General features: G+C 45.5%; 9 protein-coding genes and 2 long non-coding RNA genes across 26 annotated transcripts; 7 read left to right on the top strand and 4 right to left on the bottom strand.

Annotated features, from left to right (window-relative positions):
* Positions 1–10,147: 10,147 nt before the first annotated feature.
* LOC143769182 (uncharacterized) lies at positions 10,148–11,305 on the top strand. The gene is made up of 4 exons (XM_077257747.1): positions 10,148–10,207; positions 10,299–10,347; positions 10,646–10,731; positions 10,829–11,305. The coding sequence occupies exons 1-4, from the start codon at positions 10,151–10,153 to the stop codon at positions 11,213–11,215; spliced, it is 579 nt and encodes a 192-aa protein (XP_077113862.1). The 5' UTR covers positions 10,148–10,150; the 3' UTR covers positions 11,216–11,305.
* Positions 11,306–114,375: 103,070 nt separating this feature from the next.
* CHRNA4 (cholinergic receptor nicotinic alpha 4 subunit) lies at positions 114,376–418,405 on the top strand. Of its 4 annotated transcripts, XM_077252941.1 has the most exons (7): positions 268,749–268,858; positions 269,953–270,070; positions 340,295–340,446; positions 356,120–356,164; positions 357,379–357,488; positions 392,295–393,675; positions 417,841–418,405. In XM_077252941.1, the coding sequence occupies exons 3-7, from the start codon at positions 340,354–340,356 to the stop codon at positions 417,964–417,966; spliced, it is 1,755 nt and encodes a 584-aa protein (XP_077109056.1). In that variant the 5' UTR covers positions 268,749–268,858; positions 269,953–270,070; positions 340,295–340,353; the 3' UTR covers positions 417,967–418,405. The 4 variants fall into 4 exon arrangements, with proteins under 4 accessions (XP_077109055.1, XP_077109058.1, XP_077109056.1 ...); XM_077252940.1 differs by lacking the exons at positions 268,749–268,858; positions 269,953–270,070 and adding an exon at positions 114,376–114,465; XM_077252943.1 differs by lacking the exons at positions 268,749–268,858; positions 269,953–270,070 and adding an exon at positions 125,334–125,492.
* A 2,569-nt stretch (positions 418,406–420,974) lies between these two features.
* COL20A1 (collagen type XX alpha 1 chain) lies at positions 420,975–642,996 on the bottom strand. 2 transcript variants are annotated; one of them, XM_077252937.1, is made up of 38 exons: positions 642,914–642,996; positions 640,770–640,852; positions 573,394–573,504; positions 573,171–573,314; positions 567,242–567,355; positions 566,215–566,382; positions 565,978–566,133; positions 563,326–563,445; positions 563,087–563,251; positions 562,836–563,000; positions 562,585–562,757; positions 562,023–562,152; positions 561,737–561,879; positions 561,543–561,666; positions 557,873–558,009; positions 555,771–555,903; positions 529,355–529,494; positions 529,116–529,248; positions 525,897–525,956; positions 524,887–524,934; positions 499,009–499,147; positions 483,373–483,515; positions 482,914–483,023; positions 482,373–482,531; positions 480,411–480,488; positions 479,718–479,804; positions 479,589–479,642; positions 470,674–470,769; positions 468,355–468,408; positions 467,994–468,047; positions 465,273–465,326; positions 443,725–443,796; positions 441,761–441,796; positions 441,500–441,566; positions 440,251–440,439; positions 424,617–424,694; positions 424,398–424,541; positions 420,975–421,962 (listed from the first exon to the last, which is right to left on the bottom strand). In XM_077252937.1, the coding sequence occupies exons 2-38, from the start codon at positions 640,840–640,842 to the stop codon at positions 421,934–421,936; spliced, it is 4,080 nt and encodes a 1,359-aa protein (XP_077109052.1). In that variant the 5' UTR covers positions 640,843–640,852; positions 642,914–642,996; the 3' UTR covers positions 420,975–421,933. The 2 variants fall into 2 exon arrangements, with proteins under 2 accessions (XP_077109052.1, XP_077109053.1); XM_077252938.1 differs by lacking the exon at positions 642,914–642,996 and adding an exon at positions 641,605–641,729.
* Positions 642,997–731,233: 88,237 nt separating this feature from the next.
* LOC143769181 (uncharacterized) lies at positions 731,234–732,305 on the bottom strand. Its single transcript, XM_077257745.1, has 4 exons — positions 732,246–732,305; positions 732,106–732,154; positions 731,722–731,807; positions 731,234–731,624 (listed from the first exon to the last, which is right to left on the bottom strand). The coding sequence occupies exons 1-4, from the start codon at positions 732,300–732,302 to the stop codon at positions 731,238–731,240; spliced, it is 579 nt and encodes a 192-aa protein (XP_077113860.1). The 5' UTR covers positions 732,303–732,305; the 3' UTR covers positions 731,234–731,237.
* Positions 732,306–783,473: 51,168 nt separating this feature from the next.
* Positions 783,474–814,301, bottom strand: ARFGAP1 (ARF GTPase activating protein 1). 7 transcript variants are annotated; one of them, XM_077252917.1, is made up of 14 exons: positions 813,998–814,131; positions 811,999–812,062; positions 811,642–811,751; positions 802,918–803,089; positions 802,674–802,774; positions 802,503–802,589; positions 801,852–801,963; positions 801,674–801,730; positions 801,296–801,328; positions 800,063–800,095; positions 799,289–799,345; positions 795,947–796,006; positions 786,697–786,773; positions 783,474–785,908 (listed from the first exon to the last, which is right to left on the bottom strand). In XM_077252917.1, exons 2-14 carry the CDS (start codon positions 812,056–812,058, stop codon positions 785,560–785,562), a joined length of 1,308 nt encoding a protein of 435 aa, XP_077109032.1. In that variant the 5' UTR covers positions 812,059–812,062; positions 813,998–814,131; the 3' UTR covers positions 783,474–785,559. The 7 variants fall into 7 exon arrangements, with proteins under 7 accessions (XP_077109032.1, XP_077109033.1, XP_077109035.1 ...); XM_077252918.1 differs by lacking the exon at positions 800,063–800,095 and having other exon boundaries at positions 813,998–814,301; XM_077252920.1 differs by lacking the exon at positions 795,947–796,006 and having other exon boundaries at positions 786,697–786,767.
* A 23,511-nt stretch (positions 814,302–837,812) lies between these two features.
* LOC143769180 (uncharacterized) lies at positions 837,813–842,858 on the top strand. Its single transcript, XR_013214248.1, has 4 exons — positions 837,813–837,926; positions 840,139–840,216; positions 840,353–840,498; positions 842,694–842,858. It is a non-coding gene; the product is annotated as an uncharacterized LOC143769180 (long non-coding RNA).
* Positions 842,859–861,938: 19,080 nt separating this feature from the next.
* NKAIN4 (sodium/potassium transporting ATPase interacting 4) lies at positions 861,939–913,889 on the top strand. Of its 2 annotated transcripts, XM_077252915.1 has the most exons (7): positions 861,952–862,182; positions 892,967–893,104; positions 894,150–894,230; positions 897,577–897,774; positions 901,726–901,786; positions 910,456–910,540; positions 913,381–913,889. In XM_077252915.1, the coding sequence occupies exons 1-7, from the start codon at positions 862,129–862,131 to the stop codon at positions 913,388–913,390; spliced, it is 627 nt and encodes a 208-aa protein (XP_077109030.1). In that variant the 5' UTR covers positions 861,952–862,128; the 3' UTR covers positions 913,391–913,889. The 2 variants fall into 2 exon arrangements, with proteins under 2 accessions (XP_077109031.1, XP_077109030.1); XM_077252916.1 differs by lacking the exon at positions 910,456–910,540 and having other exon boundaries at positions 861,939–862,182.
* Positions 913,890–914,326: 437 nt separating this feature from the next.
* BIRC7 (baculoviral IAP repeat containing 7) lies at positions 914,327–924,730 on the bottom strand. Of its 5 annotated transcripts, none has more exons than XM_077252911.1 (9): positions 924,689–924,730; positions 921,489–922,111; positions 920,706–920,805; positions 920,518–920,605; positions 920,167–920,212; positions 916,434–916,625; positions 915,974–916,042; positions 915,089–915,300; positions 914,327–914,527 (listed from the first exon to the last, which is right to left on the bottom strand). In XM_077252911.1, exons 2-8 carry the CDS (start codon positions 922,093–922,095, stop codon positions 915,101–915,103), a joined length of 1,302 nt encoding a protein of 433 aa, XP_077109026.1. In that variant the 5' UTR covers positions 922,096–922,111; positions 924,689–924,730; the 3' UTR covers positions 914,327–914,527; positions 915,089–915,100. The 5 variants fall into 5 exon arrangements, with proteins under 5 accessions (XP_077109026.1, XP_077109025.1, XP_077109027.1 ...); XM_077252910.1 differs by having other exon boundaries at positions 924,556–924,712; XM_077252912.1 differs by lacking the exon at positions 924,689–924,730 and adding an exon at positions 922,358–922,587.
* A 65,771-nt stretch (positions 924,731–990,501) lies between these two features.
* YTHDF1 (YTH N6-methyladenosine RNA binding protein F1) lies at positions 990,502–1,020,101 on the top strand. Its single transcript, XM_077252944.1, has 7 exons — positions 990,502–990,653; positions 990,747–990,928; positions 994,379–994,403; positions 995,541–995,620; positions 998,297–999,835; positions 1,008,965–1,009,027; positions 1,016,907–1,020,101. The coding sequence occupies exons 2-6, from the start codon at positions 990,899–990,901 to the stop codon at positions 1,008,995–1,008,997; spliced, it is 1,707 nt and encodes a 568-aa protein (XP_077109059.1). The 5' UTR covers positions 990,502–990,653; positions 990,747–990,898; the 3' UTR covers positions 1,008,998–1,009,027; positions 1,016,907–1,020,101.
* On the top strand, positions 1,009,253–1,011,544 carry LOC143765844 (uncharacterized). Its single transcript, XM_077252945.1, has 2 exons — positions 1,009,253–1,010,211; positions 1,010,286–1,011,544. The coding sequence occupies exons 1-2, from the start codon at positions 1,009,990–1,009,992 to the stop codon at positions 1,011,522–1,011,524; spliced, it is 1,461 nt and encodes a 486-aa protein (XP_077109060.1). The 5' UTR covers positions 1,009,253–1,009,989; the 3' UTR covers positions 1,011,525–1,011,544.
* Positions 1,020,102–1,021,553: 1,452 nt separating the features above from the next.
* On the top strand, positions 1,021,554–1,023,427 carry LOC143765839 (uncharacterized). The gene is made up of 2 exons (XR_013213472.1): positions 1,021,554–1,021,908; positions 1,021,969–1,023,427. It is a non-coding gene; the product is annotated as an uncharacterized LOC143765839 (long non-coding RNA).
* Positions 1,023,428–1,026,335: the final 2,908 nt, after the last annotated feature.

The raw sequence follows: 1,026,335 nt of genomic DNA, 5'->3' as shown, positions 1-1,026,335 counted from the left end.
AATAGACTCTTCATACCGGCCGACCATCACACTTCCATGCTCAGAGTATAGAAGTGATGGGATTCGTTTAGCAGGACCCGGTCCATCAGCCATGTCAGCAGTCTGTGGCTGGAAGGACCTAAGGCCTGAGAACTGCCTTATAACTCCTGGAATATGCCGCTCTTCTTCTGAGCCGCCTGCCATGTGCAACGTCATTGTTGCGGCGTGATGTACATATGATGTTGTGCCAGGATGGATAATCGAATGAAGAGCCACAGGAGGTAGATGGTGGTTTCTAGTGCTCCTGGCCGATGGCCCTGATTACGGACATTTCTGATTGGACTGTGTCCTGCAATTGATTTGCACTAATTTTCTCACTGAACAATCATCAATACAATCACTTTATGCACATACTGTAGATTATCAATGTCCTCAGCAGCACATTGTGCTGCCAAGAATTATGATCTCTAAACAATCGTTTCGACAAAAATGTCGTTAGCCGGGTGATTTGCAGCCTATGTAGAAAATCTGATAATCAGGAAACAAGCTTTCCTAGGAATGCTCATTACTGATTCAGGCAGTGTAAATGGGCCCTTAGTTTAATTTTAACGTGTGAATACACCCCGTTGCCCACAGTGTCCCCCTGCAGCTGCACAGGGTTCATATTAGGGGGTCCTTTCCCTTTCTTAAGGTACCATTACACTAAACGACTTACCAACGATCACGACCAGCGATACGACCTGGCCGTGATCGTTGGTAAGTCGCTGTGTGGTCGCTGGGGAGCTGTCACACAGACAGCTCTCTCCAGCGACCAACGATCAGGGGAACGACTTCGGCATCATTGAAACTGTCTTCAACGATGCCGAAGTCCCCTACAGCACCCGGGTAACCAGGGTAAACATTGGGTTACTAAGTGCAGGGCCGCGCTTAGTAACCCGATATTTACCCTGGTTACCATTGTAAAAGTAAAAAAAAAAAAACCCTACATACTCACATTCTGATGTCTGTCACGTCCTCCGCCGGCGTCTTCAGGGTTAAAACTGCTTTCGGCAAGAGCGCTGCTATGCACGCGCTGCTGCCGAGAGCTTCCCTGCACTGAATGCGTCAGCACCAGAATATATTATACTATATGGGGGACAAAGGGGAGTATATTATACTATATGGAGGACTGTGGGGAATGTATTATACTATATGGAGTTTGGATGTTCTCCCCGTGCTTGCATGGGTTTCCTCCAGATTCTCCGGTTTCTTCCCACACTTCAAAGACATATGGAATTTAGATTGTTAGCCCCATCGGGGACAGCAATGATAATGTGTGCAAACTGTAGAGCGCTGCAGAATATGTTAGTGGAGCGCCCCCATAGGACTGTGGGGTACTTGGTAGCGGGTCCTTCGGTTCTCTCGGTGGAGGATGTCACGGTGGCTGACCCGGTCCGTGGCCCTAGGGGAACGTCCGTTGATAAAATAAGGGAAAGGTCTTTAAAGGGGAAATGTTCGTGACGCCACCTGTGGTATTCGGTCAGGGTGACCGACGCTGCTTAGGGGTTCGCTGGGGTGATGTTATGGCAGCTTGATGGTATACCTTCCCACAGGTGAAGTGTATCCCCAGGGCTTCCCAGAGTGTAGATGGTGAATGGTGTGAGGCGCAGTGAATAATGAGGACACAAGGTTGCAGTCTCTTTACCTTTACTGAAGGCTTCAGTGTCCACAGTCCAGGGTACAGACCACAGGGTAGGCAGAGTCCGGCCGGTCTGAAGGCAAATCCAGAGTCCCCTTATCCAGGTGGAAATCAATAGCCTTCCTCTAGCTCCTGGGTGTTGTAGTACCTCCCTGCTAAGCTTCTCGGTAAGGTCCTCCCAACTATTCTGCATGTTAAGTCTCTTTCTCTCTGTCCCCTTGATGGATAGGATAGGACAAACCCATATGACTGGTGGCCTGAGGCTTTTTACAGGGACTCTATCACGCCCCAGCCCCCACAGGTTGCCACCGTGCCTCCTGGATATAAGGTAGGTAACGTAGAATTATCTGTCCTTCCAGTCTCTGAAGTAAAGCGTAGAGATCCTTACTCCCTCGGTATGCTGGCCACCGGATTCTGCGCCTCAGAGGGAAGCAGCTTGCTCCTGGCTTATCTCCCTCTTCTGTGCTCTGCTTTTCTGCACACTCTCTGCTATATGTTCACTCTAGATCCTGTTCATGATGCCAAGATTTGGAGCGCCCCACGCAAGGGCAATGGGGTACTCGGCACCGGGTCCTTCAGTTCAGGGGATGTCACCGTGGCCCGACCCGGTCCATGGCCCTTTGAGGGACGTCCAATAAAAGGAATAGTTTGAAATAGTGTTCGTGATGCCACCTGTGGTATTCGGTCAGGGGACCGATGCTGCTTAGGGGTCCGCTGGGGCGATGTGATGGCAGCTAGATGGTATACCTTCCCACAGGTGAAGTGTATCCCCAGGGCTTCCCAGAAATGTAGATGGTGATGGTGGATGATGTAAGGCGCAGTGAATAATGAGGACACAAGGTTGCAGTCTCTTTACCTTTACTGAAGGCTTCAGCATCCACAGTCCAGGGTACAGACCACAGGGTAAGCAGAATCCGGCCGGTTCGAAGGCAAATCCAGAGTCCCCCTATCTAGGTGGAAATCAGTAGCCTTCATCTAGTGCCTGTTGTAGTCCCTCCCTGCTGAGCTTCTCGGTAAGGTCCTCACAACTGTTGTAGATGTTCTAGATGTTATGTCTTCCTCTCTGTCCCCCAGATGGTATGGATAGGACAAACCCATATGACTGATTGCCTGAGGCTTTTTACAGGGACCCTAGAGATGCCCCAGCCCCCACAAGCTGCCACCGTGCCTCCTGGGTATATGGTCGGGCAGCCAACGTGGAATTAACTGTCCTGCCAGTCTCTGAAGTAAAAGCGTAGAGACTTACTCCCTCGGTATCCTGGCTACTTGCTTCTGCACCTCAGAAAGGAGCAGCTTGTTCGTGGCTGATCTCCCTCTGATATTCCTCTCCTGTGCTCTGCTTTCCTGCACACTTTCTGCAATAGGCTCACTTTTTAGTGTCTTTTCCCAGGAGTTGCAGCACTTCATGCCACAGAGCTCCTCTTCCTCTGTCGTCCTGACAGGAACTCTCCTCTGAACCCCGTTTCCCTCCAGATCAAGATGTTATATAGGGGAGTTCACCTTAAACAGGATCAGAGCTCCGCCTTCTGGAGTGTGAACATGTTGCATGCATTGTGTTACCTGATAAAGAGATCTCCTTTATTGCCTTCAGACGTAATATCACTCCCCCTGGTGGAAGAACGACATTACTGCAACGACCAGGACTCTGGGGCGCTGCATTAGCGCTATATAAAAATAAAGATTATTTTTATTAAGATTATATATAGGACTATGGGGTGCATTATACTATAGGGAGTGCATTGTACTGCATTGAGCACTATGGGGTGCATTATACTATATGGAGGACTATGTGAAGTGTATTGTACTATGTGGAGGGCGATGGAGAGTGTATTATACTATATGGAGGACTATGGAGAGTGTATTATACTATATTAAGGACTATGGGGAGTGTATTATACTATAGGGAGTACTATGGATGATGTATTATACTATATGGAGCTCTATAGGGAGTGTATGACACTATGGAGGACTATGGGGAGTATATTATACTATATGGAGGACTATGTGGAATGAATTATACTATATGGAGAACTGAGGGGTATACTTTAATATATGGAGGACTATGGGGTGCATTATACTATATGGAGGACTATGGGGAGTGTATTATTCTTTATGAAGGCCTATGGAGAGTGTATTATACTATATATAGAGGACTATGGGGAGTGCATTATACTATATGAGGACTATGGTGAGACTTATATGGAGGACTACGAGGAGTGTATTATACTATATGGAGGACTATGGTGAGTGTATTATACTATATGGAAGACTATGGGGAGTGTATTATACTAAGCAAGCAAAATGCTGCCTATTTATAAAGTGATTGGATTGGTTATGCCGGAACAAAAATCATTATTCTCTGCAGCACATAGCCCGGTAAAAAGTGCAGATATGCTGCTGATAACATACTGTATGGGGACAGATTGATCTTCTAGTGATTATTCTGTCCCTGTCATTGTTCCTCAGGCAGTGTAAAGAGGCCGGGAAACTAGCGTAGAACCACTTCAAAATTGTCGATCACACTCATTTAGCGGCCTAAAATCTGTGCATGTAAACACAACCAAAATGTTTCTGTGTGATGATGCAATAGGTTAGCATTTGGGTCATCATTTTAAACTTTTGCCCACGGCTCCACTTTGCCTAAAACCGGCCCTGTTCACAGGTGAAGTGTACCTCCGATAAAAATTACAGACCTCGCCATTCTTTGTATGTGGGAATACCTGCAAGATCGGCAGTGTGTCAAATAGTTATTTCCCCACTGCATGGATCAGGCCTGATATGTTCTGTGCTTGGTACCATTTTGGACACTGACCATTGTGTCTACTATTCTTTATTCATTTGACTTGTGCAGTAATATCAATGAACCTATCTTTGATGCTAACATATGTACTGGACTGTGTAGTTGCTAAAACACTCTTTGTAGTTGTCCTGCTTTTATTGTATCACTCTGTTTACTACATGCGTAAGTTAAATAAAGTATAAATTTTAACTATAAAAATTCATTTTATTCTTTTCTGTGTAAAGCCGATGTGGGCTCAGCTTTTCTCAACTGAACAACAATGATTGTATAATGGCTGAATTGGCCGTTTGATAAAATGTACCCAGTGAACATATTTTACTTAGCTACACTGAGCCCTGTATCTAATCCCATCATGTAATACACTACACTGGGCCCTGTATCTAATCCCATCGTGTAATACACTACACTGGGCCCTGTATCTAATCCCATCATGTGATACTGGAGCATCCGCCAGGACCGTGGGTACTCGGGCCAGGTCCGATGGTTCTTCAGGGGGTTGTCACGGCAGCAGTGACCCAGTCCGTGGCCCTGGGCGTCCAATAAAAGTCAATTAAAGGGGAATAAAGTTTATAAGGGATTAGTTCTTGACGCCACCCGTGGTGCTCGGCAATAGGGAAATGGGTGACGCTGCGGTTCAGGTCCACTGGAGCAGATGGTGACGCAGCAGAGATATTTTAGAGCTAGGCCCCAGGGCAGTTAAAGAGTTAGAGTTAATGATGGTGAATGTTGTGATACAGGGCAGGGGACGCAGTAATAATTCAGAGGACACAGCAGGGTGCAGTTTCCACACGTTTACTCACAGTTCTTATATGCAGTCCCCAGCCAGGTGCTGTGTCCTCTGGGTCTGTGGTCCAGCGAGCTCTCAGGTAAATTGGGGTTCACTTTACAGAGACCCCCTTTCTTATGTGCCTTCCCTGGCCGTCTCTCTGCGCTGGCTTTGCCCACCTGCCCTGCGCCTCACATACAGTGTCCCAAGTCAGCAGCCTCAGATCTTGTCAGGTGACGTCCTCCTGGTCCCCTTGACCCTATGTGGCTGCCTTTTCGGCGAATGTGTGTGGCTGTGACTGACTGTGGCACGTACAGCTACCACAGCCTCTGGCTTGCTAGCTGAGCCCTGTAGTTCTTCATTAGTCTGGGTCCGGTTCCCTCACTGTGACCTATTCCTTCCGCCCGATGATGGTTGGTGTGGATTCGGGCACCCAGGGTGGATTCCTCACTTCCCTGGCCCCTAGGACCCCTTCTCTCAGGAGCTTCTCTCAGACACTTCCTCTCACTCCTCTCTGACTAACTAACTCCTCCCTCTAACTGTCACTCTCTTCACCCACACCCTCTACCTAGTTCCCCCTCCAGCCTGAGATGGGGCCCTCCCTCAATAGGGTCCGCTCAGATCCACTGGCCTATGGTGGTGTAGTGTTGGATGCTAGTGTGAGTCTAGGGTAGTGCCCCCTCCTTATCTGAGAGCGGAGCACCACACCTCTGGCTGAGGTGCAGTACCTCTGTGGCGACTGGACCCTCAGGGGCACCACAATACACTACACTGGACCCTGTATCTAATCATATCATGTGATACACTACCCTGGACCCTGTATCTAATCATATCATGTAATACACTACACTGGGGCAAGTATTACCATCTTGTGATACACTACAATAGTCCCTGTATCTAATGCCATTGTGTGATACACTGAACTGGGCCCTGTATCTAATCCCATCGTGTGATACACTACAATGGTCCCTGTATCTAATGCCATTGTGTGATGCACTGAACTGGGCCCTGTATCTAATCATATCATGTGATACACTACACTGGGGCAAGTATCTATTATCATCTTGTGATACACTACAATGGTCCCTGTATCTAATCCCATTGTGTGACACACTGAACTGGGCCCTGAATCTAATCCCATCGTTTGATACACTACACTGGGCCCCATATCTAAACCCATTTTGTGATACACTACACTGGGGCCAGTATCTAATCCCATCATGTGATACATTACACTGGGCCATGTATCTAATCCCATTGTGTGATGCACTACACTGGGCCCCATACCTAATTCCATTGTGTGATACACTACACTGGGGTTAGTATCTAATCCCATCATGTGATATACTACATCGGGCCATGTATCTAATCCCATTGTCACAGGGTTACTACGACAGAGAGGAGCAAGAAGACCGCAGAGTTTGCTCCTGCTCATGTGCCGAAAATAAGCACTTCACCTTTTTAAATGGTGTAAATTTCTTTTGGCAGTACAGGGGTTAATCGTCCATGTTGGGAGCTCTGGGAGTCTGAGTTCTCAGTTGAGCTCGGTTAGCCACTCCTATCCCTTATATATAACCCATCGTCAGAGCTTGCTTATGCTGCATGGCTAGGAGGACTGTTGATTGGTAGTTATAAGAGACTAGATGGAGGCATGATGCTATCGCATCAGGAGGGCTGTAATGTCACAATGGGGGCAGGCATACAACAGTGTTGTTGCCTAATGGCATCCTGTGATAATCTAATGACTTTTGCATCAGGGGACTCGTGCTTGACGCCTACACTTATATGCATTGTTTTTGTCCCAGCAATGCTGTTGCTTTTCAAGAGTCTCATTTGCCCTTTGATGCCTTCAACGTTGTGCCTTTGCTGCTTTCCTTTCATTGTCATTGGCGTACTTTTTAGGAGGAGCCATGTTGGCGTTGATAATTGCTTTTTAAAGGGGTTTTCACATGAACAAAAGTTCATTTTAAAAATTGTGCCTGACCATGTACCAAACATACCACAGATCCTTGGCAGGGGAGAAAGCAAAAGACAATACTGGCATAACACAGGACACATTTTATGAGTCAGTGAAATATTTTACCTCACGAAATGAATCCTCTGTGATCCCCTGCTGTAATGTCAGTATTGTCTTTTGCTTCCTCCCCTGCCCAGGAGATGTTGGTATGCTCCGTATACGGTCAGACACAGTTAATTTTTAAAATGCACTTTCGTTCGTGGGAAAACCCCTTTAATGTGACCGGCTTCCTCTCCCTGTAGACACGTCACGCCTCTGCCACCAGGATCAGACAAATGATTCACTGCACCTGCGCGTAATTTGCAAAGGCGCAGTAAATTAGACCACCGCCATCTTTGTGCAGATAGTGGCGGTCACATTAAAACTGCGCATGTGCTCCTCCTGTACAAAGATGGCGGCAGTTAGTGAATCATTCGGCTGATCCCGGCGGCGGTGGCATGTTCGCGACGGTGTTCCGCTGGTGGTGTTACGCAAGAGGCTGCGTGAGAGTGTGAGTGTATATGAGTGTGTGTGTGTGGTGTGTACAGCGTATAGAGTGTGTGTGTGGTACGATGGTTTTCCGCTGGTGGTACCATGTAATAGGTTGGTACCAGCAGCAGTTTCCATATTGAGGCACCCATCATTTGGGTGTCCCAATATGGCGGTCGGTGAACTTCCTCCACTTGGAATTCTGGGATACGGTGACATCTGGACAGAACAGGAAATGAAAACATTACAAGGCAATTATATAAATAGATGGAGTTTAGTGTATTTATCTGTGACTGTTGGTGGGTTTGTAAGTGTGGACCCTATACTGGGCCCTGTATCTAATCCTATCATGTGATACACTACACTGAACCCTGTATCTAATGCCATCATGTGATACACTACACTGGGCCCTGTATCTAATCCCATCGTGTGATACACTACACTGGGCCCTGTATCTAATCCCATCGTGTGATACACTACACTGGGCCCTGTATCTAATCCCATCGTGTGATATACTACACTGGGCCCTGTATCTAATCCCATCGTGTGATATACTACACTGGGCCCTGTATCTAATCCCATCGTGTGATATACTACACTAGGCCCTATATCTAATCCCATCATGTGATACACTACACTGGGCCCTATATCTAATCCCATCGTGTGATACACTACACTGGGCCCTATATCTAATCCCATCATGTGATACACTACACTAGGCCCTGTATCTAATCCCATCGTGTGATACACTACACTGGGCCCTATATCTAATCCCATTGTGTGATACACTACACTGGGCCCTGTATCTAATCCCATCGTGTGATACACTACACTGGGCCCTGTATCTAATCCCATCGTGTGATAGACTACACTGGGCCCTGTATCTAATCCCATCATGTGATACACTACACGGGTCCCTGTATCTAATCCCATCGTGTGATACACTACACTGGGCCCTATATTTAATCCTAGTGTGCATTACACTCCGCGTATCTAACCCCAGCGTGTAATACAGAGAGCAGCACCAACTAACAGCCATCCTCGGTGACACTATAGACATGTCAGTATCACTCTGCAATCACCACAAAATGGCTCCGCACTGTGATCCCAAACTTCATCCCCCTTATCCTTTTGCTAACACCCAGAAGGGGAGGGGAGGAGTGACATCACACACATGTGAGCAGATCCCGCCCACTTTTACTGCAGTCGTAATCTGAGCTACTTGTACATTAGGTTTTCATGGCAAACTTCAGCAGCAGCAGCAGCTCCCCCTATTGCTTCAAAGAGGAAAACATCAGAATTTTTAAAATTATTTTTCATATTTTTCTCCATTAAAAATAAACATTCATCTTAAAAAATATATTAAAAGTGTACATTCTTTCAAATGGTGAAAATATCTTTTTCTATGGAACCTTCCATGTAATGAGTCGGGTCCCTAATGTTCTGATATGATATCTAATGAAATTGAAACCTCTCTGTATGGAAAAGTAAAGCTATGCCCCCCTGATTATCTCCACTCCTATTATAAGCAGAATTACAGCACACACATATGAAATACTCTGCAGAGAAAGAAATAACAGCAGCATGTCCCTTTAAATTCTGTGTGTTCTATGAAACTAGTCAGCAGCCAATAGGATCGCTGCATTTGAATTTGAAGATAAAGCAAACTGTCAATCATCCTCAGTCTGTTACAGGACAGTGAGCGGTGAAGATGAATGTTGGTGAGTTGCTCCCATCCCATCATCTGCTGTAACTGACACTGATTTATCTCATCCCCCTGAAGATTTATTCTTGTTATCTGGAATCCGCCGATGATTTTATCATTTCACCTACACTTAAAGTAGGAGAGAAATGGGCAGAGTAGACAAATCTGCCACAACGGCAGTTATCACCCTCCACTAGGGGGAGCTATCTGCATAATATATACTGGTGCACTGTGCTCCCCCTAGTGGCTGCAGGAAAGCAGAGTTTTATCTTTAGGTTTCACAGGACACTCTGCTGCCAGTATTAGTTATTGAGGGACATTTTTATGCCACTAATGTCAATGGGATTAGTGTTCTGGCACTGTTAATGGGGGTCCTGCTTTATGTGCTGGTAATGAAGCCTATTTGGGTGTCATTGTTGAGGACTTACCTGTACTTATGGGCATGAAGAGCACAGGAATACCTGTATGCCATGTACCTTTACTTACAGGGCGCCAGTACAATCCAGTGCACCTTATGTGCTGTATGTGGTGTTACCTATACTGGGGCCTCTGCTGTCAGGAGACCGTACAAGCACCCAGTAAAGGCTATGCTCCGTGGGGTCATATTACCTGCAGGTATGAGTGTAATGGGGGTCCGATACCGGGGGGACGTTCACTATGAATGTGTGAGGAAGCTGCAGTGTTTGTGTCTTTATTAGAGCTGTGACTAAATCTTTTTTGGATTCCCAGATTTTTCTATGGCTACTACAGGAGAAGATGAATACAGGATGGCAGCGAGCCGCGGATCTCTGGGGGTCAGCAGCTTCATTATAACCGGACCCCTTGTCCTATTCTCCACCCCTGAGGAGTGATAAGCGGACACTGACCGGATTCTGTTCTCTTTAGGACTTCTACCTCCGCCAGGAATGTGTCTTCGGACCTGGATACTTCTCATGTGAGATTATTAATTAAATAAAAGTATTCCCAGTTAATCTGAAAATATGATTCCCTTCCTTTTATCCAGCATTTGATAATGCAGAACGTTTATTAGTCCAGCACAGAATTGCTTCACAATGTAGAGTGAGCAGGAAATAGTTTTCAATAGTAGATTGTATGCTCTTCTGTCCCGGAATCATTCAGAATCTGTCAGGTCACATTGATGTTGGGTTTAAGGATCTTCCTGTAATGTTAATGATTTGATTCCTCTGGACATTGTGTGATTGATCCCTTATCTGCTTGTGTTTTCTTTCCAGCTTATCCCTGCACAAAGGAGGAAAGAGAACAACAACTTCTGATCTACTGCACCAGATTCCTGCCGTCACCGATCTTCAAGATGGAGGTCACTGATCGTACCGCATATTATGTCGTCCATGTTCTGTCCATAGATGTAAAAGAACCTCTCAGTAGACAAGTGACTGAATCTTTTCTTTCCTTAGCGCCTCATGCCGACCAACCGAGAAGCCCAGAAGAAATATCTGCCATTTCCTTTGGATGACGAAAAACCAGAGCCGACATCAATGCCAGAGGAACCGAAAGAAGAGGAGATGGAGATGCCCAAGGACGCAATGAGATATCGGGATATTAAAGAGTTTGATGAAGATGAGGCAGAAGACATGGAGGAGACAGAAGAAGAAGATGAGAAGGCATCAGAAGTGAAAAAAGAAGTTGTGCAGAAGAACAGCAACTCCACAAGAAGAGTTCAGAAGCAGCCGGCACGAAGACAGAAGATCCGCCAGCAGTCCATCCTCCAATACGTTACCACCAACCTCAGAGGAAGGAGGAATATCATCTGGACCATCCTCCTCAAAGCAATGAGGCGCTGATGGACGTCTGAAGCTGAGTAACATCGACAGCTTCAAATCTAATATTTGAATTAACTGAGTAACTTAGCGTAAATTGAGTAACTTAGCGTGTGTCGGTATCTCCCCATGCCTTACATCTATGGAGCATTGGGCATCATTTCCTCCTGATGAACCGTGAGAGCGGGGAAACACGTCGGGGAGATACCGACACACGCTAAATTACCTTAATTATCTATTTAGAGAATTTTTTGTCTGGCATGTATTTGGCCCTCTTTTTTGTGGCAGTTTGGTCATTGATCCAATATATCGCTATTTAATTTTGGGACCATTACGGCTATCATCTCAGACTGTGTAGGTATGTTATAGGGGACTTTAGTGCATCTAGTGCGGTGTGTTTTGGTAAGTTATTATACTATGTGGAGGTACCTATATAGGTCCAATTGATTATACATCTGGTCATTTATTGCTTTTTTCACCACTGCTCTTCACTATGTTGTTTTCCCACCTGTAGTGTGAGGGATACCACAGGGGAGAGAGGGCTAGCCGACGTGGAGTGGGGGCGCCAAAAAATCGATTCTTAGGGTGCCAACCCCCACAGCAAGGCAGGCGTGAGTAGTAGGTGTATTTAGGATCAGAATAGGTACATATGTTGGTAACCTATTGTCCATACTTGTGATATCTATATTTAGTTTTTTAATGGGTCAGGGTTTTATATTTATTAGAAATAAAAATGAAGTTTTAAGGGATTATATGTACGCACATTAGAGTTTGATTCCTGGATTTATTGTTTTTTTGAGTATTACTCATGCTGTATAGAGGAAACTATATGTGGGTCCACACTGTATAAAGGAGGCTATTTGCGGGCTCATACTGTATATAGGAGGCTATGTGCAGGCTCTTACTGTATACAGGAGGCTACATGGGGGCTCATACTGTATATAGGAGGCTATATGAAGGCTCACACTGTATACAAGAGGTTATTTTCTGGCTCACACTGTATACAGGAGGCTATGTGCAGGTTCACACTATACAGGAGGCTATGTGCAGGTTCACACTGTATACGGGAGGCTATATTGTAGCTCATACTGTATGTAGGAGACTATATGGGGGCTCATACTGTATACAGGAAATTATGTGCAAGCTCATACTGTATATAGGAGGCTCACACTTTATATATGTAGCTGTGTGCGGGCTCATACTTTATATAGGAAGCTTTATGGTGGCTCACACTGTATATAGGAGGCTATGTGCAGGCTCTTACTGTATACAGAAGGCTATATAAAGGCTCACACTGTATACAAGAGGTTATTTTCTGGCTCACGCTGTATACAGGAGGCTATGTGCAGGTTTACACTGTATTCAGGAGGATTTATGGCATCTCATACTGTATGTACGAGGCTATATGGGGGCTCATACTGTATACAGGAGGCTATGTGTGGCTCATACTGTATTACTGGTGGCTATATGCAGGCTCATACTGTATCTAAGAGGCTATATGCAGGCTCATACTGTATCTAAGAGGCTATGTGCAGGCTCATATTGTATACAGGAGGCTCAAACTGTATATAGGAGGGTATATGGGGGCTTACACTGTATACAAGAGGCTATATGGGGCTCATGCTGTATATAGGAAACTATATGGGCGTTCACACTGTATATAAGAGGCTATGTGCGGGCTCAAACTGTATATAGGAGGTTATGTGCAGGCTCCTACTGTATTACAGGAGGCTTTATGGGGCTCATACTGTATATAGGAGGCTATATAGGGGCTCATACTGTATATAGGTAGCTATGTGCGGGCTCATACTGTATATAGGTGGCTATATGGTAGCTCATACTGTATAAAGGAGGCTATGTGCGGGCTCACACTGTAAACAGGAGGCTATGTGCACGCTCATACTGTATAGAGGAGACTATATGGGGGACCATACTGTATACAGAAAACTATGTGAGAGCTCATACTGTATATAGAAGGCTATATGGGGCTCACACTGTATGTGTGGGGTCATATTTTTTATAGGAGGCTATACGTGTGGGCTCGTACTGTATTACAGGAGGCTATGTGTTGGCTCATACTGTATATAAAAGTCTATGTACAGGCTCAGTGTATACAGGAAGCTATATGAGGGCTCACACTGTATACAGGAGGCTATATGCTGGCTCATGCTGTATATAGGAAACTTTATGGGGTTCACACTGTATATAGAAGGCTATGTGTGGGCTCATACTGTATATAGTAGGCTATGTGTACAGGCTCATACTGTATATAGGAAGTTGTGTGCCGTCTCATATTGTATAGTAGTCTATGTGCGGGCTCAAACTTTATATAGGAGGATATGTGTGGCCTCACACTGTATTCAGGAGGCTATGTGCAGGCTCATACTGTATCCTGGAGGCTATGTGCAGGCTCATACTTTATCTAGGAGGCTATGTGCAGGCTCAAACTATATACAGGAGGCAATGTTTGGGCTCATACTGTATATAGGAGGCTATGTGTGGGCTCATACTATATATAGGAGATTATGTGTGGACTCATGCTGTATACAGGAGGTCTAGTGTGAAGTTTCCACAATCAAAGATGGTGTTGGTCCACTGTGTTTTATCATGACCAAAGTCAGCGCAGCGATCTACCAGGAAATTTTAGAGCACTTCATGCTTCCCTCTGCCGACAAGCTTTTTGTAGATGTAAATTTAATTCTCCAGCAAGACTTGGCACTTGTCCACACTGCCAAAAGTACCAATACCTGGTTTAAAAAAAAAAAACAACAGTATCACTGTGCTTGATTGACCAGCAAACTCGCTTGACCTTAACCCCATAGAGTATCTATGGGGTATTGTCAAGAGGAAGATGAGAGAAACCAGACCCAACAATGCAGACGAGATGAAGGCTGCTGTCAAAGCAACCTGGGCTTCCATAACCCCTCAGCAGTGCCACAGGCTGATTGCCTCCATGCCATGCCGCATTGATACAGTAGTTGGTGCAAAAGGAGCCACGACCAAGTATTGAGTGTGTCACGATATGGTATGAAATATCATAAGTTAGTTTTCTTGCTAGCATGCGGGGGCTAAACCCCCCCTCTCTCTGGTTCTCTTTCCTTCCCTGTGGTTCTAACTGTCTGTGTAGCAGAGCTTGCCTTGTGGGGGAGTTTTATTGACGGAAGGTATTTACGACGGTCATAGCTGCAAGGGAAATTTGTGTTAGCAGGAACTGTTAGAGAAACTTCTAGAATCATGAAAGTCTTTTGTTCCATTTTTGTAAGATATTACGCAAACCGTTTACGTTAAAAACACGAAAATAGATGTTCTTATTCTCTCTCGGTGGATCTATCAATGACTCTAATCACAGGCTTGTAGCTCCCTCTGGTGAAGAAGTAGGGATTGCTCTGTAGATAATAGGACATATTTGATCTCATAAGAAAGCTCATGTTAATACAAGCTGAATGCTGGGTGTGCTATGATTCTGATATGTACTGGAACGGAGTTATAAGCATTAGACCAATTTGTATTCAAAGTACTCAGACTGAAAGGTAGGAGGATCTGGAAAAGCCAGCCCTTTCTGTGATGTCACTAGCTGTAGGTCTTAAGTTTGTGGCCAGATCCCCAGCTCCTTCTTCTTGTCTTTTCCTGTGAGGCCTGAGCAGCACGACAAATGAGCTGGGATGTCTGGTTGCCTGCAATGCAATGATCTGAGAATATGTGAGTGTTATCTTTTCTTCATTTAATCCTTTTATTTTCATAATTACCTTGTACATATTTGCAATTGTCTCATTTGTAACATCTTTGTAAAATATTTTATAAACACTGCCTAAAAATCATTTATGGGGTATACTCTTTAATACTAGTTCGTTCTTCCTGCCCTAAACCGTACCCTGTCTCTGAAGGGAATTACGCTACTGTTTTTTTGGGGTTTGCTCCAGACCCGTTCAATTGGAGCTGGTGGCAGCGACCGTGTGCCGGCTTTTGGGGGTCCCTGTAGCGACTGCGGCTTGATAATTATTGTTCCTGCCTGAGTGGGAGTAGTTATCGCGTTGCTGCAGTGCGCCCAATAGCCAGTACATAGCAGGCAGCCTTTCTGGCGACTAATTACCCCAGGTGCAGTACCTAATCTGACCTGAGAGTAAGGGGGGCGCCAGAGAGCTGCAAGTGTTAAGTGGAACTGTAAGCGGGATAGACACAAATCCCTGCAGTTCATGGTATACTGAAGAGCAGTGGGATACCTAAAATAAGCCCCTGCTGTAAACTAAGAGGTCAATAGCCTCGTGTGTGTTTTTTTTTCATCACATTGTGGCAGTGGAGGGATAACTAGGATAAGCCCCCCTGCACATGTGATAGCCGTCTGCTGGTCTAAGGTCACCCCAATCCGTGACATATTGTAGGCAGCGGCTAAGGGATCTTGACAGTCACGGTGTGAATCGTGACATATTGGTGGCAAGGCGGTGGGATATTAGAGCATTAGTGAGTTGGTTTGCGCAATCATTCCTCTCACTAAAAACTTGCAGAAAGTTCTTGCGAGAACTCTGCGCAAATAAGTTTGGAGAACGAACTCAGTGTTTATTAGTTGTGAGACAATTGTGTACTGGTAATTATCCCCTCCCTTTTTCTTCGTTTTTCTATCCTATCTTTTATTTGGCAACCATGGTTGGGCTGGGAGAAGCCTTTTATGAACAGCAGACCAGAGACACCCTTGTTGCCTTATGCAAGTCACAGCACATTGACTATGCAAGCAAAAACAAAAGCGAACTGGTCGCAGCCCTGATGCAATGGGAAGCCGCTCTAGACCACTCACAGGGCCCAGAAGCCGCAGATGCCAGCACCCGCGAACATGGTGCTGCAGCAGAGGTCCAACCACTGAATGCTGGCCCTGTTAGCAATCCGGGCGAATTGGACCCCCACCTGCAGGCGGCCTTGAAAGAATTCCCCACTGACGACCATGAGGGACGTCGGCAGCTGATTCAGCAATACCGGCAGGAGGCTGATGCCCGAGCTGAGCGAGAGGCCCAGCGAGCCGAGCGAGAGGCCCAAGCGCAGCGGGAGTACCAGCTGCAGATGGCCCAACTGCAAATGCAGGGGTCGTCCCAGTCCAGTCGTGAGCCCAGCAGCGCTCAGACACCAAAGCCCCGGCCCGACCACTTTCCTGTTATGGAAAAGGATGGGGACTTGGACACTTTTCTGCGGGCCTTTGAGAAGGCCTGCAGACAGTACCAGCTGCCTACACAAGAATGGGCACGGTACCTGACACCAGGGCTGAGAGGAAAAGCTCTGGAGGCGTTTGCTGTCCTCCCTCAAGAACAAGATGGTGACTATGAGGCCATCAAGCAGGCTCTCATAGCTAAGTACCAGCTTACACCCGAGGTGTACCGTAAAAAGTTTCGGACCCTCCTACGTGGCCCACACGACAGTTACAGTGATGTGGTGCATAGACTGGGGACCCACTTTGACCAGTGGACCCAAGGACTGTCAGTGACCACCTTTACACAGCTGCGAGACCTGATGATCAAAGACCAGTTCTTCCGTCTTTGCCCAACTGAGGTGCGACAGTTTGTGATGGACAGAGAACCCAAAGACGTGACGAAAGCAGCGCAGATTGCCGATGCCTATGAGGCCAACCGTAGATCGGAAGTGCGGAAGCCAGTCACCACCAGCTGGAGAGGGGGTAAGCCTGCAGCCAACGCCAGTACCCCTGCCAGCCAACACACCAGAGGTCCTGTCCCCGTGGCCAACAGCACCAGACCTACCACCGAACTTCGCCAGTGTTACCACTGCAGGCAGACTGGACACCTCAGTCACCAATGTCCAGCCAAGCAGAAGAACCCCTCATCCCAGGCCCCAGGGCCTAATGCAGCTGTTCTTTTGGTGGGTGGTGTGGTTGGGAGGGTGTGTGACAACGTACAGCCCGTCACTGTGGGAGGTCGTGTTGCTACAGGCCTCAAGGACACCGGGGCTGAACGAACCCTCATCCGACCCGAACTGGCGGCCCCTGAAGAAATCATTCCGGGGAAAACCCTAACTGTCACTGGGATTGGGGGCATCAGCTGTCCCTTACCGATGGCCCGGGTTTTTATTGATTGGGGTGCCGGGAGCGGGGTGAAGGAAGTGGGGCTGTCTGATAATTTGCCCACTGATGTTTTGTTGGGGACTGATTTGGGGAGGTTGGTTGCATACTTCGTGGATGACCCTCCTCCCCAATCTGCTAATAAGGGTAACGTTAACCCTGATGATGATGATGATGATGATGATGGGAAATCGCATGTGTTACCTGACCATGCTTTATCTTGTAATGATGCATCTGTTAACCATTTTTTCCCTAGGATTGATGGTGAAAATGTTGTACCTGTGCCAACTGTACCTGATAACGCTGTTTCTATGAAAGTTGATGTGTCCATAGGTACAGGAGTGCTCAGCCACGTCGCTCTGCGGAGTGAGACGGCTGAGGAACCCCTAGCAGGGGCAAGTGTCGGTGCTACCGGAAATGGGGAAATACATGGGAACCGTGAGGAAGGTGATGCCATGCAATTGACCAGTGCCACCGAGGAAGGTAACTGGCCCATAAGTAGCAATGCTCCTGAGGTAATGGGGGTGGATGGGGAGGTAGAGCCCATAGCAGCGTCGGCTGATGGGTCTGTAGAAATCCCCGGGGAGACAGCCTACGTAGCTGCTGTCACCCGCAGTCAGAGTGCCCGGAACGCAGATAGCTGTCTGCCTCCCGGACCCTCCTCAGTCATCAGTATGATTGAACCAGAGGTGGACCCAGAACAGGTCCCAGAGGGCTCCCGTGGGGAAGGGACCCTGACATCGCTTTTGGCTTCCCCTAGCCAGGAGTTTCAGGCCGCTCTGCACACAGATGCGAGCCTAGAGAGTTTGAGACAACTCGCCGGGACGCGCTTCTCCGAGACTGATAAGGAGAAGGTGTTCTGGGAAGGAGGAAGGTTGTACCGGGAGACAGTACCCGGAGAATCACAAAAGGAGTGGTTGAGGGAAAGACAGCTGGTCGTCCCACAGCAATTCCGGGGTGAGTTGTTGCGGATTGCCCATGAGATCCCGCTAGCTGGACACTTGGGTATCAGCAAAACTAAGGCCCGGCTGTCTCAACACTTCTATTGGCCTAAGATGGGGACAGATGTGTCAAACTACTGCCGCTCCTGTGTCACCTGTCAAAGAGTGGGGAAGGCGGGGCCTGCTCTTAAGGCTCCCCTGATCCCTTTGCCAGTTATAGAGGAGCCTTTCCAGAGGATTGCGGTGGACATTGTGGGCCCGCTGGCCATCTCCAGCCGCTCTGGAAAGCGATTTATTCTTACTGTGGTAGACTACGCTACCCGGTACCCAGAGGCAGTAGCTCTGTCGTCAACTAGGGCAGATAAGGTGGCGGATGCCCTGTTGGCCATCTTTTCACGTGTAGGATTTCCCAGGGAAATGCTTACTGATCGAGGGACCCAATTTATGTCTCACCTAATGGAGGCTCTCTGTAAGAAAATGCAGGTGAAGCACCTGGTATCGAGTGCGTATCACCCACAGACCAATGGCTTGTGTGAACGTTTCAATGGTACCCTCAAACAGATGCTACGCATGCTGGTTGAGACTCAAGGGCGCGACTGGGAGCGGTACCTCCCACACCTGCTATTCGCTTACCGAGAGGTTCCGCAGGCCTCGACGGGGTTCTCCCACTTCGAGCTCCTGTACGGCAGGCGAGTCCGGGGACCCCTTGGGTTGGTAAGAGAATCCTGGGAAGAGGAGCCGAACCCTTCTGAAGTGTCCATAGTGGAGTATGTCATGCGCTTCCGTGACAAGATGCAGACCTTGACGCAGTTGGTGCATGACAACATGACGCAGGCTCAGGCTGATCAGAAGCACTGGTACGACCAAAACGCCCGGGAGCGGACCTACCACGTGGGTCAAAAGGTGTGGGTGCTGGTTCCTGTACCAACGGATAAGCTTCAGGCAGCCTGGGAGGGCCCGTATGTCGTCCACCAACAGCTCAACCCGGTCACCTACGTGGTCACGCTTGACCACGCTCGGGGTAGGCGAAAGGCCTTTCACGTCAACATGATGAAGGCTCATCACGAACGTGAACCTTTCGTCCTACCGGTCTGCAGCTTACCCGAAGACGGGGAGGAAGACACCCTCCTGGACATGCTGGCCCAAGCCAAGGCCCGTGGGTCCATTGAGGACGTGGAGGTGAGCGCCTCGCTAGATGAACCACAGCGGTTGCAGTTGCAAACCACACTGGAACCCTTCCGGGTCGTGTTCTCCAACCGGCCTGGAAGGACTGAGTTAGCGGTCCATGAGGTGGACACCGGGAATCACGCCCCACTACGGCGAACACCCTATCGAATCTCTGACCAGGTGCAGCAGATTATGCGCCAGGAGATCGATGAGATGTTACAGCTGGGGGTGATTCGACGGTCAAAGAGCGCGTGGGCCTCACCTGTAGTTCTCGTGCCAAAGAAGGACCGGACCACCCGGTTCTGCGTGGACTACAGGGGGCTCAACGCCATTACAGCCTCTGACGCGCACCCAATGCCGCGCATCGAGGAACTGCTTGAGAAGTTAGCTGGCGCAGAATACCTGACAATAATGGATCTGAGTCGCGGATACTGGCAGATTCCCCTGAGCCCCGAGGCGCAGGAGAAGTCCGCCTTTATCACACCCTTTGGACTGTACGAGTCCACGGTCATGCCCTTCGGCATGAAGAATGCCCCTGCCACTTTCCAGCGGATGGTCAATCTCCTGCTTCAGGGACTGGAGAAGTACGCTGTGGCGTACTTAGATGACATTGCCATCTTCAGTCCCTCCTGGGATGAACACCTGCAGCATCTCGAAGAGGTGCTCGGGCGAATTCACCGAGAAGGACTGACTATCAAGCCGGGAAAGTGCCAGATGGGCATGAGGGAGGTTCACTACCTGGGGCACCGGGTAGGTGGAAACACCCTAAAGCCAGAGCCTGACAAAGTGGGCGTGATCGTGAACTGGCCCACTCCCAGGAACAAGAAACAGGTGATGTCCTTCCTGGGCACTGCAGGGTACTATAGGCGCTTCGTGCAGCACTATAGTAGCCTGGCAAAACCTTTGACGGACCTCACCAGGAAGAAGCTACCCCACATCGTCAACTGGACAGATGGCTGTGAGGGGGCCTTCCAGGCGTTGAAAACAGCACTGTGCAACGCCCCTGTGTTGAAAGCCGTCGACAGCAGTCAACCGTTCTTGGTACAGACTGACGCCAGTGAGTTTGGCCTTGGTGCTGTGCTCAGCCAGGTTGACTCGGAGGACCAAGAGCACCCCGTGTTGTACCTGAGCCGGAAACTTTTGCCGAGGGAAGTGGCCTACTCCACCATTGAGAAGGAGTGCCTGGCCATAGTCTGGGCCCTGCAGCGCTTGCAGCCCTACTTGTACGGGCGCACCTTCACTGTGGTGACCGACCACGACCCTCTGCGCTGGCTAAGCACCATGTGTGGAACCAATGGCAGGTTGCTACGCTGGAGCCTTGCCCTTCAGCAATTTGACTTCACCATTAAACACAAAGCGGGCAAAGAGCAGGGTAATGCAGATGGACTCTCCCGCCAGGGTGAACCCACGGAGGTGCGCATGGAGGCATACCGAGAGGTCCTGCCGCCGTAGCGCACGCCAAAAGGGGGAGGTGTCACGATATGGTATGAAATATCATAAGTTAGTTTTCTTGCTAGCATGCGGGGGGCTAAACCCCCCCTCTCTCTGGTTCTCTTTCCTTCCCTGTGGTTCTAACTGTCTGTGTAGCAGAGCTTGCCTTGTGGGGGAGTTTTATTGACGGAAGGTATTTACGACGGTCATAGCTGCAAGGGAAATTTGTGTTAGCAGGAACTGTTAGAGAAACTTCTAGAATCATGAAAGTCTTTTGTTCCATTTTTGTAAGATATTACGCAAACCGTTTACGTTAAAAACACGAAAATAGATGTTCTTATTCTCTCTCGGTGGATCTATCAATGACTCTAATCACAGGCTTGTAGCTCCCTCTGGTGAAGAAGTAGGGATTGCTCTGTAGATAATAGGACATATTTGATCTCATAAGAAAGCTCATGTTAATACAAGCTGAATGCTGGGTGTGCTATGATTCTGATATGTACTGGAACGGAGTTATAAGCATTAGACCAATTTGTATTCAAAGTACTCAGACTGAAAGGTAGGAGGATCTGGAAAAGCCAGCCCTTTCTGTGATGTCACTAGCTGTAGGTCTTAAGTTTGTGGCCAGATCCCCAGCTCCTTCTTCTTGTCTTTTCCTGTGAGGCCTGAGCAGCACGACAAATGAGCTGGGATGTCTGGTTGCCTGCAATGCAATGATCTGAGAATATGTGAGTGTTATCTTTTCTTCATTTAATCCTTTTATTTTCATAATTACCTTGTACATATTTGCAATTGTCTCATTTGTAACATCTTTGTAAAATATTTTATAAACACTGCCTAAAAATCATTTATGGGGTATACTCTTTAATACTAGTTCGTTCTTCCTGCCCTAAACCGTACCCTGTCTCTGAAGGGAATTACGCTACTGTTTTTTTGGGGTTTGCTCCAGACCCGTTCAATTGGAGCTGGTGGCAGCGACCGTGTGCCGGCTTTTGGGGGTCCCTGTAGCGACTGCGGCTTGATAATTATTGTTCCTGCCTGAGTGGGAGTAGTTATCGCGTTGCTGCAGTGCGCCCAATAGCCAGTACATAGCAGGCAGCCTTTCTGGCGACTAATTACCCCAGGTGCAGTACCTAATCTGACCTGAGAGTAAGGGGGGCGCCAGAGAGCTGCAAGTGTTAAGTGGAACTGTAAGCGGGATAGACACAAATCCCTGCAGTTCATGGTATACTGAAGAGCAGTGGGATACCTAAAATAAGCCCCTGCTGTAAACTAAGAGGTCAATAGCCTCGTGTGTGTTTTTTTTTCATCACATTGTGGCAGTGGAGGGATAACTAGGATAAGCCCCCCTGCACATGTGATAGCCGTCTGCTGGTCTAAGGTCACCCCAATCCGTGACATATTGTAGGCAGCGGCTAAGGGATCTTGACAGTCACGGTGTGAATCGTGACAGAGTGCATTTACTGAACATACATTTCAGTAGGCCAACATTTCGGATTTTAAAATCATTTTTCAAACTGGTGTTATAAAGTATTCTAATTTACTGAGATAATGACTTTTGGGTTTTCATTGGCTGTAAGCCATAATCATCAACATTAACAGAAATAAACACTTGAAATAGATCAGTCTGTATTGACTCTATATAATACTGTATATGAGTTTCACTTTTTATATTGAAGAACTGAAATAAATTAACTTTTTGATGATATTCTAATGTTGTGAGAAGGACTTTCACTATTATATTCATGATCTTTACAGTCAATGAAGCGGGAAGGGATCTTGAACATACACAGCTGCATAATCCATAGAATAAAGACGGGGTTCACAAACTTTAGATTCTGGCTCTTCACCTGCCAATTTATGACTGCACAGCAAAAATGCACAGAAATCAAAGTACTGCAAAAATGCAGCTAAGGGCTCGTTCACATGCTGCTTTTTTTGGCAGCCAGGGCAGGCTGCTAAAGAGAAATTAAAATTCACTGCTCCCACGACCATAGTCCCTCCCACCTCTATGCACTGAACCTGGCGCAGAGAGATGGGAGGGACTATTGAGATGAGCAGCAGTGAATTTTCATTCCCTTTAGTAGCCGGCAAACGTGATCACCCAGCAGCAGGAAGCCTGTGGCTGCTGCAAACACTGCCCGCTATTAAAGTGCCTATAGTCCCGGGCGTGGAGAGCAGTGAGTATGCCGGCAGCTGTCCTCAGCATTACTGTCATGTGCTGCCTACAGCGGAAATCAGCTGCTGGCAGCAGAACAGAGCGCTTTGAGGGAGCGGAGGGAAGGTAGATAGAATGGTTTATGGTTTTTTCATGTTTTTCTGATGGGGGCCATGCATACCAGGATGGAGATGTGGGCCATTCATACCAGGATGGGTAGGGGACCATTCATACCGGGATAGGGAAGAGGGGGCCATGCATACCAGAATGGGGAATGAGGGGGCTATGTATACCTGGACTGGGGACATATATTTACCAGAATGGGGGATATTAGTACAGAATTTAGCAATTTTTTTACTTCACTTTTTTTCTATTTTCCTCCTCCAAAACCTAGGTGTGTGTTATGGTCCGATGTGTCTTATAGTCTGAAAAATAAGGCATATATCAGTGAGTGAGTGAGTACATGGTGGCCATAATACTGTAAGACTGCATTATATTTTATGGGGGGCTATATTATATTATATGAGGGCTGCATTATACCATATGGGGGCTACTTTATATTCTATGAGGGGCTGCATTATATTCTATGTCTATGAGGGGGCTGCATTATAATCTATGGGGTGACCGGATTATAATCTATGGAGAGGCTGCATTATACTATATGAGGGTGGCTGCATTTGATGGGGTTGCTGCATTATAATCTCTGGAGTGCCTGCATTATAATCTATGGGGTGCCTGCATTATACTCTCTCGAGGACTATGGGGTGCATTATATTATATGGGGGGCTGAATTCTATATCGGACAATTAGCAGTATTACTGCCCTTACTGTTGTATGGGGCCCTGTAAGCAGCAGTAAAGAATGGGAACCTGAACCCAGTCTGAGTCCACAGAAACTCGCCAGGAGGATACCAGAAGTGGAGCTGCATGGGATCTTATGAGAGGTAAGTATGAAAAACTTTTTTATATATGAAATGAAATAAATGGGTGCGGAGGAGCAAATGATGATGAATTGAGAGTAGGGGATGGGGGGATAGCAAATGATGATGGATTGGGGGTGAGGGATGGGGACAGCAAATGATTTGTGGTTGTGGATGGGGGACAGAAAATAATGATGGATTGAGGGTGGGGGACAGCAGATGATTAATGGATTGAGGATGGGGACCAGCAGATGATTAATGGATTGAGGATGGGGACAGCAAATAATGATGGATTGAGGGTGGGGGACAGCAGATGATTAATGGATTGAGGATGGGGACCAGCAGATGATTAATGGATTGAGGATGGGGACAGCAAATAACGATGGATTGAGGGTGGGGACAGCAGATGATTAATGGATTGAGGATGGGGACAGCAAATAATGATGGATTGAGGTTGGGTGATGGGGACAGCAATTGATGGATTGAGGTTAGGGGATGGGGGACTGTTATGATCCTAGTGGCTTAGGATCACAAATCTAACCAGCTAAGTAGAAGATAATAGGACGAGCTCTGGGGATGTGGTAACTGGACTAACCGCAAACCTGATCCTAACCGCACACACTATAGGCAGCCGTGGAACGTTTCCTGAAATCCTAGACGTCTCTTCACGGCCTGAGAAACTGATTACCCCTAAAGAGAAAGTAAAGACCTCACTTGCCTCAGAGAAATAACCCCAGAGATATAGAAGCCCCCCACAAATAATAACGGTGAGTTAAGAGGAAAAGACAAACACAGAGATGAAACAGGTTAAGCAAATGAGGCCCGCTAACGCTAGATAGCAGAAAATAGCAAGGGATCTGTGCGGTCAGTAAAAAACCCTATGCAAAAATATCCACGCAGAGAATGCGAGAACCCCCACACCAACTAACGATGTGGGGGGAGCAACTCAGCACCCCAGAGCACCAGCAAGCAGGGAAATCACATATTAGCAAGCTGGACAAAACTCATCATATACTAGAAAACATCTTGAACACAGATGAGCAAAAATAAGCAAACCAAACTTAGCTTCTCTTGGAGAGACTGATAACGGATGTAGACAGGAGCAATCAGAATAGCACTGAGTACAACGACAACAGGCAAGGAATGAAGGACCAGGTGGATTAAATAGGAAACCTAACTAGCAGATGACGAGACAGCTGATCCTGCCAGAAACCTGCAAAATAACAAAAAGAGCCACCAGGGGGAGCCCAAAGAGAGAACTCCCACAGTACCACTCACGACCACAGGAGGGAGCCCGGAAACAGAGTTCACAACAGTACCCCCCCTTGAGGAGGGGTCACCGAACCCTCACTAGAACCCCCAGGGCGATCAGGGTGAGCCACATGGAAGGCACAAACCAAATCGGCCGCATGAACATCAGAGGCGACAACCCAGGAATTATCCTCCTGACCATAGCCCTTCCACTTAACCAAATACTGAAGCCTCCGTCTTGAAATACGAGAATCCAAGATCTTCTCCACCACGTATTCCAATTCTCCCTCAACCAGCACCGGAGCAGGAGGCTCAACAGAAGGAACCACAGGCACCACATACCTTCGCAACAAAGACCTATGGAACACATTATGGATGGTAAACGATGCCGGGAGGTCCAAACGAAATGACACAGGGTTGAGGATTTCCAAAATTGTATAAGGACCGATAAAACGAGGTTTAAACTTAGGAGAAGAAACCTTCATAGGAACATAACGAGAAGACAACCACACCAAATCCCCCACACGAAGTCGGGGACCCACACAGCGACAACGGTTAGCATAGCGCTGAGCCTTCTCTTGTGACAACATCAAATTGTCCACCACATGGTTCCAAATCTGCTGCAACCTATCTACCACAGAATCCACCCCAGGACAGTCAAAAGACTCAACCTGACCCAAGGAAAAACGAGGATAGAAACCAGAATAAAAAAAAAAAGGCGAAACCAAAGTAGCCGAACTAGCCCGATTATTAAGGGCAAACTCGGCCAATGGCAAAAAAGTCACCCAATCATCCTGGTCAGCAGAAACAAAACATCTCAAATAAGTTTCCAAGGTCTGGTTAGTTCGCTCGGTTTGGCCATTCGTCTGAGGATGGAAGGCCGACGAAAAAGACAAATCAATGCCCATCTTAGCACAAAAGGACCGCCAAAATCTGGACACAAACTGGGATCCTCTGTCAGACACAATGTTTTCAGGGATGCCGTGCAGACGAACCACATTCTGAAAAAATAACGGAACCAAATCGGAGGAAGAAGGCAACTTAGGCAAGGGCACCAAATGGACCATTTTAGAAAAACGATCACAAACCACCCAGATGACAGACATTCTCTGAGAGACCGGAAGATCCGAAATAAAATCCATGGAAATATGCGTCCAAGGCCTCTTAGTAACCGGCAAAGGCAAAAGCAAACCACTGGCACGAGAACAGCAAGGCTTAGCCCGAGCACAAATCCCACAGGACTGCACAAAGGAACGCACATCCCGCGACAAGGAAGGCCACCAGAAGGATCTAGCCACCAAATCTCTGGTACCAAAAATCCCAGGATGACCAGCCAACACTGAAGAATGGACCTCGGAAATAACTCTGCTGGTCCATCTATCTGGGACAAACAGTCTCTCTGATGGACAACGGTCAGGTCTATCCGCCTGAAATTCCTGTAACACCCGTCGCAAATCTGGGGAAATGGCAGACAAAATTACCCCCTCTTTGAGGATACCAACCGGCTCAGAAACTCCAGGGGAGTCAGGCACAAAACTCCTAGAAAGAGCATCAGCCTTCACGTTCTTCGAACCAGGAAGGTACGAGACCACGAAATTGAAATGTGAGAAAAACAACGACCAACGAGCCTTTCTAGGATTCAACCGCTTGGCCGACTCAAGATAAATCAAATTTTTATGATCAGTCAAGACCACCACACGATGCTTAGCTCCCTCTAGCCAGTGTCGCCACTCCTCAAATGCCCACTTCATTGCCAACAACTCCCGATTACCAACATCATAATTTCGTTCAGCCGGCGAAAATTTTCTTGAAAAGAAGGCACATGGCTTCATCACAGAGCAATCAGAGCTTCTCTGTGACAAAACAGCCCCTGCTCCAATTTCAGAAGCATCAACCTCGACCTGGAAGGGAAGAGAGACATCTGGCTGACATAAAACTGGAGCCGAAGAAAACCGGCGCTTCAGCTCTTGAAAGGCCTCAACGGCCGCAGGAGACCAGTTAGTCACATCAGAACCCTTCTTGGTCAAATCCGTCAAAGGTTTAACCACACCAGAAAAATTAGCAATGAAGCGACGGTAAAAATTAGCAAAACCCAAGAACTTCTGAAGACTCTTAATCGATGTAGGTTGAGTCCAATCATGAATAGCCTGGACCTTGACTGGGTCCATCTCAATAGAAGAAGGAGAAAAAATAAAGCCCAAAAAGGAAACTTTCTGGACTCCGAAGAGACATTTGGAACCCTTCACAAACAAGGCATTGGCACGCAGGACCTGAAATACCATCCTGACCTGCTTCACATGGGATTCCCAATCATCTGAAAAGACCAAAATATCATCCAGATACACAATCATAAATTTATCCAGATATTCTCGGAAGATATCGTGCATGAAGGACTGAAACACAGAAGGGGCATTAGAAAGTCCAAAAGGCATCACCAAGTACTCAAAATGGCCTTCGGGCGTATTAAATGCTGTTTTCCATTCATCGCCCTGTTTTATACGCACAAGATTATACGCACCGCGGAGATCTATCTTGGTGAACCAACTAGACCCCCTAATCCGAGCAAACAGATCAGACAACAATGGCAAGGGATACTGGAATTTGACCGTGATTTTATTTAGAAGGCGATAATCTATACAGGGTCTCAACGAACCATCCTTCTTGGCCACAAAAAAGAATCCCGCACCAAGAGGGGACGAGGAGGGGCGAATATGTCCCTTCTCCAAAGACTCCTTTACATAGCTCCGCATAGAGGCATGCTCTGGTACAGACAAATTAAACAGTCGTCCCTTAGGGAACTTACTACCAGGAATCAAATTTATAGCACAATCACAATCCCTATGAGGAGGTAGGGCACTGGATTTGGGCTCATCAAATACATCCTGGTAGTCCGACAAAAACTCAGGGACTTCAGAAGGAGTAGAAGAAGCAATTGATACCAAGGGAGCATCGCCATGAATTCCCTGGCAACCCCAACTCAACACAGACATAGCTTTCCAATCCAGGACTGGATTATGAGCCTGCAACCATGGCAGACCCAACACGACAACGTCATGCAAATTATATAACACAAGAAAGCGAAACACCTCCTGATGTGCAGGAGTCATACACATGGTCACTTGAGTCCAGTATTGAGGTGTATTCTTGGCCAATGGTGTAGCATCAATTCCCTTCAATGGAATAGGGAACTGTAATGGCTCAAGGATAAAACCACAGCGCTTGGCAAATGACAAATCCATCAGATTCAGGGCGGCACCTGAATCTACAAAAGCCATAACTGAGTAGGATGACAGAGAGCAAATCAAAGTAACAGACAAAATGAATTTAGGCTGTACAGTACCAATGGTGACAGATCTAGCAAAGTTTTTTGTGCGCTTAGAGCATGCTGAGATAACATGAGCTGAATCACCACAGTAAAAGCACAACCCATTCTGACGTCTATGATTTTGCCGTTCAATTCTGGTCAGAATCCTATCACATTGCATAGACTCAGGTTTCTGTTCAGAAAACACCGCCAGATGGTGCGCAGGTTGGCGCTCCCGCAAACGCCGATCAATCTGAATGGCCAAAGCCATTGACTCATTCAGACTCGCAGGCGTGGGGAACCCCACCATAACATTCTTAATGGCTTCAGAAAGACCTTCTCTGAAATTTGCAGCCAGGGCACACTCATTCCATTGAGTAAGCACCGACCATTTCCGAAATTTTTGACAATACACCTCAGCTTCATCCTGACCCTGAGAGAGAGCCAGCAAGGCCTTTTCTGCCTGGTTCTCCAGATTAGGTTCCTCATAAAGCAATCCAAGCACCAGAAAAAACGCATCCACATTCAGCAATGCAGGATCTCCTGGCGCCAGGGAGAAGGCCCAATCTTGAGGGTCGCCACGTAACAGAGAGATAACAATTCTAACTTGCTGAGCGGAAACACCAGAGGAACGAGGTCTCAAAGAAAGAAATAATTTACAATTATTCTTAAAATTCAGAAACCTAGATCTATCTCCAGAAAAAAACTCAGGAATAGGTACTTTTGGCTCAGACATAGGACTGTGAACAACAAAATCCTGAATGCTTTGCACCCTTGCAGCAGGATGATCCACACTAGAAGTCAGACTCTGAATATCCATGTCTGCAGCAGAACTCAAAGCCACCCAGAGATTAAGGGGAGGAGAGAAGCAGGACACACTGCAGAGCAGAAAAAAAAAAAAATTGAACTCAGGATTTCTCTTATCCCACTTTTGCGATGCATTTAACACTTTGGGCCTGTTGTACTGTTATGATCCTAGTGGCTTAGGATCACAAATCTAACCAGCTAAGTAGAAGATAATAGGACTAGCTCTGGGGATGTGGTAACTGGACTAACCGCAAACCTGATCCTAACCGCACACACTATAAGCAGCCGTGGAACGTTTCCTGAAATCCTAGACGTCTCTTCACGGCCTGAGAAACTGACTACCCCTAAAGAGAAAGTAAAGACCTCACTTGCCTCAGAGAAATAACCCCAGAGATATAGAAGCCCCCCACAAATAATAACGGTGAGTTAAGAGGAAAAGACAAACACAGAGATGAAACAGGTTAAGCAAATGAGGCCCGCTAACGCTAGATAGCAGAAAATAGCAAGGGATCTGTGCGGTCAGTAAAAAACCCTATGCAAAAATATCCACGCAGAGAATGCGAGAACCCCCACACCAACTAACGATGTGGGGGGAGCAACTCAGCACCCCAGAGCACCAGCAAGCAGGGAAATCACATATTAGCAAGCTGGACAAAACTCATCATATACTAGAAAACATCTTGAACACAGATGAGCAAAAATAAGCAAACCAAACTTAGCTTCTCTTGGAGAGACTGAAAACGGATGTAGACAGGAGCAATCAGAATAGCAATGAGTACAACGACAACAGGCAAGGAATGAAGGACCAGGTGGATTAAATAGGAAACCTAACTAGCAGATGACGAGACAGCTGATCCTGCCAGAAACCTGCAAAATAACAAAAAGAGCCACCAGGGGGAGCCCAAAGAGAGAACTCACACAGTACCACTCACGACCACAGGAGGGAGCCCGGAAACAGAGTTCACAACAGGGGACAGCAAATAATGATGGATTAGAGTGGGGAATGGGGGGACAGCAGATTATGATGATTGAGGGTGGGGGTTGGGGACAACAAATAATGATGGCTTGAGGGTGAGGGATGGAGGACAGCAAAGAATGATAGACTGAGGGTGGGGACTAGGGACAGGAAATAATGATTGGGGTGGCAGATGGGGGACAGTGAAGGATGTATTAAGAGTGCTGTTTGGAATGCAAATAATGATGGTTTGAGGGTGGGGAATGGGGGACAGCAAATAATGACGGGTGGGGGATAGGAAATAATTATGGATAGAGGTGGGGGATGTGAGACAGAAAATAATGATGGATTGACAGTGGTGAATAGTGAATGATGATGGATTGAGGTGGTGTTGGGGGACAGCAAATGATTACTTTAGGGTGGAGGGATGGGGAGAACAAATAATGATGAATTGAGGGTGGGGTACAGCAAATAACAATGAATTGAGGGTGGGGGAGAGCAAATGATGATGACTTGAGGGTGGGGGAGAGGGAAAAGTAAATGATGATGTATTGAGACTAGGAGATGGGGACAGTAAATGATGATGAATTGGGGTGGGGAGAGTAAATGATGATTTGAGTGTAGGGGAGAGAAAATTATGCTGTATTGAGGATGGAGGAGACCAAATGATGAAGTGGGGGTGGGAGACAGAGGACATAACATAATGAATTGGGGCGGAGAGGGAATGTAAATATAATGAATCGGTGAAGCCGGAGGTACAGAGTGGGGAGGTGTTGAGGATGCAGGAGTGTGATTGGTAATGAATTTGGGGAAAGAGTGCAGATTCTAATTAATTTATATATTTATTGAGTGGGGAAAGCGGCTATGTATAGTTAGTGGGGGCGCAGTGGTGGATTACAATTTATATTTGCAATGGTGGGTTCCATAATAACTAATGACCGAAGGTATTTTGGGTTTTGCATTTTCGTTTTATGCTACTCTTCTTCCCAGAGCCATAACTTTTTTATTTTTACATCAATATGCCCATGTAAGGGCTTGTTTTTTGAGGGACGAATTGTACTTTTGAACGACACCATTGGTGCCATAACCTGATCGGCTCTGCTACATGCAGGTGATAATCAGATCACCTGCATGTAGCAGAATACCTCACTTGCTATAAGTGCCAACCACTGGGTGGCGCTCATAGCAATCCGGCAATGACAACCCAAAAAAGTTCAACATAAATGTCTTTATTTTCAAACTCACAAAACAAATCCAGAACTTTTATCCTCCAGTTTGCAGCCAGAAGGTCAGTATCAGTGCGCTGCTTTGGGCGGCTGCACTACTGTATCACTCCTGGGTGCATCAGCGGCTTTGTTTTCTCTTGCTCTGGCTTGTGTTCAAACTCACACAGACCTGTCTTACACAGAGCTTCGGCTCTGATGCTTGCAAACCAAAAACTGATGCACCCAAACCTAACTGAAAGTTTAAATGGGAATCGTGGACATATGCTGCTCCCAAGATTCGGAGTGGAGGGACAGATCCATCCCATTACCTTCCTACAGATCTCTCCAAAAATAAAAGCCCATATCAGGTTTTCTTTAATCTGACTTGGTCAAATAGTTTCACCACATCCACATTGCATTGTAACCACAGCTGTGGCTGTAATTACAATGCTCTACAGCGGGTTTAGTATGCTTCCATGCGCATCCTGGGGGACACATAACAACCCTAGTATAGGATTCCCCTCACTACCTCACACCTTGTGCATGGTGGGCAGTATTATAGTAGTTATATTCTTGTACATAGGGGCAGTATTATAGTAGTTATATTCTTGTACATAGGGACAGTATTATAGTAGTTATATTCTTGTACATAGGGGCAGTATTATAGTAGCTATATTCTTATACATAGGGGCAGTATTCTAGTAGTTATATTCTTGTACATAGGGGCAGTATTCTAGCAGTTATATTCTTGTACATAGTGGCAGTATTATAGTAGTTATATTCTTGTACATAGGGGCAGTATTATAGCAGTTATATTCTTGTACATAGTGGCAGTATTATAGTAGTTATATTCTTGTACATAGGGGCAGCATTATAGTAGTTATATTCTTGTACATAGGAGCAGTATTATAATAGTTATAGTCTTGTACATAGGAGGCAGTATTATAGTAGTTATATTCTTGTACATAGGAGCAATACTATCTTTATATATATAAGAGGCATCGTGATTACTCGCTAATCCCGCCCCCTGCACAGTAGCTCCGCCTCCCACCACATCACCACACACAATCCCGCCCCCCACCTCATTACCGCCCACAATCCCGCCCCCCAACCATCACCGCTCACAATCCCGCCCCCCAACCCATCACCGCACACAATCACGCCCCCAACCCATCACCGCACACAATCACCCCCCAACCCATCACCGCACACAATCACGCCCCCCAACCCATCACCACCCATAAAACATCACCACCCATAATCTCGCCCCCCCACCCTATCACCACCCATAATGCCGCCCCCACCCCTTTACCACCCATAATCCCGCCCTCCCATCCCTTTACCACCCATAATCCCGCCCTCCCACCCCATTACCACCCATAATCCTGCCCTCCCACCCCATTACCACCCATAATCCCGCCCCCCACCCCATTACCACACGTAATCCAGCACCCCCACCACATTACCACACGTAATCCCGCCCCCCCACCACATTACCACCCATAATCCCGCCCCCCCACCACATTACCACACATAATCCCGCCCCCCACATCACACTCGCTAATCCTGCCCCTGCACAGTAGCTCCGCCCCACCACATCACCACACATAATCCCACCCCCCACCACATCACCACATAATCCCGCCCCCCACCCCATCACCACACACAATCCCACCCCCACTCCATCACCACACATAATCCCGCCCCCACCCATCACCACGCATAATCTCGCCCCCCACCACATTACCACACAATTCCGCCCCCCCACCACATTACCACACATAATCCCGCCCCCACCACTTCACCACGCATAATCACATTCCCCCCACCACATCACCACGCATAATCCTGCCCCCCACATCACACTCACTAATCCTGCCCCTGCACAGTAGCTCCGCCCCACCACATCACCACAATCTTGCCCCCAACACATCACCACGCATAATCCCGCCCCCCCACCACATTACCACACATAATCCCGCCCCCCACATCACACTCACTAATCCTGCCCCTGCACAGTAGCTCCGCCCCACCACATCACCACACATAATCCCACCCTCCACCACATCACCACATAATCCTGCCCCCCACCCCATCACCACACACAATCCCACCCCCACCCCATCACCACACATAATCCCGCCCCCACCCATCACCACGCATAATCTCGCCCCCCACCACATTACCACAATTCCGCCCCCCCCACCACATTACCACACATAATCCCGCCCCCACCACTTCACCACGCATAATCCCATTCCCCCCACCACATCACGCATAATCCTGCCCCCCACCACATCACCACAGATAATCCCGCCCCCCACAACATTACCACACAATCCCGCCCCCCACCACATTACCACACATAATTCCGACCCCAACACATCACCACACACAATCCCGACCCCCCACATTACCACACACAATCCCGCCCACCACATCACCACACATAATCCCGCCCCTCACCACATAACCACACATAATCCCGCCCCGCCACCACATCACCACACATAATCCCGCCCCCACCACATCACCACACATAATGCCGCCCCGCCACATCACCACACATAATCCCGCCCCTCACCACATCACCACACATAATCAAGCCCCCCCACCACATCACCACACAATCCTGCCCCCCACCACATTACCACACATAATCCCCCCACATTACCACACATAATCTCGCCCCTCACCACATTACCACACATAATCCCGCCCCCCACCACATTTACCACACATAATCCCGTCCCACCACATTACCACACATAATCCCACCCCACCATATTACCACACACAATCCCGTCCCCACACCACATTACCACACATAATCCCACCCCCACACCACATTACCACACATAATCCCGCCTCCATCCACATTACCACACAATCCCATCCCCACACCACATTACCACACATAATCCCACCCCCCCACATTACCACAGATAATCCTGCCCCCCCACCACATTACCACAGATAATCCCGCCCCCCCACCACATTACCACACATAATCCCGCCCCCCACCCCATCACCACACACAATCCCACCCCCACCCCATCACCACACATAATCCTGCCCCCACCCATCACCACACGTAATCCCGCCCCCCACCACGTTACCACACAATTCCGCCCCCACCACATTACCACACATAATCCTGCCCCCCACCACATCACCATGCATAATCCCGCTCCCCCCACCACATCACCATGCATGATCCTGCCCCCCACCACATCACCACAGATAATCCCACCCCCCCACAACATTACCACACAATCAAGGCCCCCCACCACATTACCACACATAATTCCGACCCCAACACATCACCACACACAATCCCGCCCCCCCACATTACCACACACAATCCCGCCCCCCACCACATCACCACACATAATCCCGCCCCCCACCACATCACCACACATAATCCTGCCCCCCACCACATTACCACACATAATCCCCCCACCACATTACCACACATAATCTCGCCCCTCACATTACCACACATAATCCCGCCCCCCACCACATTACCACACATAATCCCGCCCCACCACATTACCACACATAATCCCACCCCACCATATTACCACACACAATCCCGTGCCCACACCACATTACCACACATAATCCTGCCCCCCACATTACCACACATAATCCCGCCTCCATCCACATTACCACACATAATCCCGCCTCCCACCACATTACCACACACAATCCCGTCCCCACACCACATTACCACACACAATCCCACCCCCCACCACATTACCACACATAATCCCGCCTCCATCCACATTACCACACATAATCCCGCCTCCCACCACATTACCACACACAATCCCATCCCCACACCATATTACCACACATAATCCCACCCCCCACCACATTACCACAGATAATCCCGCCTCCATCCACATTACCACACATAATCCCGCCTCCATCCAGATTACCACACATAATCCCGCCTCCCACATTACCACACATAATCCTGCCCCACCACATTACCACTCATAATCCTGCCCCCCCACCACATTACCACAGATAATCCCGTCCCCCACCACATTACGACACACAATCCCAATCTCCACATTACCACAGATAATCCCGCCCCCCACCACATTACCACACATAATCCCGCCCCCCCACCATATTACCACACATAATCCCAATCCCCACCACATTACCACAGATAATCCCGCCCCCCACCACATTACCACACATAATCCCGCCCCCCCCACCACATTACCACACATAATCCCGCCCCCCACCACATTACCACCCATAATCCCCCCCCACCACATTACCACACATAATCCCGCCCCCCAACACATTACCACACATCCCGCCCCCCCACCACATTATGACACACAATCCCGTCCCCACACATTAAATTGTACCTGGTAGAAGTCAAGGAAAGATCTTTGAAAATGATGAAAATGACTATACATTTAATTGTGTTTACAGAGAAATTTTTACTTAATTCATGTTTCGTTATGAAATTTGTTTAGATGATGGAATGAATAAAAAAAACGCACATCTTACTGAATCCACACTGTGAATAAAATGCATTTTTAGTATTATTCAGATTTTTAATGATTATTATTGCTATTAACTTCATTTTAAGTTAAACTAGCTGTACTACCCGGCTTCGCCCGGGTTAATGACTGCTGTTAGCAAAATAGAATGTGTTAACAAAAATTTATTCTGCACACAAAAACCACAAAACAAATAGATAGAAATGTAATTATTAAAAGGCAAAAACTAAGCTAATAGAAGAATTTCACAACATATATTAGCTTTGTTATACTGAGAATGTCTTTGTTGCCTATATTAACCAATCAGAGCTCAGATTAATTAACTGTAGCAAAATAGAAGCTGAGCTGTGATTGGTTGCTATTGGCAGCCTGATAAATCCCCAGCCAACAGTAAGCCCTCCCCCCTGGCAGTATATATTAGCTCACACATACACATAATAGACAGGTCATGTGACTGACAGCTGCCGTATTTCCTATATGGTACATTTGTTGCTCTTGTAGTTTGTCTGCTTATTAATCAGATTTTTATTTTTGAAGGACAATACCAGACTTGTGTGTGTTTTAGGGCGAGTTTCATGTGTCAAGTTGTGTGTGTTGAGTTGCGTGTGGCGACATGCATGTAGCGACTTTTGTGAGATGAGTTTTGTGTGGCGACATGCGTGTAGCAACATTTTGTGTGTCGAGTTGCATGTGACAGGTTAGTGTAGCAAGTTGTGTGCAGCAAGATTTGTGCATGGCGAGTTTTGCGCGTGGCGAGTTTTATGTGTGGTGCGTTTTGAGTATGTGCAAGTTTTGTGTGAGGCAACTTTTGCATGTGGTGCAACTTTTGTACATGTGGCAATTTTTCTGTGTGTGCAAGTTTTGCATGAGGTGAGTTTTCCATGAGGTGAGTTTTGCACATGTGGCGAGTTTTGCTTGAGCCTAGTTTTGCATATGGCGAGTTTTGCATGTAGCGAGTTTTGCGCGTGGCGAGTTTTGAGTGGTGACTTTTGTGTTTCGACTTTTATGTGGCGAGGTTGGTGTGTGTGTGGTGAAATGTGTGCTGAGGGTCGTATATGTGTTCAAGCACGTGGTAGTGTGTGGCGCATTTTGTGTTTGTGTTCATATCTCCGTGTGTGGTGAGTATCCCATGTCGGGGCCCCACCTTAGCAACTGTACGGTATATACTCTTTGGCGCCATCGCTCTCATTCTTTAAGACCCCATTGTTCACATCTGGCAGCTGTCAATTTTCCTCCACCACTTTTCCCTTCACTTTTTCCCCATTATGTAGATAGGGGCAAAATTGTTTGGTGAATTGGAACGCGCGGGGTTAAAATTTCACCTCACAACATAGCCTATGACGCTTTCGGGGTCCAGACGTGTGACTGTGCAAAATTTTGTGGCTGTAGCTGCGACGGTGCAGATGCCAATCCCGGACATACACACATACATACACACATACACACATTCAGCTTTATATATTAGATATACCTGTGTGTCATCTCACCTATATATAGTATATATCTGTGTGTCATCTCCTCCTGTATATAGTATATACCTGTATGTCATCTCCTCCTATACATAGCATATACCTGTATGTTATCTCCTCCTGTATATACTATATACCTGTAGGTAATCTGCTCCTGTATATAGTATATACCTGTATGTCATCTCCTGCTGTATGTAGTATGTACCTGTATGTCATCTCCTCCTCTATATAGTATATACCTGTGTGTCATCTCTCCTGTATATAGTATATATCTGTGTCATCTCCTCCTGTATATAGTATATACCTGTGTGTCATCTCCCCTGTAAATAGTATATACCTGTGTGTCATCTCCTCCTGTATATAGTATATATCTGTATGTCATCTCCTCCTGTATTAGACCTCGTTCACACGTTATTTGGTCAGTATTTTTACCTCAGTATTTGTAAGCTAAATTGGCAGCCTGATAAATCCCCAGCCAACAGTAAGCCCACCCCCTGGCAGTATATATTAGCTCACACATACACATAATAGACTGGTCATGTGACTGACAGCTGCCGGATTCCTATATGGTACATTTGTTGCTCTTGTAGTTTGTCTGCTTATTAATCAGATTTTTATTTTTGAAGGATAATACCAGACTTGTGTGTGTTTTAGGGCGAGTTTCGTGTGTCAAGTTGTGTGTGTTGAGTTGCGTGTGGCGACATGCATGTAGCGACTTTTGTGAGATGAGTTTTGTGTGGCGACATGCGTGTAGCAACTTTTTGTGTGTCGAGTTGCATGTGACAGGTTAGTGTAGCAAGTTGTGTGCAGCAAGTTTTGCGCATGGCGAGTTTTGCACGTGGCGAGTTTTATGTGTGGTGCCTTTTGAGTATGTGCAAGTTTTGTGTGAGGCAACTTTAGCATGTGTTGCAACTTTTGTGCATGTGGCAATTTTTCCGCGTATGCAAGTTTTGCGTGTGGCGAGTTTTCCATGAGGTGTTTTGCACGTGTGGCGAGTTTTGCATGTGGAGAGTTTTGCGCGTGGCGAGTTTTGAACGGCGACTTTTGTGTTTCTACTTTTATGTGGCGAGGTTGGTGTATGTGTGGTGAAATGTGCGCTGAGGGTGGTATATGTGTTCGAGCACGTGGTAGTGTGTGGCGCATTTTGTGTGTGTGTTCATATCCCCGTGGTGGTGTGGTGATTATCCCATGTCGGGGCCCCACCTTAGCAACTGTACAGTTTATACTCTTTGGCGCCATCGCTCTCATTCTTTAAGTCCCCCTTGTTCACATCTGGCAGCTGTTAATTTGCCTCCAACACTTTTCCTTTCATTTTTTTCCCCATTATGTAGATAGGGGCAAAATTGTTTGAATTGGAAAGCGCGGGGTTAAAATTTCACCTCACAACATAGCCTATGACGCTCTCGGGGTCCAGACGTGTGACTGTGCAAAATTTTGTGCCTGTAGCTGCGACGGTTCAGATGCCAATCCCGGACATACACACATACATACATTCAGCTTTATATATTAGATTACCACCTGTGTAAGCGCTATTGAATGTTGTCATTATTTACTTTAGTTCAATCACCAGCAGCGTTAATTAGATAGCAATGAGCGTGGCGAGCGTTAGCTGGCTGGCAACATCTAGTAGTAGTTATATTCTTGCACATAGGTGTCAGTACTAGGCTATGTGCCCACGTTGCAGAATAGAAGCAGAATTTTCTGCTTCAATTCTGCATACCCTTGGCAGGAAAAACATATGCGGATTTAGACGTGTTTTTATCGCATTTTCCATGCGTTTTTCAAGCTTTATACAAGATATTTAATACATGTCTATGGGTGCGGAATTGCCGCGATTCTGCACAAATAATGAACATGCTGCGTTTTTTACCGCGATGTGTTTCCTGTGCGGAAAAAAACACAGGATGGGCACATCAATTGAGGAATGCATTAGAAATTAATGGGATGCTGTTTGTAAACATTTTTAAGCATTTCCGCAGCAGAAAATCGAGGCAAAAAGGCTTAAAAATGCAACGTGGGCACATAGCCTTATATTAGTTATATTCTTGCATATAGGGGGCAGTATTATAGTAGTTACCGTATATTCTTGTACATAGGGGCAGTATTATAGTAGTTATAGTCTTGTATATAGGGGGCAGTATTATAGTAGTTATATTCTTGTACATAGGGGCAGTACTATAATAGTTATATTCTTGTACATAGGGGCTGTAATATAGTAGTTATATCCTTGTTCCTTGTACAAAGGGGGCAGTATTGCAGTAGTTATATTCTTGTACATAGGGCAGACTTATAATAGTAGGTGTATTCTTATAGAGTGGAGGTATTATAATAGCTATATCCTTGCAAATAAGGGCACATTTATAGTAGTTATATACTTGTATATAGGAGCAGTATTATAGTAGTTATATTCTTATACATAGGGGCAATATTATAGTAGTTATATTCTTGTACATAGAAGGCAGTATTATAGTAGTTATATTCTTGTATATAGGGGCAGTATTATAGTAGTTATATTCTTGTATATAGGAGCAGTATTATAGTAGTTATATTCTTATACATAGGAGCAGTATTATAGTAGTTATATTCTTGTACATAGAAGGCAGTATTATAGTAGTTATATTCTTGTACATAGGGGCAGTATATAGTAGTTATATACTTGTACATAGGGAGCAGTATTATAGTAGTTATATTCTTGTACATAGAAGGCAGTATTATAGTAGTTATATTCTTGTACATAGGGGCAGTATTATAGTAGTTATATTCTTGTACATAGGAGGCAGTATTATAGTAGTTATATTCTTGTACATAGGGGGCAGTATTACAGTAGTTATATTCTTGTACATAGAAGGCAGTATTATAGTAGTTATATCCTTGTATATAGGAGCAGTATTATAGTAGTGAAACTCTTGTACAAAGGGGCAATTATAGTAGATATATTCTTGAACATAGTGGGCAGTATTAGTCACATTCTTGTACATAGTGGGCAATGTTTTAATAGGTATATTGTTGTATTATATACTGAGGACAGTATTACAGTAGTTGTAACACTGAGCGAGGTAGAATGCTTCTCTCAATGTAATGATAAAATTGAAAGCTGTAACATGTGCTGTATCATTGATGCTAATAATTGTGGCGTAAATTTATCTTTAATAGCTCAGAGGTCACTGAGGATACTGATGACTTGATTTACAATCTGTTTGTTTAGTCTTGAAGAACTTTGCTTGGTCTTAGTTGACATATTCTGATTCTGAATGTGAATTTTTCCACATTTTGATAGAACACAAGAGAAATCACAGAGCATGACAGAAAATGCGTGATCTCCCTCCTTCTGACTTCCTCTATCTTCTCGGACATGAAGGGTCATCATATTGAAAAATGACTCTAAAGCACAATGCTCGCTCTCCATATCTGGCATCAGGTGTAATTCAGAGTTGGTGAATTGTTCACTTCCACTCTGGTGACTTTTTGATCGGTTACGTGTTTTCGGGGCAATGTTCTCTATATAGGTGACAGATCTAGTATTTTCAGAAAGTTACATTTTTTCCAGTGATGGACAGAAAGGAGGGAGAGAGGATAGAATTCTCTCAAACTGTTTTGACACTGGAGGGGAAATGAAGGAGGCTGTAAAAGTTTTTACAAGGATTTATTGGACTTGCAACTAGTCTCTCATGGATGGCACAAGCACACACAGTGGGACGTTTAGATGATTGGAATTGTAATTGACTCAACCAAAGGCAACTTGCTTGGCGTTTACAGTGGGGACACAAAAGGCAACAGGTGTGATGGTTACAACAGCTTTACAAACAGGCAGCAGACATGGCGGCTACAACAATCTCTCATAGAATGTTACACACCTGTCCCAGATCCGGGCTTTGCTGACCTCTCCACAGTCCGCTAAACTTTGTTGTACTCCACATCAGGCTATGCAGATGTGTAAGGGGGTGAAGAGGAAGACGAGCCCAAAGGAGTTTGCTTTCCCTGCTCCTTACCTGGAACCACTTAGGCTACGTTCACATTTGCGTTGCGTCGGGCGCAGGTTCGGCGACGCATAGCGACGCATGCGTCATGCGCCCCTATATTTAACATGGGGGCGCATGGACATGCGTTGTCTAGCGTTTTGTGACGCATGCGTAATTTTTGGCGCAAGCGTCAGGGCGCAGAGGATGCTGCATGATGCAGGTTTTTTGCGCCAAAAATCATGCCAAAAATGGACGCATGCGTCACAAAACGCTGCGTTGTGCATGCGTTGTGCGTTGCGTCGCCGACGCTGCGCCGCAAAACGCAACTGTGAACGTAGCCTTAGTCGGACAGCTGGGTTGTTGGGGGGAGGACTTTCTGCCCTGGACAGAGGAGACCATGTGACTGCTGGGGGCGGAGAGGAAGAGAGAGGAGTGTGGTCAGAAAAGAGTGGGAGAGCAGAGTGCGCGAGACAGAGGGGACAGCGCACCAGAGAGAAAGCAGGTTGCAGCTCCCCATGAGGCAGTGCCCTCACGGGGAGCACTCAGGCTGAGATATACCATAGTGAAGGCTGGATGTGAGGGTGCGGACTCAGAAGCCTCCGTAATCAGAGAAGACTTTTCCCCTGACAGTGCAGAGGCAGTGACCCGAGCGCGCAGCCCCGGTGACTGCAGTGACAAGCCAAGACCCCTGAGTGTGATAAGTAACTGCTCAGTGTGTGTGAAGCATCGCTACTGCAGAGAGACTGCCAGCCTAACATACAGAGACTCCTGCAGCAGAGTGGCTGTGTTACTTCCGGCTTCCAGTTTCACTCTGAGAAAAAGACTGCAAAGATTTAACCCCGGAGTCTCCAGTTCCCTGGAGACAGAGGAGAGACTTCAGAATCTTCAAGTGCTGCTGGTGACTGTACCCACGTTGGAATAAGGACCCTCCAGTCAGGACCTCCCTGGACTGATAAGTTACAAGAACACTCGTTAACCATTTCTATTCTGCTTAACTGTTTCATAGCTTCAGTTAGCTTGTTGTGTATTGTTATACTGTTTGCTTTATCTCTACTAACCCCCTGTTTTCTCCCTGCGAGGAGAATCTTACTCCTGTTAATAAATCTCCCTCAACAGTTGATCTGTCTGTTCCATGGTGACATACACAACCCTGCACCCTATTACAGATGATCATATGTGATCATCTACCTTGGCCTATATGAGGCCTACTTAGATACACACTTGTGTCTTGGTATTAAGGCTTCTAAGTGCTCTAGGACCTCGGCTACCTGTTTCCGGTCTCCTGCCCACCTACAGACTCCAGGACCTCTGCTACCTGCTTTCTGGTCTCCTGTCTGTCTGCTGTCTCCAGGACCTCTGCTACCTGTTCCTGGTCTCCTGTCCACCTGTGGTCTCCAGGACCTCGGCTCCTTGTTCCCGATCTCCTGCCCACCTACAGACTCCAGGACCTCTGCTACCTGCTTTCCGGTCTCCTGTCTGTCTGCTGTCTCCAGGACCTCTGCTACCTGTTCCTGGTCTCCTGTCCACCTGTGGTCTCCAGGACCTCGGCTCCCTGTTCCCGATCTCCTGTCCACCTACAGACTCCAGGACCTCTGCTACCTGCTTTCCGCTCTCCTGTCTGTCTGCTGTCTCCAGGACCTCTGCTACCTGTTACTGGTCTCCTGTCTGTCTGCTGTCTCTGAGACCTCAGCTACCTGTTCCCAGTCTCCTGTCTGTCTGCTGTCTCCAGGACCTCTGCTACCTTCTTTCCGGTCTCCTGTCTGTCTGTGGTCTCCAGGACCTCTGCTACCTGTTTTTCATATTCCTCAACTGTCTGCTGCAACAACACCCGTGGCCTGTGTACCCACCTGGACCTTGGGCTTTGAGGATCCTCCTCACCAGGTGAGCCTAATATAGAGGGCATGCAGATTATAATTAACACTGAGATAGGGATTAATGCATTACGGTGCTGTCCTGCCCACTGCCTTTCATTACAGGCAGCACGATGGCTCAGTGGTTAGCACTGTTACCTTGCAGCGCTGGGGTCATGGGTTCAAAACTCATCACGGATTACATCTGCAAGGAGTTTGTATGTTCTCCCCATGTTTGTGTGAGTTTCCTCCGATTTCATCCCAGACTCCAAAGACATACTGATAGGGAATCTAGATTGTGAGCCCCATAGGGGACAACAATGATGATGTCTGTAAAGAGCTGTGGAATATGATGGTGCTATATAAGTATAATAAATAACATTATATAATTAATAGTTGGCTCACTGCTTCCTGCGCTGTCATACTCGATTGGGGCTCATTACAAGGTCAGACATCAATGAGCCTCTAGTTACGGTACTTTCCTGCGTCCTGCATTGTGATTACTGTCTCTTCTCAACTAATGGTTGGCTGCCAATAGAAACAATTTCTCAGCAAGGCTCTTGCTAAACACTCAAGTCTAGCAGTTATCATTAGCAATAACATTATTACTTTGTTCTTTGCCTTCCTCTCTTGGGAATACAGTCTCAATGCTATGATCCCATAGCCACGGCTTCGTACACACACAAAACTGTTCTGACTTTCTATATGTCCCAGCTTTCATGTTAACAGTTCACAGATCGCTACTTCCAACAGGTGGCGCTATAGAGTTAAGTCCTCTTTTTCTCAGAAGAGGCAATTTGCATATTTAATTTCCCAGAGAAGCATTGTACGGCAAATAAGCCTCCTCACCTTGACAAGCCAGAGATGGTATGTCACTCTCCATAAGGAGAAACGATACCCCTTACACCCCAGTCCAGAGCCTCTCACCTAGCCAAATCAGTTCTCATGCTTCGCACTGACGAGGGCCAACAGCCCCAAACACCGTGTCTGCGAATTGAGATACTGATTTGGCTTTTATCCTGAGTCATATTGCACGACTCGTTAGAGGGTTGATTGTGACTTGTAGGATCGCTACTTCCAACAGGTGGCGCTATAGAGTTAAGTCCTCTTTTTCTCAGAAGAGGCAATTTGCATGTTCACAGTTGGCATTTCTTAAAGGTGCACTTTGATCAATAATATTATCCTTTTAATATATTGCAGACATCATATTATATAGCACTCTGTAGTAACAATTGTTCATTTTGTCTTTTCTCAACCTATATAACTAGTACAGTACTAGTACAGAAAGGAGTTCCTTAGTTTTTGGCTGGAGTCACACTAGACCGTAATACGGACGAGTGCTATGCGATAGAAAATAGCAGAGCACTCGGACCAATGTTAATCTATGGGGCAGCTCCTATTATCAGTTTTTTCTCGGCCGTATTATACGTGTGAGAGAAATCGCAGCATGCTGCGATTTGCACCGTATAACGGCCGAGAATTGCCAATGCAAGTCTATGGGTGCGAGAAATAAAGCACACCATACAGACCATCAGTGTGACTTGTGAGAAATACGCACCGGTGTCCTGTAGAAAAGCCGGTAATTCAGTGCTGACAGGTTAGAATAGAATAGATAAAATAACTGTATATATATATATATATATATATATATATATATATATATTTCATACAGAGATAGATAGCAGAATAGCCGGTAATTCAATTTTCGGCTTTTGCTAAATCATTACCGAACCCGACAGGATATGAGACATGGTTTACATACAGTAAACCCATGCAGAACAGTTAGATTTTTATATATGTCCCTTCCTAATAATGTTAGTAGTGTGTGTGTGTAAAATTTGGGAGCTGCCGATATTAAATTAAAGGGTTAATTCATGGAAAAAACTGTCGTGGGCTCCCGCACAATTTTCTCCGCCAGAGTGGTAAATCCAGTGACTGAGGGCAGATATTAATAGCCAGGAGAGGGTCCATGGTTATTGGCCCCCCGTGGCTAAAAACATCTGCCCCCAGCCACCCCAGAAAAGGCACATCTGGAAGATGCGCCTATTCTGGCACTTGGCCACTCTCTTCCCACTCCCGTGTAGCGGTGGGATATGGGGTAATGAAGGGTTAATGTGACCTTGCTAATGTAAGGTGACATTAAGCTTGGTTAATAATGGAGAGATGTCAATAAGACACCTATCCATTAGTAATCCAATAGTCTGAAAGGGTTAAAAATACACACACACACACATTAAGAATAAAGTATTTTAATGAAATAATGAAACACACAAGTTTTAACATCTTTATTGTACGCTCAATCCAAAGCGAAGCCCTGGTTCTCGTAAAGTAAATGATTAGCAATTACTCCTTAACTCCCTGTAGTGGTGTCTCTGTGCGGGGTATGTGGATGTCTGTAGCAGGAAAATGGAACACTGACCCCCTTTAAAGATATATGAAGAGTATATATACAAAAAGTATATGTGTGGGGCCTATACAGCGGCATATATCCAGTGTGCAGAGCTGAGACATATACTGGTGCTCTATAAATATTGTATAGTAAATCAGTGGCAAGTCTCCCAAGTATGACTGCAGCGTAATGAAATGACATCCACAACCTACAGTATGCTGCATATAGCGCTTCATATACATTAATATGTGCTAATATTCCCCTCAAAACGAGCTGCACTGCAGAATAATTTATAAAGGAATCCAATAAATATGGAACATTACTTGTAAATAGGATGACGTTCCTTCAAGGCTTTCGAGTTGTGTGTTTTTTGAAATTTACATTTTAGCAGCTTATATAATAAAAAGTATTACCCACTACTGAGAGAGCAACTAAATCACATCTGTACATTGGATTCTTGGAAATTACAGCACGGGCTTGAGAGCGAGAATTATAAAGAAAACATAACACTAATTCAGTCAGAGGCAACTTCACTCCAAATCCATAATTGTACCGCCATATGGTAATGTTCTTAAAGGAGAAGTGAGGGTACAACCTTGAAAAATGTAAGTCCTACGCTACTGCTCACCTGCAATTTACTGTCTCCAGTGGTGTTTGCTTGTTTTTTCCCTTGCTCCACTTAGCTCCAGTTATAATCAGTGACTCCAACTGTATTATTTGGTAGGCTCTATGGTAGCCTTAAAGGGGTATTCCCATCTCCAAGATCCTATCCCAATATGTAGTAGGTGTAATAATAATGTTCGCAAATGCCTCCAATTAGTAATGTAGTGTAGTTCTTCTGTTTCATTATGTCACTTACCCCATGTGCAGGGTATTGCAGTAGCTTATATATCCATGATAACAACCACTAACTAACTGAGTGGTCACAACCATGGATCGTTAAGCTACTGCAAAGCCCCGCACATGGGGTAAGTGACATAATGAAACAGAAGAACTACACTGCATTACTATTTGGAGGTATTTGCTAATATTATTATTATTATTATTATTATTATTATTATTACTACACCTACTATATATTGGGATAGGATCTTGGAGATGGGAATACTCCTTTAAATGTACCCTATCTATTCTGTATCACCTGCTGCCCTTCCCTGATCTGTGGCTCCAGTTTAGCTGCATTGTCTATTGGAGTCTATGGTAATCTAGAATCCATATCCAGCATATTTTCTATAGGATGCTGAATATTTCCCTATATTACACACTACATTGTGTGCAGAATTATTAGGCAGTAAGTATTTTGACCAAATCATCATTTTGATGCAGCTTTTCCAACTCCAAATTGCATAAATGTGAATACTTATTGGATGAATCAGATCAGGTGATGTGTATTGAGGAGGAGGTGAGGCCTAAGGATACAACGCCTTTTATCAAGGTGTGCAGAATTATTAGGTAGTTTGTTCGCCTCGGGCAAAACAAGAGATTTAACCGAATATGAAAAGTCAAAAACTGTCACAAGTCTTACAGAAGGATGCAGCACTATTGAACTTAATAAGATATTGGGTCGAGATCACAAAACCAGCAAAAATTTAGCTCCAAGTAGTCAACATGGTCGCACTAAATGTGTTGAGGAAAAATGATGCACATTAACTGTCATATTCCCGGAGGAGGCCCAGAAGTACTAGTGCTCAGAGACGTGGCCGAGGTAAGGGAAGCTGAACCTGACCACGACTTAGCATGACAGAGGGAAACATCAAGACTGTGATGAGACACAACTGAAGACAAATTCATCAAACATTTTATGGATTGATGAGATGAGAGTGACTCTTGACGGACCATATGAATGGGCCCGTGACTGGATCAGTAGCTTGGCTGGACAAGCCTCCATTTAGCTCAGACGCCAGAATGGTGGAGGTGGGGTACTGCTATGGGCTGGTATTATTAAAGATGAACTCGTTGGACCTTTTGAAAAACACTGAAAAAAACGTTGAAAGAAGTGACATGCTGCATTTTGCAAAAACGCAGCTCTTTGACACAACAGTCAGGAAAAAAAACAAGGTGTGTGCATGAGATTTCTGAAGTCTCATAGACTTTGCTCGTACTGTGAAACGCAGCTAAAAATTTGCATAAAAAACTGCAAAAATACAACATGTGAATATAGCCTTACGGAGAAGTAAAATAGTCACCTGTTATACAGTAGTGCAGGTTAGCCCGCTTGGCTTAGAGTCGAGCTTCCTAGTCCTTTAGCCAAGGCACTCAATCCAGGAGATCTGCACACCTCCATACACACAGCCTTGTGTGAGACAAACGCCTCTCAATTTACAAAGTGAGCTTCACCCAGAGGAGGAGATATGGTGAGTAGCCATCTCTCCCAACTCATCAGCTGCTCACAATCTGTCATGGCCGATTAACCCCTTTTAGTCCTATACGTACTAAAGCAGTATTCCAGGTTAATCTCCCAACCACTAGCCATCTTACAGCGGTTATATTGGTCACTGAGATTTTTTGGGAAATGTCATTAATTTTTTTCTTTTTTTTGTACATTTTGAGTTGTTTGGTTATTATTCTCACTTTGACAGAGAAAATAAACAATTGAGATGGGAAATATACGCTGATCATTTAGGCTGGTTTCACACTTGCGTTTTGATCTGCAGTGTTTTTAAAAAGAACGCAGGTGGTGAAAAAACGCATGTAAACGCATGCAAACGCTGCGTTTTTTAGATGCATGCGTTTTTGCATGCTGTAAAAAAATGCGGCGTTTTGCCGCATTTACATGCGTTTTTTCCTGCGTTTGCATTTTTGAAACGCATGCTGAGAAGTGTGTGACAGCTGCCAATCATCAAAATCAACAAGAAAACCCACTATAAATAGAAATAGCTAGGGTTAGGGTTAGGATCCCTAGGGTTAGGGGTAGGGTTAGGGGTAGGGTTAGGGTTAGGGCCTAACCCTAACCCTACCCCTAACCCTAGGGATCCTAACCCTACCCCTAACCCTAGGGATCCTAACCCTACCCCTAACCCTAGGGATCCTAACCCTACCCCTAACCCTAGGGATCCTAACCCTAACCCTACCCCTAACCCTAGGGATCCTAACCCTACCCCTACCCCTAACCCCACCCCTAACCCTAGGGATCCTAACCATAACCTGGATCCTAACCCTAACCCTACCCCTAACCCTAGGGATTCTAACCCTAACCCTACCCCTAGGGATTCTAACCCTACCCCTAACCCTAGCTATTTCTATTTATAGTGGGGTAGGGTTAGGGTTAGGATCCCTAGGGTTAGGGGTAGGGTTAAGGTTAGGATCCCTAGGGTTAGGGGTGGGGTTAGGGGTAGGGTTAGGGGTAGGGTTAGGATCCCTAGGGTTAGGGGTGAGGTTAGGGGTAGGGTTAGGGTTAGGGTTTGGATCCCTTTATCACCTTGACGGTAGGGGGTGGCTTTTCAGTGTGTTTTCTGTTTTTTTTCTATAAAAACGCATGCGTTTGTAACGCTAACAAACGCATGTGCTTAAAAATGCATGCGTTTACATAGACAGCAATACGTTTTTTTGCCGCAAAAACCTACCTCTAGAAATTACTACATGTTGCATTTCTGCAATCAAACGCAAGCAGAGAAAAAACGCATGCGTCGACAAACGCGGCAAAACGCATGCACAAAAAAAGCATGCGTTTTTAATGTTAAACATAGGGAAAAAACGCATGCGTTTTTTTGGGTAAAAACGCTGCAGATCAAAACGCAAGTGTGAAACCAGCCTTAGTTGCATAATAACTCTGCAGGATGACAAAACCTCACTTTTACTTTCTTAAATAATAAGGTTTATAAACCTTTTGGAGTGACCGTCAGCGCTGTAATTGTTCAATAATAAAATTAATCATCAAAAATATAATAATAACAATTCTGCACTCGGTGAATGCTCATTTGATAAGGCTTTCTATGTGAATGGGTTTTAAAAAGATTGTCTATGCTTTGAACAAGGAGTCTGTTTTACTTGACTAGCACAAGATTGGTGATTTTTTTTAAATATCACCCTTTTTTCCCAATCTTGGGCAACCCCTTCACAGCAGTTGCCTTTCTAAAATAAAATGAACTGTGTGCTTTTGTCCTATTGGAGCAATAGGTTTCCTTTAAGTGTGAATCTTGTTCTGGGGTACATGAGCAGTCAATGTTTTACAGTGGATTCTTCCTACAGCTGACAATGTAGGGAAAATGTCAGGTAGCGCTGCCGAAAGTTGGATTTATTAGAAAATATTAATACTTTGGAAAATAATTGAATAATTTTTAATTACAAATGGATGTTGAGGCCATCAATAGCCAACAATTCATCTGAATTGCCTCCATTCAATTCTCCATTTCCCCTGCAATTCCTGCTATCGGTAAACCCCTTTAAGACCAAATTCAGGACATCAACGGTCAACATGATAAACCACTGAAGCTTACACCAGCTTCTCCAACCTGCCAGGTGTTAGAACTCATGGCCATGAATAAAGACTTTGGGTCATCAAATCCATTTCATCATAGTCTTTGCTAAACGATTGTGACTGATTCATCTCTATATGGCTACGATGAAAGATCTTGTGGAGTCAAAAGCTCCAAGGTATTGTCTCCAGTTTCACAAAAGAACACAGGTTACTGTCATGACTGTGATAGATCTCAAGGAAGAAAAATGCTTTTGCGAAGGCATCTTGTTGCTCGATAGGCAAGAGTTAAGTCTGGAAAGAAACATTTCGACTGCCACCCAAATTAGTGTGAAATCCAGTGAAGGAGAAGAGTTGCTAAGATCAGAAGTAGTGGGGAGGGATGGTAGAGGGACAGCAAGAGCGTAAGGAATCTGTAAGAAAGCGTCCAAGGAAAAGGTAGCCTCAGCAGGGTGATCACGTCTCATCATCTTGTCAGGTCACACCGTCTCATGACACATCATGAATGCCGATAGCGGTGGTAGTAGACCTTGTCACAGATTGTCATTGTCTTGTTTAATACATAGCAGAAAGACACTTAGTCTCGTCAGAAGCAAATAATTACCGTCACATACAATATTGACCGTAAACATTGCATGTCCTCCTTGAAGGTCAAGGAATGTCATCAAGGCTGTATCTTTGAATAAGGAGTAAAGCGTGGAAGCGCCTCACACTATAAAAAGGACAACATATACTTATATGGCAGGTGGGAGTAACAGGGGTCCTAATACAGATTCTGTAACGTGGCCCACGATTGTAAATATGGTAACTTATTCCACTGTTTGTAAATGAAGATTGTGAATAAAATAACTTTAAAGATAATAATGAAATTATTGTACACTGGGGGCAGTATTATAGTAGTTATATTATTGTACATAGGGGGCAGTATTATAGTAGTTATATTCTTGTACATAGAGGCAGTATTATAGTAGTTATATTCTTGTACAAAGGAGCAGTATTATAGTAGTTATATTCTTGTACATAGGGGGCAGTATTATAGTAGTTATATAATATTGTACATAGGGGGCAGTATTATAGTAGTTATATTCTTGTACATAGGGGGCAGTATTATAGTAGTTATATATTATTGTACATAGGGGACAGTATTATAGTAGTTATATTCTTGTATAAAGGGGCAGTATTATAGTAGTTATATTCTTGTACATAGGGAACAGTATTATAGTAATTATATTCTTGTACATAGGGGCAGTATTATAGTAGATAGATTGTTGTACATAGGGGCAGTATTATAGTAGTTATATTCTTGTACATAGGGAACAGTATTATAGTAATTATATTCTTGTACATAGGGGCAGTATTATAGTAGATAGATTGTTGTACATAGGGGCAGTATTATAGTAGTTATATTCTTGTACATAGGGGGCAGTATTATAGTAGTTATATTCTTGTATATAGAGGCAGTATTATAGTAGTTATATATTCTTGTACATAGGTGCAGTATTATAGTAGTTATATTCTTTTACATAGGAGCAGTATTATAGTAGTTATATTCTTGTACATAGGGAGCAGTATTATAGTAGTTATATTCTTGTACATAGGAGCAGTATTATAGTAGTTATATTCTTGTACATGGGGCAGTATTATAGCAGTTATATTCTTGTACATAGGGGGAGTATTATAGTAGTTATATTCTTGTACATAGGGGCAGTATTATAATAGTTATAATCTTGAACATAGGGGCAGTATTATAGTAGTTAGATCCTTGTACATAGGGAGCAGTATTATAGTAGTTATATTCTTGTACATAGAGGACCAGTATTATAGTAGTTATATTCTTCTATATAGGGAGAGTATTGTAGTATGTTCTTATATACTGTTGAAGCAAGAAGTTTATATACACTGTATAAAAAGACACATATGCATGTTTTTCTCAATATCTGACATGAAATCAGAATAAACCTTTCCCGTTTTAGGTCAATTAGGATTACCATAATTATTAATATTTGCCAAATGCCAGAATTATGAGAGAGAATGTTTTAAGGCATTTTTATTACTGCAAAGCCAAAAGTTGACATACATTTCATTAGTATTTGGTACCATTGCCCTTAAACTGAATGACTTGGGTCAAACGTTGGGATTTCCTTCCACAAGCTTCTCACAATAGTTGGTCGGAATTTGGGCACATTCCTCCAGACAAAACTGCTGTAACTGATAAAGGTTTGTAGGTCGCCTTGCTCGCACCTGCCTTTTCAGCTTTGCCCATAAATTTTCAATAGGATTGAGATCAGGGCTTTGTGATGGCCACTCCAAAACATTGACTTTGTTATCCTTAAAGGGAACCTGTCACCCCCCCCCCGGGCATTTTTAAGTAAAAGAGCCACTTTCTGCAGCACTAAGGCTGCATTCTGTGAAGGTGGCTCTTCTGTTTGTGCTCCGTACTGTCACAGCGCCGCTCCGTGCCGTCGCACCTGCCGCACGCTCCCCGGCATACTTACCTGTCCCAGTGCGCTCCTGTTGTGTGCGCGCACCTTCTGGTCTCCTCTCGTCCGGACTCGCCGCCGGTCCCTGGGTCCTCGATCTGGTCTGCGAACACTCTGTTCCTCCACTCTATGACTCTGGAGGATCCTGACCTGGAGGTCCTGCAGCACACAGCCAATTTAAGGTAACCTTTCCCTCTGCTCCATGACTGATTGTCATTTGTTTCATGTGACCCAGGGCCCTCGTTTCTCTGTGTTTTCCTGCCCTGTTTTCGCCATATCCAGCCTGTCCAGTGTCTTTGCCATACCCAGCCTGCCCTGTTTCTTCGCCATATCCAGCCTGTCCTGTATCTTCGCCATACCCAGCCTGCCCTGTGTCTTCGCCATACCGAGCCTACCCTGTGTCTTTGCCATACCCAGCCTGCCCTGTGTCTTTGCCATACCCAGCCTGCCCTGTGTCTTCGCCATACCCAGCCTGCCCTGTGTCTTCGCCATACCCAGCCTGCCCTGTGTCTTCGCCATATCCAGCCTGCCTTGTGTCTTTGCCGTACCCAGCCTGCCCTGTGTCTTTGCCATACCCAGCCTGCCCTGTGTCTTCGCCATACCCAGCCTGCCCTGTGTCTCCGCCATACCCAGCCTGCCCTGTGTCTTTACCGTACCCAGCCTGTCCTGTGTCTTTGCCGTACACAGCCTGTCCAGCATCCTTGTTGTGCCTGTTTGAACCTCCTACCTCCTGTCCCCGGGTATCAGCTTCTGCGGCAATAGTCTCCCTCGGGCCTGCCCATAATGCTCCCTGTATTGGGGGTGGTCCACCAGGTCAGCTCACCCTTGGGAGGTTCGTTGTCGTGGTCCTGCGGGTTCACTTTAGGAGTCCCAAAAAGTGTCACACCTACTAACGCTGCAATATTAAGTTTTATAATTTTCGTGCCATACCTGTATTCTGTCCGGGGGGCACGACTTTTCCCCTGGACTCAACCGCCTCCCAGCCGTCAGTTAGCCCCTCAGTGCCCCTGGCGCCACCTCCTCTGTTTGTATGCACGTACCCAGTGCCTGCGCTGTGCTGTCATATTTCTGTCATGCGCTGTGCGCGCTGCCCTGCAAGTCACATCAGCTAATCTAGTGATCCCGCCCCGCAGTGTGTTCTGATGTATTCACACTGCGGGGCTGGGAATCTGGCGCATGCGCAGTTATTATCTGCAGCTGTCCCCATCTCCCTCCGCTTCTTTCCTTAAGCATTATACGATTCATCTACACTGCAGCTGAGTCGCCCGCCTGGGCAGTGGGGTACTCGGTACTGGGTCTGGTCGCACTTAAAGGGGATGTCACGGTGGCTGCGACCCGGTCCGTGGCCCTGGGCACTCAATTAAAGGGGAAGGTCTTTAAAGGGTTTTGTATTAAAGTTTGTGCTCGTGACGCCACCTGTGGTGGACGCTGCTTAAAGGGGTCCTCTGGGGTGATGTTGTTGCAGCAAGATGGTGACGCTTCCCGCAGGTGAAGCGGGTCCCCAGGGCTCCCAAGGTGTATGGACAAGGATGGTGTATGCCGGCAAATAAGTGAAGATCCCAATGTTGTAAAGTCTTTACCTGGTTTACTGACCGTAGCAGTCCACAGTCCAGGGTACTGGAACAGGTGATGGTATGGTCTGGCCGGCCTGGAGGCAATAGTGAATCCCACTCCCAGGTGAGGTCCGTAAGCCTTCCTACTCGCGCTAGTATGCGAGGTCCCTGCTGCCTGTAGCTGCTGGCAAAGTCCTCTCTCTCTCCTGTCCTGGGACAGTTACCTGTATGGTGGGCAAATTGGGCCGTTTTATAGGGTCTCTATCAGACCCGGACTCTTCAGGTGTTGCTTCACCTTCAGGTGTGGTGTGGGCAAATCACATACAGTTATATGCCCTCTGGCTCTGCCGTGTGTCCTGGAGTATGCCACAGCCTCGGGCTCCCGGTGATCACAAGCTGACGCTGCAGTGCAGACAAGTCATATCATTTCCACCCAAGCTTTAACTTCCTGGCTGAAGTCTTGAGATGTTGGTTCAGTACTACCACATAATCTTCTTTTCACATGATGCCATCTATTTTGTGAAGTGCACCAGTCACTCTGGCAGCAAAACAACCCCACAACATGATGCTGCACCCCGGTGTTTCACAGTTAGAATGGTGTTCTTAGCCTTCCAAGCTTCTCCCTTTTTCCTCCAAAGTAACGATGGTCATTATGCCCAAAAAAGTTCAATTTTAATTTCATCAGACCACAGGACATGTCTCCAAAAATTAAGAGCTTTGTTCCTGTGTGCATTTGCAAACATTAGGTTTGTGTGTGTGTGTATAGCCCATTCACTACTTCCATCTATCCCCATCACCTGAAGATGGCTGGACCATAATTGTAAATACATCATTGTAAATACACACCTGTACTTTGTATTTCCCCCACCTCATTGTAGATTGTAAGCTCTCACGAGCAGGGTCATCTTATTTTGCTTTCATTATTGTATTGTTAACGTTGTTACTGATGACTGTTCTGTTTAAAAGAATTTTTAAGCCGCCACCACGACACGGTAGACTCTTTTGGCCGTACCCTACTCTACTCTAATCTATTAAATATAAATATATTTTTATGTATTTTTCTTTAAGGGAATGAGTGGCATACATTTTTTAAAAATTACCATTAATAACACATACAAGGGACAAATACTGCCACACCATGACCAGACCACATGTTACCACCACATAGTGACTGAATTTTTGTGAATTCTGCTCTTGGGCTCCCTCCGGTGGTTATAAGTGGTAGCGCTGCTCTCTTTGGATCGCAGCATTCATCAGGTGTGTCCACTTAGTGCAATTCTGACTGGGCTATTTAGTCTTGCTTGACCCTTTAGTCAGGGCCAGTTGTCCATTGTTCCTGGAGGATTCACATCCCTCCCTGGTCTCTCCTGCTTTGCTGTTCATATCAACAAAGATAAGTTCTGGCTTGGTTTTTGCAGTCCACATGCTGTGGGCCTTATAGTTCAGTGCATTTCCATGTTTTGTCTTGTCCAGCTTTGTCTGTGTAAGGATTTATTCAGCCAAGCTGGTATCTCTGGAGATGCAGATATACCCTCCATATCTTTAGTTAGATATGGAGATTTTGTATTTTCTGTGGTGGATATTTTCTAGTGTTTTAATACTGACCGCATAGTACTCTGTCCTATCCTTTCTATTTAGCTAGAGTGGCCTCCTGTGCTAAATCCTGATTTCAGTCTGCGTATGTTATTTCCCTCTCCTCTCACAGTCAATATTCGTGGGGGGCTGTCTATCCTTTGGGGATTTTCTCTGAGGCAAGATAGTTTTCCTGTTTCTATCTCTAGGGGTATTTAGTCCTCCGGCTGTGTCGAGGTGTCTAGGGAGTGTTAGGTACATCCCACGGCTACTTCTAGTTGCGGTGTTAAGTTCAGGGTCTGCGGTCAGTACAGGTACCACCTTCTCCAGAGTACGTCTCATGCTGCTCCTAGGCCACCAGATCATAACAGTACAACTGGCCAACAATGAGTTAAATGCATCTCAGAAGAAGGGAAGAAAAGTGCTGAGCCATTTTTTTTTCTGTAGTTCCTCTGGGTGGCTCAGGAGTTTGGCGCTGGTATGGATGTTCAGGGATTGGCTTCTCGTGTGGATCAACTTGCTGCTAGAGTACAGGGTATTTCCGATTATATCGTTCAGACTCCGGTTTTAAAGCCTAGAATTCCAACTCCTGATTTGTTTTTTGGGGACAGGTCCAAATTTTTGAGCTTTAAAAATAACTGTAAACTGTTTTTTGCTCTGAAACCCCGTTCCTCTGGTGATCCCATTCAACAGGTTAAAATTGTCATCTCCCTGCTGCGTGGTGATCCTCAGGATTGGGCATTTTCCCTGGAATCTGGGAATCCGGCTTTGCTTAATGTAGACACCTTTTTTCAGGCACTAGGGTTATTGTATGATGAAACTAATTCAGTGGATCATGCAGAGAAGACCTTGTTGGCCCTGTGTCAGGGTCAAGAAGCGGCAGAATCGTATTGCCAGAAATTTAGAAAATGGTCTGTGCTGACTAAATGGAATGAGGATGCCTTGGCGGCAATTTTCAGAAAGGGTCTTTCTGAATCCGTTAAAGATGTTATGGTGGGGTTCCCCACGCCTGCTGGTCTGAGTGATTCTATGTCTCTGGCCATTCAGATTGATCGGCGCTTGCGCGAGCGCAGAGTTGTGCACACTATGGCGTTGTCCTCCGAGCGGAGTCCTGAGCCTATGCAGTGTGATAGGATTTTGTCTAGAGCTGAACGACAAGGATTCAGACGTCAGAATAGGTTGTGTTTTTATTGCGGCGATTCTACTCATGTTATTTCTGATTGCCCTAAGCGTACAAAGAGAATCGCTAGTTCCGTTACCATCAGTACTGTACAACCTAAATTTCTGTTATCTGTGACCCTGGTCTGCTCATTATCGTCATTTTCTGTCATGGCATTTGTGGATTCAGGCGCCACTTTGAACTTAATGGACTTAGAATTTGCCAGACGCTGTGGTTTTCCCTTGCAGCCTTTGCAGAACCCTATTCCTTTGAGGGGCATTGATGCTACACCGTTGGCTAAAAACAAACCTCAGTTTTGGACACAGCTGACCATGTGCATGGCGCCAGCCCATCAGGAAGATTGTCGTTTTCTGGTGTTGCATAATTTGCATGATGCTATTGTGCTGGGTTTCCCATGGTTACAGGTACATAATCCGGTGTTAGATTGGAAATCTATGTCTGTGACTAGTTGGGGTTGTCAGGGGGTTCATGGTGACGTTCCTTTGATGTCAATTTCCTCTTCCCCCTCTTCTGAAATTCCTGAGTTTTTGTCAGATTTCCAGGATGTATTCGATGAGCCCAAATCCAGTTCCCTTCCACCGCATAGGGACTGTGATTGTGCTATTGACTTGATTCCAGGCTGTAAGTTCCCTAAGGGCCGACTTTTCAACCTGTCTGTGCCAGAACATGCCGCCATGCGGAGTTATGTTAAGGAGTCTTTGGAGAAGGGGCATATTCGGCCATCTTCTTCACCATCGGGAGCAGTTTTTTTTTTGTTGCCAAGAAGGATGGCTCCTTGAGACCCTGTATTGATTATCGCCTCTTGAATAAGATCACGGTCAAATTTCAATACCCTTTGCCTTTGCTTTCTGATTTGTTTGCTAGGATTAAGGGGGCTAGTTGGTTTACTAAGATTGACCTTCGAGGGGCATATAATCTTGTTCGTATTAAGCAGGGTGACGAATGGAAAACTGCGTTTAATACGCCCGAAGGCCATTTTGAATACCTTGTGATGCCATTCGGGCTCTCTAATGCTCCATCTGTGTTTCAGTCCTTCATGCATGATATCTTTCGGAATTATCTTGATAAATTCATGATTGTATATTTGGATGATATTTTGATTTTTTCCGATGATTGGGAGTCTCATGTGAAACAGGTCAGGATGGTATTTCAGATCCTTCATGATAATGCTTTATTTGTGAAGGGGTCTAAGTGCTTCTATGGAGTGCAGAAGGTTTCTTTTTTGGGCTTCATTTTTTCTCCCTCATCTATAGAAATGGATCCGGTTAAGGTTCAGGCCATTCATGATTGGATTCAGCCCACATCCGTGAAGAGCCTTCAGAAATTTTTGGGCTTTGCTAATTTTTATCGCCGTTTCATTGCCAACTTCTCCAGTGTGTTTAAACCCTTGACCAATTTGACGAAGAAAGGCGCTGATGTGACGAATTGGTCCTCTGCGGCTGTTTCTGCCTTTCAGGAGCTTAAACGCCGATTTACTTCTGCCCCTGTGTTGCGTCAGCCAGATGTTTCTCTTCCATTTCAGGTTGAGGTTGACGCTTCTGAGATTGGGGCAGGGGCCGTTTTGTCTCAGAGGAATTCTGATGGTTCCTTGATGAAACCGTGTGCCTTCTTTTCTCGAAAGTTTTCACCTGCGGAACGCAATTATGATGTCGGCAATCGGGAGTTGTTGGCTATGAAGTGGGCATTTGAGGAGTGGCAACATTGGCTTGAGGGGGCCAAGCACCGTATTGTGGTCTTGACCGATCATAAGAATCTGATTTACCTCGAGTCTGCCAAACGGCTGAATCCTAGACAGACTCGATAGTCCCTGTTTTTCTCCCGTTTTGATTTTGTGGTCTCGTATCTTCCGGGTTCTAAGAATGTTAAGGCTGATGCCCTCTCTAGGAGCTTTTTGCCTGATTCTCCTGGGGTCCTTGAGCCGGTCGGCATTCTGAAGGAAGGGGTGATTCTTTCTGCCATTTCCCCTGATTTACGACGGGTTCTTCAGGAATTTCAGGCTGATAAACTTGACCGCTGTCCAGTGGGGAAACTGTTTGTTCCTGATAGATGGACTAGTAAAGTGATTTCTGAAGTTCATTGTTCTGTGTTGGCTGGCCATCCTGGGATTTTTAGTACCAGAGATTTGGTTGGTAGGTCCTTTTGGTGGCCTTCTTTGTCATGGGATGTGCGTTCTTTTGTGCAGTCCTGTGGGACTTGTGCGCGGGCCAAGCCTTGCTGTTCCCACGCTAGTGGGTTGCTTTTGCCTTTGCCGGTCCCTGAGAGGCCTTGGACACATATTTCTATGGATTTTATTTCAGATCTTCCGGTTTCCCAGAGGATGTCAGTTATCTGGGTGGTTTGTGACCGGTTTTCTAAGATGGTTCATTTGGTACCTTTGCCTAAATTGCCTTCCTCTTCTGATTTGGTTCCGTTGTTTTTTCAGCATGTGGTTCGTTTGCATGGCATTCCGGAGAATATTATGTATAGAGGTTCCCAGTTTGTTTCTAGGTTTTGGCGGGCCTTTTGTGCTAGGCTGGGCATTGATTTGTTTTTTTCTTCCGCATTTCATCCTCAGACAAATGGCCAAACCGAGCGAACTAATCAGACTTTGGAAACTTATTTGAGATGCTTTGTGTCTGCTGATCAGGATGATTGGGTGGCTTTCTTGCCATTGGCCGAGTTTGCCCTTAATAATCGGGCTAGTTCTGCTACCTTGGTTTCGCCCTTCTTTTGTAATTTTGGTTTTCATCCTCGTTTTTCTTCAGGGCAGGTTGAGCCTTCTGATTGTCCCGGTGTGAATTCTGTGGTTGACAGGTTGCAGCAAATTTGGGCTCATGTCGTGGACAATTTGGTGTTGTCTCAGGAGGAGGCTCAGCGTTTTGCTAACCGTCATCGGTGTGTTGGTTCCCGGCTTCGGGTTCGGGGTTTGGTTTGGTTGTCTTCCCGTCATGTTCCTATGAAGGTTTCTTCCCCTAAGTTCAAGCCTCGGTTTATTGGTCCTTATAGGATTTCTGAGATTATCAATCCAGTGTCTTTTCGTTTGGCCCTTCCAGCCTCTTTTTCCATCCATAATGTTTTCCATAGATCTTTGTTGCGGAAATACGTGGTGCCCGTTGTTCCCTCTGTTGATCCTCCTGCCCCGGTGTTGATTGATGGGGAGTTGGAGTATGTGGTTGAGAAGATTTTGGATTCTCGTTTTTCGAGGCGGAAGCTTCAGTATCTTGTCAAATGGAAGGGTTATGGCCAGGAGGATAATTCTTGGGTTGTTGCCTCCGATGTTCATGCTGACGATTTGGTTCGTGCCTTTCATTTGGCTCGTCCTGATCAGCCTGGGGGCTCTGGTGAGGGTTCGGTGACCCCTCCTCAAGGGGGGGGTTACTGTTGTGAATTCTGCTCTTGGGCTCCCTCCGGTGGTTATAAGTGGTAGCGCTGCTGTCTTTGGATCGCAGCATTCATCAGGTGTGTCCACTTAGTGCAATTCTGCTTGACCCTTTAGTCAGGGCCAGTTGTCCATTGTTCCTGGAGGATTCACATCCCTGCCTGGTCTCTCCTGCTTTGCTGTTCATATCAACAAAGATAAGTTCTGGCTTGGTTTTTGCAGTCCACATGCTGTGGGCCTTATAGTTCAGTGCATTTCCATGTTTTGTCTTGTCCAGCTTTGTCTGTGTAAGGATTTATTCAGCCAAGCTGGTATCTCTGGAGATGCAGATATACCCTCCATATCTTTAGTTAGATATGGAGATTTTGTATTTTCTGTGGTGGATATTTTCTAGTGTTTTAATACTGACCGCATAGTACTCTGTCCTATCCTTTCTATTTAGCTAGAGTGGTCTCCTGTGCTAAATCCTGATTTCAGTCTGCGTATGTTATTTCCCTCTCCTCTCACAGTCAATATTCGTGGGGGGCTGTCTATCCTTTGGGGATTTTCTCTGAGGCAAGATAGTTTTCCTGTTTCTATCTCTAGGGGTATTTAGTCCTCCGGCTGTGTCGAGGTGTCTAGGGAGTGTTAGGTACATCCCACGGCTACTTCTAGTTGCGGTGTTAAGTTCAGGGTCTGCGGTCAGTACAGGTACCACCTTCTCCAGAGTACGTCTCATGCTGCTCCTAGGCCACCAGATCATAACACTGAATACTACAATACTGATCATTAATATAAAAACAAAACAAAAACACAATACTAAGTGACATTACACAGGAACTCTGTATTTACTGTCAGTGTACAGGTAATACAGGGAACACCAGTGACATTATACACAGCAGCTTTGTATATAGTGTCCGAGTACAAGTAGTACAGGGATCACTGGTCACATATTATACACAGAAGCTTGGTATATAGTGTCCGTGTACAGGTAATACAGTGATCACCAGTGACATTATATACAGGAGCTCTGTATACAGTGTCAGTGTACAGATAATACAGTGATTACCAGTGACATAATACACAGGTGTTCTGTATATAGTGTCAGTGTACAGGTAATACAGTGATCACTGGTGACATTATAAACAGTAGCTCTGTATATAGTGTATAGTGCATCAGTAATACAGTGATCACCCGTGCCATTATACACAGGACCTCTGTATATAGTGTCAGTGTACAGCTAATACAGTGATTGCCAGTGACATTATACGCAGGAGCTCAGTATACAGTGTCAATGTACAGGTAATACAGTGATCACCAGTGACATTATACACAGGAGCTCTGTATATAGTCAGTGTACAGGCAATACAGGGATCACCAGTGACATTATATACAGGACCTCTGTATACAGTGTCAGTGTACGGATGATATAATGATCACTGGTGACATTATACACAGGAACTCTGTATACAGTGTCAGTGTACAGGTAATACAGTGATCACCAGTGATATTATACACAGGAGTGCTGCATATAGCATATAGTGTCAGTGCACACATAACACAGTGATCACTAGTGACATTATACATAGGACCTCTGTATATAGTATACAGTGTATAGTGTCAGTGTACACGTAGCACACTGACTCACCAGTGACGTCTCTAGCTGAAATCCTTCATCCTTGCTTTTCTTTTTCATACAGCGCAGACTGCTGTCACATCTTCCAGCCAGGACTCATCTCTGCATAAAATAACACATAGTTACCTAGAGCATGGCTTCCAGAGCACATTCCCCACTTTTCCCCTTTCTTTTACTTTACACATCTGAATGCAGATATGCACCCACCATTAATATATAATTAGTTATTATGCAACCCACTATTCCAAATATAAATTATAATCCACCACTGCGCCCCAACTAACTATACATAGCAACTTTCCCCACCTAATAAATATATAAATTAATTAGCAACTGTACTCTTTCCTCCAATTCATTACCAGTCACTGCATACTCAACGCCCCCACTATGTACCTCCTGCTCCCTTGATTCATTATATTTACATGCCCCTACTGCCCCAATTCAATGTCATGTCTTCTATCTCTCCCACCCTCTATTCATTATCAACAGCACTCCCCCCACATTCAATATATCATTTACTCCCCACCCTCAAAATTCATTATATGCTCTTCCCCAGATCATCATTTTCTCTCCCCACCTTAAATTCAATTGCTGTCCCTCATCCCTCACTCTCAATTAATCATTTGAAGTCTCCCATCCCCTCCCCCACTTCATCATGTGCAGTCCCCCTCCCCCCAATTCATCATGTGCAGTCCACTTCCCCCTCACTTTATCATGTGCAGTCCCCTTCCCCCCCACTTCATCATGCACAGTCCTCTTCCCCCACCTCATCATGTTCAGTCCCCTTTACCCCTCTACTTCATGTGCAGTCCCCGTTAACCCCCACTTCATCATGTGCAGTCCCCTTTAACTCCCCACTTCATCATGTACAGTCCCCTTTACCCCCACTTCATCATGTGCAGTCCCATTTAACCCCCAACTTCATCATGTGCAGTCACCACCCCCACTTCATCATTGCAGTCACCACCCGCACTTCATCATGTGCAGTCCCCTTTAACCCCCCACTTCATCATGCGCAGTCCCCTCTAACCCCCAACTTCATCATGTTCAGTCCCCTTTATCCCCCACTTTATTATCTGCAATCCCCCTTCCCCCCACTTCATTATTTGCAGTTCCATTTAAGCCCCCAACTTCATCATGTGCAGTCTCCACCCCCACTTTATCATGTGCAGTCCCCTTTAACCCCCCACTTCATCATGTGCAGTCCCCTTTAACCCCACTTAATCATGTGCAGTCCCATGTAACCCCCATTTTCATCATGTGCAGTTCCCACCCCCACTTCATCATGTGCAGTCCCCTTTAACCCCCACTTCACAATGTGCAGTCCTCTTTAACCCCCCACTTCATTATCTGCAATCCCCCTTCACCCCCACTTCATCATGTGCACTCCCCACCAACCCACCCCACTTCATCATGTGCAGTCCCCTTTAACCCCCACTTCATCATGTGCAGTCCCCTTTAACCCCCACTTCATCATGTGCAGTCCCCTTTACCCCAACTTCATCATGTGCAGTACCATTTAACCCCCATTTTCATCATGTGCAGTCCCCACCCTCACTTCATCATGTGCAATCCCCTTTAACCCCCACTTCATCATGTGCAGTCCCCTTTAAACCCCCACTTCATCATGTGGGGGCACTGATAGACCTAATATTAACCAACAGGCCAGACAGCATATCAAATATAAGGGTTGGGGGTCACTTGGGGAATAGTGATCACAAAATAATAAGTTTTCATGTATCCTTTAATAAGATGTGTAGTAGAGGGGTTACAAGGACACTAAACTTCAGGAGGGCAAATTTCCAATGGATGAGAGATGATCTTGGCGCAATACACTGGGACGATCTCCTGAGACATAAAAATACACAAAGAAAATGGGAGACGTTTGTTAGCATCCTGGATAGGACCTGTGCACAGAATATACCGTATGGGAATAAACATACTAGAAATAGGAGGAAACCAATATGGCTAAATAAAGCTGTAAGGGGCGCAATAAGTGACAAAAAGAAAGCATTTAGGCCATGTTCACACAGTGCGTTTTTTACTGCGGAACCGCAGCTTTTTTCCATGCAGGGTACAATACAATGTACCCTATGGAAAACAGGAACCGCTGTGCACATGATCCTGAATTTAAAAAAAAAAGCCGCGCTGAATAGCTGTGGGAAAAAAGAAGGAGCATGTCACTTCTTTTCCGAAACAGCAGCGGTTCTGCACCCATAGACCTCCATTGTGAGGTCAAACCCGCAGTAAAACCCGCAGATCAAAGATATATCTGCGGGTTTTATTGCGGTTTGTGGTGCAGAACCGCTGCAGCAGGAAGTGCGGGGAAGCGGGCGGAAGTGCGTGGGCGGAAGTGCGTGGGCGTAGTGTCGTTCCCGAAGAGACATGGAAGCATACCGTCGCATGGGGGTCGGGCGTCTGATTGATTTGGTATGTATGTATGTGTGTGTGTGTATGTGTGTTTGTGTGTATGTGTATGTATGTATGTGTGTGTGTGTGTATGTGTGTGTGTATGTATGTATGTGTGTGTGTGTGTGTGTGTCCCCATGCGACGATAGTGCCTCCATTGTGTTAAGTCGCCGTATGGGACTACTACTCCCATCCGGTATTAGGATGGGAGAGTTGTCCCTGTGTCCGGCGACTTAGCACAGTTGTAAAGTTACACAAAACACACACAATACACATACATGACACACAGTACAGTACATACAACACATAACATAGAGTATATACTCACCAACAGCACACTTGTAGGCGAAGCCCTCGATCCTCCAGGAAAAAATCACAAAATAAAAAATCAAATTCATACTCCCTGTCCGCAGAATCCATAAAACGAGTGTCCCACGCCGATCCCCTGCTCTCCGGCGATACACTGCCAGGAGCGAAGCTCCTAGCAGTGTATCGCGTACTGTTCCGGAGTTCAATGGCTCCGGCGTCTCGGTTAACGGCAGTACAGCTGCGTTGAACTTTCCCACGCAGCACTGCCGTTAAGCGAGAGTGCCGGGGTCAATGACCGCCGGTAAACTCGCTCGCGCATGCGCACTGACACACTGACAGGAACTATGGCTCCTGTCAGTGTGTTGCTGCAGCCGTGGAGAGCAGACATATCTCTGGGTGTGTCTGTTCTCCATGGAAGATCTTCGTGGGACCCTCGATGGATTTCTGCGGACAGGGCCAGGGAGTATGAATTTGTTTTTTTATTTTTCATCTTTTTCAGGTCGAGGGTCTTCAGGACGGATTGAGCGTACAATAAAATATGGTCAAAAAGTGGGTGTCTTTATTTCATTAAAATATTTTTTTTCTAGTGTTTGTGTTTTTTTTTAACACTTTCATTGGATTAATAATGGATAGGCGTCTTATTGACGCCTCTCCATTATTAACCGGGCTTAATGCCACCTTACAATAGCAAGGTGGCATTAACCCCTCATTACCCCATATCCCACCGCTACAGGGAGTGGGAAGAGAGTGGCCAAGTGCCAGAATAGGCGCATCTTCCAGATGTGCCTCTTCTGGGGTGGCTGGGGGCAGATGTTTGTAGCCAGGGGGGGGGGCAATAACCATGGACCCTCTCCTGGCTATTTATATCTGCCCTCAGTCACTGGCTTTACCATTCTGGCGGAGAAAATTGCGCGGAAGCCCACGCCAATTTTTTCCGCCATTTAACCCTTTAATAGCATTAATAATCACAGCCAGGTCAACAAAAAAAAATTTTTTTTCTGGTGTCCAAAATATTTTAATGAATTTGGGGTATTTTTGGGGTGCTGATTCTGAATATGCTATCAGTTTTGCCAGATTGGCTCAAGTTTTTGAGATTTTTGGTATCTTATTTATAGCACTTGTTGGTAAATGCGACGCATCATCTCATTAATTTCTTTGGATTAGTACTTGAACTGAGCAGTTCTCAATATAGTTTTGTGTTAATTAGTGTTCTAAAAGTTTGTTCATAGCTTGATTTTTGCACTAACTTTATGTTGTTGTCTGTTTTCCAGTGAAAAGCATGAACTCATCAAGAAGAAGTTGTCTTAACGATCCAGACTCATTCTGTTACATTTGTGGTGAATACACACTGCCAAAACATAGAAGAAACATAACAGACTTCGTAAAAAAAAGTGTATTTTGCCTATTTTGGGGTTATGCTTGGGGACCAAGACAAGTTTTGGGCACCACACATAGTGTGCAAAGCATGTATCGAATTATTACGAAAATGGAGCAAAGGACAAAGAAAAAGCTTCAAATTTGGTGTTCCAATGGTGTGGAGAGAGCAAAAAAATCATCATGATGACTGTTATTTCTGTGCAGTTAATGCGCGTGTAGCAAATTACGTCTTTTTTTTACACATTTTACGAAAAATCTCAAAAACTTGAGCCAATCTGGCAAAACTGATGACATATTCAGAATCAGCACCCCAAAGTTACCCTAAATTCGATGAAATATCTTTGGCACCAAAAATGCTGTTGACCAGTGTAATGGATAGGCGTCTTATTGACGCCTCTCCATTATTAACCGGGATTAATGCCACCTTACAATAGCAAAAATACGTGCAACTGAAATACGTGGCACTTAAATACGTGATACGTGGCACTTAAATACGTGGCACTGAAATACGTGGCACGTATATATGTGGCACTGAAATACGTGGCACGTATATACGTGGCACTGAAATATGTGGCACGTATATACGTGGCACTGAAATACGTGATACGTGGCACTTAAATACGTGGCACTGAAATACGTGGCACGTGGCACTGAAATACGTGGCACTTAAATACGTGGCACTTAAATACGTTGCACTTAAATACGTGGCACTGAAATACGTGGCACTGAAATACGTGGCACTGAAATACGTGGCACTTAAATACATGGCACTTAAATACGTGGCACTTAAATACGTGATACGTGGCACTTAAATACGTGGCACTGAAATACGTGGCACTGAAATACGTGGCACTTAAATACGTGGCACTTAAATACGTGGCACGTAAATACGTGATACGTGGCACTTAAATACGTGGCACTTAAATACGTGATACGTGGCACTGAAATACGTGGCACTTAAATACGTGATACGTGGCACTGAAATACGTGGCACTGAAATACGTGGCACTTAAATACGTGGCACTTAAATACGTGGCACTTAAATACGTGATACGTGGCACTGAAATACGTGGCACTTAAATACGTGGCACTTAAATACGTTGCACTTAAATACGTGACACTTAAATACGTGGCACTGAAATACGTGGCACTGAAATACGTGGCACTTAAATACGTGGCACTTAAATAGCTGGATAGAGCTGGATCCGCGGGCTGTGATCTGGCCTACGCTCAGCACTCTGCGGAGCGCTGTCATTCAAAACACGTCCACTCATTTTGGTGTTTAGTCCCAAAATGGAGGATGGAAGAAGAAAAGGGTTGGACAAGGAAATGACATCATTTCTTTTTTTTTTTTTCCCCACTGCAGTTAAAGCTTTATTTGTGTCAAACACAGACAATCTGCAGAGAAAACTGCATAAAAAACCGCACTAAAAACGCACCAAAAACCGCACCTGCGTTTTCTGCCAAGAGCTGCGGTTTTTGTCCTGAAAAGAAAGGATTGAAATCAGGAACATGTGAACATACCCTTAGAAAGAATTAAAGGAAGTAGGTAGTGAGGAGGCATTAAATAAATATAGAAAATTAAATAAATTCTGTAAAATGTACCAGTTGTGACTTGTATTGTTCAAGATTATTATACCTGTTTTTATTATGTATACCCCTTCTCACATGTAAAGCGCCATGGAATAAATGGCGCTATAATAATAATAAATAATAATAATAATAATAATAATAAAAAGCAAATCAAGGCTGCAAAGATTGAGACAGAGAGACTCATTGCCAGAGAAAGTAAAAATAATCCCAAAATATTCTTTACGTAAATAGTACGAAACTAAAAAATGATTGTGTTGGCCCCCTTAAAAATAGTCAGGGTGAAATGGTAGATGAGGATGAGGAAAAAGCCAATATGCTAAATGACTTTTTTTCATCAGTATTTACACAAGAAAATTCCATGGCAGACAATATGATCAGTGATAACAAAAATTCCCCATTAAATGTCACCTGCTTAATCCAGCAGGAAGTACATCTAAAAATCACTAAAATTGACAAATCTCTGGGCCCGGATGGGATACACCCCCGCGTACTGCAGGAACTAAGTACAGTCATTGATAGACCATTATTTTTAATCTTTAAAGAGTCCATAATAACAGGGTCTGTACCACAGGACTGGCGTATAGCAAATGTGGTGCCAATATTCAAAAAGGGGACAAAAACTGAACTCGGAAATTATAGGCCATGTGATATATGTGATGGTGTAGTGACCCCTGTGGCAGCTAGGGGGCGCTCTGGGCGCTCTGCGTGATATGCATGGAGGCGTATCTGTTGTGGTGATATTCGTGGTGAACCTGTAATCGGCAGTGTTGTGAATGGCCGATATGTGTCGCAGAGGGAGTCTGCGTAGTAAGTCTGATGTTTTGTGTTTATGCTGGGACCTGTAGTCCCTCAAGAGTTTCTGTAATGTGTATAGTTAAGTTTGGGTGACTTACTAGGCTAGTCATGAGAGACGGGAGGGTCAGACTAGCCACACATCCACACACACATCCAGGGGTGTGGTTTCAGGTATATAATGTGACCAGGATGTGGGTCACATGGGAGGTGTGTCCGGCAGGTCCTGTGTGGTTCCTGTGTGGAACCTGTGTATGGACCTGACCGATGAAGTTGCTGGATCGTCCTGGGAATGACTAGGGTCCTGCAAGCACCTGGGAACGGTGCGGGATTGTCCTGGGAATGACTAGGGTCCCGAATGGTGCTGGATTGGCCTAGGAATGACTAGGGTCCGGAGAGCACCTAAGACCGTGAGACTTCGGGACTGTCCTAGGAATGACTAGGGTCCCGAATGGTGCTGGATTGGCCTAGGAATGACTAGGGTCCGGAGAGCACCTGAGAACGTGGACTAGGCCACTGGCGTGATCCTGTTAACCTGAGGTAACGGGTGGAGGACGGGGTCCAGGACCTAAGCTGATAGGTGGAGGACGGGGTCCAGGACCTAAGCTGACAGGTGGAGGACGGGGTCCAGGACCTGTTGTGACAGGTGGAGGACGGGGTCCAGGACCTAAGCTGATAGGTGGAGGACGGGGTCCAGGACCTAAGCTGATAGGTGGAGGACGGGGTCCAGGACCTGTGGTAACGAGGTGACGACCAGGATCTGCGGAGCCAGTGTCCGTTACGGTGTGGGGAAGCTGCAGTCCTTCGGTGAGGTCCGGACTGACTACTGTGTGCCGGACAGGCAAGTTAGGGATCCCCGTTAGGCAGCTTACCCAGAAGAGTGTTAACAGAGTGTGGGGAAGCTGGAGTCCTTCGGTGAGATCTGGACTGACTACTGTGTATTGACCAGGCGAGTTGGTGATCCCCGTTAGGCAGCTTACCCAAAGGCTGTTGGAAGAGTCGGCAAGGTGGAGCAGGAGCTCCCGTCAGGTACCAAAGAGACTGTTGGTGCCTGTTGTATTCTATGTAATGAACTGTGCTTAACCCGGTTTATCTGGCTTAATAAACCGTATGGACTGCTTTCTTTTATAAACCCGTGCTGTGTGCTTAAATATCGCGGTCAAGCGAGTGTCCCCCAACACTCTCAGTAAGAGAAACCTTACAAATTGGTGGAGAATTTTGGCAACGGTCCCGCCAGCACGTGGAGTTAATTGCTGTGGCAGAGCCACGAAGGTGACAAGCGTCTAGCTGTAACTCGGCGGGGTTACGAAAGTGACAAGCGTCTAGCTGTAACTCGGCGGGGTTACGAAAGTGACAAGCGTCTGCTGTGACTCGGCGGGGTCACGAAGGTGACAAGCGGCAGCAGTGGAGCCGTGCAGAGCCGTGTCGAGAGTAGCCGCGGTTGCAACGAGAGGTTCCACAGTAGGCGGAGCTGCAGTGGCTTGTGGCTGGCAGCACCTGGAGGTGCCGGTTGTGTGTGACTGCAGCGGGAGCTGTGGCGGTACCAGCAAGAGCTGGTGAAAAGTGACATAGAGAGAAAAAAAAACAAAACATTTTTCTCTTTTTGTGCAGACTCTTAAAGGGCCAGTACAAGCCCAGAGACGTTGGGGTGTACTGTGTGAACTGGGGCCTGAGTGCCGTGGGGAAGTTCACGGGGTGTATCCCAGGGAGGGGAGTATCCCTAATAGTGAGCGGTGACCCAAATGGAGATAGTTGCCCAAAAGGGGGCGGAGTCCCAAAAAGGGGCGGTAACCCGAATAGGGGTAATGGCCCAAAAAGGGGTGGAATCCCGAAGGGGGGCTGAATCCCGAAACGGGCTGGTGTTAAAAAGCGGAGCACTTGCCCAAAAAGGGGGTGGAGCCAAAAAAGGGGTGGCAATCAGTGAGGAGCCACGTCTGTGTACTTTTTGGCTGAATGGAAAGTGTGTGCGGGGATTGATAGACCCAGGGAGAGAAGCGTCTGTGCTGGGAACCCGTCCAGGGGATTTTGTGTCACCTGAAGACACTTAATATCTCCAGGTAGCCACTATCTACATTGTCGCACCGGAGGTTTCCACATACCATGAGGTAGCTGTAGACCCAATCTTGCCGTATCCTATGGTAATAGGACAAGATTTGGTAGCACTGTGGGAAAAGGGTGACGTGTTTGTGGGTGTAATTTGGATGTCAGTTAGTAATGTAGAGAATGCGCCCCCTAGAGGTGACAGTCCTAATGTAGGCCTGACCAAGGGAAAAGATGCGATTGTCCAACTAACTGACCTGACGTCACTTGAAGTGTGCCACAATATGACTGGTAGTGGTCTGTTGGATAAAACAAGTGGAACTGACACCCAGACAGAGAGTGACTTGTGGGGTCAACGTACTGTGGAGTGTGACACAGACTCTGGGGGTGACTGTGACAAGTCAGGGCCAGTAACAAGGGCATGTGCCATGCTGACGATTGGTGGTGACTCCCATTCAGACGGTGATGCCAGTGAGAAAGAAAGGCTCCTGAGACAAGAGGCTGAGCACAGGCTGAGTGAGCTGGAGAAGGAAGTCTCGGAGCTCAGAGGTCACCTATTATCCAGGGAAGATGTGAAAGGGCTCAGAGAAGCATTAAGTGGTCTTCTTCAAGAGAAGAAGATGCTGGTCGAAGACTCACATCTGCTAATGCCCATTTGGACCAGGGGTCTGGAAGAGGGTAAAACTGAAGAAGAGTGGGCGTTAAGAGCCGAACAAGATAGTCACCCGGTTGTGGCAGATGTCTTGTTGGAAAGGACGATGGCAAAACAGGGGCCGTCCGTTCCTGAAGAAAGTGAGGATCCACTCTTCAAGTGGGTGATAGATGTACCCGAAGAGGCGCAAGATACATGTACCGGTGAGGGTGTGCATGAAGCCTTTAAAAAGACAGTAAAAGCGTATAATGTGCATTGGGCACTAGAGATGAAGCAGTTGGTGGTACGGTCGACTAACGAAGTCACAGTGAAGCGAGGACCGGTCCTCAAGAATATACGTCTACGGTGCTTCTGCATGAAACAGATGATCCTGTTAAGGAATAATGGAGCAACTCGACGTTTGGAGCAGGCCAGGGAAGCTCAAAATCGCCTGGGCCTGGTGGAATGGCTGATCGCCAAGGAAGAGTTAGAGGCAGTTACTCCTCAGTTAACTCAGTGTTGAGTGACCTAGGTGGGAGACCTGGTAGAGAAAATGTAGTGACTAAAGGTTTGATGACACAGACAGACTGTGACTTAAGGGCCAAAGCTTAAGGCCTACGTGTTGACCGCTGGGGGCGGGGTAACCCGACAAGAGTATGAGTATGATTATGAGTGTTGCTCAAAACCGTTTGAGACAGTCTTCTCGACTGGTGGGACAAGAAAGTGTGTGACCTGTTTCGAGATTTCAGGTGTTTGTCAGGTGTTCAACCCTACGGGTGTGAACAGAGGGGGAGGATATGTGATATATGTGATGGTGTAGTGACCCCTGTGGCAGCTAGGGGGCGCTCTGGGCGCTCTGCGTGATATGCATGGAGGCGTATCTGTTGTGGTGATATTCGTGGTGAACCTGTAATCGGCAGTGTTGTGAATGGCCGATATGTGTCGCAGAGGGAGTCTGCGTAGTAAGTCTGATGTTTTGTGTTTATGCTGGGACCTGTAGTCCCTCAAGAGTTTCTGTAATGTGTATAGTTAAGTTTGGGTGACTTACTAGGCTAGTCATGAGAGACGGGAGGGTCAGACTAGCCACACATCCACACACACATCCAGGGGTGTGGTTTCAGGTATATAATGTGACCAGGATGTGGGTCACATGGGAGGTGTGTCCGGCAGGTCCTGTGTGGTTCCTGTGTGGAACCTGTGTATGGACCTGACCGATGAAGTTGCTGGATCGTCCTGGGAATGACTAGGGTCCTGCAAGCACCTGGGAACGGTGCGGGATTGTCCTGGGAATGACTAGGGTCCCGAATGGTGCAGGATTGGCCTAGGAATGACTAGGGTCCGGAGAGCACCTAAGACCGTGAGACTTCGGGACTGTCCTAGGAATGACTAGGGTCCCGAATGGTGCTGGATTGGCCTAGGAATGACTAGGGTCCGGAGAGCACCTGAGAACGTGGACTAGGCCACTGGCGTGATCCTGTTAACCTGAGGTAACGGGTGGAGGACGGGGTCCAGGACCTAAGCTGATAGGTGGAGGACGGGGTCCAGGACCTAAGCTGACAGGTGGAGGACGGGGTCCAGGACCTGTTGTGACAGGTGGAGGATGGGGTCCAGGACCTAAGCTGATAGGTGGAGGACGGGGTCCAGGACCTAAGCTGATAGGTGGAGGACGGGGTCCAGTGTTATGACCCCAATGGCGAGGGTCTCAGAGGAACAAGTAAGTCTGCGAAGTACAAAAATCCAGCTCATAGGGCAGTGGTAACTGGGTTGACCATATATCTACTCCTAACGCCAACACTAGAAGTAGCCGGGGAACATGCCTACGTTGGTCGCTAGATGTCTCGCCCAGCCGGAGGACTAACTACCCCTAGAAGAGGAAAACAAAGACCTCTCTTGCCTCCAGAGAATAGACCCCAAAAGTTGGATACAAGCCCCCCACAAACAATAACGGTGAGGTAAGAGGAAATGACAAACACAGAGATGAACTAGGTTTAGCAAAGAGAGGCCCACTTACTAATAGCAGAATGTAGTAAGATAACTTATATGGTCAACAAAAACCCTATCAAAAATCCACACTGGAAATTCAAGAACCCCCGAACCGTCTAACGGCCCGGGGGGAGAACTCCAGCCTCCCTAGAGCTTCCAGCAAGGTTAGGATACAGATTATGTACAAGCTGGACAAAAATGCAAACAAAAACAAATAGCAAAAAGCAAGAAAACAGACTTAGCTTAATCTAGCAGGAACCAGGATCAGTAGACCAGAGCACAACAGATTAGCTCTGATTACAACGTTGCCAGGCATAGAACTGAAGGTCCAGGGAGCTTATATAGCAACACCCCTGACCTAACGACCCAGGTGAGCATACAAGGGATGGCAGACATTCCCAGAGTCAAATCACTAGTAACCACTAGAGGGAGCCAAAAAGGTAAATTCACAACAGTACCCCCCCCTTAGTGAGGGGTCACCGAACCCTCACCAAGACCACCAGGGCGATCAGGATGAGCGGTGTGAAAGGCACGAACCAAATCGGCCGCATGCACATCAGAGGCGACCACCCAGGAATTATCCTCCTGACCATAGCCCTTCCACTTGACCAGGTACTGAAGCCTCCGCCTGGAGAGACGAGAATCTAAGATCTTCTCCACCACGTACTCCAACTCGCCCTCAACCAACACCGGAGCAGGAGGCTCAGCAGAAGGAACCACAGGCACAACGTACCGCCGCAACAAGGACCTATGAAATACGTTGTGAATGGCAAACAACACCGGAAGATCCAGGCGAAAGGATACAGGATTAAGGATTTCCAATATCTTGTACGGACCAATGAAGCGAGGCTTAAATTTGGGAGAGGAGACCTTCATAGGAACAAATCGAGAAGACAGCCACACCAAATCCCCAACGCGAAGTCGGGGACCCACACCGCGGCGGCGGTTGGCAAAACGCTGAGCCTTCTCCTGTGACAACTTCAAGTTGTCCACCACATGATTCCAGATCCGCTGCAACCTATCCACTACAGAATCCACCCCAGGACAGTCAGAAGGCTCCACATGTCCCGAGGAAAAACGAGGATGGAAACCAGAGTTGCAGAAAAATGGCGAAACCAAGGTGGCGGAACTAGCCCGATTATTAAGGGCAAATTCAGCCAACGGCAAGAAGGTCACCCAATCATCCTGATCAGAAGAGACAAAACACCTCAAATAAGCCTCCAGAGTCTGATTAGTTCGCTCCGTTTGTCCGTTAGTCTGGGGATGAAAAGCGGACGAAAACGACAAATCAATGCCCATCCTACCACAAAAGGATCGCCAGAACCTGGAAACAAACTGGGATCCTCTGTCCGACACAATATTCTCAGGAATGCCGTGCAAACGAACCACGTTCTGGAAGAACACAGGAACCAGATCAGAAGAGGAAGGCAGCTTAGGCAGAGGAACCAAATGGACCATCTTGGAGAAACGATCACATATCACCCAGATGACAGACATGCCCTGAGACACCGGAAGATCAGAAATGAAATCCATAGAGATGTGTGTCCAAGGTCTCTTCGGGACAGGCAAGGGCAAGAGCAACCCGCGGGCACGAGAACAGCAAGGCTTAGCTCGAGCACAAGTTCCACAGGACTGCACAAATGACCGCACATCCCTTGACAAGGAAGGCCACCAAAAGGACCTGGCCACCAGATCTCTGGTGCCAAAAATTCCCGGGTGCCCTGCCAACACTGAGGAATGAACCTCGGAAATGACTCTGCTGGTCCATTTAGCAGGCACAAACAATCTGTCAGGTGGACAAGAGTCAGGCCTACCAGCCTGAAATCTCTGCAACACACGTCGCAGATCTGGAGAAATAGCTGACAAGATAACTCCTTCCTTAAGAATACCCACAGGTTCAGCGACTCCAGGAGCATCAGGCACAAAGCTCCTAGACAGAGCATCGGCCTTCACATTCTTAGAACCTGGTAAATACGAGACCACAAAGTCAAAACGGGAGAAAAACAATGACCAGCGGGCCTGTCTAGGATTCAGGCGTTTAGCAGACTCGAGATACATCAGATTTTTGTGATCAGTCAAGACCACCACACGATGCTTAGCACCCTCGAGCCAATGACGCCACTCCTCAAATGCCCACTTCATGGCCAACAACTCCCGATTGCCCACATCATAATTTCGCTCTGCCGGCGAAAACTTCCTAGAGAAAAAGGCACAAGGTCTCATAGTAGAGCAACCAGGGCCTCTCTGCGACAAAACGGCCCCTGCCCCAATCTCCGAAGCATCCACCTCCACCTGAAAGGGAAGTGAGATGTCAGGCTGGCACAAAACAGGCGCTGAAGTAAACCGGCGTTTCAACTCCTGAAAAGCCTCCACGGCTGCAGGAGCCCAGTTAGCTACATCAGAGCCTTTCTTGGTCATATCCGTCAATGGTTTAACAACGCTAGAAAAATTTGCGATAAAACGACGGTAGAAGTTAGCAAAACCCAAGAATTTCTGAAGACTCTTAACTGACGAGGGTTGAGTCCAATCATGAATAGCTCGGACCTTGACTGGGTCCATCTCCACAGCAGAAGGGGAAAAAATGAACCCCAAAAAGGGAACCCTCTGTACACCAAAGAGACACTTTGAGCCTTTAACAAACAAAGAATTTTCACGCAAAATCTTAAAAACCATCCTGACCTGCTCCACATGCGAGTCCCAGTCATCAGAAAAAAACAGAATATCATCCAGATAAACAATCAAAAATTTATCCAGATACTTCCGGAAAATGTCATGCATGAAGGACTGAAAAACTGAAGGTGCATTAGAGAGCCCGAATGGCATCACCAAGTACTCAAAATGACCTTCGGGCGTATTGAATGCGGTTTTCCATTCATCGCCTTGCTTAATGCGCACAAGGTTGTATGCACCACGAAGGTCTATCTTGGTGAACCACTTGGCACCTTTAATCCGGGCAAACAAGTCTGACAACAGCGGTAAAGGATACTGAAATTTGACAGTGATCTTATTTAAAAGCCGATAGTCAATACAAGGCCTCAAAGATCCGTCCTTTTTGGCTACAAAAAAGAATCCCGCACCAAGAGGGGAAGAAGAAGGACGGATATGCCCCTTCTCAAGAGACTCCTTGATATATGAACGCATCGCGGTATGTTCAGGTACCGACAGATTAAACAGTCTCCCCTTAGGAAACTTACTGCCAGGAATCAAATCTATTGCACAGTCACATTCCCTATGAGGAGGCAGTGCACTGGACTTAGACTCGCTGAAGACATCCTGATAATCAGACAAATACGCCGGAACTTCCGAAGGCGTAGAAGAAGCAATAGACAAGGGCAGAGAATCTCCATGAATTCCATGGCAGCCCCAACTTGACACTGACATTGCCTTCCAGTCTAAGACTGGATTATGGGTCTGTAACCATGGCAACCCCAAAACAACCAAATCATGCATTTTATGCAGAACAAGAAAACGTATCACCTCCTGATGTTCAGGAGTCATGCACATGGTAACCTGTGTCCAAAACTGCGGTTTATTTTTTGCCAATGGCGTAGCATCAATACCCCTGAGAGGGATAGGATTTTCTAATGGCTCCAGAACGAAACCGCAGCGCTTGGCAAATGACAGATCCATAAGACTCAGGGCAGCACCCGAGTCCACAAACGCCATGACAGGATACGATGAAAGTGAGCAAATCAAAGTTACAGATAGAATAAATTTAGGTTGCAAATTACCAATGGCGACAGGACTAACACCCTTAGTAAGACGTTTAGAGCATGCTGAGATAACATGTGTAGAATCACCACAGTAGTAACACAAGCCATTCTGGCGTCTATGAATTTTCTGCTCATTTCTAGTCAGGATTCTATCACATTGCATTAAATCAGGTGCCTGTTCAGACAACACCATGAGGGAATTTGCGGTTTTGCGCTCCCGCAACCGCCGGTCAATTTGAATTGCCAGGGACATGGAATCATTCAGACCTGTGGGAATGGGAAAACCCACCATCACATCTTTAATGGCTTCAGAAAGGCCATTTCTAAAATTTGCAGCCAATGCACACTCATTCCACTGGGTCAGCACGGACCATTTCCGAAATTTTTGGCAATACACTTCAGCCTCGTCCTGGCCCTGAGACATAGCCAGCAAGGCTTTTTCTGCCTGAATCTCAAGATTGGGTTCCTCATAAAGCAAACCGAGCGCCAGAAAAAACGCATCAATATCAGCCAATGCCGGATCTCCTGGCGCCAGCGAGAAAGCCCAATCCTGAGGGTCGCCCCGTAAAAAAGAAATAACAATTTTCACTTGCTGAGCGGAGTCTCCAGATGAACAAGGTCTCAGGGACAAAAATAATTTACAATTATCCCTGAAATTTCTAAATTTAAATCGGTCTCCGGAAAACAGTTCAGGAATCGGTATCTTAGGTTCTGACATAGGATTTCTGGTAATATAATCTTGTATGCCCTGCACACGAGCAGCAAGCTGGTCCACACCTGTAATCAAGGTCTGGACATTCATGTCTGCAGCAAACACAAGCCACTCAGAGGTAAAGGGGAAAAGAAAAAAAAAAAAAAAAAATGAGAGAGAGAAAAAAAAACTCAGAATTTTCTTTCTTATAATCCCGCTTCTGCAATGAATTTAACATTTAATACTGGCCTGGCAAACTGTTATGACCCCAATGGCGAGGGTCTCAGAGGAACAAGTAAGTCTGCGAAGTACAAAAATCCAGCTCATAGGGCAGTGGTAACTGGGTTGACCATATATCTACTCCTAACGCCAACACTAGAAGTAGCCGGGGAACATGCCTACGTTGGTCGCTAGATGTCTCGCCCAGCCGGAGGACTAACTACCCCTAGAAGAGGAAAACAAAGACCTCTCTTGCCTCCAGAGAATAGACCCCAAAAGTTGGATACAAGCCCCCCACAAACAATAACGGTGAGGTAAGAGGAAATGACAAACACAGAGATGAACTAGGTTTAGCAAAGAGAGGCCCACTTACTAATAGCAGAATGTAGTAAGATAACTTATATGGTCAACAAAAACCCTATCAAAAATCCACACTGGAAATTCAAGAACCCCCGAACCGTCTAACGGCCCGGGGGGAGAACTCCAGCCTCCCTAGAGCTTCCAGCAAGGTTAGGATACAGATTATGTACAAGCTGGACAAAAATGCAAACAAAAACAAATAGCAAAAAGCAAGAAAACAGACTTAGCTTAATCTAGCAGGAACCAGGATCAGTAGACCAGAGCACAACAGATTAGCTCTGATTACAACGTTGCCAGGCATAGAACTGAAGGTCCAGGGAGCTTATATAGCAACACCCCTGACCTAACGACCCAGGTGAGCATACAAGGGATGGCAGACATTCCCAGAGTCAAATCACTAGTAACCACTAGAGGGAGCCAAAAAGGTAAATTCACAACAGTCCAGGACCTGTGGTAACGAGGTGACGACCAGGATCTGCGGAGCCAGTGTCCGTTACGGTGTGGGGAAGCTGCAGTCCTTCGGTGAGGTCCGGACTGACTACTGTGTGCCGGACAGGCAAGTTGGGGATCCCCGTTAGGCAGCTTACCCAGAAGAGTGTTAACAGAGTGTGGGGAAGCTGGAGTCCTTCGGTGAGATCTGGACTGACTACTGTGTATTGACCAGGCGAGTTGGTGATCCCCGTTAGGCAGCTTACCCAAAGGCTGTTGGAAGAGTCGGCAAGGTGGAGCAGGAGCTCCCGTCAGGTACCAAAGAGACTGTTGGTGCCTGTTGTATTCTATGTAATGAACTGTGCTTAACCCGGTTTATCTGGCTTAATAAACCGTATGGACTGCTTTCTTTTATAAACCCGTGCTGTGTGCTTAAATATCGCAGTCAAGCGAGTGTCCCCCAACACTCTCAGTAAGAGAAACCTTACAGCCAATAAGCTTAACCTCTACTGTGGGTAAAATCCTGGAGGGCATTCTAAGGGATGCTATACTGTGGAGTATCTGAAGAGGAATAACCTCATGACCCAGTATCAGCACGGGTTTACTAGGGACCGTTCATGTCAGACTAATTTGATCAGCTTCTATGAAGAGGTAAGTTCCGGACTGGACCAAGGGAACCCAGTGGATGTAGTGTATATGGACTTTTCAAAAGCTTTTGATACGGTGCCACACAAAAGGTTGTTACATAAAATGAGAATAATGGGGATAGGGGAAATATGTGTAAGTGGGTTAAGAGCTTGCTCAGGGATAGGAAACAAAGGTTGGTTATTAATGGAGCACACTCGGACCGGGTCGCGGTTAGCAGTGGGGTACTACCGGGGTCAGTATTGGGCCCTCTTCTTTTTAACATATTTATTAATGATCTTGTAGGGGGCATACAGAGTAGTATTTCAATATTTGCAGATGGCACTAAACTCTGCAGGGTAATCAATACAGAGGAGGACAATTTTATATTACAGGATGATTTATGCAAACTAGAAGCTTGGGCTGATAAATGGCAAATGAGCTTTAATGGGGATAAATGTAAGGTCATGCACTTGGGTAGAAGTAAAAAGATGTATAACTATGTGCTTAATTTTAAAACTATGGGCAAAACCGTCATTGAAAAAGACCTGGGAGTATGGGTGGATGACAAACTCATACTCAGTGGCCAGTGTCAGGCAGCTGCTACAAAGGCAAATAAAATAATGGGATGCATTAAAAGAGGCAGTGATGCTCATTAGGAGAACATAATTTTACCTCTATACAAGTCACTAGTTCGACCACACTTAGAATACTGTGCACAGTTCTGGTCTCCGGTGTATAAGAAAGACATAGCTGAACTATAGCGGGTGCAGAGAAGAGAGACCAAGGTTATTAGAGGACTGGGGGGTCTGCAATACCAAGATAGGTTATTACACTTGGCGCTATTTAGTTTGGAAAAACGAAGGCTAAGGAGTGATCTTATGTTAATGTATAAATATATGAGGGGACAGTACAAAGACCTTTCTGCTGATCTTTTTAATCATAGACCTGAGACAGGGACAAGGGGGCATCCTCTACATCTGGAGGAAAGAAGGTTTAAGCATAATAACAGACGCGGATTCTTTACTGTAAGAGCAGTGAGACTATGGAACTCTCTGCCTTATGATGTTGTCATGAGTGATTCACTACTAAAATTTAAGAATTTAAGAGGGGACTGGATGCCTTTCTTGAAAAGTATAATGTTACAGGGTATATATACTAGATTCCTTGATAGAGTGTTGATCCAGGGAACTAGTCTGATTGCCGTATGTGGAGTTGGGAAGGATTTTTTTTCCCCAACGTGGAGCTTACTCTTTGCCACATGGTTTTTTTTTGCCTTCCTCTGGATCAACATTTTAGAGCATGCTAGGTTAGGCTATGGGTTGAACTTGATGGACTTAAAGTCTTCCTTCAACCTTAATAACTATGTTACTATGTGCAGTCCCCTTTAACCCCCCACTTCATCATGTGCAGTTCCCTTTTACCCCAACTTCATCATGTGCAGTCCCATTTAACCCCCATTTTCATCATGTGCAGTACCCACCCCCACTTCATCATGTGCAATCCCCTTTAATCCCCACTTCATCATGTGCAGTCCCTTTAACCCCCCCAATTCATCGTCTGCAGTCCCCTTTACCCTCCACTTCATTATCTGCAATCCTCCTCCCCCCACTTCATCATGTGCAGTCCCCTTTACCCCCACTTCATTATCTGCAATCCCCCTTCCCCCACTTCATCTTGTGCAATCCCCGCCCCATTTCATCATGTGCAATCCCCTTTAACCCCCCCTTCATCATCTGCAGTCCCTTTTAACCCCCTATTTCATCATGTGCAGTCCCCTTTAACCCCCTATTTCATCATGTGAAGTCCCCTTTAACCCGCACTTCATCATGTGCAGTCCCCTTTACACCACCACCACCACCAATTCATCATGTGCTGTTCCCTTTAACCCCCAACTTCATCATGTGCAGTCCCAATCATGTTTTTAATACTTACCACACAGACGTTCCCCAGCAGCGTGGCTCTGCTTCCAGCATCCGGTACATATCGGCACCTGAGAGGAAGTACACAGAAGACTTCATCATGTGCAGTTCCCTTTACCCCAACTTCATCATGTGCAGTCCCATTTAACCCCCATTTTCATCATGTGCTGTACCCACCCCCACTTCATCATGTGCAATCCCCTTTAATCCCCACTTCATCATGTGCAGTCCCCTTTAACCCCCCACTTCGTGTGCAGTCCCCTTTACTCTCCACTTCATTATATGCAATCCTCCTTCCCCCAACTTCATCATGTGCAGTCCCATTTAACCCCCATTTTCGTCATGTGCAGTACCCACCCCCACTTCATCATATGCAATCCCCTTTAATCCCCACTTCATCATGTGCAGTCCCCTTTAATCCCCACTTCATTGTGTGCAGTCCCCTTTACCCTCCACTTCATTATCTGCAATCCCCCTTCCCCCACTTCATCTTGTGCAATCCCCGCTACATATCATCTGCAATCCCCTTTAACCCCCTTCATCATCTGTAGTCGCTTTTAACCCCTATTTCAGAATGTGCAGTCCCCTTTAACCCCCCATTTCATCATGTGAAGTCCCCTTTAACCCCCACTTCATCATGTGCAGTCCCCTATACACCCCCACCACCACCACTTCATCATGTGCAGTTCCCTTTAACCCCCAACTTCATCATGTGCAGTCCCAATCACATTTTTTATACTTACCACACAGACGTTCCCCAGCAGCGTGGCTCTGCTTCCAGCATCCGGTACATATCGGCACCTGAGAGGAAGTACACAGAAGACGGAGGGAGAGAGCGGGAGCTGCACAGCTCCAAGAAAGCTCCCAGGCCCCAGCACCGATGTGTGCGCCGCAGCGCACAGCACTTCAATGCACAGTTGGGCCCAGAGAGCAGAAGTGCATAAGCAGGGCCCTGGACCTGTGGGCCCCTCTGTGTATTGCTGCTCACCGGGCCCCATACAGCAGTAAGGGCAGTAATTCCCTGATGGTGGCCCTGTTTTGGAGTAATACCTTCTTCTTGGCAGAGTGACCTTTCAGCTCATGTTGATGCAGTAATCATTTCACTGTGGATAGTGACACAATTTTGCCAGCTTCCGCCATCATCTTCACAAGGTCTTTTGCTTTTGTCCATGGGTTGATAAGCACATGTCGAACCAAAGCTCTCTGGGACACAGAACCCGTCTTCTTCCTGACTCGTATGATGGCTGGACATTCCCATCTTGTTTGTATTTGTGTATACTTGTTTGTACAGATGAACGAGGCACCTTCAGATATCTTGAAATTGTACCCAAGGATGAGCCAGTCTTGTGTAAGTCCACAAATTCTCTTCCTGAAATCTTGGCTGATTTCTTTAAATTTTTCCATAATTCTACACAAAGAAGCGGTATGTTTCAGGTGTACATTAAAATACATCCACAAGTGTATTTCTGTTTCTAATTAACTCAGATGTTGCAAAAAAAATTCAGACGCTTTCAAACACATGACATCATCATATGGGCAGCCCAGAACTATTTAAAGGCATAGGAATCTTAGTGTATGTAAACTTTTGACTTTGCAGTAAGTAATAAAAATGCCTTAAAACATTCTCTCTCTCATTATTCTGACATTTGACAAATATTAATAATTATGGTAATCCTAATTCACCTAAAACAGGAAAGGTTTATTCTGATTTCATGTCAGATATTGAGAAAAACATGCATCTGTGTCTTTTTATATAGTGTATGTAAACTTCTAGTTTCAACTGTAAATATTCTAATACTTTTACCTATATACATTTGTACAATCTGTTTTCTGCACTTCCCCTTAGCTGGTGATGTAAGAGGAAGAACAAGATCGGGTATACCTTTCTCACGCTGGTTCCGGAACTACTAGGACTGTCACCAATGTTACAGGGGGGAAGATTTTCAGATGAGGACTGACCTTTGCATGTGACTGTGGTAGGCGGGGCCATGTTAAAAAGCGCTGCACGAGGGAAAAGAGACAGAGTCCAGGTGGGAAACTAGGCAGTCAGGTGCAGTGTAGGCTGTGAAGGCAGAGCATCCCTTTAACGCAGGCCGACTTGGCAGAACCGCTGCGTACCGGTCCACTGTAGGTGGATGACTGACTGCCAGTTCCCCGCTATCCTCCCCACCAGGAGGTGACTCATAGTTGAAACCAGAGACTGTAACATGTGCGCAGGGCAGTGAGAAGCAGGTGACTAGGCCAGAACCTCTTAGCCAAGTACCTGTATACACCGTGGAGCAAAGCCTTGTTCCGGCGGTTCTTCGTACTGGTCTGAGCACAGTGTTTGGCATTCGTGAGTGCAGGAACTCCCCGCACCCTTCAAAGACTCTTCACCCGCTCTGTGGATTGGAGCCCCGTCCTCTACAGACACCTCCGAGACATCACGTGCCGCTGTTGTCGGTGCCATTTTTGGAGAACCAAGATGCTGCAATCAAGAAGACTACAGACTGATAAGTTTTATTGCCTTTGTTTCTTCCTATTGAACTATCGTTCGTTCCTGTCCTGCCCCGTCCTAGCTTCCAGTTCTGCCCTTCTCCCTAACATCCCCCCACGTCCTACCACCCTCTGTGCAGAGTATACGTGTTGTTAATAAACCTGTTAACTTTTGATCAGCCTCCTGTCCGTGATGACATCTCACATTCCTGCGATTTCTACAGTGACACACTGTGACCACTGTTGGTCCACCATTGGTCATGTGGATAGGCTATAAATGATCAGCTACATGCAAGTACAGCTGGTGTAGGGGATCAGTAAGGTGGGAATTACATCTTTCATATTTTTCACATTTTAAGCTGTTTTAGATTTGCTCAGTGATCCTACAACAAACAATAATTTGTTCCTACGTCGGCTGATTGCATCTTTTATAATAATTAAAAACTCATTGTTTATCGGCAGCACATTCCCTCATGTGAACAGACGATGTGATGACGATAATAATGTAAGCTGTGGGGGAGGGGAAAACGAACCCTCGCTTGAAAAAATCTGAAGAGAAATGGAACATCTAAATGAGCAATGATCAACTTGCTTTTCCACCGAATGGTGCTCATTATGGACAATTTATCTGTCTGTATAAACAGACTCTTACGGCATCATCAATGTTCATATTAACAGGTAGGACAGACAATACATCCATTTATTTGCACTGACTTTTAATATCTGCATCGTTAGCATTTTTGGGTTATTATGTAACAGCACTTAGACACACTGAAGGCGACAGTGAGTGGGGACGTTGTCAGTGCTCTATAGAGCGTAGGATGACTTTCATCCTGCATCAGGAATCCCAGGGGATCTGGGGATCTGCTAAGTAAAGTAGAATCTACAATGGGTGTCATTTTTAGCTTGTGGTTATGAAATAGAAACATTTCTAGAGCTATGGCAACCAAAATACCAGAAATGTGACAATGTGACTTGTCATGTGAAGTCAGGCCCCATTGAGTTTTATATACATCAACCCCTTCTTCTTAATTGTCCCAATGTTTCAATATTTTGCACATTTCGCACACTAAAAAAATGAAAAAGTAGATGTGTGAGTGCAGCGCCCCAGAGTCCTGGTCGTTGCAGTACTGTGGCTCCGCCACTATGGGGGGCCATGGTGCGTCCGATGGCACTGAAGGAGTTCATCTGACCAGGTATCACAGACACCAATACATTTCACAGCCGGGCCTCCGGGGGGAGCTAAGGGTGCTATTCATTAGGCCACTCCCCACCATAGTGGGTAAACTGGGGGTCAGGCAGGAAGTTAGATCAGAAAGCTGACTGGATTGGACGAAGCAACACCTAGTGGCAGAGGGTGTTGTGGAGGAAGAGACAGTAGGGTCTCTGTCAGGGGTGGGATCCTGACAGAGGCTTGGCATTGAAAAGAACGTAACGGGTCCGCGCCAGCTCCGGGAAGCGGCGGGACCCAAGAAAGGACTAGAAGCGAGATAGATTGTGCTGAGTGAGAAACGGGATCACGCAAAAAGGAGAAATACCAGTAGGAGTCGTGCTGTAAGATCGAAGCAACATTCTACTGAGGCGCACTACCGGTGGCCAGAACGCCGAGGGAGTAGAATAACATTCAGCTTCAAGCAATACTCCAAACAGCGGCAGGGCAGTCAGTCTCAGGCGGGCTGTCTAACTCAAATCACCTATGAAGTCTTGGGAGGCAATTGCGGGAGAGGGGCGTCTCTAGGGTCCCGGAAGAACTCCAGGCCTATCCGACAAACGGGTGCCGTTCTAACTGTAACATCAGGAAGGGACGGAAGATTAGCAGAACATCATCTAATCGAGTTGTGAGGGAACATCAGAAACAGACACAACAGTTGTGGGGTACTTTCCGTAAGCACAGCAGGGAAGGACTACAACACATAGCGCTAGGGGGAAGGCACAGATTTCCTCCTGTGAAGAGAACTCTGGAAGTGCCATTGGACCGGCCGGACTTGCGCAGCCTGGTGAACCGTATTCTGGACCGAGGACTCAGAGATCTTCAGTAAAGAGGTAAAGAGACTGCAACCTGGTGTCCTCGTTATTTACCGCGACCTGCACCCCACAACTGCACCGTTACAACACCACTTATTTCACAGCCGTCCCCCACTGACAGACAGGTCCACGGACCAGGTCTAGCCACTGTGACAATCCCAGGACTGAGTCCCAGAGGCCCGGCTCCGGGTACCCCTCGGCCCTGCGGCGGTGTGGGGGCGCTCCAAACTTGGCGTCACGAACAGGATCTACTTAAGCCTGAAGAATCAGGTCATGTGTGCCTTGGAACTGTGATTTATTATACTTGGAACTGTGATTTATTGTGCTTGGACTGTACTTTATTGCAAAGACTGTGTGCTGCGTCACTTGCCGCCAAAATCCACCGCCATTGCAGCGCTGAGGAGAGCGCCGGAAGAGAAGAGGGGCGTGGAGTGGGCGTAGACGAGCTAGAGAGCGCGAAGAACAATGGCCGCCCAGTCTAAACATTTCTTGGTCCTGAGGACGTGTCCGTCAACAGCCGAGGTCCGCCTCTTGATCCTGTTTGGAGGGTGGAGACCATGGAGACGGGGCCGCCCACGAAAGAGACCGCGGGAAGAAGACACCGCAGAAGGAGCAAAGATGGCGACACCAAGAATCCCGCGGGGGACTGATCCGATTCAGCCTGAGGCTGCACCGTCTGACACAGCCTCAGATGCACCAGCGTTGCGGGGACTGACCCTCACGGAGCTACCAATGGGCCGATCCCCCTTGCCACCATCGGAGGAGTGTGTAGCCGCAGCCGAGGCCCGCCAGATAGCGCGCCGCATGGAGGCCGATGCCCGCGTGCTTGCTCGGCTGGGTCGGCCCACGGAAGTCCACCTATCTCCGGTGTCCCCTGCTCCTTCCCACCCGGCCGCGGCTGAAGGTACGCTGCAGGCACCGGGCATGAAGATCCTGCCGGAGGCTGAGCACCTGCGGCGCTTGATGGCTGCATGGCGGAACCGACCACAACCGGCAGCCCAGATCGATTTAACCGCCGTTGCGGAGCCCCCCTTGTCTCATTGGGGTGTGGTGGTCTCTTTCAACCCTCAATATGGACGCGGGATTATACAGGAGATTGGAGAGCCGCTACAAGTTCATGTGGACCGGGAGGAGGTGGAGCCTTGTGAAGGACGATTCCCTCGCGATCTGGAGCCTGGTGATGCGGTAACTTACACCCGGTGGAGGAGAGCAACAGGCGAAGCTGGCTGGGTGGCACGGGGCGTCCAGCGGTGCGTCGCACTACAAGCCACTGCCGGAACACCGGAGGATAAATCTCCCGCTGAAAAGGCCGCTGAACCTGGCCCTGAGGAACAACGGAGCACCCGGACTTACCATGCCCCTTGGGGGCGTGCCGGAGCTTCAGCGAAAAGAACATCCCGGCGAGGGATCCTGTCGCTGTTGGGGCGGGACCCGATCCTGGAACCGGTCGGACGACCCGTTGGTCTGGTGAGGCCCGGGAGGAAACCACCTTCCTCCCCGAAGAATGAGTAAGCATGAATGCCTTAAAAAAATGTATATAGTTCTTAACTGTTTGTTCCTGTTTTGCTGCTGAACCCGTCTAGGGTTAACTTTAAAGGGATCCCTTTGTTGACCCGGGATCCCAATTGTTGGTTTGTTTTTCCACTTTTTGTTTCCTGTTATCAAGAACTGCCGCAATCATGGACCGTGCATGATACAAACTTTTTGTATATAGTTAGCACCTTATTAAAGGCGCTTCCTACTGGTTTTACTTAAAGACTCTTTGTGAAGATACCACACTGGAACCTTTGCTCAGTAAAGACTGGTAGCTAGAGAAGAAGTGCTACCTCATAAAGACTTGGTCCCCTCTTAAAGGGGATGTTCACGTGTGGCACTTAAAGAAATGGTATTGCTTTAAGACTGATAGATAGCAATGATGTTTGATAAGAGAAAATGATGATACTTATATGTAAAAGTTATATGTATCCAACTGGTTAACTGTAAAGAAATGCTGATAATGTTCCTTAGAAGAAAGATTGAGAGACAGAAGGAAGGTGCAGTAGGCCCCTAGGGGTAGACAGAGTGTCCTGCATAGTCGGAAGTAAGAAAGTATTAATGAAGGTTGATGATATAAGGAAATAGTTAATAATGTTGATAAGAAATGGGGATAGAAGGTAAACCCTGAGTCCTCCATAGAAAGTTAAGAAAGAGTTAGTAATGTGTTACTAAGGACAGAAAGTGAACCCGTAAGGGTTAGTGGGTGAGTCCTTATAGGAGCCAAGTAGAGCCGGCTCAGTGTTCTCAAACTGAAAGAAAAGTTATGTTCTATACTGTGTATAGTAGTTGAAAAGGCAGTAGGCCCTGGCTGAACGGGGCGGTCCTGTAACAGAAAGGAGAGGCAGTAGGTCTGGTGCCGATAGGACAGGCGGTCCTGCAGACTCAAAGAAGGAGAATGAAAAAGTTAACTTACCTTATAATGTGATTATAGGAAGGCCTTTGGTGGATACAGAGTGTTTGTCCTTAAGGGCAATGTTAAAGTATTGTTCAGCAATTTTTGCACTTAGTAGAATACCCGGTTGGGTAACAGGAGTTATTTATAGCCTGTAATTTATAATGTTTAACCATGTTTTGTAACGTTCAAGTGTCCTCACCTCCCATAAAGGGAAGCTTGTTCAAGTATACGTATTGTTATTTGCACTCAACAAAAATTGTATGTCTTTTTGCTAAACTTGTATTGTTGTTTTTCTTCCCAGTCCCGGAGTACTGTGTTTAACCAGGGGGGAGTGCAGCGCCCCAGAGTCCTGGTCGTTGCAGTACTGTGGCTCCGCCACTATGGGGAGCTATGGTGCGTCCGATGGCACTGAAGGAGTTCATCTGACCAGGTATCACAGACACCAATACATTTCACAGCCGGGCCTCCGGGGGGAGCTAAGGGTGCTATTCATTAGGCCACTCCCCACCATAGTGGGTAAACTGGGGGTCAGGCAGGAAGTTAGATCAGAAAGCTGACTGGATTGGACGAAGCAACACCTAGTGGCAGAGGGTGTTGTGGAGGAAGAGACAGTAGGGTCTCTGTCAGGGGTGGGATCCTGACAGAGGCTTGGCATTGAAAAGAACGTAACGGGTCCCCGCCAGCTCCGGGAAGCGGCGGGACCCAAGAAAGGACTAGAAGCGAGATAGATTGTGCTGAGTGAGAAACGGGATCACGCAAAAAGGAGAAATACCAATAGGAGTCGTGCTGTAAGATCGAAGCAACATTCTACTGAGGCGCACTACCGGTGGCCGGAACGCCGAGGGAGTAGAATAACATTCAGCTTCAAGCAATACTCCAAACAGCGGCAGGGCAGTCAGTCTCAGGCGGGCTGTCTAACTCAAATCACCTATGAAGTCTTGGGAGGCAATTGCGGGAGAGGGGCGTCTCTAGGGTCCCGGAAGAACTCCAGGCCTATCCGACAAATGGGTTCCGTTCTAACTGTAACATCAGGAAGGGACGGAAGATTAGCAGAACATCATCTAATCGAGTTGTGAGGGAACATCAGAAACAGACACAACAGTTGTGGGGTACTTTCCGTAAGCACAGCAGGGAAGGACTACAACACATAGCGCTAGGGGGAAGGCACAGATTTCCTCCTGTGAAGAGAACTCTGGAAGTGCCATTGGACCGGCCGGACTTGCGCAGCCTGGTGAACCGTATTCTGGACCGAGGACTCAGAGATCTTCAGTAAAGAGGTAAAGAGACTGCAACCTGGTGTCCTCGTTATTTACCGCGACCTGCACCCCACAACTGCACCGTTACAACACCACTTATTTCACCGGACGTCCCCCACTGACAGACAGGGCCACGGACCGGGTCTAGCCACCGTGACAATCCCAGGACTGAGTCCCAGAGGCCCGGCTCCGGGTACTCCTCGGCCCTGCGGCGGTGTGGGGGCGCTCCATGATCATAGGTAGAGAGCTGACTCCCATCGTGTCCACAAAAATCTCCTTGGGAATTCTAGCTCCCCCATTATCTTCATGAATTTAAGAATGGGGAGGGGGGGAAGCAATCTATAACTTTCAGTGCTGAGTTCTGGCCAAGATTTGTAGACTTCTTTGGCTTCCTCTACAAGTTAGTTGCACGTACTCTTTAGATAGCTGTCAGACGAATGATTTTATAGCTATCAGCTATCTTTTCTGACTCCCCCATACACATGAATGTTAGGTCCGAGCGTTCATGTATTCTCTGGGAACAGCAGATGTAATTGATATGTCTGGTAGTTTCTTATTTCCTCGGAGGCCAAAAGGATTGGGTATTTGAATCTAAACTGTACTGACCTTATCTCTCTCAACATCATGTGCCATGGGAGTTGGGGTAGCCCCATATTCTTCAGATGGCTACCTTATCTGCCAAAATGAGTAGTTTCGGCTGACTTTAATCAAATTATCTAGGACTTAAGGTACCGTCACACTAAGCGACGCTGTAGCGATACAGACAACGATGCCGATCGCTGCAGCGTCGCTGTTTGGTCGCTGGAGAGCTGTCACACAGACCGCTCTCCAGCGACCAACGATGCCGAGGTCCCCGGGTAACCAGGGTAAACATCGGGTTGCTAAGCGCAGGGCTGCGCTTAGTAACCCGATGTTTACCCTGGTTACCAGCGTAAAAGTAAAAAAAACAAACACTACATACTCACCTGCGCGTCCCCCGGCGTCCGCTTCCTGCACTGACTGAGTGCCGGCCCTAACAGCAGAGCGGTGACGTCACCGCTGTGCTGTAGTTTCACTTTCCGGTCCCGGCGCTCAGTCAGTGCAGGAAGCGGACGCCGGGGGACGCGCAGGTGAGTATGTACTGTTTGTTTTTTTTACTTTTACGCTGGTAACCAGGGTAAACATCGGGTTAGTTACCAGCGTAAAACATCGCTGGTGTCGTTGCTATTGGTGTCAAACCTGACGATAAACGCCGGTCTGACGACCAAATAAAGTTCTGAACTTTCTTCAACAACCAGCGATATCACAGCAGGATCCTGATCGCTGCTGCCTGTCACACTCAACGATATCGCTATCCAGGACGCTGCAATGTCACGGATCGCTAGCGATATCGTCTAGTGTGAAGGTACCTTAAGATTCAATTTACCAAGGGCCACAATGGGAGCCCTGTTTTGGAAAGGTTGACCAATACAGATGGATTGATTATGACTGAAGGTGGTTTAAAGGTGAAAAAAATGGTTGATGAATAGTGTTGAGCGATACCGTCCGATACTTGAAAGTATCGGTATCGGAAAGTATCGGCCGATACCGGCAAAGTATCGGATCCAATCCGATACCGATACCCGATACCAATACAAGTCAATGGGACTCAAGTATCGGACGGTATTCCTGATGGTTCCCAGGGTCTGAAGGAGAGGAAACTCTCCTTCAGGCCCTGGGATCCATATAAATGTGTAAAAGAAAGAATTAAAATAAAAAATATCGCTATACTCACCTGTCCGACGCAGCCTGGACCTCAGCGAGGGAACCGGCAGCGTTGTTTGTTTAAAATTCGCGCTTTTACTTGGTTACGTGAAGTCCCGGCTTGTGATTGGTCAGGGCGGCCATGTTGCCGGGACGCGGACCAATCACAGCAAGCCGTGACGAAATTACGTCACGGCTTGCTGTGATTGGTCCGCGTCCCGGCAACATGGCCGCCATTAACCAATCACAAGCCGTGACGTCACGGGAGGCTGGACACGCGCGCTTTTTAAAATGGGCGCGTGTCCAGCCTCCCGTGACGTCCCGGCTTGTGATTGGTTGCGCCGCGGTCAACCAATCACAAGCCGGGAGGCTGGACACGCGCGCATTTTAAAATTTTAAAATGGGCGCGTGTCCAGCCTCCCGGCTTGTGATTGGTTGACCGCGGCGCAACCAATCACAAGCCGGGACGTCACGGGAGGCTGGACACGCACCCATTTTAAAAAGCGCGCGTGTCCAGCCTCCCGTGACGTCACGGCTTGTGATTGGTTAATGGCGGCCATGTTGCCGGGACGCGGACCAATCACAAAGCCGGGACGTAATTTTAAAATCCTTAAGGACCTGAAATTACGTCACGGCTTGCTGTGATTGGTTGCGTCTCCCATGTGACTGCGACGCAACCAATCACAACGCCGGAGCGTAATTTTAAAATCCTGAAGGACCTGAAATTACGTCACGGCTTGCTGTGATTGGTTGCGTCCCGGTCACATGGGCGGCACGCAACCAATCACAAGCCGGGACTCACGTAAAGGAAAGAAAAGCGCGAATTTTAAACAAAGAACGCTGCCGCTTCCCTCGGTAAGGTGCAGGCTGCGTCGGAGAGGTGAGTATAGCAATATTTTTTATTTTAATTCTCTCTTTTACACATTTTTACATTAATGTTGTTTCGATACCGATACCCGATATCACAAAAATATCGGATCTCGGTATCGGAATTCCGATACAGCAAGTATCGGCCGATACCCGATACTTGCAGTATCGGAATGCTCAACACTATTGATGAACAATTGTTTCACCCCACAGATTACATCTCCATGATTTTTTTTGACTGATAGTTGAATTAAAGATGTTTTGTTATTATGAAAGATTTTTTCATCCACAAATGAAGGAAAGTGTTACTCATTTTTTTCTGGATCCTTTCCCGGGCACTGTGGCCTCCTCCTGGCTCGGCTGAGTACCTCTGCTCTTCTGCGTGTTGAATTGTGATGCCACTAGCTCAGACCTTATAGGTTGACTATGCAGTTGCTGTTCATACCACTGCTATAGACTGCCTCTTAGTTTTAGGACTTGATAACAAAACCAGTTAGACTTGGTGAGTAGTTTGATAACCTTGTGTTATTGCAAGGCATCAGACACCGACATTATCAGCGGTCTACAGTAAAGCATAGAGTTTTATACTACTCTACTTCCCCCTGATGAATAATTGTAATATATACTAGACACCAAGCTCTACCTTGTACTCAGTGACAAACCCATCTCTGCCATGTTGAAGTGAAACCTCATATTATGGCTGTGCCAGCTCTGTAATGAACTCTGTGACAAATCTAGCTCTGCCACATTGTTGGATAAACCTATCTAATCACTGTACCAGCTCTGTCTTAAGGTACCGTCACACTAAACGACTTTATAACGATATCGCTAGCGATCCGTGACGTTGCAGCGTCCTCGCTAGCGATATCGTTTAGTTTGACACGCAGCAGCGATCAGGATCCTGCTGTGATGTCGCTGGTCGCTGAATAAAGTCCAGAACTTTATTTGGTCGTTTGATCGCTGTGTATCGTTGTGTTTGACACCAAATGCAACGATACCAGCGATATTTTACACTGGTAACCAGGGTAAACATCGGGTAACTAAGCGCGGGGCCGCGCTTAGTAACCCGATGTTTACCCTGGTTACCAGCGTAAAATGTAAAAAAAACAAACAGCACATACTCACATTGCGTCCCCTGCAGTCTGCTTCCTCCTCTGACTCAGCGCCGCAAAGTGAAAGTGAAAGCAGCACAGCGGTGACGTCACCGCTCTGCTCTCACTGTACGGCGCTCAGTCAGTCAGGAAGTGGACGCAGGGGGACGTGAATGTAAGTATGTGCTGTTTGTTTTTTTTACATTTTACGCTGGTAACCAGGGTAAACATCGGGTTACTAAGCGCGGCCCTGCGCTTAGTTACCCGATGTTTACCCTGGTTACCAGGGGACCTCGGCATCGTTGATCGCTGGAGAGCGGTCTGTGTGACAGCTCTCCAGCGATCAAACAGCGACGCTGCAGCGATCGGCATCGTTGTCGTTATCGCTGCAGCGTCGCTTAATGTGACGGTACCTTTAGGCCCCTTTCACACATCAGTTTTTTGCCATCATTTGCAATCCATCAAATTTTGAAAAAAAAACGGATCTGGCGACTGATACCGCCGGATCCATTTTTTTTCTCATAGACTTGTATTAGTGATGGATTGCGAAGGATGGCCTCACGTTTCATCCGTCGTTAGCTGGATCCGTCGAATCTTGTTTGTCCGGCGGCCGGAGACAACAGACATAGTAACTTTTTTTGTGTCCGTCGAAAAAACAGACAGCGACGACGCCCGTCGTTTGCTAGAATGGAAGCCTATGGCGCCGGATCCATCAAATCCTGTGTCGCTAAGATCTGTTTCTCTAATTTTTCATCTCTAAATTGACTCTGCTATCCTATTCTTCTCCAGTTGTAGTGTTTTCAATCTGCTACACCATCTGTCATTCAGCTACACCTGCCTCTACTCCAACACCCTCACTCTGCTGAAGCAACTCTATCTGTCCATGCTCCAGAAGATCTGCTTTTCTGGACCAAAGACTTTGATGGACCACCTCACCAGGTGAGACACAACACCCAAAAAAAACTTTTATCTTTCGCCTGTTGCATTGAAAATGTATGGCCAGGTTGGACGACATCAATGGCCAATGTAGCTACGTTAGTGAACCAATTGATCACCAGGCAATGGATCGTCCATCAACCATTTTCAGTCAATTAGTGGCATTAGATGACTCAGCCTGACATCTGTTCCCTTCTTTCTCTGTATCTCGGAGCTTCCGTTCCCTCCTCCTTGCTATACTTTCATACCTGCACTTCTGTCTTGATGAGACGTGTATGTGAAGTGTTCTGTTTGTGTTCCCCCATGTGGCTTGTGTCTGGTGTTTCCTAGGTTATGGGATAAAGAACGTAGTTATGAGAATTGTCTCTTTGTAGCCTCTTCTGATTAATGTAGCTTGCGTCTCATCTTCGCTAGGGCACGGCGGCTTAGACACCCTTGTTGGTAATCATTGCTATTGTCTGCACTATATAAAGAGCTAGAAAAGACCCAGCAGCAGATACATTTACCTCATCAATTAGCGAGGACCTTGAGCAATTAAATGTCTTTTTTAACCTCAATGGAATAAAAAAAAACGGTCATATGTACTATGCACCAATGGCATGTCTGCCCCTGCAATAGAGTACAATGCTATTAAACTACACACAATATTATCATATGCCGTATACAGGACACTACTCTTCTCAACATGGCCTAGACTCTGGACCTTACTAAACACATTTTATAATGCGCTTTACATACTACAACCACCAACATGACCATCATACAATTATATTACATGCTGTATATAGGACACATTATATAACTCTGCTATGCTAAATACATAGACCTCAACTCTCAACAGGATTGGAACACAATTCTAATATACACTATACCCAGAACACTACAACTCACAACATAATATAATTTTCTTAAAAGTTATACATCGAACATAACATATTGAAGTGTTCCCACCTGCTACAATACCCCTTTCATGGCTCCCCATAAAGTATGAAGCCAACAAACTGGCCCCTCAAACACAGTATGAAGCCCCCACAGTGAATTCTCCAAAGTACCCTTTGCATGTGAGTCGCCCACCAGTGGTCCTTTAGTCATTGACCAGCAAAGGCCATCATCACCATACACTAGGACCCAGTGGCGTAACTACAAAGTTATGGGCCCCGGTGCGAACTTCCAAATGGGGCCCCCCCCCCCTACCTCCGTGACGCCCCCCCACCCCCTTCCCCTAGATACGCCTCGGACTGTTGCAGGAATCTCCTGCACTGCAACATGGTGTTGGGTGCCAGCACAGCCCGCACAGTGGTATATCCAGCACAGCCCGCACAGTGGTATATCCAGCACAGCCCGCACAGTGGTATATCCAGCACAGCCCGCACAGTGGTATATCCAGCACAGCCCGCACAGTGGTATATACAGCACAGCCCGCACAGTGGTATGTACAGCACAGCCCGCACAGTGGTATATACAGCACAGCCCGCACAGTGGTATATACAGCACAGCCCGCACAGGGGTAAATACAGCACAGCCCGCACAGGGGTATATACAGCACAGCCCGCACAGGGGTATATACAGCACAGCCCGCACAGGGGTATATACAGCACAGCCCGCACAGGGGTATATACAGCACAGCCCGCACAGGGGTATATACAGCACAGCCCGCACAGGGGTATATACAGCACAGCCCGCACAGGGGTATATACAGCACAGCCCGCACAGGGGTATATACAGCACAGCCCGCACAGGGGTATATACAGCACAGCCCGCACAGGGGTATATACAGCACAGCCCGCACAGGGGTATATACAGCACAGCCCGCACAGTGGTATATACAGCACAGCCCGCACAGTGGTATATACAGCACAGCCCGCACAGGGGTATATAGAGCAGAGCCCGCACAGGGGTATATACAGCACAGCCCGCACAGGGATATATACAGCAGAGCCCGCACAGGGGTATATACAGCACAGCCCGCACAGGGGTATATACAGCACAGCCCGCACAGGGGTATATACAGCACAGCCCGCACAGTGGTATATACAGCACAGCCCGCACAGTGGTATATACAGCACAGCCCGCACAGGGGTATATAGAGCAGAGCCCGCACAGGGGTATATACAGCACAGCCCGCACAGGGGTATATACAGCAGAGCCCGCACAGGGGTATATACAGCACAGCCCACACAGGGGTATATACAGCACAGCCCGCACAGGGGTATATACAGCACAGCCCGCACAGGGGTATATACAGCAGAGCCCGCACAGGGGTATATACAGCACAGCCCGCACAGGGGTATATACAGCAGAGCCCGCACAGGGGTGTATACAGCAGAGCCCGCACAGGGGTATATACAGCACAGCCCGCACAGGGGTATATACAGCACAGCCCGCACAGGGGTATATACAGCAGAGCCCGCACAGGGATATATACAGCACAGCCCGCACAGGGATATATACAGCACAGCCCGCACAGGGGTATATACAGCAGAGCCCGCACAGGGATATATACAGCACAGCCCGCACAGGGGTATATAGAGCACAGCCCGCACAGGGGTATATAGAGCACAGCCCGCACAGGGGTATATACAGCAGAGCCCGCACAGGGGTATATACAGCAGAGCCCGCACAGGGGTATATACAGCACAGCCCGCACAGGGGTATATGCAGCACAGCCAGCACAGGGGTATATAGAGCACAGCCAGCACAGGGGTATATAGAGCACAGCCAGCACAGGGGTATATAGAGCACAGCCAGCACAGGGGTATATAGAGCACAGCCCGCATCTCATCCCCCCCCCCCCCCCGATAATGGCCCCACAGTCCGGTGAAAATGAAAAAAAAAAACTCTCCTCACCTTTCCTTTTGCCCGCGCTGCTCCTGGTGGCTGCAGTCTGCCCAGGACACTGCAGGTGCGCGATGATATGACGTCATCGCGCACCCGCAGTGTACTGTCAGAGGCAGAGCGGGGAATGATGGGAGAGGGAGCGTCAGGTGACGCTCTCCTCCATCATTGCATTGAACTATACCGGTGTCATAGACGCCGGTATAGTTAAATGCGGCGGTGGCGGCGGCGGCGGCGGCGGGGGGCGGCGGGGGGCGGGGAGGAACAGTGCAGCGGCCCACTACTGGCATCGGCTCTTCTGGCATTTGCCAGAAGTGCCCGATGTCCAGCCCGGCCCTGCCCTGACCTGCCGGCCCGGGGCCCCTGACCTGCGGGGCCCGGTCGCAATGGCGACCGCTGCGACCGCGGTCGTTACGCCCCTGCTAGGACCCCTGGGGACCCTGCTTCACCTGTGGGAAACGTCACCATCATTGCTACAACAACATCCCCCAGGGGACCCTTTTAAAGCAGCGCTGGTCCCCCTATTGACCGAACACCACAATTGGTGTCAGGACAGAGTTATTCACAATTCCCCTTTAAAGACTGTTCCCTTTTACAGTGAGTCCCAGGGCCACGGACCGTGTTGCAGCCACCATGACATCCCCTTTAATAGCCGACCGGACCCGGTACCAAGTACCCTGCCCTGATGGGCGACTCACAGTTGATGATTCACAAAGATCCCAACACTTTATAATGGTCCCACATCCCCCTATACCCAGTATCCCCCCACACAGTATAATAGCCCTGTTCAATGTATTCACTGATAGAAATAAAAAGAAAACTCAGGATCTAGATGAAAGTGTGACGCCGAGTGCGATCCCAATGCTGGAATTGGACTCCCCGCATCTCATGGGCCCCTTAGCAACCATGCCACCATTAGCTATTAATTTCACCACAAAACTCTAAGCTAAGAACACTACAACTCCCAAGATAGCCTGACCACTGGGTATGACCATACGCTATACATACAGTAGAACACTACAACTCCCAACTGGACCACTGGACATGACCATAATACAATTCTATTACACACAGAGCATTACAACGCCTGTCATGCCGATAACACAACTCTGCACCATGCTATACATAGATCTTGGTGCTGTAGGAACCTCAGCTGACAAACTTCTCCTGACAGCTGAGCAGCTGAAACAGCTCCATTTCTCAGCGTTTCCAGTCAGATGTGGTTCTTTGTTGGGGCCTTGTCGTGACCTTGTGCAGAAGTGACACTTTCAAGAACGGAGATGTTGCATGGAAGTGACTTGGAGCAGTTGACCTCATACGCGTGCGCGGTCTCCCGTCAGGGGTGTGAGGGAGTCGGGCAGAGAGTGTTCCCTTCGGGGCTGCACGTCAGCTCCGCTCAACCTCACAGCAGTCTCCGGCCGTCCGTGATCATCACTTAGTGATAAGCCTTGTTGATGAGCGTACAGTGGAACGTGTCCAAGTTGAGGCCCACCACACTAATCTCCTCATTACCAGGGGTCGTCCTCAGCAAAGTATAAAGCTTTAAACTATTCTACTGCCCCCTGATAAATAAATGTAATATATTTTATATACCTAAAGAGGCCGTTCGAAAATAAAGGTACAATAGAATAGGTGTTAATGTCACCAACGTTGCGGCTAGAAATGTTTATGGTATGATATTTGAGATAAATTTGATGATCTGGGGCAGTAAATTTTCTCTTTCTTTGGAATTAATAGCAGCCCCATCTGCATTAAGGGTAACTTTTTGGACTTGGGACACTAGTTACAATGGACACCATAGACCTTCATTGGTTTTGTGAGGAACCCTGTCCTTCTTGTTGCCAATACAATATTTTTCAGAACCTCTTTAAGATGTCTGTTTCATTCTCAGTTTCCTTAGAAGATAAAAAGCATCTCAGGTACAAGCCCATTGACTTGAAACCCTTCGTGAACACTTGTTTAATACACCCAGGCGTCCCATCTGCCGTGATATTATGGGGGGCATGTGGATATTGTTTGTGTGGTGCTCTCTCGTACTGACGAGTCTGCACATAGTGATAGAAGCACTCAGCGTCCTGTCAGTGGTACGAGACTCTGCATTTTGATTTCTTATCTGCAGACTTATTTCCTTGCCGCTGATGCACCTGAGACAACTCGAGAGCCCCGTGACCTTCAAAGCTAGGCTGATGGCTTCAAGAAATTGCAAATGGACACCAAAAATTGAAATGTACAATTGAACTCTACCGTGAGCATCCATAAATAATGGTGATACATAGCAACAGATGAGCTGTGCTCCCCTCTACTCCACAGGGTGGCACTGCCAGGTACTGATGGCATCTATCATTAAGTGGCACAGTTCCCATCTAGACCCCTAGATCTAAGTTTGATTTTTAATTGGATTTTAATGTTTTATTTCAATGGTCAACGCTGAGTTTCCTCCACCTTTATCAGGGGGTCTGCTGCATTCTGCCTTTTTGGCTGCCTTTTTTCTGCAATGTTTCACGTCCCCACTTTTTTTGTCTGACCGAGCCTTATTGGGTAGGAGAAGTTTGTAATTTTACATTTTTTGGTGTATGAGGAAAAAATTTCACATTGATTGTAAATATTGACAAAAATCAGCACACTGGTGGATAATCCTGCATTTTTTTCTCATATGCAGAAAAAACAACAACTGTGAGTCGAGTGAGGCCGCAAGCAAAGTTGGGGTTCCATTTGGCCATAACTCAAATCCTCATATCTCATCCTTTGGTATAAGAAGACCCAACATTTTTCAGGGATTTTTACCATTGTGTTATCCTTTCTCCATCTACTATTTGCTAATGCTGCTGTCATGTCAAATGCTGGGCTGGCATATAAGGGCAGCGACAGTGATGGTGTCTTTGGTTCTCAGCATTTTTTCCTACCTTAATTGCATTTTTGCAGACCTGGCATTTCAAAATAATACAAAAGTACTTTATTTTATTATGTTATTATGATACCATGTAGCATTATGCCAGGGCGCAATGCCCAATTGTCCAAAGGGCTGGTCTACTGTACAGCTTATACATAGAGAGCGCTCTTTCAGAAGCCATAAAAAACAGGCCAACCAACTCCTAAAAGAAAAGCCATCTCTACAGGAAAAACCACCATCCTAAGCTCAACAATTCCCACATGTCTTTACCTTCCCTCCTAGTAGACAATATAGTACATAGCACCTTTGGAAGTGGATATGTACCTCGCTATGGTTAGAGAGACAGATAACTCATAAAATGATAGAAAGATAGAAACCAACCATATCCATGAACCGAACAATCTCCACTTGTTGCAGATTTCAGCTTTCAGCAGAATCATCATCACTCAGACACTGTGAGAGAATGAACGGTTCTACTTAGGACATAAAGCAACCATTAACTTCATCATCTGTTAAATGGAGGATACAAGAAAGATCTAACAAAAAAACCCTGAGAGGTCATACAATACAGTTTCCAGGAATTGCCCATATTAACAAACTCTAAGAATTATCACCGCGCCATCTGCTGGCTGCTCAACTTTGTCCCTCAGTCTAAAGACTCAGTCAGATGTCCGTTTTTTTTGCGTTGGAGTGTTCTTCACGAATAGCACTCCTACCTGTAATAGTAAATGGGGTCGTTCACATGTATGTGATTTTGTGCAAAATCACAGAAACGTGACCGATATTGATCCGAGTGTTGGATCAAAATTGGCAATGCGAGTCTATTGGTCTGCAAAAAAATCGGACAACACTCGGATGCCATCCTAGTGTGGTTCGATTTTCATGGACTGTTGCATAGGAGAAGGTGGAAAAACTAATTTTTTTCACATACTAGGAAAAGTACTGAAAATTAGACCAATCTCTGGAGAAAATCACTGCTGAAACTCGGTCCGTTTTTCTCATACTTGAAAGTGTGAATGAGCGGTTGCAATCACTCCAACATCTCCTACCAGCCCCTATGGTAATAAAGTCTTGCCAAGTGGGTATATGGCCACTTTTCCAGTCCACTAGTGTGAGCCGTGGCTTTTTTCCTATATGAGGTGGGTAACTCTGCATCCATGGCTCTGGCACCATGGCATAGGTTTCCTGTCAATGGTTGTCTTGTAGCCTCATTTGGGCCTTGAGGCTCCTGTGTCTTCTTGCCCGGTAGCACGTCTATAGCCATTATCTGTCTACTTATGAGGGTATCAGTGTTCAGTACGTCAGCTCGTATCTGTGTATTTGTCGGCTTGACAGTGTGTTGTCGGGGCGACGTTAACGCTCGTCTCGCTCTCCGCCTTTCTGAACATGTGTAAATGAGACGATTTTAACCTTATTTCCCAGTATTAATCTGTCACAGTGATAACGTGCTCCAGTTCTGCTGATGGGAAGATGGGACTTGCTAATAAGATGGGTCAGGCAGGACGTGTAATGGGATGGAGCTCATCCTACTTCTGTCTGTCATCATCCATGTCCGCTGTCCTCATTAAATCAACTCATGTTTCTTCCTCATCCTCAGCCAGGCTGGATGGCAACGGGACGCTTTATTTTTGGAAGCGTGCAAGAAATTACAAGAGCTGTGTGACAAGGGGCAGCAAGCAGCCCATTCATCAAAGTCTGACTCCCCACTAACTAGAAGACTTTAATGGGAGTAATTAATCCTCCCGTAATGTACAGCCGCTTCCACAGCATTTAACACCTATGTCACGGCATCCTTATACACCATTCATCACACAGAAATGTATCTGCCCAGTACAAGCATATCGAGCAGTAAATATGCCGTACCTAATACTGGACAAATACCCCAGTGTTCACATGAGAATTATTGTTCGCAGATATAAATTACACCAGTAGAGACAAAGGCTAGGGTCACATTGCGTTAGGGCAATCCGCTAAGCGCATAGCGCTAGCGGGTTGCGCTAACGCAATGCTTCCCTAGGGTCCGCGTTCGGTGTCCCCGCTAGCGCAGATCCCCGATCTGCACTAGCGAGGAACGGACCTCGGGCGCGCCGCGGACGCTGCAAGCAGCGTCCGAGGTCCGTCACTCAAATGACGCGACATCGCTAGCGCCCGCCCAATGTGGGCGGGCGCTAGCGACGCGCTCACCATTACAGGCTATGGCGGCGTTAACGGACTACGTTAACACCGCGTTATGCCGCGGTGTAACGTAGTCCGTTAAACGCGGTCACATAACGCAATGTGACCCTTAGCCTTCTATGAAAATAAATAAGGATGCAATTATACTGACAACCAGCAGGTGGCAATGAAAGGGCTGTTAACTCAAGGGTATGTGCACACGTTAAGAATTTGCCGCAGAATAATCTGCTGTAAATACTGATGTGCTGGCACAAAAAGCAGAATATTAAATACATGCTCTTTCTCTGAGTTTTTTGCACAGGTTTTTCATGCATTTTTCCCATTTATTAGTATGGGTGAAATGTTCAGCAAAAACGATGAAAGAACTGACATGATGCATCAAATAAGCAATGTGTGCACGAGACTTCAGGAATCTCATTCACTTTGCTGCTACTAGGAAATCCATCTGGTTTTGTGACAAATCTGAGTAGAAAAAATACCACAAAACTGAAACTTGTACACAAACCCTAAGGCTATGGGAGCACGTTGAGTATTTGCTTGCAGAAATTTCAGCAAGGTTTCTGAATCTCTTGGCAGAAAAAACGTGGAAAAAAAAGCTAGTTTTTGGTGCGTTATTGCTGCGTTTTTGTATGTGGTACGCCCGCCAGGGCCGTGAGATACTCTGTACATAAAGGGGATGTGTCACAGTGGCTGTGATCTGGTCCGTGGCTCTGGGCACCCAAGTAAAAGGGAAAGGTATTTAAAGGGGTTTGAATAAAGTTTGTGTTCGTGACGCCACCTGTGGTATTCGGTCAGGGATGACTGACCCTGCTTAAAGGGGTCCTCTGGGGTGATGTTGTGGCTTCAGGGATGGTATGTCTTCCCACAGGTGAAGCTGGGTCCCCAGGGCTCCCAGTGTAAAGATAGAGATGGTGAATGATGTAGCAAGTATGGAGGACACAGGGTTGCAGTCTCTTTACCTTTTTACTGTCGAATTCAGGCAGCCACAGTCCAGGGTACCAGATCACGGATGCAGGTGTGGTCTGGCCAGCTTGGAAGCGAGTTGGGAGTCCCCCTTACCAGGTGGGATTAGAAGCCTTCCCTCTAGCGCTGTGGTGTAGTCCCTTGCTGCCTTAAGACTCTCACAACGTGCTCACGTTCTCTCTGTCCTCCAGGTTGGTCAGAGCTCCTCCTTTTGACTTGGAGTATGAACATGTTGCATGCTTGTGATTACCTGCTAAAAGAGATCCTTCCTCGCTTCCAAGTGTGACATCACTCTCCCCGTGAGGAAAGCAATGCCACTGTATCAACCAGGAACCTGGGGTGTTACATATGTGTTTTTGCATACGATTTTTTTTAAAGCAATGAATGTTTTTTGCGGTAAATAAAGATATTTTTTTAAGTTTTGTGATGTAATTTCTTGGTTCAACACCACCTTTTCATGCTGATGCAGTAATAGGGCTTGGTGTCAGCATCTGTCATTGACACCTAGTTGTAGGCTTAGTAATGAAAAGGTGTCAGCCTGACACCCGCATTACTAAGCCGATAAGTAAACACAAACATACACATTGTCACTAGCCTATGTAGGAGCATTAACAGAATGAACATACATAGGCTGTAACCAGACAGCAACTGTTAATTTTAAAGAAAAATAAATGAAAAAAAAAATTGCGTGGGCTCTGGCATAATTTTAATAACCAGCAGAGGGAAAGCCGACAGGTGATGGCTGATGTTAATATTCTGGGATGGAGCCAATAGCCATAAAGGTTCCCAAGCTATTAATATCAGCTCCCAGCTGTTTGTTTAGACTTTACTGGCTAGTTTACAGGGGGACCCCAGAAAAAAATTGACATAGGGTTCCCCTATAAAATGTAACCAGCAAAGGCTAGGCAGACAGCTGTGGGCTAATATTAATAGCCTAGGAAGGGCCCTTGGATATTGTCCCCCTCCCAGACTAAAATCATCAGCTCTCAGCCATCCCAGAAAAGGTGCATCTATAAGATGCCCCAATTCTGGCTCTTAGCCTCGCTCTTCCCACTTGCCCTGTAGCGGTGGCAGGTGGGGTTCATATTTGTGGGGTTGATGTCACCTTTGTATTTTCAGGTGACATCAAGCCCACAGGTTAGTAATGGAAAGGCATCTATAAGACACCTATCCATTACTAACTCCATAGTGATAGTGTATAAAACACAGGCACCCAGAATAAAGTCCTTTATTTGAAATAATGACAAAGATTACTTTAATAATATTAAATAAACCATACCCACCGAACGAGTAATCCACCGATGCCAACGTCTCCTGCAACAAATCTAAAATAATAAACCACAATATTCCTCACCTGTTTGCCGAGAAGATAATCCATAATGTCCCACGACGATCCTGTTCACTTTGAAAGCAGTCACTGTCAGTGTATCGCAGGCGGCTGGGTAGAGCAGTCACATCTCCCAATGTGACCGTTGTACACGTGAGATCGTTGTGGGACACTCGGGATTACCTGGACTACAGCGGACAGGTGAGTATGGGTTGGTTTATTATTTTACATTATTTCGAGGAGACGAGGGCATAGGGAATTGGGCGTTAAGGTGAGTATAATTTTTTTTATTTTTATTTGAATATGTATGTAATTTTCCTTTTTTTTTTTCAACTGTGAGCACAGGCGCCGGCAGATGAGACTACGTCTCCTATCAGCGGCAGCTGCTGTCACTGTTGTCAGTGACAGTAGACGTAGCCCGATGGGAGCAGTAGTCTCATCGGCCCATACCTGCGAGTCACAGTCACAGCTGCGGGGTCACGCTGACATCTGCCAGCATGATTCCACCGCGCTCTGACCGAAAGTCTGCGGTAGCGTTACCGCAGGTCACAGGCACAGCTGTGGATCACGCTGACATTTACTAGCATGATCCTGCAACACTGTGACCAACAGTACCAGCGGTGGCGTTACTGCGGGTGACAGTCACAGCTGCGGGGTCATGCTGACATCTGACAGCATGATCCCACAGTGCTCTGACGGACGGTCTTACAGGTGGTAGGGTTACCGCCGATAAGAACCACCGCACCGGTGTTTCCCACACTGTCACACAGATGACAGCATGGGAAACAGCATAGGAAGCGGGTAAAATGCAAAAGAAAAATTCAGAAAATTCGCAAACATTTTTATACCTGCGTTTTTGCTGCGGATTTAACTTACTCAATTGAAGTCAATGGGTGCAGAAACGCAAAAAGAATTGACATGCTGCAGAAACAAATGCACTGCAAATACGTACGGAAATTTACTGATCAGGTGCACAACACTTCAGGACTGTCAATGAATTAGCTTACATAAGGATTCCATAGCATTTTTGGTCCATTTCCGCACAGAAAAAAATGCCGCAAAAACCCATAAAGAGCACTGTGTGCACATAGCCTAAGTGTGATAGAATTTTATCGTACAGGAATTTATTAACTAGTAAGGGTGGAATAAATATACAATATATTAAAGTTTACGTTTATTATTATATATGCTTAACATGTAAAAAATATGACTACTATAAGACCAGAATAGAATAATATAACTTTTATATGGTTTTAGTATGTACAAGAACATAACTGCTAAATTACTGCCCATGATGCACAAGAATATAACCACTACTGTATAATACTGACTCTATGTAAAGAATATAACTAGCATAATACTGCCCCTATGTACAAGAAAAAAACTATTTTAATACTGCTCCTATGTACAACAATATAACTGCTTTAATACTGCTCCTATGTACAAGAATATGACTACTATAATACTGCTCCTTTGTACAAGAATATAACTACTATAATACTGCTGCTATATACAAGAATATAACTACTATAATACTGCTCCCTATGTACAAGAATATAACTACTATAATACTGCCCCCTATGTACAAGAATATAACTACTATAATACTGGCCCCTATGTCCAAGAATATAACTGCTATAATACTAACCCCTATATACAAGAATATAACTACTATAATACTGCCTCAGTGCCTCTTATGTACAACAATATAACTACTATAATACTGCTCATATGTACAAGAATATAACTACTATAATACAGCCCTATGTACAAGAATATAACTACTATAATACTGCCTCCTATATACAAAAATACAACTACTGTAATACTGCCTCCTATATACAAGAATAAAACTACTATAATTCTACTAATATTCTTATCTGCATCTCAAAAACATTTCCAGAATTCGCCCTTTTCTTACTTTCGACTCTGCAAAAACTCTTACTGTCTCACTTATTCATTCTCGTCTGGACTATTGTAACTCTCTACTAATTGGCCTACCTTTTACCAGACTCTCCCCGCTCCAATCTGTCCTGAATGCTGCTGCCAGGATCATATTCCTCGCCAACCGTTACACCGATGCCTCTACCTTGTGCCAGTCATTACACTGGCTACCCATCCAATCCAGAATCCAGTACAAAATTACTACCCTCATCCACAAAGCACTCCATGGCTCAGCACCACCCTACATCTCCTCTCTGGTCTCAGTCTACCAACCTACCCGTGCCCTCCGCTCTGCTAATGACCTCAGGTTAGCATCCTCAATAATCAGAACCTCCCACTCCCGTCTCCAAGACTTTACACGTGCGGCGCCGATTCTTTGGAATGCACTACCTAGGTTAATACAATTAATCCCCAATCCCCACAGTTTTAAGCGTGCACTAAAAACTCATTTGTTCAGATTGGCCTACCGCCTCAACGCATTAACCTAATTATCCCTGTGTGGCCTATTAATAAAAAACAACAACATAATCACGTTCCTCCATCATGTTCTCATACACTTTATGCAGTTAATAGCCTCTGTGTCTGTACTGTTACATACTTAGGCAGTTAACTGGTTCATGCAGCTTTACATGAACACCCGAGCCTTACACTATGGCTGGTCCAAATAACTAAAGCAATTGTTACCATCCACCTCTCGTGTCTCCCCTTTTCCTCATAGATTGTAAGCTTGCGAGCAGCAGGGCCCTCATTCCTCCTGGTATCTGTTTTGAACTGTGATTTCTGTTATGCTGTAATGTCTGTTGTCTGTATAAGTCCCCTCTATAAGTTGTAAAGCGCTGCGGAATATGTTGGCGCTATATAAATAAAATTATTATTATTATTATTATTATTATTATAATACTGCTCTTACTGCATATACCAGAATATATACAATACAATATATACAACTATAATACTGCCCTCTATGTACAAGAATATAACTACTATAATACTGCCTTCTGTGTACAAGAATATAATTACTATAATACTGCTCCCTATGTACAAGAATATGACTACTATAATACCGTCCCTATGTACAAGAATATAACTACTATAATACTGCTCCTATGTACAATAATATAACTACTATAATACTGCCCCTATGTACAAGAATATAACTACTATAATACTGCCCCCTGTATACAAGAATATAACTACTATAATACTGCTCCTATGTACAATAATATAACTACTATAATACTGCTCCCTATGTACAAGAATATACTATAATACTGCTCCTATGTACAAGAATATGACTACTATAATACCGTCCCTATGTACAAGAATATAACTACTATAATACTGCCCTCTATGTACAAGAATATAACTACTATAATACTGCCCCTATGTACAAGAATATAACTACGGTAATATAATACTGCCTCCTATGTACAAGAATATTATTATAATACTGCCTCCTATGTACCAGAATATAAGTACTGTAATACTGCTCTTATGTACAAGAATATAACTACTATAATACTGCCCTCTACGTACAAGAATATAACTACTATAATACTGCCTTCTGTGTACAAGAATATAACTTCTAAACTGTTATAAACTATACAAACATTCATGTAAGGTTTATTTGCTTTTAAAATTAGGAGACTATGTTATACAACGTTCTTGATTTTTTTGTGCAGGATGATAGTGGTTTGATATATGGTATTGTATTTTCCATCTTTACGTCTTATCATTCTTTCATCCTTTGTTCACGTGAGAATAAAGGTCTCTGGTGAATGGACTTAACAACTAACTAAACAGATTACAGTCTCCCAGGAACAGGCTTGGATTATTCTTTCCAACATCAAAATGTATTTGTAATTTTGTTGTACAAAAGCCACAACACAGAATGTAGTGTCCAGGCCAGATCAGCAGAGCACATCATCACACGGATCAAAGACAGCGGACACAATGTCATTCGCTTCACAAGGGATTTTCTTCACCACAAGTCAGTGGCCTTTAGCTTTTTTTCTGCAGACGTGACTCCAATAAGGATGTGTACGAACTCTTCTGTCTAAAGATAATACAAAACACAGGGTGAATATTACGTGCCCAGTCCATGGATTCAAGTGGTTTCCCACTAGCGTTTTATGGCATTGTTGAGTCCTCTTCCGTCCCTGGCTTCCTGGATGTAGGGATCCAAGTAAATGACACGCAGCACAAAGGTTGTGTGGTCATAAACAGGGTTAGCCCTGGAGCACGCCTGCCTCACTGGGCGCTGCCCCTTCTTTATATAGTAAAAAGTTAGACATTTTACAGACATGCGCACAAGCGCTCATATTTCACAATCACTTACAAAGCAAATCTATTCTAGTGAAAAGTTACAATATCTGGTATGTGGATGAAAGGCTACAATTTCAAGGAGAAATGCGCGCGTGATTACTTTCCATAAAAGAAAATGTCAAGTTTGCTCAAATTTCTTGTTGTAAACCAGATTTCTCAGGAGGAAGACAAGATGGATTCTTTGGTTCAGTCTGATCTCCACAGCATGTTCATAGTGTTTATATGTATCAATTTTCCATTTAAACAATAATTTACAGAAAACCCATTAATTTTAATAGAGTGTTCAGAACACCCTTCTAGAGGGTCCAAACACTCAGCAGCCTTATTGACCGGTCACTGAAATTCTTTTATGCTGCAAAGTAGTGCAGATGGCTGATTGCAGAATCCCAAATATGTAGCATAAAGGTAAAGCAATGGGGACTTCAAAATCAATGATAGAAGTGTAAAATAGTAATGGTGGCCTAGAGCCATAATGGTGGCCTAGAGCAAAGAAAGTGAGAAAGTGGTCTAAAGCATTAATGGTAGGCCACAGAGGCGTTTCTAGACTTCTGATTACCACAGCTCATATATTTAGTCATATTGTAATACAAACATGTATTCAGGGGTGAAATAAGTATTTTTTAAGTAAGTATTGACATGAAATTCTCACCAGATGTCGGTAACAACTCATCCAAGCAACACAGGCAAAGAAATCAAACTATAGATGTTCATAAATTAAGTTATGTGTAATGATGAGAAATGACACATGGAAAAAGTATTAAACATGCTTACTAAAATGTATTTAATACTTTGTACAAAATATTTTGTTGGTGACGACAGCTTCAAGATGCCTCTTGTATGGAGAAACTAGTCGCATACATTGCTCAGGTGTGATTTTTGCCCATTCTTCCACACAAACACTCTTCAAATCCTGAAGATTCTGTGGGCTCCTTCTATGAACTCCAAGCTTTAGTTTCTTCCATCATTTTTCTATTGGATTCAGGTCAGGTGATTGGCTGGTCCATTCTAGCAGCATTATTTTCTATCTCTAAAACCAATTGAGAGTGTAGTTCCGGCATCCCTGCACGCTTCTCCTCTCCCCAGCAGGGACGCCAACTGTGGCCCCTGTTCCGCACTTCCTCCTCCTTCTCTGGCTGCTGGCTTAGCTGTGGGTACTTTAGGACAGTGCACACCATCCTAAAGTGTCCCCAGCCAATGGCTGGGAGACACCTATTATTTAAGGCACCTCCACCTGAATGGTCCCCAGTACCCGCCAGTCAGTCTACCTATCCAGTACCTGTCTGCCTGTACTTGCCTTATGTTAGAGCCATACCCACCAGCACCTGCCTGCTAGTATATCAGCCATGCCTGCCTGTATACCTGCTGTGTCCATCTGTATACCAGCCTGCACCTGCTGTGGCCATCCGTTTACCAGTCTGCACCTGCTGGTGTCTATCTGTACACCAGCTGTACCAGCCTGCACCTGCCAGTGTTTATCTGTATACCAGCTGTACCAGCCAGCACAAGCCAGTGTCTATCTGTATACCAGCAGTATCAGGTTGCACCGTTCATTGTCTATCTGTATACCAGCTGTACCAGCCTGCACCTGCCAGTGCCTCTCTTTATATCATCCATACCAGTCTGCACCTGCAAGTGGCTCTCTGTACACCAGCCACACCCACCAGCATCTGTGGTTCCTGTGTTCCTGTCGTGCCTGCCTGTATCAGCTGTACTCTCCCACTGGGCCACTCCAGCTACCTGTCCCTTGAGGGTCAGCTGCCGTGAGTCTGAGATCTGTCCTGGTGTAGCACCTGGTATTGTCACGCTGTGGCGGTCTTCGGTAGGGAAAGGGGTCTAAAACTGTTCCTAGAACTGTGATCTTAACTATTCCTTTCCAGGGGTACTCTTGAAGGTAGAGAGGCCCGAGTCTCCGACCTTACCATGCTCCTGTTAATGTCCTAAACTGTCCTCTCCACCTCCTCCAGGAGGCCTGGGACAGACATGTTAGTGTATAAATACAAAAGACAAACGGGGATAACAAAAAGCAACTTGCATACAAAAACACTCATCAAGGGTAGGGAGGTTTATAGGAAAGGATAGGCAGGCACTAACCAAATGGGAATAGGAACAAAGTGGAAGGCATACACCCAAAATGGCATGCAACAATCTCCAGTAGCAACACGATCTCCAATACAGCACAGCATCTCCAAGGAGAAAGGAAGCAAAGCTTTCACTGTCAAGACAGAGAGGGTCTGGTCAGGGTTTATAGGAAGAGTTAAGGAGCAGATCAGACACAGCTGAAATAGCTGCATGTTTCTGACCAGCATAGAAAGGGTTGTTATAACCTCTTCAGCACCAAAAGAACCCAAATTCATTTACTATGAGATCCAAACCCACAGATTAAATGGAAGATCTGCCATTCACAATACGCAGTGATCTACCCTCAAATCTCCCAGGTCAACGTGACACACTTGTGACAGGTATCCTTCGGGAGCCAAGCCTAACCTTACCACTAGGGGTTCTAGTGAAGAGTCTGGTGCTCACCTAGTTACGCCCTTTCAGGCTCTCTTTGGACCACGGCACAGTGGTTCTACCACTCCCGTTGCAGAGAGTTTTCTTGGCTGTGTGTTTCTTATCAATGTCTTGCTGTAATGTGCACCCTTGTTTCATCTTCATCATCCTGGTAGATGGCAGCATGTATTTTTTTATCAAGAATGTCTTGGTATATTTGTCCTTTCATCCTTCCTTCAATTATATGAAGTCTGCCAGTGCCATATGCTGAAAAACTGCCCTTCACCAAGATGTTTCCACATCCAAACTTCACTGTTGGTATGGTGTTCTTGGGGTGATATGCAATGCATTTTGTCCTCCAAATATGGTGTGCATTATGGAATCCAAAGAGTGTAGTTTTCATCTCATATGACCAGACAATATTCTACCAGTATTTCTCAGGCTTGTTTAAATGTTGTTGAGCAAATTAAATGTGCTTGTACATGCTTTTTGTTCCGCAATGGAGTTTTGCATCTTGAATGTTCATAAAGGCCATGGAGGTTGAATGCATTACTTATAGTTTTCTTTGAAACAATTATACCTGCTGAGTCTTTCTGTAGTTCTTCACAGTTGATCCTTAGCTCTTGAACAACTCTTCTCACTCCTCTGTCCTGGTCGTGGGCGGTTTATAGTGAAATTATGTTCTTTCCACTTCTGGATTATGGCCCCAACAGTGTTCACTGGGACCTTCAGTAGTTTAAAAATTCTTCTGTAACCAATGCCATCAGCATGTTTTGCAACAATAAGGTTGCGAAAGTATTGAGACAACTCACTGCTTTTAACAATCATGAGATGTTTCTTGTGTGGCACCTTGGTAATGAGACACCTTTTATAGGCTATCAGTTGAACCAACTGATATTATTTTTCATTAAGTGGCAGGACTGCTTTCTAATTACTGATAGATTTCAGCTGGTGTCACGGCTATTCATGGCTTTTTGCACCTCTTTCTTCATGTGTTCAATACTTTTTCCCCTGTGTCATTTCTCATTATTACACATAACTTAATTTATGGACATCTATGGTTTGATTTCTTTGCCAGTGTGGATTAGATGGGTTGTTACCGACATATTGTGATGTGAGAATTTCCTGTTAATGCCTTTTGAAATATATAATTACTTAGGAAATTGGTGACATTTTCAATACTTATTTCACCTTCTGTATGTGGCAGAGGCAAATATAGGTTTTCCTGTACCCGGGGTAAAAATTATGTTTGGTGCCCCTTCCCGTACACAGCTTCAGGGTTGGATTGTCTTCTGTTTGGCACAATATATGGGGCCATTATACTGTATGGAGCACTGTGTGAGCCCATTATACTGTATGGAGCATTATATTGAGCCCATTGTACTATATGGAGCCCATTGTACTGTATGGAGCACTATGTGGGGTCCATTATACTGTATGTAGCAATATGTGGGTCCCATTGTACTGTATGGAGCAATTTACAGTATGTGGCCATTATTTTGTATGGAGCACTATGTGGGGCCCATTATACTGTATGGAGCAATATATGAGGCCATTATACTATATGGAGCACTGTGTAGACCCATTATACTGTATGTATCATTATATGGAGCCCATTGTACTGTATGAAGTAATGTATGGGGGGGTCCATTATACTGTGTGATGCATTATATGGAGCCCATTATACTGATTGGAGCTATATTTGAGGCCCACTATACTGTATGGAGCAATTCATGGGGCCATTGTTTTGTATGGAGCACTGTGCGGGGCCATTATGCTGTATGGAGCAACATATGGGTCCATTATACTGGATGGAGCAATATATGGGGCCACTATACTATATGGAGCAATATATGGTGCTCATAATACTGTCTGCAAGTCTATGTGAAGTCCATAATACTGTATGGAGGACTATATGGTGCCCATACTACTGTATGGAAGCCCAGGATGGGGACATTATTAAAAAAGGTGCCAAGGATGGGGATGTTATTAAATAAAGGGGCATAGGATGGGGACCTTATTAAAGTAGACATAGGGGGTCCAGGATGAGATCAACATGAGGCCTAGGATGGGGACATTAAATAAAGGGTCCCAGGATGTATAACTTATTAAATAAAGGGGTGACATAATTACTGTATCCTACTAATTTCACCTGCTGTATGTGGCCCAGAGGCAAATATAAGTTTTCTGCACCCAGGGCAAAAATTCAGTTTGGCACCCCCTCCAGTACACAGCTTCACGGTCAGACTGGCCTGTCGGGGTACCACCCAAGTGAGAGAAGAGAGTGGGAGGGGATACAGTTTTTAGGGGCATGGACCCTTTAAAAGATCAGGCAGGGGCGGTGCACGCAGGGTGCAACCTTACTGTGACGACCAGGGCTGGGAGTCGCTATGCAGGGCCGTGGACGAACGGAGTAGAGCTCACTTGCCGTCGGAGACAATGGGACGCTATGGAGCAGGAGAGTAAGGGGAGCCGAGTGCTGACACCGGGTTTCCCTCTGTCAAATACTCACCTCTCCTTGTTCCTCGCAGTTGAGCAACTACAGTGTCTTTAGCGTCTTTCGACTCTGCAACATCTCAGGGCAGAGGGCACAATGACGTCACTACAGCACGCTTTCTGTGCCGAGCACTGCAGACAGATAGAAGGCACTGAGGAGACCGGTCCTGCCTGGAATGGGAGAGGCGAGTAGTTGATTTTTTTATGTATGGAGAATTATATGGGGCCTATTATTCTGTATGGAGCATTATATGGAGCCATTATACTGTATGTAGCAATATATGGGGCCATTATACTGAATGGAGAATTATATGGAGGACATTATATGCTGTATTTGGCAATATATGGGGCCCATTATGCTGTATGGAGCAACATATAGGACTTATTATACTGCATGGAGTAAAATATGTGACCCATTATATTGTATGGCGCAATATATGTCAATCATTATACTATATGGAGCATTATATATGGCCCATCATACTGTATGGAGCTATACATGGGGCCATTATTCTGTATGGAGCAATATATGGGGTCACTATACTGTATAGAGCAATATATGGGGCACATTATATTGTAAAGAGCAAAATATGGTACTCATTATACTGTATGGAGCAATATATGAGGCCATTATACTGTATGAAGCATTACATGATTATGTGATGCCCACGATTCTGTTTGGAGGACTATGTGCTGCCTACAATTCTGTTTGGAGGACTATGTGGTGCTCATAATACTGTATGGAGGACTATGTGGTGTCCATAATACTGTATGGAGGACTATGTGGTGCCCATAATATTGTATGGAGGACTATGTGGTGTCAATAATACTGTTTGGAGGACTAGGTGGTGCCCATAATACTGTATGAAGGTCTATGTGAAGCCCATAATACTGTAAGGAGGACTATGTCCCAGGATAGGGACATTATTAAACAAAGGGGCCCAGGATGAGGACCTTATTAAAGAGACCTGTGGTCCAGGATTGAGGCAACTTAGGGGTCTAAGATGGGGACATTAAATAAAGGATCCCAGGATCTGGGACCTTTTTAAATAAGTAATTACTGTAAGGGCCAATCAGGGAACAATATTACTACTGTAATTTAATTTACTTTTGAGGATACTGTCTTCCATGAGAAGGGAACAAAAGGGGGGTCATGTTACTGTGCAGGGCGGCACTATGTCGCTTTTTTTCTTCATCTGCCGTAGTGTAGAAGTTGGGAGAAAGAGTGGGTAATGTGCTCTGGAAGCAATCAGCTATATATAATTGTGTCTTATTTTCTGCAGAAACAAATCCTAACTGGAAAAAGTGATGGCGGCCTGCAATGAATGAAGAAGAAAAGCGAAGATTAATGACTTCTACTGCAGATGTCACTGGTGAGTCAGTGTGTTAACTGTACACTCACACTATACATTGTATATTATAATGTCACCGGTGGTCACTGTATTACGTGTACACTTTATACAGAGCTCCAGTGTATAATGTCACAGGTGATCACTGCATTACCTGTATACTGACACTATACACTGTATACTATATACAGAGCTCCTGTGTATAATGTCTCTTGTGAGTCACTGGATTACCAGTACACTGACATTATACGTTATATACTATGTACAGAGCTCCTGTGTATAATATGACTGGTGATCACTGCATTTCCTGTACACTAAAACTATATACAGAGCTACTATGCATAATGTCACCAGTTCTAATATTAGTGTTATTAGTATTGTGGTTTTTATTAATGATCAGTATTGCAGTATGCAGTCACTATGTGGTTGTAATATGTGATTTGATCACAGTGCGGTGGTATTTCTCTCTTGTGTGTGGTATTATTTGGTTACTATGAGGTGGTAATATGTGGTCTCGTCATGGTGTGACTGTATTTATTCCCTGTATGTAGTATTATTCAGTCACTGTGGTGATAATATATGTCCGGCCATGGTGTAGTGGTATTTGTTGCCAGTATATGGTATTATGATATTATTCAGTCACTATGTGGTGGCAATATGTGATCTGGTCATGGTGTGACGGTATTTATCCAATGTAGGTGGTATTTTTCGGTCAATATGTGGTGGTAATATGTGATCTGGTTATGGTGTAGTGGTATTTCTCTCTTGTATGTGGTATTATTTGGTCACTATGAGGTGGTAATATGGGGTCTAGTCATGTTTTGACACTATTTAACCCCTGTATGTAATATTATTCAGTCACTGTGTGATGGTAATATGTGGTCCAGCCATGGTGTAGTGATATTTGTCCCCTGTATATGGTATTATTTGGTCACTATATGGTGGTAATATGTGATCTGGTCATGGTGTGGAGATATATATCTCCTGTATGTGGGATTATTTTGTCACTAGGTGGTGGTAATATGTGATTTGGTCATGATGTGGTGGTATTTATCCCCTGTATGTGGTATTATTGGGTCACTATGTGGTTGTAATATGTGACTTGATCACAGTGCAGTGGTATTTCTCTCTTATGTGTGGTATTATTTGGTTACTATGAGGTGGTAATATGTGGTCTCGTCATGGTGTGACTGTATTTATTCCCTGTATGTAGTATTATTCAGTCACTGTGGTGATAATATATGTCCGGCCATGGTGTAGTGGTATTTGTTGCCAGTATATGGTATTATGATATTATTCAGTCACTATGTGGTGGCAATATGTGATCTGGTCATGGTGTGACGGTATTTATCCAATGTAGGTGGTATTTTTCGGTCAATATGTGGTGGTAATATGTGATCTGGTTATGGTGTAGTGGTATTTCTCTCTTGTATGTGGTATTATTTGGTCACTATGAGGTGGTAATATGGGGTCTAGTCATGTTTTGACACTATTTAACCCCTGTATGTAATATTATTCAGTCACTGTGTGATGGTAATATGTGGTCCAGCCATGGTGTAGTGATATTTGTCCCCTGTATATGGTATTATTTGGTCACTATATGGTGGTAATATGTGATCTGGTCATGGTGTGGAGATATATATCTCCTGTATGTGGGATTATTTTGTCACTAGGTGGTGGTAATATGTGATTTGGTCATGATGTGGTGGTATTTATCCCCTGTATGTGGTATTATTGGGTCACTATGTGGTTGTAATATGTGGTCTAGTTGTGGTGTGGTGGCATTTATCCCCTGTATGTGGTATTATTCGGTCACTGTGTGGTGATAATATGTAGTTTGGTCACGTTGTGGCAAAATTTGGTATAGTGGATTGTGTTGTGTATGGAGGTAACTTTTTCTTTCTGACATCAATAAAGGGGAGATTCTTGATTTCCAATAGAGATTAAATTTTGACGTTTAACCCCTCCCTGACCTGTGACTATTACACAGTAGCAAATATGCAGTTACAGAGGTTCTACAGTGAAAACAAGTAATCACCTATCCTAAGGCCATGTTCACTCATTCAGTATTTGGTCAGTATTTTGCCACAGTATTTGTAAGCCAAAACCAGGAATGAGTGATAAATGCAGAAGTGGTGACATGTTTCTATTATACTTTTCCTCTAATTGTTCCACTTCTGGTTTTGGCTTACAAATACTGTTGTAAAATACTGACCAAATACTGAACGTGTGAACGTGGCCAAAGGATAAGTGATAATAAGTAGGGATGATCGAATAGCTTCGGATAAGAGCTTATCCAAATAGCTATAGAGCTTACCGAATAGCTGCATTGGTAACCTGGATACCTGGAGCAATCCTGATAATCAGCTGTTCGGCGCTGCAGCTGCATGGGTCGCGGCTGTGTGACAGTCAAAAACATGCATGGCGAGCACAAAAAACTCTCTCACACTGTTTCCTTAAAAATACCAGTGTTGTTATAATAATAATAAATAATAATAATCTTTATTTATATAGCGCCAACATATTCCGCAGCGCTTTACAGTTTAACAGTTTCAAACACAACAGTCATAGGTAACAACGTTAACAATACAATAAAGCAAAACAAGACGACCCTGCTCGTGAGAGCTTACAATCTACAATGAGGTGGGGGCGATACAAAGTACAGGTGTGTATTTACAATGATGGTCCAGCCATCTTCAGGGGGTGGGGGGGTAGATGGAGATAGTGAATGGGCTACACACACAAAAACATAAAATGACTTTGATTAGTTAACGTGGTAGGCCGCTCTGAACAAATGTGTTTTGAGAGAGCACCTAAAACTATGCAAGTTGTGGATGGTCCTAATATCTTGGGGTAGAGCATTCCAGAGGATTGGCGCAGCGCAGGAGAAGTCTTGGAGTCGGGAGGTACGGATAAGTGCAGAGGTTAGTAGAAAGTCATTTGCAGAGCGCAGCGGTTGGCTAGGCCGATAGACCGAGATGAGGGAGGAGATGTATGGGGGTGCCGCACTGTGGAGAGCTTTGTGGGTGAGAACAAGTACTTTGAATTGTATCCTGTAATGAATGGGCAGCCAGTGTAATGACTGGTGAAGAGCGGATGCATCTGAGTAACGATTAGCCAGATGGACAACCCTGGCTGCCGCATTAAGGATAGACTGGAGAAAGAAGGCCAATTAATAGAGCATTGCATTAGTCCAGGCGGGAGTGGATTAGGGCGACAGTGAGGGTTTTTGTTGTCTCCACGGTGAGAAAAGGGTGGATTCTAGAGATGTTCTTTAGGTGTAAGCGGCACGAACAGGCAAGAGATTATATGTGGGAGGTGAAGGAGAGATCGGAGTCAAACATAGCACCCAGACAGCGTGCCTGCAGCCGGGGTGTTATTATGGTGCCACCCACGGAGAGCGAAATGTCAGATTTAGATAGGTTAGTAGAAGGTGGGAGCAGAAGAAGTTCAGTTTTGGAGAGGTTGAGTTTCAGAGAGAGAGCGGACATGATGTTGGAGACTGCAGACAGACAGTCAGTGGCGTTCTGTAGTACAGCAGGAGTAAGGTCAGGGGATGACGTGTATAGTTGTGTGTCATCAGCATAAAGATGGTACTGAAAGCCAAATCTGCTGATGGTCTGTCCAATTGGGGCTGTGTAGAGGGAGAAGAGAAGGGGGCCAAGGACTGAGCCCTGAGGTACCCCAACAGTGAGAGGAAGAGGAGATGAAGTGGAGCCAGAGAACAGAACACTGAAGGAGCGGTCAGAAAGGTAGGAGGAGAACCAGGAGAGTGCAGTGTCCTTAATGCCTAGTGACTGGAGCCTAGAGAGTAGGAGAGGGTGGTCAACAGTGTCGAAAGGTGCAGAAAGGTCGAGGAGAATGAGCAGAGAGAGGTCACCGTTACATTTTTCTGTCAGAAGGTCATTGGTCACATTGATAAGTGCAGTTTCTGTCGAATGTAGGGGGTGGAAACCAGACTGTGAAGGGTCTAGGAGGGAATGAGTGGAGAGGTAACGGGTAAGGCGGGAGTAGATCAGGCGCTCCAAAAGTTTTGAGATGAAGGGTAGATTGGAGACCGGTCTGTAGTTGTTTGTGCAGGATGGGTCGAGGGTAGTTTTTTTTTTAGTAATGTAGTAATGATTGAGTGTTTGAAGGAGGAGGGGAAAATGCCAGAGGAGAGGGAGAGATTAAAAATTGTAGTTAGGTGAGTTGTGACGACTGGAGAGAGAGACTGGAGGAGGTGTGAGGGAATGGGGGTCGGTGGTGCACATAGTCAGACGAGAAGTGGAGAGGAGCTTGGAGACTTCTTCTTCTGTGATGGGATCAAATATGGAGAGTGAGTCAGGGGAAATGCAGGGAGGGATGGGAGTCATTGCAGTTGGTGCCTGGGAGCGGATTTCCTGACGGATATTGTCTATTTTCTCTATAAAGTGGGAAGCCAGGTCATCAGCACAAATGTCTGTGATAGGGTCTTGTGCTTTTGGCCTGAGGAGGGAGTGAAAGGTGTTAAAAAGTTTCTTGGGGTTGTTGGATAGTGAGGAGATCAGGGTGGTGTAGAAGGACTGTTTGGCGAGGTGAGGGGCAGAGTTATAGGTCCTTAACATAAATTTGAAGTGTATGAAGTCTTCTGGTGTGTGAGTTTTCCTTCGTAAGCGTTCCGCACTCCTAGAGCATCGCTGGAGAAATCGGGTTTGTGACGTGAGCCAGGGCTGTTTCACTCTGTGTTTGGAGGTTCTGAGGGTGAGGGGATCTACTTGGTCAAGGGTGCTTCTAAGAGTGTCATTGGAGTGATGTACAGCCAGATCAGGACAGGAAAAAGAAAAGATTGGGGACAATGATGAGTGTAGGGATTCTGAAAGTGTATGAGGGTTAATGGCATGTAGATTTCTGAATGTGTGGTAGGTAGGAGAGTGCTGGGGTGGGCGAGGAATTATGAGTGTGAAGGATAGAATGTTGTGGTCAGAGAGGGGAAGCGGAGAGTTATCTAGATAGGAGATTGAACAGAGTCAGACAAAGACCAAGTACAGGGTGTTACCGTCTTTGTGTGTTTCAGAGGTTGAGAGCTGTGAGAGGCCTAGAGAAGTGGTTAGTGATAGAAGCTGGGATGCAGATGTGGAAGTGGGGCTGTTAATGGGGATGTTGAAGTCTCCCAGGATAAGGGTTGGTAGTTCTGAGGACCTGAATTGCGGCAGCCAGGCTGAGAAGTGGTCCAGCAAGTGGGTGGGTGAGCCTGGGGGCCGGTATATGACCACTACTCTGAGGGAGAGGGGACGAAAGAGCCTGATGGTGTGGAACTCAAAAGAAGGGAATAAGAGTGATGGAACTGGGGGTATGACCTGGAACGTGCATTGTGGGGACAAGAGTATGCCGATTCCACCACCAGGTCTGTTTGTGGGTCTCGGGGAATGGGAGAATTGTAAGCCACCATGGGAAATGGCAGCAGGGGAGACAGTGTCAGAGTCCTGGATCCAGGTTTCAGTGAGGGCCAACTGATTCAGAGAGTTGTTCACAAAGTAGTTGTGCAGGAAAGAAAGCTTGTTACATACAGACCGTGGATTCCAAAGGGCACAATTGAAAGAGAGAGATGAGGGAGTGCAAGTAATATTGATAAGGTTAGTATGGTTTTGATATGAGGTAGGGTAGCGGTTGGGGGATGGGGGACCGGGGTTGGGGGAGATATCCCCCGAAATCAGTAGGAGTAAGAAGATAAAAAGCAAGTAGTTTTTGGAAGTGTATGAAGCTTTTTTGTGCAGTGTGTGGGCAAGATGGGCTGAGGTTTTTCAGGAAGGTGAGAAGTACATGGGAGCTGTACATGGGAGAGGGAAGGAGAGAGGAGCTGATATATATGAGTCGTGGTGGAGGGGGTATTGGGCGGTGAATGTGGATTGCAAGGGAGCATAGGAGGATAGGAATAAAGCACATGGATAAAAGGGAGAACAGAGTGTGGGTTACCTGACTCCTGCCCTGACTAACTGCCATGGAATAACTGCTGTATCACGATGCTTATCTTCGTGACGCTTTGCTTCTGTGATGCGTGTGGAGCGCCCCCACCGCCGCAGGGCCAAGGGGCACCCGGTACCGGGCCTCTGAGTCTCTGCTCTGGGGTTGTCACGGTGGCTAGACCCGGTCCGTGGCCCTGCCGGTCAGTGAGGGACGTCCATTGCAGTGAGTGATGATAGTGGTGCAGTTGTGGGGTGCAGGTCGCGGTAAATAACGAGGACACCAGGTTGCAGTCTCTTTACCTCTTTACTGAAGATCTCTGGGTCCTCAGTCCGGAATCCAGATAACCAGGCTGCGCAAGTCCGGCCGGTCCAATGGCACCTCCAGAGTTCGCTTTGCAGGTGGAAATCAGTGCCTTCCTTCTAGCGCTATGTGTTGTAGTCCTTCCCTGCTGTGCTTACGGAAAGTACCCCACAACTGTTGTGTGTGTTTCTTAAGTTCCCTCACAACTCGATTAGACGATGTTCTGCTAATCCTCCGTCCCTCCCGATGTTCTGGTTAGGACGGCACCCGTATGACGGGTAGGCTCGGAGCTCTTCCGGGACCCTAGAGTCGCCCCTCTCCACAAGTTGCCCCCCAAGACTGCATAGGTGATTTGATTTGAGACAGCCCGCCTGAGACTGACTGTCCTGCCGTAGGTTTGAAGTATTGCTTGAATCTAGATGTCTATATACTTCCTCGGCGTTCCGGCCACCGGCTACACGCCTCAGTAGGATGTTGCCTCGATCTTACGGCACAACTCCTACTGGTATTCTCCTATTTGCTTCGATTTCGTTTCTCACTCAGCACAATATATCTCTCTTCTATTCCTTTCTTAGGGCACCGCCGCTATTCTGTGCAGGCACGGTCCCGTGACGTTCTTTCTTGTAGCCAGGTCTCCATCAGGGTCCCAAACCTGACAGAGGCCCTACCGAATCATCTCCCGCAACACCCTCTGCCACAAGGTGTTGCCTGGTTCCTATCCAGTCAGCTTTCTCTCCTAACTTCCTGCCTGACCCCCAGTTTTACCAGTATGTGAGGAGTGGCCTAATGAATAGCACCCTTAGCTCCCCCTGGTGGCCCGGCTGTGAAATGTATTGGTGTCTGTGATACCTGGTCAGATGAACTCCTTCAGTGCCATCGAACGTACCATGGCTCCCCATAGTGGCGGAGCCACAGTACTGCAACGACCAGGACTCTGGGTCTGGGGCGCTGCACGTGCACCCCCACATATAATGTCCCTGTATAAAAATATCTCCCTACACTGTGCCCTTCAATAAGTGATTGCACCTCACTGTGCTCCCTGCACAAATATGACCTCCACACTGTTCTTCTGATGGTACATAGCTCCATACTGTCCTCGTCTATAAAATATTGTCTACATATTATCTACCCTTTTGAACTGTAACCACCTCTGTTCGCCCTTCTGAATTATAACCGTCACACTGTTCACTCTTATTAGATATAACCGCCACGGTGTTCACCTTTATTAGCTATATCCGCCACACTGTCCACTTTTATTAGCTACTAGATGCTGGCCCGATTCTAACGCATCGAGTATTCTAGAATATGCATGTCCACGTAGTATATTGCCCAGCTCACGTAGTATATTGCCCAGCCATGTAGTATATTGCCCAGCCACGTAGTATATTGCACAGCACACGTAGTATATTGCACAGCCACGTAGTATATTGCACAGCCACGTAGTATATAGCACATCCCACGTAGTATATTGCCCAGCCACGTAGTATATTGCCCAGCCACGTAGTATATTGCCCAGCCACGTAGTATATTGCACAGCTATGTAGTATATAGCACAGCCACGTAGTATATTGCACAGCCATGTAGTATATTGCCCATCCATGTAGTATATTGAACAGCCCACGTAGTATATAACAGCCCACGTAGTATATAGCACAGCCCATGTAGTATATTGCACAGCCCACGTAGTATATTGCACAGCCATGTAGTATATTGCACAGCCACGTAGTATATTGCACAGCCCACGTAGTATATTGCACAGCCCACGTATTATAATGCACAGCCATGTAGTATATTGCACAGCCACGTAGTATATTGCACAGCCCACGTATTATATTGCACAGCCCTAGTATCATATTGCACAGCCATGTAGTATATTGCACAGCCCACGTAGTATATTGCACAGCCCACGTAGTATATTGCCCAGCCATGTAGTATATAGCACAGCCACAGAGTATATAGCACATCCCAAGTAGTATATACTCACCTTCCATCCGCAGCTGTCACCGCCGCATGTGCTGCGCTGTTTCCTGCTGTCGCAGCCGTCATGAATAACCGTCATCACTGACCGCGGCCACAAATTTTGTCCCCGGCTTTTTGCGGCGGTAGGCCCAACAGCGTCCATGGTCCAGGCCGGCTCCGCCTTCCTCACGACGACTCTGCCCCCTTTGCGGCGCTTCTGGCCAGGCCTGTACTGGCTGGCCGCGACCCGTGGCCACTAATTTAGACACCGGCTGTTTGCCGGGGTAGGTCCAACAGTGCCCATGGTCCCGGCCGGCTCCGCCCTCCTCATGGCCACTCGGCCCCTATTACAGCACTTGTGGCAGGGCCTGTATGGAGTGGGCGGGGACTCGCTGTGCATACTTACTGGCCTCCCCTGCCCTTTTGTCTACGCCCACTGGCTGGTCTCGACCAATGAATATCCGGGACAGACAGACAGACAGACGGATGTACCCCTTAGACAATTATATAGTAGATGACCACCAAACTGTCTGCCCTTATTAACTATAACTGCAACAATGTCCTCCCTGATTAGCTATAACCGCCACATTGTCTGGCCTTATTAGCTATTACCACCAGACTGTCCATCTCTTAAGTATTACCCCACGCTGCCCCCCTTTCCATAATGGGCACCCTCTGTACCCTCACACTGTGTCACGCATATTCAATAATAATAATAATTTTTATTTATAGCAATAACATTCTGCAGAAAGTTACAATATAATTGGTGGAGAAAGGTTGAACTAGATGGACCTCTGTCTTTTTTCAACCTATTGTATATAACTACAGTATATGTAACAATGAATCATGTTTTCTGTCCAGATTCTGTACTGTGCCCCCTTTGCACACTTCCCTCTATACTGTCCCCTCCGTACTGTGTCCTCACACTCTGTGCACACATTGCCCCCTCTATACACTTTAACCCATACTGACCTTTCACAGGGTCCCCCCCAATAATGTCTCCCCATACTGCCCAGCATGCCGCCTCCTAGACTCGCTCCTGATATTGCCTACTGGGTATCTGGAGAACCTGGGAGTCATGATGACGTTTTCTAATTTTTATATGCAATGAATAAAACAGGAATGACGAAGAATGAAATGAGCTCTGAGATCTGAATGGCATCACACAATTCCCACAGCCAGATGCTGATCCAATAGGGTCTGGGAATATATGGAGCCAGAGGGGGAGCACACCTCAATAGATCTATAATGAATGTGAGCACAGAACTAGGAGGGTGGGGGCTGGGAGACCCCGTGCTCCCCTCCTCCTGGTAGCCGTGCTGGCCATTCGCCTTCTCTACATGGGGCAAATTTCTTCCACCTTCTGGAGTGGAGATATGGCTCAGCACAACGCCGAGGATTAAACACTCTCCTTTCAACCTTGTTCATATCCTAGTGCTGTGGAATACTAATACACCCCAGGTGCAGCCGCCTGAAAGCACAAGAAAGTGAGCTCTTCGGGTAGCGGATCAGCTGTTCGCACATATAAGTATCAGCCGTAGACTGATAGGGCGTGATGAGTCTTGTAATGAAAGGGTGTAACTTGAATCTCCATGGCCCCAATGCAGAAAATATAACAGGGTCCCCACCTACAGTGTGCCATGGCTAAACAGAATGTCTTCACCAGGGGGTGTTTAATGAGTGTACCCCACCCTTTCCCTTCCTGGATCATTTGCCCCAGAATCATTTTTGCCTTAGGTACATGCCTACTTGACATTGGATTGCAGCTCTACATTATTGCTAAGTATTGCCTGCATGTTATTGCAGACTTACAGGCTGTTGACAGCAGTTTACAGCAGCCTGTATTCTGATAATGGGACCCCAGGCTGAACCCGGATGGCACGACAAGAGATTTCTGCTTTTTAGTAAATACTGCTTAATCACCTTGAAAAGTTCTCCCGTTTACTAAGCTCTGACCCCCGATTTATCATGTACGTTTTTTAAAATCATTTTTCTTTTTTGTTTTGTGGTATTCGTGGTTCCTTTTTTTTGCCCAAATCTTCAGAATGGAGCATAAGGATGAAGAATTTTAAGCAAAGTTAAAAATGTTCTTTCTTTTTTTTTTTAACCTTTATGGGACTATATAGCGCTAACAGCTGCTTGTTTCATAAAGTGGCCTAAAAATTGCAGCAAAATTGGTGCAAGCAAAAAAAAAAAAAAGAACACTAAGAACAGAACAAAAAACAGGTTCAATTGCAATCATGAATTGAGTCCTTTGTGCTTAAAAGCCTAAGGGTACGTGTCCACGTTCAGGAAACGCTGCATGTTTGACGCTGCGTGGGGCCGCAGCGTCAAACATGCAGCGTCCAGATGTTACAGCATAGTGGAGGGGATTTTATGAAATCCCGTGTCCACTGTGCATGGAAACACGCATCCGTCGGCCCTGCGACTTCGGACATGCTGCGCGTCTTTTAAGATCGCAGCATGTCCGTGTTCCTTGCGGCGCCGCTGCAAGGAATAACACAGGGCCCTATGCGTGAGGTGCGATGATGCCGGATGTGTGCAATGAACACATCCGGCATCATCGCGTCCCAGAAGGGGGCGGGGCTTAGGGCGGAGCGGGTTTGCCGTTCCGACGAAACCGCCGGCCATCCTGATCGTGGACACATATCCTAAGAATATTCATGTTCTCTTCTTCTTGTCAGTGAAGTGTTTGCATTCAGAATTGAAAAACCTGCACAGATTTAAAGGGGCTACCGGCCTTTGGGTACAAGTCTGATATCACTCTGTGTGACTGCAGACTTGTGAATCCTCACAGTGAACCCACTGCCCACCGTAGGGAATCTCTGAAGCGGGCGCCCAGAGTGGGGGTTGTCATTTGACTGCAGGTATGTGATTTGCTTACTTCCAGCCACATTCCGACTAGACATGTCTGGCTTCGCTCAATACACTTGCACTGAGTAAGGCCTCTTTCACACTTCCGTTTTTTTCCTTCCGTCGAAATCCGTCGAGTTTTGAAAAAACAGGATCCTGCAAATTTTTCTGCAGGATCCTGCATTTTCCCATAGACTTGTATTAGTGACGGATTGTGACGGATGGCCATCCGTTTCATCCGTCGTGCACTGGATCCGTCAGAAAATAGTGGTCCGACGGGTAGATAAAACGTTCAGAGGAACGTTTTTTCTGCACGTCGGAAAATCGCTCAGCGACGGATCCTGCGCTGTCTGTCGTTAGCTATAATGGAAGCCTATGAACGCAGGACCCGTCGCTGACCATCAAACACTGGAATCCAGTGAGGTATCCTGTTTTTTTCAATCTGAGCATGCCCGGAAGGATTTTGTAGGCAGGGAAAAATTCTCTCTCTCCCTCCCTCTCTCCCTCTCCTGACTTTTATACCTTAAAATTCGGGCAGGAAATCATTTGAGGCATCCTTCATTACACAGGATCCGTTGCACACGTTTTCCACTATTTTCAAAACATCCGTAGATACGTCGCTTCACTGCATTGTGACGCACCCCTAACGACGGAAGTGTGCAAGAAGCCTAAGGCCGGTTTCACACGTCAGTGGCTCCGGTACGTGAGGTGACAGTTTCCTCACGTACCGGAGACACTGACACACGTAGACCCATAAAAATCAATGCATCTGTGCAGATGTCATTGATTTTTTGCGGACCGTGTCTCCGTGTGCCAAACACGGAGACATGTCAGTGTTCGTGGGAGCGCACGTTTTACACGGACCCAATAGAGTCAATGGGTCCACGTAAAACACGGACCTCACACGGACATTCTCCGTCTGGGGTCCGTGTGCGTGCAGGAGACAGCGCTACAGTAAGCGCTGTCCCCCCCACATGGTGCTGAAGCCGGTATTCATATCTTCCCTGTAGCAGCGTTTGCTATAGAGAAAATATGAAGAATAGTGTTAAAAATAAAGATTTAGGTGTCCGCCGCCCCCCCACCCCCTGTGCGCCCCCCCGCTGGTCAGAAAATACTTATCCGGGTCCCCCGTCGGCTGTCGCTCCTTCCTGGTCTGGCCGCGCCTCCTACTGTATGCGGTCACGTGGGGCCGATCAATTAAATCATGAATAGTCGGCTCCGCCCCTATGGGAGGTGGAGCCACATATTCATGACTGTAAATGATCGGGCCCACGTGACCGCATGCAGGAGAAGCCGCGGCAAGACCAAGAAGGAGCGACAGCCGACGGGGGACCCGGGTAAGTATTTTCTGACCAGCGGGGGGGCGCACAGGGGGTGGGGGGGCGGCGGACACCTAAATCTTTATTTTTAACACTATTCTTCATATTTTCTCTGCAGCAAACGTTACTGCAGAGAGGATATGAATCGCAGCTTCAGCACCATGCAGAGTGGGTACCACACGCTCCGTGTGGTACCCACTCGCCATACGGGCGGCACACGTGTGCCGCAGGTATGGCCTCCGTGAGTTCCCAGGCACACGGACACGGATAACTCCGGTACCGATTTATTCCGGTACCGGAATTATCTGGACGTGTGGGACAGCCCTAAGACTGCGCTCGTCTAGTTGGCATGTGACCTCATGTATGCAAATCGCACACTTTTGGTCGTGCACTCGCTGCTTCCGGCAGTATCCTCATAGAGCGCAGTGTTAGGATTCACAAGTCTGCAATTACTGTGCATACAGTGACTGTAAACTAGTAGTCCAAGGCTGGACAACCCCTTTAAAACTTCTCACAGTGAAGGTTTTATTACAATTCTAACCAGTCCACACGATCCTCTTTGAAACTCCAGACTGATGCATTTCAATTGCACTGATACATTGTAATGTACACTCTGGATTTGTGTTGCTGATGTTCTTAGGCTTCTTTCACACTTCAGTTGTTTGGCGTCAGTCTGCTCCGACATAGTGACGGATCGACGGATCCGTCACAATTGTTGAGAAAACGGTTCTAACGGATCCGTTTTTTTGACGGATCAGTTACTTGGGGGTTGTCTCGGAAAAGTATCTACTTTTTGGAGCATGCGCAATTGAAAAAGCGGATTGGGGTGACGGATCCGCCGAAATGACGGTCGCGACGGATCCGTCGCCCATAGGCGGCCATTCTATGGAATGGCGGACGCGACGGATCCGTCGCGAACCGCCATTTTGGCGCAGACAAAAAACGTTATAATGTCCGCCTATGTCTAGATGACGTCCGCCAAATTTCGACGGATCCGTCACATGGCGGATGGAACGGACGACCATCTGTCACAATCCATCGCTAATGCAAGTCTATGGGAAAATAGCGGATCCGCCAAAAAAAAATGGCGGATCCACTATTTGATGAAAACGGCGGATTCAAACTGACGCCAAACAACTGAAGTGTGAAAGAAGCCTTACCTCACAAAGGATTGTCTACATTGGACATCATTGTAAGGCCGGCGTCACACATGCGTATTTTACGTACGTAAGAGCGCAGAAACTACGTCCGTAAAACTCGCATTACATACGGCACAATTATTCTCAATGGGGCTGCTCCTATTAGCCGTATATTACGGTTCAGTATTATACGGCTTTCTACGGCCCTACAAAATCGCAGCATGCTGCGTTTGTCAGCGTATTGCGCAAAAAAATCGCCAATGAAAGTCTATGGGGGCGAGAAAAATACGGATTCCACACGGACCAGCAGTGTGACTTGCGAGAAATACGCAGCGGTGTTAGTGAAAAGTCGGTAATTCAATTGCCGGCTTTTCATTTCTCCTGCACAAACCCGACAGGATATGAGACATGGTTTACATACAGTAAACCATCTCATATCCCCTTTTTTTTGCATATTCCACACTACTAATGTTAGTAGTGTGTGTATGCAAAATTTGGGCGCTGTAGCTGCTAAAATAAAGGGTTAAATGGCGGAAAAAATTGGCATGGGCTCCCGCGCAATTTTCTCCGCCAGAATGGTAAAGCCAGTGACTGAGGGCAGATATTAATAGCCAGGAGAGGGTCCATGGTTATTGGCCCCCCCGTGGCTAAAAACATCTGCCCCCAGCCACCCCAGAAAAGGCACATCTGGAAGATGCGCCTATTCTGGCACTTGGCCACTCTCTTCCCACTCCCTGTAGCGGTGGGATATGGGGTAATGAAGGGTTAATGCCACCTTGCTATTGTAAGGTGACATTAAGCCAGATTAATAATGGAGAGGCGTCAATTATGACACCTATCCATTATTAATCCAATTGTTTGAAAGGGTTAAAACACACACACACACACACACACATGATTTAAAAGTATTTTAATGAAATAAACACAGCGGTTGTTTTAATAATTTATTGTTCTCTCAATCCATTTCCAGGCCCTCGCTTGGCAAAATAATAAACGCACAAGATACATACCTTCTGGTGAACCGTCTCTTCCCACGAAGTAATCCATCTGAAGGGGTTAACTAATATTACAGGCAGGAGCCCTGCTAATGCAGTGGTGTGCTCCTGCTTGTAATTCCCCGGCGAATGAATGAAATGTAGGTCATTGACCTACATTTCCTTCAGTCGCGGTGATGCGCCCCCTGGTGGATGTCCTCATATGACCTGGAGCGTGGGAAAAAGTTCCCAGGCTGCAGTTCATGAGAACATCCACCAGAAGGCGCCTCACCGCGACTCAATGTAAGTACAGATCCAGCTTTCCTTTCAGCACCCGGGGATTACAGACACGAGCGAGTGGTTTATCGCAGCTCGTGCCTGTAATATTAGTTAACCCCTTCAGATGGATTACCTCGTGGGACGTGACGTTTCAGCTGAGGGTATGTATCTTGTGCGTTTATTATTTTGCCAAGCGAGGGCCTGGAAATGGATTGAGAGAACAATAAATTATTAAAACAACCGCTGTGTTTATTTCATTAAAATCCTTTTTAATCATGTGTGTGTGTGTTTTTTTAACCCTTTCAAACAATTGGATTAATAATGGATAGGTGACATAATTGACGCCTCTCCATTATTAATCTGGCTTAATGTCACCTTACAATAGCAAGGTGGCATTAACCCTTCATTACCCCATATCCCACCGCTACAGGGAGTGGGAAGAGAGTGGCCAAGTGCCAGAATAGGCGCATCTTCCAGATGTGCCTTTTCTGGGGTGGCTGGGGGCAGATGTTTGTAGCCACGGGGGGGCCAATAACCATGGACCCTCTCTAGGCTATTAATATCTGCCCTCAGTCACTGGCTTTACCATTCTGGCGGAGAAAATTGCGCGGGAGCCCACGCCAATTTTTTCCGCCATTTAACCCTTTATTTCAGCAGCTACAGTGCTGAAATTTTGCACATACACACTACAAACATTAGTAGTGTGGAATATGCAAAAAAAAAGGGGATATGAGATGGTTTACTGTATGTAAACCATGTCTCATATCCTGTCGGGTTTGTGCAGGAGAAATGAAAAGCCGGCAATTGAATTACCGGCTTTTCACAGATATCGCGCTGAATGAAATCTAAATACAGAATATATATATATATATGTGTCTCAATGACATATATATATATATATATATATATATATATACTGTATATATGTTTTCCCTAACATTTGAGCACATAAATCCATTAGATGTCGGTTTTGCAAGCCTGCGAGAAAATCTTGCAGTACGGATGCCATACGGATTACATACGGAGGATGCCATGCGCAAAATACGCTGAAACACCCTGACTACGGATCAATATTTTGGGAACATTTCTCCGTATTACGGCCCTAGTACGGACGTATAATACGTGGCGTATTGTCTTACGCCAAGTGTGACCCCAGCCTAAGAAAGTTGCAGCTGTGAGAAGTATTACGATTGTATCACTACTAGATGTAACAATGTTCCCTAGAAAACTGTGAGAAATTGAAACACTAACATTTATTTGAAAGTTGTAAAACTTTTTCAGTACCATAAAAGGGTTGTTCAGGACCTAACAAAACATGGTAAACAGCACCTGCTCCTTTTTTACAGATTTTGTATAGTATTGCAGCTCTTAACAAAACACTGACTGGCACTTCCAAGCTAGTGTGAACAGGTGCAAACTAGGAGAAGCCACCTCCATATACAATATACAAAAGAAGTTGCACTCTGTCGTGCTAAAGCATGTAGACATGGAATATATGAAATATGAATAGCAATAATGCTTCTGGATAGGGTTGAGCGAAACGGATCGGTCATTTTCATAAGTCGCCGACTTTTGGTAAAGTCGGCTGTTATGATCCTAGTGGCAAGGATCGCAAGTCGGACTAGCTAAGTACCTGAACAGACTACAAACTCTGGGGAAGTGGTAACTGAATTGACCACAACCTGATCCTATCCGCACACAACTAAAAGTAGCCGTGGAACGTTACCTAAAAAATTCCTAGACGTCTCGTCACGGCCGGAGAAACTGACTACTCCTAGAGGGAACGAAAGTCCTCGCTTGCCTCAGTGAAGTGACCCCAAAGATATAGAATAGCCCCCCACAAATATTAACGGTGAGTTAAGGGGAAAGCACAAACGCAGAGATGAAATTAGATTTAGCAAATGAGGCCCACTAACACTAGATAGCAGAAAATAGAAAGGGAACTGTGCGGTCAATTTAAAACCCTATTCAAAAAATCCACGCAGAGATTACTCGAGCCCCCGCACCGACTCACGATGCGGGGGAAGCAACTCTGACCCCAGAGTTAACCAGCGGCAAAATCACATATTAGCAAGCTGGACTAAACTCATCATACACGGAAATAATATTGCAAACTGATGAGCAAAAAATTATTAAACAGAACTTAGCTTCTCAGAAGAGACAGGAACCGAAGATTATCAGGAGTAATCAGAAAGGCACTGAATACATTGACAGCCGGCAACAAGTGGAAGTGAAACAGAGCTATATAGGAACCTCCCAGTGACTAATGAGGCAGCTGATAAGCCACAGATCCGCAGGATGACAAACAAAGCCACCAGGGGAGCCCAAAACAAAAAGTCACACCATACCACCTGTGACCACAAGAGGGAGCCCGAAAACAGAGTTCACAACAGTACCCCCCCCTTGAGGAGGGGTCACCGAACCCTCATCAAAACCCCCAGGGCGATCGGGATGAGCCACATGGAAGGCACGAACCAAATCAGCCGCATGAACATCAGAGGCGACAACCCAGGAATTATCCTCCTGACCATAGCCCTTCCACTTAACCAAATATTCCAGGATGGCCCACCAACACCGAGGAATGAACCTCAGAAATAACTCTGCTGGTCCATCTATCCGGGACAAACAGTCTCTCCGGTGGACAACGGTCAGGTCTATCCGCCTGAAACTCCTGCAGCACTTGTCGCAAATCTGGGGAGATGGCAGACAAAATCACCCCTTCTCTGAGAATACCAGCCGGCTCAGAATCTCCAGGAGAGTCAGGCACAAAACTCCTAGAAAGAGCATCAGCCTTCACATTCTTCGAACCAGGCAGGTACGAGACCACGAAAACAAAACGAGAGAAAAACAACGACCAACGAGCCTGTCTAGGATTCAGCCGCTTGGCCGACTCGAGATAAATCAAATTCTTGTGATCAGTTAAGACCACCACACGATGCTTAGCTCCCTCAAGCCAATGTCGCCACTCCTCAAATGCCCACTTCATAGCCAACAACTCCCGATTACCGACATCATAATTCCGCTCGGCAGGCGAAAAACTTTCTTGAAAAGAAAGCACATGGCTTCATGACCGAGCCATCGGAGCTTCTCTGCGACAAAACAGCCCCCGCTCCAATCTCAGAAGCATCAACCTCAACCTGGAAGGGGAGAGAGACATCTGGCTGACATAAGACTGGAGCTGAAGAAAACCGGTGCTTCAGCTCCCGAAAGGCCTCCACGGCCGCAGGAGACCAATTAGTCACATCAGAGCCCTTCTTGGTCAAATCCGTCAAAGGTTTAACCACGCTAGAAAAATTAGCGATGAAACGACGGTAAAAATTAGCAAAACCCAAGAACTTCTGAAGACTCTTAACAGATGTAGGCTGCGTCCAGTCATGAATAGCCTGAACCTTGACTGGGTCCATCTCAATAGTAGAAGGAGAAAAAATGAAACCCAAAAAAGAAACCTTCTGGACTTCAAAAAGACACTTTGAGCCCTTCACAAATAAAGCATTGGCACGCAGGACCTGAAACACCATCCTGACCTGCCTAACATGGGACTCCCAATCATCAGAAAAAAACAGAATATCATCCAGATACACAATCATAAATTTATCCAGATATTCGCGGAAGATGTCGTGCATAAAGGACTGAAAGACAGAAGGAGCGTTAGAAAGTCCAAAAGGCATCACCAAGTACTCAAAATGGCCTTCGGGCGTATTAAATGCAGTTTTCCATTCATCACCCTGCTTAATACGCACAAGGTTATACGCACCACGAAGATCTATCTTGGTGAACCAACTAGCCCCCTTAATGCGAGCAAACAGATCAGACAACAATGGCAAAGGATACTGAAATTTGACCGTGATTTTATTTAGAAGGCGATAATCAATACAAGGTCTCAGGGAACCATCCTTTTTAGCCACGAAAAAGAACCCCGCACCAAGAGGGGAGGAGGAAGGGCGAATAAGTCCTTTCTCCAGGGACTCCTTTATATAACTCCACATGGCAGCATGCTCCGGCACTGACAAATTGAAAAGTAGTCCCTTAGGAAACTTACTACCAGGAATCAAATTTATAGCACAATCACAATCCCTATGAGGAGGTAGAGAACTGAGTTTGGGCTCATCAAATACGTCCTGGTAGTCTGACAAAAAGCAGGGACTTCAGAAGGAGTGGAAGAAGCAATTGACACCACAGGAGTGTCGCCATGAATTCCCTGACAACCCCAACTTGACACAGACATTGCTTTCCAATCCAAGACTGGATTATGAGTCTGCAACCATGGCAGGCCCAACACGACAACATCATGCAGATTATGCAGTACAAGAAAGCGAATCACCTCCTGATGAACAGGAGTCATGCACATGGTCACTTGTGTCCAGTACTGTGGTTTATTCGTAGCCAATGGTGTAGAATCAATTCCCCTTAGTGGAATAGGGATTTTTAAAGGCTCCAACACAAAACCACAGCGCCTGGCAAATGACAAGTCCATCAGACTCAGGGCAGCACCTGAATCTACAAAAGCCATAACCGGGTAAGATGACAGAGAACAAATCAGGGTAACAGACAAAATGAACCTAGGCTGTAACGTACCGATGGTGACAGATTTATCAACCTTTTTTTTGCGCTTAGAGCATGCTGAGATAACATGAGCTGAATCACCACAGTAAAAGCCACAACCCATTTTGCCGTCTATAATTTTGCCGTTCACTTCTGGTCAGAATTCTATCACATTGCATAGAGTCAGGTGTCTGCTCAGAGGACACCGCCAAATGGTGCGCAGGTTTGCGCTCCCGCAAACGCCGATCAATCTGAATGGCCAGAGTCATTGACTCATTCAGACCTGCAGGCGTAGGGAACCCCACCATGACATTCTTAATGGCTTCAGAAAGACCTTTTCTGAAATTTGCAGCCAGGGCACACTCATTCCACTGAGTAAGCACCGACCACCTCCGAAACTTCTGGCAGTACACCTCTGCATCATCTTGCCCCTGAGAGAGGGCCAACATCGCTTTTTCAGCCTGGTTCTCAAGATTAGGTTCCTCATAGAGCAATCCAAGGGCCAGAAAAAACGCATCCACACTGAGCAATGCAGGATCCCCTGGCGCCAATGCGAAGGCCCAATCTTGAGGGTCACCATGCAAGAAGGAAATAATAATTTTAACTTGCTGCACGGAATCACCAGAGGAACGAGGTTTCAAAGAAAGAAACAATTTACAATTGTTCTTAAAATTCAGGAACCTAGATCTATCTCCAGAAAACAACTCCGGAATAGGTATTCTAGGCTCTGACATAGGACTGTGAACAACAAAATCCTGAATACTTTGTACCCTTGCAGCAAGATGATCTACACTGGAGGCCAAACTCTGAATATCCATATCAGCAGCTGAGTTCAGAGCCACACCAAGATTAAGAGGAGGAGAGAAGCAAGACACACAGCAGATAGACACACGGCAGCTGAAAAAGAAAAAAAAAAAAAAATAAATTTCTCAAGGCTTCTTTTCTCCTGCTTCTGCCATGCAGTTAACACTTTACTGGCCGGCTGTACTGTTATGATCCTAGTGGCAAGGATCGCAAGTCGGACTAGCTAAGTACCTGAACAGACTACAAACTCTGGGGAAGTGGTAACTGAATTGACCGCAACCTGATCCTATCCGCACACAACTAAAAGTAGCCGTGGAACGTTACCTAAAAAATTCCTAGACGTCTCGTCACGGCCGGAGAAACTGACTACTCCTAGAGGGAACGAAAGTCCTCGCTTGCCTCAGTGAAGTGACCCCAAAGATATAGAATAGCCCCCCACAAATATTAACGGTGAGTTAAGGGGAAAGCACAAATGCAGAGATGAAATTAGATTTAGCAAATGAGGCCCACTAACACTAGATAGCAGAAAATAGAAAGGGAACTGTGCGGTCAATTTAAAACCCTATTCAAAAAATCCACGCAGAGATTACTCGAGCCCCTGCACCGACTCACGATGCGGGGGAAGCAACTCTGACCCCAGAGTTAACCAGCGGCAAAATCACATATTAGCAAGCTGGACTAAACTCATCATACACGGAAATAATATTGCAAACTGATGAGCAAAAAATTATTAAACAGAACTTAGCTTCTCAGAAGAGACAGGAACCGAAGATTATCAGGAGTAATCAGAAAGGCACTGAATACATTGACAGCCGGCAACAAGTGGAAGTGAAACAGAGCTATATAGGAACCTCCCAGTGACTAATGAGGCAGCTGATAAGCCACAGATCCGCAGGATGACAAACAAAGCCACCAGGGGGAGCCCAAAACAAAAAGTCACACCATACCACCTGTGACCACAAGAGGGAGCCCGAAAACAGAGTTCACAACAGTCGGCGTCTCATGAAACCCAACCCGATCCCTGTGTGGGGTCGAGCATGCGGTACGCGATCTTGGCGCCAAAGTCGCGTTTCGTATGACGCGTTTAGCGCCATTTTTTCAGCCAATGAAGGAGTGTGGGCAGCGTGATGATATAGGTTCCGGCTTGGTTTCTGCGGCGTTATAGAGCCATATTACCGTTTGGGATGCAGCGATTTCCGCAGTCAAACACAACATATGCTTTGCACGGAGGGGAGAGAGAGAGAGAGAGAGAGAGAGAGAATTTAAAAATATAATTCCCATTGACTTGCATTGGGTTTCGTGTTCCGATCCGAAACCCGACTTTTGACTAGAATCGTCCGATTTCACGCGATCCGACTTTCGAGAAGGTCGGGTTTCACGAAACCCAACTCGATTCTAAAAAAGCAAAGGTCGCTCAACCCTACTTCTGGATAATAAGAAAGAATTGAGATGCTTAGCACATAATTTGGCCAATTCATGCATGCCCAGCAGCCAGTCTTTTGTTAGTTGTATGTTAGCTCTCTGACCAAGCCCTTGCCCTTCAGCATGTGGTGGTTTTAATTACAGCAAGATCCTACCTACCCATAAATACAGGCTTTAAAGAGAGGTAACCACATTTACACAGGAATTCAGACTTCAACCTAAGAGAGGTATTCACAGTAGACACGTAGGGTCCCAGCAGTTTGAGATCACCTTGTCGTTGGTTGCTGGGCATGCATGAAGTGGTCAAATTATGTGCTAATCGTCTCAACTTTTTCTTATTATCCAGAGCAGTATTGCTATTCATATTTCATACATTCCATGTCTACATGCTTTAGCACTACAGAGTGCTACTTCTTTTGCAGATGATATTGCAGCTCTGTCTCATTCACTTCAATAGAACTAGGATGTAATACTACTGAGGTTTCGTTGGGACAGAAACACACCACTGGGAAATATTGCAAGAGAAATAACAGAGGGCAAGAGTGATGGTGGTGCTCACCTGGAGGGGTTGCGTAGGGAACCTTAGAATTCGCAGCTGCAGCCCTGTGTATAACCCCTTTAAACGTGAAATGTCCCCTCAGAAAACAGAGGTTGGAAATAATGCTTCATGAGACCTTCAAAATATTGACTTAGGGTGGTCATACTTTTCTATTTTATGGTTTGGAATTCCTGTAGACCTAGGCACTTACAGGGGTGTCATCCATGGGCAGTAAGTGACAGGAGAACCCGTGTGTGGAATTATTCAGCAGGTGACAAGCAGCCACTTTGTTATTCAAGCAAATGATTCCTCCGTAGTGACCTTCACCAGTCTGCCTTGTATATACAGGCAGGAGAAGGAAGGCCTTCATACATTCTCCATGTAAATCGCCTCTCTAGGCTGCCAGCCTGTGACATAAAGCATGACAGTAGCCGAGCTCAGGTAATTACATCCATGTACCAGGCTTGTGTGAGAGTCTTATCGGCACCAAGGCTTTTGACCTGGTGCCACTTCAGAGATATTCGGGAGCCCTTGTTTGCTGCAAGTAATAACTCCTTGTCATTCGTAATCCGCTAAGTGACGCTTCTCTTGATCCTCTGCCTTTCGGTTTAACTCCTCATCCTCACCAGCCGAGTAACACAATATGAATTTTAGATTCTTGGTGTAAACGCTCATAAAGTGTTAAAAAAGACCCTATTGTCCAGTCTCATTCAGGACACCATCGTTATGGAGACGGGGGTCGTAGCAAGACACAGGGGTGTAGTAGCTCTTTTTTTATTGCACCTCCTCCAGTGGCCATTATGGTGAGTGATGTGCAGTAGGGCAAGTAGGTGATACCTAAGACAAAGTATATAGTGGTCCAGGGTGCCATGTATTCTATTCCCAGCACTAATGGCATCTACCCCATAGTACCAGGGTGGGCATATCATTGGTCCAACCTGTGCAGCCGCACAGGGACCCAATAGGTAAGGGGGCCACTTCAACCTCCAAAGTAGGTGAAATTTAGCATTACGATGAGCTATGGTCTGTAAAGGGCCCATATTGTTCTTGCACAGGGGCCCTTTTTGGTCTGTGTCCCCCACAGTATCATAAAAGTGTTACTTTACTCAGCATGTCAGATGTAGCAGAGGTATGTTTGTCATTGTAACACCATTATGTTTGTGGCTTCATGCTAGACTATAGGAAACCTTAAACCAACGAGCTACCTATAACAGAACTGTACCCTCACCCCCCATTAAAAACAATACAGGTTAAAAAATGAATCAGAATTTTCGCCTCTATTTTTGGTTGTTGCATATGGCAGAATTACATTTCTATAATAAGAAAAGTTGGGAAATCAATAAACTATTTCTAATCTCTGGCAAAATCTACTGTATGTGGTTTTACATAGGACTGTAGGCAAACCTATTACTTGATCTTGCAAACTCATCACAGCAACAATGATCAAGAACAAACTGAACGCTGCTGCACCTGGGAGATTTTACAAAATAACTGCATTGAAGCAGCTATCAACAATGCAGAAGACAATGCAACCATTGAAACATCCACAAGTATGGAATACAAACAGGTAGAGAGGATCATTGAAGAATGCAGAAGAGAATTTGTATGATGGTCATCCATACAAATGACGCATGCTATACTCATAGCCTATGGAACAGCATTAGATGTTCCCGATGTGAATATCTACACAAGGAATTAAGAAGATCATTATAAGACTCTGTTATGAAGCTCATTCTTCAAGTGATGCTCAAGTCAAGCTGGTCATGTAGAAACATCGGTGTCCTGCCTAGTTAACACCATTAACCTAAGTTATCAAATATTTAATGGGGAACGAGAGCTTGACACTCCAGACTTCTGCTTTCAGGTCCTGGGACAGCAGGTAGCTATCTGACACTTCTGATTGTCAGTCATATTAGCTCAGGTGAGGTATTCTGTCTTACAGTGACACAAAGGGTCTTCTCCACGTTTGGATTTGTGTGATGGTCTAATGTATATGGGGACCCCCAACCCTTCCCCGATTCATGATGTTGGGGAAGATAAAGATGCAGTATGTGCAATTTCAGACTGACGATCCTTTTGATCTCTAACAGATAAGTCGCCACCATTGGAGTCTGACAGCAGTTCTCTCAAAGAGAACACAGAAGCGATCAGCAGAGTAAGTGCTCCTGTCTATGGGAGAGTTGTCTGAGAGAGCTGCCGGATGAGTGATCGGCCTAACCATTGTTCAACTGACAGCTGTCTACAATGTATGAGGGCTTTAGATTACAATCAGAAACACCCCACATCCATTTTTTGAATCTGTATGTGGTAGACTTTAGTGGCATAGAAAATTCTACTTTCTTGTTCTAAAGTCATTGAATATGTAAAAAGATTGCCCAACAAGTGCTCCATGGACATAAGCTATCTTGTCCTCCATGAACATTGTCCTTCTCTTTTACTGCACATACGTTTCCTATGTTTATTGGTCTTCATTCCAATGGACATGGCTATCTTTTTTTCTTTGTGGACATACAACACCTTGTCCGTCTTCCATATGCATATTGTCAATTTTCCTCTCTTTATCCTCATATTTTAGAGCCATCTTATTACCCGTGAACAGTTTTCATTTATCTCCATACAGTTACTCCCCTTCCATGGACATGACCATCCCCTCCAAGGACATAAGGTGTATTTGTTCAAATGTTTGTTAGCTATTGCTTTCCCATATACATAATCTGTCTCTTCTATTTTGGCTGTGACCATCATCTTCAATTTGTTCATTTTCTTGAGCATCTTCCTTCCATAAAACATGACCATCTTCATCTGTATAGACATACATCCTCTTCTCCCCCCCTGTTCCATAGACATCTTGTCTACAGACACCTTCCATTTTTCAATGTGGACATTGTTCATTTTCTTCTAATACATATAAAACGAGTATGTTCTTCTCTGTTGACATTGAACATCTTCTTCCTTATATTATACTAGATGGCAGCCCGATTCTAAAGAATCGGGAGTCTAGAATCCATATATACTTTATTTATTCAAATGTAAGAATAATACAATTAATAAATAATAGTAAGAAAGAACAAAAAATGGCTGCACTCACCAGCTCTTGACAATTCTTGTTATTTAAGGTACAGTTACACAGGATCCATGAACATGCTTATGAGGGGAGTGATGAAAGACATCAGACAACAACTTTGCGTGTTGTGGCAAATGCCACAACAACGGTTCTTTGCTTAAGAACAATAATGTAAATAATAAATAATATGTATCAATAACTATGTATATTGGTATGTTCTTTCTTGGCACAAATTGCAGGAAGTAGTATTCTAGGCAATTATATATTAGATGGGCATTTCCTGAAGGAAATACATGGTGCTTGAACAGCGCTACCAGCTTTACAGCAGCACTTTTCACACACGGGACTGGGGGGCGCGCTTACTTTTGCACCCGGGGCCGGGGGGGCGCTTACTTTTGCACCCGGAGGCGCACTTACTTTTGCACCCGGGGGCGCACTTACCTTTGCACCCGGGGGCGCACTTACTTTTGCACCCGGGGGCGCACTTACTTTTGCACCCGGGAGTGCACTTACTTTTGCACCCGAGGGCGCACTTACTTTTGCACCCGGGGGCGCACTTACTTTTGCACCCGGGGGCGCACTTACTTTTGGGGCCGCACTTACTTTTGGTGGGCGGGGCTCCTCGGCCTCCGATTTGGTTGGTGGGGCCCCTCGTCCTCCGATTTGGTGGGTGGGGACCCTCGGCCTCCGATTTGGTGGGCGGGGACCGGCCTCCGATTTGGTGGGCGGGGACCCTCGGCCTCCGATTTGGTGGGCGGGGACCCTCGACCTCTGATTTGGTGGGCGGGGACCCTCGGCCTCCGCTTTGGTGGGCGGGGCCCCTCGGCCCAGATTTGGTGGGCGGGGTCCCTCTGCCTCCGATTTGGTGGGCGGGGACCCTCGGCCTCCGCTTTGGTTGGCGGGGCCCCACGGCCTCCGATTTGGTGGGCGGGGTCCCTCTGCCTCCGCTTTGGTGGGCGGGGCCGCTCGGCCTTCGATTTGGTGGGCGGGGCTCCTCGGCCTCCGATTTGGTTGGTGGGGCCCCTCGGCCTCCGATTTGGTGGACGGGGCCCCTTATCCTCCGATTTGGTGGGCGGGGACCCTCGGCCTCCGATTTGGTGGGCGCGGCCCCTCGGCCTCCGATTTGGTGGGCGGGGCCCCTCGGCCTCCGATTTGGTTGGCGGGACCCCTCGGCCTCCGATTTGGTGGGCAGGGACCCTCGGCCTCTGATGTGGTGGGGGGCGGGGCCCCTCGGCCTCCGCTTTGGTGGGCGGGGCCGCTCGGCCTTCGATTTGGTGGGCGGGGCTCCTCGGCCTCCGATTTGGTTGGCGAAGCCCCTCGGCCTCCGATTTGGTTGGCGGGGCCCCTCGGCCTCTGATTTGGTGGGCGGGGACTCTCGGCCTCCGATTTGGTGGGCGGGGACCCTCGGCCTCCGATTTGGTGGGCAGGGACCCTCGGCCTCCGATTTGGTGGTCGGGGACCCTCGGCCTCCGCTTTGGTGGGCGGGGCCCCTCGGCCTCCGATTTGGTGGGCGGGGTCCCTCTGCCTCCGATTTGGTGTGCGGGGACCCTCGGCCTCTGCTTTCGTGGGCGGGGCCCCTCGACCTTCGATTTGGTGGGCGGGGCTCCTCGGCCTCCGATTTGGTTGGTGGGGCCCCTCGGCCTCCAATTTGGTGGGCGGGGACCCTCGGCCTCCGATTTGGTGGGCGGGGACCCTTGGCCTCCGATTTGGTGGGCGGGGACCCTCGGACTCCGCTTTGGTGGGTGGGGCCCGTCGGCCTCCGATTTGTTGGGCGGGGCCCCTCGGCCTCCGATTTGGATGGTGTGGACCCTCGGCCTCCGATTTGGTGGGCGGGGCCCCTCGGCCTCCGATTTGGTGGGCGGGGCCCCTCGGCCTCCGATTTGGTGGGCGGGGACCCTCGGCCTCCGATTTGGTGGGCGGGGACCCTCGGCCTCCGATTTGGTGGGCAGAGACCCTCGGCCTCCGATTTGGTGGTCGGGGACCCTCGGCCTCCGATTTGGTTGGCGAAGCCCCTCGGCCACCGATTTGGTTGGCGGGGCCCCTCGGCCTCCGATTTGGTGGGCGGGGACTCTCGGCCTCTGATTTGGTGGGCGGGGACCCTCGGCCTCCGATTTGGTGGGCGGGGACCCTCGGCCTCCGATTTGGTGGGCGGGGACCCTCGGCCTCCGATTTGGTGGTCAGCGACCCTCGGCCTCCGCTTTGGTGGGCGGGGCCCCTCAGCCTCCGATTTGGTGGGCGGGGTCCCTCTGCCTCCGATTTGGTGTGCAGGGACCCTCGGCCTCCGCTTTGGTGGGCGGGGCCCCTCGGCCTTCGATTTGGTGGGCGGGGCCCCTCGGCCTCCGATTTGGTTGGTGTGGACCCTCGGCCTCCGATTTGGTGGGCGGGGCCAGGCCCCTCGGCCTCCGCTTTGGTGGACGGGGCCGCTCGGCCTTCGATTTGGTAGGCGGGGCTCCTCGGCCTCCGATTTGGTTGGCGAAGCCCCTCGGCCTCTGATTTGGTTGGCGGGGCCCCTCGGCCTCCGATTTGGTGGGCGGGGACTCTCGGCCTCCGATTTGGTGTGCAGGGACCCTCGGCCTCTGCTTTCGTGGGCGGGGCCCCTCGACCTTCGATTTGGTGGGCGGGGCTCCTCGGCCTCCGATTTGGTTGGTGGGGCCCCTCGGCCTCCAATTTGGTGGGCGGGGACCCTCGGCCTCCGATTTGGTGGGCGGGGACCCTCGGCCTCCGATTTGGTGGGCGGGGACCCTCGGCCTCCGCTTTGGTGGGAGGGGCCCGTCGGCCTCCGATTTGGTGGGCGGGGCCCCTCGGCCTCCGATTTGGATGGTGTGGACCCTCGGCCTCCGATTTGGTGGGCGGGGCCCCTCGGCCTCCGATTTGGTTGGCGGGGCCCCTCGGCCTCCGATTTGGTGGGCGGGGACTCTCGGCCTCCGATTTGGTGGGCGGGGACCTTCGGCCTCCGATTTGGTGGGCGGGGACCCTCGGCCTCCGATTTGGTGGGCAGGGACCCTCGGCCTCCGATTTGGTGGTCAGGGACCCTCGGCCTCCGCTTTGGTGGGCGGGGCCCCTCGGCCTCCGATTTGGTGGGCGGGGTCCCTCTGCCTCCGATTTGGTGTGCAGGGACCCTCGGCCTCCGCTTTGGTGGGCGGGGCCCCTCGGCCTCCGCTTTGATGGGCGGGGCCCCTCGGCCTTCGATTTGGTGGGCGGGGCCCCTCGGCCTCCGATTTGGTTGGTGTGGACCCTCGGCCTCCGATTTGGTGGGCGGGGACCCTCGGCCTCCGATTTGGTGGGCGGGGACCCTCAGCCTCCGATTTGGTGGGCGGGGACCCTCGGCCTCCGATGTGGTGGGCGGGGCCCCTCGGCCTCCGCTTTGGTGGGCGGGGCCCCTCGGCCTCCGATTTGGTGGGCGGGGTCCCTCTGCCTCCGATTTGGTGTGCGGGGACCCTCGGCCTCCGCTTTCGTGGGCGGGGCCCCTCGACCTTCGATTTGGTGGGCGGGGCTCCTCGGCCTCCGATTTGGTTGGTGGGGCCCCTCGGCCTCCAATTTGGTGGGCGGGGACCCTCGGCCTCCGATTTGGTGGGCGGGGACCCTCGGCCTCCGATTTGGTGGGCGGGGACCCTCGGCCTCCGCTTTGGTGGGTGGGGCCCGTCGGCCTCCGATTTGGTGGGCGGGGCCCCTCGGCCTCCGATTTGGATGGTGTGGACCCTCGGCCTCCGATTTGGAGGGCGGGGCCCCTCGGCCTCCGATTTGGTGGGCGGGGACCCTCGGCCTCCGATTTGGTGGGCGGGGCCCCTCGGCCTCCGATGTGGTGGTCGGGGCCCCTCGGCCTCCGCTTTGGTGGGCGGGGCCGGGCCCCTCGGCCTCCGCTTTGGTGGGCGGGGCCGCTCGGCCTTCGATTTGGTGGGCGGGGCTCCTCGGCCTCCGATTTGGTTGGCGGGGCCCCTCGGCCTCCGATTTGGTTGGCGGGGCCCCTCGGCCTCCGATTTGGTGTGTGCTCTGCCTGGGGCCACTGTGCTCTGCCTGGGGCCCCATATGCTGCCTGGGGCCCCTGTGCTCTGCCTGGGGCCCCATATGCTGCCTGGGGCCCCTGTGCTCTGCCTGGGGCCCCTGTGCTCTGCCTGGGGCCCCATGTTCTGCCTGGGGCCCCTGTGCTCTGCCTGGGGCCACTGTGCTCTGCCTGGGGCCCCATGTTCTGCGTGGGGCCACTGTGCTCTGCCTGGGGCCCCATAAGCTGCCTGGGGCCCCTGTGCTCTGCCTGGGACCACTGTGCTCTGCCTGGGGCCCCATATGCTGCCTGGGGCCCCTGTGCTCTGCCTGGGGCCCCATATGCTGCCTGGGGCCCCTGTGCTCTGCCTGGGGCCCCTGTGCTCTGCCTGGGGCCACTGTGCTCTGCCTGGGGCCCCATATGCTGCCTGGGGCCCCTGTGCTCTGCCTGGGGCCCCATATGCTGCCTGGGGCCCCTGTGCTCTGCCTGGGGCCCCTGTGCTCTGCCTGGGGCCCCATATGCTGCCTGGGGCCCCTGTGCTCTGCCTGGGGCCCCTGTGCTCTGCCTGGGGCCCCTGTGCTCTGCCTGGGGCCACTGTGCTCTGCCTGGGGCCCCATATGCTGCCTGGGGCCCCTGTGCTCTGCCTGGGGCCCCATATGCTGGCTGGGGCCCCTGTGCTCTGCCTGGGACCACTGTGCTCTGCCTGGGGCCCCATATGCTGCCTGGGGCCCCTGTGCTCTGCCTGGGGCCACTGTGCTCTGCCTGGGGCCCCATATGCTGCCTGGGGCCCCTGTGCTCTGCCTGGGTGTAGGACACTGGTGACGTCACTTATCTCCGGACATTAGCTCCGGACATTAGCTCCGGACATTAGCTCCGGACATTAGCTCCGGACATTAGCTCCGGACAAAGCCACGGAAGTTGGCACAAATTGCAGGAAGTAGTATTCTAGGCAATTATATATTAGATACCTATTATATCCTCCATGAACATTTTATTTTTTACCATATATGTTGGCTGTTTTCTTTCCCATGTTCATTACCTATCTTCTTCCCTAAAGACATGGCTATTACCTTCATCTTTATAGACCTGGGACATTTTCTTCCTCTTCTTCTTTAGAGATCTTCTCACAGGTTTCTTCCACCTTTTTCCATTTAGACATTGGCCATCTTCTTCCTCGTAGACATTGCTATCTTCTTCCAAATTTTCTATAGACCCTTTCCCAATGGACATTAGTTACTTTTTGTCCCAGAATAGCTAATGTGTGACTATCATATTATTTACCGGATCATCAGAACTAAAGCAAAGTCCTCCTCCTTCTACAAAGCTATTTAATTCTTTCCACAGTAGAAGAGAGCGACATGCTAGCTGTCAACACACACAGTGTAAATTCTTCTGATTAACGATTGGAGTCACATAATAGACAGGATTAATACATTTTCACTGTCAACAAAGGGAAATAAACGCTTTACTGGTTAAAGCTGAAAGCAAACTCCACTAATGCCAGCAACCTAGACGAAGAACGATGTGGAATAAGCGCACCAAGAATCATTTTGATACGTAAAACCAGTGTGTGTTCAACACAGAGAAAGAATTACCGTAATCACTGGACTGGTCCAAGTGCCACAACTGGGGCTTTGGGGTTAAAAAAAATGTAGTTTTACTATATATGATGGTATTTTTCTATAGAAATAATGCAAAGAAAGAAAATAAGCTACCAAGTGGAACCAATCTTAATCGATGGAGAACAGACTCTACAAATTTTTCTTTATCTACTTTTTGACCCATTTCCTCTAGATTCTACTTTTTTATTAGTGGTTTGAACTATTATTCATAACACTGTAACATGTGCAATGGGTCAACATGATATATCTATAAAAGGGGTCTTCTCACTGGTACTTCTTGGTAGTTTGGGAAAGTTTTAGAAGTCCGTTTAAGAAGTAATTATGTGCCTTCTTCCAAGAAACTTGTGTTTGCTCATTTGAAGAGCACATGTGTTCTGTGGCACCATAAAAGAAGAAAGGCATCTATAAACATTAGTTAATAGGTGATTGGTAATGTTTTAACCAGCAAGTTCAGCTGATCAACTGGAGTGGGTGGTCTACCACCTTTTCTTCAGCGACAAATGTCTGATTCTATGTTGCTGAAGGAGATGTTCTTAGTAAAAATGCATCTGTGCTCAACCGACAGCTAAACTGGTATGGGCAGATGAAGGGTGACATTCCAATTTGGGAAGATACATATTTCTTATCTGCGTGATCTGCAATATTGCCAAACTGAATGATCTGAGGTATTTCAAATATTTCTGTTTTTTAAAAATTGGGAAAAAGAAAAAGAGCCCCAAAACAAAAGATCTTTCACGTTCTGAAATAGGAGAAATATTATGACAGTAACATCAGATATTATTTAGATAATAGTCAAGACTGGAGTCTTCTGAAATGTGAACTAGAGCCTCCAAAAGGTCACATTTATGAGAGTACATTACAGAGAGTCACTGAATCTGCCCCTGGCACTAAGTTTAAGAGTGCGAGTTCCTACCCCCCTACTAAAAGTGGACCATCCCTCATCATTAAAATATTTCTTATATTTTTGGTGCTCATGCGAGTCACATCAAATTTTCTTTTTATTACATGCTAAAACTAGCTGAAAAACAACTAGAAACTAAACTTCTACAAACAACCCTTCCCAGCACTGCCTGCATATATTAGATGGCAGAATGGCATGATGCTGCTAATTGCCAGGAACTAATGCCAGGTAGATATGATTGTAAAAGAAGATCCCTATACATTCAAGATTTTACAAGTTATATCTAAAATTCATCTCATCTGGAACCCACCCAATAAGTCTTGTAGGCTTCTCCTATGTTCATGACAATGTGGGGGCTGCACCCTCAGGCCCTAAGGGTGTTAGGATAAAATAAGAATAAAACTTTGTATCCAATAATAACAAGTCATGTATGGCTGTCACAAGGAGCCATAAATATACATGAGTGAGGAAGCCTTGCTTCCTCCAGCTTCTCGCTTTGTTTACTCTGCCAACGGCTTCTGAATGTTACTAATTGAATGCAACATCTTCAGTCTGTTTGTCTTCTCGGCGCTTGCCCGCAATGCCCCCACCGCAGGGAGCCAGGGCCAACCCAGTGCATAGAACTGGGCTAATTGTTTGTGCTCACTGGCCTTGGGTTCCGAGCTGAGAAATGTGATGGATTCAGAACAGATCACCCTCATTTATCCAGGGGGGCAGTGAATTCATTCTGCCATGCCGAAAAAAGAAGAGTGTAGGTCGGGCACAAGAAGGTTAAATTAGCTTTAGGCCTCTATCTTCATCTTTAAACAAAAAAGCAAATGAGAATCACTGAGCTCTTGGCTGCAAAAACTCCGGACAATGAGATTTGCTAATTCCATATTGTGGGTTGATAGAAATCAAAGCTTGTTAGGGAGATTGACTAATTAGATGACGGGTGTCTGTGCCAAAATTGCTCTTCAGACTAATATTACGATGCCCACTGGTATATATTGTTATCTGCTTCTACCGGAATTATCTGGAAATGCGTATTACCGGATTGTAAAAGATGAAAGATGCATAATGGGGCTTTATACATACCATGGTGTTTCAAATTGGGGATAGAGGGATTGTGGTATGAACCCACTAATTCTCAATAATTGCCCCACAAGATTATTGGATGTTCAAATTGGCAATTAAAGGGCCACAACATAACTATGAAGTGATAAATAGGAGTATGTACTGTCCTTGGAGCTCAAAGCCAAATAGCAACTCTTTGCCTGTTTCTCCGGTTCTCGCTTCCTCTAATTGCATAGCAAGCCAATGAACTTAATGAACCACTCTAGTTTTTTATTTTATTTCACCCCCGAAGTGATATCACTAATGGATGTTCCCTGCCTGTAATACAATACCTAACAGCTGTCGTCTTCTGCTGTTCTCAACACCGCTTTGGTCCTGTTCTGTTGTGACCCACCGGATCACTCTAGTGTTTGTTGGGAGGGCAGGAAGTCACTTCTCAATGTAAGTTTATGAGAGCCAGAATGAGACTCTCATTGACATACATAGAGATAGGGACTATTAGCCGTGATTTCCTATCTGGAAATGGCGGAACGGGACCCGAGTGGTGCCAAGAAGAGCAGAAGACGGTATCTGGGTAGTATTTTACTATGGGCAGAGAACTGATGTTAGCACTACCACTCTGGCAGGGAAGTAAAAAAAAACCCACCAGCGTGGGGCTTTAAGTAGGTATTATGAAAAGTAGATGGACACCAACGTTTTCAGAATGAACCTGAGTAAACACAAGAAAAACATGCGAGCCCCATGCAGATGCTTCCTTCAGGACAATCAAAGCAATCATGGCAATGACACCCACAGGGCACCACCATCCCACCAAGTAGAAGGTAAGTCTTTGGAGAGTGTAGTAGGAATTGTATATCAGCTTTTGACTCTACTGGAGCCCAAAGCCTCTTCTACCACATAGGAAAATACCAGTATTAATAAAGTCACATGGTAGATGGGGGTCCTGTTACAGATTTTGCAATGGGGCCCAGAAGCTTCGAGTTACACCTCTGTCACAAAGCAAGTGATAGGAAGAAAGTAGGGCAATTGAGCCTCCTAATTCTTGGCTACTTTGGCATTGATGTATGGGGCTATGTACCACATACTGAGCTTGGCAATCAACCTTAGCGAGAAGTCATCCAGGTAACGTTAAATTACTATTTGAGTGTTGAAGACTACTGTGTCTTAATGATCTAGTGAATGACTACAAGCTGCTCATAATGTGCGCTCCAAACCATAAATTCATTGAAACAACCTGCATTCAAATATCCTTTGGAAATGCATTACTGCGCGACCAGCAGACTGAGTGCTATTTATAATGTCCTGTAGTTTCCAACCTGCTTATCATGAGCAGGCAGAGCTCAGTATCCTCATTGTCTGCATGTGTCTAAGACAGAAGATCCAATATAATCTAGGTCATGTGACGCTATCTAACCTGGATGCAAATGTGTCATTAGTAAAACCAAGTCTCTCCTGATAATGTTTCTTGTCCCAAGTCTGCAAAGATGTGATTTCTCAAAGTGTGAAAGTCAAGAACTGATGGCTTCGGCATCTTGTACTAGGACAGGCAATGCTGGATTTATCCTAATAGCCATAACTGCCTTATATTCTGCAAATTCTCAAATAAATGGGATGAATTTAGAAGAGTCGTCTGAGGTGCTTCAGCTTGAAATTGTACTTGCAAATGAATGCTCGCACGACCTTCAAGTGTAGTGTCGCATTCTCCTGCAGGTGCAAGCTCACAGCTACTGCAAGGATTAATCATGAACAGGGAGGGGGTTTCTCATCGGCAAAAAAATAAGAATATACCCCTTCATGATGATGGTTCAGAGTGCACACTTGAAAGGAAAAGACCCAATGCTGCAGTAGAGGACCTCTTCATGATCTTTGGGCTCTCACCCTCTCTTGAATGAAGCCTTCAGAGTGATGAGTGCCATGGCTAAGAACTGGGCATATTTCTAGGTTCAAAATCTGTGGGATTAGTTTCAGAATGTCCTGTAAATTTGTGGGTTTTTAAAAAATCTTTTTAATGGATCAGTAAAGCTTGTTTTTTACTTAGAAACTTTGGAGATTGAGAGCTGATAGCGCAATACATAGACCATTCATGGTTAACACATTCAGTGATTATGTTCAACCAACAAGCCGACACACGCCATTGATCTAACACAATAAGTGTGTTAGTAAGTCAGACTAACTCCCACCTTAGTTGCATTACTTACTAGTTAAAAACAAAGCACATTGCCTAAAGTAAGAGTCCCAAAAGTAAGTTCCCTTTAATCCAAGATTAGTAACAAGGTCCCCAAATCCTGCATCATTGATGCTAGTGTTCACATGATGGACAGAAGCATAATTCAAGACTTGGAGGCAGTCACTATTTTGCAATCCCTATAGAGATGTGTCCTTCCTTAACTCGCCTGTAAACCTGACATATGCCAAGATGTCAAAATGTATAGCAGGAAATGTTAAGGAAAACATCAAAAAGGTGTCCATTGGATGGATTCCATACTACACTGGATTTAATATATTTTTTAATGCGAAATGCTAGTCATAGTTATACGGAATAGGTGATAATTCCTTTATCAGTGCGTGACCCACATTGATTGCCATAGCAGGGGACTTGTGTCTCCCAATGTCCCCTGGCCAGGAGAAATTATATGGGACACCCTATTTCTAAATCTTCAGGCCACAAATTAGACTAACGTCAGCGGAACCCGACAGTCTAATGTGAAAGGGGCCTTCTGACCCTCCACTGACTGATGAGGTTGAGGGATATATAAATCCGGAATGTTCCATTTCAGACTTCTGATCTTTTTGTTCTCTAAGAGATAGGCTGCCGCCATAAATGTCTGGCAGCGGCTAGCTTATAGAAAGCACAGAAGCACTCATCAGAGCAAGCTCTACTGTGTGTCGGTCAGGCAAGATAGTCATCATTTGGCTGACCGCCAGCTAAAGGGTTTGGGGGGCTTAAAGGGAACCAGTCAGGTGATTAATGGTGCCAAAATCACGAGTGAAATGAATCGCTGCTTGGTGGCTATACTATTCTCTGAAACTTTTCTGTGTTTCATAGAATATACACTTTGAAGATCTGATCTTGGTCAGAGGCCAGACTAGTATGACTTTTTCCAAATTTGCTGAAGGTGATTGACAGGTCTCTTGATATATTCAATGAGACCTATCACCTGGTGTGTCACTAGGAGAAGCCGGCCAAGCGCAGCATCGGACTACTCTTGGCTCTTTTTAATGTTGAAAAAAGTCCAGCTCACTGTGATGGACATTAATCATCATTAAGGGTGCGTGGTCACCTGAAATGCGTCGATGTGACATATCATGTAACTGTCTATGCTGATATTTTACCTCTGCTGAGCACCTTTGGTGAATAAAGAAAGACGTTTGCTCACAAGTTCGTTGAGCTGGACTTCTCTTCTTTTTAGTACATTTTCTCAAAGTCTAATTTACCTGGATGCAGCCAGACACTGATTGATGCTGCCCATAGTTTGGGCAGCAAGGATCGCCTGACAGGTTGCCTTTAATTCTATTTTAAGTCTATGGCACTGAAAATATGAAGATAGCCGCGCAGTGCTACTGGGGTGATAATTCATGTAGGCCTGAATACCCATTTAACAGATTTGCAGTGTAACGTCTCATCAAGGCTTGAACACAGGATGCCTATCCAATTCTTGTGTAGAGTTGGGTGCACTTGTCCATTTCTGTACTTCCCCCCTGCCATGTTCATACGGTTGTATTCTGGTCTGCTCTCTGGAAACTAATAGGGCTGCCAGCAGTAAACCGTAACAAGCTGGTGGAGCGTGCAGCTACGTTTCCACCGTTTAAAGAATAATATTCAGTTATATTTTATTAAGAAACGACATGAATTTCACCTGAGGAGCTGCGGGCTGATTGGATGAAGCTTGCACGGTCTTCGCTCTTTTTATGTGCATTGGGAATCGCATCAGGATGGCGGTCTACAAGGGAAGGCTTCCATGATGCGGTGAGAACACCCCGATGAGCGCTCTCCGTGGTGCTGAATCTACTGATCATACAGGAGATGAGTGCCTGTGCTGAATGCTTTGCCTCATTATGTTCGCTGAAACTGCTTGCAGATGTGCAGGATGTTACATAAGGACCTGCGAGCCAGAGGGATGGTTAACTCTTTATAGTCCTCATCTCTGCAACTTACATAAGACGCTAATAAGAAAATCCAAATGTGTTGTGTCATGAGAAAAAACCCAGATTTTCTACACCCTTCAAGGGCAGTCTACCTAACTCCGTGACTTTCTCATGTGACCCAGGGAATCCTTAAATATATTTTTTATTTTGTCTTAAAGGGAGTCTGTCACCCCCAAAATACTAACTACTAATCTTAGCTCCTCTAAAAATCATAGGTGTAGTATAGTTTTTAGTGGTTTAGCTGCATAAAAAAACAATTATTTTGCATGCAAATGAGTGGGCTTCAGTGCACCCTTTAGAGTAGCCAAGAGCTCAGTGACCTGTTACACCCCCTAAATTAAGCCCCCATACTGAGAGCTGTCATATCTTGACTAACAGCACTCACATAATGTTGTCCCGGACCTTATTGAGGCTCCTGTCTGCAGCAGAGTGCCGAGAGGCAGTCACAGACAGGAGCTGACATTGCTACTATATGAGCACGGTTGCAGTGTCCATGCGGAAGTGCAGAGCTGATTGAGTTCTGTGCTGTCAATCAAGACAATCAGTGGCTCTGCACCAACACTGCAGCCGCTCCACACTGTTCTGCAGACAGGAGCCAGGAATAACTCTAAGCGCATCATTCTTTTATGCCAACTAAACCGCTAAAACCTATACTAGGGTATTATTTTTATAGGAGCTTAGTCCCCTGTATACCTATATAATGGATTTAGTTAATATTTTGAGGGTGCCAGACTCCCTTTAACCACTAGGATTTAAAGGGACAGTGCAACTATTGTCTTTGTTTTAGGAAAAATTGCAAAACAATAGTTACACCAAGTATAAGTTTTTGAGTTCTTATTTTTAGCAATTTCTTAGTTTTACTTATTCTCCAGGAAAGCTGTGTTAGTGACAACAACCATTAGGATTGTCAGATTTCCCCAGCTGTCATAACTAACAGAGCTGTTTACAATGTGATAGGCTTACATGACATTTTGCCAGTTGACAAACTTCGCACTAGTGATATAGAGAGCTTAGCGGCTGTTATGTCTCACTATAAAGCTAAATATGCAAATTGCCTCTTCTGAGAAAAAGAGGACTTAACTCTATAGCGCCACCTGTTGAAAGTAGCGATCCTACAAGTCACAATCAACCCTCTAACGAGTCGTGCAATATGACTTAGGATAAAAGCCAAATCAGTATCTCAATTCGCAGACACAGTGTTTCGGGCTGTTGGCCCTCATCAGTGCGAAGCATGAGAACTGATTTGGCTAGGTGAGAGGCTCTGGACTGGGGTCTAAGGGGTAACGTTTCTCCTAAAGCTAAAGGCCCCCAAAAGCTTTTCATTAATACTCTCGTAAATCTATGGGACAAAGTTAATGGGACTGTCCATGCTCATATAGACACCCAACTACCTACTATATAGCAACCAATCACAGCACAGCTTTCATTTCACCAGAGCTGTTTAAAAAATGAAAGCTGAGCTCTGATTGGTTGCTATTGACAACAAAGACATATTTCTTTTTGACAGTCTGATAAATGTGTCCTGATTTGTACTGGGAAATATCTACATTGATGTCTTCTCAAAGGGGCACCACATGCTAAATGCTGTCGGCATGGTGGCCCTATGAGTCACCCGCAAGCCCACTTAACTATTGAGTGTAATAGGGTAACCTGTGGACAAGGGGGACAGGTTGCCTTCCAGTCTGAATGAGTCAGGAAGTCTGCGGTTCAGGGGCAGCAATATAAATATAATACACAGCCTGACGACTACAGAATGTCAACGCAATGCAAAATAATACATCTATTTTTTTATACAATTTATACCGCCATACAATGCCTAAGTAATAACTCCATGCCAAAAAAATTATATTCCCATATAGTACCTGCAGAAAACTGACGTGTATTTCTCACAAAATGCTGTCATAAAATGTCCAATTGTGCAATCTTTCAGTGTCTATACAATACCGCCATGCAATGTGTATATAATAAAGCCATACAAAATCCAAATAATATTACCATATAGTACCAACAAAGAACTGCCATATATTTCTAAGAAAATAATGTCCAATTATATATATTCAGTGGCAAAACAATATCTCCGTATAATGCCCAAATCTACTATATAATTGTCTAAGGGTCACTTCCGTCTGTCCTTCTGTCTGTAACGGTTATTCGTTCGCTGATTGGTCTCGCCAGCTGCCTGTCATGGCTGCCGTGACCAATCAGCGACGCGCACAGTCCGGAAGAAAATGGCCGCTCCTTACTCCCCGCACTCACTGCCCAGCGCCAGCATACTCCCCTCCGCTCATCGCTCACACTGGGTTAATGCCGGCGGTAACGGACCGCGTTATGCCGCGGGTAACGCACTCCGTTACCGCTGCTATTAACCCTGTGTGACCAAGTTTTTTTACTATTGACGCAGCCTATGGAGCGCCAATAGTAAAAACATCTAATGTTAAAAATAATAAAAAAAATAAAAAATGATTATATACTCACCTACGCCGCCTTTCCCGCTCCTCGCGATGCAACCGGCACGTTCCGGTGGCACAGATGGTCTGGCAGAAGGACCTGCCATGACGTCACGGTCATGTGACCGTGACGTCATCACAAGTCCTGCGTGCCTGCGCGGAAAGGACCTGCCGTGACGTCACGGTCATGTGACCGCTACACGGTCATGTGACCGCGACGTCATGACAGGTCCTGCACGACAAGGACCTGCCGTGATGTCACGGTCATGTGACCGTGACGTCATCACACCCTGGGACCGGAAGATGCCGCCTGCACCCCACACAGGTGACAGAGCTACAACGCGCCTGCGGAAGGTGAGTATATGTTTATTTTTTATTTTTTTAACCTGTGTCATACGTGGATGGGCAATATGCTACATAGCTGAGCAATATACTACCTGTGTCATACGTGGCTGGGCAATATACTACATAGCTGAGCAATATACTACATGGGCTGTGCAATATACTACGTGGCTCTGTGCTGTATACTACGTCACTGGGCAATATACTACGTCACTGGGCAATATACTACGTCACTGGGCAATATACAATGTAACTGGGCAATATACAATGTAACTAGGCAATATACTACGTGGCTGGGCAATATACTACGTCGCTGGGCAATATACTACGTGGCTGGGCAATATACTACGTCACTGGGCAATATACTACGTGGCTGTGCAATATACTACGTCACTGGGCAATATACTGCGTCACTGGGCAATATACTACGTGGCTGGGCAATATACTACGTGGCTGGGCAATATACTACGTGGCTGGGCAATATACTACGTCACTGGGCAATATACTACGTGGCTGTGCAATATATGTCACTGGGCAATGTACTACGTGGCTGGCAATATACTACGTCGCTGGGCAATATACTATGTCACTGGGCAATATACTACGTGGCTGTGCAATATACTATGTCACTGGGCAATATACTACGTGGCTGGGCAATATACTACGTGGCTGGGCAATATACTACGTCGCTGGGCAATATACTACGTGGACATACATATTCTAGAATACCCGATGCGTTAGAATCGGGCAACCATCTAGTTATGTTATAATTCAGTGTCTAAACAATACCACCATATAATGCCTATGTCATGACGCTGTACAAAATCTAAATAATATTGCCATATAGTATCTACAGAACGCTGCTGCATATTTCTCACAAAATACTGTTATGTAATTAATAAATTATATTGTCATTTAGTGTCTAAATGACAATACAATGCCAACATTTTAAAAGGGGAATATGGTAAAGTGTTTGCTCGTCAAGGGCAGTCAAGGTCCATGTTGGTCAGAAAATAAGTTCTCTGGGCAACTGCCCAGTTTGTCACCCCCTAAGACCAATGTACATGTTTTTTTTAAAGATAAAAACAATAAGTAGAAGTAGATTTCATAACTGTGCAGCCTGCAGCCATGACGAGCCCTATCTGGGGGATTTTATATCGAGATTGCAATTCAGAACGTGGCCAGATAGGAAAAGTAGTTGCCAACATCCACAGACGTAATGAAGATTGGAGTCGGCTGTGCCAGCTGCATTGGGGATATAGGACACAGTCCAGGAGCTGCAGGGATGGTGTTTGGGAACAGGATTGATCAGCCGTACGTTAAAACATGGAAATTATAGAAAAATTAAATCATTATAGCTCATTTCTGAAGTGGAAATATGCAGAGAATTATTCCACTTCGCCTACCCGAATGATGTTTTAACTTTTTGATGTATAGATGAAGCAGAGCACTGTTTGTTGGCTTCTGTATAGCTGAATTTGTCATGTGGTAGAACTGATGATGACGTGATAACATGTTGCTTGTGATTTTCTATACGCTGTAGGTAAGCAAATTGCATTTTGTCAATTGTATAGAAACAAGGCATTACACATTTGATCGATTGATGAAAATCTTCTCTATATTTCCCGTATATAAGACAATGGAGGATGTGCAGCACCCCAGAGTCCTGGTCATTGCAGTAATGTCGCTCTTCCACCAGGGGGAGTGATATTACGTCTGATGGTACTAAAGGAGTTCAACTGACCAGGTATCACAAGACACACACTACACTTCACACTCCAGTCCACCAGGGGGAGCCTTGCTTCTATCTATTAGGTCACTCCTCACACACGGGTAAAACTAGTGGGTTGGATAGGAAGTTAGTCAGAAGCTACCTGGGTTCGACCAAGAGAGGACCTGTCAGGCAGACATGGGGAGAAGGAGGAACATCTGAGCTGCAGACAGAGGTCCCTGTCAGGGGTGGGATCCTGACAGAGGCCAAGCACGAGATAGAACATTACGGAGCTGCGCCTTCACCCATTGTGGCAGCATCCTAAGAAAGGACACAAAGCGAATTGTATTGTGGAGAGTGAGAAACGAAGTCACAGCACAAGGAGATAATACCGGGAGGAGTTCTGCCCCAAGATCGGCAGCCTCCTTCTGAGGTGCGCAGCCGGTGGCCGGAACACCGAGGGAGTAATAGGCTCTACGCATTACTTCAGACACCGGCAGGACAGTTGATTCCAAGTTGGCTGCCTGACCTTAATACCTATGAAGACACGGAGGCAAATTGTGGGAGAGGGGCGTCTCTAGGGTCCCTATAAATAAGCTCCAGACCTACCCCATCATACGGGTTTTCCTATCCATATCATCTGGGGGACAGAGAGAGAGAGAACATCAGAAACATCCATGAAAGTTGTGAGGACTATCCCGTGGTGCTCAGCAGGGAGGTACTGCAACATGCAGGCGCTAGTAGGAAGGCTACTGATTTCCACCTGGATAAGGGAACTCTGGATGTGCCTTCGGACCGGCCGGACTCAGCCTGCCCTGTGATCAGTGCTCTGGACTGTGGACGCTGAAGTCTTCAGTAAAAGGTAAAGAGACTGCAACCTTTGTGTCCTCGTTATTCATTGCGCCTTACAACATCCACCATCACTACCTACACATCTGGGAAGCCCTGGGGACATACTTCACCTGTGGGAAGGTATACCATCTAGCTGCCATTCCATCACCCCAGCGGACCCCTAGCAGCGTCGGTCACCCTGACCGAATACCACAGGTGGCGTCACGAACACCAGACAAACTTCACCTTTAATTGGACGCCCCTCAGAAGGGCCACGGACCGGGTCGGGCCACCGTGACATCCCCAGAACTGAGAGAGAGAGACCTGGTACCGAGTACCCCATTGCCCTACACGTGGGGGCGCTCCAAAATCTTGGCGTCACGAACAGGATCTACTTAAGCCTGAAAATCAGGTCATGTGTGCCTAAGAACTGTGTCAGAACTGTATTGGAACTGTGATTTGCTGAAAGACTGTTGTACTGCCATTTGCCGCCAAAATTGCCGCCATTACCGCGCCACGAGGAGCGCAGGAGAAGAAGAAGGGCGTGGAATTGTGGGCGTGAGTGGACTGAGAAGCGCGAAAAAGAATGGCTGCCCATTCTAAGTATTTCTGTATCTTGAAGGCGTGTCCGTCAGCAGCAGAGGTCCGCCTCCTGATTCTCCATGGCGGGCGGAGACCTATGAAACTAAACTATTCTCCAGAAGGGGAAAGAATGGAGCTGGAGATCAGAGGGGACCCTCGCAAAAGAATGGCCCCGCACAGACCCCCGTCACCGGTGGATTACTCCAATATGCTGCCGCTGGAAAGCCTGGACCCTTGGGAGTTGTCTATGGAGACCCCGCTGCCTGCACCGCCACCCATCCCAGCGCCTTCCCAGGAGGAGTGGAGTGGCGCCGAACGAGTCATCCCTAGTGCAGGTACTTGGTGCCGTGGCGTCTCGGGGGTCCGCCGTCCTCCCGCACCTGCTCCATTCACCACCACGACTGCTGGAGCCCCGGCGTCCCCGTCACCAGACCCCAGACCACTGGGAGGGCATAACCTTGGTCTCTTTCCCTGGGGAGAGTACCGGCAGCATCTAATAGCAGAATACCAGAGGGAAATGGAGCGGGAGGCTCGAGGCGAAATGCTGGACGGCTCTCCACCAAAGTGGGGTGTTGTGGTGGTATACCAACCTCACAAGGAGAAGGGATTCATCCAGGAGATCGGGTCGTTGGTGAGAGTCCACGTTCACCGGGACGAGGTGGAGTCCTGCCTGTGCGGAGACGGCGCGGACTCCATCCTGAAACCTGGAGATGCTGTGACCTACCGCCGGTACCAACAGGAAAACAGCTGGTGGGCCCGAGATGTGCAGAAATGCACAGCCCTCTTGGCGCTATCCAGGACCCTGGAAGAAGACCTTACTGCTGAAGTGGCTGTGGCAGCCCCCCCTGTAACGTGCATCATCCATCAGACCACCCAGACCTTTATTACGGCGCACGACCTGACCGTGCATGAGAAACGAACTCACGGAGTGTACCCAGCGCCAGGAGTGAGCTTGGATGTTAACTATCCCAAACCGCAGAGGGCTACCTGTCAGGTAAAGCCCTGGTGGAGGCCGCCAGAATAAACCTCGGAGAACCGAAAACTGTAAATAGTTAACTGTTTGTTTCCCTGTTTTCTGCTGCTAAAACCCGTAGGGGTTAGAGAGTCCTCTAGAGAGCCATAGATAGATGGTTGATAGACTTTGCACCTAGAGAAAGAAAAATGTTAAATTATTGTTATAGCATTTAGTAGATAGAATACCCGTACAGGTAATTGGTTTTATAGCTAGATAATAACTGTTTCCAATTTGCTTTTTGCACAATGTAAATATGTTCTTGTTTGTAACATTCAAGTGTCCTCATCTCCCATAAAGGGAAGCACTGTTAAATTAACTTGTTTACAGCATTTCAAAAATTTTGTATGTCTTTTGCTAACATGTATTGTTGTTCTTCTTTTCCCAGTCCGGGAGTACTGGATTTAACGGGGGGGGAGTGCAGAACCCCAGAGTCCTGGTCGTTGCAGTAATGTTGCTCTTCCACCAGGGGGAGTGATATTACGTCTGATGGTACTAAAGGATTTCACCTGACCAGGTATCACAAGACACACACTACACTTCACACTCCAGTCCACCAGGGGGAGCCTTGCTTCTATCTATTAGGTCACTCCTCACACACGGGTAAAACTGGTGGGTTGGATAGGAAGTTAGTCAGAAGCTACCTGGGTTCGACCAAGAGAGGACCTGTCAGGCAGACAGGGGGAGAAGGAGGAACATCTGAGCTGCAGACAGAGGGTCCCTGTCAGGGGTGGGATCCTGACAGAGACCAAGCACGAGATAGAACGTTACGGAGCTGCGACTGCACCCATTGCGGCAGCATCCTAAGAAAGGACACGAAGCGAATTGTATTGTGGAGAGTGAGAAACGAAGTCGCAGCACAAGGAGATAATACCGGGAGGAGTTCTGCCCCAAGATCGGCAGCCTCCTTCTGAGGCGCGTAGCCGGTGGCCAAAACACCGAGGGAGTAATAGGTTCTACGCATTACTTCAGACACCGGCAGGACAGTTGATTCCAAGTTGGCTGCCCGACCTTAATACCTATGAAGACACGGAGGCAAATTGTGGGAGAGGGGCGTCTCTAGGGTCCCTATAAATAAGCTCCAGGCCTACCCCATCATACGGGTTGTCCTATCCATATCATCTGGGGGACAGAGAAAGAGAGAACATCAGAAACATCCACGAAAGTTGTGAGGACTATCCCGTGGTGCTCAGCAGGGAGGTACTACAACACACAGGCGCTAGTAGGAAGGCTACTGATTTCCACCTGGATAAGGGAACTCTGGATGTGCCTTCGGACCGGCCGGACTCAGCCTGCCCTGTGATCAGTGCTCTGGACTGTGGACGCTGAAGTCTTCAGTAAAAGGTAAAGAGACTGCAACCTTTGTGTCCTCGTTATTCATTGCGCCTTACAACGTCCACCATCACCACCTACACATCTGGGAAGCCCTGGGGACATACTTCACCTGTGGGAAGGTATACCATCTAGCTGCCATTCCATCACCCTAGCGGACCCCTAGCAGCGTCGGTCACCCTGACCGAATACCACAGGTGACGTCACGAACACCAGACAAACTTCACCTTTAATTGGACGCCCCTCAGAAGGGCCACGGACCGGGTCGGGCCACCGTGACATCCCCAGAACTGAAAGAGATAGACCCGATACCGAGTACCCCATTGCCCTACACGTGGGGGCGCTCCAAAATACAGTGCTGGAATGGACCTCCAAAGTGCTGGTCAGCGGGTTGGATGATAATATGCTATGCATGGTTTCTGTAAGGTGACACATAGATACAGTACCCATGGTTCATATTGCACTTCTCTTAACCATCATGGATCCAGCAGGACTGTCCTGGATTTAGGATGCTTGTATGAAGTCATCATGATGAGTGCAAGAAGGATTTGGGGGGCAGAGAAAAAAAAGTAATCAGCTCACCTTCCAGGGAGGACAATTCAGTGTGCAAACCACTTGTTTGGTGAGGGTGTGGTGAAGGGAGTGTACAAACGCCCCAGGCTGGTATCCAGGTGAGAAATGGAAGAAGGGTCCATGAGGACCGGGCTCCAGCAACAATGAGAATATGTTCAAACAGTTACAAAACATGCAGCTAAGGGTCACACTTGCGAGTGCAATGCGAGTCTCTCGCATCAATACCCGGCACTGCCGCTGGCACTCGGGACCGGAGCATTCAGCTGCATAGAAATACATACAGCCACATGATCCAGTCTGAGTGCCGGCGACAGCGTCGGGTATGGACGCGAGAGACTCTCGCGAGTTTCTCGCATTGCACTCGCAAGTGTGACCCCGGCCTAAGGATTAGGGTTGCTAACCTGAAACGCATAAGCTTATGGATTGTTAGTCTATTTTTATTTTTTTTTTTTTGCTTTTTTCACCATATTTTTAATTGCACAGTTATAGTTATGTTTTAATATTTTCTCATTGATTCTGAAGCACAGTCCTATTGTATCCTTTTTTCCAGTTTAGGGACAGCATACTGTGGTGGGGAGGGGGCACTGTGGGGATTGTACTGTGTTGGGGGTACTATGGGGGCATCATACTGTGTGGGTGGGGTATTATGGGGATATTATACGTGGGGGTGACTGTGGGGGCATCATACAATATGGTCTCATCATACTGTGTGTGGGGGAAGAGGGGTGAATAATACTGTGTTGGGAGCATTATATCGTCTGTGGGTGTCCTGGGAACATTATACTGTGTGTGTGGGGCATCTGGAGAGACACTGCCAAGGGAACTACACTATGTTGGGAAATGTACTGTAGGGGCATCATAGTGTATGGGGGCTTTGAAAGGGGTATTGCATCGTGAGAGAACACTAATGGGTTAGGGTAGAGCTGCAGTATATATCCCTCTGTCCTGTTTTTCAAAGTTGGAAGGTGCCTTGTAATGCCCCTAATGTTTTAAGAACCTACCCCACCACTCATCATCATAAATCATCCTGATATCGAATGTCTGTTCAGGACTTGCAATTTATACATTTCCCTAATATTCCAAAGGTAATTCTACCCTTTATTAGCAGGTAGCCCTTAAGAGCAATGTTCTCATTTTCCACCCTAGACGGTTCATGAATTGTAATGTGAGGCAATATGAGGATAGTGTCTCAGAGAAGAGTCAGGGCAGTTAATGTGTCTCTGTCCTCATAGCTGTGAATGTGCCAAGCAGCACGTGAGACATTTCATCAGAGATGGATGCATGAGAATACCTGCCCGCTATGCACAACCCTCCGAGCACAATTGTTCCATCACTTAACTGAGCACAGCTGGCGATGGGTAAATCTACCATCTCTCAGAAACACTGGATCATTTCCGCTGAGAAAAGTACAGCGATTTCACAACTGTAAAACCATGACCTGCTCCTATTACTGCAATTTCTGCATCATCCAAATGATACAACATCTGGATGAAACATTAGAATACGATCCATCTAAGTATATGTAACATGGCGCAGGGTGGTAGCTGTAGGTGAGGTACTCGTGTTCTACACCTCGGCACATCATATAGAAATGGGCGTCCTGGCTGGATGTGTGAGCTTTAGCTATGGAGGCGTTGTGCTCTTACAGGCCTCATGCGGATAGTGACTTTAGCCGGCCAGGACAAAGTCTTCCAAAGTTCAATGAGGGAGACCACCACTTAAGAATAAACAGTGAAGAATACCTTGGTGAGAATTACAGTATATACAGCAGATAGCGGATGCATAACTTCATGAACGTTTCTCTTAACATCCTTATACACATTCTCTTTGACCCAGAATGACTCAGTTCTGTTTTGCTTAGTCCTCTGTCTACACCACAATCCAGCTCAATATTTCAGGAACTTCCCTTTCCCCAATAATGAAACTACACTCAGTAAGGCTAGGTTCACATTAGCGTTTCTGTGCGCAGCGTATTATCTGCATGACGCATGCCAAAACGCAAGTAAACGCATGCTTACGCCTCCGCATCATCTTACGTATGACACCAAAAAAACATGCTGCGTGTGCACGTGTTTAAATGCGTTTTGGCATGGTGGAGGCGGTGACATCATTTTCTGGACATGCACAGTGTAGAGTACGCATGCGTAGCAAACGCATGCATACGCATCTCCTTGCGTACCAATGCATTTCCATAGACAGTAATACGTTTTTTTGACGCAATCATCCCGCATGTGCAAGATTGCGCAATACTTGACGCCTCAAAAAATGCAACATATTGCGTTTACCGGAAACCGACGCACATCGCGAAACGACACATGCGTACACATCCGCATGCAAATGCATGTCACTGCATACACCGTATTAAAGATATGTACGCATGACGCATGCGGATCTATGCGTATCATACGCTGCGCACGGAAATGCTAATGTGAACCTGGCCTAAGTGAGAGTCCTGTACTTCAACCCGCGCCCTTTTCTCCTTAGGAGAGCTACTTTGCCACTATGCCCATTACTCAACTTATCTGCTTGTCGGCGCTTTGGAACTACCGCCTGGGGCACTCTCTTCAGCTCTTGTTTCTTGCTCTGATCCGTCTCATTACCTTCTGGACTTGCAAGCTCGGTATTGCGTTGATGGGTTCCTGCCCCAAGATGTCACCTCCGAAGAATTATTTACACCTTCTGTTACTTTCTCTTGCCTCTTTACTGGATCTTGCTATCTATTTCCTGGCTCTCCACTCACCCCAGGGACACCCGTGTCCAGGGGCTCCCCTTATTTATCAGACCATAGGTCTACTGCAGGCTGGGCCCTATCTGACTTTCTGACAGGAAACGGTCTCTGTCCTTTCACTTTAATCTCACCCACTGTGAGCTAATACCACTATTAACACAAACCATCACTATTAATAATAATAATTTTATTTCTATAGTGCCAACATATTCCGCAGCACTTTACATTTTAGATTATTAATACTATTACTATTAACTCTCTGCTGCTGGGCAGAACACAACCTATCACACATTTCTAAACAGGTCACACATAAAATACTTTCCAAAAATTTCATGTGCCTTTCTGGGGAAACATGGGAAACACTTCCACTGTCTTACATATATACAGCCAGTTGGTAGAGGTCGTATAGAGGCAGAGTGGTAGAGGCTATGAAGCATAGATCTGGTCTCCAACCTGTGGTTCTCCAGTTGTTGGGTGTACTTTTATATTGTCAGGGCATAGAGAGGGCTGTGATTGTTTAACACTTGGCAAACAACATAGTTACATAGTTACATAGTTACATAGTTATTAAGGTTGAAGGAAGACTTTAAGTCCATCTAGTTCAACCCATAGCCTAACCTAACATGCCCTAACATGTTGATCCAGAGGAAGGCAAAAAACAAAACCATGTGGCAAAGAGTAAGCTCCACATTGGGGAAAAAAAATCCTTCCCGACTCCACATACGGCAATCAGACTAGTTCCCTGGATCAACGCCCTATCAAGGATTCTAGTGTATATACCCTGTAACATTATACTTTTCAAGAAAGGCATCCAGTCCCCTCTTAAATTTTAGCAGTGAATCACTCATTACAACATCATACGGCAGAGAGTTCCATAGTCTCACTGCTCTTACAGTAAAGAATCCGCGTCTGTTATTATGCTTAAACCTTCTTTCCTCCAGACGTAGAGGATGCCCCCTTGTCCTTGTCTCAGGTCTATGATTAAAAAGATCAGCAGAAAGGAAAGGTCTTTGTACTGTCCCCTCATATATTTATACATTAAAATAAGATCACCCCTTAGTCTTCTTTTTCCAAACTAAATAGCCCCCCAAACTAAAAGTGTAATAACCTATCTTGGTATTGCAGACCCCCAGTCCTCTAATAACCTTGGTCACTCTTCTCTGCACCCGCTCCAGTTCAGCTATGTCTTTCTTATACACCAGAGACCAGAACTGTGCACAGTATTCTAAGTGTGGTCGAACTAGTGACTTGTATAGAGGTAAAATTATGTTCTCCTCATGAGCATCTATGCCTCTTTTAATACATCCCATTATTTTATTTGCCTTTGTAGCAGCTGCCTGACACTGGCCACTGAATATGAGTTTGTCATCCACCCGTACACCCAGGTCTTTTTCATTGATGGTTTTACCCAAAGTTTTAGAATTAAGCACATAGTTATGCATCTTATTACTTCTACCCAAGTGCATGACCTTTTATCCCCATTAAAGCTCATTTGCCATTTATCAGCCCAAGCTTCTAGTTTACATAAATCATCCTGTAATATAAAATTGTCCTCCCCTGTATTGATTACTCTGCAGAGTTTAGTGTCATCTGCAAATATTGAAATTCTACTCTGAATGCCCCCTACAAGGTCATTAATAAATATGTTAAAAAGAAGAGGGCCCAATACTGACCCCTGTGGTACCCCACTGCTAACCGCGACCCGGTCCGAGTGTGCTCCATTAATAACCACCCTTTGTGTCCTATCCCTGAGACAGCTCTCAACCCTCTTACACATATTTTCCCCTATCCCCATTATTCTCATTTTATGTATCAACCTTTTATGTGGCACCGTATCAAAAGCTTTTGAAAAGTCCATATACACTACATCTACTGGGTTCCCTTGGTCCAGTCCGGAGCTTACCTCTTCATAGAAGCTGATCAAATTAGTCTGACATGAACGGTCCCTAGTAAACCCGTGCTGATACTGGGTCATGAAGTTATTCCTCTTCAGATACTCCAGTATAGCATCCCTTAGAATGCCCTCCAGGATTTTACCCACAGTAGAGGTTAAGCTTACAGGCCTATAATTACAGAGTTCAGTTTTTGTCCCCTTTTTGAATATTGGCACCACATTTGCTATAAGCCAGTCCTGTGGTACAGACCCTGTTATTATGGACTCTTTAAAGATTAAAAATAATGGTCTATCAATGACTATACTTAATTACTGCAGTACTCGGGGGTGTATCCCATCCGGGCCCGGAGATTTGTCAATTTTTGTGATTTTTAGACGCCGCCGTGCTTCCTGCTGGGTTAAGCAGATGGCACTTAATGGGGAATTTTTGTTATCACTGATCATATTGTCTGCCATGGGATTTTCTTGTGTAAATACTGATGAAAAAAAGTCATTTAGCATATTGGCTTTTTCCTCATCCTCATCCACCATTTCCCCCAGACTATTTTTAAGGGGGCCAACACTTTCATTTTTTAGTTTCTTACTATTTATGTAGTTAAAGAATATTTTGGGATTATTTTTACTCTCTCTGGCAATGAGTCTCTCTGTCTCAATCTTTGCTGCCTTGATTTGCCTTTTACAGAATTTATTTAATTTTCTGTATTTATTTAATGCCTCCTCACTACCTACTTCCTTTAATTCTCTAAATGCTTTCTTTTTGTCCCTTATTGCGCCCCTTACAGCTCTATTTAGCCATATTGGTTTCCTCCTATTTCTAGTATGTTTATTCCCATACGGTATATACTGTGCACAGGTCCTATCCAGGATGCTAATAAACGTCTCCCATTTCCTTTGTGTATTTTTATGTCTCAGGATATCGTCCCAGTTAATTGGACCAAGATCATCTCTCATCCGTTGGAAATTTGCCCTCCTGAAGTTTAGTGTCCTTGTCACCCCTCTACTACACTGTTATGATCCTAGTGGTAGAGGATCTCAGAAGTTCCAGCTAAGTCCGCAAACACAATAACCAGCTCATAGGGAGGTGGTAACTTGGCTGACCGTATATCTGATCCTAGCACAACAACTAAAAGTAGCCGGGGAACGTACCTACGTTGATTCTAGACGTCTCGCACCAGCCGGAGAACTAACTAACCCTTTCAGAGGAAATAAGACCTCACTTGCCTCAAGAGAAGGGACCCCAAAGTTATGATACAAGCCCCCAACAAATAATAACAGTGAGGTAAGAAGAAAAGACAAACATAAGTATGAACTAGATTTAGCAAAGTGAGGCCCACTAATTAATAGCAGAAAATAGGAAGAGGACTTATGCGGTCAGCAAAAACCCTACAAAAATATCCACGCTGAATATCCAAGAACCCCCGCACCGACTAACGGTGTGGGGGGAGAATATCAGCCCCCTAGAGCTTCCAGCAAAAATCAGGAATCACATTGTAACAAGCTGGAACAAAATAGCAGTAATGCGAATAAACAAAAATAAGAAAGCAGGACTTAGCTTATCTTGCAAAAAGCAGGAGACCAGGAGACAGGAGCAAACAGACATAGACTGACTTCATCGATTCCAGGCACTAGACTGAGTTTCCAGGAAGTCTAAATAGGAACACCCAAGGCCTAACGAACCAGGTGGGTACCAACCTGGAGAAAGACAATCCAAGTGTCATACCGCTAGTGATCACAAGAGGGAGCCAAGAAATACAGTTCACAACAGTACCCCCCCTTTAAGGAGGGGTCACCGAACCCTCACCAAGACCACCAGGGCGATCAGGATGAGCAGCGTGAAAAGCACAAACCAAATCGGCCGCATGAACATCAGAGGCGACCACCCAGGAATTATCCTCCTGACCATAGCCCTTCCATTTGACCAGATACTGAAGCCTCCGTCTAGAGAGACGAGAATCCAAGATCTTCTCCACCACGTACTCCAACTCGCCCTCAACCAAGACTGGAGCAGGAGGGTCAACAGCAGGAACCACAGGCACAACGTACCGCCGCAACAAAGACCTATGGAACACATTGTGAATGGCAAACGACACCGGAAGATCCACACGAAAAGAAACCGGATTAAGGATTTCCAAAATTTTATAAGGACCAATAAAGCGAGGCTTAAACTTAGGAGAGGAAACCTTAAGAGGGACATACCGAGAAGACAACCAAACCAAATCCCCAACACGAAGTCGGGGACCCACACCGCAGCGGCGGTTGGCAAAACGCTGAGCCTTCTCCTGTGACAATTTCAAGTTGTCCACCACATGATTCCAAATCCGCTGCAATCTATCCACCACGGAATCCACCCCAGGACAGTCAGAAGATTCAACATGACCCGAGGAAAAACGAGGATGAAAACCAGAGTTGCAGAAAAATGGCGAAACCAAAGTAGCGGAACTAGCCCGATTATTGAGGGCAAACTCAGCCAATGGCAAGAAGGTCACCCAATCATCCTGATCCGCAGAAACAAAACATCTCAAATAAGCCTCCAGCGTCTGATTAGTTCGCTCCGTTTGGCCATTAGTCTGAGGATGAAAGGCAGATGAGAACGACAAATCAATGCCCATCTTAGCACAAAAAGATCGCCAGAACCTGGACACAAACTGGGATCCTCTGTCAGACACGATATTCTCAGGAATGCCATGCAAACGAACCACATTCTGAAAGAACAAAGGAACCAGATCGGAAGAGGAAGGCAACTTAGGCAAGGGCACCAAATGGACCATCTTGGAAAAGCGATCACACACCACCCAGATGACAGACATTCCTTGAGACATCGGAAGATCTGAAATGAAATCCATGGAAATGTGTGTCCAGGGCCTCTTCGGGACGGGCAAGGGCAAAAACAACCCGCTGGCACGAGAACAGCAAGGCTTAGCCCGAGCACAAATCCCACAGGACTGCACAAAAGAACGCACATCCCGCGACAAGGAAGGCCACCAAAAGGACCTAGCTACCAAATCTCTGGTACCAAAAATCCCAGGATGCCCTGCCAACACTGAGGAATGAACCTCGGAGATAACTCTGCTGGTCCATTTATCAGGAACAAACAGTCTATCAGGTGGGCAAGGGTCAGGTCTACCAGCCTGAAATCTCTGCAACACACGTCGCAAATCAGGAGAAATGGCCGACAAAATTACTCCCTCTTTAAGAATACCAGCTGGCTCTGAGACTCCCGGAGAGTCAGGCACAAAACTCCTAGAAAGAGCATCAGCCTTCACATTCTTCGAACCAGGCAGGTATGAGACCACAAAGTCAAAACGGGAGAAAAACAACGACCAACGAGCCTGTCTAGGATTCAGGCGCTTAGCAGACTCGAGATACATCAAATTTTTGTGATCAGTCAAGACCACCACACGATGCTTAGCTCCCTCGAGCCAATGACGCCACTCCTCAAATGCCCACTTCATGGCCAACAACTCCCGATTACCAACATCATAGTTCCGCTCCGCAGGCGAAAATTTCCTAGAAAAAAAAGCACAAGGTCTCATCACAGAGCAACCAGAGCCTTTCTTGTTATGACCCCAATGGCGAGGGTCTCAGAGGAACGTGGAAGTCTGCAGAATACAAAAATCCAGCTCATAGGGCAGTGGTAACTGGGTTGACCATATATCTACTCCTAACGCCAACACTAGAAGTAGCCGGGGATCATTCCTACGTTGATTCTAGATGACACGCGCCAGCCGGAGAATCTAGCTACCCCTAGTAGAGGAAAACAAAGACCTTTCTTGCCTCCAGAGAAGGGGACCCCAAAGCTGGATAGAAGCCCCCCACAAATAATGACGGTGAGGTAAGAGGAAATGACAAACACAGAAATGAACCAGGTTTAGCACAGAGAGGCCCGCTTACTGATAGCAGAATAAAGAAAGGTAACTTATATGGTCAACAAAAACCCTATCAAAATCCACACTGGAAATTCAAGAACCCCCGAACCGTCTAACGGTCCGGGGGGAGAACACCAGCCCCCCTAGAGCTTCCAGCAAAGGTCAGGATATAGTTTTGGAACAAGCTGGACAAAAATACAAAACCAAAACAAATAGCAAAAAGCAAAAGGCAGACTTAGCTGATATAACTGGAACCAGGATCAGTAGACAAGAGCACAGCAGACTAGCTCTGATAACTACGTTGCCAGGCATTGAACTGAAGGTCCAGGGAGCTTATATAGCAACACCCCTAACTAACGACCCAGGTGCGGATAAAAGGAATGACAGAAAAACCAGAGTCAAAAAACTAGTAACCACTAGAGGGAGCAAAAAGCAAATTCACAACAGTACCCCCCCCTTAGTGAGGGGTCACCGAACCCTCACCACGACCACCAGGGCGATCAGGATGAGCGGCATGAAAGGCACGAACTAAATCGGCCGCATGAACATCAGAGGCGACCACCCAGGAATTATCCTCCTGACCATAGCCCTTCCACTTGACCAGGTACTGAAGCCTCCGCCTGGAGAGGCGAGAATCCAAGATCTTCTCCACCACGTACTCCAACTCGCCCTCAACCAACACCGGAGCAGGAGGCTCAGCAGAAGGAACTACAGGCACAATGTACCGCCGCAACAAGGACCTATGAAATACATTGTGAATAGCAAACGACACAGGAAGATCCAGACGAAAAGATACAGGATTAAGGATTTCCAATATCTTGTAAGGCCCAATAAAACGAGGTTTAAATTTGGGAGAGGAGACCTTCATAGGAACAAAGCGGGAAGAAAGCCATACCAAATCCCCAACGCGTAGTCGGGGACCCACACCGCGGCGGCGGTTGGCAAAGCGCTGAGCCTTCTCCTGTGACAACTTCAAGTTGTCCACCACATGATTCCAGATCTGCTGCAACCTATCCACCACAGAATCCACCCCAGGACAGTCAGAAGGCTCCACATGACCCGAAGAAAAGCGAGGATGGAAACCAGAGTTGCAGAAAAAAGGTGAAACCAAGGTGGCGGAACTAGCCCGATTATTAAGGGCAAACTCAGCCAACGGCAAGAATGTCACCCAATCGTCCTGATCAGCAGAGACAAAACACCTCAAATAAGCCTCCAAAGTCTGATTGGTTCGCTCCGTCTGTCCATTAGTCTGAGGATGGAAAGCAGACGAAAACGACAAATCAATGCCCATCCTACTACAAAAGGATCGCCAGAACCTGGAAACGAACTGGGATCCTCTGTCAGACACAATATTCTCAGGGATGCCGTGCAAACGAACCACGTTCTGGAAAAACACAGGAACCAGATCGGAAGAGGAAGGCAGCTTAGGCAAAGGAACCAAATGGACCATCTTGGAGAAGCGATCACATATCACCCAGATAACGGACATGCCCTGAGATAGCGGAAGATCAGAAATGAAATCCATGGAGATATGTGTCCAAGGTCTCTTCGGGACAGGCAAGGGCAAGAGCAAACCGCTGGCACGAGAACAGCAAGGCTTAGCTCGAGCACAAGTCCCACAGGACTGCACAAATGACCGCACATCCCTTGACAAGGAAGGCCACCAAAAGGACCTGGCCACCAGATCTCTGGTGCCAAAAATTCCCGGGTGACCTGCCAACACCGAGGAATGAACCTCGGAAATGACTCTGCTGGTCCACTTATCCGGGACAAACAGTCTGTCAGGTGGACAAGACTCAGGCCTATCAGCCTGAAATCTCTGCAACACACGTCGCAGATCCGGAGAAATAGCTGACAAGATAACTCCATCTTTAAGAATACCAACAGGATCAGCGACTCCAGGAGCATCAGGCACAAAGCTCCTAGAAAGAGCATCGGCCTTCACATTCTTTGAACCAGGTAAATACGAGACAACAAAATCAAAGCGGGAGAAAAACAATGACCAGCGGGCCTGTCTCGGATTAAGGCGTTTAGCAGACTCGAGATACATCAGATTTTTGTGATCAGTCAAGACCACCACACGATGCTTAGCACCCTCGAGCCAATGACGCCACTCCTCAAATGCCCATTTCATGGCCAACAACTCCCGATTGCCCACATCATAATTTCGCTCGGCAGGCGAAAACTTCCTAGAGAAAAAGGCACAAGGTTTCATAACAGAGCAACCAGGGCCTCTCTGCGACAAAACGGCCCCTGCCCCAATCTCCGAAGCATCCACCTCAACCTGAAAGGGAAGTGAGACGTCAGGCTGGCACAAAACAGGCGCCGAAGTAAACCGGCGTTTCAACTCCTGGAAAGCCTCCACGGCAGCAGGAGCCCAGTTAGCTACATCGGAGCCCTTCTTGGTCATATCCGTCAAAGGTTTCACAATGCTAGAAAAATTAGCGATAAAACGACGGTAGAAGTTAGCGAAGCCCAAGAACTTCTGAAGACTCTTAACTGACGAGGGCTGAGTCCAATCAAGAATAGCTCGGACCTTGACTGGGTCCATCTCCACAGCAGAAGGGGAAAAAATGAACCCCAAAAAGGGAACCTTCTGTACACCAAAGAGACACTTTGAGCCCTTGACAAACAAAGAATTTTCACGCAAAATTTTAAAGACCAACCTGACCTGCTCCACATGCGAATCCCAATTATCAGAAAAAACCAAAATATCATCCAGATAAACAATCAAAAATTTATCCAGATACTTCCGGAAAATGTCATGCATAAAGGACTGAAAAACTGAAGGCGCATTGGAGAGACCAAAAGGCATCACCAAGTACTCAAAATGACCTTCGGGCGTATTGAATGCGGTTTTCCATTCATCACCTTGCTTAATGCGCACAAGGTTGTACGCACCACGAAGGTCTATCTTGGTGAACCACTTGGCACCCTTAATCCGGGCAAACAAGTCAGACAACAGCGGTAAAGGATACTGAAATTTGACAGTGATCTTATTTAAAAGCCGATAATCAATACAAGGTCTCAAAGATCCGTCCTTTTTTGCCACAAAAAAGAATCCCGCACCAAGAGGGGAAGAAGACGGACGAATATGTCCTTTCTCCAGAGACTCCTTGATATATGAATGCATAGCGGTATGTTCAGGTACCGACAGATTAAACAGTCTTCCCTTAGGAAATTTACTGCCTGGGATCAAATCTATAGCACAGTCACAGTCCCTATGAGGAGGCAGTGCACTGGACTCAGACTCACTGAAGACGTCCTGATAATCAGACAAATACTCCGGAACTTCCGAAGGCGTAGAAGAAGCAATAGACACAGGCAGGGAATCCCCATGAATACCACGACAGCCCCAACTTGAGACTGACATAGCCTTCCAGTCCAGGACTGGATTATGGGTCTGTAACCATGGCAGCCCTAAAACAACCAAATCATGCATTTTATGTAAAACCAGGAAACGTATCACCTCGCGGTGTTCAGGAGTCATGCACATGGTAACCTGTGTCCAATACTGCGGTTTATTTGCAGCCAATGGTGTAGCATCAATACCCCTAAGAGGAATAGGATTTTCTAATGGTTCAAGAGAAAAACCACAGCGCTTAGCAAATGAGAGATCCATGAGACTCAGGGCAGCACCTGAATCTACAAACGCCATGACAGGATAAGATGACAGTGAGCAAATCAAAGTTACAGACAGAATAAATTTAGGTTGCAAATTACCAACGGTGACAGGACTAACAACCTTAGCTATACGTTTAGAGCATGCTGAGATAACATGTGTAGAATCACCACAGTAGTAGCACAAGCCATTCCGGCGTCTATGAATTTTCCGCTCATTTCTAGTCAGGATTCTATCACATTGCATTAAATCAGGTGTCTGTTCAGACAACACCATGAGGGAATTTGCGGTTTTTCTATCACATTGCACCGAATTAGGTGTCTGTTCAGACAACACCATGAGGGAATTTGCGGTTTTGCGCTCCCGCAACCGCCGGTCAATTTGAATAGCCAGTGCCATAGTATCATTCAGACCTGTGGGAATGGGAAAACCCACCATAACATTCTTAATGGCTTCAGAAAGGCCATTTCTAAAATTAGCGGCCAGTGCACACTCGTTCCAATGTGTCAGCACGGACCATTTCCGAAATTTTTGGCAATACACTTCAGCCTCGTCCTGCCCCTGAGACATAGCCAGCAAGGCCTTTTCTGCCTGAATCTCAAGATTGGGTTCCTCATAAAGTAAACCGAGCGCCAGAAAAAACGCATCAAGATCAGCCAATGCCGGATCTCCTGGCGCCAGCGAAAAAGCCCAATCCTGAGGGTCGCCCCGTAAGAACGAAATAACAATTTTTACTTGCTGAGCAGAATCTCCAGATGAACAGGGTCTCAGGGACAAAAACAATTTACAATTATTCACGAAATTCCTAAACTTAAACCTGTCTCCGGAAAACAGTTCAGGAATCGGTATTTTAGGTTCTGACCTAGGATTTCTGATAACATAGTCTTGTATGCCCTGCACACGAGTAGCCAGCTGGTCCACACTTGTAATCAAGGTCTGGACATTCATGTCTGCAGCAAGCATAGCCACTCTGAGGTAAAGGGGAAGAAGAAAAAAAAAAAAAAAAACTCAGAATCTTCTTTCTTATAATCCCTCTTCTGCAATGCATTAAACATTTAATACTGGCCTGGCAAACTGTTATGACCCCAATGGCGAGGGTCTCAGAGGAACGTGGAAGTCTGCAGAATACAAAAATCCAGCTCATAGGGCAGTGGTAACTGGGTTGACCATATATCTACTCCTAACGCCAACACTAGAAGTAGCCGGGGATCATTCCTACGTTGATTCTAGATGACACGCGCCAGCCGGAGAATCTAGCTACCCCTAGTAGAGGAAAACAAAGACCTTTCTTGCCTCCAGAGAAGGGGACCCCAAAGCTGGATAGAAGCCCCCCACAAATAATGACGGTGAGGTAAGAGGAAATGACAAACACAGAAATGAACCAGGTTTAGCACAGAGAGGCCCGCTTACTGATAGCAGAATAAAGAAAGGTAACTTATATGGTCAACAAAAACCCTATCAAAATCCACACTGGAAATTCAAGAACCCCTGAACCGTCTAATGGTCCGGGGGGAGAACACCAGCCCCCCTAGAGCTTCCAGCAAAGGTCAGGATATAGTTTTGGAACAAGCTGGACAAAAATACAAAACCAAAACAAATAGCAAAAAGCAAAAGGCAGACTTAGCTGATATAACTGGAACCAGGATCAGTAGACAAGAGCACAGCAGACTAGCTCTGATAACTACGTTGCCAGGCATTGAACTGAAGGTCCAGGGAGCTTATATAGCAACACCCCTAACTAACGACCCAGGTGCGGATAAAAGGAATGACAGAAAAACCAGAGTCAAAAAACTAGTAACCACTAGAGGGAGCAAAAAGCAAATTCACAACACTTTCTGCGACAAAACAGCCCCTGCACCAATCTCAGAAGCGTCCACTTCAACCTGAAAGGGAAGTGAGACATCAGGCTGGCACAAAACAGGCGCCGAAGTAAACCGGCGCTTCAGCTCCCGGAAAGCCTCCACAGCTGCCGGAGCCCAATTAGCCACATCAGAACCTTTCTTGGTCATATCAGTCAAAGGTTTAACAACGCTAGAGAAATTAGCAATAAAACGACGGTAGAAATTAGCAAAACCCAAGAACTTCTGAAGACTCTTAACAGACGTGGGTTGAGTCCAATCATGAATAGCTCGGACCTTGACTGGGTCCATCTCCACTGTAGAAGGGGAGAAAATGAAACCCAGAAAGGAAACCTTCTGCACTCCAAAGAGACACTTTGAGCCCTTCACAAACAAAGCATTATCATGCAAAACCTGAAACACCATCCTGACTTGCTTTACATGAGAATCCCAATCATCAGAAAAAAACAGAATATCATCCAGATAAACAATCATAAATTTATCTAGATACTTCTGGAAGATGTCATGCATAAAAGACTGAAACACTGAAGGAGCATTAGAGAGCCCAAAAGGCATCACCAAGTACTCAAAATGACCTTCGGGCGTATTAAACGCAGTCTTCCATTCATCTCCCTGCTTAATGCGCACAAGGTTGTACGCACCACGAAGATCTATCTTGGTGAACCACTTGGCACCCTTAATCCGAGCAAACAAGTCCGACAATAGTGGCAAAGGATACTGAAATTTGACCGTGATTTTATTCAGAAGCCGATAGTCTATACAAGGTCTCAAAGACCCGTCTTTTTTGGCTACAAAAAAGAATCCCGCACCAAGAGGGGAAGAGGATGGACGAATATGTCCCTTCTCCAAAGACTCCTTTATATAAGAACGCATTGCGGCATGTTCAGGTACAGATAGATTAAATAATCGTCCCTTAGGAAATTTACTACCAGGAATCAAATCTATAGCGCAGTCGCAGTCCCTATGAGGAGGAAGGGCACTGGACCTGGACTCACTAAATACATCCTGATAGTCCAACAAATACTCCGGAACTTCAGAAGGAGTAGAAGAAGCAATAGACACCGACGGAGAATCGCAATGAATTCCCTGACAACCCCAACTTGACACAGACATTGCCTTCCAATCCAAGACTGGATTATGGGTCTGTAACCATGGCAGACCTAAAACGACCAAATCATGCATTTTATGCAGAACAAGAAAACGAATCACCTCCCGATGTTCAGGAGTCATTCACATGGTCACTTGTGTCCAATACTGCGGTTTATTCTCCGCCAATGGCGTAGCATCAATTCCTCTAAGAGGAATGGGATTTTTTAAAGGCTCCAGGACAAAACCACAGTGCTTGGCAAACGACAAGTCCATAAGACTCAGGGCAGCACCTGAATCCACAAATGCCATAACAGGGTAGGAAGACAATGAGCAAATTAGAGTTACAGACAAAATAAACTTAGGATGCAAATTACCAATGGTGACAGGACTAACCATCTTTGTTAGGCGTTTAGAGCATGCTGAGATAACATGTGTAGAATCACCACAGTAAAAACACAACCCATTCTGACGTCTATGATTTTGTCTTTCAGTTCTAGTCTGAATTCTATCACATAACATTGAGTCAGGTGTCTGTTCAGACAACACTGCCAGAGGATTAGCAGATTTGCGCTCCCGCAAACGCCGATCTATCTGAATGGCCAGAGCCATAGAATCACTCAGACTTGTAGGAATGGTAAAACCCACCATCACATTCTTAATGGCTTCAGAAAGGCCATTTCTGAAATTTGCGGCCAAAGCACACTCATTCCATTGAGTGAGCACGGACCATTTCCGAAATTTTTGGCAATACACTTCAGCCTCATCCTGGCCCTGAGAGATAGCCAGCAACGCTTTTTCTGCCTGAATTTCAAGATTGGGCTCCTCATAAAGTAATCCGAGCGCCAGAAAAAACGCATCAATATTTGCCAATGCCGGATCTCCTGGCGCCAATGAAAAAGCCCAATCCTGAGGGTCGCCACGCAAGAAAGAGATAACAATTTTAACTTGCTGAGCTGAGTCTCCAGACGAACGCGGTCTCAAAGAGAGAAACAATTTACAATTATTCCTAAAATTCCTAAATTTAAATCGATCACCAGAGAAAAGCTCAGGAATAGGTATCTTAGGCTCTGACATAGGACTACTAGTAACAAAATCCTGAATGCCCTGCACTCGTGCAGCAAGCTGATCCACACTAGTAATCAGAGTCTGAACATTCATGTCTGCAGCAGAGCTTCAAGCCACTCAGAGGAAAAAGGGGAAGAAGAAAAAAAACAAAAAAACTCAGAACTTCTTTTCTTTTAATCCCGCTTCTGCAATGCATTAAATATTCACTTTATGGTCCTGGAATACTGTTATGATCCTAGTGGTAGAGGATCTCAGAAGTTCCAGCTAAGTCCGCAAACACAATAACCAGCTCATAGGGAGGTGGTAACTTGGCTGACCGTATATCTGATCCTAGCACAACAACTAAAAGTAGCCGGGGAACGTACCTACGTTGATTCTAGACGTCTCGCACCAGCCGGAGAACTAACTAACCCTTTCAGAGGAAATAAGACCTCACTTGCCTCAAGAGAAGGGACCCCAAAGTTATGATACAAGCCCCCAACAAATAATAACAGTGAGGTAAGAAGAAAAGACAAACATAAGTATGAACTAGATTTAGCAAAGTGAGGCCCACTAATTAATAGCAGAAAATAGGAAGAGGACTTATGCGGTCAGCAAAAACCCTACAAAAATATCCACGCTGAATATCCAAGAACCCCCGCACCGACTAACGGTGTGGGGGGAGAATATCAGCCCCCTAGAGCTTCCAGCAAAAATCAGGAATCACATTGTAACAAGCTGGAACAAAATAGCAGTAATGCGAATAAACAAAAATAAGAAAGCAGGACTTAGCTTATCTTGCAAAAAGCAGGAGACCAGGAGACAGGAGCAAACAGACATAGACTGACTACATCGATTCCAGGCACTAGACTGAGTTTCCAGGAAGTCTAAATAGGAACACCCAAGGCCTAACGAACCAGGTGGGTACCAACTTGGAGAAAGACAATCCAAGTGTCATACCGCTAGTGATCACAAGAGGGAGCCAAGAAATACAGTTCACAACACTACACATCTTATTAAAGGATACACGAAAACTTATTATTTTGTGATCACTATTCCCCAAGTGACCCCCAACCCTTATATTTGATATGCGGTCTGGCCTGTTGGTTAATATTAGGTCTAGCAGTGCCCCCCTTCTTATTGGGTCCTGAACCAGTTGTGAAAGGTAATTGTCTCTCATAGTTGTCAAAAACCGATTACCTTTACTGGAACTGCAGGTTTCTGTTCCCCAATCTATTTCAGGGTAGTTGAAGTCCCCCATAATAATGACTTCTCCTTGAGTCGCAGCTTCATCTATTGCTTTACGAGGATATTCTCCATTGCTTCCATTATTTTTGGAGATTTATAACTAACCCCTATCAGTAATTTATTATTTTTTCCCCCTCCCCTTATCTCCACCCACAGGGACTCTACATTTTCATTAAATTCACCTATATTATCACGCCAGATGGGTTTTAAGGACGATTACATACAGACACACCCCTCCCCCTCGCTTATCTGTACGGTCATTTCTGAAAAGGATATAGCCCTGCAAGTTAACAGCCCAGTCATGGCTCTCATCCAGCCATGTTTCAGATATCCCCACCATGTCATAATTATGCTCCAACAACATTAATTCTAATTCGTCCATTTTGTTGGCGATGCTTCTCGCATTAGTATACATGCACTTAATGTTCCTCTCTGTACCTCTATTCTTTCTTAAATTATTAACTGTTCTAACCCCAACCCCCATGCCACTGCCACCCCCAACTTCCTTATTTGTGCCCAGGTCTCTATCTGCACTATCTTCCCCTCCTATAAAATGAATACCCTCCCCCCCAATCCCTAGTTTAAACACTCCTCCAACCTTCTAGCCATTTTCTCCCCCAGCACAGCTGCACCTTCCCCATTGAGGTGCAGCCCGTCCCTAGCGTAGAGCCTGTAGCCCACTGAGAAGTCGGCCCAGTTCTGCAGGAACCCAAACCCCTCCTTCCTACACCAATTCTTGAGCCACTTATTAACCTCCCTAATCTCCCGTTGCCTCTCTGGCGTGGCACGTGGTACAGGCAGTATTTCGTAAAATACCACGTTGGAGGTCCTTGCTTTCAGCTTGCAGCCTAATTCCCTGAAATCATCTTTAAGGACCTTCCACCTACCTCTAACTTTTGTGCCAATGTGCACCATGACTGCTGGGTTCTCACCAGCCCCTCCCAGTAATCTGTCCACCTGATCAGCGATGTGTCGGACTCGAGCGCCAGGTAGGCAGCACACCGTTCGACGATCCCTGTCTTTGTGACAGATTGCCCTATCTGTTCCCCTAATAATTGAGTCCCCCACTCCCAGCACCTGTCTGGCCTGTACTGCTCTCCTATTTCCCTCCTTACTGTAGCAGTCACTCCTCCGGCTTTCAGAGGGCATGCCTGGTTGCAGCAGTGCTACCTCTGTACTGGCACCCCCCTCATCTGCCAACTTAGCAAACTTATTGGGGTGTGCCAGATCAGGACTAGCCTCCCTGGCACTCTTCCCTCTACCCGGCCTTCTAACTGTCACCCAGCTTGCTACTTCACTGTCCTGCAGCTCCATCCTACCATCCCCCCCCCCTCATCTATCCCATTGAGCGTCTGCTCTGTGAGCAGAAGACTCCTCTCCATATTGTCTATGGAACTCAGTGTTGCCAGCTGCACATTTAGATCCAGAATCTGGGCTTCCAAATGCACAACGTGCTCACATCTCGCACAGCAGTATGCACCCTCGACCGGCTGATCAAGGACTGCATACATGTGGCAAGATGTGCACTGGATGGCATTAACAATAGTGGAGCACATTTCCTAATGGGGATTGCACCACACAGAAACGTTAAATAAAAATAAATACAAAGTATTAATAAAACACAGACAGCAATTCCTCCCTTGGAAACTCCCTGAATCCAAAGTCACTGAATCACAAGTCACACTTACTGCCGTTCACACAAAGGCCGGCGTCACACTGGCGTATTGCATCCGATGCGAGATAATCGGATGCGATATGCTAATGACATTCGGCTCCTGCTCGCAGCAGAGCAGGAGCCGAGTGTCATGCGTCTGTGCTCCGATTCTCTCGCACAGGGAGGATCGGAGCACAGCTGCGGAGGAGGCGGAGAAATTAATTTCTCCATCTCCTCCATTGCTGGGGTCTGCTTATAACGCACATCACTCGGATGATATCCGAGTGGTGTGCGCTGTCTCACTCGCACCCATAGGCTTATATGGGTGCGAGTGAGCCGAGAGTTTTCCTTGGTCCGAGACAATCGCAGCATGCTGCGATTGTCTCGGACCGAGGAAAACGGCCGACAAAAAGTCGGCTGGTGGGAGCTGCCCCATAGCTGAACATTGGTCCAAGTGCAATGCGATTTTTTATTGCATTGCACTCGGCCGTTTAAAACGCCAGTGTGATGGCGGCCTAACATTCAGTCACACTCAGCTCACTCACACTCGCTAAGCTGAAGATTTAAAGAGTGTTTTTTTTTTTTCCCTCAGCAACAATCCACCTTGCTGTTCAATGCTCTACCAATGTTGACCATTACAGTATCAGAATAACCTAATGCCAAGTCTTATAAATGTAGTTTATCACAGTTTCAAAAAGACTACATTGGTCAGACTTGGCACAAGCCATTCTATCTAACAGATTCCAGAGGAATCCCAACTCTTACCCTTTAACCCCTGTAAAAGTATCTGGTCTTACAAACGCTTCCTCTGGATTGCTTTCACCGAAGGGCCGATGTCTGGAGGAGTATGTCAGAGGCAGGAAATATGGCCAAGCCAGGTCAAAGCCGAGAGGTCACGTCAGGAACAGAATTGCAAAACTAGAGGATGGTCAAAATACATGCCGAGGTTAAAGAACGGGAATAATCAGAACAAACAGGAGCACAGCAGTCTAAACTGGGACAGCATTGCTACAGACTGGAAGTGGAAACTGATTGTCAGGGGTGTAAATAGTGACCAGGCCACCCAGTACTGACAGCAGGAAGAAATATTACCAAATAAAAATTAACCCTAAAGCTTCTGGATTGGCCTGGGCCACAAATCCCAAGAAAAAAACAAGGCTATTGAATAACCAGTCTGTGTTGGCTGATGAACGAAGGAGTAGAGGCGATAGATGCCAGTCTTCTAGTATTACGATCTGCCATGGAAGTGCATTGGGGGCACTTGGAGTACATAGACCCACCCCTATACATGCCCAGTTTAATTTGCATTTGGCTTCAAAGCTTGATTTTCTCAGCACAGGCACATCAGATTTCTACAAAACGTATCATTTTTATTGTTGCACCACTATTTCTGAAGTTAAATCGTCTTGACATGTTCTCTTTAAATTGATGGCCTGTCTTCATAGTGTATGCACTTGTCGGATACTCCAGGGAGGGAGTCATAACAAGTAGAGATAATTCGATCTATAAGGAATCAAATTAGTTATGAATTTCCCAAAAATGATAAATTCTGGTAAATTCATTCGAAATTTTCAGGATTTGAGTTGCATGAAGCCGGCAAAATGGCAAAAAAACAGCCATAATTTTTCTGGATTCTTTTGAGGGCCATCAAGTGATTAAAATAATAGAACTTATTATACTCACCTTTCTGAGGCCCTCACCTGACTCCTTACGATGCCTCAGGCGATTCTTGGGAGAGTTGCTCACCTCTTATCAAGTGTTAAACAGATTTTATACAATTCTGATCCATGCTCAGCTATGAGAGGTATCATTTCAGGGAAGAACTTCAAACTCTGGATATAAAGAATAAAGTTTACATTTACTGATGGCAAGCAGAAAAATGCAGAAGAAGTAGAACAAAGTCGTAGGGTACGTCTCCACGATCAGGATGGCCGGCAGTTTGGACGGAGCGGCAAACCCGCTCCGCCCAAAGCTCCGCCCTCTTCTGTAGACGCGATGATTCCGGATGTGTGGATTGCACACATCCGGAATCATCGCACCCCACACATAGGGCCCTGTGTTTTACCTTGCAGCGGCGCCGCAAGGTAAACGGACATGCTGCGATCTAAAAAGACGCGCCGCATGTCCGTAATCGCAGGGCCGCCGGATGCGTGTTTCCACGCACAGTGGACACGGGATTTCATAAAATCCCCTCCACTATGCTGTAACATCTGGATGCTGCGTGTTTGACGCTGCGGCTCTACGCAGCGTCAAACACGTAGCGTTTCCTGAACGTGGAAACGTACCCTTATAAAACTTTTTGTGATTTCAACAGGAATAGAAGAAATTATGTAAAGAAACTTTTTATTTCTCCAACTCATTGATATCAGTGTAAGAGCCTAATATTTAAGAACCACTTCACAGACTATCCTGCTGAGCTGCCATGAACAAAATGAAGAACATTTGCTTAGTACTAATTTGCTTCACTCTGTTTTTAATTAAAATGCCAATTTTAACACTTGATGGACTAAATGAAGAACAGTGCATGGCATAGCTAGGGTGACTGCTGGGCATAGGTGTTAAATTCCGGCCAAGTATTCAATCTTGGCCAAGGTATCTGGAGTTGGGACTAGGGCATCAAGCTTAATCTGAGCCAAAAGTGAACACATGCCAATCCATGGGCATATTTGCTGTGAAAAGAAGGTATATTGATACTTAGAATTGTATATTGGAACTTGAAAAAAGGCCTTGTTACATCTCAACTGAGGAAAGTCAGACTTTTCTTTAAACTGGCCTACCAGAGGAACCTCCCATGGGCTCAAGAGTGACATACTAATGGCAGCCAGCCACAACATGAGGTCCAGTAGAAGATAAGCCTATCAGAAGTTGAAAGTACACCTGGTAAGGTTTCTTTTACACTTGCCGTGTTTTTTGCGGCCCGTTTTTGCGGGTGTTTTTTGCGGGCTGTATTGCCGTAATTTTCACAGTCTGCTGCAAAAACGGGTGGCAAAAATCTTCTCGGATCACCGTTTTTCTGGTTTGGAATAGGTTTTGAAAAGTAGGGAAAGAAAAGATAGGAAATTGTAATTAAAATTGAAAAAATAAAAATAAAAAAAAAAACACCTCAAAAGAGGGATCTTCTTTTTCTCTAGTGCCATTTTCTTCTGGTCTTCACAGTGTGCAGAGCTCTGTTTCCATCTCGTGTCTCTGCAGGCCTTCGAAGTGATAAACATGAAGTACATGGGAGTGTCCTAGTAAAAATACGGTGTTGCACAAATATGGTCTTTACGGTGTAAGGAAGTAAAACACAAGAAGAGTCTGGGGGCGGTTACCTTCTCGGCTCTGTGCCTGGAACCATTGAGCTGTGCTGCAGGTTCCCCAAGGGGCAGACTTAGAGACTGGGACAAAGAGGAAGCGGGCAGAGAGCGGGAAAGGCACGCGAACAGGGGACAGAGCAGCGTGCAGAGCAGGGTGCAGCTGCGCTCCGGGAGAGAGAGAGCTCCCGGTCTGAGAACAGATAGAGGGAGACTGCCCAGAAAGACTGCATCTTGTGAGTACATGAAAGCAGACTCTGCTGTGACTGGAGAGGGGCGCTTTGAGACCCGTGTAGAGACATTGGCCCGTGCAGAGACTTCGACCCCCTGGTCCCCGCGGTATCAGTACAGAGACTGTGATTCCTGGTACAGTGACTTAACAGTGCAGAGCTCCTGATTCCTGGCTGTGCTGTAAAAGCTAAAGACTCAGAGCCTGTGCATACCACATTAACTCCCGAAACCCCAGGCCGCAGGCTCCTACAGACTACTCAGCCCACGGACAACAGAGGGACGACAAGTGCCGCTGTTTCTCGGCGCCTACGTTGGAGAAGATGACCCTTCAAGCAAGTCCTCATCAGACTGATAAGTGTTCTTTTCTCAAGAAATCCTGCTTAATTCTGTTATATTGTTTGACTCCCATATTTTTGCACTGTTTTATTGCTAGTTATTTTCCATTGCTTCCTCCCTGCGAGGAGAACCTGATTCCTGTTATTAAACCCCTCAACTGTTGGTCTGTCTGTTCCGTGGTGACATACTCAGTACCTGCATACTATTACAACGGTGTACTGCAAAAATCAACACACTGGGCAAGCTTCTGCTGTTTTTGTGGCCCCATTGATTTCAATGGGGGCCGTGTCCATAAGCCGTGAAAAATATGGAGAAGACTCGATATTTTTCACAGCCGTAATACGGCCCTCACGGCTATACGGTGTACTGCACTCCGACAAATTTTTACGGCCCGTTTTTGAGGCCCCATAGAAATCTATTGGGGCCACAAAAAAGGCCCACAAAAACACGGCAAGTGTAAAAGACACCTAAGGGGCAAACTTTGAAAAATATAATTCTACCATCTGGTCCTCTCTTGCATTTTCTGAGAAGAGAAGATATTATTTTATCAAATGGGGTGCTTCTATTTTTATATACATATAAGTAACCACAGACCTCACCTTATTTGTAACTTTCTTTTGGGGAAATAAAATAATTACACAAAATATAAATTTGGACCAATTATTCTACAAGTTTTTTTTAGGTCTCAAGGGTATTATTTCTACCAGCTGTCATAGGTAGACCTAAAGGCCTGGTAATGCTCCCTAGGATACAGGATAAATAGCTCTCAATTTCCAACACTTTAACATCCTTACAAGATGATTAAAGGGAATTTGACAAAATATTACCCACCCCCCACCAAACTACTGAATTTATATTGTGATATTGCTCTCTAAAAGAGAATACCATACATACTGTACCTGACTGCAAAATTACAGTTCTAATTCATAAGCAAATGAGGCTAAGTGCTCTGAGAGTGTTGAAGCACTTCCCAAGCCTCTGCCTCCCTGGATCTAATCTCTGCCCAGTCTCATCTTCCTCTGCTTGACTGACAGATCACAGACTGTGTAGTCAACTAGTGAGCTGTCAGTCTAGCAGAGAAAGGTTGGGCCGGGCTGGGAATAGAGTAAGGGAGGCAGAGATTAAGGGGCTCTGTATATAATAGATAGTGGTCAGCTTTGCTGGCAGCAATCTCTCTGTCCTGACTCCTCCATACACAGGAGCGCTCTCTTTGTCGAGAGCTCCTGTGTTTTTCTTAACTAACAAGCCATTGCCATATTCTCCTGGCAGTGGCTTATCTCGCTGAGGACAAATGGATCGGCAATCCAAAATTGGACATGCCAGATCCTCATCTCCCCCTAGATCATCTTTCGGAGAAGAGTCACGAGACCTCCCATGCACATTAGACTGCAAGATTTGCAGGTTCGACCAACAGTAATCTAATGTGTATTAAGGCCTTTAAAGCGAACCTGTCACCAGGTATGGCCGATATGAGTTATGGCCAACACCTTTCAGGGCTGATATATAACATGCCCAGCATTCTGTCCCCATGCCCAGCATTCTGCCCCCATGCCCAGCATTCTGCCCCCGTGCCCAGCATTCTGCCCCCGTGTCTCACAGTCTGCCCCCATGTCCAGCATTCTGGCCCCGTGTCTCACAGTCTGCCCCATGTCCATCATTCTGCCCCCGTGTCTCACAGTCTGCCCCCATGTCCAGCTTTCTGCCCACGTGTCTCACAGTCTGCCCCCGTGTCCAGCATTCTGCCCCCATGTCTCACAGTCTGCCCCCATGTCCAACATTCTACCCCCCCTGTCTCACAGTCTGCCCCCATGTCCAGCATTCTGCCCCCATGCCCAGCATTCTGCCCCCATGTCCACCATTCTGCCCCCATGTCCACCATTCTGCCCCCATGCCCAGCATTCTGTTCCCATGTCCAGGATTGTGCCCCCATGTCCAGCATTCTGCCCCCATGTCTCACAGTCTTACCCCATGTCCAGCATTCTGCCCCCATGTCCAGCATTCTGCCCCATGCCCAGCATTCTGTCCTCATACCCAGCATTCTGCCCCTATGTCCAGCATTCTGTCCCCATGTCTCACAGTCTGCCCCCATGCCCAGCATTCTGCCCCCGTGTCTCACAGTCTGCCCCATGTCCAGCATTCTGCCCCGTGTCTCACAGTCTGCCCCCCGTGTCCAGCATTCTGCTCCCATGTCTCACAGTCTTCCCCCATGTCCAGCATTCTGCCCCCATGCCCAGCATTCTGCCCCCATGTCCACCATTCTGCCCCCATGTCCACCATTCTGCCCCCATGCCCAGCATTCTGTTCCCATGTCCAGGATTGTGCCCCCATGTCCAGCATTCTGCCCCCATGTCTCACAGTCTTACCCCATGTCCAGCATTCTGCCCCCATGTCCAGCATTCTGCCCCATGCCCAGCATTCTGTCCTCATACCCAGCATTCTGCCCCTATGTCCAGCATTCTGTCCCCATGTCTCACAGTCTGCCCCCATGCCCAGCATTCTGCCCCCGTGTCTCACAGTCTGCCCCATGTCCAGCATTCTGCCCCGTGTCTCACAGTCTGCCCCCCGTGTCCAGCATTCTGCTCCCATGTCTCACAGTCTTCCCCCATGTCCAGCATTCTACCCCCCTGTCTCACAGTCTGCCCCCATGTCCAGCATTCTGCCCACGTGTCTCACAGTCTGCCCCCGTGTCCAGCATTCTGCCCCCATGTCTCACAGTCTTCCCCCATGTCCAACATTCTACCCCCCTGTCTCACAGTCTGCCCCGGGCCCCCCGGATCACCGCTCTCAATAACAAAAAAAACCAAGTTCTTCTTACCTGGCCATGCTCCAGCGGCGAAGCTCTCTCCACGCAGCTACAGCGCGCACTCCCAGCGACTGACAATGACGTCAGACGCCGGCAGCGACATGCGTACTGCGGCTGACGTCAGCTGCCAGCCTCCGATTGGCCGGCGGCTGCTAACTATTGACGTGCAGGTGCGGGCCCGCACCCGCACGTCAATAGTGTTGCCGCAACGCCGCTAAGGGCCCAGTTTAGCCTGCCAGTAGGGGCCCGGTGAGCAGATGAGACGGGGCCCCATGCGGGCCCCCTCTGCCCACCGGGCCCCATACGCTAGTCAGGGCAGTAATGCCCTGATGGCAGCCCTGCTGCTGGGGCATAGGTGTTAAATTCCGGCCAAGTATTCAATCTTGGCCAAGGTATCTGGAGTTGGGACTAGGGCATCAAGCTTAATCTGTGCCACAAGTGAACACATGCCAATCCATGGGCATATTTGCTGTGAAAAGAAGGTATATTGATAATTAGAATTGTATATTGGAACTTAAAAAAAGGCCTTGTTACTAGTGTTGAGCGATACCATCCGATACTTGAAAGTATCGGTATCGGATAGTATCGTCCGATATCCAAAAAGTATCGGATATCGCCGATACCGATACCCGATACCAATACAAGTCAATGGGACACCAAGTATCGGAAGGTATCCGATTCCTGATGGTTCCCAGGGTCTGAAGGAGAGGAAACTCTCCTTCAGGCCCTGGGATCCATATTAATGTGTAAAATAAAGAATTAAAATAAAAAATATTGATATACTCACCTCTCCGGAAGCCCCTGCACCTCACCGCTGTTAACCGGCAGCCTTCTTTGCTTAAAATGAGCGCGTTTAGGGCCTTCCATGACGTCACGGCTTCTGATTGGTCGCGTGCCGCTCATGTGACCGCCAGGCGACCAATCACAAGCCGTGACGTCATTCTCAGGTCCTAAATTCCTAGAATTAGGAATTTAGGACCTGAGAATGACGTCACGGCCGATACCCGATACTTGCGGTATCGGAATGCTCAACACTACTTGTTACATCTCAACTGAGGAAAGTCAGACTTTTCTTTAAACTGGCCTACCAGAGGAACCTCCCATGGGCTCAAGAGTGACATACTAATGGCAGTGAAGCGATGGCCGGGGGACCACCACGGTGCAGGAAGACTACTGTACACAAGATGAGGTGCAAACAACAAAGGGTAGATTTATTGGGAGGCAAGGAAAGAAGTGGATGAGGAAGATGCAAACAGGGGTATACAATGGCAAAAGACAATTTACAAGAGTAATAAACTTTATCTTTTCCATAAAATAGCACGGTGCTCCAGCTATTACAGACTTAACCCCTTAGTGACAGAGCCAATTTGGTACTTAATGACCGAGCCAATTTTTACAATTCTGACCAGTGTCACTTTATGAGGTTATAACTCTGGAACGCTTTATCAGATCCCGCTGATTCTGAGATTGTTTTTTCGTGACATGTTGTACTTCAAGTTAGTGGTAACATTTCTTCGATATTACTTGCGATTATTTATGAAAAAAATGGAAATATGGCGAAAATTTTTAAAATTTTGCAATTTTCAAACTTTGTATTTTTATGCCCTTAAATCAGAGAGATATGTCACAAAAAATAGTTAATAAATAACATTTCTCACATGTCTACTTTACATCAGCACAATTTTGGAAACAATTTTTTTTTTTGTTAGGGAGTTATAAGGGTTAAAAGTTGACCAGCAATTTCTCATTTTTACAACACCATGTTTTTTTTAGGGACCACATCACCTTTGAAGTGATTTTGAGGGGTCTATATGATAGAAAATAACCAAGTGTGACACCATTCTAAAAACTGCACCCCTCAAGCTGCTCAAAACCACATTCAAGAAGTTTATTAACCCTTTACGTACTTCACAGGAACTAAAACAATGTGGAAGAAAAAAATGAACATTTTACTTTTTTTTGCAAACATTTTACTTCAAAACCATTTTTTTTAATTTTCACAAGTGTAAAAACAGAAATTTAACCACAAATTTTGTTGTGCAATTTTTCCTGAGTACGCCGATACCCCATATGTGGAGGTAAACCACTGTTTGGGCGCACCGCAGAGCTTGGAAGTGAAGGAGCACCGTTTGACTGTTTCAATGCAGAATTGGCTGGAATTGAGATCGGACGCCATGTCGCGTTTGGAGAGCCCCTAATGTGCCTAAACAGTGGAAACCCCCCACAAGTGACACCATTTTGGAAACTAGACCCCCCAAGGAACTTATCTAGATGTGTGGTGAGCACTTTGAACCCCCAAGTGCTTCACAGAAGTTTATAACGTAGAGCCGTGAAAATAAAAAATCGCATTTGTTTTCACAAAAATGATTTTTTCGCCCACAAATTCTTATTTTCACAAGGGTAACAGGAGAAATTAGACCACAAAAGTTGTTGTGCAATTTCTCCTGAGTACGTCGATACCCCATATGTGGAGGTAAACCACTGTTTGGGCGCACCGCAGAGCTTGGAACTGAAGGAGCACCGTTTGACTTTTTCAATGCAGAATTGGCTGGAATTGAGATCGGATGCCATGTCGCGTTTGGAGAGTCCCTGATGTGCCTAAACAGTGGAAACCCCCCACAAGTGATACCATTTTGGAAACTAGACCCCCCAAGGAACTTATCTAGATGTGTGGTGAGCACTTTGAACCCCCAAGTGCTTCACAGAAGTTTATAACGTAGAGCCGTGAAAATAAAAAATCTCATTTTTTCTACAAAAATGATCTTTTTGCCCCCAAATTTTTATTTTCACAAGGGTAACAGGAGAAATTAGACCACAAAAGTTGTTGTGCAATTTCTCCTGAGTACGTCGATACCCCATATGTGGAGGTAAACCACTGTTTGGGCGCACCGCAGAGCTTGGAAGTGAAGGAGCACCGTTTGACTTTTTCAATGCAGAATTGGCTGGAATTGAGATCGGATGCCATGTCGCGTTTGGAGAGTCCCTGATGTGCCTAAACAGTGGAAACCCCCCACAAGTGATACCATTTTGGAAACTAGACCCCCCAAGGAACTTATCTAGATGTGTGGTGAGCACTTTGAACCCCCAAGTGCTTCACAGAAGTTTATAACGTAGAGCCGTGAAAATAAAAAATCTCATTTTTTCTACAAAAATGATCTTTTTGCCCCCAAATTTTTATTTTCACAAGGGTAACAGGAGAAATTAGACCACAAAAGTTGTTGTGCAATTTCTCCTGAGTACGTCGATACCCCATATATGGGGGTAAACCACTGTTTGGGCGCACCGCAGAGCTTGGAAGAGAAGGAGTGTCGTTTTACTTTTTCAATGTAGAATTGGCTGGAATTGAGATCGGACGCCATGTCACGTTTGGAGAGCCGCTGATGTGCCTAAACAGTAGAGACCCCCCACATATGACACCATTTTGGAAACTAGACCCCTTAAGGAACTTATCTAGATGTGTGGTGAGCACTTTAAACCCCCAGGTGCTTCACAGAAGTTTATAACGTAGAGCCGTGAAAATAAAAAAATCGCATTTTTTCTACAAAAATGATCTTTTTGCCTCCAAATTTTTATTTTACCAAGGGTAACAGGAGAAAATGGACCCCAGAAGCTGTTGTACAATTTGTCTTGAGTACGCCGACACCCCATATGTGGGGGTAAACCACTGTTTGGGCGCATGGCTGAGCTCGGAAGCAAAGGAGCGCCATTTGACTTTTCAATGCAAAATTGACTGGAATTGAGATCGGACGCCATGTCGCGTTTGGAGAGCCCCTGATGTGCCTAAACAGCAGAAACCCCCCAAAAGTGACCCCATTTTGGAAACTAGACCCCCCATGGAACTTATCTAGATGTGTAGTGAGAACTTTGAATGCCCAAGTGCATCACAGAAGTTTATAATGCAGAGTCGTGAAAATAAAAAATACATATTTTTTAACAATAAAGATTTTTTAGCCCCCAAGTTTTTATTTTCACAAGGGTAACAAGAGAAATTGGACCCCAAAAGTTGTTGTCCAATTTGTCCTGAGTATGCTGGTACCCCATATGTGGGGGTAAACCACTGTTTGGGCGCATGGCAGAGCTCGGAAGGGAAGGAGTGCCATTTTGGAATGCAGACTTTGATAGAATTGTCTGCGGGCGTTATGTTGCCTTTGCAGACCCCTAATGTACCTAAACAGTAGAAACCCCCAACAAGTGACCCCATTTTGGAAAATAGACCCCCCAAGGAACTTATCTAGATATGTGGTGAGAACTTTGAATGCCCAAGTGCTTCACAGAAGTTTATAATGCAGAGTAGTGAAAATAAAAAATATTTTTTTTCCCACAAAAAAGATTTTTTTAGCCCCCAAATTTTTATTTTCACAAGGGTAACAAGAGAAATTGGACCCCAAAAGTTGTTGTCCAATTTGTCCTGAGTATGCTGGTACCCCATATGTGGGGGTAAACCACTGTTTGGGTGCACGGCAGAGCTCGGAAGGGAAGGAGCGCCATTTTGCAATGCAGACTTTGATAGAATTGTCTGCGGGCGTTATGTTGCGTTTGCAGACCCCTAATGTACCTAAACAGTAGAAACCCCCACAAGTGACCAAATTTTGGAAACTAGACCCCCTAAGGAACTTATCTAGATATGTGATGAGAACTTTGAAAGCTCAAGTGCTTCACAGAAATTTATAATGCAGAGTAGTGAAAATAAAAAAATATATTTTTTTCCAACAAAAAAGATTTTTAGCCCCCAAGTTTTTATTTTCACAAGGGTAACAGGAGAAATTGGACCCCAAAAGTTGTTGTCCAATTTATCCCGAGTACGCTGATGCCCCATATGTGGGGGTAAACCACTGTTTGGGCGCACGGCAGAGCTCAGAAGGGAGGGAGTACCATTTGACTTTTTTAGCGCAAAATTGGCTGTCGTGTTTGGAGACCCCCTGATGTACCTAAACAGTGGAAACCCCCCAATTCTAACTCCAACCCTAACCCCAACACAGCCCTAACCCTAATCTCAACCCGATCCATAATCCTAATCACAACCCTAACGATAATCACAACCCTAACCCCAAAACAGCCCTAATCTCAACCCTAACCATAACCCTAATCAAAACCCTAAATCCAACACACCCCTAACCCTAATCCCAACCCTAACCCTAATCCCAACCCTAATCCCAAACGTAACACTAATCCCAACCCTAATCCAAACCCTAATCCCAACTCTAACCCTAACTTTAGCCCCAACCCTAACTTTAGCCCCAACCCTAACCATAACTTTAGCCCCCGTCGTCACAAAAAAAGTTCAATGTAACCTTTTTTTTGTACGTCGCGTCCGCCATTTCCGCGGATGCGTGGCCGTAACTCTGCCCCCTCCTCCCCAGGACATAGACTGGGCAGCGGATGCGTTGAAAAACTGCATCCGCTGCCCACGTTGTGCACAATTTTCACAACGTGCGTCGGTACATCGGGCCGACGCATTGCGACCGCCCCGTACCGACGCAAGTGTGAAAGAAGCCTTAGGCTACTTTCAGACATAGCGCATTTTTGAGCGCTATTTTGCGGGCGCTTTTCAAAAATGCGCAATGTCATTTTCGTCTGCCGGCAAAGTGAATGAGAAATTCACTTTGCCGTTCAGACACACCGCAAAAAAACGCGGCGCTTTTGTCTGCAAACACGCCGGCGTAAAAAGAATTGACATGTCAATTCTTTACGCAGCGGCGTGTCTGCGTATCCCCCTAGGGCCCCATATTACCTTCCACACACAGCACCTTTGTCCTGGGTGTCGGCGTCTTTGTACGGAGGGGTTGACACCCAGGACCGGACGTGACGTCGGACAGGAAGAGGGAAGCCCCCGCCCCCCAGTGAAGCAGCATGGAGTCCTTCTGTGTGTGTGTGTGTGCGTGTGTGTGCGTGTGTGTGTCCCCATGCGACGCTAGTGCCACCATTGTGCTAAGTCGCCGTATGGGACTACTACTCCCATCCGGTATTAGGATGGGAGAGTTGTCCCTGTGTCCGGCGACTTAGCACAATTGTAAAGTTACACAAAACACCTACACACAGTACACATACATGACACACAGTACATACAACACATAACACAGAGTATATACTCACCAACAGCACACTTGTAGGCGAAGCCCTCGATCCTCCAGGAAAAAATCCAAAAATAATAAACCAAATTCATACTCCCTGTCCGCAGAATCCATAAAACGAGTGTCCCACGCCGATCGGCTGCTCTCCGGCGATACACTGCCAGGAGCGAAGCTCCTAGCAGTGTATCGCGTACTGTTCCGGAGTTCAATGACTCCGGCGTCTCGGTTAACAGCAGTACAGCTGCGTTGAACTTTCCCACGCAGCACTGCCGTTAAGCGAGAGTGCCGGGGTCAATGACCGCCGGTAAACTCGCTCGCGCATGCGCAGTGACACACCGACAGGAACTATGGCTCCTGTCAGTGTGTTGCTGCAGCCGTGGAGAGCAGACATATCTCTGGATGTGTCTGTTCTCCATGGAAAATCTTGATACGTGGCACTTAAATATGTGGCAATTAAATACGTGACACGTGGCACTTATACGTGATACGTGTCACTTAAATACGTGGCACTGAAATACGTGATACGTGGCACTTTGATACGTGGCACGTGTCACTTAAATACGTGGCACGTGGCACTGAAATATGTGGCACGTGGCACTTTGATACGTGGCACGTGGCACTGAAAGATGTGGCACGTGGCACTTTGATACGTGGCACGTGGCACTTTGATACGTGGCACGTGGCACTGAAATATGTGGCACGTGGCACTTTGATACGTGGCACTTTGATACGTGGCACGTGGCACTTTGATACGTGGCACGTGGCACTTTGATACGTGGCACGTGGCACTGAAATATGTGGCACGTGGCACTTTGATACGTGGCACGTGGCACTTTGATACGTGGCACGTGGCACTTTGATACGTGGCACGTGGCACTTTGATACGTGGCACTGAAATATGTGGCACGTGGCACTTTGATACGTGGCACGTGTCACTTAAATACGTGGCACTGAAATATGTGGGACACGTCGCACAAAAAAGTTACATGTAGTTTTTTTTGTGTCGACGGTCCGCCGAAGCACGACGCATCCGTCGCACGACGGATGCGACATGTGGCAATCCGTCGCAATGCGTCGCTAATGCAAGCCAATGGAGAAAAAACGCATCCTGCAAGCACTTTTGCAGGATGCGTTTTTTCTCCAACGACGCATTGCGACGGAAGCCAAAAAACACTAGTGTGAAAGTAGCCTAACCCTAACCCTAGCCCTAGCCCTAACCCTAAATTTAGCCCCAACCCTAACCCTAACCCTAACTCTAACCCTAACCCTAACCCTAACCCTAATTTTAGCCCCAACTTGTCTTCTCCTGCCGGCCGGCAGATGGCAGCAGATGGCGGGCGCACTGCGCATGCGCCCGCCATGATGAAAAAGCCGGCTGGCAGGAGAAGACAGAAGAGGACCCAGGGACCCCGGGTGAGTATGATAGGGTCCCCGAATCCCCCTATTTCTCTGTCCTCTGATGTGCGATCACATCAGAGGACAGAGAAATAACTGATCGCTTTTTTTTTTTTTTTTTTTTTTGCGGTCGCCGGTAAACTGTTAATTACCGGCGATCGCAAAGCAGGGGTCGGTGCAAATCGACCCCGATCATGTTCTTTGGGGTCTCGGCTACCCCCGGCAGCCGAGACCCCAAAGAACATCCGGGTGCCGGGCGGCGGGCGCACTGCGCGTGCGCCCGCCATTTTTTCCCGGAAAAAAGATGGCGGCGCCCATGGGGAGACACGAGGAGCACCGGGGGAGGTAGGTAAGTATTGGGGGGCTATTGGGGGCCATCGGGGACCACATTTCTCTGTCCTCCGATGTGCGATCACATCGGAGGACAGAGAAATTAAACGGCAAATCGCGTTTTTTTTTTTTTTGTTGCGACCGCCGGTAAACGGTTAATTACCGGCGATCGCAACTCGGGGGTCGGTAAAAAACCCCCGAATCATGTTCTCTGGGGTCTCGGCTACCCTCGGCAACCGAGACCCCAGAGAAAATCCGACTCTGGGGGGCGCTATTCACTTTTTCCACAGCGCCGTTAATTAACGGCGCTGTGGTTTAAGTACCCTTAGCGGCCGCCGTTAAAAGGCGTATCGGCGGTCGTTAAGGGGTTAAAATATGTCTAACAAGCAAATGTAAACAATAAACAAGTGATGATGCTACTCTACGTATAACCTCCCTGGCCTTTACTAAGCAGGCCACACGGCTCCCGTGTACTGACTATTGAAGCCTACACTAGGCCCTAACAGGTGCACCAAACAGGAACAAACTCACGGTGATGTTCGAGAATCAGCTCCAGTCCCAGGGGGGGCCCCAGCAGTCTAATATGGTGGTGTGCACGGCTTCCTGTCAGCTCTGTGAAACGTGGTCTTCTCCTTGCTTCTGGATCCTAGGGATGCTCCTGGAAACTGTAAATCCCTTTCTCTGTATCTTCGTGGCTCTCTTGCAGCTATATCAGGACACAGTTCTTCTTTATTTCAGCTATCAGCACAAAAAGTCCTCTCTGCAGCAGCCTCAGCTCACACACGCTGCTCCAGCTTCACACCTGCACTCTGCACAGACTAGTTCATGACACCGACTATGGCAGGGGAGAAGCAGAACATTCCATCACGCCAGACAAGGAGGTGCAGCCTCTTAAAGTGACAGCGTGTTCCTTACTGTCCATAATAGCACTACCCTCTTACATGCCTCCCTTCTTAATGATGGTCGTCTTTGGCCATCACAGCATCAGGGTCAAAGTGTAAAGGAGGAACGTGCAATGCGGAAACAGCACCTATAGAAGAGGCAACAAAGGTGTAAAAACAGACAGAGCACACTTCTACATATCGGACTGGTGGAACCCCTGCATTAGACCTCTGGGGTCTCCCCGCGTAGGTTCGAACCCTGCTCGCAGTGCCACCTGAAGCGATGGCCGGGGGACCACCATGGTACAGGAAGACTATTGTACACAAGATGAGGTGCAAACAACAAAGGGTAGATTTATTGGGAGGCAAGGAAAGAAGTGGATGAGGAAGATGCAAACAGGGGTACACAATGGCAAAAGACAATTTACAAGAGTAATAAACTTTATCTTTTCCGTAAAATAGCACGGTGCTCCAGCTATTACAGACTTAAAATATGTCTAACAAGCAAATGTAAACAATAAACAAGTGATGATGCTACTCTATGGATAACCTCCCTGGCCTTTACTAAGCAGGCCACACGGCTCCCGTGTACTGACTATTGAAGCCCACACTAGGCCCTAACAGGTGCACCGAACAGGAACAAACGGTGATGTTCGAGAATCAGCTCCAGTCCCAGGGGGGGCCCCAGCAGTCTAATACGGTGGTGCGCACGGCTTCCTGTCAGCTCTGTGAAACGTGGTCTTCTTGCTTCTGGATCCTAGGGATGCTCCTGGAAACTGTAAATCCCTTTCTCTGTATCTTCGTGGCTCTCTTGCAGCTATATCAGGACACAGTTCTTCTCTCTTTCAGCTATCAGCACAAAAAGTCCTCTCTGCAGCAGCCTCAGCTCACACACGCTGCTCCAGCTCCACACCTGCACTCTGCACAGACTAGTTCATTACACCGACTATGGCAGGGGAGAAGCAGAACATTCCATCAAGCCAGACAAGGGGGTGCAGCCTCTTAAAGTGACAGCGTGTTCCTTACTGTCCATAACAGCACCACCCTCTTACAGCAGCCAGCCACAACATGAGGTCCAGTAGAAGATAAGCCTATCAGAAGCTGAAAGTACACCTGGTAAGGTTTCTTTTACACTTGCCGTGTTTTTTGCGGCCCGTTTTTGCGGGTGTTTTTTGCGGGCTATATTGCCGTAATTTTCACAGTCTGCCGCAAAAACGGGTGGCAAAAATCTTCTCGGATCTCCGTTTTTCTGGTTTGGAATAGGTTTTGAAAAGTAGGGGGAAAAAAAAGATAGGAAATTGTAATTAAAATTGAAAAAAAAAAGGAAATTGTCAATAATGGAACAATAAAAAAAAAAAACCTCAAAAGAGGGATCTTCTTTTTCTCCAGTGCCATTTTCTACTGGTCTTCACAGTGTGCAGAGCTCTGTTTCCATCTCGTGTCTCTGCAGGCCTTCGAAGTGATAAACATGAAGTACATGGGAGTGTCCTAGTAAAAATACGGCGTTCCGCAAATACGGTCTTTACGGTGTACCGCAAATCAACACACTGGGCAAGCTTCCGTTGTTTTTGCCGTGTCCATAAGCTGTGAAAAATATGTAGAAGGCTCGATATTTTTTCACAGCCATAAATACGGCCATCATGGTCATACGGTGTACTGCGCTCCGACAAATTTTTACGGCCCGTTTGTGCGGCCCCATAGAAATCTATTGGGTCCGGCCCGCAAAAACACGGCAAGTGTTAAAGAAGCCTAAGGGGCAAACTTTGAAAAATATAATTCTACCATCTGGTCGTCTCTTGCATTTTCTGAGAAGAGAAGATATTATTTTATCAAATGGGGTGCTTCTATTTTTATATACACGTAAGTAACCACAGACCTCACCTTATTTGTAACTTTCTTTTGGGGAAATAAAATAATTACACAAAATATAAATTTGGACCAATTATTCTACAAGGTTTTTTTTAGGTCTCAAGGGTATTATTTCTACCAGCTGTCATAGGTAGACCTAAAGGCCTGGTAATGCTCCCTAGGATACAGGATAAATAGCTCTCAATTTCCAACACTTTAACATCCTTACAAAGATGATTAAAGGGAATTTGTCAAAATATAATTATTATTATTATTATTATTATTATTGCTCTCTAAAAGAGAATACCATACATACTGTACCTGACTGCAAAATTGCAGTTCTAATTCATAAGCAAATGAGGCTAAGTGCTCTGAGAGTGTTGAAGCACTTCCCAAGCCTCTGCCTCCCTGGATCTAATCTCTGCCCAGTCTCATCTTCCTCTGCTTGACTGACAGATCACAGACTGTGTAGTCAACTAGTGAGCTGTCAGTCTAGCAGAGAAAGGTTGGGCCGGGCTGGGAATAGAGTAAGGGAGGCAGAGATTAAGGGGCTCTGTATATAATAGATAGCGGTCAGCTTTGCTGGCAGCAATCTCTCCTGACTCCTCCATACACAGGAGCGCTCACTTTGTCGAGAGCTCCCGTGTTTTTTTTAACTAATAAGCCATTGCCATATTCTCCTGGCAGTGGCTTATCAGGAGTACAAATGGATCGGCAATCCAAAATCGGACATGCCAGATCCTCATCTCCCCCTAGATCATCTTTTGGAGAAGAGTCACGAGACCTCCCATGCACATTAGACTGCAAGATTTGCAGGTTCGACCAATAGTAATCTAATATGTATTAAGGCCTTTAAAGGGAACCTGTCACCAGGTATGGCCGATATGAGTTATGGCCAACACCTTTCAGGGCTGATATATAACATTTTATAATGCTGTATATCTGCCCCCAACCTGACTTGGAAGAGAAGAAAAATAAATTTTATTATACTCATCTGCGGCGCGGTCCGATCCGATGGGTGTCGCTCTTCTTGGTCCGGCTCCTCCCATAGTCTTGAGAGGTGGCATCTCCTTGGTTCGTGTGGATGACAGCGTGGTCACTGTATAAATATACAGTATGTATAAAGTTTAGGGTCAGCAAGTGAATAGGGTCAGGAAATGCAAGACCAGTGAAGGATTAGTTGTGATTGCAGTATATCAATAGGGAAAGTGGGTACAAACAGGAAATGTAAAACCTGTTTTAAAACTATTCCAGCCATTATAGGAAGAGACTAGGTAAGTGGAATGAGGAAGGAAGGGCCGTCCCACTGGGAGCTTCCATACAATCATCAAAGTAATGATACCTTGAGGAGGGTACCGAATAGCTGAGTCTCCTGCTGGGGGCTCTAACATTAAACCCTATTCTGTTCAGGTACTGCGATTTTAACACTTTCTTTGCTGGCTTTACATGGCTTTCAATTACATTGGCTGAAGTGTGCTGTAAGTGTGTTTTATGTCGATGTTGACTGTGGAGAAAGCAATACAATTCCCATACTGCAGTCATCATGTGGAGAGGTCACATGACCCGAAATCTATGTTATAGCACATGCTGGGAAAATATGTTGTGTGGACTCTAGAGTGCGTCACCACACACCCTGAAGGCTGATCACTGTGTCGAGGAGGTGACAAGACTGGTACCACATAAATATAACCCAACAACTTAAAATAAAAAGAACTAATTCTCTGACAGATAGAAAGAGACCACAGATGTCAGCAAAGCCAAGTGCATCCTGGCACCACTGCAATAATAACACTGATGTAACAAAATCATCAGGTCAAGATCAAACCAATGACATCACCATACAATAATACAGGATTAAAAAAACCCCGTAACACTAGGGCTTGTACTCAAGGAGACATAACTCACATGATATATCCTCTTATTGCCAAAAATCCAAATATTATATTATTTTCACCTACAGACAAGGATATTACTAGTATAATAATTCTCCTATGTGCAAGATTACAAGTGCTACAATACTGCCCCTATGTACAAGAATAAAACAACTATACTACTTCCCCTATGTACAACAATATAACTACTACTAGATGGTGGCCCAATTCTAACGCATCGGGTATTCTAGAATATGAATGTAGTTTATTTATGAACATTTAAGAATAATACAATGAATACACAGAATTCGGCTGGCCGGGCGCGACCAATCAGCGAAGCGTGGTTCAAATCCCACGCCAATTCGCGGCCGGACTGCGCCTGTCGCTGATTGGTCACGGCAGGCCGTGATACTGACCAATCAGTGAAGCGGTGTTTAAATCCCGCTCCAATATCGCTGATTGGTCGCGGCCGGCTGGGCGCGACCAATCAGAGAAGCCAGGGCCGCCTCCAGGTTTTTGAGGGTCCCGGGCAAAAGAGTCTCAGTGAGCCCCCCTTTAACACATACCACGATTCATGATGCACAGATACAGCAGAGAAATATTGCACAGCCACGTAGCATATAACACAGCCCACGTAGTATATAACACAGCCCACGTAGCATATAACACAGCCACGTAGCATAACACAGCCACATAGCATATAACACAGCCCACGTAGTATATAGCACAGCCACGTAGTATGTAACACAGCCACGTAGTATAAAGCACAGCCACATAGTATATTGCACAGCCCACATAGCATATAACACAGCCCACATAGTATATAGCACAGCCATGTAGCATATAACACAGCCCAAGTAGTATATAACACAGCCCATGTAGCATATAGCACAGCCACGTAGCATATAGCACAGCCACGTAGCATATAACACAGCCACGTAGTATATAACACAGCCACTAAGTATATTGCACGGCCCACGTAGCATATAACAGCCCACGTATTATATAGCACAGCCACATAGTATATAGCACAGCCACGTAATATATAGCACAGTCACATAGTATATAGCACAGCCACGTAGTATATAGCACAGCCACGTAGTATATAGCACAGCCACGTAGTATTTTGCACAGCCAAGTAGTATATTGCACAGCCACGTAGTATATAGCACAGCCCATGCAGTATATAGCACAGCCCATGCAGTATATAACACAGCCCACGAAGTATATAACAGAGCCACATAGTATATAGCAGTGTGGGCACCATATCCCTGTTAATAAAAGAACTGAAATAAAAAATAGTTATATACTCACCTTCCGTCGGCCCCCGGATCCAGCCCAGGCCTCTAGCGATGCTCCCGCCAGATCCGTTCCCAGTGATGCTTTGCGGCAATAACCTGTGATGATGCAGCGGTCTCACGAGACCGCTACGTCATCTGGGGTCATTACCGCAAAACATTACTGGGACCTGAGCATCGCGAGGAGTGGGAAAAGCTGCCGGGGATGCCGGAAGGTGAGAATATCACAATTTTTTTTAATTATTATTTTTAACATTATATCTTTTTACTATTGATGTTGCATAGGCAGCATCAATAGTAAAAAGTGAAAGGTGTTTAAATCCCGCCCCAATATCGCTGATTGGTGGCGGCCGGCCGGGGCGACCAATCAGCGACGCGGGATTTCAGTCGAAAATGGATCTTAGACGATTATATATATAGATAATACTGTCCCTATGTACAAGAATATAACAACTATAATACTGCTCCTGTGTACAAGAATATAACTACTATAATACTGCTCCTATGTACAAAAATATAACTACTATAATACTTCCCCCATGTACAAGAATATAACTACTATAATACTGCAACTATGTGCAAGAATATAACTACTATAATACTGCCTCTATGTTCAAGAATATAACTACTATAATACTGCCCCCTATGTACAAGAATATAGCTACTATAATACTGCTCCTATGTACAAGAATATAACTACTATAATACTGCTCCCTATGTACAAGAATATAAGTACTATATACCGTAATACTTCCCCTATGTACAAGAATATAACTACTATACTACTGCCTCCTATGTACAAAAACATAACTACTATAATACTTTCCTCATGTACAAGAATATAACTACTATAATACTGCCCCAATGTACAAAAACATAACTACTATAATACTTCCCCTTTGTACAAGAATATAACTACTATAATACTGCCCCAATGTACAAAAACATAACTACTATAATACTTTCCTCATGTACAAGAATATAACTGCTACAATACTGCCCCCCATGTGTAAGACTATAGCTGCTATAACACTGGAACAAAGAGAACTGTTCATGATCTTCAGAAAAGGTTGTCTATTGCTGCAACTGTGGTCCCGTAGACAGCCTACATCACTGCTGTAGGAAGTTTTGTTTAATTTGATTTAATTAACATTACTTAATTAGTTTTTTTTTCTGATATCTCACTGTTTGTGTTCCATGTATTCTGTTAATAATTTCCTCATCGTTCTGTAAACATTTCAAGCTCTTTTATAAAGATCACAGATAATTTTCTGCGATGACTTTGTACTTCTTTTAGCCCCATCACTGATGTTTGGTATCTGCGTGATTCTAGTCCCAGACACTCAGCCACAGAGCTCTGTTTGCTTTCTCTGAAAGCTCATTTACCTTTATATTTAGAAACCAGGGGTAACTTTATCTCAGTGTCAAACATAAGGACAGGAAAGTCACACTTCAAGTAATGGAGACTTCTCAAAGTCAAGGAGCAGAACAGCCCAGAGCTTTATACGTTGGTATTTTTAGGTCTGACACACATGTTGTGATGTTACAAGACCACCAGACACTTCTTATTCCATCCGTGGGATAATGTTAGATAACAAGGAGCGTCCAAGCAAGACCTTTGTTATAAGTCAAGAATATATTGAGATTTAACATTTTCCACTTTTAGAAAAGTGGACCCCAGTTGATAAGATAGTAGTAGAAAACTACAGAATGTACTCAACTCCCTCAGTCTGTTCCAGTGTCTGTTTTACTTGCAGACAATTTGTGCTGTGCACATCACTGCTGCAGCCAAAGACTGTCAGCAACAGCAGTGTCACTGACCTAAGTGGTAGACTGCAGTGGTAATGTGCACTGTAGTCATGATGTCACCCCTGCAACAAAGCAAAGCACTGAGACTAGAGTAGCAGCGAGGAGCCAGTGATAGACTGAGGGAGGGTAAGTACTATCAGCATTTGACACTGTGGATCACCAGATCCTCCTCACTATGCTCTGTTCTATCGGCCTCACTTGGTTCTCCTCCTATCTCTCTGACTGCTCCTTAACTGTGTCTTTGACTGGATCTTCTTTCTCTCCTGTACCCCTTACTGTCGGAGTTCCTCAGAGTTCAGTCCTAGGCCCCCTCCTTATCTCTTTATATAATGCCCCTATTGGACAAATAATCGCTGAGATGGTGCTGAGATCTCCATCTGCGCATGCGCCACCCCCGGCGGCCATTTTCCCAGAGACCACCACACAGCAAACCATGGAAGGGGACCCTGGCCTTTCACGAAATGTCGGCAGAGCCCCCTGCAGCACCCGAGACATGTGCAGCAGCACCGGACACCCCCACAGCAGCATCGGACACCCCCGCAGCAGCACTGGACAACCGCAGTGGCATGCCGCACATCGGAACATCGCCTCATCTCAGCCTGCAGCTTGTAGCATCACCCCACACTCTCCTCCAGCAGCGACCCTGGGACCCCGCTTCATCGGAGCCACCACCCCCGGTAAGCAATAAGACGCATGGATTATAAGAAGCACCACCATTTTATTAAAAAACATTTTTTCCCATTTTTCTCCTCACAATTTGGGGTGCGTCTCATAATCAGGAGCATCTTATAATCCGAAAAGTATGGTATATTCTTGTATAAGGAGACACTATTATAGAGGCAATATTATAGTAGTCATAAGCCACATAGCCATTGTAGAGTCAGACGCTGCCGATTCATGAAGATGCTTCAAGAACCTGGAGCATCTGACACTAGCGTTTGACTCAGGGCTACACCAGAAAATTTGGGGAGATTCACAAGGAGTGGACTGCTGCTTCAGTCATTGCTTCAAGAGCCACCACACACTCACACAAACACACACACACACACACACACACGTATCCAGGACATGGGCTACAAGTGTCGCATTCCTTGTGTCAAGTCACTCATGACCAATAGACAGCGCCAGAAGGATCTTACCTGGGCCAAGGAGAAAAAGAACTGGACTGTTGCTCAGTGGTCCAAGGTGTTGTTTTCAGATGAAAGTAAATTTTGCATTTCATTTGGAAATTAAGGTCCCAGAGTCTGGAGGAAGAGTGGAGAGGCACACAATCCAAGCTGCTTGAGGTCTACTGTGAAGTTTCCACAATCAGTGATGGTTTGGGAAGTCATGTCATCTGCTGGTGTAGGTCCACTGTGTTTTACCAAGACCAAAGTCGGCGCAGCCGTCTACCAGGAAATTTTAGAGCACTTCATGCTTCCCTCTGCCAACAAGCTTTTTGGAGATGGAAATGTCCATCTCCAGCAGGAATTGGCACCTGTCCACACTGCCAAAAATACCAATACCTGGTTTATAAACAACTGTTTCACTGTGCTTAATTGGCCAGCAAACTTGCCTGACCTTAACCCAATAGACAATTGTGGCACCCCAGGAGTTCGGGTACCATAGTAGTGCTGCTTTCCTCTCGGGGAGGGTAGTGCTATGCCTGGAGACAAGTGAGATACCGTTTGGCAGGTTATCACACACAACACCTTCCAAATCCAGGCCAGGAGGGGGAGCTCAAAACCCTGTTTTAGGGCAGCTTCCCTGGATAAAGATCCTGGTTTGGAGGAGGAGCGCGTTCAGTTTGTACAGACAGTCTGTGAGCGAGGACAGACAGGAAGGGAGCATAGAGGAGATACAGGACTCAAGGAGGCTACGAGTAGGCCTCCAAGGAGTCAGTGCGCAGAAACCGGGTACCGGGAACCCGAGGCTTTTGTGGAATTTCTAAGACCCGGAAGGCATAGGATTAGACGGACGTTGCCTATTCACACCTGTGGTACAGCAGCACACTGGAGCCTGGAGTCACCGTGCGGAGACCCCCAGTAGGTACGGCTCAAGCTGCCTACCACATACAGGTACTTGTCCAAGGACAGGTGAAAGAACTGAAATTAGGACCTTGTTTGGAGCATTTAGTGGCAGCAGGGGCCTCAGACACAGCAAGTGCGGAGTGGAAGGCCCCCAACCTGACTTGCCAAGGGGATTCCACTTGTCTCTGGACTGCCTGGACTCCTAATGCACCTGTTGCCGGTGCCCTGGACTGTGGCCTACCATCTACAGTAAACCAGGTAAAGACTTACAACTTGTCTCCTCTATTTATTCACCGGCACATACCTTCCACGCCTTATACCATAGGACCCCTGGGGATCCCACTTCACCTGTGGGAAGTGTAACACCCGTGCTGCCACAACATCCCCCAGGGGACCTTTCAACGCAGCGTCGGTCCCACTACTGACCGAACACCACAGGTGGCGTCACGACAGACTTTGAACATTTTCCCCTTTTAAGACCGTTCCTCTTTAATATTGAGCCCCAGGGCCACGGACCGGGTCGCAGCCACGTGACATCCCCTTTAATAGCTGACTGGACCCGGTACCGAGTACCCCACTGCCCTGGCTGGGCGACTCACAATCTATGAGGTATTGTCAAGGGGAAGATTAGAGACATCAGACCCAACAATGCAGATGAGCTGAAGGCTGCTATCAAAGCAACCTAGGCTTCCATAACACCTCAGCAGTGCCACAGGCTGATCTCCTCCATGCCACACCACATTGATGCAGTAATTGATGCAAAAGGATCCCCGACCAAGTATTGAGTGCATTTAGTGAACATACATTTTTGTAGGCCAACATTTTGGATTTTACAATCATTTTTCAAGCTGGTGCTGTAAAATATTCTAATTTACTGAGATAATGACTTTTGGGTTTTCATTGGCTGTAAGCCATAATCATCAACATTAACAGAAATAAACACTTGAATCACTATTTGTAATGACTCTATGATATATGAGTTTCACTTTTTGTATTGAAGAGCAGAAATAAATTAACTTTTTGGTGATATTCTAATTTTGTGAGAAGCACCTGTATATTCCATTATATTGTAAGCATTACTATAGCAGTTGAATAGTAAAAAAAAAATCAGTTTTTTTATTTGCCACTAAAGTCTACGATTGCAAAAAAAAAAAAATCTTAATCAGATTTTCATTCAAATTAAGATGAATGAGGAGGACTAAAAGCTTGAGGCTCCTCTTGTGCCAACAATAAGAAGATTTTCAAGTTTAGGTAGCTTTGCCAGCATGGTCATTTCTTATCGAGATTGATTGGACTTTTGGAAAGCTGGAATTGGAGGTTGTCCCAGATCTCACCCGTTGACACTGCTTTTATTGTTTGAAATCTATAAAGTTCTTGGGCTGGAAATCCTCCTGGTTTTCACTTTTTGAAATATCCTATGGCTATAACGTGTTCTTTTCCACTGACCTCATCATAAAATTCCTGTCCCAGGTTAATGGTTTCTCATTATTTCTCCAATCAATGGCCCCTGAATATGGGAACCTTTACCTAAAATTAGCTCTAACTGCAAATTAAAAAGTCAAATAAGTCATGCAGTGTTCAAAATCAATTTCTGCTGACACATTGAAGGCGACCTTGCTCATGTATGCTAAAGCACAAGCATCAATAGCCGTAACTGAATGATGAATAGCAGCATGTAGAAAATAGGGCAGGGGGTATCGAATACAACTGGAAATAATGGCCACAAGTCATCGCTTCTAAAATAGAGTGGTTTATTGGACTGTGATGACATCAGGCAGTTTCCAATAAGATTCCAATCCATGATGGGTGTCTCTTTCCATGAGATGATATGAAGATATGGCTGAAAATCCACTTATCCCACTCTTGTATACAGATGCTTTCAAAATCATAGCTTTGGATCCATTAATCTTCCCCCTAAATATCCATGTCTTGCTCTAATCAATTAACCAGCCACATGTAATTACTATTTGACCCCAAGGGTCTTTCCCTTTTGTTAATTACTGCCACTGTTGTAATTAACTGGAGGATGGGACAATCTACTGCAACTGTGCTAAGCACCAGTCACTTCACAATTTATCTATTCAATCCCCTACTAAAATGCTTTCTTTCAATTCTACACTTAATTATCCATTCAGGTTCTGTTATATACTCCTTTAAAGGGAACCTGTCACCAGGTTTTCCCAATATAAAAGTATGGCCACCACCTTTCATGCTTCTTTTTCAGCAGTCTAGTAAGCTGTATGTAGGTCAAGTGTATGTAAGTTAACAATCCCCTCTGTGGAGCACAAACATACCATTTATTGTACCTGGTGGTGACGGGTTTCTATAATACTTCTCCTCTGATTTTTCCACTTCTGTTTTTGACTGATGTAAAAAATGCTCACCAAGGTGTGCATGTGGTCTTACACTCTCTGATCAGATCTTAATGGTCGATGCTACAGACAGGCCATCAATCTTATAGACATTATAAACCTCTAAAAGACTATGGAAAATGATTTGTCTATATCTTAGTGTTATGTTTAGATGGTTAAAAAGCAACCCTCTCACCTCCCTGGTGCTATCTGGAACATTAAGAGAAGGGAGGAGTGATCAAAGAGAGAGCTGTCAGACCCAGGAACAGGAACTCTGATGGATTTATATATTTTTTGCAGATTATTCACTTAGATAATGCTCTCTCTGCAACAGTAAAATGATAGAAATGTTATCATAATGATGGTTTAGAATATTGACTATTTAGATATTTGCTTAACTTTGCATTTTGGAAGCCAATGAACAATTTAAAGAACTTTGTGCAAAGCTGTGTGTAGCCTTTAAATTGAAAAAAAAAAAAGCCACACAGAATGCCACTGTGGTGATATGTCCGGCACTAGTATTAAAGAACAGTGTGGTGGGGGAGAAAGTAAAGGGACGATTGTACTCACTTACTTCTGATCCACATATTCCCACTTTTAAAATGTGTAAAATGCCACAACGTTCTGATTAGACCTGACACTTGCCTACTTGAGTGCCATCATTTATAGTTAACCGTTGTAAGAAAACATCAAAGCCTCTGAGGACATCAATGATCGTTTGTAATATTAATTGTCAGTGTGCAAATTAGTCGTCAGTGGACAAATCCCCGCTGTGATGGCGACACTGATCGTTTCTTCCCTCTCTACTTAAGTAATGTTATAATTCTATGTTGGTTATGGACGCTGTTTGTCCAGTGTGTATTTGGCACAAGTACTTATATGATGTGGGCAGAAGCTGATGAGTTATAGGCCAGTATGCTAAGTGTAATGGGGATACTATAATATACAGTATGGGATTCTAATCTCTTGGGTGCCTCGAGGGGCAACAATGTAAGCGTTTCCATTTAAATATCCATGCTGGTTTATTGGTGCTTTATAAATCAGCCACAAGCAAAGGAAAAATAAACAGCCTTTCAAAGCAGGCAAAGCAAAGTAAGCAATTCTTGACAAAGTCTGACTGGATAGCATCCAGTATACTGGCTCAATCCAGATATAAAACTCAGGAGGCCTTCTCCCACCACACACACAGACCGTGTGTCAAACAGCAAACTTCATTTTAACATGTGAACCACACTCAGAGGTGGGGTATGTGGGCAGCCAGACCCACACATCCCTCATGCTACCTATAAAACCTGGCCCAGATGCACCAAACAAACCTATTAGTGCTATGTGCACTAGAGCAATACTCCAGGTTTACATAGCAGATGACAACCACCTCTGTGATACACACCTCCTATCCACTATGTGTCTGATAGCCACTTTACATTCCTCCCCCTCTGCCTAAAGCCGTGGTGCTTGGCACCATCTACTATTAAACAAGGGATTTTCAAGAGGGCGTCAACATTACCATGCAGCTTCCCGGGTCTATGTTTGACATGGAAGCTGAAATCCTGCAGGGTTAGAAACCAGCATGTAAATTGAGCATTTTTCCCCTTTTTCTTCCTCATCCACCTGAGCAGTGCATAGACTGATACTAATTTAAATTTTCGCTCTAACAGATAGTTATTGGCCTTGGAAGGGAATGCACAAACGGTCCATCACCATTCACTCTATCATATGCACAGGGGTAGAGGATTCTGACTGCAACAATTTTTGGATTAGGTGCAGCAGATCAAACATTGGGGAGCTAGGTCGTTTGTCGCAGTAATACACCCAGCAGTGGAGCCACTGTGCCCTGACTGTCATCATTACCCCCAAGGGCGTCAAAAATTTCAGTTTTAGTTTTACATACTCTTTGGCATCTTGTAAGGCTAGTAGGTCATAGTAGGCCTTCTGGGGCTGCCCCATTAAATATGGCGCAAGCACTTATACCCTTTGCTCTGGCAGAAGTCTCTGCCTCTGTTGTCACCCTCAGTCATTTTCTGCAGTGCTCTTCTTACCGCCTTCTGAATCGAAAAATCTTAAGTCAATCTTGAAGTAGGAGCCATGAATTGCCTCTGCGAGTAGATCAAACTGCTGCTGTTGACAGTGCTGCTGCTATTGGATCTGTTGCATAAGCAGTATGAATATGCAATAAATATGAATATGATGAATATCTGCTGCTGTGCCAGCAATTGTTTTTGATGCTGCTGCTGCAGTTGGGCTTGCACAAAGTGTTTCACCAGGTCCTCCATGCTGTTTGATGTTATTTGCTGGCTTATGGTCGCCTTCACCCATGCAGTACCTCTGTAGTCATCACACGTGTTCCCTGGGAATGCTGCTCGCACTTCTAACACCTATTGTGTGATTGCTACACACCTGGGTGCAAAGAGAGGCAATACAACAAGCATTTAAATGGCCATGCTGGTTTACTGGTGCTTCATAAACCAGCCACAAGCAAAGGGAAAATAAACAGCCTTTCAGTGCAGGCAAAACAAAGTAAGCAATTCTTGACAAAGTCTCTTTAGAGCAAGTCCAGATCACACAGACTGGATAGCATCCAGTATACTGGTTCAGTCTGGATATAACACTCAGGAGGGCTTCTTCCTCCACACACACAAACCATGTGTTAAACAACATACGGTACTCCATTTTAACATGTGAACCACACCTAGAGGTGGGATATGTGGATAGCCAGACCTGCCCATAAAACCTGGCCCAGATGCACCAAACAAACCTCTTAGTGCTGTGTGTACTAGTGCAATACTCCAGGTTTATATCACTGATAATAATCACGTCTTTGATATATACCTTCCCATAATTATGTGTCTGACACCTTACAACGGGCACAGACTGGTATATCTAGGGCACCATTCATGCTATGTTACCTACATATATCACACCAGCACTATAAGGGCTCGTACACACGACCATAAAAATTGGACAAGTGCTATTCAACTTACTGATAGCACTCATCCCTATGTTATTTTATGAGGCTGTGCACGTGTCTTATTTTTTCCTTTGGCCGAGTTGGTCCAAGGAAAAAATTGCAGCATGCACGATTTGACTTTGAGAATTGGATAGCACTCTCCCATTCAATTCTATGGTTCAGTGGAAAAATCGTTCCGTACTGGGATGAAATCCACGTACAGTCTGATTTTGACGGTTAGACATTATACAGAAGGTGGAGAAACTTTTCTTCTTTTTTTCTCCACCTCCAAGAGAATTGTATCCCACTCAGGTCAAACTCTGATCAGAGTGTAATTAGCAAAATCGGACAGATTGTCTTGGATGAGAGAAAAACACTGGTGTGACCCTAGCCTCACATGAAGCTACTGGGCCTTAATGCAAAATCTCAAAATCTGTGCCCTCACCTACCATTTTGATATCGGTGCCTTATGAGGCAAAGGAGTCCTCAGGCACCAATGATGCTGAAGAGAAAGAGTACAATCCTCTCAGATGAGGGCGATTTTCTTATTTTAGATGGTTGGGGTTGTTTACTTATGAATCACTGTATTCAGCGGGAACATGTTTTATCCTATGAAGTAACGGTATCACCAGGGATTGTATAAGATATATTGGCCTTCAGGTATCTCTTGTTTCTAAGACAAATTATTATAAAGTGTCTGCGTTCATCCTCCCTGCCGTGGGGCCGCTGGCTAGTCTATTGATTTGGAAATATTGATAGTGTGAATACCTTGGAGCCCAGACAATATTGAGTTTTCCATTGTGAAACTCCTGGGATTCCTTCACATTCACATCAACTGTCTGTGTCTCATAAATGCAAGAAATTCCATTTGCAGCCTCTGCGGCTATACGAGAGCAAGGCCAGAATACTGAGATGTTGTCTATGAAGCCCGCTCCCTCTAGATCAAACATTGGCTTATAAGTAAATTGTTGGAATTTTTCTAGCCTCTCAATTCAAGTCGTTTAACTTACCAAGCAAATCCAGCATTAAGTGATGTGCACGCCACTTGTCACTGGCAGATCCAGTTCCTGTCACTCTATCACATCGCCAGAGGCAAGCAAGAAGCAAAGGAAGCACTTAAAAGCCTTCCTTCTTGTGACAGCTTGGGATGACGGTTTGTTAAAAAATACCATCTTACTGTACTCATTATCCCTGCGGCCTCTTCCTCCTCAGAGGTCTAGGAATTTATGAGCTCCTGACCATGGTGGTTCCTTGTTCCTTAACTCCCAATTTTGAAAGACAAAAAATTGGGACACATATTTACAATGCACAGTTCTTTGAGATATTTTTTTCCATTAAGCCATACTCCTCCACCCCTGCCTACGTCGTTTAGTGTGCCCGCACAAAATTAGTGCCCCTAATGAAGCCCCTTACTGTACCCCATCAGATCATTATGCCCCAAAATTATACCCTCCATAGTGCCCACCCTAACACACACAGTAGGATGCTCAAAGATGCCATTCCACGCAGGATGGTGCCCCCACAGTATGATTCCCCAACCATGCCGTCATTACATATGCACTGTACGATGCCCAACAGTGTATTCCTGCTCGTAGGTGCCCTCCACACACAACATGATACCCAAAATAGTTTTTACCCCTCTCAAATTAGTTCTCTGGCCAATTAAATAAAAATAATACTCATCTTGTGCAAGGGTTGGAAATGGCTGTTCCTACTGACCCTGATACAGATAGAGACTGCCCATGAAGAACTGCCATGTTGCAGTGCCTCTAATTTTAGTATATGTCTAGATCTTGGTGACATATGGCTATGTGTTTGATTAATATCAATATAATGTTGACCTGACGGGTAGAACTCCCGATTGTTATATGTACTCATGTTATAGAGTATTCCTTTGTGCTTTGCATTGTGTGAAGTCGCTAGTGGTGTGGCTATCGTGCTGGGAGAGAGCACAGAGGTTTGGGAAAATGTTGAGTCATGCCAACACTGCAGTAGTCAAGATAGCTAAGGGTTGGGTTTGTGTTATTGTCTAGAGTCAGATAGGGCAGGTCTGAGGGACACTTGAGTATGTAATGTGGATTGCTTAGGGTCATGGTTTCCCAAACGTTTGGTGAGTCGCTGAGGGCAGGGGAGCAGGTTGGAGCCCAGTGTTTGTGCAACTCCATGTGAAGTATAAATGGGGGACGGACGTATGTATTTGCAATTGATATGCAGACCTAACTTACATGTAGATTGCCTTTGTGTAGGAATGAGCTTCCATCAGTAAGGAGATGTGGAGTTATAAAGAAGAAGAAAACCCCATAACCATAAAGAGCTGTCTCTCAGACTATCTTTGCTTGCATGTGCAGCGCCCCCACTGCCGCAGGGCCGAGGGGTACCCGGTACCGGGCCTCTGAGTCTCTGCTCTGGGATTTTCACGGTGGCTAGGCCCGGTCCGTGACCCTGCTGAGGGGCGCCCAAATAATAGGGTGCGGGATGGTGGTGATGTTGTAGTGGTGCGGTGCAGGTTGCAGTAAATAACGAGGACACCCGGTTGCAGTCTCTTTACCTCTTTACTGAAGGCTTCAGGATCCTCAATCCGGAATACGGTTAACCGGGCTGCGCAAGCCTGGCCGGTCCGATGGCACATCCAGAGCTCCCTTTGCAGGTGGAAATCTGTGCCTACCTTCTAGCACTTGTGTGTTGTAGTCCTTCCCTGCTAAGCACCACGGGATAGTCCTCACAACTGTTGTGTCTGTTTCTCGTGTTCCCTCACAACTCGATTCTGATGTTCTTCCACGTCCCCCAGATCTTATGGTTAGGACGCACCCGTATGACGGGGAGGCTCGGAGCTCTTCCGGGACTCTAGCGTCGCCCCACTCCTGTTGTTACCCCCCTGTGTCTTCCTAGGTCAATTGGGTGAGACAGCCCGCCTATAACTGACTGTCCTGCCGTAGGTTTGAAGTTCGGCCTGGAGCTCTATACTTCCTCGGCGTTCCGGCCACCGGTTATGTGCCTCAATAGGATGTTGCCTCGTCTTACAGCACGACTCCTACTGGTATTCTCCTTGTTGCGTTGATCTCGCTTCTCACTCAGCACAATATACCTCGCTTCTTGTCCTTTCTTGGGGTACCGCCGCTATATCGTGCAGGCGCGGTCCCGTAACGTTCTCTCTCATTGCTAGGCCTCTGTCAGGATCCCACCCCTGACAGGGACCCCTCCGAATCTTCCCCTACAACACCCTCTGCCACAAGGTGTTGCCTGGTTCCAACCCAGTCAGCTTTCTCTTCTAACTTCCTGCCTAACCCCCAGTTTGACCAGATTGTGAGGAGTGGCCTAATAAATAGAACCCTTAGCTCCCCCTGGAGGCCAGACTGTGAAATGTATTGGTGTCTGTGATACCTGGTCAGATGAACTCCTTCAGTGCCATCAGACGTACCATAGCCCCCCTTAGCGGCGGAGCAACAGTACTGCAACGACCAGGACTCTGGGGCGCTGCACTCCCCCCCGGTTAAATCCAGTACTCCTGGACTGGGAAGAAAACAACAATACATGTCAGCAAAAAGACATACAATTTTGAAAATGCAAGTACAAGTAAACCCTTTTTTTTTTTTTTTTTTTTTTTTTTAACAGAGCTTCCCTTTATGGGAGGTGAGGACACTTGAACGTTACAAACATGGTTAAATACTTTAAATAACATACTATAAATACTTTTCTTACCCAACCGGGTATTCTACTAAGTGCAAAATCCTTGAACAATAATTTAACTTTGCCTTTAAGGACGTACTCGCTGAATCCACTAAAGACCTTCTTATAAAACACTATGAGGCTAATCAACTTGCATTCTCCTTCTTTACATCTGCAGGACCGCCTGTCCTAACTGCTCCAGACCTACTGCCTCTCCTTTCTGTTACAGGACCACCCCTTTCTGCCCGGGCCTACTGTCTTTCTACTACTATACACAGTATAGAACATATCAACCATCTTTCAGTTCGGATTACTGAGCCATCTCTCTATGGCTCCTAAGAGGACTCACCACTAACCCCTACGGGTTCACTTCCTGTCCTCATTTTCTAGCACATTATTAAACATTTTCTATTAAATAAAACATTAAACTTCCTTCATTACTTTCTTACTGACATGTATGCAGGACGCTATGTCTACCCCTACGGGTCTGCTGCATCTTTCTTCCATCTTTCACCTTTACAGGACTTTATTTCAGAGCACATTACCAACATTTCTTACAATCAACTAGTTAGTTACATTTATCTTCTTCTTTCAAGACATTATTGCCATTTGACCATCTTAAGGCAACACTGTTCATAAGTGCAATATGTGAACATTCCCTTTAAGAGTGAACCAAGTCTCTATGAGGTAGTGCAACTTCTCAAGCTGCAAGTCTGTTTGCAGTAAGGACTCCGATGCTGGTTCCTAGACCAGTGTCTTCGCAAAGAGTCCTTTCCTTGTGTAAAACCAGTAGAGAGCACCTTTAAGAAGGTGCAAACTATTTACAACATCAGTTTTTGAATCATTCACCGTCCATGATTCGGCAGTCTCTTGATAACTGAGGCAACAAGTAGAAAACAAACAAAAGGCAATAGGGATCCCGGGTCAACTAAGGGATCCCTTTAAGAGTTAACCCTGGACGGGTTTTAGCAAAGCAGCAGAAAAACAATGAACTATTTACAATCAATAAAGCATTCTTGCTTACTCAGTTTTCTTGTGGTGCAGGGGGTGGTCTCCTTCCAGGCCTCACCCGGCCAACGGGTCGCGTTGGTGCAGCAAGGGCCGGTCCTGGCTCCAGCAATGACAGGATCCCTCGGCGAGATGCCCTTCTTACTCGTGGGCAAGCGCGACCCAGGGGCACATGGTGAGCCCGGACTTCCGGAGGTTCCACGGAGACAGGTTCCATCGCCTTCTCTGCAGGGGGCTCGTCCTCAGATGTCCCGGTATCGGCCTGAAGTGCGACACACCGCTGGACGCCCCGAGCTATCCAGCCAGCTTCGCCAGTTTCCCTCCTCCACCGGGTATAGGTCACGGCGTCACCTGGCTCCAGATCGCAAGCGAACCTTCCTCCACAGGGCTCCACTTCCTCCCGGTTGACACGGACCTGTAGCGACTCCCCGATCTCCTGAATAACTCCCCTTCCTTTCCGGGAGTTAAAGGATATCACTACACCCCAGTGTGACGGTGGAACCTCCTCAACGCTCTTCAGATCGACCTGGGCTGCTGGTTGGGGTCTGTTCCGCCACTCTGTCATCAGGCGCTGCAGGTGTTCCGCCTCCGGCAGGATCCTCAGGCCCTGTGCCTGCAGCTCACACTCCGCCGCGGTCGGGATGAAAGAAGCGGGGGACACCGGAGACAGGCGGACCTCCGTAGGTTGGCCCAGCCGAGCGATCACACGGGCGTCGGCCTCCAGGCGGTAGGCTATCTGCCGGGCCTCGGCTGCAGCCACACACTCCTCGGACGGCGGCCAGGGGGGTCGGCCCATCGGTAGCCCCGCAAGGGTCAGTTCCCGCAACGATGGCGTGTCCGGGGCTGTGTCGGGTTGTGCAGCCTCTCGCTGAGTCGGGTCATTCCCATGCGGTGCTCCCGGCATCGCCATCTTCCCTTCCTCTCCAGTGTCCTCTTCCCGCGGTCTCTTTCGTGGGCGGCCCCGTCTCCATGGTCTCCATCCTCCAAAGAGAATAAGGAGGCGGACCTCGGCTGCTGACAGGCACGTCCTCAGGACGCAGAAATATTTAGACTGGGCGGCCATTGTCTTTCGCGCTCTCCAGCTTGTCTACGCCCACGCCATGCCCCTCTTCTTCTCCTGCGCTCTCCTCAGCGCTGTAATGGCGGATTTTGGCGGCAAGTGGCGGCACAGTCTTTACAATAAGTCACAGTCCAAGTATAATAAATCACAGTTCCAAGGCACACATGACCTGATTCTTCAGGCTTAAGTAGATCCTGTTCGTGATGCCAAGTTTGCAGCGCCCCCACTGCCGCAGGGCCGAGGGGTACCCGGTACCGGGCCTCTGAGTCTCTGCTCTGGGATTGTCATGGTGGCTAGACCCGGTCCGTGACCCTGCTGAGGGGCGCCCAAATAATAGGGTGCGGGATGGTGGTGATGTTGTAGTGGTGCGGTGCAGGTTGCAGTAAATAACAAGGACACCCGGTTGCAGTCTCTTTATCTCTTTACTGAAGGCTTCAGGATCCTCAATCCGGAATACGGTTAACCGGGCTGCGCAAGCCTGGCCGGTCCGATGGCACATCCAGAGCTCCCTTTGCAGGTGGAAATCTGTGCCTACCTTCTAGCGCTTGTGTGTTGTAGTCCTTCCCTGCTAAGCACCACGGGATAGTCCTCACAACTGTTGTGTCTGTTTCTCGTGTTCCCTCACAACTCGATTCTGATGTTCTTCCACGTCCCCCAGATCTTATGGTTAGGACGCACCCGTATGACGGGGAGGCTCGGAGCTCTTCCGGGACTCTAGCGTCGCCCCACTCCTGTTGTTACCCCCCTGTGTCTTCCTAGGTCAATTGGGTGAGACAGCCCGCCTATAACTGACTGTCCTGCCGTAGGTTTGAAGTTCGGCCTGGAGCTCTATACTTCCTCGGCGTTCCGGCCACCGGTTATGCGCTTCAATAGGATGTTGCCTCGTCTTACAGCACGACTCCTACTGGTATTCTCCTTGTTGCGTTGATCTCGTTTCTCACTCAGCACAATATACCTCGCTTCTTGTCCTTTCTTGGGGTACCGCCGCTATATCGTGCAGGCGCGGTCCCGAAACGTTCTCTCTCGTTGCTAGGCCTCTGTCAGGATCCCACCCCTGACAGGGACCCCTCCGAATCTTCCCCTACAACACCCTCTGCCACAAGGTGTTGCCTGGTTCCAACCCAGTCAGCTTTCTCTTCTAACTTCCTGCCTAACCCCCAGTTTTACCAGATTGTGAGGAGTGGCCTAATAAATAGAACCCTTAGCTCCCCCTGGAGGCCAGACTGTGAAATGTATTGGTGTCTGTGATACCTGGTCAGATGAACTCCTTCAGTGCCATCAGACGTACCATAGCCCCCCTTAGCGGCGGAGCAACAGTACTGCAACGACCAGGACTCTGGGGCGCTGCACATGCTCTTCCTCTCCACTGTACTTGGACTTGCACTATCACATCACCACACCTTCAGACCACTCTCCAGGCTCTCTCCACTGCTGCCAGTATTAACAGGGTTGCTAACTTGACTCTTTATTTTTTCTGAATGACAATATTTTTTACTGAAACATTGTAAAACATTATTAAATCTTCATGATTATAATGATTCATGTCTACAGCTCATAATTCCAGTAGGAAGACATGAGTACATGAGTTGCATTCCTGTGAACTGTAAAATGATAATTACTGCAAAAATAATCTGTATAATTTTCTTCAACCTCAAAAAATCACAGATACCCCAAATTGTCTTTTCAGATAGGACAAAAAAGTTTCCTATTTTTACAGACTGTCCTGGAATTTCTGGACGGTTGACAACGCAGGGTATCAGTCTTACTACAGTAGGAATGCATTCTGCCATACTGGCCTCTATGTGGTGTTAATCTCATAACTAACAGGCTACAGCTTGGCCTTCCTGAGTGTGGCCTCCAAATCTGACTTCCCTGGTTGCTAGCTGCACTCGTCTTTAGGCGACTCACTCACATTCTCTTCATTCCCCGCCTCATAAAGGGGTGCATTCTATACAGCTTCTGCCCCTCTCCTCACATTGATTTCTTACTAGGGGTAGCACACTTCCTTCCACCCTCTTTCTCACATTGACTCTTATTAGGGGTAGCACACTTCCTCCTGTCCTCTTCCTTACATTGACTCCTTTCTAGGGGTAGCATACTTCCTTTCACCATCTTCCTCACGTTGTCTCCTTTCTAGGGGTAGCACACTTCCTTCCACCTTCTTCCTCACAATGACTCCTTACTAGGGGTAGCACACTGCTTTTTGCCCTCTTTCTCACATTGACTCATTACTAGGGGTAGCACACTTCCTTCTAACCACTTCCTCACTTTAACTCCTTGCTAAGGGTAGCACACTTCCTTCTAACCACTTCCTCACTTTAACTCCTTACTAAGGGTAGTACACTTCCTTCCACCCTCTTCCTCTCATTGACCCTTACTAGGGGTAGCACACTTCCTTCCACCCTTTTTCTCACATTGACTCCTTACTAGGGGTAGCACACTTCCTTCTAACCACTTCTTCACTTTAACTCCTTACTAAGGGTAGCACACTTCCTTCCGCCCTCTTCCTCTCATTGACTCCTTGCTAAGGGTAGCACACTACCTTCCGCCCTCTTACTTTCAATGACTCCTTACTAGGGGTAGCACACTTCCTTCTGCCCTCTTACTTTCAATGACTCCTTACTTGGGGTAGCACACTTCCTTCTGGCCTCTTCCTCTCATTGACTCCTTACTAGGGGTAGCACACTTCCTTCTAACCACTTCTTCACTTTAACTCCTTACTAAGGGTAGCACACTTCCTTCCGCCCTCTTCCTTTCAATGACTCCTTACTAGGGGTAGCACACTTCCTTCCGCCCTCTTCCTTTCAATGACTCCTTACTAGGGGTAGCACACTTCCTTCCGCCCTCTTCCTTTCAATGACTCCTTACTAGGGGTATCACACTTCCTTCCGTCCTCTCTTTCTCACTGACTCCACGGAAAGCCTCTGAAGATCTGATGTTGTAGGGAAACAATCACCCAACAGTCCCACTGCAATGAAATGAAATGTGTAACATAGCAGGTACCCGGGAAACTCTAATTTACGCCCCATGTATAATATTAACCTACTTATCCCTAACTACAGAGAAAATCCAAAGGGGAAATTAAAAGCCCTATTATATTGATTTATGCAGTGGATTTCACCTCTTGCAATACGATGCGTTTCAGCAGCAAAATCTCCAGCTTTTTTGCCACTGCCATTTTTCTACTGCGTTTATGATCTGTGTGCTCACACCCTGACAGAATATAGGCTGTACCTGTCTCTGGCAAGATGCTGCGATATAGGGTTTTCAGTCTGTTGTTCTGTTCTGCATTGACCTAAATGACTGACTACAACCCAGCTGCAGTAATATTACTACCCATACTATGGAGCAGATCTGACAGCCGAACTTCATGTGGCGAGCATGGCTTCAGCTCTGTATTCTTCATGAGTTTTTGGGCATCTTTAATATTGAAATCAGCGATTGTTGCTCAGTTTATACATAAAATATACATTAAGGGAAAATCCTCTGTTATGCTGCTGACGGAGCTCAAGGGAGCTGCCAAAGGAAAGTGTATTATTTATGACACTATCAGGCTGGGGAGATATATTTCATTTCTTCATCCCTTAAAGTGAACCTGGCACTTATTTACATTCTATTGTTGTAGGTTCCTTTTTACCTGTTTTTTTTTCATTTTGCATGATTACATTTCTAATCAGAGTTATATTACGGCGACAGTCCTTTATGCAAAATTTCGATCAGGGGCCCTATGTAAATCACAGCAGAAGCCACAATTTGACCATGAGATTCCAATAGACCCTTGGTTGGAAACATTGCTCATGGGGATAGGAAGAAAATAAAGTCTTTTGATAGAGAAATCGAATATACCAGGTCCATGTCTTAACCTTGTATTGTACTCTATAGAAAAGTGCCCTTGTTATTCCAGTCTTATTACCAATCTGATACTGGACAAAGATTAACATGGAGAGTAGGTTAGGTTGTAGAGTTTACAAGGCCATTGTGTGATGACCAAGTAGATCAGAAGAGTGGCCTTGTACAAGACACGTTGGACTTTAGCATCCCTGAATCCCTCCACCATTGACGCCATTGTCTGTCCCAGTCAAACCACTTGCTAAATTGTAATGGTGCCATAGAGTGATTACATTGGTCCCAGCTCAGTTGGTAGAAGAAGGGCGCCGATAGTTCGAAAAAGGACAATGGTATTTCCTATATGTAAGGGGCAACACTCACTTCAATGTTTCGTAGTTACCGGTGGATTTTCACACCAATGAGGGCTTACAGAAGGGTCTTCAGGATTGTGTGTATTTAAGGACTGATACTTCAAGGCCAATGCACTTTGGTTGATAATATAAGGAGGATGTCCAATGAAAAAGAAGAAGGTTACTGGGTGGGCACAAGAAGATCTAGAGAAGATCTAGGTTCTAAAGAAGAGGCTCGCTAAGATTCTGTAGCCTAGAGGCCAACCCTGAGAGGAGCAGTTGTTTAATACCAAACTCCTCTTTTAGATTGCTGTTAGATGTCGCACACCATTTTGGTATTAAAATTATATTAATCTCCAAACTGCTCCAACACAAATACAATCTTGTAAGAGAGGACACAGACAGTTGAGGCCCCCTGCACATGAACCCCTTGTCTCTAGTAGCTTATCATAGACTGCTCCCTTTTATGTTTTATATATAATCCCTTAATAATTGAATTTCATCCACTCAGTTCCTTACATGCTCTCTAAAGGCTGCCTTTATGGTAGCAGCGGGTTCTTTTGTTTTTGTGGGTACCTATATACAGTAGTTGCACATTTGGCATGTTGCCACTGAATTCTTCCAAATGCATAAAATGAAATACTAGGCTGGTGACAAATATTTCCAGCTGAGCCCCTATGATGAAGCCTGGTGTATATATCCCCCATCCCTATTGCTACTACTACAGTCTCCTCAGTCCTCAGCTGTCTCGCAGCAGCCTGACACTATTGTCTAGTAGGGAACCCTATTAGCTGCAGTTGTGTACACGTAATGGGCAGGTCCGAGCTGTCAATGCCATGTAGATTGTGTATGTAATTAATGACTGGTGCAGGATGTCATTGTGAGAATGTCAACACGTACTACCTGCCTGGCATGGTGATGTGCAGATTAGAGGCAAAACGTGTCTGACCTGAGTCTTCATCTGGGACTTGGTGTTTGTATATTAGCTTTGGATTTGCGCCAACTGCCTACATATATATTGTAGTTATTTGTCTCGTTTGTTTCCTGTGCTATTTCCAATAACTTGGATTGAATAAAACATGAAGGATTATTTAAACAACCCTAGAAAAGTCACTCGAACTTTCCATGTTTCTTGTACAGTAGCTCTGTAATAATACATCAGGTGTTCCTGGGTACAACTAAACAAGAAACTGTTATTCTGGACTCTAGGAAAACTGGATGACTGCCCTCACGGGAAACCTCATGGTTTTCATCACAGTTTTTCTAGAAACAGATATAAATAAAGAACATTTGCACCAAATCGTTGGAAGATTGTCTCAAATCATTGAAACTATCTGGAAATGTCACTGCTGTTGCGCAGGATACATTAGACCACTTTGGGATGAGGTAGATGTGTAGAATTAAAAAAATTCCTCTAGTCCCAGGGTTTCCAGATTATTGGAATACATTATAGTTATTCTTCATGATTTGGTACCTGTAGCTCTCTAGCTTTTGGTTGTCAGGACATGCTGGGGGTTACAGCTCTGTGTAACACTGCTTGAAACATTGCAAAATTTTTGTGCAACTTTTGGCATTTTTACACCAGGAGTTTGGGCAGCTCACTTGACAAATTCATCATAATTGACCCAACAGAAATATATGCCAGTTCCTTATTGCAATACATTTCTTGCGGTTTCACGCGCCTGTTGAAATATATATTCAATAAAAGGTACATCTTACTTCAGAGCACTCCTCATCAAGGTTGGGGTATAAAATGCTAGCTTTGATGGACTGGGGCCTAAGAGTAAAATGACAGTGACATCCGTGTCCCTACCAATGCCAGACACTGGGAGCAATCACACATACATCTATAACTATGCCTGGGACAACCCTTCAAAGAACTTTTTGACGAATCTCTGTTTTGGATTGTCTTGTGGGTCTTTCCATGGGTTTTCTTGTGAACATGGTTCTAGGGAATCTCTGTTATGTCTTCTTATGAGTCTATTAGTGTTTTTCGTTAGGGCCTTTAAGAACCTTCTTTTGAATTTTTGTTATGGGTCAATTTGAGGTTCCATTTTATGTTCTTTATTTATGGTCCATCATTAAAAGTCTCGGGTTTGGAACTTCTAAAAATCAATTAGTTTTTTATTACCAAACGGCTCCCAGGAGCAAGATTTCCTGAAAGGGGACAATCTCTTTAACAACTTTCTTATGAATCTCTGTTTTGGGTTGTGTCGTGGATCTCTTCTTGGGATTTCTTGTGAACACGATTCTTGGGAATCTCTATTATGTCTTCTTATGAGTCTATTAGTGTTTTCCGTTATGGTCTTTCACAACCTTCTTTTGAATTTTTATTATGGGTCAATTTGAGGTTCCATTTCATGTTTTTTTTAATAGTCCATCATTAAAAGTCTGGGGTTTGGATCTTCTGAAAATCAATTGTTTTTTTCTTATCAAACAGTGCCCAGGAGCAAGATTTCCTGAAAGGGGCCAATCCCTTTAAGAACTTTCTTATGACTCTCTATTTTAGCTTGTCTTAAGGGTCACTTAATGGGTTTTCTTGTGAACATGGATTTTGGGAATCTCTGCTATGTCTTCTTATGAGTCTATTACTGTTCTCCATTATGGTCCTTCAGAGCCTTCTTGAACCTTCTTCTAAATCTTTGTTATGGGTCAATTTGAGGTTCCATTTCATGTTCTTTTTTATTGTTCATCATCAGAAGTCTCTGGTTTTGAACTTCTGAAAATCAATTTGCTTTTTTTCCTACCAAACAGTGCTCAGGAGCAAGAGTTCCTGAAAGGGGACAACCCTTTTAAGAACTTTCTTATGAATCTCTGTTTTGGGTTGTCTTGTGGGTCTCTTCATGGGCTTTTTTGCGAACATATTTCTTAGGAATCTCTTTTATGTCTTACTAGATGGAGGCCCGATGCTATCGCATCGGCAGGGTGGTGACATCCCGATGGGGGCAGGTTTTGCAGCACTGAGATTCTCTCGTCCCCAAGCCCCATATAATGCTGCATAAAGGTTGATTATGGCCTCATAAGATGCTCCATAGAAAATGTGCCCCATATAATGCTGCATAAAGATTAATGATGGCCCCATAAAATGCTGCATAGAAAATGTGCCCCATATAATGCTGCATAAAGGTTGATTATGGCCCCATAAAATGCTGCATAGAAAATGTGCCCCATATAATGCTGCATAATGGTTGATTATGGCCCCATAAGATGCTCCATAGAAACATGGGCCCCATATGCTGCTGCTGCGATAAAAAAAATGGCATACTCACCTCTTGTCCTGAGCAGGCCCCCGACACTTGCAATATTCAACTGTCCCCGTTCCACCGCAGCGCTCCGCTCTGATTTCTGCGTCCTTTGCAGTGACTGTTCAGGCAGAGGGCGGCGCGCACACTAAACACGTCATCGCGCCCTCTGACCTGAACGTCATGCCCAGAGGATGCGAAAGACGGAGCGGCGCTGCGGTGGAACGGGTACAGGTGAATATCGGAATGCTTACCCTCCCCCGTTATACTTACCTGCTCCCGGCGGGGTCCCTGGCAGCTTCTCACTGACAGATGGTCTGTGGGAGCCGGCAGCTTCTTCCTATGTTCAGATCACATGTTCAGGTCACATTGTACTACTGAACACAGGAAGAAGCTGCCGGTGCCGGAGAAGCAGGGACATGCAGAGACGCACCGGGAGCAGGTGAGTATGATGGACAGCTGCCGCTCCCCCTCTCCCGCCGACCTGGAAGGTACGGCGATGACCCGCTGGTGGTGCTGCGCAAGGGCCTGGTACCACCAGCGGGTGCTATATTGGAATACCCATCACTTGGGTATTCCAATATGGAGGTCGGCGCACTTCTAAGGGCCGGCGCGGTGGATTGTGGGAGTCGAGGACATCCAGACGGAAGTGGATGACAGACAATTTAAGGCAATTATATAAATAGATGAGTGTATTAGTATTTTCCATTATGGTCCTTCAAAACATTCTTCTGAATCTTTTTTAAGGTAATTTTGAGGTTCCATTTAATGTTTATTTATGGTCCTTCATTATAACTCTCTAGTTTTAAACTTCTGAAAGTTATTTTTTTCCTTTGTTCTTAATCATTCTATGGTCCATTGCTATGATTCCTTCTATAAGAACCTTTATGAGTTTTTATTATAATTGTGACGACTCATCTTCATTCTGGCCACTGGTGCAGGGGTGAATTATTCTTCTTTATGCCAGACATATTATTCCTTCGTTCAGTGGGTCCAGGGACATGAGCAATTGTTTCGTATGAGCCTGTACGTTGACTCTTGTCATTTGTTAATCTGTGGTATGCCTGCTGATTTTGTAGTGTATCAGCACCCTGCGGTTTACTAGTCTACACAATTTATGACAGATATGCAGGTTAATTGAACAATCGAACAATGAGGGATTACACCCCCATCTTCCCCCAATTCTGTGGAAGAATACCCTGAATTGAAGCTGTGGGTATGAAAGGGGTCTGTCTCCCTCTCCAGAGAGACCCTACAGGATCAGTCCAAGGGACCATGGCTCCAGCTGATGGAATGCAAATATTTTGGAGAACCTCGATTGGGACTGTACTATATAGAGTTGCCAACTGGGGCTGGATATATGCACTACGGTCTTGGTATCCGTCATCTGGAGGAGCATGGGCTGTGACTTAAGACTACCGGCAGGAGATACAAAAGCTGAGGGCTAACCAAAAGTTGGGGGACATTGGCTATCTCTTGGTACGGGGGAAGTGAAACTACCTGCTCCAGGTTGGGATCTTGTGGACTGGGGGCATTGGATTGTAGCCATATACCTGGAGTTGCTGTCAGACCGTGGACATAAAGAATTTACTGTAAAAAGTTGCGTTGTTAACCTGCCTACTTGAGTATTACAACCCCCAACGTGAGGTCTTCACAATAATCATCTTGTAGATCTTTTTCATGTTTTCTCTTATGGCTCAAATGGTCCAATAGGAAACTTCTTTTTGTGGGTCATTTTCATGATTCATCAGGTTCATCATTATGGGTTTCATATATAGTTCTTTTGAATCTTTTGTGTTTATTTTTTTACTGTTTTCGGATCACATTATCCATATGAAATCTACAGTTATATGAAAAAGTTTGGGCACCCCTATTAATCTTAAGCTTAATGTTTTATAAAAATTGTTTTTTTTTGCAACAGCTATTTCATTTTCATATATCTAATAACTGTTGGACACAGTAATGTTTCTGCCTTGAAATGAGGTTTATTGTACTAACAGAAAATGTGCAATCTGCATTCAAACAAAATTTGACAGGTGCATAAGTATGGGCACCCTTATCATTTTCTTGTTTTAAATACTCCTACCTACTTTTTACTGACTTACTAAAGCACTTTTTTTGGTTTTGTAACCTCATTGAGCTTTGAACTTCACAGCCAGGTGTATGCAATCATGAGAAAAGCTACTTAAAGTGGCCACTTGCAAGTTGTTCTCCTGTTTGAATCTCCTCTGAAGAGTGGCATCATGGGCTCCTCAAAACAACTGTCAAATGATCTGAAAACAAAGATTATTAAACATAGTTGTTCAGGGGAAGGATACAAAAAGCTGTCTAAGAGATTTAACCTGTCAATTTCCACTGTGAGGAACATAGTAAGGAAATGGAAGAACACAGTTCTTGTTAAGGATAGAAGTGGCAGGCCAAGAAAAACATCAGAAAGGCAGAGAAGAATGGTGAGATCAGTCAAGGACAATCCTCAGACCATCTCCAGAGAGCTGCAGCATCAACTTGCTGCAGATGGTGTCACTGTGCAACGGTCAACTATACAACGCACTTTGCACAAGGAGAAGCTGTATGGGAGAGTGATGCGAAAGAAGCCGTTTCTGCAAGCACGCCACAAACAGAGTCGGCTGAGGTATGCAAAAGCACGTTTGGAGAAGCCAATTTCTTTTTGGAAGAAGGTCCTGTGGACTGATGAAACCAAGATTGAGTTGTTTGGTCATACAAAAAGACGTTATGCATGGCGGCAAAAAAACGCATTCCAAGAAAAACACTTGCTACCCACAGTAAAATTTGGTGGAGGTTCCATCATGCTTTGGGGCTGTGTGGCCAATGCCGGCACCGGAAATCTTGTTAAAGTTGAGGGACGCATGGATTCCTCTCAGTATCAGCAGATTCTTGACAATAATGTTCATGAATCAGTGACAAAGTTGAAGTTACGCAGGGGATGGATCTTTCAGCAAGACAACGATCCAAAACACCGCTCCAAATCTACTCAGGCATTCATGCAGAGGAACAATTACACTGTTCTGGAATGGCCATCCCAGTCCCCAGACCTGAATATCATTGAACATCTGTGGGATCATTTGAAGAGGGCTGTCCATGCTCGGCGACCATCAAACTTAACTGAACTGGAGTTGTTTTGTAAAGAGGAATGGTCAAAAATACCTTCATTCAGGATCCAAGAACTCAATAAAAGCTACAGGAAGCGACTAGAGGCTGTTATTTTTGCAAAAGGAGGATCTACTAAATATTAATGTCACTTTTCTGGTGAGATGCCCATACTTATGCACCTGTCAAATTTTGCTTGAATGCAGATTGCACATTTTCTGTTAGTACAATAAACCTCATTTCAAGGCACAAACATTACTGTGTCCAACAGTTATTGGATATATGAAACTGAAATAGCTGTTGCAAAAAAAACAATTTTTATAAAACTTTAAGCTTAAGATTAATAGGGGTGCCCAAACTTTTTCACATAACTGTATGTACAATATAGACATTCCTATTTATCAACTGGATTGTGCGCTCCATATATTCACCGCCTCCTGTGCCCGTGAATCGTCGCACTCTACATTTCAGTTCTATGTCATTTAGTTTATTTTAACTTCTTTGTTTAAGTGGTAGAAAAAAACATCTTAGATCAGCAGAAGTTCTGAGTGAGCAGATTCCAGAGAGGAAATCTATGGCTGGTAGGGGGGATGTCAGGTGCAGGATGTTTTAGGAAATTTGCCTTTGTAGCTATAATTACAGTATTGGGTGAGCAGCTCAGAGATGAAACACAGCTGTCAGGAACATCCAGAAGGAGATGGGGATTGTCAGTTTAATAAACAGCCTGGTTATAATGTACAAATTCCCTCTTTTTCACCTTCCAAATTCTGTCAGTAGTGGTGTGTGTAGTAGTAAGCGGAGTAAAAGACTCAAACAGCAATATACTGCAGGATCAGTGATCAAATAGAACCAGGTCAATGTCAATCTACTACACCAAACCTGACATGTCTGATTTGTGTCATATATTACATAGTATTATAGTAGTTATATGCTGGTATATAAAGAGCAATGATATAGTAGCAGTATTCTTCTATATATGAAAGTATTATAGTAGTTACTGTACATAGAGAGCAGTAACATAGGAGCAGTATTATAGTAGTTATATTCTTGTATAGAGGGGCAATATTATAGTAGTTATATTCTTGTACATAGGGGCAGTATTATAGCAGTTATATTCTTGTACATAGGGGGCAGTATTATAGTAGTTATGTTCTTGTACATAGGAGGCAGTATTATAGTAGTTATATTCTTGTACATAGGGGGCAGTATTCTAGTAGTTATATTCTTGTACATGGGGGCAATATTATAGTTGTTATATTTTTGTACAGAGGGGCAGAATTGTAGTTATATTTTTGTACATAGGAGCAGTATTATAGTAGTTATATTCTTGTACATAGGGGCAGAATTATAGTAGTTAGATTCTTGTACATAGGGGTAGTATTGTAGTAGCTATAGTTTTGTACATAGAGGACAGTATTATAATAGCTATATTCTTGTACACATAGGGGTCAGTATTATAGTAGTTATTTTCTTGTACACAGGGAGCAGTATTATAGTAGTTATATTCTTGTACAAAGAAGACTGTATTATAGTAGTTATATTCTTGTACATAGGGGCAGTATTATAGTAGATATTTTCTTGTACATAGGGGCAGTATTATAGTAGTTATATTCTTGTGCATAGTGGGCAGTATTATAGTAGTTATATTCTTGTACATAGGGGCAGTATTAAAGTAGTTATGTTCTGGTACACATAGGGGGCAGTATTATAGTAGTTATTTTCTTGTACATAGGGAGCAGTATTATAGTAGTTATATTCTTGTACATAGAAGACTGTATTATAGTAGTTATGTTCCTGTACATAGGGGGCAGTATTATAGTAGATATTTTCTTGTACATAGGGGCAGTATAATAGTAGTTATTTTCTTGTACATAGTGGCAGTATTATAGTAGTTATATTCTTGTACATGGGGCAGTATTAAAGTAGTTATATTCTTGCATATAGAAGACTGTATTATAGTAGTTATAGTAGTTATATTCTTGTCTGTACACAGGGGCAGTATTATAGTAGATATTTTCTTGTACATGGGGCAGTATTGTAGTAGTGTAGTAGTTATATTCTTGTACATAGAAGACTGTATTATAGTAGTTATATTCTTGCACATGGGGGAGTGTTATAGTAGTTATATTCTTGTACATAGGAGCAGTATTATAATAGTTATATTCCAGTACATAGGGGACAGTATTATAGTAGTTATATTCCAGTACATAGGGGACAGTATTATAGTAGTTATATTCCTGTACATAGGGGCAGTATTATAGTAGTTATATTCTTGTACATAGGAGCAGTATTATAGTAGTTATATTCCAGTATATAGGGGACAGTATTATAGTAGTTATATTCTTGTACATAGGGGCAGTATTATAGTAGTTATATTCTTGTACATAGAGGCAGTATTATAGTAGTTATATGCTTGTACATAGGAGCAGTATTATAGTAGTTATATTCCAGTATATAGGGGTCAGTATTATAGTAGTTATATTCTTGTACATAGGAGGCAGTATTCTAGTAGTTATATTCTTGTACATGGGGGCAATATTATAGTTGTTATATTTTTGTACAGAGGGGCAGAATTGTAGTTATATTTTTGTACATAGGAGCAGTATTATAGTAGTTATATTCTTGTACATAGGGGCAGAATTATAGTAGTTAGATTCTTGTACATAGGGGTAGTATTGTAGTAGCTATAGTTTTGTACATAGAGGACAGTATTATAATAGCTATATTCTTGTACACATAGGGGTCAGTATTATAGTAGTTATTTTCTTGTACACAGGGAGCAGTATTATAGTAGTTATATTCTTGTACAAAGAAGACTGTATTATAGTAGTTATATTCTTGTACATAGGGGCAGTATTATAGTAGATATTTTCTTGTACATAGGGGCAGTATTATAGTAGTTATATTCTTGTGCATAGTGGCAGTATTATAGTAGTTATATTCTTGTACATAGGGGCAGTATTAAAGTAGTTATGTTCTGGTACACATAGGGGGCAGTATTATAGTAGTTATTTTCTTGTACATAGGGAGCAGTATTATAGTAGTTATATTCTTGTACATAGAAGACTGTATTATAGTAGTTATGTTCCTGTACATAGGGGGCAGTATTATAGTAGATATTTTCTTGTACATAGGGGCAGTATAATAGTAGTTATTTTCTTGTACATAGTGGCAGTATTATAGTAGTTATATTCTTGTACATGGGGCAGTATTAGAGTAGTTATATTCTTGCATATAGAAGACTGTATTATAGTAGTTATATTCTTGTCTGTACACAGGGGCAGTATTATAGTAGATATCTTCTTGTACATGGGGCAGTATTGTAGTAGTGTAGTAGTTATATTCTTGTACATAGAAGACTGTATTATAGTAGTTATATTCTTGCACATGGGGGAGTGTTATAGTAGTTATATTCTTGTACATAGGAGCAGTATTATAATAGTTATATTCCAGTACATAGGGGACAGTATTATAGTAGTTATATTCCAGTACATAGGGGACAGTATTATAGTAGTTATATTCCTGTACATAGGGGCAGTATTATAGTAGTTATATTCTTGTACATAGGAGCAGTATTATAGTAGTTATATTCCAGTATATAGGGGACAGTATTATAGTAGTTATATTCTTGTACATAGGGGCAGTATTATAGTAGTTATATTCTTGTACATAGAGGCAGTATTATAGTAGTTATATGCTTGTACATAGGAGCAGTATTATAGTAGTTATATTCCAGTACATAGGGGTCAGTATTATAGTAGTTATATTCTTGTACATAGGATGCAGTATTATAGTAGTTATATTCTTGAATATAGGGGCAGTATTCTAGAACTTTAATTCATGTAAACAGGAACAGTATTATTGTAGTTTTATTCTGGTGAGCTGAATCCTCTAAGCCTCAGGTCTGGGTGGGCACACAGACCCAGGCCATTAGTTCGACAAGCATAACACACTCAGGAATCTTGGGAGCAGCAGGGCAGATTAAGTGGAACCTAGTGCAGATTGTAGCAAGAGCAAGTTGAAGCAGGGTGTGCACAGAAGTTGGAGTACACCAAACTAAACTCTTGAATCTCATTCCTAAGACACAGGTGTGTGACCTAATGGGTCTTAACCCCTTAATAACCAGGGGTATTTCAGTTTTTAAATTTCGTTTTTTTGCTCCCCTTCTTCCCAGAGACATCATTTTTTTAGTCAATATGGCCATGTGAGGTCTTGTTTTTTGCAGGACACATTGTACTTTTGAACGACACCAATGGTTTTAACATATTGTGTACTGGAAAATGGGAAAAAGATTCCAAGTGCTGTGAAATTGCAAAGTGCAGTTTTTTTTTACCGTGTTCACTAAATGCTAAAACTGACCTGCCATTATGATTCTCCAGATCTTTAAAACTTCACAGACACCAAACATGTCTAAGTTCTTTTTTATTTAAATGGTAAAAAAATCCAAAATTTGCTTGGACAAAAAAAAGGCGGTATTTTCCGAGACCTTTACCGTCTCCATTTTTCATGATCTGGGGCTGGGTGAGGGCTTATTTTTTGCGCACAGAGCTAACAATTTTATTTGTACTATTTTGGTGTATATATGATCTCTTGATCTCCCATTTTTGCATTTTATTGCGGTGTAGTGGCGACCAAAAAAATGTAATTATGGCGTTTTTCATTTTTTATTGTTACGTAATTTAGTGATCGGATTAAATTGATAGATCGGGCGATTATGAACATGGCGATACCAAATAAGTGTATATTTGATTTTTTTGTATTGTTTTATTTTGAATGGAGCGAAAGGGGGGTGATTTCATCTTTTATTTATTCAATATTTTTAAAAACATTTTTTTAAACTTTTTGCATGCTTCAATAGTCTCCATGGGAGACTAGAATCTGCGCGACATCGATCGCTTCTGCTACATACAGGCGATGATCAGATCGCCTGTGTGTAGCAGAAATACTCACTTACTATGAGTGCTGACCACCGGGCGGCGCTTATATCAATCTGGCAATGACAACGATAGAGGTCTGCTGCAGACCTCTGGTCGGCATGCTGACCCATTGGTGACGCGTGATTACGTGACGGGGTCACTGATGAGCGGGATTAGCAACGCCCTTCCTTTAAATGCGAGTTAATTGCCGCTGTGAAAGATTGACAGCAGCATTCAACTAGTTAAAAGCTGTGGGTGGATTGCGATTCCACCCGTGGCTGTTGCGGGCACATGTCACCTGTAAAGATCAACTGTCATGTGCCTAGAAAAGTGTGGGTTCAGTGCCGGAGCTCGCAACAAACAGGGGGAGTCTGACATGTGCGTACTATTACTCCACAAGTCGGAAAGGGGTTAAATAGAATTATGGAGATGGAGTCACAAAGCAAGATATCCTGTGTTCAAGATATCCTTTTAAAATTCTCCATGAAAGCTTTGCAGTGCATTACAGTGCTATTTATCATAGCGTTTACGCCAGAAATCTGACAACTCTAATCAAAGTAGATGCACAGCCATTATATCGCTATAGGGTGCCCCATAATGTATCAAACTTGAACATGAAACAAAAAAACAGAAATACACTAATGATGTGCACACTTAGATAATATAAGGTAATTTTATTGAAAAAGACTACAAGTGACATGATAAAACCACAATAAAATCACACAACATCACACTCCATTCTTACTGAATACAGCATATTATGGTTTAAGCTAAGTGTGTATAATAAGGTTGATCAATAATATATTGCACAATACCCAAGGGACATAAATCATAATGGAAATTGCACTGTAACACCATAGATCTTTATAGGGTATAAATATGTAACAGATCTTAACTAGAAGCTCAAAGTTAGCCTGTAAGATATAAACACATGCTAACCCATACAACTGTGGTAAGAGCATGATTATAAGACCCATACACATAGGAAATGAGACAGATTGTTAAACACAATAGCTAGAGGCCCCTAATGCAAAGACCCCCTAGATGTCTCACAGCCCATCAAAATGGTCATCATTACACCAGAAATCTTGGAAAAGTCACAACATTTCTGAGAAACGCGGCATTGCTTAAAAATCTTGCAACTTTTGATGTTTGAAATTTGAAGCGGCTGCGCCAAAATTGGAGAAGCTAAGGAAAAGCGTGGCTTTTCTCACACCGGAGATGCTACTCCAGTCAGTGACTGGAGTAACTTTTCTGGTTCTGCACATGATGTTGCACAACACTTACTTCTTAATGAATTTGGCACCTTCCACTTCAGCAACACTGGCTTAGTGCGATTCTGTGCTATGTGAGTCTTGATGAATCAGACTCATTGTGTGTAACTAGATGTAAAGCTGCCTTCACTTTGTAGTCAGGTAGTAATCGAAGGTGAGAATGGTTGACATAGAGTAAGAGGTTTGCAGGGTACATTGCACACCCACGGCTCCAATTCTACTTTGGATACAGGATCACTATATAGAATTAGGACACGGTATTTCTCGTAATAATATTTCAAATTTCAGCATTCTCCACAAAGTATTGTGTATTAAAAATAATAGGGGATCAACTTGTATTTTCAAATCATCAGCTGTGATGACCATGATTTAACAATAATTGACGTCTAGTTTTACAACTAGCCATAGTTCTCACACAACTTAACATCCATAACGGGTAAACCTGTTGTTGGAGTCTCGAGCAAAATGTGGTTAGATTAGATTATCAAAAGTAATCAATAATTTATCTTAGTTCTCCAACCGAACTCCCTTATTGAGATGGAAAATATGAATATCCATTGAGTTTGGAATTTCCTGTCATTACCTTACAATCTATGGCGAACACCACAGGGTGCCCTACAGGATCATCTGCTAATTGCAAATGAAGAAATGAAACAGTAGTGGGGCTGTAGGTGCAAAGACATTTTCAATCCATATAATTGGAATTGAAATATGATGTGAAGTTCAGCCCCCAAATAAAAAGGAGGTCGTCTATATAGCGCCCATAACTAACCATATACCCATCCACATCCCTGGTAACAACCCAAACATAAAAATTTTTTTTTCCAAAAAGCCATATCAATATTAGACAATGAAGGTGAACATTTTTCTGTGGGAAATATTCACAATTGAAAGTAAAAAAAAAAAAAAGTTCTTCTTTAAATAGAACAATATTGAATTATTCCTACAAGTCACATATGTAATGGCTACAGCTATTTAGAAACCATTATAATGCAGTCACAGCTTCATGTGATATCACCATTTATAGAGAAACTCCACTGATGGGCAAAAATGTAACAATGTTTTGAACTTCTAACTTTCAGGCTCCATATCTCATCATCCACTACTGCTTAGAACGTCAAGGAAAGCGCATCATGATTTTGTTTTGGGGGGCACTAAACTTTATCAGCATACACAAGACAACAAAAACGCAGGAAAACCTGCTTTTTTTGTAGCAGTTTCGAGCAGGTTGTGCCTTCAGAAAAAAAACGCAGCAAAAAGACGTGTGAACATACCCTTAGGCTCCATATCTCACCATCCACTTCTGCTTTGATCGTGAGACTACCATCACTTTACATACAATCTTCTTGGCTATCTCACACCTAAATTTGACTTGCAACTATATAGCATATGATTAGTTATGCAAATTTTTGTCATGTCACTGCATTGTTACTGTTTTCTCCTCGTGGTGGAAAAATCTTTTTCTTCCTGTATACTACAAAAAACAACCTGTTCTCACATTTCCTAGTAGCTCAGTGTGTTATTCGGTTGATTACCAACAGAAAGGTCACTGGTTCGAATCAAGGAGCAGCAATTATGAAGATTTCCCCTGAAAAGAGAAACAACATTTTCCAGCTCGTCGATAGCGATCTCTTGACCCCCCAAAATTGCCAAACTGCAATATGCGAGTGCCATGACAGTTGGGAGAATACAAAATTAAGTCCATCCATTCATTCAAGAGGTGGACGTCCAGGTGTAAAGTGCTCCAGAAAGATAGTTGTGACCGAGCTGCTGTCCGGTTGCGCTCTGGCACTTTACAGACAATGGCTGTCCCATTCCTAGTGTGCTGTATGGTGTGGGGTGCATCACACTCACTTTTAGACCACAGGTCTCCGCTGACTCAAGGCTTCTGTCCAGAGAGCCGCCACACACAATGCATGGGACACCAGGTTCTTGGAAACAGTCAAACTTTTACTAAACAATCCAAGTTTATCAGGTGTGACAGGCGAAATAGGGCACAGCAATGTAGACTTCCTTCATCCTTAGCACAGGTCCTCTTCTGTTCTGCCACACGTTCATTCTGAACTACACCCAAGCCTGCTGACTCTATTAGCCCCAGGGATTCATTGCCTACTCCGGAAATGCACCTGGGTCTAGACACCTGCCCCTCATGTAACTCCATATCCACCGATCTCGTAATGTCAGAAGACCAGGCCCACTCCATGCTACCTAGTCCGAGCCCTAGGCTCCAGGCGCTGTTGGAATGTCTATCAGGGATCTCCATTTGGCCACCCACTGCCCTGAATGTTTGCCCCATGTTGCCCCTTGCAACCCACCCCACCTGAACTTGAACTCACTCTACTGGCTGTCACTGAACTCCCTCTAACCAGGAAGTTCCCCACATTCTTAGCACTAGTGCCCTCTCACTGGGCTAATCCTAACCTTAACCATTTCCTATCTACATGCTAACCCGTTCTATATGTTATGCTGTCCTAAGCTCATCCTTATGCCATATTCACATTATGCTTTAATGCTTTATATACTGTACACCACCATAATACATTATATCACATTACATTAGACACACATTACTTTTACATATGAAACCGCACAACAAAATTATACAGTGTGTCTTCTGGGGCAGGAAAAAGGTAAGACAGTCCACATCTCATCAGTTCTGGCGCGACAAACATGGCAGTGGAGGTGGCTCTTATGCTTCGTAATAGTGAGATCACAGACATCCATGCAAGCACTGTGCGACACAGGTTACACAAGTTTGGAATAGAAGCTCGAAAAAAGGTGAAGAACCCTCAACTTCAATATCCTTATAAGAAGTGTAAACTCCAGTTTGCACAAAGTCAGAAAAGTGGACAGTAGAAAATTGCATGTGGGTGACTTGGAGAGATGAGGCAAAAGTCAATAGACTAGGCTCTGGTGTGTGCAAATGGGTGTGACGATTCAGTATTTTACCTTAATTAACCAGATGTCTATTTTCAGTAAGCCAGGAGGAATAGACTTATCTATATGTTGACTTTTGAATCTATGCGTTTGTTCTTCAGTTGGTCAAGAACCATACACTGTAGAGATGGACGTACTCGAGCAGTAAAGTTTGGTGTCCGTACCGAACACCTACTGTTCGGGCACGGACACAGAACACTGACTTCACCAGGAAACCCGTATTACTGTTCAGCTTTGGCTGCTTGAACACCGGGTATTTGTCATGCTGTCATGTACATGATGGTGCGGCAAACACCGTTTTTGATCGGCGGTGAAATCATACCCGCCGGTCAGAGAGCTGCAGTTCCCATGCTGTCAAATGACAGCGTGAGTGCTCAGCTGTGATCGGAGGTATAAAGTTTACCTCCGGTCACTGTTATCAGCTGATTGGACTACAGCTCCCATCATCCGACACCTGCTGCCACTAATAACAGCGAGAGCAGGAGTGGCTGATGGGTGTATTCATTGACCAGTTCCTGCGCTGTAAATTAAAAATTAAAAATTAAAAAAACAGCATGGGTTTCCCTGTATTTTTCCTAACCAGCCAGGCAAATCTCACAGCTGGGGGCTGCAACCCTCAGCTGTCAGTTTCAACAAGGCTGGTTATCAAGAATAGAGGGGTCCCCAGGCCATATTTTTTAATTATTTAAATAAATAATAAAAAAAACACATGGGGTCCTGTCACGATTCACACCGTGACTGTCAAGATCCCTTAGCCGCTGCCCACAATATGTCACGGATTGGGGTAACTTTAGACCAGCAGACGGCTATCACATGTGCAGAGGGGCTTATCCTAGTTATCCCTCCACTGCCACAATGTGATGAAAAGAACACACACAAGGTTATTGACCTCTTAGTTTACAGCAGGGGCTTATTTTAGGTATCCCACTGCTCTTCAATATACCATGAACTGCAGGGATTTGTGTATATCCCGCTTACAGTTCCACTTGAACCTTGCAGCTCTCTGGCGCCCCCCTTACCGTCAGGTCAGATTAGGTACTGCACCTAGGGTAATTAGTCACCAGAAAGGCTGCCTGCTATGTACTGGCTATTGGGCGCGCTGCAGCGACGCGATAACTACTCCCACTCAGGCAGGAACAATAATTATCAAGCCGCAGTCGCTACAGTGAAACCCAAAGGCCTGCACAGTACACGGTATCACTGCCACCAGCCTCGATTAAACGGGTCCGAAGCAAACCCCAAAACAGTAGCGTACTTTCCCTTCAAGAGACAGGGTACGTTTTTAGAGCATGGAGAAATAACTGGCATGAAATAATATACCCATAAAGTTTATGCAGTGTTTATCAAAATATTTTACAAAGATGTTACAAATGAGACAATTGCAAATATGTACCAGGTAATTATAAAAATAAAAGGATTAAATGAAGAAAAAGGTAACACTCACATATTCTCAGATCATTGCCTTTGCAGGCAACAGGCTAGGAGAGCTTTCCATCTATCCCAGTGCATTTGCACTCGCAGTCTGGTCGCTTCAGGTAAAAACTCACAACTCCCCCCTTGGAAGCCTGCCAGCAACTTTATAACCTACAGCCTGTGACCTCACAGAAAGGGCTGTGTTGAGACCGCCCGCCTCTTTCTTCAGTGTAACTAAATGTCCCCTAAAGATATCTAATGCTGGTATCTTCGCTACAGGACACGTCAGAATCATATCATACCCAGCATTCATCTCAGATTACCGTGGGCTTTCTAATGAGATCAAATATGTCCTATTATGTACAGAGCAATCACTACTTCTTTTTTAGATGGAGTTAGAAGCCCGTAGTTAGAGTGATGCGTAGATCCTCCGAGTGTGATTATGACGATATATTTTGGTGTTCGTATTTTAAACTGTTCGCCTAATATCTTACAAAAATGGAACAAAGAACTTCCATGTGTTCTAGAACATAGACAAAAACACGGAGGAAAAAAGTCCACTTCAACATATTTAGAAAACAATATACAAAAGATTTATTAAGTAATCAATACAAATACAAATATGTAAAATACAAAACATGGGTGTATTGTTAATACCGCCATATAGCAGAAGACACATAGGAGGAAATGTGGCAATGACCAAGTCAGGGGGGGAGTTCACATATACACCTTTTGGGTGGCAGCGTCAGCTCAGAAAGTAAAGAGAATGTACGACCAAATACAATCACTACGTCTAACTCACATGGCACACGTAGCCCAAAGTGCAAAGGTCATATCTTCATAAGCACATATAATTGCTGCTTACCCATTATGGATCAGGTGTGTTCTCCCCACCTCACTCGGTCCCCCCGGACGCGCGTTTCGCGTGGCTTTTTCAACAGGGTGTATCCATAGTGTGTCTCATTGTGTTTAAATATCATAGACCCGGAAGTAGAATCGGTGACGCCGGCGCATGCGCAGTAGCGTCCAGAGTGCATCGTTCAATAGGGCCATCACAGTGGGGAGTGTATGAGAGGCGGAGCTCCACCTTCCAAGCACAAGAAGTGTAGCACTCCCCACTTGTATGTGATAGGTCCACAAGAAGATGGCTACCATGGACGACACCGGGCATGCGCACCACCAATTCTCAATAAAAAGCCCTGGCTACAACCATTTTTTTTTTTTTTTTTAGTGTTAAAATTAAGATCGCTCAAAAAACAGAACGCCGCAGCGTCCCGAAATATACGTAAACCGGAACGCTAGATAGATTAGAAACGTCCCCAATAGAGTGAAAAAGCGGGACGCTAAAAAGATGCAGAAAATAGTAACGCACCTCATATGTTTAAAGTGTGTACAGTTACATAGAAACAATAACAGAAAAAGAAAAAGAAAAAGAAGAAAAAAGGAGCGCTATAATAAGAAGACAAAAAACAAAAAGAAACAATAACATACATATAAATATGTGAACAAAACATATATCATGCGTGTGAAGCATATATGTGATTCCGTGTATATGTAATAAAACAGACCCCACAACACACTGGGGAATAAATTGTACTATGTGTTAGTTGTCGCTTACAGTCCCAAAGTACATATTCAATGTCAAAGGGTCCTCTCACGGTGCTAAGATATAAACCAACAAGGTTAAAATTGCTATATGATCCTGCACATGGCCTCATAGAACCCATTCATACAATAAAAACACAAAACGCTTTAATTGTGGATAAAAATGGCCGTGTAGTTTATTTAGGGTTACATAAATGAATTAATCACCAATAAATAAACTCCATAAATTATAAAACCAAAGTACCAAACTTTTCCAATAAACCAATCCACCCAGACATGGGTGATTTTCCCACAAGGCCATGACTCAGCGAGACATGGCCCCCCCCAAACCACACAGCCATTTTTCAATGATAGTTTGTAAGTCCAAATTAAAAATATCAAGGCCAATATCAGATAAATGAACCAAATCAGGCCTATAAAGGCCCAGTAAAAAACCCTCCAAATCCAAATGCCGGAATGAAAACCCTGAAATTAAAAGAAAAAATTTTTCCATGGATTTATTGACCCTTCTCCGGATTTTATCTAAAAAAGAAAATTAATTGTTGTGCCACAAAAGTCTGGGAATAATCTTGAAAAAACAAAGTTTGAATCAGGCAGAATTTGTTTAAGATAAATAAAATCGGATCGCATGGCCGATAATAAGTCAAGAGTCCTGATTTTTCCAAGATCATTCCCAGCTACATGAAATATAATTAAATCAGGGGAAGGAAATTTAATTAGCCATTTCTTCACTTCAGCAACCAGGCAATGCCATTTCAAGCCGCGAACTCCATGCCACCAGACCTGAATATCAGAAGGATTAAAGGATAAATATTTAGTATAAGATCGTTGGCTGGCCCTCTTCCTGGCCCAGAAGATAAAAGAATGTCCGACTATCCAAATGACTAGCGGACCTGAAAGAAAAACAATAATTAATAGTCATAAAGATCATGTCGTACATATAATTTGAACCTTTTGGAGTTCCATCTTCCCAATTCCTTTATCCCTGAATCAGAAAGCCCGGCCCTAGAGGCCTCCGTAGCTGCTCCGATTCTAAACGAATGAGATGTGATTTTAAGGTGTTTTTTACCCAAAAAGCTTAAACATTTCTTTAGGACAAAATTAAATTGAAAGACCGTAACCGGAGAAAAATCACTATGAATGAATAATGGGCCCTGTCCCATAGGTCTGACCTTAATCCAATTTGCCATGTTATCAACAGGGCAAGTGATTGAGACATGGATTGCTTTAATGTTCAACCTAGATCCCCTGCCTAATTGATCTGTCTTTAATTTTATTATAAATAAAATTAAAAAACGACTCATGAATCTGGACATCCAAAATCATGAGTCCCGAAGGCTCCGATTTCTTAACAGAAACCACCTCACCAACGCGAAGTGCTCCAAAAAAGGACAGAGAAAAAATAGAGCTAAATAATAAGGCTTCCTCAAAACTTACATAAACGTGGATGAGACAGGAGCACAATTCTTTCAATAAAGACAGGGAAATAGGTGGTCTCGAGTCAGGTATAAAATTGGTTTTCCTAAAGCCTTTTAAAAACTGCTTACTGGGAAAAGATTAGTTAAAGCAATACTGCCAGAAAGTTTAAAGGAAAAATGAAACTCCTGCTAGGCATTTCGCTATTGCCGAGTAAGACAAACCGTTTTCTACTATCGATTCAGCAAACTTTAGTGCTGCTACCGGATTAGAAACTGTTGGGTCAAAATAATGTAGGTTGCAAAAATTGTTCCATTTCAGCCATGCAGCCGAATAGTCAGCCCATGATCTATTAGATAACGATTTTTTGATAAAATACTGTATCAGAGTGCAACCATGTCCCAAATTGAAAGGGGTAAGAGGGTCCTTCCGAATCCACGTTGGGAACCTGCAGGAAAAAATTCGACCACTGACTATTTTGTAAAGAGTCAGTTATGAAAAGAAATTTGCTCTTTCCCAACTTTGCTTTCAGGCATTGTAAGACCAATTGTCTCAAAATTCTGTCAGCAAAAGTATTTTTAGAAGATAACGTGTTGATAGAAAAAAAAAAAAAAAAATAAAAAATAAAAAATAAAAAAAATAAAACTACTGCCTGGTTAGTGGAAAGGAGTAAAATCCTGGAATTCTGCATTAGTGATCCCCAAATAAATATTCCTGCAAAAATAGAAAATAAAAGTTCCAACACATTACGTTTGAAGATAGTTTCTTAGACACCCAACTTATTGGCCACTGGATGGACATCCAATGAGAGTCAAATAAAATACTGAAGCCACACTGGCTATCCGCTGTGAAAAGAAAGGGAAAAGAATCGCCAGAGACAAAAGATCTGCCATTATGCTCTGACAAAAAGGAGAGCCAAATTCTAGCATCTTCCTTTAGGTCAGAATGGATACTAACATGCGAACGAGGTGAAGATACACCTTTAGTGGCATCCTATAAACTTCTGCCAAAAGCCCGACCTATAGGAATGACGCGAACCGCAAAATTCAATAGACCTAACAATGATTGAATTTCCTTAAGAGTGACCTTGCTCTTGGCTAAAAAATTTGATAACGCAATGCGCAGTTTAAAAATTTTCTCATCAGGAAGTCAGATTCCATTTTTTGATAATCAAGAGTGATTCCCAGAAACTCGAGGGATCTAGGCAGACTAACTGTTTGTTTTTTTTTGTTTTTTTTTTGAGCAATAGGAACACCAAAGTGCTCACACATTTGGATAAATTTATTGAGGGTATCTTCGCATATTGAGGAACCATAAGGACCGATAAACAAAAAATCGTCTAAATAATGGAGGATACCTGCATCCTTACAATTAGTTTGTAAAACCCAATGAAGAAATTAAGAAAAACTTTCAAAATACGAACATGACAAAGAAAAGCCCATTGGCAGGCACTTATCAAAAAAAAAAAAAAAAAAAAAAAAAGCAGTCATCAAAATAAAAATCTAAATAATTAAATCCACACGGGTGAACAGGAAGAAGTCTAAAAGCAGACTTAATATCTGACTTGGACATTAAAGCATTAAAACCAAATTTCTTGAGTATAAGTGGTGAATTAGCCTGAAAGAGCCCTCATCTATTTTTTTTTTTTTTTGGCATAATACCCAATGGTGATATATGGAAATTAACAAACAGCGGGGTTAAAAAAGGGCCTGAAACTCTGCTTAATTGAATTTCATTAATAATTTTATCCCTAGCTACCTCAGGGTGAGCCTTTAAAGAGGGTAAATTAGGAACAACAAAACAACCCGCCCCTTTAAATTGTGGGATAAATAATCATTCAGAAAAACCATTAAAAAGCAGCTCACTGGTCTCCTGGTTGGGATATTTGCTTAGCCATACTGACATGTTTGCCAGAATCACTGGCATCTGTGCTTTTTGAATTAGGCTCCTTACGTGAGGACTGTTGAGCTGCTTGTTACTTAAAACATTTAGACATAGGGTGTGAGTTACCACAGAACGAGCACTCATGGCGGAATCTACAGTTGTTCCACTTACAAAAGGAATCGTTGAAAGCGAAACAAACACCGCATTTACTTGAACTAGAAGGGGTGAACGGATAATTTGTGCCTGAAAGCTTCATCATAATTCCAGCTTCCAGGATTATGTCCAAGTGCTGAAATATCTTGCTGCAGAAATGGGGAGATTTTTCACCCAAAACTGCAGCAAAAACAGAAAAAGCTTGCACCCAGTTATTGAAAGATTTAAAGATGGATAAAATGATTATTCCAAATAAGCTCTTTAACAGAAGGGCTTAAATGGAATCCTAAGGGAGACAGCTCACATGTCAGAGCTTCTTTAAAAGAGTTAACAGGGGCGGTGTTAGCTGATGAAATGTCAGAGATTGCAGCACTGTGTACAGCTGATGTGACAGCAAGGGGGGGGGGGAATAGCTTCTTTTAAAGTTTCAGCTAACACTTTCTTTATGATGTCTTTTTAATGTGAGTGTGGGACAGACAAAGAAACATTGAAAGTCTCACCCCTTGATGAATGCTGGTCGTTTCTCTGCTCCATACAGCAGCTGGAGCTCGAGCCCTCCATGTTGGGCAAGCTCATATGGGAAGCTGCTGTAAGCGGCGTTTCTTCATCCTCTTCTGAGTGTGATGACAGGGGATCCTCCCGAACCGGTGGTCTGGACCGCAGCAGCAGAAGCCACCGCTGTTGTAGAATCCAATGACACCGCAGCGCTTTTACGGCTGCTGTGTGTTGAAGACATCCCGGCCGCTTCAGATGAGGCGGTCGGCGCTCTGTCATGACGCTCGTGGTGGAAGTCTCGCGCAGGGCTGCGAGAATTCTGAGGAGGGCGGCGCCGCAACTTCCTTCTTCCTTCTTGGACACTGCGGCTGGAAGCAGGCGGCGACGCCGAAGGAGAGTATGGGGTCCTTTGCCTCCTGCGCCTCCCTGAAGCGGTGGGTGTCGGCAGGACCAGAGAGGCTTGACACGGCGACCGAAGGGTATCTTCTGGAGGATGAGGGACAGCATCGGCAGGCGCTAAGATAGGTTTCATAGCCAGGCACTGCCTCAGCCAGTCCGCTCCATCCTTGCCGTCGGCTCTAGTCAGGAGCTGTTGCAGGAGATTCTCCATCCTGGGGTATGTGTCTTCTTTATCTTCTTCCGCTGACAGAATGACCAGATACCACAAAACAGGTGTGTATATATTCAAAAAAAGAGCGGCAAAGCTGCTTACAGCCAATAGAAAACCGTTACAATAGCTGCCAAACATACCAGAAAAAACTGGATAAAACCAGTGTCACACTTTCAGAGATGACTGACCTGACCTTTATTTGACCTTTCTTCTGACAGAAAGTCATATTAAATGACAGGGTCCATGAGGCCATGAGACCCCCGCTATATTTCTTTCAGGTTTACGCGGGGGGGCTAACATTCTTGAAAGACGCAGGGATGTCAAGTGAAACTTAGTGAATAACTAATGACCCCCAACCCCTGAACTAGACCAAATCATATAAGCATACTAACAACTCATACAAACATTCACTAAAGAATAATGTTAGCATATAAAAACCACATAAAGTGCAAACTCATGAAAAAACGTAGACCACGTATAAAAAATATATATATGTAGACAACATATAGGCAATATGTAAAGGACACTCCTTCTCTTCAGGTTCCGAAACGTTCACCGGGTTTTGCTGCGGCGTCATCACCAGTGCGTAGCCATGGACGACTAATAAAAACTAAAAAGAAAAACACACAACAAGACAGTAAATACAAAAAAATATTAAAAGCGAATGGTGAAAGAGTCACCCAAGAGAGGACAGCCAGGTCAAAGGTCATGGAATATTTTCCATATTACATCCCTATTATATCGCTGCATGTCAGAACAAAGCCGGAAAATTATGGAAGTATACTTTTGGAGCCAAGTAATGTAACGAACACAACAGAGAACCTACGGGACACTCACAGAAAAGGAGCGAAGCTGAGCTGCTCATTAAGTCCCTTAGGGGCAAGGGTGTCAAGGGTGACAATCCACTTGCACTCGCACTGTGCGAGTAACTTGGTCAGATTGCCACCCCTGACACCTCCATGTATTAAATCTATCCCTCTCACTTTTAAGCCCCTAGGGTCTGATCCGTGAAACAGCCGAAAGTGCCTGGGTAATGTTTTTAAGACCGATGGGTCTTCTACTTCTTTGCCTGCCAAAATATCCCTTACATGTTCGCGCGTCCGAACCTTGAGTTCCCTAGATGTGAGACCGACATAGATCAGGGAGCAGGGACAGGTCGCATAATAGACCACAAAAGTAGTGTTGCATGAGATATACTCTCTTATCCTAAATTCCCTGCTCCCATCTGAACTCTTGAAGGTCCCACATCTAAGGATGTTCGGACACGCGACACACGAGCCACAAGGAAAACATCCCTGTCTGGGACTCCTCGCACCAAGAAATGTTTTATTTTTTGTTGTTATATAATGGCTCCTTACCAGAGTATCTTTCAGGTTTCTGGCTCTCCTTTGTGTCATCAGAGGAGATTTTGTGAGATATGGGGCCAAGGCACTATCGGTCTGCAACACGGACCAGTGTTTGCTTAACACCTCACGAATACGGTGCCATTGGCAATTCGCAGTAGAAATGAATCTAATTGCCATCTCATCCTTCGCTCCTGATCTGTTCGACCCCCTAAGCAAGTCCTCTCTCCGTGTATGTCTGGCCCTTCCATACCCTGCCCTAATGCTACGATGACTGTATCCTCGTGCCCTAAACCGTTCCGTGAGGATGGCGGACTGTCTCTCAAAGCGGGCATCCGTAGAGCACACCCGCCTATTCCTCAAGAATTGTCCAACTGGGATGGCTTTTATAACCGAGTAGTTGTGTGCCGAGGAGGCATGAAGCAAGGAATTCACAGAGGATTCCTTGCGATACCAGCGATCAGGCCCCTGCTGCGAGATCGCTGGTCGTGTCGGAATGGCCTGGGCCGTTTTTTGGTCGTTGAGGTCCCGCTGACATCGCTGAATCGGTGTGTGACACCGATCCAGCGATGTCTTCACTGGTAACCAGGGTAAACATCGGGTTACTAAGCGCAGGGCCGCGCTTAGTAACCCGATGTTTACCCTAGTTACCAGCGTAAATGTAAAAAAAAAAAAAACAGTACATACTCACCATCTGATGTCCGTCAGGTCCCTTGCCGTCTGCTTCCTGCTCTGACTGACTGCCGGCCGTACAGTGAGAGCACAGCACAGCAGTGACGTCACCGCTGTGCTGTACTTTCACTTTCACTTTGCGGCGCTCAGTCAGTGTGGGAAGCAGACGGCAAGGGACCTGACGGACATCAGATGGTGAGTATGTACTGTTTGTTTTTTTTTACATTTACGCTGGTAACCAGGGTAAACATCGGGTTACTAAGCGCGGCCCTGCGCTTAGTAACCCGATGTTTACCCTGGTTACCCGGGTGCTGCAGGGGGACTTCGGCATCGTTGAAGACAGTTTCAACGATGCCGAAGTCGTTTCCCTGATCGTTGGTCGCTGGAGAGAGCTGTCTGTGTGACAGCTCCCCAGCGACCACACAACGACTTACCAACAATCACGGCCAGGTCGTATCGCTGGTCGTGATCGTTGGTAAATCGCTATGTGAGACGGGGCCTTTAGAGATGGGCGAATCTCTAATACACTGTTGTTATATGAGTCTTAAATGTTAATATTTGATCTTCTACAACTTATTCTCTGCTTTCTTTTCAAGACAGTGACGCAAGGTTAGTGAACAATAGATGTTTGCTCAATATGTTGAATGATGATTGCGTGGGTCCTGTGGCTTGTTGATTTCTAAAACAGAGGAGTAAACACATGCAAATTGAAGAGTCAAACAATGCAAATTAATCTTATCACCCCTTCTCCTTGACCTGTGAATAATGATTTGAAGAACAGTTGTGAACTATAAAAAGATATGCGCCTCTGTAACAATATACAATCAGACATCCAAGAGATCTACAGATCCAAAGAACAAGAGACATATTCTGCCACCGATGTACGTGGGTGAGATGTGTCTGAGGGATGTGAATATGGATCTCTGTATAAGCAATGGCATATAGTGTTACTCGACAACTTGTGCCTCTATTCCTGAAGAACTGCATGTGATTAGTCTGGAAGGATGATGCAGTGATGAATTCAACAGGTTTTATTCACAGTACATTGATGAGATGAGGGGAGATATCAGGGAAGATGAAGATGAGGTAGAAGTTAGAGCTGATATTAGAAGCACAAAGTTAGGGTACCGTCACACAGTGCAATTTTGATCGCTACGACGGTACGATTCGTGACGTTGTAGCGATATCGTTACGATATCGCAGTGTCTGACACGCAGCAGCGATCAGGGATCCTGCTGAGAATCGTACGTCGTAGCAGATCGTTTGGAACTTTCTTTCGTCGCTTGATCACCCGCTGACATCGCTGGATCGTTGTGTGTGACAGCGATCCAGCGATGCGTTCGCTGGTAACCAGGGTAAACATCGGGTAACTAAGCGCAGGGCCGCGCTTAGTAACCCGATGTTTACCGTGGTTACCAGCGTAAAAGTAAAAAAAAACAAACCGTACATGCTCACCATCTGATGTCCGTCCGGTCCCTTGCCGTCCGCTTCCTGCTCTGACAGATCCGGCCGTACAGTGAGAGCAGAGTGCAGCGGTGACGTCACCGCTGTGATCTGCTCTCACTTTCCGGCCGGCAGACAGTCAGAGCGGGAAGCGGACGGCAAGGGACCGGACGGACATCAGATGGTGAGCATGTATGTTTTTTTTTTTTTTACTTTTACGCTGGTAACCACGGTAAACATCGGGTTACTAAGCGCGGCCCTGCGCTTAGTAACCCGATGTTTACCCTGGTTACCCGGGGACTTCGGCATCGCTCCAGCGCCGTGATTGCAACATGTGACCGCAGTCTACGACGCTGGAGCGATAATCATACGATCGCTGCGACGTCACGGATCGTGCCGTCGTAGCGATCAAAATTGCACTGTGTGACGGTACCCTTAGAGATAACGAGAATCCTTTCTCCAGACCTGAAGCATGTTGTCCAAGATGACACTGACCACAACACGGAAGTGAGATAGGAGGAATTTCAGAAACAAAGGTATTATGGGTAAAGCACAGTAATAATACATGTACAGCATAATATAACAACGGCCAATAGATGGCAGCACAGAACACAGATACAATAGATAACAGAATTAAACCATATTCATTAGATAATGTCCTGTAATGGCTGAAAGTCTTTGCAAAAGATTAGCTAACAGCATTAGGCCATGTGCACACGTTAAGTATTTTTTGCGTTTTTTTTGCGTTTTTTCGCTATAAAAACGCGAAAAAAACGCTTACATATGCCTCCCATTATTTTAAGTGTATTCCGCATTTTTTGTGCAAATGTAGCCTTTTTTTCCGCGAAAAAATCGCATCGCGGAAAAAAAAGCAACATGTTCATTAAAATGCGGAATTGCAGGGGATTCCGCACACCTAGGGGTCCGTTGATCTGCTTACTTCCCGCACGGGGCTGTGCACACCATGCGGGAAGTAAGCAGATTATGTGCAGTTGGTACCCAGGGTGGAGGAGAGGAGACTCTCCTCCACGCACTGGGCACCATATAAGTGGTCAAAAAATAAGAATTAAAATAAAAAATAGCGATATACTCACCCTCGATGTCTTCCCGCCTCCACTGCACGCTGTCGCTTCGGTTCCTGTAGCTGATGTGCGGCGAAGGACCTTGCCGATGACGTCACTGTCCTGTGATTGGTCGTGAGCGGTCATGTGACCGCTCACGTGACCGTGACGTCACGGAAGGTCCTGTGCGCACAGACCAGCTATAGGAAGACGAACGGACGCCGCTGATGAGATGTCTGGGTGAGTATAAGCATTTTTTTATTTTTTTTATTATTTTTAAACATTCTATCTTTTACTATAGATGCTGCATAAGCTGCATCTATAGTAAAAAGTTGGTCACACTTGTCAAACAGTATGTTTGACAAGTGTGACCAACCTGTCAGTCAGTTTTCCAAGCGATGCTACAGATCGCTTGGAAAACTTTAGCATTCTGCAAGCTAATTACGCTTGCAGAATGCTAAAAAAACGCGAAAAAAACGGAAAAAAACCGCAAAAAAAAAAATGCGGATTTCTTGCAGAAAATTTCCGGTTTTCTTCAGGAAATTTCTGCAAGAAATCCGCAACGTGTGCACATACCCTAAGACTATGCGAAACCACAGCCAGCAACACTCTACAGGATAGCTGCCAGAGTATGGCTGCATTACAAGGGACACAGATTTGACATTCTACAGGATGGCAACTTAAAGGACCACGGCCCCAGCTGAAAGAATACAGATCTACTCCATTCCATTGATCATCACTGAACCATATATAGTCAGGATTTGGACCCACCAGTCACCTGAACCCCATTGGAAAGCCAGGATTGGGACTGACCAGTCACCTTGCTCCGTGGGGATGTTCAGAGAAGCCAGGATGTGACCATGTGGTCACCTGACCTTGTACCTCAATGGACCTCAGCTGTTTGATTAGCACAGGTGGGGGTAGTTGGCCCTGCAAGCTCTGAAGTCACAGCTGCTCTTATCCCGGTGAGTCAGCGGAATGGTGAGACTCTATAATTTTGCACCATCTTGGGTATTTTGCTGGGACTGTTCAATCGTATGTGTTAGTTGCCTGTTTTGTGGTTACATAAAGTATTGCCATGCTGTTTTACCCTCACTGGTTATTGTCAGAGTAGTATTCTGCCCACAGGAAAAGAGAGCAGGCATTTGGTGTGTTGATCCCTGGTCCATGCGGTTTAGGCTAGCGGACTAGGGCACCCGCTGAACCCCCATGTCTCCAAATTATCTGGAAGAAATAAGGGAAAATGGGCCTAACGAATTGAGAAATTGAACCAACTATCAAGTTTGGTGGAGGAAGCCTAATAATATGGGGTTGTTTCGCAGCCATAGGCATGGGATACTTGGCCAGGTTCGATGGTGGACTCATAGCTGAGCTACAAGACGAGTTACTTAGTACAGTCGAGTACTATGGGTATGAAAAGTACTACATAGTGTTTCAGTAGAATAACGACCTGAAGCTTACATGGAGATTGGAGAAGAAATGGTTCAATGACAATGAAGTAGCGGTGCTGGAGCGGACCCCACAGTCTCCAGACCTCAACCGAATTGAACACTTGTGTGTCAAGTTGAAGAAAAAACTCTTATATATACTCAAATGAGTCGTCAAGTATGCACCAACTTTGGGAACGTGTAGAAGAGACCTTGGATCAGATTTCGGTCTAGACATGCTTGAATCTGATCGAGCGCATGCCCAGAAGGATTCAGGCAGTGTTGAAAGTCAGAGGTAAATTTAGAAAATAATAACAAAATAATAAAAATTACAATTTTTATTTTTAGAAGCAAAACAGTAACAATGCAGTGGCATGACAAGAATCTGCATAACTAATCATATGCTAAATAGTTGCAAGTCAAATTTATGTATGAGGTAGCCAAGATGATTGTCTATAAAATGATGTTAGTCTCACAATCAAAGCAGAAGTGGATGGTGAGATATGAAGCCTAATGGTATGTTCACACTTTTTTGCTGCGTTTTTTTTCTGAAGGAAAAACATGCTCGAAACTGCTACAAAAAAAACAGGTTTTGCTGCGTTTTTGTTGTCTTGTGTATGCTGATAAAGTTTAGTGCCCCCCTCAAAAAAAAATCATGATGCGCTTTCCTTGAGGTTCTTGCACCAAAAAGACAGCAAAACCTCATACCTGAATTTTTGCTGCATTTTTGCATTTACGCATTGCTGCCTATGGGTGAAAAATGCTGAGAAAACGCTGAAAGAAATGGCATGCTGCAGTTTTCAAAAACGCAGCAGTTTTCCAAATCAGTCAGGGAAAAAAAAACAATGTGTGTGCATGAGATTTCTGAAATCTCATAGACTTTGCTAATATTGTAAAACACAGCTTAAAATTTGCATTAAAAAAACGCAGCAGAAACACAACGTGTTAACATAGCCTAAGGCTGTGTGCACACGTTCCGGATTTTTCTCACTTTTTTCGCTATGAAAACGAGATAAAACCGCGAAAAAAATGCATCCATTAAGCAACCTATTAATAGAATGCAATCTGCAATTTTTGTGCACATGTTGCGTTTTTTTCCGTGGAAAAAACGCATCGCGGTAAAAAACACAGCATGTTCATTAATTTTACTTAATTAATTAAGTTTTTATTAATTTTAAGCTCTGGAAAAAAAAACACGAAAAATCCGCACAAAAAACGAGCAAAAAACGCAAAAAAAAGCATGCGGATTTCCTGCAGAAAAAGTCCGGTTTTGTTCAGCAAATTTCTGCAAAGAATCCTGACGTGTGCACATAGCCTTAAAGTCAAAAGTTCAAAACATTGTTACCCTTTGGATCGGCAGCGTACAACAGCAGTGATCCAGATATAGCATTCGTTCTACTCAAATCTACTTACTGCTGATTTGGAGTCCTGAATGACACCCGATATAATCTGGACCAAAGGTTTCATCACGCTATCGGCCCACTCACAAAGAAGTTCATTGAATGAGCCGATCCCCGCCACTGAAGGGAGAAAACTCCATTTGTGGACTTTAGGAAACAAATGAAATACAGAAACCACTGTGTTTTCAACATTAATGTATTCAGCCAGTTATTTGCGCAGTATACCCAAAAGACCCCCTCAGCTACAATTTTTTGAAGGGTTTTTTACATTGGCAAGGGATTAGATGAAAGGCGTATATATGTCTCCGAATCTGAGAATGGTGCTAGGTTTTGTTGTTTACAGATTTCACAATACAGTACAACCATAGCCCACCTTTATCATTCGAATAACAATATCAGGCATTGCCTCCAGGGACCTGAGCATGTCCCTCTCCCCACTGCTAAAATTATTTTTGCAGAAAAATATGTTATTATTGATATAAATAGTGAAAAGGTCCAGCTCAACAAATTCCTGGAAAATATCCAGGCAAGAAAGCTATAATAAAACCGATATATAATTATAATAACATGGGTAGAATGTTCAGCCCTAGCGTTCTGTAACTCAGAAGCAATAACCTGGTAATGGTAAGAAAGTTTAGACACAGGTAAATCATGGTGTAGAAGTATTATACTTGCATTCACGAGGCAGTATTATAGTTATTATATTCTTATATGTAGAAGCAGTATTATAGTAGTTATATTCTTGTACATAGGGGCAGTAATATAGTAGTTATATTCTTGTACATAGGGGGCAGTATTATAGTAGTTATATTCTTGTACATAGGGGCAGTATTATAGTAGTTATATTCTTGTATATAGGAGCAGTATTATAGTAGTTATATTCTTGTACATAGGGGCAGTATTATAGTGGTTATATTCTTGTACATAGGGGCAGTATTATAGTAGTTATATTCTTGTACATAGGGGCAGTATTATAGTAGTTATATTCTTGTACATAGGGACAGTATTATAGTAGTTATATTCTTGTACATAGGGGCAGTATTATAGTAGTTATATTCTTGTATATAGGAGCAGTATTATAGTAGTTATATTCTTGTACATAGGGACAGTATTATAGTAGTTATATTCTTGTACATAGGGACTGTATTATAGTAGTTATATTCTTGTACATAGGGGCAGTATTATAGTAGTTATATTCTTGTACATAGGGGCAGTATTATAGTAGTTATATCCTTGTACATAAGAACAGTATTATAATAGTTATATTCTTGTACATAGGGACAGAATTATAGTAGTTATATTCTTGTACATAGGAACAGTATTATAGTAGTTATATTCTTGTACATGGGGGGCAGTATTATAGTAGTTATAGTCTTGTACATAGGGGTAGCATTATAGTAGTTATATTCTTGTATATGGAGCAGTATTATGGTAGTTATATTCTTGTACATGAGGGCAGTGTTATAAAAGTTATTCTTGTACGTAGGGGACATTATTCTAGCAGTTATACTTTTGTGCATACTTGTCAGTATTATAGCAATTTATTTATTTTACTTGCTTATAGCCCCATTAATTTCCACAGCGCTTTACAGATATCATCATCACTGTCCACATTGGGGTTAACATCTAAATTGCCTGTCGGTATGTCTTTGCATTGTGAGAGGAAACCTACACAAACACATTTGGATTTTTCACTTGATAAAGACCCCAGTATGGCGTTGAAGCACTTTGAGAATAAGAAACCTTATTTTCATCATGCTTGAAGAATCAATTTACTCCAGCAGTGCAACCAACTTTACAAGTTTCACCCAACTGGATCTTACAAACACGGAGACACCATACAAACATGTGCAGATATTGTGCTTGGTGAGATTTCACCTGAAAATTCCAACTCTGCAAAGCAACAGTATTAGCCACTGAGCCACTGAGTTATATTTGACTGTAGAATTTCCAAAGAGTTAATTATTAAAGTAAATCATTTCACATAATTTTCTGTGATACTTTTTAATTGTGCTTAATCATAGATATCTGACTCAGACAAACCCACGTAAAGTTCAGTGGTTGACATATGTAACTAAGCACAGTCTGTCTAATGTAGCCGTGTTAAAGACACACCACTAATCTGCACATGGAGTTGTCACAAGCTGTGGTTTTATAAGGGTATGTGTCCACGTTCAGGATTGCATCAGGATTTGGTCAGGATTTTCCATCAGTATTTGTAAGCCAAAACCAGGAGTGGAACAATTAGAGGAAAAGTATAATAGAAACATATGCACCACTTCTGTATTTATCAACCACTCCTGGTTTTGGCTTACAGATACTAATGGAAAATCCTGATGCAATCCTGAACGTGGACACATACCCTATAGGATCGCATTAGTTTTAGTTGGCACAATGCAGCATTAAATATTGAAAGAACAGACTCAGCTCTGCTGCATCCATTCCCAGTATGATCACTTAGCTTCACACGTCTCATTGGGGATTCTAAACGTTAAGTGTTTGTTCACTGTGTAAGAAAGGACTTGGCCTCCTTCCACGGCAGAACACAATTCTTCGATTAAGATAAGAAAGAGCATCCCCAAATTCTTCAACAGTATGAAGAATTCAGTTAAGATGAAGAATTTGGGGCTGTTCGGCATCACTAAATGACTTGGCAGCAGCTGAAGTGGAGCAGGAGGAGGTGGTTCAGGAGAAGAGTAAGTCGGCCTCGTCTGTCTGGAGCGAGGCGTACATCGGCTCATCCGTCGTCTCCTACATTGTTCCAGCAGGGTTCATCTTTATAAGAAGTAGTGAATGAACACAATCTGCCAGGGTCACTTATTCAGTGACTTCATTCATCATCGCTGTGACCAGGCTGTCATAAAACTATGCGGAGGGTGGCAGTTTTCATAGAATAGATCTGCAGACAGTACGGTATAAAAGATCAGATCCAATTATATTACCGATTGTAATCTTTGATAGAACTGGTCGACGTATGTCCCAAGTGGCAGGAAACGGGGAAGGCACCAAAGAACAACTTCACAGCTATTATAGGAGTAGCAAACTTGGCGGCATGTTCTTGGGCCTTTGTTTCTGAGGGTACTTTTAAAGATGGAACCCCCAGGAAAGAGTGGAGGATAGACAGATTGAACAATTCTGGCTCTCTGCAGAGCAACCACTTACACTAATCTGAGTGCCCAGTAACACAGAGGAATGTGCAGTGTCATGATCTCTGCAGGCAGAGATCATAGCAAGCCTATAGAGGGACAAGCTCTCGGAAGATGGAACTATACTGACCATGAACTAAGCCTGCCGCGCAACTAGAAATAGCCAGGTAGCATTACCTATTATCGCTAGATGCCCAGCTCTGGCCTAAGACCTAAATAGCTAGCAGAGGGAAATATAAGACCTGGCTCACCTCTAGGGAAATATTCCAAAGAAGACAGTAGCCCCCCACATATAATGACGGTGAGTTCAGATGAAACAACAAACGCAGCAGGAAAATAGTCTTAGCAAATTTGAGGTCCGCTTACTAGATAGCAGAAGACAGATAGTATACTTTCATGGTCAGCAGAAAAACACTAACAAAACACCATCCAGAGATTACCTTAAACTCTGGTATTAACTCATAACGCCAGAGTAGCAATCCCTGATCAACGAGAGCTTTCCAGACACAGTAACAAAACTTCAGCTGTGAACTGGAACAAATAGGCAAAACAAAACATGAACAAAAGTCCAACTTATCTAGTAGTTGTCTAGAAGCAGGAACAAGCACTGAGAGGCATCAGATAACATTGTTGACCGGCAAGAAACCACCAGAGAAATGAGCTTAAATAGCGACACCCACTACTGATGGAACCAGGTGAAACAGGAAGGAGGATGACAAGTCCAATTCCACAAGCGGCCACCGGGGGAGCCCAAAATCCAAATTCACAACAGTACCCCCCCCTCAAGGAGGGGGCACCGAACCCTCACCAGATCCACCAGGGCGACCAGGATGAGCCCTATGGAAGGCACGAACAAGATCAGAAGCATGAACATCAGATGCATTGACCCAAGAATTATCCTCCTGGCCGTAACCCTTCCAGTTGACCAGATACTGGAGTCTCCGTCTGGAAACACGAGAGTCCAAAATTTTCTCCACAACGTACTCCAACTCACCCTCAACCAACACCGGAGCGGGAGGCTCAACTGAAGGTACAACAGGTACCTCATACCTGCGCAATAACGACCGATGAAAAACGTTATGAATGGAAAAGGACGCAGGGAGGTCCAAACGGAAAGAAACAGGATTAAGAATCTCCAATATTCTATAAGGACCGATGAACCGAGGTTTAAACTTAGGAGAAGAGACCCTCATAGGGACAAAACGAGAAGACAACCACACCAAATCTCCAACACAAAGCCGAGAACCAACACGACGATGACGGTTGGCAAAACGCTGAGTCTTCTCCTGGGACAACTTCAAATTGTCCATAACCTGCCCCCAGATGTGATGCAATCTCTCCACCACCGCATCCACTCCAGGACAATCCGAGGATTCCACCTGACCGGAGGAAAATCGAGGGTGAAACCCCGAATTACAGAAAAACGGGGACACCAAGGTGGAAGAGCTGGCCCGATTATTGAGGGCGAACTCTGCCAATGGCAAAAAAGCAACCCAATCATCCTGGTCAGCAGAGACAAAACACCTCAGATATGTCTCAAGGGTCTGATTAGTCCGCTCGGTCTGGCCATTAGTCTGAGGGTGAAAAGCAGATGAAAAAGACAAATCTATGCCCATCCTAGCACAGAATGCCCGCCAAAATCTAGACACAAATTGGGTACCTCTGTCAGAAACAATATTCTCAGGAATACCGTGCAATCGGACAACATTCTGAAAAAACAGAGGAACCAACTCAGAAGAAGAAGGCAACTTGGGCAGAGGAACCAAATGGACCATTTTAGAGAAACGGTCACAGACCACCCAGATGACAGACATCTTCTGGGAAACAGGCAGATCTGAAATAAAATCCATCGAGATGTGTGTCCAAGGCCTCTTAGGAATAGGCAAGGGCAACAGCAGTCCGCTAGCCCGAGAACTACAAGACTTGGCCCGAGCACAAACGTCACATGACTGCACAAAGACTCGCACATCTCGTGACAGGGAAGACCACCAGAAGGATCTTGCCACCAAATCCCTGGTACCAAAAATTCCGGGATGACCTGCCAATGCAGAAGAATGTACCTCAGAGATGACTCTGCTGGTCCAATCATCCGGAACAAACAGTCTATCAGGCGGACAACGATCCGGTCTATCCGCCTGAAACTCTTGCAAGGACCGCCGCAGATCAGGAGAAACGGCCGACAAAATTACTCCCTCCCTAAGGATACCTGTGGGTTCAGAATTACCAGGAGAGTCCGGGTCAAAACTCCTAGAAAGGGCATCTGCCTTAACATTCTTAGAACCCGGTAGGTATGACACCACAAAATTAAAGCGAGAAAAAAATAAAGACCAGCGCGCCTGTCTAGGATTCAGGCGTCTGGCAGTCTCAAGATAAATCAAATTTTTGTGGTCAGTCAATACCACCACCTGATGCCTAGCCCCCTCGAGCCAATGGCGCCACTCCTCAAACGCCCACTTCATGGCCAAAAGCTCCCGATTCCCAACATCATAATTCCGCTCTGCGGGCGAAAATTTGCGAGAAAAGAAGGCACAAGGCCTAATGACGGAGCAGTCGGAACCTTTCTGCGACAACACTGCCCCAGCTCAACACAGACATTGCTCTCCAGTCCAAGACTGGGTTGTGAGACTGCAACCATGGCAATCCCAGTACCAAATCGTCATGTAAATTATACAGCACCAGGAAACGAATAATCTCCTGGTGATCCGGATAGATACGCATGGTAACTTGTGTCCAGTATTGTGGTTTATTATTAGCCAATGGGGTGGAGTCAATCCCCTTCAGAGGAATAAGAGTCTCCAAAGGCTCTAAATCAAAACCACAACGATTGGCAAAGGACCAATCCATAAGACTCAGAGCGGCGCCAGAGTCAACATAGGCGTCCGTGGCAATGGATGACAAAGAGCAAATCAGGGTTACAGACAAAATAAACTTAGACTGAATGGTGCCAATGGAAACAGACTTATCAAGCTTCTTTGTACGCCTAGAGCATGCTGATATAACATGAGTAGAATCCCCACAATAGAAACACAATCCATTCTTCCGTCTAAAATTCTGTCGCTCGCTCCTGGACAGAATTCTATCACACTGCATACTTTCTGGCGTCTTTTCCATAGACACCGCCAGATGGTGCACCGGTTTGCGCTCCCGCAGACGCCTATCAATCTGAATAGCCATTGTCATGGACTCATTCAGACCTGCAGGCACAGGGAACCCCACCATAACATCCTTAACGGCATCAGAGAGACCTTCTCTGAAAGTTGCCGCCAAGGCGCACTCATTCCACTGAGTAAGCACAGACCATTTACGGAATTTTTGGCAGAAAACTTCAGCTTCGTCTTGCCCCTGAGATAGTGCCATCAAAGTTTTTTCTGCCTGAAGTTCCAAATGAGGTTCCTCATAAAGCAAGCCCAAGGCCAGAAAAAACGCATCCACATCGCGTAACGCAGGATCCCCTGCTGGCAATGAGAAGGCCCAATCTTGAGGGTCACCCCTGAGCAAGGAAATCACAATCCTAACCTGCTGAGCAGGGTCTCCAGCTGAACGAGACTTCAGGGACAAATAAAGCTTACAATTATTTCGGAAATTCTGGAAGCTAGCTCTATTCCCTGTGAAGAACTCCGGCAAAGGAATTCTCGGCTCAGATACCGGAGCATGTACCACAAAATCTTGTAAATTTTGTACTTTCGTGATGAGATTATTCAAACCCGCAGTTACACTCTGGAGATCCATTATTGTCAGGTGCACACAGAGCCATACAGAGATTAGGAGGAGAGAGAGAAAAAAGACTGCAGCAAGGCAGACTGGAGGAAAAAAAAAAAAAAAAAAAAAAAAAAAATTCCAGCAGACTTCTTATAACTCTCCTTTCTCAACCTGGGTCTTTAACACTTTATTGGCCGGTCAAACTGTCATGATCTCTGCAGGCAGAGATCATAGCAAGCCTATAGAGGGACAAGCTCTCGGAAGATGGAACTATACTGACCATGAACTAAGCCTGCCGCGCAACTAGAAATAGCCAGGTAGCATTACCTATTATCGCTAGATGCCCAGCTCTGGCCTAAGACCTAAATAGCTAGCAGAGGGAAATATAAGACCTGGCTCACCTCTAGGGAAATATTCCAAAGAAGACAGTAGCCCCCCACATATAATGACGGTGAGTTCAGATGAAACAACAAACGCAGCAGGAAAATAGTCTTAGCAAATTTGAGGTCCGCTTACTAGATAGCAGAAGACAGATAGTATACTTTCATGGTCAGCAGAAAAACACTAACAAAACACCATCCAGAGATTACCTTAAACTCTGGTATTAACTCATAACGCCAGAGTAGCAATCCCTGATCAACGAGAGCTTTCCAGACACAGTAACAAAACTTCAGCTGTGAACTGGAACAAATAGGCAAAACAAAACATGAACAAAAGTCCAACTTATCTAGTAGTTGTCTAGAAGCAGGAACAAGCACTGAGAGGCATCAGATAACATTGTTGACCGGCAAGAAACCACCAGAGAAATGAGCTTAAATAGCGACACCCACTACTGATGGAACCAGGTGAAACAGGAAGGAGGATGACAAGTCCAATTCCACAAGCGGCCACCGGGGGAGCCCAAAATCCAAATTCACAACAGTGCAGTGTTTCCTGATCTACAGCCCTATATAGCAGCAATATGTGGACACTGTATTGGATCAATATTTAGCCATTTTATGGTGGTAATATTAAAGCTTTGCATGGCTGGTTTTCTTGGGTTTTGCATTGTCGCAGGCAGGGGCGAATATATCGTATGTGCAACCTGTGTGGCCGCACAGGGGCCCAAGAGGTAAGAGAGCCCATTTCTACCGCCAAAGCAGGTGAAATTGTGAATTTGGAACGCCCGCCAGGGCCGTGGGGTATTCGGAACCAGGTCTGTTACTTAAAGGGATGTATCACGTCGGTGGTGACCCAGTCTGTGGCTCTGGGCGCCCATGTTAAAGGGATAGTCTTTAAAGGGGTTTTTGAAATAAAGAAAGATTGTGATGCCACCTGTGGTATTCGGTCAGAGGTGACCAAAGTTGCTTAACCCCTTCATGACCCAGCCTATTTTAACCTTAATGACCTGGCCGTTTTTTGCAATTCTGACCAGTGTCCCTTTATGAGGTAATAACTCAGGAACGCTTCAACAGATCCTTGCGGTTCTGAGATTGTTTTTTCGTGACATATTGGGCTTCATGTTAGTGGTAAATTTAGGTCGATAATTTTTGCGTTTATTTGTGAAAAAATGGAAATTTGGCTAAAATTTTGAAAATTTTGCAATTTTCAAAATTTGAATTTTTATTCTGGTAAACAAGAGAGTTATGTGACACAAAATAGTTAATAAATAACATTACCCACATGTCTACTTTACATCAGCACAATTTTGGAAACAAAATTTTTTTTTTGCTAGGAAGTTATAAGGGTTAAAATTTGACCAGCGATTTCTCATTTTTACAACGAAATTTACAAGACCATTTTTTTTAGGGACCACCTCACGTTTGAAGTCAGTTTGAGGGGTCTATATGGCTGAAAACACCCAAAAGTGACACCATTATAAAAACTGCACCCCTCAAGGTACTCAAAACCACATTCAAGAAGTTTATTAACCCTTCAGGTGCTTCACAGCAGCAGAAGCAACATGGAAGGAGAAAATTAACATTTATCTTTTTAGTCACAAAAATGATCTTTTAGCAACAATTTTTTTTTATGTACCAAGGGTAAAAAGAGAAACTGGACCCTAAAAGTTATTGTACAATTTGTCCTGAGTACGTCGATACCCCATATGTGGGGGGGAACCACTGTTTGGGCGCACGGCAGGGCTCGGAAGGGAAGGAGCGCCATTTGACTATTTGAATGAAAAATTGGTTCCAATCTTTAGCGGACACCATGTCGCGTTTGGAGAGCCCCTGTGTGCCTAAACATTGGAGCTCCCCCACAAGTGACCCCATTTTGGAAACTAGACTTCCCCCAAGGAACTTATCTAGATGCATAGTGAGCACTTTGAACCCCCAAGTGCTTCACAAATTGATCTGTAAAAAAGAAAAAGTACTTTTTTTCACAAGAAATTTCATTTAGCCTCAATTTGTTCATTTCCACATGGGCAACAGGATAAAATGGATCCTAAAATTTATTGGGCAATTTCTCCTGAGTACACCGATACCTCACATGTGGGGGTAAACCACTGTTTGGGCACACGGCAGGGCTCAGAAGGGAAGGAGCGCCATTTGACTTTTTGAATGAAAAATTAGCTCCAATCGTTAGCGGACACCATGTTACGTTTGGAGAGCCCCTGTGTGCCTAAACATTGGAGCTCCCCCACATGTGACCCCATTTTGGAAACTAGACCTCCCATGGAACTAATCTAGATGTGTGGTGACCACTTTAAACCCCCAAGTGCTTCACAGAAGTTTATAACGTAGAGCCGTGAAAATAAAAAATCATTTTTCTTTCCTCAAAAATTATTTTTTTAGCCCGCAATTTTTTATTTTCACAAGAGTAACAGGAGAAATTGGACCCGAAAAGTTGTTGTCCAGTTTGTCCTGAGTACGCTGATACTCCATATGTGGGGGGGAACCACTGTTTGGGCACACGTCGGGGCTCGGAAGGGAAGTAGTGACGTTTTGGAATGCAGACTTTGATGGAATGGTCTGCGGGCATCATGTTACGTTTGCAGAGCCCCTGATGTGCCTAAACAGTAGAAACCCCCCACAAGTGACCCCATTTTGAAAACTAGACCCCCCAAGGAACGTACCTAGATATGTGAGCACTTTGAACCCCCAAGTGCTTCACAGAAGTTTACAACACAGAGCCGTGAAAATAAAAAATCATTTTTCTTTCCTCAAAAATGATGTTTTAGCAAGCAATTATTTATTTTCACAAGGGTAACAGGAGAAATTGGACCCCAAAAGTTGTTGCCCAGTTTGTCCTGAGTACACTGATACCCCATATGTGGGGTTAAACCACTGTTTGGGCACACGTCGGGGCTCGGAAGGGAAGGAGCACCGTTTGACTTTTTCAACGCAGAATTGGCTGGAATTGAGATTGGACTTTGATGGAGTGGTCTGCGGGCGTCACGTTGCGTTTGCAGAGCCCCTGATGTGCCTAAACAGTAGAAACCCGCCACAAGTGACCCCATTTTGGAAACTTGACCCCCCAAGGAACTTATCTAGATGCGTGGTGAGCACTTTGAACCCCCAAGTGCTTCACAGAAGTTTATAACGCAGAGCCGTGAAAATAAAAAATAATTTTTCATTCCTCAAAAATTATGTTTTAGCAAGCAATTTTTTATTTTCGCAAGGGTAACAGGAGAAATTGGACCCCAATAATTGGTGCCCATTTTGTCCTGAGTATGTTGGTACTCCATATGTGGGGTTAAACCACTGTTTGGGTGCACGTCGGGGCTCCGAAGGGAGGGAGCACCATTTGACTTTTTGAACGCAAGATTGGCTGGAATGTTGGTGGCGCCATGTTGCGTTTGGAGACCCCTGATGTGCCTAAACAGTGGAAACCCCTCAATTCTAACTCCAACACTAACCCCAACACACCCCAAACTCTAATCCCAACTCTAGATATAACCCTAATCACAACCCTAACCCCAACACACTCCTAACCACAACCCTAACCCCAACATACCCCTAACCCTAACCCCAACCCTAACCACAGCCCTAACCCCAACACACCCTTAACCCTAACCACAAGCCTAATCTTAACCCTATTTCCAACCCTAGCCCTAATTCCAACCCTAACTCTAATTCCAACCCTAACCCTAAGGCTATGTGCCCACATTGCGGATTCGTGTGAGATTTTTCCGCACCATTTTTTAAAAATCCGCAGGTAAAAGGCACTGCGTTTTACCTGCGGATTTACCACGGATTTCCAGTGTTTTTTGTGCGGATTTCACCTGCGGATTCCTATTGAGGAACAGGTGTGAAATGGAATCCGCACAAAGAATTGACATGCTGCGGAAAATACAACACAGCGCTTCGCGTGGTATTTTCCGCACCATGGGCACAGTGGATTTGGTTTTCCATAGGTTTACATGGTACTGTAAACCTGATGGAAAACTGCTACGAATCCGCAGTGGCCAATCCGCTGCGGATCCGCAGCCAAATCCGCACCGTGTGCACATAGCCTAATTCTAACCCTAACTCTAGTTCTAACCCTAATTCTAGCCCTAGCTCTAACCCTAGCCCTAACCCTAGTGGGGGAAGAAAGAAAAAATATTTTCTTTATTTTATTATTGTCCCTACCTATGGGGGTGATAAAGGGGGGGGTTCATTTACAATTTTTTTTATTTTGATCACTGTGATTTTGATGTGGTTTTATCACAGTGATCAAAATGTACCTGGAACGAATCTGCCAGCCAGCAGATTCGATGGACGCACTGCGCATGCACTCGCCATTTTGGATGATGGCAGCGCCCATGAAGAAGGATGGACACCGGGAGGCTCGGTAAGTATGAGGGGGGGAGATCGGAGCATGGGGGGGGATTGGAGCACGGGGGGGTGGATCGGAGCACGGGGGAGCGGACATTAGGACGCGGGAGCGGACAGGAGGTTGGAGGGGAGCGGAACACAGTACGGGGCAGAAAGGAGGACTGGGGAGATCGGTGGCGGGGGGCAGATCAGGGTTTCCAGGCAAGGCCGATGTTATTGCAGCATCGGCCATGGCTGGATTGTAATATTTCACCACTTTTCATAGGTGAAATATTACAAATTGCTCTGATTGGCTGTTGAAAGTGAAACAGCCAATCAGAGCGATCGTAGCCACGAGGGGGCGAAGCCACCCCCCTGGGCTGAAGTACCACTCCCCCTGTCCCTGCAGATCAGGTGAAATTGGAGTTAACCCTTTCACCCTATCTGCAGGGACGTGATCCCTCCATGACGCCACATAGGCGTCACAGGTCGGATTGGCACCGACTTTCATGATGCCTACGTGGCGTCACAGGTCGGGAAGGGGTTAAAGGGGTCCTCTGGGGTGATGTTATGGCAGCCAGATGGTATAACTTCCCACAAGTGAAGTAGGTCCCCAGGGCTCCCGGTGAATAGATGGAAGATAGTGAGTGGTGCAGTAAAGAATGAAGGACGCAGTTGAGCAGTCTTTTTACCTGGTTTACTGATGGTAGCAGGCAGCCACAGTCCAGGGCACCAGATCACAGGTACAGGCAGGGTCCGGCTGGCTTGGAAGCGAGTTTAGAGTCCAGTTTTACCAGGTGGAGTTAAAAACCTTCCTCTTAGCGCGGTGGTGTTGTAGTCCCTTACTGCGTATGGCTTCTTAGCAAGGTCCTCTCAGTTCTCTCTGTCCTTCGTTGAAGTAGGACACAAACCCGTATGACAGGTGACTCGAGCCTTTTTACAGGGTCTCTATCACGACCCGGGCTCTATGTGTCACTGTGTCTTCTGGGTGTTAGGGCGGACAAGGTACATTTAGTTAGCTGTCCTACCAGTTACTGCTGTGCCTCCTAGAGTATGACACAACCTCGGTCTTCCGGTTACCGGTATCTGCGCTCTGTCAGGGAGGTAGCCCAGTTTTAGGGGACAGTATGGGAGGGAGATGTATGAGGTGTCAATATAGGGGGAGACATGAGTAAGGGGACAGTATGTGAGAAAATTGTGAAGAAACCTAGCCATATGTTTTGCAAATAAATAAGGGTCCCTTCTCCTCGTTTAAATCCCTCAATCTAATATATAAAGCTGAATGTGTGTATGTATGTGTGTATGTCCGGGATTGGCATCTGAACCGTCGCAGCTACAGCCACAAAATTTTGCACAGTCACACGTCTGGACCCCGAGAGCGTCATAGGCTATGTTGTGAGGTGAAATTTTAACCCCGCGCTTTCCAATTCACCAAACAATTTTGCCCCTATCTACATAATAGGGAAAAAGTGAAAGGAAAAGTGTTGGAGGCAAATTAACAGCTGCCAGATGTGAACAAGGGGGACTTAAAGAATTAAAGCGATGGCGCCAAAGAGTATATACTGTACAGTTGCTAAGGTGGGGCCCCGACATGGGATAATCACCACACCACCACGGGGATATGAACACACACACAAAATGCGCCACACACTACCACGTGCTCGAACACATATACCAACCTCGTCACATAAAAGTCGAAACACAAAAGTCGCCGCTCAAAACTCGCCACGCGCAAAACTCTCCACATGCAAAACTCGCCACACGTGCAAAACTCACCTCATGGAAAACTCGCCACACGCAAAACTTGCACACGCTGAAAAATTGCCACATGCACAAAAGTTGCAACACATGCTAACGTTGCCTCACACAAAACTTGCACATACTCAAAACGCACCACACATAAAACTCGCCACACGCAAAACTCGCCATGTGCAAAACTTGCTGCACACAACTTGCTACACTAACCTGTCACATGCAACTCGACACACAAAAAGTTGCTACACGCATGTTGCCACACAAAACTCATCTCACAAAAGTCGCTACATGCATGTCGCCACACGCAACTCAACACACACAACTTGACACACGAAACTCGCCCTAAAACACACACAAGTCTGGTATTATCCTTCAAAAATAAAAATCTGATTAATAAGCAGACAAACTACAAGAGCAACAAATGTACCATATAGGAATCTGGCAGCTGTCAGTCACATGACCAGTCTATTATGTGTATGTGTGAGCTAATATATACTGCCGGGGGGTGGGCTTACTGTTGGCTGGGGATTTATCAGGCTGCCAATTTAGCTTACAAATACTGAGGTAAAAATACTGACCAAATAACGTGTGAACGAGGTCTAATACAGGAGGAGATGACATACAGATATATACTATATACAGGAGGAGATGACACACAGGTATATACTATTTACAGGGGAGATGACACACAGGTATATACTATATACAGGAGGAGATGACACACAGATATATACTATATACAGGAGAGATGACACACAGGTATATACTATATAGAGGAGGAGATGACATACAGGTACATACTACATACAGGAGGAGATGACATACAGGTATATACTATATACAGGAGAAGATGACACACAGGTATATACTATATACAGGAGCAGATTACCTACAGGTATATAGTATATACAGGAGGAGATGACATACAGGTATATGCTATGTATAGGAGGAGATGACATACAGGTATATACTATATACAGGAGGAGATGACACACAGATATATACTATATATAGGTGAGATGACACACAGGTATATACTATATACAGGAGGAGATTACATACAGGTATATACTATATATAGGAGGAGATGACATACAGGTATATACTATATACAGGGGAGATGACACACAGCAGGTATATACTATATACTGGGGAGATGACATACAGGTATATACTATATACAGGAGATGACATACAGGTGTATACTATATATAAGGGAGATGATAAACATGTATATACTGAGGTGAAAATGAGAGGTGTGAGGTGAAAATGAAAAGGTGTGAGTGCAAAATAAGAGGAGTGAGGGAAAATAGTGGAGTGATCGGAAAATGACAGATGTGAGGTCGAAATGACAAGTGTTAGGGGGGAATGAGAGGAGTGAGGGGGAAAATAAGAGGAGTGAGGGGGAAAATGAGAGGTGTAAGGGAGAAAATGAGAGATGTGAGGGGGAAAATGAAAGATGTGATGGGGAAAATGAGAGGCGTGATGGGAAAATAAGAGAAGTGGGGTGCTATAACTAACCACAGATATTTACTATGCCCAGGCAACGCCGGGCTCTTCAGCTAGTGTATTAATATAATCAAAACAATATTTCAAAGGTAAGTTAGTGTATTACACAATTTATAAAAATCAATGTGATGTACGGTGAGAACGTGAGGTCTTTGCTGATTTATAAGATTTGTAACTTTATACAATGGAGTATGAGTTTCTTAAGTGTAATGCACTGTGTTTATCACAGTGGGGGACTGAAAGCAATTTGTATGGGATTAACTCTCCTGAGAAATAAATAATCACTAAAAAACAGATCATGACAGAACTGATGATGATTGGTCAGTCCCAGCCCCTGGAATGAATTGGTCCAATTACACATATTTTGTGGGGGGGAAAGAAAGCCTGGAATTCATTATAAATTGAACTGGCCAAACTGACAGAATATAGTGGGTGGACCATTGCCCTTCTCCAAGTTGTTGGTCAACCGGGGAGCTTATTATTATTATTTCAGCAATGGCGACTTGATGATCACTCCGTCATCAGGTTGCTTGTCTTCCTCTTTGCCTTGTTCCTTCTGTTCTTCTAATCATGATGTCCTTCTCCAGTGATTGCTCTCTTCATATGATGTGTCTAAAGTAGACAAGTTGTAGATTGGTGATTCTTGCTTTGAGTGACATGTTTGGCTTCATTTGATCCAAAATTGATTTGTTCTTCTTGCCAACCATGGTATTGATAATATTCTTCTCCAGCACCACATTTCAAGGCGTTGATTTTTCTTCTCTCTTCTTTCTTCATCTTCCAGACCTCTCATCCATATGTTACTACAGAAAAGACCAGATTATGTACAAGCTGTATCTTCATCACTGGTGAAATGTTCCTCGATTTGAAGGGATCATATTTTTGCTGGGGTATTAAGTGAGAGGAGCTTGGTTATAGGAGATGCAAAGTCACCAGTAGTTAATGGCCCTTGATACATGGGGCATTTTACAGTTTCGGGATTGGGACCCAGAAATTTCAAATTGCATCTTTGTATGGGGAACAGCAGTACAAGACAGAGAAGACAATGCCTATCTCAAAACTAATGACGTTATTGGGGTTGATCAGCATATTGGTCATACTTAGCACCACAGTTGGAACTTTGGAATACCATGAAGGATATGGGTGTGCCAAACCATCTGATCAGTCTCATTAAGAACCTTTACATCTACCAAAAAGCAACATACACAATTTTCATCTCCTAGAAAGGGATGGTGAACACTCATGGATCTCTCCTTTTTTTCCCACAAGCCTATGGTTTAGCGATCTACAATCAATGCCAAAAATGTTCAACCGCAACTGCGTCTTTCGCTTTTCCCTTGTCTCATCATGAGTGACAATGCCAATACTTAGGTTTCAGCACCTACCTGATCAATTGATTATCTGTCCAAGAGAGGCTGCTTAGGGTCCCATTTGATAGTACCAATCTGGCGCAAAAAAGTGGTTGAATGGGCTGCTGATGCTATCTATTGCCTATGGGGTGTTGATTAATACGGATAAAATGGACACAATTGCGAAATCAATGAAAGTGATAAGGGGTAGTGTCAAGAACATAAACATAAGGTTCTCATATCCTGAATGTGGTCATGATAGAAGGAGCCTGTAGGAACATTTGGAATATTCACTTTAGAGGCCATGGAGCAACCCACCCATGCTTCTGGCTACCAATGTTCTCCAGCATGAGGACCTCCTCTAGCTCACCCTGACTGTCTGCGGTTGTTATGACATGATGGACATTATAGTTTTGTCTTCACAAAAACAAAATATTTTAATTACAGTTTTCTGAAGTTCATTGATGTATGTGCTGCGGATCCCTGGAAACATTGAGTAGAACTTTTATACTGTAGCAAAAACTTCTTTCCTACTAATCATGCCAGCGGAGGGTAGAATTCTGTATAAATTGCATCAAGACCTGGGTTCGTTTTCTACCAGTGGATACATTGTAAATGCAAAAGTGGAGATGAGAGAACATTAATGCAATAAAATATTCCAGAGAAATACAATTTATTACAAGTGGAGCTGGTCTCTGGCCTGGGGACATCTGTAGAGGGATTTCTGGAAACATCATAAATAAAGCTCATCACGCTATATTAAAGCTTCCATCCTTTCGGTGCACATGGGCACGTATGAATGATAATTTAAAATAAAGAAAATTGAATAATTCCTGTTGTCTCTGTGCAGGGTAATTAGTGGCATGGTGTTTGGCGTTATCGCAATTTGTTACACAGTTTTAATAATTCATATCATATCTGCAAGGCTTAATTAAACAACATCATGAGCAAACAAATCTGGTTGTTTTTATAAGATTTCTCCCCAACGTTCAATTATTCCCAATACCTCATGGAGCAGAAATTTAAGGAGGAACTCCCAATTATTACATTGATAATGCCCCTCCCCCATTTCTTCAGGGTACAATTATGACTGGACTTGAAAATTGTCTGCATGAAGTAGAATTTCCAAGCAGTAGTTTGTAATTCTCTTCTCTCTTCTCTTCAGCGTAGTTGGTACATCAATGCACCTTTCCAATCACATCTAAAGCAAGGGGAATGACTTAAAGGGGTTGTCCAATTTTAATTATTATAGTTATTTATTCATTAAATTTTAAGAAAATTAGTGATTTTAAGACAGTGGATGAAAATGGTTTTTTTATATCCATAAGCTGAGAACCTGTGAAGTGACATAGTAGGTATATGGCTTTTTACAAGAGAGCATGCTGTTAAACTGTAACTTCGTGAGTTGGACATGATCAGCAGTGGCAGATTACGTTGCCCTTGGACTACTTCCAAAATTTGCCCTCTATATTCCAGTCGTTGCTCTGTCTTGCTAAGTGTACAGTCAACCCCACCTTTCTGTGCTAGCAATGAGAAATAGCTGTTACAATTCCCCTTGTCAATGGGCTGTCCTTGCATACACACTATATAGGGGCATATCCCGTTATTGATGTTATACATAAGGCCTTTTCTCTGGCAACTTTTCATGAAATACAAGGATCAAATGTAACAGACATGTCAGGAGAGATGATCTCCTCTATAAATCCAGCGACCCAGATGTGGTGTATTCTCTGAAGCAGTTCTTTTCTTTCCCATCCAACCCTGACCACTATTGCGACTTCTCCTGATAATGCAGAGTTTGCGAATAAGACACCTTAAGCTCCTCAATTCTGCTGCTACCTTCAACATCTATAGCAATAAAAATAAATTCAGACCACAGAAAAGATCTCAATGGTAATTCTGACCCCAGACAGGTCTTAAATTAGAAGCACACAAAATATGCCCTAGACTACAAACATGGAGGACCGTGAAAATCAGGACAACCTACAAAGAAAGTCCTCCAAAGAGATCATATAAAATGTAGTTTTTATTGAGCCATATTTAAAACATAATTAAAAAAGGATGACAAAAAGGACAAGCAAACATTGGGCAGAGGTATGCATCAGGCCCAACAATAATGATACTTGTATAAATAACATCAATAATAACCCACCATGAGCAAATCAATAAAAGGCACAATGCTTAAAGTGAATCAAGTGAGAAAGTGCATATGGACCAAGAACATACCAAGGGACTGGGTACAACTAGTTCAGTAATAAGATGCAATATATAATAGGCACAGTTGCTTAGGAACCTTATAAGATATTCCTCTGCACATCATAGTCGTACATAGAATGGAGTAAAAGAGAGTTCATAATGGATGTTAGGCTAATGAAAACACATAGTTACCCAAGGTCCAGGCTGCCACAACGTACCCCCTAGGTCTTAAATTAACTACAAAACCAGAACCAAACTCCAGAAAAGTAAAGGTGGAGAAGATGGCATAACACCCCTCTGAAGACCCCTGTTGTTTTATTGTGTGTAAATTGTATTTTATTGCATCTTTTACTCTCATAAAGACTGCAGTTTCCTGGTAGTCTGGAGTGACAGGGTTAACTGTAGGGCCAGCCCATAGTTGGTGAGGAGTAGATGGGAACTAGTGTTTTAGTTCCTGTTTTTAGATTCGTAGAGAGGGCTGAAGAGAAAGAAAGGACACTCGAATGCCATCAATATGTTGTCCATTTTTCATGAACTGTTTGATAGGAGGAACTGGACACACCTCCACCATTTTTTATTTTTCATACATGAAAAAATGATGAAACTGATGGTAAAACTTTCACTCTGGCCAGACCTGTTGAAAACCTGATCATAATACTTATGAAACGCATGAGACCATTTTTTGCATATGAGGAAAATCACTGACGTCTGAATGAGGCCATAAACAGGTCATTAGTCATTACACAGTGGTATGGATTGTAAAAGGTTTTTGAATCTGTGGGCAAATAATGTAACAGAGAACCTGTATCTGCAGATATTGGACGGAGGAGGAGGACAATGTTACTGCATGATCTGATTGCTGTAAAACCCGCTTATCCTATTTCATCAGTACGATAGATGAACAAAGGAAATAATATGGAGAATGCCAAAGAAAATAGATGTTATATGTTTCCAAGGCGCAGTGTTACTGTATTCACTATCGTTTCCTCTGCCACCCACATAGTAAAGTTCTATCGAAAGAAACAAAAATATTCACATGGTTATGGCAGCTACAGTATATCCAGCATACAGACTACATCCTGTCAGTAAGGACACAGATATTTGGAGTAATTGTCAGACACTACATCAGTGACATTACAATGTCTCAGCACTAGTAATGGGTGAACCCCCCGATGTTCGGGATCGGCGGGTTCGCCCCAGTTTTTTGTAAATATCGAGTTCGGGGCCGGAGATGACACGAACTTGCGTCCGAACCCCGAACTTGAACTTTACATATTGGGATGGGGAGGGAGAGCTGTAAAAAAATAAGAAAATGAATAATAAACATTATAATTATACTTACCTGTCCAGTGATGCGTCCTCCCGTCCCGCTGTCTCCCTGCCGCATCTGCTTCCGGGCCGCTCATTAACTGCCGGCAGTATTCACTGCACTCGGCAGTCTTCAGCTTTTACTGGCTGTGTTCGTGCTGTGACGTCACCACACGAACACTGTCGGAAAAAGCCGAAGACTGCCGAGTGCAGTGAATACTGACGGCAGTTAATCAGCGGCCCCGGAAGCAGATGCGGCAGGGAGACAGCGGGACGGGAGGACGCGTCACTGGACAGGTAAGTATAATTATAATATTTACTAGATGGCGGCCCGATTCTAACGCATCGGGTATTCTAGAATATGCATGTCCACATAGTATATTGCCCAGCCACATAGTATATTGCCCAGCCACGTAGTATATTGCCCAGTCACGTAGCATATTGCCAAGTCACGTAGTATATTGCCCAGCGACGTAGTATATTGCCCAGCGATGTAGTATATTGCCCAGCGACGCAGTATATTGCCCAATTATGTAGTATATTGCCCAGTGACGTAGTATACAGCACAGAGCCACGTAGTATATTGCACAGCGAAGTAGTATACAGCACAGAGCCACGTAGTATATTGGCCAGTCACGTAGTATATTGCCCAGCCACGTTTGTCACAGGTTAAAAAATAAAAAATAAACATATACTCACCTTTCCGAGGGCCCCTTGTAGTCCACGGCAGCTTCCGGTCCCAGGGTTGGTCTGAGCGCAGGACCTGTGATGACGTCGCGGTCACATGACCGTGTAGCGGTCACATGACCGTGACGTCACGTCAGGTCCTTTCCGCGCAGGACTTTTGATGAAGTCGCAGTCACATGACCGTGACGTCATGGCAGGTCCTTCTGCCATACCATCTTTGCAACCGCAACCTGCAACGGAAGATGGCGGGCGGCGCGAGCGGCTCAGCGGACTACAGAGGGTGAGTAGAACAGGTTTTTTTTTTTAATTTATTATTTTTAACATTACATTTTGTACTATTGATGCCGCATAGGCAGCGTCAATAGTACAAAGTTGGGGACACACAGGGTTAATAGCGGCGGTAACGGAGTGCGTTACCCGTGGCATAACGCGGTCCGTTACCGCCGGCATTAACCCTGTGTGAGCGGTGACCGGAGGGGTGTATGCGGGCGCCGGGCAGTGAGGGCGGGGAGTAAGGAGCTGCCATTTTTTACCGGACTGTGCGCGTCGCTGATAGGTCGCGGAAGCCATGACATGCAGCTGGCGAGACCAATCAGCGAACGAATAACCGCGACAGACAGACAGACAGACAGAAGGACAGACAGACGGAAGTGACCCTTAGACAATTATATAGTAGATTATTAATTTTCTGCTTTTTTTTACAGCCCGAACTGGACCTGAACTGTAACATGGATTTCCCATGTGTTCGGTACGGTCTCGAACTTTACAGTTCGGGTTTGCCCATCCCTACTCAGCACAGTGACCCATAAAATAATCATCCAGGTATGTGGTCTCCAATCTGCAACTCTCCACCTTTAGTAAAACTCCCACATCCAGGATGTGAGTCAGGATCATTAATGTAATGTTTGTGCACAGTAACTTCACCAGCAGAATAGTGAGTGCAGCTCTGGAGTATAATATAGGATGTAACTCAGGATCAGTACAGGATAAGTAATGTAATGTATGTACACAGTGACTCCACCAGCAGAATAGTGAGTGCAGCTCTGGAGTATAATACAGGATGTAACTCAGGATCAGTACTGGATAAGTAATGTAATGTATGTACATACTGACTCCACCAGCAGAATAGTGAGTGCAGCTCTGGAGTATAATATAGGATGTAACTCAGGATCAGTACAGGATAAGTAATGTAATGTATGTACACAGTGACTCCCCCAGCAGAATAGTGAGTGCAGCTCTGGGGTATAATACAGGATGTAACTCAGGATCAGTACAGGATAAGTAATGTAATGTATGTACACAGTGACTCCACCAGCAGAATAGTGAGTGCAGCTCTGGGGTATAATACAGGATGTAACTCAGGATCAGTACAGGATAAGTAATGTAATGTATGTACACAGTGACTCCACCAGCAGAATAGTGAGTTCAGCTATGGAGTATAATAGAGGCTGTAACTCAGGTTCAGTGCAGGATAAGTAATGTAATGTATGTACACAGTGACCGCACCAGCAGAATAGTGAGTGCAGCTCTGGAGCATAATACAGGAGGTAACTCAGGATCAGTGCAGGATAAGTAATGTAATGTATGTACACAGTGACTCCACCGCAGAATAGTGAGTGCAGCTCTGGAGTACAATACAGGATGTAACCCAGGATCAGTACAGGAAGGATAAGTAATGTATGTACACAGTGACTCCACCAGCAGAATAGTGAGCGCAGCTCTGGAGTTTATTTGCAACTTAGTTAATTTATTTATCTGCCTATATAATCTGTGTATATACTACACTCACTGCTAGAGCTCCATAATGACTAAGTCACTTACCATTTGCATTAAAATAGTGGCGTTACCTGGTCTTGCAGCCAAATTTATTTATTCACTATATGGTAATAGTTGCAAAGCAGCCATCAGGGTCGGACTGGCCCACCAGAGAATCTGAGGATTCTCTGGTGGTCCCAGGCACCGACACCTGCTGGCATACTGGCCAGCCGCTGCCTAGGGCCCCCACTGCTCCAGGGGCCCCCAGCCAGTGCTGTGTCTCTAATAGCGGCACACCCAGCAGCTATGGGGCCCCTGAGTCGGGGGGGCCCGCCCGGTGTCAGCTGAATAGCAGCCGAAGACAGGAGCCAGTCCCCGCTGCTAAAGAGAAATTAATATTCACACTTCCCCACGCCCCCATGGGTTTGGAGAGGAGTGAGTATTAATTTCACATAGCGGGCAGTGTTTGCCGCAGGCTGAGGCTAACACTGCCCACATGTAAATCCGGAGCGGCTGAATTGGGGCCCCGGAGGTGGGCCCCTGTAGGGCGGCTAATCCCTGCAGCTTGGCAGTGAAGCGCAGCTGCAGGGTTCCGATGCCGTCCTGCTTCCTGTCCGCTGCCCAGCACTTCCTTTCTGACACAGCGTAGCTGGGTGACATCATCATCATCCAGCGCGTGGCTATTTGAGAGAGAAAGCTGCTGGCGCCGAAGATGCTGCTTCCTGGATGTGCTGCGGCTGTGGGGAACATGCGGATAGGTGAGTGTTGCTGTGTCTCTGTTTGTCTGCCTGTGTAAGTGTATGTGGTGCTGTGATGTGTGTGTGTGGTGCTGTGTGTGTATTGGAGATTGGCAATGATGTGGGTGATGGAGAGAGCACTGATGGGAATGGTGCTGTGTATGTGTGTGTATTGGAGATTGGCAATGATGTGGGTGGTGAGGGAGGAGGCAATGATGGAGGTGGTGGAATGGGCAATGATAGGGGTTGTGGGTGAGAAGGCAATGATGGAGGTAGAGGGGGGCTGCATTATGCCCTATGAGGGGGCTACAGTGTATTCTATAGGAGAAGCTGCATTATACCTTATGAGGGGGTTGTATTATACTCTGAGGGGGCTACATTATATTCTGTGTGGAGGGGCTGCATTATACTGTATGAGGGGGCTGCATTATACCATATGAGATTGCTACATTATATTCTATGGGGCTGCATTATACCTTATGAGGAGGTTGCATAATATTTTGTGGGGTGCTGCATTATACCCTATGAGGGGGGCTTCACTATATTCTATGAGGGGCTGCATTATATTCCATGAGGAGGGCTGCATTATATTCCATGGGGGGCTGCATTATATTCCATAAGGGAGGCTACATTATATTCTATGAGGAAGCTACATTATATTCTATGAGGGGGCTACATTATATTCTATGAGGGAGTTACCCCAATCCCTGCTACACAACTAAGATGTGTACTACCTTATATTATACCCTGATATTAGCGTGTTTTACCACACAATTGGTGGTCTTGTATTTATTTCTATGTAGCTACATAGTGGGCCCCAAGAATGATTTTCTCTGATGGGCCCAAGGTGCTCCAGTCCGACGCTGGCAGCTATGTTCAGATTTTTTGTAAACCTACTCTTTACAACATTAAAGACAAGTGGGAGTCAAAGTAATGCATCAGATCCCCACACTAAAGGTTTCCAATATTTACAGTATACAGTGGGTACGGAAAGTATTCAGACTCCTTTAAATTTTTCACTCTTTGTTTCATTGCAGCCATTTGGTAAATTCAAAACAGATAATTTTTTTCTCATTAATGTTCACTCTGCACACCATCTTGACTGAAAAAAAACAGAAATGTAGCAATTTTTGCAAATTTATTAAAAAAAGAAAAACTGAAATATCACATGGTCATAAGTATCCAGACCCTTGGCTCAGTATTGAATAGAAGCACCCTTTTGAGCTAGTACAGCCATGAGTCTGTAACACCCCAGGTTCCTGGTTGTTACAGTGGCATTGCTTTCCTCACGGAGCGAGTGATATCATGCTTGGAGGCGAGGAAGGATCCCTTTATCAGGTATTTACAAACATGCAATATGTTCTTACTCCAGACCAGAAGGGAGAGTTCTGATCCAGCTTGTGGGTGGCTCCCCTATATATATGGCTGGAGGGAAAGTAGAGCAGTCAGTCAGAGGAACAGAGCACAGTCAGTCTGCGAGAGAGACAGATTCAGGAAGACTGAAGGGGCCGTGCAGCCACGTGAGGTGCTGAAGCTCCTGGATAGGAGAGAGAAAAGGACAGTACAAGCTGTAGAGAGCGTGAAGGAGGAAAAGGAGCAAAGGAGAGTTGAGAGCTGAAGAGAGAAGCTGTGACTGGGCCTCCTCCAAGCTGAGTGCAGATACCAGTAGCCAGAGGACTGAGGTTGTGGGGCTATCTCTATGCCCCATGGCAGAAACCAGTGGACAGGGGATTGCAAGTTACCTGTCTACCATTGACACCTGAGGACACAGTAGCAGAGTAGAGCCCGGGTTGTGATAGAAATCCTGTAAAAAGGCTTGAGCTACCTGTTGTACGGGTAGTGTCCTATCAACAAGGGGGACAGAGAGAAAACGTGAGGACCTTGTGTTAGGTGCAGCGCCCCAGAGTCCTGGTCGTTGCAGTACTGTGGCTCCGCCACTATGGGGAGCTATGGTGCGTCCGATGGCACTGAAGGAGTTCATCTGATCAGGTATCACAGACACCAATACATTTCACAGCCGGGCCTCCGGGGGGAGCTAAGGGTGCTATTCATTAGGCCACTCCCCACCATAGTGGGTAAACTGGGGGTCAGGCAGGAAGTTAGATCAGAAAGCTGACTGGGTTGGAACCAGGCAACACCTTGTGGCAGAGGGTGTTGTAGGGGAAGATACAGTAGGGTCTCTGTCAGGGGTGGGATCCTGACAGAGGCTTGGCAACGAGAACGAACGTAACGGGACCGTGCCTGCTCCGGGTAGCGGCGGTGCCCAAGAAAGGATTAGAAGAGAGATAGATTGTGCTGAGTGAGAAACGGGATCACGCAAAGGAGAAATACCAGTAGGAGTCGTGCTGTAAGACCGGAGCAACATCCTACTGAGGCGCACTACCGGTGGCCGGAACGCCGAGGGAGTAGAATAACATTCAGCTTCAAGCAATACTCCAAACAGCGGCAGGGCAGTCAGTCTCAGGCGGGCTGTCTAACTCAAATCACCTATGAAGTCTTGGGAGGCAATTGTGGGAGAGGGGCGTCTCTAGGGTCCCGGAAGAACTCCAGGCCTACCCGTCAAACGGGTGCCGTTCCTACCCGAACCTCAGGGAGGGACGGAGGATTAGCAGAACATCATCTAGTCGAGTTGTGAGGGAACATCAGAAACAGACACAACAGTTGTGGGGTACTTTCCGTAAGCACAGCAGGGAAGGACTACAACACATAGCGCTAGGGGGAAGGCACAGATTTCCTCCTGTGAAGAGAACTCTGGAAGTGTCATTGGACCGGCCGGACTTGCGCAGCCTGGTGAGCCGTATTCTGGATTGAGGACCCAGAGATCTTCAGTAAAGAGGTAAAGAGACTGCAACCTGGTGTCATCATTATTTACCGCGACCTGCACCCCACAACTGCACCGTTACAACACCACTTATTGCACCGGACGTCCCCCACTGACAGACAGGGCCACGGACCGGGTCTAGCCACCGTGACAACCCCAGGACTGAGATCCCAGAGGCCCGGCTCTGGGTACCCCTCGGCCCTGCGGCGGTGTGGGGGCGCTCCAACTTGGCGTCACGAACAGGATCTACTTAAGCCTGAAGAATCAGGTCATGTGTGCCTTGGAACTGTGATTTACTGTGCTTGGACTGTACTTTATTGCAAAGACTGTGTGCTGCGCCATTTGCCGCCAAAATCCGCCGCCATTGCAGCGCTGAGGAGAGCGCAGGAAGTGAAAAGGGGGTGTGAAGTGGGCGAAGACAAGCTGGAGAGCGCGAACAGCAATGGCCGCCCAGTCCAAATATTTCTGTGTCCTGAGGACGTGTCCGTCAACGGCTGAGGTCCGCCTCCTGATCCTGTTTGGAGGGTGGAGACCATGGAGACGGGGCCGCCCACGAAAGAGACTGCGGGAAGAGGATATTAGAGAGAAGGCAAAGATGGCGACACCAGGAACCCCGCGCGGGACTGACCCGATCCGGCCTGAGGCTGCGCAACCCGACACAGTCCCAGAAGCACCAACGCTGCGGGGTCTGACCCCTACAGAGCCACCAGTGGGCCGACCCCCTTTGCCGCTGTCTGAAGAATGTGTGGCTGCAGCCGAGGCCCGACAGCTAGCCCGCCGGCTGGAGGCCGATGCCCGCGTGCTTACTCGATTAGGCCAGCCCACGGAGATCCGTTTGTCCCCAGTGTCCCCTGTTCCCTCCCGCCTGGCCGCGGCTGAAGGTACGCTACAGACGCCGGACCTGAAGATCTTGCCAGACGCCGAACATCTACAGCGTCTGATGGCAGCATGGCGGAGCCGGCCCCAGCCTGCAGCGCCGATTGACTTGGTCAGAGCTCCGGAGATCCCGCTGTCCCACTGGGGTGTGGTGGTCTCCTTCAACCCCCGATATGGACGTGGGGTTATCCAGGAGATCGGGGAGCCGCTACAAATCCACGTGGATCGGGAGGAGGTGGAGCCCTGCAGCGGAAGATTTCCCCGCGACCTGGAGCCGGGTGATGCGGTGACTTACACCAGATGGAGGAGGGCTACGGGAGAGGCTGGCTGGATGGCGCGAGGCGTGCAGCGATGCATTGCCCTCCAGGCTGCTGCCGGAACACCGGAAGAAGATGATCCCGTGGGGAAAGCAGCAGAACCCGGCCCTGCGGAACCTCGAGAAGCCCGGCCTCGCCGTGCCCCGGAGGAACGTGTGCACCTGCCAGTGAGAAGGGCCTCCCGGCGAGGGATTTTATCGCTGCTGGGACCGGAACCGCTTCCTGGCTCACCAGTGCGATCCGTTGGCCTGGTGAGGCCAGATCGGAGACCACCACAGTAAGATTTTACTGTACTTTCTTACTTGTAAATAGTTACTGTTTTATTGCTTTTATGTTGCTGCCAAAACCCGTTCAGGGTTAACTTTTAAGGGGATCCTTCTATGGACCTGGGATCCCTATTGTTTTGTTTTCTTGTTTGTTTTCCAAGTTTTTGCACAAAGTTTACAGAACTGCTGAAATCATGAACAGTGCATGATCCGAACTTCTTGTACATAGTTTGCACCTTATTAAAGGCGCTCCCTACTGGTTTTACTTAAAGAAAGACTCTTTGCGAAGATACCGTACTGGAACCTTTGCTGAGTATGGACTGGTAGCTTGAGAAGATACGCTACCCCGCAGAGACTTGGTCCCCTCTTAAAGGGGATGTTCATTTGCCGATATTGCTTAAGACAAGTAGCAATAATGTTGATGAGAGAAAAGTGATGATAATGTTTGTACGAGACAGTTATATGTGTTTAATTAGTTAAATGTGAAGAAATACTGATGATGTACCCTGAGAAGTAAAAGGTGAAAGATAGAAGAAGGATGCAGTGGACCCGTAGGGATAGACGTGGTGTCCAGCATGCATGAAAGGAAGAAAGATAATGAGAAGGCTTAATGTTTGATAGAAAATGTTTTGATAATGCTGATAGAAAGTTAGGATAGAAGGTAAACCCTGGGTCCTTTTAGGAGTCATGTAGAGATGGCTCAGTGCTCTGAAAATGAAAGTATGTTATGTTCTATACTGTGTATAGTAGTTGAAAAGGCAGTAGGCCCTGGCTGAACGGGGCGGTCCTGTAACAGAAAGGAGAGGCAGTAGGTCTGGTGCCGATAGGACAGGCGGTCCTGCAGATTTAAAGAAGGAGAATGAAAAAGTTAAAATACCTTATAATGTGATTATAGGAAGGTCTTTAGTGGACTAAGAGTGTATGTCCTTAAAGGCGATGTTAAATTATTGTCCAACAATTTTGCACTTAGTAGAATACCCGGTTGGGTAACAGGAGTTATTTATAGCCTGTAATTTATAATGTTAACCATGTTTGTAATGTTCAAGTGTCCTCACCTCCCATAAAGGGAAGCTTGTTCAAGTATACTTATTGTTATTGCACTCAACCAAACTGTATGTCTTTTTGCTAAACTTGTATTGTTGTTTTCTTCCCAGTCCCGGAGTACTGTGTTTAACCAGGGGGGAGTGCAGCGCCCCAGAGTCCTGGTCGTTGCAGTACTGTGGCTCCGCCACTATGGGGAGCTATGGTGCGTCCGATGGCACTGAAGGAGTTCATCTGATCAGGTATCACAGACACCAATACATTTCACAGCCGGGCCTCCGGGGGGAGCTAAGGGTGCTATTCATTAGGCCACTCCCCACCATAGTGGGTAAACTGGGGGTCAGGCAGGAAGTTAGATCAGAAAGCTGTCTGGGATGGAACCAGGCAACACCTTGTGGCAGAGGGTGTTGTAGGGGAAGATACAGTAGGGTCTCTGTCAGGGGTGGGATCCTGACAGAGGCTTGGCAACGAGAACGAACGTAACGGGACCGTGCCTGCTCCGGGTAGCGGCGGTGCCCAAGAAAGGATTAGAAGAGAGATAGATTGTGCTGAGTGAGAAACGGGATCACGCAAAGGAGAAATACCAGTAGGAGTCGTGCTGTAAGACCGGAGCAACATCCTACTGAGGCGCACTACCGGTGGCCGGAACGCCGAGGGAGTAGAATAACTGTCATAATTCTCAATGGCGAGAGAACATAGCCCAGCATATATGAGAACTAGCTCTTGGAAGATGGAAACTATACTGACCATGAACTAAACCTGCCGCACAATAGAAGTGGCCGGGTAGCATGCCTACGTTTTTTAACCCTAGATGCCCAGCGCCAGCCGGAGAACTACCTAATCCTAGCAGAGGAAAAGACAGTCCTGGCTCACCTCTAGAGAAATTTTCCCAAAAGGCAGACAGAGGCCCCCACATATATTGGCGGTGATTTTAGATGAAATGACAAACGTAGTATGAAAAAAGGTTTAGCAAAATCGAGGTCCGCTTTCTAGATAGCAGGAAGACAGAAAGGACACTTTCATGGTCAGCAGAAAACCCTATCAAAACACCATCCAGAAATTCCTTTAAGACTCTAGCATTAACTCATAACACCAGAGTGGCAATTTCCGATCACAAGAGCTTTCCAGACACAGTAACGAAACAGCAGCTGTGAACAGGAACAAAATGCAAAAACACACAAGGACAAAAGTCCAACTTAGCTGGGAGTTGTCTAGTAGCAGGAACAAGCACAGAAGGCTTCTGATTACATTGTTGACCGGCAAGAAACTGACAGAGGAGCAAGGTTATATAGCGACTCCCACATCCTGATAGGAGCAGGTGAACAGAGGGGATGATGCACACAAGTTCAATTCCACAAGTGGCCACCGGGGGAGCCCAGAATCCAATTTCACAACAGTACCCCCCCCTCAAGGAGGGGGCACCGAACCCTCACCAGAACCACCAGGGCGATCAGGATGAGCCCTATGAAAGGCACGGACAAGATCAGAGGCATGAACATCAGAGGCAGTGACCCAAGAATTATCCTCCTGACCGTATCCCTTCCATTTGACCAGATACTGGAGTCTCCGTCTGGAAACACGAGAATCTAAGATCTTTTCCACAACGTACTCCAACTCACCCTCAACCAACACCGGAGCAGGAGGCTCAACGGAAGGCACAACCGGTACCTCATACCTGCGCAACAATGACCGATGAAAAACATTATGAATCGAAAAGGATGCAGGGAGGTCCAAACGGAAGGACACAGGGTTAAGAATCTCCAATATCTTGTACGGGCCGATGAACCGAGGCTTAAACTTAGGAGAAGAAACCCTCATAGGGACAAAACGAGAAGACAACCACACCAAGTCCCCAACACAAAGCCGAGGACCAACACGACGACGGCGGTTGGCAAAAAGCTGAGTCTTCTCCTGGGACAACTTCAAATTGTCCACCACCTGCCCCCAAATCTGATGCAACCTCTCCACCACAGCATCCACTCCAGGACAATCCGAAGATTCCACTTGACCGGAGGAAAATCGAGGATGAAACCCCAAATTACAGAAAAACGGGGACACCAAGGTGGCAGAGCTGGCCCGATTATTGAGGGCGAACTCCGCCAAAGGCAAAAAAGCAACCCAATCATCCTGATCCGCAGACACAAAACACCTCAAATATGTCTCCAAGGTCTGATTAGTCCGCTCGGTCTGGCCATTAGTCTGAGGATGGAAAGCAGACGAAAAAGACAAATCTATGCCCATCCTAGCACAGAATGCCCGCCAAAATCTAGACACGAATTGGGTCCCTCTGTCAGAAACGATATTCTCAGGAATACCATGCAAACGAACAACATTTTGAAAAAACAGAGGAACCAACTCGGAAGAAGAAGGCAACTTAGGCAAGGGAACCAGATGGACCATCTTAGAGAAACGGTCACACACCACCCAGATGACAGACATCTTCTGAGAAACAGGCAGATCCGAAATAAAATCCATCGAGATGTGCGTCCAAGGCCTCTTCGGGATAGGCAAGGGCAACAACAATCCACTAGCCCGAGAACAACAAGGCTTGGCCCGAGCACAAACGTCACAAGACTGCACAAAGCCTCGCACATCTCGTGACAGGGAAGGCCACCAGAAGGACCTTGCCACCAAATCCCTGGTACCAAAGATTCCAGGATGACCTGCCAACGCAGAAGAATGAACCTCAGAGATGACTCTACTGGTCCAATCATCAGGAACAAACAGTCTACCAGGTGGGCAACGATCAGGTCTATCCGCCTGAAACTCCTGCAAGGCCCGCCGCAGGTCTGGAGAAACGGCAGACAATATCACTCCATCTTTAAGGATACCTGTGGGCTCAGAATTACCAGGGGAGTCAGGCTCAAAACTCCTAGAAAGGGCATCCGCCTTAACATTCTTAGAACCCGGTAGGTACGACACCACAAAATTAAACCGAGAGAAAAACAACGACCAGCGCGCCTGTCTAGGATTCAGGCGCCTGGCAGACTCAAGGTAAATTAAATTTTTGTGGTCAGTCAATACCACCACCTGATGTCTGGCCCCCTCAAGCCAGTGACGCCACTCCTCAAAAGCCCACTTCATGGCCAAAAGCTCCCGATTCCCAATATCATAATTCCGCTCGGCGGGCGAAAATTTACGGGAAAAAAAAGCACAAGGTCTCATCACGGAGCAGTCGGAACTTCTCTGCGACAACACCGCCCCAGCTCCGATTTCAGAAGCGTCGACCTCAACCTGAAAAGGAAGAGCAACATCAGGCTGACGCAACACTGGGGCAGAAGAAAAGCGGCGCTTGAGCTCCCGAAAGGCCTCCACAGCATCAGGGGACCAATCAGCAACATCAGCACCCTTCTTAGTCAAATCAGTCAATGGTTTAACAACATCAGAAAAACCAGCAATAAATCGACGATAAAAGTTAGCAAAGCCCAAAAATTTCTGAAGACTCTTAAGAGAAGAGGGTTGCGTCCAATCACCAATAGCCTGAACCTTGACAGGATCCATCTCGATGGAAGAGGGGGAAAAAATGTATCCCAAGAAAGAAATCTTTTGAACCCCAAAAACACACTTAGAACCCTTCACACACAAGGAATTAGACCGCAAAACCTGAAAAACCCTCCTGACCTGCTGGACATGAGAGTCCCAGTCATCCGAAAAAATCAGAATATCATCCAGATACACAATCATAAATTTATCCAAATAATCGCGGAAAATGTCATGCATAAAGGACTGGAAGACTGAAGGGGCATTTGAAAGACCAAAAGGCATCACCAAATACTCAAAATGGCCCTCGGGCGTATTAAATGCGGTTTTCCACTCATCCCCCTGCTTGATTCGCACCAAATTATACGCCCCACGGAGATCAATCTTAGAGAACCACTTGGCCCCCTTTATACGAGCAAACAAATCAGTAAGCAGTGGTAACGGATATTGATATTTAACCGTGATTTTATTCAAAAGTCGATAATCAATACACGGCCTCAAAGAGCCGTCTTTCTTAGACACAAAGAAAAAACCGGCTCCTAAGGGAGATGACGAAGGACGAATATGTCCCTTTTCCAAGGACTCCTTTATATATTCTCGCATAGCAGCGTGTTCAGGCACAGACAGATTAAATAAACGACCCTTAGGGTATTTACTACCCGGAATCAAGTCTATGGCACAATCGCACTCCCGGTGCGGAGGTAGTGAACCAACCTTGGGTTCTTCAAAAACGTCACGAAAGTCAGACAAGAATTCAGGAATCTCAGAGGGAATAGATGATGAAATGGAAACCAAAGGTACGTCCCAATGAGTTCCTTTACATCCCCAGCTTAACACAGACATAGCTCTCCAGTCGAGGACTGGGTTATGAGATTGCAGCCATGGCAATCCCAGCACCAAAACATCATGTAGATTATACAGCACCAGAAAGCGAATAACCTCCTGGTGATCCGGATTAACACGCATAGTCACTTGTGTCCAGTATTGTGGTTTATTACTAGCCAATGGGGTGGAGTCAATCCCTTTCAGAGGTATCGGAGCCTCCAGTGGCTCCAAATCATACCCACAGCGTTTGGCAAAGGACCAATCCATAAGACTCAAAGCAGCGCCAGAGTCGACATAGGCGTCCGCGGTAATAGATGACAAAGAACAAATCAGGGTCACAGATAGAATAAACTTAGACTGTAAAGTGCTAATTGAAACAGACTTGTCAGGCTTCTTAGTACGCTTAAAGCATGCTGATATAACATGAGTTGAATCACCACAATAGAAGCACAACCCATTTTTTCGTCTAAAATTCTGCCGCTCGCTTCTGGACAGAATTCTATCACATTGCATATTTTCTGGCGTTTTCTCAGTAGACACCGCCAAATGGTGCACAGGTTTGCGCTCCTGCAGACGCCTATCGATCTGAATAGCCATCGTCATGGACTCATTCAGACTCGCAGGCACAGGGAACCCCACCATAACATCCTTAATGGCATCAGAGAGACCTTCTCTGAAAATCGCCGCCAGGGCGCACTCATTCCACTGAGTGAGCACAGACCATTTGCGGAATTTTTGGCAGTATATTTCAGCTTCATCTTGCCCCTGAGACAAGGACATCAAGGCCTTTTCCGCCTGAAGCTCTAAATGAGGTTCCTCATAAAGCAACCCCAAGGCCAGAAAAAACGCATCCACATTGAGCAACGCAGGATCCCCTGGTGCCAATGCAAAAGCCCAGTCTTGAGGGTCGCCCCGGAGCAAGGAAATTACAATCCTGACCTGCTGTGCAGGGTCTCCGGCAGAGCGAGACTTCAGGGACAAAAACAATTTGCAATTATTTTTAAAATTTTGAAAGTGAGATCTATTCCCCGAGAAGAATTCAGGCAAAGGAATTCTAGGCTCAGACATAGGTGCATGAACAACAAAATCTTGCAAATTTTGTACCTTTGTGGCGAGATTATTCAAACCTGTAGCTACACTCTGAAGATCCATTTGAAACAGGTGAACACAGAGCCATTCAAGGATTAGAAGGAGAGAAAGAGAGGAAGGCTGCAGTATAGGCAGACTAGCAAGTGATTCAATTAAGAGCACACTCAGAACTAGAGGAAAAAAAAAAAAAAAAAAAATTGTAGCAGACTTCTTTTTTCTCTCCTTTCTCAGCCAGTAATTTAACCCTTTTTTGGGCCGGTCAAACTGTCATGATTCTCAATGGCGAGAGAACATAGCCCAGCATATATGAGAACTAGCTCTTGGAAGATGGAAACTATACTGACCATGAACTAAACCTGCCGCACAACTAGAAGTGGCCGGGTAGCATGCCTACGTTTTTTAACCCTAGATGCCCAGCGCCAGCCGGAGAACTACCTAATCCTAGCAGAGGAAAAGACAGTCCTGGCTCACCTCTAGAGAAATTTTCCCAAAAGGCAGACAGAGGCCCCCACATATATTGGCGGTGATTTTAGATGAAATGACAAACGTAGTATGAAAAAAGGTTTAGCAAAATCGAGGTCCGCTTTCTAGATAGCAGGAAGACAGAAAGGACACTTTCATGGTCAGCAGAAAACCCTATCAAAACACCATCCAGAAATTCCTTTAAGACTCTAGCATTAACTCATAACACCAGAGTGGCAATTTCCGATCACAAGAGCTTTCCAGACACAGTAACGAAACAGCAGCTGTGAACAGGAACAAAATGCAAAAACACACAAGGACAAAAGTCCAACTTAGCTGGGAGTTGTCTAGTAGCAGGAACAAGCACAGAAGGCTTCTGATTACATTGTTGACCGGCAAGAAACTGACAGAGGAGCAAGGTTATATAGCGACTCCCACATCCTGATAGGAGCAGGTGAACAGAGGGGATGATGCACACAAGTTCAATTCCACAAGTGGCCACCGGGGGAGCCCAGAATCCAATTTCACAACAAATAACATTCAGCTTCAAGCAATACTCCAAACAGCGGCAGGGCAGTCAGTCTCAGGCGGGCTGTCTAACTCAAATCACCTATGAAGTCTTGGGAGGCAATTGTGGGAGAGGGGCGTCTCTAGGGTCCCGGAAGAACTCCAGGCCTACCCGTCAAACGGGTGCCGTTCCTACCCGAACCTCAGGGAGGGACGGAGGATTAGCAGAACATCATCTAGTCAAGTTGTGAGGGAACATCAGAAACAGACACAACAGTTGTGAGGTACTTTCCGTAAGCACAGCAGGGAAGGACTACAACACATAGCGCTAGGGGGAAGGCACAGATTTCCTCCTGTGAAGAGAACTCTGGAAGTGTCATTGGACCGGCCGGACTTGCGCAGCCTGGTGAGCCGTATTCTGGATTGAGGACCCAGAGATCTTCAGTAAAGAGGTAAAGAGACTGCAACCTGGTGTCCTCATTATTTACCGTGACCTGCACCCCACAACTGCACCGTTACAACACCACTTATTGCACCGGACGTCCCCCACTGACAGACAGGGCCACGGACCGGGTCTAGCCACCGTGACAACCCCAGGACTGAGATCCCAGAGGCCCGGCTCCGGGTACCCCTCGGCCCTGCGGCGGTGTGGGGGCGCTCCATTAGGCCTAAGGCAGCAAAGTACTACAACGCAGCGCTAGAAGGAAGGCTTTCTACCCCAACTGGTAAAAGGGATTCCAGATCCGCTTCCAAGCCGGCCAGACCATACCAGTACCTGTGATCCGGTACCCTGGACTGTAGCTGCCTGAATTCATCAGTTAAGAGGTAAAGAGACTGCAACCCTGTGTCATCCGTTTATTTCTACACCACCTACCACCTGTCCCAACTACATGGGGAGCCCTGGGGACCCACTTTCATCTGTGGGAAGTCATACCATACCAGCTGCCATAACATCGCCCCAGTGGACCCCTTTAAGTAGCGTCGGTCACCCCTGACCGAGTACCACAGGTGCCGTCATGACTTTTTATTATTTCACAATTCCCTTTAAAGACAGTCCCTTTTACTTGGGCGCCCAGGACCACGGACCGGGTCGCCGCTGTGACACATCCCTTTAAGTACCGTACCCGGTACCAAGTACTCCACGGCCCTGGCAGGCGTTCCAAGTCTTCTTGGGAATGATGCAACAAGTTTTTCACAACTGGATTTGGGGATCCTCTGCCATTCTTCCTTGCAGATCCTCTTCAGTTCCATCAGGTTGGATGGTGAACGTTGGTGGACAGCCATTTTCAGCTCTCTCCAGAGATGCTCAATTGGATTTAGGTCCGGGCTCTGGCTGGGCCAGTCAAGAATATTCACAGAGTTGTTCTGAAGCCACTCCTTTGTTATTTTAGCTGTGTGCTTAGGGTCATGTTGCAAGGTGAACCTTCGGCCAAGTCTGAGGTCCATAGCACTCTGGAAGAGGTTTTCATCCAAGATATCTCTGTACTTGACCGCATTCATGTTTCCTTCAATGACAACCAGTCGTCCTGTCCCTGCAGCTGAAAAACACCCCCATAGCATGATGCTGCCAGCACCATGTTTCACTGTTGGGATTGTATTGGGCAGGTGATGACGAGCAGTGCCTGGTTTCCTCTATGTATACCACTTAGAATTATCACCAAAAAGGTCTATTGTCATCTCATTAGACCAGAGAATCTTATTTCTCATAGTCTGGGAGTCCTTATGTGTTTTTTAGAAAACTCTATGCGGGCTTTCATATGTCTTGCACTTAGGAGAGGCTTCCGTCAGGCCACTCTGCCATAAAAGCCCGACTGGTGGAGGGCTGCAGTGATAGTTGACTTTGTGAAACTTTCTCCCATCTCCCTACTGCATCTCTGGAGCTCAGCCACAGTGATCTTGGGGTTCTTATTTACCTCTCTCACCAAGGCTCTTCTCCCACGATTGCTGGACGGCCAGGTCTAGGAAGACTTTTGGTGGTCCCAAAAGTGAACTCTACATGCATAGTACGTGCTCCTTCTAAGGCAGGGGTCTCAAACACGCAACCCGTGGGATCTGTAGACCACTTGGAGATCTGACAGCAGCCTTCTATTTCAGCTGCTCCCCGGACTGGGAATCAGCAGTTCTCTGTGCCGGCTGTCAAGCTGACCGCCAGCACAGAGAGGCTGCAGCACACTGACTCCCAGTATTCAATTATACTCACGTCTTTAAGGCGCGAGTACAATTGAATCTGTGACTGCCTGGTCAGAGCAACTCCAGCAGTGTGATCAGGTCATGTGATCACGCTGCTAATGTCATTCATCGGCGCCCAGAGGTGCACATTGGTGGTAAGTGCTCCACGTTAGTGGAGCTGAAGACACCAAAGATTGCGTGGGGTAGGTCTGATTACTCTGTGTGTGTGTGTGTGTGTGTGTGTGTGTGTGTGTGTGTGTGTGTGTGTGTGTGTGTGGTATTTACTGTGGGGGGTATTACTGTGTGGGGGATACTTACTGTGTGGGTCTATTTACTGTGTGTATGAGGGTATTTACTGCCTTGCGGGGAGGTATTTACTGTGTGGGGGAGGTTTTTACTGTGGGGGGGGTATTTACTCTGTGGTGAGTATTTAATGTGTGTATGTGTGGGAGGTATTTACTGCCTGGAGAGTATTTACTGTGTGTGGGGGAGACTTACTGTAATGGGTCTGGGGAAGATTTACTGTGATAGGGGTATTTAGTGTAATGGGTCTGGGGGAGATTTACTGTGATGGGGGTATTTAGTGTAATGGGTCTGGGGGAGATTTACTGTGATGGGGGTATTTAGTGTAAAGGGCCAATTATTTATTCAGGGGCTCATTGTAGGGCAGATATTTTTATTCAGGAGCATTATAATAACACTGCTATCTTTAAGGGCATTGTGTGGGGATGCGCTGCACAAGACCGGAGAAGATAGAAGTCTGCAGAGATCGCTGTGGATGAGAAAACTCATCATGGGGTCTGGGCAAGATGAAGAAAAGAAGGAGAACGACTCCAGAGACAACGCCATCTATAAGTTACGTAGATGTAATTTTTTTTTTGTTATGTTAATTCTCATATTTTTATTTATTAGGAGCATTAAAAGGGTTGTCCAAGTTTGTGCTGAGTCTGCAGTCATTCTAAGTGACTGCAGACTTCTGAATTCTCACTGTGCGCACTTTACGCTGTCAGGATTCTCTCGTGCCGGCCATCTGCATATGTGGCACCCCAGGAGTTCGGGTACCACAGTAGTGTTGCCTTCCTCTCAGGGAGGGTAGTGCTATGCCTGGAGACAAGTGAGATTCCCTTTGGCAGGTTATCACACACAACACCTTCCAAATCCAGGCCAGGAGGGGGAGCTCAAAACCCTGTTTTAGGGCAGCTTCCCTGGATAAAGATCCTGGTTTGGAGGAGGAGTTAGACAGTTGGTCCAAGGAGACCAGTGAGTGCAGATCAGTTTGGACAGACAGTCTGTGAGCAAGGACAGACAGGAAGGAAGCAGAGAGGATATACAGGACTCAAGGAGGCTACGAGTAGGCCTCCAAGGAGTCAGTGCGCAGAAACCGGGTACCGGGAACCCGAGGCTTTTGTGGAAATTCTAAGACACAGAGCAGAACCGGAGGGCATAGGATTAAATGGACATTGCCCATTCACACCTGTGGTACAGCAGCACCCTGGAGCCTGCAGTCACCGTGCGGAGACCCCCAGAACGGACGGCTTAAGCTGCCTACCATACAGGTACCTGTCCCAGGACAGGGGAAACAACTAGGACCTTGTTTGGAGCACTTAGTGGTTGCAGAGGCCTCAGACACAGCAAGCGCAGAGTGGAAGGCTCCCGACCTGACCTGCCAAGGGGATTCCACTCTGGACTGCCTGGACTCCTAATGTACCTGTTGCCGGTGCCCTGGACTGTGGCCTACCATCTGCAGTAAACCAGGTAAAGACTTACAACTTGTCTCCTCCATTTATTCATCGGCACATACTTGTTGTGGATTCTGTTTTTGGGCTCCCTCTGGTGGTTACAACTGGTACTGGGTGACTTTGGTGGTGGGTTGCGGTCTCTGGTTTCCACCTGTCCATCTGAGGCTGGGTGTTTCCTATTTAACCTGGCTTTCCTGTCATTCCCTTGCCGGCTATCAATGTATTCAGATGTGCTCAGTTTGGTTCTGACTACCTGCTTCCAGATCTCTCAGGATAAGCTAAGTTATGCTTTTCAGTTGTTTTGTTTTTTGTCCAGCTTGCTAAATATTACTCTATGCTAGTTGGAAGCTCTAGTGGGCTGAGGTGCTCCCCATGTGCCATGAGTTGGCACATGGGTGCTTGTAATCTCAGGATGGTTTTTGATTAGGGTTTTTTGCTGACCGCTCAGACCCCTTTTGTATCCTTCTGCTTTCTAGTTATAGCGGGCCTCGTTTTGCTAACTCTATTTTCATATCTATGTGCGTGCCTTCCTCTCATTTTCACCGTCAATACATGTGGGGGGCAACTATACCTTTGGGGTTTATTTCTCTGGAGGCAAGTTAGGTCTTTATTTTCTCTGCAGTGCTAGTTAGCTCTTAGGCTGGCGCGAGGCGTCTAGAATCAACGTAGGCACGCTCCCTGGCTATTTCTAGTTGTGTTTGTCAGGAGTAGGGCAGCGGTCAGCCCAGGTTCCATCACCCTAGAGCTCGTCCGTTATTTGAGTTATTTTTTGCTTGTCCAGTGCGATCCCCTAGCCATTGGGATCCATAACACATACTATCATCTTGGCCACACACCATAGGACCCCTGGGGACCCCGCTTCACCTGTGGGAAATGTACCATCCATGCTGCGGTAACATCCCCCAGGGGACCCCTTTAATGCAGCGTCGGTCCCACTACTCACCGAACACCACAGGTGGCGTCATGACAGACATTTTCCCCTTTAAAGACCGTTCCTCTTTAACGTTGAGCCCCAGGGCCGCGGACCAAGTCGCAGCCACCGTGACATCCCCCTTGAGACTGGACCCGGTACCGAGTACCCCACTGCCCTGGCTGGGCGACTCACATACATACAGTCACTTGCTGACTAGACATGTGGGGCCTAGTTGGAATGGGTCCAGAAGTATACAAATCACATACTTGTGCAAGGGAGAATTCTAAAAGTGAGCAGTGTATGCTCTGTGAGAATTCAGAATCTACGGTCACCTACAGTGACTGAAGACCTTCATCTCCAATAGGGGTGGACACTAACAGATCAGGGCCCCTGTGCAAGAGATGTGTCTGGGACCCCCTCCGTGTATGGTGAGAAAGCGCTATATACAGTAAAGACCAAAAGTTTGGACACACCTTCTCATTTAAAGATTTTTCTGTATTTTCAAGACTATGAAAATTGCACATTCACGCTGAAGGCATCAAAACTATGAATTAACACATGTGGAATTACATACTTAAGAAAAAAGTGTGAAACAAATGAAATTATGTCTTATATTCTAGGTTCTTCAAAGTAGCCACCTTTTGCTTTGATGACTGCTTTGCACACTCTTGGCATTCTCTTGATGAGCTTCAAGAGGTAGTCACCGGGAATGGTTTTCACTTCACAGGTGTGCCCTGTCAGGTTTAATAAGTGGGATTTCTTGCCTTATAAATGGGGTTTGGACCATCAGTTGTGTTGTGCAGAAGTCTGGTGGATACACAGCTGATAGTCCTACTGAATAGACTGTTAGTATTTGTATTATGGCAAGAAAAAAGTAGCTAAGTAAAGATAAACAATTGGTCATCATTACTTTAAGAAATGAAGGTCAGTCAGAAAAATTGGGAAAACTTTGAAAGTGTCCCCAAGTGCAGTGGCAAAAACCATCAAGTGCTACAAAGAAACTGGCTCACATGAGGACCGCCCCAGGAAAGGAAGACCAAGAGTCACCTCTGCTTCCGAGGATAAGTTTATCAGAGTCACCAGCCTCAGAAATCGCAGGTTAACAGCAGCTCAGATTAGAGACCAGGTCAATGCCACACAGAGTTCTAGCAGCAGACACATCTCTACAACAACTGTTAAGAGGAGACTTTGTGCAGCAGGCCTTCATGGTAAAATAGCTGCTAGGAAACCACTGCTAAGGACAGGCAACAAGCAGAAGAGACTTGTTTGGGCTAAAGAATATAAGGAATGGACATTAGACCAGTGGAAATCTGTGCTTTGGTCTGATGAGGACAAATTTGAGATCTTTGGTTCCAACCACCTTGTCTTTGTGTGACGCAGAAAAGATGAATGGATGGACTCTACATGCCTGGTTCCCACTGTGAAGCATGGAGGAGGAGGTGTGATGGTGTGGGGGTGCTTTGCTGGTGACACTGTTGGGGATTTATTCAAAATTGAAGGCATACTGAACCAGCATGGCTACCACAGCATCTTGCAGCGGCATGCTATTCTATCTGGTTTGCGTTTAGTTGGACCATTTCTTTTTCAACAGGATAATGACCCCAAACACACCTCCAGGCTGTGTAAGGCCTATTTGACCAAGAAGGAGAGTGATGGGGTGCTACGCAGGTTGACCTGGCCTCCACAGTCACCAGACCTGAACCCAATCGAGATGGTTTGGGGTGAGCTGGACCGCAGAGTGAAGGCAAAAGGGCCAACAAGGGCTAAGGAACTCCTTCAAGATTGTTGGAAGACCATTCCCGGTGACTACCTCTTGAAGCTCTTCAAGAGAATGCCAAGAGTGTGGAAAGCAGTCATCAAAGCAAAAGCTGGCTACTTTGAAGAACCTAGAATATAAGACATAATTTCAGTTGTTTCACACTTTTTTCTTAAGTATATAATTCCACATGTGTTAATTCATAGTTTTGATGCCTTCAGTGTGAATGTACAATTTTCATAGTCCTGAAAATACAGAAAAATCTATAAATGAGAGGGTGTGTCCAAACGTTTGGTCTGTACTGTGTATATATATATATATATATATATATATATATGTCATGATCTCTGCAGGCAGAGATCATAGCAAGCCTATAGAGGGACAAGCTCTCGGAAGATGGAACTATACTGACCATGAACTAAGCCTGCCGCGCAACTAGAAATAGCCAGGTAGCATTTCCTATTTATAGCTAGATGCCCAGCTCTGGCCTAAGACCTAAATAGCTAGCAGAGGGAAATATAAGACCTGGCTCACCTCTAGAGAAATATTCCAAAGAAGACAGTAGCCCCCCACATATAATGACGGTGAGTTCAGATGAAACAACAAACGCAGCAGGAAAATAGTCTTAGCAAATTTGAGGTCCGCTTACTAGATAGCAGAAGACAGATAGTATACTTTCATGGTCAGCAGAAAAACACTAACAAAACACCATCCAGAGATTACCTTAAACTCTGGCATTAACTCATAACGCCAGAGTAGCAATCCCTGATCAACGAGAGCTTTCCAGACACAGTAACAAAACTTCAGCTGTGAACTGGAACAAATAGGCAAAATGAAACATGGACAAAAGTCCAACTTATCTAGTAGTTGTCAGAAGCAGGAACAAGCACTGAGAGGCATCAGATAACATTGTTGACCGGCAAGAAACCACCAGAGAAATGAGCTTAAATAGCGACACCCACTACTGATGGAACCAGGTGAAACAGGAAAGAGGATGACAAATCCAATTCCACAAGCGGCCACCGGGGGAGCCCAGAATCCAAATTCACAACAGTACCCCCCCCTCAAGGAGGGGGCACCGAACCCTCACCAGATCCACCAGGGCGACCAGGATGAGCCCTATGGAAGGCACGAACAAGATCAGAAGCATGAACATCAGATGCATTGACCCAAGAATTATCCTCCTGGCCGTAACCCTTCCAGTTGACCAGATACTGGAGTCTCCGTCTGGAAACACGAGAGTCCAAAATTTTCTCCACAACGTACTCCAACTCGCCCTCAACCAACACCGGAGCAGGAGGCTCAACTGAAGGTACAACAGGTACCTCATACCTGCGCAATAACGACCGATGAAAAACGTTATGAATGGAAAAGGACGCAGGGAGGTCCAAACGGAAAGAAACAGGATTAAGAATCTCCAATATTCTATAAGGGCCGATGAACCGAGGTTTAAACTTAGGAGAAGAGACCCTCATAGGGACAAAACGAGAAGACAACCACACCAAATCTCCAACACAAAGCCGAGAACCAACACGACGATGACGGTTGGCAAAACGCTGAGTCTTCTCCTGGGACAACTTCAAATTGTCCATAACCTGCCCCCAGATGTGATGCAATCTCTCCACCACCGCATCCACTCCAGGACAATCCGAGGATTCCACCTGACCGGAGGAAAATCGAGGGTGAAACCCCGAATTACAGAAAAACGGGGACACCAAGGTGGAAGAGCTGGCCCGATTATTGAGGGCGAACTCTGCCAATGGCAAAAAAGCAACCCAATCATCCTGGTCAGCAGAGACAAAACACCTCAGATATGTCTCCAGGGTCTGATTAGTCCGCTCGGTCTGGCCATTAGTCTGAGGGTGAAAAGCAGATGAAAAAGACAAATCTATGCCCATCCTAGCACAGAATGCCCGCCAAAATCTAGACACAAATTGGGTACCTCTGTCAGAAACAATATTCTCAGGAATACCGTGCAATCGGACAACATTCTGAAAAAACAGAGGAACCAACTCAGAAGAAGAAGGCAACTTGGGCAGAGGAACCAAATGGACCATCTTAGAGAAACGGTCACAGACCACCCAGATGACAGACATCTTCTGGGAAACAGGCAGATCTGAAACAAAATCCATCGAGATGTGTGTCCAAGGCCTCTTAGGAATAGGCAAGGGCAACAGCAGTCCGCTAGCCCGAGAACTACAAGACTTGGCCCGAGCACAAATGTCACATGACTGCACAAAGACTCGCACATCTCGAGACAGGGAAGGCCACCAAAAGGATCTTGCCACCAAATCCCTGGTACCAAAAATTCCGGGATGACCTGCCAATGCAGAAGAATGTACCTCAGAGATGACTCTACTGGTCCAATCATCCGGAACAAACAGTCTATCAGGCGGACAACGATCCGGTCTATCCGCCTGAAACTCTTGCAAGGACCGCCGCAGATCAGGAGAAACGGCCGACAAAATTACTCCCTCCCGAAGGATACCTGTGGGTTCAGAATTACCAGGAGAGTCCGGGTCAAAACTCCTAGAAAGGGCATCTGCCTTAACATTCTTAGAACCCGGTAGGTATGACACCACAAAATTAAAGCGAGAAAAAAATAAAGACCAGCGCGCCTGTCTAGGATTCAGGCGCCTGGCAGTCTCAAGATAAATCAAATTTTTGTGGTCAGTCAATACCACCACCTGATGCTTAGCCCCCTCTAGCCAATGGCGCCACTCCTCAAACGCCCACTTCATGGCCAAAAGCTCCCGATTCCCAACATCATAATTCCGCTCTGCGGGCGAAAATTTGCGAGAAAAGAAGGCACAAGGCCTAATGACGGAGCAGTCGGAACCTTTCTGCGACAACACTGCCCCAGCTCCGATCTCCGAAGCGTCAACCTCAACCTGAAAAGGCAGATTCACATCAGGCTGACGCAACACAGGGGCAGAGGCAAAACGGTGCTTAAGCTCCTGAAAGGCCTCTACAGCATGAGGGGACCAATTAGCAACATCAGCGCCTTGTCTGGTCAAATCAGTCAGTGGTTTAACGACATCCGAAAAACCAGCAATAAATCGGCGGTAAAAGTTGGCAAAGCCCAAAAATCTCTGAAGACCCTTAAGAGAGGAGGGCTGAGTCCAGTCACAAATAGCTTGCACCTTGACGGGATCCATCTCAATGGAAGAGGGAGAAAAAATATACCCCAAAAAGGAAATTTTCTGGACCCCAAAAACGCACTTAGACCCCTTCACACATAAAGAATTAGACCGCAGAACCTGAAAAACTCTCCTGACCTGCTGGACATGAGAGTCCCAGTCATCAGAAAAAATCAGAATATCATCCAGATATATTATCATAAATTTATCCAGAAAATCGCGGAAAATATCATGCATAAAAGACTGGAAAACTGAAGGGGCATTAGAAAGACCAAAAGGCATGACCAAATACTCAAAGTGGCCCTCGGGCGTATTAAATGCGGTCTTCCACTCATCCCCCTGCCTGATCCGCACCAAATTATACGCCCCACGAAGATCAATTTTAGAGAACCACTTAGCACCCTCTATACGAGCAAACAAATCAGTAAGCAATGGCAATGGGTATTGATACTTAACAGTGATCTTATTCAGAAGCCGATAATCAATACATGGTCTCAAAGAGCCGTCCTTTTTTGAGACAAAGAAAAACCCAGCTCCCAAGGGAGAAGAAGATGGACGAATATGTCCCTTTTCCAAAGACTCCTTTATATATTCCCGCATAGCAGCATGTTCCGGCACAGACAGATTAAACAAACGACCCTTTGGATATTTGCAACCCGGTATCAAATCTATGGCACAATCGCACTCACGGTGCGGAGGTAACGACCCAAGCTTGGGTTCGTCAAAGACGTCTTGATAATCAGAGAGGAACTCAGGGACTTCAGAGGGAATGGACGACGAAATAGAAACCAAAGGTAAGTCCCCATGAATACCCTTACATCCCCAGCTCAACACAGACATTGCTCTCCAGTCCAAGACTGGGTTGTGAGACTGCAACCATGGCAATCCCAGTACCAAATCGTCATGTAAATTATACAGCACCAGGAAACGAATAATCTCCTGGTGATCCGGATTGATACGCATGGTTACTTGTGTCCAGTATTGTGGTTTATTATTAGCCAATGGGGTGGAGTCAATCCCCTTCAGAGGAATAAGAGTCTCCAAAGGCTCTAAATCAAAACCACAACGATTGGCAAAGGACCAATCCATAAGACTCAGAGCGGCGCCAGAGTCAACATAGGCGTCCGTGGCAATGGATGACAAAGAGCAAATCAGGGTTACAGACAAAATAAACTTAGACTGAATGGTGCCAATGGAAACAGACTTATCAAGCTTCTTTGTACGCCTAGAGCATGCTGATATAACATGAGTAGAATCCCCACAATAGAAGCACAATCCATTCTTCCGTCTAAAATTCTGTCGCTCGCTCCTGGACAGAATTCTATCACACTGCATACTTTCTGGCGTCTTTTCCAAAGACACCGCCAGATGGTGCACCGGTTTGCGCTCCCGCAGACGCCTATCAATCTGAATAGCCATTGTCATGGACTCATTCAGACCTGCAGGCACAGGGAACCCCACCATAACATCCTTAACGGCATCAGAGAGGCCTTCTCTGAAAGTTGCCGCCAAGGCGCACTCATTCCACTGAGTAAGCACAGACCATTTACGGAATTTTTGGCAGTAAACTTCAGCTTCGTCTTGCCCCTGAGATAGTGCCATCAAAGTTTTTTCTGCCTGAAGTTCCAAATGAGGTTCCTCATAAAGCAAGCCCAAGGCCAGAAAAAACGCATCCACATCGCGCAACGCAGGATCCCCTGCTGGCAATGAGAAGGCCCAATCTTGAGGGTCACCCCTGAGCAAGGAAATCACAATCCTAACCTGCTGAGCAGGGTCTCCAGCTGAACGAGACTTCAGGGACAAATAAAGCTTACAATTATTTCGGAAATTCTGGAAGCTAGCTCTATTCCCTGTGAAGAACTCCGGCAAAGGAATTCTCGGCTCAGATACCGGAGCATGTACCACAAAATCTTGTAAATTTTGTACTTTCATGATGAGATTATTCAAACCCGCAGTTACACTCTGAAGATCCATTATTGTCAGGTGCACACAGAGCCATACAGAGAATAGGAGGAGAGAGAGAAAAAAGACTGCAGCAAGGCAAACTGGAGGAAAAAAAAAAAAAAAAAAAAAAAAAATTCCAGCAGACTTCTTATAACTCTCCTTTCTCAACCTGGGTCTTTAACACTTTATGGCCGGTCAAACTGTCAAGATCTCTGCAGGCAGAGATCATAGCAAGCCTATAGAGGGACAAGCTCTCGGAAGATGGAACTATACTGACCATGAACTAAGCCTGCCGCGCAACTAGAAATAGCCAGGTAGCATTTCCTATTTATAGCTAGATGCCCAGCTCTGGCCTAAGACCTAAATAGCTAGCAGAGGGAAATATAAGACCTGGCTCACCTCTAGAGAAATATTCCAAAGAAGACAGTAGCCCCCCACATATAATGACGGTGAGTTCAGATGAAACAACAAACGCAGCAGGAAAATAGTCTTAGCAAATTTGAGGTCCGCTTACTAGATAGCAGAAGACAGATAGTATACTTTCATGGTCAGCAGAAAAACACTAACAAAACACCATCCAGAGATTACCTTAAACTCTGGCATTAACTCATAACGCCAGAGTAGCAATCCCTGATCAACGAGAGCTTTCCAGACACAGTAACAAAACTTCAGCTGTGAACTGGAACAAATAGGCAAAATGAAACATGGACAAAAGTCCAACTTATCTAGTAGTTGTCAGAAGCAGGAACAAGCACTGAGAGGCATCAGATAACATTGTTGACCGGCAAGAAACCACCAGAGAAATGAGCTTAAATAGCGACACCCACTACTGATGGAACCAGGTGAAACAGGAAAGAGGATGACAAATCCAATTCCACAAGCGGCCACCGGGGGAGCCCAGAATCCAAATTCACAACATATATATATATATATATATATATATGTATATATATATATATATATATATATACATACAGACACACACATATATGTATATATATTACATACTCTCCTTTATTATGAATATTGCCGTCCCTTATTACACAGTGCCCTCTCTTGTTATGTAGAGCACCGTGACTTACCGTACATATCGGATTATATAAAGCCCTGTCTTTATTACATACCATCCTGTCTTGTTAGATGTATAATGCAATGATGGCTGATGGAGCATGAGAAAGCTTCTTTTGTAATGGAGGAGCTGATGGACTGGTAGTCTGGTCACCGGCTGCTCCATCAGCAGTCATTTTATATCTAACAAGAGAGGGGACTATGTAATAAAAGAGGGAGCTGTGAATAACAAAAATAACAAGAATACACGATGTAAGATACAGCACTGTACATAACAGCAGGGAAAGCTATATAATAATGGATGGCACCAAAGATAACTAGAGAGGATGGTACGTAATAAGGGACGGTGTTATACATAATAAAAGAGGAAACTATGTAACTAAGGATAGTGTTATACATAATAAGTGAGTGCACTATATACTAAGGGACTGTGCTATACATAATAAGGGAGTACATTATATACTAAGGGACTGTGTTATACATAAAGCTACATCCTTGTATCTGTGTGCAGTGTCGGAGTGCTGCATTGAGCATGTCCTATTCTGAACGTCAAAATCGGATCAGAACAGAACATTCTCTGACCCTCACGGATCTCATTCTCAGATACGTGATTTTCATGTATGTGTAAATGGACCTATAAAACTCTGAGTCCGTGTGCCAGCTGATAAAAAAACTGGAAGCATATGGACATTTCACACAAATGTGATAATGTAGAATAAGGGATCTTACAAATAAACATTATCACTCCACGCCACACAGTGCAGATACAAAATAATATCCACATCCAGGCATTTACCACTGATGTCTCGTCTGATTACAGTTGCTTTCTCCTGTTTGTTCTCCATTTGGTCAGGCCTTCACGTCGACATGTCCCGGCCACATCTCGTCTTGTCACGATGACCTTCGCAGCGCTGAAAATAAGAAAGTCACATATATTGTATACATACATGTGTCTTCCCTCGAATACAGATATGTACCCCACCATTAATATACTATTAGCCACCCACCCATATAAATATAAAGTGATGAGCAGTACTGTACCCATCTACTATATAATTGTCTAAGGGTCACTTCCGTCTGTCTGTCTGTCTTTCTATCTGTCTTTCTGTCTGTCACGGATATTCATTGGTCGCGGCCTCTGTCTGTCATGTTAATCCAAGTCGCTGATTGGTCGTGGCAAAACGCCCACGACCATTGCCACGACCAATCAGAGACGGGCACAGTCCGGTGGCAACATGACTGCTCCTTCCTCCTCGCAGTCAGTGCCCGCTCCATACTCCTCTCCAGTCAGCACTCACACAGGGTTAATGCCAGCGTTAATGAACCGCGGTGTAACGCACTCCATTAACGCAGCTATTAACCCTGTGTGACCAACTTTTTACTATTGATGCGGCCTATGCAGCATCAATAGTAAAACTTCTGTTACAAATAATAATAATAATAATAATAATAAAAAAAGGTTATTCTCACCCTCCGACGTGGCGCGGTGTCCTCGGCAGTGCAAGTGGCAGGTTCCGGTGCCAAGGATGCTATGCGAGAAGGACCTTCCATGACGTCACGGTCATGTGACCGCGACGTCATCACAGGTCCTGCACGCCTGAGCAAACAGGACCTTCCATAACGTCACGGTTATGTGACCACGACGTCATCACAGGTCCTGCACTCCTGCGCGAGAAGGACCTGCCATGATGTCACGGTCAAGTGACCGCGACGTCATCACAGGTCCTGCGCTCATTCCAACCCTGGGACCGGAAGCTGCCGCGTGCACCGTACACAGGCGCCAGGACTTCAAAGGCACTTAGGAAGTTGAGTATATGTTTATTTTTTATTTTACGTCACTGGGCAATATACTAGGTTACTGGGCAATATACTACGTGGCTGACCAATATACTACATACTACGTGGCTGGGCAATATACTATGTGGCTGGGCAATATACTACGTGGCTGGGCAATATACTACGTGTCTGTGCTAAATACTACGTGTCTGTGCTATATACTACGTGGCTGGGCAATATACTACGTGACTGGGCAATATACTACTTGACTGGGCAATATACTAGGCGGCTGGGCAATATACTACATGGCTGGGCAATATACTATGTCACTGGGCAATATACTGCGTGACTGGGCAATATACTACGTGACTGGTCAATATACTACGTGACTGGGCAATATACTACGTGGCTGGGCAATATACCACGTCGCTGGGCAATATACTACGTGGCTGGGCAATATACTAAGTGGCTGGGCAATATACTACGTGGGCTGTGCAATATACTATGTGACTGGGCAATATACTACGTGACTGTGCTATATACTACATGACTGGGCAATATACTACATGGCTGGGCAATATACTACGTGACTGGGCAATATACTACGTGACTGGGCAATATACTACATGGCTGTGCAATATACTATGTGACAGGGCAATATACTATTTGGCTGGGCAATATACTACGTGGTTGGGCAATATACTATGTCACTGGGCAATATACTACGTGACTGGGCAATATACTACGTGACTGGGCAATATACTACGTGACTGGGCAATATACTACATGGCTGGGAAATATACTACGTGGCTGGGCAATATACTACGTGGCTGGGCAATATACTACATGGCTGGGCAATATAGTACGTGGGGTGTGCAATATACTACGTGACTGGGCAATATACTATGTGGCTGGGCAATACTACGTGGCTGGGCAATATACTACGTGGGCTGTGCTATATACTATGTGACTGGGCAATATACTACATGGCTGGGAAATATACTACGTCGCTGGGCAATATACTACGTGCCTGGGCAATATACTACGAGGCTGGGCAATATACTACGTGGCTGGGCAATATACTATGTCGCTGGGCAATATACTACGTGGCTGGGCAATATACTACATCGCTGGGCAATATACTACGTGGCTGGGCAATATACTACGTGGCTGGGCAATATACTACGTGGGCTGTGCAATATACTACGTAACTGGGCAATATACTACGTGGCTGGGCAATATACTACATGGCTGGGCAATATACTACGTGGCTGGGCAATATACTACGTGGGCTGTGCAATATACTACGTGACTGGGCAATATACTACGTCGCTGGGCAATATACTACGTGGCTGGGCAATATACTACGTGGGCTGTGCAATATACTACATGACTGGGCAATATACTACGTGGCTGGGCAATATACTATGTGGCTGGGCAATATACTACATCAATGGGCAATATACTACGTCGCTGGGCAATATACTACGTCGTTGGGCAATATACTACATGGCTGGGCAATATATTATGTGGGTGTCACGATTCACACCGTGACTGTCAAGATCCCTTAGCCGCTGCCCACAATATGTCACGGATCGGGGTGACTTTCGACCAGCAGACGGCTGTCACATGTGCAGGGGGCTTATCCTAGTTATCCCACCGCTGCCACCAATATGTCACGATTCACACCGTGACTGTCACCAATTGTCAAGGTCCCTTAGCCGCTGCCCACAATATGTCACGGATTGGGGTGACTTTAGACCAACAGACGGCTATCACATGTGCAGGGGGGTTATCCTAGTTATCCCTCCACTGCCACAATGTGATGAAAAAAAAACACACACGAGGTTACTGACCTCTTGTTTACAGCAGGGGCTTATTTTAGGTATCCCACTGCTCTTCAGTATACCAGGAACTGCAGGGATTTGTGTCTATCCCGCTTACAGTTCCACTTAACACTTGCAGCTCTCTGGCGCCCCCCTTACTCTCAGGTCAGATTAGGTATTGCACCTGGGGTAATTAGTCACCAGAAAGGCTGCCTGCTATGTACTGGCTATTGGGCGCGCTGCAGCGACGCGATAACTACTCCCACGCAGGCAGGAACAATAATTATCAAGCCGCAGTCGCTACAGTGACCCCCCAACAGCTGGCACACGGTTCCCATGTATCTCCCCATTTCTTGTAGCACCGACACTTGCCCCTGCTAGGGGTTCCTCAGCCGTCTCACTCCGCAGAGCGACGTGGCTGAGCACTCCTGTACCTATGGACACATCAACTTTCACAGAAACATCATTATCAGATACAGTTGGCACAGGTACAGCATTTTCACCATCAATCCTAGGGAAAAAATGGTTAGCAGATGCATCACTACAAGATAAAGCATGGTCAGGTAACACATGCGATTTCCCATCATCATCATCATCATCACCAGGGTTAACTTTACCCTCATTAGTAGATTGGGGAGGAGGGTCATCCACGAAGTATGCAACCAACCTCCCCAAATCAGTCCCCAACAAAACATCAGTGGGCAAATTATCAGACAGCCCCACTTCCTTCACCCCGCTCCCGGCACCCCAATCAATAAAAACCCGGGCCATCGGTAAGGGACAGCTGATGCCCCCAATCCCAGTGACAGTTAGGGTTTTCCCCGGAATGATTTCTTCAGGGGCCGCCAGTTCGGGTCGGATGAGGGTTCGTTCAGCCCCGGTGTCCTTGAGGCCGGTAGCAACACGACCTCCCACAGTGACGGGCTGTACGTTGTCACACACCCTCCCAACCACACCACCCACCAAAAGAACAGCTGCATTAGGCCCTGGGGCCTGGGATGAGGGGTTCTTCTGCTTGGCTGGACATTGGTGACTGAGGTGTCCAGTCTGCCTGCAGTGGTAACACTGGCGAAGTTCGGTGGTAGGTCTGGTGCTGTTGGCCACGGGGACAGGACCTCTGGTGTGTTGGCTGGCTTCCGCACGTCCGATCTACGGTTGGCCTCATAGGCATCGGCAATCTGCGCTGCTTTCGTCACGTCTTGGGGTTCTCTGTCCATCACGAACTGTCGCACCTCAGTTGGGCAAAGACGGAAGAACTGGTCTTTGATCATCAGGTCTCGCAGCTGTGCAAAGGTGGTCACTGACAGTCCTTGGGTCCACTGGTCAAAGTGGGTCCCCAGTCCATGCACCACATCACTGTAACTGTCGTGTGGGCCACGTTGGAGGGTCCGAAACTTTTTACGGTACACCTCGGGTGTAAGCTGGTACTTGGCTATCAGAGCCTGCTTGATGGCCTCATAGTCACCATCTTGTTCTTGAGGGAGGGCAGCAAACGCCTCCAGAGCTTTTCCTCTCAGCCCTGGTGTCAGGTACCGTGCCCATTCTTGTGTAGGCAGCTGGTACTGTCTGCAGGCTTTCTCAAAGGCCCGCAGAAAAGTGTCCAAGTCCCCATCCTTTTCCATAACAGGAAAGTGGTCGGGCCGGGGCTTTGGTGTCTGAGCGCTGCTGGGCTCACGGCTCTGGGCAGTGGAAGGCGTCCCCCCCCGCCGGAGCATCTCCAGTTCATGTTCTCGCTGGGCTTGGCGCTCGGCTCGCTGGGCCTGGGCCTCTCGCTCGGCTCGCTGGGCCTCTCGCTCGGCTCTCTCTGCCTCTCGCTGGGCCTGGGCTCGCTCCTGGTATTGCTGAATCAGCTGCCGACGTCCCTCATGGTCATCAGTGGGGAATTCTTTCAAGGCCGCCTGCAGGTGGGGGTCCAATTCGCCCGGATTGCTAACGGGGCGAGCATTCAGTGGTTGGACCTCTGCTGCAGCACCATGTTCGCTGGTGCTGGCATCTGCAGCTTCTGGGCTCTGTGAGTGGTCTAGAGCGGCTTCCCATTGCATTAGGGCTGCGACCAGTTCGCTTTTGTTTTTGCTTGCATAGTCAATGTGCTGTGACTTGCATAAGGCAACAAGGGTGTCTCTGGTCTGCTGTTCATAAAAGGCTTCTCCTAGCCCAACCATGGTTGCCAAATAAAAGATAGGATAGAAAAACGAAGAAAAAGGGAAGGGGATAATTACCAGTACACAATTGTCTCACAACTAATAAACACTGAGTTCGTTCTCCAAACTTATTTGCGCAGAGTTCTCGCAAGAACTTTCTGCAAGTTTTTAGTGAGAGGAATGATTGCTCAAACCAAATCACTAATGCTCTAATATCCCACCGCCTTGCCACCAATATGTCACGATTCACACCGTGACTGTCAAGATCCCTTAGCCGCTGCCCACAATATGTCACGGATCGGGGTGACTTTCGACCAGCAGACGGCTGTCACATGTGCAGGGGGCTTATCCTAGTTATCCCTCCACTGCCACAATGTGATGAAAAAAACACACACGAGGCTATTGCCCTCTTGTTTACAGCAGGGGCTTATTTTAGGTATCCCACTGCTCTTCAGTATACCAGGAACTGCAGGGATTTGTGTCTATCCCGCTTACAGTTCCACTTAACACTTGCAGCTCTCTGGCGCCCCCCTTACTCTCAGGTCAGATTAGGTACTGCACCTGGGGTAATTAGTCACCAGAAACGCTGCCTGCTATGTACTGGCAATTGGGTGCACTGCAGCGACGCGATAACTACTCCCACGCAGGCAGGAACAATAATTATCAAGCCGCAGTCGCTACAGTGACCCCCCAACAGCTGGCACACGGTAAGCTGCCACCAGCGCCGATTAAACGGGTCCGGCTGCTAACCCAAAACAGTAGCGTAAATTCCCTTCAAAGACAGGGTACGTTTTTAGAGCATGGAGAACGAACTAGTAATAAATATTATACCCCATAAATGATTTTTAGGCAGTGTTTATAAAATATTTTACAAAGATGTTACAAATGAGACAATTGCAAATATGTACAAGGTAATTATGAAAATAAAAGGATTAAAGGAAGAAAAGATAACACTCACATGTTCTTAGATCATTGCATTGCAGGCAACCACACGTCCCAGCTCATTGGGCGTGCTCAGGTCTGTCCAGGAAAAACTCCAAAAATCTGCCTCCTGAAAGTCTCCCAGCAACTTAAAACCTGCAGGCTGTGACCTCACAGAAAGGGCTGGCTTTTCCAACCCCTCCTACTTCTTCAGTATTATTCACTGGGCATTAAATATATCTGATGCCCGTAACTTCGCTACAGAACATAAAATAATCACACCATACCCATCATTCATCTCGTAGTATCGTGGGCATTCCGATGAGATCAAATATGTCCTATTTGTCACGCACACTGACAGAGAAATCCCTACCTCTGTACCAGATGGAGCTAGAAACCTGTGTTTCGAGTGAGGGGTAGATCCATCGAGGAAAAATAAGAATATATATTTTCGTGTCCATAACTTAAACGGTTTGCATAATATCTTCCAAAAACAGAACAAAGAACTCCCATGCGTTCTAGAAGTTTCTCTACCAGTTCCTGCTAACACAAATTTCCCTTGCAGCTATGCCAGTCGTAAATACCTTTCGTCAATAAAACTCCCCCACAAGGCAAGCTCTTCTACACAGTTAGAAACACAGGGAAGGAAAGAGAACCAGAGAGAGGGGGGTTTAGCCCCCGCATGCTAGCAAGAAAACTAACTTATGATATTTCATACCATATCGTGACAGTGGGCTGTGCAATATACTACGTGACTGGGTAATATACTAAGTGGGCTGGGCAATATACTACATGGCTGGGCAATATACTACATGACTGGGCAATATACTACGTAGCTGGGCAATAAACTACGTGGCTGGGCAATATACTATGTGGCTGGGCAATATACTACGTCACTGGGCAATATACTACGTCGCTGGGCAATATACTACGTGACTGGGTAATATACTACGTGGCTGGGCAATATACTACGTGACTGGGCAACATACTACATGACTGGGCAATATACTACGTGGCTGGGCAATATATTACGTGACTGGGTAATATACTACGTGGCTGGGCAATATACTACGTGACTGGGCAACATACTACGTGACTGGGCAATATACTACGTGGCTGGGCAATATACTACGTGACTGGGTAATATACTACGTGGCTGGGCAATATACTACGTCACTGGGCAATATACTACGTCGCTGGGCAATATACTACGTGACTGGGTAATATACTACGTGGCTGGGCAATATACTACGTGACTGGGCAACATACTACGTGACTGGGCAATATACTACGTGGCTGGGCAATATACTACGTGACTGGGTAATATACTACGTGGCTGGGCAATATACTACGTGACTGGGCAACATACTACGTGACTGGGCAATATACTACGTGGCTGGGCAATATACTACGTCACTGGGCAATATACTACGTGGCTGGGCAATATACTACGTGGCTGGGAAATATACTATGTGGGCTGTGCAATATACTACGTGACTGGGCAATATACTACGTGGCTGGGCAATATACTATGTGGCTGGGCAATATACTACGTCACTGGGCAATATACTACGTTGCTGGGCAATATACTACGTGGGCTGTACAATATACTACGTGACTGGGCAATATACTACGTCGCTGGGCAATATACTACGTGGCTGGGCAATATACTACGTGGGCTGTGCAATATACTACGTGACTGGGCAATATACTACGTGGCTGGGTAATATACTATGTGGCTGGGCAATATACTACGTCACTGGGCAATATACTACGTCGCTAGGCAATATACTACGTCATTGGGCAATATACTACATGGCTGGGCAATATATTATGTGGGCTGTGCAATATACTACGTGACTGGGCAATATACTAAGTGGGATGGGCAATATACTACGTGGCTGGGCAATATACTACGTGACTGGGCAATATACTACGTAGCTGGGCAATATACTACGTGGCTGGGCAATATACTATGTGGCTGGGCAATATACTACATCACTGGGCAATATACTACGTCGCTGGGTAATATACTACGTGGCTGGGCAATATACTACGTGGCTGGGCAATATACTACGTGACTGGGTAATATACTACGTGGCTGGGCAATATACTACGTGACTGGGCAACATACTACGTGACTGGGCAATATACTACGTGGCTGGGCAATATACTACGTCACTGGGCAATATACTACGTGGCTGGGCAACATACTACATGGCTGGGCAATATACTATGTGGGCTGTGCAATATACTACGTGACTGGGCAATATACTACATGGCTGGGCAATATACTATGTGGCTGGGCAATATACTACGTCACTGGGCAATATACTACGTTGCTGGGCAATATACTACGTCGCTGGGCAATATACTATGTGGCTGGGCAATATACTACGTGGGCTGTGCAATATACTACGTGACTGGGCAATATACTACGTGGGCTGTGCAATATAATACATGGCTGGGCAATATACTACGTGACTGGCAATATACTACGTAGCTGGGCAATATACTATGTGGCTGGGCAATATACTATGTGGCTGGGCAATATACTACGTCACTGGGCAATATACTACGTGACTGGGCAATATACTATGTCACTGGGCAATATACTACGTCGCTGGGCAATATACTACGTGGCTGGGCAATATACTACTTGGCTGGGCAATTTACTAAGTGGCTGGGTAATATACTACGTGGCTGGGCAATATACTTCGTGGCTGGGCAATATACTACGTGGCTGGGCAATATACTACGTGGCTGGGCAATATACTTCGTGGCTGGGCAATATACTACATGGCTGTGCAATATACTACGTGGCTGGGAAATATACTACGTGCCCTGTGCAATGTACTACGTGGACATGCATATTCTAGAATACCCGATGCGTTAGAATCGGACCACCATCTAGTTAACTATAATCTCTGACTTCCAATAATATAAACTATTAAAGGGCCACTGTCACCCCCTCCAGCCGTTATAAACTAAAAGAGCCACCTTGTGCAGCAGTAATGCTGCAGTCTAACAAGATGGCTCTTTTAGTTTTTGATTCAGTTAATCCCTCAATAAAGCATTTTAAAGTTTGCCACAAAAACCTGATAATGTACCTGGAGGCGGTCCGAAGCCTCCTCTATCAAAACTCAATCAAAAACTAAAAGAGCCACCTTGTTAGACTGCAGCATTACTGCTGCACAAGGTGGCCCTTTAAGTCTGTGACTCTCCCCAATTACCTGTAATGTAACGCTATGTGCACACGAAAACTACGCAAGGTTTTACAGTACAGGAAAAGTGATTGAGATCCCTGAAGTCTCATGCACACACTGCTTAATTTTTCCTTACAGATTCGCAGCAGATTAGCCCCTTTCTGCCATCAGACGTACTATTCCGTTCATGTGACCTGGGCCCTAATTCTCATGGACGGAATAATATGTCACATGCGATCAGCCGCGCTCACGGGGGGAGCGCGGCTGATTGCGGCCGGGTGGCAGCTGATTATCACAGCTGACACCCGGAACAAAGTTCCGGCACTTAAACCCCAGAACACTGCGATCAAACAAGATCGCAGCGTTCCGGTGGCATAGAGAAGCATCGCGCAGTGCTGTGCAAAGTGTTAGATCAGCGATATGACTTTATACAGTGATGTCCCACCCTGGGACAATGTAAAAAAGTTAAAAAAAAAACATTATACTTTTTAAAAATATTTTTAAAATTCTTATGTAAAGAAAAAAATAAAAAATAATGTTCCAATAAATACATTTCTTTATGTAAATAAAAAAAACCAAACAATAAAAGTACACATATTTAGTATCGCCGCGTCCGTAACGACCCGACCTGTAAAACTGTCCCACTAGTTAACCCCTTTAGTGAACCCCATAAAAAAACAAGGCAAAAAAGCAATGCTTTATCATGATACTGCCGAACTAAAAGTAATAACACGTGATCAAAAAGACGGATATAAATAAACATGGTACCACTGAAACGTCATCTTGTCCCAGGAAAAAGGAGCCGCAATACAGCATCATCAGTTAAAAAAAAAAAAAAAGTTATAGCTCTCCGTATAAAGTGATGCAAAAATAATAATTTTTTATATAAAATAGTTTTTATTGTATAAAAGCGGAAAACATAACAAAAGATATAAATTAGGTATCACTGTAATCGTAATGAGCTGAAGAATAAAATTGCCTTTTCAATTTTACCACACGCGGTACAGTATAAAGGCCCCCCAAAAGAAATTCATGAATTGCTCGTTTTTGTTCATTCTGCCTCCCAAAAATCATAATTAAAAGCGATCAAAAAATGTCATGTGTCCGAAAATGGTACCAATAAAAACGTCAACTTGTCCCGCAAAAAAAAGACCTCACAGGAATCTGTTGGCGTAACTATGGAAAAATTATAGCTCTCAAAATGTGGTGATGCAAAAACAATTTTTTGCAATAAAAAGCGTCTTTTAGCGAATGACAGCTGCCAAACATAAAAACCCGCTATAAATAGTAAATCAAGCCCGCATTTATAACCCCCTTAGCTAGGGAAAAATAATAAAATACAAAAATATATATTTCCATTTTCCCATTAGGGTTAGGGTTGGGGTTAGGGTTAGGGTTATGGTTGGGGCTAAAGTTAGGGTTAGGGTTTGGGCTAAAGTTAGGGTTAGGGTTTGGATTAGGGTTAGGGTTGGGATTACTTTTATGGTTGGGAATAGGGTTGGGATTAGGGTTAGGGGTGTGTCAGGGTTAGGGGTGTGGTTAGGGTTATGGCTAGGGTTGGGATTAGGGATAGGGGTGTGTTGGGGTTAGGGGTGTGTTGGGCTTAGGGTTGTTTATGGTTAGGGTTGTGATTAGGGTTAGGGGTGTGTTCGGGTTAGGGGTGTGGTTAGGGTTGTGGTTAGGGTTGGGATTAGGGTTAGGGGTGTTTTGGGGTTAGGGTTGCAGTTAGAATTGGGGTGTTTCAACTGTTTAGGCACATAAGGGGCCCTCCAAATGCGACATGGTGTCCAATCTCAATTCCAGCCAATTCTGCGTTGAAAAAGTCAAACGGTGCTCCTTCCCTTTCGAGCTCTGCCGTGCGCCCAAACAGTGGTTTACCCCCACATATGGGGTATCAGTGTACTCAGGACAGATTGGACAACAACTTTTTGGGTCCAATTACTCCTGTACCCTTGTGAAAATACAAAATTGGGGCTAAAAAATATTTTTTGGGGAAAAAAAAATATTTTTTATTTTCACGGCTCTGCGTTATAAACTTTAGTGAAACACTTGGGGGTTCAAAGTTCTCACAACACATCTAGATAAGTTCCTTGGGGGTCTAGTTTCCAATATGGGGTCACTTGTGGGGGGTTCTACTGTTTAGGTACATCAGTGGCTCTGCAAACGCAACGTGATGCCCGCAGACCATTCCATTTACATTCCAAAACAGTGCTCCTTCCCTTCCGAGCTCTGCCATGTGCCCAAACGGTGGTTCCTCCCCACATATGGGGTATCAGTGTGCTCAGGACAAATTGCGCAACAACTTTGTAGTCCATTTTCTTTAGATACCCTTGGGAAAATAAAAACTAAAAGATCATTTTTGTGGAAAAAAATGATTTTCTTATTTTCATGGCTCTACATTTTATACTTCTGTAAAGCACTCAGGCGTTTAAAGTGCTCACCACACATCTAGATAAGTTCCTTAGGGGGTCTACTTTCCAAAATGGTGGCACTTGTGGGGTGTTTCCACTGTTTAGGCACATCAGGGGCTCTCCAAACGCGACATGGCATTCTATCTTAATTCTAGTCAATTTTGCAATGAAAAGTCAAATGGCGCTCCTTCCCTTCCGCGCTCTGCCATGCGCCCAAACAGTGGTTTACCCCCACATAAGGGGTATCAGCGTACTCAGGACAAATTGCACAACAACTTTTGGGTTCCAATTTTTCCTGTTACCCTTGGTAAAATAAAACAAATTGGATCTGAATTAAATTTTTGTGAAAAAAAGGTAAATGTTAATTTTAAAAAAAAAACTCGAAAAATTCATGTGAAGCACCTGAAGGGTTAATAAACTTCTTGAATTTGGTTTTGTGCACCTTGAGGGGTGCAGTTTTTAGCATGTATCACTTCTGGGTATTTTCTATTATACAGACCCCTCAAAGTGACTTCAAATGTGTTGGTGTTGTAAAAATGAGAGATTGCTGGTTAACTTTTAACCCTTATAACAAAAAAATGTGGTTCCAAAATTGTGCTGATGTAAAGTAGACATGTGAGAAATGTTACCTATTAAGTATTTTGTGTGACATATTTGTGTGATTTAAGGGCATGAAAATTCAAATTTGAACAAATAAACGCAGGTAATATCAAATAACTTTTACCACTATCATGAAGTACAATATGTCACAAGAAAATATTGTCAGAATCCTTGGGATCCATTCAAGCGTTCCAGTGTTATAACCTCATAAGGGGACAGTGGTCAGAATTTTAAAAATTGTCCTGGTCATTAACATGCAAACCACCCTTGGGGTAAAGGGGTTAAAATCTGCATAATGTCAATTCTTGCAGCGTATTTCACCCGTACTAATGGGAAAAATACGTAACAAAAGCATGGCAAAAATGTGGAAAAAAATTAAAGTATTTTACGCAACTTTCTTCCTGCCAACAAATTACGACATGCAGCAGAATTTTCTCCTGCAAATTCTGTATGTGTGCACGTGACCTTAGTCCCTGTCCTGCATCCCCATCATTCATTATAAGTCCTTGATAGCATTAAAATGAATTTAGGGGTGGGAGAAGACGATATCTGGTACTGAGCATCCTACGCCACCTCCCAGTTCATTACAAGTCCCTAACAGCATCTTCTCCCACCTTTCAGTTCATTCTAAAGGGTCCTCTACACCTTATCGCGTCCTCTCCAAATCTCCAATAAATTTTAAGTCCCTTATAGCATCACAATGAATCACCTTCCTCCTCCACTCAATTCGTTTTACATCCATATCTAATGTCCTCCTCCCCTTCCCCTGTTCATAAGTCCATTATAAGTCCCCCTTCCTCCCATCCCAATCCTCCACATCCCTCATTGTCCTCCCCCCATCTTCATCACCTCCATCATCGCCCTCTCCATCACCTCCATCATTGCCATCGCCACCACCCTCATCATTGCCCTCTCCACAACCTCCATCATTGCCCTCTCCACCACCCCAATCATTGCCCTTTCCACCACCCCAGTTATTGTTCTCCCCCTCCACCCCATCATTGTCCTCTCCACCACCTCCATCATTGCCTTCTTCCCCACCATCCCCATTATTGCCCTTTCCACCACCTCCATCATTGCTTTCTCCCCCACCCCCATCATTGCCCTTTCCATCAACTCTATCATTGCTTTCTCTACCACCACTCCTATCATTGCCTTTTTCACCACCTCTATCATTGCTCTCTCCCCCACCACCCCCAACATTGCCCATTCCACCACCTCCATGCAGGGGTCTCCCTCAACCTCCGGGCCCCAGAGCAGGCGCACCGGCTACACATGCGGTATGATCTCCAACCTGGATGAGCCCTTTAATTATAAAATGAAGCCCTGTAATGTCAATCCTAAGAGCATGTAATATCCTCACTGTCAGGATTCAGCCCTGCAGGTTCCAACAGTCATCACATGGCCGCGTCACTCAGGCAATTTTCATAGTTACCTTCACGTGACAAAGAGCTTTTCTTAATACTTCTCTGTTTTTCACTGAACATTGAATTAGGAAGAGCAGCTCATCAGCACATAACTCATAGCTCCCAACCGTCCCGGATCCCGCGGGACTGTCCTGATTTTGACAGTCAGCCCCACGATCCTGGGAGGGACATTAGTTGTCCCGCACTACGTGCCTAGGGCGGGGACAATGCAGGGGGCGGCACCTGAGCAAGGTTTAAGGTTTGTGGCTGTTTTTTTTTTTTTTTTAATAAAAGCTGGGTCACCTGCCGACCGACCCCGCCCCCCCCGCCCCCTGTGCGGTGCTGCCACACTGAGGGAGAGAGCCAGCAGCAATCAAGATGAAAGGTCAGTGACTCAGCATACCTCCTGTTTGTGCACGGAGCTCCGGCTTCTCCTGCTCTTATCTGCTATCCCGGCAGAGAAGGAGAGACGGAGGAGGTGCCGGGACAGTGCAGAGCTGTGAGCAGGAGAAACTGAAGAGCTGCACATGGACATCAGCCGCCCCTGCACCACAGAGGAGATTGTGTGATGTGTGTGTGTGATGCTGCATGTGTGTGTGCGTGTGTGTGTATGAGGTATCTGGTGTGTGTGTGTGATGGCTGCGTATGTGTGATTGCTGCGTGTGTGTCTATGATGGCTGCGTATGTGTGATGGCTGCGTATGTGTGATGGCTGCGTGTGTGTCTGTGTGATGGCTGGGTGTGTGTCTGTGATGGCTGCGTGTGTGTGATGGCTGCATATGTGTGATGGCTGCGTGTGTGTGTGATGGCTGCGTGTGTGTCTGTGATGGCTGCGTGTGTGATGGCTGCATGTGTGTGTGATGGCTGCGTGTGTGTTATGGCTGCATGTGTGTGTTTGATGGCTGCGTGTGTGTGTGATGGCTGCATGTGTGTGTGTGATGGCTGCGTGTGTGTGTGATGGCTGCGTGTGTGTCTGTGATGGCTGCGTGTGTGTGATGGCTGCGTGTGTGATGCATTTGTGTCAGAGCTGCATGTGTGTGTGATGGCTGCGTGTGTGTGATGCATTTGTGTCAAAGCTGCATGTGTTTGTGAGCTGCGTTTGTGATGCTGCGTGTGTATGTGTGATGCTGCGCGCGTGTGTGTGTGATGCTGCGTGTGTGTGATGCTGCGTGTGTGTGTGATGCTGCGTGTGTGTGTGCTGCTGCGTGTGTGTGCTGCGTGTGTGTGTGAGCTGTGTGTGTGAGCTGTGTGCATGAGCTGTGTGCCTGTGTGTGAGCTGCATGCCTGTATGTCATTATACAGTGGGGTTGTGTGTGTCATTATACAGTGGGGCTGTACGTGTGTGTCATTTTACAGTGGCGCTGTGCGTGTTTGTGTGTCATACAGTAGGGCTGTGCGAATGTGTCATTATACAGTGGGGCTGAGCGTGTGCCTGTCATTATACAGTGTAGCTGTGTGTGTATTATATAGTGGGGCTGTACGTGTGTGAATGTCATTATACAGCAGGGCTGTGCGTGTGTGTCATTATGCAGCGGGGCTGTGCGTATGTGTCATTGTGCAGCGGGGCTGTGCGTGTGTGTCATTATGCAGCAAGGCTGTGCGTGTGTGTCATACAGCGGGGCTGTGCGTGTGTGAATGTCATTATACAGCGGGGCTGTGAGTGTGTGTAATTATGCAGCGGGGCTGTGCGTGTGTCATTATGCAGCGGGGCTGTGCGTGTGTGTCATTATGCAGCAAGGCTGCGCGTGTGTGTCATTATACAGCGGGGCTGTGCGTGTGTCATTATACAGCGGGGCTGTGCGTGTGTGTCATTATACAGTTGGGCTGTGCGTGTGTGTCATTATACAGTGGGGCTGTTACCGCTCCTGTCACTGCGTGTCGCCGCCACCGCTCCTCCTCCAGGTTCCAGCGCACCAGCTTCTCTTCAATGCAATGTCCCATCCTCCTGCCGCTGTGCGTCCCCGCCGCTCCTCTTCCAGGTCACAGTGCGCTCGTCCTCAGATCGTCTCTTCACTTCTGGTATCTCGCTCTGTAAGGCGCATCCGGTGTTTGCGCAGGCGCTCTGGAATCATCAAAGGACGCATGCGTTCCTCTGCTATTCCTTCTCCCCCGGAGCTCTCCAGTGACAGCCAATCCGGGTAAGACTTCTCCTATAAGAGGCTGACCTTCCTGCTTTGCGATGCCTGATTGTCATATAGCCTCCGCTTGTGCATCTGGCCAGTTCGCTCTACCTGTGCTCTCTGTCTTTTGTGTACTGCGTAGTCCGAGCCTATTGTCCTTGTCCTGCCTGCTTCGCCCCTGTGTTTGTTGCTTTTTTTCAGTTACCCCGTCGTACTTATTTAGTTCTTCTTTATTTCTTTTTTCCTGCAGCCTTCACCTGTCTCAGCTCCCCAGCCTCTCCGGTCTGACGTCCGTCTTCCTGGTCATGAGGTTCGGTCCTGCCTTCCCGGTTTTCCTTTTTTGTTCTCCACCCTCCTTCGGCCTTTTCCCCTCTGTTCTTGTTTCCTCTCTCTCTAGAGCCGCCCCTCTTGGTACGGCTACTGCGGTTTTGGCTCCTCTGGGCTTGCCCCTGACGGTTCCTGTATAGGGGTCGGGTCCATAAGGTCAGCTCGCCCAGGGGTAGGTCTTTTCCGCGGTCCAGAGGGTCCACTCTCTTCCCTACACGTTCGCGCTACAGTAAAGGAAAATCGGGAAGGCAGGACCGAACCTCAGGACCAGGAAGACGGACGTCAGACCGGAGAGGCTGGGGAGCCGAGACAGGTGAAGGCTGCAAGGAAAAAGAAATAAAGAAGAACAAAATAAGTACGGCGGGGTAACTGAAGAAAAGCAACAAACACAGGGGCGAAGCAGGCAGGACAAGGACAATAGGCTCAGACTACGCAGTACACAAAAGACAGAGAGCACAGGTACAGCGAACTGGCCAGATGCACAAGCAGAGGCTATATGACAATCAGGCATCGCAAAGCAGGAAGGTCAGCCTCTTATAGGAGAAGTCTTACCCGGATTGGCTGTCACTGGAGAGCTCCGGGGAAGAAGGAATAGCAGAGGAACGCATGCGTCCTTTGATGATGGAGCACCGTTTTGCCATTATACAGTATGGAGCACTGTGTGGCCATTATACAGTATGGAGCATCATGTGCGGACATTATACACTCACCGGCCACTTTATTAGGTACACCATGCTAGTAACGGGTTGGACCCCCTTTTGCCTTCAGAACTGCCTCAATTCTTCGTGGCATAGATTCAACAAGGTGCTGGAAGCATTCCTCAGAGATTTTGGTCCATATTGACATGATGGCATCACACAGTTGCCGCAGATTTGTCGGCTGCACATCCCAAAGATGCTCCATACAAGGCAGGATGGATCCATGCTTTCATGTTGTTTACGCCAAATTCTGACCCTACCATCCGAATGTCGCAGCAGAAATCGAGACTCATCAGACCAAGCAACGTTTTTCCAATCTTCTACTGTCCAATTTCGATGAGCTTGTACAAATTGTAGCCTCAGTTTCCTGTTCTTAGCTGAAAGGAGTGGTACCCGGTGTGGTCTTCTGCTGCTGTAGCCCATCTGCCTCAAAGTTCGACGCACTGTGCGTTCAGAGATGCTCTTAGGCCTACTTTGGTTGTAACGGGTGGCGATTTGAGTCACTGTTGCCTTTCTATCAGCTCGAACCAGTCTGCCCATTCTCCTCTGACCTCTGGCATCAACAAGGCATTTCCGCCCACAGAACTGCCGCTCACTGGATTTTTTTTCTTTTTCGGACCATTCTCTGTAAACCCTAGAGATGGTTGTGCGTGAAAATCCCAGTAGATCAGCAGTTTCTGAAATACTCAGACCAGCCCTTCTGGCACCAACAACCATGCCACGTTCAAAGGCACTCAAATCACCTTTCTTCCCCATACTGATGCTCGGTTTGAACTGCAGGAGATTGTCTTGACCATGTCTACATGCCTAAATGCACTGAGTTGCCGCCATGTGATTGGCTGATTAGAAATTAAGTGTTAACAAGAAGTTGGACAGGTGTACCTAATAAAGTGGCCGGTGAGTGTACAGTATGGAGCATCATGTGCGGCCATTATACAGTATGCAGCATCATGTGCGGTCATTATACAGTATGGAGCATCATGTGTGTTCATGATACAGTATGGAGCGTCATGTGTGTTCATTATACAGTATGGAGCGTCATGTGTGGCCATTATACAGTATGGAGCATCATGTGTGGCCATTATACAGTATGGGGCACTGTGTGGCCATATTTTTTTGTTTATAATTATTGTATATGAAACAGTGTGATCAGCAGTGCTAAATGGGTGTGGTTGGGACGTGGATATGCGTGTGACTAATTATGAATGGGTGTGGTCAGAGGCGTGGCCTAAAATTTGCCGCGGCGCGCGAAACTTTGTCCCTCTTTCCCATCTTCAAAAGTTGGGAGGTATGCATAACTAAGTGTGCACATCCCATATGTGCTGAGGGGGTGGTATTGGCTCCAAACTGAGTTCTTGCCCTGGGTGCTAGAAAACATAGATACACCTCTGCTGTCATTCGCCAGCATGCATATGTCAGCTGCTGGCCTCTGATTGGCCGGCAGCTTGCATTAGTACTACTGTGCAGAGTCTCTGCATGGGAATACATTTCAATTGAATGTGTGTCCAATGGCACACATTCTACTGAAATAAAGGGCTGCCAGCATAAAAATGTCACTTTGTCCTTCAAAGAATGTGGCCCGCCAAATTTTATTTTTTTTAATATATTTGGCCATCTACCCAGTCGAGTTTGAGACCCCTGCTCTAAGGGCTCATTCAGACCTCAGTTTTTAAATTCAGGCTCTATCCAACTTTTTTTGATGGATTGAATGTGAATCCCACTACAGTCTATGGGGCTGTATTTTTATAGTCTATAGATTATCCGTGTATTTTTATGGTCTGCGCAAAATCATGGAGAGTGAGACTTGTCCTATATTCAGCTGAGTCACGGATCAATCTCACCTTTGCAAGTCCATGAGTCCATGATAAAATTGCACAGCAATGAGATGCCATCCATGTCCTGTCCAATTCTGACAGACTAGTTGAAAAGAGAAGCTTGAAAAGCCAATATTATATTTTGCCATTTATCAAACCAAAACAACTGATGAGACTCTGATGGTAAAAACTAAGACCCTAATGAAACTTTGCTGAAACTCTGAAAAACACTCAAAACAAGTTAAAGGAAAAGCAGCAATGCTCGTAATTTGGTATAGGGGTGCACACTTCTATGGCCCTGATCCAACAACAATCAACAAATATGGTGAGGTAGAACACAAACGTCTCTATGTGACTACAGACTGCCAAATCGTGACAGTGTTTGGTGCACACACTGTCACGATTCCTCGATATTACCTCTGCAAGCGGGTGGTCACATGACCGAATGTATGCGATATGCCAACTTGCAGTCATGTTCAAATTAGACTCTGCTGCTTCCTTTTAATTCCCATCCAATGAGGTAAGCCAAGGGAGTAATGGGCGCACCAGGCATGCTAGGGAATCATGACAGTGTGTCCACTGCACACTGCCACGATTCAGCAGTCTGCAGTCACATAGAATGACTACAGCCAGGACAACAACTAAAAGATATTCCAGTACTGTCAATTCTCATTTCCATTGATACCCTGTAGAGCTTCCCCTGAAGCAACCTAAGATCAGAGACACAAAATCTTCAATAACAACAGCAGACAGATGTAAGTTTATTTCTTGTTATATTCTTGTACATAGGAGAAGTATTATAGTAGTTATATTCTTGTACTTAGAGGCAGTATTATAGTAGTTATATTCTTGTACATAGGGGCAGTATTATAGTAGTTATATTCTTGTACTTAGAGGCAGTATTATAGTAGTTATGTTCTTGTACATAGGAGAAGTATTATAGTAGTTATATTCTTGTACATAGGGAGCAGTATTATAGTAGTTATATTCTTGTACATAGGGAGCAGTATTATAGTAGTTATATTCTTGTACATAGGGGCAGTATTATAGTAGTTATATTCTTGTACACAGGAGCAGTATTATAGTAGTTATATTCTTGTACATAGGGGCAATATTATAGTAGTTATATTCTTGTACATAGGAGAAGTATTATAGTAGTTATATTCTTGTACATAGGGGCAGTAATATAGTAGTTATATTCTTGTACATAGGGGCAGTATTATAGTAGTTACATTCCTGTACATAGGAGTCAGTATTATAGTAGTTATGTTCTTGTACATAGGAGAAGTATTATAGTAGTTACAGTATATTCTTGTACATAGGGGCAGTAATATAGTAGTTATATTCTTGTACATAGAGGCAGTATTATATTAGTTATGTTCTTGTACATAGGAGAAGTATTATAGTAGTTATATTCTTGTACACAGGGAGCAGTATTATAGTAGTTATATTCTTGTACATGGGGCAGTATTATAGTAGTTATATTCTTGTACACAGGAGCAGTATTATAGTAGTTATATTCCTGTACATAGGGGCAATATTATAGTAGTTATATTCTTGTACATAGGGGCAATATTATAGTAGTTATATTCTTGTACATAGGAGAAGTATTATAGTAGTTATATTCTTGTACATAGGGGCAGTAACATAGTAGTTATATTCTTGTACATAGGGGGCAGTATTATAGTAGTTATATTCTTGTACATAGGGGCAATATTATAGTAGTTATATTCTTGTACATAGGAGAAGTATTATAGTAGTTATATTCTTGTACATAGGGGCAGTAATATAGTAGTTATATTCTTGTACATAGGGGGCAGTATTATAGTAGCTATATTCTTGTACATAGGGGGCAGTATTATAGTAGTTATATTCTTGTACATAGGAGCAGTATTATAGTAGTTATATTCTTGTACATAGGGGGCAGTATTATAGTAGTTATATTCTTGTACATAGGGGCAATATTATAGTAGTTATATTCTTGTACATAGGAGAAGTATTATAGTAGTTATATTCTTGTACATGGGGGCAGTATTGTTTTGGCCAAAAGATTTTTTAAGCCACCACCATAACACGGTAGAAACTTTTGGCCGGGTCCTACTCTACTGTAACCTATTAAATATTTGTTAAAATATGCAATACAATTTAGGTATATTTTTATTTATTTTTCAATTTTTAAAATGACCAATAATATCACATACAAAGAACAAATATCGCTACACCATGTCAAGACCACATATTATCGCCACAGTGATCGAATAACATCACATACAAGGAACAAATACCACAGCACAATGACCAGACACCATATTATTACCACATAGTGACCAAATAGCACATACAAGGGACAAATACCACCGCACCATGACCAGACCACATATTACCACCACAAAGTGACCAAATACTACAATACTGATCAGTAATAAAAAAAACACAATACCATCACCATAAGTGCCATTATACACAGGAGATCTGTACTTAGTATGCAGTGTCTGTGTACAGGTAATACAGTGATCACTGGTGATATTATACACAGGGGCTCTGTATATAGTATACAGTGTATAGTGTCAGTGTATAGGTAACACACTGACTCACTAGTGATGTCTCTAGGTGAAGTCCTTCATCTTTCAACTTTCATCCAGCACAGACCGCCGTCACTTCTTCCAGCCAGGACTCGTCTCTACAGGAAATAACACAGTTATCTCGAGCTCCGCTTGCAGAACACATTACTTAATTTTTCCCAACTTCTACATGACACCACATGAAGAAAAATCGGTGACATAGTATCACTCTACACAGTAACAGGACCGTCCCCCCATTTAAAACAGTATACTCAAAAAATAAAAAAATAAGTCACTGCAGTAATAATATCCCTTAATTAGCCCCTATGGTAATAATATCCCCCATCCTGGCCCCCATGTCTCATTCCTGGATCCAGCCATATGTTCTCGCATCCTGCCGTCATGAGTTTCCATTCTGCCCCATATGATCTCCCCATCCTGCCCCATATGATTGCCCCATATGATCTCCCCATCCTGCCCCATATGATCTCCCCATCCTGCCCCATCTGTCTCCATCGTATCCATCTTGCCCCATGATCCGGCACGATCTGTCTCCAATCATGCCCCCATGTCTTTCATTCTGCTCCGTGTCTCCAATCATGCTCGTATCTCCTTTCTGCCCCCAGTGGCTCCAGCATTTCTGTCCCTAGTGTCTCTAGCATTTCTGCCCCCAGTGTCTCCAGCATCTCTGCCCCCAATGTCCAGCATTTCTGCCCCCAATGTCCAGCATCTCTGCTCCCAATGTCCAGCATCTCTGCCCCAGTGTGTCCAGCATCTCTGCCCCCAGTGTCCAGCATTTCTGCCCCGGTGTGTCCAGAATCTCTGCCCCAGTGTGTCCAGAATCTCTGCCCCAGTGTGTCCAGAATCTCTGCCCCAGTGTGTCCAGCATCTCTGCCCAAGTGTGTCCAGCATTTTTGCCCCAGTGTGTCCAGCATCTCTGCCCCAGTGTGTCCAGCATCTCTGCCCAAGTGTGTCCAGCATCTCTGCCCCAGTGTGTCCAACATCTCTGCCCCAGTGTATCCAGCATCTCTGCCCCAATGTGTCCAGCATCTCTGCCCCAGTGTGTCCAGCATCTCTGCCCCAGTGTGTCCAGCATCTCTGCCCCAGTGTGTCCAGCATCTCTGCCCCAGTGTGTCCAGCATCTCTGCCCCAGTGTGTCCAACATCTCTGCCCCAGTATGTCCAGCATCTCTGCCCCAGCGTGTCCAGCATCTCTGCCCCAGTGTGTCCAACATCTCTGCCCCAGTGTGTCCAGCATCTCTGCCCCAGTGTGTCCAGCATTTCTGCCCCAGTATGTCCAGCATCTCTGCCCCAGCGTGTCCAGCATCTCTGCCCCAGTGTGTCCAGCATTCTGCCCCGGGGTCCCCTGGATAACCGCTCTAAAAAAAAAAAACCATGAGTTCTTACCTGCCCGCGCTCCTGCGGCGGGCAAAGCTCACTCCCTCCACGCAGGTGAAGCGCGCACTCGCCGGCGGCTGACAATGATGTCTGCTGGCGGCGAAGTGCGCGCTGTGGCTCAAGTCTGCTGCCAGCTTCCGATTGGCTGGCGGCTGTTAGCTATTGACGTGCGGGCCCGCACGTCAATAACGTGCCGCAGCGCCTGTAGGGGGGGCCCGGTGAGCAGATGAGACGGTGCCCGATGCGGGCCCCCTCTGCCCACCGAGCCCCATACACCAGTCAGGGCAGTAATGCCCTGATGGCGGCCCTGCATAGGGGCAGTATTATAATAGTTATAATTTTCCACATAGGATGTAGTAATATATTTATACAGTATATGCATTTTATATATACAGTATGTGTGTATATATATATATATATATATATATATATATATATATATATATATATATACATACATTAAAGTATACATGTATATACCGAAATGTATTGGGCATATATTACCACATTTTTAATCCCAGTTAATTAATATGACCATTTAGGTCACTGGCTTTATCCTGTAAACATGTGACAACCTGACTTCCACCTCAGGTTGCGGGTGACTTTGCATTGTCAATAAATCGTGTAACGAGGATAAAGAATAATGAAGGAAAACTTGTGAACATGATGGTAATTACTGCATCTTGATTCATGACCCTCAAACTGTCCTTGTGCCCTGAGGTGTAATTAGAATCTCTGTTTAATTCCTGAATGATAGAACAGGGTCAGGAGATCACAAGATGCACTCTCAGACTTGTGTACAAATTTGTCATACGGAAGTTTATAATCTTATGATTATGGCCTTCTATAGATAAATAAAAACAAAAATAATACATTTATAAACAAGACAGTGTTGTCATTGTTGTATTCTTGTCAATAAAGCCAATATTATAGTAGTTATATTCTTGTACATAGGGGCAGTATTATAGTAGTTATATTCTGGTACATAGGGAGCAGTATTATAGTAGTTATATTCTTGTACATAGGGGCAGTATTATAGTAGTTATATTCTTGTACATGGGGCAGTATTATAGTAGTTATATTCCTGTACATCAAAGCAGTATTATAGTAGTTATATTCTTGTACATAGGAGGCAGTATTATAGTAGTTATATTCTTGTACATAGGTGGCAGTATTATAGTAGTTATATTTTGGAACATAGGGAACAGTATTATAGTAGTTACATGCTTGTACATAGGAGCAGTATTATAGAAGTTATATTCTTGTACATCAAAGCAGTATTATAGTAGTTATATTCTAGTACATAGTAGCAGTATTATAGTAGTTATATTCTTGTACATAGGCAGCAGTATTATAGTAGTGATATTCTTATACATAGGAAGCAGGATTATAGTAGTTATATTCTGGTACATAGGAGTAGTATTATAGCAGTTATATTCTTGTACATAGGGGCAGTATTATAGCAGTTATATTCTTGTACGTAGGAGCAGTATTATCATAGTTATATTCTTGTACATAGGGAGCAGTATTATAGTAGTGATATTCTTATACATAGGGGGCAGTATTATACTAGTTATATTCTTGTACATAGGGGCAATATTATAGTAGTTATATTCTTGTACATAGGGGGCAGTATTATAGTAGTTATATTCTTGTACATAGGGGCAGTATTATAGTAGTTATATTCTTGTACATAGGGGCAGTATTATAGTAGTTATATTCTTGTACATAGGGGCAGTATTATAGTAGTTATATTCTGGTACATAGGGAGCAGTATTATAGTAGTTATATTCTTGTACATAGGGGCAGTATTATAGTAGTTATATTCTTGTACATCAAAGCATTATTATAGTAGTTATATTCTTGTACATGGGGCAGTATTATAGTAGTTATATTCTTGTACATCAAAGCAGTATTATAGTAGTTATATTCTTGTACATAGGTGGCAGTATTATAGTAGTTATATTTTGGAACATAGGGAACAGTATTATAGTAGTTACATGCTTGTACATAGGAGCAGTATTATAGAAGTTATATTCTTGTACATCAAAGCAGTATTATAGTAGTTATATTCTAGTACATAGTAGCAGTATTATAGTAGTTATATTCTTGTACATAGGCAGCAGTATTATAGTAGTTATATTCTGGTACATAGGAGTAGTATTATAGCAGTTATATTCTTGTACATAGGGGCAGTATTATAGCAGTTATATTCTTGTACATAGGGGCAGTATTATAGCAGTTATATTCTTGTACGTAGGAGCAGTATTATCATAGTTATATTCTTGTACATAGGGAGCAGTATTATAGTAGTGATATTCTTATACATAGGGGGCAGTATTATACTAGTTATATTCTTGTACATAGGGGCAATATTATAGTAGTTATATTCTTGTACATAGGGGGCAGTATTATAGTAGTTATATTCTTGTACATAGGGGGCAGTATTATAGTAGTTATATTCTTGTACATAGGGAAATATTATAATAGTTATATTATTGCACATAGAAGCAGTAATATAGTAGTTATATTATTGTATATAGGAGCAGTATTATAGTAGTTATAGTCTTGTACATAGGGAGCAGTATTATAGTAGTTATATTCTTGTACATAGGGAGCAGTATTATAGTAGTTATATTCTTTTACATAGGGGCAGTATTATAGTAGTTATATTCTTGTGCTTAGGGGGCAGTATTCTAGTTGTTTTATTCTTGTACATAAGAGAAATATTATAGTATTTAGCTGTTATTTCTTGTACAAAGGACAGTATTATAGTAATTATATTCTTGTGCATAACACACAGTAATATAGCTATATTATAATATATTCTGTTACATAGGGGCAGCGTTATGGCAACTATATTTTTGTACATAATGAGCATTATTATTGCATTTATATACTTGTTCAGAAGTTACAATATATAGCCTTATAATTTTTTCTGCCTCTTTCCAATTTCATCAGGATATTATATCTAGGCAAGGGTCAATATTCCAATTTGTAAATGAGATGAAGAGAGCTCTGTGTATTAATAGGTCATACATATATTCAAGGTGGTTGATTTGTATGCACCTTCTCCAAAGGTCTTTATGGGGCTGGATCCCACTATCGATGTTAAACCTTCCATTCCTATTCATTACAGAGGTGGTGGTCTCGGGGAGATTCTCCCCGCTCCTGTCACTTTTCTTTTGCAATCCATAACTCCAGCTCCTGCTACAGTGATAAATGCATTCTGTCTTCTAATTAAAGCCATGTTTTTCCTTGCTGCTCCTCAGGTCAGTCTTTCTTCCGATTCTCAGAGGGATAATTGCCTTTTGATCTATTCATTTATATCTACACAATAGAGGCAAAACAATTCACCCCATGAAATGACGTAACAGGAAAGATTGGGGAACATATCAATGGAAACATGGCAAAAATTCCATACAGGAGGGATTGTGTTCCTGTCCTTTCGGACGCTCTCTCCTCCTTGGTCTTGGCATCTACACCTCAGCTTCTCGGCCTTAACAAGACATATTTGATCTTTTTGCTGTCAGTCCCGGCTCTACAATGAATTGTTGAATCATGTATGAATGGTTCGATAGATGTAGCAGAGCTCCGGTTCCTGTTCTATCATTAAAATCTCTCCAAAAGATCAACTGTTTGAGAAGTCCACCTTTTCTTCTTCATCTTCTCCTCATCCAAGAGAATTGGATCGCAGTCTGATCACCCTCTGATTAGAGTTTGATCAGAGTGATCGTCCTTATTCTCTTGGGTGAGAGAATCTACAGTCGTGTGACCCTAGCCTTATGGTAAAATCATATTGATTTTGCAGTACTGTCACAAATTCTGGAAATGTAGCCACGGGTGGACCTCAATGTCACACTATAAACAGAATGTGATTGCACATTGAATGCAGTATTCAACTGAATAAGACTTGGATGCAATACCAAAAACCGCCAGTAGATAAAAGTGGTGCTGTTTGCCTTATATATAATTATGACTTGTAAGTGAAGAACATTGCTGCTCCTTAATCTGCCTTTTATCTGGTAAGTGCAGGTCTATCATGCCCCTTAGAGGGGTTTACCCTGCATTCATGTCCTTTCTGGTGATATTTAAGGCATTAATGCCACCAGGGGGGCTGACACTGAATCTCTTCATCATACACTAACCACTAATTAGTGATAATACATCTTCCTATTCCTTAACACACAAGGAAATCTGACAAGACTTTGAGGCTCTGGAAGAAACACTACACAGACAACAACCTATATGCAGCCATTTATTATTTAAATGCGTAAATCACTTTGTGGACTGCTTTGCATATGATGGGAGCAGGCTGCATGGCCTGGGGTCAAGTGAAAAGAGAAAAGTCTCATTTGGCCTTATAAATGAGATGCAAATCTATTGCAATAGAGCTATTTAGCTCCTAAATACAAGCAACCCAGTAAATCTGGTGGTTGGAAGATGACCATAAGCACAAATGTAAAGTTCCCCAGACATGTGAGGTTTACCATAGCTTTTGGGGTGCCAGACCTTCTCCATCATGAAAAAAGTGAGGTCAAAGGTGTTTGGTTGCTGCCCATGAGCATAAAGCATTAAGATTCACATTTGGATTAGCTGAACCCCCATGTAAATGAGGAAAATCTCATTGACGTAATCTTTTTATGCATGCAATCTGGTTGCAAAATGCTTAAGGTCAAGAAATGATGACCTCTTCTGGAGTCTAAAGTCCTCCATACACTTTATATAGCTTTCACCCAAACGATGGTTCAGCTGATCATTCAGCCAGCAACGATCTCGACCAACTCTCCCATACACGAGTGCTCCTGTGTTTTCTATGAGACATCTCTGGTGGCTGCTTATCTCAGGGAAAGCAAAAAGATCAGCAGTCCAAAATCAGAAATGCCAGATCTTTATCTCTGCAACAATCATCTGTCGGTGGCCCTTAAACATCCCAAAATGTTGACCGAACCCTTTGATATCAGTGGGTCAAGTCAACGTTAGCCTTATGTGTATAGGTTCATTAATGTTATCTAAATGTCAACCTAACCTACCAAATTTGGTGGAAAATCACTGGTCAATCTCCGACAGTCATATAGACATTGAATGGAGCCACAGGGTGGATGGTCAATTATTTAAACTCTTCCACAAAGGCGGTCCGGATTCTAGTGATTAGTGATGAATGATCCCAGTGTTGTGGAACTTCACAGCCCCCATAGTTAGTATATGCCCAATACATTTGATAATTCTGATTCTACAGATTATCTCACCAAGATCAGCAACCTTCTCGGAGATTTCATCTTAATTGATAAATTACATCTATTGGAGTTGATATTGGTCTGAAAAGGTGAAGAAGTCTAAAGCCAACCTAAGGATGTGTGGTATTGGCACAAGTGGCGGTGGAGCAGATTGACAGAGGGGTGTACCTAAAGGAAAATACAAAACACATTTCTGGCATTCACCAAGACATGAGGAGAAAAGTAATTAATTATCATGATAAAATAATCTAAGAACGACTGTATTTTCAGTCGGAATGTGATCCGACAAAACATTGGACCGATGATATTCTATGGGCTCGTGCACATGTCCGAGGAAAAAATTGCAGCATGCACAATTTGCATCTGATATATCCAGATTGTACTTCGCCATGCAAGTCAACGAGTCCGTGGAAAAAATCGCACCGCACCCCAAATATCATCGGAGTATGGTCCGATTTTCACCGGACTGACACAATGGAGAAGATGGAGACAATTTTTTTCCATCTTCTTTTCACATAAAAAAATCAGATTACATTCTGATCAGAGTGTGATCGGGCTAATTTTCTCGGATGAGATGCAGTACGGTCGTGTGACTGTAGCCTAATAATGCATTCACTGAAGTTGCAGTATCAAACTCAGCCATATGTCAGGGTGGTGCTATCCCAGGAAAGCAACCTATTGCTTTATCCGCAAGCAACAAGTGGATCTACTGTATAGAAAGAATCTGCTGGAGAAAGAAACAGTAAAAATCTCCAGCTGTTGTCTGTACAAGTCTGCAGAGCCTCCTGGATTATTGGGCTGATCAGCCTCATCTGCTGAATTCCCTGGGCGTCTCTGCTCAGCTGAAGCCTGCAGTGTCTGATACATATATATACAGTGCTGATGATTATTGATTTGTGTGGCTGGGATTTGGCGAAAGGGTTACTATTCAGGGTTTATGCCCATTTGGAAATATTTGATTCTAGGGGGCTACAAAGAGGGTTTCCTTGATTTCCTCCCACTGACCCTTCATTGTCAACCCAGAAGCTTGCAACCAGTGTGATGTGCACATTCAGTGCCTGCAAATAGACTGTTTCCCTCCAACACTGCCTGTCACGTCTGTCTGTATGCTGGAATAAATGTGCCCTGCATCATAAAGCAGCCAGTCTGTTGTCAGGGCCCTCACTGCTGGGGGGGCATAATCTTTAATAATGCTATTATTGTGTCCATTCTTTCTAGTCCTAATAAGATTACCCTGGTACTCTTTAATGAGACATATTATGCCAGTGTTAGGTGTGGGACTGGCACTCAGCATCCAGAGGAAGGTGCAGAGAGAGGATGGGGGAGCTTATCTCCTGGCACCTCTGAGTCCTACACACCTCTCCCTACCCAGTGCCCGAGGTGGGCAGGTCTTAGATTAACAGAAGCAGACTGCCCCTTCTCTGCCAGACACAGCTCTGTACAGAGCATCAAGAAGAAGCAAGCAGCCCTGAAAGCCATCACCCACATTAACTCTGAAGACGCTGAGAATGTGAAATGAGAATTCTCCAAGAGACTGGAAGACTCAGGTGACATCAGCATATGGAGCACACAGTCAGTCCCAGGAAGGTCCCATTACACAGTGACTGGACAAGGTGATGGTAATCTGGTGGAGAAGACTCCAGGACAGTGCAGGTGTGAAGATCTGACTATTCCCCACATAGGAAACACCAGGTCACTAAGTCAACATGAATTTCCAGGGTTCCTCTCCAGCTCTTCTCTTGTTGTCTTGTTTTCTTCTGCCTCCAGGTGAGTCCAAGTTCTTTCTTGAAACTCCAATGCAATTTTCTCCTCCTGTAGTGAATGATAGAAGGCTTCAGGTCTATTGCCCTTTATCAAGGCAGCAGGTGATCACTGAGATATAATGTACCCATCAGACTGCGTACAGAAGGCTGCCTAGAAAGATGTGATGGGGAGATATGATGGCACATTAGTGTGCTGCTGACAGGCATTCAATCCAGATTATGACGAGTCCTAAATACATCTGAACTCTGTTCTGTAATCACCTACCCGCGCATCGTCACCCAGTATGTCCTTCTCAAGCACAATCACTTTTCATCACCATGGAGAGCTCCTAACATAGCAGTTTAACTATCTTTTAGGACATCGATGTCTCTTCAGCACCATGGTCAACACCATGGACAGCTCCTAAGTGTGGCCAAATGGGCACCACACAGCAGCATAGCTGTCTTTTTTTTGTCCCTTCAACACCATGGACAGCTCCTAAGTGCAGTCAAATGGGTACAACATAGCAGCATAATTATATTTTAGGACCTTGATGTCCCTTCAGCACCATGGTCAGCACCATGGGCATAACATGGCAGCATAACTATCTTTTAAGACCTTCATGTCCCTTCAGCACCATGGTCAGGTCATAAATGGGATCAAATGTTCTGTTCAGACCATGGAAATCTCATAAAGAACAGGATCTGTGCAGTCACTTAGTGCTTTGTAGCTGTCTATGGTGCTGAAGCAGCATCCTAATGAACAAGGGACTGACTTCCAGATAAGAGGAACTGAACTTTCCTAATTTAGTAGAGTGCATATAATACCAGCAATCGGCAGTAAGTAAAACTGTCTTATACAGTCCTTAGACACTATTGTACCTACAGAACTGAACACTGCTCATAAATGCCACCAGAAGGACTGTTCACATAGATTTACAGGGACTGATAGGAACGTTTATGAAGTTATTGTGTACACTAATATATAGGGTCCAGTTGCTGTCATCTGTCTGTTTGCCCCATCTACATCTCTGTGACCAGTGTCTTTGGTCTCGCAGGAATTGACCCTGGGGCTGAAGGGTCTTATAAGACAAATGGTAAAGCTGCAATTTACACACACAGATTTGTGAACAATCAGACTAATCTCGCAGATTATATAATTGGTCTGAGTTGGCCATTTACACCAACAGATATTTTAGTCTTTCTCTTCTGTTTAAATCATCGTAAAACTACACCGGAGCCATCTTTCAGATGCTACAATTGTTGCGTCTGGCACACAGATTTCTAAGCATGTCACATCAATTTTCTGACAGATGAGACCGATTTCAGTCAGATTAGATGGCCAATTACACATACCTTTATTGGTCTGATTGGTCAGATATCTGTACATGTAATGCATCTCAAACTCCTCCATACACATTAGACTAACGTTGCATAAACCCACTTATATCGATGGGTTCCACCAACACTCTGTGTATGGCGTCCTCCCGACAGATGATGTAAAGGATCACGTATGTCCGATTTTGGTCTACCTGCCTATCCTGTTGTTCTTTAGAGATCAGGTGCCACCAGATGAGCTTTTGCTCTTTCATAGAGAACACCAAATTGTTCACTCTACCTATGGGAGAATCGCCAGAGATAGATGATGGCCATCAGTCATCTGACATGTACGGGGGGGGGGGGGCTTTAGCCTTATGAGACATGTATTGCCATTATCTTATGAACTTTAATATATCAAGAAAGTCAACCTACTCTTATCTGGAAGTCAGATTGTCTTAGTCTCGCGTTTTAAGATGCTGCTGTCCTTTTGGCACCATGGACAGCTCCAAAGTGCAGCTGGTGGATGCAAAGCTTCTGTTCTGTGCGATAGAGATTTCCACCTACTGAAGTCTCCAGATAAGTAGCTGTGTTTCATGTATAAGATTCCAGCAGCTGGCAAGCGCCAGCATAATGGGAAGGTGCAGCTTTAGATAGGTAGACCTGCTCTGTGATAAGGAATGAGAGAAGTCTAACATTCAGAGTATCTGGATGGACAAGAGCCATTTGACTCTTCAGGGGCCACAATATTTTTAATTACGGTTCCATGCAAGATTACAGATAACACTTTGTGCCAGGATATGATGAAGCTTGTAGAACTTTCACTCCAGGAAGCGATGGAGTCTCCAACTTTCTTGTTTCTAATTGTGTGGTATGGAAATCTGTTACCCTGACCATGCAGAGCTGAGTTTGTTATGTGACATTTCTAGGATTATAGATAAGCCTGCATCATTCATTGAAGGCTATAGAAGAAATCCAGCTTGAGATGAAGTAAAAAATTCCAGACTTTATAGAAGTGTGTTAAAAAAGTGATAACATCAGAAAAAATGCACTGATCAGCAAGTAGCACCTACGAGTTTCTGGTCTGTATAGGGTGCACCAGAAACTCGTAGGTGCTGCTTGCTGATTAATACATTTTTTCTAATGTCATCACTATTTTAAAGTCTCGATTTTTTTACCCATTGTCTTTTATGTCCTTAACCGTTTGATGTCCATGGCAGTGGTTATGTTCCAGGCTCCGGAGCACATAGTACTGCATTGGTGAGTTGGCTTTTTCTCTTTTTTTTTGATATCCTTAACTTAAGCCTTCAATAGCTAAACACAACAATGGGGAAAGGGTTAACCTCGCTCGCTTGTTCTATGTGAACCCTCCCTGCCCCCTCTCTGATCTGTGTGATTGGGGGCTCGCTGTACACACATATATTATTGATGCCCACCCTCTCATTTCTACTTAAAATCTTCAGTTCCCTGAGGTTGTTGGTTTAATAAGACATGATTTTTCCTCATTTTTATCCGGCTCTGGATCCCCGGGAGGCGACATCGGAAACTGCGACATAATACTGATATTAACCTTCTCAACAGCAAAACCGAGGACCTAGCACCCCCCAAGGATGGGACCCCCTATTGGCTCCTCTTGGTAAAAGGAGAACCAGTATGTCAGCGAGGAGCTGGTAAATGGCGCAGAATCATTATAAAGTGCTGATGTATTCCACAGTGTTTTACAGAAAATAGAATCATCTCAACCATATCAACCCCAAAGGAGCTGACAATTTAATTTTACACTCACACCAGAGGCAATTTCATTGGATTCAAATTAATTTATTAGAGTCATTTTGTACTGCATAGAAGAAAGTCCGGAGTCCATCTTTCCTGATCATACTCGGTAGCTGACAATTATATTACCTCTCAGCATTTAAATGAACATATACGTGGCCAAATACCTCTGGTCGTCACATATAACCCAAGGAACAAAGGATGGGGCATGTTGAAATCCAACATGCCTGATCATTTTCTCTTCCACTCTCCCTATAGACTTATAGACTATTGAGTTGACTCCTAACACATTTGATTTTTGGGTCAGATAACCTCCATGCATATCTTGAATCAGTGGGGTCTTGTTTTGGTGAAAGTTGAATTCCCATTATTCTGTCCTGACAACAGATCACAGTGCAGTCTGGAAATAATAGTGTTAAAATCCCAAATTGTACAGTTTTTGATGAGAAGTATTCAGGCTGCAATCCTTTATTGGACAGTTCTTTTAACTATTCCCTTTCCAGGTGCCATGTTCTAGACAGAATAGGTTGCAGGAGATTGGCATATAAGACTAGCTTTGTTTTTCTCCCCTAGAAACAGCGCCACTGTTGCCTGTTGGCTGAATTTGGAATTGCAACTTAGTCTCATTCATGTGAATCCTGCAATAGCAGAGATAGCCAGTGTTACCCCATAGCATAATGTAATGTGAATAGTCCTTCATCGTGTTGCCATCCTCCGGGGTGTATATGTCTACACCCCTCCTTCAGCAGAGGCTTGGACCATAATGTGAGCTCTGGCTATAGATTCTGGAGGTTAATGCCTGAAATTCGAGAGGCACGTAGAAATGTGCAGCCTAATTACATGAAAACAAACAGAAGCCGTAATGTTTAATCAGCTCGTTGCCCAAAACCGTGAATACCTAATTGGTTCTTATTACCAGCTACATATGGAAATACATTTGGCAGGATGCACCAGGAAAATTAATGTAGTGTATGATGGATAGGACGAGGTCGAGGGAAGGCTATGAATGAATGAACAATGAATTTTGGGTAATTTGTTAACACATTTGGCACAGCGTCGGTTAAACATCCCAAACCTGGCCAACCAATGAAAGCGTGACTGGTGCAGCACCACCCCAGGTGGAAAAAAGCATTGCGCAGTGCTCATTGAGTTCAAGCAAGGCATGAATGCACTGTGTCTGCCAGAGCCAGACCTCTCTTTCTATCCAACCTGATTAATAAATGCGGGTCCTGAACTCCCCCCTATTTACTCAGAATCCCCTAAGACAGTGTTAGAAATGTATTTTGTAAACCAAACACATTACTCCTCATAATGGAAAGTTCTGCAATTCTCTATTCTTTACCATGTTTGCTGTCAGTGAATGGAAACATACTTATTTACAGCCATGTTGTACTTGACTAAGGCCATGCAATGTATTTCACAGGGCTTTAAAGGGGTGGTGCACTACTCTTTTTTAATGGAACATATATACAGGTGCTTCTCACAAAATTAGAAAATCAGCAAAAAGTTACCGTAATTTATTTCAGTTCTTCAATATAAAAAGTGAAACTCATATATTATATAGAGTCATTACAAACAGAGTGATCTATTTCAAGTGTTTATTTCTGTTAATGTTGATGATTATGGCTTACAGCCAATGAAAACCCAAACGTCATTGTCTCAGTAAATTAGAATACTTTATGACACCAGCTTGAAAATGATTTTAAAATCCGAAATGTTGTCCTACTGAGATGTATGTTCAGTAAATGCACTCAATACTTGGTCGGGGCTCGTTTTGCATCAATTACTGCATCATTGCGGCATGACATGGAGGTGATCAGCCTGTGGCACTGCTGAGGTGTTATGGAAGCCCAGGTTGCTTTGATAGCAGCCTTCAGCTCGTCTGCATTGTTGGGTCTGGTGTCTCTCATCTTCCTCTTGCCAATACCCTATAGATTCTCTATGGGGTTAAGGTCAGGTGACTTTCCTGGCCAATCAAGCACAGTGATACTGTTATTTGTAAACCAGGTATTGGTACTTTTGGCAGTGTGGAGAGGTGCCAAGTTCTGCTGGAGAATGAAATTTCCATCTCCAAAAAGCTTGTCGGTAGAGGGAAGCATGAAGTGCTCTAAAATTTCCTGGTAGACAGCTGCGCTGACTTTGGTCTTGATAATACACAGTGGACCTACACCAGCAGATGACATGGCTCCCCAAACCATCACTGATTGTGGAAACTTCACACTAGACCTCAAGCAGCTTGGATTGTGGCCTCTCCACTCTTCCTCCAGACTCTGGGACCTTGATTTCCAAATGAAATGCAAAATTTACTTTCATCTGAAAACAACACCTTGGGCCACTGACAACAGTCTAGTTCTTTCTCTCATTGGCCCAGGTAAGACGCTTCTGGCGTTGTCTATTGGTCATGAGTGGCTTGACACAAGGAATGCGACACTTGTAGCCCATGTCCTGGATACGTCTGTGTTTCTTAACAATCTATTCAAGGCTGCGATTATCCCGGTTGCTTGTGCACCTTTTTCTACCACACTTTTTCCTTCCACTCAAACTTCCATTAATATGCTTGGATACAGCACTCTGTGAACAGCCAGCTTCTTTAGCAATGACCTTTTGTGGCTTACCCTCCTTGTGGAGTGTGTCAATGACTGCCTTCTGGACATCTGTCAAGTCAGGAGTCTTCTTACCTTTTTAAACACTTAGGAAGCCTTTGCAGGTGTTTTTTGTTAATTATTCTAATTTACTGAGATAATGACTTTTTGGTTTGCATTGGCTGTAAGCCAGAATCATCAACATTAACAGAAATAAACACTTGAAATCGATCACTCTGTAATGATTCTATATAATATATGAGTTTCACTTTTTGTATTGAAGAACTGAAATAAATTAACTCTTTGATGATATTTTAATTTTGTGAGAAGCACCTGTATATACACCCAGGCAACAGACTGCTGCCAATCCTTGGAATTGCTGGCTGTATACCCTGCTAGTCCCCTTTCTTTTTCTGGTAGAGGATGTCACTTGACTTCTGCACCCAATAAGTGAGTTCTGATCAGCTGCAGTGGTCAAATGATGTACCTTGCTGGAAGAGGAAGCAAAGAGACCTGTTGGCTCTATGCATCATGAAAAAAACTGCAAAAGTTTTGGTAGCCCACGATACATGAAAAGTTACAACCAATCAGAACACACTAGTCAACAAAGGGAATCTGTCACCTGAGAGCAGCTTGATGTGGGGGCAGAGACCCTGATTCCGGTGATGTATTACTTATTTCACTGGGTGCTGCTGTTGTGATTAAAATCTCTTATCTGCTGCAGATTTAGCAGTTCTCTAAATGCTCAGCTCTGTATATCCTTGTCCACATCACTGATTGGCTGCTTTCTTTGTAAACTGCGCATAGGCAGAAAACTGCCAATCAGTGTTAAGGGCGTGGCTGGACTATTTGGCAGCAGGTTTACTAGTCCTCGAGTGATAATCTGCTGCTGATAAAACAGTGAGTTTATAAAAAACAACAGCAAGTAACCCTAGAAGGGCCTCTGCCTCTACTTTATGCTGCTCTCAGATTATGTTGCAAAAACCTGATGACAGATTTCTTTTAAGCAGGTAAAAACATTTTATTAGGTAACACTTTTCACAGCTGAAGGTTTGCTACAATTGTTCCCAGACCAATGGATCAGCAGCACAAATATGTGTCCTCTCCTGGTAGTTTGTTACAATGTATCAGGGCAGGTATTGAGGTAGTCTTACTTTTTAGCTCACAGCGGATTGTGTAAGCTCGGTACAATAGTAACAAACCCTCAGCTCTGAAAAGTATCAGATTTATGCAGGTTTTTTCACATTCTGGAAACACAATATTTTCATTCACTGACAGCAAACAGATACCTTGAATGTGTTGAGCAATTGAAAGACAAAGCTATTAGGAAGTGAGATCTGTTTATGGCATTGTTTTCCTGCATAATGTTGCCAGCTGGTGCGGCTGCTATATGAATGGCTGGCATGTATATGTTGGCATGGGACTGCGCATTGTGCACAGCACAGAGCTCACAGTCACCATTCTCTTCTCCAGACATCTACCTTTAAATATCCAGCCACCATCCAAATCATCTTCCTCTTCCTCCGGATTTCCTACCTGCTGCGTCCATAATATCCGAACACCTGCTGCCCCCTGTGCCATCACACATCTGTGCCACCTTGTACTCCAATCTCCTTCCTTCCACCCGCTGTTCCTCTCCACATGGAGGATTGTACATTTCTGCTTTTGTAACAGTTTTTTTTCTTGTAAAAATTTGCATTAACATTTGGAAAATGTCGTCTGTAATTACTGTACATCCTTACATTGTATTTTCTGCTCACTATATCATTGTAGCTGCTGTTTTCTGATGGACTTTCCCTTTCTTTGAAATTAAAACAAAATATGAGATACGGTATTGCAGGCTTCCAGAGAACGTGCGGGCTGTCATGTGGACATTTCTATCTTTATGTATTTTCTAGGGTGTCACTGAATAATTTGGACGGGGGAACTGAAACTAGAAAACAGTAAAATTCTTTTTGATTTTCTCTATTTTCGGATGCAGAATGGGTAGAGGTTAGTTTTATTGTAGTGGGGCAGGGATTCTGCTGCAGTCAGTTGCCTGACAGCCTATATCCAGGGCCAATTTTAGACAAAGTGGGGCCCTGGGCAGCAGCCTAGTCTGCCTGCCCCTAACGCCGCCCTGCCTATATCCTGAGACCTATCTCTTGTGGGTTTTCAGTCTGACACGTGAGATGATCAGGAGAGGAGAATATTAAGGGATTTGTACCAAGTTTGGAAGTGATCCCATATCCATAGTATAAAGAATATCTTCCCAATCACTAGGGATCCAACAAGTCGTGCAACTTGAATCCCTTGGGCCCCCAATTTGTTGCCAGTCTCTAACAGTAATGGCCTTCTCGTATGGGTCCACAAGACCTTTTAGGCCCCCTAAGCTCCAGGACCTGGTGATTGAAACCCCTGCATCTATTATAGTTATGTTCCTGGATCCAACTACTTGGATCCACATTGATTCAGAGAAACGGTATTCTGAAGAACTCCATGTTCTCGATCACCTCTGCTCCATTCATTCTTATAGGAGTGCTATAGACTAGTCGTGCCCTACACTCAGCTATCTTCAGCGGTCCCATTAAGAATGAATGCAGCTGAGATGATCAACCACCAGTCCATTCACATGGGGCTCTTCAGAGATCCGGTTCTCAGAATTGGTGGGAGTCCCAGAGATCGGAAAATTATCCCCTATCTTAAGGTACCTTCACATTAAGCGATGCTGCAGCGATAGCGACAACGATGCCGAGGTCCCTGGGTAACCAGGGTAAACATCGGGTTACTAAGCGCAGGGCCGCGCTTAGTAACCCGATGTTTACCCTGGTTACCAGCGTAAATGTAAAAAAAACAAACACTACATACTTACATTCGCGTCCCCCGGCGTCCGCTTCCTGCACTGACTGAGCGCCGGCCCTAACAGCAGAGCGGTGACGTCACCGCTGTGCTGTACTTTCACTTTACGGCGCTCAGTCAGTGTGGGAAGCGGACGCCGGCCCTGCGCTTAGTAACCCGATATTTACCCTGGTTACCAGTGTAAAACATCGCTGGTATCGTTGCTTTTGGTGTCAAACACGACGATACACGCCGGTCTGACGACCAAATAAAGTTCTGAACTTTGTTCAACGACCAGCGATATCACAGCAGGATCCTGATCGCTGCTGCGTGTCACACTAAACGATATCGCTAGCCAGGACGCTGCAACGTCACGGATCGCTAGCGATATCGTTTAGTGTGAAGGTACCTTTAGAAGAGGGGATAACTTCCAAACTTAGTACAACCTCATTAAGGGAAATTGGTGTTGTTTTTGTCAACTGATCTACTAAAAAATGTAGCCTATTAATTCAATAGAAGCTTCCTTGGGTCATGAAAGATCTCACACCACCGTCACATCACTAATCACTAAACCTCCAGAACGGCACTCCCAATATGGCTGTGGTCTTCAACCTTTGGCTTCTCAGCTGTTGCGAAACCTCTACTTTGAGCACATACTGACCACTTTCTGGGTGTTGTAATTTCACCAGTGCCCTACAGTTACACCCCTGTGCAGTTTTGGACTGGGGTGCCAAGGGCCCACCAGTAACATTGACTTTGGGGGGGGAGGGCCCACTTTTCACTTTCATACAAATATTACACTACCCTCGTTCACAAATTTTCCTATATCTCTATATAATAATAACCTGGGTAGTTTGGTTAATGAATGATGAGATGCTGTTTTTTTCTGTACAGACTTAATAAATTGAATTATGCCAAGTACTGCCCATACAGTGGGGTTGGGGTCCCAGATCTGCCCAGGGGCCCACCGGGGGATTCCCCTGTTATCCTATGGGCCAGTCCGAGCCTGCTCCTGTGCCTTATGTAGGCTTTCACGTATGGTTCCTGTGCCACATTCAGGAGCTCATACATCTGCCTTTCTCCTGCCTGAGTGTTGCAGGCAATCATTAGGGTCACGGCTTACATTAGAGGACATCAATAACCGGCGACCCAGTATTTTCTCTGCTCTTCCCTCGTTTACAAGGCGTCTGGCTGTACACAGTCTTATATTGGATGCTCGCAGAAGAATCAGGTAATGTCCTTGACAGTGTTTGGTGCATTGTATAATTTGTATGGGAAACGCAATATCTCTAGTTGCTATGCAGAATCCCCCCAGTAACTGCATTATTAATGTCAAAATAAATGAATATTGCATGTAAATCACCAGCAGGTGCCTCCACCCATTCCTAGAGGGGGAGACCTTTACCCTTGGGCTTATTTACCAGACACTGAGCAGTCATGCCACCTTATATGACCACCAAATGCAATGCAAAAAGACCGGTGGGCTCACATTGGTTCATATGACGATCCAAAGCCCTCTTTGTTCTGGAAGCTTAAAGAAAGCGAACTTTCAACTGGCTGTGACATAAGCTGGTCATATAACAGGGATGCACAGGAAAGAATAGCTTTTTCCCATAGAAATTGTTTCCTAAAGGGATAGTGGAGCGCCCCCATGGGGCCGTGGTATACTCGGTACCGGGTCCTTCGGTTCACAGGGGGATGTCACGGTGGCTGACCCGGTCCGTGGCCCTGGGACGTCCGTATTAAAGGGAAAGGTCTTTAAAGGGGAAATGTTTGTGACTCCACCTGTGGTATTCGGTCAGGGTGACCGACGCTGCTTTAAGGGGTCCTCTGGGGAGATGTTATGGCAGCTAGATGGTATACCTTCCCACAGGTGAAGTGTATCCCCAGGGCTTCCTGGTGTGTAGATGGTGGATGGTGAGAGGCGCAGAGAATAACGAGGACACAAGGTTGCAGTCTCTTTACCTTTTACTGAAGGCTTCAGCATCCACAGTCCAGAGCACCAGATCACAGGGCAGGCAGAGTCCGGCCGGTTTGGAGGCAAATCCAGAGTCCCCTTGTCTAGGTAGAAATCAGTAGCCTTCCCCTAGCGCCATGGTGTTGTAGTACATTATTGCTAAGCTTCTCATAAGGTCCTCGCAACTGGTGTAGATGTTATGTCTCTCTCTCTGTCCCCCTGATGGATAGGACAAACCCATATGACCAGTGGCTTGAGGTGTTTTACAGGGACTCTATCATGCCCCGGCCTCTAAGGGGGTGCCAACTTGCCTCCTGGGTGTAGGGGCGGACAGGTAACGTGAAATTAGCTGTCCTGTCGGTCTCTGGAGCAAGGCATAAAGGATTGTTGCTCCCTCGGTGTTCCGTCTACCGGGATCCTGCGCCTCAGAAGGAGGCAGCCTGTGTAGGGCTGTTCTCCTCTGATATCCACTCCTTTGCTACAACTTCTTCTCCCTCTCTACAATACAGTTCTCCTTCTGAATGTCTCTTTCTAGAAGCTGCAGCTCTCAGGGCATGCACAGCTCCGTGTCCTTCTGTCTCGATCTCTGACAGGATCCCACCCCTGTCAGGGACCAACTAACTGAGTGAAGCTCAGCCAGCAACTGACTAACTTCCTCTCCAGGCAACCAGTTTTACCTAAGTGTGAAGAGTGCCCTAATAAATAGGAGCAGAGCTCCCCCTGGTGGCCTGGAGTGCGAAATGTGTTGCATGTTTGTGATACCTGGATTCAGTTGTCCTTCTTTGCCTCCAAACGTAATATCACTCTCCCCTAGAGGAAAATGACATTACTGCAATGACCAGGACCCTGGAATATCAGGGGTACCCTTTAACATTTCTTCTGCTCCCCACCACCAGTGTTATAGTATGAGGTCAAATCTGTTGAAAAACAATGGGATTTAAAGGGAATGTGTGACTGGGTTTTTGATATCCCATCTAAAAGCAGAATAAAGTAGGAACAGAGGCCCTGATTCCAGTGATGTGTCACTTACTAGGCAGCAGGCTGTCATTTTGATAAAATCACTGCTTTATCTGCTGCAGATCTGCCAGTTCTTTGAATGCTGAGCTCTGTATAGCCCCGCCCACACCGCAGCCCATGTACAATGTATGACAACAACCAATAATTGGTGGGGGTGGGGTTACGCAGAACTCATGAATATGCTTGACTACTTGGCAGCAGGTTTACTAGTCTTTTAATGATAATCTCATGATGATAAAACTTTTTATCAAATTCTACACTAAGAAACCCAGTAAGTGATACATCTATACCCTCTGCATTGTACAAAATGTGATCAAACAAAACTAAGCTCTGGCCATTTTTGCTAAACGTTGGCCCTTCAATACTTCAATACATGTAGAAGACCATTTGTTGCCCAATTTTTGGACATGGAGTCCTAAAATTTTGATAACAGGGAGCTGTTTGACTTTTTTGTAGATCTGTTTTCACTGTCTCTGTGACATGGAAAAAATACTCTGGTCACTGGTGACTTTGCTTACCGTTCTCTTGACCCTTCAAGAAAGGAATTAAAAATATGTGGACCTGATAAATATGATTTTGGCGGAATAGGATGTTGGGGTTAACAGCGGTCTTAATTTTATTTCTCTTGAGTAGGTTCTTTACCCGTTAATAAAAAGTCTTAGAATATGCATGTCCTTCCTTAGAGGCTGGTGACCCACATGCCTTCCATATTTCCTGCACTTTCTCCAAAGTCTTTTCGTTCCACGAGGCTTAAGTTGAATTCATGAGTATTTTGATGCTGAGATTGTCAAGTAGAGATGACATAATGGGTTAATTCTGCTTTATTTTACAGTAAATTAAAGAATCCTACTCACACAATGTGACACATAACCTTGAGGTTTCTATGGCGCTCTACTCTTAAAAAACACAACATTCCCTCTTCATTGTGTTCTTCTCGCTTCATTTTGCTTACACATTTCTTTACACTAACTTTAATGAATTCAATGAAAAAAATAAATCGGGCTCTTTGTCCTGCTTATGTGGCTGTTGAAAGCCCTGAACCTCCATTCTTTAGAGTCTCATGGGTCCCAATGACCTTTCATACAGCAAGAAGCTATTTTAGAAACCCCATGAAGACCAGCTTCAAATTGGCATGAGATGGGCAAATTTCTGAGCCAGTATTGCAGCTGGAAATCTCCGCACAGATACACATGTAATAAGTTAATTCAGATCATCAGACTAAAGGTCGGCCAGAATTGGTGGCTGGGGTATGACTTTGTGGTCATGCAACGTGAAGGTCATGATGGAGCCTTTGGCCAGATTTCTTCCCTCCTCCTCCTTTAGTGGTAGAAGATTTACAGTGAATAGGGCCATGAATGTGAAAGTTGTGGTTTCCAACATTCATTTATTCCCCTACATTCCAATCAGAAAGACAATGCTAAAGATTTTGGCTGATTTTCCTCTAAAATGCAGATTACGAAATGAGAACAGGTTCTGAAATGAGAGTTGTGTAGACAGTTTGGATGCTCCCGGACAGTTATATCTTAGGTGAAATGTAGACGTCTTGAGAAAAACTTCCAAAAATTGTGTAATCACCAATTAGTAGCTCACATTCTCATACTAGTGTATAAAATAACATGGTGCCATTAATGCTCATTTATGAGAGCTGCTATCATTATGCCTTTTGTCCGTTTCCACAATAAATGGAGTTGACTTATGGACACAGAGGTTTTTATTGAGAATTGGAGAAGAGATGTATTGTCATTTTTAATTATAGTAGTGTTTTGGAAGTTGCCTTCCATACATCTGACCAGTCATCCATCCTCCACCAGTGTGTAACGAATGTGTTTAATCCCAAGGGTATGACCTCTGTTCCTCCTCCCAAAATGGACCAAACCCACCAAGATCAACAATGACAATGTAATTTATATCGGCAATTCTATCTGTCTCCAAACAACAGATGGAAAGGGAAAGAGGGATCCACCATATTATAGCTCAACAAGTCCAATCCTTTGTGCCGCTAACCAAAGCACATTTTTTGGGGAAGATAGATGTCAATTACCATGGCTATCTCCTGTGTATGGCCACTTGGCTCAAAGAAGAAAACAAACCATTCTCAATTACTCATCTCCCATCACTTCAGGAATGTCCCAACATTGAAATCTATGGTTGGTTGGATATTTGTTTGATATTGAAGACTAAGGATATATTGATATATACAGAAGTACTCCGAGTTGAGGGAGTAAGTAGTGGGCTGGATGGCCTATGCCCTGAGTACTATGTGTGACCATGAAAGGGGGTGATGAGCTGCTTTGCCAAGGAATGTAGATCTACAGTAAGACTGAACATTGACCCCAGAATATGGAAAGCTTAGCTGTGATTCCTCAATCAAAATATGGAAAAACTTTTTTTTATCATTTTGGCAAGTTGATGGCATGATTTTCAGAGTTACAGTCCATGTAGGCATTACCATTCTCACAATCGCGTAACACCTATCGTAATTGTTCTTTCTTTCAGCTGTGTGTCATATTGAGACCCGCGCTCATGCAGAGGAAAGATTGCTGAAAAGGCTTTTCATGGGCTACAACAAGTGGTCCCGTCCGGTGGCCAACATTTCCGATGCAGTTCTAGTGCGGTTTGGCCTTTCCATTGCTCAGCTCATTGATGTGGTAAGTGACCTGTTCTTTAACAATAGGAGATTATACTTTTTGATCTCCAAGGGGTTGTATTTTAATAGAAAATCATGGCTTCTTTCCTCCTAACGCTGTGGGCAAGTTGTGTCTGGTATTTCTAATTAATCTCATTTAGTTCTATGGAGCTGATCTGCGATACCGGACACAACCCATGATTCAGTAGAATGCTGTTTCTAAACCTTCCCTTTAATCCACAGACATGTTATAATCTGATGTATTAAGATGTTGATTCAGGTTTCACTAATAGCAGGTCATTTGTTAAGTCTGTGGAGATTTGGGAGCTGCCAGACACCTAGATCTTCCCATCTCTTGGGAAATAGTGTTAGACACAGGTAAAACCTGGCAATTATTTGCTCCTAATTCAGTAAAGGAGGATTCATTGCTCCTTTACCCTCCATGAGTATGATTGGGGGATGGTAATGATCAGAACAAAACTTGGATCATTGTAGGGACATCACATTAGTAGCCTCCTTCTGTTACCATCTATTCCCCGATAGACGCCAATATTCCTAAACTAACTTCAGGAAATTTTTCCTTAAGAACATGTTCAGCGTTAAGAGTTGTCTTATACTCTTGAACGTCATCAATCATTTAGAATGGAGACTGGCTTTTATGAGTGTCTCTTACTCTGGAGGACCCAGTATGTCAATGCATTACACAAACAGTCCATTGATTTGAATTTGAACCATGTAATGCTTCATTCCACCTGTGGAGGCAGTGTTTCAGAATTGAACACTTTCTGTTAATCCCACTTACAGCTTGCAGCTAATCACTGAGGATCGATCTGTGCAGCAGGATATACTATGATTGGTTTATTAATGATGGACTCTTCTAATGAAAATGCATTGGCCCAATAAGAGAACCCCTTTAATCTGATTGGACATTATGGTCTTACACACACTCAAAATTGATGGGTCAGATCATTGCATCCTGTGGATTGGTGGACTATGGGATGGATCAGAAGGTTGTCACTGAGTAACGTTAAGGTTGGAGAATTTTGATCCCTATTACATTATGGAGCAGCAGATTGGACGCCTGCCCACCGCTCCATTCATTCCCTATGGAACTGCTGGAAAAACTGAGCATATCCCCATAGGAAATTGATGCAGCACAGTTCACCCATGCGCTCTGCTCTTCTTCCGATTGGTGCAGGTCCCAGCAGCCAGACCCTCACTGATCAGCAAATTATCACCTATCGTTGGATCCTAAAATGCGTCCACAATACGGTTATTCCAGACCGAGATACCACCAGGAGAGGTATGGTCGGTCGGCCACATGTCGTTACTGCCTGGGCAGCTCCGTATTCTATACATTTCGGAATATTGCTGCTTCCACCTTAATAATTCATCTGTTCCCCTTTCTTTGTCGTACTGGCATCTACAGCAGCAACTGGGAGAAATGTTTCCACAAGACTTCTCTTTAATCTCCCCCTGCTCAATCCCAAACCTTTGACTGATGCATAATAAATATTTGGGCTCTTGTACAGATGTGGGTTTTCCCTGGAGCCACAATTAAGATGTATTTATAGTAATTAAAACACTTGTTTTTCCTAATTAGTCAGGAGCTTATCCAATTTTTAAGAATCCCAGAAGGCTCCTAGGGGATAAAAGTAAAAGTCAATAAAACACAGCGGGCGACAAAATGTCAAACTTAGTCAAGAGATTACAAAGAAAAAATGTGTATGGCATCTAATCAGTTTGTAACATAGAGCTAATGGAAAACGCCACCGTCATTTTTCTTTAGCCTGGCACAGTTTTTTATATTGTTCATTTGCTTCCTATATGCAAAGTTAAGCTAATTTCTAAATAATGTTTATTAACATTTTCTACCGTTTTGCTGCTCCATAGCGACTGTAAATCTTTTATCTAGCGGAGTGATCTGCAAAAATGTTACAAATCTGTCAGAACTCCTGTTTCTGACTGCTCTTTCTGCGTCCCCTCTCCCTTCTCTCAATGTTAGAGATATCAGCAAGGATGGAGAAAGGGTTGTATACAGATGTCCATGGTGTGGAGAGGTGAAAATGTATCTACAGTCTTAGGGAGGGCAGAGAAAGTCTAGGGGAAATAAGTGCAAGGTAGAAGCAGTGCTGATATATGAGAAAAGCTCTCTTGATACTAGTTTTACAACTAGCTTATATTACTGAGAGGGACTGAAAGTAGGATCAGGCTGCAAACTGCATAACAAGGGGTCTAGGAAAGAAGATTGCAGATTATGAAACAGTGCAATTTTAATAACTAAAGTTAACTACTAAGTTACTATGTAAGGCTTTGCCATTGGGATCACAAGGCATCATTGAATTCAATGGTGTTTTCAAAGTCGGATATTTTTTAGGGGTAAGTTTAGGGTTTAGATGACTTGCCAAGCAGTGACACCTCTTTATATGAGAAGTCTATGAGGGTCCTAGCTCATGGACTACATCTACAGGTATATCACCCATTGCCTTCTGGACCTTTCAAAAAATAAGTCAAAAACACTTTGCATGACTGATGAAGGACATGATTTATCTAAATCTGCTGGACAGATCTTCAACTAATGGGACATACCTGATCATGATGTTGAAGGCCGAATCTTTTGGCATAGTTGATAGATCCTTAACCCCTTTACCCCCAAGGGTGGTTTGCACGTTAATGACCGGGCCAATTTTTACAATTCTGACCACTGTCCATTTATGAGGTTATAACTCTGGAACGCTTCAACGGATCTTGGCGATTCTGACATTGTTTTCTCGTGACATATTGTACGTCATGATAGTGGTAACATTTCTTCGATACAACTTGCGTTTATTTGTGAAAAAAACGGAAATTTGGTGAAAATTTTGAAAATTTCACAATTTTCCAACTTTGAATTTTTATGCCCTTAAATCACAGAGACATGTCACACAAAATACTTAATAGGTAACATTTTCCACATGTCTACTTTACATCAGCACAATTTAGGAACCAAAATTTTTTGGGGTTAGGGAGTTATAAGGGTTAAAAGTTGACCAGCAATTTCTCATTTTTACAACACCATTTTTTTTTAGGGACCACATCTCATTTGAAGTCATTTTGAGGGGTCTATATGATAGAAAATACCCAAGTGTGACACCATTCTAAAAACTGCACCAAGGTGCTCAAAACCACATTCAAGAAGTTTATTAACCCTTCATGTGTTTCACAGGAATTTTTGGAATGTTTAAATAAAAATTAACATTTAACTTTTTTTTACACAAAATTTATTTCAGCTTCAATTTGTTTTATTTTACCAAGGGTAACAGGAGAAAATGGACCCCAAAAGTTGTTGTACAATTTGTGCTGAGTACGCTGATACCCCATATGTGGGGGTAAACCACTGTTTGGGCGCATGGCAGAGCTCGGAAGGGAAGGAGCGCCAATTGACTTTTCAATGCAAAATTGACTGGAATTGAGATGGAACGCCATGTAGCGTTTGGAGAGCCCCTGATGTGCCTAAACATTGAAACCCCCACAAGTGACACCATTTTGGAAAGTAGACCCCCTAAGGAACTTATCTAGATGTGTGGTGAGCACTTTGACCCACCAAGTGCTTCACAGAAGTTTATAATGCAGAGCCGTAAAAATAAAAAATCATATTTTTTCACAAAAATTATCTTTTCGCCCCCAATTTTTAATTTTCCCAAGGGTAAGAGAAGAAATTGGATGCCAAAAGTTGTTGTGCAATTTGTCCTGAGTATGCCAATACCCCATATGTGGGAGTAAACCACTGTTTGGGCGCATAGCAGAGCTCGGAAGGGAAGGAGCGCCATTTGACTTTTCAATGCAAAATTGACTGGAATTAAGATGGGACACCATGTTGCGTTTGGAGAGCCCCTGATGTGCCTAAACATTGAAACCCCCACAAGTGACACCATTTTGGAAAGTAGACCCCTTACGGAACTTATCTAGATGTGTGGTGAGCACTTTGACCCAACAAGTGCTTCACAGAAGTTTATAATGCAGAGCCGTAAAAATAAAAAATCATATTTTTTCACAAAAATGATCTTTTCGCCCCCAATTTTTTATTTTCCCAAGGGTAAGAGAAGAAATTGGACCCCAAAAGTTGTTGTGCAATTTGTCCTTAGTACGCTGATACCCGATATGTGGGGGTAAACAACTGTTTGGGCGCATGGCAGAGCTCGGAAGGGAAGGAGCGCCGTTTGACTATTCAATGCAAAATTGACTGGAATTGAGATGGGACACCATGTCGTTTGGAGAGCCCCTGATGTGCCTAAACATTAAACCCCCAAAAGTGACACTATTTTGGAAAGTAGACCCCCTAAGGAACTTATCTAGATGTGTTTTGAGAGCTTTGATCCCCCAAGTGTTTCACTACAGTTTATAACGCAGAGCCGTGAAAATAAAAATTCTTTTTTTTTCACAAAAATGATTTTTTAGCCCCCAGTTTTGTATTTTCACAAGGGTAACAGGATAAATTGGACCCCAAAAGTTGTTGTCCAATTTGTCCTGAGTACGCTGATACCCCATATGTGGGGGGAACCACTGTTTGGTGCATGGCAGAGCTCGGGAGGGAAGGAGCGCCATTTGGAATGCAGACTTAGATGGATTGGTTTGCAGGCGTCACGTTGCATTTGCAGAGCCCCTGATGTACCCAAACAGTAGAAACCCCCCACAAGTGACCCCATATTGGAAACTAGACCTCCCAAGGAACTTATCTAGATGTGTTGTGAGAACTTTGAACCCCCAACTGTTTCACTACAGTTTATAACGCAGAGCCGTGAAAATAAAAAATATTTTTTTCCACAAAAATGATTTTTTAGCCCCAGTTTTGTATTTTCCCAAGGGTAACAGGAGAAATTGGACCCCAACAGTTGTTGTCCAATTTGTCCTGAGTATGCTGATACTCCATATGTGGGAGGGAACCACTGTTTGGGCGCATGGCAGAGCTCGGAAGGGAAGGAGCGCCATTTGGAATGCAGACTTAGATGGATTGGTCTGCAGGCATCACTATTATGATCCTTAGTGGCTGAGGATCTCAAATAGACCAGCAAGTGAATAAACTAAGGACAAGCTCTAGGGAGATGGTAACTGGACTGATCGCAAATCTGAACCTATCCAACACAACTAGAGGTAGCCGGTGAACGTGCCTAAAAAATTCCTGGACGTCTCGAGCCAGCCTGAGGAACTAGCTACCCCTAAAGAAAAAGAAAGACCTCGCTTGCCTCCAGAGAAATAATCCCCAAAGATATAGAAGCCCCCAACAAATATTAACGGTGAAGTAAGAAGAAGGCACATACGTAGGGATGAAATCAGATTCAGCAAAAGAGGCCCACTAGTACTAGAAAGCAGAAAATAGAGCAGGGGTCTATGCGATCAATAAAAAACCCTTACAAAATATCCATCCTAAGATTTCAAGAACCCACGCACCAACTAATGGTGTGTGGGGAGAAACTCAGTCCACTAGAGCATCCAGCAAGCGAGGGAATCACATTTTAGCAAGCTGGACAAGAAAACATGATAAACACTGCTGATCAAAAAATAAGCAAACAAAACTTAGCTTGTCCTGGATTGACTGGGAGCAAGGTAGTCAGAAGGAATCTGAGTAGCACTGATTACATCGACAGCAGGCCACAAGTGGAAGTAAAACAGACCTATATAGGAACCTCCCAAAGGATAACGAACCAGCTGATAGCCAGAGACCAGCAGGATAACAAACAAAGCCACCAGGGGGAGCCCAAAGCAAAAGTCACACCATACCACCAGTGACCACAAGAGGGAGCCTGAAAACAGAGTTCACAACAGTACCCCTCCCTTAAGGAGGGGTCACCGAACCCTCATGAAAACCCCCAGGGCGATCAGGATGAGCCACATGGAAGGCACGAACCAAATCGGCCGCATGAACATCAGAGGCGACAACCCAAGAATTATCCTCCTGACCATAGCCCTTCCACTTGACCAAATACTGGAGCCTCCGTCTAGAAACACGAGAATCCAAGATCTTCTCCACCACGTATTCCAATTCTCCCTCAACCAGCACCGGGGCAGGAGGCTCAACCGGAGGAACCACAGGTACCACATACCTCTGCAACAACGAGCGATGGAACACATTATGAATAGCAAATGATGTCGGGAGGTCCAGACGGAATGACACAGGGCCAAGAACTTCCAGAATCTTATAAGGACCGATAAACCGAGGCTTGAACTTAGGAGAGGAGACCTTCATAGGAATGAAGCGAGAAGACAACCACACCAAGTCCCCAACGCGAAGTCGGGGACCCACACAGCGACGGCGGTTGGCAAAGAGCTGAGCCTTCTCTTGTGACAACTTCAAATTGTCCACCACATGATTCCAAATCTGATGCAACCTATCCACCACAACATCCACTCCAGGACAGTCAGAAGGCTCCACCTGACCCGAGGAAAAACGAGGATGAAACCCCGAATTACAAAAAAAAGGAGAAACCAAAGTAGCAGAACTAGCCCGATTATTAAGGGCAAACTCGGCCAACGGCAAAAAAGTAACCCAGTCGTCTTGGTCAGCAGAAACAAAACATCTTAAATAAGTCTCCAAGGTCTGATTAGTTCGCTCGGTTTGGCCATTCGTCTGAGGATGGAAGGCCGACGAAAAAGACAATTCAATGCCCAACTTAGCACAAAAGGTCCGCCAAAATCTAGACACAAACTGGGATCCTCTGTCAGAAACAATGTTCTCAGGAATCCCGTGCAAACGAACCACATTTTGAAAAAACAGTGGAACCAACTCAGAGGAGGAAGGCAACTTAGGCAAGGGCACCAAATGGACCATCTTAGAAAAACGATCACACACCACCCAGATGACAGACATTCTCTGAGAGACAGGGAGATCTGAAATAAAATGCATGGAAATGTGCGTCCAAGGCCTCTTCGGGACAGGCAAAGGTAACAGCAAACCACTGGCACGAGAACAGCAAGGCTTCGCCCGAGCACAAATTCCACAAGACTGCACAAAGGAACGCACATCCCGCGACAAGGAAGGCCACCAAAAAGACCTGGCCACCAAGTCTCTGGTACCAAATATTCCAGGATGGCCCGCCAACACCGAAGAATGAACCTCGGAGATGACTCTGTTGGTCCATCTATCCGGGACAAACAGTCTCTCCGGTGGACAGCGGTCAGGTCTATCCGCCTGAAACTTTTGCAGCACACGTCGCAAATCTGGGGAGATGGCAGACAAAATCACCCCTTCTCTAAGGATACCAGCCGGCTCTGAATCTCCAGGAGAGTCAGGCACAAAACTCCTAGAAAGAGCATCAGCCTTCACATTCTTCGAACCCGGCAGGTACGAGACCATGAAATCAAAACGAGAGAAAAACAACGACCAACGAGCCTGTCTGGGATTCAGCCGCTTGGCCGACTCGAGATAAATCAAATTCTTGTGATCAGTCAAGACCACCACACGATGTTTAGCTCCCTCGAGCCAATGTCGCCACTCCTCAAATGCCCACTTCATAGATAACAGCTCCCGATTACCGACATCATAATTCCGCTCGGCAGGCGAAAACTTTCTTGAAAAGAAAGCACATGGCTTCATCACAGAGCCATCGGGGCTTCTCTGCGACAAAACAGCCCCCGCTCCAATCTCGGAAGCATCAAAGTCACACCATACCACCAGTGACCACAAGAGGGAGCCTGAAAACAGAGTTCACAACACGTCACGTTGCATTTGCAGAGCTCTTGATGTACCCAAACATTTTTAAAAACCCCCACAAGTGACCCCATATTGGAAACTAGACCTCCCAAGGAACTTATCTAGATGTGTTGTGAGAACTTTGAACCCCCAAGTGTTTCACTACAGTTTATAACGCAGAGCCATGAAAATAAAAAATATTTTTTTTTTCCACAAAAATTATTTTTTAGCCCCCAGTTTTGTATTTTCCCAAGGGTAACAGGAGAAATTGGACCCCAAAAGTTGTTGTCCAATTTGTCCTGAGTATGCTGATACCCCATATGTGGGGGGGAACCACTGTTTGGGTGCATGGCAGAGCTCGGAAGGGAAGGAGCGCCATTTGGAATGCTGACTTAGATGGATTGGTCTGCAGGCATCACGTTGCATTTGCAGAGCCCCTGATGTACCCAAACAGTAGAAACCCCCAAAAGTGACCCCATATTGCAAACTAGACCTCCCAAGGAACTTATCTAGATGTGTTGTGAGAACTTTGAACCCCCAAGTGTTTCACTACAGTTTACAACGCAGAGCCGTGAAAATAAAAAATCATTTTTTTCCCACAAAAATGATTTTTAGCCCCCCAAATTTATATTTTCCCAAAGTTAACAAGAGAACTTGGACCCCAAACGTTGTTGTACAATTTGTCCCGAGTACGCTGATGCCCCATATGTTGGGGTAAACCCCTGTTTGGGCGCACGGGAAAGCTCGGAAGGGAAGGAGGAGTGTTTTACTTTTTCAATGCAGAATTGGCCGGAATTGAGATCGGACACCATGTCGCGTTTGGAGAGCCCCTGATGTGCCTAAACAGTGGAAACTCCCCAATTCTAACTGAAACCCTAATCCAAACACACCCCTAACCCTAATCCCAACGGTAACCCTAACCACACCCCTAACCCTGACACACCCCTAACTCTAATCCCAACCCTAATCCCAACCGTAAATGTAATCAAAGCCCTAACCCTAACTTTAGCCCCAACCCTAAGCCTAACTTTAGCCCCAACCCTAACCCTAACTTTAGCTCCAACCCTAGCCCCAACCCTAACCCTAACCCTAGCCCTAACCCTAACCCTAGCCCTAGCCCTAACCCTAGCCCTAACCCTAACCCTAGCCCTAACCCTAACCCTAGCCCTAATGGGAAAATGGAAATAAATACATTTTTTTAATTTTATTATTTTTCCCTAACTAAGGGGGTGATGAAGGGGGGTTTGATTTACTTTTATAGCATTTTTTATAGCTGATTTTTATGATTGGCAGCCGTCACACACTAAAAGACGCTTTTTATAGCAAAAAAGTTTTTGCGTCTCCACATTTTGAGACCTATAATTTTTCCATATTTTGGTCCACAGAGTCATGTGAGGTCTTGTTTTTTGCGGGACGAGTTGACGTTTTTATTGGTAACATTGTCGGACACGTGACAGTTTTTGATCGCTTTTTATTCCGATTTTTGTGAGGCAGAATGACAAAAAAACAGCTATTCATGAATTTCTTTTGGGGGAGGCGTTTATACCGTTCCAAGTTTGGTAAAATTGATAAAGAAGTTTTATTCTTCGGGTCAGTACGATTACAGCGATACCTCATTTATATCATTTTTTTATGTTTTGGCGCTTTTATACGATAAAAACTATTTTATAGAATAAATAATTATTTTGGCATCGCTTTATTCTGAGGACTATAACTTTTTTATTTTTTCTTTGATGATGCTGTATGGTGGCTCATTTTTTGCGGGACAAGATGATGTTTTCAGCGGTACCATGGTTATTTATATCCGTCTTTTTGATCGCGTGTTATTCCACTTTTTGTTCGGCGGTATGATAATAAAGCGTTGTTTTTTGCCTCGGTTTTTTTTTTTTCCTACGGTGTTCACTGAAGGGGTTAACTAGTGGGACAGTTTTATAGGTTGGGTCGTTACAGACGCGGCGATACTAAATATGTGTACTTTTATTGTGTTTTTTTATTTAGATAAAGAAATGTATTTATGGGAATAATATATTTTTTTTTTCTTTATTTAGGAATTTTTATTTATTTATCTTTTTTACACATGTGGAAATTTTTTTTTTTACATTTTTACTTTGTCGCAGGGGGGGACATCACAGATCGCTGATCTGACAGTTTGCACAGCACTCTGTCAGATCGGCGATCTGACTTACAGTGCTGCAGGCTTACCAAGCGCTTACTCTGAGCAGGCACTCGGTAAGCTACCTCCCTCCCTGCAGGACTCGGATGCCGCAGCCATTTTGGATCCAGGGACTGCAGGGAGAGGAGGTAAGAGACCCTCGGAGCAACGCGATCACATCGCGTTTCTCCGGGGGTCTCAGGGAAGCACGCAGGGAGCCCCCTCCCTGCGCGATGCTTCCCTGTACCACCGCCACACCGGGGGTTAATGTGCCGGGGGCGGTCTGTGACTGCTCCTGGCACATAGTGCCGGATGTCAGCTGCGATAGTCAGCTGACACCCGGCCGCGATCGGCCGCGCTGGACACAATTACATCAATACTAGGGTTACAACATTAGTAGTCAAATATTGCAAAACACAGAAAAAGAAGCATAAATGCAAATGACAGTATATAATGGCTGTAATATACTAAGAGATCACAAAGAATATAGTACAGAAAAAATAAAAATAAGTATAAAAAATAGGTGTATAACCTATATGTTGTAAACCATAGAAAAAAAGATATAAGGGAGAAAGAAAGAGCCCCACGTGTTCCGCCAGTGAATGTGGCTTCTTCAGGGGCTCAGTTACTCTGGTGATAGAGTCATCATTGGCTGCCTGTTCTCAGAGTACCATGGACTGCACACTATAGATATCATTTTATCTGGTTGAGCTGTTCTTAAAGTTACACTCTAAGGCATGCCCAAATGTTGCACAGGTCTACTGTACCGTATATAATCCATTCAGGACCCTAGGAAAGATGTATGAGTATAACACGGATTTTATCAGACAGAGAAAAAGAGACTTATTTCCCTCTCTTTGTGACTTAAGTATTGTTAATTCCCGAGTTCTGTTGTTAAGACAGCCATGGCGTCCCCCCTCCAAATTTTCATTCTTGTAAATAATAATGACAGCTCTTAGTGGTGTGAAGCCGCCTCAATAATTGATAGTGCTTGAGATGAGTCACTAATGGTATTAAGGCCGCCTCTAGCACTGTTATGTTTACCCATCAAATCCCTCATCCAGGATAATCAATTGTCTCCGGTCTCCGATGGCACGTACATGATGGGCCCAAACCTTACTGTACACACCGAGCACTGCTGGCAGAACACCCTCTCACTGCACCAAGTGTCTGTGTAGCAGGTGGTGCTATGGCACAAGCAGAAAAAAGCCTCAGCCTAGGGCGGACATGAGAAATGTATAGGGAAAATTAGCTGCCACCTTCCAGCTTATTCTATATGAGGGAGGATATGTGAAGGAATGATATAAAGTCCACAACATACAACAGATGTATAATTGATCGCACTGTGGCCATTAGGAATGGAGCCAAGATGCCAGCATGCCCCGCCAACTGAATATCATAATAATTAGAGGCTAGCATTGTAAATTAAAGGCGTTCTCCACGTTAGACAGTATATATGTGTTAGAAAAGTCATTCAATAGGCTGAATACAAGATGTCCAACTGCTGGACTCCTAGTAACCAATTAATCATTTGTGAGGCTTAGCTGTTCAGTTTCCCTGCACTGCCCCCACAGGTAAAGAGAAGTATTACACAGTTCTTCTTAAAATATGTTGGATTTCCATGTAATACCTAAATAACTCGGATTTTCCCATAATCTGCATTTTGACTAATGAATTAAAGATCTGATCCCCCTTCTTGAAGTTATGGGAGTATTTTTTACTTAAATGCATATATTTTGAGTTAAAAATATTTTTTGCTTTTGCATTTTGATAATTTTGCTACAACTATACTAATGTTTATGATGGTATTTGTACGAGAAAAAGGAAAATCTTTCAAAAATAAACAGATTAAAAAAAAAAAAAAATTTTTTTGCAATTAGTTTTCATTAAATATTTTATTTGGCTTTACTTTTTCAGGTTCTTTGCAAGATTAATCAAGAATTCTTCAGTCAGCTCGTTCAGACATAGCGTTTGTAACTCTTTTATCTGTCTTTTATCTCCTTTTTTCTCATCGAATTTAGGACCACAAACCACATCGAAGAAAATATATTCCAAATCAGCTGAGAGGAGCTCAGTAAACACATAGATGAGTTACAAACAGAGCTCACTAATAGATTCTTAGGTTAACTTTTTCTGTAGCCTGCGATGCGATAGACTTCAGAAGGCAATGGGTAAAAAAATTGATAATGAACCCTAATTGGAAAAAAATATTTTTAGCCTAAAATATATGCGTTTATGTATAAATAATGGTTTTTATATTCTTTAAAATCCTCTGATGGGCTGTCTTAAGGGGAGCCTGTCACGAATGAATAAGCTTTTAATCTGCAGATAAAGGGTTAATCTGCAGGTTAATAGCATACTGCAGCTACGTCTTGGAGAAAATGAAATTTATTCCTCCGGGAGCCGCCGGCCTTCAGTGAAGCCCCCTTCACATGTCAGCGTTTACAGTTCGTGTGGTGACAGTTTTTCACACGTACTAGAGGCACTTACACACGTAGACCCAAGTGAATGCGTCTGTGCACATGTCAGTGTGTTCACACGAACACTGTGTCCATGAGAAAATCACGTAGACATGTCCATGATTTGCCAGCAGCACGGACCACAGACCATAATACATCCTGCACACATGCACATAGATGACATCCGTCTATCACCAGCATGACACGTACCAGCGTGTGAGAAAAGCGGTACCATTAGCACTGTTCCCAGGCATCGGGTGATGAATCCAACTCTCATCATCGTCAACTGGTCTCCCTGCAATCAGCGCGTGACTAGGCGATGCTGATGAGAGTTGGAGTCAGCACCCCCTTTATAGCATGCATTAAATAAATAAATAAAATCATTGTGGTACCCCCCTTATTTTTCCAAACCAGCTGAGGAAAATCAGATAGCTGGGGGCTGTTGTTATTATTCTGGGAAGCCATAAAGGTTCCCAGCCTATTTATATCAGCTCACAGCTGTCTGCTTATCCTTTACTGGTTAGTAAAAAGGGGGACTCAAAAAAAAAATGATGTGGGGTCCCCCTTTATTTTTACTAAGAAGCAAGGGCCAAATAGACATATTAATATGCTTGGAAGGGGCCAATGACATTGTTCCCCACCCTGACTAAGAACAACAGCCCTCAGCCACCTCAGAAATGGCACATCAATTAGATGCACAAATCGGCTCTTCCCACTTGCCCCGGTGCGTTGGCAAGTGGGGTAATAGTTTTGGGGTTGATGTCAGCTCTTTTATGTCCGCTGACATCAAGCCCAGGGGTTAGTAATGGAGAGGTATCTAGCAAGCACCCCCATTACTAACCCCGTATTCAAAATTAATAAAAATACTCAGAGAAAAGTCCTTTAATTGTACAAATCACTCCACAACAATTGCCCTCATTTTTTTGTGTGGTTACAGTCACTGCTCAGTACAACGTTGGCTGTGGCTGCAAGCATGCCCTGACACTTTGATTTAACAGCTTCCTCTACACAGATGCGCTACACACTGTCAATCAAAATGCCTAGGTATGCTTGCAGCCACCAGTCACAATACATGACTGAAAGCCGATGGCTTCCTGGAGAAATAAAGTTCAATTTCTCCTGGTAGACACCCTTTTAGTGTTAATAGCTGCTGAAGTGACTTGTAGGAGAAAATATTGCATTTCCTGCTGTTCCAACATATTCTTCAGCGCCCCAGAGTCCTGGTCGTTGCAGTGATGTCATTCTTCCACCAGGGGGAGTGATATCACATCTGATGGCAATAAAGGAGATCTTCCTACCAGGTATCACAAACCATACACCACACTTCACACTCCAGACCACCAGGGGGAGCCTTGCTCCTATCTACTAGGGCACTCCTCACAGAAGGGTAAAACTGGAGGGCTGGATAGAAAGTTAGAGAGAAGCTGACTGGGCTTTGCCCAGGCAACACCTGTCAGGCAGACAGGGGGAAAGGAGGAACATCGGAGCTGCAGACAGAGGGTCCCTGACAGGGGTGGGATCCTGTCAGAGGCCTAGCTAGACAGAAGGACACGGAGCTGCGCCTGCCCCACGTGCGGCAGCATCCTAAGAACGGACACGAAGAGAATTGTGTTGTAGAGGGTGAGAAACAAAGTCATAGCACAAGGAGATAACACCAGAAGGAGTTCTGCCCTGTAATAGGCTGCCTCCTTCTGAGGCGCGTAGCCGGTGGCCGGAACACCGAGGGAGCAACCGTCTCCAAGCCTTGCTCCAGAGACCGGCAGGACAGTCAATTCCAAGTTGGCTGCCCGACCTTAATACCTAAGAAGACACGGTGGCAACTTGTGGGGGTCGGGGCGTCTCTAGGGTCCCTATAAACAAGCCTCAGGCCATCAGTCATACGGGTTTGTCCTATCCATACCATCTGGGGGACAGAGAGGAAGAAACAACATCTAGAACATCTACAACAGTTGTGAGGACCTTACCGAGAAGCTCAGCAGGGAGGTACTACAACACACAGGCGCTAGTAGGAAGGCTACTGATTTCCACCTGGATAGGGGGACTCTGGATTTGCCTTCAGACCGGCCGGACTCTGCCTACCCTGTGGTCTGTACCCTGGACTGTGGATGCTGAAGCCTCCAGTAAAGGTAAAGAGACTGCAACCTTGTGTCCTCGTTATTCACTGCGCCTTGCATCATCCACCATCACCACCTACACCTCTGGGAAGCCCTGGGGATACACTTCACCTGTGGGAAGGTATACCATCTAGCTGCCATAACATCTCCCCAGCGGACCCCTAAGCAGCGTCGGTCACCCTGACCGAATACCACAGGTGGTGTCAGGAACTACCCCTTTAAAGACCTTTCCCGAAACCATAAAAACTCTTTCTTTCATTGAACACCCCTCAAAAGGGCCACGGACTGGGTCAGGCCACCGTGACATTCCCCGAACCGAAGGACCCGGTACCGAGTACCCCATTGCCCTTACTGTGGGGGCGATCCAACTTCATAGCCCTGTACACAGATTTTCACCTTTGGGTCATAGTTGGGGGGGTACAGAGTTAGCAGTCACACCTGTGCCTCTCTGCCATATATTATACCAGTAGATTTTGCATTGGACTCCAAATACATAGTGCTCATGCAAATGTCTGTGTAACACGGTCTAAGTATGGACCCAATGCACAGACTGACTGTGGGTCTCCTGACCTCAGCGTGACAGACTAAAAGAATTAAAAGATGTCACACTCAGGTCAGGAGTCCCGCGGCTAGTCCGTGCATTGTTGACTGTGATTGGACCATGTTGCACGAACGTTTGCATGACCCTTACTGATGTCACTTCCTGTGCCCAATGGAGGGCACTATGTGATATCTTAGACGTACAAAACACTGGAGGAGGAAATATGGTACAATGAGGGTCCTCAGAATGAGTTCCTTAGCTGACCCAAAAAGAAACATTCTGACTACACCCCCACAAGAAAAAATCAGCTATAATATACAGTGATGGGAGACAAGTGTCACAAATTTAGAGCACGGTGAGTTGAGCGCCATCATCCTCAGGCTGGAGGTGGTGATCCAGAGAAACCCAACAACAAGGCTGAAAAGAAAATATACCAGAAACTCAAAATAACACAAAACCTCACACGGCAATACGAATTAACAAGTCCAATTCATACCTCTGAGAGTGCAATAAGGCAGAAACGTAAAAACAAGCTGACAGCCAAGAGTAACAATGCCGAGACAGATAAGTGGCACCATACTGTAGAGATGGGTCAGTGACTAGAAGCTTGGTGTTAAATTGTCTTTCCAGTAGTAGATTATATATGAAACATACAGTATAAGGTCAAACAACCTAAGCTTTGGTCTGGTGTTTGATCTTTGTCCAGCTTGTCATTGTCATGATCCCTATTATTATGTCACTGACCCGTTCATGTTCTCTGCAGGATGAAAAGAACCAGATGATGACCACCAATGTTTGGGTCAAACAGGTGAGTTTCCTCAGGTGCCTTCGCATGATATGGGGCTCATTGATCACTGCCAAAATAATCTAAGGAGGAACGTTTCTTACTGTGGAGAATGCCAAGTTAGCGGCAATGAAGACTTATAGGTCATGTGATGCTCACCTGTAAAGTTAAATATGCAAATAGCCTCTTCAGAGAGGAGGAGGAATAGGACTCTAGGGTCGCCTGCTGGATGTACAGTAGCAATCCTAAAAATCCATTTCAACCCTTTAACAATCCTTGATAAATGGCTTAGAATAAGAAACCAAACCAGACACTCCATTTACATATGTGTTTCTGGGTGTTTGCTCCTCATCAGTGTAAAGCATGAGATCTGAGTGAGAGACCTCTGAAAGGGAGCTTAAGGGGAAAGGTTTCTCCTTGTGGAGAGGGCCAAATCGTCATAAGGAGACCTATCGGCCATGCAATGCTGCTCTGGGAAATTAGATATGCATAGAGCCTCTTCAGAGAGGAGGACAGTGAAACTTTGCTGGTTTCCATAAAAAACATATCTGTCTATCATGCGTGACCTCCCTAAGGCAGTCACACCACTCTATATAATAACTGGTCAGGGGTCTTATTACAGTTAATAACTCTCTATTATCATTATCTCCTCCAGTTCAAAAGTCTCTGCTAAGACCACAGATCCTCCATCACCCATCAGCAAACTGCTGTTGACAGTTCTGCTTTTTTTCTTCACTAACCCAACTTTACTTCGTACTCGTTTAGGTATTTAAAAAAAATTAAATTAATAAATATACCTAATTTAAAGGACTTCAGATTTACCATATCCATGTGTTAACATTTTCTATTAAAACCACTTTATTTCTAAAAATGAACATGAAACCATGTTGAAAGATAATAAATCTATTAGAAAGATTCCAGATTATACCGTAGAGTGCATGAAAGTCAAAGGTGAATTATTACCTTATTATCTCCTCTGTAGCGTGTATGCATAGGGAACGCTGCATTGTTTATTTTTGATCTCTTTGGATTCTCGCCCATAGATAGAAACCGTTCATATGGGTGACTTGCACATAATTACATGGCATAGGACATATCAGTCACAAGGACCAGGTTATCTTGGACACATTCACCACTTGCTGGCTGGCTTCCATGGAAATGTTACCTGGTAATTATTCTAATAGCATCTAAAGAGAGCTGGTGATTTACATATGTGTTATCTGTGCTCCCTCCTACAGGAATGGCATGACTACAAGCTCCGCTGGGACCCCCTGGAATATGAGAATGTCACATCAATCAGGATTCCCTCAGAGCTGATCTGGAGGCCAGACATCGTCCTGTATAACAAGTGAGGAAGCCTCCCTAATCTGCATTACATAGGAATCCTATTTCATTACTAATGCATGACCAGGAGGGTACAACTATTGGGATTTAAGGTGGTCAAATAAGTTTGTGCTAAGAGGCCTAAATCTCCTTATAAAAGAGTTGAAAGATGGTATGTCCTTCTAATTTTAAAAGCATGTTGTGGCCGTTTAAGGTATAGTGGTTCCCCACTCTGGGACGGCAGAAGGATTCAAGCGGAAACAGGAAATAAGATTTCAACAACCTTACAAGAAGGCAACGCACTTGATAGTTTCACAGTCTCACAAGAGGCAACAAGATTACTTGAACAGAGGTAGGTAATTGCCTTATATGGCAATTTGCTGGCACTCTCCTCAGCAGCAACTCCTTCACTCTGCAACAGTCTAGGTTTCTCTATCACAGCAGTACTCAAAAGACTGGTCACAAACCTTCTCATGGTCACCTTTCTTTTCCAACAGTTTCCTATAATAGCTTGTCTGGCACTTTGAACAATTTCTGTGATCCAGTCTCACAGTCAGGCGCCTATCTCCTTGCCATCTCTGGTGTGGCACTCCTCTTCACACTCAGGCATCAGGTTACAGACTCCACTGGTGTGGCAAATCCTGCTGCTCTTGAGTTGCCATTTCCTTGCCTGGTCTGGCCTGGTCTTCTTTCCTGGATCAAACAACATTTGAACTTCTTTATGCTCCACTGTGGCAAAGTCCTGGAATTTTGCACATTACTGGCTAGTGTCTACCCATCCCCATTTGCTATCTAACTAAGATGCAGGCAGTTTTTCTCTGCTGAACAACTTTTCCTACTTTGTCTTTGTCTGTCTGACCTCAACAAGTGGGATAGTTTGGGCTCTTTAAACCTTCTTGACTCTATAGATATGAGAAGGTGCATACAAATGCCAGCAACATGTTGCCCTCTGACCCAACCAAGTCACAAATAACTCACATTAAATATAAAGGGTCATTCCCGTCTCAACTGGAAGTTGCAGAAATGTTGTTGCACATCTGTGCTTGGCTGTTTCCAGTGCTGAACAAAACTTTTTAAAGCCACTTCGCTTATATTCCCACTTGCTATGATTTTATTACACACTCTCATCAAACATGCTGAGCATTTGTGGTGTGTATTAAGATGTTCTGCAGCAGCTGAAGTTTGTACTATGAGGCTAAGCAGCAGTTGAGATATGTATTAAGAGGTTCTGCAACAGCTGATGTGTGTATTGTAAGTTTTTTTAGTTCGTTATGTGTAATAAGAGGTTCTGCAGCAGCTTGAATGTGTATCATGATGGTCTGAAGCAGCTGAGGTAATACACACCACAGATATTGAAGAATTCCCTTAAAGAGTGAAGGAATAGTACTTGTCACTCAGTCTATGGTTGAAACTGGAGAAGGAACGTCCTACAAAGTAATCTGCGACATAAAGTGGAGCAGATTTTATGTGGCACCGCTTATCTCTATATAATCAGCCAGCCTGACATAAAAATGGAAATTGTGATGTCAACATTCCAAAATTTGTTAAATTGAAATGTCCGATATAAGGAAATATCTCTATAATGCGGCAGCGCTGGTGCGTTTCATGTCATTTATTTCATCTGTCTGACATTTCATTTACAAAATGCGTTATCTGAATGTCATTTACTGCATGAGAAATCTTGTGAATTTAGCAAAAAGTACAAGATCCCTGCAGGGGAATATGAAGGAGAAGGACGTTAACATGTGTGCTGTGTACTTTGTGGAGGGAAAGACACTATGGAAAGGTCCTGTACAGGAAGCCTTATGATATTTGGAGTGGACAACATATGAAAAGCTCAAGTCGGGATTCTGCTTTATTAAAATACGGTAATCTCTTATCCCTTTTCACCCATTACCTTACAGTGGAGGTATTCACATGCACTGAGGATAAACTGGATTATCTGGAGATGTTCTGAAAATAGATCATGTCAAATACCGTGCTTCCGAAAATTAAAGTGATCCTGTCAGGAGGCTCAACTGTGGGCCCGGCTAAATATATTTCATTATCTATCTTGTACCTATCCTGAGTTACGTCCTGTGATATATCATCCAGAGCTGGACTCACTATTCTGACTATTCTGCTATAGGAGTCATTGTGTAAATTACTGATCGTGAGTTATATCCTGTATTATACTCCAGAGCTGCACTCACTATTCTGCTGGTGCAGTCACTGTGTACATACATTACATTATATAGTTATATAGTTATTAAGGTTGAAGGAAGACTGTAAGTCCATCTAGTTCAACCCATAGCCTAACCTAACATGCCCTAACATGTTGATCCAGGGGAAGGCAAAAAAAAACCCATGTGGCAAAGAGTAACTCCACCATGGGGAAAAAAAATTCCTTCCCGACTCCACATACGGCAATCAGACTAGTTCCCTGGATCAACGCCTTATCAAGGAATCTAGTGTATATACCCTGTAACATTATACTTTTCCAGAAAGGTATTCAGTCCCCTCTTAAATTTAATTAATGAATCACTCATTACAACATCATACGGCAGAGAGTTCCATAGTCTCACTGCTCTTACAGTAAAGAATCCGCGTCTGTTATTATGCTTAAACCTTCTTTCCTCCAGACGTAGAGGATGCCCCCTTGTCCCTGTCTCAGGTCTATGATTAAAAAGATCATCAGAAAGGTCTTTGTACTTTCCCCTCATATATTTATACATTAAAATAAGATCACCCCTTAGTCTTCGTTTTTCCAAACTAAATAGCCCCAAGTGTAATAACTAGTGTTGAGCGATACTTTCCGATATCGGAAAGTATCGGTATCGGAAAGTATCGGCCGATACCGTCAAAATATCGGATCCAATCCGATACCGATACCCGATCCCAATGCAAGTCAATGGGACGAAAATATCGGAATTAAAATAAACCCTTTATACACTTGTAGGTTCATTCTACATGAAGGAAAACAACTAAGAATAATGTAGGATGTATTGGGGGACGTGGCGGAGACATTAAAGGCACAGAGGTTTAGCCCAATGTAATAGAATAGCAGGATTTTTTTTTTTTTTATGACGTTCGGCGTTAGAAAGAATTTGACTGTTATTTTTTTTTTTTTTTATGTCACATATTGATGTTTCACTATCACTACTTCAACGCCCTTCACCTTCTTTTTTACTTCTCCCACGCTTTCTTCTTCATTATCCTCATCATCAGCTTCTTTGACATCAACTTCTTCACCTTATTCATCTTCTTCTTCATCTTCTACCTATTATTTTTTGGGTTACATTGTTCATATTCTTTTTATTTTACTATTATCTTCATCATATTCAACTTCTTCATCATATTCTTATTTGTGACAGGCATTCCCGTAGTTGTTATCTATAAAAGTTTGAAGATTACACCTTCCGTTCTGCCTGTCACAAACCAGTTACATTTGTCCGCGTTCAGTTTGGCCTGCAGCATCAGGCTTTATCCAGGGGCACCACGAGGAGGAACGGACTCACCCCCATACACTGCTTAGTCTTCTTCTGCTTATAATTTACATAATATTTTTTTGCTCTGATATTTTGTGTTATGCTTAATGTCCTTCTGCTCTTTGTTCTGCAGCCTCTTGTTCTTCTGCTTCTCGGTCTTCCAGGTCGTCGTCGTCTCCAGGGTCGTCGTCTCCGGGGTCGTCGTCATCGGGGTGGTCTCCGGGGTCGTCGTCATCGGGGTGGTCTTCAGGGTCATCGTCTCCAGGGTCGTCGTCATCACGGTGGTTGTCGTCTCTGGTGTCGTCGTCATCTTAGGGGTGTTCTTCCGGGTCATCGTGTTTAGTCTCTTGAACTTGGAAATGTAGCAGAAGGTACAAGAAGGCTGAGAAAATGCCGAGAACCAGCTGATGGAACTGGAACTCGGATGGCTACCCGAAGGTCCAAGAGCCAATGGAACTACCGAGGACCAGCTGACGTTACTGGAACCCGGTTACTAAGCAGGAGGTACCCGTGCCTGAAAGCACTACCAAGGACCACCTGACGTTGGTGGAACTCGGATACCCAGAGGGAGGCACCTAAGCCAAAGGCTCTGCCCGGAACCAGCTGACGGTACTGGAACCAGGATGGGGAGCAGAAGGTACAAGAGCAAAAGACACTGCCGAGAACCAGCTGACGGTGCTGGAACCCGGATGGGTAGCCGAAGGTCCAAGAGCCAATGGAACTACCGAGGACCAGCTGACGTTACTGGAACCCGGTTACTAAGCAGGAGGTACCCGTGCCTGAAAGCACTACCAAGGACCACCTGACGTTGGTGGAACTCGGATACCCAGAGGGAGGCACCTAAGCCAAAGGCTCTGCCCGGAACCAGCTGACGGTACTGGAACCAGGATGGGGAGCAGAAGGTACAAGAGCAAGTGTCTGCGTGGCTTTTGCAGGACACGATGCCGGCTGCACAGCAGGGGAACAGCTGGCGGTGCTGGACCCCACTGACACATTGGCGAGGTGTTTTTCTCTGTGCAGCTAGCACATCTGGGCCCCAACTGGCGGTTTGTTAGAGCCCAGGGTCAGCAGGAGGAGGAGCAGGAGGAGGAGGAGCAGGGGGAGGGGAGTGTAGGCCGAAGCCTGCACTGGCGGCAGCTTTGGGTGTGTTGTGTCTGCGTGGCTTTTGCAGGACACGTTGCCGGCTACACAGCAGGGGAACAGCTGGCGGTGCTGGACCCCACTGACACATTGGCGAGGTGTTTGGCTCTGTGCAGCCAGCACTTCCGGACAGCAACTAGCGTTGTTGGAGCCCGGGCTCTGCAGGTGGAGCAGAGTGTAGGCCGAAGCCTACTTGAACCGATTTCAAAGGTCACCTTTAACCCCCCCTCAGGGGTTAGAAAGTAGAAGAGCCACAGCTTATGCAGCAGTAGTGCTGCACAAGTCAAAGGTTGCTCTTTTAATTTTTCTCCTTGCACACGCTGAATGAAACACGTATAACATTTAGCCCTTTATACAGTCAAACTGTGTAATGGAGGCGAGAGTTCCCTTTGTAATGAGACGCAGCACAGGTGTCAAGAATCCCACCTTGGTGCAGCCTCCCGAGCGTTGTTATTTGCTGTACAGGAGTCTGCGCTGTCGTGTTATCCCCTGGCCTAGCGCCGTTAGCGCTGCCCATCTTCTGGCATCATGTAATGTCGGCCGGTGCGGTTCGCGATGACCATGAATCCCAGCCCCGCAGTGTCTTAACATTGTTAAAACACTGCGGGGCTGGGATTCAGGGCCTGGCGCAGCACATATGTTGGCCTCTCACACTCGGGTCCTTACACCCGCTTCAGACTGTGCGGCGTCATCTGATCCCTTATCGCATGCCACGGCCATGAAGCCGCACAGTCCGAAGAAGGCGGAAGGAGAGGAGGGACAGGCGAACTGATGCACTGATCCTGCCCATCAATCACACCCTCGCAGTCCCAATAAATAAGACACCGAGGGGCGTTGTGTGGGTCAGGGCGGCCGCAGAGGCGCAGGCAGCCAAACAATGATGCCAGAAGACGGGCAGCGCTACCAAGGGGGTTGCAGCGTGTCATTACAAAGGAAAGTCACACCACCGGGACGGTTAAATGGTCACACAGAGGACACATTGCAGACGTGTTTTCAGTTCCACATGTGCGAGGAGAATACGTTTCTGAGCCACCTTGCACACATGCAGCATTACCGCTGTACAAGGTGGCTGGATAACGTAAAAACGCCTGGGGGAGGGGGGACAGGTTCCCTTCAATTTCAGTTCTTGTGTCTGCGTGGCTTTTGCAGGACACGTTGCCGGCTGCACAGCAGGGGAACAGCTGGCGGTGCTGGACCCCACTGACACATTGGCTGGTGTTTTTCTCTGTGCAGCTAGCACATCTGGGCAAAAACTGGCGGTGTGTTAGAGCCCAGGGACAGCAGGAGGAGGAGCAGGAGGAGGAGGAGCAGGGGGAGGGGAGTGTAGGCCGAAGCCTGCACTGGCGGCAGCTTTGGGTGTGTTGTGTCTGCGTGGCTTTTGCAGGACACGTTGCCGGCTACACAGCAGGGGAACAGCTGGCGGTGCTGGACCCCACTGACACATTGGCGAGGTGTTTGGCTCTGTGCAGCCAGCACTTCCGGACAGCAACTAGCGTTGTTGGAGCCCGGGCTCTGCAGGTGGAGCAGAGTGTAGGCCGAAGCCTACTTGAACCGATTTCAAAGGTCACCTTTAACCCCCCCTCAGGGGTTAGAAAGTAGAAGAGCCACAGCTTATGCAGCAGTAGTGCTGCACAAGTCAAAGGTTGCTCTTTTAATTTTTCTCCTTGCACACGCTGAATGAAACACGTATAACATTTAGCCCTTTATACAGTCAAACTGTGTAATGGAGGCGAGAGTTCCCTTTGTAATGAGACGCAGCACAGGTGTCAAGAATCCCACCTTGGTGCAGCCTCCCGAGCGTTGTTATTTGCTGTACAGGAGTCTGCGCTGTCGTGTTATCCCCTGGCCTAGCGCCGTTAGCGCTGCCCATCTTCTGGCATCATGTAATGTCGGCCGGTGCGGTTCGCGATGACCATGAATCCCAGCCCCGCAGTGTCTTAACATTGTTAAAACACTGCGGGGCTGGGATTCAGGGCCTGGCGCAGCACATATGTTGGCCTCTCACACTCGGGTCCTTACACCCGCTTCAGACTGTGCGGCGTCATCTGATCCCTTATCGCATGCCACGGCCATGAAGCCGCACAGTCCGAAGAAGGCGGAAGGAGAGGAGGGACAGGCGAACTGATGCACTGATCCTGCCCATCAATCACACCCTCGCAGTCCCAATAAATAAGACACCGAGGGGCGTTGTGTGGGTCAGGGCGGCCGCAGAGGCGCAGGCAGCCAAACAATGATGCCAGAAGACGGGCAGCGCTACCAAGGGGGTTGCAGCGTGTCATTACAAAGGAAAGTCACACCACCGGGACGGTTAAATGGTCACACAGAGGACACATTGCAGACGTGTTTTCAGTTCCACATGTGCGAGGAGAATACGTTTCTGAGCCACCTTGCATACATGCAGCATTACCGCTGTACAAGGTGGCTGGATAACGTAAAAACGCCTGGGGGAGGGGGGACAGGTTCCCTTCAATTTCAGTTCTTGTGTCTGCGTGGCTTTTGCAGGACACGTTGCCGGCTGCACAGCAGGGGAACAGCTGGCGGTGCTGGACCCCACTGACACATTGGCTGGTGTTTTTCTCTGTGCAGCTAGCACATCTGGGCAAAAACTGGCGGTGTGTTAGAGCCCAGGGACAGCAGGAGGAGGAGCAGGAGGAGGAGGAGCAGGGGGAGGGGAGTGTAGGCCGAAGCCTGCACTGGCGGCAGCTTTGGGTGTGTTGTGTCTGCGTGGCTTTTGCAGGACACGTTGCCGGCTACACAGCAGGGGAACAGCTGGCGGTGCTGGCCCCACTGACACATTGGCGAGGTGTTTGGCTCTGTGCAGCCAGCACTTCCGGACAGCAACTAGCGTTGTTGGAGCCCGGGCTCTGCAGGTGGAGCAGAGTGTAGGCCGAAGCCTACTTGAACCGATTTCAAAGGTCACCTTTAACCCCCCCTCAGGGGTTAGAAAGTAGAAGAGCCACAGCTTATGCAGCAGTAGTGCTGCACAAGTCAAAGGTTGCTCTTTTAATTTTTCTCCTTGCACACGCTGAATGAAACACGTATAACATTTAGCCCTTTATACAGTCAAACTGTGTAATGGAGGCGAGAGTTCCCTTTGTAATGAGACGCAGCACAGGTGTCAAGAATCCCACCTTGGTGCAGCCTCCCGAGCGTTGTTATTTGCTGTACAGGAGTCTGCGCTGTCGTGTTATCCCCTGGCCTAGCGCCGTTAGCGCTGCCCATCTTCTGGCATCATGTAATGTCGGCCGGTGCGGTTCGCGATGACCATGAATCCCAGCCCCGCAGTGTCTTAACATTGTTAAAACACTGCGGGGCTGGGATTCAGGGCCTGGCGCAGCACATATGTTGGCCTCTCACACTCGGGTCCTTACACCCGCTTCAGACTGTGCGGCGTCATCTGATCCCTTATCGCATGCCACGGCCATGAAGCCGCACAGTCCGAAGAAGGCGGAAGGAGAGGAGGGACAGGCGAACTGATGCACTGATCCTGCCCATCAATCACACCCTCGCAGTCCCAATAAATAAGACACCGAGGGGCGTTGTGTGGGTCAGGGCGGCCGCAGAGGCGCAGGCAGCCAAACAATGATGCCAGAAGACGGGCAGCGCTACCAAGGGGGTTGCAGCGTGTCATTACAAAGGAAAGTCACACCACCGGGACGGTTAAATGGTCACACAGAGGACACATTGCAGACGTGTTTTCAGTTCCACATGTGCGAGGAGAATACGTTTCTGAGCCACCTTGCACACATGCAGCATTACCGCTGTACAAGGTGGCTGGATAACGTAAAAACGCCTGGGGGAGGGGGGACAGGTTCCCTTCAATTTCAGTTCTTGTGTCTGCGTGGCTTTTGCAGGACACGTTGCCGGCTGCACAGCAGGGGAACAGCTGGCGGTGCTGGACCCCACTGACACATTGGCTGGTGTTTTTCTCTGTGCAGCTAGCACATCTGGGCAAAAACTGGCGGTGTGTTAGAGCCCAGGGACAGCAGGAGGAGGAGCAGGAGGAGGAGGAGCAGGGGGAGGGGAGTGTAGGCCGAAGCCTGCACTGGCGGCAGCTTTGGGTGTGTTGTGTCTGCGTGGCTTTTGCAGGACACGTTGCCGGCTACACAGCAGGGGAACAGCTGGCGGTGCTGGACCCCACTGACACATTGGCGAGGTGTTTGGCTCTGTGCAGCCAGCACTTCCGGACAGCAACTAGCGTTGTTGGAGCCCGGGCTCTGCAGGTGGAGCAGAGTGTAGGCCGAAGCCTACTTGAACCGATTTCAAAGGTCACCTTTAACCCCCCCTCAGGGGTTAGAAAGTAGAAGAGCCACAGCTTATGCAGCAGTAGTGCTGCACAAGTCAAAGGTTGCTCTTTTAATTTTTCTCCTTGCACACGCTGAATGAAACACGTATAACATTTAGCCCTTTATACAGTCAAACTGTGTAATGGAGGCGAGAGTTCCCTTTGTAATGAGACGCAGCACAGGTGTCAAGAATCCCACCTTGGTGCTGGGTGCAGCCTCCCGAGCGTTGTTATTTGCTGTACAGGAGTCTGCGCTGTCGTGTTATCCCCTGGCCTAGCGCCGTTAGCGCTGCCCATCTTCTGGCATCATGTAATGTCGGCCGGTGCGGTTCGCGATGACCATGAATCCCAGCCCCGCAGTGTCTTAACATTGTTAAAACACTGCGGGGCTGGGATTCAGGGCCTGGCGCAGCACATATGTTGGCCTCTCACACTCGGGTCCTTACACCCGCTTCAGACTGTGCGGCGTCATCTGATCCCTTATCGCATGCCACGGCCATGAAGCCGCACAGTCCGAAGAAGGCGGAAGGAGAGGAGGGACAGGCGAACTGATGCACTGATCCTGCCCATCAATCACACCCTCGCAGTCCCAATAAATAAGACACCGAGGGGCGTTGTGTGGGTCAGGGCGGCCGCAGAGGCGCAGGCAGCCAAACAATGATGCCAGAAGACGGGCAGCGCTACCAAGGGGGTTGCAGCGTGTCATTACAAAGGAAAGTCACACCACCGGGACGGTTAAATGGTCACACAGAGGACACATTGCAGACGTGTTTTCAGTTCCACATGTGCGAGGAGAATACGTTTCTGAGCCACCTTGCACACATGCAGCATTACCGCTGTACAAGGTGGCTGGATAACGTAAAAACGCCTGGGGGAGGGGGGACAGGTTCCCTTCAATTTCAGTTCTTGTGTCTGCGTGGCTTTTGCAGGACACGTTGCCGGCTGCACAGCAGGGGAACAGCTGGCGGTGCTGGACCCCACTGACACATTGGCTGGTGTTTTTCTCTGTGCAGCTAGCACATCTGGGCAAAAACTGGCGGTGTGTTAGAGCCCAGGGACAGCAGGAGGAGGAGCAGGAGGAGGAGGAGCAGGGGGAGGGGAGTGTAGGCCGAAGCCTGCACTGGCGGCAGCTTTGGGTGTGTTGTGTCTGCGTGGCTTTTGCAGGACACGTTGCCGGCTACACAGCAGGGGAACAGCTGGCGGTGCTGGACCCCACTGACACATTGGCGAGGTGTTTGGCTCTGTGCAGCCAGCACTTCCGGACAGCAACTAGCGTTGTTGGAGCCCGGGCTCTGCAGGTGGAGCAGAGTGTAGGCCGAAGCCTACTTGAACCGATTTCAAAGGTCACCTTTAACCCCCCCTCAGGGGTTAGAAAGTAGAAGAGCCACAGCTTATGCAGCAGTAGTGCTGCACAAGTCAAAGGTTGCTCTTTTAATTTTTCTCCTTGCACACGCTGAATGAAACACGTATAACATTTAGCCCTTTATACAGTCAAACTGTGTAATGGAGGCGAGAGTTCCCTTTGTAATGAGACGCAGCACAGGTGTCAAGAATCCCACCTTGGTGCTGGGTGCAGCCTCCCGAGCGTTGTTATTTGCTGTACAGGAGTCTGCGCTGTCGTGTTATCCCCTGGCCTAGCGCCGTTAGCGCTGCCCATCTTCTGGCATCATGTAATGTCGGCCGGTGCGGTTCGCGATGACCATGAATCCCAGCCCCGCAGTGTCTTAACATTGTTAAAACACTGCGGGGCTGGGATTCAGGGCCTGGCGCAGCACATATGTTGGCCTCTCACACTCGGGTCCTTACACCCGCTTCAGACTGTGCGGCGTCATCTGATCCCTTATCGCATGCCACGGCCATGAAGCCGCACAGTCCGAAGAAGGCGGAAGGAGAGGAGGGACAGGCGAACTGATGCACTGATCCTGCCCATCAATCACACCCTCGCAGTCCCAATAAATAAGACACCGAGGGGCGTTGTGTGGGTCAGGGCGGCCGCAGAGGCGCAGGCAGCCAAACAATGATGCCAGAAGACGGGCAGCGCTACCAAGGGGGTTGCAGCGTGTCATTACAAAGGAAAGTCACACCACCGGGACGGTTAAATGGTCACACAGAGGACACATTGCAGACGTGTTTTCAGTTCCACATGTGCGAGGAGAATACGTTTCTGAGCCACCTTGCACACATGCAGCATTACCGCTGTACAAGGTGGCTGGATAACGTAAAAACGCCTGGGGGAGGGGGGACAGGTTCCCTTCAATTTCAGTTCTTGTGTCTGCGTGGCTTTTGCAGGACACGTTGCCGGCTGCACAGCAGGGGAACAGCTGGCGGTGCTGGACCCCACTGACACATTGGCGAGGTGTTTTTCTCTGTGCAGCTAGCACATCTGGGCCCCAACTGGCGGTTTGTTAGAGCCCAGGGTCAGCAGGAGGAGGAGCAGGAGGAGGAGGAGCAGGGGGAGGGGAGTGTAGGCCGAAGCCTGCACAGGCGGCAGCTTTGGGTGTGTTGTGTCTGCGTGGCTTTTGCAGGACACGTTGCCGGCTACACAGCAGGGGAACAGCTGGCGGTGCTGGACCCCACTGACACATTGGCGAGGTGTTTGGCTCTGTGCAGCCAGCACTTCCGGACAGCAACTAGCGTTGTTGGAGCCCGGGCTCTGCAGGTGGAGCAGAGTGTAGGCCGAAGCCTAATTGAACCGATTTCAAAAGTCACCTTTAACCCCCCCTCAGGGGTTACAAAGTAGAAGAGCCACAGCTTATGCAGCAGCAGTGCTGCGCAAGTCAAAGGTTGCTCTTGTAATTTTTCTCCTTGCACACGCTGAATGGAACACGTATAACATTTAGCCCTTTATACAGTCAAACTGTGTAATGGAGGCGAGAGTTCCCTTTGTAATGAGACGCAGCACAGGTGTCAAGAATCCCACCTTGGTGCTGGGTGCAGCCTCCCGAGCGTTGTTATTTGCTGTACAGGAGTCTGCGCTGTCGTGTTATCCCCTGGCCTAGCGCCGTTAGCGCTGCCCATCTTCTGGCATCATGTAATGTCGGCCGGTGCGGTTCGCGATGACCATGAATCCCAGCCCCGCAGTGTCTTAACATTGTTAAAACACTGCGGGGCTGGGATTCAGGGCCTGGCGCAGCACATATGTTGGCCTCTCACACTCGGGTCCTTACACCCGCTTCAGACTGTGCGGCGTCATCTGATCCCTTATCGCATGCCACGGCCATGAAGCCGCACAGTCCGAAGAAGGCGGAAGGAGAGGAGGGACAGGCGAACTGATGCACTGATCCTGCCCATCAATCACACCCTCGCAGTCCCAATAAATAAGACAACGAGGGGCGTTGTGTGGGTCAGGGCGGCCGCAGAGGCGCAGCCAGCCAAACAATGATGCCAGAAGACGGGCAGCGTTACCAAGGAGCTTGTTGCGTGTGTCAATACAAAGTCAAATCACACCTGAGGGACGTTTTAATGGTCACAGAGGACACATTTTAGACGTGTTCACTTCAACATGGGCAAGGAGAATAAGTTTCTGAGCCACCTTGAACACATGCAGCATTACTGCTGTTCAAGGTAGCTGTAAAACATAGAAACACCTGGGGGAGGGGGGACAGGTTCCCTTCAATTTCAGTTCTTGTGTCTGCGTGGCGGTCGCAGGACACGTTGCCGGCTACACAGCAGGGGAACAGCTGGCGGTGCTGAACCCCACTGACACATTGGCTGGTGTTTTTCTCTGTGCAGCTAGCACATCTGGGCAAAAACTGGCGGTGTTAGAGCCCAGGGTCAGCAGGAGGAGCAGGGGGAGCGGAGTGTAGGCCGAAGCCTGCACTCGAGCAAGTTGAAAGGAAACCTTTAACCCCCCCCCCCCCCCAGGCGTTTGTAGCTGAAAGAGCCATTGTGTACAGCACTAATGCTGGAAAAGGTAAACTTAGCTCTTTTAATTATGGTCCTTGTACATGCGGAACCAAACATTTATGAAATGTGTCTCCTCACAGCGTTAAACCGTCCGGTAGGTGGAACTTTCCTTTGTCGTGTGACGCAGCACAGCCATCATTTTTACCCCCTTGGCGCCGTGCGCCCCCTCCTCAGCGTTGTTTGAATCTGTCCCGGAGCCTGCGCTGTTAGGTTAGCCCTTGGCCATGCACACATGTTGCGCTGCCCGTCTTCTGACCTCATTTGGTGTCAGGCTGGCTGCGCCTGTGCGGGTGCGCTGGCCGAGATCCCGCCTCGCAGTGTCGTCTAATGTAATCCCACCGCGGGCCTGTGATCCGTGCCCGTGCGCAGTGCATATCCTCTCCTCTCACTCCCCTCCCTACGGCTTTTTCAGACTGTGCGGTGTCACGGCCGTGGCATGCTATTAGGGACCAGCTGACATCGCACAGTCTGAAGAAGCCGTAGGGAGGGGAGTGAGAGGAGAGGATATGCACTGCGCACGGGCACGGATCACAGGCCCGCGGTGGGATTACATTAGACGACACTGCGAGGCGGGATCTCGGCCAGCGCACCCGCACAGGCGCAGCCAGCCTGACACCAAATGAGGTCAGAAGACGGGCAGCGCAACATGTGTGCATGGCCAAGGGCTAACCTAACAGCGCAGGCTCCGGGACAGATTCAAACAACGCTGAGGAGGGGGCGCACGGCGCCAAGGGGGTAAAAATGATGGCTGTGCTGCGTCACACGACAAAGGAAAGTTCCACCTACCGGACGGTTTAACGCTGTGTGGGGACACATTTCATAAGTGTTAGGTTCAGCATGTGCAAGGAGCATCACGAAAAGAGGCACTTTTTCCCTTTGCATTATTACTGCTGCACAAGGTGGCTCCTTCAGTAACAAACGCCTGGGGGGGGGGGGGGTCAGGTTCCCTTACATTTAACTTGTTGTGTCTGCGTGGCGGTCGCAGTACACGTTGCCGTATACACAGCAGGGGAACAGCTGGCGGTGCTGAACCCCACTAACACATTGGCGAGGTGTTTGGCTCTGTGCGTACAGCACTTCTGGACGGCAACTAGCGGTGTTGGAGCCCAGGGACAGGTGGAGGAGGAGGAGGTTGGAGGAGGTAGGAGGGATTGCCACACACACAGCAGGGGAACAGCTGACGTTACTGAACCCCAATAACAGAGGAGGGACTGTTGACTGTGCATACAGCACTTCTGGACGGCAACTGGCGGTGTTGGAGCCCAGGGACAGGTGGAGGAGGAGGAGGTTGGAGGAGGTAGGAGGGATTGCCACACACACAGCAGGGGAACAGCTGACGTTACTGAACCCCAATAACAGAGGAGGGACTGTTGACTGTGCGTACAGCACTTCTGGACGGCAACTGGCGGTGTTGGAGCCCAGGGACAGGTGGAGGAGGAGGAGGTTGGAGGAGGTAGGAGGGATTGCCACACACACAGCAGGGGAACAGCTGACGTTACTGAACCCCAATAACAGAGGAGGGACTGTTGACTGTGCGTACAGCACTTCTGGACGGCAACTGGCGGTGTTGGAGCCCAGGGACAGGTGGAGGAGGAGGAGGTTGGAGGAGGTAGGAGGGATTGCCACACACACAGCAGGGGAACAGCTGACGTTACTGAACCCCAATAACAGAGGAGGGACTGTTGACTGTGCGTACAGCACTTCTGGACGGCAACTGGCGGTGTTGGAGCCCAGGGACAGGTGGAGGAGGAGGAGGTTGGAGGAGGTAGGAGGGATTGCCACACACACAGCAGGGGAACAGCTGACGTTACTGAACCCCAATAACAGAGGAGGGACTGTTGACTGTGCGTACAGCACTTCTGGACGGCAACTGGCGGTGTTGGAGCCCAGGGACAGGTGGAGGAGGAGGAGGTTGGAGGAGGTAGGAGGGATTGCCACACACACAGCAGGGGAACAGCTGACGTTACTGAACCCCAATAACAGAGGAGGGACTGTTGACTGTGCGTACAGCACTTCTGGACGGCAACTGGCGGTGTTGGAGCCCAGGGACAGGTGGAGGAGGAGGAGGTTGGAGGAGGTAGGAGGGATTGCCACACACACAGCAGGGGAACAGCTGACGTTACTGAACCCCAATAACAGAGGAGGGACTGTTGACTGTGCGTACAGCACTTCTGGACGGCAACTGGCGGTGTTGGAGCCCAGGGACAGGTGGAGGAGGAGGAGGTTGGAGGAGGTAGGAGGGATTGCCACACACACAGCAGGGGAACAGCTGACGTTACTGAACCCCAATAACAGAGGAGCGACTGTTGACTGTGCGTACAGCACTTCTGGACGGCAACTGGCGGTGTTGGAGCCCAGGGACAGGTGGAGGAGGAGGAGGTTGGAGGAGGTAGGAGGGATTGCCACACACACAGCAGGGGAACAGCTGACGTTACTGAACCCCAATAACAGAGGAGCGACTGTTGACTGTGCTTACAGCACTTCTGGACGGCAACTGGCGGTGTTGGAGCCCAGGGACAGGTGGAGGAGGAGGAGGTTGGAGGAGGTTGGAGGAGGTAGGAGGGATTGCCACACACACAGCAGGGGAACAGCTGACGTTACTGAACCCCAATAACAGAGGAGGGACTGTTGACTGTGCGTACAGCACTTCTGGACGGCAACTGGCGGTGTTGGAGCCCAGGGACAGGTGGAGGAGGAGGAGGTTGGAGGAGGTAGGAGGGATTGCCACACACACAGCAGGGGAACAGCTGACGTTACTGAACCCCAATAACAGAGGAGGGACTGTTGACTGTGCGTACAGCACTTCTGGACGGCAACTGGCGGTGTTGGAGCCCAGGGACAGGTGGAGGAGGAGGAGGTTGGAGGAGGTAGGAGGGATTGCCACACACACAGCAGGGGAACAGCTGACGTTACTGAACCCCAATAACAGAGGAGCGACTGTTGACTGTGCATACAGCACTTCTGGACGGCAACTGGCGGTGTTAGAGCCCAGGGACAGGTGGAGGAGGAGGAGGTTGGAGGAGGTTGGAGGAGGTAGGAGGGATTGCCACACACACAGCAGGGGAACAGCTGACGTTACTGAACCCCAATAACAGAGGAGGGACTGTTGACTGTGCGTACAGCACTTCTGGACGGCAACTGGCGGTGTTGGAGCCCAGGGACAGGTGGAGGAGGAGGAGGTTGGAGGAGGTAGGAGGGATTGCCACACACACAGCAGGGGAACAGCTGACGTTACTGAACCCCAATAACAGAGGAGGGACTGTTGACTGTGCGTACAGCACTTCTGGACGGCAACTGGCGGTGTTGGAGCCCAGGGACAGGTGGAGGAGGAGGAGGTTGGAGGAGGTAGGAGGGATTGCCACACACACAGCAGGGGAACAGCTGACGTTACTGAACCCCAATAACAGAGGAGCGACTGTTGACTGTGCATACAGCACTTCTGGACGGCAACTGGCGGTGTTGGAGCCCAGGGACAGGTGGAGGAGGAGGAGGTTGGAGGAGGTTGGAGGAGGTAGGAGGGATTGCCACACACACAGCAGGGGAACAGCTGACGTTACTGAACCCCAATAACAGAGGAGGGACTGTTGACTGTGCGTACAGCACTTCTGGACGGCAACTGGCGGTGTTGGAGCCCAGGGACAGGTGGAGGAGGAGGAGGTTGGAGGAGGTAGGAGGGATTGCCACACACACAGCAGGGGAACAGCTGACGTTACTGAACCCCAATAACAGAGGAGCGACTGTTGACTGTGCATACAGCACTTCTGGACGGCAACTGGCGGTGTTGGAGCCCAGGGACAGGTGGAGGAGGAGGAGGTTGGAGGAGGTTGGAGGAGGTAGGAGGGATTGCCACACACACAGCAGGGGAACAGCTGACGTTACTGAACCCCAATAACAGAGGAGGGACTGTTGACTGTGCGTACAGCACTTCTGGACGGCAACTGGCGGTGTTGGAGCCCAGGGACAGGTGGAGGAGGAGGAGGTTGGAGGAGGTAGGAGGGATTGCCACACACACAGCAGGGGAACAGCTGACGTTACTGAACCCCAATAACAGAGGAGGGACTGTTGACTGTGCGTACAGCACTTCTGGACGGCAACTGGCGGTGTTGGAGCCCAGGGACAGGTGGAGGAGGAGGAGGTTGGAGGAGGTAGGAGGGATTGCCACACACACAGCAGGGGAACAGCTGACGTTACTGAACCCCAATAACAGAGGAGCGACTGTTGACTGTGCATACAGCACTTCTGGACGGCAACTGGCGGTGTTGGAGCCCAGGGACAGGTGGAGGAGGAGGAGGTTGGAGGAGGTTGGAGGAGGTAGGAGGGATTGCCACACACACAGCAGGGGAACAGCTGACGTTACTGAACCCCAATAACAGAGGAGGGACTGTTGACTGTGCGTACAGCACTTCTGGACGGCAACTGGCGGTGTTGGAGCCCAGGGACAGGTGGAGGAGGAGGAGGTTGGAGGAGGTAGGAGGGATTGCCACACACACAGCAGGGGAACAGCTGACGTTACTGAACCCCAATAACAGAGGAGGGACTGTTGACTGTGCGTACAGCACTTCTGGACGGCAACTGGCGGTGTTGGAGCCCAGGGACAGGTGGAGGAGGAGGAGGTTGGAGGAGGTTGGAGGAGGTAGGAGGGATTGCCACACACACAGCAGGGGAACAGCTGACGTTACTGAACCCCAATAACAGAGGAGGGACTGTTGACTGTGCGTACAGCACTTCTGGACGGCAACTGGCGGTGTTGGAGCCCAGGGACAGGTGGAGGAGGAGGAGGTTGGAGGAGGTAGGAGGGATTGCCACACACACAGCAGGGGAACAGCTGACGTTACTGAACCCCAATAACAGAGGAGGGACTGTTGACTGTGCGTACAGCACTTCTGGACGGCAACTGGCGGTGTTGGAGCCCAGGGACAGGTGGAGGAGGAGGAGGTTGGAGGAGGTAGGAGGGATTGCCACACACACAGCAGGGGAACAGCTGACGTTACTGAACCCCAATAACAGAGGAGCGACTGTTGACTGTGCATACAGCACTTCTGGACGGCAACTGGCGGTGTTGGAGCCCAGGGACAGGTGGAGGAGGAGGAGGTTGGAGGAGGTTGGAGGAGGTAGGAGGGATTGCCACACACACAGCAGGGGAACAGCTGACGTTACTGAACCCCAATAACAGAGGAGGGACTGTTGACTGTGCGTACAGCACTTCTGGACGGCAACTGGCGGTGTTGGAGCCCAGGGACAGGTGGAGGAGGAGGAGGTTGGAGGAGGTAGGAGGGATTGCCACACACACAGCAGGGGAACAGCTGACGTTACTGAACCCCAATAACAGAGGAGGGACTGTTGACTGTGCGTACAGCACTTCTGGACGGCAACTGGCGGTGTTGGAGCCCAGGGACAGGTGGAGGAGGAGGAGGTTGGAGGAGGTAGGAGGGATTGCCACACACACAGCAGGGGAACAGCTGACGTTACTGAACCCCAATAACAGAGGAGCGACTGTTGGGACTGTGCGTACAGCACTACCAGGCAACAACTAGCGGTGTTGGAGCCCAGGGACAGGTGGAAAAGCAGAGGAACACAATGTAGGCCGAAGCCTGAGAAAGTCGAAAGGGAACCTTTAACCCCCCCCCAAGGCGTTTGTAGCTGAAAGAGCCAGCTTGTGCAGCACAAAAGATGCAAAAGGAAAAGGTGGCTCTTTTCATCATGCTCCTTGCAAACACAGAACTAAACACTTATAAAATGTGTCCCCTGCAACCGTAAAACCGTCCCGGAGGTGGGACTTTCCTTCGTAATGTGACGCAGCCCAGCCGTCATTCCTACCCCCCCGGCGCCGCGCACCGGCTCCTCAGCGTTGTTTTATTCCGTCCAGGAGCCTGCGCTGTTATGTTATCCCGTGGCCAGGCACACTTAGCGCTGCCCGTCTTCTGGCATCATTTGGTGTCTGGATGGCTGCGCCTGTGCGGCCGCGCTGGCAGAGAGCCCGCCTCGCAGTGTCTTCTGATTTAATCCCACTGGGGGCCTGGGATCCATGGACATGCGCAGTGCATATCTGAACCTCCACCTCTCTTCTTCAGACTGTGCGGTGTCACGGCCGTGGCATGCTGTTAGGGACCAGCTGACACCGAACAGTCTGAAGAAGCCATAGGGAAATGAGTGAGAGGTGGAGGTTCAGATATGCACTGCGCATGTCCATGGATCCCAGGCCCCCAGTGGGATTAAATCAGAAGACACTGCGAGGCGGGCTCTCTGCCAGCGCGGCCGCACAGGCGCAGCCATCCAGACACCAAATGATGCCAGAAGACGGGCAGCGCTAAGTGTGCCTGGCCACGGGATAACATAACAGCGCAGGCTCCTGGACGGAATAAAACAACGCTGAGGAGCCGGTGCGCGGCGCCGGGGGGGTAGGAATGACGGCTGGGCTGCGTCACATTACGAAGGAAAGTCCCACCTCCGGGACGGTTTTACGGTATCAGTGGACACATTTTATAAGTGTTAAGTTCTGCGTGTGCAAGGAGCTAAACAAAAATAGCTACCTTTTCCTTGGGCAGCATTACTGCTGCACAAGGTGGCTCTTTCAGTAACAAACGCCTTGGGGGGGGGGGGACAGATTCCCTTACATTTCAGTTGTTGTGTCAGCGTGGCGGTCGCATGACACATTGCCGGCTACACAGCTGGGGATCAGCTGACGTTACTGAAACCCAATAACACTGGGTCGTATGTTTTGACTGTGCAGACGGCACGTCTGAGCCTCAACTGGCGGTGTTGGAGCCCAGGAATTTAAGTTCAGGTGGTAGAAAGATGAACACAACAGGAGACCTGGATAACGTATACAGTGACCTAATTATTCAATCAGGAGGAGGAGTGGCAAATTCCGGCGAGATCCAGGCCTTGTTCATTTTCAGGAAAGTAAGCCGGTCAACGTTATCGGAGGATAGTCGCATGCGACGGTCAGTTAGTACACCACCTGCAGCACTAAAGACACGTTCCGATAATACACTGGCCGCAGGGCAAGACAGCACCTCCAATGCATACTGGCTTAGCTCTGGCCATGTATCCAGCTTTGAGACCCAAAACTTGAAAGGGGAAGAGCCGTCTGGGAGTACAGCAAGAGGGCAAGACATGTAGTCTGTCACCATCTGACGGAACCGTTGCCTCCTGCTGACTGGAGCCGTCTGTGATGGTGTAGACTTTTGTGGCGGGCACAGAAAACTGTGCCACAGTTCGGCCATACTGGTCTTGCCTTGGGCAGAGGCACTGCTTCTGCTCCCTCTTTGTGCAGAGCCTCCACCACGGCCTGGACGCACTGAGCTGCTTTGGAATGCACTAGCAGCACTTCTCTCAGTTGGAATGGAGAAGATGATGGAATTGACCAGTGTGTCTTGGTACTCCCGCATTTTTCGCTCCCGGTTCAACGGTGTGATGAGGCTTTCTACGTTGTCCCGGTAGCGAGGATCGAGGAGGGTGAACACCCAATAATCAGACATGTTGAGAATGTGGGCGATGCGGCGGTCGTTTCTCAGGCACTGCAGCATGTAATCCACCATGTGCTGCAGACTGCCAACTGCCCAAGAAACGCTGTCCCCTGCTGGAGGCGTGATCTCTGCCCGCTCGTCATCACCCCACCCTCGCTGTACACACTGAGTACTGGACAATTGTGTAACTCCCTCCTCTGGACGGATGTCTTCCTCCTCCATTGACTCCTCCTCATCCTCCTCACAAACGGTCCCCTGCCTACGCGTTTGTGAGGAACCACGTGGCGCTGACTGTCCAGAAGATGATGGAAATGGTGAATCCTCATCCTCCACCTCTTCCACAACATCATCCCTTAGCGCTTGCAGTGATTTTTCAAGCAGGCAGATAAGGGGGACAGTCATGCTGACTAGTGCATCATCTGCACTCGCCATCCGCGTGGAATAATCAAAGGGACGCAAAACCTGGCAGACGTCATTCATAGTGGCCCACTCTGTGGTTGTGAAGTCTGTACGGCGCTGACTGCGACTTTTTTGCGCCTGAAGCAGCTGGTACTCCATTACAGCTTGCTGCTGCTCACACAACCGCTCCAACATATGTAACGTGGAATTCCACCTGGTAGGTAGGTCACATATGATGCGATGTTCCGGCAGGCGGTGTCGGCGCTGCAGAGCCGCAATGCGCGCTTTTGCCGTGCTGGAACGCCGCAAGTGAGCACACTCTAGACGGACCTTGTGCAGCAGTGCATCAAGATCCGGATAGTCCCTCAAAAAGCTCTGCACGACCAAATTGAGCACATGTGCCAGACATGGGATGTGAGTGAGGTTGCCGAGGCCCAGAGCTGCCACCAGATTTCGGCCATTATCACACACTACCATGCCTGGCTGGAGATTCGCTGGCACAAACCACACATCGCTCTCCTGCTTGATGGCATTCCAGAGCTCCTGCGCTGTGTGGCTACGATTCCCCAAGAAAATTAATTTCAAGACGGCCTGTTGACGTTTGGCCACGGCTGTGCTCATGTCGGTCGTAACAGGTACACGTTCATCACGGGTCCATGTGGAGGTGGACTGTGACGGCTCCTGCAGCGATGATTCTGAGGAACTGGTGTAAGAGGAGGAGTCAATGCGTACAGAATGGATTCCTGCAATCCTTGGAGTGGGCAGGACACGTCCTGCGCCACTCGCACGGTCTGTACCCGGCTCAACGACATTAACCCAATGGGCAGTGAGGGAAAGGTATCGCCCCTGTCCATGTTGACTGGTCCACGCATCGGTGGTGAGGTGGACCTTGCTACTGACGGCGTTCAGTAGCGCGTGTTTTATGTGTCCCTCCACATGCTTCTGCAGGGCAGGGACGGCTTGCCTGCTGAAGTAAAAGCGGCTGGGCACATTGTACTGTGGGACTGCCAATGACATCAAGTCACGGAAGCTGTCAGTCTCCACCAGCCTGAATGACAGCATTTCCAGTGACAGAAGTTTGGCAATGCCTGCAGTCAGAGCCTGTGCTCGTGGGTGGTTTGACGAGAAAGGCCGCCTTTTCTCCCATGCCTGTACTACCGATGGCTGTAGACTGGGCTGGGAGTGTGTGGATGACTGGGAAAGTGGCGCTGCGGGTGGAATTACAGCGGGTCTCTGGACAACAGGGGCAGAGGTTCTTCCACGGCGATCCTGGGAGGACGCCGAACCAGCTGCGTGTGAGGTAGAGGAAGAGGCAACACGAGCTGAAGAGGTGGTAGCTGCCGCTGTTGGTTGGCCTACCTCTTCAGTGTGTTTTTCTAACTCCGCCGGGTGCCTGTTGCGCACATGTTTCCACATGTTGGAGGTATTGAGGTTGCTGACATTTTTCCCTCTTTTGACTTTTTGATGACACACGTTGCATCTGACATAGCAAATGTCATCTGCAACTGTGTCAAAAAAGGACCAGGCACTGCAAGTCTTGGGAGCGCCCTTTTTGGCTTTTGGAAGAGACATGCTCCTAACGGGTGCCAAAGCGGAGGCTGCAGGATCCGCAGTCTTCCCCCTCCCTCTTTGGGCCGTACGGGGAATCTCTTCCTCAGAGCTGCTCCCACCACCTTCCTGTCCCTCACGCCAAGATGGGTCGAGGACCTCATCATCTACACTACCCTCTGCCCCCAACTGCTCCTCCTGGGTAGTCTCAGCAGCAGAGCACGCACCAGTAAGTGGCACCTGAGTGTCATCATCAGCTGATGCGGCCTGCGATGTGGTGACCGGAGCCACTGGCCCACCCGCCTCTTCAGAGGAAGACAGAAAAAGCTGTTGGGCATCACTGCACCCTGCCTCTTCTTCCATTTCTCCAATGCTGCTTGGCTGGCCCCCTGTTTCCAAGCCAAGAGATTCAGAGAACAGAAGTAGAGACGGCTCCTGTCCTGGGCTCTCTGTCTGCCTGGGCAATTTGGCAGGTGGTGAAGAGACAGATGGCTGCTCTCCAGTGCTCTGTGTCTGAGAGGATGTGGCACTAATGGAAGTTGATGCATTAGCTGCCATCCATCCGACAACAGCTTCAATTTGTTCTTCACGCAGCAGCGGTGTACGGCGCTCGGACACAAAGCTTCGCATGAACGACTGTTGCCTGGTGAAAGTGGGTGCTGATGAGTCACCGGTGCCCGCAGCAGGCACAGAATCCCCACGTCCCCTCCCTGCTCCGCGACGGCTCCCACGCCCCCGTGCCTTACTCACTGCCTTCTTCATCTTGGTTGACTGATAAAGATAAGCAGAAAAGTACTAACGGATTTGTGTGCTTATTCCTGAGCAACTCCTCCTAACAGGTATAAGAAGCACTAATTATCTAAAGTGTGGACTAGACTTTAATATGAGCTAATGTGGCCTACAGAAATGTAAAGTGGTGTAACTGGTGTGTTTGGTGAACTTTATTATTTATTTATTTTTTGGGGGCTGAACTGACAACAGATAGAGCTGCAGTCACACGGAGACCGTGCAGACAGACGTAAACGGCGCTACAAGGCCCAAAAACCCTCCTCTACTTTATCCTATGTAGTGTTTTTCCACAAATTAGCTGGAGACGGGTGGAAAGACACTAATAGGATTTTTTTGAATAAATTAGCAGCAGACTACACTATTTGGAAAAAAAAGGAAATTGATTTGGCGGTATGACGCAGTGAAAAACCCTGAGCTGGAGACAACCAGGCTATAGCTGCTCACAGATTACAGGGCGAGCTGCAGTCACACGGAGACCGTGCAGACAGCCGTAAACGGCGCTGCAAGGCCCAAAAACCCTCCTCTACTTTATCCTATGTAGTGTTTTTCCACAAATTAGCTGGAGACGGGTGGAAAGACACTAATAGGATTTTTTTAAATTAATTAGCAGCAGACTACACTACTTTGAAAAAAAAGAAAATTGATTTGGCGGTATGACGCAGTGAAAAACCCTGAGCTGGAGACAACCAGGCTACAGCTGCTCACAGATTACAGGGCGAGCTGCAGTCACACGGAGACCGTGCAGACAGCCGTAAACGGCGCTGCAAGGCCCAAAAACCCTCCTCTACTTTATCCTATGTAGTGTTTTTCCACAAATTAGCTGGAGACGGGTGGAAAGACACTAATAGGATTTTTTAAAATTAATTAGCAGCAGACTACACTACTTTGAAAAAAAAGAAAATTGATTTGGCGGTATGACGCAGTGAAAAACCCTGAGCTGGAGACAACCAGGCTACAGCTGCTCACAGATTACAGGGCGAGCTGCAGTCACACGGAGACCGTGCAGACAGCCGTAAACGGCGCTGCAAGGCCCAAAAACCCTCCTCTACTTTATCCTATGTAGTGTTTTTCCACAAATTAGCTGGAGACGGGTGGAAAGACACTAATAGGATTTTTTTGAATTAATTAGCAGCAGACTACACTACTTTGAAAAAAAAGAAAATTGATTTGGCGGTATGACGCAGTGAAAAACCCTGAGCTGGAGACAACCAGGCTACAGCTGCTCACAGATTACAGGGCGAGCTGCAGTCACACGGAGACCGTGCAGACAGCCGTAAACGGCGCTGCAAGGCCCAAAAACCCTCCTCTACTTTATCCTATGTAGTGTTTTTCCACAAATTAGCTGGAGACGGGTGGAAAGACACTAATAGGATTTTTTTTAATTAATTAGCAGCAGACTACACTACTTGGGAAAAAAAAAAAAAAAAGGAACAGTATGAGGCAATGAACCACCCTCCCTGAACTGAATACAACCAACTATGGATGGCCTATGTGGCTGCACTCAGACTGGAGACTGGGCTGCACTCACACACACACACACACACAGACCCTGCAGATCGCTGTGAAAACAGCGCTACAAGGCAAAAGCAAGGTGAATAGTAGGTGAACACAGCGGTTGCTAAATTAGCCTTTGGAAAGCACAAAGAAGCAAATCGCTATCTCTAAACTGTCCCTCAGTCAGCAAACAGCGTCCTGTCACTAACTGAATTCACAGCAGAGTGATCGCAAAATGGCGCCAGCGACTTTTAAACTGCATCATGACATCATTACACCAGCCAATCACAGCCTTGCCAGTAGTTTCATGCCCTCCATGCTAAACAGGATGTGCCCACACTTGGAATCAATCTCATTGGCTGAATTTCTGCTTTTTGAATCTTAGAACTTCCGATTCCGGTATCCGATACGCGGCAAGTATCGGAATCCCGGTATCGGAATTCCGATACCGCAAGTATCGGCCGATACCCGATACTTGCGGTATCGGAATGCTCAACACTAGTAATAACCTATCTTGGTATTGCAGACCCCCCAGTCCTCTAATAACCTTGGTCGCTCTTCTCTGCACCCGCTCCAGTTCAGCTATGTCTTTCTTATACACCGGAGACCAGAACTTATCCTGTACTGATCCTGAGTTACATCGTGTATTATACTCCAGAGCTGCACTCACTATTCTGCTGGTGCAGTCACTGTGTACATACATTACATTACTTATCCTGTACTGAACCTGAGTTACATCGTGTATTATACTCCAGAGCTGCACTCACTATTCTGCTGGTTGAGTCACTGTGTACATACATTACATTACTTATCCTGTACTGATCCTGAGTTACATCTTGTGTTATACCTCAGAGCTGCACTCACTATTCTGCTGGTGGAGTCACTGTGTACATACATTATATTACTTATCCTGTACTGATCCTGAGTTACATCCTGCATTATATGCCACAGCTGCACTCACTATTCTGCTGGTGGAGTCACTGTGTACATACATTACTTATCCTGTACTGATCCTGAGTTACATCCTGTGTTATACTCCAGAGCTGCATTCACTATTCTGCTGGTGCAGTCACTGTGTACATACATTACTTATCCCGTACTGATCCTGAGTTACATCCTGCATTATACGCCACAGCTGCACTCACTATTCTGCTGGTGGAGTCACTGTGTACATACATTATATTACTTATCCTGTACTGATCCTGAGTTACATCCTGTATTGTACTCCAGAGCTGCACTCACTATTCTGATGGTGGAGTCACTGTGTACATACATTACATTACTTATCCTGTACTGATCCTGACTTACATCCTGTATTGTACTCCAGAGCTGCACTCACTATTCTGCTGGTGGAGTCACTGTACACATATATTACATTATTAACCTGTACTGATCCTGAGTTACCTCCTGTGTTATACTCCAGAGCTGCACTCACTATTCTGCTGGTAAGGTCACTGTGTTCATACTGTATATTACATTACTTATTCTGTACTGATCCTCAGTCAGACAAGTTCGCTGGCCAATCAATACTTGATTGGTGCTCCTTTTGCATCAATTACTATATCAATGCGTAGTGGCATGGATGCGATCAGCCTGTTGCACTGCTGAGGTGTTATGGAAGCCCAGGTTGCTTTTGATAGCAGCCTTCAGCTTGTCTGCATTGTTGGATCTGGTGTCTCTCATCTTCCTCTTGACAATACCCCATAGATTCTCTATGGGGTTAAGGTCAGGTGACTTTCCTGGCCAATCAAGCACAGTGATACTGTTGTTTGTAAACCAGGTATTGGTACTTTTGGCAGTGTGGACAGGTGCCAAGTCCTGCTGGAGAATGACATTTCCATTTCCAAAAAGCTTGTCGGCAGAAGGAAGCATGAAGTGCTCTTAAATTTCCTGGTAGATGGCTGCGCTGACTTTGGTCTTGATAATACACAGTGGACCTACACCAGCAGATGACATGGCTCCCCAAACCATCACTGATTGTGGAAACTTCACACTAGACCTCAAGCAGCTTGGATTGTGGCCTCTCCACTCTTCCTCCAGACTCTGGGACCTTGATTTCCAAATGAAATGCAAAATTTACTTTCATCTTAAAACATCACCTTGGACCCCTGAGCAACAGTCCAGTTCTTTCTCTCATTGGCCCAGGTAAGACGCTTCTGGCGTTGTCTATTGGTCATGAGTGACTTGACACAAGGAATGTGACATTTGTAGCCCATGTCCTGGATACGTCTGTATGTGGTGGCTCTTGAAGCAATGACTCCAGCAGCAGTCCATTCCTTGTGAATCTCCCCAAAATTGTTGAATGTCCTTTTCTTAACAATCCTTTCAAGGCTGTGGTTATCCCAGTTGCTTGTGCACCTTTTTCTACCACACTTTTTCCTTCCACTCAACTTTCCATTAATATGCTTGGATATAGCACTCTATGGACAACCAGCTTCTTTAGCAATGACCGTTTGTGGCTTACCCTCCTTGTGGAGTGTGTCAATGACTGCCTTCTGGATATCTGTCAAGTCAGGAGTCTTCCCCATGATTGTGGAGGCTACTAAAACAGACTAAGGGACCTTTTTAAATGCTCAGGAAGCCTATGCAGGTGTTTTTGTTAATTATTCTAATTTACTGTGATATTGACTTTTGGGTTTTCATTGTCTGTAAGCAGGCTAGGACTGGCCCATAGGGTAACAGGGGAATCCCCCAGTGGGCCCCTTGTGCAGATCTGAGCCCCCAACCCCACTGTATGGGCAGTACTTGGCATAATTCACTTGATTCACTCTGTACAGGAAAAACAGCATATCATCATTCATTAACCGCACTAACCAGTTTATTAATATATATGGATATAGGTAAATGTGTGAACAAGTGTAGTGTAATATTTGTATACAGGTGAAAAATGGGCCCCTCAAAGTCAATGTGACTGGTGGGCCCTTAGCACCCCAGTCCGACACTGTCTGTAAGCCATAATCATCAACATTAACAGACATAAACACTTGAAATAGATCACTCTGTTTGTAATGACTCTATATAATATATGAGTTTCACTTTTTGTATTGAAGAACTGAAATAAATTAATTTTTTTATGATATTCTAATTTAGTGAGAAGCACTTGTACATTATATTACTAGTCCTTTGATGTTTCTAGCTTACATCTTGCATTTTACTTCAGAGCTGCACTCACAATTCCATAATTTGCATTTGGAAACAATTGGAAACATCTTAGTTCTTATATTGACGGTGGCCAGCTATATATTTTTTTTTTTCATCCAAAATTTCTCTCATGTATTTGCACCTTTTCTTCCCTGTATGAACCCTTTTATGGCTTCTGATGGTAAATTTGTAAGCAACACAGTTCAGTATTTCTAATACAGATGTAATAACCCCCAATGTGAAGGAGTCAGTCCCGGTGAGATACGTGGTCATAACTATTGAATACAGTTTTCATGCTTCAATTTACCCGCATTGTCAGTGACGAAAGGTTTCTAATTGTGCATTCTCAGCTCGCATTGTGCAGATATGGAACCGACCCAAGACACAGAGCAGGCAATGACAAGACCCAGAACTCGCGCAGATCCTCATTATTGTTCCTGAACAAGCAAGTTCTTAATGGCCCTTAGTTTTGTCTTCGCAGGCAGCTCCCACTGGAGATTGTGTCCCCTTCTAGTTAAATAACCTGCTCCTGTTTGGAAATGCTGGAATGCACTTTAAATGAGCCTCTAGTTCTGCTCCAGTCATTTAGATTCCGCTGTAATTAACACGGCGACGTCGGCGAGGCTGAAGTAGAAAATACTGCTCCTGCAGCAAACCTTCTTGTGGTCTTCATTTTCTAAGAATACTTCAGGGATGCGAGGGAGGCCGGCTGCTTCGATAAGTGCTAGCGAGGGAATTACCACTTATCATGAAAGAAGCTTGTGATTATCAAACAGACCTTTCAAGATCTGCTAAAATTGAGATGGAAATGTTTGTATGGGACAAAGTCACTGTATTTTTCTGGATGTGTGATCGCGATTCTCTTATCTTTCTCTCTCTCAATTTGTGATTAACTTATGAATTCAAAGATCAGGCATTGGAGGAGGTGGGGGATAATCTCATGAGAAGGGCTACATAACTATTACATTGCCTAAGAGACAGAGTATGAGATTTTATTTCTTTCTAGAAATGTTCTGTATTTATATAATCACTTTTTATGGGATTTATCTCCATAAGAAGGTCAAGAACTCAATCAGAGCAGAGAATTATGGAGGTTATAGTAAAAGACTAGTAAAGCCAATCACTGGGGGGGTGCAAAAGGTTACATCCAAGTCTCTGGAAAACCTAATCAATATCATAAGTAGAGAATTGTCAAAAGTTCTAGTGAGGGCCTAGTGGACCAAATCAATACATTTGGTAGAGGATTGTAGAGGATTTAAAGAAAAGTGGAGTGGACCCAGTCAATGTTTTTAACAAATTGCTAAAGATGGTTACAATTTGTGATGTAATTAATTGTTTTGGTAATAGATATTAGTTGGTTTATAGTAAAATTCTACTACACTAAATTATTGTGTTGAGTAAAGAGTTGTAAAACTTTTTTAAGAGTCTAAAAGGTTGTCTAGTAAAAGAGCCTGGTAGAAAACATAGAAAACATAAATGCCATTCTCTGGGGCTGTAGAAAGTTACAAAGATAGATCCAATCAGTACATACTGTAGATAGGTCTGAGAGGATTATAATGAAGGTCTAATAGGCCCCATCAATCTATTGAGTAGAGGATTGTAGAAAGTTCTAGTGAGGTTCTCATAAACCAAATCAAATCCTTTAGCAGAGGATAGTCGAAGGTTCAAGTGAAAGTGTAGAGGATCCTGTCATGGCTTCGTCTAGATGGTGGATATGGTAGCAGTTTTTAACCGTATAATTCATTCTCTTATAAGTTTGTAGATAGTGTATAGTAAAAGCCTTGAAAGCTTGACCAGATGCCTTGGGTAAGGTGTGATGATCTAGCAGGCAAAATGTCATTAGGGGTTGTTAAAAGCTGGAAAAAGTTATAAAGAGAGTCTGATAGACCTATTCACCATTAGCTCTAGGAAGATTACAATAAAACATTTAACAGACCCAATCAAGACTTTGAATAGAGGATTATAGAAAATTCTACTGAGAGTCAAGTAGACCAAATACACACTTCGTTAACCCTTCTACAGTCATCTATTAAACAACTCATGTCAATTACAGTAGATGCTTAGTAGAACCCTCTAGAACTTGAGATTTTACAACCTTCTTGTACAAGTCTGGAGGACCCAATTAATGCCATGAGCAGAGAGCTGAAGAAGAATGTAGTCTAGGTCTAGTAGACCAAATTAATGTCTTTCTTGGGGTAGTTGTAAGGCTATGTGCACACGTTGCAAAATTGCCTCAGAAATTTCTGCTGCAATTCTGCAACTCCCTACCGCTGGTATAATGCATGCAGAATTGGCATGCGTATTCCCGCTAAACACTAGCGCTTTGCAAGCGTAATTAGCTTGCAGAATGCTATCATTTTCCAAGCAATCTGTAGCATCGCTTGAAAAACTGATTGACAGGTTGGTCACACTTGTCAAACATAGTGTTTGACAAGTGTGACCAACTTTTTATTATTGATGCTGCCTATGCAGCATCAATAGTAAAAAGATATCATGTTAAAAATAATAAAAAAAATAAAAAATCGGGATATTCTCTCCTTCCAGCGGCCCCCGCAGCCTTCCTGCTCCTCGCGATGCTCCCGGTAGCTCCCGTTCCCAGAGATGCCTCGCGACAATGACCCCAGATGACGTAGCATCATGCCAGACCGCTACGCCATCACAGGTCATTGTCACAAGGCATTACTGGGAACGGGAGCTGCCGGGAGCATCGCGAAGGCCTGGGCTGGATTCGGGGGCCGCTGGAAGGTATATAACTATTTTTTATTTTAAATTCTTTTTTTTAACAGGGATATGGTACCCAGGGCCTGGAGGAGAGTCTCCTCTCCTCCACACCCGGGTACCATCCAAACATGATCCGCCTACTTCCCACATGGTGGGCATAGCTCCATGCAGGAAGTAAGCGGACCAATGCATTCCTATGTGTGCAGAATCACCGCGATTTCACACAAAGAATGAACATGCTGCGTATTTTTCCGCTATGCGATTCCACCTTGGAAAAATATGCAGCATTAGCACAGCATTGCGGAATCCCATTGAATTTAATGGGCTGTCTTGTGTATGTGTTTTCGCAGTGAAAAAATGTGGCAAAAACACATACAATCTGCAACGTGTACACATAGCCTAAAAGGTCACCATAAGTCTGGTAGACCTAATTAATACAAAGGACACTTGGATGCTTGAAGACTGTTGGAGTTATCTTGCAAACGTCTACTAGGCTTAAATCAATATCTTGATTATACCGAGTTGTATGAAGCACAATTAGAGTCTTAGTAATTAAATCAATATTTCTAGTACAGGATTGAAAGATTGAAGTCCAATTATAATGGACTGAATCAACATTTTTCATGCGGATGATTACAAATAGAATCTGGCAGACATAATCAAATGGTGCTGCAAAACTTTAGTAGATCCAATCAATGTCTTAATTAGAAAATTGTCTGTGTTTGAAGGAATATTCGTGGAAATCCTCTGCGCTGCTGAATGGTTGAAGAGATGTCAGTCCGAGATTAATAAATAAATTGTGTTTTTTATTCTACGCCTTTCAAAGTTATAAGAAGTTCTTCTTCAGGAAAAATAACCACATGCACATAAGAAATACAAAGATGGATTCTTATAGATGTGCTTTTTGAATTTAGGCGCCAAATGCATCACCTGACAGTTCAGGTAATATCAATGTGATCCGACCTGATACATTGCATCATTGGTGCCTAGATTCAAAAAGCGCATATATAAGAATCCATCTTTGTATCTCCAACGTACGTGGTCATTTTTCCTGAGGAAGAAGTTCTTGTAACTTTTTGAAATGCGTAGAATAAAAACCATAGTTTATTTATTAAGCTCTATCTCAGACTGACGTCTCTTCAACCATTCAGCAGCGCAGAGGATTTCCATGAATATTCCTTCCAACACAGACTTCTCATGGTCACATTGTAACCTGTGGTCCTGCAGGAAAAGACTATCTACAAGCGCAAAAGTATTTCAACCAGGTTAGCATAATATGACACGTTTACTCTGACTCTTATGTGGATAAAACGATAAAACCCTATTATGCGCTATTCTACTTTGATTAGAAAATTGTCAAATGGGAGGGTCTGATAAACCAAAAACAGTACCTTTCGTGGATGGCTGGAGATGGTTACTTGTCTAGTAAACGCAATCAATGTGTGTAATAATATTGTAGATTTATAGTAAAATATTAGTAGACTCAATCAATGCCTTGATTGGAGTTCTTTTGAAGGTTTTACTAATGGATTAGAAGAACAAATCAATACCTTTGATACAGGGTTGCAGAAAGTTAGAATAAAAGGGTTGTGGGCCCAATCGATTATTTTCATAGAAAGTTACAGTAGATTAAAAGGTTACAATTAATGTCTTTTGTGGAGTTGTCGATTTAGGTCTGGTGGTAAGGTCAACTTAATGCCTTTGAAGATGGTGAAAGAGTTATTTTTGGAACAGTTTGGCATCAACTGTATAGATCACTCTAGCTACGAACTGGGTTTATACCTATCACATTTTGGCTTTTGATTTTACTCATGACAATGGTATGCTCAGCTGACAAAGAAACAGATGCATTGGTAGCTTTGATGCTCATGTACTGGTGCCTCGATGGACACAAAAGCCACATATCAGGTGGGGGCCCAAGTACAGATTTTGTATTAGGAGCTTCAAGTTACACCTCTGGGTGACAACCAATATGACCACCATTAGCATCCAAATGGGTCACCCATCCTTATTAGATTCCTGAATTACATCCTGTATCTGCTTAGTTCTGCCCTACCATGATAGCTATGATACATGGATTTTACTATGCCGCAGTTAATTTAAGGTACTACCTGAAGGATATAAATTAAATAGAAGCACTCAACTAAAATGACCTAGTTCTCTTCTGTAAACATGCAGCATAATGCATAGTGTTTATTCCTTGCACACAGCATCTTAAGGTGCACCGCTAAGTGGAAATAATGCTTTTCACATGTCCTAGAACCAGAGAGAGAACCTGAGAAAGGGCAACTATTTATAGGGAGATAATTCCCCCCTTCCTTACTCTGGCAGTTCTCCTGGGCCTCCATCTCTCTTATACACAAGAGGTTCATCCTTCTCCATCCTCCCTCTGTAGAACGCTTAGTGTGGGGGTCAGGAGAGTGCTGGTTGTGTTATCTTTAGTGGGGAATGACGGAAAAACTGCCTGTACCGGCCGATAGTGACAGGAGCCTTGGAATAGAGAAGCATCTCGCTGTTTCATCATGGATTCTGATAGCGTAGAGAGCGTCAGATGTCAAACTGTCTTACCTGGGAACTGAGGGATATGTTGGTGCATATAACGGACGTGATATTCACAGACCAAAGATCGAAACAAAACCTCAGCCTCGTTATATACATATCAACATTAATATTATATGTTATGCCAATCTATAGCATGTCCACAAAGTCAAGGAGAGTTTACAGTAGTGGTCAGCAATGAGCCTCATATTAGGAAATCATTTTTTTTTTTAGATATGGTAAATCACAAACCAGTTACAACATTGTAATGGGGATTAAAAATTGTTGGTAGTTTTGGCTTAATTTGACATACAATCGCATCTTTTCTAGGACAAGATCTACAGGTAAAATGCTGAAGGATGGCATGAGGCGGCAATTTGGACCCTATATGGACTTTTAATACAAAAGGCTCATCCTTTTGTATCTTTCATCCTGTGGATACAGTTGAGGACATGTGTCCCTGGGGTCAAAGGAGCTCCAAAAAGTCAGTCTTTCTTGACCAAAGTATTTGAATACATGGTTTGGGCATGGAACCACAACGTTTACCTTTCTGAAGGAAAGCCAAGCTTGGCCTTATATAATGTATTATAAGATAACTGTAAACGTGTCCTTATGGGGCATCTAGAAAGTGGACCGGTGGGCTCCTGTACCAAAGAATCACGCAACTTTTTGGCATTCTGAATATGGAGATCAGTGGGACCATTTTCTTTGTGTTACATGCCAGGAAGGCAAATATATAGACCATAATACTTTGGAGGCAAAAGGTTATCTAAATTTTTGGGATTTACTTTCCGATGCCCCCAATAAATGACCCTTCCTCATAAATATCCACTTGCATGATATGTACAGTTAGTTTCCTGGATTAAGGTCAGTAATAATTAATGAAGCTCTCTATACAGAGAGTACATTCCCTTATATAAAAGTCTTTAGATGATATTTGGCCTCGTTGCAGTATAGAAGTCAACTATTCAGCTGTAGTTTTTCATTAATTAAACCAATACACATCTTTTATTATAATGAAGAGCAGCCAAACAGCTTTTGAGTGGTCAATACATCCGAATGACCACAGGCTCCAAACCACTAGGTCCGGTGATAAACTCATTGAAAGGTGTTTTCCTGCTCAACAAGCCAAAAGCCTCTTCTAAATGTAGAGTTACGGAAAACCTTTTACTGAGCCTTTCAAATATGCAAGAAGTATCTAATAAGTCAACACAGAAGGATTTGTGGGGCTTAATGCGTAAGTTTTAAAATTCAAGAATGCCGCTTGGAATAAATGCCTGGAAATTACAAGTCCAGAGTAAAAACAATTTAATAAGATGCTGATACACAGTTGTACATACCCCCTGGAGCTCAGTACTTGGACTCCTAGTATGGGTATTGCCTTTCAGCTACCGTCACTTCAAAGGGTTAAATAGTTTACAGGGTTAATGGAAACGTAAAGAGGTTTTCTAGAATTAGAAGAAAAAGGCTGCTTTCTTACTAAAACAATGCTACTACGACCATACACATGCTGGGTGAAGTATTGCAGAGAAGTCTCATTCACTTCAATAGATCTGAGCTGTAATACTATAGACAGGTGTGAAACTGGAAAAAACATATTTTTTCGAATTCTAAATAGTTGAAAAATCTATGACCACAGGAAAAGCATGTACTTGGCAAAGCACTGTGTATGGTGCCTGAATGGGGGCCATATTGTGTATGTGATGGTGTATCTATGGCTATACGTATGGCATAGTAATATGGAAGTATGCTTCAGAAATAATACTTTTGATAAATCCCTCAGTAATATGTCATTCAATGGAACCAGACATACAGTGCTTGTCCATCTTCTACAATATACTAAAAGCCATTTTTCATTTTTGAGATTTGTACATTTTTTTTTAATGTTTTCCAAGGTCAAATCTTCTGAAAATTGTTCTTTTTTTTCCCTTAAGTGCTGATGGAGACTTTGCTGTCACTCACCTGACAAAAGCTCATCTCTTCCACGATGGCCGTATAAAATGGACGCCTCCTGCCATCTACAAGAGTTCCTGCAGCATTGATGTCACATTCTTCCCCTTTGACCAGCAGAACTGCACGATGAAGTTTGGCTCCTGGACTTATGATAAAGCAAAAATCGATCTAATTAGCATGCACAGCCATGTTGACCAGCTCGACTACTGGGAAAGCGGAGAATGGGTCATTGTTAATGCTGTCGGCAATTACAACATCAAAAAGTATGAATGCTGCACAGAAATCTACTCGGACATCACATATTCCTTCATCATTAGAAGGCTTCCTTTATTCTACACAATTAACCTCATCATCCCATGCCTTCTCATCTCCTGCCTTACAGTGCTGGTCTTCTACTTGCCCTCTGAATGTGGAGAGAAGATAACATTGTGTATTTCAGTGCTACTTTCTCTGACTGTCTTCCTCCTCCTTATTACAGAGATCATCCCGTCTACTTCTCTAGTCATTCCCTTGATTGGTGAATACCTTCTGTTCACCATGATCTTTGTTACGCTGTCTATTATCATCACGGTGTTTGTGTTGAATGTGCACCATCGCTCTCCTCGCACACACACCATGCCAGCTTGGGTGCGAAGAATATTCTTAGATGTGGTTCCCCGGGTACTATTCATGAAGAGACCAGCAAAAGATAATTGCAAGAAGCTAATTGAGTCACTACATATTAGAAGGCTTAGTCCTCCACCAAGACTGTGGACCGAGACTGAAATTGAACCAAACTTCCAGAGCTCGTCTTCAGCCAGTCCCACAAGTCAGAGGGCATCACCTACATCTTCATGTTGCCACCAGTTGGAGCAAACTGCCAACACCCAAGTGATCTGCAAATCACCATCAGGGCAATATTCAATGTTGTGTGAAGAATCAACACTGACCAGCTGTCCTTCTCCACAGAATAAGACCCATCTTCTTGGAGACCCTCAGACTAACCTAATGCCAAAAGTACGTTCTATAAGTGTCCAACAGATGTACACCCCCAAAGAAACCAATGAGGGTACAATTCGTTGTCGATCAAGAAGCATACAGTACTGCTACCTTCATGAGGACTCTTCTCAGACCAATGGTCAATCCAGCAATTCTCCATTGTCTCAGAGATTCCAAATTAATGAAGGACAACAAGGGAGTCAAAGTTCCCAATGTAAATGTAAGCCCAAAACCCAAGAAAAACCAAGTGGTGCCAGTCAAGTTACCAAAACGATTAGTGCCAAAGAGCAGCATGTACTCCTAATGTCTCCATCTCTCAAGCTAGCCATAGAAGGAGTCCACTACATTGCAGACCACCTGAGAGCAGAGGACGCAGACTTCTCTGTGAGTATACTGATGAATTGTTGGAAGTGCATTATGAAGTAGTGAGCAATTCATCTCTTTATATGCAAAAGGCAAAAATATTTGTATGTAATACATACAGGAACCCTCATTAGAAGCATGCATCCCGAAGATCAATATATTGATGTGCATGCGTTACTCTGAAGTAATGTGAGTGCATTAAGATAAGTGGATAAGCATATGCCCCGCTGGCGAAATAAAAAAAATAAAAAAAAGGAATAATTAGCAGTATTATTAGAAATTCCAAAAGGCCACAACCCCTTCACTTCTTCCATTTCTTGGATGTATTCCTACCTAGTCACTGCATACACAAGTTCTTCACTTTAGACCATCCTTATTTGCTTAAACTCTAAATGGTCCCTTGGTCAAAGTGTTTCCTTATGAGACAGTAAGGCTATGTTCACATGTCCAGTAATCATCCATTATCACAGACCCAGTATCAATCTGTTGGCAAAAAAGTTGTGCAGACACAACTTTTTAGTCTGTTTTTAAAAAACTGATCTCTGCTGGATCCGTTATTTTTAACATTGAAGTCTATAGAAAATGTATCAGTTAATTAGCCCTCCGTTGTCTTCGATTTGTAACAGATCCAGTAAGCGAAAAATGGGCCCTTTACAAATGAAAGAAAAATGGATGGCTAATTAACAGATCCATTTTCCATAGCCTTCAAGGTTAAAAAAACCGGATCCAGCAGAGATCAGTTTTTTAACAACAGACTAAAAAGTTGTGTCAATAGACCTGAATAGGATCGCACTTCAACCCTAATGGTACCACGACAAGCAAGTTGCAAGAAGTCCAGCCACTTCAGATTTCCCAAGGGCACTTGCTTGTCGCAGTGCCCTTGGGATCCTAATGTGACCCCATTCATTTGTATTATGGTGCAATGTAGCCGAGACACCAAGTGAACTTTGGTCACGGGACAGGTGTCACTGACAAAGTCGCCAGCCTTAAAGTTACATAGTGTTATTTAGATTTTCTGCACATCAGCACCATTCCAATATGGTTTCCTACCAGTGGACCTGATCATGTGGACCCATGTATACAGTGTGACACGTTAGACCAGCGGGAGAGGGATATGTCTTTATGGTGATACTTATGCTCCTTAACCCTGAGCCACCACAGTTGGCGGTATGTATAGCAGCACTTCGGTCTGAGCAGAAGATGCTGCTGACCTTGCCTCTCCATACTGGCCTGTATGATTCAGCTTCAGTCATTATGCGGCAGGTGCAAGCTGTGCTGTCTGATAACTTTAAATGGAGGCCATTGTCAGCGAGCTACTCACAGTGTGATAAAGTGAGCGCACAGCCTGCAATCATTTAGTCTATTTCCATCTCAAGTGGCTGTTATCTGTCTTTCTCTCAGCATCTTTCTCCATAGCTTTCAACCCCCTCTACCTTATGGATTGTGTACGCCACATCTTTACTTTTTTTCCTCCTTTTCCCCACACGTCGCCTCCCTCTCTTTTTTACATTCTGCTGTTGACTGCTGAAAGTTCTGCTTGACTTCTGAAGGCCTTCCCCTGTGTCATTCCTGGGCCATGCCTGTAGCACACATAACTCAAGACTTGTCATTGCTGCCCTTCCTACAGTTGCTGTTATGCTCCATACCACAACTGAATTCTTCATGCTATAGATAGTAGAAGAACTGTTCGGGGGACACAGCGCACACACATAGAGCAGTATCGCCAGGTACAGATAGTGTAACTTGCTGCTGCGATCCCTTGGCTGGAGGAGAAAAACTTCTTCCAGATGAATAATAGTAGAGGAGGACGATATCATGTTGAACAGGCTGCACTGCGGTAAATGAGAAGACTTTTGTGTTCCAAAATTTTTGCTTAAAACCCAAACGCATTTTGGAGCTCAAAAGACACCTATCTCAAAGTAATAAACCAAATAATTGGTTTCTATTGGTATTCATATTTGTTTTCTTTTATGTTGAGAAAGGCACTGGTTCAGTGCCGAAACGCGTTGGGTAATAAAAAAAATTTGGAGCGCAAAAGGCTTCTTATTCACCGCAGTGCAGCCCATTCGATGTGATATTGTCCTCCTCTAATACTATAGATAGTGGCATACACATAAGAAAGGTTCTCCCTCTATAGAGCCTAGTTTGGGCATTTAAGCCAGTAAGACTAGTCTCATCCCATGACCATTAAGTCAATTTCACAACCTAATATTTACTAATAGAGTTCAGTGAATGTTTTTGAAATTGATTTTCAGCTACCTCTATACTGCAAAGCCTACAATTGCCCTGAAAATATGTACATGGAGCGCCCCCACTGCCGCAGGGCCGAGGGGTACCCGGTACCGGGCCTCTGAGTCTCTGTTCTGGGGTTGTCACGGTGGCTAGACCCGGTCCGTGACCCTGCTGAGGGGCGTCCAATGAAAGGTGTGGATGGTGATGATGTTATGGTGCGGTGCAGGTCGCAGTAAATAACGAGGACACCAGGTTGCAGTCTCTTTACCTCTTTACTGAAGGCTTCAGGATCCTCAGTCCGGAATACGGTTAACCGGGCTGCGGGAGTCCGGCCGGTCCGATGGCACCTCCAGAGTTCCCTTTGCAGGTGGAAATCTGTGCCTACCTTCTAGCGCTTGTGTGTTGTGGTCCTCCCCTGCTGTGCTTACGGGATAGTCCCCACAACTGTTGTGTCTGTTTCTGAAGTTCCCTCACAACTCGATTTTGATGTTCTACTTCGTCCCCCAGATGATATGGCTAGGACGCACCCGTATGACGGGTAGGCTCGGAGGTCTTCCGGGACCCTAGAATCGCCCCTCTCCAAATGTTGCCCCCTGTGTCTTCTTAGGTGATTTGAGTGAGACAGCCCGCCTATAACGGACTGTCCTGCCGTAGGTTTGAAGGCCTGGAGCTCTGTACTTCCTCGGCGTTTCGGCCACCGGCTACGCGCCTCAGTAGGATGTTGCCTCGACTTACAGCACGACTCCTACTGGTGTTTCTCCTTGTTGCGTTGATCTCGTTTCTCACTCAGCACAATAAACCTCGCTTCTTGTCCTTTCTTGGGGTACCGCCGCAACGAAGTGCAGGCGTGGTCCCGTAACGTTATTTCTGTTCGCTAGGCCTCTGTCAGGATCCCACCCCTGACAGGGACCCCCCCTGAATCTTCCCCTGCAACACCCTCTGCCACAGGATGTTGCCTGGTTCCAACCCAGTCAGCTTCTAACTAACTTCCTACCTAACCCCCAGTTTTACCAGATTGTGAGGAGTGGCCTAATACATAGCACCCTTAGCTCCCCCTGGAGGCCAGACTGTGAAGTGTATTGGTGTCTGTGATACCTGGTCAGGTGAACTCCTTTAGTGCCATCAGACGTACCATAGCCCCCCTTAGCGGCGGAGCATCAGTACTGCAACGACCAGGACTCTGGGGCGCTGCATACACACATACACATGTGGTCAAAACTGTTGGTACCCCTCGTTTAATGACAGAAAATTGGGTGGAAGCATGGTTGAAAAGCAATGTCTGACTTTTATTTGTTCATTTTCATAGATCTTTTATTTATTATTACTTTTGTCAGTTATTTCTGTGACCATTGTGGGTTTTTCTGTCATTAAACGAATGGTACCAATAATTTTGACCATGTGTGTATGTTACACTGAGATCAACTAGGACTGCATTGAAGCTCGTTCATGCACACAGTGTTAGTTATGTCAAAGTAACCTCAACATTTTTGGCTATTGTTAAATGGATGGAAATCGGTGGCAACTACAGTCAGTTTAATAACACGCTGCACTAATGCATGTTTTATGAAGTTTACAATGCAAAAATGGTTAAAAAAAATACTCCTTTCAGTGGGTGGCAAATGCCTTCATTGCTGGGATTTATACACAGGCAGTCTACACAAAAGACGCAATGGGTTTTTGGTAACCAGTGGTCAAAAAATTCACAACAGGGTAGTTTGGTAAATGAAGGTTTTTACAAATCCTTCCAAATAGTGTCCCCTTTTTGGGAGCAGTTTCAGGTTAATCTACGTTGTACAGGGCAGGGTTCCTTGCAGCAATGCAGTATAGCTATAGAACACAATGGACAAGGAGGAGGGGTGCGGTGTTGTCTAGTGGCAGTGGCAATATCAGCGGCAGCGGCAATATCAGCAGCAGTATGGGCGTCAGCGGTAATATCAGCAGCAGCGGCAATATCCGTGACAGCAGCCATATCAGAAACATCGGCAATATCGGCGACAACAGCAATATCAGCAGCAATATCGGCGACAGCAGGAATATCAGCGACAGCTGCAATATCCACGACAGCGACAATATCAGCGGCAATATCAAAGGCAGCGGCAATATCAGCAACAGCGGCAATATCGGCAACAACAGCAATATCAGCAGCAGCAATATCGGCGACAGCAGCAGTTTCAGCGGCAGCGGTAATATCAGTGGCAGCAGCAATATCAGCGACAGCGACAATATCAGCGGCAATATCCACAACAGCAACAATACCAGCGGCAGCAGCAATATCGGCAACAGCAGCAATATCAGCGGTAATATCGGCGACAGCAGCAATATCAGCGTCAGTGGCAATATCAGAGACAGCGGCAATATCCATGACAGCGACAATATCAGCGGCAGCGGCAATATCAAAGGCAGCAGCAATATCAGCAACAGTGGAAATATCGGCAACAGCAGCAATATTAGCAGCAGCAATATTGGTGACAGCGGAAATATCAGCGGTAACTGCAATATCAGCGACAGCAGCAATATCAGCAACAGCGGCAATATCAGTGGCAGCGGCAATATCAGCGGCAGTATCAGTGGTAGCAGCAATATCAGCGACAGTGGCAATATTAGCGACAGTATCAGTGGTAGCAGCAATATCAGCGACAGCGGCAATATCAGCGGCAGTTTCAGCAGCAGCAGCAATATCAGCGACAGTGGCAATATCAGCGGCAGTATCAGTGGTAGCAGCAATATCAGCGACAGCGGCAATATCAGCGACAGCGGCAATATCAGCGGCAGTATCAGTGGCAGCGGCAGCAGCAATATCAGCGACAGCGGCAGTATCCACGACTGCGACAATATCAGCAGCAATATCGGCGACAACAGCAATATCAGGGGCAGCAGCAATATCGGTGACAGCAGCAATATCCATGACAGAGACAATATCAGCGGCAATATTGACGGCAGCAGCAATATCAGCGACAGTGGAAATATCGGCAACAGCAGCAATATCAGCAGCAGCAATATTGGTGACAGCGGCAATATCAGCAGCAGCGGCAATATCAGCGGCAGTATCAGTGGTAGCAGCAATATCAGTGACAGCGGCAATATCAGTGACAGCGGCAATATCAGCGGCAGCGGCAGTATCAGCGGCAGCAGCAATATCAGCGACAGTGGCAATATCAGTGGCAGTATCAGTGGTAGCAGTAATATCAGTGACAGCGGCAATATCAGCGAAAGCGGCAATATCAGCGGCAGTATCAGTGACAGCGGCAGAAGCAATATCAGTGACAGCGGCAATATCAGCAGCAGCAGCAGTATCAGCGGCAGTATCAGCGGCAGTGGCAGTATCAGCGGCAGTATCAGCGGCCACAGCAATATCAGCGGCAGTATCAGTGGTAGCAGTAATATCAGTGACAGCGGCTATATCAGCGAAAGCAGCAATATCAGCGGCAGTATCAGCGACAGCGGCAGTATCAGCGGCAGCAGCAATATCAGCGACAGCGGCAATATCCACAACAGTGACAATATCAGCGGCAGTGGCAATATCAACAGCAGTGGCAATATCAGCAACAGTGTAAATATCGGTGACAGCAGCAATATCAGCGGCAATATCAGTGACAGCGGCAATATCAGCGACAGCGGCAATATCAGCGACAGCAGCAATATAAGCAGCAGCGGCAATATCAGCGACAGCGGCAATATCAGCGACAGCGGCAATATCCACGACAGCGACAATATCAGCGGCAGTGGCAATATCAACAGCAGTGGCAATATCAGCAACAGTGTAAATATCGGTGACAGCAGCAATCTAGGCGGCAATATCAGTGACAGCAGCAATATCAGCGACAGCGGCAATATCAGCGCCAATATCAGCGACAGCAGCAATATATGCAGCAGCGGCAATATCAGCGGCAGCAGCAATATCAACAGCAGTGGCAATATCAGCAACAGTGTAAATATCGGTGACAGCAGCAATATCAGCGGCAATATCAGCGACAGTGGCAATATCAGCGACAGTATCCGTAGTAGCAGCAATATCAGCGACAGGGCAATATCAGCGGCAGTATCAGCGACAGCAGCAGTATCAGCGGCAGCAGCAATATCAGCTACAGCGGCAATATCAGCGACAGCGGCAATATCCACTACAGCGACAATATCAGCGGCAGTGGCAATATCAGCAACAGTGTAAATATCGGTGACAGCAGCAATATCAGCGGCAATATCAGTGACAGCAGCAATATCAGCGACAGCGGCAATATCAGCGACAGCAGCAATATCAGCGGCAGCAGCAATATCAGCGGCAGCAGCAATATCGGAGACAGCGGCAATATCGGCGGCAGCAGCAATATCAGCGGCAGCAGCAATATCGGAGACAGCGGCAATATCGGTAACAGCAGCAATATCAGCGACAGCGGCAATATCAGCGACAGCAGCAATATCAGCGGCAGCAGCAATATCAGCGGCAGCAGCAATATCGGAGACAGTGGCAATATCGGTGACAGCAGCAATATCAGCGGCAATATCAGTGACAGCAGCAATATCAGCGACAGCGGCAATATCAGCGACAGCAGCAATATCAGCGGCAGCAGCAATATCAGCGGCAGCAGCAATATCGGAGACAGCGGCAATATCAGCGGCAACGGCAATATCAACGGCAGCGGAAATATCAGCGACAGTGGCAATATCAGTGGCAGCGGCAATATCAGCGACAGCGGCAGCAACCGCACAATAAACTATCAGATAGGACAGGCAAGGAGATGTTCGACTTTGTAAGGCCAGCATCAGCAGCAGCAGCTATACACTATAGCTCTAGAACACATTGCAAGGCAGGAAATGTGTGGCTGTCTGTTAGCAGTAGCAGTGGCCGCAGATGCAAAGAATAGATTATAAGGGGACAGTCATGAAGATGACCGGCTTTGTAGGACCAGCGCAAGCAGCAGCAGTAGCACAGTATAGATATAACTTGATGGACAGGAAAGAGATGCCTGGCTGGGGCATTAGCTCTGGCAGCAGAACCACATAGAACACAATAGACAGGAAGGCAGATGCGACGGCCAATCTAATTGACATCATACATAGGTGAATGAAACTTAGCACTGATCCATGTGTAATGACCAGAGGTCCGAATAAGATCCAGTGAGTCACAAACCAAGACTAAGGCAGAAATCTCCAACGGTATTTACTCAAAGGCAAAATAATAAAGGTAACATGGAGAATATTAAAGTAGATGCACCCCAAAGATACACCAGCTCAGCAGCAGCTGAAATCACTGTGCCACTCCAAGGTCTCCTGAGAACTGTATGCTACAAAAGACTAGTAAGAAATTTACCTAACAGGGCAACTAATCAGGAACAAGTGTAAATTGATTGTAGTGTTATAAAGGGAGCCCCTGGAATGGCACACTGAGTATAACTTACACAACTCTATTATAAGATACACCTCTAAGTAACAATTAAACACTCTGAGCAGAGATACCCGGGTATCTATAACTTATGGTACCGTATCCTGAGATGGATCTCCTCTCAGGTAGGAATCCGCACAGGCTGCAGCCCAGTCTATATCTTCAGCGCCAATAAGTTACAGCAAGCTCCTCTTGTCTGATCGGCGGATGCCGAGCCCAAACGCCGGGGACTTAGTTAGTGGCCTCACGATATTGTCTCTTCTTCTGTAGCTCCTAGGAATGCTTCCACGACAACCCATCTGTCTCTGTATCAGCAATCTGTCAGACTTGTTTCTCCAATCAATGCACAGGTATTCCACAGACTCTCAAATACGTAGTGGGTTTGCAGTCAAGTTTCAGTCTTTCAAAATAAAAGGTTAGCTTTTCTCCAGGAAAACGTTAGCAATGCAAAGTCTCTCAATAGCTTCTTTTTCTCCAACAAACTCACAGTAAAATCCACAAAGTCTCTTGGTTATATCACAGCAGCAGCTTCTGCTCTCTCTTCCCGCCTTTCTCACTCTTCTCTCACTTCCTTGTTTCACTTTACACACGAGATACCAGACCCCACCCCCCAGCACACATTGTCTCTCGGAGTCTTGCAGGATCTGTTCTCTGCTGCAACAGGCAAAAACCACAGGGTCCTAGTGCCCTCTCAGTGGGACTACAGTTCACCCTCTTACATGCCACCCCACTAGAGGTTGGCGTCCTCGACATACCTTCCCACTCAAATTCATCTTGAGCATATCGCTGAGGCGGTATTCCTGCCGTAGATCGTGTAGTTCTCCTGAGTCCTACATCAACAGGTGCAACCTTAGAGGGAGCTAAAGTCTCTTCCGTGGTCGTGTTAGTGGGCGCAAGCGGAGTTGTCTCCTCCTGCGGCTCGATGTCCTGTGATACAGCGTCAGGACCAAGCAGTTGTCCTGATGCACTCTCCTCAACAACATCCTCCATATCCCCAACATTCTCTTCACCCGAGGCCATATCGGTCACAGGGGACAAATAAGCAGGCGCAGGGGTAAGCACACCATCAAACTCAAGATTGGTCACAGGGGGCAAATAAGCAGGCGCAGGAGTAAGTACACCATCAAACTCAAGATCATTCAGAGTTCCCGCCCCTTGGAACATGGCCCCTGGCTCTAGGGGAGTAGGCGCCGAATCTTCAAACCAGCACCGTTGTAACATGTTACGATGCAAATTACAGGTTGGCCCCCCTGTCCCCACCGGTTCGACCTCGTACACTGGAATCTCAGGGTTCACCTGTTTTTTTTATCAGATACGGTATCGCCTCCCATCGGTCACTCAGCTTTCCTGACCGTCGTTTTGTCCTCACCAACACTCTGTCTCCCGGAGAGAACAGCTCTGTTTGTACAGGTCGCGTGTCTCTATGGACCACCTGGCGAAGGCGATCGCCCACCACCTGATGAACCACCCTCAACCGCCGCCGATGCTCTCGTACCCACTCGGATGCAGTCCGAGAGGGGGCGGAGGAGGGATCTGGCACGTTCAAATCCTCAATGTCTCGGCCAGGTCTACCAAACATTAACATGTGTGGTGAGTAACCAGTAGTACTGTGCACCCTGTTATTGTAAGCCCACATCAATTTGGGGAGATACTCAGGCCAGCATGTCTGTTGCTGACTCTCTAAGGACCTCAACATTTGCAACAAGGTCCGATTAAAACGCTCACATGCCCCGTTACCCTGAGGGTGGTAAGGCGTTGTTCTCGACTGCTCGATACCATAGAGCTGGTGCAACTCTTTCATCAGTGTCCCCTGAAAGCAGGCCCCTTGATCAGAATGTATTCTCTGCAGACACCCGAACACTTGGAAGAAGTGTCGGCACACTGCCTCAGCCGCTGACTTGGCCGTCTGATCTCTTGTCGGCACCGCTACAGCATACTTGGTAAAGTGATCTGTCATCACCAGGCAATAGGAGTACCCTGACGTAGAGTACCCTATCAACACGTAATCAATCATGAGTAGCTCCAGTGGAGCTGAAGTCTTAATAGACTGTGTGGGAGCCCGCTGCTTAGGGCTTTTGTTGAGCCCACAAATTCGGCACTGCCGACACGCGTCGGCCACCATCCCTCCCAACTCAGGGCAATAGAGGACTCGCTGCAACCACTGAAGTGTCTTTTCACTTCCAAAATGGGCCCCCTTCTCATGCGCCTCACGAGCGACCACTGGACCCATCCCCACAGGAATTATCAGTTGGTACCGATGCTGCAGCTCCGATGGCAGGTACACCTTACGATACAAAAGACCTTGTTCCACACACAATTTATCCCATTGTCGAAGGAGTTTCATTCCTTCCATGGACAACTGAGCCTTGTCCTCTGCACTGGGCCAGGCCTTGTTTTGTACCCAACGGCGCACAAGTGCAACGTCCGGACACTCATCCTGGACTCTTGTCCAATCTGAGGATGTTTTACCCAGAACACAGGGCATCCCGGTGGCCACCCCACTTGAGTGTACCACACTTTGGAATATAGGTATCTGCCCCAAAGCTGGAGTTTCAGTGTCCTCAAGTTGTTCGTCAACATCTTCCCCTGATGACCCAAGGGGCGCTCTTGACAATGCATCTGCATTGCCGTTTTCTCGACCAGAGCGAAATTTAATGCGGTAATTGAACTTGGCTAGTCTGGCGACCCACCGCTGCTCTAACGCTCCCAGTTTTGCATTCTCTAAGTGAGCTAGCGGGTTGTTATCTGTCATGACTAGCACCTCAGCTCCTGTTAGATACTCGGCGAAGCATTCTGTCATTGCCCACACCAGGGCCAGCAATTCCAGCCGGAATGAGCTGTAGTTAGCCGGATTTCGCTCGGAGTCTCTTAAAGATCTGCTGCCATAAGAAATCACTCGCTCTCGGCCGTCCTGCACCTGTGCTAGTACTGCCCCCAACCCATGGAGACTACCATCGGTATACAACAAAAAAGGGGTGTCAAACCGGGCGTAGGCCAGCAATGGGGCACTCGTTAGGGCGGTTTTCACTTCATCAAATGCCTTTTTCTGTAGGGGCCCCCATGGAATGGGGCGATTTCGAGGACCCAGCGCTGTCCCTCTCAAAAGTTCATTCAAGGGACTCACCACTTGTGAGAATTTAGGCACAAACCGCCGATAGTATCCTGCTAGACCCAGGAAGGCCCGCACTTCTCGCAGGTCACAAGGAGGTGGCCACTCTTGTACCGCCTTGATCTTACTGTCTAAAGGTAGTACCCCGTCCGGGGTCACCAGATGCCCCAAATATTCAATCTGGTTTCGTAACAGTTGACATTTTTTTGGCTTTATTTTCAGGCCGTAGCTCTTGAGCCGCCGGAGAACTTGACGCAGCTTCTCCAGATGATCTTCAAATGAGGTTCCGAACACCACAATGTCGTCTAGATATATCAGGACTGATTCAAAATTTAGATCGCCCAAGCAATGTTCCATCAGCCGTTGGAAGGTTCCCGGGGCGGTAGCGAGGCCAAAGGGCATCCGGTTGAACTCAAAGAGCCCCATTGGCAAGACAAACGCCGTCTTGGCCGGATCTTTTTCAGCCATTGGGACCTGCCAGTACCTGCTTGCCAAATCCAACGTTGAGAAATACTTGGCCCGACCCAGGGCCGACAGGGATTCTTCAGTACGGGGTAAAGGATATGCGTCCCGTACGGTGTGGGCGTTCAATTTTCGATAGTCCACACAAAATCGGAGTGTCCCATCCTTCTTGCGGACCAAGACTACAGGAGCCGCCCAGGGACTCCGGCTCTCTCGGATCACTTGGTTATCCAGCATACTGGCCACCATGCTCTTCACCTCTTGATAAAGCGCTGGAGGAATTTGCCGATATCTTTCTCTAATGGGTGGAGTATCCCCCGTTGGAATCTCATGCTCAATCATCTGGGTACACCCGAAGTCCTCTCCATGTCGGGAAAAGGTCTCTTGATGTTCCCACAAAACTCTCTCCAACTGCTCCAACTGCACGGGGGTCAGCTTCTCCCGATCCACTCCCATCTGCTCCATGATCACATGACCATTCCATTCCTCCGTAGGAGGCTCAGTCCGGCCTACCTCGACCGCAAAGGTCCAGGATGACTGTTGGTCTGGTCGCAGTTCGAATCCTGCATTTTCCGGCACCTTTTCTGCCGGCACGAACAGTTCAGCCAGTATGGTTCCAGCAGGAATTGCAACAGCTTCATCTAAAACATTGATGCATCAGACCGGCACTCGTCCATTCTTCACAATCGCCAGAGACCGGGCCACATGTACCTTGGCAAATGAGGAACCCTCTCGGGCGGGCTCAAGTAGCACTTCAAGCCCATTCAATCTCTGTGCAGCTCCCACAGGCAGCATTAAGAGCTCCTCTTGTCTTGGTCCCAGCAGGATCGGGGCCCTCGATGGCACTCGGACCCGGCCCACCCGGCCGCTTGGGACCGCACTTTTCAGCAAGTCGCAACTCAGCACTAGACGGTGTAGAATTTTCTGTGTGGGTCGGTGTCTTGTCGCACGGGCCCAGTATCGGGGTCCTTCACTGGCATACATCTGGTGATTCAAGTCTCGCAGCACGTTCATTCCGAGCGTCACTTCCATCCCTCTTCTAGGGGGGTGATCCACCAGTACTACCCCTTTCTGCCCCAGCTCTTGACCAAACATTTTTAGTTGCATCCACACGATTCCCTTGACTGACAGTTGACCATTATTTGCGGCGGTCAGTCGTATCACTCGGCCATCCTCTGGAATCACTAGTCGACTGAAGTATCTCTCATATACTTCTAGTGGCATTATAGTACATTCGGATCCCGTGTCAACCAAGCACCTCATCTTCCGCCCTTCAAATTCTGCTTCTATCACTGGACTACATGCAAACAAATCTTGCTCATTCCGTCGAGGGCTTTGTGTGGGTGGGGCCGCTGCTGCTTGCCCTCTCATGGCAGCGGCCGGAAATTTAAAGCCGGCGACGGGGTTTCTGGGGCTGCAAGCGTCCGGCAGTAACGAGAGATGTGTCCCTGGCGCCCACACTTCCAGCAGGTGATTGCTCCTCGTGAACGAGGGCTTGACTCATTCTGATAGGACGACCTGGCCGTCTGTGGGGTCACCGTTCCAGGGGGTGGGGCAGGAGGCCCCCGTGGGGGGGTAGAGGCGGGATCAACTGTCAGTTGAGACAATTTCAGCTTCAACTCCTTCACCTCAGCACGCAAAGCTTGTACCACGCTCACCAGCCCCTCTCCCCCTGACCCTGATGACCCACCTTCTTCCAGCTGGGCACTGTTCACTGACCCCTCGGGCACATGGGTAGATTTCTCTTCCCTTTCCACTGCAGCTCGGTAAATCTGCCAGAAGGATAATTCTGGTGCAGCCCGGGCCATTTCCAACAGTTTGTCCCGGAGAAGTCTATTAGCTAAACCGGTGATGAATTGATCCCGGAGCAAGCGGTCTACCTCCCGGAACGCTCCCATGGCCCCCTGGTCTAGTCGCTGCATCTCATTCAGCGTCTCTTGCAAGATATTAGAGTACTGCATCAGGGACTCACATTCTCTCTGGGGACGATTAAAGAATAGGGACCGAAGCTGGGCCACACGCGCTCGGCCCCCCAAACTCCCCTCTAACAGTTCCAAAATCTTTTCTAACGTATCCCTCTCTGATTCTGGGCGCACCATCACCATACGTCTAATATCGCCCTCCAGTGCATTTAATGCCAGCTCAGCGCGTAACGCGGGGGTCAAATTACACATGCGCAGAATACTCCGGATTCTCTCAGCCCAATCTTGCAATGCCATATTGCGCCCGTCGTATTTCGGCATGTGCTGAAGTAAAGCTCCTACAGGCACATACCCTCCTGAAATCGCCGCGGCTGCCAGGGGAACCCCAACCCCCGAGGAGGATGCGGATACAGCGGGGTCATTTCTACCCTCGCCCCCGTCCATGACAAACACTGGATCCTGCCGACTACGCCAAAAATGTAATGACCAGAGGTCCGAATAAGATCCAATGAGTCACAAACCAAGACTAAGGCAGAAATCTCCAACGGTATTTACTCAAAGGCAAAATAATAAAGGTAATATGGAGAATATTAAAGTAGATGCACCCCAAAGATACACCAGCTCAGCAGCAGCTGAAATCACTGTGCCACTCCAAGGTCTCCTGAGACCTGTATGCTACAAAAGACTAGTAAGAAATTTACCTAACAGGGCAACTAATCAGGAACAAGTGTAAATTGATTGTAGTGTTATAAAGGGAGTCCCTGGAATGGCACACTGAGTATAACTTACACAACTCTAATATTAGATACACCTCTAAAGTAACAATTAAACACTCTGAGCAGAGATACCCGGGTATCTATAACTTATGGTACCGTATCCTGAGATGGATCTCCTCTCAGGTAGGAATCCGCACAGGCTGCAGCCCAGTCTATATCTTCAGCGCCAATAAGTTACAGCAAGCTCCTCTTGTCTGATCGGCGGATGCCGAGCCCAAACGCCGGGGACTTAGTTAGTGGTCTCACGATATTGTCCCTTCTTCTGTAGCTCCTAGGAATGCTTCCACGACAACCCGTCCGTTTCTGTATCAGCAATCTGTCAGACTTGTTTCTCCAATCAATGCACAGGTATTCCACAGACTCTCAAATACGTAGTGGGTTTGCAGTCAAGTTTCAGTCCTTCAAAATAAAAGGTTAGCTTTTCTCCAGGAAAACGTTAGCAATGCAAAGTCTCTCAATAGCTTCTTTTTCTCCAACAAACTCACAGTAAAATCCACAAACAGTCTCTTGGTTATATCACAGCAGCAGCTTCTGCTCTCTCTTCCTGCCTTTCTCACTCTTCTCTCACTTCCTTGTTTCACTTTACACACGAGATACCAGACCCCACCCCCCAGCACACATTGTCTCTCGGAGTCTTGCAGGATCTGTTCTCTGCTGCAACAGGCAAAAACCACAGGGTCCTAGTGCCCTCTCAGTGGGACTACAGTTCACCCTCTTACACATGGCTAATTCATTTTGACAAATGTAAAGTTTTCCATAGTTGCGGAGGTCATGGTGGTCCGCCTGGGCATGCCAAACCACCTGCCACACTCTTTGCCAGTACACTGCAGGCTGGATAGCCTGGGAATGCTGGCTTTCCCACGAACAGGGAAGGGTTCTCCTGGTCAGATCAGATGTGTGGCCAGCAGGCATCTTCTCAGTAAAAGATTTAGCAAGCAGGAAACGGCTTTTCCTGATAATGCAACAAGCCAGAAAAAAATCCCCAATTTGCTTGATGCAAACTACTGTACAGTATATGCCTGTCATCCCAAAATCATGCAGCTTTCCCGTTTGTTCAATTTTCACACACCACTGTGCCGGTTAGTCATCATAGGCAGCATTGTCCTTGTCATCAATTTCACATTAGCTGCCAGCCTTGTCACCTGTTTGTGCCTGTTACAACACAGTGGGGAAAATAAGTACTTGGTACATGGCTGATTTTACAAGTTTTCTCACCTACAATGAATAGAGAGGTCTGTAATTTTTATTGTGGGTACACTTCAACTGTGAGAGACAGAATCTAAAAATAAAAACCAGAAAATCACATTGTATGATTTTTACATAATTAATTTGCATTTTATTACATGAAATAAGTATTTGATCACCTACCAACAAGCAAGAATTCTGGCTCTCACAGACCTGTTACAGCCCTCCTACTCTGCACTCATTGCTTGTATTAATTGCATCTGTTTGAACTCGTTACCTGTATTAAAGACACCTGTCCACACACCTAGTCGATCATACTCCAACCTCTCCTCTATGGCCAAAACCAAAGAGCTGTCTAAGGACACCAGGGGCAAAATTGTAGACCTGCACAAGGCTGGGATTGGCTTCAGGACAATAGGCAAGCAGTTTGGTGAGAAGGAGGCAACAACAGTTGGCACAATTATTAGAAAATGGAAGAAAGACAAGAAGACTATCAATCTTCCTCAGTCTGGGGCTCCATGGCAGATCTCGACTTGTGGGGTAAGGATGATTCTGATAAAGGTCAGGAATCAGCCCAGAACCACACAGAAGGACCTGATCAATGACCTGAAGAGGGCTGGGACCACAGTCTCAAACATTATCGTTAGTAACACACTACGCTGTCATGGATTAAAATCTTGCAGGGCACACAAGGTCCCCCTGCTCACGTCAGCACATGTACAGGCCCACTTGAAGTTCACCAATGACCATCTGGATGAACCAAAGGAGGCATGGGAGAAGGTCATGTGATCAGATGAGACAAAACAGAACTTTTTAGTATCAACTCCACTTGCCATGTTTGGTGGAAGAAGAATGATGAGTACAATCCCAAAAACCCCAACCGTGAAGCATGGTAGAGGAAATATCATACTTTGGGGGTGCTCTTCTGCAAAGGGGACAGGACGACTGCACCATATTGAAGGGAGGATGCATGGGGTCATGTATCGTGAGATTTTGGCCAACAACCTCCTTCCCTCAGTAAGATCTTTGAAGATGGGTCGTGGCTGGGTCTTCCAGTACCAGAGCCGGTTTTAGACAAAGTGGGGCCCTGGGCAAAAGTTTAAAGTGGGGCCCCAAATGCTCACATATCACACCATCACACAGAAACAATTCTGTCGTATTTAAAAGCACTAAGTTCAGGCCACTAAACGTGGGCGATCCACCAACATTGAAGTCGTTCGACGCTTGTTTCCCGGCCTTTTTAGGGTAGGGGCACACGTTCAGTAATTGGCAGCACTTTGGACGCACCACATGTCCTCTGCGTCCAAAGCGCTGCCGGCTATTGAACGCAGGTGAATCCACATGTGTTTATTAAACCGTGCAGATGAACTGCGTCCAATACATTGTCGGGGTAAAATTTATTTTGCGGAGACAAATAAAGATTATTTGAAATTTTGCGGTCTGGAAAGATGTGACGCATGTCTGTCTCCGCATGTGAGCTGCGGGCGTCTGTGCAAGCATAGTGGGCATTGAACATTGATAGGGTATTCAGAAACCCCCACGGCTTATCTTCATATATGAGGATTCTAATATGACTTGTATTTCACCTCTCTTGCTGAGTCACTGTGATCTATCATAGGCTTTGTGACTAAAACTGTTTCCAAGTGCTGTATTGCTCAAAAGGGAGACTAATATGGGTGTTGCTATTGGGAACAATCAGATAAAAATGAATAACGATCATTGTCCATATTAATTATATAGAATTCACATGAATAAAGATTTTAGATAATCAATAGTATGCACACAATAAGAATATGTACGCCCATTCTAAAAGGGTATATAATGGCAGAACCTGTTGAATAAATTTTATGGCTTTTGTGCAGATACAACTTCTCTGTGTGAATACATCTTGCTCGAGTATCCTCATATTTGACAACCATCCAATATACTCTATGGTCTATTTGAGACCAACCTAACAATTTCTTGAAATCCCATCCACTATGCTGTAACATCTGGCTGCTGCCCAAGTATGCAACGTCCAACCCCACATCGTTTACTGACTGTGTGCACCTGAGTAAGAATGATTGGTACAGATAGTCCTCCATACAGTATAATGCAGGTCCCACATAGTGCAAATAGTAAAATGCACTCCCCATTTTCCTTGGTAGAGTATAATGCAGCCCCGCAGAGTATACTGCAGCCCCCTCATAGATTATACTGCAGTCCCCCTCAGAGTATACTGCAGCCCCCTCATAGAGTATACTGCAACCCCTCTCATAGAGTATAATGCAACCCCCAACTCACAGTATAATACAGCCCTCTCAGAGTATAATGGAGCCCCACACACACAGTGTAATGCAGGCCCCACCCCCACAAACACACACAGTATAGTGCAGCCCCCTTCACACACAGTGTAATGCAGCCCCCCCGCACACACAGTAAAATGCAGCCCCCAGAGTATAATGCAGCCCTCCCCACACAGTATAATGCAGGCACCACCCCCAAACAGTATAATTCAGCCCCCCCACAAACACACACAATATAGTGCAGCCCCCACACACAGTATAAAACAGCCTCCTTCACACAGTATAATGCAGCCCCCCTCACACACACAGTATAATGCAGCTCCACACACACAGTATAATGCAATCCCCCTCACACACAGTATAATGTCCCCTCAGAGACTAAAGAAGCCCCCTCAGAGTATAATGCAGCCCTAGACAGTATAATGCAGCCCTCCTACAAACACACACAGTATAGTGCAGCCCCCACACACACACAGTATAGTGCAGTCCCCACACACACACAGTATAGTGCAGCACCCCGACACATAATATAGTGCAGCAGACACTCACACTATAATGCAGACACACACACTATAATGCAAACACACACACAGTATAGTGCAGCCCCCCACACACACAGTATAGTGCAGTCCCCACACACAGTATAGTGCAGTCTCCACACACAGTATAGTGCAGTACCCCAACACACACTATAGTGCAGCAGACACTCACACTATAATGCAGACACACACTATAATGCAAACAGACACACACAAAATACCTCTCCTCCTCATTCCCCAGCTGCTCTGACTTCTGCACTCTGCAGAGCCTCTAAGCGTTTCATCACCTCCTCTGCTGAAAGACGCTGAGTCACAGGCAGAGGGGAGTGATGAGAGAGGGAGTGTCACATGACGCTTTCTCCTCCATCACTGCCTTCAACTTTATCAGCATCTATTATGCCAATAAGTTGAATGCGTGATGCGGAGAGGGGGCAGCTCCAGGCCCCTCTTACTCAGGGGCTCCATAGCGGCCACTGGCTGGGGGCCCCTGGAGGAGCGGGGGCCCTAGGTGGCTGCCTGGTCTGCCTGCCTCTAAAGCTGACCCTGTCCAGGACAACAATGAATTGAAACACACAGTAAAGTGCAACTAAGTAATGGCTCCATAAGAAGCACTTCAAGGTCTTGGAGTGGCCTAGTTAGTCCCAAAACCTGAACCCAATAGAAAATCTTTGAAGGGAGCTAAAACTCAATGTTGTCCAATTCCACTTTCAGTACAGAATGCAGTAAACAGTTTTGACACATACCATCAGAAGGAGAGTGCATGACATTGGGCTATGAGCCAGACATCCAGTAACAGATGCTCTATTGACCTCATGAACTGCTCTCAAAGGCTATCATGGTGCAGTCCAATACGTCAATGGAGGCTTAAATGGAGCTTTATCCTCATCAGCGATAAGTCCCACTTTTGCGTTAGATGCAATGATAGCTGGTGATTGGTCTAGAGATCACACCATGAAGTGGGCTTTACAAGGCAACATCACATTGGTCCTACTCCCGAGAATATGGTGTGGTGGACATAATGTTTGAAAGCCAGATCCCTATAGTCCTTATTACAGTTAAAAGACAGCTCGGCCTTACATTGATTTGGTCGTCAAATCAGTTTCATGGCCATTTCTGCAAAGTATCTCTTTAGCAGCTTATGTTGCCTAAACATGCTATCATGGCCTGCAGCGTCTCCAGACTTGTTTCCCATCGAGCAAGTCTGATGTCATTGGTTGGTAATTGCGAAGGAAGCTGCCAGCAGAGGATCTTGATGATTTTCCCAAGTGCAATCAACTTGGAAGAACATTTTTTAGACAACCATTAATAACCTCACTGCTAATCTGTTTGAAGTTTAACTTTTCCAATAGTGGTTCCTCAGATATGCGAGCTCAGATGTTGCTGCTAATTGCTGATCTGGAAAAAGCCAAAACATTAGCGCCTGTGTGATAAATATCTGGTCAGTGAGATGGTCTGGTATCTGCAACTTATTGACTTGAAAATGGTTAAATACGTTGCATATATGAAGACTTAATAGGATATCATTATATGGGAAAATCAAGGTCCAACATTGAAAGTAAAGTCCCCCATACATATTAGACCAAAGTAAATTGAACCCAGCGATATTGGCTGAATCAACTGTCAGTCTAATTTATAAGGGGGACTCCCTACTCTCATCTGAAAGATCATGTTGGAGGAGAGGATCCTACCGGCTGAATTTCAGCAGCCAATCCTTTTATTCTCCATGGAGAAATGCCACTGCCTGAGGAGTCTTTCTCATTGAGAAATACATGACTGTTCGGAAAAGCTTTCATGCTTATTGGGGTGTCGGGGGAGATAGCTGTCAGCCGAACTGTTGAAATATGTATGCAAACCTTAAGCCTAAAGGCCCCGTCTCACATAGCGATTTACCAGCGATCACGACCAGCGATACGACCTGGCCGTGATCGTTGGTAAGTCGTTGTGTGGTCGCTGGGGAGCTGTCACACAGACAGCTCTCTCCAGCGACCAACGATCAGGGGAACGACTTCGGCATCGTTGAAACTGTCTTCAACGATGCCGAAGTCCCCCTGCAGCACCCGGGTAACCAGGGTAAACATCGGGTTACTAAGCGCAGGGCCGCGCTTAGTAACCCGATGTTTACCCTGGTTACCAAAAAAAACAAACAGTACATACTCGCCTTTCGGTGTCCCTTGCCGTCTGCTTCCTGCTCTGACTGAGCCGCCGTACACTGAGAGCAGAGCGCAGCGGTGACGTCACCGCTGTGATCTGCTTTCACTTTCACTTTGCGGCGCTCAGTCAGAGCAGGAAGCAGACAGCAAGGGACCTGACGGACATCAGATGGTGAGTATGTAGTGTTTGGGTTTTTTTTACATTTACGCTGGTAACCAGGGTAAACATCGGGTTACTAAGCGCGGCCCTGCGCTTAGTAACCCGATGTTTACCCTGGTTACCAGTGAAGACATCGCTGGATCGGTGTCACACACACCGATTCAGCGATGTCAGCGGGACCTCAACGACCAAAAAAAGGTCCAGGCCATTCCGACACGACCAGCGATCTCGCAGCAGGGGCCTGATCGCTGGTACGTGTCACACATAGCGAGATCGCTACTGAGGTCGCTGTTGCGTCACAAAACTAGTGACTCAGCAGCGATCTCGCTAGCCATCTCGCTATGTGAGACGGGGCCTTAAGGGATTCCCTTTAAAGCTCCAAAGGTCAACTCAGACAGAGATACAGAGCACTTAAAGTGTCTTAAAGGGAGTAAACATCATAAAATTAATCAATGTAGTGTCCTGAGAAGGATGGGGCCTAGTCATGTTTTTTCCATCCCATTTGCTGGTGGGAAGGGCTGAGGCAAGATACAACTGAAATGTTAGTAAATAGAGATTAGCAAATCAATTTGATACTAATTGAATTTGTGCCAAATATTAAGAAATTTGATTGTCCCCATAAATATGAACAATTTGCAATCCAATTTGCGCAAATCATAAAAAAAAAAAAACGCCTGCTGTCATTAGAAGCATCGAACAAGATTAAATTATGCACAAAAGGCTGACATGACATGGCTTCCCTGTAATGCCTTGCCGTTATCACTGGACATGGCATGGCGCAGCCAATCAGGAAGGACTAATATAGCCGCTATGAAAGTTGAGGCAGGGAAGTGTCATGATCTCAATGGCAAGAGAACATAGCATAAGCATATATAGGAACTAGCTCTCGGAAGATGGGAACTGAGCTGACCATGAACTAAACCTAACGCACAACTAGCAGTGGCCGGGTAGCATGCCTACGTTGATTCTAGATGCCCAGCCCAGCCGGAGGACTAAATAAAGCTAGCAGAGGAAAATATTAGTCCTAGCTCACCTCTAGAGAAATACCCCGAAAGGAGACAGAGGCCCCCCACATGTATTGGCGGTGAGTTGAGATGAAATAACAAACGTAGTATGAAAATAGGTTTAGCAAATTTGAGGTCCACTTACTACATAGCAGAAGACAGAAAGGACACTTTCATGGTCAGCTGAAAACCCTATCAAAAACACCATCCAGAAATTACTTTAAAACTCTGGCATTAACTCATAACACCAGAGTGGCAATTCCCGTTCACAAGAGCTTTCCAGACACAGTAACGAAACTACAGCTGTGAACTGGAACAAAATGCAAAAACAAACATGGACAAGAGTCCAACTTATCTAGTAGTTGTCTAGGAGCAGGAACAAGCACAGAGAGGCTTCTGATAACATTGTTGACCGGCAAGCAACTAACAGAGCAGCAAGGTTATATAGCGACTCCCACATCTTGATGGGAACAGGTGAACAGAGAAGATGAAGACACCAGTTCAATTCCACCAGTAGCCACCGGGGGAGCCCAGAATCCAAATTCACAACAGGGAAGGCAGCAGCCATTTTAGGGATATTCAGTATAGTGAGAGGGCATCAAAACTCACAGTCAGGACCGGTTTTAGACAAAGTGGGGCCCTGGGAAAAATTCAAAGGGGCCCCCAATCCTGAAATATTCCATCAACAACACTGTTAGGCCCCCTTCATATGTCTATATAAAACATGTACGTGTTACACCAGTCTCGGTGTCACCAGTGTTTTTGATCAGTGTGTCGTCCATGTGCCATTTGTATTTTTCCAGTATGGATACTGGAAATGAAATTACAAAGCTTCTCACATACTGTTGATGTTAAACACGGACGGCACACGGACGCCATGTTTACACGGACCCATAGACTGGCATTGGCCCTTGTCATCTGTGCTGCTGGGAAAACATGGTCATGAGTGAAGCACCGTAGGTTAAATAGGGTACGTGTGACATGCGTGAAAAACATGATACACGGTTGTGTGAAGGGGCCGTATAGTCACATAATAGAAAATATTAGCAAACACATACAGACACACGTGCATATGTATACTTACCAGGTCCTGCTGATTCACTTGTGCAGATCCCAGGACGGTGGTTTAGGAGCAGCCATGATGATGAGGAGGAGACACCGACAGGGCATGTTTCTGCCCCAGCATCCAAACTCTGCGGCGATGTGAGATGGCCCCTCTCCATCTCTCTCAACTTCTAACCTAACACTGCGAGGGGAGAGGGAGAGAGACGGGGGAGAGGGAGAGACGCTTCAGGACTACAGAGGAAGCACAGCATTATTCACTGTAAGTAATGCTGTACACCCTTTGTGCAATTCATAAAGGGCTGCACACATGGGGGACCCCTTTGTGGGTGGGGGCACTAGGCATCGGCCTTGTTTACCTGCTTCAAATGCCAGCCCTGCTTGTGTGTCAGCTCAACTCCCATGTGGTCAAGTTGTTATTCTTATTAGATTCCACTGCCATTTGAGCAATTTTGGCATGTGCTCAGCCTTTCTCGAAAATACCCAGCTGCCACTTGTGAGGCTGGTGGACCATGGACCCCCTGCATTACGAGCTGAGCTTACCCATGAGGGGTGTGGTTACCTGGTTTTCACTGGAGCCCCTGATGGTGGATTCAGGCTTGAGCTGCCGGTAGTCACAGGTACTACTCCAGGGCAGTTTCCAGCACTGCAGCATATGACTTCAAGGGTCAGGATCGCAGACTCGGACTCGGAGTCCTAGACAACACTAAGCCCCATGTTGCTTGTGCTGCTGTGAGCAGCCTGGATGGTGCTACCATGTCTTGCAGTGTCTCCGGACTTGCCTCCCATCAAGCACATCTGGTACATCATTGGTGAGCAATTGCACAGGGAGCTTCCAGCAGTGGATCCTGATGATTTGCCAAAGTGCATTCAGTGCAGCACAACGTTCCTCAGACAACCATTAATAACTTCATTAACATCAGCCATGACTGCAAGTGTGGGGCTTTCAGCACGTGGCACTCATATTTGATGCTAAATAAATTGAGATGTTTTGAAAATTCTGTTCCCATTGTTTTCATCATTTGCAAATCATTAATAACTCTATATCTCCAGTGATTTCCTTAATTCTATGACTTTTTCTTATTGGTGTTGCAATTTCAATATTGTGAAATGTGTGTTCCAGAAAGATATTTTAGTCGCTGGGAAATTCTATCTTTTAACCCCTGAAGTTCTTTCTTCCAAATGCCCGGTCTATAGCATCAATATTATTTCAATCATCCATAATTTTGATGCCATAAGGGGATGTCTGCCTTGTTTAAAAAAAATGTGCTCTAAGTGTTCATGGATTACTGTATATCTGGTTCTGCATCTTAGCTCCATTCACTCGAAGAAGGCTCAGCTGCAGAACTTGACGCAACTATTGAACAGGTGATTATTCCAGAAGAAAGCTGCCGTGTTTTTAAACTTTTTTTTAACCCTCTTTAATGCTTGATTACGGTAATTCCTAAATCTATTTGTCTTTGTGTTTCCCAACAACTGATGTCATACCAATTCTGGGTCATAAGTGGGTGCAAGGGTAGCAGTTGCACATGGATATTGGGGGGTATTTTCTTTTTCGGCCACATTAGAACACAAATACTATCAAGACTTTCTTCATATTTTAGTATTTTTGATCAGTATTTTTATGCCAAAACCAGGAGTGACTCCAAAACACTAAACAGGTGTCAATCTTTCAATTATAATTTTTCTCTGTAAGTTCCACTCCTGTTTTTTTCCTACAAACACTGATGCAAAATACTGATCAAATACTGAAGGGTGAATAAGCCCTAAAAACCCATGATAGGTGAGGGTTCTGTTGGAGGCTTTGCATAGGGGCCCTCCAGTCCCAAATGATGCCACAGTTAGTGCTGCACCCATAATCCCCACTATTTTATATACAATGCGATGATAAATGTGTGATACATATACCTTTGATTCCTTTAGGTAAAGCAAGACTGGAAGTATGTCGCGATGGTGATTGACCGGATCTTCTTATGGATGTTTATCATCGTCTGCCTATTGGGAACTGTTGGACTATTCCTTCCACCTTGGCTAGCCGGAATGATTTAATCGCAAGGACCCCAAACCATACAGATCGGCATTGCCGACTGTGGATAGGGAACATTGGACTAGGGTGGGAACATGGGGGAGCATGAATGCATGGTGTATGGAGGCAGGCTTGGCCAGACCTTAGAACGGACAAGGATGCAGTCAAATCTAGGACAACGAGAAGACGAAAAATGACCCAGAGCGAAAAAGCGTGTGACAGTGTCTGTAGTATATAAATATTTAATCTTATGTCTGACTCGCATGAGTGGGCTCGGGAAGCTCTTGGGAATACCCTAGGGCAGAAAACCATTTCAGAGGCATTCCCTGCTTCTACGGCCAGGGATCCTTCATTAAATATTTGCTGTACACAGCTCACTGCACAAAGCAATGGTGTACTCAAAACATGGGCAAACTCTGCTGGACCCAGCAGGTAGGTGAATAAACATGAATTGAATCTTCAGACTTTTGTAGTTTTTTCATCAGAGTCTATCTCTAATCATCTATACATTTTTATAGCCTGTTATGGCATATCATGAAAAGCAAAGTGCCTAGTGGCTCCGAGATATCATTAGGAGGGATGAGTGTAATGACATCATGTCATTTTAGGTTACTCATTCTGTGTTGACTTATTTCTTAATATATCTTTATAGTAGTAACAGCTCCATTTTTTTGACGCGGAGCTTCAAATCTCCTGTATAGAATTAACGTGTTTTGTATCTTTTAACTCCCAGCCACCACCACTAGAGGGAGCTTATTGCATACTGTGTTATTATTCAATTCAATGTATGACCTGTATGCAGTAAGCTCCCTCTAGTGGTGACTGCAGGTAGACAGTATTTTAACGTTATAGAGGGCGTTTAGAGTGCTAGATCAGAATAATGGTGCTCTCATTGCTATAGAAGGTATTAAGAAATTAATCAGCTCCGAATCTTGATGTTTGATGCTTATGGATGGACATTCCATTAAGTAGAAGAAAGAACCTCCTATGAAACCTTAAGTGAACGCCAGGGCATTTTAACTGAGTTTTGTAGTACACCGCCATTTCATTACTTTATGCTATTACAGTGGCAGTGGGATCTTGCGCTGATGTCATACTCTGAATGCATTTGGTCTTTGTTGTATCCCCATGCACAAACAACAACACTTTTAAAGGTCAAAAGAAAAAACTACCGAAGTTATTTGCCTTTAAATCTTAATGCAAAGATGGCACGTACAAGTGTGATCACTACATCAGGTCGTCTTTTATCGTCTGCTCTGGTAGATCTTGGTAGAAGTGTAGAACAGCTCATGTTGTATGAAGGACATGTTCAAACCTCAGAAGCATCCCTCCCCGCAGGCAGACTAGGCATGTGACAGCAACAAACGTTCAACTTACCAAACCCATAGGGAATTGGAGAGGAAAAAAGAAACATAGCTGTTTAATCTGTGAAGGACACAGCGAGTTGTAATGTGGCATTCAGATCATCTGCCTCATTGACTGTGATGTGTTAATGAGAAAAAAATAGAATTCTCCCTTGTAATAATTCTCACAGCCTCCACTACAAATTGCATGAAAAAGTAAGAAATTACTTAAAGGACCTGACGTCATTTACAAGTAATTTTGCAACATCCATTAGTTAACGCCAATAGTGTACAAGAATATAATTACAGTAACAGTGCTCCATATATGCAAGAAAATAACTACTATAATACTGTCCCTATATAAAAGAATTAACTACTATAATACTGCTCCTATATAAAAGAATATAACTACTATAATACTGCTCCTATATAAAAGAATATAGCTACTATAATACTTCTACTATGTACAAGGATATAGCTAGTATAATATTGCCTTCTATGTACAAGAATATTACTATAATGTGCCCCTGTATACAAGAATATAACTACTTTAATACCTCCCCTATATAGAAGAATATAACTACTATAAAACTGCCCCCTATGTGCAAGAATACAGTATAACTACTATAATACTGCCCCCTGTGTACAAGAATGAAACTACTATAATACTGCTCTCTACGTGCACGACTAAAACTACTATAACACTTCCCCCTAAGTGCAAGAATACATTATTATAATAATGCCATTTATTGAAGGAATAAAACTTCTATAATACTGTCACATATGTAAATGAATACAACTACTATAATACTATCCTTGTGTACAAGAATATAACTACTATAATACTGCTCCCTAAGTATAAGAATATAACTACTATAACACTGCTCTTATGTACAAGAATCTAATTACTATAATACTGCCTCCATACACAAGAATATAACTACTATAATACTGTCCCCAATGTACAAGAATATAACCAATATAATACTGCCCCTATGTACAAGAATATAACTACTATGATGCTGCTCCTATGAACAAGAATATAACTACTATAATACTGCCCCTATGTACAAGAATATAACTACTATAATACTGCCTCCATACACAAGAATATAACTACTAAAATACTGTCCCCAATGTACAAGAATATAACCAATATAATACTGCCCCTATGTACAAGAATATAACTACTATAATACTGCTCCTATGTACAATAATCTAATTACTAATACTGCCTCCTATGTACAAAACTATAACTACTATAATACTGCTCCCTAAGTATAAGAATATAGCTACTATAATAATGTTCCTATGTACAAGAATATAACTACTATAATACTGCTCCTATGTACAAGAATATAACTACTATAATACTGCCTCCTATGTACAAAAATATAACTGCTATAATACTGCCCCATGTACAAGAATATAACTACTATAATACTGCCCCCTATGTACAAGAATATAACTACTATAATACTGCCTCCTATGTACAAGAATATAACTACTATAATACTGCCCCTATGTACAAGAATATAACTACTATAATACTGCCTCCTATGTACAAGATTATTACTACTATAATACTGCCCAAATATGGACAAGACTATACAATACATTCACATTTCTCAGATAATTGCAACACATGTCAGTCTTAAAAGAAAAGGAAGTACTGGTATATTCAAAATATAATTTTATTGTGAAGAATAATCAGTTTTGAAGAGCATTTCCACAGATCCTTGTCTTCATTGACATACTTCCAACCCTACTATAATACCAATTATACTATTTAGTTGTGTATATGTTGATGATTTAAGTCAACAAGAAAATATTAAAATACTTAGCTTGTCAATGGCACTGATCTGCAATACCAGACATAGCCCTTAGACAAGAGTGGCACTGTTTTTTGAAAAAATGTAAAATTCAATTCCTTCTAGCAATCTTTAGTCGATATCTCTACATGGGAAAATCGAAATACTCTATCGTGGGATGTAGCTTGGCCTCTCTGTCGCCCATGGGTTGTTCTGTTATTTTGGCAAATTTATTAGCTTACATGTAACATAATGAATATTAGCGGTTTTAGTGCATATGTCATGATCAATGCCTTAGATGAAGACATTGTGCTCAGTTCAAGATAACAGAAGATACATAAACATAATAATATAATGTAAGAGAAAAAGGAGGCTACCAACACACCTCTACATACAGAAGAAACATCACCCCTCTCGTCAAGAGGTTCTTCAGGATTAGAAAAATACAGCTGCTGTCCTCCTAAAATAGCGCCACATTTAACTACAGGTTGTGAGTTGTATTGCAGCTCTGCTTTATTCACTTCAAGCTTCGAGGCAATACCATAAACAACCCATAAACAGGAAGGCACTCTCGGAAGAAAGAAAATATATTTTCCTAGTCTTCTACAATCTATAAGCATTTTTAACATTTCTTTGGTCATATCAGATCATCTCTTGATCCTATTTTCATAGCAGACATAGCCTATCTACCTGAACCCAAAAAGGTCATCATTTATGATGAAATATAAGCTAAAGACTGAACTCCCAACTTCAAGAAAGTAGTCTTGGTTGTAGATGGAGCTCCTCAAGACAAATATATGTTCATCCATCCTAAAAAAAAAAGTGACTCGGGGGATTCAGGGAATGAAGCTTGGGTCCTGAGCACCTAGAGAAGAAAAGGAGAAATGTGATGATCAACTAAAAGTCAGGGTGCACATAAAGGGCAATATTTATCAAGCTAGCCTAATTTGTAGCAAAAAACTGTCTTTCGTGACTTGCACCAGATTTATAATGCCTGTCTTGATGAATTGGAACCTACGTTTACACCACCTATTAGTTGGCTTAATAGGTGGTGCATTTTGGCGCATTGCCTAGTATGTCAAGCCACGAACCTTTTCTGAAAAGCCATACCTCTTTTCAATAAGGCCCCACCACCTAGTCGGGGCTAATGGGCATAACCTCATTGAAAAAGATGGGGCTGATCAGGCTGATCAGAAAGAGGACGTGGTTTGAGGTGTGACACAATGCACCAAAATTATGGCACACATTTCTGAAACAAAGTAGGCCAAATAATAGGTGTTGTAAACGTAGGCACTAATTTATCCAAGGCTCATATTTTGCACCATGCATTAGGATGCTCCACATTCATTAACATAGGTGTGCAAGGCTGGCTCCAGATTTTTGTGTGCACCTGGTGAAAGAGTCTCAGTGGGCCTCTTTAACACATGCCTTGATTCATGATGCACAGATAAGAAATATAGGTATAGTACAATTCCAAAGATTTCACTTCCTTCTTATATTACATGAGTGATATCTATTGTAAATTCAACAATAACTCAGAAACTAGCGAATCCTCGCCACGTAGGGGGGATTTAAAAGTCTGCAGTCAAACAGAGTGACTGCAGACTTTTCATTTTGAGAAGGGACACTATAGTCCTCCATACAGAATTATGGACCTCACATAGTCCTCGGTACAGTATTATGGGCACCACATAGGCCTCCTTACAGTATAATGGGCACCACATAGTCCTCAATACAGTACTATCCCTCCAAACAGAAAGATGCCCCCACATTGGGGGAATCATATTGTTTGTGTATGGGGGCATCACACAGTACAATGACCGTCAGTATCCTCGTAAAGCAGAATGTTGCACCCATTGTCCACTCTAAACAGTATGATGCCCCTATTGTCCCTTCAACATAGTGTGATGGACCCAAGTGTCCCCAAAACAGAAATATCGCCCCACATTGCCTTCCCACACATATAAACAGTATAATGCCTCATATGTCCCTCCACATAGAAAGGCGCTCCACATTGTCCTCCCACTTATACAAACAATATGGCACCCACAGTGCTTTCCTCACACTGTATGATGCCCTCAGTATCAACCCAACACAAAATATTGCCCCATTGTCCCCTTCACACAGTGTGATGCCCACCATTGACTTCCTCCACAAACTATGATGCCCCCTTTATAGCATCTACACTGTATGATGTGCCTAGTGCCCCCCACACAGACAAATGCCCCCACCTTGCCCCCCACACACACATGCATTATAATGCCCTCAATGTCTCCTCCAGCACTGTATGTTGCATCCATTGTACCCTCCACACATTATGATGCCCCCATTGTGCCATCCATACAGTACGATTCCCCCATTGTTCCTTGGTATTGTGCACCACTACTCCTCTGACAAATTTAAAAAAAAAATACAGAGCCCTGTACCCGCAATGAGCAGAGCAGATCTCCACTCTATGGCACACCTTCAGAATTTGGCAAGTTTTTTATCCCAGTATTTGTAAGCCAAAACCAGGAGTGGGTGATAAATACAGAAGTGGTGACGTGCTTCTATAATACTTTTCCTCTGACCGTTCCACTCCTGGTTTTGGCTTACAAATACTGTTCTAAGGACACAGATCTTATTGAAAGAGGTACATGCCGATGACCTCCTAGAACAGTGTGGCAGCCTCACAAATCCAAGACTGTCTGAATGGATCCAGGAAGGTTCAGATGTATGGAAGATTTGATTGGGATGGAAAGAGATCAGTTGATATTTTTCATGGTGACAACCTTGATTTTCCCTTCTATACTTGATCTATTGAATTCAATATTAAAAGTTTATCTGTCAGGTCAGTGGACCTTGCAGAATAATGTCTGTGTTTGCCTCTATCTCCTCCACTCTCCATAGAATCCCATGAGCAGCAACTGTCAACTCCTACCTAACTAATGGGAAAATCTGTTTTCACTAAATACCGATTTTACCCATCAACTGAGAGTAAAAGACCAATCCGGGAAAGGGAAGAAGATATATTACAAAGTTGCTTATTTTCATGTGTTTTATTGATGTATAATATAAGATGTAAAATGTAAGTTACTGTTTAAACCAATGGACAGGAAACCAACTAGGCCCCAGTGACTAAATGGTGGAAAAACTGATGTTAATGGGAGGAAAAATAGAAAAACAAAACAATGTTTTTCATCTGCCACCTCCAGTATTAGCAATTTGACATATTTTTTACCAGAACAAATGATCATAAAAAGAGATACAAGACTGTAGTGTCCATAGGAAGCAGTATGAGTTTTTCTTTGGTGAAAGTACCTTGAAAGCATGGAGCAGAATGACATTCCCCTGCTGCTCCAGGAGGTCCATGATGGCCAGGGATCCCAGTAGCTCCAGGAGGACCAGGTATTCCAGGAGAGCCTATAGGTCCAGGATTTCCAAAATGTTCTGTTCCTGTTTGACCTACAACATATATGAAAACCTAAGAACCTGAAGTGCTTTATTATTACAGTGGACCTATGAGAAAAAGATACTGACCTATTACACCTGGAGGTCCTGACGGTCCTTCTTTGCCTTGCCCCAGAGCACCCTTCTCTCCCTGATATCCTTTAGGTCCTACAATATATTGAGATAAAGACTATAGTTTGTACATTAAGAGAAGAAACACCAAATACATTCGGCACATGAGCAGATAGATTACCTATAGATTATGTATCTAGTAGTTCTGAACTTTATTCCAGATGGTCAAAGAAACAATAGACAGGTAAAAGTTTTGACTGCATATGGTCATGGTCGGTTTCATACAAAGTGAGGCCCTGAGCAAAAGTTAAAAGTGGGGCCCCAAATGCTAACATATTGAACTATCATTGACAAATATTTGGACTGCATTTACATGAGCTGACTTCAGGCTGTATCGGCCTCTTTACACGAGATGACGAACAATGATAGGTACAGAACAATCACTAATAGATCAATATGTCCCCATACAGGATCATGTTATCAGTAGCACATCTACAATGTACACTGGGCAATGTGCTGCTGAGAACAATGATTTTTATTCTGGCAGAAACAATCCAAGAACCCTATGAAAGAGCACCATTTTGCTCATTTGTAGGGTGATTGCTGACGTTTACACCTCTCATCTACGCCGATGGTATTTATAAATGTGGATGCTAAATATAGATAACATGTGTGACACAAACGTTGCACACACTCATACACATATTACATGTTACACACACATGTATATACACTTAGCACACACACATGTATACACAGAGCACATACACACATACATATATGTATAAACAGAACACATACACATGTATACATAGAGCATATACATACACACATGTATACAAATAGCAAATACATAGAGACATACAGTGCACCCCTGGTCAAAAGTACTGTTATTGTGAACAATTAAGCCCTTTTAGAGATCATTTCATCTTCAACTTTGCTTAAGTTAAAGATAACACATTTACTTTGCATTTTAGGGAACAGAAGAATATATTGTAATTTTTTACATTTTAAAAATTACAAAAAGGAAAAAGAGCTGATGCAAAAGTTTGGGAGCCCTGCATGATTAGTACCTAGTAGCATCCCCTTTTACACGTATCACAGCTTGTAATTGCTTTTTGCAGCCAGACAAGAGTCTTTCAATTCTTGTTTGATGGATTTTCAGCCATTCTTCCTTGGAAAATTCTTCCAATTCTGTGAAATTCCTGGGTTGTCTTTAATGCATTGCTCTTTTGAGGTCTAACCGCAGATTTTCAATGATGTTCAGATCAGGGGACTGTGAGGGCCACTGTAAAATCTTCAGCTTGCGCCTTTTCAGGTAGTCCAAAACACCAATTCACCCAACTGTTTAGTGAACACCAACACAGTGAAGGGGGGGGGGAATATACAGGTGCTGTCATGGGTTCTGGAAAAAATGGCTACCGGTAAGTAACCTTGGTGTTTTCCCTTTACCCATGACAGCACACCTGGGAGATTTATGGAGAAACAAAACACCTAGGGAGGCACAACCACTTGCAGTACCCTTCTACCAAAGGGTAAGTCAGCAGAGGAGGACATATCCAGTCTATAGTGCTTAAGGAATGTAGAAGGTGAAGACCACGTTGCGGCCTTACAAATCTGATTAATAGATACCTCTGCATTTTCTGCCTAGGAGTCAACAACAGCTCTGGTGGAATGAGATTTAATGCCCTCTGGAACTGGCACATCACTAGCGGAGTAATCCAAACTAATAGCCACCCTGATCCACTTTGCTATGGTACTTTTTAATACTTTACACCCTTTCCTGTTGCCCTGAAAGGCTACAAACAAGGACTGGCTTTTCCTCCACTGACTGGTTACCAAAATGTATTCTATCAAAGCTCTCCTGACATCGAGGTTCTGAAATTTTTCCTCCCATGAATTTCTAGGATTAGTAACGAAGGAAAGTAGTATAATCTCTTGACTTGTAAGGAATTTCATGACTACCTTGGGAAGGTAGGTAGGGCAGATCAGGGGTTAACGCAATTCTATCATCATACACCTGAGTTTAGAGAAGGTTTATTGAAAGGGCTTGAATATTGGTAACCCTACGGGCCGGGGTCAGTGTTACCAATACTATGGTCTTTAAAGGTAAGGTTCTTAACCGATAAATCTTGTAAAGGTTGAAATGGATTCTTAGTTCACGCTTCCAGTACTAAGTTTAGTTCCCACAAGGGAACCGTTGGAATTGGAACTGGTCTAGATAGATCTGTTGCAGGATTTTATAAACCTCGATATCCTTCTATTAGCTGCCAGATTGTAATTGCATAATGCTCCCATGGCCAAAATTTTAACCTTAAGGGTATTAGTACCTAACTCTAGCTCTAACCACCTTTGGGAAGGAAGGTTCCAATTACTTCCATTCTAGAATTTCTCCAAAGTCTCCTGAAAAAAAAGTCCTGAAAAAGCCCAAAACTTTTTCCACGTCCTGCCATACATTTTTGTTGTTATAGGTTTCCTACTCTTCAATAAAGGTGGAGATTAACCCTGGAGATAATTTTTTCTGACTCAACAGTGCCCTCTCAAATTCCATGCTGTTAGATGGAAGCCTTTCACTTGAAAATGGCACACTGGACCCTGCATTAGAAAGTCCGGGATCCCTGGTAGGATCCATGGATCGCACATCGACATTAATATCATTAAGGAAAACCATGGTCTTTTTGGCCAGAATGGAGCAGTGAAAATAACCCATGACTAGTGTTGAGCATTCCGATACTGCAAGTATCGGGTATCGGCCGATACTTGCTGTATCGGAATTCCGATACCGAGATCCGATATTTTTGTGATATCGGGTATCGGTATCGAAACAACATTAATGTAAAAATGTGTAAAAGAGAGAATTAAAATAAAAAATATTGCTATACTCACCTCTCCGACGCAGCCTGCACCTTACCGAGGGAAGCGGCAGCGTTCTTTGTTTAAAATTCGCGCTTTTCTTTCCTTTACGTGAGTCCCGGCTTGTGATTGGTTGCGTGCCGCCCATGTGACCGGGACGCAACCAATCACAGCAAGCCGTGACGTAATTTCAGGTCCTTCAGGATTTTAAAATTACGTTCCGGCGTTGTGATTGGTTGCGTCGCAGTCACATGGGAGACGCAACCAATCACAGCAAGCCGTGACGTAATTTCAGGTCCTTAAGGATTTTAAAATTACGTCCCGGCTTTGTGATTGGTCCGCGTCCCGGCAACATGGCCGCCATTAACCAATCACAAGCCGTGACGTCACGGGAGGCTGGACACGCGCGCTTTTTAAAATGGGCGCGTGTCCAGCCTCCTGTGACGTCCCGGCTTGTGATTGGTTGCGCCGCGGTCAACCAATCACAAGCCGGGAGGCTGGACACGCGCCCATTTTAAAAAGCGCGCGTGTCCAGCCTCCCGTGACGTCACGGCTTGTGATTGGTTAATGGCGGCCATGTTGCCGGGACGCGGACCAATCACAGCAAGCCGTGACGTAATTTCGTCACGGCTTGCTGTGATTGGTCCGCGTCCCGGCAACATGGCGCCGTGACCAATCATAAGCCGGGACGTCACTGGAGGCTGGACACGCGCGCTTTTTAAAATGGGCGCGTGTCCAGCCTCCCGTGACGTCCCGGCTTGTGATTGGTTAATGGCGGCCATGTTGCCGGGACGCGGACCAATCACAGCAAGCCGTGACGTAATTTCGTCACGGCTTGCTGTGATTGGTCCGCGTCCCGGCAACATGGCCGCCCTGACCAATCACAAGCCGGGACTTCACGTAACCAAGTAAAAGCGCGAATTTTAAACAAACAACGCTGCCGGTTCCCTCGCTGAGGTCCAGGCTGCGTCGGAGAGGTGAGTATAGCGATATTTTTTATTTTAATTCTTTCTTTTACACATTTATATGGATCCCAGGGCCTGAAGGAGAGTTTCCTCTCCTTCAGACCCTGGGAACCATCAGGAATACCGTCCGATACTTGAGTCCCATTGACTTGTATTGGTATCGGGTATCGGTATCGGATTGGATCCGATACTTTGCCGGTATCGGCCGATACTTTCCGATACCGATACTTTCAAGTATCGGACGGTATCGCTCAACACTACCCATGACTGATCCTCTCTAATGTTCCTCAAGAATGTTGTGATCATGACTATCAGAGGAAAGGCATATGCTATCCTGAAGTACCAAGGAATCTGAAGGGCATCTACCGCATAGGGGTATTCTTTTAAAGAACAGAACCTCTTCATTACCCTGTTCAACTTGTTGCCAAAAAGGTCTATCTCTGGTAATTCACACAAGTGTACTATCTGCCGAAACACCCAGGAACTTAGCGTCCATTCCCCTTGTTTCAGTCAGCTGCATCTTAGGAAGTCTACTTTGGTGTTTTCAATCCCCTTTATATGCAACGCTGTTAGGGATAGAAGGTGTTTGTTCCGCTAGATGAAAAAGATAGTTTGCTGCTTCCATTACGGAGTGGGACCTCATTTCCCCCTGGTGATTGTTATACGCCACTGTAACGCATTTTTCTGACCAAGGAGGGAAGTAAAAAACCCTTTTAGTGCTCTTTCTACTGCCCACAACTCTTTTAGGTTCGAAATCTGACCCTTCTCGTAAAGTTAGCATGACCCCTGTATCGTCTGATCTCTCAGGAGCACCCCTCAACTTGATCTGCTTTTATCCGTTGTTACAATGTCGCTCACTGGCCCCATTGTTATGACCCCAATGGCAGAGGGTCTCAAAAGTACATACCAAGTCTGCAAACATAAAAAATCAGCTCATAGGGCAGTGGTAACTGGGCTAACCGTATATCTAATCCTAGCACCACAAATAGCAGCAGCCGGGGAACGTGCCTACGTTGGTTCTAGACGTCTCGCGCCAGCCGGAGAACTAACTAACCCTAGAAGGGAAAAGATAGACCTTTCTTGCCTCCAGAGAAAAGACCCCAAAAGATGGATACAAGCCCCCCACAAATAATAACGGTGAGGTAAGGAGAAAAGACAAACGTAAGAATGAACTAGATATTTAGCAAAGAGAGGCCCACTGACTAATAGCAGAATATAGTAAGATGACTTATACGGTCAGCAAAAACCCTATCAAAATTTCCACGCTGGATATTCAAGAACCCCCGAACCGTCTAACGGCCCGGGGGGAGAATACCAGCCCCCTAGAGCTTCCAGCAAAATCAGGAATCACATTTAGTACAAGCTGGACAGAAAATAAGAGCCATACAAATAACCAAAAAACAAGGAAGCACGACTTAGCTTAGTTTTGCAAGAACCAGGACCTGCAGACAGGAGCAAACAGAAAGGATCTGATTACAACGATGCCAGGCACTGGACTGAGAATCCAGGGAGCTTATATAGCAACACCCCTGGACTAATGACCCAGGTGGATGCCAAACTGAGAAAGACAATCCCAGAGTCATATCACCAGTGACCACAAGAGGGAGCCAAAAAAGTCTAATTCACAACAGTACCCCCCCTTTAAGGAGGGGTCACCGAACCCTCACCAAGACCACCAGGGCGATCAGGATGAGCAGCGTGAAAGGCACGAACTAAGTCGGCCGCATGCACATCAGAGGCAACCACCCAGGAATTATCCTCCTGACCATAGCCCTTCCACTTGACCAGATACTGAAGCCTCCGCCTGGAGAGACGAGAATCCAAGATCTTCTCCACCACGTACTCCAACTCGCCCTCAACCAAGACCGGAGCAGGAGGCTCAACAGAAGGAACCACAGGTACAACGTACCGCCGCAACAAAGACCTATGGAACACGTTGTGAATGGCAAACGACACCGGAAGATCCAAGCGAAAGGACACAGGATTAAGGATTTCCAATATCTTGTAAGGACCGATGAAGCGAGGCTTAAATTTAGGAGAGGAGACCTTCATAGGAACAAATCGAGAAGACAGCCATACCAAATCCCCAACACGAAGTCGGGGACCCACACCGCGGCGGCGGTTGGCAAAACGCTGAGCCTTCTCCTGTGACAACTTCAAGTTGTCCACCACATGATTCCAGATCTGCTGCAACCTATCCACCACGGAATCTACCCCAGGACAGTCAGAAGGCTCCACATGTCCCGAGGAAAAACGGGGATGGAAACCAGAGTTGCAAAAAAAAGGCGAAACCAAAGTAGCGGAACTAGCCCGATTATTAAGGGCAAACTCAGCCAACGGCAAGAAGGTCACCCAATCATCCTGATCTGCAGAAACAAAACACCTCAAATAAGCCTCCAGAGTCTGATTAGTTCGCTCCGTTTGTCCATTAGTCTGAGGATGAAAGGCAGACGAAAACGACAAATCAATGCCCATCTTAGCACAAAAGGATCGCCAGAACCTGGAAACAAACTGGGATCCTCTGTCATACACAATATTCTCAGGAATGCCGTGTAAACAAACCACATTCTGAAAGAACAAAGGAACCAGATCGGAAGAGGAAGGCAGCTTAGGCAAAGATACCAAATGGACCATCTTGGAAAAGCGATCACATACCACCCAGATGACAGACATGCCCTGAGACACCGGAAGATCTGAAATGAAATCCATGGAAATGTGTGTCCAAGGCCTCTTCGGGACAGGCAAGGGCAAGAGCAACCCGCTGGCACGAGAACAGCAAGGCTTAGCTCGAGCACAAGTCCCACAGGACTGCACAAATGACCGCACATCCCGTGACAAGGAAGGCCACCAAAAGGACCTAGCCACCAGATCTCTGGTGCCAAAAATTCCCGGATGCCTTGCCAACACCGAGGAATGAACCTCGGAAATGACTCTGCTGGTCCACTTATCAGGAACAAACAGTCTGTCAGGTGGACAAGAGTCAGGTCTACCAGCCTGAAATCTCTGCAACACACGTCGCAAATCCGGAGAAATGGCTGACAAGATAACTCCCTCTTTAAGAATACCAACTGGTTCTACGACTCCAGGAGAGTCAGGCGCACAAAGCTCCTTGAAAGAGCATCAGCCTTCACATTCTTTGAACCTGGTAAATACGAGACCACAAAGTCAAAACGGGAGAAAAACAATGACCAGCGGGCCTGTCTAGGATTCAGGCGTTTAGCAGACTCGAGATACATCAGATTTTTGTGATCAGTCAAGACCACCACACGATGCTTAGCACCCTCGAGCCAATGACGCCACTCCTCAAATGCCCACTTCATGGCCAACAACTCCCGATTGCCAACATCATAATTCCGCTCAGCAGGCGAAAACTTCCTAGAGAAAAAGGCACATGGTCTCATTACAGAGCAACCAGGGCCTCTCTGCGACAACACGGCCCCTGCCCCAATCTCAGAAGCATCCACTTCAACCTGAAAGGGCAGTGAGACATCAGGCTGGCACAAAACAGGCGCCGAAGTAAACCGGCGCTTCAACTCTTGGAAAGCTTCCACGGCTGCAGGAGCCCAGTTAGCAACATCAGAACCTTTCTTGGTCATATCCGTCAAAGGTTTAACAACGCTAGAAAAATTAGCGATAAAACGACGGTAGAAGTTAGCAAAACCCAAGAACTTCTGAAGACTTTTAACTGACGTGGGCTGAGTCCAATCATGAATAGCTCGGACCTTGACTGGGTCCATCTCCACCGCAGAAGGGGAAAAAATAAACCCCAAAAAGGGAACCTTCTGTACTCCAAAGAGACACTTTGAGCCCTTAACAAACAAAGCATGCTCACGCAAAACCTGAAATACCATCCTGACCTGCTCTACATGCGAGTCCCAATCATCAGAAAAAAACAGAATATCATCCAGATAAACAATCATAAATTTATCCAGATACTTCCGGAAAATATCATGCATAAAGGACTGAAACACTGAAGGAGCATTAGAGAGCCCAAAAGGCATCACCAAGTACTCAAAATGACCTTCGGGCGTATTAAATGCAGTTTTCCATTCATCTCCCTGCTTAATGCGCACAAGGTTGTACGCACCACGAAGATCTATCTTGGTGAACCACTTGGCACCTTTAATCCGGGCAAACAAGTCCGACAACAGAGGCAAAGGATACTGAAATTTAACAATGATTTTATTCAGAAGCCGATAGTCAATACAAGGTCTCAAAGATCCGTCCTTCTTGGCCACAAAAAAGAATCCCGCACCAAGAGGGGAAGAGGATGGACGGATATGCCCCTTCTCCAGAGACTCCTTGATGTACGAACGCATTGCGGTATGCTCAGGTACAGACAGATTAAATAGTCTTCCCTTAGGAAATTTACTACCTGGAATCAAATCTATGGCGCAGTCACAGTCCCTATGAGGAGGCAGAGCACTGGACCTGGACTCGCTGAATACATCCTGATAATCAGACAAATACTCAGGAACTTCCGAAGGAGTAGAGGAAGCAATAGACACCGGCGGGGAATCACCATGAATTCCCTGACAGCCCCAACTTGACACAGACATTGCCTTCCAATCCAAGACTGGATTATGGGTCTGTAACCATGGCAGACCCAAAACGACCAAATCATGCATTTTATGCAGAACAAGAAAACGAATCACCTCCCGATGTTCAGGAGTCATGCACATGGTTACCTGTGTCCAAAACTGCGGTTTATTTTCCGCCAATGGCGTAGCATCAATACCTCTAAGAGTGATAGGATTTACCAAATGCTCAAGAACAAAACCACAGCGCTTGGCAAATGACAGATCCATAAGACTCAGGGCAGCACCTGAATCCACAAACGCCATAACAGGGTAGGAAGACAATGAGCAAATTAAAGTCACAGACAAAATAAATTTAGGTTGCAAATTACCAATGGCGACAGGGCTAACAACCCTTGTTAGGCGTTTAGAGCATGCTGATATAACATGTGTAGAATCACCACAGTAAAAACACAACCCATTCTGACGTCTATGATTTTTCCGTTCATTTCTAATCTGAATTCTATCACATTGCATTAAATCAGGTGTTTGTTCAGACAACACCACCAGAGGATTAGCAGTTTTGCGCTCCCGCAAACGCCGGTCAATTTGAATAGCCAGCGCCATGGAATCATTCAGACTTGTAGGAATGGAGAAACCCACCATCACATTCTTAATGGCTTCAGAAAGGCCATTTCTGAAATTTGCGGCCAGAGCACACTCATTCCACTGAGTAAGCACGGACCATTTCCGAAATTTTTGGCAATACACTTCAGCTTCATCCTGGCCCTGAGAAATAGCCAGCAAGGCTTTTTCTGCCTGAATTTCAAGATTGGGTTCCTCGTAAAGCAATCCGAGCGCCAGAAAAAACGCATCAATATTTGCCAATGCCGGATCTCCTGGTGCTAGCGAGAAGGCCCAATCCTGAGGGTCGCCCCATAAGAAAGAGATAACAATTTTAACTTGCTGAGCTGAGTCTCCAGATGAACGGGGTCTCAGAGATAGAAACAATTTACAATTATTCCTGAAATTCCTAAACTTGAATCGGTCTCCAGAGAATAGTTCAGGAATAGGTATTTTAGGTTCAGACATTGGACTACTGGTAACAAAATCTTGTATGCCCTGCACACGAGCAGCAAGCTGATCCACACTTGTAATCAAGGTCTGGACATTCATGTCTGCAGCAAGCACAAGCCACTCAGAGGTAAAGGGGAGGAACAAAGAGAGGAAAAAAAAACAAAAAATTTCCTTTCCTATTATCCCACTTCTGCAATGCATTAAACATTCAACTTTGGCCTGGCATACTGTTATGACCCCAATGGCAGAGGGTCTCAAAAGTACATACCAAGTCTGCAAACATAAAAAACCAGCTCATAGGGCAGTGGTAACTGGGCTAACCGTATATCTAATCCTAGCACCACAAATAGTAGCAGCCAGGGAACGTGCCTACGTTGGTTCTAGACGTCTCGCGCCAGCCGGAGAACTAACTAACCCTAGAAGGGAAAAGATAGACCTTTCTTGCCTCCAGAGAAAAGACCCCAAAAGATGGATACAAGCCCCCCACAAATAATAACGGTGAGGTAAGGAGAAAAGACAAACGTAAGAATGAACTAGATATTTAGCAAAGAGAGGCCCACTGACTAATAGCAGAATATAGTAAGATGACTTATACGGTCAGCAAAAACCCTATCAAAAATTCCACGCTGGATATTCAAGAACCCCCGAACCGTCTAACGGCCCGGGGGGAGAATACCAGCCCCCTAGAGCTTCCAGCAAAATCAGGAATCACATTTAGTACAAGCTGGACAGAAAATAAGAGCCATACAAATAACCAAAAAACAAGGAAGCACGACTTAGCTTAGTTTTGCAAGAACCAGGACCAGCAGACAGGAGCAAACAGAAAGGATCTGATTACAACGATGCCAGGCACTGGACTGAGAATCCAGGGAGCTTATATAGCAACACCCCTGGACTAACGACCCAGGTGGGTGCCAAACTGAGAAAGACAATCCCAGAGTCATATCACCAGTGACCACAAGAGGGAGCCAAAAAAGTCTAATTCACAACACCCCATTCATTGGACCCCTGATGTTAGCTTTGTCCTGTGTATCCACAATAAGAGGGAATTTCTGGTTATCAAAGAAAGTTCTACTTTTCCTTCTAAATGCCCTTTTAACAGCTTTTGTGCAGATAATATTTCCCACTAATGCTGCCTCTTATGCAGTTGGGCCCACATCACCGCTGGGATGCATGATGTCAGAGTTCCCAACAAGGGCATTGCTTTTCTCAAAGTCATTTTCGGACTCTTCATTGCTGCTGAGGCTAGAGCTACTATCTTGTCCTTTTTCCCTTTGGGCAAAAGGGAAGTTTGTAACTCGCAGTTTAAGATGAGACCTAGAAAATACTATTTTCACCAGAATTAGTCTTGACTTGTGTGAATTTATAATCCAGCCAAGCTCTTTTATTTTAAGATGACTCTGACTCCTCTTAGTTGTGCTGCTCTTCTGATTTTCCCACAATCAGGAAGTCATTTAGGTATGGAATAATGAGAGTATTCTGAACACGAGGATAGTCTGTTATCTTGGCTATCACTTTGGTGAAGAAGACTCTTGCTGCCACAGACAAGCTGCAAGCCGAATGGAAGGGTTTTGAACTGATAATGCTTTATATCTCCGCATACAAATAAAGCGACTATCAGGAACTTTTGATGGTCTGGATGTATCGGGATATGACAGTATGCATCCTTTAAATCTATTACCACCATGTAGCAATTCTGAAACAGTAGGTTTATGACCATGCTTATTGATTCCGTCTTGAAGGCATGGTATTTTATGAATCTGTTTAGGCTCTTCAAGTTTATGATGCTTCTGAACGTGCAGTCTGTTTTTTATCAAAAAAGGGGATGATAGAATCCTCTTCATTTTGCTTCTTTCGGTACTTCGCACAAGACCTCTTTCCATACCAGAACTAAGACTGCCATCTCTAAGGCTAATTGCTCTTCTGATAACCTTCTAGGGGCTGTCAGTATGAAGGTTCATCAAATAATCCAACAAAAATCGATTTTCAAGCCTACTCTTTTTATATCCAGAATCCAGTTGCTGGAAGAGATGTTTTCCCAGGCCTGGATGAAGAGGTAAAGCCTTCCCCACACCTGTGGATTGTCATCATCTTTTCCGGGGATGCCCCCTCCGATGTCACTGGGGCAATCCCATTCCCAGCAAGACTTGCCTGTGAGGTCAGTGGAACACACCGCCATCTTCCCGCGCACCCCTCTGACGTCACCTGCCGTGCGGCGGCTAGAGATATGCCAAGCATCTGTCACCCACATGTACACATGACCCCCCAGGGAACCAGTGGATGAGGCTTCCAGAACCTGAAAGCCTGCTCATCCAGATGCCGGGACAGGCCTGCGTAAGTGTCTTCCATGCCTTCTTTCATCACCTTCTTCAGCATTAGGTTCCCTTCAAGGACAGGAAACTAACTGATGCAGGGGAGAGGTACCGCCCATTTATTTCAGTAGGTTTCCTGTCCTTGGTGACCGGATCACTCTCTCATGTGTGCTGTCATAGGTGAAGGGAAAAAGCTTTGATTCTGCTCTTAAAAAAGCAACTGAGTTTTTTACATGTATTTTATTAGGCTCTTCATAGAAACCTATAAAGAAAAAATTCACCAAACCGTAAAGTTCAACAGCGTCTTTAGATGAACAGTGGATATGAATTTTCATGAAATCGCATCCACTTTACTTGAACAGTTAAACAGACAGATTTTCTGCACACAAAAAAAAACGCAGCATTTATGCTACACGTGAACTCGGACAAACTGTCCAAACAAAACTGATGTGATTTCATGAAAACTCCTACCAACCATGCTTCTTTTTCTCTATGCACTTCTATGAGGAGCCTGAAAAAAAGTATGAAGAAGAAATTGTTGTACTATAAAAACCATTAAAAAACGCTTCTTCATATCTGCATCAAAGCCCATCAAGTAGAGTGGAAAAGGCATAAAAAACATGGCAAAAACGCTATAATCAAAGAATATTGTTGTTGCGTAGTGTGTTGGCGGCGAGATCTGTAGATAAAAAGCAACAGAAAAAAGGCAGCATTTAAGCTATGTTTAGAGTTATATTTTCATTACATTTTCTTGGTGGTTTAATGTAGAAAAGAATTGTTTGTGCTATATATGCCATTTGCAGATCACCCTAAAAAATCTGTTCACTGTAGTGGATGGGTTGTTACGATTGCAGAGATGCCAAATATGTCTGTAATTTGCTGAACTGTGATCAGGGGCGTAACTACCGCGGTCGCAGCGGTCGCCAGTGCGACCGGGCCCGGCAGGTCAGGGGCCCGGGCCCGGCAGGTCAGAGGCACCCAACATCATGTTGCAGTGCAGGAGATTCCTCCTGCACGGCAACAGTCCGAGGCGTGTCTAGGGGGAGGGGGCAGCCGGGGCACGTGACAGACAGGAAGCAGCTCCAGTCATCATGGTGAGACTGTCAGCTTCTGCTCTGCAGCCCCGGGACAGAAGGTGAGAGCAGGGGGGAGGGGCGGGACAGAGCCACTTTAGTCAGGAGAAGCTGAGGAGCTGCGGAGCTGCAGCCGATTTACATCAGCCACCCCTGTACCAGAGAGGATTTAGTATGTGTGTGTGTGATATCTGTAGTGTGTGTGTGTGTGTGTGTGTGTGTGTGTGATATCTGTAGTGTGTGTGTGTGTGTGATATCTGTAGTATGTGTGTGTGTGATGTGTGTGTGTGATATATGTAGTGTGTGTGTGTGTGATGTGTGTCCCCATGTGCCTGTCTCCTTTGTCCCCTTGTGCTTGTGTCAGTCTCCCTTGCCCACTAGTCCCTGTGTGTCAGTCTCCCTTTCCCACTTGTCCCTGTGTCCCCTTGTGCTTGTATCCCTTGTCCACTAGTCCCCGTGTGCCCCTTGTGTCAGTCTCCCTTGCCCACTTGTCCCCGTGTGCCCCTTGTGTCAGGCTCCCTTGCCCACTATTCCCCTTGTGTCAGTCTCCCTTGCCCACTAGTCCCCTTGTGTCAGTCTCCCTCGCCCACTAGTCCCCGTGTGCCCCTTGTCAGGCTCCCTTGCCCACTAGTCCCCTTGTGTCAGTCTCCCTTGCCCACTAGTCCCCTTGTAACCTTCTCCCCTGCCTCCTAGCCCCCATGTGTCCCCTTGTGCCTGTCTTCCTTGCTCCCTAGCCCCCCTATGTTACCCTTGTGCCTGTCTCACCTAGCCCCCTTGTGCCCTCTCCCCTGCCCCCTCGTCACCATTTGCTTGTGTCTTTCTCACTGCCCCTGTATGGAGGGGCTGCATTATACTATGAGGGGGGCTGTGTTGTATTCTATGGGGTTTACATTGAGTTGTATGGCAGGGCTGCAGGGGGGGGGGGCATTTGGAAGTTTGCACCGGGGCCCATAACTTTGTAGTTACGCCACTGACTGTGATGTTTATTATTTTTAAACCCTTCACCCCAGAGAGATTTAACTTTTTGTGTTTTTCCACTTTTCTTCCCAGAGCCATCAATTTTATTATTTTTCTACCCACATAGTCATATGAGGGCTTGTTTTATGTGGGACAAGTTGTGTTTTTGAATGACACTATTAATTTTTTCATATCATGCACTGGAAAGCAGGTAAAAAATTCCACGTGCTTTGAAATTGCAAGAAAGTGCAATTCCACGATCATTTTTTTTTTTTTTATTTACTATGTTCACTATATGGTAAAACTGACCTGGCAGTATGATTCTCCAGGTCAGCATGAGTACGCAGATACCAAACATAAGTGGTGAAAAAATAATCAGAAATTTGTAAAAAAAAATACCAAACAAATATTTGCTTTTGAGGTGACATTTTTACAGATATCATGTTGGGGTATCGCTTATTGCATTTTATTGCAATGTTGCAACAGCCAACAAACCTCGTAATTTTGGCATTTTGATTTTTTTTTTAAATTATGCCAATTATCGATCAGATTAATTCATGTATTTTGCTTAATTGTTTTATTTTTAATGGGGCAAAAGGGGAGATGATTTAAACTCGCAGGTTTTTTTTTCAGTATATTAAAAACTTTTTTTTTTCACTTTTTACTGTATTTAATAGTTTCCTTAGGGAACTTAAAGCTGCGATTGTCTGATCATTTGTGCTATGTATAGCTAAAATTACGATCTCCAATGAATGCAAGCTACAGTCTGGTTTTCACAGGAGTATCGTAGCAAGCATGGAGTTCTTCAGCAGACCTCTGGCTGTCATGGCAACCCATCGTCACCCTGAGATCACTTCACGGGAGTCCCAATGGTCGCGTGGAATGAGGCGCTCCCTGCCAAGAGCTTCCGCATGCGCCAAAGGTATCTGAGTCTCATCAGGATCACCTCCACCCCTAGGGGTTAACATCTGGTGACGAGCGTCTGGATGCTGATCGGACCGTACTTCGTCCAGCCCTGGATCCAATTGAAAAAAATTGGGGGCATTGGTACAGATGCTCTTGATTCTGTGAGTCTTTGGGGCAGACCTCTGATGTCCATGGAATAGAATTTGTAAACAGCTCTGCAGATTTGCCCATCTGTGGTTCCCCACAGTCAGTGGTGCGATGGGAGAGTTATGATGCAGAGGGAATCAAGCCTATTCCCCCTTCCATCACGACCTCGCTTTTTCACACTCATGTTGGATGATAGTGTGTCTGGACCACACTATTAGCAGAAAGGATTCAGATTCAGAAATGTAGACTGCTGCCTGCACCACAGTATTAGCACAAACGATTTAGATTCTGAAATGTGGACTCCTGCTTGTATCACACTATTAGCACAAACTATTTAGATGCTGGAAGGTCGATTTAACACAGTATAGCTGAACTAGCTGACAATAAACCAGCTAACTATCTGCCTATTTGTAGAAGCAGTAGGAGTAGCCTCTCTGCGCTGTTACACTGACAAAATGGCGCAAAAACAACTTGTCTGCTTTTTATATGGAGAGGGACATGTGACTTTGGCAGCCGAGGACAGAAGCCCTTGTGTCTGGACATTGTGGATGGTTTCTGCGCCCTGATTGGCTGCCGGAATTTTAACCCATGTAGGAGGCTATGTGGAGGTTAAAACTGTATATAGGAGGCTATGTGGAAGCTCATACTGTTTATAGGCGGCTATGTGGTGGTCTTATATTATATATAGACAGTTGTGTTCAAAAGTTTACATACCTCGGCAGAATTTTTGCTTTTTTTGCCTTTTCTGAGAGAATATGAATGATAACACCAAAACTTTTTCTCCACTCATGCTTAGTGGTTGGGTGAAGCCATTTATTGTCAACTACTGCATTTTTTCTTTTCACCTCTTTTTCCTGGATATCCGTTCCTTGCTGGTTGCCCTGGTGCACCATTAACACCTGGTTCTCCTTGTTCCCCCGGTGGCCCTTGAGGTCCTGGTGGCCCTGGCTCCCCCATTTTTAATTCAGTATCCCAGACAGGAACAGGTTGTATATCTTGCTCTCTAAGCACCGCATCCAGCTTTATTAAGTGAGCTACAGAAAAGATATGAAAAAAAGAGCATGAGCGAGGGAATAAATTACATACAATGTTAGTGAGATTATTGTCAGGGGTCTTAATTATGTACTTATGCATTATGTGGACAGAAATGTTGGGACACCTCCACATTACACCTACAGGAACATTTATCACATCCCATTCTACATCCATAGGCATTAATATGGGTTTGGTCCCTTTGGAGCAATAGCAGATTCTTGCCTTCTGGGAAGTTTTTTGACAAGATTTTGGAGATGTAAGTGGGAATTTTTGCCCCTTCATCCACAAGAACATTTGTGATGTCACATGCTGATGCTGGTTGAGAGGGCCTGACTCCCAAAGGTTGAGGTCACGTCCCTGTGCGGACAGTCCCGTTCCGCTACACAAAAATTCCCCAACTATGTGTTTGTGGACCTTGTTTTGTGCACTGGGGCGCAGTAAAGGTGAACAGAAAAAGGCCTTCTCCGAAGTGTTCCCAGAAACTTGTAAGCTATAACTGTCCTAAATATCTTGTTTGGTGAAATATTAAGATTTCGCTTTTCTGCAAAGGGCCAACGCCGACCCTTGAAAATAAGCCCATAGCATTATCAGTCCACCATCACTGGACCACAAAACCAGTCACAGCTGATTTTGGAAAGTTTAGAAGAGAAGAAATGTCATAAACTGACTTGCTACACCGGTGACATCCTATTACATGACCACGTTGGTATTAGTGAGATCTTTAGAATGAGGGAGAACGGCATGGCGAGGGGCTGAATGTTATACACCGGGGCAATGGCACTGAATGAAAAACCCAAATTCAATTATTAAGATGTGTCCCAATACTCTTGTACACAAGTTGCAAGTAGTTTGGAGTCTGGTTAGTGGAAAGGTATTTTACGGAAACACCCAAGCAGAACAATGTTTCACCAAGTGCTGAGCCTGCGGGGGTGGAGCATGATACGGGGATTCTCTCTTTGGTGGTCTTTGAATTTTAGCCCCAGAGGACCAGCACTAGACATAACACAGTGTATCAGTGGTGGGTAGGGATAATGGGTAGAGGTGGTAACTGAGACCCACCTTGAATAAGCCTTTCGCACACCTGGTGCACCAAGTGGTAAACTGTGGCAACGGACTGAGGTTCTCCCTGCGATGACAAGATGTGACCTTTACATTACACATCACTGAATTTTTAAAAGTGACCAGCAATCGATGACAGGAGCACAATGATGAGGACTCAGCTGGTGCGCAATGATTTCCTGTCCCTTCATATTATACAGGATGAGGAAGATGTCTTTTATCAAGAGATGAGCAATTAGTCTTGCGTTAATTGTTACTCACCTTCTCGCCCTTCTCTCCACGGGTGCCAGGCAGACCCTACCAAGGGAGATAAAACAACAAATGATTACAAAGGAAAATAAATCAAAAGAAATAATGAAGACAATCTGGGGGATTTTAGCTAGAGTTCCAGAAAGGGTCTCAAAACTTCAAGACATTGGATGCATTTAATCTTGAAACTACAGGGTGAAGATAGTGATTATTTCTGCCCGCAGAGCTAACTACTGAGCCAATGGTTATCCAAAGGGTGACCAACAATGGACACAGAGGGTCTTTACCTAAAAATAAAAGGATTATCCACTATTATAAAAACGGCCCCTCTTTGGTCCCTGTCTTATAATTCACCTTGGCTCCATTAAAGTGAATGGTATTGAGCTGCAATACCACAACCGACCTGTACACAGGTGTGGCACTATTAACGGAAGAAAAAGCCATGGTTTGCTAAACTCATAAACTAAGGGGTAAATTGATACAATTTACCCCTCAGTGGGGCAATGGGACTTTCCTTCTTACAGAACCACCTGTAGGTGGCGTGGCCACAAGTGTGGGCATCGCTATTCGGGAAAGGAGGATGATAATCGAAAAACACATTAGATACTGGCATACTAATAATTGCCCATCCAGTTGAATATAATTATTATTTTAACTCCATCCCAACACAGCAAATTTTTGGCTTTGCTTTTTTCGTTTTTTTCCTCTCCTTCTATAACAGCTTGCTTTTTTTGTTACATGTTGTATTTTTCAATGACGCCATTCATCTCACCATATAATGTACTGGAAAACAGAAAAAGAATTCTAAGTATGGGGAAACTGCGGAAAATAAAAACACAATTCCAACCTTGCTTATTGTATTTTAAATAAGACCTGGCATCATGATTCTCCAGGTCACTACTGTAACAGCAATACCAAACTTGTAGAATTTTCATCCTTATTTTAGTGGGGAAAATCATAAAGTTAAAAATGTGGGGGTCGTCTCCATTTTTCTGAGACCCGTAACAATTTAATTTTTTAGTAAATACAGCTTATTTTTTGTGGAGCCAGATGACGTTTTTATTGATACTGTTTTGGGATAGATATGACGTTTCGATCATTTCTAAGTTAATAATTTTGTGCATTGTGATGACCCACAAAAAAAAAAGTAAATTCTGGAGCCATTAATTTTTTGTGTGTATACTTGATCAGGCTAATTAATTTTATGTTGGACTTTTATGGATGCAGCAATACCGCATATGTGCTTTTTTATTGTTTTTTAACTATTTTTAACGGCAAAAATAATTTTGATTTTTTTTTCATACTTTTTAATTTTTTTTTGTTACCTGTGATGGTCAGATTGCTTATACTATACCGTATACAGCAATACTTTAGTATTGCTGTATGTATAAAAAAGATCATGGTCTCTATTAAAGTTCAGCCACAGGCTGGGTTTCAATGGACTGCTATGATTTTGGGCAAGGGGGTCTTCAGCAGACTTGCGCCGTGCATGTACAGTGGATGTCGGGAAAGGGTTGAATGACTTTTTGGCAGGTGACCATGCACATCAGGTAACTGACAGATTTCTCTCAGAACCCCCATATACATGGTCGCTTGGTTCAGTGAACATGCATGTGTTCTAAAAGAGGAGAAGGGGTGAGCCGCACCCAGACATCTCTGTTGGCAGCCTGAGAACAAAAGGTTCATGTGTTAAGGTTCAGCATGGTAATATCATCATCTGTTGGGGAAGAGTGGAAAGGACCCCATAAAAATGAAATGGTTTGGGAGTCCGACTAAAATCAGTAATATTACTGTGTACAGCCAGTTTTAGGCCCCTAAACAGCTTTATATAATCAAAAAACAGTAGAAGGCCAAATAACTGAAAGTCTACATGGGAAATTTTGATAATTTTTTTTTACTATTACCAATAGCTATCTAACCAGTTGGTATAATTAAAATATGCCACAAACCATGCCAGAGCTGTCTAATCTACTTACCGTGGGGCCAACATCTCCAACAGATCCTCTCTCCCCGGGGTTGCCTTTAAGACCATAAAGTCCTTGAGTGCCCTGGGGTTAATTAAAAAATAATAATCCATCAGTCCACCACTGAGTTCTTGAAGGTTCCTTAAGGATTACACACATTGAAAATGTGCATTGTCAGAGCAATAAATAGGGGCAGGGGTCAGATGTCATTTGGGCCATTAGGTTATGCAGATAAATCTACTCTCAGGTTGTTCAGACTTTATCCTCCCTTAGAATATTGTCTCCTAGAATTATTGACCTTCTAAAATCTGACATCTTGTACATGGCTTGATGGCAGATTATATCAACCTAATTTTGATTGATTTCTTGAAATATGTCACTAAAGTACAGGATGAAGGTGATGCTGTGGATATCTGGGTTTCAGCAAAGCCTTTGATACCTAAAGACCTGATCTATAAGTTATTGATAATTGTAGCAAATCCCTGAATAATTAGGTGGATCTGATATCCTTTAGCCTACTGCAGAGTGTTGGTGACACTGTGCCCTGCGGGGCCACTGATCCACATGTTCATGTCTGGATGTGCTTCTTTTTTTGGATTTCTACTATGAATCTCCTAAATCCCCTTATTTGCACCTGCGCAGTAGCTGTCTCAGTACCGCTATCATTTCACTTCTATTGCACAAACACCAGTTTCTCTGATTAGCACATGCACAGCCAAAATTGTGTTCTGCAATTAAGGCTCTTCTTTACAAAAAAACGCTATTTCTGCCACGCAGGAAGTTTGGCGCTTGTGCAACAAAGGCAAAATGGTGGTGGTGCTGAGACATGTCTTCATATCTTCTGACGTGATGATGACCTGTTCGGTGCATGCACCATCTTAGGACATGTGTAGTAGAAACCAAAGTATGGTCATACAGCCACAGCAAACCTGTGGGCCATTGGTAGTACCCTACCTATAGATGACAGAGGGTGCCCTCTGCCTCTGTCAGACCACTTAGATGCCTACTGTCACTGTTAACTGTGGCATCTAGAGGATTGAATGGCCAGAGTCGGAGTTAATTTCGATCTTTATTTGCATGGCAGGAGCCTAGCTAACAATGAAAACTAGGCTCCAGTGATGATTGTACTGTAACCACTACTGCGCCTGTGAGATCCCATTAACGTAACGCTACGCCATTCCATGACTTACGGTTATGCCACGGAGGCTAAAGAAATTAATAAGATGTTAAACTCAAGAACAAGGAGGCACAATCTGAAATTAGTTGGAGAAGATCAGAAGCAATGCTGGAAAATATCATGTAATTCAAAGAGTAGTAGATGCTTGGAACCAACTTTCCGCAGATTTGGTTGGAAAATGTACAGTGAGTCAACGTACGCATGGGATATACCTGTATCTGTCCTCCTATGACTTATCATGGAGGTTTTATAGATGTGATACTGCAGGACAGCCTACTATAGAAGTCGTTCTACAATCATATCCCATTGCGGCTTCATCTTCCCATAATTATTTTTTGGGTAGTAAGATCAGCATGACTACTGCTCTGTACAATCCAGGCCTTGAAGGATTGCTTTGAAGGTGTTGTATAGGATACGGACAGGTAATGCAATTGTTCTGCTTGATGTTGAGTTGCCCAGAGCTGCCTAACTAACAGGAAAAGTCATTTTACAACTACATCTTATACAGTAGTATTCAAACTTTACACAAAAAGTTGAAATTAAAGTGAATCTGGTTGGTTTATAAAGGTAACCCCACCACTGCTGGGTCTTGTTGATGGGGGGGGGGGGGTGAGGGGTACAGATAGCTTAAATTGCCACAAGTGGCTAACATACGGAAGGTAAGCATAAAAAGGTGAAGAATCACATCTGTATCTGTCATGGTTCCCAATGGCAAGGGAACGTCAGAGAACTTAAACAACAGACTAGCTCTTGGGTGATGGAATCTCGAGCTGACCGTGAGCTAAACCTACCACACAACTAGCAGTGGCCGGGTGGCGTACCTACGTTTTATCCCTAGACGCCTAGCGCCAGCCGGAGGACTAACTAACCCTAATAGAGGAAAAGACAGACCTGGCTTACCTCTAGGGAAATTCCCCCAAAAAGGAGACAGAAGCCCCCCACATATATTGACAGTGAGTTCAGAGGAAAAGACATACGCAGTATGAAGGTAGGTTCAGCAAAGCGAGGTCCGCTTACTAGATAGCAAGAAGATACAATAGTGAACTTCACGGTCAGCTGAAAACCCTATTAAAATACCATCTCGAAATTACTTTAAGACTCATGTGTCAACTCATGACACCGGAGTGGCAATTTCGGCCCACAAGAGCTTCCAGCTACAGAAAAATAACATAACTGTGAACTGGAACAAAAATGCAAAACAAACTTAGGACTAAGAGTCCAACTTAGCTGATTGTAGTCTAGGAGCAGGAACATGCAACAGAAAGGCTCTGGTTACATTGATGGCCGGCACTAGAATAACTGAGCAGCAAGGCTAAATAGGATACACCCATATCCTGATGGAAACAGGTGAACAGAGAAAGTGAAGCACACAAGTCCAGTACCACCAGTGACCACCGGGGGAGCCCAAAAACCAAATTCACAACAGTACCCCCCCCTCAAGGAGGGGGCACCGAACCCTCACAAGAACCACCAGGGCGATCAGGATGAGCCCTATGAAAGGCACGGACCAAATCAGAGGCATGAACATCAGAGGCTGTCACCCAAGAATTATCCTCTTGACCGTAGCCCTTCCACTTGACCAGATACTGAAGTTTCCGTCTGGAAACACGGGAGTCCAAGATCTTCTCCACAACGTACTCCAATTCACCCTCAACCAACACCGGAGCGGGAGGCTCAACGGAAGGCACAACCGGTACCTCATACCTGCGCAATAATGACCGATGGAAGACATTATGGATAGAAAAAGATGCTGGGAGGTCCAATCGAAAGGACACGGGGTTAAGAATCTCCAAAATCTTATACGGGCCGATGAACCGAGGCTTAAACTTAGGAGAAGAAACCCTCATAGGGACAAAACGAGAAGACAACCACACCAAGTCCCCAACACGAAGACGAGGACCAACACGACGACGGCGGTTAGCAAAATGCCGAGTATTCTCCTGGGACAACTCCAAATTGTCCACCACCTGTCCCCAAATCCGATGCAACCTATCCACCACAGTATCCACTCCAGGACAATCCGAAGACTCCACCTGATCGGAAGAAAAACGAGGATGAAACCCCGAATTGCAAAAGAAAGGAGAAACCAAAGTGGCAGAACTAGCCCGATTATTGAGGGCAAACTCCGCCAACGGCAAAAAGGCAACCCAGTCATCCTGATCCGCAGACACAAAACACCTCAAATAAGTCTCCAAGGTCTGATTAGCTCGCTCAGTCTGGCCATTAGTCTGAGGATGGAACGCAGACGAAAAAGACAAATCAATGCCCATCCTAGCACAGAACGCCCGCCAAAATCTAGACACGAACTGGGTCCCCCTGTCAGAAACGATATTCTCCGGAATACCATGCAAGCGAACCACATTTTGAAAAAACAGAGGAACCAACTCGGATGAGGAAGGCAACTTAGGCAAGGGCACCAAATGGACCATCTTTGAAAAACGGTCACACACCACCCAGATGACAGACATTTTCTGAGAAACAGGGAGATCAGAAATAAAATCCATAGAGATGTGAGTCCAAGGCCTCTTCGGAATAGGCAAAGATAACAACAATCCGCTGGCCCGAGAACAACAAGGTTTGGCCCGAGCACAAACATCACAAGACTGCACAAAAACTCGTACATCTCGAGACAGGGAAGGCCACCAGAAGGACCTAGCCACCAAATCCCTGGTACCAAAGATCCCGGGATGACCTGCCAACACAGAAGAATGAACCTCCGAGATGACTCTACTGGTCCAATCATCAGGAACAAACAGTCTACCAGGCGGGCAACGATCAGGTCTATCCGCCTGAAACTCCTGCAAAGCCCGTCGCAGGTCTGGGGAAACAGCAGATAATATCACCCCATCCTTAAGGATACCTGTAGGTTCAGAATCCCCAGGGGAATCAGGCTCAAAACTCCTAGAAAGGGCATCCGCCTTCACATTTTTAGAACCTGGTAAGTATGAGACCACAAAATTAAACCGAGAGAAAAACAACGACCAGCGCGCCTGTCTAGGATTCAGGCGCCTGGCAGACTCAAGATAAATCAAATTCTTGTGATCGGTCAATACCACCACCTGATGTCTAGCCCCCTCAAGCCAATGACGCCACTCCTCAAAAGCCCACTTCATAGCCAAAAGCTCCCGATTACCAATATCATAATTTCGCTCGGCGGGCGAAAATTTTCGTGAAAAGAACGCACAAGGTCTCATCACGGAGCAGTCGGAACTTTTCTGCGACAAGACCGCCCCAGCTCCGATCTCGGAAGCATCGACCTCAAGCTGAAAAGGAAGAGTAACATCAGGCTGACGCAACACAGGGGCGGAAGAAAAGCGGCGCTTAAGCTCCCGAAAGGCCTCCACAGCAGCAGGGGACCAATCAGCAACATCAGCACCCTTTTTGGTCAAATCAGTCAAAGGTTTAGCAACATCAGAAAAACCAGTTATAAATCGACGATAAAAATTAGCAAAGCCCAAAAATTTCTGAAGGCTCTTAAGAGAAGAAGGCTGCGTCCAATCACAAATAGCCCGAACCTTGACAGGATCCATCTCAATGGAAGAGGGGGAAAAAATGTACCCCAAAAAAGAAATCTTTTGAACCCCAAAAATACACTTAGAACCCTTCACACACAAGGAATTAGCCCGCAAAACCTGAAAAACCCTCCTGACCTGTTGGACATGAGAATCCCAGTCATCCGAAAAAATCAAAATATCATCCAGATACACGATCATAAATTTATCCAAATATTCACGGAAAATGTCATGCATAAAGGACTGAAAGACTGAAGGGGCATTTGAAAGACCAAAAGGCATTACTAAATACTCAAAATGGCCCTCGGGCGTATTAAATGCGGTTTTCCACTCATCCCCCTGCTTAATTCGCACCAAATTATACGCCCCACAGAGATCAATCTTAGAGAACCACTTAGCCCCCTTTATTCGAGCAAACAAATCAGTCAGCAGTGGCAGAGGATACTGATATTTGACTGTAATTTTATTCAAGAGTCGATAATCAATACACGGCCTCAAAGAGCCATCTTTTTTAGATACAAAGAAAAAACCGGCTCCTAAGGGAGATGAAGAAGGACGAATATGTCCCTTTTCCAGGGACTCCTTAATATATTCTCGCATAGCAGCATGTTCAGGTACAGATAGATTAAATAAACGACCCTTTGGAAATTTACTGCCCGGAATCAGATCTATGGTACAATCGCAATCTCTGTGAGGAGGTAGTGAACCAAGCTTAGGCTCCTCAAAAACATCACGAAAATCAGACAAAAATTCCGGAATCTCAGAGGGAATAGATGACGAAATGGAAACCAAAGGTACGTCCCCATGAGCCCCCTGACATCCCCAGCTTAACACAGACATAGCTTTCCAGTCAAGGACTGGGTTATGAGATTGTAACCATGGTAATCCGAGCACCAAAACGTCATGTAGATTGTACAACACAAGGAAGCGAATCATCTCCTGATGGTCTGGATTCATACGCATAGTCACTTGTGTCCAGTATTGTGGTTTATTACTAGCCAATGGTGTAGAGTCAATACCCTTCAGAGGTATAGGAACTTCCAGAGGCTCTAGATCAAACCCACAGCGCCTGGCAAAGGACCAATCCATTAGACTCAAAGTGGCGCCAGAGTCGACATAGGCATCCGCGGTAATTGACGATAATGAACAAATCAAGGTCACAGACAGAATAAACTTAGACTGTAAAGTGCCAATTGAAATAGACTTATCAACCTTTTTTGTACGTTTAGAGCATGCTGATATAACATGAGTTGAATCACCACAATAGAAGCACAACCCATTTTTTCGCCTAAAATTCTGCCGTTCGCTTCTGGACAGAATTCTATCACATTGCATATTTTCTGGAGCCTTCTCAGAAGACACCGCCAAATGGTGCACAGGTTTGCGCTCCCGCAAACGCCGATCAATCTGAATAGCCATTGTCATGGACTCATTCAGACCTGTAGGTGCAGGGAACCCCACCATAACATCTTTAATGGCATCAGAGAGACCCTCTCTGAAATTCGCCGCCAGGGCGCACTCATTCCACTGAGTAAGCACAGACCATTTACGAAATTTTTGGCAGTATATTTCAGCTTCATCTTGCCCCTGAGATAGGGCCATCAAGGCTTTTTCAGCCTGAATCTCTAAATTAGGTTCCTCATAAAGCAACCCCAAAGCCAGAAAAAACGCATCCACATTGAGCAACGCAGGATCCCCGGGTGCCAATGCAAATGCCCAGTTTTGAGGGTCACCCCGCAGCAAGGAAATTACTATCTTAACCTGCTGTGCGGGATCTCCAGCGGAGCGAGATCTCAGGGAAATAAATAATTTACAATTATTTTTGAAATTCAGGAAACGAGATCTATCCCCGGAGAAAAATTCTGGTATAGGAATTCTAGGTTCAGATATAGGAGCATGAATAACAAAATCCTGTAAATTTTGAACCTTCGTAGCAAGATTATTCAAACCTGTAACCAAACTCTGAGGATCCATTTTAATCAGGTGAGATCAGAGCCATTCAAGGATTAGAAGGAGAGAGAGAGACAAAGGCTGCAATTAGAGCAAAAATGCAACTGAGTCAACTAAAAAGCAAACTCAGAAGGAAAAAAAAAAAAAAAAAAAAAATCTGCAGACTTCTTTTTCTCTCCTTTCTTCTGCCAACGGTTTTAACCCTTGGCCGGCCATACTGTCATGGTTCCCAATGGCAAGGGAACGTCAGAGAACTTAAACAACAGACTAGCTCTTGGGTGATGGAATCTCGAGCTGACCGTGAGCTAAACCTACCACACAACTAGCAGTGGCCGGGTGGCGTACCTACGTTTTATCCCTAGACGCCTAGCGCCAGCCGGAGGACTAACTAACCCTAATAGAGGAAAAGACAGACCTGGCTTACCTCTAGGGAAATTCCCCCAAAAAGGAGACAGAAGCCCCCCACATATATTGACGGTGAGTTCAGAGGAAAAGACATACGCAGTATGAAGGTAGGTTCAGCAAAGCGAGGTCCGCTTACTAGATAGCAAGAAGATACAATAGGGAACTTCACGGTCAGCTGAAAACCCTATTAAAATACCATCCCGAAATTACTTTAAGACTCATGTGTCAACTCATGACACCGGAGTGGCAATTTCGGCCCACAAGAGCTTCCAGCTACAGAAAAATAACATAACTGTGAACTGGAACAAAAATGCAAAACAAACTTAGGACTAAGAGTCCAACTTAGCTGATTGTAGTCTAGGAGCAGGAACATGCAACAGAAAGGCTCTGGTTACATTGATGGCCGGCACTAGAATAACTGAGCAGCAAGGCTAAATAGGATACACCCATATCCTGATGGAAACAGGTGAACAGAGAAAGTGAAGCACACAAGTCCAGTACCACCAGTGACCACCGGGGGAGCCCAAAAACCAAATTCACAACATGTATCTAAGGAAGGGGGGGGAACACAATGCACAAGCTTCTTGTCAGTCTCACTACCAAACACTGAACTGTTTGGCAGATGCATCACATTGCAGTAGGCTCCATTGTCCAGGTAGCCATGAACATATCTGAAATCACCCAGTCTGGTCTCTGCGTAACAACCCAGTAAATAGAAAGCAAGGTCTAAGTGGTTTTGTGCCAATATTTGCGTTTTACTCACTACGCATTTGACACCTACAAACCATGTATTTCTGTATATTATATCACTTGCATGGGTTTTCTAACTAAAGAAAAAAGGTAGTTAAATGTGCACACATTAGTAAATTATGCAACATTTTAATACACTTTATGCCTGAAAGATGCACCGATTTTCAGTTACAAGCATCAAAAAAGGACCACGGCACAACAGTCCTTTTGTATGGTGCTCAGGTAGCCAGAAAGGCTAGGGTTAAATCCCAGCATTGCAGGTCTTAAATTAGATGCACCTAGCTAGCTTTGACTAAGAATCAGGGCATGTGTTAAGCAGGAAGGCGTCAGTCTGCTGGATATCGAGCAGAGTGGAGTGTGTTGAAGCTGGTGAATGACCAGCTAAAATGTGAGCTGTAGCTGAGAGAGAAACAAGCCAGAGTCTCTCTATGAATGAAGACTGCACAGGTCAGGTAGGAAAGCTGAGCAGTCTGTGAGTTGGAACTACATTGTAACATGGGGAAGCTTCAGCCTGTTCAGTGTGAACTGTGCCCGGAGTTGAATGCTTCTGTTTGGAGCTGGAATCTGCTGGAGCTCACGCTGAAGGGTATACCGAGACTGATAGGAACGTACCTCTTCTGTATATACAGTTTGCTCCAGGAGGAAGAATTATAATCTGTTTGGGTGAGCCCACACTGGCATTTATGGGCCTTCAAAATGAACTGTTTATTTGCAGTGATACCTTTGTGCCTGAAAGAGGCTGTTTTTGGTTTTCGAATACCTTGGAGCTTTATGTAAGCAATAAAACTGCAAATGTTTGGACCAAACCACATTGCCTCTGCAGCGCCCCAGAGTCCTGGTCGTTACAGTACTGACGCTCTGCCACTAAGGGGAGTGATGGTACGTCTGATGGCACTAAAGGAGTTCACCTGACCAGGTATCACAGTCACACATTACACTTCACACTCCGGCCACCAGGGGGAGAAAAGGGTTCTATGTATTAGGCCACTCCTCACACTCTGGTAAAACTGGGGGTTGGATAGGAAGTTAGGGAGAAGCTGACTGGGTTTTGCCCAGGTAACATCTAGTGAGAGAAGAGCGTTGCCTGGGAAGATTCAGGGGGGTCCCTGGCAGGGGTGGGATCCTGGCAGAGTCCTAGCGAAAAGGACAGATCGTTACGGAGCCGCGCCTTCACTTCATTGCGGCGGCATCTTAAGAAAGGACACGAAGCGAAGTATATTGTGGAGAAGTGAGAAACGAGATCACAGCACAAAGGCGATAGAACTAGTAGGAGCCGTGCCCCTAAGATCGTGGCAACATCCTACTGAGGCGCGTAGCCGGAACGCCGAGGAAGTATTGGGCTCCACGCATTACTTCAAACCAATGGCAGGACAGTTAACTCTAGGTTGGCTGCCTCACCTAAATCACCTAATGAAGACAACGGAGGCACTTGTGGGAGAGGGGCATCTCTAGGGTCCCTATAAAATAACTCCAGGCCTACCCCGTCATACGGGTGCGTCCTATCCATATCATCTGGGGGACGGAGAGAAAGAACAGAAACATACACAACAGTTGTGAGGACTATCCCGTGGTGCTCAGCAGGGAAGTACTACAACACCCAGGCGCTAGTAGGTAGGCACTGATTTCCACCTGCAAAGGGAACTCTGGATGTGCCTTCGGACCTGCCGGTCTCAGCCAGCCCTGTTAGCAGTGCTCTGGATTGCGGATGCCGAAGCCTTCAGTAAAGAGGTAAAGAGACTGCAACCCTGTGTCCTCGTTATTTACTGTGACCTACACCACCACCTACACCTTTTATTGGGCGCCCCTTAGCAGGACCACGGACCGGGTGAGGCCACCGTGACATCCTCAGAACCGATGGACCCGGTACCGAGTACCCCGCCATCCTGCGTCTGGGGGCCGCTCCAACTCTGTGAACGCTACCTAATGCCTACCAGAGAATGTGAATCACATGATAAGAAGCACATGTGGCACCCCAGGAGTTCGGGTACCACAGTAGTGCTGCCTTCCTCTCGGGGAGGGTAGTGCTATGCCTGGAGACAAGAGGGATCCTTTTGGCAGGTAATTTCACACACAATACCTTCTGAATCCAGGCCAGGAGGGGGAGCTCAAAACCTGGTATTAGGGCAGCTTCTCTGAATAAAGATCCTGGTCTGGAGGAGGAGTCAGACAGTTGGTCCAGAGAGACCAAAGAGTGCAGTTCAGTCTGGAGCAGACAGGAAAGGAGCAGAGGAGAGATTGAGGGCTTAAGGAGGCGACGATTAGGCCCCTAAGAGCCAGAGCACAGAAACTGGGCACCGGGAGTCTGAGGGTGCGGATAGCTGTAAGGTCCACAGCAGAGCCAGAGGGCATAGGACCATATGTATACTGCCCATACCTGAGGCAAAGCAGCAGATAGAGCCTGGAGTCACCGTGTCAGAGACCCCCAAGAGTACCGCTGAAGCTGCCTGCCATGCAGGTTCTGTCCCAGGACAGGAGAGAGAAAGGAGTACTTTGCCAGCAAACCACAGGTAGCAAGGTACGAGAAACCCAGCGCATAGAGGAAGGCTTCCAACCTGACCTGCCAAGGGGACTTTTTCTTGTTTCTGGGCTGCCTGGACTCCTTCTGTACCTGTTGCCGGTACCCTGGACTGAGGCCTACTACAACTCCAGTAAACCAGGTAAAGACTGCAACCCTGAGTCCTCTGTTATTTACTGGCAACACATCATCCCTGCCATATACCTTGGGAGCCCTGGGGACCTTGCTTCACCTGTGGGAAGCGTCACCATCCAGCCGCCATACCATCACCCCAGAGGACCCCTTTAAGCGGTGTAAGTCCCTACTGACCGAGAACCACAGGTGGCATCACGAAAATAGACTTTCACAATACCCCTTAAAAGACCGTTCCCCTTTAATTAAGTCCCAGGGCCACGGACCGGGTCGTGGCCACTGTGACATCCCCTTTAAGAGCGACCGGGCCCAGTACCGAGTATCCCCATTGCCCTGGTGGGCAACTCACACACATAGAATAACACATGATAAGAAGAATTCAGTAATCTTTTTCAAATTGCAAGGTACATTTGTTCTGTTTATTATTCAGGAATCCCAAACCTTGACATTCTGGACAGATTATATGACTTTAAGAATTTATTACAATCTAGAACAAAAGCTCAATGAGTGGCGGTATAACTGCACTGATGACCGGTCGTCTCACCAGAATAGCCATACCGCCACTCATTATGTTTTTTTCTACATTGTAATAAGCTACTGAAATCTGATGTATGAGAAAGGTCAGTCAGATAATCTGACCGAAACATCACATTTTAGGATTGCTGTACAATAAACAGAAGAACTACACCTTGCAAACATATGACCAGTGGGGTGTGTGAAGGGGACTGGCTGGCTGCTAAGGTCAATAGATGAGCCAGTCCTTTTCTCTGTCACAGCTCATTAATCAAAGTTCTGGGCAAATCTCAGAAGTTACATAATTTATTAATGTAAGCACCTTTAACTACATTTTTTTCCATCTGGGCAACCCCTTTAACATAATTTTTAACTTAATCCCAGTGCATAAAAGTATCCCAAGAGAATCACTGCCAATCACCCCATGAATCACATACTAAAAGGGCTCTATAGGATAAGAAAACTGATATTTCTCCATGAAACAGTGCCACTCCTGACCATGGGTACTGACTAGTATTGCAGCACAACTCTACTGAAGTGAATGGAGCCGAGCTGCAATACTACACACAACATGTAGAAAGACTTCTAGAATTGCTTTAGAAAAATATCTAAAAAAAAACAGCCATGTTTTTCTACTCTGAGACAACCTTGATAAAGTTTCTACTGAGTCCACAGAGCGGGGAAAGACCTCAAATGATGATTATCTCACAGAATTCCCCTCCAAATAATAAGGAACCGACTGTGGGAAAAAAAGTCATTAATTTTAGTCATCTTGCCTGGTACCACACCAATATATCTCAATGTACTTATTCCTGACTTATCTGGATGGGCTGGTGTTCCAGCTCTAAATGTCTGTAATATATTATATATAATGAGACCAATTTCAGATTTCTAACTTAGTATTTTCCTGGCCTCGCTTCCCTGATCTCTGGCTATGTATTAGAGGAATGCTATAAATAAAAAGTGCCCTATATAGAAGGCTTGTTGCTACAATGACAAATGGACATTCAATCCTAGTCTAGATGTCGTATAAGAAGTCAAAAATTGGCAACTAAGAATGAACCACATCATAACGGGATTTAGTCAGAAAACCACATAGTGGGCACTAGCCCATAGAGCCAATCCTACCTGATCTCCTAAATGTAGGTTCACAAAACTTTCATCATTGGTACACATCGGGTAGATTTTTCAATGATACCCTTGGGTGCATTTTTTAATTACTTACTACTATTTATCTATGCAGTTGTTTTTTTCCCTATGTTTTGGTCATTTGTCTTCTACAGCCTCTAAGTATGAATGTACGTTCATTCATTCTGTAGTCAGTTATGTACTATGATACATAGAGGCTGAAGAAGCCAAACTAACAAACATTTTAAATTAATAGCCAATGACGGGAGCACAACCTTCATCAAAGTGGCCACATACCGCACACTATGCCATCCTACAGTATGTTGCCTCTAACCATTTGGTCACTGACATACCATGCTTGCCTGTGGCATCAAATGTGTATTTTCCATGCCAGAGAGGAGTAGCACAGAGTGTGAGATCAGGGCTGGGTAAGTACTAATGGTGTACTGTGTGGGCATCCCATATACTAACAGAATAGGATCTCCTTTCCCGGGTAAGAAGCTAGATGAGGTGGAGGCCATCTAGTTGCAGTTTTATTGAAGTATTGAACAAATCAGTTATTTTCCATCTTAAGAACTAAGATAAATTATAGTGAAGACTACATGGACGATCCCTTTCTTTCTCGTTTATGTAGATAACAGGACCTAAATTCTCCAAATAGATGCCAATTCCACTTAAAGGTCTCCAATTGATCGTACATTTATACCTTTGACATTTATCACATATCAAAGGTATCAGATGACTTCAGTTTTATTGCAACCCTTTGTATTGGTTCGATAAAGAGTGTGGCCCTTGCATCAAAAAATCTTGTGACATATACCCTGAATCCTGTGTCAAAACACCGCATTCCACTTTAGTGGTTCATAAAAAGGTACTTGTATAAGATTGCAGCGCCCCAGAGTCCTGGTCGTTGCAGTACTGTGGCTCTGCCACTAAGGGGAGCTATGGTGCGTCTGATGGCACTGAAGGAGTTCTGTCATGATCTCAATGGCAAGAGATCATAGCATCAGCATATAAAGGAACTAGCTCTTGGAAGATGGGAACTGAGCTGACCATGAACTAAACCTAACGCACAACTAGCAGTGGCCGGGTAGCATGCCTACGTTGATTCTAGATGCCCAGCACCAGCCGGAGGACTAAATAATGCTAGCAGAGGAAAATATTAGTCCTAGCTCACCTCTAGAGAAATACCCCGAAAGGAGACAGAGGCCCCCCACATGTATTGGCGGTGAATTAAGATGAAATAACAAACGTAGTATGAAAATAGGTTTAGCAAATTTGAGGTCCACTTACTACATAGCAGAAGACAGAAAGGACACTTTCATGGTCAGCTGAAAACCCTATCAAAACACCATCCAGAAATTACTTTAAAACTCTGGCATTAACTCATAACACCAGAGTGGCAATTCCTGTTCACAAGAGCTTTCCAGACACAGTAACGAAACTACAGCTGTGAACTGGAACAAAAAATGCAAAAACAAACATGGACAAGAGTCCAACTTATCTAGTAGTTGTCTAGGAGCAGGAACAAGCACAGAGAGGCTTCTGATAACATTGTTGACCGGCAAGCAACTAACAGAGCAGCAAGGTTATATAGCGACTCCCACATCTTGATGGGAACAGGTGAACAGAGAAGATGAAGACACCAGTTCAATTCCACCAGTAGCCACCGGGGGAGCCCAGAATCCAAATTCACAACAGTACCCCCCCCTCAAGGAGGGGGCACCGAACCCTCACCAGAACCACCAGGGCGATCAGGATGGGCCCTATGAAAGGCACGAACCAGATCAGAGGCATGAACATCAGATGCATTCACCCAAGAATTATCCTCCTGGCCGTATCCCTTCCACTTGACCAGATACTGGAGTCTCCGTCTGGAAACACGAGAGTCTAAGATTTTCTCCACAACGTACTCCAACTCACCCTCAACCAACACCGGAGCAGGAGGCTCAACGGAAGGCACAACCGGTACCTCATACCTGCGCAATAATGACCGATGAAAAACGTTATGAATAGAAAAGGATGCAGGGAGGTCCAAACGGAAGGAAACAGGGTTAAGAATCTCCAATATCTTATATGGGCTGATGAACCGAGGCTTAAACTTAGGAGAAGAGACCCTCATAGGGACAAAACGAGAAGACAACCACACCAAATCCCCAACACAAAGCCGAGGACCAACACGACGGTGGCGGTTGGCAAAAAGCTGAGTCTTCTCCTGGGACAACCTCAAATTGTCCACCACCTGCCCCCAGATCTGATGCAATCTCTCCACCACAGCATCCACTCCAGGACAATCCGAAGATTCCACCTGACCAGAGGAAAATCGAGGATGAAACCCCGAATTACAGAAAAACGGGGACACCAAAGTGGCAGAGCTGGCCCGATTATTGAGAGCGAACTCCGCCAATGGCAAAAAAGCAACCCAATCATCCTGGTCAGCAGACACAAAACACCTCAGATATGTCTCCAGGGTCTGATTAATCCGCTCGGTCTGGCCATTCGTCTGAGGATGGAAAGCGGACGAAAAAGATAAATCTATGCCCATCCTAGCACAGAATGCCCGCCAAAATCTAGACACGAATTGGGTCCCTCTGTCAGAAACGATATTCTCAGGAATACCATGCAAACGAACAACATTTTGAAAAAACAGAGGAACCAACTCGGAAGAAGAAGGCAACTTGGGCAGAGGAACCAAATGGACCATCTTAGAGAAACGGTCACACACCACCCAGATGACAGACATCTTCTGAGAAACAGGCAGATCTGAAATAAAATCCATCGATATGTGCGTCCAAGGCCTCTTAGGAATAGGCAAGGGCAATAACAATCCACTAGCCCGAGAACAACAAGGCTTGGCCCGAGCACAAACGTCACAAGACTGCACAAAGCCTCGCACATCTCGTGACAGGGAAGGCCACCAGAAGGACCTTGCCACCAAATCCCTGGTACCAAAAATGCCAGGATGACCTGCCAACGCAGAAGAATGAACCTCAGAGATGACTCTACTGGTCCAATCATCAGGAACAAATAGTTTATCAGGTGGGCAACGATCAGGTCTATCCGCCTGAAACTCCTGCAAGGCCCGCCGCAGGTCTGGAGAAACGGCTGACAATACCACTCCATCCTTAAGGATACCTGTGGGCTCAGAGTTACCAGGCGAGTCAGGCTCAAAACTCCTAGAAAGGGCATCCGCCTTAACATTCTTAGAACCCGGTAGGTATGACACCACAAAATTAAACCGAGAGAAAAATAATGACCAGCGCGCCTGTCTAGGATTCAGGCGCCTGGCGGTCTCAAGATAAATCAAATTTTTGTGGTCAGTCAATACCACCACCTGATGTCTGGCCCCCTCAAGCCAATGGCGCCACTCCTCAAAAGCCCACTTCATGGCCAAAAGCTCCCGATTCCCAACATCATAATTCCGCTCAGCGGGCGAAAATTTACGGGAAAAGAAGGCACAAGGCCTCATCACGGAGCAGTCAGAACTTTTCTGCGACAACACTGCCCCAGCTCCGATCTCAGAAGCGTCGACCTCAACCTGAAAAGGTAGAGCAACATCAGGCTGACGCAACACAGGGGCAGAGGAAAAACGGCGCTTGAGCTCCCGAAAGGCCTCCACAGCATCAGGGGACCAATCGGCAACATCAGCACCCTTCTTAGTCAAATCGGTCAATGGCTTAGCAATATCCGAAAAACCAGCAATAAATCGACGATAAAAGTTAGCAAAGCCCAAAAATTTCTGAAGACTCTTAAGAGAAGAGGGCTGCGTCCAATCACAAATAGCTTGTACCTTGACAGGATCCATTTCAATGGAAGAGGGGGAAAAAATATATCCCAAAAAGGAAATCCTCTGTACCCCAAAAACACACTTAGAACCCTTCACACACAAAGAATTAGACCGCAAAACCTGAAAAACCCTCTTGACTTGCTGGACATGAGAGTCCCAGTCATCCGAAAAAATCAGAATATCATCCAGATACACAATCATAAATTTATCCAAATAATCGTGAAAAATATCATGCATAAAGGACTGGAAAACTGACGGAGCATTTGAAAGACCAAAAGGCATCACTAAATACTCAAAATGGCCCTCGGGCGTATTAAATGCGGTTTTCCACTCATCCCCCTGCCTGATTCGCACCAAATTATACGCCCCACGAAGGTCAATCTTAGAGAACCACTTGGCCCCCTTTATGCGAGCAAACAAATCAGTCAGCAACGGCAATGGGTATTGATATTTAACAGTGATTTTATTCAAAAGCCGATAATCAATACATGGTCTCAAAGAGCCGTCTTTTTTTGACACAAAGAAAAAACCGGCTCCTAAGGGAGATGACGATGGACGAATATGTCCCTTTTCCAAGGACTCCTTTATATATTCTCGCATAGCAGCATGTTCAGGCACAGACAGATTAAATAAACGACCCTTTGGGTATTTACTACCCGGGATTAAATCTATGGCACAATCGCACTCTCGGTGCGGAGGTAACGAACCAAGCTTGGATTCTTCAAAGACGTCACGATAGTCAGACAGGAACTCAGGAATTTCAGAGGGAATAGATGATGAAATGGAAACCACAGGTACATCCCCATGAGCCCCCTTACATCCCCAGCTCAACACAGACATAGCTCTCCAGTCGAGGACTGGGTTGTGAGATTGCAGCCAAGGCAATCCTAGCACCAAATCATCATGTAGATTACACAGCACCAGAAAGCGAATAATCTCCTGGTGATCCGGATTAATACGCATAGTTACTTGTGTCCAGTATTGTGGTTTATTATTAGCCAATGGGGTGGAGTCAATCCCCTTCAGAGGAATAGGAGTCTCCAAAGGCTCTAAATCATACCCACAGCGTTTGGCAAAGGACCAATCCATAAGACTCAACGCGGCGCCAGAGTCGACATAGGCGTCCGTGGTAATAGATGACAAAGAGCAAATCAGGGTCACAGATAGAATAAACTTAGACGGTAAGGTGCAAATGGAAACAGATTTACCAAGCTTTTTAGTGCGCTTAGAGCATGCTGATATAACATGAGTAGAATCACCACAATAGAAACACAACCCATTTTTCCGTCTAAAATTCTGCCGCTCGCTTCGGGACAGAATTCTATCACACTGCATACTCTCTGGCGATTTCTCAGTGGACACCGCCAGATGGTGCACTGGTTTGCGCTCCCGCAAACGCCTATCGATCTGAATAGCCATTGTCATGGACTCATTCAGACCCGCAGGCACAGGGAACCCCACCATAACATCCTTAATGGCATCAGAGAGACCCTCTCTGAAAGTCGCCGCCAGGGCGCACTCATTCCACTGAGTAAGCACAGACCATTTACGGAATCTTTGGCAGTAAATTTCCGCTTCATCTTGCCCCTGAGATAGGGACATCAAAGTTTTTTCTGCCTGAAGCTCCAAATGAGGTTCGTCATAAAGCAACCCCAAGGCCAGAAAAAACGCATCCACATTGAGCAACGCAGGATCCCCTGGTGTCAATGAAAAAGCCCAGTCTTGAGGGTCGCCCCGGAGCAAGGAAATCACAATCCTGACCTGCTGTGCAGGGTCTCCGGCAGAGCGAGATTTCAGGGACAAAAATAATTTGCAATTATTTCGAAAATTCTGAAAGCCAGATCTATTCCCCGAGAAAAATTCCGGCAAAGGAATTCTCGGCTCAGATACAGGTGCATGACAAACAAAATCTTGCAAATTTTGTACCTTCGTGGCGAGATTATTCAAACCTGCAGTTACACTCTGAAGATCTATTACAAACAGGTGGACACAGAACCATTCAAAGATTAGAAGGAGAGAAAAAAAAAAAAAAAAAAAATTTCAGCAGACTACTTATTTCTCTCCTTTCTCAGCCAAGGATTTTAACCCTTTAGTGGGCCGGTCAAACTGTCATGATCTCAATGGCAAGAGATCATAGCATCAGCATATAAAGGAACTAGCTCTTGGAAGATGGGAACTGAGCTGACCATGAACTAAACCTAACGCACAACTAGCAGTGGCCGGGTAGCATGCCTACGTTGATTCTAGATGCCCAGCACCAGCCGGAGGACTAAATAATGCTAGCAGAGGAAAATATTAGTCCTAGCTCACCTCTAGAGAAATACCCCGAAAGGAGACAGAGGCCCCCCACATGTATTGGCGGTGAATTAAGATGAAATAACAAACGTAGTATGAAAATAGGTTTAGCAAATTTGAGGTCCACTTACTACATAGCAGAAGACAGAAAGGACACTTTCATGGTCAGCTGAAAACCCTATCAAAACACCATCCAGAAATTACTTTAAAACTCTGGCATTAACTCATAACACCAGAGTGGCAATTCCTGTTCACAAGAGCTTTCCAGACACAGTAACGAAACTACAGCTGTGAACTGGAACAAAAAATGCAAAAACAAACATGGACAAGAGTCCAACTTATCTAGTAGTTGTCTAGGAGCAGGAACAAGCACAGAGAGGCTTCTGATAACATTGTTGACCGGCAAGCAACTAACAGAGCAGCAAGGTTATATAGCGACTCCCACATCTTGATGGGAACAGGTGAACAGAGAAGATGAAGACACCAGTTCAATTCCACCAGTAGCCACCGGGGGAGCCCAGAATCCAAATTCACAACAGAGTTCATCTGATCAGGTATCACAGACACCAATACATTTCACAGTCGGGCCTCCGGGGGGAGCTAAGGGTTCTATTCACTAGGCCACTCCCCACCATTGTGGGTAAACTGGGGGTCAGGCAGGAAGTTAGATCAGAAAGCTGACTGGGTTGGAACCAGGCAACACCTTGTGGCAGAGGGTGTTGTGGGGGAAGATACAGTAGGGTCTCTGTCAGGGGTGGGATCATGACAGAGGCTTGGCAACTTGAGCGAACGTAACGGGACCGTGCCTGCTCAGGATAGCGGCGGTGCCCAAGGAAGGATCAGAAGCGAGATAGATTGTGCTGAGTGAGAAACGAGATCAAAGCAATAGGAGAATACCAGTAGGAGTCGTGCTGTAAGACCGAGGCAACATCCTACTGAGGCGCACAACCGGTGGCCGGAACGCCGAGAGAGTATCACAATATTCAGCTTCAAGCAATACTCTAAACAGCGGCAGGACAGTCAGTCTAAGGCGGGCTGTCTCACTTAAATCACCTATGCAGTCTTGGGGGGCAACTTGTGGAGAGGGGCGACTCTAGGGTCCCGGAAGAGCTCCGAGCCTACCCGTCAAACGGGTGCCGTCCCAACCGTAACATCAGGGAGGGACGGAGGATTAGCAGAACATCATCTAATCGAGTTGTGAGGGAACTTAAGAAACAGACACAACAGTTGTGGGGACTTTCTGTAAGCACAGCAGGGAAGGACCGCAACACATAGCGCTAGAGGGAAGGCACAGATTTCCACCTGTGAAGAGAACTCTGGAGGTGCCATTGGACCGGCCGGACTTGCGCAGCCTGGTGAACCGTATTCCGGACTGAGGACCCAGAGATCTTCAGTAAAGAGGTAAAGAGACTGCAACCTGGTGTCCTCGTTATTTTCTGCACCGCACCACTACAGCCTCACCACTATTATCATCATCCATTTACACTGGTTCCTATCATTTTACTGTGCGCCCCTCGGCAGGGTCACGGACCGGGGCCTAGCCACCGTGACAACTCCAGAGCAGAGACTCAGAGGCCCGGTACCGGGTACCCCTCGGCCCTGCGGCGGTGGGGGCGCTACAAGATCACCTTAAGATGTTCATAATATGGCAACATGTCCAGGACCCAACTTACACTGTGTGCCGAATTATTAGGCAATTTGTATTTTGGATGATTCATTTTATTTTTGAACAAATATTGTCGGTTAATCCAAAAGGTTCATAAACCTGACACCTGAATATTTAAGAAAGTAAAAGTGAGGTTTTGTCTTTCTTAGGAGATTATCCATGAGTGCAGAATTATTGGGCATCTAAATGAAAAACATCAATTTTCTCATCTCAGTTTATTTTCATCCGTTACAGTGAGCATAATAACCAAACAGCTCAAAATGTACAAAATTACATTTCTGACATTTCAAAAAATAATATCAGGACCAATCTAGGCGCCCTTCTTTTCGATAACAGTTATAAAGCCTTCCATCCAAGGAGTCTGTCAGTTTTTTAATCTGTCGATGATAAACTTTTTTGGCAGCACCAACCACAGCCTCCAAGATCCTGATCACAGAGGTGACTGTTTTCCCTCACTGTAAATCTCCCATTTAAGAAGGGTCCACAAGTTTTAAATAGCATTTAGGTCAGAGGAGGAAGGGGCCATGTAATTATTCTTTAATTTAAAGTGCTTTATTGGCAGCTGGGCAATGGAGACTTCGATGCTGCAATGAAGAATTATCCAGCATAAAAATAATAGTTTTCTTGACTTTTTTCTGTACCACTGCTTAAAGAAACTGGATGTAGGTCTGAGAGTTCATTTTGAATCCATCTTCAACCTGAAAAGGTCCAACTAGCTTACCATTAGTGATACCAGCCTATAGCTGTAACCAAACCTCCACCTTGCTTGAGTCTGAGTCGAAGTGGAGGTCTGTGCCCATTGCAGATCAAGCCAAGGACCTATCCATCTGGTCCGTCTATACTCACTCTCATCTCGTCAGTACATAACACCTTTGAAAACTCTGTCTCCAGTTCTTTACTTGGCCCAGCCAGTCCTGACATTTCTCTTTACATGCCTTGTTCCTTAGTGGTCAGGCTTCAGCCTTCCTTACCTTGGCCGTGTCTCTGATCAATGAACACTTTGTACTTCTGGGCTCTCCAGGGAGGCTGCAGTTCTGGAATATGGTAGCACTAAGGGTTAATGGCTTCCTGGTTGTTTCACGTTTGATTTTTCTCAAATCTTTGGCCGTTAATTGCGTCTTTTTTCCTCAACACATTTTTGCGATCCTGTTGATTATCTGTCACAAAACTTTTGATGGTTCTTTGATGGTGCTCCAATATATCTGAGCAATTTCAGGAAGTTTAACAATTTTTTTAAAACTTTTCAGAGTTAGTTAAATCTTTTTCTGACCCATTTTGCCTAAAGAAAATAAGAAGCCTAATAATTTAGCACACCTCGATAAAGGGTGTTGATATCCTGAGTCGCACCCTCATCATTACACATCTGATTCCTCCAATAAGCAGTCAAGTCATGATATGGTGAAAATATTCACTTGCCTAAAAATTCTGCTCACAATATAGTTCTGCATAACCCAGTTTAGGTGACCTTGGTGATCTCCTTGGGTTCACTGAAGCTAGGAACAAGTTTTGGGGTTGCAGCCGTAATTCAGTTCTCTGAAACAGACCTTATTATGATAACTACATATTCAGTATGGAAGTCAATTGGCACAAAGAAGCCAAGTAATTGCAGTCATGGGGTAAGAGAATCGATATTAAGAAAGGGCAATAGATCATTTTAGGTGTCCTGTCCATAAATATTCCAACATCGAGCACCAAGGCATGAGTGTCTACAATGAAGGAATGGTTCTTACCCGAGGTCCTGGTGGTCCAGGCATTCCAGATATCCCCTCCACACCACGAACGCCCTGGAAATAAATATCAGCCAAATAATATAGTGTGAGTACACATGAAATCCACACAAGATGTGGGCACCAGCATATGGTTAATGATGTATTGTACAAGCTTTGTCTTGCTATGAGTCAACTCGACAAGTTCATGGCTATTAGCATTTTTTATCAAAATTACAGAAAAAAGTGATTTATAGAAAACCCAGCTGCCGTTCTCTGCAGTAAGCAAAATCCAACTGTATATTAAAAGGTCACATTTGTCTGGAGAGTTTCAGAAACATAATGAGCTGTCACCGTGATGTGTGGCTGGCTGCAAATGTTGACAATTTAGAAAACTGCGTGGAAAAAAGTTATAAAGAAGGAACTACATGTATCCGACTGGAAGCATAGAAAAAGTTATTTTGGCAGGATCTTCACTCTCCATGTTTATTCAGGCAGCTGGTGGCATTGGGAAACGGGAAAGAGGAAGTGATAAACCCATGGCCAACCCATAAGAAAAAGACTTAGCCGTAAGCGGTTGGCTCTAAATTCATCGCTGAATGTGACTTTCTTCTGCTAAACATTTGATGGCTACTATTGTGTCAGAACTGCACCCCATCATCTGGTAGAATGCTAAGCAGTGTTGGCCCTGACAAAAAATATTGTCCATAGACACTTTAATCAATAATGACTAATCATTTCGACAAATAGTCATTGTGACCAAGCAATAATCACCATATTGTACTGATATTGGCCTATAAAGCACACTACCGTCATCCATGCAAAAATTCCTTCACATATATTGGCTGCCATGTTTTCATGAGTCGGCAAGCAGGTGCTGAGTGTCAGGAGGGTATCAACAACTCACTTCATCTTGGTAAGAGTGTGGTGAACCCGCTCATCACCACCACAATTACGTCAGAAGAATCACGTAAAGCGGTCTTCCCACTTGTACCACCGTGATGTTCCACACCCTATGGGGTCCCTGGGGACACGTAAGGTCAGCTTGGTACAGTTTTACACAGACACCCTCTATCCTTATGGGATCACTGAGGCATGGGGAGTGAGAGGATGTGGCCCACGCAGTCGGTGATGTGGCACCACACTCGATCACAACCCTCACAGGCTGAGAGGCCCCTTTCACGAGCACCAGTGAATCAGAGCTCTGCCAGCCCAGTAGGACTGCCACCAATTCCTCGTTAAATATAAGCCCGGTCCATTAACAGCATTATATCGGGCCAGAAACCAGCCCCGATACCATGCAAAGTAAACCGAGAATGCGGGCATGTGGATTGAGATAAAAGAGCAGCCCAAGGTTAAATTATATATTTAATTGCCTTTAGAGCACACAAGACAAGACACTACATACACAATGGTTATGCATATACAATGGTCAGATATGCAAATACGGGTGAAGTACAAAAGATATGAGTAGATGGATCATGTCAATTATCCATTTAATGTGTGTGCTCTGGGCCGTTACTTGACATGGCCTCCCAATTTCGAAGTGAACAGCAAGCATAACAGAGAGAGACCACATGGCCTTACACAAGCCTTTATCCCCTTGTTTGATCATACCCTTTTCCACCTCAGAAGGGTCCTTATCCCCCTCTCCTGGAGATTTGTAGCTACATCTCCCAAAACCTGTGAAAGATTCTTACTTCCCAATGGAAGATCATAGGGCGGCGTCATCGGGTCCAGACAGGCCCCCATTATGGTTAGAGACCAAACACTGAATTGCTACCTGGCTCCAACTACCAATCTACCTATCTATCTCTCCTTATGAAATCATAGCTGACTCAATAAAGCAGTTAGACCACATGGTATCCACAGGGGTTTTTCCTGTAGGAGCTTGGAGACTAGAAGGTAGGTGGTGATGAGGGGGGTGAATCTCTTCTCTGAAGTTAAGAAGGCTTGGCCCCCCTGCATAGCCAGGTGGTGTCCTGTTAGAGCTACACAGTAAGCTGCCATTAAATCCCCCCATCCTTCACAAAGAGTATTTAGGTACATGACTAGGATGGAAAACTGAATCTTGCCCCTGTTGAATAGGAGTCTAGTGTCATTGTTATAATTAAATGAAATGATACATATCGTACAAGAGGGTTTTTTTAATCCTGAATTCAACCTTAGAAGATCACTGAATATGTATGCCCATCCATGGACTGGGATTAGGTTGGATGTTGGCCCCAGACCCCAAATAGCACAGGTCACAAATATCAATACCAGACTGAAACAAGCATGTATGTATTTATTGTAGCCTGCCCTAAAAATCAGATGTAGAGGACACCATTCTGTAATTAATTGACAATGCACAATAGCCAGGAGTGGAGTGCCGAGTCTGTCTCTTTTTTCCTAGAAGTATAGGTATAATATATATGTGGTATAATGTTATCCCCATCCAGTATAGCTGGAATGACTAAGAGGCAATATGGTAATATTACCACTAAATCTGTCCAACATCTATCCCACCTTCCCCTCTGTACACACTTAGTTTAGCAGTCTCTTAAGAAGCGATTACAGATATTGCTCGTTAATTAAAAACATAGCACATCACATAGTTCCAAAAATAGCAAACGTCACACACAAGTCATATATATAGCCACACACATCTAGATCTGTGATTACACATGTTCAGCATCATTTGCAGGTTCCCATACTAACCTATATATCCAAACACATTACAAAATTTCGAAAAGCCATACATACCTTGGGTCCCATCATCCCATCTCTTCCTGGCATGCCTTCAGGACCAGTCGGACCCTAAAGTTATCAAAAATAAAAGACAGATGTAATTGGAAGCTCCTAGGTCCCAATGCATAACTGGAACAGGACTCCAGACTTACCGTGCAACATTTATTATACTGATCTCTACTAGTAGGCAGAGAAGCCTTGGTCATTTGTAAGCTATAGGATCTGGGTATGATTGCTAGCCTCCTCCGTCCCCATATCTGTCTCTACAGAGATTAGTTACAGGAGCCCCAATATTATCTTCTTATTACCCATGTACGCTTATTTCATAGGACCAAGAGTAAGGAGACAGATGTGTAGTGTGGATGGTCTGTATTACCTGCAGTCCAGGACTTCCTGAGTCCCCCTTCTCGCCTTTCATACCTGGAGGGCCCTGAAATACAACAAATATTTTTGTGATTTAGGACAATTGCCCAGGAACCTATGAACAGTAAAATATGGAGATATCATCTGTACTCAATTTCATACAGAACTAAAACTGCACAGTATGATACTTCCATGCCTACAAGTGCAAAGTTATTGGGCCCCTTGAGAAAATACAATTTGGATTTAATTAATACTGTATAATAGTGATATTTTTGGTGGTTCCCGAAGTGTGTGATCAGATTTAGTCCTATCTCTTGAGAGGTTCGGATCCATTATATGATCTTATGGAAACATTAAAGGGAACCTGTCACCATTCTGGAATGCTGTAGATAAACCCCCGATATATCCTGAAAGATGAGAAAAGAGGTTATATTATACTCACCCCGGGGCGGTCCCGTCGCGGTCCGGTCCGGGGCCTCCCATCTTCTTACGATGACGTCCTCTTCTTGTATTCACGCTGCGGCTCCGGCGCAGGTGTACTTTGTCTGCCCTGTTGAGGGCAGAGCAAAGTACTGCAGTGCGCAGGCACCAGGCCTCTCTGACCTTTCCCGGCACCTGCGCACTGCAGTACTTTGCTCTGCCCTCAACAGGACAGACAAAGTACGCCTGCGCCGGAGCTGCAGCGTAAAGACTAGAAGAGGACGTTATCCTATGAAGATGGGAGGCCCCGGACCGGACCGCGACGCCCATCGGATCGGACCACCCGCCCAGGTGAGTATAATCTAACCTCTTTTTCTTATCTTTCAGGATACATCGGGGGCTTATCTACAGCATTACAGAATGCTGTAGATAAGCCCCTGATGCTGGTGGGCTTAGCTCATCGTCGATTTTGGGGGTGACAGGTTCCCTTTAAGGTAGATGAAGATCTCACCTTCCTTACCAGGTCACACAGAAGACTGGCCATTTTTTATGGTCCCATGAACCTATCTATGATAAAATTTGGTCATTGTTCTTTACACTCTTGGGATCGTTCAAATCATTTAGTGGAAAGATTAGGTGTAGACGGAAGCCTTACGCAACCACCAGTACCTACATACAGCTTGGTCACATTTGTTAAACATTGACTTTTTGTGGTTTCCAAGTATGAAGATCAGAAACCTTCATGTAATTTTATGAAAATACCAAGTTTAGGTGGAATACACAGGTTAATGGACATTACTTACAAGCTTTCCACACTCATCAGACATTGACTACTTTGTGATCCCACTGGTGTGCCTATGATAATATTCTGTTATTATCAAAAGGTTTCAAGGGTTGGTATCAATACTAAAATTATATCTTTTTAGGAATGATAGTTTTTAAAATAAAAATAGAGGCACACTTTGCAGGTCTGAAGCAGCTCGAGAAGATATGTCTGCTCTGTTTGGGAAGTTACCAGGACCACTGCAGTCTGTATTTGCCTGTAGTGGTCAAGGGACTAGAGGAGCGTGGGTGTTTCTCTGATGGTTATCTCTTCTAGTCACCTTACTGCTGCACCGGTCCTGGTAATTTCAGAAGGAAGCAGACATAGTTTCCAAAGCTAGACATAGTTTCCCCACCCCACCTATGTAAATGCAGCGCTGAGTCTCCGCTGCTGCTACCATTGATGACAGCGCTGCAGCCAATCAATAAGCTCAGCAGCTTTGAGCATCTCGTGCTGTGAACTTGGGCGGCAGCGCTGTCGATGTGACATCAGTGCAGCAGGTAATAACAAATATCAGAAGCAGCGGCGGAGACTCGGTGCTGAACCCAGGGAGGGTGAGTACAAAGTAGTTTGGAGGCTTTTTTAAACAAAGTACTTCTGGGGGACATGTTTTTTTTTTTAGGAAAGTTGAACTTTGTGATCATAAATCAGCTGAGATGAGTTCAGATGACATTATATAAACTCATACATAAACCCTCTAGCTAGAAGGAGCTCAATGGTAAGTTCTCAGTTAACTTGCAAGACTAAAAGGCTCTAAAGGGAAAACAATGAAACCCAACTGCAAAAATGTTTTTGCCAAAAGAACATGCATTTTAAAAATAAAAACAAGTAAATTAAAGTAAACATTTCTCTGAATACATGAAGTGTTGATTAAAGACTGAGATGGTTGTAGATCTAAAGAAAAGAGGCTTGTACCCATTATTTCATCTTATATGAGGGAGGTGTACAATGTCAAACTCTCCTAAAAGGGTTTGAAGCCAAAAATCACAGCACGTCACATGATGCAGGTACTGTGGAAGTCGTCTGAAGGCAATTTCTACACTGTTTTCCAGTGCACAGATAACTCGAAATTGATTATGGTTGGTATACCATTGGCCCAGTCACCATCATCCCACGAGCTCCCGGAGACCCCACTCGCCCTCCTTGACCCTCAGGGCCCATCTGTCCAGATACACCAGCTTCACCCTACCAAACATAGAGAGAAAACAGATGTTTCAGACTGTACACTATAGAAACTAGAAAAACATAACATGTACTACGTCATGTTTGCAGATATTGTCACCTTGTTTTACATTTCATCAACATTTAAGCCCTGCGTCTCCCTCGTGTTGATTACATTCCCTCTCAGCTCGTTCCTGAACGTGTGATGTGCTGATTTAATGCCGATGGATGGGGAATAGAAAGTTTTATTCAAATCCCACAGCGCAATCTACTTCACAGCATGAATCGGGGGAAAAAACAGTGTAAAAATAAAATATTCCTCGTTTATGGGTCATGATGGGTGAAAAACACCAGAAAATACCGCATGGGGGGGTGTACTAGGAGAGCAAAGACCCCACTACCTGGGGAAAGGATGAGGTGGGGGTATTCTTTTGTTTTTCTGGAACAGTACATACGGTACATCAAAGTGAAAGTGAGTACACCCATCACATTTTTGTGAATGTTTTATTATATCTTTTCATGGGACAACGCTGAAGATATGACACTTTAATACAATATAAAGTAGTCAGCGTACAGCTTGTATAACAGTGTAAATTTGGTGTGCCCTCTAAATAAGTCAACACACAGCCGTTAATGTCTAAACCGCTGACAACAAAAGTAAGTACACCCCTAAGTGAAAATGGGCATATTGTGCCAATTAGTTATTTCCCCTCCCCGGTGTCATGTGAATCATTAGTGTTACAAGGTCTCAGGTGTGAATGGGGAGCCAGGTGTGGTAAATTTGGCGTTATCGCTCTCACACTCTCTCATACTGGACACTGGAAGTTCAGCATGGCACCTCATACCAAAGAACTCTCTGAGGACCTGAAAAAAAGTATTGTTGCTCTGCAAAAAGATGGCCTAGATTATAGGGGATTGCTGACACCATGGAAGTGTGCTGCAGCATGGTGGGCAAGACCATAGAGCAAATTAACAAGACAGGTTCCACTCAGAACTGGCCTCGCCATGAAACACCAAAGAAGTTGAGTGCGAGTGCTTAGCATCACATCTGGAGGTTGTCTTTTCAAAACAGACGTATGAGTTCTGCCAGTATTACTGCAGAAGTTAAAGAGGTGAGGAGTCAGTCTGTCAGTGCTCAGACCTTACGCCACACACTGCATCAAATTGGTCTTCATGGTTGTCATCCCAGAAAGGAAGCCTCTTCTAAAAATGATGCACAAGAAAGCCCGCAAACAGCTTGCTGAAGACAAGCAGACTAATGATGTTGATTACTACAATGTACTATGGACTCCTCGCCAGAGACGGACTACACCTCAACAAACCTGGGAAACACACATTCGCCAGAAGACTCGCTACACTCATCAGGAGGGCGTTAAACTAGAAGAAGAGGGGACGGGAAGAAAAACATTAGACTCGAACAAAGAAGACCCAGGTAAACATACTCAGACGGGAGGTAAGAACATTTCTAAAACAATCCACAGCGAGGAGATTGGAACAAAACAAAATCCTCTAAACTGCATGCTCGCAAACGCCAGAAGCCTGACAAACAAGATGGAAGAACTAGAAGCAGAAATATCTACAGGTAACTTTGACATAGTGGGAATAACCGAGACATGGTTAGATGAAAGCTATGACTGGGCAGTTAACTTACAGGGTTACAGTCTGTTTAGAAAGGATCGTAAAAATCAGAGAGGAGGAGGGGTTTGTCTCTATGTAAAGTCTTGTCTAAAGTCCACTTTAAGGGAGGATATTAGCGAAGGGAATGAGGATGTCGAGTCCATATGGGTCGAAATTCATGGAGGGAAAAATGGTAACAAAATTCTCATTGGGGTCTGTTACAAACCGCCAAATATAACAGAAATCATGGAAAGTCTACTTCTAAAGCAGATAGATGAAGCTGCAACCCATAATGAGGTCCTGGTTATGGGGGACTTTAACTACCCGGATATTAACTGGGAAACAGAAACCTGTGAAACCCATAAAGGCAACAGGTTTCTGATAATAACCAAGAAAAATTATCTTTCACAATTGGTGCAGAATCCAACCAGAGGAGCAGCACTTTTAGACCTAATACTATCTAATAGACCTGACAGAATAACAAATCTGCAGGTGGTCGGGCATCTAGGAAATAGCGACCACAATATTGTACAGTTTCACCTGTCTTTCACTAGGGGGACTTGTCAGGGAGTCACAAAAACACTGAACTTTAGGAAGGCAAAGTTTGACCAGCTTAAGGCCCCGTCTCACATAGCGAGATCGCTAGCGAGATCGCTGCTGAGTCACAAGTTTTGTGACGCAACAGCGACCTCCATAGCGATCTCGCTATGTGTGACACGTACCAGCGATCAGGCCCCTGCTGCGAGATCGCTGGTCGTGTCAGAATGGCCTGGACCTTTTTTTGGTCGTTGAGGCCCCGCTGACATCGCTGAATCGGTGTGTGTGACACCGATCCAGCGATGTCTTCACTGGTAACCAGGGTAAACATCGGGTTACTAAGCGCAGGGCCGCGCTTAGTAACCCGATGTTTACCCTGGTTACCAAAAAAAACAAACAGTACATACTCGCCTTTCGGTGTCCAGGTCCCTTGCCGTCTGCTTCCTGCTCTGACTGAGATCCGGCCGTACAGCGAGAGCAGAGCGCAGCGGTGACGTCACCGCTGTGCTCTCACTTCTCACTGTACGGCCGGGAGTCAGTGAGAGCAGGAAGCAGACGGCAAGGGACCTGGACACCGAAAGGCGAGTATGTACTGTTTGTTTTTTTTGGTAACCAGGGTAAACATCGGGTTACTAAGCGCGGCCCTGCGCTTAGTAACCCGATGTTTACCCTGGTTACCCGGGTGCTGCAGGGGGACTTCGGCATCGTTGAAGACAGTTTCAACGATGCCGAAGTCGTTCCCCTGATCGTTGGTCGCTGGGGAGAGCGGTCTGTGTGACAGCTCCCCAGCGACCACACAGCGACTTACCAACGATCACGGCCAGGTCGTATCGCTGGTCGTGATCGTTGGTAAATCGCTTAGTGAGACGGGGCCTTTAGAGATGCCCTTAATCTGGTAGACTGGGACAATATCCTCATAAATAAGAATACAGATAATAAATGGAAAATGTTTAAGAACATCCTAAATAGGCACTGTAAGCGGTTTATACCTTGTGGGAATAAAAGGACTAGAAATAGGAAAAACCCAATGTGGCTAAACAAAGAAGTAAGACAGGCAATTAACAGTAAAAAGAAAGCATTTGCACTACTAAAGCAGGGTGGCACCATTGAAGCTCTAAAAAACTATAGGGAGAAAAATACTTTATCTAAAAAACTAATTAAAGCTGCCAAAAAGGAAACAGAGAAGCACATTGCTAAGGAGAGTAAAACTAATCCCAAACTGTTCTTCAACTACAGTATATCAATAGTAAAAGAATAAAAACTGAAAATGTAGGCCCCTTAAAAAATAGTGAGGAAAGAATGGTTGTAGATGACGAGGAAAAGGCTAACATATTAAACACCTTCTTCTCCACGGTATTCACGGTGGAAAATGAAATGCTAGGTGAAATCCCAAGAAACAGTGAAAACCCTATATTAAGGGTCACCAATCTAACCCAAGAAGAGGTGCGAAACCGGCTAAATAAGATTAAAATAGATAAATCTCCTGGTCCGGGTGGCATACACCCACGAGTACTAAGAGAACTAAGTAATGTAATAGATAAACCATTATTTCTTATTTTTAGGGACTCTATAGCGACGGGGTCTGTTCCGCAGGACTGGCGCATAGCAAATGTGGTGCCAATATTCAAAAAGTGCTCTAAAAGTGAACCTGGAAATTATAGGCCAGTAAGTCTAACCTCTACTGTTGGTAAAATATTTGAAGGGTTTCTGAGGGATGTTATTCTGGATTATCTCAATGAGAATAACTGTTTAACTCCATATCAGCATGGGTTTATGAGAAATCGCTCCTGTCAAACCAATCTAATCAGTTTTTATGAAGAGGTAAGCTATAGGCTGGACCACGGTGAGTCATTGGACGTGGTATATCTCGATTTTTCCAAAGCGTTTGATACCGTGCCGCACAAGAGGTTGGTACACAAAATGAGAATGCTTGGTCTGGGGGAAAATGTGTGTAAATGGGTTAGTAACTGGCTTAGTGATAGAAAGCAGAGGGTGGTTATAAATGGTATAGTCTCTAACTGGGTCGCTGTGACCAGTGGGGTACCGCAGGGGTCGGTATTGGGACCTGTTCTCTTCAACATATTCATTAATAATCTGGTAGAAGGTTTACACAGTAAAATATTGATATTTGCAGATGATACAAAACTATGTAAAGCAGTTAATACAAGAGAAGATAGTATTCTGCTACAGATGGATCTGGATAAGTTGGAAACTTGGGCTGAAAGGTGGCAGATGAGGTTTAACAATGATAAATGTAAGGTTATACACATGGGAAGAAGGAATCAATATCACCATTACACACTGAACGGGAAACCACTGGGTAAATCTGACAGGGAGAAGGACTTGGGGATCCTAGTTAATGATAAACTTACTTGGAGCAGCCAGTGCCAGGCAGTAGCTGCCAAGGCAAACAGGATCATGGGGTGCATTAAAAGAGGTCTGGATACACATGAAGAGAGCATTATACTGCCTCTGTACAAATCCCTAGTTAGACCGCACATGGAGTACTGTGTCCAGTTTTGGGCACCGGTGCTCAGGAAGGATATAATGGAACTAGAGAGAGTACAAAGGAGGGCAACAAAATTAATAAAGGGGATGGGATAACTACAATACCCAGATAGATTAGCGAAATTAGGATTATTTAGTCTAGAAAAAAGACGACTGAGGGGCGATCTAATAACCATGTATAAGTATATAAGGGGACAATACAAATATCTAGCTGAGGATCTGTTTATACCAAGGAAGGTGACGGACACAAGGGGGCATTCTTTGCGTCTGGAGGAGAAAAGGTTTTTCCACCAACATAGAAGAGGATTCTTTACTGTTAGGGCAGTGAGAATCTGGAATTGCTTGCCTGAGGAGGTGGTGATGGCGAACTCAGTTGAGGGGTTCAAGAGAGGCCTGGATGTCTTCCTGGAGCAGAACAGTATTGTTTCATACAATTATTAGGTTCTGTAGAAGGACGTAGATCTGGGGATTTATTATGATGGAATATAGGCTGAACTGGATGGACAAATGTCTTTTTTCGGCCTTACTAACTATGTTACTATGTTACTATGTTACACTATGTTCCAAATTATTATGCAAATAATATTTCCTCATATTTTCTCTAAATTACCTCTCTGAATTGCAGTCATTGTATTTTCCAGTCATCTACTATTCTAGTATAATCGCAATGTTTTGGAACAAACTGCCTATGAAAACAGTATATTTTTTTAAAAAAATAAACACTCAAAATGCATGTTCCAAATTATTATGCACAGCAGAGTTTTCAACCTTTTTTTTTTATTTTGAACAAAAAATGGTTAATTGTGAAGTTATAAGCATTATCAGCTTATTACAAAATGAAATCAAACAGTTTTCAAGTGAAAACTTTATTCTAGGTGATGTTACATTTGCACATAGGACCCCTTGTTCGAAAGAAGCTTCTGAACTCTCTCGTCCATTGAATTTGTCAGTTTTTGGATTGTTTCTGCTTCAGTTGTTTTGCATGTGGACAGAATACCCTCCCAGAGCTGTTGCTTAGATGTGAACTGCCTGCCGCCATCATAGACACTCCTTTTGATGATGCTCCAGAGGTTCTCAATGGGGTTTAGGTCAGGGGAAGATGGTGGCCACACCATAAGTTTGTCCTCTTTTATGCCCATAGCAGCCAGAGATGCAGATGTGTTTTTTTGCAGCATGAGATCATGCATGAAAATGATCTTGCTGTGGAAAGCACGGTTCTTCCTCTTGAACCATGGCAGGAAGTGTTGTTTTAGAAACTCCACATAGATTAGGGAGTTCATCTTTACCCCTTTAAGGATCATAAAGGGGCCGACAATCTCTCTCCCCATGATTCCAGCCCAAAACATTACTCCACCTCCTCCTTGTTGGCGCCTTAGCTGTGTTTTCATGGGGTGTCCATCAACCAGCCATCCTCCACTCCATCCGTCTGGACCATCGAGCGTTGCACGGCACTCATCGGTGAACAAAACAGTTGGAAGTTAGTCTTCATGTATCGTTTGGCCCACTGGAGCCGTTTCTGCTTGTGTGCAGTGGATAGAAGTGGTCGACAGGATGGCTTATGCACCTCTGAAGGACCCTGCATCTTGTTCTGGGGACGTTGGAGGCACCAGCAGCTTCAAAAACTTGTCTGCTGCTATGACAAGGCATTTTTGCAGCTGCTCTTTTAACCTTACGCAATTGCCTGTTGGAAAGAGTCCTCAATTTTTCCTTATCAGCACGCACACGTGTGTGCTGGGAATCAGCTACATACTTCTTGATTGTGCGATGATCATGATGAAGTGTCTTGGCAATGTTGATTGTAGTCATGCCTTGACCTAAATACTCCACAATTGTTGCTTCTCAGCAGCCGACACATCCTTTTTCTTTCCCATTTTGGCCAAAAATGTAGGCTGCTTAATAATGTGGAACAGCCTTCTTAAGTAGTCTTGCCTTTATTTGGACACACCTGCCAAACTAATTTGCACAGGTATCTGCAATTGCTTTCAGTGATATAAAGAGCCCTGACACACATCACCATCAATGAGTTTAAATGACAAACAAAAAAATTCTAACCTTATCACTCCTAAACTCTTTGTGTATAATAATTTGGAACACAGTGTAGAACCATGTCCTGTGGTCTGATGAGACCAAGATAAACTTATTTGGTTCAGAAGGTGTCAAGCGTATGTGGGGGCAACCAGGTGAGGAGTACAAAGACAAGCGTGTCTTGCCTACAGATTTTAATTACATCTCAACACAGTTGGTTCTGAGCCTCCTATATAAGTAGGCTTTATCCTGTTATTAGCCATAGGTAAGTGTTCACATTAGGCAGTCAGCTCAGATACCATAGGTAAGTGTTCACACCAGGCAGTCAGTGTAGTTACCCATTCGATCTGAGATTACCTTGACGTTTTGGTGAATGGGCTCACAAAGTTTGGCCAAATCTTGTGCTAAAAATCTCATGTGTTTTTTCATAAAGTTCATAAGCCATTATGCTATTCACATTCCACATATTTCACATTTCCTTATTTTTAGCACAGATGAGTGCGGCCATTGATCTATTTTGTATTTGACTTTTTTTGGCTATGCACTAGTATAAATTATATATATATATTGTTCGGTCAGTTGATCTATTTTTACTTGCCTACAGTCTAGCATGGTGGTGGGAGTGTCATGATTTGGGGCTGCATGAGTACTGCTAGTCATAAGGGAGCTGCAGCTCATTGAGTGAATCATGAATGCCAACATGTACTGTGATATATTGAAGCACAAAATGATCCAAAATGATATTGACCCCAAACACACCTTCATGATGACCACCGCCTTGCTAAAGAAACTGAGGGTAAAGGTGCTGTACGGGCCAAGCATATCTTCAGACCTAAACCCTATTGAGCATCTGTGGGGCATCCTCAAATGGAAGGTGGAGGAGCGCAAGGTCTCTAACATCCACCAGCTCCATGATGTCATCAAGGAGAAGGGGAAGAGGATTCCAGTGGCAACCTGTGAAGCTCTAGTGAGCTCCATGCCCAAGAGAGTTAAGGCAGTGCTTGAAAATAATGGTGGCCACACAAAATATTCACACTTTGGGCACAATTTGCCCATTTTCACTTAGGGTTGTGCTCACTTATTTGTTGCCAAACTGTACGCTGACTACTTAACATTGTGTCAAAGTGTCATATCTTCAGTGGTGTCCCATGAAAAGATATAATAAATTATTTCTAAAATGGGAGGGGTGTACTAACGTTTGAGATATAATGTACATTTAGATAAGAAAAAAAATCTAAATGATTCCTTTGAAAACTTAGGTGTATAACCATGACAACAATAAGCCACCTCAGGAGATACATTGGGAAAAAAATCATGTAGAAGTTTTAAAAAAACAGGTGCGAAGACTAACCTCAGGTGTAATATCATGAATGTCTATGTTAGCATCCTCCCCTAAAGGGGTTGTCTGGTTTGGATAACCCATTCTCAGATCCTCTATTAGTGAAATCTCAGATAATAAATTGGATACTCCGTTTAGGATTCTAAAGTCTTTGGGTTGGAGCGATTAGAAAAAGTGCCACTTTCCTGGAGGACCTGTCCTGTCCTGCATCACACAGATAAGTATTAATGTGTGCGGACACAGTGTAATGCCAAGCTTTGCCTGTGGTGGCAGTGCAGAGAAATGTAACACTTGCTGCCAGGTTTCCCAATTAGAGCGCTTCCATGCAGGAGAGGAGCTTGTTGTCATGGGAACCTTTTTTAAATGTAGAGTTTATTTAAAGCAGAGCCCCCAATAGGCAAATCTCAAAAATCTAATATGACCCTCTAATTCCTGGAAAACTGCATAAATTGTTCTACAGTCTGAGGTAACTGAGTGACAACATTGAGGGGGGTCCTTCTTCTACAGTATGACATAGGGTTGTCATAATCAGTCAACTTTACTCTATGGTGGTCAAACTTTGAAATGAGGGTCTCTTTTGAGGGGCACAAATATATCTGTTGTCTCAGATTACCAGGGGAGAACAAATGAGCAATTCAAAGTCTCTTTTCTTCTTCTTTAATTCCCAAGGGTCAAGGTGAATATCAAACTGCATTGGGTCCTCCTAATTACATTCCTCCAATGAATTGTATTCAGGAATGATATTGTTGACAATGCTATGTCTACCAACACAAAATATTTCCTGTGTCTAACAGACAAACAAAATGATACTATATACCATGGGTCCTGCTTCACCCTGCTCCCCTTTGGGTCCTCGAGGTCCAGGTGGTCCCTGTAGAAAGTAGAGATAAAATTACAGTGTGTAACCCAAGTGGACCACAACCTCTGAGGAGAGTATAGTTCTTACAGGGAGTCCAGGTTGTCCCGGGGGACCTTGAACATCTGAGGTACAGGTGCAAGCAGATGGTGGAGATGGACAGCTGTCTTTATCCCTCTAAAAGAAGAGAAAGGTCAATGGATAAGATCTAAGGATCTGAGTCATCTGACCATGGCAGGAAATTACTATGAAGTGTTGAGACCAATGGATAAACCTATAATGTAGCTGCCATATTTGATGCAATACATAATAGGCCAGCATGTAATATGTTTTATTATATGTGAAGAGATATGATGTCACATGATTTTCCGAGAACGAGGTGATTTATATATCTGTGGTTGTCATCCATTGCAATATATAATAAGCAGAGCAATAAGTGCCTTCGCTGCATAGACCTACAGTATATGGGATTCAGGGACTTGTGTATAGGACCTCCAGCCGCACTCACAGACCTCCTCGATGGCTTGAAGTTTTCAGTACCTTGCTTCATTTTAATACTCTTTACATATTCAGCGTAACAAAAACGTCAATGTAAAGATCCCACTTCATGTTATAATTAGGAAACTTGTGAAGTCTGTGAATCTGAGGAACCTATAATCCTTAGGGGGGATAGTTACAGGACCGCAGCAAGGTATTCTGTAGTTAAACTTGGCATTGGGATGAGATAGCGGGCAGCACTGGGTAAGGCAGAGCAGAAAAATAGAGAGCGCATCTACTTCTTACCTTGCCTGGAACATCACAGCATCCGTCTCCTTCTGGGATTTCTGAAGCGCAGAATATCAAGAACGACTGGAGCTCCAGCTGCAAAACAAATACACAAAGTTTTGGTCTAGGCTTAGACTGACTATTGGGGTATTACAATAATGCCTAGAGATCCATGTCCAGTTAGGGGTACATTAAAGCACCACTATAAGGATTTTTTATTATTCTCAGCGCTAGACTGGAGCTACTAATGCAAGGTCCCTTCCCCTAGTCTTATATTTACCAGCTGCCATCTTCATCTTCGCCAGGCTTATGATCACAACATATGACTGGTCAAAAGTCCAATATAACGGTAACAATTATAGATTTTGGCTCTCTCCATCAAACATTGGTGCGATCCAGAAGGTCACAAACTGCAGGAGACCGACGGGAGCAGTGGCGATAGAAGGTGAAGATGGGTAAGTATAAGACCAGGGGCACGGACCTAAGATTAGGAGAACCAGTCCAGCAATGCAATAAGTGGTGAGCTAAGAATTCGTGTATAAAAAGACACAGCGATTGCTTAGATTAGTAAATCAGAAAGTAGTTCCTATTGCTTGTGTTTTAACCTCAAAGATGACTACATGAAATGAAACGTTTTCTCCTGTGCTGCACTTAAACTCTGGACTACTCTACCTCTGACAGTTAAACTAACTTCTCTTAAGGAATTTCATCTTTTAAAGCATACAGTGTATCACATTTCTTATTGGCTTACCCCTGGTTAAACAACTGTACCACAATAAGTAACATCAGAAACTGGACATTATATTGTTCTTTAAGATCTATTTTTGCCATAAAAAACTCTATATTTCTGCCTTACCTCTGGGTGATGCTGCATTATATATAAACCGCACTGTCTACGTCAATATAACAGAAAGACTAGAGAGACTCAGCTCCTCTACCTAACCTTCCCTTCACCTTTAGATAGTTCAGGGACAAGGGTTCACTTGTCATTCTTGCTTGATAGTACTTTAGAGATGCTCTTTTAATTGTAACCATTCAGCCATATTGGACTGTGGAATGCGTTCTTTGGTCACCAGGTCACACAATACCTAACCAGACATGCACCTCTGTTTTCTCTAAGCTTGTCCACATCCTCTTTATCCATGGTTGTAAAACAGTCTACTGTGTCTTTTATATATGCCTAAAAATTCCAATGGGCAAGGCTGTCCTACACAACGGCCACTTGACAGCTGACAAAATTGACCAGAAGATAAGTTGTGTGATCAGTAGCTGTGTATTCGGATGCATTATGATGGTATTTAAGGACAGATGCTACCAGGCAACTCCCACGGTTAATAATTAAATGCACGCGTTGATTTAGCAAGGCGTTCTTCGCATTTTGTCCCCTATCGGCGGTCCCCTCTCCACTGACCCACGCTGCTATAAATAGCCAGATGCTATCGCCTCTCTTTAAACGCCCTCTGGAGAACTGGACTCTTTCTTCTCCATTCCCAGAGATGCGGGGAATCAGTCTGAGGCTCAATCTCTTCCAAATGAGACCCATTGATCACTGGAAATTTAAAATGTCTCAGGTTAAATAAATCTGGATGACGGATGGAAATAAGGCGTTCTGTGCCGGGGCTGATATGCCGGGAGGCTGCGCCGACACGAGGGTGACATTGCATTAGGGAGAACAATGAATGACTTACTGATGTCGGTTTTTGGACACTATCAGGAAATAGGCACAGGTTAACCCTTGCTGTGCAACAAGAGGAATAGAACAAATTGTCATAGTAACGGTGACACAGAATATGAAAGAATTCCCTAGCTGGTATAACCTGGGCGTCTCCTGGTATACACAGTGGCTATTTATGTATAGCTGGTATAAGTTGTACAGTTTACTGCGTCTATAGTCAGAAGACCACATAGTACAAGGAAGATCATATTGACATAATAAGGAAAGTGGAGGCGACTTGAAGATCTCACCATAGGTATACTTACTGCTGAGGAGCCACTTTTTGGACCTCTAGTTCTTGTTAGTTTTCCCAACATCTCAAACCCCAAAGTGGTCACCTTCCCCATGGTTCTGACTTGCTTCTCTGCTACCATCTGGCAATCCACATGGAGTTTGATATTCACTTTGCTAACAGCCAATTGTACCTGGGCCAAGAAAGCACATAAGTTAAAGGGAAAATCTACTTTTAAAGTTGAAACCCCCATAGATTCCAGAAAAAAAGTAGTTCAATAAAACCCTGCATCAGTGGTTAGCGGTTCCCATAACTAGTGCTTCTTCTTTCAATAAGCGCCATTATCATAATTGGTCTACCAATGTCACATCAGAGAGCGTGAAACATGGAAACCTATTACCAGGCTTTCAGCTCATTCTAAAAATCAATGGAGTGGTTACCCATAGACCCACCCCATGTCAGTTTTTATTCTTACTGAGATGACCTGATGTGGCTTACCACATAACTGAGTAGACAATGGAGCTCAAATCTGGAGTGATCATTAGTATCAGCATCAATTCATACACTCAATTAACCTTATGGAAACTTCTGTAGAAAATCTTCTTTACTTCATGTTGATCAAAGGTTTCCTCCTGCAATCTGCCCTCACTATCAGGGTGGAAGTACGTCAGAGACTGCTTTGTTGCTGTTGATGAGACATAGAAAGATGCCTGAGAAAACTAGACATAGACCATACCTGTGACCCAAAGTGACTATCCAATTTGGCTACTTTCATGGCAGACCAAAAAGGTTGAGATCATATCTTGGGTCATGTTGACTTCTTTGACCCAATTTGTAAGGTTGTGATCACTTTGTGGGGCATCACCACATCTAGACTTAGGTTATATGGAGTATAAAGCTCAGTTCCATGCTCCACAGTGGAGATGAACTGCAACACAAACCCATGTAGCACCTTCTACTTAGTTCATCCCAGCCCCTTGCCAATCCTAAACTGAGATTTAAACTCATATATTTCTATATTCGGAACACCTTACGGTCCAGGATAATCCCCATGACTGGCTGGAAATCTTCATCTGTTATCTGCCACACAGCAAAGGGTTCCTGAGCAGCATTTGGTGGCAGACGAAGAAGGAAGCTGAGGCTATGCTCCGGGGGAAGCCCATTTGGGTGAACTTCTCTAGGAAGGAAAACAGAAGACTGAGCAGAATCTATTTACTAATGGCAAGCAAAGCATGTAGATTGTCCACAAACAATCAATACACCATAATGGACTAACAGGATTAGAACAAGAACGTCTGTATTTATTAACAGTAAACAGAGCTGAAGTGGTCTAAAACCAACACTTGACTATGGAGCAGTGTTCTGTGGAGTGAAGGATCACTCTTCTCTATTTGGCATCTAATAGACGAGCCTGAGTTTGGTGAATACCAGGGGAACGTTACCTACCTGACTGCATGGTGCCCACAGTAACGTTAGGCGGAGGAGAGATAATGTTATGAGGTTGTTTTCCAGGGGTTGGCCCCTTAGCTACAGTGAAGGGAAATCTCAATGCTTCATTATACCAAGACATTTTGGACAATTGTATCTTCAAGCTTTGAGATAACAATATGGGGAAAGCCCTTTTCTGATCGCTAGTGCACAAAGCAAGGTCCATAAAGACATGGTTGGGGGAGCTTAGCGTAGAAGAACATGAGCCCGACCTCATGAGCCATCTCATCCAACATCAATGTCTAACCTCACAAATGCTATTTTGGAAAAATGGGCAAAAATTCTCACAGACTCCTCCAAAATCCTGTAGAAATCCTTCCCAGAAGAGCGGGAACTGTTATAGCTGCAAAGTGGTTAATTCCAAATTAAAGCCTATGGATATAGAATGGGATGTGATAAAAGCTCCTGTAGGCATTATGTGGAGGTGTCCCAATATTTTGTCAATATAGTGTATGGGGTTTATGGAGCAGTGGTCATATATGCTCATTCATTCAGGGGAACTTTTGGGATCCCTATTCCCCTAATAAGTGGGTGTCTAAGCGGTTGAACTCCTAGCTATCACACATTTATCATCTGTGGATAGGGGATAAATGTTGTTTATGGGACATCCATTTGATAGAAAGACATTTTATTGTTAACAGCAACCAATCACAGCACAGTTTACATTTCATATTATCCTGCTGAAAAATGAAAGCTAAGCTACGATTGGTTAGTATTGGCAACAAAGACAGCTTTTCCTTCAGACATCTCTATACAACCTCACCTTTGAGGAAATTGTATCTATTGGAATTTATTCATAAAATTCATGAAAATTGTTCAACAGATAAAGCTGATTCACATGTAGCATTTTTGATGCGTTTTTTTTTTCCACCCTTTTTTTCATTTAGCATAGAAAATGTAGCGTTTTACAGTACCATCAAAATCAATGGCATTGTTTTTACCCTGTGTTTTTGACCTGTGGGTTTTATTTTTTTATAATATGCAACATGTCAGTTCCCTATGCGTTTTTCGTGCAGTTTTTCCCCCTTAAGATCAAAATGTCACCAAAGAAACATCAAAACGCTCATACTTTACACTGTGGTTCATCATGCAGAAGTAAAAACACACATTAAACATTTACATACCCTAAGAATTTTAAAAAAAATGCCAGGAGGGTACTTGCAGGATCGTACCTTTGCTCTATGGCCACTTTTGAACATATTTTCTGCATAGGTTACCGCTGCATTATGTGCAGAAGAAGTGGTTGCTAGGCGGTTAATGGACTGTCGAATACACGGGTATACCCTATACCTGTGTGGTATCAGTAATACTGGTCATGTTGTGTGTCTGCCTTATAGAGCAGCGTCAGAGCGCACACGGTTCAGGGCCCGGCCAGCAGAGTGATGATGCTGCAGACCCGAACTGTCAATCAAAGAGGAGCGCCTGCCTCCCCCCTCCTCGCCTCCAGCAGTCTGGAAGTGGGCTGGCTGGGGAACAATGTGCGTGTCCTGTGTAAATCTAATTTTTTGTGCTAGCAAAAAAAATAAAATTCATACCACTATCTATATTTTTAAAAAGCTTGCAATTTTCACACTGGCCACTAGGCTCATTACCAGTCCACTACTACCAGTTGTTCCCACGGATTTTAGCAGCAATAGACTGACTCAGACCCTATTTATTTGTAAACAAGGATTATCTGATCATGCTCTGATCTGTAAAGGTCATTGTGGAGGGAAGGGGAGGAGGGGAGCTCTAACATCATCTATTGCGAACGGTAAATCCTATTTTATCTAATGTATATTGGTATATAGGTGCTACCTTAAAGGGAATATATAATCAGAAAATGAGGTTTTTGTGCTAAATGTATTTTTTTAATGTTGACAAGATTTTTTTCCATATTGCAGTCTTATAAAGTCTCTTTTTTATAGGATATAGCACTCAGCCCAATATTATACTATGGGGCAGTGCATATCTGTGGTTATTTTATTTCTTGCTGATTCGGCATAAGAAAATAATCACAACATGCTGCAAGTGACTCTGTAAATCAGATCACACATCGTACAGATCAAACATCGTACTGCACTCAGATGTCATCTGAAAGCAGTCCGATTTACGTGAACAGAGACAATGGAGAAGATGGAGAAATTAAGTTATCCATCTTCTCCATACCTGTGATCCGATTTTCTCATGCAAGAGAATCAGATCACACTAAACTGATAGTACAGTGAGCAGCGTTTGAGCAGAGTGTCAATAGCATAACTCAGACGATTCTCTCGCATGAGAGAATTCACAATCCGTGACCCCAGGCTTAGGCTATGTGCACATGCTGCGGACTACTCTGCAGATTTTTCCGGACTGATTTTGGTAAATCTGCAGGTAATCCACACTGTGGATTTCCTGTGGAATTACCGAGGATTTTCCGCGGATTTCATCTGCGGTTTTACACCTGCGGATTCCATTTATGGAGCAGGTGTAAACCGTTGCGGAATCCACACAAAGAATTGAGATGCTGCGGAATAAACAATGCTACGTTTCCGCGCATTTTTTTCTGCAGCATGTGCACTGCAGATTTTGTGTTCCATAGGTTTACATGGTACTGTAAACTCATGGAAAACTGCTGCAAATCTACAGCAGCCAATCCGCTGCGGAACCGCAGCAAAATCCACAACGTGTGCACATACCCTTAGGCCGGGGTCACACTAGACCGTAATACGGACGAGTGCTATGCGATAAAAAATTGCATAGCACTCGGCCCAATGTTAATCTATGGTGCAGCTCCCATCATCCGATATTTTCTCCACCGTATTCAGGATCCGAGTGAAATCGCAGCATGCTGCGATTGTCAGCGTATCTCGGCCGTGACTCGCCAATGCAAGTCTATGGGTGCGAGAAAAAATTGGATTACACACGGACCATGCGTGTGCATTGCGAGAAATACGCACCGGTGTTAGAGAAAAGCCGGTAATTCAATTGTCGGCTTCTCATTTCTCCTTCCCAAACCCGACATGATATGAGACATGGTTTACATACAGTAAACCATGTCATATCCCCCTTTTTTTTTGCATATTCCACACTACTAATGTTAGTAGTGTGTATGTGCAAAATTTCGGCGCTGTAGCTATTAAATTTAAGGGTTAAATCGCGGAAAAAATTGTCATGGGCTCCCGCACAATTTTCTCCGCCAGAGCGGTAAAGCCAGTGACTGACGGCAGATATTAATAGCCAGGAGAGGGTCCATGGTTATTGTCCCCCCCCGGCTACAAACATCTGCCCCCAGCCACCCCAGAAAAGGCACATCTGGAAGATGCGCCTATTCTGGCACTTGGCCACTCTCTTCCCACTCCCGTGTAGCGGTGGGATATGGGGTAATGAAGGGTTAATGCCACCTTGCTATTGTAAGGTGACATTAAGCCAGATTAATAATGGAGAGGCATCAATTATGTCACCTATCCATTATTAATCCAATTGTCTGAAAGGGTTAAAAAACACACACACACATGATTAAAAAGTATTTTAATGAAATAAACACACCGGTTGTTTTAGTATTTTATTGCTCTCTCAATCCATTTGCAGACCCTCGCTTGGCAAAATAATAAACCCACAATATACATACCTTCTGATGATCCGTCACGTCCCACGAGGTAATCCATCTGAAGGGGTTAAAATATTTTACAGGCAGGATCCCTGCTAATGCAGCTGTGCTCGTGTCTGTAAGCCCCGGCGAATGAAGAAAATGTAGGTCAATGACCTATAGTTACCTTCAGTCGCGGTGATGCGCCCCCTGGTGGATGTCCTCATGAACTGCAGCCTGGGAACTTTTTCCCACGCTCCAGGTCATATGAGTTCATTTTATCAGACTAAAGAAGGAATTGCATGAAGATTTGGCAGTATGGGCAAATTTTTTGGAGAATTACAACGGAAAGTCTATCTGGATAAAACCGGTCGTGAATTCAGATGATTTGGGTTTCATCATTGCCGTGGTGGACGATCGTGGTTTTGGTTTGTTTTTTCAAGGCAGTTGGTTGTTGGCTGAATGGCCTGGTTTCTGGCGGGACCAAGGTTGGCTACAAAATCGGGTTCTTCCTCATTTGTTTCCTATCGTTGTTGCATTGTCGTTATGGGGTGACAGTGTGCAAGACAGGAAGATTCGTTTTCCATGTGGGTCCGATGCGGTTGCCGTGGCGATAAACTCACTGTCGGTCGGCTGATTCACCGGCGGTAGTAAAAATTTTGCAGCGTTAGGTGTTTTTGGGCTTATCTTTGAATTTGTGGATTGTGGCGGAGGTCAGGACGATGGCTTCTAACCCTGTCTCTGTTGCTCTTTCTCACTTGCAGGGAGATCGTTTTCGAGAATTGGTACCTCAGGCGGAGTCAACAGGCCGGGAGTGCCCAGCGGAGTTATGGAAGCTTCCTGGCGGGCAGTAGATTATCTGTTTCAGAATTCTTTATCGGCTAGGTCTTGGAGGCAGTATCAGCAGGCATGGGGTACTTGGGAAGAGTGGGGTGTTTCTTTAGGGGCGGGGCTACAGGATGAGAGCAGATTATTGTTGTTGATCGGGCATGCTAAAGAGTCGGGTTGGTCCGTGTCGAGACTGAACAAGTTGTTGGCGGGCATTACATTTGGTTTCAAGGCTCGGGGCATTAAGGACGTCACAAAGTCTTTTTTGATAGTTCAGACGTTAAAGGGATGGAGAAAAGGTTGGGCGGTGAGCGATAAAAGATGCCCGGTATCATACGAGATATTGCTAATTTTGGGCAATCAGTTAGCTTCTGTCTGTTCATCGCAATGGGAAATAATTATTTTTAAGGCGGCCTTTGCATTAGCGTTCCTTGGAGCCTTTCGGTTAGGGGAGTTGGTCAGCTCCTCTAAAAGATCCAAAGGGGGTTTGTTGAGGGAAGACGTGGACATGTATAATGATAGGTGTTGTGAATTCTGCTCTTGGGTTCCCTCCGGTGGTTGTTGGTGGTAGTGCAGTTGTCCCTGGGTTGCAATCCTGGGCAGGTGTCCCTGCTGATTGCAGCTCTGACTGGGGTATTTAGGTGTGCAGGATTCATTAGCCCTTGCCAGTTGTCCATTGTTCTTGGAGGTTTTGCATCTCTGTCTGGTTCCTCCTGCCCTGCTTCCAAATCAGCAAAGATAAGTGTCTGGTTTTTGTTTCTACAGCACACATGCTGTGTGCTTTACTATTCAGTGCTATTCATTGTTTTTTCTTGTCCAGCTTAGACTGTGTTTGGATATTTCAGTCAAGTTGGATTCTCAGGAGATGCAGATATACCTTCCATGTCTTTAGTTAGATGGTGGAATTTTTGTATTATCTGCTGTGGATATTTTTAGGGTTTTAATACTGACCGCTTAGTATTCTGTCCTATCCTTTCCTATTTAGCTAGCGTGGCCTCTTTTGCTAAATCCTGATTTCTGCCTGCGTGTGTCTTTCCTCTAATACTCACAGTCAATATTTGTGGGGGCTGCCTATTCTTTGGGGTTCTGCTCTGAGGCAAGATAGAATTCCCATTTCCATCTATAGGGGTATTTAGTCCTCCGGCTGTGTCGAGGTGTCTAGGATGTGTTAGGTACACCCCACGGCTACTTCTAGTTGCGGTGTCAGTTTAGGGTTTGCAGTCAGTACAGGTTCCACCTTCTCCTGAGAAAGTCTCATGCGGCTCCAAGGTCACCGGATCATAACAGTACAACTGGCCAACAATGAGTTAAATGCATCTCAGAAGAAGGGAAGAAAGAGCCATTTTTTTTCTGTAGCCTGCTTTGTCTTTTCTTCCCTCTTTTTCTCTGGGTGGCTGAGGAGTCTTGTGCTAGCATGGATGTTCAGGGATTAGCTTCTCGCTTCTCGTGTAGACCAGCTTGCTGCTAGGGTACAGGGTATTTCTGATTATATTGTTCAGACTCCAGTTTTAGAGCCTAAGATTCCTACTCCTGATTTGTTTTTTGGGGACAGGTCCAAATTTTTGAGTTTTAAAAACAACTGTAAACTGTTTTTTGCTCTGAGACCTCGATCCTCTGGTGATTCCATTCAGCAGATTAAAATTGTCATCTCCCTGCTGCGTGGCGATCCTCAGGATTGGGCATTTTCCCTGGAATCGGGGAATCCGGCCTTGCTTAATGTAGATGCCTTTTTTCAGGCTTTAGGATTATTATATGATGAACCAAATTCTGTGGATCAAGCGGAGTAGACCTTGTTGGCCCTGTCTCATGGTCAAGAAGCGGCAGAATTGTATTGTCAGAAATTTAGAAAATGGTCTGTGTTGACTAAATGGAATGATGATGCTTTGGCGGCAATTTTCAGAAAGGGTCTTTCTGAATCCGTTAAAGATGTTATGGTGGGGTTTCCCACGCCTTTCGGTCTGAGTGATTCTATGTCTCTGGCCATTCAGATTGATCGGCGCTTGCGGGAGCGCAGAACTGTGCGCGCTGTGGCGTTGTCCTCAGAGCAGCTGCCTGAGCCAATGCAGTGTGATAGGATTCTGTTTAGAACGGAACAACGGGGATTCAGACGTCAGAATAGGTTGTGTTTTTATTGTGGCGATGCTTCTCATGTCATTTCAGTCTGCCCTAAGCGTACAAAGAGGATCGCTAGTTCATTTACCATCAGTACTGTACAACCTAAATTTTTATTATCTGTGTCCTTGATCTGCTCATTGTCATCATTTTCTGTCATGGCGTTTGTGGATTCAGGCGCCGCCTGGAACTTAATGGACTTTGAGTTTGCCAGGCGTTGTGGTTTTCCCTTGCAGTCTTTGCAGAACCCTATTCCTTTAAGGGGCATTGATGCTACACCTTTGGCTAAAAATAAGCCCCAGTTCTGGACACAGGTGGCCATGTGCATGGCGCCAGCCCATCAGGAAGATTGTCGATTTCTGGTGTTGCATAATTTACATGATGCTATCGTGCTGGGTTTTCCGTGGTTGCAGGTACATAATCCTGTGTTGGATTGGAAGTCTATGTCTGTGACTAGTTGGGGATGTCAGAGGGTTCATAATGACGTTCCTTTGATGTCAATCTCCTCTTCTTCCTCTTCTGAAATTCCAGAGTTTTTGTCTGATTTTCACGATGTATTCGATGAGCCCAAGTCCAGTTCCCTTCCACCGCATAGGGACTGTGATTGTGCGATTGACTTGATTCCAGGCTGTAAGTTTCCTAAGGGCCGACTTTTCAACCTGTCTGTGCCTGAACATACCGCCATGAGGAGTTATGTTAAGGAGTCTTTGGAGAAAGGACATATTCGGCCATCTTCTTCACCATTGGGAGCGGGATTTTTTTTTTGTTGCTAAGAAGGATGGCTCCTTGAGACCCTGTATTGATTATCGCCTCCTGAATAAGATCACGGTCAAGTTTCAATACCCTTTACCTCTGCTTTCCGATTTGTTTGCTAGGATTAAGGGGGCTAGTTGGTTTACTAAGATTGACCTTCGGGGGGCATATAATCTTGTTCGTATTAAGCAGGGTGATGAATGGAAAACTGCGTTTAATACGCCCGAAGGCCATTTTGAATACCTTGTGATGCCATTCGGGCTCTCTAATGCTCCATCTGTTTTTCAGTCCTTCATGCACGATATCGTCCGGACTTATCTTGATAAATTCATGATTGTATATTTGGATGACATTTTAATTTTTTCCGATGATTGGGAGTCTCATGTGGAACAAGTCAGGATGGTATTTCAGATCCTTCGTGATAATGCTTTGTTTGTGAAGGGGTCTAAGTGTCTCTTTGGAGTGCAGAAGGTTTCTTTTTTGGGCTCCATTTTTTCTCCCTCATTTATAGAGATGGATCCGGTTAAGGTTCAGGCCATTCATGATTGGATTCGACCCACATCTGTGAAGAGCCTTCAGAAATTTTTGGGCTTTGCTAATTTTTATCGCCGTTTCATTGCTAACTTCTCCAGTGTGGTTAAACCCTTGACCGATTTGACGAAGAAAGGCGCTGATGTGACGAATTGGTCCTCTGCGGCTGTCTCTGCCTTTCAGGAGCTTAAACACCGATTTACTTCTGCCCCGGTGTTGCGTCAACCGGATGTTTCTCTTCCGTTTCAGGTTGAGGTTGACGCTTCTGAGATTGGGGCAGGGGCCGTTTTGTCTCAGAGGGATCCTGTTGGTTCCTTGATGAAACCGTGTGCCTTCTTTTCCCGTAAGTTTTCGCCCGCTGAACGCAATTATGATGTCGGCAATCGGGAGCTGTTGGCTATGAAGTGGACGTTTGAGGAGTGGCGACATTGGCTCGAGGGAGCTAAGCGCCGTATTGTGGTCGATCATAAAAATCTGATTTACCTCGAGTCTGCCAGACGGCTGAATCCTAGACAGGCTCGATGGTCCTTGTTTTTTTCCCGTTTTGATTTCGTGGTCTCGTATCTTCCGGGTTCTAAGAATATTAAGGCTGATGCCCTCTCTAGGAGTTTTTTGCCTGATTCTCCTGATGTCCTTGAACCGGTCGGCATTCTGAAAGAAGGGGTGGTCCTTTCTGCCATTTCCCCTGATTTACGACGGGTTCTTCAGGAATTTCAGGCTGACAAACCTGACCGCTGTCCAGTGGGGAAACTGTTTGTTCCTGATAGATGGACTAGTAGAGTGATTTCTGAGGTTCATTGTTCTGTGTTGGCTGGCCATCCTGGTATTTTTGGTACCAGAGATTTGGTTGGTAGGTCCTTTTGGTGGCCTTCTTTGTCACGGGATGTGCGTTCTTTTGTGCAGTCCTGTGGGACTTGTGCGCGGGCCAAGCCTTGTTGTTCCCGTGCTAGTGGGTTGCTTTTGCCTTTGCCGGTCCCTGAGAGGCCCTGGACGCATATTTCTATGGATTTTATTTCTGAACTTCCGGTTTCCCAGAGGATGTCGGTTATCTGGGTTGTTTGTGACCGGTTCTCTAAGATGGTCCATTTGGTGCCTTTGCCTAAATTGCCTTCCTCTTCTGATTTGGTTCCGTTGTTTTTTCAGCATGTGGTTAGTTTGCATGGTATTCCGGAGAATATTGTGTCCGACAGAGGTTCCCAGTTTGTTTCTAGGTTTTGGCGGGCCTTTTGTGCTAGGCTGGGCATTGATTTGTCTTTTTCTTCCGCATTTCATCCTCAGACAAATGGCCAAACCGAGCGAACTAATCAGACTATGGAAACTTATTTGAGATGCTTTGTGTCTGCTGATCAGGATGATTGGGTGGCTTTCTTGCCATTGGCCGAGTTTGCCCTTAATAATCGGGCTAGTTCGGCTACCTTGGTTTCGCCCTTCTTTTGTAATTTTGGTTTTCATCCTCGTTTTTCTTCGGGGCAGGTTGAGCCTTCTGACTGTCCTGGTGTGGATTCTGTGGTTGACAGGTTGCAGCAGATTTGGGCTCATGTGGTGGACAATTTGATGTCGTCTCAGGAGGAGGCTCAACGTTTTGCTAACCGTCGTCGGTGTGTTGGTTCCCGACTTTGGGTTGGGGATCTGGTCTGGTTGTCTTCCCGTCATGTTCCTATGAAGGTTTCTTCCCCTAAGTTTAAGCCTCGGTTTATTGGTCCTTATAGGATTTCTGAGATTATTAATCCGGTGTCTTTTCGATTGGCCCTTCCGGCCTCTTTTGCTATCCATAATGTCTTCCATAGATCTTTATTGTGGAAATATGTGGTGCCCGTTGTTCCCTCTGTTGATCCTCCGGCCCCTGTGTTGGTTGATGGGGAGTTGGAGTATGTGGTTGAGAAGATTTTGGATTCTCGCTTTTCGAGGCGGAGGCTTCAGTACCTTGTCAAATGGAAGGGTTATGGCCAGGAGGATAATTCTTGGGTTTTTGCCTCTGATGTCCATGATGCGGATTTGGTCCGTGCCTTTCATCTGGCTCGTCCTGATCGGCCTGGGGGCTCTGGTGAGGGTTCGGTGACCCCTCCTCAAGGGGGGGGGTACTGTTGTGAATTCTGCTCTTGGGTTCCCTCCGGTGGTAGTAGGTGGTAGTGCAGTTGTCCCTGGGTTGCAATCCTGGGCAGGTGTCCCTGCTGATTGCAGCTCTGACTGGGGTATTTAGGTGTGCAGGATTCATTAGCCCTTGCCAGTTGTCCATTGTTCTTGGAGGTTTTGCATCTCTGTCTGGTTCCTCCTGCCCTGCTTCCAAATCAGCAAAGATAAGTGTCTGGTTTTTGTTTCTACAGCACACATGCTGTGTGCTTTACTATTCAGTGCTATTCATTGTTTTTTCTTGTCCAGCTTAGACTGTGTTTGGATATTTCAGTCAAGTCGGATTCTCAGGAGATGCAGATATACCTTCCATGTCTTTAGTTAGATGATGGAATTTTTGTATTATCTGCTGTGGATATTTTTAGGGTTTTAATACTGACCGCTTAGTATTCTGTCCTATCCTTTCCTATTTAGCTAGCGTGGCCTCTTTTGCTAAATCCTGATTTCTGCCTGCGTGTGTCTTTCCTCTAATACTCACAGTCAATATTTGTGGGGGGCTGCCTATTCTTTGGGGTTCTGCTCTGAGGCAAGATAGAATTCCCATTTCCATCTATAGGGGTATTTAGTCCTTCGGCTGTGTCGAGGTGTCTAGGATGTGTTAGGTACACCCCACGGCTACTTCTAGTTGCGGTGTCAGTTTTGGGTTTGCGGTCAGTACAGGTTCCACCTTCTCCTGAGAAAGTCTCATGCGGCTCCAAGGTCACCGGATCATAACAGTACAACTGGGGGAATTTCACCGGGGGATTACAGTGGGCACTCATTTAGGATCGGCGTAGCGACAGAAGCTGCCAGGAGGGGCCTGGGCGAGGAGGTGGTTAAAAAGATCGGGCGGTGTGAGTCGAAGAGATTCATTTCCTATATCCGCCCGGACTTGGTCTAATGGTTTAATAGTTGAGTTGTTTTTTTCTTATTGTTATCTATTTCATGCTGCGAGCACCGGCTGGTGTGGATCATGGGCCACTCTTTCGTTTTTTGGGCAGCTTTGCGGGCCGCAATTCGGCCGGACAGGCGGCAACTGGGGTTCTCAAGAGAGACAGAGATTCTGCGGTGGATCGGGAAGCGCGGAATGATATGGAGCCAGTTTTTGCCGGAGTTCCACCAGTTTGTTCGTTTGGATCGAGCTCCGGATGTGGTAGTAATTCATTTGGGCGGGAATGACTTGGGCAAGAGGCCCTGTAGGGAATTGATAAAGGACATAAAGTTCGACATTTTAAGACTTTGGGCAGCGTTTCCGAAGTTGTTAGTTGTCTGGTCGGATATTATCCCAAGGAAGGTGTGGCGCGGTGCTCGCTCAATTGAGAGGATAAATAAGGCCAGAATAAAAGTAAATAGGGCGGTATCTCGGTTCATGGCGCGGAATGGGGCGTTGGTAGTACGTCATGTAAATTTGGAATCCGGAAAGGGCGAATATTGGAGGGCAGATGGCGTGCATTTAAATGCAATCGGGGTCGACATGTGGTGTCTCGCTGTTCAGGAAGGAATTGAGACGGGTTTGAAGGTGTGGAGGGACACAAATGTTTGAGGTGTCAAAACATTTATGTTGGTGGCGGGAGAGGGAGGTCCTCGAAGTTGGTGGAAAGAGGGGAATGGCGGATTGTAGGGGGGGGACCTCTAGTGGTCCTGGACTCCCCCGGAGTGGATTGCGAGTGGTTGTGGTAGATCAGCCCGTGGAGGGGCTGATTAAAGGATTTGGTAAATGGTTGGTTTGGCCGGGTTGGTCATTACCTGCCTCCGAGCTGGTGCTTAGCGGCTGGAGGCAAGACTAAGCCTGGAGGCCAAGGTACACAATTTGAATTTATGCAAGGTTACTTTTTAGGCTTCGAGGACCACCACTCCCTGGGGGGGATATTGTTTACATGTTGTATTGTATGTTTAATAAAAGGCTGCTGTGGCCATTTAATCCAAATCTGGTGTAATGTCATTATTCAGGAGGGGACCTTATGATTAGGCAGTTTACGATAGATCGGTTTCAGTAAGTAATTAAGGTTAGGCAATTTAAGTCAGTAAAGGCGGTCATGAGTCACGTGTACCCCTTACGTCATGGAAATGTAGTTCTTTACAGAAAAGTCATGCATTCACTGAGCACTCGCCCCCTGTACCTGTGTGGCGCCCACCGCAGACCCGGAGCTGAACACGGCCTATCTTCACAGAGCCAAATGGCTGCAATATTGTCAGCAATGATTGATCAACCATGTTGCATTTAACGGATGGGGAAGGTTTCTATTGCTAGGAGAAGCGAGTCAAAATAGTAGATTATCCCCAAAGCAGGAGGCGACCACAATCTGCAAGCCGCATTCATAGATAACAGAAATAGTCTGAGATTCCGAGATGAATATTAGATGGATTTAACATATCAAGTGGTGAAACCCAACATGTGACCTGCGATATGGGGCAATGGAGCAATAATAATATGTATGATACCATATTATCACACCCGGATATTTGACTCTATAGGAGTCAAATTACCCCTCCCTTGCCCAAAGGGGGCAAATGTCAGTCCAGAATACAAAGGTCTGTGGGATTTGTGCCCTCCATTGCTACGTGTTCAGCGGATACCTCCATATAAAGGAGATTTGTGTTATCAGGGCTGTGTAGGATTAAGAACTGAGGCGACATAAAAAGAGTGAGCCCATCGCCATCTCTGGGACGCTCCCGGCTCACGCTGCCAATTAACTTCATATCCACCAGAAAAGGGTCTCACATAGGCCAAGAAAATGAGATGAAAAGTGAAGCGAAGCGATGCTGGAAATGACGGGGAAAGAGGTTTCTGGAAGATGAGAGCAGCAGGGAGAATGAGACGTAGCGTGGAGAATATAGGAAATTACAGAGAGGACCTGATAGTGAGGGGGAAGCTGCCGCGCTGAGGGTGAGAGGGGGCGAGAGATTATGACGGTGCAGCCATGTGTTGTGCACAGATTATATAGCAGCACCAGACCACAACCTGACCGCGGACAATTCAATTCCAGACATTTAAACGACATTATTGTATTCTTCAGCTTTCTAGCAATATTTATGCTTCCTTCCTTTTTAAGATCTCTGCTTGCTGTCAGAAAAGAACAAACACACATATTTCTTGCAGCTGGCTGTCTAGCCAATCCAACACTCAGAGAAACCATTTGAAGCTTCTGGTCTCCAATGAAAAATGTATAGCCAGTGCCCCACCTACCATATTACTATTGCAGCAGAGGGTATTTTGGGACACCTTAGACACAATGGGGTTGGTGTGACTTTGCACCCTTATAGCTACAGGTGCTTCTCACAAAATTAGAATATTATCAAAAAGTACATTTTTTTCAGTTCTTCAATACAAAAAGTGAAACTCATACATTATATAGAGTCATTACAAACAGAGTGATCTATTTTAAGTGTTTATTTCTGTTAATATTGATGATTCTGGCTTACAGCCAATGAAAACCCAAAAGTCATTATCTCAGTAAATTAGAATAATTAACAAAAACACCTGCAAAGCCATCCTAAGCATTTAAAAAGGTCCCTTAGTCTGTTTCAGTAGCTCCACAATCATAGGGAAGACTGCTGACTTGACAGATGCCCAGATGGCAGTCATTGACACACTCCACAAGGAGGGTAAGCCACAAAAGGTCATTGTTAAAGAAGCTGGCTGCTCACAGAGTGCTGTACCCAAGCATATTAATGGAGGGTTGAGTGGAAGGAAAAAGTGTGGTAGAAAAAGGTGCACAAGCAACCTGGGATAACCGCAGCCTTGAAAGGATTGTTAAGAAAAGGCCATTCAAAAATTTTGGGGAGATTTACAAGAAGTGGACTGCTGCTGGAGTAATTGCTTCAAGAGCCACCACACACAGATGTATCCAGGACATGGGCTACAGGTGTCGCATTCCTTGTGTCAAGCCACTCATGACCAATAGACAACGCCAGAAGCGTCTTACCTGGGCCAAGGAGAAAAAGAGCTGGACTGTTCCTCTGGAGGAAAAGTGGAGAGGCCACAATCCAAGCTGCTTGAGATCTAGTGTGAAGTTTCCACAATCAGTGATGGTTTGGGGAGCCATGTCATCTGCTGATATAGGTCCACTGTGTTTTATCAAGACCAAAGTCAACGCAGCTATCTACCAGGAAATTTTAGAGCACTTCATGCTTCCCTCTGCCGACAAACTTTTTGGAGATGGTAATTTCATTCTTCAACTGGACTTGGCACCTCTCCACAATGTCAAAAGTACCAATACCTGGTTTAATAACAACAGTATCACTGTGCTTGATTGGCCAGCAAACTCGCTTGACCTTAACCCCATAGAGAATCTATGGGGTATTTTCAAGAGGAAGATGAGAGACACCAGACCCAACAATGCAGACGAGTTGAAGGCTGCTATCAAAGCAACCTGGGCTTCCATAACACCTCAGCAGCGCCACAGGCTGATCGCCTCCATGCCACACCGCATTGATGCAGTAATTAATGCAAAAGGAGCCCCGACCAAGTATTGAGTGCATTTACTGAACACACATTTTAGTAGGCCAACATTTCGGATTTTAAAATCATTTTTCAAGCTGTTGTTATAAAGTATTCTATTTCACTGAGATAATGACTTTTGGGTTTTCATTGGCTGTAAGCCATAATCATCAACATTAGCGAAATAAACACTTGAAATACAGTAGATCACTCTATTTGAAAAGACTCTATATAATATATGAGTTTCACTTTTTGTAATGAAGAACTGAAATAAATTAACTTTTTGATGATATTCTAATTTTGTTAGAAGCACTTGTATATCCCTGTCTATGCTATTCCACTGGATGGTGCAGCAGAGGACAATGTAACAGTGGTAAACCCAAAAATGCTCTCACCCACACTTACACATCATAAAAAAATCAGTAATGTGAGCAGGACCAGGTTTTGAATAGTTTGAGCTTCTGAATGTAAATTGAAGCATTTCCAAACATTGAAAGCAAGCAGAAATCTTGAAAATGGTAAAAAAAATGAAACACAATGGGGCTGATTCATCAAACAGCTTGCAGCAGAAATCTGGTGTAAAATTGACGTGTTGCAAATATTTGCATAACTCGTAACTGAGCATAAATGTGATGACTTTTTGAAAAACCTAAAAAGTTTACCAGGAGAACTGTATCTGAGTGTGACCCGACCAGTTCATCATAACTTGTGCCGCAAAAGTGGTATATAATATTGGAGAACTGGAGAACATGCCTGTTCTCTAGATAGGTCATAAATATTATTCATCTGCCAACCCCTTCATGTCGTCTAGTTGTTCAAGAAACAAATCATCCAATCATTACGTGGAATTGCTATTACCTGGTCCACAGGGTCAACTGGATATTCTCAGCAATTGTATATATCCTGGAGCTCCCTAAAATGAAAGCATCTAGGGAGACGCCACTGATTGAAGAGTAATGCTTCTCATCCAAACCAAAAGACGCCATCATATTGTAACCTAATGGAAGAAAAGGTGGGAAGATCAGTTCTCTGTATCCAAATATATTATTCCATTATATATTAAATAAATACATAAAAAAGTCTACACACCCCTGTTAAAATGCCGGGATTTTGTCATGTAAACAAATCATACAGAGAAGAATGATCACTGAACGTTTTCCACCTTTTAATGTCACCAATAAGCTTTATAAGTCCATTGAGAAACAACATGAAATTTTTGGGAGGGGGGAAATAGAAATAAAACTAATATAATGTGGATGCATAACTGAGAACACCCTCCTAAAATTGGGGCTGTGGTTGTGTTCAGAAATGGCCAGTCACATTATGCTCATGTTACATAGTAGTCAGTATACTTCTGCCATCATTTACAATGATTTGAACTCCAAATACAGTTTAGCTGTTCTAGTAGGATTTTCCAGACATTTTCTTTGTTGCATTTTACAGCAAAAGCTGAGGTCCGTAAACAGCTCAAAACACAGCAAAGGAATATCATTGTTATCAGTCAGACATTATATAAACCAAGGAACACTATGAACATAGTCATGAAGAAGAGGCATACATTTTTGCACATTCACAATTATAATTGACATTACCTAGAACTGGATGTCCTTCATAAATAGATGAAAAGTCATTACAAATTGGTCTGGAAGGCTGCCAAGAGACCTACAGCAACATTAAAGGAGCTGCAGGAATTTCTGACAAGTGCTGCATGTGGCAATCTCCCATAATCTTAATATACCTAACCTATGAGGTAAGGTGGAAAGATGGAAGTCTTTTCTTACTAAAAAAAATCCAAGTCCTGCTATGTTTTGCCAAAAACTATATTAAGCCTGGCAAAACCATGTATGATAACCTTTTATGGTTTGATGAAACAAAGTTTGAACTTTTTGGCAATAATTCCAAAAGGTACAAATCCAACACTGTGCATTACCTAAAAAACATCATACACACAGTGAACCATGGTGGAGGCAGTGTTATGGCTTAAAGCTGTTTTTTGGTAGCTGGGAGTTTGGTTTTAGTCAAGGTGGAGGGAACTATGTGCAGTTTCAAATATCAGTCAATTTTGCAGCAAAACCTTCAGGCCTTTACTAAAAAGCTGAAGGTGAAGAGGAATTTCACTTTGAAGCACAACAATGGCCCCAAGCATAGAAGAAGATCACAATTTTGAATGGCCCAGCCAGAGCCTAGAAGTAAATTCAACTGGAAAATCTGTGGGTGACCTGAAGAGGGCGCTGTACACAGGGGATGCCCTCTCAATCTCACAGATGTGGATCTACTGCAAGGAAGAGCGGGCAAATATTGCCATCTTTAGACTGATTGCTGTCTGAAATTCAAAGGTTACTTCTACAAAGTATTACTTAACGGTGTGCATATTTATGCAACCACATTAATTTTAGATCTTTATTTTTTTTTCCACCCAAAAAGATTTCAGATCATTTTTCAATTGAATTATACAGATTATGGGTGACATTAAAAGTGGAAAAAGTTCTGAAATGGTTCTTTGTGCTAGGAGTGTATTTGTCATCAGACAGGTTTTGGGAAGGCTGTATCCTTATGGTTCTTGATTTTTTTTTTTTCACATGGCAAAAACCTGGCAATTTAACAGAGGTGTGTAGACTTTTTTTATACCCACACAGTCAGTCACTTATATCCAAATATATTATTGTCTGGGGTGATTGCTGCCTCTGAATACCCTAAATCTACGTCCCTACCTATATGTCACATATGATCTGATGAAGTCGCATAAGACAGAACTCCACAAACATTTCGAGCTTGATAGGCATGAAAGAAAAAAAAAATGACAATAGAGCTTAAAAATGTGTAAGCTTTTAAAATATGTTGTGCTTAAAGACAATCATGTCCCCAAACGCTATTAACCTAAAAATATGGGAATAAACTGAATAATAATAATGTTCTAAAGCCATGCAGCCACCGTACTGACATTCCGGTTATTGGGAGGAAATTAACTTTATTCCTCCCTGCAGCCTCCGGCTTTCAGTCATAAATGCACAAAAGGCACAACTTTAGTCACCGCTCAATACATAGTGAGCGGCGGCTGTAACCATGTCCCCGACACTGATTGACAGCCGGTTTAGCAGAGCATCAGGGGCTTGATGAGAGAGCTTTACTGTTATGGAGGGCCGAACCAACAGGCCAAACTTCAAAAGGTTATCCAGGACTTTGTTTTTTTCCCTATGGGACTAAGAATTTACCAGCATGTAGTTGCTATCTACCTCCTTGCTCTACACTGTGACTATCTCTCCTGCCAGTGATTCTCCTGCTTCCTTTGACCTCATGTTGATACCTCAAGTCTTCCTCTACTGCTCTGCCCCTGTTGATGGGGCATCACTGTCAACATCATCACGATTGACTGTGGGCTCCCCACAGTTAGTCAGCGGGGAGCCAGCTGTCAATTAGCATGATATCAGCAGTGACACCCTGTCAACAGAGCAGAGCGGAAGAGAAGAAACTGCTCAGTTGACGCGCTATCACTGAGGAAAAACTGTCCACTTTTGAGCTGGTGACAGGTCCTCTTTAAAAATATACAGTAAGTCCAGATGTACCTTGATCAATAACTCCAAGACACAGTATGAAGCCCCTACAACTCCAAGAAGATATGATGCCCCCACTGCACATCACATACAATATAATGCCCCAACAGACATAGTCCCATACAACATATGATGAAACCACGCCCCCCACATAGAAAGTATGATGTGCCCACAACCCCAACCCAAACACACACAGTACATTGGCCCTGACAACTCCTACAGACACAGTATGATGCCTCCACAGACCCCCACACACAGTATGGTGCCCCCACAGACACACATTTGTGTGCCTCAAACTTTTGCACAAGTCCTGACTGACATTAAAAAAAACAATTAAAAATAAAACTACTAGCCAACCCATGCACTGCTTTGCTCTGTGCACCTGTGACCTGAGGCTCTGAGCAGGAGGTGCGATCTAGTGACATTAGCGCTCCTGCTGAGCTGAGACTTTGATGCACAGGCTGGATGTTGGCATAGGGAGCCGACAGCTGTTTTACCAGAGTACTGAACAGTATCTGCATCCTCAGGATGCAGATATCATGCAAATCGAGACAACGGAGCGAGTGGGGGCAGCTGTGTGGTATTTCCTGACCTTTTGCTATCCTGGTCTCTGGGCTGGACAGGAACAGCCAACAGCTGCCCACAAGCTGCACTTTGCCTACGTCTCGTAACAAACTCTCAGCTGTGAGAAGCATTAAATCAGGAAGGGGTTAACACATTTAGAGTTAAATATTAGAGTGAATTGATTCTAAGCTAATTGAATTCGCTATGAACATCCCAAAAAATTAGGATTCTAAATTAGTTCTAAAAACACTGAAATATTATATCCACATCACTTCTCTTCGACTCACCCTATGCTTGTCCTACCATTATTACCTTAGCTTTCTGTGATCACGCTTCAGCCTACTTCTCACTTTGAGCCTATTCTTTACTGAGCCCTGCTCCGTCAGGAGTGGTGCCACGGTCACCATTAACATCAAGTGACGGCATGCGATTTGGTGTATAGTGTCAGCGCCTGACGTCCAGGACAAGAAGCAGGATGGAAGGCAGAAGTCAAAAGAGAGAGGAGATGATCAAAGGGCCGGCGACAGTGTAATAGGGAGCAGTGATACCCCTGAAGAGCCCGTATGTGATGTGATATTAGTGAGGAAAGATCGCCATCTGCTGGCCAGGCGAAACCAGGTGGAACCAATTTATACCAGAAGAATTACAGGAGAAGGAAGTTCTTGTACTGGACCTGGTCAGATGACTCGCATGACAGAGTTCCTGGATATAAAAGCCCTGCGCGCCAAACTGCAGGGGGATTTGGCACCAAGAAGGAGTGTGAAACAGATGTTTCAGACCTGACAGGCCTCAGCAGAAAGCTTACACCACTAAGGTGGTGCTTATCGCCTGACAAGATCCAGACGACGTCCAATGAGAGCCAAAGTTTCAAACTGCGCCATTCAAGACCCAGAGTCAAGGCTGCGCCATTGAAGACCCAGAGTCCAGGCTGCATCGGTCAAGACCAGAACCTGCGCCTCACACCAGTCAAGTTCCAGGGACTAGTCAAGAGTCGAGATGGCCCAGGAGACATCCGTTGCGGTTGCGAGCTTATCTATTTTGGCCAAAATATGAACAAATACCTCATTTATCATATGCATTAATTTTTTTTTATCTTTTATTGCACGTTTTATCATTTTTTGCAAGATGCAGCCAGGCCCCTTTTTGTTGGCTTGGTGTACTGTGGCGTCTGTCCCTGTGGGGTGAATGTATAAAGTGCTGGGCAGCCCGTCTGCTAACACTATGGGTGTCATCAATAGGCTGTAAGCTGGACACTTTGCACCGCACATACCTGTGTGACTGGCGTTCTACGCGTGCCTCATTTGTGTGCAATTTTTCTACCAGGCAGCCAACTCCTCCATAATCTGGTAGGTGTGTGGGTGGCTGTTTCTATCAGTAGCTTGCATCTGTGCTGCCCCAGGAGACATCTGCCAATGGTCAAGCACCGAAGACCCGAGAGGAGATGTCAACCAGAGGAGCAAGCTTGCGATTGCAGAGGGACAGCGCAAGTGAGCAGGGTCGTCACTTCCAGCTATGACATACGGTACCGGGGCTGGCCTAGGCTGGACATCAGACGGAGGTGGGGCGGTTGGTGCGTAGGAGGCTCAATGTACGTTAATAAACTTTGTCAGAAAAATCTGCAGGCCTAGCGGGAAAACCCGATGACAGACGTTAGGACCAGAACTGCAGGAAGAACTTACGTGGTAACTCCCATGAACAGGTGTAACCACCTTGTAAAGAGAACCGTTCACTGACTGTTCTTGCCTTGTGTCCTCTGTGCGTTGCATCCGGTTACCTGCATCACAACAGCAGGAGAAGTATGGGGAGGGCCGAGAGGTAAGTATATTTTTTTTTAACCCCTTCCCGGCAGATTTGATTCGCAGTGCCCAAATTTTGATTGAATTTAATTTTCATCAAATTTGCTCATCTTTAGTAGAAAAGAAATAATTTTATTCACGAACAGCAAGAGGAGATCCTGAAATTGATGTGGAATTGCAGCACAAAGTATTATTATTATTATTATTAGAGAGTATATAAGAGAGTTTTCTGGGAGCACTGCTGCACTGAATGCGGGTGTTCAAGCCATGGTTGTCTAGCACATCCACACTAACCATTTAGCACTGCCGTTTTCTTTGCCCCTTCCCTGGCACCAAACATAAGGATATCTAAAGCTTGACAACCCTCTTATGGCATCGCTATAAGTACCTTGGCATGTGCCTCTGCAGCGCCCCAGAAGGGGGTGGTTCTATCTAGTAGGCGACTCCTCACACTCTGGTAAAACTGGGGGTTGGACAGGAAGACAAGTGTGAAGTAACTGGGAAGAGCTAGTGAGAGGACCTGTCAGGGATGGGATCCTGGCAGACTCCTAAGAGCAGAACTAACCAGTGAACAACGGGAATACAGAAAAGAGGCATTAGGACCAGAAGGAGTCGTGCTGTTAGACCGAGGCAACATCCTTCTGAGGCGCAAACAGTCGGTGGCCGGAACGCCGAGCAAGTAAGAGACTCTAAGTACTACTGCAAACCACGGCCGGACAGCCAATTATAGGTTGGCTGTCTCACACAAATCACCTAAGCAGACAACGGAGGCAGCTGTGGGAGAGGGGCGACTCTAGGGTCCCGGAAGAACTCCAGGCCTACCCCGTCATACGGGTGCGTCCTACCATATCACCTGGGGGACGGAGAGAACGAACATCAGAGACAGACAGAATCAGTTGTGAGGACTATCCCGGGAGCTCAGCAGGGAAGGACTACAACACACAGCGCTAGAAGGTAGACACTGATTCCCACCTGTAAAGAGAACTCCTGATGTGCCTTTGGACCGGCCGGTCTCAAACAGCTCTGTTGACAGCGCTCTGGACTGAGGATTCTAAAACCTTCAGTAAAGAGGTAAAGAGACTGCAACCTGGTGTCCTCGTTATTTACTACGACCTACACTGCACCGCAATATCACCACCATTTACCACCACCTTTCACTGGACGCCCCTCAGCAGGGTCACGGACCGGGTCTAGCCACCGTGACAACCCCAGAACAGAGACTCAGAGGCCCGGTACCGGGTACCCCTCGGCCCTGCGGCAGTGGGGGCGCTCCATTTTGGCGTCACGAACAGGATTTACTTAAGCCTGAAGAATCAGGTCATGTGTGCCTTGGAACTGTGATTTATTGTGCTTGGACTGTAACTTATTGCAAAGACTGTGCGTTGACAATTGCCGCCAGGAGTTCCCGCCACGATTCGCCATCGCAGTGTGCGGAGGGAGGAGCCTCAGCTTCGTGGGCGGGACCGGCCAAAAAGAAGCGCAGAACGAGAAAGCGCGGTAACGTGCCGATCCCGGAAGAGGAACTCCGATCTCCAGCAGGTTAGTGGAGGAAGGGCCAGCCATGTCCGAGTCGGGAGGAGCAGAGGAAGAGGCCGCAGCCGGGGACGCAGGGGCACCTCCAGGACCCGCAGCGGGCGAAGCCGCGGCCCTAATACAACCACCGGTTGCCGCAGAACCCGCTGTTCCCCTCAGCCAGTCGGACGCTGCCGCTAACACAAAAGCCATAATGCCCTTCTCTATGCCGTACCTGCCCGGAGCGGCCTGGCTCCCACGATACTTTGGGGAGTCGCATACATTCACTGACTTTAAGGAAGGGCTCTGCAGCCTGCTCGAGTTCTATCCCCTGACAGAGCCGCAGAAGGTTCATATGATAACCGGCCAACTCTTTGGGGCGGCTCTGAGAGAATTGAAGTCCTGGCCCGCCGAGGATAAGGGAACTGCACAGCAGATTTTTGCAAAGCTTAAAGCTACCTTCGATACTCGCACTGCTACAGAAATTAAACTGACTTTCTATGGATGCAAACAGAGACCGCAGGATAGCTTACGGGACTATGCCCTTAATCTCCAGGAGGCGATGCGGGCCATTAAGCAGAGTGACCCCGGCAGCATGCAGGATGAGGATAAAATCCTGAAGGAGCGGTTCATTGAGGGGCTCCTGTGCAGTCACCAGCGGGGCCAATTGCACTTCCTGGCCATGCAAAATCCAGACTTGACTTTTGCGCAATTCAAAGATAAAGCTATCCAGGCATTGCAGGAGCGACAGCCCAGCCGTGCAGCACCTCCCCGGCGTCCCGCTCTCACCTACCACCAGGAGGTGGCGTCGGATACCCCAGTCGCCGCCGAGGCCGATGCCCAGAGCCTAGAGGACGACTCCCCTGCAGGACTTCGTCTCCAGATGCAGGAGCTAACCAAGAGCGTTGCTGCCCTGGCCCGGACGGTGCAGTCCCTACAGGAGGCCCCCAAGGAGAAGATCCAGTTGGCCTCCAGACCAGAGGATGTCCCTTGGATGCGACAGAGGAGGACTCCGCCGACCAGAGGCCGGAACGACAATCGCTTCCACCAGGACGGACGACCCATCTGCCGCCGCTGTCACCAGGTGGGCCACCTTGCAAGGTACTGTCCTTTAAACGAGCAACCCCTGGGGCAAAGGGCCAACCCCCAGGAGTAGGACGGTCAGGCCCGCAGCATTGGAGAACCAAGTACATTGGAGGACGACCAGTTCTCCCTGTAGTGGTTGATGGAATCCCCTTGAACGCTTTGCTGGACACCGGTTCTCAGGTGACGACTATACCTTACGTGCTTTATAAACGGTATTGGGAGGACACCGATATTACTCGTGGCCCTGACGATGATTTCACCATAATAGCCAGTAATGGTCAGCCGTTGCCACAAGTGGGGTATAAGGAGGTCACCATCAAGGTGGGGCGGGTGGAATTGAAAGCCCAAGGGATTGTGATTGTTGATATTGATCGTCGAGAATGTAATCCCATGATGACTCTTGGTACTAATGTTATAGAAAATTGTCTTGCAGAAGTTATTGTTTTGTTGCAACAGGTGGCAGAAACCGCTGGCCACAGTGAGCAACGTGCCCTGCAGAAGGAAATCAGAGCTCTGATGCAGAGACAGCAGGTAGAGCTGACTGGTGGTGAGATTGGTCGTGTCACTGTGAGTGATTCAAACCCCATCGCGATACCCCCCAGGAGTGAAATGTTAATATGGTGTCGGGCAGCCATAGGCCTCAGGGGAAAGGACTACCAGGCCTTGGTAGAACCCGTATATTCAGACAATAGGCCTACTATTCTGACAGCCCGGGGGGTGGTCGACGTTCGCCAGGGGAGAGTGCCCGTAGGTGTCCTCAATTGTGGGGAGGAAGAGGTTCACCTCACCAAGTATGCCACGCTCGCCAAATTATTCACTGTTAATAATAGTGTGATACAGACACCTGAACCCTTGGTCCCGTCAAACGTGGCGGAGGACAACGGTTCTGCAGAGCACTCGAAAGATTGGTGTCGGGAATTGCATGTGGGCACTGACTCTACCCCATCCCATCAAAAACAGGGGGCCTACAGGGTGGTACACGAGTACGAGCAGGTATTCAGCAAACACCCCTTAGATTTTGGGCAGGTGAAAGGGATCCAACATCATATCCCCACGGGAGATCACCGACCCATAAAAGAGAGATATCGCCCTGTACCCCCAGCTCATTACCAGTGTGCCAAGGACATGTTGCGGGAAATGAAGGAGGCTGGGGTGGTGAGAGACAGCTGTAGCCCCTGGGCAGCTCCGTTAGTCCTTGTTAAAAAGAAAGATGGTACAATGAGGATGTGTGTTGATTACAGGCAGTTGAATCGCATTACACATAAGGACGCATACCCACTGCCCAGGATAGAGGAGTCCCTGGCTGCCTTAAAATCTGCTAACTACTTCTCTACCTTAGATCTCACCAGTGGGTACTGGCAGGTTCCTGTAGCGGAGGCGGACAAAGAGAAGACGGCCTTCACGACACCAATGGGTCTCTGCGAGTTCAATTACATGCCCTTCGGATTGTGCAATGCTCCCGGCTCCCGGGACGTTCCAGAGGATGATGGAGTGCTGCCTGGGACACATGAACTTCGAAACCGTGCTGCTGTATTTGGATGATGTCATTGTCTTCTCTAAGACCTACGAAGACCATCTGAAGCACCTGGCCGAGGTGTTTGAAGCCCTGTCCAACTTTGGCTTCAAGGTGAAACAGTCCAAGTGTCATCTGCTGAAACCTAAAGTGCAGTACCTGGGCCATGTGGTGAGTGCTGAAGGAGTGGCCCCAGACCCCGACAAGGTCACGGTGATCAAGGACTGGCCAAGGCCCAGTGACCTTCACGAAGTCCGGCAGTTCCTCGGGCTGGTAGGCTATTACCGGAGGTTCATTAAGGACTTTACCAAGAAGGCCGCACCCTTGCAAAACCTGTTGGTGGGCCAACCAAAGAAGACCAAGGGGAGGAACACCCCCTTTGATTGGAACGAGGAGCTGGAGGGATCCTTCGCTTGTTTGAAGTCGGCACTGACGGGAGAAGAGGTACTGGCTTACCCCGAATACGACCAACCGTTTGTGCTGTACACAGATGCCAGCAATGTGGGATTAGGAGCCGTGCTGTCCCAGGTCCAGCAAGGCAAAGAAAGGGTGATCGCTTACGCCAGCAGGAAACTCCGTCCCACGGAAAGAAACCCTGACAACTATAGTTCCTTTAAGCTGGAATTCCTTGCCATCGTCTGGGCAGTGACAGAGAGGTTCAAACACTACCTGGCCTCCGCGAAATTCACCGTCTTCACGGATAACAATCCGCTAACGCATCTGGATACTGCCAAACTCGGGGCCTTGGAACAGCGGTGGATGGCCCGGCTGTCCAACTACGATTTCACCATCAAGTACCGGGCGGGACACAAGAATGCCAATGCCGATGCCTTGTCCCGAATGCCCAATTTGCCAGAAACGGGAGAAGACCCGGAGGCACTTGAAGAGGTGGAGCTGCCTGCATTCCATCACCCCAAAGCCACTCAGAACTCTCATCATGTGAAGAACAGGCACAGGAACCAACCGGATGCCACGCTGAATCCCCTGACCCATCACGGGTGGGCGGAGACCCAGGATGGTGACCCCGCGGTCCGTCGGGTGAAAGAGCTCTTGACGCAGGCAGGGTTGCATCCCGGCCCAGATGATCCACAGGAAACCCAACAGCTGTGGAAGGGGAGAAGCAAACTGTTTATCCATGATGGCAAGCTGTGCAGGACGAGCATCGACCCACGTACTCATGAATTGGTGTGGCAGATAGTGGTGCCAAGGCGAGATGCGCCCATGGTTCTGGGAGCCTACCACGATGGAGCCGGACACTTCGGATGGAGGAAGCTAGAGAGGCTACTCCGAGGGAGGTTCTATTGGATTGGCATGAAGAGAGCCATTGAGAAGTGGTGTCGGGAGTGCGGTCCATGTAGCCTACGCAGGAAGGACCGTGGCAGCCAACGGGCTCCCCTGCAGCCTATCATCACCAAACGGCCGCTCGAACTGGTCGCGCTGGATCATGTGAAGTTGACACCTAGCCGGTCAGGCTATATCTACGCTCTTACCATCGTAGATCACTACTCCAGATTTTTGGTGGTTGTACCTGTCAAGGATCTAACGGCCAGGACTGCCGCCAAGGCCTTCCAGCAGTACTTTTGTCGGCCCCATGGCTACCCAGAGAAGGTACTGACCGATCAGGGACCAGCATTCGAAGCAGAAGTGTTCCAAGAGTTCTGCCAACTGTACGGGTGTAAGAATATCCGAACCACGCCGTACCATCCTCAAACCAATGGGATGTGCGAAAAGATGAACCAGGTGGTGATCGACTTATTGAAGACCTTGCCCGTAGAGGAACGGAACCTGTGGCCGACAAAGTTGCCTGACTTGGTGGATATCTACAATCACATCCCAGTAAATTCCACCAACTGTACTCCAGCGTACCTAATGAGGGGAAGGCCTAGCCAGTTACCCGTTGATCTGGACATGGGGGTCCTAGTCCCCGAAGATACCTCGCCGGATGCAGATTGGGATGCAGAAAGGCAGCGAAGGTACCGCAAAGTACAGGAGTGCGTGGAAAGAAGTCTCGCCCAGGCTAGGCAAAAACAAGAAAGGGACTACAACCAGCACGCTCCTGCGATTCCCCTGTCACCTGGTGAGCAAGTACATAAATGAAAGAGGAGACTACACAAGCTCGATGACCAATGGGAAGCGGAACCGTATACCATCCTGCCATCCGACTTCGACAACACGAAGGTCTGTCTCATCAGCAAGGACAGAGGGGAGACCTCGACAGCGGTATCCAGGGATCACCTTAAGGTCTGCCCCGATAAGTTGAGAGAGAGGGACACGGCCCCAAGAATCTCCCCGCCGGTGGAAAAGGAGAAGATGATCCATACCGTCCTTGGTGACTTTCCCCAGTCCTGGACTCAGATAAATCAGGCCATCGTGGTACCTGTTCTAACGTTTCAACAGCCGGACCCACCAGAAGCGATGGTGGTACCAGATCATCCGGCCCCGCAACCTCAACAAGCCCTACCTGAAGATGCCATGCCAACCGCTGAACCGGCAAATCCTCCCTCTGCTATCGGTGAATCTGCTGTACCCACTGTTGATAGCAGCAGCTCTGAGAGCCCCAACCTGCCAGTGCTACCCAGACTCACTAGAAGTGTAGCTAGAAGACAGTGCACTACACCAGCGGTAGCAAGCATAGCGGGCCCTGTTAGGCCAATAGCAACCTGTTGTGAATTTGGATTCTGGGCTCCCCCGGTGGCTACTGGTGGAATTGAACTGGTGTCTTCATCTTCTCTGTTCACCTGTTCCCATCAAGATGTGGGAGTCGCTATATAACCTTGCTGCTCTGTTAGTTTCTTGCCGGTCAACAATGTTATCAGAAGCCTCTCTGTGCTTGTTCCTGCTTCTAGACAACTACTAGATAAGTTGGACTCTTGTCCATGTTTGTTTTTGCATTTTGTTCCAGTTCACAGCTGTAGTTTCGTTACTGTGTCTGGAAAGCTCTTGTGAACGGGAATTGCCACTCTGGTGTTATGAGTTAATGCCAGAGTTTTAAAGTAATTTCTGGATGGTGTTTTTGATAGGGTTTTCAGCTGACCATGAAAGTGTCCTTTCTGTCTTCTGCTATGTAGTAAGTGGACCTCAAATTTGCTAAACCTATTTTCATACTACGTTTGTTATTTCATCTCAACTCACCGCCAATACATGTGGGGGGCCTCTGTCTCCTTTCGGGGTATTTCTCTAGAGGTGAGCTAGGACTAATATTTTCCTCTGCTAGCTTTATTTAGTCCTCCGGCTGGGCTGGGCATCTAGAATCAACGTAGGCATGCTACCCGGCCACTGCTAGTTGTGCGTTAGGTTTAGTTCATGGTCAGCTCAGTTCCCATCTTCCAAGAGCTAGTTCCTATATATGCTTATGCTATGTTCTCTTGCCATTGAGATCATGACAGTTTGACCGGCCCGCAAAGTGTTAATTGTTTGGGCTGAAGCAGGAGAAAAAGAAGTGTTGAAGGGAAATTTTTTTTTTTTTTTTTCCCCCTCAGAGTTTTGCTGCCTAGCCCTTAATTGCTGTCTAGCTGCTTCTTACCTCCTCTTAACCCTTGAATGGCTCTGTGTCATGATCTCCATGGCCAGAGAACTAGCATAAGCCTCAATAGGAACAAGCTCTTGGAAGATGTAACTATACTGACCATGAACTAAACCTACCGCATCATCTAGAAGTAGCCAGGTAGCATGTCCTACTTTTTATCCCTATATGCCCAGCGCCGGCCGGAGAACTAAATAATGCTAGCAGAGGGAAATATAAGACCTGACTCACCTCTAGAGAAATGCCCAAAAAGGAGACAGAGGCCCCCCACATATATTGGCGGTGATATGAGATGAAACAACAAACGCAGCAGGAAAATAGTTTTAGCAAATTTGAGGTCCGCTTTCTAGATAGCAGAAGACAGAAAGCATACTTTCATGGTCAGTAGAAAACCCTAACAAAACACATCCAGAAATTACTTTAGGACTCTGGCATTAACTCATAATACCAGAGTGGCAATTCCTGATCAACAAGAGCTTTCCAGACACAGTAACGAAACTGCAGCTGTGAACTGGAACCAAAATACAAAAACAAAACATGGACGAATGTCCAACTTATCTAGTAGATGTCTGGGAGCAGGAACAAGCACAGAGAGGCTTCTGATAACATTGTTGACCGGCAAGCATCTAACAGAGAAGCCAGGTTATATAGCGACACCCAGATCTAATCAGAACAGGTGAACAGGGAAGATGATGTCACAAGTTCAATTCCACCAGTAGCCACCGGGGGAGCCCAGAATCCAAATTCACAACAGTACCCCCCCCTCAAGGAGGGGGCACCGAACCCTCACCAGAACCACCAGGGCGATCAGGATGGGCCCTATGAAAGGCACGAACCAGATCAGAGGCATGAACATCAGATGCAGTGACCCAAGAATTATCCTCCTGGCCGTATCCCTTCCACTTGACCAGATACTGGAGTCTCCGTCTGGAAACACGGGAGTCTAGGATTTTTTCCACAACGTACTCCAACTCACCCTCAACCAACACCGGAGCAGGAGGCTCAACGGAAGGCACAACCGGTGCCTCATACCTGCGCAATAACGACCGATGAAAAACGTTATGAATAGAAAAGGATGCAGGGAGGTCCAAACGGAAGGAAACAGGGTTAAGAATCTCCAATATTTTATACGGACCGATGAACCGAGGCTTAAACTTAGGAGATGAGACCCTCATAGGGACAAAACGAGAAGACAACCACACCAAATCTCCAACACAAAGCCGAGGACCAACACGACGGTGACGGTTGGCAAAAAGCTGAGTCTTCTCCTGGGACAACTTTAAATTGTCCATCACCTGCCCCCAGATATGATGCAATCTCTCCACCACCGCATCCACTCCAGGACAATCCGAGGATTCCATCTGACCGGAGGAAAATCGAGGGTGGAACCCCGAATTACAGAAAAACGGGGACACCAAAGTGGCAGAGCTGGCCCGATTATTGAGGGCGAACTCCGCCAATGGCAAAAAAGCAACCCAATCATCCTGGTCAGCAGACACAAAACACCTCAGATATGTCTCCAGGGTCTGATTAGTCCGCTCGGTCTGGCCATTAGTCTGAGGGTGAAAAGCAGACGAAAAAGACAAATCTATGCCCATCCTAGCACAGAATGCCCGCCAAAATCTAGACACAAATTGGGTTCCTCTGTCAGAAACGATATTCTCAGGAATACCATGCAAACGAACAACATTTTGAAAAAACAGGGGCACCAACTCGGAAGAAGAAGGCAATTTGGGCAGGGGAACCAAATGGACCATCTTAGAAAAACGGTCACACACCACCCAGATGACAGACATCTTCTGAGAAACAGGCAGATCTGAAATAAAATCCATCGAGATGTGTGTCCAAGGCCTCTTAGGAATAGGCAAGGGCAACAATAATCCACTAGCCCGAGAACAACAAGGCTTGGCCCGAGCACAAACGTCACAAGACTGCACAAAGCCTCGCACATCTCGTGACAGGGAAGGCCACCAGAAGGATCTTGCCACCAAATCCCTGGTACCAAAAATTCCAGGATGACCTGCCAATGCAGAAGAATGTACCTCAGAGATGACTCTACTGGTCCAATCATCAGGAACAAACAACCTATCAGGCGGACAACGATCCGGTCTATCCGCCTGAAACTCCTGCAAGGCCCGCCGCAGGTCTGGAGAAACGGCTGACAAGATAACTCCCTCCTTAAGAATACCTGTGGGGTCAGAGTTGCCGGGTGAATCAGGCTCAAAACTCCTAGAAAGGGCATCCGCCTTAACATTCTTAGAACCCGGTAGGTACGATACCACAAAATTAAACCGAGAGAAAAATAATGACCAGCGCGCCTGTCTAGGATTCAGGCGCCTGGCGGTCTCAAGATAGATCAAATTTTTGTGGTCAGTCAATACCACCACCTGATGTCTGGCCCCCTCGAGCCAATGGCGCCACTCCTCAAACGCCCACTTCATGGCCAAAAGCTCCCGATTCCCAACATCATAATTCCGCTCGGCGGGCGAAAATTTACGGGAAAAGAAGGCACAAGGCCTCATCACGGCGCAGTCAGAACTTTTCTGCGACAACACTGCCCCAGCCCCGATCTCAGAAGCGTCGACCTCAACCTGAAAAGGAAGAGTCACATCAGGCTGACGCAACACAGGGGCAGAAGAAAAACGGCGCTTAAGCTCCTGAAAGGCCTCCACAGCATCAGGGGACCAATTAGCAACATCAGCACCCTGTCTAGTCAAATCGGTCAATGGCTTAACGACATCCGAAAAACCAGAAATAAATCGACGATAAAAGTTGGCAAAGCCCAAAAATTTCTGAAGACTTTTAAGAGAAGAGGGCTGCGTCCAATCACAAATAGCTTGAACCTTGACAGGATCCATCTCAATGGAAGAGGGAGAAAAAATATATCCCAAAAAGGAAATTCTCTGAACCCCAAAAACGCACTTAGAACCCTTGACACACAGAGAATTAGACCGCAAAACCTGAAAAACCCTCTTAACTTGCCGGACATGAGAGTCCCAATCATCCGAAAAAATCAGAATATCATCCAGATACACTATCATAAATTTATCCAAAAAATCGCGGAAAATATCATGCATAAAGGACTGGAAGACTGAAGGGGCATTAGAAAGACCAAAAGGCATCACCAAATACTCAAAGTGGCCCTCGGGCGTATTAAATGCGGTTTTCCACTCATCCCCCTGCCTGATCCGCACCAAATTATACGCCCCACGGAGATCAATCTTAGAGAACCACTTGGCCCCCTTTATGCGAGCAAACAAATCAGTCAGCAACGGCAATGGGTATTGATATTTAACCGTGATTTTATTCAAAAGCCGATAATCAATACATGGTCTCAAAGAGCCGTCTTTTTTTGACACAAAGAAAAAACCGGCTCCTAAGGGAGATGACGATGGACGAATATGTCCCTTTTCCAAGGACTCCTTTATATATTCTCGCATAGCAGTATGTTCAGGCACAGACAGATTAAATAAACGACCCTTTGGGTATTTACTACCCGGAATTAAATCTATAGCACAATCGCACTCACGGTGCGGAGGTAGTGAACCCAGCTTGGGTTCTTCAAAGACGTCACGATAATCAGACAGGAACTCAGGGATTTCAGAGGGAATAGATGATGAAATGGACACCAAAGGTACGTCCCCATGAGTCCCCTTACATCCCCAGCTCAACACAGACATAGCTCTCCAGTCAAGGACTGGGTTGTGAGACTGCAGCCATGGCAATCCCAGCACCAAATCATCATGTAGATTATACAGCACCAGAAAACGAATAGTCTCCTGGTGATCCGGATTAATGCACATAGTCACTTGTGTCCAGTATTGTGGTTTATTATTAGCCAATGGGGTGGAGTCAATCCCCTTCAGAGGAATAAGAGTCTCCAAAGGCTCTAAATCATACCCACAACGATTGGCAAAGGACCAATCCATAAGACTCAAAGCGGCGCCAGAGTCGATATAGGCGTCCGTAGTAATAGATGACAAAGAGCAAATCAGGGTCACAGACAAAATAAATTTAGACTGTAAAGTGCCAATGGGAACGGATTTATCAAGCTTTTTAGTACGCTTAAAGCATGCTGATATAACATGAGTAGAATCCCCACAATAGAAACACAACCCATTTTTCCGTCTAAAATTCTGCCGCTCGCTTCTGGACAGAATTCTATCACACTGCATGTTTTCTGGCGTCTTCTCAGTGAACACCGCCAGATGGTGCACTGGTTTGCGCTCCCGCAGACGCCTATCGATCTGAATGGCCATTGTCATGGACTCATTTAGACTTGCAGGCACAGGGAACCCCACCATAACATCCTTAATGGCATCAGAAAGACCCTCTCTGAAAGTAGCCGCCAAGGCACACTCATTCCACTGAGTAAGCACAGACCATTTACGGAATTTTTGGCAGTAAATTTCAGCTTCATCTTGCCCCTGCGATAGGGACATCAAAGTTTTTTCTGCCTGAAGTTCCAAATGAGGTTCCTCATACAACAAGCCCAAGGCCAGAAAAAACGCATCCACATTGCGCAACGCAGGATCCCCTGGTGCCAATGCAAAAGCCCAATCTTGAGGGTCGCCGCGGAGCAAGGAAATCACAATCCCAACCTGCTGTGCAGGGTCTCCAGCAGAACGAGATTTCAGGGACAAAAATAACTTACAATTATTTCTAAAATTCTGAAAGCTAGATCTATTCCCTGAGAAGAATTCCGGCAAAGGAATTCTCGGCTCTGATACCGGAGCATGAACAACAAAATCTTGCAAACTTTGTACTTTCGTGGCGAGATTATTCAAACCTGCAGTTACACTCTGTAGATCCATTATAGACAGGTGAACATAGAGCCATTCAAAGATTAGAAGGAGAGAGAAAAAAAAGAAAGACTGCAGCATAGACAGACTGGCAAGTGATCCAATTAAGAGCACACTAACTACTAGAGAAAAAAAAAAAAAATTTTCAGCAGACTTCTAATTTCTCTCCTTTCTCAGCCAAGGATTTTAACCCTTTAGTGGGCCGGTCAAACTGTCATGATCTCCATGGCCAGAGAACTAGCATAAGCCTCAATAGGAACAAGCTCTTGGAAGATGTAACTATACTGACCATGAACTAAACCTACCGCATCATCTAGAAGTAGCCAGGTAGCATGTCCTACTTTTTATCCCTATATGCCCAGCGCCGGCCGGAGAACTAAATAATGCTAGCAGAGGGAAATATAAGACCTGACTCACCTCTAGAGAAATGCCCAAAAAGGAGACAGAGGCCCCCCACATATATTGGCGGTGATATGAGATGAAACAACAAACGCAGCAGGAAAATAGTTTTAGCAAATTTGAGGTCCGCTTTCTAGATAGCAGAAGACAGAAAGCATACTTTCATGGTCAGTAGAAAACCCTAACAAAACACATCCAGAAATTACTTTAGGACTCTGGCATTAACTCATAATACCAGAGTGGCAATTCCTGATCAACAAGAGCTTTCCAGACACAGTAACGAAACTGCAGCTGTGAACTGGAACCAAAATACAAAAACAAAACATGGACGAATGTCCAACTTATCTAGTAGATGTCTGGGAGCAGGAACAAGCACAGAGAGGCTTCTGATAACATTGTTGACCGGCAAGCATCTAACAGAGAAGCCAGGTTATATAGCGACACCCAGATCTAATCAGAACAGGTGAACAGGGAAGATGATGTCACAAGTTCAATTCCACCAGTAGCCACCGGGGGAGCCCAGAATCCAAATTCACAACAGCTCTGTGTCCACCTGTTTGTAATGGATCTTCAGAGTGTAACTGCAGGTTTGAATAATCTCGCCACGAAGGTACAAAATTTGCAAGATTTTGTTTGTCATGCACCTGTATCTGAGCCGAGAATTCCTTTACCGGAATTTTTCTCGGGGAATAGATCCGGGTTTCAGAATTTTCGAAATAATTGCAAATTATTTTTGTCTCTGAAATCTCGCTCTGCCGGAGACCCTGCACAGCAGGTCAGGATTGTGATTTCCTTGCTCCGGGGCGACCCTCAAGACTGGGCTTTTTCATTGACACCAGGGGATCCTGCGTTGCTCAATGTGGATGCGTTTTTTCTGGCCTTGGGGTTGCTTTATGACGAACCTCATTTGGAGCTTCAGGCAGAAAAAACTTTGATGTCCCTATCTCAGGGGCAAGATGAAGCGGAAATTTACTGCCAAAGATTCCGTAAATGGTCTGTGCTTACTCAGTGGAATGAGTGCGCCCTGGCGGCGACTTTCAGAGAGGGTCTCTCTGATGCCATTAAGGATGTTATGGTGGGGTTCCCTGTGCCTGCGGGTCTGAATGAGTCCATGACAATGGCTATTCAGATCGATAGGCGTTTGCGGGAGCGCAAACCAGTGCACCATCTGGCGGTGTTCACTGAGAAGTCGCCAGAGAGTATGCAGTGTGATAGAATTCTGTCCCGAAGCGAGCGGCAGAATTTTAGACGGAAAAATGGGTTGTGTTTCTATTGTGGTGATTCTACTCATGTTATATCAGCATGCTCTAAGCGCACTAAAAAGCTTGGTAAATCTGTTTCCATTTGCACCTTACCGTCTAAATTTATTCTATCTGTGACCCTGATTTGCTCTTTGTCATCTATTACCACGGACGCCTATGTCGACTCTGGCGCCGCTTTGAGTCTTATGGATTGGTCCTTTGCCAAACGCTGTGGGTATGATTTAGAGCCTTTGGAGACTCCTATTCCTCTGAAGGGGATTGACTCCACCCCATTGGCTAATAATAAACCACAATACTGGACACAAGTAACTATGCGTATTAATCCGGATCACCAGGAGATTATTCGCTTTCTGGTGCTGTATAATCTACATGATGATTTGGTGCTAGGATTGCCTTGGCTGCAATCTCACAACCCAGTCCTCGACTGGAGAGCTATGTCTGTGTTGAGCTGGGGATGTAAGGGGGCTCATGGGGATGTACCTGTGGTTTCCATTTCATCATCCATTCCCTCTGAAATTCCTGAGTTCCTGTCTGACTATCGTGACGTCTTTGAAGAATCCAAGCTTGGTTCGTTACCTCCGCACCGAGAGTGCGATTGTGCCATAGATTTAATCCCGGGTAGTAAATACCCAAAGGGTCGTTTATTTAATCTGTCTGTGCCTGAACATGCTGCTATGCGAGAATATATAAAGGAGTCCTTGGAAAAGGGACATATTCGTCCATCGTCATCTCCCTTAGGAGCCGGTTTTTTCTTTGTGTCAAAAAAAGACGGCTCTTTGAGACCATGTATTGATTATCGGCTTTTGAATAAAATCACTGTTAAATATCAATACCCATTGCCGTTGCTGACTGATTTGTTTGCTCGCATAAAGGGGGCCAAGTGGTTCTCTAAGATTGACCTTCGTGGGGCGTATAATTTGGTGCGAATCAGGCAGGGGGATGAGTGGAAAACCGCATTTAATACGCCCGAGGGCCACTTTGAGTATTTAGTGATGCCTTTTGGTCTTTCTAATGCTCCGTCAGTTTTCCAGTCCTTTATGCATGATATTTTTCGCGATTATTTGGATAAATTTATGATTGTGTATCTGGATGATATTCTGATTTTTTCGGATGACTGGGACTCTCATGTCCAGCAAGTCAGGAGGGTTTTTCAGGTTTTGCGGTCTAATTCTTTGTGTGTGAAGGGTTCTAAGTGTGTTTTTGGGGTACAGAGGATTTCCTTTTTGGGATATATTTTTTCCCCCTCTTCCATTGAAATGGATCCTGTCAAGGTTCAAGCTATTTGTGATTGGACGCAGCCCTCTTCTCTTAAGAGTCTTCAGAAATTTTTGGGCTTTGCTAACTTTTATCGTCGATTTATTGCTGGTTTTTCGGATATTGCTAAGCCATTGACCGATTTGACTAAGAAGGGTGCTGATGTTGCTGATTGGTCCCCTGATGCTGTGGAGGCCTTTCGGGAGCTTAAGCGCCGTTTTTCCTCTGCCCCTGTGTTGCGTCAGCCTGATGTTGCTCTACCTTTTCAGGTTGAGGTCGACGCTTCTGAGATCGGAGCTGGGGCAGTGTTGTCGCAGAAAAGTTCTGACTGCTCCGTGATGAGGCCTTGTGCCTTCTTTTCCCGTAAATTTTCGCCCGCTGAGCGGAATTATGATGTTGGGAATCGGGAGCTTTTGGCCATGAAGTGGGCTTTTGAGGAGTGGCGCCATTGGCTTGAGGGGGCCAGACATCAGGTGGTGGTATTGACTGACCACAAAAATTTGATTTATCTTGAGACCGCCAGGCGCCTGAATCCTAGACAGGCGCGCTGGTCATTATTTTTCTCTCGGTTTAATTTTGTGGTGTCATACCTACCGGGTTCTAAGAATGTTAAGGCGGATGCCCTTTCTAGGAGTTTTGAGCCTGACTCGCCTGGTAACTCTGAGCCCACAGGTATCCTTAAGGATGGAGTGGTATTGTCAGCCGTTTCTCCAGACCTGCGGCGGGCCTTGCAGGAGTTTCAGGCGGAGAGACCTGATCGTTGCCCACCTGATAAACTGTTTGTTCCTGATGATTGGACCAGTAGAGTCATCTCTGAGGTTCATTCTTCTGCGTTGGCAGGTCATCCTGGCATTTTTGGTACCAGGGATTTGGTGGCAAGGTCCTTCTGGTGGCCTTCCCTGTCACGAGATGTGCGAGGCTTTGTGCAGTCTTGTGACGTTTGTGCTCGGGCCAAGCCTTGTTGTTCTCGGGCTAGTGGATTATTGTTGCCCTTGCCTATTCCTAAGAGGCCTTGGACGCACATCTCGATGGATTTTATTTCAGATCTGCCTGTTTCTCAGAAGATGTCTGTCATCTGGGTGGTGTGTGACCGTTTTTCTAAGATGGTCCATTTGGTTCCTCTGCCCAAGTTACCTTCTTCTTCCGAGTTGGTTCCTCTGTTTTTTCAAAATGTTGTTCGTTTGCATGGTATTCCTGAGAATATCGTTTCTGACAGAGGGACCCAATTCGTGTCTAGATTTTGGCGGGCATTCTGTGCTAGGATGGGCATAGATTTATCTTTTTCGTCCGCTTTCCATCCTCAGACGAATGGCCAGACCGAGCGGATTAATCAGACCCTGGAGACATATCTGAGGTGTTTTGTGTCTGCTGACCAGGATGATTGGGTTGCTTTTTTGCCATTGGCGGAGTTCGCTCTCAATAATCGGGCCAGCTCTGCCACTTTGGTGTCCCCGTTTTTCTGTAATTCGGGGTTTCATCCTCGATTTTCCTCTGGTCAGGTGGAATCTTCGGATTGTCCTGGAGTGGATGCTGTGGTGGAGAGATTGCATCAGATCTGGGGGCAGGTGGTGGACAATTTGAGGTTGTCCCAGGAGAAGACTCAGCTTTTTGCCAACCGCCACCGTCGTGTTGGTCCTCGGCTTTCTGTTGGGGATTTGGTGTGGTTGTCTTCTCGTTTTGTCCCTATGAGGGTCTCTTCTCCTAAGTTTAAGCCTCGGTTTATCGGCCCGTATAAGATATTGGAGATTCTTAACCCTGTTTCCTTCCGTTTGGACCTCCCTGCATCCTTTTCTATTCATAACGTTTTTCATCGGTCATTATTGCGCAGGTATGAGGTACCGGTTGTGCCTTCCGTTGAGCCTCCTGCTCCGGTGTTGGTTGAGGGTGAGTTGGAGTACGTTGTGGAGAAAATTTTGGACTCTCGTGTTTCCAGACGGAGACTCCAGTATCTGGTCAAGTGGAAGGGATACGGCCAGGAGGATAATTCTTGGGTGAATGCATCTGATGTTCATGCCTCCGATCTGGTTCGTGCCTTTCATAGGGCCCATCCTGATCGCCCTGGTGGTTCTGGTGAGGGTTCGGTGCCCCCTCCTTGAGGGGGGGGTACTGTTGTGAATTTGGATTCTGGGCTCCCCCGGTGGCTACTGGTGGAATTGAACTGGTGTCTTCATCTTCTCTGTTCACCTGTTCCCATCAAGATGTGGGAGTCGCTATATAACCTTGCTGCTCTGTTAGTTTCTTGCCGGTCAACAATGTTATCAGAAGCCTCTCTGTGCTTGTTCCTGCTTCTAGACAACTACTAGATAAGTTGGACTCTTGTCCATGTTTGCTTTTGCATTTTGTTCCAGTTCACAGCTGTAGTTTCGTTACTGTGTCTGGAAAGCTCTTGTGAACGGGAATTGCCACTCTGGTGTTATGAGTTAATGCCAGAGTTTTAAAGTAATTTCTGGATGGTGTTTTTGATAGGGTTTTCAGCTGACCATGAAAGTGTCCTTTCTGTCTTCTGCTATGTAGTAAGTGGACCTCAAATTTGCTAAACCTATTTTCATACTACGTTTGTTATTTCATCTCAACTCACCGCCAATACATGTGGGGGGCCTCTGTCTCCTTTCGGGGTATTTCTCTAGAGGTGAGCTAGGACTAATATTTTCCTCTGCTAGCTTTATTTAGTCCTCCGGCTGGGCTGGGCATCTAGAATCAACGTAGGCATGCTACCCGGCCACTGCTAGTTGTGCGTTAGGTTTAGTTCATGGTCAGCTCAGTTCCCATCTTCCAAGAGCTAGTTCCTATATATGCTTATGCTATGTTCTCTTGCCATTGAGATCATGACAGCAACCCCTGCGCTGCAAAGGTCCACACGCAGCACTCAGAACCAAACTCCCCTCCGCTACAAAACTTGGAGGTATTAGCGAGGGCTGCTATTTAGTTGAAAATGTTTGTGTGCATATCTTTTGTTACAGGTTTTAAAATGGACAATAGAGTAATGGACGGTGAATTGCTCAAAAACTTTCAAAAGGGGGACCCCTTTGTTTACCCGGGGTCCCCGCTGTTTCAACCATTGAACTGAGAGTCATAAACTGTGCATGACCTAACTTTTGCAACGTTCAAGAGTCCTCACCTCCCATAAAGGGAAGCACTGTTATGTTTAATTGTTTATGCTATTTCAAAATTTTGTGTGTTTTCTGTTAACATGTATTGTTGTTCTTGTTTTCCCAGTCCGGGAGTACTGGATTTAACCGGGGGGGGGAGTGCAGCGCCCCAGAGTCCTGGTCGTTGCAGTAATGTCGCTCTGCCACTAAGGGGAGTGATGTTACGTCTGATTGCACTAAAGGAGTTTCTCTGACCAGGTAACACTCACACTACACTTCACACTCCGGCCACCAGGGGGGGTGGTTCTATCTAGTAGGCGACTCCTCACACTCTGGTAAAACTGGGGGTTGGACAGGAAGACAAGTGTGAAGTAACTGGGAAGAGCTAGTGAGAGGACCTGTCAGGGATGGGATCCTGGCAGACTCCTAAGAGGAGAACTAACCAGTGAACAACGGGAATACAGAAAAGAGGCATTAGGACCAGAAGGAGTCGTGCTGTTAGACCGAGGCAACATCCTTCTGAGGCGCAAACAGTCGGTGGCCGGAACGCCGAGCAAGTAAGAGACTCTAAGTACTACTGCAAACCACGGCCGGACAGCCAATTATAGGTTGGCTGTCTCACACAAATCACCTAAGCAGACAACGGAGGCAGCTGTGGGAGAGGGGCGACTCTAGGGTCCCGGAAGAACTCCAGGCCTACCCCGTCATACGGGTGCGTCCTACCATATCACCTGGGGGACGGAGAGAACGAACATCAGAGACAGACAGAATCAGTTTTGAGGACTATCCCGGGAGCTCAGCAGGGAAGGACTACAACACACAGCGCTAGAAGGTAGACACTGATTCCCACCTGTAAAGAGAACTCCTGATGTGCCTTTGGACCGGCCGGTCTCAAACAGCCCTGTTGACAGCACTCTGGACTGAGGATTCTAAAACCTTCAGTAAAGAGGTAAAGAGACTGCAACCTGGTGTCCTCATTATTTACTACGACCTACACTGCACCGCAATATCACCACCATTTACCACCACCTTTCACTGGACGCCCCTCAGCAGGGTCACGGACCGGGTCTAGCCACCGTGACAACCCCAGAACAGAGACTCAGAGGCCCGGTACCGGGTACCCCTCGGCCCTGCGGCAGTGGGGGCGCTCCACCTCTCCACAAGGAGAATCGCTACCCCAGTCAGTCCTCTCATACAGCCAAATCAGGTCTCATGCTTTGCACTGAGGAGGAGCAACACCCTGAAACACGTGTCTGCAAATTTAGATTCTGGTTCGGCTTTTATCATAAGTCATGTGGAAAGGTTTCCAATTGGTGGCGCTAGAGTTCAAGTCTTCTTCCTCTCTGAAGAGGCAATTTGCAAAAATCGAAGAGGGGCATACTTTTTGTCCATGCCTAAAAGTGATGAGTAAATTAATTTGCTCCTAAATCATTGACATTGAACTCCAACTTCTATTCGCCAAGCTGGACAACTGACCATCCATCAAGCAGAATAAAAAAAAAGATATCAGAGCTGTAGCCGCCCCTTTAAGAGTTCTTTTTTTTTTGTTGCTTCACATTTTTTTAAATGAAATTCTCACGATAGGTCACTATTTTCTGGCACAGAACAGATGAAGACAATCTTATTACTGCCGCTGATTGACATCAGGATCTAATGTTGGGACAGATTGAATTGGCTGTAAAGATAAGAAGTACACGACTCAGAGCAGTTCCCGAAAAGACAAAGTCATTAAAGAACCATTTCAAAGTTCTCAGTAAATACTCGCTCTTCAGTCGTCCTCGGAAGTCAGGTTGGTAAAATAATATTCACACTATTTTAACGTATTTATTTTTCCGGTCAACAATTTTAGAAAGTAAAGCAAGGACTGGATATTTTGCATTACAAATCAATCTTGCAATTGGGTTTCATAAAAAAAAAAAAATTCTATAGCTTTTGTGTTGTACATTCTATTTCTGGCTGCAGAATGAGTTAAATGAGAATCTGTCAGTGAACTTGTTCTAACAATCAAATGGGAGAGTTGATAGATCATTTATCTGTCTTTTTTGGGCACCTTCCTACTGATTTATGATCACAGACCACGTCAAGGTTAAACGTGCATGGAAACAAAAAGTTCATAAAAGTCAAGAAGTGCAAAACTGTATTAAACGTAATTGCAAATGTATTTATTTTTTTGCCCCAAATACATTCATAGAAGTAAAAAAAAATATTGTCTCCCAAAATTGTACAACTTTTAAAGTAGCCACATTCCTTGAAAGCTCATTACACCCAGATCTTCAATAGAAGCTAATATAATTTGTATACAATGAGCTCCCCCTAGTGGCAGTGACAGGCAAATGAGAAACAAGAGAAACATTGATTGGCGGGTTACCCCCTTAGGGCTCTTACCATGAAGTGCATTGTCCACTTCTGTGTCTTCAATCAGTGGGCACAAATCTGTAAGATGCCAAGACAAAATATAGGAATTCTAGATATAAAACATGGAGGGGCCAACGCCACCATTAGGACTATAGCATCAGTTCTGTCCTAGACATCAGCCACATGATTTTTGTATGATCTATACTGGAGCTTTCATGGGTTTGTCCAGGGTACATTTTCCTATTTTTCCTGCTCAAACACAAACCATTCCCTTTTTTATTAGATATCTGGGAACTAAAGAAATAATCAAAAAAGTTTGCCATATGTCTATAAATAAGGTATACCTGAATCATGCAAAAGGAGAATACAAAGTACAAGCAAATGGTTTCATTATCAGCACCTGGTGGCCATAGGTTGAATTGCAGCTGTTGCCTATGTTTAACATACAGTACATGAGATTTCATCATCGACACCTGGTGGTCACAGCTGGTATTGCACCTTTTTAAACTTCTGAGAAAAAAAATGCATCAATTTCCTATTAGTCTACAAAATCTGATCTGAATATAATTTATGAGATTCAACCAGCAGCCGCTAAAGTAGGTTCACGCTCATACTTAACCACTTCTTATCTGGTCTGCTTAGGGGTTATTGTTCATGCCTAGGTAGAGTGTTGTATGGATGTTTCATATCAAATCTTCAGGACAAAAGAGGCAATTTATTCCCTAATTCTATGGTAATTATTCATATCCGGAAGCGCAGAGCACGCCGTATCATGATGAGCTCGGCTCATTTCCCGCATTTCCCTTCTAGGAAATAAATAACTTTTCTAAATTGTAATCAAATTGTCATTTGTGTTCCAGTAAATCCATCCTAACCCTCGGACACAAACTCAGGAATTTTAATGTGAAATTACCAGAAACCATTAGACTAAAAATGCATTTTTTTTTAATTTAATATAGGTCTTAAAAAATGTTCCAGTATAGCTGACGTTTTGATTGGACAACAGCTGTCTTCTGACCTAGAGGGACTGGATTACTCACCGTCGGTGCGGCGCATGGTGAACCCACCTCGGGCCACAGGCATCTTCCTGAGATTCTCTCCTGCACAGGAGAAAGGTGAGGAGTTACACTTTTTCCTATCTCCATAGATTATGAGGGGCCCATAGCAGAGACAGGGCCCCTTTTAGGTTCTGTTTGACACTAACAGACTCCAGATCACCCAAGATGGTAGAGATTCTCAAGACCAACCTGGTAGTAGGTCCCCTCTCTCCAATAGACCCAAAATGGCTTTGCCTACGGCTATGGAAAAATCAACCTTCACGAGACTGAAGGCCCTGAGGGCCTATGAGGCCCTCTGAGAGGAGCCACATGTCAATTAGCTCTGATCTCCATCAATGTAGACAGTGAATAGGAGTCAGCACCTAAATCAAGCATGGAAATGGGGGAACAAGTTTGAAGAAGACATAGGGGGTATGGGTCAGAAATGTTGGGACCCCCAGTTCCACAATGGGGGTAGTAGTGAGCTTTCCACTCATTCCCGGGAGCTTATCATTTATGAAGCTCCTCCACCAGTTATGAGAATGTGTCACTGGGAGGACGAAGTCCAGAGGAGGCCAATTACTTATTATTACCGGCACTAAGAACCCTGATAATTAATGAATGAAGGACAGTTTTCTTCAAAGAAACTATAAAGCCTCGTGTTCCGGCTGCTGTGACTGCGAGAGGAAAGCGAGATCAATCTCTGTCTGACTGTGAAGTAAATGAGGGCTAAATAGTGTGAGAAGCTCATGTGTCCTCCAAGTAGTATGTAGGCCAATCACGTACATAACCAGAGATGGAGAGATAGATAGATAGATAGATAGATAGATAGATAGATAGATAGATAGATAGATAGATAGATAGATAGATAGATAGATGTGAGATAGATTAATAGATTAAGATATATATGAGATAGATAGACAGATCATAGATAGATATATAGATAGATAGATGATAGCTAGATTAATAGATAGATATGAGATAGATGGATAGATGATAGATATGAGATAGATAGATAGAAGATAGATAGATAGATAATAGATATATATGAGATAGATAGATGGATAGATGATAGATAAATAGATAGATAACAGATAGATAGATAGATAGATAGATAGATAGATAGATAGATAGATAGATAGATAGATAGATAGATAGATGATAGATAGATAATAGATTGTGTGATGCAGTGACCCCTGCTGCAGCTAGGGGGCGCTGTGTGTGCTCCTCAGGATATGCATGGAGGCGTTACTGTAATGGTGATAATGAGATAGTGACTGGCATTATTTTAAATGGCAGGTATGTGTCGCAGATGGAGTCTGCGCTGTAAGCCAGTAATGTTGTTGTTCTGGGACTTGTAGTCCCACAAGTATTTGTATAGTTGTAAAGGGAGGCTTGCAGGGTTAGTTGGAGAGCTGACTAACCACACACACCTCCCACCCAGGGGAGGGGTTACAGATATATAATGTGACCATGGTGGTAACATGGTAGAGAGTGTGTAGGTCCTGGAAGGCTTGTGTGTTGGGAGATCCTGGAAGTAGGATCGGATCCCTGAACAGCGCACTGAGAGACTTGTGTGTTGGAAGATCCTGGTAGTAGGATTTCCAGAAGAGCACATGGAAAGGCATGTATGTAGAGTCTGTGATGGCACTGCATTGGGGGAGCTACAGCCCATCTGGGGATCTGGAATGTCAGGTGGCCTGGTGAGCAAGGCATTGTCCGGGACGGTGATCCCAGTTCAGCAGCTTCCCTGGGAGAGAGAGGACTGACAGGAGTCAGCGTGTGGAGCGGGAGCTCCTGGAAGGTAACCCAGAGTCGGGGAACAGTGTGCACTGACAGGGGGTCAGTTAATGAACTGTGCGGTCACCCATGATAACTGGACGGAGTAAGGTCCAGCATGTGTAGTGCCTACAACCTAATGTCGTGTGTGCTATATGAGTAGAGACATTGATATGGCGTACAGACACCCCCCGGGGAACTAGTCAAGGAGGACTGACGGGTGTAGTGTCTGAACTGTGAGTTAAAGCCGTATATTAAGTATTTAAGTTAAAGCTGCAACTTAATGTCATCTGCCTATTGTGTTCCATGAAGTATACACTCACCGGCCACTTTATTAGGTACACCTGTCCAACTTCTTGTTAACACTTAATTTCTATTCAGCCAATCACATGGTGGCAACTCAGTGCATTTAGGCATGTAGACATGGTCAAGACAATCTCCTGCAGTTCAAACCGAGCATCAGTATGGGGAAGAAAGGTGATTTGAGCGCCTTTGAACGTGGCATGGTTGTTGGTGCCAGAAGGGCTGGTCTGAGTATTTCAGAAACTGCTGATCTACTGGGATTTTCACGCACAACCATCTCTAGGGTTTACAGAGAATGGTCCGAAAAAGAAAAAAAATCCAGTGAGCGGCAGTTCTGTGGGCGGAAATGCCTTGTTGATGCCAGAGGTCAGAGGAGAATGGGCAGACTGGTTCGAGCTGATAGAAAGGCAACAGTGACTCAAATCGCCACCCGTTACAACCAAGGTAGGCCTAAGAGCATCTCTGAACGCACAGTGCGTCGAACTTTGAGGCAGATGGGCTACAGCAGCAGAAGACCACACCGGGTACCACTCCTTTCAGCTAAGAACAGGAAACTGAGGCTACAATTTGTACAAGCTCATCGAAATTGGACAGTAGAAGATTGGAAAAACGTTGCTTGGTCTGATGAGTCTCGATTTCTGCTGCGACATTCGGATGGTAGGGTCAGAATTTGGCGTAAACAACATGAAAGCATGGATCCATCCTGCCTTGTATGGAGCATCTTTGGGATGTGCAGCCGACAAATCTGCGGCAACTGTGTGATGCCATCATGTCAATATGGACCAAAATCTCTGAGGAATGCTTCCAGCACCTTGTTGAATCTATGCCACGAAGAATTGAGGCAGTTCTGAAGGCAAAAGGGGGTCCAACCCGTTACTAGCATGGTGTACCTAATAAAGTGGCCGGTGAGTGTATAATGAACTGTGCAGGACCCGGTTTATGACTGCATAACAAACCGCATAGACTGTTTAATAGAGAAAATCGTGCCTGTGTGACTGAGTCCCGTTGCTAAGCGAATGTCCCCCAACACATGCAGTAAGCGCTATCTCACAATAAATAGATAGATAGATAGATAGATAGATAGATAGATAGATATGAGAGAGATAGATGTGAGATAGATAGATAGATAGATCCTTTTACCAGTACTGTAGCGCACTGACGACGCATCACTCTGGGATCCATCCATGTACCGTGCAGATATGGCCACCTGGTATTCTGTGTTATACTCCATATCATAGAGGACAGCCGTGTGCTCGCTGCCAGTGGTGGACATCTGGTAAACATGGAGGACTACAATAACCAGCATGCCTCCCTAGTTTAGGGAATCTTTTTGAAATGCATAGATGTTTTTATTTGGTAGAAATGATAAGTTTTCACACCTGGTTGAGTCGTCCCCCGCTCAGTGGAATCCACTTGATGAGATAGGAGGTCACATCATCCACCCCGGGATCCCATGATACAGTCGCCTTGTCTCCAGAGACATCTGTCACTTTCACACCAGTAGGGGGCGGAGCTTTTACTGCAAAACACAACAAGAGTACAGGCTAGACCCAATAATTTCTGCCTGAGACTGTACGGCTCTAGGATGCTAGAGAGTAGACTGTGAGTAAAAGAGTGCAGTGCCACATGGGGACCGGGCATTTTTGGTATCAAGATTTATGCACATACTCCACATAGCGGGGCTATCAAATGTGACCGCTGCCAGATCCCTCTTGATTTCTGTCACTTTGCACATTCATTACACAAATCCATTAGCGTAGCTACCGGGGGCAGAGGGAGCGGTGACCCTGGGCACCGCGCTCTGAGGGGGCCCACCCGGAGCTACGCTACTGTAACTGTATTGGCGTGCACAGCACACCCATACAGTTACATTCTGCGGCAGAGCAGGGAGAATCGATCTCCCTGCTCTGCCCCGGCCACTATGGGGCCCGTGAGCAGGTGGGGGGGGAGGGCAGTGCCAGCAGTGGGCCCCCCGCCCGTCATCGTAGGTTCAGCTGTATCACCTAGACGCCTATACAGCTGAGCGTATTGATGGGAAAAGGAGCGCTACACTCCCTCTCCCATCATCCCCCTGTCAGCGTCTGACGTCACCGACACTGACAGCGGGCGCGATGACGTCACTGTTCGGTGCCCACTGTCCGGAGGTGTGCGGGCGCTGAGAGCAGGTGAGTATTGGATTTATTGTTTTTATAGGGTGCTTTATATTATACTAGATGGTGGCCCGATTCTAACGCATCGGGTATTCTAGAATATGCATGTCCACGTAGTATATTGCCCAGCCACGTAGTATATTGGCCAGCCACGTAGTATATTGCCCAGTCACGTAGTATATTGCCCAGCCACGTAGTATATTGCCCAGTCACGTAGTATATTGCCCAGCCACGTAGTATATTGCCCAGCCACGTAGTATATTGCCCAGGATCGTAGTATATTGCCCAGCCACGTAGTATATTGCCCAGTCACGTAGTATATTGCCCAGCCACGTAGTATATTGCCCAGTCACGTAGTATATTTCCCAGCCCACGCAGTATATTGCACAGCCCACGCAGTATATCGCACAGCCCACGCAGTATATCACACAGCCCATGCAGTATATCGCACAGCCCACGCAGTATATCGCACAGCCCACGTAGTATATCGCACAGCCCACGCAGTATATCACACAGCCCACGCAGTATATCGCACAGCCCACGTAGTATATCGCACAGCCCACGCAGTATATCGCACAGCCCACGCAGTATATCGCACAGCCCACGCAGTATATCGCACAGCCCACGTAGTATATCGCACAGCCCACGCAGTATATTGCACAGCCCACGTAGTATATCGCACAGCCCATGTAGTATATAGCACAGCCACGTAGTATATTGCCCAGCCCATGTAGTATATTGCACAGCCCACGTAGTATATAGCAATGTGGGCATCATATCCCTGTTAAAAAAGAATTAAAATAAAAAATAGTTATATACTCACCTTCCGGAGCCCCCGGATCCAGGGGAAGCGGCCGGATCCAGGAGAAACGGTTACCGACGCTCCTCGCGCGCTCCGGTCGCAAGAGTGCATTGCAGTCTCGCGAGATGATGACGTAGCAGTCTCGCGAGACCACGGCATAACGCGGTGTATTGCAGCCATTAACCCTGTGTGAGCGCTGACTGGAGGGGAGTATGGAGCGGGCACTGACTGCAGGGAGGAAGGAGCGGCCATTTTTCCGCCAGACTGTGCCCATCGCTGATTGGTGGTGGCTGTTTTGCCGCGACCAATCAGTGAGTTGGATTTCCGTGACAGACAGAGGCCGCGACCAATGAATATCCGTGACAGACAGACAGAAAGACAGACAGACATACAGATGGAAGTGACCCTTAGACAATTATATAGTAGATAGAGTCTGTCTGCCTATGGGGAGGGTGTGTCCAGTATACTATAGGGTCTGCCTATGGGGAGGGGGGAGTATGCAGTATACTATAGGGTCTGCCTATGGGGAGAGGGTGTGTGCAGTATACTATAGAGTATGCCTATGGGGAGGGTGTGTGTGCAGTATACTATAGAGTCTGCCTATGGGGAGTGGGTGTGTGCAGTATACTACAGAGTTTGCCTATGGGGAGGGGATGTGTGCAATATACTATAGGGTCTGCCTATGGGGAGGGGTGTGTGCAGTATACTATAGAGTCTGCCTATGGGGAGGGGATGTGTGCAGTATACTATAGAGTCTGCCTATGGGGAGTGGGTGTGTGCAGTATACTATAGAGTCTGCCTATGGGGAGGGGATGTGTGCAATATACTATAGGGTCAGCCTATGGGGAGGGGTGTGTGCAGTATACTATAGAGTCTGCCCATGGGGAGGGGGGGTGCATTATACTATAGGGTATGCCTATGGGGAGTGAGTGTGTGCAGTATACTATAATGTCTGCCTATGGGGAGGGTGTGTGTGCAATGTACTATAGGGTCTGCCTATGGGGAGAAGGGTGCCATATACTATAGAGTCTGCCTATGGGGAGGGGGTGTGTGCAGTATACTGTAGGATATGCCTATGGGGAGGGGGTGCAGTATACTATAGGGTCTGCCTATGGGGAGGGGGTGTGTGCAATATACTATAGGGTCTGCCTATGTGGAGGGGTGTGTGTAGTATACTGTAGGGTCTGCCTATGGAGAGGGGGTGTGTGCAATATACTATAGTGTCTGCTTATGGGGAGGGGATGTGTGCAATATACTAAAGAGTCTGCCTATGGGGAGGGGGTGTGTGAAGTATACTATCTAGTCTGTCTAGGGAGAGAGGGTGTGTGCAGTATACTATAGGGTCTCCCTATGGGGGTTGCATTATACCATCAAGTCTGCCTATGGGGAGAGGGTGCGTGCAGTATACTATAGAGTCTGCCTCTGGGGAGAGGGTGTGTGCAGTATACTATAGGGTCTGCCTATGGGGAGGGGGTGTGTGCAGTATATTATTGAGTCTGCCTATGGGGAGGGGGTGCATGCAATATACTATAGAGTCTGCCTATAGGGAGGGTGTGTGTGCAGTATACTATAAAGTCTGCCTATGGGGAGAGGGTGTGTGCAGTATACTATAGGGTCTGACTATGGGGAGGGGGTGTATGCAGTATATTATAGAGTATGCCTACGGGGAGAGGTTGTGTGCAGTATACTATAGGGTCTGCCTATGGGGAGGGGGTGTGTTCAATATACTTTAGAGTCTGCCTATGGGGAGAGGGTGTATGCAGTATACTATAAGGTCTGCCTATGGGGAGGGGGTGTGTGCATTATACTATAGAGTCTGCCTATGGGGAGGGGGTGTATGCAATATACTATAGGGTCTGCCTATGCGGAGGGGGTGTGTGCAGTATATTATAGGGTCTCCCTATGGGGAGGGTGTGTGTGAAATATTCTATAGGGTCTGCCTATAGGGAGGGGTGTGTGTGCAGTATACTATTGAGTCTACCTATGGGAGGGTGCAGTATACTTTAGAGTCTGCCTATGGGGTGCATTATACTATAGAATCTGCCTATGGAGAGTACATTATGCTATAGAGGCCTACGAGGCGTTCAGTATACTATATTGAGAACTATCTGGTACATTATACTATATGGAGGCTATCTAGGGGGCCACCATACAGTGTGGAGATTACAGTGAGGGAGCCATCATACAGTGTTGGAGCCATTAAACAGTTTGGGGGCTACTAAGCGGTCAGAATACTGAATACAGCGAGGGGTCATTATACTGTATATAGGGGAGTTGTACAGGGGAGAGACTCGGGACTAGTGTTGAGCATTCCGATACCGCAAGTATCGGGTATCGGCCGATATTTGCGGTATCGGAATTCTGATACCGAGTTCCGATATTTTCAGTATATCGGATACCGGAATCGGAAGTTCCCATAATTCAGCGCCATAATTCAGCCAATGAGGAATGTTTAGAAGTGTGGGCACATCCTGTTCTGCATGGTAGGCATGTAACTACTGGCATGGCTGTGATTGACTGCTGAAATGATATCATGATGCACTATAAAAGTCGCCGCTGCCATTTTGGGCTCACTCTGCTGTGAATTCAGTTAGGGACAGGATGCTGTGTTCTCACTGAGGGCCAGTTTAGAGATAGCGATTTGCTTCATTGTGCTTTACCCAGGCTAATTTAGCAACCGCTGTGTGAGAACCTTGCTTTTGCCTTGCAGCGCTGTTCACAGCTGTCTGCAAGGTCTCTGTGTGTGTGAGTGCACATCGCTCTGTAGTCTGTACGCAGCCACAGCCAGTTGTAGTCAGCTCAGGGTGTGTCACTGCCTCATACTGTTCAATCCATTGTCCTTTTTTGCAATTAGTGCAGCCTGCCGCACATTTTTTCAAATATTTCCTATTAGTGGCTTTCCATCCGTATCCAGCTAAATTGTGGAAAAACACTATATAGGATAACAGAGGAGCTTTTTTTGGCCTTGCAGCGTCATTTACAGCTGTCTGCATGGTCTCTGTGTGAGTGCACATCGCTCTGTAGTCTGTCCGCAGCCACAGCCGGTTGTAGTCAGCTCAGGGTACGTCACTGCCTCATACTGTTCAATCCATTGTCCTTTTTTGCAATTAGTGCAGCCTGCTGCACATTTTTTCAAATATTTCCTATTCGTGGCTTTCCATCCGTATCCAGCTAAATTGTGGAAAAACACTATATAGGATAACATAGAGGAGCTTTTTTTGGCCTTGCAGCGCCATTTACGGCTGTCTGCACGGTCTCTGTGTGAGTGCACATCGCTCTGTAGTCTGTCCGTAGCCACAGCCGGTTGTAGTCAGCTCAGGGTGCGGCACTGCCTCATACGTTCCATTGTCCTTTTTTGCAATTAGTGCAGCCTGCTGCACATTTTTTCAAATTTATCCTATTAGTGGCTTTCCATCCGTATCCTGCTAGATTGTGGAAAAACACTATATAGGATTACATAGAGGAGCTTTTTTTGGCCTTGCAGCGCCGTTTACGGCTGTCTACACGGTCTGTGTGTGAGTACAGCTCGCTCGGTAGTCTGTTCTGCGGAAAAAAACGAAAAGTTTATAAAGTTCACCAAACACTCCACTTTAGAGTTGTGTAGGCCACATTAGCTCATATTAAAGTCTAGTCCACACTTGATAAAATTAGTGTTCCTTATACCTGTTAGCAGCTGTTCAGGAATAAGCACACTAAGCTCTTAGTACTTTTCTGCCTATCTTTATCAGTCTACCAAGATGAAGAAGGCAGGGAGTAAGGCACGTGGGCATGGGCGTGGAGCAGGGAGAGGACGTGGGGATTCTGTGCCTGCTGCGGGCACCGGTGAATCATCATCCCCCAGTTTTAGCAGGGAACAGTCCTTCATGCGCAGCTTTGTAGGAGCTCGCCGTGCCCCGCTGCTGCAGGACGAACAAATTGAAGCCGTTGTTGGATGGATGGCAGCTAATGCATCGACTTCAATTAATGCCACATCCTCTCAGGCACAGAGCACTGAAGAGAACCCACCTGTCTCTTCACCACCTGCCAAATTGCCCAGGCAGTCAGAGAGCCCAGGAGAAGAGCCATCTCTACTTCTGTTCTCTGAATCTCTTGGCTTGGAAACAGGGGGCCAGCCAAGCAGCATTGGAGAAATGGAAGAAGAGGCAGTATGCAGTGATGCCCAACAGCTTTGTCTCTCTGACTCTGAAGAGACGGGTGGGCCAGTGCCTCCGGTCAGCACACCTCAGTACGCATCTGATGATGAGACTCAGGTGCCACTTTCAGGTGCATACTGTGCTGCCGAGACTACCCAGGAGAAGCAGTTGGTGGAAGAGGGTAGTGTAGATGATGAGGTCCTTGACCCATCATGGCGTGAGGTGTTATGATCCCAGTGGCTGGGGATCACAGGATATACTAGCTAAGTAACTAAACATAGACACGAGCTCTAGGGAGGTGGTAACTGGACTGACCGCAAAACCTGATCCTATCCAAACACACTAAAGGTAGCCGGTGAACGTGCCTAAAATCCTGGACGTCTCGACGCAGCCTGAGAAACTGACTACCCTTAAAGAGAAAGCAAGACCTCACTTGCCTCAAGAGAAATAACCCCAAAGATATAGGAAGCCCCCAACAAATAATAACGGTGAGGTAAGGAGAAAAGACACACGTAGGAATGAAAACAGATTCAGCAAATGAGGCCCGCTAATACTAGATAGCAGAAGACAGATAGCGAACTGTGCGGTCAGTAAAAAACCCTAACAAAATATCCACGCTGAGAAATCAAGAACCCCAACACCAACTAACGGTGTGGGGGGAGAAACTCCGCCCCCCAGAGCTACCAGCAAGCTGGGAAATCACATATTAGCAAGCTGGACAAGAAACATATAGAACACTGATGATCAAAAAATGAACAAAACGGAAACTTAGCTTCTCTTGAAGAGACTGGGAGCAAGGTAGTCAGAAGGAATCAGAATAGCACTGAATACATTGACAGCAGGCATAGACTGAGAGTCCAAGTGAGCTTAAATAGAAAACCAGCCCACAGATAACGAGACAGCTGATGCCAGTCACAAACCTGCAGAAAGACAGCACTCACACAGTACCACTTGTGACCACAAGAGGGAGCCCAGAAATAGAGTTCACAACAGTACCCCCCCCTTGAGGAGGGGTCACCGAACCCTCATCAAGACCCCCAGGGCGATCAGGATGAGCCGCATGGAAGGCACGAACCAAATCGGCCGCATGGACATCAGAGGCGACAACCCAGGAATTATCCTCCTGACCATAGCCCTTCCACTTAACTAAATACTGAAGCCTCCGTCTGGAAATACGAGAATCCAAGATCTTCTCTACCACGTACTCCAATTCGCCCTCAACCAGCACCGGAGCAGGAGGCTCAACAGAAGGAACCACAGGCACCACATACCTCCGCAACAAAGACCTATGGAACACATTATGAATGGCAAACAATGCTGGGAGGTCCAAACGAAAAGACACCAGGTTAAGGATTTCCAAAATCTTATAAGGACCGATGAAGCGAGGCTTGAATTTAGGAGAGGAAACCTTCATAGGAACATACCGAGAAGACAGCCATACCAAATCCCCAACACGAAGTCGGGGACCAACACCGCGACGGCGGTTGGCAAAGCGCTGAGTCTTTTCCTGTGACAACTTCAAATTGTCCACCACATGGTTCCAAATCTGCTGCAACCTATCCACCACAGAATCCACCCCAGGACAGTCAGAAGGCTCAACCTGACCCGAGGAAAAACGAGGATGAAAACCAGAATTGCAGAAAAAAGGCGAAACCAAAGTAGCAGAACTAGCCCGATTATTAAGGGCAAACTCGGCCAATGGCAAAAAAGTCACCCAATCATCCTGATCAGCAGAAACAAAACATCTTAAATAAGTTTCCAACGTCTGATTAGTTCGCTCGGTTTGGCCATTCGTCTGAGGATGGAAGGCCGACGAAAAAGACAAATCAATGCCCATCTTAGCACAAAAAATCCGCCAAAATCTGGACACAAACTGGGATCCTCTGTCAGACACAATATTTTCAGGGATGCCGTGCAAGCGAACCACATTCTGAAAAAATAAAGGAACCAAATCGGAGGAGGAAGGCAACTTAGGCAAGGGCACCAAATGGACCATTTTGGAAAAACGATCACACACCACCCAGATGACAGACATTCTCTGAGATACTGGAAGATCTGAAATAAAATCCATGGAAATGGGCGTCCAAGGCCTCTTCGGGACAGGCAAAGGCAAAAGCAAACCGCTGGCACGAGAACAGCAAGGCTTAGCCCGAGCACAAATCCCACGGGACTGCACAAAGGAACGCACATCCCGCGACAAGGAAGGCCACCAGAAGGACCTAGCCACCAAATCTCTGGTACCAAAAATCCCAGGATAACCTGCCAACACCGAAGAATGAACCTCGGAAATAACTCTGCTGGTCCATCTATCTGGGACAAACAGTCTCTCTGGTGGGCAACGGTCAGGTCTATCAGCCTGAAATTTCTGCAGCACTCGTTGCAAATCTGGGGAAATGGCAGACAAAATCACTCCCTCTTTGAGGATACCAGCCGGCTCTGAAACTCCTGGAGAGTCAGGCACAAAACTCCTAGAAAGGGCATCAGCCTTCACGTTCTTCGAACCAGGCAGGTACGAGACCACGAAGTCGAAACGGGAGAAAAACAACGACCAACGAGCCTGTCTAGGATTCAGGCGCTTGGCAGACTCAAGATAAATCAGATTTTTGTGATCAGTCAAGACCACCACACGATGCCTAGCTCCCTCGAGCCAATGTCGCCACTCCTCAAATGCCCACTTCATAGCCAACAACTCCCGATTACCAACATCATAATTCCACTCGGCAGGCGAAAACTTTCTTGAAAAGAAGGCACAAGGCTTCATCACAGAGCCATCAGAGCTTCTCTGCGACAAAACAGCCCCTGCTCCAATCTCAGAAGCATCCACCTTGACCTGGAAAGGAAGAGAGACATCAGGCTGACATAAGACTGGAGCTGAAGAAAACCGGCGCTTCAGCTCCTGAAAGGTTCCACTGCCGCAGGAGACCAATTAGTCACATCAGAACCTTTCTTGGTCAAATCCGTCAAGGGCTTAACCACGCCAGAAAAATTAGCGATGAAGCGACGGTAAAAATTAGCAAAACCCAAGAACTTCTGAAGACTCTTAACAGATGTAGGCTGAGTCCAGTCATGAATAGCCTGGACCTTGACTGGGTCCATCTCAATAGTAGAAGGAGAAAAAATAAAACCCAAAAAGGAAACCTTCTGTACTCCGAAGAGACATTTTGAGCCCTTCACAAATAAAGCATTACCACGCAGGACCTGAAACACCATCCTGACGTGCTTCACATGGGACTCCCAATCATTAGAAAAGACCAAAATGTCATCCAGATACACAATCATAAATTTATCCAGATATTCTCGGAAAATGTCATGCATAAAGGACTGAAACACAGAAGGAGCATTAGAGAGTCCAAAAGGCATCACCAAGTACTCAAAATGGCCTTCGGGCGTACTAAATGCTGTTTTCCATTCGTCCCCCTGCTTGATACGCACAAGGTTATACGCACCACGAAGATCTATCTTGGTGAACAAACTGGATCCCTTAATCCGAGCAAACAGATCAGACAATAATGGCAAAGGATACTGAAATTTGACCGTGATTTTATTTAGAAGACGATAATCTATACAAGGTCTCAGAGAACCATCCTTCTTGGCCACAAAAAAGAATCCTGCACCAAGAGGGGAGGAGGATGGGCGAATATGTCCCTTCGCCAAAGACTCCTTTATATAACTCCGCATCGCGGCATGTTCTGGTATAGACAAATTAAAAAGTCATCCCTTAGGGAACTTACTGCCAGGAATCAAATTTATAGCACAATCACAATCCCTATGAGGAGGCAGGGCACCGGATCTGGGCTCATCAAATACATCCTGGTAGTCCGACAAAAACTCAGGGACCTCAGAAGGAGTGGAAGAAGCAATTGACACGAAAGGGACATTGCCATGAATCCCCTGACAACCCCAACTTGACACAGACATAGCTTTCCAATCCAGAACTGGATTATGGGCCTGCAGCCATGGCAGACCCAAAACTACAACATCATGCAAATTATGCAGCACAAGAAAGCGAATCACCTCCTGATGTACAGGAGTCATGCACATGGTCACTTGAGTCCAATACTGAGGCTTATTCTCAGCCAATGGCGTAGCATCTATTCCCCTCAGTGGAATAGGAAATTCCAAAGGCTCCAGAACAAAACCACAGTGCTTGGCAAATGACAAATCCATAAGATTCAGGGCAGCACCTGAATCCACAAAAGCCATAACCGAGTAGGATGACAAAGAACAGATTAAAGTAACAGACAAAATGAACTTAGGCTGTATAGTACCAATGGTGACAGGTTTAGCGATTTTTTTTAAGCGCTTAGAACATGCTGAGATAACATGAGTAGAATCACCACAGTAAAAGCACAACCCATTTTGACGTCTATGACTTTGTCGCTCAATTCTAGTCAGAATTCTGTCACATTGCATTGACTCAAGTCTCTGTTCAGAGAACACCGCCAGAGGATGCGCAGATTTGCGCTCCCGCAAACGCCGATCAATCTGAATGGCCAAAGCCATTGAATCACTCAGACTTGCAGGCGTGGGGAACCCCACCATAACATTCTTAATGGCTTCAGAAAGACCCTCTCTGAAATTTGCAGCCAGGGCACACTCATTCCATTGAGTAAGCACTGACCATTTCCGAAATTTTTGACAGTACACCTCAGCTTCATCCTGACCTTGAGAGATAGCCAGCAAAGCCTTTTCTGCCTGGTTCTCAAGATTATGTTCCTCATAAAGCAGTCCAAGCGCCAGAAAAAACGCATCCACATTCAGCAATGCAGGATCTCCTGGCGCCAGAGAGAAAGCCCAATCTTGAGAGTCGCCGCGTAACAAGGAGATAACAATTTTAACTTGCTGAGCGGAATCACCAGAGTAACGAGGTCTCAAAGATAGAAACAATTTACAATTATTCCTAAAATTCAGAAACCTAGATCTATCTCCAGAAAACAACTCAGGAATAGGTATCTTTGGCTCAGACATAGGGCTATGAACAACAAAATCCTGAATATTTTGCACCTTTGCAGCAAGATGATCCACACTAGAAGTCTGACTCTGAATATCCATGTCTGCAGCTGAGCTCAAAACCACCCAGAGATTAAGGGGATGAGAGAAGCTAGACAGACTGCAGCAAAGGAGGGAAAAAAAAAAAAAAATTGTACTCAGGACTTCTTTTATCCCACTTCATGCGATGCATTAAACACTTTTATGGCCTGCTGTACTGTTATGATCCCAGTGGCTGGGGATCACAGGAAATACTAGCTAAGTAACTAAACATAGACACAAGCTCTAGGGAGGTGGTAACTGGACTGACCGCAAAACCTGATCCTATCCAAACACACTAAAGGTAGCCGGTGAACGTGCCTAAAATCCTGGACGTCTCGACGCAGCCTGAGAAACTGACTACCCCTAAAGAGAAAGCAAGACCTCACTTGCCTCAAGAGAAATAACCCCAAAGATATAGGAAGCCCCCAACAAATAATAACGGTGAGGTAAGGAGAAAAGACACACGTAGGAATGAAAACAGATTCAGCAAATGAGGCCCGCTAATACTAGATAGCATAAGACAGATAGCGAACTGTGCGGTCAGTAAAAAACCCTAACAAAATATCCACGCTGAGAAATCAAGAACCCCCACACCAACTAACGGTGTGGGGGGAGAAACTCAGCCCCCCAGAGCTACCAGCAAGCTGGGAAATCACATATTAGCAAGCTGGACAAGAAACATATAGAACACTGATGATCAAAAAATGAACAAAACGGAAACTTAGCTTCTCTTGAAGAGACTGGGAGCAAGGTAGTCAGAAGGAATCAGAATAGCACTGAATACATTGACAGCAGGCATAGACTGAGAGTCCAAGTGAGCTTAAATAGAAAACCAGCCCACAGATAACGAGACAGCTGATGCCAGTCACAAACCTGCAGAAAGACAGCACTCACACAGTACCACTTGTGACCACAAGAGGGAGCCCAGAAATAGAGTTCACAACAGTGAGGTACAGGAAGGTGGTGGGAGCAGCTCTGAGGAAGAGATTCCCCGAACGGGCCAAAGAGGGAGAGGGAGGGGGAAGACTGCGGTTCCTGTAGGCTCCATTTCGGCACCCGTTAGGAGCATGCCTCTTCCAAAAGCCAAAACGGGCGCTCCCAAGACTTGCAGTGCCTGGTCCTTTTTTGACACAGTTGCAGATGACATTTGCTTAGTCAAATGCAAGGTGTGTCATCAGAAAGTCAAAAGAGGGAAAAGTGTCAGCAACCTCAATACCACAAATATGTGGAAACATGTGCGGACCAAGCACGCGGTGGAGTTACAAAAACACACTGAAGACCTAGGCCAACCAACAGCTCCTACCACCTCTTCAGCTCGTGTTGTTGCCTCTTCCTCCAGCTCACACACAGCTGGTTCAGCTTCCTCACAGGATCGCCATGGAAGAACCTCTGGCACTGCTGTCCACAGACCCAGTGTAATTCCACCCACAGCACCACGTTCCCAGTCATCCTCACACTCCCAGCCCAGTCTACAGCCATCGGTAGCACAGGCATGGGAGAAAAGGCGGCCATTCTCGGCAAACCACCCCTGAGCACAGGCTCTGAATGCTGGCATTGCAAAACTACTGTCCCTTGAAATGCTGTCATTCATGCTGGTGGAGACTGACTGCTTCCGTAACTTGATCGCATTGGCAGTCCCGCAATACAATGTGCCCAGCCGCTTTTATTTCAGCAGGCAAGCCGTTCCTGCCCTGCACAAGCATGTGGAGGGACACATAAAACACGCGCTACTGAACGCCGTCAGTAGCAAGGTCCACCTCACCACCGATGCATGGACCAGTCACCATGGACAGGGCCGATACTTTTCCCTCACTGCCCATAGGATTAATGTTGTAGAGCCGGGTACAGATTGTGCAAGTGGCGCAGGACGTGTTCTGCCAACTCCAAGGATTGCAGGAATCCAGTCTGTACGCATTGACTCCTCCTCATACTCAAGTTCCTCAGAATCATCGCTGCAGGAGCCGTCACAGTCCACCTCCACATGGACCCGTGAACGTTTACCTGTTATGACCTGATATGAGCACAGCCGTGGCAAAACGTCAACAGGCCGTATTGAAATTAATTTCTTTGTGGAATCAAAGCCACACAGCGCAGGAGCTCTGGAATGCCATCAAGCAGGAGAGCGACGTGTGGTTTTGTGCCAGCGAATCTCCAGCCAGGCATGGTAGTGTGTGACAATGGCCGAAATCTGGTGGCAGCTCTGGGCCTATGCAACCTCACTCACATCCCATGTCTGGCACATGTGCTCAACTTGGTCGTGCAGAGTTTTTTGAGGGACTATCCGGATCTTGATGCACTGCTGCACAAGGTCCGCCTAGAGTGTACTCACTTGCGGCGTTCCAGCATGGCAAGATCGCGCCTTGCAGCCCTTTAGCGCCGATTCCGCCTTCCGGAACATCGCATCATATGTGACCTACCCACCAGGTGGAATTCCACATTACATATGTTGGAGCGGTTGTGTGAGCAGCAGCCAGCAGTAATGGAGTAGCAGCTGCATCAGACGCAAAGAAGTCGCACTCCGCTCCGTTCAGACTTCACAACCACTGAGTGGGCCACTATGAAGGACGTCTGCCAGGTTTTGCGTTCCTTCGATGATTCCACGCGGATGGCAAGTGCAGATGATGCACTAGTCAGCATGACTGTCCCCCTTATCTGCCTGCTTCAACAAACACTGCAAGCGCTAAGGGATGATGTTGTGGAAGAGGTGGAGGATGAGGAGTCACCAATTCCTTCAGCTTCTGGACAGTCAGCGCTACGTGGTTCCTCACAAAGGCCTAGGCAAGGGACACTTTGTGAGGAGGATGAGGAGGAGTCAATGGAGGAGAAAGACATCAGTCCAGAGGAGGGAGTTATACAATTCTCCAGTAGTCAGTGTGTAGAGCGAGGGTGGGGCGATGCAGAGCAGGCAGAGATCACGCCTCAAGCAGGGGACAGTGTTTCTTGGCCAGTTGGCAGTCTGCAGCACATGGTTGATTACATGCTGCAGTGGCTGAGAAACGACCGCCGCATCGCCCACATTCTCAACACGGCTGATTATTGGGTGTACACCCTCCTAGATCCTCGCTACCGGGAAAACTTACAAAGCCTCATAACACCGTTGAACCGGGAGCGTAAAATGCGGGAGTACCAAGACACACTGGTGAATTTCATCATCTTCTCTAGTCCAACTGTCAGCAGTGCTGCTAGTGCTCTACAAAGCAGCTCAGTGAGTCGAGGCAGTGGAGGAAGCTCTGCACAAAGAGGGAGCAGAAGCAGTGCCTCAGCACAAGGCAAGACCAGTATGGCCCAACTGTGGCACAGTTTTGTGTGCCCGCCACAAATGTCTACACCATCACAGACGGCTCCAGTTAGCAGGAGGCAACGTTTCCATCAGATGGTGACAGACTACATGTCTTGCCCTCTTACTGTACTCCCAGACGGCTCTTCCCCCTTCAACTTTTGGGTCTCTAAGCTGGATACATGGCCAGAGCTAAGCCAGTATGCATTGGAGGTGCTGGCTTGCCCTGCTGCTAGTGTATTATCGGAATGTGTCTTTAGTGCCGCAGGTGGTGTACTAACAGACCGTCGCATGCGACTATCCTCCGATAACGTTGACCGGAAAATGAACAAGGCCTGGATCACACAGGAATTTTCCACTCCTCTTCCAGATTAAATAATTGGTTTGCTACAGTATCCAGGTTGCGTTCATGTTTCTACCACCTGAACTGTAATCCCTGGGCTCCAACACCGCCAGTTGATGCTGAGAAGTGCCGTCTGCACAGTCAAAACACATGACCCAGTGTTATTGGGTTTCAGTAACGTCAGCTGATTCCCAGCTGTGTATCCGGCAATGTGTCCTGCGACCGCCACGCTGACACAACTACTGAAATTTAAGGGAACCTGTCCCCCCCCCAGGCGTTTGTTACTGAAAGAGCCGCCTTGTGCAGCAGTAATGCAGCACAGGCTCCGTGACCGATTCAAACAATGCTGAGGAGGCGGCGCACGGCGTCAAGGGGGTAGGAATGACGGCTGTGCTGCGTCCCATTACAAAGGAAAGTTACACCTCCAGGACGGTTTCACGGTATCAGGGGACACATTTTATAAGTGTTTAGTTCTGCGTTTGCAAGGAGCATAATTAAAAGAGCCACCTTTTCCTTTTGCAGCATTAGTGCTGCACAAGGTGGCTCTTTCAGCTACAAACGCCTGGGGGGGGTTAAAGGTTCCCTTTCAACTTGCTTCAATTTGGCTTCGGCCTACACTCTGCTCCTCCTGCATTCCCTGGGTTCCAACACCGCCAGTTGCTTCCCGGAAGTGCTGTTTGCACAGAGAAAAACACTTTCTCCTGTGTTAGTGGGGTTCAGTAACGTCAGCTGCTCCCCTGCTGTGTATCCGGCAATGTGTCCTGCGACCGCCACACTGACACTCCATCAGATATTAAACTGCCTCGAGTGCAGGCCTCGGCCTACACTCTGCTCCTCCTGCATTCCCTGGGCTTCAACACCGCCAGTTGCTGCCCGGAAGTGCTGTCTGCACAGTAAACAGTTGCTCCTCTGTTATTGGGGTTCAGTAACGCCAGGTGCTCCCCTGCTGTGTTGCGGGAATAACTCTAGCCTGCTCCTCCTGCGTTCCCTGGGGTCCAACACTGCCAGTTGCTTCCCGGAAGTGCTGTTTGCACAGAGAAAAACACTTGCTCCTGTGTTAGTGGGGTTCAGTAACGTCAGCTGCTCCCCTGCTGTGTATCCGGCAATGTGTCCTGCGACCGCCACGCTGACACTCCATCAGATATTAAACTGCCTCGAGTGCAGGCCTCGGCCTACACTCTGCTCCTCCTGCTGACCCTGGGCTCCAACACCGCTAGTTGCTGCTCGGAAGTGCTGTCTGCACAGAAAAAAACACAATTGCTCCTGTGTTAGTGGGGTTCAGTAACGCCAGCTGCGCCCCTGCTGTGTTGCGGCAATAACTCTAGCCTGCTCCTCCTGCATTCCCTGGGTTCCAACACTGCCAGTTGCTTCCCGGAAGTGCTGTTTGCACAGAGGAAAACACTTGCTCCTGTGTTAGTGGGGTTCAGTAACGTCAGCTGCTCCCCTGCTGTGTATCCGGCAATGTGTCCTGCGACCGCCACGCTGACACTCCAACAGATGTTAAACTGCCTCGATTGCAGGCTTCGGCCTACACTCTGCTCCTCCTGCTGTCCCTGGGCTCCAACACCGCTAGTTGCTGCTTGGAAGTGCTGTTTGCACAGTCAACACTTGCTGCCGTGTTATTGGGTTTCAGTAACGTCAGCTGATCCCCAGCTGTGTGTCACGGGAGTACTGGGTAGACTAAGGCTCGATACCCGGGCCCCTGCGATATCCCTCAGGCTAGGGAAACCCTGTCTGACCCTTTCCCAGAAGTTACACTAAAGGTGTGCATGTCTGGGCTGCCAGGCCTGACCCTGTCTCCTGTTTCAGCCCTAAGCTGAAACCACCACCCGCCACCCAGTGAAGAGACCACACACCAATCCCCACAGAAAGCACAGACAGGGAAAACTGAAAAACGCACCATGCCGCAGACACACAGGAAAACACTATAATGTGCACAGAGCAAAACAAATACAAATATAGGAAGGAGGAATAAGACAAAGGATAATACACCACCAGATACGATATTCCTACAACAAGACCACCACTCCAGACTGGAATCGCTAGGCACAAAGCACAAGCTATAATCGGCGACGCCCAAAGTCCAGCACGACTATTTAAAGGCCATGGGCGTGACCCAGCCTCCAACCAAATTACCAGCTACTGTAGATTAACCCCGAGCAAGCTGGATAAAGTCTAGCCGACGCCACTGAGCGTGTAGTGGACGTATGTGGAATTACCGCTGTCGGTCGGACGCCCTAGTGTGAACCGGCAATGTGCCCTGCGACCGCCACGCTGACACTCCAACAGATGTTAAACTGCCTCGAGTGCAGGCTTCGGCCTACACTCTGCTCCTCCTGCTGACCCTGGGCTCCAACACCGCTAGTTGCTGCTCGGAAGTGCTGTTTGCACAGTCAACAGTTGCTCCTCTGTTATTGGGTTTCAGTAACGTCAGCTGATCCCCAGCTGTGTATCTGGCAATGTGTCCTGCGACCGCCACGCTGACACTCCAACAGATGTTAAACTGCCTCGAGTGCAGGCTTCAGCCTACACTCTGCTCCTCCTGCTGTCCCTGGGCTCCAGCACTGCTAGTTGCTGCTCAGAAGTGTCTTTGGCAAAGGTAGTCCCTCCTGCCCAGTCCGGTTACAGCACGCCAGCTGTTTCCAGGTAGTGTCAAGGTCACTTTGCCTCCAATACGTTGTCCTGTCGGGTTGAGGTCGGGTTAGCCGACTCCATGGCGCCTGCAGTTTAGGTGCTTCCTATGTGGGCTGTGGGAACTGGCAATCAAGGCTGGTTCGGTAGTGCCAATAGGACAAGCTCCCCCTGTAGGACTGGATTTTCAGTAACCACGGCCGGATCGCGGCCTAGCTACTTTTGTTTTTCCTGTGGACCTTCTTCTGCCTATCTGAGTTCCAGCACCATTAGCTGGTTCTTAGGAAGACAATCTTGAATAGGTTCCCCTGGTTCCAGTACCGTCAGCTGGTTCCGGGCAGAGCCTTTGGCTTAGGTGCCTCCTTCTGGGTATCCGAGTTCCACCAACGTCAGGTGGTCCTTGGTAGTGCTTTATGGCACTGGTACCTCCTGCTTAGTAACCGGGTTCCAGTAACGTCAGCTGGTCCTTGGTTGTTCCATTGGCTCTTTTACCTTCTGCTACCCATCCGGGTTCCAGTACCGTCAGCTGGTTCTCGGCAGTGTCTTTTGCTCTTGTACCTTCTGCTCCCCATCCTGATTCCAGTACCGTCAGCTGGTTCCGGGCAGAGCCTTTGGCTTAGGTGCCTCCTTCTGGGTATCCGAGTTCCACCAACGTCAGGTGGTCCTTGGTAGTGCTTTCTGGCACTGGTACCTCCTGCTTAGTAACCAGGTTCCAGTAATGTCAGCTGGTCCTCGGTAGTTCCATTGGCTCTTGTACCTTCGGCTACCCATCCAGGTTCCAGTACCGTCAGCTGGTTCTCGGCAGTGTCTTTTGCTCTTGTACCTTGTGCTCCCCATCCTGGTTCCAGTACCGTCAGCTGGTTCCGGGCAGAGCCTTTGGCTTAGGTGCCTCCTTCTGGGTATCCGAGTTCCACCAACGTCAGGTGGTCCTTGGTAGTGCTTTCTGGCACGGGTACCTCCTGCTTAGTAACCGGGTTCCAGTAACGTCAGCTGGTCCTCGGTAGTTCCATTGGCTCTTGTACCTTCGGCTACCCATCCGGGTTCCAGTACCGTCAGCTGGTTCTCGGCAGTGTCTTTGGCTGTTATACCTTCTGCTCCGCATCCTGTTTCCAGTACCGTCAGCTGGTTCCGGGCAGAGCTTTGGCTTAGGTGCCTCCTACTGGGTATCCGAGTTCCACCAACGTCAGGTGGTCCTTGGTAGTGCTTTCTGGCACGGGTACCTCCTGCTTTGTAACCGGGTTCCAGTACCGTCAGCTGGTCCTCGGTAGTTCCATTGGCTCTTGGACCTTTGGGTAGCCATCCGGGTTCCAGTACCGTCAGCTGGTTCTCGGCATTTCCTCAGCCTTCTTGTACCTTCTGCTACATTTCCAAGTTCAGGACCCTAAAGACGACGACCCTGAAGACCACCCCTAAGACGACAACGACCCCAGAGATGACGACCCCTGAGACGACGACCCTGGAGATGACAACCCTGAAGACCACCCCGAAGACGACGACGACCCTGGAGATGACGACCCTGGAGATGACGACCCTGAAGAAAGAGAAGCAGAAGAACAAGAAGCTGCAGAACAAAGAGCAGAAGAACATTAAGCATAAGACTAAAAATCTGAGCAAAAGATTATCTAAATTATAAGCAGAAGAAGACTAAGCAGTGTATGGGGGTGAGTCCGTTCCTCCTCGTGGTGCCCCTGGATAAAGCCTTCTGCTGCAGGCCAAACTGAACGCGGACAAATCCTGTTGTAACTCTTTTGTGACAGGCAGAACGGAAGGTGTAATCTTCAAACTTTTATAGATAACAACTACAGGAATGCCTGTGACAAATAAGAATATGATGAAGAAGTAGAATATGAAGAAGAATAATAGTTGAATAAAAAGAATATGAAGAATGTAACAAAAAAGAATAATAGGTAGAAGATGAAGAAGAAGATGAATAAGGTGAAGAAGAAGTTGATGTAAGAGATGCTGCTGCTGAGGATGATGAAGAAGAAAGTGTCGGAGAAGTAAAAAAGAAGGTGAAGAGCATGGAATTAGTGAAACATCAATATCTGACAAAATATAAAAAATCTTAACATAGTCAATATCTTTGTAACTCCGAACGTCTTAAAAAAAAAATTAATTCCTGCTTTTCCATTTGATTGGGCTAAACCTCTATGCCTTTAATGTCTCCTCCACCTCCCCCAATACATCCTACATTATTCTTAGTTGTTTTCCTTCATGTAGAATGAACCTACAAGGAAAGAAAGGGTTTATTTTAATTCCTATATTTTCGTCCCATTGACTTGCATTGGTATCGGGTATCGGTATCGGTGATATCCCATATTTTTTAAATATCGGCCTATCCAATCCGATACCGATAATTTTGGATATCGGAAGGTATCGCTCAACACTACTCGGGACATTATTAAATGTAAAGTGGGCACTTATTGTTATAGGGAACTCGGGTTACTGTGACTGTCAAAGAGGCACACAGAGGGCATTATTACTTTCTAGGTTTCTAGGGCACAAAATGTGGGTGATGTTTTCTAGGGCACTTGTACCTGGCATTAATATATTCTAGAGTTTTGTTTTTTTACCATGTAGAGCAGACCTGGGCAAAATGCTGCCCGCGGGCCACATCCAGCCCTCTGGCTGTCTCAGTTCGGCCCACTAGCAGAATAGTGAATGCAGCTCTGGAGTATAATACAGGAGGTAACTCAGGATCAAATATGAATAATTTCAGCTCCCCACTATGACGGCCATTTCAGACGCTCCAGCACGGAAGTATTTCAGTCCAGATTAAGCAAAGCTGTATCCAAGCAAAAAAAGGAGTGTATCCAGCGAGTGTAGAAGGAACAGTGATAGACTTTTATGCAAAGAACTTCTCAATATTAAATACATGAAAAAGGCATCTGCCGAAACGCGTAGTTTTAGGGGGGTGAGAGGTTAAATATTTGTATATTATTATTATTATTATTTATTTATATAGCGCCATTAATTCCATGGTGCTGTACACGAGAAAAGGGGTTACAGATAACGTTTACAGTAAACAAATTTACAATGACAGACTGGTGCATAGAGGAGAGGACCCTGTCCTTGTGGACTTACATTCTACGGGACATACAAATACATATACATGTACATATACGTACATGTGCAGGAAACTAATGTGACTGGATGGAACCAACATCATTACTAAACCAGTCAGAGATCCGGTGTGTCCCACACAGTCACACTCATTGCAAGGTATACACACACAAGTGATATAAAAAAAAATGACTTTACTTAAAATTAGCAGCTGGAACATCCAAGGCCTGAACACCTCTGTGTTTGGATGTAAAACAAATGACCCAGATTTTATACAAAGACTGAAAAACAGACATTCAGATTCTCCTAGAAACATGGACCCGGGCCGAAAATGAATCCCTGGAGCCCATCGGATACAGGGAAATCTGGGTCCCTGCCCTGAAAAATAAGAACAGTAAACAGGGCCGCTGCTCAGAAGGAATATTGATCTGGCATAAAGAAGAGCCCCACCAGTACATCAAACCGGTGAAGAGAGGAGACAGCCACATATGGTTTAGACTCAGCAGCTCCATCCTCACCTCTCAGTCTGAATTATATGCCTGCGCCATCTATATACCACCACCAGACTTCAATCCAGAGAGCTTTGAGATCTTACAAGGAGAAGCTGCCCATTTTCAGGCCCTGGGTAAAGTTCTCATCATCGGAGACCTCAATGCAAGAACTGGGAGAGAAAAAGACTTTCTGACCACCGATGGAAACATCTACATACTTGGAGCAGAGACTGACAGCCATGACTTAGTACACATGGAGAGAAACAGCTACGACAGTACAGTCAACAAAAGTGGCAAAAAGATCCTGAAAGTAATGTAGAAGTTTAGGACTTCATATTCTTAATGGCTGCACCAAGGGAGACTCCCTAGGAAGATACATATTAAACTCCCATGTAGGAAGGAGTGTAGTAGACTACGCCATTACAAATATGGACATTGAAAATATTGGCAGCTTTATAGTCACCCCACAGATCACAGCCAACTTCTTCTGTACATGAAACCATCGGCACAAGGAGCCTCAGCAGAGCGGCCTCTTCAACCTGCCTCCATCCTATAAATGGTCCAAGACGTCAGCAATAAAATATCAAGAGGCTACCAGCAGACCCAGAATACAGGAGATGCTCCACCACTTCTACAACTACAAGTACAAGCCTAACCCAGAAGGAGTGAACCAAGCTACAAAAGACCTCAATGATATATTCTACACCATGGCCGAACTGTCCGACCTTAAAAAAGTCAACTATAAAAGGCCAAAAGAAAAACAGACTAATGGTTGGTTTGACAGAGAATGTAAAGCCATACGGAAGACCCTGAGAACAGCCTCAAACAAGTAACACAGAGACCCCAACCATCCGGGTCTGAGGGATGCCTATGACACCATACAAAGGCAATACAAAACCATCCTCAAGGGAAGAAGCAACGTTACATCTCCACCAAACTTAACCAACTCCAAGACACCCTCCAAGACAACTCCTTCTGGGAACTATGGAACCACATGGGCACAAAAAAACAAGAAAAACAACATCCATATAGAAAATGGCAATATCTAGCTTCAATACGTCAGAGACCTCTACAAAGACATCCCGAAGGAAGAACTAAACCAAGAACAGAAAAACATAACGGACAAACTAAAAGCTATGGAGGAAAATGTCAAACACTTCCAAAACCCACTGGATACACCAATCACACTACAAGAAGTTACAGAGAGAATATCTTCCATAAGGTATAGAAAAACCAGTGGCCCAGATGGAATCCCACCTGAAATGCTGAAATACAGCCCACTGGAAATACAGGCAGCAATGGTTAAACTGTTCAATATTGCGCTGAGTGCTGGCTACTTCCCTCGTACCTGGAATCAAGGCCTCATCTCACCCATTCACAAGAGTGGGGACAGGTACGACCCTGCCAACTACAAAGGAATATGTGTCAGCAGCAACCTGGGGAAACTGTTCAATAGCATCTTGAACAAAAGGATCCTTAACTACCTCACCGAGCATAACGTCCTCTGCAAAAGCCAAGCAGGGTTCATGCCAAACCACCGCACTACTGACCACATCTACACCCTGCACTGCCTCATTCAAAGCCACGTCCACAACACAAAGCACGGGAAGATGTACGCTTGTTTTGTGGATTTCAGAAAGGCTTTAGACTCAGTGTGGCACCCGGGTCTGTTACTAAAACTGCTGGAGAGTAAAATAGGAGGAAAGACCTATGATGTCATCAAAAGCTCCTACACCGAGAACTGCTGCAGCGTGAATGGTAGAAGAATGGCTGATTTCCAGCAGAGCCGCGAAGTCAGACAGGGCTCCACCCCAAGCCCAACGCTCTTCAATATCTACATCAATGAGCTGTCCACAGCTCTGGAATCTTCAACGGCACCAGGTCTCACACTCCATGACACCCAGGTGAAATTCTTGCTGTATGCAGATGACCTTACTACTGCTGTCACCAACTGAGAAAGGTCTCAAAGAAAAACTAAAAATCTTGGAGAAATTCAGCTCCACATGGGCACTACCGATCAATGCAAAGAAAACCAACATCATGGTGTTCCAGAAGAGAAAGCCAAGACCGAACCAGCACATTCCATTCATTAATAACAACTGCGCTCCTACAGAAACGGACAAATACAACTACCTGGGCCTGGAAATTCACCAGTCAGGGAGCTTCAAACAAGCCATAGAGACCCTAAAGGACAAGGCCTGCAAAACCTTCTATGCCATCCAAAGGAAACTCTACCATCTGAAGCCACCAGTAAGGGTCTGGCTAAAAATCTTCAATGCCATAATCACCCCAATCCTCCTGTATGGCAGTGAAGTCTGGGGCCCTCACACATACCCAGACTGGTCAAAGTGGGATTCCAGTCCAACAGAAATCTTCCACCTGGAATTCTGTAAACACCTTCTCCAGGTCCATCAGAGCACCACCAACAATGCCTGCCGGGCTGAGCTGGGCAGATTCCCACTGCACCTAGCAGTACTGAAGAGGGTGGTGTCTTTCCAGGCTCACCCACAGAGTAGCAACCCAAGCTCTCATTACTAGGGTTGAGCGAAACGGATCGTTCATTTTCATAAGTCGCCGACTTTTGGCAAAGTTGGCGTCTCATGAAACCCGACCCGATCCCTGTGTGGGGTCGGCCATGCGGTACGCGATCTTGGCGCCAAAGTCGCGTTTCGTGTGACGCCTTTAGCGCCATTTTTTCAGCCAATGAAGGAGTGTGGGCAGAGTGATGACATAGGGGTTAGGGGCGTGCACGGCTATCATCATTTTATCGCTTGTGCGCAGTAGGGATTTGCAATGTGTAACACGAGATTTTCTGTGCTGGGACGGAGGGAAATATGGGACGGAGGGGAGAGAGAGAGAGAGAGAGAGAGAGAGAGAGAGAGAAGAAAAAAAATAAAATAAAAAATAATCCCCATTGACGTGCATAGGGTTTCTTGTTCCGGCCGATCCTCGACTTTTTGCAGTAATCGGCCGATTTCGCCCGACTCGACTTTTCAAAAAGTCGGGTTTCGCAAAACATGACTCGACCCTAAAAAGGTCAAGGTCGCTCAACCCTACTCATTACCATGAAGCCATGCTACATATAGGTGGTCCCCACAAACCAGAACCCCCAGAACAGCTCACCCAAACCCAACCTGACCGAACCGTCAACCAAAACAACCTGGCAAAAGCCACAATCAGGAAGATGGTAGAGGAGAAGCAGGAGAGGTACGTCAGTGTCTGGAGGAACGAAATCAGCAGCTCACAAAAACAGACCGTGTACCAGAGTCTACAGAGAGACTACAGACTGGCTCCATATCTGGAGAAACTCTCGGACACCAGAGACCGCCAGATTCTGTGCTGGTATGGACTCAGTGCCCACAATCTGGCCACTGAGGTCGGCCGGCACAGACAGAGCTACAAACCCAGGGAAGACAGACTGTGCCTACACTGTGACCTGGAGGCCCTGGAGGATGACCCACTTCCTGCTACACTGCACCAAATACTCAGCAGTGAGGGTCACTCACTTCAGGAGACTCTCCGATCTCTTCCCGGATTTCAGCTCCATGAAGGAGGAAGAGAAAACATATATCCTGCTGGGGAAGAAGAGAGCGCAGTGGAGATAGCAGCGCAGTATGTGAGTGCGTGCCATAGGCTGCGAGAAAGACAATCATGATATGCCATGGACTTCCTTACCCCCAACCTGTACCCCGTCCATCGTTCCCACAGTCCCCACCCATTATCCCCACAGTCCCTACTCCCTATTCCCTACAGTACACGTGCTTTGGCAAAACTAATATTTATAAAAATGAAGACAAGATTACACGGCACCGCTACTAATAAAACCCAATGTCGTCACAGCTGTGTGCCGCTGCTGTGCCGTATATGCCTTAGAGACGGACACTCGGGTGCACTATATCCAGTTGTATGGATTCAGGACCCGTAGAAGCGCGGCAGCGCTAAACGGCTGTCATCCTTTCTGTCCACGTTCTCCCCGTTGTTACCTGCACATGTTCTAAATAAAGGATCGGTGTTTTCAGGACCGGTGAGTGCACTTTCGTTTTTTCTTTATTTGGACTAAAACTAATGTTTATTTGGTCCTGCCAATAAAGCTTCTTTGAATTTGAATTTGATTACATGTAACATTTTTGGATTCCTGCTCGCTGGATACACTCCTTTTTTTGTTTGGACACAGATGTAACTCAGGATCAGTACCGGATAAGTAATGTATGTACACAGTGACCCCACCAGCAGAATAGTGAGTGCAGCTCTGGAGTATAATACAGGATGTAACTCAGGCTCAGTACAGGATAAGTAATGTAATGTATGTACACAGTGACTCCACCAGCAGAATAGTGAGTGCAGCTCTGGAGTATAATACAGGATGTAACTCAGGATCAGTACAGGATAAGTAATGTAATGTATGTACACAGTGACTCCACCAGCAGAATAGTGAGTGCAGCTCTGGAGTATAATACAGGATATAACTCAGGATCAGTACAGGATAAGTAATGTAATGTATGTACACAGTGACTCCACCAGCAGAATAGTGAGTGCAGCTCTGGAGTATAATACAGGATATAACTCAGGATCAGTACAGGATAAGTAATGTAATGTATGTACACAGTGACTCCACCAGCAGAATAGTGAGTGCAGCTCTGGAGTATAATACAGGATGTAACTCCGGATCAGTACAGGATAAGTAATGTAATGTATGTACACAGTGACTCCACCAGCAGAATAGTGAGTGCAGCTCTGGAGTATAATACAGGATGTAACTCAGGATCAGTACAGGATAAGTAATGTAATGTATGTACACAGTGACTCCACCAGCAGAATAGTGAGTGCAGCACTGGAGTATAATACAGGATGTAACTCAGGATCAGTACAGGATAAGTAATGTAATGTATGTACACAGTGACTCCACCAGCAGAATAGTGAGTGCAGCTCTGGAGTATAATACAGGATATAACTCAGGATCAGTACAGGATAAGTAATGTAATGTATGTACACAGTGACTCCACCAGCAGAATAGTGAGTGCAGCTCTGGAGTATAATACAGGATGTAACTCCGGATCAGTACAGGATAAGTAATGTAATGTATGTACACAGTGACTCCACCAGCAGAATAGTGAGTGCAGCTCTGGAGTATAATACAGGATGTAACTCAGGATCAGTACAGGATAAGTAATGTAATGTATGTACACAGTGACTCCACCAGCAGAATAGTGAGTGCAGCACTGGAGTATAATACAGGATGTAACTCAGGATCAGTACAGGATAAGTAATGTAATGTATGTACACAGTGACTCCACCAGCAGAATAGTGAGTGCAGCTCTGGAGTATAATACAGGATATAACTCAGGATCAGTACAGGATAAGTAATGTAATGTATGTACACAGTGACTCCACCAACAGAATAGTGAGTGCAGCTCTGGGATACAATAAAAGACGTAACTCAGGAAATTTTTGGGAGCAGCAGGAGTGCGCTGCATACTTTACGGAAGTAATGGAAACACACAAGAGCTGCGCTGCTATTTCTAGTTATCAGCCTTTACAGGTTGGGGGAGGGTGCCGATAATTAGTATAATAATCTCCGTGCTGAAAATATGGTGCTCACATTGTAGCAAAGCTGCTGACAAAGGCTTTCTGCTATACGCCTCTCCTTACTGGTCAGTTCGCTTTTGTCCCTAAGCGCCCCATGGATCCAGAGCTCAGTAATTAAAACTAATTGACCGAGGAGCCTGAAGTCTAAACACAAGAGCATGTGGAAGCAAAGACTGTGAAAGGCACACACCTTTCTCCAGCTCTGAGGACAGACAAGGGCACCTCTCCTCCGGGACCATGGCAGTGCCAGGGACAGAATGGGCATGAGGGGAATCGCCTGTCACTCACAAGTTGTGAAGTTCCCGCTCAGTACAGACAATGCTTTTGGATCGCCATGTGGGAAGGTTACGGTGACAGTGTAGGGCGTCTGCGAGGTCAGCGACTTCAAGGTCACGGAGGAGCCACCATCAGAGACTTCGATCTGCAGAGAGGCGATGAAGAAACAAGGTCAACTGACTACTGTCTAGACTGGATACAATTGTAAGAAAAATCACTGAAAAAGGCAGAGATGCTAACCTGCTCAGGTCTCAGAACAAACGCACTATCAGGGTGCAGCGGACCCAACTAATTATGGCAGCAACACAGGTGCAAAGTACTAGTGCACAAATCTGTATGTGGCATTATTCATACACGGGTGATGAAGAGCATCTGGCTTTTGTTTTTGTGCACTTTATCTATTTTTCATTTTTTGATAATGCATTTGTTCTGAGGCCTGGGCAGGTAGGCATCTCTGCCTTTTTTAGTTTTTTTTGTATAATTTTGGAAGATTTTTAGTCCTTTTTGTGTCAGTGAGCTTTTTACAATTGTAACAAACCCTCAGCTGTGAAATAAATGAGGACTGGATGGGTTTTGAGTATTTTTAGCGTGTTTCACCACCTAATAAGCCTGTTTCCTCATGTGGACTTATGCACGTTCAACCTGCAGGGTCTTTCTTGGAATTGCTATCTTGACAAACCCGATAATACCAAACCTAAGCATAACCCTATGCTAAGACATACTGCCAACCTTATGTGCTGCCTATAGATATCAGACATTGGTTGCCAACCTTACATGCTGCCCATAGATATCACACCTTGGTTTTATAGTAGTACCCACCCACTGTGGGATAGGATTGGCAGAGCTTCTGTTCAGCTACTGGTCAGGTCGGTCAAATTTTCCAAAAATAAGCAGTGCCATAGTTACTCATCTCCATAAATTTACCGTGAATGGGGGGTATCTGGCTTGAAAAACACATTTTTAAATACCCTTCTGCAGATTTAAAGGGATTACCTAGCTCCTTTAACTTATGCATTGGAAAGTGAGAGGCGCTGCTGGCTGAGGTGGCATCTGTTGGCCATTTGCCAGCCATTGTGCCCACCTGACATGTGTCCTAATTAGTAGCAAAAGTTGCACAAATCCTACCAGCTTTGCGTGATGCCTGGCCAATGGCCGACGGACGCCACACAGGCAGTCACCGTCACCTGTCGATGATAAACCGAGAAACACTGGTTAACCCCTTTATTAAAGGGAGGTGCCACAAAAAGAATGCCTCCTGCTCTAGGACCTAACCTTTCATACATTATTCAAACAGCCCATTGATTTTAATGAGAGTGATGTAATACTTCATTTCTCCTGTGGGGGTGCTGCAGGGAAATTGAACACCTTGTTTTGTAGTCCCCCAAATCTGTAATAGTCTCCTGTCTACTATGTGCTATTACTAATACTGTTTTGTTTTACTCTGAGATAGAGGGATCTTTGGGCACCGTTGTGCACCGGAGCCAGAATGCAACTGCTACCCCTGCATTCCCTATAGCTACACCCTATGGAGCAAAGGTGGCATTATTGGTTTTGGAGGAGACATCATTAATTTTAAGAGCTTTCTAAAGGAGGCACTATTTCCTCCATGGGGCACTAATTATTTGTTTTAAAAGGCATTAAGATGGCATTACATTAAGGGAGCCCTCAGGATTCATTATTTATTTTAAGGGGACATTCTGGTGGCATTACTGCTGGTTCAGGAGGTACAATACTTGGCTTGTCCCAGGTGCTGGCGGCCTACGTTGTGTCCCACTGGTATAATGGTTCCTCCAGTATTACATACAGACACATGATGAAAACTAATGGTTACGTTCTGTACCACATTTAGAAGCCGAGATCCCGGGTAGAGCCTCATGTCATCGGGATGAATCACAATATGAACAGTGTCACCTTTGGGGGATGGATAATGTAGAGGCATCATGCCTGTCATGCAAAGGATTATCTGTGACTAGATCCCGGGGCCTCCTGATATCATCATCTCTGCTCAGAGGGGATGTGTGTCACTCTCATCATCTCCACAGAGCAGCCCTGGAATATGAGAGAAATGCTCATCGACAGCCGTGAGGACCACAAGGCGAAAACTTCACACTCACCTCCCCATTATTGCCGTCATCTATGTGAGGTGTGTATGAAACGCGCTGGACAGGTCCGTCGTCAGGCATCTTTTCCCAGTTGATTTTGACAGCACTGTGTGTTATATTGGTGATGTCTAAATTTCGGGGTATCGGTTCTATAAGATATTTAAAAATAGATTGGGTCACGATTACAAAAATCTGTTTGCTTTCCTCTAAAAAATAATATTTTTGTTTGGTATTGTATTCTAGTTACAATCACTATAATGAAGGGGAGCCACAATACCTGAAACAACCTAAAGACAGTGGTGGCACAATTCCTGAAAGAAAACAGACATACAGTACAGACCAAAAGTTTGGACACACCATCTCATTTAAAGATTTTTCTATATTTTCATGACTATGAAAATTGTAAATTCACACTGAAGGCATCAAACTATGAATTAACACATGTGGAATTATATACTTAACAAAAAAGTGTGAAACAACTGAAATTATGTCTTATACTCTAGGTTCTTCTAAGTAGCCACCTTTTGCTTTGATGACTGCTTTGCACACTCTTGACATTCTCTTGATGAGCTTCAAGAGGTAATCACTGGGAATGGTTTTCACTTAACAGGTGTGCCCTGTCAGGTTTAATAAGTGGGATTTCTTGCCTTATAAATGGGGTTGGGACCATCAGTTGTGTTGTGCAGAAGTCTGGTGGATACACAGCTGATAGTCCTACTGAATAGACTGTTAGAATTTGTATTATGGCAAGAAAAAAGCAGCTAAGTAAAGAAAAACGAGCGGCCATCATTACTTTAAGAAATGAAGGTCAGTCAGTCCAAAAAATTGGGAAAACTTTGAAAGGGTCCCCAAGTGCAGTGGCAAAAACCATCAAGCGCTGCAAAGAAACTGGCTCACATGAGGAGCGCCCCAGGAAAGGAAGACCAAGAGTCACCTCTGCTTCTGAGGATAAGTTTATCCGAGTCACCAGCCTCAGAAATCGCAGGTTAACAGCAGCTCAGATTAGAGACGAGGTCAATGCCACACAAAGTTCTAGCAGCAGACACATCTCTACAACAACTGTTAAGTGGAGATTTTGTGCAGCAGGCCTTCATGGTAAAATAGCTGCTAGGAAACCACTGCTAAGGACAGGCAGCAAGCAGAAGAAACTTTTTTGGGCTAAACAACACAAGGAATGGACATTAGACCAGTGGAAATCTGTACTTTGGTCTGATGAGTCCAAATTTCATATCTTTGGTTCCAACCACCATGTCTTTGTGTGACGCAGAAAAAGAGAAAGGATGGACATTCCTGGTTCCCACCGTGAAGCATGGAGGAGGAGGTGTGATGGTGTGGGGGTGCTTTGCTGGTGACACTATTGGGGATTTATTCAACATTGAAGACATACTGAACCAGCATGGCTACCACAGCATCTTGCAGCGACATGCTATTCCATCCGGTTTGCGTTTAGTTGGATCATCATTTATTTTTCAACAGGACAATGACCCCAAACACACCTCCAGGCTGTGTAAGGGCTATTTGACCAAGAAGGAGAATGATGGGGTGCTATGCCAGTCCTGAACCCAATCGAGATGGTTTCGGGTGAGCTTGACCGCAGAGTGAAGGCAAAAGGGCCAACAAGTGCTAAGCATCTCTGGGAACTCCTTCAGGATTGTTGGAAGACCATTTCCAGTGACTACCTCTTGAAGCTCATCAAGAGAATGCTAGAGTGTGCAAAGCAGTCATTAAAGCAAAAGGTGGCTACTTTGAGGTACCTAGAATATAAGACATATTTTCAGTTGTTTCACACTTTTTTGATAAGTATATAATTCCACATGTGTTAATTCATAGTTTTAATGCCTTCAGTGTAAATTTACAATTTTCATAGTCATGAAAATAAAGAAAAATCTTTAAATGAGAAGGTGTGTCCAAACTTTTGGTCTGTACTGTAGGTTCTCTTTAAAGGATAAGAAAACTATCAGGCCCCCTAATCTTTGGAAATCGCTACAGTTGCTTCCCACCAGACTAGTCCTGATTTGGATATTATATTCATATCCCCTGGGTATAATTGACATCCTCTGTATAACCTACTTCATTGCAGGACTGCCAGAAATCTCGCACGTATTGGTGGTCTCACCATGAATGGGTTGTATAAAGGATGCCAATCATGTCCCACTTCATGGTAGGACCATCGACAGGTCAAACACATGCAAGATTTTTTGAGGTCCTGTCATGAAGTAGGCTGTATGGAAGAAGTCAATCATGCCAGAGCCAGGACTAATCTGTGGGAGCGACACCTTGCTGGACTCGTCCTTACGTATGAAAGGCTGTAGAATAACAGCGCTTTTATAAAATACAGAAACATCAACAAAAGCTTCATTATAATGCCGCTATCTGCATATACAGGTGCTTCTTACAAAATTAGAATATCATCTAAAAGTTAATTTATTTCAGTTCTTCAATACAAAAAGTCAAACTCATACTATATAGAGTCATTACAAACAGAGTGATCTATTTCAAGTGTTTATTTCTGTTAATGTTGATGATTCTGGCTTACAGCCAATGAAAACCCAAAAGTCAGTATCTCCTGTCCTGGGCACCACATTTTATAAAAGACCTTGAAAAACTAGACATAACTTGCCATAAAGTTATATTTTGATCATATCTGACCACAGCACCTTTTCCTCCATTTATTTGGGGAGTCTCCCACATGTCTTTTGGCAAACTCAAAACGAGCCTTACAATTTTTGTGTGTAAGTAAAGGCTTTTTTCTGCCCACTCTTCCATAAAGGCCACCTCCATGGGGCCTACAGCTTATTGTGGTCCTATGCACCGATACTTCAGTCTCTGCTGGGGAATTCTGCAGCTCCTTCAGGGTTACCTCTGGTCTCTGTGCTGCCTCTCTGAATAATGTCCTAGTTGCTCGGGCTGAGAGTTTTGGTGGGTGTCCCTCTCTTTGCAGATTTATTGGGATGCCGTGTTCTTTCCATTTGATGATACTGGGAAATTTTTTATAACCCGATCCTGACTTGTACTTCTCAGCCACTTTGTCCCTGACTTGTTTGGAGATCTCCTTGGTCTTCATGGTGTTGTTTGGTTAGTGGTGCCTTTTGCTTAATGGTGTTACAGACTCTGTGGCCTTTCAGAAAAGGTGTGTGTATACTGATGGACCAGATTACACACAGGTGGACTTCCTGTTACTAACCATGTGACTTATGAAAGTAATTTCTTGCACCAAAAATGTTTAAGGACTTCATAAGCAAAATGGGTGAATACATTTGCATATACCAATTTTTGTTTTTTATCTCATAAATTTATTTTATTTCTATATTTTTCTCACGTCACGTCACCAACTTAGACTATTTAGTGCTGATGCATCACACATAAATTGGATTACAAAAATTTTTAAACACAGATTGTAAATGTAACAAAACATTTAAAAAGCCAAGGGGGTGAATACTTTCACAAGCCACTTATTACATTATTTTGGCAGTTTTATATATATATATATATATATATATATATATATATATATATATATATAGTATTGTATGGCACTGGTATTTTTTATAGTTTATGGTACCATTGTTTGGGAAGTATTAAGACACTTTTAATCCTTATGAAAATTGATTGCTTGCATCACTGAACGTAATTACATCAATGCATCATTACCAAGGTCATCAGATTTACTACCACAACGTACCTGTCCTCTGCTGAATAGTGACAGGGTCACTGGACTCATCCCCGGACACCGCCACCACAGTCACACTATACAGGGTTCTCGGCCATAACCCAGACAGAGAGAACTTTGTGTCTTCCACCTTATTCTACAATGCAAACAGTTATTAAATATTGGTTCTGTTGAACAATAAGGAGACAAGGGAGAAGCAGCGTTACCTCTGTCAACTCCAGGCCCTGATCAGTCTCTGTAGAGCAGGTCACTAGGTAGTGCATGGCGCCCTCCGATGGCTTCCAGTGTAACCGCATGGATGAGTCAGTCACTTGATCCACAGTGAGAGCGCGGGGAGAGTTCAGTGGTGCTGGAAAGGACAGATAAATTATAGACATATAATTGGCCTTCCTTTGCATATTGCACTGACTTGTTTTAGATCCCTCCCATTTAGTGAAAAGAAGATATGAGAAGCATAAAATCAGCAACTTGTTTTTTTCACTGGGAACCCACAGGTTGATGTGATTCCACGAAGTCCAGCTCCGACACCACTGACATATATGGGGAACACAGACACCAGGTAGTCCGTACGGGACGTCAAGTTCACCAGAACGGCAGAGGAAGAGTCTCCATCTAATACTACCTGGAAATCAATGATAGGATGATAGGATAAGGTTGGTAGGGTAAGACCTACAACAGAGCATAATGTATGGGGTATACCACCAAGAGAAGGTGCTCTAGGTAAAGAGAAGATATGGACCTGTTCATAGGGAACAATTGTAATTATTCTCTATGAACACAGGTCCATATCTTCTCTTTCCTAACAGGTTAACAGGTATTAGGTCCTACTATATGGTGGTATTATACTGCAAAGTACTGGTATTTGGTACCATTATTTAACAAGTATTAGGGTGGTTTTGATCCTGATCTGTCCACAGGTTGTGTGCGGTTTTGCAGCTCAGCCTTATATACTTTAATGGAGCAAAGATGCAATATCTGACACAATCCATTGACAGGTGTGGCGCTGTTTCTGGAAAAATAAGAAAAGGATAACCCTGTTAATAAGGGGACCCACCTCTTGAGGGGTCCCTCCTCGGGATGGATAGTAAACGATACGAAATTTCCTGACAGGCTGCTGAGGAGGAGTCCAGGAGACCCGCATGCTCTTAGCGGTTACATCTGAGACCACTAGATGTGTAGGGCTGGGATGAGGGTCAACCGAACGTGGTCCAGCAATATGCCAGGATCCTGTCACAGAAGGACAAGTATCACTAAGAAGTCAAGCAAAGTAATTACTAAGGTCCAGTCCCCTCCCAGACATCTTACCGAGATCTGCTTCCCTCCTCTTCATCTTCAGTCTCATGCAGAGAGCTCGAGACACATCTCCCACCAAGGAGCTAAGCATTGGGAAGTCAGGGACCATGTGTAGAGTCAGCTCTGTTGGCTCAGAAGCTATTTCTCTCAGTTCAGACTCATCTGCGTTCTTAACCCCTACAAATCCAAAATGTCCAGATGCCTTTTTTAATGATTACATGACACCGACAATTGACGATCTGGCACCTCTAATGTATCCTTACCAATAGCAAATATGTAGATTCCTGATTGTTTGAGACTTTTAGAAACTGTAATTGCATCATCTTGTGACTTTCCATCTGTTACCAGGAATAACACCTTCCCTGCCGAGGGCCGGGCACCAGAGGCCTCTCTGAGATTTTCCTCCAACACGTGGATGAGAGCCATACCTATTCATACACCAAACATACGTGTTATAACAGTCCGATACCCTGGCGCAATCTAAAAATCATCCATTACGTACCAGTAAAAGTGTTCCCTCCTTTGTATTTCACTCTCTTTATGGCGTCTAAGACTTCGGTTTTAGAGGTAAATGTATTCAGGTCCCACTCAGTCTGTGGTTCTCTGCTGTACTGAGAAAGGCCTAAAGATGAAAGTCACAATTACGTGTAAATCATTGGTGCATATATTAAGTACTGTCCAGATATCAAAATCTGTGTCCAATTCATTCCTTCATTCAGTTTCAGACACCCTGATATGTAGTTTACAGTCTGATCCAAGTTTCAGATGTTTCTCTTGTTCGATTGTCTCTCAAAGTAATATAGGGTGGATGAGAAGTCTGTATGTATCCTGGGTGCTGCTATGTCCATTAGATCATATATCAGCACATCATCTATCCTGCACTTATTTCAACTTCATGTGCTTTCCTTCCTCCTCTTCTACAGACAAGTTTTGCTTCTGAGACTGTAGATACATTCTCCCCTCTCCACACTATGTATAGCTGTGTATAACCTCTTGCCTGCAGCTATATTTGCTATAGAGAGAACATAGGGGAGAGCAGAGTGCTGACAGAATCAGGAACAGTAGCACTGATGAATTTGTATTAGTTTTGCAAAGCATTGAGGGATGTCAATCTCAAATACACAGACGGACAAAATGAAAAACTTGAACAAAGTCGCAGCCCATTCTTGCTATTTATAAAAAAAAATGTCTACAATTGAGGAAGTTTTTCCTTATCAAATATAAAGATAAATCTTTTTCATATAGAAACAAACAAGGGGTTGTCCCACGGACAAAGTACATTTTAATTAATAGACCTTAAAAGTCAGATCACATAACCGGATTGGGTATTTCCTTGCGGGCAGGGGCATACATAGAAATCATGGAGCCTCATAGCAGAAGTTATAATTGCCCCCCCCCCCCAAAAAAAAAAGAAGTTAATATTCGGTGGGGTCACAGAAGAGCATATCTCACAACTTTACAGTCCTTACAAAGTAATTTTCCTACTATTGAAGCCCCTAGATTGCCCTGTCATTGCCCCAAACACAATATGATTCCTCTACTTTGTATTTCTCCACAGTACCCTCCACATGCATGGTATGATGACCGTACTGTACTCCCCATCAACTCCCCCACAATGTAGGGTGATCCCAACACAGTTTTATTCCCCAGCCCTCCACACAGTATAATGGACCCATATAGTATATAGTCCTCAATAAAGAATAATGGGCCCCACATAGTCCTCTATACAGTATAATGTTCCCCACATAATCCTCCATACAAAATAATGCCTCAACATACTCCTCCATACAGTATAATGTGTCCCACATAATTCTCCATACAAAATAATGCCACCACATAGTCCTCCACAATGTAAAATGGGCCCCACATAGACCTCCATAAAGAATAATGGACCCTACATAGTCCTCCATATAGTATAATGTGCCTGACATAATCCTCCATACATAATAATGGGCCTCACATAGTCAACAATACAGAATAATGGCCCCGCATAGTCACCATACATAATAATGGGCTTCATATAATCATCCATACAGAATAATGGCCCTGCATAGTCCTCCTTCCAGTATTATGGGTCCTACATAGTCCTCCATACAGAATAATGAGTCCCACATAGTCCTCCATACTGTATAATCAGCCCCAGATAGTTTTCCATACTGTATAATAAGCCCCACATAAGTTTCCATACAGAATGAGGGGCCCCAAAGAGTTATTCATACTGAATTATGGTCCCACATAGTTATTAGTATAGTTTACTGGGCCCCACATAGTCCTCTATACAGTATAATGGCCCCACATAGTCCTTCATACAGAATAATGGGCCCCTCACAGCACTTCATATAGAATAATAGGCTCTGCATAGTCCTCCATACAGAATAATGGCCCCACATAGTCCTCCTTACAGTATTATTGGCCCCACATAGTTCTTAATACAGATAGGCACCACAGAGTCCTTCATTCTGTATAATGGGCCCCTCAAAGTCTTCCATACAGAATAACGGCCCAACATAGTCCTATATACTCAATAATGGGCCCCACATAGTCCTATACACTGAATAATGGGTCCAACGTAGACCTCCATACTCTATAATGGGTCCCACATAGTCCTCCATACGGTATAATCTGCCCCACATAGTTCTCCATACAGAATAATTGGCCCCACAGAGCCCTCCATGCAGTATTTTGGGCCCTACATAGTCCCCTATACAGAATAATGTGCCCCTCATAGTCCTCCATATAGAATAATGTGCCACACATAGTACTCCATACAGAATAATGGCCCTACATAGTCCTCCATACAGTATCATGGGCCCTACATAGTCCTCTATATAGAATAATGGCCCCACATAGTGCTTCAAACAGAATAAAGGGCTTTACATAGCCCTCATATAGTATTATGGGTCCCACAAAATCCTCCATAAAAAAAACAATGGTCCCACATCATCTTTGCCAACAATTTTTTTCCCCCAAAATCTTTCCTTTTAAGTTTTGTACCACTCTCTTACATACCCTGGATCTTCAACTTCTTCTCTACTCCCTACCTATATATCAATACCTATTTTTCACCAGTTATTGTCCCCAAGTACTTGGTCACCATTCTCCCATTTTTAAGTGATTCTTTTAACCCCATAGAGTCACATAAAAGTCACAGTACCAATTCGAATCTTGTCTCTTGAAATGTGGAGAGGGCTGAGTATTCCCCACAGGAAGTTTTTCACAAGTCTGAAGTTTGTACGTCCTACACTCCAAGAACTGTCCACCAGTAAAACGATGTCCCACTCGAGGGTTGTGTCACAGTTGTGCATTGATGCTGAAGAGAGAGAAGAGGACAATTCATTCAGGAAAAGTAATGACCTCTGATTGACTGTCAGGCTATGAAGGCCTTTATCACCTCTTCGTGGAGCACCTAGTGTTGCAGAAACTTCTCTTTCCATCTTGGAGGAAATCTTCTGAGTAGGTTTGGGAACCATGGTCGTACTCAGAGGGTTAGATCTCTTTATGTCGGTACCCTGTGTTTTGGTACTTTGGGTGACCAGAAGGTCACTGATGGTTGCTCTCTCTACAAAGAGAAATAAAGTTGGACTCGTAGACAACATATAGATGTGGGGCTAAAGCCACCCAATGTCAGTTGGCTAGGGAAATGAAAGAAAAGAATGGGAAGAGATAAGATAAAGGAATGTGTAAAAGTGAAGAAGCAGAAACAAGTCAATGGGTTTAGTAAGAAAGAAAGAAAGAAAGAAAGAAAGAAAGAAAGAAAGAAAGAAAGAAAGAAAGAAAGAAAGAAAGAAAGAAAGAAAAGGACAAAAAAAGAAATGGAGGACAGAGAAACAAAGACAAAAAAAGCCAAGATAAGAAATATGAGATAATGGGAGAGAGGAAATGAAAGTAGAGGAAAATAGAGAATTGGAGAGGAATAAGACGAGATGAGCAAAGGAAAAGAAAATAAATGAGTGGAGAAAATATAGTAAACAGAAGAAAAGAAGGAAAAATAGAGGACAAGAAAAGAGGAAAGAAAAATACAGTAGAGACACAAGAAGAGAGGAGGACAGAGAAAAGTGAAGAGATAAGAAAGATAAAGAACAAAGAGAAGAAATAAGAATAGAGTAAAAGGAGAGAAGATAGGCAAGTGAGAAAAAAAGGCAGAAGGAGAGCAGAGAAAATGAAGGATAGAGAATAAAAGAGAGAAAAGGAGAGGAAAGGAAAAGACAGGAGAGAGACTAGGAGAGAAGAGGTCAGAGAAAAAAAATAAATAAATAAAGAGGAAAAAAAGAGGGGAAGAGTACGAAAAAGAAGGAAAGGAGATTGTAGAACAAACTGTGGAGGGGAGATATAACAGGAGAGGAAATGAAAAAAGAGGATCATATAGAAGAGAGGTAAATGAAGAAGCCTGTTTTTTGACACCCCTCCACTTCCCAGACCTGTCGCAGATGTGCTGCTCTCTACGGGTGGAGGGATGTTCATCTCAGGAGTCTTCAGAGTTGTTACTTCAGGTTTTTTTTTCTCATTCTTGACTTGAGCTTTCAAATCGTCTACTACATCAGATAATGGACAGAGCACCAGGATCAGTTCTGACATTTCTCATAAATCTAAACTATTTAAACTTTGAACCCTGAGCTAGCCTTGTTCCTGAACATTCCTCAGAGTCTGTAACACGAAACATCTTTGTACCGAGTTAGCCGATACAAAAATATTAAAAATTAATAGTCCTCATTGGGTGACACCTTTTACTGGCTATCTGAAAGGATGGTAACAAGTAGTAAGATTTCATTATAATGCAGAAATAGCTTGGTATTTGTTACCATCTTTTCAGTCAGCCATTAAAAAGTAAAAATTACTGAGGACTCTCAACTTTTAATATTTTTCTCAAAAACACCTAACAACTTTCTGCAAATCATCTTAATCACTGAAGATTTATTTCTTGGACAGAATTTGAAAATCTGGCATCTTACTTTACAAAACAGTGCCACACCTGTCAACAGGTTATATTTGCTATTGCAGCTCAATTCCTTTCACTTTAACTCCTTCAAGACCTTGCCTTTTTCCGTTTTGACATTCTCGTTTTTCGCTCCCCTCCTTCCCAGAGCAATAACTTTTTTATTTTTCCGTCAATATGGCCATGTGAGGGCTTGGTTTTTGTGGGACAAGTTGAACTTTTAAACGACATCATTGGTTTTAGCATGTCGTGTACTAGAAAACGGGAAAAAAATTCCAAGTGTGGTGAAATTGCAAAAAAAGTGCAATCCTACACTTGTTTTTTGCTTGTTTTTTTTGCTAGGTTTGCTAAATGCTAAAACTGAGCTGCCATTTTCATTTTCCAGGTCATTACGAATTCATAGACACCAAACATGTCTAGGTTTCGTTTTATCTAAGTGGTAAAAAAAAAATTCCAAACTTTGGTAAAAAGAAAAAAAAATTGTGCCAATTTCCAATATCTGTAGCGTCTCCATTTTTCGAAATCTCGGGTCGAGTGAGGGCTTAATTTTTGCATGCCGAGCTGAGTTTTTAATGATACCATTTTGGTGCAGATACGTTCTTTTGATTGCCCGTTATTGCATTTTAACCCCTTCCCGACATGTGACGCCACGTAGGCGTCATGAAAGTCGGTGCCAATCCGACCTGTGACGCCTATGTGGCGTCATGGCAGGATCGTGTTCCTGCAGATCGGGTGAAAGGGTTAACTAAAATTTCACCCGACCTACAGGGACAGGGGGAGTGGTACTTCAGTCCAGGGGGGTGGCTTTGCCCCCACGTGGCTACGATCGCTCTGATTGGCTGTTGAAAGTGAAACAGCCAATCAGAGCAATTTATAATATTTCACCTATAAAACTTGGTGAAATATTACAATCCAGCCATGGCCGATGCTGCAATATCATCGGCCACGGCTGGAGACCCCGATCTGCCACTGACTGACAGCGGCAATCTGCCGCTGCTGTCAATGTTTCCTCCCCTCCGTTCTGTCCTCCGCTGCCCTCCTCTCCCCTCCGCCTGCCCCTGGCCTCCCCTCCGCCCCCCCCGCTGTCCAATCCGACCCCCCCATACTTACTGAGTCCCGGTGTCCCTCCCAGTGTCCGTTCGTCTTGAGCGATGGGCGCCGCCATCTTCCAAAATGGCGGGCAGATTCATTCCAGGCACATTTTGATCTTTGTGATAGAACCTATCACAGTGATCAAAATAATAGTAAATAAAGCCCCCCCTTATCACCCCCATAGGTAGGGAAAATAATGAAATAAATAAAATATATTTATTTTTATTTTTCCATTAGGGTTAGGGTTGCAGTTAGGGTTAGGGTTGCAATTAGGGTTAGAATTAGAGTTAGGGTTAGAATTAAGGTTAGAATTAGGCTATGTGCACACGGTGCGGATTGGCCGCTGCAGATTTACCGCTGCGGATTCGTGGCAGTTTTCCATCACGTTTACAGTACCATGTAAACCTATGGAAAACCAAATCCACTGTGCCCATGGTGCGGAAAATACTGTGCAGAAACGCTGTGTTGTATTTTTCGCAGCATGTCAATTCTTTGTGCGGATTCTGCAGCGTTTTACACCTGTTTCTCAATAGGAATCCGCAGGTGAAATCCGCACAAAAAACACTGGAAATCCATGGTAAATCCGCAAGTAAAACGTAGTGCGTTTTATCTGTAGATTTAAAAAAAAATCTGCACACGAATCCGCAATGTGGGCACATAGCCTTAGGGTTAGGGTTGGAACTAGAGTTAGGGTTGGAATTAGGGTTAGGGTTGGAATTAGGGTTAAGATTAAGGTTAGGGTGTGTTGAGGTTAGGTTAGGCTTGTGGTTAGGGTTATGGTTAGGGTTGGGACTAGGGTTGGGAGTGTGTTGGGGTTAGGGTTGTAGTTAGGGGTGTGTTGGGGTTAGGGTTGTGATTACAGTTATGGTTAGAGTTGGGATTAGGGTTAGGGTTGTGTTGGGGTTAGTGTTGGAGTTAGAATTGAGGGGTTTCCACTGTTTAGGCAGATCAGGGGGTCTCTAATCGCGACATGGCGCCACCATTGGTTCCAGCCAATCTTGCATTCAAAAAGTCAAATGGTGCTCCCTCCCTTCCGAGCCCCGACGTGCGCCCAAATAGTGGTTTACCCAAACATATGGGGCATAAGCGTATTCAGGAAAAATTGTACAACTTTGGGGGTCTAATTTCTCCTGTTACCTTTGGAAAAATAAAAAAATGGGGGCTGAAAAATTATTTTTGTGCAAAAAAAAAAGATTTTTTATTTTCACGGCTCTGCGTTATAAAATTCTGTGAAGCACTTGGGGGTTCAAAGTGTTCACCACACATCTAGATAAGTTCCTTGGGGGGTCTAGTTTCCAAAATGGGGCCACTTGTGGTGAGTTTCTACTGTTTAGGTACATCAGGGGCTCTGCAAACGCAACGTGACACTCAGAGACCATTCCATCAAAGTCTGCATTTCAAAATGTCACTACTTCCCTTCCGAACCCCGACGTGTGCCTAAACAGTAGTTTACCCCCACATATGAGGTATCAGCGTACTCAGGACAAACTGGACAACAACATATGGGGTCCAATTTCTCCTGTTACCCTTGTGAAAATAAAAAATTGTGGGCTAAAAAATAATTTTTGAGGGAAGAAAAATGATTTTTTATTTTCACGGCTCTGCATTATAAACTTCTGTGAAGCACTTTGGGGTTCAAAGTGCTCACCACACATCTAGATAAGTTCCTTGGGGGCTCTAGTTTCCAAAATGGGGTCAATTGTAGGGGGGTTTCTACTGTTTAGGCACATCAGGGGCTCTGCAAACGTAACATGATGCCCGCAGAACATTCCATCAAAGTCTGCATTCCAAAATATCACTACTTCCCTTCCGAGCTCTGCCATGTGCCCAAACAGTGGTTTACCCCCTTACAGTCATATGAAAAAGTTTGGGCACCCCTATTAATCTTAAGCTTAATGTTTTATAAAAATTGTTTTTTTTGCAACAGCTATTTCAGTTTCATATATCTAATAACTGTTGGACACAGTAATGTTTCTGCCTTGAAATGAGGTTTATTGTACTAACAGAAAATATGCAATCTGCATTCAAACAAAAGTTGACTGGTGCATAAGTATGGGCACCCTTATCATTTTCTTGTTTTAAATACTCCTACCTACTTTTTACTGACTTACTAAAGCACTTTTTTTTGGTTTTGTAACCTCATTGAGCTTTGAACTTCATAGCTAGGTGTATGCAATCATGAGAAAAGCTACTTAAAGTGGCCACTTGCAAGTTGTTCTCCTGTTTGCATCTCCTCTGAGGAGTGGCATCATGGGCTCCTCAAAACAACTGTCAAATGATCTGAAAACAAAGATTATTCAACATAGTTGTTCAGGGGAAGGATACAAAAAGCTGTCTCAGAGGTTTAACCTGTCAATTTCCACTGTGAGGAACATAGTAAGGAAATGGAAGAACACAGGTACAGTTCTTGTTAAGGTCAGAAGTGGCAGGCCAAGAAAAACATCAGAAAGGCAGAGAAGAAGAATGGTGAGATCAGTCAAGGACAATCCTCAGGCCACCTCCAGAGATCTGCAGCATCAACTTGCTGCAGATGGTGTCACTGTGCATCGGTCAACAATACAACGCACTTTGCACAAGGAGAAGCTGTATGGGAGAGTGATGCGAAAGAAGCCGTTTCTGCAAGCACGCCACAAACAGAGTCAGCTGAGGTATGCAAAAGCACATTTGGAGAAGCCAATTTCTTTTTGGAAGAAGGTCCTGTGGACTCATGAAACCAATATTGAGTTGTTTGGTAATACAAAAAGGCGTTATGTAGGGCGGCAAAAAAACACAGTGCGTTGTATAGTTGACCGATGCACAGTGACATGTTTCGGGGTCCAGTTTCTCCTTTCACTCTTGGGAAAATAAAAAAATTGTTGCGAAAAGTTCATTTTTGTGACTAAAAAGTTAAATGTTAATTTTTTCCTTCCATGTTGTTTCTGCTGTTGTGAAACACCTGAAGGGTTAATAAACTTCTTGAATGTGATTTTGAGCACCTTGAGGGATGTAGTTTTTAGAATGGTGTCACTTTTGGGTATTTTCAGCCATATAGACCCCTCAAACTGACTTCAAATGTGAGATGGTCCCTGAAAAAAATGGTTTTGTAAATGTTGTTGTAAAAATGAGAAATCGCTGGTCAAATTTTAACCCTTATAACTTCCTAGCAAAAATATTTTGTTTCCAAAATTGTGCTGATGTAGACATGTGAGTAATGTTATTTATTAACTATTCAAAATTTGAAAATTGCGAAATTTTCAAAATTTTCGCCAAGTTTCCGTGTTTTTCACAAATAAATGCAAAAATTATTGACCTAAATTTACCACTAACACAAAGCCCAATATGTCACGAAAAAAACGATCTCAGAATCACTAGGACCCGTTGAAGCATTCTTGAGTTATTACCTCATAGGGACACTGGCCAGAATTGCAAAAAATGGCCAGGTAATTAAGGTCAAAATAGGCTGGGTCATGAAGGACCAAAAAAAACATAATTCTGGCGTTTCAAATTTTTTTCTCGCTACGCTGTTTAGCAATCAGGTTAATGCTTTTTTATTGATAGATCGGGCGATTCTGAAGTCGGCGATACCAAATATGTGTAGGTTTGATTTTTTTTTTATTGTTTTATTTTGAATGGGGCAATAGGGGGGTGATTTCAACTTTTATATTTTTTTCATATTTTTTTAATCTTTTTTTTTACTTTTGCCATGCTTCAATAGCCTCCATGGAAGGCTAGAAGCCGGCATAGCCTAATCGGCTCTGCTACATAGCAGCGATCATCAGATTGCTCCTACGTAGCTGAATTACAGGCTTGCTATGAGCACCGACCACTGGGTGGCTCTCACAGCAAGCCGGCATCAACAACCATAGAGGTCTCAAGGAGACCTCTGGTTGCTATGCCGACGCATTGCTGACCCCCGATCATGTGATGGGAGTCGGCGATGTGCTCATTTCCGGCCCGAATGCCGGAAGTGCCGGTCAAATGCCGCTGTCAGCATTTGACAGTAGCATTTAACTAGTTAATAGTGGCGAGTGGATCGCTATTTCACCCGTCGCTATTGCGGGCACATGTCAGCTGTTCAAAACAGCTGACATGTCCCGGCTTTGATGCGGGCTCACCGCCGCAGCCCGCAACAAAGTGGGGGTACCGACTTCCGCTGTAATAGTACAGCGGAGGTCGGGAAGGGGCCCAGGCAGATACAATACCACATCTGTGGACAGTTATGGAACAGTTTCTGGAAGAAAGTAGCTATGTTTTTTAGTCTTGTACAATTCCTTTCGAAAACTGTTTGAGCTGTACGTATTCATAGACAGTGATGATTCTTGAGTCCTGTGCAGATTACTCACTGATAAATCTCCTCTTGACTATCAGAGTGTTGTTCTCCCCCTGGATCACATGTATCTGCAGTATATATTCTTTTCCAGGGTCCAGGCCACCTACAGTCACTTTTGGGGTCTTGGTTTTCAGCATTACCTCCTGCTCTGGGTCCCCTGAAATAAAAGACTAGGCTTTACTCTTGTCGATTACAAATTATGAGGGGATAAGATCCATCAATCTTCATAAACTCACCTGTCAGAGGTTTAACTAGGACCTTGTATCCATTGCTAAGTCCTTCTGCCTCCCTCCATTTCATTTGTAGTCTATCCTCGGCGAGAACTGAAAGCCTTAACCGTCCGGAGCCTGGGAGAGGACAAGAAGGGTCTCAACAGTGGCCAAAGCACTGAGTAATCGTTGTTTTAATTTTTATTTTATAAGTCAATAGTACACATGAAAATAAGCAACGGTATAATACATCTTCTCAGAGAAATCTGCTTTTTTCTCGTCCTGGATTGATTTTTTACTTTTAGTTCACTGGCAAAAGCTGTAAAATCTGTTTTCAATAAAGACAGATAGGAGATGGCAGTTGGTGCTCATAAAGTTCTATGAAGAGGGGAGGGGAAATGAGGAGGGAGGAGCTAGAGATAGATATCCTGCTGCAAGTTCTCCTGAAACAACTGTTGGAATTTAAATCTATGGCAAAAGTTAAAGTGTAACTGTCATTTCAGGAGCACTTGCAGCAGACTGCCTGTGTCTGCCCCTACCTCCTCCCTCCTCCTCCCCTTTCTATAGAATGTTATAAGCACCAACTGTCTTAACTCAGTGATGTGATAAATCGTCTTGACTGAATACAGATTTTACCCTTGAATTGAGAGTGTAAGCTAAATCCAGGTTGAGAAAGAGACTTCTTTGATAATGTACGGTATATTACAAAGTTGCTTACTTTCATGTACACTATGGATTTTTTAAATGGGAGTCTGGAATCCCGAGTTATTAAACAAGAAACTCAATTCAGGACCTTCGTCTAACAGCCAAAGTAGAAAGTGGCAATAAATATCCCAAACTCTGGAGGACCCAACATGTTTCTCTATTACAGTGACGGTCCATTGGTTTTAATGAGAACCGTGTAATGCTTTATTTCACCTGTGGAGGTGCTGCAGAGAAATTGAACATCTGCAGTTTTTTTCACAAAGATCAGATCACCGTGTGGTTTAGCATCATGATCAGCTTACACCTTCCATTTTTTTCATTACTGACTACTGAATACAGGAATATGCAACAGGGCCCCACCAGGGGTGAAGCTATAGGGGGAACCTGCGACATAAATATGATAAATATCATGTGGTGGGGCTTGGGGTTATACATCTTGCCCCTATCTGCCATGTGTCATTTATAATACTGGTGTCCAGGCCTTTGGGCCTGGGTGTGACTACTACCTCTGCGCCCACAGATCTCGAACTGCACAAGAACATTTGTTTTCTACCTAGATATGAGATTTATGTCATTGTGACACCTAGTGGCTATTCTGAAGATTTCATTTTTAACCCACGAAACTTTAAACTTCTTGCCTATTATATAATAATAACACATTATTTATTATATTATTATTATACAACAGGGTGGTTCTCCCGTGTTTTCTGCCAGGCAAGGAGAGTCTACAAAGAATATTTGTGTCACTGAAGGACCAGATACATTCACGTGTTTTACAAACAGTTCATTGATTTTTAATGGCATGATGTAATACTTAATTTTCCCTGTAGAGGCGCTGCAGGAAAATGAAACACTTTTTGATCAGCATCCACAGGGTACCCTATGATCAGTTTTAGGGACTCATAATAAAAAGGCATTGAACAAATTGGAGAACGCCTTTAAAACTGATCAACTGCAACTTTATCAGTTTATTAGGCATTTATTAGTATGGAACTGACACATTCAATTTCCTAGAGCGCCTCCACAGGTGAAATAAAATGTTACATGATGTTCATTGAAATCAGTAGAATTTATGTGTAATTTACAGGTATATTGGATTCTCTGGAGTGAGAGATGCTCTTTGTAACATCTCTCTAGCTAAAGTTTAGGAGTCAGAAACAGGGATCCCTTTTCTTTATTTTTTAAAATAATTTACTAATGCTGTCATGAAGTATTCAATTTACTTCCTGTGTCACAACAGGTGACATGGAGTATGACATGGAGCTCATCAAAATGAATATGAGGCACCAGCAATCAGCTGTAATCTGTCACTAACTTATTATTTTCCCTGCAGCACTCCTACAGGAGAGATAAAGTATTACATGGAGCCCATTAAAATCATTAAGATTTCTCTGTATTGTACGGACATGCTGCATTGTAACCTCTCTAGCTAATAGGGATCTAAACAGAAGACCACCATGTGGGTTGTCTATAATATACAACCCCTTTAAAGAAGGGAATATAGCATGCGTAAATATGAGTTGTTTCTTTCAAAAGCAGCGCCACATCTGTCAGCAGGTCATGAGTGGTGTTACAGGGATAGTCACTTCAATGAAGATGAGTTGCAATACCAGACATAACCTGCTGACAGGTATGGCACTGTTTCCTTGACCTTATCGATCCCTCTAGGAATATAGACCCTGGTTGTATTCAGGCTCCGATCATCCATCATGGACTTTGTCATTCAGAACATTTTGTTCTGCCACATAAAGTCCCCTTAATGAATGCCGAAATCCAACCCCCAGGAAATGTAATGGCTCTATTTAAAGCAGAATGAACTTTTAGCGTAATTTATATTATAAAACGGAATAATCAGTTTCAATTACCATCAGCCGAGCGTCATAATTGGCTGTAACTGGCGTCAAATTGGCAAATGTTTCACCATCAGCAGTGATAACAGTTAACGATGATATATTACTAATGAACAAAATTAAATCTAGAAATAAACTCGATTTGTGTAACAGGGGGGTGCGACACCCACATATAGACCATCTCATAAAGCACATCAAATGCAAGCTCCCCTCAGTCACAGACTGTTAGGGGCAATAGATAGCACCAGGGGCGGACATATCATTGGTGAAGCCTGGGAAGCCATACAGGGGTACAAGAGGTAAAGAGGCTCACTACCATCTCCAAACCAGGAGGAATTATTCATTATGATGAGCTATTGGATTGCAAAGGGCTCATATATTGTCCTTACACAGGGGTCTTCTTCTGTCTGTGTCCGCAAGTGTATAGCACTGTATGAGCAACAAAGTCCATAGTGGCCAACATTTCAGCCCCAAGCCACTCCTCCAAAGGAATGCCCCAATCCCTCCTGGACCCTCGTATCCTCCCCAGTGATGTACCCACCCCCTCGGAATGCCTATTTTTGTGCAGGGTTTGCATAGCCCAATAGTCCCGTTTAAAAGAATAAGATGTACATGTTCTCTATTTTCAAGATCTCTGCTTACTATCAGTGAATTAATGCATTCTAGATCAGAGAGAGTGGATACATTGCAACAAACCCACATTTGTGAGAACTATTAGGTCTGTACGGGTTTTCAGCTTCTAGATCAGACTTGTACAACCAGCCTGTGGGCCACATATGGACCCCAACCATATGGACAGAAAATGGCTGTCTGATAGGTTAACTATGTGTGAACAGTCACACAGAGAAGAGTAGTGGCAGTAGCTGAGGAGCAGGGACTGGCATATCTCTGGAGGCCTCATGGACCAGGAGAATGGGGTCTCTTAACCCATTTGGCACTCCAGAGAGGAGTATGTGAATTAGACACGTGGCTTTCCTTCTGAGTCTGTGGCTCCACTGTAGTTTATGAGAGTTCAAAAAAGTGTATGTGAGCAGTTTATGTGAGTGCAGGCAGTAAGCAAAAAACCTATGCTCTTGTGTACACGCATCACCTCTTCCTCTTTAAGGCCTCCTTCACACATCAGTGTCTCCAATACGTGGGGTGACACTTATACGCATAGACTCATTCAGAGGCGCAGGAAATAACACAGTTATCTCGAGCTCCGCTTGCAGAACACATTACTTAATTTTTCCCAACTTCTACATTACACCACATGGAGAAAAAAAGGCGATATAGTGTCACTCTGCACAGTAACAGGACCGCCCCCCCCCCATTTAAAACAGTGTCCTCAAAAAATAAAATAAATACATCACTGCAGTAATAATATCCCTTAATTAGCCCCTATGTCCAGCATTGCCCCCAGACAGTGTGTTCAACAATTTGCCCCAGTATGTCCAGCATATTGCCCCAGAGTGTCCAGCATTGCCCCCAGACAGTGTGTCCAGCAATCTGCCCCAGCGTGTCCAGCATATTACCCCCAGCGTGTCCAGCATATTACCCCCAGCGTGTCCAGCATATTACCCCCAGCGTGTCCAGCATATTACCCCCAGCGTGTCCAGCATATTACCCCAGCGTGTCCAGCATATTACCCCCAGCGTGTCCAGCATATTACCCCCAGCGTGTCCAGCATATTACCCCCAGCGTGTCCAGCATATCACCCCCAGCGTGTCCAGCATATTACCCCAGCGTGTCCAGCATATTACCCCCAGCGTGTCCAGCATATTACCCCCAGCGTGCCCAGCATATTACCCCCAGCGTGTCCAGCAATCTTCCCCAGTATGTCCAGCATTGCCCCAGTGTGTCCAGCATTGCCCCAGTGTGTCCAGCAGTCATCTGCCCCAGTGTGTCTACCCAGTGTGTCCAGCAATCTGCCCCAGTGTCTCCAGCATTGCCCCAGTGTCTCCAGCATTCATCTGCCCCAGTGTGTCCTCCAGCATTGCCCCCAGTGTGTCCAGCAATCTGCCCCAGTGTCTCCAGCATTGTCCCAGTGTCTCCAGCATTCATCTGCCCCAGTGTGTCCTCCAGCATTGCCCCCAATGTCTCCAGCAATCTGCCCCAGTGTCTCCAGCAATCTGCCCCAGTGTCTCCAGCATTGCCCCAGTGTCTCCAGCATTGCCCCCAGTGACCAGCAATCTGCCCCAGTGTCTCCAGAATTGCCCCCAGTGTGTCCAGCAATCTGCCCCAGTGTCTCCAGCATTGCCCCTAGTGTCTCCAGCATTGCCCCCAGTGTCTCCAGCATTGCCCCCAGTGTCTCCAGCATTGCCCCCAGTGTCCAGCAATCTGCCCCAGTGTCTCCAGCATTGCCCCCAGTGTCCAGCAATCTGCCCCAGTGTCTCCAGCATTGCCCCAGTGTGTCCAGCAATCTGCCCCAGTGTGTCCAGCATATTGCCCCGGGCCCCCCGGATTGCCGTTCGCAGAAAAAAAAAAAAAAAAAAAACGAGTTCTCCTAACCTGACCTGTGCGCTCCAGCGGCGAGCTCCCTCCAGCAGCGCACACTCGCCGGCGACTGACAATGACGTCAGACGCCGGCGACGTGTGAGCTGAGCTGCGCCTGCGGCCGACTTCAGCTGCCAGCCTCCAATTGGCTGGCGGCTGTTGTTAACTATTGACGTGCGGGTGCGCGCCTGCACGTCAATAGGAAACCGCCGCAGCGCCGCCCCCTGGCTGTTAACTATTGACGTGCGGGCGCGGGCCCGCACATCAATAGCGTTAAACAGCTGCAGCGCCAGCCGCGGCCCGGTGACCCACCGCCCCCCGCATTGTGCCGCCCGGGGCAGCCCGCCCCCCCTTCCTACGCCACTGGACTCATTCAAATCAATTGGTCTGTGAACATGTCAGTGTGTTTCCACTGACCATGGGTCCATGAGTAAAACACGCTGACGTGTCTGTTTTTTATCAGCAACACGGGCTGCAAAACATGCCTGGGAAAAAGCAGTACAGTTCATTTTGTTCCCAGGCACCGGGTGCTGAATCCTAATAATAATAATCTTTATGTTTATATAGCGCTAACATATTCCGCAGCGCTTTACAGACATTATCATCGCTGTCCCCGTTGGGGCTCACAATCTAGATTCTCTATCAGTATGTCTTTGGAATGTGGGAGGAAACCGGAGTGCCCGGAGGAAACCCTTGCAAACACGGAGAGAACATACAAACTCTTTGCAGATGTTGTCCTTGGTGGGATTTCAACCCAGGACTTCAGCGCTGCAAGGCTGCAGTGCTAATGTGGCGCCCCAGGGTCCTAGTCGTCACAGTAGCATTGCTTTCCTCATGGGGAGAGTGATGTTACGCTTGAAGGCAAGAAGGGATAACTGCAACCAGGTACCACAAACATGCAACACATTCACACTCCAAGCCACCAGGGGGAGTTGCTAGGTGACTCCCCATATCTAAGGTAGTTTTGGAGGGAAAGTTAGAGAGTTCCTGCCAGAGACACAGAGGGAAAGGAGAGTTCAGTCTTGCCAGGAAACAGACTGGATCAGTCTGAGGCAGAGGAAGGTTTTATGGAGCTGTGCTGCCGCAGAGCAGCAGTTCCTGGAAAGAGACATTTAGAAGGCCGAATTGATTGCAGTGAATGTGCAGGAGAGAAAGCACAGGAGAGAATTCCAGGGGGAGACCAGCCCCGAGCAGGCTGCCTCCTTCTGAGGCGCAGAGACCAGTAGCCGGAACACCGAGTTTGTAAGGACCTCTATGACTTACATCAGAGACCGGCAGGACAGCTGAACTCCAAGTTACCTGTCCGACCTAACACCCAGGAGGCACGGTGGCACCCCTCAGAGGCCAGGGTGTGCTAGAGTCCCTATAAACAGCCTCAAACCACCTGTCATACGGGTTATGTCCTATCCTATTCGGGGGACAGAGAGAGAGATAATATCTGTGAGGACCTTATGTGAAGCTTTAAGCAGTAAGGGACTACACCACCACGGTGCTAGAGGAAGGCTTTTGATTTCCACCTGGGTAAGGGGACTTCTAACTTGCCTTCAAGCTGGCCAGACCCTGCCTGCCCTGTGATCTGGTGCCCTGAACTGTGGATGCTGAAGTCTTCAGTAAACCAAGATAAAGAGACTGCAACCTTGTGTCCCCATTCTTTACTGCACTCCTCACCATTTTCCATCTGCACCACGGGAGCCCTGGGGACATACTTCACCTGTGGGAAGTTATACCATCTAGCTGCCATAACATCACCCCAGAGGACCCCTTAAAGCAGCGTCTGTCCCCATTGGCAGAAAAACCACAGGTGGCGTCACGAACATAAACTTTATTCCCTTTAAAGACCTTTCCCTTTTACAACAATCTTGAAGGAGTTCCTAGAGATGCTTAGCACTTGTTGGCCCTTTTGCCTTCACTTTTCGGTCCAGCTCACCCCAAACCATCTCGATTAGGTTCAGGTCTGGCGACTGTGGAGGCCAGGTTATCTGGCATAGCACCCCATCACTCTCATTCTTGGTCAAATAGCCCTTACACAGCCTGGAGGTGTGTTTGGGGTCATTGTCCTATTGAAAAAGAAATGATGGTCCAAATAAATGCAAATTGGATGGAATAGCATGCCGCTGCAAGATGCTGTGATAGCCATGCTGGTTCAGTATGCCTTCAGTTTTGAATAAATCCTCAACAGTGTCACCAGCAAAGCACCCCCACACCATCACACCTCCTCCTCCTCCATGCTTCACGGTGGGAACCAGGCATGTAGAGTCCATCCATTCACATTTTCTGCGTCGCACAAAGACACGGTGGTTGGAACCAAAGTTCTTAAATTTGGACTCATCAGACCAAAGCACAGATTTCCACTGGTCTAATGTCCATTCCTTGTGTTCTTTAGCCCAAACAAGTCTCTTCTGCTTGTTGCCTGTCCTTAGCAGTGTTTTCCTAGCAGCTATTTTACCATGAAGGCCTGCTGCACAAAGTCTCCTCTTAACAGTTGTTGTAGAGATGTGTCTGCTGCTAGAACTCTGTGTGGCATTGACCTGGTCTCTAATCTGAGCTGCTGTTAACCTGCGATTTCTGAGTTTGGTGACTCGGATAGACTTACCCTCAGAAGCAGAGGTGACTCTTGGTCTTCCTTTCCTGGGGCGGTCCTCATGTGAGCCAGTTTCTTTGTAGCGCTTGATGGTTTTTGCCACTGCACTTGGGGACACTTTCAAAGTTTGCCCAATTTTTTGGACTGACTGACCTTCATTTCGTAAAGTAATGATGGCCTCTCGTTTTTCTTTACTTAGCTGCTTTTTTCTTGCCATAATACAAATTCTAACAGTCTATTTAGTAGGACTATCAGCTGTGCATCCACCAGACTTCTGCACAACACAACTGATGGTCCCAACCCCATTTTTAAGGCAAGAAATCCCACTTATTAAACCTGACAGGGCACACCTGTGAATTGAAAACCATTCCCGGTGACTACCTCTTGAAGCTCATCAAGAGAATGCCAAGAGTGTGCAAAGCAGTCATCAAAGCAAAAGGTGGCTACTTTGAAGAACCTAGAATATAAGACATAATTTCAGTTGTTTCACACTTTTTTGTTAAGTATATAATTCCACATGTGTTAATCCATAGTTTTGATGCCTTCAGTGTGAATGTACAATTTTCATCGCATGAAAATACAGAAAAATCTTTAAATGAGAAGGTGTGTCCAAACTTTTGGTCTGCAGTGTGTGTATATATATATATATATATATATATATATATATATATGTATATATATTATTTTTTTTTAAATGGCATGGGGTCCACCATCATTTTTCTAATGAGCTGGGGGCTGATATTAATGTTCCGGTGAGGGGCCAATAGCTATAAAGGTTCCCATGATATTAATATCAGCTCATAGCTGTTTGCTTTGCCTTTACTGGTTATTACACTGGAGACCCTGAAAAAAATGATGTGGGGTCCCACCTATATTTACTAACAACAAAGGCTAAACAGACAGCTGTGGGCTGATAGTAATAGCCTAGGAAGGGGGCCATGGCCACCTCCCAGACTAAGAACATCAGCCCTCAGCTTCCCCAGAAATGGTGCATTCATTAGATGTGCCAATTCTGGATCTTTCCACTTGCCCTGGGGCGGTGGCAAGTGCGGTAATAGTTTTGGGGTTGATGTCAGCTGTTTTATGTTGGCTGACATCAAGCTCAGGGGTTAGTAATGGAGAGGCGTCTATAACCTACCCCCATTACTAACCCCACAGTTAAATTTAATAAAAGACACAGACAGAGTAAAGTTCTATAATTGAAATAAACACTCCCTGACCTTATTTTACCTATTTATTCACCAAAAAATAAAATTAGAAAGCAAAGTTATATTCACCTTTCCACCAATAAATAATCCATTAATGACCATGTCCCACGATGATCCAGATGGTTTGGAGAGTGGTCACATCAGTGATGTGACTTCTCACCATGTCAACACACTGAACTGAGTGTGAGAACGCGGCTGCGTGTGACCGGCGGTGACGTCATTAAAGTTACCGCTGGTCACAGGCAGCTCTTCTTTAACGCAATGACTTACTTGGAGTCGAAGAGGGATATTTCCCCTTTTTTTTGGGACTCAAGGAAGGAAGGAATTTATTACTTGGAAGATACATCATGGTGCAGTTAGTGGAGTAATTAGGCTACATACTGATCACTTATAGGCCAAGCTGGAAGGCTCTTTCTAGATAATGAGTCAAGAGCATATTTTTCTTTGAAGCAGTCCTAAAGGAAATTCCATAGAGCGCTATGCGATAATCTTTTGCATAATCACTTCCCTTTTTTAAATGCCGTGCTCCTTTAAAGGGCACCTGTCACCTGAAAAAAACGCTATTAGCTTGCAGATATGGGGTTGATCTGAAAGTTAATAGCGTTGTGAACCTGCATGGCGCTGGTACTTAGAACCGTGCTAAGGAAATTAACTACAGTATATTCTCCCCATCAGTGCCCTAACTTCAGTCATGGGAACAGCGCTGGTTCAGTCACGGGGTGGCACCAGCATGGATTAGCCACCGCTCTGTGTATAGAGAGAGGCAACTGTAACTGCGCCCCCACTGCAATGATTGACAGCAGCTACGCATTAGGGCCAGCTGTCAGTGCCAGAGGGCGTGGTTCAAGCCACCACTCTCTTTACAAATAGCTGAGACTGAACCTGTGCCAGCTCCACCCACATGACTGAAACCAGAACGCTGTCGGCGGGAGTAAAACTCATTTCATCCCAGCAGCAGGGCTCTAAGTGCGGGCATCCGGAAGCTTCACAACATCATTAACCTGCAGTTTAACCCCATATCTGCAGTTTTTCAGGTAACAAGTTCCCTTTAAATCTCTTTCTCTCCCATGAATGTGGGCCAGGGCTCCATCCCATTGGTGGGGCATCCCAGTACCATGAACAGAAAACCTTCTAGAAGTGCTGATTTCCATTAGATTGTAGGAACCTGTCTTCAAAGCTATGCGCTCTATCCCCTGAGCTGTGCGCTCCTGCCTACTGAGCTGTGTGCTGCTACCTAATGAACTGTGCAATCCTACCTTCTGAACTATGTGTTCATGCCTCCTGAGATGTGCGCTCCTGCCTCTTGAGATGTGCGCTCCTGCCTCCTGAGATGTGCGCTCCTGCCTCCTGAAATGTGCGCTCCTGCCTCCTGAGAACTGTGCTCCTGCCTCTTGAGATATGCGCTCCTGCCTCCTGAGATGTGCACACCCACCTCCTGAGCTGGGCGCTCCTGTTTCCTGAGCTACAGTTGTGTGAAAACGTGTGGCTAGGGAATTTGAACTCAGCTTACCAAGGATGTGATAAACAACTGTTAATTTATGTTTTTTTGGGGAGGGGGGGCAATCACTTTTTCACACAGGGCCCTGTATGTTTGGATTTCTTTTTCCCTTAATAATAAAGACCCTCATTTAACCCCTTCCCGACCTTTGACGCCACGTAGGCGTCATGAAAGTCGGTGCCAATCCGACCCATGATGCCTATGTGGCGTCATGGAATGATCGCGTCCCTGCAGATCGGGTGAAAGGGTTAACTCCTATTTTACCCGATCTGCAGGGAGAGGGGGAGTTGTACTTCAGCCCAGGGGAAGTGGCTTTGCCCCCACGTGGCTAAGATCGCTCTGATTGGCTGTTGAAAGTGCAACAGCCAATCAGAGCAATTTGCAATATTTCACCTATGAAAATGGTGAAATATTGCAATCCAGCCATGGCCGATGCTGCAATAGCATCTGCCATGGCTGGAAATCATGTTCTGCCCCCCCCCACCGCCCCCGATCTCCTCCCCAGTCCTCCGTTCTGTCCGGTACCCCCCTCCGTCCCCCTGTCCGCTCCCCCGTGCTCCTGTCCGCTCCCCCGGTCCTCCGATCCCCCCCCCCCTGTGCTCCGATCCACCCCCCCACCACCCCCTCATACTTACCGAGCCTCCCGAAGTCGGTCCGTCTTCTCCCTGGGCGCCGCCATCTTCCAAAATGGCGGGCGCATGCGCAGTGCGCCCGCCGAATCTGCCGGCCGGCAAAGTACATTTTGATCGCTGTGGTAGGTTCTATCACAGCGATCAAAATAAAAAAATAATAAATAAACCCCCCCCTTTATGACCCCCATAGGTAGGGACAATAATAAAATAAAGAAAATATATATATATATTTTTTTTCCACTAGGGTTGGGGTTAGAACTAGGGTTAGAACTAGGGGTAGGGTTAGGGGTAGGGTTAGGGTTATGGCATGTGCAGATTTGGCCGCGGATCCGCAGCGGATTGGCCGCGGATCCGCAGCGGATTGACCGCGGATCCGCAGCGGATTGGCAGCGGATCCGCAGCGGATTGGCCGCTGCGAATTCGTAGCAGTTTTCCATCAGGTTTACAGTACCATGTACACCTATGGAAAACCAAATCCGCTGTGCCCATGGTGCGGAAAATTCCGTGCAGAAACGCTGCGTTGTATTTTCCGCAGCATGTCAATTCTTTGTGCGGATTCCGCAGCGTTTTACACCTGTTCCTCAATAGGTATCCGCAGGTGAAATCCGCACAAAAAAACACTGGAAATCCGCTGTAAATCCGCAGGTAAAACGCAGTGCCTTTTACCTGCAGATTTTTCAAAAATCGTGCGGAAAAATCTCACACGAATCCGCAACGTGGGCACATAGCCTTAGGGTTAGGGTTGGAATTAGAGTTAGGGTTGGAATTAGGGCTAGGGTTGGAAATAGGGTTAAGATTAGGCTTGTGGTTAGGGTTACGGATAGGGTTAGGGGTGTGTTGGGGTTACAGTTGTGGTTAGGGTTGGGATTAGGGTTAGGGTTGGGATTAGGATTAGGGTTGGAATTAGGGTTACGGGTGTGTTGGGGTTAGGGTTGTGGTTAGGGGTGTGTTGGGGTTAGGGTTGTGATTAGGGTTATGGCTACAGTTGGGATTAGGAATTGGGGTGTGTTGGGGTTAGTGTTGAAGTTAGAATTGAGGGGTTTCCACTGTTTAGGCACATCAGGGGTCTCCAAACGCAACATGGCGCCACCATTGATTCCAGCCAATCTTGCGTTCAAAAAGTCAAATGGTGCTCCCTCCCTTCTAAGCCCCGACGTGCGCCCAAACAGTGGTGTACCCCCACATTTGAGGTACCAGCGTACTCAGGACAAACTGGGCAACAACTGTTGGGGTCCAATTTCTCCTGTTACCCTTGCAAAAATAAAAAATTACTTGCTAAAACAATTTTTGAGGAAAGAACAATTATTTTTTATTTTCACGGCTCTGCGTTATTAACTTCTGTGAAGCACTTGGGGGTTGAAAGTGCTCACCACACATCTAGATAAGTTCCTTCAGGGGTCTAGTTTCCAAAATGGGGTCACTTGTGGGGTGTTTCTACTGTTTAGGCACATCAGGGGCTCTGCAAATGCAATGTGACGCCCGCAGACCATTCCATCAAAGTCTGCATTTCAAATGTCACTACTTCCCTTCCGAGCCCTGACGTGTGCCCAAACAGTGGTTTACCCCCACATATGGGGTATCAGCGTACTCACAACAAACTGGGCAACAAATATTGGGGTCCAATTTCTCCTGTTACCCTTGTGAAAATAAAAAAATTGCTTGCTAAAACATCTTTTTTGAGGAAAGAAAAATGATTTTTTATTTTCACGGCTCTGCGTTGTAAACTTCTGTGAAGCTCTTGGGGGTTGAACGTGCTCACCACACATCTAGATAAGTTCCTTGGGGGGTCTAGATTCCAAAATGGAGTCACTTTTGGGGGGTCTCTACTGTTTAGGCATATCAGGGGCTCTGCAAACGTAGCATGATGCCCGCAGACCATTCCATCAAAGTCTGCATTCCAAAACGTCACTACTTCCCTTCCGAGCCCCGGCATGTGCCCAAACAGTGGTTTACCCCCACATATGGGGTATCAGCGTACTCAAGAGAAACTGGACAACAACTTTTGGGGTAAAATTTCTCCTGTTACCCTTGCAAAAATAAAAAATTCTGGGCTAAAAAAATATTTTTGAGGAAAGGAAACACATTTATTATTTTCACGGCTCTGCGTTATAAACTTCTGTGAAGCAGTTGGGGGTTCAAAGTGCTCACCACACATCTAGATAAGTTCCCTTGGGGGTCTAGTTTCCAAAATGGAGTCACTTGTGGGGAGTTCCTACTGTTTAGGCACATCAGGGGCTCTGCAAACGCAACCTGACGCCCGCAGAGCATTCCATCAAAGTCTGCATTTCAAAACGTCACTACTTCCCTTCCAAACCCCGACGTGTGCCAAAACAGTGGTTTACCCCCACATATGGGGTATCAGCGTACTCAGGAGAAACTGGACAACAACTTTTGGGGTCCAATTTCTCCTGTTACCCTTGGGAAAATAAAAAATTGTGGGCTAAAAAATCATTTTTGAGAAAAGAAAAATTATTTTTTATTTTCATGGCTCTGCGTTATAAACTTCTGTGAAGCACTTGGGGGTTCAAAGTGCTCAAAACACATCTAGATTAGTTCCTTGGGAGGTCTAGTTTCCAAAATGGGGTCACTTGTGCGGGAGCTCCAATATTTAGGCACACAGGGGCTCTCCAAACGCGACATGGTGTCCGCTAATGATTGGAGCTAATTTTCCATTCAAAAAGCCAAATGGCGTGCCTTCCCTTCCGAGCCCTGCGGTGCGCCCAAACAGTGGTTTACCCCCACATATGGGGTATCATCGTACTCAGGACAAACTGGACAACAATATTTGGGGTCCAATTTCTCCTATTACCCTTGGGAAAATAAAAAATTCTGGGCTAAAAATCATTTTTGAGTAAAGAAAAATTATTTTTTATTTTGATGGCTCTGCGTTATAAACTTCTGCGAAGCACCTGGGGGTTATAAGTGCTCACTATGCATCTAGCTAAGTTCCTTGGGGGGTCTAGTTTCCAAAATGGGGTCACTTGTAGGGGAGCTCCAATGTTTAGGCACACAGGGGCTCTCCAAACGCGACATGGTGTCCGCTAACGATTGGAGCTAATTTTCCATTCAAAAAGTCAAATGGCACGCCTCCCCTTCCGAGCCTTGCCGTGCACCCAAACAGTGGTTTACCCCCACATATGAGGTATCGGCGTACTCAGGAGACATTGCCCAACAAATTTTAGGATCCATTTTATCCTGTTGCCCATGTGAAAATGAAAGAATTGAGGCTAAAAGAAATTTTGTGTGAAAAAAAAGTACTTTTTCATTTTTGCGGATCAATTTGTGAAGCACCTGAGGGTTTAAAGTGCTCACTATGCCTCTAGATAAGTTCCTTGGGGGGTCTAGTTTCCAAAATGGGGTCACTTGTGGAGGCGCTCCAATGTTTAGGCACACAGGGGCTTTCCAAACGCGACATGGTGTCCGCTAACGATGGAGATAATTTTTCATTCAAAAAGTCAAATGGCGCTCCTTCCCTTCCGAGCCTTACCATGTGCCCAAACAGTGGTTTACCCCCACATGTGAGGTATCGGTGTACTCAGGAGAAATTGCCCAACAAAATTTATGATCCATTTTATCCTGTTGCCCATGTGAAAATGAAAAAATTGAGGCTAAAATAATTTTTTTGTGAAAAAAAAAGTACTTTTTAATATTTACGGATCAATTTCTGAAGCACCTGGGGGTTTAAAGTGCTCACTATGCTTCTAGATAAGTTCCTTGGGGGGTCTAGTTTCCAAAATGGGGTCACTTGTCAGGGAGCTCCAATGTTTAGGCACACGGGGGCTCTCCAAACGCAACATGGTGTCCGCTAAAGATTGGAGCCAATTTTTCATTGAAAAAGTCAAATGGCGCTCCTTCCCTTCCGAGCCCTGCCGTGCGCCCAAACAGTGGTTTACCCCCACATATGAGGTATCAGCGTACTCAGGACAAATTGGACAACAATGTCCATGGTCCAGTTTCTCCTTTTACCCTTGGGAAAATAAAAAATTGTTGCTAAAAGATCATTTTTGTGACTAAAAAGTTAAATGTTCTTTTTTCCTTCCATGTTGCTTCTGCTGCTGTGAAACACCTGAAGGGTTAATAAACTTCTTGAATGTGGTTTTGAGCACCTTGAGGGGTGTAGTTTTTTAGAATGGTGTCACTTTTGGGTATTTTCAGCCATATAGAACCCTCAAACTGACTTCAAATGTGAGGTGGTCCCTAAAAAAAATGGTTTTGTAAATTTTGTTGTAAAAATGAGAAATCACTGGTCAAATTTTAACCCTTATAACTTCCTAGCAAAAAAAAAATTTGTTTCCAAAATTGTGCTGATGTAAAGTAGACATGTGGGAAATGTTATTTATTAACTATTTTGTGTCACAAAACTCTCTGGTTTAACAGAATAAAAATTAAAAATGTGAAAATTGCGAAATTTTCAAAATTTTTGCCAAATTTCCGTTTTTTTCACAAATAAACTCAGAAATTATCGACCTAAATTTACCACTAACATGAAGCCCAATATGTCACGAAAAAACAATCTCAGAACCGCTAGGATCCGTTGAAGCGTTCCTGAGTTATTACCTCATAAAGGGACACTGGTCAGAATTGCAAAAAACGGCAAGGTCATTAACCCCTTAATCCCGTATGACGTACTATCCCGTCAAGGTGACCTGGGACTTAATTCCCGGTGACGGGATAGTGCGTCATACGCGATCGGCCGCGCTCACGGGGGGAGCGCGGCCGATCGCGGCCGGGTGTCAGCTGCCTATCGCAGCTGACATCCGGCACTATGTGCCAGGAGCGGTCACGGACCGCCCCCGGCACATTAACCCCCGGCACACCGCGATCAAACATGATCGCGATGTGCCGGCGGTATAGGGAAGCATCGCGCAGGGAGGGGGCTCCCTGCGTGCTTCCCTGAGACCCCCGGAGCAACGCGATGTGATCGCGTTGCTCCGAGGGTCTCCTACCTCCTTCCTCCCTGCAGGTCCCGGATCCAAGATGGCCGCGGCATCCGGGTCCTGCAGGGAAGGAGGTGGCTTACCGAGTGTCTGCTCAGTGCAGACGCTGGTAAGCCTGCAGTCCTGTCAGTGAGATCGGTGATCTGACAGAGTGCTGTGCACACTATCAGATCATCGATCTGTGATGTCCCTCCTGGGACAAAGTAAAAAAGTTTAAAAAAATTTTTTCCACATATGTAAAAAAAAAAAAAAAAAAATCCTAAATAAATAATATTAAAAAAATATATATTATTCCCATAAATACATTTCTTTATCTAAATAAAAAAAACAAAACAATAAAAGTACACATATTTAGTATCGCCGCGTCCGTAACGACCCAACCTATAAAACTGCCCCACTAGTTAACCCCTTCAGTAAACACCGTAAGAAAAAAAAAAAAAAACCGAGGCAAAAAACAACGCTTTATTACCATACCGCCGAACAAAAAGTGGAATAACACGCGATCAAAAAGACTGATATAAATAATCATGGTACCGCTGAAAACGTCATCTTGTCCCGCAAAAAACAAGCCACCATACAGCATCATCAGCAAAAAAATAAAAAAGTTATAGTCCTGAGAATAAAGCGATACCAAAATAATTATTTTTTCTATAAAATAGTTTTTATCGTATAAAAGCGCCAAAACATAAAAAAATGATATAAATGAGGTATCACTGTAATCGTACTGACCCGAAGAATAAAACTGCTTTATCAATTTTACCAAACGTGGAACGGTATAAACGCCTCTCCCAAAAGAAATTCATGAATAGCAGGTTTTTGGTCATTCTGCCTCACAAAAATCGGAATAAAAAGTGATCAAAAATGGTCACGTGTCCGAAAATGTTACCAATAAAAACATCAACTCGTCCCGCAAAAAACAAGACCTCACATGACTCTGTGTAGCAAAATGTGGAAAAATTATAGGTCTCAAAATGTGGAGACGCAAAAACTTTTTTGCTATAAAAAGCGTCTTTTAGTGTGTGACAGCTGCCAATCATAAAAATCCGATATAAAAAACGCTATAAAAGTAAATCAAACCCTCCTTCATCACCCCCTTAGTTAGGGAAAAATAATAAAATTAAAAAAATGTATTTATTTCCATTTTCCCATTAGGGCTAGGGTTAGGGTTAGGGCTAGAGTTAGGGTTAGGGCTAGGGTTCGGGTTGGGGCTAAAGTTAGGGTTAGGGCTAGGGTTAGGGTTAGGGCTAGGGTTGGAGGTAAAGTTAGGGTTAGGGTTGGGGCTAAAGTTAGGGTTAGGGTTTGAATTACATTTACGGTTTGGATTAGGGTTGGGATTAGAATTATGGGTGTGTCAGGGCTAGGGGTGTGGTTAGGGTTACCGTTGGGATTAGGGTTAGGGGTGTGTTTGGGTTAGGGTTTCAGGTACAATTGGGAAGTTTCCACTGTTTAGGCACATCAGGGCTCTCCAAACGCGACATGGCGTCCAATCTCAATTGCAGCCAATTCTGCGTTGAAAAAGTAAAACAGTGCTCCTTCCCTTCCGAGCTCTCCCGTGCGCCCAAAAAGGGGTTTACCCCAACATATGGGTTATCAGCGTACTCGGGACAAATTGAACAACAACTTCTGGGGTCCAAGTTCTCTTGTTATCCTTGGGAAAATTAAAAATTTGGGGGGCTAAAAATCATTTTTGTGAGAAAAAAAAGATGTTTTATTTTCACGGCTCTGCGTTATAAACTGTAGTGAAACACTTGGGGGTTCAAAGTTCTCACAACACATCTAGATAAGTTCCTTGGGAGGTCTAGTTTCCAATATGGGGTCACTTGTGGGGGGTTTGTACTGTTTGGGTACATCAGGGGCTCTGCAAATGCAACGTGACGCCTGCAGACCAATCCATTTAAGTCTGCATTCCAAATGGCGCTCCTTCCCTTCCGAGCTCTGTCATGCACCCAAACAGTGGTTCCCCCCCACATATGGGGTATCAGCGTACTCAGGACAAATTGGACAACAACTTTTGGGGTCTAATTTATCCTGTTACCTTGTGAAAATACAAAACTGGGGGCTAAAAAATCATTTTTGTGAAAAAAAAAAGAATTTTTATTTTCACGGCTTTGCGCTATAAACTTTTGTGAAACACTTGGGGGTTCAAAGTTCCCACAACACATCTAGATAAGTTCCTTTGGAGGTCTAGTTTCCAATATGGGGTCACCTGTGGGGGGTTTGTACTGTTTGGGTACATCAGGGGCTCTGCAAATGCAACGTGACGGCTGCTGACCAATCCATTTAAGTCTGCATTCCAAATGGCGCTCCAGAAAAATGATTTTTTATTTTCACGGCTCTGCGTTGTAAACTTCTGTGAAGCTCTTGGGGGTTGAACGTGCTCACCACACATCTAGATAAGTTCCTTGGGGGGTCTAGTTTCCAAAATGGGGTCACTTTTGGGGGGTTTCTACTGTTTAGGCATATCAGGGGCTCTGCAAACGTAGCATGATGCCCGCAGACCATTCCATCAAAGTCTGCATTCCAAAACGTCACTACTTCCCTTCCGAGCCCCGGCATGTGCCCAAACAGTGGTTTACCCCTACATATGGGGTATCAGCGTACTCAGGAGAAACTGGACAACAACTTTTGGGGTAAAATTTCTCCTGTTACCCTTGCAAAAATAAAAAATTCTGGGCTAAAAAAATATTTTTGAGGAAAGGAAACACATTTATTATTTTCACGGCTCTGCGTTATAAACTTCTGTGAAGCAGTTGGGGGTTCAAAGTGCTCACCACACATCTAGATAAGTTCCCTTGGGGGTCTAGTTTCCAAAATGGAGTCACTTGTGGGGAGTTCCTACTGTTTAGGCACATCAGGGGCTCTGCAAACGCAACCTGACGCCCGCAGAGCATTCCATCAAAGTCTGCATTTCAAAACGTCACTACTTCCCTTCCAAACCCCGACGTGTGCCAAAACAGTGGTTTACCCCCACATATGGGGTATCAGCGTACTCAGGAGAAACTGGACAACAACTTTTGGGGTCCAATTTCTCCTGTTACCCTTGGGAAAATAAAAATTGTGGGCTAAAAAATCATTTTTGAGAAAAGAAAAATTATTTTTTATTTTCATGGCTCTGCGTTATAAACTTCTGTGAAGCAATTGGGGGTTCAAAGTGCTCAAAACACATCTAAATTAGTTCCTTGGGAGGTCTAGTTTCCAAAATGGGGTCACTTGTGCGGGAGCTCCAATGTTTAGGCACACAGGGGCTCTCCAAACGCGACATGGTGTCCGCTAATGATTGGAGCTAATTTTCCATTCAAAAAGCCAAATGGCGTGCCTTCCCTTCCGAGCCCTGCGGTGCGCCCAAACAGTGGTTTACCCCCACATATGGGGTATCATCGTACTCAGGACAAACTGGACAACAACATTTGGGGTCCAATTTCTCCTATTACCCTTGGGAAAATAAAAAATTCTGGGCTAAAAATCATTTTTGAGTAAAGAAAAATTATTTTTTATTTTGATGGCTCTACGTTATAAACTTCTGCGAAGCACCTGGGGGTTATAAGTGCTCACTATGCATCTAGATAAGTTCCTTGGGGGGTCTAGTTTCCAAAATGGGGTCACTTGTAGGGGAGCTCCAATGTTTAGGCACACAGGGGCTCTCCAAACGCGACATGGTGTCCGCTAACGATTGGAGCTAATTTTCCATTCAAAAAGTCAAATGGCACGCCTCCCCTTCCGAGCCTTGCCGTGCACCCAAACAGTGGTTTACCCCCACATATGAGGTATCGGCGTACTCAGGAGACATTGCCCAACAAATTTTAGGATCCATTTTATCCTGTTGCCCATGTGAAAATGAAAGAATTGAGGCTAAAAGAAATTTTGTGTGAAAAAAAAGTACTTTTTCATTTTTGCGGATCAATTTGTGAAGCACCTGAGGGTTTAAAGTGCTCACTATGCCTCTAGATAAGTTCCTTGGGGGGTCTAGTTTCCAAAATGGGGTCACTTGTGGAGGCGCTCCAATGTTTAGGCACACAGGGGCTTTCCAAACGCGACATGGTGTCCGCTAACGATGGAGATAATTTTTCATTCAAAAAGTCAAATGGCGCTCCTTCCCTTCCGAGCCTTACCATGTGCCCAAACAGTGGTTTACCCCCACATGTGAGGTATCGGTGTACTCAGGAGAAATTGCCCAACAAAATTTATGATCCATTTTATCCTGTTGCCCATGTGAAAATGAAAAAATTGAGGCTAAAATAATTTTTTTGTGAAAAAAAAAGTACTTTTTAATATTTACGGATCAATTTCTGAAGCACCTGGGGGTTTAAAGTGCTCACTATGCTTCTAGATAAGTTCCTTGGGGGGTCTAGTTTCCAAAATGGGGTCACTTGTCAGGGAGCTCCAATGTTTAGGCACACGGGGGCTCTCCAAACGCAACATGGTGTCCGCTAAAGATTGGAGCCAATTTTTCATTGAAAAAGTCAAATGGCGCTCCTTCCCTTCCGAGCCCTGCCGTGCGCCCAAACAGTGGTTTACCCCCACATATGAGGTATCAGCGTACTCAGGACAAATTGGACAACAATGTCCATGGTCCAGTTTCTCCTTTTACCCTTGGGAAAATAAAAAATTGTTGCTAAAAGATCATTTTTGTGACTAAAAAGTTAAATGTTCATTTTTCCTTCCATGTTGCTTCTGCTGCTGTGAAACACCTGAAGGGTTAATAAACTTCTTGAATGTGGTTTTGAGCACCTTGAGGGGTGTAGTTTTTTAGAATGGTGTCACTTTTGGGTATTTTCAGCCATATAGAACCCTCAAACTGACTTCAAATGTGAGGTGGTCCCTAAAAAAAATGGTTTTGTAAATTTTGTTGTAAAAATGAGAAATCACTGGTCAAATTTTAACCCTTATAACTTCCTAGCAAAAAAAAAATTTGTTTCCAAAATTGTGCTGATGTAAAGTAGACATGTGGGAAATGTTATTTATTAACTATTTTGTGTCACAAAACTCTCTGGTTTAACAGAATAAAAATTAAAAATGTGAAAATTGCGAAATTTTCAAAATTTTTGCCAAATTTCCGTTTTTTTCACAAATAAACTCAGAAATTATCGACCTAAATTTACCACTAACATGAAGCCCAATATGTCACGAAAAAACAATCTGAGAACCGCTAGGATCCGTTGAAGCGTTCCTGAGTTATTACCTCATAAAGGGACACTGGTCAGAATTGCAAAAAACGGCAAGGTCATTAACCCCTTAATCCCGTATGACGTACTATCCCGTCAAGGTGACCTGGGACTTAATTCCCGGTGACGGGATAGTACGTCATACGCGATCGGCCGCGCTCACGGGGGGAGCGCGGCCGATCGCGGCCGGGTGTCAGCTGCCTATCGCAGCTGACATCCGGCACTATGTGCCAGGAGCGGTCACGGACCGCCCCCGGCACATTAACCCCCGGCACACCGCGATCAAACATGATCGCGATGTGCCGGCGGTATAGGGAAGCATCGCGCAGGGAGGGGGCTCCCTGCGTGCTTCCCTGAGACCCCCGGAGCAACGCGATGTGATCGCGTTGCTCCGAGGGTCTCCTACCTCCTTCCTCCCTGCAGGTCCCGGATCCAAGATGGCCGCGGCATCCGGGTCCTGCAGGGAAGGAGGTGGCTTACCGAGTGTCTGCTCAGTGCAGACGCTGGTAAGCCTGCAGTCCTGTCAGTGAGATCGGTGATCTGACAGAGTGCTGTGCACACTATCAGATCATCGATCTGTGATGTCCCCCCTGGGACAAAGTAAAAAAGTTTAAAAAAATTTTTTCCACATATGTAAAAAAAAAATAAAAAAATTCCTAAATAAATAATAATAAAAAAATATATATTATTCCCATAAATACATTTCTTTATCTAAATAAGAAAAACAAAACAATAAAAGTACACATATTTAGTATCGCCGCGTCCGTAACGACCCAACCTATAAAACTGCCCCACTAGTTAACCCCTTCAGTAAACACCGTAAGAAAAAAAAAAAAAACGAGGCAAAAAACAACGCTTTATTACCATACCGCCGAACAAAAAGTGGAATAACACGCGATCAAAAAGACTGATATAAATAATCATGGTACCGCTGAAAACGTCATCTTGTCCCGCAAAAAACAAGCCGCCATACAGCATCATCAGCAAAAAAATAAAAAAGTTATAGTCCTGAGAATAAAGCGATACCAAAATAATTATTTTTTCTATAAAATAGTTTTTATCGTATAAAAGCGCCAAAACATAAAAAATTATATAAATGAGGTATCACTGTAATCGTACTGACCCGAAGAATAAAACTGCTTTATCAATTTTACCAAACGTGGAACGGTATAAACGCCTCTCCCAAAAGAAATTCATGAATAGCAGGTTTTTGGTCATTCTGCCTCACAAAAATCGGAATAAAAAGTGATCAAAAATGGTCACGTGTCCGAAAATGTTACCAATAAAAACGTCAACTCGTCCCGCAACAAACAAGACCTCACATGACTCTGTGGAGCAAAATGTGGAAAAATTATAGGTCTCAAAATGTGGAGACGCAAAAACTTTTTTGCTATAAAAAGCGTCTTTTAGTGTGTGACAGCTGCCAATCATAAAAATCCGATATAAAAAACGCTATAAAAGTAAATCAAACCCTCCTTCATCACCCCCTTAGTTAGGGAAAAATAATAAAATTAAAAAAATGTATTTATTTCCATTTTCCCATTAGGGCTAGGGTTAGGGTTAGGGTTAGGGTTAGGGTTAGGGCTAGAGTTAGGGTTAGGGCTAGGGTTCGGGTTGGGGTTAAAGTTAGGGTTAGGGCTAGGGTTAGGGTTAGGTCTAGGGTTGGAGGTAAAGTTAGGGTTAGGGTTGGGGCTAAAGTTAGGGTTAGGGTTTGAATTACATTTACGGTTTGGATTAGGGTTGGGATTAGAATTATGGGTGTGTCAGGGCTAGGGGTGTGGTTAGGGTTACCGTTGGGATTAGGGTTATGGGTGTGTTTGGGTTAGGGTTTCAGGTACAATTGGGAAGTTTCCACTGTTTAGGCACATCAGGGCTCTCCAAACGCGACATGGCGTCCAATCTCAATTGCAGCCAATTCTGCGTTGAAAAAGTAAAACAGTGCTCCTTCCCTTCCGAGCTCTCCCGTGCGCCCAAAAAGGGGTTTACCCCAACATATGGGTTATCAGCGTACTCGGGACAAATTGAACAACAACTTCTGGGGTCCAAGTTCTCTTGTTATGCTTGGGAAAATTAAAAATTTGGGGGGCTAAAAATCATTTTTGTGAGAAAAAAAAAGATGTTTTATTTTCACGGCTCTGCGTTATAAACTGTAGTGAAACACTTGGGGGTTCAAAGTTCTCACAACACATCTAGATAAGTTCCTTGGGAGGTCTAGTTTCCAATATGGGGTCACTTGTGGGGGGTTTGTACTGTTTGGGTACATCAGGGGCTCTGCAAATGCAACGTGATGGCTGCAGACCAATCCATTTAAGTCTGCATTCCAAATGGCGCTCCTTCCCTTCCGAGCTCTGCCATGCGCCCAAACAGTGGTTCCCCCCCACATATGGGGTATCAGCGTACTCAGGACAAATTGGACAACAAATTTTGGGGTCCAATTTATTCTGTTACCCTTGTAAAAATACAATGCTGGGGGCTAAAAATCATTTTTGTGAAAAAAAAATATATATATATTTTCACGGCTCTGCGTTATAATCTGTAGTGAAACACTTGGGGGTTCAAAGCTCTCAAAACACATCTAGATAAGTTCCTTAGGGGGTCTACTTTCCAAAATGGTGTCACTTGTAGGGGGTTTCAGTGTTTAGGCACATCAGGGGCTCTCCAAACGCAACATGGCGTCTCATCTCAATTCCAGTCAATTTTACATTGAAAAGTCAAATGACGCTCCTTCCCTTCCAAGCTCTGCTATGCGCCCAAACAATGGTTTACACCCACATATGGGGTATCAGCGTACTCAGGACAAATTGCACAACATTTTTTGGGGTCCAATTTCTTCTCTTACCTTTGGGAAAATAAAAAATTGGGGGCGAAAAGATAATTTTTGTGAAAAAATATGATTTTTTATTTTTACGGCTCTGCATTATAAACTTCTGTGAAGCACTTGGTGGGTCAAAGTGCTCACCACACATCTAGATAAGTTCCTTAGGGGGTCTACATTCCAAAATGGTGTCACTTGTAGGGGGTTTCAATGTTTAGGCACATCAGGGGCTCTCCAAACGCAACATGGCGTCCCATCTCAATTCCAGTCAATTTTGCATTGAAAAGTCAAATGGCGCTCCTTTCCTTCCGAGCTCTGCCATGCGCCCAAACAGTGGTTTACCCCCACATATGGGGTATCAGCGTACTCAGGACAAATTGTACAACAACTTTGGGGGTCCATTTTCTCCTGTTACCCTTGGTAAAATAAAACAAATTGGAGCTGAAATAAATTTTGTGTGAAAAAAAGTTAAATGTTCATTTTTATTTAAACATTCCAAAAATTCCTGTGAAACACCTGAAGGGTTAATAAACTTCTTGAATGTGGTTTTGAGCACCTTGAGAGGTGCAGTTTTTAGAATGGTGTCACACTTGGGTATTTTCTATCATATAGACCCCTCAAAATGACTTCAAATGAGATGTGGTCCCTAAAAAAAAATGGTGTTGTAAAAATGAGAAATTGCTGGTCAACTTTTAACCCTTATAACTCCGTCACAAAAAAAAATTTTGGTTCCAAAATTGTGCTGATGTAAAGTAGACATGTGGAAAATGTTACTTATTAAGTATTTTGCGTGACATATGTCTGTGATTTAAGGGCATAAAAATTCAAAGTTGGAAAATTGCGAAATTTTCAAAATTTTCGCCAAATTTCCATTTTTTTCACAAATAAACGCAAGTTATATCGAATAGATTTTACCACTAACATGAAGTACAATATGTCACGAGAAAACAATGTCAGAATCGCCAAGATCCGTCAAAGCGTTCCAGAGTTATAGCCTCATAAAGGGACAGTGGTCAGAATTGTAAAAATTGGCCCGGTCATTAACGTGCAAACCACCCTCGGGGCTTAAGGGGTTAAGGCCAAAATAGGCTGGGTCATGAAGGGGTTAAAACTGCATTTTGTGTTTACTCGTGTTATCTTTCTCTAATCTTTAAATTTTTTGGGTAATCCAAAACATTAAAGCGAGTGTAAAGAAAACAGCATGAGCACAACTAGGGGAAGGTGCTAAGGTTAGGTTCCCTAACCAGTAGCGTAGCTACCGGCGGGGCAGAGGGTGCGAGCACCCTGGGCCTGGAGCTCAGAGGGGGCCCTCCTGGAGCTATGCTACTGTAACTGCATCGGTGCGCGCAGCATGCCGATACAGTTACCTTCTGAGGCAGAGCAGGGAGAATCGGTCTCACTGCTCTGCTGCCCAGCCGCTATAGGGCCCCTGAGCAGGCGGGGTGCCCGATGCCAGCAGTGGACCCCCTGCCCATCACCGCAAGGTCAGCTGTATCGGCATCGATGCCGACACTGACAGTGGGTGCGGTGATGTCACCACCCGGTGCCCGATGTCAGAAGACGAGTGGGAGCTCAGAGCACCGCTGGAACAAGGAGGAAGAGAGGTATTTATTGTTTTTTTTATGGGGGCTGCCTTATACTACTGGGTCTGTCTATGGGGGTACTGTCTTATACTTACAGGGTCTGCCTATAGGGGTACTGTCTTATACTACTGGATCAGACTATGGGGGTACTGTCTTATACTTACAGGGTCTGCCTATAGGGGTACTGGCTTATACTACAGGGTCTGCCTATTGGGGTACTGTCTTATACTACAGGGTCTGCCTATGGGGTGCTGCCTTATACTACAGGGTCTGCCTATGGGGTGCTGCCTTATACTACAGGGTCTGCCTATGGGGTGCTGCCTTATAATACCGGGTCTGCTTATGGGGTGCTGCCTTATACTACAGGGTCTGCCTATGGGGTGCTGCCTTATACTACAGGGTCTGCCTATGGGGTGCTGCCTTATACTACAGGGTCTGCCTATGGGGTGCTGCCTTATAGTACAGGGTCTGCCTATGGGGTGCTGCCTTATACTACAGGGTCTGCCTATGGGGTGCTGTCTTATACTACAGGGTCTGCCTATGGGTGCTGCCTTGTGCTATAGAATATGCCTATGGGGAGTGCATATTGAGGATTATCTGGTGCATTATACTATATGGAGGCCATCGTAGAGTGTGGCAGGCGCGGTACTGTATAAGGTGCATGCCTCTGACTGGGGAGCACACAGAGAGAGCAACATTAAATAATGTCAGTGCCCAGTTCCCCCCTAGCATCACTCCCCTTGGTGTTGCACTAAGTAGGAGGCCCACAGCGACCAATGGTAACTAGAGGGGAAGGGTCCTACGGCCACTCCTACAGGGGTTAAATCCAGGTGTCCGGCCGGGAACTTCCTCTTTTCCTCCCAGCGGACACCTGGAAGCTGGGTGGCAATGACCTAGGCAAACAAGTGGCTGATCTGTACAAATGGATGACAACGGATATGGAACGGGTCAGCTGTTTATTCAGGAACATAATACTGGTGTGGTCGGATATAATACCACGGGCCGTCTGGCGAGGCTCAAGAGATAAAAAAGCCGTAGAGCGGACAAGGAGGAAATTCAATGCTCGGATTGGGAAATTTCTGAGAGAAAAAGGCGGTATTGTAATTCGTCACCACCACCTGCAAGGGGATAACACGCCACTATTAAGACCGGACGGAGTTCACCTGATGGACATTGGCCTCGATATTTTTCTGTCGGGATTACAGGATGGGGTTGAACAGGCCCCAAGGTTGATGGGTGGGGTTGGAGTCCCGGGTAGGTAATACACGGGATCCTCCTTGGCGGAAGAAGCGGAGGAGGGCAAAGGTCGTAACCGCTCGTTGGGCCAATTCACCTGTCGATCAGGGACAGGAGCTCTGTTACGAAATGTAATTGTCTTTCTCTGCTTATGTAATTAAAAAACTGTGACCGACCTGTTCAACCCACCTAGAACTGTGTGTGTTTCATTGCGGAATTGATCGTAGGGGGGAAGACACTGGTTACGACAACCTGGTCTCCACAGTCTGGCAGGCGCGGTAGTGTATAAGGTGCGCGCCTCTGACTGGGGAGCACACAGAGAGAGCAACATTAAATAATGTCAGTACCCAGTTCCCCCCTAGCATCACTCCCCTTGGTGTTGCACTAAGTAGGAGGCCCACAGCAGCCTGGTCACTAGAGGGGAAGGGTCCTACGGCCACTCCTACAGGGGTTAAATCCAGGTGTCCGGCCGGGAACTTCCTCTTTTCCTCCCGGAGGACACCTGGAAGCTGTTGTCCCACCCTCCCTTGTAGTGGCTAATGGCCAGACTAGCCGGCGAAATAATGTAAATTTGTAAAAACTTTTTATATATATATATATATATATATATATATATATATATATATATATATATACGTATGTAAATGCAGCGCCCCCTCCACCTCCGCAGGGCCGAGGGGTACCCGGTACCGGGCCTCTGAGTCTCTGCTTCTGGGGTTGTCACGGCGGCTAGGCCCCGGTCCGTGACCCTGCCGTGGGGGGCGCACAGTAAAATGCAAGGTGTGGGTGTTGGTAGTAATGATAGCGATGTAGCGGTGCAGTTGTGGGGGTGCAGGTCGCAGTAAACAACAAGGACACCAGGTTGCAGTCTCTTTACCTCTTTACTGGAGATCTCTGAGTCCTCAGTCCAGAACACGGTTCACCAGGCTACGCAAGTCCAGCCGGTCCAATGGCACCTCCAGAGTCCTCCTCTCAGGTGGAAATCTGTGCCTTCCTTCTAGCGCTATGTGTTGTAGTCCTTCCCTGCTGTGCTCACGGAAAGTGACCCCACAACGGTTGTGTCTGTTTCTTAAGTTCCCTCACAACTCGATTTGATGTTCCTCTGTAATCCACCCCTTCCCTGTATTCAGGTTGGAATGGCACCCGTTTGTCAGGTAGGCCTGGAGTTCTTCCGGGACCCTAGAGACGCCCCTCTCCCGCAATTGCCCCCCAAGACTTCATAGGTGATATGTGGTAGACAGCCCGCCTGAGACCGACTGTCCTGCCGCTGTTTGGAGTATGGCTTGAAGCTGTATTCTAATCCACTCCCTCGGCGTTCCGGCCACCGGTATTGCGCCTCAGCAGGGTGCTGCCTCTTTCAACAAAACCCCTGCTGGTATTCTCCTTCTGCTTGATCTCGTTTCTCACTCAGCACAATCTGCCTCGCTTCTAGTCCTTTCTTGGGCACCGCCGCTAAGCTGAGCAGGCACGGTCCCGTTACGTTCTCTCAATGCCAAGCCTCTGCCAGGATCCCACCCCTGGCAGAGACCCTACAGTCTCTCCCTTCACAACACCCTCTGCCACAGGGTGTTGCTCTGTTCAATCCCGTCAGCGTTCTCTTCTAACTTCCTGCCTGACCCCCAGTTTACCCACTATGGTGGGGAGTGGCCTAATGAATAGCACCCTTAGCTCCCCCCGGAGGCCCTGCTGTGAAACATATTGGTGTCTGTGATACCTGATTGGAGGAACTCCTTCAGTGCCATCGAACGTACCATGGCTCCCCTTAGTGGCAGAGCCACAGTACTGCAACGACCAGAACTCTGGGGCGCTGCACTCCCCCCTGGTTAAACACAGTACTCCGGGACTGGGAAGAAAAACAACAATACAGATTAGTAAACAGACATACAATTTTGTTGAGTGCAAAACAATAAGTATACTTGAACAGGCTTCCCTTTATGGGAGGTGAGGACACTTTTAACGTTACAAACATAGTCAACATTATAAATTACAGGCTATACATAACTCCTGTTACCCAACCGGGTATTCTACTTAGTGCAAATTCTGGAACAATAAATTAACATTGCCTTAAGAAACATACACTCTTAGTTTACCAAAGGCCTTCCTATAATCACATTACAGGGTAGGGTAACTTCACATTCTCCTACTTTGAACCTGCAGGACCGCCTGTCCCTATGGCACCAGACCTACTGCCTCTCCTTTCTTTTACAGGACCGCCCCGTTCAGCCAGGGCCTACTGCCTTTCGCTACTATACATAGTATAGACATAACATTCCTTTCGTTTAAAGAACTCTGAGCCAGCTCTACTCGGCTCCTTTAAGGACTCACTCTCTAACCCCTATGGGTTCGCTTTCTGTCCTTAGTAACAAAGTAACTTTCTATGGGGACGCAGGGTTTACCTTCTATCCTCACCTTCATCATTACTTCTTTACTTTCAACTACGCAGATCTCTACTTCTACCCCTGCGGGCTCTCTGCATCTTTTCCTTTCACAAAACATTATTTTCAGATTTCACAATTCAAACAATTTAAACACATATAACTTTTCATGTAAAACAGTTACATTCTTTTTCTCAAAGCATCATCATATTACCGTTCTAAAACAGTATCGCTTTCAAGTTCAATTCCACGCATCCCCTTTAAGAGGGGACCAAGCCTTTCTGAGGTAGCTCGTCTTCTCAGCCTTCCAGTCCACGCAAAGGCTCCGGAATGGCATCTTCGCAAAGTGTCTTTTAACTAAAACCAGTAGGAAAGGTATCTTCGCAAAGTGTCTTTTAACTAAAACCAGTAGGAGGCACCCTTAAGAAGGTGCAACTATTTACAAGGAAGTTCGAATCATGCACAGTCCATGATTACTGCAGTTTGTGTAAAACTTCTGGAAAACAACAATAGTGACCCCGGGTCAACAAAGGGGTCACCTTTTAAAGTTTACCCTGGACGGGTTTAGCAACAAACAATCAGGAACAGTTAAAGGAAAACTATTTACACTTTTATAAAGCAATCTTACTCTTCTTTCAGAAGTTTCCATGAGGCGCCACCTGGCGGGCGGACCCCTGTAATTCAGGTTTCAGGTCCACCCCCGCGGCCAGATACACCCCATGGGTTCGGGTCTGTTGCACGACCAGGTCGTGCGCGGCGATAAAGGTCTGTGTCCCCACTTCTCTCTGTGCCGGTGCATCAGGGACATTGATCACCCGAAAAGGAACCTCTTTAGCCACTATGGTGGTTACGGCGATCGGGCGGCTGATCGCAAGTTCTGTGGTCGAGCAGGTGGGGGCGACCAGGGTGGTTACAGGTCGATCACACGGTGGCACTTTGGCTACAGGGGCTGGTTTCTCTTTCTTGTAGACGTTCAGGGCGAACCACCCCTTTTCCCCAAAATGCCGGGTGTAAGTAACACTGTCCCCCGGATAGAGGTCTCGATCGGGGTGACCCTCTCTAAGGTGTGACTCGACATCCCGTCGGTTAACAAAGACCTCCGCATATAGCCCCGGCTCTTTGATGAAACCCCAGCCTCCTTGGAGTTTAAAGGTGGTGACGATGCCCTGCCTGCGCGGGGCCTGGTGAATGGTGGGGTCCTTACGGGCCCGGTCCTTGACCGCCAAATCTTTTTGATGGTAGGCCTCCCGTCTAGCCTGATGTGTCTTCTCCTCCTCCCGCCACCGTTGTTCTAGCTGGATCTGGTACTCTTCCCAGCTTAGGGCCTGTACCATTTCTCCCTTCTGGGTTTCCACCCCGGGGAACCCCATAAGATTGGATCCAGGGTTCACCCAGCGACACACCGTGCGCTCCGCACTAACCTCACACGGTAAGGGGGTAGGAGTGATTGGGGCTTGCATACGATGTTCCATGCCCGTGGCTTCCTCCCAGGGTAACAGACGCTGAAGTCTATGGGTTCCCAGGAGAGGTGGTGCTGCCACGGGGCCCACTAACACACCCTCGGCTGGCGGGGCAGGATCGGCGGACTCACCCACTGGTACGGATCCACTTTCCGCGACAGGTCCCGCTGGTCCTTCCAGTGAGAGCTCCGATGTCCGAAAACCCTCTGCCGGCACCACCGGGTGCGGGGCCTGGACCTTCACGTTCAGTTGGAGGAGCTGGTTATATAAGTCCTCCATCTCGGCTCTCAAGAATCTGGTGTTATCCACGGAAGACAGGCTGCTGGGCTCATCCGGGTAGTCAGGGGAGGCTTCTACTTCAACCCCGCTGTCGGGTTCGGAGCTGCGGGCCATAGCGTCCTCCACGTGGGTCGCTTCCTGGTCTTTTTCCCGCTCTCTCCTTCGTGAGCAGTTTCGTTTTCTCTGCCTCCGCCCCCCATTAAGGATTAGGAGGCGGATCTCTGCTGCTGATGGACACGTCCTCACCGTGCAGAAATACTTAGACTGGGCGGCCATTATTCTTCGCGCTCTCCAGCTTGTCTACGCCCACTCCACGCCCCTCTTCTCTTCCTGCGCTCTCCTCAGCGCTGCAATGGCGGCGGATTTTGGCGGCAAATAGCACAACACACAGTCCTCTCAATAAAGTACAGTTCAAGCACAGTAAATCACAGTCTCTAGGCACACATGACCTGATTCTTCAGGCTTAAGTAGATCCTGTTCGTGACGCCAAGTTCTGCAGCGCCCCCTCCACCTCCGCAGGGCCGAGGGGTACCCGGTACCGGGCCTCTGAGTCTCTGCTTCTGGGGTTGTCACGGCGGCTAGGCCCCGGTCCGTGACCCTGCCGTGGGGGGCGCACAGTAAAATGCAAGGTGTGGGTGTTGGTAGTAATGATAGCGATGTAGCGGTGCAGTTGTGGGGGTGCAGGTCGCAGTAAACAACAAGGACACCAGGTTGCAGTCTCTTTACCTCTTTACTGGAGATCTCTGAGTCCTCAGTCCAGAACACGGTTCACCAGGCTACGCAAGTCCAGCCGGTCCAATGGCACCTCCAGAGTCCTCCTCTCAGGTGGAAATCTGTGCCTTCCTTCTAGCGCTATGTGTTGTAGTCCTTCCCTGCTGTGCTCACGGAAAGTGACCCCACAACGGTTGTGTCTGTTTCTTAAGTTCCCTCACAACTCGATTTGATGTTCCTCTGTAATCCACCCCTTCCCTGTATTCAGGTTGGAATGGCACCCGTTTGTCAGGTAGGCCTGGAGTTCTTCCGGGACCCTAGAGACGCCCCTCTCCCGCAATTGCCCCCCAAGACTTCATAGGTGATATGTGGTAGACAGCCCGCCTGAGACCGACTGTCCTGCCGCTGTTTGGAGTATGGCTTGAAGCTGTATTCTAATCCACTCCCTCGGCGTTCCGGCCACCGGTATTGCGCCTCAGCAGGGTGCTGCCTCTTTCAACAAAACCCCTGCTGGTATTCTCCTTCTGTTTGATCTCGTTTCTCACTCAGCACAATCTGCCTCGCTTCTAGTCCTTTCTTGGGCACCGCCGCTAAGCTGAGCAGGCACGGTCCCGTTACGTTCTCTCAATGCCAAGCCTCTGCCAGGATCCCACCCCTGGCAGAGACCCTACAGTCTCTCCCTTCACAACACCCTCTGCCACAGGGTGTTGCTCTGTTCAATCCCGTCAGCGTTCTCTTCTAACTTCCTGCCTGACCCCCAGTTTACCCACTATGGTGGGGAGTGGCCTAATGAATAGCACCCCTAGCTCCCCCCGGAGGCCCTGCTGTGAAACATATTGGTGTCTGTGATACCTGATTGGAGGAACTCCTTCAGTGCCATCGAACGTACCATGGCTCCCCTTAGTGGCAGAGCCACAGTACTGCAACGACCAGAACTCTGGGGCGCTGCATAAATATAACTAACCATAGTTAACTTTATTAAGTCACAGCGGAAGAAGCGGAGGAGGGCAAAGGTCGTAACTAGTGTTGAGCGATACCGTCCGATACTTGAAAGTATCGGTATCGGATAGTATCGGCCGATACCCGAAAAGTATCGGATATCGCCGATACCGATACCCGATACCAATACAAGTCAATGGGACACCAAGTATCGGAAGGTATCCTGTATGGTTCCCAGGGTCTGAAGGAGAGGAAACTCTCCTTCAGGCCCTGGGATCCATATTAATGTGTAAAATAAAGAATAAAAATAAAAAATATTGATATACTCACCTCTCCGACGCAGCCTGGACCTTACCGATGTCACCGGCAGCCTCCGTTCCTAAGAATGAGCGCTTGAAAGACCTTAGATGACGTCGCGGCCTGTGATTGGTCGCGTGAGCGGTCACGTGACCGCCACGCGACCAATCACAAGCCGCGACGTCATCTAAGGTCTTTCAAGCGCTTGAAAGACCGTAGATGACGTCGCGGCTTGTGATTGGTCGCGTGGCGGTCACTTGACCGCTCATGCGACCAATCACAGGCCGCGACGTCATCTAAGGTCTTTCAAGCTCTCATTCTTAGGAACGGAGGCTGCCGGTTACATCGGTAAGGTCCAGGCTGCGTCGGAGAGGTGAGTATATCAATATTTTTTATTTTTATTCTTTATTTTACACATTAATATCGATCCCGATACCGATTCCCGATATCACAAAAGTATCAGATCTCGGTATCGGAATTCCGATACAGCAAATATCGGCCGATACCCGATACTTGCGGTATCGGAATGCTCAACACTAGTCGTAACCGCTCGTTGGGCCAATTCACCAGTCGATCAGGGACAGGAGCTCGGCGCGAGCCGCCTGTTACGAAATGTAATGGCCTTTTTCTGCTTATGTAATTAATAAACTGTGACCGACCTGTTCAACCCACCTAGAACTGTGTGTGTTTCATTACGGGATTGATGGGAGGGGGGGAAGGCACTGGTTATGACAACCCAGTCTCCACAGTCTAGGGATTACAATAAGGGGGCCAACATACAGTGTGGGCATTATAGTGAACGGGCCATCATACAGTTTGGAGGCTACTAAGAGGGCATTATACTATTTGGGTGGAACTATACAGTGAGGGGGTATTACACTGTGTATAAGAGAGCATCATGCTGTGTACAGTATAGGGGAGCTGTACAGGGGGGGGACTCGGGACATTATTAAATGTAAAGTGGGCACTTATTGTTATAGGGGAACTCTGGTTACTGTGACTAAAAAAGGGGCACACAGAGGGAATTATTACTTTCTAGGGGGCAAAATGTGGGCTCTGTTTTCTAGGTCATTATATATTATAGAGGGGTGCTTTAGAATTTAGATGGCACAGAGAACCACACAGCAGGTGCAGTAATAGGGTCACATATGGCAGCAGCGGCTCGGTATTTGGGGGTATCAGGTGCAGTAACAGGGACACATACGGCAGCAGCGGCTCAGTATTGGGGTATCAGCAGGATGAGGAGTTTGTGCAGGTTGGGAATAGATGGTGATGGGGCTGGAATGTGAGAAGTGAAACATGTCTTTGTTGTATTCTCTGCAGGTGAGTCGTTGCTGTAAAAAGTTGTCATGTCGGTCTGGGCCAGATGGAAAAGACGGGAAAAGTGAACGATTCCATCAGAAAGGACATCAGCGGTAAGTCATTATCTGTAACTGTGCTGTGATCTCATATATTTGTTCTGTAGGACTGGTATCTACCACTGACCATATGGCGGTAATATCTATGTTGGTCATTATATAGAGATTATTTTCAGTAACAGCGCGGTCATCTGCTGAGGTTCTCCTCCACTATTAGGGTGCGTCACCGAGTTGTAATCAAGGTTACCTGGTTAGGGGCCCACTCAGAAGCTTCGCCCCCCCCCTGAACCAAAACCCTAGCTACGCCTCTGTCCCAAACCATATAGACAGCAAGTAAAAACCTTGCATTCAACTTAAATATATTTGCAGGAAGATTTATTGTAGTATACACGAAAACGTTGCGGTCTGATGAGACCTTCATCACTTATGTGTTACTAGTATGCATTAAGCAGATCACGTAACTGATGAAGGTCTCATCAGACCGAAAGGTTTTCGTGTATACTACAATAAAACTTCCTGCAAATAGATTTAAGTTGAGTGCTAGGGTTTTACTCGCTGCCAAAACATTAAAGCGTGACAAACATGCAAAATAATAGGAAATCAGGAAGGGGGGCAAAAACGTTTTCACACAACTCCTAGGTGGTGTGCTCCTTCCTCCAGAGCTGTGCGCTCCTCCCTCCTGAGCTGTGCATTCCGGCCTGTAAAGCACTGCGCTCCTCCCTCCTGAGCTGTGCGCTCTGGCCTCTAGAGCTGTGCACTCCTCTATTCTATGGGGGCTGTGCTGCATTACATTCTATGGGGGCTCTGCTGCATTACATTCTATGGGGGCTGTGCTGCATTACATTCTATGGGGGCTGTGCTGCATTACATTCTATGGGGGCTGTGCTGCATTACATTCTATGGGGGCTCTACTGCATTACATTCTATGGGGGCTGTGCTGTATTACATTCTATGGGGGCTGGCTGCATTACATTCTATGGGTGGCTGGCTGCATTACATTCTATGGGGGCTGTGCTGCATTACATTCTATGGGGGCTGGCTGCATTACATTCTATGGGGGCTGGCTGCATTACATTCTATGGGGGAGGGCTGTATTACATTCTATGGGGTGCTGTATTATATTCTATGGAGGGGATACATTATGCTCTATGAGGGGGCTACCATATATTATATATGCAGGGGCTGCATTATACTATATGAGGGGGCTGCATTATATATTCTCGAGGGGGTTACATTATACTCAGGGGACTACAATATATTCTGTGGGGTGGCTGCATTATACTCTGGGGTCGCATCATTATGCTATATGTGGGCTGTATTACACTGTATCGAGGACTATGGGGAATACATTATACTATATGAAGAACTATGGGGTGCATTATACTATGGGAAGTGAATTGTACTACATGGATGACAATGGCGGGGCATTATACTATATGGAGCACTATGAGGAATGTATTATACTATTTGGAGGACTGAGGAATGCATTATACTATTTGGAAGACTGAGGAGTGTATTATAGGGTTGAGCGAAACGGGTCGGCCATTTTCAGAAGTCGCCGACTTTTGGCAAAGTCGGGTTTCATGAAACCCGACCCGACCCCTGTGTGGGGTTGGCCATGAGGTCGGCGATCTTCTGAATCTGGTATCGGAATTCCGATACCGAGTTCCGATATGTTTGCGATATCGGAAATCGGTATCGGAATCCACATTTAAGTGTAAAATAAAGAATTAAAATAAAAAATATTGATATGCTCACCTCTCCGACGCAGCCTGGACATCGCCGCTGGTAACCGGCATCTTCCGTTCCTAAGAATGGCGCTTGAAAGACCTTTCGATGACGTCACAGCTTGTGATTGGTCGCGGCCGCCCACGTGACCGCTCAGCGACCAATCACAAAGCCGTGACGTAATTTTCAGGTCCTAAATTCCTCATTCTAGGAATTTAGGACATGAGAATTACGTCACGGCTTTTGATTGGTCGCTGAGCGGTCACGTGGGCCGCCGCGACCAATCACAGCGCCGTGACGTCATCGAAAGGTCCTTCACGCACTCATTCTTAAGAAGGAAGGCTGCCGGAAAGAAGCAGGGCGCATCCGAGGGTGAGTATATACCTAATAGGAATATACTCACCCTCGGCGGCCGCGACCAATCACAAGCCGTGACGTCATCGAAAGGTCTTTCAAGCGCCATTCTTAGGAACGGAAGATGCCGGTTACCAGCGGCGATGTCCAGGCTGCGTCGGAGAGGTGAGTATATCAATATTATTTATTTTAATTCTTTATTTTACACTTAAATATGGATCCCAGGGCCTGAAGGAGAGTTTCCTCTCCTTCAGACCCTGGGAACCATAGTATCCCATTGCACTGCATTGGGTTTCGTGTTTCGGCCGACCCCGACTTTTTTATAGGATCGGCCGATTTCACTCGACCCGACTTTTGAGAAAGTCGGGTTTCGTGAAACCCGACCCGATCCTATAAAAATAAAAGTCGCTCAACCCTAGTGTATTATACTATATGGAGGAATTGCAGTGTATTTTAATATATGGATGTCTATGAGGAGTGTATTATACTATATGGAGGACTATGTGGAGTGTATTATACTATATGGAGGACTGAGGAGTGTATTATACTATATGGAGGACTGAGGAGTGTATTATACTATATGGAGGACTGAGGTGCACATTATACTATATGGAGGACTGAGGTGCACATTATAATATATGGAGGACTATGGGGTGTATTATACTAAACAAGCAAAATGCTGCCTATTCATCGAGTGATTGGATTATTTATGTGGGAACAGAAATCCTTGTCCTCAGCAGCACATCGCTGGTGTAAACTCTAGTTGTGCTGCTGATAACATAATACTGTATGGGGACAGATTGATCTAATTGTGATTGTTCTGTTCCCTTCATTCTTTCTCAGTTGGTGGAAAGAGGCCGGGAAACAAGCGAACGACTTCAGTATTGTCGATCACACTCGTTTAGCGGCCTGAGATCAGTGCATGTAAAAACAGCAGAAATGCTTCACAGGGAGACCAGGCAAGGATGATGACAGTTGTAGTTAGCACCCGACGCCTGGGAATAGCGCTAACTCTACTGCTTTTTACAGCCACCAGAGCATTTAATTCTGGTATGTGTAATGATTTTTAGGGTTGATGTCAGCTGCGTAATGTCAGCTGCTATCAATCCCTGGTGTAAGTAATGGAGAGGTGTCTATCAGACACCCCCACTACTAGCCCAGACCTGGCGAGACCCAGCGACTCTGAAGAGCGGTGACGGTAGTAATAATACCGCTCTTCACAGGCACCAAGCTCAGCGCAAGACCCGGAATATCTGAAGAGCGGTGACGTTACTGATGTCACCGCTCTTCAGAATCACCGGGTCTCGTGCTGCGCAGCGGAACCAAAAGTGGCTGTAGGCAAAGTTTATGGAGCATCAGAATGAGGTTCCATAGCCTTTCTTCGTCTCATCCCTTCATTATCTACGAGATCCAGTTATGTAGGTAAAGTAGCAGCTTTTCTTGGCACTGCAAATAAAAGCAATAAATAGGACTGAGCTGTAATGCTGGATACAGCTGTGATGATATGTTATATAGTCGTGTTACACTCCCCTCACTTCTTGTAACCTACAAGTGTACAAAGATATTATACAGTCACTATGTGCCAAGTGGGCCTGTGCAGCTTCAAGTGCCAGGGCTGAATTTTAGTCCCAGTCCGGCCCTGTCTCTTCGTGTTGCACTTAGCTTTTCCTACACGTTGTGTGACAATCATTCCACCTTAAAAGGGAATCTCCTACCAGGTTCTTACCACTAAATCTGAGAGCAGCATGATGTAGAAACAGAGACCCTGAGTCCAGTGGTGTATCACTTACTGGGCTGCTTGCTGTAGTTTTAACAAAATCAGGGTTATATCAGCAGGAGATTAATACTATAGGACTAGTAAACCTGCTGCCATATTTATGACCTCTGTATAATCCCACCCACACCAGTGATTGGCAGCTTTCTACCTATGTACACAGAAAGCTGCCAATCAGTGGTGTGGGCAGTGTTATACAGAGATCAGCATTCAGAGAACTGCTAAATCTGCAGCGGAGAAAACAGTGACTTTATCAACACTGATGCAAGCAGCCCAGTAAGTGACACATCATGGGAATCAGGGTCTCTTCCCCTACATCATGCTTCTCTCAGATGAGTTAGCAAAAACCTGGTGACAGATTCCATGTAAGCCTATGTTCCCACATAATGTACATACTGCATAGGGTTTGTTTTGTTTTTTTAAATCCCTTGCGTTTAAATGTCCAAGCAAAGTGGATGTAAGTTCATGAAAACTCCTGTCTCCACTATGTGTCTAAAAACATTGCGGATATGTGAGTTTTTGGTGCTTTTTTTCTCTATAAGCTTCTGTGCGGAGCTTGAAAAATGCAAGTAAATAACTCAGTTGTCTTTTTAAGTGCAGAATCAAAGCTTTGCTATATTTTAAAAAACATCTGTACCAAAATCACTACAAACGAAGGGGAAAACAGCAAAAAAGCTGGATAATCAGAGAAGATTGTTATAGCAGATTTCGGTGCTGCAGATATATGAGGATGAGGATGAAAAGCAGTAGAAAGAAATGCAGCATTTACTCTACATGTGAACATGGCCTTGGGCACACAACTAGAACCGGTAAGCAGAAAGGGATCATAGATAATGAAAGTGTGGACAGTGAAAAGGGAAGGGAAAACAGAGTGAGAAAAAGGTGAAAGAGAGAAGGGGCTAGGGACAAAAAAAGAACAGAAGGGTGGAGAGACGGATGATGAAGGATAGATATTATATGAGAAGAAGATGAAAAGGGAGGACAAGAAGAGGGATGATGAGAGGGGAACTGAATGAAAGGAGGGAGAGAAGGGGCAGAGAGAGTAAGGGAGTAAGAGGGGCAAGAAAGGGGTAAATAGAAAAAGAAGGCAGGATGAAAGTAGGGATGGGGTGTGAACGATGGAGATAGTGGGAGTAGATTAAAAAATCTAGAGTAAAGGGAGATAGAAAGCTTAAGTTATAGAGAATCAGAAGAATATGAGATAAGATAGATATGAGACATATGTGAGACAGATAGATAGATAGATATGAGATAGATAGATAGATAGATAGATAGATAGATAGATAGATAGATAGATATGAGATAGATAGATATGAGATAGATAGATAGATATGAGAGAGAGAGATAGATAGATATGAGATAGATAAATAAATATGAGATAGATAGATAGATAGATAGATAGATAGATAGATAGATAGATAGATAGATAGATAGATAGATAGATATGAGATAGATAGATATGAGATAGATAGATATGAGATAGATAGATAGATATGAGAGAGAGAGATAGATAGATATGAGATAGATAAATAAATATGAGATAGATAGATAGATACATAGATAGATAGATAGATAGATAGATAGATATGAGAGAGATAGATAAATAGATAGATAGATATTACATAGATATACAAAAACAGAACACATCAGCAGATGTGCATAAATCTAGGCCATGTGAAGACACAGACAAACATTCAATACAGATTATACTTCTCAAATATTTTTTCACAATTTTTTTCAAAAATTTTTTTTTTCAGAAAACTTACAGTAATAGATGAAAATGAAGATTCTTAGCGCAGAAATTGGCCAATTCATGTATGCCCATCAACCACGGCAAGGTGACCTCCCTCTGATAGGTCCTACTCTACCATACATGCCACTTTTGGGCCACCAGCCTACAACTATGGACAAAACATGTCACTCTCGGCCTGAGCCTACAATTTATGGGCAGGTAGAGCTGATTGCAGCCACCTGCAAGGTCAATGGGAGGAGTGCAAGATCAGCCTGGAGGCAGCCAGCATCCAGTAACTAAATAGAGAAAAAAAACTGCCAGCACTCCTAATGTGAACACGTGCACGCTGCAAAACTACATTATATAGACAAAAAGAACACAGCAGCACATGTGCATGAATCTAGGCCATGTGAAGACACAGAAAAACGGGCTTAGCCCGAGAGTGACATGTTTTGTCCATAGTTGTAGGCTGGTGGCCCAAAAGTGGCATGTACGGTAGAGTAGGACCCATCAGAGGGAGGTCACCTTGCGGTGGTTGATGAGCATACATGAAGCGGCCAATTTATGTGCTAAGAACCTTCATTTTCATCTGTTACTGTAAGTTTTTCATGTGCTGCTGTGTTCTTTTTTGTATATATAATGCAGTTTTGCAGCGTGCACGTGTTCACATTAGGAGTGCTGGTTGTTTTGTTTTTTTCGATAGATAGATAGATAGATAGATAGATAGATAGATAGATAGATAGATAGATATGAGATAGATAGATAGATAGATAGATAGATAGATAGATAGATAGATATGAGATAGATATATATGGGATAGATAGATAGATAGATAGATAGATAGATAGATAGATAGATAGATAGATAGATAGATAGATAGATAGATAGATATGGGATAGATACTGTAGATAGATAGATAGATAGATAGATAGATAGATAGATAGATAGATAGATATGGGATAGATACTGTAGATAGATAGATAGATAGACAGACAGAGATGAGGAGATGGATGGGGAGAAGTAGTTGGATCTGAGCTGCGCTTGTCTGGCCCCATCAGCCTCTGAGCTCTATCAAAGTGGAAAGCGCCATATATTGGTAGCACAGATCTCACACTCGGCTGGAGAAGTCTTGAGGACTGATACGGATGTGATTTTACTACCAGTCTGCACTGTCGCTGAGCCCTCACCACCTGCGGGCACCATGAGTTGACAATGCCCAATCTTGTTACATCCAGAAGGTTAAGCAGCTGTAAGCTTGGTCAGCAGGAGTCGGGCTGCGGAGCTGTGTGGTGGGACATCACTGCTGCAGGGGCCGAGAACACATTTCAAACTGCAGAACAATCCAAATGAGATCTGATATGTAGTGATGGGGAACAACCACTCCCCTCCTCCGCCGCTGGGAGTAATACATGAATAGTCAGAGCATCCATTATGAAATTGGCCTGGGGGGTGACGTCTCTTCTTCCTTCCATCTTCACAGACAAACTGAATTCTTTGTCCTCAAAGAGCTGCATCTTCCCTTCCCCAAGAAATTAACCCTTTGGGATGTGTAAATGTCACGACTACTGGTGTTAAGTGCCTTTGTGTTACACAAAGTCAGGATGGGAGAATGTGGGACAGGCCAGCAAACCCAAAATACACACAGTCCCGTTGATGCAGATTTTAGGGCTACCAAGAAATTTAAGAAAAAATATTTGCAAGGAAATTTCAGGGGGGACAGGGGTTTATCACAAAACAATGATCATAATATGAGCACTATCGTCTGCTTTCTAAAGTGCTGCAGAATATGTTGGTGCTATAGAAGTTAAATAAATTATTACTATGGGTCATGGCACAGGTAGTTGTATGAGTAGACTGGGTAATGATATGGGTTAGACCAGGGGTCTCAAACACACGACCCGCAGGCCCCATGCGGCCCCTGAGGCTGCTTCATGCGGCCCTTAGGCACTGTAGACCCCTTGGCATTCCTGCCCTTGTTCTGGCGCCCGCCGATGGCAGCATTTTATTTCAGCTGAATGTTCGTCCTAGACACACATGCAATTGAAATGATGTACCTGCTGAGGTGGAGGAGCGGCAGCAGCGAAGCTGCGGGTCACAGGAGGCAGTAGCCGGCTGCCATTGCTCACCCCTGTGCCCACTGCTAAAGAGAAATTAATATTCACTGCACTCCATGCCCATTGGAGTGGAGAGCAGTGAATATTAATTTCTCTTTAATAGTGGGCACAGTAAGCACAGCCGCCGGCTCTCCAAGCCTTTGGGAGTGGAGAGCAGTGAATATTCATTCCCTTAAGTAGCGAGCACATGTGATCGCCCTGCCGCAGGAAGCCGGCTACTGTGCCCGCTATTAAAGATCAATGAATATTCATTGCTCTCCACTTCTATAGTCCCAGCGTGGAGAGCAGTGACTATTCCGGCAGCTGTCCTCTGCTTGTAAGCAGTGCATTATGTTAATGCCATGCTCTGCTTAGAAGCATAAATCAGCTGCTGGCATCAGAACAAGATGCTGTAAGGGAGAACACGGAAGGTAAATGTAATAATTTCTGATTTTTTTTAAATGTTTTTCTGATGGGGTAATACATACCAAAATGGGGATGAGGGGGCCATGCATACCAGGATGGGGATGAGGGGACAATGCATACCCGGATGGGGATGAGGAGGCCATCCGTACCAGGATGGGGAAGAGGAGTCCATGCATACCAGGATGGGAAAAAGGGGGTCTTGCATACCAGGATGGGGATGAGGGGGCCATGCATACCAGGATGGGGATGAGGGGACCATGTGCACACCAGGATGGGGATGATGGGACCATGCATAGCTTGATAGGGATGTGGATGGGTGCCATGCATACCAGGATAGGGATGGTGATGGGTGCCAATCATATCAGTATAGGGATGAAGGGGCCATGTATACCAGGATAGGGATGAGGAGGCCATGCATACCAGGATAGGGATGAGGGGGCTATGTATACCTGGATTGAGGACATATATACCAGGATGGGGGATAGTACGCATTTTTTGCTTCACTTTTTTTTCTATTTTCCTCCTCTAAAACCTAGTGACATAACTACATTATGAGGACCTTGATGGGGACATGACTACATTATGGGGACCTGGATATTGGGAACTTTACTACAATATAGGGACCTGAATCGGTTCATATATACAATATGGGTACCTGGATGGAGCCATAACTACAATATGGGGACATGGGGGCATAACTACAATATGAGGACCTGGATGGGGACATAACTAAAATATGGGGACCTATATATGGGGACATGACTACAATATGATGAGGAGGTCATGCATAGGGATGAGGAGGCCATGCATACCAGGATAGGGATGGGGGGGGCTATGTATACCTGGATTAGGGACATATATATGCCAGGATGGGGGATATTAGTACACATTTTTTGCTTTTTTTCTATTTTCCTTCTCTAAAACCTAATGACATGACTACAATATGAGGGCCTGGATGGGGACATGACTACAATATGATAACCTGGATGGGGATATAACTACAACATGGGAACCTGGATGGGGACATATCTAAATATGGGGACCTGGATATGGGGACATAACTACAATATGAAGATATACCGTAACTACAATATGAGTGCACATTTGTTATCACCACATCCATAATGACCCAAGCTCTAAAAAATTTGTTCAAAAGGTGCAAAAATGTTCAAAAGGTGTATAGAAAAAAATTATATCACTAAAAATGCCACTTTGTCCTTCAAAGAATGCGGCCCCCCAAATTCAATTTTTTTTATATGTAGCCCATATATCCAGTCGAGTTTTAGACCCGTGGGTTATACTATGGCTAGTGGCAGAGATACACTATGGGTAGTGGCACAGGTAACTGAATTGGTAGTCCAATGGGTACACAAATGTAGCTGAATTTGTAGATTTTGGGTAAAAGCATGGGTTATACTATAGGTAGTGGTATGGGTTATACTATAGGTAGTGATATGGGTTATACTGTAGGTAGTTGCATGGGTTATACTATAGGTAATGGTATGGGTTATACTATAGGTTGTGGTATGAGTTATACTATAGGTAGTAGTGTGGGTTATACTATAGGTTGTGGTATGAGTTATACTGTAGGTAGTTGTATGGGTTATACTATAGGTAATGGTATGGGTTATACTATAGGTAGTAGTGTGGGTTATACTATAGGTTGTGGTATGGGTTATACTATGAGCAGGTTGTGGGATGCAGTAACAGGCAGCAAACAGAGCAAGGGTTAATTGGGTTTTAATCAACAGTGGGATACTCCATGCAGGGATATTAGGGGTAAAACAAGGAATGCAACAGTACAATGGTGAAATTGTGGGCAGGGTTAACGAACAATAATGACAGTAGGGACAGTTCTTGTGGGGTTAACTTATCCTATCTGCTGATCTTCGGGCCGTGGGTGTTGTAAAGCGGTGATAGCGCCAACAACGGCTGACTCTTGTCCATGGAGGTCCTGGAAGTAAGGGTGTACCGTCTTCTGGCAGAAGCGGTTGGTCTCCGGTACCTTCCGCTGAGCCCCTAGTCCATATACCAGTGTGGCTGTAAGGATGGAAGCCACCGCACGGTCTGAGCCCACTTGGTCCGGCAAAAGTATACTGAGAGTAGCAGAGCGTTGTCAGCAGTTCCACTCTCAGGTTCTCTCAAGTGACACTCGCGCTGTATTCACGGGCCTGGAGCGCTCGGCTTCTTGCTTAGTCACGATAAGCGGGCGCACTGCATGTCCTTGCTCACAAGTTCTGCTGGAAGCAGTGGGGATACTCTGGCACAGGCCTGCGTTGCACTGGTACTCTAGGGCAGGCATGCTCATGCCTGTCTGCTGCGTGTTGTCCTTTCCCGCCAAGTCTGCTCTCTTTTGCGCACGCTCCACTCTTTTTAAGTCTGCTAGTTGCTTAAGGTTTCCCCCGTACAACAGAGGAGACAGCCCTGTGTTGTGAATTCTGCTCTTGGGCTCTCTCCGGTGGTTGTTGGTGGTAGTGCAGTTGTCTCTGGGTTGTAATCCAGGGCAGGTGTTTCTGCTGATTGCAGCTCTACTAGGTATTTAGGTGTGCAGGATCCATTAGTCCTTGCCAGTTGTCCATTGTTCTGGGAGGGATTGCATCTCTGTCTGGCTCCTCATGCCCTACTGTCAATTCAGCTAAGATAAGTGTCTGGTTTTTTGTCTCTGCAGCACACATGCAGTGTGCTTTACAATTCAGTGCAAATCATTGTGTTTTTGTCCAGCTTAGACTTTGTTTGGATTTTTCAGTCATGCTGGATTCTCTGGAGATGCAGATATACATTCTATGTATTTAGTTAGATGTAGGATATTTGTATTATCTGCTGTGGATATTTTTAGGGTTTTAATACTGACCGCTTAGAATTCTGTCCTATCCTTTTCTATTTAGCTAGAAGTGCCTCTTTTGCTGGGTCCTGTTTTCTGCCTGCGTGTCTTTCCTCTTGTACTCACAGTCAATATTTGTGGGGGGCTGCCTATCCTTTGGGGCTCTGCTGAGGCAAGATAGAATTCCCATTTCCATCTATAGGGGTATTTAGTCCTCCAGCTGTGTCGAGGTGTCTAGGACGTGTTGGGTACACCCCACGGCTACTTCTGGTTGCGGTGTCAGTTTGGGGTTTGCGGTCAGTACAGGTACCACCTACTCCAGAGAAAGTCTCATGTGGCTCCAAGGTCACCGGATCATAACAGTACAACTGGCCAACAATGAGTTAAATGCATCTCAGAAGAAGGGAAGAAAGGTGTTGAGCCATTTTTTTTTCTGTAGCCTGTTTTGTCTTTCCTTCCCTCTTTTCCTCTGGGTGACTGAGGAGTCTTGTGCTAGCATGGATGTTCAGAGATTAGCTTCTCGTGTAGACCAGCTTGCTGCTAGGGTACAGGGTATTTCTGATTATATTGTTCAGACTCCGGTTTTAGAGCCTAGGATTCCTACTCCTGACTTATTTTTTGGGGACAGGTCCAAATTTTTGAGTTTTAAAAACAACTGTAAACTGTTTTTTGCTCTGAAACCTCGTTCCTCTGGTGATCCCATTCAGCAGGTTAAAATTGTCATCTCCCTGCTGCGTGGCGATCCTCAGGATTGGGCATTTTCCCTGGAATCTGGGAATCCGGCCTTGCTTAATGTAGACGCCTTTTTTCAGGCTCTAGGATTATTATATGATGAACAAAATTCTGTGGATCAAGCAGAGAAGACCTTGTTGGCCCTCTCTCAGGGTCAAGAAGCGGCAGAATTGTATTGTCAGAAATTTAGAAAATGGTCTGTGCTGACTAAATGGAATGAGGATGCTTTGGTGGCAATTTTCAGAAAGGGTCTTTCTGAATCTGTTAAAGATGTTATGATGGGGTTTCCCACGCCTGTTGGTCTGAGTGATTCTATGTCTCTGGCCATTCAGATTGATCGGCGCATGCGGGAGCGCAGAACTGTGCGCGCTGTGGCATTGTCCTCAGAGCAGATGCCTGAGCCTATGCAGTGTGATAGGATTCTGTCTAGAACGGAACAACAAGGATTCAGACGTCAGAATAGGTTGTGTTTTTATTGTGGCGATGCTTCTCATGTCATTTCAGTCTGCCCTAAGCGTGCAAAGAGAATCGCTAGTTCAGTTACCATCAGTACTGTAAAACCTAAATTTCTGTTATCTGTAACCTTGATCTGCTCATTGTCGTCATTTTCTGTCATGGCGTTTGTGGATTCAGGCGCCGCTTTGAACTTAATGGACTTTGAATTTGCCAGGCGTTTTGGTTTCCCCTTGCAGGCTTTGCAGAACCCTATTCCTTTAAGGGGCATTGATGCTACACCTTTGGCTAAAAATAAACCCCAGTTTTGGACACAGGTGACCATGTGCATGGCGCCAGCCCATCAGGAAGATTGTCGTTTTCTGGTGTTGCATAATTTGCATGATGCTATTGTGCTGGGTTTTCCATGGTTGCAGGTACATAATCCGGTGTTGGATTGGAAGTCTATGTCTGTGACTAGTTGGGGTTGTCAGGGGGTTCATAATGACGTTCCTTTGATGTCAATCTCCTCTTCTTCCTCTTCTGAAATTCCAGAGTTTTTGTCTGATTTTCAGGATGTATTCGATGAGCCCAAGTCCAGTTCCCTTCCACCGCATAGGGACTGTGATTGTGCTATTGACTTGATTCCAGGCTGTAAGTTTCCTAAGGGCCGACTTTTCAACCTGTCTGTGCCTGAACATACCGCCATGCGGAGTTATGTTAAGGAGTCTTTGGAGAAAGGGCATATTCGGCCATCTTCTTCACCGTTGGGAGCGGGATTTTTTTTTGTTGCTAAGAAGGATGGCTCCTTGAGACCCTGTATTGAGTATCGCCTCTTGAATAAGATCACGGTCAAGTTTCAATACCCTTTGCCTTTGCTTTCCGATTTGTTTGCTAGGATTAAGGGGGCTAGTTGGTTTACTAAGATTGACCTTCGGGGGGCATATAATCTTGTTCGTATTAAGCAGGGTGATGAATGGAAAACTGCGTTTAATACGCCCGAAGGCCATTTTGAACACCTTGTGATGCCATTTGGACTCTCTAATGCTCCATCTGTTTTTCAGTCCTTCATGCATGATATCTTCCGGAATTATCTTGATAAATTCATGATTGTATATTTGGATGACATTTTAATTTTTTCCGATGATTGGGAGTCTCATGTGAAACAGGTCAGGATGGTATTTCAGATCCTTCGTGATAATGCTTTGTTTGTGAAGGGGTCTAAGTGTCTCTTTTGGGGTCTAAGTGTCCGTGAAGAGCCTTCAGAAATTCTTGGGCTTTGCTAATTTTTATCGCCGTTTCATTGCTAACTTCTCCAGTGTGGTTAAACCCCTGACCGATTTGACGAAGAAAGGCGCTGATGTGACGAATTGGTCCTCTGCGGCTGTCTCTGCCTTTCAGGAGCTTAAACGCCGATTTACTTCTGCCCCGGTGTTGCATCAGCCGGATGTTTCTCTTCCATTTCAGGTTGAGGTTGATGCTTCTGAGATTGGGGCAGGGGCCGTTTTGTCTCAGAGGAATTCTGATGGTTCCTTGATGAAACCATGTGCCTTCTTTTCCCGTAAGTTTTCGCCTGCTGAACGCAATTATGATGTCGGCAATCGGGAGTTGTTGGCTATGAAGTGGGCGTTTGAGGAATGGCGACATTGGCTTGAGGGAGCCAAGCACCGTATTGTGGTCTTGACTGATCATAAAAATCTGATTTACCTTGAGTCTGCCAAACGGCTGAATCCTAGACAGGCTCGATGGTCCCTGTTTTTCTCCCGTTTTGATTTTGTGGTCTCGTATCTTCCGGGTTCTAAGAATATTAAGGCTGATGCCCTCTCTAGGAGTTTTTTGCCTGATTCTCCTGAGGTCCTTGAACCGGTCGGCATTCTGAAGGAAGGGGTGATCCTTTCTGCCATTTCCCCTGATTTACGACGGGTTCTTCGGGAATTTCAGGCTGACAAACCTGACCGCTGTCCAGTGGGGAAACTGTTTGTTCCTGATAGATGGACTAGTAGAGTGATTTCTGAGGTTCATTGTTCTGTGTTGGCTGGCCATCCTGGTATTTTTGGTACCAGAGATTTGGTTGGTAGGTCCTTTTGGTGGCCTTCTTTGTCGCGTGATGTGCGTTCTTTTGTGCAGTCCTGTGGGACTTGTGCGCGGGCCAAGCCTTGTTGTTCCCGTGCTAGTGGGTTGCTTTTGCCTTTGCCGATCCCTGAGAGGCCCTGGACACATATTTCTATGGATTTTATTTCAGATCTTCCGGTTTCCCAGAAGATGTCGGTTATCTGGGTGGTTTGTGACCGGTTCTCTAAGATGGTTCATTTGGTGCCTTTGCCTAAATTGCCTTCCTCTTCTGATTTGGTTCCATTGTTTTTTCAGCATGTGGTTCGTTTGCATGGTATTCCGGAGAATATTGTGTCCGACAGAGGTTCCCAGTTTGTTTCTAGGTTTTGGCGGGCCTTTTGTGCTAGGCTGGGCATTGATTTGTCTTTTTCCTCCGCATTTCATCCTCAGACAAATGGCCAGACCGAGCGAACTAATCAGACTTTGGAAACTTATTTGTGATGCTTTGTGTCTGCTGATCAGGATGATTGGGTGGCTTTCTTGCCATTGGCCGAGTTTGCCCTTAATAATCGGGCTAGTTCGGCTACCTTGGTTTCGCCCTTCTTTTGTAATTTTGGTTTTCATCCTCGTTTTTCTTCGGGGCAGGTTGAGCCTTCTGATTGTCCTGGTGTGGATTCTGTGGTTGACAGGTTGCAGCAGATTTGGGCTCATGTGGTGGACAATTTGGTGTTGTCTCAGGAGGAGGCTCAGCGTTTTGCTAACCGTCGTCGGTGTGTTGGTTCCCGGCTTCGGGTTGGGGATTTGGTCTGGTTGTCTTCCCGTCATGTTCCTATGAAGGTTTCTTCCCCTAAGTTTAAGCCTCGGTTTATTGGTCCTTATAGGATTTCTGAGATTATCAATCCGGTGTCTTTTCGTTTGGCCCTTCCGGCCTCTTTTGCCATCCATAATGTTTTCCATAGATCTTTATTGCGAAAATATGTGGTGCCCGTTGTTCCCTCTGTTGATCCTCCTGCTCCTGTGTTGGTTGATGGGGAGTTGGAGTATGTGGTTGAGAAGATTTTGGATTCTCGTTTTTCGAGGCGGAAGCTTCAGTACCTTGTCAAATGGAAGGGTTATGGCCAGGAGGATAATTCTTGGGTTTTTGCCTCTGATGTCCATGCTCCTGATTTGGTCCGTGCCTTTCATCTGGCTCGTCCTGATCGGCCTGGGGGCTCTGGTGAGGGTTCGGTGACCCCTCTTCAAGGGGGGGTACTGTTGTGAATTCTGCTCTTGGGCTCCCTCCGGTGGTTGTTGGTGGTAGTGCAGTTGTTTCTGGGTTGTAATCCAGGGCAGGTGTTTCTGCTGATTGCAGCTCTACTAGGTATTTAGGTGTGCAGGATCCATTAGTCCTTGCCAGTTGTCCATTGTTCTGGGAGGGATTGCATCTCTGTCTGGCTCCTCATGCCCTGCTGTCAATTCAGCTAAGTGTCTGGTTTTTTGTCTCTGCAGCACACATGCAGTGTGCTTTACAATTCAGTGCAATTCATTGTGTTTTTGTCCAGCTTAGTCTTTGTTTGGATTTTTCAGTCATGCTGGATTCTCTGGAGATGCAGATATACATTCTATGTCTTTAGTTAGATACATTACCAAAAATGGGTCCAATCGTGAAGTGACCACCTCTTAACTAGCATAAGAAACACATATTTACCAGGAACATAACTGGCAAAACACGGAGGCTAAAGCAAAAGTAAAATAATATATATTCTTATTGATATCCATAGGTTAAAAAACATAAATAGACAAAACAAGGGAATTTCTTGACAAAATGACCGATGGCAGCAACATGTGAGGATCAAGGAACATTGGGATATATTGAATCAATTCCTATGGGATATATTGAATCAATTACTATAAATAAATATATACAATTGATATATCTTACAAATGACCTTAGACCCCTTTTATAATAATATGCATAATGCAAATAATCAAATGAGGGCAAAGTAAGAATAAACATGATATATAGCAAACTATGAAGCTAGAAAAACCTACATCGTGTTTCTATAGGTAAACGCTGCTATATGTGTGGAAGCTATTAAGTAAAGTGCATAGTGCAGTGCGAATGTAGATGCCATTCAGACATTTAGCAGCGGAACACCTAGTAAGGTAAGCCTCAGTAACAGAATATCCCAATGAAATGAATACTATTACTCACAATGCATATGCATGTCTTTAGTTAGATGTAGGATATTTGTATTATCTGCTGTGGATATTTTTAGGGTTTTAATACTGACCGCTTAGAATTCTGTCCTATCCTTTTCTATTTAGCTAGAAGTGCCTCTTTTGCTGGGTCCTGTTTTCTGCCTGCGTGTGCCTTTCCTCTTGTACTCACAGTCAATATTTGTGGGGGGCTGCCTATCCTTTGGGGCTCTGCTCTGAGGCAAGATAGAATTCCCATTTCCATCTATAGGGGTATTTAGTCCTCCGGCTGTGTCGAGGTGTCTAGGACGTGTTGGGTACACCCCACGGCTACTTCTGGTTGCGGTGTCAGTTTGGGGTTTGCGGTCAGTACAGGTACCACCTACTCCAGAGAAAGTCTCATGTGGCTCCAAGGTCACCGGATCATAACAGCCCTGACAGTTCCAAACCTGGCGCAAGAAAGGCACCCCCAGCCCCGTCCCCCTGCTTACACTACTATAGGTAGTGGTATGGGTTATACTATAGGTTGTAATATGGGTTATACTCCTGGTAGTGATATGGGTTATACTATAGGTAGTGGTATGGATTATACTATAGGTAGTAGTGTGGGTTATACTATAGGTTCTGGTATGGGTTATACTACAGGTATTGGTATGGGTTATACTATTGGTAGTGGTATGGGTTATACTATAGGTAGTGATATGGGTTATACTATTGGTAGTGGTATAGGTTGTACTATTGAAATTGATATGGGTTATACTATTGGTAGTGGTATGGGTTATACTATTGGTAGTGGTATGGGTTATACTATTGGCAATGGTATGGGTATACTATAGGTAGTGGTATGGGTTATACTATTGGTAGTGGTATGGGTTATAATATGGGAAGTGATATAGGTTAGACTATGTAGTGATTTTTGTAAAACCATATGTAATGAAATTGGATGGACTATGGATAGTGATGTGTAGTGATAAGGGATAGACTATGTGTAGCCCTATGTGATGTTGTGAGGACACAACTGGGATAATGTCCTTTTCAGTCTTTGAATATCTCTTTAATATTAACTACAGAGGAGGCGTTTGTCCATCCAACATGGTGATCCAACTCTTTCTCCATTAAATGCTTTCCTTTAGATCTATTTATAAAGCCCATTTTTATATACCCTGTTATGACCCCAATGGCGAGGGTCTCAGAGGAACGTGGAAGTCTGCAGAATACAAAAATCCAGCTCATAGGGCAGTGGTAACTGGGTTGACCATATATCTACTCCTAACGCCAACACTAGAAGTAGCCGGGGATCATTCCTACGTTGATTCTAGATGACACGCGCCAGCCGGAGAATCTAGCTACCCCTAGTAGAGGAAAACAAAGACCTTTCTTGCCTCCAGAGAAGGGGACCCCAAAGCTGGATAGAAGCCCCCCACAAATAATGACGGTGAGGTAAGAGGAAATGACAAACACAGAAATGAACCAGGTTTAGCACAGAGAGGACCGCTTACTGATAGCAGAATAAAGAAAGGTAACTTATATGGTCAACAAAAACCCTATCAAAATCCACACTGGAAATTCAAGAACCCCCGAACCGTCTAACGGTCCGGGGGGAGAACACCAGCCCCCTAGAGCTTCCAGTAAAGGTCAGGATATAGATTTGGAACAAGCTGGACAAAAATACAAAACCAAAACAAATAGCAAAAAGCAAAAGGCAGACTTAGCTGATATAACTGGAACCAGGATCAGTAGACAAGAGCACAGCAGACTAGCTCTGATAACTACGTTGCCAGGCATTGAACTGAAGGTCCAGGGAGCTTATATAGCAACACCCCTAACTAACGACCCAGGTGCGGATAAAAGGAATGACAGAAAAACCAGAGTCAAAAAACTAGTAACCACTAGAGGGAGCAAAAAGCAAATTCACAACAGTACCCCCCCCTTAGTGAGGGGTCACCGAACCCTCACCACGACCACCAGGGCGATCAGGATGAGCGGCATGAAAGGCACGAACTAAATCGGCCGCATGAACATCAGAGGCGACCACCCAGGAATTATCCTCCTGACCATAGCCCTTCCACTTGACCAGGTACTGAAGCCTCCGCCTGGAGAGGCGAGAATCCAAGATCTTCTCCACCACGTACTCCAACTCGCCCTCAACCAACACCGGAGCAGGAGGCTCAGCAGAAGGAACTACAGGCACAATGTACCGCCGCAACAAGGACCTATGAAATACATTGTGAATAGCAAACGACACAGGAAGATCCAGACGAAAAGATACAGGATTAAGGATTTCCAATATCTTGTAAGGCCCAATAAAACGAGGTTTAAATTTGGGAGAGGAGACCTTCATAGGAACAAAGCGGGAAGAAAGCCACACCAAATCCCCAACGCGTAGTCGGGGACCCACACCGCGGCGGCGGTTGGCAAAGCGCTGAGCCTTCTCCTGTGACAACTTCAAGTTGTCCACCACATGATTCCAGATCTGCTGCAACCTATCCACCACAGAATCCACCCCAGGACAGTCAGAAGGCTCCACATGACCCGAAGAAAAGCGAGGATGGAAACCAGAGTTGCAGAAAAAAGGCGAAACCAAGGTGGCGGAACTAGCCCGATTATTAAGGGCAAACTCAGCCAACGGCAAGAATGTCACCCAATCGTCCTGATCAGCAGAGACAAAACACCTCAAATAAGCCTCCAAAGTCTGATTGGTTCGCTCCGTCTGTCCATTAGTCTGAGGATGGAAAGCAGACGAAAACGACAAATCAATGCCCATCCTACTACAAAAGGATCGCCAGAACCTGGAAACGAACTGGGATCCTCTGTCTGACACAATATTCTCAGGGATGCCGTGCAAACGAACCACGTTCTGGAAAAACACAGGAACCAGATCGGAAGAGGAAGGCAGCTTAGGCAAAGGAACCAAATGGACCATCTTGGAGAAGCGATCACATATCACCCAGATAACGGACATGCCCTGAGATAGCGGAAGATCAGAAATGAAATCCATGGAGATATGTGTCCAAGGTCTCTTCGGGACAGGCAAGGGCAAGAGCAAACCGCTGGCACGAGAACAGCAAGGCTTAGCTCGAGCACAAGTCCCACAGGACTGCACAAATGACCGCACATCCCTTGACAAGGAATGGCTTGTGCTACTACTGTGGTGATTCTACACATGTTATCTCAGCATGCTCTAAACGTATAGCTAAGGTTGTTAGTCCTGTCACCGTTGGTAATTTGCAACCTAAATTTATTCTGTCTGTAACTTTGATTTGCTCGCTGTCATCTTATCCTGTCATGGCGTTTGTAGATTCAGGTGCTGCCCTGAGTCTCATGGATCTCTCATTTGCTAAGCGCTGTGGATTTACTCTTGAACCATTAGAAAATCCTATTCCTCTTAGGGGTATTGATGCTACACCATTGGCAGCAAATAAACCGCAGTATTGGACTCAGGTTACCATGTGCATGACTCCTGAACACCGCGAGGTGATACGTTTCCTGGTTTTACATAAAATGCATGATTTGGTCGTTTTAGGGCTGCCATGGTTACAGACCCATAATCCAGTCCTGGACTGGAAGGCTATGTCAGTCTCAAGTTGGGGCTGTCGTGGTATTCATGAGGATTCCCTGCCTGTGTCTATTGCTTCTTCTACGCCTTCGGAAGTTCCGGAGTATTTGTCTGATTATCAGGATGTCTTCAGTGAGTCTGAGTCCAGTGCACTGCCTCCTCATAGGGACTGTGACTGTGCTATAGATTTGATCCCAGGCAGTAAATTTCCTAAGGGAAGACTGTTTAATCTGTCGGTACCTGAACATACCGCTATGCGTTCATATATCAAGGAGTCTCTGGAAAAAGGACATATTCGTCCGTCTTCTTCCCCTCTTGGTGCGGGATTCTTTTTTGTGGCAAAAAAGGACGGATCTTTGAGACATTGTATTGATTATCGGCTTTTAAATAAGATCACTGTCAAATTTCAGTATCCTTTACCGCTGTTGTCTGACTTGTTTGCCCGGATTAAGGGTGCCAAGTGGTTCACCAAGATAGACCTTCGTGGTGCGTACAACCTTGTGCGCATTAAGCAAGGTGATGAATGGAAAACCGCATTCAATACGCCCGAAGGTCATTTTGAGTACTTGGTGATGCCTTTTGGGCTCTCCAATGCGCCTTCAGTTTTTCAGTCCTTTATGCATGACATTTTCCGGAAGTATCTGGATAAATTTTTGATTGTTTATCTGGATGATATTTTGGTTTTTTCTGATAATTGGGATTCGCATGTGGAGCAGGTCAGGTTGGTCTTTAAAATTTTGCGTGAAAATTCTTTGTTTGTCAAGGGCTCAAAGTGTCTCTTTGGTGTACAGAAGGTTCCCTTTTTGGGGTTCATTTTTTCCCCTTCTGCTGTGGAGATGGACCCAGTCAAGGTCCGAGCTATTCTTGATTGGACTCAGCCCTCGTCAGTTAAGAGTCTTCAGAAGTTCTTGGGCTTCGCTAACTTCTACCGTCGTTTTATCGCTAATTTTTCTAGCATTGTGAAACCTTTGACGGATATGACCAAGAAGGGCTCCGATGTAGCTAACTGGGCTCCTGCTGCCGTGGAGGCTTTCCAGGAGTTGAAACGCCGGTTTACTTCGGCGCCTGTTTTGTGCCAGCCTGACGTCTCACTTCCCTTTCAGGTTGAGGTGGATGCTTCGGAGATTGGGGCAGGGGCCGTTTTGTCGCAGAGAGGCCCTGGTTGCTCTGTTATGAAGCCTTGTGCCTTTTTCTCTAGGAAATTTTCGCCTGCCGAGCGAAATTATGATGTGGGCAATCGGGAGTTGTTGGCCATGAAATGGGCATTTGAGGAGTGGCGTCATTGGCTCGAGGGTGCTAAGCATCGTGTGGTGGTCTTGACTGATCACAAAAATCTGATGTATCTCGAGTCTGCTAAACGCCTTAATCCGAGACAGGCCCGCTGGTCATTGTTTTTCTCCCGCTTTGATTTTGTTGTCTCGTATTTACCAGGTTCAAAGAATGTGAAGGCCTGGCAAACTGTTATGACCCCAATGGCGAGGGTCTCAGAGGAACGTGGAAGTCTGCAGAATACAAAAATCCAGCTCATAGGGCAGTGGTAACTGGGTTGACCATATATCTACTCCTAACGCCAACACTAGAAGTAGCCGGGGATCATTCCTACGTTGATTCTAGATGACACGCGCCAGCCGGAGAATCTAGCTACCCCTAGTAGGGGAAAACAAAGACCTTTCTTGCCTCCAGAGAAGGGGACCCCAAAGCTGGATAGAAGCCCCCCACAAATAATGACGGTGAGGTAAGAGGAAATGACAAACACAGAAATGAACCAGGTTTAGCACAGAGAGGCCCGCTTACTGATAGCAGAATAAAGAAAGGTAACTTATATGGTCAACAAAAACCCTATCAAAATCCACACTGGAAATTCAAGAACCCCCGAACCGTCTAACGGTCCGGGGGGAGAACACCAGCCCCCTAGAGCTTCCAGTAAAGGTCAGGATATAGATTTGGAACAAGCTGGACAAAAATACAAAACCAAAACAAATAGCAAAAAGCAAAAGGCAGACTTAGCTGATATAACTGGAACCAGGATCAGTAGACAAGAGCACAGCAGACTAGCTCTGATAACTACGTTGCCAGGCATTGAACTGAAGGTCCAGGGAGCTTATATAGCAACACCCCTAACTAACGACCCAGGTGCGGATAAAAGGAATGACAGAAAAACCAGAGTCAAAAAACTAGTAACCACTAGAGGGAGCAAAAAGCAAATTCACAACAATACCCCATTAGGACATATTGAGTTATGTAGTGCAGCGGTGTCCACGCTGTGCAGTGATGAGGCAGTGACCCAGGAAAGTTCAAAGTAAATGTAAGTTTAATGTCCAAAGCTTACAAACAAAAGAAATGGTATCCTCCAGATCGCAGCCGGGAAACAAAACAGTCCGTGACCGTTGCCGTGGGCTACTGCACCGCCGTTTATGCTGAGGTTGCCAGGCCTTTTGGCTCCGTTTGGCTCTCTGTTACCTCACAGAGGTTGAGCTCTGCAGAGCCTACTGCTCTGCCTGCTTGCAAGACCAAACCTGACACACCCAATCCTCTGCTGCAGGGATTTTAACCTTAGAACCTGTGGCCATCGCCACATGGAAAACCCGAGCCGGGGCAGGAAACGGACTGCTCCAATACCATCCTGTAGTCCATTTAAAAAATAAAAGCCCAGAGCAGGTTTTCTTAAATCTGCCTTGGTCAAATAGCTTTCCCAAAGCCAACAATCACTTTTATTCTGCATTGCAATCACAGCTATGCCCCTGGCCACATTATGCTTGTGTGCGCATCCTGGGGGACACACAGAGACCCTCGCATATGACCCCGGTCACTGCCTCACATATTCCCCCTCTGCTCAAACTTGTGGGGTTGAATATTTGTCACCATACAGTTGCCCCTTGACAGGGCATCTGCATTTCCCTGTGACTTCCCCACCGATGTTCCACTGAGAATCTAAAGTTTTGTTGCGACTGGAACCATCTGGTGACTCAATCATTCCTCTCTTTTGCATTGCTCATCCAGTCGAGGGGAATGGTCTGTTATCAACCGAAACTGACACCTGAGCAAATAGTAGCGTAGGGACTCCAAGCCCCACTTAATCGCCAAACTCTCCTCCACTACGCTATAATTTTTCTCAGCCGGGGTCAGTTTCCTGCTCAAGTAGGTGATTGGGTGTTCATCCCCGTTCACCTCTTGCGACAGCACCGCTCCTAGGCCTACCTCTGAGGCATCTGTTTGCATGATAAAGATTTCCTTGAAGTTGGGGCTGATGAGGACTGACTGTCCACACAATGCCGACTTCAAGGACTGGAATGCTTCCTCCGCTTGAGGATTCCACCGAACCATAACTGACTTCTTACCTTTTAATAGGTCAGTTAGGGGTGACGATCTCCCCGCAAAATTAGTTATAAACCGGCGGTAGTACCCAATGATGCTGAGGAGTGCCCTCACCTGTTTGGTATTCAACAGCTTCGGTCAGTTTTGGATGGCGTTGATCTTGTTAACCTTAAGGGTTTGATAACCCTGCGGCCGATCACGTAACCTTAGTACCGGGCTTCCGTGAGTCCTATTGCACATTTCTTTGGGTTTGCTGTTAACCCCGCTGTTCTGAGAGACTCCAGCACAGTTTGTACCTGGACAGGTGGGTGTCCCAGTTGGTACTAAAGATGACTATGTCATCCAAATAGGCCGATGCGTATTTCCGATGAGGCTCTAACACAATGTCCATCAGCCTCTGGAATTTGTCCGGAGCCCCATGTAACCCAAAAGGCAAGATAACATACTGATAGAGACCCTCTGGTATGATAAAAGTGGTCTTTTCTTTCGCCGATGCTGTTAACGGGACCTGCCAGTAACCTCTGGTGAGATCGAGCGTGGTGAAATACTGAGCCTCCCCCAGTCTCTCAATTAGCTCGTCCACCAGGGGCATTAGATAGAGGTCAAACTTAGACACCTCACTCAATTTCCTAAATTCATTACAAAAATGTAAAGATCCGGCTGGCTTTCGAATCAGCACAATGGGGCTAGCCCACTCACTCTGGGATTCCTTATTGACTCCTAACTGGCGCATTTGTTTCTCTTCAGACGCGATGGCTTGCGTTCAGGCTTCTGGCACCCAGTATGGTTTCATCTGTACCGTTACCCGGGGCTCAGTGACTATGTCATGCTGGATCACCGAGGTCCACCCGACCGCTCTGAGAATATGTCTGTATTCTGTTGTACCAGAGCCCGAGCCTCCCATTGCTGCTGTTTGGTGAGCGCATAATTAATTTTAACCTCAATCCCCGGCCGGTGCCAGTGGGTTCCCCTGTGATACGACTGGAGACGCCTTCCTGACCGAACATTCCCGGTCCTTCTAGGCTTTTAGCAGGTTGACATGGTATAGTTGCTCAGGCTTCCTTTTTCCGGGTTGGTACACCCTATAATTCACTTCTCCCACCTTCCCCTGTATCTCATAAGGCCCCTGCCACTTCGCCACGAGCTTACTCTCTGGGGTGGGCACTATTACCAACACCCGGTCCCTTTCTTTAAAGGTCCTGACCGTGGCTCTTTTATTGTATGTGCGGCTTTGCGCAGCCCGGGCATCCATTACATGCTCTTTTACTATGGGTCGTACTGCTGCAAACCAGTCCTTCATGCTCAACTACACTTCGATGCAGAGTGGGCTCCTGTTCCCACATCTCCTTACCTACATCGAGCAGTCCCCTCGGATGCCTGCTATACAACAGCTCAAACAGGGAAAAACCTGTGGATGCCTGTGGTACCTCACGGATAGCAAACATCAGATAGGGCAATAACATGTCCCAATTAGTGTTGAGCGATACCGTCCGATACTTGAAAGTATCGGTATCGGATAGTATCTGCCGATACCCGAAAAGTATCGGATATCGCCGATACCCGATACCAATACAAGTCAATGGGACACCAAGTATCGGAAGGTATCCTGATGGTTCCCAGGGTCTGAAGGAGAGGAAACTCTCCTTCAGGCCCTGGGATCCATATTACTGTGTAAAATAAAGAATTAAAATAAAAAATATTGATATACTCACCTCTCCGGAGGCCCCTGGACATCACAGCTGGTAACCGGCAGCCTTCTTTGCTTAAAATGAGCGCGTTTAGGGCCTTCCATGACGTCACGGCTTCTGATTGGTCGCGTGCCGCTCATGTGACCGCCACGCGACCAATCACAAGCCGCGACGTCATTCTCAGGTTCTAAATTCCTAGAATGAGGAGTTTAGGGCCTGAGAATGACGTCACGGCTTGTGATTGGTCGCGTGGCGGTCACATGAGCGGCACGCGACCAATCAGAAGCCGTGATGTCATGGAAGGCCCTAAACGCGCTCATTTTAAGCAAAGAAGGCTGCCGGTTACCAGCGGTGATGTCCAGGGGCCTCCGGAGAGGTGAGTATATCAATATTTTTTATTTTAATTCTTTATTTTACACAGTAATATGGATCCGATACAGATTCCCGATACCACAAAAGTATCGGATCTCGGTATCGGAATGCCGATACCCGATACTTGTGGTATCGGAATGCTCAACACTAGTCCCAATCCCTCCCATCCTTGGCGACCACCTTTTTGAGCATGGCTTTGAGGGTCTTATTAAACCTCTCTACCAACCCATCGGTTTGCAGGTGGTACACTGACGTACGTAGCTGTTTAATCCGGAGCAGCTTACATAGCTCCCTGGTCACCTTGGACATAAAAGGAGTCCCCTGATCTGTAAGGATCTCCTTTGGTAGCCCAAGGCGACAAAACATGGCAAATAGCTCGAGGGTTATTAACTTGGCCGATGTGTGCCAGAGTGGTATCGCCTCTGGGTACCGGGTGGCTTAGTCCACTATGACCAAAATATGTTGATGGCCATGGGCGGATTTCACTATGGGGCCTACCAGATCCATTGCGATCCACTCAAATGGTACCTCTATGATGGGCAGAGGTATCAATGGACTCCGGTAGTTTGCCGTGGGTGAGGAAAGTTGGCACTCCAAACACGTGTCACAGTACCTCTGGACCTCCGCATAGACCCCAGTCCAAAAAAACACTGCAGAATGCACTTTTACATCTTTTTGGCCCCCAAGTGCCCTCCTAGCATGTGGGTGTGAACCATGTCAAGCACCGCCCAACGGTAGGATTGGGGTACCACCAGCTCTTCCAACACCTTATTCCGGACTTTATCCACCAGGCATAATAACTCCTGGTGGATAGCCATGCGGAGAACTGTCTCTGCACCTGGTTGCTGAGCTACTCCATTAATTTCAATCACCCTTTCTCGTGCATGGGCCAGAGTGGGATCATAGAGCTGAGCTGTCTTGAACTTACCAGGGGACACTTCCAGTTCGGGGATCGGTGGGATCTCCTCGACCTCTCCTGCTAATACCTCTAGGGGAAACCTATCAGGGTTACACTCTGTCCTTATGTTGGCGACCCCCAGGGCCGGACTGGGACTAAAATTCAGCCCTGGCATTTGAAGTTACACAGGCCCACTTGTCACATGGTGACTGTATAATATCTTTGTACACTTGTAGGCAGGGCCGGTTTTAGGCAAAGTGAGGCTCTACGCAAAGTTTAAAATGTGACCCCAAATGCTAACATATTGCACATCACACAAAAGCATTTTGGTTTACAAGTGCTGAGTTCAGGCCGCTAAATGAGTTTGATCGACAATACTGAAGTTGTTCAACACTTGTTTCCCGGCCTCTTTCCACCAGCTGAGGAATAATGATGGGACAGAACGATCACTAATAGATCACTAACAGATCACCATACAGTATCATGTTATCAGCAGCACATCTACAGTTTACACCGGCGATGTGCTGCTGAGAACAATGATTTTTGTTCCAGCAAAAGCAATCTGAATATGCAGCATTTTACTTGTTTAGTAAAATACACCCCATAGTCCTCCATATATTATAATGTGCACCACAGTCCTCCATATAGTATAATACACTCCCTATAGTACTCCATATATTAAAATACACTGCTCAGTCCTCCATATAACATAATACACTCCTCATAGTGCTCCATATAGTGTAATGCACCGCCATAGTTATCCATGTAGCACAATTCACTTCCCATAGTATAATGCACCCCATAGTTCTTCACATAGTATAACATATTCCCCATAGTCCTCAATACAGTATAATGCAGCCCACATATAGTATAATGCAGCCACCACCCTACAGAATATAATGCAGCCACCCCAGAGTATAATGCAGCCAACCCAGAGTATAATGCAGCCACCCCATAGAATATAATGCAGCCCCCCCATAGAGTATGATGCAATCACCCCTCATAGAATATAAATATAATACAGCCCCCCATAGAATATAATGTAGCCCCGAATAGAATAGAATACAGCCCACCTCCCCATAGAATATAATACAGCCCCATCAAAGAGTATGATGCAATCATCCCTCATAAAATCTAATACAGCCCCCCATAGAATATAATACAGCCCACCTCCCCATAATATATAATGTAGACCCCAATAGAATATAATGCAGCCCCCCATAGTATATAAGACAGTCTCCCCCATAGAATATAATATACCCCCCATAGTATATAACACAGCCTCCCCCATAGAATATAATATACCCCCGCAATAGTATATAACACAGCCACATAGTATATAACACGGCCTCCCCATAGAATATAATATACCCCCCATAGTATATATCAAAGCCCGCATAGTATATAGCACAACTTGCATAGTATATAGCACAGCCTGCATAATATAGCACAGCCCGCGTAGTAGTATACAGCACAGCCCACACAGTAGTATACAGCACAGCCCACACAGTGGTATACACAGCACAGCCCACACAGTGGTATATACAGCACAGCCCACACAGTGGTATACACAGCACAGCCAACACAGTGGTATATACAGCACAGCCAACACAGTGGTATATACAGCACAGCCCACATAGTGGTATATACAGCACAGCCCACACAGTGGTATATACAGCACAGCCCACACAGTGGAATATACAGCACAGCCCACACAGTGGTATACACAGCACAGCCAACACAGTGGTATATACAGCACAGCCAACACAGTGGTATGTACAGCACAGCCCACACAGTGGTATATACAGCACAGCCCACACAGTGGTATATACAGCACAGCCCACACAGTGGTATATACAGCACAGCCAACACAGTGGTATATACAGCACAGCCCACACAGTGGTATATACAGCACAGCCCACACAGGGGTATATACAGCACAGCCAACACAGTGGTATATACAGTACAGCCAACACAGTGGTATATACAGCACAGCCAACACAGTGATATATACAGCACAGCCCACACAGTGGTATATACAGCACAGCCAACACAGTGGTATATACAGTACAGCCCACACAGTGGTATATACAGCACAGCCAACACAGTGGTATATACAGCACAGCCAACACAGTGGTATATACAGCACAGCCAACACAGTGGTATCGGTATATACAGCACAGCCAACACAGTGGTATATACAGCACAGCCCACACAGTGGTATATACAGCACAGCCAACACAGTGGTATATACAGCACAGCCAACACAGTGGTATATACAGCACAGCCAACACAGTGGTATATACAGCACAGCCAACACAGTGGTATATACAGCACAGCCAACACAGTGGTATCGGTATATACAGCACAGCCAAAACAGTGGTATATACAGCACAGCCCACACAGTGTATATACAGCACAGCCCACACAGTGGTATATATAGCACAGCCAACACAGTGGTATTGGTATATACAGCACAGACAACACAGTAGTATTTACAGCACAGCCAACACAGTGGTATGTACAGCACAGCCCACATCTCATCTCTCCCCCCCCCCAATAATAGCCCCACAGTCCAGTAAAAAAAAAAAAACACTCTCCTCACCTTTCCTCTTGCCCGCGCTGTTCTCTGCTCCTGTCTCGGCAGCTGCAGTCTGCCCGTCCCGGGCATCGTGCACCCGCAGTGTCAGAGGCAGAGCGGGGAATGATGGGAGAGGGAGCGACAGCAGACGCTCTCTCCTCCATCATTGCATTGAACTATACCGGCGTCATAGACGCCGGTATAGTTGAATGCGGCGGCGGCACTGGCGGGGGGAGGGGGGAAAAGAGTGCAGCGACCCACTACTGGCACCGGCCCTTCTGGCATTTGCCAGAAGTGCCCGATGGCCAGTCCGGCCCTGGCGACCCCTACGGCAGGTATCCCTGACTCGGGATCTTCGGGTTCCATGCCTGGAAAAGCATTTACCTTGGGAGGGTTAACCCTGGTCTCCCATAGAGACCAGAACAGAGGCAAGTCTCTTCAAAACACAGTTCCATACGGAAGAGTTTTTACCACTCCCACCACATGTCTAATTTCTCCACACGGGGTGGAAAACATAACCTCCGCGGTCGGGTATTCTCGGAGTTCCCCATGTATGCATACCACCCCCACTTTTCGTTCATTGGGGTTGTACCCAGCAATAAGGGACCCATGAACCAGAGTCACTAAGCTCCCCGAGTCCAAGAGAGCATCCGACGGGTACACGTTAATGAGTACCTTGCACAGTTGGGGTTCGCTGCCAGCAGTGCCTGTAGTGGCGGTGCATATTGGCTGGACATACATAGACACATGGTAAGTATACCCGCAGTCCATGGGTTCAGCTGTCAGGAGGCAGTTGGCAGCAACATGTCCGGGCCCTTGGCACCGCCAACACTTAATAGCTGCAGTAAGAGTAAACCTTGGGACCATTTTAGGGGACACTGGTCAGTTGTCGCTCTCCATTTGGGATGCACCCTCAGTACAGACTCGGTCCGGATTGGCCCCAGTGGAGGGTCGTGGACTTTTCCCAGACTCCGGGGCTGGCGGGTCTTTCGGGACAACCGAAGTGGAGCAGTGTCCCATATGAAGTCCTGAGTGGCTATATACTGCTCCACCAGTCCAACCACCTGGTCCAGAGTGCCCGGGTCCCCATGCCCCACCCAACGCTGTATGGCTGCTGGCAGAGCCCTCACCAGCCGGTCGACCACCACCCTCTCTACCATCAGGAACGGGGTTAAGGTCTCAGGCTGGAGCCATTTTTTAACCAGTTGCAGCAAGTCATAGACCTGAGACCTGGAAGGGCGAGACTCTGCAAAGGACCATTGGAACACCCGTTAGGCCCGCACATATGTATTAACCCCCAGTAGGGCAAGGATCTCACCTCTTAGTTTCTCATAGTCCAGGGCATCCTCCCGACTGAGGTCCAAGTAGGCCTTTTGGGTATCTCCCGTCAGGAAGGAGGCCACCACTTCAGCCCACTGGGAAAACAGCAAGCTCTCCCGCTCCACTGTGCGTTCGAACACTGTAAGGAAAGACTCCATATCGTCCTCAGGACTCATCTTCCTCAGTGCCGACCGGACCTTGTACCGGGCCTCAGAACGGATCGAGATCATTGGTGAGGGCGCATCTCGCAGAGCCGCAAGCTGATGCAAAATTAAATTGTTGGTTTGCTGCTGCTGCTCCTGCAACTTCTGCTGTTGCACTTGAGAAAGGGCCAACTGTCTTAGTATTTCCTCCATCTTGTCAGCCGGCTTGAGCTGCAGCATTGCAGGCCTAATAACCGACATGCAGCACACTTTGGGGTATGCCTCAGTTCACACTGCCCCGCATTCTCCAATCATATGTAGTGCAGCGGTGTCCACGCTGTGCAGTTTTGAGGCAGTGACCCAGGAAAGTTCAAAGTGAACATAGGTTTAATGTCCAAAACTTACAAACAAAAGAAACGGTATTCTCCGGATCGCAGCTGGGAAACAAGACAGTCCGGTTGCCGTTGGCGACTGCACCGCCATGTATGCTGAGAGTGCCAGGCCTTTTGGCTCTGCTTGGCCCTGTGTTGCCTCACACAGGTGCAGCTTTGCAGAGCCTACTGCTCTGCCTGCTTGCAAGGCCAAAACTGACACACCTAACCCTCTGCTGTAGGGATTTTTACCAAAGAACCTGTGGCCATCGGCCACATGGAAAACCCGGGCCAGGGGGGGAGGAAAAAGACTGCCCCACTACCATCCTGTAGTCCATTTAAAAATAAAAGCCCAGAGCAGGTTTTCTTAAATCTGCCTTGGACAAATAGCTTGCCCAAAGCCAACACTTACTTTTATTCTGCATTGCAATCGCATCTATGCCTGTGATTGCAATGCACTCCCTTGGCCTCAATATGCTTGTGTGCGCATCCTGGGGGAAACATAGCGACCCTCGCATATGACCTCGATCACAGCCTCACAGTTAATACAGAGTCATTTCTAATTGAGGTCATTCATTATATCAAACAGAAAAGATCTACAAAGAGCATCTGTGACTCAGAAGGATACAGGATGTCCACACAGTACAAGTACAGCTCACTTATTTCCATTGGTACCATGTAATACTCCTTTTTCCCTGTGGTGGCACTGTAGGGAGATTAAACACTTCTCTTGCAGATTGTAGATGATCACTGGTTATGATCCTAGTTGTGAGAAAACCTTGGGGTAGCTTAGTTTTGAGTTACAATAATAAAAAGAGATTGTCCTAAATGGAGAATCCTGCTAAAAGAGGAGTTTAGTGTAAAGTAGTCTTTGACTTCTCATCTGTGAATTGGTTGAAAAATAATTTTTCTAAAATGTTTCATTATATTTCTTTTGGGAAAACTGGGTGACATCCAATGAGGAAGGATATAAAGCTCCGGAATGATAAATACTGAACCTCCTCTTTCTTATTACAAACCATATAAATAATACCCGGATCCGATGCCATCTCTAGGATTTCCGCTCTTTCCCCACTTAGAACAGAGATGCCGTCTCAGGATAAGAACAAAGGCAGACTGTCTGTAGTGAACAATGGCGGACATTATCTCCTGCTCACACTTCGGCACTTGCCGTTTCCCATCTGGGCCATTACCCAGCCTCAGGGGTCGGAGACAGTGTGACATTGACAGGTCCAGGGCCCCCTCCTCACACCCTGTTACTGCAGACACGACCCAAGAATGTGTCAGTAATGTTTGGTCCAACTCTAATTGTAGCAAAACGGGTGACCAGGGGTCAGGGAAAATCACAACGCTCGGAAGTAAACACATTTTAGAACTTTTGTCTCGAAATTTAGATGTCAACAAACTTTCTCCTAAATTGCTTCTGACAAGTGTCCTCCAAGATGTCAGTTGACCGATGAGACAAGATCAGCGCAAATATACGTATGCAGACCGCTAATAACGCTGGAACATAATCATTGCGGGTGATAAATCCATTACTGTTGGATCAAGACAGACATAAAGCGCAGGGACACAGAGGAGGAAGATAGTCAGACAATCAATAGTCCATGACACCTGAAGGCACAACATGCGCATGAATACGGAAGGGAAACACCTGAAATTAGGACTGGACACAGTGAGAAAGTATACACACAGCAGCTAAATACATGCCACCCTGCGATCATAGTCAAAGTGCCCCCAAAATGGTAATAGCCACAGTGTCTACTGAACAATGGCAGACAGTTCACATATTAGTAAGTCCCATTGTCTTCATAACAGTGACAACCACTGTACCCCCATAACAAAGCCATCCACAGCATGGTGATAACCACTGTCCTCCCATAACAGTGTCATCCACAGAACAGTGAGAACCACTGTTCCCCCATAACAAAGCCAACCACAGAATGGTGACAACCACTGTGCCCCCATGAAAAAGCCACCTACAAAATGGTTAAGACCACTGTGCCCTCATAACAAAGCCATCCACAGAATGGAGACAACCACTGTGACCCCATAACAAAGCTCCTCACAGAATGGTGACAATAATTGTGCCCCCACAACAAAGCCACCTGCAGAAGGATGGCAACCACTGCCCCCATAACAAAGTCATCCACAGAAAGTGACAACCACTATTGCCCCACAACAAAGCCACCCGTGGAAGGTTACCATCCACTGTGCACCCATAACAATGCAAACCACAGAATGGTGGCAATCACTGTGCCCCCATGAAAAACCCCACCTACAAAATGCTCCCATAACAAAGCCTTCCTCAGGATGGTGACAACCACTCTGACCTCATCACAAAGCTCGTCACAGAATGGTAACAATCACTGTGCCCCCAGGACAAAGCCACCCGCAGAAGCATGACAACCACTGTGCCCCCATAACAAAGCTGTCAACAGAACAGTGACAACTACTGTGCCCCTATAGCAACCAGCACAGTATCTTTGGCTCACATTGCACATTTATAATATACCACTCAGGGTCTATGGGTCTATGTAAAGCTGGCTGAGAACCCCTTCCGACTCTGTGACATCTGCCATTAGTGGTTTTCTCCTGTGGAGGAGACATGGATGTAGATTAATAAAATATGAGAAGACTTAATAGAGCGAATAATGAGAATTCATATGGGTGAACTGCAAGTCTCAGGCCTGGGGCACAATCAACCCTCCCTTCCCCGGGGTCTCATCATCTTACCTGGGTTCTGGTGGCTTCTGACAACCTGGATGAAAATGGCGGCAAACAGGAACATACAGGGTGGGAGCGCCATAGTGACTGATCTGTGAGGACGGATTGAATGAGACAGGTGAGACGATAAACCTGAAATATCTCATATTCATAGAGCTGACTATAATGCGCCCCCTCCTCGCTATCATGTGTGGGCAGCAAAAATAAGCCTGTCAGGCTTATCTGTCTCTGGGAAAGATGAGTGGCCAGCAGCATGGCAGCAATACATCCAGATTTCTCATATTGCTGCCTAACTTGGCACATTTTCTATAATCTGGGTAAGAACCAGTGTGTCCATATATTGGTTACCACCCAGCTTTTATGCGGAGAGAGCTATCTGACAACCAGTAGGGCTACAGCTATAGCTCTCACAAAAGTTGTCACACAGCTTTCCCAGATTCCGGAATAGCAAATGTTCATCAATAAGGGACATAAGACTGCACAATTCACCCACTATAGTTACACCCCTACTCCCTGCTCTGTCCATAGAGAGGGGCTGCCAAGTGTAGGGTCCTCCTCCATCTCTGTTGCGTCCCTATTCCCTACTACGGCATATAGAAAGGGTTTGCTTTCATGAGATATTGGAGCAGATTTATAAAAACTGTTATTAAGAGAAAACGTTCTTCCTTTTCTCTCTACAACCTCTATCCCTTTAAGTGCTTCTTCCTGGAGTGACAGGTATAGTGGTGCTGTGTCTGGGACAGATTGCAATCAGTGAAGGAATTTACATAGAAGCAGTGTGGACAGCCTGGATCTGAGACACCGCACCAACCATCTACAGGGGTCCAGGAATACAAAAGCCCACCTGTATAACAGCAAGAACTAATCCGGGGGCTGCTGCTAGCAATTAGCCCAGCGACCTATCAGATTGGCGTCCCATATACCAGTTTGAAATGTGCAGGAGAAAAACGCGCCAAATTTATGAAGAGGGGCAGACGTAAACTTCTACTGCAGATTGTGCCTAATACGTGATGGCTATATTTTCCATCTCCCCTCCCCCCACTAAGCCCCACCCCGATTAAAAAAAGTGCAAACTACTGTAAAAACGCTGCCACATTTTGGGACTTTTTTTATGTATCAAAAGTGGTGAAGTGAATGATCTAATAAATTCATCTCTGTATCTCAATACCTCAATATTTTCTAGATCTCTTTGCAGTTAGTGAATGGACACATTCATTACTGCTCTATATAGTCCACATAGCAATAAAATATGGTGCTGACATAATACTGGCGCACATAAAATAGAAGGTAGTAAAAGACAGAGAGCACAAAATGTGGCGAGGATCATCAATAAAGTATAATTGTTATGTACACGTAAAATAGTGCAACCACATAATGCTGCTCTATAGTATGGCCGCAAAATACTTCCATGCAGTGCCCAAATAATGCTGCTATAGACTGCTTATATATTAGTGCCCAACAGTGCCCACATAAGAGTGCCATAGAGTGCTTCTGTCTACACAAAGCTTCTATATGAAGTGTTCACATACTTCTGTATAGTGCCCACCTAATTCTGTACAGTGCACACATAGTAGTGCCGCACAGTGCACCTTGAATATGACATAATGTAAGCACATGATGCCGGTATGTAGTGTGCCCACATAATCCTCCGTACAATACCCAAATAATGCTGCTATAGATTGCTTATATATTACTGCCCCACAGTGCCCATATAAAAGTGCCATGGAGTGCTTACTGTCTACAGAAAACATATACAGTGTTTCCATAATACTTCTATACAGTGCCCACCTAATTCTATACAGCGCATACATAGTAGTACTACACAGTTCCCACATATAATTGGTAAAGTAACCACATGCTAAACAGTGTGTGCACATAAGCATTCCATATAAAACGTAAGTAACGCTGCCGTAGAGTGCTTACATATTGGTGCCATAGAGTGCCTATATTAAAAAGCTATAGAGTGCGCACATATGCCATAAAATGCAAAAATCATACAAGGCCAGTAATAACATTTTCTATCCATTTAAGTAACCCACAGATGCTAGTGGAAGACTCCTACCAATGTAATAAACTGACCGGGGCAATAACCTATTACTTATCATCAGTATACAGGTAACAATATACCCCCAACCCAGACCCCCTTTACTTACCAGTGTCTGTGTCTCCTCACTGTCCCACCAGTCACTGTATGACATGAAGAGGGTCCCAGCTCACTGTCTGTGGGATATAGGAGAGATGACAGATTATATCTCAACACCTCCCACTGCCCCACCCTGAAGCACATCTGCCAGACCCCACATCCCACTCCTACTGCACACAGCGGGCGACAGCAGCAGCGGCTGAAGGAAAACTTTCTGTCATTCAGAATATCAAGAGTTGTCACTCAACTTTTTCATAATTTGCAGATGAAAGTATTATCGCTCCGAGTGTGATCCGACAAAACATCGGATCGCACCCTGACCAATGTTAGTCTAAGGGGCCATGCACATGGCCGATTTTGATCTGATATTCGGATCGTATTCGGCCTTACAAGTCAATTAGTGCATGAAAATTATCAGACTCCAAACGGATCACATCTGAGTGTAGGCTGATTTACAAGCACCAGTTTTAGAGAAAGTGGGGCCCTGGGCAAAAGTTTAAAGCGGGGCCCCAAATGCTCACATATTCCACATCACACAAACATTTCGGTTGTATTTCCATGCGCTGAGTTCAGGCCGTTAAACGAGCGTGATCGACAATGATGAAGTCGTTCGATGCTTGTTTCCGAGCTTCTTTATCGCGGCTGAGGAAGAATGATGGGGACAGATAGTCATCAATACAGTATAATGCAGGTCCCATATAGTGCATATACCATACTGCACTCCCCATGGTACTTGATAAGAGTATAATGCAGCCCCCCTCAGGGTATACTGCAGCCTCCTCAGAGTGTACTGCAGCCTCTCTCATAGAATATAATGCAGCCTTTCTTCAGAGTATACTGCAGCCCCCTCAGAGTATACTGCAGCCCCTCTCAGAGTATGCTGCAGTCCCCCTCAGAGTATACTGCAGCCTCCTCAGAGTATACTACAGCCACACACACACAGTATAATGCAGCCCCCCCACACAGGATAATGCAGCCACACACACAGTATAATGCAGCCCCACACACACAGTATAATGCAGCCCCCCACATACATAATATATTGCATCGCCCACACACACAGTATAGTGCAGTCCCCACTCACAGTATAATGCAGTTCCCACACACAGTATAGTGCAGCTCCCCCCACACATAGTATAATGCAGCCCCCAAACACAGTATAATGCAGTCTCCCACCCACACACAGTTTTATGCAGCCCCCACGCACAGTATAGTGCAGCTCCCACACACACACAGGATAATGTAGTCACTCCCACACAGTATAATGCAGCCTCCCCACACACAGTATAATGCAGCCTTACCACACACACAGTACAGTGCAGCTCAACCCCACACAATATAATGCAGCCCCTCACTCACAGTATAGTGCGGTTCCCACACACACAGTATACTGCAGCTTTCCCACACACAGTATAATGCAGCCCCCCCCAGACACAGTATAATGCAGCCCCTCCACACACACAGTATAGTGCAGCTCCCCTCCACACACAGTAACAGTATAGTGCAGCTCCCCACACACACAGTAACAGTATAGTGCAGCTCCCCCACACACACAGTAACAGTATAGTGCACCTCCCTCCACACACAGTAACAGTATAGTGCAGTTCCCCCCCACATACACAGTACAGTGCAGCTCCCCCAACACACAATACAGTGCAACACACAGTACAGTGCAACACACACACCTTACTTGTCAGCTCCACTGCAGGCACAGCATGGCGCACAGTGAAGTGACGTCATCATGTGCCCGCTGAGTCACAAGCTGAGGGGGAGTAATGGAAGAGGGAGGGTCATCTGACACTCTCTCCTCCATCACTGCTTTCAACTGTATCAGCATCTATGATGCCAATAAGTTGAATGAGCGATGGGGGGGTGGGGGTGGGGGGTGGCGCTGGGCCCCTCTTAAGGGCCTGGTCTACCTACCCCTAATGCCGGCCCTGAGGAGCACTGACACAATGGAGAAGATAGGAAAATTGTATTCTCCATCTTCTCCGCACTTGTGCTACAGTTCTCTCATCCAAGAGAATCAGATCACACTGAGATGACACTTTGAGCAATCTCTGACAGTTTGATCAGAGTGTCATTTGCATAACTGACCCCATTCTCTTGAATGAGAGACTCTACAGCCATCTACACCTGTCCTAACCAGAGGTTATACAAGAGTAAGCAATGTGTCATTAATCATAGAAGTAGAAAAAAGAGGGTCTGGAACAAAATATAATCATTTATCTTTTCTAGACACCCAGAAAGTCATTTAGCCTACATAAGGGTATATGCACTCAACATCTTTTTCAGGTGGATTCTGCTACAGAAACTGCCTGAAAAACCTATCAGAAAACGCTCCAAAGAATGAACATTAGCATGCTGATGTAACGACTTACTGTTCCTATGTTCAGTCTTTTGAACATCTTTTAACCACTTCAGGTTTCCAAAGTCACCAAGCTGTTAAAAGAGGCAACTTGTGCATTCTTCAGACATATTCCACTTGGAAAACGTCCTGTACTTTACAATACAAGCCAATGAGAAAGCTCAAAAGACGCCACCATTTTTTGGAGCATTTTACCATTGTTTTTGCCCAATTATAAAACCATTATAAAAACCATTGGAGAACCCTCCAAAAGACCACAGTCGGGGAAAAATATTATCATAAAACACTCAGGAAACAACTGAGAAAAACTACACAAAAAAATGCTTAAAGGGCAGGTGGAATACACCTACGCAGGAGCAAGATCGGGATGCTATACGGATGACGTACGACACATCATACACATGAAGCAGGGATGGAGGACAGGATTGTGGAGAGAGGAGGCGCAGAGCAAGACTAAAAACGCACATCCTACAGGATCGGGGTATTATAAATGGTATTTTTTGGCCTATGCAGAGGGGGTTGGGTGATTATATATTGGTTCCTAGAATGTTGTAAACGAGGATGAAAAGGTGGTGGCCGTAGTTTTTATTAGGAAAACCTGGTGACAAGTTCCCTCTAAGGAAAAAAATGGCAGAGTTTACTGAAGCTTCTGTTTGCAAAAGTCAATTGGTTGCCTGAATTTGAAAGGCGTCACGTGCACATAACATAAGGGGGTATTTGGAACGTCCGCCAGGGCCGTGGGATACTCAGTACGGGGTCCAGTACTTAAAGGGGATGTCACGGTGGCTGCGACCCGGTCCGTGGCCCTGGGCGCCCAATTAAAGGGGAAGGTCTTTAAGGGGATTTGTGATGTCTATGTTCGTGACGCCACCTGTGGTGTTCAGTCAGTGGGGACTGGTGCTGCTTAAAGGGGTCCTCTGGGGTGATGTTATGCAGCAAGATGGTGGTCGCTTCCCACAGGTGAAGCGGAGTCCTCAGGGTTTCCCAGGTGTAGGACACCGATGGTGTGGTGCATGGTATGGCAAAGAACGAGAACACAGGTTTGCAGTCTTTGCCTGGTTTACTGATGATAGCAGTCCTCAGTCCAGGGTACTAAGTGCAGGGTAGCTGTGGTCCGGCCGGCTTGGAAGCAGTAGGAGATCCCTCTCCCAGGTGGGGTCCCATAAGCCTTTCCTACTTGCGCTACTTTAGTTGGCAAGGTCCCTGCCGCTTGACGCTTGGTTGCAAAGTCCCCTCTCTCCTGTCCTAAGACAGATGTCTGTATGATAGGCAGTGCGAGCCTGTTTATAGGGTCTCTATCGCGACCCGGGCTCTCAGGTTACTGCTTCACCTCAGACTTGATCTGGGCAATTGCAGAACAACGCGACCTCGGGCTCCCGGTACCCAGTTTCTGCGCTCTGGCTCTTAGGGTGTCCTTCCGCTGTTCCCCTCCTGAGCCTCTTCCTCCTCTGTGCTCCTTTCCTCTGAGCACCTCCACTATTCAACTCCAGACTTTCTCCTCTCACTCTCTCCTCTAGACTGTCACTCCTCCTCCAGACCAGGAAGCCTATAGCTAAGGGAAGCTCCTGAATCCGGGTCCTGAGCTCCCCCTTCTGGCCTGGTTTCAGATTGTGCTGAATGTGTGTGCCTTACTTGGTAAAGAGAATCCTCCTTGCCTCCAAGCGTGACGTCACCCTCCCCAAAAGGCAACATCACTGTAACAACTAGTTACCCTGGGGTGTTACATATTCTCATCCCAAACAATTATGGCATATCCACAGTTCATACCATAAGTTTCCATAGATGCAATAGGTAGGACTCATATCTATCTCAAATACAGGGTCCCATGAATGGAAAGGCGGCCTGATCATGTGCATCTCTATTTCCTTTCAATTTTATGGGAGGTCCAAAAATAGCCAAGCATTAGTGATGAGCGAACGTGCTTGTATAAGGTGTTATCTGAGCATGCTTGTGCGCTAACAGAGTGTCTTCAGCGTGTTCAAATATATGTTCGAGTCACCATGCCTGTATGTCTTGCGGCTGTTCTACAGCCAGAACACATGCATAGACTGCCTGTTTGTTAGGTAATTCATGCATGTATTGAGGCTGTTGAACATCCACAAGACATGGAGGTGCGGGCACAGGACTGGGACAAGATACTTTGGTGACCTAGACAGATGAAGCTGACGGCAGCCCCAAACACACACACCGATGAACCCTCAGCACCCAAGTATACGAAAAGGTCAGAGACTAAGGCAATAGGACTCCTAAAGTACCCTCTTCCCCCTTTCACCAAAAAGTACTGACAAAACAAAAAAAAAAGTGATGTACTTTAGGGGTGAGGCTCAACATGGAGTGCATTTTCAAAGTTAGATATAGAGTTATTCATTATATATATGGAGTGCTGCATGCTCCAATGATGGACATCGCCCATACACACAGCGCTGCCTTCTTTAAATTTTCTCTCACACTCTGTGGCCTGACACACGTGTATGTTTGATAAAGGTCTTTACTGACCGAAACATCACGTATCACTTAGCTTGTCACCAAAGAGATCACGCCAGCTATATTACAAGAAGGGACTAGTCGACTACTAGTACTTCCAACCAGAGAAAGGGAAATAGAACTATCACCGGTGCCTTGCTGAAGCGAGTAAAGGTATTTAAACTTCCAGCAAGGGTATGTGTCATGATCTCAATGGCAAGAGAACATAGCATAAGCATATATAGGAACTAGCTCTTGGAAGATGGGAACTGAGCTGACCATGAACTAAACCTAACGCACAACTAGCAGTGGCCGGGTAGCATGCCTACGTTGATTCTAGATGCCCAGCCCAGCCGGAGGACTAAATAAAGCTAGCAGAGGAAAATATTAGTCCTAGCTCACCTCTAGAGAAATACCCCGAAAGGAGACAGAGGCCCCCCACATGTATTGGCGGTGAGTTGAGATGAAATAACAAACGTAGTATGAAAATAGGTTTAGCAAATTTGAGGTCCACTTACTACATAGCAGAAGACAGAAAGGACACTTTCATGGTCAGCTGAAAACCCTATCAAAAACACCATCCAGAAATTACTTTAAAACTCTGGCATTAACTCATAACACCAGAGTGACAATTCCCGTTCACAAGAGCTTTCCAGACACAGTAACGAAACTACAGCTGTGAACTGGAACAGAATGCAAAAACAAACATGGACAAGAGTCCAACTTATCTAGTAGTTGTCTAGGAGCAGGAACAAGCACAGAGAGGCTTCTGATAACATTGTTGACCGGCAAGCAACTAACAGAGCAGCAAGGTTATATAGCGACTCCCACATCTTGATGGGAACAGGTGAACAGAGAAGATGAAGACACCAGTTCAATTCCACCAGTAGCCACCGGGGGAGCCCAGAATCCAAATTCACAACAGTACCCCCCCCTCAAGGAGGGGGCACCGAACCCTCACCAGAACCACCAGGGCGATCAGGATGGGCCCTATGAAAGGCACGAACCAGATCGGAGGCATGAACATCAGATGCATTCACCCAAGAATTATCCTCCTGGCCGTATCCCTTCCACTTGACCAGATACTGGAGTCTCCGTCTGGAAACACGAGAGTCCAAGATTTTCTCCACAACGTACTCCAACTCACCCTCAACCAACACCGGAGCAGGAGGCTCAACGGAAGGCACAACCGGTACCTCATACCTGCGCAATAATGACCGATGAAAAACGTTATGAATAGAAAAGGATGCAGGGAGGTCCAAACGGAAGGAAACAGGGTTAAGAATCTCCAATATCTTATACGGGCCGATAAACCGAGGCTTAAACTTAGGAGAAGAGACCCTCATAGGGACAAAACGAGAAGACAACCACACCAAATCCCCAACAGAAAGCCGAGGACCAACACGACGGTGGCGGTTGGCAAAAAGCTGAGTCTTCTCCTGGGACAACCTCAAATTGTCCACCACCTGCCCCCAGATCTGATGCAATCTCTCCACCACAGCATCCACTCCAGGACAATCCGAAGATTCCACCTGACCAGAGGAAAATCGAGGATGAAACCCCGAATTACAGAAAAACGGGGACACCAAAGTGGCAGAGCTGGCCCGATTATTGAGAGCGAACTCCGCCAATGGCAAAAAAGCAACCCAATCATCCTGGTCAGCAGACACAAAACACCTCAGATATGTCTCCAGGGTCTGATTAATCCGCTCGGTCTGGCCATTCGTCTGAGGATGGAAAGCGGACGAAAAAGATAAATCTATGCCCATCCTAGCACAGAATGCCCGCCAAAATCTAGACACGAATTGGGTCCCTCTGTCAGAAACGATATTCTCAGGAATACCATGCAAACGAACAACATTTTGAAAAAACAGAGGAACCAACTCGGAAGAAGAAGGTAACTTGGGCAGAGGAACCAAATGGACCATCTTAGAAAAACGGTCACACACCACCCAGATGACAGACATCTTCTGAGAAACAGGCAGATCTGAAATAAAATCCATCGAGATGTGCGTCCAAGGCCTCTTAGGAATAGGCAAGGGCAACAATAATCCACTAGCCCGAGAACAACAAGGCTTGGCCCGAGCACAAACGTCACAAGACTGCACAAAGCCTCGCACATCTCGTGACAGGGAAGGCCACCAGAAGGACCTTGCCACCAAATCCCTGGTACCAAAAATGCCAGGATGACCTGCCAACGCAGAAGAATGAGCCTCAGAGATGACTCTACTGGTCCAATCATCAGGAACAAACAGTTTATCAGGTGGGCAACGATCAGGTCTCTCCGCCTGAAACTCCTGCAAGGCCCGCCGCAGGTCTGGAGAAACGGCTGACAATACCACTCCATCCTTAAGGATACCTGTGGGCTCAGAGTTACCAGGCGAGTCAGGCTCAAAACTCCTAGAAAGGGCATCCGCCTTAACATTCTTAGAACCCGGTAGGTATGACACCACAAAATTAAACCGAGAGAAAAATAATGACCAGCGCGCCTGTCTAGGATTCAGGCGCCTGGCGGTCTCAAGATAAATCAAATTTTTGTGGTCAGTCAATACCACCACCTGATGTCTGGCCCCCTCAAGCCAATGGCGCCACTCCTCAAAAGCCCACTTCATGGCCAAAAGCTCCCGATTCCCAACATCATAATTCCGCTCAGCGGGCGAAAATTTACGGGAAAAGAAGGCACAAGGCCTCATCACGGAGCAGTCAGAACTTTTCTGCGACAACACTGCCCCAGCTCCGATCTCAGAAGCGTCGACCTCAACCTGAAAAGGTAGAGCAACATCAGGCTGACGCAACACAGGGGCAGAGGAAAAACGGCGCTTAAGCTCCCGAAAGGCCTCCACAGCATCAGGGGACCAATCAGCAACATCAGCACCCTTCTTAGTCAAATCGGTCAATGGCTTAGCAATATCCGAAAAACCAGCAATAAATCGACGATAAAAGTTAGCAAAGCCCAAAAATTTCTGAAGACTCTTAAGAGAAGAGGGCTGCGTCCAATCACAAATAGCTTGAACCTTGACAGGATCCATTTCAATGGAAGAGGGGGAAAAAATATATCCCAAAAAGGAAATCCTCTGTACCCCAAAAACACACTTAGAACCCTTCACACACAAAGAATTAGACCGCAAAACCTGAAAAACCCTCCTGACTTGCTGGACATGAGAGTCCCAGTCATCCGAAAAAATCAGAATATCATCCAGATACACAATCATAAATTTATCCAAATAATCGCGAAAAATATCATGCATAAAGGACTGGAAAACTGACGGAGCATTAGAAAGACCAAACGGCATCACTAAATACTCAAAGTGGCCCTCGGGCGTATTAAATGCGGTTTTCCACTCATCCCCCTGCCTGATTCGCACCAAATTATACGCCCCACGAAGGTCAATCTTAGAGAACCACTTGGCCCCCTTTATGCGAGCAAACAAATCAGTCAGCAACGGCAATGGGTATTGATATTTAACAGTGATTTTATTCAAAAGCCGATAATCAATACATGGTCTCAAAGAGCCGTCTTTTTTTGACACAAAGAAAAAACCGGCTCCTAAAGGAGATGACGATGGACGAATATGTCCCTTTTCCAAGGACTCCTTTATATATTCTCGCATAGCAGCATGTTCAGGCACAGACAGATTAAATAAACGACCCTTTGGGTATTTACTACCCGGGATTAAATCTATGGCACAATCGCACTCTCGGTGCGGAGGTAACGAACCAAGCTTGGATTCTTCAAAGACGTCACGATAGTCAGACAGGAACTCAGGAATTTCAGAGGGAATGGATGATGAAATGGAAACCACAGGTACATCCCCATGAGCCCCCTTACATCCCCAGCTCAACACAGACATAGCTCTCCAGTCGAGGACTGGGTTGTGAGATTGCAGCCAAGGCAATCCTAGCACCAAATCATCATGTAGATTATACAGCACCAGAAAGCGAATAATCTCCTGGTGATCCGGATTAATACGCATAGTTACTTGTGTCCAGTATTGTGGTTATATTATTAGCCAATGGGGTGGAGTCAATCCCCTTCAGAGGAATAGGAGTCTCCAAAGGCTCTAAATCATACCCACAGCGTTTGGCAAAGGACCAATCCATAAGACTCAAAGCGGCGCCAGAGTCGACATAGGCGTCCGTGGTAATAGATGACAAAGAGCAAATCAGGGTCACAGATAGAATAAATTTAGACGGTAAGGTGCAAATGGAAACAGATTTACCAAGCTTTTTAGTGCGCTTAGAGCATGCTGATATAACATGAGTAGAATCACCACAATAGAAACACAACCCATTTTTCCGTCTAAAATTCTGCCGCTCGCTTCGGGACAGAATTCTATCACACTGCATACTCTCTGGCGACTTCTCAGTGGACACCGCCAGATGGTGCACTGGTTTGCGCTCCCGCAAACGCCTATCGATCTGAATAGCCATTGTCATGGACTCATTCAGACCCGCAGGCACAGGGAACCCCACCATAACATCCTTAATGGCATCAGAGAGACCCTCTCTGAAAGTCGCCGCCAGGGCGCACTCATTCCACTGAGTAAGCACAGACCATTTACGGAATCTTTGGCAGTAAATTTCCGCTTCATCTTGCCCCTGAGATAGGGACATCAAAGTTTTTTCTGCCTGAAGCTCCAAATGAGGTTCGTCATAAAGCAACCCCAAGGCCAGAAAAAACGCATTCACATTGAGCAACGCAGGATCCCCTGGTGTCAATGAAAAAGCCCAGTCTTGAGGGTCGCCCCGGAGCAAGGAAATCACAATCCTGACCTGCTGTGCAGGGTCTCCGGCAGAGCGAGATTTCAGAGACAAAAATAATTTGCAATTATTTCGAAAATTCTGAAACCCGGATCTATTCCCCGAGAAAAATTCCGGCAAAGGAATTCTCGGCTCAGATACAGGTGCATGACAAACAAAATCTTGCAAATTTTGTACCTTCGTGGTGAGATTATTCAAACCTGCAGTTACACTCTGAAGATCCATTACAAACAGGTGGACACAGAGCCATTCAAGGGTTAAGAGGAGGTAAGAAGCAGCTAGACAGCAATTAAGGGCTAGGCAGCAAAACTCTGAGGGGAAAAAAAAAAAAAAATTTCCCTTCAACACTTCTTTTTCTCCTGCTTCAGCCCAAACAATTAACACTTTGCGGGCCGGTCAAACTGTCATGATCTCAATGGCAAGAGAACATAGCATAAGCATATATAGGAACTAGCTCTTGGAAGATGGGAACTGAGCTGACCATGAACTAAACCTAACGCACAACTAGCAGTGGCCGGGTAGCATGCCTACGTTGATTCTAGATGCCCAGCCCAGCCGGAGGACTAAATAAAGCTAGCAGAGGAAAATATTAGTCCTAGCTCACCTCTAGAGAAATACCCCGAAAGGAGACAGAGGCCCCCCACATGTATTGGCGGTGAGTTGAGATGAAATAACAAACGTAGTATGAAAATAGGTTTAGCAAATTTGAGGTCCACTTACTACATAGCAGAAGACAGAAAGGACACTTTCATGGTCAGCTGAAAACCCTATCAAAAACACCATCCAGAAATTACTTTAAAACTCTGGCATTAACTCATAACACCAGAGTGGCAATTCCCGTTCACAAGAGCTTTCCAGACACAGTAACGAAACTACAGCTGTGAACTGGAACAAAATGCAAAAACAAACATGGACAAGAGTCCAACTTATCTAGTAGTTGTCTAGGAGCAGGAACAAGCACAGAGAGGCTTCTGATAACATTGTTGACCGGCAAGCAACTAACAGAGCAGCAAGGTTATATAGCGACTCCCACATCTTGATGGGAACAGGTGAACAGAGAAGATGAAGACACCAGTTCAATTCCACCAGTAGCCACCGGGGGAGCCCAGAATCCAAATTCACAACAGGTATGTTAATCAGCAGCAGATGGTGGAGATCACCGCTAGGTCCTAGAGGGAGGATATCACTCCACAGCAGAGATGCAAGATCCAGAAGGTACCTTCAGAGCCAAACCCAATGACCTTCTACAGCCGGATTCAGAATGACTATCTGTCACACCTGACACACCAGTGACAATGGTATACGGATGCACTCGTACAATTCCCATGGTGTGATGAAGGCTGTCAGGGGTCTACTGGATTCTTTGACAAAACCTTGGAGTACGCCTTACCTTGGATAAACTAAACAGCATATCTTGAATCTTGGGTATTGCGTGCTGATCAGATATTCATATCCTGTTAAGTTCCAGATAATCACAACAGTTCTTCATCATGCCATCCTACTTCCTGACACAGACAAAAGGAGAGGAATAGGAAGACTTCGATTTTTGGACCCAGCCTCTTTTTGCAGATATTCTTTCACTTCTTGGTGCAATGGTTTAGGAACGGGCATGTAACTTCTGGTTACTGGGGAAGTGTCTTTTAGGTGGATCTTCAGGTGCAATGATGGGATACACCCTATGTCAGAGTCATCCTTTGAGAATACATGACACTCTTCCCTAAACATCTGTTTAACTACTGCTAGATCTTCGGCACTCACATGTTCAAGGGGCACAGGAGAGTCTCAAACTCCTGAGGTTGGTTGTATGGTTTTCTCCCCTTCGTGTGGTTCTCTCCCCTGGGCACACTTTGCTCCTTGGTTCGGAAACCGAATTGACTGTGGAAACCAGGACTGTCCTCACACTGGCTGGATACACCATCTTAATGGTTTCAGTGTGTTATAACAGTCTTAGGGTTCAATCTATCTTCATGCGTGTTGTATTTATCACCAGCACGGTCACTCCGGCAAAACCACCAGTAGGGATCTCACCTTGAATGAGACCCTCAGGGAGCTCTGATAAGTCTCTTGGTACAGTCTCCTCTGGAATTTTCTTCCCGATTCCACCTGAACTCCACACCTCACTCCAACCATTCTGTCTGCGGGGATGATTGTTGGACACAGGCCTATTCTTACAGAATCCTGGGCAAATCTTAGGGTGACCATTAATTATAATACTTCACATTAGAGGGGAGGTAATGGTTTACAAGCACACAGCTATGACACCGTTCTGAGGTGGAGTTAATTACAGGGGTTTTATTCAAGCTTCTTTTCATCACACAGAATCATTTCTCTTCATATAATGCTTCATCAACATAAATGAAAGTCTCTTCCCAGATAACTTCTCTTCACAGACAGTGCTTTAACCGAAGCTTAACTGTACTTTGCTCATGCAGTGAGGTAGGGGGAGGGGAATGAGTTTGGTGCTGTAGCTCTCTCACCTCTATCTTGAGTTAATAGAGATACTCCTGGCTGTGCTTACTGCTTCTATGGTTATAGCAATCACTTCCAGGAAGAACTGGTCTGTACAGATTGTCTGATTTCAGTCTGACTGGAGTCTCTCTAACACACACCTTACTATTGGATGTCTTGGACACAATAACAACTTTCCCAAAATTCCCTGGGGCTGAGCTAACCACTCCCTGTCTGCTATAACTATTTTAACCCCTATAGTTGCTGGATAATTTTAAATAAGTAGTGCAGCTTCTGTCACATACACCCATCACATTGTCTGCCATTATAGGCGTTAAAAGTCACACCATTCGCCCTTATAAATCACGGCCAATACCATGGCTGTCCCTTCTGTATTTTCCCTTAAACTGTAAAGCGCTGTGTAATATGTTAGCGCTATATAAAAATAAAGATTATTATTATTATTACACTCTCTATCTCCTCACTGCTCCTCGCCATGCAAACCTCTCTCCATACTGTGCCCCATTTCATGCTACCCCATTTCAATATCCATTCTGTGCCCCTTTTCACACTATGCCCTCATACTTTCCACCACATTGTCCTCTCCAAACTGTATCCCCCCTCACACTGTTCCTCTGCATGGTATGATGGACACCACAGCTGTCCATACAGTGTGATATCCACAACATCCCTCCAATATACACTATGATGTCCACCACAGCCTCACATTATAGAGTATGATATCCCCAAACAGCACCCTATACAGCATGATTCCCCCCCACAGCCCTCAATACAATGATACCCCCAAATATCCTATTTAGTATGATATCCCCACAGCCTAGGTATAATGTCCCCCACAGCCTCTGATATAATATGATGTCTACCACAGCCACGCCCTCTTGTGATAGCTCCCACAGTCAGCCCCTCATACGTCCCCACAGCCAGTACGTCATATGTCCCCAACCCCAGCCCCTCGTATGTCCCCATAGCTAGCCCCTCGTTTGTCCGCCACAGCTACACCCTCTTATGTCCACCACAGTCAGCTGCTCATATGTTCACCATAGTCAGCCCCTCATATGTACCCCATAGCCAAACCTTCATGTCATTCACAGCGGGCCCCTCATATGTCCCCCACAGCCAGCCTTGCATATGTCCCCAATAGCCAGCCCCGCATGCCCCCATAGCAAGCCCCTCATAATTCCTGCATCGCCAGCCCCTCATATGTACCCCATAGCCAGCCCCTCATATGTCCCCCACAGCCACCCACTCATGTGTCCTCCATAGCCAGGTCCTCATATGTCCCCTGTAGGTAGCCGCTCATATGCCGCCTTTAGCCAGCTCCTCATATGTCCCCCCATAGCCAGCCCCTCATGTGTCCTCCATAGCCAGCTCCTCATGTGTCCTCCATAGCCAGCCCCTCATGTGTCCTCCATAGCCAGCTTCTCATATGTCCTCCATAGCCAGCTCCTCATATGTCCCCTGTAGGTAGCCCCTCATATGTCGTCTTTAGCCAGCTCCTCATACAGTTAGGTCCATATATATTTGGACAGAGACAACATTTTTCTAATTTTGGTTATAGACATTACCACAATGAATTTTAAACAAAACAATTCAGATGCAGTTGAAGTTCAGACTTTCAGCTTTCATTTGAGGGTATCCACAATAAAATTGGATGAAGGGTTTAGGAGTTTCAGCTCCTTAACATGTGCGACCCTGTTTTTAAAGGGACCAAAAGTAATTGGACAATTGACTCCAAGGCTATTTCATGAACAGGTGTGGGCAATCCCTTCGTTATGTCATTCTCAATTAAGCAGATAAAAGGCCTGGAGTTGATTTGAGGTGTGGTGCTTGCATTTGGAAGGTTTTGCTGTGAAGTAAACATGCGGTCAAAGGAGCTCTCCATGCAAGTAAAACAAGCCATCCTTAAGCTGCGAAAACAGAAAAAACAAGCCGAGAAATTGCTACAATATTAGGAGTGGCAAAATCTACAGTTTGGTACATCCTGAGAAAGAAAGAAAGCACTGGTGAACTCATCAATGCAAAAAGACCTGGGCGCCCACGGAAGACAACAGTGGTGGAGGATAGAAGAATAATCTCCATGGTGAAGAGAAACCCCTTCACAACAGCCAACCAAGTGACCAACACTCTCCAGGAGGTCGGGGTATCAATATCCAAATCTACCATAAAGAGAAGACTGCATGAAAGTAAATACAGAGGGTTCACTGCACGGTGCAAGCCACTCATAAGCATCAAGAATAAAAAGGCGAGACTGGACTTTGCTAAAAAACATCTAAAAAAGCCAGCACAGTTCTGGAAGAACATTCTTTGGACAGATGAAACCAAGATCAACCTCTACCAGAATGATGGAAAGAGAAAAGTATGGCGAAGGCTTGGTACAGCTCATGATCCAAAGCATACCACCTCATCTGTAAAACACGGCGGAGGCAGTGTGATGGCGTGGGCATGCATGGCTGCCAGTGGCACTGGGTCACTAGTGTTTATTGATGATGTGACACAGGACAGAAGCAGCCGAATGAATTCTGAGGTATTCAGAGCCATACTGTGTGCTCAGATCCAGCCAAATGCAGCCAAACTGGTTGGTCGTCGTTTCATCCTACAGATAGACAATGACCCAAAACATGAAGCCAAAGCAACCCAGGAGTTAATTAAATCAAAGAAGTGGAATATTCTTGAATGGCCAAGTCAGTCACCTGATCTCAACCCAATTGAGCAGCATTTCACTTGTTAAAGACTAAACTTCAGACAGAAAGGCCCACAAACAAACAGCAACTGAAAACCACCGCAGTGAAGGCCTGGCAGAGCATCAAAAAGGAGGAAACACAGCGTCTGGTGATGTCCATGAGTTCAAGACTTCAGGCAGTCATTGCCAACAAAGGGTTTTCAACCAAGTACTAAAAATGAACATTTTATTTAAAATTATTGAATCTGTCCAATTACTTTTGGTCCTTTTAAAAACAGGGTGGCACATGTTAAGGAGCTGAAACTCTTAAACCCTTCATCCGATTTTAATGTGGATACCCTCAAATGAAAGCTGAAAGTCTGAACTTCAACTGCATCTGAATTGTTTTGTTTAAAATTCATTGTGGTATTGTCTATAACCAAAATTAGAAAAATGTTGTCTCTGTCCAAATATATATGGACCTAACTGTATGTTCCCTATAGCCAGCCCCTCATATGTCCCCCGTAGCTAGCTCTTCATATATCTCCCATATCAAGCCCCTAATATTTCCCCCATAGCCAGCTCCTCATATGTCCCCCATAGCAATCCCCAAAATATCTCCCCTATATCCATCCCCTCATATGCCTCTCATAGCCAGCTCCTATTATGTCTCCTACTTACAGCCCCTCATATGCCCCCCATAGCCAGCCTCTCACATGTCCCCTATAGCCAGCCCCCCATATGTCCCCCATAGCCATCTCCTCATTTGTCCCCCATAGCCAGCTCCTCATTTGTCCCCATAGCCATCCCAAAACTATATCCCCTATAGCCAGCCCCTCTTATGCCCCTCATAGCCAGCTCCTATTATGTCCCCTATAGTCTGCCCTTATATGTCCCCCATAGCCAACCCCTCATATGTCCCTGATTCATTGGCAAAATATCAGGGGAAATAAAGGCTTATACTTACCTAATCCCAGCTCCCAGTACACAGTGGCCACCATCTCCCTTGCTTCCTGTAACGCTGTGGATGATGGACGGCATGATGATATCACCGTATTGCACCATCCAGCATCTCCAGCAGAATGAACTCCGGAAGTGGCCTGCATTCTGCTGGTGTTCCCAGCAAGACAGGTAGCTGATTACAACTTCTCTGCTCCTGTCCCGGCTCTGAGCACGGCTCTCACATCAATTGTATTCCGAATACAATTGAGTGCAGGGAGTCACTTTGCTGAATGTCTGCGGCTGGAGGTAGACGCTGGGTGGCCGCAGGCATTCAGCCACATCTGTTCTCTTTTGTGCCCCCAAAGTGCACCCCTTTGGGGAGGCAGGAAGCAGCGACATAGGTGGGTGCCCACCCTGCCTACCCCTCATCCCTGCCCTGTGCGGGAACTTGAACATATTATTCGAGCACACCGAAGACACTCGGATAGCACCCAAGCATGCTCTAATAACACCTTATCCAAGAACGTTCGCTCATCACTACCTTGAACATAATTAGGTTAAAATCCAGGAACAATGGTTGGCACCCAATATAGTCTCCAATGCAACTGTCACCGAGCTCCTAGCCTCTGAAACTCTGACAAGGTAATTCTGTATTGAAACATCAAAAGGCCACAAATATTACAAAAATACTTAAAGTGAATTTGTCATCAGGATTTCACACTCATAAACTATTTATATGCCCATGTAGCTCTTTCAAAGACAAGTCCAGCAATACCTTTACATGGCCAGTCTGTTCCTCCAATGTTTTTTTTTTACCTTGAAAAAGGATTCAGTCCGGTGCTGAAATGCGTTTGTATAATAAGAATTTTAATTTTATACCATCGAGGAATCTTCATTTCTACAATCACAGCACTTGTAGATAATCTTCTACAATCACTTCATTTCTACAATCAATTCTTCCTCCAGCCGCGGATTCTAAGGTTCTTACCGGTGTTGTGCCCATATACAATCCCCCCAGGTGAGCACCACCATCTTCTCACCCTCTCTCATTTTTCTTGTTTGCCCTATTGTGCGCTTCTGTCCCAACCAGATCTCAGCTGTTTTGTTACAATGTATCAGTGCAGTTAAAATGTATCAGCCTGGAGTGCAGACTGTTTGGCCAAATAGGATGATCTAGACTGGAAACATTTGGAAAAAATCCTCATCCAGGTTTAATCCTCTGGTTGAAAACAAAAGTTCTCTAAAGTACTGACAGCAAGCAGAGATCTTGAAAGAATGGAAAGACGTCATGCAGCGCCCCAGAGTCCTGGTCGTTGCAGTACCGTCGCTCTGCCGCTAAGGGGAGTGATGGTACGTCTGATTGCACTAAAGGAGTTCACCTGACCAGGTAACACTCACACTACACTTCACACTCCGGCCACCAAGGGGGGTGGTTCTATCTAGTAGGCCACTCCTCACACTCTGGTAAAACTGGGGGTTGGACAGGAAGACAGGGAGAAGTAACTGGGAAGAGCGAGAGAGAGGACCTGTCAGGGATGGGATCCTGACAGATTCCTAAGAAAGGACAAGAAGCGAGGTTTATTGTGCTGAGTGAGAAAAGCAGGAATACAGCAAAGAGGCAATAGGACCAGAAGGAGTTGTGCTGTAAGACCGAGGCAACATCCTTCTGAGGCGCAAACAGTCGGTGGCCGGAACGCCGAGAAAGTAAGAGACTTTAAGTATTACTTCAAACCACGGCAGGGCAGCCAATTATAGGTTGGCTGTCTCACAAAAACACCTAAGCAGACAACGGAGGCAGCTGTGGGAGAGGGGCGACTCTAGAGTCCCGGAAGAACTCCAGGCCTACCCCGTCATACGGGTGCGTCCTAGCCATATCATCTGGGGGGACGGAGAGAACGAAGATCAGAGACAGACAGAATAAGTTGTGAGGACTATCCCGGGGTGCTCAGCAGGGAAGGACTACAACACACAGGCGCTAGAAGGTAGACGCTGATTCCCACCTGTTAAAGGGGACTCCTGATGTGCCTTCGGACCGGCCGGTCTCAGACAGCCCGGTTAACAGTGCCCTGGATTGGACACCTCGAGACCTTCAGTAAAGAGGTAAAGAGACTGCAACCTGGTGTCCTCGTTATTTACTGTGACCAGCACTGCACCGCACTACCACCACCATCCACACCCTTTCATTGGGCGCCCCTCAGCAGGGTCACGGACCGGGTCTAGCCACCGTGACAACCCCAGAGCAGAGACTCACAGGCCCGGTACCGGGTACCCCTCGGCCCTGCGGCAGTGGGGGCGCTACAACTTGCGTCACGAACAGGATCTACTTAAGCCTGAAGAATCAGGTCATGTGTGCCTTGGAACTGTGATTTATTGTGCTTGGACTGTGACTTATTGCAAAGACTGTGCATTACTATTGCCGCCAAGAGTTCCCGCCACAATTCGCCATCGCCGCGCACGGAGGGAGGAGCCTTAGCTTCGTGGGCGGAACTGGTCAAAAGAAGCGCGGAACGAGAAAACGCGGCAAAGCGCCAACCCCGGAAGAGGAAGCCCGACCTCCAGCAGGTTAGTGGGAGGAAGGGACAGCCATGTCCGAGTCGGGAGGAGCGGAGGCGGCGGTCGCAGCTGTGGACACGGGGGCAGCTCCGGTCCCCGCAGTGGACGTAGCCGCGGCCCTAATACCACCACCGAGTGCCGCAGAACCTGCTGCCCCCATCAGCCAGTCGGACACTGCCGCTACCACAAAGGCCATAATGCCCTTCTCTATGCCATACCTGCCCGGAGCGGCCTGGCTCCCACGATACTCCGGGGAGTCGCATACGCTCACCGACTTTAAAGAAGGGATCTGCAGCCTGCTCGAGTTCTATCCCCTGACAGAGCCTCAGAAGGTTCATATGATAACCGGCCAACTCTTTGGGGCGGCTTTGAGAGAAGTGAAGTCCTGGCCCGCCGCGGATAAGGGAACTGCACAGCAGGTTTTTGCAAAGCTTAAAGCCACCTTCGATACCCGTACTGCTACAGAAATTAAATTGACTTTCTATGGATGCAAACAGAGGCCGCAGGATAGCTTACAGGACTATGCCCTAAATCTCCAGGAGGCGCTGCGGGCCATTAAGCAGAGTGACCCCGGCAGCATGCAAGACGAGGATAAACTCCTGAAAGAGCGGTTCATTGAGGGGCTCCTGTGCAGTCACCAAAGGGGCCAATTACACTTCCTGGCCATGCAGAATCCAGACTTGACTTTTGCGCAATTCAAGGATAAAGCTATCCAGGTGCTGCAGGAGCGACAACCCAGCCGCCCAATACCACCCAGGCCTCCCGCTCTCACATACCACCAGGAGGTGGCATCAGATGCCCCAGTCGCCGCCGAGGCCGATGCCCAGAGCCTAGAGGACGACTCCCCTGCAGGATTCCGCCTCCAGATGCAGGAGCTGACCAAGAGCGTTGCTGCCCTGGCCCGGACGGTGCAGTCCCTACAGGAGGCCCCCAAGAGAAGATCCAGCTGGCCTCCAGACCAGAGGATGTCCCTTGGATACGACGGAGGAGGACTCCGCTGACCAGAGGCCGGGACAACGATCGCTTCCATCAGGACGGACGACCCATCTGCCGCCGCTGTCATCAGGTGGGCCACCTTGCAAGGTACTGTCCTTTAAACGAGCAACCCCTGGGGCAAAGGGCCAACCCCCAGGAGTAGGACGATCAGGCCCGCAACATTGGAGAGCCAAATACGTTGGAGGGCGACCAGTCCTTCCTGTAGTGGTTGACAGTATCCCCATGAACGCTTTGCTGGACACTGGTTCTCAGGTGACGACTATGCCTTACGTGCTTTATAAACGGTATTGGGAGGACACCGATATTACTCGTGGCCCCGATGACGATTTCACCATAATAGCCAGTAATGGTCAGCCATTGCCACAAGTGGGGTATAAAGAGGCCACCACCAAGGTGGGGCGGGTGGAATTGAAAGCCCAGGGGATTGTAATTGTTGATATTGACTGCCGAGAATGTAATCCCATGATGACTATCGGTACTAATGTTATAGAAAATTGTCTTGCAGAAGTTATTGTTCTGTTGCAACAGGTAGCAGAAACCGCTGGCCACAGGGAACAACGCGCCCTGCAAAAAGAAATCAGAGCTCTGATGCAAAGACAGCAGGTAGAGCTGACTGGTGGTGAGATTGGTCGTGTCACTGTGAGTGATTCAAACCCCATCGCGATACCCCCCAGGAGTGAGATGTTAATATGGTGTCGGGCAGCCATAGGCCTCAGGGGAAAGGACTACCAGGCCCTGGTAGAACCCGTCTATTCAGACAATAGACCTACGCTCCTAACAGCCAGGGGGGTGGTCGACGTCCGCCAGGGGAGGGTGCCAGTACGTGTCCTTAATTGCGGGGAGGAAGAGGTCCATCTCACCAAGTATGCCACGCTCGCCAAACTGTTCACCGTCAATAATAGTGTGATACAGACACCTGGACCCTTGGCCCCATCTAATCTGGCGGGGGACAACGGTTCTGCAGGGCCCTCGAAAGATTGGTGTCGGGAATTGCATGTGGGCACTGACTCCACCCCATCCCATCAGAAACAGGGGGCCTACAGGGTGGTTCACGAGTACGAGCGGGTATTTAGCAAACACCCCTTAGATTTTGGACAGGTGAAAGGGATCCAACACCATATCCCCACGGGAGATCACCAGCCCATAAAAGAGAGATACCGCCCTGTACCCCCAGCTCATTACCAGTGTGCTAAGGACATGTTGCGAGAAATGAAGGAGGCTGGGGTGGTGAGAGACAGTTGTAGCCCCTGGGCAGCTCCGTTAGTCCTTGTTAAAAAGAAAGATGGCACAATGAGGATGTGCGTTGATTACAGGCAGTTGAATCGCATTACACATAAGGACGCATACCCACTGCCCAGGATAGAGGAGTCTCTGGCTGCCCTAAAGTCTGCTAACTATTTCTCTACCTTAGATCTCACCAGTGGGTATTGGCAGGTTCCCGTGGCGGAGGCCGACAAAGAGAAAACGGCCTTCACGACACCGATGGGTCTCTGCGAGTTCAACTACATGCCCTTCGGATTGTGCAATGCCCCGGGGACGTTCCAGAGAATGATGGAGTGCTGTCTGGGGCACAAGAACTTTGAGACTGTACTGCTGTATTTGGATGATGTCATTGTCTTCTCTAAGACCTACGAAGACCATCTGAAACACCTGGCTGAGGTGTTTGAAGCCCTGTCCAACTTTGGCTTAAATGTGAAACCGTCCAAATGTCATCTGCTGAAACCCAAAGTGCAGTACCTGGGCCATGTGGTGAGTGCTGAAGGAGTGGCCCCAGACCCTGACAAGGTCACGGTGATCCAGGACTGGCCGAAGCCCAGCAACCTCCACGAAGTCCGGCAGTTCCTCGGGCTGGTAGGCTATTACCGGAGGTTCATTAAGGACTTCACCAAGAAGGCAGCGCCCTTGCAAGACCTGTTGGTGGGCCAATCAAAGAAGACCAAGGGGAAGAACACCCCATTTGATTGGAACGAGGGGCTGGAAGGATCCTTCACTTGCTTGAAGTCGGCACTGACGGGAGAAGAGGTACTGGCCTACCCTGAATACGACCAACCGTTTGTGCTGTACACGGACGCCAGCAATGTAGGATTGGGAGCCGTGCTGTCCCAGTTCCAGAAAGGCAAGGAAAGGGTAATCGCTTACGCCAGCAGGAAACTTCGCCCCACAGAAAGGAACCCTGACAACTACAGCTCCTTTAAGCTGGAATTCCTTGCCATCGTCTGGGCAGTGACAGAGAGGTTCAAACACTACCTGGCCTCAGCGAAATTCACCGTCTTCACGGATAACAATCCGCTAACGCATCTGGATACCGCCAAACTCGGGGCCTTGGAACAGCGGTGGATGGCCCGGCTGTCCAACTACGACTTCACCATCAAGTACTGGGCAGGACGCAAGAATGCAAATGCCGATGCCTTGTCTCGAATGCCAAATTTGCCAGAAACGGGGGAAGACCCGGAGGCACTTGAAGAGGTGGAGCTGCCTGCATTCCATCGCCCCAAAGCCACTCAGAACTCCCATCATGTGAGGAACAGGCACAAGAACCAACCGGATGCCACGCTGAATCCCCTGCCCCATCACGGATGGGCGGAAACTCAGGATGGTGACCCCGCGGTCCGTCGGGTGAAAGAGCTCTTGACGCAGGCAGGGCTGCATCCCATCCCAGATGATCTACAGGAGACCCAACAGCTGTGGAAGGGGAGAAGCAAACTGTTTATCCATGATGGCAAGCTGTGCCAGAGAAGCATCGACCCACGTACTCACGAATTGGTATGGCAGATAGTGGTGCCAAGGCGAGATGCGCCCATGGTTCTAGGAGCCTACCACGATGGAGCCGGACACTTCGGGTGGAGGAAGCTGGAGAGGCTACTCCGAGGGAGGTTCTATTGGATTGGCATGAAGAGAGCCATTGAGAAGTGGTGTCGAGAGTGCGGTCCATGTAGCCTACGCAGGAGGGACCGTGGCAGCCAGCGGGCTCCCTTGCAGCCTATCATCACCAGGCGGCCGCTCGAACTGGTCGCGCTGGATCATGTGAAGCTGACACCTAGCCGGTCAGGCTATATTTACGCTCTTACCATTGTAGATCACTACTCCAGATTTTTGGTGGTTGTGCCTGTCAAGGATCTAACGGCCAGGACTGCCACCAAGGCCTTCCAGCAGTACTTTTGTAGGCTCCATGGCTACCCGGAGAAGGTACTGACCGATCAGGGACCAGCATTCGAAGGAGAAGTGTTCCAAGAGTTCTGCCAACTGTACGGATGTAAGAAGATCAGAACCACACCGTACCATCCTCAAACCAATGGGATGTGCGAAAAGATGAACCAAGTGGTGATCGACTTATTGAAGACCTTGCCCGTAGAGGAACGGAACCTGTGGCCGACAAAGTTGCCTGACTTGGTGGATATATACAATCACATCCCAGTAAATTCTACCAACTGCACTCCAGCGTACCTGATGCGAGGAAGGTCTAGCCAGTTACCCGTTGATCTGGACATGGGGGTCCTAGTCCCCGAAGATACCTCGCCGGATGCAGATTGGGATGCAGAAAGGCAGCGAAGGTACCGCAAAGTACAGGAGTGCGTGGAAAGAAGTCTCGCCCAGGCTAGGCAGAAACAAGAAAGGGACTACAACCAGCACGCTCCTGCGATTCCCCTGTCACTTGGTGAGCAAGTACTCAAACGAAAGAGGAGACTACACAAGCTCGATGACCAATGGGAAGCGGAACCATATACCATCCTGCCATCCGATTTCGACAACACGAAGGTCTGTCTCATCAGCAAGGACAGAGGGGAGACCTCGATGGTGATATCCAGGGACCACCTTAAAGCCTGCCCTGATAAGCTGAGAGCGAAAGAAATGGATCCAGGAACCTCCCCACCTGTAGAAAAGGAGAAGATGATCCACACTGTCCTTGGTGACTTTCCCCAGTCCTGGACTCAGATAAATCAGGCCATCGTGGTACCTGTTCTAACGTTCCCCCAGCCGGACCCACCAGAAACAATGGTGGCACCAGATCATCCGGCCCCGCAGCCTCAACAAGCCCTACCTGAAGATGCTGTGCCGACCGTTGAAATGGCAAATCCTTCCTCTGCTATCGGTGAGCCTGCCGTACCCACTGTTGGAAGCAGCAGCCCTGAGAGCTCTAGCCTGCCAGTGCTACCCAGACTCACTAGAAGTGTAGCCAGAAGACAGTGCACTACACCAGCGGTAGCAAGCATAGCGGGCCCTGTTAGGTCAATAGCGACCACTGCGCTGCGAAGGTCCACACGCAGCACTCAGAATCAAACTCCCCTCCGCTACAAAACGTGGAGGTATTAATGAGGGCTGCTATTTAGTTGAAAATGTTTGTGTGCATATTTTCTGTTACAGGTTTTTAAAAAAATGGACAACGGAGTAATGGACAGTGAATTGCTCCAAAAACTTCTAAAAGGGGACCCCTTTGTTTACCCGGGGTCCCCGCTGTTTCAACCACTGAACTGAGAGTCATAAACTGTGCATGACCTAACTTTTGCAACGTTCAAGAGTCCTCACCTTCCATAAAGGGAAGCACTGTTATGTTTAATTGTTTATGATGTTTCAAAAGTTTCCTGTTAACATGTATTGTTGTTCTTATTTTCCCAGTCCGGGAGTACTGGATTTAACCGGGGGGGAGTGCAGCGCCCCAGAGTCCTGGTCGTTGCAGTAACGTCGCTCTGCCGCTAAGGGGAGTGATGGTACGTCTGATTGCACTAAAGGAGTTCACCTGACCAGGTAACACTCACACTACACTTCACACTCCGGCCACCAGGGGGGGGGGGTTCTATCTAGTAGGCCACTCCTCACACTCTGGTAAAACTGGGGGTTGGACAGGAAGACAGGGAGAAGTAACTGGGAAGAGCGAGAGAGAGGACCTGTCAGGGATGGGATCCTGACAGATTCCTAAGAAAGGACAAGAAGCGAGGTTTATTGTGCTGAGTGAGAAAAGCAGGAATACAGCAAAGAGGCAATAGGACCAGAAGGAGTTGTGCTGTAAGACCGAGGCAACATCCTTCTGAGGCGCAAACAGTCGGTGGCCGGAACGCCGAGAAAGTAAGAGACTTTAAGTATTACTTCAAACCACGGCAGGGCAGCCAATTATAGGTTGGCTGTCTCACAAAAACACCTAAGCAGACAACGGAGGCAGCTGTGGGAGAGGGGCGACTCTAGAGTCCCGGAAGAACTCCAGGCCTACCCCGTCATACGGGTGCGTCCTAGCCATATCATCTGGGGGGACGGAGAGAACGAAGATCAGAGACAGACAGAATAAGTTGTGAGGACTATCCCGGGGTGCTCAGCAGGGAAGGACTACAACACACAGGCGCTAGAAGGTAGACGCTGATTCCCACCTGTTAAAGGGGACTCCTGATGTGCCTTCGGACCGGCCGGTCTCAGACAGCCCGGTTAACAGTGCCCTGGATTGGACACCTCGAGACCTTCAGTAAAGAGGTAAAGAGACTGCAACCTGGTGTCCTCGTTATTTACTGTGACCAGCACTGCACCGCACTACCACCACCATCCACACCCTTTCATTGGGCGCCCCTCAGCAGGGTCACGGACCGGGTCTAGCCACCGTGACAACCCCAGAGCAGAGACTCACAGGCCCGGTACCGGGTACCCCTCGGCCCTGCGGCAGTGGGGTCGCTACACGTCATCTATTAGAAAACTGCCAACCCTTTTGGCATATTGGTGAAATGAAACACATACAGTATGTGCAGGGAACAATGACTGAAAAATGTTACAAAAGATGTCGTCTTGATAATGTCGGTGTGATCTCTCCTATCAGGGGCAGAGGACAGAGATTTTCCTGGATTTATTCAATGATCCGGAAGTGGTTAATGCTACGGAGGAGGATGAGTGGGAAGAGATTTAACAAGATGTGAGAAGCAGCTAAGCCTCGCTGGGCAGCATCACACAGGCGCTGAGGAGGAGCGCTCGTTAAACTCTGCTCAACACGGATATAGAGCAAAAGTAACAATAACTAGCTCTAATCAGCCAGAAATCCCTGCACAGGAGACCAATGTATGCCACTCATTCCCGTGACCTGACAGGGGTCCCTCATCATCAGATTTTACAATGCAAGCTTCATAGATTATTTCATAGATCTCTTAAACTTGGTGAGGCTGGTGTACTTACTGTGAAACTCCTTGTCAGAATGTATGGAAATGGCTGCTTTGTGAAAGTTTTTCTGTCTGATAGTAAAACGCTCATTGTTAATACAGCCATTCTGAAAGGATTTTCAAAGTAAGTACACCAATGTCGCCAGGTCTAGGAGAGCTATATAAGAATACATGCAGTTTATATTGATAAATCTGGTGACAGATCCACTTTAAAAGATAAAAAGGAAAATTCAATTGCTCTAGGGGTCCGTTTCCATTTACTGACAACAAGCGGAGATGTTAAAAATACATTTTCTCTGGAGTAGTAGGGACAGGTGGGTGACGATGCATAAAACTGGAAGACAGCAGTGAGCAGAATGATGAAAAGACCAGTCTGTGTATAAGTGTGTGAAGGTGGGTTACCAGGTAGCCTGAGGAATCAGACAATTAATCAAAATGGTCAATCATGGATTCCCTATCCACATTAGGAAGAATATTTTTTTTTATAGTAGTTGTCCAGGGGTAGCATTCTAACATTGCCAAATTCTTCCAAAATAGCGCCCCTCTTCTCCATAGGTTGCGACATGGAAATGAGATGCAATACTACAAACAACCTGTGAACAGGTGTGGTGCTGTTGTTTGTAAAATGCAGCTATGGTATTGTCTAGCCCTGGACAAGCTCATAGGCCTCTGATTGGTGTCTAAGGGGTAACGTTTCTCCTTGTGGAGAGTGACATGTCTAAGAAGCGTTACCCTTAAATCCCAGTCAGAAGACTCTCATACAACCAAATCAGATCTCATACTTTGCGCTGAGGAGGGGCAACATCCTGAAACACCATGTCTGCAAATTGAGATTCAGGATTGGTTTTTATTAGCGATGAGCGAGTATACTCGTTGCTCGGGTTTTCCTGAGCACGCTCGGGTGTTCTCCGAGTATTTGTGACTGCTCAGAGATTTAGTTTTCATCGCCTCAGCTGAATGATTTACAGCTCCTAGCCAGCTTGAATACATGTGGGGATTCCCTAGCAACCAGGCAACCCCCACATGTACTTATGCTGGCTAACAGATGTAAATCATTCAGCTGCGGTAAGAAAAACTAAATCTCCGAGCACTAAGAAAATACTTGGCGACCACCCGAGCGTGCTCAGGAAAACCCGAGCAACGAGTACACTCGCTCATCACTAGTTTTTATCTTATGGTACAGCTCGTTAAAGGGTGGATATTGACTTTTAGGATTGTTACTTCCAATAGGTGGCTCTAGAGTTCTAGTCCAATTCCTCTCTGAAGAGACAATTTGCATATGTAATTTCCCAGAGAAGCATTGCATGGCCTATAAGTCTCCTTACACTGGTATGTCAAGCATTAAATGCATTAGAAAATAAATCCATATTTTGTTGCCATAGTTTGTTTTTTTGTCATGACCTGAACGCTGTGAGACGCTGCTTTTCACACCACCGGTGACTATACAAGAGGAGTGCAGTGACTCAATATTTCGAGGAGGGGTTGCATTGCTGGGTTTAGAAATGAGTCCACAGCGACCACACTTAGTAACATGTTTTGAGGCTATTCTTATAGTTTCTATGCACTTTTAAACTATATTTTGCAAATCTACAAAAACTTAGAATGGTTTTTCCATATTTAGCCAGCCACAGTACCAACTCAATATTTCGAGGAGGGGTTGCATTGCTGGGTTTAGAAATGAGTCCACAGCGACCACACTTAGTAACATGTTTTGAGGCTATTCTTATAGTTTCTATGCACTTTTAAACTATATTTTGCAAATCTACAAAAACTTAGAATGGTTTTTCCATATTTAGCCAGCCACAGTACCAATTACTGGTGGAGCCTCCAGATCAGACTTCCACCAATTACTAGATCAGGAGCCCATGGGTCCTCCTCATTGGTCGACCGCGCGGCCAGCCACTAGAAGTTTATGGGACTGATGGAGACGGGCAGCAGGGACCATGAGCATCCTGCGGTCGTGTGATGGTAGGAACTTGCACCCCACCTCAGTGACACTAGTCAGTGGCTGCTCCTGTCAGATGTGGCCACATAGCAGTCACAGGACAGGAGGGGAAGTCATTTTTGGTATGGTGACTGACGGCTAGTAGCCAGTGGCAGTCCATGTACTCTACATTCGGTATTACGTCTTTGTGTGAATTTCTGAAGCAGAGGCAAGGAGCGTGCATGCAAACTGTCGCTATATAGCATTTAGTTCTGGCCAGCATTAGTGTCCCTGCGGGTCTCCAATGCCGAGCAGTTCGGGCCAGCGACCCAGAAGTGACACCAGACAAAACTGTCAGTCTTCACTGATTCCCCCCCGCCAGACAGGAAACTGGGAGGTCAGGGAGCAGTGGACACCTGAGGATAGGACAACCTTTTAAACATATAAGATATAATAAAAGGGGTAACAAATATTAAGCAGTAAAAAAAGACTTCAAAACAGTTATATATATAATAGCAAGTATCTAAAGACCTTTTCTGCCACCTGGTGGCCAAAGTTTGCACAAGCACCATTCAGCCATCGAAGGTGTGTAAGGCCTCATTCAGACGTCCGTTTTTCACGTATGAGTGCTATCAGTGTATGGTGCCGTTCACACGGCCATGATTTTCTGCGGACCGAGTGGTCCATGCCAAATCACAGAGATATATATGTCAAGTATATGTGTCAGATCAAAATCAGTAATGCAAGTCGTACAGTAAGTACTTGTATGGCGTCTGAGTGAGGTCTAATTTTCACTATCAAATTAGAGAAAGTCATGTAGAGATTAGACTGAAAGAATCCATTGTATCTTTCTCCTGAAACATCTGGCTCATATCAAGAAACTTGAGCAAGTTGACATTTCCTTTTTATGCACGCATTCCTTCTGTTATTATAGCCTTTTACCTACATACTAGAGGTTGTAAATTTCACAGTATAGATAAGCTTTGTAAGAGAATGTGAAATAATGAGCGCTTGTGCGCATGTCTGCAAATGCATAACTCTTTTTCTTTATAAAGGAGGGGTAAAGCCCAGAGAGTCAGACGCGCTCCTGAGCTTCCCCTGTATATGATCACACAATACTTTGTTTGCGTGTCATTTACCTGGAAGCTTACCTCCAGTAAGCCAGGGACTGAGAAGGACTTAACATTTCTTTGGCGCATCGAACAGGGACCTGAGATAAGAGTATTTGCTCGAGATTTACCTGCGGATACGGACAACGGAGATCTGGGATAATGGACGGCAAATGAACTGAAAAACCTGGCCAGGTAAGAGACATTATTAGTTCTCTTTTATCTGCCCTGTATTATCCGAAAGATCTCTATGAGCCGTGTCACGCTGGGTTAGTCTAGTAGTGAGTAGATACCTATAAAACTCGGGTTACCATATTGTATAGACTTATGAGTCCTGTCCCTGGCAGTGTGTGAACAGTGTGAAGGTTGTGGTATGTTGTGAAAGAAGAGCAAAAGTGCGTAGACAGATTAGAAGGGTAAGAGGAAAATTGGGAATTTCAGAAGCACTTATGTTCAGTACAGAATGGGAAAGACTGAGTAAAGAACGAGGTGGAATTATCAAAGACAATGGGTGGGAAGAAATCATACATTGTATGATAGAGGTCTCAAAAACAGCTAAAGAGGAGAATTGGAAGTACGATCCAGACACTTCCAAATGGATCATGGGGAAGGGAAAAAGTTGTGACATAATCCCGCCACCTTACCTAGATCCAAAAGCCCAATCATTTGTACCATCTGGAAGAGCAGAAGGAGGAAAACAATTTCCAGCCTTGTATCCCAATCTTGGTGGGGTAGGAGGATGGGAATGTTCACACTGTGGACAACAAACTCCAGATTGGAGAAATGATTGCCTAGCCTGTGGTACACCTAGATATGGCGCTGTACTTGCCCCTGTTAGGGTAGTACCAAGACCTTTTAGAGAAGCTGGTGCTGACGGAGTAATGAACACCAGATATCATCAGACCAGACAATACTTTCCTTGGTCCCCTGCCGAGGGTATGTCCCTCCTGCATAATGCGCCTGATCCCACTCAATACCCCATAAGGTTTGCGCAGTATATACAACAAATCATGCAGACTCATGCTGGGGTCTGGGCGGACGGGGAAGAATTATGTAGAATGAAAATGTCCCCCGGACTTTTTCAGGAATTATTGACACACCTACAGCCCAATAGACCAGTGGCAGAAGGGGGTGCCTTACAGACAGAAGCATCAGGTACCCAGTTCACAGAGGCATTAATAATTTTCATGAGAGGAAAACAGAGGGAAAGGGGGTCTACAGGTGTGATTATGCAGAAATTTGGGCAAAGTATTGAAGAATATAGTCAAGAACTAGAAAATAGCTTTAGGGATGAAGGATTGGATTTGACTGATGCTTCAGTAAGGAGACTTTTTACAAAACAATTAATAGAGGGGCTAGATCCGAAAATCAGAGAAAAATTTAAATCCTCTACTCCAGATTGGAGAACAATTGAACAACCAAATATTGTGAAACAACGATGTTTAGGAATAGCCATGGATATGAGAGAGAATCGTAAGCCTGTTAGAATAGCACAAGCTAATACAGGAGGAAGAGTGAGACACAATTTTCTTTGCCACTACTGTAAAAAGCCAGGTCATTTCCAAAGAGAGTGCAGGAAGAAGTTGGCAGATATAAAGTCAGGCAAATTTGTTCCCAGAAATAACCCTTCCCAAACGGACAACCAGCAGAAATCTACCATCATAGATGGTCCCATACCAGATTCAGATTGACTCGATGTGTTACAAACTTCCCTACCAGCTAGAAGACCTATGATACAGGTGAATGTGGGGAGGAGAGAGATTCCATTTTTGATAGATACAGGTGCAACTTCCTCAATTTTGAATCAAGATTTTCTTCCGAATCCGGAAGATATTTCAGAACAAACAACTTTTGCTGAGGGTTATGATGGGGTAATTCGAACACTGCCATATACTGTGCCCCTAGAGGTCTCATTAGGACCTAAATGTTTTGCATCCAGATTTTTGTATGCCAGAGGTGCCCCAACATGTCTGTTAGGAACTGATGTACTAAAGAAATTAGAAGCTAACATCAATTTTAGGGAAGATGGTACAGTTATGCTGACTATCCCTGATGATGCAGAAACATTAGAACAATATGTCAGAATTCAGGCTTTTGAGGATTATACTGAAGAAAAAGAGTACACCACAGATCTAGACCTCTCAATGATCCCAGAAACACTGTGGGCACAGGGTGACACTGATGTGGGATTATTGCATATTTCTCCTGTAAAATTATCTGTGCAACCAGGAGCTGTTCTCCCACAGCTCAGACAATACCCTGTGAGTGCCCAGCAGGAATTAGCGATTACAAAACAGATAGAGGGATATAGAGAGAAAGGAGTTTTGGTAGAGATACAATCACCTGCTAACACTCCTCTGTATCCAGTCAAGAAGAGAACTCTTGATAAGAGTTCTATGCCCAAATATCGTATGGTACATGATCTAAGAGAAATAAACAAAGTTCTAGATCCAATCACCCCAGTTGTACCCAATCCTCATACGTTACTATCACAGATACCAGCCAGTTCTCAAGTGTTTACTGTAATAGATCTTTCAAATGCATTTTTCTCGGTTCCTTTACACCAAGATAGTTGGCATTTGTTTGCATTTACATTTAAGGGCAAACAGTTGGCGTGGACACGCCTTCCACAGGGAATGATACACTCCCCTACTCTTTATTCAAATGCCCTACAAACAGTTCTTCAAAGGTTTGAACCTGAATCACAGGTAGTAATTTTGCAGTATGTGGATGACCTACTACTTTGCTGCCCAGATCTAGAAACTGCAGAAAGGTCCACTGTGAGTTTACTATGTTTTCTAGAAAAAGAAGGGTGTAAAGTGAATAGACAAAAGCTACAAGTTTGTCAGATCAAAGTGGTCTTTCTAGGTCATTGCATTTCTCAAGGTAAAAAGCATCTTACACCTCAAAGAACTGAAGCAATAAGACAGATGAATGAGCCTAGAAATCATAAACAGCTACGAGCATTTTTAGGAATAGTGTCTCATTGTAGACAATGGATTATACATGCCAGTCAACTAATGCAATGACACTACTGGCAAAGCAAGTCTGGTTGGCTCCAGGTTTTGGCAATTACGCAAGAGACTATTGTGCTGCATGCGCTATATGCCTGGCACATAATCCCGGACAGACGACAAAGACCCCTATGAAGCACCACGTCCGACCTCTCTATCCGTTTCAGCGATTACAAATAGACTTTATCCAGCTGCCAAAAAGTAATGGGTATGAGTATGTGTTGGTGTGTGTGGACATGTTCTCGGGGTGGCCAGAGGCCTATCCAGTTCGGAAGGCTTCAGCTAAAAACACTGCTGTAAAGCTAGTTGCCGAACTGATACCCCGTTACGGTCTCCCTGAAGTGATCGAGTCAGATAGGGGTACTCATTTCACTGGAGAAATATTTCAAAATGTACTGAAAATGTTGGGTGTTGAAAGTCAGTTACACACTCCATACCATCCTCAAAGTTCCGGTAAGGTGGAACGCATGAATGGAACTTTAAAATTAAAAATACAGAAAGCCATGGCTGAAACAGGAAAGCCTTGGACAGAATGCCTTCCACTGGCCCTTTACTCAATACGCAATACCCCAAGGGGTAAGACTAAACTGTCTCCATATGAAATTTTGTTTGGCAGGACTGCCAATTTAGGATGTTATTTTCCACAACAACTTGTGTTAAATATTGAGTCATTGACTTCTTATGTGCAAAATCTTCAGAAACAATTAACTAAGGTGCATGCACAAGTTTTTGCTTCCCTTCCAGATCCTGACAACACAGAAGGAAGTCACAAGTTGGAACCAGGTGATCAAGTCTATGTAAAAAGACACACCAGAAAGGCTCTTGAACCAAGATTTGACGGACCCTTCCAAGTCCTGTTGACAACACCTACATCAGTCAAGCTTGAAGGAAAGGCATCATGGATACATGCAAGCCACTGCAAAAAAGCAGTACAAAACTCATGATATTGATGTTAATAATGTTAACACAGATGTGGGATAAATTAGTTAGAGCCACGGATTATCTAGATGATCAGATTTGGGATATATTGGACATATTAAATACTAGTATAGCTGTACAGAATCAGCTTATAATAGTCGTCAACCAACATACCCTGGTATTGGATTATCTAACTGCCTCACAAGGGGGTATGTGTCAAATCATCGGACCCACCTGCTGTCATTATATAGACCCGAATAGTACTATGAGTATGACATTTAAATTAAAGGACGTACAACGACTCAGAGATCAGTATGATAAAGACAATGACCAGAATAAGGATAGCTGGTGGTCTGATACTTTCTCTTTTCTCAACCCAGCCAACTGGTTCAGAGGGATTGGTGGGTGGGTTGCTGGGATTATGCAGAGCATAATACATATAGTTATGATTATTGTAGTCATATACGTACTATTCCAGATTGTGCTCAAGGGTATCTCAGTATGCACAGATAAACTTTGTGTAATAGATGCAAGAGTATAAAGTTTTTTTTTCTTTCTCCTTTATTCTTATGTTATCCTCTAGTGATTCTGATTAATATTACTGTACTAATTTTTGTTTTTATATTTTAGTATACTGCTAAAGAAGAAAATAATTTGCGATAGAAGAATTAATACTAGATTTGATTCTCTTATTAATAATATAAGTGTGTGTATGTGTAATACCAAAAATAAAGGCTTTGTCTTTGGCCCTATGGTAATAAATAAAAGGAATATGTCAAAGGGGGGAATTGTAGAGATTAGACTGAAAGAATCCATTGTATCTTTCTCCTGAAACATCTGGCTCATATCAAGAAACTTGAGCAAGTTGACATTTCCTTTTTATGCACGCATTCCTTCTGTTATTATAGCCTTTTACCTACATACTAGAGGTTGTAAATTTCACAGTATAGATAAGCTTTGTAAGAGAATGTGAAATAATGAGCGCTTGTGCGCATGTCTGCAAATGCATAACTCTTTTTCTTTATAAAGGAGGGGTAAAGCCCAGAGAGTCAGACGCGCTCCTGAGCTTCCCCTGTATATGATCACACAATACTTTGTTTGCGTGTCATTTACCTGGAAGCTTACCTCCAGTAAGCCAGGGACTGAGAAGGACTTAACAGTCAAAAAACATTTTTTTTTCCCCACTTAAGAGAAAATCGTATGACACTAGGACCACACTCGGATCAAGATCAGATCAAAATAATCAGTCCGTTTTTCTCGTATATGAGAAAACCAGATGTGTGAACGAGGCCTAAATCATAGAAAATATGACACCATGTTAAGGCTGTGTTCACACAGTTATTTCAGGAATTCAGAAACCTTGAATTTTCAAGCAGAAACCGCTTCAGGATGCGCTCCTTTATTGAAGAATGTTTTCTTGAAGATTTTTTCTTTCCTGAAGTATTCTTTGCAGTCTTTTTATTGGACAGAGCCTACTTTAGGCCTGTCCCACACGTCCAGATAATTCCGGTACCGGAAAAAATCGGTACCGGAGTCATCCATGTCCGTGTGTCCGTGAGCTCACGTAGGCCATCCGTGTGGCACACGTGCGGCAGCCGTGTGCCGCCTGGGTACCACACGGACCGTGCAGGAGAGACAGCGCTACAGTAAGCGCTGTCCCCCCAGCATGGTGCTGAAGCCGCCATTCATCCGTTCTCTCCAGCGCTCGCTGGGGAGAAGGGATGAAAAATCTTTTTTTTGTTTGTTTTTATGTGTTTAAAATAAACTTTAGGGCATCCTCCCCCCTTCCACCCCCTGTGCGCCCGGCCGCTGGCATTAAAATACTCACCCGCCTCCCTCGCAGTGTCCTGTCCTGGCCGCACCTTCTACTGTATGAGCGGTCACGTGGGGCAGCCGATTACAGTCATGAATATGCGGCTCCACCTCCCATAGGGGTGGAGCCGCATATTCATTTTTGTAATGGGCGGCCCCACGTTACCGCATACAGGAGAAGCTGCGGCCAGGACAGGACACTACGAGGGAGGCGGGTGAGTATTTTAATAACAGCGGGCGGGCGCACAGGGGGTGGGGACAGGGATCTTTATTTTAAACACCAGAAACAAAAACAAAAAAGGATTATTCATATCTTCTCTACAGCAAACGCTGCTGCAGAGAAGATATGAATGGCGGCTTCAGCACCACGTGGGGGGGGACAGCGCTTACTGTAGCGCTGTCTCCTGCACGGCACACGGACTGCACACGGACAACGTCCATTGACTTTAATGGGTCCGTGTAATACGTGCGCTCCCACGAACACTGACATGTCTCCGTGTTTGGCACACGGAGACACGGTCCGCAAAAAATCAATGACATCTGCACAGATGCATTGATTTCAATGTGTCTACGTGTGTCAGTGGCTCCGGTATGTGAGGAAACTGTCACCTCACGTACCGGAGCCACTGACGTGTGAAACCGGCCTTAGAGATATTTCCTTCATGATCCTATTCAAAGAAGTGACATGCACTTTGGGTTTTTTTTCCTTCAGGCTTTCTTTTTTGACTTTTCAAGGATAACCCCCCCCAAAAAAACAAAAAACCTCCTCAGATAGACATCAAAATGAATTTCCCATAGAAATTAATTGGAAGGATATTCCAAGGGTTTTTGAGGAACATTTTGGACAGGATCCGCTCAAAAAAACCTCTGTGAACATTGCCTTCTCTGCTGATTTATGAGCAGACCGCTCATAAAAACTCCAAAAAAGGTTCACAAAAGGCAAGAAAGAATTGTCATTTGTATGGAAAAACCACTTGCTGTTCATATGTTCAAGCTTTTGAGTTATCAGGCTTAAAAAGACGCCAAGAAGTGACGTGATCCCTTCTGGGATTTTTCACTAGGAAGACGTTCAATACTTTACAATACAAATCAATAGGAAAGCTAAAAATATGTCTGGAAGATGCCTGCGTGTCTGTTTGAGTGTTTTGTAGGCATTTTCTTCATTGATTTATTGATTAAAAAACAAACAAACAGGAAAATGCTATAAAAAAGCCCCAAAAAGCTGGCGTAAAATAATTTAAACAAGTGCTTAGAAAGTGACCAAAACATGAATAGAAGACTTCGGCTTGAAAAATATACAGCTTTCTATCACCAGAAAATACACAGTGTGAACATTCCCCAAGTCTTCCTTCCCATCTGCACTGGAAGCTTCATTAAAGGAGACCTTATCCCAAACTGAGAGTAAAAGTGAAGCACATTTAGGGTATGTTTATACTACATCTTTTCCATTTGTTTTCAAGCAGAAGACACTTCAGGAATCAATCTATTTTGTGGTGCTTTCTCAGTGTTTTGTAAGTCTGAGTATGTTTTTTGTTAATGTGAACATACGCTAAAGCAAAACACTAAGTTTTTAAAGAGTTTTTTTGGTGCTGATCCTCTCCAAAATCCTCCTCAAAGACTGCTTCAAAATTTTTTGCAAAACTCTTCCATTTCATTTCTATAGGAAAATCTACTTTGCTGTTCACATGAGGTATTTTTAGGAGTTTTTTTTTTTGCTCTGAAGAGGTTTTGAAAGTGGATTCTATGAAATGGATCCTGGAGGAAATCTCTCCAAACTAGACACCCGAAAACTCCCCAAAGAAGGAGAGTTTCTTCAAGTAGTTTCTGCAGGGAAAACTCATGATCTTTGAACTACTGAAAAAAGTCATGGCGCTAGACTATGTGCACACTAAGTCATAGAATAATAGAATGGTAGAGTTGGAAGGGACCTCCTGTGTCATCTGGTCCAACCCCCTGCACAAAGCAAGAGTCACTAAATGATCCCAGACAGATTGTCCAGCCTCTGTTTGAAGACTACCATTGAAGGAGAACTCACCACCTCTCGTGGCAGCCTGTCCCACTCATTGATCACCCTAACTGTCAAAAAGTTTTTTCTAATATCTAATCTGTGTCTCCTCACATACAGTTTCATCCATTGCTTCTAGTCTTTCCTTGTGCAAATTAGAATAAAGATGATCCTTCTATAATGTGACAGCCCTTGAGATATTTGTAGACAGCAATTAAGTCTCCTCTCAGTCTTCTTTTTTGCAAGCTAAACATTCCCAAATCCTGTAACTGTTCCTCATAGGACATGGTTTGCAGACCGGTCACCATTCTGGTTGCTCTTCTCTGAACTTGCTCCAGTTTGTTGATGTCTTAATTAAAATGTGGTGCCCAAAACTGGACACAGTATTCCAGATGAGATCTGACCAAAGAGGAGTAAAGGGCAATAATGACTTCACGTAATCTAGACTGCATGCTTTTGTTAATACATCCCAGAATTGCATTTTCCTTTTTTGCTGCTGCATCACACTGTTGACTCATGTTCAGTTTATGATTTATTAGTATACCCAAGTATTTTTGCTGAGTTTTTCAAGCAGAAACTGAGCAGAAGCTCCAAGTTTTTGAGGATGATTTTGAGAGTTTTAGCTCCGTTTCTGCTCCAAAAATTCCTCAAAAGTGTGAACTTTTGATACACTGATATATTTGACATCATTTTCAACATGTTGCATTTTGTTGCGGTTGGCACAGCGTGAAAATGACGCATGCGGAGGCATCAGCATACATCCACATGGCCTGCGTACCCAATGTTAAAGATAGGGTACACAGGACGCATGCCGACGTAGATGGAGCTGAAGGAAGAGGTGCGGCAGAGGGCGGGGCTTAATGGAGGAACTACGCAGCCCTCCGCAAAGCCCTCATCCGCAAATGTGAAACTAGCCTTAATCCTGTGTTCTCGCGTTGCTCCATCTTCTACAGGGAACATACTCAAGTGTTACCAGCCATGTGACTGTCCCAACAAAAGAGATTGCTCTTTAATCTTGTAGTTTTTATACCTTATAGTCCTGAGAAAGTCCTCCTATGTTGCTCAGATGTTGGCAAGGACCTTGGAGTCTGTCTCTCTGCAAATAGCCCAAACTACAGGGGCTCCATCCAATGTTCCCCCAACACTCCTTGGATCGGGGACACAGTCCAGTAGCTCACACCTGTCCACAAGACAGGAGCACAGTCCATTAGGTACAAAGTACTAAGGGTGTAGCACTCTCCAGCCACTGCAACTCATCTCAGTCTAGCAAGAAAAAGCGCAAGGAACGCAACACAACTAGAGAGGGGAATAAATAACAACTTCAGCCATTCTTGGCCATCTATGTTGGGGAGTCCCGGATACGTGGATCATAGATCCGCTGCATCTTCGCTCTCAGGAGCATTAAACTGTTCTGATCATGGGGAGAAATGGGCACAATGTGGGCTCTTCCAGCTTTGTTTCTGTTCTTCTCTTAACTGGTTCTTCTTGACCCTGGCTCCCATATGTACACCTCCAAGTGGGCACCCTGGGCTAGACAGCTGGGTTGGCTACTGCTATTGAAAGTCCTGCGGGAACTCCACCTGAGGCTCCTGATTCTTCTCTCGAACTGTGGAGGATCAAAGTTGTCTCCCCAACTATGTCCTCCATGTGGACCTCTGAAAATGAGGGAGATAAGGATGCCTCAGTGGGCGCCTCCCATGCCTCGACTCCTCCGGACCATACTGTTGTTGACCACTCTTCTTCTGGCCGCATCTTCATTCAAGAGACGGCCACCAGGTACCATCCCTGTGGGCCATCTTCCTTCAGAAACTGTACCCACTCCCTGAGCTGTAAGCTCTGCAAGCAGCAGGGAGTGAGACCTTGCCGAATGAAGCACGAGTTCACATAGACTATACATGTCTGGTGTGTTCCTCCTCTAGAAAGCCATGCCCCCACTCCCTGTTGAAGAACAACACCATTCCCCACATCAATTTGCGCAGGATTTCACCCTACTGACCTACCTTCTAAATGGGTCCTCACCCATTCCTCCCTCCTTTTTTGCCTTAGCAGGGCTGCTTGTTATGATCCGGTGGTAGGATCACCAAACTGACCTGATAGGTAACCTGAATAATAGGACAAGCTCCGGGGATGTGGGAACTATACCGACCGCAATCCTGATCCTATCCACGCACACTAAAGGCAGCCGTGGAGCGTTACCTAAAAACCTAGACGCCTCTTCACAGCCTGAGAAACTGGCTACCCCTAGAGAGAAAGCAAGCCTCACTTGCCTCAGAGAAATAACCCCAAAGTTTAGGCAGCCCCCCACAAATAATAACGGTGAGTTAAGGGGAAAATACAAACGTAGGAATGAAAAACAGGTTTAAGCAAATGAGGCCCGCTAACACTAAATAGACAGAAGATAGCAGGGATCTGTGCAGTCGGTACAAAAACTATCAAAAACTATCCACGCAGAAAGTACAAGAACCCCCACACCGACTCACGATGTGAGGGGTGCACTCTGCTCCCCAGAGCTTCCAGCAAGCGAAAAATCACATATAAGCAAGCTGGACTGAACACATCATATACTGAGAAACATTTTCAAGGAAACAATGAGCAAAAAGAACTAGCAAGACTTAGCTTCTCAGAAATAGACAGGTCACCAGGAAAATCCAGGAGAGGTCAGAACCAGTACTGAATACAACGACAGCAGGCAACAAGTAAAGGTCCAGGTGGAGTTAAATAGGAACCAGCATAGCAGGAAATGAGGCAGCTGAGCCCAGCTCCAGACCCGCAGTATCGCTAAGAGCCACCAGAGGGAGCCCAGACGGAATTCACAACAGTACCCCCCCCTTGAGGAGGGGTCACCGAACCCTCACCAGAGCCCCCAGGCCGATCAGGACGAGCCGAATGAAAGGCATGAACCAAATCGGCCGCATGGACATCAGAGGCGACAACCCAGGAATTATCCTCCTGATCATAGACCTTCCATTTAACTAAGTACTGAAGCTTCCGTCTCGAAACACGAGAATCCAAGATCTTCTCCACCACATACTCTAATTCTCCCTCGACCAAGACCGGAGCAGGAGGGTCAACAGAAGGAACCACAGGCACCACATATCTCCGCAACAATGACCTATGGAACACATTGTGAATGGCAAATGATGCTGGGAGGTCCAAACGAAAAGACACAGGGTTGAGGATTTCCAAAATCTTATAAGGACCGATGAAACAAAGCTTGAACTTAGGAGAGGAAACCTTCATCGGAACATAACGAGAAGACAACCATACCAAATCCCCCACACGAAGTCGGGGACCCACACAGCGACGGCGGTTAGCAAAGCGCTGAGCCTTCTCTTGTGACAACGTCAAATTGTCCACCACGTGGTTCCAAATCTGCTGCAACCTATCCACCACAGAATCCACCCCAGGACAGTCAGAAGGCTCAACCTGACCTGAGGAAAAACGAGGATGAAAACCAGAATTGCAATAAAAAGGCGAAACCAAAGTAGCAGAACTAGCCCGATTATTGAGGGCGAACTCAGCCAATGGCAAAAAAGTCACCCAATCATCCTGATCCGCAGAAACAAAACATCTCAGATAAGTCTCCAAGGTCTGATTAGTTCGTTCGGTTTGACCATTCGTCTGAGGATGGAAAGCCGATGAAAAAGATAATTCAATGCCCATCTTAGCACAAAAGGACCGCCAAAATCTGGACACAAACTGGGATCCTCTGTCAGACACAATATTCTCAGGAATACCATGCAAACGAACCACATTCTGAAAAAACAGTGGAACCAAATCGGAGGAGGAAGGCAGCTTAGGCAAGGGCACCAAATGGACCATTTTAGAAAAACGATCACAAACCACCCAGATAACAGACATCTTCTGAGAGACTGGAAGATCCGAAATAAAATCCATAGAAATATGCGTCCAAGGCCTCTCAGGGACCGGCAAAGGCAAAAGCAACCCACTAGCGCGGGAACAGCAAGGCTTGGCCCGCGCACAAGTCCCACAGGACTGCACAAAAGAACGCACATCCCGTGACAAAGAAGGCCACCAAAAGGACCTACCAACCAATTCTCTGGTCCCAAAGATCCCAGGATGACCAGCCAACACAGAACAATGAACCTCAGAAATCACTTTACTAGTCCATCTGTCAGGAACAAACAGTTTCCCCTCTGGACAGCGGTCAGGTTTATCAGCCTGAAATTCCTGAAGAACCCGTCGTAAATCAGGGGAGATGGCAGAAAGAATCACCCCTTCCTTCAGAATGCCGACCGGCTCAAGGACCCCAGGAGAATCAGGCAAAAAGCTCCTAGAGAGGGCATCAGCCTTAACATTCTTGGAAGCCGGAAGATACGAGACCACAAAATCAAAACGGGAGAAAAACAGGGACCATTGGGCCTGTCTAGGATTCAGCCGTTTGGCGGACTCGAGGTAAATCAGATTCTTATGATCGGTCAAGACCACAATACGATGCTTGGCCCCCTCAAGCCAATGTCGCCACTCCTCAAATGCCCACTTCATAGCCAACAACTCACGATTGCTGACATCATAATTGCGTTCCGCAGGCGAAAATTTTCGAGAAAAGAAGGCACACGGTTTCATCAAGGAACCATCAGAAATCCTCTGAGACAAAACGGCCCCTGCCCCAATCTCAGAAGCGTCAACCTCAACCTGAAATGGAAGGGAGACATCCGGCTGACGCAACACAGGGGCAGAAGTAAATCGGCGTTTAAGCTCCTGAAAGGCAGAAACAGCCGCAGAGGACCAATTCTTCACATCAGCGCCTTTCTTCGTCAAATCGGTCAGGGGTTTAACCACACTGGAGAAGTTGGCAATGAAACGGCGATAAAAATTAGCAAAGCCCAAAAATTTCTGAAGGCTCTTCACGGATGTGGGCTGGATCCAATCATGAATGGCCTGAACCTTAACCGGATCCATTTCTATAGATGAGGGAGAAAAAATGAAGCCCAAAAAAGAAATCTTCTGTACTCCAAAGAGGCACTTAGACCCCTTCACAAACAAGGCATTATCACGAAGGATCTGAAATACCATCCTGACTTGTTTCACATGAGACTCCCAATCATCTGAAAAAATCAAAATATCATCCAAATATACAATCATGAATTTATCAAGATAATTCCGAAATATATCATGCATGAAGGACTGAAACACAGATGGAGCATTAGAGAGTCCGAATGGCATCACAAGGTATTCAAAATGGCCTTCGGGAGTATTAAACGCAGTTTTCCATTCGTCACCCTGCTTAATACGAACAAGATTATATGCCCCTCGAAGGTCAATCTTAGTAAACCAACTAGCCCCCTTAATCCTAGCAAACAGATCAGAAAGCAAAGGCAAAGGGTATTGGAATTTGACCGTGATCTTATTCAAGAGGCGATAATCAATACAGGGTCTCAAGGAGCCATCCTTCTTGAAAACAAAAAAAAATACCTGCTCCCAATGGTGGAGAAGATGGCCGAATATGCCCCTTCTCCAAAGACTCCTTTACATAGCTCCGCATGGCGGTATGTTCTGGCACAGACAGGTTGAAAAGTCGGCCCTTGGGAAACTTACAGCCTGGAATCAAGTCAATAGCACAATCACAGTCCCTATGCGGTGGAAGGGAACTGGACTTGGGCTCATTGAATACATCCTGGAAATCTGACAAAAACTCAGGAATTTCAGAAGAGGGGGAGGAGGCAATTGACATCAAAGGAACGTCACCATGAACCCCCTGACAACCCCAACTAGTCACAGACATAGATTTCCAATCTAATACCGGATTATGCACCTGTAACCATGGGAAACCCAGCACAATAGCATCATGCAAATTATGCAACACCAGAAAACGACAATCTTCCTGATGGTCTGGCGCCATGCACATGGTCAGCTGTGTCCAAAACTGAGGTTTATTTTTAGCCAATGGTGTAGCATCAATGCCCCTCAAAGGAATAGGACTCTGTAAAGGCTGCAAGGGGAAGCGACAACGTCTGGCAAATTCTAAGTCCATTAAGTTTAGAGCGGCGCCTGAATCCACAAATGCCATGACAGAAAATGACGATAATGAGCAGATCAGGGTCACAGATAACAGAAATTTAGGTTGTACAGTACTGATGGTAACAGAACTAGCGATTCTCTTGGTACGCTTAGGGCAATCAGAAATAACATGAGCAGAATCGACGCAGTAAAAGCACAACCTATTCTGACGTCTGAATCCTTTTCGTTTAGCTCTAGACACAATCCTATCACACTGCATAGGCTCAGGACTCCGCTCGGAAAACAATGCCATAGTGTGCACAACTCTGCGCTCGCGCAAGGGCCGATCAATCTGAATGGCCAGAGACATAGAATCACTCAGACCAGCTGGCACTACCTTCTTTAACGGATTCAGAAAGACCCTTTCTGAAAACTGCTGCCAAGGCTTCCTCATTCCATTTAGTCAGCACAGACCATTTTCTAAATTTCTGGCAATATGATTCTGCCGCTTCTTGACCCTGACACAGGGCCAAAAAGGTCTTCTGAGCATGATCCACTGAATTAGGTTCATCATACAATAACCCAAGCACCTGAAAAAAGGTGTCTATATTAAGCAAAGCCGGATCCCCAGGTTCCAAGGCAAATGCCCAATCCTGGGGGTCACCACGCAGCAGAGATATAACAATTTCAACCTGCTGGATGGAATCACCAGAGGAACGGGGTTTCAGAGCAAAAAACAGTTTACAGTTATTTTTAAAGCTCGAAAATATGGACCTCTCCCCAAAAAACAAATCAGGAGTTGGAATTCTAGGCTCTAAAACCGGAGTCTGAATGATATAATCGGAAATACCCTGTACTCTAGCACCAAGTTGATCCACACGAGAAGCCAATCCCTGAACATCCATGCCAGTGCCAAACTCCTGAGCCACCCAGAGGTAAAGAGGGAAGGAAAAAAAAAAACACAACAGACTACAGAAAAAAAAATGGCTCAGCACTTTCCTTCCCTTCTTCTGAGATGCGGTTAACTCATTGTTGGCCAGTTGTACTGTTATGATCTGGTGGCCTAAGAGCAGCATGGGACGTACTCTGGAGAAGGTGGTACCTGTACTGACCACAGACCCTGAACTTAACACCGCAACTAGAAGTAGCTGTGGAATGTACCTTTCACTCCCTAGACATCTCGACACAGCCGGAGGACTAATTACCCCTAGAGATAGAAACGGGAAAACTATCTTGCCTCAGAGAAAATCCCCAAAGGATAGACAGCCCCCCACAAATATTGACTGTGAGAGGAGAGGGAAAAAACATACACAGACTGAAATCAGAATTTAGCACAGGAGGCCACTTCTAGCTAGATAGAAAGGATAGGACAGAGTACTATGCGGTCAGTATTAAAACACTAGAAAATATCCACCACAGAAAATAAAAAATCTCCACACCTAACTAAAGATATGAAGGGTATATCTGCATCTCCAGAGATACCAGCTTGGCTAAACAAATCCTTATACAGACCAAGCTGGACTAGACAAAAACATGGAAAAGAACTGAACAATAAGGCCCACAGCATGTGGACAGCAAAAAATCAAGGCCAGAACTTATCTTTGTTGAAATGAACAGCAAAGCAGAAGAGACCAGGCAGGGATGTGAATCCTCCAAGAACAATGGACAACTGGCACTGACTAAAGGGTCAAGCAAGACTAAATAGCCCAGTCAGAATTACAAAAAGTGGACACACCTGATGAATGCTGCGATCCAGAGACCGCAGCACTGCCACTTATAACCACCGGAGGGAGCCCAAGAGCAGAATTCACAACATCTAGATTCCTTGTAGTTGTGCCAGTCAAAGATCTAACGGCCAGGACAGCCGCCAAAACCTTCCAGCAGTATTTCTGTAGACCACATAGGTACCCGGAGAAGGTACTGACTGACCAGGGGCTAGCATTTGAAGCGGAGGTGTTCCAGGAGTTCTGCAATCTGTACGGGTGTAAAAAGATCAGAACCACGCCGTACCATCCACAAACTAACGGGATGTGTGAGAAGATGAACCAAGTGGTGATCGACTTACTGAAGACCTTGCCTGTGGAGGAACGGAACTTTTGGCCAACAAAGTTGCCTGACTTAGGAGACATGTACAACCACATCCCAGTGAATTCCACCAACTGCACCCCAGCGTACCTGATGCAAGGAAGATCTAGCAAGTTACCTGTTGATCTAGACATGGGGGTCCTAACCCCCGAAGATACCTCACCAGATGCCGATTGGGATACGGAAAGGCAGCAAAGGTACTGCCAAATACAGGAGGGCGTGGAAAGAAGTCTAGCCCAAGCCAGACAAAAACAAGAAAGGGACTACAACCAGCATGCTCCTGCGATTCCCTTGTCACCCGGTGAGCAAGTACTCAAACGAAAGAGGAGATTACACAAGCTTGAAGACCAATGGGAAGCGGAACCGTATGCCATCCTGCCATCCGATTTTGACAATACGAAGGTCTGTCTCATCAGCAAAGATGGAGGGGAAACCTCAACGGCAATATCCAGAGATCACCTTAAAATATGCCCTGATAAGTTGAGAGAAAAGGAACCAGATCCAAGAACCTCTCCACCTGTAGAAGAGGAGAAGATGATACACACTGTTCTTGGCGATTTTCCCCAGTCTTGGACTCAAATAAATCAGGCCATCGTGGTACCTGTCTTAACGTTTCATCAACTGAAACCGCCAGAACTAAATGTGGTGCCAGATCATCCGGACCCGCAATCACAGCGGACCCCACCAGAGGATGCCATGCCAACCGTTGAACCGGCAAGTCCTCCCTCTGCTATCGGCGAATCTGCCATGCCCACCATTAGTAGCAGCAGCCCTGAGAGCTCCAGCATGCCAGTGCTACCCAGACTCACTAGAAGTGTAGCTAGAAGACAGTGCACTACACCAGCGATAGCAAGCATAGCGGGCCCTGTTAGGCCAATAGCAACCCCTGCACTGCGAAGGTCTACACGTAGCACCAAGAACCAAACTCCACTTCGCTACAAAACTTGGATATATTAACGATAGTTGCTATTTGGTTGAAAATGTTTGTGTAAATATCTTTGTTACAGGTTTAAAAATGGACAATGGAGTGATGGACAGTGAATTGCTCCAAAACTTTCACAAGGGACCCCTTTGTTTACCCGGGGTCCCTGCTGTTTCAAGGTTGCACCCACTGAACTGGGAGTCATGAACTGTGCATGACCAAACTTTCGCAACGTTCAAGTGTCCTCACCTCCCATAAAGGGGAGCCCTGTTATATTTTCTTGTTCATAGCATTTCAAAATTTTGTATGTCTTTTGCTAACATGTATTGTTGTTCTTCTTTTTCCAGTCCGGGAGTACTGGATTTAACCGGGGGGGGGGGGGAGTGCAGCACCCCAGAGTCCTGGTCGTTGCAGTACTGTCATTCCGCCACTAAGGGGAGTGATGGTACGTCTGATTGCACTAAAAGAGTTCACCTTGCAGGTATCACAGACACACATTACACTTCACACTCCGGCCGCCAGGGGGAGCAAAAGGTCCTATCTACTAGGCCACTCCTCACACACGGGTAAAACTGGGGGTTGGATAGGAAGTCAGGGAGAAAGTAGCTGGGGAGAGTTCGAGAGAGGACCTGTCAGGGGTGGGATCCTGACAGCGGCCTAGCACAGACAGATCGTTACGGAGCCGTGCCTGTGCCTTATAGCGGCAGACTCCTAAGAAAGGACATGAAGCGAAGCATATTGTGGAGAAGTGAGAAACGGAATCACAGCACAAAGGAGATAGAACCAGAAGGAGTCGTGCCCCAAGATCAGCAACATCCTTCTGAGGCGTGTAGCCTGTTATGATCCTTAGTGGCTGAGGATCACAAATAGACCAGCAAGTGAATAAACTAAGGACAAGCTCTAGGGAGATGGTAACTGGACTGATCGCAAAGCTGAACCTATTCAGCACAACTAGAGGTAGCCGGTGAACGTGCCTAAAAAATTCCTAGACGTCTCGAGCCAGCCTGAGGAACTAGCTACCCCTAAAGAGAAAGAAAGACCTCGCTTGCCTCCAGAGAAATAATCCCCAAAGATATAGAAGCCCCCAACAAATATTAACGGTGAAGTAAGAAGAAGGCACATACGTAGGGATGAAATCAGATTCAGCAAAAGAGGCCCACTAGTACTAGAAAGCAGAAAATAGAGCAGGGGTCTATGCGATCAATAAAAAACCCTTACAAAATATCCATCCTGAGATTTCAAGAACCCATGCACCAACTAATGGTGTGTGGGGAGAAACTCAGTCCACTAGAGCATCCAGCAAGCGAGGGAATCACATTTTAGCAAGCTGGACAAGAAAACATGATAAACACTGCTGATCAAAAAATGAGCAAACAAAACTTAGCTTGTCCTGGATGGACTGGGAGCAAGGTAGTCAGAAGGAATCTGAGTAGCACTGATTACATCGACAGCCGGCAACAAGTGAAAGCAAAACAGAGCTATATAGGAACCTCCCAGAGGATAACGAACCAGCTGATAGCCAGAGACCAGCAGGATAACAAACAAAGCCACCAGGGGGAGCCCAAAGCAAAAGTCACACCATACCACCAGTGACCACAAGAGGGAGCCTGAAAACAGAGTTCACAACAGTACCCCCCCCCCCCTAAGGAGGGGTCACCGAACCCTCATGAAAACCCCCAGGGCGATCAGGATGAGCCACATGGAAGGCACGAACCAAATCGGCCGCATGAACATCAGAGGCGACAACCCAAGAATTATCCTCCTGACCATAGCCCTTCCACTTGACCAAATACTGGAGCCTCCGTCTAGAAACACGAGAATCCAAGATCTTCTCCACCACGTATTCCAATTCTCCCTCAACCAGCACCGGGGCAGGAGGCTCAACCGGAGGAACCACAGGTACCACATACCTCCGCAACAACGAGCGATGGAACACATTATGAATAGCAAATGATGCCGGGAGGTCCAGACGGAATGACACAGGGCCAAGGACTTCCAGAATCTTATAAGGACCGATAAACCGAGGCTTGAACTTAGGAGAGGAGACCTTCATAGGAACGAAGCGAGAAGACAACCACACCAAGTCCCCAACGCGAAGTCGGGGACCCACACAGCGACGGCGGTTGGCAAAGAGCTGAGCCTTCTCTTGTGACAACTTCAAATTGTCCACCACATGATTCCAAATCTGATGCAACCTATCCACCACAACATCCACTCCAGGACAGTCAGAAGGCTCCACCTGACCAGAGGAAAAACGAGGATGAAACCCCGAATTGCAAAAAAAAGGAGAAACCAAACTAGCAGAACTAGCCCGATTATTAAGGGCAAACTCGGCCAACGGCAAAAAAGTAACCCAGTCGTCCTGGTCAGCAGAAACAAAACATCTTAAATAAGTCTCCAAGGTCTGATTAGTTCGCTCGGTTTGGCCATTCGTCTGAGGATGGAAGGCCGACGAAAAAGACAATTCAATGCCCAACTTAGCACAAAAGGTCCGCCAAAATCTAGACACAAACTGGGATCCTCTGTCAGAAACAATGTTCTCAGGAATCCCGTGCAAACGAACCACATTTTGAAAAAAACAGTGGAACCAACTCAGAGGAGGAAGGCAACTTAGGCAAGGGCACCAAATGGACCATCTTAGAAAAACGATCACACACCACCCAGATGACGGACATTCTCTGAGAGACAGGGAGATCCGAAATAAAATCCATGGAAATGTGCGTCCAAGGCCTCTTCGGGACAGGCAAAGGTAACAGCAAACCCCTGGCACGAGAACAGCAAGGCTTCGACCGAGCACAAATTCCACAAGACTGCACAAAGGAACGCACATCCCGCGACAAGGAAGGCCACCAAAAAGACCTGGCCACCAAGTCTCTGGTACCAAATATTCCAGGATGGCCCGCCAACACCAAAGAATGAACCTCGGAGATGACTCTGTTGGTCCATCTATCCGGGACAAACAGTCTCTCCGGTGGACAGCGGTCAGGTCTATCCGCCTGAAACTCTTGCAGCACACGTCGCAAATCTGGGGAGATGGCAGACAAAATCACCCCTTCTCTAAGGATACCAGCCGGCTCTGAATCTCCAGGAGAGTCAGGCACAAAACTCCTAGAAAGAGCATCAGCCTTCACATTCTTCGAACCCGGCAGGTACGAGACCATGAAATCAAAACGAGAGAAAAACAACGACCAACGAGCCTGTCTGGGATTCAGCCGCTTGGCCGACTCGAGATAAATCAAATTCTTGTGATCAGTCAAGACCACCACACGATGTTTAGCTCCCTCGAGCCAATGTCGCCACTCCTCAAATGCCCACTTCATAGCCAACAGCTCCCAATTACCGACATCATAATTCCGCTCGGCAGGCGAAAACTTTCTTGAAAAGAAAGCACATGGCTTCATCACAGAGCCATCGGGGCTTCTCTGCGACAAAACAGCCCCCGCTCCAATCTCGGAAGCATCAACCTCCACCTGGAAGGGAAGTGAGACATCTGGCTGACACAAGACCGGAGCCGAAGAAAACCGACGCTTCAGCTCCTGAAAGGCCTCCACAGCCGCAGAAGACCAATTAGTCACATCAGAACCCTTCTTGGTCAAATCCGTCAAAGGCTTAACAACGCCAGAAAAATTAGCTATGAAGCGACGGTAAAAATTAGCAAAACCCAAGAACTTCTGAAGACTCTTAACAGATGTAGGCTGCGTCCAGTCATGAATAGCCTGAACCTTGACTGGGTCCATCTCAATAGTAGAAGGAGAAAAAATGAAACCCAAAAAAGAAATCTTCTGGACTCCAAAAAGACATTTTGAGCCCTTCACAAATAAAGCATTGTCACGCAGGACCTGAAAGACCACCCTGACCTGCTTAACATGAGACTCCCAATCATCCGAAAAAACAGAATATCATCCAGATACACAATCATAAACTTATCCAGATATTCACGGAAGATGTCATGCATAAAGGACTGAAAGACTGAAGGAGCATTAGAAAGTCCAAAAGGCATCACCAAGTACTCAAAATGGCCTTCAGGCGAATTAAATGCAGTTTTCCATTCATCACCCTGTTTTATACGCACAAGGTTATACGCACCACGAAGATCTATCTTGGTGAACCCACTAGACCCCCTAATGCGAGCAAACAAATCAGTTAACAATGGCAAAGGATACTGAAATTTGAACGTGATTTTATTCAAAAGACGATAATCAATACAGGGTCTCAGGGAACCATCCTTTTTAGCCACAAAAAAGAATCCTGCACCAAGAGGGGATGAGGACGGGCGAATATGTCCCTTCTCTAAAGACTCCTTTATATAACTCCGCATGGCAGCATGCTCCGGCACAGATAAATTGAAAAGTCGTCCCTTAGGAAACTTACTACCAGGAATCAAATTTATAGCACAATCACAGTCCCTATGAGGAGGTAGAGAATTGAGTTTGGGCTCCTCAAATACATCCTGGTAGTCTGACAAAAACGTAGGGACTTCAGAAGGAGTGGACGAAGCAATTGACACCACAGGAGCGTCACCATGAATTCCCTGACAACCCCAACTTGACACCGACATAGCTTTCCAATCCAGGACTGGATTATGAGTCTGCAACCATGGTAGACCCAACACGACGACATCATGCAAATTATGCAGTACAAGAAAGCGAATCACCTCCTGATGAACAGGAGTCATGCACATGTGTCCAGTACTGAGGTCTATTCGTAGCCAATGGTGTAGAATCAATTCCCCTTAGTGGAATAGGGAATTTTAAAGGCTCCAAATCAAAACCACAGCGCCTGGCAAATGACCAATCCATCAGACTCAGGGCGGCTCCTGAATCTACAAAAGCATTAACCGGGTAAGATGACAGGGAACAAATCAGGGTAACAGACAAAATTAACTTAGGCTGTAAAGTACCAATGGTGACAGATTTATCAAACTTTTTTTTGCGCTTAGAGCATGCTGAGATAACATGAGCTGAGTCACCACAGTAAAAGCACAACCCATTTTGCCGTCTATAATTTTGCCGTTCACTTCTGGTCAGAATTCTGTCACATTGCATAGATTCAGGTGTCTGTTCAGAAGACACCGCCAAATGGTGCACAGGTTTGCGCTCCCGCAAACGCCGATCAATCTGAATGGCCAGAGTCATTGACTCATTCAGACCTGCAGGTGTAGGGAACCCCACCATGACATTCTTAATGGCTTCAGAAAGACCTTCTCTGAAATTTGCAGCCAGGGCACACTCATTCCACTGAGTAAGCACCGACCATTTCTGAAATTTCTGGCAGTACACCTCTGCTTCATCTTGCCCCTGCGAGAGGGCCAATAACGTTTTTTCAGCCTGGTTCTCAAGATTAGGTTCCTCATAGAGCAATCCAAGGGCTAGAAAAAACGCATCTACACTAAGCAATGCAGGATCCCCTGGCGCCAATGCGAAGGCCCAATTTTGAGGGTCACCGCGCAAAAAGGAAATGATAATCTTAACTTGCTGAACGGCATCACCAGAGGAACGAGGTTTCAAAGAAAGAAACAACTTACAATTGTTCCTAAAATTCAGGAACCTAGATCTATCTCCAGAAAACAACTCCGGAATAGGTATTCTAGGCTCTGACATAGGACTGTGAACAACAAAATCCTGAATACTTTGAACCCTAGCAGCAAGATGATCCAGACTGGAAGCCAAGCTCTGGACATCCATGTCAGCAGCTGAACTCAGAGCCACACCAAGATTAAGAGGAGGAGAGAAGCTAGCCACAGCAGCTAGACACATGGCAACAAAAAAAAAAATTTCTCAAGGCTTCTTTTCTCCTGCTTCAGCCATGCAATTAACACTTTATGGGCCGGCTGTACTGTTATGATCCTTAGTGGCTGAGGATCACAAATAGACCAGCAAGTGAATAAACTAAGGACAAGCTCTAGGGAGATGGTAACTGGACTGATCGCAAAGCTGAACCTATTCAACACAACTAGAGGTAGCCGGTGAACGTGCCTAAAAAATTCCTAGACGTCTCGAGCCAGCCTGAGGAACTAGCTACCCCTAAAGAGAAAGAAAGACCTCGCTTGCCTCCAGAGAAATAATCCCCAAAGATATAGAAGCCCCCAACAAATATTAACGGTGAAGTAAGAAGAAGGCACATACGTAGGGATGAAATCAGATTCAGCAAAAGAGGCCCACTAGTACTAGAAAGCAGAAAATAGAGCAGGGGTCTATGCGATCAATAAAAAACCCTTACAAAATATCCATCCTGAGATTATAAGAACCCATGCACCAACTAATGGTGTGTGGGGAGAAACTCAGTCCACTAGAGCATCCAGCAAGCGAGGGAATCACATTTTAGCAAGCTGGACAAGAAAACATGATAAACACTGCTGATCAAAAAATGAGCAAACAAAACTTAGCTTGTCCTGGATGGACTGGGAGCAAGGTAGTCAGAAGGAATCTGAGTAGCACTGATTACATCGACAGCCGGCAACAAGTGAAAGCAAAACAGAGCTATATAGGAACCTCCCAGAGGATAACGAACCAGCTGATAGCCAGAGACCAGCAGGATAACAAACAAAGCCACCAGGGGGAGCCCAAAGCAAAAGTCACACCATACCACCAGTGACCACAAGAGGGAGCCTGAAAACAGAGTTCACAACAGTAGCCGGCGTCCGGAACGCCGAGGAAGTAAGAGACTCTACGCATTTCTTTGAACTACAGCCGGGCAGTTAACTTTAGGTTGGCTGTCTCACCTTTACACCTAACGAAGACAACGGAGGCAATTGTGGGAGAGGGGCGTCCCTAGGGTCCCTATAAAATAACTCCAGGCCTACCCCGTCATACGGGTGCATCCTATCCATATCATCTGGGGGACGGAGAGAAAGAACAGAAACATACACGACAGTTGTGAGGACTATCCCGTGGTGCTCAGCAGGGAGGTACTACAACACACAGGCGCTGGTAGGAAGGCCACTGATTTCCACCTGTAAAGGGAACTCTGGATGTGCCTTTGGACCGGCCAGTCTCAGCCAGCCCTGTTAGCAGTGCTCTGGATTGCGGATGCCGAAGCCTTCAGTAAAGAGGTAAAGAGACTGCAACCCTGTGTCCTCGTTATTTACTGCAACCTACACCGTCACCTACATCTTTAATTGGGTGCCCCTTAGCAGGGCCACGGATCGGGTCAGGCCACCGTGGCATCCCCAGAACAGATAGAGAGACTCGATACCGAGTACCCCGTTGCCCTGCGTTTGGGGGCCGCTCCAAATACACCATCATTGCTGCCTACACCTCGGGAGCCCTGGGGACCCAGCTTCACCTATGGGAAGCGTCACCATCTGGCCGCCATACCATCACCCCAGAGGACCCCTTTAAGCGGCGTTGGTCCCTACTGACCGAAAACCACAGGTGGTGTCACGAATAGACTTTATTACTAAATATCCCTTTAAAAACCTTTCCCCTTTCCCCCAGGGCCATGGACCGGGTCGCAGACACCGTGACATCCCCCTTAAGACCGGACCCGGTACCGAGTATCCCCGCGACCCTGGCGCGCGTTTCATTTACATGTTTTTTTTTATTGTTTTTACATATTCATTAAATAAAATGTAATTTTTCATAATACTTTGGTCTTGTGTAAAGTTTTGTGTTTTGTATTTTCTGTAACTTAAATATCCAGACTAGACAGCTAAATTCTTTTATTGGAGGGCCCTATGAATCTGGAAGTCCATTGAGGAGCCCTAATAATATAGTGGGTCTTGTTAAAGCGTATAACCACCCTTGTGTCCCTTTCAATATTATTCTTTGCATTCTCTTTGTTTTCTGACAGGTAGAATAAGTTTCGTATTGCACTATGGATATGTTTACATCTCTATTTTTTGTGGACGATCGATCTGCAAAACCAAACTGAGATAGGCCCGATTTTCATCCAATATGTAGATAAATATCACCTATGTAAGTCAATGAGTCGGTTGAAAAATGGACAGAACCAACCATATTGCTTGTGTTGCTTGTTTTCCAGTGTCTAAAGGTATGGCAGGCTAGGCTAGGAAACCATTAGCTTTTTACTTTGCATATAGAAAAATATGCCACACTAAAGAGAAGAACTGACACACGGACCAAAATCGGATTAAAATTAGAAGAAAAAAAAAACTGATTAAAACCTGACATGTGAACGGAGCCTGAGGTCTTAATCAGATGTCAGTGAGTTTGTGTATCCAAAAAATGCCCGATTTTGGTCAGTTTTTACCATCAGAGTTTCATCAGTTTTTCTCACTTGCAAAATAAAGACATGCATTGAAAAGCTCATCCTATGATAACAGTGTTTAAATCCGACAGCACACGGATGATAATGCGTGCTGTCAGTGATTTCATGGACCCATACACCTGATTGGAGAATTTTGATCCACGACTAGAATAAAAACTGGACACCACACGTTTTAAAATAAAATAGAACGTATGAACTGCCACACAGATTATATTGGGTATGTGTTTATCCGTGAAAAATACTAATAGGACACAAACATGAAAAACAGACGTCTGAATGAGGCCTAAAACATGTGTGGAGAAACAGAGTGTCAGTGGGTGCTCTTATCTGCTGGCTGGAGACCACATGGACCAGAGCTCATCCCACTGATCGCCCGCTCTCCTTTCCCATGGTCATACTACTCAGAAAACACAGGGCGAGGGTAAAACAGTGTGGCAATGCTTTATTGAACCACCAAACTGAAAAAAACATACAGAACAGTCCCAGCAAAATACCCAAGATGGTGCAAAATTACAGAATTTCACCCGCTGACTCGCCGGGATTAGAGCAGCTGCGACTTCGGAGTTCCAGGGCCCACTAGCCCCACCTGTGGCACCCCGCTTTTGGCAGGCACCCACAGAGAGGAGGTAATGACAAGCTTAGAAAGCTGACAGTTCATTGAGGTACAAGGCCAGGTGAACTAAGGTTCACAACTTGGCTTCTCTGTACATCTCCATGGAGCCAGGTGACAGGTAGGTTCCAATCCTGGCTTCCACAAGCATACCATGGGGCTCAGGTGACCATTGGGTCCAAATCCTGGCTTCCTCAAATGTATGCATTGGTTTAGTGATGGTCAATGGAGCAGATCTGTATTCTTCCAGCTGGGGCCGTGGTTCCCTAAGCTGCAATTCTGTAGAATGTCAAATCTGTGTCCCTCTTGATGGAGCCATGTTGTTGTGGTAGAGTGATCCTTTATGGAGTTATGATGTCCTGGCTGTTGTTCTGTCTAGTCAATTGATTCTTCTTACAGAATGATAGAAATCCTTTTTTATACCCACATCTGTGGCTCAGGTCATCATCCACAGGTCAGGGGGGAGGTGGGATGAGTTTAACTCTCATTGTTTGAGTATTTAATCAATCTGCATAGTTCATCCTTTTCTGTTTTGCAGGTCAATAAACTAGCTAGCCTGATACAATGTATAATCAACATATTAATAAAAATCTATTATTCCCTGTCCTCCAGAGATAACAGACAATACGTTACAACAAACATCAATTCAAAAGTCAACATCCAGGATCTTACAAACAATAGTCTATTTTTCTTGACCAATCAAAGAAAAACACAAATTCAAAAATCAACATAAAAATAATAGCGCAAGTCTCCTGGCCTACTGAAAAGAGACTTCTGAATAATGAAGATTAAATGCTGTGTGGTCACAATATGTTTACATACTGATAAGGGAGCTAGAAAAATCTCAGATTTGCCAATGAGTCCATGGCAGAAATTTCCAGTTAAAGGGAACCTGTTGACTCAGAAAATGGAATGTACCTGCAGAATGGAGCTGGAGTAGTGTCAATCTGCAGGTTAATAGCATTACAATGCTGTCCCAACACCTGACAAAGTGCAGCTACAGGCAGAAAATTATCTTATTTCCTCCCAGGAGCCGACTCTAATTCATGTGATGTGCACAGAGCAGCTACAATCACCCCTCACTATAATATTAGTGACAGCTGTAAGCATGCCCCGGCACTTTGATGACAGTCAGTTAGCTCTGCAGATACATGCTGCTCCCTGAGCTGTCAATCAAATAGTTGGGTGTGCTTACAACCGCTGCTCCATGTGTACAGAGTGGTAACTGTTGCTGCTTTCTGCACAGCCCCCATGACGAAAAACCAGGGGCTCCCAGGAGTAATAGAGTTCAACATCTCCCAGGCAGAATTGGAAAGCTATTAACCTTCAGATTTCCCCTATAGCTGCAGGTAAATAGTGTTTTCCTAAGTTACAGGTTCCTCTTAACCCCTGGATTACTGCAGTACAGCTTTAGCTTCATGTGTTGTGGAATCTCATTAAATGTGTCTAATGCTTGTGGAATCCACAAGCTGTTTCACACAGAAAACGTGACTTTTTTTTTCCTGTGACAGGGAAAGATTTTACATGATTCAAATTACAAATTCCATACTGGTTTTCAATTTTATTTGTATGTAAAATTGATAATCTTAACAGTTAGGCCAGTGTTATAGTAAGGTGCTAAAAATCTGCAGCAAATATGGAAAGCATGCAATTATCCAACAAATGCACATTTCTCATTGAAATTATTAGAATCCTGATTTCACACAGACTTTGGTGTAGAATGCACGCTAGAACTGCATGAAAATTAACATACCTGGGAAACTATTTTGACAAGATCAGCACAACATACACTGCTCAGCATAAATTAGTACACCCCCTTTGAAAAGTAAGATTTTAATCAATCTGTCACTGAACAATTTTCAAAATTTTGACAAGACTGAGTTTCCCAGAAAATGTTTTAACTCCTAACACGATAGTAAGGTTAATAATATAACTTTCATTACAAAATTTTGAGATTTTCTCAAATTAGTTGATGCAATAATAATCACATCCCACATCAAAAACTACTACATCTAGTATTTTGTATGACCTCCATGATTTTTAAGGACAGCACACAAGTCTTCTACTCTGGAATAACCAAGTTGGGGACATGTTGCAACATCTGTTTCCATTTTTCAAGAATTACATTTTTTACTGCCTGAATGATGGATTGAAAGTGAAGCTCAACTTGCATCCTAAGCATTCCCCATAGGTGTTCTATTGGGTTCAGATCAGAAGACATACTTGGCCACTGAATGACACTCACCCTGTTCTTCAGCAATTCAAAAGTGGCCTTAGATGTCTATCTTGGATCATTGTTATGTTGGAAAAGTGCATGTCTTCCAATGGCACAGAGTTATGGTAGCACCTTCTCTTTCAATATAGAGCAGTATATCTGTGAATTCACGATCAGATCAATGACATGTAGCTCCCTGATACCCACAGCACTCTTGCCACCATGTTTCACTGTAGGCAGTATGCATTTATCTTTGTACACCTCAACTTTGTGACGTCATACAATTTTGAAGAAATCATTTCCAAAAACATGTACTTTGGTCGCAACACTCCAGAGTATAGAATCCCTGTATTCTTCATAATTTTTCAGCATGGGCCCTGGTAACTTAAAAGAGGGCTTTTTTTGTTCAGAGGCTTCCTTTGTGGATGACACCCATGCATGCCATTCCTCAGCAGTGTATGCTGTATTGTGTCATGAGAAACACTCACCCCGGTTTGGCTTTCTACTTCTTTATCTAACTGCATTGACCTCCATATCATTCATGCTCTATACTCATATTGTGCATTTAGTAGGGCTTAAAGGAATTATTGGCTTTGCTACACATCACATCTGTAGACACACTCACTAATTAGTCTTTGGTTAGGACAACTTTAAAATATAATATTAGTAATGGTCCTGCCTAGTGACAAGATTATTTTACAGGCTTCTGGAGAAAAGCATAATGCAAGACATTCAAGGGTTAATTCTTTGGAACACAGAGGGACTTTCTAGTCAATGAAGCATCAGCAGTGCCAGTAAACAACTGTGGTAACTACGGCCACTGTGCTGATGTCATAAACGCATACATCTATAATTTTAAAGAATATTCCAGAACCACAGATCATTCAGCCATATAAGGATCTGTACTTGATGTGTCTGGAGGCCTGGAACCTCATCACTCCACAATGGGAGGAAGGGGATACCATCTAGCCAGCCAGATCAGCCATACTGCCTATCCAGCCAGATCCAACTAAACCTAGCGATCAATGGGGTGACAGATGTTGCAGCCAGACCTCCCTCACGTCCAGTACTAGCCACCTTCACCCTTATGTGTATGCCTGGAGAGGTTGTACTATGCTTCTCCATACGGCGCTCGCACAGGGCTCCGGTTTGGACCTTCTCTATTACTGTCGGCTATCATATCCATAGTGGATGTATATTACGTCTCACTGTAAATACGATACAATGTACAAATTCTGCTACAATTTGCTGTTCCATGTTAGCATTAACCTTCTAAGTCCAAGGGAAGGGCAGTCCTCCAACCATGGTTCCCTAGAGGTTTCCTCCACAGGGGGTTTTCCTCTCCTGAGTGCTGAAGGATGATTCTTCGTGAGTCGGAGGTTATGCCATTTTCAGTGTCTTTTTCATAGTAATTGGACAATTCTAAATTTTAGACACTGAATGAAATAATGATAATACGATTTGTAATAAAATTTGTTCGATTTAACATCCAAGAAAAGTGTTTTTGTGCATTTCTTTCACAGTCTTGAGTTGGTGGAATTTTCATGGGAATCAGAACCCAGCAGCTATGATCAAGCCATGAAGCCAGATATGGAGTCAGAGCATTTTCAACCCTGGGAAGTCAGGATGGAGCAGAGATGATAAAGTGTTAGGCCATGTGCACACGTTAAGTATTTTTCGCGTTTTTTCGCTATAAAAACGTGATAAAAACGCGAAAAAAACGCTTAGATATGCCTCCTATTATTTTAAGTGTATTCCGCATTTTTTGTGCAAATGTAGCCTTTTTTTCCGCGAAAAAATCGCATCGCGGAAAAAAAAGCAACATGTTCATTAAAATGCGGAATTGCAGGGGATTCCGCACACCTAGGGGTCCATTGATCTGCTTACTTCCCGTACGGGGCTGTGCCCACGATGCGGGAAGTAAGCAGATTATGTGCGGTTGGTACCCAGGGTGGAGGAGAGGAGACTCTCCTCCACGCACTGGGCACCATATAAGTGGTCAAAAAATAAGAATTAAAATAAAAAATAGTCCTATACTCACCCTCGATGTCTTCCCGCCTCCACTGCATGCTGTCGCTTCGGTTCCTGTAGCTGGTGTGCGGTGAAAGACCTGCCGATGACGTCACTGTCCTGTGATTGGTCGTGAGCGGTCATGTGACCGCTCACGTGACCGTGACGTCACGGAAGGTCCTGTGCGCACACACCAGCTATAGGAAGAGGAATGGACGCCGCTGAGGAGATGTCTGGGTGAGTATAAGCATTTTTTTAATTTTTTTTATTATTTTTAAACATTCTATCTTTTACTATAGATGCTGCAAAAGCAGCATCTATAGTAAAAAGTTGGTCACACTTGTCAAACGCTATGTTTGACAAGTGTGACCAACCTGTCAGTCAGTTTTCCAAGCGATGCTACAGATCGCTTGGAAAACTTTAGCATTCTGCAAGCTAATTACGCTTGCAGAATGCTAAAAAAACGCGAAAAAAACGGAAAAAAAACGCAAAAAAAAAAATGCGGATTTCTTGCAGAAAATTTCCGGTTTTCTTCAGGAAATTTCTGCAAGAAATCCTGAACGTGTGCACATACCCTTACTGTACAATTAGCACAAGCTCACACTCTTCCTTTCATTCAGATAATGGGGGTGATTCAGGGCTTGACTGGGACTAAAAAGCAGCCCTGGCACACAAAATCCACCAGCCCACATACAATAAGTGTCCTCAGCGTAGGACACTGACAAGTTGTGTCAAATTTTGCTTTACTTGTTACACCACTTGATTAACCTCTTCACGACATTTGATGTACCTATAAATCATGGTCGGATAAAAGTGCCAGTCCGATGATGTATAGGTATAGCATGGCATTCATGTGGGCACAAGAGATCTGCACACGAGATCGCAGCCATGAGCTTGACTTACAGGCCAGGAGAGGTGTGGTTTAACCCTCACATGCCTTGATCGTTATCGATCGCAACATTTAGGAGGCTGGGAGAGGGGGGGAGCTCTCTCCATCTGATATGAGCAAGGGCCCGATCGTTGTCATGACAACATCGGAGTCACCAAGATACTGAAAGCCTGTTAGACCATGCTCATGGTCTAAGAGGCTTTTGTCAGTGTAGTACTGACAGGTATAAAACATTGCAGTGATATTGAATGCAATGTATTACACCAGCGATCCGAGTGATAAAAGTTAAAAGTAAAAAAGTTAAAGTAAAAAAAATATAATTTTAAAAATTCACAAAATAATAATAATAATTAATATCTATATATATATAATTGTCTAAGGGGTACTTCCGTCTGTTTGTCTGTCTGTAACGGAAATCCCGCATCGCTGATTTCAGCGACGGTCACAGTCCGGCCGCAAATTCACCCTTCCCTACTCTCCTCCAGTCAGTGCCCCCTCCCTACTCCCCAGTCAGTGTCCCCATAGTGGTTTAGCAGTCCGTTAAACGGACTGCGTTACACCGCGACATAACGCGGTGTAACGCAGTCTGTTAACGCTGGTATTAACCCTGTGTGACCAACTTTTTACTATTGATGCTGCCTATGCAGCATCAATAGTAAAAAGATCTAATGTTAAAAATAATAAAAAAATAAAAAATCATTATATTCTCATCTTCCGGCGCCTTTCCCGCTCCTTGCGACATTCCGGTCCCAAGAATGCATTGCGGCAATGACCGGAGATGGCGTAGCGGTCTCGCAAGATGATGATGTAGTGGTCTTGCGAGACCGCTACATCATCACGTATTATTGCCGATATGCATTCTTGGGACCGGAGCGTCGCTAAATGCCTGGGCTGGATCCGGGGGCCGCCGGAAGGTGAGTATATAACAATTTTTTATTTTAATTCTTTTTTTTAACAGGGATATGGTGCCCACATTGCTATATACTATGTGGGCTGTGTTTTATATTGCATGGGCTGTGTTATATACTGTGTGGCCTGTGTTATATACTACATCTCTGTGCTATATACTACATGCGCTGTGCTATATACTAAGTGGGCTGTGCTATATACTACGTGGGCTGTGCTATATACTACGTGGCTGTGCAATATACTACGTGGCTGTGTTATATACTGCATGGGCTGTGTTATATACTGTGTGGCCTGTGTTATATACTACGTCTCTGTGCTATATACTACATGCGCTGTGCTATATACTAAGTGGGCTGTGTTATATACTATGTGGCTGTGCTATATACTACGTGGCTGTGTTATATACTATGTCGCTGTGCTATATACTACGTGGCTGTGCTATATACTATGTGGCTATGCAATATACTACAAGGCTGGGCAATATACTACGTGGCTGTGTTATATACTCTGTGGCTGTGCTATATACTACGTGGGCTGTGCTATATACTACGTGGCCTGTGTTATATACTACATGGGCTGTGTTATATTCTGCGTGGGCTGTGGTATATACTACTATGCATATTCTAGAATACCCGATGCGTTAGAATCGGGCCACCATCTAGTTATATATAAATATACAGAGGGTGCGGAAAGTATACAGACCCCTTTAAATGTTTCACTCTTTGTTTCATTTCAGCCATTTGGTAAATTTAAAAAAGCTCATATTTTTTTCTCATTAATGTACACTCTGCACCCCATATTGACTGAAAAAAAACAGAAATGTAGTAATTTTTGCAAATTTATTAAAAAAGAAAAACTGAAATATCACATGGTCATAAGTATTCAGACCCCTTGCTCAATATTGAGTAGAAGCACCCTTTTGAGCTAGTACAGCCATGAATCTTCTTGGGAATGATGCAACAGGTTTTTCACACCTGGATTTGGGGATCCTCTGCCATTCTTCCTTGCAGATCCTCTCCAGTTCCATCAGGTTTGATAGTGAACATTGGTGGACAGCCATTTTCAGGTCTCTCCAGAGATGCTCAATTGGGTTTAGGTCTGGGCTGGCTGGGCCAGTCAAGAATGGTCACAGAGTTGTTCTGAAGCCACTCCTTTGTTATTTTAGCTGTGTGCTTAGGGTCAGTGTCTTGTTGGAAGGTGAACCTTCAGCCAAATCTGAGGTGCAGAGCACCCTGAGAGAGGTTTTCACCCAGGATATCTCTGTACTTGGCCGCATTAATGTTTCCTTCAATGTCAACCAGTGCAGTGTCCCTGTAACTGAAAAACACCCCCATAGCATGATGCTGCCCCCACCATGTTTCACTCTTGAGATTGTATTGGGCAGGTGATGAACAGTGCCTGGTTTTCTCCCCACATACCACTTAGAATTATCACCAAAAAGGTCTATCTTCATCTCATCAGACTTATTTTAAAATGCGCGCGTGTCCTGCCTCCCATGACGTCACGGCTTGTGATTGGTCGCGTCGCCCATGTGACCGCGACGCGACCAATCACAAGCCAGAACGTAATTTTAAAATCCTGAAGGACCTGAAATTACGTCACGGCTTGCTGTGATTGGTCGCGTCGCGGCCACATGGGCGGCACGCGACCAATCACAAGCCGGGACTTCACGGAAGGAAGTAAACGCGCGAATTTTAAGCAAAGAACGCTGCCGGTTCCCTCAGTGAGGTCCAGGCTGCGTCGGAGAGGTGAGTATAGCAATATTTTTTATTTTAATTCTTTCTTTTACACATTAATATGGATCCCAGGGCCTGAAGGAGAGTTTCCTCTCCTTCAGACCCTGGGAACCATCAGGGATACCGTCCGATACTTGAGTCCCATTGACTTGTATTGGTATCGGGTATCGGTATCGGATTGGATCCGATACTTTGCCGGTATCGGCCGATACTTTCCGATACCGATACTTTCAAGTATCGGACGGTATCGCTCAACACTAGTGATGACAATTATCACAACCAGATATGATACCATCTATAAATTACTATAGTAATACATAAATTATGCAACTTCTAATATAAATATTATCAGTCCACAGGACATCATGTGTAGTCCAGAAGAGGGCCGAATCATCCAGCCACAAGAGTCCGAGGCGGAAGTACGATTAATACGAAGTCATCCCATCATGGAATCCAACAACGACTTGCATAAGGTAAGTAAAATACTAGAATAAGAAATATATATTAAGATATATAAAATCAATAAAAATGTTTAAAAAGATAAAATGTACAATAGCATAAAAAATTACAAAAAACTGGTGGTTTACAAAAAGGGAATAAAGCTCAAATTCTCGTTCAATCCATTCGGTGACACTGTATTTAGAGTCCAAATCCATTTGGTCTCCATTTGTGCAAGAGGTATACCGATTTCACCGCCCCGTTCACCCAATACGATGGTATCAGTACCTATGAATTTTAGACCAGATGGATCACAGTTGTGATGAATCCTGAAGTGTTTCGGGATAGTTTTTAGTTCTGATATATCTTCAACCTCTCTTGCTGCCTGTATCCCACGTACATGTTCCCGGAGGCGCACTTTGAATTGTATGGTTGTCATACCTATATAGATTAGAGAACATGGGCATGTGGCATAATAAATCACAGCCTTTGATGCACATGTTATGGCATGTTTGATTTTAAAGGTACTAGACCCACTTGAATTGGCAAAAGTTTCGGCTTTTACTATATTAGGGCAGGCTACACATTTACCACAAGCTCTACAACCTAATGGTCGTTTAGCATTATCCAAAAAGGTGGTAGTTGTTGGATTAAATTTGTAGTGACTCTTCATCAAATAGTCACCCAAATTTTTTGACCTCCGATATGTGATGTTAGGTCTCTCACCCACATATTGCGACAAGATTGGATCAGCTTTAAGAATTCCCCATGATCTAACTAGTTGTGATCTCAGCATTTCTGTTTGGCCATTGTATTGTGTAATAAATCTCACCTTTTGATTGGGTTTTTGTGGTTTAGTACCATATAGTGCTTGATGTCGGGTGATGTTTTTAGCTCTCTTATACCCTCTTTTAATTGATCGTCGGCTGTAGCCACGTTCAATAAATCTCTCTTTCAAAGTTAGCGCCTGTTTCTCAAATTCTGTGTCATCAGAGTATATCCTCCGCAGCCGCAGGAATTGTCCAATAGGGATTGAATTGACCATTGCAGGGGGATGGGAGGATGTTGCGTGTAGGAGAGAATTGACTGCTGTTGTTTTACGGAAAATGTTAGTGGAGAGACAATTGTCATTGCTCCTATATACATGCACATCCAAAAATTCCATCTCATTTGCATCAAATTTGTACGTAAGATGCAAATTACGAGAGTTATGATTCAACTGTGTCATAAAATCCTGTAAAGAATCTGCTGGACCCTGCCAAATAAAAAATATGTCATCAATGAACCGCACCCACAAAGGGATGCGGTCCGCTGATGGAATGAGTCCAGACATAAAGAGGTCCCTTTCCCACAGCCCCAGGAAGAGATTTGCATATGCCGGCGCAAAAGAAGCACCCATTGCGGTGCCCTGGAGCTGTAGGTAGAGGGACCCCTTAAATAGAAAAAAATTCTTTGACAATGAAAACTCAAGTAGTTGAATTATAAACTCTCTCATAGGTTCTGGTAAGAAGGATGACCCCAAAAAGTATTTAACCGCCTGGACACCGTCATTATGGCGAATATTGGTGTAGAGACTTTCTACATCACAAGACACCAGAAAAGTATCAGCACCAATGTGCAAACCATCAATTTTTTTCAAAAAGTCATTGGTGTCCTTTATAAATGAGGGAAGTTCCATAACCGAGGGTTGTAGTCTAGAATCTATAAATTTGTTAATCTTCTCCAAATAATAGCCACAACCAGAAATTATAGGTCTCCCAGGCGGATTGATTTGATTTTTATGGACTTTTGGCAGTAAGTAGAGAGTTGGTATTACGGGTTCTGATACCTGAAGGGCTACAAACAGCTCCTTAGTAATTACATCGGACTCAAGGGCCGTGTTACGAATTTTTATGAGTTCACCCTAGAATTTTAACAATGGGTTAAAGGTCATTTTTTTTTGTAGCATACCTTATCCTTTAACTGGCGGAAGGCTTCACCCTCATATAGTTGGTTTGGCCATATCACCACATTTCCACCCTTGTCGGCCGGTTTAAATACTACATCTGATAGACTCTGTAAATTTTTATGGGCTCTTTTTTTCACTATTATTCAGATTTTCCCCAGAAGGGAACCGTGGTACTTTATCGAAGTCTGTGCTTACAGTCCTCACAAATACGGTACATCAATAGTAGGATAAGCCGACAAGGGTGGAAACTTACGTGACTTAGGCCGAATAGATGGTGGTATCTTATCTCCTATAGGCTCATTGTGCTCCTGGGCCAATTCATCAAGGATGGTCAGTGCCTCCTGTTCCGCCTCTGTAGGAAATAATTGTAATGCACCCTCATTATGAAAAAGTCGCTTAAACATCAATCTTCTTGCAAAAAGGTGCAAGTCCTTAATCGCAGTGAATTTGTAAAACTGAGCTGTAGGACAAAACATAAGGCCTCTCTGAAGGATATCAATTTCTATATCAGATAACACATGTTTACTCAGTTTAATCACCTTAAGGTTATTCCTGGAGTTCCCCGGGGAATATCCGAAACTGCATTTAGCAGGTGCATAACGCGGTTCGCGGTTCCGTTTAGGGGTAGAGACAGCTGTTAGTACAGAGGCGGAAGAGGAGGCACCAGAGATATCACTTGCGGCAGGATTGAATGAGGTAGAAAAATTCCGATCCCGGCCTTCACCATTAGAGTTGGATTTACGCCATTTGTAGACCTTGCCATTTGAAAAATCCCTTTGATCTCTTAATAACTTGCTTGTCTGATTTGTTCGAATGTCTTTAATCCACTGGTCAATCAATTTTTCTAATTGACTATCCATTGATGTGTATTGTTCAGTGGATAGATATGATTTGGCTTTGGTGAACAACTCATCCAAGGATTTATCAATTTCTATTAGATTTTTAGAATTATATTTGACTAAAAGTTCCATTAATTGCTTTGAGGCCGAATTGCATATATCCTCCCAGTTTTTAATAATTTCGTCATCATTAACAGGGAAGGATGGGGTTATATGTATACGTAGGCCCCTTGGAATCAGATGATGTTGAATATAATTTTCTAAGAAAGCCCTATTCCACCAGGAACGAGTTCTTTTGTATGTCAGATTATTAATACCCTTAAACAGTTCATGAAATTGCAGACCACCAGTATTTACAATTGCCGTATCATTATTAGAAAATACCGCATTAATCTGCCCCTGCCATGACAGTTCCCTGGTTTTAAAATCCATATTCAGTTGTGAGAAGGGAAGCCTGTGCGGAACACAGTAATATATGATTAGAGTATATGTATTAGTATATACACCCTCTGTAATATTGTTTTTAAAAAAGAGAAAAAATATTTTTTTCATATATTTTCTTCTCTATATTTATAGACATATATGCTCTCTCATTATATATGATGTATAATATAAGTCTTTTCTAATATTTTGCTTTCACTATTTTTATTATTTAGTATTGCTTATTTTAGTATTATTATTATTATTATTATTATTATTATTTTTCTTCCCCTTTTTTTTCTCCTCTTTTTTTCTCTTTTTTTATGTATTTCAGCTAATTTACATTCTGATTTACCAATTAGGATTACACTTTGTATATATCATACACAGAAAAATTTCTTTTCGGGTGCAACTATTTTGCAAACAGTATATACCCATATTTCTTTTTCCCCTTTGATACAGCGTTAGTTTTGATATATAGATATCCTCCTTAGATGTAGTGATATCAAACTGTGGTATCAGCGATATTGCAATCCCTTTCATCTTACATCCTCCCTAGACTCCGGCCCTGGTTGTGCGCATGATCGGTCTGGGATATGGAGCTCTGCCGCACCGCATCCTCGTGACCTTGGTAACGTCGGGTACTCAGCCCCCGTACGTCCGGTCACGTGGCGCGGGCGCCGGAACTTCCTGATTCCTTCGACTGCGCATGCACCGGCTACACCCGGGCCACGGCATTAGATGAACGGATGATATAAAAGGCTTTCTAGTCTCTACAATAGCCACCCCCTGACGAAGGATTAAAATCCGAAACGCGCGTCGGGGTGCGCTATTACGGGACGTGGCAGACCCAGATAATAAGGTAGTGATTGTGTACCTCCCTTTTCCTTTGCACTTTTACACCGCATGGTTTATTACTCCCTTCTGTGCTCCTTTTTTCTTTGCACATTACTTGCGTTTTTGCACACTGCACTATAGCACACCATATTGCCATTTATGTGTATTAGTTGTGGCAATATGTATATTGTGTATTTTGATAACAATTTATTATAAGAGGAATTTTCTTTTGCCCTTTTGCACACAATTGCAGTTTACACATTGCACTCTTGCACTTCATACTGCCACGTATGTGGAAGTGGTGTGGTAATATATATGCACATATAGAAATAGGGAAGCACTACTCCTATACACACACACATATATATATATATATATATATACAAACTGGGTCAGCCATTACCCTTAATTATATTTTAAACCCATGTATTTTTAGTCCTGTTGTGCGCACAATTGTTGTAATTATATGGCCAATTATATATAATAAAGGCATTTTTATATCTACTTTCTGTTTTATGGTTTCTCTGGGTATCTATACTTTGGTTGTGTTTGCGTTCTTCGTGCATAAGTAGTTTTCCACTTTCTTTTCACAGAGCACCAATCACTGGGTTGTGATTTTTAATATATTTTCTATGATTGTGGATTATATTTTTTATTGGTGAAGTGTTTGGTCCATCCGTGTCATCTCTAAACTTCACACTAGACCTTGAAGTTCACACTAGCTTGGATCGTGGCCTCTCCACTTTCCCTCCAGACTCTGGGACCTTGATTTCCAAATGAAATGCAAAATTTACATTCATCTGAAAACAAACCTTGGACCACTGAGCAACAGTCCAGTTCTTTTTCTCCTTGGCCCAGGTAAGACGCTTCTGCGTTGTCTATTGGCCGTGAGTGACTTGACACAAGGAATGTGACACTTGTAGCCCATGTCCTGGATACGTCTGTGTGTGGTGGCTCTTGAAGCAATGACTCCAGCAGCAGTCCACTCCTTGTGAATCTCACCCAAATTTTTGAATGGCCTTTTCTTAACAATCCTTTCAAGGCTGTGGTTATCCTGGTTGCTTGTGCACCCTGAAAAATAGATAAAGTGCACAAAAACATATCAAAATATGTAAGGTATTGGTTATATTATGGCCACAATAGTTAAGCTTTCAACCCACGTCACGGGTCCTTATATTTTGCCAGTCCTAACTCTAAACATCATTTGATACAATAATATAATATAACCAATACCTTACATATTTTGATATGTTTTTGTGCACTTTATTTTTTCAGGGTGCAGTTGGGCCCATATGGCTCTGTATTTGTAGCCTCTGTTCACACAGGATGCATTTGGGAGGCACTGGGCAGCCCGCCTGATCTAAAAGAATGGGCGTTGGTAATAGGTTGTAAGCCATTTGCTCTGCATCACTCGTGTGTGAATAATGCTATATGCAGATTGGAATTTTTTGTGCACTGGTATAGCACCTGTGTTTCTGCCATAATTAGCTGGGTCCGCTGCACCCTGTAAGTGCATTCCCCCTGTCCATGAGCCTGCACAGCCAAAGCAAACAGGGCTGCAGCAATCTCGGGGTTCTACGTGGGCTGATGTGCAATAGATGTCAGAGAGGGCCACAAGCTACTGTCCTTTATCCGGCCCTCACTTCTCCCCACATGCGCAGTACTCACAGTCACTATGAGCACACAGGGGTGGACCAAGTCTCTCTGCTGCCTGAGGCGAACTGCAAAATGGCGCCCCCCCCCCCCGTCATAAAATCAGTACAAATAAATCTGGCTTACTCTTTTCTAGCCTAATCTGACACCCATGTAAAATACATACACTTGTAAATAGGACTATATTTAGGAAATAGGAAAGATTTTTTAAGCCTCCACCACGACAAGGTAGACTCTTTTGGGCCAGCTCTACTCTACTCTATCATATTAAACGTTTGCTAAAATATCCAATACACTTTAGGTATATTTTTATTTTCCAATTTTTAAAATGATCAATAATATCACATACAGGGGACACATACCATCTCACCATGACCAAACCATATATTACCACTACATACTGACCTATAATACCACATACAAAGGGACAAATACCACCACACCATGTCCAGACAACATATTAACACCACATAGAGACCTATAAAACCCACATACAAGGAACAAATACCACCACACCATGTCCAGGCACCATATTACCACCTCAGTGACCGAATAATACCACATACAATGAACAAATACCACCACACCACGACCAGACCACATATTACCACCACATGGTGACCAAATAAAAGCACATACAAGGAACAAATACCGCAACACCATGGCTGGACAACATATTACCACCACATAGTGACTGAATACTACAATACTGATCATTAACAAAAAAACCACAATACTAATATCACCTTAAGCGCCATTATACACAGGAGATCTGTAGTTAGTATGCAGTGTCTGCGTACAGGTAATACAGTGATCACCAGTGACATTATACACAGGAGCTCTGTCTATAGTGTCAGTGTACAGGTAATATAGTGATCACCAGTGACATTATACTCAGGAGCTCTGTATACAGTGTCAGTGTACAGGTAATATAGTGGTCACCGGTGACATTATACACAGGAGCTCTGTATACAGTGCATAATGTACAGGTAATATGGTGATCACCAGTGACATACACAGGAGCTCTGTATATAGTGTCAGTGTACAGGTAATACAGTGATCACTAGTGACATACACAGGAGCTCTGTATATAGTGTCAGTGTACAGGTAATACAGTGATCACCAGTTACATACACAGGAGCTCTGTATATAGTGTCAGTGTACAGGTATACAGTGATCACCGGTGACATTATACACAGGAGCTCTGTATACAGTATGCAGTGTATAGTGTGCGTGTACATGTAATACACTAACTCACCAGTGACATCTGTAGGTGAAGTCCTTCGTCTTCCCTTTTAATCTTCATCCAGCACAGACCGCCATCACGTCTTCCAGCCAGGGCTCATCTCTGCAGGAAATAATAAAGTTCTCTAGAGCACCACTTCCAGAACAAATTACTTAATTTTAGCCCTAATTCTAAACTACACCAGATGAAGAAAATAAGCGACAGTGTTGCTCTGCACATTAACAGGACAGCCCCCCATTTAAAACAGTATCCTCAAAAAAATAAAATAAATACATCACTGCAGTAATAATATCCCTTAATTAGCATATAAATCAGGAATTGAACAATCCACAAAATAGATTATCTGTGTAGAAAGGTGCATATTAAAACTTATCCTTTATTAGGTAAAAAAACAAATTAGTCAAACAAAAGCAAAAGGGTACCACAGTGAAGAAAGTGCCCTATACCGAACGAACAGAAAAAGGGGGGGTTGTTAAAAAGATACTACTGGCCTCTCAGATCCTCAATATTAATCTGACCTGATAGCAAATTGACTATAGTTGCCCATAGGATATGTCCTCCGCTTGCCCAAGTAAGTCACAATAACATGTATGGGTATAGCATCCTTTTCTTATAAGCACCACTTATTTGTACCATATAAATGAGATCATGTATATACTATTCATCCTATGTGCAACTATAGTCATTTTGCTACAGGTCAGATTAATACTGAGGATCTGAGAGGCCAGTAGTACCTTTTTAACACCCCCACCCCCTTTTTCTGTTCGTTGGTTATAGGGAAAGGAAGAACAGAGAGAGAGAGAGAAAGAAATGAGAGAGAAAGTAAGAAAAGAGAAAGAAAGAGGGGAAAGAAAGAACAGAGAGAGAAAGGAAGAACAGAGAGAAAGAAAGAGGGGAAAGAAAGAACAGACAGAAAAAAAGAGGGGAAAGAAAGAACAGAGAGAGAAAAAGAAAGAGGGGAAAGAAATAAAGAAAAGAGAGAAAGAAAACAGAGAGATCGAGAAAGAAAGAGGGGAAAGAAACAAACAACTGAGAGAGATAGAAAAAACAGAGAGAGAAAAAAGAAAGAAAGGAGAGAGAGAGAACAGAAAGAGAAAGAAAAAGAAAGAACAAAGAGAAAAAGAAAGAGAACAGAGATAGAAAGAAAGAACAGAGAAAGAAAGAACAGAGAGAGAAAGAAAGAAAGAAAGAAAGAACAGAGATAGAAAGAAAGATCAGATAAAGAAAGAACAGAGAGAGAAAGAAAGAACAGAGATAGAAAGAAAGAACAGAGAAAGAAAGAAAGATTAGAGAGGGAAAAAAAGAACAGAGAGAGAAAGAAAGAATCTATAAAGATACTACAGCAGCCCGGCTCCCATTGTACATACACCTCGTACACACATGGCTCCACTCCGTAAACCTTGTACACATGTGGCTCTGCTCCATACACCTCAAACTCATGCAGCTAAGCACCGTACACCCCATACACACAAGGCTTTGCTCCACTCTGTACACACATGGCTCAGCTCTGTACACTTCGTACACAAAGGGCTCCATTTCATACACCCCATACAGACGCGGCTCCACTCCGTACACCCCATACACACATGGCTCCGCTCCGTACTCCAAGTACACACACGGCTCCGCTCCATACACCTTGTACACACATGGCGCCCCTTCGTACACCTCGTACTTATTCGGCTCCGTGCCGTACACCCCGTACATACACGGCTCTGCTCCGTACACATGTACACCCCGTACACACACGGCTCTGTAGTGCCCCCACTACCGCAGGGCCGAGGGGTACCCGGTACCGGGCCTCTGAGTCTCTGCTCTGGGGTTGTCACGGTGGCTAGACCCGGTCCGTGACCCTGCTGAGGGGCGTACAGTGATTGATAGATGTAGATAGTGGTGGTGGTGCGGTGCAGTAAATAACGAGGACACCAGGTTGCAGTCTCTTTACCTCTTTACTGAAGGTCTCTGGGTCCTCAGTCCAGAATACGGTTCACCAGGCTGCGCAAGTCCGGCCGGTCCGATGGCACCTCCAGAGTTCTCCTTGCAGGTGGAAATCTGTGCCTTCCTGCTAGCGCTATGTGTTGTGGTCCTTCCCTGTGCTTACGGGATAGTCCCCACAACTGTTGTGTCTGTTTCTTAAGTTCCCTCACAACTCGATTAGATGATGTTCTGCTAATCTTCCGTCCCTCCCTGATGTTACGGTTAGGACGGCACCCGTATGACGGGTAGGCTCGGAGCTCTTCCGGGACCCTAGAGTCGCCCCTCTCCACAAGTTGCCCCCTATGTCTTCGTAGGTGATTTAGGTGAGACAGCCCGCCTATGACTGACTGTCCTGCCGTTGGTTTGAAGTATTGCTTGAAGCTAGATTTATGAATACTTCCTCGGCGTTCCGGCCGCCGGTTGTGCGCCTCAGTAGGATGTTGCCTCGGTCTCACAGCACGACTCATACTGGTATTCTCCTTATTGCTTTGATCTCGTTTCTCACTCAGCACAATCTATCTCGCTTCTAATCCTTCCTTGGGCACCGCCGCTATGCTGAGCAGGCACGGTCCCGTGACGTTCTCTCAAGTTGCCAGGCCTCTGTCAGGATCCCACCCCCAACAGGGGCCCTACCGAATCTTCCCCCACAACACCCTCTGCCACAAGGTGTTGCCTGGTTCCAACCCAGTCAGCTTTCTGATCTAACTTCCTGCCTGACCCCCAGTTTTACCAGTATGTGAGGAGTGGCCTAATGAATAGAACCCTTAGCTCCCCCTGGAGGCCCGACTGTGAAATGTATTGGTGTCTGTGATACCTGGTCAGATGAACTCCTTCAGTGCCATCAGACGTACCATAGCCCCCCTTAGCGGCGGAGCCACAGTACTGCAACGACCAGGACTCTGGGGCGCTGCACTCCCCCCCGGTTAAATCCAGTACTGGGAAGAAAACAACAATACAGGTTAGCAAAAAGACATACAATTTTGTGAGTGCAATAACAATAAGCATATTTGAACAGAGCTTCCCTTTATGGGAGGTGAGGACACTTAAACGTTACAAACATGGTTACTTACTTTGAATAACTTAGTATAAATAACTTTTCTCACCCAACCGGGTATCCTACTTAGTGCGAATCTTTGAACAATAATTTAACATTGCCTTTAAGGACGTACACTCTGAATCCACTAAAGACCTTCTTATAACACATTATAAGGCTTAAGCAACTGTGCTACATTCTCCTACTTTATGTCTGCAGGACCGCCTGTCCTAACGGCACCAGACCTTCTGCCTCTCCTTTCTATTACAGGACCGCCCCGTTCAGCCCGGGCCTACTGCCTTTTCAATTACTATACACAGTATAGAACATAACATTACTTTCAGTTTGAAATCACTGAGCCATCCCTTCATGGCTCCTAAGAGGACTCGCTGACTAACCCCGTACGGGTTCACTTTCTGTCCTCAGTCTTCTAGCAACTTTGTCAACATATCTTTACAATAAACTAATTTTCTACATGTAAGCATTATCATCACTTTCTCTTATCAAGACATTATTGCTATCTATCTGTCTTAAAGCAATACCACTCTTTAAATGCAACAAGTGAACATCCCCTTTAAGAGAGGACCAAGTCTTTATGAGGTAGCACATCTTCTCAAGCTACCAGTCCGTACTCAGCAAAGGCTCCGGTACGGTATCTTCGCAAAGAGTCCTTCTTTAAGTAAAACCAGTAGGGAGCACCTTTAAGAAGGTGCAAACTATTTACAAACAGTTTGTATCATGCACTGTTCATGATTGCGGCAGTTCTTGATAACAAGGAAGAAAATAGAAAATAACCAAAAGCAGTAGGGATCCCGGGTCAACAAAGGGACCCCTTTAAGAGTAACCCTAGATGGGTTTTAGCAGCAAAATCAGGAACAAACAGTTAAATGAACTATGTACATGTCATGAAGCAGTAGAATCTTACTCTGATGCTGGTGGAGCAGGATGCGGTCTCCTTCCAGGCCTCACCAGGCCCACGGATCGCGCTGGTGCACCAGGGACCGGTTCCGGCCCCAGCAATGACAGAATCCCTCGTCGGGATGCCCTCCTCGCCCGTAGGCAAGCGCGACCCCGAGACACGCGGTGGGTCTGGACTTCTTGGGGTTCCGCGGGGACGGGTTCCGTCACCTTCCCTGCAGGAGGTTCATCCTCCGATGTTCCGGTAGCGGCCTGGAGTGCGACACACCGCTGGATGCCCCAAGCCATCCAGCCGACCTCCCTCCTCCACCGGGTGTAGGTCACCGCGTCACCAGGCTCCAAGTCGCGATCATACCTTCCCCCGCAGGGCTCCACCTCTTCTCGGTCGACACGGACCCGCAGTGGCTCCCCGATCTCCTGGATAACTCCCCTTCCTTCCCGGGAGTTAAAGGACACCACTACACCCCAGTGTGACGATGGGATTTCTGCGACGCTTGTCAGATCGACCTGGGCCTCAGGCTGGGGCCTGTTTCTCCATGCTGTCATCAGGCGCCGCAGGTGTTCGGCCTCTGGCAGGATTCTCAGGCCCTGCGCCCGCAGCGCACCTTCAGCCGCGGCCGGGTTGGGAAGAGCAGGGGACACCGGAGACAGGCGGACCTCCGTGGGCTGGCCCAGCCGAGCAAGCACACAGGCATCAGCCTCCAAGCGGCGTGCTATCTGTCGGGCCTCGGCTGCGGCCACACACTCCTCGGACATCTGCCAGTTGGGTCGGCCCATCGGGAGCTCCGTAAGGGCCAGTCCTCGCAACGATGGTGTCTCCGAGGCTGTGTCAGGTGGTGCGGCTTCATGCCGAGTCAGGTCATCCCCACGCGGTGCTCCCGGCGTCGCCATCTTTATCTGCTCTCCAGTGTCTTCTTCCCGCGGTCTCTTTCGTGGGCGGCCCCGTCTCCATGGTCTCCACCCTCCAAACAGGATCAGGAGGCGGACCTCGGCTGTTGACGGACACGTCCTCAGAACACAGAAATATTTAGACTGGGCGGCCATCGTCGTTCGCGCTCTCCAGCTTGTCCACGCCTACTCCACGCCCCTCTTCTTCTCCTGCGCTCTCCTCAGCGCTGTAATGGCGGCGGATTTTGGCGGCAAGTGGCACAGCACAGTCTTTGCAATCAAGTACAGTCCAAGCACAATAAATCACAGTTCCAAGGCACACATGACCTGATTCCTCAGGCTTAAGTAGATCCTGTTCGTGACGCCAAGTTGTAGCGCCCCCACTGCCGCAGGGCCGAGGGGTACCCGGTACCGGGCCTCTGAGTCTCTGCTCTGGGGTTGTCACGGTGGCTAGACCCGGTCCGTGACCTTGCTGAGGGGCGTACAGTGATTGATAGATGTAGATAGTGGTGGTGGTGCGGTGCAGTAAATAACGAGGACACCAGGTTGCAGTCTCTTTACCTCTTTACTGAAGGTCTCTGGGTCCTCAGTCCGGAATACGGTTCACCAGGCTGCGCAAGTCCGGCCGATCCGATGGCACCTCCAGAGTTCTCCTTGCAGGTGGAAATCTGTGCCTTCCTGCTAGCGCTATGTGTTGTCGTCCTTCCCTGCTGTGCTTACGGGATAGTCCCCACAACTGTTGTGTCTGTTTCTTAAGTTCCCTCACAACTCGATTAGATGATGTTCTGCTAATCTTCCGTCCCTCCCTGATGTTACGGTTAGGACGGCACCCGTATGACGGGTAGGCTCGGAGCTCTTCCGGGACCCTAGAGTCGCCCCTCTCCACAAGTTGCCCCCTATGTCTTCGTAGGTGATTTAGGTGAGACAGCCCGCCTATGACTGACTGTCCTGCTGTTGGTTTGAAGTATTGCTTGAAGCTAGATTTATGAATACTTCCTCGGCGTTCCGGCCGCCGGTTGTGCGCCTCAGTAGGATGTTGCCTCGGTCTCACAGCACGACTCCTACTGGTATTCTCCTTATTGTTTTGATCTCGTTTCTCACTCAGCACAATCTATCTCGCTTCTAATCCTTCCTTGGGCACCGCCGCTATGCTGAGCAGGCACGGTCCCGTGACGTTCTCTCAAGTTGCCAGGCCTCTGTCAGGATCCCACCCCCGACAGAGGCCCTACCGAATCTTCCCCCACAACACCCTCTGCCACAAGGTGTTGCCTGGTTCCAACCCAGTCAGCTTTCTGATCTAACTTCCTGCCTGACCCCCAGTTTTACCAGTATGTGAGGAGTGGCCTAATGAATAGAACCCTTAGCTCCCCCTGGAGGCCCGACTGTGAAATGTATTGGTGTCTGTGATACCTGGTCAGATGAACTCCTTCAGTGCCATCAGACGTACCATAGCCCCCCTTAGCGGCGGAGCCACAGTACTGCAACGACCAGTACTCTGGGGCGCTGCAGCTCCGCTCCGCACACCTCGTACACACGCGGCTCAGCTCCACACACCTCGTACACACGCGGCTCAGCTCCTCACACCTCATACACACGTGGCTCAGCTCCGCACACCTCGTACACACGCGGCTCAGCTCCGCACACCTCGTACACACGTGGCTCAGCTCCGCACACCTCGTACACACGCAGCTCAGCTTCGCACACTTCGTACACATGCGGCTGCGCTCTGTACACCTAGTACACACACGGCTCAGCTCCGCACACTTCGTACACACACGGCTCAGCTCCGCACACCTCGTACACACCTCGTACACACGCGGCTCATCTCTGCACACCTCGTTCACACGCGGCTCAGCTCCGCACATCTTGTACACACGCGGCTCAGCTCCGCACACCTCATACACACGCGGCTCAGCTCCGCACACCTCGTACACACTCGGCTGCGTTCCGTACACCTAGTACACACACGGCTCAGCTCCGCACACTTCGTACACACACGGTTCCACTCCGTACACCTCATACACACACGGCTCAGCTCTGCACACCTCGTACACACGCGGCTCAGCTACGCACACCTCGTAAACACACATGGCTCCGCTCCGCACACCTCGTACACACATGGCTCAGCTCCGCACACCTTGTACACACGCGGCTCGGCTCCGTACACCTCGTACACATGCAGCTCCGCTCCGTACACCTCGTACACATGCGGCTCAGCTCCGTACAGCTCGTACACACATGACTCCGCTCCGTACACACACGGCTCTGCTACATCCACACTGTAAACCCCTCCTGACCCCACACATAAGCTTACTTTCTTCCAGCACCATGACAACCAGCACAGCAGAGTCTTGCATACACTGAGGCCACTGATCATGTGACCCCTGACTCCTCCCATCCTGCCCAGAGTCCTGGTCGTTGCAGTACTGATGCTCCGCCGCTAAGGGGGGCTATGGTACGTCTGATGGCACTGAAGGGGTTCACCTGACCAGGTATCACAGACACCAATACACTTCACAGTCTGGCCTCCAGGGGGAGCTAAGGGTACTATGTATTAGGCCACTCCTCACAATCTGGTAAAACTGGGGGTTGGATAGGAAGTTAGAGAGAAGCTGACTGGGAATCGAACAGGCAAGATCCTGTGGCAGAGGGTGTTGCGGGGAGAGACTCAGGGGGGTCCCTGTCAGGGGTGGGATCCTGACAGAGGCCTAGCGAACAGAGAGAACGTTACGGGACCGCGCCTGCACTAGATAGCGGCGGTGCCCTAAGAAAGGACAAGAAGCGAGGTATATTGTGCTGAGTGAGAAACGAGATCAACGCAACAAGGAGAAATACCAGTAGGAGTCGTGCTGTAAGACGAGGCAACATCCTACTGAGGCGCGTAGCCGGTGGCCGGAACGCCGAGGAGGTACTAGGCTCCAAGCAGTACTTCAAACCTACGGCAGGACAGTTAGCTATAGGCGGGCTGTCTCACACCAATCACCTACGAAGACATAGGGGGCAACCAGTGGAGAGGGGCGACACTAGGGTCCTGGAAGAGCTCCGAGCCTACCCGTCATACGGATGAATCCTAGCCATATCATCTGGGGGACGAAGAAGAACATCAGAATCGAGTTGTGAGGGAACACGAGAAACAGACACAACAGTTGTGGGGACTATCCCGTGAGCACAGCAGGGGAGGACCGCAACACACAAGCGCTAGAAGGTAGGCATAGATTTTCACCTGCAAAGGGAACTCTGGAGGTGCCATCGGACCGACCGGACTTGCGCAGCCTGATTAACCGTATTCCAGACTGAGGATCCTGAAGCCTTCAGTAAAGAGGTAAAGAGACTGCAACCTGGTGTCCTCGTTATTTACTGTGACCAGCACTGCACCGCACTACCACCACCATCCACACCTTTCATTGGGCGCCCCTCAGCAGGGTCACGGACCGGGTCTAGCCACCGTGACAACCCCAGAGCAGAGACTCAGAGGCCCGGTACCGGGTACCCCTCGGCCCTGCGGCAGTGGGGGCGCTGCACATATAATGTTAAAAATAATAATTAAAAAAACATTATATTCTCACCTTCCGCGCCAGCCTTTATCGGTCCTCGCGACGCTCCGGTCCCAAGAATGCATTGCGGCAATGACCGGACATGACTTAGTGGTCTTGCGACACCGCTACATCAACACGTGTTCTTGCCGCAAGGCATTACTTGGAACGGAGCGTCGCGACGAGCATCGGTAAAGGCCTGGCCTGGATCCAGGGGCCGACGGAAGGTGAGTATATAACTATTTTTTATTTTACTTGTTTTTTTAATAGGGATATGGTGCCCACATTGCTATATACTACATGGGCTGTGTTACATACTACGTGGGCTGTGTTATATACTGCGTGGGCTGTGTTATATAGTACGTCGCTGTGCTATATACTACGTGGGCTGTGCTATATACTGCGTGTGCGGTGTTATATAGTACATCACTGTGCTATATACTATGTGTGTTGTGCTATATACTACGTGGCTGTGCAATATACTATGTGGGCTGTGTTATATACTGCGTGGCTGTGCTATATACTACGTGGGCTGTGTTATATACTACGTGGGCTGTGCAATATACTACGTGGGCTGTGTTATATATTGCGTGCGCTGTGCTATATACTACGTGGCTGTGCAATATAGTACGTGGGCTGTGCTATATACTACGTGGACTGTGTTATTTACTACGTGCCTGTGTTATATACTGCATGGGCTGTGCTATTTACTATGTAGACTGTGTTATATACTGCGTGGGCTGTGCTATATACTACATACATATTCTAGAATGCCCGATGCATTAGAATCGGGCCACCATCTAGTATATATACAGTATATGTCAGTGACACACACACACATATATGTGTGTGTATTTATATTACTTAGATAGAGAGAGATAGAAGAATAGCCGGTAATTCATTTGTCGGGTTCTGTAAAATCACTGCTGGAGCCGACAGGATAGAAGAGATGGATTACATACAGTAAATACAAAAAGAATAGGTAGATATAAAGATATGTGTGACAAATACAGTTATTACAGTATGTGTGCAAATTACTGGACATGTATTTAACTTAAAAAAAAAAAAATTGGGGAAAAAACAGGCGTGGGCTCCCGCACAATTTTCAAAACCGGCAGAGGGAAAGCCAGCGACTGGGGGCAGATGTGTATAGCCCAGAATGGAGCTAATACCCATGGAGCTTCCCAGGCTATTAATATAAGCTCACTAGTGATGAGCGAATATACTCGTTGCTCGGGTTTTCCAGAGCATGCTCAGGTGATCTCCGAGTATTTGTTAGTGTTCGGAGATTAAGTTTTCATCGCGGCAGCTGAATGATTTACAGCTATTAGCCAGCTTGATTACATGTGGGGATTCCCTAGCAACCAGGCAACCCCCACATGTACTCAGCCTGGAGGCGATGAAAACGTAATCTCCGTACATTAACCCCTTTACCCCCAAGGGTGGTTTGCACGTTAATGACCGGGACAATTTTTACAATTCTGACCACTGTCCTTTTATGAAGTTATAACTCTGGAACGCTTCATCGGATCCCGGTGATTCTGACATTGTTTTCTCGTGACATATTGTACTTCATGATAGTGGTAAAATTTATTTGATATTACCTGCGTTTATTTGTGAAAAAAATGGAAATTTGGCAAAAAATTTTAAAATTTTGCAATTTTTCAACTTTGAATTTTTATACAATTAAATCACAGAGATATGTCACACAAAATACTTAATAAGTAACATTTCCCACATGTCTACTTTACATCAGCACAATTTTGGAACCAACATTTTTTTTTGTTAGGGAGTTAAAAGGGTTAAAACTTGACCAGCAATTTCTCATTTTTACAACACCATTTTTTTTTTAGGGACCACATCACATTTGAAGTCATTTTGAGGGGTCTATATGATGGAAAATACCCAAGTGTGACACCATTCTAAAAACTGCATCCCTCAAGGTGTTCAAAACCACATTCAAGAAGTTTATTAACCCTTCAGGTGTTTCACAGGAATTTTTGGAATGTTTAAATAAAAATGAACATTTAACTTTTTTACACAAAAAATTTACTTCAGCTCCAATTTATTTTATTTTACCAAGGGTAACAAGAGAAAATGGATCCCAAAAGTTGTTGTACAATTTGTCCTGAGTACGCCGATACCCCATATGTGGGGGTAAAGCAATGTTTGAGCGCATGGCAGAGCTCGGAAGCGAAGGAGCGCCATTTGACTTTTCAATGCAAAATTGACTGAAATTCAGATGGGACGCCATGTTGCGTTTGGAGAGCCCCTGATGTGCCTAAACATTGAAACCCCCCACAATTGACACCATTTTGGAAAGTAGACCCCCTAAGGAACTTATCTAGATGTGTGGTGAGCACTTTGACCCATTAAGTGATTCACAGAAGTTTATAATGCAGAGCCGTAAAAATAAAAAATCATATTTTTTCACAAAAATGATCTTTTTGCCCTCAATTTTTTATTTTCCCAAGGGTAAGAGAAGAATTTGTACTCCTAAAGTTGTTGTACAATTTGTCCTGAGTATGCAGATACCCCATATGTGGGGGTAAACCACTGTTTGGGCGCATGGCAAAGCTCAGAAGCGAAGGAGCGCCATTTGACTTTTCAATGCAAAATTGACTGGAATTCAGATGGGATGCCATGTTGCGTTTGGAGAGCTCCTGATGTGCCTAAACATTGAAACCCCCCACAAGTGACACCATTTTGGAAACTAGACCCCCTAAGGAACTTATTTAGATGTGTGGTGAGCACTTTGACCCACCAAGTGCTTCACAGAAGTTTATAATGCAGAGCCGTAAAAATAAAAAATCATATTTTTTCACAAAAATGATTTTTTTTGCCCCTAATTTTTTATTTTCCCAAGAGTAAGAGAAGAAATTGGACCCCAAATGTTGTTGTCCAATTTGTCCTGAGTACGCTGATACCTCATATGTGGGGGTAAACCACTGTTTGGGCGCATGGCAGAGCTCGGAAGGGAAGGAGCGCCATTTGGAATGCAGACTTAGATGGAATGGTCTGCAGGCGTCATGTTGCATTTGCAGAGCCCCTAATGTACCTAAACCGTAGAAACCCCCCACAAGTAATCTCATATTGGAAACTGGACCCCCCAAGGAACTTATCTAGATGTGTTGTGAGAACTTTGAACCCCAAGTGTTTCACTACAGTTTATAACGCAGAGCCGTGAAAATAAAAAATCCTTTTTTTTCCACAAAAATTATTTTTTAGCCCCCAGTTTTGTATTTTTCCAAGGGAAACAGTGTAAATTGAACCCCAAAAGTTGTTGTCCAATTTGTCCTGAGTACGCTGATACCCAATATGTGGGGGGGAAACCACCGTTTGGGTGCATGGCAGAGCTCGGAAGGGAAGGAGCACCATTTGGAATGCAGACTTAGATGGATTGGTCTGCAGGCGTCATGTTGCATTTGCAGAGCCCCTGATGTAACTAAACAGTAGAAACCCCCCATAAGTGACCCCATATTGGAAACTAGTCCCCCCAAGGAACTTATCTAGGTGTGTTGTGAGAACTTTGAACCCCCAAGTGTTTCACTACAGTTTATAACGCAGAGCCGTAAAAATAAAAAATATATTTTTTTTACACAAAAATTATATTTTAGCCCCCAGTTTTGTATTTTCCCAATGGTAACAGGAGAAATTGGACCCCAAAAGTTGTTGTCCAATGTGTCCTGAGTACACTGATACCCCATATGTTGGGGTAAACCCCTGTTTGTGCGCACAGGAGAGCTTGGAAGGGAAGGAGCACTGTTTTACTTTTTCAATGCAGAATTGGCTGGAATTGAGATCGGACGCAATGTCGCGTTTGGAGAGCCCCTGATGTGCCTAAACAGTGGAAACCCCACAATTATAACTGAAACCCTAATCCAAACACACCCCTAACCCTAATCTCAACTGTAACCCTAACCACACCCCTAACCCTGACACACCCCTAACCCTAATCCCAACCCTATTCCCAACCGTAAATGTAATCCAAACCCTAACCCTAACTTTAGCCCCAAACCTAACTTTAGCCCCAACCCTAACCCTAACTGTAGCCCTAACCCTAGCCCCAACCCTAACCCTAACCCTAACCCTAACCCTAGCCCTAACCCTAGCCCTAACCCTAGCCCTAACCCTAATGGGAAAATGGAAATAAATACATTTTTTTAAATTTTTTAATTTTTCGTAACTAAGGGGGTGATGAAGGGGGGTTTGATTTACTATTTATAGCGCGTTTTCTAGCGGATTTTTGATTGGCAGCTGTCACACACTAAAAGACGCTTTTTATTGCAAAAAATGTTTTTTGCGTTACCACATTTTGAGCGCTATAATTTTTCCATATTTTGGTCCACAGAGTCATGTGAGGTCTTGTTTTTTGCGGGACGAGTTGACGTTTTTATTGGTAACATTTTCGGGCACGTGACATTTTTTGATCGCTTTTTATTCCGATTTTTGTGAGGCAGAATGACCAAAACCAGCTATTCATGAATTTCTTTTATACCGTTCCACACTTGGTAAAATGGATAAAGCAGTTTTATTCTTCGGGTCAGTACGATTACAGCGATACCTCATTTATATCATTTTTTTTAGTTAAGGGGTCGTTGTGGAACAGTACTTATCGGGGTAGCTGATCATGTAAGTTTACGTACATTTATACTCTACATGACAGCTCACTAATGTTGCTTTGTGTGCTGAATAACTGCATTTGTGTATAGCAGGATATGGAGGGTGTTTGGGCCCCATTTGATTAAGTATTGTGCAGTTTTATACTATGCAGTAGCTCAGCAACACACATGCTATAATAGTGATTTTGCACTTTATTTTGAAACAAACCGCGAGTGAAGACAACTGGTTATTTACAAACACAGTTTAGGATGCAATTGATGGGTCTTTAATGGCTGTATGGAGTGTGCATTACCCGCTATTTTTTATTTTTTTATTTATTGTTCCCAACCATATGTACTGTGAGCTTTACCCGTGTTTTTTGTAGTTTTGTGTATTTTAATGATATGTATCTATTAAAATTTGTTTTAAATTTGAAAATTTAAATCTAGTCCATGCCCATTTTCTTTCCCGGATAATATTTTGGGGATTGTTGGTTTATGAGTATGATTTTGAGGTGTGCCAAATATTTTGGGACTTTTGATAAATTTACATAGTGCCGGATGTCAGCTGCGATAGTCAGCTGACACCCGACCACGCTCCCCCCGTGAGCGCGGCTGATCGCGCTGGACGTACTATTCCGTCCTTGGGAAGTAGGGCCCACCCCACATGGACGGAATAGTACGTCCAATGACAGAAAGGGGTTAACAAATACTCAGAGATCACCCGAGCGTGCTCGGGAAAACCCGAGCAACGAGTACACTCGCTCATCACTAAAGCTCACAGCTGTATACTTAGCCTTTACTGGCTGCTAAAATAAAGGACCACCAAAAAAAAAATGACGTGGGGTACCCCTATAAGGCAATGCAGACAGCTGCGGGCTGATATTAATAGCCTAGGAAGAGACCATGGATATTGCCCCCCCTGGATAAAAACATCAACACTCAGCCGCCCCAGAAAAGGTGTATCTGCAAGAAGCGACCAATTCCGACACTTAGCCTTGCTCTTTCCACTTGCCCTGTAGCGGTGGCAAGTGGGGTAATAGTTTGGTGGTTAATGTCACCTTTATATTTTAAGGTGACATCAAGTGTGGCTTAGTAATGGAGAGGTGTCAATAAGACACCTATCCATTACTAATCCTATAATTGTGAAAGGTTAAATAAAGAGACAACATGAGTAAAGTATTTTAATGAAATAAAACAATACACAGTTTCCCATCTTTATTACACACCTAATTCCTGCGACGCCCTCATTCTCCTGTAATAAAAAAATAATAACAAACCAACAATATACCATACCTGTCCATAGTTGTGTCCCACGCAGTAATCCATATCTGAGGTATGTACAGTTTTCAACGTGGACGGTGCCAAGATGCATCTGTCCCTGCTGAAAACCACTGGGGAATGAGAATCTGAAAGCAGTTTCAGTGACTAGCGCTGACGTCACTGAAGCTGCGCTCCCTCACAGCCTGAACTGCGGTGACATCTGGACCGTGGGAAACTGCCAGTGCAGTGCAGTGCAGAGGCGTAGCTAGGGTTTGGGTTCAGGGGGGCTAAACTTCTCAGTGGGCCTCTAACCAGGTAACCTTGATTACAACTGGGTGACGCACCCTAATACTGGAGGAGACCCTAAGCAGATGACCGCACTGTTGCTAAAAATAATCTCTATATAAAGACCAACATGGATATTACCACCATGTGGACAGTGGTAAATACCAGTCCTACAGAACATATAAGAGATCACAGCACAGTTATTGGACACTTACAAAGGACGATCTTTCTGATGGAATCGTTCACTTTTCCCGATTTTTCCATCTGGCCCAGACCAACATGACAACTTCTTCCAGCCAGGACTAGTCTGCAGAGATTACAACAAAGACACATTTCACTTCTTATGTTCAAGCCATCACCATCTATTCCCAACCTGCACAAACTCATCCTGCTGATACCCCAAATATTGAGCCGCTGCTGCCATATGTGACCCCATTACAGCATCTGCTCTGTGGAACAGTGTGCCTCTAGATGGTAAAAAAAAAAAATAGAATATAATAATGCCGTGTGCAAGTGCCCTAGAAAACAGTGCCCACTTTTTGTCACCTAGAAAGTAATAATGCCCTGTGTGCCCCTTTGACAGTCACAGTAACCTGAGTTCCCTATAACAATAAGGGCCCACTTTACATTTAATAATGTCCCGAGTCTCCCCTTGTTCAGCTCCCTTATACACAGTATAATGACCCCTTGCTGTATAGTACCACCCACACAGTATACTGACCACTTAGTAGCCACCAAACTGTTTAATGGCTCCAAAACTGAATGATGGCCCCCTCACTGTAATCTCCACACTGTATGATGACCCACTAGATAGCCTCCATATAGTATAATGCACCAGATAGTTCTCAATATAGTATAATGAACTCCTTGTTGGCCTCTATAGCATAATGTACTCCCCATAGGCCTCCATATAGTATAATGCATTCCCAATGGGCATACTCTATTTAGTATAATGCGCTCCCTATAGACAAAGTCTTAAGTATGATGCACCCCCCCATAGGCAGACTCTATAGTATAATGCACCCCCCACATAGGCAGACTCTATAGTATACTGCACTCCCCATAGGCAGACTCTATAGTATAATGCACTCCTCATAGGCAGACTCTATAGTATAATGCACCCCCCATAGGCAGACTCTATAGCAGAGGCCCCAAATATTTCTGACCTTGAGAGCCACATTCAGCTCTGACAGAGGGTTGCAAACCACATCCAGCCTTGAGAAAGGGTCACGAGCCACATTCAGTTCCCGTCCCCTCTCAATAGTGGCAACCAAATCCCTTATTACAGACATAATGGTAACCAAAGCTTTTCCACAAAAATCACCCCAAAGCAGAATACTAAGATCCAGGGGTTCCCAAATTATCCCCCATTCAGTATTCTCCTATAAAGCCCTCCCAAGACACTGTCACATCCAGCTTCAAGCACTTCCTCTGACAGGTGGTATCATCTTGTCTCCAGCGTACCATACTTAAATTATCTCAAAACCCCTAATACCAGGATATATGCATCCAGATCTGCTCTTCTGTGCAGGGCTGCTCACAAAATTCACCATTTTCAGATGTGCTCTTCATACCTGTTTGCTAGACCTGAAGATAATGCACCAAGCTGGCAGACAGCCGTGACCCACAATTGATAGGACCGCGAGCCACATGTGGCTCCCGAACTACAGGTTGGGGACCTCTGAGCTACAGTATGTGCATAAAGTGCTTGTATTGATGATTGTTCAGTAAGATAATTAGTGCAAATCAATTGCAGGACACAGTCCAATCAGCAATGTCTGTAATCTGGGCCATCGGACAGGAGCCATAGAAACCACCATCTACCTCCTGCGACTCTTCTTTCGATTAGCCATCCTGGCACAACATCGTATGTACATCACGCCACAACAACGACATTGTACATGGCTGGCGGCTTAGAAGAAGAGCGGCATATTACAGGAGTAAGAAGGCAGTTCTCAGGCCGTAGGTCCTCCCAGCCACAGACTGCTGACATGGCTGGTGGACCGGGTCCTGCAAAACGAATCCTATCAACTCTATACTGTGAGCATGGAAGTGTGATGGTCGGCCGGTATGAAGAGTCTATTAAATAACCGCCAATTGGTTTGCATGTAGCCGATCCTTTGTCAGACACTATTAGCTGTAGGAAATGTACTGCTCTTCCCACTGCCTATAAGAATATATGCAACTGAGTGCAATGTCACTAATCATTTCTATAACTCACAATTACTGGTTGATTGGCCACCAGTAATATATTTTATGCTAGGGTTACATGGTGGCACGTGTCAGGTGACTATTACATTGTATGTCTCCTTGCAGGATAGAATATAATGATTTCTTATGGTGTTACGTTGCAATTTTAACCTAACACGATTGCAACACAGAGATACTAATATATAAATGTGTTGAATTTTCTGTTTTTCTTTATTACAGAAAAATAAAGGAGACAACACAAAGTTAGATTTTTGATACTGGCTGTTTTATTACTTTCTTATTTGCTTATACTTATAAATTTGAGGTTCTTAGTGCACATTTTGATCAAATTGTGCAAGCCCATCTGCCAACGACAAGGCGACCTCATCAGATGGGGCCCTACACTAACAGACTAACCTATTTGTTGTGTTTATACTATTCTTAATATCATTAGCACAATCCTTTCATTACTATTACAATATTATTATACTTATTATTATTATTCTAATATTATGGGATCCCTAGAATTAAAGCTGTTCATCCAGAAGAAGGCAAAAACCCCTGGACACATTACGCCAATTAGTGTCAAAGGGAAAAATTCCTTCTTGACCCCGGGAAAAAGCGATCAGTCCTAAGACCCTGGATCAAACCTGCTGATACCTAATACTATACTATGCTATTATTATGCTATTTCTAATAATGCTATAGTATTAAAATGTATATAGTTATTACTACCACAATTTATTACAAATATTTATTTATTTTTTAAAGTTACTATTACTAATATTATGACTATTGTTTCTAATATTTATATTATTTCTCTATTTACTATTAATTAGATCCCTAATGCTATTGATCCAGAAGAAGGCAAAAAAACCCTAGACACATTCGGCCAATTCATGTCACAGGGGAAAAATTCCTTCTTGACCCCGAGAAAAGGCGATCAGTCCTAGCACCCTGGATCAACTTCACTAATACCTATTAATTATATAGTAATTATTATATTCATTACCCTAGATGCTGTTTTATTATTATTATTATTATTATTACTGTTACTTATATTATATTTAATTTGCTGCTATTTTTCTGATATTATTATTACATTACTAATATATTACTGTTTTATTTTTTTATTCTAGATATCTTTGGATAATTACTATTTTACTATTATCATTATTGCTAACATTTGTATTGATATTTTAGTAAAATTATAAATTACGTCGTGATTTCTAAAGATTTTGATCCAGAAGAAGGCAAAAACCCCTAGATACATTCAGCCAATTAGTGTCAAGGGGGAAAAATTCCTTCTTGACCCCGATAAAAAGCGATCAGTCCTAGAACCCTGGATCAAACCTGCTGATGCTTAATAATGTAATATGCAATTATTATAGTATTTCTAATAATACTGTACAATTATAAGTTATATTGCTATTTTATTTCTATCACTATTTATTAAAAAATGTATTTCTATTTTTTAACTTACGGTTACTAATATTTCTATTATATTATATTATTCTTTGTTAACAATTAATTAGATCCCTATTGTTAATGCTATTGATCCAGAAGAAGGCAAAAAAAAACCCCTAGACACTTTCGGCCAATTCATGTCACAGGGGAAAAATTCCTCCTTGACCCCGGGAAAAGGCGATCAGTCCTAGAACCCTGGATCAAATCACCTAATATCTGTTAATTATGTACTAATTATTATAATCATTACCCTAGATGCTGTTGTTTTATTATTAGTATTATTTATGATATTTTTAATTTGCTACTATTTTAATGATTTCATTAGTATACTACTAATATTCTACTGTTAAAAGTATTTTATTCTCTGAATTATTATTATTTTATTATTATCAATATTGCTAACATTTGTATTAATATTTTATTAAAACTATAAATTAGATCCTGATTCCTAAATATGTTGATCCAGAAGAAGGCAAAAACCCCTGGACACATTCAGCCAATTAGTGTCTCAGGGGGAAAATTCCTTCTTGACCCCGAGAAAAGGCGATCAGTCCTAGAACCTTGGATCAAATCCCCTAATACCTATTCAGATTTTAATAAATATTATTCATATTGTATTTTTAATATTATAACATAATATTATTACTTTACTCATTAAATTATTACAGTTTTATTATCACTAATATTACACTTTATACTATACTATATTTTTATTACACTAGTGCTAATTCTACTATAACCGTCCTAATACCTAGGTCCTTATTCCTAAAGCTGTTGATCCAGAAGAAGGCAAAAACCCCTGGACACATTCAGCCAATTAGTGTCTCAGGGGGAAAATTCCTTCTTGACCCCGAGAAAAGGCGATCAGTCCGAAAAACCCTGGATCAAACCTGCTGCTGTTATTTATAGGTTTCTATCATTATTGTACAATTATTATTATAGTTATTGCTCTTATTAGAATATTACACACTATATTACTACTCCTAATATTATAAAAGTCTTTATAATGTTTTACTACATTTTTAAGCTGTATTAGTCTAATAATATTTTATGCTAATTCTTTTTATTAATATTAGATTTGACGCTGTCGATGTTACTCAGCTTCAGACGTCCATCAGCGCCTCATTGCTTTGAGGAGGATGGTCCAGATGATATTCCTCCTTCCTCTGAGGTTGGTGGTAACGTATTGGAGGATGGACTGCTGGCGGATCTTCTGCCTTCGTGCCGGCTGCTTCTGAACTCTTCTTGTGGAGTTGCTGTTCTTCTGCACAACTTCTTTTTTCTCTTCTGATGCCTTCTCATCTTCTTCTTCTGTCTCCTCCATGTCTTCTGCCTCATCTTCATCAAACTCTTTAATATCCCGATATTTCATTGCGTCCTTGGGCATCTCCATCTCCTCTTCTTTCGGTTCCTCTGGCATTGATGTCGGCTCTGGTTTTTCGTCATCCAAAGGAAATGGCAGATATTTCTTCTGAGCTTCTCGGTTGGTCGGCATGAGGCGCTAAGGAAAGAAAAGATCCAGTCACTTGTCTACTGAGAGGTTCTTTTACATCTATGGACAGAACATGGGCGACATAATATGCGGTACGATCAGTGACCTCCATCTTGAAGATCGGTGACGGCAGGAATCTGGTGCAGTAGATCAGAAGTTGTTGTTCTCTTTCCTCCTTTGTGCAGGGATAAGCTGGAAAGAAAACACAAGCAGATAAGGGATCAATCACACAATGTCCAGAGGAATCAAATCATTAAAATTACAGGAAGATCCTTAAACCCAACATCAATGTGACCTGACAGATTCTGAATGATTCCGGGACAGAAGAGCATACAATCTACTATTGAAAACTATTTCCTGCTCACTCTACATTGTGATGCAATTCTGTGCTGGACTAATAAACGTTCTGGATTATCAAATGCTGGATAAAAGGAAGGGAATAATAATTTTAGATTAACTCGGAATACTTTTATTTAAAATATAATCTCACATGAGAAGTATCCAGGTCCGAAGAGACATTCCTGGCGGAGGTAGAAGTCCTAAAGAAAACAGAATCCGGTCAGTGTCCGCTTATCACTCCTCAGGGGTGGAGAATAGGACAAGGGGTCCGGTTATAATGAAGCTGCTGACCCCCAGAGATCCGCGGCTCGCTGCCATCCTGTATTCATCTTCTCCTGTAGTAGCCATAGAAAAATCTGGGAATCCAAAAAAGATTTAGTCACAGATCTAATAAAGACACAAACACTGCAGCTTTCCTCACACATTCATAGTGAACGTCCCCCCGGTATCGGACCCCCATTACACTCATACATGCAGGTAATATGACCCCGTGGAGCATAGCCTTTACTGGGTGCTTGTACAGTCTCCTGACAGCAGAGGCCCCAGTATAGGTAACACCACATACAGCACATAAGGTGCACTGGATTGTACTGGCGCCCTGTAAGTAAAGGTACATGGCATACAGGTATTCCTGTGCTCTTCATGCCCATAAGTACAGGTAAGCCCTAAACAATGACACCCAAATAGGCTTCATTACCAGCACATAAAGCCGGACCCCCAGTAACAGTGCCAGAACACTAATCCCATTGACATTAGTGGCATAAAAATGTCCCTCAATAACTAATACTGGCAGCAGAGTGTCCTGTGAAACCTAAAGATAAAACTCTGCTTTCCTGCAGCCACTAGGGGGAGCACAGTGCACCAGTATATATATATTATGCAGATAGCTCCCCCTAGTGGTGGGTGATAACTGCCGGTGTGGCACACTTGTCTACTCTGCTCGTTTCTCTTCTACTTTAGATTTAGGCAAATGATAAAATCATCGGCGGATTCCAGATAACAAGAATAAATCTTCAGGGGGATGAGATAAATCAGTGTCAGTTACAGCAGATGATGGGATGGGAGCAACTCACCAACATTCATCTTCACCGCTCACTGTCCTGTAACAGACTGAGGATGATTGACAGTTTGCTTTATCTTCAAATTCAAATGCAGCGATCCTATTGGCTGCTGACCAGTGTCATGGAACACACAGAATTTAAAGGGACATGCTGCTGTTATTTCTTTCTCTGCAGAGTATTTCATATGTGTGTGCTGTAATTCTGCTTATAATAGGAGTGGAGATAATCAGGGGGGCATAGCTTTACTTTTCCATACAGAGAGGTTTCAATTTCATTAAATATCATATCAGAACATTAGGGACCTGATTCATTACATGGAAGGTTCCATAGAAAAAGATATTTTCACCAATTGAAAGAATGTACACTTTTAATATATTTTTTAATATTAACATTTGTTTTTAAAGGAGAAAAATATGAAAAATAATTTTAAAAGTTCTGATAATTTCCTCTTTGAAGCAATAGGGGGAGCTGCTGCTGCTGAAGTTTGCCATGAAAACCTAATGTACAAGTAGCTCAGATTACGACTGCAGTAAAAGTGGGCGGGATCTGCTAACATGTGTGTGATGTCACTCCTCCCCTCCCCTTCTGGGTGTTAGCAAAAGGATAAGAGGGATGAAGTTTGGGATCACAGTGCGGAGCCATTTTGTGGTTGCAGAGTGATACTGACATGTCTATAGTGTCACCGAGGACGGCTGTTAGTTGGTGCTGCTCTCTGTATTACACGCTGGGGTTAGATACGCGGAGTGTAATGCACACTAGGATTAGATACAGGGCCCAGTGTAGTGTATCACATGATGGGATTAGATACAGGGCCCAGTGTAGTGTATCACAAGATGGGATTAGATACAGGGCCCAGTGTAGTGTATTACATGATGGGATTAGATACAGGGCCCAGTGTAGTGTATTATATGATGGGATTAGATACAGGGCCTAGTGTAGTGTATTACATGATGGGATTAGATACAGGGCCCAGTGTAATGTATCACACGATGGGATTAGATACAAGGCCCAGTGTAGTGTATCACACGATGGGATTAGATACAGGGCCCAGTGTAGTGTATCACACGATGGGATTAGATACAGGGCCCAGTGTAGTGTATCACACGATGGGATTAGATACAGTGCTCAGTGTAATGTATCACACAATGGGGTTAGATACAGGGCCCAGTGTAGTGTATCACACGATGGGATTAGATACAGGGCCCAGTGTAATGTATCACACGATGGGATTAGATACAGGGCCCAGTGTAGTCTATCACATGATGGGATTAGATACAGGGCCCAGTGTAGTGTATCACACGATGGGATTAGATACAGGGCCCAGTGTAATGTATCACACGATGGGATTAGATACAGGACCCAGTGTAGTATATCACATGATCACATGATGGGATTAGATACAGGGCCCAGTGTAGTGTATCACATGATGGGATTAGATATAGCGCCTAGTGTAGTGTATCACACAATGAGATTAGACACAGGGCCCAGCGTAGTGTAGTGTATCACACAATGGGATTAGATACAGGGCCCAGTGTAGTGTATCACATGATGGGATTAGATACAGGGCCCAGTGTAGTGTATCACACAATGAGATGAGATACAGGGCCCAGTGTAGTGTATCACACAATGGGATTAGATACAGGGTCCACTGTAGTGTATCACATGATGGGATTAGATACAGGGCCCAGTGTACTGTATCACACAATGGGATTAGATATAGCGCCCAGTGTAGTGTATCACACAATAGGATTAGATACAGGGCCCAGTGTAGTGTAATGCAGACTAGGATTAAATATAGGGCCCAGTGTAGTGTATCACATGATGGGATTAGATACAGGGCCCAGTGTAGTGTATCACAAGATGGGATTAGATACAGGGCCCAGTGTAGTGTATTACATGATGGGATTAGATACAGGGCCCAGTGTAGTGTATTATATGATGGGATTAGATACAGGGCCTAGTGTAGTGTATTACATGATGGGATTAGATACAGGGCCCAGTGTAATGTATCACACGATGGGATTAGATACAAGGCCCAGTGTAGTGTATCACACGATGGGATTAGATACAGGGCCCAGTGTAGTGTATCACACGATGGGATTAGATACAGGGCCCAGTGTAGTGTATCACACGATGGGATTAGATACAGTGCTCAGTGTAATGTATCACACAATGGGGTTAGATACAGGGCCCAGTGTAGTGTATCACACGATGGGATTAGATACAGGGCCCAGTGTAATGTATCACACGATGGGATTAGATACAGGGCCCAGTGTAGTCTATCACATGATGGGATTAGATACAGGGCCCAGTGTAGTGTATCACACGATGGGATTAGATACAGGGCCCAGTGTAATGTATCACACGATGGGATTAGATACAGGACCCAGTGTAGTATATCACATGATCACATGATGGGATTAGATACAGGGCCCAGTGTAGTGTATCACATGATGGGATTAGATATAGCGCCTAGTGTAGTGTATCACACAATGAGATTAGACACAGGGCCCAGCGTAGTGTAGTGTATCACACAATGGGATTAGATACAGGGCCCAGTGTAGTGTATCACATGATGGGATTAGATACAGGGCCCAGTGTAGTGTATCACACAATGAGATGAGATACAGGGCCCAGTGTAGTGTATCACACAATGGGATTAGATACAGGGTCCACTGTAGTGTATCACATGATGGGATTAGATACAGGGCCCAGTGTACTGTATCACACAATGGGATTAGATATAGCGCCCAGTGTAGTGTATCACACAATAGGATTAGATACAGGGCCCAGTGTAGTCTATCACATGATGGGATTAGATACAGGGCCCAGTGTAGTGTATGACATGATGGGATTAGATACAGGGCCCAGTGTAGTGCATCACACGATGGGATTAGATACAGGGCCCAGTGTAGTGCATCACACGATGGGATTAGATACAGGGCCCAGTGTAGTGTATCACACAATAGGATTAGATACAGGGCCCAGTGTAGTGTATCACATGATGGGATTAGATACAGGGCCCAGTGTAGTGTATCACACAATGAGATTAGATACAGGGCCCAGCGTAGTGTAGTGTATCACACAATGGGATTAGATACAGGGCCCAGTGTAGTGTATCACACAATAGGATTAGATACAGGGCCCAGTGTAGTGTATCACATGATGGGATTAGATACAGGGCCCAGTGTAGTGTATCACACAATGAGATTAGATACAGGGCCCAGTGTAGTGTATCACACAATAAGATTAGATACAGGGCCCAGTATAGTGTATCACACAATGGGATTAGATACAGGGCCCAGTGTAGTGTATCACACAATGAGATTAGATACAGGGCCCAGCGTAGTGTATCACACAATGGGATTAGATATAGGGCCCAGTGTAGTGTATCACACAATAGGATTAGATACAGGGCTCAGTGTAGTGTATCACATGATGGGATTAGATACAGGGCCCAGTGTAGTGTATCACACAATAAGATTAGATACAGGGCCCAGTGTAGTGTATCACACAATGGAATTACATACAGGGTCCAGTGTAGTGTATCACACGATAGGATTAGATACAGGGCCCAGTGTAGTGTATCACATGATGGGATTAGATACAGGGCCCAGTGTAGTGTATCACATGATGGGATTAGATACAGGGCTCAGTGTAGTGTATTATATGATGGGATTAGATACAGGGCCCAGTGTAGTGTATTGCATGATGGGATTAGATACAGGGCCCAGTGTAGTGTATTACATGATGGGATTAGATACAGGGCTCAGTGTAGTGCATCACATGATGGGATTAGATACAGGGCTCAGTGTAGTGTATCACACAATGGGGTTAGATACAGGGCCCAGTGTAGTGTATCACACGATGGGATTAGATATAGGACCCAGTGTAGTGTATCACATGATGGGATTAGATATAGGGCCCAGTGTAGTGTATCACATGATGGGATTAGATATAGCGCCCAGTGTAGTGTATCACACGATGGGATTAGATACAGGGCCCAGTGTAGTGTATCACACGATGGGATTAGATACAGTGCTCAGTGTAATGTATCACACAATGGGGTTAGATACAGGGCCCAGTGTAGTGTATCACACGATGGGATTAGATACAGGGCCCAGTGTAATGTATCACACGATGGGATTAGATACAGGGCCCAGTGTAGTGTATCACATGATGGGATTAGATACAGGGCCCAGTGTAGTGTATCACACGATGGGATTAGATACAGGGCCCAGTGTAATGTATCACACGATGGGATTAGATACAGGACCCAGTGTAGTGTATCACATGATCACATGATGGGATTAGATACAGGGCCCAGTGTAGTGCATCACATGATGGGATTAGATATAGCGCCTAGTGTAGTGTATCACACAATGAGATTAGACACAGGGCCCAGCGTAGTGTAGTGTATCACACAATGGGATTAGATACAGGGCCCAGTGTAGTGTATCACACAATAGGATTAGATACAGGGCCCAGTGTAGTGTATCACACAATGAGATGAGATACAGGGCCCAGTGTAGACTATCACACAATAAGATTAGATACAGGGCCCAGTGTAGTGTATCACACAATGGGATTAGATACAGGGTCCAGTGTAGTGCATCACATGATGGGATTAGATACAGGGCCCAGTGTACTGTATCACACAACGGGATTAGATATAGCGCCCAGTGTAGTGTATCACACAATAGGATTAGATACAGGGCCCAGTGTAGTGTATCACACGATGGGATTAGATACAGGGCCCAGTGTAGAGTATCACACGATGGGATTAGATATAGGGCCCAGTGTAGTGTATCACATGATCACATGATGGGATTAGATACAGGGCCCAGTGTAGTGTATCACATGATGGGATTAGATATAGCGCCTAGTGTAGTGTATTACACAATGAGATGAGATACAGGGCCCAGTGTAGACTATCACACAATAAGATTAGATACAGGGCCCAGTGTAGTGTATCACACAATGGGATTAGATACAGGGTCCAGTGTAGTGTATCACATGATGGGATTAGATACAGGGCCCAGTGTACTGTATCACACAACGGGATTAGATATAGCGCCCAGTGTACTGTATCACACAATAGGATTAGATACAGGGCCCAGTGTAGTATATCACAAGATGGGATTAGATATAGGGCCCAGTGTAGTGTATCACATGATGGGATTAGATATAGCGCCCAGTGTAGTGTATCACACAATAGGATTAGATACAGGGCCCAGTGTAGTCTATCACATGATGGGATTAGATACAGGGCCCAGTGTAGTGCATCACACGATGGGATTAGATACAGGGCCCAGTGTAGTGTATCACACAATAGGATTAGATACAGGGCCCAGTGTAGTGTATCACATGATGGGATTAGATACAGGGCCCAGTGTAGTGTATCACACAATGAGATTAGATACATGGCCCAGCGTAGTGTAGTGTATCACACAATGGGATTAGATACAGGGCCCAGTGTAGTGTATCACACAATAGGATTAGATACAGGGCCCAGTGTAGTGTATCACATGATGGGATTAGATACTGGGCCCAGTGTAGTGTATCACACAATGAGATTAGATACAGGGCCCAGTGTAGTGTATCACACAATAAGATTAGATACAGGGCCCAGTAAAGTGTATCACACAATGGGATTAGATACAGGGCCCAGTGTAGTGTATCACACAATGAGATTAGATACAGGGCCCAGCGTAGTGTATCACACAATGGGATTAGATATAGGGCCCAGTGTAGTGTATCACACAATAGGATTAGATACAGGGCTCAGAGTAGTGTATCACATGATGGGATTAGATACAGGGCCCAGTGTAGTGTATCACACAATAAGATTAGATACATGGCCCAGTGTAGTGTATCACACAATGGGATTACATACAGGGTCCAGTGTAGTGTATCACACGATAGGATTAGATACAGGGCCCAGTGTAGTGTATCACATGATGGGATTAGATATAGGACCCAGTGTAGTGTATCACACAACGGGATTAGATATAGCGCCCAGTGTAGTGTATCACACAATAGGATTAGATACAGGGCCCAGTGTAGTGTATCACACAACGGGATTAGATATAGCGCCCAGTGTAGTGTATCACACAATGGGATTAGATATAGGGCCCAGTGTAGTGCATAACATGATGGGCTTAGATACAGGGCCCAGTGTAGTGTATTACATGATGGGATTAGATATGGGGCCCAGTGTAGTGTATCACACAATGGGATTAGATACAGGGCCCAGTGTAGTGTATCACACGATGGGATTAGATATATCTCCCAGTGTAGTGTATCACACTATGGGATTAGATACGGGGCCCAGTGTAGTGCATCACACAATGGGATTAGATATAGCTCCCAGTGTAGTGTATCACACAATGGGATTAGATACAGGGCCCAGTGTAGTGTATCACACAATGGGATTAGATACAGGGCCCAGTGTAGTGTATCACACAATGGGATTAGATACAGGGCCCAGTGTAGTGTATCACACAATGGGATTAGATATAGGGCCCAGTGTAGTGTATCACATAATGGGATTAGATATAGGGCCCAGTGTAGTGTAACACACAATGGGATTAGATACAGGGCCCAGTGTAGTGTATCACACGAAGGGATTAGATACAGGGCCCAGTGTAGTGTATCACACGATGGGATTAGATATAGGGCCCAGTGTAGTGTATCACACGAAGGGATTAGATACAGGGCCCAGTGTAGTGTATTACAGGATGCGATTAGATACAGGGCCCAGTGTAGTGTATTACATGATGGGATTAGATACAGGGCCCAGTGTAGTGTATCACACGATGGGATTAGATATAAGGCCCAGTGTAGTGTATCACACAATAGGATTAGATACAGGGCCCAGTGTAGTGTATCACACAATGGGATTAGATATAGGGCCCAGTGTAGTGTATTACATGATGGGATTAGATACAGGGCCCAGTGTAGTGTATCACACGATGGGATTAGATACAGGGCCCAGTGTAGTGTATTACATGATGGGATTAGATACAGGGCCCAGTGTAGTGTATCACACGATGGGATTAGATACAGGGCCCAGTGTAGAGTATCACACGATGGGATTAGATATAGGGCCCAGTGTAGTGTATCACACGATGTGATTAGATATAGGGCCCAGTGTAGTGTATCACACAATGGGATTAGATACAGGGCCCAGTGTAGTGTATCTCACGATGGGATTAGATATAGGACCCAGTGTAGTATATCACACAATGGGATTAGATATAGGGCCCATTGTAGTGTATCACACAATGGGATTAGATACAGGGCCCATTGTAGTGTATCACACGATGGGATTAGATATAGGACCCAGTGTAGTGTATCACACAATTGGTTAGATATAGGGCACAGTGCAGTGTATCACACAATGGGATTAGATACAGGGCCCAGTGTAGTGTATCACACGATGGGATTAGATACAGGGCCCAGTGTAGTGTATCACATGATGGGATTAGATACAGGGCCCAGTGTAGTGTATCACACAATGGGATTAGATACAGGGTCCACTGTAGTGTATCACATGATGGGATTAGATACAGGGCCCAGTGTACTGTATCACACAATGGGATTAGATATAGCGCCCAGTGTAGTGTATCACACAATAGGATTAGATACAGGGCCCAGTGTAGTCTATCACATGATGGGATTAGATACAGGGCCCAGTGTAGTGTATCACATGATGGGATTAGATACAGGGCCCAGTGTAGTGCATCACACGATGGGATTAGATACAGGGCCCAGTGTAGTGCATCACACGATGGGATTAGATACAGGGCCCAGTGTAGTGTATCACACAATAGGATTAGATACAGGGCCCAGTGTAGTGTATCACATGATGGGATTAGATACAGGGCCCAGTGTAGTGTATCACACAATGAGATTAGATACAGGGCCCAGCGTAGTGTAGTGTATCACACAATGGGATTAGATACAGGGCCCAGTGTAGTGTATCACACAATAGGATTAGATACAGGGCCCAGTGTAGTGTATCACATGATGGGATTAGATACAGGGCCCAGTGTAGTGTATCACACAATGAGATTAGATACAGGGCCCAGTGTAGTGTATCACACAATAAGATTAGATACAGGGCCCAGTATAGTGTATCACACAATGGGATTAGATACAGGGCCCAGTGTAGTGTATCACACAATGAGATTAGATACAGGGCCCAGCGTAGTGTATCACACAATGGGATTAGATATAGGGCCCAGTGTAGTGTATCACACAATAGGATTAGATACAGGGCTCAGTGTAGTGTATCACATGATGGGATTAGATACAGGGCCCAGTGTAGTGTATCACACAATAAGATTAGATACAGGGCCCAGTGTAGTGTATCACACAATGGAATTACATACAGGGTCCAGTGTAGTGTATCACACGATAGGATTAGATACAGGGCCCAGTGTAGTGTATCACATGATGGGATTAGATACAGGGCCCAGTGTAGTGTATCACATGATGGGATTAGATACAGGGCTCAGTGTAGTGTATTATATGATGGGATTAGATACAGGGCCCAGTGTAGTGTATTGCATGATGGGATTAGATACAGGGCCCAGTGTAGTGTATTACATGATGGGATTAGATACAGGGCTCAGTGTAGTGCATCACATGATGGGATTAGATACAGGGCTCAGTGTAGTGTATCACACAATGGGGTTAGATACAGGGCCCAGTGTAGTGTATCACACGATGGGATTAGATATAGGACCCAGTGTAGTGTATCACATGATGGGATTAGATATAGGGCCCAGTGTAGTGTATCACATGATGGGATTAGATATAGCGCCCAGTGTAGTGTATCACACGATGGGATTAGATATAGGGCCCAGTGTAGTGTATCACACGATGGGATTAGATACAGGGCCCAGTGTAGTGTATCACACGATGGGATTAGATACAGTGCTCAGTGTAATGTGTCACACAATGGGGTTAGATACAGGGCCCAGTGTAGTGTATCACACGATGGGATTAGATACAGGGCCCAGTGTAATGTATCACACGATGGGATTAGATACAGGGCCCAGTGTAGTGTATCACATGATGGGATTAGATACAGGGCCCAGTGTAGTGTATCACACGATGGGATTAGATACAGGGCCCAGTGTAATGTATCACACGATGGGATTAGATACAGGACCCAGTGTAGTGTATCACATGATCACATGATGGGATTAGATACAGGGCCCAGTGTAGTGCATCACATGATGGGATTAGATATAGCGCCTAGTGTAGTGTATCACACAATGAGATTAGACACAGGGCCCAGCGTAGTGTAGTGTATCACACAATGGGATTAGATACAGGGCCCAGTGTAGTGTATCACACAATAGGATTAGATACAGGGCCCAGTGTAGTGTATCACACAATGAGATGAGATACAGGGCCCAGTGTAGACTATCACACAATAAGATTAGATACAGGGCCCAGTGTAGTGTATCACACAATGGGATTAGATACAGGGTCCAGTGTAGTGCATCACATGATGGGATTAGATACAGGGCCCAGTGTACTGTATCACACAACGGGATTAGATATAGCGCCCAGTGTAGTGTATCACACAATAGGATTAGATACAGGGCCCAGTGTAGTGTATCACACGATGGGATTAGATACAGGGCCCAGTGTAGAGTATCACACGATGGGATTAGATATAGGGCCCAGTGTAGTGTATCACATGATCACATGATGGGATTAGATACAGGGCCCAGTGTAGTGTATCACATGATGGGATTAGATATAGCGCCTAGTGTAGTGTATCACACAATGAGATGAGATACAGGGCCCAGTGTAGACTATCACACAATAAGATTAGATACAGGGCCCAGTGTAGTGTATCACACAATGGGATTAGATACAGGGTCCAGTGTAGTGTATCACATGATGGGATTAGATACAGGGCCCAGTGTACTGTATCACACAACGGGATTAGATATAGCGCCCAGTGTACTGTATCACACAATAGGATTAGATACAGGGCCCAGTGTAGTATATCACAAGATGGGATTAGATATAGGGCCCAGTGTAGTGTATCACATGATGGGATTAGATATAGCGCCCAGTGTAGTGTATCACACAATAGGATTAGATACAGGGCCCAGTGTAGTCTATCACATGATGGGATTAGATACAGGGCCCAGTGTAGTGCATCACACGATGGGATTAGATACAGGGCCCAGTGTAGTGTATCACACAATAGGATTAGATACAGGGCCCAGTGTAGTGTATCACATGATGGGATTAGATACAGGGCCCAGTGTAGTGTATCACACAATGAGATTAGATACATGGCCCAGCGTAGTGTAGTGTATCACACAATGGGATTAGATACAGGGCCCAGTGTAGTGTATCACACAATAGGATTAGATACAGGGCCCAGTGTAGAGTATCACATGATGGGATTAGATACTGGGCCCAGTGTAGTGTATCACACAATGAGATTAGATACAGGGCCCAGTGTAGTGTATCACACAATAAGATTAGATACAGGGCCCAGTAAAGTGTATCACACAATGGGATTAGATACAGGGCCCAGTGTAGTGTATCACACAATGAGATTAGATACAGGGCCCTGCGTAGTGTATCACACAATGGGATTAGATATAGGGCCCAGTGTAGTGTATCACACAATAGGATTAGATACAGGGCTCAGAGTAGTGTATCACATGATGGGATTAGATACAGGGCCCAGTGTAGTGTATCACACAATAAGATTAGATACATGGCCCAGTGTAGTGTATCACACAATGGGATTACATACAGGGTCCAGTGTAGTGTATCACACGATAGGATTAGATACAGGGCCCAGTGTAGTGTATCACATGATGGGATTAGATATAGGACCCAGTGTAGTGTATCACACAACGGGATTAGATATAGCGCCCAGTGTAGTGTATCACACAATAGGATTAGATACAGGGCCCAGTGTAGTGTATCACACAACGGGATTAGATATAGCGCCCAGTGTAGTGTATCACACAATGGGATTAGATATAGGGCCCAGTGTAGTGCATAACATGATGGGCTTAGATACAGGGCCCAGTGTAGTGTATTACATGATGGGATTAGATATGGGGCCCAGTGTAGTGTATCACACAATGGGATTAGATACAGGGCCCAGTGTAGTGTATCACACGATGGGATTAGATATATCTCCCAGTGTAGTGTATCACACTATGGGATTAGATACGGGGCCCAGTGTAGTGCATCACACAATGGGATTAGATATAGCTCCCAGTGTAGTGTATCACACAATGGGATTAGATACAGGGCCCAGTGTAGTGTATCACACAATGGGATTAGATACAGGGCCCAGTGTAGTGTATCACACAATGGGATTAGATACAGGGCCCAGTGTAGTGTATCACACAATGGGATTAGATATAGGGCCCAGTGTAGTGTATCACATAATGGGATTAGATATAGGGCCCAGTGTAGTGTAACACACAATGGGATTAGATACAGGGCCCAGTGTAGTGTATCACACGAAGGGATTAGATACAGGGCCCAGTGTAGTGTATCACACGATGGGATTAGATATAGGGCCCAGTGTAGTGTATCACACGAAGGGAATAGATACAGGGCCCAGTGTAGTGTATTACAGGATGCGATTAGATACAGGGCCCAGTGTAGTGTATTACATGATGGGATTAGATACAGGGCCCAGTGTAGTGTATCACACGATGGGATTAGATATAAGGCCCAGTGTAGTGTATCACACAATAGGATTAGATACAGGGCCCAGTGTAGTGTATCACACAATGGGATTAGATATAGGGCCCAGTGTAGTGTATTACATGATGGGATTAGATACAGGGCCCAGTGTAGTGTATCACACGATGGGATTAGATACAGGGCCCAGTGTAGTGTATTACATGATGGGATTAGATACAGGGCCCAGTGTAGTGTATCACACGATGGGATTAGATACAGGGCCCAGTGTAGAGTATCACACGATGGGATTAGATATAGGGCCCAGTGTAGTGTATCACACGATGTGATTAGATATAGGGCCCAGTGTAGTGTATCACACAATGGGATTAGATACAGGGCCCAGTGTAGTGTATCTCACGATGGGATTAGATATAGGACCCAGTGTAGTATATCACACAATGGGATTAGATATAGGGCCCATTGTAGTGTATCACACAATGGGATTAGATACAGGGCCCATTGTAGTGTATCACACGATGGGATTAGATATAGGACCCAGTGTAGTGTATCACACAATTGGTTAGATATAGGGCACAGTGCAGTGTATCACACAATGGGATTAGATACAGGGCCCAGTGTAGTGTATCACACGATGGGATTAGATACAGGGCCCAGTGTAGTGTATCACATGATGGGATTAGATACAGGGCCCAGTGTAGTGTATTACATGATGGGATTAGATACAGGGCCCAGTGTAGTGTATTATATAATGGGATTAGATACAGGGCTCAGTGTAGTGCATCACACGATGGGATTAGATACAGGGCCCAGTGTAATGTATCACACGATGGGATTAGATACAGGGCCCAGTGTAGTCTATCACATGATGGGATTAGATACAGGGCCCAGTGTAGTGTATCACACGATGGGATTAGATACAGGGCCCAGTGTAATGTATCACACGATGGGATTAGATACAGGGCTCAGTGTTGTCTATCACATGATGGGATTAGATACAGGGCCCAGTGTAGTGTATTACATGATGGGATTAGATACAGGGCCCAGTGTAGTGTATTATATAATGGGATTAGATACAGGGCTCAGTGTAGTGCATCACACGATGGGATTAGATACAGGGCCCAGTGTAATGTATCACACGATGGGATTAGATACAGGGCCCAGTGTAGTCTATCACATGATGGGATTAGATACAGGACCCAGTGTAGTGTATCACATGATCACATGATGGGATTAGATACAGGGCCCAGTGTAGTGTATCACACGATGGGATTAGATACAGTGCTCAGTGTAATGTATCACACAATGGGGTTAGATACAGGGCCCAGTGTAGTGTATCACACGATGGGATTAGATACAGGGCCCAGTGTAATGTATCACACGATGGGATTAGATACAGGGCCCAGTGTAGTCTATCACATGATGGGATTAGATACAGGGCCCAGTGTAGTGTATCACACGATGGGATTAGATACAGGGCCCAGTGTAATGTATCACACGATGGGATTAGATACAGGACCCAGTGTAGTGTATCACATGATGGGATTAGATATAGCGCCTAGTGTAGTGTATCACACAATGAGATTAGACACAGGGCCCAGCGTAGTGTAGTGTATCACACAATGGGATTAGATACAGGGCCCAGTGTAGTGTATCACATGATGGGATTAGATACAGGGCCCAGTGTAGTGTATCACACAATGAGATGAGAAAAAAGGGCCCAGTGTAGACTATCACACAATAAGATTAGATACAGGGCCCAGTGTAGTGTATCACACAATGGGATTAGATACAGGGTCCAGTGTAGTGTATCACATGATGGGATTAGATACAGGGCCCAGTGTACTGTATCACACAATGGGATTAGATATAGCGCCCAGTGTAGTGTATCACACAATAGGATTAGATACAGGGCCCAGTGTAGTCTATCACATGATGGGATTAGATACAGGGCCCAGTGTAGTGCATCACACGATGGGATTAGATACAGGGCCCAGTGTAGTGTATCACACAATAGGATTAGATACAGGGCCCAGTGTAGTGTATCACATGATGGGATTAGATACAGGGCCCAGTGTAGTGTATCACACAATGAGATTAGATACATGGCCCAGCGTAGTGTAGTGTATCACACAATGGGATTAGATACAGGGCCCAGTGTAGTGTATCACACAATAGGATTAGATACAGGACCCAGTGTAGTGTATCACATGATGGGATTAGATACTGGGCCCAGTGTAGTGTATCACACAATGAGATTAGATACAGGGCCCAGTGTAGTGTATCACACAATAAGATTAGATACAGGGCCCAGTAAAGTGTATCACACAATGGGATTAGATACAGGGCCCAGTGTAGTGTATCACACAATGAGATTAGATACAGGGCCCAGCGTAGTGTATCACACAATGGGATTAGATATAGGGCCCAGTGTAGTGTATCACACAATAGGATTAGATACAGGGCTCAGAGTAGTGTATCACATGATGGGATTAGATACAGGGCCCAGTGTAGTGTATCACACAATAAGATTAGATACATGGCCCAGTGTAGTGTATCACACAATGGGATTACATACAGGGTCCAGTGTAGTGTATCACACGATAGGATTAGATACAGGGCCCAGTGTAGTGTATCACATGATGGGATTAGATATAGGACCCAGTGTAGTGTATCACACAACGGGATTAGATATAGCGCCCAGTGTAGTGTATCACACAATAGGATTAGATACAGGGCCCAGTGTAGTGTATCACACAACGGGATTAGATATAGCGCCCAGTGTAGTGTATCACACAATGGGATTAGATATAGGGCCCAGTGTAGTGCATAACATGATGGGCTTAGATACAGGGCCCAGTGTAGTGTATTACATGATGGGATTAGATATGGGGCCCAGTGTAGTGTATCACACAATGGGATTAGATACAGGGCCCAGTGTAGTGTATCACACGATGGGATTAGATATATCTCCCAGTGTAGTGTATCACACTATGGGATTAGATACGGGGCCCAGTGTAGTGCATCACACAATGGGATTAGATATAGCTCCCAGTGTAGTGTATCACACAATGGGATTAGATACAGGGCCCAGTGTAGTGTATCACACAATGGGATTAGATACAGGGCCCAGTGTAGTGTATCACACAATGGGATTAGATACAGGGCCCAGTGTAGTGTATCACACAATGGGATTAGATATAGGGCCCAGTGTAGTGTATCACATAATGGGATTAGATATAGGGCCCAGTGTAGTGTAACACACAATGGGATTAGATACAGGGCCCAGTGTAGTGTATCACACGAAGGGATTAGATACAGGGCCCAGTGTAGTGTATCACACGATGGGATTAGATATAGGGCCCAGTGTAGTGTATCACACGAAGGGATTAGATACAGGGCCCAGTGTAGTGTATTACAGGATGCGATTAGATACAGGGCCCAGTGTAGTGTATTACATGATGGGATTAGATACAGGGCCCAGTGTAGTGTATCACACGATGGGATTAGATATAAGGCCCAGTGTAGTGTATCACACAATAGGATTAGATACAGGGCCCAGTGTAGTGTATCACACAATGGGATTAGATATAGGGCCCAGTGTAGTGTATTACATGATGGGATTAGATACAGGGCCCAGTGTAGTGTATCACACGATGGGATTAGATACAGGGCCCAGTGTAGTGTATTACATGATGGGATTAGATACAGGGCCCAGTGTAGTGTATCACACGATGGGATTAGATACAGGGCCCAGTGTAGAGTATCACACGATGGGATTAGATATAGGGCCCAGTGTAGTGTATCACACGATGTGATTAGATATAGGGCCCAGTGTAGTGTATCACACAATGGGATTAGATACAGGGCCCAGTGTAGTGTATCTCACGATGGGATTAGATATAGGACCCAGTGTAGTATATCACACAATGGGATTAGATATAGGGCCCATTGTAGTGTATCACACAATGGGATTAGATACAGGGCCCATTGTAGTGTATCACACGATGGGATTAGATATAGGACCCAGTGTAGTGTATCACACAATTGGTTAGATATAGGGCACAGTGCAGTGTATCACACAATGGGATTAGATACAGGGCCCAGTGTAGTGTATCACACGATGGGATTAGATACAGGGCCCAGTGTAGTGTATCACATGATGGGATTAGATACAGGGCCCAGTGTAGTGTATTACATGATGGGATTAGATACAGGGCCCAGTGTAGTGTATTATATAATGGGATTAGATACAGGGCTCAGTGTAGTGCATCACACGATGGGATTAGATACAGGGCCCAGTGTAATGTATCACACGATGGGATTAGATACAGGGCCCAGTGTAGTCTATCACATGATGGGATTAGATACAGGGCCCAGTGTAGTGTATCACACGATGGGATTAGATACAGGGCCCAGTGTAATGTATCACACGATGGGATTAGATACAGGGCCCAGTGTAGTCTATCACATGATGGGATTAGATACAGGGCCCAGTGTAGTGTATTACATGATGGGATTAGATACAGGGCCCAGTGTAGTGTATTATATAATGGGATTAGATACAGGGCTCAGTGTAGTGCATCACACGATGGGATTAGATACAGGGCCCAGTGTAATGTATCACACGATGGGATTAGATACAGGGCCCAGTGTAGTCTATCACATGATGGGATTAGATACAGGACCCAGTGTAGTGTATCACATGATCACATGATGGGATTAGATACAGGGCCCAGTGTAGTGTATCACACGATGGGATTAGATACAGTGCTCAGTGTAATGTATCACACAATGGGGTTAGATACAGGGCCCAGTGTAGTGTATCACACGATGGGATTAGATACAGGGCCCAGTGTAATGTATCACACGATGGGATTAGATACAGGGCCCAGTGTAGTCTATCACATGATGGGATTAGATACAGGGCCCAGTGTAGTGTATCACACGATGGGATTAGATACAGGGCCCAGTGTAATGTATCACACGATGGGATTAGATACAGGACCCAGTGTAGTGTATCACATGATGGGATTAGATATAGCGCCTAGTGTAGTGTATCACACAATGAGATTAGACACAGGGCCCAGCGTAGTGTAGTGTATCACACAATGGGATTAGATACAGGGCCCAGTGTAGTGTATCACATGATGGGATTAGATACAGGGCCCAGTGTAGTGTATCACACAATGAGATGAGAAAAAAGGGCCCAGTGTAGACTATCACACAATAAGATTAGATACAGGGCCCAGTGTAGTGTATCACACAATGGGATTAGATACAGGGTCCAGTGTAGTGTATCACATGATGGGATTAGATACAGGGCCCAGTGTACTGTATCACACAATGGGATTAGATATAGCGCCCAGTGTAGTGTATCACACAATAGGATTAGATACAGGGCCCAGTGTAGTCTATCACATGATGGGATTAGATACAGGGCCCAGTGTAGTGTATCACATGATGGGATTAGATACAGGGCCCAGTGTAGTGCATCACACGATGGGATTAGATACAGGGCCCAGTGTAGTGTATCACACAATAGGATTAGATACAGGGCCCAGTGTAGTGTATCACATGATGGGATTAGATACAGGGCCCAGTGTAGTGTATCACACAATGAGATTAGATACAGGGCCCAGCGTAGTGTAGTGTATCACACACTGGGATTAGATACAGGGCCCAGTGTAGTGTATCACACAATAGGATTAGATACAGGGCCCAGTGTAGTGTATCACATGATGGGATTAGATACAGGGCCCAGTGTAGTGTATCACACAATGAGATTAGATACAGGGCCCAGTGTAGTGTATCACACAATAAGATTAGATACAGGGCCCAGTATAGTGTATCACACAATGGGATTAGATACAGGGCCCAGTGTAGTGTATCACACAATGAGATTAGATACAGGTCCCAGCGTAGTGTATCACACAATGGGATTAGATATAGGGCCCAGTGTAGTGTATCACACAATAGGATTAGATACAGGGCTCAGTGTAGTGTATCACATGATGGGATTAGATACAGGGCCCAGTGTAGTGTATCACACAATAAGATTAGATACAGGGCCCAGTGTAGTGTATCACACAATGGAATTACATACAGGGTCCAGTGTAGTGTATCACACGATAGGATTAGATACAGGGCCCAGTGTAGTGTATCACATGATGGGATTAGATACAGGGCCCAGTGTAGTGTATCACATGATGGGATTAGATACAGGGCTCAGTGTAGTGTATTATATGATGGGATTAGATACAGGGCCCAGTGTAGTGTATCACACGATGGGATTAGATACAGGGCCCAGTGTAATGTATCACACGATGGGATTAGATACAGGGCCCAGTGTAGTCTATCACATGATGGGATTAGATACAGGGCCCAGTGTAGTGTATTACATGATGGGATTAGATACAGGGCCCAGTGTAGTGTATTATATAATGGGATTAGATACAGGGCTCAGTGTAGTGCATCACACGATGGGATTAGATACAGGGCCCAGTGTAATGTATCACACGATGGGATTAGATACAGGGCCCAGTGTAGTCTATCACATGATGGGATTAGATACAGGACCCAGTGTAGTGTATCACATGATCACATGATGGGATTAGATACAGGGCCCAGTGTAGTGTATCACACGATGGGATTAGATACAGTGCTCAGTGTAATGTATCACACAATGGGGTTAGATACAGGGCCCAGTGTAGTGTATCACACGATGGGATTAGATACAGGGCCCAGTGTAATGTATCACACGATGGGATTAGATACAGGGCCCAGTGTAGTCTATCACATGATGGGATTAGATACAGGGCCCAGTGTAGTGTATCACACGATGGGATTAGATACAGGGCCCAGTGTAATGTATCACACGATGGGATTAGATACAGGACCCAGTGTAGTGTATCACATGATGGGATTAGATATAGCGCCTAGTGTAGTGTATCACACAATGAGATTAGACACAGGGCCCAGCGTAGTGTAGTGTATCACACAATGGGATTAGATACAGGGCCCAGTGTAGTGTATCACATGATGGGATTAGATACAGGGCCCAGTGTAGTGTATCACACAATGAGATGAGAAAAAAGGGCCCAGTGTAGACTATCACACAATAAGATTAGATACAGGGCCCAGTGTAGTGTATCACACAATGGGATTAGATACAGGGTCCAGTGTAGTGTATCACATGATGGGATTAGATACAGGGCCCAGTGTACTGTATCACACAATGGGATTAGATATAGCGCCCAGTGTAGTGTATCACACAATAGGATTAGATACAGGGCCCAGTGTAGTCTATCACATGATGGGATTAGATACAGGGCCCAGTGTAGTGTATCACATGATGGGATTAGATACAGGGCCCAGTGTAGTGCATCACACGATGGGATTAGATACAGGGCCCAGTGTAGTGTATCACACAATAGGATTAGATACAGGGCCCAGTGTAGTGTATCACATGATGGGATTAGATACAGGGCCCAGTGTAGTGTATCACACAATGAGATTAGATACAGGGCCCAGCGTAGTGTAGTGTATCACACACTGGGATTAGATACAGGGCCCAGTGTAGTGTATCACACAATAGGATTAGATACAGGGCCCAGTGTAGTGTATCACATGATGGGATTAGATACAGGGCCCAGTGTAGTGTATCACACAATGAGATTAGATACAGGGCCCAGTGTAGTGTATCACACAATAAGATTAGATACAGGGCCCAGTATAGTGTATCACACAATGGGATTAGATACAGGGCCCAGTGTAGTGTATCACACAATGAGATTAGATACAGGGCCCAGCGTAGTGTATCACACAATGGGATTAGATATAGGGCCCAGTGTAGTGTATCACACAATAGGATTAGATACAGGGCTCAGTGTAGTGTATCACATGATGGGATTAGATACAGGGCCCAGTGTAGTGTATCACACAATAAGATTAGATACAGGGCCCAGTGTAGTGTATCACACAATGGAATTACATACAGGGTCCAGTGTAGTGTATCACACGATAGGATTAGATACAGGGCCCAGTGTAGTGTATCACATGATGGGATTAGATACAGGGCCCAGTGTAGTGTATCACATGATGGGATTAGATACAGGGCTCAGTGTAGTGTATTATATGATGGGATTAGATACAGGGCCCAGTGTAGTGTATTGCATGATGGGATTAGATACAGGGCCCAGTGTAGTGTATTACATGATGGGATTAGATACAGGGCTCAGTGTAGTGCATCACATGATGGGATTAGATACAGGGCTCAGTGTAGTGTATCACACAATGGGGTTAGATACAGGGCCCAGTGTAGTGTATCACACGATGGGATTAGATATAGGACCCAGTGTAGTGTATCACATGATGGGATTAGATATAGGGCCCAGTGTAGTGTATCACATGATGGGATTAGATATAGCGCCCAGTGTAGTGTATCACACGATGGGATTAGATATAGGGCCCAGTGTAGTGTATCACATGATGGGATTAGATACAGGGCCCAGTGTAGTGTATCACACGATGGGATTAGATACAGTGCTCAGTGTAATGTATCACACAATGGGGTTAGATACAGGGCCCAGTGTAGTGTATCACACGATTGGATTAGATACAGGGCCCAGTGTAATGTATCACACGATGGGATTAGATACAGGGCCCAGTGTAGTCTATCACATGATGGGATTAGATACAGGGCCCAGTGTAGTGTATCACACGATGGGATTAGATACAGGGCCCAGTGTAATGTATCACACGATGGGATTAGATACAGGACCCAGTGTAGTGTATCACATGATGGGATTAGATACAGGGCCCAGTGTAGTGTATCACATGATGGGATTAGATATAGCGCCTAGTGTAGTGTATCACACAATGAGATTAGACACAGGGCCCAGTGTAGTGTATCACACAATAGGATTAGATACAGGGCCCAGTGTAGTGTATCACATGATGGGATTAGATACAGGGCCCAGTGTAGACTATCACACAATAAGATTAGATACAGGGCCCAGTGTAGTGTATCACACAATGGGATTAGATACAGGGTCCAGTGTAGTGCATCACATGATGGGATTAGATACAGGGCCCAGTGTACTGTATCACACAACGGGATTAGATATAGCGCCCAGTGTAGTGTATCACACAATAGGATTAGATACAGGGCCCAGTGTAGTGTATCACACGATGGGATTAGATACAGGGCCCAGTGTAGAGTATCACACGATGGGATTAGATATAGGGCCCAGTGTAGTGTATCACATGATCACATGATGGGATTAGATACAGGGCCCAGTGTAGTGTATCACATGATGGGATTAGATATAGCGCCTAGTGTAGTGTATCACACAATGAGATGAGATACAGGGCCCAGTGTAGACTATCACACAATAAGATTAGATACAGGGCCCAGTGTAGTGTATCACACAATGGGATTAGATACAGGGTCCAGTGTAGTGTATCACATGATGTGATTAGATACAGGGCCCAGTGTACTGTATCACACAACGGGATTAGATATAGCGCCCAGTGTAGTGTATCACACAATAGGATTAGATACAGGGCCAAGTGTAGTATATCACACGATGGGATTAGATATAGGGCCCAGTGTAGTGTATCACATGATGGGATTAGATATAGCGCCCAGTGTAGTGTATCACACAATAGGATTAGATACAGGGCCCAGTGTAGTCTATCACATGATGGGATTAGATACAGGGCCCAGTGTAGTGCATCACACGATGGGATTAGATACAGGGCCCAGAGAAGTGTATCACACAATAGGATTAGATACAGGGCCCAGTGTAGTGTATCACATGATGGGATTAGATACAGGGCCCAGTGTAGTGTATCACACAATGAGATTAGATACATGGCCCAGCGTAGTGTAGTGTATCACACAATGGGATTAGATACAGGGCCCAGTGTAGTGTATCACACAATAGGATTAGATACAGGGCCCAGTGTAGTGTATCACATGATGGGATTAGATACTGGGCCCAGTGTAGTGTATCACACAATGAGATTAGATACAGGGCCCAGTGTAGTGTATCACACAATAAGATTAGATACAGGGCCCAGTAAAGTGTATCACACAATGGGATTAGATACAGGGCCCAGTGTAGTGTATCACACAATGAGATTAGATACAGGGCCCAGCGTAGTGTATCACACAATGGGATTAGATATAGGGCCCAGTGTAGTGTATCACACAATAGGATTAGATACAGGGCTCAGTGTAGTGTATCACATGATGGGATTAGATACAGGGCCCAGTGTAGTGTATCACACAATAAGATTAGATACAGGGCCCAGTGTAGTGTATCACACAATGGGATTACATACAGGGTCCAGTGTAGTGTATCACACGATAGGATTAGATACAGGGCCCAGTGTAGTGTATCACATGATGGGATTAGATATAGGGCCCAGTGTAGTGTATCACACAACGGGATTAGATATAGCGCCCAGTGTAGTGTATCACACAATAGGATTAGATACAGGGCCCAGTGTAGTGTATCACACAATGGGATTAGATATAGCGCCCAGTGTAGTGTATCACACAATGGGATTAGATATAGGGCCCAGTGTAGTGCATAACATGATGGGCTTAGATACAGGGCCCAGTGTAGTGTATTACATGATGGGATTAGATATGGGGCCCAGTGTAGTGTATCACACAATGGGATTAGATACAGGGCCCAGTGTAGTGTATCACACGATGGGATTAGATATATCTCCCAGTGTAGTGTATCACACAATGGGATTAGATACAGGGCCCAGTGTAGTGCACCACACAATGGGATTAGATATAGCTCCCAGTGTAGTGTATCACACAATGGGATTAGATACAGGGCCCAGTGTAGTGTATCACACAATGGGATTAGATACAGGGCCCAGTGTAGTGTATCACACAATGGGATTAGATATAGCTCCCAGTGTAGTGTATCACACAATGGGATTAGATACAGGGCCCAGTGTAGTGTATCACACAATGGGATTAGATACAGGGCCCAGTGTAGTGTATCACACAATGGGATTAGATATAGGGCCCAGTGTAGTGTATCACATAATGGGATTAGATATAGGGACAAGTGTAGTGTAACACACAATGGGATTAGATACAGGGCCCAGTGTAGTGTATTACATGATGGGATTAGATACAGGGCCCAGTGTAGTGTATCACACGATGGGATTAGATACAGGGCCCAGTGTAGTGTATTACATGATGGGATTAGATACAGGGCCCAGTGTAGTGTATCACACGATGGGATTAGATACAGGGCCCAGTGTAGAGTATCACACGATGGGATTAGATATAGGGCCCAGTGTAGTGTATCACACGATGTGATTAGATATAGGGCCCAGTGTAGTGTATCACACAATGGGATTAGATACAGGGCCCAGTGTAGTGTATCTCACGATGGGATTAGATATAGGACCCAGTGTAGTATATCACACAATGGGATTAGATATAGGGCAAAATTGTAGTGTATCACACAATGGGATTAGATACAGGGCCCAGTGTAGTGTATCACACGATGGGATTAGATATAGGACCCAGTGTAGTGTATCACACGAAGGGATTAGATACAGGGCCCAGTGTAGTGTATCACACGATGGGATTAGATATAGGGCCCAGTGTAGTGTATCACACGAAGGGATTAGATACAGGGCCCAGTGTAGTGTATTACAGGATGCGATTAGATACAGGGCCCAGTGTAGTGTATTACATGATGGGATTAGATACAGGGCCCAGTGTAGTGTATCACACGATGGGATTAGATATAAGGCCCAGTGTAGTGTATCACACAATAGGATTAGATACAGGGCCCAGTGTAGTGTATCACACAATGGGATTAGATATAGGGCCCAGTGTAGTGTATTACATGATGGGATTAGATACAGGGCCCAGTGTAGTGTATCACACGATGGGATTAGATACAGGGCCCAGTGTAGTGTATTACATGATGGGATTAGATACAGGGCCCAGTGTAGTGTATCACACGATGGGATTAGATACAGGGCCCAGTGTAGAGTATCACACGATGGGATTAGATATAGGGCCCAGTGTAGTGTATCACACGATGTGATTAGATATAGGACCCAGTGTAGTGTATCACACAATTGGTTAGATATAGGGTACAGTGCAGTGTATCACACAATGGGATTAGATATAGGGCCCAGTGTAGTGTATTACATGATGGGATTAGATACAGGGCCCAGTGTAGTGTATCACACGATGGGATTAGATACAGGGCCCATTGTAGTGTATCACACAATAGGATTAGATACAGGGCCCAGTGTAGTGTATTACATGATGGGATTAGATACAGGGCCAATTGTAGTGTATCACACAATAGGATTAGATACAGGGCCCAGTGTAGAGTATCACACGATGGGATTAGATATAGGGCCCAGTGTAGTGTATCACACGATGTGATTAGACATAGGGTCCAGTGTAATCACACAATGGGATTAGATACAGGGCCCAGTGTAGTATATCACACAATGGGATTAGATATAGGGCCCAGTGTAGTGTATCACACGACGGGATTAGATACAGGGCCCAGTGTAGTGTATCACACAATTGGTTAGATATAGGGCACAGTGTAGTGTATCACACAATAAGATTAGATACAGGGCCTGGTGTAGTGTATCACACGATGGGATTAGATATAGGACCCAGTGTAGTGTATCACACAATGGGATTAGATATAGGGCCCAGTGTAGTGTGTCTCACAATGGGATTAGATATAGGACCCAGTGTAGTATATCACACAATGGGATTAGATATAGGGCCCAGTGTAGTGTATCACACGATGGGATTAGATACAGGGCCCAGTGTAGTGTATCACACAATTGGTTAGATATAGGGCACAGTGTAGTGTATCACACAATAAGATTAGATACAGGGCCTGGTGTAGTGTATCACACGATGGGATTAGATATAGGACCCAGTGTAGTGTATCACACAATGGGATTAGATATAGGGCCCAGTGTAGTGTATCACTCAATGGGATTAGATACAGGACCCAGTGTAGTGTATTACACAATGGGATTAGATATAGGGCCCAGTGTAGTGTATCACACAATGGGATTAGATACAGGGCCCAGTGTAGTGTATCACACAATGGGATTAGATATAGGGCCCAGTGTATTGTATCACACAATGGGATTAGATATAGGGCCCAGTGTAGAGTATCACACGATGGGATTAGATACAGGGCCCAGTGTAGTGTATTACATGATGGGATTAGATATAGCTCCCAGTGTAGTGTATCACACAATGGGATTAGATACAGGGCCCAGTGTAGTGTATCACACAATGGGATTAGATATAGGGCCCAGTGTAGTGTATCACACGATGGGATTCAATATAGGACCCAGTGTAGTGTATCACACAATGGGATTAGATACAGGGCCCAGTGTAGTGTATCACACAATGGGATTAGATACAGGGCCCAGTGTAGTGCATCACACAATGGGATTAGATACAGGGCCCAGTGTAGTGTATCACACAATTGGATTAGATATAGGGCCCAGTGTAGTGTATCACACAATGGGATTAGATATAGGGCCCAGTGTAGTGTAACACACAATGGGATTAGATACAGGGCCCAGTGTAGTGTATCACACGAAGGGATTAGATACAGGGCCCAGTGTAGTGTATCACACGATGGGATTAGATATAGGGCCCAGTGTAGTGTATCACACGAAGGGATTAGATACAGGGCCCAGTGTAGTGTATTACATGATGGGATTAGATACAGGGCCCAGTGTAGTGTATTACATGATGGGATTAGATACAGGACCCAGTGTAGTGTATCACACAATGGGATTAGATGCAGGGCCCAGTGTGGTGTATCACACAATGGGATTAGATACAGGGCCCAGTGTAGTGTATTACAGTATGTGATTAGATACAGGGCCCAGTGTAGTGTATCACACGATGGGATTAGATATAAGGCCCAGTGTAGTGTATCACACAATAGGATTAGATACAGGGCCCAGTGTAGTGTATTACATGATGGGATTAGATACAGGGCCCAGTGTAGTGTATCACACAATGGGATTAGATATAAGGCCCAGTGTAGTGCATCACACAATAGGATTAGATACAGGGCCCAGTGTAGTGTATCACACAATGGGATTAGATACAGGGCCCAGTGTAGTGTATCACACAATAGGATTAGATACAGGGCCCAGTGTAGTGTATCACACAATGGGATTAGATATAGGGCCCAGTGTAGTGTATTACATGATGGGATTAGATACAGGGCCCAGTGTAGTGTATCACACGATGGGATTAGATACAGGGCCCATTGTAGTGTATCACACAATAGGATTACATACAGGGCCCAGTGTAGTGTATTGCAGGATGGGATTAGATACAGGTCCCAGTGTAGTGTATTACATGATGGGATTAGATACAGGGCCCAGTGTAGTGTATCACACAATGGGATTAGATACAGGGCCAATTGTAGTGTATCACACAATAGGATTAGATACAGGGCCCAGTGTAGTGTATCACACAATGGGATTAGATACAGGGCCCAGTGTAGAGTATCACACGATGGGATTAGATATAGGGCCCAGTGTAGTGTATCACACGATGTGATTAGATATAGGGCCCAGTGTCGTGTATCACGCAATGGGATTAGATACAGGGCCCAGTGTAGTGTATCTCACGATGGGATTAGATATAGGACCCAGTGTAGTGTATCACACGATGGGATTAGATACAGGGCCCAGTGTAGTGTATCACATGATGGGATTAGATATAGGACCCAGTGTAGTGTATCACACAATTGGTTAGATATAGGGCACAGTGTAGTGTATCACACAATGGGATTAGATATAGGGCCCAGTGTAGTGTATTACATGATGGGATTAGATACAGTGCCCAGTGTAGTGTATCACACGATGGGATTAGATACAGGGCCCATTGTAGTGTATCACACAATAGGATTAGATACAGGGCCCAGTGTAGTGTATTACAGGATGGGATTAGATACAGGGCCCAGTGTAGTGTATTACATGATGGGATTAGATACAGGGCCCAGTGTAGTGTATCACACGATGGGATTAGATACAGGGCCAATTGTAGTGTATCACACAATAGGATTAGATACAGGGCCCATTGTAGTGTATCACACAATGGGATTAGATATAGGGCCCAGTGTAGTGTATTACATGATGGGATTAGATACAGGGCCCAGTGTAGTTTATCACACGATGGGATTAGATACAGGGCCCATTGTAGTGTATCACACAATAGGATTAGATACAGGGCCCAGTGTAGTGTATTACAGGATGGGATTAGATACAGGGCCCAGTGTAGTGTATTACATGATGGGATTAGATACAGGACCCAGTGTAGTGTATCACACAATGGGATTAGATGCAGGGCCCAGTGTGGTGTATCACACAATGGGATTAGATACAGGGCCCAGTGTAGTGTATTACAGTATGTGATTAGATACAGGGCCCAGTGTAGTGTATCACACGATGGGATTAGATACAGGGCCAATTGTAGTGTATCACACAATAGGATTAGATACAGGGCCCAGTGTAGTGTATCACACAATGGGATTAGATACAGGGCCCAGTGTAGAGTATCACACGATGGGATTAGATATAGGGCCCAGTGTAGTGTATCACACGATGTGATTAGATATAGGGCCCAGTGTCGTGTATCACGCAATGGGATTAGATATAGGACCCAGTGTAGTGTATCACACAATTGGTTAGATATAGGGCACAGTGTAGTGTATCACACAATGGGATTAGATATAGGGCCCAGTGTAGTGTATTACATGATGGGATTAGATACAGTGCCCAGTGTAGTGTATCACACGATGGGATTAGATACAGGGCCCATTGTAGTGTATCACACAATAGGATTAGATACAGGGCCCAGTGTAGTGTATTACAGGATGGGATTAGATACAGGGCCCAGTGTAGTGTATTACATGATGGGATTAGATACAGGGCCCAGTGTAGTGTATCACACGATGGGATTAGATACAGGGCCAATTGTAGTGTATCACACAATAGGATTAGATACAGGGCCCAGTGTAGTGTATCACACAATGGGATTAGATATAGGGCCCAGTGTAGTGTATTACATGATGGGATTAGATACAGGGCCCAGTGTAGTTTATCACACGATGGGATTAGATACAGGGCCCATTGTAGTGTATCACACAATAGGATTAGATACAGGGCCCAGTGTAGTGTATCACACAATGGGATTAGATATAGGGCCCAGTGTAGTGTATTACATGATGGGATTAGATACAGGGCCCAGTGTAGTGTATCACACGATGGGATTAGATACAGGGCCCAGTGTAGTGTATTACATGATGGGATTAGATACAGGGCCCAGTGTAGTGTATCACACGATGGGATTAGATACAGGGCCCAGTGTAGAGTATCACACGATGGGATTAGATATAGGGCCCAGTGTAGTGTATCACACGATGTGATTAGATATAGGACCCAGTGTAGTGTATCACACAATTGGTTAGATATAGGGTACAGTGCAGTGTATCACACAATGGGATTAGATATAGGGCCCAGTGTAGTGTATTACATGATGGGATTAGATACAGGGCCCAGTGTAGTGTATCACACGATGGGATTAGATACAGGGCCCATTGTAGTGTATCACACAATAGGATTAGATACAGGGCCCAGTGTAGTGTATTACATGATGGGATTAGATAAAGGGCCCAGTGTAGTGTATCACACGATGGGATTAGATACAGGGCCAATTGTAGTGTATCACACAATAGGATTAGATACAGGGCCCAGTGTAGAGTATCACACGATGGGATTAGATATAGGGCCCAGTGTAGTGTATCACACGATGTGATTAGACATAGGGTCCAGTGTAATCACACAATGGGATTAGATACAGGGCCCAGTGTAGTATATCACACAATGGGATTAGATATAGGGCCCAGTGTAGTGTATCACACGACGGGATTAGATACAGGGCCCAGTGTAGTGTATCACACAATTGGTTAGATATAGGGCACAGTGTAGTGTATCACACAATAAGATTAGATACAGGGCCTGGTGTAGTGTATCACACGATGGGATTAGATATAGGACCCAGTGTAGTGTATCACACAATGGGATTAGATATAGGGCCCAGTGTAGTGTGTCTCACAATGGGATTAGATATAGGACCCAGTGTAGTATATCACACAATGGGATTAGATATAGGGCCCAGTGTAGTGTATCACACGATGGGATTAGATACAGGGCCCAGTGTAGTGTATCACACAATTGGTTAGATATAGGGCACAGTGTAGTGTATCACACAATAAGATTAGATACAGGGCCTGGTGTAGTGTATCACACGATGGGATTAGATATAGGACCCAGTGTAGTGTATCACACAATGGGATTAGATATAGGGCCCAGTGTAGTGTGTCTCACAATGGGATTAGATATAGGGCCCAGTGTAGTATATCACACAATGGGATTAGATATAGGGCCCAGTGTAGTGTATCACACGATGGGATTAGATATAGGGCACAGTGTAGTGTATCACACAATGGGATTAGATACAGGGCCTGGTGTAGTGTATCACACGATGGGATTAGATATAGGACCCAGTGTAGTGTATCACACAATGGGATTAGATATAGGGCCCAGTGTAGTGTATCACTCAATGGGATTAGATACAGGACCCAGTGTAGTGTATTACACAATGGGATTAGATATAGGGCCCAGTGTAGTGTATCACACAATGGGATTAGATACAGGGCCCAGTGTAGTGTATCACACAATGGGATTAGATATAGGGCCCAGTGTATTGTATCACACAATGGGATTAGATATAGGGCCCAGTGTAGAGTATCACACGATGGGATTAGATACAGGGCCCAGTGTAGTGTATTACATGATGGGATTAGATATAGCTCCCAGTGTAGTGTATCACACAATGGGATTAGATACAGGGCCCAGTGTAGTGTATCACACAATGGGATTAGATATAGGGCCCAGTGTAGTGTATCACACGATGGGATTCAATATAGGACCCAGTGTAGTGTATCACACAATGGGATTAGATACAGGGCCCAGTGTAGTGTATCACACAATGGGATTAGATACAGGGCCCAGTGTAGTGCATCACACAATGGGATTAGATACAGGGCCCAGTGTAGTGTATCACACAATTGGATTAGATATAGGGCCCAGTGTAGTGTATCACACAATGGGATTAGATATAGGGCCCAGTGTAGTGTAACACACAATGGGATTAGATACAGGGCCCAGTGTAGTGTATCACACGAAGGGATTAGATACAGGGCCCAGTGTAGTGTATCACACGATGGGATTAGATATAGGGCCCAGTGTAGTGTATCACACGAAGGGATTAGATACAGGGCCCAGTGTAGTGTATTACATGATGGGATTAGATACAGGGCCCAGTGTAGTGTATTACATGATGGGATTAGATACAGGACCCAGTGTAGTGTATCACACAATGGGATTAGATGCAGGGCCCAGTGTGGTGTATCACACAATGGGATTAGATACAGGGCCCAGTGTAGTGTATTACAGTATGTGATTAGATACAGGGCCCAGTGTAGTGTATCACACGATGGGATTAGATATAAGGCCCAGTGTAGTGTATCACACAATAGGATTAGATACAGGGCCCAGTGTAGTGTATTACATGATGGGATTAGATACAGGTCCCAGTGTAGTGTATCACACAATGGGATTAGATATAAGGCCCAGTGTAGTGCATCACACAATAGGATTAGATACAGGGCCCAGTGTAGTGTATCACACAATGGGATTAGATACAGGGCCCAGTGTAGTGTATCACACAATAGGATTAGATACAGGGCCCAGTGTAGTGTATCACACAATGGGATTAGATATAGGGCCCAGTGTAGTGTATTACATGATGGGATTAGATACAGGGCCCAGTGTAGTGTATCACACGATGGGATTAGATACAGGGCCCATTGTAGTGTATCACACAATAGGATTACATACAGGGCCCAGTGTAGTGTATTGCAGGATGGGATTAGATACAGGTCCCAGTGTAGTGTATTACATGATGGGATTAGATACAGGGCCCAGTGTAGTGTATCACACAATGGGATTAGATACAGGGCCAATTGTAGTGTATCACACAATAGGATTAGATACAGGGCCCAGTGTAGTGTATCACACAATGGGATTAGATACAGGGCCCAGTGTAGAGTATCACACGATGGGATTAGATATAGGGCCCAGTGTAGTGTATCACACGATGTGATTAGATATAGGGCCCAGTGTCGTGTATCACGCAATGGGATTAGATACAGGGCCCAGTGTAGTGTATCTCACGATGGGATTAGATATAGGACCCAGTGTAGTGTATCACACGATGGGATTAGATACAGGGCCCAGTGTAGTGTATCACATGATGGGATTAGATATAGGACCCAGTGTAGTGTATCACACAATTGGTTAGATATAGGGCACAGTGTAGTGTATCACACAATGGGATTAGATATAGGGCCCAGTGTAGTGTATTACATGATGGGATTAGATACAGTGCCCAGTGTAGTGTATCACACGATGGGATTAGATACAGGGCCCATTGTAGTGTATCACACAATAGGATTAGATACAGGGCCCAGTGTAGTGTATTACAGGATGGGATTAGATACAGGGCCCAGTGTAGTGTATTACATGATGGGATTAGATACAGGGCCCAGTGTAGTGTATCACACGATGGGATTAGATACAGGGCCAATTGTAGTGTATCACACAATAGGATTAGATACAGGGCCCAGTGTAGTGTATCACACAATGGGATTAGATATAGGGCCCAGTGTAGTGTATTACATGATGGGATTAGATACAGGGCCCAGTGTAGTTTATCACACGATGGGATTAGATACAGGGCCCATTGTAGTGTATCACACAATAGGATTAGATACAGGGCCCAGTGTAGTGTATTACAGGATGGGATTAGATACAGGGCCCAGTGTAGTGTATTACATGATGGGATTAGATACAGGACCCAGTGTAGTGTATCACACAATGGGATTAGATGCAGGGCCCAGTGTGGTGTATCACACAATGGGATTAGATACAGGGCCCAGTGTAGTGTATTACAGTATGTGATTAGATACAGGGCCCAGTGTAGTGTATCACACGATGGGATTAGATACAGGGCCAATTGTAGTGTATCACACAATAGGATTAGATACAGGGCCCAGTGTAGTGTATCACACAATGGGATTAGATACAGGGCCCAGTGTAGAGTATCACACGATGGGATTAGATATAGGGCCCAGTGTAGTGTATCACACGATGTGATTAGATATAGGGCCCAGTGTCGTGTATCACGCAATGGGATTAGATATAGGACCCAGTGTAGTGTATCACACGATGGGATTAGATACAGGGCCCAGTGTAGTGTATCACATGATGGGATTAGATATAGGACCCAGTGTAGTGTATCACACAATTGGTTAGATATAGGGCACAGTGTAGTGTATCACACAATGGGATTAGATATAGGGCCCAGTGTAGTGTATTACATGATGGGATTAGATACAGTGCCCAGTGTAGTGTATCACACGATGGGATTAGATACAGGGCCCATTGTAGTGTATCACACAATAGGATTAGATACAGGGCCCAGTGTAGTGTATTACAGGATGGGATTAGATACAGGGCCCAGTGTAGTGTATTACATGATGGGATTAGATACAGGGCCCAGTGTAGTGTATCACACGATGGGATTAGATACAGGGCCAATTGTAGTGTATCACACAATAGGATTAGATACAGGGCCCAGTGTAGTGTATCACACAATGGGATTAGATATAGGGCCCAGTGTAGTGTATTACATGATGGGATTAGATACAGGGCCCAGTGTAGTTTATCACACGATGGGATTAGATACAGGGCCCATTGTAGTGTATCACACAATAGGATTAGATACAGGGCCCAGTGTAGTGTATTACAGGATGGGATTAGATACAGGGCCCAGTGTAGTGTATTACCGTATTTTTCGGACTATAAGACGCACCGGACCAGAAGGCGCACCCCAAATTTGGGGTGAAAATTGCAGAAAAAAAGTTTTTTTATAAGATGGGGATCCGTCTTATTGTCCGAATTTACAGTATCTTACCTGAGGGCTGGCGGTGGCAGAGCAGGGTCACAGGAGGCATGGTGTCGGCAGAGGTGGGGTGATGCGGTACGGCGTGCACCTGAGCAGGGTCCCTTCCTGCTTAGGTGGGCAACGCCACGGCCTGGTGTCCATGGGAGGGTTGCAGTAGTGGTTACCGGCAGAGGTGCTGGGATGAGGAGGTGCTGGGATGAGGAGGTCCTGGGATGAGGAGATCCTGGGATGAGGAGGTCCTGGGATGAGGAGGTGCTGGGAAGAGGAGGTCCTGGGATGAGGAGGTCCTGGGATGAGGAGGTGCTGGGATGAGGAGGCGCAGTGAGAGGTATGGTGTCAGAGGGGTCCCTTTCCCCGGTGAGGTGATGCAGCAGCCCGGTAAGCAGCAGAGCCGGGTGAATACTGTTGTTAGCGGTGGTGGCGGCCATCTTCCCGAGGCCGCGGGTGCGCAGATGAAGCGCTCTGCTTCCCGGGGCTTCAGGAAAATGGCCGCGGGATGCCGCGCGTGCGCAGATGGAGATCGCGGCGGCCATTTTCCTGAAGCCACGAACTTCAGGAAAATGGCCGCCGTGATCCCCATCTGCGCACGCGCGGCATCCCGCGGCCATTTTCCTGAAGCCCCGGGAAGCAGAGCGCTCCATCTGCGCACGCGCGGCCTCCGGAAGATGGCCGCCACCACCGCTAACAACAGGATTCACCCGGCTCTGCTGCTTACCGGGCTGCTGCATCACCTCACCGGGGAAAGGGACCCCGCTCACTGCGCCTCCTCATCCCCGCACATCTGCCGCCGCACCTCTGCCACCACACCTCTGCCACCGTACCTCTGCCGCCACGGTAAGCCTGCATTGCGACTATTAGACGCACCCCCCACTTTCCCCCCTTTTTTGGGGGGGACAAAGTGCGTCTTGTAGTCCGAAAAATATGGTACATGATGGGATTAGATACAGGGCCCAGTGTAGTGTATCACACGATGGGATTAGATACAGGGCCAATTGTAGTGTATCACACAATAGGATTAGATACAGGGCCCAGTGTAGTGTATCACACAATGGGATTAGATACAGGGCCCAGTGTAGAGTATCACACGATGGGATTAGATATAGGGCCCAGTGTAGTGTATCACACGATGGGATTAGATACAGGGCCCAGTGTAGTGTATCTCACGATGGGATTAGATATAGGACCCAGTGTAGTATATCACACAATGGGATTAGATATAGGGCCCAGTGTAGTGTATCACACGACGGGATTAGATACAGGGCCCAGTGTAGTGTATCACATGATGGGATTAGATATAGGGCCCAGTGTAGTGTATCACACAATGGGATTAGATACAGGGCCCAGTGTAGTGTATCACACAATGGGATTAGATATAGGGCCCAGTGTAGAGTATCACACAATGCGATTAGAAATAGGGCCCAGTGTAGTGTATCACACAATGAGATTAGATATAGGGCCCAGTGTAGTGTATCACATGATGGGATTAGATATAGGGCCCAGTGTAGTGTATCACACGATGGGATTAGATATAGGACCCAGTGTAGTGTATCACACAATGGGATTAGATATAGGGCCCAGTGCAGTGTATCACACAATGGGATTAGATACAGGACCCAGTGTAGTGTATTACACAATGGGATTAGATATAGGGCCCAGTGTAGTGTATCACATGATGGGATTAGATATAGGGCCCAGTGTAGTGTATCACACGATGGGATTAGATACAGGGCCCAGTGTAGTGTATTACATGATGGGACTAGATATAGGACCCAGTGTAGTGTATCACACAATGGGATTAGATACAGGGCCCAGTGTAGTGTATCACACAATGGGATTAGATATAGGGCCCAGTGTAATGTATAACACAATGGGATTAGATACATGGCCCAGTGTAGTGTATCACACAATGAGATTAGATACAGGGCCCAGTGTAGTGTAGTGTATCACACAATGGGATTAGATATAGGGCCCAGTGTAGTGTATCACACAATGGGATTAGATACAGGACCCAGTGTAGTGTATCACACAATTGGATTAGATATAGGGCCCAGTGTAGTGTATCACACAATGGGATTAGATACAGGGCCCAGTGCAGTGTATCACACAATGGGATTAGATACAGGGCCCAGTGCAATGTATCACACAAAGGGTTTAGATATAGGGCCCAGTGCAGTGTATCACACAATGGGATTAGATACAGGGCTCTGTGTAGTGTATCACACAATGGGATTAGATATAGGGCCCTGTGAGGAAAATGTATGTCCGATAATGTAAAAACCATAGCTGAGGGATTTTTGCACTTCTGACCATGGTCCTAAAAGCTGCGGGCTAAACCCCCCCCTTCCGTGTGTTTCTGAATGTGTGTGCAGAAGAACTTTTATGGCTTCTTGCTCCATTCCTGACTTTCAGCTCCCAAATCCCTCATGCCCCTCCTAAAGGAATTTTTACGATCGGGATAGATGCATAGACAGTTGTACCAGCTTAAACTGGTTGGATCTCCCTTGTAAAACATGAGGTCCTTTGTCCTAATATTGCAAGATATTGGGCAAACGATTTAGGCTAGGAAAATAATGAGTACATATTGCTAAAGTCCATCGGCGCATCTATCCATCACTGTAAGCAGGAGCTTCCAAGTCCAACAGGGACAGAGTACGGATTTCTCTTGAACTGAGTGTCCCTACTTGCCTGAATTTAGTATCTATAGAGAGCAAATATTAATACAAGATGAATGCTGGGTGTGTTATGATTCTGACATGTTCTGGAGCGGAGATACAGGCATTAGACAAACTTGTGTGAAATTTACTAAGACTGAAGAGAGAGGAGGGTCTGGGTAAGCCAGCCCTGTTGGTGATGTCACGGGCTGCGGTTTATAACTTTCTGCCACTGCCAGGCCCCAAGGAGTGAGTTTTGACCCGAGAAGCCTGACTGCCCGTCCTGATGCATTGGGACAGATGGGAACTCCACCCACTAGCCTGGTTGCCTGCAATGTCCTGAGAACATGTGAGTGTTACCTTTTCTCATTTAAACCCTTTATTTTATAATTACCTTGTATATTTCAATTGTCTCTTTTGTAACATCCTTGTAATATTTTTATGTAAACACTGCCTTTTTCGGAGTAAAATATATAAATTACTAGTTTCCGTTCTCCTGTTCTAAAACGTACCCTAAGCCTTCTGAAGGGAATTACGCTACTGTTTTGGGTTAGCTTCGGACCCGTTTAATCGAAGCTGGTGGCAGCTTACCTTTGTGCTGGGCCTTTGGGAGTCGCTGCAGCGACCGCGGCATTGATAATTATTGTTCCTGCCTGAGTGGGAACATTTATATCGCCTCGTTGCAGTGTGCCCAATAGCCAGTGCATAGCAGGCAGCCTTTCTGGCGACTAACTACCCTAGGTGCAGTACCTAATCTGACCTGAGAGTAAGGGGGGCGCCAGAGAGCTGCAAGTTTCAAGTGGAACTGTAAGCGGGATATACATAAATCCCTGCAGTTCGTGGTGTATTGAAGAGCAGTGGGATACCTAAAATAAGCCCCTGCTGTAAACTAAGAGGTCAATAGACTTGTGTGTGTTTTTTCATCACATTGTAGCAGTGGAGGGATAACTAAGATAAGCCCCCCTGCATATGTGATAGCCGTCTGTTGGCCTAAAGTCACCCCGATCCATGACGTAGGGGTGACGGTCACGGTGTGAATCGTGAAAAATTGGTGGCAGAAGTGAGGATTCGTGACAAATTGGTGGCAAGACGGTGGGATCTTAGAGCATTAGTGATTTGGTTTGAGCAATCATTCCTCTCATTAAAAACTTGCAAAGTTCTTGCGAGGACTCTGCGCAAATAAGTTTGCAGAACGAACTCAGTGTTTATTAGTCCTGAGACAATTGTTTGTACTGGTAATTATCCCTTCCCTTTCTCTTCATTTTTCTGTCCTATCTTTTATTTGGCAACCATGGTTGTGCTGGGAGAAACCTTTTATAAGAAGCAGTCCAAGGACACTCTTATGGCCTTGTGCATGTCACAGCAGTTTGACTGTGCGGGCAAGACCAAGGCTCAAATGGTCGCTGAACTGGTGCAATTTGAAGCAGACCAAGCCAGGCCACAGAGCCCAGAGGCCTCAAAAGCCAGCACAAGCGAACCTGGTGCTGCAGCAGAGGTCCAACCACTGAATACGGGCCCTACTAGCAACCAGGGCGGTTTGGACCCCAGTCTGCTGGCGGTCTTGGAACTACTCCCCGCCGATGACCGTGATGGACGTCAGCAGCTGATTCAGCAATACCGGCAGGAAGCCCGAGCCGAGCGGCAAGTGGAACGGGAGTACCAGCTGCAGTTAGCCCGACTGCAAATGCAGGGGTCGTCCCAGTCCAGCTGTGAACCCAGCAGCGCTCAGATACCGAAGCCCTGGCCCGATCACTTTCCTATTATGGAAAAGGACGGGGACTTGGACACTTTTCTGCGGGCCTTTGAGAAAGCCTGCAGGCAGTACCAGCTGCCTACACAAGAATGGGCACGATACCTGACACCAGGGCTGAGAGGCAAAGCTGTTATGACCTGGTGGTTACGGAGTGGTACTGAGATGACCTGGTGGGTAAAACCAATCATGGACAAGCTCAGAGGAGGTGGCAGCTCTACAGACAGTAATCACCTATATGACCTAGTGATTACGGAGCAGCACTGAAATGACCTAGTGGGTAAAACAAATAATGTACTAGCTCTGAGGAGGTGGTAACTTTACTGACCGCAATCCCTACTCCTAACACCAACACTAGAAATAGCCGTGGAGCGTTCCTATCTCTGCCTAGACGCCTCTTCACAGCCTAAGAACTAGCTACCCCTGAAGATGGAAACGGAAAACTATTTCGCCTCAGAGAAACCCCCAGAGGAAAGTTAGCCCCCCACAAATATTGACGGTGAGTGAAGAGGGAAATGACAAACTCAGAAATGAAACTAGATTTTAGCAAAGGAGGCCACTACTATCTAAATAGACAGAGAAAGAAAAGGCTACTGTGCGGTCAGTATAAAAACTAAATGTCCACGCAGAGTTTACAAAAATAACCTCCACACCGACTCACGGTGTGGAGGGGCAAATCTGCAACCCCAGAGCTTCCAACTAGCCGGAATATTTCATGATGACAAGCTGGACAAAAGAGACATAACTTAAACTGAACAAAAGGTCATAGGCAGGGAAACACCCAAAAACTAGCAGAACTTATCTTAAGCTGAAATGGACTGGCCAACAGAGAACTTCCAGGAAAGGACTGAATCCACAGGAAGGAACATTGACAGCTGGCATCCACTACAGCCCAAAGCCCAGTTAAATAACAAGGCCAGGGAACCGATTAGTGAAAGCAGCTGCTAAGTTCCACTTGAAACCACCAGAGGGAGCCCAAGAGCAGAACTCCCAAAAATACCATTTGCAACCACAGGATGGAGCCCAAGAACGGAACTCACAACACAAAGCTCTGGAGGCGTTTGCTGCCCTCCCTCAAGAACAAGATGGTGACTATGAGGCCATCAAGCAGACTCTGATAGCCAAGTACCAGCTTACACCCGAGGTGTACCGTAGAAAGTTCCGGAACCTCCACCGTGGCCCACATGACAGCTACGGCGATGTGGCACATGGACTGGGGACCCACTTTGACCAGTGGACCAAAGGACTGTCAGTGACCACCTTTGCACAGCTGTGAGACCTGATGATCAAAGACCAGTTCTTACATCTTTGCCCAGCTGAGGTGCGACAGTTCATGATGGACAGAGAGCCCAAAGACGTGACGAAAGCAGCGCAGATTGCCGATGCCTATGAGGCCAACCACGAACGGAAGTGCAGAAGCCAGTAACCACCAGCTGGAGAGGGGGTAAGCCTGCAACCAATGCCAGTACCCCTGCCAGCCAACACACCAGAGGTCCTGTCCCCGTAGCCAACAGCACCAGACCTACCACCAAACCTCGCCAGTGTTACTTCTGCAAGTGGACTGGTCATATCAGTCCCCACTGTCCAGACAAGCCGAAGAACCCCTCATCCAAGGCCCCAGGGCCTAATGCAGCAGTTCTTTTGGTGGATGGTGTGGCTGGGAGGGGGTGTGACAACGTACAGCACGTCACCGTGGGAGGCCATGTTGCTACAGGCCTCAAGGACACCGAGGCTGAACGAACCCTCATCCGACCCGAACTGGCGGCCCTTGAAGAAATCATTCCGGGGAAAACCCTGTCACTGGGATTGGGGGCATCAGCTGTCCCTTGCCAATGGCCCGGGTTTATATTGATTGGGGTGCCGGGAGCGGGGTGAAGGAAGTGGGGCTGTCTGATAATTTGCCCACTGATGTTTTGTTGGGGACTGATTTGGGGAGGATGGTTGCATGCTACGTCCCTGACAACCCTCCCCAATCTGCTAATAAGGGTAACGTTAACCCTGATGATGATGATGATGATGGGAAATCGCATGTGTTACCTGACCATGCTTTATCTTATAATGATGCATCTGATAACCATTTTTTCCCTAGGAGTGATGGTGAAAATGTTGTACCTGTGCCAACTGAACCTGATAATGATTTTTCTGTGAAAGTTGATGTGTCCATAGGTACAGGAGTGCTCAGCCACGTCGCTCTGCGGAGTGAGACGGCTGAGGAACCCCTAGCAGGGGCAAGTGTCGGTGCTACAGGAAATGGGGAGATACATGGGAACCGTGAGGAAGGTGATGCCATGCAATTGACCAGTGCTACCGAGGAAGGTAACTGGCCCATAAGTAGCACTGCTCCTGAGGTAATGTGGGTGGATGGGGAGGTAGAGCCCATAGCAGCGTCGGCTGATGGGTCTGTAGAAATCCCCAGGGAGACAGCCTATGTAGCTGCTGTCACCCGCAGTCAGAGTGCCCGGAACGCAGATAACTGTCTGCCTTCCGGGCCCTCCTCAGTCATCGTGACTGAACCAGAGGTGGACCCAGAGCAGGTCCCAGAGGGTTCCCGTGGGGAAGGGACCCTGACGTCGCTTCTGGCTTGCCCTAGCCAGGAGTTTCAGGCCGCTCTGCACACAGATACGAGCCTAGAGAGTTTGAGACAACTCGCCGAGACGCCCATCTCCGAGCCTGATAAGGAGAGGGTGTTCTGGGAAAGAGGAAGGCTGTACCGGGAGACAGTACCCGGAAAATCGCAAAAGGAGTGGTTGAGGGAAAGACAGCTGGTCGTCCCGCAGCAATTCCGGGGTAAGTTGTTACGGATTGCCCATGAGATCCCGCTAGCTGGACACTTGGGGATCAGCAAAACAAAGGCCCGGCTGTATCAACACTTCTATTGGCCTAAGATGGGGACAGATGTGTCAAACTACTGCTGCTTCTGTGTCACCTGTCAAAGAGTGGGGAAGGCGGGGCCTGCTCTTAAGGCTCCCCTGATCCCTTTGCCAGTGATAGAGGAGCCTTTCCAGAGGATCGCGGTGGACATTGTGGGCCCGCTGGTCGTCCCCAGCAGCTCTGGAAAGCAATACATCCTTACTGTGGTAGACTACGCTACCCGGTACCCAGAGGCAGTAGCTCTGTCGTCAACCAGGGCCGATAAGGTGGCGGATGCCCTGTTGGCTATCTTTTTGCGTGTAGGATTTCCCAGGGAGATGCTTACTGATCAAGGGACCCAATTCATGTCTCGCCTAATGGAGGCTCTCTGTAAGAGAATGCAGGTGAAGCACCTGGTATCGAGTGCGTATCACCCACAGACCAATGGCTTGTGTGAACGCTTCAATAGTACCCTCAAACAGATGCTATGCATGCTGGTTGAGACACAAAGGTGCGAATGGGAGCGGTACCTCCCACACCTGCTGTTCGCTTACCGAGAGGTTCCGCAGGCCTCGACGGGGTTCTCCCCCTTCGAGCTCCTGTACGGCAGGCCAGTACGGGGACCCCTTGGGTTGGTAAGAGAATCCTGGGAAGAGGAGCCGAACCCTTCTGTAGTGTCCATAGTGGAGTATGTCATGCACTTCCGTGACAAGATGCAGACCTTGACGCAGTTGGTGCATGACAACATGATGCAGGCTCAGGTTGACCAGAAGCACTGGTACGACCAGAACGCCCGGGAGCGGACCTACCACGTGGGTCAAAAGGTGTGGGTGCTGGTCCCCGTACCAACGGATAAGCTTCAGGCAGCCTGTGAGGGCCCGTACATCGTCCACCAACAGCTCAACCCGGTCACCTACGTGGTCACGCTTGACCACGCTCAGGGTAGGCGAAAGGCCTTTCACATCAACATGATGAAGGCTCAACACGAACGTGAACCAAGAAACAGGTGATGTCCTTCCTGGGCACCGCAGGGTACTACAGGCACTTCGTACAGCACTATAGTAGCCTGGCAAAACCTTTGACGGACCTCACCAGGAAGAAGCTACCCCACATCATCAATTGGACCGATGGCTGTGAGGGGGCCTTCCAGGCGTTGAAAACAGCACTGTGCAACGCCCCTGTGTTGAAAGCAGTCGACAGCAGTCGACCGTTCTTGGTACAGACCGACGCCAGCGAGTTTGGCCTTGGTGCTGTGCTCAGCCAGGTTGACTCGGAGGACCAAGAGCACCCCGTGTTGTACCTAAGCCGGAAACTTTTGCCGAGGGAAGTGGCGTACTCCACCATTAAGGAGTGCCTGGCCATAGTCTGGGCCCTGCAGCGCTTGCAGCCCTACTTGTATGGTTGCACCTTCACCGTGGTGACCGACCACAACCCTCTGCGCTGGCTAAATGCCATGTGTGGAACCAACGGCAGGTTGCTACGCTGGAGCCTTGCCCTTCAGCAGTTTGACTTCACCATTGAACACAAAACGGGCACGGAGCATGGGAATGCAGATGGACTGTCCCGCCAGGGTGAACCTACTGAGGTGCGCATGGAGGCATACCGTGGGGTTCTGCCTCCCTAGCGCAGACCAAAAGGGGGAGGTGTGAGGAAAATGTATGTCTGATAATGTAAAAACCATAGCTGAGGGATTTTTGCACTTCTGACCATGGTCCTAAAAGCTGCGGGCTAAACCCCCCCTTCCGTGTGTTTCTGAATGTGTGTGCAAAAGAGCTTTTATGGCTTCTTGCTGCATTCCTGACTTTCAGCAACCAAATCCCTCATGCCCCAACTAAAGGAATTTTTACGATCGGGATAGATGCATAGACAGTTGTATCAGCTTAAACTGGTTGGATCTCCCTTGTAAAACATGAGGTCCTTTGTCCTAATATTGCAAGATATTGGGCAAACGAGTTAGGCTAGGAAAATAATGAGTACATATTGCTAAAGTCCATCGGCGCATCTATCCATCACTGTAAGCAGGAGCTTCCAAGTCCAACAGGGACAGAGTACGGATTTCTCTGGAACTGAGTGTCCCTACTAGCCTGAATTTAGTATCTATAGAGAGCAAATATTAATACAAGATGAATGCTGGGTGTGTTATGATTCTGACATGTTCTGGAGCGGAGATACAGGCATTAGACAAACTTGTGTGAAATTTACTAAGACTGAAGAGAGAGGAGGGTCTGGGTAAGCCAGCCCTGTTGGTGATGTCACGGGCTGCGGTTTATAACTTTCTGCCACTGCCAGGCCCCAAGGAGTGAGTTTTGACCTGAGAAGCCTGACTGCCCGTCCTGATGCATTGGGACATATGGGAACTCCACCCACTAGCCTGGTTGCCTGCAATGTCCTGAGAACATGTGAGTGTTACCTTTTCTCATTTAAACCCTTTATTTTATAATTACCTTGTATATTTCAATTGTCTCTTTTGTAACATCCTTGTAATATTTTTATGTAAACACTGCCTTTTTCGGAGTAAAATATATAAATTACTAGTTTCCGTTCTCCTGTTCTAAAACGTACCCTAAGCCTTCTGAAGGGAATTACGCTACTGTTTTGGGTTAGCTTCGGACCCGTTTAATCGAAGCTGGTGGCAGCTTACCTTTGTGCTGGGCCTTTGGGAGTCGCTGTAGCGACCGCGGCGTTGATAATTATTGTTCCTGCCTGAGTGGGAGTATTTATATCGCCTCGTTGCAGCGTGCCCAATAGCCAGTACATAGCAGGCAGCCTTTTTGGCGACTAATTACCCTAGGTGCAGTACCTAATCTGACCTGAGAGTAAGGGGGGCGCCAGAGAGCTGCAAGTTTCAAGTGGAACTGTAAGCGGGATATACATAAATCCCTGCAGTTCGTGGTGTATTGAAGAGCAGTGGGATACCTAAAATAAGCCCCTGCTGTAAACTAAGAGGTCAATAGCCTTGCGTGTGTGTTTTTTCAACACATTGTAGCAGTGGAGGGATAACTAAGATAAGCCCCCCTGCACATGTGATAGCCGTCTGTTGGCCTAAAGTCAACCCGATCCGTGACGTAGGGGTGACGGTCACGGTGTGAATCGTGACAAATTGGTGGCAGAGATGAGGATTCGTGACAGGCCCAGTGTAGTGTATCACACAATGGGATTAGATATAGGGCCCAGTGTGGTGTATCACACAATGGGATTAGATACAGGGCCCAGTGCAGTGTATCACACAATGGGATTAGATATAGGGCCCAGTGCAATGTATCACACAAAGGGTTTAGATATAGGGCCCAGTGCAGTGTATCACACAATGGGATTAGATACAGGGCCCAGTGTAGTGTATCACACAATGGGATTAGATATAGGGCCCAGTGTAGTGTATCACACAATGGGATTAGATACAGGGTCTAGTGTAGTGTATCACACAATGGGATTAGATATAGGGCCCAGTGTAGTGCATCACACAATGGGATTAGATACAGGACCCAGTGTAGTGTATCACACAATGGGATTAGATATAGGGCCCAGTGTAGTGCATCACACAATGGGATTAGATAGGACCCATTGTAGTGTATTACACAATGGGATTAGATACAGGACCCAGTGTAGTGTATTACACAATGGGATTAGATATAGGGCACAGTGTAATATATCACATGATGGAATTAGATACCAGGTCCAGTGTAGAGTATCACACGATGGGATTAGATATAGGGCCCAGTGTAGTGTATCAGACGATGGGATTAGATACAGGACCATGAATAAGACTTAAAGTCGAAACACGTAGGTGCTGTTAATAGTTATTGACCTGCACTATTACAATTGCAAATAGAGACTTCTTACTTCGTTGGATCACATTTTTTCTTCCTTACCTGCCAGTATAATAATAGTTATATTCTTATATATAGGGGCAGTATTATAGTAATTATATTCTTGTACATAGGAGGCAGTATTATAGTAGTTATGTTCTTGTACATAGGAGGCAGTATTATAGTAGTTATATTCTGGTACATAGGAGGCAGTATTATAGTAGTTATATTCTTGTACACAGGAGCAGGATTATAGTAGTTATATTCTTGTACATAGGAGCAGTATTATAGTAGTTATATTCTTGTACATAGGGGCAGTATTATAGTAGTTATATTCTTGTACATAGAGGCAGTATTATAGTAGTTATATTCTTGTACATAGGGGCAGTATTATAGTAGTTATATTCTTGTACATAGGATCAGTATTATAGTCGTTATATATTCTTGTACATAGGGTCAGTATTGTAGTAGTTATATTCTTGTATATAGGGGCAGTATTATAGCAGTTCTATTCTTGTACATACAACCCCTGGCAAAAATTATGGAATCATCGGCCTTAGAGGATGTTCATTCAGTTGTTTATTTTTTTTATAGAAAGAGCAGATCACAGACATGGCACAAAACTAAAGTCATTTCAAATGACAACTTTCTGGCTTTAATAAACACTAAAAGAAATCAAGAAAAAAAAAGTTGTAGTCAGTATTTGTTAGTTTTTTAGTACAAGCAGAGGGGAAAAATTATGGACTCACTAAATTATGTGGGAAAAAATTATGGAATCATGAAAAACAAACAAACAAAAAAAAACACTCACTAGTATTTTGTTGCACCACCTCTGGCTTTAATAACAGCTTGCAGTCTCTGAGGCATGGACTTAATGAGTGTCAAACAGAACTCTTCATCAATCTTGCACCAACTTTCTCTGATTGCTGTTGCCAGATCAGCTTTGCAGGTTGGAGCCTTGTCATGGACCATTTTCTTCAACTTCCACCAAAGATTTTCAATTGGATTGAGATCCGGACTGTTTGCAGGCCATGACATTGACCTTATGTGTCTTTTTTCAAGGAATGTTTTTACAGTTTTCGTTCTATGGCAGAATGCATTATCAACTTGGAAAATGATTTCATCATCCCCAAACGTCCTTTCAATTGATGGGATAAGAGAAGTGTCCAAAATATCAACATAAACTTGTGTATTTATTGAAGATGTAATGACAGCCATCTCCCCAGTGCCTTTACCTGACATACAGCCCCATATCATCAATGACTGTGGGAATTTGCATGTTCTCTTCTGGCAGTCATCTTTATAAATCTCATTGGAACGGCACCAAACAAAAGTTCCAGCATCATCACCTTGCCCAATGCAGATTCGCGATTCATCACTGAATATGACTTTCATCCACAGTCCACGATTGCTTTTCCTTAGCCCCCTGTAACCTTGTTTTTTTCTGTTTAGGTGTTAATGATGGCTTTCGTTTAGCTTTTCTGTATGTAAATCCCATTTCCTTTAGGTGGTTTCTTACAGTTCGGTCACAGATGTTGACTCCAGCTTTCACCCATTCATTCCTCATTTGTTTTGTTGTGCATTTCCTGTTTTGGAGATATATTGCTTTAAGTTTCCAGTCTTGACGCTCTGAGGTCTGCCTTGGTCTACGAGTATGTTTGCCTTTAACAACGTTCCCATGTTGTTTGTATTTGATCCAGATTTTAGACACAGCTGACTGTGAACAACCAACATCTTTTGCAACATTGCGTGATGATTTACCCTCTTTTAAGAGTGTGATAATCCTCTCCTTTGTTTCAATTGACATCTCTCCTATTGGAGCCATGATTCAATTCAGTCCTCTTGGTGCAACAGCTCTCCAAGGTGTGATCACTCCTTTTTAGATGCAGAATAACGAGCAGATCTAATTTGATGCAGGTGTTATTTTTTGGTATGGAAATTTACAGGGTGATTCCATATTTTTTTCCTCAGAATTTAGTGATTCCATATTTTTTCCCCTCTGTTTGTTCTAAAAAAGTAACAAATACTGATTACAACATTTTTTGTTGATTTCTTTTAGTGTTTATTAAAGCCAGAAAGTTGCCATTTGAAATGACTGTAGGTTTGGGCCATGTCTGTGATCTGCTTTTTTTTTTAATAAAAAAAAATAAAAATAAACAACTGAATGAACATTCTCCAAGGCTAGTGATTACATCATTTTTGCCAGGGGTTGTAGGAGGCAGAATTATAGTACCGTATTTTCCGGCGTATAAGATGACCCCCAACTTTTCCAGTTAAAATATAAAATCTTCTGAAAAGTCGGGAGTCATCTTATATGCTGGGTGTCGTCTTATAGGATGGGTGCGGAGCAATCTGCGATTTCCGCATACGGTAGAGTGGTCCCGATGAGGAGGTGAGGGGGTGCCTCACCGGGAAGGTGTAGGTGAAGCAAACTGCAGGTGTCTGGTATGCCATGGATATGGAAAGAGAGGGCGGTGCTGTGCCTAGAAAAACACACCTCTTTCACTCGTCTGGCCCGCCCTTGTATCCTATTATCTCCTTCTCTGCCCCTCAGATTTCACTCCCCAGGACTGCAGTGAAGCGGCGCATGCATGCAAGTGCGAGATCTGAAAGGCAGAGAATGAGGCGATAGGATACAAGGGCGGGCCAGACGGATGAAAGAGACATGTTTTTCTGGCACAGCACCACTCTTTTTCCATACCCCAGGTGTCCCGGACGCCTGCAGCTTGCTTCACTTACACTTTCTCGGTGAGGCTCCCCCTCACTTCGTCATATAGTAGTTATATTCTTGAATATAGGGGCAGTATTATAGTAGTTATATTCTTGTACATAGGGGCAGTATTATAGTAATTAGTTTTGTACATAGGAGGCAGTATTATTGTTGTTAAATTCCGGTACATAGGAGGCAGTATTATAGTAGTTATATTCTTGTACATAGGAGACAGTATTATAGTAGTTATATTCTTGTACATAGGAGGCAGTATTATAGTAGTTATATTCTTGTACATAGGAGACAGTATTATAGTAGTTATATTCTTGTACATAGGAGGCAGTATTATAGTAGTTATATTCTTGTACATGAGACAGTATTATAGAAGTTATATTCTTGTACATAGGGGGCAGTATTATAGTAGTTATATTCTTGTATATAGGAACGGTATTATGGTATATTCTTGTACATAGGAGTATTATAGTAGTTATATTCTTGTCCATAGGGACAGTAAAATAGTATTTATATTCTTGTACATAGGGGGCAGTATAATAGTATATTCTTGTACATAGGGGGGCAGTATTATAGTAGTTATATTCTTGTACATAGGAGCAGTATTATAGTAGTTATATTCTTGTACATAGGAGCAGTATTATAGTAGTTATATTCTTGTACATAGGAGTATTATAGTAGTTATATTCTTGTACATAGGGGCAGTATTATAGTACTTATATTCTTGTACATAGAGCAGTATTATAGTAGTTATGTTCTTGTATATGAGTATTATAGTAGTTATATCCTTGTACATGAGTATTATAGTAGTTATATTCTTGTCCATAGGGACAGTATAATAGTAGGTATATTCTTGTACATAGGAGCAGTAATATAGTAGTTATATTCTTGTACATAGGGGCAGTATTATAGTAGTTATATTCTTGTACATAGGGAGCAGTATTATAGTATATTCTTGTATATAGGGGAAGTATTATAGTAGTTATATTCTTGTACATAGGGGCAGTATTATAGTAGTTATATTCTTGTACATAGGGGCAGTATTATAGTAGTTATATTCTTGTACAGAGGAGCAGTATTATAGTAGTTATATTCTTGTACATAGGGAGCAGTATTATAGTAGTGTTAGTTTGGTACATGTAGTACATTTATATTACTCTGTACAGCAAAACTTGGACTCAGGCCTCCACCAGCATCTTGGTCGGATGTACGGGCCCCCCATCATGTAATAATGTCCTCATCCTGGCCCTTTTTCTTTAATAATGCCCGACCTCCTTAGTCCCCATACTGTATTAACTTCCACCAGCCTGGGGATTCCTTCTTGTAATAATATTCTGCATTACGGCCCTATCTTGTAAAAACCCCATCCTGTAATAATATCCCTAGTTATGGGCCCCTTTTTCTACTAAAGTTCCCCCATCTTGAGTACCTTCCTGTAATAACGTATCCCATCCTGACAATCTTCCCTAAAACATTAAAAAAAAAAAAAAAATCCGTATTCTCCGTCTACACGCCCACTGCGAGCACTTCCTGCTCCATAGCCAATGATGTCATGCACCGCCTACGATGGGCACGCCAATGTCTGCTACCGGCTTCTTGCTGGGCCGGCGAGTATAGCAATTGCAGTGTAGGGACCTGGTGGCTCTCTGCACTGCTATACATGTCGGCTGAACTTGCATCTGAGGACATTCAGCTGAAACCGCTGCTGACGTCAGTGTGCCCCCTGACTCAACGGGTCCGGTCACATCCTGTGGATAGCATTACGCCCCTGCTGGGCATCTTCAGTATATAAGTATATGCCTACATTTGGTATATAAGGATAACCATATAACAGACATTTTTTTCTTTATTGTAATAATGGACACAGAAGCCGGGATTCTCCAAGCTGAATGTTATTTTCCATTCTTCTTGGAGCTCATCATGATCATCTCTGAATATGGCAGCAGAGCAATTCCTAGGATCTTGACAACAGGAACAACAAAATACAGCACTCCACCTAAAAGCAGGCACCATGAAGGGGGAGCGGGCACTTGTGATTAAAGATGGGTATTGGAGTGCCAGTGACAGCCCTCATCCCCCACCACAAGTATATTCACATTTAAAAAGTAACACTCAGTACAAAGCTAATTAAATAAATTAAACGGGAGCAGAATAAACATCAGCACATGTCTAGGTGAGATAGTCCCCAAACCTATGTAAGGGGTATTCAGGGTACCAGCTTCTAGCACTGTCCAGCCAAATACATGCAGTCCCTTTTTTTAACACACAGGTGGCAGTAGAGCTCTGCTGTCTTCCCACCTTATCAACAGGCAGGAGTCATTTTAAAGGGATTGTACAGGATTAGAAAAACATGGCTACAATCTTCATTAAAGTAAATGGCGCTGAGCTGCACCTGTGGCACTATTTTGGGATGAAACCCTGTTTTTCTAACTGTCCTGCTCACTGTTATAATGCAAACTGGGAATGAGGTCTTATACGGAGTGTAATTCCCAGTTTGATCGCAGCTCTAAGGACCTGAATTCGCAAAATGAGAAGGATTTTGGCAAATGTCTCAAAACCAAATCTGAAAATGTGAGAACTACACAATTTGCATCGGACCACAAACATAACCTACTTTTCACATATGGCGCAAGGTCACCATGCAGCCCTCACCTTGTGAGGTCACACCAGTGGGGTTCCGGGTTTCCACTAAAGTACTGAACCCGGTCGTTGTGTAATATACACACTGTCAGGATACACCCCGCTTTCTGCTCGAGTGATCGTCAGAATGCAACTTGCATAGATTGGGTCATGTGCCAACAAGCCCCCAACCAGCTTCACTCAATAGACCATCGAGAGAACCAGGAAAGGTAGCCGGTTGGCTCATGGCCAAACACCATTATTGTGATCACCGACGACCACTCAAGAGGGCAATAAAGCGCAATCCGGACTGTGTGAATATTACACAATGAGAGGGGTCAGCAATCTGCAGTCACAGAGTGACTGCACAAATGTAAGCGGAAGCCCGAAAACCCCCTTCCAGACATCTGCAGTACACGTATGGCGCAGGTCAGCTGCGGGTGTATGGAGAGAGGGCCACAACTGCCATACATAAAACCTACCCAGAGATCTCCATCCCCTGGGCCTGTAATCTCGCAATCATACCTCGACAACCTGGGGGCCACAGAGCTGCTCTGTCTGACACGATCGGGGCCCCGTCTTCAATGCTTCCAGTAATATTACAGGAGGGCGTTGCTATATAAGCAGCTTTCTTACAGCTTCGGAGAGGAGATTTAAGTAACGTCCAAGAAAGGGGGGCATAATTTATACCCACACCACATCTTGTTAACCCTTAAAAGACCCCTCACCCTCCTCCAAAGGCAAAAAAAAAAAAAAAAAAAAAAAAAGAATTGTAATGGAAGGCTTTGCATTCTTCATTTACTCTATATTTAAAGTGGCAGTGTGCTGCTGATCAAAACCCAAACATGTCCGCACCAAGACCTTCTTCCCATTCACAGCTTTCTCTCTAAGGGCAGATGCTCCAATCGCTCCGTCCCTTCTGTCCAGTGTGCGGACCCCTTACATGTGTCTCAGCTATATTATAGAGATGCTAACCCTAAAGCGTATTTTCTCTTCCTGCTGTTGCTCCCTGTTATCAGCCTCCAAGGCTCACTGCAGTGTTCTCCATTGGGTGCCATCCAGAGATTTCCCCCACACTCACAGTTTATATCCCATATCGCCGGTGCCAAGAACATTTACAGCCATTGCTGTAACTGATCTCAGGTTTAAATCCCCCCTGCCCACCACAAAAAGAACAGGATGTTGGGGGACGTCCGATCACACTTTATTTCTGAATGACATGATCACTAGGTAATAAATATATAGAATAAATGACATTAGAACCCTTCAAAGAGACCAGCGACATATTGCACAGCGATGATCCCTCTCCCGTAGACGAGGGATGAAACATTTCCATGGTTTACAGCAACAAGGGAGACATGAAAAGTAAAAGGAACAATTAATGGAATGTAAAAAGGATCAGGGGACGCCGCTCTGCAACCTACGGCTGTCACAGCATATTGGGGGATGTAGTTCTTCAGCCAAATTGTAAGGTTCAGCTTGCCATCCTAGAGCACAATCGAGTCTTTTCCAGCTACCAGCGCACATTGGGAGTTATAGTTCAGAACTAGCTGGGAAGCCATGGGGTAGCCTCACACCCAAGGCCATGGGGTACCCTCACCCGGATCTATGGCGGTTCATTAAATTCTCTTCAGCTTGAATTTGATCAAAATATCTATTTGTATATAGAAGCTATGATAACTTTTTAGACAACGGAACTCCCCACGCCACCCCCAACGGAGAAAAAAAAAAAAACAGCAAAATTATAAAAGTTCTCTCAACGGAGAGTGCAAACCCACCCCATCCCATGATGCTGGGAGACTTCCCCCAAAAACTACAGTAATTGCATTAGTACATCTGGTCGCTAGCCCTAGTTATACAGTTTAGTACCAGTAGGGGGAGCTAGACCCATCGAACACTGAGTGGAGATCCTGTGACATATAAAATCAGAACCAACCAGGACAAGCAGAGCTGCAGTGTAAAGTACAGTGTCAGGAGAGAAGACCAGCCATAGCCTATAATGAGGCCGAGACAAATTTCAGACTACCTCCAGACTCCAACAGACCCTGCAGCTAAGCCGCAGTCACTGATCAGAGCTCAGCTTTGATGGAGCAAAAAGTGTACCTGCACTTTTTCATTTAAAAGAACTGATGACATGTTGGCAGTTGTAATTAGTGGGGACCAGATCCAGAGACCTCCAAATCGTTTGAGATGTTTCAATGACATGTGAAATTCACTTTAAAAACAAAAAAAGGCCACATTAAAGGGGTTATCCAGCTTTGGAGACATTTGACTTAAATGCATGTATTTGGGACTAAAAATAATTTTGATAACTCGGTTTCTTTAAAAAGTTTGCACCGTTTGCCCTCTATAACCTTTGTGTTGCACTGTATATTGCTGGCTGCAAGAAGAGTTAACTGAGAATCCATGGGTGAACTCAAGCTGAGGGTCTGCTGGAGAGTTTGTGACTTATCTCTGTTTTTTGACCTCAGACCACAGCACAGTTGAAGGTCCAAGGGAAACAGGAGCCAGTAAAAGCCAAAAGGTGCATTTTTTTGTGTGAAATCCAAATACAAGAATAGTTTTTCACCCAAAATAGATGCATTTAATGAAAACGAAAAAAAAAAAAAAGTCTTAAAAAGGTGGACTACCCCTTTACATATATATACTTGTTGGTAGATTGCACTTTACCTGGTGTATAAAAGAGAAAGCAGCAGCACAATGGGTTAAAGGCTGTTATGAGGTATATGGGGGACGGGGGGCACAGGGATGTAAGACATCACATCTTCCGCAATCACGACTGAAGTCATCCAAGCTACTTATACACTGCAGGAGAAGCACAATGTCCACTGGATACAGACTATGAACCTCTGCATGGCACAGAGCAGCCATGACGATCTCTGCACATCACCACACAGAAGGGGGCGCTACATATCGGCAGAGAGGAAACACGTGGGGCACTTTCCCGCAGCCTAAATACAAGGATGGGAGATCCGGAGGGCGGTCAGCAGAGAGAAGGGGATGATACTCGACCGGGAGGAAGAAGAGAATGTGCACGAACCACAGATGACTTGATTCATGGAAGGACCAGTTGGGGGCGCCAATGCTGAACAGACCCAGTGGGCCCCACATTCCCAATTATCAGTAGAGATGAACACTGATTATGTATTACCCTTGCTCGGAATAGACCGACGACGGCGGCCGCCACGTCCCTTCCACGGCTCATGATGAAATAACTGGAAATTGGGTCCCCCTCTGCTCTATATCGCCCATCTGATACCCCTCCCCCAATACTCTACCAGTTGGAGTTCTCCCACCCCTCATCTGAAGCGGGTGCCTGACTACTGCCACCCTTCTTGCCCTTTCCTTCGGAATCCCAGTGGCTGTCCCAGTTCTCCCAGCTGTCACTGTTGCTGTTCTTGTTGTTAGAGGTGGTCCCAGACCCCCAAACCTCCCAGCTGTCTGAGCTCTTCCTCTCGGTGGCATTTTCAGGGAAGGTCCAGCTGTCCCCGCTGGGCGATTTTGTTGGCTTCTTCAATTCTTCAGAGCTGCCAAATGTCTCCCAAAAGGATTTTCCTGGGGTGGCATTCTGGTAACTATCGGCACCGTCGCCGCCCTGCTGGTAGCCCTCGCCAGAGTGGGAGCTGCGAGAAAAGCGCGACAATGAACAAATCAGGAATAAGTCACATCATTCTCCATATCTGCAGCTTCCAACATACAGCGTTTCACTCAGAACCATTATCACGAATTCTCCATGCTGTCCGTGAATGAAAACATCCTGACTTACAGAAGAGCCCACCTCATACTACTCAAAACGGGGTTTGTTAAAGCCCCCATAAACATTTGACCAGCGTCATGAGCTGAGCGCTCCTGCGTTCTCTATGAGAAAGCTGCTGCCAGACTCATCTGGCGGCAGCGTATGACAAAAAATTGGCAGTCCGATATCAGCAAGCTGACAGTAATGTGAATTACGACCCCCAAAAGATGGTATTAGGGCAGAGTAAGATCCAGTGTGTCCGATTTCAGACTGCCGATTCATTTGTCCTCAGCGACAAAGGCCCCCGCCAGAGTACTCTGGCAGCGGCTCTCTCAGAGAACACAGGAGTGTTGAGCGAGATAGCTGCCGGTTGAAGAATCATTTGGCTGACAATCTAAAATGTAAGGGGGGGCTGTAGAATTATATCTAGTGTAGTCAAATGTCTGAAAGCAGAACATATCCATCTGCTGCAGTTTGTTACAATGTAACAGTGCAACTGAAACCAAATCAGTCTGAGGACTGTGCAAACCAGATACAACTGTAGCAAATACCCAGTTTGTTGGGCACAGCGTGGTGGGGGGGTGTAATATGCTCCAGAGATGAGACTCAGGTCTGCGTATACACCATTATACTGATGGGGGAAGGGGGGGGATTAGTGAGACTGTGGTCACTTACCTTTCTGTGTTGTCCTCACTTTTGCCTGAAAAAAACGTGGTGACATCTCTCCAGCCCTTGGAACTGACACCCTGGACCTGCAAGATGCACCAGCGTTAGGCATCGTTCACACACAGTGCAGAAAATATGGCAGTGAGACCCCTGGGGCCGCATGTATAACCGTAACATAATGCATTGTACTTCTGTGAGCCACTTATGTAGCCAAGGCCAGGATCGCCCCTGGTCCACATGAGCCAAGATTACTCCGCTCCATGATCGCCCAAACTCCGGGCCTTGTGCCCACAGCAGGGGATTGAGGCCTCGCCCCGAACGTGCAGCTCTTGGGCTTAGAACCCCTTTAAGTGACCCACGCCCCCCTCTAACATGGTCTTTTCTCAAAGGCATTTGCCCTATACACAAGCGAAAATCTGCCAAACATACAGGTGAAATGTGTCCTAGGGCTGCAATCACCCAGGAAAAGCCAATGGTGGCCTTTTGACAAAAAAAAAAAAAATATTTTACTGCATGGAGAAGACCTGGGGGCTATATTTTTCTATATAGAGGTATTGGTTTACTACACAGTAATATATATACTTCTGACAACATGTCTCTGAAGTTCCAAGCAATACATTTTGTATTTATTTTCGGAAAATGAGAAATGGTCAAAATAAAAAAAAAACAAATAAAAAAAACCCCAGTGCTTGCAGACCTCAAATTATGCAAAAAAACAAGTTCATAATCATTTAGAAACAACAATACTAACGTTTTACCTCAGGAAGAGTTCAGCTTTCATGCGTCTTGGCATGCTTTCCACCAGTCTTTCACACTGCTTCTGGCGCAAACGTTTAAGCAGTTCTTGTTTGTTTGATGGCTTATGACTATCTATCATCCTCTTGATTACATTCCAGAGGTTTTTAATGGGGTTCAGCTCTGGAGGCTGGGCTGCCCATGACACCAATCTTCCACCAAATTTCACAGTGGTGGCTTGTATGCCTCTTCAGGTCTCCATCTAACTATTAGACGACCAGGTGATGATCTGGGGATGCTTCAGCAAGGCTGGAATTGGGCAGGTTAATCTTTGCGAAGGACGTATGAATCAAGCCGCATACAAGGTTATCCTGGAAAAACAGTGATTCCTTCTGCTCAGGCAATGTTCCCCAACTCTGAGGACTGGTTTTTCCAGCAGGACAGTGTGCCGTGCCACACAGCTAGGTCAGTAAAGGTGTGGATGAAGGACCACCACATCAAATCCCTGTCATGGCCAGCCATATCTCCAGACCTGAACCCCAATGAAAACCTCTGGAATGTAATCAAGAGGAAGATGGATAGTCACAAGCCATCAAACAAAGAAGAACTGATTACATTTTTGTACCAGGAGTGGCATAAGGTCACCTAAAAGCAGTGTGAAAGACTGGTGGAAAGCATGCCAAGACGCATGAAACCTGTGATTAAAAATCGTGGTTATTCCACAAAATATTGATTTCTGATCTCTTCCTGAGGTAAAACATTAGTATTGTTGTTTCTAAATGATTATGAACTTGTGTTTGTTTTTTTTGCATTATTTGAGGTCTGCAAGCAATGCATTTTTTTTATTTTGACCATTTCTCATTTTCAGAAAACAAATACAAAATGTATTGCTTGGAACTTCGGAGACATGTTGTCAGTAGTTTATAGAATAAAAGAACAATTTGCATTTTACTCAAAACTATACCTATAGAGAGAAAAATCAGACAAACTGAACATTTTGCAGTGGTCTCTTAATTTTTGCCAGAGCTGTATTGGACATAGGCAAGACTCCAAAAATATACCTCAGACTGAAGGCTCAGACATGACCCCTTTGCTGGCTGCCACCTGTTCCGCTTTCCGTCGCCTTGCGCCATATCGCCTGGCTGTATCCAAGCCAGAGCTCACTGGAAGTCGTAATGACACGATGTTAACGTTGTGACCATATGACGCAGCGAGCTCCAGCCTGGATGTGGCCGGAAGTTCTAGCCTGTACTTAAAGGTAACTTGTCACCATTTTTGTGTCATACCAGCTAAAAATATCATCTTGGTCAGCATGTCCTTTAAGATGCCGAAGAGGCAGTGCACAGGAAACAGGGCGGACAGAGAGATCAGTGCTGGGATGAGTATTGGGGATTTTTTTTTTTTTTACATTCCCAACTACGGGTTGTACGCAAGTCAGATTTTTGTAAGTCAAAGGCAGCCTGTGTACAACATACGGTACTTGCATAATGCAAATAGAAAAAGGTCTACATACCCCTGTTAACATACCAGGGTTTTGTCATATAAAGAAAAATAAAACCAACAAGAAGAAGAATTTCAGAATTTTCCACATCCTTTTATGTCACTCATTATCTGTACAAATCTATTAGGAAACAAACAAATCTATTTTGAGGGTGAAAATATAACAAAACTAAAATAACGTGAATGCTTATTTAACCCCTTAGTGACAGAGCCAATTTGGTACTTAATGACCGAGCCAATTTTTTACAATTCTGACCAGTGTCACTTTATGAGGTTATAACTCTGGAACGCTTTATCGGATCCCGCTGATTCTGAGATTGTTTTTTCGTGACATGTTGTACTTCAAGTTAGTGGTAACATTTCTTCGATATTACTTGCGATTATTTATGAAAAAAATGGAAATATGGCGAAAAATTTTAAAATTTTGCAATTTTCAAACTTTGTATTTTTATGCCCTTAAATCAGAGAGATATGTCACAAAAAATAGTTAATAAATAACATTTCTCACATGTCTACTTTACATCAGCACAATTTTGGAAACAATTTTTTTTTTTGTTAGGGAGTTATAAGGGTTAAAAGTTGACCAGCAATTTCTCATTTTTACAACACCATGTTTTTTTTAGGGACCACATCACCTTTGAAGTGATTTTGAGGGGTCTATATGATAGAAAATAACCATATGATAGAAAATAACACCATTCTAAAAACTGCACCCCTCAAGCTGCTCAAAACCACATTCAAGAAGTTTATTAACCCTTTACGTACTTCACAGGAACTAAAACAATGTGGAAGAAAAAAATGAACATTTAACTTTTTTTTGCAAACATTTTACTTCAGAACCATTTTTTTTAATTTTCACAAGTGTAAAAACAGAAATTTAACCACAAATTTTGTTGTGCAATTTTTCCTGAGTACGCCGATACCCCATATGTGGAGGTAAACCACTGTTTGGGCGCACCGCAGAGCTTGGAAGTGAAGGAGCACCGTTTGACTGTTTCAATGCAGAATTGGCTGGAATTGAGATCGGACGCCATGTCGCGTTTGGAGAGCCCCTAATGTGCCTAAACAGTGGAAACCCCCCACAAGTGACACCATTTTGGAAACTAGACCCCTCAAGGAACTTATCTAGATGTGTGGTGAGCACTTTGAACCCCCAAGTGCTTCACAGAAGTTTATAACATAGAGCCGTGAAAATAAAAAATCGCATTTGTTTTCACAAAAATGATTTTTTCGCCCACAAATTCTTATTTTCACAAGGGTAACAGGAGAAATTAGACCACAAAAGTTGTTGTGCAATTTCTCCTGAGTACGTCGATACCCCATATGTGGAGGTAAACCACTGTTTGGGCGCACCGCAGAGCTTGGAAGTGAAGGAGCACCGTTTGACTTTTTCAATGCAGAATTGGCTGGAATTGAGATCGGACGCCATGTCACGTTTGGAGAGCCGCTGATGTGCCTAAACAGTAGAGACCCCCCACATATGACACCATTTTGGAAACTAGACCCCTTAAGGAACTTATCTAGATGTGTGGTGAGCACTTTAAACCCCCAGGTGCTTCACAGAAGTTTATAACGTAGAGCCGTGAAAATAAAAAAATCGCATTTTTTCTACAAAAATTATCTTTTTGCCTCCAAATTTTTATTTTACCAAGGGTAACAGGAGAAAATGGACCCCAGAAGCTGTTGTATAATTTGTCTTGAGTACGCCGACACCCCATATGTGGGGGTAAACCACTGTTTGGGCGCATGGCTGAGCTCGGAAGCAAAGGAGCGCCATTTGACTTTTCAATGCAAAATTGACTGGAATTGAGATCGGACGCCATGTCGCGTTTGGAGAGCCCCTGATGTGCCTAAACAGTAGAAACCCCCCAAAAGTGACCCCATTTTGGAAACTAGACCCCCCATGGAACTTATCTAGATGTGTAGTGAGAACTTTGAATGCCCAAGTGCATCACAGAAGTTTATAATGCAGAGTTGTGAAAATAAAAAATATATATTTTTTAACAATAAAGATTTTTTAGCCCCCAAGTTTTTATTTTCACAAGGGTAACAAGAGAAATTGGACCCCAAAAGTTGTTGTCCAATTTGTCCTGAGTATGCTGGTACCCCATATGTGGGGGTAAACCACTGTTTGGGCGCACGGCAGAGCTCGGAAGGGAAGGAGCGCCATTTTGGAATGCAGACTTTGATAGAATTGTCTGCGGGCGTTATGTTGCGTTTGCAGACCCCTAATGTACCTAAACAGTAGAAACCCCCAACAAGTGACCCCATTTTGGAAAATAGACCCCCCAAGGAACTTATCTAGATATGTGGTGAGAACTTTGAATGCCCAAGTGCTTCACAGAAGTTTATAATGCAGAGTAGTGAAAATAAAAAATATTTTTTTCCCACAAAAAAGATTTTTTTAGCCCCCAAATTTTTATTTTCACAAGGGTAACAAGAGAAATTGGACCCCAAAAGTTGTTGTCCAATTTGTCCTGAGTATGCTGGTACCCCATATGTGGGGGTAAACCACTGTTTGGGCGCACGGCAGAGCTCAGAAGGGAGGGAGTACCATTTGACTTTTTTAGCGCAAAATTGGCTGTCGTGTTTGGAGACCCCCTGATGTACCTAAACAGTGGAAACCCCCCAATTCTAACTCCAACCCTAACCCCAACACACCCCTAACCCTAATCTCAACCCGATCCATAATCCTAATCACAACCCTAACGATAATCACAACCCTAACCCCAAAACAGCCCTAATCTCAACCCTAACCATAACCCTAATCAAAACCCTAAATCCAACACACCCCTAACCCTAATCCCAACCCTAACCCTAATCCCAACCCTAATCCCAAACGTAACACTAATCCCAACCCTAACCCTAATCCCAACTCTAACCCTAACTTTAGCCCCAACACTAACTTTAGCCCCAACCCTAACCATAACTTTAGCCCCCGTCGTCACAAAAAAAGTTCAATGTAACCTTTTTTTTGTACGTCGCGTCCGCCATTTCCGCGCATGCGTGGCCGTAACTCTGCCCCCTCCTCCCCAGGACATAGACTGGGCAGCGGATGCGTTGAAAAACTGCATCCGCTGCCCACGTTGTGCACAATTTTCACAACGTGCGTCGGTACATCGGGCCGACGCATTGCGACCGCCCCGTACCGACGCAAGTGTGAAAGAAGCCTAAGGCTACTTTCACACTAGCGTCGTACTCGGCCCATCGCAGTGTGTCGGGCCGACGTACCGACGCTAGCGTTGTAAGCGCCGCACAACGGGTGCAGCAGATGCTGTTTTTTCAACGCATCCGCTGCCCCATTGTGAGGTGCGGGGAGGCGGGGGCGGAGTTCTGGCCACGCATGCGCAATCGGAAATGGCAGACACGTCGCACAAAAAAGTTACATGTAGTTTTTTTTGTGTCGACGGTCCGCCAAAGCACGACGCATCCGTCGCACGACGGATGCGACATGTGGCAATCCGTCGCAATGCGTCGCTAATGCAAGCCAATGGAGAAAAAACGCATCCTGCAAGCACTTTTGCAGGATGCGTTTTTTCTCCAACGACGCATTGCGACGGAAGCCAAAAAATGCTAGTGTGAAAGTAGCCTAACCCTAACCCTAGCCCTAAATTTAGCCCCAACCCTAACCCTAACCCTAACTCTAACCCTAACTCTAACCCTAACCCTAACTCTAACCCTAACTCTAACCCTAACCCTAACTCTAACCCTAACCCTAACCCTAACCCTAGCCCTAGCCCTAGCCCCAACTTGTCTTCTCCTGCCGGCCGGCAGATGGCAGCAGATGGCGGGCGCACTGCGCATGCGCCCGCCATGATGAAAAAGCCGGCTGGCAGGAGAAGACAGAAGAGGACCCAGGGATCCCGGGTGAGTATGATAGGGTCCCCGAATCCCCCTATTTCTCTGTCCTCTGATGTGCGATCACATCAGAGGACAGAGAAATAACTGATCGCTTTTTTTTTTTTTTTTTTGCGGTCGCCGGTAAACTGTTAATTACCGGCGATCGCAAAGCAGGGGTCGGTGCAAACCGACCCCGATCATGTTCTTTGGGGTCTCGGCTACCCCCGGCAGCCGAGACCCCAAAGATCTTCCGGGTGCCGGGCGGCGGGCGCAGTGCGCCCGCCATTTTTTCCCGGAAAAAAGATGGCGGCGCCCATGGGGAGACACGAGGAGCACCGGGGGAGGTAGGTGAGTATTGGGGGGCTATTGGGGGCCATCGGGGACCACATTTCTCTGTCCTCCGATGTGCGATCACATCGGAGGACAGAGAAATTAAACGGCAAATCGCGTTTTTTTTTTGTTTTGTTGCGACCGCCGGTAAACGGTTAATTACCGGCGATCGCAACTCGGGGGTCGGTAAAAATCCCCCGAATCATGTTCTCTGGGGTCTCGGCTACCCTCTGCAACCGAGACCCCAGAGAAAATCAGACTCTGGGGGGCGCTATTCACTTTTTCCACAGCGCCGTTAATTAACGGCGCTGTGGATTAAGTACCCTTAGCGGCCGCCGTTAAAAGGCGTATCGGCGGTCGTTAAGGGGTTAAAGGGAATCTGTCACCCCAAAAATCGAAGATGAGCTGCTGCCCCCGGCATCAGGGGCTTATCTACAGCATTCTGTAATGCTGTAGATAAGCCCCCGATGTATCCTGAAAGATAAGAAAAAGAGGTTAGATTATACTCACCCAGGGGCGGTCCCCGCTGTGGTCCAGGTCCGATGGGCGTCGCGGTCCGGTCCGTAGCCTCCTATCTTTATACGATGACGTCCTCTTCTAGTCTTCATGCAGCAGTGCGCAGGTGCCGGGCCTCTCTGGCCTTCCCCGACGCCTGCGCACTGCAGTACTTTGCTCTTCCCTCAACAAGGCAGACAAAGTACTCAAGAAGAGGACATCGTATGAAGATGGGAGGCCCCGGACCGCACGTGGGTGTTTTTCTTATCTTTCAGGATACATCGGGGGCTTATCTACAGCATTATAGAATGATGCCGGTGGGCTTAGCTCATATACGTTTTTTGGGGTGACAGGTTCCCTTTAATCTCATGCTATATAGTAGTGAGGATACCGCTGCCAACATTTACAGTGATTCTAATTAACCCCATATAAAGTTTAGTTGTTCTAATAGGATTTTCCTGACATTTTCTTAGTTGCATTTTACAGCAAAAGCCAAGGTCTGTAAAAAGCTTACAACACAGCAAAGGATTCTCATTGATGAAAGTTATCAATTAGAGGAAGGGTACAAAAATATACCTAAAAAAATTCCAAGGCATTAGATAAACCATTGAATATAGTGAAGACTCATCAAGAAGTGGTTTAAGCTTGGCACAACAATGACATTACCTAGAATTGAGGACGTGAGAAACTGGGAACAAAAAGAGCGCAATGGGGTCTTAACTGAAAAACAAAGGTGCAGGAAAAAAGTATCCGCTCACCTGATAGAGTTGCACCTAAGCAACATGTTTAGCATATATCAGCTGCTGCAAGACATGGGTAGAGTGGCATGAAATCCGGGTGAAGTGTCAATAGATGCGCCGCTGATGATCATAGATGAGACCTGAAACATGTTCAATAAAGCTTTTAAAAGTACACCGTCTATGATCATCAGCAGCGCATCCATTGACGCTTCACCCGGATTTCATTACCTAGAACTGGACGTCCCTCAAAAATTGATAAAAAGAAGAAAATTGGTCCTGGAGGCTGCCAAAAGGCCTACAGCAACATTAAAGGAGCTGCAGGAATACCTGGTAAGTACTGGTGGTGCATATTTGACACAAAGCATCGCCAAAAGGATGCCATGCCTACAGTAAAGCATGGTGGAGGCAGCATTATGCTTTGGGGTAATTTTACGGTAGCTGAAACTGGGGCTTTACTTTAGTCAATAAGGAGGGGAATTATGAACAGTTCCAAATATCAGTCAATTTTACAACAAAACCTTCAGGGCTCTGCTAATAGCTGAAGATTAATTTCACCTTTCAGCATGACAACAACTCTAAGCATACCACCAATTAACTAATGAATGGCTTCACCAGAAGAGGATCAAAGTTTTGTAATGGCCCAGCCAGAGCACAGATCTGAATCCAATTGATAATCTGTGGGTGACCTGAAATGGGTGCTGCAAGGCAGAGTGGACAAAGATTGCCAATTTCTGATGTGCCATGCTGATAGACTCCTACCCCAAAACAATGAATACTGTCATAAATTCGAAGAGTGCTGCAACAAACTATTAGTTTAAGGGTGTGCATATTTATGCAACCACTTTATTATATTTATTTTTCACCTGGTTTATTTTTTCAATTGAATTGTACAGATCATGGGGGACAATAAAGGTGGAAAAAGTCCCAAAATGATTCTCATTAGTACGATTTGTTTCACATGAACAAAAAAAAGGGCATAAGAGAGGTGTATATATATATATATATATATATATATATATATATATATATATATATATATATATATATATATATATATATATATATATATACACATACACACATACATATAGAATATCCAGGATACTGGCTACTGCACACAGAGCCTGGATCCTTCCAATACCTGTCATAACTCACCAGCATCATGTCCGAAGGGGGGCAGCATGGACAGTAAAGGACAAATACAGATTAGACAAGGATTTGGACATGAACAATGCGGCACAAAGGGCATCTCCCACTCCAAAGTCATATTAAGGAATAACGTTCCCTTAGAGCATTTAAAGGGGAACACAGAGGAATAGGAGGACTTGTTGTTAACAGGTTTCCTAATGATCCAAAAATAAGAATGGGGCTGGCTTGGCTCCCAGCCAGCCCCATTCACCATTAGAACTGATGTTAATCCCAAGTCAGATGTAGAACTATCGGGACCGGCGCCAATAACTTAAGGTCATGGTACCTTCTTATCCAATCAAGCCTAATGTTTGTGCATTAAGCCCCCCTGCCTGCCTTCTTAGAATATTTGCATAGGGTGAATGGGGGGGCGATTACCCAGACTACACCCTGGACTGGAGATGCCCGATAGGTGCCAGCACAACTCCTACCTTTGATGCAATAACAGACATTGAACTGCTGACATCTTCTAAGATCCGACCATCCTTCACCTGTTGGGTTGGAAAAGGGGAGGACAAGGTATGTGAGCTCATGGAGGGGTGAGGAGGATGGCAGGCGGAGGGGAATGGCACCCTCCTAATCACAGCTCTGCTTTTAAACATCTTATTCCAAGGCATACTTCTATTACTTTGCAAGTACTATTTTGCATTCCATCTTCTCTCTAGTCACATCCAGAGCTGCATTTATGGGATTGTACTTGTCTTGATTTACATCAGAGGTGCAGCCATTGCGCACTACAGCAGCCGTGTGTCACAACAGTGCGGGGAGAGAAAAGCACAAATCAGCATGCAGCTCTGGATCTGAATGGACTAGGAGATGTCAGAGTTTACACACTTCACATATTAGCAAAATGTTTAAAAGTAAAGCTGTGATGTAAGTGAGAGCAGTGCTGGGTGCAGGTTGTGATTATAAAGTGTATGCCACAATGCTATACAGTATACAAAAGTTGAGTCATTGAATACCAACATTACATGTTCTGTACTGATCCTGAGTTACTGTACATCCTGTAATATACTCCAGAGCTGCACTCACTATTCTGCTGGTGCAGTAACTGTGTACATACATTACATTACTTATCCTGTACTGATCCTGAGTTACATCCTGTATTATATCCCCAGAGCTGCATTCACTATTCTGCTGGTGGAGTCACTGTGTACATACATTACATTACTTATCCTGTACTGATCCTGAGTTACATCCTGTATTATACTCCAGAGCTGTACTCACTATTCTGCTAGTGCAGTCACTGTGTACATACATTACATTACTTATCCTGTACTGATCCTGAGTTACATCCTCTATTATACTCCAGAGCTGCACTCACTATTCTGCTGGTGCAGTCACTGTGTACATACATTACATTACTTATCCTGTACTGATCCTGAGTTACATCCTGTATTATACCACAGAGCTGCACTCACTATTCTGCTGGTGCAGTCACTGTGTACATACATTACATTACTTATCCTGAGTTACAGTCATGGCCAAAAGTATTGACACCCCTGCAATTCTGTCAGATAATACTCAGTTTCTTCCTGAAAATGACTGCAAACACAAATTCTTTGTTATTATCTTCATTTAATTTGTCTTAAATGAAAAAACACAAAAGAGAATGAAGCAAAAAGCAAAACATTGATCATTTCACACAAAACTCCAAAAATGGGCCAGACAAAAGTACTGGCACCCTCAGCCTAATACTTGGTTGCACAACCTTTAGCCAAAATAACTGCGACCAACCGCTTCCGGTAACCATCAATGAGTTTCTTACAATGCTCTGCTGGAATTTTAGACCATTCTTCTTTGGCAAACTGCTCCAGGTCCCTGATATTTGAAGGGTGCCTTCTCCAAACTGCCATTTTTTAGATCTCTCCACAGGTGTTCTATGGGATTCAGGTCTGGACTCATTGCTGGCCACCTTAGAAGTTTCCAGTGCTTTCTCTCAAACCATTTTCTAGTGCTTTTTGAAGTGTGTTTTGGGTCATTGCCCTGCTGGGAGACCCATGACCTCTGAGGGAGACCCAACTTTCTCACACTGCGCCCTACATTATGCTGCAAAATTTGTTGGTAGACTTCAGACTTCATAATGCCATGCAAACGGTCAAGCAGTCCAGTGCCAGAGGCAGCAAAGCAACCTCAAAACATCAGGGAACCTCCGCCATGTTTGACTGTAGGGACCGTGTTCTTTTCTTTGAATGCCCCTTTTTTTCTCCTGTAAACTCTATGTTGATGCCTTTGCCCAAAAAGCTCTACTTTTGTCTCATCTGACCAGAGAACATTCTTCCAAAACGTTTTAGGCTTTTTCAGGTAAGTTTTGGCAAACTCCAGCCTGGCTTTTTTATGTCTCGGGGTAAGAAGTGGGGTCTTCCTGGGTCTCCTACCATACAGTCCCTTTTCATTCAGACGCCGACGGATAGTACGGGTTGACACTGTTGTACCCTCGGACTGCAGGGCGGCTTGAACTTGTTTGGATGTTAGTCGAGGTTCTTTATCCAACATCCGCACAATCTTGCGTTGAAATCTCTTGTCAATTTTTCTTTTCCGTCCACATCTAGGGAGGTTAGCCACAGTGCCATGGGCTTTAAACTTCTTGATGACACTGCACACGGTAGACACAGGAATATTCAGGTCTTTGGAGATGGACTTGTAGCCTTGAGATTGCTCATGCTTCCTCACAATTTGGTTTCTCAAGTCCTCAGACAGTTCTTTGGTCTTCTTTCTTTTCTCCATGCTCAATGTGGTGCACACAAGGACATAGGACAGAGGTTAAGTCAACTTTAATCCATGCTAACTGGCTGCAAGTGTGATTTAGTTATTGCCAACACCTGTTAGGTGCCACAGGTAAGTTACAGGTGCTGTGAATTACACAAATTAGAGAAGCATCACATGATTTTTCGAACAGTGCCAATACTGTTGTCCACCCCTTTTTTATGTTTGGTGTGGAATTATATCCAATTTGGTTTTAGGACAATTCTTTTCGTGTTTTTTTCATTTAAGACAAATTAAATGAAGATAATAATACCAAAGAATTTGTGATTGCAATCATTTTCAGGAAGAAACTGAGTATTATCTGACAGAATTGCAGGGGTGTCAATACTTTTGGCCATGACTGTACATCCTGTATTATACTCCAGAGCTGCACTCATTATTCTGCTGGTGGAGTCACTGCGTACATACATTACATTACTTATCCTGTACTGATCCTGAGTTACATCCCGTATTATACCCCAGAGCTGCACTCACTATTCTGCTGGTGCAGTCACTGTGTACATACATTACTTATCCTGTACTGACCCTGAGTTACATCCTGTATTATACCCCAGAGCTGCACTCACTATTCTGCTGGTGGAGTCACTGTGTACATACATTACATTACTTATCCAGTACTGTTCCTGAGTAACATCCTGCATTATGCTCCAGAGCTGCACTCCCTATTCTGCAGCATTTCAGGATGAGCACAGCCTACATTTCATGACTTGTGTCCAAAGTGACCCAACGTTTCATACACATTATACAAGCGGGAGCATATGGTGAACATACCCTTTAAGCAGCGTGAGTAAAGCAGTGTGTGTCTGGGGTTAGAAATGCAATGACCAGGGAGGGATTAAGAGATAAAGAGCTGCAGGTAAGAATGGCGTATAAAGCAGTGATGGCACAGAGGGGACGGAGGCGCCATGCAGCCGGACGGCACGGGTTTGCGTGTGGGTCAGTCACCGCGCGGAGCCCCACAACCAGCAGCGACCATCTTAGCACACAGGTAAGACACCGGAAGTTACCTTCTCTTGGGCTGGTTTGACAACTGTTTCATTAATAGTCTGGCCTAGCTCAGAGGCCTATCCAGGAGAGAAAGAAGAGGACAGGCGTCAGGGAGGAGGACGAGGCTGCGGCACGCCACGGACTACGTATGTGCAGGACCACACATGCAACCAGAGGGATGGAGACCAGTCATGCACAGGGAGGGGAGAACAGACATAGGGGAGTCATATCTAGGGGCCGGCGGGACCACCATAAGGTGGTGGAGGTTACATCTACATATAAATGTTCAGGAAACCCCAGACTTGTGTGTCACATCTACTCCAATCACATCCGAAGCTGCATTATGCATCTATCAGCACTGCACTCACAGGGGGCAGCCATGTTTGTTATAAGGACTACATCTCCCACAATCTCCAAATTCCTCCGAGTTACATCAGGTCACAGAGGAGCACCGATGGAAACCAGCAGCATTTAGTAAGCAGCTCTGGGTGTGAGTGGAGCAGAACACATGATTAGATGTCAGCTCACAATGAAGCACCCTGGGATATGACCGGCAAGAGGCACAGGCAGATGGCAATGTGGCAGCAGAAGGGGGGTTCAGCAGGGTTTGGAGGAGAAAAGGAGAGGCTGAGAGAAGACAACATACTTGCTACAAAGACCAGGCCTGAGCTATGGAAGGTAGGAGACGGATGAGGGAAGAGGCCTTGGGGCCTGGCTGGACAGACAGACAGCGCACAGACAGGACGGCCACAGACGGACCATGCACACATCTATATATATGATGCCTGGATTACCGGCTCCGCTGGATGCTTGGTCCCTCCCCAAAACTGCACAGGGGCAGTGATGGCGGGGGAGGGGGAGAAGAGACTAACTTTAGTAATGACACAGAGACCCCGAGATTCTCCAGCCTCACCGCAGCCACTTACTGATCCCCCAATACAGGCAGCAGGTAGGGGCTAGAAACTGGTCCTCCCAGCCAATCCGCATACTCACGAGGGGTCACATGTTACACTCCTTTGCATCATATTTAGGAGGGGTCAGTAGGGAGCGGCTACCCCACCTATATGGCAGTTACTGGGGCTCAGGGCAGTGGTGGGGACATTTTATGGGGCACTGGACAAATATACTAATCAACCTGAGAAAAGATTAGTAGGATTCTCGAATACCTGGAAACAATCAGCAAGGTGCTATTGATGGATCTGTATTCAGACCTTCCAGGGCATAACAGCATCTTCCCACAACTGGCCTAACATTATCACACGCATGGACGATCCGAAGCCCCATCAGCACCAGCATACTTGCTGACAGTTTCCATCTACAAAAGATGCCTCCTATACTCCCCCTTCACATCAACACCCCACTATTCCTGCAAATCCTTATAGGAACCACGAGGACCCCAGACCCGCCAACTACAACTTGCTGATGACTGAAAACTACATTTTGCAACCTCCTCCCAAAAAGTGATCACTTCCTCCCTTCGCCCTACGTTCCTCCCACGCACATTAGCGCAAAAATCCTTCTGCATCACATGAAGAAGCAGGACGCAGGAAGGTGTTATTGGGGTACAACGGGGAGGTTAACCCATTAATGGCCATACACTAGGGAATAAAAACATTTCACAAGGGGGAGAGAGGGGAATCACAAACGCTGAACCCTGTGACAGGCTGGATGAGACTAGAACAACCTGACAGCGCCACCCACAGGCGGCATCATTTTAGGCAGCCATGTTTTTCCAATCTCATACAACTCCTCCAAGTAATGCAACACACAGTGTAATGGCGGCAGCTTGCCCATTAGGGATCTGTGGTCTGTACGGCCAATATTCCCCATGTACTGTACAGACTGTACAAGGGTCCGATCCGCTCACTGGACGCCATGACCCTGCATGCACCCAGCGGACGGGTCAGCGATGCATCCCACAGGACAGGATGCTATCATTTATATGGAAAGTATTGTTGTGGTCACACGCTAATATGGGGGGGGGGGTATTATTCTACATCCCCAAGTATTTAACCTTTAGTACCAACCTTCTGTGTTGCTTGTGATCCCAGCTTGGATGCCTGAGAAAAATAAAAAGTAAGAAGTAATACTAATTCCATATACAGAAGGGTTTCCCACATCTATTGGGATAATGGAAGACCCCCTTAACCACCATATGAGGCATATGTAATCACCTGCACATTTACATTTCTGCTAATTTTCGGTTGGACTGGACAACTTTTTTTTTTTTTTATCCCCCGAGAGCACTAAGCTGCCCCAATGCAAAAACACAGAGAGTGCAAAGGCAAAACCCCAAGTCTGTGACCCTAAAACTAGTATTCAATGACGGCTTGAACAAACTGGAAAGACATGCAATCCCAGATGTGGACACTAGAGGGCGCAGCAGTGACTACCAATGTACTTACACTTTCCTTCGCAGCGGAGGCAAATTTACTTGCTCCAACAGTGAAGCTGCTCCAGCCCTAAAGGGGGTAAAACAAAAATGAACAGTGCGGCAGACGACAAAATAGGGGAGTAGAAACACCCCCCCCCCCCCCGGGGGAAATACATCTGCAGTCAGTGTCCTACAACTCCCTGACGTACCGAGTACAGTGAGGTCATTGCGTTGTTCAGAAAATCATCTTCCTTCTTTGGAGGATTGACAGTGTTGCCGAAGCCGACATATCTGTTCTCCTGGTTTCCACCACCCCCGCCACTGGAAGGCAAGAGTTAATTAGTGGGGAATCGATTAATTAAGAGAAAATTTTAGGCAAATTTGTTACTTAAAAGGTTTATTTTCTTAAAGGGGTTTGTCCAGAATTAGGAATACATAGCTGCTTTTTTTATCACCCCAAAAGTGACCCCCCAGTCTAGAGGTCATATGCGGTACTGCAGAACTATTAATGGAGCAAACCAGTAAAGCCAAACACAACCCAAGTAGAAGAGCGCCATGCTTTCGCTTTAACTCTAAATATCCCGACAACTGTGTTTTTTGGGATACATTTCTAAGTATAGCATGGGCCCAATGGGGCTGTCATTCATTTATCTACCAAGCCAGAAGGATAGAGTCAGATGTTGTTTTTCTTCTCTGAGCGCAGTGTAGCTGTCTGTACATCATGAATGAACCAGGAAGAACAGGATGAACAGGACGATCAGGATGAACAGGACAAGTAATATGAGGAAGGGGAAGAGGGGTTCCTGGAGATGAAAACCACCCAAAACAGGAAGAATCTAAAGGGACCATGGAGAACCTACCCCTGATAGGAATTGACATCATCGTTCAACCAGTCCTCAAAGGCTCTGTCCCCTGAGGGGGCTCCAGTGTGACCTCCAGCGTTTGAGCTGTGAATGGAGAATGAAATAACGGGAAGTTAGTATCAACACCAGAAAATCCACAATGATGGAGATCCGGGTGATCTTCCTTACCGTTGAGAAGAGCCACCCATCATCTTAGGCTGAGGGGGAGTCCAGTTTTTGGCAGATGAGGTCTCCTCAGACCATTTCTGACCTTCAGCCAAGGTAGCAACCTGTCCAAAGAGGATCAGGAAGGATAAAACTTACATCTACACACAAAACAATATATCTTGGAGACTTGTCAGAATATTTATGGTACAAGGGGTTCACTAGCCCACATGAATGATATATAAGAGCAGGACAGCTAGGAGGTCACCTTGTCACGGTAGAGGGCAGCCGCTTTGCTGTTGTACTTCTCCTGCAGACTCCAACAAGGGTCGTAGTCCTCCTGGGACTCCAAGAAGTGGCGGAACTTGCCGTTTCCTCCGGCCTTCATCTTCTCCAGCTCCACATCCTTCCACTTGTCCATAGTGACTGAACGCACGAAGCTGCAGAGAGACGGAGAGCTCGGTAACTTCTGGTGTTCGGCAGTGGGGTCACACTTTTAGCTCATCTTCACCCTCCCCCATGTCCTAATGCCACCATGGTGGGTTTTTAAAGGAAACTGACAGCTGATACATGCTGCACGAGCCAGAGGTGAGGTGAGCGGGGCTTGGATAAGCCCAACATAAACCCGTCTCTTGGACCGGTCTGCTGAGCGGCACAAGCCAAGAACAGTTTTCAAATGCAAAAAATTAAAGCCAGTGTCGGGTTTACTTTGCGTGTCATTCGGGTAGTTATCAGCTGTCAGGTTCCATTTAACAAGACTATAACCCCCAAAGCAAACAAACCTGGGGTATCAGTGTGAAGCATTGGAGACCCCAGATGTAGCAGCTTTGTGCTGTGGCTATGTAGGAGATGAATACTGTGACATCCATCAGATGTCTTTTTCCTGGTACGTTGTCTTACACTGGCAAGTTTCGTCTGTGGCTAAGATCCAAAACTCACAGTTTTTCTGGGGGGGGGGTGTTTGTTCTCGTTTTGCAGGCAAATGGTCCGCAAAAATACACAGACACAGGAACAGGCTCAAGGACCATTATGAAAAAATACAGAACACATTCAGGAAACACGGACGTCTGAATGAGGCTGAAATACAAATGCCGTCACAGGACAAGGAGAGGACTCCTCTACAATTGAGGCCAAATGCTTTGAGACCAACACAAATTGTGGTATTCAAAAACTCGTCTAGCCTTGTGCTATGGTAACGATATGAATCTAGGTATCAAAATTACAAAACGGACGGGGAGATTTGTGGCAAAAATGATCCTGCTCCACAGTGAAGAGGAGATGTATTTCTATGCTGTAAAGTTTTTATATTCAATAGGCAGGTGATAGGTGGTGATCACTAGGTCATATCGCTTCCCAACGCGTTTCCCCCCCCCGTTCAGGGGCTTCGTCAGGGGAAGTATTTCAAATTATTCTGAGTCTCCTGCAGTGGCAAGTGAGACCCTTCTCTGTGCTATGTGCCTCTCTCCGAGGGTATGCAATCTCAGAGATTTTGAATTACTTCCCCTGACGAACCCCCTGAACGGGGGGGGGGAAACGTGTTGGGAAGCGATATACATAACACCCAGTGAGGCTATATGTACCATGGGTATTAGAAGGTAGTTCCATACTTGGGTACTGCCCTTGTTAGGGCGGGAGTCTCTTACAGTGGGCACGACAGGGAAGTCAGACCCCAGTATTCTCCCCCCAGAATGCTCTCATTTGGGTCTCAAAAGCGCAAGCTTGATCCCACGAAACAGGAATCAACAACTGGGTGAGACCAAACCATTTTTTATAAGCACTGGTGTTTTTTGAGCACTTTATATATATGGTTTTTCTTTGTTGTTTGGTGCCAATGAAATTTTAGACATAAATGAGTAAAAGCTAAGTTTTAATAATAAGTTGACTATGCTGGATTGGTTGATTTGAATATTGGTCAGTAAAGTCTTGAGTGAATCGCTCAGTCTTATTGTTGCTGAAAAACACTAGGTCATACTAAATGTCCAGGAGGACCTCTGTCTAGAATGCCCCCAACAAGGGAGGTATAACCCCTTTACCAGAGGGTGGTTTGCACGTTAATGACCAGGCAATTTTTACCATTCTGACCACTGTCCCTTTATGAGGTAATAACTCTGGAATGCTTCAAGGGATCCCAGTGATTCTGACAATGTTTTCTTGTGACATATTGTACTTCATGATAGTGGTAACATTTCTTTGATATTACCTGCGTTTATTTATGAAAAAAACACAAATCTGTCAAAAATGTAAAAAAAAATTTAACTTTGAATTGTTATGCTCTTGAAATCACAGAGTTAGGTCACACAAAATAGTTAATAAATAACATTTCCATGTCTACTGTACATCATTGGAACCAAAAGTTATAAAGGGTTAAAAGTTGACCAGTGATTTTTAATTCTTCCAACAAAATTTACAAAAATTATTATTATTATTTTTTTTTTTTTTAGGGACCACATCACATTTGAAGTCACTTTGAGGGGTCTATATGACAGAAAATACCCAATAGTGACACCATTCTAAAAACTGCACCACTCAAGGTGCTCAAAACCACATTCAAGAAGTCTATTAACTCTTCAGGTGCTTCACAGGAATTTATAAAACGCGTGGAAAAAATTTTTTTTTTTACTTTTTAACAAAAAAAAATTACTACAGATTTACTTTTTTATTTTGACAGCATTTGTAGTGCAATTTTTCTCCTGCGTATGCAGATTCCCCATATGAGGGATAAAACATTTTACAAACTACACCTCTCAATTCATCCAGGGGTGCAGTGATCATATTGACCCCACAGGTGTGTCACAGAATTTTATATCATTGGCCAGTGAAGAAAAAAATAACTACATTTTTACCACCAAAATTATGTTTTAGCCCCAGATTTTACATTTTCACACAAGAAGTGGGTAAAAATGGCACCAAAATTTGTCCCACAATTTCTGCTAAATGTAGAAATACCCCATACAGTACTACTTAGCCATACGGAGAGACTCGGGAGGAACAGAGCGCTATTTTCCTCCTTGAGTGCAGATTTTCCTAGAACAGTTTGCGAACTCCATATACAGAGCCCCTATCTGCTAGAAAAGCAGAATCCCCCCAAGTGACCCCATTTTGGAAGTGATACCCCTTTAGGAATTTATCTACGGTGTAGTGACGATTTTTACTTCATGTGTATTTTCCAGAAACAAGCAGCAGTGGATGTTGCCGAGTGAAAATTGCAAACTGACGCTGTAGTGACCAGTACGTTGCAGTCACCAGTAGGTTATGCCCAGCTCATGCTTCTGGAGACATGCACCCATAAATTAGGCGGGCTCTCATCGCTTCAGAAATAAACACGTGGGCGCTAAAAGTGGTTTAGGAACACTGGGGCTCAGAAGGGAGGGGGGCATGTGGATTTGGGAGCGGAGATTATGCTGAATTTCTTTTGGGGGGCGAGGAGCCATTTCGCTTTTCCAGAGCCTTTGTGTTACCAGTAAAGTGGAAGCTCCTATATTTACGTTGACAGATGATGGACCTGAGTGAGGACTTGCTTTTTTTGTGGATTGAGTGGAAACTTTTATCGGGAATATTTTACATAACGTTTGGGATCACTGTTATCCGGCGCTGTACACTGAGAACTTACTTTGGAGTTTCCACCTAAATCTCTGAGTGATGTGATTCAGATGAAACCCCCCGATGGATTCATTCACTATAGTGAGGCAGCATAGTTACTCTGAACTCCTTCTGGCCTCTGTTCAGCAGTGTCCTTTTCAGAAGTGCACAAAAAAAACTGAGGCCGATGGCACTTTTATGTAATCCTAAAAAGATGGACACTGCCGGATCACAGGTCAAACGGCGTCCACAGTGCCTCCATCTGCCTCATTATAGGGATTCTTCTTCCAAGGGTTCCATCTGAATCATGTATGTCAAATTTACGGTATTCGGAATCCCCAGTGTAAGCGCTCAGTGCAGAGCGCAGGATAAACGTGCGCCGAGCCTTACTGTGATCTTTGGGAGGCAGAATGAAAAAAAAAAAAATTAAAAAAAATCAACCGCATGTGAAGAATTGGTTTTATTTATTTTTATGCTGCTCCTCGTGCGGTGTAAGTGATTAGGGGACTTTATTCTTCAGGTTGGTGCGATTACAACGACACCAGATTTATAGCGGGTTTTTATGTTTGGCTGCTGTCACACACTAAAAGACGCTTTTTATTGCAAAAAATAGTTTTCTGCATCACCATATTTTGAGAGCTAGAATTATTCCATATACTGGCCAACAGAGTCATGTGATGACTTGCTTTTTGTGACATTTTTATTGGCACCATTTTGAGAAACAGAGGCAGAATGTACAAAAACCATTAATTCAGCGTTTTTACCGTTCCGTGTTGGGTAAAATTGAAAGACATCTTTATTCTTCGGGTCAGTACAATTACAGCGATTCCACATTTATATTTTTTTTTATGTTTTGCAGCTTTTACACAATAGAAACTATTTTATAGAAAAAAAAAATTTTTACATCGCTTTATTCTGAGAGCTATAACTTTTTTTATTTTTCTGCTGATGGAGCTGTGTGGTATCCTGTTTTTCGTTGGACAAGATGACTTTTCAGCGGTACCATGTTTTGTTCATATCCTTCTTATTGATAGTGTTTTATTCCACTTTTTGTTCGGTGGTATGATAATCAAACATTATTTTCTGCCTTGTTTTTTATTTTTTATGGTGTTGACTAATGATGAGCGAATGTACTTGTTGCTCGGGTTTTCCTGAGCACGCTCGGGTGACCTCCGAATATTTATGACTGCTCGGAGAGATATAGTTTTCATTGCGGCAGCTGAATGATTTACAGCTATTAGCCAGCTTGATTATATGTGGGGATTCCCTAGCAACCAGGCAACCCCCACATGTACTCACCCTGGCTAGTAGCTGTAAATCATTCAGCAGAGGCGATGAAAATTAAATCTCCGAACACTTAAATACACGGAGGTCACCTGACCGTTTTCCCGAGCAACGAGTATATTCGCTCATCACTAGTGTTGACTAAAAGGGTTAACTAGTGGGACAGGTTTATAGATCAGGTCGTTGCGGACGCGGTGATACCAAATGTGTACTTTTTTGGTTTTTTTTCATATATTTACGGGTACAACACCTTTTCATTTTTTTTTTTAATACATATATTTTTACAATTATTTTAACCCCTTTCTGACCTCGGACGGGATAGTAAGTCCGAGGTCAGATCCCCCGCTTTGATGCGGGTTTCAGCGGTGAGCCCACATCAAAGCCACGACATGTCAGCTGTTTTGAACAGCTGACATGTGCGCGCAATAGCGGCAAGTGGAATCGCAATCCACCCGCCGCTATTAACTAGTTAAATGCCACTGTCAGCAATGCGTCAGGATAGCAACCATAGAGGTCCTTGAGACCTCTATGTTACTGATGCTAGCTTGCTGTGAGCGCCACCCTGTGGTTGGCGCTCATAGCAAGCCTGTAATTAAGCTACATAGGAGCGATCTGAGCATCGCTCCTATGTAGAAGAGCCGATCAGGCTATGCCAGCTTCTAGCCTCCCATGGAGGCTATTGAAGCATGGCAAAAGTAAAAAAAAAAAAAAGGTTTAAAAAAAATATGAAATAAATAAAAAAAAAAAATAAAAGTTTAAATCACCCCCCCTTTCGCCCCATTCAAAATAAAACAATAAAAATAAAATCAAATATATACATATATGGTATCACCGCGTTCAGAATTGCCCGATCTATCAATTAAAAAAAAAAAAAGGATTAACCTGATCGCTAAACGGCGTAGCGAGAAAAAAATTTGAAACGCCAAAATTACGGTTTTTATTGGTCGCCGCGACATTGCATTAAAATGCAATAACGGGCGATCAGAAGAACGTATCTGCACCGATATGGTATCAATAAAAACATAAGCTCGGCACGCAAAAAATAAGCCCTCACCCGACCCCAGATCACGAAAAATGGAGACGCTACGGGTATCGGAAAATGGCACAATTTTTTTTTTTAGCAAAGTTTGGAATTTTTTTCACCACTTAGATAAAAAATAACCTAGACATGTTTGGTGTCAATGAACTCGTAATGACCTGGAAAATCATAATGGCAGGTCAGTTTTAGCATTCAGTGAATCTAGCAAAAAAGCGAAACAAAAAACACGCATAGGATTGCACTTTTTTTGCAATTTCACCGCACTTGGTATTTTTTTCCCCATTTTCTAGTACACGACATGGTAAAACCAATGATGTCGTTCAAAAGTACAACTCGTCTCGCTAAAAATAAGTCCTCACATGGCCAAATTGACGGAAAAATAAAAAAGTTATGGCTCTGGGAAGGAGGGGAGCGAAAAACGAACAAGGAAAAACGGAAAATCCCAAGGTCATGAAGGGGTTAAAAAATGTTTTACTTTGTCCCACTATGGGACTATCATTTTTTGCAGGCTGATCGCTTGTATAGCATGGGGATGCAGCAGCATCCCCATACTATGCAAACTGTCAGCTCCGCACTGACAGAGAAAGTTGCTGATCAATGCTCTGAGCACGATCAAGCAACTTTCCTAGCTCTTGTGACCCAGATGTTGTCATGACGACATCGGGTCACCATGGCAACGATCGTGATGTTCAATCGCAGCATTTTGGGGGTTAAAGTGCTCCGCGTGACAGCTTCTGGCACTTAGTGCCGGGTGTCAGAATCAGCCGACACCCGGCGGCAATCACACACACACAGTCTGTGTGCACTTCCGATCGCCTGGACATGATAATCCGTCCCTGGTCAATAAGGCCCAGGGAACAGGGATGTATTATTACGCCCAGTGTCAGAAAGGGGTTAATGAGTAGCTGTAGCTCTTATCCCACCAAGTCAGAGAGGCAAAATCATAAATTAGAATTATAGCCGTAGTTTACACCACACTATCATGAATTAGTAAAAAAGGTCCAAGACAATGGTGCCCGAGTAGTCCAGCATGTCGGCCGGTAGGGCTGATCCAGGCTATCCACTAAGAAAACACCGCCATATACTGTAGTGATGTCAACACAGGCATGCTTTCTCAAAAAAATAAAAATAAATTATATCCTACGCGTTTTAAACGGTATCGTCCTCATTCCTCAGGGGTGCAAAGCGCGTGGGATTGCAGACACCTATTTTATTTTATTTTTGCCACGTAGCTCCAGGTCAGTTTTGTAACTTAGATTCATCTCGGCACTGTAGCACAAGGCTAGATGAGTTTTTGCATTCTTACAGTATGACAAGCGCAGGGGCAGACTGCGCCTTTAGAGTATGTGCACACGTTCAGGAATTTTCACGTTTTTCGCAATAAAAACCCTATAAAACCGCGTTAAAAAAAGCATAGATATGCATCCTATCATTTAGAATGCATTCCGCATTTTTTGTGCACATGATGCATTTTTTTCCGCAAAAAAAAAAAACGCATTGCGGGAAAAGAAGCATCATGTTCATTATTTTTGCGGATTTCCCATTGTTTTGGAGTGTCCGGAAAAAAACGCAAAAAATCCGCGCCAAAAACGCATGCAGAATTCCTGCGGAAAACCTCAGGTTTATCTCAGGAAAATTCTGCATGCGTGCCGAACATGTGCACATACCCTTAGCTGATGAAGTTTGGTTTTACCAATTAGAACCTTTTTTGGAGAGGAAGCGATGGCGTTTATTTTATCAAATTTTGGTATTCACAAAGTTTGCTGCATCAGGTTTTATAGTCAGAATTTGAATTAACTCTAAATTGTCAAAGAGTGATCAGATTAACCCCTTCAGACCCCCAGACTGTTTTCACCTTCCTGACCCGGCCAAATTTTACAATTCATTTCTGAAAGTATTTACATTTCGGTGAAAATTTCGCAATTTTCAAACTTTCAATTTTTATATGCGGTACTTAAATCAGTTAGTCACGCTGTACAAAAAATAATGAACAACATCTCCCACAGGTCTACTTTACATCTCCATCATTTGTGAAACAATTTTTTTTTTTTGTTAGGAAGTTAGAAGGGTTAAAAGTTTATCAGCAATTTCTCAGGTTTGCAACAAAATTTACAAAACATCGGCTAAACACCAGTGCAGAGCTCGCTCCTGAATGGCAGCGGGCATCAGGGCATCTGCACACAGTGAGCTGAAGGCGTCTGGAGGTCCTGGTGCCAGGAAGGTCAGCAAACACGCCACTTCTTTCTACAAGAAATGTCATGGACAGACTGACGATCTGAATGTAGCACATGGATTGAACTGCAGAGGACTGGGGTTATTTTCTCTGATGAACACTGCCCCCTTCGGACAGTTTGGGACATTTAGAAAAATTGCTGTCCAAAGAAGAAAAGGTGAGCGCTACCATGAGTCCTGTATCTGCCAACAGTAAAGCACCCTGAGACCATTCATGTGTGGGGGCTTCTCATCCATGGAGGGGGCTCACTCACAATTTTACCTAAGAACACGGCCATGAATATAGAATGGGATCTAACATCCTCCAAGACAAACTTCTCCCAATGAACCAGGAGCAATTTGGGGATGGTCAATGATTTTTCCAGCATGATGGAGTCTATGTCACAAGGCAAAAGTGATAACTAAGTAACTCTGAGTAAGATATTCACATTTTGGGTCCATGGCCTGGAAACTCCCCAGATGTCAATCCCATTAAGAACCTGTGATTGATCCTCATAAAGCGAGATGAGAAACAATCCTAGAATTTGTGATAAACTCCAAGCACTGATGAGACAAGAACGGGCGGCCATCAGTCAGGATTTGGCCCAGACACCAATATCCAGCTGCCATTGGTTGCGTTCAGGCACCCCGCTCAGTGGCTCCGTCGGGGTGTACATCTGAACCCCCCATAAAACAGGATTCAGACGTTTGCACCGACAGGGCCAGACTATAATGGTGCCGACAGAGCGACCGTGCATCATTTTCGGGTGGGTACACCTACTGGCGGAGGACACTCAGATGTAGTAATTCCATAAACGCAATTTATTTTTACATCTACAGACACAGCCCTTCACCATCTCCCTGATGTGGGGATACTACCTGAGGTGGACGCCGAGCCCCCGATGCTTTCCGGAGCACTCCAGACACACCCAGATGCCATAGGTGACGCTGACCCACTGGGGGTTAAAGGCTCCACATTCAAAGCAGGTCTGCAAGAGGAAAGAAATAAGATCCGAGTACACACGCTGCACCCTGCTCTTGTATGGGGGTCCCCATCATTATATGGATGACACTGGAGAGAACCCACCCAGCTAGGAAAGTGGAAAAAGCCTCCCATAAATATGCACCATCTTGTGACCCCCTCCTTAAAGATCAGCTGATTGCTGACAGTAATGGAAATACATCCCTTTAATTCAGCCCCCCAGTGTCTGTGACCCGTGGGTGCAGTGCACTTACATTGTTCTCATCCTCTGCTCTGACCTCCTTCAGTACCTTCCTGGTCCGAGGACTCGCCATGTCTCTACAACAGAAGAAGACCGCATCATCATTACTGTCTCACCACAGCAGCAGTCCTATGTAAATAAAGCTTAATGAGGCTGATAGATTAGGGTCCTGACCAGGAGAACCCCCCAACCCTTCCAGGGTGGACGTCAGCTACAAAGAGCGTCTCACACTGCAGGACAGGACATGGACAAGGCATTGGCTTCAATGAAAACTGCAATTCTTCACTCCTCCTGTGGTGGTGCTGCAGAGTAATCATACAGACACCCTATAAAATCAGTCTATAGTCAGGGAACCCTTTAAAATGAAGTGGGCATTGATCCCAATTACACCTCCTGCAACTAATCTGCTTTGTGTTTCATCTTCAAGATCTCCGCTTGCTGTCAGTGAATGGGAACTTCTACGGTAATATACAGAGGCTGGAAACTGATACTAGTCTGCAGTCCCATCATCCCTGATACACTGAGGACAGGAGAGCTCCGTGCTGCTGATTACTGCCACTACTTGGGCAACCCATATGACATCATGCCGCGCGATCCCCGCGGCCAGCCAGATTATGCCGCGCGATCCCCCCTCTACTCCCCCTGCCTTCGGACAAATCAAGACATCCAGAGGGAGTGAGAGGGCAGCCACAGCTGTAACTTACTCTGGATGTCAAGTACATCTGTAGAAAAGGAAAGTGAAGCCGGCGCCGACTGGCAGCAGGGCCCGTGTGATAGCCAGTGACGTCTCCGCTGGAATGGTGCCGAAACCGGAGGGGAGTAGAAGTGTTATTTTAATGGGAGGAAAGGGGTTGTCTGTGCAGTGGACAATCCCTTTAAGCCGCCCATACACATTAGATGGCAGTCATGTGAACGATCCGACTCTCCCATACACAGGAGAACTATGAGAAGGCCGAGGCTCATCTCCAAATCAATGTGATCGGCAGTCCGAAGTCAGACATGCCTGACTGCCATCTGTCGGCCGGAGCCCCCTCAGACAACAGACCATCGATAGTGGCAGGATCGGACGATAGTAGTCTAATGGTGTCAGCCTTGGGGTGTAAACAGGAAATGGCACCATTCCCTGACAGCAAGTAGAGATCTTGAAAAAGGGTTGAAAAAGGGTGAGAATTTGCCCAACGTCGCACATCAGAAAATTGAAGATTAAACTTTAACCACTTTGGGATTCGGCCATTTTCGGCTTTATGTTTCTTTCTTCCCCCTTCTGCCAAGAGCCATATATATATTTTTTTTCCTCTGACATGGCCGTATGAGGCCTCCTTATAGCAGGACCAGTATGGAGAGGGGGGAGTTAGCCAATGGAAGCCCACCACCTAAGTCAGTGGTTAACCATTGAGATGCCACTGTCAAACAGCAGTGATGGGAGCTGGCTCCAGTCGCTACCGTTACAGGCAGGCGCCGGATGTATAACACTGCTGGCACCCGCCACATATGGCGCAGGCTGCACGGCAAGGTGCGCAAGGGGTTAATATAAGTGACGTCACCAGGAGCGTTCAGGTGATGAATGGATAGAGGAATGCGGCACTAGTGTAGACTGTAACTGCCAGGCGGGCACCTAGCCATGTACAAGCCAGGGCTCAGGGGGCAGCACCAGGGACCTACTGCAGGATAGAGGCGCAGAGTAGTCACCCACTAATCAGAATGTCCGTTACCAGGTAACAACCCCTCTATAGCCGTGACAAATCGTGTCACACTGTTAACCAATCACAGCGCAGCTTTCATCTCTTACTGCTCGTTTCTAAAATGAGAAGTGCCCTGTGATTGGTTGCTGTAGTCAGGCTCATCCACCCGCACGGGGTCTCCTTCAGTGGCCATCATTCATTCATCCTTCCGATCAGTGATGACGGGAGAGCGGACATGTCACCGCTGTGTACGACATGGATGTCACTCTGACCCACGCACAGATCGCTGTAGCCGGCAGGACGACCGTCCGGGTGTCAGCTCCCGGGTACCTGCTGTGTCCTGATGTGCGGCTCTCGGAGGTCCGGATGACGGAGAGGAGCGCTCTGTGTGTCGCTGTACGGCCGCCGGTGCTCGGGATCTCACTATACGGCCGCCATCTTCCGGCTACGTTGCAGCTTCGCACGGGATTGTGGGGCGGCCGCGGGTTAACCCTCCGTGTGCCGCCTGGTGCTGCAGAATGCCGAGGGGGAGGGGCCGAGTGTGTGAGAGATAATGGCTGTGGCAACTGTGAGGGGGCGTCATATTCATCCACACTGAGAAGACTAGAGGGGACGTGTGTGTGTGCTCAGGCCTGGGGAGCATAGAGCCAGGGCTAGATATAATAATAAATAATATAATAATAATATACCGCCACATGGTCCCTGGTAATACTGCCACACATGGTCCCTGGTAATACTGCCACATACGGCCCAGTAATACTGCAACACATGGTCCCTGGTAATACTGCCACACATGGTCCCTGGTAATACTGCCACATACGGCCCAGTAATACTGCCACACATGGTCCCTGGTAATACTGCCACATACGGCCCAGTAATACTGCAACACATGGTCCCTGGTAATACTGCCACACATGGTCCCTGGTAATACTGCCACACATGGTCCCTGGTAATACTGCCACACATGGTCCCTGGTAATACTGCCACATACGGCCCAGTAATACTGCAACACATGGTCCCTGGTAATACTGCCACATACGGCCCAGTAATACTGCAACACATGGTCCCTGGTAATACTGCCACACATGGTCCCTGGTAATACTGCCACACATGGTCCCTGGTAATACTGCCACACATGGTCCCTGGTAATACTGCCACATACGGCCCAGTAATACTGCAACACATGGTCCCTGGTAATACTGCCACACATGGTCCCTGGTAATACTGCCACATACGGCCCAGTAATACTGCAACACATGGTCCCTGGTAATACTGCCACATACGGCCCAGTAATACTGCAACACATGGTCCCTGGTAATACTGCCACACATGGTCCCTGGTAATACTGCCACATACGGCCCAGTAATACTGCAACACATGGTCCCTGGTAATACTGCCACATACGGCCCAGTAATACTGCAACACATGGTCCCTGGTAATACTGCCACACATGGTCCCTGGTAATACTGCCACATAGGGCCCAGTAATACTGCAACACATGGTCCCTGGTAATACTGCCACACATGGTCCCTGGTAATACTGCCACATACGGCCCAGTAATACTGCCACACATGGTCCCTGGTAATACTGCCACATACGGCCCAGTAATACTGCAACACATGGTCCCTGGTAATACTGCCACACATGGTCCCTGGTAATACTGCCACACATGGTCCCTGGTAATGCTGCCACACATGGTCCCTGGTAATACTGCCACATACGGCCCAGTAATACTGCCACACATGGTCCCTGGTAATACTGTCACACATGGTCCTTGGTAATACTGCCACACATGGTCCCTGGTAATACTGTCACACATGGTCCCTGGTAATACTGTCACACATGGTCCCTGGTAATACTGTCACACATGGTCCCTGGTAATACTGCCACACATGGTCCCTGGTAATACTGCCACACATGGTCCCTGGTAATACTGCCACACATGGTCCCTGGTAATACTGTCACACATGGTCCCTGGTAATACTGCCACACATGGTCCCTGGTAATACTGCCACACATGGTCCCTGGTAATACTGCCACATACGGCCCAGTAATACTGCAACACATGGTCCCTGGTAATACTGCCACACATGGTCCCTGGTAATACTGCCACATACGGCCCAGTAATACTGCCACACATGGTCCCTGGTAATACTGCCACATACGGCCCAGTAATACTGCAACACATGGTCCCTGGTAATACTGCCACACATGGTCCCTGGTAATACTGCCACACATGGTCCCTGGTAATACTGCCACATACGGCCCAGTAATACTGCCACACATGGTCCCTGGTAATACTGTCACACATGGTCCCTGGTAATACTGCCACACATGGTCCCTGGTAATACTGCCACACATGGTCCCTGGTAATACTGCCACACATGGTCCCTGGTAATACTGCCACACATGGTCCCTGGTAATACTGCCACACATGGTCCCTGGTAATACTGTCACACATGGTCCCTGGTAATACTGCCACACATGGTCCCTGGTAATACTGCCACACATGGTCCCTGGTAATACTGCCACACATGGTCCCTGGTAATACTGCCACACATGGTCCCTGGTAATACTGCCACACATGGCCCTTGGTAATACTGCCACTCAGCCCAGGTAACGCTGCCACATACGGCTCATGGTAATACTGCCACTCATATGGTCCAGATAATAGTCCACAAGAGCAGGGCCCTCTCCCCTCTGTATCATCCTGTCATTGTTCGTTTGTTCTCTGTAATTTATATTGGCATCTTGTATGTACGGTAACCCCAAGTTCTCATGTACAGCGCCATGGAATCAATGGTGCTCTAAAACTCAATAATAATAAATTTACCATATATGGGCCATGTAATGCCGCCAGATAATACCGCCACTATGGCCCAGGTAATATGGCCACTCATTATCCAGGTAACGCTGCTCAGGTAACGCCCCTACAAACACAGCCAAAGTACAGAGCCTGAATAGGGCTGAAATAATCCTGCCATACAGAGCCCAGGCAAGGCGGCCTCTTAACCAATGGGTCTGTGTTCACCAAAGTGCAAGCAGCAGAAGCTTCCATGTCATAACAGCTCACCATAATACCGCCGGACAGTGTATACCACCAGTAGTACCACCTTTTATACACTGCTCAAAAAAGAACAATTAAGGAAACATTTGCACATCACAATATAATCCAAAGTTAGTGAAACTGAAGAGATACCAGTCTGCCCAGTTTGGAAGTATTAGGGTACAGATGAATGTTTACTATTGGCGTACCCGCTGACAGTAGATACACTAATTTAGTAATTCATGAGGGCAATGACCCCCCATTCTTTTTCCTACTCTCATAAATCTGGATAATTAGGAAAAGACAAAGAGGACCCGAGATTCATTTTACAATAATGTAAAGAAAAAAAAAATGACAGAAGGGACGAAACTGTTAAAAACTAGAACAAAAAAAAACATAATAATGTAAATATTAAACGTCGGGGGACCATACAGCAGGCATCAAAAAGAAAAAGGCAGCTCATTTAAAAGCCCCCTGGCTCAAAAAATATTTCAGAGACGCAGGTCTGTCTGGACCGTGGTCTGTCTCTAAAAGGATAACAGCAAATATGACAGCAGAAATATGCCAGAAAAATAACCCCCTGCTATAGATGCTCCATTATTATTATTATTATTATTATTACTATGCTTCGTTATTGCTATCAATGTGACAATCGATCTGCTTCATCCTCAGGTATGTCCGCTGGCTGCACCCCCAATCCCATCACCATCACCCAGCTTTCCTGATCTTCCTCACCCTGCTATTCCTGATAGGTCTGCTGGCTGCTACTACTGTTTTTTTTTTCCCCTGCATGTTTTCTCATTTTAATTCCTTTATGCCAATACACAGTTGGCTTTACCTTTCCATTTGGATCTATTTCCTATTGCATTTTCTCTTCTGAATTCTAATTACTCCCCTCCTGTGTCTGTGACCAGTCTCCCTGCTGCCCCTCCCTCCTGATCACACCTGGTCTATTTCATGTGCACTACTTAGCTTGTTATAAATTCAGAGACACAGGTCTGTCTGGACTCTGGTCTGTCTCTAGAAAGGATAACAGCAAATGTGACAGCAGAAATATGCCAGAAATGAGCCAGAAGTGAACAGAAGGTAAGACTAACCACTGTTAATAAATGTACTAAATTTCTTTCCCTTTCCCGACACTTACTCATCATGCTGACATACGCTCTAACAGTTTTGGCTCCATTACTCCTCAGCCTCCTTCGCTATCCCCAAACCCCAGCACCCTCTAACCAAGTAATAATTTCTCCTTCCCTCTTGCCTCCCCACCTGACCTCCTCTGCTGACCTGCTTCTCAACCTCAGATCTCTCCTAATAAAACACAAAACATGCCGCCCACTCTCCTCCCACCTGCTCTGTCTCTCTCTGCTTCTCCTCACTGCTTTAGACATATCTCCCAATCCTGGACCCCCACAGCTCATACCTCCCATCACTACCCCCTCCTATTGCTCCCAACCCAATATAAACACCCGAAATCTTGCCCACCTCAAATCCGTGCCAATGACGCCCACCCCCCTGCACCCTCTCTCTGGGTCACTATGGAATGCCAGCTCCATCTGCAATAAACTCTATGTGATTCATGACCTCTTTACCTCTCGTAATCTTTTCTTTCTGGGCATCACCGAAACATGGCTGACATCCTCTGACACAGCCTCCCCCGCTGCACTACGCTACGGTGGCCTCCACTTTACCCACACTCCTCACCCTGGCAATAAACGTGGAGGAGTGGGCCTTCTCCTTTCTTCCAACTGTACCTTTAACCCAATCCCACCTCTACCCTCCCTTATCCTACCTTCTTTTGAAGTCCCACTGTCCGCCTCTACTCCCCCCTACAACCTCCAAATGACTGTCATACACCGACCTCCGGGCCTGACCACTGCCTTTATTGACCAATTCTCCACCTGGCTCCTTCACTTTCTCTCTGCTGATATTCCCACCATCATCATGGGCGATTTCAACATCCCCATTGACACCCACCAGTCAGCAGCCTCCAAACTCCTGTTCCTTATTTCATCCTTTGGACTTACTCAGTGGTCCTCCTCAGCCACCCACACAGACGGACGCACATTAGACCTTGTCTTCACCCGTTTCTGCTCCCTATCTAACTTCACAACCTCCCGTCTCCCTCTGACCACCATCTACTCACTTTCTCATCCCTGTCCTCCTCACCTGTCACCCATGTCCAGCAACATGCGCACCCACGCAGGAACCTCACACACCTAGACACCCACACACTCTCTGACTCTATCCTACCACTAGCATCCATATCCTCACTCCACGACACAGACACTGCTTTCTACAATGCTACTCTTGCATCAGCTATTGACCTCACCAACCTCACCACCACCCTAATCCCATCCCTAACCCATCTCTTCAACCTATCACTAACTTCTGGTAACTTGCCCACTGCTTTCAGACATGCCACAATCACACCTATCCTCAAAAAGCCATCCCTTGACCCAAGCGCTATGTCCAGCTATCGCCCCATATCTTTGCTCCCATTTGCATCCAAACTCCTTGAGCAGCACGTCCATGCTGAACTTTCCTCTCACTTTGCATCTAACTCTCTCTTCGACAACCTACAATCTGGCTTCCGTCCCCACCATTCCACTGAGACTGCCCTGACCAAAATTACTAACGACTTACAGCCAAAGCTAACAGACAATTCTCTATACTCCTCCTTCTAGACATGTCCTCTGCCTTCGACACAGTTGACCACTGCCTCCTACTACAGATCCTCTCTTCCTTTGGGGTCAAAGACCTCACCCTATCTTGAATCTCCTTATACCTTACTAACCACACATTTAGCGTTTCCTACTCCCATACTACCTCTTCATCTCGCACCCTCTCTGTTGGTGTCCCTCAAGGCTCTGTCCTTGGGCCCTTACTCTTCTCAATCTATACACTCGGCCTGGGACAACTCATAAGGTCCTATGGCTTCCAGTACCATCTATATGCTGATGACACTCAGAGCTACCTCTCTGGCCCAGATGTCACCTCCCTGCTCTCCAGAATCCCAGAGTGTCTATCAGCCATATCCTCCTTCTTCTCTTCTAGCTTCCTCAAGCTCAATGTGGACAAATGTGAACTAATTATCTTTCCTCCATCTCGCATATCTTCCCTACCTGATCTATCTATCAAAATAAATGAAATCACACTTTCCCCTGTCCCAAAAATCCGCTGCCTCGTAGTAACCCTGGACTCTGCCCTGTCCTTCAAACCGCACATTCAAGCTCTCGCCACCTCCTGTCGCCTCCAGCTCAAAAATATTTCCAGAATCCGTCCTTTCCTCAACTCTCACTCTACCAAAATGCTCGTGTATACCCTAATCATCTCCCGCCTCAACTACTGCAACATCCTCCTCTGTGGCCTACCTTCTAATATTAGGGTTGAACAATTAATATAAATGTTCAATTCTCTAGTTGCCTACTCCTGGCCTAATGGATATATTGATCATGTGCACTAAAGAAATACACCAGACACAGTCAGCTGTAACTCTCCTTGATCAATGTGTGGCTCAGCTCCAAGAAGGGAAGTTTATTAGTCAAACACAATGTTATATATCTCCTGTAAGGGGGCTCGGTTAGCTCTAAAATGGGAGTGATCGGATGTATTCCATTGGTTAGTGGGTTGGGCATGAGCAAGTCCATGGGCGGATCCATGAGGTCATCAAGGTGGGTTGGTCCGTGAGGTCATCAGGATGGGCGTCGCTGTGGGTGGATCCATGAGGTCATCAGGATGGGCGTCATCTTGGATACCAGACCATGCGGCATGCTAAAACAGGAAATGGCGGCCATCTTCAGTGTCTTCATTGTTCATCTTGGATACCAGAGCACATGGCTCTGGTATAGGAGATGGCAGCCATCTTAAGTGTCTTACTTTGTCTGAGGAAAACTTATGTAAGGTTAAACAATACATGTTATAGGTTGCTTCCCTCAATTACCTTATGTGTTGAGGTTAATTAAGTATTTGATCTTATGGCTCTCCTCAACAGTCCCCCCTAAATACTTTATTAACCTTTTCTTTTATCTTGATCCCACCGTGGTTCCCTAACCCATCGATGTTAAGTGTTATTATGACATCAGAGGCTTCATGACAATATGGATGCTATAGACACCAGAGAATGTGTGACCAATTATGGGTATACTGAGGAGGTATATCGGAGCGTGTTACCAGTGTCCTCGGGACTTCCCAACCTGCTGGATCTATTACTCTCCAATCTCCCATCTCCATGGTTACTTAGAGTAAAATACACATGCGACTAACCCTGTTGTACACATCCTAGATCTGACCGTCTTGCCCGGGAGGGGGAATTGGAGTTTTCACCAGTTTGAGACAAGTTTTCCCTTATGGAAAACCTCCCTTTGTAGCTGGACTTTGACAAGCAGGTCAGATCCTACTCTGTCCCTAACTGTCTAACAAATTTACAATGTGAGAGATGGATCCATGAGGCGCTCAGCAACCCTGACCGAAGTAGGAGTAGTCAGGAGCACTTGGTAGGGACCCTTAAATCTCGACTCCAGGGACGCCTTTTTTGATGAACTTCTTTACCAGCATGTAGTCACCAGGTTGGAAAGCATAGGTACCTTCACTGGAATCTGGACCTGGAATGGATGATAAAACTCGTACATGTGTTACTGACAGTTCTTTAGTAACAACAATTAACAACAATTACAGAATTTACAAGAGTATCACTTCCCAAGGCTAGCTGTTGTGGAAAATATTGACCCAATCTTGGAGGCCCCCCAAAAAGAATCTCGTATGGTGTGAGTTTAGTGGGACCCCTTGGAGTGTTTCTGACTGAGTATAAGGCAATGGGCAAAATGTCTGTCCAAGGAAGTCTGACCTCCTGACTGGCTTTCAGTATTTTATTTTTGAAGGTGCCATTCAGTCTTCCTACTTTCCCACTGCTCTGGGGTTGATATGGAGTATGTAAACCCAAATAACCAATGTTCATAGTTCCTTAGACAGTGCTGCAATGAATGCGGGTACTTGGTCCCTCTCAATTACCTCTGGGACCCCATATCTGCAGACTACTTCAGTCATCAATCTCTTAACAGTCACTCTGGCAGTCATGTTTGTTACTGGATAGGCTTCGGGCCATCCTGAGAACATGTCAGTCACTACCAGTACATACTCGTACTTCCCTACTTTTGGCATTTGAATGTGATCAATCTGAATCCTCTGAAAGGGATAAAGTGGTTTAGCCAAATGTTTCTGAGTAACTTTCTGAGGCGGTGCTGGATTGCATGTTGCACACACAAGGCAGGACTTGCAATATTTTTGGGTAACAGTAGAGATTCCAGGTGCCATATAAGTCTTCCAAATTAGGTCGTTCATCTGATTCTTGCCTCTGTGGGTGATACCGTGTGCCCATTTTGTCACTGAAGGGTACAGATTACGGGGTAGACCTTTGTGTTCACCCTCCAGACTCCATCTTCATCCTTTTTTAGCTCCTCCTTCTTGCCATGACTTCTTTTCATCATCTGATGTCTTGTCTTGATGTAGATGGATGATCCTCATAAGAGAGCCTTTAGTCCCTTCTTAAGTGTCTTGTGACACGTACACCGCTGCTTTCTCTTTCCTAAATGGCATAGGTCTTTGCTGTTTTGTCAGCAAAGAAGTTCCCCCTTGCTTCTGGAGAATCCAGTCTCCCGTGAGTTTTGATCTCGATCACTGCAACCTCTGAAGGTAGATTCAGACCACAAGTTCTTGCATCGTAGCAGCATGTCCTCTGGCTGCTCAGATGCTGCCGAAGTCATGAGCCACTCCAAAAGCGTATCTTGAATCCGTGTAGATGTTGACCACCTTCTCCGTCGCTTCCTGACAAGCCAACGTCAAAGCTTTAAGTTCCGCTTCTTGTGCAGACATGTGCGGTGGTAGCGATCCAGCTGAGATGACCTGGTCATGTGTAACCACAGCATACCCCGTATGGAATCTTCCAGTTTCATCTGCAAATCTGGAACCATCAGTGAAGAACGTCAGGTCAGCATGTGGGAGTGGGTCTTCAGACACGTTTTTCTTGGAGGCTGCTTCTTCCTGCATTTGTTCGAGACAGTCATGATCCTCTGAGTGTGTAGAGGCATCTTCTCCGAGAGCATCAGTATCATCATCCACATCCCCCCTGGAAAGAGGAAGCAGCGTGGACGGGTTGAGGATGGTGCAGCGGACAAGAGTGACATTATCCGGAATCAAGAGGGAACATTGGAGTCTCATATGACGCTGTAGCGACAGGTGTTTAGGTTGAGTCTGGCCTAGAATAGCTTTTATGTCGTGTGGAGCCATTAAGAGAACCGGATGTCCTAAGATGATATCAGAAGTTTTGTCCAGAAGCATATGTGCAGCATGAACAGCTCTGAGGCAAGTCGGGGAAGCTTGAGACACAGAGTCCAGGCGGGCAGAGTAGTAGCCGATTGGTCTTGTTCTTCCCCCATGTTTTTGTGCTAGGACTCCGGAAGCATGTCCTGCTACTTCACTGACAAACAAGTAAAAAGGTAGTTGATAATTTGGGATTCCAAGAGCTGGTGCAGACTGTATGGCCTGTTTAAGAGCGTAGAAAACTTCCACGGATTTAGTACATAGTGGAAACGCTGACGTCTTGAGGTCATCGTACAATGGCTGCATCAGCTTTGAGGCATCTGGAAACCTTTGGCAACAATAATAATTGATAGGTCAGCCAACTCATCCGAGGCCCTTGTCTTAGGTTCTTGGCAGAACTCAACACCAGAGTCCCATGTCTCGTCATGCTCCTGTAGAAAGGCATCGGCTGTTTTTCTGGATCTAGAACTTGGTTCAACAGAGTAGCAGCTTGCTGGGGTGTAAACTTGACGTAGAGGGTGGGCTCCTCAGACATGAGCATTGGCACTGTTGGCGGTGGCACCTGAAGCGGGAGTAGAGATGGCACCGGGAGTGCAGATGTAGTCCCTTGTGTATGAGGAGCCGGAGGTAACAGTCCTGGAATGAGGGGCTCTATTTGGGCAGCTCCAGTATCATGGTATGGGCTCCAGGTGACGCAGGCAGTCTTAAAAGCTTTAACAGTCCTGTCCTCATTAATGCGAGTTATTGCTGCATGAAGTTGTTCAGCACTAACGTCTGGATGAATAGGGTCAAAAGTAGGGGTCACAGCATGTATGATCATTCTACATGGAAGATTGCCAGCTTTAGTCACCGCTAAGTCCCCAACAGCTATCTGACCACGTGACTCAACAATTATTCGACTGTCAGCTTGAATAGTCGCCCCTCCTGCTTCCACTATAGCTCTAGCTACACCTCCATTGTGCTCTAACCGAGAATTGGCAGCATTAACAATAGCGTCTGTCTCCATCGTTATGTCACCCTTTCCCACCACTAACAAGGGTCCCTCAGGAAGTTCTTTTTCAAAAATAGGTTGCCAACATTCCCTCCCCTTTGTGCTTCCTGTGCTATTGGTATCCCCCTCCCACATTGCGCCCCCCTTGTTACAGTTGCCACCGTCCCATACAGGTGTGCGCTTGGCTGCGAGACAGCCTGTGAGGTACCAGGTATAGGGTTATGTAGGCTGCGTGAGAGTGCTGTTGTGGAAGCATTGGGAGGAGAGGCCGCTGCTTGGAGCATCTCATGTGGGTGTGCGGCTAAATTGGCAGTGGAAGTGACAGTAGAAAGGGTAGGTGCTGGGGACGATCCAGGTGGGAGGACTGCTGGATTCACAACAGGAGTGATAGGGGAAAGGGTTGGTGCCCCATTGGAAACACTGAGATAGGAAACATGGGTAAAGCCTTTTTATTTCCTGAAGGAATATAGTATTGGCCATCAGTGGTCATTACTGGGTAACAAGGATTTAGCGAAGTGGTGTGTATCCTTAGTCTGAGATGTTCACCACCAGAACCAGCACATTCGCCATCCACAACATGGCCGCCGTCAGCATTATATTTACCACCAACAAGATGGCCGCCATCAGAATTATATTTACCACCAACAAGATGGCCGCCGTCAGAATTGTATTTACCACCAACAAGATGGCCGCCATCAGAATTATATTTACCACCAACAAGATGGCCGCCGTCAGAATTATATTTACCACCAATAAAATGGCCGCCGTCACATTTAGCACATGGCTCTGGGCCACCATTTTGGCTGCTATCACATTTAACACATTCGCCATTAACAAAATGGCCGCCATTACATTTACCACATGGCTCTGGGCCACCATTTTGGCTGCTATTACATTTAACACATTCGCCATTAACAAAATGGCCACCATTACATTTACCACATGGCTCTGGGCCACCATTTTGGCTGCTTTTACATTTAACACATTCGCCATTAACAAAATGGCCACCATTACATTTACCACATGGCTCTGGGCCACCATTTTGGCTGCTTTTACATTTAACACATTCGCCATTAACAAAATGGCCACCATTACATTTACCACATGGCTCTGGGCCACCATTATACGGTGGTGGCCGCTCACAGGATATATTTTTGTAATATACATAGGTCAAAACTCTACCTCTTTTTTTCCTTTCCTCCTCTATCCAATTTTCTCTATACAGACTTTCAGAGACTCTTTCCCATGCCCTAGCAGTAGACAACAATCCATTATCTTCTAGGATACCTTTTCTTTCTTTCAAGACAAGCTTCCAGTCCAGGGGCTGCAACCTTCCCCCTTCTGGCATTCCACACAACTTCATAAGCTTTTTACATTGCTTAATATGACTCTTCCCTTCACGAGTCGCTACTAATGTGCATGAGTCTATCCTGCCATCTGAATTTGGCTTAGTGCCTATACGGCAGAACTGCATTAATTTCTCCATCTTTCTATAGATATACAGTATATATATATCTATCTATCAAGATAACAAACACCAAACAAACAATAAGACGGGGGAGATGACTCAAACCTGAGATTCTAAAGGGAACTGAGTCTGCAGTACTCAGTTCCTATTCCTTCTTGTCACGTGGTCCCTGTCTGACTTCCGTGCTCCGTACTTTACAAACCAATTATTCCCTACTTTGTCAAATTGCTCCCTAACTTACCGGTCCCCGTGCAGAGTCAACTCACTCGATGTCACGGGGCAAAAAAAAAAAAAAAGAAAAACTATAAATTTAATTGGCTCGAACTGAGCCAATTCGCTCCAAGTTTCAATGAGCCGCTACACAATTTATTATGCCCGAACTCAGCCAATTCGCTCCAAGCTTTACCGGGCCTTCCTAGGCCGAGTCAATTCACTCCAGGTCCTAGTCTCTCTTGTACAGAACTGAAAATCTTATCACAGGCGACAACCGTATACCACAGACAAAAATTATTTTTCTACACTTGCTTGCTTTCCTTCCCTAAAAAAAAACAAACTTGTTTTTCCCGTCCTACCACATGCTTTTATTTCTGTAAACACTTGCTTCCTAGAAACCTGTCCTGTTCCAAACACAATGCTTCTCCTAACTACCAGTGTAAAAACCCGTTTTTCCTGTTTTATCACTTGCCTCTAGCCCTCTGTAAACACTTTTTTCTAACTACTATTCATCTCCCCTCTTCACAACATGTAACAGGCAGTAGGCAACTAAAACATGTGACGGTTCTTGCAATTAAATGACCAGCAGCGGAGATACCCTTTCTGCCGTCTTACAGATACCAAGAAAACCGGACACGGTCAGGCAATCTGCACAGGATACCCCGAAAGACACAGGTAAAGACTACAGATTATAAAAAATCAGCAGACTTACCGTGTTCTGTTAAAGAGGTGATCAGTCTCCAGATTCGGGGTACTCAGTGCATCCAGCCGTTCCACCCGCCGGTTTTACAGGGTTCAGGGCTCTCCTCTGCTGGCCCCAGGTTGGGCGGCCAAATATTAGGGTTGAACAATTAATATAAATGTTCAATTCTCTAGTTGCCTACTCCTGGCCTAATGGATATATTGATCATGTGCACTAAAGAAATACACCAGACACAGTCAGCTGTAACTCTCCTTGATCAATGTGTGGCTCAGCTCCAAGAAGGGAAGTTTATTAGTCAAACACAATGTTATATATCTCCTGTAAGGGGGCTCGGTTAGCTCTAAAATGGGAGTGATCGGATGTATTCCATTGGTTAGTGGGTTGGGCATGAGCAAGTCCATGGGCGGATCCATGAGGTCATCAAGGTGGGTTGGTCCGTGAGGTCATCAGGATGGGCGTCGCTGTGGGTGGATCCATGAGGTCATCAGGATGGGCGTCATCTTGGATACCAGACCATGCGGCATGCTAAAACAGGAAATGGCGGCCATCTTCAGTGTCTTCATTGTTCATCTTGGATACCAGAGCACATGGCTCTGGTATAGGAGATGGCAGCCATCTTAAGTGTCTTACTTTGTCTGAGGAAAACTTATGTAAGGTTAAACAATACATGTTATAGGTTGCTTCCCTCAATTACCTTATGTGTTGAGGTTAATTAAGTATTTGATCTTATGGCTCTCCTCAACACTAACACTCTCACACCCCTCCAGTCCGTTCTTAACTCTAATGCCGACTAATTAATCTCTCTCCTCACTACACTCCCGCTTCCCCTCTTTGCAAATCCCTTCACTGGCTCCCAATTTATCCAGTTTAAACTACTAACACTAAACTACAAAGCCATCTATAACCTTTCTCCTCCATACATTTCCGAACTAATCTCTCAATATTTCCTCCACGTAATCTCCAATCCTCCCAAGACCTCCTTCTCTCCTCCACGCTTATTCGCTCCTCACCCAATCGCCTCCAAGACTTCTCTCGAATATCCCCCATCCTCTTGAATTCTGTGCCCCAACACGTCCGGTTATCCACCACATTTGGATCCTTCAAAAGAAACCTGAAAACCCATCTCTTCAAAGAAGCTTACAGCCTGTAATGACAAATGGCCACCTCAACACCATTGGAGCTACTGCAACCCCCGACCTACTGTCTCCCTCCCCATAATCCTGTAGAATGTAAGCCCGCAAGGGCAGCGTCCTCTTCCCTCTGTATCAGTCTGTCATTGTTAGTTTTGTTTACTGTAAGTGATATTTGTATTTTGATGTAACCCCTTCTCATGTACAGCACCATGGAATTAATGGTGCTATATAAATTAATAATAATATCCATACGTACAGCTTGAGACACGAGAAAGGAATTACATTTAACCCATCAAATAAAAACAATAATTTTGATGCATTTATTGACATCAATCAATATATACAGAAACCAGCCCTGAAAAATAAAGAGAAATAATGCGGATGGTAACCCCTTGGAGGACACAGACAGAAAAGGGCAAGAACAAAATAGAGGACCTTTGCAGCCCAAGAGCTCCTAAAAATGCAAAGTTGCAACTGCTTTGGAGGTAGAGATAGGCCCCTTACCTCTTGGGCCCCTGTGCAGCAATGGTATGTCTGCCCCTGTAGTAACCACACCCATAAAAGTGTAACTATCACTACTTAAAGAGTTATATGCATGTATGTACAGGGTGGGCCATGTATATGGATACACCTAAATAAAATGGGAATGGTTGGCGATATCAACTTCTTGTTTGTGTCACATTAGTATATGGGTGGGGGAAAACTTTTTAAGATGGGCGGTGACCATGGCGGCCATTTTGAGGTCAACCATAAAGATCCAACTTTATTTTTTCCAAAGGGGAGAGGGTCATGTGACACATGAAACTTATTGAGAATTTTACAAGAAAAACAATGGTGTGATTGTTTTTTTTTTACGTAACTTTATTCTTTCATGAGTTATTTACAAGTTTCTCTTTGTTTACAGCCATTGACATGTCGCAGAGGTAAATATGTGAGGAGCTGATAGAAATTGTGTTGATGTCTGGTGAACACAGTACCCGGGTCATTGCAGCAGATTTCAATGCAAGACACCCTACGCAAGAAAACTGTCACCATTCCCATTTGATTTAGGTGTATCCATATAAATGGCCCACCCAAAAAAGTTTGCCTTATCACTGAACATAATGTTCTGTGTAAACTGAAGGTCCTGTTCCAATTTTTGTTTTGCCCATTCTGCAAATTCAGCGCGCTAATCTGGGTCATCCTCGTTGAAATGCTGCAGCAGCTGGATTTTGTAAGGGTGCCATTTGTGAGTAGCTAATATCTGCCGAAGGGATGTTCGACTGATGACAGATCGGCGCGCTGAATTTGCAGAATGGGCAATAGGTGAAATTCTCAATAAGTTTGATGTGTCACATGATCCTCTTCTGATTGGAAAAAATAAAGTTGGAGACAAAATGGCCGACTTCAAAATGGCCACCATGGTCACCACCCATCTTGAAAAGTTTTCCCTCTCCCATATACTAATGTGCCACAAACAGGAAGTTGATATCACCAACCTTTCCCATTTTATTTAAGTGTATCCATATACATGGCCCACCTTGTATATACACACTCAAACTTCTCTAACCAATACACCACGTTCCAAATTATTATGCAAATTTGATTTGTGTCCAAAAAAATGTAATTTTTTATTTAGCAAATACTCATGGATCTCTCTGCTGCCAAAAAGCATCAATTTTTACAATGCCTTGGACAAGGTAGGAAAACATTAGATACTTCACAATAACCATGACCATTTTACTGTGAAGAGACTTGTAGCTGTCACAGAGCAGAGATGGGTTTGTGCAGATAAAGGCTTGATGAGGAAGGCTTCTGCCAGACAAATTAATCAGATTAAGAGCCCAGCTGCTAAAGCACCATTGCAAAGTAGCTGACAGGTATTTGAAGCTTTTAGTGCATCTGGAGTCCCTCTAACCTCCAAGGTTTCGGATCCACCAGACGCTTGTAGTTGTGCATAAACCTATTATTTGGCAACCCTTAACAGTACTTACAAACAGAAACAGTTGCAGTGGGCCCGAACATACATGAAGACTCATTTAACGCCTTAGTGACCGGGCCTAATTTTTGAAATCTGACTAGTTTTACTTTATGTAGTAATAACTCTGAAGCGCTTCAAAAAATCTCACTGTTTTTGAGATTGTATTTTCGTGGCACATTAAAAATTTATGATCATGGTAAATTTAGATCGATATTTCTTATGTTTAGTTATAAAAATATCAGAAATTTGACAAAAATGCAAAAAAAAGTGCAATTTTCAAACTTTTAATGATTATCCCTTTAATCCAGATAGTCATACCACAAAAAAAATTAATAAATAACATTCCCTCATGTCTGCTTTACATCAGCACTATTTGTAAAATGTGATTTTATTTTGATAGCCTTTTAGGAGGTTTAAAAATGTAGTAGTTATTTATCATTTTTTCAAGAAAATTTACAACATTTATTTTTTTGAAGGACCTATTCAGGTTTGAAGTGACTTTGGGGGTCCTATGACTTGGAAAACTTCCAAAAGTGATACCATTTTAAAAACAGAAACCCCCCCCCCCCCCAACATACTGAAAACTGCTGTCAGATAGTTTATTTACGCTTCTGGTGATTTTCAAGAATTAATGCAAAGTGACATGACAAGCACGGAAAAGTGTATTTTTACCACCTAAATGTCGCTAACTTCTGAACAGGTCACTTTAGCCAACAGACACTAAGCAGGGCTGTGGAGTCGTGGAGTTGGAGTTCGGAGCCCATTTTGGTGGAGTCAGTGTCATGGAAATTGAGGAGTCGGAGGTTTGGCTTACCGACTCCATGGCCCTGTCAGGGCTGTGGAGTCGGAAGCCCATTTTGGTGGAGTCGGTGTCATGGAAATTGAGGAGTCGGATGTTTGGCTTACTGACTCCACAGCCCTGACTCTAAGGCCACTATTTGGCCATGAATTGCCATGGCAAACATAAGGACCACACAATCATCACAGGGTGCCAATGGGGTTAAAGAGGGAACCTCCACACTCTTAACCATCTAGATGCTGTAGTCTTTATTGACAGCAGCATTTAAGGGGTTAAACGACTATAGTCAGTACCAACACTGTACCAACACTAACCATGGCTAATGCAGCAAGTTGTCAGCTATAGTGTACAGCTAACAGCTGCTAGTTTGTCCCCTGTTTCTGGATGCTAGTCTCTTATATCTCAGGTCAGTAAAAAGACATATTGGTGGTCATTAAGGGGTTAAAACAGTTTTCTTTACTAAATAATAGCAAACAACCCTGGATGGTACAAATGTATGAAGAAGTGGATGTTTGGTAGATGGCCACCATGTCCCAACAAGGCTGCGATGTCAGAAAGGAGGTGGCAGAGTCATGAGTCGGAATCATGGGTAGAGAGCTGGTAGGCCCGTTTAGGGTCCCCGAAGGTGTGAAAATGACCTTGGCAAAGTATATCGAGTGTCCGACTGACTACTTTCTTCTATGGTAGACACTGAAGAACCATGCCATCCGTAACAAAATCATCTTCATGCATGACAATGCACTATCTCATGTTGCAAAGAATACTTGTGAGTGATTGGCTGCTATGGGCATAAAAGGAGATAAACTCATGGTGTGGCCACCATCTTCCCCTGACCTCAACCCTATTGAGAACCTTTGGAGTATAATCAAGCAAAAGATCTATGAGTGTGGGAGGTAGTTCACATCAAAACAGCAGCTCTGGGAGGTTATTCTGACTTCATGCAAAGAAATACAAGCAGAAACTCTCCAAAATCTCACAAGTTCAATGGATGCAACAATTGTGAAGGTGATATCAAAGAAGGGCTCCTATGTTACTTGGTCTGTTGAGCTGTTTTTGATTGAAACAGCTTTTACTTCCTGTAAATGTGACTTCTTAATGCTGCAAATTCAACAAATGACCATTTTCAGACCTTTACAACCTATAAAATGTTTGGAAACTCTGTTTTACATTTTGAGTTTAGTTTTGAAAAAAATCCTGTTATCACTGGGAGGTTTCTCCAATAAAATGTGATTTATCCTCTAATGGTTGATGATTTCAACGTTATACTGACTCGTTTGCATCTGCCATGTAGGAAAATCGGGGAAAAATAGTATTGACATCATAATCTGGAACGTGGTGAAGTAAAAATGTACGGTAATCCAATTCATGAATACTCTAATACAATTTATGGCGGTATCAGAGATATGCAAAATAACAATAATTCTAAATATGATTACAATAACCTAAAATATCAAGTGAAGCAGGCAGTTGTAAAATTACAAAGGAATAAGGACTTAATCATTCGTCCGGCAGATAAAGAGGGAGCATAGTAGTCAGGGATACTTCCTTCTACCTTGAGTTATCTTTGCGTTTTTCAGGAGACACCAGTACATATAAAAAAAAAACTTTGAAATGACCCTACTAAAGGATTTATCAGTGCACTAAGTACATTAGTAAGAAGTGACATGTATTTGAGAATTTTAAATACAAAGGATAATAATTTTAATAGTGTTCCTAAACTTGCTGTGTTCTATCATATTCCAAAAAATCCAAAGACCTGACAAGTTTCCCTGGAACACCAATAATGTCAGGGATTCACTGTCTCACAGCAAATTTATCCAAATACGTGGATGTGCACTTACTGGGATACCTTACAGACAAAATATTCGAGAATGTGGGATGGAATAATAAACATCCTGGGGAAACTTGATGTTATCGACCAGCAAGAAGCCTGTGAATCTATCCAATTTTTCCTCTGTGAAGATGACCAATATAATTCCATCCAAATAGATTATTATAATATGTACCCTTCATACTGTACATAAGAATTTTTTAATGAAAGTTATTTCAACTTACAGACATGGGGCACAGCAATGGGGACCAAATGTGTGCCCAACTATGCTAATTTCTATGTAGGCTGTTTGTGGGAAGAGTCGGTTATTCACCAAGGTGGTTAATTATGGAGTGACCTGGTTTTATGGTATCATTTCTTTGGCAATGTTATTTTTATTTGGAATGGTTCAGTAACTTCCCTTTTGAATTTCTTTAGTGAAATCTATAATGATGACTAATTTTTAAAATTGATTGCCCACTTACATCTATGGAGCTTACAATATTTGTGTATCAAAATTGATAGCGATCAAAAGCCACAGGAATGAGGTAGATTCTAACAGTTTCCTTTGGACTTGTAGCTTTCACCGACTATCATGATTGATAAAGATCCCAAGTGGACAATACACCTTAGTGCGGCATAGCTGCACAAATATGAAGGATTATATTATAGAAGCAAATTTCCTGAAAGAACAGTTTATAAGTAAAGGGCATGATCCTAATTCACTGGAATCTGTAATGGAGGAGATGAAACAACACCAAGCTGATTCAGAAGGTGAAGGCTGCCATTGCCCCTACAACTGTTGGGGATCAAATAAACACAATCACTATCATAAACCCATACAACACTAAAGTGGGACCTTTAAAAAAGCAGTATCCAGGTATTGGCCAATCCTTAAACAGTATAAAATGATTGGGCAATATCTCCCAGAAGCCCCCACGTTTAAAAAAAACCAATAATTTGGAAAAATATTGTTGCCCCGAAGACTCATGAGATTAATAAAACCAGTAATGGAATTACACCATTTATAGATGGTATTTATCCATGTGGAGCATGCTATGGATGCAAACAGCAAAAAATAGGCAAAAAATTGAGATTTTATGAATTGCTATTGCTCTATGGTGCATAAAATTAATCAATGTATCGCACATCATTCTGAGGGAATAATTTATGTCAAACGCACACTAACTGGACAATTTCCAGTAAGATATGGGGAACACTTTAAGAACATCAAAAAGGGCTTTAGGGGCCACCCATTACCCTGACCCTATGCAGAATTTTCTAAATGATCCTATAAGGGAACACAATTGTTTGGTGGACAATTGGTACATAAAGAACGGAGAGGAGGGAGCTATTTGAATAAAATATCTGAGATCAAGTCAAAATGAGTTTTTAACCTGAACACTTTAGCCCCCAATGGTTTATCTATGATATTGAACTTATTACTTTTTAGAGGGTTTCGATTTACCTACATCTAAGGCTACTGTCACATTACTGAAGAACGGTGAAAGTGACTCAGTGGCCAAGTGTCTCTTGATGTGAACCCAACCAAGAATTCTGAATTCTGAAGGGACAAGTTGCCATCAATCTCCATCAAGCATCCAGGCTCTAAAAGATCTCGTTTTTGAAGAATGGAAAATTATGTTGCAATATGTCACCAGCTTGTTAATTCCATGTCTAGAAGACTTGATGCTGTCCTTAATAATCATGAACGTCATACAAAATGCTAGGGGTAGTAGCTTTTGATTTGGGTTGCATTCATTGTTGTATCAACTAATTTGAGTAAAACTAAAGTTTTTGTATTGAAAGTTATCTTATGGCTTAAAAAATGTTCTATGAGTTCTCATTTATGTAGCCAATTCTAATCAGATGTAGGTTGCCTATTAATTAGCTATTTTAAGATTATATTTATCCTCAGATCCAACCTAGGTTTTGTCCATTACACTATTGCTAACACTGATTGAGAAACCAGTATAAGAAGGTGGAAGTCCCATTAGCTGAACACCCTGACGAAGGAAGAAGTTAATCTTCCAAAACTCGCAATGGACTTTTACACTGGAGTCATTTGTGGTCCATTTGCTACACTCAGTGAGACTTCCTCTCAAGAAAGCACACAAGGAACCACATGCATAAACAATAAACTTTTTTATTTCCCATTCAGGGTGATATAAAAGGTGGATAGTGGCTAAAAGGCAGAACCATAAGGCATCATGTATTGGCATATTAATGAGTCATGATAGTGCAAAAACTACTAGAAACTGGCATTAGCTTGGGTATTAAGCCATGATGTTGTAGGCTCCTGGAAGCTAAAAAATGGCCTGAAGTATATAGTAAAGTGCTAAGTGCAAATCATATGTAGACCGATATTTTAGCAGCAGTTAAATTACATCATAGAGCTCAAACGCCAACAGATCATATTGAGACCATGATTATTCATGATCAGGCTCAGATACTAATGGATTATAATAGGACCCAGATTCCAGCAGCAATGAAAATACATAATCAAGTTCAAAACTAACATTGTATGATGACTATGCTGAACCAAGTACCTGTGCCAAGCGATGGTGCCACTTCCCCTATGCGCACTTTGGTGGGCATGCCTTTTTCTGGGAGAGTGGCATCATGGCAAACCCACATCCCTTATGTATCAAATTTTGTCCAATCAAGGGTCCTATATCAAACATAAGTATCTAAAAGGGTGCCATTAGTTGGCGCATGAAGCACCAACGTCACAGCCATCAGCGTCCCAGAGGGCATCACAAGGGGAGGGACGTCTACAGTGACATACGGCACCAAACACATAAGTCACATGAGCAGGGCCGCAGTCACGCGGCATACCTTCCGCCCCGGATAGATGCCGTTGACTCCTAAATGGAATGTTCTCTGGCCCCTAAATGGAAGATAGTATTTAGCAGAGAACTACAATTACATTGGACCATATTGGATGGAACAAAAAATAGAAGTGGATGACAAAATGGGAAAATCACTTACAAGATAAGGCAAATGTAGAACGATAATATATAAATATACAGTGAAGAGCAAAGGGTAACGATGTTTTGAACTTTTGACTTTCAGTCTCCATATCTCATTATCCACTTCTGCTTTGAACTTGCAACTACCATCATTCTATAGACCACCATTTGGCTATTTACATACCGTATTTTCCGGCGTATAAGACGACTGGGCGTATAAGACGACCCCCCAACTTTACCAGTTAAAATATAAAATCTTCTTAAAAGTCGGGGGTCTTCTTATACACCCTATGTCGTCTTATAGGGCCGGTGAATATGTGCCTTTTGGGGGGGGGGGAGTGATCCTGATGCCGAGGGGGCGTCTCACAGGAAAGTGAGTATCCCCCATTACCTTATCGTAGCGGTGCAGCGTGGGGGTCTCAGTGCTGGGAGTGGCGGCGGCGGCTGCTGTGCTCTGGTGCGGCGGCTGCTGTGTTCTGGTGCGGCGGCTCCTCTTCTGTGTGGGGCCTCTGTGCTGTGAGGTGGCGGTGGCGGCGGCATATCTTTATCCAGTTGGGGCTCCTCCGGCATCTCCTTAGCCCTGGAGGCCCCGCCGCAACTCCATCGGTGCAATGCAGCGGCCATTTTCCCGGAGGCAGCTCAATAGGTGCGATGCGGTGGCCTCCGGGAAAATGGCCGCTGCTCAGATTCAGATCTCGTCCCGAAATCTCGGGACACGAGATCTGAATCTGAGCAGCGGCCATTTTCCCGGAGGCCACCACATTGCACCGATGGAGTTGCGGCGGGGCCTCCAGGGCTAAGGAGATGCCGGAGGAGCCCCAACTGGATAAAGATACGCCGCTGCCGCCGCCACCTCACAGCACAGAGGCCCCACACAGAAGAGGAGCCGCCGCACCAGAACACAGCCGCTCCCAGCACTGACACCCCCACGCTGCACCGCTAGGATAAGGTAATGGGGATTACTCACTTTCCTGTGAGACGCCCCCTCGGCATCAGGATCACTCCCCCTCCCCACCCACCATATACACCGGCGTACACGACGATTCCCGGCGTATAAGACGACCCCCGACTTTTAAGAAGATTTTCGGGGGTTAAAAAGTCGTCTTATACGCCGGAAAATACGGTACTTAAATTTGACTTGCAACTATTTAGCATATGATTAGTTCTGCAGATTCTTGTCACTTCATTGTTACTGTTTTCCTACTAAAAATCTAAATTTAAATTTGTATTATTTTGATAGTATTTTGTAAATCCACCTTTGACTTTCAACACCGCCTGAAACTTTCTGGTCATGCTCTCGATAAGATTCAAACATGTGTCGACCAAAATTTGATCTCAGGTCTCTTCTACACGTTCCCAAAGTTGGTGCATAGTGGTCCACTCACTTGCGTATTTATACAGTTTTTTCTTCAACTCTACCCACAAGTGTTTGATTGGGTTGAGGTCTGGAGACAGTGGGGGCCAATCCAGCACCGCTACTTCATTGTTGTTGAACCATTTCTTCGCCAATCTCGACAATTTGCTCTGGGTCGTTGTCCTGCTGGAACACTATGTCGTCCTTTTCATACCCATAGTACTTGAGTGTACGAAGTAACTCATCTTGTTGGACACTCGCATATACAGTAGCTCAGCATTGAGACTATCATCGATCCTGGTCAAGTAGCCAATGCCTTTGGCTGTGAAACACCCCCATATCATCAGGCTTCCTACACTGAATTTGACATTTTCTTCAATTTCTCCATCCGATAGCCCCTTTTTCCTTGTTTCTTTCAGACCCATTTGCACCTATCAGACTTTAGTCTATTGACTTTCTTTAAATGTCCACTTTTTGTTCTTGTGTGCAAAATGGAACCGATGCTTCTTATGACAATATTGAAGTTGAGGCTTTTTCACCTTTTTTCGTGCCACCATTCCAGACTTGTGTCATGTTGTCGCACGATGCTTGTATGGACATCTGTGATCTCACTAGTATGAAGCATACGAGCCACCACCACTGTTGTGTTTGTCACGCCAGAACTGATAGATCTTGGGATGAGCCGACTTGTCGACTCCAATATTTTGCCTGGACATCCACCTTTTGGCTTCTGAATGGATGGATGCCTTCATTTTCTATTCTTCCAACTGTCATGGCACTCACATGATGCAGTTTGGCAATTTTCTTGGCCAAGAGACCGCTATTGATGAGCTGGATGATGCGGTCTTTCTTTTCTTGGGAAATCATCTTCATGGCTGCTCCTCGATTTGAACCAATGACCTTTCACTTGGGAAGAAACCTACTAATACACTGAGCTATTAGGAAATGTAAGAACAGGTTGTATTTTGTAGTATTCAGGAAGAAAAATACAGTACAGACTAAAAGTTTGGACACACCTTCTCATTTAAAGATTTTTCTGTATTTTCAAGACTATGAAAATTGTACATTCACACTGAAGGCATCAAAACTATGAATTATCACATGTGGAATTATATACTTAACAAAAAAGTGTGAAACAACTGAAATTATGTCTTATATTTTAGATTTGTTAAAGTAGCCACCTTTTGCTTTGATGACTGCTTTGGCGGGATTTTCGAGACAGACAGACAATTAGACCCTTAGACAACACAATGGCGGCACTTGACAGCAGTGGAGGACAATGCCCGTCACTGATTGGTCGAGGCCGGCTGGCCTCGACCAATCAGCGACGCGGGATTTCCAGGACAGACAGACAATTAAACCCTTAGACAATTATATATATAGATTCTCTATATAGATTACGACCCAATCTTATGATGTGTCTGGGATCTATGCACACAATAACAAGAGGATGCAATGCAACATGGATCCATTGTAGTGGTTCACAAGTCTGGAGGTAATTATAGCAACTGTAGCCTTATCAAGAGTATGGTACATACCCTAGGGATAAAAATATGGTACATACCCTAGGGATAAAAAATACATATGTTAAAAATAAGAACAATGATAAAACAAAAAAAAACATGCCAAACCTAAGGCATGCCTGCTAATGGGGAGGGCACGCAGAGAAACGGAGCATATCTTAAAGACTCATTGCGACCATATGGTTGTAAAGTGCGTAGTGTCCAGATCCAGCTGGATTCTTTCTGCGCAAGGAGGCACCTAAGATTGCCACCGCGAAGATCTGAAGGGATATGGTCAATCTCTTTAATTTCCTGATGACTAAATGGTCACATAGATTTTGACATCGTTGTGCTGTTATCGAAGGTTTAGGGGGTAAGTATTGCTTCAGGGTTAGAATTAGGATTGAAAATTGATGAGATTCAAAAGAAGTTACAAGAATGTTCCCCAAAAGGAATTGGATGAATTTAAAAAGGAAGTGGATAAGAATTGTATTGAGTGGGAAAATCAAATTTCTACAACAAAAGCGAAAAAAATCCAAAGTTTTTAAATGGAGTCATAAAAATCTTACCAAAATTGTAATATCTACATGAGAATCTGTTGAGGCTTAATAGTTGGGACAGCTACAACATCATCTATAAGAAATGATAGATATCCACTGTGATACAATAGACGTAGAGTTGAATACAATCGTCGCTATGGAAACAAAAGACAAACTGACAATCAGACCTCTAACAGTACTCAGTCGAAAACTTCTCTTAACCCCTTCATGACCTTGGGATTTTCCGTTTTTCTGTGTTCGTTTTTCACTCCCCTCCTTCCCAGAGCCATAACTTTTTTATTTTTCCGTCAATATGGCCATGTGAGGGCTTATTTTTTGCGGGACGAGTTGTACTTTTGAACAAAATAATTGGTTTTAGCATGTCATGTACTAAAAAACGGGAAACAAATTCCAAGTGCGGTGAAATTACAAAAAAAGTGCAATCTCACACTTATTTGTTTGTGTGGCTTTTTTGCTAGATTCACTAAATGCAAAAACTGACCTGCCATTATGATTCCTCAGGTCATTACGAGTTCACATACACCTAACATGTCTAGGTTATTTTTTATCTAAGTGGTGAAAAAAAAATCCAAACTTTGCTAAAAAAAAAAAAAAAGAATTGCGCCATTTTCCGATACCCGTAGCGTCTCCATTTTTCGTGATCTGGGGTCAGGTGAGGGCTTATTTTTTGCGTGCCGAGCTGGCATTTTTAATTATACCATTTTGGTGCAGATATGTTCTTTTGATCGCCCGTTAATGCATTTTAATACAATGTCGCAGTGACCAAAAAAACTTAATTTAGAATTTTTTTCTCGCTACGCCGTTTAGCGATCAGGTTAATCCTTTTTTTTATTGATAAATCGAGCGATTCTGAACGCGGCGATACCAAATATGTGTAGGTTTGATTTTTTTTAAATTGATTTATTTTGAAAGAGGGAGTGATTTAAACTTTTATATTTTTTATTTTTTGTAACTTTTTTGTAACTTTTTTTTTTTACTTTTGCCATGCTTCAATAGCCTCCATAGAAGGCTAGAAGCTGGCACAACTCGATCGCCTCTGCTACATAGCAGCGATGATGCCGCTATGCAGCAGAAATGCAGGTGTGCTATGAGCGCTAACCACAGGGTGGCGCTCACAGCTAGCCGGGATCAGTAACCATAGAGGTCTCAAGGACCTCTATGGTTACTATGCAGAAGCATCGCTGACCCCCGATCATGTGACGGGGGTCAGCGATGCGTTCATTTCCGTCCGGATGGCCGTAAGCGCCCGTTAAATGCCGCTGTCAGCGTTTGACAGCGGCATTTAACTAGTTAATAGCGGCGGGTGAATCGCGATTTCACCCGCCACTATTGCTGGCACATGTCAGCTGTTCAAAACAGCTGACATGTCCCGGCTTTGATGCGGGCTCACCGCCGGAGCCCTGCATCAAAGTGGGGGTTCTGACCTCAGACGTACTATACCGTCCGAGGTCAGAAAGGGGTTTTAAAGTAATTAATCTTTCTAGTGTGTCTTTGTCCACTGATCACATTTCTGTTCTTAGCTGATGAGTCAGGAAACAAAAGAGGTAAGTATTACCAACAATTACTCCCTAAATCAAAAGTTTCCACAAATATCGGCTTTTCCTGAGGTGGATTTATTTTAATTTGTTTTCTGGTTATTCAACAGGTCCATGAAACAATGAAAAGGGATAATCTCAGCAAGAAAGAACCGCAAGCCTTTAGAGAACTTGAACATCTCAAAGGGGTGATTATAAAGCCGTCGACAAAGAGGGTACCATTGTAATTTGGCCAACAGAATCTTCTTTAAATTAAATGTTCAGACAACTAAAAAATGCTGATTGTTATTGTAAACTGACATTTAACCCTTTGTTCGAATTCAGGAATGAACTACAGAACTTATTATCTGACGCAGTAGAACAGGGTGCCCTGACACAAAAGCAAATGGAAGGCTTCTGGATAGGCGACCCAACGGTAGCAGGTGTCTACTTACTTCCAAAAATTCACAAGGAGCCATTATGTCCTCCAGGTAGGCCTCTTGTATCAGGCATAAATAGCCTGTGTGATCCTTTGTGTAGACTGATCGACCATTATCTCGAACCCCTGGTCGAGACTCTCCCTTACCATTTAAAAGATACCACAGATGCTTTACGTAAACTCAATGGAATTCAATTGGAGGCATAGTAAATATAGGAAAACTGACTGAACAGCAAACTAGTCTGAACTGGTGCATAACCAAAAAAAGACATATAGTAAATAGATGAATCCCACAAACAGAGTAAGAAAACAGTGGCACTCACCAGTTTGCTGATTCAAAATGTTTTAATCCATGTGCAGATTAACACAGTCTCATGCCGAGAAGTAACAAGGGTGCGGAGAGTGCAGGCGGACGACGGCCGTTTCGTGCGATTACATGGACCCGTAGAAGTGCTAATCGCACAAAACGGCCGTCGTCCGCCTGCACTCCCCGCACCCTTGTTTCTTCTCGGCATGAGACTGTGTTAATCTGCGCATGGAATAAAACATTTTGAATCAGCAAACTGGTGAGTGCCACTGTTTTCTTACTCTGTTTATGGGATTTCGACATGCATGACTTGGACTAAGTTGAGCACCATTAAACCAGTTGCTTTCTTACGTTGACAAGTGAAGGAGCAATGAAAAAAGATCCCCGGCTGTGAATCACATGGTCCGAGTGCCATTCCACTTCTGAAGATTTTAACAACGTAAATAGATCAATGGCTGCACTCAATTTTACTGTACTAAAGCAAGGAAATGTGCGATACATGAAATGTGAATAGCATAATGGCTTGTGAAATCTATGAAAAAACACATGAGATGCTTTTTTCTGACTTGAACGCCCCGCCCTTCACCATGCTGTGATTTTAATTACATCCAAACATAGTTGGTTCCGACCTTCCTATAAATGCAGGCTTTACCATGTTGTTAGCCATAGGTAAGTGTTCACACTAGGCAGAGAGGTCAGGTACCCATCCGATCTGAGATTACCTTAACGTTTGGTGGATGGGCTCACAATTTTTGGCCAAATCTTGTGCTAAGCATCTCATGTGTTTTTTCATAGATTTCACAAGCCATTATACTATTCACATTTCATGTATCGCACATTTCCTTGCTTTAGTACAGTAAAATTGAGTGCAGCCATTGATCTATTTACTTCAATTGGAGGCAAATATGTATTTAGTGACGTGTCATGGAGTCACTATATATGTCATCCGACAACCTGATGGGATCAAGGCTGCCCAGTTTGTTTTTTAGGTTTGGGGATCTTGACAGAGAATTGTGTGACTTTCCAGTCAAGGCTATGTCTCTACCTACAGCTCCAGGGGACTGCAATAATCTATATATCTAATTGTCTAAGGGTTTTTCCGTCTGTCTGTCTGTCCTGGAAATCCCGCGTCTCTGATTGGTCGAGGCCGCCAGGCCTCGACCAATCAGCGACGGGCACAGCATGGCGACGATGTCATAAAGGTTGCCTTGACCAATCAGCGACGGGCACAGTCTGCCACGAATTTGCCTCAATCAATCAGCGACGGGCACAGCATGGCGACGATGATGTCATAAAGGTTGCCTCGACCAATCAGCGACGGGCACAGTCTGCCGCGAATTCTGGAATCATCATTGTCCATATACTACGGGGACATGCATATTCTAGAATACCCGATGCGTTAGAATCGGGCCACAGTCTAGTAATAATAATAATAATCTTTATTTTTATATTTTTATATAGCGCTAACATATTCCGCAGCACTTTACAGGTTGCACACATTATCATCGCTGTCCCCGTTGGGGCTCACAATCTAAATTCCCTATCAGTATGTCTTTGGAATGTGGGAGGAAACCAGAGTACCAGGAGGAAACCCACGCAAACACGGGGGAACATACAAACTCCTTGCAGATGTTGTCCTTGGTGGGGTTTGAACCCAGGACGCCAGCGCTGCAAGGCTGCTGTGCTAACTACTGCGCCACCTCATATGCAAATCTCTTCCTGGGGCTGTGGGAGAGAAATATGTTCCAAACTAACCTTTTGGCACTCACAGGCAAGGTTGTTTCATGGTGGAGGTACATTGATGATGTGCTTATGATTTGGGAGGGGACATCAAGAATTATAACTTTTCAAGAACAAGCTAAATATCAATAATCTCAACATTAAATTAACCCATAAATGCAGTAAACACACAGTTGACTTTTTGGGATATTTCTATTCAGGTGGATGATCTTGGACACACCAAACTGACCTGTTCCAGAAGAGTACCTCCAATACCATTCTGCATGCAGCCTTCCAACATACTAGGCATCTTGTCAGGAACATCCCAACTGGACAGGCTATTTAAGGTCTAAAACCCTGGTCAAAGTTATCCGAGCCCACAAATCTTTAAGGGTACCCAAACTTTTATATCGACCCATTTTTGTCATCTTTAAAATGTAAAAAATGGCAACATATTTTGCCTAAAATGCAAATAAAATGTGTCACCTTAACGTTAGGCCTTTTAGAGATCATTTAATCTTCAACTTGTTATCTGTTCGCAATAACAGTAATTTTGACCAGGGGTGTCCAATCTTTTACAGGCCACTGCATGTGTATGTAACATAAAATGTGTATAGCATGCAGTGTATGTGTGTAACATACAGTGTATGTAGCATGGAGTATATGTATGTAACATACAGTGTGTGTAGCATGGAGTATATGTATGTAACATACAGTGTGTGTATGCAGCGCCCCATAGTCCTGGTCGTTGCAGTACTGTGGCTCCGCCGCTAAGGGGGGCTATGGTACGTCTGATGGCACTGAAGGAGTTCATCTGACCAGGTATCACATACACCAATACATTTCACAGTCTGGCCTCCAGGGGGAGCTAAGGGTACTATTCATTAGGCCACTCCTCACAGTCTGGTAAAACTGGGGGTTAGGCAGGAAGTTAGAGAGAACGCTGACTGGGTTAGAACCAGGCAACACCTTGTGGCAGAGGGTGTTGCAGGGGAAGATTCGGTAGGGTCCCTGTCAGGGGTGGGATCCTGACAGAGGCCTGGCAAACAGAGAGAAAGCTATGGGACCGCGCCTGCACTTCATAGCAGCGGTGCCCTAAGAAAGGACAAGAAGCAAGATTTATTGTGCTGAGTGAGAAACGAGATCAACGCAACAGGGAGAAATACCAGTAGGAGTCGTGCTGTTAGACCGAGGCAACATCCTACTGAGGCGTAACTAATCGGTGGCAGGAACGCCGAGGAAGTACAGAGCTCTAAGCATTACTTCAAACCAACGGCAGGACAGAGAGCTATAGGCTGGCTGTCTCACCTACATCACCTACGCAGACATAGGGGGCAACCTTTGGAGAGGGGCGACTCTAGGGTCCCGGAAGAGCTCCGAGCCTTCCCGTCATACGGGTGCGTCCTACCATAAGATCTGGGGGACGAGATTAAGAAGAACATCAGAATCGAGTTGTGAGGGAACACGAGAAACAGACACAACAGTTGTGGGGACTATCCCGTAAGCACAGCAGGGGAGGACCACAACACATAAGCGCTAGAAGGAAGGCACAGATTTCCACCTGCGAAGGGAACTCTGGAGGTGCCATCGGACCGGCCGGACTTGCGCAGCCCGGCTAACCGTATTCCGGACTGAGGACCCAGAAGCCTTCAGTAAAGAGGTAAAGAGACTGCAACCTGGTGTCCTCGTTATTTACTGCACCGCACCACCACCACCATTCACATCTATTACTGTACGCCCCTCAGCAGGGTCACGGACCGGGTCTAGCCACCGTGACAACCCCAGAGCAGAGACTCAGAGGCCCGGTACCGGGTACCCCTCGGCCCTGCGGCAGTGGGGGCGCTACATGTAGCATGGAGAATATGTATGTAACATACAGTGTGTGTAGAATGGAGTATATGTATGTAACATACAGTGTATGTAGCATGGAGTATATGTATGTAACATACAGTGTGTGTAGCATGGAGAATATGTATGTAACATACAGTGTGTGTAGCATGGAGTATATGTATGTAACATACAGTGTGTGTAGCATGGAGTATATGTATGTAACATACAGTGTGTGTAGCATGGAGTATATGTATGTAACATACAGTGTGTGTAGCATGGAGTATATGTATGTAACATACAGTGTGTGTAGCATGGAGAATATGTATGTAACATACAGTGTGTGTAGCATGGAGTATATGTATGTAACATACAGTGTGTGTAGCATGGAGTTTATGTATGTAACATACAGTGTGTGTAGCATGGAGTATATGTATGTAACATACAGTGTGTGTAGCATGGAGAATATGTATGTAACATACAGTGTGTGTAGCATGGAGTATATGTATGTAACATGCAGTGTTTGTAGCATGGAGTATATGTATGTAACATACAGTGTGTGTAGAATGGAGTATATGTATGTGTAGAGACCGCAGATAAAGAAGGATGCAGGGACAAAGAGGAGTCAGAAAGCAAATAACGTTTTTTAACTTTCCTTTAACTTCCAACCCAACAAAGAATAACAACAGTTTTCCACGCAGGGAACTTAGGTACACGATCACAATTTCACAGTAAATCCTATCTACTATATAGGCGCCCTGAACTAAACCCGCGAAACACGACAGCGCCTCACTAGTGACCCACTAACAAGAACAAGTCAACCAAGTTCACTTATCAGTGTTGTTTCAACGATGCAGTCCTGATGGTGAAGCTCCGTCAGCGGCGTAGTCCTGATGGTGAAGCTCCGTCAGCGACGTAGTCCTGATGGCGGGGGAAGGAGGTGTCCTCCGTTGACGGGCCCAGGTGTAGATTCGAGTCCAGAATGTCTTTTGCGGTGCTGCGTTACCTCCCACAGGCGGACGTTGATCCGGGGTAACAGTTTCCACGTCCAGAGAGGGGTCTTTTTGAGAAGAATTAGCAGAATAATCGGTATCAGTCACAGCTAAGAAAAACCCAGGAGGGCTCGGAGCACTCTGTGGCAAGATGCTCCCGGGGAGCACGGTAATATTGTCCCTGAGCTGATCAGCGCTACCCCTCTGCCTGGGGGGTCGCTGACGACGAGTGCGCCTCTTTTTGGGGGCTCTGGTAATTGCCCGCAGTGTCTGTTGCACGTTCTCCCCCTGCTTCCAGCAAGTCTCACTGCGGCCTGCACACACACAACAACTGCGCTGCAGTTTCCTCTCCTCAGAGATTTCCCGCGCTTCTCTGTCCCTGCTTTCGCGCGTTTTGCTTTTTATCCTCTCCTCTCCCTGCGTCACTCTGCCTCCTGTCACATGAGCCTGGCTTCCCATGCGCCCCTCAAATCCGTCCCCCGGAACCCCGACTCCCGGCAACAATGGTTCCACCCGTCTGCACAGCTCACCAGGTCCCTGTCCCCTACATTCCCCCACCCTGTATGCTCGCCAGTCCCCGGGCGAGGCCTTCGCACTGACAGGTCGCCCATCTGACGGGTTGTTCCACACTTGGGTCTGTCTAGTGTGTAAGTCAGGACTGTAGCGAGTTGGGGGTCTACCGGCAGTAGAACGTTCAGAACGTCGTGGCTCGGGTCCTTGTGTAGGGGGTGTTGGGGGAATGTCGTCAGCGGAAGGGTGACTGGTCAGGGGTAGTGTAGTAGTCGAGATAGGGGGAGTATTTTGACGCCGTTCTTCTTCATCATCTTCTTCATCCCACCAATGGTTGTTGGGGGACTCAGTCGTAGGTGGCTCTTCCCTGATTGCGGATTCCGGGGTGTCCGAGTCAACAGAGCGACACAACCGGAGCATGTTGCGATGAAGAATGCGAGTACCTGTACTTCCGGGGGCCTCAGACTGCACTTCATATACAGGTCCATGCGGGTCTATACGGCGAAGCACCCGATAGGGTGTTTTTTCCCAACGATGGTCTAACTTGTTTTGCTGTCTTTGCTCTCGAACGAGTACTCGATCACCTGGCCGGAACTCTGGGGGTTTTGCTGTAGGGGTGCTCCGATGCTCCACTTCCCGAATTCGAGTGTGTACCAGTCGGTGTAAGGTCTGCAGCCGATGCCGATGATCACGCACCCACGAAGCCATCCCTGTTCGGGGGCCTTCTTCCTCCGAAGACAGTTCCAGATCTGTCATGCCTTTTCCTGGGCGCCCAAAGACCACTTCATACGGGGTGCGTCCTGTGACTTGATGAACTCTATTGTTGTAGACCCACACTAGGTCAGACACATACTCCGGCCAGCGGGCCTTCTGATCTTGTTCTAGCGCACGCAGCATTTGAAGCAAAGTCCGGTTAAACCGCTCACAAGCCCCGTTTCCCTGGGGATGATACGGTGTGGTGCGTGACTTATCAATGCCGTAGAGGCGATGCAGCTCTTCCATGACTTTGCCCAAGAAACAGGCGCCTTGATCCGAATGTATTCGCCTCGGACAGCCGTAAACTTGAATAAAGTTCTTACAGATAGCGCTCGCCGCCGACTCAGCCGTCTGATCACGGGTAGGGGTGACTACCGCGAGTTTTGAAAAATGATCTACCATAACGAGGCAGTGTTCGTAGCCTTGATGCGCTGCTCCAATGGTAATGTAGTCTATCATTAATACTTCAAAAGGGGCAGACGTCGTGATGCTCTGCACAGGCGCCCTTTCCTCCGGTGACTTGGTTAGCTCACATTGTCGACATTGTCTACAGGCAGTCTGTACTTCCGCAAGCAGCCGAGGATGATAGAACCGAGTTTGCAGCCACTTAAACGTCCTCTTCACTCCGAAGTGTGCCCCGGACTCATGAGCTTCTTTAGCAACTGCGGCCACCACGGGCCCTGGTAAGACCATCTGCCAGGTCGGCTCGGAATCTGCCTGAGCCATGGTTAAGTGGCATAAGAGCCCGTCCTGAAGAGTTAGGCGCTCCCACTGCCTCAGAAGAAGGTTCAGGTCTGACGGGAGAGTTTGTCCAGGGGTTCTCACGGGCAATAGACCATTCGTTATCCACTGTCGCAATGGAGCTAGTTCCTGGTCTTCCTGTTGCAGCCGTATCCATTCGTCCCGACTCTGAACCAACAGTCCTGTAGCCGTTCCGTTCCCGGTCTGTTCCCGGCTCACAGCCGTCCGAGCAGCGCCCCCGATGGCGTAGGGGATTTCTTCTCCCTCCAGCTCCTCATCTCGGTTAGTTCTTGGGGGGTTCTTCCGCAGACGAGATAACGCGTCAGCATGAACATTCTCCGCTCCTCGCTTGTAGAGGATACGGTATCTGTACTTGGCCATCCGGGCTACCCAGCGCTGTTCCAGGGCACCCAATTTCGCATTTTCCAGATGTGCCAATGGGTTGTTATCCGTGCGTATCAGCACCTCGGAACCGGCCAGGTACTCAGCGAACCGCTCCGTCATAGCCCACACCACGGCCAGCAGCTCCACCTTGAAAGAACTATAATTGTCCGGGTTCAACTCAGAGTCATGAAGAGACCGACTCGCATAGGCGATCACTCTCTCCCGCCCATCCTGAACCTGAGACAACACAGCCCCCAATCCCTGAGAGCTGCCGTCGGTGTGTAGGATGAACGGTTGCGAAAAGTCCGCATAAGCCAACACCGGCGGCTCCATGAGAGCTGTCTTCAAGTCCCGGAACGCTGCTTCTTGTGGCTCCTGCCATTGTATCTTCTGTCCCCGTTCCTTGGGGGAGCTTCCTTTCAGCAGGACTTGTAGATTGTGAGAACGGCGAGCAAAGTTCTTCACGAAGCGCCGGTAGTACCCAGCGAGGCCCAAGAACGCCCGTACATCCTTGGCGGTCTCCGGTGTGGGCCACTCCTGGATTGCGGCAATCTTCTCCTGCGATGGCCGGACTCCTTCGGCGGACACCACATGCCCCAGGTACTCGATCTGTTCCCGGAACAAGTGACACTTCTGGGGCTTCACCTTAAGCCCGTATTTCAGCAACCGGTCTAGTACTTGCTCCAGTCGGCACAGATGTTCCTCGAATGTTGGAGCATAGATGATGATGTCATCCAGATAAATGAGAGTGGCCTCGAAGTTCAAATCCCCCAGACACCGCTCCATTAATCGTTGGAAGGTGCCTGGAGCGTTGGCCAGCCCAAACGGCATTCGATTGAACTCGAATAGTCCCATGGGAAGGATAAACGCTGTCTTAGGACGATCTGCTTCTGTCATCGGGACCTGCCAGTATCCGCTGGCTAGGTCTAAGGTGGAAAAATATTTGGCCCGACCCAGCACGGAGAGAGACTCCTCGATACGGGGAAGTGGATAAGAGTCTCGGACGGTACATGCATTTAGCTTACGATAGTCCACACAGAACCGGAGCGTGCCGTCCTTTTTCCGCAGCAGCACGATCGGGGCAGCCCACGGGCTCTGACTCTCGCGGATCACTCCCTTTTGTAGCATCTGGCCTAACAACATCTTTACTTCCTGGTACATCTGCGGGGGAATCTGTCTGTACCGCTCCCTGATGGGCACTGTATCTCCGGTCGGAATTCCATGTTCGATGGCCGTGGTACAGCCAAAATCATCTTCATGTTGTGCGAACACTTTAGCATAATGTCCAAGGAGTCGCTGCACTTGTGAGATCTGTGATGGATCCAGGCCCGACAATTCCGTCCGCATGTGCTCCAGAATAGTTTGACCCTTTCGAAACGCTATTGGCTCAGGATCCTGCGTAGACCGGACACTGACCATCCAGGGATCAGGGGAATCCACCGTTAACTGCAAAGTATCTGGAGGGGGCATCACTTCTAAAGGTCGTAACACTTTGGCCATCTCACTTCGGACCCGTAGCACGACATCGTGTTCGTCCACATTCACACATCGCACTGGTACGGCCCCATTTTTAACAGTAGCCAGGGATCGGGCCACCAGCAGTCCTGTGGGCAAAGGGGATGTAAAGGTGGGCTCAATCTGTACTTGTACTCCTTCTAGAGGGATGCGAGCTCGTATGGGCAGGGATATAACAGTCTGTCCTGGGGGGAACGTCACCTTTGCTGTCGGGGAAGTAATTACTCTCCCTAGTATGTCTCCCTCCTGACAGGTCTCTTGTACTCGGACTTCCCTCACTAACTGTCTGAACACAGAGCCCTGAGGTGTACTGGTCCCCCACTGATTGAGTGTCTCTTGCGTAGTCTCCCCTAACAGAAAACTGCCAAAATCTTTCAATACGTTCATCCCCAAGGTCACAGTATGTTGTGGGCCGGGATCTCCCCGTGTTAACACAACCCCCCGGCGGCCCAGGTCCTTCCCACATAAAGATATTTGCATCCAGGTGACCCCTTCCACTGGGATGGGCAGCTGATTGGCGGCCTGTAACCGAATTACGGGACCCCATTGGGGTCTGACTGTCAAAGGAAAGTGTTTTCTAAAATAAGCCTCGGGCATAGTCGTGACTTGGGACCCGGTGTCCACCAGACAACGGACAGCCCGCCCTTCAAACTCTGCCCAAACCAGGGGGCAGCTGGCAACCAAATTTCCGGGACTTTCACCACCCATCCGCGGGGACTCTGGCTCCGAGCGTCGTCCCCTTAGCTCGGAGCCCTCTAGTTTAACGCCTGACGGGACGAGGCCCTCCCTCTCCGGGGGCACTCCCGTGCGAAATGTCCTGCCTCCCCGCAACCATAGCAAGCACCGGGGACCGGATAATATCCTGGACGAGCGCCACGAGCTGGACTCCCAGACCCTTGCCCCCGGGGTATCTCCCTTGGGCTTCGCGCATTCTTTTTAACTTCAGCCAGTTCGTCCCTGATTTGTTTGAGCTCCTGCCGCATCTCCTGAACCCACGACGGCTCACCCCCTCCTGGTGCAGCGGTCTGGATAACCCGAGTCTCTCCTGTCAGGACCGTCACCCCCCTCTCTTGCTCCCGGGTGCGGGCCTCATTGCCTATGTCGGAGAAAGTCAGGCGCGGGTCGACCCGCACTCGTTCACGTAGAGCCTGTTTGGTCAACTCATCTCGCAGTCCCGTCACCAGTTGGTCGCGCAGGGTCACGTCAACATGTCCCATCCCCATACCATCTTTCCGCACGATTGCAATGTTTAGCTCTTGCAGAGCATTCATGTACTGAGTGACAGTCTCGCCTTCTTTTTGTCGCCGTCCAAACAACCGGGCCCGCAGCTCTCCCACGTCGGTGGGATCCCCGTGCGTCCCCTCTAACACATTTAACACCCCGGTAAAAGTATTCCGCTCTGTGGGGGGTCTCAACATCACTGAATCTCGGGCCTCTCCGTCTAAGGCCATAATGGCCACCTCTGCTTCCAGGGCCGGGGTCATAGGATGCATCCTCAGCAGCCCCCGCATCCTTTCAGTCCAACTCCACAACAACATGTTGCTCCCATTAAACTTGGGCAGGTTATTCAACATGGCCCCCAATGAGAGAGACGCTCTCGGGCCAGCCCCATCCTCCGTATCTTCTGGCTCCCTCTTTGGATCCTGCATCCTGCCGACTACGCCAAATGTAGAGACCGCAGATAAAGAAGGATGCAGGGACAAAGAGGAGTCAGAAAGCAAATAACGTTTTTTAACTTTCCTTTAACTTCCAACCCAACAAAGAATAACAACAGTTTTCCACGCAGGGAACTTAGGTACACGATCACAATTTCACAGTAAATCCTATCTACTATATAGGCGCCCTGAACTAAACCCGCGAAACACGACAGCGCCTCACTAGTGACCCACTAACAAGAACAAGTCAACCAAGTTCACTTATCAGTGTTGTTTCAACGATGCAGTCCTGATGGTGAAGCTCCGTCAGCGGCGTAGTCCTGATGGTGAAGCTCCGTCAGCGACGTAGTCCTGATGGCGGGGGAAGGAGGTGTCCTCCGTTGACGGGCCCAGGTGTAGATTCGAGTCCAGAATGTCTTTTGCGGTGCTGCGTTACCTCCCACAGGCGGACGTTGATCCGGGGTAACAGTTTCCACGTCCAGAGAGGGGTCTTTTTGAGAAGAATTAGCAGAATAATCGGTATCAGTCACAGCTAAGAAAAACCCAGGAGGGCTCGGAGCACTCTGTGGCAAGATGCTCCCGGGGAGCACGGTAATATTGTCCCTGAGCTGATCAGCGCTACCCCTCTGCCTGGGGGGTCGCTGACGACGAGTGCGCCTCTTTTTGGGGGCTCTGGTAATTGCCCGCAGTGTCTGTTGCACGTTCTCCCCCTGCTTCCAGCAAGTCTCACTGCGGCCTGCACACACACAACAACTGCGCTGCAGTTTCCTCTCCTCAGAGATTTCCCGCGCTTCTCTGTCCCTGCTTTCGCACGTTTTGCTTTTTATCCTCTCCTCTCCCTGCGTCACTCTGCCTCCTGTCACATGAGCCTGGCTTCCCATGCGCCCCTCAAATCCGTCCCCCGGAACCCCGACTCCCGGCAACAATGGTTCCACCCGTCTGCACAGCTCACCAGGTCCCTGTCCCCTACATATGTAACATACAGTGTGTGTAGCATGGAGTATATGTATGTAACATACAGTGTGTGTAGAATGGAGTATATGTACAGTACAGACCAAAAGTTTGGACACATCTTCTCATTCAAAGATTTTTCTGTATTTTCATGACTATTAAATTGTAAATTCACACTGAAGGCATCAAAACTATGAATTAACACATGTGGAATTATATACTTAACAAAAAAGTGTGATGCAATTGAAAATATGTCTTATATTCTAGGTTCTTCAAAGTAGCCACCTTTTGCTTAGATGACTGCTTTGCACACTCTTGGCATTCTCTTGATGAGTTTCAAGAGGTAGTGGGTTCTGGGGTGGTCTTCCAACAGTCTTGAAGGAGTTCCCAGAGATGCTTAGCACTTGTTGGCCCTTTTGCCTTCACTCTGCGGTCCAGCTCACCCCAAACCATCTCGATTGGGTTCAGGTCTGGTGACTGTGGAGCCCAGGTCATCTGGCGTAGCACCCCATCACTCTCCTTCTGGGTAAATAGCCCTTACACAGCCTGGAGGTGTGTTTGGGGTCATTGTCCTGTTGAAAAATAAATGATGGTCCAACTAAATGCAAACCGAATGGAATAGCATGCTGCTGAAAGATGCTGTGGTAGCCATGCTCCCTGCGTGGAGTACATATTTGTTATAGTAAATATATTAACCCTTGCTCTGGCTCTTGTCCATCGCTGCATCCCGCAACCTGCTCACTCTTGGCGTAGTTGGCAGGATGCAGTCCACCAGCGCAGAAGGGACAGACCACGCGGTTGGGGGTGCCCCGAGGGGCAACATATCCCTGGGGCGATGTTGAGTAACCTCCCAAAATTTACAGGTAACAACACTCTGCTATGGTACTGGACTGAGCGGGTCAGGGGAATTTTGAGGATGCACACCATGACTCCTGCACTGGAGGCAGAGGTTGCCATGGTGGCCCTGGACGGGGAGGTGAGGAGTTCCGTAATGCTCTGGCCCCCCATGAACGAGATACTTTTGACAAAGTGCTGCAAATTCTGGAAGAAAAGCATGGAGACCCCACAGATGTCGGAGAATTGCTCATGCACTTGTTCAACTGCGTTCAAAGGGAGGGGGAGACCGTGACCCATTACATGAACACACTGCAGGAGATCCATGCTGTGATTGCTAAGCGAGATGGCGTTGGTGTAGGCCCCCCTGATATAGTGCTCCAAGATTAGTTAGTGGCAGGCCTTTGAGATGCACAGCTAAAACAGGCCTTGCGGGAGCGCTTGTGGGTAAATCCCCTCCTGACCTTTCTAGAAGTTGGAGGCGAAGCGCGTGAGCAAGAGCAGGGGGTGACAGTCCTGGCAGCGAAGGTCCGGAGCGGAGAGGTACTTGTGCCACTGGCCACTGAACCAAGTTGGGTGAGAGAGCTGCGGAAAGAGATCCAGGACATGTGAGAGGAGTGGTCTGATTTGAGAAAGAAACCACCGACACCACCGAACCCCTCTGGAGGCAGAACTGGTCCTGAGCCTCTTCGGGAGATGACAGCGCCTCCTATGGAAGAACAGCCCACTTGCTACAAATGTGGGGAAATTGGACATTTTGCTAGGGGATGTGCGTGATGGGGAAGACCCCTTCACTGCCGTACATTAAACTAGGAGGTTCAGTGGCTGGGGGACACCACCCGGAGCCTGAACAGTTGAGAAGTAGAGCAAGATGTCCCACAAGTCTAGTTTCTCTCAGTCCTCTTGTCTGGGCCAAAATGAATGGTCGGGCCGTCCGCTGTTTAGTTGATACGGGTTCACATGTTACCACAATGCCCGAGACTTACTTCAGACGTCATTTCTCCAAGACGATGTGGCCTGAATGGGGCCCAGTGATCAAGTTGACAGCTGGTAATCAGTTGACCATCCCGGTCGCAGGGCTAGTCTGGATGCAGATCACAATGCGTTGCAAAAATGTAGGCCGAAAAGGAGTCGTGTTGACCGCTGGAGACCCTGGCAAATGCTCCGACTTGACTCTAGGGATGAATGTAGTCAAGTTACTTGAAAATCTCCTGATCAATGAGTCGGCAGACGTGTTTCTGAATCGGTGGAGCCATCGGTCCCCCAAAAAGAAAGTGTTCCAACAGCTGATCCCGGTGGCACAGGCCCAAGAAACCTCAAATGAGGAAAGACATTGGACAAGGTGATCGTCCCAGCCACGGCCAACCTTGTTTTACCACCATGACAGACTGTGCTTACTTTGCCCATCCGAGCCTGTACCCCTCTGGAAGGAGTTGAAGTTCAAATAGAGCCAGCTTTTATGGAGCAACGATGGGTGGCCCAGATGGCTAAGTACCGATATAAGATCGCCTATAGGAGAGGAGCTGAGAACACACATGCCGGCGCCCTATCCAGAGTGACACATGAGTGACCTGGACCCAGCCGGGATGAAGAGCTGGAGGCTGACGAGATCCCCAAATTCCCTAATTCCACCAGGCCGATGGTGGCCATGCAGGAACAGATCCAGACAGCGCTCAGAGAATGCACCCTGGGGTGGTCCCGTGATGAGTGGGTAAGGCTACAACAGGAGGATGGAGCACTTGCTCGAATGAGGTGGTGGGTGGCTCTAAAACAGTCAGGGGGAGACGGACGCCCTCTCCCGAGAACTCTGCAGATCTTTTGACAGTGACTCCAACTAAAGGACGGATTATTGTGTCGAAAGATCCAGCTAAACCGAGAACTGGGGGTCACCTGGCAAGTGGTGCTCCCCGAAACACTGCTCCCCAAAGTGGCCATGAAGGCTCATGAAAGAAAGGCCCACTTTGGCCTGGAAAAGACTTTCCAGTGGCTACAGAAGTTAGTCTACCATCCTCGACTAAAAGCTGCGGTAGAGGAAGCCTGTCGGCAGTGTAAAAGCTGTGAGTTAGCTAAACCTCTGGAACAAAGAGCTCCTACGCAAACCATTGTGACTTCTGCTCCCCGAGAGGTGCTGATGATAGACTACCTGACTATAAGTCCGGCTCACTTTGGATACGAACACTGTCAAGTGATGACTGACCACTTCACCAAATTCGCTGTAGTGACTCAAACTGCTAAATCAGCGGCACAGGCCATTTGTAGAGACTTCATCCAGGTGTACGACTGCCCGAGGAGAATTCACTCTGATCAAGGCACCTATTTCCAGGAGCGAGTGATGGAATAACTGTATCGCATGTATCAGATTGAGAAATCTCGGACAACGCCTTACCATCCCCAAGGGAATGGGGCTTGTGAATGGTTCAACCGAACCTTGACCCAGATGCTGCAGATATTAGAGGAAGACAAAAAAGTTCGCTGGCCTGAGTTTGTGGCTGAATTAGTTTGGGTGTACAATAACCGAATACATCACACCACTGGATACCCACCATACACCCTGTTGTTTGGCCAAATGGGGAGAGAGATCACAGAGCTGGAATGGGATCCAGAGCATGACTACCCATGGACAGGGATGTCCACCTGGGTCCGAGAACATGGTCACCGTTTGCAAACACTACATCGGCTCGTGCAGACCAAGTTTTGGGAACTTGAACATCCTGAAGTTACTCCCCTGTGAGGGACAGCTCTCAAAGCCGGAGACCGTATGTTAGTTCGAGATAAACGTCCCCAAGGCAAGTTGGAATACCGATGGGAAAAGACCCCATATCGGGTAAAGCGGAGGATCAACTCTGAAGGAACTGTCTATGAAGTTCAACTTGATGGAGACGAAGACGCTCCTACTCGAGTAGTTCATCGGAATATGCTACGTCCTTGCCTGTCAAGGGATCCTGATCAAATGGAAGAAACGCAAAGTGTACCAGAAGCACTTCCTCCTGCAGCAGTTGACTATGAAGAAGACTTTTTCGACTCGCCGCATGTCGACCCAGAAGAGGAACAGGCGGCTGAAACTCCTGAAATGGCTGCTCCACTAGACTTTGGAGCGTCCCCGTCCTCGCCCATTCAACCTGACTCCACTACTCAGCCTGATTCTACTACTCAAACTGACACGTCGCACTGTGTGGACAACAGCTGGAATACAGATATAATCAAGACCAATTCATTTGGCAGTGAATCATCAGAGAAATGGAAGAATGTCAGCGGTTACTGCAAAAACTCTCGCCCGTGAAATGGCGAGCAAAAGGAGAGGGCGAGTGTAAGCAGAAGGACAGGGCTGAGGGTACCTTCCTTGCACCGGGTTCAGAATTGTTGGGGCTGTCTCCTCTGTTGTCCGGGGAAAAGTTTAAAGAACCGGACCAACCTTTGCACTCGGCAGCAGGGGGTGTGTCTGAGAATAAAAAGAAAAAGCACGGGCGGAAGCAGTCAGACTTGGCGGGAACAGACAGCGCACTGCAGGGGAAGGTGAGTGCTCCGTCCTTCGAGCACTGTAGCAGTGCAGACCAGCACCCGTGTATCCCAGTTGTCACTCACAAAGACCGTGAGTAGAGACGTGCCGTGCGCCCATTGGCCCCCGCCGTCACTCGCAGAGACTATGAGCAGAGACGTACCGTGCTCCCGCTGGCCCCCGCAGAGCAAGGTGTCAAACGCCCCGGGCCCGTGGCTGCTGGGCGCGTACCGCCTAAGAAGCACTGGGTGTGTGACCGTGGACTGTACCCTGATCTCTCGGTGCATATTTGTCGGGCCACATTGGGCCCCAACAGCGCTGTGGCCTGTGCCTTACCCCACCCCCACAGCTACCCCTGGGCTGAGGATCCTGCAGAGGGCAGCAGAGAATAACTGCTGCCGCCAAGACCCAGCTCGACATTGTCTTCAGCACTACACCAGATCAACTCCGCGCTGACACTTGTTGGCGCTATCACTTGTTTCTTGGACTCTACAGTCTGGAAGTCGTTTGATCGGATAAGTTGCACCTTAAGAACTTTTATTGCTTTTGTAACCTGCCTTACCCCTAACCTGCATACCCTCTATTTCAGAGCACCCACTTTACCCCTGTTGAAACAAGTTATCTCCCTGCGTGGAGTACATATTTGTTATAGTAAATACGTTAACCTTGCTCTGTCTCCTGTCCGTCACTGCATCCCGCAACCTGCTTATACACTGGCCTGGGTCCCTCTTGGTGCAGGACACTACCCAGCCTCATTTGGCCAGATTGTATGCAGGCATTGATACCAGTGACTGGTCCTAACGTTCCCCATAATTTTCAACTGAAGACCTCCGGACATAATGCATCAATGCATCTAATACCCCTGAGTAGCGCCACAGACTGTCTATGGGCTCACTGATACCGAAATCCAGGTCTGGGTTGAGATTCTCCAGGACGCCATCTGCCGTCTTGTCAGGATAAAGCCAAGATATGGTTGAGAGTGCATGTGAGTCACATTTTGAGCTGCCGATTCAATCTGCCTGTGATTTCGATTGTTTCAATTCAGTTACTTGATGTTCACTGTTATTTGGAATCCATACCTCAATAGGTTGATGATTTTGGTTTTCATTGACCACTGATACTTTATTTTGCTCTCCATAAGTTACATGATTTGTATCAGTAATTCTTTTTGAGTCTTTCATTGATTGGGATCCAATGTGTGATTTATACAGGTCCTTCTCAAAAAATTAGCATATAGTGTTAAATTTCATTATTTACCATAATGTAATGATTACAATTAAACTTTCATATACTATAGATTCATTATCCACCAACTGAAATTTGTCAGGTCTTTTATTGTTTTAATACTGATGATTTTGGCATACAACTCCTGATAACCCAAAAAACCTGTCTCAATAAATTAGCATATCAAGAAAAGGTTCTCTAAATGGCCTATTACCCTAATCTTCTGAATCAACTAATTAACTCTAAACACATGCAAAAGATACCTGAGGCTTTTAAAAACTCCCTGCCTGGTTCATTACTCAAAACCCCCATCATGGGTAAGACTAGCGACCTGACAGATGTCAAGAAGGCCATCATTGACACCCTCAAGCAAGAGGGTAAGACCCAGAAAGAAATTTCTCAACAAATAGGCTGTTCCCAGAGTGCTGTATCAAGGCACCTCAATGGTAAGTCTGTTGGAAGGAAACAATGTGGCAGAAAACGCTGTACAACGAGAAGAGGTGACCGGAACCTGAGGAAGCAGTGGACTGAGTCTGGTGTGGAAACATCCAGAGCCACCGTGCACAGGCGTGTGCAGGAAATGGGCTACAGGTGCCACATTCCCCAGGTAAAGCCACTTTTGAACCATAAACAGCGGCAGAAGCGCCTGACCTGGGCTACAGAGAAGCAGCACTGGACTGTTGCTAAGTGGTCCCAAGTACTTTTTTCTGATGAAAGCAAATTTTGCATGTCATTCGGAAATCAAGGTGCCAGAGTCTGGAGGAAGACTGGGGAGAAGGAAATGCCAAAATGCCTGAAGTCCAGTGTCAAGTACCCACAGTCAGTGTGTTTCATCAAGGGCAGGGTCAATGCAGCTAGCTATCAGGAGATTTTGGAGCACTTCATGCTTCCATCGGCTGAAATGCTTTATGGAGATGAAGATTTCATTTTTCAGCACAACCTGGCACCTGCTCACAGTGCCAAAACCACTGGTAAATGGTTTACTGACCATGGTATTACTGTGCTCAATTGGCCTGCCAACTCTCCTGACCTGAACCCCATAGAGAATCTGTGGGATATTGTGAAGAGAAAGTTGAGAGACGCAAGATCCAACACTCTGGATGAGCTTAAGGCCGCTATTGAAGCATCCTGGGCCTCCATAACATCTCAGCAGTGTCACAGGCTGATTGCCTCCATGCCACGCCACATTGAAGCAGTCATTTCTGCCAAAGGATTCCCGACCAAGTATTGAGTGCATAACTGAACATTATTATTTGATGGGTTTTTTGTTTGGTATTAAAAAACACTTTTATTTGATTGGTCGGGTGAAATATGCTAATTTATTGAGACAGGTTTTTTGGGTTATCAGGAGTTGTATGCCAAAATCATCAGTATTAAAACAATAAAAGACCTGACAAATTTCAGTTGGTGGATAATGAATCTATAATATATGAAAGTTTAATTGTAATCATTACATTATGGTAAATAATGAAATTTAACACTATATGCTAATTTTTTGAGAAGGACCTGTATGTTCCCAGAATTTTAGCTGATATTCACCATTGTAGCCACTAGATGGCAGCAACTACCTAAGCACAAGTCATGCTGCTTCTAAATTGCCAGAATTGAGCAGTTGAGATTAGGTGGGCGACCAACCATGCATCGCAGTACGTTTCAGTACCACTAGTACCCTGACACACGTACGTGGGAATCCCGCCTTATGAAGACGTGACTTACCTTCAGGGGTGTAATTATAGTCAGTGCATGGATTGCAGTTGCACCCAGGCCCGTGGAGCCTATGTGGACCCAAAAGGTCCCTATGGCCCTTAAAAGAAGCCCAATACTGTTAAATAACCCTGATATTTGGGGCCCCTTTTGTAAATTTTGCATTGGGGCCCACAAAGTTCAAGTGATGCCATTGATTTTTGCCAACGCCTGTGGATCGCCCCGTCAGGGCAGCGGGGGTACTCGGTACCGGGTCCTGCAGTTCACAGAGGGGATGTCACGGTGGCTGACCCGGTCCGTGGCCCTGGGACATCCGTGTAAAAAGGAAAGGTCTTTAAAGGGATAGAGTTTATGTTCGTGACGACACCTGTGGTATTCGGGTCAGGATGACCGACGCTGCTTTAAGGGGTCTGCTGGGGTGACGTTATGGCAGCTAGATGGTATACCTTCCCACAGGTGAAGTGTATCCCCAGGGCTTCCCGGTCTGTAGATGGTAGTATCGTGAGAGGCCCAGAGAAGAAAGAGGACACAAGGTTGCAGTCTCTTTACCTTTACTGAAGACTTCAGCATCCACAGTCCAGGGCACCAGATCACAGGGCAGGCAGAGTCCGGCCGGTTTGGAGGCAAATCCAGAGTTTCCTTGTCCAGGTGGAAATCAGTAGCCTTCCCTTGCGCTGCGGTGGTGTAGTCCCTTACTGCCTATGGCAGGACCAAACCCATATGACTGGTGACTTGAGCCTGTTTATAGGGTCTCTTAGATAACCCGGCTCTGTAGGTGTCACCGTGCCTCCTGGGTGTAGGTGCGGACAGGTAACCTGCAATTAGCTGTCCTGCCGGTCTCTGAAATAAGGCGTAGAGGTCCTTACTCCCTCGGTGTTCCGGCTACCGGGATGTTGCACCTCAGAAGAAGACAGCTTGAGCGGGGCTGGTCCCCTTCTGGTATCCTCTCCTTTGCTTCGACTTCCTTCACGCTCACTGCTGCCTTTCAATGTCTCTTTCTTGGAGCTGCAGCTCTGAGGGCATGCACAACTCCTTTAACCTTCCATCCTCCTCAGACTCTGGTCTGGAACTGACAGAAATCCTGTCTGGAGCTCTGCCAGGAACTGAACTAACTTTCCCTTCAGACTACCAGTTATATATATATATGGGGAGTGACCTAATCAATAGGAGCAGAAGCTCCCCCTGGTGGTCTGGAGTGTGAAATGTGTTGCATGTTTGTGATACCTGGATGCAGTTATCCTTCTTTGCCTCCAAACGTAGCATCACTCTCCCCGAGAGGAAAGCAATACCACTTGCGACGACCAGGACCCTGGGGCGCCGCACCTGTGCCATCAATTATTATTATTATTATTATTATTTATTTATATAGCACCATTAATTCCATGGTGCTGCACATGAGAAAGGGGTTACATACAGGGTTATAAATATCGTTTGCAGTAAACAAGTTCACAGTGACAGACTGGTACAGTCCCCCATTAGTCCCCTGCTCTATGGAAAGCTCTTAGGTAGCTATAGCAAAATGGGAAATTATTGGTGCCAGATTATCAGATATTCTAAACTATTGGATGGTCATGGCAAAATGTAGGAAATTTACTTATAAAGGTTTGGAAACTTCAGGAAGTTTAAAGACTATATCACCTTGTGAACCGATTTTCTCATTTCTTCCAGCTTTGGGAAATTCTGTGGCAGATTATCAGACAGGTCCGCTGATTGGCTGCAGCACTCACAGTTCGTCAGACAGATGATGGGCTGCAGCTCTCATGTGACATAATAATGTCGACACAGCACCAACATTTTTATCAATGCAGCAGTTCAGGAGAGGAGTATGTGCTTTTTTTTAACTGAGGCCACTTCAGTATTTAAGAAGGGAGTGTGCAGTAGTGGATGGACGTCCCCTTTAAAACTTTGTGGTGAACGTAACAAAATGAAGTCTACTCACTTGCTGTCATCCCTATGAATCCATCCCAGGCCGCTCCGATGGTCTGCGCCATGACATTACCGTTCATCTGTCACAGTGCCTGTGATTGGCTGCAGCAGTCATCTGACTACAATAGTGATGCCATAGCGCAGATTACCAGAATTCTGGCATAAAAATGACACAACATTTTTTCACAGCTCGTAGTAAAATTTGGTGACTTTTTATGACTAGCTCCGCATTCTTTAACAATGGGTGGAGCTTTCTCAGGGGGTGTGGCCAAGTGCACCCAACAAATTCATAATTTATGCCACAAAAGTGGTGTAAATTACGATGGGTACATGTTTAGCTGAAAGAGGCTCTCAATTTATTAAGAACCTCTGAACTCGCCATGAATTTGCTGCAGGTTTTTCCAGCACACCCGTCATCAACACTGGCGCGTAAAACCTAAACGGGGGCCTAAATGTTTCTCTGATGATGCGCTGTTTTCTTTGGGGATCACAATATAGTGTGGTGACTATATGGCAGCGTTAAGTGCTTGCTATATGGTAGCATCACTTGTATATTGTGAAGAGCTCTTGATTAGACAACGGGCGGTATTATTTTTATTTCTGCAGGATTTGCATAATAAAAATGGATATTTTATTTAATTGTTACATATATTCTGCCGGTAATAGGAGTATAATAACGAAGAGCTTTCTAATCCCACATTTTTCCTGTAGTAATAATATAATACCACATAATGATATACGTCATGTACCGAAATGGACCCCACCAGTGTCTATGAAGTCTTTGTCTGCGACTATTGGCAGCGGACACTATAACACACATTCATTATCGATTCTAGGGCTCCGACCATTGTCAGGCTCTTTTGTCTGGGATTAGTTCAGCGTGGCTCCTTTAAGGAGCATTGGGCCCCCTCCCTCCTCCTTGCAATTGTGAGAAAGGGAGATTAAGGGGGAGAGGCTGAGCATCAGTAGATCACATTGTGAGAAAAGCATCTGTTCCTACATATCAGTGTGGTGAAGGCTGCTACTCCCCAGTGGCTCTACCCAGACCATGGTCCCTGGCAGCAGGACCCCATAACCATAGGCGACTCGCTGAGCAAGGGGTCTGCATAAGGACTGCGTACCCCCCAACCCGGGCAAGAGGATGGGATGCTGCACGGGAAGATGCACCCTAATTCTCCTCTGCACTGTCCAGCTGGTGAGTTCCCATTCACTTTCTACCACCACTTTGCGATGACGCTACCCATCCTATTATATACTGTGGTCTGTGGACAAAGGCAACAAGGCTTCAAGGGGAATTCCACTTTCAGGGGGTTCATGGTATAGGAAGAAATATGCACCACAACACTCCTCAGGTGGTCATTATTCAGAAACACAATAAGGGTCTTTCCACATGCTGCTCAGTGAGAAAATCCCTTACTGGTGTATCCCTATCACAGAACAGAGAACCAGTAAACACTGGGAAGAAACTTCATACATAGGAGGGCAGTTTTATAGTAGTTCTACTTTTGTATTATAGTATTATAGTAGTTATATTCTTGTACATAGGAGGCAGTATTATAGTAGTTATATTCTTGTATATAAGGGCAGTATTATAGTAGTTATATTCTTCAACATAGGGGCAGTATTATAGTAGTTATATTCTTCAACATAGGGGCAGTATTATAGTAGTTCTTGTACATAGGGGCAGTATTATAGTAGTTATAGTCTTGTACATAGGGGCAGTATTATAGTAGTTATATTCTGGTACATAGGAGGCAGTGTTATAGTAGTTACATTCTTGTACATAGGGGCAGTATTATAGTAGTTATATTCTTGTACATAGGGGCAGTATTATAGTAGTTATATTCTGGTACATAGGGACAGTGTTATAGTATTTATATTCTTGTACATAGGGGGCAGTATTATAGTAGTTATATTCTTGTACATAGGAGGCAGTATTATAGTAGTTATATTCTTGTACATAGGAGGCAGTATTACAGTAGTTATATTCTTGTATATAAGGGCAGTATTATAGTAGTTATATTCTTCAACATAGGGGCAGTATTATAGTAGTTATATTCTTCAACATAGGGGCAGTATTATAGTAGTTCTTGTACATAGGGGCAGTATTATAGTAGTTATAGTCTTGTACATAGGGGCAGTATTATAGTAGTTATATTCTGGTACATAGGGGCAGTATTATAGTAGTTATATTCTGGTACATAGGAGGCAGTGTTATAGTAGTTACATTCTTGTACATAGGGGCAGTATTATAGTAGTTATATTCTTGTACATAGGGGCAGTATTATAGTAGTTATATTCTGGTACATAGGGACAGTGTTATAGTATTTATATTCTTGTACATAGGGGGCAGTATTATAGTAGTTATATTCTTGTACATAGGAGGCAGTATTATAGTAGTTATATTGTTGTACATAGGAGCAGTATTATAGTAGTTATATTGTTGTACATAGGAGCAGTATTATAGTAGTTATATTCTTGTACATAGAAGGGCAGTATTATAGTAGTTATATTCTTGTACATAGGGGGCAGTATTATAGTAGTTTTATTCTTGTACATAGGGGCAGTATTATAGTAGTTATATTCTTGTACATAGGGGGCAGTATTATAGTAGTTATATTCTTGTACATAAGAGGCAGTATTATAGTAGTTATATTCTTGTACATAGGAGGCAGTATTATAGTAGTTATATTGTTGTACATAGGAGCAGTATTATAGTAGTTATATTGTTGTACATAGGAGCAGTATTATAGTAGTTATATTCTTGTACATAGAAGGGCAGTATTATAGTAGTTATATTCTTGTACATAGGGGGCAGTATTATAGTAGTTTTATTCTTGTACATAGGGGCAGTATTATAGTAGTTATATTCTTGTACATAGGGGGCAGTATTATAGTAGTTATATTCTTGTACATAGGGGGCAGTATTATAGTAGTTATATTCTTGTACATAGGAGCAGTATTATAGTAGTTATATTATTGTACATAGGAGCAGTATTATAGTAGTTATATTATTGTACATAGGAGGCAGTATTATAGTAGTTATATTCTTGTACATAGGAGCAGTATTATAGTAGTTATATTGTTGTACATAGGAGCAGTATTATAGTAGTTATATTCTTGTACATAGAAGGGCAGTATTATAGTAGTTATATTCTTGTACATAGGGGGCAGTATTATAGTAGTTATATTCTTGTACATAGGGGGCAGTATTATAGTAGTTATATTCTTGTACATAGGAGCAGTATTATAGTAGTTCTATCCTTGTATATAGGGGGCAGTATTATAGTAGTTATATTCTTGTACATAGGGGCAGTATTATAGTAGTTATATTCTTGTACATAGGGGGCAGTATTATAGTAGTTATATTCTTGTACATAGGGGGCAGTATTATAGTAGTTATATTCTTGTACATAGGAGCAGTATTATAGTAGTTCTATTCTTGTATATAGGGGGCAGTATTATAGTAGTTATATTCTTGTATATAGGGGCAGTATTATAGTAGTTATATTCTTGTACATAGGGGTCAGTATTATAGTAGTTATGTTCCTATACATGGGAACAGTATTATAGCAGTTATATTCTTGTACATAGGGGCAGTATTCTAGTAATTATATTCTTGTAATATTCTTCTACATGTATTACTCCATATAGGAGGCAGTATTATAGTAGTTATATTCTTGTACATTAGAGCAGTATTATAGTAGTTATATTCTTGTACATAGGAGGCAGTATTATAGTAGTTATATTGTTGTACATAGGAGCAGTATTATAGTAGTTATATTGTTGTACATAGGAGCAGTATTATAGTAATTATATTCTTGTACATAGAAGGGCAGTATTATAGTAGTTATATTCTTGTACATAGGGGGCAGTATTATAGTAGTTTTATTCTTGTACATAGGGGCAGTATTATAGTAGTTATATTCTTGTACATAGGAGGCAGTATTATAGTAGTTATATTCTTGTACATAGGGGCAGTATTATAGTAGTTATATTCTTGTACATAGGAGCAGTATTATAGTAGTTATATTCTTGTATATAGGGGGCAGTATTATAGTAGTTATATTCTTGTACATAGGGGCAGTATTATAGTAGTTATATTCTTGTACATAGGGGTCAGTATTATAGTAGTTATGTTCCTATACATGGGAACAGTATTATAGCAGTTATATTCTTGTACATAGGGGCAGTATTCTAGTAATTATATTCTTGTAATATTCTTCTACATGTATTACTCCATATAGGAGGCAGTATTATAGTAGTTATATTCTTGTACATTAGAGCAGTATTATAGTAGTTATATTCTTGTACATAGGAGGCAGTATTATAGTAGTTATATTGTTGTACATAGGAGCAGTATTATAGTAGTTATATTGTTGTACATAGGAGCAGTATTATAGTAATTATATTCTTGTACATAGAAGGGCAGTATTATAGTAGTTATATTCTTGTACATAGGGGGCAGTATTATAGTAGTTTTATTCTTGTACATAGGGGCAGTATTATAGTAGTTATATTCTTGTACATAGGAGGCAGTATTATAGTAGTTATATTCTTGTACATAGGGGCAGTATTATAGTAGTTATATTCTTGTACATAGGAGCAGTATTATAGTAGTTATATTCTTGTATATAGGGGGCAGTATTATAGTAGTTATATTCTTGTACATAGGGGCAGTATTATAGTAGTTATATTCTTGTACATAGGGGTCAGTATTATAGTAGTTATGTTCCTATACATGGGAACAGTATTATAGCAGTTATATTCTTGTACATAGGGGCAGTATTCTAGTAATTATATTCTTGTAATATTCTTCTACATGTATTACTCCATATAGGAGGCAGTGTTATAGTAGTTATATTCTTGTACATTAGAGCAGTATTATAGTAGTTATATTCTTGTACATAGGGGCAGTTTTCTAGCAATACTATTCTTGTACATGGGACAATATTATAGTAGTTATATTTGTAGAATCATAGAATGGTAGAGTTGGAAGGGACCTCAGAGTCATCATGTCCAACCCCCTGCTCAATGCAGGATTCACTAAACCATCTCAGACAGATGTCTGTCCAGCCTCCATTTGAAGACTTCCATTGAAGGAGAACTCACCACCTCTCGTAGTCTTAAATATAGAGATCATATTATGCTGTAGTCGTTTTATTCATATAGAAAGGGGGCAGTAGTATAGCAGTAATATTCTTTTATATAGAGTAGTTAGCAAAGAATTCAGTGTGACCCATGGAGGAGGTGTATTTACCATTGAAGGATCCTCAGGGCCCCTGGGTGTTGCACCTGCCTATCAGGGTGCTGGAGATGTCAGATTGATGCTCCTGGAATTTCCTGGTCTCAGTAGTAAGTGTATGAAGGGATATCTCACTTTTACTGGTTGTCACTTTGTGTGTATCCAGACTGTTAGTCCTCTCGCCCCTCCCCCGTTATGATTACATTTATTTATGAGCTTGGACTAGTCCCTCGGCCACTGATCTGCCTTGACTTGCAGTGATTTATCGCTGACTTTGGGAATTTTATGTCCTAAGGGACGAGTGTGCTCTCTCAAAATGTAAAACCTGCTATGTCCGAAAGGTGAAGATAAGATAAAAATGTTGTAGAGTTCTGCTGCAGCTGTAATGTTGGAAGCTGCATGGATGTGTGGTGTTGGGGACACTTGGCAGAGAGGACAAGCCAGTGCCAGGGGGCATTCTCCTGCCCATAGACTGTGCATAGTTATAATAACAGTGTAGCGAACTATCAGGACAGTAAGGATTTGTGCTGATGATGTAGATAGATGTGGAACAGGCCCCAGGCTGTGACAAGCATTAGGTCTGTGCTGGTTTTCAGCTTCTGCTTATTAACAGGAAGGTTCCCATTGACTGACAGCAAGCAGAGATCTTGAAATTGGCGCACACTTGAATGGCGGAGTAGATAAAGTTGACTGGTCCCACATCACTTACTGGGATGGTGGTTATGTGTGTGGACAGGGCTGTGGGATCTATGTGGCAGATGATGGAGGACCTCCAGTGTAGTGTACAGACTCCTATTGTGTAAAGTCAGGGTGGTCTAGGTGGTGGGGGGCTGGGCGGGAGCCTCCAGAGAGGCTGGTTTCCTAGCACTGTGTACAGGAACGTCAGGCTTGTGCAGCATTCACAGCCTTTACCAACACAAAAATCCGGGTTGGTTTTAACCTTTTAATCTGTGTGAGGTCTCCATGTCACAGAACATAAGGACCTCACCATGTGACATATATAAGATGGCGCCATTTATTTATGCAGCATATGGGCCCTCCGGGTACCAGTGTCCAGGTACATCTTCAACATTTACAGTGGGAATTAATTTTAATCAGATTTTTTCTGGAATTGCCCTTTAAATATTCTAGAACTGAGTGACTACTTCCATGTACAAGGAGGGACATGTATCAGAAGAGGATGGGGGTCACGTCAGGTCGCGCCCATAAGTTCAGACCACTCTCACACTGCGCTTGCAAATCCCCCCAAAACATGGCATCTTTTGATTGCTGTCAGTATATTTTCTAGTGCCAATGATTGAGGTTGCCATGGTGATGCTGCGGTACGTTACCCAACCCCCACCCAATATCGCGCCCTCAATCATCGCCCCTTGTTACTATAACCAGCCTTTGTGCAACGGTCTAACAACACCTTGTGCTCGGTTCTGATCTCTGTAATTGTATCACAGAGGATAGGCTTAGATACAGGAGCTCAGCGGACTGTATCACACAGGACAGGATTAGATACAGGAGCTCAGCGACTGTATCACACAAGACAGGATTGAATACGGGAGCTCAGCAGACAATCACATAGGATAGGATTAGATACAGGAGCTCAGCGGACTGTATCACACAAGACAGGAATAGATATGGGAGCTCAGCAGACTGTATCACATAGGATAGGCTTAGCTACAGGAGCTCAGCGGACTGTATCACAGAGGACAGGATTAGATACAGGAGCTCAGCAGACTATCACATAGGATAGGCTTTGATACAGGAGCTCAGCAGACAATCACATAGGATAGGATTAGATACAGGAGCTCAGCGGACTGTATCACACAAGACAGGAATAGATATGGGAGCTCAGCAGACTGTATCACATAGGATAGGCTTAGCTACAGGAGCTCAGCGGACTGTATCACACAGGACAGGATTAGATACAGGAGCTCAGCAGACTATCACATAGGATAGGCTTTGATACAGGAGCTCAGCAGACAGTATCACACAAGACAGGATTAGATACGGGAGCTCAGCAGACAATCACATAGGATAGGATTAGATACAGGAGCTCAGTGGACTGTATCACACAGGAAAGGCTTAGATACAGGAGCTCAGCAAACTGTATCACAGAAGATAGGCTTAGATACGGGAGCTCAGCAGCCTATGACACAAGATAGGCTTAGATACTGGAGCTTAGTAAACTGTATCACACAGGATAGTCTTAGATACCGGAGCTCAGTGGATTGTATCACATACAAAAGGCTTAGATACAGGAGCTCAGCAGACTGTATTACATAGGATAGGCTTAGATACAAGAGCTCAGCAGACTATCACATAAGATAGGCTGGAGATACTGGAGATCAGTGGACTGAATCACATAGGATAGGCTTAGGTACAGTGGACTGTACCTGCACTTAGTATTACACATGAGAGACTTAGATACATATACGCAGACTGTATCACACTGGATAGGATTAGATACAGGAGCTCAGCCGACTGTTTCAAACAGGATAGACTTAGATACCGGAGCTCAGCAGACTGTATCACACAGAATAGGCTTAGATACAGAAGCTCTGCGGACTGTATCACACTAGATAGGATGAGATACAGGAGCTCAGCGGACTGTTTCAAACAGGATAGACTTAGATACTGGAGCTCAGCAGACTGTATCACACAGGATAGGCTTAGATGTAGAAGCTCAGCGGACTGTATCACACAGGACAGGATTAGATACAGGAGCTCTGTGGACTGTATCACACAGGATAGGATTAGATACAGAAGCTCAGCAGACTGTATCACACAGGAAAGGCTTAGATACAGGAGCTCAGCAGAATGTATCACACAGGATAGGCTTAGATATGGAAGCTCAGCAGCCTATGACACAAGATAGGTTTAGATACAGGAGCTTAGTAAACTGCATCACACAGGATAGGCTTAGAAACCGGAGCTCAGTGGATTGTATCGCATAGAAAAGGCTTAGATACAGGAGCTCAGCGGACTGTATTACATAGGATAGGCTTAGATACAAGAGCTCAGCAGACTATCACATAAGATAGGCTGGAGATACTGGAGATCAGTGGACTGAATCACATAGGATAGGCTTAGGTACAGTGGACTGTACCTGCACTTAGTATTACACATGAGAGACTTAGATACACAGGCTCAGCAGACAGTACCACACAAGAATAGATTACATACACTGACTTAGATGTTATAATTGGATCGGCTTAGATACATTAGACAAGCAAATAGTATAATAAAGAATAGGATTATATACATGCCAGTATACTGTATCACACAAATTTAGATACATAGGCTCAGCAGGCAGTATCACAAATAGAGGCTTAGACCTGCTGGATCAGCAGATAGTACCACAAAGAGAAGCTTAGATACACTGGCTCTGCAGGCAGTATCACAAAGAGGCTTAGATACACAGGTTCAGCAGACAGTACCACACTGGAGAGGCTGAGATACACTGATGCAGTACCCACGCACTGAATAACCCTTTAGGTCCCGCTCACAATGGGGTTGTCTTTGTGTGATATGTCTTTCGTTACTCTACAGCTATGAGTCCCACGTGCTCCCTCTTATGGCCACAGCAGCAGATGGGCTTATTACACGGCCCGTCACTCATCTCATTCCATCCTGACAAATTAGGATCATTTCCAGGTACATCACAGACAATGGCTCCGCAAGTCAGAGCATAGTCCTAGCAGAGCAACCTGCAGGCCCGATCAGCAGTCAGTAGACATCGCCTGCCATGAGAAGGGGGCTGACACCTGGCACCCCGTCTATGTCTCATTCTCCACCAGCCAGCAGGGCACAGATGCTGTAATATTCCCATATGTTATCATTAATCTGGGGTCTCACACAGAATAAGCCTGCAAACATCTCTTCACTGCCCCATATATTATTAGGGGGTCACTGCTTTATGTGACATACAAAGAACCCTCCCCATCGCCCAGAGGCGTAGCTAGGGTTTTGGTTCAGGGGGGCCAAACTTCTGAGTGGGCCCCTAATCAGGTAACCTTGATTACAGCTGGGTGATGCACCCTAATAATGGAGGAGAACCTCAGCAGATGACCGCACTGTTACTGAAGATAATCTCTATATAAAGACCAATATGAAAATTACCGCCATATGGTCAGTGGTAAATACCAGTCCTACAGAACATGTAAGAGATGACAGCACAGTTACAGATGGTGACTTACTGCTGACGTTCTTTCTGATGGAATCATTCATTTTTCCCGTCTTTTCCATCTGGCCCAGACCGACATGACAATTTCATCCAGCCACGACTCGGCTGCAGAGAATACAACAAAGACACGTTTCACTTCTCACATTTCCCCATCACCATCTACTCCCAACCTGCACAAACTCTTCATCCTGCTGATACCCCAAATACTGAGCTGCTGCTGCCCTATGTGTCCCTATTACTGCACCTGCTGTGTGGTTCTCTGTGCCTTCTAAATTCTAAAGCAACCCTCTAGAATATAGTAATGCCGGGCGCAAGTGTCCTAGAAAACAGTGCCCATATTTTGCCCCCTAGAAAGTAATAATGCCCTGTGTGCCCCTTTGATAGTCCAGGTAACCTGAGTTCCCCTATAACAATAAGTGCCCACTTTATATGTAATAATGTCCCGAGTCTCTCCCCTGTACAGCTCCCCTATACACAGTATGATGCCCTCTTATACACAGTATAATGCCCCCTCACTGTATATTACCACCCACACAGTATACTGACCCCTTAGTAGCCCCCAAACTGTTTGATGGCTCCAACACTGTATGATGACCCCTTACCGTAATCTCCACACTGTATGATGGCCCCCTAGATAGCCTCCATATAGTATAATGCACCAGATAGTCCTCAATACAGTATAATACACTCCCCATAAGCCTCCATATAGTATAATGCACTCCCCATAGGCCTACTCTATATTGTATAATGCACCCCCATAGGCAGACTCTATAGCACAAGGCAGCACCCATAGGCAGACTCTGTAGTATAAGGCAGCCCCCCATAGGCAGACTATGTAGTATAAGGCAGCACCCCATAGGCAGACCCTCTAGTATAAGACAGCACCCCATAGACAGACCCTGTAGTATAAGACAGCACCCCATAGGCAGACTCAGTAGTATAAGGCAACACCTATAGGCAGACTCTGTAGTATAAGGCCGCCCCCATAGGAAGACTGTAGTATAAGACAGCACCCCATAGGCAGACCCTGTAGTATAAGGGAGCCCCCATAGGCAGACTCTGTAGTATAAGACAGCACCCCATAGGCAGACCCTGTAGTATAAGGCAGCCCCCTTAGGCAGACTCTGTAGTATAAGACAGCACCCCATAGGCAGCCCCTGTAGTATAAGGCAGATCCTGTACTATAAGACAGCACCCCATAGGCAGACCCTGTAGTATAAGGCAGCCCCCTTAGGCAGACTCTGTAGTATAAGTCAGCACCCCATAGGCAGACTCTGTAGTATAAGACAGCACCCCATAGACAGACCCTGTAGTATAAGGCAGCATCCATAGGCAGACTCTGTAATATAAGGCAGCACCCATAGGCAGACTCTGTAGTATAAGGCAGCCCCCATAGGCAGACTCTGTAGTATAAGACAGCACCCCATAGGCTGGCCCTGTAGTATAAGGCAGACCCTGTACTATAAGACAGCACTCCATAGGCAGATCCTGTAGTATAAGACAACACCCCAAAGGCAGATGACCCTGTAGTATATGACATCATCCTTGAGGCAGACCCTATAGTATAAGACAGCACCCCAAAGGCAGACGACCCTGTAGTATAAGACAGCACCCCTGAGGCAGACCCTATAGTATAAGACAGCACTCCAAATGCAGATGACCCTGTAGTATAAGACAGCACCTGTAGTATAAGGCAGCACCCCATAGGCAGACCCTGTAGTATAAGACAGCACCCCATAGGCAGATTCTGTAGTATAAGACAGCACCACATAGGCAGACCCTGTAGTATAAGACAGCACCCCATATACAGACCCTATAGTATAAGGCAGCCCCCATAAAAAAGCAATAAATACTCACCTCTCTTCTTCGTTCCTCCGTTGCTCTGAGCGCCCGCTCATCTCCGGACCACGGGCGCCGGGTAGTGACATCATCGCGCCCGCTGTCAGTGTCGGCGTCGGTGACGTCAGATGCTGACAGGGGGATCATGGGAGAAGGAGCGTAGCGCTTCTCTCATCAATTTGGTCAGCTGTATCGGCATGTAGCTAATACAGCTGAACCTGTGTTACAGGCGGGGGGCCCACTGCTGCATCGGGCCCCCCTGCCTGCTCAGGGGCCCCATATCGGCCAGGTGGCATTGCAGGGAGATAGATTCTCCCTGCTCTGCCGCAGAATGTAACTGTATCGGCGTGCTGAACACGCCGATACAGTTACAGTAGCGTAGCTCCGGGTGGGCCCCCTCTGAGCACGGGGCCTGGGGCAATGGCCCCCTCTGCCCCCCCTCGGTAGCTACGCTACTGCCATCGCCCCTTCCCCATAATTGGACTTTACTTTTCAATTTCTCACCACTTTAAATATCTCTGTTTGATGAGTGGTTGGAAGCAAAAAGCTGAATAGAGGTGCAACTTCTAACAGTACTATAAGGCCGTGTTCACATGTAGTGTAAACGATGCTGTTTTTCCACTGCATTTTATTTGTGCAGATAATCTGCTGCATTTAACTGTCCAAGAAAAGTGGATGTGATTTCATGGACGCTCATGGCAATTGTGCACTTTACGACGCTGTTGAACTGTGCGGTTTTTGGTGCATTTTTTTTTCGATAGTCTTCCATGGGGAGCCTGAAAAAGTACATAGAAAAAATACTTTTAAAATTCATTTAAAAAAAAAAAAAAGGTATAATCCAAGAAGATTTACTGAGTATTTTGGTGCAGACACCTGCAGAAAATGTGCAGGTAAAAAAACGCAAGAAAGAGAAACACAGCATTTAAGCATTTACGCTAAGTGTGAACACAGCCAATGGTGAGTTGCTGGTAAACTGTCAGCGTGGGGTCCCTAGTGATTAGCTCACATTCGATTAGGTTGTAGCTGAAACAATAATGGGGGCACTATACTTCATTATGGGGCACTGGGTATTTGAGGCTGAAGCTGTTATGGGGATATTGGATACTTTTGGAAGGTTGCCCCATAATGATGGCATTGTGGTTGTGAGTGTTATAGGGGCACTGTCTGGCTCTCTGGCTGGTGTATGGTTGTGGTGGATGTATCATGGTTGGTTATGCTGTGAAGGAATGCATGTTATGTAATGGGGGCATTGTGGCTAGTGTATCATGAGATATTGTAACTGGTATGTTATGAGGGCATAGTGGATGGTGTGTTATGGGTTATTGGGGCTAATGTGTCATGGGGCATTGTGGTTAATGTGTGTTATAGAGATATTGTGGCTGGTGTCATTGTGGCTAGAGTCATGGGTCACTGTGGCTGATGTGTCAGTGGACATCATGACTGGTGTGTCATAGGTCATTGTGGCTGATGTATGTAGAAAAGCCGCGGAGACACCATCACATGTTTCTCAACGCAAGCATTGAATAGCCAGGTCTTTCACCGGGAAGGAACAACCACGGGAAGGGCAGCATCCAATAAAGGAAAACCACCTACGCCAAAACATGGTATCCATCCATAGACAGCTGTTTCGGGGTATTTGTCCCTCATCAGTGTGGAGTAGGAAACTGGCTATTAGGAGCAGTGCCTAGTGAAAAGGCTATAAACATAAGGGTGAATGACCTCGGGGAGATCAAAACATCCAACACCGCGGAGTCACCATCATGTGTTTCTCAACGCAGCTGTCTGTGGATGGATATCATGTTTTGGCATAGGTGGTTTTCCGTTATTGGATGCTGCCCTTCCCGTGGTTGTTCCTTCCCGGTGAAAGACCTGGCTATTCATTTCTTGCGTTGAGAAACACGTGATGGTGTCTCCGCGGCTTTTCTACATGCATTTGCATATTTCCCATCAGGGATGGGGGCAGTGTTCTGGATCACTGCGTTGAGAAACACTTGATGGTGTCTCCGCGGTGTTGGATGTTTTGATCTCCCTGAGGTCATTCACCCTTATGTTTATATTGTGGCTGATATGTCATGGAATATTGTGGCTGGTGTCATGGGTCACTATGACCGATGTGTCAGGGGGCATTGTGGCTGGTGAGTTATGGGTCACTGTGGCTGATGTGTCAGTGGACATCATGGCTGGTGTGTCATGGAACATTGTGGTTAATGTGTGTTATAGGAGCATTGAGACTGGTGAGTTATTGGGGCATTGTAGCTGGTATGTTATGGAGTGGTATTGTAATTGGTGTGTTATGGGGGAATTGTGGGTGGTGTGTAAGGAGGGCTTTTGCAGGTTATACAGTGCCTACAAGTAGTATTCAACCCCCTGCAGATTTAGCAGGTTTAATAAGATGCAAATAAGTTAGAGCCTTCAAACTTCAAACAAGAGCAGGATTTATGAACAGATGCATAAATCTTACAAACCAAAAAGTTTTGTTGCTCAGTTAAATTTTTATAAATTTTAAACATAAAAGTGTGGGTCAATTATTATTCAACCCCTAGGTTTAATATTTTGTGGAATAACCTTTGTTTGCAATTACAGCTAATAATCGTCTTTTATAAGACCTGATCAGGCCGGCACAGGTCTCTGGAGTTATCTTGGCCCACTCCTCCATGCAGATCTTCTCCAAGTTATCTAGGTTCTTTGGGTGTCTCATGTGGACTTTAATCTTGAGCTCCTTCCACAAGTTTTCAATTGGGTTAAGGTCAGGAGACTGACTAGGCCACTGCAACACCTTGATTTTTTGCCTCTTGAACCAGGGAATGGTTTTCTTGGCTGTGTGCTTTGGGTCGTTGTCTTGTTGGAAGATGAAATGACGACCCATCTTAAGATCCTTGATGGAGGAGCGGAGGTTCTTGGCCAAAATCTCCAGGTAGGCCATGCTATCCATCTTCCCATGGATGCAGACCCGATGGCCAGGCCCCTTGGCTGAGAAACAGCCCCACAGCATGATGCTGCCACCACCATGCTTGACTGTAGGGATGGTATTCTTGGGGTCGTATGCAGTGCCATCCAGTCTCCAAACGTCACGTGTGTGGTTGGCACCAAAGATCTCGATCTTGGTCTCATCAGACCAGAGAACCTTGAACCAGTCAGTCTCAGAGTCCTCCAAGTGATCATGAGCAAACTGTAGACGAGCCTTGACATGACGCTTTGAAAGTAAAGGTACCTTACGGGCTCGTCTGGAACGGAGACCATTGCGGTGGAGTACGTTACTTATGGTATTGACTGAAACCAATGTCCCCACTGCCATGAGATCTTCCCGGAGCGCCTTCCTTGTTGTCCTTGGGTTAGCCTTGACTCTTCGGACAAGCCTGGCCTCGGCACGGGAGGAAACTTTCAAAGGCTGTCCAGGCCGTGGAAGGCTAACAGTAGTTCCATAAGCCTTCCACTTCCCGATGATGCTCCCAACAGTGGAGACAGGTAGGCCCAACTCCTTGGAAAGGGTTTTGTACCCCTTGCCAGCCTTGTGACCCTCCACGATCTTGTCTCTGATGGCCTTGGAATGCTCCTTTGTCTTTCCCATGTTGACCATGTTTGAGTGCTGTTCACAAGTTTGGGGAAGGTCTTAAATAGTCAGAAAAGGCTGTAAAAAGAGATAATTAATCCAAACATGTGAAGCTCATTGTTCTTTGTGCCTGAACTACTTCTTAATACTTTAGGGGAACCAAACAGAATTCTGGTGGGTTGAGGGGTTGAATAATAAATGACCCTCTGAAAAAACTTTTCACAATTTAAAAAAAAAATAAACAAAGAAATAACATTCTTTTTTGCTGCAGTGCATTTCACACTTCCAGGCTGATCTACAGTCCAAATGTCACAATGCCAAGTTAATTCCAAATGTGTAAACCTGCTAAATCTGCAGGGGGTTGAATACTACTTGTAGGCACTGTATATTTGTGCTGTAGCTGGTGATATATGGGGCATTATGGATGTTGTGTTATGGGGGCACTGTGGCTGTCTTTTCAGGGGGCATAGCGAACGTTGTGTTAAAGGGCACTGCAGCTGTTGGGCTATGTTCATACTAGCAGAATATGTAATGGGGTATGGTGGCTTGCCTTTTATAGGAGAACTGACTGGCTCTGTTATAGAGTCACTGTGGATGCTGTATTATGGGGCACTATCAGGTTATGTATTGGGGATGGTGAATGTTGTGTTATGGGGGCACTGGCAGGTTATGTATTGGGGAGGGTGAATGTTGTGTTATGGGGCCACGAGCAGGTAATGTATTGGGGAGGTTGGATGTTGTGTTATGGGGGCACTAGCAGGTTATGTATTGGGGATGGTGAATGTTGTGTTATGGGAGCACTAGCAGGTTATGTATTGGGGAGGGTGGATGTTGTGTTATGGGGGCACTAGCAGGTTATGTATTGGGGATGGTGAATGTTGTGTTTTGGGAGTACTAGCAGGTTATGTATTGGGGAGGGTGGATGTTGTGTTATGGGGGCACTAGCAGGTTATGTATTGGGGCAGTGTGGATGTTGTGTTATGGGCCACTGGCAGGTTATGTATTGGGGAGGATGAATGTTGTGTTATGGGAGCACTAGCAGGTTATGTATTGGGAGGGTGGATGTTGTGTTATGGGGCACTAGCAGATTATGTATTGGGGAGGGTGGATGTTGTGTTATGGGGGCACTAGCAGGTTATGTATTGGGGAGGGTGGATGTTGTGTTATGGGGGCACTAGCAGGTTATGTATTGGGGAGGGTGGATGTTGTGTTATGGGGGCACTAGCAGGTTATGTATTGGGGATGGTGAATGTTGTGTTTTGGGAGCACTAGCAGGTTATGTATTGGGGAGGGTGGATGTTGTGTTATGGGGGCACTAGCAGGTTATGTATTGGGGCAGTGTGGATGTTGTGTTATGGGCCACTGGCAGGTTATGTATTGGGGAGGATGAATGTTGTGTTATGGGAGCACTAGCAGGTTATGTATTGGGGAGGGTGGATGTTGTGTTATGGGGCACTAGCAGATTATGTATTGGGGAGGGTGGATGTTGTGTTATGGGGGCACTAGCAGGTTATGTATTGGGGAGGGTGGATGTTGTGTTATGGGGGCACTAGCAGGTTATGTATTGGGGAGGGTGGATGTTGTGTTATGGGGGCACTAGCAGGTTATGTATTGGGGCAGTGTGGATGTTGTGTTATGGGCCACTGGAAGGTTATATATTGGGGAGGGTGGATGTTGTGTTATGGGGCACTAGCAGATTATGTATTGGGGAGGGTGGATGTTGTGTTATGGGGGCACTAGCAGGTTACATATTGGGGCAGTGTGGATGTTGTGTTATTGGGGCACTAGCAGGTTATGTATTGGGGCACTGTGGCTGATGTGTTTTGGGAACACTGGCGAGCTCTGTTATATGGGCACTGCGTGCTATGAGGACATTGGAAGTTATGCAGTGGGGCTCTGTGGTTGATTCCATCCTGGGGTATGGTGGCAGGCTCTGTTATAAGGACACTGGCAGGTTATGTTATGAGGCACTATGCTTGTGACATAAGGGCACTGATGATGGTTATGGTATTGAGCACTGTAATGCAGCCGTGATGTAAATATTACATAGCTCCATGTTGGGTACTGGAATGTGGGATAAAGACAAGCTCTGATCAACAGAAGTGCGCTCATGAGTTTTCATTTTCCATTGGGATACTAATGTTCTTGCTTGACAATGCTAAGCTGTAGGTAATAGGATTTGTCCAGCTCTCTGCCTGGGCACAGCACAGGGAACCTGGAGAGGAGGGTCTGGCACAGGTATCTGGCACACTACCAGGAGATCCCCATGTAAACTGATTAATGAGATCTCTGATGTTGATCCCTTGTATCGCAAGTCATTACCACCTGCTCATCCCTCCATCCTGAAATCCACCCTGGCATTAAAATAACTGCGGGCACAATCACCAGGGGGGCAGAGCGGTGTCTGACTGCAGAACTTGGGCGTCACGACTAGAGCATAAGGTAGATAGTACACAGCAGTGTCTGGAGAAGCATTTATTTCCCATTTGCAATGTCAGGCCAAATGGAGCTTAAGTAGAAGGGTCTCCGAGAAGGGCCTCCCTGTATTAGGTAAGCTCGGGGTCTTGTAGAAACCTTGGCCTTTATGACAACACTGCAGGTCGTGTACTGCTGCTAGTGAGAGTTGTCATAGGGATCATCACATATTAACCACAACCATTAGCTATGATTTTAAGCCATAAACTGTGCCCTAGAAAAATGCCAACTGGTGAGAGTACGAGACCAGGTCAAGAGTGTTGTTATCTGGTAGGGGTAGTAGACTGGCACTACCACATGTAGTCTGGACATTTAAGAGCATTTTACCAACCTTAAAAGTTGTGAATTTCTGGGGAAATATGTTCATTGGTATTTTGAAGTGGACCTGTCACCAGGTTAAAGAGTGGGCATCTTTTACTATATTATGTCCGCGGTTCCTGAATATTTAATGTTTTCTTGCACAGAGCAATTAGGGTATGTGCACACGGTGCGGATTTTGCTGCGGATTCGCAGCAGTTTTCCATGCGTTGTACAGTACCATGTAAACCTATGGAAAACAAAATCCGCAGTCCACATGCTGCGGAAAAAAACACGCGGAAACGCTGTGGTTTATTTTCCGCAGCATGTCAATTCTTTGTGCGGATTCCGCAGCGGTTTACACCTGCTCCATAATAGGAATCCGCAGATGTAAAACCGCAGGTGGAATCCGTACAAATCCGCAGGTAATCTGCACTGCGGTTTACCTGCGGATTTACAAAAACAGGTGCGGAAAAATCCGCAGACGTCCCACCTAAGTGTGCACATACCCTCACAGTCACCACTTTCACTTAATTTGGCAGCACATCTGCGCAGAGCGAGCTGTCAATCAAAGTACCAGGGCGTGCTTACAGTATAGTGTGAGCGGTGACGATAGCCCACCATGGCTGAAATAATAGTTAATTTTCTCCCGATAGTCACAGTTTCAATAAAGGGGCGGTGCAGCATCGTAATTCTACTGGGAGAGTCCCCCCAAATAAGCTTTTGCAGGGCTGTATACAGTCCTCCGTGAGGACACATCAGCAGCGACATCTCTTTCCTGATGTTTGCTACTTGTGTCAGATTAGATAAAATGTATCATCCTGGAGTAAACAAGAAGATTCCTAAACACAACCATAATAGATGTATACTGTATATGCATATTGCTCTGATGGCATCTCCCCCACCCCCGCTTCTAGAGGATTGTATGGTCTAGGTGTGACATATAATTGCTCAGGGACCCTGATAATTCACAGCTGTCAATCAGATTCTGATCGTAGCAGAGCTGCTTTGATTTGTGGCTTTTTTTTTCTTTATAATCCTCATGCCCCATTGACAGAAGCAGAGAAAAGGTCTTTGTTTTGTTATTGACAGTTTTATTCCTAAAGTTGGGCTCATATATTGTATACAGCAACTAAGAAGCAGACATCAAAGTGAGAACTGCAGTAAGCACCTCTCTGGATCTCAGAAGTGGATGTCATTAAGTCTGTTGCTTTAAAATGCTGAATATTGGGCTTCTATAATAGGGCCCGTCAGGAACCCGGTCATGTGACATATCATATGATGACTCATCTGACGAATTACAGGACTGGTGGGGTTGGAGGGGTTACATATCAGGTAGCAGGTCATGTGATGAACACATAGATCCTCAGATGCACATTTGAGAGTCAATAAACGGCAGGCTTTTTCTATTTTCTTATGCATTGCCCTACCTTAAGCATTTGTCTTCTCAGAATAGAAACCTAACACACTATAGACTAATACAAACCACACACAGAGGCATTAGTCAGTCTATATAATGAGGGAGGACACTATATATTAAAGGAGGACACTATGTAATATAGGACAGCACTGTACACAATAAAAGAGGACACTATGTAATGAGGGATGGTGCTATGTATAATAAGAAAGATTGTTTTACAAACAAGTCTGTTATTAAATTGTAAAAGATTTATATTTGCGCAAAAAGACCAGAAAAAAGACCAGAAGAGTTCCTGAACAATGTGCAAATAAGTAAAATGTGCCGATTGGCACAATACAGTACCACCTAACTTATACGTTAATTTACCTGTATGGCAGGATGATAAAGCAGGGGTGGTGGTCCCGTATGAAGAAGGTCCTTGCGATGTGCTTTCGTTAGTGAGTGTTCTGATTAAGCTAGTGTGGCGTTTTGGCCACGTCTTTCGCCAAGCGGAGGTTAGTTCCTTCCTAGTGGGGCGCCGTCCCGACCGGTGACAGCCACCCCCGTGAGTTGGTAACGAGTTACCGCGTGTGTATATTGCCGGTAAGAAGCCGGCAAACAGCCAGCAAGGTGCACGGGCCGCAGGACCTTGGTGACGTCACGGTCACGTAATGTTTCACGTGACTGGCTATGGAGCGCCCAGAGGACATATATATATATATATATATATATATATATAGAGAGAGAGAGAGAGAGAGAGAGAGAGAGAGAGAGAGAGAGAGAGAGAGAGAGAGAGAGAGAGAGAGAGAGAGTGGGCATATACAGTGCCTACAAGTAGTATTCAACCCCCTGCAGATTTAGCAGGTTTACACATTTGGAATTAACTTGGCATTGTGACATTTGGACTGTAGATCAGCCTGGAAGTGTGAAATGCACTGCAGCAAAAAATAATGTTATTTCTTTGTTTATTTTTTTTTAAATTGTGAAAAGTTTTTTCAGAGGGTCATTTATTATTCAACCCCTCAACCCCCCAGAATTCTGTTTGGTTCCCCTAAAGTATTAAGAAGTAATTCAGGCACAAAGAACAATGAGCTTCACATGTTTGGATTAATTATCTCTTTTTCCAGCCTTTTCTGACTATTTAAGACCCTCCCCAAACTTGTGAACAGCACTCATACATGGTCAACATGGGGAAGACAAAGGAGCATTCCAAGGCCATCAGAGACAAGATCGTGGAGGGTCACAAGGCTGGCAAGGGGTACAAAACCCTTTCCAAGGAGTTGGGCCTACCTGTCTCCACTGTTGGGAGCATCATCCGGAAGTGGAAGGCTTATGGAACTACTGTTAGCCTTCCATGGCCTGGACAGCCTTTGAAAGTTTCCTCCCGTGCCGAGGCCAGGCTTGTCCGAAGAGTCAAGGCTAACCCAAGGACAACAAGGAAGGAGCTCCGGGAAGATCTCATGACAGTGGGGACATTGGTTTCAGTCAATACCATAAGTAATGTACTCCACCGCAATGGTCTCCGTTCCAGACGAGCCCGTAAGGTACCTTTACTTTCAAAGCGTCATGTCAAGGCTCGTCTACAGTTTGCTCATGATCACTTGGAGGACTCTGAGACTGACTGGTTCAAGGTTCTCTGGTCTGATGAGACCAAGATCGAGATCTTTGGTGCCAACCACACACGTGACGTTTGGAGACTGGATGGCACTGCATACGACCCCAAGAATACCATCCCTACAGTCAAGCATGGTGGTGGCAGCATCATGCTGTGGGGCTGTTTCTCAGCCAAGGGGCCTGGCCATCTGGTCCGCATCCTTGGGAAGATGGATAGCACAGCCTACCTGGAGATTTTGGCCAAGAACCTCCGCTCCTCCATCAAGGATCTTAAGATGGGTCGTCATTTCATCTTCCAACAAGACAACGACCCAAAGCACACAGCCAAGAAAACCAAGGCCTGGTTCAAGAGGCAAAAAATCAAGGTGTTGCAGTGGCCTAGTCAGTCTCCTGACCTTAACCCAATTGAAAACTTGTGGAAGGAGCTCAAGATTAAAGTCCACATGAGACACCCAAAGAACCTAGATAACTTGGAGAAGATCTGCATGGAGGAGTGGGCCAAGATAACTCCAGAGACCTGTGCCGGCCTGATCAGGTCTTATAAAAGACGATTATTAGCTGTAATTGCAAACAAAGGTTATTCCACAAAATATTAAACCTAGGGGTTGAATAATAATTGACCCACACTTTTATGTTTAAAATTTATAAAAATTTAACTGAGCAACAAAACTTTTTGGTTTGTAAGATTTATGCATCTGTTAATAAATCCTGCTCTTGTTTGAAGTTTGAAGGCTCTAACTTATTTGCATCTTATTAAACCTGCTAAATCTGCAGGGGGTTGAATACTACTTGTAGGCACTGTATATATATATATATATAATACATATATTGCATATATCAAATAAATATCCTATCTGGGAACTATTTACTTACCTCTCTTACCTCTATATGTATATGCCCCCCTTATCAGACTTACATTGACACCAAGTACTGTAAACATGAATACTGCTCATGCTTTTTTATGGTTGTTAATAGCACGGTTGCACTTTTACAAACTTAAATCTCTATATTTTTTATATGATTGATCCTAATCCCCTTATACGCATCTTTTGCTATTTTTTGCTGTTTCTTGTGTAATTTTATTGGATGTTTGCGCCTCTATGCCACCACTTGCCCTCATACTCATTTAAAAAAGACTACTTTTATTATCATTTCTTGGGCCGTTTACTTTAAACCTACAATCTGACCGTTCCTCAGCCTTTTTCCTTCCTTGGTTTACCCCGGGTTCCATGCCTCATCTGGCTGCACTTAAAGGGAATCTGTCACCACATTTGACCTATGTAAGCTATTAATATGGGCATACAGGTTATAGGCTGCTGAAAACGGTCCTACCTGTGTGTGTCATATCAGATGTGTTGTAGCTAATAAATCATCTTTTATCACTTGCTCTTCCAGACTCTGGGGCGGATGGTGCCTGGAGATAACTCTGCCTCCGGAGATTATTTTACATGAAAGGCCGTTACCAGTGTGATATGTAATGGCCGCTCTCCTGGTGTCACTGCAGAGCTGTGTGTGATTATACCTGACCCATCTGCAGGTTCCTCTCAGACTATGTTCACACGTTGCAGATTTTGCTGCGGATCCGCAGCAGTTTTCCCCAAGTTTACAGTACCATGTAAACCTATGGGAAAAAAAAAACGCTGTGCACATGCTGCGGAAAAAAACGCGCGGAAACGCAGCGGATTATGTTCCGCAGCATGTCAATTCTTTGTGCGGATTCCGCAGCAGTTTTACACCTGCGCCAATAGGAAACTGCAGATGTAAAACCGCAGTGGAATCCGCAGAAGAAACCGCTATAAAATCCGCCGTGAAAACCGCAGTGGTTTTGCACTGCGGATTTTCCAAATCCGCTGCGGAAAAATCCGCAGCAGAATCTGCAACGTGTGCACATACCCTCAGCTTCCAGCTCACAGGCAGACAGTTCTGCAATATTGGTGCAATACCGCCGAGCTGAGAGAGAAGCAAAAAATGTGTTTGCAAGAAGACAAATTTCATTTCTCCTTTTCTGTGTTAGGCTACTTTCACACTAGCGTCGGGAACAACCCGTCGCTGTGCGTCGGGCCGACGTTCCCGACGCTAGCGTGGTCTCCGCCGCACAACGGGGGCAGCGGATGCATTTTTCCCACGCATCCGCTGCCCCATTGTGAGGTGCGGGGAAGTGCGGGGAGGTGGGGGCGGAGTTCCGGCCGCGCATGCGCGGTTGGAAAAAGCGGACCGTCGGGAGCAAAAAACGTTACATGTAACGTTTTTTTCTCCCGACGGTCCGCTAACACACGCCCAAGCGTCGCAAAACGGACGCGACGTTTGGCAATGCGTCGCAAATGCGTCGCTAATGTTAGTCTATGACGAAAAAACGTATCCAGCAAGAACTTTTGCTGGATGCGTATTTTCGGCAAAACGACGCATTTGCGACGTATTGCAGTTAACGCTAGTGTGAAAGTAGCCTTAGTTACTTGTGTCACAATGGGAACGCGCCTACTTTTATTTAACCTCTTAACCCACGGGGCTTTTTGCTGTTTTACGTTTTCATTTTTTGCTCCCCTTCTTCCCAGAGACATAACTTTTTTTTATTTTTCCATCAATATGGCCATGTGAGGGCTTGTTTTTAGCGGGACGAGTTGTACTGTAGAACGACATAATTGGTTTTACCATGTCGTGTACTAGAAAACGGGAAAAAATTCCAAGTGCGGTGAAATTGCAAAAAAAAGTGCAATCCACACTTGTTTTTTATTTGGCTTTTTTTTACTAGGTTCACTAAGGCTAGGTTCACATTGCGTTAATGTGTGCACGCTAACGGACAGCGTTGCACGGCGAAAATGTCGCAATTAACGCCGTGCAACGGGTCCGTTAGCGCACCCATTGACAGCAATGTGAAGTTTCCCTGTAGCGCCTTTTTCGGCTCGCGCTAGCGATGTGCCGTTCTCCTGTGGCGCGCCTCGGACATTGCTTGCAGCGTCCGCGGCGCGCCCGAGGTCCGTTCCCCGCTCTTGCAGATCGGGGATCTGCGAGAGCGGGGACGTTAACGCGACCCCTAACGCGGCCCCTAAATAAACATTGCGTTAGCGCAATCCGCTAGCGCTAGCGCTAAACGGATTGCCCTTAACGCAATGTGAACTTAGCCTAAATGCTAAAACTCACCTGCCTTTATGATTCTCCAGGTCATTATGAGTTCATAGACACCAAACATGTCTAGGTTCTTTTTTATCTAGGTGGTGAAAAAAAATTCCAAACTTTATTAAAAAAAGAAAAAAAAAATTGTGCCATTTTCCGATACCCGTAGCGTCTCCATTTTTCATGATCTCGGGTTGGGTGAGGGCTTATTTTTTGCAACCTGAGCTGAAGTTTTTAATAAAACCATTTTGGTGCAGATACGATGTTTTGACCGCCCTTTATTGCATTTTAATGCACTGTTGCGGCAACCAAAAAAAGGTAATTTTGGCATTTTGACTTTTTTCTTGCTACGCCGTTTAGCGATCAGGTTAATCCTTTTTTTGTTGATAGATCAGGCGATTCTGAACACTGAGATACCAAATATGTGTATGTTTGATTTTTTTATTGTTTTATTTTGAATGGGGCGAAAAAGAGGTGATTTGAACTGTCATATATTTTTTATATTTTTAAAAACATTTTTTTTTACGTTTGGCATGCTTCAATAATCTCCATAGGAGACTAGAAGCTGCCACAACCCGATCGGCTCTGCTACATAGAGGCGCGATGCTCAGATCGCCTCTATATAGCAGAATTGCTTACTTGCTATGAGCGCCGACCACTGAGTGGCGCGCAAAGCAAGCCAGCACTGACAACCATAGAGGTCTCCAGGAGACCTCAGGTTGTCATGCCAAAACACCGGTGACCTGCAATCACGTGACGGGGGTCACCGGTGTGTGTATATCCGGCCCGATGGTCGGAGCTTGATTTAAGTGCCGCTGTTAGAGGTTGACAGCGGCAACTAACTGGTTAATAGCCACAGGTGGATCTCGATTCCACCCGTGGCTATTGAGGGCACATGTCAGCTGTTCAAAACAGCTGACATGTCCCTGAAAAGATGTGGTCTCACCATCGGATCCCACATCAAACGGAGGGACCCCGACATTGGCGTAAATGTACACCCGATGAGGGGTTAAAATAATATTTGGTGGCGGAGTTATCCTCAACTAATCATCTGCTCTAGAGCCCAGAAGGGGTCATTTACATAAGTAAAAAAATGGGGATTTCTCTGGAATAAGACATCAGACCACAGATATCAAGGTATCACCTTTATTCAGCTTCCTATGACCTACATGCCCATATAGACAGTTTAGGAAGGTTGATCTTACTGACAGATTCCCTTTAAGATTATGTAGAGGACAATCTGGATATTAGCCTCTTCAAATTTGGTGCCCTGAGCAGTAGCCTAGATTGAACTCATTATCTGCCATTCCTGCCCCTATATATCAGAATATGACTACCATAATACTGCTTTCTATGTACAAGATTATACTGTACTATACTACTGCTTCTACCCTGCTTCCCTTGTGTACAAGAATATTGTTATTATAATACTGTCTCCTCTATACAGGAAAATAACTATAATCCTGCATCCTATGTACAATATATGCTTACTACAATGTTGCCTTCTGTATAGCAAAATATGACTTTTATATTTCCTCATGTATGCAAGATCATAACTACTATAATACTACTCCCTGTGTACAAGAATATAACTACTATAATACTGCCCCTATATGCAACAATATATCTACTATAATACTGCCCCATGAACAAGAATATAACTACTATAATACTGCCCCTTAGGTCAAAGAATATAACTACTATAATACTGCTTCTATGTACAAGATAATAACTATAATACTGTCCCTATGGACAAGAATATAACTACTATAATACTGCCCCCTAGGTCCAAGAATATAACAACTATAATACTACACCTATGTACACGACTATAACTACTATAATTTTGCTCCTATGTACAAGAATATAACTACTATAATACTGCCCCTATGTACAAGAATATAACTACTATAATACTGCCTCCTATGTACAAGAATATAACTACTATAATACTGCCTCCTATGTACAAGAATATAACTACTATAATACTGCCCCTATGTACAAGAATATAACTACTATAATACTGACCTCTATGTACAAGAATATAACTACTATAATACTGCCTCCTATGTACAAGAATATAACTACTATAATACTGCCCCTATGTACAAGAATATAACTACTATAATACTGCCTCCTATGTACAAGAATATAACTACTATAATACTGCCTCCTATGTACAAGAATATAACTACTATAATACTGCCCCTATGTACAAGAATATAACTACTATAATACTGACCTCTATGTACAAGAATATAACTACTATAATACTGCCTCCTATGTACAAGAATATAACTACTATAATACTGCCCCTATGTACAAGAATATAACTACTATAATGCTGACCTCTATGTACAAGAATATAACTACTATAATACTGCTCCTATGTACAAGAATATAACTACTATAATACTGCCTCCTATGTACAAGAATATAACTACTATAATACTGCCTCCTATGTACAAGAATATAACTACTATAATACTGCCCCTATATGCAACAATATATCTACTATAATACTGCCCCATGAACAAGAATATAACTACTATAATACTGCCCCTTAGGTCAAAGAATATAACTACTATAATACTGCTTCTATGTACAAGATAATAACTATAATACTGTCCCTATGGACAAGAATATAACTACTATAATACTGCCCCCTAGGTCCAAGAATATAACAACTATAATACTACACCTATGTACACGACTATAACTACTATAATTTTGCTCCTATGTACAAGAATATAACTACTATAATACTGCCCCTATGTACAAGAATATAACTACTATAATACTGCCTCCTATGTACAAGAATATAACTACTATAATACTGCCTCCTATGTACAAGAATATAACTACTATAATACTGCCCCTATGTACAAGAATATAACTACTATAATACTGACCTCTATGTACAAGAATATAACTACTATAATACTGCCTCCTATGTACAAGAATATAACTACTATAATACTGCCCCTATGTACAAGAATATAACTACTATAATGCTGACCTCTATGTACAAGAATATAACTACTATAATACTGCTCCTATGTACAAGAATATAACTACTATAATACTGCCTCCTATGTACAAGAATATAACTACTATAATACTGCCTCCTATGTACAAGAATATAACTACTATAATACTGCCCCTATATGCAACAATATATCTACTATAATACTGCCCCATGAACAAGAATATAACTACTATAATACTGCCCCTTAGGTCAAAGAATATAACTACTATAATACTGCTTCTATGTACAAGATAATAACTATAATACTGTCCCTATGGACAAGAATATAACTACTATAATACTGCCCCCTAGGTCCAAGAATATAACAACTATAATACTACACCTATGTACACGACTATAACTACTATAATTTTGCTCCTATGTACAAGAATATAACTACTATAATACTGCCCCTATGTACAAGAATATAACTACTATAATACTGCCTCCTATGTACAAGAATATAACTACTATAATACTGCTCCTATGTACAAGAATATAACTACTATAATACTGCCTCCTATGTACAAGAATATAACTACTATAATACTGCCCCTATGTACAAGAATATAACTACTATAATGCTGACCTCTATGTACAAGAATATAACTACTATAATACTGCTCCTATGTACAAGAATATAACTACTATAATACTGCCTCCTATGTACAAGAATATAACTACTATAATACTGCCTCCTATGTACAAGAATATAACTACTATAATACTGCCCCATGTAAAAGAATATAGCTACTATAATACTGATCTCTATGTACAAGAATATAACTACTATAATACTGTCCCTATGTACAAGAATATAACTACTATAATACTGCTCCTATGTACAAGAATATAACTACTATAATACTGCCCCTATGTACAAGAATATAACTACTATAATACTGATCTCTATGTACAAGAATATAACTACTATAATACTGTCCCTATGTACAAGAATATAAGTACTATAATACTGCTCCTATTTACAAGAATATAACTACTATAATACTGCCTCCTATGTGCAAGAATATAACTACTATAATACTTCCCCTATGTACAAGAATATAACTACTATAATACTGACCTCTATGTACAAGAATATAACTACTATAATACTGCTCCTATTTACAAGAATATAACTACTATAATACTGCCTCCTATGTGCAAGAATATAACTACTATAATACTGCCCCCCTATGTACAATAAAATAACTATTATAATACTGTCCCTATGTACAAGAATATAACTACTATAATACTGCCTCCTATGTACAAGAATATAACTACTATAATACTGCCTCCTATGTACAAGAATATAACTACTATAATACTGCCTCCTATGTACAAGAATATAACTACTATAATACTGCCCCTATGTACAAGAATATAACTACTATAATACTGACCTCTATGTACAAGAATATAACTACTATAATACTGCTCCTATGTACAAGAATATAACTACTATAATACTGCCTCCTATGTACAAGAATATAACTACTATAACACTGCCCCTATGTACAAGAATATAACTACTATAATACTGCCCTATGTACAGGAATATAACTACTATAATACTGACCTCTATGTACAAGAATATAACTACTATAATACTGCTCCTATGTACAAGAATATAACTACTATAATACTGCCTCCTATGTACAAGAATATAACTACTATAATACTGCCTCATATGTACAAGAGTATAACTACTATAATACTGCCCCTATGTACAAGAATATAACTACTATAATACTGACCTCTATGTACAAGAATATAACTACTATAATACTGTCCCTATGTACAAGAATATAACTACTATAATACTGCTCCTATGTACAAGAATATAACTACTATAATACTGCCCCTATGTACAGGAATATAACTACTATAATACTGATCTCTATGTACAAGAATATAACTACTATAATACTGTCCCTATGTACAAGAATATAAGTACTATAATACTGCTCCTATTTACAAGAATATAACTACTATAATACTGCCTCCTATGTGCAAGAATATAACTACTATAATACTGCCCCCTATGTACAATAATATAACTATTATAATACTGTCCCTATGTACAAGAATATAACTACTGTAATACTGCTCCTATGTATAAGAATATAACTACTATATTACTGCCTCCTATGTACAATAATATAACTACTATAATACTGCCCCCTATGTACAATAATATAACTATTATAATACTGTCCCTATGTACAAGAATATAACTACCATAATACTGCTCCTATGTACAAGAATATAACTACTATAATACTGCTCCTTGTGTACAAGAACATAACTACTATTTTACTGCAAGCAAATAGAAGAGAAGCCAGCACTGCTGAAGGTCAAAACGCAATATCCAAAGTGCACATGCACATAATAAATTCTGACTGTAATTCAAATATGAGATATTTAGCAAATAATTGATCAATTCTTTGAGCTACCCCGCCACTTCACGGCAATCTCATAATGGGGCAGTCCTAACTCTACGTTTTTTATTACATTGTGCCATTACGGCCTCCTAAATGTATTGAGAGTGAGAAAAAAAAAAAAAAAGGACAGACCACATTAAATAACATTACATGACAAACTGTACCTGGAGCATTGACAGAATCACTCCCTTAGTGCCAGGAAGGCGAGCGCGGAAGGAGGCCGATCAGGTCCTGTGCGGACATATCAGATCTGGCCCCCACACTGCCAAACCAACACCAAAGTTAAAGCATGAAACTGGCTGAGGCACAGCTGCCTAATTAACTAGAGCCTGAGGCAGGGCAGGGCTGCTGTGTGTGTGTGCACAGCAGCCTATCAATCATAGTGAACCCAGACAGAATGGCGCATATGACCCAGCGTGCGCGGCAACAGTGGTGGTCAGCCACATACCAATACATAAGCAAAAAGAAGAGAAGCCAGCACTGCTGAAGGTAAAAACGCAATATCCAAAGTGCACATGCACATAATAAATTCTGACTGTATTTCAAATATGAGATATTTAGCAAATAATTGATCAATTCTTTGAGCTACCCCGCCACTTCACGGCAATCTCATAATGGGGCAGTCCTAACTCTACGTTTTTTATTACATTGTGCCATTACGGCCTCCTAAATGTATTGAGAGTGAGAAAAAAAAAAAAAAAGGACAGACCACATTAAATAACATTACATGACAAACTGTACCTGGAGCATTGACAGAATCACTCCCTTAGTGCCAGGAAGGCGAGCGCGGATAGAGGCCGATCAGGTCCTGTGCGGACATATCAGATCTGGCCCCCACACTGCCAAACCAACACCAAAGTTAAAGCTTCTGTATTGGTTTGTGGCTGACCACCACTGTTGCCGCGCACGCTAGGTCATATGCGCCATTCTGTCTGGGTTCACTATGATTGATAGGCTGCTGTGCACACACACACACAGCAGCCCTGCCCTGCCTCAGGCTCTAGTTAATTAGGCAGCTGTGCCTCAGCCAGTTTCATCCTTTAACTTTGGTGTTGGTTTGGCAGTGTGGGGGCCAGATCTGATATGTCCGCACAGGACCTGATCAGCCTCTATCCGCGCTCGCCTTCCTGGCACTAAGGGAGTGATTCTGTCAATGCTCCAGGTATAGTTTGTCATGTAATGTTATTTAATGTGGTTTGTCCTTTTTTTTTTTTTCTCACTCTCAATGCATTTAGGAGGCCGTAGTGGCACAATGTAATAAAAAACGTAGAGTTAGGACTGCCCCATTATGAGATTGCCGTGAAGTGGCGGGGTAGCTCAAAGAATTGATCAATTATTTGCTAAATATCTCATATTTGAAATACAGTCAGAATTTATTATGTGCATGTGCACTTTGGAAATTGCGTTTTGACCTTCAGCAGTGCTGGCTTCTTTTCTTTTTGCTTCTACTATTTTACTGCCCCCTATTGCCCGTGGAATACAAACCTGTTGGAAAAAAATTCCGGTGACTGCATTTGATCTTTTATATCTCTCCTTACAGTATGATTTTGTCAGTTTTTGACCTTTTCACAACTGTCCATTTGTCCATGAATTACCCACTATGCGAGTGGCATACGGAGATGTGTGGTATACAGTGTTATGGGTTCTCTGCTAATATGACTGCAGGGTAAAAGCTAACGAGCTATGAAGATATTCTCTGCTCCACTTTGCATTCATGCAAAGCTTCAAATATTTGTCCCTCTGCAAGGGGTTAACCCCGACATTGACTTACAAAATCTATCACACATGACCTTTGGGTTCATGAAATGGATACTGGGAAACGAATCACAAATTGCTGGACCCCCCATGGAAATGTTACCATAGCAACCTCAGCGGGGGGGGGGGGGAGGTGTGTACTAATTAAAACAATCCCTGTTAGGCTGCAGGTAGGATTTTTAGGTGCCCAGCATCCTTTCCTACCCAGGGTACCAGGACGGTACCAGGGTGATGAATCTGTCTTGTATCAGTGCACAAGGGCACCAAGACAGGATGATGGATCCATTACAAGGGAAGTGGACGCGGACATCCATCATGTGCAATGAGAGGTCTTCACTGGCGGGGTACACAACCGGTGGCTGGCTCCCAAGGGCATCGCTATGCAGGGAGTAATTGGCATTCACTGCGGCCACTGCTGAGCAAGGGTAAACCTGATAATGGGAAGAATGAAAAATATGTGCCCCCAAGCTACAAAGGCAGGCAAGCCGCTTTATGTCCCCAGCCTCCTAAGGTTATCGCATCATCATCACCCTGCTCCATAGACCGCATTGTATCCCCAAAAATCACAAGGAGAAGTCCCTGAGTCACATCCTGATAATCTGATATTCAGGAATATCTGCTTCTGGGAAACCTGACCAACAAAATAGATACATTGTATTTAGCTAGATTTTTTTTCCCATTTTTTTAATTAATTATTTCCATTTTAATCTTTTTCATTTTTTTATATTTTTAATTATTTTAGCATTTTTATACTATTTTATTTTAGATTCTTTAGGTAGCATTCGTATATCGCTTTCCAGTTATATTTCATAGGTAGTGTTTGTTGTTTTTTTTCATAAATATTGTTTAATTCTTTACAAGTTATTAGTTAAAAAAGGCTATTATATATATATATATATATATATATATATATATTTTTTTTTTATTTTTTTTTTGTTACTTTTGACTTATTATAACTTAACATAGATAGACTTTCTTCCCTTGAGTTACTTGATCTTATTTTATTGTGTTTTATTCTTTTTTCCTGTTTTTCTCTCTATAGATCGTCGCATTAGAGCGTCAGGTCTTTGACTTTCTCGGATATCAATGGGCTCCAATCTTGGCAAACTTCCTGCAGATCGTCGTCATCATATTAGGTCTGTTTGGGACTCTTCAGTACAGACCTCGCTATGTGGTGGCTGTAAGTACATACCCTAAAGGTAGACTCATTACTATGCAATTACCTGTAATACAAGAAACGTTCAAGAATTTACAGTTGTTACAATGTCAACATTTTTAGTCAGACACAGTCAAAAAATTATATTCTTGTACATTGGGGCAGAATGATAGCAGTTATATTGTTGTACTTAGGGGGTAGTATTATAGTTATATACTCGTAAATAGGGGCAGTATTATAGTAGCTATATTCTTGTACATAGAGGCAGTATTATAGTAGTTATATTCTTGTACATAGGGGGCAGTATTATAGTAGCTATATTCTTGTACATAGGGGCAGTATTATAGTAGTTATATTCTTGAATATAGGAACAGTATTATAGTAGTTATAGTCTAATATATAGGGGCAGTATTACAGTAGTTATATTCTTGTGCATAGGGGCAGTATTACAGTATTTATATTCCTGTACATAGGAGCAGTATTCTAGTAGTTGTAGTCTTGCACATAGGGGGCAGTGTTATAGTAGTTATATTCTTGTACATACAGGACATTATTATAATAGATTATGACTAGAAATCCATAGCTAGGTGAGCAGTATTATTTTTCACTAGTAGTAACCGCTTTCTTGCTTCTGATCACAGTGTGAATATCTGTAACCAGACTAGTTATACATCATTGTTGTTGAATTGTGACCCAGATTGCTCTTTACATTCATAACTGCCCCGCGTTGCATTCACGTCGGGTGCAAAGCCGCTTTCCTGTCATCAGCAGAATAAGAACTTTATTTTCCTTCGTCTATTCAGTAATAAAAGAGGATTATAAGGAGCTCAGTCACATGTCTTAGCTCCATTTCCTTAATAATGTGGCTCCAGGAACATAACTGGAGATCCAGCGTTTCTGACTCACTTGTGTTTTTCTTTTCTCTGTATCAGGCATAATGAGACGGATTTGTGTAATATATTTTCTATACATTATATGTATTTTTCCCTTTTGACACAAGCCTGATTCTTGTCTGTATATGCAAATACAAATTGTCCATGTCATTAAATCTATTCTCTCTCTCTGACAGTATGCCATCTGGGCAGCCGTGTGGGTGACCTGGAATGTTTTTCTGATCTGCTTCTACATGGAAGTAGGAGATCTGTCTAAGGTGAGACGTACAGCCGTGCACCACGTATTTCTAGATGACAGTGCCAGGGCTGGTACGCCTATGTGGGTAATGGCACCAGCTGTAGCGCTGGTAGTGTAAAATCCCTGGCTCCACATAATAAATAATCTAGAAAAAAGTGCCCATTGGAATGAGGAAACATTTAGCGACCATTGCAGGCTTGATCAGGAAGGATATAGTGACTTTCATGTATCCACGCTGCCACGCGCTCCTTGTGCCAAGCTTCCTCCATCTGCTGCTCCTGGAATGCCAGTATTTGCCCAGCTGTTCCTAGGCATGCCTTCCCCGCACACGCTGCGCCCAGACTTGGGGGATTCTAGGGGATCTGCATTGCTATGCCACAGATTTTCTAAAGGAGAGGGAAATTTTAGTTGGTGTTGATCTTTTCAAAATTGTATCTGTGCCCATTTATTACAAGTGGTGCACATGATGCCATCAATGTGGATATGCCAATGCTACAAGGGACGGGATACTATGCGGATGATGGCGGAATGTGGATGACTAGAGGAACTGTGGCAACTCCTGAGGACACTGTTGATGGTGGAGGGCTCTGTGGCTGGTTGTGGGCACCATGGATGTCTACGGGAACTGTGGCAGATATTTAGGACACTGTGACTAACACTTGGTACACTTTAGATGGCGGGGGGTACGATGATTGGCCATGGGCACGGTGTGTGACCACAGGAACTTGGAAACTATGGCAGTTATTGAGAGCCCTGTGAATAATGAAGGGAGGGGATACAATATGGATGATGGCGGAATGTGGATGACTAGAGGAACTGTGGCAAATCCTGAGGACACTATTGATGGTGGAGGGCACTGTGACTGGTTGTGGGCACCATGGGTGTCTATGGGGACTGTGACAAATATTCAGGACACTGTGGCTGGCACTTGGCACACTTTAGATGTTGGAGGGTACAATGACTCACCATGGGCACAGTGAGTGACTACAGGAACTTGGGAACTATGACCGTTATAGAAAGTCCTGTGAATAATGAATCGATGGGATGACTAGATTAACTGTGGTTAGTAGTGTGTTTGATGGATGGCATTGTGAAGGGGGCACAATGGGTGACTGTGGCTGGCACTCTTCAATAATGGATGGGATAACTAGAGGACAAGCACCATGGACACTGAGTGATGGGTGACATTGTGGCTGGGGGCACAGTGGATGACTAGCAGATATTGAGGGCACTGTGGCTGGCCACGAGCACAGTGGGTGACTACAGGAACTTGGGAACTGTGGCAGTTATTGAGGGTACTGTGAATGATGGGGGATGCGATGACTACAGTAAGTATGGCAAGCATAAGGGACGTTGACTGAAAGGTGGCATTATGGGTGAGGGCATAGTGGATTATTGTGACATTGAGGGCACTGTGGCTGGCACTGATCATTGGGAGATGGGATGACCAGAGGAACTATGACAAACACTGGCGACGCTGGATTACAGGTGGTACTGTGTCTAGGACTCGGTAGATGACTACGGGTAGTGTGGCAAATATTGAGGGCACTGTGGCTGGCACTGGTCATTGGGAGATGGATGACTAGAGGGTCTATGACAAACACTGGCGACACTGATGACAGGTGGCACTGTGTCTAGGACACGGTAGATGACTACTGGTAGTGTGGCAGATATTGAGGGCACTGTGGCTGGCACTGGTCATTGGGAGATGGATGACTAGAGGGTCTATGACAGGCACTGGCGACACTGGATGACAGGTGGCACTGTGTCTAGGAAACGGTAGATGACTACGGGTAGTGTGGCAGATATTGAGGGCACTATGGCTGGCACTGGTCATTGGGAGATGGGATGACCAGAGGATCTATGACAAACACTGGCGACACTGGATGACAGGTGGCACTGTGTCTGGGACATGGTAGATGACTACTAGTAGTGTGGCAGATATTGAGGGCACTGTGGCTGGCACTGGTCATTGGGAGATGGATGTCTAGAGGGTCTATGACAAGCACTGGTGACACTGGATGACAGGTGGCACTGTGTCTGGGACACGGTAGATGACTACGGGTAGTGTGGCAGATATTGAGGGCACTGTGGCAGGCACTCGTCATTGGGAGATGGGATGACCAGAGGATCTATGACAAACACTGTCGACACTGGATGACAGGTGGCACTGTGTCTGGGACATAGTAGATGACTACGGGTAGTGTGGCAGATATTGAGGGCACTGTGGCTGGCACTGGTCATTGGGAGATGGATGTCTAGAGGGTCTATGACAAACACTGGCGACACTGGATGACAGGTGGCACTGTGTCTAGGAAACGGTAGATGACTACGGGTAGTGTGGCAGATATTGAGGGCACTGTGGCAGGCACTCGTCATTGGGAGATGGGATGACCAGAGGATCTATGACAAACACTGTCGACACTGGATGACAGGTGGCACTGTGTCTGGGACATGGTAGATGACTACGGGTAGTGTGGCAGATATTGAGGGCACTGTGGCTGGCACTGGTCATTGGGAGATGGATGTCTAGAGGGTCTATGACAAACACTGGCGACACTGGATGACAGGTGGCACTGTGTCTAGGAAACGGTAGATGACTACGGGTAGTGTGGCAGATATTGAGGGCACTGTGGCTGGCACTGGTCATTGGGAGATGGGATGACCAGAGGATCTATGACAAACACTGTCGACACTGGATGACAGCTGGCACTGTGTCTGGGACATGGTATATGACTACTGGTAGTGTGGCAGATATTGAGGGCACTGTGGCTGGCACTGGTCATTGGGAGATGGATGACTAGAGGGTCTATGACAGACACTGGATGACAGGTGGCACTGTGTCTGGGACATGGTAGATGACTACTGGTAGTGTGGCAGATATTGAGGGCACTGTGGCTGGCACTGGTCATTGGGAGATGGATGTCTAGAGGGTCTATGACAAACACTGGCGACACTGGATGACAGGTGGCACTGTGTCTAGGAAACGGTAGATGACTACGGGTAGTGTGGCAGATATTGAGGGCACTGTGGCTGGCACTGGTCATTGGGAGATGGGATGACCAGAGGATCTATGACAAACACTGTCGACACTGGATGACAGCTGGCACTGTGTCTGGGACATGGTATATGACTACTGGTAGTGTGGCAGATATTGAGGGCACTGTGGCTGGCACTGGTCATTGGGAGATGGATGACTAGAGGGTCTATGACAGACACTGGATGACAGGTGGCACTGTGTCTAGGAAACGGTAGATGACTACGGGTAGTGTGGCAGATATTGTGGCTGGCACTGGTCAATGCTTTTGCTTTGGCCAATATAACTGGATATATTCTGACCATTCCCATATTTTTACCACTTACAGGACAGTGACCTCCTCACATTTCACGTGTCTCAGCATCAGTCTTGGTGGAGTGAGCACGGTCCAGGATGTGTGCGGAAAGAGTCTCCCGTTACTGGCATGCCCGGATTGGAAAGTCACTCTTACGTCTCAGTGGTTGGATGTGCCATAGAATACCAGTACATTGAGGTGTTACACAGTGCCACACAGATACTGCTGACGGTAAGATTAATCTTATGTTCCCCATACAGCTTTTGTACCTGCAAGCATTACAGATCAGGATCAAACACTCTTTTATCAGAGCAGGACCAATAATGGGGTTCAACCTGAGCTTCCTGGTTCATAAATCTAAGAAACTGCTTTGAACAGCACAGTTTTGGAGACGGATCCAACAAGAGATGTCCCACGTTAACTACATGTTTATTGACCATTCAGGAGCTGTGGTAAGAAGGATGACAACCGTACGTCTGGGCTCACGGCTGCCTTTGGGTGTTGTCAGCAAATATCCTCCTGACCCCGACACGTGGATGGTACAATATCACAACCCTGCACCAGGGCGGGGGCACCGGTTCCCCTACTGATATTGCAATGATACCCTAAATATGGAGAATAGCAGATCGAATAAAATCCATCATTATCGGATGGCAATTGAAAAATGCTTTCTCCTTGTAGTTCATGGGAACATTTTATTTTTTCTCCTCTTTGTTCCCTTTTGCTTTGTTTTTAGTTATTAAGCATTTTCTTTCACATCTTTCCATCCCTTGTTCTATGCTCGTCAGCCGCCCTGATGAATTATTCACAGACTAATAATCTAGAATACCCCGCTCCCTGTAGCTGCCACCCCTCCCCCGCTTTTGCCTTTGTGTTTCGGATGCCTCCCAATCTGCACCTCGGCTGAGGACACCGCCCAGAGCTGGCACACTGCAAAATGAATGGGAACAGATGAGGACCCCACCAAATGTCACTTTTGTCAATAGCAGACTGGATTGCAAAAACAGCAGCAATGCGAGCGCTACAGATATTTACTGCTAAAGACGGCGACATGCAACATTGAAATCACCATTTGCTTAAATAGCGCCATCATATCATATCACTTTACAGACATCATCGCTGTCCCCATCGGGGATCACAGTCTAGATTCCCTATCAGTATGTCTTTGGAGTGTGGGGGAAAAGCAGAGACCCCGGAGGAAACCCACGCAAACACGGGCAGAACATACAGACTCCTAGCAGATGTTGTCCTTGGAGGGATTCGAACCCAGAACCTCAGCGCTGCAAAGCTTCAGTGCTAACCACTGAGCCACCATACAGTGCTAACCACTGAGCCACCATACAGTGCTAACCACTGAGCCACCATACATTGCTAACCACTGAGCTGCCATACAGTGCTAACCACTGAGCCGCCATACAGTGATAACCACTGAACCACCATATAGTGCTAACTACTCAGCCACCATACAGTGCTAACCACTGAGTCGCCATACTGTGCTAACCACTGAGCTGCCATACAGTGCTAACCACTGAGCCGCAATACTGTGCTAACCACTGAGCCACCACACAGTGCTAACCACTGAGCTACCGTGCTGCCCATTATGTACTGCAAAAAAAAATGCTTGCTGTCGTGAATTTTCAAAATCTTTTTTTTTTCTTCTATATAATCAGCACATAGATGAATGAAACTTATCAGTGCAGTAGTATATACTTTGCATTAATAATGAACCAGGAGGCCCAGGATGAACACAACTATAGGTACTTCTCAGAAAAGGGAGTGTGTGATAGAGTGCATCATTTTTCATCACTTGTGCATCCTTGGCCAGAGGAATGGGGAAGAAGCCGGACGCGCCTCGGACCCTCATTGCTTTTGGCCCTTTCTGTAACTGCTACAGACCCTAGATAATAAAGCCTGTGCTGGACACAGGAGAGGCCCCTGTGCAAGAACAGTAAATGGGCCCTCTGGAACCCTATAGCTCCTAATAATGCACAACTCCCCCCTGCTTTAGAGGTATAAATGGGCCCCTTTACCTCTTTGGCCCCTGTGCGGCCCCACAGGGTGTGCCAATGATATGTCCGCCCCTGGATAGAGACACAAGACTTATCTTACTGCGTTACTGAGGTCGGGGAATCCTAATTACCCCCGAACCTCGTACATTCTAGGAAAGGTGGGTTATTGTTACCCCCCATCCTGTAGTGGGAATCACTTTAATCACATAACATATTTCCCAATAACAAGAGGATAAGCCAAATGTCTGGACATGTACAATGAGTGTGAATAGACCTTTATTAGACAACTAGTGAGTGCCCAGAAGAAAGATGGCTCATGATTCTATCTCATGCTAACACTGGCATAAAGGGCGTCCAGACTCCTCCTGTTTAACTTCATTTATTAGTGTAATAGTCGTCCTGCCCTGTACATTGCCCTGCAAACAACCCCCGCTGCCTGTGACCTTTCTATATGTGCACTGTGCACTGCTCAAGACTCCTACCAGCTCCCCTCCCTGACACCTCCTGTCTCCGAAACATTCCTCAGCCGATGCCCTGTCATCCCCACATCCAGCTGTGCAGGGTCAGGAATTCCTGCTGCTCGAGCCACTTTCCCTGCATATTTCTGCCACGTTCCCAGCTTGTTTTAATTACAAAATATTGGATTTCATCTGCAGGCATCAGCACAGACGGAAATATATTACAGGGCAATTTCAGTTAATCTAAATGAACTGGTAAACATTCCCGGGTTACATGGTAAAACAAAATGTATGAGAATATAACTACTATAATACTGACCTCATGTACAAGAATATAACTACTATAATACTGCCCCCTATGTACAAGAATATAACTACTATAATACTGCTCCTATGTACAAGAATATAACTGCTATAATACTGCCCTCTATGTACAAGAATATAACTGCTATAATACTGCTCCTATGTACAAGAATATAACTACTATAATACTGCCCCTATGTACAAGAATATAACTACTATAATACTGCCTCCTATGTACAAGAATATAACTATTATAATACAGCCTCTATGTACAAGAATATAACTATTATAATACAGCCTCTATGTACAAGAATATAACTACTATAATACTGCCCCCTATGTACAAGAATATAACTACTATAATACTGCTCCTATGTACAAGAATATAACTACTATAATACTGCCCCCTATGTACAAGAATATAACTACTATAATACTGCCCCTATGTGCAAGAATATAACTACTATAATCCTGCCCCTATGTACAAGAATATAACTACTATAATACAGCCTCTATGTACAAGAATATAACTACTATAATACTGCCCCTATGTACAAGAATATAACTACTATAATACTGCCCCTATGTGCAAGAATATAACTACTATAATACTGCTCCTATGTACAAGAATATAACTGCTATAATACTGTCCTCTATGTACAAGAATATAACTACTATAATACTGCCCCTATGTACAAGAATATAACTACTATAATACTGCCCCCTATGTACAAGAATATAACTACTATAATACTGCCCCTATGTACAAGAATATAACTACTATAATACTGCCCCTATGTACAAGAATATAACTACTATAATACTGCCTCCTATGTACAAGAATATAACTATTATAATACAGCCTCTATGTACAAGAATATAACTACTATAATACTGCCCCTATGTACAAGAATATAACTACTATAATACTGCCCCTATGTGCAAGAATATAACTACTATAATACTGCCTCTATGTACAAGGATATAACTACTATAATACTGCACCTATGTACAAGAATATAACTACTATAATACTGCACCTCTATGTACAAGAATATAACTACTATAATACTGCCTCTATGTACAAGAATATAACTACTATAATACTGCCCCTATGTACAAGAATATAACTACTATAATACTGCTCCCTATGTACAAGAATATAACTACTATAATACTGACCCCCATGTACAAGAATATAACTACTATAATACTGCCCCTATGTACAAGAATATAACTACTATAATACTGCCCCCCATGTACAAGAATATAGCTACTATAATACTGACCCCTATGTATAATAATATAACTACTATAATTCTGCCTTTATGTATAAGAATATAACTGCTATAATATTGCCCTTATGTATAATAATATAACTACTATAATACTGCGCCTTGTCTTTTTGTCAGCTCCTTGGATTTGTGTATGCCTGTTACGTCACCAGTGTGTTCACGGAGGAAGAGGACAGCTGTGAGTATATCCTGATATATAAGTAGTTTTTATTCCCAGAGCTACGGATGGAAGTGATGGCTGTCACCGGCTCAGGTGTAGTCATTGTACTGCTACTGATGGGAGGACAGAGCCGCCTCCACTGATGCAGCAGAAGGGGCCCTAAAATCGCTATTGTAAAATGTCACCTGACGCTGACCCTCCTCTAATAAACCTTCTCTCCTGAACATTCTGTGGATCTTTCTGCTCACGTTACCTCCTCTTCCTTGTGCCGGGGTCCCATAATAGTATAGTACGTATAATAACGTATAATAATGTACTGTATAATAATAATAGGACAATATATAATTACATAACTTTCCTTGAGGGACTTGAGGTTTTACAACTTTCTGGCATCGTATGTGATCCAACTTCTCACCACTTTTAATTGTAGCAAACTAATAAACTAATAGGGCAGGAATTTGCTGTAGTAATAATGTTTCAATTCACTGACAGTAAGCATGGATCTTAAAAATGGTAGAGTGAGAAAACAAAGTATTTCAGACATGATATTAATTGCACAGTGACTAATCTTTACTTAAATAAGACATGGATCAAATATAACCTTCCACATCATAAAGGCCCTAGTTAGAAAAACTGCCAGGTTATTTTCCTTTGCCAAGGGCAAGGCACCAGGTGGCAGGGGCATTGATGGCATAGTGGCAGGACATGCAATTTCTATGCAGTCTACTGTGGTTGTCAGTCAGCACTGAATTGCTTCCCCTGCTTACCATGATGCTGTCTACGCAATTCCCTGTAGCTACCACTAGAGGGAGCTCACTACATTCAAATGTAAAGGACTCTGAGTCTAATGCCTGTAAGAATCCATATGAATCTAGCTCCCCCTAGTGGTGGCCACATGCAACCAGAATTATATAATTAATTAGAAGGCAGAAAAACGCACCAATTTACATCATAAAATCAAAACGGTGGATATTAACTTTAATAAAGTTGTGGATAGAACTTTACTAGGAGAATAAAGCCCATTCCTAATTTTGCGATGAGGTTCTATGCTATGATTTGTATGCCCCTGCTGGGTGGGAAAAAACATCACGTTCTCTGTTCTTCTTATTGTTTATTCAGTTTCTTTAGTAATAATCTTATAGACATGAAATTTGAGTGTACATTGATTCGCTAAGGTTATTGCCCTATTGTGCGTTCAATCTAATTTCCTCATCTTGGGTACCAGACACACTTGGGTCACTTCATGGGAATTCATAACACATACGTAAGCTTATGAAAGATTGGTAAACCAATACATTTCCTATATACAGGGCAGATATGCTGCCAACTGTATATGAATCCATGGGTGCAGTGCTGCCAGTGTGCTGACTATAAGGCCGGCGTCACACTGGCGAGTTTTACGGACGTAAGAGCGCAGAAACTACGTCCGTAAAACTCGCATTACATACGGCACAATTATTCTCAATGGGGCTGCTCCTATCTGCCGTATATTACGGTTCAGTATTATACGGCTTTCTACGGCCGTACAAAATCGCAGCATGCTGCGTTTGTCAGCGTATTGCGCTAATAATACGCCAATGAAAGTCTATGGGGGCGAGAAAAATACGGATTCCACACGGACCTGCAGTGTGACTTGCGAGAAATACGCAGCGGTGTTAGTGAAAAGTCGGTAATTCAATTGCCGGCTTTTTCCTTCTCCTTCACAAACCCGACATGATATGACACATGGTTTACATACAGTAAACCATCTCATATCCCCATTTTTTTTGCATATTCCACACTACTAATGTTAATAGTGTGTATGTGCAAAATTTGGGCACTGTAGCTGCTAAAATAAAGGGTTAAATGGCGGAAAAAATTGGCGTGGGCTCCCGCGCAATTTTCTCCGCCAGAGTGGTAAAGCCAGTGACTGAGGGCAGATATTAATAGCCAGGAGAGGGTCCATGGTTATTGGCCCCCCCGTGGCTATAAACATCTGCCCCCAGCCACCCCAGAAAAGGCACATCTGGAAGATGCGCCTATTCTGGCACTTGGCCACTCTCTTCCCACTCCCTGTAGCGGTGGGATATGGGGTAATGAAGGGTTAATGTCACCTTGCTATTGGAAGGTGACATTAAGCCAGATTAATAATGGAGAGGCGTCAATTATGACACCTATTCATTATTAATCCAATTGTAGGAAAGGGTTAAAAAAACACACACACATGATTAAAAAGGATTTTAATGAAATAAACACAGCGGTTGTTGTAATAATTTATTGTTCTCGCAATCCATTTGCAAACCCTCGCTTGGCAAAATAATAAACGCACAATATACATACCTTCTGATGTCAGATCACGTCACACGATGTAATCCATCTGAAGGGGTTAACTAATATTACAGGCAGGAGCCCTGCTAAATGCAGCTGTGCTCCGTGCCTGTAATCCCCCGGCGAATGAATGAAATGTAGGTCAATGACCTACATTTCCTTCAGTCGCGGTGATGCGCCCCCTGGTGGATGTCCTCATATGACCTGGAGCGTGGGAAAAAGTTCCCAGGCTGCAGTTCATGAGAACATCCACCAGAGGGCGCCTCACCGCGACTCAATGTAAGTACAGATCACTGCTTTCCTTTCAGCACCCGGGGATTACAGGCACGAGCGAGTGGTTTATCGCAGCTCTGCCTGTAATATTAGTTAACCCCTTCAGATGGATTACTTCGTGGGACGTGATCTGACATCAGAAGGTATGTATCTTGTGTGTTTATTGTTTTGCCAAGCGAGGGCCTGGAAATGGATTGCGAGAACAATAAATTATTACAACAACCGCTGTGTTTATTTCATTAAAATCCTTTTTAATCATGTGTGTGTGTGTGTTTTTTAACCCTTTCCAACAATTGGATTAATAATGGATAGGTGTCATAATTGACGCCTCTCCATTATTAATCTGGCTTAATGTCACCTTCCAATAGCAAGGTGGCATTAACCCTTCATTACCCCATATCCCACCGCTACAGGGAGTGGGAAGAGAGTGGCCAAGTGCCAGAATAGGCGCATCTTCCAGATGTGCCTTTTCTGGGGTGGCTGGGGGCAGATGTTTTTAGCCACGGGGGGGGGGCAATAACCATGGACCCTCTCCTGGCTATTAATATCTGCCCTCAGTCACTGGCTTTACCATTCTGGCGGAGAAAATTGCGCGGGAGCCCACGCCAATTTTTTCCGCCATTTAACCCTTTATCTCAGCAGCTACAGCGCTGAAATTTTGCACATACACACTACTAACATTAGTAGTGTGGAATATGCAAAAAAAATGGGGATATGAGATGGTTTACTGTATGTAAACCATGTCTCATATCCTGTCGGGTTTGTGCAGGAGAAATGAAAAGCCGGCAATTGAATTACCGGCTGTTCACAGATATCGCGCTGAATGAAATCTAAATACAGAATATATATATATGTGTCTCAATGGCATATATATATATATATATATACTGTATATATGTTTTAATGAACATTTGAGCACATAAATCCATTAGATGTTGGTTTTGCAAGCCTGCGCGAAAATCTCGCAGTACGGATGCCATACGGATTACATACGGAGGATGCCATGCGCAAAATACGCTGACACACCCTGACTACGGATCACTATTTTGGGAACATTTCTCCGTATTACGGCCGTAGTACGGACGTAAAAAACGGACCGTATTGTCTTACGCCGAGTGTGACGCCGGCCTTATACTGTAATCATCCTCATTATTCTGCATTATCTTACATATGCTGGAACACCACACACATCACAATCTTCCTGTGCAGAATGTATCAGGTCATTGAGTTACCCCAATTTTATGGAAAGCCAATTAACCTGTCATTATACGGAGGGAAGAGCAGGAGACCCAAGGGAAATTCCTGCAGATGCAATTAGAACATATAAACTACTTGCAGATGGTGACCTGGTCAGAGTCGAACCAAAGGCCACAGTGTAACACCCCCTCCCTCACAGCAACCACTGTCACTCATTGTCAGTTTTGCCATAATTTTTCAACATCTCTCCAGCAACAGTTATAATTATGTAGTAAAGTTAAGATTTGTCCATTGTTAAGAAAAGTTTAATAATACTGCCCATGTGCAGGAAAATCACTGCTATAATACTGCCCCTATATACAACAATATAACTACTATAATACTGCCCCCATGTACAAGACTAGAACTACTATAATACTGACCCTATATACAAGAATATATCTACTATAATACTGCCCCCTATGTACAAGAATATAACTACTATAATACTGCTCCCTCTGTACAAGAATATAACTACTATTATACTGCCCCTATGTACAACAACATAACTACTATTATACTGCCTCCATATACAAGAATATAACCACTATAATATTGCCCTATGTACAAGAATATAACTACTATAATACTGCCTCCTATGTACAAGAATATAACTACTATAATACTGCCCCTATATACAAGAATATAACTACTATAATACTACCACCTATATACAGGAATATAACTACTATAATACTGCCCCTATATACAAGAATGTAGCTAGTATAATACTACCTTCTATATACAAAAATATAACTACTATAATACTGCCCTTTATGCATAAGAATATAACTACTATAATACTGCCCTTTATGCATAAGAATATAACTACTATAATACTGCCCTTTATGCATAAGAATATAACTACTATAATACTGCCTCCATATACAAGAATATAACCACTATAATACTGCCCCTATGTACAAGAATATAACTACTATAATACTACCCCTTATATGCAAGAATATAACTACTATAATACTTCCTTCCCCTATATTAAAGAATATAACGACTATAATACTGCCCCTATGTAAAAGAATATAACTACTATAATACTGCCTCCATAAACAAGAATATAACTGCTATAATACTGCCCCTATGTACAAGAATATAACTACTATAATACTTCCCCTATATACAAAAATATAACTACTATAATACTGCCCCCTATTTACAAGAATATAACTATTATAATACTACCCCTATGTACAAGAATATAACTCCTATAAATACTGCCCCTATGTACAAGAATATAACTACTATAATACTGCCCCCTATGTACAAGAATATAACTACTATAATACAGCCTCCTATGTACAAGAATAAAACTACTATAATACTGCCCCTATATACAAGAATATAACTACTATAATACTGCCCCTATGTACAAGAATATAACTACTATAATACTGCCTCCTATGTACAAGAATATATCTACTATAATACTGCCACTATATACAAGAATATAACTACTATAATACTTCCCCTATATACAAGAATATAACTACTATAATACTGCCCCTATGTACAAGAATATTACTACTATAATACTGCCCCCTATGTACAAGAATATAACTATAATACTGCCCCCTATGTACAAGAATATAACTGCTATAATATTGCCCCTATATACAAGAATATAACTACTATAATACTGCCCAATATGTACAAGAATATAACTACTATAATACTTCCCTGTTATGGACCTGGTGGTTAGGTGCACCTGGAATGACCTGATGGTTAAACTAGAAGACAGGACGAGCTCTGGGAAGTGGAACTCTGCTGACCGCAAATCCTAATCCTGTAACACACACACTAGAAATAGCTGTGGAGCGTACCTAACTCTCCCTAGACGCCTCTTCACAGCCTAAGAGCTAACTACCCCTAAAGATAGGAAAATAAGCGTTACCTTGCCTCAGAGAAATTCCCCAAAATGTAAAGGCAGCCCCCCACATATATTAACTGTGAGTTAAGAGGAAAGTCACAAACACAGGGATGAAACAGGTTTCAGCAAAGGAGGCCAGACTTACTAGATAGACTGAGGATAGGAAAGGGATCTATGCGGTCAGCACAAAAAGCTACAAAAAGCCACACAGAGTGTGCAAAAAGACCCCCGCACCGACTCACGGTGCGGAGGTGCCACTCTGCAACCCAGAGCTTCCAGCTAGCAAGGCAATATCATGTTAGCAAGCTGGACTAGAACTTAGCAAGTACTAAGAAATATATTCAGTACAAAATGAACAACAAAATGAACTAGCAGGGACTTAGCTTCGCTGGAGTAGACAGGTCATCAGAAAGATCCGAGAGAGATCTGAACCAGTGCTAATACATTGACAGCTGGCATGGAGTAACGATCTGAGTGGAGTTAAATAGAGAAGCCAGTCTAGCCGCAAACGAGGGCAGCTGAGGGAGCAAGCAACCTCAGAACCAGCAGTTCCACTCACAGCCACCAGAGGGAGTCCATGGACAGAACTCGCCGAAGTATCATTCACGACCACAGGAGGGAGTTCAAGAACGGAATTCACAACACTTCCCCTATATACAAGAATATAACTACTATAATACTTCCCCTATATACAAGAATATAACTACTATAATACTGCCTCTATGTACAAGAATATAACTACTATAATACTGCCCCCTATATACAAGAATATAACTACTATAATACTACCCGGTATTTACAAGAATATAACTACTATAATACTGCCCCCTATGTAGAGGAATATAACTACTATAATACTGCCCCCTATGTACAAGAATATAACTACTATAATACTTCCCCTATATTCCAGAATATAACTACTATAATACTGCCCCCATGTACAAGAATATAACTACTATAATACTGTCCCTATGTACAAGAATATAACTACTATAATACTGCCCCCATGTACAAGAATATAACTACTATAATACTGTCTTTATGTACAAGAATATAACTGCTATAATACTGTCTTTATGTACAAGAATATAACTACTATAATACTGCCCCTATGCACAATAATATAACTATTATAATACTGCTTCTTATGTATGAGAATATAACTGTGGGGGTAGCCGCCACTGTGTCCAGCCCTTCTGTTAACCCTGTATAATCCCTCCTGTACTGAGTGCTCTCCTCCTCGCCTGCTCCCCTCACTTACAACCCCCACCCCCTCTCCTACACTGGGACTCATCATTAGTAGGAATCTGGGTCATGTGGGTGACACAAGCTGTTAACCATTCGGTGCCATGGAACGTGGAGAAATCCAGGTTAATGAACATTTTTGCATCCATTTTTCTTTCCCGTGCAATGACAAATCCTATCAATACCGATCCCCGCAGAGAGGAATCGGCAGCGGTGTGGACGCAGACCTCTAATGCCTTCCCACCCCCTGCCAGCGCAGGCAGCAATGGCATCATTAAGGTCTGACAGTGACGGAGCTGCCCTATCTAACATGTCGTACAGATACGATTTATATTCCCAGGACCCTTCTAGTTACTGAGATGTGTTACCAGATTGTCAGGATTTTGGTCCCGTTTAGGGCATTAATGTAAGGTTGGGTTTAGACGGCCATATTTCACGGTTTGTATATGGACCAGAATGCTCGGACAGACCGCGGGTCTCACGACCTGAACATAAATCCTTATCGGTGAGAAGTCGGGAGTCTTGCGGTCTGTCTGAGCATTGCCATCCGTACACAGAAACGTGAAATATGGCCGACTGAGTCTTGTCTAAAGGGGGGCTAGTAATGGCATACAAGTGCCAATCCGTGGTAAATAGGTGTAAATCCTAGCACCCAATATATACAATATACTATACCAATCTTAAAGGGATTGTCCACTATGATATCCATGTCCTATCTTTAGGTGATCAGTGTGAGATAGGTGGGTGTCTGACAACGGTCATCCCATCCTGGTGGCTGTTTCCAGCTCCGCTGGTTGTTAAACGTTGTACAGAGCTGGAATAGCACAGCGCCATCCTTCGTTAGTGGCTGCTTTTGGCTACTGCAGCTCAGTTTCTTTAATTAAAGCTGCATTACCGGGAATGACCACTATACAGAGTGTGGAGCTGTTTACACTGCAGGATATAGTAACAGCTGATTGGTGGAGTGCCGGCGGTCAAACCCCCTCGGATCCGATACTGAAGTCCTATTATAGCAGTGGAAACCTCTCCTACACATCAGATAGCTGAATGATCGAACAGACGAGCTCCTACATTTTCAGTAGACAGAGGGGACAAAGCTGCTGCCAAACAGTTCTAGAACAGGAGGATTGGGCTTGTCAACATGCCGATCGTTATCTCCCCCCAACACCATTTGTCGAGAAGCCCCCATACACATCACATGGTCAGCCACTCCCGTAAAAATGGAATTTGAGCCCGATTGCCCCCAAAAGGCCTTATATTGGCCAAACATGTAGGCCTTACAGCCTCCTAGGATTGGCACTGGTACTCCTGCTAATAAATCCATGGGTATCTCCATGCCGCTATGACATGGTGTGACTGGTGTTATGCGCTCCTGATGATACCCCTTCCCCATCGGCAGACATATTTTGCACCCACCCCATCACATTTGCATTTTACAAAGTTCATTCTCGAGGAGGCCTCATAATAAAAAAGTGGGATGGTGCCCTAGTCCTCCATGATCAGTAAGTGCTTGTTTAGCTGGTCTCCCTGTATTTCCTTTCCTGTTGGGCCCCATACCATCTGCCACGGTTGTGATATATTGCACGCCCATGGAGATGCCCTCTAAGTGGTCCTGCATCATCCATTCCTTGCCTTCCTCCTCACTGATTCATCTCCTTTTCTCCTCCCCATCCTTTCTCTCTCCCTCCTGCATGCCCATGTCATTGGTTTTTCTTTTATTTTGAGCATTTATTTCTTTCAGTTGATTTCATTGGTGGATATGATCCATTCCCTCTCTACCATGTCAATGAAAAATCCAATCACCTGCTCTTCAAGCAGAGTTACCTGTAAGTATCAGCCAATGAGAAGGAGACAACATGGAAGCCCCCATCTGTGACCCTACTGGGGTCACACTTGCTACCAGGACCATCAATGTGGCACCTCATACCTCCCTGTTACCAATGTTTGCCACCATCACTACTGTCGCGCGGTCTGGATTATGGTTTATGCCTCATTTATTTCCAAAAGGTCATTATACCACAGACATATCCCCATCAGAAGCATAAAGCCACGGCCTCCAGCGCACAGCTCCAAGCCTAACTGTATGTTCAGGGAGCTTAGTGATAAGTGTTCCCCAGGATCCTGCGCATGGTCACTGGTTCTCCAGCATGGCATGGAACATACCTGCTATCTGCACCGCTACATGCATGTCATGTAGAAATGTCAGAAAATGTAATGTATGTACACCGTGGCTGCACCAGCAGAATAACGAGTGCAGCTCTGGAGTATAATACAAGAGGTAACTCAGGATAAGTAATGGAATGTATTTACTCAGTGACTCCACCAGCAGAATAGTGAGTGCAGCTCTGGAGTATAATACAGGATGTAACTCAGGATCAGTACAGGATAAGTAATGGAATGTATGTACACAGTGACTCCACCAGAATAGTGAGTGCAGCTCTGGAGTATAATACAGGATGTAACTCAGGATCAGTACAGGATAAGTAATGTAATGTATGTACACAGTGACTGCACCAGCAGAACAGTGATTGCAGCTCTGGGGTATAATACAGGATGTAACTCAGGATCAGTACAGGATAAGTAATGTAATGTATGTACACAGTGATTGCACCAGCAGAATAGTGAGTGCAGCTCTGGAGTATAATACAGGAGGTAACTCGGGGGAAGAACAGGTACCCTGAGGGGGGCTGTAATAGCCATGACTGAAAAGGTCCACTTGAGTTATTAGACTGTTTGCAACTTACTTGTCGCAGCACTGCCGTATTCACTTGTATTTCGCTGCAATGTAGCATTGACACTCAGCAAATTGTGGCTGTGCAGCTAAAGTCTTCATGTAGCCCCAACCTAATAAAGGATGTAACTGCTCAGGAGGAGAACAGATTATGTGTTCAAGATGGCAGATTTGGAGCCAGTGATCAGACTGGTGGGTTATGCAGGGATGATTGCTGTGATTCATGAATGGAGATGACACATGGTAAGAGCTTCATTACACCATCCAGGGCAGGAGATTGAATATTGATCATTTTCCTATGGGAAGGCTTGATGAACAGCCGGTATCACTACTGCCATGCCAAGCTGTGCCATCAACACCTCGACTGGCAGGTCTGATTGATAGCAGATTTACTGTCCGGATAATACATTAGTAACAGTGAATCCTATGAGAAACAGTAACAATAAAGACATTAAATTCAGGTTGGGTGTAGGAGCATGTAGTGGTGGTGGGGGCTCAAATAAATGTCAGTATCCAGGCTCCATACACCCCGCCATTGTACCAGCATGTGTTTCTTAAGGAGAATTTAGGACCAGTCTCAGGTTGGTCCTGCTGACCAAGACTATACTCAGATAAAGCAGTGTTCATTGGCTGGACGCATGCACGATGTGCCGCACCATTCATCGCTCCCTGGGCGCAGACCTACAGCCAGAGGAGCACACAAGTGCCTCTGTCCTGGCACTGAGAACTTTAGGGGTTTTCAAGCTAAAACAAGTTACAAGCTGATTTTTATTTTACCCGATTTCAGGGGGAAAAAAATAAAAATTAATTCCCTTTCCTGCAGCAGAGAAACCTCACATTTGGGAGGGAGTTGTGCGAGTGTATGAAGGGGTGGGCTGGCTCATTAGTGTAGTTACAAGGGTTGTAATCTGGATTTTTTGCTTGTGAAAACTGGACAATACATTTTATTTACAAGAGGACATGTGCAATTGTTTCCCCCTGCAGCTTAAGTAGGACACAACCATCCATGGTGATCTCACTGCTATAGTACTGCCGAAATGTGCTGAGATCCAGCAAAGGAGCCTGTAAAATAAATATAGAAGATTATAGAAACACTGTCTGCAGTTATTAATGTTTACAGATTATAATGGCGCTTGGATATGTATGCATCAAATAAGGACACTTATCAGATAGGTGTCTGCGGTTATTTAATGTTTGTGGATTTTAAAAAGGTGTTAAAAAAAGGGATCCTTTTATGGGCCATTGCACATTTCTGTTGGTGGAATCTTTCTATACTACAAGTCTTTCCAGACATCAGGGATCCCTTAATTCATGGGAGAGCCGACTATCTGTGGCCCGAGGGGTGTTCACATTATTTGTACTATTATACTGCCTCCTATTTACAAGAATATAACTACTATAATACTGCTCCCTATGTACAAGAATATAACTACTATAATACTGCTCCCTATGTACAAGAATATAACTACTATAATACAGCTCCCTATATACAAGAATATAACTACTATAATACTGCCCCTATGTACAAGAATATAACTACTATAATATTGCCTCCTATGTACAAGAATATAACTACTATAATACTGCCCCTATGTACAAGAATATAACTACTATAATACTGCCCCTATGTACAAGAATATAACTGCTATAATACTGCTTCCTATGTACAAGAATATAACTACTATTATACTGCCTCCTATTTACAAGAATATAACTACTATAATACTGCCCCTATGTACAAGAATATAACTACTATAATACTGCTTCCTATGTACAAGAATATAACTACTATAATACTGCTTCCTATGTACAAGAATATAACTACTATAATACTGCCCCTATTTACAAGAATATAATATAATGCAGCTTTTTTTGTAAAAATAGTGCAGAAAGATGACAAATGTTAGAAATCTGATATCTTTTTTTCTGCTCCAGACCGTCGTAAGTGACATGTTGTGGTGCCATGTACAGGAAGCCGAGCTCCAGTCGCTGTCTACGAGCTCCACGTGCAGCAGTGACCCCAGCATAATGGTGGCTCTTGACATCAGGTATAGACTGATCAGATTACACCAGACTAAATGGAGTTGCCTTATGGAGCCAACGCAGACTTCACCTCGATACCTTGCCACGCACGACCAGGTTGGAGCATAGCCAAGCTCTGATTTATGCCACCCTTGAAGAAGTCAAGACTCTTCCATCTGCAGTATTGGCCTTCTCATCCCACCATCACCACGTCATCTTTTAGAATTGCACATGGACCAGAGGAGTCCATAGACGGAACATTACTGGTCATTGGATGTTATGGGGGACTCCTAGGCCCAGTACCCCGCCATGGACAATGTTAGGATTTCTACTCTTCCCTCTCACAATAGGACAAACTTGTTCTCTCCAAAACAAGCAATGATCATGTGAAATAAAAAGTCAGTCTTTTATTAGTGTCTCTGGATGCCGATCATCATCATATTCTGGTAAGAGACGTCAGCTTTGCTGAACTGTGTATTGGGGTTTGAAGGTCATCTGAAACTCACCCCAAGCTTGAGCCAAGCAGTGATCTGAAGAGACATTGTGGTCTGCAGTTGTAATTCTCATCATTTGCCCCCTCTACCACATGAATATGTAGGGTAGACTTGTGCTCAAATTATAACAGGTCAACACTGCCCCCTGGTGGTCATAGCAGTATCTACAGCTCCTTCTGTATGAGCTCATTGGGCAGCACAATATTATCTGTATCTGCAGAATACCCATAGTCTGTAGTTAGTTTCTGTAGGTGTTTTGGAGCATTTAATGCCGATCATAAGCGGTAACAGAACTACATGGGCATCGTAGGTTAACTGTTTGGGGGTGGGGCACTTACAACTAGGGCCATATAAGCAGGAGACCATTTTATAAAACATTATATATTTTATTGCAAAACTTTCCACAGCATTATATTAACATCTTTTATTAAGCAAATATTAAATATAAAGAACCCTTCTTTAGTCGTCAGTACAGGCCACTGTCAGATGCAGAAACTGGAAGGGGACCAGTCCGTTGTCCACATGTCAGGTTAGTATGCAGCAGCGAGGAAGATCCTCCATGGCATCTGATACAATTACAACATCATGTCATTAGATTTACCAACAGGTCTGACTGGTGAGGGGCACTTAAATTTGTGATCATTGAGGGTCAGGTTAGATTAGTTTAAAGGGAACCCGCCATGTCAAAAAATAGCCATTATCCTGCAGACATGCGGTTAATCTGCAGGTCAATAGCCTTCTGATGCCATGCAGCGGCCATAGTGAAAGCCCCGCTGTCAGGCAAAAAAAGTGACCTTTTCTCCAAGAACCCGCCGGCTTTTAGTCAGAGGTGCGGCATCAATCACTGTTCACACTTAGTAAGTGGCGGCTGTAATAACACCACAGCACTGACTGACAGCTCTGAAGCACTAAAGCTGCCTCTCACCACATCCTGAGCGGTGACTGAAGGAACAAGGCTGCCAAAAAAAAATAAAATAAAATTTCCTCCTGGTAGCCCAACTGTCGGTACAGTGGCCGCATGGCCTCAGAATGCCATGAATTCCATTTCTGCAGATTAATAAAACTGTTTAATTTCCACCACTATTGGTTCTCTTTGAGATATAATAATGTGCTGAAATTTTACTCACCCCTTCTAGCCATCAGGACATGAAGGCCCGTACACTGCCTCGGATACTTGCCCTGCAGATTGGGCAGTGTCTAAGATTGGGGGCACAGTCCATACAGACCACCAGGTGTCCACATGGCACAAAGACCATGGACACATCCTTATCCAGACACACCTTACACATCCTCTCCTCCTTCAGCCTCTGGAGCTGCTCTTCAGTGCTGAGTGAGTGGTCTGGAAAGAGAAACAATCCAGCAACAAATACCATTAAGTTCTGGAGCATAATTACACATCATAGTTAAGGTGTTGTATGCTACCATTCTAATGCCTTTATGGACAAGAAAATAAGCCACAATACTGCTTTTATGGAGAGAGACAAATAATTCACTCTACTGTATTACTTCCACCTAGGTTCTGAACTAATACTGCTCTTCTACTATGAGTGTGACTAACTACTATAATACTGCCCCTATGTACAAGAATATAACTACTATAATACTGCCCGTGTACAAGAATATAACTACTATAATACTGCTCCTATGTACAAGAATATAACTACTATAATACTGCCCCTATGTACAAGAATATAACTACTATAATACTGCTCCTATGTACAAGAATATAACTACTATAATACTGCCCCTATGTACAAGAATATAACTACTATAATACTGCCCCTATGTACAAGAATATAACTACTATAATACTGCCTTCATAGAGAGGGATATTGTATAAATAATTCTCTGCTGTATTACTTCCATCTAGGTTCCCTACTATAACACTGCTCTTCTACCGAGTGACTTACTACTGCAATACTGCTCCATGTACATTATAATAAACCCACTACTAGAATACAGCCCTTACACATTTACTGTAATCCATCCCCAATAGATGACAGCAGCATTACCTGGCTCTTTTGGAGGTTGGGGTTCTGCAGTTTCTCTTGGTGCTGGAGCCTCAGGAACCCTTACAAAGTCTGGAGGGAGAACACTGGTCACAGCAGTGTACAGCAGCACCACACAATGCACTTGGTTATGACAGGGGGCACCCGATTTGGAATTGCATTCAGACAATTTTACTCCACTCACATCCAAAGCTGCATTTAGAAATCTAACTACACAGGCAGATGTGTGTCTCATACTCCGCTGCATTACATTATGTCACTGCTGGGAGTGACAGCAACTGGAACCCATAGCTTAGGATGCAGCTCTGGAAGGAACTACAGAGCTAAGCACATCAACTCAAGTGGCACAAAACACATCATGCAAAGTCATTGCACTAGAAGCCACCACTCCGTCATCCTGATGACTACAACACTCAACATCCACACAGGCCAACACTTTGCTCTGCGCAGGCTGTGTATATACCTGTTGTGTGTGCCCGACTCTCTTCTGCCTGGACTAGATCATGGACCAGGTCAGAGACAGAGCTGTAAGGGGCTCCAGTCAGCAGGAATTGGCTTTGAACCAAGCTAGCCACCAAGTCCTCATCGAACCCCATCTGCAGAGCACCCTGGGCTACAGATGAGTGAAGGAAGGCCTGCCTGTCACCAGGAGAATCTGCAAGGGAGGGGTTAATCCAGTTACTCAAACCCCCAATATCCTGGCATGTCTCAGTGGCTGTAGTGTAGAGCCCACTTAACATTGCCCACCAGAGCTGTAGAGTGCACAGGCACCACTACATGGGGCTACCCCAATTGAGGTGTGCAATTTCCAAACTCATCATCCAAGGGAGAAGACGCAAAGTTACACGTGTAACCATGGAGGAGCCCATCCAATAGCTGTCTGGAGGAGATGGCTAGGATGCCTTAATGGAGCACATAGCCAAGCACCTGACACTAGCCATAAGCACACAGTTGGGGGATTACAATGCAAGTAGTGAGATGGTCACGTGACTATGCATGGCCATCATTGTCAAGTCCAGAGACCTCATTTTTTAGGCATCTGTGTATCATACCTCCCAACCGTCCCGATTTCAGCGTGACAGTCCCGCTTTGGCACCGGGGTCCCGCTGTCCCGCTGTCCCGCTTCGGGCATTTAAAATCCCGAATTTGCGGCCGCCGGTGAAGCCCCGCCCACTTCCGGGACGTAGAGAGAGCCCGATTAGGTTTGTGGCTGTTTTTTTTTTCTTATACATGCTGGGTCTCCTCCCGACCGATCCCTCCCCCGCCCCCGCCCCCTGTGTGTGCGGCGCTGCCACGCTGAGGAAGAGAGCCAGCAGCGATCAAGATGAGAGGTCAGCGACTCACTTCCTCCTGTGTGTGCACAGAGCTCTGGCGTCTCCTGCTCTTAGCTGCTATCCCGGCAGAGAAGGAGAGACGGGGGAGGTGCCGGGACAGTGCAGAGCTGTGAGCAGCCAGAGAAACTGAAGAGCTGCACATGGACAGATCAGCCGCCCCTGCACCACAGAGGAGATTGTGTGTGTGTGTGTGTGTGTGTGTGTGTGTGTGTGTGTGTGTGTGTGTGTGTGTGTGTGTGTGTGTGTGTGTGTGTGTGTGTGTGTGTGTGTGTGTGTGTGTGTGTGTGTGAGATGTGTGATGCTGCATTTGTGTGTGTGTCATGTGTGTATGAGGTATCTGGTGTGTGTGATGGCTGGGTGTGTGTGTGTGATGACTGCGTGTGTGTGTGATGACTGCGTGTGTGTGTGTGATGACTGCGTGTGTGTGTGTGATGACTGCGTGTGTGTGTGTGATGACTGCGTGTGTGTGTGTGATGACTGCGTGTGTGTGTGTGATGACTGCGTGTGTGTGTGTGATGACTGCGTGTGTGTGTGTGATGACTGCGTGTGTGTGTGATGACTGCGTGTGTGTGTGATGACTGCGTGTGTGTGTGATGACTGCGTGTGTGTGTGATGACTGCGTGTGTGTGTGTGATGACTGCGTGTGTGTGTGTGATGACTGCGTGTGTGTGTGTGATGACTGCGTGTGTGTGTGTGATGACTGCGTGTGTGTGTGTGATGACTGCGTGTGTGTGTGTGATGACTGCGTGTGTGTGTGTGATGACTGCGTGTGTGTGTGTGATGACTGCGTGTGTGTGTGTGATGACTGCGTGTGTGTGTGTGATGACTGCGTGTGTGTGTGATGACTGCGTGTGTGTGTGATGACTGCGTGTGTGTGTGATGACTGCGTGTGTGTGTGATGACTGCGTGTGTGTGTGATGACTGCGTGTGTGTGTGATGACTGCGTGTGTGTGTGATGACTGCGTGTGTGTGTGATGACTGCGTGTGTGTGTGATGACTGCGTGTGTGTGTGATGACTGCGTGTGTGTGTGATGACTGCGTGTGTGTGTGATGACTGCGTGTGTGTGTGATGACTGCGTGTGTGTGTGATGACTGCGTGTGTGTGTGATGACTGCGTGTGTGTGTGATGACTGCGTGTGTGTGTGATGACTGCGTGTGTGTGTGATGACTGCGTGTGTGTGTGATGACTGCGTGTGTGTGTGATGACTGCGTGTGTGTGTGATGACTGCGTGTGTGTGTGATGACTGCGTGTGTGTGTGATGACTGCGTGTGTGTGTGATGACTGCGTGTGTGTGTGATGACTGCGTGTGTGTGTGTGATGACTGCGTGTGTGTGTGTGATGACTGCGTGTGTGTGTGTGATGACTGCGTGTGTGTGTGTGATGACTGCGTGTGTGTGTGTGATGACTGCGTGTGTGTGTGTGATGACTGCGTGTGTGTGTGATGACTGCGTGTGTGTGTGATGACTGCGTGTGTGTGTGATGACTGCGTGTGTGTGTGATGACTGCGTGTGTGTGTGATGACTGCGTGTGTGTGTGATGACTGCGTGTGTGTGTGATGACTGCGTGTGTGTGTGATGACTGCGTGTGTGTGTGATGACTGCGTGTGTGTGTGATGACTGCGTGTGTGTGTGATGACTGCGTGTGTGTGTGATGACTGCGTGTGTGTGTGATGACTGCGTGTGTGTGTGATGACTGCGTGTGTGTGTGATGACTGCGTGTGTGTGTGATGGCTGCGTGTGTGTGTGATGGCTGCGTGTGTGTGTGATGGCTGCATGTGTGTGATGACTGCGTGTGTGTGTGATGACTGCGTGTGTGTGTGATGACTGCGTGTGTGTGTGATGACTGTGTGTGTGTGATGACTGCGTGTGTGTGATGACTGCGTGTGTGTGTGATGGCTGCATGTGTGATGCATTTGTGTCAAAGCTGCATGTGTTTGTGAGCTGCGTTTGTGATGCTGCGTGTGTATGTGTGATACTGTGTGTGTGTGATGCTGCATGTGTGTGAGCTGCGTGCCTGTATGTCATTATACAGTATGGAGAACTGTGGCCATAATACAGTATGGAGCATCATGTGGGGTCATTATACAGTATGGAGCATCATGTGCAGTCATTATACAGTATGGAGCATCATGTGTGGTCATTATACAGTATGGAGCATCATGTGCGGTCATTATACAGTATGGAGCATCATATGCAGCCAGTATACAGTATGGAGCATCATGTGCGGTCATTATACAGTATGGAGCATCATGTGCGGCCATTATACAGTATGCATGCGGTCATACAGTATGGAGCATCATGTGCGGCCATTATACAGTATGGAGCATCATGTGCGGTCATTATACAGTATGGAGCATCATGTGCGGTCATTATACAGTATGGAGCATCATGTGCGGCCATTATACAGTATGGAGCATCATGTGCGGCCATTATACAGTATGGAGCATCATGTGCGGTCATTATACAGTATGGAGCATCATGTGCGGTCATTATACAGTATGGAGCATCATGTGTGGTCATTATACAGTATGGAGCGTCATGTGTGGCCATTATACAGTATGGGGCATCATGTGTGGTCATTATACAGTATGGAGCACTGTGTGGCCATATTTTTTTGTTTATAAGTATTGTATATGAAACAGTGTGATCAGCAGTGCTAAATGGGTGTGCTTGGGACGTGGATATGGGTGTGACTAATTATGAATGGGTGTGGTCAGAGGCGTGGCCTAAAATTTGCCGCGGCGCGCTTCGCGCGCCGCAAACTTTGTCCCTCTTTCCCATCTTCAGAAGTTGGGAGGTATGTGTGTATAGCGCTGGCCTTCAAACTGTTGGCCTCTGTGGTACAGACAGAAAGACACTCACCGCTGCGGCTCCCCGAGCTCCTGTCCTCCGACCTCGGAGATTCAGGCTATGGAGAGAATAGCAAGAAAGTTTTAGAGATGCCAGTTACCTTGTGTTATATTCTCCTAGACAATCAGCTCTTTCCAGGGCCCCATTATCAGGTGGTCCTGTCACCCATGTAGGCCTTACTGAGAGCTCCACCTGGTGATCACTGGGGATATGCAGCTGGGTTATCCACTTTGCTGTAATGGTTGTTTGTTTGTTTCTTCTTTTGGAGGGGGTATACTGTAAGAGCCCTCCTCTGGGAAAATTAAAAAAAAAAAAAAAAAAAAACAACAACAAAAACAAACAAGTTAGCATCCACATACTCACCGAACTCACTGTACTTTCTGGACTGAATAAAGTCTCCTGCACGCCACGGACATAGGCCAGACCCATGGATTGTATGAGGAACTCGCACCTGCAAGGATTGTATGTGGTGAAGGCCTGGGATGCCAGTGCCGGAGTCATATACCCACATTACTGAAGCCTGAGGATTGCACGATTATCAGGGGTCTCACCTTGGGAACCACTTTGCATGCTCCCTCCAGGGGTCATCTCTCCGCTCCCAGTTTCTCAGTCCACCATCACAGTGGAAACATTTGACATTATCGCCGTGTCCTACACAAGATGATAGATGTCAGAAACATGAGCCAAAGGTAGTGTGCGCCATAGAAGCTACACTACATATTGGGCATTGCCCACTCCTCCCCAGTTATCCCTTTGTTCCCTGCTGGTCCAGTGAGACTGGCGAGTTCTCACCACTAGTGACCATCACATGTCCAGGACCCAACACCTGACCCCAGGCTGCAGTGTACAGGACCTTCCATCAACAGTTTCTATTCACTGAATGTAAGCAGAGATACTGAGAAGATTAACATCCAGGAGGCTGGGGGAATTAAAAAAAAAAACAAAAAAAAACAAAAACAAACCACACAGCTAGAGAGCCAAGGCCTCCCAATAGCTGAGGGCTTGTTGTTAGAGTCTAGATAAATTCAGGAGCAACACAACATGGACAAAATCATATATTAATGCTTCCTTCTCACATGTCATTTATCAGGCTTTTCTTCCTTCAGATACTGTGCTACTAGTTGGGAAAACAAAACAAAACTGTTTTAACCATTTGTTAGCACAGTTTGACCCATCTTCATTGGGAAGGTCTCCTAGTAAGTTAGGGTTGGCCATTAGGGCCAACAGCATTGAGGTGGCTACCTGACAGAGCCCCCATACAGCAGTAAAAGGTAGTTTAGGGGGCATAATAAATCCCCATCTAGCACCTACTGAAGTTCTGGAGTTGCACTTACCAGTGTAAAAGAAGCCCGCCCGGGCCAGCACGTCTGGGGTCAGCTCAGCATATGGAGGCCAGTTACTGTATGTTGCTAGTCTTTCCCTTTCCTCCACCATTTCAGGGTATGCCACCACCAAAGTCAGCTCTTCATCCTCAGGAAACCGATGCAGTTGTCCAAGAATTTGCCCATCCACAGAGTCCCTGCCACCTGCACAGGGGATATTGCCCACCTCTCTACCCAGCAAAAAGGGGCATGAGGGAGAGAATTTATGGTGTTCATCTCGTGGGTCATCTCCAGGTTCCCAACATGTCAGGAGGACTCCACAGCAGAAGCACTGAACCCGGTCACCAGGGCCCAGGTAGTAGAAGCCAACCCTGGCAAGGTGACGGGGGCAAATGGTGCTGGGCCCAGGCCACACTGTAAATGTCCGCAGTCTGCTTGCTTCACAGCACATACTGGGCTTCACCACAGCAGGGGGCTTAGGTACCACTCTTCGGGATCTCCAGGAGCCCAGGATCCTGTTGAGCACCTCCTCATCCAACTCCATCGAGAGGTCCAGTCTACTCCTGCACTGTGCCCTGTCCTCAGCCAGTGGGCTGGAATCCCAGTGCCAACAGCTCATCACAACAGGTGGTATTCTAGAAGAGAGGAGAGTCAGCATCACATGGAGCAGGGGCCACATGCAGCATTCACCTGTACACAGGGGGGTCACATGGGATTGTGGAACATTAACCTGGACATGGATGGGTCACAAGACCCCTCATCCGTGCACAGGAAGAGAGGGGTAATAGAGCAGCGTTCACAGGGTGCAAAAGGCTTCTCACCTGGACAAAGGAGCAAGAGGAGGGGTAGAGGGCCTAAGGTGTATAGAGGACACCACTCACCAATGCAAACTCAGGGGGCAGGTCTGAGCAACTTGCAGCCAACCATTAGTGAGAATGTTCTACACTTAATAGATCCGGGGTGGGGGTGGGGGAAAAAAAAAAAAAAAAAAGCCACTACTTTAGGTCCAGAAACACTACATAGCGAGCAAGACCTCAAGTGGACAGCAGCAGAGCCCACAGCACAGTCAGACACCACAGGTCACAGTCGTGGACACAGGGCGGACTCAGCTGCACCCACAGTTGTCACCACTGACCACAAACACTGCCACTCAGTGAATTAAAGGAGCTAAATACATCTCACAGCTGAGAGTCTGGTACACATGAATCCAAACTAATCACTTCGGACTCTAAGGGTATGTGTCCACGTTCAGGAAACGCTGCGTTTGACGCAGCGTTGAGCCACAGCGTCAAAAACGCAGCGTCCAGATGTTACAGCATAGTGGAGGGGATTTAATGAAATCCCGTCTCCACTGTGCATTAAAAAACGCATGCGTGTTTCCCGCAAAAACGCACATGCGGTGCGTTTTTTCGGAACGCAGCATGTTGCGACAATGAGCAAAACACGCAGGAACACCGCAGGTGACCTGCCAGTGACCTCAGGTGCAGTTTTGGTCAGGATTTTACCTGCATAAAATCCTGACCAAAGCCTGAAGCAAACCTGACTGTGGATACATACCCTAAACGGATTCCTGATAATTTACTGCAATGCAAGACTATGGGCACGTGTCCAGGAGTCAGTTAGAATGGATCCAGCAGCAATCCAGGAGGTTTGTGCTGCACAGGGGTTATTACCTTGTACACAGTTATAACAAACCCTCAGCTGTAGATAGAAGTAGGAGTTTTGTGAAGAAAGGTGGCCCTCACCACAAGATTCGGTAAAATAGGCCTTTATTTCAATAGACAGCAGAAGGAGTGATGGGCAGGAGGTGTGCGGAAAGTTGGACGACGGCCATTTTGCGCTACAAACTCCCCTTCTAAGGCTATGTGCACACGTTGCGGATTCGGCTTAGGAATTTCTGGTGCGGATTCTGTCTCTCCTGGCAGAAAACGCACCTGCAGTTTTTTGTGCAGTTCCGCAGCGTGTTTTTGCTGCGGTTTTCTTGCAGATTTGCTGCGGTTTTTACCCCTGCGGTTTTCTATAATGACTGCAGATTCACAAAAAAAAATTTGACATGCTATTTCCTTAAAACTGCAGCGTTTCCGCAGCGGATTTTGCGCAAAGTGTGCACAGCATTTTTTTTTCTTCATTGATTTACATTGTACCTGAGGCGTTTCTGCACCTCAAAAAACGCAGCGGATCCTCAGCAAATCCGCAACGTGTGCACATACCCTAAAGGTCCCGTACCACACTCCCACACCGCCTGCCCTTAAAAATCACAAAAATGCGTGTTTTTTTTTTTTTCTTCTTTTTCACAGTGAAGCATCACTGAACAAAGCAGCAGGTGGCAATGGTTTCCATAATAAGGACTACCAATATCAAAACATAGGCCTGGTGCCTACCAGCCTCATGCAAATATATTATAGCAACACCTGTAGGGATCCATTATGTATAGAGTGGACATTTTATAATTGGAGAGAAATAAGCAGTATTATAGTAGTTATATTCTTGCACATAGGGGGCAGTATTATAGTAGTTATATTCTTGTACATAGGGGGCAGTATTATAGTAGTTATATTCTTGTACATAGGGGGCAGTATTATAGTAGTTATATTCTTGTACATAGGGAGCAGTATTATAGTAGTTATATTCTTGTACATAGGGAGCAGTATTATAGTGGTTATATTCTTGTACATAGGGGGCAGTATTATAGTGGTTATATTCTTGTACATAGGGGGCAGTATTATAGTGGTTATATTCTTGTACATAGGGAGCAGTATTATAGTGGTTATATTCTTGTACATAGGGAGCAGTATTATAGTGGTTATATTCTTGTACATAGGGAGCAGTATTATAGTGGTTATATTCTTGTACATAGGGGGCAGTATTATAGTGGTTCAGTCTTGCCATAGGTAGCAAAATAATCACCAACATATTAGACACTAATGATGGGACTCCCACAACCAATCCAGCAGCAAGAGCCAGCTGACATCAGTGAACAACAGGCACCAGCACCCCAGCAAGCAGCTTGCACACTCATACTACTAGAGATGTCCAATAATTGTGGTCCCCACACTTCAAGTTACACTACTGCACACACCTTGTATAGCACAACCCAAAGCACCTTCTGCCATCCCAGCACTGGGCAGCATCACATAGATCATGCATAGCACAAGCCACCAGCTACTGTAACATAGTGCACCCATAACCAACCCAATCATTCCTCTACTGACCAGACCACAGACTGCAATCCTATACAAAGCAGCATCAGGTGGAGGCTTTTAAAGTGCTGACCTCCCAGCAGGGAGACATCACATGATCTTAGGCTGCTTTCATACATCAGTTTTTTGCCATCAGTTGCAAGCCGTCGAATTTTGAAAAAAAACCGATCCGTGTCTAATGCCGCCGGATCCATTTTTTTCTCATAGACTTGTATTAGCGACGGATGGCCTCACGTTTCATCTGTCATTCACCGGATCCGTCGAAAATAGCTTGACCGGAGGCTGGAGACAACCGAAAAAATAAAGTTTTTTGTCTCCGTCGAAAAAACGGACAGCGATGGATCCATCACCGTCTGTCGTTTGTTAGAATGGAAGCCTATGGCGATGGATTCTGTTTTTTTCTAACTGAGCATGCTCCGATTGTTTTAGGATTTTTTAGCCAGCCCCCCTAGTCGGATCCGTCACATCAGTTTTTCACAATTTTTTGCGACTGATGGCAAAAAACTGATGTGTGAAAGCAGCCTTAGGCCATGTGCACACGTTGCGGATTTCCTGCGGATCTGCAGCGTTTTTTACCTCGCAGAAACGCTGCCGATCCGCAAGTGATTTACAGTTCAATGTAAATTAATGGAAAAAAAAATGCTGTACTAATGGTGCGGAAAACTCCGCACTGAAAATGCTGCGGGTTAAAAGAAGGAGCATGTCATTTATTTGTGGGGATCTGCAGCGTTTCTGCACCCATTGACTTGCATTGAGTCGGGCACATCCGCAGCAAAACCGCAGATATCCGCAGCAAAACCGCAGATCTAAAAAAGATCTGCAGTTTTGCTGCGAGAAATGCTGCAGATCGGGAAGGGGGAAGAGTGTGTGGGCGAAGTGTGGGCGGAGACTGTGTGTGTGGGCGGAGACTGTGTGCGGGGAAGATGTGCGTGTCTGTGTGCGGTTGCTTGTGTGTGTCTGCGGCGATCGCGGGGGTGTGCGGGGATCACGGGGCTGTCGGGCGTCTGTGCGGGGCTGCTGGGGGCCTGCGCCTGGCTGTCGGGGGTCTGTGGCGGGCTGTCAGGGTCTGCGGCGGGCTGTCGGGGGTCTATGCGGGGCTGCTGGGGGTCTGTGGCAGGCTGTGGGGGTCTGTGCCAGGCTGTGGGGGTCTGCGGCGGGCTGTCGGGGGTCTGTGCCAGGCTGTGGGGGGTCCTTGGGGGTGTGTCCACGTGCAGGCATTGTCCGATGGGACTACAAGTTCCATCGCGCTATGCCTACTACAGTGACAGTGATTGACACATTAGCCAATGATGGGACAGTAGTAGTCCCATCATCCGGCTATTGTGTTGATTGTAAAAAAAAAAAAAAACACAAACATACAACAGAACATACAACATATAACATATGACAGTACATACAACATATGACAGTACATACAACATATGACAGTACATACAACATATGACAGAACATACAACATATGACAGAACATACAACATATGACAGTACATACAACATGCAACATATGACAGTACATACAACATATGACAGAACATACAACATACAACATATGACAGTACATACAACATACAACAGTACATACAACATATGACAGAACATACAACATATAACATACATACATATAGACATACTGTACATTCATACATTACATACAATACATACATATAGACATACAGTACATATAACAGAGTACATACTCACCATCACTTGTCACTTTGTTCCCCGAAGCCAGTGTCACCTGTAAAAAATATTAAAATAACAAACAAACAATATACTCCCTGATCTGCAGAAATCCACGAGTGTACCACGACGATCTCCCATGGAGAGCAGCAGCATCAGCTCATGCGACCGCTCTCTAGGGGCTCCAGAAATACAATGATGGGAGGGAGGTATCCTTCCGCACTGTATTCCTCTGCCACTGTAAAAAATAGTCCCTAGACTCACTTTTGGCATTGCTGTGTGAGAAAGTTCCCACGCAGCAATGCCATAAAGTGAGGCACTGAACTCAGGTAACCTCAATGATGCACTGCAGGAGCCATTGTCTCCTGTCAGTGTGTTACTGAAGGTCCTATAGAGCAGTGACATCACCGGATGTCACTGTTCTATAGGGGAGATCGTCGTGGGACACTCGTTATTAATTGGACTGCGGCGGACAGGGAGTATACGGTTTATTATTTTACGTTTTTTGCAGGCGCTCAAGTATGGTAAGTATGGTTAAATTAAGAATAATAAAATACTTTTTTCTGGCTGTGTCTTTATTTTTTTTAACTCTTTCACTACTCTAGGATTAATAATGGATAGGCGTCTTATTGACGCCTCTCCATTATTAACCCTGCTTAATGTCACCTTACAATAGCAAGGTGACATTAACCCCTTATTATCCCATATCCCACCGCTACTCGGGAGTGGGAAGAGAGGGGCTAAGTGCCGGAATTGGCGCATCTTACAGATGCGCCATTTCTGGGGCCGCTGTGGACTGATATTTGTAGCCGGGGGGGCCAATATCCATGGCCCCTCTCTAGGCTATGAATATCAGCCCGCAGCTGTCTGCGTAGCCTTTCTAGCTATAGAATATAGGGGGACCCCATGTCATTTTTTTGGGGGGGGTCCCCCTATTTTAATAGCCAGTAAAGGCTACGCAGACAGCTGCGGGCTGATATTCATAGCCTGGAAAGGAGCCATGGGTATTACCCCCTTCCTAGGCTACCAATATTGGCCCCCGGCCGTCGGCTTTCCCCCTCTGGCGCAGAAAGTTGTGCGGGAGCCCATGCTGTTTTTTCCCCGTTTTTTTCTTTATGTTTATTAATCAACATCGGCCTATCTATGGATATATCTATCTATAGATATATCTATAGATACATAGATGTTTCTATCCATATATCTATCTGGCTAATTTCACACATCAGGTTTTTGCTGTCAGGCACAATCTGGCGAGTTTTGAAAAAAAAGATCCATTTTTTTCTGCTGGATCCGTTTTTCTCATAGAGTTGTATTAGCGCCGGATTGCACCTGATGTCCACGTTTCATCCATTTTTCGCCGGATCCCTCAAAAAAGCTGACGAAACAGAGAAACGCAGAGCGATGGATCCGGCGAAAAACGTATGAAACTGAGATGTTAACTGATGAATACGGCCTCCGAATCCGTTTTTTCATGCATGTTTCCATTCAAATCATGCACATTTTCCGCTCTCTCTTTTTTTAAAAAAAAAAAACGGATCAGTTGCATCAGTTTTTCACTATTTGCAACGGATCCATTTTTTCAAAAATTCGCCGGATCCTGCCTGACGGAAACAAACTGATGTGTGAAAGAAGCCAAACTATCCATATATCTATCTACATCTATCCATCTCATTCCTTCTATCTATCTATCTATCTATCTATCTATCTATCTATCTATCTATCTATCTATCTATCTATCTATCTATATCTATCTATCTCAGGCCGGCATCACACTTAGCGTAGAAAAATACGGTCCGTTTTTTACGGGCGCAATACGCAGAAATGTTCCCAAAACAGTGTTCTATATGTAATCCGTTGGCAAGACTTTCATTGGCGGAATTTTTGCGCAATACGCTGACAAACACAACATGCTGCGATTTTCTACGCCCGTAAAATGCGGCTGCGAAATATACGGCAGATAGGAGCTGGCCCATAGAGAATCATTGGTCTGTGTGCAATGCGTTGTTTTTGCACCTCTCATACGTCTGTAAAACTCTCTAGTGTGACGCCGGCCTCATTCCTTTTATCTATCTCATTCGTTCTGTCTGTCTATCTGTGTGTAATGGAGTGTAGGTTGGACAAATGTAAAAGAGGAGGTTGGACAAGAAATTACATCACAAATCTTTTTTTTTGTTGTCAATAATAGATCTTTATTTAGCTTTCAAAAACGCATACAAATCCGCATGGAAACAATGCATAAAAAAACGCAACAAAACCGCACCTGCGTTTTCTGGCAAGAGAGGGAAGAATCTACAGCAGAAATTCCTAAGGCTAATCCACAACGTGTGCACATACCCTTATTATCCCCGAAAATGGCATAATTGCAGGTGTATGTTATCAAAACTGATGCAAAGGAAAAGTGGAGCAATTCCAGGAAACAATCAGGCTGTATGAGGGTATGTGTCCACGTTCAGGATTGCATCAGGATTTGGTCAGAATTGTCCATCAGTATTTGTAAGCCAAAACCAGGAGTGGAACAATTAGAGGAAAAGTATAATAGAAACATATGCTCCACTTCTGCATTTATCACCCACTCCTGGTTTTGGCTTACAAATACTGATGGAAAATCCTGACCAAATCCTGATGCAATCCTGAACGTGGACACATACCCTAAGGGTATGTTTCCACGGTCAGTAAACGCTGCGGGTTGGATGCTGCGTTCAGCCGCAGCGTCCAAATGTTACAGCACGTGGATGGGATTTTATGAAATCTCCACTATGCGTGCAAGGATGCCTCCGGCGTCCCTGTGTATACGCACATGCAGCTCGTCTTTCCAGACTGCAGCATGTTTGTTTATCTTGCAGATAGGCTCCGTCTCCATAAGATAAATATCACCGTCCAATCTATAAGATGCGGTGATTCCGCACGGTTCAATGAACACATGGGGAATCACCGCGAGTACAAAAGCCGGCAGCGCTTTGGACAGAGCGGACATGTGCTACGTCCAAAGCGCTGCCGTGTCGTGACCGTGGGCACATACCCTTATAGGACAATCAAAGGAGAAATGAAACTGGTTGCTATGGGCAACTGCCCCCCCATAGGTTGCACTAGTTTTGACAAATATCCACCTATAGAGTCTTCTGCTTGAAAACAAACGTTTTTTGGCCGCCTGAAAAGATGTCTTGGCACATACATTAGGCTCTGATTTGGTGGGGGGAATGCAAGGCACTTCATTCAATAAGTGGTGCCTGCTTCTGTCTACGCCCCGCCACAAATCTTACCCCAGTCAGGGACAGCCGCATGGCTTCTCTGGAGACCTGGAACAAATGAACCTGCAAGTGTTTTTACATGTAAATTATATATATATATATATATATATATATATATATATATATATATATATATATATATATATATATATATATACAGGTGCTTCTCACAAAATGTTAGAACATCATAATAATAATAATAATAATAATAATTTTTATTTATATAGCACCAACATATTCCGTAGCACTTTACAATTAAGCGGGGACATGTACAGACAATAAATTCAATACAAGTTAAGACAATTTAAACAGTGACATTAGGAGTGAGGTCCCTGCTCCCAAGCTTACAATCTACAAGGAAATGGGGGGGGACACAATAGGTGAAAAGTGCTTGTTATTTTAGGTCTGGCAATTATAATAAATAGGGATTTTCATATAAAGCTGCATGATCCGGTCATCAGCCCGTGTGTTTAAGTGCAATAGTCAAGTATCAAATGCAGTTATCGTGTGCATGGTGGGTGTGGAGACAGATGAATAGTAGGGTGCAGATTCAGAATAATATTTGGAAGGAGGGAACAGGGCAAAGTTAGTTTACTGAGTAGTTGATGTGGTAGGCTTGTTTGAAGAGATGGGTTTTTAAAGCGCGCTTGAATAGGTCAGGGCTAGATATCAGTCTGATCGTTTGGGGAAGTGCATTCCAGAGAGCTGGCGCAGCACGAGAGAGTCTTGGAGACGGAGGTGCGAGGTTCGGATTACAGGGGATGTTAGTCTCAGGTCATTTGTAGAACAGAGGGCACGTGTAGGCTGATAGACAGAGGTGAGAGAGGAGATATAAGGCGGTGCAGAACTGTGGAGAGCTTTGTGGATGAGAGAGATGAGTTTATACTGGACCCTGTAGCGAATGGGTAGCCAGTGTAATGACTGGCACAAGATGGAGGCATCGGTGAAGCGGCTGGACAGAAATATGACCCTGGCTGCCGCATTCAAGATGGATTGGAGAGGAGAAAGTCTGGTAAGAGGGAGACCGATCAGAAGAGAGTTACAGTAGTCCAGACGGGAATGAATAAGAGCGACAGTAAGAGTCTTAGCAGTTTCAAAGGTGAGAAAAGGTCGGATTCTGGACATGTTTTTAAGATGCAGGTGATAAAAGCGAGTGAGTGATCGGATATAGGGAATAAAAGAAAGTTTGGTGTCGAATGTGACCGCAAGACAGCGGGCATGCTGCTTGGGAGTTATGGTTGCACCCTTCAGGGTAATTTCGATGTTGGGTAGAGTGAGGTTAGTAGAAGGGAGAAACACAAGAAGTTCCGTTTTGGAAAGATTTAGTTTCAGATACAGAGAGGACATGATGTTAGAGACAGCAGACAGACAATCCTGGGTATTTTGAATTAGGGTAGGGGTGATGTTAGGGGAAGAAGTGTATAATTGGGTGTCGTCAGCATAGAGATGGTCTTGGAACCCAAATCTGCTGATTGTTTGTCCAATAAGGGCAGTGTATAGAGAGAAGGGGAGGGGGCCTAGGACTGAGCCCTGCGGAACCCCAATAGTAAGGGGATGAGGAGAGGAAGAGGAGCCGGCAAAAGATACAGTGAAGGAGCGGTCAGAGAGGTAGGAGGAGAACCAGGAGAGGGCTGTGTCCTTGAGGACTATAGAGCGGAGCATAGAGAGGAGGAGCTGATGATCCACAGTGTTGAATGCTGCGGAGAGATCCAGGAGAATCAGCAGGGAGAAATGACCTTTGGATTTAGCTCTTATTAGATCATTAGAGACTTTAGTGAGGGCAGTTTCAGTGGAGTGTAAAGAGCGGAAACCAGATTGTAAGGGGTCGAGAAGAGAGTTATCCGCGAGATAGTGGATTAGACGGGAGAGGACCAAGCGTTCCAGGAGTTTAGAGATGAAAGAAAGGTTAGAGACCGGTCTGTAGTTAGCAGTGCAGTTCTGGTCCAGGGATGGCTTTTTAAGTAAAGGGGTTATGATGGCATGTTTAAATGAGGAGGGAAAGATACCTGAAGAGAGAGGTTAAATATTTTAGTCAGGTGATTGGTGACCACTGGTGAGAGAGACTGCAGGAGATGTGAAGGAATGTGGTCACTGTTGCAGGTTGTAGGCCGAGCAGAAGCGAGGAGCTTGGAAACTTCTTCTTCTGAAACAGGCTCAAAGATGTCTAGTGAGTTTGAGGTGCGGCAGGGCAGGGGATCCAGGCACTGAGGATATTGGGCTGAGATATCCTGATGGATGTGGTTGATTTTTTCTAGGAAATAAGTGGTCAGATCCTCACCGCTGAGGTTGGTGATGGGGGCGGGGATGTCACAGGATAGGAAGTGAGTAAGCCAGGTGGCAAAGTGGTCTAGAAACTGGTGGGAGCAGCCTGGAGGGCAATAAACAACCGCCACTCGCAAGGAGAAGGGCTTAAAGAGTCTGACGGCGTGGACTTCGAAGGATGGAAATGTAAGTGAGGGAATCGGGGGGATGACCTGGAAAGCACATCGTGATGAAAGGAGCAAACCAACACCTCCACCCTGTCTGTTCTCAGCTCTGGCGGTATGTGAAAATTTCAGCCCAACAAACGAGAGATCGGCAGCGGCCTTGGTGTCTGAATCCTAGATCCATGTTTCTGTAATAGCCAGTCGGTTACGGGAATTAGAGAGGAAGAAATCGTGAATGTAAGTTAGTTTGTTACACACAGACCATGCATTCCAGAGAGCACAGTGGAAAGTGATAGGAGAAGGCATGCACTCAATGTTAATAAGATTAGCAGGGTTTCTATATGCAGCTGGAGGAGAGTAATGTATGCTGATGGAGGGAGGCCCAGGGTTGGGGGAGATGTCGCCTGCAACTAGTAAAAGGAGAAAAAACAGAAAGAGCAGGTGGTGGGATGATTTGTATGAGCGTTTTGAGTGCTGCATGGAGGTATTCGATGGTTTGGAGTGGGTAAGAAATGTCAGTAGAGCCTCAGAGTTATACATGGGAGAAGGGAGGGGTGGATATGGAGAGAGTGCACAGAATGTGTTGAAGGGCGGGCGAGTTGTGAGAAAGCAGAAGCAAAAACAAATAAGAAGCAGATTGATATGATCAATGCATAATGTAGTATGACTGACCAAGAAGCATGATTTTTTGTATAACTTATGCACCTTACCTGTCTCCTGCTCTGTCCAACTGCCATTGTCTAACTGCCAAGCACTTGATACTGTTGCACTTAATATCTGTTGCACGCGTGCTATCCCAGCCAGACATCAAAAACTTAATTTATTTCAGTTCTTCAATACAAAAAGTGAAACTCGTATATTATACAGTCATTACAAACAGAGTGATCTATTTCAAGTGTTTATTTCTGTTAATGTTGATGATAATGGTGTAGGTCGGGATCACACATGTGAGAAGTATGGCTGAGTCTCGCATGTTAATATCCGGCATTGCCGCTGTCACTCAGGAGCGGAGCATGCGGCTGCGTGTATTGCTATGCGGCTGCACGCTCCGCTCCTGAGTGACGGCCTCTCCAGTCTTCCTCCAGACTCTGGGACCTTGATTTCAAAATGAAATGCAAAATTTACTTTCATCTGAAAACAACACCTTGGACCACTGACAACAGTCCAGTTCTTTTTCTCCTTGGCCCAGGTAAGACGCTTCTGGCGTTATCTATTGGTCATGAGTGTCTTGACACAAGGAATGCAGCACTTGTAGCCCATGTCCTAGATACGTCTGTGTGTGGTGGCTCTTGAAGCAATGATTCCCGCAGCAGTCCACTCCTTGTGAATCTCCCAAAAATTTTTGAATGGCCTTTTCTTAACAATCCTTTTAAGGCTGCAGGTTGCTTGTGAACCTTTTTCTACCATACTTTTTCCTTCCACTCAACTTTCCATTAATATTCTTGGATACAGCACTCTGTGAACAGCCAGATTCTTTAGCAATGACCTTTAGTGGCTTACCCTCCTTGTGGAGTGTGTCAATGACTGCCTTCTGGACATCTGTCAAGTCAGCAGTCTTCCCCATGATTGTGGAGCCTACTGAAACAGACTAAGGGACCTTTTTAAACACCGCACTACACATGGACAACAAGTAGAGAGTGACAGACCTCACATTACATATGGGCAGGTAGATTGTGACAGACCACGTACTACACATGGACAAGAGGTAGAGAGTGACAGACCCTGGAATACACATGGACAACAGGTAGAGAGTAACAAACCCCACACCACAAATGGAGGACAGCAGGGACGGACTGGGACTAAAATTCAGCCCTGGCATTTGAAGTTACACAGGCCCACTTGTCACATGGTGACTTTATAATATCTTTGTACACTTGTAGGCAGGGCCGGTTTAAGGCAAAGTGGGGCCCTACGCCTAGGCAAAGTTTAAAATGGGGCCCAAAATGCTAACATATTGCACATCACACAAAAGCATTTCGGTTGTATTTACAAGTTCTGAGTTCAGGCCGCTAAATGAGTTTGATCGACAATACTGAAGTTGTTCAACACTTGTTTCCCGGCCTCTTTCCACCGTCTGAGAAAGAATGATGGGACAGAACGATCACTAACAGATCACTAACCGTTCCCCATACAGTATCATGTTATCAGCAGCACATCTACAGTTTACACCGGCGATGTGCTGCTGAGAACAATGATTTTTGTTCCGGCAAAAACAATCTGAATATGCAGCATTTTACTTGTTTAGTAAAATACACCCCATAGTCCTCCATATATTATAATGTGCTCCACAGTCCTCCATATAGTATAATACACTCCCTATAGTCCTCCATATATTAAAATACACTGCTCAGTCCTACACATAGTATAATACACTCCTCATAGTCCTCCATATAGCATAATACACTCCTCATAGTGCTCCATATAGTATAATGCACCGCCATAGTCATCCATGTAGTACAATTCACTTCCCATAGTATAATGCACCCCATAGTTCTTCACATAGTATAACGTATTCCGCATAGTCCTCGATACAGTATAATGCAGCCCACATATAGTATAATGTAGCCACCACCCTACAGAATATAATGCGGCAACCACAGAGTATAATGCAGCCACCCCACAGTATAATGCAGCCACCCCACAGAGTATAATGCAGCCACCCCACAGAGTATAATGTAACCCCATAGACTATAATACAGCCCACCTCCCCATAATATATAATGTAGCCCCCCATAGAATATAATGCAGCCCCCCATAGTATATAACACAACCTCCCCCATAGTATATAACCCAATCTCCCCCATAGAATATAATATACCCCCACAATAGTATATACCACAGCCACATAGTACATAACATGGCCTCTCCATAGAAGATAATATACTCCCCATAGTATATAGCAAAGCCCGCATAGTATATAGCACAGCCCGCATAGTAGATAAGACAGCCCACACAGCAGTATACAGCACAGCCCACACAGTATTATATACAGCACAGCCCACACAGTAGTTTATACAGCACAGCCCACACAGTAGTATATACAGCACAGCCTGCACAGTAGTATATACAGCACAGCCCGCACAGTAGTATATACAGCACAGCCCGCACAGTAGTATATACAGCACAGCCCGCACAGTGGTATATCCAGCACAGCCCGCACAGTGGTATATCCAGCACAGCCCACACAGTGGTATATCCAGCACAGCCCACACAGTGGTATATCCAGCACAGCCCGCACAGTGGTATATCCAGCACAGCCCGCACAGTGGTATATCCAGCACAGCCCGCACAGTGGTCTATCCAGCACAGCCCGCACAGTGGTATATACAGCACCGCCCGCACAGTGGTATATCCAGCACAGCCCACACAGTGGTATATACAGCACAGCCCACACAGTGGTATATCCAGCAAAGCCCACACAGTGGTATATCCAGCACAGCCCACACAGTGGTATATCCAGCACAGCCCGCACAGTGGTATATACAGCACAGTCCTCACAGTGGTATATCCAGCACAGCCCGCACAGTGGTATATCCAGCACAGCCCGCACAGTGGTATATCCAGCACAGCCCGCACAGTTGTATATCCAGTACAGCCCGCACAGTGGTATATATAGCACAGCCCGCACAGTGGTATATCCAGCACAGCCCACACAGTGGTATATACAGCACAGCCCACACAGTGGTATATCCAGCACAGCCCGCACAGTGGTATATCCAGCACAGCCCGCACAGTGGTATATCCAGCACAGCCCGCACAGTGGTATATCCAGCACAGCCCGCACAGTGGTATATCCAGCACAGCCCGCACAGTGGTATATCCAGCACAGCCCGCACAGTGGTATATCCAGCACAGCCCGCACAGTGGTATATCCAGCACAGCCCGCACAGTGGTATATCCAGCACAGCCCGCACAGTGGTATATACAGCACAGCCCGCAGAGTGGTATATACAGCACAGCCCGCACAGTGGTATATCCAGCACAGCCCGCACAGTCCAGTGGTATATCCAGCACAGCCCGCATCTCTCCTCCTCCTCCCCCCCCCCCGAGAATGTCCCCACAGTCTAGTTAAAAAAACAAAAACAAAAACACACTCCTCACCTTTCCTCTTGCCCGCATTGCTTCCTGCTCCCGTCTCAGCGGCTGCAGTCTGCCCGGGACACAGCAGGTGCGCGATGATATGACATCATCACGCACCCGCAGTGTCAGAGGCAGAGCGGGGAATGATGGGAGAGGGAGCGTCTGTAGACGCTCTCTCCTCCATCATTGCATTCAACTGTACCGGCGACGCTGGTATAGTTGAATGCGACGGCAGGGGGGTGAGTTGTCGGCGGCGGGGGGAGGCGGATCGAGCGGCCCACGACTGGCACCGGCCCTTCTGGCATTTGCTAGAAGTGCCCGATGGCCAGTCCGGCCCTGGAGGACAGGTAAAGAGTGACAGACCCTGCCCTACATATGGAGGACAGGTAGAGAGTGACAGACCCTGCACTACAGATAAAGGACAGGTAGATAGTGACAGACCCTGCACTACATGTGGAGGACAGGTAGAGAGTGACAGACCCCACACTACACATGGACAATAAGTAGAGACTGACAGACCCTGAACTACAGATAAAGGACAGGTAGATAATGACAGACCCCAACTACACATGGAGGACAGGTAGAGAGTGACAGACACCGCACTACACATGGACAACAAATAGAGAGTGACAGACACCGCACTAGACATGGAAGGCAGGTAGAGAGTGACAGAACACGTACTACACATGGACAACAGGTAGAGAATGAAAGACCCCGCACTACATATGGACAATAGGTAGATCAGAAGTGTATATTCCATACGCTCAATGTTAGCTTCTCGATAACCGGCCTATCAGTGGAAACATCCTGTGACCTCCTCACAACAGGTAGAGAGTGACAGACCCTGTACTACACATGGACAACAGGTAGAGAGTGACAGATCCCGCACTACAAATAGAGGACAGGTAGAGAGTGACAGACCCTGAACTACACATGGACAACAGGTGGAGTGACAGACCCCACACTATATGCCAGGTAACTATTCATGCGGCCCGCGGACAAGTCCCTGGAGTCCGCAATGCTCGGGCGGCCCTTTAACCCCCATTACAGAATGCTGCCAGCCCTGCACATGAATGATGATGTCCCCTGGGTGGGCGGGGTTAGTGCCATGGTTGGCGGGGTTAGCACCCAATGTGCTCATGTCCTGGAAGAGGAGCTGCTGCCAGAGAGTCCAGAGCGATCTCTGTGCCGGCATCTCTGTGCCTTCCCAGGGATCTCTGTGCCGGCAGCTCTGTGCCGGGCTACTAGTGATCTGTGCCCCCTGTGATCTCTGTTCCCCCCAGCTATGTGCCCCATGTGATCTCTGTACCCCCACTATATGCCTGCCCCCATATGATCTCTGTGCCTCCCAGGTATGTGCCCCCCTGTGATCTCTGTGTCCCATAGCTATATGTCCACCTGTGATCTCTGTGCCCTCTAGCTATATGTCCCCTGTGAGCTAGGTGCCCTCCAGCTTTGTTCCCCCTTGTGAACTCTGTGCCCCCAGCTATATTTCCCCATGTGATCTCTATGCCCCATTATCTGTGCCCCCAGCTATGTGTAAGAGGGTGGTGCTGTTATGGACAGTAAGGAACACGCTGTCACTTTAAGAGGCTGCACCCCCTTGTCTGGTGTGATGGAATGTTCTGCTTCTCCCCTGCAATAGTCGGTGTAATGAACTAGTCTGGCAGAATGCAGGTGTGGAGCTGTAGCAGTGTGTATGAACTGAGGCTGCTGCAGAGAGGACTTTTTGTGCTGATAGCTGAAAGAGAGAAGAACTGTGTCCTGACATAGCTGCAAAAGAGTCACGAAGATACAGAGAAAGGGCTTTACAGTTACCAGGAGCATCCCTAGGATCCAGAAGCAAGGAGAAGACCAAGTTTCACAGAGCTGAGAGAAAGCCGTGCGCACCACCATATTAGACTGCTGGGGGGCCCCCTGGAACTGGAGCTGATTCTCCAACATCACCGTGAGTCTGTTCCTGTTTGGTGCACCTGTTAGGGCCTAGTGTAGGCTTCAATAGTCAGTACACGGGAGCCGTGTGGCCTGCTTAGTAAAGGCCAGGGAGGTTATACGTAGAGTAGCATCATCACTTGTTTATTGGTTACATTTGCTGGTTAGACATATTTTGAGTCCGTAATAGTTGGAGCACCGTGCTATTTTACGGGAAAGATAACATTTATAACTCTTGTAAATTTTCTTTAACCATTGTATACCCCTGTTTGCATCTTCCTCATTCACTTTGTTCCTTGCCTTCCAATAAATCTACCCTTTGTTGTTTGCACCTCATCTTGTGTACAGTAGTCTTCCTGCACCGTGGTGGTCCCCCGGCCATCGCTTCAAGTGGCGCTGCGAGCAGGGTACTGTCACCAAGATGGAGGCAGCAAACAGCAATGGCGGGAATGCTAATGATAATGGAGATGCTGTGGGCATCGGTGGAACCCCTGCAAGGACACTCCCTATGGGCACCATATTTAGTGTGCTACCAAAGACTGGGTGTCCCGGCTGCAAAGCACCCTGAAGATTTATAACATCAGCCCAGACCTCAAAGTGGACATTGCGTTAACTGCCCTAGAGGGAGAAGCCCGTAGAAATGTCTGCCTACAACCAGAACTCACCCGCAGTACCCTGAAGGAGCTAGTGAAGTTCATGGAAGAGATCTACGGCGAGACTGCTAGCGCCGGACACCTTTGCGACAAATTTTTCTCTAGGCTGCAGCGGGAAGAAGGAATTTCTCAGTATGCAACAGCACTGCAAGAAGTGTTAGCAGAGGTGCAGAGAAAGGAGGCGGATGGATTTGGCGGCATGGGCTCTAAAGACCGGATACTCCAGGAGCAATTCATTCTGGACTGCACAGCACATCCTTGAGGCGAGCACTGTCAGAACGGGTCCGGGCAGATCCGGCTCTTACGTTTCGTCAAATCCTGGCGGAAACAGTGGCCCGAAGTAAAGAAGAGAGCTATGGGTCTGGGGTGATGTGTGTCCAGGGCGCCAATACCAGAGGGGACCAAAACCATCAGGAGGTGCTGGTCCAGGTGGTGCAGGACTTGCAGCGGTCCCTTGTCAACGTGCAAGAGAAACTGACCCAGATGGAGCAAAGAGTGGGGGAACTACAACAGTCTGACCCACCGTTCTCATGCAACCATTCTTCAGCCCGACCGATAAGGGATCAGTGGGAGCAAGCTCCCTCCCAACAGGCATCGGAGGCACGAGGACAGGCTCGAGGTACCCCCCGGTGAGGAGGAGGCATCCAATGCTGGGAATGTGGAAGACGGGGGCACCTGTTGTGGATTCTGTTTTTGGGCTCCCTCTGGTGGTTACAACTGGTACTGGGTGACTTTGGTGGGTTGCGGTCTCTGGTTTCCACCTGTCCATCAGAGGCTGGGTGTTTCCTATTTAACCTGGCTTTCCTGTCATTCCCTTGCCGGCTATCAATGTACTCAGATGTGCTCAGTTTGGTTCTGACTACCTGCTTCCAGATCTCTCAGGATAAGCTAAGTTATGCTTTTCAGTTGTTTTGTTTTTTGTCCAGCTTGCTAAATATTACTCTATGCTAGTTGGAAGCTCTAGTGGGCTGAGGTGCTCCCCATGTGCCATGAGTTGGCACATGGGTGCTTGTAATCTCAGGATGGTTTTTGATTAGGGTTTTTTGCTGACCGCTCAGACCCCTTTTGTATCCTTCTGCTTTCTAGTTATAGCGGGCCTCGTTTTGCTAACTCTATTTTCATATCTATGTGCGTGCCTTCCTCTCATTTTCACCGTCAATACATGTGGGGGGCAACTATACCTTTGGGGTTTATTTCTCTGGAGGCAAGCTAGGTCTTAATTTTCTCTGCAGTGCTAGTTAGCTCTTAGGCTGGCGCGAGGCGTCTAGAATCAACGTAGGCACGCTCCCTGGCTATTTCTAGTTGTGTTTGTCAGGAGTAGGGCAGCGGTCAGCCCAGGTTCCATCACCCTAGAGCTCGTCCGTTATTTGAGTTATTTTTGCTTGTCCGTGCGATCCCCTAGCCATTGGGATCCATAACAGTATAGCCGGCCTTCAAAGTGTTAATTGTTTGGGCTGAAGCAGGAGAAAAAGAAGTGTTGAAGGGAAATTTTTTTTTTTTTTCCCTCAGAGTTTTGCTGCCTAGCCTTTAATTGCTGTCTAGCTGCTTCTTACCTCCTCTTAACCCTTGAATGGCTCTGACCTTAGCTGTTTAACATGGATGTCCAGAGTTTAGCTTCCAGCCTGAATAATCTCGCTGCAAAAGTTCAAAACATACAGGATTTTGTTGTTCACACTCCTATGTCTGAGCCTAGAATTCCTATTCCGGAGTTTTTTTCTGGAGATAGATCTACCTTCCTGAATTTCAGGAACAATTGCAAATTGTTTCTTTCTTTGAAATCTCGCTCCTCTGGAGACCCTGCTCAGCAGGTCAAGATTGTAATATCTTTCCTGCGGGGCGACCCTCAGAATTGGGCATTTGCATTGGCACCAGGGGATCCTGCATTGCTCAGTGTGGATGCGTTTTTTCTGGCACTGGGATTGCTCTATGAGGAACCTAACCTGGAGATTCAGGCTGAAAAGGCTTTATTAGCCCTCTCTCAGGGGCATGATGAAGCGGAAGTATATTGTCAAAAATTTCGGAAATGGTCGGTACTTACTCAGTGGAATGAGTGCGCCCTGGCTGCAAACTTCAGAGATGGTCTTTCTGAGGCCATTAAGGATATTATGGTGGGGTTCCCTGCGCCTACAGGTCTGAATGAGTCTATGACTATGGCCATTCAGATTGACCGGCGTTTGCGGGAGCGCAAACCTGTGCACCAGTTGGCGGTGTCTTCTGAACAGGCACCTGAGACTATGCAATGTGATAGAATTCAGTCCAGAAGTGAACGGCAAAATTATAGGCGGAAAAATGGATTGTGTTTTTATTGTGGTGATTCAGCTCATGTTATATCAGCATGCTCTAAACGCACAAAAAAGGTTGATAAATCTTTTGCCATTAGTACTCTGCAGTCTAAGTTCATTTTGTCTGTAACTCTGATTTGTTCACTGTCATCCATTTCCGTCGATGCCTATGTGGATTCGGGCGCTGCCCTGAGTCTTATGGATTGGTCTTTTGCCAAACGCTGCGGTTTTAGTCTGGAGCCTCTGGAGGTTCCTATTCCTTTGAAGGGAATTGACTCTACACCATTGGCTATGAATAAACCGCAGTACTGGACACAAGTGACCATGCGCATGACTCCCGTTCATCAGGAGGTGATTCGCTTCCTTGTACTGTATAATTTACATGATGTACTAGTGCTTGGTCTGCCATGGTTACAAACTCATAATCCAGTCCTGGATTGGAAAACAATGTCTGTGTTAAGCTGGGGATGTCAGGGGGTTCATGATGATGCACCTCCGATTTCAATCGCTTCATCTACTCCTTCTGAGGTCCCTGCGTTTTTGTCTGACTATCGGGATGTTTTTGAGGAGCCTAAGCTCAATTCGCTCCCTCCTCATAGGGATTGTGACTGTGCTATAGAATTAATTCCTGGCAGTAAGTTCCCTAAGGGTCGTTTATTTAATCTGTCAGTGCCAGAGCATACTGCTATGCGGAATTATATTAAGGAGTCCTTGGAAAAGGGACATATTCGTCCATCTTTGTCCCCTCTGGGAGCAGGTTTTTTTTTCGTGGCTAAAAAAGATGGTTCCCTGAGGCCTTGTATAGATTATCGCCTTCTGAATAAGATTACAGTCAAATATCAGTATCCATTGCCATTATTGACTGATTTGTTTGCTCGCATTAAGGGGGCTAGGTGGTTCACTAAGATAGATCTTCGCGGTGCGTATAATCTTGTGCGGATAAAGCAGGGTGATGAGTGGAAAACCGCATTTAATACGCCTGAGGGCCATTTTGAGTATTTGGTAATGCCTTTTGGACTTTCTAATGCTCCTTCAGTCTTTCAGTCCTTTATGCACAATATTTTCCGTGAATATCTGGATAAGTTTATGATTGTGTATTTGGATGATATTTTGGTGTTTTCTGATGACTGGGAGTCTCATGTTCTACAGGTCAGGAAGGTGTTTCAAGTCCTGCGGGCCAATTCTCTGTTTGTGAAGGGCTCGAAATGTCTCTTCGGAGTCCAGAAGATTTCTTTTTTGGGGTACATTTTTTCTCCTTCTACTATTGAGATGGATCCCGTCAAGGTTCAGGCGATTTGTGACTGGACACAACCTACTTCTGTTAAGAGTCTTCAGAGGTTCTTGGGTTTTGCTAATTTTTATCGTCGGTTCATTGCTAATTTTTCCAGTGTTGTTAAACCTTTGACTGATTTGACTAAAAAGGGTGCTGATGTTGCTAATTGGTCTCCTACGGCTGTGGAGGCCTTTCAGGAACTTAAGCGCCGGTTTTCTTCTGCTCCTGTGTTATGTCAACCAGATGTTTCACTTCCTTTTCAGGTTGAGGTTGATGCTTCCGAGATTGGAGCGGGGGCGGTTTTGTCACAGAGAAGTTCCGATGGCTCGGTGATGAAGCCATGTGCGTTCTTTTCTAGAAAATTCTCGCCCGCCGAGCGCAATTATGATGTGGGTAATCGGGAGCTTTTGGCCATGAAGTGGGCATTTGAGGAGTGGCGTCATTGGCTTGAGGGTGCTAGACATCGTGTGGTGGTCTTGACTGATCACAAAAATCTGATTTACCTTGAGTCTGCCAGGCGTCTGAATCCTAGACAGGCTCGTTGGTCGTTGTTTTTTTCTCGTTTCAATTTTGTGGTTTCATACCTGCCAGGTTCAAAGAATGTGAAGGCAGATGCTCTTTCCAGGAGTTTTGTGCCTGACTCTCCTGGAGACTCTGGGCCTACTGGTATCCTTAGGGATGGGGTAATATTGTCCGCCGTTTCCCCAGACTTGCGACGTGCATTGCAGGAGTTTCAGGCAGATAAACCTGATCGTTGTCCACCAGAAAGACTGTTTGTTCCGGATGATTGGACCAGTAGAGTCATCTCCGAGGTCCATTCTTCTGTGTTGGCTGGTCATCCGGGAATATTTGGTACTAGAGACTTGGTGGCCAGGTCTTTTTGGTGGCCTTCCTTGTCAAGGGATGTGCGCACCTTTGTGCAGTCTTGTGAAGTGTGTGCTCGGGCTAAGCCTTGCTGTTCTCGGGCCAGTGGGTTGTTGTTATCCTTGCCTATCCCGAAGAGGCCTTGGACGCACATTTCCATGGATTTTATTTCAGATCTCCCTGTCTCACAGAAAATGTCCGTTATCTGGGTTGTGTGTGACCGCTTTTCTAAGATGGTTCATTTGGTACCGTTGCCTAAGTTGCCTTCCTCCTCTGAGTTGGTCCCTTTATTTTTTCAGAACGTGGTTCGTTTGCATGGGATTCCGGAGAATATCGTTTCTGACAGGGGATCCCAGTTTGTGTCTAGATTTTGGCGGACGTTTTGTGCTAAGATGGGCATTAATTTGTCTTTCTCGTCTGCATTCCATCCTCAGACGAATGGCCAGACGGAGCGAACTAATCAGACCTTGGAAACTTATTTAAGGTGTTTTGTTTCTGCTGATCAAGATGACTGGGTTGCCTTTTTGCCACTGGCCGAATTTGCCCTTAATAATCGGTCTAGTTCTGCTACTTTGGTTTCTCCTTTCTTTTGTAATTCGGGGTTTCATCCTCGTTTTTCTTCTGGTCAGGTGGAGCCTTCGGATTGTCCTGGAGTGGACGTGGTGGTGGACAGGCTACATCAGATTTGGAATCAGGTGGTGGACAATTTGAAGTTGTCTCAAGAGAAGGCTCAGCAGTTTGCTAATCGCCGTCGCCGCGTGGGTCCCCGACTTCGTGTTGGGGACTTGGTGTGGTTGTCTTCTCGTTTTGTCCCTATGAAGGTCTCTTCTCCCAAGTTCAAGCCTCGGTTCATCGGTCCTTATAAGATCTTGGAGATTTTTAACCCTGTATCTTTTCGTTTGGATCTCCCAGCATCGTTTGCTATTCATAACGTGTTCCATCGGTCGTTATTGCGGAGGTATGAGGTGCCCGTTGTTCCTTCGGTTGAGCCTCCTGCTCCGGTGCTGGTGGAGGGAGAATTGGAGTATGTTGTTGAGAAGATCTTGGATTCTCGTGTTTCCAGACGTAAACTCCAGTATTTGGTTAAGTGGAAGGGTTATGGTCAGGAGGATAATTCCTGGGTGGTCGCCTCTGATGTTCATGCGACTGATTTGGTCCGCGCCTTCCATAGAGCTCATCCTGATCGCCCTGGGGGTTCTTGTGAGGGTTTGGTGACCCCTCCTCAAGGGGGGGGTACTGTTGTGGATTCTGTTTTTGGGCTCCCTCTGGTGGTTACAACTGGTACTGGGTGACTTTGGTGGGTTGCGGTCTCTGGTTTCCACCTGTCCATCAGAGGCTGGGTGTTTCCTATTTAACCTGGCTTTCCTGTCATTCCCTTGCCGGCTATCAATGTACTCAGATGTGCTCAGTTTGGTTCTGACTACCTGCTTCCAGATCTCTCAGGATAAGCTAAGTTATGCTTTTCAGTTGTTTTGTTTTTTGTCCAGCTTGCTAAATATTACTCTATGCTAGTTGGAAGCTCTAGTGGGCTGAGGTGCTCCCCATGTGCCATGAGTTGGCACATGGGTGCTTGTAATCTCAGGATGGTTTTTGATTAGGGTTTTTTGCTGACCGCTCAGACCCCTTTTGTATCCTTCTGCTTTCTAGTTATAGCGGGCCTCGTTTTGCTAACTCTATTTTCATATCTATGTGCGTGCCTTCCTCTCATTTTCACCGTCAATACATGTGGGGGGCAACTATACCTTTGGGGTTTATTTATCTGGAGGCAAGCTAGGTCTTAATTTTCTCTGCAGTGCTAGTTAGCTCTTAGGCTGGCGCGAGGCGTCTAGAATCAACGTAGGCACGCTCCCTGGCTATTTCTAGTTGTGTTTGTCAGGAGTAGGGCAGCGGTCAGCCCAGGTTCCATCACCCTAGAGCTCGTCCGTTATTTGAGTTATTTTTGCTTGTCCGTGCGATCCCCTAGCCATTGGGATCCATAACAGGCACCTTGCCAGAGACTGTCGGAACTATACTCAAGGTCAGCGGAAGCCGCCGTTAGACTACCAACCCCCGCAGTAGTGTGGCACTCTGCGGGGGAGGCGAAAAGAGAGGCCGCTCCATATCATAACACTTGATTGCTGGGAGCCCCATCCTACGTGCTGAATTCGAAGTAGTTCTAGTTGATTGCCTGATAGATACCGGGTCACAAGTGACAACGATGCCGGAAGGGTATTTCAAGCAGCATTTCCAGGACCTGGTCAAGCCAGAAAAAGAGACATTGATCCGGTTGTTTGCTGCCAACCAACAACCGATCCCGGTCACAGGGGTCGTGTGGATGAATATTCGAATCTGTGGGCAAGAAGTTGGGAGAAAAGGGATCCTGCTAGTCCCTGAGCCTATCAAGGAAGATTGGCCTGTAGTACTGGGAATGAATATCCTACGTGAACTCGATCAGATTATGTTTACCAAACGGGGACCTGGATATTGGAAGAAGGCTACTACACATAAGCCCACTCAAGAAGCCCTTCAACGACTGATCCGCGTCTGTGGGTCGCAGAAGAGTGTGCCATCTTATCAGACGGTAGGGGTCATCAGGGCCCCTGGCAAAGAACCTGTAATCCTACCTCCCGAGCGAGAAACTATAGTATACCTTCCAGTGGGGACTCACCGCAACCTTGACGGGTTGGAAGTGGTTGTTCAGCCTGTGGTAGGCGGCGGGGTGGACCAAGAAGTCATGATAGCTTGTACGATAGCTGTGGTCCAGCGAGGACATGTCCCCATAAGAGCCTTGAATGTGGGCCCCGGGGAGGTCACCTTGCCATGAGGGACAGATCTGGCCCTGGTGTATCTACATAAGGGTGAAGTGGTGAGTCAGAAGGAGATGTCTTTATCACCGAAAGAAGGTGCGGGGTGGACCCTAGCAGTTGCTGCAGGGGACGAAGAGACGCCATCCCCGGAATGGAGTGGACGGGTCATCCTTGACCAAATGGAAGTGGATGTGAAGGCTCTGGGCCCTGAGCGTGTGAAAGCAATAGAAACTACGCTGTGGAAAAATCAGGCTGCATTCGCCCGTCACGCCGAAGATTTCGGCTGTACTGAAGCCATCACGCATGAGATACCGACTGGGGAAGCTCGTCCAATTCGAGAACGATACCGGCAGATCCCGCCCAAGATGTATCAAGAGGTGAAAACATTACTGAGGCAGATGCTAGATTCAGGAGTGGTGCAGAGTAGTCAGAGCCCTTGGGCAGCCCCGGTGGGGCTTGTCAAGAAAAAGGATGGGACCATCCGGTTCTGTGTAGATTACAGGAAACTCAATGCCTGCACTGTTCAAGACTCGTATCCGTTGCCCCGCATCGAGGAATCCTTGACAGCATTGGGGAAAGCCAAGTACTTCTCCACCCTGGACCTTGCAAGCGCATACTGGCAAGTAGCCGTGGCAGAGAAAGACAAAGAGAAAACCGCCTTCATCCTCCCTATGGCGCTGTTCGAGTTTAACCGGATGCCCTTCGGGCTCTCCAATGCTCCGGGCACATTTCAACAGCTGATGGAAAAGTGTTTGGGAGACTTAAATTTTGAGGCTACCCTGATCTATCTGGATGACATCATTGTGTTTTCGGCCTCATTCGAAGAACACCTTGCCCGGCTTAGACAGGTACTCGGAAGACTACGGGCTCATAACCTGAAGGTGAAGCCAAAGAAGTGCCACCTCTTCAAGAGAGAGATCGAGTACCTGGGCCACATAGTGTCACAAGATGGAGTTCTACCCTCGCCAGAAAAAGTGGCTGCTATCCAGAATTGGCCAGTCCCTCGAACAGTGAGAGAACTCCAGGCCTTCCTGGGACTCGCTGGGTACTACTGCCGGTTTGTTAAAGACTTCGCGAAGGTGGCGGGTCCTCTTAATGAGTTGTTGAGGGGGACCGCTGGAGTGCCGAAGACCCAGCGCATCCCCTGGGCACAGGGACAAGACGAGGCCTTCCAGGCTATAAAGAATGCCCTTACCTCAGCCCCGATTTTGGCCTACGCAGACTTCGATCAACCATTCCGGTTGTACACAGATGGTAGCCTTCATGGACTCGGTGCAGTACTTTCTCAAATACAGGATGGACATGAGAGAGTCATCGGGTATGCTAGCAGGTCCCTGCGAGACAGCGAAGGAAACCCTCACAATTACAGCTCCTTCCGGTTAGAGCTCCTGGCCCTGGTGTGGGCCATGACAGAAAAGTTTGCAGGCTTCCTGACAGGTACCAAGGTTCAAGTTCAAACAGACAATAATCCCCTGGCCCACCTTGAGAATGCTAAATTGGGGGCCTTGGAACAACAGTGGGTGGCTCGCCTAGCCAAGTTCGACTTTACCATCCGTTATCGTTCTGCTACCGAAAACGCAAATGCTGATGGGCTGTCAAGAGTGACTGTGGAGACTCCAGTGGTAGATCTTGATCAGCAACTCGAAGAGGAAGAAACCCCAGACTTTCGTAAGTTTAAGCCCCCAATGGTTGCGGCCCAGTCTAGAAGGGAGGCCTGCACATTACCCCGGTCCCTGGGGAGAACCAATGAGGAATGGGGACACATTCAGGATGAAGACGAAGGGCTGAGACAGATGAAATAGTGGGTAACTCAAAAGTGTAAGCCTGGCAAACAAGAGAGAGATGATCTGGACTCTGAAATGAGGAGTGTGTTACACCAGTGGGATAGACTGGAAGTGCGAGAGTCAGTGCTATATCGTAAGAGGCAACAGCCAAAAGATATGGAAGTAAGGTGGCAAGTGGTCATCCCAGGAAGAATGGCTAAAGAAGCCCACGAATTTGGAGCACACTTCGGCCCCACAAAGGCCTACCAATGGTTACAGCGGTATGTGTATTGCCCCTGATTGGAGTTTGTGGTGGAAGAGGTTTGCCGGCAATGTCGAGCATGTGACCTCATTAAGAGTACCAAACAGAGGGCACCCATCCAACCATACAAACTAAGGAACCGCTAGAAGTCTTGATGATCGACTATCTCCTCGTGGGACACTCGGCCCGGGGGCTGCAATACTGTTTGGTGATGACCGATCATTTCTCTAAGTTCGCAGTAGTCACTCCGACTAGAGGTCAGACTGCGGAATCGGCGGCGCGAGCCATCTGTCAAGACTTCATCCGGGTGTATGGGTGCCCAAAGCGCATCCACTCCGACCGAGGCGCATGTTTCCAAGGCAAGGTAATGGAAGAATTGTATCGCATGTATGGCATCGAGCGGTCCCGGACCACCCCTTACCACCCTCAAGGCAACGGAGCTTGTGAACGCTTCAACCGAACCTTACTTCAAATGCTGAGAACGTTGGAGGAGGATAAGAAGGCGTGTTGGCCAGACTGTTGTGGATTCTGTTTGTGGGCTCCCTCTGGTGGTTACTGCTGGTACTGGGTGACTTTGGTGGGTTGCGGCCTTTGGTTTCCACCTGTCCATCAGAGGCTGGGTGTTTCCTATTTTACCTGGCCTTTCTGTCATTCCCTTGCCGGCTATCAATGTATTCAGATGTGCTCTGTTTGGTTCCTGCCTACCTGCTCCCAGATCTTTCAGGATAAGCTAAGTGCTGATTTTCAGTTGTTTGGTTTTTTGTCCAGCTTGCTTATTATGTCTCTATGCTAGCTGGTAGCTCTAGTGGACTGAGGTTCTCCCCATGTGCCATGAGTTGGCACATGGGTTCTTGTAATCTCAGGATGGTTTTTTGATTAGGGTTTTTTGCTGACCGCTCAGACCCCTTTTGTATCGTTCTGCTTTCTAGTTTACAGCGGGCCTCAATTTGCTGAACCTATATATATCATCTCTATGTGTGTGCCTTCCTCTCATTTCACCGTCAATACATGTGGGGGGCAACTATACCTTTTGGGGTTCATTCCTCTGGAGGCAAGTGAGGTCTTATTTTCTCTGCAGTACTAGTTAGCTCTTAGGCTGGTGCGTGGCGTCTAGAACCAACGTAGGCACGCTCCCTGGCTATCTCTTGTTGCGTTTGTCAGGCGTAGGGCAGCGGTCAGCCCAGGTTCCATCACCCTAGAGCTCGTCCGATATTTTGTATTACTTTGCTTGTCCCTTGCTATCCCTAGCCATTGGGATTCATGACAGTATAGCCGGCCCACAAAGTGTTAATTGTTTGGGCTGAAGCAGGAGAAAAAGAAGTGTTTAAGGGAAATTTTTTTTTTTTTTTTTTCCTTTAGAGTTTTGCTGCCTAGCCCTTAATTGCTGTCTAGCTGCTTCTTACCTCCTCTTAACCCTTGAATGGCTCTGATATTAGCTGTTTAACATGGATGTCCAGAGTTTGGCTTCCAGCCTGAGTAATCTCGCGGCAAAAGTTCAAAACATACAGGATTTTGTTGTTCACACTCCCATGTCTGAACCTAGAATTCCTATTCCAGAGTTCTTTTCTGGAGATAGATCTACCTTCCTGAATTTCAGGAACAATTGTAAATTGTTTCTTTCTTTAAAATCTCGCTCCTCTGGAGACCCTGCTCAACAGGTCAAGATTGTAATATCTTTCCTGCGGGGCGACCCTCAGAATTGGGCATTTGCATTGGCACCAGGGGATCCTGCATTGCTCAATGTGGATGCGTTTTTTCTGGCATTGGGATTGCTCTATGAGGAACCCAACCTGGAGATTCAGGCTGAAAAGGCTTTATTAGCCCTCTCTCAGGGGCATGATGAAGCGGAAATATATTGTCAAAAATTTCGGAAATGGTCGGTGCTTACTCAGTGGAATGAGTGCGCCCTGGCTGCTAACTTCAGAAATGGTCTTTCCGAGGCCATTAAGGATATTATGGTGGGGTTCCCTACGCCTACAGGTCTGAATGAGTCGATGGCTATGGCCATTCAGATTGATCGGCGTTTACGGGAGCGCAAACCCGTGCACCAGTTGGCGGTGTCTTCTGAACAGGCACCTGAGACTATGCAATGTGATAGAATTCAGTCCAGAAGTGAACGGCAAAATTATAGGCGGAAAAATGGATTGTGTTTTTATTGTGGTGATTCAGCTCATGTTATATCAGCATGCTCTAAACGCACAAAAAGGGTTGATAAATCTTTTGCCATTGGTACTCTGCAGCCTAAGTTCATTTTGTCTGTGACTCTGATTTTTTCACTGTCTTCCATTTCCGTCGATGCCTATGTGGATTCAGGCGCTGCCCTGAGTCTTATGGATTGGTCATTTGCTAAACGCTGCGGTTTTAGTCTGGAGCCTCTGGAAGTTCCTATCCCTCTGAAGGGAATTGACTCTACACCATTGGCTATGAATAAGCCGCAGTATTGGACACAAGTGACCATGCGCATGACTCCCGTTCATCAGGAGGTGATTCGCTTCCTTGTACTGTATAATTTACATGATGTACTAGTGCTTGGTCTGCCATGGTTACAAACTCATAATCCTGTCCTGGACTGGAAAACAATGTCTGTGTTAAGCTGGGGATGTCAGGGGGTTCATGATTATGCACCTCCGATTTCAATCGCTTCATCTACTCCTTCTGAGATCCCTGCGTTTTTGTCTGACTATAGGGATGTTTTTGAGGAGCCTAAGCTCAATTCGCTCCCTCCTCATAGAGATTGTGACTGTGCTATAGAATTGATTCCTGGCAGTAAGTTCCCTAAGGGTCGTTTATTTAATCTGTCACTGCCAGAGCATACTGCTATGCGGAATTATATTAAGGAGTCCTTGGAAAAGGGACATATTCGTCCATCTTCGTCCCCTCTGGGAGCAGGTTTTTTTTTCGTGGCAAAAAAAGATGGTTCCCTGAGGCCTTGTATAGATTATCGCCTTCTGAATAAGATTACAGTCAAATATCAGTATCCACTGCCATTATTGACTGATTTGTTTGCTCGCATTAAGGGGGCTAGGTGGTTCACTAAGATAGATCTTCGCGGTGCGTATAATCTGGTGCGGATAAAACAGGGTGACGAGTGGAAAACCGCATTTAATACGCCTGAGGGCCATTTTGAGTATTTGGTAATGCCTTTTGGACTCTCCAATGCTCCGTCAGTCTTTCAGTCCTTTATGCACAATATTTTCCGTGAATATCTGGATAAGTTTATGATTGTGTATTTGGATGATATTTTGGTGTTTTCTGATGACTGGGAGTCTCATGTTTTACAGGTCAGGAAGGTGTTTCAGGTTCTGCGGGCCAATTCTCTGTTTGTGAAGGGCTCAAAGTGTCTCTTCGGAGTCCAGAAGATTTCTTTTTTGGGGTACATTTTTTCTCCTTCTACTATTGAGATGGATCCCGTCAAGGTTCAGGCGATTTGTGACTGGACACAACCTACATCTGTTAAGAGCCTTCAGAAGTTCTTGGGGTTTGCTAATTTTTATCGTCGGTTCATTGCTAATTTTTCCAGTATTGTTAAACCTTTGACTGATTTGACTAAAAAGGGTGCTGATGTTGCTGATTGGTCTCCTGCGGCCGTGGAGGCCTTTCAGGAACTTAAGCGCCGGTTTTCTTCTGCTCCTGTGTTGTGTCAACCAGATGTTTCACTTCCTTTTCAGGTTGAGGTTGATGCTTCCGAGATTGGAGCGGGGGCGGTTTTGTCACAGAGAAGTTCTAATGGCTCGGTGATGAAGCCATGTGCATTCTTCTCTAGAAAATTCTCGCCCGCCGAGCGCAATTATGATGTGGGTAATCGGGAGCTTTTGGCCATGAAATGGGCATTTGAGGAGTGGCGTCATTGGCTTGAGGGTGCTAAACATCGTGTGGTGGTCTTGACTGATCACAAGAATCTCATTTACCTTGAGTCTGCCAGGCGTTTGAATCCTAGACAGGCTCGTTGGTCGTTGTTTTTTTCTCGTTTCAATTTCGTGGTTTCATACCTGCCAGGTTCAAAGAATGTGAAGGCAGATGCTCTTTCCAGGAGTTTTGTGCCTGACTCTCCTGGAGACTCTGGGCCTACTGGTATCCTTAGGGATGGGGTAATATTGTCCGCCGTATCCCCAGACTTGCGACGTGCATTGCAGGAGTTTCAGGTGGATAAACCGGATCGTTGTCCACCAGAAAGACTGTTTGTTCCGGATGATTGGACCAGTAGAGTCATCTCCGAGGTCCATTCTTCTGTGTTGGCTGGTCATCCTGGAATATTTGGTACTAGAGACTTGGTGGCCAGGTCTTTTTGGTGGCCTTCCTTGTCTAGGGATGTGCGTACCTTTGTGCAGTCTTGTGAAGTGTGTGCTCGAGCTAAGCCTTGCTGTTCTCGGGCCAGTGGGTTGTTGTTATCCTTGCCCATCCCGAAGAGGCCTTGGACGCACATTTCCATGGATTTTATTTCTGATCTCCCGGTTTCACAGAAAATGTCCGTTATCTGGGTGGTGTGTGACCGCTTTTCTAAGATGGTTCATTTGGTGCCCTTGCCTAAGTTGCCTTCCTCCTCTGAGTTGGTCCCTTTATTTTTTCAGAACGTGGTTCGTTTGCATGGGATTCCGGAGAATATCGTTTCTGACAGGGGATCCCAGTTTGTGTCTAGATTTTGGCGGACGTTTTGTGCTAAGATGGGCATTAATTTGTCTTTCTCGTCTGCATTCCATCCTCAGACGAATGGCCAGACGGAGCGAACTAATCAGACCTTGGAAACTTATTTGAGGTGTTTTGTTTCTGCTGATCAAGATGACTGGGTTGCTTTTTTGCCGCTGGCCGAATTTGCTCTTAATAATCGGGCTAGTTCTGCCACGTTGGTCTCTCCTTTTTTTTGTAATTCGGGGTTTCATCCTCATTTTTCCTCTGGTCAGGTGGAGTCTTCGGATTGTCCTGGAGTGGACGTGGTGGTGGACAGGCTACATCAGATTTGGAATCAGGTGGTGGACAATTTGAAGTTATCTCAGGAGAAGACTCAGCAGTTTGCTAATCGCCGTCGCCGCGTGGGTCCCCGACTTCTTGTTGGGGATTTGGTGTGGTTGTCTTCTCGTTTTGTCCCTATGAAGGTCTCTTCTCCTAAGTTCAAGCCTCGGTTCATCGGTCCTTATAGGATCTCGGAGATTCTTAACCCTGTATCTTTTCGTTTGGATCTCCCAGCATCGTTTGCTATTCATAATGTGTTCCATCGGTCGTTGTTGCGGAGGTATGAGGTGCCCGTTGTTCCTTCGGTTGAGCCTCCTGCTCCGGTGCTGGTGGAGGGAGAATTGGAGTATGTTGTTGAGAAGATCTTGGATTCTCGTGTTTCCAGACGCAAACTCCAGTATTTGGTTAAGTGGAGGGGTTATGGTCAGGAGGATAATTCCTGGGTGGTCGCCTCCGATGTTCATGCGACTGATTTGGTCCGCGCCTTCCATAGAGCTCACCCTGATCGCCCTGGGGGTTCTTGTGAGGGTTCGGTGACCCCTCCTCAAGGGGGGGGTACTGTTGTGGATTCTGTTTGTGGGCTCCCTCTGGTGGTTACTGCTGGTACTGGGTGACTTTGGTGGGTTGCGGCCTTTGGTTTCCACCTGTCCATCAGAGGCTGGGTGTTTCCTATTTTACCTGGCCTTTCTGTCATTCCCTTGCCGGCTATCAATGTATTCAGATGTGCTCTGTTTGGTTCCTGCCTACCTGCTCCCAGATCTTTCAGGATAAGCTAAGTGCTGATTTTCAGTTGTTTGGTTTTTTGTCCAGCTTGCTTATTATGTCTCTATGCTAGCTGGTAGCTCTAGTGGACTGAGGTTCTCCCCATGTGCCATGAGTTGGCACATGGGTTCTTGTAATCTCAGGATGGTTTTTTGATTAGGGTTTTTTGCTGACCGCTCAGACCCCTTTTGTATCGTTCTGCTTTCTAGTTTACAGCGGGCCTCAATTTGCTGAACCTATATATATCATCTCTATGTGTGTGCCTTCCTCTCATTTCACCGTCAATACATGTGGGGGGCAACTATACCTTTTGGGGTTCATTCCTCTGGAGGCAAGTGAGGTCTTATTTTCTCTGCAGTACTAGTTAGCTCTTAGGCTGGTGCGTGGCGTCTAGAACCAACGTAGGCACGCTCCCTGGCTATCTCTAGTTGCGTTTGTCAGGCGTAGGGCAGCGGTCAGCCAAGGTTCCATCACCCTAGAGCTCGTCCGATATTTTGTATTACTTTGCTTGTCCCTTGCTATCCCTAGCCATTGGGATTCATGACACCAGACTATCTGCCGGAATTGGTCTGGACCTACAACAATCGGGTCCACTCCACCACGGGTTATACCCCCTATCTACTGTTGTTTGGAAGAGCTGGACGAGAGATCATTGTGCTGAATTTGGAACAGCCAGAGGAGCTGATGGAGCGAACTGTCACCTCATGGATGAAAGAGCATCGGCAACGATTGCAAACGATACGGTGGTTGGCGGGTCAGCAGCTGCAAGAAAAAGAACATACGGGCTGCAAACTGACTCAAGAGTTACCCCTCCAACCTGGAGACCGAGTAGTACTCAGAGAGAAATGCCCCCATATGATCTCTGTGCCTCCCAGGTATGTGCCCCCCTGTGATCTCTGTGCCCCATAGCTATATGTCCACCTGTGATCTCTGTGCCCTCTAGCTATATGTCCCCTGTGAGCTAGGTGCCCTCCAGCTTTGTACCCCCTGTGAACTCTGTGCCCCCAGCTATGTTTCCCCATGTGATCTCTATGCCCCATTATCTGTGCCCCCAGCTATGTGTAAGAGGGTGGTGCTGTTATGGACAGTAAGGAACACGCTGTCACTTTAAGAGGCTGCACCCCCTTGTCTGGTGTGATGGAATGTTCTGCTTCTCCCCTGCAATAGTCGGTGTGATGAACTAGTCGTGCAGAGTGCAGGTGTGGAGCTGGAGCAGCGTGAGTGAACTGAGGCTGCTGCAGAGAGGACTTTTTGTGCTGATAGCTGAAAGAGAGAAGAACTGTGTCCTGACATATCTGCAAGAGAGTCACGAAGATACAGAGAAAGGGCTTTACAGTTACCAGGAGCATCCCTAGGATCCAGAAGCAAGAAGACCAAGTTTCACAGAGCTGAGAGAAAGCCGTGCGCACCACCATATTAGACTGCTGGGGGCCCCCCTGGGACTGGAGCTGATTCTCCAACATCACCGTAAGTCTGTTCCTGTTTGGTGCACCAGTTAGGGCCTAGTGTAGGCTTCAATAGTCAGTACACGGGAGCCGTGTGGCCTGCTTAGTAAAGGCCAAGGAGGTTATGCGTAGAGTAGCATCATCACTTGTTTATTGTTTACATTTGCTGGTTAGACGTATTTTGAGTCTGTAATAGTTGGAACACCGTACTATTTTACAGGAAAGATGTTTATAACTCTTGTAAATTGTCTTTTATCATTGTATACCCCTGTTTGCATCTTCCTCATTCACTTCGTTCCTTGCATTCCAATAAATCTACCCTTTGTTGTTTGCACCTCATCTTGTGTACAGTAGTCTTCCTGCACCGTGGTGGTCCCCCGGCCATCGCTTCATATGTGCCCCCTGTGATCTCTGTGCACCCCTGTGATCTCTGTGCCTCTTAGCTATATGCCCCCTGTGATCTCTGTGCCCCCCTGTGATTTATGTGCCCGCTAGTTATGTGCCCCCTGTGATCTCTGTGCCCTCAGCTATTTGCACCCCTGTGATCTCTGTGGCTCCCAGCTTTGTGATCCCTGTTCCCCCATGCTATGTACCCCCTGTGATATTTGTGCTCCCATGTGATCTCTGTACCCCCTTTGATCTCTGTCCCCTCCAGCTGAGCCCCTACCAGGATCTCTGTGGCCCCCAGCTATGAGCCCCTATGATCTTTATGCCCGCCCTGTGATCTTCATGCCACCCACCTGTGATCTTCATGCCACCCCCTGGTGATCTCTGTGCCTCCCCGGAGATGCCTGTCCCCCCAGTGCTGTATACTCCCCCAGGGCTGTATATGCCCCCAAGTAGTGTATATACAGTGCCTACAAGTAGTATTCAACCCCCTGCAGATTTAGCAGGTTTACACATTTGGAATTAACTTGGCATTGTGACATTTGGACTGTAGATCAGCCTGGAAGTGTGAAATGCACTGCAGCAAAAAAGAATGTTATTTCTTTGTTTATTTTTTTTTAAATTGTGAAAAGTCTTTTCAGAGGGTCATTTATTATTCAACCCCTCAACCCACCAGAATTCTGTTTGGTTCCCCTAAAGTATTAAGAAGTAGTTCAGGCACAAAGAACAATGAGCTTCACATGTTTGGATTAATTATCTCTTTTTCCAGCCTTTTCTGACTATTTAAGACCCTCCCCAAACTTGTGAACAGCACTCATACATGGTCAACATGGGGAAGACAAAGGAGCATTCCAAGGCCATCAGAGACAAGATCGTGGAGGGTCACAAGGCTGGCAAGGGGTACAAAACCCTTTCCAAGGAGTTGGGCCTACCTGTCTCCACTGTTGGGAGCATCATCCGGAAGTGGAAGGCTTATGGAACTACTGTTAGCCTTCCACGGCCTGGACAGCCTTTGAAAGTTTCCTCCCGTGCCGAGGCCAGGCTTGTCCGAAGAGTCAAGGCTAACCCAAGGACAACAAGGAAGGAGCTCCGGGAAGATCTCATGGCAGTGGGGACATTGGTTTCAGTCAATACCATAAGTAACGTACTCCACCGCAATGGTCTCCGTTCCAGACGAGCCCGTAAGGTACCTTTACTTTCAAAGCGTCATGTCAAGGCTCGTCTACAGTTTGCTCATGATCACTTGGAGGACTCTGAGACTGACTGGTTCAAGGTTCTCTGGTCTGATGAGACCAAGATCGAGATCTTTGGTGCCAACCACACACATGACGTTTGGAGACTGGATGGCACTGCATACGACGCTAAGAATACCATCCCTACAGTCAAGCATGGTGGTGGCAGCATCATGCTGTGGGGCTGTTTCTCAGCCAAGGGGCCTGGCCATCTGGTCCGCATCCATGGGAAGATGGATAGCACGGCCTACCTGGAGATTTTGGCCAAGAACCTCCGCTCCTCCATCAAGGATCTTAAGATGGGTCGTCATTTCATCTTCCAACAAGACAACGACCCAAAGCACACAGCCAAGAAAACCAAAGCCTGGTTCAAGAGGCAAAAAATCAAGGAGTTGCAGTGGCCTAGTCAGTCTCCTGACCTTAACCCAATTGAAAACTTGTGGAAGGAGCTCAAGATTAAAGTCCACATGAGACACCCAAATAACCAAGATAACTTGGAGAAGATCTGCATGGAGGAGTGGGCCAAGATAACTCCAGAGACCTGTGCCGGCCTGATCAGGTCTTATAAAAGATGATTATTAGCTGTAATTGCAAACAAAGGTTATTCCACAAAATATTAAACCTAGGGGTTGAATAATAATTGACCCACACTTTTATGTTTAAAATTTATAAAAATTTAACTGAGCAACAAAACTTTTTGGTTTGTAAGATTTATGCATCTGTTAATAAATCCTGCTCTTGTTTGAAGTTTGATGGCTCTAACTTATTTGCATCTTATTAAACCTGCTAAATCTGCAGGGGGTTGAATACTACTTGTAGGCACTGTATTCCCCAGCGCTGCATTAACCCCAAAAGTGCTGTATATCCCCCCCAGTGCTGTATATCCTCCCACCTGTGATGTACAGTGGGGAAACAAAGTATTTAGTCAGTCACCAATTGTGCAAGTTCTTCCACTTAAAGAGATGAGAGAGGCCTGTAATTGACATCATAGGGAGACCACAACTATGAGAGTCAAAATGAGGAGAAAACAAATCCAGAAAATCACCTTGTCTGATTTGGCAATATTTATTTTTCAAATTATGGTGGAAAATAAGTATTTGGTAATTAACAAAAGTTAATCTCAATATTTTGTTATATATCCTTTGTTGGCAATGACAGAGGTCAAACGTTTTCTGTAAGTCTTCACAAGGTTGCCACACACTGTTAGTGGTATGTTGGCCCATTCCTCCATGCAGATCTCCTCTAGAGCAGTGATGTTTTGGGCCTGTCGCTGGGCAACACGGACTTTCAACTCCCTCCAAAGGTTTTCTATGGGGTTGAGACCTGAAGACTGGCTAGGCCACTCCAGGACCTTCATATGCTTCTTAAGAAGCCACTCCTTTGTTCCCCTTGCGGTGTGCTTGGGATCATTATCATGTTGAAAGACCCATCCACATTTGATCTTCAATGGAGGGACGAAGCTCCTCTCGTAGGAGCGATACATGTGGGTCACCATTGTCACCCCTTTGGGACGAAGATCTTGTTCCTTCGGTCTCTTTTCCATATGCTGCACTTCGGTTAATGTAACCCCGGGTTGTTTTTTGCCCCATGGATTTCATTGTCTCTATGTATAGATGCATGAGCTACTTTATGGGTTATTTAACATCATAGGTGGTCCTGTGCTTCGGAGTTGCTGCTTATACTCCGTATCTACTATTGATTCAGGGCTTTTCTCTGTTCTCATGAGCCAACAGGTTAATGTTCCATATGGGCTGTGCATATGATATAAATATAACAGATATATGATATGTCCTGGGGGGTGTTATTCTCCATGTATTTTTTGGTATGTTTTAATTGTTCTGCTGTGTTCATGTTCATAATAAATATCTTTGGTATGTGATTTTTCCTACATCGGTGTGGTGTGCATTTGTTACAGCAGTGCTTTTCTTCCACTATTTTTACTACTATCACCACAACACAGCGAATACATAATATTATATCATCACCATTACCTCTACATGAAACTACACTCTATACAAAGACCAAAGATACCACCATACACCCTACACCCTTTACTATAATGACTGAATTACATTAAGCTGCTACAATTTATTTTTTTAAAATTTTACCTAAAAGAGCAATATTACAACCTTACAGTAACCATATATTGGTAGATACCAGTTCCGCAGAACAAGTGATTACAGTACAGTTATATATAGTAACTTACACATGACGTTCTTTCTGATTTGGATCGTTTACATTTCTATCTGGCCCAGACCGACATGACAACTTCTCCAGTCAGGACTCATCTGCACAGATTACAACAAAGGTACATTTGACTTCTCAGATTTCCAGCACCGTCTCCATTTATTCCCAACCTACAAAATCTCCCCACTCTGTGTGCACCTGCAGTGTGGACCACTGACCCCAATAATTAGTCAATTGTGTCATTACTAGGATTACTCCCACCCCCAAAAAATTACAGTGTCCCACAGAAAGTATTAATGCCCCTACTGTGCAAAGGCCTGTATGCTCCTTTGAAGGGTTTAATATCCCAAATGCCCTCTTCCAGCAACAAATACCCTTGAGTGTTCACTTAAAGTAACACTGTCCCCCCCCCCCCAAAAAAAAGGAACCTGAGTGCCCCTATCAAAACTAATAATGTCCCCATTCATAACAAATAATGTCCTCTGAGCACCCACACAGCTCTGTATATACAGAATGATGGTCCTACAGCCCCCAGTACCCCTTTATTATACATTAACCCCTTAACCCCCAAGGGTGGTTTGCACGTTAATGACCGGGCCAATTTTTACAATTCTGACCACTGTCCCTTTATGAGGTTATAACTCTGGAACGCTTCAACGGATCCTGATGATTCTGACATTGTTTTCTCATGACATATTGTACTCCATGATAGTGGTAAAATGTATTTGATATTACATGCTTATATTTGTGAAAAAAACAAACAGAAATTTGGCAAAAATTTTGAAGATTTAGCAATTTTCCAACTTTGAATATTTATGCCCTTAAATCGCAGAGATATGTGCAGCGCCCCAGAGTCCTGGTCGTTGCAGTAATGTCGCTCTTCCACCAGGGGGAGTGATATTACGTCTGATGGTACTAAAGGAGTTCACCTGACCAGGTATCACAAGTCACACACTACACTTCACACCAGTCCACCAGGGGGAGCCTTGCTTCTATCTATTAGGACACTCCTCACACACGGGTAAAACTGGTGGGTTGAATAGGAAGTCAGGCAGAAGCTACCTGGGTTTGACCCAGAGAGGACCTGTCAGGCAGACAGGGGGAGAAGGAGGAACAACTGAGCTGCAGACAGAGGGGCTCTGTCAGGGGTGGGATCCTGACAGAGGCCAAGCACGAGATAGAACGTTACGGAGCTGCGCCTGCACCAATTGCAGCAGCATCCTAAGAAAGGACAGGAAAGGAATTGTATTGTGGAGAGTGAGAAACTAAGTCACAGCACAAGGAGATAATACCGGGAGGAGTTCTGCCCCAAGATCGGCAGCCTCCTTCTGAGGCACGTAGCCGGTGGCCGGAACACCGAGGGAGTAATTGACTCTACGTATTACTTCAGAGACCGGCAGGACAGTTGATTCCAAGTTGGCTGCCCGACCTTAATACCTAAGAAGACACGGAGGCAAATTGTGGGAGAGGGGCGTCACTAGGGTCCCTATAAATAAGCTCCAGGCCTACCCCGTCATACGGGTTGTCCTATCCATACCATCTGGGGGACAGAGAGAGAGAAGATCAAAAACATCCACGAAAGTTGTGAGGACTATCCTGTGGTGCTCAGCAGGGAGGTACTACAACACCCAGGCGCTAGTAGGAAGGCTACTGATTTCCACCTGGATAAGGGAACTCTGGATGTGCCTTCGGACCGGCCGGATTCTGCCTGCCCTGTGAACGGTACTCTGGACTGTGGACGCTGAAGTCTTCAGTAAAAGGTAAAGAGACTGCAACCTTTGTGTCCGTGTTATTCATTGCGCCTTACATCGTCCACCATCACCACCTATACATCCGGGAAGCCCTGGGGACATACTTCACCTGTGGGAAGGTATATCATCTAGCTGCCATTCCATCACCCCAGCGGACCCCTAAGCAGCGTCGGTCACCGTGACCGAATACCACAGGTGGCATCACGAACACCAGACAAACTACACCTTTAATTGGGCGCCCCTCAGAAGGGCCACGGACCGGGTCGGGCCACCGTGACATCCCCAGAACCGAGAGACAGACCCGGTACCGAGTACCCCATTGTCCTTACGCGTGGGGTCGCTCCAATATGTCACACAAAATACTTAATAAGTAACATTTCCCACATGTCTACTTTACATCAACACCATTTTGGAACCAACATTTTTTTTTGTTAGGGACTTATAAGGGTTAAAAGTTGACCAGCAATTTCTCATTTTTACAACACCATTTTTTTTAGGGACCACATCACATTTGAAGTCACTTTGAGGGGTCTATTGTTATGACCTGGTGGTTAAGAGGCCACACTGATATGACCTGGTGGCTAAAACGCAACATGGGACGAGCTCTGAGGAGGTGGTATCTCTACTGACCGCAGTTCCTAATCCTAACAACAACACTAGTAATAGCCGTGGGATGTTCCTGACTCTCCCTAGACACCTCGTCACAGCCTAAGAGCTAACTACCCCTAAAGTAGGAAATAGAAAGCTATCTTGCCTCAGAGAAAACCCCCAAAGGAAAGACAGCCCCCCACAAATATTGACTGTGAGTGGAGAGGGAAATTACGTACACAGAAATGAAATCAGATTTCAGCAAAGGAGGCCAATACTAAACTTGATAGACAGAGAGAAAAGGATACTGTGCGGTCAGTATTAAAAACTACAAAATCCATGCAGAGTTTACAAAAATGAACTCCACACCGACTCACGGTGTGGAGGGGCAAATCTGCTTCCCCAGAGCTTCCAGCTAGCCTGAATATGACATAGTGACAAGCTGGACAAAAAGAGACAAATTTGCAGAGCAATAGAGTCCAAACAAATGGACAAACAAGAACTAGCAAAAACTTATCTTTTGCTGACAAGGACAGGCCATAAGAGAAATCCAAGGAGAGAACCAAATCCAACCAAGAACATTGACAGCTGGCATGAACTAAAGCCCAGAGCAGGTTTAAATAACAAACCCAGGCAAGGCGATCAGTGGAGGCAGCTGCTACAGCTACCTAAAGGAGCAGCAGTTCCACTCGAAACCACCAGAGGGAGCCCAAGGGCAGAACTCGCAAAAATACCATTAGCAACCACAGGAGGGAGCTCCAGAACGGAATTCACAACAGTACCCCCCCCTTGAGGAGGGGTCACCGAACCCTCACCAGAGCTCCCAGGCCGATCAGGACGAGCCAAATGGAAAGCACGAACCAAATCGGCAGCATGAACATCGGAGGCAACAACCCAAGAATTATCCTCCTGGCCATAACCCTTCCACTTGATCAGATATTGGAGCTTCCGCCTCGAAAAACGAGAATCCAAAATCTTCTCCACCACATATTCCAATTCCCCCTCAACCAACACCGGAGCAGGAGGATCAACGGAGGGAACCATAGGTACCACATATCTCCGCAACAAGGATCTATGGAACACATTATGAATGGAAAAAGAAGCTGGAAGGGCCAAACGAAAAGACACCGGATTGATAATTTCAGAAATCTTATAAGGCCCAATAAAGCGAGGCTTGAACTTAGGGGAAGAAACCTTCATAGGGACATGACGAGAAGACAACCAGACCAAATCCCCAACACGAAGCCGGAGACCAACACACCGACGACGGTTAGCAAAACGTTGAGCCTTTTCCTGAGACAACGTCAAATTGTCCACCACATGAGTCCAAATTTGCTGCAACCTGTCCACCACAGAATCCACACCAGGACAGTCAGAAGGCTCAAGCTGCCCCGAAGAAAAACGAGGATGAAAACCAAAGTTACAAAAAAAAGGCGAAACCAAGGTAGCCGAACTAGCCCGATTATTAAGGGCAAACTCGGCCAACGGCAAAAAGGTCACCCAATCATCCTGATCAGCAGACACGAAGCATCTCAAATAGGTTTCCAAGGTCTGATTGGTTCGCTCCGTTTGGCCAATTGTCTGAGGATGGAATGCTGAAGAAAAAGACAAATCAATGCCCATTCTAGCACAAAAGGACCGCCAAAACCTAGAAACGAACTGGGAACCTCTGTCAGACACAATATTCTCCGGAATACCATGTAAACGAACCACATGCTGAAAAAATAATGGAACCAAATCAGAGGAGGAAGGCAACTTAGGCAACGGTACCAAATGGACCATCTTAGAAAAACGGTCACAAACCACCCAGATGACAGACATCTTCTGAGAAACAGGAAGATCAGAAATAAAATCCATGGAAATATGCGTCCAGGGCCTCTCAGGAATAGGCAAAGGCAAAAGCAACCCACTGGCACGGGAACAGCAAGGCTTAGCCCGAGCACAGGTCCCACAGGACTGCACAAACGAACGCACATCCCGCGACAAGGAAGGCCACCAAAAGGACCTAGCCACCAAATCTCTGGTACCGAAAATCCCAGGGTGACCAGCCAACACCGAACAATGAACCTCAGAAATTACCCTGCTAGTCCATCTATCAGGAACAAACAGTCTCCCCACTGGACAGCGGTCAGGTTTATCAGCCTGAAACTCCTGAAGCACCCGCCGCAAATCAGGGGAGATGGCAGAAAGAATCACCCCCTCCTTGAGGATCCCAGCCGGCTCAAGAATTCCCGGAGAGTCAGGCAAAAAACTCCTAGAAAGGGCATCAGCCTTCACATTCTTAGATCCTGGAATATACGAGACCACAAAATCGAAACAGGAGAAAAACAGAGACCACCGAGCTTGTCTAGGATTCAACCGCTTAGCAGACTCGAGGTAAATCAGATTCTTATGATCAGTCAAGACCACCACGCGATGCTTGGCTCCCTCAAGCCAATGTCGCCACTCCTCAAATGCCCACTTCATAGCCAACAACTCCCGATTGCCGACATCATAATTACGCTCAGCAGGCGAAAACTTTCTGGAGAAGAAAGCACATGGTTTCATCAAAGAGCCATCAGAATTTCTCTGAGACAAAACGGCCCCTGCCCCAATCTCAGAAGCATCAACCTCAACCTGAAAAGGGAGCGAAACATCTGGCTGACGCAACACAGGGGCAGAAGTAAAACGACGTTTAAGCTCCTGAAAGGCCTCAACAGCCGCAGAGGACCAATTCATCACATCAGCGCCTTTCTTCGTCAAATCGGTCAGAGGCTTCATCACACTAGAAAAATTAGCAATAAAGCGTCGATAAAAATTAGCAAAGCCCCAAAATTTCTGAAGGCTCTTTACAGATGTGGGTTGAGTCCAATCATGAATGGCCTGGACTTTAACAGGGTCCATTTCAATAGCCGAGGGAGAAAAAATGAAACCCAAAAAAGAAACCTTCTGAACTCCAAAGAGGCACTTAGACCCCTTCACAAACAACGCGTTAGCACGAAGGACCTGAAACACCATCCTAACCTGCTTCACATGAGACTCCCAATCATCGGAAAAAAACAAAATATCATCCAAATACACAATCATGAATTTATCCAGATAATTCCGGAAGATAACATGCATAAAGGACTGAAATACCGATGGAGCATTAGAGAGCCCGAATGGCATCACAAGATATTCAAAATGGCCTTCGGGCGTATTAAATGCCGTTTTCCATTCATCACCTTGTTTAATACGCACGAGATTATACGCCCCTCGAAGGTCGATTTTAGTAAACCAACTGGCACCCTTAATCCGAGCAAACAAATCAGAAAGTAAAGGCAAAGGGTACTGGAATTTGACCGTGATCTTATTGAGAAGGCGATAATCTATACAGGGTCTCAAGGAGCCATCCTTCTTGGCAACAAAGAAGAATCCAGCCCCCAACGGTGACGAAGACGGGCGAATATGCCCCTTCTCCAAGGACTCCTTTACATAACTCCGCATAGCGGCATGCTCTGGCACAGACAGATTGAAAAGTCGGCCCTTAGGGAACTTACAGCCAGGAATCAAATTAATGGCACAATCGCAGTCCCTATGAGGAGGCAGGGAACTGGACTTGGGCTCATCAAATATATCCTGGAAATCCGACAAAAACTCAGGAACTTCAGAAGAAGGGGGCGAGGAAATTGACATCAAAGGAATATCACTATGTATCCCCTGACAACCCCAACCAGTTACAGACATAGATCTCCAATCCAGCACTGGATTATGTACCTGTAACCATGGAAAACCCAGCACAACAACATCATGCAAATTATGCAACACCAAAAAGCGAATATTTTCCTGATGTGCTGGAGCCATGTACATGGTTAACTGTGTCCAGTACTGAGGTTTATTCTTGGCCAATGGCGTAGCATCAATCCCCCTTAAGGGAATAGGGCTCTGCAAAGGCTCCAAGGAAAAACCACAGCGCTTTGCAAATTCTAAGTCCATTAAGTTTAGGGCAGCGCCAGAATCCACAAATGCCATAACAGAAAAGGACGACAATGAGCAAATCCGGGTAACAGACAAGAGAAATTTAGGCTGTACAGTACTAATGGTAACAGACCTAGGGACCCTCTTAGTACGCTTAGGGCAATCAGAAATAGCATGAGCAGAATCACCACAGTAAAAACACAGGCCATTCTGATGTCTGAATTTCTGCCTTTCTGCTCTAGTCAAAATCCTATCACATTGCATAGGCTCAGGACTCTGCTCAGAGGACACTGCCATATGGTGCACCACCTTGCGCTCGCGCAGACGCCGATCGATCTGAATGGCCAAAGACATTGACTCATTCAGACCAGCAGGCGTGGGAAACCCCACCATAACATCTTTAAGGGCTTCAGAAAGACCCTTTCTGAACATCGCTGCCAGAGCATACTCATTCCATTTTGTGAGCACAGACCACTTTCTAAATTTCTGGCAGTATACTTCTGCTGCTTCCTGACCCTGACACAGAGCCAGCAAAGTCTTTTCTGCCTGATCCACAGAATTAGGCTCGTCATACAGCAATCCGAGCGCTTGAAAAAATGCGTCAATATTGAGCAATGCAGGATTTCCTGGCTCAAGGGAGAATGCCCAGTCCTGCGGGTCGCCACACAGCAAAGAAATAACAATCTTTACCTGCTGAATGGGGTCACCAGAGGAATGGGGTCTCAGAGCAAAAAACAATCTGCAATTATTTTTGAAGTTCAAAAATTTAGATCTATCCCCAGAAAACAAATCAGGAATAGGAATTGTAGGCTCTAATACCGGAGTCTGGACAACATAATCTTGGATACTCTGTACCCTTGCAGCGAGTTGATCCACACGCAAGGACAGACCCTGAACCTCCATATCAGCACCAAAATCCTGAACCACCCAGAGATTAAGGGGAAAAAAAAGACAAAACAAGCTACAAAGGAAAAAAAAATGACTCAGAACTTTCTTTTCCCTCTTTTCAGATGCATTTAACACATTGTGGGCCAGCTGTACTGTTATGACCTGGTGGTTAAGAGGCCACACTGATATGACCTGGTGGCTAAAACGCAACATGGGACGAGCTCTGAGGAGGTGGTATCTCTACTGACTGCAGTTCCTAATCCTAACAACAACACTAGTAATAGCCGTGGGATGTTCCTGACTCTCCCTAGACACCTCGTCACAGCCTAAGAGCTAACTACCCCTAAAGTAGGAAATAGAAAGCTATCTTGCCTCAGAGAAAACCCCCAAAGGAAAGACAGCCCCCTACAAATATTGACTGTGAGTGGAGAGGGAAATGACGTACACAGAAATGAAATCAGATTTCAGCAAAGGACGCCAATACTAAACTTGATAGACAGAGAGAAAAGGATACTGTGCGGTCAGTATTAAAGGGAACCTGTCACCACGTTTTTGGAAGATGGGATAAAAATAGCGTTAAATAGGGGCAGAGGTGGGCGTTACATTAGTGTGTGTGTTATGCGTTTATTACCCACCTAAGTTGCCGAAATAACTTTGCAAAGTCTCCGTTTTCGCCTGTCAATCAGGCTGGTCAGGTCACATGGGCGTGGTGTCTTCACCCAGATTTGGCGTAGTTTTCCGTTGGTGGCGTAGTGGTGTGCGCATGCCCAAAGTCCGGAATCCTCTTCCAGGGGATTTAAAATAGCGCGGTGTTCGTTATTGCATTGGTGATCGGTGGGCGCGGCCATCTTCCTTTGGCCGCGCGTGCGCAGAAGCGGCGCTCTGCTGGCCGCGGCTTCAGGAAAATGGCCGCGGGATGCCGCGCGTGCGCAGATGGATATCGCGGCGGCCATTTTCCTGAAGCCGCGGCCAGCAGAGCGCCGCTTCTGCGCACGCGCGGCCAAAGGAAGATGGCCGCGCCCACCGATCACCAATGCAATAACGAACACCGCGCTATTTTAAATCCCCTGGAAGAGGATTCCGGACTTTGGGCATGCGCACACCACTACGCCACCAACGGAAAACTACGCCAAATCTGGGGGAAGACAACGCCCATGCGACCTGACCAGCCTGATTGACAGGCGAAAACGGAGACTTTGCAAAGTTATTTCGGCAACTTAGGTGGGTAATAAACGCATAACACACACACTAATGTAACGCCCACCTCTGCCCCTATTTAACGCTATTTTTATCCCATCTTCCAAAAACGTGGTGACAGGTTCCCTTTAAAAACTACAAAATCCATGCAGAGTTTACAAAAATGAACTCCACACCGACTCACGGTGTGGAGGGGCAAATCTGCTTCCCCAGAGCTTCCAGCTAGCCTGAATATGACATAGTGACAAGCTGGACAAAAAGAGACAAATTTGCAGAGCAATAGAGTCCAAACAAATGGACAAACAAGAACTAGCAAAAACTTATCTTTTGCTGACAAGGACAGGCCATAAGAGAAATCCAAGGAGAGAACCAAATCCAACCAAGAACATTGACAGCTGGCATGAACTAAAGCCCAGAGCAGGTTTAAATAACAAACCCAGGCAAGGCGATCAGTGGAGGCAGCTGCTACAGCTACCTAAAGGAGCAGCAGTTCCACTCGAAACCACCAGAGGGAGCCCAAGGGCAGAACTCGCAAAAATACCATTATCAACCACAGGAGGGAGCTCCAGAACGGAATTCACAACAGTCTATATGATAGAAAATACTCAAGTATGACACCATTCTAAAAACTGCACATCTCAAGGTGCTCAAAACCACATTCAAGAAGTTTATTAACCCTTCAGGTGTTTCACAGGAATTTTTGGAATGTTTAAAAAAAATGAACATTTAATTTGTTTTCACAAAAAATTTACTTCAGCTCCAATTTATTTTATTTTACCAAGGATAACAGGAGAAATTGGACCCCAAAAGTTGTAAAATTTGTCCTGAGTACGCTGATACCCCATATGTGGGGGTAAACCACTGTTTGGGCGCATGGCAGAGTTCGGAAGGGAAGGAGCGCCGTTTGACTTTTCAATGCAAAATTGACTGAAATTGAGATGGGACGCCATGTCGCCTTTGGCGAGCCGCTGATGTGCCTAAACATTGAAACCCCCCACAAGTGACACCATGTTGGAAAGAAGACTCCCTAAGAAACTTATCGATGTGTTGTGAAAACTTTGAACCTCCAAGTGTTTCACTACAGTTTATAACGCAGAGCCATGAAAATAAAAATTCTTTTTTTTTCCACAAAAAATAATTTTTAGCCCCCAGTTTTGTATTTTTCCAAGGGTAACAGGAGAAATTGGACCCCAAAAGTTGTTGTCCAATTTGTCCTCAGTACGCTGACACCCCTGTTTGGGCGCACGGGAGAGCTCGGAAGGGAAGGAGCACTGTTTTACTTTTTCAACGCAGAAATATACGGCTCACATATACTTTTAGTGAGACCGTTGTGGACTTCCTGGATGTCCGTCTGGAGGTCGACTCGGACCGGCGCATCCAGACGGATGTCTTCAGGAAGCCCACCTCAGTCAACTCCTTGCTGCATGCCACCTCTGCTCATTACCCAGCCACGGTGAGGGCCGTCCCGATCGGACAGTTCCTCAGGATGCGGCGAATTTGCTCCTCTGACACCAAATTTGAAGCACGGTCCGATGATCTAAAACAGAGGTTTAGAGATCGCGGCTACAGCCGCAGATCCATTAAAGCAGGTTATGACCGTGCCCGCAGAACCCAGAGAAGTGATCTATTGCACTCTACCACTCGACGTCGTGCGGAAGGTGGAGGTGATCATATTCGATTCATCTCCACCTTTAATCATGAGTGGGAGAGCATGCGTTCAATCCTCAAAAAACACTGGCCTGTACTTAGGACCGAGCCTTCCCTGCGTGTTTCCCTGGGTGACTTTCCTCTTATGACGCCAAGGAGGGGTATGAACCTTGGCGATATGCTAGTCAGGAGCCATTATGTTCCTACTATTAATAATCCCTTTGGTACTGTTGGCCCCCGCCCGGGTTGCACCTCGTGTGGGCACTGTCTTGCCTGCGCCAATGTCCTGCGCTGCTCTGAATTTAAATCTAGCGATGGCTCTAAAACCTTTCAGATAAGACATCGGATCTCCTGTGGGTCGACCAATGTTATCTATTATGCCACCTGCCCATGTCCAAAGATCTATGTGGGCCTCACTACACGTGAATTTAGGATCCGTGTACGTGAGCATGTGCGGGACATTGACGCAGCCAGGACGGTGCCCACAGAGACAGAATTAAAAACACTCCCCCGACATTTTTGGTTGCACCACAATTGCAACTCAAAACTACTGTCTGTTCGGGGGATTGATGTGCTTCACCTGGGCGTGAGAGGCGGGGACAACAAAAAACGTCTCGCGCAGATCGAGACAAAATGGATTGTCCTTTTGGATTGTGTGACTCCTAAAGGGCTCAATGAGTCCTTGAGCTTTGCTCCATACCTCTAGTAGTTTATGTGTGACATAAATGGGTCTTCCTCATTATCTCGCCAGTGTTCTTTGGTTTTATTCTACATTTTTATATTTTTAACTTTTGTTGTTTTCGTTTCGTTTTTGCAGCACTAATTACTCCTCTTACCTGTGGGCCGTCCTTTGGCCGTTGATCTTCCTCTGCCCCGTCCGTTTGGATCCGCTGTTCTGGAGTTTTTGTTGCCTCGAGATATGGACATCTGTGGGAGTATAAGATTAATCATTATACCATATGTGCTATTCATTGGACACATTGACTTTATTGCTTCTCTTGCCGGGTACAGATGCAATTGTGTCACCTAATTGATATATATTTAATCATATTTATTACTAGCCTTATAAAACTGATGCATTTGTTATATTATTTACTGTATATATGTAATTTCTTTTTTACGGGACATAGATGCAATTCGGTTATTTTGAGAACATAGGTTAAGTATGTGTATCACTTTTGCAAATTTGATATAACTATTACTTCATCATGGCAATATGGTGATGCACTTTTTGCACCCATTATATATCCTACTATGCGTTGTGTGGTATACTTATGTACGTTTCCGCTAATTGTTGTATACATATCGCTATATTCTTATATAGAGTTTCCATCTCTGCGGCTCATTTATGCTTTATTTTGCTCCAGCATATGGAAATCACCATGATATGTTCCTCGGCCGGGACTTTAAGTAGTCACCTCCATTCAGTGGCCGTGCGCATCGCCCGGCTGGTGGGCGGCTCCCCCATGTGGGCGGGCGTCTCTGTGCTTTGTGCGGGCGCTCCGGGCTCACTCCCGGCGCGTGCGCACTTGGCCTGACGCCCTGCCCCCATGGCGGACCCGTCCGTCGCCGTGCGCATGCGCCGCTGGTATTGGATTATTATGGACATGTGACGGAGGTCAGCCGGTTCAAATACAGGTCCTTTTGGTCACAATTGTACTTCCTTGAAAAAGCGGCGCTTTCCAGCCACGAAACACGTGTCGGGAGTTGGCATTCTGGCGGGACCCCGCTCCTCTATCCCCTTCTTTGCACCTTGGTAAGCTGACTTGGTCTAATCTATTTATTATATACCCCCTTTTTGTTTGTGATTGGTACCTGATTACCTGCTGGTCGCTTAACCGGGCTGCATGATATGGAAGGGATTTCCCTCCTGGACTATTATTTATATGGGGATTTTAGAGGGGTGGGTGCCCTCTTATGTGTGTGAATCATGGTATTTACCATACACCTTTAAATGTTACTGCTGTTCTTAATTTTTTGTTATAATAAAGTATTTTTTTCTATATAAATATGCTCCGGTTTCTCCTATTTTCTTCTCATGTTATTTGGAGCTAATTGATGGGTCTGGCTATATATAACACACATGTGTTGCCCCAGACCAATAATATGACTTTGGGACTTCTAATATTAGCTACCTAAAGGATCAGCAGTTCCACTCGAAACCACCAGAGGGAGCCCAAGGGCAGAACTCGCAAAAATACCATTATCAACCACAGGAGGGAGCTCCAGAACGGAATTCACAACAGTCTATATGATAGAAAATACTCAAGTGTGACACCATTCTAAAAACTGCACATCTCAAGGTGCTCAAAACCACATTCAAGAAGTTTATTAACCCTTCAGGTGTTTCACAGGAATTTTTGGAATGTTTAAAAAAAAATGAACATTTAATTTGTTTTCACAAAAAATTTACTTCAGCTCCAATTTATTTTATTTTACCAAGGGTAACAGGAGAAATTGGACCCCAAAAGTTGTAAAATTTGTCCTGAGTACGCTGATACCCCATATGTGGGGGTAAACCACTGTTTGGGCGCATGGCAGAGTTCGGAAGGGAAGGAGCGCCGTTTGACTTTTCAATGCAAAATTGACTGAAATTGAGATGGGACGCCATGTCGCCTTTGGCGAGCCGCTGATGTGCCTAAACATTGAAACCCCCCACAAGTGACACCATGTTGGAAAGAAGACTCCCTAAGAAACTTATCGATGTGTTGTGAAAACTTTGAACCTCCAAGTGTTTCACTACAGTTTATAACGCAGAGCCATGAAAATAAAAATTCTTTTTTTTTTCCACAAAAAATAATTTTTAGCCCCCAGTTTTGTATTTTCCCAAGGGTAACAGGAGAAATTGGACCCCAAAAGTTGTTGTCCAATTTGTCCTCAGTACGCTGATACCCCTGTTTGGGCGCACGGGAGAGCTCGGAAGGGAAGGAGCACTGTTTTACTTTTTCAACGCAGAATTGGCTGGAATTGAGATCGGACACCATGTCGCGTTTGGAGAGCCCTTGATGTGCCTAAACAGTGGAAACTCCCAATTCTAACTGAAACCTTAACCCAAACACACCCCTAACCCTAATCCCAACCAGAACCCTAACCACAACCCTAACCCTAATCCCAACCGTAAATGTAATCCAAACCCTAACTTTAGCCCCAACCCTAACCCTAACTTTAGCCCTAACCCTAGCCCTACCTTTAGCCCCAACCCTAACCCTAACCCTAATGGGAAAATGGAAATAAATACATTTTTTATTTATTTATTATTTTTCCCTAACTAAGGAGGTGATGAAGGGGTTTGATTTACTTTTATAGCGGGTTTTTTAGTGGATTTTTTATGATTGGCATCTGTCACACACTAAAAGATGCTTTTTATTGCAAAAAAATAGTTTTTGTGTCTCCACATTTTGAGAGCAATAATTTTTCCATATTTTGGTCCACAGAGTCATGTGAGGTCTTGTTTTTTGCGGGACGAGTTGACGTTTTTATTGGTACCATTTTCGGGCATATGACTTTTTTTTATCACTTTTTATTCCGATTTTTGTGAGGTAGAATGAACAAAAAACCAGCTATTCATGAATTTCTTTTGGGGAGGCGCTTATACCGTTCCACGTTTGGTAAAATTGATAAAGCAGTTTTATTCTTCGGGTCAGTACGATTACAGCGATATCTCATTTATATCATTTTTTATGTTTTGGCACTTTTATACGATAAAAACTATTTTATATAAAAAATCATTATTTTTGCATTGCTTTATTCTGACAACTATAACTTTTTTATTTTTTCGTTGATGACTCTGTATGGCGGCTCGTTTTTTGCGGGACAAGATGACGTTTTCAGTGGTATAATGGTTATTTATATCCGTCTTTTTTATCGTGTTATTCCACTTTTTGTTTGGCTGTATGATAATAAAGCGTTGTTTTTTGCCTCGTTTTTTTTTTTTTACGGTATTCATTGTAGGGGTTAACTAGTGGGACAGTTTTATAGGTCGGGTCGTTATGGACGCGGCGATACTAAATATGCGTACTTTTACTGTTTTTTATTATTATTTAGATAAAGAAATGTATTTATTGGAACAATATTTTTCTTTCTTTATTTAGGAATTTTTTTTTACACTTGTGAATATTATTTTTTGCACTTTATAACATTGCCCCAGGGGGGTGGAAATCACATTATAGTGACAGATCGCTGATCTGACACTTTGCTGTGCACTGTGTCTGATCAGCGATCACACAGGCACAGCAGGGAGGCTTCCCGGAGCCTGCTCTGAGCAGGCGCTTGAAAGCCACCTCCCTGCAGGACCTGGAAGGCCCCCTGTGGCCATTTTGGATCCGGGTCTGCAGGGAGGAGGAGGTAGGAGACCCTTGGAGCAACGCGATCACATTGCAATGCTCCGAGGGTCTCAGGGAAGCACGCAGGGAGCCCCTCCCTGCGCGATGCTTCCCTATGCCGCCGGAACGCTGCGATCATATTTGATCGCAGTGTTCTGGGGGTTAAAGTGCCGGGACCGGTCCGTGACCGCTCCTGGCACATAGTGCCGGATGTCACCTGTAATAATCAGCTGGCACCCGGCGGCGATCGGCCGCGCTCCCCACATGAGCGCGGCCGATCGACTATGACGTACTACCCTGTCACTGGGAATTAAGTCCCAGGTCACCTCGATGGGGTAGTGCGTCATATGGGATTAAGGACCCCAAAACTCCCAAAATATATAGTAAAATGGCTACATAGCCCACTATATACAATATGATCTCCCCACTGCCTCCTATATATAGTATGAGGCTTTACTGTTTTCTATATATACTATAGCTCCCCACAAATAGTATGTCTCCAAAACTCCCTATATATAGTATGATGGTCCCTACAGCTCTCTAATTGCGATATTATGTACGTCACAGCTTCTTATATATAGTATGATGATCCCGCATCCCCTCTGTATATAGTATCATGTCCCTACAGCCCCCTATATGATATATGGTGGCCCCACAGCCCCCATATGATGGTCCCCACAGTTTCTTTTACTTATATATATATATATATATTATATATAGTGTGAAGGTATCCCACTGCCCCACATATATAGTATGATGGTCCTTACAGCCCCATATATATTATACTTGGTGCGATGACCCCAGTTCCCACCATAAATATAGTACGATGGCCCCAGTTGCTCATATACAATATTTAGTTTGATGTCCCCAGCTATCCCTATATATATATATATATATATCTATATATATAATTGTCTAAGGGTTTTTCCGTCTGTCTGTCTGTCTGTCTGTCTGTCTGTCTGTCTGTCTGTCCTGGAAATCACTCCATATAAGGTATGGTCTACAAACAGGATACCTTATATGGAGTGGTCGGCGGTTTGTAGACCATACCTTATATGGAGTGGTCGGCGGTTTGTAGACCATACCTTATATGGAGTGGTCGGCGGTTTGTAGACCATACCTTATATGGAGTGGTTGGCGGTTTGTAGACCATACCTTATATGGAGTGGTCGACGGTTTGTCGGGCGGCCTCGACCAATCAGAGATGGGCACAGCATGGCGACGATGATGTCATAATGGTTGCCATGGCGACGATGATGTCATAAAGGTTGCCTCGACCAATCAGCGACGGGCACAGTCTGCCGCGAATCACATACTACGGGGACATGCATATTCTAGAATACCCGATGCATTAGAATCGGGCCACAGTCTAGTATATATATATATATATATATAATATCCCCAGTTCTCCCATATATATAGTAGGATAGCCCCAGTTCTCCCTATGTATGTAGTATGATGGCCCCAGTTCCCCCAAATATATATATATAGTATGATGGCCCCAGTTCTCCATATTAAAAATAATGAAGTTTATACTCACCTCATTCTGATTCCCGGCACTGCAGCCTCCATCTTCTCTTTCGGTCCGCAGAGCGGCATGAGACAATAATGTCATCGCACCGCCTGCGTGAGCACACTGAAGTCTCAGGAAGCTGCAGTCTGCAGCTTAAGAGACAGACCAGGTCTGCCACTAGGAATTTCGGGGCCCTATACTGGCAAAATTTTCAGGGCCCCTTGAGACTCCTCCCAGGCTCCACCCCAGCTCCGCCTCCAGCGTCCCACCGCCCACTCTTGGAAAAACTCAACTTCTCCACCACATACTCACCAATCAGATATTAACAGTTCCCATCAAACACCAGATCACATTCATAAACAGCCGCTTTTGTTCTAGCCAAAAGAATTTTTAAGCTGCCACCACAACACGGTACACTCTTTCAGCCAGGCCCTACTCTACTCTAAAATATTAAAAATAAATATATTTTTAGGTATTTTTCTTTAAGGGAATGAGTCACATATATATATATTTTTTTAAACAACCATTAATACCACATACAAGGGACAAATATCGTCACACCATGACCATACCACATATTACAACCACATAGTGACCGAATAATACCACATACATGAAGAAATATTGCCACACCATGGCCAGACCACATATTACCACCACATAGTGACAGAATAATACCACATACAAGGAACAAATACCGCCACATCATGGACAGACCCCACATATTACCACCACATAGTGACTGAATAATACCACATACAAGGAACATATACCGCCACACCATGACCTGACCACATATTACCACCACATAGTGACTGAATACTACAATACTGATCATTAATTTAAAAAAACCACAATACTGAGTGCTATTGTACACAGGAACTCTGTATTTACTGTCAGTGTACAGGTAATACAGTGATCTCTGGTGACATTATACACAGGGGCTCTGTATATAGTGTCACTGTACAGGTAATACACTGATCACTGGTGACATTATACACAGGAGCTCAGTATATAGTGTCAGTGTACAGGTAATACAGTAATCACCAGTGACATTATACACAGGAGCTTTGCATATAGTGTCAGTGTATAGGTAACTGTTGTGATCCGCTTTTTGGCTCCCCTGGTGGTGGCTGGTGGTACTGGAGACTTGTGTGTGCTTTTCTGCCTCAGCTCACCTGCTTCCATCAGTTTTGGGAGTTCCCTATTTAGCCTTGCTCTCCAGTCACTTCCTTGCCGGTCATCATTGTAACCTGAGTCTTTCAGTTGCATGTTCCTGCTACTAGTCTGCTGATCAGCTAAGTGGACTCTTGTCCTTATTGTTTTGTTTTTCTTGTCCAGTTTACAGTTTTGTCATTTCCTGTTACTGGAAGCTCTTGTGGACTGAAATTGCCACTCCTGTGTCATGAGTTGACACAGGAGTCTTAAAGTAATTTCAGGATGGGTTTTTGAAAGGGTTTTTCAGCTGACCGTGAAGTCCTCTTTTGTATCCTTCCTCTATCTAGTAAGTGGACCTCGCTTTGCTAAATCTACCTTCATACTGTGTATGTCTTTTCCTCTGAACTCACCGTCAATATACGTGGGGGCTACTATCATCTTTGGGGATTTCTCTAGAGGTAAGCCAGGTCTGTTCCTTCCTCTTCCAGGCGTAGTTAGTTCTCCGGCTGGCGCATGGCATCTAGGCAGCCGTAGGAATGCTTCCTGGCTACTGTTAGTTGTGTGGTAGATTTAGGTCACGGTCAGCTTGAGTTTCCATCACCCGAGAGCTAGTCTGTTATTTTTGTGTTTCTGATGTTCCCATGCCATTGGGGAATCATGACAGTATGACCGGACAACAAAGTGTTAATTGTTTGGGCTGAAGCTGGAGAAAAAGAAGTGTTGAAGGAAAATTTTTTTTTTTTTTCTTTCCCTCAGAGTTTTGCTGCCTAGCCCTTAATTGCTGTCTAGCTGCTTCTTACCTCCTCTTAACCCTTGAATGGCTCTGACCTTAGCTGTTTAACATGGATGTCCAGAGTTTGGCTGCAGGTTTAAATAATCTTGCTACGAAGGTTCAGAATTTACAAGATTATGTTATACGTACTCCTATTTCTGAACCTAAGATTCCTACACCAGAGGTATTTTCCGGAGATAGATCTCGGTTTCTGAATTTCAAATGTAATTGTAAATTATTCCTTTCTCTCAGACCTCACTCCTCTGGAGATCCTGTTCAGCAGGTTAAGATTGTGATTTCTTTGCTGCGAGGTGACCCTCAAAATTGGGCATTTTCATTGACACCAGGGGATCCTGCGTTGCTCAATGTGGATGCGTTTTTTCTGGCTTTAGGGTTGCTGTATGAGGAACCTAATTTGGAGATTCAAGCTGAAAAAGCTTTAATAGCCCTGTCTCAAGGGCAAGATGAAGCTGAGATATACTGCCAAAAATTTCGTAAATGGTCTGTGCTTACTCAGTGGAATGAGTGTGCCCTAGCGGCAAATTTCAGAGAGGGCCTTTCTGATGCCGTTAAGGATGTCATGGTGGGGTTTCCTACGCCCACAGGTCTGAATGAGTCCATGACAATGGCGATTCAGATTGATCGGCGTTTGCGGGAGCGCAAACCCGTGCACCATTTGGCGGTATCTTCTGAAGGGACGCCAGAGAAAATGCAATGTGACAGAATTCTGTCAAGAAGCGAGCGGCAGAATTATAGGCGCAAAAATGGCTTGTGCTTCTACTGTGGTGATTCCGCGCATGTTATATCAGCATGCTCTAAACGTACTAGGAAGGTTGACAAGTCTGTTTCTATTGGCACTTTACAGTCTAAATTTCTTCTGTCTGTAACTCTGATTTGTTCATTATCAGTTATTACCGTGGATGCCTATGTGGACTCTGGCGCCGCTCTGAGTCTCATGGATTGGTCCTTCGCCAGGCGCTGTGGGTTTGATTTGGAGCCTCTGGAAGTCCCTATACCTCTGAAGGGTATTGATTCTACACCTCTGGCTTGTAATAGACCACAGTTCTGGACGCAAGTGACTATGCGTATGACTCCAGACCATCAGGAGATGATTCGCTTCCTCGTGTTGTATAATTTACATGATGTTTTAGTGCTCGGATTACCATGGTTACAATCTCATAACCCAGTACTGGACTGGAAAACTATGTCTGTGTTAAGCTGGGGATGTCGGGGGGCTCATGGGGACATACCTTTGGTTCCTATCTCGTCATCTATTCCCTCTGAGATTCCTGCATTTTTGTCGGATTTTGGGGATATTTTTGAAGAGCCTAAAATTGGTTCTCTCCCTCCCCACAGAGAGTGTGATTGCGCCATAGATCTGATTCCAGGCAGTAAATTTCCAAAGGGTCGTTTGTTTAACCTATCTGTACCTGAGCATGCTGCCATGCGAGAATATGTTAAGGAGTCCCTGGAAAAGGGACATATTCGTCCTTCTTCATCACCTTTAGGAGCTGGGTTTTTCTTTGTCTCTAAAAAGGATGGCTCGCTGAGGCCTTGTATTGATTATCGACTCCTGAATAAAATTACTGTCAAATATCAGTATCCGTTGCCGCTGCTTACTGATTTGTTTGCTCGCATAAGGGGGGCTAAGTGGTTCTCCAAGCTTGATCTCCATGGGGCGTATAATTTGGTGCGAATTAAGCAAGGGGATGAGTGGAAAACCGCATTTAATACGCCTGAGGGCCACTTTGAGTATTTAGTAATGCCTTTCGGCCTTTCTAATGCGCCTTCAGTTTTTCAGTCCTTTATGCATGATATTTTCCGTGAATATCTGGATAAATTTATGATTGTGTATTTGGACGATATTTTGATTTTTTCTGAGGACTGGGAGTCTCATGTTCAGCAGGTCAGGAGGGTTTTTCAGGTCTTGCGGGAGAATTCTCTGTGTGTAAAGGGTTCTAAGTGTGTTTTTGGGGTTCAAAAGATTTCCTTTTTGGGGTACATTTTTTCGCCTTCTTCTGTTGAGATGGACCCTGTCAAGGTTCGGGCTATTTGTGACTGGATGCAGCCTACTTCTCTAAAGGGTCTTCAGAAGTTCTTGGGCTTTGCTAATTTTTATCGTCGATTTATAACAGGTTTTTCTGGTGTTGCTAAGCCTCTTACGGATTTGACTAAGAAGGGTGCTGATGTTGCCAATTGGTCCTCTGCCGCTGTGGAGGCCTTTCGGGAACTTAAGCGCCGCTTTTTGTCTGCCCCTGTGTTGCGCCAGCCCGATGTCTCTCTCCCCTTTCAGGTTGAGGTCGATGCTTCCGAGATCGGAGCGGGGGCGGTTTTGTCGCAGAAAAGTTCCGATTGCTCAGTGATGAGACCTTGTGCGTTCTTTTCTCGAAAATTTTCTGCCACCGAAAGAAATTATGATGTCGGTAATCGGGAGCTTTTGGCCATGAAGTGGGCATTTGAGGAGTGGCGTCATTGGCTTGAGGGTGCTAGACATCAGGTGGTGGTTTTGACTGATCACAAGAATCTGATTTATCTTGAGTCTGCCAGGCGCCTGAATCCTAGATAGGCGCGCTGGTCGTTGTTTTTCTCTCGGTTTAATTTTGTGGTCTCATATCTACCAGGTTCTAAGAATGTGAAGGCGGATGCCCTTTCTAGGAGTTTTGAGCCTGATTCCCCTGGTGATTCGGAACCTACAGGTATCCTTAAGGATGGGGTGATATTATCCGCTATTTCCCCAGATCTGCGACGTGCTTTGCAAGAGTTTCAGGCGGATAGACCTGATCGCTGTCCACCTGGTAGACTGTTTGTTCCTGATGATTGGACCTGTAGAGTCATCTCGGAGGTTCATTCTTCTACGCTGGCGGGTCATCCTGGAATTTTTGGTACCAGGGATTTGGTGGCTAGATCCTTCTGGTGGCCATCTCTGTCTCGTGATGTGCGTGTTTTTGTGCAGTCTTGTGATGTGTGTGCTCGGGCCAAGCCTTGTTGTTCTAGGGCTAGCGGGTTGTTGTTGCCCTTGCCTATTCCGAAGAGGCCTTGGACGCACATCTCGATGGACTTTATTTCTGATCTTCCTGTCTCTCAGAGGATGTCTGTTATCTGGGTGGTGTGTGACCGTTTTTCTAAGATGGTTCATTTGGTGCCATTGCCGAAGTTGCCTTCCTCGTCTGAGTTGGTTCCTTTGTTTTTTCAAAATGTGGTTCGCTTGCATGGTATTCCTGAAAATATCGTTTCTGATAGGGGTACCCAGTTCGTTTCTAGATTTTGGCGGGTATTCTGTGCCAGGTTGGGCATTGATTTGTCTTTTTCGTCTGCCTTCCATCCTCAGACTAATGGCCAGACGGAGCGAACTAATCAAACTTTGGAGACGTATCCCATCCCTTGTAGATTGTGAGCCCTCGCGGGCAGGGTCCTCACTCCTCCTGTACCAGTTATGACTTGTATTGTTCAAGACTATTGTACTTGTTTTTATTATGTATACCCCTCCTCACTTGTAAAGCGCCATGGAATAAATGGCGCTATAACAATAAATAATAATAATAATAATAATAATAGTATTTGAGGTGTTTTGTGTCTGCGGATCAGGATGATTGGGTTGCCTTTTTGCCGTTGGCGGAGTTTGCTCTTAATAATCGGGTCAGTTCTGCCACTTTGGTTTCCCCTTTCTTTTGCAATTCGGGGTTTCATCCCCGTTTTTCTTCTGGTCAGGTGGAGTCTTCGGATTGTCCTGGAGTAGATGCTGTGGTGGATCGGTTGTATCGGATTTGGGAACAAGTGGTGGACAATTTGAATTTGTCCCAGGAGAGGACTCAGCGGTTTGCTAACCACCAGCGTCGGGTTGGTCCTCGCCTTCGTGTTGGGGACTTGGTGTGGTTGTCTTCCCGTTTTGTCCCAATGAGGGTTTCTTCTCCTAAATTTAAGCCTCGGTTCATCGGTCCCTATAGGATTTTGGAGATTATTAACCCTGTTTCCTTTCGTTTGGACCTTCCGGCATCTTTCGCTATCCATAATGTGTTCCATCGGTCGTTGTTGCGGAGATACGAGGTGCCGGTGGTTCCTTCTGCTGGGCCTCCTGCTCCTGTGCTGGTTGAGGGTGAATTGGAGTACGTTATAGAGAAGATCTTGGACTCCCGTATTTCCAGGCGGAGACTCCAGTACCTGGTTAAATGGAAGGGCTATGGTCAGGAAGATAATTCTTGGGTAACTGCCTCTGATGTTCATGCCTCGGATTTGGTTCGTGCCTTTCATAGGGCTCATCCAGGTCGCCCTGGCGGTTCTTTTGAGGGTTCGGTGCCCCCTCCTTAAGGGGGGGGTACTGTTGTGATCCGCTTTTTGGCTCCCCTGGTGGTGGCTGGTGGTACTAGAGACTTGTGTGTGCTTTTCTGCCTCAGCTCACCTGCTTCCATCAGTTTTGGGAGTTCCCTATTTAGCCTTGCTCTCCAGTCACTTCCTTGCCGGTCATCATTGTAACCTGAGTCTTTCAGTTGCATGTTCCTGCTACTAGTCTGCTGATCAGCTAAGTGGACTCTTGTCCTTATTGTTTTGTTTTTCTTGTCCAGTTTACAGTTTTGTCATTTCCTGTTACTGAAAGCTCTTGTGGACTGAAATTGCCACTCCTGTGTCATGAGTTGACACAGGAGTCTTAAAGTAATTTCAGGATGGGTTTTTGAAAGGGTTTTTCAGCTGACCGTGAAGTCCTCTTTTGTATCCTTCCTCTATCTAGTAAGTGGACCTCGCTTTGCTAAATCTACCTTCATACTGTGTATGTCTTTTCCTCTGAACTCACCGTCAATATACGTGGGGGCTACTATCATCTTTGGGGATTTCTCTAGAGGTAAGCCAGGTCTGTTCCTTCCTCTTCCAGGCGTAGTTAGTTCTCCGGTTGGCGCATGGCATCTAGGCAGCCGTAGGAATGCTTCCTGGCTACTGTTAGTTGTGTGGTAGATTTAGGTCACGGTCAGCTTGAGTTTCCATCACCCGAGAGCTAGTCTGTTATTTTTGTGTTTCTGATGTTCCCATGCCATTGGGGAATCATGACAGGTAATACAGCGATCACCAGTGACATTATGCACAGGACCGCTGTATATAGTATACAGTGTATAGTGTCAGTGTACAGGTAATACAGTGATCACCAGTGACATTATACACAGGAGCTCTGTATAAAGTGTCAGTGCTTAGGTAATACTGTGATTACCAATCATAATTTACACAGGAGCTCTGTCTATAGTGTCAGTGTACAGGTAATACAGTGATCACCAGTTACATTATTCACAGGAGCTCTGTACATAGTATACAGTGTATAAAACACTAAACAAGAAAAAGGATATGCATACTACTGGGATCAACCAGAAAATAATTTTATTAATGCAAAAAACACAAAGCAAGGTAGAACATACACTTAAAAACATTTAAAATCCAAAAAACAAACACATGGTCAATACACTATGTGTAAAACCCCCAGCAGGTGGAACCCAAATGCCACCAGCACCCAATAAATTACAATATATCAAACAAATGGCATTTATGTATACATGTCCAATCAAAAACCACCCATCTGCTATCGGCTATACCATACCTATATCTTGCAAATGGAACACACAATAGTGTAAGGAACCGGACACAAATTTCATATCCTAGACATAGTTACCAAAGTCATGCCCCACCAAGGCATGTGCCATGAAGTAATTAATAGGCGTAACCCCCAAACCTGGGAGCAAAACAAATATTGAGGTCCAGGATCCTAACAGTAAAACTCACAAAGATAGGCGCCAGGTAGAGATGCAGCAGTAAAGATACTAGTAAAGGTGCTCGTGCTGGGGGGGCGTGAAAACCCCACGCGTATCGACGCTATGTAAGCGTCTTCATGTGTTTGTTTTTTGGATTTTAAATGTTTTTAAGTGTATGTTCTACCTTGCTTTGTGTTTTTTGCATTAATAAAATTATTTTCTGGTTGATCCCAGTAGTATGCATATCCTTTTTCTTGTTTAGTGTTTTATGGTTCTTATATATGCATATGGTTGATCCCGGATTTTTTCATTTATTGTGGTGCCCGCTACTCCTCTTCTTGTGTACTAGTATACAGTGTATAGTTTCAGTGTACAGATAACACACTGACTCACCAGTGACGTCTCTAGCTGAAGTCCTTCATCTTTGCTTTTCTTTTTCATCCAGCACCGACCGCCATCACTTCTTCCAGCCAGGACTAGACTTTGCATAAAATAAAAGTTACCTAAAGAACCATTTCCAGAGCACATTCCCCACTTTTTCCCTTTCTTCTACACTACATGTCTGAATACAGAGGTGCACCCACAATCAATATATAATTGGTTATTATGCAACCCACCATTCCAAATATAAATTATAATCCACCACCGTGCACCCACTAACTATAGCCACTTTCTCAATTTAATATATAAATTAATTTGCACCTGTACTCCTTCCCCCAATTCATTACCAGTCACTTCATCCTCAACACCCTTACTATGTACCTCCCGCTCTAACCCTAACCCCGATTCATTATATTTACATGCCCCTTCCACCCCAATTCATCGTCATGTCTTTCTCTCCCACCCTTTATTCATTATTAACTGCTCTACCCCACATTAAATACATCATTTACTCCCCCACCCTCAAAATTCATTATTTGCTCTCCCCTAGATCATCATTTGCTCTCCCCACCCCACCCTCAATTCATCATTTGCTCTCCCCACCCCCCACCTTCAATTGTACCCCGTCCCTCACACTGAATTCAGCACTTGCAGACCCCCGTTCTCTCCCCCACTTCTTCATTTGCAGTTCCCCCACTTTAATTTGAAGTCCCCTTACTTCATCCATTGCAGTCCCCTACCACCCCCTCACTTCATCTGCAGTGCCTCTTCATCATTTGCATCTCCCTATCCCCCTCCATTTCATCATGTGCAGTTCCCCCTCAGACATACTTCATCATGTGCAGTCCCCTTCCCCCACTTCATCATGTGTAGTGTCCTTTACCCCCACTTTATCATGTGCAGTCCCCCTTACCCCATTTCATTATGTGAAGCCACCTCCCCACTTCATCATGTACAGTCCCCCTTACCCCCATTTCATCATGTGAAGCCCCACTCCTCCCACTTCATCACTTACAGTCCCCCTTACCCCCACTTCATCATGTGCAGTCCCCCTTACCCCCCACTTCATGTGCAGTCCCCCTTACCCCCACTTCATGTGCAGTCCCCCTTACACCCCACTTTATCATGTGCAGTCCCCTTCCCCCACTTCTTCATGTGCAGTCCCCCTTACCCCCCATTTCATCATGTGCAGTCCCCCTTACCCCCCACTTCTTGTGCAGTCACCCTTACCCCCCACTTCATCTTCTGCAGTCCCCCTTACTGTTATGATCTGGTGGCCTAAGAGCAGCATGAGACGTACTCTGGAGAAGGTGGTACCTGTACTGACCGCAGACCCTGAACCTAACACCGCAACTAGAAGTAGCCGTGGAATGTACCTAGCGCTCCCTGGACATCTCGACACAGCCGGAGGACTAATTACCCCTAAAGATAGAAAAGGGAAAACTATCTTGCCTCAGAGAAAATTCCCAAAGGATAGGCAGCCCCCCACAAATATTGACTGTGAGAGGAGAGGGAAAAAACATACACAGACTGAAATCAGAATTTAGCAAAGGAGGCCACTTCTAGCTAAATAGAAAGGATAGGACAGAGTACTATGCGGTCAGTATTAAAACACTAGAAAATATCCACCACAGAAAATACAAAAACTCCACAGCTAACTAAAGATATGGAGGGTATATCTGCATCTCCAGAGATACCAGCTTGGCTAAACAAATCCTTATACAAACCAAGCTGGACAAGACAAAAAAAAAATGGAAAAGAACTGAACAATAAGGCCACAGCATGTGGACAGCAAAAAATCAAGGCCAGAACTTATCTTTGTTGAAAAGAACTGCAAAGCAGGAGACCAGGCAGAGATGTGAATCCTCCAGGAACAATGGACAACTGGCACTGACTAAAGGGTGAAGCAAGACTAAATAGCCCAGTCAGATTTGCAAAAAGTGAACACACCTGACAAATGCTGTGACTCAGAGACAGCAGCGCTACCACTTACAACCACCGGAGGGAGCCCAAGAGCAGAATTCACAACACCTTACCACCCACTTCATGTGCAGTCCCCCTTACACCCCACTTTATCATGTGCAGTCCCCTTCCCCCACTTCATCATGTGCAGTCACCCTTACCCCCATTTCATCATGTGAAGCCCCCTCTCTCTCTTCACCATGCACAGTCACCCTTACCCCCACTTCATCATGTGCAGTCCCTCTTACCCCCCCCACTTCATGTGCAGTCACCCTTACCCCCCACTTCATCATGTGCAGTCCCCCTTACCCCTTCATGTGCAGTCTCCCTTACCCCCCACTTCATCATATGCAGCCCCACTCCCCCCACTTCATCATGTGCAGCCCCACTCCCCCACTTCATCATGTGCAATCCCCCTTACTCCCCCTACTTCATCATGTGCAGTCCCTCTTACCCCCACTTCATGTGCAGCCCCACTCACCCTTTATCATGTTCAGTCCCCCTTACCCCCAAGTCATCATGTGCAGCATCACTCCATCATGTGCAGCCCCACTCCCCCCACTTCATCATGTGCAGCCCCACTTCATCATGTGCAGTCTCCTTTAACCCCCAAACTCCATCCTGTGCAGTCCCCCTTACACCACCCCACTTCATCACTTGCAGTTACCCTCACCCACTGAATTCATTTTATAAAAAAAAGTTTTTCATACTTACCTCACAGTCGCTCCCCTGCAGCACCACTCTGCTTCCAGCGTCCGATACATGTCAGCGCATGCATGATGTTGTCATCGTGTATGCGCCAACACCTGACCCGGAAGTACAGAGAACACGGAGGGAGCGGGAGCTGTGCAGCGGCAGCTGTCAAGGATAGATGGCTGTGCACAGCTCCCGACCCGTCACAGACTTGTGCGCCGACTGTGATGCGGCTGTGTCTGCTGCTGGCCGCGTCACAGTACAACGGACACGGCCGCACACAATTTGCTGTGCGTAGCCATCAGGCAGCCAGCCCTGTATAGCTGCTGGGGGAATGACCCACGGGGCATTTGCCTATCTGCCTCCCGGCCCAGCCCGCCCCTGCTACACATGAATAACAAGTAGAGAGTGACAGACCCTGCACTATAAAGGACAGGTAGTGACAGACTCTGCACTACACATGGAGGACAGGTAGAGAGTGACAGACCCCGTACTACACATGGAGGAGAGGTCGAGTGACAGACCACGTACTACACATGGAGGGCAGGTAGAGAGTGACAGACCCCACACTACATATGGAGGACAGGTAGAGAGTGACAGACCCCACACTACACATGGAGGACAGGTAGAGAGTGACAGACCCCGCACTACACATGGAAGACAGGTAGAGAGTGGCAGACCCCGCACTACATATGGAGGACAGGTAGAGAGTGACAGACTCCGCACTACACATGGAAGACAGGTAGAGAGTGACAGACCCCGCACTACATATGGAGGACAGGTAGAGAGTGACAGACCCTGCACTACACATGGAGGACAGGTAGAGTGACAGACCCCGCACTACACATGGACAACAGGTAGACAGTGACTGACCCCACACTACACATGTGTAAGGAGGAAGAACGAGCTGCAGGTACGTGTACCGAGCTGGGTCCATAACTGTTGATGCTCCGTCCCTTGTTGCCTGGAAAGAATGAGGAGCGGGACCAACCTCATGACCTCGGTAGAAAGGATCAAGATAAAAGGAAAAGCGCGCGCAGTAGCTAGCAGTTTGGCGCGAACCAGCAGCAGCGCGCAGCCAGATGAGCAGCGTACTCTGTCCCGAGTACCGGCTCTGCAACAGGCTGCGTTGGCTGGTCCCTTCTGTCTTCAGCGGGGCTGCTGAGGAGAGAGATACTGTGTGCTCAGTGACTGAGAGTACCGCACACGACCAGAGGAGAGAAGGCCAACCACCGGACAGAATGGTGCGGCCTTCCCTGCCAGTGACTTTGCGCCCATTCCCAAGTGACACTGGAAGTGCCGCTGCCTTGTTTGCTTTGGCTGCATGTGTTTATGGACAAGGTGCTCACCGGAAGGTACCGGAGACCGACCGCTGCCGCCAGAAGACGGACCATCGTTTAAAGAACCCCATCTGAGGACATCTTCCCTGCACTACAAATGGAGGACAGGTAGAGAATGACAGACCCCACACTACACATGGAGGGCAGGTAGAGAGTGACAGACCCTGCACTACAAATGGAGGACAGGTAGAGAGTGACAGACCCTGCACTACACAGAGGGCAGGTAGAGTGTGACAGACCCAGAACATGTCATGTATGGTCCAGCCATCAATAGAATAAATAGGGGTTTTCATATATAAAGCTGCATGATCCGGTCATCAGCCAGTATCTGTCTAAGTAGAGATACCAAGCTCTATAGGGCGCATGGACGATGTAGTGACCGGTGAATAGGAGGGTTCAGATTCTTTGGAAAACTTGGAAAGAAGGTACAGTGAAAAATTAGATTAGTGAAGTGATGGGATAGGCTTCTCTAAAGAAATGTATTTTTAAAGCATGCTTAAAAATGTGGGGCTAGGTATTAATTGGATCGTTCAGTGTATTGAATTCCAGAAAACAAGAGAAGTATTAGAGATTGAAGTAGGAGGTTCGGATTACAAAGGAGGCCTCTGTAAGCTGGTGGCCTTCAGGAGGGAATGTCACACCGGTCCTAAACCCGAAGTTATAGTGTGGGGAGGTGATGACATAATTTGTTAGCTGTACACCACAAACAACTTGGTATTACATTGATTTGGTTGTGGAACCACTGGTACGGCCATTTCTCCAGTGTCCCAGGAGCTGTTTTTCAATGTGACAACACCAGGCCGAATGTTACTGGTGCCACTCTGATCAGCCTGTGTGGCTGATAAATGTGCTACCATGGCCTGCAGTCTCTCAGCAATAAAAATACCAACAACCATGGATGACCATAAAATACCAGGCAAGATTATACTGATAAAAAATATGCCTTTATTAATACATATAGCAGTAGAGATATTACATTAAAATGTGCACACAACATAGAACATTTTAGATATACAGGTCCTTCTCAAAAAATTAGCATATAGTGTTAAATTTCATTATTTACCATAATGTAATGATTACAATTAAACTTTCATATATTATAGATTCATTATCCACCAACTGAAATTTGTCAGGTCTTTTATTGTTTTAATACTGATGATTTTGGCCTACAACTCCTGATAACCCAAAAAACCTGTCTCAATAAATTAGCATATCAAGAAAAGGTTCTCTAAATGACCTATTACCCTAATCTTCTGAATCAACTAATTAACTCTAAACACATGCAAAAGATACCTGAGGCTTTTAAAAACTCCCTGCCTGGTTCATTACTCAAAACCCCCATCATGGGTAAGACTAGCGACCTGACAGATGTCAAGAAGGCCATCATTGACACCCTCAAGCAAGAGGGTAAGACCCAGAAAGAAATTTCTCAACAAATAGGCTGTTCCCCGAGTGCTGTATCAAGGCACCTCAATGGTAAGTCTGTTGGAAGGAAACAATGTGGCAGAAAACGCTGTACGAGAAGAGGTGACCGGACCCTGAGGAAGATTGTGGAGAAGGACCGATTCCAGACCTTGGGGAACCTGAGGAAGCAGTGGACTGAGTCTGGTGTGGAAACATCCAGAGCCACCGTGCACAGGCGTGTGCAGGAAATGGGCTACAGGTGCCGCATTCCCCAGGTAAAGCCACTTTTGAACCATAAACAGCGGCAGAAGCGCCTGACCTGGGCTACAGAGAAGCAGCACTGGACTGTTGCTAAGTGGTCCCAAGTACTTTTTTCTGATGAAAGCAAATTTTGCATGTCATTCGGAAATCAAGGTGCCAGAGTCTGGAGGAAGACTGGGGAGAAGGAAATGCCAAAATGCCTGAAGTCCAGTGTCAAGTACCCACAGTCAGTGATGGTGTGGGGTGCCATGTCAGCTGCTGGTGTTGGTCCACTGTGTTTCATCAAGGGCAGGGTCAATGCAGCTAGCTATCAGGAGATTTTGGAGCACTTCATGCTTCCATCGGCTGAAATGCTTTATGGAGATGAAGATTTCATTTTTCAGCACGACCTGGCACCTGCTCACAGTGCCAAAACCACTGGTAAATGGTTTACTGACCATGGTATTACTGTGCTCAATTGGCCTGCCAACTCTCCTGACCTGAACCCCATAGAGAATCTGTGGGATATTGTGAAGAGAAAGTTGAGAGACGCAAGACCCAACACTCTGGATGAGCTTAAGGCCGCTATTGAAGCATCCTGGGCCTCCATAACATCTCAGCAGTGTCACAGGCTGATTGCCTCCATGCCACGCCGCATTGAAGCAGTCATTTCTGCCAAAGGATTCCCGACCAAGTATTGAGTGCATAACTGAACATTATTATTTGATGTTTTTTTTGTTTGTTATTAAAAAACACGTTTATTTGATTGGACGGGTGAAATATGCTAATTTATTGAGACAGGTTTTTTGGGTTATCAGGAGTTGTAGGCCAAAATCATCAGTATTAAAACAATAAAAGACCTGACAAATTTCAGTTGGTGGATAATGAATCTATAATATATGAAAGTTTAATTGTAATCATTACATTATGGTAAATAATGAAATTTAACACTATATGCTAATTTTTTGAGAAGGACCTGTATTCTGAAAATAACATGATTAAAATCAATCAAGAGGATGGACCAGAAAAAAATATGTGTATAGATATTTAGACCAAAATGACACTCTGGATACTTGTAAAGTACCTCCCACAAAACCAACAAATTAATAGTTATTATGATCCCATAATAAAAGTATATATAAACATATAAGAAAAAAGGAAAAAAATCCTATAATTGTGAATAAATAATGTAGTAGTTGAATAAATAGTTGTTCTATGCTGTGTGCACATTATTTTTTAATATCTCTACTGCTATATGTATTAATAAAGTCATATTTTTTTTCAGTATAATCTTGCCTGGTATTTTATGGTCATCCATGGTTGTTGGTATTTTTATTCTCTATGAGCAGTTTTTACTTGTTTGATACAGGGCAGATAAAGTACGCCTGTGCCAGAGCGTGAAGACAAGAGGACGTCATCGTCAGATGGGAGGCCCCGGACCGCGACGCCCATCGGACCAGAACAGAACCGGGACCGCCCCTGGGTGAGTATAATCTATCCTTTATTTCAGGATACATACAGAATGCTGTAGATAAGCCCCAGATGCCGGTGGCCGCAGCTCATATACGGTTTTGGGGTGACAGGTTCCCTTTAAGGCAGTTTGCGGTCAGTGAATGGCCACCTTTACTCCTAAACGAGAACATCCTGTGTTGATGACAGCGGTGCAGTCGGACAGATGGCGGACAGACACTGACAGCAAGCACAGATCTTAACAACAGTGAGGCCTTGCTTTACCACATTGGCTGACCGGTCACTTGGCTATAGCGCCGATAGTTTCCATGGTGACCTCACCACACATCTCTATGAACACAGCTTTACCATTGAGATTCCAATATTACATTATTTTTTTTTATTATTTTTTTATGTTTTCTTACAGGTTTTATAACATAATCCCAAATCTAGCACAATCCGTTTAAGGGGTTAAACATGCTGTTAGTATCCTATGGAGACGTAGGTTGTTCTGTCCGGCGAAGGAGTGGACATGGGGGAGAAGGAGAAGTGACCAGGGAATGTCGCGGGTAACTTCGGCATAAGAAGAATAGAATGGGAAAACCCTGTGGAATGGCTGCTCGTCACGTGGTGGGCCGTTCCCACACCTTCACTTCCGCTCGCACGTCGACGTCACTTCCGCTGGGAAGCCGCGCTGACTGCCACTGGCCTGAGAAGCGCCTGCGCAGTGGCGGCTCATTCCGGCATGCAACGCGCTGTTGCTGACGTCAGCCGCACTCTGCCCAGTCCCCTCCGCCATTGGTGAGTGTGGAGTGTGTAACTCCCGGGCCAGGCCTGATCCGAGACACCGAGCGGGGCCCCGGCTAATAAACGTACACGAACCTTCCCCACCAGGCCTGGAACTGACGCCCCGAGCCCGGCGCCTCCGGACCGAAGCTTGCACCGAGTGACCGCCTGCGGCCTATCACCGCTGTCCGGGCCCCGGCCTGTAGTGAGCCGCCTCCCCCATCCGGACTGTGTGGATTCTCCGTATCCGCTCTTCATGAATGATGTCTGCCACAAGCGTGGACCCGCAGGTGAGCGGATGTGCGCCGCCCCGGGCCCGCTCCATGCTGCGGCCGCCTCCCTGCATCCATCCATCCCCGCCGGCTGCTCTCCCGCCCCCTCTCCCCGGCGGCGCCGCTCAGCCCCCTGTATAACGCGCGGCGCCTGCTCCTGCCTCCGCTTGCTGGCAGCTGATGGGCCCGCTCCTACTACTGCCAGCAAGCAGCGCTCTCGGGCATGTATGTGTCTGCCTGTGGTAATAATGCTTGTGTCTCACTGTCAGCACTGCCTGCGCCATCAGCGCTCTCACACTGCCTACTTATGACATGCAAGGAACCTTACCGTCTTGTAAGGCGTTATCCCTCTGTGCAGCTCTGCTACATCTGCTCTGTGTGCAGCTCTGCTACATCTGCTCTGTGTGCAGCTCTGCTACATCTGCTCTGTGTGCAGCTCTGCTACATCTGCTCTGTGTGCAGCTCTGCTACATCTGCTCTGTGTGCAGCTCTGCTACATCTGCTCTGTGTGCAGCTCTGCTACATCTGCTCTGTGTGCAGCTCTGCTACATCTGCTCTGTGTGCAGCTCTGCTACATCTGCTCTGTGTGCAGCTCTGCTACATCTGCTCTGTGTGCAGCTCTGCTACATCTGCTCTGTGTGCAGCTCTGCTACATCTGCTCTGTGTGCAGCTCTGCTACATCTGCTCTGTGTGCAGCTCTGCTACATCTGCTCTGTGTGCAGCTCTGCTACATCTGCTCTGTGTGCAGCTCTGCTACATCTGCTCTGTGTGCAGCTCTGCTACATCTGCTCTGTGTGCAGCTCTGCTACATCTGCTCTGTGTGCAGCTCTGCTACATCTGCTCTGTGTGCAGCTCTGCTACATCTGCTCTGTGTGCAGCTCTGCTACATCTGCTCTGTGTGCAGCTCTGCTACATCTGCTCTGTGTGCAGCTCTGCTACATCTGCTCTGTGTGCAGCTCTGCTACATCTGCTCTGTGTGCAGCTCTGCTACATCTGCTCTGTGTGCAGCTCTGCTACATCTGCTCTGTGTGCAGCTCTGCTACATCTGCTCTGTGTGCAGCTCTGCTACATCTGCTCTGTGTGCAGCTCTGCTACATCTGTGTACATTCATCATTCTGTTTGCACCACTATAGATGTGTTCACACCTCCATCACATCCTCCCTGAATACTGTTATCGGTCACTTTAAATTATGCTATTTTCTCTCCATTTTCCTTTGTTTCCTTCTAGAGGCCTCTACCCTGTGGCTTTTGCTAAACTTCCTCCCAGTCTGCATTGATCTGCTTGTGGCAGTCTAGGCATGCGGAGTGGTGGGTGCCTGGTAGTTGGGGGGTCTCCTCTATTATACTTTCCCTCCTCCACTTCTCCCATGTCAGTTCTGTCTGGATACACACATGCACATCCTTCCATATGGGGGAGCGCTTGCTTCTGGGGTTATGTTCCTCTGAGGTCTGTGTACATCTTCCTCTTTATGCTTCTCATCAGATCATTATGATTCTCCTATTTCCAGAGTATTATCTTATGATTTGCTTATATAGCACCATTAATTCCACAGCGCTTCAGACATCACATCACTGTCCCCATTGGGTCTGACAATGTAAATTCCCTATCAGTATGTCTGTGGAGTGTGGGAGAAAACTGGAGACCCCGGAGGAAACCCACACAAACACGGAGAGAACATAGACTCCTTGCAGATGTTGTCCTGGGTGGGATTTCAACCCAGGACCCCAGTGCTGCAAACCTGAGCCTATATTCTTTGCTTTAAAGGGATTCTCCATCAATCTGTGTTTAATCCCCATAGCCTTAAATTTGCTTTAAAATAAAATATTTATTCCCTTTCCACCGCTGCCTCTGGTCATTTGTTGAGCCTGCATCAATGATGTCATGACCTCAGCACATGTGACCTCTGTAGCCAATCACTGGCTCAGCTAACTATTTCACCACTGTGCTCAGTGATTGTCTGCCGAGGGCAAATAACGCTAATGTTTCAACTAGAGGGATCCCATAGGGATTAGCGTATTTATGGAATCGACCCTTTGAATCCTAATTGCTCATCGTATTCATGGGTAATACCGAAAGTGTAACTGGGCTCTTCTATAAGTTTTGACTTATTGTAGTGACATGTTAGAAGTTTTTGATCTATGGGGGTCCGGGTGCTGAGACCTCAGTCATCAGTAAAAATCTCTGAGCTGTGACTCTTCAAAGCCAATGCAAGTAGAAGGGGCACAATGCTGTCTGTGCACCCAGATCTGTCATGTGTAACATTTCTTAATATGATGGTTATATTTTATTCTGCATTTCCTTAGTATCCCTTCTGATCTCCGACATGGGTGGACATTTATGCAATGTGTCTGGTGATTATTCCTGTGGTCTCATTTTATACTGTCCCTTCCTGTGGTTCTTCTCCATGGAGTAGCAATAAAGCAGAAGGGGACGTCTGCGTCTAATAGGACATATGGGGCAGTGGGGAGGGGCCACACCTATTGATCAGAGGAAACGCTGCATAGGATGGCTCTGCTACATGAATGACTTGATTTTAGACGACATAGCTAAATGGTCTTTTACTGTACTAAATCACTGTACCACTACAACTCCCGCTTTGCTGCTTGTTCCCTATGAAAACACTTCCTGTGACATCCAGTGCATACAGTTGTACATAGTTATCATTCCCATTGTTCAAGCCACGTGGGGTGTGATAAAGGATTTGGATGCTGAGTCAGATCCACATCATGTTCTTGACACAGAACTTCTTATGAATCAGAACAGGAAGTGTTGTCATAAGGACATCGCTCCGGTGCAACAGGCTTTGGGCTGTAAGTTTAAACACTTTTTTTTTTAATTGAAGCAGGCATGGAAGTCTCTGGGACCACCACAGTGAGAGCCCCTCTTAAGAGATTTGCCTATATATTCTAATAAAACATTCAGGGGTTCTCTTCTACAAGAAGGAGGGAGATGTCATATGAACCAATCACACTGCAGGTCTCATTTATCAGATGCCTTTATGGAAAAAAAATGGAAGCGGCAGCCTGCTTGGTTAATGGGATTCGGTCAACTGGATTTCACCCCCCAATCTATTGTGTGCATGCAGCTCTTTCTAAGACTAGACAAGGGAATAGAGCTGGAGTGACTAAGGCTTCAGATCTACCAATAGTTCATTAGCCTCATTAACATATCAATTCAAAAACTGATTTTTCAGGAACAGAGGAGCAGATTGGCCATGTAAAGGCATCACTGGACTTGTCTTTGAAAGGGCTATAGGTGCATATAAATAGTGGGGGGGTTAAGTCCTGCTGACTCACTTTAATATGGGCAGCTGCTCTGCCTTTCATTAGTCCGGTCTTTTTAGCTTTTTCCTACAAGTGATGCCATCACACGCCTCGCCGTCTTAGAGTAGGTCAACAAGCATGGATCTAATTTACCTTATTTTTTTTTCCCCCCCTCTTAATTTGTTCATCTGGAAAACACCACAGAGACCAAAAGGACAGGACAATAAAGGTAATTATTACTCTTTATCACCCCATCTACACATAGAAAAAAAGCCAAATTGTGGGAAAATGCCATTATAGCAGTTTAAAGGGGTATTCCCATTTCGAAGATCCTTTCACAATATGTAGTAGGTGTATTATTATTAATCATATTAGCAAATTCCTTCAATGAGAAATTGCAGTAGCTCAATTATGACCACTCAGTCAGCTCTGAATGGTTGTAACCATGGATACTGAAGCTACTGCAATGCCCTGCACATGGGGTAAGTGACATGGTGAACCTGAACTGCACTACATTTTTCACTGAGGTATTTGCTAATTTTATTAATATTACACCTACCACATATTGAGATGGGACTACCCCTTTAAGGCTGTGTTCACACAAGTTGGCTAAAATAGAGAAATTATAATCCTGCTTCCTCTGCCTTGCAAGTTGACCCTTAACAGCTTATTACCTATTCACAAGATCGCTAATAAGCTGCTGATTCCTGGAGTAGGTTTCTGGGATCCCCCGTTTGTATTGATGGTGGGGTAGCACCTTAAATGCTGTTAATGGGGTTGCATAGGCTTATGATATTGATAGGTCATCAGTGTAAGATTGTTCGGGTGTTGGAGCCCCATCAATCAGCTGTGTTCAGCTCTAGTTGCAGCCGGATGTGCAGAACCAGGATACCAGAGCCCCCATGCAGGGAGTAGTGGCAGTTCTTGGGTACTGCATCTCTGCTCCTTTAAAAGTGAATGGGAGCTGAGGTTTTGTTCTTCACATTGGCTACTATACTGGATGCACTTGGTCTCAGCCAGGCCTGGATTAAGCCGATGATGGAGTCTGCCGATACTTGGACCGCCACTGATAAGATATTGATGATGTCTTCTTAAGATACTCATCAGTCTCGGAAGCCTAGACAATTCCTTTGTAGTCATGGATATTCTGACACCCAGTAATGTGCCAGTTTAGCTGCAAAGACTAGCAGGAACAGCAACGGAACACTTTTCTTAATTTAAAACCAAATTTGGACCCACTCACATAGCTTGGTGCAGTGTGGGCCCCTCTGTTTCTCCTTAGACTCTGTAAGCCCTTTTTGCTGTCTTTATAGTTTGTATACTAAAGTTTTTTTACTTGGGTGCTCAAATAATAATCTTATTTCAGTTCAAAATGGATCCTTGCACCAGAAGGACAACGTCCATGACAACGACTTTGAGCAGTATCTGTCCGGACAGTCCAATCAGGTCAGTGTGGTCATAACTCCCTTGCAACCTTAAGGGGTGGTTCGATCCAAATCCCTATCTGTTTTATAACATAGTAGAGGCTATTTTCTAATACACTTGCTTTAGAAAATCTAACTGTTTAGTCTATTTTTTATTTTTTACTTCTTGTTTGATGACTACTTGTTTGAGAGCCCACAGTGCATTCTGGGATACTCAAACGAAGCCTCATCAGAGCTGGGAGCAGAAGTTGCTGTCACAGCCTCCGCCCCACTCTATTCAGGGTGGGGACTGGTCCCTGCGATGTGCACAGTGACAGCGCCCGCTCTCTTGTCAGCTCAGATCTGTAGTAATGCGCCAGTGCACAGAGGATCAGCGCCGCCCATGCAGGTGACAATCACTGGTTTCTGCCAAGCGTTGTAATACCACTCAGATTACCGCTGATTTGAGCCGACGAGAGTGGGCACTGTCACTGTGCATATTGCACAGCACAGGAACCAGTCCCTGAAACTAGTGACTATTGACACTTGGTTTGAGGGAGGGGGTAGAGGCTGTGGTGACAGTGATCGTAGCCTCTGTTCCCAGCTCTGTGAGTTTCCCAGGATACACTGCGGGCGCTCAAACGAATAGTCATCAGACAGGAAGTAAAAGAAAAAACCTGTAGCTAAATAGAAAATAGGTTGGCTTATGGCAACAAATAGAAATCTGATAAAATTTACTTTTGCCTTCGGACCACCTGGTAATTATACCTATAGAGAACTGCTGTATATGGGTTGTCTTGCTGGTGGTTTGTCCTTGGTGTGCAGATTCATAGTCCCGGGACTTTCCTCTGCGCTGAATTAATAAAGGTGGGGGCGGCATTGCCAGTGTGGATACATTGTGTGTGTGGTTAAACAAACCAAAAAAATCCTAAAGGGTGTAGCCGAGACTTTGCAAAAAATTTATCTAAGCACTAACAGGCGGGTAATTGCAGCTTACCTGCCTGATGTGCACTGTGCCGCGCTTCCTTTGCACAGAGTGGTCACAGATGCTCCTGCCCGGGGGTTCAGCTGCCTCTGATGGGGCAGGACTTCCGATGTCATTCTAACAGTCGGCTCCCCCCAGTTTGGCTGCCTATCAGAATGACCTCGAACGTCCCGCCCTGTCTATGGAGGAGGAACGAAGCTTCCTCTCTGTAGACGTGATGTCAGCAGAGACTTCTGAATCCCGGGAGGCGCGTCTGTGACCACTCTGCTGGGGAAGAACGGCACTGGACACAACAGGCAGGTAAGTTGCAATTACCTCCCTGTTAGTGCTTTAATACATTTTTTTTTATTATTTGTAAAGTCCCCTGTTAGTGCTCTAATACATTTTTTTTATTATTTGTAAATTCCCCTGTTAGTGCTTTAATACATTTTTTTATTATTTGTAAAGTCCCCTTTAATGAAAACTCTGCAGCTTTGAATCAATTTCTCACTGGCCTCATGATGTATGCTTGCTGTCAGGATGAAGAGCTTTGTTTGTTAAATCCCATTGTTTACAATTAGCAACACAAATCCCATTCGCTGAAAGCAAGCAACTATATTACCATTGCTCAGTTAAGACCACTCTCTTTTGTACAATTCCCACTTGTTAATCTCTATTCACAATAAGCTGATCATCTTCTGGGCCCCTGCGATCAGCTCTGATCTGTGGGGAAAACCTGGCAGTAAGGGTTCTGTCACACTAAACGATTTACCAACGATCACGACCAGCGATACGACCTGGCCGTGATCGTTGGTAAGTGGTTGTGTGGTCACTGGGGAGCTGTCACACAGACCGCTCTCCAGCGACCCAACGATGCCGAAGTCCCCGGGTAACCAGGGTAAACATCGGGTTACTAAGCGCATGGCCGCGCTTAGTAACCCGATGTTTACCGTGGTTACCAGCGTAAACGTAAAAAAAAACAAACAGTACATACTCATATTCCGGTGTATGTCCCCCGGCGTTCTGCTTCTCTGCACTGTGTCTGCCAGCCGGAAAGCACAGCGGTGACGTCACCGCTGTGCTCGCTTTCCGGCTGGCCGGCGCTCACAGTGCAGAGAAGCAGAACGCCGGGGGACATACACCGGAATGTGAGTATGTACTGTTTGGTTTTTTTTACTTTTATGCTGGTAACCACGGTAAACATCGGGTTACTAAGCGCGGCCCTGCGCTTAGTAACCCGATGTTTACCCTGGTTACAAGCGAACGCATTGCTGGATCGCTGTCACACACAACGATCCAGCGATGACAGCGGGAGATCCAGCGACGAAAGAAAGTTCCAAACGATCTGCTATGACGTACGATTCTCAGCAGGATCCCTGATCGCTGCTGCGTGTCAGACACAGCGATATCGTATGGATATCGCTGGAACGTCACGGATCGTACCGTCGTAGCGATCAAAGTGCCAATGTGTGACAGTACCCTAAGTGTTCAGTTTGTCCGCTATGCCACCACAGGGGACGATGAGCATTACACTGTTCATTATCAGTGCCTTATCTGTGTGATGCCAGGCTGGACAGGTCCTCCAGAACAAGAGAAGCATATTGTCAACCCTGGCAAGAGATGAGGATCCTAAACGTGACGATCAGGATAGGCAATCAATTTGTTTTCCTTGGAATTAATCCTATATGGGTTTATTTTTTAGTTTTTTTTGCTCTTTATTAAACAGGTTGTAAATTTTCTACTTTCTTCTAACAGAGTAACAGCTACCCATCCATGACAGACCCGTACCTCTCCAGCTATTATCCTCCATCAATCTTCCCGTACTCGCTGAGTGAAGCGCCGTGGTCAACAGGTGGGGATCCTCCCATCCCGTATCTTACCCCATATGGACAGCTCAGCAACGGAGACCATCACTTCATGCATGATGCAGTGTTTGGCCAGCCCGGGGGTCTTGGGAATAACATCTACCAACATCGCTTCAACTTCTTCCCTGAAAACCCTGCATTTTCCGCTTGGGGCACCAGCGGCTCTCAGGGACAGCAGACTCAGAACTCTGCCTATGGGGGCAGCTACAGCTATCCTCCCAGCTCCTTGGGTGGGACTATTGTGGACGGACAGACCGGGTTTCATAATGAGACTCTTAATAAAGCACCGGGCATGAACAGCATAGAACAGGGTATGGTGGGACTTAAGATAGGCAGCAACGTGACTGCATCAGCAGTAAAGACGGTGGGTTCTGTGGTGAACAGCGTAGGAATGCCAAGTGCTCTGTCTGGCAACGGTGGCAATAGTATAAGCATGCCACCTTCTAAACCCACCTCCTGGGCAGCCATAGCCAGTAAACCTGCCAAACCACAGCCTAAGACGAAAACTAAACCCGTGACTATCATTGGTGGGGCGCTGCCCCCACCACCCATCAAGCATAACATGGACATTGGCACCTGGGACAATAAGGGTCCGGTCACTAAGCCCCCAATGCCTCCGCAGGTGCCATCTCCTCAGTCCATCCCTCAGCCGCAACCCCAACAGCAGCTGCTGCAACCTATCCCGGCTCAACCCCCACCTCTGTCCCAAGCCCCTTACCAAAATCCCCCAGCACCACCACAGCAGCAGGCCCCACAGAACCGCTGGGTTGCCCCCCGTAATAGGAACGCTGCCTATGGGCAAGGTGGGGGTCCTGACGGTAATCCTTTGGGTGGGCCTCAGCCTCACGCAGTCCCTGGTAGTGACTCCCATCCAGTGTTGGAGAAACTTAAAGCCTCTCACAGCTACAACCCCAAGGACTTCGACTGGAATCTGAAAAACGGCCGCGTGTTTATCATCAAGAGTTACTCCGAGGACGATATTCACCGCTCCATCAAGTACTCTATCTGGTGTAGCACGGAGCACGGCAATAAGCGTCTGGACAGCGCTTTCCGCTCCATGAACGGCAAAGGCCCTGTCTACTTGCTCTTCAGCGTCAACGGCAGTGGACATTTCTGCGGTGTGGCCGAGATGCGGTCACCTGTCGATTACGGCACCAGCGCTGGTGTCTGGTCACAGGACAAGTGGAAGGGCAAGTTTGACGTCAAGTGGCTCTTTGTCAAGGACGTCCCCAACAACCAGCTGAGGCACATCCGTCTGGAGAACAACGATAACAAACCGGTCACAAACTCGCGAGACACGCAGGAGGTGCCCTTAGAAAAAGCAAAACTAGTGCTTAAAATCATTGCCACTTACAAGCACACGACCTCCATCTTTGATGACTTTTCTCATTATGAGAAGCGCCAGGAGGAGGAAGAGGTCGTGCGCAAGGTAATCCACCCGACTTGTTAACCCTTCTCGCTGTCTGATTCTGGTAGTCGTGTGAATGTGAGTTGACTCTGAAGGGAGGGGGGGAAGGGGTCCTTTCTGGAAATTTGTTATAATTTTGGTTCCCATTTTCAAGAGCTCTGTCAGCTGTCATTGAATGAAAATGGGCATCTACGTAAATAGTATCCTGATCATGTGCAACTTGCACAGCTGCAGGGCTTGTCACAGTGTATCGGAGCACTGTCTGGCAACAAGTGGGACAAGGTTTCAGCCATTGATAGAAATCAAGGTTTTCACTCACTGACAGCAAGCCAAAAAGGTGGATTGTTATTAAAAAAAAGAAAAAAAGAATATTAGTACGTTTTTACCTTTAAAATGTGCATGTATTTTTCCGTAATGCAAACACATGGCTCCCTTTTCATAGGTCAGGGGTATCGGGATGTTCCCTGTCCTTCATAGTGGCCTTAATCCTACTCAATGTTCAGTGTAAAAAGAGATAGTCTCCCCCATCTTTGTGCAGTGGCTGAGTCCACAGTGAGCAGAGCTTCTCTTGTCGCAGGCGGACTAGACCATTGTACAGTGATATTAGAGGCTCTGACTCCCTGAAATGTCTTTTTATTATTATTAATGCTTATGAAATATAAGGTAACAATTATAGAAGAAAAGTTACATATCACGTGAGACATTCTGCTAAGCTTGTAGGTACAAATCCCCTTTATAAAAGCACTTCTGGGGTTGATGGCTGCTGCAGATGGAGTGGCTGTAGTATTTGTTTCCTGATTGATTGGTTGTGTCTGATCCTTAGCAGGCCATAGACGTGTCAGGTGAACGCTCCAGACCCCTGCCGTAGCTTATCTACCTTGAGTACAAAAGGTTCGGCCGTTGAAATTCCAGCTGTTGATCCTTCTTTTCCGCAACATCACCTGCTGGGAGACCCCCATACACGTCAGCAGGTTTTGCTGCTTTCATCTAACGTATATGGGGGTCCATTAGATGGGTGGTATATGCAGGACTCCCTGCAATGATCAGACCTGACCAATCCAAACAATTGGAGCAGCCATGGTCCAGGAAGACAACACTCAGCGGCCTAGTAGTGAGCTTAGATCTGAATTATCTAGTGTACTCTTCTCTGCATGTAATGTAAATTCTACAATAAACATTGTTCACTCCCATGTAAGAACAGTTTGGGGTAGGATGTCGCTCATTGGCTCGTATTCTTAAACTTTATTATTTTTTTTGCTTGTAAAATGACTGTTTGATGGGTTGCGACTGCAATTCTCATCAATCTGGAGATTGGAGCCTGTTTTGTATCCAATGGGAAAATTACCTATTCATCGACTTCTGCTTCAGTGGCACCTCTCCCATGAGCAGCTGTTAATGCTAGCCTGAAATGCCCAGGCTGATGACGTGTCTCCTGACCCCGACTAACAGCCTCTATACACATATATGAGGTTGATTGTTTAGGTCAGGAGCAGTGATGAGCGAGCGTGCCTGGGTAAGGTGTTATCTGAGCATGCTCCAGTGCTAATAGCATCTTCGGCGTGCTCTAATTCTGTGTTTGAGTAGCTGTGGGTGCATGTCTGTTAGGCAATCCATGCATGTGTTGTGGCTGTCAGACAGCCGCAGGGACGCAAACCTATTTTACGAGCACGCCGAAGACACTGTTAGCACATCAGCATGCTTGCTTATCACTAGTAGGCATGAAGATAGATGGACAAGAAGCAGGTGGGAAAGTATGTGAATGTTTGTCCCCACCATGAAGCACCGAGCGCCTGTGCTTGGTTTGAACAGTCATTCTGTGCGCACTGTCCTTTTTTAAGATGATTGAGGATTTCGTTTTGACAACGGCTGGAGTTTGTATGGTGGATGTGGCACTTGTTGAGGATGATTACTGTCTATCCCAGGACACTGAATTTATTTGATGGGAATCTTGCACATTTATGAATCCCATCCCCAATGTCATTACATGAAGATCCCTGCGTGGCAGCTGGATATCGGTGCTGCTGGTCTCGGCTCCTTTTTGCATGGCTGGTAATGTATCACCCATGGCAGCGGGCGAGTTCTACCTGGCGTGGGCTTCGCTCTTGCTTCGTTGTCTCTTACTCTTGCCCGCTCTTCCCATAGCACAACATGCAGCCTCTGATTCTGCGGATTTGCATCTCCCTCTTTTATTACAGCAGTCATGGGTTTTTATAGAACTGTGGTTTTAAGAATTTACATGCAGCCAGGGATGTGGAAGAAACAGTCCGCAGGAAGGAGAGGAAGGATACTTTCCACTTAATCTATTGCTATGGATTTATGGGGGGAGGGGGAAGGAAAATAAAAGGTGTTATCCAGCGTCTCTCACTTCTGCATCGTGAGTTGAGGTACTGCTCACTTTACATTGATGGCTGCTTGCCAGGTCTTGTGCTCGGCCACCTGGGCTCGTGCGTGCATTCTAATAGGAAGGGGATGCGAAACCTGCCAGGTAGCCATCGATGCAACTTAGCTGCACCCCCTGATGTAGAAATGAAAGGTCTTGCATAACCCCTTGAAGAAATATACTTAATTCACAGCAGTCGTCACTTGGCTGGCAGTAGAGCCACATAAAAACTAATGTGGCTGAGGACTGTAGATTCTAGATTGCTACGTCATATTGTAGAAGGCTAAGCTTATAGGCTATAATATGGGATGATTAAGAAGTGTGCTCCCTTATGTGCAATACCTCATAAAGTGCAGCACAGATTCATCTTCCAGCACTGGTTACTTCAGAGCATGTGCGTGAAGTACAGCACAGATTAATCTCCACAGCATCAGTCACTACTGAGCATGTGCATGAAGTACAGCACATATTCATCTCCCGAGCGCCGGTCACTACTGAGCATATACATAAAGTGCAGCACAGATTCATCTTCCAGCACCGGTCACTACTGAGCATGTACATAAAGTGCAGCACAGATTCATCTCTATAGCATTGGTCACTACTGAGCATGTACATAAAGTGCAGCACAGATTCATCTCTATAGCATTGGTCACTACTGAGCAGGTGCATAAAGTGCAACACAGATTCATCTCCCAGCACCGGTCACTACTGAGCATATACATAAAGTGCAGCACAGATTCATCTCTATAGCATTGGTCACTACTGAGCATGTGCATAAAGTGCAGTACAGATGAATCTCCACAGTACTAGTCACTTCTGAGCATGGACATAAAGTACAGCACAGATTCATCTTCCAGCGTCGGTCACTACTGAGCATGTGCATAAAGTTCAGTACAGATTCATCTCCACAGCACTAGTCACTACTGAGCATGTACATAAAGTGCAGCACAGATTCATCTCCACAGCACTGGTCACTACTGAGCATGTACATAAAGTGCAGCACAGATTCATCTCCACAGCACTGGTCACTACTGAGCATGTACATAAAGTGCAGCACAGATTCATCTCCACAGCACTGGTCACTACTGAGCATGTACATAAAGTGCAGCACAGATTCATCTTCACTAAAAGCTAAGGTCCTTAGAACAGAACAGACATTTATAGGATATTTCATAACTTTTCCAAATTCTTATGAAAACTTTTGCTGCACATCCTGCATTGCACTACTGTACCCACTGTATTATATATTTTAGGAGTCTGAGTCGGTCCATTTTATACCGACTCCACCATAGTGGACCCCATCCCTCAAAACCACATCCACTTTTAGTTTGACTTTTCCAAGGTTGAGAGTGGAGGGAGCAGTCGACTATTTATAAAGGAAGTATGGCGCCAAAATTTACATCGGAGTCTCAAAACCGGCAAAAATTAAATGTCAGGAGTGCTGTTATTGCTGCCATTGCACTGGTTTTCAGATTCAATGTAAATAAAGTGCTTTCTGTATGAAAACTGAAACGTACTATAATTTTGGGTTTCATCAAACTCTGCTGTCAGTGAAAGGAAGCATTCTTTTAAACAATGGGAAAAAAAATGAAAACTGTGCAAGACTAGGTCAGGGTAGGTTTTAAATCTATTGTCCAGAACTTGGATGTTCGTCTAGCCTTGGGATATGTTACTGGTATCGGATTGTTGGGGGATGTTAGATGTCGGACCCCCACTAATCGGCTGCTGCCAGCTGCTCTGACGGCCAGACCTGCAGAATACAGTGCCTGAATAGCACAGCGCCATACGTAGTGTGGTGGACGTTCTCCAGCACTGCAGCTTGGCTCCCATTCACTTTAGTAGGACCACCGCTGATCTGACATTGATAGCCTAAGTCCTGAACTATCATTTTAAGCCTCTGATTTTGTAAAACCTAAACTGTGAGAAATCAATACATACAGTAGAGTAAAAGATGGAGAAGAATCTAAGTTTTACTTGCTGAATAAACTGAATGCTCCTTCAGATGGGATCACAATATTGATAGTGTTTTTAGGATAGGACATAGATATTAGATGGGGGGGTTTGACTCTCCGTGCCCCTGCTGAACTGAGGTGTGAAAGTGCTGTGGCCTCTAATCATTTCATGGCTCTGTATGTGCAGGAGCGTGTTGCAGTTTTGTCTCTTTAGTGTGAAAGGTACAGCGGTGCAACAGCGTGCTGCAGGTATACTGAGCAGTGTAAAGATTAGAGGCCCCATCAAGCATCTGAGTGGGTGTGAAGTCGGACCCCCATCTATAGGATTATTGATGTCCTATCCTGATGAGTTGCTGTCAGTATTGTGATTTAGTAAAACCCCCTCTAAGACCCCAGGAGCCTCGCATTGTTATACTACATAGGGAAGCGTCTTCAGCCCGGGGTTCAGGACAGAATTTGTGTTGTCATTGTGCACAGTTCCTGGACTATGCACAGCCAAGCATTTCTCATCCATGTGAACGGAGACATCCATATGCCTAAAGGTAAGTTTACATCCGGCAGATTTGTCGTGGAAACTTCTGCAAATAAACATCATCTTTGTACACCTAAACAAGAAATCTTTCCATTTTACATTGTATATTTACCTTATTTTTTTTCAACTGGAAACCATCAGCAAGCAGATGCTGATAACGGACAGCTGTGACATTAATTGTGTGATTTATTTTTTATTTTTTCGTGAATGCCTGATGTCACAATGCTCATTTACCTTATAATAAAGAAAATGTTAGCCAGCAGGTTCAGCGTCATTCTGCAGAGGGACACATTTGTGGTATAAACCGACGGAGGCATGATGGCGTGTTTGTAATGCCCATGTCTGTGAAGCACTGCAGGCTATGATGGCGCTACATAAGCAAAGCATAATAAATGTCCATCAGCCAGCCAAATAAAAGGGAACCTAATTGTGTTAGGGAAGTAATGCGCTATTCCTAATCTAATTTGCATTGTTCTCTGACCACTGCAGCCAGCAGTGTAAAGAATGGAGGTTTTCTCTTCTGTAGAGGCATGTTTGTACTGTAACTATTTTACATGTGCTCCTGAAAGGGTACCGTTACACTAAACGATTTACCAACGATCACGACCAGCGATACGACCTGGCCGTGATCGTTGGTAAGTCGTTGTGTGGTCGCTGGGGAGCTGTCACACAGACAGCTCTCCAGCGACCAACGATGCCGAAGTCCCCGGGTAACCAGGGTAAACATCGGGTTACTAAGCGCAGGGCCGCACTTAGTAACCCGATGTTTACCCTGGTTACCATCGTAATGTATAAAAAAAAAAAAACAGTACATACTCACATTCCGGTGTCACGTCCCTCGCCTTCAGCTTCTCGCACTGACTGTGTAAGTGCCGGCCGTAAAGTAAAAGCAGAGCGCAGCGGTGACGTCACCGCTGTGCTGTGCTTTACGGCCGGCACTCAGTCAGTGCGGGAAGCTGAAGGCGAGGGACGTGACACCGGAATGTGAGTATGTACTGTTTTTTTTTTTTTTTATACATTACGATGGTAACCAGGGTAAACATCGGGTTACTAAGCGCGGCCCTGCGCTTAGTAACCCGATGTTTACCCTGGTTACAAGCGAACACATCGCTGGATCGGTGTCACACACACCGATCCAGCGATGACAGCGGGAGATCCAGCGACGAAATAAAGTTCCAAACGATCTGCTACGACGTACGATTCTCAGCAGGGTGTCTGATCGCTGCTGCGTGTCAGACACAGCGATATCGTATGGATATCGCTGGAACGTCACGGATCGTACCGTCGTAGCGACCAAAGTGCCACTGTGAGACGGTACCCTAAGTGAGCTGTCCTCCAGAAGGAAAGAACTGCTGCTCTAGCGCCCTCCATTGGAGGTAGCTAAACTGTACGTCCACTCTCTGTCCCTATGAACTTTGCAACTATCTATCGGTTTCAAGGTACTTGCCTTTCACTGGTGCTGGGTTCTGGTCCCTTATATGTACTGTCTTTAATGAGCCAGCATGCTCAGGTGCTAACCCAAATGGCTTCGGTGTGCTTGAAATTTATGTTCAAGTCCCCCATGGCTACATGTCTCGCGGCTGTTCGACAGTCACAACACATGCAGGGATTGCCTAACAAACAGGGTATCCCTGCATGTGTTGCTACTGTGGAACAGCCACGAGACATGTAGTCGCTGGGACACGGACATATTCGTCTAGAACACTGAAGACACTCAGTTAGCACCCGAGCATCCTCAGATAACACCTTATCAGAGTATGTTTGCTCATCGCTAGTCTCTTAATTATTGCCCCTCCAGAGACTCAGCACAAGACATTTATGGCCTTCCCATAGTGTCAGTGACCCTTACTGATCTCTAGATTGGGGACCGATGGTCAAGGGTGCATACTGCTGCTTCATTCATGGTCTGTGGGACCGAAGGGAAGTGCTGGGCTTGGCCATCTTTCCATCCTATAGACAGTGAATAGTATAGTGGAATGACACGATTCAATCCAGTCTGAACGGAGGAGGAATAATATAGGATCAGGACTCCATTTTGGTGACGGAGATCCCCAGCAGTCAGTTTTAGCCTATCTCGTGGTAAGGTAATTAATGTCTTTAGTGTGAAAGTCTCCTTGAGGCGATCCAGTTGGAGCACACGGACTAATAGACAGGGCTGTGGAGTCTGTAAGCCAAACCTCGTATTCCCTGATTTTCCTTACTCCTCCTGACTCCCTCATACATGGCTCATGTTTGTGATATATTTACTGTAATAAATTGGTAATCTCAGGCTTTTAATCACCATTATGATACAATAATTAAGCTATTTAGTGAAAACATAATATTGGAATACAACTTTAAAATATTCAGTACGTTTTTGTTGAAAACTGATTTTTCCTAGTCTATGAATTTGTTCTTAGAAATGGTATCGCCTCCATCAGATCTTCCTTCACAGATGACCTCAAATCTGATTTAAAGTGGGTATTCCCATCTCAGAGATCCTATCCGAATATGTAGTAGGTGTAATATTAATAATTAATAGCAAATACCACTAATTAGAAATGTATAGTTCTTCTGATTTTCTATGTCTTTCCTCTTGTGCAGGCATTGCAGGAACTTACGTATCCATGGTTACGACCACTAGCTATATCAGTGGTCATGACCATGGATACCTAAGATTCTGCAATGCCTGCACAAGAGGAAAGAGCCATAACAATTAGAAAAACTATAGTCCATTTCTAATTGGAGGCATTTTCTATTGTTATTCCTGCTACCTATTGGGATAGCTTCCTTTGTTCACTCTAGCAGTTGTGAGATGAGTGCAGGGCAGCAGACCTTCCTTCCCAGTGCTGCTTTCCTCTGCTCTGTAGGGGGTGAGTTTTATTACTGAGCATGTACATAGTGCAGCACAGATTCAGCTCAACTAAAAGCTGAGATCCTTACATCAGGAACAGAAACAACATTTATAGGACATTTCATCACTTTCCCAAATTCTTATGAAAGCACTTACAGCACAGGATGTGCATTGTACTACTGGACACAATGTATTACATATTTTGGAGTCAGTCCATTTTATACCAACTCCGCCAAAATAGCCACAAACTCCACAACCTTGCTAATAGGCAGGTTCCATAGGAAAAAGTCTAAAAAAAAAACAGCTCCTCTGGTGACACCTATTGGAGGCAACAGTACACTGCTCGGTCCTGGTAAGGGGCAGGTATTCCAAACCTGCAATCTACAGATGTCTTTCTGGTCTGGCTGACTCTTGGCTGCCAGGGGTTGGGGCTCGTTCAGATGTTACTTTTTTTTCTTGTGCGAGTTCTGTGCATCTTTTTCATGGATACCTATCATAGCCTATAGGGCCGTTCACATGTCCGAGTCTGGTTTTTCTTCTTAAATCTGCAAAAAAAACTGATCAAACACTGATGGTATAAATGGACATCCAGACCAGGCTCTGGCTCTTCAGAAGCACTCCCAATGATTTCTATGCGCTAAGCCTGTGTGAATGTTAATAAAGCGTAAGCTCTGGTGTGCTTCTCGCTCATCTGAGATCTATTCCGACCTGATGGATCACTGTTACAGTCAGGGCTATGGAGTCGGTAAGCCAAACCTCCGACTCCTCAATTTCCAGGACTCCGACTCCACAATTTCCAGGACTCCGACTCCACAGTCCTGGTTACAATGTAGCCTGTGAAGCCTCGTGCTGTTACTCCATAGACTTACATTATAAAAAGCTGATTCTGACTTGTACATGGACCCCCAGTATGATCCGGGGAGTCAGAAAATAAGGTCCAGTTTCTTTTGGCGCCATTTCACTCCTGTGTAGAGGCAGGATCTAAACAGACACGTCGGGTTTCCAAACAGAAGGCACACCAGTGCTGTAAGCGCGGCTTCTGATAATAAGGGATATAAATGAGAATGCAACATATGACAGAAATAGATCCATCCTGCACAAACAGCCATGTTCCTGGTAGTCCAGCACATATGGTGCCGACAGTGGTGACACGTCTTGTGCGGGTACAACCTGCTGAACGTTAATGTGCTGTTGGGTACGTGTCAGTGCTGAGCTGTTTAATCATTGCCAAAGTCAACAAAAGTGTTGGCACATGGAAGAGGTAAGTAAAGTGTGTGTGGTGTACGCACCTCCGGTGATCTGGGGTAGTGCATTATTGGAAGGTTGCAGTATACGGTCTGTGCATGTGAATAGTAGCCCTCTGTTACCGTCCTCTCCCCTGTGAGCAGGGATATATGTGCTTTTTTCTGCTGCTTCATGACTCATTGTGTCTTCTCCCCCTTGGTTTGCATAGAATGGCAGTGGCATCAGAGAGAGGAACTGCTAGCAAAAGAGAGGGAGAAGACTTGTACAGAAGGTAAATGACCCGAGCTGCTCATCCAGGCGGAGCTGTGTGGTGATGGCGGCATGGTCTGCTCAGTTGCCATATGTGAAGTAAAAGGAGACCGTTACTGATTATTGCCCCTACAGCCGCCTCCAGATTTTTTTGGAGACACACAACCTACAATTCATATTCTGTCGCTTCAAATTTTACTTATTTTGTCTTCCCTTACCTTACACTGCAGCTCTACTTGATGCAGTTTTCTCTATCCCCATGATGGCACCACGGAGAGAGGGGTCCGCCCCCAGGGACAGGAAACCTACAGGTGAAAAAGGGCGTACCTCTCTCCCACATCAGTTGGTTTCCTGTCCCTGACGGGGAACCTACAGCACGTACCTGAAGGATTCTTCGTGGAGTTCCAGGGGCTGATGCAGTCGACTTTCTAACAGGGGGCGCCCTGTTACGGCTGGATCAAGCGGTTTTTTCCTCTCTTTTTTCTCCCTTTCCTGAAGCACCACCACAGGGGTCGGCGGGCCTCATGGGTGAGTGGAGGAAGGCAGTGAAAGGATCCAGTCTGCCTTCCATGGAAAAAAAAAAAAAAAAAGAGAGGGGGGGTAAGGAGCAGGTGACGGCGGTCACCGGAGGACTCTTAATGATAATATGGAGGTAGCGGCGGCTATCTTTCCATAAAAGGCCAAGTAAGACGGGCCAGAGGACACCGGCGTAATTACCGGTAAATCGGTGTGGGCGTCGGTAATGGAGCGCTGGTGCGCTCACCGGCGCCATCATCGCGAAAACGCAGCGCTACTGCGCGCGCGCCGGCGTCCCAGTACATTCATTCCCTCATGTGAAGCTGGCAGAGAACCGGAAGTTGGGCGGGCGCATGCGCAAACAGTCACTTCCGGTTTCGCCGGCACTAATGCATAAAAGCAACGCCAGCACAGGGAAAATGGTGGCAAATTCAAACTCCAAGTGCACCTTACAGTGCGGAGGCCACCATGAGCGAAAGCGAGCAGCAGGTTATGCAGGAAGCCGTCCAGCGATCTCCTGAGCAGGCACAAGTGCAGCGGCGTCTGCACCCACAGCAGCAGCGCAAAGGAAACTCGTCCTCTGTACAGCGCAGCAGCAGCGGACGATCAGAGTCTCAACGCAGTCGGGGGTCTGCAAAAACCACACGGCCGGCGACGATTCCAGCGGATACAGTCACCAGGCCTGAGACGGTATCTCTGATCCACAGGGGGTGAGTGATCTACGTGAAAGTGCTGACTTTAATGTAGGGCTCTTTCTGTTCTAGGGGAGGAAAAGTACAGCCAAAACTAAGCACAGAGAATGTGCCATATGTTCAGACGAGCTGCCTTCCTCCTGGGAGAAGAGACTATGCAGCGTCTGTATAAAAAAGACGATTCAGGAGGAAACCCCATCATTTGCATCCGAATTAAAGTCACTAATAAAAAGCCAGGTGGAAAGTGCCATTAAAGGCATTAAAGCCACAAAGAAAAAACATAAGAAAACACCTGAGTCCCCCGTATCCAGTGCGGACGAGTCAGAGAGTGAACTATCTGACTCGAATAATTCGTCAGATTCTGACACCTCTTCAGTATCCTCTGAGGGGGGGCGCAGTTGCTTCCCTATCGAGGAAACAGACGCTTTAGTGAAAGCGGTCAGAGCAACAATGGGTCTAGTGGAGGAGAGACCTAAAAAAACAGCGCAGGACATAATGTTCAGCGGTCTGGAACAAAAAAGAAAAAGAGCATTTCCAGTAAATGAGAAAATTCACTCTCTAATTAAAAGAGAGTGGAAAAAACCAGACAAAAAAGCTCTCCTCACCCCCAAAAGAAAATACCCGTTTGATGACCCAGCCTGCTCATCCTGGAGTAAGGCACCAAAATTAGATGTGGCCATAGCAAAGGCCTCAAAAAAGTTTGCCCTACCTTTTGAGGACATGGGTACCTTAAAAGATCCGATGGACAAAAAAGCCGAGGTTTTTCTAAAAAACTCTTGGGAAGCGGCAGGAGGCGGACTTAAACCAGCGGTCGCGGCCACCTGCACAGCTCGCGCGCTAATGGTGTGGCTTGAGCACTTGGATTCCCAATTAAAAGGAAAAGTCTCTAGAGACACGATTCAAAAATCAGTGTCCGTAATGAAAGGTGCAGCAGCCTTTTTGGCGGATGCATCTGTAGACTCAGCCAGACTAGCAGCCAGGGCTGCCGCCTTTTCGAACGCCGCAAGACGTGCCCTGTGGCTAAAATGTTGGCCAGGGGACCTTCAGACAAAGACAAAACTATGTTCAATACCCTGTGAGGGGGAATTCTTGTTCGGCACAACGCTAGATGACATCCTCGAGAAAGCCGAGGACAAGAAAAAGTCTTTCCCTGGTTTCCCCAACCAATCATACAGACGTTCCTTTCGGAATAAAAAATTTATGCGGAGAAAACCTCCGAAAGGGAACAAAGAAACATGGGAGGAAAAAAGAAATAAAACCAGAGGGTTCCTATTCAACAAACCCACTCCCGACAACAAGAAAACTCAATGAAGGTGTCCCCCAGGTTGGCGGGAGACTAACAGAGTTCCTCCCAGCCTGGGAAAAAATTTCAAGCAGCCCCTGGATACTAGGCATAGTACGAGAAGGGCTCAAGCTAAAGTTCCGCATTCCCCCCAACAACCTCTTCATGGTGACACCACAGAGACAGTCTCAAGAACAGTCGGCTCTTCAGGAAGAGATTCTAGGCCTAGTCCAGAAGGAAGTCCTACAGGAAGTCCCTCACCAGGAAAGAGGCATGGGCTTCTACTCTCCCCTCTTCCTCCGAAAGAAGCCAGATGGATCATACAGGACAATAATAAATCTCAAAAAGTTAAACAGTTTTCTCGAGATCCCACACTTCAAAATGGAGACAATAAAATCTTGCGTAAAAATACTCTTTCCCAGGTGTTTCATGACTGTTCTAGACCTACGAGATGCATACTATCATGTACCGATCCACAAGGATCATCAAAAGTACCTCCGGCTGGCAGTGAATATCCAGGGGGAGGTGAAACATTATCAGTTTCGGGCCCTCCCTTTTGGGTTAGCTATCGCACCCCGGGTATTCACGAAACTAATGTCGGAAGTGATGGCTCATATACGAGAGCAGAATATCCTGATAGTCCCATACCTGGACGACCTCCTTGTGGCAGGGACATCATTCCATCACTGCAAACAGCAGTTGGATTTGGTTATGACTTCTCTGTCAAGCCTAGGTTGGCTGTTGAACCTTACCAAATCCAAAGTAGTCCCATCACAGGTACAGGAGTACTTGGGGATAGTCCTCGACTCGACCACACAAACGTGTTATCTTCCTCAGGGGAAGATTCAAAAGATGACACAGGCAGCGGTACAGTTGTCATCATCCCCAGTCACCACACTCAGGAAAGCCATGTCCCTGCTGGGCTCCATGACATCCTGTATCCCGGCAGTGCAGTGGGCACAATGCCATTCCCGAGACTTACAATGGGAGACTTTAAGTTCAAGCATGTGTCTGGGAGGAAATTTAGACGGGCGGTTAAGCATATCACCAACTACGATACACTCCCTACAGTGGTGGGCAGATCCGATAAATCTTACCAAGGGGGTCCCCTGGTCACTACCAACAGAGAAAATCCTAACGACCGATGCAAGCCCCTGGGGGTGGGGTGCTCATATAGACGGTCAGGTGACACAAGGGAACTGGAACAAAAATCAGGAGCTAACCTCATCAAATATGAAAGAACTGCTAGCGGTAAAACTCGCCCTAATACACTTCCAAAACATCATCCGCTCCCACCACGTAAAAGTCTTTTCGGACAATCAGGTAGTGGTAGCATACCTAAACCACCAAGGGGGCACCAGGTCACAAACACTGATGGAAGAAACCCGGTCTATCTTCTACATTGCAGAACACAATCTGAAGTCCCTAACAGCCCTTTACATAAAGGGTTCAGAAAACCAGACCGCAGACTTCCTCAGCAGAACACGCTTGAGACAGGGGGAGTGGGAGCTGAAACAGTCGGTATTCAACCAAATAGTGAAACGTTGGGGAGAGCCAGAAATAGACCTATTTGCGGACTTTCAGAATCGGAAAGTGAGGAAGTTCTGCTCAATCGACCCCCGGGGAGGGCCAGTAGCTCTGGACGCTCTCACAGTCCCCTGGAACTATCGCCTCTCCTACGCGTTCCCTCCAATATCCCTCATTCCCCTAGTCTTGAGGAAAATTCGGGAGGAGGGAGCAACAGTGATAATCATAGCTCCATTCTGGCCTCGCAGGATATGGTTTTCTTGGCTGAGAAAGATGTCCTTAGACAGTCCGTGGGTTCTACCAGACACGCAAAATCTGTTATCCCAGGGCCCAGTGTGTCACCCCAATGTGAAAAGCCTACATATGACAGCCTGGCTTTTGAAAGGAAGCTATTAAGCAGCAAAGGGTTTTCATCCAACCTGGTGTCCACATTACTACAGAGTAGGAAACCCGTAACCACCAAAATATACGGCAAAGTGTGGAAAAAATTCATGTCTGTATCAGGGGTTGACCCAGGGGGGGAAATCCCAATAGATAAGATTCTCGAATTCCTGCAAAAGGGTTTGGAAAAAGGGCTAGCTACGAGTACTCTAAAAGTTCAGGTAGCAGCCTTGGGAGCACTATATAATTATGATCTAGCCAGAAACCGATGGATCGTGAGATTCATCAAAGCCTCGGGTAGATTAAAACCGGTTCCTTTGCATAATGCCCCTCCATGGGATCTAAACCTTGTTCTAAATGCACTAACCAAATCTCCTTTTGAGCCCTTGGCAGACGCACCCCTAAAGATTCTATCTTTAAAAACAACACTCTTAGTGGCCCTAACCTCAGCCCGTCGCGTTAGTGACATACAAGCATTGTCCGCGGGCCCTCCCTTCACTCAAATTCTTGAGGACAGAGTCATTCTAAAAACGGACCCGGCTTACCTCCCAAAAGTCGCGTCTCAATTTCACAGGACACAAGAGGTCTCCCTGCCCTCATTCTGTCCCAACCCCAAGAATGAGGGAGAAAAAACACTACATACCCTTGATGTTAGGAGGTGCCTACTCCAATACTTGTCAGCCACTAGAGAGTGCAGGAAGGATAGGGCTCTGTTTGTCTGCTTCCAGGGTCCACGGAAGGGACAGAAAGCGTCAAAAGCTACGCTAGCGAGGTGGATAAGAGATGCCATCGCCCTATCCTACTCTTCCAGCGGGACGGCCATCCCGGAGAATATAAAAGCGCACTCGACCAGAGCAGTGGCATCATCCTGGGCGGAAAGAGCGGGCGCTTCAATACAACAGATATGTAGAGCGGCCACTTGGTCTTCCCAGTCTACATTTTTCAGACACTACCGCTTAGACTTGACCTCCTCTGATCTCACCTTTGGTCGAAGGGTTCTAGAGGCAGTGGTCCCTCCCTAAAAAATTACAATCTATGTAAATCTCTCCGTGGTGCCATCATGGGGATAGAGAAAATCGTAGTTACTTACCGATAACGGTATTTCTCTGATCCCATGATGGCACCCGTATATTCCCTCCCTTTTCACACACAGGTGTGCACACTATAATGTATAGTTAGTTACCTTTAGCCACGGTGCCTCTGTTAAGTAAAAAATTGTTAAGTTTAATTTGTGTAAATATCAAATTGCAGCTGAAGTTCTGTATAAGGCTCTGTTAACCAACTGATGTGGGAGAGAGGTACGCCCTTTTTCACCTGTAGGTTTCCTGTCCCTGGGGGCGGACCCCTCTCTCCGTGGTGCCATCATGGGATCAGAGAAATACCGTTATCGGTAAGTAACTACGATTTTTTTATGCATAAGCTCAGCAGGAAGTTAGTGCATGGTGATAGGATTTGATCCATAATCATCCCATTCTTACTATGCCCCTGGGATATGCTGATTGATCTCTAGGGGTCATTAGTAAATGACCTACTGTTAAAATCAAGTTGTTTATTTTTATTTTTTTTTTAATCTTTAATGGGATCTAAAAAAAACAAAATAAATCCTGAAATCATGAGGTTTGTTAGGTTTTTAGGTCCTGTTCTCTAGAGATCTTGCAGGATAACAATGACAGGTAACATCATTCACTACAGGTGATATCACAGCTCACCTCCTCCCCCTCCTATACAGACCAATTAACACCTCTATACACAATAGATAACACAGGATTCATTGATCACTACAGGTGATATCACAGCTCACCTCCTCCCCCTCCTATACAGACCAATTAACACCTCTATACACAATAGATAACACAGGATTCATCGTTCACTACAGGTGATATCACAGCTCACCTCCTCCCCCTCCTATACAGACCAATTAACACCTCTATACACAATAGATAACACAGGATTCATCGTTCGCTGCAAGTGATTTCACAGCTCACCTCCTACTTCTATCTCTTATCTGTTCAGATGAGTACGAGTCTCATTTTATACTATCAGTCATCGCTCACCAGGCAGTTCTATAACACTATATAGTGGATAACACAGGATTCACTATAACACAATCACTATAGGTGATGTCACAGCTCACCTCCTCGTCGTCCTCCTCCTGTACAGATAGGTAACACCCCCTATACAGAGTAGATAACACAGCATTCACCAGTCACTATAGGTGATGTCACAGCCAACCTCCTCCATTACAGACAGGTAACACCTCTATACACTGTAGATAACACCATTTGGCCATGATACACTCATTAGATGCTTCAATTCAAAGTAACGGGGTCAGTCTATTGCTGCTAATGGCCATGTGAAAAACAGGTAAAAGGAGCCTTATATTAGGCCTTGCCTCAGATTATGATTTTTTTATTGTCATTTTTTTACACATTGTATATATATATATATAATACACATATACATGTTCTGATATTTGACAGTCCTTTCCCTTTGCCCCCTTCCAGTACATCCTGTGTCGTGTGCAGGTATACGTGGCAGCTGTGCCCATTGTGCTGGCACCTGCCTCTTAACAGTGACACCAGCGGAGCTCTGATCCCTGCGGTTTAACCATTTAGGGGCAGCTGCCAATAACATTTAAATGGTTGCTATCCAGCGGAGCTTGTTCAGGAGCACCCCCTGCTTATCAAGGACTGAACATGGTGGGTCACCAAAGCAGGGGGGGATCCTACTGGAGGCCCCTGTTGCCTCCATCTTTGTACTCCCATGAATCCATATCTGGGTGTCATCTTTACAGGAGACATTCTTATTCTATATTGCAATAATATAGTAATGCAGTATGTAGTTTTGTGGTCTTTTACATTTGCAAAAAAATAAAATCCTACATATCTCAGAGATGCCGATATAAACTATAGCTCACCCACGCAGAAAACCAGCTCTCATAGGTCCATTGACGGAAAAAGGAAATGTTCTGGATGTCAGAAAACGGTGACACAAAACTTGAAATTAAAATGGATAAAAATACTGTCCCTTTAAACACCAGGGTGTCACAGCAAATATCCCAACTAACAATGGCTTAGGGAGGGGCGCAGTGTTTTAACCACATGAGGGGTACTTTCTATAAAAAATTTAAGCATTTGGACATCCTAGAGAGCAGCTCACACACCGGCAGATTTACTACATGTTCAGCAGCGATCAACTGATCGCAAACTACGGTATTCCATATTTTGAGAAGTTTGTCAAGCGCCCACCACTAGAGGGAGCTGTTTACATTCAGCATTGGATGCTGTATAAATCAATCTGTAAAGTGCTCGCTCTAGTGGCAGAACTTAATCAGGTAATTGTTTTTGCCGGAGATTTGGACCTCTGTGTCGGTAAGATGGAAGTATGCTAGAATTACGGATGGAAATGTGATCCTGTGGTCCGCTGCATGTTTCGGACCATGGGATGTGTACTGTGCCATGTCGTTCACAGCTTTTCTCGTTTCTTTTCCTTATATCTTTCAGGAACGTCAGACCCGAAGCAAACAGTAAGGACGTCACTTCAACTTTGACTAGAACTGATCTTAAAAAAAAAAAGACAAAAAAAAACCAACAAAAAAATGAAATCTAAAGTAACTTTGAAAAACACGCTAAAAAACTGAATAGACTTTGTGGTGCCACCTGTAGGCTTGGGACTGAGATGACTTTCAGTATCTGTATCTTCTAACGCGAGCTACAACGTAACTTCCACCCTCTCCTCCTAAATTTCAGATTTTTTTTGTTTGTTTTAGTTTTTGTTTTTTTTGGCCAGTCCACTGTATCCCTGTATCATTATATACCTGTAGTTTATAAGTGTATTCTGACCCCCGGCCCCTCTGGCCCAATATCCGCTCTGTATTTGCCCTGAAACAATAATGAAAGCGATTATTGTGCGTCAAACTGCCCCTGTATGACGATGGACGATTGTTTTTTAAATTTTTTTTTTTCATTTAAAGGGTCAATTAACCCTCTGAATCTTTCGCCACCATCTCAATCAGTGCGACAATCCATGAAGTGGAGGTGATCAATTTGAAACGAGGGCTAAGTAAAATGAGTGCCTAGCCCATAGCAGCCAATCCAGAAACTGCTTTACCCCCCCACTTTAAAGCTGCTCTATGTTTGGCGCCAGCATTTCTCCTCCGTATCCTCATCTTGCACCAAATCCACCTCTTGACTGTCCACGTTGGTATCTAATTCTGTGAATGGGCGCTTCACCACGCTTCTCGCTGCTGGTTTTTATTGCTGCGCACAGTCTAAGAGGGGGTTCCTATAGGGCTGCCACCTAGAACTTGGGCAGAGGGGGAGGGTATGGCTATGGATGTACATGGCATGTGGAAGGGAAGGATATTATTGCAACCTCGAACACATCGGTCAGGACGGGTATAATGCATATCTATATGATGGGTATGTATACCCCTCAGGGGGAGGGGGTCCATATCCTAATGTAAAGTTGCCCGTCCTCTCCCTGGTCTTCATGATATTCTCTGCTATTGGATCCTAGCCAATCATTGTCGCAGTGTCCTGGGAAGTTGCATAAATAGGTGCCCCCCAAACCTATACAATGGGATGTTTGCATACAAACCCTGGCGGGTGATGCCCCCTTCTTGGAGCCCTCGCCCACCACTCAATTTTACAATTTCGGCTAGACATATCAGTTTCCCCCATTATTATAATCTATGGATCATGTGTTTGCCCCCCACCCTCGTTTTCCGACACATATTTTTTTGACAATGAATTATTTTGGACAAGTGGTCACCATATTCATCTGTGTTCTCCTATCATCCGCCTGTCCTGTTACATTATAGCCTCATGATGCATGTTCTTCCTGTAAAGACCAGCGTGTGTGTCTCTTATTGATCGGGGGCGGGAGGACGGTTAGTGCTCTTTCATGGCCGCAACCAAATCCCTCCTCTTCGCCTCCAGATGAATTTTCAGGGGGTCTGTACTAATTCCCTGCTCTGAATCAAACATTTCTCTTGCTCCTGATTAAACAATGGAAACAGAAAAAAAAACAACAGCTTATATCGACCTTTTCATTTTGTGTCTGTGTAGAAAAGTCGCAATTCCTGCTCTGGTCGTGCTGCGTCACTGGTGATGGCACTTCTCTCGCCACTAGGGGGCACTGGTTAGCAGCTGTTAAATCAGATGTTTTTATAGTCCAACTAACGCTCCCATTGGGCCTATGTATATCTTAGGCTTTGGTGGCTAGCATCATGTGACCGAGTCTGGGTGTACACAGCCCTGATGGTGCTGGTAAGTATATTGAAGTATTTGTCCATATTTTCACCTTGAGAAGTGACTTTCTTTGTTCGTAGACAATCTTTTACATGTGCATGCTGTAAGGTCAGTCTGTGCCCAGATTACATAGTTTTTACTAATAAGCGAACGTTGTCGGATAAGGTGTTATCTGAGCATGCTCGAGTGCTAACTGAGTGTCTTCGGCGTGCTCGAAAAATATATTCCGAGTCCCTGCAGCTGCTGTGGAACAGCCACAACACATGCAGGTGCGGTGACTTGAGCGTATTATTTGCGCACACTGAAGACACTCGTTATCACCTGAGCATGCTCGGATAACACCTTACCCGACCACGTTCGCTCATCACTATTAGTTTTGAAAGGTTTGCTTTTACCTTAGCGAAGAGTCAGACGGATGAGGGTCATATCGCAATTCTCGGACTGACCGTCTATACATGCTATCACGTGTTGCTATCCTTGTCCGAGTTATACGCCCCCTGTCTTCCATAACAGCCTGTGTACACCATGTGCTGTACCAGTGGTTGGCTTTCACAATATCAGGGGACTAGGCTACTTTTCCATGAATTATGACTGATTGGGCACATTGAATTACAATTTCTGATTCCCCCTCAGGATAGAATTCTCTGGCAATATCTTGTTTCCCCTTATTGACCGTGCCTGTTATCTCCTGAGCTGAACATGTGCGGTGTAGGAGGAAGAGTCACACTGCAAGATGATCACCAATGAATGTGGTTAAAACCTCTCGTGAGTATCTTGCCATGTAAACAGGCTGCAGATGAACATGCAAAACACTCAGTCGTCGGGTGAAATGATCTTGTGTGCAGCATAAAAGATCATCGTTCTCGGTGGCGCAGCATCCTGTGTAAACAGGCCTCGTGCTGCCGAGAATCATGGCAGACTATCGGTACTGAGCTATATAGTGGAGATCACTCGGTGTGCATCGCTTACTTTGGTCTGCCTGTATACGCGGGCATTTAAACAACCGCTGATCGGTAAAAGTGTATCGATCACTGGTCAGTCCATGTAAATGCACCTTTAGGCCCATGTTGGTTGGGTTAAATCGAGTAACTTTTTCGTTGCATTTTATGTCACAGGATAGGCGCAATTATTATTATTATTTTTTTGTTAAATTGTTGCTGCCATTTGATGTCACCCTCTGGAGTAGGTCACAGAAGATTGCTACAATGACCATGGGCTGTAACCAATTCTATAATCTCCAGAGATTGGGGTCTTTGCTGAACTGATGGGTGGGGAAACCATGAACCAGTACAATGCAATCCTGGCGGGAAGGAGTACCCGTGATCAGCAACCTTCCAGCTGTTACCGTGCCTTGCGAAAGTATTCGGCCACCTGGAACTTTTCCACCTTTTCCCACATATCATGCTTCAAACATAAAGATACCAAATGTAAATTTTGAAGTTGTGAAGAATCAACAACAAGTGGAACACAATTGTGAAGTTAAACGAAATTTATTGGTTATTTTACATTTTTGTGGAAATTCAAAAACTGAAAAGTGGGGCGTGCAATATTATTCGGCCCCTGTAACTTAATACTTTGTTGCGCCACCTTTGCTGCGATTACAGCTGCAAGTTGCTTGGGGTATGTCTCTATCAGTTTTGTACATCGAGAGACTGAAATTCTTGCCCATTCTTCCTTGGCAAACAGCTCGAGCTCAGTGAGGTTTGATGGAGATCATTTGTGAACAGCAGTTTTCAGCTCTTTCCACAGATTCTTGATTGGATTGAGGTCTGGACTGTGACTTGGCCATTCTAACACCTGGATACATTTATTTGTGAACCATTCCATTGTTGATTTTGCTTTATGTTTGGGATCATTGTCTTGTTGAAAGACAAATCTCCGTCCCAGTCTCAGGTCTTTTGCAGACTCCAACAGGTTTTCTTCAAGAATGATCCTGTATTTGGTTCCATCCATCTTCCCAACAATTTTAACCATCTTCTCTCTCTCTGCTGAAGAAAAGCCAGCCCAAACCATGATGCTGCCACCACCATGTTTGTCAGTGGGGATGGTGTGTTCAGGGTGATGAGCTGTGTTGCCTTTACGCCAAACATATCGTTTGGCATTGTTGCCAAAAAGTTTGATTTTGGTTTCATCTGACCAGAGCACCTTCTTCCACATGTTTGGCGAGTCTCCCAGGTGGCTTGTTGCAAACTTTAAACAACACTTTTCATGGATATCTTTGAGAAATGGCTTTCTTCTTGCCACTCTTCCATAAAAGCCAGATTTGTGCAGTGTACGACTGATTGTTGACCTATGGTCAGACTGTCCCACCTCAGCTGTAGATCTCTGCAGTTCATCCACAGTGATCATGGGCGTCTTGGCTGCATCTCTGATCAGTCTCCTTGTTTGAGATGAAAGTTTAGAGGGACGGCCGGGTCTTGGTAGGTTTGCAGTGGTATGATACTCCTTCCATTTAAATATGATCGCTTGCACAGTGCTCCTTGGGATGTTAAAAGTTTTGGAAATCATTTTGTATCCAAATCCGGCTTTAAACTTCTTCACAACAGTATCACGGACCTGCCTGTTGTGTTCCTTGGTCTCCATGATGCTCTCTGTGCTTCAAACAGAACCCTGAGACTATCACAGAGCAGGTGCATTTATACGGAGACTTGATTACACACAGGTGGATTATATTTATCATCATTAGGCATTTAGGATAACATTGGATCATTCAGAGATCCACAATGAACTTCTGGAGTGAGTTTGCTGCACTGAAAGTAAAGGGGACAAATAATATTGCACGCCCCACTTTTCAGTTTTTGAATTTCCACAAAAACATAAAATAACCAATAAATTTCGCTCAACTGCACAATTGTGCTCCACTTGTTGTTGATTCTTCACCAAAAATTTACATTTGGTATCTTTTATGTTTGAAGCATGATATGAGGGAAAAGGTTGAAAAGTTCCAGGGAGCTGAATACTTTCGCAAGGCACTGTAGCTACAACTCCCAGTAAACGCTTAGTCTGTGGATGTTGGTGCATGCTGGGAGTTGTAGTTACATAACAGCTGCCTGACCACAGGTTGCTGATCCTTGCTGCCGCATTTCAAGGATGCAAATACCTCTGCCTGCCAGGGCCGGCCCGAACGTATAGGCGAACTAGGCGGCCGCCTAGGGAGCCGACCCTAAGGGGCGCCAGAGAAAAAATATAAAAAATTATAAAAAATCTTTTCAAAAGGCAAAAGGTGTATGGAGCGGAGCTGAATGTGTATGAGGTGTACGGAGCGGAGCTGAATGTGTATGAGGTGTACGGAGCGGAGCTGAATGTGTATGAGGTGTATGGAGCGGAGCCGTGTGTGTATGAGGTGTACGGAGCGGAGCCGTGTGTCTGAGGTGTACGGAGCGGAGTCGTGTGTGTATGAGGTGTATGGAGCTGAGCTAAATGTGTACGAAATGTACGGCGCGGAGCCGCGTGTGTACGAGGTGTATGGAGCGGAGCGCGTGTACGGAGCGCAGCCGCGTGTGTAGGAGTAGCTGTGTGTGGCCATTATACGGTACGAAGTATCATGTGCGGCCAATATACAGTATGGAGCATCATGTGCGGCCAATATACAGTATGGAGCATCATGTGTGGCCATTATACAGTATGGAGCATCATGTGTGGCCATTATACAGTATGGAGCATCATGTGTGGCCATTATACAGTATGGAGCATCATGTGTGGCCATTATACAGTATGGAGCATCATGTGTGGTCATTATACAGTATGGAGCATCATGTGTGGCCATTATACAGTATGGAGCATCATGTGTGGCCATTATACAGTATGGAGCATCATGTGTGGCCATTATACAGTATGGAGCATCATGTGTGGCCATTATACAGTATGGAGCATCATGTGTGGCCATTATACAGTATGGAGCATCATGTGTGGTCATTATACAGTATGGAGCATCATGTGTGGCCATTATACAGTATGGAGCATCATGTGTGGCCATTATACAGTATGGAGCATCATGTGTGGCCATTATACAGTATGGAGCATCATGTGTGGCCATATTTTTTTGTTTATAATTCTTTATGAAACAGTGTGATCAGCAGGGCTAAATGGGTGTGGTTGGGACGTGGATATGGGTATTGCTAGTTTTGAATGGGTGTGGTCAGAGGCGTGGCCCAAAATTTATCACTCTTTCCCATCTTCAAAAGTTGGGAGGTATGTTAAAAGTAGTAGGGGCGCAACAAAATAGTTTTGCCTAGGGCGCCGTAATCTCTCGGGCCAGCCCTGCTGCCTGCTTTTATGTTAGGATTGATAGGACATGCTGGGAGATGTAGTCCCATAGCTTATGATGGTTCCTAAAATAAGAAATATAGAATTGTCATTTTATGTATATATTTCTGTGATCCAGAGCACCTGTATGTCAATGCCCTCATGTACAGGAATGGGAATTGCTGCTTTTTGCTACAGTAGAAAACTGTCACAATGACCTCCTCTCTTTATATATAATAATCATTGTTAACTCTTTGTCTGTCACATGCACTTGTTTTCCTTCCTGACCATCATCCTCCACATCCTTCAGGCCACAATTGGAATTCCAGTTTTGCATGCACAGAGCCCCATTTCCCCACATTCTCTCTTTGATAAGTCCAGGGGTTCAGTTTGACTCAGAATGTAGCCAATGAGCATCTTTTTCCTTGCATATGTTTTTTTCCCCCATTCATCATGCGTTTTTGCAGCCAACCCCATGCACTGGCCACTCTGCTCTGCTTGTCTAGACTAATAAAGATTCAATAATGTCATGAGTCCTGCTGCTTCTTACTTTATTACATCGAGTAGACATCCTCCAGACTCTGAGAAGAAAGGAAAACTAATCGCTGTAACACAATGAACTGCCTGCAGGATTCTGTTATCACCAGTAGGTGGCACTTGACCTACAAAACTGAGTCACATTACTTATCCTGCACTGATCCTGAGTTACATCCTGTATTATAGTCCAGAGCTGCACTCACTATTCTGCTGGTGCAGTCACTGTGTATATACATTACATTACTTATCCTGCACTGATCCTGAGTTACATCCTGTATTATACTCCAGAGCTGCACTCACTATTCTGCTGGTGGAGTCACTGTGTACATACATTACATTACTTATCCTGTACTGATCCTGAGTTACATCCTGTATTATACTCCAGAGCTGCACTCACTATTCTGCTGGTGCAGTCACTGTGTACATACATTACATTACTTATCCTGCACTGATCCTGAGTTACATCCTGTATTATACTCCAGAGCTGCACTCACTATTCTGCTGGTGGAGTCACTGTGTACATACATTACTGATCCTGTACTGATCCTGAATTACATCCTGCATTATACTCCAGAGCTGCACTCACTATTCTGCTGGTGGAGTCACTGTGTACATACATTACATTACTTATCCTGTACTGATCCTGAGTTACATCCTGTATTATACTCCAGAGCTGCAACTCACTATTCTGCTGGTGGAGTCACTGTGTACATACATTACATTACTTATCCTGTACTGATCCTGAGTTACATCCTGCATTATACCCCAGAGCTGCACTCACTATTCTGCTGGTGGAGTCACTGTGTACATACATTACATTACTTATCCTGTACTGATCCTGAGTTACATCCTGTATTATACTCCAGAGCTGCACTCACTATTCTGCTGGTGGAGTCACTGTGTACATACATTACTGATCCTGAATTACATCCTGCATTATACTCCAGAGCTGCACTCACTATTCTGCTGGTGGAGTCACTGTTTACATACATTACATTACTTATCCTGTACTGATCCCGAGTTACATCCTGTATTATACCCCACAGCTGCACTCACTATTCTGCTGGTGGAGTCACTGTGTATATACAGGGGTTGGAAAAAATAATGGAAACATCAACAAAAGTTGGTTTACTATGGTGTAGGTCCACCTTTTTCGGCGATTACAGCTTCAATTCTCTGAGGTATGGATTCATACAAGGTGTGAATTGTTTCCAAACACCCTCCATTTCTTTGAGCGACGACGGCTGTGGAAATTGACGTCTAACTTGAATCTCTAAAACTGACCATAAATGCTCAATAATGTTGAGGTCTGGGGATTGTGGGGGCCAGATGAGATGCTCAACTTCATTAGAATGTTCCTCGTGCCATGCTTTAATGATTCTAGCTGTATGAATTGGTGCATTATCATCCTGAAAGATGGCGTTCCCCTCCAGGAACAGTGCTTGAACCATTGGGTGCACTTGGTCGCCCAAAATGCCTAAATAATCTCGGCTGTTAATTCTTCCATGAAGGGAAATCATTGGCCCAGCGGATCTCCACAAAATAGCACCCCAGATCATCACAGAACCTCCGCCATGTTTTACAGTTGGGAGAAGGCAGTCTGGATGGAATGCTTCTTTCGGCTGTCTCCAAACGTACACTCGGCCGGAGGTCGGAAATAGGGTAAACAATGATTCGTCTGAGAATATCACATGTTTCCATTGCTCGAGGGACCAATTCTGGAGGTTTCTACACCACTCTAAACGCTTGGAAACACTTGTCATTGAGAGCAGCGGTTTTCTAATTGCAGCTCTTCCGTGGAATCCAGATTTGTGCAGCTCCCGACGAACAGTTTTCGTGGAAACTGGGTTCTGTAGGTGTTCATTGAGCTCAGCAGTGATTTTCGGAGCCGTGGTCTTGCGATCCTCTCTCACAATTCGCTTTAGAGTCCGACAGTCTCTCTCAGTCAACTTTGACTTTCGGCCGGACCTGTGCTTTGCTGCGGACGTTTTTCCTTCTCTTTCAAATGCAGTCATTTCTTTGGAGACAGTACCTCTTGACACGCCAAGCATTCGGGCACTTTCTGTTACACTAACGCCTGCCATACGAGCACCAACAATTTGGCTTCTTTGAAAATCCGAGAGGTCTGCCATTGGTATCAGGTTCTCATCAATGTTCTTACAATTATGCACAACAAACAGTTAATTTACATACACATATCACATAACACAAATAATCAACTACAAATCATGACCATGTCACGGTTTGCATGTTTACAACATGTTTGAAGATTATGGTGCCAAAACGTTAGGTGTTTCCATTATTTTGTCCAACTCCTGTACATTACATTACTTATCCTGTACTGGTCCTGAGTTACATCCCATATTATACTCCAGAGCTGCACTCAATATTCTGCTAGTGGAGTCACTGTTTACATACATTGCATTACTTATCCTCTACTGATCCTGAGTTACAACCTGTCTACACTGTGTTCCAAATTATTATGCAAATAATATTTCCTCATATTTTCTCTAAATTACCTATCTGAATTGCAGTCATTGTTATTTTCCAGTCATCTACTATTCTAGTATAATTGCAATGTTTTGGAACAAACTGCCTATGAAAACAGTATATTTAAAAAAAAATAAAATAAACACTCAAAATGCATGTTCCAAATTATTATGCACAGCAGAGTTTTCAACCTTTTTTTTTCATCTTGAACAAAAAAAATGGTCAATTGTGAAGTTATAAGCATTATCAGCTTATTACAAAATGAAATCAAACAGTTTTCAAGTGAAAACTTTATTCTAGGTGATGTTACATTTGCACATAGGACCCCTTGTTTGAAAGAAGCTTCTGAACTTTCTCGTCCATTGAATTTGTCAGTTTTTGGATGGTTTCTGCTTCAATTGTTTTGCA

This window comes from Ranitomeya variabilis, chromosome 4 (genome assembly GCF_051348905.1).
Source record: "Ranitomeya variabilis isolate aRanVar5 chromosome 4, aRanVar5.hap1, whole genome shotgun sequence".
Taxonomy (NCBI): domain Eukaryota; kingdom Metazoa; phylum Chordata; class Amphibia; order Anura; family Dendrobatidae; genus Ranitomeya; species Ranitomeya variabilis.
The sequence above is the reverse complement of the archived record's forward strand: the minus strand, read 5'-3'. Positions and strand labels throughout refer to the sequence as shown.

What these genes read in the sequence shown, in the direction of transcription:
- LOC143765844 (XM_077252945.1), top strand. Translation starts at nt 1,009,990, where the DNA reads ATGAGCGAAAGCGAGCAGCAGGTTATGCAGGAAGCCGTCCAGCGATCT. An exon ending in CAGTCACCAGGCCTGAGACG is followed by an intron (nt 1,010,212 to 1,010,285) that starts GTATCTCTGATC and finishes TTTCTGTTCTAG; the next exon opens with GGGAGGAAAAGTACAGCCAA.
- CHRNA4 (XM_077252939.1), top strand. Translation starts at nt 326,300, where the DNA reads ATGAATTTCCAGGGTTCCTCTCCAGCTCTTCTCTTGTTGTCTTGTTTT. An exon ending in TTGCTCAGCTCATTGATGTG is followed by an intron (nt 340,447 to 356,119) that starts GTAAGTGACCTG and finishes TGTTCTCTGCAG; the next exon opens with GATGAAAAGAACCAGATGAT. An exon ending in CAGAGGACGCAGACTTCTCT is followed by an intron (nt 393,676 to 417,840) that starts GTGAGTATACTG and finishes TGATTCCTTTAG; the next exon opens with GTAAAGCAAGACTGGAAGTA.
- COL20A1 (XM_077252937.1), bottom strand. Translation starts at nt 640,842, where the DNA reads ATGGCGCTCCCACCCTGTATGTTCCTGTTTGCCGCCATTTTCATCCAG. An exon ending in AGGAGGGAACACTTTTACTG is followed by an intron (nt 563,252 to 563,325) that starts GTACGTAATGGA and finishes GTGTATGAATAG; the next exon opens with GTATGGCTCTCATCCACGTG. An exon ending in TTCTGCTCCATGCTTTCAAG is followed by an intron (nt 421,963 to 424,397) that starts GTACTTTCACCA and finishes TTTCTTCTCTAG; the next exon opens with GTGCTCAGGACCCAAGCTTC.
- ARFGAP1 (XM_077252917.1), bottom strand. Translation starts at nt 812,058, where the DNA reads ATGGCGAGTCCTCGGACCAGGAAGGTACTGAAGGAGGTCAGAGCAGAG. An exon ending in ATGGGTGGCTCTTCTCAACG is followed by an intron (nt 802,590 to 802,673) that starts GTAAGGAAGATC and finishes CTCCATTCACAG; the next exon opens with CTCAAACGCTGGAGGTCACA. An exon ending in CCTCCGCTGCGAAGGAAAGT is followed by an intron (nt 801,329 to 801,673) that starts GTAAGTACATTG and finishes TATTTTTCTCAG; the next exon opens with GCATCCAAGCTGGGATCACA.
- LOC143769181 (XM_077257745.1), bottom strand. Translation starts at nt 732,302, where the DNA reads ATGGCTACTACAGGAGAAGATGAATACAGGATGGCAGCGAGCCGCGGA. An exon ending in CGAGCCGCGGATCTCTGGGG is followed by an intron (nt 732,155 to 732,245) that starts GTCAGCAGCTTC and finishes TGTTTTCTTTAG; the next exon opens with GACTTCTACCTCCGCCAGGA. An exon ending in CACCGATCTTCAAGATGGAG is followed by an intron (nt 731,625 to 731,721) that starts GTCACTGATCGT and finishes TTCTTTCCTTAG; the next exon opens with CGCCTCATGCCGACCAACCG.
- LOC143769182 (XM_077257747.1), top strand. Translation starts at nt 10,151, where the DNA reads ATGGCTACTACAGGAGAAGATGAATACAGGATGGCAGCGAGCCGCGGA. An exon ending in CGAGCCGCGGATCTCTGGGG is followed by an intron (nt 10,208 to 10,298) that starts GTCAGCAGCTTC and finishes TGTTCTCTTTAG; the next exon opens with GACTTCTACCTCCGCCAGGA. An exon ending in CGGACCTGGATACTTCTCAT is followed by an intron (nt 10,348 to 10,645) that starts GTGAGATTATTA and finishes TTTTCTTTCCAG; the next exon opens with CTTATCCCTGCACAAAGGAG.
- BIRC7 (XM_077252910.1), bottom strand. Translation starts at nt 924,623, where the DNA reads ATGCATGATCTATGTGATGCTGCCCAGTGCTGGGATGGCAGAAGGTGC. An exon ending in TTTGGGTTGTGCTATACAAG is followed by an intron (nt 922,112 to 924,555) that starts GTGTGTGCAGTA and finishes CCTCTCTTCTAG; the next exon opens with AATACCACCTGTTGTGATGA. An exon ending in CCAACCTCCAAAAGAGCCAG is followed by an intron (nt 915,301 to 915,973) that starts GTAATGCTGCTG and finishes TTCTCTTTCCAG; the next exon opens with ACCACTCACTCAGCACTGAA.
- NKAIN4 (XM_077252915.1), top strand. Translation starts at nt 862,129, where the DNA reads ATGGGATGCTGCACGGGAAGATGCACCCTAATTCTCCTCTGCACTGTC. An exon ending in CCACACAGATACTGCTGACG is followed by an intron (nt 897,775 to 901,725) that starts GTAAGATTAATC and finishes TCTTTTTGTCAG; the next exon opens with CTCCTTGGATTTGTGTATGC. An exon ending in CACGGAGGAAGAGGACAGCT is followed by an intron (nt 901,787 to 910,455) that starts GTGAGTATATCC and finishes TATTTCTTTCAG; the next exon opens with TTGATTTCATTGGTGGATAT.
- YTHDF1 (XM_077252944.1), top strand. Translation starts at nt 990,899, where the DNA reads ATGATGTCTGCCACAAGCGTGGACCCGCAG. An exon ending in CCACAAGCGTGGACCCGCAG is followed by an intron (nt 990,929 to 994,378) that starts GTGAGCGGATGT and finishes AAAACACCACAG; the next exon opens with AGACCAAAAGGACAGGACAA. An exon ending in AGGAAGAGGTCGTGCGCAAG is followed by an intron (nt 999,836 to 1,008,964) that starts GTAATCCACCCG and finishes TGGTTTGCATAG; the next exon opens with AATGGCAGTGGCATCAGAGA.